General features: G+C 38.8%; 1 protein-coding gene across 1 annotated transcript; it reads left to right on the top strand.

Moving 5' to 3' along the window:
- The first annotated feature begins 25789 nt into the window (after window positions 1-25789).
- Window positions 25790-27623, top strand: LOC126442625 (piggyBac transposable element-derived protein 4-like). Its single transcript, XM_050090712.1, has 2 exons — window positions 25790-25904; window positions 26008-27623. Exons 1-2 carry the CDS (start codon window positions 25790-25792, stop codon window positions 27621-27623), a joined length of 1731 nt encoding a protein of 576 aa, XP_049946669.1.
- Window positions 27624-1153433: the final 1125810 nt, after the last annotated feature.

The following is a 1153433-nucleotide window of genomic DNA, read 5'->3' as shown; positions in this document are numbered from 1 at the left end:
CTCTTCTTACTGTATACGTTTTAACCATTCCTGTGACACTAGTTATAGGTTCCGAAGCTTCACTTCAGGTTTACTGTATCCCTCTGACCTTCTTAGTGACGATGAAACACAGAAATTGCATCGGAATTAAATAGAAAAGGCACAATGCCGACTTAAGTACATGAAGGCTGACTCTTCTTACCGTCTATGTTTTGAACCAATTCTGTGACACTAGTTGTAGATTCCGATGCTTCACTTCAGGTTTGCTGTATCCCTTGGACCTTCTTATTGACGATGAAACACAGAAATTGCATAGGAATTAAATACAAAAGGCACAATGCCGACTTAAGGACAAGAAGACTGACTCTTCTTACTGACTATGTTTTGAACCATTCCTGTGACACTAGTTATAGGTTCCGATGCTTCACTTCAGGTTTACTGTATACCTCTGACCTTCTTATTGACGATGAAACTCCGAAATAGCATCGGAAATAAACACAAAAAGCACAATGCCGACTTAAGTACAAGAAGACTGACTCTTCTTACTGGGTATGTTTTGAACCATTCCTGTGACACTAGTTATAGGTTCCGATGCTTCACTTCAGGTTTACTGTATCCCTCTGACCTTCTTATTGACGATGAAACTCAGAAATAGCATCGGAATTAAACACAAAAGGCACAATGCCGACTTAAGTACAAGAAGACTGACTCTTCTTACTGTCTATGTTTTGAACCATTCCATTGACACTAGTTACAGATTCCGATGCTTCATTCCAGGTTTACTGTATCCCTTGGACCTTCTTATTGACGATGAAACACAGAAATTGCATAGGACTTAAATACAATAGGCAAAATGCCGACTTAAGAACAGGAAGACTGACTCTTCTTACTGTCTTTGTTTTGAATCATTCCTGTGACACTAGTTATAGATTAAGATGCTTCACTTCAGGTTCATTGAATCCCTCTGACCTTCTTATTGACGATGAAACACAGAAATTGCATCGGAATTAAATAGCAAAGGCACAATGTCGACATAAGTACAAGAAGACTGACTGTTCTTACTGTCTATGTTTGGAACCATTCCTGTGACACTAGTTATAGATTCCGATGCTTCACTTCAGGTTTACTGTATCCCTTGGACCTTCTTATTGACGATGAAACACTGAAATTGCATCGGAATTAAATACAAAAGGCACAATGCCGACTTAAGTACAAGATCACCGAATCTTCTTATTGCCTATGTTTTGAACCAATACTGTGACTCTAGTTATAGATTCCGGTGCTTCACTCCAGGTTTACTGTATCCCTTGGACCTACTTATTGACGATGAAACACAGAAATTGCATCGGAACTAAATACAATAGGAACAATGCCGACTTAAGTACAAGAAGACTGACTCTTCTTACTGTATATGTTTTAACGATTCCTGTGATACTAGTTATAGATTCCGATGCTTCACTTAAGGTTTACTGTATCCCTCTGACCTTCTTAGTGACGATGAAACACACAAATTGCATCGGAATTAAATAGAAAAGGCACAATGCCGACTTAAGTACATGAAGGCTGACTCTCCTTACCGTCTATGTTTTGAACCAATTCTGTGACACTAGTTGTAGATTCCGATGCTTCACTTCAGGTTTACTGTATCCCTTGGACCTTCTTATTGACGATGAAACACAGAAATTGCATAGGACTTAAATACAAAAGGCAAAATGCCGACTTAAGAACAGGAAGACTGACTCTTCTTACTGTCTTTGTTTTGAATCATTCCTGTGACACTAGTTATAGATTAAGATGCTTCACTTCAGGTTCATTGAATCCCTCTGACCTTCTTATTGACGATGAAACACAGAAATTGCATCGGAATTAAATAGCAAAGGCACAATGTCGACATAAGTACAAGAAGACTGACTGTTCTTACTGTCTATGTTTGGAACCATTCCTGTGACACTAGTTATAGATTCCGATGCTTCACTTCAGGTTTACTGTATCCCTTGGACCTTCTTATTGACGATGAAACACTGAAATTGCATCGGAATTAAATACAAAAGGCACAATGCCGACTTAAGTACAAGATCACCGAATCTTCTTATTGCCTATGTTTTGAACCAATACTGTGACTCTAGTTATAGATTCCGGTGCTTCACTCCAGGTTTACTGTATCCCTTGGACCTACTTATTGACGATGAAACACAGAAATTGCATCGGAATTAAATACAATAGGAACAATGCCGACTTAAGTACAAGAAGACTGACTCTTCTTACTGTATATGTTTTAACCATTCCTGTGACACTAGTTATAGATTCCGATGCTGCACTTAAGGTTTACTGTATCCCACTGACCTTCTTAGTGACGATGAAACACACAAATTGCATCGGAATTAAATAGAAAAGGCACAATGCCGACTTAAGTACATGAAGGCTGACTCTCCTTACCGTCTATGTTTTGAACCAATTCTGTGACACTAGTTGTAGATTCCGATGCTTCACTTCAGGTTTACTGTATCCCTTGGACCTTCTTATTGACGATGAAACACAGAAATTGCATAGGACTTAAATACAAGAGGCACAATGCCGACTTAAGTACAAGAACACTTACTCTTCCAACTGTCTATGTTTTGAACCATTCCTGTGACAATAGTTATAGATTCCGACGCTTCACTTCAGGTTTACTGTATCCCTTGTACCTTCTTATTGACGATGAAACACAGAAATTGCATCGGAATTAAATACAAAATGCACAATGCCGACTTCAGTACATGAAGACCGACTCTTTTTATTGACAATGATTTGAACCATTCCTGTGATACTAGTTATAGATTCAGATGCTTCACTTCTGGTTTACTGTATCCCTTGGACATTTTTATTGACTATGAAACACAGAAATTGCATCGAAATTGAATACAAAACGCACAACTCCGACATAAGTACAAGAAGACTGACTCTTCTTACTGTCTATGTTTTGAACCATTCCTGTGAACTTGTTGTAGATTCCGATGCTTCACTCCAGGTTTACTATATCCCTTGGACCTTCTTATTGACGATGAAACACAGAAATTGCATCGGAATTAAATACAAAAGGCACAATGCCGACTTAAGGACAAGAAGACTGACTTTTCTTACTGACTATGTTTTGAACCATTCCTGTGACACTAGTTATAGGTTCGGATGCTTCACTTCAGGTTTACAGTATCCCTCTGACCTTCTTATTGACGATGAAACTCAGAAATAGCATCAGAATTAAACACAAAAGGCACAATGCCGACTTAAGTACAAGAAGACTGACTCTTCTTACTGACAATGTTTTGAACCATCCCTGTGACACTAGTTATAGGTTCCGATGCTTCACTTCAGGTTTACTGTATCCCTCTGACCTTCTTATTGACGATAAAAATCAGAAATAGCATCGGATTTAAACACAAAAGGCACAATGCCGACTTAAGTACAAGAAGACTCTCTCTTCTTACTGTCTATGTTTTGAACCATTCCATTGACACTAGTTACAGATTCCGATGCTTCACTCCAGGTTTACTGTATCCCTTGGACCTTGTTATTGACGATGAATTACAGAAATTGCATCGGAATTAAATACAAAAGGCGCAATGCCGACTCAAGGACAAGAAGACTGACTCTTTTTATTGACTATGTTTTGAACCATTCCTGTGACACTAGTTATAGGTTCCGATGCTTCACTTCAGGTTTACTGTATACTTTGGACGTTCTTATTGACGATGAAACACAGAAATTGAATCGGAATTAAATACAAAAGGCACAATGTCGGCTTCAGTACAAGAAGACTGACTCTTCTTACCGTCTATATTTTGAACCATTCCAGTGACACAAGTTATAGATTCCGATGCTTCACTTCAGGTTTACTGTATCCCTTGGACCTTCTTATTGACGATGAAACACTGAAATTGCATCGGAATTAAATACAAAAGGCACAATGCCGACTAAAGTACAAGAAGACCGATTCTTCTTATTGTCTATGTTTTGAACCAATACTGTGACTCTAGTTATAGATTCCGGTGCATCACTCCAGGTTTACTGTATCCTTTGGACCTACTTATTGACGATGAAACACAGAAATTGCATCGGAATTAAATACATAAGGCACAATGCCGACTTAAGTACAAGAAGACTGACTCATCTTACTTTATATGTTTGAACCATTCCCGTGACACTAGTTATAGATTCCGATGCTTCACTTCAGGTTTACTGTATCCCTCTGACCTTCTTATTGACGGTGAAACACAGAAATTGCATCGGAATTAAATACGAAAAGCAAAATGCCGACTTAAGTACAAGAAGACTGACTCTTCTTACTGACTATGTTTTGAACCATTCCTGTGACACTAGTTATAGATTCCGATGCTCCACTTCAGGTTTTCTGTATCCCTCTGACCTTCTTAGTGACGATGAAACACAGAAATTGCATCGGAAATAAATAGAAAAGGCACAATGCCGACTTAAGTGCAAGAAGGCTGACTCTTCTTACCGTCTATGTTTTGAACCAATCCTGTGACACTAGTTGTAGATTCCGATGCTTCACTTCAGGTTTACTGTATCCCTTGGACCTTCTTATTGACGATGAAACACAGAAATTGCATAGGAATTAAATACAAAAGGCACAATGCTAACTTAAGTACAAGAACACTGACTCTTCAACTGTCTATGTTTTCAACCATTCATGTGACACTAGTTACAGATTCCGATGCTTCACTCCAGGTTTACTATATCCCTTGGAACTTCTTACTGACGATGAAACACAGAAATTGCATCGGAATTAAATACAATAGGAACAATGCCGACTTAAGTACAAGAAGACTGACTCTTCTTACTGTATATGTTTTAACCATTCCTGTGACACTAGTTATAGATTCCGATGCTTCACTTAAGGTTTACTGTATCCCTCTGACCTTCTTAGTGACGATGAAACACACAAATTGCATCGGAATTAAATAGAAAAGGCACAATGCCGACTTAAGTACATGAAGGCTGACTCTCCTTACCGTCTATGTTTTGAACCAATTCTGTGACACTAGTTGTAGATTCCGAAGCTTCACTTCAGGTTTACTGTATCCCTTGGACCTTCTTATTGACGATGAAACACAGAAATTGCATAGGACTTAAATACAAGAGGCACAATGCCGACTTAAGTACAAGAACACTTACTCTTCCAACTGTCTATGTTTTGAACCATTCCTGTGACAATAGTTATAGATTCCGACGCTTCACTTCAGGTTTACTGTATCCCTTGTACCTTCTTATTGACGATGAAACACAGAAATTGCATCGGAATTAAATACAAAATGCACAATGCCGACTTCAGTACATGAAGACCGACTCTTCTTATTGACAATGATTTGAACCATTCCTGTGATACTAGTTATAGATTCAGATGCTTCACTTCTGGTTTACTGTATCCCTTGGACATTTTTATTGACTATGAAACACAGAAATTGCATCGAAATTGAATACAAAACGCACAACTCCGACATAAGTACAAGAAGACTGACTCTTCTTACTGTCTATGTTTTGAACCATTCCTGTGACACTAGTTGTAGATTCCGATGCTTCACTCCAGGTTTACTATATCCCTTGGACCTTCTTATTGACGATGAAACACAGAAATTGCATCGGAATTAAATACAAAAGGCACAATGCCGACTTAAGGACAAGAAGACTGACTTTTCTTACTGACTATGTTTTGAACCATTCCTGTGACACTAGTTATAGGTTCGGATGCTTCACTTCAGGTTTACAGTATCCCTCTGACCTTCTTATTGACGATGAAACTCAGAAATAGCATCAGAATTAAACACAAAAGGCACAATGCCGACTTAAGTACAAGAAGACTGACTCTTCTTACTGACAATGTTTTGAACCATCCCTGTGACACTAGTTATAGGTTCCGATGCTTCACTTCAGGTTTACTGTATCCCTCTGACCTTCTTATTGACGATAAAAATCAGAAATAGCATCGGATTTAAACACAAAAGGCACAATGCCGACTTAAGTACAAGAAGACTCTCTCTTCTTACTGTCTATGTTTTGAACCATTCCATTGACACTAGTTACAGATTCCGATGCTTCACTCCAGGTTTACTGTATCCCTTGGACCTTGTTATTGACGATGAATTACAGAAATTGCATCGGAATTAAATACAAAAGGCGCAATGCCGACTCAAGGACAAGAAGACTGACTCTTTTTATTGACTATGTTTTGAACCATTCCTGTGACACTAGTTATAGGTTCCGATGCTTCACTTCAGGTTTACTGTATACTTTGGACGTTCTTATTGACGATGAAACACAGAAATTGAATCGGAATTAAATACAAAAGGCACAATGTCGGCTTCAGTACAAGAAGACTGACTCTTCTTACCGTCTATATTTTGAACCATTCCAGTGACACAAGTTATAGATTCCGATGCTTCACTTCAGGTTTACTGTATCCCTTGGACCTTCTTATTGACGATGAAACACTGAAATTGCATCGGAATTAAATACAAAAGGCACAATGCCGACTAAAGTACAAGAAGACCGATTCTTCTTATTGTCTATGTTTTGAACCAATACTGTGACTCTAGTTATAGATTCCGGTGCATCACTCCAGGTTTACTGTATCCCTTGGACCTACTTATTGACGATGAAACACAGAAATTGCATCGGAATTAAATACATAAGGCACAATGCCGACTTAAGTACAAGAAGACTGACTCATCTTACTTTATATGTTTGAACCATCCCCGTGACACTAGTTATAGATTCCGATGCTTCACTTCAGGTTTACTGTATCCCTCTGACCTTCTTATTGACGGTGAAACACAGAAATTGCATCGGAATTAAATACGAAAAGCAAAATGCCGACTTAAGTACAAGAAGACTGTCTCTTCTTACTGACTATGTTTTGAACCATTCCTGTGACACTAGTTATAGATTCCGATGCTCCACTTCAGGTTTTCTGTATCCCTCTGACCTTCTTAGTGACGATGAAACACAGAAATTGCATCGGAAATAAATAGAAAAGGCACAATGCCCACTTAAGTGCAAGAAGGCTGACTCTTCTTACCGTCTATGTTTTGAACCAATCCTGTGACACTAGTTGTAGATTCCGATGCTTCACTTCAGGTTTACTGTATCCCTTGGACCTTCTTATTGACGATGAAACACAGAAATTGCATAGGAATTAAATACAAAAGGCACAATGCTAACTTAAGTACAAGAACACTGACTCTTCCAACTGTCTATGTTTTCAACCATTCATGTGACACTAGTTACAGATTCCGATGCTTCACTCCAGGTTTACTATATCCCTTGGAACTTCTTACTGACGATGAAACACAGAAATTGCATCGGAATTAAATACAAAAGGCAAAATGCCGACTTAAGGGCACGAAGACTGGCTCTTCATACGTTCTATGTTTTGAACCATTCCTGTGACACTAGTTATAGATTCCGATGCTACACTCCAGGTTTACTGTATCCCTTAGACCTTCTTATTGACGAAGAAACACAGAAATTGCATCGGAATTAAATAGCAAAGGCACAATGTCGACATAAGTACAAGAAGACTGACTGTTCTTAATGTCAATGTTCTGAACCATTCCTGTGACACTAGTGATAGATTCCGATGCTTCACTCCAGGTTTACTGAATCCCTTGGACGTTCTTTTTGACGATGAAACACAGAAATTGCATCGGAATTAAATAGAAAAGGCACAATGCCGACTTAAGTACAAGAAGACTGACTCTTCTTACTGACTATGTTTTGAACCATTCCTGTGACACTAGTTACAGATTCCGATGCTACACTTCAGGTTTGCTGTATACCTTGGACCTTCTTATTGAAGATGTAACACAGAAATTGCATCGGAATTAAATACAAAAGGCACAATGCCGACTTACGTACAAGAAGACTGACTCCTCCTACTGTCTAAGTTTTGAACCATTCCTGTGACACTAGTTTTGGATTCCGATCTTCACTCCAGGTTTACTATATCCCTTGGACCTTCTTATTGACAATGAAACACAGAAATTGCATCGGAATTAAATACAAAAGGCACAATGCCGACTTAAGGACAAGAAGACTGACTTTTCTTACTGACTATGTTTTAAACCATTCCTGTGACACTAGTTATAGGTTCGGATGCTTCACTTCAGGTTTACAGTATCCCTCTGACCTTCTTATTGACGATGAAACTCAGAAATAGCATCAGAATTAAACACAAAAGGCACAATGCCGACTTAAGTACAAGAAGACTGACTCTTCTTACTGACAATGCTTTGAACCATCCCTGTGACACTAGTTATAGGTTCCGATGCTTCACTTCAGGTTTACTGTATCCCTCTGACCTTCTTATTGACGATAAACATCAGAAAAAGCATCGGATTTAAACACAAAAGGCACAATGCCGACTTAAGTACAAGAAGACTCTCTCTTCTTACTGTCTATGTTTTGAACCATTCCATTGAGACTAGTTACAGATTCCGATGCTACACTCCAGGTTTACTGTATCCCTTGGACCTTCTTATTGACGATGAATTACAGAAATTGCATCGGAATTAAATACAAAAGGCGCAATGCCGACTTAAGGACAAGAAGACTGACTCTTTTTATTGACTATGTTTTGAACCATTCCTGTGACACTAGTTATAGGTTCCGATGCTTCACTTCAGGTTTACTGTATACTTTGGACGTTCTTATTGACGATGAAACACAGAAATTGAATCGGAATTAAATACAAAAGGCACAATGTCGGCTTCAGTACAAGAAGACTGACTCTTCTTACCGTCTATATTTTGAACCATTCCAGTGACACAAGTTATAGATTCCGATGCTTCACTTCAGGTTTACTGTATCCCTTGGACCTTCTTATTGACGATGAAACACTGAAATTGCATCGGAATTAAATACAAAAGGCACAATGCCGACTAAAGTACAAGAAGACCGATTCTTCTTATTGTCTATGTTTTGAACCAATACTGTGACTCTAGTTATAGATTCCGGTGCTTCACTCCAGGTTTACTGTATCCCTTGGACCTACTTATTGACGATGAAACACAGAAATTGCATCGGAATTAAATACATAAGGCACAATGCCGACTTAAGTACAAGAAGACTGACTCATATTACTTTATATGTTTGAACCATTCCCGTGACACTAGTTATAGATTCCGATGCTTCACTTCAGGTTTACTGTATCCCTCTGACCTTCTTATTGACGGTGAAACACAGAATTTGCATCGGAATTAAATACGAAAAGCAAAATGCCGACTTAAGTACAAGAAGACTGACTCTTCTTACCGACTATGTTTTGAACCATTCCTGTGACACTAGTTATAGATTCCGATGCTCCACTTCAGGTTTTCTGTATCCCTCTGACCTTCTTAGTGACGATGAAACACAGAAATTGCATCGGAAATAAATAGAAAAGGCACAATGCCGACTTAAGTGCAAGAAGGCTGACTCTTCTTACCGTCTATGTTTTGAACCAATCCTGTGACACTAGTTGTAGATTCCGATGCTTCACTTCTGGTTTACTGTATCCCTTGGACCTTCTTATTGACGATGAAACACAGAAATTGCATAGGAATTAAATACAAAAGGCACAATGCTAACTTAAGTACAAGAACACTGACTCTTCCAACTGTCTATGTTTTCAACCATTCATGTGACACCAGTTACAGATTCCGATGCTTCACTCCAGGTTTACTATATCCCTTGGACCTTCTTATTGACGATGAAACACAGAAATTGCATCGGAATTAAATACAAAAGGCAAAATGCCGACTTAAGAGCACGAAGACTGACTCTTCTTACGGTCTTTGTTTTGAACCATTCCTGTGACACTAGTTATAGATTCCGATGCTACACTCCAGGTTTACTGTATCCCTTAGACCTTCTTATTGACGATGAAACACAGAAATTGCATCGGAATTAAATACAAAAGGCAAAATGCCGACTTAAGAACAAGAAGTCTGACTCTTCTTACTGTCTTTGTTTTGAACCATTCCTGTGACACTAGATATAGATTATGATGCTTCACCTCAGGTTCATTGAATCCCTCTGACCTTCTTATTGACGATGAAACACAGAAATTGCATCGGAATTAAATAGCAAAGGCACAATGTCGACATAAGTACAAGAAGACTAACTGTTCTTAATGTCTATGTTCTGAACCATTCCTGTGACACTAGTGATAGATTCCGATGATTCACTCCAGGTTTACTGAATCCCTTGGACGTTCTTTTTGACGATGAAACACAGAAATTGCATCGGAATTAAATAGAAAAGGCACAATGCCGACTTAAGTACAAGAAGACTGACTCTTCTTACTGACTATGTTTTGAACCATTCCTGTGACACTAGTTACAGATTCCGATGCTACACTTCAGGTTTGCTGTATACCTTGGACCTTCTTATTGAAGATGAAACACAGAAATTGCATCGGAATTAAATACAAAAGGCACAATGCCGACTTCAGTACAAGAAGCCTGACTCTTCTTACTGTCTATATTTTGAACCATTCCAGTGACACTAGTTATAGATTCCGATGCTTCACTTCAGGTTTACTGTATCCCTTGGACCTTCTTATTGACGATGAAACACTGAAATTGCATCGGAATTAAATACAAAAGGCAAAATGCCGACTTAAGAGCACGAAGACTGACTCTTCTTACGGTCTATGTTTTGAACCATTCCTGTGACACTAGTTATAGATTCCGATGCTACACTCCAGGTTTACTGAATCCCTTGGACCTTCTTATTGACGATGAAACACATAAATTGCATCGGAATTAAATACAAAAGGCAAAATGCCGACTTAAGAACAGGAAGACTGACTCTTCTTACTGTCTTTGTTTTGAATCATTCCTGTGAAACTAGTTATAGATTAAGATGCTTCACTTCAGGTTCATTGAATCTCTCTGACCTTCTTATTGACGATGAAACACAGAAATTGCATCGGAATTAAATAGCAAAGGCACAATGTCGACATAAGTACAAGAAGACTGACTGTTCTTACTGTCTATGTTCGGAACCATTTCTGTGACACTAGTTATAGATTCCGATGCTTCACTTCAGGTTTACTGTATCCCTTGCACCTTCTTATTGACGATGAAACACTGAAATTGCATCGGAATTAAATACAAAAGGCACAATGCCGACTTAAGTACAAGATCACCGAATCTTCTTATTGCCTATGTTTTGAACCAATACTGTGACTCTAGTTATAGATTCCGGTGCTTCACTCCAGGTTTACTGTATCCCTTGGACCTACTTATTGACGATGAAACACAGAAATTGCATCGGAATTAAATACAAAAGGCACAATGCCGACTTAAGTACAAGAAGACTGACTCTTCTTACTGTATATGTTTTAACCATTCCTGTGACACTAGTTATAGATTCCGATGCTTCACTTAAGGTTTACTGTATCCCTCTGACCTTCTTAGTGACGATGAAACACACAAATTGCATCGGAATTAAATAGAAAAGGCACCATGCCGACTTAAGTACATGAAGGCTTACTCTTCTTACCGTCTATGTTTTGAACCAATTCTGTGACAATAGTTGTAGATTCCGAGGCTTCACTTCAGGTTTACTGTATCCCTTGGACCTTCTTATTGACGATGAAACACAGAAATTGCATAGGACTTAAATACAAAAGGCACAATGCCGACTTAAGTACAAGAACACTTACTCTTCCAACTGTCTATGTTTTGAACCATTCCTGTGACAATAGTTATAGATTCCGACGCTTCACTTCAGGATTACTGTATCCCTTGTACCTTCTTATTGACGATGAAACACAGAAATTGCATCGGAATTAAATACAAAATGCACAATGCCGACTTAAGTACATGAAGAACGACTCTTCTTATTGACAATGATTTGAACCATTCCTGTGATACTAGTTATAGATTCAGATGCTTCACTTCTGGTTTACTGTATCCCTTGGACATTTTTATTGACTATGAAACACAGAAATTGCATCGAAATTGAATACAAAACGCACAACTCCGACATAAGTACAAGAAGACTGACTCTTCTTACTGTCTATGTTTTGAACCATTCCTGTGACACTAGTTGTAGATTCCGATGCTTCACTCCAGGTTTACTATATCCCTTGGACCTTCTTATTGACGATGAAACACAGAAATTGCATCGGAATTAAATACAAAAGGCACAATGCCGACTTAAGGACAAGAAGACTGACTTTTCTTACTGACTATGTTTTGAACCATTCCTGTGACACTAGTTATAGGTTCGGATGCTTCACTTCAGGTTTACAGTATCCCTCTGACCTTCTTATTGACGATGAAACTCAGAAATAGCATCAGAATTAAACACAAAAGGCACAATGCCGACTTAAGTACAAGAAGACTGACTCTTCTTACTGACAATGTTTTGAACCATCCCTGTGACACTAGTTATAGGTTCCGATGCTTCACTTCAGGTTTACTGTATCCCTCTGACCTTCTTATTGACGATAAAAATCAGAAATAGCATCGGATTTAAACACAAAAGGCACAATGCCGACTTAAGTACAAGAAGACTCTCTCTTCTTACTGTCTATGTTTTGAACCATTCCATTGACACTAGTTACAGATTCCGATGCTTCACTCCAGGTTTACTGTATCCCTTGGACCTTCTTATTGACGATGAATTACAGAAATTGCATCGGAATTAAATACAAAAGGCGCAATGCCGACTTAAGGACAAGAAGACTGACTCTTTTTATTGACTATGTTTTGAACCATTCCTGTGACACTAGTTATAGGTTCCGATGCTTCACTTCAGGTTTACTGTATACTTTGGACGTTCTTATTGACGATGAAACACAGAAATTGAATCGGAATTAAATACAAAAGGCGCAATGTCGGCTTCAGTACAAGAAGACTGACTCTTCTTACCGTCTATATTTTGAACCATTCCAGTGACACAAGTTATAGATTCCGATGCTTCACTTCAGGTTTACTGTATCCCTTGGACCTTCTTATTGACGATGAAACACTGAAATTGCATCGGAATTAAATACAAAAGGCACAATGCCGACTAAAGTACAAGAAGACCGATTCTTCTGATTGTCTATGTTTTGAACCAATACTGTGACTCTAGTTATAGATTCCGGTGCTTCACTCCAGGTTTACTGTATCCCTTGGACCTACTTATTGACGATGAAACACAGAAATTGCATCGGAATTAAATACATAAGGCACAATGCCGACTTAAGTACAAGAAGACTGACTCATCTTACTTTATATGTTTGAACCATTCCCGTGACACTAGTTATAGATTCCGATGCTTCACTTCAGGTTTACTGTATCCCTCTGACCTTCTTATTGACGGTGAAACACAGAAATTGCATCGGAATTAAATACCAAAAGCAAAATGCCGACTTAAGTACAAGAAGACTGACTCTTCTTACTGACTATGTTTTGATCCATTCCTGTGACACTAGTTATAGATTCCGATGCTCCACTTCAGGTTTTCTGTATCCCTCTGACCTTCTTAGTGACGATGAAACACAGAAATTGCATCGGAAATAAATAGAAAAGGCACAATGATGACTTAAGTGCAAGAAGGCTGACTCTTCTTACCGTCTATGTTTTGAACCAATCCTGTGACACTAGTTGTAGATTCCGATGCTTCACTTCAGGTTTACTGTATCCCTTGGACCTTCTTATTGACGATGAAACACAGAAATTGCATAGGAATTAAATACAAAAGGCACAATGCTAACTTAAGTACAAGAACACTGACTCTTCCAACTGTCTATGTTTTCAACCATTCATGTGACACTAGTTACAGATTCCGATGCTTCACTCCAGGTTTACTATATCCCTTGGACCTTCTTATTGACGATGAAACACAGAAATTGCATCGGAATTAAATACAAAAGGCAAAATGCCGACTTAAGAGCACGAAGACTGACTCTTCTTACGGTCTATGTTTTGAACCATTCCTGTGACACTAGTTATAGATTCCGATGCTACACTCCAGGTTTACTGTATCCCTTAGACCTTCTTATTGACGATGAAACACAGAAATTGCATCGGAATTAAATACAAAAGGCAAAATGCCGACTTAAGAACAAGAAGACTGACTCCTCTTACTGTCTTTGTTTTGAACCATTCCTGTGACACTAGTTATAGATTATGATGCTTCACTTCAGGTTCATTGAATCCCTCTGACCTTCTTATTGACGATGAAACACAGAAATTGCAACGGAATTAAATAGCAAAGGCACAGTGTCGACATAAGTAAAAGAAGACTGACTGTTCTTAATGTCTATGTTCTGAACCATTCCTGTGACACTAGTGATAGATTCCGATGCTTCACTCCAGGTTTACTGAATCCCTTGGACGTTCTTATTGACGATGAAACACAGAAACTGCATCGGAATTAAATAGAAAAGGCACAATGCCGACCTAAGTACAAGAAGACTGACTCTTCTTACTGACTATGTTTTGAACCATTCCTGTGACACTAGTTACAGATTCCGATGCTACACTACAGGTTTGCTGTATACCTTGGACCTTCTTATTGAAGATGAAACACAGAAATTGCATCGGAATTAAATACAAAAGGCACAATGCCGACTTACGTACAAGAAGACTGACTCCTCCTACTGTCTAAGTTTTGAACCATTCCTGTGACACTAGTTTTGGATTCCGATGCTTCACTCCAGGTTTACTATATCCCTTGGACCTTCTTATTGACGATGAAACGCAGAAATTGCATCGGAATTAAATACAAAAGGCACAATACCGACTTAAGGACAAGAAGACTGACTCTTCTTACTGACTATGATTTGAACCATTTCTGTGACACTAGTTATAGGAACCGATGTTTCACTTCAGGTTTACTGTATCCCTCTGACCTTCCAATTGACGATGAAACTCAGAAATTGCATCGGTATTAAATACAAAAGGCACAATGCCAACTTAAGTACAAGAAGACTGACTCTTCTTACTGTCTATGTTTGAACCATTCCATTGACACTAGTTACAGATTCCGATGCTTCACTCCAGGTTTACTGTATCCCTTGGACCTTCTTATTGACGATGAAACACAGAAATTGCATCGGAATGAAATACAATAGGCACAATGCCGACTTAAGTACAAGAAGACTGACTCTTCTTACGGACTATGTTTAAAACCATTCCTGTGACAATAGTTATAGATTCTGATGCTTCACTTCAGGTTTACAGTATCCCTTGGACCTTCTTATTGACGATGAAACACAGAAATTGCATCGGAATTAATTAGAAAATGCACAATGCCGACTTAAGTACAAGAAGACTGATTCTTCTTTCTGACTATGTTATGAACCATTCCTGTGACACTAGTAATAGATTCCGATGCTTCACTTCAGGTTTACTGTATACTTTGGACCTTCTTATTGACGATTAAACACAGATATTGCATCGGAATTAAATAGAAAAGGCACAATGCCGACTTAAGTACAAGAAGACTGACTCTTCTTACTGTCTATGTTTTGAACCATTCCTGTGACACTAGTTATAGATTCCGATGCTTGACTTCAGGTTTACTGTATCCCTCTGAAATTATTGCCGATGAAACACAGAAATTGCATCGGAATGAAATACTAATGGCACAATGGCGACTTAAGGACAAGAAGACTGACTCTTCTTATTGACTATGTTTGAACCATTCCTGTGACACTAATTATAGATTCCGATGGTTTTCTTCAGGTTTACTGTATCCTCTGACCTTCTTATTGACGATGAAACACAGAAATTGCATCGGAATTAAATACAAAAGCCACAATGCCGACTTAAGTACAAGAAGACTGACTCTTCTTACTGTCTATGTTTTGAACCATTACTGTGAATCTAGTTAGAGATTCCGATGCTTCACTCCAGGTTTACTGTATGCCTCTGACCTTCTTATTGTCGATGAAACACAGAGATTGCATCGGAATCAAATACAAATGGCACAATGCAGTTTTAAGTACAAGAAGACTGACTCTTCTTACTGACTTTGTTTTGAACCAATAGTGTGACACTAGTTATAGATTCCGATGCTTCACTTCGGGTTTGCTGTATCCCTTGGACCTTATTATTGACGATGAAACACGGAATTTGCATCGGAATTAAATACAAAAGGCACAATGCCGACTTAAGTAGAAGAAGACTGACTCTTCTTACTGTCTATGTTTTGAACCATTCCATTGACACTAGTTATAGATTCCGATGCTTCACTCCAGGTTTACTGTATCCCTTGGACCTTGTTATTGACGATGAAACACATAAATTGCATCGGAATTAAATGGAAAAGTCACAATGCCGTCTTATGTACAAGAAGACTGACTTTTCTTAATGACTATGTTTTGAACCATTCCTGTGACACTAGTTATAGATTCCGATGCTTCACTTCAGGTTTATTGTAGCCGTCTGACCTTCGTATTGCCGATGAAACTCAGAAATTGCATCGGAATTAAATAGAAAAGGCACAATGTCGACTTAAGTACAAGAGGACTGACTCTTCTTATTGTCTATGTTTTGAACCATTCCTGAGACACTAGTGATAGATTCCGATGCTTCACTCCAGGTTTACTGTATCCCTTGTACCTTCTTATTGACTTTGAAACACAGAAATTGCATCGGAATTAAATAGAAAAGGCACAATGCCGACTTAAGTACAAGAAGACTGACTCTTCCTACTGTCTATGTTTTGAACTATTCCTGTGACACTAGTTATAGATTCCGATGCTTCACTTCAGGTTTACTGTATCCGTCTGACCTTATTGCCGATGAAACACAGATATTGCATCGGAATTAAATACAAAAGCCACAATGCCGACTTAAGGACAAGAAGACTGACTCTTCTTACTGACTATGTTTTGAACCATTCCTGTGACACTAGTTATAGATTCCGATGCTTCACTTCTGGTTTACTGTATCCCTCTGACCTTCTTATTGACGATGAAACACAGAAATTGCTTCGGAATTAAATACAAAAGCCACAATGAGGACTCAAGTACAAGAAGACTGACTCTTCGTACTGTCTATGTTTTGAACCATTTCTGTGACACTAGTTATGGGGTCCGATGCTTCACTTCAGGTTTACTGTATCCGATGGACTTTCTTATTGACGATGAATCACAGAAATTGCATCGGAATTAAATAGAAAAGGCACAATGCCGGCTTAAGTACATGAAGACTGACTCTTCTTACTGTCTATATTTTGAACCATTCCAGTGACACTAGTTATAGATTCCGAAGCTTCTTCAGGTTTACTGTATCCCTTGGACCTTCTTATTGACGATGAAACACTGAAATTGCATCGGAATTAAATACAAAAGGCACAATGCCGACGTAAGGACAAGAAGACCGACTCTTCTTACTGTCTATGTTTTGAACCATTACTGTGACTCTAGTTATAGATTCCGGTGCTTCACTCCTGGTTGAATGTATCCCTAGGACCTACTTATTGACGATGAAACACAGAAATTGCATCGGAATGAAATACAAAAGGCACAATGCCGACTTTAGTACAAGAGGATTGACTCTTCTTGCTGTCTATGTTTTGAACCATTCCTGTGACACTAGTGATAGATTCCGATGCTTCACTCCAGGTTTACTGTATCCCTTGTACCTTCTTATTGACGATGAAACACAGAAATTGCATCGGAATTAAATAGAAAAGGCACAATGCCGACTTAAGTACAAGAAGACTGACTCTTCCTACTGTCTATGTTTTGAACTATTCCTGTGACACTAGTTATAGATTCCGATGCTTCACTTCAGGTTTACTGTATCCCTCTGACCTTATTGCCGATGAAACACCGATATTGCATCGGAATTAAATACAAGAGGCACAATGCCGACTTAAGGACAAGAAGACTGTCTCTTCTTACTGACTATGTTTTGAACCATTCCTGTGACACTAGTTATAGATTCCGATGCGTCACTTCTGGTTTACTGTAACCCTCTGACCTTCTTATTGGCGATGAAACACAGAAATTGCATCGGAATTAAATACAAAAGCCACAATGCCGACTTAAGTACAAGAAGACTGACTCTTCGTACTGTCTATGTTTTGAACCATCTCTGTGACACTAGTTATAGGGTCCGATGCTTCACTTCAGGTTTACTGTATCCCATGGACTTCCTTATTGACGATGAAATTGCATCGGAATTAAATAGAAAAGGCACAATGCCGACTTAAGTACAAGAAGACTGACTCTTCTTACTGTCTATATTTTGAACCATTCCAGTGATACTAGTTATAGATTCCGATGCTTCTTCAGGTTTACTGTATCCCTTGGACCTTCTTATTGACGATGAAACACTGATATTGCATCGGAATTAAATACAAAAGGCACAATGGCGACTTAAGGACAAGAAGACCGACTCTTCTTACTGTCTATGTTTTGAACCATTACTGTGACTCTAGTTATAGATTCCGGTGCTTCACTCCAGGTTTACTGTATCCCTAGGACCTACTTATTGACGATGAAACACAGAAATTGCATCGGAATTAAATACAAAAGGCACAATGCCGACTTAAGTACAAGAGGACTGACTCTTCTTACTGTCTATGTTTTGAACCATTCCTGTGTCACTAGTGATAGATTCCGATACCTCACTCCACGTTTATTGTATCCCTTGTACCCTCTTATTGACGATGAAACACAGAAATTGCATTGGAATTAAATAGAAAAGGCACAATGCCGACTTAAGTACAAGAAGACTGACTCTTCCTACTGTCTATGTTTTGAACTATTCCTGTGACACTAGTTATAGATTCCGATGATTCACTTCAGGTTTACTGTATCCCTCTGACCTTATTGCCGATGAAACACAGATATTGCATCGGAATTAAATACAAAAGGCTCAAAAGCCGACTTAAGGACAAGAAGACTGAATCTTCTTACCGTCTATATTTTGAACCATTCCAGTGACACTAGTTATAGATTCCGATGCTTCACTTCAGGTTTACTGTATCCCTTGGACCTTCTTATTGACGACGAAACACTGAAATTGCATCGGAATTAAATACAAAAGGCACAATGCCCACTAAAGTACAAGAAGACCGATTCTTCTTATTGTCTATGTTTTGAACCATTACTGTGACTCTAGTTATAGGTTCCGGTGCTTCACTCCAGGTTTACTGTATCCCTTGGACCTACTTATTGACGATGAAACACAGAAATTGCATCGGAATTAAATACAAAAGGCACAATGCCGACTTAAGTACAAGAAGACTGACTCATCTTACTTTATATGTTTGAACCATTCCCGTGACACTAGTTATAGATTCCGATGCTTCACTTCAGGTTTACTGAATCCCTCTGACCTTCTTATTGACGGTGAAACACAGAAATTGCATTGGAATTAAATACGAAAAGCAAAATGCCGACTTAAGTACAAGAAGACTGACTCTTCTTACTGACTATGTTTTGAACCAATCCTGTGACACTAGTTATAGATTCCGATGCTCCACTTCAGGCTTTTCTGTATCCCTCTGACCTTCTTAGTGACGATGAAACACAGAAATTGCATCGGAAATAAATAGAAAAGGCACAATGCCGACTTAAGTGCAAGAAGGCTGACTATTCTTACCGTCTATGTTTTGAACCAATCCTGTGACACTAGTTGTAGATTCCGATGCTTCACTTCAGGTTTACTGTATCCCTTGGACCTTCTTATTGACGATGAAACACAGAAATTGCATAGGAATTAAATACAAAAGGCACAATGCTAACTTAAGTACAAGAACACTGACTCTTAAAACTGGCTATGTTTTCAACCATTCATGTGACACTAGTTACAGATTCCGATGCTTCACTCCAGGCTTACTATATCCCTTCGACCTTCTTATTGACGATGAAACACAGAAATTGCATCGGAATCAAATACAAAAGGCACAATGCAGTTTTAAGTACAAGAAGACTGACTCTTCTTACTGACTATGTTTTGAACCATTCCTGTGACACTAGTTATAGATTCCGATGCTACACTCCAGGTTTACTGTATCCCTTGGACCTTCTTATTGACGATGAAACACAGAAATTGCATCGGAATTAAATACAAAAGGCAAAATACCGACTTAAGAACAAGAAGACTGACTCTTCTTACTGTCTTTGTTTTGAACCATTCCTGTGACACTAGTTATAGATTATGATGCTTCACTTCAGGTTCATTGAATCCCTCTGACCTTCTTATTGACGATGAAACACTGAAATTGCATCGGAATTAAATAGCAAAGGCACAATGTCGACATAAGTACAAGAAGACTGACTGTTCTTAATGTCTATGTTCTGAACCATTCCTGTGACACTAGTGATAGATTCCGATGCTTCACTCCAGGTTTACTGAATCCCTTGGACGTTCTTATTGACGATGAAACACAGAAATTGCATCGGAATTAAATAGAAAAGGCACAATGCCGACTTAAGTACAAGAAGACTGACTCTTCTTACTGACTATGTTTTGAACCATTCCTGTGACACTAGTTACAGATTCCGATGCTACACTTCAGGTTTGCTGTATACCTTGGACCTTCTTATTGACGATGAAACACAGAAATTGCATCGGAATTAAATACAAAAGGCACAATGCCGACTTACGAACAAGAAGACTGACTCCTCCTACTGTCTAAGTTTTGAACCATTCCTGTGACACTAGTTTTGGATTCCGATGCTTCACTCCAGGTTTACTATATCCCTTGGACCTTCTTATTGACGATGAAACGCAGAAATTGCATCGGAATTAAATACAAAAGGCACAATCCCGACTTAAGGACAAGAAGACTAGCTCTTCTTACTGACTATGCTTTGAACCATTTCTGTGACACTAGTTATAGGTACCGATGTTTCACTTCAGGTTTACTGTATCCCTCTGACCTTCCAATTGACGATGAAACTCAGAAATTGCATCGGTATTAAATACAAAAGGCAAAATGCCGACTTAAGTACACGAAGACTGACTCTTCTTACTGTCTATGGTTTGAACCATTCCTGTGACACTAGTTATAGATTCCGATGCTTCACTTCAGGTTTACTGTATCCCTTGGACCTTCTTATTGACGATGAAACACAGAAATTGCATCGGAATTAAATACAAAAGGCACAATGCCGACTTAAGGACAAGAAGACTGACTCTTCTTACTGACTTTGTTTTGAACCATTAGTGTGACACTAGTTATAGATTCCGATGCTTCACTTCAGGTTTGCTGTATCCCTTGGACCTTATTATTGACGATGAAACACGGAATTTCCATCGGAATTAAATACAAAAGGCACAATGCTGACTTAAGTAGAAGAAGACTGACTCTTCTTACTGTCTATGTTTTGAACCATTCCATTGACACTAGTTATAGGGTCCGATGCTTCACTTCAGGTTTACTGTATCCCATGGGCTTTCTTATTGACGATGAATCACAGAAATTGCATCGGAATTAAATAGAAATGGCACTATGCCGACTTAAGTACATGAAGACTGACTCTTCTTACTGTCTATATTTTGAACCATTCCAGTGACACTAGTTATAGATTCCGAAGCTTCTTCAGGTTTACTGTATCCCTTGGACCTTCTTATTGACGATGAAACACTGAAATTGCATCGGAATTAAATACAAAAGGCACAATGCCGACTTAAGGACAAGAAGACCGACTCTTCTTACTGTCTATGTTTTGAACCATTACTGTGACTCTAGTTATAGATTCCGGTGCTCCACTCCAGGTTGACTGTATCCCTAGGACCTACTTATTGACGATGAAACACAGAAATTGCATCGGAATTAAATACAAAAGGCACAATGCCGACTTTAGTACAAGAGGATTGACTCTTCTTGCTGTCTATGTTTTGAACCATTCCTGTGACACTAGTGATAGATTCCGATGCTTCACTCCAGGTTTACTGTATCCCTTGTACCTTCTTATTGACGATGAAACACAGAAATTGCATCGGAATTAAATAGAAAAGGCACAATGCCGCCTTAAGTACAAGAAGACTGACTCTTCCTACTGTCTATGTTTTGAACTATTCCTGTGACACTAGTTATAGATTCCGATGATTCACTTCAGGTTTACTGTATCCCTCTGACCTTATTGCCGATGAAACACAGAAATTGCATCGGAATTAAATACAAAAGGCACAATGCCGACTTAAGGACAAGAAGACTGACTCTTCTTACTGACTATGTTTTGAACCATTCCTGTGACACTAGTTATAGATTCCGATGCGTCACTTCTGGTTTACTGTATCCCTCTGACCTTCTTATTGAAGATGAAACACAGAAATTGGTTCGGAATTAAATACAAAAGCCACAATGCCGACTTAAGTACAAGAAGACTGACTCTTCGTACTGTCTATGTTTTGAACCATCTCTGTGACACTAGTTATAGGGTCCGATGCTTCACTTCAGGTTTACTGTATCCCATGGACTTCCTTATTGACGATGAATCACAGAAATTGCATCGGAATTAAATAGAAAAGGCACAATGCCGACTTAAGTACAAGAAGACTGACTCTTCTTACTGTCTATATTTTGAACCATTCCAGTGACACTACTTATAGATTCCGATGCTTCTTCAGGTTTACTGTATCCCTTAGACCTTCTTATTGACGATGAAACACTTATATTGCATCGGAATTAAATACAAAAGGCACAATGGCGACTTAAGGACAAGAAGACCGACTCTTCTTACTGTCTATGTTTTGAACCATTACTGTGACTCTAGTTATAGATTCCGGTGCTTCACTCCAGGTTTACTGTATCCCTAGGACCTACTTATTGACGATGAAACACAGAAATTGCATCGGAATTAAATACAAAAGGCACAATGACGACTTAAGTACAAGAGGACTGACTCTTCTTACTGTCTATGTTTTGAACCATTCCTGTGACACTAGTGATAGATTCCGATACTTCACTCCACGTTTGCTGTATCCCTTGTACCCTCTTATTGACGATGAAACACAGAAATTGCATCGGAATTAAATAGAAAAGGCACAATGCCGACTTAAGTACAAGAAGACTGACTCTTCCTACTGTCTATGTTTTGAACTATTCCTGTGACACTAGTTATAGATTCCGATGATTCACTTCAGGTTTACTGTATCCCTCTGACCTTATTGCCGATGAAACACAGAAATTGCATCGGAATTAAATACAAAAGGCACAATGCCGACTTAAGGACAAGAAGACTGACTCTTCTTACTGACTATGTTTTGAACCATTCCTGTGACACTAGTTATAGATTCCGATGCGTCACTTCTGGTTTACTGTATCCCTCTGACCTTCTTATTGAAGATGAAACACAGAAATTGGTTCGGAATTAAATACAAAAGCCACAATGCCGACTTAAGTACAAGAAGACTGACTCTTCGTACTGTCTATGTTTTGAACCATTTCTGTGACACTAGTTATAGGGTCCGATGCTTCACTTGAGGTTTACTGTATCCCATGGACTTTCTTATTGACGATGAATCACAGAAATAGCATCGGAATTAAATAGAAAAGGCACAATGCCGACTTAAGTACAAGAAGACTTACTCTTCTTACTGTCTATATTTTGAACCATTCCAGTGACACTAGTTATAGATTCCGATGGTACTTCAGGTTTACTGTATCCCTTGGACCTTCTTATTGACGATGAAACACTGAAATTGCATCGGAATTAAATACAAAAGGCACAATGCCGACTTAAGGACAAGAAGACCGACTCTTCTTACTGTCTATGTTTGAACCATTACTGTGACTCTAGTTATAGATTCCGGTGCTTCACTCCAGGATTACTGTATCCCTAGGACCTACTTATTGACGATGAAACACAGAAATTGCATCGGAATTAAATACAAAAGGCACAATGCCGACTTAAGGACAAGAAGACTGACTCTTCTTACTGATTATAGTTTGAACCATTCCTGTGACACTAGTTATAGATTCCGATGCTTTACGTCAGGTTTACTGTATACCTTGACCTTCTTATTGACGATGAAACACAGAAATTGCATCGGAATTAAATAGGAAAGGCACAATGCCGACTTAACTACAAGATGACTGACTCTTCTTACTGTCTATGTTTTGAACCATTCCTGTGACACTAGTTATAGATTCCAATGTTACACTCCAGGTTTACTGTATCCCTTGGACCCTCTTATTGACGATGAAACACAGAAATTGCATCGGAACTAAATACAAAAGGCACAATGCCAACTTAAGTACAAGAAGACTGACTCTTCTTACTGACTATGTTTTGAAACATTCCTGTGACACTAGTTATAGATTCCGATGCTTCACCTCAGGTTTATTGTATCCCTCTGACCTTCTTATTGACGATGAACCACAGATATTGCATCGGAATTCAATAGAAAAGGCACAATGCCGACTTAAGTACAAGAAGACTGACTCTTCTTACTGATTATAGTTTGAACCATTCCTGTAACACTAGTTACAGATCGCGATGCTTTACGTCAGGTTTACTGTATACCTTGGACCTTCTTATTGACGATGAAACACAGAAATTGCATCGGAATTAAATAGGAAAGGCACAATGTCGACTTAAGTACAAGAGGACTGACTCTTCTTACTGTCTATGTTTGAACCATTCCCTTGACTATAGTGATAGCTTTCGATGCTTCACTCCAGGTTTACTGTATCCCTTGGACCTTCTTATTGACGATGAAACACAGAAATTGCATCGGAATTAATTAGAAAAGGCACAATGCCGACTTAAGTACTAGAAGACTGACTCTTCTTACTGACTATGTTTTGAACCATTCCTCTGACACTAGTTATAGATGCCGATGCATCACTTCAGGTTTGCTGTATACCTTGTACCTTCTTAATGACGATGAAACACAGAAATTGCATCGGAATTGAATAGAAAACGCACAATGCCGACATACGTACAAGAAGACTGACTCTTCCTACTGTCTATGTTTTGAACCATTCCTGTGACACTAGTTTTGGATTCCGATGCTTCGCTTCAGGTTTACTGTATCCCTCTGACCTTCTTATTGACGATGAAACACAGAAATTGCATCGGAAATAAATACAAAAGGCACAATGCCGACTTAAGTACAAGAAGACTGAATCTTTTTACTGACTATAGTTTGAACCATTCCTGTGACACTAGTTATAGATTCCGATGCTTTACGTCAGGTTTACTGTATACCTTGGACCTTCTTATTGACGATGAAACACAGAAATTGCATCGGAATTAAATACAAAAGGCACAATGCCGACTTAAGGACAAGAAGACTGACTCTTCTTACTGATTATGTTTGAACCATTCCTGTGACACTAGTTATACATTCCGATGCTTCACTTCAGGTTTACTGTATCCCTTGGACCTTCTTATTGACGATGTAACACAGAAATTGCATCGGAATTAATTACAAAAGCCACAATGCCGACTTAAGTACAAGAAGACTTACTGTTCGTACTGTCTATGTGTGAGACCATTCCTGTGACACTAGTTATAGATTCCGATGCTTCACTTCAGGTTTACTGTTTCCCTTGGACCTTCATATTGACGATGAATCACAGAAATTGAATCGGAATTAACACTCTAAGCGCCAAGCCCGTAAAATTTACGGGCCTGGGATCGCGCGAAAATCACCAAGCCCGTAAAATTTACGGGCCGCTACATTTAATTTCATTCAAAACACTGCAACGTTATTTCTACGGGTTTGGCCAGCGCTATACGTTTTTCAGATGTTTATTAACAAAATGCGTCCATAGATGTCACGGCAGCGCTGTAATTCATGTTAAAACTTATCTTTGCGTTCTCAGTCTGTATATCATTCAGTTGTTTGTCATCATGTTTCGGCGCGGTTTATCAGACGCAGAAATTGCGGATTTGATCAATCATAGCGACACTCTGGATAATGTAGAGAGTGATTCAGACGATTCTGAATGCAATGGTGTGTTTGAAGGTACGTATTTCCGAATTTTCCACGTAATTGTGCAGTACGCACATATCTGTTGAACATGTGTAAACGATGTATGTAGTTACACATAATGTGATATTCTTTTTAGAAGACGAGATTGATGACAGTTTGTCTTCAGATGAAGACGAGAATGATGTTGAAGGTGTTGCTTCAAATCCAGCAGCTGTGCCGTATCCGAAAGACAGTGAGTGGACTGCAGTTGACACCTACCGACCTCTGCCTGTCAACACGACACCCAGGCAGATACTAGTGGATATTGATGAGTCGAGTTCTGTACTGGATTGCAGTAAAGTGTTCCTTACTGACAGTGACGTAAATGAACTCAAGAGACAGACAAATTTGTATGCATCACAGACAATACAGAAGAAAAGAAGAGGAAATAATCTGAAGCCCCATTCAGTTTTGAGTTCGTGGAAGCCAGTGACTATAAGTGAGATGAGGCGTTTCTTGGGTATTATTTTCCACATGTGTGTTTCGAAAAAGCCCAAAATTGCGGACCATTGGAGCACTAATCCTGTTCTTAGTTGTAACTTTTGTCCCCATGTCATGAGCCGTTTGCGTTTCACTCAGATACTGTCATGCTTGCATCTTGTTGACAATTCAAATCAGAAAAAACCAGGCGAAGATGGATTTCATCCACTTTACAAAGTTTTGCCATATTATAATAATTTGAAGGAGCGATGTATCCAGGCATATCGTCCCTCAGAAAAAGTGACAATTGATGAAGGAATTTGCCCATTTCGAGGTCGTGTGAGTTTCCGTGTTTACATGCAAAATAAGCCTCATAAGTATGGACTGAAAGTATATGCTGTTGCTGAAGCCAGTAGTGGCTATGTTGTAAATTTTGAAGTTTATGCTGGTAAGCATATTGTTGACAATTCTTCGTCTGCGGTTATTTTGCGATTGTTGTCTGACAGCAGCTTGCTGAACAAAGGCCACACTGTGTATTTAGATCGATTTTATTCCAGTCCAGAGCTATTTCAGCAACTGGCAGAGAAAGGCACTGGAGCTGTTGGTACTGTGAACAAATCCAGGAAAGGATTGCCTAAAGATTTAGTATCTGCTAAGCTGAAAAAGGGCGAAATGTCTTTTCGGCGTAAAGATAATGTATTGGCAATGAAGTGGAAAGATAAGAGAGATGTGTATACATTGTCTACAAGGCATCAAGCAACATTTGGTACGCATACTAAGAGAAATGGGTCTGTAGTATTGAAACCACTTCAGGTACTTGATTACAACCTCAATAAAATTGGAGTGGATATTGGAGACCAACGCCTGCAGTACAATCCGTTCCAGCACAGAACTGTGAAATGGTGGCGAAAATTATATTTCCATTTGCTGCTTATGGGAGTATCAAATGCATTTTGGCTGTACAATGCAGTGCACAGGAAGAAAATTACAATAACAGACTTTATAACAGTGCTTGCAGTTCAGCTTGTTGAAGACGACACACTTGAATTCATTCCAACAAATGAAGGAACTGTAGGTCGGCTAACAAAGAGACATTTTTTGCAGCACATACCTGCAACTACTAAGAAGTATGCTGCTCGTGTGTGTCACGTGTGCAGTTCCAGGAGCAAGAAACAGAGTGGCAAGGCTTCTCGCAAAGAGACACGATACGAATGTGAACAGTGTGGCGTTGCACTCTGCCTGGAACCTTGCTTTAAAATTTTCCACACTAAAAAACAATATGATTCTGTGTGAAATTTATATGTAATACTGTATACTATCAGAAACATGTAATGTAGTGCCACAATTTTGGTTAAAAATAAATCACAATTGTATTCCCTTATTCGTATGACTTTTTCTAAATTCTTAAAACATCTAAGTGATTTCTATAACTGTACCTTAAAGCTGTGCATTGTAAAGTAGTTTCTTTCACTCAGAATTAAAGTAGAAATGTGCAGCTTCAAGATGGTACCAAATTTGCCACAATCCAAACAGTAGATTTGATGCAGTAATTTTTTTAATATTGGTAAAATTGCCCGGTTTCTAGGGACGGGTGCATAAAATAGGCCTGGTACAGAGAGTGTTAAATAAAAAATTCACAATGCCAACTTAAGTATGAGATGACTGACTTTTCGTACTGTCTATGTTTTGAACCATTTCTGTGACACTAGTTATAGAGTCCGATGCTTCACTTCAGGTTTACTGTATCCATTGGACCTTCTTATTGACGATGAATCACAGAAATTGCATCGGAATTAAATACAAATGGCACAATGCCGACTTAAGTACAAGAAGACTGACTCTTCTTACTGTCTATATTTTGAACCATTACTGTGACTCTAGTTATAGATTCCGGTGCTTCACTCCAGGTTTACTGTATCCCTTGGACCTACTTATTGACGATGAAACACAGAAATTGCATCGGAATTAAATACAAAAGGCTCTAAGCCGACTTAAGGACAAGAAGACTGAATCTTCTTACTGACTATGATTTGAACCATTCCTGTGACACTAGTTATAGATTCCGATGCTTCACTTCATGTTTACTGTAACCCTCTGACCCTCTTATTGGCGATGAAACACACATATTGCATCGGAATGAAATACAAAAGGCACAATGCCCACTTAAGTACAAGAAGACTGACTCTTCTTACTGTATATGTTTGAACCATTCCTGTGACACTAGTTATAAATTCCGATGCTTCACTTCAGGTTTACTGTATCCCTCTGCCCTTTTTATTGTCGGTGAAACACAGAAATTGCATCGGAATTAAATACGAAAGGCACAATGCCGACTTAAGTACAAGAGGATGGTTTCTTCTTACTGACTATGTTTGAACCATTCCTGTGACACTAGTTATAGATTCCGATGCTTCACTTCAGGTTTACTGTATCCCTCTGACCGTCTATTGACGATGGAACACAGTAATTGCATGGGAATTAAATAGAAAAGGCACAATGCCGACTTAAGTACAAGACGACAGACTCTTCTTGCTGACTATGTTATGAACCATTCCTGTGACACTAGTTATAGATTCCGATGCTTCACTCCAGGTTTACTATATCCCTTGGACCGTCTTATTGACGATGAAACACAGAAATTGCATCGGAAATAAATACAAAAGGCACAATGCCGACTTAAGTACACGAAGACTGACTCTTCTTACTGTCCATGTTTTGAACCATTCCTGTGACACTAGTTATGGATTCCAATGCTACACTCCAGGTTTACTGTATCCCTTGGACCTTCTTATTGACGATGAAACACAGAAATTGCAACGGAATTAGATACAAAAGGCACAATGCCGACATAAGTACAAGAAGACTGACTCTTCTTACTGACTATGCTTTGAACCATTCCTGTGACACTAGTTATAGATTCCGATGCCTCACCTCAGTTTTATTGTATCCCTCTGACCTTCTTATTGACGATGAAACACAGAAATTGCATCGGAATTAAATAGAAAAGGCACAATGCCGACTTAAGTACAATAATACTGACTCTTCTTACTGTCCTTGTTTTGAACCTTTCCTGTGACACTTGTTACAGATTCCGATGCTTCACTCCAGGTTTACTGTATCCCATTGACCTTCTTATTGACGATGAAACACAGATATTGCATCGGAATTCATTAGAAAAGGCACAATGCCGACTAAAGTAAAAGAAGTCTGACTCTTCTTACTGATTATAGTTTGAACCATTCCTGTGACACTAGTTATATATTGCGATGCTTTACGTCAGGTTTACTGTATACCTTGGACCTTCTTATTGACGATGAAACACAGAAATTGCATCGGAATGAAATACAAAAGGCACAATGCCGACTTAAGTACAAGAAGACTGCCTCTTCCTACTGTCTATGTTTTGAACCATTCCTGTGACACTAGTTGTGGATTCCAATGCTTCACTTCAGGTTTACTGTATCCCTATGACCTTATTGACGATGAAACACAGAAATTGCATCGGATTTAAATTCAAAAGGCATAATGCCGACTTAAGTACACGAAGACTGACTCTTCTTACCGTCTATGATTTGAACCATTCCTGTGACACTAGTTATAGATTCCGATGCTTCACTCCAGCTTTACTGTATCCCATGGACCTTCTTATTGACGATGAAACACAGAAATTGCATCGGAATTAAATAGAAAAGGCACAATGTCGACTTAAGTACAAGAGGACTGACTCTTCTTACTGTCTATGTTTGAACCATTCCCTTGACTATAGTGATAGATTTCGATGCTTCACTCTAGGTTTACTGTATCCCTTGGACCTTCTTATTGACGATGAAACACAGAAATTGCATCGGAATTAATTAGAAAAGGCACAATGCCGACTTAAGTACAAGAAGACTGACTCTTCTTACTGACTATGTTTTGAACCATTCCTCTGACACTAGTTATAAATGCCGATGCTTCACTTCAGGTTTGCTGTATACCTTGGACCTTCTCTTTGACGATGAAACACAGAAATTGCATCGGAATTAAATACAAAAGGCACAATGCCGACATACGTACAAGAAGACTGACTCTTCCTACTGTCTATGTTTTGAACCATTCCTGTGACACTAGTTTTGGATTCCGATGCTTCGCTTCAGGTTTACTGTATCCCTCTGACCTTCTTATTGACGACGAAACACAGAAATTGCATCGGAAATAAATACAAAAGGCTCAATGCCGACTTAAGAACAAGTAGACTGAATCTTCTTACTGACTATAGTTTGAACCATTCCTGTGACACTAGTTATAGATTCCGATGCTTTACGTCAGGTTTACTGTATACCTTGGACCTTCTTATTGACGATGAAACACAGAAATTGCATCGTAATTAAATACAATAGGCACAATGCCGACTTAAGTACAAGAAGACTGCCTCTTCCTACATTCTATGTTTTGAACCGTTCCTGTGACTCTAGTTGTGGATTCCGATGCTTCACTTCAGGTTTACTATATCCCTTGGACCTTCTTATTGACGATGAAACACAGAAATTGCATCGGAATAAAATACAAAAGGCAAAATGCCGACTTAAGTACACGAAGACTGACTCTTCCTACTGTCTATGTTTTGAACCATTCGTGGGACACTAGTTATAGATTCCGATGCTTCACTTCAGGTTTTCTGTATCCCTTCGACCTTATTGCCGATGAAACTCAGAAATTGCATCGGAATTAATTACAAAAGGCACAATGCCGACTTAAGGACAAGAAGACTGACTCTTCTTACTGATTATGTTTGAACCATTCCTGTGACACTAGTTATACATTCTGATGCTTCACTTCAGGTTTACTGTATCCCTTTGACCTTCTTATTGACGATGAAACACAGAAATTGCATCGTAATTAATTACAAAAGCCACAATGCCGACTTAAGTACAAGAAGACTGAGTCTTCGTACTGTCTATGTGTGAGACCATTCCTGTGACACTAGTTATAGATTCCGATGCTTCACTTCAGGTTTACTGTTTCCCTTGGACCTTCTTATTGACGATGAAACACAGAAATTGAATCGGAATGAAATACAAGAGGCACAATGCCGACTTAAGTATGAGATGACTGACTTTTCGTACTGTCTATGTTTTGAACCATTTCTGTGACATTAGTTATAGAGTCCGATGCTTCACTTCAGGTTTACTGTATCCCTTGGACCTTCTTATTGACGATGAATCACAGAAATTAAATCGGAATTAAATACAAAAGGCACAATGCCGACTTAAGTACAAGAAGACTGACTCTTCTTACTGTCTATATTTTGAACCATTCCAGTGACACTAGTTATAAATTCCGATGCTTCACTTCAGGTTTACTGTATCCCTCTGCCCTTCTTATTGACGATGAAACACAGATATTGCATCGGAATTAAATAGAAAATGCACAATGCCGACTTAAGTACAAGACGACTGACTCTTCTTGCTGACTATGTTATGAACCATTCCTGTGACACTAGTTATAGATTCCGATGCTTCACTCCAGGTTTACTATATCCCTTGGACCGTCTTATTGACGATGAAACACAGAAATAGCATCGGAAATAAATACAAAAGGCACAATGCCGACTTAAGTACAAGAAGACTGACTCTTCTTACTGACTATGCTTTGAACCATTCCTGTGACACTAGTTATAGATTCCTATGCTTCACTTCTGGTTTACTGTATCCCGTGGACCTTGTTATTGACGATGAAACACGGAAATTGCATCGGAATTAGATACAAAAAGCAAAATGCCGACTTATGTACACGAAGACTGACTCTTCTTACTGTCCATGTTTTGAACCATTCCTGTGACACTAGTTATGGATTCCAATGCTACACTCCAGGTTTACTGTATCCCTTGGACCTTCTTATTGACGATGGAACACAGAAATTGCGACGGAATTAGATACAAAAGGCACAATGCCGACATAAGTACAAGAAGACTGACTCTTCTTACTGACTATGTTTTGAACCATTCCTGTGACACTAGTTATAGATTCCAATGCCTCACCTCAGTTTTATTGTATCCCTCTGACCTTCTAATTGACGATGAAACACAGAAATTGCATCGGAATTAAATAGAAAAGGCACAATGCCGACTTAAGTACAAGAATACTGACTCTTCTTACTGTCCTTGTTTTGAACCTTTCCTGTGACACTTGTTACAGATTCCGATGCTTCACTCCAGGTTTACTGTATCCCATGGACCTTCTTATTGACGATGAAACACAGATATTGCATCGGAATTCAATAGAAAAGGCACAATGCCGACTTAAGTACAAGAAGACTGACTCTTCTTACTGATTATAGTTTGAACCATTCCTGTGACACTAGTTATAGATTGCGATGCTTTACGTCAGGTTTACTGTATAACTTGGACCTTCTTATTGACGATGAAACACAGAAATTGCATCGGAATTAAATACAAAAGGCACAATGCCGACTTAAGTACAAGAAGACTGCCTCTTCCTACTGTCTATGTTTTGAACCATTCCTGTGACACTAGTTGTGGATTCCGATGCTAAACTTCAGGTTTACTGTATCCCTATGACCTTCTTATTGACGATGAAACACAGAAATTGAATCGGAATTAAATTCAAAAGGCAAAATGCCGACTTAAGTACAAGAAGACTGACTCTTCTTACCGTCTATGATATGAACCATTCCGGTGACACTAGTTATAGATTCCGATGCTTCACTCCAGCTTTACTGTATCCCATGGACCTTCTTATTGACGATGAAACACAGAAATTGCATCGGAAGTAAATAGAAAAGGCACAATGTCGACTTAAGTACAAGAGGACTGACTCTTCTTACTGTCTATGTTTGAACCATTCCCTTGACTATAGTGATAGATTTCGATGCTTCACTCTAGGTTTACTGTATCCCTTGGACCTTCTTATTGACGATGAAACACAGAAATTGCATCGTAATTAATTACAAAAGCCACAATGCCGACTTAAGTACAAGAAGACTGACTCTTCGTACTGTCTATGTGTGAGACCATTCCTGTGACACTAGTTATAGATTCCGATGCTTCACTTCAGGTTTACTGTTTCCCTTGGACCTTCTTATTGACGATGAAACACAGAAATTGAATCGGAATTAAATACAAAAGGCACAATGCCGACTTAAGTATGAGATGACTGACTTTTCGTACTGTCTATGTTTTGAACCATTTCTGTGACATTAGTTATAGAGTCCGATGCTTCACTTCAGGTTTACTGTCTCCCTTGGACCTTCTTATTGACGATGAATCACAGAAATTAAATCGGAATTAAATACAAAAGGCACAATGCCGACTTAAGTACAAGAAGACTGACTCTTCTTACTGTCTATATTTTGAACCATTCCAGTGACACTAGTTATGGATTCCGATGCTTCACTTCTGGATTACTGTATCCCTTGGACCTTCTTATTGACGATGAAATACAGAAATTGCATCGGAATTAAATACAAAAGGCACAATGCCGATTTAAGTACAAGAAAACCGACCCTTCTTACTGTCTATATTTTGAACCATTACTGTGACTCTAGTTATAGATTCCGGTACTTCACTCCAGGTTTACTGTATCCCTTGGACCTACTTATTGACGATGAAACACAGAAATTGCATCGGAATTAAATACAAAATGCTCAAAGCCGACTTAAGAACAAGAAGACTGAATCTTCTTACTGACTATGTTTGAACCATTCCTGTGACACTAGTTATAGATTCCGATGCTTCACTTCATGTTTACTGTAACCCTCTGACCCTCTTATTGACGATGAAACACAGAAATTGCATCGGAATGAAATACAAAAGGCACAATGCCGACTTAAGTACAAGAAGACTGACTCTCTTTCCTGATTATGTTTGAACCATTCCTGTGTCACTAGTTATAAATTCCGCTGCTTCACTTCAGGTTTACTGTATCCCTCTGCCCTTTTTATTGACGGTGAAACACAGAAATTGCGTCGGAATTAAATACGAAAGGCACAGTGCCGACTTAAGTACAAGAAGATGGTTTCTTCTTATTGACTATGTTTTGAACCATTCCTGTGACACTAGTTATAGATTCCGATGCTTCACTTCAGGTTTACTGTATCCCTCTGACCGTCTTATTGACGATGAAACACAGTAATTGCATCGGAATTAAATAGAAAAGGCACAATGCCGAGTTAAGTACAAGAAGACTGACTCTTCCTACTGTCTATGTTTGAAACAATCCTGAGACACTAGTTGTAGATTCCGATGCTTCACTTCAGGTTTACTGTATCCCTTTCAACTTCTTATTGACGATGAAACACAGATATTGCATCGGAATTAAATAGAAATTGCACAATGCCGACTTAAGTAAAAGACGACTGCCTCTTCTTGCTGACTATGTTATGAACCATTCCTGTGACACTAGTTATGGATTCCGATGCTTCACTTCAGGTTTACTGTTTCCCTTGGACCTTCTTATTGACGATTAAACACAGAAATTGCATCGGAATTAAATACAAAAGGCACAATGCCGACTTACGTACAAGAAAACTGACTCTTCTTTCTGTGTATTTTTGAACCATTCCTGTGACACTAGTTATACATACCGATGCTTCTCTTCAGGTTTACTGTATCCCTCTGACCTTCTTATTGACGATGAAACACAGAAATAGCATCGGAATTAAATACAAAACCCACAATGGCGACTTAAGTACCAGAAAACTGACTCTTCGTACTGTGTATGTTTTGAACCATTCCTGTGACACTAGTTATAGATTCCGATGCTTCACATCAGGTTTACTGTTTCCCTTGGACCTTCTTATTGACGATTAAACACAGAAATTGCATCGGAATTAAATACAAAAGGCACAATGCCGACTTAAGTACATGAAGACTGACTCTTCATACTGTCTATGTTTTGAACCATTACTGTGACTCTAGTTATAGATTCCGATGCTTCACTCCAGGTTTACTGTATCCCTCTGACCGTCTAATTGACGATGAAACACAGATATTGCATCGGATTTAAATACTAAAGTCACAATGCCGAGTTAAGTACAAGGAGACTGACTCTTCTTACTGACTATGTTTTGAACCATTCCTGTGACACTAGTTATAGATTCCGATGCTTCAATTCAGATTTACTGTATCCCTCTGACCTTTTTATTGACGGTGAAACACAGAAATTGCATCGGAATTAAATACAAAAGGCAAAATGACGACTTAAGTACACGAAGACTGACTCTTCTTACTGACTATGTTTTGAACCATTCCTGTGACACTAGTTATAGATTCCGATGCTTCACTTCAGGTTTACTGTATCCCTTGGACCTTCTTATTGACGATGAAACACAGAAATTGCATCGGAATTAAATACAAAAGGCAAAATGACGACTTAAGTACACGAAGACTGACTCTTCTTACTGTCTATATTTTGAAACAATCCTGTGACACTAGTTATAGATTCCGATGCTACACTCCAGGTTTACTGTATACCTTGGACCTTCTTATTGACGATGAAACACAGAAATTGCATCGGAATTAAATACAAAAGGCACAATGCCGACTTAAGGACAAGAAGGCTGACTCTTCTTAGTGACTTTGTTTTGAACCATTAGTGTGACACTAGTTATAGATACCGATGCTTCACTCCAGGTTTACTGTATCCCGTGGACCTTGTTATTGATGATGAAATACAGAAATTGCATCGGAATTAAATAGAAAAGGCACAATGTCGACTTAAGTACAAGAAGACTGACTCTTCTTACTGTCTATGTTTTGAACCATTCCTGTGACACTAGTGATGGATTCCGATGCTTCACTCCAGGTTTACTGTATCCCTTGGTCCTTCTTATTGACGATGAAACACAGAAATTGCATCGCAATTAAATAGAAAAGGCACAATGCCGACTTAAGTACAAGAAGACTGACTCTTCTTACTGACTATGCTTTGAACCATTCCTGTGACACTAGTTATAGATTCCGATGCTTCACTTCAGGTTTACTATATCCCTTGGACATTCTTATTGACGATGAAACACAGAAATTGCATCGGAATTAAATACAAAAGGCACAATGCCGACTTAAGTACAACAAGACTGAATCTTCTTACTGACTATAGTTTGAACCATTCCTGTGACACTAGTTATAGATTCCGATGCTTTACGTCAGGTTTACTGTATACCTTGGACCTTCTTATTGACGATGAAACACAGAAATTGCATCGGAATTAAATACAAAAGGCAAAATGCCGACTTAAGTACACGAAGACTGACTCTTCCTACTGTCTATGTTTAGAACCATTCCTGTGACACCTGTTATAGATTCCGATGCTTCACTTCAGGTTTACTCTATCCCTTCGACCTTATTGCCGATGAAACTCAGAAATTGCATCGGAATTAAATACAAAAGGCACAATGCCGACTTAAGTATGAGATGACTGACTCTTCGTACTGTCTATGTTTTGAACCATTTCTGTGACACTAGTTATAGAGTCCGATGCTTCACTTCAGGTTTACTGTATCCCTTGGACCTTCTTATTGACGATGAAACACAGAAATTGCATCGGAATTAAATACAAAAGGCACAATGCCGACTTACGTACAAGAATACTGACTCTTCTTACTGTCTATGTTTAGAACCATTACTGTGACTCTAGTTATAGATTCCGACGCTTCACTCCAGGTTTACTGTATCCCTCTGACCGTCTTATTGACGATGAATCACAGAAATTGCATCGGATTTAAATACAAAAGTCACAATGCCGAGTTAAGTACAAGGAGACTGACTCTTCTTACTGTCTATGTTTGAACCATTACTGTGACACTAGTTATAGATTCCGATGCTTCACTTCAGGTTTACTGTATCCCTCTGACCTTTTTATTGACGGTGAAACACAGAAATTGCATCGGAATTAAATACGAAAGGCAGAATGCAGACTTAAGTACAAGAGAACAGACACTTCGTACCGACTATGTTTTGAACCATTCCTGTGACACTAGTTATAGATTCCGATGCTTCACTTTAGGTTTACTGTATCCCTTGGACATTCTTATTGACAATGAAACACAGAAATTGCATCGGAATTAAATACAAAAGGCACAATGCCGACTTAAGTACAAGAAGACTGACTCTTCTTACTGACTATGTTTTGAACCATTCCTGTGACACTAGTTATAGATTCCGATGCTTCACTTCAGGTTTACTGTATCCCTTGGACCTTCTTATTGACGATGAAACACAGAAATTGCATCGGAATTAGATACAAAAGGCAAACTTAAAACTTAAGTACACGAAGACTGACTCTTCTTACTGTCTATATTTTGAACCAATCCTGTGACACTAGTTATAGATTCCGATGCTACACTCCAGGTTTACTGTATCCCTTGGACGTTCTTATTGACGATGAAACACAGAAATTGCATCGGAATTAAATACAAAAGGCACAATGCCGACTTAAGGACAAGAAGACTGACTCTTCTTAGTGACTTTGTTTTGAACCATTAGTTTGACACTAGTTATAGATTCCGATGCTTCACTCCAGGTTTACTGTATCCCTTGGACCTTGTTATAGATGATGAAACACAGAAATTGCATCGGAATTAAATAGAAAAGTCACAATGCCGAGTTAAGTACAAGGAGACTGACTCTTCTTACTGTCTATGTTTGAACCATTACTGTGACACTAGTTATAGATTCCGATGCTTCACTTCAGGTTTACTGTATCCCTCTGACCTTTTTATTGACGGTGAAACACAGAAATTGCATCGGAATTAAATACGAAAGGCAGAATGCAGACTTAAGTACAAGAGAACAGACACTTCGTACCGACTATGTTTTGAACCATTCCTGTGACACTAGTTATAGATTCCGATGCTTCACTTTAGGTTTACTGTATCCCTTGGACATTCTTATTGACAATGAAACACAGAAATTGCATCGGAATTAAATACAAAAGGCACAATGCCGACTTAAGTACAAGAAGACTGACTCTTCTTACTGACTATGTTTTGAACCATTCCTGTGACACTAGTTATAGATTCCGATGCTTCATTTCAGGTTTACTGTATCCCTTGGACCTTCTTATTGACGATGAAACACAGAAATTGAATCGGAATTTAATACAAAAGGCACAATGCCGCCTTAAGTATGAGATGACTGACTTTTCGTACTGTCTATGCCTTGAACCATTTCTGTGACGTTAGTTATAGAGTCCGATGCTTCACTTCAGGTTTACTGTATCCCTTGGACCTTCTTATTGACGATGAATCACAGAAATTGCATCGGAATTAAATACAAAAGGCACAATGCCGACTTAAGTACAAGAAGGCTGACTCTTCTTACTGTCTATATTTTGAACCATTCCAGTGACACTAGTTATAGATTCCGATGCTTCACTTCTGGATTACTGTATCCCTTGGACCTTCTTATTGACGATGAAACACAGAAATTGCATCGGAATTAAATCCAAAAGGCACAATGCCGATTTAAGTACAAGAAGACCGACCCTTCTTACTGTCTATATTTTGAACCATTACTGTGACTCTAGTTATAGATTCCGGTACTTCACTCCAGGTTTACTGTATCCCTTGTACCTACTTATTGACGATGAAACACAGAAATTGCATCGGAATTAAATACAAAAGGCTCAAAGCCGACTTAAGGACAAGAAGACTGAATCTTCTTACTGACTATGATTTGAACCATTCCTGTGACACTAGTTGTAGATTCCGATGCTTCACTTCATGTTTACTGTAACCCTCTGACCCTCTTTTTGACGATGAAACACAGAAATTGCATCGGAATGAAATACAAAAGGCACAATGCCAACTTAAGTACAAGAAGACTGACTCTTCTTACTGTATATGTTTGAACCATTCCTGTGTCACTAGTTATAAATTCCGATGCTTCACTTCAGGTTTACTGTATCCCTCTGCCCTTTTTATTAACGGTGAAACACAGAAATTGCATCGGAATTAAATACGAAAGGCACAATGCCGACTTAAGTACAAGAAGATGGTTTCTTCTTACTGACTATGTTTTGAACCTTTCCTGTGACACTAGTTATAGATTCCGATGCTTCACTTCAGGTTTACTGTATCCCTCTGACCGTCTTATTGACGATGAAACACAGTAATTGCATCGGAATTAAATAGAAAAGGCACAATGCCGAATTAAGTACAAGAAGACTGACTCTTCTTACTGTCTATGTTTGAAACAATCCTGTGACACTAGTTGTAGATTCCGATGCTTCCCTTCAGGTTTACTGTATCCCTTGGAACTTCTTATTGACGATGAAACACAGATATTGCATTGGAATTAAATAGAAAATGCACAATGCCGACTTAAGTACAAGGCGACTGACTCTTCTTGCTGACTATGTTATGAACCATTCCTGTGACACTAATTAAAGATTCCGATACTTCACTTCAGGTTTACTGTATACATTGGACCTTTTTATTGACGATGAAACACAGAAATAGCTTCGGAATTAAATACAAAACCCACAATGGCGACTTAAGTACCAGAAAACTGACTCTTCGTACTGTCTATGTTTTGAACCATTCCTGTGACACTAGTTATAGATTCCGATGCTTCACATCAGGTTTACTGTTTCCCTTGGACCTTCTTATTGACGATTAAACACAGAAATTGCATCGGAATTAAATACAAAAGGCACAATGCCGACTTACGTACAAGAAAACTGACTCTTCTTACTGTCTATGTTTTGAACCATTCCTGTGACACTAGTTATACATTCCGATGCTTCTCTTCAGGTTTACTGTATCCCTCTGACCTTCTTATTTACGATGAAACACAGAAATAGCATCGGAATTAAATACAAAACCCACAATGGCGACTTAAGTACCAGAAAACTGACTCTTCGTACTGTCTATGTTTTGAACCATTCCTGTGACACTAGTTATAGATTCCGATGCTTCACATCAGGTTTACTGTTTCCCTTGGACCTTCTTATTGACGATTAAACACAGAAATTGCATCGGAATTAAATTCAAAAGGCACAATGCCGACTTAAGTACATGAAGACTGACTCTTCTTACTGACTATGTTTTGAACCATTCCTGTGACACTAGTTATAGATTCCGATGCTTCACTTCAGGTTTACTGTATCCCTTGGACCTTCTTATTGACGATGAAACACAGAAATTGCATCGGAATTAAATATAAAAGGCAAAATGACGACTTAAGTACACGAAGACTGACTCTTCTTACTGTCTATTTTTTGAACCAATCCTGTGACACTAGTTATAGATTCCGATGCTACACTCCAGGTTTACTGTATCCCTTGGACCTTCTTATTGACGATGAAACACAGAAATTGCATCGGAATTAAATACAAAAGGCACAATGCCGACTTAAGGACAAGAAGGCTGACTCTTCTTAGTGACTTTGTTTTGAACCATTAGTGTGACACTAGTTATAGATACCGATGCTTCACTCCAGGTTTACTGTATCCCTTGGACCTTGTTATTGATGATGAAACACAGAAATTGCATCGGAATTAAATAGAAAAGGCACAATGTCGACTTAAGTACAAGAAGACTGACTCTTCTTACTGTCTATGTTTTGAACCATTCCTGTGACACTAGTGATGGATTCCGATGCTTCACTCCAGGTTTACTGTATCCCTTGGTCCTTCTTATTGACGATGAAACACAGAAATTGCATCGGAATTAAATAGAAAAGGCACAATGCCGACTTAAGTACAAGAAGACTGACTCTTCTTACTGACTATGCTTTGAACCATTCCTGTGACACAAGTTATAGATTCCGATGTTTCACTTCAGGTTTTCTGTATACCTCGGACCTTCATATTGACGATGAAACATAGAAACTGCATGGGCATTAAATACAAAAGGCACAATGCCGACTTTAGTACAAGAAGACTGACACTTCGTACTGACTATGTTTTGAACCATTCCTGTGACACTAGTTTTGGATTCCGATGCTTCACTTCAGGTTTACTGTATCCCTCTGACCTTCTTATTGACGATGAAACACAGAAATTGCATCGGAATTAAATACAAAAGGCACAATGCCGACTTAAGTACAAGAAGATTGACTCTTCCTACTGTCTATGTTTTGAACCATTCCTGTGACACTAGTTATAGATTCCGATGCTTCACTTCAGGTTTACTATATCCCTTGGACATTCTTATTGACGATGAAACACAGAAATTGCATCGGAATTAAATAAAAAGGCACAATGCCGACATAAGTACAAGAAGACTGAATCTTCTTACTGACTATAGTTTGAACCATTCCTGTGACACTAGTTATAGATTCCGATGCTTTACGTCAGGTTTACTGTATACCTTGGACCTTCTTATTGACGATGAAACACAGAAATTGCATCGGAATTAAATACAAAAGGCAAAATGCCGACTTATGTACACGAAGACTGACTCTTCCTACTGTCTATGTTTGAATCATTCCTGTGACACCTGTTATAGATTCCGATGCTTCACTTCAGGTTTACTGTATCCCTTCGACCTTATTGCCGATGAAACTCAGAAATTGCATCGGAATTAAATACAAAAGGCACAATGCCGACTTACGTACAAGAATACTGACTCTTCTTACTGTCTATGTTTAGAACCATTACTGTGACTCTAGTTATAGATTCCGACGCTTCACTCCAGGTTTACTGTATCCCTCTGACCGTCTTATTGACGATGAATCACAGAAATTGCATCGGATTTAAATACAAAAGTGACAATGCCGAGTTAAGTACAAGGAGACTGACTCTTCTTACTGTCTATGTTTGAACCATTACTGTGACACTAGTTATAGATTCCGATGCTTCACTTCAGGTTTACTGTATCCCTCTGACCTTTTTATTGACGGTGAAACACAGAAATTGCATCGGAATTAAATACGAAAGGCAGAATGCAGACTTGAGTACAAGAGAACAGACACTTCGTACCGACTATGTTTTGAACCATTCCTGTGACACTAGTTATAGATTCCGATGCTTCACTTTAGGTTTACTGTATCCCTTGGACATTCTTATTGACAATGAAACACAGAAATTGCTTCGGAATTAAATACAAAAGGCACAATGCCGACTTAAGTACAAGAAGACTGACTCTTCTTACTGACTATGTTTTGAACCATTCCTGTGACACTAGTTATAGATTCCGATGCTTCACTTCAGATTTACTGTATCCCTTGGACCTTCTTATTGACGATGAAACACAGAAATTGCATCGGAATTATATACAAAAGGCAAACTGAAGACTTAAGTACACGAAGACTGACTCTTCTTACTGTCTATATTTTGAACCAATCCTGTGACACTAGTTATAGATTCCGATGCTACACTCCAGGTTTACTGTATCCATTGGACGTTCTTATTGACGATGAAACACAGAAATTGCATCGGAATTAAATACAAAAGGCACAATGCCGACTTAAGGACAAGAAGACTGACTCATCTTAGTGACTTTGTTTTGAACCATTAGTTTGACACTAGTTATAGATTCCGATGCTTCACTCCAGGTTTACTGTATCCCTTGGACCTTCTTATTGACGATGAAACACAGAAATTGCATCGGAATTAAATAGGAAAGGCACAATGCCGACTTAAGTACAAGAAGACTGACTCTTCTTACTGACTATGCTTTGAACCATTCCTGTGTCACTAGTTATAGATTCCGATGCTTCACTTCAGGTTTTCTGTATACCTTGGACCTTCTTATTGACGATGAAACATAGAAACTGCATGGGCATTAAATACAAAAGGCACAATTCCGACTTAAGTACAAGAAGACTGACACTTCGTACTGACTATGTTTTGAACCATTCCTGTGACACTAGTTTTGGATTCCGATGCTTAACTTCAGGTTTACTGTATCCCTCTGACCTTCCTATTGACGATGAAACACAAAAATTGCATCGGAATTAAATACAAAAGGCACAATGCCGACTTAAGTACAAGGACATTGACTCTTCCTACTGGCTATGTTTTGAACCATTCCTGTGACACTAGTTATAGATTCCGATGCTTCACTTCAGGTTTACTGTATCCCTTGGACCTTCTTATTGACGATGAAACACAGAAATTGCATCGGAATTATATACAAAAGGCAAACTGAAGACTGAAGTACACAAAGACTGACTCTTCTTACTGTCTATATTTTGAACCAATCCTGTGACACTAGTTATAGATTCCGATGCTACACTCCAGGTTCACTGTATCCCTTGGACCTTCTTATTGACGATGAATCACAGAAATTACATCGGAATTAAATACAAAAGATACAATGCCGACATAAGTACAAGAAGGCTGACTCTTCTTACTGTATTTGTTTGAACCATTCCTGTGTCACTACTTATAAATTCCGATGCTTCACTTCAGGTTTACTGTATCCCTCTGACCTTCCTATTGACGATGAAACACAGAAATTGCATCGGAATTAAATACAAAAGGCTCAAAGCCGACTTAAGGACAAGAAGACTGAATCTTCTTACTGACTATGTTTTGAACCATTCCTGTGACACTAGTTGTAGATTCCGATGCTTCACTTCATGTTTACTGTAACCCTCTGACCCTCTTATTGACGATGAAACACAGAAATTGCATCGGAATGAAATACAAAAGGCACAATGCCGACTTAAGTACAAGAAGACTGACTCTTCTTACTGTATATGTTTGAACCATTCCTGTGTCACTAGTTATAAATTCCGATGCTTCACTTCAGGTTTACTGTATCCCTCTGCCCTCTTTATTGACGGTGAAACACAGAAATTGCATCGGAATTAAATACGAAAGGCACAATGCCGACTTAAGTACAAGAAGATGGTTTCTTCTTACTGACTATGTTTTGAACCATTCCTGTGACACTAGTTATAGATTCCGATGCTTCACTTCAGGTTTACTGTATCCCTCTGACCGTCTTATTGACGATGAAACACAGTAATTGCATCGGAATTAAATAGAAAAGGCACAATGCCGAATTAAGTACAAGAAGACTGACTCCTCTTACTGTCTATGTTTGAAACAATCCTGTGACACTACTTATAGATTCCGATGCTTCACTTCAGGTTTACTGTATCCCTTGGAACTTCTTATTGACGATGAAACACAGATATTGCATCGGAATTAAATAGAAAATCACAATGCCGACTTAAGTACAAGACGACTGACTCTTCTTGCTGACTATGTTATGAACCATTCCTGTGACACTAGTTAAAGATTCCGATACTTCACTTCAGGTTTACTGTATACTTTGGACCTTTTTATTGACGATGAAACACAGAAATTGCATCGGAATTAAATACAAAAGGCACAATGCCGACTTACGTACAAGAAAACTGACTCTTCTTACTGTCTATGTTTTGAACCATTCCTGTGACACTAGTTATACATTCCGATGCTTCTCTTCAGGTTTACTGTATCCCTCTGACCTTCTTATTGACGATGAAACACAGAAATAGCATCGGAATTAAATACAAAAGCCACAATGGCGACTTAAGTACCAGAAATTTGACTCTTCGTACTGTCTATGTTTTGAACCATTCCTGTGACACTAGTTATAGATTCCGATGCTTCACATCAGGTTTACTGTTTCCCTTGGACCTTCTTATTGACGATTAAACACAGAAATTGCATCGGAATTAAATACAAAAGGCACAATGCCGACTTAAGTACATGAAGACTGACTCTTCTTACTGACTATGTTTTGAACCATTACTGTGACTCTAGTTATAGAGTCCGATGCTTCACTCCAGGTTTACTGTATCCCTCTGACCGTCTAATTGACGATGAAACACAGAAATTGCATCGGATTTAAATACTAAAGTCACAATGCCGAGTTAAGTACAATTAGACTGACTCTTCTTACTGTCTATGTTTGAACCGTTACTGTGACACTAGTTATAGATTCCGATGCTTCAATTCAGATTTACTGTATCCCTCTGACCTTTTTATTGACGGTGAAACACAGAAATTGCATCGGAATTAAATACGAAAGGCAGAATGCAGACTTAAGTACAAGAAGACTGACACTTCGTACTGACTATGTTTTGAACCATTCCTGTGACACTGGTTATAGATTCCGATGCTTCACTTTAGGTTTACTGTATCCCTTGGACATTCTTGTTGACGATGAAACACAGAAATTGCATCGGAATTAAATACAAAAGGCACAATGCCGACATAAGTACAAGAAGACTGACTCTTCTTACTGACTATGTTTTGAACCATTCCTGTGACACTAGTTACAGATTCCGATGCTTCACTTCAGGTTTACTGTATCCCTTGGACCTTCTTATTGACGATGAAACACAGATATTCCATCGGAATTAAATACAAAAGGCAAAATGACGACTTAAGTACACGAAGACTGACTCTTCCTACTGTCTATGTTTAGAACCATTCCTGTGACACCTGTTATAGATTCCGATGCTTCACTTCAGGTTTACTGTATCCCTTCGACCTTATTGCCGATGAAACTCAGAAATTGCATCGGAATTAAATACAAAAGGCACAATGCTGACTTAAGGACAAGAAGACTGACTCTTTTTACCGATTATGTTTGAACCATTCCTGTGACACTAGTTATACATTCCGATGCTTCACTTCAGGTTTACTGTATCCCTTTGACCTTCTTATTGACGATGAAACACAGAAATTGCATCGGAATTAAATACAAAAGCCACAATGCCGACTTAAGTACAAGAAGACTGACTCTTCGTACTGTCTATGTGTGGGAACATTCCTATGACACTAGTTATAGATTCCTATGATTCACTTCAGGTTTACTGTTCCCCTTGGACCTTCTTATTGACGATGAAACACAGAAATTGAATCGGAATTAAATACAAAAGGCACAATGCCGACTTAAGTATGAGATGACTGACTCTTCGTACTGTCTATGTTTTGAACCATTTCTGTGACACTAGTTATAGAGTCCGATGCTTCACTTCAGGTTTACTGTATCCCTCTGACCGTCTTATTGACGATGAATCACAGAAATTGCATCGGATTTAAATACAAAAGTCACAATGCCGAGTTAAGTACAAGGAGACAGACTCTTCTTACTGTCTATGTTTGAACCATTACTGTGACACTAGTTATAGATTCCGATGCTTCACTTCAGGTTTACTGTATCCCTCTGACCTTTTTATTGACGGTGAAACACAGAAATTGCATCGGAATTAAATACGAAAGGCAGAATGCAGACTTAAGTACAAGAGGACAGACACTTCGTACCGACTATGTTTTGAACCATTCCTGTGACACTAGTTATAGATTCCGATGCTTCACTTTAGGTTTACTGTATCCCATGGACATTCTTATTGACGATGAAACACAGAAATTGCATCGGAATTAAATACAAAAGGCACAATGCCGACTTAAGTACAAGAAGAGTGACTCTTCTTACTGACTATGTTTGAACCATTCCTGTGACACTAGTTATAGATTCCGATGCTTCACTTCAGGTTTGCTGTATCCCTTGGACCTTCTTATTGACGATGAAACACAGAAATTGCATCGGAATTATATACAATAGGCAAACTGACGACTTAAGTACACGAAGACTGACTCTTCTTACTGTCTATATTTTGAACCAATCCTGTGACACTAGTTATAGATTCCGATGCTACACTCCAGGTTTACTGTATCCCTTGGACGTTCTTATTGACGATGAAACACAGAAATTGCATCGGAATTAAATAGAAAAGGCACAATGCCGACTTAAGGACAAGAAGACTGACTCTTCTTCCTGTCTGTGTTTTGAACCATTCCTGTGACACTAGTTATGGATTCCGATGCTTCACCTTAGGTTTACTGTATCCCTCTGACCTTCTTATTGACGATGAAACACAGAAATTGCATCGGAATTAAATACAAATGGCACAATGCCGACTTAAGTACAAGAAGACTGACTGTTCCTACTGCATATGTTTTGAACCATTCCTGTGACACTAGTTGTGGATTCCGATGCTTCACTTCCGGTTTACTGTATCCGTCTTAACTTCATATTGACGAAGAAACACATAAATTGCATCGGAATTAATTACAAAAGGCACAATGCCAACTTAAGGACAAGAAAACTGACTCTTCTTACTGACTATGATTTGAACCATTCCTGTGACACTAGTTATAGATTCCGATGCTTCACTTCAGGTTTACTGTATCCCTTGGACCTTAGTATTGACGATGAAACACAGAAATTGCATCGGAATTAAATACACAAGGCACAATGCCGACTTGAGTACACGAAGACTGACTCTTCTTACTGTCTATGTTTTGAACCATTCCTGTGACACTAGTTATAGATTCCGATGCTTCACTTCAGGTTATTGTATCCCTCTGACCTTCTTATTGACGATGAAACACAGAAATTGCATCGGAAATAAATCGAAAACGCACAATGTCGACTTAAGTACAAGAGGACTGACTCTTCTTACTGTCTATGTTTTGAACCATTCCTGTGACTCTAGTGATAGATTCCGATGCTTCACTCCAGGTTTACTGAATCCCTTGGAGCTTCTTATTGACGATGAAACACAGAAATTGCATCGGAATTAAATAGAAAAGGCACAATGCCGGCTTAACTACAAGAAGACTGACTCTTCATACTGACTATGATTTGAACCATTCCTGTGACACTAGTTATAGATTCAGATGCATCACTTCAGGTTTGCTGTATACCATGGACTTTCTTATTGACGAAGAAACACAGAAATTGCATCGGAATTAAATACACAAGGCACAATGCCGACTTAAGTACACGAAGACTGACTCTTCTTACTGTCTATGTTTTGAACCATTCCTGTGACACTAGTTATAGATTCCGATGCTTCACTTCAGGATATTGTATCCCTCTGACCTTCTTATTGACGATGAAACACAGAAATTGCATCGGAAATAAATAGAAAACGCACAATGTCGACTTAAGTACAAGAGGACTGACTCTTCTTACTGTCTATGTTTTGAACCATTCCTGTGACTCTAGTGATAGATTCCGATGCTTCACTCCAGGTTTACTGTATCCCTTGGAGCTTCTTATTGACGATGAAACACAGAAATTGCATCGGAATTAAATAGAAAAGGCACAATGCCGGCTTAACTACAAGAAGACTGACTCTTCATACTGACTATGATTTGAACCATTCCTGTGACACTAGTTATAGATTCCGATGCTTTACGTCAGGTTTACTGTATACCTTGGGCCTACTAATTGACGATGAAACACCGAAATTGCATCGGAATTAAATACAAAAAGCACAATGCCAACTTAAGGATATGAAGACTGACTCTTCTTACTGACTATGTTTTGAACCATTCCTGTGTCACTAGTTATAGATTCCGATCCTTCACTTCAGGTTTATTGTATCACTCTGACCTTCTTATTGACGATGAAACACAGAAATTGCATCGGAAATAAATAGAAAAGGCACAATGTCCACTTAAGTTCATGAAGACCGACACTTCCTACAAAGGGCAAAATGCCGACTTAAGTACACGAAGACTGACTCTTCTTACTGTCTATGTTTTGAACCATTCCTGTGACACTAGTTATAGATTCCGATGCTTCACTTCAGGTTTGCTGTATACCTTGGACCTACTTATTGACGATGAAACACAGAAATTGCATCGGAATTAAATACAAAAGGCACAATGCCGACTTAAGGACAAGAAGACTGACTCTTCTTAGTGACTTTGTTTTGAACCATTAGTGTGACACTAGTTATAGATTCCGATGCTTCACTCCAGGTTTACTGTATCCCTTTGGACCTTGTTATTGATGATGAAAGACACAAATTGCATCGGAATTAAATAGAAAAGGCACAATGTCGACTTAAGTACAACAAGACTTCCTCTTCTTACTGTCTATGATTTGAACCATTCCTGTGACACTAGTGATGCATTCCGATGCTTCACTCCAGGTTTACTGTATCCCTTGGACCTTCTTATTGACGATGAAACACAGAAATTGCATCGGAATTAAATAAAAAAGGCACAATGCCGACTTAAGTACAAGAAGACTGACTCTTCTTACTGACTATGCTTTGAACCATTCCTGTGTCACTAGTTATAGATTCCGATGCTTCACTTCAGGTTTACTGTATCCCTTTGACCTTCTTATTGACGATGAAACACCGAAATTGCATCGGAATTAAATACAAAAAGCACAATGCCAACTTAAGGATATGAAGACTGACTCTTCTTACTGACTATGTTTTGAACCATTCCTGTGTCACTAGTTATAGATTCCGATCCTTCACTTCAGGTTTATTGTATCACTCTGACCTTCTTATTGACGATGAAACACAGAAATTGCAACGGAAATAAATAGAAAAGGCACAATGTCCACTTAAGTTCATGAAGACCGACACTTCCTACAATGGGCAAAATGCCGACTTAAGTACACGAAGACTGACTCTTCTTACTGTCTATGTTTGAACCATTACTGTGACACTAGTTATAGATTCCGATGCTTCACTTCAGGTTTACTGTATCCCTCTGACCTTTTTATTGACGGTGAAACACAGAAATTGCATCGGAATTAAATACGAAAGGCAGAATGCAGACTTAAGTACAAGAGGACAGACACTTCGTACCGACTATGTTTTGAACCATTCCTGTGACACTAGTTATAGATTCCGATGCTTCACTTTAGGTTTACTGTATCCCATGGACATTCTTATTGACGATGAAACACAGAAATTGCATCGGAATTAAATACAAAAGGCACAATGCCGACTTAAGTACAAGAAGAGTGACTCTTCTTACTGACTATGTTTGAACCATTCCTGTGACACTAGTTATAGATTCCGATGCTTCACTTCAGGTTTGCTGTATCCCTTGGACCTTCTTATTGACGATGAAACACAGAAATTGCATCGGAATTATATACAAAAGGCAAACTGACGACTTAAGTACACGAAGACTGACTCTTCTTACTGTCTATATTTTGAACCAATCCTGTGACACTAGTTATAGATTCCGATGCTACACTCCAGGTTTACTGTATCCCTTGGACGTTCTTATTGACGATGAAACACAGAAATTGCATCGGAATTAAATAGAAAAGGCACAATGCCGACTTAAGGACAAGAAGACTGACTCTTCTTCCTGTCTGTGTTTTGAACCATTCCTGTGACACTAGTTATGGATTCCGATGCTTCACCTTAGGTTTACTGTATCCCTCTGACCTTCTTATTGACGATGAAACACAGAAATTGCATCGGAACTAAATACAAAGGGCACAATGCCGACTTAAGTACAAGAAGACTGACTGTTCCTACTGCATATGTTTTGAACCATTCCTGTGACACTAGTTGTGGATTCCGATGCTTCACTTCCGGTTTACTGTATCCGTCTTAACTTCATATTGACGAAGAAACACATAAATTGCATCGGAATTAATTACAAAAGGCACAATGCCAACTTAAGGACAAGAAAACTGACTCTTCTTACTGACTATGATTTGAACCATTCCTGTGACACTAGTTATAGATTCCGATGCTTCACTTCAGGTTTACTGTATCCCTTGGACCTTAGTATTGACGATGAAACACAGAAATTGCATCGGAATTAAATACACAAGGCACAATGCCGACTTGAGTACACGAAGACTGACTCTTCTTACTGTCTATGTTTTGAACCATTCCTGTGACACTAGTTATAGATTCCGATGCTTCACTTCAGGTTATTGTACCCCTCTGACCTTCTTATTGACGATGAAACACAGAAATTGCATCGGAAATAAATCGAAAACGCACAATGTCGACTTAAGTACAAGAGGACTGACTCTTCTTACTGTCTATGTTTTGAACCATTCCTGTGACTCTAGTGATAGATTCCGATGCTTCACTCCAGGTTTACTGAATCCCTTGGAGCTTCTTATTGACGATGAAACACAGAAATTGCATCGGAATTAAATAGAAAAGGCACAATGCCGGCTTAACTACAAGAAGACTGACTCTTCATACTGACTATGATTTGAACCATTCCTGTGACACTAGTTATAGATTCAGATGCATCACTTCAGGTTTGCTGTATACCATGGACTTTCTTATTGACGAAGAAACACAGAAATTGCATCGGAATTAAATACACAAGGCACAATGCCGACTTAAGTACACGAAGACTGACTCTTCTTACTGTCTATGTTTTGAACCATTCCTGTGACACTAGTTATAGATTCCGATGCTTCACTTCAGGATATTGTATCCCTCTGACCTTCTTATTGACGATGAAACACAGAAATTGCATCGGAAATAAATAGAAAACGCACAATGTCGACTTAAGTACAAGAGGACTGACTCTTCTTACTGTCTATGTTTTGAACCATTCCTGTGACTCTAGTGATAGATTCCGATGCTTCACTCCAGGTTTACTGTATCCCTTGGAGCTTCTTATTGACGATGAAACACAGAAATTGCATCGGAATTAAATAGAAAAGGCACAATGCCGGCTTAACTACAAGAAGACTGACTCTTCATACTGACTATGATTTGAACCATTCCTGTGACACTAGTTATAGATTCCGATGCTTTACGTCAGGTTTACTGTATACCTTGGGCCTACTAATTGACGATGAAACACCGAAATTGCATCGGAATTAAATACAAAAAGCACAATGCCAACTTAAGGATATGAAGACTGACTCTTCTTACTGACTATGTTTTGAACCATTCCTGTGTCACTAGTTATAGATTCCGATCCTTCACTTCAGGTTTATTGTATCACTCTGACCTTCTTATTGACGATGAAACACAGAAATTGCATCGGAAATAAATAGAAAAGGCACAATGTCCACTTAAGTTCATGAAGACCGACACTTCCTACAAAGGGCAAAATGCCGACTTAAGTACACGAAGACTGACTCTTCTTACTGTCTATGTTTTGAACCATTCCTGTGACACTAGTTATAGATTCCGATGCTTCACTTCAGGTTTGCTGTATACCTTGGACCTTCTTATTGACGATGAAACACAGAAATTGCATCGGAATTAAATACAAAAGGCACAATGCCGACTTAAGGACAAGAAGACTGACTCTTCTTAGTGACTTTGTTTTGAACCATTAGTGTGACACTAGTTATAGATTCCGATGCTTCACTCCAGGTTTACTGTATCCCTTTGGACCTTGTTATCGATGATGAAAGACACAAATTGCATCGGAATTAAATAGAAAAGGCACAATGTCGACTTAAGTACAACAAGACTTCCTCTTCTTACTGTCTATGATTTGAACCATTCCTGTGACACTAGTGATGGATTCCGATACTTCACTCCAGGTTTACTGTATCCCTTGGACCTTCTTATTGACGATGAAACACAGAAATTGCATCGGAATTAAATAAAAAAGGAACAATGCCGACTTAAGTACAAGAAGACTGACTCTTCTTACTGACTATGCTTTGAACCATTCCTGTGTCACTAGTTATAGATTCCGATGCTTCACTTCAGGTTTACTGTATCCCTTGGACCTTCTTATTGACGATGAAACACAGAAATTGCATCGGAATTATATACAAAAGGCAAACTGAAGACTTAAGTACACGAAGACTGACTCTTCTTACTGTCTATATTTTGAACCATTCCTGTGACACTAGTGATGGATTCCAATGCTTCACTCCAGGTTTACTGTATCCCTTGGACCTTCTTATTGACGATGAAACACAGAAATTGCATCGGAATTAAATAAAAAAGGCACAATGCCGACTTAAGTACAAGAAGACTGACTCTTCTTACTGACTATGCTTTGAACCATTCCTGTGTCACTAGTTATAGATTCCGATGCTTCACTTCAGGTTTTCTGTATACCTTGGACCTTCTTATTGACGATGAAACATAGAAACTGCATGGGCATTAAATACAAAAGGTACAATGCCGACATAAGTACAAGAAGACTGACACTTCGTACTGACTATGTTTTGAACCATTCCTGTAACACTAGTTTTGGATTCCGATGCTTCACTTCAGGTTTACTGTATCCTTCTGACCTTCTTATTGACGATGAAACACAGAAATTGCTTCGGAATTAAATACAAAAGGCACAATGCCGACTTAAGTACAAGAAGATTGACTCTTCCTTCTGTCTATGTTTTGAACCATTCCTGTGACACTAGTTATAGATTCCGATGCTTCACTTCAGGTTTACTGTATCCCTCTGACCTTCTTAGTGACGATGAAACACAGAAATTGCATCGTAATTAAATAGAAAAGGCACAATGCCGACATAAGTACAAGAAGACTGACTCTTCTTACTGTCTATATTTTGAACCAATCCTGTGACACTAGTTGTAGATTCCGATGCTTCACTTCAGGTTTACTGTATCCCTTGGACCTTCTTATTAACGATGAAACACAGAAATTGCATCGGAATTAAATACAAAAGGCAAATGCCGACTTAAGTACAAGAACACTGACTCTTCCTACTGGCTATGTTTTGAACCATTCCTGTGATACTAGTTATAGATTCCGATGCTTCACTTCAGGTTTACTGTATACCTTGGACATTCTTATTGACGATGAAACAGAGAAATTGCATCGGAATTAAATACAAAAGGCACAATGCCGACTTAAGTACAAGAAGACTGCCTCTTCTTACTGTCTATGTTTTGAACCATTCCTGTGACAATACTTATAGATTGCGATGTTTCACTCCAGGTTTACTATATCCCGTGGACCTTCTTATTGACGATGAAACACAGAAATTGCAACGAAATTAAATACAAAAGGCACAATGCCGACTTAAGTATACGAAGACTGACTCTTCTTACTGTCTGTGTTTTGAACCATTCCTGTGACACTAGTTATATATTCCTATGCTACACTCCAGGTTTACTGTGTCCCTTGGACCTTCTTATTGACGATGAAACACAGAAATTGCATCGGAATTAAGTACAAAGGGCACAATGCCGACTTAAATACAAGAAGACTGACTCTTCATCCTGACTGTGTTTTGAACCATTCCTGTGACACTAGTTATAGATTCCGATACTTCACCTCAGGTTTACAGTATCCCTCTGACCTTCTTATTGACGATGAAACACAGAAATTCATCGGAATTAAATAGAAAAGGCACAATGCCGACTAAATTACAAGAAGACTGACTCTTCTTACTGTCTATGTTTTGAACCTTTCCTGTGACACTTGTTATAGACTCCGATGCTTCACTCGAGGTTTACTGTATCCCTTGTACCTTCTTATTGACGATGAAACACAGGAATTGCATCGGAATTAAATAGAAAAGGCACAATGCCAACTTAAGTACAAAAAGACTGACTCATCTTACTGATTATAGTTTGAACCATTCTTATGATACTAGTTATAGATTCCGATGCTTTACGTCAGGTTTACTGTATACCTAGGAACTTCTTATTGACGCTGAAACACAGAAATTGCATCGGAATTAAATACAAAGGGCACAATGCCGAATTAAGTACAAGAAGACTGACTCTTTTTCCTGACTGTGTTTAGAACCATTCCTGTGACACTAGTTATTGATTCCGATGCTTCACCTTAGGTTTACTGTATCCCTCCGACCTTCTTATTGACGATGAAACACAGAAATTGCATCGGAATTAAATACAAATGGCACAATGCCGACTTAAGTACAAGAAGACTGACTCTTCCAACTGCATATGTTTTGAACCATTCCTGTGACACTAGTTGTGGATGCCGATGCTTCACTTCCGGTTTACTGTATCCATCTGAACTTCATATTGACGAAGAAACACATAAATTGCATCGGAATTAAATACAAAAGGCACAATGCCAACTTAAGGACAAGAAGACTGACTCTTCTTACTGACTATGATTTGAACCATTCCTGTGACACTAGTTATAGATTCCGATCCTTCACTTCAGGTTTACTGTATCCCTTGGACCTTCGTATTGACGATGAAACACAGAAATTGCATCGGAATTAAATACAAAAGGCACAATGCCGACTTAAGTACACGAAGACTGACTCTTCTTATTGTCTACGTTTTGAACCATTCCTGTGACACTAGTTATAGATTCCGATGCTTCATTTCAGGTTTATTGTATCCCTCTGACCTTCTTATTGACGATGAAACACAGAAATTGCATCGGAAATAAATAGAAAAGGCACAATGTCGACTTAAGTTCATGAAGGCCGACACTTCCTACAAAAGGCAAAATGCCGACTTAAGTACACGAAGACTGACTCTTCTTACTGTCTATGTTTTGAACCATTCCTGTGACACTAGTTATAGAAGCCGATGCTGCACTTCAGGTTTACTGTATCCCTTGTACATTCTTATTGACGATGAAACACAGAAATTGCATCGGAATTAAATACAAAACGCACAATGCCAACTTAAGGATAAGAAGACTGACTCTTCTTACTGACTATGTTTTGAACCATTCCTGTGACACTAGTTATAGATTCCGATGCTTCACTTCAGGTTTGCTGCATACCTTGGACCTGCTTATTGACGATGAAACACAGAAATTGCATCGGAATTAAACACAAAAGGCACAATGCCGACTTACGTACAAGAAGACTGACACTTCCTACTGTCTATGTTTTGAACCATTCCTGTGACACTAGTTTTGGATTACGATGCTTCACTTCAGGTTTACTGTATCCCTTGGACATTCTTATTGACGATGAAACACAGAAAATGCATCGGAATTAAATACAAAAGGCACAATACCGTCTTAAGTACAGGAAGACTGACTTTTCTTACTGTCTATGTTTTGAACCATTCCTGTGACACTAGTTATAGATTCTGATGCTTCACTTCAGGTTTACTGTATCCCTTGGACCTTCTTATTGACGATGAAACACAGAAATTGCATCGGAATTAAATACAAAAGGCACAATGCCGACTTAAGGACAAGAACACTGACTCTTCTTACTGACTATGTTTGAACCATTCCTGTGACACTAGTTATGGAATCCGATGCTGCACTTCAGGTTTACTGTATCCCTCTGACTTTCGTATTGACGATGAAACTCAGAAATAGCATCGGAATTAAATACAAAAGGCACAATGCCGACTTAAGTACAAGAAGACTAACTCTTCTTGCTGTCTATGTTTTGAACCATTCCATTGACACTAGTTACAGATTCCGATGCTTCACTCCAGGTTTGCTGTATCCCTTGGACTTCCTTGTTGACGATGAAACACAGAAATTGCATCGGAATTAAATAGAAAAGGCACAATGCCGACGTAAGTACAAGAAGACTGACCCTTCTTACTGACTATGCTTTGAATTATTCCTGTGACACTACTTATAGATTCTGATGCTTCACTTCAGGTTTATTGTATCCCTCTGACCTTCTTATTGACGATGAAACACAGAAATTGCATCGGAATTAAATAGAAAAGGCACAATGCCGACTTAAGTACAAGAAGGCTCACTCTTCTTACTGTCTATGTTTTGAACCTTTCCTGTGACACTTGTTATAGATTCCGATGCTTCACTCCAGGTTTACTCTATCCCTTGGACCTTCTTATTGACGATGAAACACAGAAATTGCATCTGAATTAAATAGAAAAAGGCACAATGCCGACATAAGTACAAAAAGACTGACCCTTCTTACTGATTATAGTTTGAACCAATCCTGTGACACTAGTTATAGATTCCGATGCTTTACGTCAGGCTTACTGTATACCTTGGACGTTCTTATTGACGATGAAACACAGAAATTGCATCGGAATTAAATACAAAAGGCACAATAACAATTTAAGGATAAGAAGACTGACTCTTCTTACTGACTACGTTTTGAACCATTCCTGTGACACTAGTTATAGATACCGATGCTTCACTTCAGGTTTTCTGTATCCCTTGGACCTTCGTATTGACGATGAAACGCAGAAATTGCATCGGAATTAAATACAAAAGGCACAATGCCGACATACGTACAAGAAGACTGACACTTCCGACTGTCTATGTTTTGAACCATTCCTGTGACACTAGTTTTGGATTACGATGCTTCACTTCAGGTTTACTGTATCCCTTGGACATTCTTATTGACGATGAAACACAGAAATTGCATCGGAATTAAATACAAAAGGTACAATGCCGATTTAAGTACAAGAAGACTGACGCATTCTTACTGTCTATGTTTTGAACCATTTCTGTGACACTAGTTATAGATTGCAATGTTTCACTTCAGGTTTACTATATCCCGTGGACCTTCTTATTGACGATGAAACACAGAAATTGCATCGCAATTAAATACCAAAGGCATAATGCCGACTTAAGGATAAGAACACTGACTCTTCTTACTGACTATGTTTTGAACCATTCCTGTGACACTAGTTATAGAATCCGATGCTTCACTTCAGGTTTACTGTATCCCTCTGACCTCCGTATTGACGATGAAACTCAGAAATAGCATCGGAATTAAATACAAAAGGCACAATGCCGACTTAAGTACAAGAAGACTGACTCTTCCTGCTGTCTATGTTTTGAACCATTCCATTGACACTAGTTACAGATTCCGATGCTTCACTCCAGGTTTACTGTATTCCTTGGACCTTCTTGTTGACGATGAAACTCAGAAATAGCATCGGAATTAAATACAAAAGGCACAATGCCGACTTAAGTACAAGAAGGCTGACTCTTCTTGCTGTCTATGTTTTGAACCATTCCATTAACACTAGTTACAGATTCCGATGCTTCACTCCAGGTTTACTGTATCCCTTGGACCTTATTGTTGACGATGAAACACAGAAATTGCATCGGAATTAAATAGAAAAGGCACAATGCCGACGTAAGTACAAGAAGACTGACTCTTCTTACTGAATATAGTTTGAACCAATCCTGTGACACTAGTTATAGATTCCGATGCTTTACGTCAGGTTTACTGTATACCTTTGACCTTCTTATTGACGATGAAACACAGAAATTGCATCGGAATTAAATGCAAAAGGCACAATAACAACTTATGAACAAGAAGACTGACTCTTTTTACTGACTATGTTTTGAACCATTCCTGTGTCACTAGTTATAGATACCGATGCTTCACTTCAGGTTTACTGTATCCCTTGGACCTTCGTATTGACGATGTTACACAGAAATTGCATCGGATTAAAATACAAAAGGCAAAATGCCGACTTAAGTACTCGAAGACTGACTCTTCTTACTGTCTATGCTTTGAACCATTCCTGTGAGACTAGTTACTGATTCCGATGCTTCACTTCAGGTTTATTGTATCCCTTTGACCTTCTTATTGACGATGAAACACAGAAATTGCATTGGAAATAAATAGAAAAGGCACAATGTCGACTTAAGTACATGAAGACCGACTCTTCCTCCAAAAGGCAGAATGCCGACTTAAGTACACGAAGACTGACTCTTCTTACTGTCTATGTTTTGAACCATTCCTGTGACTCTAGTGATAGATTCCGATGCTTCACTCCAGGTTTACTGTATCCCTTGGACCTTCATATTGACGATGAAACACAGAAATAGCATCGGAATTAAATACAAAAGGCACAATGCCGACTTAAGTACAAGAAGACTGACTCTTCTTACTGACTATGTTTTGATCCATTCCTGTGACACTAGTTATAGAATCCGATGCTTCACTTCAGGTTTACTGTATCCCTCTGACCTTCTTATTGACGATGAAACTCAGAAATAGCATCGGAATTAAATACAAAAGGCAAAATGCCGACTTAAGTATTCGAAGACTGACTCTTCTTACTGTCTATGTTTTGAACCGTTCCTGTGACACTAGTTATAGATTCCTATGCTCACTCCAGGTTTACTGTATCCCTTGGACCTTCTTATTGACGATGAAACACAGAAATTGCATCGGAATTAAATACAAAGGGCACAATGCCGACTTAAGTACAAGAAGACTGACTCTTCTTCCTGACTGTGATTTGAACCATTCCTGTGACACTAGTTATAGATTCCGATGCTTCACCTCAGGTTTACTGTATCCCTCTTACCTTCTTTTTGACGATGAAACACAGAAATTGCTTCGGAATTAAATAGAAAAGGCACAATGCAGACTTAAGTACAAGAAGACTGACTCTTCGTACTGTCTATGTTTTGAACCTTTCCTGTGACACTTGTTATAGATTCCAATGCTTCACTCCAGGTTTACTGTATACGTTGGACCTTCTTATTGACGATGAAACACAGAAATTGCATCGGAATTAAATAGAAAAGGCACAATGCCGACTTAAGTACAAAAAGACTGACTCATCTTACTGATTATAGTTTGAACCATTCCTGTGACACTAGTTATAGATTCCGATGCTTTACGTCAGGTTTACTGTATCCCTCTGACCTTCTTATTGACGATGAAACACAGAAATTACATCGGAATTAAATACAAATGGCACAATGCCGACTTAAGTACAAGAAGACTGACTCTTCCTACTGCACATGTTTTGAACCATTCCTGTGACACTAGTTGTGGATTCCGATGTTCACTTCCGGTTTAATGTATCCCTCAGAACTTCATATTGACGATGAAACACAGAAATTGCATCGGAATTAAATACAAAAGGCACAATGCCAACTTAAGGACAAGAAGACTGACTCTTCTTACTGACTATGATTGGAACCATTCCTGTGACACTAGTTATAGATTCCGATGCTTCACTTCAGGTTTACTGTATCCCTTGGACCTTCGTATTGACGATGAAACACAGAAATTGCATCGGAATTAAATACAAAAGACACAATGCCGACTTCAGTACACGAAGACTGACTCTTCTTACTGTCTATGTTTTGAACCATTCCTGTGACACTAGTTATAGATTCCGATGCTTCACTTCAGGTTTATTGTATCCCTCTGACCTTCTTATTGACGATGAAACACAGAAATTGCATCGGAAATAAATAGAAAAGGCACAATGTCCACCTAAGTACAAGAGGAGTGACTCTTCTTACTGTCTATGTTTTGAACCATTCCTGTGACTCTAGTGATAGATTCCGATGCTTCACTTCAGGTTTACTGTATCCCTTGGACCTTCTCATTGACGATGAAACACAGAAATTGCATCGGAATTAAATAGAAAAGGCACAATGCCGACTTAACTACAAGAAGACTGACTCTTCTTACTGACTATGTTTTGAACCATTCCTGTGACACTAGTTATAGTTTCCGATGCATCACTTCAGGTTGACCGTATCCCTTGGACCTACTTGATGACGATGAACACAGAAATTGCATCGGAATTAAATACAAAAGGCACAATGCCGACTTACGTACAAGAAGACTGACACTTCCTACTGTCTATGTTTTGAACCATTCCTGTGACACTAGTTTTGGATTACGATGCTTCACTTCAGATATACTCTATCCCTCTGACCTTCTTATTGGCGATGAAACACAGAAATTGTATCCGAAATAAATAGAAAAGGCACAATGCAGACTTAAGAACAAGAAGACTGACTCTTCTTACTGATTATAGTTTGAACCAATCCTGTGACACTAGTTATAGATTCCGGTGCATCACTTCAGGTTTGCTGAATACCTTGGACCTTCTTATTGACGATGAAACACAGAAATTGCATCGGAATTAAATACAAAAGGCACAATGCCGACTTACGTACTAGAAGACTGACACTTCCTTCTGTCTATGTTTTGAACCATTCCTGTGACACTAGTTTTGGATTACGATGCTTCACTTCAGGTTTACTCTATCCCTTTGACCTTCTTAATGACGATGAAACACAGAAATTGCCTCGGAATTACATAGAAAAGGCACAATGCCGACTTAAGTACAAAAAGACTGACTCTTCTTACTGATTATAGTTTGGACCAATCCTGTGACACTAGTTATAGATTCCGGTGCATCACTTCAGGTTTGCTGAATACCTTGGACCTTCTTATTGACGATAAAACACAGAAATTGCATCGGAATTAAATACAAAAGGCACAATGCCGACTTACGTACTAGAAGACTGACACTTCCTTCTGTCTATGTTTTGAACCATTCCTGTGACACTAGTTTTGGATTACGATGCTTCACTTCAGGTTTACTCTATCCCTTTGACCTTCGTATTGACGATGAAACACAGAAATTGCCTCGGAATTAAATAGAAAAGGCACAATGCCGACTTAAGGACAAGAAGACTGACTCTTCTTACTGACTATGCTTTGAACCATTCCTGTGACACTAGTTATAGAATCCGATGCTTCACCTCAGGTTTACTGTATCCCTCTGACGTTCTTATTGACGATGAAACACAGAAGTTGCATCTGAATTAAATACAAAAGCCACAATGCCGACTTAAGTACAAGAGGACTGACTCTTCGTACAGTCTATGTGTGGAACCATTCCTGTGACACTAGTTACAGATTCCGATGATTCACTCCAGGTTTACCTTATCCCTTGGACCTTCTTGATGACGATAAAACACAGAAATTGCATCGGAATTAAATAGAAAAGGCACAATGCCGACGTAAGTACAAGAAGACTGACTCTTCTTACTGACTATGTTTTGAACCATTCCTGTGACACTAGTTATAGATTCCGATGCTTCACTTCAGGTTTACTGTATCCCATGGACCTTCTTATTGACGATGAAACACAGAAATTGCATCGGAATTAAATACAAAAGGCAAAGTGCCGACTTAATTATACGAAGACTGACTCTTTTTACTGTCTATGTTTTGAACCATTCCTGTGACACTGGTTATAGATTCCTATGCTACACTCCAGGTTTGCTGTATCCCTTGGACCGTCTTATTGACAATGAAACACAGAAATTGCTTCGGAATTAAATACAAAAGGCACAATGCTGACTTAAGTACAAGAAGACTTACTCTTCTTCCTGACTGTGTTTGAACCATTCCTGTGACACTAGTTATAGATTCCGATGCTTCACCTCAGGTTTACTGTATCCCTCTGACCTTCTTATTGACGATGAAACACAGAAATTGCATCGGAATTAAATAGAAAAAGCACAATGCCGACTTAAGTACAAGAAGACTGACTCTTCTTACTGTCTATGTTTTGAACCTTTCCTGTGACACTTGTTATAGATTCCGATGCTTCACTCCAGGTTTACTGTATCCCTTGGACCTTCTTATTGACGATGAAACACAGAAATTGCATCGTAATTAAATAGAAAAGGCACAATGCCGACTTAAGTACAAAAAGACTGACTCTTCTTACTGATTATAGTTTGAACCAATCCTGTGACACTAGTTATAGATTCCGATGCTTTACGTCAGGTTTACTGTATACCTTGGACCTACTTATTGACGATGAAACACAGAAATTGCATCGGAATGAAATACAAAAGGCACAATGCCAACTTATGGACAAGAAGGCTGACTCTTCTTACTGACTATGTTTTGAACCATTCCTGTGACACTAGTTATAGATTCCGATGCTTCACTTCAGGTTTACTGTGTCCCTTGGACCTTCGTATTGACGATGAAACACAGAAATTGCATCGGATTTAAATACAAAAGGCAAAATGCCGACTTAAGTACACGAAGACTGACACCTCTTACTGTCTATATTTTGAACCATTCCAGTGACACTAAATATAGATTCCGATGCTTCACTTTAGGTTTATTGTATCCCTCTGACCTTCTTATTGACGATGAAACACAGTAATTGCATCGGAAATAAATAGAAAAGGCACAATGTCGACTTAAGTACATGAAGACCGACTCTTCCTACAAAAGGCAAAGTGCCGACTTATGTACACGAAGACAGACTCTTCTTACTGTCTATGTTTTGAACCATTCCTGTGACTCTAGTGATAGATTCCGATCCTTCACTTCAGGTTTACTGTATAACTCTGACGTTCTTATTGACGATGAAACACAGAAATTGCATTGGAATTCAATACAAAAGCCACAATGCTTACTTAAGTACAAGAAGACTGATTCTTCGTACTGTCTATGTGTGGAACCATTCCTGTGACACTAGTTATAGATTCCGATACTTCACTTCAGGTTTACTGTTTCCCTTGGACCTTCTTATTGACGATGAAACACAGAAATTGCATCGGAATTAAATACAAAAGGCACAATGCCGACTTAAGTATGAGATGACTGACTCTTCCTACTGTCTATGTTTTGAACCATTTCTGTGACACTAGTTATAGAGTCCGATGCTTCACTTCAGGTTTACTGTATCCCTTGGACCTGCTTATTGACGATGAATCACAGAAATTGCATCGGAATTAAATACAAAAGGCAGAATGCCGACATAAGGACAAGAAGAGTGACACTTCTTACTGACTATGTTTTGAACCATTCCTGTGACACTCGTTATAGATTCCGATGCTTCACTTCAGGTTTACTGTATACCTCTGACGTTCTTATTGACGATGAAGCTCAGAAATTGCATCGGAATTAAATACAAAAGCCACAATGCCGACTTAAGTACAGGAAGACTGACTCTTCGTACTGTCTATGTGTGGAACCTTTGCTGTGACACTAGTTATAGATTCCGATGCTTCACTTCAGGTTTACTGTTTCCCTTGGACCTTCTTGTTGACGATGAAACACAGAAATTGCATCGGAATTAAATACAAAAGGCACAATGAGGACTTATATACAAAAAGACTGACTCTTCTTACTGATTATAGTTTGAACCATTCCTGTGACACTAGTTATAGATTCCGATGCTTTACGTCAGGTTTACTGTATACCTTGGACCTTCTTATTGACGATGAAACACAGAAATTGCATAGGAATTAAATACAAATGGCACAATGCCGACTTAAGTACAAGAAGACTGTCTCTTCCTACTGCATATGTTTTGAACCATTCCTGTGACACTAGTTGTGGATTCCGATGCTTCACTTTCGGTTTACTGTATCCCTCTGACCTTGATATTGACGATGAAACACAGAAATTGCATCGGAATTAAATACAAAAGGCTCAATGCCAACTTAAGGACAAGAAGACTGACTCTTCTTACTGACTATGTTTTGAACCATTCTTGTGACACTAGTTATAGATTCCGATGCTTCACTTCAGGTTTACTGTATCCCTTGGACCTTCGTATTGACGATGAAACACAGAAATTGCATCGGATTTAAATACAAAAGGAAAAATGCCGACTTAAGTACACGAAGACTGACTCTTCTTACTGTCTATGTTTTGAACCATTCCTGTGACACTAGTTACAGATTCCAATGCTTCACTTCAGGTTTATTCTATCCCTCTGACCTTCTTATTGACGATGAAACACAGAAATTGCATCGGAAATATATAGAAAAGGCACAATGCCGACTTAAGTACAAGACGACTGACTCTTCTTACTGACTATGTTTTGAACCATTCCTGTGACACAAGTTATAGATTCCGATGCTTCACTTCATCTTTGTTGTATACTTTGGACCTTCTTATTGACGATCAGACACAGAAATTGCATCGGACTTAAATACAAAAGGCACAATGGCGACATACGTACAAGATGACTGACACTTCCTACTGTCTATGTTTTGAACCATTCCTGTGACACTAGTTTTGGATTCCGATGCTTCACTTCAGGTTTACCGTATCCCTCTGACCTTCTTATTAACGATGAAACACAGAAATTGCATCGGAATTAAATACAGAAGGCACAATGGCGACTTAAGTACAAGTAAACTGACTCTTCCTACTGTCTATGTTTTGAACCATTCCTGTGACACTAGTTATGGATTCCGATGCTTCACTTCGGGTTTACTGTATCCCTCTGACCTTATTGCCGATGAAACACAGAAATTGCATCGGAATTAAATACAAAAGGCACAATGCCGACTTAAGGACAAGAAGACCGACTCTTCTTACCGACTATGTTTTGAACCATTCCTGTGACACTAGTTATAGATTCCGATGCTTCACCTCAGGTTTACTGTATCCCTCTGACGTTCTTATTGACGATGAAACACAGAAATTAATACAAAAGCCACAATGCCGACTTAAGTACAAGAAGGCTGACTCTTCTTACTGTCTATGCTTTGAACCATTCCTGTGACACTAGTTATAGATTCCGATGCGTCACTTCAGGTTTACTGTTTCCCTTGGACCTTCTTATTGACGATGAATCACAGAAATTGCATCGGAATTAAATAGAAAAGGCACAATGCCGACTTAAGTACAAGAAGACTGACTCTTCATACTGTCTATATTTTGAACCATTCCAGTGACACTAGTTATAGATTCCGATGCTTCACTTCAGATTGACTGTATCCCTTGGACCTTCTTATTGACGATGAAACACTGATATTGCATCGGAATTAAATACAAAATGCACAATGCCGACTTAAGTACAAGAAGACCGACTCTTCTTACTGTCTATGATTTGAACCATTCCAGTGACCCTAGTAATAGATTCCGATGCTTCACTTCAGGTTTAATGTATCCCTTGGACCTTCTTATTGACGATGAAACACTGATATTGCATCGGAATTAAATACAAAAGGCACAATGCCGACTTAAGTACAAGAAGACCGACTCTTCTTACTGTCTGTGTTTTGAACCATTACTGTGACTCTAGTTATAGATTCCGGTGCTTCACTCGAGGTTTACTGTATCCCTTGAACCTACTTATTGACGATGAAACACAGAAATTGCATCGGAATTAAATACAAAAGGCACAATGCCGACTTAAGGACAAGGAAACTGATTCTTCTTACTGACTATGTTTTGAACCATTCCTGTGACACTAGTTATAGACTCCGATGCTTGACTTCATGTTTACTGTATCCCTATGACCCTCTTATTGACGATGAAACACAGAAATTGCATCGGAATTAAATACAAAAGGCACAATGCCGACTTTAGTACAAGAAGACTGACTCTTCTTACTGTATATGTTTGAACCTTTCCTGCTACCCTAGTTATATATTCCGATGCTTCACTTCAGGTTTACTGTATCGCTCTGACCTTCTTATTGACGGTGAAACACAGAAATTGCATCGGAATTAAATACGAAAGGCACAATGCCGACTTAAGTACAAGAAGACTGACTCTTCTTATTGACTATGTTTTGAACCATTCCTGTGACACTAGTTACAGATTCCGATGCTTCACTTCAGGTTTACTGTATCCCTCTGACCTTCTTAGTGACGATGAAACACAGAAATTGCATCGGAATTAAATACAAAAGGCACAATGCCGACTTAAGTACAAGAACACTGACCCTTCCTACTGGCTGTGTTTTGAACCATTCCTGTGACACTAGTTTTAGATTCTGACGCTTCACTTCAGATTTACTGTATCCCTTGTACCTTCTTATTGACGATGAAACACAGAAATTACATCGAAATTAAATACAAAAGGCAAAATGCCGACTTAAGTATACGAAGACTGACTCTTCTTACTGTCTATGATTTGAACCATTCCTGTGACACTAGTTACAGATTCCTATGCTACACTCCAGGTTTACTGTATCCCTTGGACCTTCTTATTGACGATGAAACACAGAAATTGCATCGGAATTAAATACGAAGGGCACTATGCCGACTTAAGTACAAGAAAACTGACTCTTCTTCCTGACTATGTTTGAACCATTCCTGTGACACTAGTTATAGATTCCGATGCTTCACCTCAGGTTTACTGTATCCCTCTGACCTTCTTATAGACGATGAAACACAGAAATTGCATCGGAATTAAATAGAAAAGGCACAATGCCGACTTAAGTACAAGAAGACTGACTCTTCTTACTGTCTATGTTTTGAACCTTTCCTGTGACACTTGTTATAGATTCCGATGCTTCACTCCAGGTTTACTGTATCCCTTGAATCTTCTTATTGACGATGAAACACAGAAGTTGCGTCGGAATTAAATAGAAAAGGCCATAAAGCCGACTTAAGTACAAGAAGACTGACTCTTCTTCCCGACTATCTTTGAACCATTCCAGTGACACTAGTTATAGATTCCGATGCTTCCCTTCTGGTTTACTGTATCCCTGTGACCTTCTTATTGACGATGAAATACAGAAAATGCATCGGAATAAAATACAAAAGGCACAATGCCGACTTAAGTACAAGAAAACTGACTCTTCTTACTGTCTATCTTTTGAACCATTCCTATGACACTAGTTATAGATTCCAATGCTTCACTTCAGATTTACTGTATCCCTCTGACCTTCTTATTTTCGATGAAACACAGAAATGGCATCGGAATTAAATACAAAAGGCACAATGCCGACTTCTGGACAAGAAGACTAACTCTTCTTACTGTCTATGTTTGAACCATTCCTGTGACACTAGTTATAGATTCCGATGCTTCCCTTCTGGTTTACTGTATCCCTCGGACCATCTTATTGACGATGAAACACAGAAATTGCATCGGAATTAAATACAAGAGGCACATTGCCGACCTAAGAACAAGAAAACTGACTCCTCTTACTGTTTATATTTTGAACCATTCCTGTGACACTAGTTATAGATTCCGATGCTTCACTTCAGGCTTACTGTATCCCTTTGACATTCTTATTGACGATGAAGCATAGAAATTGCATCTTAATTAAATACAAAAGGCACAATGCAGAAATAAGTATAAGAAGACTGACTCTTCTTACTGTCTATTATTTGAACCATTCCTGCGACACTAGTTATAGATTCCGATGCTTCACTTCAGGTATATTGAATCCCTCTGACCTTATTATTGCCGATGAAACACAGAAATTGCATCTTATTTAAATACAAAAGGCACAATGCCGACATAAGTACAAGAAGACTGCCTCTTCTTACTGTCTATGCTTTGAAACATTCCTGTGACACTAGTTATAGATTCCGATGCTTCACTTCAGGTTTACTGTATCCCTCTGACCGTCGTACTGACCTTGAAACACAGAAATTGCATCGGAATTAAATACAAAAGGCACAATGCCGACTCAAGTACAAGAAGACTGGCTATACTTCCTGTCTATGTTTTGAAACATTCCTGTGACACTAGTTATAGATTCCGATGCTTCATTTCAGGTTTACTGTATCCCTTGGACCTTCTTATTGACGACGAAACACTGATATTGCATCGGAATTAAATACAAAAGGCACAATGCCGACTCATGTACAAGAAGACCGATTCTTCTTACTGTCTATGTTTTGAACCATTACTGTGACTCTAGTTATAGATTCCGGTGCTTCACTCCAGGTTTACTGTATCCCATGGACCTACTTATTGACGAAGAAACACAGAAATTGCATCGGAATTAAATACAAAAGGCACAATGCCGACTTAAGTACAAGAAGACTGACACTTCTTACTGTCTATGTTTTGAACCAATAATGTGACACTAGTTGTAGATTCCGATTCTTCACTTCAGGTTCACTGTATCCCTTGGACCTTCTTATTGACGATGAAACACAGAAATTGCATCGGAATTAAAAACAAAACGCACAATGCCGACTTAAGTACAAGAACACTGACTCTTCTTACTGTATATGTTTGAACCATTCCTCTGACACTGGTTATAGATTCCGATGCTTCACCTCAGGTTTAATGTATCCCTCAGACCTTCTTATTGACGGTGAAACACAGAAATTGCATCGGAATTAAATACAAAACGCACAATGCCGACTTAAGTACAAAAAGACTGACTCTTCGTACTGTCTATGTTTGGAACCATTCCTGTGACACTAGTTATAGATTCCGATTCTTCACTTCAGGTTCACTGTATCCCTTGGACCTTCTTATTGACGATGAAACACAGAAATTGCATCGGAATTAAAAACAAAAGGCACAATGCCGACTTAAGTACAAGAACACTGACTCTTCTTACTGTATATGTTTGAATCATTCCTCTGACACTGGTTATAGATTCCGATGCTTCACTTCAGGTTTACTGTTTCCTTTGGACCTACTTATTGACGATGAATCACAGAAATTGCATCGGAGTTAAATAGAAAAGGCACAATGCCGACTTAAGTTCAAGCAGACTGACTCTTCTTACTGTCTATATTTTGAACCATTCCAGTGACACTAGTTAAAGATTCCGATGCTTCACTTCAGGTTTACTGTTTCCCTTGGACCTTCTTATTGACGATGAAACACAGAAATTGCATAGGAAATAAATAGAAACGGCACAATGTCGATTTAAGTTCAAGAGGACTGACTCTTCTTACTGTCTATGTTTTAACCATTCCTGTGACTCTAGTGATAGATTCCGATGCTTCACTCCAGGTTTACTGTATCCCTTGGACCTTCTTATTGACGATGAAACACAGAAATTGCATCGGAATTAAATAGAAAAGGCACAATGCCGACTTAGGTACAAGAAGACTGACTCTTCTTACTGACTATGTTTTGAACCATTCCTGTGACACTAGTTATAGATTCCGATGCTTCAGTTCAGGTTTGCTGTTTACCTTGGACCTTCTTATTGACGATGAAACACAGAAGTTGCATCGGATTTAAAAACAAAAGGCACAATGCCGACTTACGTATAAGAAGACTGACACTTCCTACTGTCTATGTTTTGAACCATTCCTGTGACAATAGTTTTGGATTCCGATGCTTCACTTCAGGTTTACTGTATCCCTCTGACCTTCTTATTGACGATGAAACACAGAAATTGCATCGGAATTAAATACAGAAGGCACAATGCCGACTTTAGTACAAGAAGACTGACTCTTCCTACTGTCTATGTTTTGAACCATTCCTGTGACACTAGTTATGGATTCCGATGCTTCACTTCTGGTTTACTGTATCCCTCTGACCTTATTGCCGATGAAACACAGAAATTGCATCGGAATTAAATACAAAAGGCAGAATGCCGACTTAAGTATGAGATGACTGACTCTTCCTACTGTCTATCTTTTGAACCATTTCTGTGACACTAGTTATGGAGTCCGATGCTTCAGTTCAGGTTTACTGTATCCCTTGGACCTTCATATTGACGATGAATCACAGAAATTGCATCGGAATTAAATACAAAAGCCACAATGCCGACTTAAGTACATAAAGACGGACTCTACGTACTGTCTATGATTGGAACCATTCCTGTGTCACTAGTTATAGATTCCGATGCGTCACTTCAGGTGTACTGTTTCCCTTGGGCCTTCTTATTGACGATGAATCACAGAAATATCATTTGAATTAAATAGAAAAGGCACAATGCCGACTTAAGTACAAGAAGACCGACTCTTCTTACTGTCTGTGTTTTGAACCATTACTGTGACTCTAGTTATAGATTCCGGTGCTTCACTCGAGGTTTACTGTATCCCTTGAACCTACTTATTGACGATGAAACACAGAAATTGCATCGGAATTAAATACAAAAAACACAATGCCGACTTAAGGACAAGGATACTGATTCTTCTTACTGACTATGTTTTGAACCATTCCTGTGACACTAGTTATAGACTCCGATGCTTGACTTCATGTTTACTGTATCCCTATGACCCTCTTATTGACGATGAAACACAGAAATTGCATCGGAATTAAATACAAAAGGCACAATGCCGACTTTAGTACAAGAAGACTGACTCTTCTTACTGTATATGTTTGAACCTTTCCTGCTACCCTAGTTATATATTCCGATGCTTCACTTCTGGTTTACTGTATCGCTCTGACCTTCTTATTGACGGTGAAACACAGAAATTGCATCGGAATTAAATACGAAAGGCACAATGCCGACTTAAGTACAAGAAGACTGACTCTTCTTATTGACTATGTTTTGAACCATTCCTGTGACACTAGTTACAGATTCCGATGCTTCACTTCAGGTTTACTGTATCCCTCTGACCTTCTTAGTGACGATGAAACACAGAAATTGCATCGGAATTAAATACAAAAGGCACAATGCCGACTTAAGTACAAGAACACTGACCCTTCCTACTGGCTGTGTTTTGAACCATTCCTGTGACACTAGTTTTAGATTCTGACGCTTCACTTCAGATTAACTGTATCCCTTGTACCTTCTTATTGACGATGAAACACAGAAATTACATCGAAATTAAATACAAAAGGCAAAATGCCGACTTAAGTATACGAAGACTGACTCTTCTTACTGTCTATGATTTGAACCATTCCTGTGACACTAGTTACAGATTCCTATGCTACACTCCAGGTTTACTGTATCCCTTGGACCTTCTTATTGACGATGAAACACAGAAATTGCATCGGAATTAAATACGAAGGGCACTATGCCGACTTAAGTACAAGAAAACTGACTCTTCTTCCTGACTATGTTTGAACCATTCCTGTGACACTAGTTATAGATTCCGATGCTTCACCTCAGGTTTACTGTATCCCTCTGACCTTCTTATAGACGATGAAACACAGAAATTGCATCGGAATTAAATAGAAAAGGCACAATGCCGACTTAAGTACAAGAAGACTGACTCTTCTTACTGTCTATGTTTTGAACCTTTCCTGTGACACTTGTTATAGATTCCGATGCTTCACTCCAGGTTTACTGTATCCCTTGAATCTTCTTATTGACGATGAAACACAGAAGTTGCGTCGGAATTAAATAGAAAAGGCCATAAAGCCGACTTAAGTACAAGAAGACTGACTCTTCTTCCTGACTATGTTTGAACCATTCCTGTGACACTAGTTATAGATTCCGATGCTTCCCTTCTGGTTTACTGTATCCCTGTGACCTTCTTATTGACGATGAAACACAGAAAATGCATCGGAATAAAATACAAAAGGCACAATGCCGACTTAAGTACAAGAAAACTGACTCTTCTTTCTGTCTATCTTTTGAACCATTCCTATGACACTAGTTATAGATTCCAATGCTTCACTTCAGATTTACTGTATCCCTCTGACCTTCTTATTTCCGATGAAACACAGAAATGGCATCGGAATTAAATACAAAAGGCACAATGCCGACTTCTGGACAAGAAGACTAACTTTTCTTACTGTCTATGTTTGAACCATTCCTGTGACACTAGTTATAGATTCCGATGCTTCACTTCAGATTTACTGTATCCCTCGGACCATCTTATTGACGATGAAACACAGAAATTGCATCGGAATGAAATACAAAAGGCACATGCCGACCTAAGTACAAGAAGACTGACTCTTCTTACTGTCTATGTTTTGAACCTTTCCTCCGAGACCGGTTTTAGATTCCGATGCTTCACTTCAGGTTTACTGTATCCCTTGGACCTTCTTATTGACGATGAAACACAGAAATTGCATCGGAATTAAATACAAAAGGCACAATGCCGACTTTAGTACAAGAAGACTGACTCTTCTTACTGTATATGTTTGAACCTTTCCTGCTACCCTAGTTATATATTCCGATGCTTCACTTCTGGTTTACTGTATCGCTCTGACCTTCTTATTGACGGTGAAACACAGAAATTGCATCGGAATTAAATACGAAAGGCACAATGCCGACTTAAGTACAAGAAGACTGACTCTTCTTATTGACTATGTTTTGAACCATTCCTGTGACACTAGTTACAGATTCCGATGCTTCACTTCAGGTTTACTGTATCCCTCTGACCTTCTTAGTGACGATGAAACACAGAAATTGCATCGGAATTAAATACAAAAGGCACAATGCCGACTTAAGTACAAGAACACTGACCCTTCCTACTGGCTGTGTTTTGAACCATTCCTGTGACACTAGTTTTAGATTCTGACGCTTCACTTCAGATTAACTGTATCCCTTGTACCTTCTTATTGACGATGAAACACAGAAATTACATCGAAATTAAATACAAAAGGCAAAATGCCGACTTAAGTATACGAAGACTGACTCTTCTTACTGTCTATGATTTGAACCATTCCTGTGACACTAGTTACAGATTCCTATGCTACACTCCAGGTTTACTGTATCCCTTGGACCTTCTTATTGACGATGAAACACAGAAATTGCATCGGAATTAAATACGAAGGGCACTATGCCGACTTAAGTACAAGAAAACTGACTCTTCTTCCTGACTATGTTTGAACCATTCCTGTGACACTAGTTATAGATTCCGATGCTTCACCTCAGGTTTACTGTATCCCTCTGACCTTCTTATAGACGATGAAACACAGAAATTGCATCGGAATTAAATAGAAAAGGCACAATGCCGACTTAAGTACAAGAAGACTGACTCTTCTTACTGTCTATGTTTTGAACCTTTCCTGTGACACTTGTTATAGATTCCGATGCTTCACTCCAGGTTTACTGTATCCCTTGAATCTTCTTATTGACGATGAAACACAGAAGTTGCGTCGGAATTAAATAGAAAAGGCCATAAAGCCGACTTAAGTACAAGAAGACTGACTCTTCTTCCTGACTATGTTTGAACCATTCCTGTGACACTAGTTATAGATTCCGATGCTTCCCTTCTGGTTTACTGTATCCCTGTGACCTTCTTATTGACGATGAAACACAGAAAATGCATCGGAATAAAATACAAAAGGCACAATGCCGACTTAAGTACAAGAAAACTGACTCTTCTTTCTGTCTATCTTTTGAACCATTCCTATGACACTAGTTATAGATTCCAATGCTTCACTTCAGATTTACTGTATCCCTCTGACCTTCTTATTTCCGATGAAACACAGAAATGGCATCGGAATTAAATACAAAAGGCACAATGCCGACTTCTGGACAAGAAGACTAACTTTTCTTACTGTCTATGTTTGAACCATTCCTGTGACACTAGTTATAGATTCCGATGCTTCACTTCAGATTTACTGTATCCCTCGGACCATCTTATTGACGATGAAACACAGAAATTGCATCGGAATGAAATACAAAAGGCACATGCCGACCTAAGTACAAGAAGACTGACTCTTCTTACTGTCTATGTTTTGAACCTTTCCTCCGAGACCGGTTTTAGATTCCGATGCTTCACTTCAGGTTTACTGTATCCCTTGGACCTTCTTATTGACGATGAAACACAGAAATTGCATCGGAAATAAATACAAGAGGCACAATGCCGACCTAAGAACAAGAAAACTGACTCTTCTTACTGTTTATATTTTGAACCATTCCTGTGACACTAGTTATAGATTCCGATGCTTCACTTCAGGCTTACTGTATCCCTTTGACATTCTTATTGACGATGAAGCATAGAAATTGCATCTTAATTAAATACAAAAGGCACAATGCAGAAATAAGTATAAGAAGACTGACTCTTCTTACTGTCTATTATTTGAACCATTCCTGCGACACTAGTTATAGATTCCGATGCTTCACTTCAGGTATATTCAATCCCTCTGACCTTATTATTGCCGATGAAACACAGAGATTACATCTTATTTAAATACAAAAGGCACAATGCCGACATAAGTACAAGAAGACTGCCTCTTCTTACTGTCTATGTTTTGAAACATTCCTGTGACACTAGTTATAGATTCCGATGCTTCACTTCAGGTTTACTGTATCCCTCTAACCGTCGTACTGACCACGAAACACAGAAATTGCATCGGAATTAAATACAAAAGGCACAATGCCGACTCAAGTACAAGAAGACTGGCTATACTTCCTGTCTATGTTTTGAAACATTCCTGTGACACTAGTTATAGATTCCGATGCTTCGCTTCAGGTTTCCTGTATCAAGATGACCTTCTTATTGACGATGAAACACAGAAATTGCATCAAAATTAAAAACAAAAGGCACAATGCCGACTCATGTACAAGAAGACTGGCACTCCTTACTGTCTATGCTTTGAATCTTTCCTCTAAAACCGGTTTTAGATTCCGATGCTTCACTTCAGGTTTACTGTAACCAGCTGACCTTCTAATTGACGATGAAACACAGAAATTGCATCGGAATTAAATAAAAAAGGCACAATGCCGACTCATGTACAAGAAGACTGGCTCTTCTTACAGTCTATGTTTTGAATCTTTCCTCTGAGACCGGTTTTAGATTCCGATGATTCACTTCAGGTTTACTGTATCCCTTGGACCTTCTTATTGACGCCGCAACACAGAAATTGCATCGGAATTAAATACAAAAGGCACAATGCCGACTCAAGTACAAGAAGACTGGCTACACTTCCTGTCTATGTTTTGAACCATTCCAGTGACACTAGTTATAGATTCCGATGCTTCGCTTCAGGTTTCCTGTATCCAGATGACCTTCTTATTGACGACGAAACACAGAAATTGCATCGGAATTAAATACAAAAGACACAATGCTGACTCATGTACAAGAAGACTGGCTCTTCATACTGTCTATGTTTGAACCTTTCCTCTGTGACAGGTTTTAGATTCCGATGCTTCACTTCAGGTTCATTGTTTCCCTTGGACCTTCTTATTGACGCCGAAACACAGAAATTGAAATGGATTAAAATAGAAAAGGCACAGTGCCGACTTAAGTACAAGAAAATGAACTCTCCTTACTGTCTATGTTTTGAACCATTCCTGTGACACTAGTTATAGAATCCGATGCTTCACTTCAGGTTTACTGTATCCCTCTGACCGTCATACTGACGCCGAAACACAGAAATTGCATCGAAATTAAATAGATAAGGCACAATGCCGACTTAAGTACAAGAAAATTGACTCTCCTTAGTGTCTATGTTTTGAACCATTCCTGTAACACTAGTTATAGAGTCCGATGCTTCATTTCAGGTTTACTGTATCCCTTTGACTTTCTTGTTGACGATGAAGCACAGAAATTGCATCGGAATTAAATTCAAAAGGCACAATGCTGACACAAGTACAAGAAGACTGGCTATACTTCCTGTCTATGTTTTGAACCACTCCTGTGACACTAGTTATAGTTTCCGATGCTTCGCTTCAGGTTTACTGTATCCAGCTGATCTTCTTATTGACGATGAAACACAAAAATTGCATTTTAATTAATTACAAAAGGCACAATGCCGACTTCAGCACATGAAGAGTGACTCTCCTTACTGTCTAAGTTTTGAACCATTCCTGTGAGACTAGTTATAGATTCCGATGCTTCACTTCAGGTTTGCTGTATCCCTCTGACCGTCGTACTGACGATGAAACACAGAAATTGCATCGCAATTAAATACAAACGGTACAATGCCGACCTAAGTACAAGAAAACTGACTCTTCTTACTGTTTATGTTTTGAACCATTCCTGTGACACTAGTTATAGATTCCGATGCTTCATTTCAGGTTTACTGTATCCCTGTAACCTTCTTATTGACGATGAAACACAGAAATTGCATCGGAATTAAATACAAAAGGCACAACGCCGACTTAAGTACAAGAAAACTGACTCTTCTTACTGTCTATGTTTTGAACCATTCCTGTGACACTAGTTACAGATTCCGATGCTTCACTTCGGGTTTACTGTATCCCTCTGACCTTCTTATTGACAATGAAACACAGAAATTGCATCGGTATTATATACAAAAGTAACAATGCCGACTTAAGTACAAGAAGACTGACTCTTCTTATTGTCTATGTTTTGAACCATTCCTGTGACACTAGTTATAGAATCCGATGCTTCACTTCAGGCTTACTGTATCCCTTTGACCTTCTTATTGACGATGAAGCACAGAAATTGCATCTTAATTAATTACAAAAGGCACAATGCAGAAATAAGTACAAGAAGACTGACTCTTCTTACTGTCTATGATTTGAACCATTCCTGCGACACTAGTTATAGATTCCGATGCTTCACTTCAGGTATATTGAATCTCTCTGACCTTATTATCGTCGATGAAACACAGAAATTGCATCTTAATTAAATACAAAAGGCAGAATGCCGTCATAAGTACAAGAAGACAGCCTCTTCTTACTGTGTATGTTTCGAACCATTCCTGTGACACTAGTTATAGATTCCGATGCTTCACTTCAGGTTTACTGTATCCCTCTGACCGTCGTACTGACGATGAAACACAGAAATTGCATCGGAATTAAATACAAAAGGCACAATGCCGACTCAAGTACAAGAAGACTGGCTATACTTCCTGTCTATGTTTTGAACCATTCCTGTGACACTAGTTATAGATTCTGATGCTTCGCTTCAGGTTTCCTGTATCCAGATGACCCTCTTATTGACGATGAAACACAGAAATTGCATCGGAATTAAATACAAAAGGCACAATGCCGACTCATGTACAAGAAGACTGGCTCCCCTTACTGTCTATGTTTTGAATCTTTCCTCTAAAACCGGTTTTAGATTCCGATGCTTCACTTCAGGTTTACTGTATCCCTTGGACCTTCTTATTGACGCCGAATCACGGAAATTGCATCGGAATTAAATAGAAAAGGCACAATGCCGACTTAAGTACAAGAAAATTGACTATTCTTACTGTCTATGTTTTGAACCATCCCTGTGACACTGGTTATAGATTCCGATGCTTCACTTCAGGTTTTCTGAATCCCTCTGACCTTCTTATTGACAATGAAACACAGATATTGCATCGGAATTACATACAAAAGGCACAATGCAGACTTAAGTACAAGAAGACTGACTCTTCTTACTGTCTATGCTTTTAAACATTCCTGTGACACTAGTTATAGATTTCGATGCTTCACTTCAGGTTTACTGTATCCCTCTGACCTTCTTATTGACGATGAAACACAGAAATTGCATCGGAATAAAATACGAAAGGCACAATGCCGACCTAAGAACATGAAAACTGACTCTTCTTACTGTTTGTATTTTGAACCATTCCTGTGACCCTAGTTATAGATTTCGATGCTTCACTTCAGGTTTACTGTATCCCTCTGACCTTCTTATTGACGATGAAACACAGAAATTGCATCGGAATAAAATACAAAAGACATAATGCCGACTTAAGTATAAGAAAACTGACTCTTCTTACTGTCTATGATTTGAACCAATTCTGTGACACTAGTTATAGATTCCGATGCTTCACTTCAGGTTTACTGTATCCCTCTGACCTGCTTATTGACGATGAAACACGTAAATTGCATCGGAATTAAATACAAAAGGCACATGTCCTACTTAAGTACAAGAAGACTGACTCTTCTTACTGTCTATGTTTTGAACCATTCCTGTGACACTAGTTATAGGTTCCGATGCTTCACTTCATGTTTACTGTATACCTCTGACCGTCGTACTGACGATGAAACACAGAAATTGCATCGGAATTAAATACAAAAGACACAATGCCGACTCATGTACAAGAAGACTGGCTCTTCATACTGTCTATGTTTGAACCTTTCCTCTGTGACAGGTTTTAGATTCCGATGCTTCACTTCAGGTTCATTGTTTCCCTTGGACCTTCTTATTGACGCCGAAACGCAGAAATTGCATCGGATTAAAATAGAAAATTCACAGTGCCGACTTAAGTACAAGAAGATGGACTCTCCTTACTGTCTATGTTTTGAACCATTCCTGTGACACTAGTTATAGATTCCGATGCTTCACTTCAGGTTTACTGTATCCCTCTGACCGTCATACTGACGATGAAACACAGAAATTGCATCGGAATTAAATACAAAAGGCACAATGCCGACTCAAATACAAGAAGACGGGCTCTTCTTACTGTCTGTGTTTTGAACCTTCCGTATGAGACCGGTTTAATTTCCGATGCTTCACTTCAGGTTTACTGTATCCCTTGGACCTTGTTATTGACGACGAAACACAGAAATTGCATCGTAATGAAATAGAAAAGGCACAATGCCGACTTAAGTACAAGAAAACAGACTCTTCTTAATATCTATGTTTAGAACCATTCCAGATACACAAGTTATAGATTCCGATGCATCACTTCAGGTTTACTGTATCCCTCTGACCCTCTTATTGACGATGAAACACAGAAAATGCATCAAAATTAAATACAAACGGCACAATGCCGACTTAAGTACTAGAAGACTCACTCTTCTTTCTGTCTATGATTTGAATTATTCCTGTGACACTAGTTATAGATTCCGATGCTTCACTTCAGGTTACTGTATCCCTCTCACCGTCGTATTGACGATGAAACACAGAAATTGCATCGGAATTAAATACAAAAGGCACAATGCTGACACAAGTACAAGAAGTCTGGCTATACTTCCTGTCTATGTTTTGAACCAATCCTGTGACACTAGTTATAGTTTCCGATGCTTCGCTTCAGGTTTACTGTATCCAGCTGACCTTCTTATTGACGATGAAACAGAGAAATTGCATCGGAATTAAATACAAAAGGCACAATGCCGACTCATGTGCAAGAAGACTGGCTCTTCATACTGTCTATGTTTGAACCTTTCCTCTGAGACCGCTATTAGATTCCGATGCTTCCCTTCAGGTTAATTGTATCCCTTGGACCTTCTTATTGACGCCTAAACACAGAAATTGCATCGAAATTAAATAGATAAGGCACAATGCCGACTTAAGTACAAGATAATTGACTCTCCTTAGTGTCTATGTTTTGAACCATTCCTGTAACACTAGTTATAGATTCCGATGCTTCATTTCAGGTTTACTGTATCCCTTTGACCTTCTTACTGACGATGAAGCACAGATATTGCATCTTAATTAAATACAAAAGGCAGAATGCCGACATAAGTACAAGAAGACTGACTCTTCTTACTGTCTATGTTTTGAACCATTCCTGTGACACTAGTTATAGTTTCCGATGCTTCGCTTCAGGTTTACTATATCCAGCTGACCTTCTTATTGAGATGAAACAGAGAAATTGCATCGGAATTAAATACAAAAGGCACAATGCCGACTCATGTACAAGAAGACTTGCTCTTCATACTGTCTATGTTTGAACCTTTCCTCTGAGGCCGCTATTAGATTCCGATGCTTCACTTCAGGTTAATTGTATCCCTTGGACCTTCTTATTGACGCCGAAACACAGAAATTGCATCGAAAATAAATAGATAAGGCACAATGCCGACTTAAGTACAAGAAAATTGACTCTCCTTAGTGTCTATGTTTTGAGCCATTCCTGTAACACTAGTTATAGATTCCGATGCTTCATTTCAGGTTTACTGTATCCCTTTGACCTTCTTGTTGACGATGAAGCACAGAAATTGCATGGGAATTAAATACAAAAGGCACAATGTTGACACAAGTACAAGAAGACTGGCTATACTTCCTGTCTATGTTTTGAACCATTCCTGTGACACTAGTTATAGTTTCCGATGCTTCGCTTCACGTTTACTGTATCCAGCTGACTTTCTTATTGACGATGAGACAGAAAAAATTTCATTTTAATTAAATACAAAAGGCACAATGCCGACTTCAGCACATGAAGAGTGACTCTCCTTACTGTCTATGTTTTGAACCATTCCTGTGAGACTAGTTATAGATTCCGATGCTTCACTTCAGGTTTGCTGTATCCCTCTGACCGTCGTACTGACGATGAAACACAGAAATTGCATCGGAATTAAATATAAAAGGCACAATGCCGACTCAAGTACAAGAAGACAGGCTCTTCTTACTGTCTATGTTTTGAACCTTTCCTCTGAGATCGGTTTTGATTCCTATGCTTCACTTCAGGTTTACTGTATCCTTTGGACTTCTTATTGACGATGAAACACAGAAATTGCATCGGAATTAACTACAAAAGGCACAATGCCGACCTAACAACAAGAAAACTGACTCTATTTACTGTTTATAATTTTGAACGATTCCTGTAACACTAGTTATAGATTCCGATGCTTCACTTCAGGTTAAGTGTATCCCTGTCACCTTCTTCTTCACGATGTAACACAGAAAATGCATCGGAATAAAATACAAAAGGCACAATGCCGACTTAAGTACAAGAAAACTGACTCCTCTTACTGTCTATGTTTTGAACCATTCCTATGACACTAGTTATAGATTCCGATGCTTCACTTCAGGTTTACTGTATCCCTCGGACCTTCTTATTGACGATGAAACACAGAAATTGCATCGGAATTAAATACAAAAGGCACAATGCCGACCTAAGTACAAGAAGACTGACTCTTCTTATTGTCTATGTTTTGAACCTTTCCTCTGAGACCGGTTTTAGATTCCGATGCTTCACTTCAGGTTTACTGTATCCCTTGGACCTTCTTATTGACGATGAAACACAGAAGTTGCATCGGAATTAAATACAAGAGGCACAATGCCGACCTAAGAACCAGAAAACTGACACTTCTTACTGTTTATGTTTTGAACCATTCCTGGGACACTAGTTATAGATTCCGATGCTTCACTTCAGGTTTACTGTATACCACTGACCGTCGTACAGACGATGAAACACAGAAATTGCATCGGAATTAAATACAAAAGGCACAATGGCGACTCAAGTACAAGAAGACTGGCTCTTCTTACTGTCTGTGTTTTGAACCTTCCGTGTGAGACCGGTTTTAGATTCCGATTCTTCACTTGAGGTTTACTGTATCCCTCTCACCGTCGTATTGACGATGAAACACAGAAATTGCATCGGAATTAAATACAAAAGGCACGATGCTGACACAAGTACAAGAAGACTGGCTATAATTCCTGTCTATGTTTAGAACCATTGCTGTGACACTAGTTATAGTTTCCGATGCTTCGCTTCAGGTTTACTGTATCCAGCTGCCCTTCATATTGACGATGAAACACAGAAATTGCATCGGAATTAAATACAAAGGGCACAATGCCGACTCATGTACAAGAAGACTGGCTCTTCATACTGTCTATGTTTGAACCTTTCCTATGAGACCGGTATTAGATTCTGATGCTTCACTTCAGGTTAATTGTATCCCTTGGACCTTCTTATTGACGCCGAAACACAAAAATTGCATCGGAATTAAATAGATAAGGCACAATGCCGACTTAAGTACAAGAAAATTGACTCTCCTCAGTGTCTATGTTAGAACCTTTCCTGTAACACTAGTTATAGATTCCGATGCTTCATTTCAGGTTTACTGTATCCCTTTGACCTTCTTATTGACGATGAAGCACACATATTGCATCTTAATTAAATACAAAAGGCACAATGCCGACTTAAGTACAAGAAGACTGACTCTTCTTACTGTCTATGTTTTGAACCATTCCTGCGAGACAAGTTATAGATTCCGATGCTTCACTTCAGGTATACTGAATCCCTCTGACCTTATTATTGACGATGAAACACAAAAATTGCATCTTAATTAAATACAAAAGGCACAATGCCGACTTCAGCACATGAAGAGTGACTCTCCTTACTGTCTATGTTTTGAACCATTCCTTTGAGACTAGTTATAGATTCCGATGCTTCACTTCAGGTTTGTTGTATCCCTCTGACCGTCGTACTGACGATGAAACACAGAAATTGCATCGGAATTAAATACAAAAGGCACAATGCCAACTCAAGTACAAGAAGACTGGCTCTACTTACTGTCTATGTTTTGAACCTTTCCTCTGAGACAGGTTTTGATTCCGATGCTTCACTTCAGGTTTACTGTATCCCTTGGACCTTCTTATTGACGGTGAAACACAGAAATTGCATCGGAATTATTACAAAAGGCACAATGCCGACCTAAGAACAAGAAAACTGACTCTTCTTACTGTTTATGTTTTGAACCATTCCTGTGACACTAGTTATAGATTCCGATGCTTCACTTCAGGTTTACTGTATCCCTGTGACCTTCTTATTGACGATGAAACACAGAAAATGCATCGGAATAAAATACAAAAGGCACAATGCCGACTTAAGTACAAGAAAACTCACTCTTCTTACTGTCTATGTTTTGAACCATTCCTATGACACTAGTTATAGATTCCAATGCTTCACTTCAGATTTACTGTATCCCTCTGACCTTCTTATTGGCGATGAAACACAGAAATGGCATCGGAATTAAATACAAAAGGCACAATGCCGACTTAAGTACAAGAAGACTAACTCTTCTTACTGTCTATGTTTGAACCATTCCTGTGACACTAGTTACTGATTCCGATGCTTCACTTCAGGTTTACTGTATCCCTCTGACCTTGCTATTGACGATGAAACACAGAAATTGCATCGGAATTAAATACAAAAGGCCCAATGCCGACTTAAGTACAAAAAGACTGACTCTTCTAACTGTCTATGTTTTGAACCATTCCTGTGACACTAGTTATACATTCCGATGCTTCACTGCAGGTTTACTGTATACCTCTGAGCTTCTTATTGACAATGAAACACAGAAATTGCATGGGAATTATATACAAAAGTAACAATGCCGACTTAAGTACAAGAAGACTGACTCTTCTTACTGTCTATGTTTTGAACCATTCCCGTGACACTAGTTATAGATTCCGATGCTTCAATTCAGGCTTACTGTATCCCTTTGACCTTCTTATTGACGATGAAGCACAGAAATTGCATCTTTATTAAATACAAAAGGCACAATGCAGAAATAAGTACAAGAAGACTGACTCATCTTACTGTCTATGATTTGAACCATTCCTGCGACACTAGTTATAGATTCCGATGCTTCACTTCAGGTATATTGAATCCCTCTGACCTTATTATTGACGATGAAACACAAAAATTGCATCTTAATTAAATACAAAAGGCACAATGCCGACTTCGGCACATGAAGAGTGACTCTCCTTACTGTCTATGTTTTGAACCATTCCTTTGAGACTAGTTATAGATTCCGATGCTTCACTTCAGGTTTGCTGTATCCCTCTGACCGTCGTACTGACGATGAAACACAGAAATTGCATCGGAATTAAATTCAAAAGGCACAATGCCGACTCAAGTACAAGAAGACTGGCTCTACTTACTGTCTATGTTTTGAACCTTTCCTCTGAGACCGGTTTTGATTCCGATGCTTCACTTCAGGTTTACTGTATCCCTTGGACCTTCTTATTGACGGTGAAACACAGAAATTGCATCGGAATTAAATACAAAAGGCACGATGCCGACCTAAGAACAAGAAAACTGACTCTTCTTACTGTTTATGTTTTGAACCATTCCTGTGACACTAGTAATAGATTCCGATGCTTCACTTCAGGTATATTGAATCCCTCTGACCTTATTATTGACGATGAAACACAGAAATTGCATCTTAATTAAATACAAAAGGCACAATGCCGACATAAGTACAAGAAGACTGCCTCTTCTTACTGTCTTTGTTTTGAACCATTCCTGTGACACTAGTTATAGATTCCGATGCTTCACTTCAGGTTTTCTGTATCCCTCTGACCGTCGTACTGACGATGAAACACAGAAATTGCATCGGAATTAAATACAAGAGGCACAATGCCGACTCAAGTACAAGAAGATTGGCTATACTTCCTGTCTATGTTTTGAAACATTCCTGTGACACTAGTTATAGATTCCGATGCTTCGCTTCAGGTTTCCGTTATCCAGATGACCTTCTTATTGACGATGAAACACAGAAATTGCATCGGAATTAAATACAAAAGGCACAATGCCGACTCATGTACAAGAAGACTGGCTCTCCTTACTGTCTATGTTTTGAATCTTTCCTCTAAAACCGGTTTTAGATTCCGATGCTTCACTTCAGGTTTACTGTATCCCTTGGACCTTCTTATTGACGCCGATTCACAGAAATTCCATCGGAATTAAATAGAAAAGGCACAATGCCGACTTAAGTACAAGAAAATTGACTATTCTTACTCTCTATGTTTTGAACCATTCCTGTGACACTGGTTATAGATTCCGATGCTTCACTTCAGGTTTGCTGTATCCCTCTGACATTCTTATTGACGATGATACACGTAAATTGCATCGGAATTAAATAGAAAAGGCACAATGCCGACTTAAGTACAAGAAGACTGACTCTTCTCAATGTCTATGTTTTCAACGATTCCTGTGACACTAGTTATAGATTTCGATTCTTCACTTCAGGTTTACTGTATCCCTCTGACCTTCTTATTGACGATGAAACACAGAAATTGCATCGGAATTAAATACAAAAGGCAGAATGCCGACTCAAGTACAAGAAGACTAACTCTACTTACTGTCTATGTTTGAACCATTCCTGTGACACTAGTTATAGTTTCCTATGCTTCACTTCAGGTTTACTGTATCCCTCGGACCTTCTTATTGACGATGAAACACAGAAATTGCATCGGAATTAAATACAAAAGGCAGAATGCCGACTCAAGTACAAGAAGACTGGCTCTTCTTAATTTCTATTTTTGAACCATTTCTGTGACACTAGTTATAGATTCCGATGCTTCACTTCCGGTTTACTGTATCCCTCTGACCTTCGTATTGACGAAGAAACACAGATATTGCTTCGGAATTAAATACAAAAGGCGCAATGCCGACTTAAGTACAAGAAGACTGACCCTTCTTATTGTCTATGTTTTGAACCATTCCTGTGACACTAGTTACTGTTTCCGATGCTTCACTTCAGGTTTACTGTATCCCTCTGACCTTGCTATTGACGATGAAACACAGAAATTGCATCGGAATTAAATACAAAAGGCCCAATGCCGACTTAAGTACAAAAAGACTGACTCTTCTTACTGTCTATGTTTTGAACCATTCCTGTGACACTAGTTATACATTCCGATGCTTCACTGCAGGTTTACTGTATACCTCTGAGCTTCTTAATGACGATGAAACACAGAAATTGCATGGGAATTATATACAAAAGTAACAATGCCGACTTAAGTACAAGAAGACTGACTCTTCTTACTGTCTATGTTTTGAACCATTCCTGTGACACTAGTTATAGATTCCGATGCTTCAATTCAGGCTTACTGTATCCCTTTGACCTTCTTATTGACGATGAAGCACAGAAATTGCATCTTTATTAAATACAAAAGGCACAATGCAGAAATAAGTACAAGAAGACTGACTCATCTTACTGTCTATGATTTGAACCATTCCTGCGACACTAGTTATAGATTCCGATGCTTCACTTCAGGTATATTGAATCCCTCTGACCTTATTATTGACGATGAAACACAGAAATTGCATCTTAATTAAATACAAAAGGCACAATGCCGACATAAGTACAAGAAGACTGCCTCTTCTTACTGTCTTTGTTTTGAACCATTCCTATGACACTAGTTATAGATTCCGATGCTTCACTTCAGGTTTTCTGTATCCCTCTGACCGTCGTACTGACGATGAAACCCAGAAATTGCATCGGAATTAAATACAAGAGGCACAATGCCGACTCAAGTACAAGAAGATTGGCTATACTTCCTGTCTATGTTTTGAAACATTCCTGTGACACTAGTTATAGATTCCGATGCTTCGCTTCAGGTTTCCTGTATCCAGATGACCTTCTTATTGACGATGAAACACAGAAATTGCATCGGAATTAAATACAAAAGGCACAATGCCGACTCATGTACAAGAAGACTGGCTCTCCTTACTGTCTATGTTTTGAATCTTTCCTCTAAAACCGGTTTTAGATTCCGATGCTTCACTTCAGGTTTACTGTATCCCTTGGACCTTCTTATTGACGCCGATTCACAGAAATTCCATCGGAATTAAATAGAAAAGGCACAATGCCGACATAAGTACAAGAAAATTGACTATTCTTACTCTCTATGTTTTGAACCATTCCTGTGACACTGGTTATAGATTCCGATGCTTCACTTCAGGTTTGCTGTATCCCTCTGACCTTCTTATTGACGATGAAACACGTAAATTGCATCGGAATTAAATACAAAAGGCACAATGCCGACTTAAGTACAAGAAGACTGACTCTTCTCAATGTCTATGTTTTGAACGATTCCTGTGACACTAGTTATAGATTTCGATTCTTCACTTCAGGTTTACTGTATCCCTCTGATCTTCTTATTGACGATGAAACACAGAAATTGCATCGGAATTAAATACAAAAGGCAGAATGCCGACTCAAGTACAAGTAGACTGGCTCTTCTTACTGTCTATTTTTGAATCATTTCTTTGACACTAGTTATAGATTCCGATGCTTCACTTCCGGTTTACTGTATCCCTCTGACCTTCGTATTGACGAAGAAACACAGATATTGCTTCGGAATTAAATACAAAAGGCGCAATGCCGACTTAAGTACAAGAAGACTGACCCTTCTTACTGTCTATGTTTTGAACCATTCCTGTGACACTAGTTACAGATTCCGATGCTTCACTTCAGTTTTACTGTTTCCCTCTGACCTTCCTATTGACGATGAAACACAGAAATTGCATCGGAATTAAATACAAAAGGCCCAATGCCGACTTAAGTACAAAAAGACTGACTCTTCTTACTGTCTATGTTTTGAACCATTCCTGTGACACTAGTTATAGATTCCGATGCTTCACTTCATGTTTACTGTATCCCTGTGACCTTGTTATTGACGATGAAACACAGAAATTGCATCGGAATAAAATACAAAAGACACAATGCCGACTTAAGTACAAGGAAACTGACTCTTCTTACTGTCTATGATTTGAACCATTCCTGTGACATTAGTTATAGATTCCGATGCTTCACTTCAGGTTTACTGTATCCCTCTGACCTTCATATTGACGATGAAACACGTAAATTGCATCGGAATTAAATACAAAAGACACAATGCCGACTCATGTACAAGAAGACTGGCTCTTCATACTGTCTATGTTTGAACCTTTCCTCTGTGACCGGTTTTAGATTCCGATGCTTTACTTCAGGTTCATTGTTTCCCTTGGACTTTCTTATTGACGCCGAAACACAGAAATTGCGTCGGATTAAAATAGAAAAGGCACAATGCCGTCTTAAGTACAAGAAAATGGACTCTCCTTACTGTGTATGCTTTGAACCATTCCTGTGACACTTGTTATAGATTCCGATGCTTCACTTCAGGTTTACTGTATCCCTCTGACCGTCATACTGACGATGAAACACAGAAATTGCATCGGAATTAAATACAAAAGGCACAATGCCGACCTAAGTACAAGAAGACTGACTCTTCTTACTGTCTATGTTTTGAACCTTTCCTTTGAGACCGGTTTTAGATTCCGATGCTTCACTTCAGGTTTACTGTTTCCCTTGGACCTTCTTATTGACGATGAAACACAGAAGTTGCATCGGAATTAAGTATAAGAGGCACAAAGCCGACCTAAGAACCAGAAAACTGACACTTCTTACTGTTTATGTTTCGAAACATTCCTGGGACACTAGTTATAGATTCCGATGCTTCACTTCAGGTTTACTGTATACCTCTGACCGTCGTACTGACGATGAAACACAGAAATTGCATCGGAATTAAATACAAAAGGCACAATGCCGACTCAAGTACAAGAAGACTGGCTCTTCTTACTGTCTGTGTTTTGAACCTTCCGTGTGAGACCGGTTTTAGATTCCGATGCTTCACTTGAGGTTTACTGTATCCCTCTCACCGTCGTATTGACGATTGAACACAGAAATTGCATCGGAATTAAATACAAAAGCACAATGCTGACACAAGTACATGAAGACTGGCTATACTTCCTGTCTATGTTTTGAACCATTGCTGTGACACTAGTTATAGTTTCCGATGTTTCGCTTCAGGTTTACTGTATCCAGCTGTCCTTCTTATTGACGATGAAACACAGAAATTGCATCGGAATTAAATACAAAAGGCACAATGCCGACTCATGTACAAGAAGACTGGCTCTTCATACTGTCTATGTTTGAACCTATCCTCTGAGACCGGTATTAGATTCCAATGCTTCACATCAGGTTAATTGTATCCCTTGGACCTTCTTATTGACGCCGAAACACAAAAATTGCATCGGAATTAAATAGATAAGGCACAATTCCGACTTAAGTACAAGAAATTGACTCTCCCCAGTGTCTATGTTAGAACCTTTCCTGTAACACTAGTAATAGATTCCAATGCTTCATTTCAGGTTTACTGTATCCCTTTGACCTTGTTATTGACGATGAAGCACAGATATTGCATCTTAATTAAATACAAATGGCACAATGCCGACTTAAGTACAAGAAGACTGACTCTTCTTACTGTCTATGTTTTGAACCATTTCTGCGAGACAAGTTATAGATTCCGATGCTTCACTTCAGGTATACTGAATCCCTCTGACCTTATTATTGACGATGAAACCCAAAAATTGCATCTTAATTAAATACACAAGGCACAATGCCGACTTCAGCACATGAAGAGTGACTCTCCTTACTGTCTATGTTTTGAACCATTCCTTTGAGACTAGGTATAGATTCCGATGCTTCACTTCAGGTTTGCTGTATCCCTCTGACCGTCGTACTGACGATGAGACACAGAAATTGCATTGGAATTAAATACAAAAGGCACAATGCCGACTCAAGTGCAAGAAGACTGGCTCTTCTTACTGTCTATGTTTTGAACCTTTCCTCTGAGACCGGTTTTGATTCCGATGCTTCACTTCAGGTTTACTGTACACCCTGGACATTCTTATTGACGGTGAAACACAGAAATTGCATCGGAATTAAATACAAAAGGCACAATGCCGACTTAAGTACAAGAAAACTCACTCTTCTTACTGTCTATGTTTTGAACCATTTCTATCACACTAGTTATAGATTCCAATGCTTCACTTCAGGTTTACTGTATCCCTCTGACCTTCTTATTGGCGATGAAACACAGAAATGGCATCGGAATTAAATACAAAAGGCACAATGCCGACTTAAGTACAAGAAGACTAACTCTTCTTACTGTCTATGTTTTGAACCATTCCTGTGACACTAGTTATACATTCCGATGCTTCACTGCAGGTTTACTGTATCCCTCTGAGCTTCTTATTGACGATGAAACACAGAAATTGCATGGGAATTATATACAAAAGTAACAATGCCGACATAAGGACAAGAAGACTGACTCTTCTTACTGTCTATGTTTTGAACCATTCCTATCACACTAGTTATAGATTCCAATGCTTCACTTCAGGTTTACTGTATCCCTCTGACCTTCTTATTGGCGATGAAACACAGAAATGGCATCGGAATTAGATACAAAAGGCAGAATGCCGACTCAAGTACAAGAAGACTGGCTCTTCTTAATTTCTATTTTTGAACCATTTCTGTGACACTAGTTATAGATTCCGATGCTTCACTTCCGGTTTACTGTATCCCTCTGACCTTCGTATTGACGAATAAACACAGATATTGCTTCGGAATTAAATACAAAAGGCACAATGCCGACTTAAGTACAAGAAGACTGACCCTTCTTACTGTCCATGTTTTGAACCATTCCTGTGACAGTAGTTACTGATTCCGATGCTTCACTTCAGGTTTACTGTATCCCTCTGACCTTCTTATTGACGATGAAACACAGAAATTGCATCGGAATTAAATACAAAAGGCAGAATGCCGACTCAAGTACAAGAAGACTAACTCTTCTTACTGTCTATGTTTGAACCATTCCTGTGACACTAGTTATAGATTCCTATGCTTCACTTCAGGTTTACTGTATCCCTCGGACCTTCTTATTGACGATGAAACACAGAAATTGCATCGGAATTAAATACAAAAGGCAGAATGCCGACTCAAGTACAAGAAGACTGGCTCTTCTTAATTTCTATTTTTGAACCATTTCTGTGACACTAGTTATAGATTCCGATGCTTCACTTCCGGTTTACTGTATCCCTCTGACCTTCGTATTGACGAAGAAACACAGATATTGCTTCGGAATTAAATACAAAAGGCGCAATGCCGACTTAAGTACAAGAAGACTGACCCTTCTTACTGTCTATGTTTTGAACCATTCCTGTGACACTAGTTACTGTTTCCGATGCTTCACTTCAGGTTTACTGTATCCCTCTGACCTTGCTATTGACGATGAAACACAGAAATTGCATCGGAATTAAATACAAAAGGCCCAATGCCGACTTAAGTACAAAAAGACTGACTCTTCTTACTGTCTATGTTTTGAACCATTCCTGTGACACTAGTTATACATTCCGATGCTTCACTGCCGGTTTACTGTATACCTCTGAGCTTCTTAATGACGATGAAACACAGAAATTGCATGGGAATTATATACAAAAGTAACAATGCCGACTTAAGTACAAGAAGACTGACTCTTCTTACTGTCTATGTTTTGAACCATTCCTGTGACACTAGTTATAGATTCCGATGCTTCAATTCAGGCTTACTGTATCCCTTTGAACTTCTTATTGACGATGAAGCACAGAAATTGCATCTTTATTAAATACAAAAGGCACAATGCAGAAATAAGTACAAGAAGACTGACTCATCTTACTGTCTATGATTTGAACCATTCCTGCGACACTAGTTATAAATTCCGATGCATCACTTAAGGTATATTGAATCATTCTGACCTTATTATTGACGATGAAACACAGAAATTGCATCTTAATTAAATACAAAAGGCACAATGCCGACATAAGTACAAGAAGACTGCCTCTTCTTACTGTCTTTGTTTTGAACCATTCCTATGACACTAGTTATAGATTCCGATGCTTCACTTCAGGTTTTCTGTATCCCTCTGACCGTCGTACTGACGATGAAACACAGAAATTGCATCGGAATTAAATACAAGAGGCACAATGCCGACTCAAGTACAAGAAGATTGGCTATACTTCCTGTCTATGTTTTGAAACATTCCTGTGACACTAGTTATAGATTCCGATGCTTCGCTTCAGGTTTCCTGTATCCAGATGACCTTCTTATTGACGATGAAACACAGAAATTGCATCGGAATTAAATACAAAAGGCACAATGCCGACTCATGTACAAGAAGACTGGCTCTCCTTACTGTCTATGTTTTGAATCTTTCCTCTAAAACCGGTTTTAGATTCCGATGCTTCACTTCAGGTTTACTGTATCCCTTGGACCTTCTTATTGACGCCGATTCACAGAAATTCCATCGGAATTAAATAGAAAAGGCACAATGCCGACTTAAGTACAAGAAAATTGACTATTCTTACTCTCTATGTTTTGAACCATTCCTGTGACACTGGTTATAGATTCCGATGCTTCACTTCAGGTTTGCTGTATCCCTCTGACCTTCTTATTGACGATGAAACACGTAAATTGCATCGGAATTAAATACAAAAGGCACAATGCCGACTTAAGTACAAGAAGACTGATTCTTCTCAATGTCTATGTTTTGAACGATTCCTGTGACACTAGTTATAGATTTCGATTCTTCACTTCAGGTTTACTGTATCCCTCTGACCTTCTTATTGACGATGAAACACAGAAATTGCATCGGAATTAAATACAAAAGGCAGAATGCCGACTCAAGTACAAGAAGACTGGCTCTTCTTACTGTCTATTTTTGAATCATTTCTTTGACACTAGTTATAGATTCCGATGCTTCACTTCCGGTTTACTGTATCCCTCTGACCTTCGTATTGACGAAGAAACACAGATATTGCTTCGGAATTAAATACAAAAGGCGCAATGCCGACTTAAGTACAAGAAGACTGACCCTTCTTACTGTCTATGTTTTGAACCATTCCTGTGACACTAGTTACAGATTCCGATGCTTCACTTCAGTTTTACTGTTTCCCTCTGACCTTCCTATTGACGATGAAACACAGAAATTGCATCGGAATTAAATACAAAAGGCCCAATGCCGACTTAAGTACAAAAAGACTGACTCTTCTTACTGTCTATGTTTTGAACCATTCCTGTGACACTAGTTATAGATTCCGATGTTTCACTTCATGTTTACTGTATCCCTGTGACCTTGTTATTGACGATGAAACACAGAAATTGCATCGGAATAAAATACAAAAGACACAATGCCGACTTAAGTACAAGGAAACTGACTCTTCTTACTGTCTATGATTTGAACCATTCCTGTGACATTAGTTATAGATTCCGATGCTTCACTTCAGGTTTACTGTATCCCTCTGACCTTCTTATTGACGATGAAACACGTAAATTGCATCGGAATTAAATACAAAAGACACAATGCCGACTCATGTACAAGAAGACTGGCTCTTCATACTGTCTATGTTTGAACCTTTCCTCTGTGACCGGTTTTAGATTCCGATGCTTTACTTCAGGTTCATTGTTTCCCTTGGACTTTCTTATTGACGCCGAAACACAGAAATTGCATCGGATTAAAATAGAAAAGGCACAATGCCGACTTAAGTACAAGAAAATGGACTCTCCTTACTGTGTATGTTTTGAACCATTCCTGTGACACTTGTTATAGATTCCGATGCTTCACTTCAGGTTTACTGTATCCCTCTGACCGTCATACTGACGATGAAACACAGAAATTGCATCGGAATTAAATACAAAAGGCACAATGCCGACCTAAGTACAAGAAGACTGACTCTTCTTACTGTCTATGTTTTGAACCTTTCCTTTGAGTCCGGTTTTAGATTCCGATGCTTCACTTCAGGTTTACTGTTTCCCTTGGACCTTCTTATTGACGATGAAACACAGAAGTTGCATCGGAATTAAGTATAAGAGGCATAATGCCGACCTAAGAACCAGAAAACTGACACTTCTTACTGTTTATGTTTCGAACCATTCCTGGGACACTAGTTATAGATTCCGATGCTTCACTTCAGGTTTACTGTATACCTCTGACCGTCGTACTGACGATGAAACACAGAAATTGCATCGGAATTAAATACAAAAGGCACAATGCCGACTCAAGTACAAGAAGACTGGCTCTTCTTACTGTCTGTGTTTTGAACCTTCCGTGTGAGACCGGTTTTAGATTCCGATGCTTCACTTGAGGTTTACTGTATCCCTCTCACCGTCGTATTGACGATTGAACACAGAAATTGCATCGGAATTAAATACAAAAGCACAATGCTGACACAAGTACATGAAGACTGGCTATACTTCCTGTCTATGTTTTGAACCATTGCTGTGACACTAGTTATAGTTTCCGATGTTTCGCTTCAGGTTTACTGTATCCAGCTGACCTTCTTATTGACGATGAAACACAGAAATTGCATCGGAATTAAATACAAAAGGCACAATGCCGACTCATGTACAAGAAGACTGGCTCTTCATACTGTCTATGTTTGAACCTATCCTCTGAGACCGGTATTAGATTCCAATGCTTCACTTCAGGTTAATTGTATCCCTTGGACCTTCTTATTGACGCCGAAACACAAAAATTGCATCGGAATTAAATAGATAAGGCACAATTCCGACTTAAGTACAAGAAATTGACTCTCCTCAGTGTCTATGTTAGAACCTTTCCTGTAACACTAGTTATAGATTCCGATGCTTCATTTCAGGTTTACTGTATCCCTTTGACCTTGTTATTGACGATGAAGCACAGATATTGCATCTTAATTAAATACAAATGGCACAATGCCGACTTAAGTACAAGAAGACTGACTCTTCTTACTGTCTATGTTTTGAACCATTCCTGCGAGACAAGTTATAGATTCCGATGCTTCACTTCAGGTATACTGAATCCCTCTGACCTTATTATTGACGATGAAACCCAAAAATTGCATCTTAATTAAATACAAAAGGCACAATGCCGACTTCAGCACATGAAGAGTGACTCTCCTTACTGTCTATGTTTTGAACCATTCCTTTGAGACTAGGTATAGATTCCGATGCTTCACTTCAGGTTTGCTGTATCCCTCTGACCGTCGTACTGACGATGAGACACAGAAATTGCATTGGAATTAAATACAAAAGGCACAATGCCGACTCAAGTGCAAGAAGACTGGCTCTTCTTACTGTCTATGTTTTGAACCTTTCCTCTGAGACCGGTTTAGATTACGATGCTTCACTTCAGTTTTACTGTACACCCTGGACATTCTTATTGACGGTGAAACACAGAAATTGCATCGGAATTAAATACAAAAGGCACAATGCCGACTTAAGTACAAGAAAACTCACTCTTCTTACTGTCTATGTTTTGAACCATTCCTATCACTCTAGTTATAGATTCCAATGCTTCACTTCAGGTTTACTGTATCCCTCTGACCTTCTTATTGGCGATGAAACACAGATATGGCATCGGAATTAAATATAAAAGGCACAATGCCGACTTAAGTACAAGAAGACTAACTCTTCTTACTGTCTATGTTTTGAACCATTCCTATGACACTAGTTATACATTCCGATGCTTCACTGCAGGTTTACTGTATCCCTCTGAGCTTCTTATTGACGATGAAACACAGAAATTGCATGGGAATTATATACAAAAGTAACAATGCCGACTTAAGGACAAGAAGACTGACTCTTCTTACTGTCTATGTTTTGAACCATTCCTGTGACACTAGTTATAGATTCCGATGCGTCACTTCAGGCTTACTGTATCCCTTTGACCTTCTTATTGACGATGAAGCACAGAAATTGCATCTTTATTAAATACAAAAGGCACAATGCAGAAATAAGTACAAGAAGACTGACTCATCTTACTGTCTATGATTTGAACCATTCCTGCGACACTAGTTATAGATTCCGATGTTTCACTTCAGGTATATTGAATCCCTCTGACCTTATTATTGACGATGAAACACAGAAATTGCATCTTAATTAAATACAAAAGGCACAATGCCGACATAAGTACAAGAAGACTGCCTCTTCTTACTGTCTTAGTTTTGAACCATTCCTGTGACACTAGTTATAGGTTCCGATGCTTCACTTCAGGTTTACTGTATCCCTCTGACCGTCGTACTGACGATGAAACAGAGAAATTGCATCGGAATTAAATACAAGAGGGACAATGCCGACTCAAGTACAAGAAGACTGGCTATACTTCCTGTCTATGTTTTGAACCATTCCTGTGACACTAGTTATAGATTCCGATGCTTCGCTTCAGGTTTCCTGTATCCAGATGACCTTCTTATTGACGATGAAACACAGAAATTGCATCGGAATTAAATACAAAAGGCACAATGCCGACTCATGTACAAGAAGACTGGCTCTCCTTACTGTCTATGTTTTGAATCTTTCCTCTAAAACCGGTTTTAGATTCCGATGCTTCACTTCAGGTTTACTGTATCCCTTGGACCTTCTTATTGACGCCGAATCACAGAAATTCCATCGGAATTAAATAGAAAAGGCACAATGCTGACTTAAGTACAAGAAAATTGACTATTCTTACTCTCTATGTTTTGAACCTCTCCTGTGACACTGGTTATAGATTCCGATGCTTCACTTCAGGTTTACTGTATCCCTCTGACCTTCTTATTGACAATGAGACACAGAAATTGCATCGGAATTACATACAAAAGGCACAATGCAGACTTAAGCACAAGAAGACTGACTCTTCTTACTGTCTATGTTTTGAACCATTCCTGTGACTCTAGTTACAGATTCCGATGCTTCACTTCAGTTTTACTGTATCCCTCTGACCTTCCTATTGACGATGAAACACAGAAATTGCATCGGAATTAAATACAAAAATCCCAATGCCGACTTAAGTACAAAAAGACTGACTCTTCTTACTGTCTATGCTTTGAACCATTCCTGTGACACTAGTTATACATTCCGATGCTTCACTGCAGGTTTACTGTATCACTCTGAGCTTCTTATTCACGATGAAACACAGAAATTGAATGGGAATTATATACAAAAGTAACAATGCCGACTTAAGTACAAGAAGACTGACTCTTCTTACTGTCTATGTTTTGAACCGCTCCTGTGACACTAGTTATAGATTCCGATGCTTCACTTCAGGCTTATTGTATCCCTTTGACCTTCTTATTGACGATGAAACACAGAAATTGCATCTTAATTAAATACAAAAGGCACAATGCAGAAATAAGTACAAGAAGACTGACTCATCTTACTGTCTATGATTTGAACCATTCCTGCGACACTAGTTACAGATTCCGATGCTTCACTTCAGGTATATTGAATCCCTCTGACCTTATTATTGACGATGAAACACAGAAATTGCATCTTAATTAAATACAAAAGGCACAATGCCGACATAAGTACAAGAAGACTGCCTCTTCTTACTGTCTTTGTTTTGAACCATTCCTGTGACACTAGTTATAGATTCCGATGCTTCACTTCAGGTTTACTGTATCCCTCTGACCGTCGTACTGACGATGAAACACAGAAATTGCATCGGAATTAAATACAAAAGGCACAATGCCGACTCAAGTACAAGAAGACAGGCTGTACTTCCTGTCTATGTTTTGAACCATTCCTGTGACACTAGTTATAGATTCCGATGCTTCGCTTCAGGTTTCCTGTATCCAGATTACCTTCTTATTGACGATGAAACATAGAAATTGCATCGGAATTAAATACAAAAGGCACAATGCCGACGCATGTATAAGAAGACTGGCTCTTCATACTGTCTATGTTTGAACCTTTTCTCTGTGACCGGTTTTAGATTCCGATGCTTTACTTCAGGTTCATTGTTTCCCTTGGCCCTTCTTATTGACGCCGAAACACAAAAATTGCATCGGATTAATATAGAAAAAGCACAATGCCGACTTAAGTACAAGAAAATTGACTATTCTTACTCTCTATGTTTTGAACCATTCCTGTGACACTGGTTATAGTTTCCGATGCTTCACTTCAGGTTTACTGTATCCCTCTGACCTTCTTATTGACAATGAGACCCAGAAATTGCATCGGAATCAAATACGAAAGGCACAATGCCGACCTAAGAACATGAAAACTGACTCTTCTTACTGTTTATGTTTTGAACCATTCCTGTGACACTGGTTATAGTTTCCGATGCTTCACTTCAGGTTTACTGTATCCCTCTGACCTTCTTATTGACGATGAAACACGTAAATTGCATCGGAATTAAATACAAAAGACACAATGCCGACTCATGCACAAGAAGACTGGCTCTTCATACTGTCTATGTTTGAACCTTTTCTCTGTGACCGGTTTTAGATTCCGATGCTTTACTTCAGGTTCATTGTTTCCCTTGGCCCTTCTTATTGACGCCGAAACACAAAAATTGCATCGGATTAATATAGAAAAAGCACAATGCCGACTTAAGTAAAAGAAAGTGGACTCTCCTTACTGTCTATGTTTTGAACCATTCCTGTGACACTAGTTATAGATTCCGATGCTTCACTTCAGGTTTACTGTATCCCTCTGACCGTCATACTGACGATGAAACACAGAAATTGCATCGGAATTAAATACAAAAGTCACAATGCCGACTCAAGTACAAGAAGACTGGCTCTTCTTACTGTCTGTGTTTTGAACCTTCCGTGTGAGACCGGTTTTAGATTCCGATGCTTCACTTCAGGTTTACTGTATCCCTTGGAACTTGTTATTGACGACGAAACACAGAAATTGCATCGTAATTAAATAGAAAAGGCACATTGCCGACTTAAGTACAAGAAAACAGACTCTTCCTAATATCTATGTTTAGAATCATTCCAGATACACTAGTTATAGATTCCGATGCATCACTTCAGGTTTACTGTATCCCTCTGACCCTCTTATTGACGATGATACACAGGAAATGGATCGGAGTTAAATACAAACGGCACAATGCCGACTTAAGTACTAGAAGACTGACACTTCTTACTGTCTATGCCTTGAATTATTCCTGTGGCACTAGTTATAGATTCCGATGCTTCACTTCAGGTTTACTGTATCCCTCTCACCGTCGTATTGACGATGAAACACAGAAATTGCATCGGAAGTAAATACAAAACGCACAATGCCGACTCAAGTACAAGAAGACTGGCTATACGTCCTGTCTATGTTTTGAACCATTCCTGTGACACTAGTTATAGATTCCGATGCTTCGCTTCAGGTTTACTGTATCCAGCTGACCTTCTTATTGACGATGAAACACAGAAATTGCATCAGAGTTAAATACAAGAGGCACAATGCCGACTCATGTACAAGAAGACTGGCTCTTCTTACTGTCTTTGTATTGAACCTTTCCTCTGAGACCGGTTTGAGATTCCGATGCTTCACTTCAAGTTTACTGTAACCTTCTGACCTTCTTATTGTTGATGAAACACAGTAATTGCATCGGAATTAAATACAAAAGGCACAATGCCCACTTAAGTACAAGAAAACTGACTCTTCTTACTGTCTATGTTTTGAACCATTCCTGTGACACTAGTTATAGATTCCGATGCTTCGCTTCAGGTTTACTGTATCCCTCTGACCTTCTTATTGACGATGAAACACAGTAATTGTATCTGAATTAAATACAAAATGCACATTGACGACTTAAGTACAAGAAGACTGACTCTTCTTACTGTCTATGTTTTGAACCATTTCTGTGACACTAGTTATAGATTCCGATGCTTCACTTCAGGTTTACTGTACCCCTCTGATCTTCTTATTGACGATGAAACACAGAAATTGCATCGGAATTATATACAAAATGCAGAATGCAGACTTAAGTACAAGAAGACTGACTCTTCTTACTGTCTATGTTTTGAACCATTCCTGTTACACTAGTTATAGATTCCGATGCTTCACTTCAGGTTCACTGTATCCCTCTGGCCGTCGTACTGACGATGAAACACAGATATTGCATTAGAATTAGATACAAAAGGCACAATTCCGACTCAACTACAAGAAGACTATCTCTTCTTACTGTCCATGTTTTGAACCTTTCCTGTGAGACCGGTTTTAGATTCCGATGCTTCCTTTCAGGTTTACTGCATCCCTTGGACCTTGTTATTGACGACGAAACACAGAAATTGCATCGGATTTAAATAGAAATGGCACAATGCCGACTTAAGTACAAGAAAACAGACTCTTCTTAATATCTATGTTTTGAACCATTCCCGTGACAATAGTTATAGATTCCGATGCTTCACTTCAGGTTTACTGTATCCCTCTGATCTTCGTATTGACGATGAAACACAGAAATTGCATCGGAATTAAATACAAAAGGCACAATGCCGACTTAGGTACAAAAAGACTGACTCTTCTTACTGTCAATGTTTTGAACCATTCCTGTGACACTAGTTATTGATTCCGATGCTTCACTTCAGGTTTACTTTATCCCTCTGACCTTCTTATTGACGATGAAACCCGTAAATTGCATCGGAACTAAATACAAAAGTCACAATGCCCACTTAAGTACAAGAAGACTACCTCTTCTTACTGTCTATGTTTTGAACCATTCCTGTGACACTAGTTATAGATTCCGATGCATTACTTCAGGTTTACTGTATCCCTCTGACCCTCTTATTGACGAAGAAACACAGAAAATGCATCGGAATTAAATACAAAAGGCACAATGCCGACTTAAGTACAAGAAGACTGACTCTTCTTACTGTCTATGATTTGAACCATTCCTGTGCCACTAGTTATAGATTCCGATGCTTCACTTCAGGTTTACTGTATCCCTCTGACCATCGTATTGACGATGAAACACAGAAATTGCATCGGAATTAAATACAAAAGGCACAATGCCGACTCAAGTACAAGAAGACTGGCTATACTTCCTGTCTATGTTTTGCACCATTCCTGTGCCACTAGTTATAGATTCCGATGCTTCACTTCAGGTTTACTGTATCCCTCTGACCATCGTATTGACGATGAAACACAGAAATTGCATCGGAATTAAATACAAAAGGCACAATGCCGACTCATGTACAAGAAGACTGGCTCTTCTTACTGTCTCTGTTTTCATCCATTCCTCTGAGACCGGTTTTAGATTCCGATGCTTCACTTCAGGTTTACTGTATTCCTTGGACCTTCTTATTGACGCCGCAACACAGAAATTGCAACGGCATTAAATAGAAATGGCACTATGCCGACTTAAGTACAAGAAAATTGACTCTTCTAACTGTCTGTGTTTTGCACCATTCCTGTGACACTAGTTACGGATTCCGATGCTTCACTTCAGGTTTACTGTATCCAGCTGACCTTCTTATTGACGATGAAACACAGAAATTGCATCGGAATTAAATACAAAAGGCTCAATGCCGACTCATGTACAAGAAGACTGGCCCTTCTTACTGTCTCTGTTTTCATCCTTTCCTCTGAGACCGGTTTTAGATTCCGATGCTTCACTTCAGGTTTACTGTATTCCTTGGACCTTCTTATTGACGCCGCAACACAGAAATTGCAACGGCATTAAATAGAAATGGCACAATGCCGACTTAAGTACAAGAAAATTGACTCTTCTAACTGTCTATGTTTTGAACCATTCCTGTGACACTAGTTATAGATTCCGATGCTTCACTTCAGGTTTACTATATCCCTCTGACCTTCTTATTGACGATGAAACACTGAAATTGCATCGGAATTACATACAAAAGCACAATGGCGACATAAGTACAAGAAAACAGACTCTTCTTACAGTCTATGTTTTGAACAATTCCTGTGACACTAGTTATAGATTCCGATACTTCACTTCCGGTTTTCTGTATCACTCTGACCTCTTTGACGAAGAAACTCATACATTGCATCGGAATTAAATACAAAAGGCACAATGCCGACTTAAGTACAAGAAGACTGACCCTTCTTATTGTCTATGTTTTGAACCATTCCGGTGACACTAGTTATAGATTCCGATGCTTCACTTCAGGTTTACTGTATCCCTCTGACCTTCTTATTGACGTTGATACACAGAAATTGCATCGGCATTAATTACAAAAGGCCCAATGCCCACTTAAGTATAAGAAAACTGATTCTTCTTACTGTTTATGTTTTGATACATTCTTGCGACACTAGTTATAGATTCCGATGCTTCACTTCAGGTTTACTGTATCCCTCTGAGCTTCTTATTGACGATGAAACACAGAAATTGCATCGGAATAATATACAAAAGGCACAATGCAGACTTAAGTACAAGAAGACTGACTCTTCTTACTGTCTATGTTTTGAACCATTCCTGTGACACTAGTTATAGATTCCGATGCTTCACTTCAGGTTTACTGTATCCCTCTGACCGTCGTACTGACGATGAAACACAGAAATTGCATCGGAATTATATACAAAAGGCACAATGCAGACTTAAGTACAAGAAGACTGACTCTTCTTACTGTCTATGTTATGAACCATTCCTGTGACACTAGTTATAGATTCTGATGCTTCACTTCAGGTTTACTGTATCCCTCTGTCCTTCGTATTAAAGATGAAATGCAGAAATTGCATCGGAATTACATACAAAAGGCACAATGCCAACTTATGTACAAGAAAACTGACTCTTCTTACTGTCTATGTTTTGAACCATTTCTGTGACACTAGTTATAGATTCTGATGCTTCACTTCAGGTTTACTGTATCCCTCTGACCTTCTTATTGACGATGAAACACAGAAATTTCATCGGAATTAAATACAAAAGGCACAATGCCGACCTAAGGACAAGAAAACAGACTCTTCTTACTGTTAATGTTTTGAACCATTCCTGTGGCACTAGTTATAGATTCCGAAGCTTCACTTCAGGTTTACTGTACCCCGTGGCCTTCTTATTGACGATGAAACACAGAAATTGCATCGGAATTAAATACAAAAGGCACAATGCCGACTTAAGTACAAGAAAACTTACTCTTCTTACTGTCTATGTTTTGAACCATTCCTGTTACACTAGTTATAGATTCCGATGCTTCACTTCAGGTTTACTGTATCCCTCTGGCCGTCGTACTGACGATGAAACACAGATATTGCATTGGAATTAAATACAAAAGGCACATTTCCGACTCAACTACAAGAAGACTATCTCTTCTTACTGTCCATGTTTTGAACCTTTCCTGTGAGACCGGTTTTAGATTCCGATGCTTCCTTTCAGGTTTACTGCATCCCTTGGACCTTGTTATTGACGACGAAACACAGAAATTGCATTGGATTTAAATAGAAATGGCACAATGCCGACTCATGTACAAGAAGACTGGCTCTTCTTACTGTCTCTGTTTTCATCCTTTCCTCTGAGACCGGTTTTAGATTCCGATGCTTCACTTTAGGTTTACTGTATTCCTTGGACCTTCTTATTGACGCCGCAACACAGAAATTGCAACGGCATTAAATAGAAATGGCACAATGCCGACTTAAGTACAAGAAAATTGACTCTTCTAACTGTCTATGTTTTGAACCATTCCTGTGACACTAGTTATAGATTCCGATGCTTCACTTCTGGCTTACTATATCCCTCTGACCTTCTTATTGACGATGAAACACTGAAATTGCATCGGAATTACATACAAAAGCACAATGGCGACTTAAGTACAAGAAAACAGACTCTTCTAACAGTCTATGTTTGGAACCATTCCTGTGACACTAGTTATAGATTCCGATACTTCACTTCCGGTTTACTGTATCCCTCTGACCTCATTGACGAAGAAACACATACATTGCATCGGAATTAAATACAAAATGCACAATGCCGACTTAAGTACAAGAAGACTGACCCTTCTTATTGTCTATGTTTTGAACCATTCCGGTGACACTAGTTATAGATTCCGAAGCTTCACTTCAGGTTTACTGTATCCCTCTGACCTTCTTATTGACGTTGATACACAGAAATTGCATCGGCATTAAATACAAAAGGCCCAGTGGCGACTTAAGTATAAGAGAACTGATTCTTCTTTCTGTCTATGTTTTGATACATTCTTGCGACACTAGCTATAGATTCCGATGCTTCACTTCAGGTTTACTGTATCCCTCTGAGCTTCTTATTGACGATGAAACACAGAAATTGCATCGGAATTATATACAAAAGGCACAATGCAGACTTAAGTACAAGAAGACTGACTCTTCTTACTGTCCATGTTTTGAACCTTTCCTGTGACACTAGTTATAGATTCCGATGCTTCACTTCAGGTTTACTGTATCCCTCTGACCGTCGTACTGACGATGAAACACAGAAATTGCATCGGAATTATATACAAAAGGCACAATGCAGACTTAAGTACAAGAAGACTGACTCTTCTTACTGTCTATGTTATGAACCATTCCTGTGACACTAGTTACAGCTTCCGATGCTTCACTTCAGGTTTACTGTATCCCTCTGACATTCTTATTGACGATGAAACACAGAAATTGTTTCAGAACTAAATACAAAAGGCACAATGCCGACTTAAGTACAAGAAAATTGACTCTTCTTACTGTCTATGTTTTGAACCATTCCTGTGACACTAGTTATAGATTCCGATACTTGACTTCAGGTTTACTGTATCCCTCTGTCCTTCGTATTAAAGATGAAATGCAGAAATTGCATCGGAATTACATACAAAAGGAACATGCCAACTTATGTACAAGAAAACTGACTCTTCTTACTGTCTATGTTTTGAACCATTTCTGTGACACTAGTTATAGATTCTAATGCTTCACTTCATGTTAACTGTATCCCTCTGACCTTCTTATTGACGATGAAACACAGAAATTTCATCGGAATTAAATACAAAAGGCACAATGCCGACCTAAGGACAAGAAAACAGACTCTTCTTACTGTTAATGTTTTGAACCATTCCTGTGGCACTAGTTATAGATTCCGAAGCTTCACTTCAGGTTTACTGTATCCCCGTGACCTTCTTATTGACGATGAAACACAGAAATTGCATCGGAATTAAATACAAAAGGCACAATGCCGACTTAAGTACAAGAAAACTTACTCTTCTAACTGTCTATGTTTTGAACCATTTCTGTGACACTAGTTACAGCTTCCGATGCTTCACTTCAGGTTTACTGTATCCCTCTGACATTCTTATTGACGATGAAACACAGAAATTGTTTCAGAACTAAATACAAAAGGCACAATGCCGACTTAAGTACAAGAAAATTGACTCTTCTTACTGTCTATGTTTTGAACCATTCCTGTGACACTAGTTATAGATTCCGATACTTGACTTCAGGTTTACTGTATCCCTCTGACCTTCGTATTGACGATGAAACACAGAAATTGCATCAGAATTAAATACAAAAGGCACAATGCCGACTTAAGTACTAAAAGACTGACTTTTCTTACTGTCAATGATTTGAACCATTCCTGTGACACTAGTTATAGATTCCGATGGTTCACTTCAGGTTTACTTCATCCCTCTGACCTTCTTATTGACGACGAAACACAGAAATTGCATCGGAATTAAATAGAGAAGGAACAATGCCGACATAAGTACCGGAAAACAGACTCTTCTAACTCTTTATGTTTTGAACTATTCCTGTGACACTAGTTATAGATTCCGATGCTTCACTTCAGGTTTACTGTAACCAGCTGACCTTCTTATTGACTATGAAGCACAGAAATTGCATCGGAATTAAATACAAAAGGCACAATGCCGACTTAAGTACACGAAGACTGACTCTTCTTACTGTCTATGTATTGAACCATTCCTGTGACACTAGTTATAGATTCCGATGCTTCACTTCAGGTTTACTGTATCCCTCTGATCTTCTTATTGACGATGAAACACAGAAATAGCATCGGAATTAAATACAAAAGGCACAATGCCGACTAATGTACAAGAAGGCTGCCTCTTCGTACTGTCTCTGTTTTCAACCTTTCCTCTGAGACCGGTTTCAGATTCCGATCCTTCACTTCAGGTTTACTGTATCCCTTGGATCTTCTTATTGACGATGAAACACAGAAATTGCATCGGAATTAAATACAAAAGGCACATTGCCGACTTAAGTACAAGAAAATTAACTCTTCTTACTGTCTATGTTTGAACCATTCCTGTGACACTAGTTATAGATTGCGATGCTTCACTTCAGGTTTACTGTATCCCTCTGACCTTCTTATTGACGATGAAACACATAAATTGCATCGGATTTAAATACAAAAGGCACAATGCCGACCTAAGTACAAGAAAACTGACTCTTCTAACTCTTTATGTTTTGAACTATTCCTGTGACACTAGTTATAGATTCCGATGCTTCACTTCAGGTTTACTGTATCCCTGTGACCGTCTTATTGACGATGAAACACAGAAATTGCATCGGAATTAAATACAAAAGGCACAATGCCGACTTAAGTACAAGAAAACTGACTGTTCTTACTGTCTATGTTTTGAACCATTCCTGTGACACTAGTTATAGATTCCGATGCTTCACTTCAGGTTTACTTTATCCCTCTGACCTTCTTATTGACGAAGAAACACATATATTGCATCGGAACTAAATATAAAAGGCACAATGCCGACCTAAGTACAAGAAAACTGACTCTTCTTACTCATTATGTTTTGAACTATTCCTGTGACACTAGTTATAGATTCCGATGCTTCACTTCAGGTTTACTGTATCCCTGTGACCATCTTATTGACGATGAAACACAGAAATTGCATCGGAATTAAATACAAAAGGAACAATGCCGACTTAAGTCCAAGAAAACAGACTCTTCTCAATATCTGTGATTTGAACCATTCCTGTGACACTAGTTATAGATTCCGATGCATCACTTCAGGTTTACTGTATCCCTCAGACCTTCTTATTGACGAAGAAACACATATATTGCATCGGAACTAAATATAAAAGGCACAATGCCGACTTAAGTACAAGAAGACTGACCCTTCTTACTGTCTATGTTTTGAACCATTCCTATGACACTAGTTATAGGATGCGATGCTTCACTTCATGTTTACTGTATCCCTCTGACCTTCGTATTGACGATGAAACACAGAAATCGCATCGGAATTTAATACAAAAAGCACAATGCCGACTTAAGTACAAAAAGACTGACTCTTCTTACTGTCTATGTTTTGAACCATTCCTGTGACACTAGTTATAGATTCAGATGCCTCACTTCAGGTTTACTGTATCCCTCTGACCATCTTATTGACGTTGAAACACAGAAATTGCATTGGAATTAAATACAAAAGGCACAATGCCGACTTAAGTACAAGAAATCTTACTCTTCTTACTGTCTATGTTTGAACCATTCCTGTGACACTATATATAGATTCCGATGCTTCTCTTCAGGTTTACTGTATCCCTCTGAGCTTCTTATTGACGATGAAACACAGAAATTGCATCGGAATTAAATACAAAAGACAAACTGCCGACTTAAGTACAAGAAGACTGACTCTTCTTACTGTCTATGTTTTGATCCATTTCTGTGACACTAGTTATAGTTTCCGATGCTTGACTTCAGGTTTACTGTATCCCTTTCACTTCTTATTGACGATGAAACACAGAAATTGCATCTTAAATAAATACAAAGGGCACAATGCCGACTTAAGTACAAGAAGACTGACTCTTCTTACTGTCTATGTTTTGAAACATTCATGTGACACTAGTTATAGATTCCGATGCTTCACTTCAGGTTTACTGTATCCCTCTGACCTTATTATTGACAATGAAACACAGAAATTGCATCTTAATTAAATACAAAAGGCACAATGCTGACTTCAGTACAAGAACACTGACTCATCTTGCTGTCTATGATTAAAACCATTCCTGTGACACTAGTTATAGATTCCGATGCTTCACTTCAGGTTTACTGTAACCCTCTGACCATCTTATTGACGATCAAACACAGAAAATTCATCGGAATTAAATAGAAAAGGCACAATGCCGACTTAAGTACAAGAAGACTGGCTCTTCTTACTGTCTATGTTTTCAACCATTCCTGTGACACTAGTTATAGATTCCGAGGCTTCACTTCAGGTTTACTGTATCCAGCGGGCCTTCTTATTGTCGATGAAGCACATAAATTGCTTCGGAATTAAATAAAAAGGCACAATTACGACTAAAATAAAAGAAGACTAACTCTACTTACTGTTTATGTTTTGAACCATTCCTGTGACACTAGTTATAGATTCCGATGCTTAACTTCAGGTTTACTGTATCCCACTTTCCTTCTTATTGACGAAGAAACACATAAATTGCATCGGAATTAAATACAAAAGGCACAATGCCGACTTAAGTACAAGAAGACTGACTCTTCTTACTGTCTATGTTTTGAACCATTCCTGTGACACTAGTTATAGATTCCGATGCTTCACTTCCGGTTTACTGTCTCCCTCTGACCTTCTTATTGACGAAGAAACACATACATTGCATCGGAATTAAATACAAAAGGCACAATGCCGACTTAAGTACAAGAGGACTGACCCTTCTTATTGTCTATGTTTTGAACCATTCCGGTGACACTTGTTATAGATTCCGATGCTTCACTTCAGGTTTACTGTATCAGTCTGACCTTCTTATTGACGTTGAAACACAGAAATTGCATCGGCATTAAATACAAAAGGCCCAATGCCGACTTAAGTATAAGAAAACTGATTCTTCTTACTGTCAATGTTTTGATACATTCTTGCGACACTAGTTATTGATTCCAATGCTTCACTTCAGGTTTACTGTATCCCTCTGAGCTTCTTATTGACGATGAAACACAGAAATTGCATCGGAATTATATACAAAATTCACAATGCAGACTTAAGTACAAGAAGACTAACTCTTCTTACTGTCTATGTTTTGAACCATTCCTGTGACACTAGTTATAGATTCCGATGCTTCACTTCAGGTTTACTGTATCCCTCTGACCGTCGTACTGACGATGAAACACAGTAATTGCATCGGAATTAAATACAAAAGGCACAATGCCGACTCAACAACAAGGAGACTGACTCTTCTTCCTGTCCATGTTTTGAACCCTTCCTGTGAGACCGGTTTTAGATTCAGATGCTTCCTTTCAGGTTTACTGTATCCCTTGGACCTTGTTATTGACGGCTTAACACAGAAATTGCATCGGAATCAAATAGAAATGGCACAATGCCGACTTAAATACAGTAAAACTGACTCTTCTCACTGTCTATGTTTTGAACCATTTCTGTGACACTAGTTATGCTTCCGATGCTTCACTTCACGTTTACTGTATCCCTATGACCTTCTTATTGACGATGAAACACAGAAATTGCTTCAGAACTAAATACAAAAGGCACAATGCCGACTTAAGTACAAGAAAATTGACTCTTCTTACTGTCTATGTTTTGAACGATTCCTGTGACACTAGTTATAGATTCCGATGCTTGACTTCAGGTTTACTGTATCCCTCTGACCTTCGTATTGACGATGAAACACAGAAATTGCATCGGAATTAAATACAAAAGGCACAATACCGACTTAAGTACTAAAAGACTGACTTTTCTTACTGTCAATGCTTTGAACCATTCCTGTGACACTAGTTATAGATTCCGATGTTCACTTCAGGTTTACTTCATCCCTCTGACCTTCTTATTGACGATGAAACACAGAAATTGCAACGGAATTAAATAGAGAAGGATCAATGCCGACAAAAGTACGAGAAAACATACTCTTCTTAATATCTATGTTTTGAACCATTCCTATGACACGAGTTATAGATTCCGATGCATCACTTCAGGTTTACTGTATCCCTCTGACCCTCTTATTGCCGATGAAAAACAGAAAATGCATAGGAATTAAATACAAAAGGCACAATGCTGACTTAAGTACTAGAAGACTGACTCTTCTTACTGTCTATGTTTTGAACCATTCCTGTGACACTAGTTATAGATTCCGATGCTTCACTTCAGGTTTACTGTATCCCTCTGACCGTCGTATTGACGATGAAACACTGAACTTGCGTCGGTATTAAATACAAAAGCCACAATGCCGACTCAAGTACAAGAAGACTGGCTATACTTCCTGTCTATGTTTTCAACCATTCCTGTGACACTAGTTATAGATTCCGATGCTTCACTTCAGGTTTACTGTCTCCAGCTGACCTTCTTATTGACGATGAAACACAGAAATAGCATCGGAATTAAATACAAAAGGCACAATGCCGACTCATGTACAAGAAGGCTGTCTCTTCTTACTATCTCTGTTTTCAACCTTTCCTCTGAGACCGGTTTTAGAATCCGATGCTTCACTTCAGGTTTACTGTATCCCTTGGATCTTCTTATTGACGCCGAAACACAGATATTGCATCGGAATTAAATACAAAAGGCACATTGCCGACTTAAGTACAAGAAAATTGACTCTTCTTACTGTTTATGTTTTGAACCATTCCTGTGACACTATTTATAGATTCCGATGCTTCACTTCTGGTTTACTGTGTCCCTCTGACATTCTTATTGACGATGAAACACAGAAATTGCATCGGAATTACATACAAAAGGCACAATGCCGACTTAAGTACAAGAAAACTGACTGTTCTTACTGTCTATGTTTTGAACCATTCCTGTGACACTAGTTATAGATTCCGATGCTTCACTTCAGGTTTACTTTATCCCTCTGACCTTCTTATTGACGATGAAACACAGAAATTGCATCGGAATTAAATAGAAAAGCAGCAATGCCGACTTAAGTCCAAGAAAACAGACTCTTCTTAATATCTATGATTTGAACCATTCCTGTGACACTAGTTATAGATTCCGATGCATCACTTCAGGTTTACTGTATCCCTCTGACCCTCTTATTGACGATGAAACACACAAAATGCATAGGAATTAAATACAAAAGGCACAATGCCGACTTAAGTACTAGAAGACTGACTCTTCTTACTGTCTATGTTTTGAACCATTCCTGTGACACTAGTTATAGATTCCGATGCTTCACTTCAGGTTTACTGTATCCCTCTGACCGTCGTATTGACGATGAAACACTGAAATTGCGTCGGTATTAAATACAAAAGCCACAATGCCAACTCAAGTACAAGAAGACTGGCTATACTTCCTGTCTATGTTTTCAACCATTCCTGTGACACTAGTAATAGATTCCGATGCTTCACTTCAGGTTTACTGTATCCAGCGGACCTCCTTATTGACGAAGAAACACAGAAATTGCATCGGAATTAAATACAAAAGGCACAATGCCGACTCATGTACAAGAAGACTGGCTCTTCTTACTGTCTCTGTTTTCAACCTTTCCTCTGAGACTGGTTTTAGATTCCGATGCTTCACTTCTGGTTTACTGTATCCCTCTGACCTTCTTATTGACGAAGAAACACATATATTGCATCGGAATTAAATACAAAAGGCACAATGCCGACTTAAGTACAAGAAGACTGACCCTTCTCACTGTCTATGTTTTGAACCATTCCTGTGACACTAGTTATAGAGTCCGATGCTTCACTTCAGGTTTACTGTATCCCTGTGACCTTCGTATTGACGATGAAACACGGAAATCGCATCGGAATTAAATACAAAAGGCTCAATGCCGACTTAAGTACAAAAAGACTGACTCTTCTTATTGTCTATGTTTTGAACCATTACTGTGACACTAGTTATAGATTCAGATGCCTCACTTCAGGTTTACTGTATCCCTCTCACCATCCTATTGACGTTGAAACACAGAAATTGCATCGGAATTAAATACAAAAGGCACAATGCCGACTTAAGTACAAGAAATCTGACTCTTCTTACTGTCTATGTTTGAACCATTCCTGTTACACTATATATAGATTCCGATGCTTCACTTCCGGTTTACTGTATCCCTCTCAGCTTCTTATTGACGATGAAACACAGAAATTGCATGATAATTAAATACAAAAGGCACAATGCCGACTTCAGTACAAGAACACTGACTCTTCTTACTGTCTATATTTTGAACCATTCCTGTGCCACTAGTTATAGATTCCGATGCTTCACTTCAGTTTTACTGTATCCCTCTGACTTTCTTATTGACGATGAAACACAGAAATTGCATCGGAATTAAATACAAAAGACAAATTGCCGACTTAAGTACAAGAAGACTGACTCTTCTTACTGTCTATGTTTTGATCCATTTCTGTGACACTAGTTATAGTTTCCGATGCTTGACTTCAGGTTTACTGTATCCCTTTCACCTTCTTATTGACGATGATACACAGAAATTGCATCTTAAATAAATACAAAGGGCACAATGCCGACTTAAGTACAAGAAGACTGACTCTTCTTACTGTCTATGTTTTTTACATTCATGTGACACTAGTTATAGATTCCGATGCTTCACTTCAGGTTTACTGTATCCCTCTGACCTTATTATTGACAATGAAACACAGAAATTGCATCTTAATTAAATACAAAAGGCACAATGCTGACTTCAGTACAAGAACACTGACTCATCTTGCTGTCTATGATTAAAACCATTCCTGTGACACTAGTTATAGATTCCGATGCTTCACTTCAGGTTTACTGTAACCCTCTGACCATCTTATTGACGATCAAACACAGAAAATTCATCGGAATTAAATAGAAAAGGCACAATGCCGACTTAAGTACAAGAAGACTGGCTCTTCTTACTGTCTATGTTTTCAACCATTCCTGTGACACTAGTTATAGATTCCGAAGCTTCACTTCAGGTTTACTGTATCCAGCGGGCCTTCTTATTGTCGATGAAGCACATAAATTGCTTCGGAATTAAATAAAAAGGCACAATTACGACTAAAATAAGACTAACTCTACTTACTGTTTATGTTTTGAACCATTCCTGTGACACTAGTTATAGATTCCGTTGCTTAACTTCAGGTTTACTGTATCCCACTTTCCTTCTTATTGACGAAGAAACACATAAATTGCATCGGAATTAAATACAAAAGGCACAATGCCGACTCAAGTTCAAGATGACTGGCTCTTCTTCTCTCTATGTTTTGAACCATTTCTGTGACACTAGTTATAGATTCCAATGCTTCACTTCAGCTTTAATGTATCCCTCTGACCTTCATATTGGCGATGAAACACAGAAATTGCTTCGGAATTACATACAAAAGGCACAATGCCGACTTAAGTACAAGAAAACTGACTCTTCTTACTGTCTATGTTTTGAACCATTCCTGTGACACTAGTTATAGATTCCGATGCTTCACTTTAGGTTTACTGAATCCCTCTGACCTTCTTATTGACGATGAAACACAGAAATTGCATCGGAATTATATACAAAAGGCACAATGCAGACTTAAGTACAAGAAGACTGACTCTTCTTACTGTCTATGTTTTGAACCATTCCTGTTACACTTGTTATAGATTCCGATGCTTCACTTCAGGTTTACTGTATCCCTCTGGCCGTCGTACTGACGATGAAACACAGAAATTGCATCGGAATTAAATACAAAAGGCACAATTCCGACTCAACTACAAGGAGACTGGCTCTTCTTACTGTCCATGTTTTGAACCTTTCCTGTGAGACCGGTTTTAGATTACGATGCTTCCTTTCAGGTTTACTGCATCCCTTGGACCTTGTTATTGACGACGAAACACAGAAATTGCATTGGATTTAAATAGAAATTTCACAACGCCGACTTAAGTACAAGAAACCAGACTCTTCTTAATATCTATGATTTGAACAATTCCCGTGACAATAGTTATAGAATCCGATGCTTCACTTCAGGTTTACTGTATCCCTCTGACCTTCGTATTTACGATGAAACATAGAAATTGCATCGGAATTAAATACAAAAGGCACAATGCCGACTTAGGTACAAAAAGACTGACTCTTCTTACTGTCAATGTTTTGTACCATTCCTGTGACACTAGTTATTGATTCCGATGCTTCACTTCAGGTTTACTTTATCCCTCTGACCTTCTTATTGACGATGAAACCCGTAAATTGCATCGGAACTAAATACAAAATTCACAATGCCCACTTAAGTACAAGAAGACTGCCTCTTCTTACTGTCTATGTTTTGAACTATTCCTGTGACACTACTTATAGATTCCGATGCATCACTTCAGGTTTACTGTATCCCTCTGACCCTCTTATTGACGAAGAAACACTGAATATGCATCGGAATTAAATACAAAAGGCACAATGCCGACTTAAGTACAAGAAGACTGACTCTTCTTACTCTCTATTTTTGAACCATTCCTGTGACACTAGTTATAGAATCCGATTCTTCACTTCAGGTTTACTATATCCCTCTGACCTTCTTATTGACGATGAAACACAGAAATTGCATCGGAATTAAATAGAGAAGGAACAATGCCGACAAAAGTACCAGAAAACAGACTCTTCTTAATATCTATGTTTTGAACCATTCCTATGACACGAGTTATAGATTCCGATGCATCACTTCAGGTTTACTGTATCCCTCTGACCCTCTTATTGCCGATGAAACACAGAAAATGCATAGGAATTAAATACAAAAGGCACAATGCTGACTTAAGTACTAGAAGACTGACTCTTCTTACTGTCTATGTTTTGAACCATTCCTGTGACACTAGTTATAGATTCCGATGCTTCACTTCAGGTTTACTGTATCCCTCTGACCGTCGTATTGACGATGAAACACAGAAATTGCATTGGAATTAAATACAAAAGGCACAATGCCGACTCAAGTACAAGAAGACTGGCTATACTTCCTGTCTATGCTTTGAACCATTCCTGTGACACTAGTTATAAATTCCGATGCTTCACTTCAGGTTTACTGTATCCAGCTGACCTTCTTATTGACGATGAAACACAGAAATTGCATTGGAATTAAATACAAAAGGCACAATGCCAACTCATGTACAAGAAGACTGGCTCTTCTTACTGTCTCTGTTTTTAACCTTTCCTCTGAGACCGGTTTTAGATTCCGATGCTTCACTTCAGGTTTACTGTATTCCTTGGACCTTCTTATTGACGCCGCAACACAGAAATTATAACGGAATTAAATAGAAATGGCACAATGCCGACTAAAGTACAAGAAAATTGACTCTTCTAACTGTCTATGTTTTGAACCATTCCTGTGACACTAGTTATAGAATACGATTCTTCACTTCTGGTTTACTATATCCCTCTGACCTTCTTATTGACGATGAAACACTGCAAATGCATCGGAATTACATACAAAAGCACAATGCCGACTTATGTACAAGAAAACTGACTCTTCTTACTGTCTCTGTTTTGAACCATTCCTCTGACACTAGTTATAGATTCCGATGCTTCACTTCAGGTTTTCTGTATCCCTCTGTCCTTCTTATTGACGATGAAACACAGAAATTGCATCGGAATTAAATACAAAAGGCACAATGCCGACCTAAGTACAAGAAAACTGACACATCTTACTGTTTTTGTTCTGAACCATTTCTGTGACACTAGTTATAGATTCCGATACTTCACTTCAGGTTTACTGTATCCCTGTGACCTCCTTATTGACGATGAAACACAGAAATTGCATCGGAATTAAATACAAAAGGCACAATGCCGACATAAGTACAAGAAAACAGACTCTTCTTAAAGCCTATGTTTTGAACCATTCCTGTGACACTAGTTATAGATTCCGATGCTTCACTTCCGGTTTACTGTCTCCCTCTGACCTTCTTATTGACGAAGAAACACATACATTGCATCGGAATTAAATACAAAAGGCACAATGCCGACTTAAGTACAAGAGGACTGACCCTTCTTATTGTCTATGTTTTGAACCATTCCGGTGACACTTGTTATATATTCCGATGCTTCACTTCAGGTTTACTGTATCAGTCTGACCTTCTTATTGACGTTGAAACACAGAAATTGCATCGGCATTAAATACAAAAGGCCCAATGCCGACTTAAGTATAAGAAAACTGATTCTCCTTACTGTCTATGTTTTTATACATTCTTGCGACACTAGTTATTGATTCCAATGCTTCACTTCAGGTTTACTGTATCCCTCTGAGCTTCTTATTGACGATGAAACACAGAAATTGCATCGGAATTATATACAAAATTCACAATGCAGACTTAAGTACAAGAAGACTAACTCTTCTTACTGTCTATGTTTTGAACCATTCCTGTGACACTAGTTATAGATTCCGATGCTTCACTTCAGGTTTACTGTATCCCTCTGACCGTCGTACTGACGATGAAACACAGTAATTGCATCGGAATTAAATACAAAAGGCACAATGCCGACTCAACAACAAGGAGACTGGCTCTTCATCCTGTCCATGTTTTGAACATTTCCTGTGAGACCGGTTTTAGATTCAGATGCTTCCTTTCAGGTTTACTGTATCCCTTGGACCTTGTTATTGACGGCTTAACACAGAAATTGCATCGGAATCAAATAGAAATGGCACAATGCCGACTTAAATTCAGTAAAACTGACTCTTCTTACTGTCTATGTTTTGAACCATTTCTGTGACACTAGTTATGCTTCCGATGCTTCACTTCACGTTTACTGTATCCCTATGACCTTCTTATTGACGATGAAACACAGAAATTGCTTAAGAACTAAATACAAAAGGCACAATGCCGACTTAAGTACAAGAAAATTGACTCTTCTTACTGTCTATGTTTTGAACCATTCCTCTGACACTAGTTATAGATTCCGATGCTTCACTTCAGGTTTTCTGTATCCCTCTGTCCTTCTTATTGACGATGAAACACAGAAATTGCATCGGAATTAAATACAAAAGGCACAATGCCGACCTAAGTACAAGAAAACTGACACATCTTACTGTTTTTGTTCTGAACCATTTCTGTGACACTAGTTATAGATTCCGATACTTCACTTCAGGTTTACTGTATCCCTGTGACCTCCTTATTGACGATGAAACACAGAAATTGCATCGGAATTAAATAGAAAAGCAGCAATGCCGACTTAAGTCCAAGAAAACAGACTCTTCTTAATATCTATGATTTGAACCATTCCTGTGACACTAGTTATAGATTCCGATGCATCACTTCAGGTTTACTGTATCCCTCTGACCCTCTTATTGACGATGAAACACAGAAAATGCATAGGAATTAAATACAAAAGGCACAATGCCGACTTAAGTACTAGAAGACTGACTCTTCTTACTGTCTATGTTTTGAACCATTCCGGTGACACTTGTTATAGATTCCGATGCTTCACTTCAGGTTTACTGTATCAGTCTGACCTTCTTATTGACGTTGTAACACAGAAATTGCATCGGCATTAAATACAAAAGGCCCAATGCCGACTTAAGTATAAGAAAACTGATTCTCCTTACTGTCTATGTTTTGATACATTCTTGCGACACTAGTTATTGATTCCAATGCTTCACTTCAGGTTTACTGTATCCCTCTGAGATTCTTATTGACGATGAAACACAGAAATTGCATCGGAATTATATACAAAATTCACAATGCAGACTTAAGTACAAGAAGACTAACTCTTCTTACTGTCTATGTTTTGAACCATTCCTGTGACACTAGTTACAGATTCCGATGTTCACTTCAGGTTTACTTCATCCCTCTGACCTTCTTATTGACGATGAAACACAGAAATTGCAACGGAATTAAATAGAGAAGGATCAATGCCGACAAAAGTACGAGAAAACATACTCTTCTTAATATCTATGTTTTGAACCATTCCTATGAAACGAGTTATAGATTCCGATGCATCACTTCAGGTTTACTGTATCCCTCTGACCCTCTTATTGGCGATGAAACACAGAAAATGCATAGGAATTAAATACAAAAGGCACAATGCTGACTTAAGTACTAGAAGACTGACTCATCTTACTGTCTATGTTTTGAATCATTCCTGTGACACTAGTTATAGATTCCGATGCTTCACTTCAGGTTTACTGTATCCCTCTGACCGTCGTATTGACGATGAAACACTGAAATTGCGTCGCTATTAAATACAAAAGCCACAATGCCGACTCAAGTACAAGAAGACTGGCTATACTTCCTGTCTATGTTTTCAACCATTCCTGTGACACTAGTTATAGATTCCGATGCTTCACTTCAGGTTTACTGTCTCCAGCTGACCTTCTTATTGACGATGAAACACAGAAATAGCATCGGAATTAAATACAAAAGGCACAATGCCGACTCATGTACAAGAAGGCTGTCTCTTCTTACTGTCTCTGTTTTCAACCTTTCCTCTGAGACCGGTTTTAGAATCCGATGCTTCACTTCAGGTTTACTGTATCCCTTGGATCTTCTTATTGACGCCGAAACACAGATATTGCATCGGAATTAAATACAAAAGGCACATTGCCGACTTAAGTACAAGAAAATTGACTCTTCTTACTGTTTATTTTTTGAACCATTCCTGTGACACTATTTATAGATTCCGATGCTTCACTTCAGGTTTACTGTGTCCCTCTAACATTCTTATTGACGATGAAACACAGAAATTGCATCGGAGTTACATACAAAAGGCACAATGCCGACTTAAGTACAAGGAAACTGACTCTTCTTACTGTCTATGCTTTGAACCATTCCTGTGACACTAGTTATAGATTCTGATGCTTCACTTCTGGTTTACTGTATCCCTCTGACGTTCTTATTGACGATGAAACACAGAAATTGCATCGGAATTAAATACAAAAGGCACAATGCCGACCTAGGTTCAAGAAAAGTCACTATTCTTACTCTTTATGCTTTGAACCATTCCTGTGACACTAGTTATAGATTCCAATGCTTCACTTCAGGTTTACTGTATGCCTGTGACCGTCTTATTGACGATGAAACACAGAAATTGCATCGGAATTAAATACAAAAGGCACAATGCCAACTTAAGTACAAGAAAACTGACTGTTCTTACTGTCTATGTTTTGAACCATTCCTGTGACACTAGTTATAGATTCCGATGCTTCACTTCAGGTTTACTTTATCCCTCTGACCTTCTTATTGACGATGAAACACAGAAATTGCATCGGAATTAAATAGAAAAGCAGCAATGCCGACTTAAGTCCAAGAAAACAGACTCTTCTTAATATCTATGATTTGAACCATTCCTGTGACACTAGTTATAGATTCCGATGCATCACTTCAGGTTTACTGTATCCCTCTGACCCTCTTATTGACGATGAAACACAGAAAATGCATAGGAATTAAATACAAAAGGCACAATGCCGACTTAAGTACTAGAAGACTGACTCTTCTTACTGTCTATGTTTTGAACCATTCCTGTGACACTAGTTATAGATTCCGATGCTTCACTTCAGGTTTACTGTATCCCTCTGACCGTCGTATTGACGATGAAACACTGAAATTGCGTCGGTATTAAATACAAAAGCCACAATGCCAACTCAAGTACAAGAAGACTGGCTATACTTCCTGTCTATGTTTTCAACCATTCCTGTGACACTAGTAATAGATTCCGATGCTTCACTTCAGGTTTACTGTATCCAGCGGACCTCCCTATTGACGATGAAACACAGAAATTGCATCGGAATTAAATACAAAAGGCACAATGCCGACTCATGTACAAGAAGACTGGCTCTTCTTACTGTCTCTGTTTTCAACCTTTCCTCTGAGACTGGTTTTAGATTCCGATGCTTCACTTCTGGTTTACTGTATCCCTCTGACCTTCTTATTGACGAAGAAAGACATATATTGCATCGGAATTAAATACAAAAGGCACATTGCCGACTTAAGTACAAGAAAATTGACTCTTCCTACTGTTTATTTTTTGAACCATTCCTGTGACACTAGTTATAGATTCCGATGCTTCACTTCAGGTTTACTGTAACCCTCTGACCATCTTATTGACGATCAAACACAGAAAATTCATCGGAATTAAATAGAAAAGGCACAATGCCGACTTAAGTACAAGAAGACTGGCTCTTCTTACTGTCTATGTTTTCAACCATTCCTGTGACACTAGTTATAGATTCCGAAGCTTCACTTCAGGTTTACTGTATCCAGCGGGCCTTCTTATTGTCGATGAAGCACATAAATTGCTTCGGAATTAAATAAAAAGGCACAATTACGACTAAAATAAAAGAAGACTAACTCTACTTACTGTTTATGTTTTGAACCATTCCTGTGACACTAGTTATAGATTCCGATGCTTAACTTCAGGTTTACTGTATCCCACTTTCCTTCTTATTGACGAAGAAACACATAAATTGCATCGGAATTAAATACAAAAGGCACAATGCCGACTCAAGTTCAAGATGACTGGCTCTTCTTCTCTCTATGTTTTGAACCATTTCTGTGACACTAGTTATAGATTCCAATGCTTCACTTCAGCTTTAATGTATCCCTCTGACCTTCTTATTGGCGATGAAACACAGAAATTGCTTCGGAATTACATACAAAAGGCACAATGCCGACTTAAGTACAAGAAAACTGACTCTTCTTACTGTCTATGTTTTGAACCATTCCTGTGACACTAGTTATAGATTCCGATGCTTCACTTTAGGTTTACTGAATCCCTCTGACCTACTTATTGACGATGAAACACAGAAATTCATCGGAATTATATACAAAAGGCACAATGCAGACTTAAGTACAAAAAGACTGACTCTTCTTACTGTCAATGTTTTGAACCATTCCTGTGACACTAGTTATTGATTCCGATGCTTCACTTCAGGTTTACTTTATCCCTCTGACCTTCTTATTGACGATGAAACCCGTAAATTGCATCGGAACTAAATACAAAAGTCACAATGCCAACTTAAGTACAAGAAGACTGCCTCTTCTTACTGTCTATGTTTTGAACTATTCCTGTGACACTACTTATAGATTCCGATGCATCACTTCAGGTTTACTGTATCCCTCTGACCCTCTTATTGACGAAGAAACACTGAATATGCATCGGAATTAAATACAAAAGGCACAATGCCGACTTAAGTACAAGAAGACTGACTCTTCTTACTGTCTATTTTTGAACCATTCCTGTGACACTAGTTATAGAATCCGATTCTTCACTTCAGGTTTACTATATCCCTCTGACCTTCTCATTGACGATGAAACACAGAAATTGCATCGGAATTAAATAGAGAAGGAACAATGCCGACAAAAGTACCAGAAAACAGACTCTTCTTAATATCTATGCTTTGAACCATTCCTATGACACGAGTTATAGATTCCGATGCATCACTTCAGGTTTACTGTATCCCTCTGACCCTCTTATTGCCGATGAAACACAGAAAATGCATAGGAATTAAATACAAAAGGCACAATGCTGACTTAAGTACTAGAAGACTGACTCTTCTTACTGTCTATGTTTTGAACCATTCCTGTGACACTAGTTATAGATTCCGATGCTTCACTTCAGGTTTACTGTATCCCTCTGACCGTCGTATTGACGATGAAACACAGAAATTGCATTGGAATTAAATACAAAAGGCACAATGCCGACTCAAGTACAAGAAGACTGGCTATACTTCCTGTCTATGATTTGAACCATTCCTGTGACACTAGTTATAAATTCCGATGCTTCACTTCAGGTTTACTGTATCCAGCTGACCTTCTTATTGACGATGAAACACAGAAATTGCATTGGAATTAAATACAAAAGGCACAATGCCAACTCATGTACAAGAAGACTGGCTCTTCTTACTGTCTCTGTTTTTAACCTTTCCTCTGAGACCGGTTTTAGATTCCGATGCTTCAGGTTTACTGTATTCCTTGGACCTTCTTATTGACGCCGCAACACAGAAATTATAACGGAATTAAATAGAAATGGCACAATGCCGACTAAAGTACAAGAAAATTGACTCTTCTAACTGTCTATGTTTTGAACCATTCCTATGACACGAGTTATAGATTCCGATGCATCACTTCAGGTTTACTGTATCCCTCTGACCCTCTTATTGCCGATGAAACACAGAAAATGCATCGGAATTAAATACAAAAGGCACACTAGTTATAGAATCCGATGCATTTCTTTAGGTTTACTGTATCCCTCTGACCCTCTTATTGACGATGAAACACAGAAAATGCATAGGAATTAAATACAAAAGGCACAATGCCGACTTAAGTACTAGAAGACTGACTCTTCTTACTGTCTATTGTTTGAACCATTCCTGTGACACTAGTAATAGATTCCGATGCTTCACTTCAGGTTTACTGTATCCAGCGGACCTTCTTATTGACGATGAAACACAGAAATTGCATCGGGATTAAATACAAAGGGCACAATGCCGACTCATGTACAAGAAGACTGGCTCTTCTTACTGTCTCTGTTTTCAACCTTTCCTCTGAGACCGGTTTTAGATTCCGATGCTTCACTTCTGGTTTACTGTATCCCTCTGACCTTCTTATTGACGAAGAAACACATATATTGCACCGGAATTAAATACAAAAGGCACAATGTCGACTTAAGTACAAGAAGACTGACAATTCTTACTGTCTATGGTTTGAACCATTCCTGTGACACTAGTTATAGAATCCGATGCTTCACTTCAGGTTTACTGTATCCCTGTGACCTTCGTGTTGACGGTGAAACACAGAAATCGCATCGGAATTAAATACAAAAGGCTCAATGCCGACTTAAGTACAAAAAGACTGACTCTTCTTACTGTCTATGTTTTGAACCATTCCTGTTACACTAGTTATAGATTCAGATGCCACACTTCAGGTTTACTGTATCCCTCTGACCATCTTATTGACGTTGAAACACAGAAATTGCATTGGAATTAAATACAAAAGGCACAATGCCGACTTAAGTACAAGAAATCTGACTCTTCTTACTGTCTATGTTTGAACCATTCCTGTGACACTATATATAGATTCCGATGCTTCACTTCAGGTTTACTGTATCCTTCTCAGCTTCTTATTTACGATGAAACACAGAAATTGCATGATAATTAAATACAAAAGGCACAATGCCGACTTCAGTACAAGAACACTGACTCTTCTTACTGTCTATGGGTTGAACCATTCCTGTGACAGTAGTTATAGATTCCGATGCTTCACTTCAGGTTTTCTGTATCCCTCTGTCCTTCTTATTGACGATGAAACACAGAAATTGCATCGGAATTAAATACAAAAGGCACAATGCCGACCTAAGTACTAGAAAACTGACTCATCTTACTGTTTTTGTTCTGAACCATTTCTGTGACACTAGTTATAGATTCCGATACTTCACTTCAGGTTTACTGTATCCCTGTGACCTTCTTATTGACGATGAAACACAGAAATTGCATCGGAATTAAATACAAAAGGCACAATGCCGACTTAAGTACAAGAAAACTTACTCTTCTTACTGTCTATGTTTTGAACTATTCCTGTGACACTACTTATAGATTCCGATGCATCACTTCAGGTTTACTGTATCCCTCTGACCCTCTTATTGACGAAGAAACACTGAATATGCATCGGAATTAAATACAAAAGGCACAATGCCGACTTAAGTACAAGAAGACTGACTCTTCTTACTGTCTATTTTTGAACCATTCCTGTGACACTAGTTATAGAATCCGATTCTTCACTTCAGGTTTACTATATCCCTCTGACCTTCTCATTGACGATGAAACACAGAAATTGCATCGGAATTAAATAGAGAAGGAACAATGCCGACAAAAGTACCAGAAAACAGACTCTTCTTAATATCTATGCTTTGAACCATTCCTATGACACGAGTTATAGATTCCGATGCATCACTTCAGGTTTACTGTATCCCTCTGACCCTCTTATTGCCGATGAAACACAGAAAATGCATAGGAATTAAATACAAAAGGCACAATGCTGACTTAAGTACTAGAAGACTGACTCTTCTTACTGTCTATGTTTTGAACCATTCCTGTGACACTAGTTATAGATTCCGATGCTTCACTTCAGGTTTACTGTATCCCTCTGACCGTCGTATTGACGATGAAACACAGAAATTGCATTGGAATTAAATACAAAAGGCACAATGCCGACTCAAGTACAAGAAGACTGGCTATACTTCCTGTCTATGATTTGAACCATTCCTGTGACACTAGTTATAAATTCCGATGCTTCACTTCAGGTTTACTGTATCCAGCTGACCTTCTTATTGACGATGAAACACAGAAATTGCATTGGAATTAAATACAAAAGGCACAATGCCAACTCATGTACAAGAAGACTGGCTCTTCTTACTGTCTCTGTTTTTAACCTTTCCTCTGAGACCGGTTTTAGATTCCGATGCTTCAGGTTTACTGTATTCCTTGGACCTTCTTATTGACGCCGCAACACAGAAATTATAACGGAATTAAATAGAAATGGCACAATGCCGACTAAAGTACAAGAAAATTGACTCTTCTAACTGTCTATGTTTTGAACCATTCCTATGACACGAGTTATAGATTCCGATGCATCACTTCAGGTTTACTGTATCCCTCTGACCCTCTTATTGCCGATGAAACACAGAAAATGCATCGGAATTAAATACAAAAGGCACACTAGTTATAGAATCCGATGCATTTCTTTAGGTTTACTGTATCCCTCTGACCCTCTTATTGACGATGAAACACAGAAAATGCATAGGAATTAAATACAAAAGGCACAATGCCGACTTAAGTACTAGAAGACTGACTCTTCTTACTGTCTATTGTTTGAACCATTCCTGTGACACTAGTAATAGATTCCGATGCTTCACTTCAGGTTTACTGTATCCAGCGGACCTTCTTATTGACGATGAAACACAGAAATTGCATCGGGATTAAATACAAAGGGCACAATGCCGACTCATGTACAAGAAGACTGGCTCTTCTTACTGTCTCTGTTTTCAACCTTTCCTCTGAGACCGGTTTTAGATTCCGATGCTTCACTTCTGGTTTACTGTATCCCTCTGACCTTCTTATTGACGAAGAAACACATATATTGCACCGGAATTAAATACAAAAGGCACAATGTCGACTTAAGTACAAGAAGACTGACAATTCTTACTGTCTATGGTTTGAACCATTCCTGTGACACTAGTTATAGAATCCGATGCTTCACTTCAGGTTTACTGTATCCCTGTGACCTTCGTGTTGACGGTGAAACACAGAAATCGCATCAGAATTAAATACAAAAGGCTCAATGCCGACTTAAGTACAAAAAGACTGACTCTTCTTACTGTCTATGTTTTGAACCATTCCTGTTACACTAGTTATAGATTCAGATGCCACACTTCAGGTTTACTGTATCCCTCTGACCATCTTATTGACGTTGAAACACAGAAATTGCATTGGAATTAAATACAAAAGGCACAATGCCGACTTAAGTACAAGAAATCTGACTCTTCTTACTGTCTATGTTTGAACCATTCCTGTGACACTATATATAGATTCCGATGCTTCACTTCAGGTTTACTGTATCCTTCTCAGCTTCTTATTTACGATGAAACACAGAAATTGCATGATAATTAAATACAAAAGGCACAATGCCGACTTCAGTACAAGAACACTGACTCTTCTTACTGTCTATGGGTTGAACCATTCCTGTGACAGTAGTTATAGATTCCGATGCTTCACTTCAGGTTTTCTGTATCCCTCTGTCCTTCTTATTGACGATGAAACACAGAAATTGCATCGGAATTAAATACAAAAGGCACAATGCCGACCTAAGTACTAGAAAACTGACTCATCTTACTGTTTTTGTTCTGAACCATTTCTGTGACACTAGTTATAGATTCCGATACTTCACTTCAGGTTTACTGTATCCCTGTGACCTTCTTATTGACGATGAAACACAGAAATTGCATCGGAATTAAATACAAAAGGCACAATGCCGACTTAAGTACAAGAAAACTTACTCTTCTTACTGTCTATGTTTTGAACCATTTCTGTGACACTAGTTATGCTTCCGATGCTTCACTTCAGGTTTACTGTATCCCTCTGAGCTTCATATTGACGATTAAACACAGAAATTGCATCGGAATTATATACAAAAGGCACAGTGCCGACTTAAGTACAAAAAGACTGACTCTTCTTACTGTCTATGTTTTGAACCATTCCTGTGACACTAGTTATCGATTCCGATGCTTCACTTCAGGTTTACTGTATCCCTCTGACCTTCTTATTGACGTTGAAACACAGAAATTGCATCGGCATTAAATACAAAAGGCCCAATGCCGACTTAAGTATAAGAAAACTGATTTTTCTTACTGTCTATGTTTTGATACATTCTTGCGACACTAGTTATAGATTCCGATGCTTCACTTCAGGTTTACTGTATCCCTCTGAGCTTCTTATTGACGGTGAAACACAGAAATTGCATCGGAATTATATACAAAATTCACAATGCAGACTTAAGTACAAGAAGACTAACTCTTCTTACTGTCTATGTTTTGAACCATTCCTGTGACACTAGTTATAGATTCAGATGCTTCACTTCAGGTTTACTGTATCCCTCTGACCGTCGTACTGACGATGAAACACAGAAATTGCATCGGAATTAAATACAAAAGGCACAATGCCGACTCAACAACAAGGAGACTGGCTCTTCTTACTGTCCATGTTTTGAACCCTTTCTGTGAGACCGGTTTTAGATTCAGATGCTTCCTTTCAGGTTTACTGTATCCCTTGGACCTTGTTAATGACGGCGAAACACAGAAATTGCATCGGAATCAAATAGAAATGGCACAATGCCGACTTAAATTCAGTAAAACTGACTCTTCTTACTGTCTATGTTTTGAACCATTCCTGTGACACTAGTTATAGATTCTGATGCTTCACTTCAGGTTTACTGTATCCCTCTGTCCTTCGTATTGAAGATGAAACGCAGAAATTGCATCGGAATTACATACAAAAGGCACAATGCCAAGTTATGTACAAGAAAACTGACTCTTCTTACTGTCTATGTTTTGAACCATTCCTGTGACACTTGTTATAGATTCTGATGCTTCACTTCAGGTTTACTGTATCCCTCTGACCTTCTTATTGACGATGAAACACAGAAATTGCATCGGAATTAAATACAAAAGGCACAATGCCGACCTAAGGACAAGAAAACTGACTCTACTTACTGTTAATGTTTTGAACCATTCCTGTGGCACTAGTTATAGATTCCGATGCTTCACTTCAGGTTTACTGTATCCCCGTGACCTTCTTATTGACGATGAAACACAGAAATTGCATCGGAATTAAATACAAAAGGCACAATGCCGACTTCAGTACAAGAAAACTTACTCTTCTTACTGTCTATGTTTTGAACCATTTCTGTGACACTAGTTATGCTTCCGATGCTTCACTTCAGGTTTACTGTATCCCTTTGACCTTCGTATTGACGATGAAACACAGAAATTGCATCGGAATTAAATACAAAAGGCACGATGCCGACTTAAGTACTAAATGACTGACTTTTCTTAATGTCAATGCTTTGAACCACTCCTCTGACACTAGTTATAGATTCCGATGGTTCACTTCAGGTTTACTTCGTCGCTCTGACCTTCTTATTGACGATGAAACACAGAAATTGCATCGGAATTAAATAGAGAAGGAACAATGCCGACATAAGTACCAGAAAACAGACTCTTCTTAATATCTATGTTTTGAACCATTCCTATGACACTAGTTATAGATTCCGATGCATCACTTGAGGTTTACTGTATCCCTCTGACCCTCTTATTGCCGATGAAACACAGAAAATGCATAGGAATTAAATACAAAAGGCACAATGCTGACTTAAGTATTAGAAGACTGACTCTTCTTACTGTCTCTGATTTGAACCATTCCTGTGACACTAGTTATAGATTCCGATGCTTCACTTCAGGTTTACTGTATCCCTCTGACCGTCGTAGTGACGATGAAACACTGAAATTGCGTCGGTATTAAATACAAAAGCCACAATGCCGACTCAAGTACAAGAAGACTGGCTATACTTCCTGTCTATGTTTTCAACCATTCCTGTGACACTAGTTATAGATTCCTATGCTTCACTTCAGGTTTACTGTATCCCGTTGACCTTCTTATTGACGATGAAACACAGAAATTGCATCGGAATTAAATACAAAAGTCACAATTCCGACCTAAGTACAAGAAAACTGACTCTTCTTACTCTTTATGTTTTGAACCATTCCTGTGACACTAGTTATAGATTGCGATGCTTCATTTCAGGTTTACTGTATCCCTGTGACCGTCTTATTGACGATGAAACACAGAAATTGCATCGGAATTAAATACAAAAGGCACAATGCCGACTTAAGTACAAGAAAACTGACTGTTCTTACTGTCTATGTTTTGAACCACTCCTGTGACACTAGTTATAGATTCCGATGCTTCACTTGAGGTTTACTTTATCCCTCTGACCTTCTTATTGACGATGAAACACAGAAATTGCATCGGAATTAAATAGAAAAGGAGCAATGCCGACTTAAGTCCAAGAAAACAGACTCTTCTTAATATCTATGATTTGAACCATTCCTGTGACACTTGTTATAGATTCCGATGCATTACTTTAGGTTTACTGTATCCCTCTGACCCTCTTATTGACGATGAAACACAGAAAATGCATAGGAATTAAATACAAAAGGCACAATGCCGACTTAAGTACTAGAAGACTGACTCTTCTTACTGTCTATGTTTTGAACCATTCCTGTGACACTAGTAATAGATTCCGATGCTTCACTTCTGGTTTACTGTATCCCTCTGACCTTCTTATTGACGAAGAAACACATATATTGCATCGGAATTAAATACAAAAGGCACAATGCCGACTTAAGTACAAGAAGACTGACAATTCTTACTGTCTAAGTTTGAACCATTCCTGTGACACTAGTTATAGAATCCGATGCTTCACTTCAGGTTTACTGTATCCCTGTGACCTTCGTATTGACGATGAAACACAGATATCGCATCGGAATTAAATACAAAAGGCTCAATGCCGACTTAAGTACAAAAAGACTGACTCTTCTTACTGTCTATGTTTTGAACCATTCCTGTGACACTAGTTATAGATTCAGATGCCACACTTCAGGTTTACTGTATCCCTCTGGCCATCTTATTAACGTTGAAACACAGAAATTGCATTGGAATTAAATACAAAAGTCACAATGCCGACTTAAGTACAAGAAATCTGACTCTTCTTACTGTCTATGTTTGAACCATTCCTGTGACACTATATATAGATTCCGATGCCTTACTTCAGGTTTACTGTATCCCTCTCAGCTTCTTATTGACGATGAAACACAGAAATTGCATGATAATTAAATACAAAAGGCACAATGCCGACTTCAGTACAAGAACACTGACTCTTCTTACTGTCTATATTTTGAACCATTCCTGTGCCACTAGTTATAGATTCCGATGCTTCACTTCAGGTTTACTGTATCCCTCTGACTTTCTTATTGACGATGAAAAACGTAAATTGCATCGGAATTAAATACCAAAGGCACAATGCCGACTTAAGTACAAGAAGACTGACTCTTCTTAATGTCCATGTTTTGAACCATTCCTGTGACACTAGTTATAGATTCCGATGCTTCACTTCAGGTTTACTGTATCCCTCTGACCTTCGTATTGACGATGAAACACAGAAACTGCATCGGAATTAAATACAAAAGGCACACTGCCGACTTAAGTACAAAAAGACTGACTCTTCTTACTGTCTATGTTTTGAACCATTCCTCTGACACTAGTTATCGATTCCGATGCTTCACTTCAGGTTTACTGTATCCCTCCGACCTTGTTATTGACGATGAAACACAGATATTGCATCGGAAATAAATACAAAAGGCACAATGCCGACTTAAGTACAAGAAAACTGACTCTTCTTTCCGACTATGTTTTGAACCATTCCTGTGACACTAGTTATAGATTCCGATGCTTCACTTCAGGTTTACTGTATCCCTCTGAGCTTCATATTGACGATGAAACACAGAAATTGCATCGGAATTATATACAAAAGGCACAATGCCGACTTAAGTACAAAAATACTGACTCTTCTTACTGTCTATGTTTTGATCCATTCCTGTGACACTAGTTATAGATTCCGATGCTTCACTTCAGGTTTACTGTATCCCTTTCACCTTCTTATTGACGATGAAACACAGAAATTGCATCCTAATTAAATACAAAAGTTGCAACGCCGACTTAAGTACAAGAAGAGTGACTCTTCTTACTGTCTATGTTTTCAACCATTCCTGTGACACTAGTTATGGATTCCGAATCTTCACTTCAGGTTTACTGTATCCCTCTGACCATATTGTTGACGTTGAAACATAGAATTTGCATCTTAATTAAATACAAAATGCACAATGCCGACTTCAGTACAAGAACACTGACTCTTCTTACTGTCTATGGTTTGAACCATTCCTGTGACACTAGTTATAGATTCCGATGCTTCACTTCAGGTTTTCTGTATCCCTCTGTCCTTCTTATTGACGATGAAACACAGAAATTGCATCGGAATTAAATACAAAAGTCACAATGCCGACCTAAGTACAAGAAAACTAACTCATCTTACGGTTTTTGTTCTGAACCATTTCTGTGACACTAGTTATAGATTCCGATACTTCACTTCAGGTTTACTGTATCCCTGTGACCTTCTTATTGACGATGAAACACAGAAATTGCATCGGAATTAAATACAAAAGGCACTATGCTGACTTAAGTACAAGAAAACTTACTCTTCTTACTGTCTATGTTTTGAACCATTTCTGTGACACTAGTTATGCTTCCGATGCTTCACTTCAGGTTTACTGTATCCCTCTGACCTTCTTATTGACGATGAAACACAGTAGTTGCTTCAGAACTAAATACAAAAGGCACAATGCCGACTAAAGTACAAGAAAATTGACTCTTCTAACTGTCTATGTTTTGAACCATTCCTGTGACACTAGTTATAGATTCCGATTCTTCACTTCAGGTTTACTATATCCCTCTGACCTTCTTATTGACGATGAAACACTGAAATTGCATCGGAATTACATACAAAAGCACAATGCCGACTTAAGTACAAGAAAACTGACTCTTCTTACTGTCTCTGTTTTGAACCATTCCTCTGACACTAGTTATAGATTCCGATGCTTCACTTCAGGTTTTCTGTATCCCTCTGTCCTTCTTATTGACGATGAAACATAGAAATTGCATCGGAATGAAATACAAACGGCACAATGCCGACATAAGTACAAGAAAACAGACTCTTCTTACAGTCTATGTTTTGAACCATTCCTGTGACACTAGTTATAGATTCCGATGCTTCACTTCCGGTTTACTGTCTCCCTCTGACCTTCTTATTGACGAAGAAACACATACATTGCATCGGAATTACATACAAAAGGCACAATACCGACTTAAGTACAAGAAGACTGGACCTTCTTATTGTCTATGTTTTGAACCATTCCGGTGACACTAGTTATAGATTCCGATGCTTCACTTCAGGTTTACTGTATCCCTCTGACCGTCGTATTGACGATGAAACACTGAAATTGCGTCGGTATTAAATACAAAAGCCACAATGCCGACTCAAGTACAAGAAGACTGGCTATACTTCCTGTCTATGTTTTCAACCATTCCTGTGACACTAGTTATAGATTCCGATGCATCACTTCAGGTTTACTGAATCCAGCTGACCTTCTTATTGACGATGAAACACAGAAATAGCATCGGAATTAAATACAAAAGGCACAATGCCGACTCATGTACAAGAAGGCTGGCACTTCTTACTGTCTCTGTTTTCAACCTTTCCTCTGACACCGGTTTTAGATTCCGATGCTTCACTTCAGGTTTACTGTATCCCTTGGATCTTCTTATTGACGCCGAAACACAGAAATTGCATCGGAATTAAATACAAAAAGCACATTGCCGACTTAAGTACAAGAAAATTGACTCTCCTTACTGTTTATGTTTTGAACCATTCCTGTGACACTAGTTATAGATTCCGATGCTTCATTTCAGGTTTACTGTATCCCTGTGACCGTCTTATTGACGATGAAACACAGAAATTGCATCGGAATTAAATACAAAAGTCACAATGCCGACCTAAGTACAAGAAAACTGACTCTTCTTACTCTTTATGTTTTGAACCATTCCTGTGACACTAGTTATAGATTCCGATGCTTCACTTCAGGTTTACTGTATCCCTCTGAGCTTCATATTGACGATGAAACACAGAAATTGCATCGGAATTATATACAAAAGGCACAATGCCGACTTAAGTACAAAAATACTGACTCTTCTTACTGTCTATGTTTTGATCCATTCCTGTGACACTAGTTATAGATTCCGATGCTTCACTTCAGGTTTACTGTATCCCTTTCACCTTCTTATTGACGATGAAACACAGAAATTGCATCCTAATTAAATACAAAAGTTGCAACGCCGACTTAAGTACAAGAAGAGTGACTCTTCTTACTGTCTATGTTTTCAACCATTCCTGTGACACTAGTTATGGATTCCGAATCTTCACTTCAGGTTTTCTGTATCCCTCTGACCCTATTGTTGACGTTGAAACATAGAATTTGCATCTTAATTAAATACAAAATGCACAATGCCGACTTCAGTACAAGAACACTGACTCTTCTTACTGTCTATGGTTTGAACCATTCCTGTGACACTAGTTATAGATTCCGATGCTTCACTTCAGGTTTACTGTATCCCTCTGACCTTCGTATTGACGATGAAACACAGAAACTGCATCGGAATTAAATACAAAAGGCACACTGCCGACTTAAGTACAAAAAGACTGACTCTTCTTACTGTCTATGTTTTGAACCATTCCTCTGACACTAGTTGTCGATTCCGATGCTTCACTTCAGGTTTACTGTATCCCTCCGACCTTGTTATTGACGATGAAACACAGAAATTGCATCGGAAATAAATACAAAAGGCACAATGCCGACTTAAGTACAAGAAAACTGACTCTTCTTTCCGACTATGTTTTGAACCATTCCTGTGACACTAGTTATAGATTCCGATGCTTCACTTCAGGTTTACTTTATCCCTCTGACCTTCTTATTGACGATGAAACACAGAAATTGCATCGGAATTAAATAGAAAAGGAGCAATGCCGACTTAAGTCCAAGAAAACAGACTCTTCTTAATATCTATGATTTGAACCATTCCTGTGACACTAGTTATAGATTCCGATGCATTACTTTAGGTTTACTGTATCCCTCTGACCCTCTTATTGACGATGAAACACAGAAAATGCATAGGAATTAAATACAAAAGGCACAATGCCGACTCATGTACAAGAAGACAGGCTCTTCTCACTGTCTCTGTTTTCAACCTTTCCTCTGAGACCGGTTTTAGATTCCGATGCTTCACTTCTGGTTTACTGTATCCCTCTGACCTTCTTATTGACGAAGAAACACATATATTGCATCGGAATTAAATACAAAAGGCACAATGCCGACTTAAGTACAAGAAGACTGACAATTCTTACTGTCTATGTTTTGAACCATTCCTGTGACACTAGTTATAGAATCCGATGCTTCACTTCAGGTTTACTGTATCCCTGTGACCTTCGTATTGACGATGAAACACAGAAATCGCATCGGAATTAAATACAAAAGGCTCAATGCCGACTTAAGTACACAAAGACTGACTCTTCTTACTGTCTATGTTTTGAACCATTCCTGTGACACTAGTTATAGATTCAGATGCCACACTTCAGGTTTACTGTATCCCTCTGACCATCTTATTGACGTTGAAACACAGAAATTGCATTGGAATGAAATACAAATTTCACAATGCCGACTTAAGTACAAGAAATCTGACTCTTCTTACTGTCTATTTTTGAACCATTCCTGTGACACTATATATAGATTCCGATGCTTCACTTCAGGTTTACTGTATCCCTCTCAGCTTCTTATTGACGATGAAACACAGAAATTGCATGATAATTAAATACAAAAGGCACAATGCCGACTTCAGTACAAGAACACTGACTCTTCTTACTGTCTATATTTTGAACCATTCCTGTGCCACTAGTTATAGATTCCGATGCTTCACTTCAGGTTTACTGTATCCCTCTGACTCTCTTATTGACGATGAAAAACGTAAATTGCATCGGAATTAAATACCAAAGGCACAATGCCGACTTAAGTACAAGAAGACTGGCTCTTCTTACTGTCTCTGTTTTCAACCTTTCCTCTGAGACCGGTTTTAGATTCCGATGCTTCACTTCAGGTTTACTGTCTCCCTTGGATCTTCTTATTGACGCCGAAACACATAAATTGCATCGGAATTAAATACAAAAAGCACATTGCCGACTTAAGTACAAGAAAATTGACTCTTCTTACTGTTTATGTTTTGAACCATTCCTGTGACACTAGTTATAGATTCCGATGCTTCATTTCAGGTTTACTGTATCCCTGTGACCGTCTTATTGACGATGAAACACAGAAATTGCATCGGAATTAAATACAAAAGTCACAATGCCGACCTAAGTACAAGAAAACTGACTCTTCTTACTCTTTATGTTTTGAACCATTCCTGTGACACTAGTTATAGATTCCGATGCTTCACTTCAGGTTTACTGTATCCCTCTGAGCTTCTTTTAGACGATGAAACATAGAAATTGCATCGGAATTATATACAAAAGGCACAATACCGACATAAGTACAAGAAGACTGACCCTTCTTATTGTCTATGTTTTGAACCATTCCGGTGACACTAGTTATAGATTCCGATGCTTCACTACAGGTTTACTGTATCCCTCTGACCGTCGTACTGACGATGAAACACAGAAATTGCATCGGAATTAAATACAAAAGGCACAATGCCGACTCAACAACAAGGGGACTGGCTCTTCTTACTGTCCATGTTTTGAACCCTTCCTGTGAGACCGGTTTTAGATTCAGATGCTTCCTTTCAGGTTTACTGTATCCCTTGGACCTTGTTATTGACGGCAAAACACAGAAATTGCATCGGAATCAAATAGAAATGGCACAATTCCGACTTAAATACAGTAAAACTGACTCTTCTTACTGTCTATGTTTTGAACCATTCCTGTGACACTAGTTATAGATTCCGATGCTTCGCTTCAGGTTTACTGTATCCAGCTGACCTTCTTATTGACGATGAAACACAGATATTGCATCGGAATCAAATACAATAGGCACAATGCCGACTCATGTACTAGAAGACTGGCTCTTCTTAGTGTCTATGTTTTGAACCATTCCTCTGACACTAGTTATAGATTCTGATGCTTCACTTCAGGTTTACTGTATCCCTCAGTCCTTCGTATTGAAGATGAAACGCCGAAATCGCATCGGAATTACATACAAAAGGCACAATGCCAACTCATGTACAAGAAAACTGACTCTTCTTACTGTCTATGTTTTGAACCATTCCTGTGACACTAGTTATAGATTCTGATGCTTCACTTCAGGTTTACTGTATCCCTCTGACCTTCTTATTGACGATGAAACACAGAAATTACATCGGAATTAAATACAAAAGGCACAATGCCGATCTAAGGACAAGAAAACTGACTCTTCTTACTGTTAATGTTTTGAACCATTCCTGTGGCACTAGTTATAGATTCCGATGCTTCACTTCAGGTTTATTGTATCCCCGTGACCTTCTTATTGACGATGAAACACAGAAATTGCATCGGAATTAAATACAAAAGGCACAATGCCGACTTAAGTTCAAGAAAACTTACTCTTCTTACTGTGTATGTTTTGAACCATTTCTTTGACACTAGGTATGCTTCCGATGCTTCACTTCAGGTTTACTGTATCCCTCTGACCTTCTTATTGACGATGAAACACAGAAATTTCTTCAGAACTTAATACAAAAGGCACAATGCCGACTTAAGTACAAGAAAATTGACTCTTCTTACTGTCTATGTTTTGAACCATTCCTGTGCCACTAGTTATAGATTCCGATGCTTGACTTCAGGTTTACTGTATCCCTCTGACCTTTGTATTGACGATGAAACACAGAAATTGCATCGGAATTAAATACAAAAGGCACAATGCCGACTTAAGTACTAAAAGACTGACTTTTCTTACTGTCAATGCTTTGAACCATTCCTGTGACACTAGTTATAGATTCCAATGGTTCACTTCAGGTTTATTTCATCCCTCTGACCTTCTTATTGACGATGAAACACAGAAATTGCATCGGAATTAAATAGAGAAGGAACAATGCCGACATATGTACCAGAAAACAGACTCTTCTTAATATCTATGTTTTGAACCATTCCTATGACACTAGTTATAGATTCCGATGCATCACTTCAGGTTTACTGTATCCCTCTGACCCTCTTATTGACGATGATACACAGAAAATGCATAGGAATTAAATACAAAAGGCACAATGCCGACTTAAGTACTAGAAGACTGACTCTTCTTACTGTCAATGTTTTGAACCATTCCTGTGACACTAGTTATAGATTCCGATGCTTCACTTCAGGTTTACTGCATCCCTCTGACCGTCGTATTGACGATGAAGCACAGAAATTGCATCGGAATTAAATACAAAAGTCACAATGCCGACTCAAGTACAAGAAGACTGGCTATACTTCCTGTCTATGTTTTGAACCATTCCTGTGACACTAGTAATAGATTCCGATGCTTTGCTTCAGGTTTACTGTATCCAGCGGACCTTCTTATTGACGATGAAACACAGAAATTGCATCGGAATTAAATACAAAAGGCACAATGCCGACTCATGTACAAGAAGACAGGCTCTTCTTACTGTCTCTGTTTTCAACCTTTCCTCTTAGACCGATTTTAGATTCCGATGCTTCACTTCTGGTTTACTGTATCCCTCTGAACTTCTTATTGACGCAGAAACACATATATTGCATCGGAATTAATTACAAAAGGCACAATGCCGACTTAAGTACAAGAAGACTGACACTTCTTACTGTCTATATTTTGAACCATTCCTGTGCCACTAGTTATAGATTCCGATGCTTCACTTCAGGTTTACTGTATCCCTCTGACATTCCTATTGACGATGAAAAACGTAAATTGCATCGGAATTAAATACAAAAGGCACAATGCAAACTTAAGTACAAGAAGACTGACTCTTCTTACTGTCTATGTTTCGAACCATTCCTGTGACACTAGTTATAGATTCCGATGCTTCACTTCAGGTTTACTGTATCCCTCTGACCTTCGTATTGACGATGAAACACAGAAACTGCATCAGAATTAAATACAAAAGGCACACTGCCGACTTAAGTACAAAACGACTGACTCTTCTTACTGTCTATGTTTTGAACCATTCCTGTGACACTAGTTATCGATTCCGATGCTTCACTTCAGGTTTACTGTATCCCTCCGACCTTGTTATTGACGATGAAACACAGAAATTGCATCGGAAATAAATGCAAAAGGCACAATGCCGACTTAAGTACAAGAAAACTGACTCTTCTTACTGTCTATGTTTTGAACCATTCCTGTGACACTAGTTATAGATTCCGATGCTTCACTTCAGGTTTACTGTATCCCTCTGAGTTTCATATTGACGATGAAACACAGAAATTGCATCGGAATTATATACAAAAGGCACAATGCCGACTTAAGTACAAAAAGAATGACTCTTCTTACTGTCTATGTTTTGATCCATTCCTGTGACACTAGTTATAGATTCCGATGCTTCACTTCAGGTTTACTGTATGCCTTTCATCTTCTTATTGACGATGAAACACAGAAATTGCATCCTAATTAAATACAAAACTTACAACGCCGACTTAAGTACAATAAGAGTGACTCTTCTTACTGTCTATGTTTTCAACCATTCCTGTGACACTAGTTATGGATTCCGAATCTTCACTTCAGGTTTACTGTATCCCTCTGACCCTATTGTTGACGTTGAAACATATAATTTGCATCTTAACTAAATACAAAAGGCACAATGCCGACTTCAGTACAAGAACACTGACTCCTCTTACTGTCTATGGTTTGAACCATTCCTGTGACACTAGTTATAGATTCCGATGCTTCACTTCAGGTTTACTGTATCCCTCTGTCCTTCTTATTGACGATGATACACAGAAATTGCATCGGAATTAAATACAAAAGGCACAATGCCGACCTAAGTACAAGAAAACTGACTCATCTTACTGTTTTTGTTCTGAACCATTTCTGTGACACTAGTTATAGATTCCGATACTTCACTTCAGGTTTACTGTATCCCTGTGACCTTCTTATTGACGATGAAACACAGAAATTGCATCGGAATTAAATACAAAAGGCACAATGCCGAATTAAGTACAAGAAAACTTACTCTTCTTACTGTCTATGTTTTGAACCATTTCTGTGACACTAGTTATGCTTCCGATGCTTCACTTCAGGTTTTCTGTATCCCTCTGACCGTCGTATTGACGATGAAACACTGAAATTGCGTCGGTATTAAATACAAAAGCCACAATGCCGACTCAAGTACAAGAAGACTGGCTATACTTCCTGTCTATGTTTTCAACCATTCCTGTGACACTAGTTATAGATTCCGATGCTTCACTTCAGGTTTACTGTATCGCTCTGACTTTGTTATTGATGATGAAAAACGTAAATTGCATCGGAATTAAATACAAAAGGCACAATGCCGACTTAAGTACAAGAAGACTGACTCTTCTTACTGTCTATGTTTTGAACCATTCCTGTGACACTAGTTATAGATTCCGATGCTTCACTTCAGGTTTACTGTATCCCTCTGACCTTCGTATTGACGATGAAACACAGAAACTGCATCGGAATTAAATACAAAATGCACACTGCCGACCTCAATACAAAAAGACTGACTCTTCTTACTGTCTATGTTTTGAACCATTCCTGTGACAGTAGTTATCGATTCCGATGCTTCACTTCAGGTTTACTGTATCCCTCCGACCTTGTTATTGACGATGAAACACAGAAATTGCATCGGAAATGAATACAAAAGGCAAAATGCCGACTTAAGTACAAGAAAACTGACTCTTCTTACTGTCTATGTTTTGAACCATTCCTGTGACACTAGTTATAGATTCCGATGCTTCACTTCAGGTCTACTGTATCCCTCTGAGCTTCATATTGACGATGAAACACAGAAATTGCATCGGAATTATATACAAAAGGCACAATGCCGACTTAAGTTCAAAAAGACTGACTCTTCTTACTGTCTATGTTTTGATCCATTCCTGTGACACTAGTTATGGATTCCGATGCTTCACTTCAGGTTTACTGCATCCCTTTCACCTTCTTATTGACGATGAAACACAGAAATTGCATCCTAATTAAATACAAAAGTTACAACGCCGACTTAAGTACAAGAAGAGTGACTCTTCTTACTGTCTATGTTTTCAACCATTCCTGTGACACTAGTTATGGATTCCGAATCTTCACTTCAGGTTTACTGTATCCCTCTGACCGTATTGTTGGCGTTGAAACACAGAATTTGCATCTTAATTAAATACAAAAGGCACAATGCCGACTTCAGTACAAGAACACTGACTCTTCTTACTGTCTATGGTTTGAACCATTCCTGTGACACTTGTTATGGATTCCGATGCTTCACTTTAGGTTTACTGTATCCAGCTGACCTTCTTATTGACGATGAAGCACATATATTGCACCGTAATTAAATACAAAAGGCACAATGCCGATTAAAGTACAAGAAGACTGACTCTACTAACTGTTTATGTTTTGAACCATTCCTGTGACACTAGTTATAGATTCATATGCTTCACTTCAGGTTTTCTGTATCCAGCTGACCATTTTATTGACGATGAAACACAGAAATTGCATCGGAATTAAATACAAAAGGCACAATGCCGACTTAAATACTAGAAAACTGACTCTTCTTACTGTCTATGTTTTGAACCATTCCTGTGACACTAGTTATAGCTTCCGATGCTTCACTTCAGGTTTACTGTATCCCTCTGACCTTCGTAGTGACGATGAAACACTGAAATTGCATCGGAATTAAATACAAAAGACACAATGCCGACTCAAGTACAAGAAGACTGGCTATACTTCCTGTCTATGTTTTCAACCATTCCTGTGACACTAGTTATAGATTCCGATGCTTCACTTCAGGTTTACTGTATCCAGCTGACCTTCTTATTGACGATGAAACACAGAAATAGCATCGGAATTAAATACAAAAGGCACAATGCCGACTCATGTACAAGAAGGATGGCTCTTCTTACTGTCTCTGTTTTCAACCTTTCCCTGAGACCGGTTTTAGATTCCGATGCTTCACTTCAGGTTTACTGTATCCCTGCGACCGTCTTATTGACGATGAATTACAGAAATTGCATCGGAATTAAATACAAAAGGCACAATGCCGACTTAAGTACAAGAAAACTTACTGTTCTTACTGTCTATGCTTTGAACCATTCCTATGACACTAGTTATAGATTCCGATGCTTCACTTCAGGTTTACTTTATCCCTCTGACCTTCTTATTGACGATGAAACACAGAAATTGCATCGGAATTAAATACAAAATGCACAATGCCGACTTATGTACAAGAAATCTGACTCTTCTTACTGTCTATGTCTGAACCATTCCTGTGACACTAGTTATAGGTTCCGATGCTTGACTTCAGGTTTACTGTAACCCTTTCACCTTCTGATTGACGATGAAACCCAGAAATTGCATCTTAAATAAATTCAAAAGGCACAATGCCGACTTAAGTACAAGAAGACTGACTCTTCGTACTGTCTATGTTTTGATACATTCATGTGACACTAGTTATAGATTCCGATGCTTCACTTCAGGTTTACTGTGTCCCTCGTACCTTATTATTGACAATGAAAGACAGAAATTGCATCTTAATTAAATACAAAAGGCACAATGCCGACTTCAGTACAAGAACACTGACTCTTCTTGCTGTCTATGATTTGAACCATTCCTGTGACACTAGTTATAGATTCCGATGCTTCACTTCAGGTTTACTGTATCCCTCTGACCGTCGTATTGACGAAGAGACACATAAATTGCATCGGAATTAAATACAAAAGGCACAATGGCGACTCAAGTACAAGATGACTGGCTCTTCTTCTGTCTATGTTTTGAACCATTTCTGTGACACTAGTTATTGATTCCGATGCTTCACTTCAGTTTTACTGTATCTCTCTGACCTTCTTATTGACGATGAAACCCAGAAATTGCATCGTAGTTATATACAAAAGGCACTATGCCGACTTAAGTACAAGAGAACTGACTCTTCTTACTGTCTATGTTTTGAACCATTCCTGTGACACTAGTTATAGAGTCCGCTGCTTCACTTCAGGTTTACTGTATCTCTCTGACATACTTATTGACGATGAAACACAGAAATTGCATCGTAGTTATATACAAAAGGCACTATGCCGACTTAAGTACAAGAAAACTGACTCTTCTTACTGTCTATGTTTTGAACCATTCCTGTGACAGTAGTTATAGTTTCCGCTGCTTCACTTCAGGTTTACTGTATCTCTCTGACCTTCTTATTGACGATCAACACAGAAAATTCATCGGAATTAAATACAAAAGGCACAATGCCGACTCAAGTACAAGAAGACTGGCTCTTCTTAGTGTCTATGTTATAAACCATTCTTGTGACACTAGTTATAGATTCCGATGCTTCACTTCAAGTTTACTGTATCCAGCTGACATTCCTATTGACGAAGTAGCACAGAAATTGCATCGGAATTAAATACAAAAGGCACAATGCCGACATAAGTACAAGATGACTGACTCTTCATACTGTCTATGCTTTGAACCATTCCTGTGACACTAGTTATAGATTCCGATGCTTCACTTCAGTTTTACTGTATCCCTCTGACCTTCTTATTGGCGATGAAACACAGAAATTGCATCGGAATTAAATACAGAAGGCACAATGCCGACTTAAGTAAAAGAAGACTGACTCTTCCTACTGTCTATGCTTTGAACCATTCCTGTGACACTAGTTTTACATTCCGATGCTTCACTTCAGGTTTTCTGTATCCCTCTGACCTCCTTATCGACGATGAAACACACAAATTGCATCTTAATTAAATACTAAAGGCACAATGCCGACTTAAGTACAAGAAGACTGACTCTTCTTACTGTCAATGATTTCTACCATTCCTGTGACACTAGTTATAGATTCCGATGCTTCACTTCAGGTTTACTGCATCAGTCTGACCTTCTTATTGACGATGAAACACAGAAATCTCATCGGAATTAAATACAAAAGGCACAACGCCGACTCAAGTACAAGAAGACTGGCTCTTCTTACTGCCTATGCTTTTAACCATTCCTGTGGCACTAGTTGTAGATTCCGATGCTTCATTTCAGGTTTACTGTATCCAGCTGACCTTCTTATTGACGATGAAACACAGAAATTGCATCGGAATTATATACAAAATGCACAATGCCAACTTAAGTATAAAAAGATTGAATCTTCTTTCTGTCTATGATTTCAACCATTCCTGTGAAACTAGTTATAGATTCCGATGCTTCACTTAAGGTTTACTGTATCCCTCTGACCTTCTTATTGACGATGAAACACAGAAATTGCATGATAATTAAATACAAAAGGCACAATGCCGACTTCAGTACAAGAACACTGACTCTTCTTACTGTCTATGGTTTGAACCATTCCGGTGCCACTAGTTATAGTTTCCGATGCTTCACTTCAGGTTTACTGTATCCCTCTGACTTTCTTATTGACGATGAAAAACGTAAATTGCATCGGAACTAAGTACAAAAAGCACAATGGCGACTTAAGTACAAGAAGACTGACTCTTCTTACTGTCTATGTTTTGAACCAATCCTGTGACACTAGTTATAGATTCCGATGCTTCACTTCAGGTTTACTGTATCCCCCTGACCTTCGTATTGACGATGAAACACAGAAATTGCATCGGAATTAAATACAAAAGGCACACTGCCGACTTAAGTACAAAAAGACTGACTCTTCTTACTGTCTATGTTTTGAACCATTCCTGTGACACTAGTTTTAGATTCCGATGCTTCACTTCAGGTTTACTGTATCCCTCCGACCTTGTTATTGACGATGAAACACAGAAATTGCATTCGAATTAAATAAAAAAGGCACAATGCCGACTTAAGTACAAGAAAACTGACTCTTCTAACTGTCTATGTTTTGAACCATTCCTGTGACACTAGTTTTAGATTCCGATGCTTCACTTCAGTTTTACAGTATCCCACTGACCTTCTTATTGACGATGAAACACAGAAATTGCATCGGAATTAAATACAAAAGGCACAATGCAAACTCAAGTACAAGAAGACTGGCTCTTCTTAATGTCTATGTTTTGAACCATTCCTGTGAGACTAGTTACAGATTCCAATTCTTCACTTCAGGTTTGCTGTACCCCTCTGACATTCTTCTTGACGATGAAACATAGAAATTGCATCGGAATTATATAGAAAAGACACAATGCCGACTTAAGTACAAGAAGACTGACTCTTCTTACTGTCTATGTTTTAAACCTTTCCTGTGACACTAGTTATTGATTCCGATGGTTCACTTCAGGTTGACTGTATATCTCAGACCTTCTTATTGACGATGAAACACAGAAATTGCATCTTAATTAAATACAAAAGGCACAATGTCGACTTCAGTACAAGAACACTGACTCTTCTTACTGTCTATGGTTTGAACCATTCCTGTGACACTAGTTATAGACTCCGATGCTTCACTTCAGGTTTACTGTATGCAGCTGACCTTCTTATTGACGATGAAGCACATATATTGCATCGGAATTAAATACAAATGGCACAATGCCGACTAAAGTACAAGAAGACTGACCCTTCTAACTGTCTATGTTTGAACCATTCCTGTGACACTAGTTATAGATTCCGATGCTTCACTTAAGGTTTACTGTATACATCTGACCTTCGTATTGACGATGAAACACAGAAATTGCATCGGAATTAAATACAAAAGGCACACTGCCGACTTAAGTACAAAAAGACTGACTCTTCTTACTGTCTATGTTTTGAACCATTGCTGTGACACTAGTTTTAGATTCCGATGCTTCACTTCAGGTTTACTGTATCCCTCCGACCTTGTTATTGACGATGAAACACAGAAATTGCATCGGAATTAAATACAAAATGCACAATGCCGACTTAAGTACAAGAAAACTGACTCTTCTTACTGTCTATGTTTTGAACCATTCCTGTGACAATAGTTATAGATTCCGCTGCTTCACTTCAGGTTTACTGTATCTCTCTGACCTTCTTATTGACGATCAACACAGAAAATTCATCGGAATTAAATACAAAAGGCACAATGCCGACTCAAGTACAAGAACACTGGCTCTTCTTAGTGTCTATGTTATAAACCATTCTTGTGACACTAGTTATAGATTCCGATGCTTCACTTCAAGTTTACTGTATCCAGCTGACATTCTTATTGACGAAGTAGCACAGAAATTGCATCGGAATTAAATACAAAAGGCACAATGCCGACTTCAGTACAAGATGACTGACTCCTCATACTGTCTATGCTTTGAACCATTCCTGTGACACTAGTTATAGATTCCGATGCTTCACTTCAGTTTTACTGTATCCCTCTGACGTTCTTATTGGCGATGAAACACAGAAATTGCATCGGAATTAAATACAGAAGGCACAATGCCGACTTAAGTAAAAGAAGACTGACTCTTCCTACTGTCTATGCTTTGAACCATTCCTGTGACACTAGTTTTAGATTCCGATGCTTCACTTCAGGTTTTCTGTATCCCTCTGACCTCCTTATTGACGATTAAACACACAAATTGCATCTTAATTAAATACAAAAGGCACAATGCCGACTTAAGTACAAGAAGACTGCCTCTTCTTACTGTCAATGATTTCTACCATTCCTGTGACACTAGTTATAGATTCCGATGCTTCACTTCAGGATTACTGTATCCCTCTGACCTTCTTATTGACGATGTAACACAGAAATCTCATCGTAATTAAATACAAAAGGCACAATGCCGACTCAAGTACAAGAAGACTGGCTCTTCTTACTGCCTATGCTTTTAACCATTCCTGTGGCACTAGTTATAGATTCCGATGCTTCACTTCAGGTTTACTGTATCCAGCTGACCTTCTTATTGACGATGAAACACAGAAATTGCATCGGAATAATATACAAAATGCACAATGCCAACTTAAGTATAAGAAGACTGACTCTTCTTACTGTCTATGCTTTCAACCATTCCTGTGAAACTAGTTATAGATTCCGATGCTTCCCTTAAGGTTTACTGTATCCCTCTGACCTTCTTATTGACGATGAAACACAGAAATTGCATGATAATTAAATACAAAAGGCACAATGCCGACTTCAGTACAAGAACACCGACTCTTCTTACTGTCTATGGTTTGAACCATTCCGGTGCCACTAGTAATAGTTTCCGATGCTTCACTTCAGGTTTACTGTATCCCTCTGACTTTCTTATTGACGATGAAAAACGTAAATTGCATCGGAATTAAATACAAAAGGCACAATGGCGACTTAAGTACAAGAAGACTGACTCTTCTTACTGTCTATGTTTTGAACCATTCCTGTGACACTAGTTATAGATTCCGATGCTTCACTTCAGGTTTACTGTATCCCTCTGACCTTCTAATTGAAGACGAAACACAGATATTGCATCGGAATTAAATACAAAAGTCACAATGCCGACTTAAGTACAAGAAGACTGACCCTTCTAACTGTCTATGTTTGAACCAATCCTGTGACATTAGTTATAGATTCCGATCCTTCACTTCAGGTTTACTGTATCCCTCTGACCTTCGTATTGACGATGAAACACAGAAATGGCATCGGAATTAAATACAAAAGGCACACTGCCTACTTAAGTACAAAAAGACTGACTCTTCTTACTGTCTATGTTTTGAACCATTCCTGTGACACTAGTTTTAGATTCCGATGCTTCACTTCAGGTTTACTGTATCCCTCCGACCTTGTTATTGACGATGAAACACAGAAATTGCATCGGAATTAAATACAAAAGGCACAATGCCGACTTAAGTACAAGAAAACTGACTCTTCTTACTGTCTATGTTTTGAACCATTCCTGTGACACTAGTTATAGATTCCGAAGCTTCACTTTAGGTTTACTGTATCCCTCTGAGCTTCATATTGACGATGAAACACAGAAATTGCATCGGAATTATATACAAAAGGCACAATGCCGACTTAAGTACAAGAAGACTGACTCTTCTAGCTGTCTATGTTTTGATCCATTCCTGTGACACTAGTTATAGATTCCGATGCTTCACTTCAGGTTTACTGTATCCCTTTCACCTTCTTATTGACGATGAAACACAGAAATTGCATTCTAACTAAATACAAAAGTTACAACGGCGACTTAAGTACAAGAAGAATGACTCTTCTTACTGTCTATGTTTTCAACCATTCCTGTGACACTAGTTATGGATTCCGAATCTTCACTTCAGGTTTACTGTATCCATCTGACCCTATTGTTGACGTTGAAACACAGAATTTGCATCTTAATTAAATACAAAAGGCACAATGTCGACTTCAGTACAAGAACACTGACTCTTCTTACTGTCTATGGTTTGAACCATTCCTGTGACACTAGTTATAGATTCCGATGCTTCACTTCAGGTTTACTGTATGCAGCTGACCTTCTTATTGACGATGAAGCACATATATTGCATCGGAATTAAATACAAATGGCACAATGCCGACTAAAGTACAAGAAGACTGACTCTACTAACTGTTTATGTTTTGAACCATTCCTGTGACACTAGTTATAGATTCCGATGCTTCACTTCAGGTTTACTGTATCCAGCTGACCTTCTTATTGACGATGAAACACAGAAATTGCATCGGAATTAAATACATAAGGCACAATGCCGACTTCAGTACAAGAAAACTGGCTCTTCTTACTGTCTATGTTTTGAACCATTCCTGTGACACTAGTTATTGATTCCGATGCTTCACTTTGGGTTTACTGTATCCCTCTGACCTTCTTATTGACGATGAAACACAGAAATTGCATCGGAATGAAATACAATGGGCACAATGCCGACTTAAGTACAAGAAAACTGACTCTTCTTACTCCCTATGTTTTGAACCATTCCTGTGACACTAGTTTTAGATTCCGATGCTTCACTTCAGGTTTACAGTATCCCTCTGACCTTCTTATTGACGATGAAACACAGAAATTGCATCGGAATTAAATACAAAAGGCACAATGCCGACTCAAGTACAAGAAGACTGGCTCTTCTTAATGTCTATGTTTTGAACCATTCCTGTGAGACTAGTTACAGATTCCTATGCTTCACTTCAGGTTTGCTGTATCCCTCTGACATTCTTCTTGACGATGAAACATAGAAATTGCATCGGAATTATATACAAAAGGCACAATGCCGACTTAAGTACAAGAAGACTGACTCTTCTTACTGTCTATGTTTTAAACCTTTCCTGTGACACTACTTATTGATTCCGATGGTTCACTTCAGGTTGACTGTATATCTCTGACCTTCTTATTGACGATGAAACACAGAAATTGCATCTTAATTAAATACAAAAGGCACAATGCCGACTTAAGTACAAGAAGACTGACTCTTTTTACTGTCTATGTTTTGAACCATTCCTGTGACAGTAGTTATAGATTACGATGCTTCACTTCAGGTTTACTGTATCCCTCTGACCTTCTTACTGACGATGAAACACAGAAATTGCATTGGAATGAAATACAATGGGCACAATGCCGACTTAAGTACAAGAAAACTGACCCTTCTTACTGTCTATGTTATGAACCATTCCTGTGACACTAGTTATAGATTCCGATGCTTCACGTCAGGTGTACTGTATCCCTCTGACCTTCTTATTGACGATGAAACATAGAAATTGCATCGGAATTAAATCAAAAATCTTAATGCCGACTCAAGTACAAGAAGACTGGCTCTTCCTACTGTCAATGTTTTCTACCATTCTTGTGACTCAAGTTATTGATTCCGATGCTTCACTTCAGGTTTACTGTATCCCTCTGACCTTCTTATTGACGATGAAACACAGAAATTGCATCGGAATTAAATACAAAAGGCACAATGCCGACTCAAGTACAAGAAGACTGGCTCTTCTTAATGTCTATGTTTTGAACCATTTCTGTGACACTAGTTATAAATTCCGATGCTTCACTTCAGGTTTACTGTATCCCTCTGACCTTCTTATTGACGAAGAAACACAGATATTGCATCGTAATTAAATACAAAAGGCACAATGCCGACTTAAGTAAAAGAAGACTGACCCTTCTTAATGTCTATGTTTTGAACCATTCCTGTGATACTAGTTATAGATTCCGATGCTTCACATCAGGTTTACTGTGTCCCTCCGACCTTCTTATTGACGATGAAACACAGAAATTGCATCGGAATTAAATACAAACGGCACAATGCCGACTTAAGTACAAGAAGACTGACTCTTTTTACTGTCTATGTTTTGAACCATTCCTGTGACACTAATTATAGATTCCGATGGTTCACTTCAGGTTCACTGTATCCCTCTGAGCTCCTTACTGACGATGAAACACAGAAATTGCATCGGAATTATATACAAAAGGCACAATGCCGACTCAAGTACAAGAAGACTGGCTCTTCTTACTGTCTATGTTTTGAACCATTCCTGTCACACTAGTTATAGATTCCGATGCTTCACTTCAGGTTTACTGTATCCCTCTGAGCTTCATATTGACGATGAAACACAGAAATTGCATCGGAATTATATACAAAAGGCACAATGCCGACTTAAGTACAAGAAGACTGACTCTTTTTACTGTCTATGTTTTGATCCATTCCTGTGACACTAGTTATAGATTCCGATGCTTCACTTCAGGTTTACTGCATCCCTTTCACCTTTTTATTGACGGTGAAACACAGAAATTACATTCTAATTAAAAACAAAAGTTACAACGGCGACTTAAGTACAAGAAGAGTGACTCTTCTTACTGTCTATACTTTCAACCATTCCTGTGACACTAGTTATGGATTCCGAATCTTCACTTCAGGTTTACTGTATCCCTCCGACCTTGTTATTGACGATGAAACACAGAAATTGCATCGGAATTAAATACAAAAGGCACAATGCCGACTTAAGTACAAGAAAACTGACTCTTCTTACTGTCTATGTTTTGAACCATTCCTGTGATACTAGTTATAGATTCCGATGCTTCACTTCAGGTTTACTGTATCCCTCTGAGCTTCATATTGACGATGAAACACAGAAATTGCATCGAAATTATATACAAAAGGCACAATGCCGACTTCAGTACAAGAAAACTGACTCTTCTTACTGTCTATGTTTTGAACCATTCCTGTGACACTAGTTTTAGATTCCGATGCTTCACTTCAGGTGTACAGTATCCCTCTGACCTTGTTATTGACGATGACACACAGAAATTGCATCGGAATTAAATACAAAAGGCACAATGCCGACTCAAGTACAAGAAGACTGGCTCTTCTTAATGTCTATGTTTTGAACCATTCCAGTGAGACTAGTTACAGATTCCTATGCTTCACTTCAGGTTTGCTGTATCCCTCTGACATTCTTCTTGACGATGAAACATAGAAATTGCATCGGAATTATATACAAAAGGCACAATGCCGACTTAAGTACAAGAAGACTGACTCTTCTTACTGTCTATGTTTTAAACCTTTCCTGTGACACTAGTTATTGATTCCGATGGTTCACTTCAGGTTGACTGTATATCTCTGACCTTCTTATTGACGATGAAACACAGAAATTGCATCTTAATTAAATACAAAAGGCACAATGCCGACTTAAGTACAAGAAGACTGACTCTTTTTACTGTCTATGTTTTGAACCATTCCTGTGACACTAGTTATAGATTACGATGCTTCACTTCAGGTTTACTGTATCCCTCTGACCTCCTTATTGACGATAAAACACAGAAATTGCATTGGAATGAAATACAATGGGCACAATGCCGACTTAAGTACAAGAAAACTGACCCTTCTTACTGTCTATGTTATGAACCATTCCTGTGACACTAGTTATAGATTCCGATGCTTCACGTCAGGTGTACTGTATCCCTCTGACCATCTTATTGACGATGAAACACAGAAATTGCATCGGAATTAAATCCAAAATCTTAATGCCGACTCAAGTACAAGAAGACTGGCTCTTCCTACTGTCAATGTTTTCTACCATTCTTGTGACTCAAGTTATAGATTCCGATGCTTCACCTCAGGTTTACTGTATCCCTCTGACCTTCTTATTGACGATGAAACACAGAAATTGCATCGGAATTAAATACAAAAGGCACAATGCTGACTCAAGTACAAGAAGACTGGCTCTTCTTAATGTCTATGTTTTGAACCATTTCTGTGACACTAGTTATAAATTCCGATGCTTCACTTCAGGTTTACTGTATCCCTCTGACCTTCTTATTGACGAAGAAACACAGATATTGCATCGTAATTAAATACAAAAGGCACAATGCCGACTTAAGTAAAAGATGACTGACCCTTCTTACTGTCTATGTTTTGAACCATTCCTGTGATACTAGTTATAGATTCCGATGCTTCCCTTCAGGTTTACTGTATCCCTCTGACATTCGTATTGACGATGAAAGACAGAAATTGCATGATAATTAAATACAAAAGGCACAATGGCGACTTAAGTACAAGAAGACTGACTCTTCTTACTGTCTATGTTTTGAACCATTCCTGTGACACTAGGTATAGATTCCGATGCTTCACTTCAGGTTTACTGTATCCCTCTGACCTTCTTATTGACGAAGAAACACAGATATTGCATCGGAATTAAATACAAAAGTCACAATGCCGACTTAAGTACAAGAAGACTGACCCTTCTAACTGTCTATGTTTGAACCAATCCTGTGACACTAGTTATAGATTCCGATGCTTCACTTCAGATTTACTGTATCCCTCTGACCTTCGTATTGACGATGAAACACAGAAATTACATCGGAATGAAATACAAAAGGCACACTGCCGACTTAAGTACAAAAAGACTGACTCTTCTTACTGTCTATGATTTGAACCATTCCTGTGACACTAGTTTTAGATTCCGATGCTTCACTTCAGGTATACTGTATCCCTCCGACCTTGTTATTGACGATGAAACACAGAAATTGCATCGGAATTAAATACAAAAGGCACAATGCCGACTTAAGTACAAGAAAACTGACTCTTCTTACTGTCTATGATTTGAACCATTCCTGTGACACTAGTTATAGATTCCGATGCTTCACTTCAGGTTTACTGTATCCCTCTGAGCTTCATATTGACGATGAAACACAGAAAATGCATCGGAATTATATACAAAAGGCACAATGCCGACTTAAGTACAAGAAGACTGACTCTTCTAGCTGTCTATGTTTTGATCCATTCCTGTGACACTAGTTATAGATTCCGATGCTTCACTTCAGGTTTACTGTATCCCTTTCACCTTCTTATTGACGATGAAACACAGAAATTGCATTCTAATTAAATACAAAAGTTACAACGGCGACTTAAGTACAAGAAGAGTGACTCTTCTTACTGTCTATGTTTTCGACCATTCCTGTGACACTAGTTATGGATTCCGAATCTTCACTTCAGGTTTACTGTATCCATCTGACCCTATTGTTGACGTTGAAACACAGAATTTGCATCTTAATTAAATACAAAAGGCACAATGTCCACTTCAGTACAAGAACACTGACTCTTCTTACTGTCCATGGTTTGAACCATTCCTGTGACACTAGTTATAGATTCCGATGCTTCACTTCAGGTTTACTGTATGCAGCTGACCTTCTTATTGACGATGAAGCACATATATTGCATCGGAATTAAATACAAATGGCACAATGCCGACTAAAGTACAAGAAGACTGACTCTACTAACTGTTTATGTTTTGAACCATTCCTGTGACACTAGTTATAGATTCCGATGCTTCACTTCAGGTTTACTGTATCCAGCTGACCTTCTTGTTGACGATGAAACACAGAAATTGCATCGGAATTAAATACATAAGGCGCAATGCTGACTTCAGTACAAGAAAACTGACTCATCTTACTGTCTATGTTTTGAACCATTCCTGTGACACTAGTTATTGATTCCGATGCTTCACTTTGGGATTACTATATCCCTCTGACCTTCTTATTGACGATGAAACACAGAAATTGCATCGGAATGAAATACAATGGGCACAATGCCGACTTAAGTACAAGAAAACTGAATCTTCTTACTGTCTATGTTTTGAACCATTCCTGTGACACTAGTTTTAGATTCCGATGCTTCACTTCAGGTTTACAGTATCCCTCTGACCTTCTTATTGACGGTGAAACACAGAAATTGCATCGGAATTAAATACAAAAGGCACAATGCCGACTCAAGTACAAGAAGACTGGCTCTTCTTAATGTCTATGTTTTGAACCATTCCTGTGAGACTAGTTATAGATTCCTATGCTTCACTTCAGGTTTGCTGTATCCCTCTGGCATTCTTCTTGACGATGAAACATAGAAATTGCATCGGAATTATATACAAAAGGCACAATGCCGACTTAAGTACAAGAAGACTGACTCTTCTTACTGTCTATGTTTTAAACCTTTCCTGTGACACTAGTTATTGATTCCGATATTTCACTTCAGGTTGACTGTATATCTCTGACCTTCTTATTGACGATGAAACACAGAAATTGCATCTTAATTAAATACAAAAGGCACAATGCCGACTTAAGTACAAGAAGACTGACTCTTTTTACTGTTAGTGTTTTGAACCATTCCTGTGACACTAGTTATAGATTACGATGCTTCACTTCAGGTTTACTGTATCCCTCTGACCTTCTTATTGACGATGAAACACAGAAATTGCATTGGAATGAAATACAATGGGCACAATGCCGACTTAAGTACAAGAAAACTGACCCTTCTTACTGTCTATGTTATGAACCATTCCTGTGACACTAGTTATAGATTCCGATGCTTCACGTCAGGTGTACTGTATCCCTCTGACCTTCTTATTGACGATGAAACACAGAAATTGCATCGGAATTAAATCCAAAATCTTAATGCCGACTCAAGTACAAGAAGACTGGCTCTTCCTACTGTCAATGTTTTCTACCATTCTTGTGACTCAAGTTATAGATTCCGATGCTTCACTTCAGGTTTACTGTATCCCTCTGACCTTCTTATTGACGATGAAACACAGAAATTGCATCGGACTTAAATACAAAAGGCACAATGCCGACTCAAGTACAAGAAGACTGGCTCTTCTTAATGTCTATGTTTTGAACCATTTCTGTGACACTAGTTATAAATTCCGATGCTTCACTTCAGGTTTACTGTATCCCTCTGACCTTCTTATTGACGAAGAAACACAGATATTGCATCGTAATTAAATACAAAAGGCACAATGCCGACTTAAGTAAAAGAAGACTGACCCTACTTACTGTCTATGTTTTGAACCATTCCTGTGATACTAGTTATAGATTCCGATGCTTCACTTCAGGTTTACTGTATCCCTCTGACATTCGTATTGACGATGAAAGACAGAAATTGCATCGGAATTATATACAAAAGGCACAATGCCGACTTAAGTACAAGAAGACTGACTCTTCTTACTGTCTATGTTTTGATCCATTCCTGTGACACTAGTTATAAATTCCGATGCTTCACTTCAGGTTTACCGTATCCCTTTCACCTTCTTATTGACGATGAAACACAGAAATTGCATTCTAATTAAATACAAAAGTTACAACGGCGACTTAAGTACAAGAAGAATGACTCTTCTTACTGTCTATGTTTTCAACCATTCCTGTGACACTAGTTATGGATTCCGAATCTTCACTTCAGGTTTACTGTATCCATCTGACCCTATTGTTGACGTTGAAACACAGAATTTGCATCTTAATTAAATACAAAAAGCACAATGTCGACTTCAGTACAAGAACACTGACTCTTCTCACTGTCTATGGTTTGAACCATTCCTGTGACACTAGTTATAGTTTCCGATGCTTCACTTCAGGTTTACTGTATGCAGCTGACCTTCTTATTGACGATGAAGCACATATATTGCATCGGAATTAAATACAAAAGGCACACTGCCGACTTAAGTACAAAAAGACTGACCCTTCTTACTGTCTATGTTTTGAACCATTCCTGTGACACTAGATTTCGATTCCGATGCTTCACTTCAGGTTTACTGTATCCCTCCGACCTTGTTATTGACGATGAAACACAGAAATTGCATCGGAATTAATTACAAAAGGCACAATGCCGACTTAAGTACAAGAAAACTGACTCTTCTTACTGTCTATGTTTTGAACCATTCCTGTGACACTAGTTATTGATTCCGATGCTTCACTTTGGGTTTACTATATCCCTCTGACCTTCTTATTGACGATGAAACACAGAAATTGCATCGGAATGAAATACAATGGGCACAATGCCGACTTAAGTACAAGAAAACTGAATCTTCTTACTGTCTATGTTTTGAACCATTCCTGTGACACTAGTTTTAGATTCCGATGCTTCACTTCAGGTTTACAGTATCCCTCTGACCTTCTTATTGACGGTGAAACACAGAAATTGCATCGGAATTAAATACAAAAGTCACAATGCCGACTCAAGTACAAGAAGACTGGCTCTTCTTAATGTCTATGTTTTGAACCATTCCTGTGAGACTAGTTACAGATTCCTATGCTTCACTTCAGGTTTGCTGTATCCCTCTGGCATTCTTCTTGACGATGAAACATAGAAATTGCATCGGAATTATATACAAAAGGCACAATGCCGACTTAAGTACAAGAAGACTGACTCTTCTTACTGTCTATGTTTTAAACCTTTCCTGTGACACTAGTTATTGATTCCGATATTTCACTTCAGGTTGACTGTATATCTCTGACCTTCTTATTGACGATGAAACACAGAAATTGCATCTTAATGAAATACAAAAGGCACAATGCCGACTTAAGTACAAGAAGACTGACTCTTTTTACTGTTAGTGTTTTGAACCATTCCTGTGACACTAGTTATAGATTACGATGCTTCACTTCAGGTTTACTGTATCCCTCTGACCTTCTTATTGACGATGAAACACAGAAATTGCATTGGAATGAAATACAATGGGCACAATGCCGACTTAAGTACAAGAAAACTGACCCTTCTTACTGTCTATGTTATGAACCATTCCTGTGACACTAGTTATAGATTCCGATGCTTCACGTCAGGTGTACTGTATCCCTCTGACCTTCTTATTGACGATGAAACACAGAAATTGCATCGGAATTAAATCCAAAATCTTAATGCCGACTCAAGTACAAGAAGACTGGCTCTTCCTACTGTCAATGTTTTCTACCATTCTTGTGACTCAAGTTATAGATTCCGATGCTTCACTTCAGGTTTACTGTATCCCTCTGACCTTCTTATTGACGATGAAACACAGAAATTGCATCGGACTTAAATACAAAAGGCACAATGCCGACTCAAGTACAAGAAGACTGGCTCTTCTTAATGTCTATGTTTTGAACCATTTCTGTGACACTAGTTATAAATTCCGATGCTTCACTTCAGGTTTACTGTATCCCTCTGACCTTCTTATTGACGAAGAAACACAGATATTGCATCGTAATTAAATACAAAAGGCACAATGCCGACTTAAGTAAAAGAAGACTGACCCTTCTTACTGTCTATGTTTTGAACCATTCCTGTGATACTAGTTATAGATTCCGATGCTTCACTTCAGGTTTACTGTATCCCTCTGACATTCGTATTGACGATGAAAGACAGAAATTGCATCGGAATTAAATACAAAAGGCACAATGCCATCTTAAGTACAAAAAGACTGACTCTTCTTACTGTCTATGTTTTGAACCATTCCTGTGACACTAGTTATAGATTCCGATGCTTCACTTCAGGTTTACTGTGTCCCTCCGACCTTCTTATTGACCATGAAACACAGAAATTGCATCGGAATTAAATACAAAAGGCACAATGCCGACTTAAGTACAAGAAGACTGACTCTTTTTACTGTCTATGTTTTGAACCATTCCTGTGACACTAGGTATAGATTCCGATGCTTCACTTCAGGTTTACTGTATCCAGCTGACCGTCTTATTGACGATGAAACACAGAAATTGCATCTTAATTAAATACAAAAGGCACAATGCCGACTTCAGTACAAGAACACTGACTCTTCTTACTGTCAATGGTTAGAACCATTCCTGTGCCACTAGTTATAGATTCCGATGCTTCACTTCAGGTTTACTGTATCCCTCTGACATTCTTATTGACGATGAAACACAGAAATTGCATCGGAAATAAATACAAAAGGCACAATGCCGACTCAAGTACAAGAAGACTGACTCTTCTTACTGTCTATGTTTTGAACCATTTCTGTGACACTAGTTATAGATTCCGATGCTTCATTTCAGTTTTACTGTATGCCTCTGACCTCCTTATTGACTATGAAACACAGACACTGCTTTGGAATTAAATACAAAAGGCACAATGCCGACTTAAGTACAAGAAGACTGGATCTTCTTACTGCCTATGTTTGGAACCATTCCTTCGACACTAGTTATAGATTCCGATGCTTCACTTCAGGTTTACTGTATCCCTCTGACCATCTTATTGACGAAGAAACACAGATATTGCATCGGAATTAAATACAAAAGGCACTATGCCACTTATGTACAAGAAGACTGACCCTTCTTACTGTCTATGTTTTGAACCATTCCTGTGACACTAGTTATAGATTTCGATGCTTCACTTCAGGTTTACTGTATCCCTCTGAGCATCTTATTGACGATGAAACACAGAAATTGCATCGGAATTATATACAAAAGGCACAATGCCGACTTAAGTACAAGAAGACTGACTCTTCTTACTGTCTATGTTTTTAAACATTCCTGTGACACTAGTTATAGATTCCGATGCTTCACTTCAGGTTTACTGTATCCCTTTCACCTTCTTATTGACGATGAAACACAGAAATTGCATCGGAATTATATACAAAATGCACAACGCCGACTTAAGTACAAGAAGAGTGACTCTTCTTACCGTATATGTTTTGAACCATTCCTGTGACACTAGTTATAGATTCCGATGCTTCACTTCAGGTTTACTGTATCCCTCTGACCTTATTGTTGACGTTAAAACACAGAAATGGCATCTTAATTAAATACAAAAGGCACAATGCCGACTTCAGTACAAGAACACTGACTCTTCTTACTGTCTATGGTTTGAACCATTCCTGTGACACTAGTTATAGATCCCGATGCTTCACTTCAGGTTTACTGTATCACTCTGACCGCCTTATTGACGATCAAGCACAGAAAATTCGTCGGAATTAAATACAAAAGGGACAATGCCGACTCAAGTACAAGAAAACTGACTCTTCTTACTGTCTATGCTTTGAACCATTCCTGTGTCACTAGTAATAGATTCCGATGCTTCACTTCAGGTTTACTGTAACCAGCTGACCTACTTATTGACTAAGAAGCACAGATATTGCATCGGAATTAAATACAAAAGGCACATTGTCGACTTAAGTACAAGAAGACTGACTCTTCTTACTATGTTTTCCACCATTTCTGTGACACTAGTTACAGATTCCGATGCTTCACTTCAGGTTTACTGTATACCTCTGACCGTCGTATTGACGATGAAACACAGAAATTGCATCTTAATTAAATACAAAAGGCACAATGCCGACTTCAGTACAAGAACACTGACTCTTCTTACTGTCAATTGTTAGAACCATTCCTGTGCCACTAGTTATAGATTCCGATGCTTCACTTCAGGTTTACTGTATCCCTCTGACATTCTTATTGACGATGATACACAGAAATTGCATCGGAATTAAATAGAAAAGGCACAATGCCGACTCAAGTACATGAAGACTGGCTCTTCTTACTGTCTATGTTTTGAACCATTCCTGTGACACTAGTTATAGATTCCGATGCTTCACTTCAGGTTTACTGTATCACTCTGATCGTCTTATTGACGATGAAACACAGAAATTGCATCGGAATTAAATATAAAAGGCACAATGCCGACTTAAGAACAAAAAGACAGACTCTTCTTACTCTCTATGTTTGGAACCATTCCTGTGACACTAGTTATAGATTCCGATGCTTCACTTTTGATTTACTGTATCCCTCTGACCTTCTTATTGACAATGAAACACAGAAATTGCATCGGAATGAAATACAAAGGGCACAATGCCGACTTAAGTACAAGAAAACTGACTCTTCTTACTGTCTATGTTTTGAACCATTCCTGTGACACTAGTTATAGATTCCGATGCTTCACTTCAGGTTTAGTGTATCCCTCTGAGCAACTTATTGACGATGAAACACAGAAATTGCATCGGAATGAAATACAAAGGGCACAATTCCGACTTAAGAACAAGAAAACTGACCTTTCTTACTGTCTATGTTTTGAACCATTCCTGTGACACTAGTTATAGATTCCGATGCTTCACGTCAGGTGTACTGTATCCCTCTGACCTTCTTATTGACGATGAAACACAGAAATTGCATCGGAATTAAATACAAAAGGCACAATTCCGACTCAAGTACAAGAAGACTGGCTCTTCTTACTGTCAATGCTTTCTACCATTCTTGTGACACTAGTTATAGATTCCGATGCTTCACTTTAGGTTTACTGTATCCCTCTGACCTTCTTATTGACAATGAAACACAGAAATTGCATCGGAATGAAATACAAAGGGCACAATGCCGACTTAAGTACAAGAAAACTGACTCTTCTTACTGTCTATGTTTTGAACCATTCCTGTGACACTAGTTATAGATTCCGATGCTTCACTTCAGGTTTAGTGTATCCCTCTGAGCAACTTATTGACGATGAAACACAGAAATTGCATCGGAATTATATACAAAAGGCACAATGCCGACTTAAGTACAAGAAGACTGACTCTTCCTATTGTCTATGTTTTGAACCATTCCTGCGACACTAGTTATAGATTGCGATGCTTCACTTCAGGTTTACTGTATCCCTTTCACCTTCTTATTGACGATAAAACACAGAAATTGCTTCTTAATTAAATACAAAAGGCAAAATGCCGACTTAAGTACAAGAAGAGTGACTCTTCTTACTGTCTATGTTTTGAACCATTCCTGTGACACTAGTTATAGATTCCGATGCTTCACTTCAGGTTTACTGTATCCAGCTGACCATCTTATTGACGATGAAGCACATAAATTGCATCGGAATTAAATACAGAGGGCACAATGCCGACTAAAGTACAAGAAGACTGACTCTACTTATTGTTAATGTTTTGAACCATTCCTGTGACACTAGTTATAGATTCCGATGCTTCACTTCAGGTTTACTGTATCCCTCTGACCGTCTTATTAACGATGAAACACAGAAATTGCATCTTAATTAAATACAAAAGGCACAATGCCGACTTCAGTACAAGAACACTGACTCTTCTAACTGTCAATTGTTGGAACCTTTCCTGTGCCACTAGTTATAGATTCCGAAGCTTCACTTCAGGTTTACTGTATCCCTCTGACATTCTTATTCACGATGAAACACAGAAATTGCATCGGTATGAAATACAAAGGGCACAATACCGACTTAAGTACAAGAAAACTGACTCTTCTTACTGTCTATGATTTGAACCATTCCTGTGACACTAGTAATAGATTCCGATGCTTCACTTCAGGTTTACTGTATCCCTCTGACCTTCTTATTGACGATCAAACACAGAAAATTCATCGCAATTAAATACAAAAGGCACAATGCCGACTTAAGTACAAAAAGACTGACTCTTCTTACTGTCTATGTTTTGAATCTTTCCTGTGACACTAGTTATAGATTCCGATGCTTCACTTCAGGTTTACTGTATCCCTCTGACCTTCTTATTGACGATGAAACACAGAAATTGCATCGGAACTAAATACAAAAGGCACAATGCCGACTTAAGTGCAAGAAAACTGACTTTTCTTACTGTCTATGTTTTGCACCATTCCTGTGACACTAGTTATAGATTCCAATGCTTCACTTCAGGTTTACTGTATCCCTCTGAGCTTCTTATTGACGATGAAACACAGAAATTGCATCAGAATTATATACAAAAGGCACAATGCCGACTCAAGTACAAGAGGACAGGCTCTTTTACCGTCTATATTTTGAACCATTCCTGTGACACTAGTTATAGATTCCGTGCTTGACTTCAGGTTTACTGTATCCCTCTGATAGTCTTATTGACCATGAAACACAGAAATTGCATCGGAATTAAATATAAAAGGCACAATGCCGACTTAAGCACAAAAAGACTGACTCTTCTTACTCTCTAAGTTTGGAACCATTCCTGTGACACTAGTTATAGATTCCGATGCTTCACTTTAGGTTTACTGTATCCCTCTGACCTTCTTATTGACGATGAAACACATAAATTGCATCGGATTGAAATACAAAGGGCAAAATGCTGACTTAAGTACAAGAAAACTGACTCTTCTTACTGTCTATGTTTTGAACCATTCCTGTGACAATAGTTATAGATTCCGATGCTTCACTTTTGGTTTACTGTATCCCTCTGACCTTCTAATTGACGATGAAACACAGAAATTGCATCGGTATGAAATACAAAGGGCACAATACCGACTTAAGTACAAGAAAACTGACTCTTCTTACTGTCTATGATTTGAACCATTTCTGTGACGCCAGTTACAGATTCCGATGCTTCACTTCAGGTTTACTGTAACCAGCTGACCTTCTTATTGACTATGAAGCACAGAAATTGCATCGGAATTAAATACAAAAGGCACAATGCCGACTTAAGTACATGAAGACTGACTCTTCTTACTGTCTATGTTTTGAACTATTCCTGTGACACTAGTTATAGATTCCGATGCTTCACTTCAGGTTTACTGTATCCCTCTGAGCTTCTTATTGACGATGAAACACAGAAATTGCATCGGAATTATATACAAAAGGCACATTGCTGACTTAAGTACAAGAAGACTGACTCTTCTTACTGTCTATGTTTTGAACCATTCCTGTGACACTAGTTATAGATTCCATTGCTTCACTTCAGGTTTACTGTATCACTTTCACCTTCTTATTGACGATGAAACACAGAAATTGCATCTTAATGAAATACAAAAGTCACAATGCCGACTTAAGTACAAGAAGAGTGACTCTTCTTACTGTCTATGTTTTGAACCATTCCTATCACACTAGTTATAGATTCCGATGCTTCACTTCAGGTTTACTGTATCTGACCTTATAGTTGACGTTGAAACACAGAAATTCCATCTTAATTAAATACAAAAGGCACAATGCCGACTTCAGTACAAGAAACTTGACTCTTCTTACTGTCTATGTTTTGAACCATTCCTGTGACACTAGTTATAGATTGCGATGCTTCACTTCAGGTTTACTGCATCCCTCTGATTGTCTTATTGACGATGAAACACAGAAATTGCATCGGAATTAAATATAAAAGGCACAATGCCGACTTAAGTACAAAAAGACTGACTCTTCTCACTCTCTAAGTTTTGAACCACTCCTGTGACACTAGTTATAGGTTCCGGTGCTTCACTTTAGGTTTACTGTAACCCTTTGACCTTCTTATTGACGATGAAACACAGAAATTGCATCGGAATTAAACAGAAAAGGCACAATGCCGACTCAAGTACAAGAAGACTGGCTCTTCTTACTGTCTATGTTTTGAATCATTCCTGTGACACTAGTTACAGATTCCGATGCTTCACTTCAGGTTTAATGCATCCCTCTGATCGTCTTATTGACGATGAAACACAGAAATTGCATCGGAATTAAATATAAAAGTCGCAATGCCTTCTTAAGTACAAAAAGACTGACTCTTCTTACTCTCTATGTTTTGAACCATTCCTGTGACACTATTTATAGATTCCAATGCTTCACTTCAGGTTTACTGTATCCCTCTGAGCTTCTTATTGACGATGAAACACAGAAATTGCATCAGAATTATATACAAAAGGCACAATGCCGACTCAAGTACAAGAGGACAGGCTCTTTTACCGTCTATATTTTGAACCATTCCTGTGACACTAGTTATAGATTCCGTGCTTGACTTCAGGTTTACTGTATCCCTCTGATAGTCTTATTGACCATGAAACACAGAAATTGCATCGGAATTAAATGTAAAAGGCACAATGCCGACTTAAGTACAAAAAGACTGACTCTTCTTACTCTCTAAGTTTGGAACCATTCCTGTGACACTAGTTATAGATTCCGATGCTTCACTTTTGGTTTACTGTATCCCTCTGACCTTCTTATTGACGATGAAACACAGAAATTGCATTGGAATGAAATACAATGGGCACAATGCCGACTTAAGTACAAGAAAACTGACCCTTCTTACTGTCTATGTTATGAACCATTCCTGTGACACTAGTTATAGATTCCGATGCTTCACGTCAGGTGTACTGTATCCCTCTGACCTTCTTATTGACGATGAAACACAGAAATTGCATCGGAATTAAATCCAAAATCTTAATGCCGACTCAAGTACAAGAAGACTGGCTCTTCCTACTGTCAATGTTTTCTACCATTCTTGTGACTCAAGTTATAGATTCCGATGCTTCACTTCAGGTTTACTGTATCCCTCTGACCTTCTTATTGACGATGAAACACAGAAATTGCATCGGACTTAAATACAAAAGGCACAATGCCGACTCAAGTACAAGAAGACTGGCTCTTCTTAATGTCTATGTTTTGAACCATTTCTGTGACACTAGTTATAAATTCCGATGCTTCACTTCAGGTTTACTGTATCCCTCTGACCTTCTTATTGACGAAGAAACACAGATATTGCATCGTAATTGAATACAAAAGGCACAATGCCGACTTAAGTAAAAGAAGACTGACCCTTCTTACTGTCTATGTTTTGAACCATTCCTGTGATACTAGTTATAGATTCCGATGCTTCACTTCAGGTTTACTGTATCCCTCTGACATTCGTATTGACGATGAAAGACAGAAATTGCATCGGAATTAAATACAAGAGGCACAATGCCGACTTAAGTACAAGAAGACTGACTCTTTTTACTGTCTATGTTTTGAACCATTCCTGTGACACTAGGTATAGATTCCGATGCTTCACTTCAGGTTTACTGTATCCAGCTGACCGTCTTATTGACGATGAAACACAGAAATTGCATCTTAATTAAATACAAAAGGCACAATGCCGACTTCAGTACAAGAACACTGACTCTTCTTACTGTCAATGGTTAGAACCATTCCTGTGCCACTAGTTATAGATTCCGATGCTTCACTTCAGGTTTACTGTATCCCTCTGACATTCTTATTGACGATGAAACACAGAAATTGCATCGGAAATAAATACAAAAGGCACAATGCCGACTCAAGTACAAGAAGACTGACTCTTCTTACTGTCTATGTTTTGAACCATTTCTGTGACACTAGTTATAGATTCCGATGCTTCATTTCAGTTTTACTGTATGCCTCTGACCTCCTTATTGACTATGAAACACAGACACTGCTTTGGAATTAAATACAAAAGGCACAATGCCGACTTAAGTACAAGAAGACTGGATCTTCTTACTGCCTATGTTTGGAACCATTCCTTCGACACTAGTTATAGATTCCGATGCTTCACTTCAGGTTTACTGTATCCCTCTGACCATCTTATTGACGAAGAAACACAGATATTGCATCGGAATTAAATACAAAAGGCACTATGCCACTTATGTACAAGAAGACTGACCCTTCTTACTGTCTATGTTTTGAACCATTCCTGTGACACTAGTTATAGATTTCGATGCTTCACTTCAGGTTTACTGTATCCCTCTGAGCATCTTATTGACGATGAAACACAGAAATTGCATCGGAATTATATACAAAAGGCACAATGCCGACTTAAGTACAAGAAGACTGACTCTTCTTACTGTCTATGTTTTTAAACATTCCTGTGACACTAGTTATAGATTCCGATGCTTCACTTCAGGTTTACTGTATCCCTTTCACCTTCTTATTGACGATGAAACACAGAAATTGCATCGGAATTATATACAAAATGCACAACGCCGACTTAAGTACAAGAAGAGTGACTCTTCTTACCGTATATGTTTTGAACCATTCCTGTGACACTAGTTATAGATTCCGATGCTTCACTTCAGGTTTACTGTATCCCTCTGACCTTATTGTTGACGTTAAAACACAGAAATGGCATCTTAATTAAATACAAAAGGCACAATGCCGACTTCAGTACAAGAACACTGACTCTTCTTACTGTCTATGGTTTGAACCATTCCTGTGACACTAGTTATAGATCCCGATGCTTCACTTCAGGTTTACTGTATCACTCTGACCGCCTTATTGACGATCAAGCACAGAAAATTCGTCGGAATTAAATACAAAAGGGACAATGCCGACTCAAGTACAAGAAAACTGACTCTTCTTACTGTCTATGCTTTGAACCATTCCTGTGTCACTAGTAATAGATTCCGATGCTTCACTTCAGGTTTACTGTAACCAGCTGACCTACTTATTGACTAAGAAGCACAGATATTGCATCGGAATTAAATACAAAAGGCACATTGTCGACTTAAGTACAAGAAGACTGACTCTTCTTACTATGTTTTCCACCATTTCTGTGACACTAGTTACAGATTCCGATGCTTCACTTCAGGTTTACTGTATACCTCTGACCGTCGTATTGACGATGAAACACAGAAATTGCATCTTAATTAAATACAAAAGGCACAATGCCGACTTCAGTACAAGAACACTGACTCTTCTTACTGTCAATTGTTAGAACCATTCCTGTGCCACTAGTTATAGATTCCGATGCTTCACTTCAGGTTTACTGTATCCCTCTGACATTCTTATTGACGATGATACACAGAAATTGCATCGGAATTAAATAGAAAAGGCACAATGCCGACTCAAGTACATGAAGACTGGCTCTTCTTACTGTCTATGTTTTGAACCATTCCTGTGACACTAGTTATAGATTCCGATGCTTCACTTCAGGTTTACTGTATCACTCTGATCGTCTTATTGACGATGAAACACAGAAATTGCATCGGAATTAAATATAAAAGGCACAATGCCGACTTAAGAACAAAAAGACAGACTCTTCTTACTCTCTATGTTTGGAACCATTCCTGTGACACTAGTTATAGATTCCGATGCTTCACTTTTGATTTACTGTATCCCTCTGACCTTCTTATTGACAATGAAACACAGAAATTGCATCGGAATGAAATACAAAGGGCACAATGCCGACTTAAGTACAAGAAAACTGACTCTTCTTACTGTCTATGTTTTGAACCATTCCTGTGACACTAGTTATAGATTCCGATGCTTCACTTCAGGTTTAGTGTATCCCTCTGAGCAACTTATTGACGATGAAACACAGAAATTGCATCGGAATGAAATACAAAGGGCACAATTCCGACTTAAGAACAAGAAAACTGACCTTTCTTACTGTCTATGTTTTGAACCATTCCTGTGACACTAGTTATAGATTCCGATGCTTCACGTCAGGTGTACTGTATCCCTCTGACCTTCTTATTGACGATGAAACACAGAAATTGCATCGGAATTAAATACAAAAGGCACAATTCCGACTCAAGTACAAGAAGACTGGCTCTTCTTACTGTCAATGCTTTCTACCATTCTTGTGACACTAGTTATAGATTCCGATGCTTCACTTTAGGTTTACTGTATCCCTCTGACCTTCTTATTGACAATGAAACACAGAAATTGCAACGGAATGAAATACAAAGGGCACAATGCCGACTTAAGTACAAGAAAACTGACTCTTCTTACTGTCTATGTTTTGAACCATTCCTGTGACACTAGTTATAGATTCCGATGCTTCACTTCAGGTTTAGTGTATCCCTCTGAGCAACTTATTGACGATGAAACACAGAAATTGCATCGGAATTATATACAAAAGGCACAATGCCGACTTAAGTACAAGAAGACTGACTCTTCCTATTGTCTATGTTTTGAACCATTCCTGCGACACTAGTTATAGATTGCGATGCTTCACTTCAGGTTTACTGTATCCCTTTCACCTTCTTATTGACGATAAAACACAGAAATTGCTTCTTAATTAAATACAAAAGGCAAAATGCCGACTTAAGTACAAGAAGAGTGACTCTTCTTACTGTCTATGTTTTGAACCATTCCTGTGACACTAGTTATAGATTCCGATGCTTCACTTCAGGTTTACTGTATCCAGCTGACCATCTTATTGACGATGAAGCACATAAATTGCATCGGAATTAAATACAGAGGGCACAATGCCGACTAAAGTACAAGAAGACTGACTCTACTTATTGTTAATGTTTTGAACCATTCCTGTGACACTAGTTATAGATTCCGATGCTTCACTTCAGGTTTACTGTATCCCTCTGACCGTCTTATTAACGATGAAACACAGAAATTGCATCTTAATTAAATACAAAAGGCACAATGCCGACTTCAGTACAAGAACACTGACTCTTCTAACTGTCAATTGTTGGAACCTTTCCTGTGCCACTAGTTATAGATTCCGAAGCTTCACTTCAGGTTTACTGTATCCCTCTGACATTCTTATTCACGATGAAACACAGAAATTGCATCGGTATGAAATACAAAGGGCACAATACCGACTTAAGTACAAGAAAACTGACTCTTCTTACTGTCTATGATTTGAACCATTCCTGTGACACTAGTAATAGATTCCGATGCTTCACTTCAGGTTTACTGTATCCCTCTGACCTTCTTATTGACGATCAAACACAGAAAATTCATCGCAATTAAATACAAAAGGCACAATGCCGACTTAAGTACAAAAAGACTGACTCTTCTTACTGTCTATGTTTTGAATCTTTCCTGTGACACTAGTTATAGATTCCGATGCTTCACTTCAGGTTTACTGTATCCCTCTGACCTTCTTATTGACGATGAAACACAGAAATTGCATCGGAACTAAATACAAAAGGCACAATGCCGACTTAAGTGCAAGAAAACTGACTTTTCTTACTGTCTATGTTTTGCACCATTCCTGTGACACTAGTTATAGATTCCAATGCTTCACTTCAGGTTTACTGTATCCCTCTGAGCTTCTTATTGACGATGAAACACAGAAATTGCATCAGAATTATATACAAAAGGCACAATGCCGACTCAAGTACAAGAGGACAGGCTCTTTTACCGTCTATATTTTGAACCATTCCTGTGACACTAGTTATAGATTCCGTGCTTGACTTCAGGTTTACTGTATCCCTCTGATAGTCTTATTGACCATGAAACACAGAAATTGCATCGGAATTAAATATAAAAGGCACAATGCCGACTTAAGCACAAAAAGACTGACTCTTCTTACTCTCTAAGTTTGGAACCATTCCTGTGACACTAGTTATAGATTCCGATGCTTCACTTTAGGTTTACTGTATCCCTCTGACCTTCTTATTGACGATGAAACACATAAATTGCATCGGATTGAAATACAAAGGGCAAAATGCTGACTTAAGTACAAGAAAACTGACTCTTCTTACTGTCTATGTTTTGAACCATTCCTGTGACAATAGTTATAGATTCCGATGCTTCACTTTTGGTTTACTGTATCCCTCTGACCTTCTTATTGACGATGAAACACAGAAATTGCATCGGTATGAAATACAAAGGGCACAATACCGACTTAAGTACAAGAAAACTGACTCTTCTTACTGTCTATGATTTGAACCATTTCTGTGACGCCAGTTACAGATTCCGATGCTTCACTTCAGGTTTACTGTAACCAGCTGACCTTCTTATTGACTATGAAGCACAGAAATTGCATCGGAATTAAATACAAAAGGCACAATGCCGACTTAAGTACATGAAGACTGACTCTTCTTACTGTCTATGTTTTGAACTATTCCTGTGACACTAGTTATAGATTCCGATGCTTCACTTCAGGTTTACTGTATCCCTCTGAGCTTCTTATTGACGATGAAACACAGAAATTGCATCGGAATTATATACAAAAGGCACATTGCTGACTTAAGTACAAGAAGACTGACTCTTCTTACTGTCTATGTTTTGAACCATTCCTGTGACACTAGTTATAGATTCCATTGCTTCACTTCAGGTTTACTGTATCACTTTCACCTTCTTATTGACGATGAAACACAGAAATTGCATCTTAATGAAATACAAAAGGCACAATGCCGACTTAAGTACAAGAAGAGTGACTCTTCTTACTGTCTATGTTTTGAACCATTCCTATCACACTAGTTATAGATTCCGATGCTTCACTTCAGGTTTACTGTATCTGACCTTATAGTTGACGTTGAAACACAGAAATTCCATCTTAATTAAATACAAAAGGCACAATGCCGACTTCAGTACAAGAAACTTGACTCTTCTTACTGTCTATGTTTTGAACCATTCCTGTGACACTAGTTATAGATTCCGATGCTTCACTTCAGGTTTACTGTATCCATCTGACCTTCTCATTGACGATGAAGCACATAAATTGCATCGGAATAAATACAAAAGGCACAATGCCGACTAAAGTATAAGAAGACTGACTCTACTTACTGTTAATGTTTTGAACCATTCCTGTGACACTAGTTATAGATTCCGATGCTTCACTTCAGGTTTACTGTATCCAGCTGACCGTGTTATTGACGATGAAACACAGAAATTGCAACGGAATTAAATACATAAGGGACAATGCCGACTTAAGTACAAGAAAACTGACTCTTCTTACTGTCTATGCTTTGAACCAGCCCTGTGACACTAGTAATAGATTCCGATGCTTCACTTCAGGTTTACTGTATCCCACTGACCTTCTTATTGATGATCAAACACAGAAAATTCATCGCAATTAAATACAAAATGCACAATGCCGACTCAAGTACAAGAAGACTGGCTCTTCTTACTGTCTATGTTTTGAACCATTCCTGTGACACTAGTTATAGATTCCGATGCTTCACTTCAGGTTTACTGTAACCAGCTGACCTTCTTATTGACTATGAAGCACAGAAATTGCATCGGAATTAAATACAAAAGGCACATTGTCGACTTAAGTACAAGAAGACTGACTCTTCTTACTATGTTTTGAACCATTCCTGTGACACTAGTTATAGATTCCGATGCTTCACTTCAGGTTTACTGTATCCCTCTGACCGTCTTAATAACGATGAAACACAGAAATTGCATCTTAATTAAATACAAAAGGCACAATGCCGACTTCAGTACAAGAACACTGACTCTTCTTACTGTCAATGGTTAGAACCATTCCTGTGCCACTAGTTATAGATTCCGATGCTTCACTTCAGGTTTACTGTATCCTTCTGACCTTCTTATTGACGATGAAACACAGAAATTGCATCGGAATTAAATAGAAAAGGCACAATGCCGACTCAAGTACAAGAAGACTGGCTCTTCTTACTGTCTATGTTTTGAACCATTCCTGTGACACTAGTTATAGATTGCGATGCTTCACTTCAGGTTTACTGCATCCCTCTGATTGTCTTATTGACGATGAAACACAGAAATTGCATCGGAATTAAATATAAAAGGCGCAATGCCTTCTTAAGTACAAAAAGACTGACTCTTCTTACTCTCTATGTTTTGAACCATTCCTGTGACACTAGTTATAGATTCCGATGCTTCACTTTAGGTTTACTGTATCCCTTTGACCTTCTTATTGACGATGAAACACAGAAATTGCATCAGAATGAAATACAAAGGGCACAATACCGACTTAAGTACAAGAAAACTGACTCTTCTTACTGTCTATGATTTGAACCATTTCTGTGACGCCAGTTATAGATTCCGATGCTTCACTTCAGGTTTACTGTAACCAGCTAACCTTCTTATTGTCTATGAAGCACAGAAATTGCATCGGAATTAAATACAAAAGGCACAATGCCGACTTAAGTACACGAAGACTGACTCTTCTTACTGTCTATGTATTGAACCATTCCTGTGACACTAGTTATAGATTCCGATGCTTCACTTCAGGTTTACTGTATCCCTCTGATCGTCTTATTGACGATGAAACACAGAAATTGCATCGGAATTAAATATAAAAGGCACAATGCCGACTTAAGTACAAAAAGACTGACTCTTCTCACTCTCTAAGTTTTGAACCACTCCTGTGACACTAGTTATAGGTTCCGGTGCTTCACTTTAGGTTTACTGTAACCCTTTGACCTTCTTATTGACGATGAAACACAGAAATTGCATCGGAATTAAACAGAAAAGGCACAATGCCGACTCAAGTACAAGAAGACTGGCTCTTCTTACTGTCTATGTTTTGAATCATTCCTGTGACACTAGTTACAGATTCCGATGCTTCACTTCAGGTTTAATGCATCCCTCTGATCGTCTTATTGACGATGAAACACAGAAATTGCATCGGAATTAAATATAAAAGTCGCAATGCCTTCTTAAGTACAAAAAGACTGACTCTTCTTACTCTCTATGTTTTGAACCATTCCTGTGACACTAGTTATAGATTCCGATGCTTCACTTTAGGTTTACTGTATCCCATTGACCTTCTTATTGACGATGAAGCACAGAAATTGCATCGGAATGAAATACAAAGGGCACAATACCGACTTAAGTACAAGAAACCTGACTCTTCTTACTGTCTATGTTTTGAACCATTCCTGTGACACTAGTTATAGATTCCAATGCTTCACTTCAGGTTTACTGTATCCCTCTGAGCTTCTTATTGACGATGAAACACAGAAATTGCATCAGAATTATATACAAAAGGCACAATGCCGACTCAAGTACAAGAGGACAGGCTCTTTTACCGTCTATATTTTGAACCATTCCTGTGACACTAGTTATAGATTCCGTGCTTGACTTCAGGTTTACTGTATCCCTCTGATAGTCTTATTGACCATGAAACACAGAAATTGCATCGGAATTAAATGTAAAAGGCACAATGCCGACTTAAGTACAAAAAGACTGACTCTTCTTACTCTCTAAGTTTGGAACCATTCCTGTGACACTAGTTATAGATTCCGATGCTTCACTTTTGGTTTACTGTATCCCTCTGACCTTCTTATTGACGATGAAACACAGAAATTGCATCGGATTGAAATACAAAGGGCAAAATGCTGACTTAAGTACAAGAAAACTGACTCTTCTTACTGTCTATGTTTTGAACCATTCCTGTGACAATAGTTATAGATTCCGATGCTTCACTTTTGGTTTACTGTATCCCTCTGACCTTCTTATTGGCGATGAAACACAGAAATTGCATCGGTATGAAATACAAAGGGCACAATACCGACTTAAGTACAAGAAAACTGACTCTTCTTACTGTCTATGATTTGAACCATTTCTGTGACGCCAGTTACAGATTCCGATGCTTCACTTCAGGTTTACTGTAACCAGCTGACCTTCTTATTGACTATGAAGCACAGAAATTGCATCGGAATTAAATACAAAAGGCACAATGCCGACTTAAGTACATGAAGACTGACTCTTCTTACTGTCTATGTTTTGAACTATTCCTGTGACACTAGTTATAGATTCCGATGCTTCACTTCAGGTTTACTGTATCCCTCTGAGCTTCTTATTGACGATGAAACACAGAAATTGCATCGGAATTATATACAAAAGGCACATTGCTGACTTAAGTACAAGAAGACTGACTCTTCTTACTGTCTATGTTTTGAACCATTCCTGTGACACTAGTTATAGATTCCATTGCTTCACTTCAGGTTTACTGTATCACTTTCACCTTCTTATTGACGATGAAACACAGAAATTGCATCTTAATGAAATACAAAAGGCACAATGCCGACTTAAGTACAAGAAGAGTGACTCTTCTTACTGTCTATGTTTTGAACCATTCCTATCACACTAGTTATAGATTCCGATGCTTCACTTCAGGTTTACTGTACCTGACCTTATTGTTGACGTTGAAACACAGAAATTCCATCTTAATTAAATACAAAAGGCACAATGCCGACTTCAGTACAAGAACACTGACTCTTCTTACTGTCTATGTTTTGAACCATTCCTGTGACACTAGTTATAGATTCCGATGCTTCACTTCAGGTTTACTGTATCCATCTGACCTTCTCATTGACGATGAGGCACATAAATTGCATCGGAATTAAATACAAAAGGCACAATGCCGACTAAAGTACAAGAAGACTGACTCTACTTACTGTTAATGTTTTGAACCATTCCTGTGACACTAGTTATAGATTCCGATGCTTCACTTCAGGTTTACTGTATCCAGCTGACCGTGTTATTGACGATGAAACACAGAAATTGCAACGGAATTAAATACATAAGGCACAATGCCGACTTAAGTACAAGAAAACTGACTCTTCTTACTGTCTATGCTTTGAACCAGCCCTGTGACACTAGTAATAGATTCCGATGCTTCACTTCAGGTTTACTGTATCCCACTGACCTTCTTATTGATGATCAAACACAGAAAATTCATCGCAATTAAATACAAAATGTACAATGCCGACTCAAGTACAAGAAGACTGGCTCTTCTTACTGTCTATGTTTTGAACCATTCCTGTGACACTAGTTATAGATTCCGATGCTTCACTTCAGGTTTACTGTAACCAGCTGACCTTCTTATTGACTATGAAGCACAGAAATTGCATCGGAATTAAATACAAAAGGCACATTGTCGACTTAAGTACAAGAAGACTGACTCTTCTTACTATGTTTTGAACCATTCCTGTGACACTAGTTATAGATTCCGATGCTTCACTTCAGGTTTACTGTATCCCTCTGACCGTCTTAATAACGATGAAACACAGAAATTGCATCTTAATTAAATACAAAAGGCACAATGCCGACTTCAGTACAAGAACACTGACTCTTCTTACTGTCAATGGTTAGAACCATTCCTGTGCCACTAGTTATAGATTCCGATGCTTCACTTCAGGTTTACTGTATCCTTCTGACCTTCTTATTGACGATGAAACACAGAAATTGCATCGGAATTAAATAGAAAAGGCACAATGCCGACTCAAGTACAAGAAGACTGGCTCTTCTTACTGTCTATGTTTTGAACCATTCCTGTGACACTAGTTATAGATTGCGATGCTTCACTTCAGGTTTACTGCATCCCTCTGATTGTCTTATTGACGATGAAACACAGAAATTGCATCGGAATTAAATATAAAAGGCGCAATGCCTTCTTAAGTACAAAAAGACTGACTCTTCTTACTCTCTATGTTTTGAACCATTCCTGTGACACTAGTTATAGATTCCGATGCTTCACTTTAGGTTTACTGTATCCCTTTGACCTTCTTATTGACGATGAAACACAGAAATTGCATCAGAATGAAATACAAAGGGCACAATACCGACTTAAGTACAAGAAAACTGACTCTTCTTACTGTCTATGATTTGAACCATTTCTGTGACGCCAGTTATAGATTCCGATGCTTCACTTCAGGTTTACTGTAACCAGCTGACCTTCTTATTGACTATGAAGCACAGAAATTGCATCGGAATTAAATACAAAAGGCACAATGCCGACTTAAGTACACGAAGACTGACTCTTCTTACTGTCTATGTATTGAACCATTCCTGTGACACTAGTTATAGATTCCGATGCTTCACTTCAGGTTTACTGTATCCCTCTGATCGTCTTATTGACGATGAAACACAGAAATTGCATCGGAATTAAATATAAAAGGCACAATGCCGACTTAAGTACAAAAAGACTGACTCTTCTCACTCTCTAAGTTTTGAACCACTCCTGTGACACTAGTTATAGATTCCGGTGCTTCACTTTAGGTTTACTGTAACCCTTTGACCTTCTTATTGACGATGAAACACAGAAATTGCATCGGAATTAAACAGAAAAGACACAATGCCGACTCAAGTACAAGAAGACTGGCTCTTCTTACTGTCTATGTTTTGAATCATTCCTGTGACACTAGTTACAGATTCCGATGCTTCACTTCAGGTTTAATGCATCCCTCTGATCGTCTTATTGACGATGAAACACAGAAATTGCATCGGAATTAAATATAAAAGTCGCAATGCCTTCTTAAGTACAAAAAGACTGACTCTTCTTACTCTCTATGCTTTTAACCATTCCTGTGACACTAGTTATAGATTCCGATGCTTCACTTTAGGTTTACTGTATCCCATTGACCTTCTTATTGACGATGAAACACAGAAATTGCATCGGAATGAAATACAAAGGGCACAATACCGACTTAAGTACAAGAAACCTGACTCTTCTTACTGTCTATGTTTTGAACCATTCCTGTGACACTAGTTATAGATTCCGATGCTTCACTTTAGGTTTACTGTATCCCTCTGACCTTCTTATTGACGATGAAACACAGCAATTGCATCGGTATGACATACTAAGGGCACAATACCGACTTAAGTACAAGAAAACTGACTCTTCTTACTGTCTATGATTTGAACCATTCCTGTGACGCTAGTTATAGATTCCGATGCTTCACTTCAGGTTTACTGTAACCAGCTGACCTTCTTGTTGACTATGAAGCACAGAAATTGCATCGGAATTAAATACAAAAAGCACAATGCCCACTTAAGTACAAAAAGACTGACTCTTCTTACTCTCTAAGTTTTGAACCATTCCTGTGACACTAGTTATAGATTCCGATGCTTCACTTTAGGTTTACTGTATTCCTCTGACCTTGTTATTGACAATGAAACACAGAAATTGCATCGGAATGAAATACAAGGGGCACAATGCCCACTTAAGTACAAGAAAACTGACTCTTCTTACTGTCTATGTTTTGAACCATTCCTGTGCCACTAGTTATAGATTCCGATGCTTCACTTCAGGTTTAGTGTATCCCTCTGAGCTACTTATTGACGATGAAACACAGAAATTGCATCGGAATTATATATAAAAGGCACAATTCCGACTTAAGTACAAGAAGACTGACTCTTCCTATTGTCTATGTTTTGAACCATTCCTGTGACACTAGTTATAGATTCCGATGTTTCACTTCAGGTTTACTGTATCCCTTTCACCCTCTTATTGACGATAAAACACAGAAATTGCTTCTTAATTAAATACAAAAGGCACAATGCCGACTTAAGTACAAGAAGAGTGACTCTTCTTACTGTCTATGTTTGAACCATTCCTGTGACACTAGTTATAGATTCCGATGCTTCACTTCAGGTTTACTGTATCCCTCTGACCTTCTTATTGACGATCAAACACAGAACATTCATCGCAATTAAATACAAAAGGCACAATGCCGACTTAAGTACAAAAAGACTGACTCTTCTTACTGTCTATGTTTTGAACCTTTCCTGTGACCCTAGTTATAGATTCCGATGCTTCACTTCAGGTTTACTCTGACCTTCTTATTGACGATGAAACACAGAAATTGCATCGGAACTAAATACAAAAGGCACAATGCCGACTTAAGTACAAGAAAACTGACTTTTCTTACTGTCTATGTTTTGAACCATTCCTGTGACACTAGTTATAGATTCCAATGCTTCACTTCAGGTTTACTGTATCCCTCTGAGCTTCTTATTGACGATGAAACACAGAAATTGCATCAGAATTATATACAAAAAGCACAATGCCGACTCAAGTACAAGAGGACAGGCTCTTTTACCGTCTATATTTTGAACCATTCCTGTGACACTAGTTATAGAATCCGATGCTTGACTTCAGGTTTACTGTATCCCTCTGATCGTCTTATTGACCATGAAACACAGAAATTGCATCGGAATTAAATTTAAAAGGCACAATGCCGACTTCAGTACAAAAAGACTGACTCTTCTTACTCTCTAAGTTCGGAACCATTCCTGTGACACTAGTTATAGATTCCGATGCTTCACTTTAGGTTTACTGTATCCCTATGACCTTCTTATTGACGATGAAACACAGAAATTGCATTGGATTGAAATACAAAGGGCACAATGCCGACTTAAGTACAAGAAAACTGACTCTTCTTACTGTCTATGATTTGAACCATTCCTGTGACACTAGTTAAAGATTCCGATGATTCACTTCAGGATTACAGTATCCCTCTGACCTTCTTATTGACGATGAAACACAGAAATTGCTTTGGAATTAAATACAAAAGGCACAATGCCGACTCAAGTATGAGAAGACTGACTCTTCTTACTGTCTATGTATTGAACCATTCCTCTGACACTAGTTATACATTCCGATGCTTGACTTCAGGTTTACTGTTTCCCTCTGACCTTCGTATTGACGATGAAACACAGAAATTGCATCGGAATTAGATACAAAAGGCACAATGCCGACTTAAGTACAAAAAGTCTGACTCTCCTTACTGTCTATGTTTTGAACTATTCCTGTGACACTAGTTATAGATTCCGATGCTTCACTTCAGGTTTACTGTATCCCTCTGACCTTCTTATTGACGATGAAACACAGAAATTGCATCGGAATTATATACAAAAGGCACATTGCTGACTTAAGTACAAGAAGACTGACTCTTCTTACTGTCCATGTTTTGAACCATTCCTGTGACACTAGTTATAGATTCCAATGCTTCACTTCAGGTTTACTGTATCCCTTTCACCTTCTTATTGACGATGAAACACAGAAATTGCATCTTAATGAAATACAAAAGGCACAATGCCGACTTAAGTACAAGAAGAGTGACTCTTCTTACTGTCTATGTTTTGAACCATTCCTATCACACTAGTTATAGATTCCGATGCTTCATTTCAATTTTACTGTATCCCTCTGACCTTATTGTTGACGTTGAAACACAGAAATTGCATCTTAATTAAATACAAAAGGCACAATGCGGACTTCAGTACAAGAACACTGACTCTTCTTACTGTCTATGTTTTGATCCATTCCTGTGACACTAGTTATAGATTCCGATGCTTCACTTCAGGTTTACTGTATCGATCTGACCTTCTCATTGACGATGAAGCACATAAATTGCATCGGAATTAATTACAAAAAGCACAATGCCGACTAAAGTACAAGAAGACTGACTCTACTTACTGTTAATGTTTTGAACCATTCCTGTGACACTAGTTATAGATTCCGATGCTTCACTTCAGGTTTACTGTATCCAGCTGACCGTCTTATTGACGATGAAACACAGAAATTGCAACGGAATTAAATACATAAGGCACAATGCCGACTTAAGTACAAGAAAACTGACTCTTCTTACTGTCTATGTTTTGAACCATTCCTGTGACACTAGTAATAGATTCCGATGCTTCACTTCAGGTTTACTGTATCCCTCTGACCTTCTTATTGATGATCAAACACAGAAAATTCATCGCAATTAAATACAAAAGGCACAATGCCGACTCAAGTACAAGAAGACTGGCTCTTCTTACTGTCTATGTTTTGAACCATTCCTGTGACACTAGTTATAGATTCCGATGCTTCACTTCAGGTTTACTGTAACCAGCTGACCTTCTTATTGACTATGAAGCACAGAAATTGCATCGGAATTAAATACAAAAGGCACATTTTCGACTTAAGTACAAGAAGACTGACTCTTCTTACTATGTTTTGAACCATTCCTGTGACACTAGTTATAGATTCCGATGCTTCACTCCAGGTTTACTGTATCCCTATGACCGTCTTAATAACGATGAAACACAGAAATTGCATCTTAATTAAATACAAAAGGCACAATGCCGACTTCAGTACAAGAACACTGACTCTTCTTACTGTCAATGGTTAGAACCATTCCTGTGCCACTAGTTATAGATTGCGATGCTTCACTTCAGGCTTACTGTATCCCTCTGACCTTCTTATTGACGATGAAACACTGAAATTGCATCGGAATTAAATAGAAAAGGCACAATGCCGACTCTAGTACAAGAAGACTGGCTCTTCTTACTGTCTATGTTTGGAACCATTCCTGTGGCACTAGTTATAGATTGCGATGCTTCACTTCAGGTTTACTCCATCCCTCTGATCATCTTATTGACGATGAAACACAGAAATTGCATCGGAATTAAATATAAAAGGCGCAATGCCTTTTAAAGTACAAAAAGACTGACTCTTCCCACTCTCTATGTTTTGAACCATTCCTGTGACACTAGTTATAGATTCCGATGCTTCACTTTAGGTTTACTGTATCCCTTTGACCTTCTTATTGACGATGAAACACAGAAATTGCATCGGAATGAAATACATAGGGCACAATACCGACTTAAGTACAAGAAAACTGACTCTTCTTACTGTCTATGTTTTGAACCATTCCTGTGACAATAGTTATAGATTCCGATGCTTCACTTTTGGTTTACTGTATCCCTCTGACCTTCTTATTGACGATGAAACACAGAAATTGCATCGGTATGAAATACAAAGGGCACAATACCGACTTAAGTACAAGAAAACTGACTCTTCTTACTGTCTATGATTTGAACCATATCTGTGACGCCAGTTATAGATTCCGATGCTTCACTTCTGGTTTACTGTAACCAGCTGACCTTCTTATTGACTACGAAGCACAGAAATTGCATCGGAATTAAATACAAAAGGCACAATGCCGACTTAAGTACACGAAGACTGACTCTTTTTACTGTCTATGTATTGAACCATTCCTGTGACACTAGTTATAGATTCCGATGCTTCACTTCAGGTTTACTGTATCCCTCTGATTCACTTATTGACGATGAACACAGAAATTGCATCGGAATTAAATGTAAAAGGCACAATGCCGACTTAAGTACAAAAAGACTGACTCTTCTCACTCTCTAAGTTTTGAACCACTCCTGTGACACTAGTTATAGATTCCGGTGCTTCACTTTAGGTTTACTGTATCCCTTTGACCTTCTTATTGACGATGAAACACAGATATTGCATCGGAATTAAATAGAAAAGGCACAATGCCGACTCAAGTACAAGAAGTCTGGCTCTTCTTACTGTCTATGTTTTGAATCATTCCTGTGACACTAGTTACAGATTCCGATGCTTCACTTCAGGTTTACTGCATCCCTCTGATCGTCTTATTGACGATGAAACACAGAAATTGCATCGGAATAAAATATAAAAGGCGCAATGCCTACTTAAGTACAAAAAGACTGACTCTTCTTACTCTTTATGTTTTGAACCATTCCTGTGACACTAGTTATAGATTCCGATGCTTCACTTTAGGTTTACTGTATCCCTTTGACCTTCTTATTGACGATGAAACACAGAAATTGCATCGGAATGAAATACAAAGGGCACAATACCGACTTAAGTACAAGAAAACTGACTCTTCTTACTGTCTATGTTTTGAACCATTCCTGTGACACTAGTTATAGATTCCGATGCTTCACTTTAGATTTACTGTATCCCTCTGACCTTCTTATTGACGATGAAACACAGAAAATGCATCGGTATGAAATACAAAGGGCACAATACCGACTTAAGTACCAGAAAACTGACTCTTCTTACTGTCTATGAATTGAACCATTCCTGTGACGCTAGTTATAGATTCCGATGCTTCACTTCAGGTTTACTGTAACCAGCTGACCTTCTTATTGACTATGAAGCACAGAAATTGCATCGGAATTAAATACAAAAGGCACAATGCCGACTTAAGTACACAAAGACTAACTCTTCTTACTGTCTATGTATTGAACCATTCCTGTGACACTAGTTATAGAATCCGATGCTTCACTTCAGGTTTACTGTATCCCTCTGAACGTCTTATTGACGATGAAACACAGAAATTGCATCGGAATTAAATATAAAAGGCACAATTCTGACTTAAGTACAAGAAGGCTGACCCTTCTTACTGTCAATGTTTTGAACCATTCCTGTGACACTAGTTATAGATTCCGATGCTCCACTTCAGGTTTACTGTAACCAGCTGACCTTCTTATTGACTATGAAGCACAGAAATTGCATCGGAATAAAATACAAAAAGCACAATGCCCACTTAAGTACAAAAAGACTGACTCTTCTTACTCTCTAATTTTTGAAACATTCCTGTGACAATAGTTATAGATTCCGATGCTTCACTTTAGGTTTACTGTATCCCTCTGACCTTCTTATTGACAATGAAACACAGAAATTGCATCGGAATGAAATACAAAGGGCACAATGCCGACTTAACTACAAGAAAACTGACTCTTCTTACTGTCTATGTTTTGAACCATTCCTGTGACACTAGTTATAGATTCCGATGCTTCACTTCAGGTTTAGTGTATACCTCTGAGCTACTTATTGACGATGAAACACAGAAATTGCATCGGAATTATATACAAAAGGCACAATGCCGACTTAAGTACAAGAAGACTGACTCTTCCTATTGTCTATGTTTAGAACCATTCCTGTGACACTAGTTATAGATTCCGATGCTTCACTTCAGGTTTACTGTATCCCTTTCACCTTCTTATTGACGATAAAACACAGAAATTGCTTCTTAATTAAATACAAAAGGCACAATGCCGACATAAGTACAAGAAGAGTGACTCTTCTTACTGTCTATGTTTTGAACCATTCCTGTGACACTAGTTATAGATTCCGATGCTTCACTTCAGGTTTACTGTATCCCTCTGACCTTATTGTTGACGTTGAAACACAGAAATGGCATCTTAATTAAATACAAAAGGCACAAAGCCGACTTCAGTACAAGAACACTGAATCTTCTTACTGTCTATGGTTTGAGCCATTCCTGTGACACTACTTATAGATTCCGATGCTTCACTTCAGGTTTACTGTATCCCTATGACCTTCTTATTGACGATCAAGCACAGAAAACTCATCGCAATTAAATACAAAAGGAACAATGCCGACTTAAGTTCAAGAAGACTGGCTCTTCTTACTGTCTACGTTTTGAACCATTCCTGTGACACTAGTTATAGATTCCGATGCTCACTTCAGGTTTACTGTATCCAGCTGACCTTCTTATTGACGATGAAGCACAAAAATTGCATCGGAATTGAATACAAAAGGCACAATGCCGACTAAAGTACAAGAAGACTGACTCTACTTATTGTTAATGTTTTGAACCATTCCTGTGACACTAGTTATAGATTCCGATGCTTCACTTCAGGTTTACTGCATCCAGCTGACCTTCTTATTGACGACGAAACACAGAAATAGCATCGGAATTAAATACATAAGGCACAATGCCGACTTAAGTAGAAAAAACTGACTCTTCCTTCTGTCTATGTTTTGAACCATTCCTGTGACACTAGTAATAGATCCCGATGCTTCACTTCAGGTTTACTGTATCCCTCTGACCTTCTTATTGACTATCAAACACAGAAAATTCATCGAAATTAAATACAAAAGGCACAATGCCTACTCAAGTACAAGAAGACTGCCTCTTCTTACTGTCTATGTTTTGAACCATTCCTGTGACACTGGTTATAGATTCCGATGCTTCACTTCAGGTTTACTGTAACCAGCTGACCTTCTTATAGACTATGAAGCACAGAAATTACATCGGAATTAAATACAAGAGGCACATTGTCAACTTAAGTACAAGAAGAATGACTCTTCTTACTATGTTTTGAACCATTCCTGTGACACTAGTTATAGATTCCGATGCTTCACTTCAGGTTTACTGTATCCCTCTGACCTTCTTATTAACGATGAAACACAGAAATTGCATCTTAATTAAATACAAAAGGCACAATGCCGACTTCAGTACAAGAACACTGACTCTTCTAACTGTCAATTGTTAGAACCTTTCCTGTGCCACTAGTAATAGATTCCGAAGCATCACTTCAGGTTTACTGTATCCCTCTGACCTTCTTATTGACGATGAAACACAGAAATTGCATCGGTATGAAATACAAAGGGCACAATACCGACTTAAGTACAAGAAAACTGACTCTTCTTACTGTCTATGATTTGAACCATTCCTGTGACGCTAGTTATAGATTCCGATGCTTCACTTCAGGTTTACTGTAACCAGGTGACCTTCTTATTGACTATGAAGCACAGAAATTGCATCGGAATTAAATACAAAAGGCACAATGCCGACTTAAGTACACGAAGACTGACTCTTCTTACTGTCTATGTATTGAACCATTTCTGTGACACTAGTTATAGATTCCGATGCTTCACTTCAGGTTTACTGTATCCCTCTGATCGTCTTATTGACGATGAAACACAGAAATTGCATCGGAATTAAATATAAAAGGCACAATGCCGACTTAAGTACAAAAAGACTGACCCTTCTTACTGTCCATGTTTTGAACCATTCCTGTGACACTAGTTATAGATTCCGATGCTCCACTTCAGGTTTACTGTATCCCTCTGACCCTCGTATTGACGATGAAACCCAGAAATTGCACCGGAATTAAATACAAAAGGCACAATGCCGACTTAAGTACAAAAAGACTGACTCTTCTTACTGTATATGTTTTGAACCATTCCTGTGACACTAGTTATTGATTCCGATGCTTCACTTCACGTTTACTGTATCCCTCTGACCTTCTTATAGACGATGAAACACAGAATTTGCATCGGAATTACATACAAAAGGCACAATGCCGACTTAAGTACAAAAAGTCTGACTCTTCTTACTGTCTATGTTTTGAACTAATCCTGTGACACTAGTTATAGATTCCGATGCTTCACTTCAGGTTTACTGTAACCAGCTGGCCTTCTTATTGACTATGAAGCACAGAAATTGCGTCGGAATTAAATACAAAAGGCACATTGTCGACTTAAGTACAAGAAGACTGACTCTTCTTACTAAGTTTTGCACCATTTCTGTGACACTAGTTATAGATTCAGATGCTTCACTTCAGGTTTACTGTATCCCTTTGACCGTCTTATAGACGATAAAACACTGAAATTGCATCTTAATTAAATACAAAAGGCACAATGCCGACTTCAGTACAAGATCCTTGACTCTTCTTACTGTCAATGGTTAGAACCATTCCTGTGCCACTAGTTATAGATTCAGATGCTTCACTTCAGGTTTACTGTATCCCTCTGACCTTCTTATTGACGATGAAACACAGAAATTGCATCGGAATTAAATAGAAAAGGCACAATGACGACTCAAGTACAAGAAGACTGGCTCTTCTTACTGTCAATGTTTTCTACCATTCTTGTGACACTAGTTATAGATTCCTATGCTTCACTTCAAGTTTACTGTATCCCTCTGACCTTCTTATTGACGATGAAACACAGAAATTGCATCGGAATTAAATACAAAAGGCACAATGCCGACTCAAGTACAAGAAGACTGGTTCTTCTTACTGTCTATGTTTTGAACCATTTCTGTGACACTAGTTATAGATTCCGATGCTTCACTTCAGGTTTACTGTATCCCTCTGACCTTCTTATTGACGAAGAAACACAGATATTGCATCGGAATTAAATACAAAAGGCACAATGCCGACTTAAGTATAAGAAGACTGACCCTTCTTACTCTCTATGTTTTGAACCATTCCTGTGACACTAGTTATAGATTCCGATGCTTCACTTCAGGTTTACTGTATCCCTCTGACCATCGTATTGACGATGAAACACAGAAATTGCATCGGAATTAAATACAAAAGGCACAATGCCGACTTAAGTACAAAAAGACTGACTCTTCTTACTGTCTATGTTTTGAACCTTTCCTGTGACACTAGTAATATATTCCGATGCTTCACTTCAGGTTTACTGTATCACTTTGACCTTCTTATTGCCGATGAAACACAGAAATTTCATCGGAACTAATTACAAAAGGCACAATGCCGACTTAAGTACAAGATAACTGACTCTTCCTACTGTCTATGTTTGAACCATTCCTGTGATACTAGTTATAGATTCCGATGCTTCACTTCAGGTTTACTGTATCCCTCTGACCTTCGTATTGACGATGAAACACAGAAATTGCATCGGAATTAAATACAAAAGGCACAATGCCGACTTAAGTACAAAAAGACTGACTCTTCTTACTGTCTATGTTTTGAACCATTCCTGTGACACTATTAATAGATTCCGATGCTTCACTTCAGGTTTACTGTATCCCTTTCACCTTCTTATTGACGATGAAACACAGAGATTGCATCTAAATTAAATACAAAAGGCACAATGCCGACTTAAGTACAAGATGAGTGACTCTTCTTACTGTCTATGTTTTGAACCATTCCTGTGACACTAGTTATAGATTCCGACGCTTCACTTCAGGTTTGCTGTATCCCTCTGACCTTATTGTAGACGTTGAAACACATAAATGGCATCATAATAAAATCCAAAAGGCACAATGCCGACTTCGGAACAAGAACACTGACTCTTCTTACTGTCTATGGTTTGATGCATTCCTGTGACACTAGTAATAGATTCCGATGTTTCACTTCAGGTTTACTGTATCCCTCTGACCTTCTTATTGACGATCAAGCACAGAAAAATCCGGAATTAAATACAAAAGGCACATTTCCGACTCAAGTACAAGAAGACTGGCTCTTCTTACTGTCTATGTTTTGAACCATTCCTGTGACACTAGTTATAGATTCCGATGCTTCACTTCAGGTTTACTGTATCCGGCTGACCTTCTTATCGACGATGAGGCACATAAATTGCATCGGAATTAAATACAAAAGGCACAATGCTGACTAAAGTACAAGAAAACTGACTCTACTTACTGTCTATGTTTTGACCCTTTCTGTGACACTAGTTAGAGATTCCGATGCTTCACTTCAGGTTTACTGTATCCCTCTGACCTTCTTATTGACGATGAAACACAGAAATTGCATCGGAACTAAATACAAAAGGCACAATGCCGACTTAAGTACAAGAAAACTGACTTTTCTTACTGTCTATGTTTTGAACCATTCCTGTGACACTAGTAATAGATTCCGATGCTTCACTTCAGGTTTACTGTATCCCTTTGACCTTCTTATTGACGATGAAACACAGAAATTGCATCTTAGATAATTACAAAAGGCACAATGCCGACTTAAGTACAAGAAGAGTGACTCTTCTTACTGTCTATGTTTTGAACCATTCCTGTGACACTAGTTATAGATTCCGATGCTTCACTTCAGGTTTACTGTATCCCTGTGATTTTATCGTTGACGTTGAAACATAGAAATGGCATCTTAATGAAATACAAAAGGCACAATGCCGATTTCAGTTCAAGAATACTGACTATTCTTACTGTCTATGGTTTGAACCATTCCTGTGACACTAGTTATAGATTCCGATGCTTCACTTCAGGTTTACTGTATCCCTCTGACCTTCTTATTGACGATCAAGCACAGAAAAATTCGGAATTAAATACAAAAGGCACAATTCCGACTCAAGTACAAGAAGACTGGCTCTTCTTACTGTCTATGTTTTGAACCAGTCCTGTGACACTAGTTATAGATTCCGATGCTTCACTTCAGGTTTACTGTATCCAGCTGACCTTCTTATTGACGATGAGGCTCATAAATTGCATCGGAATTAAATACAAAAGGCACAATGCCGACTAAAGTACAAGAAGACTGACTCTACTTACTGTTAATGTTTTGAACCATTCCTGCGACACTAGTTATAGATTCCGATACTTCACTTCAGGTTTACTGTATCCAGCTGACCTTCTTATTGCAATGAAACACAGAAATTGCATCGGAATTAAATACATAAGGCACAATGCCGACTTAAGTACAAGAAAACTGACTCTTCTTACTGTCTATGTTTTGAACCAGTCCTGTGACACTAGTTATAGATTCCGATGCTTCACTTCAGGTTTACTGTATCCAGCTGACCTTCTTATTGACGATGAGGCTCATAAATTGCATCGGAATTAAATACAAAAGGCACAATGCCGACTAAAGTACAAGAAGACTGACTCTACTTACTGTTAATGTTTTGAACCATTCCTGCGACACTAGTTATAGATTCCGATACTTCACTTCAGGTTTACTGTATCCAGCTGACCTTCTTATTGCAATGAAACACAGAAATTGCATCGGAATTAAATACATAAGGCACAATGCCGACTTAAGTACAAGAAAACTGACTCTTCTTACTGTCTATGATTTGAACCATTCCTGTGACACTAGTAATAGATTCCGATGCTTCACTTCAGTTTTACTGTATCCCTCTGACCTTCTTATTCACGATGAAACATAGAAAATTCATCGCAATTAAATACAAAAGGCACAATGCCGACTTAAGTACAAAAAGACTGACTCTTCTTACTGTCTATGTTTTGAACCTTTCCTGTGACACTAGTTATAGATTCCGATGCTTCACTTCAGGTTTACTGTATCCCTTTCACCTTCTTATTGACGATGAAACACAGAAATTGCATCTTAGATAATTACAAAAGGCACAATGCCGACTTAAGTACAAGAAGAGTGACTCTTCTTACTGTCTATGTTTTGAACCATTCCTGTGACACTAGTTATAGATTCCGATGCTTCACTTCAGGTTTACTGTATCCAGCTGACCTTATTGACGATGAAACACAGAAATTGCATTGGAATTAAATACATAGGGCAGAATGCCGACTTAAGTACAAGAAAACTGACTCTTCTTACTGTCTATGATGTGAACCATTCCTGCGACACTAGTAATAGATTCCGATGCTTCACTTCAGGTTTACTGTATCCCTCTGACCGTCTTATTGACGATCAAACACAGAAAATTCATCGCAATTAAATACAAAAATCACAATGCCGACTCAAGTACAAGAAGACTGGCTCTTCTTACTGTCTATGTTTTGAACCATTCCTGTGACACTAGTTATAGATTCCGATGCTCACTTCAGGTTTACTGTAACCAGGTGACCTTCTTGTTGACTATGAAGCACAGAAAGTGCATCAGAATTAAATACAAAAGGCACATTCTCGACTTAAGTACAAGAAGACTGAGTCTTCTTACCATGTTTTGAAACATTCCTGTGACACTAGTTATAGATTCCGATGCTTCACTTCAGGTTTACTGAATCCCTCTGACCGTCTTATTAACGATGAAACACAGAAATTGCAACTTAATTAAATACAAAGGCACAATGCCGACTTCAGTACAAGAACACTGACTCTTCTTACTGTCAATGGTTAGAACCATTCCTGTGTCACTAGTTATAGATTCCGATGCTTCACTTCAGGTTTACTGTATCCCTCTGACCTTCTTATTGACGATGAAACACAGAAATTGCATCGGAATTAAATAGAAAAGGCACAATGCCGACTCAAGTACAAGAAGACAGGCTCTTCTTACCGTCTATATTTTGAACCATTCCTGTGACACTAGTTATAGATTCCGATGCTTGACTTCAGGTTTACTGTATCCCTCTGATCGTCTTATTGACCATGAAACACAGAAATTGCATCGGAATTAAATATAAAAGGCACAATGCCGACTTAAGTACAAAAAGACTGACTCTTCATACACTCTAGGATTGGAACCATTCCTGTGACACTAGTTATAGATTCCGATGCTTCACTTTAGGTTTACTGTATCCCTCTGATCTTCTTATTGACGATGAAACACAGAAATTGCATCGGATTGAAATACAAAGAGCACAATGCCGACTTAAGTACAAGATAACTGACTCTTCTTACTCTCTATGTTTTGAACCATTCCTGTGACACTAGTTATAGATTCCGATGCTTCACTTCAGGTTTACTGTATCCCTCTGACGTCTTATTAACGATGAAACACAGAAATTGCATCTTAATTAAATACAAAAGGCACAATGCCGACTTCAGTACAAGAACACTGACTCTTCTTACTGTCAATGGTTAGAGCCATTCCTGTGCCACTAGTTATAGATTCCGATGCTTCACTTCAGGTTTACTGTATCCCTCTGACCTTCTTATTGACGATGAAACACAGAAATTGCATCGGAATTAAATAGAAAAGGCACAATGCCGACTCAAGTACAAGAAGACTGGCTCTTCTTACTGTCTATGATTTGAACCATTCCTGTGACACTAGTTATAGATTGCGATGCTTCACTTCAGGTTTACTGCATCAATCTGATCGTCTTATTGACGATGAAACACAGAAATTGCATCGGAATTAAATATAAAAGGCGCAATGCCTTTCTAAGTACAAAAAGACTGACTCTTCTTACTCTCTATGTTTTGAACCATTCCTGTGACACTAGTTATAGATTCCGATGCTTCACTTTAGGTTTACTGTATCCCTTTGACCTTCTTATTGACGATGAAACACAGAAATTGCATCGGAATGAAATAGAAAGGGCACAATACCGACTTAAGTACAAGAAAACTGACTCTTCTTACTGTCTATGTTTTGAACCATTCCTGTGACACTAGTTATAGATTCCGATGCTTCACTTTAGGTTTACTGTATCTCTCTGACCTTCTTATTGACGATGAAACACAGAAATTGCATCGGTATGAAATACAAAGGGCACAATACCGACTTAAGTACAAGAAAACTGACTCTTCTTACTGTCTATGATTTGAACCATTTCTGTGACGCCAGTTATAGATTCCGATGCTTCACTTCATGTTTACTGTAACCAGCTGACCTTCTTATTGACTATGAAGCACAGAAATTGCATCGGAATTAAATACAAAAGGCACAATGCCGACTTAAGTACAAGAAGACTGACTCTTCTTACTGTCCATGTATTGAACCATGCCTGTGACACTAGTTATAGATTCCGATGCTTCACTTCAGGTTTACTGTATCCCTCCGATCGTCTTATTGTCGATGAAACACAGAAATTCAATCGGAATTAAATATAAAAGGCACAATGCCGACTTAAGTACAAAAAGACTGACTCTTCTCACTCTCTAAGTTTTGAACCATTCCTGTGACACTAGTTATAGATTCCGGTGCTTCACTTTAGGTTTACTGTATCTCTTTGACCTTCTTATTGACGATGAAACACAGAAATTGCATCGGAATTAAATAGGAAAGGCACAATGCCGACTCAAGTACAAGAAGACTGGCTCTTCTTACTGTCTATGTTTTGAACCATTCCTGTGACACTAGTTATAGATTCCGATGCTTCACTTCAGGTTTACTGCATCCCTCTGATCGTCTTATTGACGATGAAACACAGAAATTGCATCGGAATAAAATATAAAAGGCGCAATGCCTTCTTAAGTACAAAAAGACTGACTCTTCTTAGTCTCTATGTTTTGAACCATTCCTGTGACACTAGTTATAGATTCAGATGCTTCATTTTAGGTTTACTGTATCCCTTTGACCTTCTTATTGACGATGAAACACAGAAATTGCATCGGAATGAAATACAAAGGGCACATTACCGACTTAAGTACAAGAAAACTGACTCTTCTTACTGTCTATGTTTTGAACCATTCCTGTGACACTAGTTATAGATTCCGATGTTTCACTTTTGGTTTACTGTTCCCCTCTGACCTTCTTATTGACGATGAAACACAGAAATTGCATCGGTATGAAATACAAAGGGCACAATACCGACTTAAGTACAAGAAAATTGACTCTTCTTACTGTCTATGATTTGAACCATTCCTGTGACGCTAGTTATAGATTCCGATGCTTCACTTCAGGTTTACTTTAACCAGCTGACCTTCTTATTGACTATGAAGCACAGAAATTGCGTCGGAATTAAATACAAAAGGCACAATGCCGACTTAAGTACACGAAGACTGACTCTTCTTACTGTCTATGTTTTGAACCATTCCTGTGACAGTAGTTATAGATTCCGACGCTTTACCTCAGTTTTATTGTATCCCTCTGACCTTCTTATTCACGATGAAACACAGACACTGCATCGGAATTAAATACAAAAGGCACAATGCCGACTTAAGTACAAGAAGACTGATCCTTCTTATTGTCTATGCTTTGAACCATTCCTGTGACACTAGTTATAGATTCCGATGCTCCACTTCAGGTTTTCTGTATCCCTCTGACCTTCGTATTGACGATGAAACACAGAAATTGCATCGGAATTAAATACAAAAGGCACAATGCCGAGTTAAGTACAATAAGACTGACTCTTCTTACTGTATATGATTTGAACCATTCCTGTGACACTAGTTATAGATTCCGATGCTTCACTTCAGGTTTACTGTATCCCTCTGAGCTACTTATTGACGATGAAACACAGAAATTGCATCGGAATTATATACAAAAGGCACAATGCCGACTTAAGTACAAGAAGACTGACTCTTCCTATTGTCTATGTTTTGAACCATTCCTGTGACACTAGTTATAGATTCCGATGCTTCACTTCAGGTTTACTATATCCTTTTCACCTTCTTATTGACAATAAAACACAGAAATTGCTTCTTAATTAAATACAAAAGGCTCAATGCCGACTTAAGTACAAGAAGAGTAACTCTTCTTACTGTCTATGTTTTGAACCATTACTGTGACACTAGTTATAGATTCCGATGCTTCACTTCAGGTTTACTGTATCCCTCTGACCTTATTGTTGACGTTGAAACACAGAAATGGCATCTTAATTAAATACAAAAGGCACAATGCCGACTTCAGTACAAGAACACTGAATCTTCTTACTGTCTATGGTTTGAGCCATTCGTGTGACACTAGTTATAGATTCCGATGCTTCACTTCAGGTTTACTGTATCCCTCTGACCGTCTTATTAACGATGAAACACAGAAATTGCATCTTAATTAAATACAAAAGGCACAATGCCGACTTCAATACAAGAACACTGACTCTTCTTACTGTCAATGGTTGGAACCATTCCTGTGCCACTAGTTATAGATTCCGATGCTTCACTTCAGGTTTACTGTATCCCTCTGACCTTCTTATTGACGATGAAACACAGAAATTGCATCGGAATTAAATAGAAAAGGCACAATGCCGACTCAAGTACAAGAAGACTGGCTCTTCTTACTGTCTATGTTTTGAACCATTCCTGTGACACTAGTTATAGATTGCGATGCTTCACTTCAGGTTTACTGCATCCCTCTGATCGTCTTATTGACGATGAAACACAGAAATTGCATCGGAATTAAATATAAAAGGCACAATGCCTTCTTAAGTACAAAAAGACTGACTCTTCTTACTCTCTATGTTTTAAACCATTCCTGTGACACTAGTTATAGATTCCGATGCTTCACTTTAGGTTTACTGTATCTCTCTGACCTACTTATTGACGATGAAACACAGAAATTGCATCGGTATGAAATACAAAGGGCACAATACCGACTTAAGTACAAGAAAACTGACTCTTCTTAGTGTCTATGATTTGAACCATTTCTGTGACGCCAGTTATAGATTCCGATGCTTCACTTCAAGTTTACCGTAACCAGCTGACCTTCTTATTGACTATGAAGCACAGAAATTGCATCGGAATTAAATACAAAAGGCACAATGCCGACTTAAGTACACGAAGACTGACTCTTCTTACTGTCTATGTATTGAACCATTCCTGTGACACTAGTTATAGATTCCGATGCTTCACTTCAGGTTTACTGTATCCCTCCGATCGTCTTATTGACGATGAAACACAGAAATTCCATCGGAATTAAATATAAAAGGCACAATGCCGACTTAAGTACAAAAAGACTGACTCTTCTCACTCTCTAAGTTTTGAACCATTCCTGTGACACTAGTTATAGATTCCGGTGCTTCACTTTAGGTTTACTGTATCCCTTTGACCTTCTTATTGACGATGAAACACAGAAATTCCATCGGAATTAAATAGGAAAGGCACAATGCCGACTCAAGTACAAGAAGACTGGCTCTTCTTACTGTCTATGTTTTGAACCATTCCTGTGACACTAGTTATAGATTCCGATGCTTCACTTCAGGTTTACTGCATCCCTCTGATTGTCTTATTGACGATGAAACACAGAAATGGCATCGGAATTAAATATAAAAGGCGCAATGCCTTCTTAAGTACAAAAAGACTGATTCTTCTTAGTCTCTATGTTTTGAACCATTCCTGTGACACTAGTTATAGATTCAGATGCTTCATTTTAGGTTTACTGTATCCCTTTGACTTTCTTATTGACGATGAAACACAGAAATTGCATCGGAATGAAATACAAAGGGCACAATACCGACTTAAGTACAAGAAAACTGACTCTTCTTACTGTCTATGATTTGAAACATTCCTGTGACGCTAGTTATAGATTCCGATGCTTCACTTCAGGTTTACTGTAACCAGCTGACCTTCTTATTGACTATGAAGCACAGAAATTGCGTCGGAATTAAATACAAAAGGCACAATGCCGACTTAAGTACACGAAGACTGACTCTTCTTACTGTCTATGTTTTGAACCATTCCTGTGACACTAGTTATTGATTCCGACGCCTTACCTCAGTTTTATTGTATCCCTCTGACCTTCTTATTGACGATGAAACACAGACACTGCATCGAAATTAAATACAAAAGGCACAATGCCGACTTAAGTACAAGAAGACTGATCCTTCTTACTGTCTAGGATTTGAACCATTCCTGTGACACTAGTTATAGATTCCGATGCTCCACTTCAGGTTTACTGTATCCCTCTGACCTTCGTATTGACGATGAAACACAGAAATTGCATCGGAATTAAATACAAAAGGCACAATGCCGAATTAAGTACAATAAGACTGACTCTTCTTACTGTATATGATTTGAACCATTCCTGTGACACTAGTTATAGATTCCGATGCTTCACTTCAGGTTTACTGTATCCCTCTGAGCTACTTATTGACGATGAAACACAGAAATTGCATCGGAATTATATACAAAAGGCACAATGCCGACTTAAGTACAAGAAGACTGACTCTTCCTATTGTCTATGTTTTGAACCATTCCTGTGACACTAGTTATAGATTCCGATGCTTCACTTCAGGTTTACTTTATCCCTTTCACCTTCTTATTGACGATAAAACACAGAAATTGCTTCTTAATTAAATACAAAAGGCTCAATGCTGACTTAAGTACAAGAAGAGTAACTCTTCTTACTGTCTATGTTTTGAACCATTCCTGTGACACTAGTTATAGATTCCGATGCTTCACTTCAGGTTTACTGTATCCCTCTGACCTTATTGTTGACGTTGAAACACAGAAATGGCATCTTAATTAAATACAACAGGCACAATGCCGACTTCAGTACAAGAACACTGAATCTTCTTACTGTCTATGGTTGGAGCCATTCCTGTGACGCTAGTTATAGATTCCGATGCTTCACTTCAGGTTTACTGTATCCAGCTGACCTTCTTATTGACGATGAAGGACATAAATTGCATCGGAATTAAATACAAAGGGCACAATACCGACTTAAGTACAAGAAAACTGACTCTTCTTACTGTCTATGATTTGAACCATTCCTGTGACGCTAGTTATAGATTCCGATGCTTCACTTCAGGTTTACTGTAACCAGCTGACCTTCTTATTGACTATGAAGCTCAGAAATTGCGTCGGAACTAAATACAAAAGGCACAATGCCGACTTAAGTACACGAGGACTGACTCTTCTTATTGTCTATGTTTTGAACCATTCCTGTGACACTAGTTATAGATTCCGAAGCTTTACCTCAGTTTTATTGTATCCCTCTGACCTTCTTATTGACGATGAAGCACAGACACTGTATCGGAATTAAATACAAAAGGCACAATGCCGACTTAAGTACAAGAAGACTGATCCTTCTTACTGTCTATGTTTTGAACCATTCCTGTGACACTAGTTATAGATTCCGATGCTCCACTTCAGGTTTACTGTATCCCTCTGACCTTCGTATTGACGATGAAACACAGAAATTGCATCGGTATGAAATACAAAGGGCACAATACCGACTTAAGTACAAGAAAACTGACTCTTCTTACTGTATGAGATTTGAACCATTCCTGTGACGCTAGTTACAGATTGCGATGCTTCACTTCAGGTTTACTGTAACCAGCTGACCTTCTTATTGACTATGAAGCACAGAAATTGCATCGGAATTAAATACAAGAGTCACAATGCCGACTTAAGTTCAAGAAGACTGGCTCTTCTTACTGTCTATGTTTTGAACCATTCCTGTGACACTAGTTATAGATTCCGATGCTTCACTTCAGGTTCACTGTATCCAGCTGACCTTCTTATTGACGATGAAGTACATAAATTGCATCGGAATTAAATACAAATGGCACAATGCCGACTTCAGTACAAGAAGACTGACTCTACTTACTGTTAATGTTTTGAACCATTCCTTTGACACTAGTTATAGATTCCGATGCTTCACTTCAGGTTTACTGTATCCAGCTGACCTTCTTATTGACGACGAAACTCAGAAATTGCATCGGAATTAAATACATAAGGCACAATGCCGACTTAAGTACAAGAAAACTGACTCTTCTTACTGTCTATGTTTTGAACCATTCCTGTGACATTAGTAATAGACCCCGATGTTTCACTTCAGGTTTACTTTATCCCTCTGCCCTTCTTATTGACGATCAAACACAGAAAATTCATCGAAATTAAATACAAAAGGCACAATGCCGACTCAAGTACAAGAAAAATGCCTCTTCTACTGTCTATGTTTTGAACCATTCCTGTGACACTGGTTATAGATTCCGATGCTTCACTTCAGGTTTATTGTAACCAGCTGACCTTCTTATTGACTATGAAGCACAGAAATTGCAATGGAATTAAATACAAAAGGCACATTGTCAACTGAAGTACAAGAAGACTGACTCTTCTTACTATGTTTTGAACTATTCCTGTGACACTAGTTATAGATTCCGATGCTACACTTCAGGTTTACTGTATCCCTCTGACCGTCTTATTAACGATGAAACAAAGAAATTGCATCTTAATTAAATACAAAAGGCACAATGCCGACTTCAGTACAAGAACACTGAATCTTCTAACTGTCAATTGTTAGAACCTTTCCTGTGCCACTAGTTATACATTCCGATGCTTCACTTCAGGTTTACTGTATCCCTCTGACCTTCTTATTGACGATGAAACACAGAAATTGCATCGGAATTAAATATAAAAGGCACAATGCCGACTCAACTGCAAGAAGACTGGCTAATCTTACTGTCTATGCTTTGAACCATTCCTGTGATACTAGTTATAGATTCCGATGCTTCACTTTAGGTTTACTGTATCCCTCTGACCTTCTTATTGACGATGAAACACAGAAATTGCATAGGAATGAAATACAAAGGGCACAATACCGACCTAAGTACAAGAAAACTGACTTTTCTTATTGTCTATGATTTGAACCATTCCTGTGACGCTAGTTATAGATTCCGATGCCTCACTTCAGGTTTACTGTAAAGAACTGACCTTCTTATTGACTATGAAGCACAGAAATTGCATCGGAATTAAATATAAAAGGCACAATGCAGACTTAAGTACAAGAAGACTGACTCTTCTTACTGTCTATGTTTTGAACCATTCCTGTGACACTAGTTATAGATTCCAATGCTTCACTTCAGGTTTACTGTATCCCTTTCACCTTGTTATTGACGATGAAACACAGAAATTGCATCTTAATGAAATACAAAAGGCACAATGCCGACTTAAGTACAAGAAGAGTGACTCTTCTTACTGTCAATGGTTAGAACCATTCCTGTGCCACTAGATATAGATTCCGATGCTTCACTTCAGGTTTACTGTATCCCTCTGACCTTCTTATTGACGATGAAGTACATAAATTGCATCGGAATTAAATACAAAAGGCACAATGCCGACTTCAGTACAAGAAGACTGACTCTACTTACTGTTAATGTTTTGAACCATTCCTTTGACACTAGTTATAGATTCCGATGCTTCACTTCAGGTTTACTGTATCCAGCTGACCTTCTTATTGACGACGAAACACAGAAATTGCATCGGAATTAAATACATAAGGCACAATGCCGACTTAAGTACAAGAAAACTGACTCTTCTTACTGTCTATGTTTTGAACCATTCCTGTGACATTAGTAATAGACCCCGATGTTTCACTTCAGGTTTACTATATCCCTCTGCCCTTCTTATTGATGATCAAACACAGAAAATTCATCGAAATTAAATACAAAAGGCACAATGCCGACTCAAGTACAAGAAAACTGCCTCTTCTACTGTCTATGTTTTGAACCATTCCTGTGACACTGGTTATAGATTCCGATGCTTCACTTCAGGTTTATTGTAACCAGCTGACCTTCTTATTGACTATGAAGCACAGAAATTGCAATGGAATTAAATACAAAAGGCACATTGTCAACTTAAGTACAAGAAGACTGACTCTTCTTACTATGTTTTGAACTATTCCTGTGACACTAGTTATTGATTCCGATGCTACACTTCAGGTTTACTGTATCCCTCTGACCGTCTTATTAACGATGAAACAAAGAAATTGCATCTTAATTAAATACAAAAGGCACAATGCCGACTTCAGTACAAGAACACTGAATCTTCTAACTGTCAATTGTTAGAACCTTTCCTGTGCCACTAGTTATAGATTCCGATGCTTCACTTCAGGTTTACTGTATCCCTCTGACCTTCTTATTGACGATGAAACACAGAAATAGCATCGGAATTAAATATAAAAGGCACAATGCCGACTCAACTACAAGAAGACTGGCTAATCTTACTGTCTATGTTTTGAACCATTCCTGTGACACTAGTTATAGATTCCGATGCTTCACTTCAGGTTTACTGTATCCCTCTGATCGTCTTATTGACGATGAAACACAGAAATTGCATCGGAATTAAATAGAAAAGGCGCAATGCCTTCTTAAGTACAAAAAGGCTGACTCTTCTTCTCTCTATGTTTTGAAACATTCCTGTGACACTAGTTATAGATTCCGATGCTTCACTTTAGGTTTACTGTATCCCTCTGACCTTCTTATTGACGATGAAACACAGAAATTGCATCGGAATGAAATACAAAGGGCACAATACCGACTTAAGTACAAGAAAACTGACTCTTCTTACTGTCTATGCTTTGAACCATTCCTGTGATACTAGTTATAGATTCCGATGCTTCACTTTAGGTTTACTGTATCCCTCTGACCTTCTTATTGACGATGAAACACAGAAATTGCATCGGAATGAAATACAAAGGGCACAATACCGACTTAAGTACAAGAAAACTGACTTTCTTACTGTCTATGATTTGAACCATTCCTGTGACACTAGTTATAGATTCCAATGCTTCACTTCAGGTTTACTGTATCCCTTTCACCTTCTTATTGACGATGAAACACAGAAATTGCATCTTAATGAAATACAAAAGGCACAATGCTGACTTAAGTACAAGAAGAGTGACTCTTCTTACTGTCTATGTTTTGAACCATTCCTGTGACACTAGTTATAGATTCCGATGCTCCACTTCAGGTTTACTGTATCCCTCTGACCTTATTGACGATGAAACACAGAAATTGCATCGGAATTAAATACAAAAGGCACAATGCCGACTTAAGTACAAGAACACTGACTCTTCTTACTGTCTATGTTTTGAACCATTCCTGTGATACTAGTTATAGATTCCGATGCTTCACTTCAGGTTCACTGTATCCCTCTGAGCCTGTTATTGACGATGAAACACAGAAATTGCATCGGAATTATATGCAAAAGGCACATTGCTGACTTAAGTACAAGAAGACTGACTCGTCTTACTGTCTATGTTTTGAACCATTCCTGTGACACTAGTTATAGATTCCAATGCTTCACTTCTGGTTTCCTGTATCCCTTTCACCTTCTTATTGACGATGAAACACAGAAATTGCATCTTAATGAAATACAAAAGGCACAATGCCGACTTAAGTACAAGAAGAGTGACTCTTCTTACTGTCTATGTTTTGAACCATTCCTGTGACACTAGTTATAGATTCCGATGCTTTACTTCAGGTTTACTGTATCCCTCTGACCTTATTGTTGACGTTGAAACAGAGAAATTGCATCTTAATTAAATACAAAAGGCACAATGCCGACTTCAGTACAAGAACACTGACTCTTCTTACTGTCTATGTTTTGAACCATTCCTGTGACACTAGTAGTAGATTCCGATGCTTCACTTCAGGTTCAATGTATCCCTCCGACCTTCTTATTGACGATCAAACACAGAAAATTCATCGCAATTAAATACAAAAGGCACAATGCCGACTCAAGTACAAGAAGACTCGCCTGGCTCTTCTTACTGTCTACTTTTTGAACCATTCCTGTGACACTAGTTATAGATTCCGATGCTTCACTTCAGGTTTACTGTAACCAGCTGACCTTCTTATTGACTATGAAGCACAGAAATTGCATCGGAATTATATACAAAAGGCACATTGTCGACTTAAGTAAAAGAAGACTGACTCTTCTTACTATGTTTTGAACCATTCCTGTGACACTAGTTATAGATTCCGATGCTTCACTTCAGGTTTACTGTATCCCTCTGACCGTCTTATTAACGATGAAACACAGAAATTGCATCTTAATTAAATACAAAAGGCAAAATGCCGACCTCAGTACAAGAACACTGACTCTTCTTACTGTCAATGGTTAGAACCATTCCTGTACCACTAGTTATAGATTCCGATGCATCACTTCAGGTTTACTGTATCCCTCTGACCTTCTTATTGACGATGAAACACAGAAATTGCATCGGAATTAAATATAAAAGGCACAATGCCGACTCAAGTACAAGAAGACTGGCTCATCTTTCTGTCTATGTTTTGAACCATTCCTGTGACCCTAGTTATAGATTCCGATGCTTCACCTCAGGTTTACTGTATCCCTCTGATCGTCTTATTGAAGATGAAACACAGAAATTGCATCGGAATTAAATATAAAAGGCGCAATGCCTTCTTATGTACAAAAAGGCTGACTCTTCTTACTCTCTATGTTTTGAACCATTCCTGTGACACTAGTTATAGATTCCGATGCTTCACTTTAGGTTTACTGTATCCCTCTGACCTTCTTATTGACGATGAAACACAGAAATTGCATCGGAATGAAATACAAAGGGCACAATACCGACTTAAGTACAAGAAAACTGACTCTTCTTACTGTCTATGCTTTGAACCATTCCTGTGATACTAGTTATAGATTCCGATGCTTCACTTTAGGTTTACTGTATCCCTCTGACCTTCTTATTGACGATGAAACACAGAAATTGCATAGGAATGAAATACAAAGGGCACAATACCGACCTAAGTACAAGAAAACTGACTTTTCTTATTGTCTATGATTTGAACCATTCCTGTGACGCTAGTTATAGATTCCGATGCCTCACTTCAGGTTTATTGTTAAGAACTGACCTTCTTATTGACTATGGAGCACAGAAATTGCATCGGAATTAAATATAAAAGGCACAATGCAGACTTAAGTTTAAGAAGACTGACTCTTCTTACTGTCTATGTTTTGAACCATTCCTGTGACACTAGTTATAGATTCCAATGCTTCACTTTAGGTTTACTGTATCCCTCTGACCTTCTTATTGACGATGAAACACAGAAATTGCATCGGAATGTAATACAAAGGGCACAATACCGACTTAAGTACAAGAAAACTGACTCTTCTTACTGTCTATGCATTGAACCATTCCTGTGATACTAGTTATAGATTCCGATGCTTCACTTTAGGTTTACTGTATCCCTCTGACCTTCTTATTGACGATGAAACACAGAAATTGCATCGGAATTAAATACTAAAGGCTCAATGCCGACTTAAGTACAAGAAAACTGACTCTTCTTACTGTCTATGGTTTGAACCATTCCTGTGACACTAGTTATAGATTCCGATGCTTCACTTCAGGTTTACTGTATCCCTTTCACCTTCTTATGGACGATGAAACACAGAAATTGAATCTTAATGAAATATAAAAGGCACAATGCCGACTTAAGTACAAGAAGAGTGACTCTTCTTACTGTCTATGTTTTGAACCATTCCTGTGACACTAGTTATAGATTCCGATGCTTCACTTGAGGTTTACTGTATCCCTCTGACCTTATTGTTGACGTTGAAACACAGAAATTGTATCCTAATTAAATACAAAAGGCACAATGCCGACTTCAGTACAAGAACACTGACTCTTCTTACTGTCTATGTTTTGAACCAATCCTGTGACACTAGTTATAGATTCCGCAGCTTCGCTTCAGGTTTACTATATCCATCTCACCTTCTCATTGACGATGAAGCACAATAATTGCATCGGAATTAAATACAAAAGGCACAATGCCGACTTAAGTACAATAAGACTGACTATTCTTACTGTATATGTTTTGAACCATTCCTGTGACACTAGTTATTGATTCCGATGCTTCGCTTCAGGTTTACTGTATCCCTCTGACCTTCTTATAGACGATGAAACACAGAAATTGCATCGGAATTAAATACAAAAGGCACAATGCCGACTTAAGTCCAAAAAGTCTGACTCTTCTTACTGTCTATGATTTGAACTATTCCTGTGACACTAGTTATAGATTCCGATGCTTCACTTCAGGTTTACTGTATCCCTCTGACCTTCTTATTGACGATGAAACACAGAAATTGCATCGGAATTAAATACAAAAGGCACAATGCCGACTTAAGTACAAGAAAACTGACTCTTCTTACTGTCTATGTTTTGAACCATTCCTGTGTCACTAGTAGTAGATTCCGATGCTTCACTTCAGGATCAATGGATCCCTCTGACCTTCTTATTGACGATCAAACACAGAAAATTCATCGCAATTAAATACGAAAGGCACAATGCCGACCCAAGTACAAGAAGACTGGCTCTTCTTACTGTCTACCTTTTGAACCATTCCTGTGACACTTGTTATAGATTCCGATGCTTCACATCAGGATTACTGTAACCAGCTGACCTTCTTATTGACTATGAAGCACAGAAATTGCATCGGAATTAAATACAAAAGGCACATTGTCGACTTAAGTAAAAGAAGACTGACTCTTCTTACTATGTTTTGAACCATTCCTGTGACACTAGTTATAGATTCCGATGCTTCACTTCCGGTTTACTGTATCCCTCTGATCGTCTTATTGAAGATGAAACACAGAAATTGCATCGGAATTAAATATAAAAGGCGCAATGCCTTCTAAAGTACAAAAAGGCTGACTCTTCTTACTCTCTATGTTTTGAACCATTCCTGTGACACTAGTTATAGAATCCGATTCTTCACTTTAGGTTTACTGTATCCCTCTGACCTTCTTATTGACGATGCAACACAGAAATTGCATCGGAATGAAATACAAGGGGCACAATACCGACTTAAGTACAAGAAAACTGACTCTTCTTACTGTCTATGCTTTGAACCATTCCTGTGATACTAGTTATAGATTCCGATGCTTCACTTTAGGTTTACTGTATCCCTCTGACCTTCTTATTGACGATGAAACACAGAAATTGCATCGGAATGAAATACAAAGAGCACAATACCGACCTAAGTACAAGAAGAGTGACTCTTCTTACTGTCTATGTTTTGAACCATTTCTGTGACACTAGTTATAGATTCCGATGCTTCACTTCAGGTTTACTGTATCCCTCTGACCTTATTGTTGACGTTGAAACACAGATATTGCATCTTAATTAAATACAAAAGGCACAATGCCGACTTCAGTACAAGAACACTGACTCTTCTTACTGTCTATGTTTTGAACCATTCCTGTGACACTAGTTATAGATTCCGATGCTTCGCTTCAGGTTTACTGTATCCATCTGACCTTCTCATTGACGATGAAGCACATAAATTGCATCGGAATAAAATACAAAAGGCACAATGCCGACTAAAGTACAAGAAGACTGACTCTACTTACTGTTAATGTTTTGAGCCATTCCTGTGACACTAAATATAGATTCCGATGCTTCACATCAGGTTCACTGTATCCAGCTGACGATCTTATTGACTATGAAACACAGAAATTTCATCGGAATTAAATACAGAAGGCACCATGCCGACTTAAGTACAAGAAAACTGACTCTTCTTACTGTCTATGTTTTGAACCATTCTTGTGACACTAGTAATAGATTCCGATGCTTCACTTCAGGTTTACTGTATCCCTCTGACCTTCTTATTGATGATCAAACACAGAAAATTCATCGCAATTAAATACAAAAGGCACAATGCCGACACAAGTACAAGACGACTGGCTCTTCTTACTGTCTATATTTTGAACCATTCCTGTGACACTAGTTATAGATTCCGATGCTTCACTTCAGGTTTACTGTAACCAGCTGACCTTCTTATTGACTATGAAGCACAGAAATTGCATCGGAATTAAATACAAAGGGCACATTGTCGACTTAAGTACAAGAACACTGACTCTTCTTACTATGTTTTGAACCATTCCTGTGACACTAGTTATAGATTCCGATGCTTCACTTCAGGTTTACTGTATCCCTCTGACCGTCTTATTAACGATGAAACACAGAAATTGCATCTTAATTAAATACAAAAGGCACAATGCCGACTTCAGTACAAGAATACTGACTCTTCCTACTGTCAATGGTTAGAACCATTCCTGTGCCACTAGATATAGATTCCGATGCTTCACTTCAGGTTTACTGTATCCCTCTGACCTTCTTAATGACGATGAAACACAGAAATTGCATCGGAATTAAATAGAAAAGGCACAATGCCGACTCAAGTACAAGAAGACTGGCTCTTCTTACTGTCTATGTTTTGAACCATTCCTGTGACACTAGTTATAGATTGCGATGTTTCACTTCAGGTTTACTGCATCCCTCTGATCGTCTTATTGACGATGAAACACAGAATTTGCATCGGAATGAAATACAAAGGGCACAATACCGACTGAAGTACAAGAAAACTGACTTTCTTACTGTCTATGATTTGAACCATTCCTGTGTCGCTAGTTAAGGATTCCGATGCTTCACTTCAGGTTTACTGTAACCAGCTGACCTTCTTATTGACTATGAAGCACAGAAAATGCATCGGAATTAAATATAAAAGGCACAATGCCGACTTAAGTACAAGAAGACTGACTCTTCTTACTGTCTATGATTTGAACCATTCCTGTGATGCTAGTTATAGATTCCGATGTTTCACTTCAGGTATACTGTATCCCTCTGACCTTCTTATTGACGATGAAACACAGAAATTGCATCGGAATTAAATACAAAAGGCTCAATGCCGACTTAAGTACAAGAAAACTGACTCTTCTTGCTGTCTATGTTTTAACAATTCCTGTGATACTAGTTATAGATTCCGATGCTTCACTTCAGGTTCACTGTATCCCTCTGAGCTTGTTATTGACGATGAAACACAGAAATTGCATCGGAATTATATACAAAAGGCACATTGCTGACTTAAGTACAAGAAGACTGACTCTTCTTACTGTCTATGTTTTGAACCATTCCTGTGACACTAGTTATAGATTCCAATGCTTCACTTCAGGTTTACTGTATCCCTTTCACCTTCTTATGGACGATGAAACTCAGAAATTGCATCTTAATGAAATACAAAAGGCACAATGCCGACTTAAGTACAAGAAGAGTGACTCTTCTTACTGTCTATGTTTTGAACCATTCCTCTGAGACTAGTTATAGATTCCGATGCTTCACTTGAGGTTTACTGTATCCCTCTGACCTTATTGTTGTCGTTGAAACACAGAAATTGCATCTTAATTAAATACAAAAGGCACAATGCTGACTTCAGTACAAGAACACTGACTCTTCTTACTGTCTATGTTTTGAACCATTCCTGTGACACTAGTTATAGATTCCGATTCTTCGCTTCAGGTTTACTGTATCCATCTGACCTTCTCATTGACGATGAAGCACATAAATTGCATCGGAATTAAATACAAAAGGCACAATGCCGACTTAAGTACAATAAGACTGACTCTTCTTACTGTATATGTTTGAACCATTCCTGTGACACTAGTAGTAGATTCCGATGCATCACTTCAGGTTCAATGTATCCCTCTGACCTTCTTATTGACGATCAAACATAGAAAATTCATCGCAATTAAATACGAAAGGCACAATGCCGACTCAAGTACAAGAAGACTGGCTCTTCTTACTGTCTACTTTTTGAACCATTCCTGTGACACTAGTTATAGATTCCGATGCTTCACTTCAGGTTTACTGTAACCAGCTGACCTTCTTATTGACTATGAAGCACAGAAATTGCATCGGAATTAAATACAAAAGGCACATTGTCGACTTAAGTAAAAGAAGACTGACTCTTCTTACTATGTTTTGAACCATTCCTGTGACACTAGTTATAGATTCCGATGCTTCACTTCAGGTTTACTGTATCCCTCTGACCGTCTTATTAACGATGAAACACAGAAATTGCATCTTAATTAAATACAAAAGGCACAATGCCGACTTCAGTACCAGAACACTGACTCTTCTTACTGTCTATGTTTTGAACCATTCCTGTGACACTAGTTATAGATTCCGATGCTTCACTTCAGGTTTACTGTATCCCTCTGACCGTCTTATTAACGATGAAACACAGAAATTGCATCTTAATTAAATACAAAAGGCACAATGCCGACTTCAGTACAAGAACACTGACTCTTCTTACTGTCAATGGTTAGAACCTCTCCTGTGCCACTAGTTATAGATTCCGATCTTTCACTTCAGGTTTACTGTATCCCTCTGACCTTCTTATTGACGATGAAACACAGAAATTGCTTCGGAATTAAATATAAAAGGCACAATGCCGACTCAAGTACAAGAAGACTGGCTCATCTTACTGTCTATGTTTTGAACCATTCCTGTGACACTAGTCATAGATTCCGATGCTTCACCTCAGGTTTACTGTATCCCTCTGATCGTCTTATTGAAGATGAAACACAGAAATTGCATCGGAATTAAATATAAAAGGCGCAATGCCTTCTTAAGTACAAAAAGGCTGACTCTTCTTACTCTCTATCTTTTGAACCATTCCTGTGACACTAGTTATAGAATCCGATGCTTCACTTTAGGTTTACTGTATCCCTCTGACCTTCTTATTGACGATGAAACACAGAAATTGCATCGGAATGAAATACAAAGGGCACAATACCGACTTAAGTACAAGAAAACTGACTCTTCTTACTGTCTATGCTTTGAACCATTCCTGTGATACTAGTTATAGATTCCGATGCTTCACTTTAGGTTTACTGTATCCCTCTGACCTTCTTATTGACGATGAAACACAGAAATTGCATCTTAATTAAATACAAAAGGCACAATGCCGACTTCAGTACCAGAACACTGACTCTTCTTACTGTCTATGTTTTGAACCATTCCTGTGACACTAGTAGTAGATTCCGATGCATCACTTCAGGTTCAATGTATCCCTCTGACCTTCTTATTGACGATCAAACATAGAAAATTCATCGCAATTAAATACGAAAGGCACAATGCCGACTCAAGTACAAGAAGACTGGCTCTTCTTACTGTCTACTTTTTGAACCATTCCTGTGACACTAGTTATAGATTCCGATGCTTCACTTCAGGTTTACTGTAACCAGCTGACCTTCTTATTGACTATGAAGCACAGAAATTGCATCGGAATTAAATACAAAAGGCACATTGTCGACTTAAGTAAAAGAAGACTGACTCTTCTTACTATGTTTTGAACCATTCCTGTGACACTAGTTATAGATTCCGATGCTTCACTTCAGGTTTACTGTATCCCTCTGACCGTCTTATTAACGATGAAACACAGAAATTGCATCTTAATTAAATACAAAAGGCACAATGCCGACTTCAGTACCAGAACACTGACTCTTCTTACTGTCTATGTTTTGAACCATTCCTGTGACACTAGTTATAGATTCCGATGCTTCACTTCAGGTTTACTGTATCCCTCTGACCGTCTTATTAACGATGAAACACAGAAATTGCATCGGAATTAAATAGAAAAGGCACAATGCCGACTCAAGTACAAGAAGACTGGCTCTTCTTACTGTCTATGTTTGAACCATTCCTGTGACACTAGTTATAGATTGCGATGTTTCACTTCAGGTTTACTGCATCCCTCTGATCGTCTTATTGACGATGAAACACAGAAATTGCATCGGAATGAAATACAAAGGGCACAATACCGACTTAAGTACAAGAAAACTGACTCTTCTTACTGTCTATGTTTTGAACCATTCCTGTGACACTAGTTATAGATTCCGATGCTTCACTTTCGGTTTACTGTATCCCTCTGACCTTCTTATTGAGGATGAAACACAGAAATTGCATCGGAATTAAATACAAAAGGCACATTGTCGACTTAAGTACAAGAAGACTGACTCTTCTTACTGTCTATGTTTTGAACCATTCCTGTGACACTAGTTATAGATTCCGATGCTTCACTTTAGGTTTACTGTATCCCTCTGACCTTCTTATTGACGATGAAACACAGAAATTGCATCGGAATGAAATACAAAGGGCACAATACCGACTTAAGTACAAGAAAACTGACTCTTCTTACTGTCTATGCTTTGAACCATTCCTGTGATACAAGTTATAGATTCCGATGCTTCACTTTAGGTTTACTGTATCCCTCTGACCTTCTTATTGACGATGAAACACAGAAATTGCATCGGAATGAAATACAAAGGGCACAATACCGACTGAAGTACAAGAAAACTGACTTTCTTACTGTCTATGATTTGAACCATTCCTGTGTCGCTAGTTAAGGATTCCGATGCTTCACTTCAGGTTTACTGTAACCAGCTGACCTTCTTATTGACTATGAAGCACAGAAAATGCATCGGAATTAAATTTAAAAGGCACAATGCCGACTTAAGTACAAGAAGACTGACTCTTCTTACTGTCTATGATTTGAACCATTCCTGTGATGCTAGTTATAGATTCCGATGTTTCACTTCAGGTATACTGTATCCCTCTGACCTTCTTATTGACGATGAAACACAGAAATTGCATCGGAATTAAATACAAAAGGCTCAATGCCGACTTAAGTACAAGAAAACTGACTCTTCTTACTGTCTATGTTTTAACAATTCCTGTGATACTAGTTTTAGATTCCGATGCTTCACTTCAGGTTCACTGTATCCCTCTGAGCTTGTTATTGACGATGAAACACAGAAATTGCATCGGAATTATATACAAAAGGCACATTGCTGACTTAAGTACAAGAAGACTGACTCTTCTTACTGTCTATGTTTTGAACCATTCCTGTGACACTAGTTATAGATTCCAATGCTTCACTTCAGGTTTACTGTATCCCTTTCACCTTCTTATGGACGATGAAACTCAGAAATTGCATCTTAATGAAATACAAAAGGCACAATGCCGACTTAAGTACAAGAAGAGTGACTCTTCTTACTGTCTATGTTTTGAACCATTCCTCTGACACTAGTTATAGATTCCGATGCTTCACTTGAGGTTTACTGTATCACTCTGACCTTATTGTTGACGTTGAAACACAGAAATTGCATCTTAATTAAATACAAAAGGCACAATGCTGACTTCAATACAAGAACACTGACTCTTCTTACTGTCTATGTTTTGAACCATTCCTGTGACACTAGTTATAGATTCCGATGCTTCGCTTCAGGTTTACTGTATCCATCTGACCTTCTCATTGACGATGAAGCACATAAATTGCATCGGAATTAAATACAAAAGGCACAATGCCGACTTAAGTACAATAAGACTGACTCTTCTTACTGTATATGTTTGAACCATTCCTGTGACACTAGTTATTGATTCCGATGCTTCGCTTCAGGTTTACTGTATCCCTCTGACCTTCTTATAGACGATGAAACACAGAAATTGCATCGGAATTAAATACAAAAGGCACAATGCCGACTTAAGTCCAAAAAGTCAGACTCTTCTTACTGTCTATGTTTTGAACTATTCCTGTGACACTAGTTATTGATTCCGATGCTTCACTTCAGGTTTACTGTATCCCTCTGACATTCTTATTGACGATGAAACACAGAAATTGTATCGGAATTAAATACAAAAGGCCCAATGCCGACTTAAGTACAAGAAAACTGACTCTTCTTACTGTCTATGTTTTGAACCATTCCTGTGACACTAGTAGTAGATTCCGATGCATCACTTCAGGTTCAATGTATCCCTCTGACCTCCTTATTGACGATCAAACACAGAAAATTCATCGTAATTAAATACGAAAGGCACAATGCCGACTCAAGTACAAGAAGACTGGCTCTTCTTACTGTCTACTTTTTGAACCATTCCTGTGACACTAGTTATAGATTCCGATGCTTCACTTCAGGTTTACTGTAACCAGCTGACCTTCTAATTGACTATGAAGCACAGAAATTGCATCGGAATTAAATACAAAAGGCACATTGTCGACTTAAGTAAAAGAAGACTGACTCTTCTTACTATGTTTTGAACCATTCCTGTGACACTAGTTATAGATTCCGATGCTTCACTTCAGGTTTACTGTATCCCTCTGACCGTCTTATTAACGATGAAACACAGAAATTGCATCTTAATTAAATACAAAAGGCACAATGCCGACTTCAGTACAAGAACACTGACTCTTCTTACTGTCTATGTTTTGAACCATTCCTGTGACACTAGTGATAGATTCCGATGCTTCACTTCAGGTTTACTGTATCCCTCTGACCGTCTTATTAACGATGAAACACAGAAATTGCATCCTAATTAAATACAAAAGGCACAATGCCGACTTCAGTACAAGAACACTGACTCTTCTTACTGTCAATGGTTAGAACCACTCCTGTGCCACTAGTTATAGATTCCGATCCTTCACTTCAGGTTTACTGTATCCCTCTGACCTTCTTATTGACGATGAAACACAGAAATTGCTTCGGAATTAAATATAAAAGGCACAATGCCGACTCAAGTACAAAAAGACTGGCTCATCTTACTGTCTATGTTTTGAACCATTCCTGTGACACTAGTCATAGATTCCGATGCTTCACCTCAGGTTTACTGTATCCCTCTGATCGTCTTATTGAAGATGAAACACAGAAATTGCATCGGAATTAAATATAAAAGGCGCAATGCCTTCTTAAGTACAAAAAGGCTGACTCTTCTTACTCTCTATCTTTTGAACCATTCCTGTGACACTAGTTATAGAATCCGATGCTTCACTTTAGGTTTACTGTATCCCTCTAACCTTCTTATTGACGATGAAACACAGAAATTGCATCGGAATGAAATACAAAGGGCACAATACCGACTTAAGTACAAGAAAACTGACTCTTCTTACTGTCTATGCTTTGAACCATTCCTGTGATACTAGTTATAGATTCCGATGCTTCACTTTACGTTTACTGTATCCCTCTGACATTCTTATTGACGATGAAACACAGAAATTGCATCGGACTGAAATACAAAGGGCACAATACCGACCTAAGTACAAGAAAACTGACTTTTCTTACTGTCTATGATTTGAACCATTCCTGTGACGCTAGTTATAGATTCCGATGCTTCACTTCAGGTTTACTGTAAAGAGCTGACCTTCTTATTGACTATGAAGCACAGAAATTGCATCGGAATCAAATATTAAAGGCACAATGCCGACTTAAGTACAAGAAGACGGACTCTTCTTACTGTCTATGATTTGAACCATTCCTGTGACGCAAGTTATAGATTCCGATGCTTCACTTCAGGTTTACTGTATCCCTCTTACCTTCTTACTGACGATGAGACACAGAAATTGCATCGGAATTAAATACAAAAGGCACAATGCCGACTTAAGTACAAGAAAACTGACTCTTCTTACTGTCTATGTTTTGAACCATTTGTGTGATACTAGTTATAGATTCCGATGCTTCACTTCAGGTTTACTGTATCCCTCTGACCTTCTTATTGATGATCAAACACAGAAAATTCATCGCAATTAAATACAAAAGGCACAATGCCGACTCAAGTACAAGATGACTGGCTCTTCTTACTGTCTATGTTTTGAACCATTCCTGTGACACTAGTTATAGATTCCGATGCTTCACTTCAGGTTTACTGTAACCAGCTGACCTTCTTATTGACTATGAAGCACAGAAATTGCATCGGAATGAAATACAAAAGGCACATTGTCGACTTAAGTACAAGAACACTGACTCTTCTTACTATGTTTTGAACCATTCCTGTGACACTAGTTATAGATTCCGATGCTTCACTTCAGGTTTACTGTATCCCTCTGACCGTCTTATTAACGATGAAACACAGAAATTGCATCTTAAATAAATACAAAAGGCACAATGCCGACTTCAGTACAAGAATACTGACTCTTCTTACTGTCAATGGTTAGAACCATTCCTGTGCCACTAGATATAGATTCCGATGCTTCACTTCAGGTTTACTGTATCCCTCTGACCTTCTTATTGACGATGAAACACAGAAATGGCATCGGAATTAAATTGAAAAGGCACAATGCCGACTCAAGTACAAGAAGACTGGCTCTTCTTACAGTCTATGTTTTGAACCATTCCTGTGGCACTAGTTATAGATTGCGATGTTTCACTTCAGGTTTACTGCATCCCTCTGATCGTCTTATTGACGATGAAACACAGAAATTGCATCGGAATGAAATACAAAGGGCACAATACCGACTTAAGTACAAGAAAACTGACTCTTCTTACTGTCTATGTTTTGAACCATTCCTGTGACACTAGTTATAGATTCCGATGCTTCACTTTCGGTTTACTGTATCCCTCTGACCTTCTTATTGACGATGAAACACAGAAATTGCATCGGAATTAAATACAGAAGGCACATTGTCGACTCAAGTACAAGAACACTGACTCTTCTTACTATGTTTTGAACCATTCCTGTGACACTAGTTATAGATTCCGATGCTTCACTTTAGGTTTACTGTATCCCTCTGACCTTCTTATTGACGATGAAACACAGTAATTGCATCGGAATGAAATACAAAGGGCACAATACCGACTTAAGTACAAGAAAACTGACTCTTCTTACTGTCTATGCTTTGAACCATTCCTGTGATACAAGTTATAGATTCCGATGCTTCACTTTAGGTTTACTGTATCCCTCTGACCTTCTTATTGACGATGAAACACAGAAATTGCATCGGAATGAAATACAAAGGGCACAATACCGACTGAAGTACAAGAAAACTGACTTTCTTACTGTCTATGATTTGAACCATTCCTGTGTCGCTAGTTAAGGATTCCGATGCTTCACTTCAGGTTTACTGTAACCAGCTGACCTTCTTATTGACTGTGAAGCACAGAAAATGCATCGGAATTAAATATAAAAGGCACAATGCCGACTTAAGTACAAGAAGACTGACTCTTCTTACTGTCTATGATTTGAAATATTCCTGTGATGCTAGTTATAGATTCCGATGTTTCACTTCAGGTATACTGTATCCCTCTGACCTTCTTATTGACGATGAAACACAGAAATTGCATCGGAATTAAATACAAAAGGCTCAATGCCGACTTAAGTACAAGAAAACTGACTCTTCTTACTGTCTATGTTTTAACAATTCCTGTGATACTAGTTATAGATTCCGATGCTTCACTTCAGGTGCACTGTATCCCTCTGAGCTTGTAATTGACGATGAAACACAGAAATTGCATCGGAATTATATACAAAAGGCACATTGCTGACTTAAGTACAAGAAGACTGACTCTTCTTACTCTCTATGTTTTGAACCATTCCTGTGACACTAGTTATAGATTCCAATGCTTCACTTCAGGTTTACTGTATCCCTTTCACCTTCTTATGGACGATGAAACTCAGAAATTGCATCTTAATGAAATACAAAAGGCACAACGCCGACTTAAGTACAAGAAGAGTGACTCTTCTTACTGTCTATCTTTTGAACCATTCCTCTGACACTAGTTATAGATTCCGATGCTTCACTTGAGGTTTACTGTATCCCTCTGACCTTATTGTTGACGTTGAAACACAGAAATTGCATCTTAATTAAATACAAAAGGCACAATGCTGACTTCAGTACAAGAACACTGACTCTTCTTACTGTCTATGTTTTGAACCATTCCTGTGACACTAGTTATAGATTCCGATGCTTCGCTTCATGTTTACTGTATCCATCTGACCTTCTCATTGACGATGAAGCACATAAATTGCATCGGAATTAAATACAAAAGGCACAATGCCGACTTAAGTACAATAAGACTGACTCTTCTTACTGTATATGTTTGAACCATTCCGGTGACACTAGTTATTGATTCCGATGCTTCGCTTCAGGTTTACTGTATCCCTCTGACCTTCTTATAGACGATGAAACACAGAAATTGCATCGGAATTAAATACAAAAGGCACAATGCCGACTTAAGTCCAAAAAGTCAGACTCTTCTTACTGTCTATGTTTTGAACTATTCCTGTGACACTAGTTATTGATTCCGATGCTTCACTTCAGGTTTACTGTATCCCTCTGACCTTCTTATTGACGATGAAACACAGAAATTGCATCGGAATTAAATACAAAAGGCCCAATGCCGACTTAAGTACAAGAAAACTGACTCTTCTTACTGTCTATGTTTTGAACCATTCCTGTGACACTAGTAGTAGATTCCGATGCATCACTTCAGGTTCAATGTATCCCTCTGACCTTCTTATTGACGATCAAACACAGAAAATTCATCGCAATTAAATACGAAAGGCACAATGCCGACTCAAGTACAAGAAGACTGGCTCTTCTTACTGTCTACTTTTTGAACCATTCCTGTGACACTAGTTATAGATTCCGATGCTTCACTTCAGGTTTACTGTAACCAGCTGACCTTCTTATTGACTATGAAGCACAGAAATTGCATCGGAATTAAATACAAAAGGCACAATGCCGACTTCAGTAAAAGAACACTGACTCTTCTTACTGTCTATGTTTTGAACTATTCCTGTGACACTAGTTATAGATTCCGATGCTTCACTTCAGGTTTACTGTATCCCTCTGACCGTCTTATTAACGACGAAACACAGAAATTGCATCTTAATTAAATGCAAAAGGCACAATGCCGACTTCAGTACAAGAACACTGTTTCTTCTTACTGTCAATGGTTAGAACCACTCCTGTGCCACTAGTTATAGATTCCGATCCTTCACTTCAGGTTTACTGTATCCCTCTGACCTTCTTATTGACGATGAAACACAGAAATTGCTTCGGAATTAAATATAAAAGGCACAATGCCGACTCAAGTACAAGAAGACTGGCTCATCTTACTGTCTATGTTTTGAACCATTCCTGTGACACTAGTTATAGATTCCGATGCTTCAGCTCAGGTTTACTGTATCCCTCTGATCGTCTTATTGAAGATGAAACACAGAAATTGCATCGGAATTAAATATAAAAGGCGCAATGCCTTCTTAAGTACAAAAAGGCTGACTCTTCTTACTCTCTATTTTTTGAACCATTCCTGTGACACTAGTTATAGAATCCGATGCTTCACTTTAGGTTTACTGTATCCCTCTGACCTTCTTATTGACGATGAAACACAGAAATTGCATCGGAATGAAATACAAAGGGCACAATACCGACTTAAGTACAAGAAAACTGACTCTTCTTACTGTCTATGCTTTGAACCATTCCTGTGATACTAGTTATAGATTCCGGTGCTTAGCTTTATGTTTACTGTATCCCTCTGACATTCTTATTGACGATGAAACACAGAAATTGCATCGGACTGAAATACAAAGGGCACAATACCGACCTAAGTACAAGAAAACTGACTTTTCTTACTGTCTATGATTTGAACCATTCCTGTGACGCTAGTCATAGATTCCTATGCTTCACTTCAGGTTTACTGTAAAGAGCTGACCTTCTTATTGACTATGAAGCACAGAAATTGCATCGTAATCAAATATAAAAGGCACAATGCCGACTTAAGTACAAGAAGACTGACTCTTCTTACTGTCTATGATTTGAACCATTCCTGTGACACTAGTTATAGATTCCGATGCTTCGCTTCAGGTTTACTGTATCCATCTGACCTTCTCATTGACGATGAAGCACATAAATTGCATCGGAATTAAATACAAAAGGCACAATGCCGACTTAAGTACAAGAAAACTGACTCTTCATACTGTCTATGTTTTGAACCATTTCTGTGATACTAGTTATAGATTCCGATGCTTCACTTCAGGTTTACAGTATCCCTCTGAGCTTCTTATTGACGATGAAACACAGAAATTGCATCGGAATTAAATACAAAAGGCACATTGCTGACTTAAGTACAAGAAGACTGACTCTTCTTACTATCTATGTTTTGAACCATGCCTGTGACACTAGTTATAGATTCCGATGCTTCACTTCAGGTTTACTGTATCCCTCTGACCTGATTTTTGACGTTGAAACACAGAAATTGCATCTTAATTAAATACAAAAGGCACAATGCCGACTTAAGTACAAGAAAACTGACTCTACTTACTGTTAATGTTTTGAACCATTCCTGTGACACTAGTTATTGATTCCGATGCTTCACTTCAGGTTAACTGTATCCAGCTGACCGTCTTATTGACGATGAAACACAGAAATTGCATCGGAATTAAATACATAAGGCACAATGCCGACTTAAGTACAAGAAAACTGACTCTTCTTAAAGTCTATGTTTTGAACAATTCCTGTGACACTAGTAATAGATTTCGATGCTTCACTTCAGGTTTACTGTATCCCTCTGACCTTCTTATTGACGATCAAACACAGAAAATTCATCGCAATTAAATACAAAAGGCACAATGCCGACTCAAGTACAAGAAGACTGGCTCTTCTTACTGGCTATGTTTTGAACCATTCCTGTGACTAGTTATAGATTCCGATGCTTCACTTCAGGTTTACTGTAACCAGCTGACCTTCTTATTGACTATGAAGCACAGAAATTGCAACTTAATTAAATACAAAAGGCACATTGTCGACATAAGTACAAGAACACTGACTCTTCTTACTATGTTTTGAACCATTCCTGTGACACTAGTTATAGATTCCGATGCATCACTTCAGGTTTACTGTATCCCTCTGACCGTCTTATTAACGATGAAACACAGAAATTGCATCTCAATTAAATACAAAAGGCACAATGCCGACTTCAGTACAAGAACACTGACTCTTCTTACTGTCAATGGTTAGAACCATTCCTGTGCCACTAGATATAGATTCCGATGCTTCACTTCAGGTTTACTGTATCCCTCTGACCTTCTTATTGGCGATGAAACACAGAAATTGCATCGGAATTAATAGAAAAGGCACAATGCCGACTCAAGTACAAGAAGACTGGCTCTTCTTACTGTCTATGTTTTGAACCATTCCTGTGACACTAGTTATAGATTGCGATGTTTCACTTCAGGTTTACTGCATCCCTCTGAACGTCTTATTGACGATGAAACACAGAAATTGCATCGGAATGAAATACAAAGGGCACAATACCGACTTAAGTACAAGAAAACTGACTCTCCTTACTGTCTATGTTTTGAACCATTCCTGTGACACTAGTTATAGATTCCGATGCTTCACTTTTGGTTTACTGTATCCCTCTGACCTTCTTATTGACGATGAAACACAGATATTGCATTGGTATGAAATACAAAGATCACAATACCGACTTAAGTACAAGAAAACTGACTCTTCTTACTGTCTATGATTTGAACCATTTCTGTGACGCCAGTTATAGATTCATATGCTTCACTTCAGATTTAATGTAACCAGCTGACCTTCTTATTGACTATGAAGCACAGAAATTGCATCGGAATTAAATACAAAAGGCACATTGTCGACTTAAGTAAAAGAAACTGACTCTTCTTACTATTTTTGAACCATTCCTGTGACACTAGTTATAGATTCCGATGCTTCACTTCAGGTTTACTGTATCCCGCTAACCGTCTTATTAACGATGAAACACAGAAATTGCATCTTAATTAAATACAAAAGGCACAATGCCGACTTCAGTACAAGAACACTGACTCTTCTTACTGTCAATGGTTAGAACCATTCCTGTGGCACTAGTTATAGATTCCGATGCTTCACTTCAGGTTTACTGTATCCCTCTGACCTTCTTATTGACGATGAAACACAGAAATTGCATCGGAATTAAATATAAAAGGCACAATGCCGACTCAAGTACAAGAAGACTGGCTCATCTTACTGTCTATATTTTGAACCATTCCTGTGACACTAGTTATAGATTCCGATGCTTCACTTCAGGTTTACTGTATCCCTCTGATCGTCTTATTGACGATGAAACACAGAAATTGCTTCGGAATTAAATATAAAAAGCGCATTGCCTTCTTAAGTACAAAAAGGCTGACTCTTCTTACTCTCTATGTTTTGAACCATTCCTGTGACACTAGTTATAGTTTCCGATGCTTCACTTTAGGTTTACTGTATCCCTCTGACCTTCTTATTGACGATGAAATACAGAAATTGCATCGGAATGAAATACAAAGGGCACAATACCGACTTAAGTACAAGAAAACTGACTCTTCTTACTGTCTATGCTTTGAACCATTTCTGTGACGCCAGTTATAGATTCCGATGCTTCACTTCAGGTTTACTGTAACCAGCTGACCTTCTTATTGACTATGAAGCACAGAAATTGCATCGGAATTAAATACAAAAGGCACATTGTCGACTTAAGTAAAAGAAGACTGACTCTTCTTACTATGTTTTGTACCATTCCTGTGACACTAGTTATAGATTCCGATGCTTCACTTCAGGTTTACTGTATCCCTCTGACATTATTGTTGACGTTGAAACACAGAAATTGCATCTTAATTAAATACAAAAGGCACAATGCCGACTTCAGTACAAGAACACTGACTCTTCTTACTGTCTATGTTTTGAACCATTCCTGTGACACTAGTTATAGATTCCGATGCTTCGCTTCAGGTTAACTGTATCCATCTGACCTTCTCATTGACGATGAAGCACATAAATTGCATCGGAATTAAATACAAAAGGCACAATGCCGACTTAAGTACAATAAGACTGACTCTACTTACTGTATATGTTTTGAACCATTCCTGTGACACTAGTTATTGATTCCGATTCTTCGCTTCAGGTTTACTGTATCCCTCTGACCTTCTTATAGACGATGAAACACAGAAATTGCATCGGAAGTAAATACAAAAGGCACAATGCCGACTTAAGTCCAAAAAGTCTGACTCTTCTTACTGTCTATGTTTTGAACTATTCCTGTGTCACTAGTTATAGATTCCGATGCTTCACTTCAGGTTTACTGTATCCCTCTGACCTTCTTTTTGACGATGAAACACAGAAATTGCGTCGGAATTAAATACAAAAGGCACAATGCCGACTTAAGTACAAGAAAACTGACTCTTCTTACTGTCTATGTTTTGAACTATTCCTGTTACACTAGTAATAGATTCCGATGCTTCACTTCACTTTTACTGTATCCCTCTGACCTTCTTATTGATGATCAAACACAGAAAATTCATCGCAATTAAATACAAAAGGCACAATGCCGACTCAAGTACAAGAAGATTGGCTCTTCTTACTGTCTATGTTTGAACCATTCCTGTGACACTAGTTATAGATTCCGACGCTTCACTTCAGGTTTACTGTAACCAACTGACCTTCTTATTGACTATGAAGCACAGAAATTGCATCGGAATTAAATACAAAAGGCACATTGTCGACTTAAGTACAAGAACACTGACTCTTCTTACTATGTTTTGAACCATTCCTGTGACACTAGTTATGGATTCCGATGCATCACTTCAGGTTTACTGTATCCCTCTGACCGTCTTATTAACGATGAAACACAGAAATTGCATCTTAATTAAATACAAAAGGCACAATGCCGACTTCAGTACAAGAACACTGACTCTTCTTACTGTCAATGGTTAGAACCATTCCTGTGCCACTAGATATAGATTCCGATGCTTCACTTCAGGTTTACTGTATCCCTCTGACCTTCTTATTGACGTTGAAACACAGAAATTGCATCGGAATTAAATAGAAAAGGCACAATGCCGACTCAAGTACAAGAAGACTGGCTCTTCTTACTGTCTCTGTTTTGAACCATTCCTGTGACACTAGTTATAGATTGCGATGTTTCACTTCAGGTTTACTGCATCCTTCTGATCGTCTTATTGACGATGAAACATAGAAATTGCATCGGAATGAAATACAAAGGGCACAATACCGACTTAAGTACAAGAAAACTGACTCTCCTTACTGTCTATGTTTTGAACCATTCCTGTGACACTAGTTATAGATTCCGATGCTTCACTTTTGGTTTACTGTATCCCTCTGACCTTCTCATTGACGATGAAACACAGAAATTGCATCGGAATTAAATACAAAAGGCACATTGTCGACCTAAGTACAAGAAGACTGACTCTTCTTACTATGTTTTGAACCATTCCTGTGACACCAGTTATAGATTCCGATGCTTCACTTCAGGTTTACTGTATCCCTCTGACCATCTTATTAACGATGAAACACAGAAATTGCATCTTAATTAAATACAAAAGGCACAATGCCGACTTCAGTACAAGAACACTGACTCTTCTTACTGTCAATGGTTAGAACCATTCCTGTGCCACTAGTTATAGATTCTGATGCTTCAGTTCAGGTTTACTGTATCCCTCTGACCTTCTTATTGACGATGAAACACAGAAATTGCATCGGAATTAAATAGAAAAGGCACAATGCCGACTCAAGTACAAGAAGACTGGCTCTTCTTACTGTCTATATTTTGAAACATTCCTGTGACACTAGTTATAGATTGCGATGCTTCACTTCAGGTTTACTGCATCCCTCTGATCGTCTTATTGACGATGAAACACAGAAATTGCATCGGAATTAAATATAAATGGCACAATGCCGACTTAAGTACAAAAAGACTGACACTTCTCACTCTCTAAGTTTTGAACCATTCCTGTGACACTAGTTATAGATTCCGGTGCTTCACTTTACGTTTACTGTATCCCTTTGACCTTCTTATTGACGATGAAACACAGAAATTGCATCGGAATTAAATAGAAAAGGCACAATGCCGACTCAAGTACAAGAAGACTGGCTCATCTTACTGTCTATATTTTGAACCATTCCTGTGACACTAGTTATAGATTCCGATGCTTCACTTCAGGTTTACTGTATCCCTCTGATCGTCTTATTGACGATGAAACACAGAAATTGCATCGGAATTAAATATAAAAGGCGCATTGCCTTCTTAAGTACAAAAAGGCTGACTCTTCTTACTCTCTATGTTTTGAACCATTCCTGTGACACTAGTTATAGTTTCCGATGCTTCACATTAGGTTTACTGTATCCCTCTGACCTTCTTATTGACGATGAAATACAGAAATTGCATCGGAATGAAATACAAAGGGCACAATACCGACTTAAGTACAAGAAAACTGACTCTTCTTACTGTCTATGCTTTGAACCATTTCTGTGACGCCAGTTATAGTTTCCGATGCTTCACTTCACCTTTACTGTAACCAGCTGACCTTCTTATTGACTATGAAGCACAGAAATTGCATCGGAATTAAATACAAAAGGCACATTGTCGACTTAAGTAAAAGAAGACTGACTCTTCTTACTATGTTTTGTACCATTCCTGTGACACTAGTTATAGATTCCGATGCTTCACTTCAGGTTTACTGTATCCCTCTGACATTATTGTTGACGTTGAAACACAGAAATTGCATCTTAATTAAATACAAAAGGCACAATGCCGACTTCAGTACAAGAACACTGACTCTTCTTACTGTCTATGTTTTGAACCATTCCTGTGACACTAGTTATAGATTCCGATGCTTCGCTTCAGGTTTACTGTGTCCATCTGACCTTCTCATTGACGATGAAGCACATAAATTGCATCGGAATTAAATACAAAAGGCACAATGCCGACTTAAGTACAATAAGACTGACTCTTCTTACTGTATATGTTTTGAACCATTCCTGTGACACTAGTTATTGATTCCGATTCTTCGCTTCAGGTTTACTGTATCCCTCTGACCTTCTTATAGACGATGAAACACAGAAATTGCATCGGAATTAAATACAAAAGGCACAATGCCGACTTAAGTCCAAAAAGTCTGACTCTCCTTACTGTCTATGTTTTGAACTATTCCTGTGACACTAGTTATAGATTCCGATGCTTCACTTCAGGTTTACTGTATCCCTCTGACCTTCTTTTTGACGATGAAACACAGAAATTGCGTCGGAATTAAATACAAAAGGCACAATGCCGACTTAAGTACAAGAAAACTGACTCTTCTTACTGTCTGTGTTTTGAACAATTCCTGTTACACTAGTAATAGATTCCGATGCTTCACTTCAGGTTTACTGTATCCCTCTGACCTTCTTATTGATGATCAAACACAGAAAATTCATCGCAATTAAATACAAAAGGCACAATGCCGACTCAAGTACAAGAAGATTGGCTCTTCTTACTGTCTATGTTTGAACCATTCCTGTGACACTAGTTATAGATTCCGACGCTTCACTTCAGGTTTACTGTAACCAACTGACCTTCTTATTGACTATGAAGCACAGAAATTGCAGCGGAATTAAATACAAAAGGCACATTGTCGACTTAAGTACAAGAACACTGACTCTTCTTACTATGTTTTGAACCATTCCTGTGACACTAGTTATGGATTCCGATGCATCACTTCAGGTTTACTGTATCCCTCTGACCGTCTTATTAACGATGAAACACAGAAATTGCATCTTAATTAAATACAAAAGGTACAATGCCGACTTCAGTACAAGAACACTGACTCTTCTTACTGTCAATGGTTAGAACCATTCCTGTGCCACTAGATATAGATTCCGATGCTTCACTTCAGGTTTACTGTATCCCTCTGACCTTCTTATTGACGATGAAACACAGAAATTGCATCGGAATTAAATATAAAAGGCACAATGCCGACTCAAGTACAAGAAGACTGGCTCATCTTACTGTCTATGTTTTGAACCATTCCTGTGACACTAGTTATAGATTCCGATGCTTCACTTCAGGTTTACTGTATCCCTCTGATCGTCTTATTGACGATGAAACACAGAAATTGCATCGGAATTAAATATAAAAGGCGCAATGCCTTCTTAAGTACAAAAAGGCTGACTCTTCTTACTTTCTATGATTTGAACCATTCCTGTGACACTAGTTATAGATTCCGATGCTTCACTTTAGGTTTACAGTATCCCTCTGACCTTCTTATTGACGATGAAACACAGAAATTGCATCGGAATGAAATACAAAGGGCACAATACCGACTTAAGTACACGAAAACTGACCCTTCTTATTGTCTATGCTTTGAACCATTCCTGTGATACTAGTTATAGATTCCGATGCTTCACTTTAGGTTTACTGTATCCCTCTGACCTTCTTATTGACGATGAAACACAGAAATTGCATCGGAATGAAATACAAAGGGCACAATACCGACTTAAGTACAAGACAACTGACTTTCTTACTGTCTATGATTTGAACCATTCCTGTGACGCTAGTTATAGATTCCGATGCTTAACTTCAGGTTTACTGTAACCAGCTGACCTTCTTATTGACTATGAAGCACAGAAATTGCATCGGAATTAAATATATAAGGCACAATGCCGACTTAAGTACAAGAAGACTGACTCTTCTTACTGTCTATGATTTGAACCATTCCTGTGACGCTAGTTATAAATTCCGATGTTTCACTTCAGGTTTACTGTATCCCTCTGACCTTCTTATTGACGATGAAACACAGAAATTGCATCGGAATTAAATACAAAAAGCTCAATGCCGACTTAAGTACAAGAAAACTGACTCTTCTTACTGTCAATGCTTTGAACCATTCCTGTGATACTAGTTATAGATTCCGATGCTTCACTTCAGGTTCACTGTATCCCTCTGAGCTTGTTATTGACGATGAAACACAGAAATTGCATCGGAATTATATACAAAAGGCACATTGCTGACTTAAGTACAAGAAGACTGACTCTTCTTACTGTCTATGTTTTGAACCATTCCTGTGACACTAGTTATAGATTCCAATGCTTCACTTCAGGTTTACTGTATCCCTTTCACCTTCTTATGGACGATGAAACACAGAAATTGCATCTTAATGAAATACAAAAGGCACAATGCCGACTTAAGTACAAGAAGAGTGACTCTTCTTACTGTCTATGTTTTGTACCATTCCTGTGACACTAGTTATAGATTCCGATGCTTCACTTCAGGTTTACTGTATCCCTCTGACATTATTGTTGACGTTGAAACACAGAAATTGCATCTTAATTAAATACAAAAGGCACAATGCCGACTTCAGAACAAGAACACTGACTCCTCTTACTGTCTATGATTTGAACCATTCCTGTGACACTAGTTATAGATTCCGATGCTTCGCTTCAGGTTTACTGTATCCATCTGACCTTCTCATTGACGATGAAGCACATAAATTGCATCGGAATTAAATACAAAAGGCACAATGGCGACTTAAGTACAATAAGACTGACTCTTCTTACTGTATATGTTTTGAACCATTCCTGTGACACTAGTTATTGATTCCGATGCTTCGCTTCAGATTTACTGTATCCCTCTGACCTTCTTATAGACGATGAAACACAGAAAATTCATCGCAATTAAATACAAAAGGCACAATGCCGACTCAAGTACAAGAAGACTGGCTCTTCTTACTGTCTACTTTTTGAACCATTCCTGTGACACTAGTTATAGATTCCGATGCTTCACTTCAGGTTTACTGTAGCCAGCTGACCTTCTTATTGACTATGAAGCACAGAAATTGCATCGGAATTAAATACAAAAGGCACATTGTCGACTTAAGTAAAAGAAGACTGTCTCTTCTTACTATGTTTTGAACCATTCCTGTGACAGTAGTTATAGATTCCGATGCTTCACTTCAGGTTTACTGTATCCCTCTGACCGTCTTATTAACGATGAAACACAGAAATTGCATCTTAATTAAATACAAAAGGCACAATGCCGACTTCAGTACAAGAACACTGACTCTTCTTACTGTCAATGGTTAGAACCATTCCTGTGCCACTAGTTATAGATTCCGATGCTTCACTTCAGGTTTACTGTATCCCTCTGACCTTCTTATTGACGATGAAACACAGAAATTGCATCGGAATTAAATATAAAAGGCGCAATGCCTTCTTAAGAACAAAAAGGCTGACTCATCTTACTCTCTATGTTTTGAACCATTCCTGTGACACTAGTTATAGATTCCGATGCTTCACTTTAGGTTTACTGTATCCCTCTGACCTTCTTATTGACGATGAAACACAGAAATTGCATCGGAATGAAATACAAAGGACACAATATCGACTTAAGTACAAGAAAAGTGACACTTCTTACTGTCTATGCTTTGAACCATTCCTGTGATACTAGTTATAGATTCCGATGCTTCACTTTAGGTTTACTGTATCCCTCTGACCTTCTTATTGACGATGAAACACAGAAATTGCATCGGAATGAAATACAAAGGGCACAATACCGACCTAAGTACAAGAAAACTGACTTTTCTTACTGTCTATGATTTGAACCATTCCTGTGACGCTAGTTATAGATTCCGATGCTTCACTTCAAGTTTACTGTAAAGAGCTGACCTTCTTATTGACTATGAAGTACAGAAATTGCGTCGGACTTAAATATAAAAGGCACAATGCCGACTTAAGTACAAGAAGACTGACTCTTCTTACTGTCTATGATTTGAACCATTCCTGTGACGCTAGTTATAGATTCCGATGCTTCACTTCAGGTTTACTGTATCCCTCTTACCTTCTTACTGACGATAAATCACAGAAATTGCATCGGAATTAAATACAAAAGGCACAATGCCGACTGAAGTACAAGAAAACTGACTCTTCTTACAGTCTATGTTTTGAACCATTCCTGTGATACTAGTTATAGATTCCGATGCTTCACTTCAGGTTTACTGTATCCCTCTGAGCTTCTTATTGACGATGAAACACAGAAATTGCATCGGAATTATATACAAAAGGCACATTGCTGACTTAAGTACAAGAAGAGTGACTCTTCTTACTGTCTATGTTTGAACCATTCCTGTGACACTAGTTATAGATTCCAATGCTTCACTTCAGGTTCACTGTATCCCTTTCACCTTCTTATTGACGATGAAACACAGAAATTGCATCTTAATGAAATACAAAAGGCACAATGCCGACTTAAGTACAAGAAGAGTGACTCTTCTTACTGTCTATGTTTTGAACCATTCCTGTGACACTAGTTATAGATTCCGATGCTTCACTTCAGGTTTACTGTATCCCTCTGACCTTATCGTTGACGTTAAAACACAGAAATTGCATCTTAATGAAATACAAAAGGCACAATGCCGACTTCAGTACAAGAACACTGACTCTTCTTACTGTCTATGTTTTGAACAATTTTTGTGACACTAGTTATAGATTCCGATGCTTCGCTTCAGGTTTACTGTATCCATGTGACCTTCTCATTGACGATGAAGCACATAAATTGCATCGGAATTAAATACAAAAGGCAAAATGCCGACTTAAGTACAAGAAGACTGGCTCTTCTTACTGTCAATGTTTCGAAACAATTCCTGTGCAACTAGTTATAGATTACGACGCTTCACTTCAGGTTTACTGTAACCAGCTGACCTTCTTATTGACTATGAAGCACAGAAATTGCATCGGAATTAAATACAAAAGGCACATTGTCGACTTAAGTACAAGAACACTGACTCTTCTTACTATGTTTTGAACCATTCCTGTGACACTAGCTATGGATTCCGATGCATCACTTCAGGTTTACTGTATCCCTCTGACCGTCTTATTAACGATGATACACAGATATTGCATCTTAATTAAATACAAAAGGCACAATGCCGACTTCAGTACAAGAACACAGACTCTTCTTACTGTCAATGGTTAGAACCATTCCTGTGCCAATAGATATAGATTCCGAGCTTCACTTCAGGTTTACTGTATCCCTCTGACCTTCTTATTGACGATGAAACACAGAAATTGCATCGGAATTAAATAGAAAAGGCACAATGCCGACTCAAGTACAAGATGACTGGCTCTTCTTACTGTCTATGTTTTGAACCATTCCTGTGACACTAGTTATAGATTACGATGTTTCACTTCAGGTTTACTGCATCCCTCTGATCGTCTTATTGACGATGAAACACAGAAATTGCATCGGAATGAAATACAAAGGGCACAATACCGACTTAAGTACAAGAAACCTGACTCTCCTTACTGTCTATGTTTTGAACCATTCCTGTGACACTAGTTATAGATTCCTATGTTTCACTTTTGGTTTACTGTATCCCTCTGACCTTGGTATTGACGATGAAACACAGAAATTGCATCGGTATGAAATACAAAGGGCACAATACCGACTTAAGTACAAGAAAACTGACTCTTCTTACTGTCTATGTTTTGAACCATTCCTGTGACACTAGTAGTAGATTCCGATGCTTCACTTCAGGTTTAATGTATCCCTCTGACCTTCTTATTGACGATCAAACACAGAAAATTCATCGCAATTAAATACAAAAGGCACAATGCCGACTCAAGTACAAGAAGACTGGCTCTTCTTACTGTCTACTTTTTGAACCATTCCTGTGACACTAGTTATTGATTCCGATGCTTCACTTCAGGTTTGCTGTAACCAGCTGACCTTCTTATTGACTATGAAGCACAGAAATTGCATCGGAATTAAATACAAAAGGCACATTGTCGACTTAAGTAAAAGAAGACTGACTCTTCTTATTATGTTTTGAACCATTCCTGTGACACTAGTTATAGTTTCCGATGCTTCACTTCAGGTTTACTGTATCCCTCTGATCGTCTTATTGACGATGAAACACAGAAATTGCATCGGAATTGAATATAAAAGGCGCAATGCCTTCTTAAGTACAAAAAGGCTGACTCTTCTTACTCTCTATGCTTTGAACCATTCCTGTGACACTAGTTATAGATTCCGATGATTCACTTTAGGTTTACTGTATCTCTCTGACCTTGTTATTGACGATGAAACACAGAAATTGCATCGGAATGAAATACAAAGGGCACAATACCGACTTAAGTACAAGAAAACTGACTCTTCTGACTGTCTATGCTTTGAACCATTCCTGTGATACTAGTTATAGATTCCGATGCTTCACTTTAGGTTTACTGTATGCCTCTGACCTTCTTATTGACGATGAAACACAAAAATTGCATCGGAATGAAATACAAAGGGCACAATACCGACTTAAGTACAGGAAAACTGACTTTCTTACTGTCTATGATTTGAACCATTCCTGTGACGCTAGTTATAGATTCCGATGCGTCACTTCAGGTTTACTGTAACCAGCTGACCTTCTTATTGACTATGAAGCACAGAAATTGCATCGGAATTACATATAAAAGACACAATGCCGACTTAAGTACAAGAAGACTGACTCTTCTTACTGACTATGATTTGAACCATTCCTGTGACGCTAGTTATAGATTCCGATGTTTCACTTCAGGTTTACTGTATCCCTCTGACCTTCTTATTGACGATGAAACACAGAAATTGCATCGGAATTATATACAAAAGGCTCAATGCCGACTTAAGTACAAGAAAACTGACTCTTCTTACTGTCTATGTTTTGAACCATTCCTGTGACACTAGTTATAGATTCCGATGCTTCACTTCAGGTTTACTGTATCACTCTGACCTTATTGTTGACGTTGAAACACAGAAATTGCATCTTAATTAAATACAAAAGGCACAAGGCCGACTTCAGTACAAGAACACTGACTCTTCTTACTGTCTATGTTTTGAACCATTCCTGTGACACTAGTTATAGATTCCGATGCTCCGCTTCAGGTTTACTGTATCCATCTGACCTTCTCATTGACGATGAAGCACAGAAATTGCATCGGAATTAAATACAAAAGGCACAATGCCGACTTAAGTCCAAAAAGTCTGACTCTTCTTACTGTCTATGTTTTGAACTATTCCTGTGACACTAGTTATAGATTCCGATGCTTCACTTCAGGTTTACTGTATCCCTCTGACCTTCTTATTGACGATGAAACACAGAAATTGCATCGGAATTAAATACAAAAGGCACAATGCCGAATTAAGTACAATAAGACTGGCTCTTCTTACTGTCTACATATTGAACCATTCCTGTGACACTAGATATAGATTCCGATGCTTCACTTCAGGTGTACTGTAACCAGCTGACCTTCTTATTGACTATGAAGCACAGAAATTGCATCGGAATTAAATACAAAAGGCACATTGTCGACTTAAGTAAAAGAAGACTGACTCTTCTTACTATGTTATGAACCATTCCTGTGACACTAGTTATAGATTCCGATGCTTCACCTCAGGTTTACTGTATCCCTCTGATCGTCTTATTGAAGATGAAACACAGAAATTGCATCGGAATTAAATATAAAAGGCGCAATGCCTTCTTAAGTACAAAAAGGCTGACTCTTCTTACTCTCTATGTTTTGAACCTTTCCTGTGACAGTAGTTATAGATTCCGATGCTTCACTTTAGGTTTACTGTATCCCTCTGACCTTCTTATTGACGATGAAACACAGAAATTGCATTGGAATGAAATACAAAGGGCACAATACCGACTTAAGTACAAGAAAACTGACTGTTCTTACTGTCTATGCTTTGAACCATTCCTGTGATACTAGTTATAGATTCACTTTAGGTTTACTGTATCCCTCTGACCTTCTTATTGACGATGAAACACAGAAATTGCATCGGAATGAAATACAAAGTGCACAATACCGACCTAAGTACAAGAAAACTGAGTTTTCTTACTGTCTATCATTTGAACCATTCCTGTGACGCTAGTTATAGATTCCGATGCTTAACTTCAGGTTTACTGTAGCCCTCTTACCTTCTTACTGACGATGAAACACAGAAATTGCATCGGAATTAAATACAAAAGGCACAATGTCGTCTTAAGTACAAGAAAACTGACTCTTCTTACTGTCTATGTTTTGAACCACTCCTGTGATACTAGTTATAGATTCCGATGCTTCACTTCAGGTTTACTGTATCCCTCTGAGCTTCTTATTGACGATGAAACGCAGAAATTGCATCGGAATTATATACAAAAGGCACATTGCTGACTTAAGTACAAGAAGACTGACTCTTCTCACTGTCTATCTTTTGAACCATTCCTGTGACACTAGTTATAGATTCCAATGCTTCACTTCAGGTTTACTGTATCCCTTTCACCTTCTTATTGACGATGTAACACAGAAATTGCATCTTAATGAAATACAAAAGGCACAATGCCGACTTAAGTACAAGAAGAGTGACTCTTCTTACTGTCTATGATTTGAACCATTCCTGTGACACTAGTTATAGATTCCGATGCTTCACTTCAGGTTTACTGTATCCCTCTGACCTTATTTTTGACGTTGAAACACAGAAATTGCATCTTAATTAAATACAAAAGGCACAATGCCGACTTCAGTACAAGAACACTGACTCTTCTTACTGTCTATGTTTTGAACCATTCCTGTGACACTAGTTATAGATTCCGATGCTTCGCTTCAGGTTTACTGTATCCATCTGACCTTCTTATTGACGATGAAGCACATAAATTGCATCGGAATTAAATACAAAAGGCACAACGCCGACTAAAGTACAAGAAGACTGACGCTACTTACTGTTAATGTTTTGAACCATTCCTGTGACACTAGTTATAGATTCCGATGCTTCACTTCAGGTTTACTGTATCCAGCTGACCGTCTTATTGACGATGAAACACAGAAATTGCATCGGAATTAAATACATAAGGCAAAATGCCGACTTAAGTACAAGAAAACTGACTCTTCTTACTGTCTATGTTTTGAACCATTCCTGTGACACTAGTAATAGATTCCGATGCTTCACTTCAGGCTTACTGTATCCCTCTGACCTTCTTACTGATGATCAAACACAGAAAATTCATCGCAATTAAATACAAAAGGCACAATGCCGACTCAAGTACAAGAAGACTGGCTCTTCCTACTGTCTATGTTTTGAACCATTCCTATGACACTAGTTAAAGATTCCGATGCTTCACTTCAGGTTTACTGTAACCAGCTGACCTTCTTATTGTCTATGAAGCACAGAAATTGCATCGGAATTAAATACAAAAGGCACATTGTCGACTTAAGGACAAGAAGACTGACTCTTCTTACTATGATTTGAACCATTCCTGTGACACTAGTTATAGATTCCGATGCTTCACTTCAGGTTTACTGTATCCCTCTGACCGTCTTATTAACGATGAAACACAGAAATTGCATCTTATTTAAATACAAAAGGCACAATGCCGACTTCAGTACAAGAACACTGACTCTTCTTACTGTCAATGGTTAGAACCATTCCTGTGCCACTAGTTATAGATTCTGATGCTTCACTTCAGGTTTACTGTATCCCTCTGACCTTCTTATTGACGATGAAACACAGAAATTGCATCGGAATTAAATAGAAAAGGCACAATGCCGACTCAAGTACAAGAAGACTGGCTCTTCTTACTGTCTATATTTTGAACCATTCCTGTGACACTAGTTATAGATTGCGATGCTTCACTTCAGGTTTACTGCATCCCTCTGATCGTCTTATTGACGATGAAACACAGAAATTGCATCGGAATTAAATATAAAAGGCGCTATGCCTTCTTAAGTACAAAACGACTGACTCTTCTTACTCTCTATGTTTTGAACCATTCCTGTGACACTAGTTATAGATTCCGATGCTTCACTTTAGGTTTACTGTATTCCTTTGACCTTCTTATTGACGATGAAACACAGAAATTGCATCGGAATTAAATATAAAAGGCACAATGCCGACTTAAGTACAAAAAGACTGACTCTTCTCACTCTCTAAGTTTTGAACCATTCCTGTGACACTAGTAAAAGATTCCGGTGTTTCACTTTTGGTTTACTGTATCCCTCTGACCTTCTTATTGACGATGAAACACAGAAATTGCATCGGTATGAAATACAAAGGGCACAATACCGACTTAAGTACAAGAAAACTGACTCTTCTTACAGTCTATGATTTGAACCATTTCTGTGACGCCAGTTATAGATTCCGATGCTTCACTTCAGGTTTACTGTAACCAGCTGACCTTCTTATTGACTATGAAGCACAGAAATTGCATCGGAATTAAATACAAAAGGCACAATGCCGACTTAAGTACACGAAGACTGACTCTTCATACTGTCTATGTATTGAACCATTCCTGTGACACTAGTTATAGATTCCGATGCTTCACTTCAGGTTTACTGTATCCCTCTGATCGTCTTATTGACGATGAAACACAGAAATTGCATCTGAATTAAATATAAAAGGCACAATGCCGACTTAAGTACAAAAAGACTGACCCTTCTTACTGTCTATGTTTTGAACCATTCCTGTGACACTAGTTACCGATTCCGATGCTCCACTTCAGGTTTACTGTATCCCTCTGACCTTCGTATTGACGATGAAACACAGAAATTGCATCGGAATTAAATACAAAAGGCACAATGCCGAGTTAAGTACAACAAGACTGACTCTTCTTACTGTATATGATTTGAACCATTCCTTTGACACACGTTATTGATTCCGATGCTTCACTTCAGGTTTACTGTATACCTCTGACCTTCTTATTGACGATGAAACACAGAAATTGCATCGGAATTAAATACAAAAGGCACAATGCCGACTTAAGTACAAGAAGACTGACTCTTCGTATTGTCTATGATTTGAACCATTCCTGTGACACTAGTTATAGATTCCGATGCTTCACTTTAGGTTTACTGTATCCCTCTGACCTTCTTATTGACAATGAAACACAGAAATTGCATCGGAATGAAATACAAAGGGCACAATGCCGACTTAAGTACAAGAAAACTGACTCTTCTTACTGTCTATGTTTTGAACCATTCCTGTGACACTAGTTATAGATTCCGATGCTTCACTTCAGGTTTACTGTATCCCTCTGAGCTACTTATTGACGATGAAACACAGAAATTGCATCGGAATTATATACAAAAGGCACAATGCCGACTTAAGTACAAGAAGAGTGACTCTTCTTACTGTCTATGTTTTGAACCATTCCTGTGACACTACTTATAGATTCCGATGCTTCACTTCAGGTTTACTGTATCCCTCTGACCTTATTGTTGACGTTGAAACACAGAAATGGCATCTTAATTAAATACAAAAGGCCCAATGCCGACTTCAGTACAAGAACACTGAATCTTCTTACTGTCTATGGTTTGAGCCATTCCTGTGACACTACTTATAGATTCCTATGCTTCACTTCAGGTTTACTGTATCCATCTGACCTTCTTATTGACTATCAAGCACAGAAAATTCATCGCAATTAAATACAAAAGGCACAATGCCGACTTAAGTACAAGAAGACTGGCTCTTCTTACTGTCTATGTTTTGAACCATTCCTGTGACACTAGTTATAGATTCCGATGCTTCACTTCAGGTTTACTGTATCCATCTGACCTTCTCATTGACGATGAAGCACATAAATTGCATCGGATTTAAATACAAAAGGCACAATGCCGACTAAAGTACAAGAAGACTGACTCTACTTACTGTTAATGTTTTGAACCATTCCTGTGACAGTAGTTATAGATTCCGATGCTTCCCTCCAGGTTTACTGTATCCGGCTGACCGTCTTATTGACGATGAAACACAGAAATTGCATCGGAATTAAATACATAAGGCACAATGCCGACTCAAGTACAAGAAGACTGGCTCTTCTTACTGTCTACTTTTTGAACCACTCCTGTGACACTAGTTATAGATTCCGATGCTTCACTTCAGGTTTACTGTAACCAGCTGACCTTCTTATTGACGATCAAACACAGAAAAATCATCGCAATTAAATACAAAAGGCACAATGCCGACTCAAGTACAAGAAGACTGGCTCTTCTTACTGTCTACATTTTGAACCACTCCTGTGACACTAGTTATAGATTCCGATGCTTCACTTCAGGTTTACTGTAACCAGCTGACCTTCTTATTGACTATGAAGCACAGAAATTGCATCGGAATTAAATACAAAAGGCCCATTGTCGACTTAAGTAAAAGAAGACTGACTCTTCTTACTATGTTTTGAACCATTCCTGTGACACTAGTTATAGATTCCGATGCTTCACTTCAGGTTTACTGTATCCCTCTGACCGTCTTATTAACGATGATACACAGAAATTGCATCTTAATTAAATACAAAAGGCACAATGCCGACTTCAGTACAAGAACACTGACTCTTCTTACTGTCAATGGTTAGAACCATTCCTGTGCCACTAGTTATAGATTCCGATGCTTCACTTCAGGTTTACTGTATCCCTCTGACCTTCTTATTGACGATGAAACACAGAAATTGCATCGGAATTAAATATAAAAGGCACAATGCCGACTCAAGTACAAGAAGACTGGCTCATCTTACTGTCTATGTTTTGAACCATTCCTGTGACACTAGTTATAGATTCCGATGCTTCACTTCAGGTTTACTGTATCCCTCTGATCGTCTTATTGACGATGAAACACAGAAATTGCATCGGAATTGAATATAAAAGGCGCAATGCCTTCTTATGTACAAAAAGGCTGACTCTTCTTACTCTCTATGTTTTGAACCATTCCTGTGACACTAGTTATAGATTCCGATGCTTCACTTTAGGTTTACTGTATCTCTCTGACCTTGTTATTGACGATGAAACACAGAAATTGCATCGGAATGAAATACAAAGGGCACAATACCGACTTAAGTACAAGAAAACTGACTCTTCTTACTGTCTATGCTTTGAACCATTCCTGTGATACTAGTTATAGATTCCGATGCTTCACTTTAGGTTTACTGTATCCCTCTGACCTTCTTATTGACGATGAAACACAAAAATTGCATCGGAATGAAATACAAAGGGCACAATACCGACTTAAGTACAAGAAAACTGACTTTCTTACTGTCTATGATTTGAACCATTCCTGTGACGCTAGATATAGATTCCGATGCGTCACTTCAGGTTTACTGTAACCAGCTGACCTTCTTATTGACTATGAAGCACAGAAATTGCATCGGAATTAAATATAAAAGACACAATGCAGACTTAAGTACAAGAAGACTGACTCTTCTTACTGTCTATGATTTGAACCATTCCTGTGACGCTAGTTATAGATTCCGATGTTTCACTTCAGGTTTACTGTATCCCTCTGACCTTCTTATTGACGATGAAACACAGAAATTGCATAGGAATTATATACAAAAGGCTCAATGCCGACTTAAGTACAAGAAAACTGACTCTTCTTACTGTCTATGTTTTGAACCATTTCTGTGATACTAGTTATAGATTCCGATGCTTCACTTCAGGTTCACTGTATCCCTCTGAGCTTGTTATTGACGATGAAACACAGAATTTGCATCGGAATTATATACAAAAGGCACATTACTGACTTAAGTACAAGAAGACTGACTCTTCTTACTGTCTATGTTTTGAACCATTCCGGTGGCACTAGTTATAGATTCCAATGCTTCACTTCAGGTTTACTGTATCCCTTTCACCTTCTTATGGACGATGAAACACAGAAATTGCATCTTAATGAAATACAAAAGGCACAATGCGGACTTAAGTACAAGAAGAGTGACTCTTCTTACTGTCTATGTTTTGAACCATTCCTGTGACACTAGTTATAGATTCCGATGCTTCACTTCATGTTTACTGTATCCCTCTGACCTTATTGTTGACGTTGAAACACAGAAATTGCATCTTAATTAAATACAAAAGGCACAAGGCCGACTTCAGTACAAGAACACTGACTCTTCTTACTGTCTATTTTTTGAACCATTCCTGTGACGCTAGTTATAGATTCCGATGTTTCACTTCAGGTTTACTGTATCCCTCTGACCTTCTTATTGACGATGAAACACAGAAATTGCATCGGAATTAAATACAAAAGGCACAATGCCGACTTAAGTACAAGAAGACTGGCTCTTCTTACTGTCTACTTATTGAACCATTCCTGTGACACTAGTTATAGATTCCGATGCTTCACTTCAGGTGTACTGTAACCAGCTGACCTTCTTATTGCCTATGAAGCACAGAAATTGCATCGGAATTAAATACAAAAAGCACATTGTCGACTTAAGTAAAAGAAGACTGACTCTTCTTACTATGTTTTGAACCATTCCTGTGACACTAGTTATAGATTCCGATGCTTCACCTCAGGTTTACTGTATCCCTCTGATCGTCTTATTGAAGATGAAACACAGAAATTGCATCGGAATTAAATATAAAAGGCGCAATGCCTTCTTAAGTACAAAAAGGCTGACTCTTCTTACTCTCTATGTTTTGAACCTTTCCTGTGACACTAGTTATTGATTCCGATGCTTCACTTTAGGTTTACTGTATCCCTCTGACCTTCTTATTGACGATGAAACACAGAAATTGCATTGGAATGAAATACAAAGGGCACAATACCGACTTAAGTACAAGAAAACTGACTCTTCTTACTGTCTATGCTTTGAACCATTCCTGTGATACTAGTTATAGATTCCGATGCTTCACTTTAGGTTTACTGTATCCCTCTGACCTTCTTATTGACGATGAAACACAGAAATTGCATCGGAATGAAATACAAAGTGCACAATACCGACCTAAGTACAAGAAAACTGACTTTTCTTACTGTCTATGATTTGAACCATTCCTGTGACGCTAGTTATAGATTCCGATGCTTAACTTCAGGTTTACTGTATCCCTCTTACCTTTTACTGACGATGAAACACAGAAATTGCATCGGAATTAAACACAAAAGGCACAATGCCGACTTAAGTACAAGAAAACTGACTCTTCTTACTGTCTATGGTTTGAACCATTCCTGTGATACTAGTTATAGATTCCGATGCTTCACTTCAGGTTTACTGTATCCCTCTGAGCTTCTTATTGACGATGAAACGCAGAAATTGCATCGGAATTATATACAAAAGGCACATTGCTGACTTAAGTACAAGAAGACTGACTCTTCTCACTGTCTATGGTTTGAACCATTCCTGTGACACTAGTTATAGATTCCAATGCTTCACTTCAGGTTTACTGTATCCCTTTCACCTTCTTATTGACGATGAAACACAGAAATTGCATCTTAATGAAATACAAAAGGCACAATGCCGACTTATGTACAAGAAGAGTGACTCTTCTTACTGTCTATGATTTGAACCATTCCTGTGACACTAGTTATAGATTCCGATGCTTCACTTCAGGTTTACTGTATCCCTCTGACCGTATTGTTGACGTTGAAACACAGAAATTGCATCTTAACTAAATACAAAAGGCACAATGCCGACTTCAGTACAAGAACACTGACTCTTCTTACTGTCTATGTTTTGAACCATTCCTGTGACACTAGTTATAGATTCCGATGCTTCGCTTCAGGTTTACTGTATCCATCTGACCTTCTCATTGACGATGAAGCACATAAATTGCATCGGAATTGAATACAAAAGGCACAATGCCGACTAAAGTACAAGAAGACTGACCCTACTTACTGTTAATGTTTTGAACCATTCCTGTGACACTAGTTATAGATTCCGATGCTTCACTTCAGGTTTACTGTATCCAGCTGACCGTCTTATTGACGATGAAACACAGAAATTGCATCGGAATTAAATACATAAGGCAAAATGCCGACTTAAGTACAAGAAAACTGACTCTTCTTACTGTCTATGTTTTGAACCATTCCTGTGACACTAGTAATAGATTCCGATGCTTCACTTCAGGTTTACTGTATCCCTCTGACCTTCTTATTGATGATCAAACACAGAAAATTCATCGCAATTAAATAAAAAAGGCACAATGCCGACTCAAGTACAAGAAGACTGGCTCTTCTTACTGTCTATGTTTTGAACCATTCCTATGACACTAGTTATAGATTCCGATGCATCACTTCAGGTTTACTGTAACCAGCTGACCTTCTTATTGACTATGAAGCACAGAAATTGCATCGGAATTAAATACAAAAGGCACATTGTCGACTTAAGTACAAGAAGACTGACTCTTCTTACTATGTTTTGAACCATTCCTGTGACACTAGTTATAGATTCCGATGCTTCACTTCAGGTTTACTGTATCCCTCTGACCGTCTTATTAACGATGAGACACAGAAATTGCATCTTAATTAAATACAAAAGGCACAATGCCGACTTCAGTACAAGAACACTGACTCTTCTTACTGTCAATTGTTAGAACCATTCCTGTGCCTCTAGTTATAGATTCTGATGCTTCACTTCAGGTTTACTGTATCCCTCTGACCTTCTTATTGACGATGAAACACAGAAATTGCATCGGAATTAAATAGAAAAGGCACAATGCCGACTCAAGTACAAGAAGACTGGCTCTTCTTACTGTCTATGATTTGAACCATTCCTGTGACACTAGTTATAGATTGGGATGCTTCACTTCAGGTTTACTGCATCCCTCTGATCGTCTTATTGACGATGAAACACAGAAATAGCATCGGAATTAAATATAAAAGGCGCAATGCCTTCTTAAGTACAAAAAGACTGACTCTTCTTACTCTCTATGTTTTGAACCATTCCTGTGACACTAGTTATAGATTCCGATGCTTCACTTTAGGTTTACTGTATTCCTTTGACCTTCTTATTGACGATTAAACACAGAAATTGCATCGGAATGAAATACAAGGGGCACAATACCGACTTAAGTACAAGAAAACTGACTCTTCTTACTGTCTATGTTTTGAACCATTCCTGTGACACTAGTTATAGATTCCGATGCTTCACTTTCGGTTTACTGTATCCCTCTGACCTTCTTATTGACGATGAAACACAGAAATTGCATCGGTATGAAATACAAAGGGCACAATACCGACTTAAGTACAAGAAAACTGACTCTTCTTACTGTCTATGATTTGAACCATTTCTGTGACGCCAGTTATAGATTCCGATGCTTTACTTCAGGTTTACTGTAACCAGCTGACCTTCTTATTGACTATGAAGCACAGAAATTGCATCGGAATTAAATACAAAAGGCACAATGCCGACTTAAGTACACGAAGACTGACTCTTCTTACTGTCTATGTATTGAACCATTCCTGTGACACTAGTTATAGATTCCGATGCTTCACTTCAGGTTTACTGTATCCCTCTGATAGTCTTATTGACGATGAAACACAGAAATTGCATAGGAATTAAATATAAAAGGCACAATGCCGACTTAAGTACAAAAAGACTGAATCTTCTCACTCTCTAAGTTTTGAACCATTCCTGTGACACTAGTTATAGATTCCGGTGTTTCACTTTAGGTTTACTGTATCCCTTTGACCTTCTTATTGACGATGAAACACAGAAATTGCATTGGAATTAAACAGAAAAGGCTCAATGCCGACTCAAGTACAAGAAGACTGGCTCTTCTTACTGTCTATGCTTTGAACCATTCCTCTGACACTAGTTATAGATTCCGATGCTTCACTTCAGGTTTACTGCATCCCTCTGATCGTCTTATTGACGATGAAACACAGAAATTGCATCGGAATTAAATACAAAAGACGCAGTGCCTTCTTAAGTACAAAAAGACTGACTCTTCTTAATCTCTATGTCTTGAACCATTCCTGTGACACTAGTTATAGATTCAGATGCTTCACTTTAGGTTTACTGTATCCCTTTGACCTTCTTATTGACGATGAAACACAGAAATTGCATCGGAATGAAATACAAAGGGCACAATACCGATTTAAGCACAAGAAAACTGACTCTTCTTACTGTCTATGTTTTGAGCCATTCCTGTGACACTAGTTATAGATTTCGATGCTTCACTTTAGGTTTACTGTATCCCTCTGACCTTCTTATTGACGATGAAACACAGAAAATGCATCGGTATGAAATACAAAGGGCACAATACCGACTTAAGTACAAGAAAACTGACTCTTCTTACTGTCTATGATTTGAACCATTCCTGTGACGCTAGTTATAGATTCCGATGCTTCACTTCAGGTTTACTGTATCCAGCTGACCTTCTTATTGACTATGAAGCACAGTAATTGCATCGGAATTAAACACAAAAGGCACAATGCCGACTTAAGTACACGAAGACTGACACTTCTTACTGTCTATTTATTGAACCATTCCTGTGACACTAGTTATAGATTCCGATGCTTCACTTCAGGTTTACTGTATCCCTCTGATCGTCTTATTGACGATAAAACACAGAAATTGCATCTGAATTAAATATAAAAGGCACAATGCCGACTTAAGTACAAAAAGACTGACCCTTCTTACTGTCTATGTTTTGAACCATTCCTGTGACACTAGTTACAGATTCCGATGCTCCACTTCAGGTTTACTGTATCCCTCTGACCTTCGTATTGACGATGAAACACAGAAATTGCATCGGAATTAAATACAAAAGGCACAATGCCGAGTTAAGTACAATAAGACTGACTCTTCTTACTGTATATGATTTGAACCATTCCTGTGACACACGTTATTGATTCCGATGCTTCACTTCAGGTTTACTGTATACCTCTGACCTTCTTATTGACGATGAAACACAGAAATTGCATCGGAATTAAATACAAAAGGCACAATGCCGACTTATGTGCAAGAAGACTGACTCTTCCTATTGTCTATGTTTTGAACCATTCCTGTGACACTAGTTATAGATTCCGATGCTTCACTTTAGGTTTACTGTATCCCTCTGACCTTCTTATTTACAATGAAACACAGAAATTGCATCGGAATGAAATACAAAGGGCACAATGCCGACTTAAGTACAAGGAAAATGACTCTTCTTACTGTCTATGTTTTGAACCATTCCTGTGACACTAGTTATAGATTCCGATGCTTCACTTCAGGTTTACTGTATCCCTCTGAGCTACTTATTGACGATGAAACACAGAAATTGCATCGGAATTATATACAAAAGGCACAATGCCGACTTCAGTACAAGAAGAGTGACTCTTCTTACTGTCTATGTTTTGAACCATTCCTGTGACACTACTTATAGATTCCGATGCTTCACTTCAGGTTTACTGTATCCCTCTGACCTTATTGTTGACGTTGAAACACAGAAATGGCATCTTAATTAAATACAAAAGGCCCAATGCCGACTTCAGTACAAGAACACTGAATCTTCTTACTGTCTATGGTTTGAGCCATTCCTGTGACACTACTTAAAGATTCCGATGCTTCACTTCAGGTTTACTGTATCCCTCTGACCTTCTTATTGACGATCAAGCACAGAAAATTCATCGCAATTAAATACAAAAGGCACAATGCCGACTTAAGTACAAGAACACTGGCTCTTCTTACTGTCTATGTTTTGAACCATTCCTGTGACACTAGTTATAGATTCCGATGCTTCACTTCAGGTTTACTGTATCCATCTGACCTTCTCATTGACGATGAAGCACATAAATTGCATCGGAATTAAATACAAAAGGCACAATGCCGACTAAAGTACAAGAAGACTGACTCTACTTACTGTTAATGTTTTGAACCATTCCTGTGACACTAGTTATGGATTCCGATGCTTCACTTCAGGTTTACTGTATCCGGCTGACCGTCTTATTGACGATGAAACACAGAAATTGCATCGGAATTAAATACATAAGGCACAATGCCGACTTAAGTACAAGAAAACTGACTCTTCTTACTGTCTATGTTTTGAACCATTCCTGTGACACTAGTAATAGATTCCGATGCTTCACTTCAGGTTTACTGTATCCCTCTGACCTTCTTATTGATGATCAAACACAGAAAATTCATCGCAATTAAATTCAAAAGGCACAATGCCGACTCAAGTACAAGAAGACTGGCTCTTCTTACTGTCTATGTTTTGAACCATTCCGGTGACACTAGTTATAGATTCCGATGCTTCACTTCAGGTTTACTGTAACCAGCTGACCTTCTTATTGACTATGAAGCACAGAAATTGCATCGGAATTAAATACAAAAGGCACATTGTCGACTTAAGTACAAGAAGACTGACTCTTCTTACTATGTTTTGAACCATTCCTGTGACACCAGTTATAGATTCCGATGCTTCACTTCAGGTTTACTGTATCCCTCTGACCGTCTTATTAACGATGAAACACAGAAATTGCATCTTAATTAAATACAAAAGGCACAATGCCGACTTCAGTACAAGAACACTGACTCTTCTTACTGTCAATGGTTAGAACCATTCCTGTGCCACTAGTTATAGATTCCGATTCTTCAGTTCAGGTTTACTGTATCCCTCTGACCTTCTTATTGACGATGAAACACAGAAACTGCATCGAAATTAAATAGAAATGGAACAATGCCGACTCACGTACAAGAAGACTGGCTCTTCTTACTGTCTATATTTTGAAACATTCCTGTGACACTAGTTATAGATTGCGATGCTTCACTTCAGGTTTACTGCATCCCTCTGATCGTCTTATTGACGATGAAACACAGAAATTGCATCGGAATTAAATATAAATGGCACAATGCCGACTTAAGTACAAAAAGACTGACACTTCTCACTCTCTAAGTTCTGAACCATTCCTGTGACACTAGTTATAGATTCCGGTGCTTCTCTTTACGTTTACTGTATCCCTTTGACCTTCTTATTGACGATGAAACACAGAAATTGCATCGGAATTAAATAGAAAAGGCACAATGCCGACTCAAGTACAAGAAGACTGGCTCTTCTTACTGTCTATGTTTTGAACCATTCCTGTGACACTAGTTATAGACTCCGATGCTTCACTTCAGGTTTACTGCATCACTCTGATCGTCTTATTGACGATGGAACACAGAAATTGCATCGGAATTAAATATATTAAAGGCGCAATGCCTTCTTAAGTACAAAAAGACTGACTCTTCTTACTCTCTATGTTTTGAACCATTCCTGTGACACTAGTTATAGATCCCGATGCTTCACTTTAGGTTTACTGTATCCCTCTGACCTTCTTATTGACGATGAAACACAGAAATTGCATCGGTATGAAATACAAAGGGCACAATACCGACTTAAGTACAAGAAAACTGACTCTTCTTACTGTCTACGATTTGAACCATTTCTGTGACGCCAGTTATAGATTCCGATGCTTCACTTCAGGTTTACTGTAACCAGCTGACCTTCTTATTGACTATGAAGCACAGAAATTGCATCGGAATTAAATACAAAAGGCACAATGCCGACTTAAGTACACGAAGACTGACTCTTCTTACTGTCTATGTATTGAACCATTCCTGTGACACTAGTTATAGATTCCGATGCTTCACTTCAGGTTTACTGTATCCCTCTGATCGTCTTATTGACGATGAAACACAGAAATTGCATCGGAATCAAATATAAATGGCACAATGCCGACTTAAGTACAAAAAGACTGACACTTCTCACTCTCTAAGTTTTGAACCATTCCTGTGACACTAGTTATAGATTCCGATGCTCCCCTTCAGGTTTACTGTAACCAGCTGACCTTCTTATTGACTATGAAGCACAGAAATTGCATCGGAATTAAATGCAAAAGGCACAATGCCCACTTAAGTACAAAAAGACAGACTCTTCTTACTCTCTAAGTTTTGAACCATTCCTGTGACACTAGTTATAGATTCCGATGGTTCAATTTAGGTTTACTGTATCCCTCTGACCTTCTTATTGACAATGAATTACAGAAATTGCATCGGAATGAAATACAAAGGGCACAATGCCGACTTAAGTACAAGATAACTGACTCTTCTTACTGTCTATGTTTTGAACCATTCCTGTGACACTAGTTATAGATTCCGACGCTTTCCTTCAGTATTACTGTATCCCTCTGACCTTCTTATTGACGATGAAACACAGACAGTGCATCGGAATTAAATACAAAAGGCACAATGCCGACTTAAGTACAAGAAGACTGATCCTTCTTACTGTCTATGTTTTGAACCATTCCTGTGACACTAGTTATAGATTCCGATGCTATACTTCAGGTTTACTGTATCCCTCTGACCTTCGTATTGACGATGAAACACAGAAATTGCATCGGAATTAAATACAAAAGGCACAATGCCCAGTTAAGTACAATAAGACTGACTCTTCTTATTGTATATGATTTGAACCATTCCTGTGACACTAGTTATTGATTCCGATGCTTCACTTCAGGTTTACTGTATCCCTCTGACCTTCGTATTGACGATGAAACACAGAAATTGCATCGGAATTAAATACAAAAGGCACAATGCCGACTTAAGTACAAGAAGACTGACTCTTCCTATTGTCTATGTTTTGAACCATTCCTGTGACACTAGTTATAGATTCCGATGCTTCACTTTAGGTTTACTGTAGCCCTCTGACCTTCTTATTGACAATGAAACACAGAAATTGCATCGGAATGAAATACATAAGGCACAATGCCGACTTAAGTACAAGAAGACAGACTCTTCTTACTATGTTTTGAACCATTCCTGTGACACTAGTTATACAATCCGATGCTTCACTTCATGTTTACTGTATCCCTCTGACCGTCTTATTAACGATGAAACACAGAAATTGTATCTTAATTAAATACAAAAGGCACAATGCCGACTTCAGTACAAGAACACTGACTCTTTTTACTGTCAATGGTTAGAACCATTCCTGTGCCACTAGTTATAGATTCCGATGCTTCACTTCAGGTTTACTGTATCCCTCTGACCTTCTTATTGACGATGAAACACAGAAATTGCATCGGAATTAAATAGAAAAGGCACAATGCCGACTCAAGTACAAGAAGACTGGCTCTTCTTACTGTCTATGTTTTGAACCATTCCTGTGACACTAGTTATAGATTGCGATGCTTCACTTCAGGTTTACTGCATCCCTCTGATCGTCTTATTGACGATGAAACACAGAAATTGCATCGGAATTAAATATAAAAGGCGCAACGCCTTCTTAAGTACAAAAAGACTGACTCTTCTTACCCTCTATGTTTTGAACCATTCCTGTGACACTAGTTATAGATTCCGATGCTTCACTTTAGGTTTACTGTATCCCTCTGACCTTCTTGTTGACGATGAAACACAGAAATAGCATTGGTATGAAATACAAAGGGCACAATGCCGACTTAAGTACAAGAAAACTGACTCTTCTTACTGTCTATGATTTGAACCATTTCTGTGACGCCAGTTATAGATTCCGATGCTTCACTTCAGGTTTACTGTAACCAGCTGACCTTCTTATTGACTATGAAGCACAGAAATTGCATCGGAATTAAATACAAAAGGAACAATGCCGACTTAAGTACACGAAGACTGACTCTTCTTACTGTCTATGTATTGAACCATTCCTGTGACACTGGTTATAGATTCCGATGCTTCACTTCAGGTTTATTGTATCCCTCTGATCGTCTTATTGACGATGAAACACAGAAATTGCATCGGAATTAAATATAAATGGCACAATGCCGACTTAAGTACAAAAAGACTGACTCTTCTCACTCTCTAAGTTTTGAACCATTCCTGTGACACTAGTTATAGATTCCGGTGCTTCACTTTAGGTTTACTGTATCCCTTTAACCTTCTTATTGACGATGAAACACAGAAATTGCATCGGAATTAAATAGAATAGGCACAATGCCGACTCAAGTACAAGAATACTGGCTCTTCTTACTGTCTATGTTTTGAACCATTCCTGTGACACTAGTTATAGATTCCGATGCTTCACTTCAGGTTTACTGCATCCCTCTAATCGTCTTATTGACGATGAAACACAGAAATTGCATCGGAATTAAATATAAAAGGCGCAAGGCCTTCTTAAGTACAAAATGACTGACTCTTCTTACTCTCTATGTTTTGAACCATTCCTGTGACACTAGTTATAGATTCAGATGCTTCACTTTAGGTTTACAGTATCCCTTTGACCTTCATATTGACGATGAAACACGGAAATTGCATCGGAATGAAATACAAAGGGCACAATACCGACTTAAGTACAAGAAAACTGACTCTTCTTACTGTCTATGTTTTGAAACATTCCTGTGACACTAGTTATAGATTCAGATGCTTCACTTTAGGTTTACTGTATCCCTCTGACCTTCTTATTGACGATGAAACACAGAAATTGCATCGGTATGAAATACAAAGGGCACAATACCGACTTACGTACAAGAAAACTGACTCTTCTTACTGTCTATGATTTGAACCATTCCTGTGACGCTAGTTATAGATTCCGATGCTTCACTTCAGGTTTACTGTAACCAGCTGACTTTCTTATTGACTATGAAACACAGAAATTGCATCGGAATTAAATACAAAAGGCACAATGCCGACTTAAGTACACGAAGACTGACTCTTCTTACTCTCTAAGTTTTGAACCATTCCTGTGACACTAGTTATAGATTCCGATGCTTCACTTTAGGTTTACTGTATCCCTCTGACCTTCTTATTGACAATGAAACACAGAAATTGCATCGGAATGAAATACAAAGGGCACAATGCCAACTTAAGTACAAGAAAACTGACTCTTCTTACTGTCTATGTTTTGAACCATTCCTGTGACACTAGTTATAGATTCCGACGCTTTACTTCAGTTTTCCTGTATCCCTCTGACCTTCTTATTGACGATGAGACACAGACAGTGCATCGGAATTAAATACAAAACGCACAATGCCGACTTATGTACAAGATGACTGATCCTTCTTACTGTCTATGTTTTGAACCATTCCTGTGACACTAGTTATAGATTCCGATGCTCCACTTCAGGTTTACTGTATCCCTCTGACCTTCGTATTGACGATGAAACACAGAAATTGCATCGGAATTAAATACAAAAGGCACAATGCCGAGTTAAGTACAATAAGACTGACTCTTCTTACTGTATATGATTTGAACCATTCCTGTGACACTAGTTATTGATTCCGATGCTTCACTTCAGGTTTACTGTATACCTCTGACCTTCTTATTGACGATGAAATACAGATATTGCATCGGAATTAAATACAAAAGGCACAATGCCGACCTAAGTACAAGAAGACTGACTCTTCCTATTGTCTATGTTTTGAACCATTCCTGTGACACTAGTTATAGATTCCGATGCTTCACTTTAGGTTTACTGTATCCCTCTGACCTTCTTATTGACAATGAAACACTGAAATTGCATCGGAATGAAATACAAAGGGCACAATGGCGACTTAAGTACAAGAAGACTGACTCTACTTACTGTTAATGTTTTGAACCATTCCTGTGACACTAGTTATAGATTCCGATGCTTCACTTCAGGTTTACTGTATCCGACTGACCGTCTTATTGACGATGAAACACAGAAATTGCATCGGAATTAAATACATAAGGCACAATGCCGACTTAAGTACAAGAAAACTGACTCTTCTTACTGTCTATGTTTTGAACCATTCCTGTGATACTAGTAATAGATTCCGATGCTTCACTTCAGGTTTACTGTATCCCTCTGACCTTCTTATTGATGATCAAACACAGAAAATTCATCGCAATTAAATACAAAAGGCACAATGCCGACTCAAGTACAAGAAGACTGGCTCTTCTTACTGTCTATGTTTTGAACCATTCCTGTAACACTAGTTATAGATTCCGATGCTTCACTTCAGGTTTACTGTAACCGGCTACCTTCTTATTGACTATGAGGCACAGAAATTGCATCGGAATTAAATACAAAAGGCAAATTGTCGACTTAAGTACAAGAAGACTGACTCTTCTTACTATGCTTTGAACCATACCTGTGACACTAGTTATAGATTCCGATGCTTCACTTCAGGTTTACTGTATCCCTCTGACCGTCTTATTAACGATGAAACACAGAAATTGCATCTTAATTAAATACAAAAGGCACAATGCCGACTTCAGTACAAGAACACTGACTCTTCTTACTGTCAATGGTTAGAACCATTCCTGTGCCACTAGTTATAGATTCCGATGCTTCACTTCAGGTTTACTGCATCCCTCTGATCGTCTTATTGATGATCAAACTCAGAAAATTCATCGCAATTAAATACCAAAGGCACAATGCCGACTCAAGTACAAGAAGAGTGGCTCTTCTTACCGTCTATGTTTTGAACCATTACTGTGACACTAGTTATAGATTCTGATGCTTCACTTCAGGTTTACTGTAACCAGCTGACCTTCTTATTGACTATGAAGCACCCACATTGCATCGGAATTAAATACAAAAGGCACATTGTCGACTTAAGTACAAGAAGACTGACTCTTCTTACTATGTTTTGAACCATTCCTGTGACACTAGTTATAGATTCCGATGCTTCACTTCAGGTTTACTGTAACCAGCTGACCTTCTTATTGACTATGAAGCACAGAAATTGCATCGGAATTAAATACAAAAGGCACAATGCCGACTTAAGTACACGAAGACTGACTCTTCTTACTGTCTATATATTGAACCATTCCTGTGACACTAGTTATAGATTCCGATGCTTCACTTCAGGTTTACTGTATCCGTCTGATCGTCTTATTGACGACGAAACACAGAAATTGCATCGGAATTAATAATAAAAGGCACAATGCCGACTTAAGTACAAAAAGACTGACCCTTCTTACTGTCTATGTTTTGAACCATTCCTGTGACACTAGTTATAGATTCCGATGCTCCACTTCAGGTTTACTGTAACCAGCTGACCTTCTTATTGACTATGAAGCTCAGAAATTGCATCGGATTTAAATGCAAAAGGCACAATGAACACTTAAGTACAAAAAGACTGACTCTTCTTACTCTCTAAGTTTTGAACCATTCCTGTGACACTAGTTATAGATTCCGATGCTTCACTTTAGGTTTACTGTATCCCTCTGACCTTCTTATTGACAATGAAACACAGAAATTGCATCGGAATGAAATACAAAGGGCACAATGCCGACATAAGTACAAGAAAACTGACTCTTCTTACTGTCTATGTTTTGAACCATTCCTGTGACACTAGTTATAGATTCCGATGCTTCACTTCAGGTTTACTGTATCCCTCTGAGCTACTTATTGACGATGAAACACAGAAATTGCATCGGAATTATATACAAAAGGCACAATGCCGACTTAAGTACAAGAAGAGTGACTCTTCTTACTGTCTATGTTTTGAACCATTCCTGTGACACTAGTTATAGATTCCGATGCTTCACTTCAGGTTTACTGTATCACTCTGACCTTATTATTGACGTTGAAACACAGAAATGGCATCTTAATTAAATCCAAAAGGCACAATGCCGACTTCAGTACAAGAACACTGAATCTTCTTACTGTCTATGGTTTGAGCCATTCCTGTGACACTACTTATAGATTCCGATGCTTCACTTCAGGTTTACTGTATCCCACTGATCTTCTAATTGACGATCAAGCACAGAAAATTCATCGCAATTAAATACAAAAGGCACAATGCCGACTTAAGTACAAGAAGACTGGCTGTTCTTACTGTCTATGTTTTGAACCATACCTGTGACACTAGTTATAGATTCCGATGCTTCACTTCAGGTTTACTGTATCCATCTGACCTTCTCATTGACGATGAAGCACTGAAATTGCATCGGAATTAAATAAAAAAGGCACAATGCCGACTAAATTACAAGAAGACTGACTCTACTTACTGTTAATGCTTTGAACCATTCCTGTGACACTAGTTAAAGATTCCGATGCTTCACTTCAGGTTTACTGTATCTAGCTGACCGTCTTATTGACGATGAAACACAGAAATTGCATCGGAATTAATTACATAAGGCACAATGCCGACTTAAGTACAAGAAAACTGGCTCTTCTTACTGTCTATGTTTTGAACCATTTCTGTGACACTAGTAATAGATTCCGATGCTTCACTTCAGTTTTACTGTATCCCTCTGACCTTCTTATTGATGATCAAACACAGAAAATTCATCGCAATTAAATACAAAAGTCACAATGCCGACTCAAGTACAAGAAGACTGGCTCTTCTTACTGTCTATGTTTTGAACCATTCCTGTGACACTAGTTATAGATTCCGATGCTTCACTTCAGGTTTACTGTAACCGGCTACCTTCTTATTGACTATGAAGCACAGAAATTGCATCGGAATTAAATACAAAAGGCACATTGTCGACTTAAGTACAAGAAGACTGACTCTTCTTACTATGTTTTGAACCATTCCTGTGACACTAGTTATAGATTCCGATGCTTCACTTCAGGTTTACTGTATCCTTCTGACCGTCTTATTAACGATGAAACACAGAAATTGCATCTTAATTAGATACAAAAGGCACAATGCCGACTAAAGTACAAGAACACTGACTCTTCTTACTGTCAATGGTTAGAACCATTCCTGTGCCACTAGTTATAGATTCCGATGCTTCACTTCAGGTTTACTGTATCCCTCTGATCGTCTTATTGACGATGAAACACAGAAATTGCATCGGAATTAAATAGAAAAGGCACAATGCCGACTCAAGTACAAGAAGACTGGCTCTTCTTACTGTCTATGTTTTGAACCATTACTGTGACTCTAGTTATAGATTGCGATGCTTCACTTCAGGTTTACTGCATCCCTCTGATCGTCTTATTGACGATGAAACACAGAAATTGCATCGGAATTAAATATAAAAGGCGCAATGCCTTCTTAAGTACAAAAAGACTGACTCTTCTTACTCTCTATGTTTTGAACCATTCCTGTGACACTAGTAATAGATTCCGATGCTTCACTTTAGGTTTACTGTATTCCTTTGACCTTCTTATTGACGATGAAACACAGAAATTGCATCGGAATGAAATACAAAGGGCACAATACCGACTTAAGTACAAGAAAACTGACTCTTCTTACTGTCTATGTTTTGAACCATTCCTGTGACACTAGTTATAGATTCCGGTGCTTCACTTTTGGTTTACTGTATCCCTCTGACCTTCTTATTGACGATGAAACACAGAAATTGCATCGGTATGAAATCCAAAGGGCACAATACCGACTTAAGTACAAGAAAACTGACTCTTCTTACTGTCTGTGATTTGAACCATTTCTGTGCCGCCAGTTATAGATTCCGATGCTTCACGTCAGGTTTACTGTAACCAGCTGACCTTCTTATTGACTATGAAGCACAGAAAATGCATCGGAATTAAATACAAAAGGCACAATGCCGACTTAAGTACACGAAGACTGACTCATCTTACTGTCTATGTATTGAACCATTCCTGTGACACTAGTTATAGATTCCGATGCTTCACTTCAGGTTTACTGTATCCCTCTGATCGTCTTATTGACGATGAAACACAGAAATTGCATCGGAATTAAATATAAAAGGCACAATGCCGACTTAAGTACAAAAAGACTGACTCTTCTCACTCTCTAAGTTTTGAACCATTCCTGTGACACTAGTTATAGATTCCAGTGCTTCACTTTAGGTTTACTGTATCCCTTTGACCTTCTTATAAACGATGAAACACAGAAATTGCATCGGAATTAAATAGAAAAGGCACAATGCCGACTCAAGTACAAGAAGACTGGCTCTTCTTACTGTCTATGTTTTGAACCATTCCTGTGACACTAGTTATAGATTCCGATGCTTCACTTCAGGTTTACTGTATCCCTTTGACCTTCTTATTGACGATGAAACACAGAAATTGCATCGGAATGAAATACAAAGGGCACAATACCGACTTAAGTACAAGAGAACTGACTCTTCTTACTGTCTATGTTTTGAACCATTCCTGTGACACTAGTTATAGATTCAGATGCTTCACTTCTGGTTTACTGTATCCCTCTGACCTTATTGTTGACGTTGAAACACAGAAATGGCATCTTAATTAAATACAAAAGGCACAATGCCGACTTCAGTACAAGAACACTGAATCTTCTTACTGACTATGGTTTGAGCCATTCCTGTGACACTAGTTATAGATTCCGATGCTTCACTTCAGGTTTACTGTAACCGGCTACCTTCTTATTGACTTTGAAGCACAGAAATTGCATCGGAATTAAATACAAAAGGCACATTGTCGACTTAAGTACAAGAAGACTGACTCTTCTTACTATGTTTTGAACCATTCCTGTGACACTAGTTATAGATTCCGATGCTTCACTTCAGGTTTACTGTATCCCTCTGACCGTCTTATTAACGATGAAACACAGAAATTGCATCTTAATTAAATACAAAAGGCACAATGCCGACTTCAGTACAAGAACACTGACTCTTCTTACTGTCAATGTTTAGAACCATTCCTGTGCCACTAGCTATAGATTCCGATGCTTCACTTCAGGTTTACTGTATCCCTCTGATCGTCTTATTGACGATGAAACACAGAAATGGCATCGGAATTAAATAGAAAAGGCACAATGCCGACTCAAGTACAAGAAGACTGGCTCTTATTACTGTCTATGTTTTAAACCATTACTGTGACACTAGTTATGGATTGCGATGCTTCACTTCAGGTTTACTGCATGCCTCTGATCGTCTTATTGACGATGAAACACAGAAATTGCATCGGAATTAAATATAAAAGGCGCAAAGCCTTCTTAAGTACAAAAAGACTGACTCTTCTTACTCTCTATGTTTTGAACCTTTCCTGTGACACTAGTTATAGATTCCGATGCTTCACTTTAGGTTTACTGTATTCTTTTGACCTTCTTATTGACGATGAAACACAGAAATTGCATTGGAATGAAATACAAAGGGCACAATACCGACTTAAGTACAAGAAAACTGACACTTCTTACAGTCTGTGATATGAACCATTTCTGTGACGCCAGTTATAGATTCCGATGCTTCACTTCAGGTTTACTGTAACCAGCTGACCACCTTATTGACTATGAAGCACAGAAAATGCATCGGAATTATATACAAAAGGCACAATGCCGACTTAAGTACACGAAGACTGACTCATCTTACTGTCTATGTATTGAACCATTCCTGTGACACTAGTTATAGATTCCGATGCTTCACTTCAGGTTTACTGTATCCCTCTGATTGTCTTATTGACGATGAAACACAGAAATTGCATCGGAATTAAATATAAAAGGCACAATGCCGACTTAAGTGCAAAAAGACTGACTCTTCTCACTCTCCAAGTTTTGAACCATTCCTGTGACACTAGTTATAAATTCCGGTGCTTCACTTTAGGTTTACTGTATCCCTTTGACCTTCTTATTAACGATGAAACACAGAAATTGCATCGGAATTAAATAGAAACGGCACAATGCCGACTCAAGTACAAGAAGACTGGCTCTTCTTACTGTCTATGTTTTGAACCATTCCTGTGACACTAGTTATAGATTCATATGCTTCACTTCTGGTTTACTGTATCCCTCTGACCTTATTGTTGACGTTGAAACACAGAAATGGCATCTTAATTAAATACAAAAGGCACAATGCCGACTTCAGTACAAGAACACTGAATCTTCTTACTGTCTATGGTTTGAGCCATTCCTGTGACACTACTTATAGATTCCGATGCTTCACTTCAGGTTTACTGTATCCCTCTGACCTTCTTATTGACGATCAAGCACAGAAAATTCATCGCAATTAAATACAAAAGGCACAATGCCGACTCAAGTACAAGAAGACTGGCTCTTCTTACTGTCTATGTTTTGAACCATTCCTGTGACACTAGTTATAGATTCCGATGCTTCACTTCAGGTTTACTGTATCCAGCTGACCGTCTTATTGACGATGAAACACAGAAATTGCATCGGAATTAAATACATAAGGCACAATGCCGACTTAAGTACAAGAAAACTGACTCTTCTTACTGTCTATGTTTTGAACCATTCCTGTGACACTAGTAATAGATTCCGATGCTTCACTTCAGGTTTACTATATTCCTCTGACCTTCTTATTGATGATGAAACACAGAAAATTCATCGCAATTAAATACAAAAGGCACAATGCCGACTTAAGTACAAGAAGACTGGCTCTTCTTACTGTCTATGTTTTGAACCATTCCTGTGACACTAGTTATAGATTCCGTTGCTTCACTTCAGGTTTACTGTAACCAGCTGACCTTCTTATTGACTATGAAGCACAGATATTGCATCGGAATTAAATACAAAAGGCACATTGTCGACTTAAGTACAAGAAGACTGACTCTTCTTACTATGTTTTGAACCATTCCTGTGACACTAGTTATAGATTCCTATGCTTCACTTCAGGTTTACTGCATCCCTCTGATCGTCTTATTGACGATGAAACACAGAAATTGCATCGGAATTAAATATAAAAGGCGCAATGCCTTCTTAAGTACAAAAAGACTGACTCTTCTTACTCTCTATGTTTAGAACCATTCCTGTGACACTAGTTATAGATTCCGATGCTTCACTTTAGGTTTACTGTATTCCTTTGACCTTCTTATTGACGATGAAACACAGAAATTGCATCGGAATGAAATACAAAGGGCACAATACCGATTTAAGTACAAGAAAACTGACTCTTCTTACTGTCTATGTTTTGAACTATTCCTGTGACACTAGTTAAAGATTCCGGTGCTTCACTTTTGGTTTACTGTATCCGTCTGACCTTCTTATTGACGATGAAACACAGAAATTGCATCGGTATGAAATCCAAAGGGCACAATACCGACTTAAGTACAAGAAAACTGACTCTTCTTACTGTCTGTGATTTGAACCATTTCTGTGACGCCAGTTATAGATTCCGATGCTTCACTTCAGGTTTACTGTAACCAGCTGACCTTCTTATTGACTATGAAGCACAGAAAATGCATCGGAATTAAATACAAAAGGCACAATGCCGATTTAAGTTCACGAAGACTGACTCATCTTACTGTCTATGTATTGAACCATTCCTGTGACACTAGTTATAGATTCCGATGCTTCACTTCAGGTATACTGTATCCCTCTGATCGTCTTATTGACGATGAAACACAGAAATTGCATCGGAATTAAATATAAAAGGCACAATGCCGACTTAAGTACAAAAAGAATGACTCTTCTCACTCTCTAAGTTTTGAACCATTCCTGTGACACTAGTTATAGATTCCGGTGCTTCACTTTAGGTTTACTGTATCCCTTTGACCTTCTTATTAACGATGAAACACAGAAATTGCATCGGAATTAAATGGAAAAGGCACAATGTCGACTCAAGTACAAGAAGACTGGCTCTTCTTACTGTCTATGTTTTGAACCATTCCTGTGACACTAGTTATAGATTCCGATGCTTCACTTCAGGTTTACTGCATCCCTCTGATCGTCTTATTGACGATGAAACACAGAAATTGCATCGGAATTAAATATAAAAGGCGCAATGCCTTCTTAAGTACAAAAAGACCGACTCTTCTTACTCTCTATGTTTTGAACCATTCCTGTGACACTAGTTATAGATTCAGATGCTTCACTTTAGGTTTACTGTATCCCTTTGACCTTCTTATTGACGATGAAACACAGAAAATGCATCGGAATGAAATACAAAGGGCACAATACTGACTGAAGTACAAGAAAACTGACTCTTCTTACTGTCTATGTTTTGAACCATTCCTGTGACACTAGTTATAGATTCAGATGCTTCACTTCTGGTTTACTGTATCCCTCTGACCTTATTGTTGACGTTGAAACACAGAAATGGCATCTTAATTAAATACAAAAGGCACAATGCCGACTTCAGTACAAGAACACTGAATCTTCTTACTGTCTATGGTTTGAGCCATTCCTGTGACACTACTTATAGAATCCGATGCTTCACTTCAGGTTTACTGTATCCCTCTGACCTTCTTATTGACGATCAAGCACAGAAAATTCTTCGCAATTAAATACAAAAGGCACAATGCCGACTTAAGTACAAGAAGACTGGCTCTTCTTACTGTCTATGTTTTGAACCATTCCTGTGATACTAGTTATAGATTCCGATGCTTCACTTCAGGTTTACTGTATCCATCTGACCTTCTCATTGACGATGAAGCACATAAATTGCATCGGAATTAAATACAAAAGGCACAATGCCGACTAAAGTACAAGAAGACTGACTCTACTTACTGTTAATGTTTTGAACCATTCCTGTGACACTAGTTATAGATTCCGATGCTTCACTTCAGGTTTACTGTATCCAGCTGACCGTCTTATTGACGATGAAACACAGAAATTGCATCGGAATTAAATACATAAGGCACAATGCCGACTTAAGTACAAGAAAACTGACTCTTCTTACTGTCTATGTTTTGAACCATTCCTGTGACACTAGTAATAGATTCCGATGCTTCACTTCAGGTTTACTGTATCCCTCTGACCTTCTTATTGATGATCAAACACAGAAAATTCATCGCAATTAAATAAAAAAGGCTCAATGCCGACTCAAGTACAAGAAGACTGGCTCTTCTTACTGTCTATGTTTTTAACCATTCCTGTGACACTAGTTATAGATTCCGATGCTTCACTTCAGGTTTACTGTATCCCTCTGACCGTCTTATTAACGATGAAACACAGAAATTTCATCTTAATTAAATACAAAAGGCACAATGCCGACTTCAGTACAAGAACACCGACTCTTCTTACTGTCTATGATTTGAACCATTTCTGTGACGCCAGTTATAGATTCCGATGCTTCACTTCAGGTTTACTGTAACCAGCTGACCATCTTATTGACTATGAAACACAGAAATTGCAGCGGAATTAAATACAAAAGGCACAATGCCGACTTAAGTACACGAAGACTGACTCTTCTTACTGTCTATGTATTGAACCATTCCTGTGACACTAGTTATAGATTCCGATGCTTCACTTCAGGTTTACTGTATCCCTCTGATCGTCTTATTGACGATGAAACACAGAAATTGCATCGGAATTAAATATAAAAGGCACAATGCCGACTTAAGTACAAAAAGACTGACTCTTCTCACTCTCTAAGTTTTGAACCATTCCTGTGACACTAGTTATAGATTCCGGTGCTTCACTTTAGGTTTACTGTATCCCTTTGACCTTCTTATTGACGATGAAACACAGAAATTGCATCGCAATTTAATAGAAAAGGCACAATGCCGACTCAAGTACAAGAAGACTGGCTCTTCTTACTGTCTATGTTTTGAACCATTCCTGTGACACTAGTTATAGATTCCGATGCTTCACTTCAGGTTTACTGCATCCCTCTGATCGTCTTATTGACGATAAAACACAGAAATTGCATCGGAATTAAATATAAAAGGCGCAATGCCTTCTTAAGTACAAAAAGACTGACTCTTCTTACTCTCTATGTTTTGAACCATTCCTGTGACACTAGTTATAGATTCAGATGCTTCACTTTAGGTTTACTGTAACCAACTGACCTTCTTATTGTCTATGAAGCACGGAAATTGCAACGGAATTAAATACAAAAGGCACAATGCCGACTTAAGTACACGAAGACTGACTCTTCTTACTGTCTATGTATTGAACCATTCCTGTGACACTAGTTATAGAATCCGATGCTTCAATTCAGGTTTACTGTATCCCTCTGATCATCTTATTGACGATGAGACACAGAAATTGCATTGGACTTAAATATAAAAGGCACAATGCCGACTTAAGTACAAAAAGACTGACCCTTCTTACTGTCTATGTTTTGAACCATTCCTGTGACACTAGTTATAGATTCCGATGCTCCACTTCAGGTTTACTGTAACCAGCTGACCTTCTTATTGACTATGAAGCACAGAAATTGCATCGGAATTAAATGCAAAAGGCACAATGCCCACTTAAGTACAAAAAGACTGACTCTTCTTACTCTCTAAGTTTTGAACCATTCCTGTGACACTAGTTATAGATTCCGATGCTTCACTTTAGGTTTACTGTATCCCTCTGACCTTCTTATTGGCAATGAAACACAGAAATTGCATCGGAATGAAATACAAAGGGCACAATGCTGACTTAAGTACAAGAAAACTGACTCTTCTTACCGTCTATGTTTTGAACCATTCCTGTGACACTAGTTATAGATTCCGACGCTTTACTTCAGTTTTACTGTATCCCTCAGACCTTCTTATTGACGATGAAACACAGACAGTGCATCGGAATTAAATACAAAAGGCACAATGCCGACTTAAGTACAAGAAGACTGATCCTTCTTACTGTCTATGTTTTGAACCATTCCTGTGACACTAGTTATAGATTCCGATGCTCCACTTCAGGTTTACTGTATCCCTTTGACCTTCGTATTGACGATGAAACACAGAAATTGCATCGGAATTAAATACAAAAGGCACAATGCCGAGTTAAGTACAATAAGACTTACTCTTCTTACTGTATATGATTTGAACCATTCCTGTGACACTAGTTATTGATACCGATGCTTCACTTCAGGTTTACTGTATACCTCCGACCTTCTTATTGACGATGAAACACAGAAATTGCATCGGAATTAAATACAAAAGGCACAGTGCCGACTTAAGTACAAGAAGACTGATTCTTCCTATTGTCTATGTTTTGAACCATTCCTGTGACACTAGTTATAGATTCCGATGCTTCACTTTAGGTTTACTGTATCCCTCAGACCTTCTTATGGACAATGAAACACAGAAATTGCATCGGAATGAAATACAAAGGGCACAATGCCGAATTAAGTACAAGAAAACTGACTCTTCTTACTGTCTATGTTTCGAACCATTCCTGTGACACTAGTTATAGATTCCGATGCTTCACTTCAGGTTTACTGTATCCCTCTGAGGTACTTATTGACGATGAAACACAGAAATTGCATCGGAATTATATACAAAAGGCACAATGCCGACTTAAGTACAAGAAGACTGACTCTTCCTATTGTCTATGTTTTGAACCATTCCTGTGACACTAGTTATAGATTCTGATGCTTCACTTCTGGTTTACTGTATCCCTCTGACCTTATTGTTGACGTTGAAACACAGAAATGGCATCTTAATTAAATACAAAAGGCACAATGCCGACTTCAGTACAAGAACACTGAATCTTCTTACTGTCTATGGTTTGAGCCATTCCTGTGACACTACTTATAGATTCCGATGCTTCACTTCAGGTTTACTGTATCCCTCTGACCTTCTTATTGACGATCAAGCACAGAAAATTCATCGCAATTAAATACAAAAGGCACAATGCCGACTTAAGTACAAGAAGACTGGCTCTTCTTACTGTCTATGTTTTGAACCATTCCTGTGACACTAGTTATAGATTCCGATGCTTCACTTCAGGTTTACTGTATCCATCTGACCTTCTCATTGACGATGAAGCACAGAAATTGCATCGGAATTAAATACAAAAGGCACAGTGCCGACTTAAGTACAAGAAGACTGATTCTTCCTATTGTCTATGTTTTGAACCATTCCTGTGACACTAGTTATAGATTCCGATGCTTCACTTTAGGTTTACTGTATCCCTCAGACCTTCTTATGGACAATGAAACACAGAAATTGCATCGGAATGAAATACAAAGGGCACAATGCCGACTTAAGTACAAGAAAACTGACTCTTCTTACTGTCTATGTTTTGAACCATTCCTGTGACACTAGTTATAGATTCCGATGCTTCACTTCAGGTTTACTGTATCCCTCTGAGGTACTTATTGACGATGAAACACAGAAATTGCATCGGAATTAAATACAAAAGGCACAATGCCGACTAAAGTACAAGAAGACTGACTCTACTTACTGTTAATGTTTTGAACCATTCCTGTGACACTAGTTATAGATTCCGATCCTTCACTTCAGGTTTACTGTATCCAGCTGACCGTCTTATTGACGATGAAACACAGAAATTGCATCGGAATTAAATACATAAGGCACAATGCCGACTTAAGTACAAGAAAACTGACTCTTCTTACTGTCTATGTTTTGAACCATTCCTGTGACACTAGTTATAGATTCCGGTGCTTCACTTTAGGTTTACTGTATCCCTTTGACCTTCTTATTAACGATGAAACACAGAAATTGCATCGGAATTAAATGGAAAAGGCACAATGTCGACTCAAGTACAAGAAGACTGGCTCTTCTTACTGTCTATGTTTTGAACCATTCCTGTGACACTAGTTATAGATTCCGATGCTTCACTTCAGGTTTACTGCATCCCTCTGATCGTCTTATTGACGATGAAACACAGAAATTGCATCGGAATTAAATATAAAAGGCGCAATGCCTTCTTAAGTACAAAAAGACCGACTCTTCTTACTCTCTATGTTTTGAACCATTCCTGTGACACTAGTTATAGATTCAGATGCTTCACTTTAGGTTTACTGTATCCCTTTGACCTTCTTATTGACGATGAAACACAGAAAATGCATCGGAATGAAATACAAAGGGCACAATACTGACTTAAGTACAAGAAAACTGACTCTTCTTACTGTCTATGTTTTGAACCATTCCTGTGACACTAGTTATAGATTCAGATGCTTCACTTCTGGTTTACTGTATCCCTCTGACCTTATTGTTGACGTTGAAACACAGAAATGGCATCTTAATTAAATACAAAAGGCACAATGCCGACTTCAGTACAAGAACACTGAATCTTCTTACTGTCTATGGTTTGAGCCATTCCTGTGACACTACTTATAGAATCCGATGCTTCACTTCAGGTTTACTGTATCCCTCTGACCTTCTTATTGACGATCAAGCACAGAAAATTCATCGCAATTAAATACAAAAGGCACAATGCCGACTTAAGTACAAGAAGACTGGCTCTTCTTACTGTCTATGTTTTGAACCATTCCTGTGATACTAGTTATAGATTCCGATGCTTCACTTCAGGTTTACTGTATCCAGCTGACCGTCTTATTGACGATGAAACACAGAAATTGCATCGGAATTAAATACATAAGGCACAATGCCGACTTAAGTACAAGAAAACTGACTCTTCTTACTGTCTATGTTTTGAACCATTCCTGTGACACTAGTAATAGATTCCGATGCTTCACTTCAGGTTTACTGTATCCCTCTGACCTTCTTATTGATGATCAAACACAGAAAATTCATCGCAATTAAATACAAAAGGCACAATGCCGACTCAAGTACAAGAAGACTGGCTCTTCTTACTGTCTATGTTTTTAACCATTCCTGTGACACTAGTTATAGATTCCGATGCTTCACTTCAGGTTTACTGTATCCCTCTGACCGTCTTATTAACGATGAAACACAGAAATTTCATCTTAATTAAATACAAAAGGCACAATGCCGACTTCAGTACAAGAACACCGACTCTTCTTACTGTCTATGATTTGAACCATTTCTGTGACGCCAGTTATAGATTCCGATGCTTCACTTCAGGTTTACTGTAACCAGCTGACCATCTTATTGACTATGAAACACAGAAATTGCAGCGGAATTAAATACAAAAGGCACAATGCCGACTTAAGTACACGAAGACTGACTCTTCTTACTGTCTATGTATTGAACCATTCCTGTGACACTAGTTATAGATTCCGATGCTTCACTTCAGGTTTACTGTATTCCTCTGATCGTCTTATTGACGATGAAACACAGAAATTGCATCGGAATTAAATATAAAAGGCACAATGCCGACTTAAGTACAAAAAGACTGACTCTTCTCACTCTCTAAGTTTTGAACCATTCCTGTGACACTAGTTATAGATTCCGGTGCTTCACTTTAGGTTTACTGTATCCCTTTGACCTTCTTATTGACGATGAAACACAGAAATTGCATCGCAATTTAATAGAAAAGGCACAATGCCGACTCAAGTACAAGAAGACTGGCTCTTCTTACTGTCTATGTTTTGAACCATTCCTGTGACACTAGTTATAGATTCCGATGCTTCACTTCAGGTTTACTGCATCCCTCTGATCGTCTTATTGACGATAAAACACAGAAATTGCATCGGAATTAAATATAAAAGGCGCAATGCCTTCTTAAGTACAAAAAGACTGACTCTTCTTACTCTCTATGTTTTGAACCATTCCTGTGACACTAGTTATAGATTCAGATGCTTCACTTTAGGTTTACTGTAACCAACTGACCTTCTTATTGTCTATGAAGCACGGAAATTGCAACGGAATTAAATACAAAAGGCACAATGCCGACTTAAGTACACGAAGACTGACTCTTCTTACTGTCTATGTATTGAACCATTCCTGTGACACTAGTTATAGAATCCGATGCTTCAATTCAGGTTTACTGTATCCCTCTGATCATCTTATTGACGATGAGACACAGAAATTGCATTGGACTTAAATATAAAAGGCACAATGCCGACTTAAGTACAAAAAGACTGACCCTTCTTACTGTCTATGTTTTGAACCATTCCTGTGACACTAGTTATAGATTCCGATGCTCCACTTCAGGTTTACTGTAACCAGCTGACCTTCTTATTGACTATGAAGCACAGAAATTGCATCGGAATTAAATGCAAAAGGCACAATGCCCACTTAAGTACAAAAAGACTGACTCTTCTTACTCTCTAAGTTTTGAACCATTCCTGTGACACTAGTTATAGATTCCGATGCTTCACTTTAGGTTTACTGTATCCCTCTGACCTTCTTATTGGCATTGAAACACAGAAATTGCATCGGAATGAAATACAAAGGGCACAATGCTGACTTAAGTACAAGAAAACTGACTCTTCTTACCGTCTATGTTTTGAACCATTCCTGTGACACTAGTTATAGATTCCGACGCTTTACTTCAGTTTTACTGTATCCCTCAGACCTTCTTATTGACGATGAAACACAGACAGTGCATCGGAATTAAATACAAAAGGCACAATGCCGACTTAAGTACAAGAAGACTGATCCTTCTTACTGTCTATGTTTTGAACCATTCCTGTGACACTAGTTATAGATTCCGATGCTCCACTTCAGGTTTACTGTATCCCTTTGACCTTCGTATTGACGATGAAACACAGAAATTGCATCGGAATTAAATACAAAAGGCACAATGCCGAGTTAAGTACAATAAGACTTACTCTTCTTACTGTATATGATTTGAACCATTCCTGTGACACTAGTTATTGATACCGATGCTTCACTTCAGGTTTACTGTATACCTCCGACCTTCTTATTGACGATGAAACACAGAAATTGCATCGGAATTAAATACAAAAGGCACAGTGCCGACTTAAGTACAAGAAGACTGATTCTTCCTATTGTCTATGTTTTGAACCATTCCTGTGACACTAGTTATAGATTCCGATGCTTCACTTTAGGTTTACTGTATCCCTCAGACCTTCTTATGGACAATGAAACACAGAAATTGCATCGGAATGAAATACAAAGGGCACAATGCCGAATTAAGTACAAGAAAACTGACTCTTCTTACTGTCTATGTTTCGAACCATTCCTGTGACACTAGTTATAGATTCCGATGCTTCACTTCAGGTTTACTGTATCCCTCTGAGGTACTTATTGACGATGAAACACAGAAATTGCATCGGAATTATATACAAAAGGCACAATGCCGACTTAAGTACAAGAAGACTGACTCTTCCTATTGTCTATGTTTTGAACCATTCCTGTGACACTAGTTATAGATTCTGATGCTTCACTTCTGGTTTACTGTATCCCTCTGACCTTATTGTTGACGTTGAAACACAGAAATGGCATCTTAATTAAATACAAAAGGCACAATGCCGACTTCAGTACAAGAACACTGAATCTTCTTACTGTCTATGGTTTGAGCCATTCCTGTGACACTACTTATAGATTCCGATGCTTCACTTCAGGTTTACTGTATCCCTCTGACCTTCTTATTGACGATCAAGCACAGAAAATTCATCGCAATTAAATACAAAAGGCACAATGCCGACTTAAGTACAAGAAGACTGGCTCTTCTTACTGTCTATGTTTTGAACCATTCCTGTGACACTAGTTATAGATTCCGATGCTTCACTTCAGGTTTACTGTATCCATCTGACCTTCTCATTGACGATGAAGCACAGAAATTGCATCGGAATTAAATACAAAAGGCACAGTGCCGACTTAAGTACAAGAAGACTGATTCTTCCTATTGTCTATGTTTTGAACCATTCCTGTGACACTAGTTATAGATTCCGATGCTTCACTTTAGGTTTACTGTATCCCTCAGACCTTCTTATGGACAATGAAACACAGAAATTGCATCGGAATGAAATACAAAGGGCACAATGCCGACTTAAGTACAAGAAAACTGACTCTTCTTACTGTCTATGTTTTGAACCATTCCTGTGACACTAGTTATAGATTCCGATGCTTCACTTCAGGTTTACTGTATCCCTCTGAGGTACTTATTGACGATGAAACACAGAAATTGCATCGGAATTAAATACAAAAGGCACAATGCCGACTAAAGTACAAGAAGACTGACTCTACTTACTGTTAATGTTTTGAACCATTCCTGTGACACTAGTTATAGATTCCGATCCTTCACTTCAGGTTTACTGTATCCAGCTGACCGTCTTATTGACGATGAAACACAGAAATTGCATCGGAATTAAATACATAAGGCACAATGCCGACTTAAGTACAAGAAAACTGACTCTTCTTACTGTCTATGTTTTGAACCATTCCTGTGACACTAGTAATAGATTCCGATGCTTCACTTCAGGTTTACTGTATCCCTCTGACCTTCTTATTGATGATCAAACACAGAAAATTCATGGCAATTAAATACAAAAGGCACAATGCCGACTCAAGTACAAGAAGACTGGCTCTTCTTACTGTCTATGTTTTGAACCATTCCTGTGACACTAGTTATAGATTCCGATGCTTCACTTCAGGTTTACTGTAACCAGCTGACCTTCTTATTGACTATGAAGCACAGAAATTGCATCGGAATTAAATACAAAAGGCACATTGTCGACTTAAGTACAAGAAGACTGTCTCTTCTTACTATGTTTTGAACCATTCCTGTGACACTAGTTATAGATTCCGATGCTTCACTTCAGGTTTACTGTATCCCTATGAGCTACTTATTGACGATGAAACACAGAAATTGCATCGGTATGAAATACAAAGGGCACAATACCGACTTAAGTACAAGAAAACTGACCCTTCTTACTGTCTATGATTTGACCCATTCCTGTGACGCTAGTTATAGATTCCGATGCTTCACTTCAGGTTTACTGTAACCAACTGACCTTCTTATTGACTATGAAGCACGGAAATTGCAACGGAATTAAATACAAAAGGCACAATGCCGACTTAAGTACACGAAGACTGACTCTTCTTACTGTCTATGTATTGAACCATTCCTGTGACACTAGTTATAGAATCCGATGCTTCAATTCAGGTTTACTGTATCCCTCTGATCATCTTATTGACGATGAAACACAGAAATTGCATTGGACTTAAATATAAAAGGCACAATGCCGACTTTAGTACAAAAAGACTGACCCTTCTTACTGTCTATGTTTTGAACCATTCCTGTGACACTAGTTATAGATTCCGATGCTCCACTTCAGGTTTACTGTAACCAGCTGACCTTCTTATTGACTATGAAGCACAGAAATTGCATCGGAATTAAATGCAAAAGGCACAATGCCCACTTAAGTACAACAAGACTGACTCTTCTTACTCTCTAAGTTTTGAACCATTCCTGTGACACTAGTTACAGATTCCGATGCTTCACTTTAGGTTTACTGTATCCCTCTGACCTTCTTATTGGCAATGAAACACAGAAATTGCATCGGAATGAAATACAAAGGGCACAATGCCGACTTAAGTACAAGAAGACTGACTCTTCCTATTGTCTATGTTTTGAACCATTCCTGTGACACTAGTTATAGATTCCGACGCTTTACTTCAGTTTTACTGTATCCCTCTGACCTTCTTATTGACGATGAAACACAGACAGTGCATCGGAATTAAATACAAAAGGCACAATGCCGACTTAAGTACAAGAAGACTGATCCTTCTTACTGTCTATGTTTTGAACCATTCCTGTGACACTAGTTATAGATTCCGATGCTCCACTTCAGGTTTACTGTATCCCTTTGACCTTCGTATTGACGATGAAACACAGAAATTTTATCGGAATTAAATACAAAAGGCACAATGCCGAGTTAAGTACAATAAGACTGACTCTTCTTACTGTATATGATTTGAACCATTCCTGTGACACTAGTTATTGATACCGATGCTTCACTTCAGGTTTACTGTATACCTCTGACCTTCTTATTGACGATGAAACACAGAAATTGCATCGGAATTAAATACAAAAGGCACAATGCCGACTTAAGTACAAGAAGACTGACTCTTCCTATTGTCTATGTTTTGAACCATTCCTGTGACACTAGTTATAGATTCCGATGCTTCACTTTAGGTTTACTGTTTCCCTCAGACCTTCTTATTGACAATGAAGCACAGAAATTGCATCGGAATGAAATACAAAGGGCACAATGCCGACTTAAGTACAAGCAAAACTGACTCTTCTTACTGTCTATGTTTTGAACCATTCCTGTGACACTAGTTATAGATTCCGATGCTTCACTTCAGGTTTACTGTATCCCTCTGAGGTACTTATTGACGATGAAACACAGAAATTGCATCGGAATTATATACAAAAGGCACAATGCCGACTTAAGTACAAGAAGACTGAGTCTTCCTATTGTCTATGTTTTGAACCATTCCTGTGACACTAGTTATAGATTCTGATGCTTTACTTCTGGTTTACTGTATCCCTCTGACCTTATTGTTGACGTTGAAACACAGAAATGGCATCTTAATTAAATACATAAGGCACAATGCCGACTTCAGTACAAGAACACTGAATCTTCTTACTGTCTATGGTTTGAGCCATTCCTGTGACACTACTTATAGATTCCGATGCTTCACTTCAGGTTTACTGTATCCCTCTGACCTTCTTATTGACGATCAAGCACAGAAAATTCATCGCAATTAAATACAAAAGGCACAATGCCGACTTAAGTACAAGATGACTGGCTCTTCTTACTGTCTATGTTTTGAACCATTCCTGTGACACTAGTTATAGATTCCGATGCTTCACTTCAGGTTTACTGTATCCAGCTGACCGTCTTATTGACGATGAAACACAGAAATTGCATCGGAATTAAATACATAAGGCACAATGCCGACTTAAGTACAAGAAAACTGACTCTTCTTACTGTCTATGTTTTGAACCATTCCTGTGACACTAGTAATAGATTCCGATGCTTCACTTTAGGTTTACTGTATCCCTCTGACCTTCTTATTGATGATCAAACACAGAAAATTCATGGCAATTAAATACAAAAGGCACAATGCCGACTCAAGTACAAGAAGACTGGCTCTTCTTACTGTCTATGTTTTGAACCATTCCTGTGACACTAGTTATAGATTCCGATGCTTCACTTCAGGTTTACTGTAACCAGCTGACCTTCTTATTGACTATGAAGCACAGAAATTGCATCGGAATTAAATACAAAAGGCACATTGTCGACTTAAGTACAAGAAGACTGACTCTTCTTACTATGTTATGAACCATTCCTGTGACACTAGTTATAGATTCCGATGCTTCACTTCAGGTTTACTGTATCCCTATGAGCTACTTATTGACGATGAAACACAGAAATTGCATCGGAATTATATACAAAATGCACAATGCCGGCTTAAGTACAAGAAGAGTGACTCTTCTTACTGTCTATGTTTTGAACCATTTCTGTGACACTAGTTATAGATTCCGATGCTTCACTTCAGGTTTACTGTATCCATCTGACCTTCTCATTGACGATGAGGCACATAAATTGCATCGGAATTAAATACAAAAGGCACAATGCCGACTAAAGTACAAGAAGACTGACTCTACTTACTGTTAATGTTTTGAACCATTCCTGTGACACTAGTTATATATTCCGATGCTTCACTTCAGGTATACTGTATCCAGCTGACCGTCTTATTGACGATGAAACACAGAAATTGCATCGGAATTAAATACATAAGGCACAATGCCGACTTAAGTACAGGAAAACTGACTCTTCTTACTGTCTATGTTTTGAACCATTCCTGTGACACTAGTAATAGATTTCGATGCTTCACTTCAGGTTTACTGTATCCCTCTGACCTTCTTATTGATGATCAAACACAGAAAATTCATCGCAATTAAATACAAAACGCACAATGCCGACTCAAGTACAAGAAGACTGGCTCTTCTTACTGTCTATGTTTTGAACCATTCCTGTGACACTAGTTATAGATTCCAATGCTTCACTTCTGGTTTACTGTAACCAGATGACCTTCTTACTGACGATGAAACACAGACAGTGCATCGGAATTAAATAGAAAAGGCACAATGCCGACTCAAGTACAAGAAGACTGGCTCTTCTTACTGTCTATGTTTTGAACCATTCCTGTGACACTAGTTATAGATTCCGATGCTTCACTTCAGGTTTACTGCATCCCTCTGATCGTCTTATTGACGATAAAACACAGAAATTGCATTGGAATTAAATATAAAAGGCGCAATGCCTTCTTAAGTACAAAAAGACTGACTCTTCTTACTCTCTATGTTTTGAACCATTCCTGTGACACTAGTTATTGATTCAGATGCTTCACTTTAGGTTTACAGTATCCCTTTGACATTCCTATTGACGATGAAACACAGAAATTGCATCGGAATGAAATACAAAGGGCACAATACCGACTTAAGTACAAGAAAACTGACTCTTCTTACTGTCTATGTTTTGAACCATTCCTGTGACACTAGTTATAGATTCCGATGCTTCACTTTAGGTTTACTGTATCCCTCTGACCTTCTTATTGACGATGAAACACAGAAATTGCATCGGTATGAAATACAAAGGGCATAATACTGACTTAAGTACAAGAAAACTGACTCTTCTTACTGTCTATGATTTGACCCATTCCTGTGACACTAGTTATAGATTCCGATGCTTCACTTCAGGTTTACTGTAACCAGCTGACCTTCTTATTGACTATGAAGCACGGAAATTGCAACGGAATTAAATACAAAAGGCACAATGCCGACTTAAGTACATGAAGACTGACTCTTTTTACTGTCTATGTATTGAACCATTCCTGTGACACTAGTTATAGAATCCGATGCTTCAATTCAGGTTTACTGTATCCCTCTGATCATCCTATTGACGATGAAACACAGAAATTGCATTGGACTTAAATATAAAAGGCACAATGCCGACTTAAGTACAAAAAGACTAACCCTTCTTACTGTCTATGTTTTGAACCATTCCTGTGACACTAGTTATAGATTCCGATGCTCCACTTCAGGTTTACAGTAACCAGCTGACCTTCTTATTGACTATGAAGCACAGAAATTGCATCGGAATTAAATGCAAAAGGGACAATGCCCACTTAAGTACAAAAAGACTGACTCTTCTTACTCTCTAAGTTTTGAACCATTCCTGTGACACTAGTTATAGATTCCGATGCTTCACTTTAGGTTTACTGTATCCCTCTGACCTTCTTATAGGCAATGAAACACAGAAATTGCATCGGAATGAAATACAAAAGGCACAATGCCGACTTAAGTACAAGAAAACTGACTCTTCTTACTGTCTATGTTTTGAACCATTCCTGTGACACTAGTTATAGATTCCGACGCTTTACTTCAGTTTTACTGTATCCCTCTGACCTTCTTATTGACGATGAAACACAGACAGTGCATCGGAATTAAATACAAAAGGCACAATGCCGAGTTAAGTACAATAAGACTGATTCTTCTTACTGTATATGATATGAACCATTCCTGCGACACTAGTTATTGATACCGATGCTTCACTTCAGGTTTACTGTATACCTCTGACCTTCTTATTGACGATGAAACACAGAAATTGCATCGGAATTAAATACAAAAGGCACAATGCCGACTTAAGTACAAGAAGACTGACTCTTCCTATTGTCTATGTTTTGAACCATTCCTGTGACACTAGTTATAGATTCCGATGCTTCACTTTAGGTTTACTGTATCCCTCTGACCTTCTTATTGACAATGAAACACAGAAATTGCATCGGAATGAAATACAAAGGGCACAATGCCGACTTAAGTACAAGAAAACTGACTCTTCTTACTGTCTATGTTTTGAACCATTCCTGTGACACTAGTTATAGATTCCGATGCTTCACTTCAGGTTTACTGTATCCCTCTGAGGTAATTATTGACGATGAAACACAGAAATTGCATCGGAATTATATACAAAAGGCACAATGCCGACTTAAGTACAAGAAGACTGACTCTTCCTATTGTCTATGTTTTGAACCATTCCTGTGACACTAGTTATAGATTCCGATGCTTCACTTCTGGTTTACTGTATCCCTCTGACCTTATTGTTGACGTTGAAACACTGAAATGGCATCTTAATTAAATACAAAAGGCACAATGCCGACTTCAGTACAAGAACACTGAATCTTCTTACTGTCTATGGTTTGAGCCATTCCTGTGACACTACTTATAGATTCCGATGCTTCACTTCAGGTTTACTGTATCCCTCTGACCTTCTTATTGACGATCAAGCACAGAAAATTCATCGCAATTAAATACAAAAGGCACAATGCTGACTTAAGTACAAGTAGACTGGCTCTTCTTACTGTCTCTGTTTTGAACCATTCCTGTGACACTAGTTATAGATTCCGATGCTTCACTTCAGGTTTACTGTATCCATCTGACCTTCTCATTGAAGATGAAGCACATAAATTGCATCGGAATTAAATACAAAAGGCACAATGCCGACTAAAGTACAAGAAGACTGACTCTACTTACTGTTAATGTTTTGAACCATTCCTGTGACACTAGTTATAGATTCCGATGCTTCACTTCAGGTTTACTGTATCCAGCTGACCGTCTTATTGACGATGAAACACAGAAAATGCATCGGAATTAAATACATAAGGCACAATGCCGACTTAAGTACAAGAAAACTGACTCTTCTTACTGTCTATGCTTTGAACCATTCCTGTGACACTAGTAATAGATTCCGATGCTTCACTTCAGGTTTACTGTATCCCTCTGACCTTCTTATTGATGATCAAACACAGCAAATTCATGGCAATTAAATACAAAAGGCACAATGCCGACTCAAGTACAAGAAGACTGGCTCTTCTTACTGTCTATGTTTTGAACCATTCCTGTGACACTAGTTATAGATTCCGATGCTTCACTTCAGATTTACTGTAACCAGCTGATCTTCTTATTGACTATGAAGCACAGAAATTGCATCGGAATTAAATACAAAAGGCACATTGTCGACTTAAGTACAAGAAGACTGACTCTTCTTACTATGTTTTGAACCATTCCTGTGACACTAGTTAACGATTCCGATGCTTCACTTCAGGTTTACTGTATCCCTATGAGCTACTTATTGACGATGAAGTACAGAAATTGCATCGGAATTATATACAAAATGCACAATGCCGACTTAAGTACAAGAAGAGTGACTCTTCTTACTGTCTATGTTTTGAACCATTTCTGTGAAACTAGTTATAGATTCCGATGCTTCACTTCAGGTTTACTGTATCCATCTGACCTTCTCATTGACGATGAAGCACATAAATTGCATCGGAATCAAATACAAAGGCACAATGCCGACTAAATTACAAGAAGACTGACTCTACTTACTGTTAATGTTTCGAACCATTCCTGTACACTAGTTATAGATTCCGATGCTTCACTTCAGGTTTACTGTATCCAGCTGACCGTCTTATTGACGATGAAACACAGAAATTGCATCGGAATTAAATACATAAGGCACAATGCTGACTTAAGTACAAGAAAACTGACTCTTCTTACTGTCTATGTTTTGAACCATTCCTGTGACACTAGTAATAGATTCCGATGCTTCACTTCAGGTTTACTGTATCCCTCTGACCTTCTTATTGATGATCAAACACAGAAAATTCATCGCAATTAAATACAAAAGGCACAATGCCGACTCAAGTACAAGAAGACTGGCTCTTCTTACTGTCTATGTTTTGAACCATTCGTGTAACACTAGTTATAGATTCCAATGCTTCACTTCTGGTTTACTGTAACCAGCTGACCTTCTTATTGACGATGAAACACAGACAGTGCATCGGAATTAAATAGAAAAGGCACAATACCGACTTAAGTACAAGAAAACTGACTCTTCTTACTGTCTATGTTTTGAACCATTCCTGTGACACTAGTTATAGATTCCGATGCTTCACTTTAGGTTTACTGTATCCCTCTGACCTTCTTATTGACGATGAAACACAGAAATTGCATCGGTATGAAATACAAAGGGCACAATACCGACTTAAGTACAAGAAAACTGACTCTTCTTACTGTCTATGATTTGACCCATTCCTGTGACGCTAGTTATAGATTCCGATGCTCCACTTCAGGTTTACTGTAACCAGCTGACCTTCTTATTGACTATGAAGCACAGAAATTGCATCGGAATTAAATGCAAAAGGCACAATGCCCACTTAAGTACAAAAAGACTAACTCTTCTTACTCTCTAAGTTTTGAACCATTCCTGTGACACTAGTTATAGATTCCGATGCTTCACTTTAGGTTTACTGTATCCCTCTGACCTTCTTATTGGCAATGAAACACAGAAATTGCATCGGAATGAAATACAAAGGGCACAATGCCGACTTAAGTACAAGAAAACTGACTCTTCTTACTGTCTATGTTTTGAACCATTCCTGTGACACTAGTTATAGATTCCGACGCTTTACTTCAGTTTTACTGTATCCCTCTGACCTTCTTATTGACGATGAAACCCAGACAGTGCATCGGAATTAAATACAAAAGGCACAATGCCGACTTAAGTACAAGAAGACTGATCCTTCTTACTGTCTATGTTTTGAACCTTTCCTGTGACACTAGTTATAGATTCCGATGCTCCACTTCAGGTTTACTGTATCCCTTTGACCTTCGTATTGACGGTGAAACACAGAAATTGCATCGGAATTAAATACAAAAGGCACAATGCCGAGTTAGGTACAATAAGACTGACTCTTCTTACTGTATGTGATTTGAACCATTCCTGTGACACTAGTTATTGATACCGATGCTTCACTTCAGGTTTACTGTATACCTCTGACCTTCTTATTGACGATGAAACACAGAAATTGCATCGGAATTAAATACAAAAGACACAATGCCGACTTAAGTACAAGAAGACTGACTCTTCCTATTGTCTATGTTTTGAACCATTCCTGTGACACTAGTTATAGATTCCGATGCTTCACTTTAGGTTTACTGTATCCCTCTGACCTTCTTATTGACAATGAAACACAGAAATTGCATCGGAATGAAATACAAAGGGCACAATGCCGACTTAAGTACAAGAAAACTGACTCTTCTTACTGTCTATGTTTTGAACCATTCCTGTGACACTAGTTATAGATTCCGATACGTCACTTCAGGTTTACTGTATCCCTCTGAGGTACTTATTGACGATGAAACACAGAAATTGCATCGGAATTATATACAAAAGGCACAATGCCGACTTAAGTACAAGAAGACTGACTCTTCCTATTGTCTATGTTTTGAACCATTCCTGTGACACTAGTTATAGATTCCGATGCTTCACTTCAGGTTTACTGTATCCCTTTCACCTTCTTATTGACGATAAAACACAGAAATTGCTTCTTAATTAAATACAAAAGGCACAATGCCGACTAAAGTACAAGAAGAGTGACTCTTCTTGACGTCTATGTTTTGAACCATTCCTGTGACACTAGTTATAGATTCCGATGCTTCACTTCAGGTTTACTGTATCCCTCTGACCTTATCGTTGACGTTGAAACACAGAAATTGCATCGGAATTAAATACAAAAGGCACATTGTCAACTTAAGTACAAGAAGATTGACTCTTCTTACTATGTTTTGAACCATTCCTGTGACACTAGTTATAGATTCCGATGCTTCACTTCAGGTTTACTGTATCCCTCTGACCGTCTTATTAACGATGAAACACAGAAATTGCATCTTAATTAAATACAAAAGGCACAAAGCCGACTTCAGTACAAGAACACTGACTCTTCTAACTGTCAATTGTTAGAACCTTTCCTGTGCCACTAGTTATAGATTCCGATGCTTCACTTCAGGTTTACTGTATCCCTCTGACCTTATTGACAATGAAACACAGAAATTGCATCGGAATGAAATACAAAGGGCACAATGCCGACTTAAGTACATGAAAACTGACTCTTCTTACTGTCTATGTTTTGAACCATTCCTGTGACACTAGTTATAGATTCCGATGCTTTACTTCAGTTTTACTGTATCCCTCTGACCTTCTTATTGACGATGAAACACAGACACTGCATCGGAATTAAATACAAAAGGCACAATGCCGACTTAAGTACAAGAAGACTGATCCTTCTTACTGTCTATGTTTTGAACCGTTCCTGTGACACTAGTCATAGATTCCGATGTTCCACTTCAGGTTTACTGTATCCCTCTGACCTTCGTATTGACGATGAAACACAGAAATTGCATCGGAATTAAATACAAAAGGCACAATGCCGACTTAAGTACAAGAAAACTGACTCTTCTTACTGTCTATGTTTGAACCATTCCTGTGACACTAGTTATAGATTCCGATGCTTCACTTCAGGTTTACTGTATCCCTCTGAGCTACTTATTGACGATGAAACACAGAAATTGCATCGGAATTATATACAAAAGGCACAATGCCGACTTAAGTACAAGGAGACTGACTCTTCCTATTGCCTATGTTTTGAACCATTCCTGTGACAGTAGTTATAGATTCCGATGCTTCACTTCAGGTTTACTGTATCCATTTCACCTTCTTATTTACGATAAAACACAGAAATTGCTTCTTAATTAAATACAAAAGGCACAATGACGACTTAAGTACATGAAGCGTGTCTCTTCTTACTGTCTATGTTTTGAACCATTCCTGTGACACTAGTTATAGATTCCGATGCTTCACTTCAGGTTTACTGTTTCCCTCTGACCTTATTGTTGACGTTGAAACACAGAAATGGCATCTTAATTAAGTACAAAAGGCACAATGACGACTTCAGTACAAGAACACTGAATATTCTTACTGTCTATGGTTTGAGCCATTCCTGTGACACTACTTATAGATTCCGATGCTTCACTTCAGGTTTACTGTATCCTTCTGACCTCCTTATTGACGATCAAGCACAGAAAATTCATCGCAGTTAAATACAAAAGGCACAATGCCGACTTAAGTACTAGAAGACTGGCTCTTCTTACTGTCTATGTTTTGAACCATTCCTGTGACACTAGCGATAGATTCCGTTGCTTCACTTCAGGTTTACTGTATCCCTCTGACCTTCTTTTTGACGATGAAACACAGAAATTGCATCGGAATTAAATACAATAGGCACAATGCCGACTTAAGTACAAGAAGACTGACTCTTCTTATTGTCGATGTTTTGAACATTCCATTGACACTAGTTATGGATTCCGATGCTTCACTCCATGTTTACTGTATCCCTTGGACCTTCTTATTGACGATGAAACACAGAAATTGCATCGGAATTAAATACAAAAGGCACAATGCCGACTTAAGTACAAGAAGACTGTCTCTTCTTACTGTCTATATTTTGAACCATTCCAGTGACACTAGTTATAGATTCCGATGTTTCACTTGAGGTTAACTCTATCCCTTGAACCTTCTTATTGACGGTGAAACACAGAAATTGCATCGGAAGTAAATACAAAAGGCACAATGCCGACTTAAGTACAAGAAGACTGACTCTTCTTACTGTCTATGTTTTGAACCATTCCTGTGACACTAGTTATAGATTCCGATGTTTCGCTCCAGGTTTACAGTATCCCTTGGACCTTCTTATTGACAATGAAACACAGAAATTGCATCAGAATTAAATACAAAAGGCAAAATGCCGACATAAGTACACGATGACTGACTCTTCTTCCTGTCTATGTTTTGAACCATTTCTGTGACACTAGTTATAGAATCCGATGCTTCACTTCAGGTTTACTGTATCCTATGGACCTTCTTATTGACGATGAATCACAGAAATTGCATCGGAATTAAATACAAAAGGCAAAATGCCGACTTAAGTACAAGAAGACTGACTCTTCGTACTGTCTATGCTTTGAACCATTCCTGTGACACTAGTTGTAGATTCCGATGCTTCACTTCAGGTTTACTGTATCCCTTGGACCTACTTATTGACGATGAAACACAGAAATTGCATCGGAATTAAATACAAAAGGCACAATGCCGACTTAAGTACAAGAATACCGACTCTTCCTACAGTCTATGTTTTGAACCATTCCTGTGACACTAGTTATAGATTCCGATGCTTCTCTTCAGCTTTACTGTATCCCTTGTATCTTCTTATTGACGATGAAACACAGAAAGTGCATCGGAATTAAATACAAAAGGCACAATGGCGGCTTAAGTACATGAAGACCGACTCTTCTTATTGACAATGATTTGAACCATTCCTGTGACACTAGTTATAGATTCCGATGCTTCACTTCAGGTTTACTGTATCCCTTGGTCATTCTTATTGACGATGAAACACAGAAATTGCATCGGAATTAAATACAAAAGCACAATGCCGACTTAAGTACAAGAAGACTGACTCTTCTTACTGACTATGTTTTGAACCATTCCTGTGACACTAGTTATAGATTCCGATGCTTCACTTCAGGTTTACTGTATCCCTTGGACCTTCTTATTGACGATGAAACACAGAAATTGCATCGGAATTAAATACAAAAGGCAAAATGCCGACTTAAGTACAAGAAGACTGACTCTTCGTACTGTCTATGCTTTGAACCATTCCTGTGACACTAGTTATAGATTCCGATGCTTCACTTCAGGTTTACTGTTTCCCTTGGACCTTCTTATTGACAATGAAACACAGAAATTGCATCGGAATTAAATACAAAAGGCAAAATGCCGACATATGTACACGAAGACTGACTCTTCTTACTGTCTATGTTTTGAACCATATCTGTGACACTAGTTATAGAATCCGATGCTCCACTTCAGGTTTACTGTATCCTTTGGACCTTCTTATTGACGATGAATCACAGAAATTGCATCGGAATTAAATACAAAAGGCACAATGCCGACTTAACTACAAGAAGACTGACACTTCTTACTGTCTATATTTTGAACCATTCCTGTGACACTAGTTTTAGATTCCGATTCTTCACTTCAGGTTTACTGTATCCCTCTGACTTTCTTATTGACGATAAAACACAGAAATGGCATCGGAATTATACACATAAGGCACAATGGCGACTTAAGTACAAGAAGACAGACTCTTCTTACTGACTATGCTTTGAACCATTCCTGTGACACTAGTTATAGATTCCGATGCTTCGCTCCAGGTTTACTGTATCCCTTGGACCTTCTTGTTGACAATGAAACACAGATATTGCATCGGAATTAAATGCAAAATGCACAATTCCGACTTAAATACAAGAAGACTGACTCTTCTTACTGACTATGTTTGAACCATTCCTGTGACACTAGCGATAGATTCCGATGCTTCACTTCAGGTTTACTGTATCCCTCTGACCATCTTGTTGACGATGAAACACAGAAATTGCATCGGAATTAAATGCAATACGCACAATGCCGACTTAAGTACAAGAAGACTGACTCTTCTTACTGACTTTGATTTGAACCATTAGTGTGACACTAGTTATAGATTCCGATGGTTCACTTCAGGTTTACTGTATCCCTTGGACCTTCTTATTGACGATGAAACACAGAAATTGCATCGGAATTAAATAGAAAAGGCACAATGCCAACTTAAGTACAAGAAGACTGACTCTTCTTACTGTCTATGTTTTGAACCATTCCTGTGACACTAGTTATAGATTCCGATGCTTCACTTCAGGTTCACTGCATCCCTTGGACCTTCTTAATGACGAAGAAACACAGAAATTGCATCGGAATTAAATACAAAAGGCACAAAGCCGACATAAGTACATGAAGACCGACTCTTCCTACTGACTATGTTTTGAACCATTCCTGTGACACTAGTTATAGATTCTAATGCTTCACTTGAGGCTTACTGTATCCCTTGAAACTTTTTATTGACGATGAAACACAGAAATTGCATCGGAATTAAATACAAAAGGCACAAAGCCGACATAAGTACATGAAGACCGACTCTTCCTACTGACTATGTTTTGAACCATTCCTGTGACACTAGTTATAGATTCTAATGCTTCACTTGAGGCTTACTGTATCCCTTGGAACTTTTTATTGACGATGAAACACAGAAATTGCATCGGAATTAAATACAAAAGGCACAATGCCGACTTAAGTACAAGAAGACTGACTCTTCTTACTGTCTATGTTATGAACCATTCCTGTGACACTACTTATAGATTCCGATGCTTCACTCCAGGTTTACTGTATCCCTTGGACCTTCTTATTGACGATGAAACACAGAAGTTGCATCGAAATTAAACACAAAAGGCACAATGCCGACTTAAGTATAAGAAGACTGACTCTTCTTTTTGACTATGCTTTGAACCATTCCTGTGACACTAGTTATAGATTCCGATGCTTCTCTTCAGGTTTATTGTATCCCTATGACCTTCGTATTGACGATGAAACACAGAAATTGCATCGGAATTAAATACAAAAGCAAGAATGCCGACTTAAGTACATGAAGACTGACTCTTCGTACTGTCTATACTTTGAACCATTCCTGTGACACTAGTTGTAGATTCCGATGCTTCACTTCAGGTTTACTGTATCCCTTGGACCTTCTTATTGACGATGAAACACAGTAATTGCATCGGAAGTAAATACAAAAGGCAGAATGCCGACTTAATACAAGAAGACTGACTCTTCCAACGGTCTATGTTTTGAACCATTCCTGTGACACTAGTTATTGATTCAGATGCTTCGCTCCAGGTTTACTGTATCCCTTGGACCTTCTTTTAGACGTTGAAATACAGTAATTGCATCGGAAGTAAATACAAAAAGCACAATGCCGACTTAAGAACAAGAAGACTGACTCTTCTTACTGACTATGTTTGAACCATTCCTGTGACGCTAGCTATAGATTCCGATGCTTCACTTCAGGTTTACTGTATCCCTCTGACGTTCTTGTTGACGATGAAACACAGAAATTGCATCGGAATTAGGTACAATAGGCACAATGTCGACTGAAGTACAAGAAGACTGACTCTTCTTACTAACTATTTTTGAACCATTCCATTGACACTAGTTATAGATTCCGATGCTTCACTCCAGGTTTACTGTATCCCTTGGACCTTGTTATTGACGATGAAACACAGAAATTGCATCGGAATTTAATACAAAAGGCACAATGCCAACTTAAGTACAAGAAGACTGACTCTTCCTACTGTCTATGTTTTGAACCATTCCAGTGACGCTAGTTATAGATTCCGATGCTTCACTTCAGGTTTACTGTATCCCTTGGACCTTCTTAATGACGATGAAACACAGAAATTGCATCGGAATTAAATACAAAAGGCACAATGCCGACATAAGTACATGAAGACCGACTCTTCCTACTGACTATGTTTTGAACCATTCCTGTGACACTAGTTATTGATTCAGATGCTTCGCTCCAGGTTTACTGTATCCCTTGTACCTTATTGACGTTGAAACACAGAAATTGCATCGGAAGTAAATACAAGAAGTACAGTGCCGAATTAAGAACAAGAAGACTTACTCTTCTTACTGACTATGTTTGAACCATTCCTGTGACACTAGATATAAATTCCGATGCTTCACTTCAGGTTTACTGTATCCCTCTGACGTTCTTGTTGACGATGAAACACAGAAATTGCATCGGAATTAAGTACAATAGGCACAATGTCGACTTAAGTACAAGAAGACTGACTCTTCTTACTGACTATTTTTGAACCATTCCATTGACACTAGTTATAGATTCCGATGCATCACTCCAGGTTTTCTGTATCCCTTGGACCTTGTTATTGTCGATGAAACACAGAAATTGCATCGGAATTAACTACAAAAGGCACAATGCCGACTTAAGAACAAGAAGACTGACTCTTCTTACTGACTTTGTTTTGAACCATTAGTGTGACACTAGTTATAGATTCCGATGCTTCACTTCAGGTTTACTGTATCCCTTGGACCTTCTTATTGACGATGAAACACAGAAATTGCATGGGAAGTAAATACAAAAGGCACAATGCCGACTTAAGTACAAGAAGACTGACTCTTCATACTGTCTATGTTTTGAACCATTCCTGTGACACTACTTTTTAGATTCCGATGCTTCACTCCAGGTTTACTGTATCCCTTGGACCTTCTTATTGACTATGAAACACAGAAATTGCATCGGAATTAAATACAAAAGGCACAATGCCGACTTAACTACAAGAAGACTGTCTCTTCTTATTGTCGATGTTTTGAACATTCCATTGACACTAGTTATGGATTCCGATGCTTCACTCCATGTTTACTGTATCCCTTGGACCTTCTTATTGACGATGAAACACAGAAATTGCATCGGAATTAAATACAAAAGGCACAATGCCGACTTAAGTACAAGAAGACTGTCTCTTCTTACTGACTATGTTTTGAACCATTCCTGTGACACTAGCTTTAGATTCCGATGCTTCACTTTAGGTTTACTGTATCCCTCTGACTTTCTTATTGACGATGAAACACAGAAATGTCATCGTAATTAAATACAAAAGGCACAATGCCGACTTAAGTACAAGAAGACTGACTCTACGTACTGTCTATGCTTTGAACCATTCCTGTGACACTAGTTATAGATTCCGATGCTTCACTTCAGGTTTACTGTTTCCCTTGGACCTTCTTATTAAAAATGAAACACAAAATTTGCATCGGAATTAAATACCAAAGGCAAAATGCCGACATAAGACCACGAAGCCTGAGTCTTCTTACTGTCTATGTTTTGAACCATTTCTGTGACACTAGTTATAGAATCCGATGCTTCACTTCAGGTTTACTGTATCCTTTGGACCTTCTTATTGACGATGAAACACAGTAATTGCATCGGAAGTAAATACAAAAGGCAGAATGCCGACTTAATACAAGAAGACTGACTCTTCTAACTGTCTATGTTTTGAACCATTCCTATGACACTAGTTATTGATTCAGATGCTTCGCTCCAGGTTTACTGTATCCCTTGGACCTTCTTATAGACGTTGAAACACAGTAATTGCATCGGAAGTAAATACAAAAAGCACAATGCCGACTTAAGAACAAGAAGACTGACTCTTCTTACTGACTATGTTTGAACCATTTTTGTGACACTAGCTATAGATTCCGATGCTTCACTTCAGGTTTACTGTATCCCTCTGACGTTCTTGTTGACGATGAAACACAGAAATTGCATCGGAATTAGGTCCAATAGGCACAATGTCGACTTAAGTACAAGAAGACTGACTCTTCTTACTAACTATTTTTGAACCATTCCATTGACACTAGTTATAGATTCCGATGCTTCACTCCAGGTTTACTGTATCCCTTGGACCTTGTTATTATCGATGAAACACAGAAATTGCATCGGAATTAAATACAAAATGCACAATGCCGACTTAAGAACAAGAAGACTGACTCTTCTTACTGTCTTTGTTTTGAACCATTAGTGTGACACTAGTTATAGATTCCGATGCTTCACTTCAGGTTTACTGTATCCCTTGGACCTTCTTATTGACGATGAAACACAGAAATTGCATCGGAATTTAATACAAAAGGCACAATGCCAACTTAAGTACAAGAAGACTGACTCTTCCTACTGTCTATGTTTTGAACCATTCCTGTGACGCTAGTTATAGATTCCGATGCTTCACTTCAGGTTTACTGTATCCCTTGGACCTTCTTAATGACGATGAAACACAGAAATTGCATCGGAATTAAATACAAAAGGCACAATGCCGACATAAGTACATGAAGACCGACTCTTCCTACTAATTATGTTTTGAACCATTCCTGTGACACTAGGTATAGATTCTGATGCTTCACTTGAGGCTTACTGTATCCCTTGGAACTTCTTATTGACGATGAAACACAGAAATTGCATGGGAAGTAAATACAAAAGGCACAATGCCGACTTAAGTACAAGAAGACTGACTCTTCTTACTGTCTATGTTTTGAACCATTCCTGTGACACTACTTATAGATTCCGATGCTTCACTCCAGGTTTACTGTATCCCTTGGACATTCTTATTGACGATGAAACACAGAAATTGCATCGGAATTAAATACAAAAGGCACAATGCCGACTTAACTACAAGAAGACTGTCTCTTCTTACTGACTATGTTTTGAACCATTCCTGTGACACTAGTTTTAGATTCCGATGCTTCACTTCTGGTTTACTGTATCCCTCTGACTTTCTTATTGACGATGAAACACGGAAATGGCAACGGAATTAAACACAAAAGGCACAATGCCGACTTAAGTACTAGAAGACTGACTCTTCTTACTGACTATGTTTGAACCATTCCTGTGACACTAGCGATAGATTCCGTTGCTTCACATCGGGTTTACTGTATCCCTCTGACCTTCTTGTTAACGATGAAACACAGAAATTGCATCGGAATTAAATACAATAGGCACAATGCCGACTTAAGTACAAGAAGAGTGACTCTTCTTATTGTCGATGTTTTGAACATTCCATTGACACTAGTTATGGATTCCGATGCTTCACTCCATGTTTACTGTATCCCTTGGACCTTCTTATTGACGATGAAACACAGAAATTGCATCGGAATTAAATTCAAAAATCAAAATGCCGACTTAAGTACAAGAAGAGTGACTCTTCGTACTGTCTATGCTTTGAACCATTCCTGTGACACTAGTTGTAGATTCCGATGATTCACTTCAGGTTTACTGTATCCCTTGGACCTTCTTATTGACGATGAAACACAGAAACTGCATCGGAATTAACTACAAAAGGCACAATGCCGACTTAAGTACAAGAATACTGACTCTTCCTACTGTCTATGTTTGAACCATTCCTGTGACACTAGTTATAGATTCCGATGCTTCTCTTCAGCTTTACTGTATCCCTTGTATCTTCTTATTGACGATGAAACACAGAAAGTGCATCGGAATTAAATACAAAAGGCACAATGGCGACTTAAGTACATGAAGGCCGACTCTTCTTATTGACAATGATTTGAACCATTCCAATGACACTAGTTATAGATTCCGATGCTTCACTTCAGGTTTACTGTATCCCTTGGTCATTCGTATTGACGATGGAACACAGAAATTGCATCGGAATTGAATACAAAAGCACAATGCCGACTTAAGTACAAGAAGACTGACTCTTCTTACTGACTATGTTTTGAACCATTCCTGTGACACTAGTTATAGATTCCGATGCTTCACTTCAGGTTTACTGTATCCCTTGGACCTTCTTATTGACGATGAAACACAGAAATTGCATCGGAATTAAATTCAAAAATCAAAATGCCGACTTAAGTACAAGAAGAGTGACTCTTCGTACTGTCTATGCTTTGAACCATTCCTGTGACACTAGTTATAGATTCCGATGCTTCACTTCAGGTTTACTGTTTCCCTTGGATCTTCTTATTGACAATGAAACACAGAAATTGCATCGGAAGTAAATACAAAAGGCACAATGCCGACTTAAGTACAAGAAGACTGACTCATCTTACTATGTTTTGAACCATTCCTGTGACACTAGTTATAGATTCCGATGCTTCGCTCCAGGTTTACAGTATCCCTTGGACCTTCCTATTGACAATGAAACACAGAAATTGCATCGGAATTAAATACAAAAGGCAAAATGCCGACATAAGTACACGAAGACTGACTCTTCTTACTGTCTATGTTTTGAACCATTTCTGTGACACTAGTTATAGAATCCGATGCTTCACTTCAGGTTTACTGTATCCTTTGGACCTTCTGATTGACGATGAATCACAGAAATTGCATCGGAATTAAATACAAAAGGCACAATGCCGACTTAACTACAAGAAGACTGACTCTTCTTACTGTCTATATTTTGAACCATTCCTGTGACACTAGTTTTAGATTCCGATTCTTCACTTCAGGTTTACTGTATCCCTCTGACTTTCTTATTGACGATGAAACACAGAAATGGCATAGGAATTAAACACAAAAGGCACAATGCCGACTTAAGTACAAGAAGACAGTCTCTTCTTACTGACTATGCTTAGAACCATTCCTGTGACACTAGTTATAGATTCCGATGCTTCTCTTCAGGTTTACAGTATCCCTATGACCTTCTTATTGACAATGAAACACAGAAATTGCATCGGAATTGAATACAAAAGCACAATGCCGACTTAAGTACAAGAAGACTGACTCTTCTTACTGACTATGTTTTGAACCATTCCTGTGACACTAGTTATAGATTCCGATGCTTCACTTCAGGTTTACTGTATCCCTCTGACCTTCTTGTTGAAGATGAAACACAGAAATTGCATCGGAATTAAATACAATACGCACAATGCCGACTTAAGTACAAGAAGACTGACTCTTCTTATTGTCGATGTTTTGAACATTCCATTGACACTAGTTATAGATTCCGATGCTTCACTCCAGGTTTACTGTATCCCTTGCACTTTGTTATTGTCGATGAAACACTGAAATTGCATCGGAATTAAATACAAAAGGCACAATGCCAACTTAAGTACAAGAAGACTGACTCTTCTTACTGTCTATGTTTGAACCATTCCTGTGACACTAGTTATAGATTCCGATGCTTCACTTCAGGTTCACTGCATCCCTTGGACCTTCTTAATGACGAAGAAACACAGAAATTGCATCGGAATTAAATACAAAAGGCACAAAGCCGACATAAGTACATGAAGACCGACTCTTCCTACTGACTATGTTTTGAACCATTCCTGTGACACTAGTTATAGATTCTAATGCTTCACTTGAGGCTTACTGTATCCCTTGGAACTTTTTATTGACGATGAAACACAGAAATTGCATCGGAATTAAATACAAAAGGCACAATGCCGACTTAAGTACAAGAAGACTGACTCTTCTTACTGTCTATGTTATGAACCATTCCTGTGACACTACTTATAGATTCCGATGCTTCACTCCCGGTTTACTGTATCCCTTGGACCTTCTTATTGACGATGAAACACAGAAATTGCATCGAAATTAAACACAAAAGGCACAATGCCGACTTCAGTATAAGAAGACTAACTCTTCTTACTGACTATGCTTTGAACCATTCCTGTGACACTAGTTATAGATTCCGATGCTTCTCTTTAGGTTTACTGTATCCCTATGACCTTCGTATTGACGATGAAACACAGAAATTGCATCGGAATTAAATACAAAAGCAAGAATGCCGACTTAAGTACAAGAAGACTTACTCTTCGTACTGTCTATGCTTTGAACCATTCCTGTGACACTAGTTGTAGATTCCGATGCATCACTTCAGGTTTACTGTATCCCTTGGACCTTCTTATTGACGATGAAACACAGAAATTGCATCGGAATTAAATACAAAAGGCACAATGCCGACTCAAGTACAAGAACACTGACTCTTCCTACTGTCTATGTTTTGAACCATTCCTGTGACACTAGTTATAGATTCCGATGCTTCTGTTCAGCTTTACTGCATCCCTTGTATCTTCTTATTGACGATGAAACACAGAAAGTGCATCGGAATTAAATACAAAAGGCACAATGCCGACTTAAGTACATGAAGACCGACTCTTCTTATTGACAATGATTTGAACCATTCCTGTGACACTAGTAACAGTTTCCGATGCTTTACTTCAGGTTTACTGTATCCCTTGGTCATTCTTATTGACGATGAAACACAGAAATTGCATCGGAATTAAATACAAAAGCACAATGCCGACTTCAGTACAAGAAGACTGACTCTTCTTACTGACTATGGTTTGAACCATTCCTGTGACACTAGTTATAGATTCCGATGCTTCACTTCAGGTTTTCTGTATCCCTTGGACCTTCTTATTGACGATGAAACACAGAAATTGCATCGGAAATAAATGCAAAAGGCAAAATGCCGACTTAAGTACAAGAAGACTGACTCTTCGTACTGTCTATGCTTTGAAACATTCCTGTGACACTACTTATGGATTCCGATGCTTCACTCCATGTTTACTGTATCCCTTGGACCTTCTTATTGAAGATGAAACACAGAAATTGCATCGGAATTAAATACAGAAGGCACAATGCAGGCTTAAGTACAAAAAGACTGTCTCTTCTTTCTGACTATGTTTTGAACCATTCCTGTGACACTAGCTTTAGATTCCGATGCTTCACTTTAGGTTTACTGTATCCCTCTGACTTTCTTATTGACGATGAAACACAGAAATTGCATCGGAATTAAATACAAAAAGCACAATGCCGACTAAAGAACAAGAAGACTGACTCCTCTTACTGACTATGTTTGAACCATTCCTGTGACACTAGCGATAGATTCCGATGCTTCACTTCAGGTTTACTGTATCCCTCTGACCTTCTTGTTGACGATGAAACACAGAAATTGCATCGGAATTAAATACAATAGGCACAATGCCGACTTAAGTACCAGAAGACTGACTCTTCTTACTGTCTATGTTTTGAACCATTCCATTGACACTAGTTATAGATTCCGATGCTTCACTCCAGGTTTACTTTATCCCTTGCACCTTGTTATTGTCGATGAAACACTGAAATTGCATCGGAATTAAATACAAAAGGCACAATGCCGACTTAAGAACAAGTAGACTGACTCTTCTTACTGACTTTGATTTGAACCATTAGTATGACACTAGTTATCGATTCCGATGCTTCACTTCAGGTTTACTGTATCCCTTAGACCTTCTTATTGACGATGAAACACAGAAATTGCATCGGAAATAAATAGAAAAGGCACAATGCCAACTTAAGTACAAGAAGACTAACTCTTCATACTGTCTATGTTTTGAACCATTCCTGTGACACTAGTTATAGATTCCGATGCTTCACTTCAGGTTTACTGTATCCCACTGACCTTCTTATTGTCGATGAAACACAGAAATTGCATCGGAATAAAATAGAAAAGGCACAATGCCGACTTTAGTACAAGAATACTGACTCTTCTTACTGTCTATGATTTGAACCAATCCTCTGACACTAGTTGTAGATTCTGATGCTTCACTTCAGGTTTACTGTATACTTTGGACCTTCTTGTTGACGATGAAACACAGAAATTGCATCGGAATTAAATACAAAAGGCAAAATGTCGACTTAAGTACAAGAACACTGACTCTTCCTACTGTCTATGTTTTGAACCATTCCTGTGACACTAGTTATAGATTCCGATGCTTCTCTTCAGCTTTACTGTATCCCTTCTACCTTCTTATTGACGATGAAACACAGAGAGTGCATCGGAATTAAATACAAAAGGCAAAATGCCGACTTAAGTACATGAAGACCGACTCTTCTTATTGACAATGATTTGAACCATTCCTGCGACACTAGTTATAGATTCCGATGCTTCACTTCAGGTTTACTGTATCCCTTGGTCATTCTTATTGACGATGAAACACAGAAATTGCATCGGAATTAAATACAAAAGTACAATGTTGACTTAAGTACAAGAAGACTGACTCTTCTTACTGACTATGTTTTGAACCATTCCTGTGACACTAGTTATAGATTCCGATGCTTCACTTCAGGTTTACTGTATCCCTTGGACCTTCTTAATGACGATGCAACACAGAAATTGCATCGGAATTAAATACAAAGGGCAAAATGCCGACTTAAGAACAATAAGACTGGCTCTTCTTACGGTCTATGTTTTGAACCATTCCTGTGACACTAGTTTTAGATTCCGATGCTACACTCCAGGTTTACTGTATCCCTTGGACCTTCTTATTGACGATGAAACACAGAAATTGCATCGGAATTAATTACAAAAGTCACAATGCCGATTTAAGGACAAGAAGGCTGACTCTTCTTACTGACTTTGTTTTGAACCATTAGTGTGACACTAGTTATAGATTCCGATGCTTCACTTCAGGTTTACTGTATCCCTTGGACCTTCTTATTGACGATGAAACACAGAAATCGCATCGGAATTAAATAGAAAAGGCACAATGCCGACTTAAGTACATGAGGACTGACTCTTCTTACTGACTATGTTTTGAACCATTCCTGTGACACTAGTTATAGATTCCGATGCTTCACTTCAGGTTTACTGTATCCCTTGGACCTTCTTATTGACGATGAAACACAGAAATTGCGTCGAAATTAAATACAAAAGGCAAAATGCCGACTTAAGTACAAGAAGACTGACTCTTCTTACTGACTATGTTTTGAACCATTCCTGTGACACTAGTTATAGATTCCGATGCTTCACTTCAGGTTTGCTATATACCTTGGACCCTCTTATTGACGATGAAACACAGAAATTGCATGGGAAGTAAATACAAAACGCACAATGCCGACTTAAGTACAAGAAGACTGACTCTTCCTACTGTCTATGTTTTGAACCATTCCTGTGATACTAGTTATAGATTCCGATGCATCACTTCAGGTTTACTGTATCCCTCTGATCTTATTGCCGATGAAACACAGAAATTGCATCGGAATTAAATACAAAAGGCACAATGCCGACTTATGGACACGAAAACTGACTCTTCTTACTGAGTATGTTTTGAAACATTCCTGTGACACTAGTTATAGATTCCGACGCTTCACTTCAGGTTTACTGTATCCCTCTGACCTTCTTATTGACGATGAAACACAGAAATTGCATCGGAATTAAATACAAAAGGCACAATGCAGACTTAAGGACAAGAAGACTGACTCTTCTTACTGACTATGTTTTCAACCATTCCTTTGACACTAGTTATAGATTCCGATGCTTAACTTCAGGTTTACTGTATCGCTTGGACCTTCTTATTGACGATGAAACACAGAAATTGCATCGGAAATAAATACAAAAGGCAAAATACCGACATCAGAACACGAAGACTGACAATTCTTAAGGTCTATGTTTTGAACCATTCCTGTGACACTAGTTGTAGATTCCGATGCTGCACTCCAGGTTTACTGTATCCCTTGGACCTTCTTATTGACGATGAAACACAGAAATTGCATCGGAATTACATACAAAAGGCACAATGCCGACTTAAGGACAAGAAGACTGACTCTTCTTACTGACTTTGTTTCAACCATCAGTGTGACACTAGTTATAGATTCCGATGCTTCACTTCAGGTTTACTGTATCCCTTGGACCTTCTTATTGACGATGAAACACAGAAATTGCATCGGAAATAAATAGAAAAGGCACATTGAAGACATAAGTACAAGAAGACTGACTCTTCTTACTGACTATGTTTTGAAACATTCCTGTGACACTAGTTATAGATTCCGATGCTTCACTTCAGGTTTACTGTATCCCTTGGACCTTCATATTGACGATGAAACACAGAAATTGCGTCGGAATTAAATACAAAAGGCAAAATTCCGACTTAACTACACGAAGAATGACTCTTCTTACTGTCTTTGTTTTGAACCATTCCTGTGACACTAGTTATAGATTAAGATGCTTCACTTCAGGTTTATTGAATCCCTCTGACCTTCTTATTGACGATGAAACACAGAAATTGCATCGGAATTAAATAGAAAAGCCACAATGTCGACTTAAGTACAAGAAGACTGACTGTTCTTACTGCCTATGTTTTGAACCATTCCTGTGACACTAGTGATAGATTCCGCTGCTTCACTCCAGGTTTACTGTATCCCTTGGACCTTCTTATTGACGATGAAACACTGAAATTGCATCGCAATTAAATACAAAAGGCACAATGCCGACTTAAGTACAAGAAGACCGAATCTTCATATTGTCTATGTTTTGAACCATCACTGTGACTCTAGTTATAGAATCCGGTGCTTCCCTCCAGGTTTACTGTATCCCTTGGACCTAATTATTGACGATGAAACACAGAAATTGCATCGGAATTAAATACAAAAGGCACAATGCCGACTTAAGTACAAGAAGATTGACTCTTTTTACTGTATATGTTTGAACCATTCCTGTGACACTAGTTATAGATTCCGATGCTTCACTTCAGGTTTACTGTATCCCTGTGACCTTCTTAGTGGCGATGAAACACAGAAATTGCATCGGAATTAAATAGAAAAGGCACAATGCCGACTTAAGTACATGAAGGCTGACTCTTCTTACCGTCTATGTTTTGAACCAATCCTGTGACACTAGTTGTAGATTCCGATGCTTCACTTCAGGTGTACTGTATCCCTTGGACCTTCTTATTGACGATGAAACACAGAAATTGCATCGGAATTAAATACAAAAGGCACAATGCCGACTTAAGTACAAGAAGACTGACTCTTCTTACTGTCTATGTTTTGAACCATTCCTGTGACACTAGTTGTAGATTCCGATGCTTCACTCCAGGTTTACTATATCACTTGGACCTTGTAATTGACGATGAAACACAGAAATTGCATCGGAATTTAATACAAAAGGAACAATGGCGACTTAAGGACAAGAAAACTGACTCTTCTTACTGACTATATTTTGAACCATTCCTGTGACACTAGTTATAGGTTCCGATGCTTCACTTCAGGTTTACTGTATCCCTCTGACCTTCCTATTGACGATGAAACTCAGAAATAGCATCAGAATTAAATACAAAAGGCACAATGCCGACTTAAGTACAAGAAGACTGACTCTTCTTACTGTCTATGTTTTGAACCATTCCATTGACACTAGTTACAGATTCCAATGCTTCACTACAGGTTTCCTTTATCCCTTGGACCTTCTTATTGACGATGAAACACAGAAATTGCATCGGAATTAAATACAAATGGCAAAATGCCGACATAAGTACACAGAGACTGAATCTTCTTACTGTCTATGTTTTGAATCAATCCTGTGACACCAGTTATAGATTCCGATGCTTTACTCCTGGTTTACTATATCACTTGGACCTTCTAATTGACGATGAAACACAGAAATTGCATCGGAATTTAATACAAAAGGAACAATGCCGACTTAAGGACAAGAAAACTGACTCTTCTTTCTGACTATGTTATGAACCATTCCTGTGACACTAGTAATAGATTCCGATGCTTCACTTCAGGTTTACTGTATACTTTCGACCTTCTTATTGACGATGAAACACATAAATTGCATCGGAATTAAATACAAAAGTCACAATGCCGACATAAGTACAAGAAGACTGACTCTTCTTACTGTCTATATTTTGAACCATTCCAGTGACACTAGTTATAGATTCCGATGCTTCACTTCAGGTATACTGTATCCCTTGGACCTTCCTATTGACGATGAAACTCAGAAATAGCATCAGAATTAAATACAAAAGGCACAATGCCGACTTAAGTACAAGAAGACTGACTCTTCTTACTGTCTATGTTTTGAACCATTCCATTGACACTAGTTACAGATTCCAATGCTTCACTACAGGTTTACTGTATCCCTTGGACCTTCTTATTGACGATGAAACACAGAAATTGCATCGGAATTAAATACAAATGGCAAAATGCCGACATAAGTACACGGAGACTGACTCTTCCAACTGTCTATGTTTTGAACCATTCCTGTGACACTAGTTATAGATTCCGACGCTTCACTTCAGGTTTACTATATCCCTTGTACCTTCTTATTGACGATGAAACACAGAAATTGCATCGGAATTAAATACAAAAGGCACAATGCCGACTTAAGTACATGAAGACCGACTCTTCTTATTGACAACGATTTGAACCATTCCTGTGATACTAGTTATAGATTCCGATGCTTCACTTCAGGTTTACTGTATCCCTTGGACATTCTTATTGACGATGAAACACGGAAATTGCATCGGAATTAAATACAAAAGGCACAATGCCGACTTAAGTACAAGAAGACTGACTCTTCCTACTGTCTATGTTTTGAACCATTCCTGTGACACTAGTTATAGATTCCGATGTTTCACTCCAGGTTTACTATATCCCTTGGACCTTCTTATTGACGATGAAACACAGAAATTGCATCGGAATTAAATACAAAAGGCACAATGCCGACTTAAGGACAAGAAGACTGACTCTTCTTACTGACTATGTTTTGAACCATTCTTGTGACACTAGTTATAGATTCCGATGCTTCACTTCAGGTTTACTGTATCGCTTGGACCTTCTTATTGACGATGAAACACAGAAATTGCATCGGAATTAAATACAAAAGGTAAAATGCCGACTTAAGAACACGAAGACTGACTCTTCTTACGGTCTATGCTTTTTGTACCATTCCTGTGACACTAGTTATAGATTCCGATGCTACACTCCAGGTTTACTGTATCCCTTGGACCTTCTTATTGATGATGAAACACGGAAATTGCATCGGAATTAAATAAAAAAGCACAATGCCGACTTAAGGACAAGAAGACTGACTCTTCTTACTGTATATGTTTTAACCATTCCTGTGACACTAGTGATAGATTCCGATGCTTCACTCCAGGTTTACTGTATCCCTTGGACCTTCTCATTGACGATGAAACACAGAAATTGCATCGGAATTAAATAGAAAAGGCACAATGCCGACTTAAGTACAAGAAGACTGACTCTTCTTACTGACTATGTTTCGAACCATTCCAGTGACACTAGTTATAGATTCCGATGCTTCACTTCAGGTTTGCTGTATACCTTGGACCTTCTTATTGACGATGAAACACAGAAATTGCATCGGAATTAAATACAAAAGGCACAATGCCGACTTAAGTACATGAAGACCGACTCTTCTTATTGACAATGATTTGAACCATTCCTGTGGTACTAGTTATAGATTCCGATGCTTCACTTCAGGTTTACTGTATCCCTTGGACATTCTTATTGACGATGAAACACGGTAATTGCATCGGATTTAAATACAAAAGACACAATGCCGACTAAAGTACAAGAAGACTGACTCTTCTTACTGTCTATGTTTTGAACCATTCCTGTGACACTAGTTATAGATTCCGATGCTTCACTCCAGGTTTACTATATCCCTTGGACCTTCTTATTGACGATGAAACACAGAAATTGCATCGGAATTAAATACGAAAGGCACAATGCCAACTTAAGAACAAGAAAAATGACTCTTCTTACTGACTATGTTTTGAACCATTCTTGTGACACTAGTTGTAGATTCCGATGCTTCACTTCAGGTTTACTATATCGCTTGGACCTTCTTGTTGACGATGAAACACAGAAATTGCATCGGAATTAAATACAAAAGGCAAAATGCCGACTTAAGAACACGAAGACTGACTCTTCTTACGGTCTATGTTTTGTACCATTCCTGTGACACTAGTTATAGATTCCGACGCTACACTCCAGGTTTACTGTATCCCTTGGACCTTCTTATTGACGATGAAACACAGAAATTGCATCGGAATTAAATAAAAAAGCACAATGCCGACTTAAGGACAAGAAGACTGACTCTTCTTACTGTATATGTTTTAACCATTCCTGTGCCACTAGTTATAGATTCCGATGCTTCACTTCAGGTTTACTGTATCCCTTGGACCTTCTTATTGACGATGAAACACAGAAATTGCATCGGAATTAAATAGAAAAGGCACAATGCCGACTTAAGTACAAGAAGACTGACTCTTCTTACTGTATATGTTTTAACCATTCCTGTGACACTAGTTATAGATTCCGATGCTTCACTTCAGGTTTACTGTATCCCTCTGACCTTCTTATTGACGATGAAACACAGAAATTGCATCGGAATTAAATAGAAATGGCACAATGTCCACTTAAGTACAAGAAGACTGACTGTTCTTACTGTCTATGTATTGAACCATTCTTGTGACACTAGTGATAGATTCCGATGCTTCACTATAGGTTTACTGTATCCCTTGGACTTTCTTATTGACGATGAAACACAGAAATTGCATCGGAATTAAATACAAAAGGCACAATGCCACCTTACGTACAGGAAGACTGACTCTTTCTACTTTCTATGTTTTGAACCATTCTTGTGACACTAGTTTTGGATTCCGATGCTTCACTTCAGTTTTACTGTATACCTCTGACCTTCTTAGTGACGATGAAACACAGAAATTGCATCGGAATTAAATACAAAAGGCACAATGCCGACTTTAGTAGAAGAAGACTGACTCTTCTTACTGTATATGTTTTAACACTTCCTGTGACACTAGTTATAGATTCCGATGCTTCACTTCAGGTTTACAGTATCCCTCTGACCTTCTTAGTGACGATGAAACACAGAAATTGCATCGGAATTGAATAGAAAAGGCACAATGCCGACTTAAGTACATGAAGGCTGACTCTTCTTACCGTCTATGTTTTGAACCAATTCTGTGACACTAGTTGTAGATTCCGATGCTTCACTTCAGGTTTACTGTATCCCTTGGACCTTCTTATTGACGACGAAACACAGAAGTTGCATAGGACTTAAATACAAAAGGCACAATGCCGACTTAAGTACAAGAACACTTACTCTTCCAACTGTCTATGTTTTGAACCATTCCTGTGACACTAGTTATAGATACCGACGCTTCACTTCAGGTTTACTCTTTCCCTTGTACCTTCTTATTGACGATGAAACACAGAAATTGCATCGGAATTAAATACAAAATCACAATGCCGACTTAAGTACATGAAGACCGACTCTTCTTACTGTATATGTTTTAACCATTCCTGTGACACTAGTTATAGATTCCGATGCTTCACTTCAGGTTTACTGTATCCCTCTGACCTTCTTATTGACGATGAAACACAGAAATTGCATCGGAATTTAATACAAAAGGCACAATGCCGACTTAAGTACAAGAAGACTGACTCTTCTTACTGTCTATGTTTTGAACCATTCCTGTGACACTAGTTGTAGATTCCGATGCTTCACTCCAGGTTTACTATATCACTTGGACCTTCTAATTGACGATGAAACACAAAAATTGCATCGGAATTTAATACAAAAGGAACAATGGCGACTTAAGGACAAGAAAACTGACTCTTCTTACTGACTATATTTTGAACCATTCCTGTGACACTAGTTATAGGTTCCGATGCTTCACTTCAGGTTTACTGTATCCCTCTGACCTTCCTATTGACGATGAAACTCAGAAATAGCATCAGAATTAAATACAAAAGGCACAATGCCGACTTAAGTACAAGAAGACTGACTCTTCTTACTGTCTGTGTTTTGAACCATTCCATTGACACTAGTTACAGATTCCAATGCTTCACTACAGGTTTACTGTATCCCTTGGACCTTCTTATTGACGATGAAACACAGAAATTGCATCGGAATTAAATACAAATGGCAAAATGCCGACATAAGTACAAGGAGACTGAATCTTCTTACTGTCTATGTTTTGAATCATTCCTGTGACACTAGTTATAGATTGCGATGCTTCACTTCAGGTTTACTGTATCCCTCTGACCTTCTTATTGACGGTGAAACACAGAAATTGCATCGGAATTTAATACAAAAGGAACACTGGCGACTTAAGGACAAGAAAACTGACTCTTCTTACTGACTATATTTTGAACCATTCCTGTGACACCAGTTATAGATTCCGATGCTTTACTCCTGGTTTACTATATCACTTGGACCTTCTAATTGACGATGAAACACAGAAATTGCATCGGAATTTAATACAAAAGGAACAATGCCGACTTAAGGACAAGAAAACTGACTCTTCTTTCTGACTATGTTATGAACCATTCCTGTGACACTAGTTATAGATTCCGATGCTTCACCTCAGGTTTACTGTATCCCTTGGACCTTCTTATTGACGATGAAACACAGAAATTGCATAGGACTTAAATACAAAAGGCACAATGCCGACTTAAGTACAAGAAGACTGACTCTTCTTACTTTATATGTTTGAACCATTCCTGTGACACTAGTTATAGATTGCGATGCTTCACTTCAGGTTTACTGTATCCCTCTGACCTTCTTATTGACGGTGAAACACAGAAATTGCATCGGAATTAAATACGAAAAGAAAAATGCCGACTTAAGTACAAGAAGACTGACCCTTCTTACTGACTATGTTTTGAACCATTACTGTGACACTAGTTATAGATTCCGATGCTTGACTTCAGGTTTATTGTATCCCTTGGACCTTCTTATTGACGATGAAACACAGAAATTGCATAGGAATTAAATACAAAAGGCACAATGCCGACTTAAGTACAAGAACACTGACTCTTCCAACTGTCTATGTTTTGAACCATTCCTGTGACACTAGTTATAGATTCCGACGCTTCACTTCAGGTTTACTGTATCCCTTGTACCTTCTTATTGACGATGAAACACAGAGATTGCATCGGAATTAAACACAAAAGGCACAATGCCGACTTAAGTACATGAAGACCGACTCTTCTTATTGACAATGATTTGAACCATTCCTGTGATACTAGTTATAGATTCCGATGCTTCACTTCAGGTTTACTGTATCCCTTGGACATTCTTATTGACGATGAAACACGGTAATTGCATCGGAATTAAATACAAAAGACACAATGCCGACTTAAGTACAAGAAGACTGACTCTTCTTACTGTCTATGTTTTGAACCATTCCTGTGACACTAGTTATAGATTCCGATGCTTCACTCCAGGTTTACTATATCCCTTGGACCTTCTTATTGACGATGAAACACAGAAATTGCATCGGAATTAAATACGAAAGGCACAATGCCGACTTAAGAACAAGAAGACTCACTCTTCTTACTGACTATGTTTTGAACCATTCTTGTGACACTAGTTATAGATTCCGATGCTTCACTTCAGGTTTACTGTATCGCTTGGACCTTCTTGTTGACGATGAAACACAGAAATTGCATCGGAATTAAATACAAAAGGCAAAATGCCGACTTAAGAACACGAAGACTGACTCTTCTTACGGTCTATGTTTTGTACCATTCCTGTGACACTAGTTATAGATTCCGATGCTACACTCCAGGTTTACTGTATCCCTTGGACCTTCTTATTGACGATGAAACACAGAAATTGCATCGGAATTAAATAAAAAAGCACAATGCCGACTTAAGGACAAGAAGACTGACTCTTCTTACTGTATATGTTTTAACCATTCCTGTGCCACTAGTTATAGATTCCGATGCTTCACTTCAAGTTTACTGTATCCCTTGGACCTTCTTATTGACGATGAAACACAGAAATTGCATCGGAATTAAATAGAAAAGGCACAATGCCGACTTAAGTACAAGAAGACTGACTCTTCTTACTGTATATGTTTTAACCATTCCTGTGACACTAGTTATTGATTCCGATGCTTCACTTCAGGTTTACTGTATCCCTCTGACCTTCGTATTGACGATGAAACACAGAAATTGCATCGGAATTAAATAGAAAAGGCACAATGTCGACTTAAGTACAAGAAGACTGACTGTTCTTACTGTCTATGTATTGAACCATTCCTGTGCCACTAGTTCTAGATTCCGATGCTTCACTTCAGGTTTACTGTATCCCTTGGACCTTCTTGTTGACGATGAAACACAGAAATTGCATTGGAATTAAATACAAAAGGCACAATGCCACCTTACGTACAGGAAGACTGACTCTTCCTACTGTCTATGTTTTGAACCATTCCTGTGACACTAGTTTTGGATTCCGATGCTTCACTTCAGTTTTACTGTATACCTCTGACCTTCTTAGTGACGATGAAACACAGAAATTGCATCGGAATTAAATACAAAAGGCACAATGCCGACTTTAGTAGAAGAAGACTGACTCTTCTTACTGTATATGTTTTAACCATTCCTGTGACACTAGTTATAGATTCCGATGCTTCACCTCAGGTTTACAGTATCCCTCTGACCTTCTTAGTGACGATGAAACACAGAAATTGCATCGGAATTGAATAGAAAAGGCACAATGCCGACTTAAGTACATGAAGGCTGACTCTTCTTACCGTCTATGTTTTGAACCAATTCTGTGAAACTAGTTGTAGATTCCGATGCTTCACTTCAGGTTTACTGTATCCCTTGGACCTTCTTATTGACGACGAAACACAGAAATTGCATAGGACTTAAATACAAAAGGCACAATGCCGACTTAAGTACAAGAACACTTACTCTTCCAACTGTCTATGTTTTGAACCATTCCTGTGACACTAGTTATAGATTCCGACGCTTCACTTCAGGTTTACTATATCACTTGGACCTTCTAATTGACGATGAAACACAGTAATTGCATCGGAATTTAATACAAAAGGAACAATGGCGACTTAAGGACAAGAAAACTGACTCTTCTTACTGACTATATTTTGAACCATTCCTGTGACACTAGTTATAGGTTCCGATGCTTCACTTCAGGTTTACTGTATCCCTCTGACCTTCCTATTGACGATGAAACTCAGAAATAGCATCAGAATTAAATACAAAAGGCACAATGCCGACTTAAGTACAAGAAGACTGACTCTTCTTACTGTCTATGAATTGAACCATTCCATTGACACTAGTTACAGATTCCAATGCTTCACTACAGGTTTACTGTATCCCTTGGACCTTCTTATTGACGATGAAACACAGAAATTGCATCGGAATTAAATACAAATGGCAAAATGCCGACATAAGTACACGGAGACTGAATCTTCTTACTGTCTATGTTTTGAATCATTCCTGTGACACCAGTTATAGATTCCGATGCTTTACTCCTGGTTTACTATATCACTTGGACCTTCTAATTGACGATGAAACACAGAAATTGCATCGGAATTTAATACAAAAGGAACAATGCCGACTTAAGGACAAGAAAACTGACTCTTCTTTCTGACTATGTTATGAACCATTCCTGTGACACTAGTTATAGATTCCGATGCTTCACTTCAGGTTTACTGTATACTTTCGACCTTCTTATTGACGATGAAACACAGAAATTGCATCGGAATTAAATACAAAAGGCACAATGCCGACTTAAGGACAAGAAGACTGACTCTTCTTACTGACTATGTTTTGAACCATTCTTGTGACACTAGTTATAGATTCCGATGCTTCACTTCAGGTTTACTGTTTCGCTTGGACCTTCTTATTGACGATGAAACACAGAAATTGCATCGGAATTAAATACAAAAGGTAAAATGCCGACTTAAGAACACGAAGACTGACTCTTCTTACGGTCTATGCTTTTTGTACCATTCCTGTGACACTAGTTATAGATTCCGATGCTACACTCCAGGTTTACTGTATCCCTTGGCCCTTCTTATTGACGATGAAACACAGAAATTGCATCGGAATTAAATAAAAAAGCACAATGCCGACTTAAGGACAAGAAGACTGACTCTTCTTACTGTATATGTTTTAACCATTCCTGTGACACTAGTTATAGATTCCGATGCTTCACTTCAGGTTTACTGTATCCCTTGGACCTTCTTATTGACGATGAAACACAGAAATTGCATCGGAATTAAATAGAAAAGGCACAATGCCGACTTAAGTACAAGAAGACTGACTCTTCCTACTGTATATGTTTTAACCATTCCTGTGACACTAGTTATAGATTCCGATGCTTCACTTCAGGTTTACTGTATCCCTCTGACCTACTTATTGACGATGAAACACAGAAATTGCATCGGAATTAAATAGAAAAGGCACAATGTCGACTTAAGTACAAGAAGACTGACTGTTCTTACTGTGTATGTATTGAACCACTCTTGTGACACTAGTGATAGATTCCGATGCTTCACTCCAGGTTTACTGTATCCCTTGGACCTTCTCATTGACGATGAAACACAGAAATTGCATCGGAATTAAATAGAAAAGGCACAATGCCGACTTAAGTACAAGAAGACTGACTCTTCTTACTGACTATGATTCGAACCATTCCTGTGACACTAGTTATAGATTCCGATGCTTCACTTCAGGTTTGCTGTGTACCTTGGACCTTCTTATTCACGATGAAACACAGACATTGCATCGGAATTAAATACAAAAGGCACAATGCCGACTTAAGTACAAGAAGACTGACTCTTCTTACTGTCTATGTTTTGAACCAATTCTGTGACACTAGTTGTAGATTCCGATGCTTCACTTCAGGTTTACTGTATCCCTTGGACCTTCTTATTGACGATGACCCACAGAAATTGCATCGGAATTAAATACGAAAGGCACAATGCCGACTTAAGAACAAGAAGACTGACTCTTCTTACTGACTATGTTTTGAACCATTCTTGTGACACTAGTTATAGATTCCGATGCTTCACTTCAGGTTTACTGTATCGCTTGGACCTTCTTGTTGACGATGAAACACAGAAATTGCATCGGAATTAAATACAAAAGGCAAAATGCCGACTTAAGAACACGAAGACTGACTCTTCTTACGGTCTATGTTTTGTAACATTCCTGTGACACTAGTTATAGATTCCGATGCTACACTCCAGGTTTACTGTATCCCTTGGACCTTCTTATTGACGATGAAACGCAGAAATTGCATCGGAATTAAATAAAAAAGCACAATGCCGACTTAAGGACAAGAAGACTGACTCTTCTTACTGTATATGTTTTAACCATTCCTGTGCCACTAGTTATAGAATCCGATGCTTCACTTCAGGTTTACTGTATCCCTAGGACCTTCTTATTGACGATGAAACACAGAAATTGCATCGGAATAAAATAGAAAAGGCACAATGCCGACTTAAGTACAAGAAGACTGACTCTTCTTACTGTATATGTTTTAACCATTCCTGTGACACTAGTTATAGATTCCGATGCTTCACTTCAGGTTTACTGTATCCCTCTGACCTTCTTATTGACGATGAAACACAGAAATTGCATCGGAATTAAATACAAAAGGCACAATGTCGACTTAAGTACAAGAAGACTGACTGTTCTTACTGTCTATGTATTGAACCATTCTTGTGACGCTAGTGATAGATTCCGATGCTTCACTCCAGGTTTACTGTATCCCTTGGACCTTCTTATTGACGATGAAACACAGAAATTGCATCGGAATTAAATACAAAAGGCACAATGCCACCTTACGTACAGGAAGACTGACTTTTCCTACTGTCTATGTTTTGAACCATTCCTGTGACACTAGTTTTGGATTCCGATGCTTCACTTCAGTTTTACTGTATACCTCTGACCTTCTTAGTGACGATGAAACACAGAAATTGCATCGGAATTAAATACAAAAGGCACAATGCCGACTTTAGTAGAAGAAGACTGACTCTTCTTACTGTATATGTTTTAACCATTCCTGTGACACTAGTTATAGATTCCGATGCTTCACTTCAGGTTTACAGTATTCCTCTGACCTTCTTAGTGACGATGAAACACAGAAATTGCATCGGAATTGAATAGAAAAGGCACAATGCCGACTTAAGTACATGAAGGCTGACTCTTCTTACCGTCTATGTTTTGAACCAATTCTGTGACACTAGTTGTAGATTCCGATGCTTCACTTCAGGTTTACTGTATCCCTTGGACCTTCTTATTGACGACGAAACACAGAAATTGCATAGGACTTAAATACAAAAGGCACAATGCCGACTTAAGTACAAGAACACTTACTCTTCCAACTGTCTATGTTTTGAACCATTCCTGTGACACTAGTTATAGATTCCGACGCTTCACTTCAGGTTTACTCAATCCCTTGTACCTTCTTATTGACGATGAAACACAGAAATTGCATCGGAATTAAATACAAAATCACAATGCCGACTTAAGTACATGAAGACCGACTCTTCTTATTGACAATGATTTGAACCATTCCTGTGATACTAGTTATAGATTCAGATGCTTCACTTCAGGTTTACTGTATCCCTTGGACATTTTTATTGACTATGAAACACAGAAATTCCATCGAAAAGGAAATACAAAAGGCACAACGCCGACTTACGTACAAGAAGACTGACTATTCTTACTGTCTATGTTTTGAACCATTCCTGTGACACTTGTTGTAGATTCCGATGCTTCACTCCAGGTTTACTATATCCCTTGGACCTTCTTATTGACGATGAAACACAGAAATTGCATCGGAATAAAATACAAAACGCACAATGCCGACTTAAGGACAAGTAGACTGACTCTTCTTACTGACTATGTTTTGAACCATTCCTGTGACACTAGTTATGGGTTCCGATCCTTCACTTCAGGTTTACTGTATCCCTCTGACCTTCTTATTGACGATGAAACTCAGAAATAGCATCGGAATTAAACACACAAGGCACAATGCCGACTTAAGTACAAGAAGACTGACTCTTCTTACTGACTATGTTTTGAACCATTCCTGTGACACTAGTTATAGATTCCGATGCTTCACTTCAGGTTTACTGTATCCCTTGGACCTTCTTATTGACGATGAAACACAGAAATTGCATCGGAATTAAATAGAAAAGGCACAATGCCGACTTAAGTACAAGAAGACTGACTCTTCCTACTGTATATGTTTTAACCATTCCTGTGACACTAGTTATAGATTCCGATGCTTCACTTCAGGTTTACTGTATCCCTCTGACCTACTTATTGACGATGAAACACAGAAATTGCATCGGAATTAAATAGAAAAGGCACAATGTCGACTTAAGTACAAGAAGACTGACTGTTCTTACTGTGTATGTATTGAACCATTCTTGTGACACTAGTGATAGATTCCGATGCTTCACTCCAGGTTTACTGTATCCCTTGGACCTTCTTATTGACGATGAAACACAGAAATTGCATCGGAATTAAATACAAAAGGCACAATGACGACTTAAGGACAAGAAGACTGACTCTTCTTACTGACTATGTTTTGAACCATTCCTGTGACACTAGTTATGGGTTCCGATGCTTCACTTCAAGTTTACTGTATACTTTGGACGTTCTTATTGACGATGAAACACAGAAATTGCATCGGAATTAAATACAAAAGGCACAATGCCGACTTCAGTACAAGATGACTGACTCTTCTAACTGTCTATGTTTTGAACCATTCCAGTGACACTAGTTATAGATTCCGATGCTCCACTTCAGGTTTACTGTATCCCTCTGACCTTCTTAGTGACGATGAAACACAGAAATTGCATCGGAAATAAATAGAAAAGGCACAATGCCGACTTAAGTACAAGAAGGCTGACTCTTCTTACCGTCTATGTTTTGAACCAATCCTGTGACACTAGTTGTAGATTCCGATGCTTCACTTCAGGTTTACTGTATCCCTTGGACCTTCTTATTGACGATGAAACACTGAAATTGCATAGGAATTGAATACAAAAGGCAAAATGCCGACTTAAGAGCACGAAGACTGACTCTTCTTACGGGCTATGTTTTGAACCATTCCTGTGACACTAGTTATAGATTCCGATGCTACACTCCAGGTTTACTGTATCCCTTGGACCTTCTTATTGACGATGAAACACAGAAATTGCATCGGAATTAAATACAAAAGGCAAAATGCCGACTTAAGAACACGAAGACTGACTCTTCTTACTGTCTTTGTTTTGAACCATTCCTGTGACACTAGTTATAGATTATGATGCTTCACTTCAGGTTCATTGAATCCCTCTGACCTTCTTATTGACGATGAAACACAGAAATTGCATCGGAATTAAATAGCAAAGGCACAGTGCCGACCTAAGTACAAGATCACCGAATCTTCTTATTGCCTATGTTTTGAACCAATACTGTGACTCTAGTTATAGATTCCGGTGCTTCACTCCAGGTTTACTGTATCCTTTGGACCTACTTATTGACGATGAAACACAGTAATTGCATCGGAATTAAATACAAAAGGCACAATGCCGACTTAAGTACAAGAAGACTGACTCTTCTTACTGTATATGTTTTAACCATTCCTGTGACACTAGTTATAGATTCCGATGCTTCACTTCAGGTTTACTGTACCCCTCTGACCTTCTTAGTGACGATGAAACACAGAAATTGCATCGGAATTAAATAGAAAAGGCACAATGCCGACTTAAGTACATGAAGGCTGACTCTTCTTACCGTCTATGTTTTGAACCAATTCTGTGACACTAGTTGTAGATTCCGATGCTTCACTTCAGGTTTACTGTATCCCTTGGACCTTCTTATTGACTATGAAACACAGAAATTGCATCGAAAAGGAAATACAAAAGGCACAACGCCGACTTACGTACAAGAAGACTGACTATTCTTACTGTCTATGTTATGAACCATTCCTGTGACACTAGTTGTAGATTCCGATGCTTCACTCCAGGTTTACTATATCCCTTGGACCTTCTTATTGACGATGAAACACAGAAATTGCATCGGAATTAAATACAAAACGCACAATGCCGACATAAGTACATGAAGACTGACTGTTCTTACTGTCTATGTTCTGAACCATTCCTGTGACACTAGTTATAGATTCCGATGCTTCACTTCAGGTTTACTGTATCCCTTGGACCTTCTTATTGACGATGAAACACAGAAAATGCATCGGAATTAAATACAAAAGGCACTATGCCGACTTAAGTACAAGATCACCGAATCTTCTTATTGCCTATGTTTTGAACCAATACTGTGACTCTAGTTATAGATTCCGGTGCTTCCCTCCAGGTTTACTGTATCCTTTGGACCTACTTATTGACGATGAAACACAGAAATTGCATCGGAATTAAATACAAAAGGCACAATGCCGACTTAAGTACAAGAAGACTGACTCTTCTTACTGTATATGTTTTAACCATTCCTGTGACACTAGTTATAGATTCCGATGCTTCACTTCAGGCTTACTGTATCCCTCTGACCTTCTTAGTGACGATGAAACACAGAAATTGCATCGGAATTAAATAGAAAAGGCACAATGCCGACATAAGTACATGAAGGCTGACTCTTCTTACCATCTATGATTTGAACCAATTCTGTGACACTAGTTGTAGATTCCGATGCTTCACTTCAGGTTTACTGTATCCCTTGGACCTTCTTATTGAGGATGAAACACAGAAATTGCATAGGACTTAAATACAAAAGGCACAATGCCGACTTAAGTACAAGAACACTTACTCTTCCAACTGTCTATGTTTGAACCATTCCTGTGACACTAGTTATAGATTCCGACGCTTCACTTCAGGTTTACTGTATCCCTTGTACCTTCTTATTGACGATGAATCACAGAAATTGCATCGGAATTAGATACAAAATGCACAATGCCGACTTAAGTACATGAAGACCGACTCTTCTTATTGACATTGATTTGAACCATTCCTGTGATACTAGTTAAGACATTCAGATGCTTCACTTCAGGTTTACTGTATCCCTTGGACATTTTTGTTGACTATGAAACACAGAAATTGCATCGAAATTGAATACAAAACGCACAACGCCGACTTAAGTACAAGAAGACTGACTCTTCTTACTGTCTATGTTTTGAACCATTCCTGTGACACTAGTTGTAGATTCCGATGCTTTACTTCAGGTTTACTGTATCCCTCTGACCTTCTTATTGACGATGAAACTCAGAAATATCATCGGAATTAAACACAAAAGGCACAATGCCGACTTAAGTACAAGAAGACTGACTCTTCTTACTGTCTATGTTTTGAACCATTCCATAGACACTAGTTACAGATTCCGATGCTTCACTCCAGGTTTACTGTATCCCTTGGACCTTCTTATTGACGATTAAACACAGAAATTGCATCGGAATTAAATACAAAAGGCACAATGCCGACTTAAGGACAAGAAGACTGACTCTTCTTACTGACTATGTTTTGAACCATACCTGTGACACTAGTAATGGGTTCCGATGCTTCACTTCAGGTTTACTGTATACTTTGGACGTTCTTATTGACGATGAAACACAGAAATTGCATCGGAATTAAATACAAAAGGCACATCGCCGACTTCAGTACAAGAAGACTGACTCTTCTTACTGTCTATATTTTGAACCATTCCAGTGACACTAGTTATAGATTCTGATGCTTCACTTCAGGTTTACTGTATCCCTTGGACCTTCTTATTGACGATGTAACATTGAAATTGCATCGGATTTAAATACAAGAGACACAATGCCGACTAAATTACAAGAAGACCGACTCTTCTTATTGTCTATGTTTTGAACCATTACTGTGACTCTAGTTACAGAATCCGGTGCTTCACTCCAGGTTTACTGTATCCCTTGGACCTACTTATTGACGATGAAACACAGAAATTGCATCGGAATTAAATACAAAAGGCACAATGCCAATTTAAGTACAAGAAGACTGACTCATCTTACTGTATATGTTTGAACCATTCCCGTGACACTAGTTATAGATTCCGATGCTCCACTTCAGGTTTACTGTATCCCTCTGACCTTCTTAGTGACGATGAAACACAGAAATTGCATCGGAAATAAATAGAAAAGGCACAATGCCGACTTAAGTACAAGAAGGCTGACTCTTCTTACCGTCTATGTTTTGAACCAATCCTGTGACACTAGTTGTAGATTCCGATGCTTAACTTCAGGTTTACTGTATCCCTTGGACCTTCTTATTGACGATGAAACACAGGAATTGCATAGGAATTAAATGTAAAAGGCAAAATGCCGTCTTAAGTTCACGAAGACTGACTCTTCTTACGGTCTATGCTTTGAACCATTCCTGTGACACTAGTTATAGATTCCGATGCTACACTCCAGGTTTACTGTATCCCTTGGACCTTCTTATTGTCGATGAAACACAGAAATTGCATCGGAATTAAATACAAAAGGCAAAATGCCGACTTAAGAACACGAAGACTGACTCGTCTTACTGTCTTTGTTTTGAACCATTCCTGTGACACTAGTTATAGATTAAGATGCTTCACTTCAGGTTCATTGAATCCCTCTGACCTTCTTATTGACGATGAAACACAGAAATTGCATCGGAATTAAATAGCAAAGGCACAATGTCGACATAAGTACAAGAAGACAGCCTGTTCTTACTGTCTATGTTCTGAACCATTCCTGTGACACTAGTTATAGATTCCGATGCTTCACATCAGGTTTACCGTATCCCTTGGACCTTCTTATTGACGATGAAACACTGAAATTGCATCGGAATTAAATACAAAAGGCACAATGCCGACTTAAGTACAAGATCACCGAATCTTCTTATTGCCTATGTTTGAACCAATACTGTGACTCTAGTTATAGATTCCGGTGCTTCACTCCAGGTTTACTGTATCAGTTGGACCTACTTATTGACGATGAAACACAGAAATAGCATCGGAACTAAATACAAAACGCACAATGCCGTCTTAAGTACAAGAAGACTGACTCTTCTTACTGTATATGTTTTAACCATTCCTGTGACACTAGTTATAGGATCCGAAGCTTCACATCAGGTTTACTGTATCCCTCTGACCTTCTTAGTGACGATGAAACACAGAAATTGCATCGGAATTAAATAGAAAAGGCACAATGCCGACTTAAGTACATGAAGGCTAACTCTTCTTACCGTCTATGTTTGGAACCAATTCTGTGACACTAGTTGTAGATTCCGATGCTTCACTTCAGGTTTACTGTATCCCTTGGACCTTCTTATTGACGATGAAACACAGAAATTGCATAGGACTTAAATACAAAAGGCACAATGCCGACTTAAGTACAAGAACACTTCCTCTTCCAACTGTCTATGTTTTGAACCATTCCTGTGACACTAGTTATAGATTCCGACGCTTCACTTTAGGTTTACTGTATCCCTTGGACATTTTTATTGCCTATAAAACACAGAAATTGCATCGAAATTCAATACAAAACGCACAACACCGACTTAAGTACAAGAAGACTGACTCTTCTCACTGTCTATGATTTGAACCATTCCTGTGACACTAGTTGTAGATTCCGATGCTTCTCTCCAGGTTTACTATATCCCTTGGACCTTCTTATTGACGATGAAACACAGATATTGCATCGGAATTAAATACAAAAGGCACAATGCCGACTTAAGGACAAGAAGACTGACTCTTCTTACTGACTATGTTTTGAACCATTCCTGTGACACTAGTTATAGGTTCCGATGCTTCACTTCAGGTTTACTGTATCCCTCTGACCTTCTTATTGACGATGAAACTCCGAAATAGCATCGGAAATAAACACAAAAAGCACAATGCCGACTTAAGTACAAGAAGACTGACTCTTCTTACTGAGTATGTTTTGAACCATTCCTGTGACACTAGTTATAGGTTCCGATGCTTCACTTCAGGTTTACTGTATCCCTCTGACCTTCTTATTGACGATGAAACTCAGAAATAGCACCGGAATTAAACACAAAAGGCACAATGCCTACTTAAGTACAAGAAGACTGACTCTTCTTACTGTCTATGTTTTGAACCATTCCATTGACACTAGTTACAGAATCCGATGCTTCACTCCAGGTTTACTGTATCCCTTGGACCTTGTTATTGACGATGAATTACATAAATTGCATCGGAATTAAATACAAAAGGCACAATGCCGACATAAGGAGAAGAAGACTGATTCTTCTTACTGACTATGTTTTGAACCATTCCTGTGACACTAGTTATAGGTTCCGATGCATCACTTCAGGTTTACTGTATACTTTTGACGTTCTTATTGACGATGAAACACAGAAATTGCATCGGATTTAAATAGAAAAGGAACAATGCCGACTTCAGTACAAGAAGACTGACTCTTCTTACTGTCTATATTTTGAACCATTCCAGTGACACTAGTTATAGATTCCGATGCTTCACTTCAGGTTTACTGTATCCCTTGGACCTTCTTATTGACGATGAAACACTGAAAATGCATCGGAATTAAATACAAAAGGCAAAATGCCGACTTAAGAGCACGAAGACTGACTCATCTTACGGTCTATGTTTTGAACCATTCCTGTGACACTAGTTATAGATTCCGATGCCACACTCCAGGTTTACTGTATCCCTTGGACCTTCTTATTGACGATGAAACACATAAATTGCATCGGAATTAAATACAAAAGGCAAAATGCCGACTTAAGAACAGGGAGACTGACTCTTCTTACTGTCTTTGTTTTGAATCATTCCTGTGACACTAGTTATAGATTAAGATGCTTCACTTCAGGTTCATTGAATCCCTCCGACCTTCTTATTGACGATGAAACACAGAAATTGCATCGGAATTAAATAGCAAAGGCACAATGTCGACATAAGTACAAGAAGACTGACTGTTCTTACTGTCTATGTTCGGAACCATTCCTGTGACACTAGTTATAGATTCCGATGCTTCACTTCAGGTTTACTGTATCCCTTGGACCTTCTTATTGACGATGAAACACTGAAATTGCATCGGAATTAAATACAAAAGGCACAATGCCGACTTAAGTACAAGATCACCGAATCTTCTTATTGCCTATGTTTTGAACCAATACTGTGACTCTAGTTATAGATTCCGGTGCTTCACTCCAGGTTTACTGTATCCCTTGGACCTACTTATTGACGATGAAACACAGAAATTGCATCGGAATTAAATACAAAAGGCACAATGCCGACTTAAGTACAAGAAGACTGACTCTTCTTACTGTATATGTTTTAACCATTCCTGTGACACTAGTTATAGATTCCGATGCTTCACTTAAGGTTTACTGTATCCCTCTGACCTTCTTAGTGACGATGAAACACAGAAATTGCATCGGAATTAAATAGAAAAGGCACAATGCCGACTTAAGTACATGAAGGCTGACTCTTCTTACCGTCTATGTTTTGAACCAATTCTGTGACACTAGTTGTAGATTCCGATGCTTCACTTCAGGTTTACTGTATCCCTTGGACCTTCTTATTGACTATGAAACACAGAAATTGCATAGGACTTAAATACAAAAGGCACAATGCCGACTTAAGTACAAGAACACTTACTCTTCCAACTGTCTATGTTTTGAACCATTCCTGTGACAATAGTTATAGATTCCGACGTTTCACTTCAGGTTTACTGTATCCCTTGTACCTTCTTATAGACGATGAAACACAGAAATTGCATCGGAATTAAATACAAAATGCACAATGCCGACTTAAGTACATGAAGACCGACTCTTCTTATTGACAATGATTTGAACCATTCCTGTGATACTAGTTATAGATTCAGATGCTTCATTCTGGTTTACTGTATCCCTTGGACATTTTTATTGACTATGAATCACAGAAATTGCACCGAAATTGAATACAAAACGCACAACTACGACATAGGTACAAGAAGACTGACTCTTCTTACTGTCTATATTTTGAACCATTCCTGTGACACTAGTTGTAGATTCCGATGCTTCACTCCAGGTTTACTATATCTCTTGGACCTTCTTATTGACGATGAAACACAGAAATTGCATCGGAATTAAATACAAAAGGCACAATGCTGACTTAAGGACAAGAAGACTGACTTTTCTTACTGACTATGTTTTGAACCATTCCTGTGACACTAGTTATAGGTTCGGATGCTTCACTTCAGGTTTACAGTATCCCTCTGACCTTCTGATTGACGATGAAACTCAGAAATAGCATCAGAATTAAACACAAAAGGCACAATGCCGACTTAAGTACAAGAAGACTGACTCTTCTTACTGACAATGTTTTGAACCATCCCTGTGACACTAGTTATAGGTTCCGATGCTTCACTTCAGGTTTAATGTATCCCTCTGACCTTCTTATTGACGATGAAACTCAGAAATAGCATCGGATTTAAACACAAAAGGCACAATGCCGACTTAAGTACAAGAAGACTCTCTCTTCTTACTGTCTATGTTTTGAACCATTCCATTGACACTAGTTACAGATTCCGATGCTTCACTCCAGGTTTACTGTATCCCTTGGACCTTCTTATTGACGATGAATTACAGAAATTGCATCGGAATTAAATACAAAAGGCACAATGCCGACTTAAGGACAAGAAGACTGACTCTTTTTACTGACTATGTTTTGAACCATTACTGTGACACTAGTTATAGGTTCCGATGCTTCACTTCAGGTTTACTGTATACTTTGGACGTTCTTATTGACGATGAAACACAGAAATTGAATCGGAATTAAATACAAAAGGCACAATGTCGGCTTCAGTACAAGAAGACTGACTCTTCTTACCGTCAATATTTTGAACCATTCCAGTGACTCTAGTTATAGATTCCGGTGCTTCACTCCAGGTTTACTGTATCCCTTGGACCTACTTATTGACGATGAAACACAGAAATTGCATCGGAATTAAATACAAAAGGCACAATGCCGACTTAAGTACAAGAAGACTGACTCATCTTACTTTATATGTTTGAACCATTCCCGTGACACTAGTTATAGATTCCGATGCTTCACTTCAGGTTTACTGTATCCCTCTGACCTTCTTATTGACGGTGAAACACAGAAATTGCATCGGAATTAAATACGAAAAGCAAAATGCCGACTTAAGTACAAGAAGACTGACTCTTCTTACTGACTATGTTTTGAACCATTCCTGTGACACTAGTTATAGATTCCGACGCTCCACTTCAGGTTTTCTGTATCCCTCTGACCTTCTTAGTGACGATGAAACACAGATATTACATCGGAAATAAATAGAAAAGGCACAATGCCGACTTAAGTGCAAGAAGGCTGACTCTTCTTACCATCTATGTTTTGAACCAATCCTGTGAGGCTAGTTGTAGATTCCGATGCTTCACTTCAGGTTTACTGTATCCCTTGGACCTTCTTATTGACGATGAAACACAGAAATTGCATAGGAATTAAATACAAAAGGCACAATGCTAACTTAAGTAGAAGAACACTGACTCTTCCAACTGTCTATGTTTTCAACCATTCATGTGACACTAGTTACAGATTCCGATGCTTCACTCCAGGTTTACTATATCCCTTGGACCTTCTTATTGACGATGAAACACAGAAATTGCATCGGAATTAAATACAAAAGGCAAAATGCCGACTTAAGAGCACGAAGACTGACTCTTCTTACGGTCTATGTTTTGAACCATTCCTGTGACACTAGTTATAGATTCCGATGCTACACTCCAGGTTTACTGTATCCCTTGGACCTTCTTATTGACGATGAAACACAGAAATTGCATCGGAATTAAATACAAAAGGCAAAATGCCGACTTAAGAACAAGAAGACTGACTCTTCTTACTGTCTTTGTTTTGAACCATTCCTGTGACACTAGTTATAGATTATGATGCTTCACTTCAGGTTCATTGAATCCCTCAGACCTTCTTATTGACGATGAAACACAGAAATTGCATCGGAATTAAATAGCAAAGGCACAATGTCGACATAAGTACAAGAAGACTGACTGTTCTTAATGTCTATGTTCTGAACCATTCCTGTGACACTAGTGATAGATTCCGATGTTTCACTCCAGGTTTACTGAATCCCTTGGACGTTCTTATTGACGATGAAACACAGAAATTGCATCGGAATTAAATAGAAACGGCACAATGCCGACTTAAGTACAAGAAGACTGACTCTTCTTACTGACTATGTTTTGAACCATTCCTGTGACACTAGTTACAGATTCCGATGCTACACTTCAGGTTTGCTGTATACCTTGGACCTTCTTATTGACGATGAAACACAGAAATTGCATCGGAATTAAATACAAAAGGCACAATGCCGACTTACATACAAGAAGACTGACTCCTCCTACTGTCTAAGTTTTGAACCATTCCTGTGACACTAGTTTTGGATTCCGATGCTTCATTCCAGGTTTACTATATCCCTTGGACCTTCTTATTGACGATGAAACGCAGAAATTGAATCGGAATTAAATACAAAAGGCACAATACCGACTTAAGGACAAGAAGACTGACTCTTCTTACTGACTATGCTTTGAACCATTTCTGTGACACTAGTTATAGGTACCGATATTTCACTTCAGGTTTACTGTATCCCTCTGACCTTCCAATTGACGATGAAACTCAGAAATTGCATCGGTATTAAATACAAAAGGCACAATGCCAACTTAAGTACAAGAAGACTGACTCTTCTTACTGTCTATGTTTGAACCAATCCATTGACACTAGTTACATATTCCGATGCTTCACTCCAGGTTTACTGTATCCCTTGGACCTTCTTATTGACGATGAAACACAGAAATTGCATCGGAATTAAATACAATAGGCACAATGCCGACTTAAGTACAAGAAGACTGACTCTTCTTACGGACTATGTTTTAAACCATTCCTGTGACAATAGTTATAGATTCCGATGCTTCACTTCAGGTTTACAGTATCCCTTGGACCTTCTTATTGACGATGAAACACAGAAATTGCATCGGAATTAAATAGAAAATGCACAATGCCGACTTAAGTACAAGAAGACTGACTCTTTTTTCTGACTATGTTATGAACCTTTCCTGTGACACTAGTAATAGATTCCGATGCTTCACTTCAGGTTTACTGTATACTTTGGACCTTCTTATTGACGATTAAACACAGATATTGCATCGGAATTAAATAGAAAAGGCACAATGCCGAATTAAGTACAAGAAGACTGACTCTTCCTACTGTCTATGTTTTGAACCACTCCTGTGACATTAGTTATAGATTCCGATGCTTGACTTCAGGTTTACTGTATCCCTCTGAAATTATTGCCGATGAAACACAGAAATTGCATCGGAATGAAATACAAAAGGCACAATGCCGACTTAAGTACAAGAAGACTGACACTTCTTACCTTCTATGGTTTAAACCATTCCTGTGACACTAGTTATAGATTCCGATGCTGCACTCCAGGTTAACTGTATCCCTTTGACCTTCTTATTGACGATGAAACACAGAAATTGCATCGGAATTAAATACAAAAGGCACACTGCCGACTTAAGGACAAGAAGACTGACTCTTCTTACTGACTTTGTTTTGAACCATTAGTGTGACACTAGTTATAGATTCCGATGCTTCACTTCAGGTTTGCTGTATCCCTTGGACCTTATTATTGACGATGAAACACGGAATTTGCATCGGAATTAAATACAAAAGGCACAATGCCGACTTAAGTAGAAGAAGACTGACTCTTCTTACTGTCTATGTTTTGAACCATTCCATTGACACTAGTTATAGATTGCGATGCTTCACTCCAGGTTTACTGTATCCCTTGGACCTTGTTATTGACGATGAAACACATAAATTGCATCGGAATTAAATGGAAAAGTCACAATGCCGACTTATGTACAAGAAGACTGACTCTTCTTAATGACTATGTTTTGAACCATTCCTGTGACACTAGTTATAGATTCCCATGCTTTACTTCAGGTTTACTGTATCCCTTGGACCTTCATACTGACGATGAAACACAGAAACTGCATCGGAATTAAATACAAAAGGCAAAATGCCCACTTAAGTACACGAAGACTGACTCTTCTTACTGTCTATGTTTTGAACTATTCCTGTGACACTTGTTATAGATTCCGATGCTTCACTTCAGGTTTACTGTATCCCTCTGACCTTATTGCCGATGAAACACAGATATTGCATCGGAATTAAATACAAAAGGCACAATGCCGACTTAAGTACGTGAAGACTGACTCTTCTTACTGTCTATATTTTGAACCATTCCAGTGACACTAGTTATAGATTCCGAAGCTTCTTCAGGTTTACTGTATCCCTTGGACCTTCTTATTGACGATGAAACACTGAAATTGCATCGGAATTAAATACAAAAGGCACAATGTCGGCTTAAGGACAAGAAGACCGACTCTTCTTACTGTCTATGTTTTGAACCATTACTGTGACTCTAGTTATAGATTCCGGTGCTTCACTCCAGGTTGACTGTATCCCTAAGACTTACTTATTGACGATGAAACACAGAAATTGCATCGGAATTAAATACAAAAGGCACAATGCCGACTTTAGTACAAGAGGATTGACTCTTCTTGCTGTCTATGTTTTGAACCATTCCTGTGACACTAGTGATAGATTCCGATGCTTCACTCCAGGTTTACTGTATCCCTTGTACCTTCTTATTGACGATGAAACACAGAAATTGCATCGGAATTAAATAGAAAAGGCACAATGCCGACTTAAGTCCAAGAAGACTGACTCTTCCTACTGTCTATGTTTAGAACTATTCCAGTGACACTAGTTATAGATTCCTATGCTTCACTTCAGATTTACTGTATCTCTCTGACCTTATTGCCGATGAAACACCGATATTGCATCGGAATTAAATACAAGAGGCACAATGCCGACTTAAGGACAAGAAGACTGACTCTTCTTACTGACTATGTTTTGAACCATTCCTGTGACACTAGTTATAGATTCCGATGCTTCACTTCTAGTTTACTGTATCAGTCTGACCTTCTTATTGGCGATGAAACACAGAAATTGCATCGGAATTAAATACAAAAGCCACAATGCCGACTTAAGTACAAGAAGACTGACTCTTCGTACTGTCTATGTTTTGAACCATCTCTGTGACACTAGTTATAGGGTCCGATGCTTCACTTCAGGTTTACTGTATCCCATGGACTTCCTTATTGACGATGAATCACAGAAATTGCATCGGAATTAAATAGAAAAGGCACAATGCCGACTTAAGTACAAGAAGACTGACTCTTCTTACTGTCTATATTTTGAACCATTCCAGTGACACTAGTTATAGATTCCGATGCTTCTTCAGGTTTACTGTATCCCTTGGACCTTCTTATTGACGATGAAACACAGAAATTGCATCGGAATTAAATACAAAAGGCACAATGCCGACTTAAGTACAAGAAGACTGACTCATCTTACTTTATATGTTTGAACCATTCCCGTGACACTAGTTATAGATTCCGATGCTTCACTTCAGGTTTACTGTATCCCTCTGACCTTCTTATTGACGGTGAAACACAGAAATTGCATCGGAATTAAATACGAAAAGCAAAATGCCGACTTAAGTACAAGGAGACTGACTCTTCTTACTGACTATGTTTTGAACCATTCCTGTGACACTAGTTATAGATTCCGACGCTCCACTTCAGGTTTTCTGTATCCCTCTGACCTTCTTAGTGACGATGAAACACAGATATTACATCGGAAATAAATAGAAAAGGCACAATGCCGACTTAAGTGCAAGAAGGCTGACTCTTCTTACCAACTATGTTTTGAACCAATCCTGTGAGGCTAGTTGTAGATTCCGATGCTTCACTTCAGGTTTACTGTATCCCTTGGACCTTCTTATTGACGATGAAACACAGAAATTGCATAGGAATTAAATACAAAAGGCACAATGCTAACTTAAGTAGAAGAACACTGACTCTTCCAACTGTCTATGTTTTCAACCATTCATGTGACACTAGTTACAGATTCCGATGCTTCACTCCAGGTTTACTATATCCCTTGGACCTTCTTATTGACGATGAAACACAGAAATTGCATCGGAATTAAATACAAAAGGCAAAATGCCGACTTAAGAGCACGAAGACTGACTCTTCTTACGGTCTATGTTTTGAACCATTCCTGTGACACTAGTTATAGATTCCGATGCTACACTCCAGGTTTACTGTATCCCTTGGACCTTCTTATTGACGATGAAACACAGAAATTGCATCGGAATTAAATACAAAAGGCATAATGCCGACTTAAGAACAAGAAGACTGACTCTTCTTACTGTCTTTGTTTTGAACCATTCCTGTGACACTAGTTATAGATTATGATGCTTCACTTCAGGTTCATTGAATCCCTCAGACCTTCTTATTGACGATGAAACACAGAAATTGCATCGGAATTAAATAGCAAAGGCACAATGTCGACATAAGTACAAGAAGACTGACTGTTCTTAATGTCTATGTTCTGAACCATTCCTGTGACACTAGTGATAGATTCCGATGTTTCACTCCAGGTTTACTGAATCCCTTGGACGTTCTTATTGACGATGAAACACAGAAATTGCATCGGAATTAAATTGAAACGGCACAATGCCGACTTAAGTACAAGAAGACTGACTCTTCTTACTGACTATGTTTTGAACCATTCCTGTGACACTAGTTACAGATTCCGATGCTACACTTCAGGTTTGCTGTATACCTTGGACCTTCTTATTGACGATGAAACACAGAAATTGCATCGGAATTAAATACAAAAGGCACAATGCCGACTTACATACAAGAAGACTGACTCCTCCTACTGTCTAAGTTTTGAACCATTCCTGTGACACTAGTTTTGGATTCCGATGCTTCATTCAAGGTTTACTATATCCCTTGGACCTTCTTATTGACGATGAAACGCAGAAATTGCATCGGAATTAAATACAAAAGGCACAATACCGACTTAAGGACAAGAAGACTGACTCTTCTTACTGACTATGCTTTGAACCATTTCTGTGACACTAGTTATAGGTACCGATATTTCACTTCAGGTTTACTGTATCCCTCTGACCTTCCAATTGACGATGAAACTCAGAAATTGCATCGGTATTAAATACAAAAGGCACAATGCCAACTTAAGTACAAGAAGACTGACTCTTCTTACTGTCTATGTTTGAACCAATCCATTGACACTAGTTACATATTCCGATGCTTCACTCCAGGTTTACTGTATCCCTTGGACCTTCTTATTGACGATGAAACACAGAAATTGCATCGGAATTAAATACAATAGGCACAATGCCGACTTAAGTACAAGAAGACTGACTCTTCTTACGGACTATGTTTTAAACCATTCCTGTGACAATAGTTATAGATTCCGATGCTTCACTTCAGGTTTACAGTATCCCTTGGACCTTCTTATTGACGATGAAACACAGAAATTGCATCGGAATTAAATAGAAAATGCACAATGCCGACTTAAGTACAAGAAGACTGACTCTTCTTTCTGACTATGTTATGAACCTTTCCTGTGACACTAGTAATAGATTCCGAGGCTTCACTTCAGGTTTACTGTATACTTTGGACCTACTTATTGACGATTAAACACAGATATTGCATCGGAATTAAATAGAAAAGGCACAATGCCGAATTAAGTACAAGAAGACTGACTCTTCCTACTGTCTATGTTTTGAACCATTCCTGTGACATTAGTTATAGATTCCGATGCTTGACTTCAGGTTTACTGTATCCCTCTGAAATTATTGCCGATGAAACACAGAAATTGCATCGGAATGAAATACAAAAGGCACAATGGCGACTTAAGGACAAGAAGACTGACTCTTCTTATTGACTATGTTTGAACCATTCCTGTGACACTAATTATAGATTCCGATGCTTTTCTTCAGGTTTACTGTATCCCTCTGACCTTCTTATTGACGATGAAACACAGAAATTGCATTGGAATTAAATACAAAAGCCACAATGCCGACTTAAGTACAAGAAGACTGACTCTTCTTACTGTCTATGTTTTGAACCATTACTGTGAATCTAGTTAGAGATTCCGATGCTTCACTCCAGGTTTACTGTATGCCTCTGACCTTCTTATTGACGATGAAACATAGAAATTGCATCGGAATTAAATACAAAAGGCAAAATGCCGACTTAAGTACACGAAGACTGACACTTCTTACCTTCTATGGTTTAAACCATTCCTGTGACACTAGTTATAGATTCCGATGCTGCACTCCAGGTTAACTGTATCCCTTTGACCTTCTTATTGACGATGAAACACAGAAATTGCATCGGAATTAAATACAAAAGGCACACTGCCGACTTAAGGACAAGAAGACTGACTCTTCTTACTGACTTTGTTTTGAACCATTAGTGTGACACTAGTTATAGATTCCGATGCTTCACTTCAGGTTTGCTGTATCCCTTGGACCTTATTATTGACGATGAAACACGGAATTTGCATCGGAATTAAATACAAAAGGCACAATGCCGACTTAAGTAGAAGAAGACTGACTCTTCTTACTGTCTATGTTTTGAACCATTCCATTGACACTAGTTATAGATTGCGATGCTTCACTCCAGGTTTACTGTATCCCTTGGACCTTGTTATTGACGATGAAACACATAAATTGCATCGGAATTAAATGGAAAAGTCACAATGCCGACTTATGTACAAGAAGACTGACTCTTCTTAATGACTATGTTTTGAACCATTCCTGTGACACTAGTTATAGATTCCCATGCTTTACTTCAGGTTTACTGTATCCCTTGGACCTTCATACTGACGATGAAACACAGAAACTGCATCGGAATTAAATACAAAAGGCAAAATGCCCACTTAAGTACACGAAGACTGACTCTTCTTACTGTCTATGTTTTGAACTATTCCTGTGACACTTTTTATAGATTCCGATGCTTCACTTCAGGTTTACTGTATCCCTCTGACCTTATTGCCGATGAAACACAGATATTGCATCGGAATTAAATACAAAAGGCACAATGCCGACTTAAGTACGTGAAGACTGACTCTTCTTACTGTCTATATTTTGAACCATTCCAGTGACACTAGTTATAGATTCCGAAGCTTCTTCAGGTATACTGTATCCCTTGGACCTTCTTATTGACGATGAAACACTGAAATTGCATCGGAATTAAATACAAAAGGCACAATGTCGGCTTAAGGACAAGAAGACCGACTCTTCTTACTGTCTATGTTTTGAACCATTACTGTGACTCTAGTTATAGATTCCGGTGCTTCACTCCAGGTTGACTGTATCCCTAGGACTTACTTATTGACGATGAAACACAGAAATTGCATCGGAATTAAATACAAAAGGCACAATGCCGACTTTAGTACAAGAGGATTGACTCTTCTTGCTGTCTATGTTTTGAACCATTCCTGTGACACTAGTGATAGATTCCGATGCTTCACTCCAGGTTTACTGTATCCCTTGTACCTTCTTATTGACGATGAAACACAGAAATTGCATCGGAATTAAATAGAAAAGGCACAATGCCGACTTAAGTCCAAGAAGACTGACTCTTCCTACTGTCTATGTTTTGAACTATTCCAGTGACACTAGTTATAGATTCCGATGCTTCACTTCAGATTTACTGTATCTCTCTGACCTTATTGCCGATGAAACACCGATATTGCATCGGAATTAAATACAAGAGGCACAATGCCGTCTTAAGGACAAGAAGACTGACTCTTCTTACTGACTATGTTTTGAACCATTCCTGTGACACTAGTTATAGATTCCGATGCTTCACTTCTAGTTTACTGTATCAGTCTGACCTTCTTATTGGCGATGAAACACAGAAATTGCATCGGAATTAAATACAAAAGCCACAATGCCGACTTAAGTACAAGAAGACTGACTCTTCGTACTGTCTATGTTTTGAACCATCTCTGTGACACTAGTTATAGGGTCCGATGCTTCACTTCAGGTTTACTGTATCCCATGGACTTCCTTATTGACGATGAATCACAGAAATTGCATCGGAATTAAATAGAAAAGGCACAATGCCGACTTAAGTACAAGAAGACTGACTCTTCTTACTGTCTATATTTTGAACCATTCCAGTGACACTAGTTATAGATTCCGATGCTTCTTCAGGTTTACTGTATCCCTTGGACCTTCTTATTGACGATGAAACACTGATATTGCATCGGAATTAAATACAAAAGGCACAATGGCGACTTAAGGACAAGAAGACCGACTCTTCTTACTGTCTATGTTTTGAACCATTACTGTGACTCTAGTTATAGATTCCGGTGCTGCACTCCAGGTTTACTGTATCCCTCTGACCTTCTTATTGACGGTGAAACACAGAAATTGCATCGGAATTAAATACGAAAAGCAAAATGCCGACTTAAGTACAAGAAGACTGACTCTTCTTACTGACTATGTTTTGAACCATTCCTGTGACACTAGTTATAGATTCCGATGCTCCACTTCAGGTTTTCTGTATCCCTCTGACCTTATTGCTGATGAAACACAGATATTGCATCGGAATTAAATACAAAAGGCTCAAAGTCGACTTAAGGACAAGAAGACTGAATCTTCTTACCGTCTATATTTTGAACCATTCCAGTGACACTAGTTATTGATTCCGATGCTTCACTTCAGGTTTACTGTATCCCTTGGACCTTCTTATTGACGATGAAACACTGAAATTGCATCGGAATTAAATACAAAAGGCACAATGCCGACTAAAGTACAAGAAGACCGATTCTTCTTATTGTCTATGTTTTGAACCATTACTGTGACTCTAGTTATAGATTCCGGTGCTTCATTCCAGGTTTACTGTATCCCTCGGACCTACTTATTGACGATGAAACACAGAAATTGCATCGGAATTAAATACAAAAGGCACAATGCCGACTTAAGTACAAGAAGACTGACTCATCTTACTTTATATGTTTGAACCATTCCCGTGACACTAGTTATAGATTCCAATGCTTCACTTCAGGTTTACTGTATCCCTCTGACCTTCTTATTGACGGTGAAACACAGAAATTGCATCGGTATTAAATACGAAAAGCAAAATGCCGACTTAAGTACAAGAAGACTGACTCTTCTTACTGACTATGTCTTGAACCATTCCTGTGACACTAGTTATAGATTCCAATGCTCCACTTCAGGTTTTCTGTATCCCTCTGACCTTCTTAGTGACGATGAAACACAGAAATTGCATCGGAAATAAATAGAAAAGGCACAATGCCGACTTAAGTGCAAGAAGGCTGACTCTTCTTACCGTCTATGTTTTGAACCAATCCTGTGACCCTAGTTGTAGATTCCGATGCTTCACTTCAGGTTTACTGTATCCCTTGGACCTTCTTATTGACGAAGAAACACAGAAATTGCATAGGAATTAAATACAAAAGGCACAATGCTAACTTAAGTACAAGAACACTGACTCTTCCAACTGTCTATGTTTTCAACCATTCATGTGACACTAGTTACAGATTCCGATGCTTCACTCCAGGTTTACTATATCCCTTGGACCTTCTTATTGACGATGAAACACAGAAATTGCATCGGAATTAAATACAAAAGGCAAAATGCCGACTTAAGAGCACGAAGACTGACTCTTCTTACGGTCCATGTTTTGAACCATTCCTGTGACACTAGTTATAGATTCCGATGCTACACTCCAGGTTTACTGTATCCCTTGGACCTTCTTATTGACGATGAAACACAGAAATTGCATCGGAATTAAATACAAAAGGCAAAATGCCGACTTAAGAACAAGAAGACTGACTCTTCTTACTGTCTTTGTTTTGAACCATTCCTGTGACACTAGTTATAGATTATGATGCTTCACTTCAGGTTCATTGAATCCCTCTGACCTTCTTATTGACGATGAAACACAGAAATTGCATCGGAATTAAATAGCAAATGCACAATGTCGACATAAGTACAAGAAGACTGACTGTTCTTAATGTCTATGTTCTGAACCATTCCTGTGACACTAGTGATAGATTCCGATGATTTACTCCAGGTTTACTGAATCCCTTGGACGTTCTTATTGACGATGAAACACAGAAATTGCATCGGAATTAAATAGAAAAGGCACAATGCCGACTTAAGTACAAGAAGACTGACTCTTCTTACTGACTATGTTTTGAACCATTCCTGTGACACTAGTTACAGATTCCGATGCTACACTTCAGGTTTGCTGTATACCTTGGACCTTCTTATTGACGATGAAACACAGAAATTGCATCGGAATTAAATACAAAAGGCACAATGCCGACTTACGTACAAGAAGACTGACTCCTCCTACTGTCTAAGTTTTGAACCATTCCTGTGACACTAGTTTTGGATTCCGTTGCTTCACTCCAGATTTACTATATCCCTTGGGTCTTCTTATTGACGATGAAACGCAGAAATTGCATCGGAATTAAATACAAAAGGCACAATTCCGACTTAAGGACAAGAAGACTGACTCTTCTTACTGACTATGCTTTGAACCATTTCTGTGACACTAGTTATAGGTACCGATGTTTCACTTCAGGTTGACTGTATCCCTCTGACCTTCCAATTGACGATGAAACTCAGAAATTGCATCGGTATTAAATACAAAAGGCACAATGCCAACTTAAGTACAAGAAGACTGACTCTTCTTACTGTCTATGTTTGAACCATTCCATTGACACTAGTTACATATTCCGATGCTTCACTCCAGGTTTACTGTATCCCTTGGACCTTCTTATTGACGATGAAACACAGAAATTGCATCGGAATTAAATACAATAGGCACAATGCCGACTTAAGTACAAGAAGACTGACTCTTCTTTCTGACTATGTTATGAACCATTCCTGTGATACTAGTAATAGATTCCGTTGCTTCACTTCAGGTTTACTGTATACTTTGGACCTTCTTATTGACGATTAAACACAGATATTGCATCGGAATTAAATAGAAAAGGCACAATGCCGACTTAAGTACAAGAAGACTGACTCTTCTTACTGTCTATGTTTTGAACCATTCCTGTGAGACTAGTTATAGATTCCGATGCTTGACTTCAGGTTTAATGTATCCCTCTGAAATTATTGCCGATGAAACACAGAAATTGCATCGGAATGAAATACAAAAGGCACAATGGCGACTAAAGGACAAGAAGACTGACTCTCCTTATTGACTATGTTTGAACCATTCCTGTGACACTAATTATAGATTCCGATGCTTTTCTTCAGGTTTACTGTATCCCTCTGACCTTCTTATTGACGATGAAACACAGAAATTGCATCGGAATTAAATACAAAAGCCACAATGCCGACTTAAGTACAAGAAGACTGACTCTTCTTACTGTCCATGTTTTGATCCATTACTGTGAATCTAGTTACAGATTCCGATGCTTCACTCCAGGTTTACTGTATGCCTCTGACCTTCTTATTGACGATGAAACACAGAAATTGCATCGGAATCAAATACAAAAGGCACAATGCAGACTTAAGTACAAGAAGACTGACTCTTCTTACTGACTATGTTTTGAACCATTCCTGTGACACTAGTTATAGATTCCGATGCTTCACTTCAGGTTTACTGTATCCCTTGGACCCTCTTATTGACGATGAAACATAGAAATTGCATCGGAATTATATACAAAAGGCAAAATGCCGACTTAAGGACAAGAAGACTGACTCTTCTTACTGACTTTGTTTTGAACCATTAGTGTGACACTAGTTATAGATTCCGATGCTTCACTTCAGGTTTGCTGTATCCCTTGGACCTTATTATTGACGATGAAACACGGAATTTGCATCGGAATTAAATACAAAAGGCACAATGCCGACTTAAGTAGAAGAAGACTGACTCTTCTTACTGTCTATGTTTTGAACCATTCCATTGACACTAGTTATAGATTCCGATGCTTCACTCCAGGTTTACTGTATCCCTTGGACCTTCTTATTGACGATGAAACACAGAAATTGCATCGGAATGAAATTCAAAAGGCACAATGCCAACTTATGGACAAGAAGACCGACTCTTCTTACTGACTATGTTTTGAACCATTCCTGTGACACTAGTTATAGATTCCCATGCTTTACTTCAGGTTTACTGTGTCTCTTGGACCTTCGTATTGACGATGAAACACAGAAATTGCATCGGATTTAAATACAAAAGGCAAAATGCCGACTTAAGTACACGAAGACTGACTCCTCTTACTGTCTATATTTTGAACCATTCCTGTGACACTAGTTATAGATTCCGATGCTTCACTTTAGGTTTATTGTATCCCTCTGACCTTCTTATTGACGATGAAACACAGTAATTGCAACGGAAATAAATATAAAAGGCACAATGTCGACTTAAGTACATGAAGACCGACTCTTCCTACAAAAGGCAAAGTGCCGACTTAAGTACACGAAGACAGACTCTTCTTACTGTCTATGTTTTGAACCATTCCTGTGACTCTAGTGATAGATTCCGATGCTTCACTCCAGGTTTACTGTATCCCTTGGACCTTCTTATTGACGATGAAACACAGAAATTGCATCGGAATTAAATAGAAAAGGCACAATGCTGACTTAAGTACAAGAAGACTGACTCTTCTTACTACTATGTTTTGAACCATTCGTGTGACACTAGTTACAGATTCCGATGCTTCACTTCAGGTTTGCTGTATACCTTGGACCTTCTTATTGACGATGAAACACAGAAATCGCATCGGAATTAAATACAAAAGGCACAATGCCGACTTACGTACAAGAAGACTGACACTTATTGCTGTCTATGTTTTGAACCATTCCTGTGACACTAGTTTTGGATTACAATGCTTCACTTCAGGGTTACTGTATCCCTCTGACCTTATTGCCGTTGAAACACAGAAATTGCATCGGAATTAAATACAAAAGGCACAATGCCGACATAAGTACAAGAAGACTGACTCTTCGTTCTGTCTATGTTTGGAACCATTCCTATGACACTAGTTATAGATTCCGATGCTTCACTTCAGGTTTACTGTATAACTCTGACGTTCTTATTGACGATGAAACACAGAAATTGCATTGGAATTAAATACAAAAGCCACAATGCTTACTTAAGTACAAGAAGACAGGCTCTTCGTACTGTCTATGTGTGGAACCATTCCTGTGACACTAGTTATAGATTCCGATACTTCACTTCAGGTTTACTGTTTCCCTTGGACCTTCTTATTGACGATGAAACACAGAAATTGCATCGGAATTAAATACAAAAGGCACAATGCCGACTTAAGTATGAGATGACTGACTCTTCCTACTGTCTATCTTTTGAACCATTTCTGTGACACTAGTTATAGAGTCCGATGCTTCACTTCAGGTTCACTGTATCCCTTGGACCTGCTTATTGACGATGAATCACAGAAATTGCATCGGAATTACATACAAAAGGCAGAATGCCGACATAAGGACAAGAAGACTGACACTTCTTACTGACTATGATTTGAACCATTCCTGTGACACTCGTTATAGATTCCGATGCTTCACTTCAGGTTTACTGCATACCTCTGACGTTCTTATTGACGATGAAGCTCTGAAATTGCATCGGAATTAAATACAAAAGCCACAATGCCGACTTAAGTACAGGAAGACTGACTCTTCGTACTGTCTATGTGTGGAACCTTTCCTGTGACACTAGTTATAGATTCCGATGCTTCACTTCAGGTTTACTGTTTCCCTTGGACCTTCTTGTTGACGATGAAACACAGAAATTGCATCGGAATTAAATACAAAAGGCACAATGCCGACTTAAGTGCAAGACGACTGACTCTTCTTACTGACTATGTTTTGAACCATTCCTGTGACACTAGTTATAGATCCCGATGCTTCACTTCATGTTTGTTGTACACTTTGGACCTTCTTATTGACGATGAGACACAGAAATTGCATCGGACTTAAATACAAAAGGCACAATGGCGACATACGTACAAGAAGACTGACACTTCCTACTGTCTATGTTTTGAACCATTCCTGTGACACTAGTTTTGGATTCCGATGCTTATCTTCAGGTTTACCGTATCCCTCTGACCTTCTTATTAACGATGAAACACAGAAATTGCATCGGAATTAAATACAGAAGGCACAATGGCGACTTAAGTACAAGAAAACTGACTCTTCCTACTGTCTATGTTTTGAACCATACCTGTGACACTAGTTATGGATTCCGATGCTTCACTTCAGGTTTACTGTATCCCTCTGACCTTATTGCCGATGAAACACAGAAATTGCATCGGAATTAAATACAAAAGGCACAATGCCGACTTAAGGACAAGAAGACCGACTCTTCTTACCGACTATGTTTTGAATCATTCCTGTGACACTAGTTATAGATTCCGATGCTTCACCTCAGGTTTACTGTATCCCTCTGACGTTCTTATTGACGATGAAACACAGAAATTAATACAAAAGCCACAATGCCGACTTAAGTACAAGAAGACTGACTCTTCTTACTGTCTATGCTTTGAACCATTCCTGTGACACTAGTTATAGATTCCGATGCGTCACTTCAGGTTTACTGTTTCCCTTGGACCTTCTTATTGACGATGAATCACAGAAATTGCATCGGAATTAAATAGAAAAGGCACAATGCCGACTTAAGTACAAGAAGACTGACTCTTCATACTGTCTATATTTTGAACCATTCCAGTGACACTAGTTATAGATTCCGATGCTTCACTTCAGATTTACTGTATCCCTTGGACCTTCTTATTGACGATGAAACACTGATATTGCATCGGAATTAAATACAAAATGCACAATGCCGCCTTAAGTTCAAGAAGACCGACTCTTCTTACTGTCTATGATTTGAACCATTACTGTGACTCTAGTTATAGATTCCGGTGTTTCACTCCAGGTTTACTGTATCCCTTGGACCTACTTATTGACGATTAAACACAGAAATTGCAACGGAATTAAATACAAAAGGCACAATGCCGACTTATGGACAAGAAGACTGATTCTTCTTACTGACTATGTTTTGAACCATTCCTTTGACACTAGTTATAGACTCCGATGCTTGACTTCGTGTTTACTGTATCCCTATGACCCTCTTATTGACGATGAAACACAGAAATTGCATCGGAATTAAATACAAAAGGCACAATGCCGACTTTAGTACAAGAAGACTGACTCTTCTTACTGTATAAGTTTGAACCATTCCTGCTACACTGGTTATAGATTCCGATACTTCACTTCAGGTTTACTGTATCCCTCGGACCTTCTTATTGACGGTGAAACACAGAAATAGCATCGGAATTAAATACGAAAGGCACAATGCCGACTTAAGTACAAGAAGACTGACTCTTCTTACTGACTATGTTTTGAACCATTCCTGTGACACTAGTTATAGATTCCGATGCTTCACTTCAGGTTTACTGTATCCCTCTGACCTTCTTAGTGACGATGAAACACAGAAATTGCATCGGAATTAAATAGAAAAGGCACAATGCCGACTTAAGTACAAGAAGACTGACTCTTCTTACTGTCTATGTTTTGAACCAATCCTGTGACACTAGTTGTAGATTCCGATGCTTCACTTCAGTTTTACTGTATCCCTTGGACCTTCTTATTGACGATGAAACACATAAATTGCATCGGAATTAAATACAAAAGGCACAATGCCGACTTTAGTACAAGAACACTGACTCTTCCTACTGGCTATATTTTGAACCATTCCTGTGACACTAGTTATAGATTCCGACGCTTCACTTCAGGTTTACTGTATCCCTTGTACCTTCTTATTGACGATGAAACACAGAAATTGCATCGGAATTAAATACAAAAGGCAAAATGCCGACTTAAGTACACGAAGACTGACTGTTCTTACTGTCTATGTTTTGAACCATTCTTGTGACACTAGTTATAGAGTCCTATTCTACACTCCAGGTTTACTGTATCCCTTATACCTTCTTATTGACGATGAAACACAGAAATTGCATCGGAATTATATACAAAAGGCACAATGCCGACTTACGTACAAGAAGACTGACTCTTCCTACTGTCTATGTTTGAACCATTCCTGTGACACTAGTTTTGGATTCCGATGCTTCACTTCAGGTTTACTGTATCCATCTGACCTTCATATTTACGATGAATCACAGAAATTGTATCGGAATTAAATACAGAATGCACAATGCCGACTTAAGTACAAGAAGTCTGACTCTTGCTACTGGCTATGTTTTGACCCATTCCTGTGTCACTAGTTATGGATTCCGATGCTTCACTTCAGGTTTACTGTATCCCTCTGCCCTTATTGCCGATGAAACACAGAAATTGCATCGGAATTAAATACAAAAGGCACAATGCCGACTTAAGGGCATGAAGACTGACTCTTCTTACTGACTATGTTTGGAACCATTCCTGTGACACTAGTTATACATTCCGATGCTTCACTCCAGGTTTACTGTATCCCTTGGACCTTCTTATTGACGATGAAACACAGACACTGCATCGGAATTAAATAGAAAAGGCACAATGCCGACTTAAGTACAAGAAGACTAACTCTTCTTACTGATTATAGTTTGAACCATTCCTGTGACACTAGTTGTAGATTCCGATGCTTTACTTCAGGTTTACTGTATACCTTGGACCTTCTTATTGACGATGAAACACAGAAATTGTATCGGAATTAAATACAAAAGGCACAATGTCGACTTAAGTACAAGAAGACTGACTCTTCCTACTGTCTATGTTTTGAACCATTTCTGTGACACTAGTTGTGGATTCCGATGCTTCACTTCAGGTTTACTGTATACCTCTGACCTTCTTATTGACGATAAAACACAGAAATTGCATCGGAATTAAATACAAAAGGCACAATGCCAACTTAAGGACAAGAAGACTTACTCTTCTTACCGACTATGTTTTGAACCATTCCTGTGACACTAGTTATAGATTCCGATGCTTCACTCCAGGTTTACTGTATCCCTTGGACCTTGTTATTGACGATGAAACATAGAAATTGCATCTGAATTAAATAGAAAAGGAACAATGCCGACTTAAGTACAAGAAGACGGACTCTTCGTACTGTCTATGTTTTGAACCATTCCTGTGACACTAGTTATAGATTCCGATGCTTCACTTCAGGTTTACTGTTTCCCTTGGACCTTCTTATTGACGATGAATCACTGAAATTGCATCGGAATTAAATACAAAAGCCACAATGCCGACTTACGTACAGGAAGACTGACTCTTCTTACTGTCTATATTTAGAACCATTCCAGAGACCCTAGTTTTAGATTTTTAAGCTTCACTTCAGGTTTACTGTATACCTTGGACCTTCTTATTGACGATGAAACACAGAAATTGCATCGGAATTAAATAGAAAAGGCACAATGCCGACTTAAGTACAAGAAGACTGACTCTTCTCACTGAATATAGTTTGAAACCTTTCCTGTGACACTAGTTATAGATTCCGATGCTTTGCTTCAGGTTCACTGTATACCTTGGACCTTCTTATTGATGATAAAACACAGAAATTGCATCGGAATTAAATACAAAAGGCACAATGCCAACTTAAGTACAAGAAGACCTACTCTTCTTACTGTCTATGTTTTGATCCATTACTGTGACTCCAGTTATAGATTCCCGTGCTTCACTCCAGGTTTACTGTATCCCTTGGACCTACGTATTGACGATGAAACACAAAAATTGCATCAGAATTAAATACGAAAGGCACAATGGCGACTTAAGGACAAGAATACTGAATCTTCTTACTGACTATGTTTTGAAACATTCCTGTGACACTAGTTATAGATTCCGATACTTCACTTCATGTTTACTGTATCCCTGTGACCCTCTTTTTGACGATGAAACACAGAAATTGCATCGGAATTAAATACAAAAGGCACAATGCCGACTTAAGTACAAGAAGACTGACTCTTCTTACTGTCTATGTTTGAACCATTCCTGTGACACTAGTTATAGATTCCGATGCTTCACTTCAGCGTTACTGTATCCCTCTGACCTTCTTATTGACGGTGAAACACAGAAATTGCATCGGAATTAAATACGAAAGGCACAATGCCGACTTAAGTGCAAGGAGACGGTCTCTTCTTACTGACTATGTTTTGAATCATTCCTGTGACACTAGTTATAGATTCCGATGCTTCACTTCAGGTTTACTGTATCCCTCTGACCTTCTTACTGACGATGAAACACAGAAATTGCATCGGAACTAAATAGAAAAGGTACAATGCCGACTTAAGTACAAGAAGATTGACTCTTCTTACTGTCTATGTTTAGAACCAATCCTGTGACACTAGTTGTAGATTCCAATGCTTCACTTCAGGTTTACTGTATCCCATGGACCTACTTACTGACGATGAAACACAGAAATTGCATCGGAATTAAATACAAAACGCACAATGCCGACAAGAACACTGACTCTTCCTACTGTCTATGTTTTAAACCATTCCTGTGGCACTAGCTATAGATTCCGACGCTTCACTTCAGGTTAACTGTATCCCATGTACCTTCTTATTGACGATGAAACACAGAAATTGCATCGGAATTAAATACAAAAGGCACAATGCCGACTTAAGTACAAGAGGACTGACTCTTCTTACTGTCTATACTTTGAACCATTCCAGTGACACTAGTTATAGATTCCGATGCTTCACTTCTGGTTTACTGTATCCCTTGGACCTTCTTATTGACGATGAAACACAGAAATTGCATCGGAATTAAATAGAAAAGGCCGAATTCCGACTTAAGTACAAGAGGACTGACTCTTCTTACTGACTATGTTTTGAACCATTCCTGTGACACTAGTTACAGATTCCGATGCTTCACTTCAGGTTTACTGTATCCCTCCGACCTTCTTATTGACGATGAAACTCAGAAATAGCATCGGAATTAAATACAAAAGGCTCAATGCCGACTTAAGTACAAGAAGACTGACTCTTCTTAATGACTATGTTTTGAACCATTCCATTGACACTAGTTACAGATTCCGATGCTTCACTCCAGGTTTACTGTATCCCTTGGACCTTCTTATTGACGATGAAACATAGAAATTGCATCGGAATCAAATACAAAAGGCACAATGCCGACTTAAGGACAAGACGACTGTCACTTCTTACTGACTATGTTTTGAACCATTCCTGTGACACTAGTTATAGATTCCGATGCTTCACTTCAGGTTTACTGTATCCCTCTGACCTTCTTATTGACGATGAAACTCAGAAATAGCATCGGAATTAAATACAAAAGGCTCAATGCCGACTTAAGTACAAGAAGACTGACTCTTCTTAATGACTATGTTTTGAACCATTCCATTGACACTAGTTACAGATTCCGATGCTTCACTCCAGGTTTACTGTATCCCTGGAACCTTCTTATTGACGATGAAACACAGAAATTGCATCGGAATTAAATAGAAAAGGCCGAATGCCGACTTAAGTACAAGGAGACTGACTCTTCTTACTGACTATGTTTTGAACCAATCCTGTGACACTAGTTATAGATTCCGATGCTTCACTGCAGGTTTACTGTATCCCTTGGATCTTCTTATTGACGATGAAACACAGAAATTGCATCGGAATTAAATACAAAAGGCAAAATGCCGACTTAAGTACACGAAGACTGACTCTTCATATTGTCTATGTTTTGAACCATTCCTGTGACACTAGTTATGGATTCCGATGCTACACTCCAGGTTTACTGTATCCCTCTGACCTTCTTATTGACGATGAAACACAGAAATTGCATCGGAATTAAATAGAAAAGGCACAATGCCGACTTAAGTACAAGAAGGCTGACTCTTCTTACTGTCTATGATTTGAACCTTTCCTGTGACACTAGTTATAGATTCCGATGCTTCACTCCAGGTTTACTGTATCCCTTGGACCTTCTTATTGACGATGAAACACAGAAACTGCATCGGAATTAAATAGAAAAGGCACAATGCCGACTTAAGTACAAGAAGACTGACTCTTCTTACTGATTATAGTTTGAACCATTCCTGTGACACTAGTTATAGATTCCGATGCTTTACTTCAGGTTTACTGTATACCTTGGACCTTCTTATTGACGATGAAACACAGAAATTGCATCGGAATTAATTACAAAAGGCACAATGCCGACTTAAGTACAAGAAGACTGACTCTTCCTACTGTCTATGTTTTGAACCATTTCTGTGACACTAGTTGTGGATTCCGATGCTTCACTTCAGGTTTACTGTATACCTCTGACCTTCTTATTGACGATGAAACACAGAAATTGCATCGGAATTAAATACAAAAGGCACAATGCCAACTTAAGGACAAGAAGACTGACTCTTCTTACCGACTATGTTTTGAACCATTCCTGTGACACTAGTTATAGATTCCGATGGTTCACTCCAGGTTTACTGTATCCCTTGGACCTTGTTATTGACGATGAAACACAGAAAATGCATCTGAATTAAATAGAAAAGGAACAATGCCGACTTAAGTACAAGAAGACTGACTCTTCTCACTGAATATAGTTTGAAACCTTTCCTGTGACACTAGTTATAGACTCCGATGCTTTGCTTCAGGTTCACTGTATACCTTGGACCTTCTTATTGGCGATGAAACACAGAAATTGCATCGGAATTAAATACAAAAGGCACAATGCCAACTTAAGTACAAGAAGACTGACTCTTCTTACTCTCTATGTTTGAACCATTCCAGTGACACTAGTTATAGATTCCGATGCTTCACTTCAGCGTTACTGTATCCCTCTGACCTTCTTATTGACGGTGAAACACAGAAATTGCATCGGAATTAAATACGAAAGGCACAATGCCGACTTAAGTGCAAGGAGACGGTCTCTTCCTACTGACTCTGTTTTGAATCATTCCTGTGACACTAGTTATAGATTCCGATGCTTCACTTCAGGTTTACTGTATCCCTCTGACCTTCTTACTGACGATGAAACACAGAAATTGCATCGGAACTAAATAGAAAAGGTACAATGCCGACTTAAGTACAAGAAGATTGACTCTTCTTACTGTCTATGTTTAGAACCAATCCTGTGACACTAGTTGTAGATTCCGATGGTTCACTTCAGGTTTACTGTATCCCATGGACCTACTTACTGACGATGAAACACAGAAATTGCATCGGAATTAAATACAAAACGCACAATGCCGACTTAAGTACAAGAACACTGACCCTTCCTACTGTCTATGTTTTGAACCATTCCTGTGGCACTAGCTATAGATTCCGACGCTTCACTTCAGGTTAACTGTATCCCATGTACCTTCTTATTGACGATGAAACACAGAAATTGCATCGGAATTACATACAAAAGGCACAATGCCGACTTAAGTACAAGAGGACTGACTCTTCTTACTGTCTATACTTTGAACCATTCCAGTGACACTAGTTATAGATTCCGATGCTTCACTTCTGGTTTACTGTATCCCTTGGACCTTCTTATTGACGATGAAACACAGAAATTGCATCGGAATTAAATAGAAAAGGCCGAATGCCGACTTAAGTACAAGAAGCCTGACTCTTCTTACTGACTATGTTTTGAACCATTCCTGTGACACTAGTTACAGATTCCGATGCTTCACTTCAGGTTTACTGTATCCCTCTGACCTTCTTATTGACGATGAAACTCATAAATAGCATCGGAATTAAATACAAAAGGCTCAATGCCGACTTAAGTACAAGAAGACTGACTCTTCTTAATGACTATGTTTTGAACCATTCCATTGACACTAGTTACAGATTCCGATGCTTCACTCCAGGTTTACTGTATCCCTTGGACCTTCTTATTGACGATGAAACATAGAAATTGCATCGGAAACAAATACAAAAGGCACAATGCCGACTTAAGGACAAGACGACTGTCTCTTCTTACTGACTATGTTTTGAACCATTCCTGTGACACTAGTTACAGATTCCGATGCTTCACTCCAGGTTTACTGTATCCCTGGGACCTTCTTATTGACGATGAAACACAGAAATTGCATCGGAATTAAATATAAAAGGCCGAATGCCGACTTAAGTACAAGAAGACTGACTCTTCTTACTGACTATGTTTTGATCCAATCCTGTGACACTAGTTATAGATTCCGATGCTTCACTTCAGGTTTACTGTATCCCTTGGATCTTCTTATTGACGATGAAACACAGAAATTGCATCGGAATTAAATACAAAAGGCAAAATGCCGACTTAAGTACACGAAGACTGACTCTTCTTATTGTCTATGTTTTGAACCATTCCTGTGACACTAGTTATAGATTCCGATGCTACACTCCAGGTTTACTGTATCCCTCTGACCTTCTTATTGACGATGAAACACAGAAATTGCATCGGAATTAAATAGAAAAGGCACAATGCCGACTTAAGTACAAGAAGGCTGACTCTTCTTACTGTCTATGATTTGAACCTTTCCTGTGACACTAGTTATAGATTCCGATGCTTCACTCCAGGTTTACTGTATCCCTTGGACCTTCTTATTGACGATGAAACCCAGAAACTGCATCGGAATTAAATAGAAAAGGCACAATGCCGACTTAAGTACAAGAAGACTGACTCTTCTTACTGTTTATAGTTTGAACCATTCCTGTGACACTAGTTATAGATTCCGATGCTTTACTTCAGGTTTACTGTATACCTTGGACCTTCTTATTGACGATGAAACACAGAAATTACATCGGAATTAATTACAAAAGGCACAATGCCGACTTAAGTACAAGAAGACTGACTCTTCCTACTGTCTATGTTTTGAACCATTTCTGTGACACTAGTTGTGGATTCCGATGCTTCACTTCAGGTTTACTGTATACCTCTGACCTTCTTATTGACGATGAAACACAGAAATTGCATCGGAATTAAATACAAAAGGCACAATGCCAACTTAAGGACAAGAAGACTGACTCTTCTTACCGACTATGTTTTGAACCATTCCTGTGACACTAGTTATAGATTCCGATGGTTCACTCCAGGATTACTGTATCCCTTGGACCTTGTTATTGACGATGAAACACAGAAATTGCATCTGAATTAAATAGAAAAGGAACAATGCCGACTTAAGTACAAGAAGGCTGACTCTTCGTACTATCTATGTTTTGAACCATTCCTGTGAACCTAGTTATAGATTCCGATGCTTCACTTCAGGTTTACTGTTTCCCTTGGACCTTCTTATTGACGATGAATCACTGAAATTGCATCGGTATTTAATACAAAAGCCACAATGCCGACTTACGTACAGGAAGACTGACTCTTCTTACCGACTATGTTTTGAACCATTCCTGTGACACTAGTTATAGATTCCGATGGTTCACTCCAGGTTTACTGTATCCCGTGGACCTTGTTATTGCCGATGAAACACAGAAATTGCATCGGAATTAAATACAAAAGGCACAATTCCAACTTAAGTACAAGAAGACCTAATCTTCTTACTGTCTATGTTTGATCCATTACTGTGACTCTAGTTATAGATTCCCGTGCTTCTCTCCAGGTTTACTGTATCCCTTGGACCTACTTATTGACGATGAAACACAGAAATTGCATCAGAATTAAATACGAAAGGCACAATGGCGACTTAAGGACAAGAATACTGAATCTTCTTACTGACTATGTTTTGAACCATTCCTGTGACACTAGTTATAGATTCCGATACTTCACTTCATGTTTACTGTATCCCTGTGATCCTCTTATTGACGATGAAACACAGAAATTGCATCGGAATTAAATACAAAAGGCACAATGCCGACTTAAGTACAAGAAGACTGACTCTTCTTACTGTCTATGTTAGAACCATTCCTGCGACACTAGTTATAGATTCCGATGCTTCACTTCAGCGTTACTGTATCCCTCTGACCTTCTTATTGACGATGAAACACAGAAATTGCATCGGAATTAAATACGAAAGGCACAATGCCGACTTAAGTGCAAGGAGACGGTCTCTTCTTACTGACTATGTTTTGAATCATTCCTGTGACACTAGTTATAGATTCCGATGCTTCACTTCAGGTTTACTGTATCCCTCTGACCTTCTTACTGACGATGAAACACAGAAATTGCATCGGAACTAAATAGAAAAGGTACAATGCCGACTTAAGTTCAAGAAGATTGACTCTTCTTACTGTCTATGTTTAGAACCAATCCTGTGACACTAGTTGTAGATTCCGATGCTTCACTTCAGGTTTACTGTATCCCATGGACCTACTTACTGACGATGAAACACAGAAATTGCATCGGAATTAAATACAAAACGCACAATGCCGACTTAAGTACAAGAACACTGACTCTTCCTACTGTCTATGTTTTGAACCATTCCTGTGGCACTAGCTATAGATTCCGACGCTTCACTTCAGGTTAACTGTATCCCATGTACCTTCTTATTGACGATGAAACACAGAAATTGCTCGGAATTAAATACAAAAGGCACAATGCCGACTTAAGTACAAGAGGACCGACTCTTCTTACTGTCTATACTTTGAACCATTCCAGTGACACTAGTTATAGATTCCGATGCTTCACTTCTGGTTTACTGTATCCCTTGGACCTTCTTATTGACGATGAAACACAGAAATTGCATCGGAATTAAATACAAAAGGCACAATGCCGACTTAAGTACAAGAAGACCGACCCTTCTTACTGTCTATGTTTTGAACCATTATTGTGACTCTAGTTATAGATTCCGATGCTTCACTCCAGGTTTACTGTATCCCTTAGACCAACTTATTGACGATGAAACACAGAAATTGCATCGGAATTAAATACAAAAGGCACAAAGCCGACTTTACGACCAGAAGACTGACTCTACTTACTAACTATGATTTGAACCATTCCTGTGACACTAGTTATAGATTCCGATGCTTCACTTCATGTTTACTGTATCCCTCTGACCCTCTCATTGACGATGAAACACAGAAATTGCATCGGAATTAAATACAAAAGGTACAATGCCGACTTAAGTACAAGAAGACTGACTCTTCTTACTGACTATGTTTTGAACCATACCTGTGACACTAGTTATAGATTCCGATGCTTCACTTGAGGATTACTGTATACCTCTGACCCTCTTATTGACGATGAAACACAGAAATTGCATCGGAATAAAATAGCAAAGGCACAATGCCGACTTAAGTACAAGAAGACTGACTCTTCTTACTGTCTATGTTTTGAACCAATCCTGTGTCACTAGTTGTAGATTCGGATGATTCACTTCAGGTTTACTGTATCCCTTGGACCTTCTTATTGACGATGAAACACAGAAATTGCATCGGAATTAAATACAAAAGGCACAATGCCGACTTAAGTACAAGAACACTGACTCATGCTACTGTCTATGTTTTGAACCATTCCTTTGGCACTAGTTATAGATTCCGACGCTTCACTTCACGTTAACTGTATCCCTTGTACCCTCTTATTGACAATGTAACACAGACATTGCATCGGAATTAAATACAAAAGGCTCAATGCCGACTTAAGTACAAGAAGACTGACTCTTCTTAATGACTATGATTTGAACCATTCCATTGACACTAGTTACAGATTCCGATGCTTCACTCCAGGTTTACTGTATCCCTTGGACCTTCTTATTGTCGATGAAACACAGAAATTGTATCGGAATTAAATGGAAAAGGCCGAATGCCGACTTAAGTACAAGAAGACTGACTCTTCTTACTGACTATGTTTTGAACCATTCCTGTGACACTAGTTATAGATTCCGATGCTTCACTTCAGGTTTACAGTATCCCTTGGACCTTCTTATTGACGATGAAACACAGAAATTGCAATCGAAATTAAATACAAAAGGCAAAATGCCGACTTAAGTACACGAAGACTGACTCTTCTTATTGTCTATGTTTTGAACCATTCCTGTGACACTAGTTATAGATTCCGATGCTACACTCCAGGTTTACTGTATCCCTCTGACCTTCGTATTGACGATGAAGCACAGAAATTGCATCGGAAATAAATAGAAAAGGCACAATGCCGACTTAAGTACAAGAAGGCTGACTCTTCTTACTGTCTATGATTTGAACCTTTCCTGTGACACTAGTTATAGATTCCGATGCTACACTCCAGGTTTACTGTATCCCTCTGACCTTCGTATTGACGATGAAGCACAGAAATTGCATCGGAATTAAATAGAAAAGGCACAATGCCGACTTAAGTACAAGAAGGCTGACTCTTCTTACTGTCTATGATTTGAACCTTTCCTGTGACACTAGTTATAGATTCCGATGCTTTACTTCAGGTTTACTGTATACGTTGGACCTTCTTATTGACGTAGAAACACAGAAATTGCATCGGAATTAAATACAAAAGGCACAATGCCGACTTAAGTACAAGAAGACTGACTCTTCCTACTGTCTATGTTTAAACCATTCCTGTGACACTAGTTGTGGATTCCGATGCTTCATTTCAGGTTTACTGTATACCTCTGACCTTCTTATTGACGATGAAACACAGAAATTGCATCGGAATTAAATACAAAAGGCACAATGCCAACTTAAGGACAAGAAGACTGACTCTTGTTACTGACTATGTTTTGAACCATTCCTGTGACACTAGTTATAGATTCCGATGCTTCACTCCAGGTTTACTGTATCCCTTGGACCTTCTTATTGACGATGAATCACTGAAATTGCATCGGAGTTAAATACAAAAGCCACAATGCCGACTTAAGTACAGGAAGACTGACTCTTCTTACTGTCTATATTTAGAACCATTCCAGTGACAATAGTTATAGATTTTTAAGCTTCACTTCAGGTTTACTGTATACTTTGGACCTTCTTATTGACGATGAAACACAGAAATTGCATCGGAATTAAATAGAAAAGGCACAATGCCGACTTAAGTACAAGAAGACTGACTCTTCTCACTGATTATAGTTTGAACCATTCCTGTGACACTAGTTATAGATTCCGATGCTTTACCTCAGGTTTACTGTATACCTTGGACCTTCTTATTGACGATGAAACACAGAGATTGCATCGGAATTAAATACAAAAGGCACAATGCCAACTTAAGTACAAGAAGACCTACTCTTCTTACTGTCTATGTTTTAATCCATTACTGTGACTCTAGTTATAGATTCCCGTGCTACACTCCAGGTTTACTGTATCCCTTGGACCTACGTATTGACGATGAAACACAGAAACGGCATCAGAATTAAATACGAAAGGCACAATGGCGACTTAAGGAGAAGAATACTGAATCTTCTTACTGACTATGATTTGAACCATTCCTGTGACACTAGTTATAGATTCCGATACTTCACTTCATGTTTACTGTATCCCTGTGACCCTCTTATTGACGATGAAACACAGAAATTGCATCGGAATTAAATACAAAAGGCACAATGCCGACTTAAGTACAAGAACACTGACTCATGCTACTGTCTATGTTTTGAACCATTCCTTTGGCACTAGTTATAGATTCCGACGCTTCACTTCACGTTAACTGTATCCCTTGTACCCTCTTATTGACAATGTAACACAGACATTGCATCGGAATTAAATACAAAAGGCTCAATGCCGACTTAAGTACAAGAAGACTGACTCTTCTTAATGACTATGATTTGAACCATTCCATTGACACTAGTTACAGATTCCGATGCTTCACTCCAGGTTTACTGTATCCCTTGGACCTTCTTATTGTCGATGAAACACAGAAATTGTATCGGAATTAAATGGAAAAGGCCGAATGCCGACTTAAGTACAAGAAGACTGACTCTTCTTACTGACTATGTTTTGAACCATTCCTGTGACACTAGTTATAGATTCCGATGCTTCACTTCAGGTTTACAGTATCCCTTGGACCTTCTTATTGACGATGAAACACAGAAATTGCAATCGAAATTAAATACAAAAGGCAAAATGCCGACTTAAGTACACGAAGACTGACTCTTCTTATTGTCTATGTTTTGAACCATTCCTGTGACACTAGTTATAGATTCCGATGCTACACTCCAGGTTTACTGTATCCCTCTGACCTTCGTATTGACGATGAAGCACAGAAATTGCATCGGAATTAAATAGAAAAGGCACAATGCCGACTTAAGTACAAGAAGGCTGACTCTTCTTACTGTCTATGATTTGAACCTTTCCTGTGACACTAGTTATAGATTCCGATGCTACACTCCAGGTTTACTGTATCCCTCTGACCTTCGTATTGACGATGAAGCACAGAAATTGCATCGGAATTAAATAGAAAAGGCACAATGCCGACTTAAGTACAAGAAGGCTGACTCTTCTTACTGTCTATGATTTGAACCTTTCCTGTGACACTAGTTATAGATTCCGATGCTTTACTTCAGGTTTACTGTATACGTTGGACCTTCTTATTGACGTAGAAACACAGAAATTGCATCGGAATTAAATACAAAAGGCACAATGCCGACTTAAGTACAAGAAGACTGACTCTTCCTACTGTCTATGTTTAAACCATTCCTGTGACACTAGTTGTGGATTCCGATGCTTCATTTCAGGTTTACTGTATACCTCTGACCTTCTTATTGACGATGAAACACAGAAATTGCATCGGAATTAAATACAAAAGGCACAATGCCAACTTAAGGACAAGAAGACTGACTCTTGTTACTGACTATGTTTTGAACCATTCCTGTGACACTAGTTATAGATTCCGATGCTTCACTCCAGGTTTACTGTATCCCTTGGACCTTCTTATTGACGATGAATCACTGAAATTGCATCGGAGTTAAATACAAAAGCCACAATGCCGACTTAAGTACAGGAAGACTGACTCTTCTTACTGTCTATATTTAGAACCATTCCAGTGACAATAGTTATAGATTTTTAAGCTTCACTTCAGGTTTACTGTATACTTTGGACCTTCTTATTGACGATGAAACACAGAAATTGCATCGGAATTAAATAGAAAAGGCACAATGCCGACTTAAGTACAAGAAGACTGACTCTTCTCACTGATTATAGTTTGAACCATTCCTGTGACACTAGTTATAGATTCCGATGCTTTACCTCAGGTTTACTGTATACCTTGGACCTTCTTATTGACGATGAAACACAGAGATTGCATCGGAATTAAATACAAAAGGCACAATGCCAACTTAAGTACAAGAAGACCTACTCTTCTTACTGTCTATGTTTTAATCCATTACTGTGACTCTAGTTATAGATTCCCGTGCTACACTCCAGGTTTACTGTATCCCTTGGACCTACGTATTGACGATGAAACACAGAAACGGCATCAGAATTAAATACGAAAGGCACAATGGCGACTTAAGGAGAAGAATACTGAATCTTCTTACTGACTATGATTTGAACCATTCCTGTGACACTAGTTATAGATTCCGATACTTCACTTCATGTTTACTGTATCCCTGTGACCCTCTTATTGACGATGAAACACAGAAATCGCATCGGAATTAAATACAAAATGCACAATGTCGACTTAAGAACAAGAAGACTGACTCTTCTTACTGTATATGTTTGAACCATTCCTGTGACACTAGTTATAGATTCCGATGCTTCACTTCAGCGTTACTGTATCCCTCTGACCTTCTTATTGACGGTGAAACACAGAAATTGCTTCGGAATTAAATACGAAAGGCACAATGCCGACTTAAGTGCAAGAAGACGGTCTCTTCTTACTGACTATGTTTTGAATCATTCCTGTGACACTAGTTATAGATTCCGATGCTTCACTTCAGGTTTACTGTATCGCTTGGACCTACTTATTGACGATGAAACACAGAAATTGCATCGGTATTAAGTACAAAACGCACAATGCCGACTTAAGTACAAGAACACTGACTCTTCCTCCTGTCTATGTTTTGAACCATTCCTGTGGCACTAGCTATAGATTCCGACGCTTCACTTCAGGTTAACTGTATCCCATGTACCTTCTTATTGACGATGAAACACAGAATTGCATCGGAATTAAATACAAAAGGCACAATGCCGACTTAAGTACAAGAGGACTGACTCTTCTTACTCTCTATACTTTGAACCATTCCAGTGACACTAGTTATAGATTCCGATGCTTCACTTCTGGTTTACTGTATCCCTTGGACCTTCTTATTGACAATGAAACACAGAAATTGCATCGGAATTAAATAGAAAAGGCACAATGCCGACTTAAGTACAAGAAGACCGACCCTTCTTACTGTCTATGTTTTGAACCATTATTGTGACACTAGTTATAGATTCCGATGCTTCACTCCAGGTTTACTGTATCCCTTAGACCTACTTATTGACGATGAAACACAGATATTGCATCGGAATTAAATACAAAAGGCACAAAGCCGACTTTACGACCAGAAGACTGACTCTTCTTACTGACTTGTTTTGAACCATTCCTGTGACACTAGTTATAGATTCCGATGCTTCACTTCATGTTTACTGTATCCCTCTGACCCTCTTATTGACGATGAAACACAGAAATTGCATCGGAATTAAATACAAAAGGTACATTGCCGACTTAAGTACAAGAAGACTGACTCTTCTTACTGTATATGTTTGAACCATTCCTGTGACACTAGTTATAGATTCCGATGCTTCACTTCAGGTTTACTGTACCCCTCTGACCTTCTTATCGACGGTGAAACACAGAAATTGCATCGGAATTAAATACGAAAGGCACAATGCCGACTTAAGTACAAGAAGACTGCCTCTTCTTACTGTATATGTTTGAACCATTCCTGTGACACTAGTTATAGATTCCGATGCTTCACTTCAGGTTTACTGTACCCCTCTGACCTTCTTATCGACGGTGAAACACAGAAATTGCATCGGACTTAAATACGAAAGGCACAATGCCGACTTAAGTACAAGAAGACTGACTCTTCTTACTGACTATGTTTTGAACCATTCCTGTGACACTAGTTATAGATTCCGATGCTTCACTTGAGGTTTACTGTATCCCTCTGACCCTCTTATTGACGATGAAACACAGAAATTGCATCGGAATTAAATAGCAAAGGCACAATGCCGACTTAAGTACAAGAAGACTGACTCTTCTTACTGTCTATGTTTTGAACCAATCCTGTGACACTAGTTGTAGATTCCGATGCTTCACTTCAGGCTTACTGTATCACTTGGACCTTCTTATTGTCGATGAAACACAGAAATTACATCGGAATTAAATACAAAAGGCACAATGCCGACTTAAGTACAAGAACACTGACTCATGCTACTGTCTATGTTTTCAACCATTCCTGTGGCACTAGTTATAGATTGCGACGCTTCACTTGACGTTAACTGTATCCCTTGTACCTTCTTATTGACGATGAAACACAGACATTGCATCGGAATTAAATACAAAAGGCACAATGCCGACTTAAGTACAAGAACACCGACCCTTCTTACTGTCTATGTTTTGAACCATTACTGTGACTATAGTTATAGATTCCGATGCTCACTCCAGGTTTACTGTATCCCTCTGACCTTCTTATTGACGATGAAACACAGAAATTGCATCGGAATTAAATACAAAAGGCACAATGCCAACTTAAGTACAAGAGGACTGACTCTTCTTACTGTCTATGTTTTGATCCATTACTGTAACTCTAGTTATAGATTCCCGTGCTTCACTTAAGGTTTACTGTATCCCTTGGACCTACTTATTGACGATGAAACACAGAAATTGCATTAGAATTAAATACGAAAGGCACAATGGCGACTTAAGGACAAGAATACTGAGTCTTCTTACTGACTATGTTTTGAACCATTCCTGTGACACTAGTTATAGATTCCGATACTTCACTTCATGTTTACTGTATCCCTGTGACCCTCTTATTGACGGTGAAACACAGAAATTGCATCGGAATTAAATACGAAAGGCACAATGCCGACTTAAGTACAAGAGGACTGACTCTTCTTACTGACTACGTTTTGAACCATTCCTGTGACACTAGTTATAGATTCCGATGCTTCACTTCATGTTTACTGTATCCCTCTGACCCTCTTATTGACGATGAAACACAGAAATTGCATCGGAATTAAATACAAAAGGCACAATGCCGACTTAAGTACAAGAAGACTGACTCTTCTTACTGTATATGTTTGAACCATTCCTGTGACACTAGTTATAGATTCCGATGCTTCACATCAGGTTTACTGTATCCCTCTGACCTTCTTATTGACGGTGAAGCACAGAAATTGCGTCGGAATTAAATACGAAAGGCACAATGCCGACTTAAGTACAAGAAGACGGTCTCTTCTTACTGACTATGTTTTGAACCATTCCTGAGTCACTAGTTATAGATTCCGATGCTTCACTTCAGGTTTACTGTATCCCTCTGACCTTCTTATTGACGATGAAACACAGAAATTGCATCGGAATTAAATAGAAAAGGCACAATGCTGACATAAGTACAAGAAGATAGACTCTTCTTACTATCTATGTTTTGAACCAATCCTGTGACACTAGTTGTAGATTCCGATGCTTCACTTCAGGTTTACTGTATCCCTTGGACCTACTTATTGACGATGAAACACAGAAATTGCATCGGAATTAAATACAAAAGGCACAATGCCGACTTAAGTACAAGAGGACTGACTCTTCTTACTGTCTATACTTTGAACCATTCCAGTGACACTAGTTATAGATTCCGATGCTTCACTTCTGGTTTACTGTATCCCTTGGACCTTCTTATTGACGATGAAACACAGAAATTGCATCGGAATTAAATACAAAGGGCACAATGCCGACTTAAGTACAAGAAGACCTACCGTTCTTACTGTCTATCTTTTGAACCATTATTGTGACTCTAGTTATAGATTCCGAAGCTTCACTTCAGGTTTACTGTATCCCTTAGACCTACTTATTGACGATGAAACACAGATATTGCATCGGAATTAAATACAAATGGCACAAAGCCGACTTTACGACCAGAAGACTGACCCTTCTCACTGATTATGTTTTGAACCATTCCTGTGACCCTAGTTATAGATTCCGATGCTTCACTTCATGTTAACTGTTTCCCTCTGACCCTCTTATTGACGATGAAACACAGAAATTGCAACGGAATTAAATACAAAATGTACAATGCCGACTTAAGTACAAGAGGACTGACTCTTCTTACTGTATATGTTTGAACCATTCCTGTGACACTAGTTATAGATTCCGATGCTTCACTTCAGGTTTACTGTATCCCTCTGACCTTCTTATTGACGGTGAAACACAGAAATTGCATCGGAATGAAATACGAAAGGCACAATGCCGACTTAAGTACAAGAAGACTGACTCTTCTTACTGACTATGTTTTGAACCAATCCTGTGACACTAGTTATAGATTCCGACGCTTCACTTGAGGTTTACTGTATCCCTCTGACCCTCTTATTGACGATGAAACACAGAAATTGCATCGGAATTAAATATCAAAAGCACAATGCCGACTTAAGTACAAGAAGACTGACTCTTCTTACTGTCTATTTTTTGAACCATTTCTGTGACACTAGTGGTAGATTCCGATGCTTCACTTCAGGTTTACTGTATCCCTTGGACCTTCTTATTGACGATGAAACACAGAAATTGCATCGGAATTAAATACAAAAGGCACAATGCCAACTTATGTACAAGAAGACCTACTCTTCTTAGTGTCTATGTTTTGATCCATTCCTGTGACTCTAGTTATAGATTCCCGTGCTTCACTCCAGGTTTACTGTATCCCTTGGACCTACTTATTGACGATGAAACACAGATATTGCATCGGAATTTAATACAAAAGGCACAATGGCGACTTAAGGACAAGAAGACTGAATCTTCTTACTGTATATGTTTGAACCATTCCTGTGACACTAGTTATAGATTCCGATGCTTCACTTCAGGTTTACTGTATCCCTCTGATCTTCTTATTGACGGTGAATCACAGAAATTGCATCGGAATTAAATACGAAAGGCCCAATGCCGACTTAAGTACAAGAAGACTGACTCTTCTTACTGTATATGTTTGAACCATTCCTGTGACACTAGTTATAGATTCCGATGCTTCACTTCAGGTTTACTGTATCCCTCTGATCTTCTTATTGACGGTGAATCACAGAAATTGCATCGGAATTAAATACGAAAGGCCCAATGCCGACTTAAGTACAAGAAGACGGTCTCTTCTTACTGACTATGTTTTGAACCATTCCTGAGTCACTAGTTATAGATTCCGATGCTTCACTTCAGGTTTACTGTATCCATCTGACCTTCTTATTGACGATGAAACACAGAAATTGCATCGGAATTAAATAGAAAAGGCATAATGCCGACATAAGTACAAGAAGATTGACTCTTCTTACTGTCTATGTTTTGAACCAATCCTGTGACACTAGTTGTAGATTCCGATGATTCACTTCAGGTTTACTGTATCCCTTGGACCTACTTATTGACGATGAAACACAGAAATTGCATCGGAATTAAATACAAAAGGCACAATGCCGACTTAAGTACAAGAACACTGACTCTTCCTACTGTCTACGTTTTGAACCATTCCTGTGGCACTAGTTATAGATTCCACGCTTCACTTCAGGTTAACTGTATCCCATGTACCTTCTTATTGACGATGAAACACAGAAATTGCATCGGAATTAAATACAAAAGGCACAATGCCGACTTAAGTACAAGAGGACTGACTCTTCTTACTGTCTATACTTTGAACCATTCCAGTGACACTAGTTATAGATTCCGATGCTTCACTTCTGGTTTACTGTATCCCTTGGACCTTCTTATTGACGATGAAACACAGAAATTGCTTCGGAATTAAATACAAAGGGCACAATGCCGACTTAAGTACAAGAAGACCGACCCTTCTTACTGTCTATCTTTTGAACCATTATTGTGACTCTAGTTATAGATTCCGATGCTTCACTCCAGGTTTACTGTATCCCTTAGACCTACTTATTGACGATGAAACACAGATATTGCATCGGAATTAAATACAAATGGCACAAAGCCAACTTTACGACCAGAAGACTGACCCTTCTCACTGATTATGTTTTGAACCATTCCTGTGACCCTAGTTATAGATTCCGATGCTTCACTTCATGTTAACTGTTTCCCTCTGACCCTGTTATTGACGATGAAACACAGAAATTGCAACGGAATTAAATACAAAATGTACAATGCCGACATAAGTACAAGAGGACTGACTCTTCTTACTGTATATGTTTGAACCATTCCTGTGACACTAGTTATAGATTCCGATGCTTCACATCAGGTTTACTGTATCCCTCTGACCTTCTCATTGACGGTGAAACACAGAAATTGCATCGGAATTGAATACGAAAGGCACAATGCCGACTTAAGTACAAGAAGACTGACTCTTCTTACTGACTATGTTTTGAACCAATCCTGTGACACTAGTTATAGATTCCGACGCTTCACTTGAGGTTTACTGTATCCCTCTGACCCTCTTATTGACGATGAAACACAGAAATTGCATCGGAATTAAATATCAAAGGCACAATGCCGACTTAAGTACAAGAAGACTGACTCTTCTTACTGTCTATTTTTTGAACCATTTCTGTGACACTAGTTGTAGATTCCGATGCTTCACTTCAGGTTTACTGTATCCCTTGGACCTTCTTATTGACGATGAAACACAGAAATTGCATCGGAATTAAATACAAAAGGCACAATGCCAACTTATGTACAAGAAGACCTACTCTTCTTAGTGTCTATGTTTTGATCCATTCCTGTGACTCTAGTTATAGATTCCCGTGCTTCACTCCAGGTTTACTGTATCCCTTGGACCTACTTATTGACGATGAAACACAGAAATTGCATCGGAATTTAATACAAAAGGCACAATGGCGACTTAAGGACAAGAAGACTGAATCTTCTTACTGTATATGTTTGAACCATTCCTGTGACACTAGTTATAGATTCCGATGCTTCACTTCAGGTTTACTGTATCCCTCTGATCTTCTTATTGACGGTGAATCACAGAAATTGCATCGGAATTAAATACGAAAGGCACAATGCCGACTTAAGTACAAGAGGATTGACTCTTCTTACTGACTACGTTTTGAACCATTCCTGTGACACTAGTTATAGATTCCGATGCTTCACTTCATGTTTACTGTATCCCTCTGACTCTCTTATTGACGATGAAACACAGAAATTGCATCGGAATTAAATACAAAAGGCCCAATGCCGACTTAAGTACAAGAAGACTGACTCTTCTTACTGTATATGTTTGAACCATTCCTGTGACACTAGTTATAGATTACGATGCTTCACTTCCGGTTTACTGTATCCCTCTGACCTTCTTATTGACGGTGAAGCACAGAAATTGCGTCGGAATTAAATACGAAAGGCACAATGCCGACTTAAGTACAAGAAGACGGTCTCTTCTTACTGACTATGTTTTGAACCATTCCTGAGTCACTAGTTATAGATTCCGATGCTTCACTTCAGGTTTACTGTATCCCTCTGACCTTCTTATTGACGATGAAACTCAGAAATTGCATCGGAATTAAATAGAAAAGGCATAATGCCGACATAAGTACAAGAAGATTGACTCTTCTTACTGTCTATGTTTTGAACCAATCCTGTGACACTAGTTGTAGATTCCGATGCTTCACTTCAGGTTTACTGTATCCCTTGGACCTACTTATTGACGATGAAACACAGAAATTGCATCGGAATTAAATACAAAAGGCACAATGCCGACTTAAGTACAAGAACACTGACTCTTCCTACTGTCTACGTTTTGAACCATTCCTGTGGCACTAGTTATAGATTCCACGCTTCACTTCAGGTTAACTGTATCCCATGTACCTTCTTATTGACGATGAAACACAGAAATTGCATCGGAATGAAATACAAAAGGCACAATGCCGACTTAAGTACAAGTGGACTGACTCTTCTTACTGTCTATACTTTGAACCATTCCAGTGACACTAGTTATAGATTCCGATGCTTCACTTCTGGTTTACTGTATCCCTTGGACCTTCTTATTGACGATGAAACACAGAAATTGCTTCGGAATTAAATACAAAGGGCACAATGCCGACTTAAGTACAAGAAGACCGACCCTTCTTACTGTCTATCTTTTGAACCATTATTGTGACTCTAGTTATAGATTCCGATGCTTCACTCCAGGTTTACTGTATCCCTTAGACCTACTTATTGACGATGAAACACAGATATTGCATCGGAATTAAATACAAATGGCACATAGCCGACTTTACGACCAGAAGACTGAACCTTCTCACTGATTATGTTTTGAACCATTCCTGTGACCCTAGTTATAGATTCCGATGCTTCACTTCATGTTAACTGTTTCCCTCTGACCCTCTTATTGACGATGAAACACAGAAATTGCAAAGGAATTAAATACAAAATGTACAATGCCGACATAAGTACAAGAGGACTGACTCTTCTTACTGTATATGTTTGAACCATTCCTGTGACACTAGTTATAGATTCCGATGCTTCACATCAGGTTTACTGTATCCCTCTGACCTTCTTATTGACGGTGAAACACAGAAATTGCATCGGAATTGAATACGAAAGGCACAATGCCGACTTAAGTACAAGAAGACTGACTCTTCTTACTGACTATGTTTTGAACCAATCCTGTGACACTAGTTATAGATTCCGACGCTTCACTTGAGGTTTACTGTATCCCTCTGACCCTCTTATTGACGATGAAACACAGAAATTGCATCGGAATTAAATATCAAAGGCACAATGCCGACTTAAGTACAAGAAGACTGACTCTTCTTACTGTCTATTTTTTGAACCATTTCTGTGACACTAGTTGTAGATTCCGATGCTTCACTTCAGGTTTACTGTATCCCTTGGACCTTCTTATTGACGATGAAACACAGAAATTGCATCGGAATTAAATACAAAAGGCACAATGCCAACTTATGTACAAGAAGACCTACTCTTCTTAGTGTCTATGTTTTGATCCATTCCTGTGACTCTAGTTATAGATTCCCGTGCTTCACTCCAGGTTTACTGTATCCCTTGGACCTACTTATTGACGATGAAACACAGAAATTGCATCGGAATTTAATACAAAAGGCACAATGGCGACTTAAGGGCAAGAAGACTGAATCTTCTTACTGTATATGTTTGAACCATTCCTGTGACACTAGTTATAGATTCCGATGCTTCACTTCGGGTTTACTGTATCCCTCTGATCCTCTTATTGACGGTGAATCACAGAAATTGCATCGGAATTAAATACGAAAGGCACAATGCCGACTTAAGTACAAGAGGACTGACTCTTCTTACTGACTACGTTTTGAACCATTCCTGTGACACTAGTTATAGATTCCGATGCTTCACTTCATGTTTACTGTATCCCTCTGACTCTCTTATTGACGATGAAACACAGAAATTGCATCGGAATTAAATACAAAAGGCCCAATGCCGACTTAAGTACAAGAAGACTGACTCTTCTTACTGTATATGTTTGAACCATTCCTGTGACACTAGTTATAGATTACGATGCTTCACTTCAGGTTTACTGTATCCCTCTGACCTTCTTATTGACGGTGAAGCACAGAAATTGCGTCGGAATTAAATACGAAAGGCACAATGCCGACTTAAGTACAAGAAGACGGTCTCTTCTTACTGACTATGTTTTGAACCATTCCTGAGTCACTAGTTATAGATTCCGATGCTTCACTTCAGGTTTACTGTATCCCTCTGACCTTCTTATTGACGATGAAACACAGAAATTGCATCGGAATTAAATAGAAAATGCACAATGCCGACATAAGTACAAGAAGATTGACTCTTCTTACTGTCTATGTTTTGCACCAATCCTGTGACACTAGTTGTAGATTCCGATGCTTCACTTCAGGTTTACTGTATCCCTTGGACCTACTTATTGACGATGAAACACAGAAATTGCATCGGAATTAAATACAAAAGGCACAATGCCGACTTAAGTACAAGAACACTGACTCTTCCTACTGTCTACGTTTTGAACCATTCCTGTGGCACTAGTTATAGATTCCACGCTTCACTTCAGGTTAACTGAATCCCATGTACCTTCTTATTGACGATGAAACACAGAAATTGCATCGGAATTAAATACAAAAGGCACAATGCCGACTTAAGTACAAGAGGACTGACTCTTCTTACTGTCTATACTTTGAACCATTCCAGTGACACTAGTTATAGATTCCGATGCTTCACTTCTGGTTTACTGTATCCCTTGGACCTTCTTATTGACGATGAAACACAGAAATTGCTTCGGAATTAAATACAAAAGGCCCAATGCCGACTTAAGTACAAGAAGACTGACTCTTCTTACTGTATATGTTTGAACCATTCCTGTGACACTAGTTATAGATTACGATGCTTCACGTCCGGTTTACTGTATCCCTCTGACCTTCTTATTGACGGTGAAGAACAGAAATTGCGTCGGAATTAAATACGAAAGGCACAATGCCGACTTAAGTACAAGAAGACGGTCTCTTCTTACTGACTATGTTTTGAACCATTCCTGAGTCACTAGTTATAGATTCCGATGCTTCACTTCAAGTTTACTGTATCCCTCTGACCTTCTTATTGACGATGAAACACAGAAATTGCATCGGAATTAAATAGAAAAGGCACAATGCCGACATAAGTACAAGAAGATTGACTCTTCTTACTGTCAATGTTTTGAACCAATCCTGTGACACTAGTTGTAGATTCCGATGCTTCACTTCAGGTTTACTGTATCCCTTGGACCTACTTATTGACGATGAAACACAGAAATTGCATCGGAATTAAATACAAAAGGCACAATGCCGACTTAAGTACAAGAACACTGACTCTTCCTACTGTCTACGTTTTGAACCATTCCTGTGGCACTAGTTATAGATTCCACGCTTCTCTTCAGGTTAACTGTATCCCATGTACCTTCTTATTGACGATGAAACACAGAAATTGCATCGGAATTAAATACAAAAGGCACAATGCCGACTTAAGTACAAGAGGACTGACTCTTCTTACTGTCTATACTTTGAACCATTCCAGTGACACTAGTTATAGATTCCGATGCTTCACTTCTGGTTTACTGTATCCCTTGGACCTTCGTATTGACGATGAAACACAGAAATTGCTTCGGAATTGAATACAAAGGGCACAATGCCGACTTAAGTACAAGAAGACCGACCCTTCTTACTGTCTATCTTTTGAACCATTATTGTGACTCTAGTTATAGATTCCGATGCTTCTCTCCAGGTTTACTGTATCCCTTAGACCTACTTATTGACGATGAAACACAGATATTGCATCGGAATTAAATACAAATGGCACAAAGCCGACTTTACGACCAGAAGACTGACCCTTCTCACTGATTATGTTTTGAACCATTCCTGTGACCCTAGTTATAGATTCCGATGCTTCACTTCATGTTAACTGTTTCCCTCTGACCCTCTTATTGACGATGAAACACAGAAATTGCAACGGAATTAAATACAAAATGTACAATGCCGACTTAAGTACAAGAGGACTGACTCTTCTTACTGTATATGTTTGAACCATTCCTGTGACACTAGTTATAGATTCCGATGCTTCACTTCAGTTTTACTGTATCCCTCTGACCTTCTTATTGACGGTGAAACACAGAAATTGCATCGGAATTAAATACGAAAGGCACAATGCCGACTTAAGTACAAGAAGACTGACTTTTCTTACTGACTATGTTTTGAACCAATCCTGTGACACTAGTTATAGATTCCGACGCTTCACTTGAGGTTTACTGTATCCCTCTGACCCTCTTATTGACGATGAAACACAGAAATTGCATCGGAATTAAATATCAAAGGCACAATGCCGACTTAAGTACAAGAAGACTGACTCTTCTTACTGTCTATTTTTTGAACCATTTCTGTGACACTAGTTGTAGATTCCGATGCTTCACTTCAGGTTTACTGTATCCCTTGGACCTTCTTATTGACGATGAAACACAGAAATTGCATCGGAATTAAATACAAAAGGCACAATGCCAACTTATGTACAAGAAGACCTACTCTTCTTAGTGGCTATGTTTTGATCCATTCCTGTGACTCTAGTTATAGATTCCCGTGCTTCACTCCAGGTTTACTGTATCCCTTGGACCTACTTATTGACGATGAAACACAGAAATTGCATCGGAATTTAATACAAAAGGCACAATGGCGACTTAAGGACAAGAAGACTGAATCTTCTTACTGTATATGTTTGAACCATTCCTGTGACACTAGTTATAGATTCCGATGCTTCACTTCAGTTTTACTGTATCCCTCTGACCTTCTTATTGACGGTGAAGCACAGAAATTGCGTCGGAATTAAATACGAAAGGCACAATGCCGACTTAAGTACAAGAAGACGGTCTCTTCTTACTGACTATGTTTTGAACCATTCCTGAGTCACTAGTTATAGATTCCGATGCTTCACTTCAAGTTTACTGTATCCCTCTGACCTTCTTATTGACGATGAAACACAGAAATTGCATCGGAATTAAATAGAAAAGGCACAATGCCGACATAAGTACAAGAAGATTGACTCTTCTTACTGTCAATGTTTTGAACCAATCCTGTGACACTAGTTGTAGATTCCGATGCTTCACTTCAGGTTTACTGTATCCCTTGGACCTACTTATTGACGATGAAACACAGAAATTGCATCGGAATTAAATACAAAAGGCACAATGCCGACTTAAGTACAAGAACACTGACTCTTCCTACTGTCTACGTTTTGAACCATTCCTGTGGCACTAGTTATAGATTCCACGCTTCTCTTCAGGTTAACTGTATCCCATGTACCTTCTTATTGACGATGAAACACAGAAATTGCATCGGAATTAAATACAAAAGGCACAATGCCGACTTAAGTACAAGAGGACTGACTCTTCTTACTGTCTATACTTTGAACCATTCCAGTGACACTAGTTATAGATTCCGATGCTTCACTTCTGGTTTACTGTATCCCTTGGACCTTCGTATTGACGATGAAACACAGAAATTGCTTCGGAATTGAATACAAAGGGCACAATGCCGACTTAAGTACAAGAAGACCGACCCTTCTTACTGTCTATCTTTTGAACCATTATTGTGACTCTAGTTATAGATTCCGATGCTTCTCTCCAGGTTTACTGTATCCCTTAGACCTACTTATTGACGATGAAACACAGATATTGCATCGGAATTAAATACAAATGGCACAAAGCCGACTTTACGACCAGAAGACTGACCCTTCTCACTGATTATGTTTTGAACCATTCCTGTGACCCTAGTTATAGATTCCGATGCTTCACTTCATGTTAACTGTTTCCCTCTGACCCTCTTATTGACGATGAAACACAGAAATTGCAACGGAATTAAATACAAAATGTACAATGCCGACTTAGGTACAAGAGGACTGACTCTTCTTACTGTATATGTTTGAACCATTCCTGTGACACTAGTTATAGATTCCGATGCTTCACTTCAGTTTTACTGTATCCCTCTGACCTTCTTATTGACGGTGAAACACAGAAATTGCATCGGAATTAAATACGAAAGGCACAATGCCGACTTAAGTACAAGAAGACTGACTTTTCTTACTGACTATGTTTTGAACCAATCCTGTGACACTAGTTATAGATTCCGACGCTTCACTTGAGGTTTACTGTATCCCTCTGACCCTCTTATTGACGATGAAACACAGAAATTGCATCGGAATTAAATATCAAAGGCACAATGCCGACTTAAGTACAAGAAGACTGACTCTTCTTACTGTCTATTTTTTGAACCATTTCTGTGACACTAGTTGTAGATTCCGATGCTTCACTTCAGGTTTACTGTATCCCTTGGACCTTCTTATTGACGATGAAACACAGAAATTGCATCGGAATTAAATACAAAAGGCACAATGCCAACTTATGTACAAGAAGACCTACTCTTCTTAGTGGCTATGTTTTGATCCATTCCTGTGACTCTAGTTATAGATTCCCGTGCTTCACTCCAGGTTTACTGTATCCCTTGGACCTACTTATTGACGATGAAACACAGAAATTGCATCGGAATTTAATACAAAAGGCACAATGGCGACTTAAGGACAAGAAGACTGAATCTTCTTACTGTATATGTTTGAACCATTCCTGTGACACTAGTTATAGATTCCGAAGCTTCACTTCAGGTTTACTGTATCCCTCTGATCTTCTTATTGACGGTGAATCACAGAAAATGCATCGGAATTAAATACGAAAGGCACAATGCCGACTTAAGTACAAGAGGACTGACTCTTCTTACTGACTACGTTTTGAACCTTTCCTGTGACACTAGTTATAGATTCCGATGCTTCACTTCATGTTTACTGTATCCCTCTGACTCTCTTATTGACGATGAAACACAGAAATTGCATCGGAATTAAATAGAAAATGCACAATGCCGACATAAGTACAAGAAGATTGACTCTTCTTACTGTCTATGTTTTGAACCAATCCTGTGACACTAGTTGTAGATTCCGATGCTTCACTTCAGGTTTACTGTATCCCTTGGACCTACTTATTGACGATGAAACACAGAAATTGCATCGGAATTAAATACAAAAGGCACAATGCCGACTTAAGTACAAGAACACTGACTCTTCCTACTGTCTACGTTTTGAACCATTCCTGTGGCACTAGTTATAGATTCCACGCTTCACTTCAGGTTAACTGAATCCCATGTACCTTCTTATTGACGATGAAACACAGAAATTGCATCGGAATTAAATACAAAAGGCACAATGCCGACTTATGTACAAGAGGACTGACTCTTCTTACTGTCTATACTTTGAACCATTCCAGTGACACTAGTTATAGATTCCGATGCTTCACTTCTGGTTTACTGTATCCCTTGGACCTTCTTATTGACGATGAAACACAGAAATTGCTTCGGAATTAAATACAAAGGGCACAATGCCGACTTAAGTACAAGAAGACCGACCCTTCTTACTGTCTATCTTTTGAACCATTATTGTGACTCTAGTTATAGATTCCGATGCTTCACTCCAGGTTTACTGTATCCCTTAGACCTACTTATTGACGATGAAACACAGATATTGCATCGGAATTAAATACAAATGGCACAAAGCCGACTTTACGACCAGAAGACTGACTCTTCTCACTGACTATGCTTTGAACCATTCCTGTGACCCTAGTTATAGATTCCGATGCTTCACTTCATGTTAACTGTATCCCTTTGACCCTCTTATTGACGATGAAACACAGAAATTGCATCGGAATTAAATACAAAATGTCCAATGCCGACTTAAGTACAAGAGGACTGACTCTTCTTACTGTATATGTTTGAACCATTCCTGTGACACTAGTTATAGATTCCGATGCTTCACTTCAGGTTTACTGTATCTCTCTGACCTTCTTATTGACGGTGAAACACAGAAATTGCATCGGATTTAAATACGAAAGGCTCAATGCCGACTTAAGTACAAGAAGACTGACTCTTCTTACTGACTATTTTTTGAACCAATCCTGTGACACTAGTTATAGATTCCGACGCTTCACTTGAGGTTTACTGTATCCCTCTGACCTTCTTATTGACGATGAAACACAGAAATTGCATCGGAATTAAATACAAAAGGCACAATGCCGACTTAAGTACAAGAACACTGACTCTTGCTACTGTCTATGTTTTGAACCATTCCTGTGGCACTAGTTATAGATTCCGACGCTTCACTTCACGTTAACTGTATCCCTTGTACCTTCTTATTGACGATGAAACACAGAAATTGCAGCGGAATTAAATACAAAAGGCACAATGCCGACTTAAGTACATGAAGACCGACTCTTCTTATTGACAATGATTTGAACCATTCCTGTGATACTAGTTATAGATTCCGATGCTTCACTTCAGGTTTACTGTATCCCTTGGACCTTCTTATTGACGATGAAACACAGAAATTGCATCGGAATTAAATACAAAAGGCACAATGCCGACTTAAGTACAAGAAGACTGATTGTTCTTACTGTTTATGATTTGAACCATTAATGTGACACTATTTATGGATTCCGATCCTTCACTCCAGGTTTACTATATCCCTTGGACCATCTTATTGACGATGATGCATAGAAATTGCATCGGAATTAAATACAAAAGGCACATGGCCGACTTAAGGTCAAGACGACTGATTCTTCTTACTGACTATGTTTTGAACCATTCCTGTGACACTAGTTATAGATTCCGATGCTTCACTTCAGGTTTACCGTATCCCTCTGACCTTCTTATTGACGATGAAACTCAGAAATAGCATCGGAATTAAATACACAAGGCTCAATGCCGACTTAAGTACAAGAAGACTGACTCTTCTTAATGTCAATGTTCTGAACCATTCCATTGACACTAGTTACAGATTCCGATGCTTCACTCCAGGTTTACTGTGTCCCTTGGACCTTCTTATTGACGATGAAACACAGAAATTGCATCGGAATTAAAGAGAAAAGGCCAAATGCCGACTTAAGTACAAGAAGACTGACTCTTCTTACTGACTATGTTTTTAACCATTCCTGTGACACTAGTTATAGATTCCGATGCTTCACTTCAGGTTTACTGTATCCCTTGGACCTTCTTGTTGACGATGAAACACAGAAATTGCATCGGAATTAAATACAAAAGGCAAAATGCCGACTTAAGTACACGAAGACTGACTCTTCTTACTGTCTATGTTTTGAACCATTCCTGTGACACTAGTTATAGATTCCGATGCTACACTCCAGGTTTACTGTATCCCTCTGACCTTCTTATTGACGATGAAACACTGAAATTGCATCGGAATTAAATAGAAAAGGCACAATGCCGACTTTAGTACAAGAAGACTGACTCTTCTTACTGTCTATGATTTGAACCTTTCCTGTGACACTAGTTATAGATTCCGATGCTTCACTCCAGGCTTCCTGTATCCCTTGGACCTTCTTATTGACGATGAAACACAGAAACTGCATCGGAATTAAATAGAAAAGGCACAATGCCGACATAAGTATTAGAAGTCTGACTCTTCTTACTGATTATAGTTTGAACCATTCCTGTAACACTAGTTATAGATTCCGATGCTATACTTCAGGTTTACTGTATACCTTGGACTTTCTTATTGACGATGAAACACAGAAATTGCATCGGAATTAACTACAAAAGGCACAATGCCGACTTAAGTACAAGAAGACTGACTCTTCCCACTGTCTATGTTTTGACCCAATTCTGTGACACTAGTTGTGGATTCCGGTGCTTCACTTCAGGTTTACTGTATAGCTCTGACCTTCTTATTGACGATGAAACACAGAAATTGCATCGGAATTAAATACAAAAGGCCCAATGCCAACTTAAGGACAAGAAGACTGACTCCTCTTACTGACTATTTTTTGAACCAATCCTGTGACACTAGTTATAGATTCCGATGCTTCACTCCAGGTTTACTGTATCCCTTAGACCTTGTTATTGACGATGAAACACAGAAATTGCATCTGACTTAAATAGAAAAGGAACAATGCCGACTTAAGTACAAGAAGACTGACACTTCGTACTGTCTATGTTTTGAACCATTCCTGTGACACTAGTTATAGATTCCGATGCTTCACTTCAGGTTTACTGTTTCCCTTGGACCTTCTTATTGACGATGAATCACTGAAAATGCATCGGAATTAATTACAAAAGCCACAATGACGACTTAAGTACAGGAAGACTGACTCTTCTTACTGTCTATATTTAGAACCATTCCAGTGACACTAGTTATAGATTCCGATGCTTCACTTCATGTTTACTGTATCCCTTGGACCTTCTTATTGACGATGAAACACAGAAACTGCATCGGAATTAAATAGAAAAGGCACAATGCCGACTTAAGTACAAGAAGACTGACTCTTCTTACTGATTATATTTTGAACCATTCCTGTGACACTAGTTATAGATTCCGATGCTTTACTTCAGGTTTACTGTATACCTTGGACCTTCTTATTGACGATGAAACACAGAAATTGCATCGGAATGAAATAGAAAAGGCACAATGCCGACTTAAGTGCAAGAAGACTGACTCTTCTTACTGACTATGTTTTGAACCATTCCTATGACACTAGTTATAGATTCCGATGCTTCACTTCAGGTTTACTGTATCCCTTGGACCTTCTTATTGGCGATGAAACACAGAAATTGCTTCGGAATTAAATAATAAAGGCACAATGCCGACTTAAGTACAAGAAGACTGACTCTTCTCACTGTCTATGTTTTGAACCTTTCCTGTGACTCTAGTTATAGATTCCGATGCTTAACTCCAGGTTTACTGTATCGCTTGGACCTTCTTATTGACGATGAAACAGAGAAATTGCCTTGGAATTAAGTAGAAAAGGCACAATGCCGACTTAAGTACAAGAAGACTGACTCTTCTTACTGATTATAGTTTGAACCATTGCTGTGACACTAGTTATAGATTCCGATGCTTTACTTCAGGTTTACTGTATAACTTGGACCGTCTTATGGACGATGAAACACAGAAATTGCATCGGAATTAAATACAAAAGGCACAAAGCCGACTTTACGACCAGAAGACTGACTCTTCTTACTGACTATATTTTGAACCATTCCTGTGACACTAGTTATAGATTCCGATGCATCACTTCATGTTTACTGTATCCCTCTGACCCTCTTATTGACGATGAAACACAGAAATTGCATCGGAATTAAATACAAAAGATACAATGCCGACTTAAGTACAAGAAGACTGACTCTTCTTACTCTATATGTTTGAACCATTCCTGTGACACTAGTTATAGATTCCGATGCTTCACTTCAGGTTTACTGTACACCTCTGACCTTCTTATCGACGGTGAAACACAGAAATTGCATCGGAATTAAATACGAAAGGCACAATGCCGACTTAAGTACAAGAAGACTGACTCTTCTTACTGTATATGTTTGAACCATTCCTGTGACACTAGTTATAGATTCCGATGCTTCACTTCAGGTTTACTGTACCCCTCTGACCTTCTTATCGACGGTGAAACACAGAAATTGCATCGGAATTAAATACAAAAGGCACAATGCCGACTTAAGTACAAGAAGACTGACTCTTCTTACTGACTATGTTTTGAACTATTCCTGTGACACTAGTTATAGATTCCGATGTTTCACTTGAGGTTTACTGTATCGCTCTGACCCTCTTATTGACGATGAAACACAGAAATTGCATCGGAATTAAATAGCAAAGGCACAATGCCGACTTAAGTACAAGAAGACTGACTCTTCTTACTGTCTATGTTTTGAACCAATCCTGTGACACTAGTTGTAGATTCCGATGCTTCACTTCAGGTTTACTGTATCCCTTGGACCTTCTTATTGACGATGAAACACAGAAATTGCATCGGAATTAAATACAAAAGGCACAATGCCGACTTAAGTACAAGAACACTGACTCATGCTACTGTCTATGTTTTGAACCATTCCTGTGGCACTAGTTATAGATTCCGACGCTTCACTTGACGTTAACTGTATCCCTTGTACCTTCTTATTGACGATGAAACACAGAAATTGCATCGGAATTAAATACAAAAGGCACAATGCCGACTTAAGTACAAGAACACCGAACCTTCTTACTGTCTATGTTTTGAACCATTACTGTGACTCTAGTTATAGATTCCGATGCTCACTCCAGGTTTACTGTATCCCTTAGACTTACTTATTGACGATGAAACACAGAAATTGCATCGGAATTAAATACGAAAGGCACAATGCCGACTTAAGTACAAGAAGACTGACTCTTCTAACTGACTATGTTTTGAACTATTCCTGTGACACTAGTTATAGATTCCGATGTTTCACTTGAGGTTTACTGTATCCCTTGGACCTTCTTATTGGCGATGAAACACAGAAATTGCTTCGAAATTAAATAATAAAGGCACAATGCCGACTTAAGTGCAAGAAGACCGACTCTTCTTACTGACTATGTTTTGAACCATTCCTATGACACTAGTTATAGATTCGGATGCTTCACTTCAGGTTTACTGTATCCCTTGGACCTTCTTATTGGCGATGAAACACAGAAATTGCTTCGGAATTAAATAATAAAGGCACAATGCCGACTTAAGTACAAGAAGACTGACTCTTCTCACTGTCTATGTTTTGAACCTTTCCTGTGACTCTAGTTATAGATTCCGATGCTTCACTCCAGGTCTACTGTATCGCTTGGACCTTCTTATTGACGATGAAACAGAGAAATTGCCTTGGAATTAAGTAGAAAAGGCACAATGCCGACTTAAGTACAAGAAGACTGACTCTTCTTACTGATTATAGTTTGAACCATTGCTGTGACACTAGTTATAGTTTCCGATGCTTCATTTCATGTTTACTGTATCCCTCTGACTCTCTTATTGACGATGAAACACAGAAATTGCATCGGAATTAAATACAAAAGTCCCAATGCCGACTTAAGTACAAGAAGACTGACTCTTCTTACTGTATATGTTTGAACCATTCCTGTGACACTAGTTATAGATTACGATGCTTCACTTCAGGTTTACTGTATCCCTCTGACCTTCTTATTGACGGTGAAGCACAGAAATTGCGTCGGAATTAAATACGAAAGGCACAATGCCGACTTAAGTACAAGAAGACGGTTTCTCCTTACTGACTATGTTTTGAACCATTCCTGAGTCACTAGTTATTGATTCCGATGCTTCACTTCAGGTTTACTGTATCCCTCTGACCTTCTTATTGACGATGAAACACAGAAATTGCATCGGAATGAAATAGAAAATACACAATGCCGACATAAGTACAAGAAGATTGAATCTTCTTACTGTCTATGTTTTGAACCAATCCTGTGACACTAGTTGTAGATTCCGATGCTTCCCTTCAGGTTTACTGTATCCCTTGGACCTACTTATTGACGATGAAACACAGAAATTGCATCGGAATTAAATACAAAAGGCACAATGCCGACTTAAGTACAAGAACACTGACTCTTCCTACTGTCTACGTTTTGAACCATTCCTGTGGCACTAGTTATCGATTCCACGCTTCACTTCAGGTTAACTGAATCCCACGTACCTTCTTATTGACGATGAAACACAGAAATTGCATCGGAATTAAATACAAAAGGCACAATGCCGACTTAAGTACAAGAGGACTGACTCTTCTTACTGTCTATACTTTGAACCATTCCAGTGACACTAGTTATAGATTCCGATGCTTCACATCTGGTTTACTGTATCCCTTGGACCTTCTTATTGACGATGAAACACAGAAATTGCTTCGGAATTAAATACAAAGGGCACAATGCCGACTTAAGTACAAGAAGACCGACCCTTCTTACTGTCTATCTTTTGAACCATTATTGTGACTCTAGTTATAGATTCCGATGCTTCACTCCAGGTTTACTGTATCCCTTAGACCTACTGATTGACGATGAAACACAGATATTGCATCGGAATTAAATACAAATGGCACAAAGCCGACTTTACGACCAGAAGTCTGACTCTTCTCACTGACTATGCTTTGAACCATTCCTGTGACCCTAGTTATAGATTCCGATGCTTCACTTCATGTTAACTGTATCCCTCTGACCCTCTTATTGACGATGAAACACAGAAATTGCATCGGAATTAAATACAAAATGTCCAATGCCGACTTAAGTACAAGAGGACTGACTCTTCTTACTGTATATGTTTGAACCATTCCTGTGACACTAGTTATAGATTCCGATGCTTCACTTCAGGTTTACTGTATCTCTCTGACCTTCTTATTGACGGTGAAACACAGAAATTGCATCGGATTTAAATACGAGAGGCTCAATGCCGACTTAAGTACAAGAAGACTGACTCTTCTTACTGACTATTTTTTGAACCAATCCTGTGACACTAGTTATAGATTCCGACGATTCACTTCACGTTAACTGTATCCCTTGTACCTTCTTATTGACGATGAAACACAGAAATTGCATCATAATTAAAAACAAAAGGCACAATGCCGACTTAAGTACATGAAGACCGACTCTTCTTATTGACAATGATTTGAACCATTCCTGTGATACTAGTTATAGATTCCGATGCTTCACTTCAGGTTTACTGTATCCCTTGGACCTTCTAATTGACGATGAAACACAGAAATTGCATCGGAATTAAATACAAAAGGCACAATGCCGACTTAAGTACAAGAAGACTGATTGTTCTTACTGTTTATGATTTGAACCATTAATGTGACACTATTTATGGATTCCGATCCTTCACTCCAGGTTTACTATATCCCTTGGACCATCTTATTGACGATGATGCATAGAAATTGCATCGGAATTAAATACAAAAGGCACATTGCCGACTTAAGGACAAGACGACTGATTCTTCTTACTGACTATGTTTTGAACCATTCCTGTGACACTAGTTATAGATTCCGATGCTTCACTTCAGGTTTACTGTATCCCTCTGACCTTCTTATTGACGATGAAACTCAGAAATAGCATCGGAATTAAATACACAAGGCTCAATGCCGACTTAAGTACAAGAAGACTGACTCTTCTTAATGTCTATGTTCTCAACCATTCCATTGACACTAGTTACAGATTCCGATGCTTCACTCCAGGTTTACTGTGTCCCTTGGACCTTCTTATTGACGATGAAACACAGAAATTGCATCGGAATTAAAGAGAAAAGGCCAAATGCCGACTTAAGTACAAGAAGACTGACTCTTCTTACTGACTATGTTTTTAACCATTCCTGTGACACTAGTTATAGATTCCGATGCTTCACTTCAGGTTTACTGTATCCCTTGGACCTTCTTGTTGACGATGAAACACAGAAATTGCATCGGAATTAAATACAAAAGGCAAAATGCCGACTTAAGTACACGAAGATTGACTCTTCTTACTGTCTATGTTTTGAACCATTCCTGTGACACTAGTTATAGATTCCGATGCTACACTCCAGGTTTACTGTATCCCTCTGACCTTCTTATTGACGATGAAACACTGAAATTGCATCGGAATTAAATAGAAAAGGCACAATGCCGACTTTAGTACAAGAAGACTGACTCTTCTTACTGTCTATGATTTGAACCTTTCCTGTGACACTAGTTATAGATTCCGATGATTCACTCCAGGGTTCCTGTATCCCTTGGACCTTCTTATTGACGATGAAACACAGAAACTGCATCGGAATTAAATAGAAAAGGCACAATGCCGACATAAGTAGAAGAAGTCTGACTCTTCTTACTGATTATAGTTTGAACCATTCCTGTAACACTAGTTATAGATTCCGATGCATTACTTCAGGTTTACTGTATACCTTAGACCTTCTTATTGACTATGAAACACAGAAATTGCATCGGAATTAAACACAAAAGGCACAATGCCAACTTAAGGACAAGAAGACTGACTCCTCTTACTGACTATTTTTTGAACGAATCCTGTGACACTAGTTATAGATTCCGATGCTTCACTCCAGGTTTACTGTATCCCTTAGACCTTGTTATTGACGATGAAACACAGAAATTGCATCTGACTTAAATAGAACAGGAACAATGCCGACTTAAGTACAAGAAGACTGACACTTCGTACTGTCTATGTTTTGAACCATTCCTGTGAGACTAGTTATAGATTCCGATGCTTCACTTCAGGTTTACTGTTTCCCTTGGACCTTCTTATTGACGATGAATCACTGAAAATGCATCGGAATTAATTACAAAAGCCACAATGATGACTTAAGTACAGGAAGACTGACTCTTCTTACTGTCTATATTTAGAACCATTCCAGTGACACTAGTAATAGATTCCGATGCTTCACTTCAGGTTTACTGTATCCCTTGGACCTTCTTATTGACGATGAAACACAGAAACTGCATCGGAATTAAATAGAAAAGGCACAATGCCGACTTAAGTACAAGAAGACTGACTCTTCTTACTGATTATATTTTGAACCATTCCTGTGACACTAGTTATAGATTCCGATGCTTTACTTCAGGTTTACTGTATACCTTGGACCTTCTTATTGACGATGAAACACAGAAATTGCATCGGAATGAAATAGAAATGGCACAATGCCGACTTAAGTGCAAGAAGACTGACTCTTTTTACTGACTATGTTTTGAACCATTCCTATGACACTAGTTATAGATTCCGATGCATCACTTCATGTTTACGGTATCCCTCTGACCCTCTTATTGACGATGAAACACAGAAATTGCATCGGAATTAAATACAAAAGGTACAATGCCGACTTAAGTACAAGAAGACTGACTCTTCGTACTCTATATGTTTGAACCATTCCTGTGACACTAGTTATAGATTCCGATGCTTCACTTCAGGTTTACTGTATCCCTTGGACCTTCTTGTTGACGATGAAACACAGAAATTGCATCGGAATTAAATACAAAAGGCAAAATGCCGACTTAAGTACACGAAGACTGACTCTTCTTACTGTCTATGCTTTGAACCATTCCTGTGACACTAGTTTTAGATTCCGATGCTACACTCCAGGTTTACTGTATCCCTCTGACCTTCTTATTGACGATGAAACACTGAAATTGCATCGGAATTAAATAGAAAAGGCACAATGCCGACTTTAGTACAAGAAGACTGACTCTTCTTACTGTCTATGATTTGAACCTTTCCTGTGACACTAGTTGTAGATTCCGATGCTTCACTCCAGGCTTCCTGTATCCCTTGGGCCTTCTTATTGACGATGAAACACAGAAACTGCATCAGAATTAAATAGAAAAGGCACAATGCCGACTTAAGTACAAGAAGTCTGACTCTTCTTACTGATTATAGTTTGAACCATTCCTGTAACACTAGTTATAGATTCCGATGCTTTACTTCAGGTTTACTGAATACCTTGGACTTTCTTATTGACGATGAAACACAGAAATTGCATCGGAATTAAATACAAAAGGCACAATGCCGACTTAAGTACAAGAAGACTGACTCTTCCTACTGTCTATGTTTTGAACCATTCCTGTGACACTAGTTGTGGATTCCGGTGCTTCACTTCAGGTTTACTGTATACCTCTGACCTTCTTATTGACGATGAAACACAGAAATTGCATCGGAATTAAATACAAAAGGCACAATGCCAACTTAAGGACAAGAAGACTGACTCCTCTTACTGACTATTTTTTGAACCAATCCTGTGACACTAGTTATAGATTCCGATGCTTCACTCCAGGTTTACTGTATCCCTTAGACCTTGTTATTGACGATGAAACACAGAAATTGCATCTGACTTAAATAGAAAAGGAACAATGCCGACTTAAGTACAAGAAGACTGACTCTTCGTACTGTCTATGTTTTGAAACATTCCTGTGACACTACTTATAGATTCCGATGCTTCACTTCAGGTTTACTGTTTCCCTTGGACTTCTTATTGACGATGAATCACTGAAAATGCATCGGAATTAATTACAAAAGCCACAATGCCGACTTAAGTACAGGAAGACTGACTCTTCTTACTGTCTATATTTAGAACCATTCCAGAGACACTAGTTATAGATTCCGATGCTTCACTTCAGGTTTACTGTATCCCTTGGATCTTCTTATTGACGATGAAACACAGAAACTGCATCGGAATTAAATAGAAAAGGCACAATGCCGACTTAAGTACAAGAAGACTGACTCTTCTTACTGATTATATTTTGAACCATTCCAGTGACCCTAGTTATAGATTCCGATCCTTTACTTCAGGTTTACTGTATACCTTGGACCTTCTTATTGACGATGAAACACAGAAATTGCATCGGAATGAAATAGAAAAGGCACAATGCTGACTTAAGTGCAAGAAGACTGACTCTTCTTACTGACTATGTTTTGAACCATTCCTATGACACTAGTTATAGATTCCGATGCTTCACTTCAGTTTTACTGTATCCCTTGGACCTTCCTATTGGCGATGAAACACAGAAATTGCTTCGGAATTAAATAATAAAGGCACAATGCCGACTTAAGTACAAGAAGACTGACTCTTCTCACTGTCTATGTTTTGAACCTTTCCTGTGACTCTAGTTATAGATTCCGATGCTTCACTCCAGGTTTACTGTATCCCTTAGACCTTGTTATTGACGATGAAACACAGAAATTGCATCTGACTTACATAGAAAAGGAACAATGCCGACTTAAGTACAAGAAGACTGACTCTTCGTACTGTCTACGTTTTGAAACATTCCTGTGACACTAGTTATAGATTCCGATGCTTCACTCCAGGTTTACTGTATCGCTTGGGCCTTCTTATTGACGATGAAACAGAGAAATTGCCTTGGAATTAAGTAGAAAAGGCACAATGCCGACTTAAGTACAAGAAGACTGACTCTTCTTACTGATTATAGTTCGAACCATTGCTGTGACACTAGTTATAGATTCCTATGCTTTACTTCAGGTTTACTGTATAACTTGGACCGTCTTATGGACGATGAAACACAGAAATTGCATCGGAATTAAATACAAAAGGCACAAAGCCGACTTTACGACCAGAAGACTGACTCTTCTTACTGACTATATTTTGAACCATTCCTGTGACACTAGTTATAGATTCCGATGCATCACTTCATGTTTACTGTATCCCTCCGACCCTCTTATTGACGATGAAACACAGAAATTGCATCGGAATGATATACAAAAGGTACATGCCGACTTAAGTACAAGAAGACTGACTCTTCTTACTGTATATGTTTGAACCATTCCTGTGACACTAGTTATAGATTCCGATGCTTCACTTCAGGTTTACTGTACACCTCTGACCTTCTTATCGACGGTGAAACACAGAAATTGCATCGGAATTAAATACGAAAGGCACAATGCCGACTTAAGTACAAGAAGACTGACTCTTCTTACTGTATATGTTTGAACCATTCCTGTGACACTAGTTATAGATTCCGATGCTTCACTTCAGGTTTACTGTACCCCTCTGACCTTCTTATCGACGGTGAAACACAGAAATTGCATCGGAATTAAATACGAAAGGCACAATGCCGACTTAAGTACAAGAAGACTGACTCTTCTTACTGACTATGTTTTGAACTATTCCTGTGACACTAGTTATAGATTCCGATGTTTCACTTGAGGTTTACTGTATCTCTCTGACCCTCTTATTGACGATGAAACACAGAAATTGCATCGGAATTAAATAGCAAAGGCACAATGCCGACTTAAGTACAAGAAGACTGACTCTTCTTACTGTCTATGCTTTGAACCAATCCTGTGACACTAGTTGTAGATTCCGATGCTTCACTTCAGGTTTACTGTATCCCTTGGACCTTCTTATTGACGATGAAACACAGAAATTGCATCGGAATTAAATACAAAAGGCACAATGCCGACTTAAGTACAAGAACACTGACTCATGTTACTGTCTATGTTTTGAACCATTCCTGTGGCACTAGTTATAGATTCCGACGCTTCACTTGACGTTAACTGTATCCCTTGTACCTTCTTATTGACGATGAAACACAGACATTGCATCGGAATTAAATACAAAAGGCACAATGCCGGCTTAAGTACAAGAACACCGACCCTTCTTACTGTCTATGTTTTGAACCATTACTGTGACTCTAGTTATAGATTCCGATGCTCACTCCAGGTTTACTGTATCCCTTAGACTCACTTATTGACGATGAAACACAGAAATTGCATCGGAATTAAATACAAAAGGCACAATGCCGACTTAAGTACATGAAGACCGACTCTTCTTATTAACAATGATTTGAACCATTCCTGTGATACTAGTTATAGATTCCGATGCTTCACTTCAGGTTTACTGTATCCCTTGGACCTTCTTATTGGCGATGAAACACAGATATTGCTTCGGAATTAAATAATAAAGGCACAATGCCGACTTAAGTACAAGAAGACTGACTCTTCTCACTGTCTATGTTTTGAACCTTTCCTGTGACTCTAGTTATAGATTCCGATGCTTCACTCCAGGTTTACTGTATCGCTTGGACCTTCTTATTGACGATGAAACAGAGAAATTGCTTTGGAATTAAGTAGAAAAGGCACAATGCCGACTTAAGTACAAGAAGACTGACTCTTCTTACTGATTATAGTTTGAACCATTGCTGTGACACTAGTTACAGATTCCGATGCTTTACTTCAGGTTTACTGTATAACTTGGACCGTCTTATGGACGATGAAACACAGAAATTGCATCGGAATTAAATACAAAAGGCACAAAGCCGACCAGAAGACTGACTCTTCTTACTGACTATATTTTGAACCATTCCTGTGACACTAGTTATAGATTCCGATGCATCACTTCATGTTTACTGTATCCCTCTGACCCTCTTATTGACGATGAAACACAGAAATTGCATCGGAATTAAATACAAAAGGTACAATGCCGACTTAAGTACAAGAAGACTGACTCTTCTTACTCTATATGTTTGAACCATTCCTGTGACACTAGTTATAGATTCCGATGCTTCACTTCCGGTTTACTGTACACCTCTGACCTTCTTATCGACGGTGAAACACAGAAATTGCATCGGAATTAAATACGAAAGGCACAATGCCGACTTAAGTACAAGAAGACTGACTCTTCTTACTGTATATGTTTGAACCATTCCTGTGACACTAGTTATAGATTCCGATGCTTCACTTAAGGTTTACTGTACCCCTCTGACCTTCTTATCGACGGTGAAACACAGAAATTGCATCGGAATTAAATACAAAAGGCACAATGCCGACTTAAATACAAGAAGACTGACTCTTTTTACTGACTATGTTTTGAACTATTCCTGTGACACTAGTTATAGATTCCGATGTTTCACTTGAGGTTTACTGTATCCCTCTGACCCTCTTATTGACGATGAAACACAGAAATTGCATCGGAATTAAATAGCAAAGGCACAATGCCGACTTAAGTACAAGAAGACTGACACTTCTTACTGTCTATGTTTTGAACCAATCCTGAGACACTAGTTGTAGATTCCGATGCTTCACTTCAGGTTTACTGTATCCCTTGAATCTTCTTATTGACGATGAAACACAGAAATTGCATCGGAATTAAATACAAAAGGCACAATGCCGACTTAAGTACAAGAACACTGACTCATGCTACTGTCTATGTTTTGAACCATTCCTGTGGCACTAGTTATAGATTCCGACGCTTCACTTGACGTTAACTGTATCCCTTGTACCTTCTTATTGACGATGAAACACAGAAATTGCATCGGAATTAAATACGAAAGGCACAATGCCGACTTAAGTACAAGAACACCGACCCTTCTTACTGTCTATGTTTTGAACCATTACTGTGACTCTAGTTATAGATTCCGATGCTCACTCCAGGTTTACTGTATCCCTTAGACTTACTTATTGACGATGAAACACAGAAATTGCATCGGAATTAAATACGAAAGGCACAATGCCGACTTAAGTACAAGAAGACTGACTCTTCTTACTGACTATGTTTTGAACTATTCCTGTGACACTAGTTATAGATTCCGATGTTTAACTTGAGGTTTACTGTATCCCTTGGACCTTCTTATTGGCGATGAAACACAGAAATTGCTTCGGAATTAAATAATAAAGGCACAATGCCGACTTAAGTGCAAGAAGACTGACTCTTCTTACTGACTATGTTTTGAACCATTCCTATGACACTAGTTATAGATTCCGATGCTTCACTTCAGGTTTACTGTATCCCTTGGACCTTCTTATTGGCGATGAAACACAGAAATTGCTTCGGAATTAAATAATAAAGGCACAATGCCGACTTAAGTACAAGAAGACTGTCTCTTCTCACTGTCTATGTTTTGAACCTTTCCTGTGACTCTAGTTATAGATTCCGATGCTTCACTCCAGGTTTACTGTATCGCTTGGACCTTCTTATTGACGATGAAACAGAGAAATTGCCTTGGAATTAAGTAGAAAAGGCACAATGCCGACTTAAGTACAAGAAGACTGACTCTTCTTACTGATTATAGTTTGAACCATTGCTGTGACACTAGTTATAGATTCCGATGCTTTACTTCAGGTTTACTGTATAACTTGGACCGTCTTATGGACGATGAAACACAGAAATTGCATCGGAATTAAATACAAAAGGCACAAAGCCGACTTTACGACCAGAAGACTGACTCTTCTTACTGACTATATTTTGAACCATTCCTGTGACACTAGTTATAGATTCCGATGCATCACTTCATGTTTACTGTATCCCTCTGACCCTCTTATTGACGATGAAACACAGAAATTGCATCGGAATTAAATACAAAAGGTACAATGCCGACTTAAGTACAAGAAGACTGACTCTTCTTACTCTATATGTTTGAACCATTCCTGTGACACTAGTTATAGATTCCGATGCTTCACTTCAGGTTTACTGTACACCTCTGACCTTCTTATCGACGGTGAAACACAGAAATTGCATCGGAATTAAATACGAAAGGCACAATGCCGACATAAGTACAAGAAGACTGACTCTTCTTACTGTATATGTTTGAACCATTCCTGTGACACTAGTTATAGATTCCGATGCTTCACTTCAGGTTTACTGTACCCCTCTGACCTTCTTATCGACGGTGAAACACAGAAATTGCATCGGAATTAAATACAAAAGGCACAATGCCGACTTAAGTACAAGAAGACTGACTCTTCTTACTGACTATGTTTTGAACTATTCCTGTGACACTAGTTATAGATTGCGATGTTTCACTTGAGGTTTACTGTATCCCTCTGACCCTCTTATTGACGATGCAACACAGAAATTGCATCGGAATTAAATAGCAAAGGCACAATGCCGACTTAAGTACAAGAAGACTGACTCTTATTACTGTCTATGTTTTGAACCAATCCTGTGACACTAGTTGTAGATTCCGATGCTTCACTTCAGGTTTACTGTATCCCTTGGACCTTCTTATTGACGATGAAACACAGAAATTGCATCGGAATTAAATACAAAAGGCACAATGCCGACTTAAGTACAAGAACACTGACTCATGCTACTGTCTACGTTTTGAACCATTCCTGTGGCACTAGTTATAGATTCCGACGCTTCACTTGACGTTAACTGTATCCCTTGTACCTTCTTATTGACGATGAAACACAGAAATTGCATCGGAATTAAATACAAAAGGCACAATGCCGACTTAAGTACAAGAACACCGACCCTTCTTACTGTCTATGTTTTGAACCATTACTGTGACTCTAGTTATAGATTCCGATGCTCACTCCAGGTTTACTGTATCCCTTAGACTTACTTATTGACGATGAAACACAGTAATTGCATCGGAATTAAATACGAAAGGCACAATGCCGATTTAAGTACAAGAAGACTGACTCTTCTTACTGACTATGTTTTGAACTATTCCTGTGACACTAGTTATAGATTCCGATGTTTCACTTGAGGTTTACTGTACCCCTCTGACCCTCTTATTGACGATGAAACACAGAAATTGAATCGGAATTAAATAGCAAAGGCACAATGCCGACTTAAGTACAAGAAGACTGACTCTTCTTAATGTCTATGTTCTGAACCATTCCATTGACACTAGTTACAGATTCCGATGCTTCACTCCAGGTTTACTGTGTCCCTTGGACCTTCTTATTGACGATGAAACACAGAAATTGCATCGGAATTAAAGAGAAAAGGCCCAATGCCGACTTAAGTACAAGAAGACTGACTCTTCTTACAGACTATGTTTTGAACCATGCCTGTGACACTAGTTATAGATTCCGATGCTTCACTTCAGGTTTACTGTATCCCTTGGACCTTCTTGTTGACGATGAAACACAGAAATTGCATCGGAATTAAATACAAAAGGCAAAATGCCGACTTAAGTACACGAAGACTGACTCTTCTTACTGTCTATGTTTTGAACCATTCCTGTGACACTAGTTATAGATTCCGATGCTACACTCCAGGTTTACTGTATCCCTCTGACCTTCTTATTGACGATGAAACACTGAAATTGCATCGGAATTAAATAGAAAAGGCACAATGCCGACTTTAGTACAAGAAGACTGACTCTTCTTACTGTCTATGATTTGAACCTTTCCTGTGACACTAGTTGTAGATTCCGATGCTTCACTCCAGGCTTCCTGTATCCCTTGGACCTTCTTATTGACGATGAAACACAGAAACTGCATCGGAATTAAATAGAAAAGGCACAATGCCGACTTAAGTACAAGAAGTCTGACTCTTCTTACTGATTATAGTTTGAACCATTCCTGTAACACTAGTTATAGATTCCGATGCTTTACTTCAGATTTACTGTATACCTTGGACTTTCTTATTGACGATGAAACACAGAAATTGCATCGGAATTAAATACAAAAGGCACAATGCCGACTTAAGTACAAGAAGACTGACTCTTCCTACTGTCTATGTTTTGAACCATTCCTGTGACACTAGTTGTGGATTTCGGTTCTTCACTTCAGGTTTACTGTATACCTCTGACCTTCTTATTGACGATGAAACACAGAAATTGCATCGGAATTAAATACAAAAGGCACAATGCCAACTTAAGGACAAGAAGACTGACTCCTCTTACTGACTATTTTTTGAACCAATCCTGTGACACTAGTTATAGATTCCGATGCTTCACTCCAGGTTTACTGTATCCCTTAGACCTTGTTATTGACGATGAAACACAGAAATTGCATCTGACTTAAATAGAAAAGGAACAATGCCGACTTAAGTACAAGAAGACTGACTCTTCGTACTGTCTATGTTTTGAAACATTCCTGTAACACTAGTTATAGATTCCGATGCTTCACTTCAGGTTTACTGTTTCCCTTGGACTTCTTATTGACGATGAATCACTGAAAATGCATCGGAATTAATTACAATAGCCACAATGCCGACTTAAGTACAGGAAGACTGACTCTTCTTACTGTCTATATTTAGAACCATTCCAGAGACACTAGTTATAGATTCCGATGCTTCACTTCAGGTTTACTGTATCCCTTGGATCTTCTTATTGACGATGAAACACAGAAACTGCATCGGAATTAAATAGAAAAGGCACAATGCCGACTTAAGTACAAGAAGACTGACTCTTCTTACTGATTATATTTTGAACCATTCCTGTGACCCTAGTTATAGATTCCGATCCTTTACTTCAGGTTTACTGTATACCTTGGACCTTCTTATTGACGATGAAACACAGAAATTGCATCGGATTGAAATAGAAAAGGCACAATGCCGACTTAAGTGCAAGAAGACTGACTCTTCTTACTGACTATGTTTTGAACCATTCCTCTGACACTAGTTATAGATTCCGATGCCTCACTTCAGTTTTACTGTATCCCTTGGACCTTCTTATTGGCGATGAAACACAGAAATTGCTTCGGAATTAAATAATAAAGGCACAATGCCGACTTAAGTACAAGAAGACTGACTCTTCTCACTGTCTATGTTTTGAACCTTTCCTGTGACTCTAGTTATAGATTCCGATGCTTCACTCCAGGTTTACTGTATCGCTTGGGCCTTCTTATTGACGATGAAACAGAGAAATGGCCTTGGAATTAAGTAGAAAAGGCACATTGCCGACTTAAGTACAAGAAGACTGACTCTTCTTACTGATTATAGTTTGAACCATTGCTGTGACACTAGTTATAGATTCCGATGCTTTACTTCAGGTTTACTGTATAACTTGGACCGTCTTATGGACGATGAAACACAGAAATTGCATCGGAATTAAATACAAAAGGCACAAAGCCGACTTTACGACCAGAAGACTGACTCTTCTTACTGACTATATTTTGAACCATTCCTGTGACACTAGTTATAGATTCCGATGCATCACTTCATGTTTACTGTATCCCTCCGACCCTCTTATTGACGATGAAACACAGAAATTGCATCGGAATTAAATACAAAAGGTACATGCCGACTTAAGTACAAGAAGACTGACTCTTCTTACTGTATATGTTTGAACCATTCCTGTGACACTAGTTATAGATTCCGATGCTTCACTTCAGGTTTACTGTACACCTCTGACCTTCTTATCGACGGTGAAACACAGAAATTGCATCGGAATTAAATACGAAAGGCACAATGCCGACTTAAGTACAAGAAGACTGATTCTTCTTACTGTATATGTTTGAACCATTCCTGTGACACTAGTTATAGATTCCGATGCTTCACTTCAGGTTTACTGTACCCCTCTGACCTTCTTATCGACGGTGAAACACAGAAATTGCATCGGAATTAAATACGAAAGGCACAATGCCGACTTAAGTACAAGAAGACTGACTCTTCTTACTGACTATGTTTTGAACTATTCCTGTGACACTAGTTATAGATTCCGATGTTTCACTTGAGGTTTACTGTATCCCTCTGACCCTCTTATTGACGATGAAATACAGAAATTGCATCGGAATTAAATAGCAAAGGCACAATGCCGACTTAAGTACAAGAAGACTGACTCTTCTTACTGTCTATGATTTGAACCAATCCTGTGACACTAGTTGTAGATTCCGATGCTTCACTTCAGGTTTACTGTATCCCTTGGACCTTCTTATTGACGATGAAACACAGAAATTGCATCGGAATTAAATACAAAAGGCACAATGCCGACTTAAGTACAAGATTACTGACTCATGTTACTGTCTATGTTTTGAACCATTCCTGTGGCACTAGTTATAGATTCCGACGCTTCACTTGACGTTAACTGTATCCCTTGTACCTTCTTATTGACGATGAAACACAGACATTGCATCGGAATTAAATACAAAAGGCACAATGCCGACTTAAGTACAAGAACACCGACCCTTCATACTGTCTATGTTTTGAACCATTACTGTGACTCTAGTTATAGATTCCGATGCTCACTCCAGGTTTACTGTATCCCTTAGACTTACTTATTGACGATGAAACACAGAAATTGCATCGGAATTAAATACAAAAGGCACAATGCCGACTTAAGTACATGAAGACCGACTCTTCTTATTGACAATGATTTGAACCATTCCTGTGATACTAGTTATAGATTCCGATGCTTCACTTCAGGTTTACTGTATCCCTCTGACCCTCTTATTGACGATGAAACACAGAAATTGCATCGGAATTTAATACAAAAGGCACAATGCCGACTTAAGTACAAGAGGACTGACTCTTCTTACTGTCTATGATTTGAACCATTCCTGTGACACTAGTTATAGATTCCGATCCTTCACTCCAGGTTTACTATATCCCTTGGACCTTCTTATTGACGATGAAACATAGAAATTGCAACGGAATTAAATACAAAAGGCAAGATGCCGACTTAAGGACAAGACGACTGACTCTTCTTACTGACTATGTTTTGAACCATTCCTGTGACACTAGTTATAGATTCCGATGCTTCACTTCAGGTTTACTGTATCCCTCTGACCTTCTTATTGACGATGAAACTCAGAAATAGCATCGGAATAATATACAAAAGGCTCAATGCCGACTTAAGTACAAGAAGACTGACTCTTCTTAATGACTATGTTTTGAACCATTCCATTGACACTAGTTACAGATTCCGATGCTTCACTCCAGGTTTACTGTATCCCTTGGACCTTCTTATTGACGATGAAACACAGAAATTGCATCGGAATTAAATAGAAAAGGCCGAATGGCGACTTAAGTACAAGAAGACTGACTCTTCTTACTGACTATGTTTTGAACCATTCCTGTGACACTAGTTATAGATTCCGATGCTTCACTTCAGGTTTACTGTATCCCTTGGAACTTCTTATTGACGATGAAACACAGAAATTGCATCGGAATTAAATACAAAAGGCAAAATGTCGACTTAAGTACACGAAGACTGACTCTTCTTATTGTCTATGTTTTGAACCATTCCTGTGACACTTGTTATAGATTCCGATGCTTTACTTCAGGTTTACAGTATATCTTGGACCTACTTATTGACGATGAAACACAGAAATTGCATCGGAATTAAATACAAAATGCACAATGCCGACTTAAGTACAAGAAGACTGATTCTTCTAACTGACTATGTTTTGAACCATTCCTGTGACACTAGTTATAGATTCCGATGCTTCACTCCAGGTTTACTGTATCCCTTGGACCTTGTTACTGACGATGAAACACAGAAATTGCAACTGAATTAAATAGAAAAGGAACAATGCCGACTTAAATACAAGAAGACTGACTCTTCGTACTGTCAATGTTTTGAACCATTTCTGTGACACTAGTTATAGATTCCGATGCTTCACTTCAGGTTTACTGTTTCCCTTGTACCTTCTTATTGACGATGAAACACTGAAATTGCATCGGAATTAAATACAAAAGTCACAATGCCGACTTCAGTACAGGAAGACTGACTCTTCTTACTGTCTATATTTAGAACCATCCCAGTGACACTAGTTATAGATTTTGATGCTTCACTTCAGGTTTACTGTATCCCTTGGACCTTCTTATTGACGATGAAACACAGAAACTGCATCGGAATTAAATAGAAAAGGCATAATGCCGACTTAAGTACAAGAAGACTGACTCTTCTTACTGATTATAGTTTGAACCATTCCTGTGACACTAGTTATAGATGCCGATGCTTTACTTCAGGTTTACTGTATACCTTGGACCTTCTTATTGACGATGAAACACAGAAATTGCATCGGAATTAAATACAAAAGACACAATGCCAACTTATGTACAAGAAGACCTACTCTTCTTACTGTCTATGTTTTGGTCCATTCCTGTGACTCTAGTTATAGATTCCCGTGCTTCACTCCAGGTTTACTGTATTTCTTGGACCTACTTATTGACGATGAAACACAGAAATTGCATCGGAATTTAATACGAAAGGCACAATGGCGTCTTAAGGACAAGAAGACTGACTCTTCTTACTGACTACGTTTTGAACCATTCCTGTGACACTAGTTATAGATTCCGATGCTTCACTTCATGTTTACTGTATCCCTCTGACCCTCTTATTGACGATGAAACACAGAAATTGCATCGGAATTAAATACAAAAGGCACAATGCCGACTAAAGTACAAGAAGACTGACTCTTCTTACTGTATATGTTTGAACCATTCCTGTGACACTAGTTATAGATTCCGATGCTTCACTTCAGGTTTACTGTATCCCTCTGACCTTCTTATTGACGGTGAAGAACATAAATTGCGTCGGAATTAAATACGAAAGGCACAATGCCGACTTAAGTACAAGAAGACGGTCTCTTCTTACTGACTATGTTTTGAACCATTCCTGAGTCACTAGTTATAGATTCCGATGCTTCACTTCAGCTTTACTGTATCCCTCTGACCTTCTTATTGACGATGAAACACAGAAATTGCATCGGAGTTAAATAGAAAAGGCACAATGCCGACATAAGTACAAGAAGATTGACTCTTCTTACTGTCTATGTTTTGAACCAATCCTGTGACACTAGTTGTAGATTCCGATGCTTCACTTCAGGTTTACTGTATCCCTTGGACCTACTTATTGACGATGATACACAGAAATTGCATCGGAATAAATACAAAAGGCACAATGCCGACTTAAGTACAAGAACACTGACTCTTCCTACTGTGTACGTTTTGAACCATTCTTGTGGCACTAGTTATAGATTCCACGCTCCACTTCAGGTTAACTGTATCCCATGTACCTTCTTATTGACGATGAAACACAGAAATTGCATCGGAATTAAATACAAAGGGCACAATGCCGACTTAAGTACAAGAAGACCGACCCTTCTTACTGTCGATCTTTTGAACCATTATTGTGACTCTAGTTATAGATTCCGATGCTTCACTCCAGGTTTACTGTATCCCTTAGACCTACTTATTGACGATGAAACACAGATATTGCATCGGAATTAAATACAAATGGCACAAAGCCGACTTTACGACCAGAAGACTGACTCTTCTCACTGACTATGTTTTGAACCATTCCTGTGACCCTAGTTATAGATTCCGATGCTTCACTTCATGTTAACTGTATCCCTCTGACCCTCTTATTGACGATGAAACACAGATATTGCATCGGAATTAAATATCAAAGGCACAATGCCGACTTAAGTACAAGAAGACTGACTCTTCTTACTGTCTATTTTTTGATCCATTTCTGTGTCACTAGTTGTAGATTCCGATGCTTCACTTCAGGTTTACAGTATCCCTTGGACCCTCTTATTGACGGTGAAACACAGAAATTGCATCGGAATTAAATACGAAAGGCACAATGCCGACTTAAGTACAAGAAGACTGACTCTTCTTACTGACTATGTTTTGAACCAATCCTGTGATACTAGTTATAGATTCCGACGCTTCACTTGAGGTTTACTGTATCCCTCTGACCCTCTTATTGACGATGAAACACAGAAATAGCATCGGAATTAAATATCAAAGGCACAATGCCGACTTAAGTACAATAAGACTGACTCTTCTTAATGTCAATTTTTTGAACCACATCTGTGACACTAGTTGTAGATTCCGATGCTTCACTTCAGGTTTACTGTATCCCTTGGACCTTCTTATTGACGATGATACACAGAAATTGCAACGGAATTAAATACAAAAGGCACCATGCCGACTTAAGTACAAGAACACGGACTCTTGCTACTGTCTATGTTTTGAACCATTCCTGTGGAACTAGTTATAGATTCCGACGCTTCACTTCACGGTAACTGTATCCCTTGTACCTTCTTATTGACGATGAAACACAGAAATTGCATCGGAATTAAATACAAAAGGCACAATGCCGACTTAAGTACATGAAGACCGAATCTTCTTATTGACAATGATTTGAAGCATTCCTGTGATACTAGTTATAGATTCCGATGCTTCACTTCAGGTTTACTGTATCCCTTGGACCTTCTTATTGACGATGAAACACAGAAATTGCATCGGAATTAAATACAAAAGGCACAATGCCGACTTAAGTACAAGAAGACTGATTGTTCTTACTGTTTATGATTTGAACCATTAATGTGACACTAGTTATGGATTCCGATCCTTCACTCCAGGTTTACTATATCCCTTGGACCATCTTATTGACGATGATGCATAGAAATTGCATCGGAATTAAATACAAAAGGCACATTGCCGACTTAAGGACAAGACGACTGATTCTTCTTACTGACTATGTTTTGAACCATTCCTGTGACACTAGTTATAGATTCCGATGCTTCACTCAAGGTTTACTGTGTCCCTTGGACCTTCTTATTGACGATGAAACACAGAAATTGCATCGGAATTAAAGAGAAAAGACCCAATGCCGACTTAGGTACAAGAAGACTGACTCTTCTTACTGACTATGTTTTGAATCATTCCTGTGACACTAGTTATAGATTCCGATGCTTCACTTCAGGTTTACTGTATCCCTTGGACCTTCTTGTTGACGATTAAACACAGAAATTGCATCGGAATTAAATACAAAAGGCAAAATGCCGACTTAAGTACACGAAGACTAACTCTTCTTACTGTCTATGTTTTGAACCATTCCTGTGACACTAGTTATAGATTCCGATGCTACACTCCAGGTTTACTGTATCCCTCTGACCTTCTTATTGACGATGAAACACTGAAATTGCATCGGAATTAAATAGAAAAGGCATAATGCCGACTTTAGTACAAGAAGACTGACTCTTCTTACTGTCTATGATTTGAACCTTTCCTGTGACACTAGTTATAGATTCCGATGCTTCACTCCAGGCTTCCTGTATCCCTTGGACCTTCTTATTGACGATGAAACACAGAAACTGCATCGGAGTTAAATAGAAAAGGCACAATGCCGACTTAAGTACAAGTAGTCTGACTCTTCTTACTGATTATAGTTTGAACCATTCCTGTAACACTAGTTATAGATTCCGATGTTTACTTCAGGTTTACTGTATACCTTGGACTTTCTTATTGACGAAGAAACACAGAAATTGCATCGGAATTATATACAAAAGGCACAATGCCGACTTAAGTACAAGAAGACTGACCCTTCCTACTGTCTATGTTTTGAACCATTCCTGTGAAACTAGTTGTGGATTCCGGTGCTTCACTTCAGGTTTACTGTATACCTCTGACCTTCTTATTGACGATGAAACACAGAAATTGCATCGGAATTAAATACAAAAGGCACAATGCCAACATAAGGACAAGAAGACTGACTCCTCTTACTGACTATTTTTTGAACCAATCCTGTGACACTAGTTATAGATTCCGATGCTTCATTCCAGGTTTACTGTGTCCCTTAGACCTTGTTATTGACGATGATACACAGAAATTGCATCTGACTTAAATAGAAAAGGAACAATGCCGACTTAAGTACAAGAAGACTGACCCTTCGTACTGTCTATGTTTTGAACCATTCCTGTGATACTAGTTATAGATTCCGATGCTTCACTTCAGGTTTACTGTTTCCCTTGGACCTTCTTATTGACGATGAATCATTGAAAATGCATCGGAATTAATTACAAAAGCCACAATGCCGACTTAAGTACAGAAAGACTGACTCTTCTTACTGTCTATATTTAGAACCATTCCAGTGACACTAGTTATAGATTCCGATGCTTCACTTCAGGTTTACTGTATCCCTTGGACCTTCTTATTGACGATAAAAACACAGAAACTGCATCGGAATTAAATAGAAAAGGCACAATGCCGACATAAGTACAAGAAGACTGACTCTTCTTACTGATTATATTTTGAACCATTCCTGTGACACTAGTTATAGATTCCGATGCCTTACTTCAGGTTTACTGTATACCTTGGACCTTCTTATTGACGATGAAACACATTATTGCATCGGAATTAAATAGAAAAGGCACAATGCCGACTTAGGTGTAAGAAGACTGACTCTTCTTACTGACTATGTTTTGAACCATTCCTATGACACTAGTTATAGATTCCGATGCTTCACTTCAGGTTTACTGTATCCCTTGGACCTTCTTATTGGCGATGAAACACAGAAATTGCTTCGGAATTAAATAATAAAGGCACAATCCCGACTTAAGTACAAGAAGACTGACTCTTCTCACTGTCTATGTTTGAACCTTTCCTGTGACTCTAGTTATAGATTCCGATGCTTCACTCCAGGTTTACTGTATCCCTTGGACCTTCTTATTGACGATGAAACAGAGATATTGCCTTGGAATTAAGTAGAAAAGGCACAATGCCGACTTAAGTACAAGAAGACTGACTCTTCTTTCTGATTACAGTTTGAGCCATTGCTGTGACACTAGTTATAGATTCCGATGCTTTACTTCTGGTTTACTGTATAACTTGGACCGTCTTATGGACGATTAAACACAGAAATTGCATCGGAATTAAATACAAAAGGCACAATGCCGACTTAAGTACAAGAAGACTGACTCTTCCTACTGTCTATGTTTTGAACCATTCCTGTGACACTAGTTGTGGATTCCGATGCTTCACTTCAGGTTTACTGTATACCTCTGACCTTCTTATTGACGATGAAACACAGAAATTGCATCGGAATTAAATACAAAAGTCACAAAGCCAACTTAAGGACAAGAAGATTGACTCTTCTTACTGACTATGTTTTTTACCATTCCTGTGACACTAATTATAGATTCCGATGCTTCACTTCAGGTTTACTGTATCCCTTGGACCTTGTTATTGACGATGAAACACAGAAATTGCATCAAATTAAATAGAAAGAGGCACAATGCCGACTTAAGTACAAGAAGACTGACACTTCTTACTGATTATAGTTTGAACCATTCCTGTGACACTAGTTATAGATTCCGATGCTACACTCCAGGTTTACTGTATCCCTCCGACCTTCTTATTGACGATGAAACACTGAAATTGCATCGGAATTAAATAGAAAAGGCACACCGCCGACTTAAGTACAAGAAGACTGACTCTTCTTACTGTCTATGATTTGAACCTTTCCTGTGACACTAGTTACAGATTCCGATTCTTCACTCCAGGTTTACTGTATCCCTTGGACCTTCTTATTGACGATGAAACACAGAAACTGCATGGGAATTAAATAGAGAAGGCACAATGCCGACTTAAGTACAAGAAGACTGACTCTTCTGACTGATTATAGTTTGAACCATTCCTGTGACACTAGTTATAGATTCCGATACTTTAATTTAGGTTTACTGTATACCTTGGACCTTCTTATTGACGATGAAACACAGAAATTGCATCGGAATTAAATACAAAAGTTACAATGCCGACTTAAGTACAAGAAGACTGACTCTTCCCACTGTCTATGTTTTGAACCATTCCTGTGACACTAGTTGTGGATTCCGATGCTTCACTTCAGGTTTACTGTATACCTCTGACCTTCTTATTGACGATGAAACACAGAAATTGCATCGGAATTTAATACAAAAGGCACAATGCCAACTTAAGGACAAGAAGACTGACACTTCTAACTGACAATGATTTGAACCATTCCTGTGACACTAGTTATAGATTCCAATGCTTCACTCCAGGTTTACTGTATCCCTTGGACCTTTTAATTGACGATGAAACACAGAAATTGCATCTGAATTAAATAGAAAAGTAACAATGCCGACTTAAGTACAAGAAGACTGACTCTTCGTACTGTCTATGTATTGAACCATTCCTGTGACATTAGTTATAGATTCCGATGCTTCACTTCAGGTTTACTGTTTCCCTCGGACCTTCTTATTGACGATGAATCACTGAAATTGCATCGGAATTAAAACCAAAAGCCACAATGCCGACTTAAGTACAGGAAGTCTGACTCTTCTTACTGTCTATATTTAGAACCATTCCAGTGACACTAGTTATAGATTCCGATGCTTCACTTCAGGTTTACTGTATCCCTTGGACCTTCTTATAGACGATGAAACACAGAAACTGCATCGGAATTAAATAGAAAAGGCACAATGCCGACTTAAGTGCAAGATGACTGAATCTTCTTACTGACTATGTTTGAACCATTCCGGGACACTAGTTATAGGTTCCGATGCTTCACTTCAGGTTTACTGTATCCCTTGGACCTTCTTATTGACGATGAAACACAGAAATTGCATCGGCATTAAATAGAAAAGGCACAATGCCGACTTGAGTACAAGAAGACTGACTCTTCTCACTGTCTATGTTTTGAACCTTTCCTGTGACTCTAGTTATGGATTCCGATGCTTCACTTCAGTTTTACTGTATCCCTTGGACCTTCTTATTGACGATGAAACACAGAAATTGCATTGGAATTAAGTAGAAAAGGCACAATGCCGACTTAAGTACAAGATGACTGACTCTTCTTACTGATTATAGTTTGAACCATTCCTGTGACACTAGTTATAGATTCCGATGCTTTACTTCAGATTTACTGTATAACTTGGACGTTCTTATGGACGATGAAACACAGAAATTGCATCGGAATTAAATACAAAATGCACAATGCCGACTTAAGTACAAGAAGACTGACTCTTCCTACTGTCTATGTTTTGAACCATTCCTGTGACACTAGTTGTGGATTCCGATGCTTCACTTCAGGTTTACTGTGTACCTCTGACCTTCTTATTGACGATGAAACACAGAAATTGCATCGGAATTAAATACGAAAGGCACAATGCCGACTTAAGTACAAGAAGACTGACTCTTCTTACTGACTATGTTTTGAACCAATCCTGTGATACTAGTTATAGATTCCGACGCTTCACTTGAGGTTTACTGTATCCCTCTGACCCTCTTATTGACGATGAAACACAGAAATTGCATCGGAATTGAATATCAAAGGCACAATGCCGACTTAAGTACAAGAAGACTGACTCTTCTTACTGTCTATTTTTTGAACCATTCCTGTGACACTAGTTGTAGATTCCGATGCTTCACTTCAGGTTTACTGTATCCCTTGGACCTTCTTATTGACGATGAAACACAGAAATTGCATCGGAATTAAATACAAAAGGCACAATGCCGACTTAAGTACAAGAACACTGACTCTTGCTACTGTATATGTTTTGAACCATTCCTGTGGCACTAGTTATAGATTCCGACGCTTCACTTCACGTTAACTGTATCCCTTGTACCTTCTTATTGACGATGAAACACAGAAATTGCATCGGAAATAAATACAAAAGGCACAATGCCGACTTAAGTACATGAAGACCGACTCTTCTTATTGACAATGATTTGAACCATTCCTGTGATACTAGTTATAGATTCCGAAGCTTCACTTCAGGTTTACTGTATCATTTGGACCTTCTTATTGACGATGAAACACAGAAATTGCATCGGAATTAAATACAAAAGGCACAATGCCGACTTAAGTACAAGAAGACTGATTGTTCTTACTGTTTATGATTTGAACCATTAATGTGACACTAGTTATGGATTCCGATCCTTCACTCCAGGTTTACTATATCCCTTGGACCATCTTATTGACGAAATTGCGTCGGAATTAAATACAAAAGGCACAATGCCGACTTAAGGACAAGACGACTGATTCTTCTTACTGACTATGTTTTGAACCATTCCTGTGACACTAGTTATAGATTCCGATGCTTCACTTCAGGTTTACTGAATCCCTCTGTCCTTCTTATCGACGATGAAACTCAGAAATAGCATCGGAATTAAATACACAAGGCTCAATGCCGACTTAAGTACAAGAAGACTGACTCTTCTTAATGTCTATGTTCTGAACCATTCCATTGACACTAGTTACAGATTCCGATGCTTCACTCCAGGTTTACTGTGTCCCTTGGACCTTCTTATTGACGATGAAACACAGAAATTGCATCGGAATTAAAGAGAAAAGGCCCAATGCCGACTTAAGTACAAGAAGACTGACTCTTCTTACTGACTATGTTTGAACCATTCCTGTGACACTAGTTATAGATTCCGATGCCTTAATTCAGGTTTACTGTATACCTTGGACCTTCTTATTGACGATGAAACACAGAAATTGCGTCGGAATTAAATACAAAAGGCACAATGCCGACTTAAGTACAAGAAGACTGACTCTTCCTACTGTCTATGTTTTGAACCATTCCTGTGACACTAGTTGTGGATTCAGATACTTCACTTCAGGTTTACTGTATACCTCTGACCTTCTTATTGTCGATGAAACACAGAAATTGCATCGGAATTAAATACAAAAGGCACAATGCCAACTTAAGGACAAGAAGACTGCCTCTTCTTACTGACTATGATTTGAACCATTCCTGTGACACTAGTTATAGATTCCGATGCTTCACTCCAGGTTTACTGTATCCCTTGGACCTCGTAATTGACGATGAAACACAGAAATTGCATCTGAATTAAATAGAAAAGGAACAATGCCGACTTAAGTACAAGAAGACTGACTCTTGGTACTGTCTATGTATTGAACCATTCCTGTGACATTAGTTATAGATTCCTATGCTTCACCTCAGGTTTACTGTTTCCCTCGGACCTTCTTATTGACGATGAATCACTGAAATTGCATCGGAATTAAAACCAAAAGCCACAATGCCGACTTAAGTACAGGAAGTATGACTCTTCTTACTGTCTATATTTAGAACCATTCCAGTGACACTAGTTATAGATTCCGATGCTTCACTTCAGGTTTACTGTATCCCTTGGACCTTCTTATAGACGATGAAACACGGAAACTGCATCGGAATTAAATAGAAAAGACACAATGCCGACATAAGTACAAGAAGACTGACTCTTCTTACTGATTATAGTTTGAACCATTCCTGTGACACTAGTTATAGATTCCGATGCTTTACTTCAGGTTTACTGTATAACTTGAACCTTCTTATGGACGATGAAACACAGAAATTGCATCGGAATTAAATACAAAATGCACAATGCCGACTTAAGTACAAGAAGACTGACTCTTCCTACTGTCTATGTTTTGAACCATTCCTGTGACACTAGTTGTGGATTCCGATGCTTCACTTCAGGTTTACTGTTTACCTCTGACCTTCTTATTGACGATGAAACACAGAAATTGCATCGGAATTAAATACGAAAGGCACAATGCCGACTTAAGTACAAGAAGACTGACTCTTCTTACTGACTATGTTTTGAACCAATCCTGTGACACTAGTCATAGATTCCGACGCTTCACTTGAGGTTAACTGTATCCCTCTGACCCTCTTATTGACGATGAAACACAGAAATTGCATCGGAATTAAATATCAAAAGCACAATGCCGACCTAAGTACAAGAAGACTGACTCTTTTTACTGTCTATTTTTTGTACCATTCCTGTGACACTAGTTGTAGATTCCGATGCTTCACTTCAGGTTTACTGTATCCCTTGGACCTTCTTATTGACGATGAAACACAGAACTTGCATCGTAATTAAATACAAATGGCAGAATGCCGACATAAGTACAAGAACACTGACTCTTGCTACTGTCTATGTTTTGAACCATTCCTGTGGCACTAGTTACAGATTCCGACGCTTCACTTCACGTTAACTGTATCCCTTGTACCTTCTTATTGACGATGAAACACAGAAATTGCATCGGAATTAAATACAAAAGGCACAATGCCGACTTAAGTACATGAAGACCGACTCTTCTTATTGACAATGATTTGAACCATTCCTGTGAGACTAGTTATAGATTACGAAGCTTCACTTTGGGTTTACTGTATCCCTTGGACCTTCTTATTGACGATGAAACACAGAAATTGCATCGGAATTAAATACAAAAGGCACAATGCCGACTTAAGTACAAGAAGACTGATTGTCCTTACTGTTTATGATTTGAACCATTAATGTGACACTAGTTATGGATTCCGATCCTTTACTCCAGGTTTACTATATCCCTTGGACCATCTTATTGACGATGATGCATAAAAATTGCATAGGAATTAAATACAAAAGGCACATTGCCGACTTAAGGACAAGACGACTGATTCTTCTTACTGACTATGTTTTGAACCATTCCTGTGACACTAGTTATAGATTCCGATGCTTCACTTCAGGTTTACTGTATCCCTCTGACCTTCTTATTGACGATGAAACACTGAAATTGCATCGGAATTAAATAGAAAAGACACAATGCCGACTTTAGTACAAGAAGACTGACTCCTCTTACTGTCTATGATTTGAACCATTCCTGTGACACTAGTTATAGATTCCGATGCTTCACTCCAGGCTTCCTGTATCCCTTGGACCATCTTATTGACGATGAAACACAGAAACTGCATCGAAATAAAATAGAAAAGGCACAATGCCGACTCAAGTACAAGAAGTCTGACTCTTCTTACTGATTATAGTTTGAACCATTCCTGTAACACTAGTTATAGATTCCGATGCTTTACTTCAGGTTTACTGTATACCTTGGACTTTCTTATTGACGATGAAACACAGAAATTGCAATGGAATTAAATACAAAAGGCACAATGCCGACTTAAGTACAAGAAGACTGACTCTTCCTACTGTCTATGTTTTGACCCATTCCTGTGACACTAGTTGTGCATTCCGGTGCTTCACTTCAGGTTTACTGTATACCTCTGACCTTCTTATTGACGATGAAACACAGAAATTGCATCGGAATTAAATACAAAAGTCACAATGCCAACTTAAGGACAAGAAGACTGACTCCTCTTACTGACTATTTTTTGAACCAATCCTGTGACACTAGTTATAGATTCCGATGCTTCACTCCAGGTTTACTGTATCCCTTGGACCTTGTTATTGACGATGAAACACAGAAATTGCATCTGACTTAAATAGAAAAGGAACAATGCAGACATAAGTACAGGAAGACTGACTCTTCTTACTGTCTATACTCAGAACCATTCCAGTGACACTAGTTATAGATTCCGATGCTTCACTTCAGGTTTACTGTATCCCTTGGACCTTCTTATTGACGATGAAACACAGAAACTGCATCGGAATTAAATAGAAAAGGCACAATGCCGACTTAAGTACAAGAAGACTGACTCCTCTTACTGTCTATGATTTGAACCTTTCCTGTGACACTAGTTATAGATTCCGATGCTTCACTCCAGGCTTCCTGTATCCCTTGGACCATCTTATTGACGATGAAACACAGAAACTGCATCGGAATTAAATAGAAAAGGCACAATGCCGACTCAGGTACAGGAAGTCTGACTCTTCTTACTGATTATAGTTTGAACCATTCCTGTGACACTAGTTATAGATTCCGATGCTTTACTTCAGGTTTACTGTATACCTTGGACTTTCTTATTGACGATGAAACACAGAAATTGCAATGGAACTAAATACAAAAGGCACAATGCCGACTTAAGTACAAGAAGACTGACTCTTCCTACTGTCTATGTTTTGAACCATTCCTGTGACACTAGTTGTGCATTCCGGTGTTTCACTTCAGGTTTACTGTATACCTCTGACCTTCTTATTGACGATGAAACACAGAAATTGCATCGGAATTAAATACAAAAGTCACAATGCCAACTTAAGGACAAGAAGACTGACTCCTCTTACTGACTATTTTTTGAACCAATCCTGTGACACTAGTTATAGATTCCGATGCTTCACTCCAGGTTTACTGTATCCCTTGGACCTTGTTATTGACGATGAAACACAGAAATTGCATCTGACTTAAATAGAAAAGGAACAATGCCGACATAAGTACAGGAAGACTGACTCTTCTAACTGTCTATACTCAGAACCATTCCAGTGACACTAGTTATAGAATCCGATGCTTCACTTCAGGTTTACTATATCCCTTGGACATTCTTATTGACGATGAAACACAGAAACTGCATCGGAATTAAATAGAAAAGGCACAATGCCGACTTAAGTACAAGAAGACTGACTCTTCTTACTGATTATATTTTGAACCATTCCTGTGACACTAGTTATAGATTCCGATGCTTTACTTCAGGTTTACTGTATACCTTGGACCTTCTTATTGACGATGAAACACAGAAATTGCATCGGAATTAAATGGAAAAGGCACAATGCCGACTTAAGTGCAAGAAGACTGACTCTTCTTACTGACTATGCTTTGAACCATTCCTGTGACACTAGTTATAGATTCCGAGGCTTCACTTCAGGTTTACTGTATCCCTTGGACCTTGTTATTGACGATGAAACACAGAAATTGCATCAAATTAACTAGAAAGAGGCACAATGCCGACTTAAGTACAAGAAGACTGACACTTCTTACTGATTATAGTTTGAACCATTCCTGTGACACTAGTTATAGATTCCGATGCTACACTCCAGGTTTACTGTATCCCTCTGACCTTCTTATTGACGATGAAACACTGAAATTGCATCGGAATTAAATAGAAAAGGCACAATGCCGACTTAGGTACAAGAAGACTGACTCTTCTTACTGTCTATGATTTGAACCTTTCCTGTGACACTAGTTATAGATTCCGACTCTTCACTCCAGGTTTACTGTATCCCTTGGACCTTCTTATTGACGATGAAACATAGAAACTGCATGGGAATTAAATAGAAAAGGCACAATGCCGACTTAAGTACAAGAAGACTAACTCTTCTGACTGATTATAGTTTGAACCATTCCTGTGACACCAGTTATAGATTCCGATGCTTTACTTCAGTTTTGCTGTATAACTTGGACCTTCTTATGGACGATGAAACACAGAAATTGCATCGGAATTAAATACAAAATGCACAATGCCGACTTAAGTACAAGAAGACTGACTCTTCCTACTGTCTATGTTTTGAACCATTCCTGTGACACTAGTTGTGGATTCCGATGCTTCACTTCACGTTTACTGTGTACCTCTGACCTTCTTATTGACGATGAAACACAGAAGTTGCATCGGAATTAAATACAAAAGGCACAATTCCGACTTAAGTACAAGAACACTGACTCTTGCTACTGTCTATGTTTTGAACCATTCCTGTGACACTAGTTGTGGATTCCGATGCTTCACTTCAGGTTTACTGTATACCTCTGACCTTCTTATTGACGATGAAACCCAGAAATTGCATCGGAATTAAATACAAAAGGCACAATGCCAACTTAAGGACAAGAAGACTGACTCTTCTTACTGACTATGATTTGAACCATTCCTGTGACACTAGTTATAGATTCCGATGCTTCACTCCAGGTTTACTGTATCCCTTGGACCTTGTTATTGACGATGAAACACAGAAATGGCATCTGAATTAAATAGAAAAGGAACAATGCCGACTTAAGTACAAGATGACTGACTCTTCGTACTGTCTATGTATTGAACCATTCCTGTGACATTAGTTATAGATTCCGATGCTTCACTTCAGGTTTACTGTTTCCCTCGGACCTTTTTATTGACGATGAATCACTGAAATTGCATCGGAATTAAAACCAAAAGCCACACTGCCGACTTAAGTACAGGAAGTCTGACTCTTCTTACTGTCTATATTTAGAACCATTCCAGTGACACTAGTTACAGATTCCGATGCTTCACTTCAGGTTTACTGTGTCCCTTGGACCTTCTTATTGACGATGAAACACAGAAATTGCATCGGAATTAAATAGAAAAGTCACAATGCCGACTTAAGTGCAAGATGACTGAATCTTCTTACTGACTATGTTTGAACCATTCCTGTGACACTAGTTATAGATTCCGATGCTTCACTCCAGGTTTGCTGTATTCCTTGGACCTTCTTATTGACGATGAAACACAGAAATTGCATCGGAATTAAATACAAAATGCACAATGCCGACTTAAGGACAAGAAGACTGATTCTTCTTACTGTCTATGATTTGAACCATTCCTGTGACACTAGTTATAGATTCCGATGCTTTACTTCAGGTTTACTGTATAACTTGGACCTTCGTATGGACGATAAAACACAGAAATTGCATCGGAATTAAATACAAAAGGCACAATGCCGACTTAAGTACAAGAAGACTGACTCTTCCTACTGTCTATGTTTTGAACCATTCCTGTGACTCTAGTTGTGGATTCCGATGCTTCACTTCAGGTTTACTGAATACCTCTGACCTTCGTATTGACGATGAAACACAGAAATTGCATCGGAATAAAATACGAAAGGCACAAAGTCAACTTAACGACAAGAAGACTGACTCTTCTTACTGACTATGTTTTGAACCATTCCTGTGACACTAGTTATAGATTCCGATGCTTCACTCCAGGTTTACTGTATCCCTTGGACCTTGTTATTGACGATGAAACACAGAAATTGCATCAAATTAAATAGAAAAAGGCACAATGCCGACTTAAGTACAAGAAGACTGACTCTTCGTACTGTCTTAATTTTGAACCATTCCTGTGACACTAGTTATTGGTTCCGATGCTTCACTTCAGGTTTACTGTATTCCTTGGACCTTCTTATTCACGATGAAGCACAGAAATTGCATCGGAATTAAATACAAAAGGCACAATGAAGACTTAAGTACAAGAAGACTGACTCTTCCTACTGTCTATGTTTTTAACCATTCCTGTGACACTAGTTGTGGATTCCGATGCTTCACTTTAGGTTTACTGTATCTCTCTGACCTTCTTATTGGCGATGAAACACAGAAATTGCATCGGAATTAAATACAAAAGGCACAATGCCGACTTATGTACAAGAAGACTGACTCTTCCTACTGTCTATGTTTTGAACCATTCCTGTGACACTAGTTGTGGATTCCGATGCTTCACTTCAGGTTTACTGTATACCTCTGACCTTCTTATTGACGATGAAACCCAGAAATTGCATCGGAATTAAATACAAAAGGCACAATGCCAACTTAAGGACAAGAAGACTGACTCTTCTTACTGACTATGATTTGAACCATTCCTGTGACACTAGTTATAGATTCCGATGCTTCACTCCAGGTTTACTGTATCCCTTGGACCTTGTTATTGACGATGAAACACAGAAATTGCATCTGAATTAAATGGAACAGGAACAATGCCGACTTAAGTACAAGAAGACTGACTCTTCGTACTGTCTATGTATTGAACCATTCCTGTGACATTAGTTATAGATTCCGATGCTTCACTTCAGGTTTACTGTTTCCCTCGGACCTTTTTATTGACGATGAATCACTGAAATTGCATCGGAATTAAAACCAAAAGCCACAATGCCGGCTTAAGTACAGGAAGTCTGACTCTTCTTACTGTCTATATTTAGAACCATTCCAGTGACACTAGTTACAGATTCCGATGCTTCACTTCAGGTTTACTGTATCCCTTGGACCTTCTTATTGACGATGAAACACAGAAATTGCATCGGAATTAAATAGAAAAGTCACAATGCCGATTTAAGTGCAAGATGACTAAATCTTCTTACTGACTATGTTTGAACCATTCCTGTGACACTAGTTATAGATTCCGATGCTTCACTCCAGGTTTACAGTATTCCTTGGAACTTCTTATTGACGATGAAACACAGAAATTGCAACGGAATTAAATACAAAATAAACAATGCCGACTTAAGGACAAGAAGACTGATTCTTCTTACTGTCTATGATTTGAACCATTCCTGTGACACTAGTTATAGATTCCGATGCTTTACTTCAGGTTTACTGTATAACTTGGACCTTCTTATTGACGATAAAACACAGAAATTGCATCGGAATTAAATACAAAAGGCACAATGCCGACTTAAGTACAAGAAGACTGACTCTTCCTACTGTCTATGTTTTGAACCATTCCTGTGACTCTAGTTGTGGATTCCGATGCTTCACTTCAGGTTTACTGAGTACCTCTGACCTTCGTATTGACGATGAAACACAGAAATTGCATCGGAATTAAATACGAAAGGCACAAAGCCAACTTAACGACAAGAAGACTGACTCTTCTTACTGAATATGTTTTGAACCATTCCTGGGACACTAGTTACAGATTCCGATGCTTCACTCCAGGTTTGCTGTATCCCTTGGACCTTGTTATTGACGATGAAACACAGAAATTGCATCAAATTAAATAGAAAAAGGCACAATGCCGACTTAAGTACAAGAAGACTGACTCTTCGTACTCTCTATATTTTGAACCATTCCTGTGACACTAGTTATAGGTTCCGATGCTTCACTTCAGGTTTACTGTATTCCTTGGACCTTCTTATTGAATATGAAACACAGAAATTGCATCGGAATTAAATACAAAAGGCACAATGAAGACTTAAGTACAAGAAGACTGACTCTTCCTACTGTCTTTGTTTTTAACCATTCCTGTGACACTAGTTGTGGATTCCGATGCTTCACTTCAGGTTTACTGTATCTCTCTGACCTTCTTATTGGCGATGAAACACAGAAATTGCATCGGAATTAAATACAATAGGCACAATGCCAACTTAAGGACAAGAAGACTGACTCTTCTTACTGACTATGTTTTGAACCATTCCTGTGACACTAGTTATAGATTCCGATGCTTCACTCCAGGTTTACTGTATTCCTTGGACCTTCTTATTGACGATGAAACACAGAAATTGCATCGGAATTAAATACAAAATGCACAATGCCGACTTAAGGACAAGAAGACTGATTCTTCTTACTGTCTATGTTTTGAACCATTCCATTGACACTAGTTACAGATTCCGATGCTTCACTTCACGTTTACTGTATTCCTTGGACCTTCTTATTGACGATGAAACACAGAAATTGCATCGGAATTAAATAGAAAAGGCACAATGCCGACTTAAGAACAAGAAGACTGACTCTTCTTACTGACTATGTTTTGAACCATTTCTGTGACACTAGTTATAGATTCCGATGCTTCACTTCAGGTTTACTGTATCCCTCTGACCTTCTTATTGACGATGAAACACAGAAATTGCATCGGAATTAAATAGAAAAGGCACAATGCCGACTTAAGTACAAGAAGACTGACTCTTCTTACTGTCTATGCTTTGAACCTTTCCTGTGACACTAGTTATAGATTCCGATGCTTCACTCCAGGTTTACTGTATCACTTGGACCTTCTTATTGACGATGAAACACAGAAATTGCATCGGAATTACGTAGAAATGGCACAATGCCGACTTAAGTACAAGAAGACTGACTCTTCTTACTGATTATAGTTTGAACCATTTCTGTGACACTAGTTATGGATTCCGATGCTTTACTTCACGTTTACTGTATACCTTGGACCTTCTTATTGACAATGAAACACAGAAATTGCATCGGAATTAAATACAAAAGGCACAATGCCAACTTAAGGACAAGGAGACTGACTCTTCTTACTGACTATGTTTTCAACCATTCCTGTGACACTAATTATAGATTCCGATGCTTCACTCCAGGTTTACTGTATCCCTTGGACCTTGTTATTGACGCTGAAACACAGAAATTGCTTCAAATTAAATTGAAAGAGGCACAATGCCGACTTAAGTACAAGAAGACTGACACTTCTTACTGATTATAGTTTAAACCATTCCTGTGACACTAGTTATAGATTCCGATGCTACACTCCAGGTTTACTGTATCCCTCTGACCTTCTTATTGACGATGAAACACTGAAATTGCATCGGAATTAAATAGAAAAGGCACAATGCCGACTTAGGTACAAGAAGACTGACTCTTCTTACTGTCTATGATTTGAACCTTTCCTGTGACACTAGTTATAGATTCCGACTCTTCACTCCAGGTTTACTGTATCCCTTCGACCTTCTTATTGACGATGAAACACAGAAACTGCATGGGAATTAAATAGAAAAGGCACAATGCCGACTTAAGTACAAGAAGACTAACTCTTCTGACTGATTATAGTTTGAACCATTCCTGTGACACTAGTTATAGATTCCGATGCTTTACTTCAGGTTTACTGTATAACTTGGACCTTCTTATGGACGATGAAACACAGAAATTGCATCGGAATTAAATACAAAATGCACAATGCCGACTTAAGTACAAGAAGACTGACACTTCCTACTGTCTATGTTTTGAACCATTCCTGTGACACTAGTTGTGGATTCCGATGCTTCACTTCACGTTTACTGTATCTCTCTGACCTTCTTATTGGCGATGAAACACAGAAATTGCATCGGAATTAAATACAAAAGGCACAATTCCGACTTAAGTACAAGAACACTGACTCTTGCTACTGTCTATGTTTTGAACCATTCCTGTGGCACTAGTCATAGATTCCGACGCTTCACTTCACGTTAACTGTATCCCTTGTACCTTCTTATTGACGATGAAACACAGAAATTGCATCGGAATTAAATACAAAAGGCACAATGAAGACTTAAGTACAAGAAGACTGACTCTTCCTACTGTCTATGTTTTTAACCATTCCTGTGACACTAGTTGTGGATTCCGATGCTTCACTTCAGGATTCCTGTATCTCTCTGACCTTCTTATTGGCGATGAAACACAGAAATTGCATCGGAATTAAATACAATAGGCACAATGCCAACTTAAGGACAAGAAGACTGACTCTTCTTACTGACTATGTTTTGAACCATTCCTGTGACACTAGTTATAGATTCCGATGCTTCACTCCAGGTTTACTGTATTCCTTGGACCTTCTTATTGACGATGAAACACAGAAATTGCATCGGAATTAAATACAAAATGCACAATGCCGACTTAAGGACAAGAAGACTGATACTTCTTACTGTCTATGTTTTGAACCATTCCATTGACACTAGTTACAGATTCCGATGCTTCACTTCACGTTTACTGTATTCCTTGGACCTTCTTATTGACGATGAAACACAGAAATTGCATCGGAATTAAATAGAAGAGGCACAATGCCGACTTAAGAACAAGAAGACTGACTCTTCTTACTGACTATGTTTTGAACCATTCCTGTGACACTAGTTATAGATTCCGATGCTTCACTTCAGGTTTACTGTATCCCTCTGACCTTCTTATTGACGATGAAACACAGAAATTGCGTCGGAATTAAATAGAAAAGGCACAATGCCGACTTAAGTACAAGAAGACTGACTCTTCTTACTGTCTATGCTTTGAACCTTTCCTGTGACACTAGTTATAGATTCCGACGCTTCACTCCAGGTTTACTGTATCACTTGGACTTTCTTATTGACGATGAAACACAGAAATTGCATCGGAATTACGTAGAAATGGCACAATGCCGACTTAAGTACAAGAAGACTGACTCTTCTTACTGATTATAGTTTGAACCATTTCTGTGACACTAGTTATGGATTCCGATGCTTTACTTCACGTTTACTGTATACCTTGGACCTTCTTATTGACAATGAAACACAGAAATTGCATCGGAATTAAATACAAAAGGCACAATGACGACTTATGTACAAGAAGAATGACTCTTCCTACTGTCTATGTTTTGAACCATTCCTGTGACACTAGTTGTGGATTCCGATGCTTCACTTCAGTTTACTGTATCCCTCTGACCTTCTTATTGACGATGAAACACAGGAATTGCATCGGATTTAAATACAAAAGGCACAATACCAACTTAAGGACAAGGAGACTGACTCTTCTTACTGACTATGTCTTCAACCATTCCTGTGACACTAGTTATAGATTCCGATGCTTCACTCCAGGTTTACTGTATCCCTTGGACCATGTTATTGACGATGAAACACAGAAATTGCATAGCAGTTAAATAGAAAAGGCACAATGCCGACTTAATTACAAGAAGACTGACTCTTCTTACTGTCTATGTTTTGAACCAATCCTGTGACACTAGTTGTAGATTCCGATGCTTCACTTCAGGTTTACTGTATCCATTGGACCTTCTTATTGACGATGAAGCACAGAAATTGCATCGGAATTAAATACAAAAGGCACAATGCCGACTAAAGTACAAGCACACTGACTCTTCGTACTGTCTATGATTTGAACCATTCCTGTGACACTAGATATAGATTCCGACGCTTCACTTCATGTTTACTGTATCCCTTGTACCTTCTTATTGACGATGAAACATAGAAATTGCATCGGAATTAAATACAAAAGGCACAATGCCGACTTAAGTACAAGAAGACTGACCCTTCTTACTGATTATAGTTTGAACCATTCCTGTGACACTAGTTATAGATTCCGATGCTTTACTTCAGGTGTACTGTATTCCTTGGACCTTCTTATTGACGATGAAACACAGAAATTACATCGGAATTAAATACAAAAGGCACAATGCCAACTTAAGTACAAGATGACTGACTCTTCCTACTGCCTATGCTTTGAACCATTCCTGTGACACTAGTTGTGGATTCCGATGCTCCTCTTCAGGTTTACTGTATCCCTCTGACCTTCTTATTGACGATGAAACACAGAAATTGCATCGGAATTAAATACAAAAGGCACAATGCCGACTAAAGTACAAGCACACTGACTCTTCGTACTGTCTATGATTTGAACCATTCCTGTGACACTAGATATAGATTCCGACGCTTCACTTCATGTTTACTGTTTCCCTTGTACCTTCTTATTGACGATGAAACATAGAAATTGCATCGGAATTAAATACAAAAGGCACAATGCCGACTTAAGTACAAGAAGACTGACTCTTCTTACTGATTATAGTTTGAACCATTCCTGTGACACTAGTTATAGTTTCCGATGCCTTACTTCAGGTTTACTGTATTCCTTGGACCTTCTTATTGACGATGAAACACAGAAATTACATCGGAATTAAATACAAAAGCCACAAGGCCGACTTAAGGACAGGAAGACAGACTCTTCTTACTGTCTATGGTTTGAACCATTTCTGTGGCACTAGTTGTGGATTCCGATGCTTCTCTTTAGGTTTACTGTATCCCTCTGACCTTCTTATTGACGATGAAACACAGAAATTGCATCGGAATTAAATACAAAAGGCACAATGCCACCTTAAGGACAAGAAGACTGACTCTTCTTAGTGACTATGTTTTGTACCATTCCTGTGACACTAGTTATAGATTCCGATGCTACACTCCAGTTTTATTGTATCCCTTGGACCTTCTTATTGACGATGAAACACAGAAATTGCATCGGAATTAAATACAAAATGCACAATGCCGACTTAAGGACAAGAAGACTGATTCTTCTTACTGTCTATGTTTTGAACCATTCCATTGACACTTGTTACAGATTCCGATGCTTCACTTCACGTTTACTGTATTCCTTGGACCTTCTTATTGACGATGAAACACAGAAATTGCATCGGAATTAAATAGAAAAGGCACAATGCCGACTTAAGAACAAGAAGACTGACTCTTCTTACTGACTATGTTTTGAACCATTCCTGTGACACTAGTTATAGATTCCGATGCTTCACTTCAGGTTTACTGTATCCCTCTGACCTTCTTATTGACGATGAAACACAGAAATTGCATCGGAATTAAATAGAAAAGGCACAATGCCGACTTAAGTACAAGAAGACTGACTCTTCTTACTGTCTATGCTTTGAACCTTTCCTGTGACACTAGTTATAGATTCCGATGCTTCACTCCAGGTTTACTGTATCACTTGGACCTTCTTATTGACGATGAAACACAGAAATTGCATCGGAATTACGTAGAAATGGCACAATGCCGACTTAAGTACAAGAAGACTGACTCTTCTTACTGATTATAGTTTGAACCATTTCTGTGACACTAGTTATGGATTCCGATGTTTTACTTCACATTTACTGTATACCTTGGACCTTCTTATTGACAATGAAACACAGAAATTCATCGGAATTAAATACAAAAGGCACAATGACGACTTATGTACAAGAAGAATGACTCTTCCTACTGTCTATGTTTTGAACCATTCCTGTGACACTAGTTGTGGATTCCGATGCTTCACTTCAGTTTACTGTATCCCTCTGACCTTCTTATTGACGATGAAACACAGGAATTGCATCGGATTTAAATACAAAAGGCACCATACCAACTTAAGGACAAGGAGACTGACTCTTCTTACTGACTATGTTTTCAACCATTCCTGTGACACTAGTTATAGATTCCGATGCTTCACTCTAGGTTTACTGTATCCCTTGGACCATGTTATTGACGATGAAACACAGAAATTGCATAGCAGTTAAATAGAAAAGGCACAATGCCGACTTAATTACAAGAAGACTGACTCTTCGAACTGTCTATGCTTTGAACCGTTCCTGTGACACTAGTTATTGATTCCGATGCTTCACTTCAGGTTTACTGTTTCCCTTGGACCTTCTTATTGACAATGAATCACAGAAATTGCATCGGAATTAAATACAAAAGCCACAATGCCGACTTAAGTACAAGAAGACTGACTCTTCTTACTGTCTATATTTTGAACCATTCCAGTGACACTAGTTATAGATTCCGATGCTACACTTCAGGTTTACTGTATCCCTTGGACCTTCATATTGACGATGAAACACAGAAATTGCATCCGAATTAAATACAAAAGGCACAATGCCGACTTAAGTACAAGAAGACTGACTCTTCTTACTGTCTATGTTTTGAACCAATCCTGTGACACTAGTTGTAGATTCCGATGCTTCACTTCAGGTTTACCGTATCCATTTGACCTTCTTATTGACGATGAAACACAGAAATTGCATCGGAATTAAATACAAAAGGTACAATGCCGACTAAAGTACAAGCACACTGACTCTTCGTACTGTCTATGATTTGAACCATTCCTGTGACACTAGATATAGATTCCGACGCTTCACTTCATGTTTACTGTATCCCTTGTACCTTCTTATTGACGATGAAACATAGAAATTGCATCGGAATTAAATACAAAAGGCACAATGCCGACTTAAGTACAAGAAGACTGACTCTTCTTACTGATTATAGTTTGAACCATTCCTGTGATACTAGTTATAGATTCCGACGCTTCACTTCATGTTTACTGTATCCCTTGTACCTTCTTATTGACGATGAAACATAGAAATTGCATCGGAATTAAATACAAAAGGCACAATGCCGACTTAAGTACAAGAAGACTGACTCTTCTTACTGATTATAGTTTGAACCATTCCTGTGACACTAGTTATAGATTCCGACGCTTCACTTCATGTTTACTGTATCCCTTGTACCTTCTTATTGACGATGAAACATAGAAATTGCATCGGAATTAAATACAAAAGGCACAATGCCGACTTAAGTACAAGAAGACTGACTCTTCTTACTGATTATAGTTTGAACCATTCCTGTGACACTAGTTATAGATTCCGAAGCTTTACTTCAGGTTTACTGTATTCCTTGGACCTTCTTATTGACGATGAAACACAGAAATTACATCGGAATTAAATACAAAAGCCACAAGGCCGACTTAAGGACAGGAAGACAGACTCTTCTTACTGTCTATGGTTTGAACCATTTCTGTGGCACTAGTTGTGGATTCCGATGCTTCTCTTTAGGTTTACTGTATCCCTCTGACCTTCTTATTGACGATGAAACACAGAAATTGCATCGGAATTAAATACAAAAGGCACAATGCCACCTTAAGGACAAGAAGACTGACTCTTCTTACTGACTATGTTTTGAACCATTCCTGTGACTCTAGTTATAGATTCCGATGCTTCACTCCAGCTTTACTGTGTCCCTTGAACCTTGTTATTGACGATGAATCACAGAAATTGCATCGGAATTGATTAGCAAAGGCACAATGCCGACTTAAGAACAAGAAGAGTGACTCTTCTTACTGACTATGTTTTGAACCATTCCTGTGACACTAGTTATAGATTCCGATGCTTCACTTCAGGTGTACTGTCTCGATTGGACCTTGTTATTGACGATGAAAAACAGAAATTGCATCGGAATTAAATAGAAAAGGCACAATGCCGACTTAAGTACAAGAAGACTGACTCTTCTTACCGATTATAGTTTGAACCATTCCTGTGACACTAGTTTTAGATTCCGATGCTTTACTTCAGGATTACTGTATACCTTGGACCTTCTTATTGACGATGAAACACCGAAATTGCATCGGAATTCAATACAAAAGGCACAATGCCGACTTAAGTACAAGAAGACTGACTCTTCCTACTGTCTATGCTTTGAACCATTCCTGTTACACTAGTTATAGATTCCGATGCTACACTCCAGTTTTATTGTATCCCTTGGACCTTCTTATTGACGATGAAACACAGAAATTGCATCGGAATTAAATACAAAAGGCACAATGCCACCTTAAGGGCAAGAAGACTGACTCTTCTTAGTGACTATGTTTTGAACCATTCCTGTGACACTAGTTATTGATTCCGATGCTTCACTCCAGCTTTACTGTATCCCTTGGACGTTGTTATTGACGATAAAACACAGAAATTGCATCGGAATTAAATAGAAATGGCACTATTCCGACTGAAGGACAAGAAGACTGACTCTTCTTACTGACTATGTTTTGAACCATTCCTGTGACACTAGTTATAGATTCCGAGGCTTCACTTCAGGTTTACTGTATCCCTTGGACCTTCTTAATGACGATGAAACACAGAAATTGCATATGAATTAAATACAAAAGGCAAAATGCCGACTTAAGTACACGAACACTGACTCTTCTTACTGTCTATGCTTTGAACCATTCCTGTGACACTAGTTATAGATTCCGATGCTACACTCCAGGTTTATTGTATCCCTTGGACCTTCTTATTGATGATGAAACACAGAAATTGTATCGGAATTAAATACAAAAGCACAATACCGACTTAAGTACAAGACGACTGACCCTTCTTAATGTCTATGTTTTGAACCATTCCTGTGACACTAGTTATAGATTCCGATGCTTCACTCCAGGTTTACTGTATCCCTTGGGCCTTGTTATTGACGATGAAACACAGAAATTGCATCGCAGTTTAATAGATAAGGCACAATGCCGACTTAAGTACAAAAGACTGACTCTTCGTACTGTCTATGTTTTGAACCATTCCTGTGACACTAGTTATAGATTCCGATGCTTCACTTCAGGTTTACTGTTTCCCTTGGACCTTCTTATTGACAATGAATCCCAGAAATTGCATTGGAATTAAATACGAAAGCCACAATGCCGTCTTAAGTACAAGAAGACTGACTCTTCTTACTGTCTATATTTTGAACCACTCCAGTGACACTAGTTATAGATTCCGATGCTTCACTTCACGTTTACTGTATCCCTTGGACCTTCATATTGACGATGCAACACAGAAATTGCATCGGAATTAAATACAAAAGGCACAATGCCGACTTAAGGACAAGATGACAGATTCTTCCTACTGTATATGCTTTGAACCATTCCTGTGACTCTAGTTGTGGATTCCGATGCTTCTCTTCAGGATTACTATATCCCTCTGACCTTCTTATTGACGATGAAACACAGAAATTGCATCGGAATTAAATACAAAAGGCACAATGCCACCTTAAGGACAAGAAGACTGACTCTTCTTACTGTCTATATTTTGAACCACTCCAGTGACACTAGTTATAGATTCCGATGCTTCACTTCAGGTTTACTGTATCCCTTGGACCTTCTTATTGACGATGAAACACAGAAATTGCATTGCAAATAAATACAAAAGGCACAAAGCCGACTTATCTGTATCCCTTGGACCTTGTTATTGACGATGAAACACAGAAATTGCATCGAAATTAAATAGAAAAGGCACAATGCCAGCATAAGGACAAGAAGACTGACTCTTCTTACTGACTAAGTTTTGAACCATTCCTGTGACACTAGTTATAGATTCCGATGCTTCACTCCAGCTTTACTTTATCCCTTGGACCTTGTTATTGACGATGAATCACAGATATTGCATCGGAATTAAATAGAAAAGCACAATGCCCACTTAAGAACAAGAAGACTGACTCTTCTTACTGACTATGTTTTGAACCATTCCTGTGACACTAGTTATAGATTCCGATGCTTCACTTCAGATTTACTGTATCCCTTGGACCTTCTTATTGACGATGAAACACAGAAATTGCATCGGAATTAAATAGAAAAGGCACAATGCCGACTTAAGTACAAGAAGACTGACTCTTCTTACGGATTATAGTTTGAACCATTCCTGTGACACTAGTTATAGATTCCGATGCTTTACTTCAGCTTTACTGTATACCTTGGACATTCGTATTGACGATGAAACACCGAAATTGCATGTGAATTAAATACAAAAGGCAAAATGCCGAATTAAGTACACGAGGACTGACTCTTCTTACTGTCTATGCTTTGAACCATTCCTGTTACACTAGTTATAGATTCCGATGCTACACTCCAGTTTTATTGTATCCCTTGGACCCTCTTATTGACGATGAAACACAGAAATTGCATCGGAATTAAATACAAAAGGCACAAATCGACTTAAGGACAAGAAGACAGACTATTCCTACAGTCTATGATTTGAACCATTCCTGTGACACTAGTTGTGGATTCCGATGCTTCTCTTCAGGTTTACTGTATCCCTTTGACCTTCTTATTGACGATGAAACACAGTAATTGCATCGGAATTAAATAAAAAGGTACAATGCCACCTTAAGGACAAGAAGACTGACTCTTCTTACTGACTATGTTTTGAACCATTCCTGTGACACTAGTTATGGATTCCGATGCTTCTGTTCTTGTTTACTCTATTCCTCTGACCTTCTTATTGACGATGAAACACAGAAATTGCATCGGAATTAAATACAAAAGGCACAATGCCGACTTAAGGACAAGAAGACTGACTCTTCTTACTGACTATGTTTTGAACCATTCCTGTGACATTAGTTATAGATTCCAATGCTTCACTCCAGCTTTACTGTATCCCTTGGAACTTGTTATTGACGATGAAACACAGAAATTGCATCGGAATTAAATAGAAAAGGCACAATGCCGACTTAAGAACAAGATGACTGAGTCTTCTTACTGACTATGTTTGAACCATTCCTGTGACACTACTTATAGATTCCGATGCTTCACTTCAGGTTTACTGTATCCCTTGGACCTTCTTATTGACGATGAAGCACAGAAATTGCATCGGAATTAAACACAAAAGGCAAAATGCCGACTTAAGAACACGAAGACTGACTCTTCTTACTGTCTATGCTTTGAACCATTCATGTTACACTACTTATAGATTCCGATGCTACACTCCAGTTTTATTGTATCCCTTGGCCCTTCTTATTGACGATGAAACACAGAAATTGCATCAGAATTATATAGAAAAGGCCCAATGCTGACTTAAGTACAAGAAGACTGACTCTTCTTACTGACTATGTTTGAACCATTCCTGTGACACTACTTATAGATTCCGATGCTTCACTTCAGGTTTACTGTATCCCTTGGACCTTCTTATTGACGATGAAGCACAGAAATTGCATCGGAATTAAACACAAAAGGCAAAATGCCGACTTAAGAACACGAAGACTGACTCTTCTTACTGTCTATGCTTTGAACCATTCCTGTGACACTAGTTATAGATTCCGATGCTTCACTTCAGGTTTACTGCATCCCTTGGACCTTCTTATTGACGATGAAACATAGACATTGCATCGGAATTAAATACAAAAGGCACAATGCCGACTTAGGTACAAGAAGACTGACACTTCTTACTGGCTATGTTTTGAACCATTCCTGTGACACTAGTAATAGATTCCGATGCTTCACTTCAGGTTTACTGCATCCCTTGGACCTTCATATTGACGATGAAACACAGAAATTGCATCAGAATTAAACACATAAGGCACAATGCCGACTTAAGTACAAAAAGACTGACTCTTCTTACTGACTATGTTTGAACCATTCCTGTGACACTAGTTATGGATGCCGATGCTTCACTTCAGGTTTACTGTATCCCTCTGACCTTCTTATTGACGATGAAACACAGAAATTGCATCGGAATTAAATACAAAAGGCACAACGCCAACTTAAGTACAAGAAGACTGACTCTTTTTACTGACTATGCTTTAAACTATTCCTGTGACACTAGTTATAGATTCCGATGCTTCACTACAGGTTTTCTGTATCCCTTGGACCTTCTTATTGACGATGAAACACAGAAATTGCATCGGAATTAAATACAAAAGGCACAATGCCGACTTAAGTACAAGAAGACTGACTCTTCTTACTGACTATGTTTTGAACCATTCCTGTGACACTATTTACAGATTCCGATGCTTGACTTCAGCTTTACTGTATCCCTTGGAACTTCTTATTGACGACGAAACACAGAAATTGCATCGGAATTAAATACAAATGGCACAATGCCGACTTAAGTACAAGAAAACTATTCTTACTGTCTATGTTTTGAACCATTCCTGTGACACTAGTTATAGATTCCGATGCTACACTCCAGGTTTACTGCATCCCTTGGACCTTCTTATTGACGATGAAACACAGAAATTGCATCGGAATTAAATACAAAAGGCACAATGCCGACTTAAGGACTAGAAGACTGACTCTTCTTACTGACTATGTTTTGAACCATTCCTGTGACACTAGTTATTGATTCAGATGCTTCACTTCAGGTTTACTGTATCCCTTGGACCTTCTTATTGACGATGAAACACAGAAATTGCATCGGAATTAAATACAAAAGGCACAATGCCGACTTAAGTCAAGAAGACTGACTCTTCCTATTGTCAATGATTTGAACCATTCCTGTGACACTAGTTATAGATTCTGATGCTTCACTTCTGGTTTACTGTGTCCCTCTGATCTTCGTATTGACGATGAAACACAGATATTGCATCGGAATTAAATACAAAAGGCACAATGCCAACTTAAGTACAAGAATACTGACTCATCTTACTGTCTATGTTTTGAACCATCTTTGTGACACTAGTTATAGATTCCGATGCTTCACTCCAGGTTTACTGTATCCCTGGGACCTTCTTATTGACGATGAAACACAGAAATTGCATCGGAATTAAATACAAAAGGCACAATGCCGACTTAAGTAAAAGAAGACTGACTCTTCTTACTGACTATGCTTCGAACCATTCCTGTGACACTAGTTATAGATTCCGATGCCTCACTTGAGGTTTACTGTATGCCTCTGACCTACTTATTGACGATGAAACACAGAAATTGCATCGGAATTATATAGAAAAGGCCCAATGCTGACTTAAGTACAAGAAGACTGACTCTTCTTACTGACTATGTTTTGAACCATTCCTGTGACACTATTTACAGATTCCGATGCTTGACTTCAGCTTTACTGTATCCCTTGGAACTTCTTATTGACGACGAAACACAGAAATTGCATCGGAATTAAATACAAATGGCACAATGCCGACTTAAGTACAAGAAAACTATTCTTACTGTCTATGTTTTGAACCATTCCTGTGACACTAGTTATTGATTCAGATGCTTCACTTCAGGTTTACTGTATCCCTTGGACCTTCTTATTGACGATGAAACACAGAAATTGCATCGGAATTAAATACAAAAGGCACAATGCCGACTTAAGTCAAGAAGACTGACTCTTCCTATTGTCAATGATTTGAACCATTCCTGTGACACTAGTTATAGATTCTGATGCTTCACTTCTGGTTTACTGTGTCCCTCTGATCTTCGTATTGACGATGAAACACAGATATTGCATCGGAATTAAATACAAAAGGCACAATGCCAACTTAAGTACAAGAATACTGACTCATCTTACTGTCTATGTTTTGAACCATCTTTGTGACACTAGTTATAGATTCCGATGCTTCACTCCAGGTTTACTGTATCCCTGGGACCTTCTTATTGACGATGAAACACAGAAATTGCATCGGAATTAAATACAAAAGGCACAATGCCGAATTAAGTGCAAGAAGACTGACTCTTCTTACTGGCTATGTTTTGAACCATTCCTGTGACACTAGTTATAGATTCCGATGCTTGACTTCAGTTTTGCTGTATCCCATGGACCTTCTTATTGTCGACGAAACACAGAAATTGCATCGGAATTAAATACAAAAGGCACAATGCCGACCTAAGTACAAGAAGGCTGACCCTTCTTACTGTCTGTTTCGAACCATTCCTGTGACACTAGTTATAGATTCCGATTCTTCACTTCAGGTTTACTGTATCCCTCTGATCTTCTTATTGACGAAGAAACACAGAAATTGCATCGGAATTAAATACAAAAGGCACAATGAAGACTTAAGTACAAGAAGTCTGACTCTTCCTACTGTCTATGTTTTGAACCATTCCTGTGACACTAGTTATAGATTCCGATGCTTCACGTCACGTTTACTATATCCCTTGCACCTTCTTATTGACGATGAAACACAGAAATTGCATCGGAATTAAATACAAAAGGCACAGTGCTGACTTAAGTACATGGAGACCGACTCTTCCCACTGACTAAGTTTTGAACCATTCCTGTGACACTAGTTATGGATTCCGATGCTTCACTTCAAGTGTACTGTATCCCTTGGACCTTGTTATTGACGTGAAACACAGAAATTGCATCAGAATTAAACACAAAAGCACAATGACGACTTAGGTACAAAAAGACTGACTCTTCTTACTGACTATGTTTTGAACCATTCCTGTGACTCTAGTTATAGATTCCGATGCTACACTTAAGGTTTACTGTATCCCTTGGACCTACTTATTACGATGAAACACAGAAATTGCATCGGAATTAAATAGAAAAGGCACAATGCTGACTTAAGTACAAGAAGACTGACTCTTCTTACTGTCTATATTTTGAACCATTCCTGTGACACTAGTTATGATTCTGATGCATCACTTCAGGTTTACTGTATCCCTTGGACCTTCTTATTGACGATGAAACACAGAAAAGGCATTGCAAATAAATACAAAAGGCACAAAGCCGACTTATCTGTATCCCTTGGACCTTGTTATTGACGATGAAACACAGAAATTGCATCGAAATTAAATAGAAAAGGCACAATGCCACCATAAGGACAAGAAGACTCACTCTTCTTACTGACTAAGTTTTGAACCATTCCTGTGACACTAGTTAGAGATTCCGATGCTTCACTCCAGCTTTACTTTATCCCTTGGACCTTGTTATTGACGATGAATCACAGATATTGCATCGGAATTGAATAGAAAAGCACAATGCCCACTTAAGAACAAGAAGACTGACTCTTCTACTGACTATGTTTTGAACCATTCCTGTGACACTAGTTATAGATTCCGATGCTTCACTTCAGTTTTACTGTATCCCTTGGACCTTCTTATTGACGATGAAACACAGAAATTGCATCGGAATTAAATAGAAAAGGCACAATGCCGACTTAAGTACAAGAAGACTGACTCTTCTTACGGATTATAGTTTGAACCATTCCTGTGACACTAGTTATAGATTCCGATGCTTTACTTCAGCTTTACTGTATACCTTGGACATTCGTATTGACGATGAAACACCGAAATTGCATCGGAATTAAATACAAAAGGCAAAATGCCGAATTAAGTACACGAGGACTGACTCTTCTTACTGTCTATGCTTTGAACCATTCCTGTTACACTAGTTATAGATTCCGATGCTACACTCCAGTTTTATTGTATCCCTTGGACCCTCTTATTGACGATGAAACACAGAAATTGCATCGGAATTAAATACAAAAAGGCACAAATCGACTTAAGGACAAGAAGACAGACTATTCCTACAGTCTATGTTTTGAACCATTCCTGTGACACTAGTTGTGGATTCCGATGCTTCTCTTCAGGTTTACTGTATCCCTCTGACCTTCTTATTGACGATGAAACACAGTAATTGCATCGGAATTAAATAAAAAGGTACAATGCCACCTTAAGGACAAGAAGACTGACTCTTCTTACTGACTATGTTTTGAACCATTCCTGTGACACTAGTTATGGATTCCGATGCTTCTGTTCTGGTTTACTCTATCCCTCTGACCTTCTTATTGACGATGAAACACAGAAATTGCATCGGAATTAAATACAAAAGGCACAATGCCGACTTAAGGACAAGAAGACTGACTCTTCTTACTGACTATGTTTTGAACCATTCCTGTGACATTAGTTATAGATTCCAATGCTTCACTCCAGCTTTACTGTATCCCTTGGAACTTGTTATTGACGATGAAACACAGAAATTGCATCGGAATTAAATAGAAAAGGCACAATGCCGACTTAAGAACAAGAAGACTGAGTCTTCTTACTGACTATGTTTGAACCATTCCTGTGACACTACTTATAGATTCCGATGCTTCACTTCAGGTTTACTGTATCCCTTGGACCTTCTTATTGACGATGAAGCACAGAAATTGCATCGGAATTAAACACAAAAGGCAAAATGCCGACTTAAGAACAAGAAGACTGACTCTTCTTACTGTCTATGCTTTGAACCATTCATGTTACACTACTTATAGATTCCGATGCTACACTCCAGTTTTATTGTATCCCTTGGCCCTTCTTATTGACGATGAAACACAGAAATTGCATATGAATTAAATACAAAAGGCAAAAAGCCGACTTAAGGACAAGAAGACAGACTCTTCCTACAGTCTATGTTTTGAAACATTCCTGTGACACTAGTTGTGGATTCCGATGCTTCTCTTCAGGGTTACTGTTTCCCTCTGACCTTCTTATTGACGATGAAACACAGAAATTTCATCGGAATTAAATACAAAAGGCACAATGCCACCTTAAGGACAAGAAGACTGACTCTTCTTACTGACTATGTTTTGAACCATTCCTGTGACACTAGTTATAGATTCCGATGCTTCACTCCAGCTTTACTGTATCCCTTGGAACTTGTTATTGACGATGAAACACAGTAATTGCATCGGAATTAAACAGAAAGGGCACAATGCCGACTTAAGGGCAAGAAGACTGACTCTTCTTACTGACTATGATTTGAACCATTCCTGTGACACTAGTTATAGATTCCGATGGTTCACTTCAGGTTTACTGTATCTCTTGGACCTTCCTATTGTCGATAAAACACAGAAATTGCATCGGAATTAAATGCAAAAGGCAAAATGCCGCCTTAAGTATACGAACACTGACTCTTCTTACTGTCTATGCTTTGAACCATTCCTGTGACACTAGTTATAGATTCCGATGCTACTCTCCAGGTTCATTGTATCCCTTGGACCTTCTTATTGACGATGAAACACAGAAATTGCATCGGAATTAAATACAAGATTCACAATGCCGACTTAAGTACAAGAAGACTTACTCTTCCTATTGTCAATGATTTGAACCATTCCTGTGACACTAGTTATAGATTCCGATGCTTCACTTCAGGTTTACTGCATCCCTTGGACCTTCTTATTGACGATGAAACATAGACATTGCATCGGAATTAAATACAAAAGGCACAATGCCGACTTAGGTACAAGAAGACTGACACTTCTTACTGGCTATGTTTTGAACCATTCCTGTGACACTAGTTATAGATTCCGATGCTTCACTTCAGGTTTACTGCATCCCTTGGACCTTCATATTGACGATGAAACACAGAAATTGCATCAGAATTAAACACATAAGGCACAATGCCGACTTAAGTACAAAAAGACTGACTCTTCTTACTGACTATGTTTGAACCATTCCTGTGACACTAGTTATGGATGCCGATGCTTCACTTCAGGTTTACTGTATCCCTCTGACCTTCTTATTGACGATGAAACACAGAAATTGCATCGGAATTAAATACAAAAGGCACAACGCCAACTTAAGTACAAGAAGACTGACTCTTTTTACTGACTATGCTTTAAACTATTCCTGTGACACTAGTTATAGATTCCGATGCTTCACTACAGGTTTTCTGTATCCCTTGGACCTTCTTATTGACGATGAAACACAGAAATTGCATCGGAATTAAATACAAAAGGCACAATGCCGACTTAAGTACAAGAAGACTGACTCTTCTTACTGACTATGTTTTGAACCATTCCTGTGACACTAGTTACAGATTCCGATGCTTGACTTCAGCTTTACTGTATCCCTTGGACCTTCTTATTGACGATGAAACACAGAAATTGCATCGGAATTAAATACAAAAGGCACAATGCCGACTTAAGGACTAGAAGACTGACTCTTCTTACTGACTATGTTTTGAACCATTCCTGTGACACTAGTTATTGATTCAGATGCTTCACTTCAGGTTTACTGTATCCCTTGGACCTTCTTATTGACGATGAAACACAGAAATTGCATCGGAATTAAATACAAAAGGCACAATGCCGACTTAAGTCAAGAAGACTGACTCTTCCTATTGTCAATGATTTGAACCATTCCTGTGACACTAGTTATAGATTCTGATGCTTCACTTCTGGTTTACTGTGTCCCTCTGATCTTCGTATTGACGATGAAACACAGATATTGCATCGGAATTAAATACAAAAGGCACAATGCCAACTTAAGTACAAGAATACTGACTCATCTTACTGTCTATGTTTTGAACCATCTTTGTGACACTAGTTATAGATTCCGATGCTTCACTCCAGGTTTACTGTATCCCTGGGACCCTCTTATTGACGATGAAACACAGAAATTGCATCGGAATTATATACAAAAGGCACAATGCCGACTTAAGTAAAAGAAGACTGACTCTTCTTACTGACTATGCTTCGAACCATTCCTGTGACACTAGTTATAGATTCTGATGCCTCACTTGAGGTTTACTGTATGCCTCTGACCTACTTATTGACGATGAAACACAGAAATTGCATCGGAATTATATAGAAAAGGCACAATGCTGACTTAAGTACAAGAAGACTGACTCATCTTACTGTCTATGTTTTGAACCATTCCTGTGACACTAGTTATGGATTCCGATACTTCATTTCAGGTATACTGTATCCCACTGATCTTCTTATTGACTATGAAACATAGAAATTGCATCGGAAGTAAATACGAAAGGCACAATGCCGAATTAAGTGCAAGAAGACTGACTCTTCTTACTGGCTATGTTTTGAACCATTCCTGTGACACTAGTTATAGATTCCGATGCTTCAATTCAGTTTTACTGTATCCCTTGGACCTTCTTATTGTCGACGAAACACAGAAATTGCATCGGAATTAAATACAAAAGGCACAATGCCGACCTAAGTACAAGAAGGCTGACCCTTCTTACTGTCTGTTTCGAACCATTCCTGTGACACTAGTTATAGATTCCGATTCTTCACTTCAGGTTTACTGTATCCCTCTGATCTTCTTATTGACGAAGAAACACAGAAATTGCATCGGAATTAAATACAAAAGGCACAATGCCGACTTAAGTACAAGAAGTCTGACTCTTCCTACTGTCTATGTTTTGAACCATTCCTGTGACACTAGTTATAGATTCCGATGCTTCACGTCACGTTTACTATATCCCTTGCACCTTCTTATTGACGATGAAACACAGAAATTGCATCGGAATTAAATACAAAAGGCACAGTGCTGACTTAAGTACATGGAGACCGACTCTTCCCACTGACTAAGTTTTGAACCATTCCTGTGACACTAGTTATAGATTCCGATGCTTCACTTCAAGTGTACTGTATCCCTTGGACCTTGTTATTGACGTGAAACACAGAAATTGCATCAGAATTAAACACAAAAGCACAATGACGACTTAGGTACAAAAAGACTGACTCTTCTTACTGACTTTTTTTTGAACCATTCCTGTGACTCTAGTTATAGATTCCGATGCTACACTTCAGGTTTACTGTATCCCTTGGACCTACTTATTACGATGAAACACAGAAATTGCATCGGAATTAAATAGAAAAGGCACAATGCTGACTTAAGTACAAGAAGACTGACTCTTCTTACTGTCTATATTTTGAACCATTCCTGTGACACTAGTTATGATTCTGATGCATCACTTCAGGTTTACTGTATTCCTTGGACCTTCTTATTGACGATGAATCATAGAAATTGCCTCGGAATTAAATACAAAAGGCACAATACCGCATTAAGTACAAGAAGACTGACTCTTCTTACTGTGTATGTTTTGAACCATTCCTGTGACACTAGTTATTGATTCCGATGCTTCACTTCAGGTTTACTGTATCCCTTGGAGCTTCTTATTGACGATGAAACACAGAAATTCCATCGGAATTAAGTACAAAAGGCACCATGCCGACTTAAGTACAAGAAGACTGACTCTTCCTACGGTCAGTGATTTGAACCATTCCTGTGATACTAGTTATAGATTCCGATGCATCACTTCAGGTTTCCTGTATCCCTCTGATCTTCTTATTGACGATGAAACACAGAAATTGCATCGGAATTAATTACAAAAGGCACAATGCCGACTTAAGTACAAAAATACTGACTCTTCCTACTGTCTATGTTTTGAACCATTCCTGTGACACTAGTTATAGATTCCGATGCTTCACGTCTCGTTTACTGTATCCCTTGGACCTTCTTAATGACGATGAAACACAGAAATAGCTTCGGAATTAAATACAAAAGGCACAATGCCGACTTAAGTACATGAAGACCGACTCTTCCTACTGACTAAGTTTTGAACCATTCCTGTGACACTAGTTATAGATTCCGATGCTTCACTTGAGGTTTACTGTATCCCTTGGACCTTCTTATTGACGATGAAACACAGAAATTGCATCGGTATTTAATACAAAAGGCACAATGCCGACTTAAGTACATGATGACTGACTCTTCTTACTGTCTATGTTTTGAACCATTCCTGTGACACTAGTTATAGATTCCGATGCTACACTCCAGGTTCACTGTATCCCTTGGACCTTCTTATTGACGAAGAAACAAAGAAATTGCATCGGAATTATGTAGAAAAGGCACAATGTCGACTTAAGTACAAGGAGACTAACTCTCCTTACTGTCTATGTTATGAACCATTCCTGTGACACTAGTTACAGATTCTGATGCTTCACTCCAGGTTTACTGGATCCCTTGGACCTTCTTATTGACGATGAAACACAGAAGTTGCATCGGAATTAAATAGAAAAGGGACAATGCCGACTTAAGTACAAGAAGACTGACTCTTCTTACTGTCTATGTTTTGATCCATTCCTGTGACACTAGTTATAGATTCCGATGCTTCCCTTCAGATTTACTGTATCCCTTGGTCCTTCTTATTGACGATGAAACACAGAAATTGCATCGGAATTAAATACAATAGGCACAATGCCGACTTAAGTACAAGAAGACTGACTCTTCCTACTGTCTATGTTTTCAAGTATTCCTGTGACACTAGTTATAGATTACGATGCTTCACTTCACGTATACTGTATCCCTTGGACCTTCTTATTGACGATGAAACACAGAAATTGCATCGGAATTAAATACAAAAGGCACAATGACGACTTAAGGACTAGAAGACTGACTCTTCTTACTTACTATGTTTTGAATCATGCCTGTGACACTAGTTATTGATTCCGATGCTTCACTTCAGGTTTACTGTATCCCTTGGACCTTATTATTGACGATGAACCACAGAAATTGAATCGGAAGTAAATAAAAAAGGCAAAATGCCGACTTAAGTACACGAAGACTGACTCTTCTTACCGTCTAAGTTTTGAACCATTACTGTGACACTAGTTATAGATTCCGTTGTTACACTCCAGGTTTACTGTATCCCTTGGACCTTCTTATTGACAGTGAAACACAGAAATTGCATCGGAATTAAATACAAAAGGCTAAATGCCGAGTTAAGGACAAGAAGACTGACTGATCTTACTGTCTATGTATGAACCATTCCTGTGACACTAGTTATAGATTCCGAAGCTACACTCTAGGTACACTGTATCCCTGTGACCTTCTTATTGACGAAGAAACACAGAAATTGCATCGGAATTAAATAGAAAAGGCACAATGTCGACTTAAGTACAAGGAGACTGACTCTTCTTACTGTCTATGTTATGAACCATTCCTGTGACACTAGTTATGGATTCCGATGCTTCACTCCAGGTTTACTGGATCCCTTGGACCTTCTTATTGACGATGAAACACAGAAATTGCATCGGAATTAAATAGAAAATTCACAATGCCGACTTAAGTACAAGAAGACTGACTCTTCTTACTGACTATGTTTTGAACCATTCCTGTGCCACTAGTTATAGATTCCGATGCTTCACTTCAGGTTTACTGTATACCTTGGACCTTCTTATTGACGATGAAACACAGAAATTGCATCGGAATTAAATACAAAAGGAACAATGCCGCCTTATGTACAAGAAGACTGACTCGTCCTACTCTCTATGTTTTGAACCATTCCTGTGACACTAGTTTTGGATTCCGATGGTTCACTTCAGGTTTACTGTATCCCTCTGACATTCTTATTGACGATGAAACACAGAAATTGCATCGGAATTAGATACAAAAGGCACAATGCCGACTTAAGTACAAGAAGACTGACTCTTCCTACTCTCTATGTTTTGAACCATTCCTGTGACACTAGTTATAGATTCCGATGCTTCACTCCAGGTTTACTGTATCCCTTGGACCTTCTTATTGCCGATGAAACACAGAAATTGCACCGGAATTAAATACAAAAGGCACAATGCCGACTTAAGGACAAGAAGACTGACTTTTCTTACTGACTATATTTTGAATCATTCCTGTGACACTAGTTGTAGATTCCGATGCTTCACTTCAGGATTACTGTATCCCTTAGGACCTTGTTATTGATGCTGAAACACAGTAATTGCATCGGAATTAAACACAAAAGGCAAAATGCCGACTTAAGTACAAAAATACTGACTCTTCTTACTGACTATGTTTTGAACCATTCCGGTGACACTAGTTATAGACTGCGATGCTTCACATCAGGTTTACTGTATCCCTCTGAACATCTTATTGACGATGAAGCACAGAAATTGCATCGGAATTAAATACAAAAGGCACTATGCCGACTTAAGTACAAGAAGACTGACTCTTCTTACTGTCTATGTTTTGAACCATTCCTGTGACACTAGTTATAGATTCCGATGCTTCACTTCAGGTTTACTGTATCCCTTGGGCCTTCTTATTGACGATGAAACACAGAAATTGCATCGGAATTAAATACAAAAGGCAAAATGCCGACTTAAGTACAAGAAGACTGACTCTTCCTACTGTCCATGTTTTGAACCATTCCTGTGACACTAGTTATAGATTCCGATGCTTCACTTCACGTTTACTGTATCCCTTGGACCTTCTTAATGACGATGAAACACAGAAATTGCATCGGAATTAAATACAAAAGGCACAATGCCGACTTAAGTACATGAAGACCGACTCTTCCTACTGACTAAGTTATAAACCATTCCTGTGACACTAGTTATAGATTCCGATGCTTCACTTGAGGTTTACTGTATCCCTTGGACCTTCTTATTGACGATGAAACACAGAAATTGCATCGGAATTTAATACAAAAGGCACAATGCCGACTTAAGTACATGATGACTGACTCTTCTTACTGTCTATGTTTTGAACCATTCCTGTGACACTAGTTGTAGATGCCGATGCTACACTCCAGTTTTACTGTACCCCTTGGACCTTCTTATTGATGATGAAACACAGAAATTGCATCGGAATTAAATACAAAAGGCACAACGCCGTCTTAAGGACAAGAAGACTGACTGTTCTTACTGACTAAGTTTTGAAGCATTCCTGTGACACTAGTTATAGATTCCGATGCTTCATCTCAGGTTTATTGTATCCCTCTGACCTTCTTATTGACGATGAAACACTGAAATTGCATCGGAATTAAATAGATAAGGCACAAAGTCGACTTAAGTACAAGGAGACTGACTCATCTTACTGTCTATGTTTTGAACCATTCCTGTGACACTAGTTATAGATTCCGATGCTTCACTTCAGGTTTACTGTATCCCTTGGACCTTGTTATTAACGTTGAAACACAGAAATTGCATCAATATTAAACACAAAAGGCACAATGCCGACTTAAGTACAAAAAAACTGACTCTTCTTACTGACTATGATTTGAACCATTCCTGTGACACTAGTTATAGATTGCGATGCTTCACTTCAGGTTTACTGTATCCCTCTGACCATCTTATTGACGATGAAACACGGAAATTGCATCGGAATTAAATACAAAAGGCACTATGCCGACTGAAGTACAAGAAGACTGACTCTTCTTACTGTCTATGTTTTGAACCATTCCTGTGACACTAGTTATAGATTCCGATGCTTCCCTTCAGATTTACTGTATCCCTTGGACCTTCTTATTGACGATGAAACACAGAAATTGCATCGGAATTAAATACAAAAGGCACAATGCCGACTTAAGTACAAGAAGACTGACTCTTCCTACTGTCTATGTTTTCAACCATTCCTGTGACACTAGTTATAGATTACGATGCTTCACTTCACGTTTACTGTATCCCTTGGACCTTCTTATTGACGATGAAACACTGAAATTGCATCGGAATTAAATACAAAAGGGACAATGCCGACTTAAGTTCTTGAAGACTGACTCTTCCTACTGTCTATGTTTTGAACAATTCCTGTGACACTAGTTATAGATTCCGATACTTCACTTCAGGTTTACTGTATCCCTCTGACCTTATTGCCGATGAAACACAGAAATTGCATCGGAATTAAATACAAAAGGCACAATGCCGACTTAAGGACATGAAGACTGACTCTTCTTACTGACTATGTTTGGAACCATTCCTGTGACACTAGTTATAGATTCCGAGGCTTCAATTCAGTATTACTGTTTCCCTTGGACCTTCTTATTGACGATAAAACACAGAAATTGCATCGGAATGAAATACAAGAGGCACAATGCCGACTTAAGTACAAGAAGACTGACTCTTCCTACTGTCTATGTTTTGAACCATTCCTGTGACACTAGTTATAGATTCCGATGCTTCACTCCAGGTTTACTGTATCAGTTGGACCTTCTTATTGCCGATGAAACACAGAAATTGCATCGGAATTAAATACAAAAGGCACAATGCCGACATAAGGACAAGAAGACTGACTCTTCTTACTGACTATGATTTGAACCATTCCTGTGACACTAGTTATAGATTTCGATGCTTCACTTCAGGTTTACTGTATCCCTTGGACCTTGTTATTAACGTTGAAACACAGAAATTGAATCGGAATTAAACACAAAAGGCACAATGCCGACTTAAGTACAAAAATACTGACTCTTCTTACTGACTATGTTTTGAACCATTCCTGTGACACTAGTTATAGATTGCGATGCTTCACTTCAGGTTTACTGTATCCCTCTGACCATCTTATTGACGATGAAACACGGAAATTGCATCGGAATTAAATACAAAAGGCACTATGCCGACTTAAGTACAAGAAGACTGACTCTTCTTACTGTCTATGCTTTGAACCATTCCTGTGACACTAGTTATTGATTCCGATGCTTCCCTTCAGATTTACTGTATCCCTTGGACCTTCTTATTGACGATGAAACACAGAAATTGCATCGGAATTAAATACAAAAGGCACAATGCCGACTTAAGTACAAGAAGACTGACTCCTCTTACTGACTATGTTTTGAACCATTCCTGTGACACTATTTATAGATCCCGGTGCTTAACTTCAGGTTCACTGTATCCCTCTGACCTTCTTATTGACGAGGAAACACAAAAATTGCATCGGAATTAAATAGAAACGCCACAATGCCTACTTAAGTACAAGATGACTGACCCTTCTTACTGTCTATGTTTTGAACCATTCCTGTGACACTAGTTATAGATTCCAAAGCTTCACTTCAGGTTTACTGTATCCCTTGGACCTACTTATTGACGATGACACACAGAAATTGCATCGGAATTAAATTGAAAAGGCACAATCCTGACTTAAGTACAAGAAGACTGACTCTTCTTACTATCTATGCTTTGAAACATTCCTGTGACACTAGTTATGGATTCTGATGCTTCACTTCAGGTTTACTGTATTCCTTGGACCTTCTTATTGACGATGAATCATAGAAATTGACTCGGAATTAAATACAAAAGGCACAATACCGCCTTAAGTAAAAGAAGACTGACTCTTCTTACTGTCTATGTTTTGAACCATTCCTGTGACCCTAGTTACAGATTCCGATGCTTCACTTCTGGTTTTCTGTATCCCCTGGACCTTCTTATTGACGATGGAACACAGAAAGTCCATCGGAATTAAGTACAAAGGGCACCATGCCTACTTAAGTACAAGAAGATTGACTCTTCCTACAGTCAGTGATTTGAACCAATCCTGTGACACTAGTTATAGATTCCGATGCTTCACTTCAGGTTTACTCTATCCCTCTGATCTTCTTATTGACGATGTAACACAGAAATTGCATCGGAATTAAATACAAAAGGCACAATGCCGACTTAAGTACAAGAAGACTGACTCTTCTTACTGATTATGTTTTGAACCATTCCTATGACACTAGTTATAGACTCTGATGCTTCACTTCAGGTTTACTGTATTCCTAGGACCTTCTTATTGACGACGAAACACAGAAATTGCATCGGAATTAAACACAAAAGGCACAATGCCGACTTAAGTACAAGAAGACTCACTGTTCTTACTGACTATGTTTTGAACCATTCCTGTGGCACTAGTTATAGATTCCGGTGCTTCACTTCAGGTTTACTGTATCGCTTGGACATTCTTATTGACGATGAAACACAGAAATAGCATCGGAATTATATACAAAAGGCACAATGCCGACTTAAGTACAAGAATACTGACTCTACTTACTGTCTATGTTTTGAACCATCCCTGTGACACTAGTTATAGATTCCGATGCCTCACTGGAGGTTTACTGTATCCCTCTGACCTTCTTATTGACGATGAAACACAAAAAATTGCATCGGAATTAAATACAAAAGGCACAATGCCGAATTAAGTGCAAGAAGACTGACTCTTCTTACTGTCTATGTTTTGAACCATTCCTGAGACACTAGTTATAGATTCCAAAGCTTCACTTCAGGTTTACTGTATCCCTTGGACCTACTTATTGACGATGACACACAGAAATTGCATCGGAATTAAATAGAAAAGGCACAATCCTGACTTAAGTACAAGAAGACTGACTCTTCTTACTATCTATGCTTTGAAACATTCCTGTGACACTAGTTATGGATTCTGATGCTTCACTTCAGGTTTACTGTATTCCTTGGACCTTCTTATTGACGATGAATCATAGAAATTGACTCGGAATTAAATACAAAAGGCACAATACCGCCTTAAGTACAAGAAGACTGACTCTTCTTACTGTCTATGTTTTGAACCATTCAAGTAACCCTAGTTACAGATTCCAATGCTTCACTTCTGGTTTTCTGTATCCCCTGGACCTTCTTATTGACGATGGAACACGGAAAGTCCATCGGAATTAAGTACAAAGGGCACCATGCCTACTTAAGTACAAGAAGATTGACTCTTCCTACAGTCAGTGATTTGAACCAATCCTGTGACACTAGTTATAGATTCCGATGCTTCACTTCAGGTTTACTCTATCCCTCTGATCTTCTTATTGACGATGTAACACAGAAATTGCATCGGAATTAAATACAAAAGGCACAATGCCGACTTAAGTACAAGAAGACTGACTCTTCTTACTGATTATGTTTTGAACCATTCCTATGACACTAGTTATAGACTCTGATGCTTCACTTCAGGTTTACTGTATTCCTTGGACCTTCTTATTGACGACGAAACACAGAAATTGCATCGGAATTAAACACAAAAGGCACAATGCCGACTTAAGTACAAGAAGACTCACTGTTCTTACTGACTATGTTTTGAACCATTCCTGTGGCACTAGTTATAGATTCCGGTGCTTCACTTCAGGTTTACTGTATCGCTTGGACATTCTTATTGACGATGAAACACAGAAATTGCATCGGAATTATATACAAAAGGCACAATGCCGACTTAAGTACAAGAATACTGACTCTACTTACTGTCTATGTTTTGAACCATCCCTGTGACACTAGTTATAGATTCCGATGCCTCACTGGAGGTTTACTGTATCCCTCTGACCTTCTTATTGACGATGAAACACAAAAAATTGCATCGGAATTAAATACAAAAGGCACAATGCCGAATTAAGTGCAAGAAGACTGACTCTTCTTACTGTCTATGTTTTGAACCATTCCTGTGACACTAGTTATAGATTCCGATGCTTGACTTCAGTTTTACTGTATCCCTTGGACCTTCTTATTGACGATGAAACACAGAAATTGCATCGGAATTATATACAAAAGGCACAATGCCGACTTAAGTACAAAAATACTGACTCTTCTTACTTACTATGTTTTGAACCATTCCTGTGACACTAGTTATAGATTGCGATGCTTCACATCAGGTTTACTGTATCCCTCTGACCATCTTATTGACGATGAAGCACAGAAATTGCATCGGAATTAAATACAAAAGGCGCTATGCCGACTTTAGTACAAGAAGACTGACTCTTCTTACTGTCTATGTTTTGAACCATTCCTGTGACACTAGTTATAGATTCCGATGCTTCACATCAGGTTTACTGTATCCCTTGGACCTTCTTATTGACGATGAAACACAGAAATTGCATCGGAATTAAATACAAAAGGCACAATGCCGACCTAAGTACAAGAAGACTGACTCTTCCTACTGTCTATGTTTTCAACCATTCCTGTGACACTAGTTATAGATTACGATGCTTCACTTCACGTTTACTGTATCGCTTGGACCTTCTTATTGACGATGAAACACAGAAATTGCATCGGAATTAAATACAAAAGGCACAATGCCGACTTAAGGACTAGAAGACGGACTCTTCTTACTTACTATGATTTGAACCATTCCTGTGACACTAGTTATTGATTCCGTTGCTACACTCCAGGTTTACTGTATCCCTTGGACCTTCTTATTGACGATGAAACACAGATATTGCATCGGAATTAAATACAAAAGGCTAAATTCCGAGTTAAGGACAAGAAGACTGACTGATCTTACTGTCTATGTTTTGAACCATTCCTGTGACACTAGTTATAGATTCCGAAGCTACACTCCAGGTATACTGTATCCCTCTGACCTTCTTATTGACGAAGAAACACAGAAATTGCATCGGAATTAAATAGAAAAGGAACAATGCCGCCTTATGTACAAGAAGACTGACTCGTCCTACTCTCTATGTATTGAACCATTCCTGTGACACTAGTTTTGGATTCCGATGGTTCACTCCAGGTTTACTGGATCCCTTGGACCTTCTTATTGACGATGAAACACAGAAATTGCATCGGAATTAAATAGAAAAGGCACAATGCCGACTTAAGTACAAGAAGACTGACTCTTCTTACTGACTATGTTTTGAACCATTCCTGTGACACTAGTTATAGATTCCGATGCTTCACTTCAGGTTTACTGTATACCTTGGACCTTCGTATTGACGATGAAAGACAGAAATTGCATCGGAATTAAATACAAAAGGAACAATGCCGCCTTATGTACAAGAAGACTGACTCGTCCTACTCTCTATGCTTTGAACCATTCCTGTGACACTAGTTTTGGATTCCGATGGTTCACTTCAGGTTTATTGTATCCCTCTGACATTCTTATTGACGATGAAACACAGAAATTGCATCGGAATTAGATACAAAAGGCACAATGCCGACTTAAGTACAAGAAGACTGACTCTTCCTACTGTCTATGTTTTGACCAATACCTGTGACACTAGTTATAGATTCCGATACTTCACTTCAGGTTTACTGTATCCCTCTGACCTTATTGCCGATGAAACACAGAAATTGCATCGGAATTAAATACAAAAGGCACAATGCCGACTTAAGGACATGAAGACTGACTCTTCTTACTGACTATGTTTGGAACCAGTCCTGTGACACTAGTTATAGATTCCGAGGCTTCACTTCAGTATTACTGTTTCCCTTGGACCTTCTTATTGACGATAAAACACAGAAATTGCATCGGAATGAAATACAAGAGGCACAATGCCGACTTAAGTACAAGAAGACTGAGTCTTCCTACTGTCTATGTTTGGAACCATTCCTGTGACACTAGTTATAGATTACGATGCTTCACTTGAGGTTTACTGTATCCCTCTGACCATCTTATTGACGATGAAACACGGAAATTGCATCGGAATTAAATACAAAAGGCACTATGCCGACTTAAGTACAAGAAGACTGACTCTTCTTACTGTCTATGTTTTGAACTATTCCTGTGACACTAGTTATAGATTCCGATGCTTCCCTTCAGATTTACTGTATCCCTTGGACCTTCTTATTGACGATGAAACACAGAAATTGCATCGGAATTAAATACAAAAGGCACAATGCCGACTTAAGTACAAGAAGACTGACTCTTCCTACTGTCTATGTTTTCAACCTTTCCTGTGACACTAGTTATAGATTACGATGCTTCACTTCACGTTTACTGTATCCCTTGGACCTTCTTATTAACGATGAAACACTGAAATTGCATCGGAATTAAATACAAAAGGCACAATGCCGACTTAAGTACATGAAGACAGACTCTTCCTACTGACTATGTTTTGAACCATTCGTGTGACACTAGTTATAGATTCCGATACTTCACTTGAGGTTTACTGTATCCCTTGGACCATCTTATTGACGAAGAAACACAGAAATTGCATCGGAATTATGTAGAAAATTCACAATGTCGACTTAAGTACAAGGAGACTGACTCTTCTTACTGTCTATGTTATGAACCATTCCTGTGACACTAGTTACAGATTCCGATGCTTCACTCCAGGTTTACTGGATCCCTTGGACCTTCTTATTGACGATGAAACACAGAAATTGCATCGGAATTAAATAGAAAAGGGACAATGCCGACTTAAGTACAAGAAGACTGACTCTTCTTACTGTCTATGTTTTGATCCATTCCTGTGACACTAGTTATAGATTACGATGCTTCACTTCACGTTTACTGTATCCCTTGGACCTTCTTATTGACGATGAAACACAGAAATTGCATCGGAATTAAATACAAAAGGCACAATGCCGACTTAAGGACTAGAAGACTGACTCTTCTTACTTACTATGTTTTGAACCATTCCTGTGACACTAGTTATTGATTCCGATGCTTCCCTTCAGGTTTACTGTATCCCTTGGACCTTATTATTGACGATGAACCACAGAAATTGCATCGGAAGTAAATAAAAAAGGCAAAATGCCGACTTAAGTACACGAAGACTGACTCTTCTTACCGTCTAAGTTTTGAACCATTCCTGTGACACTAGTTATAGATTCCGTTGCTACACTCCAGGTTTACTGTATCCCTTGGACCTTCTTATTGACGATGAAACACAGAAATTGCATCGGAATTAAATACAAAACGCTAAATTCCGAGTTAAGGACAAGAAGACTGACTGATCTTACTGTCTATGTTTTGAACCATTCCTGTGACACTAGTTATAGATTCCGAAGCTACACTCCAGGTATACTGTATCCCTCTGACCTTCTTATTGACGAAGAAACACAGAAATTGCATCGGAATTAAATAGAAAAGGCACAATGTCGACTTAAGTACAAGGAGACTGACTCTTCTTACTGTCTATGTTATGAACCATTCCTGTGACACTAGTTATAGATTCCGATGCTTCACTCCAGGTTTACTGGATCCCTTGGACCTTCTAATTGACGATGAAACACAGAAATTGCATCGGAATTTAATACAAAAGGCACAATGCCGACTTAAGTACATGATGACTGACTCTTCTTACTGTCTATGTTTTGAACCATTCCTGTGACACTAGTTATAGATGCCGATGCTACACTTCAGGTTTACTGTATCCCTCTCACCTTATTGCCGATGAAACACAGAAATTGCATCGGAAGTAAATACAAAAGGCACAATGCCGACTTAAGGACATGAAGACTGACTCTTCTTACTGACTATGTTGGAACCATTCCTGTGACACTAGTTATAGATTCCGAGGCTTCACTTCAGTATTACTGTTTCCCTTGGACCTTCTTATTGACGATAAAACACAGAAATTGCATCGGAATGAAATACAAGAAGCACAATGCCGACTTAAGTACATGAAGACCAACTCTTCCTACTGACTAAGTTATGAACCATTCCTGTGACACTAGTTATAGATTCCGATGCTTCACTTGAGGTTTACTGTATCCCTTGGACCTTCTTATTGACGATGAAACACAGAAATTGCATCGGAATTTAATACAAAAGGCACAATGCCGACTTAAGTACATGATGACTGACTCTTCTTACTGTCTATATTTTGAACCATTCCTGTGACACTAGTTATAGATGCCGATGCTACACTCCAGTTTTACTGTATCCCTTGGACCTTCTTATTGATGATGAAACACAGAAATTGCATCGGAATTAAATACAAAAGGCGCAATGCCGTCTTAAGGACAAGAAGACTGACTGTTCTTACTGACTATGTTTTGAACCATTCCTGTGACACTAGTTATAGATTCCGATGCTTCATCTCAGGTTTATTGTATCCCTCTGACCTTCTTATTGACGATGAAACACTGAAATTGCATCGGAATTAAACACAAAAGGCACAATGCCGACTTAAGTACAAAAATACTGACTCTTCTTACTGACTATGTTTTGAACCATTCCTGTGACACTAGATATAGATTGCGATGCTTCACTTCAGGTTCACTGTTTCCCTCTGACCATCTTATTGACGATGAAACACGGAAATTGCATCGGAATTAAATACAAAAGGCACTATGCCGACTTAAGGACAAGAAGACTGACTCTTCTTACTGTCTATGTTTTGAACCATTCCTGTGACACTAGTTATAGATTCCGATGCTTCACTTCAGGTTTACTGTATCCCTTGGACCTTCTTATTGACGATGAAACACAGAAATTGCATCGGAATTAAATACAAAAGGCAGAATGCCGACTTAAGTGCAAGAAGACTGACTCCTCTTACTGACTATGTTTTGAACCATTCCTGTGACACTATTTATAGATCCCGGTGCTTAACTTCAGGTTCACTGTATCCCTCTGACCTTCTTATTGACGAGGAAACACAAAAATTGCATCGGAATTAAATAGAAACGCCACAATGCCTACTTAAGTACAAGATGACTGATCCTTCTTCCTGTCTATGTTTTGAACCATTCCTGTGACACTAGTTATAGATTCCAAAGCTTCACTTCAGGTTTACTGTATCCGTTGGACCTACTTATTGACGATGACACACAGAAATTGCATCGGAATTAAATAGAAAAGGCACAATCCTGACTTAAGTACAAGAAGACTGACTCTTCTTACTGTCTATGCTTTGAAACATTCCTGTGACACTAGTTATGGTCTCTGATGCTTCACTTCAGGTTTACTGTATTCCTTGGACCTTCTTATTGACGATGAATCATAGAAATTGACTCGGAATTAAATACAAAAGGCACAATACCGCCTTAAGTACAAGAAGACTGACTCTTCTTACTGTCTATGTTTTGAACCATTCCTGTGACCCTAGTTACAGATTCCGATGCTTCACTTCAGGTTTTCTGTATCCCCTGGACCTTCTTATTGACGATGGAACACAGAAAGTCCATCGGAATTAAGTACAAAGTTCACCATGCCTACTTAAGTACAAGAAGATTGACTCTTCCTACAGTCAGTGATTTGAACCAATCCTGTGACACTAGTTATAGATTCCGATGCTTCACTTCAGGTTTACTCTATCCCTCTGATCTTCTTATTGACGATGAAACACAGAAATTGCATCGGAATTAAATACAAAAGGCACAATGCCGACTTAAGTACAAGAAGACTGACTCTTCTTACTGATTATGTTTTGAACCATTCCTATGACACTAGTTATAGACTCTGATGCTTCACTTCAGGTTTACTGTATTCCTTGGACCTTCTTATTGACGACGAAACACAGAAATTGCATCGGAATTAAACACAAAAGGCACAATGCCGACTTAAGTACAAGAAGACTCACTGTTCTTACTGACTATGTTTTGAACCATTCCTGTGACACAAGTTATAGATTCCGGAGCTTCACTTCAGGTTTACTGTATCGCTTGGACATTCTTATTGACGATGAAACACAGAAATTGCATCGGAATTATATACAAAAGGCACAATGCCGACTTAAGTACAAGAATACTGACTCTACTTACTGTCTATGTTTTGAACCATCCCTGTGACACTAGTTATAGATTCCGATGCCTCACTGGAGGTTTACTGTATCCCTCTGACCTTCTTATTGACGATGAAACACAAAAAATTGCATCGGAATTAAATACAAAAGGCACAATGCCGAATTAAGTGCAAGAAGACTGACTCTTCTTACTGTCTATGTTTTGAACCATTCCTGTGACACTAGTTATAGATTCCGATGCTTGACTTCAGTTTTACTGTATGCCTTGGACTTTCTTATTGACGATGAAACACAGAAATTGCATCGGAATTATATACAAAAGGCACAATGCCGACTTAAGTACAAAAATACTGACTCTTCTTACTTACTATGTTTTGAACCATTCCTGTGACACTAGTTATAGATTGCGATGCTTCACATCAGGTTTACTGTATCCCTCTGACCATCTTATTGACGATGAAGCACAGAAATTGAATCGGAATTAAATACAAAAGGCGCTATGCCGACTTAAGTACAAGAAGACTGACTCTTCTTACTGTCTATGTTTTGAACCATTCCTGTGACACTAGTTATAGATTCCGATGCTTCACTTCAGGTTTACTGTATCCCTTGGACCTTCTTATTGACGATGAAACACAGAAATTGCATCGGAATTAAATACAAAAGGCACAATGCCGACCTAAGTACAAGAAGACTGACTCTTCCTACTGTCTATGTTTTCAACCATTCCTGTGACACTAGTTATAGATTACGATGCTTCACTTCACGTTTACTGTATCCCTTGGACCTTCTTATTGACGATGAAACACAGAAATTGCATCGGAATTAAATCCAAAAGGCACAATGCCGACTTAAGGACTAGAAGACTGACTCTTCTTACTTACTATGTTTTGAACCATTCCTGTGACACTAGTTATTGATTCCGATGCTTCACTTCAGGTTTACTGTATCCCTTGGACCTTATTATTGACGATGAACCACAGAAATTGCATCGGAAGTAAATAAAAAAGGCAAAATGCCGACTTAAGTACACGAAGACTGACTCTTCTTACCGTCTAAGATTTGAACCATTCCTTCGACACTAGTTATAGATTCCGTTGCTACACTCCAGGTTTACTGTATCCCTTGGACCTTCTTATTGACGATGAAACACAGATATTGCATCGGAATTAAATACAAAAGGCTAAATTCCGAGTTAAGGACAAGAAGACTGACTGATCTTACTGTCTATGTTTTGAACCATTCCTGTGACACTAGTTATAGATTCCGAAGCTACACTCCAAGTATACTGTATCCCTCTGACCTTCTTATTGACGAAAAAACACAGAAATTGCATCGGAATTAAATAGAAAAGGCACAATGTCGACTTAAGTACAAGGAGACTGACTCTTCTTACTGTCTATTTTATGAACCATTCCTGTGATACTAGTTATAGATTCCGATGCTTCGCTCCAGGTTTACTGGATCCCTTGGACCTTGTTATTGACGATGAAACGCAGAAATTGTATCGGAATTAAATAGAAAAGGCACAATGCCGACTTAAGTACAAGAAGACTGACTCTTCTTACTGACTATGTTTTGAACCATTCCTGTGACACTAGTTATAGATTCCGATGCTTCACTTCAGGTTTACTGTTTACCTTGGACCTTCTTATTGACGATGAAACACAGAAATTGCATCGGAATTAAATACAAAAGGAACAATGCCGCCTTATGTACAAGAAGACTGACTCGTCCTACTCTCTATGTTTCGAACCATTCCTGTGACACTAGTTTTGGATTCGGATGGTTCACTTCAGGTTTACTGTATCCCTCTGACATTCTTATTGACGATGAAACACAGAAATTGCATCGGAATTAGATACAAAAGGCACAATGCCGACTTAAGGACATGAAGACTGACTCTTCTTACTGACTATGTTTTGAACCATTCCTGTGACACAAGTTATAGATTCCGAGGCTTCACTTCAGTATTACTGTTTCCCTTGGACCTTCTTATTGACGATAAAACACAGAAATTGCATCGGAATGAAATACAAGAGGCACAATGCCGACTTAAGTACAAGAAGACTGACTCTTCCTACTGTCCATGTTTGGAACCATTCCTGTGACACTAGTTATAGATTCCGATGCTTTACTCCAGGTTTACTGTATCCCTTGGACCTTCTTATTGCCGATGAAACACAGAAATTGCATCGGAATTAAGTACAAAAGGCACAATGCCGACTTAAGTACAAGAAGAATGACTCTTCCTACTGTCTATGTTTTGAACCATTCCTGTGACACTAGTTATAGATTCCGATGCTGCACTTCACGTTTACTGTATCCCTTGGACCTTCTTAATGACGATGAAACACAGAAATTGCATCGGAATTAAATACAAAAGGCACAATGCCGACTTAAGTACATGAAGACCGACTCTTCCTACTGACCAAGTTATGAACCATTCCTGTGACACTAGTTATAGATTCCGATGCTTCACTTGAGGTTTACTGTATCCCTTGGACCTTCTTATTGACGATGAAACACAGAAATTGCATCGGAATTTAATACAAAAGGCACATTGCCGACTTAAGTACATGATGACTGACTCTTCTTACTGTCTATGTTTTGAACCATTCCTGAGACACTAGTTATAGATTCCAAAGCTTCACTTCAGGTTTACTGTATCCCTTGGACCTACTTATTGACGATGACACACAGAAATTGCATCGGAATTAAATAGAAAAGGCACAATCCTGACTTAAGTACAAGAAGACTGACTCTTCTTACTATCTATGCTTTGAAACATTCCTGTGACACTAGTTATGGATTCTGATGCTTCACTTCAGGTTTACTGTATTCCTTGGACCTTCTTATTGACGATGAATCATAGAAATTGACTCGGAATTAAATACAAAAGGCACAATACCGCCTTAAGTACAAGAAGACTGACTCTTCTTACTGTCTATGTTTTGAACCATTCAAGTAACCCTAGTTACAGATTCCAATGCTTCACTTCTGGTTTTCTGTATCCCCTGGACCTTCTTATTGACGATGGAACACGGAAAGTCCATCGGAATTAAGTACAAAGGGCACCATGCCTACTTAAGTACAAGAAGATTGACTCTTCCTACAGTCAGTGATTTGAACCAATCCTGTGACACTAGTTATAGATTCCGATGCTTCACTTCAGGTTTACTCTATCCCTCTGATCTTCTTATTGACGATGTAACACAGAAATTGCATCGGAATTAAATACAAAAGGCACAATGCCGACTTAAGTACAAGAAGACTGACTCTTCTTACTGATTATGTTTTGAACCATTCCTATGACACTAGTTATAGACTCTGATGCTTCACTTCAGGTTTACTGTATTCCTTGGACCTTCTTATTGACGACGAAACACAGAAATTGCATCGGAATTAAACACAAAAGGCACAATGCCGACTTAAGTACAAGAAGACTCACTGTTCTTACTGACTATGTTTTGAACCATTCCTGTGGCACTAGTTATAGATTCCGGTGCTTCACTTCAGGTTTACTGTATCGCTTGGACATTCTTATTGACGATGAAACACAGAAATTGCATCGGAATTATATACAAAAGGCACAATGCCGACTTAAGTACAAGAATACTGACTCTACTTACTGTCTATGTTTTGAATAATCCCTGTGACACTAGTTATAGATTCCGATGCCTCACTGGAGGTTTACTGTATCCCTCTGACCTTCTTATTGACGATGAAACACAAAAAATTGCATCGGAATTAAATACAAAAGGCACAATGCCGAATTAAGTGCAAGAAGACTGACTCTTCTTACTGTCTATGTTTTGAACCATTCCTGTGACACTAGTTATAGATTCCGATGCTTGACTTCAGTTTTACTGTATCCCTTGGACCTTCTTATTGACGATGAAACACAGAAATTGCATCGGAATTATATACAAAAGGCACAATGCCGACTTAAGTACAAAAATACTGACTCTTCTTACTTACTATGTTTTGAACCATTCCTGTGACACTAGTTATAGATTGCGATGCTTCACATCAGGTTTACTGTATCCCTCTGACCATCTTATTGACGATGAAGCACAGAAATTGCATCGGAATTAAATACAAAAGGCGCTATGCCGACTTAAGTACAAGAAGACTGACTCTTCTTACTGTCTATGTTTTGAACCATTCCTGTGACACTAGTTATAGATTCCGATGCTTCACATCAGGTTTACTGTATCCCTTGGACCTTCTTATTGACGATGAAACACAGAAATTGCATCGGAATTAAATACAAAAGGCACAATGCCGATCTAAGTACAAGAAGACTGACTCTTCCTACTGTCTATGTTTTCAACCATTCCTGTGACACTAGTTATAGATTACGATGCTTCACTTCACGTTTACTGTATCGCTTGGACCTTCTTATTGACGATGAAACACAGAAATTGCATCGGAATTAAATACAAAAGGCACAATGCCGACTTAAGGACTAGAAGACGGACTCTTCTTACTTACTATGATTTGAACCATTCCTGTGACACTAGTTATTGATTTCGTTGCTACACTCCAGGTTTACTGTATCCCTTGGACCTTCTTATTGACGATGAAACACAGATATTGCATCGGAATTAAATACAAAAGGCTAAATTCCGAGTTAAGGACAAGAAGACTGACTGATCTTACTGTCTATGTTTTGAACCATTCCTGTGACACTAGTTATAGATTCCGAAGCTACACTCCAGGTATACTGTATCCCTCTGACCTTCTTATTGACGAAGAAACACAGAAATTGCATCGGAATTAAATAGAAAAGGAACAATGCCGCCTTATGTACAAGAAGACTGACTCGTCCTACTCCCTATGTATTGAACCATTCCTGTGACACTAGTTTTGGATTCCGATGGTTCACTCCAGGTTTACTGGATCCCTTGGACCTTCTTATTGACGATGAAACACAGAAATTGCATCGGAATTAAATAGAAAAGGCACAATGCCGACTTAAGTACAAGAAGACTGACTCTTCTTACTGACTATGTTTTGAACCATTCCTGTGACACTAGTTATAGATTCCGATGCTTCACTTCAGGTTTACTGTATACCTTGGACCTTCGTATTGACGATGAAAGACAGAAATTGCATCGGAATTAAATACAAAAGGAACAATGCCGCCTTATGTACAAGAAGACTGACTCGTCCTACTCTCTATGCTTTGAACCATTCCTGTGACACTAGTTTTGGATTCCGATGGTTCACTTCAGGTTTATTGTATCCCTCTGACATTCTTATTGACGATGAAACACAGAAATTGCATCGGAATTAGATACAAAAGGCACAATGCCGACTTAAGTACAAGAAGACTGACTCTTCCTACTGTCTATGTTTTGACCAATACCTGTGACACTAGTTATAGATTCCGATACTTCACTTCAGGTTTACTGTATCCCTCTGACCTTATTGCCGATGAAACACAGAAATTGCATCGGAATTAAATACAAAAGGCACAATGCCGACTTAAGGACATGAAGACTGACTCTTCTTACTGACTATGTTTGGAACCAGTCCTGTGACACTAGTTATAGATTCCGAGGCTTCACTTCAGTATTACTGTTTCCCTTGGACCTTCTTATTGACGATAAAACACAGAAATTGCATCGGAATGAAATACAAGAGGCACAATGCCGACTTAAGTACAAGAAGACTGAGTCTTCCTACTGTCTATGTTTGGAACCATTCCTGTGACACTAGTTATAGATTACGATGCTTCACTTGAGGTTTACTGTATCCCTCTGACCATCTTATTGACGATGAAACGCGGAAATTGCATCGGAATTAAATACAAAAGGCACTATGCCGACTTAAGTACAAGAAGACTGACTCTTCTTACTGTCTATGTTTTGAACCATTCCTGTGACACTAGTTATAGATTCCGATGCTTCCCTTCAGATTTACTGTATCCCTTGGACCTTCTTATTGACGATGAAACACAGAAATTGCATCGGAATTAAATACAAAAGGCACAATGCCGACTTAAGTACAAGAAGACTGACTCTTCCTACTGTCTATGTTTTCAACCTTTCCTGTGACACTAGTTATAGATTACGATGCTTCACTTCACGTTTACTGTATCCCTTGGACCTTCTTATTAACGATGAAACACTGAAATTGCATCGGAATTAAATACAAAAGGCACAATGCCGACTTAAGTACATGAAGACAGACTCTTCCTACTGACTATGTTTTGAACCATTCGTGTGACACTAGTTATAGATTCCGATACTTCACTTGAGGTTTACTGTATCCCTTGGACCATCTTATTGACGAAGAAACACAGAAATTGCATCGGAATTATGTAGAAAATTCACAATGTCGACTTAAGTACAAGGAGACTGACTCTTCTTACTGTCTATGTTATGAACCATTCCTGTGACACTAGTTACAGATTCCGATGCTTCACTCCAGGTTTACTGGATCCCTTGGACCTTCTTATTGACGATGAAACACAGAAATTGCATCGGAATTAAATAGAAAAGGGACAATGCCGACTTAAGTACAAGAAGACTGACTCTTCTTACTGTCTATGTTTTGATCCATTCCTGTGACACTAGTTATAGATTACGATGCTTCACTTCACGTTTACTGTATCCCTTGGACCTTCTTATTGACGATGAAACACAGAAATTGCATCGGAATTAAATACAAAAGGCACAATGCCGACTTAAGGACTAGAAGACTGACTCTTCTTACTTACTATGTTTTGAACCATTCCTGTGACACTAGTTATTGATTCCGATGCTTCCCTTCAGGTTTACTGTATCCCTTGGACCTTATTATTGACGATGAACCACAGAAATTGCATCGGAAGTAAATAAAAAAGGCAAAATGCCGACTTAAGTACACGAAGACTGACTCTTCTTACCGTCTAAGTTTTGAACCATTCCTGTGACACTAGTTATAGATTCCGTTGCTACACTCCAGGTTTACTGTATCCCTTGGACCTTCTTATTGACGATGAAACACAGAAATTGCATCGGAATTAAATACAAAACGCTAAATTCCGAGTTAAGGACAAGAAGACTGACTGATCTTACTGTCTATGTTTTGAACCATGCCTGTGACACTAGTTATAGATTCCGAAGCTACACTCCAGGTATACTGTATCCCTCTGACCTTCTTATTGACGAAGAAACACAGAAATTGCATCGGAATTAAATAGAAAAGGCACAATGTCGACTTAAGTACAAGGAGACTGACTCTTCTTACTGTCTATGTTATGAACCATTCCTGTGACACTAGTTATAGATTCCGATGCTTCACTCCAGGTTTACTGGATCCCTTGGACCTTCTAATTGACGATGAAACACAGAAATTGCATCGGAATTTAATACAAAAGGCACAATGCCGACTTAAGTACATGATGACTGACTCTTCTTACTGTCTATGTTTTGAACCATTCCTGTGACACTAGTTATAGATGCCGATGCTACACTTCAGGTTTACTGTATCCCTCTCACCTTATTGCCGATGAAACACAGAAATTGCATCGGAAGTAAATACAAAAGGCACAATGCCGACTTAAGGACATGAAGACTGACTCTTCTTACTGACTATGTTGGAACCATTCCTGTGACACTAGTTATAGATTCCGAGGCTTCACTTCAGTATTACTGTTTCCCTTGGACCTTCTTATTGACGATAAAACACAGAAATTGCATCGGAATGAAATACAAGAAGCACAATGCCGACTTAAGTACATGAAGACCAACTCTTCCTACTGACTAAGTTATGAACCATTCCTGTGACACTAGTTATAGATTCCGATGCTTCACTTGAGGTTTACTGTATCCCTTGGACCTTCTTATTGACGATGAAACACAGAAATTGCATCGGAATTTAATACAAAAGGCACAATGCCGACTTAAGTACATGATGACTGACTCTTCTTACTGTCTATATTTTGAACCATTCCTGTGACACTAGTTATAGATGCCGATGCTACACTCCAGTTTTACTGTATCCCTTGGACCTTCTTATTGATGATGAAACACAGAAATTGCATCGGAATTAAATACAAAAGGCACAATGCCGTCTTAAGGACAAGAAGACTGACTGTTCTTACTGACTATGTTTTGAACCATTCCTGTGACACTAGTTATAGATTCCGATGCTTCATCTCAGGTTTATTGTATCCCTCTGACCTTCTTATTGACGATGAAACACTGAAATTGCATCGGAATTAAACACAAAAGGCACAATGCCGACTTAAGTACAAAAATACTGACTCTTCTTACTGACTATGTTTTGAACCATTCCTGTGACACTAGTTATAGATTGCGATGCTTCACTTCAGGTTTACTGTTTCCCTCTGACCATCTTATTGACGATGAAACACGGAAATTGCATCGGAATTAAATACAAAAGGCACTATGCCGACTTAAGGACAAGAAGACTGACTCTTCTTACTGTCTATGTTTTGAACCATTCCTGTGACACTAGTTATAGATTCCGATGCTTCACTTCAGGTTTACTGTATCCCTTGGACCTTCTTATTGACGATGAAACACAGAAATTGCATCGGAATTAAATACAAAAGGCAGAATGCCGACTTAAGTGCAAGAAGACTGACTCCTCTTACTGACTATGTTTTGAACCATTCCTGTGACACTATTTATAGATCCCGGTGCTTAACTTCAGGTTCACTGTATCCCTCTGACCTTCTTATTGACGAGGAAACACAAAAATTGCATCGGAATTAAATAGAAACGCCACAATGCCTACTTAAGTACAAGATGACTGATCCTTCTTCCTGTCTATGTTTTGAACCATTCCTGTGACACTAGTTATAGATTCCAAAGCTTCACTTCAGGTTTACTGTATCCGTTGGACCTACTTATTGACGATGACACACAGAAATTGCATCGGAATTAAATAGAAAAGGCACAATCCTGACTTAAGTACAAGAAGACTGACTCTTCTTACTGTCTATGCTTTGAAACATTCCTGTGACACTAGTTATGGTCTCTGATGCTTCACTTCAGGTTTACTGTATTCCTTGGACCTTCTTATTGACGATGAATCATAGAAATTGACTCGGAATTAAATACAAAAGGCACAATACCGCCTTAAGTACAAGAAGACTGACTCTTCTTACTGTCTATGTTTTGAACCATTCCTGTGACCCTAGTTACAGATTCCGATGCTTCACTTCAGGTTTTCTGTATCCCCTGGACCTTCTTATTGACGATGGAACACAGAAAGTCCATCGGAATTAAGTACAAAGTTCACCATGCCTACTTAAGTACAAGAAGATTGACTCTTCCTACAGTCAGTGATTTGAACCAATCCTGTGACACTAGTTATAGATTCCGATGCTTCACTTCAGGTTTACTCTATCCCTCTGATCTTCTTATTGACGATGAAACACAGAAATTGCATCGGAATTAAATACAAAAGGCACAATGCCGACTTAAGTACAAGAAGACTGACTCTTCTTACTGATTATGTTTTGAACCATTCCTATGACACTAGTTATAGACTCTGATGCTTCACTTCAGGTTTACTGTATTCCTTGGACCTTCTTATTGACGACGAAACACAGAAATTGCTTCGGAATTAAACACAAAAGGCACAATGCCGACTTAAGTACAAGAAGACTCACTGTTCTTACTGACTATGTTTTGAACCATTCCTGTGACACAAGTTATAGATTCCGGAGCTTCACTTCAGGTTTACTGTATCGCTTGGACATTCTTATTGACGATGAAACACAGAAATTGCATCGGAATTATATACAAAAGGCACAATGCCGACTTAAGTACAAGAATACTGACTCTACTTACTGTCTATGTTTTGAACCATCCCTGTGACACTAGTTATAGATTCCGATGCCTCACTGGAGGTTTACTGTATCCCTCTGACCTTCTTATTGACGATGAAACACAAAAAATTGCATCGGAATTAAATACAAAAGGCACAATGCCGAATTAAGTGCAAGAAGACTGACTCTTCTTACTGTCTATGTTTTGAACCATTCCTGTGACACTAGTTATAGATTCCGATGCTTGACTTCAGTTTTACTGTATGCCTTGGACTTTCTTATTGACGATGAAACACAGAAATTGCATCGGAATTATATACAAAAGGCACAATGCCGACTTAAGTACAAAAATACTGACTCTTCTTACTTACTATGTTTTGAACCATTCCTGTGACACTAGTTATAGATTGCGATGCTTCACATCAGGTTTACTGTATCCCTCTGACCATCTTATTGACGATGAAGCACAGAAATTGAATCGGAATTAAATACAAAAGGCGCTATGCCGACTTAAGTACAAGAAGACTGACTCTTCTTACTGTCTATGTTTTGAACCATTCCTGTGACACTAGTTATAGATTCCGATGCTTCACTTCAGGTTTACTGTATCCCTTGGACCTTCTTATTGACGATGAAACACAGAAATTGCATCGGAATTAAATACAAAAGGCACAATGCCGACCTAAGTACAAGAAGACTGACTCTTCCTACTGTCTATGTTTTCAACCATTCCTGTGACACTAGTTATAGATTACGATGCTTCACTTCACGTTTACTGTATCCCTTGGACCTTCTTATTGACGATGAAACACAGAAATTGCATCGGAATTAAATCCAAAAGGCACAATGCCGACTTAAGGACTAGAAGACTGACTCTTCTTACTTACTATGTTTTGAACCATTCCTGTGACACTAGTTATTGATTCCGATGCTTCACTTCAGGTTTACTGTATCCCTTGGACCTTATTATTGACGATGAACCACAGAAATTGCATCGGAAGTAAATAAAAAAGGCAAAATGCCGACTTAAGTACACGAAGACTGACTCTTCTTACCGTCTAAGATTTGAACCATTCCTTCGACACTAGTTATAGATTCCGTTGCTACACTCCAGGTTTACTGTATCCCTTGGACCTTCTTATTGACGATGAAACACAGATATTGCATCGGAATTAAATACAAAAGGCTAAATTCCGAGTTAAGGACAAGAAGACTGACTGATCTTACTGTCTATGTTTTGAACCATTCCTGTGACACTAGTTATAGATTCCGAAGCTACACTCCAAGTATACTGTATCCCTCTGACCTTCTTATTGACGAAAAAACACAGAAATTGCATCGGAATTAAATAGAAAAGGCACAATGTCGACTTAAGTACAAGGAGACTGACTCTTCTTACTGTCTATTTTATGAACCATTCCTGTGATACTAGTTATAGATTCCGATGCTTCGCTCCAGGTTTACTGGATCCCTTGGACCTTGTTATTGACGATGAAACACAGAAATTGTATCGGAATTAAATAGAAAAGGCACAATGCCGACTTAAGTACAAGAAGACTGACTCTTCTTACTGACTATGTTTTGAACCATTCCTGTGACACTAGTTATAGATTCCGATGCTTCACTTCAGGTTTACTGTTTACCTTGGACCTTCTTATTGACGATGAAACACAGAAATTGCATCGGAATTAAATACAAAAGGAACAATGCCGCCTTATGTACAAGAAGACTGACTCGTCCTACTCTCTATGTTTCGAACCATTCCTGTGACACTAGTTTTGGATTCGGATGGTTCACTTCAGGTTTACTGTATCCCTCTGACATTCTTATTGACGATGAAACACAGAAATTGCATCGGAATTAGATACAAAAGGCACAATGCCGACTTAAGGACATGAAGACTGACTCTTCTTACTGACTATGTTTTGAACCATTCCTGTGACACAAGTTATAGATTCCGAGGCTTCACTTCAGTATTACTGTTTCCCTTGGACCTTCTTATTGACGATAAAACACAGAAATTGCATCGGAATGAAATACAAGAGGCACAATGCCGACTTAAGTACAAGAAGACTGACTCTTCCTACTGTCCATGTTTGGAACCATTCCTGTGACACTAGTTATAGATTCCGATGCTTTACTCCAGGTTTACTGTATCCCTTGGACCTTCTTATTGCCGATGAAACACAGAAATTGCATCGGAATTAAGTACAAAAGGCACAATGCCGACTTAAGTACAAGAAGAATGACTCTTCCTACTGTCTATGTTTTGAACCATTCCTGTGACACTAGTTATAGATTCCGATGCTGCACTTCACGTTTACTGTATCCCTTGGACCTTCTTAATGACGATGAAACACAGAAATTGCATCGGAATTAAATACAAAAGGCACAATGCCGACTTAAGTACATGAAGACCGACTCTTCCTACTGACCAAGTTATGAACCATTCCTGTGACACTAGTTATAGATTCCGATGCTTCACTTGAGGTTTACTGTATCCCTTGGACCTTCTTATTGACGATGAAACACAGAAATTGCATCGGAATTTAATACAAAAGGCACATTGCCGACTTAAGTACATGATGACTGACTCTTCTTACTGTCTATGTTTTGAACCATTCCTGTGACACTAGTTATAGATGCCGATGCTACACTCCAGTTTTACTGTATCCCTTGGACCTTCTTATTGATGATGAAACACAGAAATTGCATCGGAATTAAATACTAAAGGCACAATGCCGTCTTAAGGACAAGAAGACTGACTGTTCTTACTGACTATGTTTTGAACCATTCCTGTGACACTAGTTATAGATTCCGATGCTTCATCTCAGGTTTATTGTATCCCTCAGACCTTCTTATTGACGATGAAACACTGAAATTGCATCGGAATTAATTAGATAAGGCACAATGTCGACTTAAGTACAAGGAGACTGACTCATCTTACTGTCTATGTTTTGAACCATTCCTGTGACACTAGTTATAGATTCCGATGCTTCACTTCAGGTTTACTGTATCCCTTGGACCTTGTTATTAACGTTGAAACACAGAAATTGCATCGGAATTAAACACAAAAGGCACAATGCCGACTTAAGTACAAAAATACTGACTCTTCTTACTGACTATGTTTTGAACCATTCCTGTGACACTAGTTATAGATTGCGATGCTTCACTTCAGGTTTACTGTATCCCTCTGACCGTCTTATTGACGATGAAACACGGAAATTGATTCGGAATTAAATACAAAAGGCACTATGCCGACTTAAGTACAAGAAGACTGACTCTTCTTACTGTCTATGTTTTGAACCATTCCTGTGACACTAGTTATAGATTCCGATGCTTCCCTTCAGATTTACTGTATCCCTTGGACCTTCTTATTGACGATGAAACACAGAAATTGCATCGGAATTAAATACAAACGGCACAATGCCGACTTAAGTACAAGAAGACTGACTCCTCTTACTGACTATGTTTTGAACCATTCCTGTGACACTATTTATAGATCCCGGTGCTTAGCTTCAGGTTCACTGTATCCCTCTGACCTTCTTATTGACGAGGAAACACAAAAATTGCATCGGAATTAAAGAGAAACGCCACAATGCCTACTTAAGTACAAGATGACTGACCCTTCTTACTGTCTATGTTTTGAACCATTCCTGTGACACTAGTTATAGATTCCAAAGCTTCACTTCAGGTTTACTGTATCCCTTGGACCTACTTATTGACGATGACACACAGAAATTGCATCGGAATTAAATAGAAAAGGCACAATCCTGACTTAAGTACAAGAAGACTGACTCTTCTTACTGTCTATGCTTTGAAACATTCCTGTGACACTAGTTATGGATTCTGATGCTTCACTTCAGGTTTACTGTATTCCTTGGACCTTCTTATTGACGATGAATCATAGAAATTGACTCGGAATTAAATACAAAAGGCACAATACCGCCTTAAGTACAAGAAGACTGACTCTTCTTACTGTCTATGTTTTGAACCATTCCTGTGACCCTAGTTACAGATTCCGATGCTTCTCTTCAGGTTTTCTGTATCCCCTGGACCTTCTTATTGACGATGGAACACAGAAAGTCCATCGGAATTAAGTACAAAGGCACCATGCCTACTTAAGTACAAGAAGATTGACTCTTCCTACAGTCAGTGATTTGAACCAATCCTGTGACACTAGTTATAGATTCCGATGCTTCACTTCAGGTTTACTCTATCCCTCTGATCTTCTTATTGACGATGAAACACAGAAATTGCATCGGAATTAAATACAAAAGGCACAATGCCGATTTAAGTACAGGAAGACTGACTCTTCTTACTGATTATGTTTTGAACCATTCCTATGACACTAGTTATAGACTCTGATGCTTCACTTCAGGTTTACTGTATTCCTTGGTCCTTCTTATTGACGACGAAACACAGAAATTGCATCGGAATTAAACACAAAAGGCACAATGCCGACTTAAGTACAAGAGGACTCACTGTTCTTACTGACTATGTTTTGAACCATTCCTGTGACACTAGTTATAGATTCCGATGCTTGACTTCAGTTTTACTGTATCCCTTGGACCTTCTTATTGACGATGAAACACAGAAATTGCATCGGAATTATATACAAAAGGCACAATGCCGACTTAAGTACAAAAATACTGACTCTTCTTACTTACTATGTTTTGAACCATTCCTGTGACACTAGTTATAGATTGCGATGCTTCACATCAGGTTTACTGTATCCCTCTGACCATCTTATTGACGATGAAGCACAGAAATTGCATCGGAATTAAATACAAAAGGCGCTATGCCGACTTAAGTACAAGAAGACTGACTCTTCTTACTGTCTATGTTTTGAACCATTCCTGTGACACTAGTTATAGATTCCGATGCTTCACTTCAGGTTTACTGTATCCCTTGGACCTTCTTATTGACGATGAAACACAGAAATTGCATCGGAATTAAATACAAAAGGCACAATGCCGACCTAAGTACAAGAAGACTGACTCTTCGTACTGTCTATGTTTTGAACCATTCCTGTGACACTAGTTATAGATTCCGATGCTTCACTTCATGTTTACTGTATCCCTTGGACCTTCTTAATGACGATGAAACACAGAAATTGCATCGGAATTAAATACAAAAGGCACAATGCCGACTTAAGTACATGAAGACCGACTCTTCCTACTGACTAAGATTTGAACCATTTCTGTGACACTAGTTATAGATTCCGATGCTTCACTTGAGGTTTACTGTATCCCTTGGACCTTCTTAATGACGATGAAACACAGAAATTGCATCGGAATTTAATACAAAAGGCACAATGCCGACTTAAGTACATGATGACTGACTCTTCTTACTGTCTATGTTTTGAACCATTCCTGTGACACTAGTTATAGATTCCGATGCTACACTCCAGGTTTACTGTATCCCTTGGACCTTCTTATTGACGATGAAACATAGAAATTGCATCGGAATTAAATACAAAAGGCACAATGCCGACTTAAGGACAAGAAGACTGACTGTTCTTAATGACTATGTTTTGAACCATTCCTGTGACATTAGTTATAGATTCCGATGCTTCACTTCAGGTTTATTGTATCCCTCTGACCTTCTTATTGACGATGAAACACAGAAATTTGCATCGGAATTAAATAGAAAAGGCACAATGTGGACTTCAGTAAAAGGAGACTGACTCATCTTACTGACTATGTTTTGAACCATTTCTGTGATACTAGTTATTGATTCCGATGCTTCACTTCAGGTTTACTGTATCCCTTGGACCTTCGTATTGACGATGTAACACAGAAATTGCATCGGAATTAAATACAAAAGGCACAATGCCGACTTAAGTACATGAAGACCGACTCTTCCTACTGACTATGTTTTGAACCATTCCTGTGATACTAGTTATAGATTCCGATGCTTCACTTGAGGTTTACTGTATCCCTTGGACCTTCTTATTAACGATGAAACACAGAAATTGCATCGGAATTTAATACAAAAGGCACAATGCCGACTTAAGTACAAGATGACTGACTCTTCTTACTGTCTATGTTTTGAACCATTCCTGTGACACTAGTTATAGATTCCGATGCTACACTCTAGGTGTACTGTATCCCTTGGACCTTCTTATTGACGATGAAACACAGAAATTGCATCGGAATTTAATACAAAAGGCACAATGCCGACTTAAGTACAAGAACACAGACTCTTCGTACTGTCTATGATTTGAACCATTTCTGTGAAACTAGTTATAGAGTCCGATGCTTCACTTCAGGTTTACTGTATCCCTTGGGCCTTCTTATTGACGATGAATCACAGAAATTGCATCGGAATTAAATACAAAAGGCACAATGCAGACTTAAGTACAAGAAGACTGACTCTTCTTACTGTCTATATTTTGAACCATTCCGGTGACACTAGTTATAGATTCCGATGCTTCACTTCAGGATTACTGTATCCCTTAGGACCTTGTTATTGACGCTGAAACACAGTAATTGCATCGGAATTAAACACAAAAGGCAAAATGCCGACTTAAGTACAAAAATACTGACTCTTCTTACTGACTATGTTTTGAACCATTCCTGTGACACTAGTTATAGATTGCGATGCTTCACATCAGGTTTACTGTATCCCTCTGACCATCTTATTGACGATGAAGCACAGAAATTGCATCGGAATTAAATACAAAAGGCACTATGCCGACTTAAGTACAAGAAGACTGACTCATCTTACTGTCTATGTTTTGAACCATTCCTGTGACACTAGTAATAGATTCCGATGCTTCACTTCAGGTTTACTGTATCCCTTGGACCTTAATATTGACGCTGAAACACAGAAATTGCATCGGAATTAAACACAAAATGCACAATGCCGACTTAAGTACGAAAATACTGACTCTTCTTACTGACTATGTTTTGAACCATTCCTGTGACACTAGTTATAGATTGCGATGCTTCACTTCAGGTTTACTGTATCCCTCTGACCACCTTATTGACGATTAAACACGGAAATTCCATCGGAATTAAATACAAAAGGCACTATGCCGACTTAAGTACAAGAAGACTGACTCTTCTTACTGTCTATGTTTTGAACCATTCGTGTGACACTAGTTATAGATTCCGATGCTTCCCTTCAGATTTACTGTATCCCTTGGACCTTCTTATTGACGATGAAACACAGAAATTGCATCGGAATTAAATACAAAAGGCACAATGCCGACTTAAGTACAAGAAAACTGACTCTTCCTACTGTCTATGTTTTCAACCATTCCTGTGACACTAGTCATAGATTACGATGCTTCACTTCACGTTTACTGTATCCCTTGGACCTTCTTATTGACGAAGAAACACAGAAATTGCATCGGAATTAAATACAAATAGCACAATGCCGACTCAAGTAATTGAAGACCGACTCTCCCTACTGACTATGTTTTGAACCATTCGTGTGACATTAGTTATAGGTCCCGATGCTTCACTTGAGGTTTACTGTATCTCTTGGACCTTCTTATTGACGAAGAAACACAGAAATTGCATCGGAATTAAATAGAAAAGGCACAATGTCGACTTAAGTACAGGAAGACTGACTCTTCTTACTGTCTATGTTATGAACCATTCCTGTGACACTAGTTATAGATTCCGATGCTTCACTCCAGGTTTACTGGATCCATTGGACCTTCTTATTGACGATGAAACACAGAAATTGCGTCGGAATTAAATAGAAAAGGCACAATGCTTACTTAAGTACAAGAAGACTGACTCTTCTTACTGTCTATGTTTTGATCCATTCCTGGGACACTAGTTATAGATGCCGATGCTTCCCTTCAGATTTACTGTATCCCTTGGACCATTTTATTGACGATGAAACACAGAAATTGCATCGGAATTAAATACAATAGGCAGAATGCCGACTTAAGTACAAGAAGACTGACTCTTCCTACTGTCCATGTTTTCAACCACTCCTGTGACACTAGTTATAGATTACGATGCTTCACTTCACGTTTACTGTATCCCTTGGACCTTCTTATTGACGATGAAACACAGAAATTACATCGGAAATAATACAAAAGGCACAATGCCGACTTAAATACATGAAGACCGAGTCTTCCTACTGACTATGTTTTGAACCATTCGTGTGACTCTAGTTATAGATTCCGATGCTTCACTTGAGGTTTACTGTATCCCTTGGACCTTCTTATTGACGAAGAAACACAGAAATTGCATCGGAATTAAATAGAATAGGCACAATGTCGACTTAAGTACAAGGAGACTGACTCTTCTTACTGTCTATGTTATGAACCATTCCTGTTACACTAGTTATAGATTCCGATGCTTCACTCCAGGTTTACTGGATCCCTTGGACATTCTTATTGACGATGAAACACAGAAATTGCATCGGAATTAAATAGAAAAGGCACACTGCCGACTTAAGTACAAGAAGACTGTCTCTTCTAACTGTCTATGTTTTGATCCATTCCTGTGACACTAGTTATAGATTCCGATGCTTCCCTTCAGATTTACTGTATCCCTTGGACTTCTTATTGACGATGAAGCACAGAAATTGCATCGGAATTAAATACAATAGGCATAATGCCGATTTAAGTACAAGAAGACTGACTCTTCCTACTGTCTATGTTTTCAACCATTCCTGTGACACTACTTATAGATTACGATGCTTCACTTCACGTTTACTGTATCCCTTGGACCTTCGTATTGACGATGAAACACAGAAATTGCATCGGAGTTAAATACAAAAGGCACAATGCCGACTTAAGTACAAGAAGACTGACTCTTCCTACTGTCTATGTTTGAACCATTCCTGTGACACTAGTTTTAGATTCCGATACTTCACTTTATGTTTACTGTATCCCTCTGACCTTGTTATTGACGATGAAACACAGAAATTGCATCGGAATTAGATACAAAAGGCACAATGCCGACTTAAGTACAAGAAGACTGACTCTTCCTACTGTCTATGTTTTGAACCATTCCTGTGACACTAGTTTTAGATTCCGATACTTCACTTCAGGTTTACTGTATCCCTCTGACCTTATTGCCGATGAAACACAGAAATTGCATCGGAATTAAATACAAAAGGCACAATGCCGACTAAAGGACAAGAAGACTGACTCTTCTTACTGACCATGTTTGAACCATTCCTGTGACACTAGTTATAGATTCCGATGCTTCACTTCAGTATTACTGTTTCCCTTGGACCTTCTTATTGACGATGAAACACAGAAATTGCATCGGAATGAAATTCAAGAGGCACAATGCCGACTTAAGTACAAGAAGACTGACTACTACTACTGTCTATGTTTTGAACCATTTCTGTGAAACTAGTTATAGAGTCCGATGCTTCACTTCAGGTTTACTGTATCCCTTGGACCTTCTTATTGACGATGAATCACAGAAATTGCATCGGAATTAAATACAAAAGGCACAATGCAGACTTAAGTACAAGAAGACTGACCCTTCTTACTGTCTATATTTTGAACCATTCCTGTGACACTAGTTATAGATTCCGATGCTTCACTTCAGGATTACTGTATCGCTTGGAGCTTGTTATTGACGCTGAAACACAGTAATTGCATCGGAATTAAATACAAAAGGCAAAATGCCGACTTAAGTACAAAAATACTGACTCCTCTTACTAACTATGTTTTGAACCATTCCTGTGACACTAGTTATAGATTGCGATGCTTCACATCAGGTTTACTGTATTCCTCTGACCATCTTATTGACGATGAAGCACAGAAATTGCATCGGAATTAAATACAAAAGGCACTATGCCGACTTAAGTACAAGAAGACTGACTCTTCTTACCGTCTATGTTTTGAACCATTCCTGTGACACTAGTTATAGATTCCGATGCTTCACTTCAGGTTTACTGTATCCCTTGGACCTTCTTATTGACGATGAAACACAGAAATTGCATCGGAATTATATACAAAAGGCACAATGCCGACTTAAGTACAAGAAGACTGACTCTTCCTACTGTCTATGTTTTGAACCATTCCTGTGACACTAGTTATAGATTCCGATGCTTCACTTCACGTTTACTGTATCCCTTGGACCTTCTTAATGACGACGAAACACAGAAATTGCATCGGAATTAAATACAAAAGGCACAATGCCGACTTAAGTACATGAAGACCGACTCTTCCTACTGACTAAGTTTTGAACCATTCCTGTGACACCAGTTATAGATTCCGATTCTTCGCTTGAGGTTTACCTGTATCCCTTGGACCATCTTATTGACGATGAAACACAGAAATTGCATCGGAATTTAATACAAAAGGCACAATGCCGACTTAAGTACATGAAGACTGACTCTTCATACTGTCTATGTTCTGAATCTTTCCTGTGACACTAGTTATAGATTCCGATGCTACTCTCCAGGTTTACTGTATCCCTTGGACCTTCTTATTGACGATGAAACACAGAAATTGCATCGGAATTAAATACAAAAGGCACAATGCCGACTTAAGGACAAGAAGACTGACTGTTCTTACTGACTATGTTTTGAACCATTCCTGTGACACTAGTTATAGATTACGATGCTTCACTTCACGTTTACTGTATCCCTTGGACCTTCTTATTGACGATGAAACACAGAAATTGCATCGGAATTAAATACATAAGGCACAATGCCGACTTAAGTACATGAAGACCGACTCTTGCTACTGACTATGTTTTGAACCATTCGTGTGACACTAGTTATAGATTCCGATGCTTCACTTGAGGTTTACTGTATCCCTTGGACCTTGCTATTGATGAAGAAACACAGAAATTGCGTCGGAATTAAATAGAAAAGCCACAATGTCGACTTAAGTACAAGGAGACTGACTCTTCTTACTGTCTATTTATGAACCATTCCTGTGACACTAGTTATAGATTCCGATGCTTCACTCCAGGTTTACTGGATCCCTTGGACCTCCTTATTGACCATGAAACACAGAAATAGCATCGGAATTAAATAGAAAAGGGACAATGCCGACTTAAGTACAAGAAGACTGTCTCTTCTCACTGTCTATGTTTTGATCCATTCCTGTGACACTAGTTATAGATTCCGATGCTTCACTTCAGGTTTACTGTATCCCTTGGACCTTCTTATTGACGATGAAACACAGAAATTGCATCGGAATTAAATACAAAAGGCACAATGCCGACTTAAGTACAAGAAGACTGACTCTTCCTACTGTCTATGTTTTGAACCATTCCTGTGACACTAGTTATAGATTCCGATGCTTCACTTCACGTTTACTGTATCCCTTGGACCTTCTTAATGACGATGAAACACAGAAATTGCATCGGAATTAAATACAAAAGGCACAATGCCGACTTAAGTACATGAAGACCGACTCTTCCTACTGACTAAGTTTTGAACCATTCCTGTGACACCAGTTATAGATTCCGATTCTTCGCTTGAGGTTTACCTGTATCCCTTGGACCATCTTATTGACGATGAAACACAGAAATTGCATCGGAATTTAATACAAAAGGCACAATGCCGACTTAAGTACATGAAGACTGACTCTTCATACTGTCTATGTTCTGAATCTTTCCTGTGACACTAGTTATAGATTCCGATGCTACTCTCCAGGTTTACTGTATCCCTTGGACCTTCTTATTGACGATGAAACACAGAAATTGCATCGGAATTAAATACAAAAGGCACAATGCCGACTTAAGGACAAGAAGACTGACTGTTCTTACTGACTATGTTTTGAACCATTCCTGTGACACTAGTTATAGATTACGATGCTTCACTTCACGTTTACTGTATCCCTTGGACCTTCTTATTGACGATGAAACACAGAAATTGCATCGGAATTAAATACATAAGGCACAATGCCGACTTAAGTACATGAAGACCGACTCTTCCTACTGACTATGTTTTGAACCATTCGTGTGACACTAGTTATAGATTCCGATGCTTCACTTGAGGTTTACTGTATCCCTTGGACCTTCCTATTGATGAAGAAACACAGAAATTGCGTCGGAATTAAATAGAAAAGGCACAATGTCGACTTAAGTACAAGGAGACTGACTCTTCTTACTGTCTATTTATGAACCATTCCTGTGACACTAGTTATAGATTCCGATGCTTCACTCCAGGTTTACTGGATCCCTTGGACCTTCTTATTGACGAAGAAACACAGAAATTGCATCGGAATTAAATACAAATAGCACAATGCCGACTCAAGTAATTGAAGACCGACTCTCCCTACTGACTATGTTTTGAACCATTCGTGTGACATTAGTTATAGGTCCCGATGCTTCACTTGAGGTTTACTGTATCTCTTGGACCTTCTTATTGACGAAGAAACACAGAAATTGCATCGGAATTAAATAGAAAAGGCACAATGTCGACTTAAGTACAGGAAGACTGACTCTTCTTACTGTCTATGTTATGAACCATTCCTGTGACACTAGTTATAGATTCCGATGCTTCACTCCAGGTTTACTGGATCCATTGGACCTTCTTATTGACGATGAAACACAGAAATTGCGTCGGAATTAAATAGAAAAGGCACAATGCTTACTTAAGTACAAGAAGACTGACTCTTCTTACTGTCTATGTTTTGATCCATTCCTGGGACACTAGTTATAGATGCCGATGCTTCCCTTCAGATTTACTGTATCCCTTGGACCATTTTATTGACGATGAAACACAGAAATTGCATCGGAATTAAATACAATAGGCAGAATGCCGACTTAAGTACAAGAAGACTGACTCTTCCTACTGTCCATGTTTTCAACCACTCCTGTGACACTAGTTATAGATTACGATGCTTCACTTCACGTTTACTGTATCCCTTGGACCTTCTTATTGACGATGAAACACAGAAATTACATCGGAAATAATACAAAAGGCACAATGCCGACTTAAATACATGATGACCGAGTCTTCCTACTGACTATGTTTTGAACCATTCGTGTGACTCTAGTTATAGATTCCGATGCTTCACTTGAGGTTTACTGTATCCCTTGGACCTTCTTATTGACGAAGAAACACAGAAATTGCATCGGAATTAAATAGAATAGGCACAATGTCGACTTAAGTACAAGGAGACTGACTCTTCTTACTGTCTATGTTATGAACCATTCCTGTTACACTAGTTATAGATTCCGATGCTTCACTCCAGGTTTACTGGATCCCTTGGACATTCTTATTGACGATGAAACACAGAAATTGCATCGGAATTAAATAGAAAAGGCACACTGCCGACTTAAGTACAAGAAGACTGTCTCTTCTAACTGTCTATGTTTTGATCCATTCCTGTGACACTAGTTATAGATTCCGATGCTTCCCTTCAGATTTACTGTATCCCTTGGACTTCTTATTGACGATGAAGCACAGAAATTGCATCGGAATTAAATACAATAGGCATAATGCCGATTTAAGTACAAGAAGACTGACTCTTCCTACTGTCTATGTTTTCAACCATTCCTGTGACACTACTTATAGATTACGATGCTTCACTTCACGTTTACTGTATCCCTTGGACCTTCGTATTGACGATGAAACACAGAAATTGCATCGGAGTTAAATACAAAAGGCACAATGCCGACTTAAGTACAAGAAGACTGACTCTTCCTACTGTCTATGTTTGAACCATTCCTGTGACACTAGTTTTAGATTCCGATACTTCACTTTATGTTTACTGTATCCCTCTGACCTTGTTATTGACGATGAAACACAGAAATTGCATCGGAATTAGATACAAAAGGCACAATGCCGACTTCAGTACAAGAAGACTGACTCTTCCTACTGTCTATGTTTTGAACCATTCCTGTGACACTAGTTTTAGATTCCGATACTTCACTTCAGGTTTACTGTATCCCTCTGACCTTATTGCCGATGAAACACAGAAATTGCATCGGAATTAAATACAAAAGGCACAATGCCGACTAAAGGACAAGAAGACTGACTCTTCTTACTGACCATGTTTGAACCATTCCTGTGACACTAGTTATAGATTCCGATGCTTCACTTCAGTATTACTGTTTCCCTTGGACCTTCTTATTGACGATGAAACACAGAAATTGCATCGGAATGAAATTCAAGAGGCACAATGCCGACTTAAGTACAAGAAGACTGACTACTACTACTGTCTATGTTTTGAACCATTTCTGTGAAACTAGTTATAGAGTCCGATGCTTCACTTCAGGTTTACTGTATCCCTTGGACCTTCTTATTGACGATGAATCACAGAAATTGCATCGGAATTAAATACAAAAGGCACAATGCAGACTTAAGTACAAGAAGACTGACCCTTCTTACTGTCTATATTTTGAACCATTCCTGTGACACTAGTTATAGATTCCGATGCTTCACTTCAGGATTACTGTATCGCTTGGAGCTTGTTATTGACGCTGAAACACAGTAATTGCATCGGAATTAAATACAAAAGGCAAAATGCCGACTTAAGTACAAAAATACTGACTCCTCTTACTAACTATGTTTTGAACCATTCCTGTGACACTAGTTATAGATTGCGATGCTTCACATCAGGTTTACTGTATTCCTCTGACCATCTTATTGACGATGAAGCACAGAAATTGCATCGGAATTAAATACAAAAGGCACTATGCCGACTTAAGTACAAGAAGACTGACTCTTCTTACCGTCTATGTTTTGAACCATTCCTGTGACACTAGTTATAGATTCCGATGCTTCACTTCAGGTTTACTGTATCCCTTGGACCTTCTTATTGACGATGAAACACAGAAATTGCATCGGAATTAAATACAAAAGGCACAATGCCGACTTAAGTACAAGAAGACTGACTCTTCCTACTGTCTATGTTTTGAACCATTCCTGTGACACTAGTTATAGATTCCGATGCTTCACTTCACGTTTACTGTATCCCTTGGACCTTCTTAATGACGATGAAACACAGAAATTGCATCGGAATTAAATACAAAAGGCACAATGCCGACTTAAGTACATGAAGACCGACTCTTCCTACTGACTAAGTTTTGAACCATTCCTGTGACACCAGTTATAGATTCCGATTCTTCGCTTGAGGTTTACCTGTATCCCTTGGACCATCTTATTGACGATGAAACACAGAAATTGCATCGGAATTTAATACAAAAGGCACAATGCCGACTTAAGTACATGAAGACTGACTCTTCATACTGTCTATGTTCTGAATCTTTCCTGTGACACTAGTTATAGATTCCGATGCTACTCTCCAGGTTTACTGTATCCCTTGGACCTTCTTATTGACGATGAAACACAGAAATTGCATCGGAATTAAATACAAAAGGCACAATGGCGACTTAAGGACAAGAAGACTGACTGTTCTTACTGACTATGTTTTGAACCATTCCTGTGACACTAGTTATAGATTACGATGCTTCACTTCACGTTTACTGTATCCCTTGGACCTTCTTATTGACGATGAAACACAGAAATTGCATCGGAATTAAATACATAAGGCACAATGCCGACTTAAGTACATGAAGACCGACTCTTCCTACTGACTATGTTTTGAACCATTCGTGTGACACTAGTTATAGATTCCGATGCTTCACTTGAGGTTTACTGTATCCCTTGGACCTTCCTATTGATGAAGAAACACAGAAATTGCGTCGGAATTAAATAGAAAAGGCACAATGTCGACTTAAGTACAAGGAGACTGACTCTTCTTACTGTCTATTTATGAACCATTCCTGTGACACTAGTTATAGATTCCGATGCTTCACTCCAGGTTTTCTGGATCCCTTGGACCTTCTTATTGACCATGAAACACAGAAATAGCATCGGAATTAAATAGAAAAGGGACAATGCCGACTTAAGTACAAGAAGACTGTCTCTTCTCACTGTCTATGTTTTGATCCATTCCTGTGATACTAGTTATAGATTCCGATGCTTCCCTTCAGATTTACAGTATCCCTTGGACCTTCTTATTGACGATGAAACACAGAAATTGCATCGGAATTAAATACAATAGGCACAATGCCGACTTAAGTACAAGAAGACTGACTCTTCCTACTGTCTATGTTTTCAACCATTCCTGTGTCACTAGTTATAGATTACGATGCTTCACTTCACGTTTACTGTACCCCTTCTACCTTCGTATTGACGATGAAACACAGAAATTGCATCGGAATTAAATACAAAAGGCACAATGCCGACTAAAGTACATGAGGACCGACTCTTCCTACTGACTATGTTTTGAACCATTCGTGTGACACTAGTTATAGATTCCGATGCTTCACTTGAGGTTTACTGTATCCCTTGGACCTTCTTATTGACGAAGAAACACAGAAATTGCATCGGAATTAAATAGAAAAGGCACAATGTCGACTTAAGTACAAGGAGACTGACTCTTCTTACTGTCTATGTTATGAACCATTCCTGTGACACTAGTTATAGATTCCGATGCTTCACTCTAGGTTTACTGGATCCCTTGGACCTTCTTATTGACGATGAAACACAGAAATTGCATCGGAATTAAATAGAAAAGGCACAATGCCGACTTAAGTACAAGAAGACTGTCTCTTCTTACTGTCTATGTTTTGATCCATTCCTGTGACACTAGTTATAGATTCCGATGCTTCCCTTCAGATTTACTGTATCCCTTGGACCGTCTTATTGACGATGAAGCACAGAAATTGCATCGGAATTAAATACAATAGGCACAATGCCGATTTAAGTACAAGAAGACTGACTCTTCCTACTGTCTATGTTTTCAACCATTCCTGTGACACTACTTATAGATTACGATGCTTCACTTCACGTTTACTGTATCCCTTGGACCTTCGTATTGACGATGAAACACAGAAATTGTATCGGAGTTAAATACAAAAGGCACAATGCCGACTTAAGTACAAGAAGACTGACTCTTCCTACTGTCTATGTTTGAACCATTCCTGTGACACTAGTTTTAGATTCCGATACTTCACTTTATGTTTACTGTATCCCTCTGACCTTGTTATTGACGATGAAACACAGAAATTGCATCGGAATTAGATACAAAAGGCACAATGCCGACTTAAGTACAAGAAGACTGACTCTTCCTACTGTCTATGTTTTGAACCATTCCTGTGACACTAGTTTTAGATTCCGATACTTCACTTCAGGTTTACTGTATCCCTCAGACCTTATGGCCGATGAAACACAGAAATTGCATCGGAATTAAATACAAAAGGCACAATGCCGACTAAAGGACAAGGAGACTGACTCTTCTTACTGACCATGTTTTGAACCATTCCTGTGACACTAGTTATAGATTCCGATGCTTCACTTCAGTATTACTGTTTCCCTTGGACCTTCTTATTGACGATGAAACACAGAAATTGCATCGGAATGAAATTCAAGAGGCACAATGCCGACTTAAGTACAAGAAGACTGACTACTCCTACTGTCTATGTTTTGAACCATTTCTGTGAAACTAGTTATAGAGTCCGATGCTTCACTTCAGGTTTACTGTATCCCTTGGACCTTCTTATTGACGATGAGTCACAGAAATTGCATCGGAATTAAATACAAAAGGCACAATGCAGACTTAAGTACAAGAAGACTGACCCTTCTTACTGTCTATATTTTGAACCATTCCTGTGACACTAGTTATAGATTCCGATGCTTCACTTCAGGATTACTGTATCGCTTGGACCTTGTTATTGACGCTGAAACACAGTAATTGCATCGGAATTAAACACAAAAGGTAAAATGCCGACTTAAGTACAAAAATACTGACTCCTCTTACTGACTATGTTTTGAACCATTCCTGTGACACTAGTTATAGATTGCGATGCTTCACATCAGGTTTACTGTATTCCTCTGACCATCTTATTGACGATGAAGCACAGAAATTGCATCGGAATTAAATACAAAAGGCACTATGCCGACTTAAGTACAAGAAGACTGACTCTTCTTACCGTCTATGTTTTGAACCATTCCTGTGACACTAGTTATAGATTCCGATGCTTCACTTCAGGTTTACTGTATCCCTTGGACCTTCTTATTGACGATGAAACACAGAAATTGCATCGGAATTAAATACAAAAGGCACAATGCCGACTTAAGTACAAGAAGACTGACTCTTCCTACTGTCTATGTTTTGAACCATTCCTGTGACACTAGTTATAGATTCCGATGCTTCACTTCACGTTTACTGTACCCCTTGGACCTTCTTAATGACGATGAAACACAGAAATTGCATCGGAATTAAATACAAAAGGCACAATGCCGACTTAAGTACATGAAGACCGACTCTTCCTACTGACTAAGTTTTGAACCATTCCTGTGACACTAGTTATAGATTCCGATGCTTCACTTGAGGTTTACCTGTATCCCTTGGACCATCTTATTGACGATGAAACACAGAAATTGCATCGGAATTTAATACAAAAGGCACAATGCCGACTTAAGTACATGATGACTGACTCTTCATACTCTCTATGTTTTGAATCTTTCCTGTGACACTAGTTATAGATTCCGATGCTACTCTCCAGGTTTACTGTATCCCTTGGACCTTCTTATTGACGATGAAACACAGAAATTGCATCGGAATTAAATACAAAAGGCACAATGCAGACTTAAGGACAAGAAGACTGACTGTTCTTACTGACTATGTTTTGAACCATTCCTGTGACACTAGTTATAGATTCCGATGCTTCACTTCAGGTTTATTGTATCCCTCTGACCTTCTTATTGACGATGAAACACAGAAATTGCATCGGAATGAAATGGAAAAAGCACAATGTCGACTTAAGTACAAGGAGACTGACTCATCTTACTGTCTATTTTTTGAACCATTCCTGTGACACTAGTTATAGATTCCGAAGCTTCACTTCAGGTTTACTGTATACCTTGGAACTTGTTATTGACGCTGAAACTCAGAAATTGCATCGGAATGAAACACAAAAGGCACAATGCCGACTTAAGTACAAAAATACTGACTCTTCTTAGTGACTATGTTTTGAACCATTCCTGTGACACTAGTAATAGATTGCGATGCTTCACTTCAGGTTTACTGTATCCCTCTGACCAATTTATTGACGATGAAACACGGAAATTGCATCGGAATTAAATACAAAAGGCACTATGCCGACTTAAGTACAAGAAGACTGACTCTTCTTACTGTCTATGTTTTGAACCATTCCTGTGACACTAGTTATAGATTCCGATGCTTCCCTTCAGATTTACTGTATCCCTTGCACCTTCTTATTGACGATGAAACACAGAAATTGCATCGGAATTAAATACAAAAGGCACAATGCCGACTTAAGTACAAGAAGACTGACTCTTCCTACGGTCTATGTTTTCAACCATTCCTGTGACACTAGTTATAGATTACGATGCTTCACTTCACGTTTACTGTATCCCTTGGACCTTCTTATTGACGATGAAACACAGAAATTGCATCGGAATTAAATACAAAAGGCACAATGCCGACTTAAGTACATGAAGACCGACTCTTCCTACTGACTATGTTTTGAACCATTCGTGTGACACTAGTTATAGATTCCGATGCTTCACTTGAGGTTTACTGTATCCCTTGGACCTTCTTATTGATGAAGAAACACAGAAATTGCGTCGGAATTAAATAGAAAAGGCACAATGTCGACTTAAGTACAAGGAGACTGACTCTTCTTACTGTCTATTTATGAACCATTCCTGTGACACTAGTTATAGATTCCGATGCTTCACTCCAGGTTTACTGGATCCCTTGGACCTTCTTATTGACCATGAAACACAGAAATAGCATCGGAATTAAATAGAAAAGGGACAATGCCGACTTAGGTACAAGAAGACTGTCTCTTCTCACTGTCTATGTTTTGATCCATTCCTGTGACACTAGTTATAGATTCCGATGCTTCCCTTCAGATTTACAGTATCCCTTGGACCTTCTTATTGACGATGAAACACAGAAATTGCATCGGAATCAAATACAATAGGCACAATGCCGACTTAAGTACAAGAAGACTGACTCTTCCTACTGTCTATGTTTTCAACCATTCCTGTGTCACTAGTTATAGATTACGATGCTTCACTTCACGTTTACTGTACCCCTTCTACCTTCGTATTGACGATGAAACACAGAAATTGCATCGGAATTAAATACAAAAGGCACAATGCCGACTTAAGTACATGAGGACCGACTCTTCCTACTGACTATGTTTTGAACCATTCGTGTGACACTAGTTATAGATTCCGATGCTTCACTTGAGGTTTACTGTATCCCTTGGACCTTCTTATTGACGAAGAAACACAGAAATTGCATCGGAATTAAATAGAAAAGGCACAATGTCGACTTAAGTACAAGGAGACTGACTCTTCTTACTGTCTATGTTATGAACCATTCCTGTGACACTAGTTATAGATTCCGATGCTTCACTCCAGGTTTACTGGATCCCTTGGACCTTCTTATTGACGATGAAACACAGAAATTGCATCGGAATTAAATAGAAAAGGCACAATGCCGACTTAAGTACAAGAAGACTGTCTCTTCTTACTGTCTATGTTTTGATCCATTCCTGTGACACTAGTTATAGATTCCGATGCTTCCCTTCAGATTTACTGTATCCCTTGGACCTTCTTATTGACGATGAAGCACAGAAATTGCATCGGAATTAAATACAGTAGGCACAATGACGATTTAAGTACAAGAAGACTGACTCTTCCTACTGTCTATGTTTTGAACCATTCCTGTGACACTAGTTATAGATTCCGATGCTTCACTTCAGGTTTACTGTATCCCTTGGACCTTCTTATTGACGATGAAACACAGAAATTGCATCGGAATTAAATACAAAAGGCACAATGCCGACTTAAGTACAAGAAGACTGACTCTTCCTACTGTCTATGTTTTGAACCATTCCTGTGACACTAGTTATAGATTCCGATGCTTCACTTCACGTTTACTGTATCCCTTGGACCTTCTTAATGACGATGACACACAGAAATTGCATCGGAATTAAATACAAAAGGCACAATGCCGACTTAAGTACATGAAGACCGACTCTTCCTACTGACTAAGTTTTGAACCATTCCTGTGACACTAGTTATAGATTCCGATGCTTCACTTGAGGTTTACTGTATCCCTTGGACCATCTTATTGACGATGAAACACAGAAATTGCATCGGAATTTAATACAAAAGGCACAATGCCGACTTAAGTACATGATGACTGACTCTTCTTACTGTCTATGTTTTGAATCTATCCTGTGACACTAGTTATAGATTCCGATGCTACACTCCAGGTTTACTGTATCCCATGGACCTTCTTATTGACGATGAAACACAGATATTGCATCGGAATTAAATACAAAAGGCACAATGCCGACTTAAGGACAAGAAGACTGACTGTTCTTACTGACTATGTTTTGAACCATTCCTGTGACACTAGTTATAGATTCCGATGCTAAACTTCAGGTTTATTGTATCCCTCTGACCTTCTTATTGACGATGAAACACAGAAATTGCATCGGAATTAAATAGAAAAGGCACAATGTCGACTTAAGTACAAGGAGACTGACTCATCTTACTGTCTATGTTTTGAACTAATTCCTGTGACACTAGTTATAGATTCCGAAGCTTCACTTCAGGTTTACTGTATACCTTGGACCTTGTTATTGACGCTGAAACTCAGAAATTGCATCGGAATTAAACACAAAAGGCACAATGCCAACTTAAGTACAAAAATACTGACTCTTCTTAGTGACTATGTTTTGAACCATTCCTGTGACACTAGTAATAGATTGCGATGCTTCACTTCATGTTTACTGTATCCCTCTGACCAACTTATTGACGATGAAACACGGAACTTGCATCGGAATTAAATACAAAAGGCACTATGCCGACTTAAGTACAAGAAGACTGACTCTTCTTACTGTCTATGTTTTGAACCATTCCTGTGACACTAGTTATAGATTCCGATGCTTCCCTACAGATTTACTGTATCCCTTGGACCTTCTTTTTGACGATGAAACACAGAAATTGCATCGGAATTAAATACAAAAGGCACAATGGCGACTTAAGTACAAGAAGACTGACTCTTCCTACGGTCTTTGTTTTCAACCATTCCTGTGACACTAGTTATAGATTACGATGCTTCACTTCACGTTTACTGTATCCCTTGGACCTTCTTATTGACGATGAAACACAGAAATTGCATCGGAATTAAATACAAAAGGCACAATGCCGACTTAAGTACATGAAGACCGACTCTTCCTACTGACTATGTTTTGAACCATTCGTGTGACACTAGTTATAGATTCCGATGCTACACTTGAGGTTTACTGTATACCTTGGACCTTCTTATTGATGAAAAAACACAGAAATTGCATCGGAATTAAATAGAAAAGGCACAATGTCGACTTAAGTACAAGGAGACTGACTCTTCTTACTGTCTATTTATGAACTATTCCTGTGACACTAGTTATAGATTCCGATGCTTCACTCCAAGTTTACTGGATCCCTTGGACCTTCTTATTGACGATGAAACACAGAAATTGCATCGGAATTAAATAGAAAAGGCACAATGCCGACTTAAGTACAAGAAGACTGTCTCTTCTCACTGACTATGTTTTGATCGGTTCCTGTGACAGTAGTTATAGATTCCGATGCTTCCCTTCAGGTTTACTGTATCCCTTGGACCTTCTTATTGACGATGAAACACAGAAATTGCATCGGAATTAAATACAATAGGCACAGTGCCGACTTAAGTACAAGAAGACTGACTCTTCCTACTGTCTATGTTTTCAACCATTCCTGTGTCACTAGTTATAGATTACGATGCTTCACTTCACGTTTACTGTATCCCTTGGACCTTCGTATTGACGATGAAACACAGAAATTGCATCGGAATTAAATACAAAAGGCACAATGCCGACTTAAGTACATGAAGACCGACTCTTCCTACTGACTATGTTTTGGACCATTCGTGTGACACTAGTTATAGATTCCGATGCTTCACTTGAGGTTTACTGTATCCCTTGGACCTTCTTATTGACGAAGAAACACAGAAATTGCATCGGAATTAAATAGAAAAGGCACAATGTCGACTTAAGTACAAGGAGACTGACTCTTCTTACTGTCTATGTTATGAACCATTCCTGTGACACTAGTTATAGATTACGATGCTTCAATCCAGGTTTACTGGATCCCTTGGACCTTCTTATTGACGATGAAACACAGAAATTGCATCGGAATTAAATAGAAAAGGCACAATGCCGACTTAAGTACAAGAAGACTGTCTCTTCTTATTGTCTATGTTTTGATCCATTCCTGTGACACTAGTTATAGATTCCGATGCTTCGCATCAGATTTACTGTATCCCTTGGACCTTCTTATTGACGATGAAACACAGAAATTGCATCGGAATTAAATACAATAGGCACAATGCCGACTTAAGTACAAGAAGACTGACTCTTCCTACTGTCTATGTTTTCAACCATTCGTGTGACACTAGTTATAGATTCCGATGCTTCACTTGAGGTTTACTGTATCCCTTGGACCTTCTTATTGATGAAGAAACACAGAAATTGCATCGGAATTAAATACAAAAGGCACAATGCCGACTTAACTACAAGAAGACTGACTCTTCCTACTGTCTATGTTTTGAACCATTTCTGTGAAACTAGGTATAGAGTCGGATGCTTCACTTCAGGTTTACTGTATCCCTTGGGCCTTCTTATTGACGATGAATCACAGAAATTGCATCGGAATTAAATACAAAAGGCACAATGCAGACTTAAGTACAAGAAGACTGACTCTTCTTACTGTCTATATTTTGAACCATTCCTGTGACACTAGTTATAGATTCCGATGCTTCACTTCAGGATTACTGTATCCCTTAGGACCTTGTTATTGACGCTGAAACACAATAATTGCATCGGAATTAAACACAAAAGGCAAAATGCCGACTTAAGTACAAATATACTGACTCTTCTTACTGACTATGTTTTGAACCGTTCCTGTGACACTAGTTATAGATTGCGATGCTTCACATCAGGTTTACTGTATCCCTCTGACCATCTTATTGACGATGAAGCACAGCAATTGCATCGGAATTAAATACAAAAGGCACTTTGCCGACTTAAGTACAAGGTGACTGACTCATCTTACTGTCTATGTTTTGAACCATTCATGTGACACTAGTTGTAGATTCCGATGCTTCACTTCAGGTTTACTGTATTCCTTGGACCTTGTTATTGACGCTGAAACACAGAAATTGCATCGGAATTAAACACAAAATGCACAATGCCGACTTAAGTACAAAAATACTGACTCTTCTTACTGACTATGTTTTGAACCATTCCTGTGACACTAGTTATAGATTGCGATGCTTCACTTCAGGTTTACTGTATCCCTCTGACCATCTTATTGACGATTAAACACGGAAATTGCATCGGAATTAAATACAAAAGGCACAATGCCGACTTAAGTACAAGAAGACTGACTCTTCTTGCTGTCTATGTTTTGATCCATACCTGTGGCACTAGTTATAGATTCCGACGCTTCCCTTCAGATTTACTGTATCCCTTGGACCTTCTTATTGACGAAGAAACACAGAAATTGCATCGGAATTAAATACAATAGGCACAATGCCGACTTAAGTACAAGAAGACTGACTCTTCCTACTGTCTATGTTTTCAACCATTCCTGTGACACTAGTTATAGATTACGATGCTTCACTTCACGTTTACTGTATCCCTTGGACCTTCGTATTGACGATGAAACACAGAAATTGCATCGGACTTAAATACAAAAGGCACAATGCCGACTTAAGTACATGAAGACCGACTCTTCCTACTGACTATGTTTTGAACCATTCGTGTGACACTAGTTATAGATTCCGATGCTTCACTTGAGGTTTACTGTATCCCTTGGACCTTCTTATTGACGAAGAAACACAGAAATTGATTCGGAATTAAATAGAAAAGGCTCAATGTCGACTTAAGTACAAGGAGACTGACTCTTCTTACTGTCTATGTTATGAACCATTCCTGTGACACTAGTTATAGATTCCGATGCTTCACTCCAGGTTTACTGGATCCCTTGGACCTTCTTATTGACGATGAAACACAGAAATTGCATCGGAATTAAATACAATAGGCACAATGCCGACTTAAGTACAAGAAGACTGACTCTTCCTACTGTCTATGTTTTCAACCATTCCTGTGACACTAGTTATAGATTACGATGCTTCACTTCACGTTTACTGTATCCCTTGGACCTTCGTATTGACGATGAAACACAGAAATTGCATCGGAATTAAATACAAAAGGCACAATGCCGACTTAAGTACATGAAGACCGACTCTCCCTTCTGACTATGTTTTGAACCATTCCTGTGATACTAGTTATAGATCCCGATGCTTCACTTGAGGTTTACTGTATCCCTTGGACCTTCTTATTGACGATGAAACACAGAAATTGCATCGGAATTTAATACAAAAGGCACAATGCCGACTTAAGTACAAGATGACTGACTCTTCTTACTGTCTATGTTTTGAACCATTCCTGTGACACTAGTTATAGATTCCGATGCTAAACTCTAGGTGTACTGTATCCCTTGGACATTCTTATTGACGATGAAACACAGATATTGCATCGGAATTAAATACAAAAGGCACAATGCCGACTTAAGTACAAGAAGACTGACTCTTCCTACTGTCTATGTTTTGAACCATTTCTGTGAAACTAGTTATAGAGTCCAATGCTTCACTTCAGGTTTACTGTATCCCTTAGGACCTTGTTATTGACGCCGAAACACAGTAATTGCATCGGAATTAAACACAAAAGGCAAAATGCCGACTTAAGTACAAAAATACTGACTCTTCTTACTGACTATGTTTTGAACCATTCCTGTGACACTAGTTATAGATTGCGATGCTTCACATCAGGTTTACTTTATCCCTCTGACCATCTTATTGACGATGAAGCACAGAAATTGCATCGGAATGAAATACAAAAGGCACTATGCCGACTTAAGTACAGGAAGACTGACTCATCTTACTGACTATGTTTTGAACGATTCCTGTGACACTAGTTATAGATTCCGATGCTTCACTTCAGGTTTACTGTATCCCTTGGACCTTGTTATTGACGCTGAAACACAGAAATAGCATCGGAATTAAACACAAAAGCCACAATGCCGACTTAAGTACAAAAATACTGACTCTTCTTACTGACTATGTTTTGAACCATTCCTGTGACACTAGTTATAGATTGCGATGCTTCACTTCAGGTTTACTGTATCCCTCTGACCATCTTATTGACGATTAAACACGGAAATTGCATCGGAATTAAATAGAAAAGGCACTATGCCGACTTAAGTACAAGAAGACTGACTCTTCTTACTGTCTATGTTTTGAACCATTCCTGTGACACTAGTTATAGATTCCGATTCTTCCCTTCAGATTTACTGTATCCCTTGGACCTTCTTATTGACGATGAAACACAGAAATTGCATCGGAATTAAATACAAAAGGCACAATGCCGACTTAAGTACAAGAAGACTGACTCTTCCTACTGTCTATGTTTTCAACCATTCCTGTGACACTAGTTATGGATTACGATGCTTCACTTCACGTTTACTGTATCCCTTGGACCTTCTTATTGACGATGAAACACAGAATTTGCATCGGAATTAAATACCAAAGGCACAATGTCGACTTAAGTACATGAAGACCGACTCTTCCTACTGACTATGTTTTGAACCATTCGTGTGACACTAGTTATAGATCCCGATGCTTCACTTGAGGTTTACTGTATCCCTTGGACCTTCTTATTGACGATGAAACATAGAAATTGCATCGGAATTAAATAGAAAAGGCACAATGTCGACTTAAGTACAAGGAGACTGACTCTTCTTACTGCCTACGTTATGAACCATTCCTGTGACACTAGTTATAGATTCCGATGCTTCACTCCAGGTTTACTGGATCCCTTGGACCTTCTTATTGACGATGAAACACAGAAATTGCATCGGAATTTAATACAAAAGGCACAATGCCGACTTAAGTACAAGAAGACTGACTCTTCCTACTGTCTATGTTTTCAACCATTCCTGTGACACTAGTTATGGATTACGATGCTTCACTTCACGTTTACTGTATCCCTTGGACCTTCTTATCGACGATGAAACACAGAAATTGCATCGGAATTAAATACAAAAGGCACAATGTCGACTTAAGTACAAGGAGACTGACTCTTCTTACTGTCTATGTTATGAACCATTCCTGTGACACTAGTTAGAGATTCCGATGCTTCACTCCAGGTTTACTGGATCCCTTGGACCTTCTGATTGACGATGAAACACAGAAATTGCAAAGGAATTAAATAGAAAAGGCACAATGCCGACTTAAGTACAAGAAGACTGACTCTTCTTACTGTCTATGTTTTGATCCATTCCTGTGACACTAGTTATAGATTCCGATGCTTCCCTTCAGATTTACTGTATCCCTTGGACCTTCTTATTGACGATGAAACACAGAAATTGCATCGGAATTATATACAATAGGCACAATGCCGACTTAAGTACATGAAGACCGACTCTTCCTACTGACTATGTTTTGAACCATTCCTGTGATACTAGTTATAGATTCCGATGCTTCACTTGAGGTTTACTGTATCCCTTGGACCTTCGTATTGACGTTGAAACCCAGAAATTGCATCGGAATTTAATACAAAAGGCACAATGCCGACATAAGTACATGATGACTGACTCTTCTTACTGTCTATGTTTTGAACCATTAATGTGACACTAGTTATAGATTCCGATGCTACACTCTAGGTGTACTGTATCCTTTGGACATTCTTATTGACGATGAAACACAGAAATTGCATCGGAATTAAATACAAAAGGCACAATGCCGACTTAAGTACAAGAAGACTGACACTTCTTACTGACTATATTTTGAACCATTCCTGTGACACTAGTTATAGATTCCGAAGCTTCACTCCAGGTTTACTGGATCCCTTGGACCTTCTTATTGACGATGAAACACAGAAATTGCATCGGAATTAAATAGAAAAGGCACAATGCCGACTTAAGTACAAGAAGACTGACACTTCTTACTGACTATATTTTGAACCATTCCTGTGACACTAGTTATAGATTCCGTTGCTACACTCCAGGTTTACTGTATCCCTAGGACCTTCTTATTGACGATGAAACACAGAAATTGCATCGGAATTAAATACAAAAGCCACAATGCCGACTTAAGTACAAGAAGACTGACTCTTCCTACTGTCTATGTTTTCAACCATTCCTGTGACACTAGTTATGGATTACGATGCTTCAATTCACGTTTACTGTATCCCTTGGACCTTCTTATTGACGATGAAACACAGAAATTGCATCGGAATTAAATACAAAAGGCACAATGTCGACTTAAGTACAAGGAGACTTACTCTTCTTACTGTCTATGTTATGAACCATTCCTGTGACACTAGTTATAGATTCCGATGCTTCACTCCAGGTTTACTGGATCCCTTCGACCTTCTTATTGACGATGAAACACAGAAATTGCATCGGAATTAAATAGAAAAGGCAAAATGCCGACTTAAGTACAAGAAGACTGACTCTTCTTACTGTCTATGTTTTGATCCATTCCTGTGGCACTAGTTATAGATTCCGATGCTTCCCTTCAGATTTACTGTATCCCTTGGACATTCTTATTGACGATGAAACACAGAAATTGCATCGGAATTAATTACAATAGACACAATGCCGACTTAAGTACATGAAGACCGACTCTTCCTACTGACTATGTTTTGAACCATTCCTGTGATACTAGTTATAGATTCCGGTGCTTCACTTGAGGTTTACTGTATCCCTTGGACCTTCTTATTGACGATGAAACACAGAAATTGCATCGGAATTTAATACAAAAGGCACAATGCCGACTTAAGTACATGATGAATGACTCTTCTTACTATCTATGTTTTGAACCATTCCTGTGACACTAGTTATTGATTCCGATGCTTCACTTCAGGTTTACTGTATCCCTTGGACTTTATTATTGACGATGAAACACAGACATTGCATCGGAATTAAATAAAAAAGGCAAAATGCCGACTTAAGTACACGAAGACTGACTCATCTTACCGTCTATGTTTTGAACCATTCCTGTGACCCTAGTTATAGATTCCGTTGCTACACTCCAGGTTTACTGTATCCCTTGGACCTTCTTATTGACCATGAAACACAGAAATTGCATCGGAATTAAATACAAAAGGCACAATGCCGACTTAAGGACACGAAGACTGACTGATCTTACTGTCTATGTTTTGAACCATTCCTGTGACACTAGTTATTGATTCCGATGCTTCACTTTAGGTTTACTGTATCCCTTGGTCCTTCTTATTGACGATGAAACACAGAAATTGCATCGGAATTAAATACAAAAGGCACAATGCCGACTTAAGTACATGAAGACCGACTCTTCCTCCTGACTATGTTTTGAACCATTCCTGTGACACTAGTTATAGATTCCGATGCTTCACTTAAGGTTTACTGTATCCCTTGGACCTTCTTATTGACGATGAAAATCAGAAATTGCATCGGAATTTAATACAAAATGCACAATGCCGACTTAAGTACAAAATGACTGACTCTTCTTACTGTCTATGTTTTGAACCATTTCTGTGAAACTAGTTATAGTGTCCGATGCTTCACTTCAGGTTTACTGTATCCCTTGGACATTCTTTTTGACGATGAAACACAGAAATTGCATCAGAATTAAATACAAAAGGCACATGTCGACTTAGGTACAAGGAGACTGACTCTTCTTACTGTCTATGTTATGAACCATTCCTGTGACACTAGTTATAGGTTCCGATGCTTCACTCCAGGTTTACTGGATACCTTGGACCTTCTTATTGACGATGAAACACAGAAATTGCATCGGAATTAAATAGAAAAGGCACAATGCCGACTTAAGTACAAGAAGGCTGACACTTCTTACTGACTATATTTTGAACCATTCCTGTGACACTACTTATAGATTCCGATGCTTCACTCCAGGTTTACTGGATCCCTTGGACCTTCTTATTGACGATGAAACACAGAAATTGCATCGGAATTAAATAGAAAAGGCACAATGCCGACTTAAGTACAAGAAGACTGACACTTCTTACTGACTATATTTTGAACCATTCCTGTGACACTAGTTATAGATTCCGATGCTTCACTTCAGGTTTACTGTATACCTTGGACCTTCTTATTGACGATGAAACCCAGAAATTGCATCGGAATTAAATACAAAAGGCACAATGCCGACTTAAGTACAAGAAGACTGACTCTTCCTACTGTCTATGTTTTGAACCATTCCTGTGACACTAGTTATAGATTCCGATACTTCACTTCAGGTTTACTGTATCCCTCTGACCTTATTGTCGATGAAACACAGAAATTGCATCGGAATTAAATACAAAAGGCACTATGCCGACTTAAGGACAAGAAGACTGACTCTTCATACTGACTATGTTTTGAACCATTCCTGTGACACTAGTTATAGATTCCGATGCTTCACTTCAGGTTTACTGTATCCCTTGGGCCTTCTTATTGACGATGAATCACAGAAATTGCGTCGGAATTAAATACAAATGGCACAATGCAGACTTAAGTGCAAGAAGACTGACTCTTCTTACTGTCTATATTTTGAACCATTCCTGTGACACTAGTTATAGATTCCGATACTTCACTTCAGGTTTACAGTATCCCTTGCACCTTCCTATTGCCAATGAAACACAGAAATTGCATCGGGATTAAACACAAAAGGCACAATGCCGACTTAAGTACAAGACGTCTGATTCTTCTTACTGTCTATGATTTGCACCATTACTGTGACACTAGTTACAGGTTCCGATGCTTCACTACAGGTTTACTGTATCCCTTGGACCTTCTTATTGACGATGAAACACAGAAATTGCATCGGAATTAAATACGAAAGGCACAATGCCGACATAAGCAAAGAAGACTGACTTTTCTTACTGACTATGTTTTGAACCATTCCTGTGACACTAGTTATAGATTCCGATGCTTCACTTTAGGTTTACTGTATACCTCGGACCTTCTTATTAACGATGAAACACAGAAATTGCATCGGAATTAAATACAAAAGGCACAATGCCGACTTAAGTACCAGATGACTGACTCATCTTACTGACTATGTTTTGATCCATTCCTGTGACACTAGTTATAAATTCCGATGCTTCAATTCAGGTTTACTGTATCCCTTGGATCTTCTTATTGACGATGAAACACAGAGATTGCATCGGAATTAAATACAAAAGGCACAATGCAGAATTAAGTACAAAAAGACTGACTCTTCTTACTGTCTATGTTTTGAACCATTCCTGCGACACTAGTTATAGATTCCGATGCTTCACTTCAGGTTTACTGTATCCCTTGGACCTTTTTGTTGACTATTAAACACAGAAATTGCATCGGAATTAAATACAAAAGGCACAATGCCGGCTTAAGTACAACAAGACTGACTCTTCTTACTGTATATGTTTTGAACCATTCCTGCGACACTAGTTATAGATTCCGATGCTTCACTTCAGGTTTACTGTATCCCTTGGACCTTTTTGTTGACTATGAAACACAGAAATTGCATTGGAATTAAATACAAAAGGCACAGTGCCGACTTAAGAACAAGAAAACTGACTCTTCTTACTGACTCTGTTTTGAACCATTCCAGTGACACTAGCTATAGATTCCGATGCTTCACTTCAGGTTTACTGTGTCACTCTGACCTTCTTATTGACGACGAAACACAGAAATTGCATCGGAATTAAATACAAAAGGCACAATGCCGACATAAGTACAAGAAGACTGACTCTTCCTGCAGTCTACGTTTTGAACCATTCCTGTGACACTAGTTATAGATTCCGATGATTCACTTGAGGTTTACTGTATCCCTCTGACCTTATTGCCGATGAAACACAGAAATTGCAATGGAATTAAATACAAAAGGCACAATGCCGACTTAAGTACCAGAAGACTGACTCTTCTTACTGTCTATGTTTTGAACCATTCCTGTGACACTAGTTATAGATTCCGGTGCTTGACTTCAGGTTTACTGTATCCCTCTGACCTTCTTATTGCCGGTGAAACACAGAAATTGCATCGGATTTAAATACGAAAGGCACAATGCCAACTTAATTACAAGAAGACTGACTCTCCTTACTGAATATGTTTTGAACCATTCCTGTGACACTAGTTATAGATTCCGATGCTTCACTCCAGGTTTACTGTATCCCTTGAACCTTCGTATTGACGATGAAACACAGAAATTGCATCAGAATTAAATAGAAAATGCACAATGATGACTTAAGTACTAGAAGACTGACTCTTCTTACTGACTATGTTTTGAACCATTCCTGTGACAATAGTTATAGATTCCGATGCTTCACTTCAGGATTACTGTATCCCTCTGACCTTCTTATTGACGAAGAAACACAGAAATTGCTTCGGAATTAAATCGAAAAGTCACCTTGTCGACTTAAGTACAAGGAGACTGACTCTTCTTACTGTCTATGTTATGAACCATTCCTGTGACACTAGTTATAGATTCCGATGCTTCACTCCAGGTTTACCGGATCCCTTGGACCTTCTTATTGACGATGAAACACAGAAATTGCATCGGAATTAAATACAATAGGCACAATGCCGACTTAAGTACAAGAAGACTGACTCTTCCTACTGTCTATGTTTTCAACCATTCCTGTGACACTAGTTATAGATTACGATGCTTCACTTCACGTTTACTGTATCCCTTGGACCTTCGTATTGACGATGAAACACAGAAATTGCATCGGAATTAAATACAAAAGGCACAATGCCGACTTAAGTACATGAAGACCGACTCTTCCTACTGACTATGTTTTGAACCATTCCTGTGATACTAGTTAAAGATCCCGATGCTTCACTTGAGGTTTACTGTATCCCTTGGACCTTCTTATTGCCGATGAAACACAGAAATTGCATCGGAATTTAATACAAAAGGCACAATGCCGACTTAAGTACAAGATGACTGACTCTTCTTACTGTCTATGTTTTGAACCATTCCTGTGACACTAGTTAATGATTCCGATGCTAAACTCTAGGTGTACTGTATCCCTTGGACCTTCTTATTGACGATGAAACACAGAAATTGCATCGGAATTAAATACAAAAGGCACAATGCCGACTTAAGTACAAGAAGTCTGACTCTTCCTACTGTCTATGTTTTGAACCATTTCTGTGAAACTAGTTATAGAGTCCGATGGTTCACTTCAGGTTTACTGTATCCCTTAGGACCTTGTTATTGACGCTGAAACACAGTAATTGCATCGGAATTAAACACAAAAGGCAAAATGCCAACTTAAGTACAAAAATACTGACTCTTCTTACTGACTATGTTTTGAACCATTCCTGTGACACTAGTTATAGATTGCGATGCTTCACATCAGGTTTACTGTATCCCTCTGACCATCTTATTGACGATGAAGCACAGAAATTGCATCGGAATTAAATAGAAAAGGCACTATGCCGACTTAAGTACAAGAAGACTGACTCATCTTACTGACTATGTTTTGAACGATTCCTGTGACACTAGTTATAGATTCCAATGCTTCACTCCAGGTTTACTGGATCCCTTGGACCTTCTTATTGACGATGAAACACAGAAATTGCATCGGAATTCAATACAAAAGGCACAATGCCGACTTAAGTACAAGAAGACTGACTCTTCCTACTGTCTATGTTTTCAACCATTCCTGTGACACTAGTTATGGATTACGATGCTTCACTTCACGTTTACTGTATCCCTTGGACCTTCTTATTGACGATGAAACACAGAAATTGCATCGGAATTCAATACAAAAGGCACAATGTCGACTTAAGTACAAGGAGACTGACTCTTCTTACTGTCTATGTTATGAACCATTCCTGTGACACTAGTTATAGATTCCGATGCTTCACTCCAGGTTTACTGGATCCCTTGGACCTTCTTATTGACGATGAAACACAGAAATTGCATCGGAATTAAATAGAAAAGGCACAATGCCGACTTAAGTACAAGAAGACTGACTCTTCTTACTGTCTATGTTTTGATCCATTCCTGTGACACTAGTTATAGATTCCGATGCTTCCCTTCAGATTTACTGTATCCCTTGGACCTTCTTATTGACGATGAAACACAGAAATTGCATCGGAATTAAATACAATAGGCACAATGCCGACTTAAGTACATGAAGAACGACTCTTCCTACTGACTATGTTTTGAACCATTCCTGTGATACTAGTTATAGATTCCGATGCTTCACTTGAGGTTTACTGTATCCCTTGGACCTTCTTATTGACGTTGAAACACAGAAAATGCATCGGAATTTAATACAAAAGGCACAATGCCGACTTAAGTACATGATGACTGACTCTTCTTACTGTCTATGTTTTGAACCATTAATGTGACACTAGTTATAGATTCCGATGCTACACTCTAGGTGTACTGTATCCTTTGGACCTTCTGATTGACGATGAAACACAGAAATTGCATCGGAATTAAATACAAAAGGCACAATGCCGACTTAAGGACTAGAAGACTGACTCTTCTTACTGACTATTTTTGAACCATTCCTGTGACACTAGTTATTGATTCCGATGCTTCACTACAGGTTTACTGTATCCCTTGGACCTTATTATTGACGATGAAACACAGAAATTGCATCGGAATTAAATAAAAAACTCAAAATGCCGACTTAGGTACACGAAGACTGTCTCTTCTTACCGTCTATGTTTTGAACCATTCCTGTGACACTAGTTATAGATTCCGTTGCTACACTCCAGGTTTACTGTATCCCTTGGACCTTCTTATTGACGATGAAACACAGAAATTGCATCGGAATTAAATACAAAAGCCACAATGCCGATTTAAGTACAAGAAGACTGACTCTTCCTACTGTCTATGTTTTCAACCATTCCTGTGACACTAGTTATGGATTACGATGCTTCACTTCACGTTTACTGTATCCCTTGGACCTTCTTATTGACGATGAAACACAGAAATTGCATCGGAATTAAATACAAAAGGCACAATGTCGACTTAAGTACAAGGAGACTTTCTCTTCTTACTGTCTATGTTATGAACCATTCCTGTGACACTAGTTATAGATTCCGATGCTTCACTCCAGGTTTACTGGATCCCTTGGACCTTCTTATTGACGATGAAACACAGAAATTGCATCGGAATTAAATAGAAAAGTCAAAATGCCGACTTCAGTACAAGAAGACTGACTCTTCTTACTGTCTATGTTTTGATCCATTCCTGTGACACTAGTTATAGATTCCGATGCTTCCCTTCAGATTTGCTGTATCCCTTGGACCTTCTTATTGACGATGAAACACAGAAATTGCATCGGAATTAAATACAATAGACACAATGCCGACTTAAGTACATGAAGACCGACTCTTCCTACTGACTATGTTTTGAACCATTCCTGTGATACTAGTTATAGATTCCGATGCTTCACTTGAGGTTTACTGTATCCCTTGGACCTTCTTATTGACGATGAAACACAGAAATTGCATCGAAATTTAATACAAAAGGCACAATGCCGACTTAAGTACATGATGAATGACTCTTCTTACTATCTATGTGTTGAACCATTCCTGTGACACTAGTTATAGATTCCGATGCTACACTCTACGTGTACTGTATCCCTTGGCCTTCTTATTGACGATGAAACACAGAAATTGCATCGGAATTAAATACAAACGGCACATTGCCGACTTAAGGACTAGAAGACTGACTCTTCTTACTGACTATGTTTTGAACCATTCCTGTGACACTAGTTATTGATGCCGATGCTTCACTTCAGGTTTACTGGATCCCTTGGACCTTTTTGTTGACTATGAAACACAGAAATTGCATCGGAATTAAATACAAAAGGCACAGTGCCGACTTAAGAACAAGAAAACTGACTCTTCTTACTGACTATGTTTTGAACCATTCCAGTGACACTAGCTATAGATTCCGATGCTTCACTTCAGGTTTACTGTGTCACTCTGACCTTCTTATTGACGACGAAACACAGAAATTGCATCGGACTTAAATACAAAAGGCACAATGCCGACTTAAGTACAAGAAGACTGACTCTTCCTGCAGTCTACGTTTTGAACCATTCCTGTGACACTAGTTATAGATTCCGATGATTCACTTGAGGTTTACTGTATCCCTCTGACCTTATTGCCGATGAAACACAGAAATTGCATCGGAATTAAATACAAAAGGCACAATGCCGACTTAAGGACCAGAAGACTGACTCTTCTTACTGTCTATGTTTTGAACCATTCCTGTGACACTAGTTATAGATTCCGGTGCTTGACTTCAGGTTTACTGTATCCCTCTGACCTTCTTATTGCCGGTGAAACACAGAAATTGCATCGGATTTAATTACGAAAGGCACAATGCCAACTTATTTACAAGAAGACTGACTCTCCTTACTGACTATGTTTTGAACCATTCCTGTGACACTAGTTATAGATTCCGATGCTTCACTCCAGGTTTACTGTATCCCTTGGACCCTCGTATTGACGATGAAACACAGAAATTGCATCAGAATTAAATAGAAAATGCACAATGATGACTTAAGTACTAGAAGACTGACTCTTCTTACTGACTATGTTTTGAACCATTCCTGTGACAATAGTTATAGATCCCGATGCTTCACTTCAGGATTACTGTATCCCTCTGACCTTCTTATTGACGATGAAACACAGAATTTGCATCGGAATTAAATACAAAAGGCACAATGCCGACTAAAGTACAAGAAGTCTGACTCTTCTTACTGTCTATGTTTTGAACCATCCCTGTGACACTAGTTATAGATTCCGATGCTTCACTGCAGGTTTACTGTATCCCTTGGTCATTCTTATTGACGATGAAACAGAGAAATTGCATCGGGATTAAATACAAAAGGCACAATGCCGACATAAGTACAAGAAGACTGACTCTTCTTACTGACTATGTTTTGAACCGTTCCTGTGACACTAGTTATAAATTCCGATGCTTCACTTCAGGTTTACTGTATCCCTTGGACCTTCTTATTGACGATGAAACACAGATATTGCATCGGAATTAAATAGAAAAGGCACAATGCCGACTTAAGTACAAGAAGACTGAGTCTTCTTACTGTTCATGTTTTGAACCATTCCTGTGACACTAGTTATAGATTCCGATGCTTAACTCCAGGTTTACTGTATCCCGTGGACATTCTTATTGACGATGAATCACAGAAATTGCATCGGAATTAAATACAAAAGGCACAATGCCGACTAAAGTACAAGAAGATTGTCTCTTATTACAGTCTATGATTTGAACCATTCCTGTGACACTAGTTATAGATTCCGATGCTTCACTCCAGGTTTACTGTATCCCTTGGACCTTCTTATTGTCGATGAAACACAGAAATTGCATCGGAATTAAATACAAAAGGCACAATGCCGACTTAAGTGAAAGAAGTCTGACTCTTCTTACTGTCTATGATTTGAACTATTCCTGTGACACTAGTTATATATTCCGATGCTTCACTCCAGGTTTACTGTATCCCTTGATCCTTCTTATTGACGATGAAGCACAGAAATTGCATCTTAATTAAATAGAAAATGCACAATGATGACATACGTACAAGAAGACTGACTCTTCTTACTGACTATGTTTTGATCCATTCCTGAGACACTAGTTATAAATTCCGATGCTTCACTTCAGGTTTACTGTATCCCTTGGACCTTCTTATTGACGATGAAACACAGAAATTGCATCGGAATTAAATACAAAAGGCACAATGCAGAATTAAGTACAAGAAGACTGACTCTTCTTACTGTCTATGTTTTGATCCATTCCTGTGACACTAGTTATAGATTCCGATGCTTCATTCCAGGTTTACTGTATCCCTTGGACCTTCTTATTGACGATGAAACACAGAAATTGCATCGGAATTAAATACAAGAGGCACAATGCCGACTAAAGTACAAGAAGACTGACTCTTCTAACAGTCTAGGATTTGAACCATTCCTGTTACACTAGTTATAGATTCCGATGCTTCACTGCAGGTTTACTGTATCCCTTGGTCATTCTTAGTGACGATGAAACAGAGAAATTGCATCGGAATTAAATACAAAAGGCACAATGCAGACTTAAGTACAAGAAGACTGACTCTTCTTACTGACAATGTTTTGAACCGTTCCTGTCACACTAGTTATAGATTCCGATGCTTCACTTCAGGTTTACTGTATCCCTCGGACCTTCTTATTGACGATGAAACACAGATATTGCATCGGAATTAAATAGAAAAGGCACAATGCCGACTTAAGTACAAGAAGACTGAGTCTTCTTACTGTTTATGTTTTGAACCATTCCTGTGACACTAGTTATAGATTCCGATGCTTCACTCCAGGTTTACTGTATCCCTTGGACATTCTTATTGACGATGAAACACAGAAATTGCATCGGAATTAAATACAAAAGGCACAATGCCGACTAAAGTACAAGAAGATTGTCTCTTATTACAGTCTATGATTTGAACCATTCCTGTGACACTAGTTATAGATTCCGATGCTTCACTTCAGATTTACTGTATATCTCGGACCTTCTTATTGACGATGAAACACAGAATTGCATGAGAATTAAATACAAAAGACACAACGCCGACTTAAGTACAAGAAGACTGACTGTTCCAACTGTCTATGTTTTGAACCATTCCTGTGACACTAGTTATAGATTCCGATGCTTCACTTCAGGTTTACTGTATCCTTCTGACCGTCTTTTTGACGATGAAACACAGAAATTGCATCGGAATCAAATAGAAAGGGCACAATGCCGACTTAAGTTCTAGAAGCCTGACTCTTCCTACTGTCTATGTTTTGAACCATTCCTATGACACTAGTTATAGATTCCGATGCTTCACTTCATGTTTACTGTATCCCTTGGACCGTCTTATTGCCGATGAAACACAGAAATTGCATCGGAATTAAAAACAAAAGGCACAATGCCGACTTAAGTGAAAGAAGTCTGACTCTTCTTACTGTCTATGATTTGAACCGTTCCTGTGACACTAGTTATAGATTCCGATGCTTCACTCCAGGTTTACTGTATCCCTTGATCCTTCTTATTGACGATGAAACACAGAAATTGCATCCGAAATAAATAGAAAATGCACAATGATGACATACGTACAAGAAGACTGACTCTTCTTACTGACTATGTTTTGATCCATTCCTGAGACACTAGTTATAAATTCCGATGCTTCACTTCAGGTTTACTGTATCCCTCTGACTTTCTTATTGACGATGAAGCACAGAAATTGCATCGGAATTAAATACAAAAGCACAATGCCGACTTAATGACAAGAAGACTGACTCTTCTTACTGACTATGTTTTGAACCATTCCTATGACACTAGTTATAGATTCCGATGCTTCACTTCAGGATTACTGTATCCCTCTGACTTTCTTATTGACGATGAAGCACAGAAATTGCATCGGAATTAAATACAAAAGGCACAATGCCGACTAAAGAACAAGAAGTCTGACTCTTCTTACTGTCTATGTTTTGAACCATCCCTGTGACACTAGTTATAGATTCCGATGCTTCACTCCAGGTTTACTGTATCCCTTGGACCTTCTTATTGACGATGAAACACAGAAATTGCATCGGAATTAAATACAAAAGGCACAATGCCGACTTCAGTACTAGAAGACTGACTCTTCTTACTGACTATGATTTGAACCATTCCTGTGACACTAGTTATTGATTCCGATGCTTCACTTCAGGTTTACTGTATCCCTTGGACCTTATTATTGACGATGAAATACAGAAATTGCATCGTAATTAAATAAAAAAGGCAAAATGCCGACTTAAGTACACGAAGACTGACTCTTGTTACCGTCTATGTTTTGAACCATTCCTGTGACACTAGTTATAGATTCCGATGCTACACCCCAGGTTTACTGTATCCCTTTGACATTCTTTTTGACGATGAAACACAGAAATTGCATCAGAATTAAATACAAAAAGCACAATGTCGACTTAAGTACAAGGAGACTGACTCTTCTTACTGTCTATGTTATGAACCATTCCTGTGACACTAGTTATAGGTTCCGATGCTTCACTCCAGGTTTACTGGATCCCTTGGACCTTCTTATTGACGATGAAACACTGAAATTGCATCGGAATTAAATAGAAAAGGCACAATGCCGACTTAAGTACAAGAAGACTGACTCTTCTTACTGACTATGTTTTGAACCATTCCTGTGACACTAGTTATAGATTCCGATGCTACACTTCAGGTTTACTGTATACCTTGGACCTTCTTATTGACGATGAAACACAGAAATTGCATCGGAATTAAATACAAAAGGCACAATGCCGACTTAAGTACAAGAAGACTGACTCTTCCTACTGTCTATGTTTTGAACCATTCTTGTGACACTAGTTTTTGATTCCGATGCTTCACTTCAGGTTTACTGTATCCCTCTGACCATCTTATTGACGATGAAACACAGAAATTGCATCGGAATTAAATACAAAAGGCACAGTGCCGACTTAAGTACAAGAAGACTGACTCTTCCTACTGTCTATGTTTAGAACCATTCCTGTGACACTAGTTATAGATTCCGATACTTCACCTCAGGTTTACTGTATCCCTCTGACCTTATTGCCGATGAAACACAGAAATTGCATCGGAATTAAATACAAAAGGCACAATGCCGACTTAAGGACAAGAAGACTGACTCTTCTTACTGACTATGTTTTGAACCATTCCTGTGTCACTAGTTACAGATTTCGATGCTTCACTTCAGTATTACTGTTTCCCTTGGACCTTCATATTGACGATGAAACACAGAAATTGCATCGGAATGAAATACAAAAGGCACAATGTCGACTTAAGTACAAGAAGACTGACTCTTCCTACTGTCTATGTTTTGAACCATTTCTGTGAAACTAGTTATAGATTCCGATACTTCACTTCAGGTTTACAGTATCCCTTGCAGCTTCCTATTGCCAATGAAACACAGATATTGCATCGGGATTAAACAAAAAAGGCACAATGCCGACTTAAGTACAAGACGTCTGATTCTTCTTACTGTCTATGTTTTGCACCATTACTGTGACACTAGTTATAGATTCCGATGCTTCACTCCAGGTTTACTGTATCCCTTGGACCTTCTTATTGACGATGAAACACAGAAATTGCATCGGAATTAAATACGAAAGGCACAATGCCGACATAAGGCAAAGAAGACTGACTCTTCTTACTGACTATGTTTTGAACCATTCCTGTGACACTAGTTATAGATTCCGATGCTTCACTTTAGGTTTACTGTATCCCTCGGACCTTCTTATTTACGATGAAACACAGAAATTGCATCGGAATTAAATACAAAAGACACAACGCCGACTTAAGTACCAGGAGACTGACTGTTCCAACTGTCTATGTTTGAACCATTCCTGTGACACTAGTTATAGATTCCGATGCTTCACTTCAGGTTTACTGTATCCCTCTGACCGTCTTATTGACGATGAAACACAGAAATTGCATTGGAATCAAATAGAAAATGCACAATGCCGACTTAAGTACTAGAAGCCTGACTCTTCCTACTGTCTATGTTTTGAACCATTCCTGTGACACTAGTTATAGATTCCGATGCTTCACTTCAGGTTTACTGTATCCCTTGGACCTTCTTATTGACGAAGAAACACAGAAATTGCGTTGGAATACAGTACAAAAGGCACAATGCCGACTTAAGTACAAGAAGATTGACTCTTCTTACTGTCTATGATTTGAACCATTCCTGTGACACTAGTTATAGATTCCGATGCTTCACTTTAGGATTACTGTATCCCTATGACCTTCTTATTGACGATGAAACACAGATATTTTATCGGAATTAAATACGAAAGGCACAATGTCAACTTAAGTACAAGAAGACTGACTCTCCTTACTGACTATGTTTTGAACCATTCCTGTGACACTAGTTATAGATTCCGATGCTACACCCCAGGTTTACTGTATCCCTTGGACATTCTTTTTGACGATGAAACGCAGAAATTGCATCAGAATTAAATACAAAAAGCACAATGTCGACTTAAGTACAAGGAGACTGACTCTTCTTACTGTGTATGTTATGAACCATTCCTGTGACACTAGTTATAGGTTCCGATGCTTCACTCCAGGTTTACTGGATCCCTTGGACCTTCTTATTGACGATGAATTACTGAAATTGCATCGGAATTAAATAGAAAATGCACAATGCCGACTTAAGTACTAGAAGCCTGACTCTTCCTACTGTCTATGTTTTGAACCATTCCTGTGACACTAGTTATAGATTCCGATGCTTCACTTCAGGTTTACTGTATCCCTTGGACCTTCTTATTGACGAAGAAACACAGAAATTGCGTTGGAATACAGTACAAAAGGCACAATGCCGACTTAAGTACAAGAAGATTGACTCTTCTTACTGTCTATGATTTGAACCATTCCTGTGACACTAGTTATAGATTCCGATGCTTCACTTCAGGTTTACTGTATCCCTTGGACCTTCTTATTGACGATGAAACACAGAAATTGCATCGGAATTAAATACGAAAGGCACAATGCCGACATAAGGCAAAGAAGACTGACTCTTCTTACTGACTATGTTTTGAACCATTCCTGTGGCACTAGTTATAGATTCCGATGCTTCACTTCAGGTTTACTGTATCCCTCTGACCGTCTTATTGACGATGAAACACAGAAATTGCATCGGAATCAAATAGAAAATGCACAATACCGACTTAACTACAAGAAGACTGATTCTTCTTACTGACTATGCTTTGAACCATTCCTGTGACACTAGTTATAGATTCCGATGCATCACTTCAGGATTATTGTATCCCTCTGACCTTCTTAGTGACGATGAAACACAGAAATTGCATCGGAATGAAATACAAAAGTTACAATGCCGACTTAAGTACAAGAAGATTGACTCTTCTTACTGTCTATGATTTGAAGCATTCCTGTGACACTAGTTATGGATTCCGATGCTTCACTCCAGGTTTACTGTATCCCTTGGACCTTCTTATTGACGATGAACCACAGAAATTGCATCCGAATTAAATAGAAAATGCACAATGATGACTTAAGTACAAGAAGACTGACTATTCTTACTGACTATGCTTTGAACCATTCCTGTGACACTAGTTATAGATTCCGATGCTTCACTTTAGGATTACTGTATCCCTATGACCTTCTTATTGACGATGAAACACAGATATTTTATCGGAATTAAATACAAAAGGCACAATGCCGACTTAAGTACCAGATGACTGACTCTTCTTACTGACTATGTTTTGATCCATTCCTGTGACACTAGTTATAAATTCCGATGCTTCAATTCAGGTTTATTGTATCCCTTGGATCTTCTTATTGACGATGAAACACAGAGATTGCATCGGAATTAAATACAAAAGGCACAATGCAGAATTAAGTACAAAAAGACTGACTCTTCTTACTGTCTATGATTTGAACCATTCCTGCGACACTAGTTATAGATTCCAATGCTTCACTTCAGGTTTACTGTATCCCTTGGACCTTTTTGTTGACTATTAAACACAGAAATTGCATCGGAATTAAATACAAAAGGCACAATGCCGAATTAAGTACAAGAAGACTGACTCTTCTTACTGTCTATGTTTTGAACCATTCCTGCGACACTAGTTATTGATTCCGATGCTTCACTTCAGGTTTACTGTATCCCTTGGACCTTTTTGTTGACTATGAAACACAGAAATTGCATCGGAATTAAATACAAAAGGCACAATGCCGACTTAAGGATAAGAAAACTGACTCTTCTTACTGACTATGTTTTGGACCATTCCAGTGACACTAGCTATAGATTCCGATGCTTCACTTCAGGTTTACTGTATCCCTTGGACCTTTTTGTTGACTATGAAACACAGAAATTGCATCGGAATTAAATACAAAAGGCACAATGCCGACTTAAGTACAAGAAGACTGACTCTTCTTACTGACTATGTTTTGAACCGTTCCTGTGACACTAGTTATAAATTCCGATGCTTCACTTCAGGTTTACTGTATCCCTTGGACCTTCTTATTGACGATGAAACACAGATATTGCATCGGAATTAAATAGAAAAGGCACAATGCCGACTTAAGTACAAGAAGACTGAGTCTTCTTACTGTTTATGTTTTGAATCATTCCTGTGACACTAGTTATAGATTCCGATGCTTCACTCCAGGTTTACTGTATCCCTTGGACATACTTATTGACGATGAAACACAGAAATTGCATCGGAATGAAATACAAAAGGCACAATGCCGACTTAAGTACAAGAAGACTGACTCTTCCTGCAGTCTACGTTTTGCACCATTCCTGTGACACTAGTTATAGATTCCGATGATTCACTTGAGGTTTATTGTATCCCTCTGACCTTATTGCCGATGAAACACAGAAATTGCATCGGAATTAAATACAAAAGGCACAATGCCGACTTAAGGACCAGTAGACTGACTCTTCTTACTGTCTATGTTTTGAACCATTCCTGTGACACTAGTTATAGATTCCGGTTCTTGACTTCAGGTTTACTGTATCCCTCTGACCTTCTTATTGCCGGTGAAACACAGAAATTGCATCGGATTTAAATACGAAAGGCACAATGTCAACTTAAGTACAAGAAGACTGACTCTCCTTACTGACTATGTTTTGAACCATTCCTGTGACACTAGTTATAGATTCCGATGCTTCACTCCAGGTTTACTGTATCCCTTGGACCTTCGTATTGGCGATGAAACACAGAAATTGCATCAGAATTAAATAGAAAATGCACAATGATGACCTAAGTACTAGAAGACTGACTCTTCTTACTGACTATGTTTTGAACCATTCCTGTGACACTAGTTATAAATTCCGATGCTTCAATTCAGGTTTACTGTATCCCTTGGATCTTCTTATTGACGATGAAACACAGAGATTGCATCGGAATTAAATACAAAAGCACAATGCAGAATTAAGTACAAAAAGACTGACTCTTCTTACTGTCTATGTTTTGAACCATTCCTGCGACACTAGTTATAGATTCCGATGCTTCACTTCAGGTTTACTGTATCCCTTGGACCTTTTTGTTGACTATTAAACACAGAAATTGCATCGGAATTAAATACAAAAGGCACAATGCCGACTTAAGTACAAGAAGACTGACTCTTCTTACTGTCTATGTTTTGAACCATTCCTGCGACACTAGTTATAGATTCCGATGCTTCACTTCAGGTTTACTGTATCCCTTGGACCTTTTTGTTGACTATGAATTACAGAAATTGCATCGGAATTAAATACAAAAGGCACAATGCCGACTTAAGGATAAGAAAACTGACTCTTCTTACTGACTATGTTTTGAACCATTCCAGTGACACTAGCTATAGATTCCGATGCTTCAGTTCAGGTTTACTGTGTCACTCTGACCTTCTTAAGGACGACGAAACACAGAAATTGCATCGGAATTAAATACAAAAGGCACAATGCCGACTTAAGTACAAGAAGACTGACTCTTCCTGCAGTCTACGTTTTGCACCATTCCTGTGACACTAGTTATAGATTCCGGTGCTTGACTTCAGGTTTACTGAATCCCTCTGACCTTCTTATTGCCGGTGAAACACAGAAATTGCATCGGATTTAAATACGAAAGGCACAATGCCAACTTAAGTACAAGAAGACTGACTCTCCTTACTGACTATGTTTTGAACCATTCCTGTGACACTAGTTATAGATTCCGATGCTTCACTCCAGGTTTACTGTATCCCTTGGACCTTCGTATTGGCGATGAAACACAGAAATTGCATCAGAGTTAAATAGAAAATGCACAATGACGACTTAAGTACTAGAAGACTGACTCTTCTTACTGACAATGTTTTGAACCATTCCTGTGACACTAGTTATAGATTCAGATGCTTCACTTCAGGTTTACTGTATCCTTCTGACCGTCTTATTGACGATGAAACACAGAAATTGCATCGGAATCAAATAGAAAGTGCACAATGCCGACTTAAGTTCTAGAAGCCTGACTCTTCCTACTGTCTATGTTTTGAACTATTCCTATGACACTAGTTATAGATTCCGATGCTTCACTTGAGGTTTGCTGTATCCCTTGGACCTTCTTATTGACGATGAAACGCAGAAATTGCATCGGAATTAAATACAAAAGGCATAATGCCGACCTAAGTACAAGAAGGTTGACTCTTCTTACTGTCTAGGTATTGAACCATTCCTGTGACACTAGTTAGATTCCGATGCTTCACTCCAGGTTTACTGTATCCCTTGGACCTTCGTGTTGACTACGAAACACAGAAATTGCATCGGAATTAAATACAAAAGCACAATGCCGACTTAAGGACAAGAAGACTGACTCTTCTTACTGACTATGTTTTGAACCATTCCTATGACACTCGTATTAGATTCCGATGCTTCACTTCAGGATTACTGTATCCCTCTGACTTTCTTATTGACGATGAAGCACAGAAATTGCATCGGAATTAAATACAAAAGGCACAATGCCGACTAAAGAACAGGAAGTCTGACTATTCTTACTGTCTATGTTTTGAACCATCCCTGTGACACTAGTTATAGATTCGGATGCTTCACTTTAGGTTTACTGTATCCCTTGGTCCTTCTTATTGACGATGAAACACAGAAATTGCATCGGAATTAAATACAAAAGGCACAATGCCGAGTTAAGTACAAGAAGACTTACTCTTCTTACAGACTATGTTTTGAACCGTTCGTGTGACACTAGTTATAAATTCCGATGCTTCACTTCAGGTTTACTGTATCCCTTGGACCTTCTTATTGACGATGATACACAGATATTGCTTCGGAATTAAATAGAAAAGGCACAATGCCGACTTAAGTACAAGAATATTGAGTCTACTTACTGTTTATGTTTTGAACCATTCCTGTGACACTAGTTATAGATTCCGATGCTTCACTCCAGGTTTACTGTATCCCTTGGACCTTCTTATTGACGATGAAAACCAGAAATTGCATCGAAATTAAATACAAAAGGCACAATGCCGACTAAAGTACAAGAAGACTGACTCTTCTTACAGTCTATGTTTTGAACCATTCCTGTGACGCTAGTTATAGATTCCGATGCTTCACTTCAGGTTTACTGTATACCTCGGACCTTCTTATTGACGATGAAACACAGAAATTGCATCAGAATTAAATACAAAAGACACAACGCCAACTTAAGTACAAGAAGACTGACTGTTCGAACTGTCTATGTTTTGAACCATTCCTGTGACACTAGTTATAGATTCCGATGCTTCACTTCAGGTTTACTGTATCCCTCTGACCGTCTTATTGACGATGAAACACAGAAATTGCATCGGAATCAAATAGAAAGGGCACAATTACGACTGAAGTTCTAGAAGCCTGACTCTTCCTACTGTCTATGTTTTGAACAATTCCTATGACACTAGTTATAGATTCCGATGCTTCACTTCAGGTTTACTGTATCCCTTGGACCTTCTTATTGACGATGAAACACAGAAATTGCCTTGGAATTCAGTACAAATGGCACAATGCCGAATTAACTACAAGAAGACTGACTCTTCTTACTGACTATGCTTTGAACCATTCCTGTGACACTAGTTATAGATTCCGATGCTCAACTTCAGGATTACTGTATCCCTATGACCTTCTTAGTGACGATGAAACACAGAAATTGCATCGGAATTAAATACAAAAACACAATGCCGACTTAAGTACAAAAGTACTGACTCATCTTACTGTCTATGTTTTGAACCGTCCCTGTGACACTAGTTATAGATTCCGACGCTTCACTCCAGGTTTACTGTATCCCTTGGACCTTCTTATTGTCGATGAAACACAAAAATTGCATCGGAATTAAATACAAAAGGCACAATGCCGACTTAAGTGAAAGAAGTCTGACTCCTCTTACTGTCTATGATTTGAACCATTCCTGTGACACTAGTTATAGATTCCGATGCTTCACTCCAGGTTTACTGTATCCCTTGAACCTTCTTATTGACGATGAAACACAGAAATTGCATCCGAATTAAATAGAAAATGCACAATGATGACATAAGTACAAGAAGACTGACTCTTCTTACTGACTATGCTTTGATCCATTCCTGTGACACTAGTTATAAATTCCGATGCTTCACTTCAGGTTTACTGTATCCCTTGGATCTTCTTATTGACGATGAAACACAGGAATTGCATCAAAATTAAATGGAAAAGGCACGATGCAGAATTAAGTACAAGAAGACTGACTCTTCTTACTGTCTATGTTTTGATCCATTCCTGTGACACTAGTTATAGATTCCGATGCTTCTTTCCAGGTTTACTGTATCACTTGGACATTCTTATTGTCCATGAAACACAGAAATTGCATCGGAATTAAATACAAAAGGCACGATGCAGAATTAAGTACAAGAAGACTGACTCTTCTTACTGTCTATGTTTTGATCCATTCCTGTGCCACTAGTTATAGATTCCGATGCTTCATTCCAGGTTTACTGTATCCCTTGGACATTCTTATTGTCCATGAAACACAGAAATTGCATCGGAATTAAATACAAAAGGCACAATGCCGACTTAAGTGAAAGAAGCCTGACTCTTCTTACTGTCTATGATTTGAATCATTCCTGTGACACTAGTTACTGATTCCGATTTCTCACTTCACGATTACTGTATCCCTTGGACCTTCTTATTGACGACGAAACACTGAAATCGCATTGGAATAAAATACAAAAGGCACAATGCCGACTAAAGTACAAGAAGACTGACTCTTCTAACAGTCTATGTTTTGAACCATTCCTGTGACACTAGTTAGATTCCGATGCTTCACTCCAGGTTTACTGTATCCCTTGGACCTTCGTGTTGACTACGAAACACAGAAATTGCATCGGAATTAAATACAAAAGCACAATGCCGACTTAAGGACAAGAAGACTGACTCTTCTTACTGACTATGTTTTGAACCATTCCTATGACACTCGTATTAGATTCCGATGCTTCACTTCAGGATTACTGTATCCCTCTGACTTTCTTATTGACGATGAAGCACAGAAATTGCATCGGAATTAAATACAAAAGGCACAATGCCGACTAAAGAACAGGAAGTCTGACTATTCTTACTGTCTATGTTTTGAACCATCCCTGTGACACTAGTTATAGATTCGGATGCTTCACTTTAGGTTTACTGTATCCCTTGGTCCTTCTTATTGACGATGAAACACAGAAATTGCATCGGAATTAAATACAAAAGGCACAATGCCGAGTTAAGTACAAGAAGACTTACTCTTCTTACAGACTATGTTTTGAACCGTTCGTGTGACACTAGTTATAAATTCCGATGCTTCACTTCAGGTTTACTGTATCCCTTGGACCTTCTTATTGACGATGATACACAGATATTGCTTCGGAATTAAATAGAAAAGGCACAATGCCGACTTAAGTACAAGAATATTGAGTCTACTTACTGTTTATGTTTTGAACCATTCCTGTGACACTAGTTATAGATTCCGATGCTTCACTCCAGGTTTACTGTATCCCTTGGACCTTCTTATTGACGATGAAAACCAGAAATTGCATCGAAATTAAATACAAAAGGCACAATGCCGACTAAAGTACAAGAAGACTGACTCTTCTTACAGTCTATGTTTTGAACCATTCCTGTGACGCTAGTTATAGATTCCGATGCTTCACTTCAGGTTTACTGTATACCTCGGACCTTCTTATTGACGATGAAACACAGAAATTGCATCAGAATTAAATACAAAAGACACAACGCCAACTTAAGTACAAGAAGACTGACTGTTCGAACTGTCTATGTTTTGAACCATTCCTGTGACACTAGTTATAGATTCCGATGCTTCACTTCAGGTTTACTGTATCCCTCTGACCGTCTTATTGACGATGAAACACAGAAATTGCATCGGAATCAAATAGAAAGGGCACAATTACGACTGAAGTTCTAGAAGCCTGACTCTTCCTACTGTCTATGTTTTGAACAATTCCTATGACACTAGTTATAGATTCCGATGCTTCACTTCAGGTTTACTGTATCCCTTGGACCTTCTTATTGACGATGAAACACAGAAATTGCCTTGGAATTCAGTACAAATGGCACAATGCCGAATTAACTACAAGAAGACTGACTCTTCTTACTGACTATGCTTTGAACCATTCCTGTGACACTAGTTATATATTCCGATGCTCAACTTCAGGATTACTGTATCCCTATGACCTTCTTAGTGACGATGAAACACAGAAATTGCATCGGAATTAAATACAAAAACACAATGCCGACTTAAGTACAAAAGTACTGACTCATCTTACTGTCTATGTTTTGAACCGTCCCTGTGACACTAGTTATAGATTCCGACGCTTCACTCCAGGTTTACTGTATCCCTTGGACCTTCTTATTGTCGATGAAACACAAAAATTGCATCGGAATTAAATACAAAAGGCACAATGCCGACTTAAGTGAAAGAAGTCTGACTCCTCTTACTGTCTATGATTTGAACCATTCCTGTGACACTAGTTATAGATTCCGATGCTTCACTCCAGGTTTACTGTATCCCTTGAACCTTCTTATTGACGATGAAACACAGAAATTGCATCCGAATTAAATAGAAAATGCACAATGATGACATAAGTACAAGAAGACTGACTCTTCTTACTGACTATGCTTTGATCCATTCCTGTGACACTAGTTATAAATTCCGATGCTTCACTTCAGGTTTACTGTATCCCTTGGATCTTCTTATTGACGATGAAACACAGGAATTGCATCATAATTAAATGGAAAAGGCACGATGCAGAATTAAGTACAAGAAGAATGACTCTTCTTACTGTCTATGTTTTGATCCATTCCTGTGACACTAGTTATAGATTCCGATGCTTCTTTCCAGGTTTACTGTATCACTTGGACATTCTTATTGTCCATGAAACACAGAAATTGCATCGGAATTAAATACAAAAGGCACGATGCAGAATTAAGTACAAGAAGACTGACTCTTCTTACTGTCTATGTTTTGATCCATTCCTGTGCCACTAGTTATAGATTCCGATGCTTCATTCCAGGTTTACTGTATCCCTTGGACATTCTTATTGTCCATGAAACACAGAAATTGCATCGGAATTAAATACAAAAGGCACAATGCCGACTTAAGTGAAAGAAGCCTGACTCTTCTTACTGTCTATGATTTGAATCATTCCTGTGACACTAGTTACTGATTCCGATTTTTCACTTCACGATTACTGTATCCCTTGGACCTTCTTATTGACGACGAAACACTGAAATCGCATTGGAATAAAATACAAAAGGCACAATGCCGACTAAAGTACAAGAAGACTGACTCTTCTAACAGTCTATGTTTTGAACCATTCCTGTGACACTAGTTATAAATTCCGTTGCTTCACTCCAGGTTTACTGTTTCCCTTGGACCTTCTTATTGACGTTGAAACACAGGAATTGCATCATAATTAAATAGAAAAGGCACAATTCCGACTTAAGTACAAGAAGACTGACGCTTCTTACTGACTATGTTTTGAACCATTCCTGTGACACTAGTTATAGATTCCGATGCTTCACTTCAGGTTTATTGTATCCCTCTGACCTTCTTAATGACGATGAAACACAGAAATTGCATCGGAATTAAGTAGAAACGGCACAATTTCGAGTTAAGTACAAGAAGACTGACTCTTCTTATTGTCTATGTTTTGAACCATTCCTGTGACACTAGTTATAGATTCCGATGCTTCACTCCAGGTTTACTGTATCCCTTGGACCTTCGTATTGACGATGAAACACAGAAATTGCATCGGAACTAAATAGAAAAGGCACAATGCCGACTTAAGTAAAAGATGACTGACTCTTCTTACTGACTATGTTTTGAACAATTCCTGTGACACTAATTAAATATTACGATGCTTCACTTCAGGTTTACTGTATACCTTGGACCTTCTTATTGACGATCAAACACAGAAATTGCATCGGAATTAAATTCAAAAGGCAAAATGCCGACTTAAGTACAAGAAGACTGACTCTTCCTACTGTCTATGCTTTGAACCATTCCTGTGACACTAGTTTTGGATTCCGATGCTTCACTTCAGGTTTACTGTATCCCACTGATCTTCATATTGACGATGAAAGACAGAAATTGCATCGGAATTATATACAAAAGGCACAATGCCGACTTAAGGCCAAGAAGAATGACTCTTCTGACTGACTATGTTTTGAACTATTCCTGTGGCACTAGTTATAGATTCCGATGCTTCACTCCAGGTTTACTGTATCCCCTGAACCTTCTTATTGACGATGAAACACAGAAATTGCATCCGTAATTTAAATAGAAAATGCACAATGATGACATAAGTACAAGAAGACTGACTCTTCTTACTGTTTATGTTTTGATCCATTCCTGTGACACTAGTTATAAATTCCGATGCTTCACTTCAGGTTTACTGTATCCCTTGGTTCTTCTTATTGACGATGAAACACAGAAATTGCATCGCAATTATATACAAAAGGCACAATGCAGAATTAAGTACAAGAAGACTGACTCTTCTTATGGTCTATGTTTTGATCCATTCCTGTGACACTAGTTATAGATTCCGATGCTTCATTCCAAGTTTACTGTATCCCTTGCACCTTCTTATTGACGATGAAACACAGAAATTGCATCGGAATTAAATACAAAAGGCACAATGCCGACTAATGTACAAGAAGACTGACTCTTCTAACAGTCTATGTTTTGAACCATTCCTGTGACACTAGTTATAGATTCCGTTGCTTCACTCCAGGTTTACTGTTTCCCTTGGACCTTCTTATTGACGATGAAACACAGGAATTGCATCATAATTAAATAGAAAAGGCACAATTCCGACTTAAGTACAAGAAGACTGACGCTTCTTACTGACTATGTTTTGAACCATTCCCGTGACACTAGTTAAAGATTCCGATGCTTCACTTGAGGTTTACTGTATCCCTCTGACCTTCTTATTGACGATGAAACACAGAAATTGCATCGGAATTAAATACAAAAGGCACAATGCCGACCTAAGTACAAGAAGACTGACTCTTCTTACTGTCTATGTTTTGAACCATTCCTGTGACACTAGTTATAGATTCCGATGCTTCACTCCAGGTTTACTGCATCCCTTGGACCTTCGTGTTGACTATGAAACACAGAAATTGCATCGGAATTAAATACAAAAGCACAATGCCGACTTAAGGACAAGAAGACTGACTCTTATTACTGACTATGTTTTGAACCATTCCAGTGACACTAGCTATAGATTCCGATGCTACACTTCAGGTTTACTGTATCCCTCTGACCTTCTTATTGACGATGAAACACAGAAATTGCATCGGAATTAAATAGGAAAGGCACAATGAGGACTTAAGTACAAGAAGACTGACTCTTCTTACTGACTATGTTTTTAACCATTCCTGTGACACTAGTTATAGATTCCGATGCTTCACTCCAGGTTTACTGTATCCCTTGGACCTTCGGATTGAAGATGAAACACAGAAATTGCATCGGAATTAAATAGAAAAGGCACAATGCCGACTTAAGTAAAAGAAGACTGACCCTTCTTACTGACTATGTTTTGAACCATTCCTGTGACACTAGTTATATATTACGATGGTTCACTTCAGGTTTTCTGTATACCTTGGACCTTCTTATTGACGATGAATCACAGAAATTGCATCGGAATTAAATTCAAAAGGCAAAATGCCGACTTAAGTACAAGAAGACTGACTCTTCCTACTGTCTATGCTTTGAACCATTCATGTGACACTAGTTTTGGATTCCGATGCTTCACTTCAGGTTTACTGTATCCCACTGATCTTCTTATTGACGATGAAAAACAGAAATTGCATCGAAATATATACAAAAGGCACAATGCCGACTTAAGGCCAAGAAGACAGACTCTTCTTACTGACTGTGTTTTGAACTATTCCTGTGACACTAGTTATTGATTTCGATGCTTCACTACAGGTTTACTGTAGACCTCAGACCTTATTGCCTATGAAACACAGAAATTGCATCGGAATTAAATATAAAAAGCACAATGCCGACTTAAGTATAAGAATACTAACTCATCTTTCTGTCTATGTTTTGAACCGTCCCTGTGACACTAGTTATAGATTCCGATGCTTCACTCCAGGTTTACTGTATCCCTTGGACCTTCTTATTGTCCATGAGGCACAGAAATTGCATCGGAATTAAATACAAAAGGCACAATTCCGACTTAAGTGAAAGAAGTCTGACTCTTCTTACTGTCTATGATTTGAACTATTCCTGTGACACTAGTTATAGAATCCGATGCTTCACTCCAGGTTTACTGTATCCCTTGAACCTTCTTATTGACGATGAAACACAGAAATTGCATCCGAATTAAATAGAAAATGCACAATGATGACATAAGTACAAGAAGACTGACTCTTCTTACTGACTATGCTTTGATTCATTCCTGTGACACTAGTTATAAATTCCGATGCTTCACTTCAGGTTTACTGTAACCCTTGGATCTTCTTGTTGGCGATGAAACACAGAAATTGCATCGGAATTAAATACAAAAGGCACAATGCAGAATTAAGTACAAGAAGACTGACTCTTCATACGGTCTATGTTTTGATCCACTCCTGTGACACTAGTTATAGATTCCGATGCTTCATTCCAGGTTTACTGTATCCCTTGGACCTACTTATTGACGATGAAACACAGAAATTGCATCGGAATTAAATACAAAAGGCACAATGCCGACTAAAGTTGAAGAAGACTGACTCTTCTAACAGTCTATGTTTTGAACCATTTCTGTGACACTAGTTATAGATTCCGTTGCTTCACTCCAGGTTTACTGATTCCCTTGGACCTTCTTATTGACGATGAAACACAGGAATTGCATCATAATTAAATAGAAAAGGCACAATTCCGACTTAAGTACAAGAAGACTGACGCTTCTTACTGACTATGTTTTGAACCATTCCTGTGACACTACTTATAGATTCCGATGCTTCACTTCAGGTTTACTGTATCCCTCTGCCCATCTTATTGACGATGAAACACAGAAATTGCATCGGAATTAAATACAAAAGGCACAATGCAGACTTAAGTGAAAGAAGTCTGACTCCTCTTACTGTCTATGATTTGAACCATTCCTGTGACACTAGTTATAGATTCCGAAGCTTCACTCCAGGTTTACTGTATCCCTTGAACCTTCTTATTGACGATGAAACACAGAAATTGCATCCGAATTAAATAGAAAATGCACAATGATGACATAAGTACAAGAAGACTGACTCTTCTTACTGACTATGCTTTGATCCATTCCTGTGACACTAGTTATAAATTCCGATGCTTCACTTCAGGTTTACTGTATCCCTTGGATCTTCTTATTGACGATGAAACACAGGAATTGCATCACAATTAAATAGAAAAGGCACGATGCAGAATTAAGTACTAGAAGACTGACTCTTCTTACTGTCTATGTTTTGATCCATTCCTGTGACACTAGTTATAGATTCCGATGCTTCATTCCAGGTTTACTGTATCCCTTGGACATTCTTATTGTCCATGTAACACAGAAATTGCATCGGAATTAAATACAAAAGGCACGATGCAGAATTATGTACAAGAAGACTGACGCTTCTTACTGTCTATGTTTTGATCCATTCCTGTGCCACTAGTTATAGATTCCGATGCTTCATTCCAGGTTTACTGTATCCCTTGGACCTTCTTATTGACGATGAAACACAGAAATTGCATCGGAATTAAATACAAAAGGCACAATGCCGACTTAAGTGAAAGAAGCCTGACTCTTCTTACTGTCTATGATTTGAATCATTCCTGTGACACTAGTTACTGATTCCGATACTTCACTTCACGATTACTGTATCCCTTGGACCTTCTTATTGAAAACGAAACACTGAAATCGCATTGGAATAAAATACAAAAGGCACAATGCGGACTAAAGTACAAGAAGACTGACTCTTCTAACAGTCTATGTTTTGAACCATTCCTGTGACACTAGTTATATATTCCGTTGCTTCACTCCAGGTTTACTGTTTCCCTTGGACCTTCTTATTGACGATGAAACACAGGAATTGCATCATAATTAAATAGAAAAGGCACAATTCCGACTTAAGTACAAGAAGACTGACGCTTCTTACTGACTATGTTTTGAACCATTCCTGTGACACTAGTTATAGATTCCGATGCTTCACTTCAGGTTTATTGTATCCCTCTGACCTTCTTAATGACGATGAAACACAGAAATTGCATCGGAATTAAGTAGAAACGGCACAATTTCGAGTTAAGTACAAGAAGACTGACTCTTCTTATTGTCTATGTTTTGAACCATTCCTGTGACACTAGTTATAGATTCCGATGCTTCACTCCAGGTTTACTGTATCCCTTGGACCTTCGTATTGACGATGAAACACAGAAATTGCATCGGAACTAAATAGAAAAGGCACAATGCCGACTTAAGTAAAAGATGACTGACTCTTCTTACTGACTATGTTTTGAACAATTCCTGTGACACTAATTAAACATTACGATGCTTCACTTCAGGTTTACTGTATACCTTGGACCTTCTTATTGACGATGAAACACAGAAATTGCATCGGAATTAAATTCAAAAGGCAAAATGCCGACTTAAGTACAAGAAGACTGACTCTTCCTACTGTCTATGCTTTGAACCATTCCTGTGACACTAGTTTTGGATTCCGATGCTTCACTTCAGGTTTACTGTATCCCACTGATCTTCATATTGACGATGAAAGACAGAAATTGCATCGGAATTATATACAAAAGGCACAATGCCGACTTAAGGCCAAGAAGAATGACTCTTCTGACTGACTATGTTTTGAACTATTCCTGTGGCACTAGTTATAGATTCCGATGCTTCACTCCAGGTTTACTGTATCCCCTGAACCTTCTTATTGACGATGAAACACAGAAATTGCATCCGTAATTTAAATAGAAAATGCACAATGATGACATAAGTACAAGAAGACTGACTCTTCTTACTGTTTATGTTTTGATCCATTCCTGTGACACTAGTTATAAATTCCGATGCTTCACTTCAGGTTTACTGTATCCCTTGGTTCTTCTTATTGACGATGAAACACAGAAATTGCATCGCAATTATTTACAAAAGGCACAATGCAGAATTAAGTACAAGAAGACTGACTCTTCTTACGGTCTATGTTTTGATCCATTCCTGTGACACTAGTTATAGATTCCGATGCTTCATTCCAAGTTTACTGTATCCCTTGCACCTTCTTATTGACGATGAAACACAGAAATTGCATCGGAATTAAATACAAAAGGCACAATGCCGACTAATGTACAAGAAGACTGACTCTTCTAACAGTCTATGTTTTGAACCATTCCTGTGACACTAGTTATAGATTCCGTTGCTTCACTCCAGGTTTACTGTTTCCCTTGGACCTTCTTATTGACGATGAAACACAGGAATTGCATCATAATTAAATAGAAAAGGCACAATTCCGACTTAAGTACAAGAAGACTGACGCTTCTTACTGACTATGTTTTGAACCATTCCCGTGACACTAGTTAAAGATTCCGATGCTTCACTTGAGGTTTACTGTATCCCTCTGACCTTCTTATTGACGATGAAACACAGAAATTGCATCGGAATTAAATACAAAAGGCACAATGCCGACCTAAGTACAAGAAGACTGACTCTTCTTACTGTCTATGTTTTGAACCATTCCTGTGACACTAGTTATAGATTCCGATGCTTCACTCCAGGTTTACTGTATCCCTTGGACCTTCGTGTTGACTATGAAACACAGAAATTGCATCGGAATTAAATACAAAAGCACAATGCCGACTTAAGGACAAGAAGACTGACTCTTACTACTGACTATGTTTTGAACCATTCCAGTGACACTAGCTATAGATTCCGATGCTACACTTCAGGTTTACTGTATCCCTCTGACCTTCTTATTGACGATGAAACACAGAAATTGCATCGGAATTAAATAGGAAAGGCACAATGAGGACTTAAGTACAAGAAGACTGACTCTTCTTACTGACTATGTTTTTAACCATTCCTGTGACACTAGTTATAGAGACCGATGCTTCACTTCAGGTTTATTGTATCCCTCTGACCTTCTTATTGACGATGAAACACTGAAATTGCATCGGAATTAAGTAGAAACGGCACAATTTCGACTTAAGTACAAGAAGACTGACTCTTCTTATTGTCTATGTTTTGAACCATTCCTGTGACACTAGTTATAGATTCCGATGCTTCACTCCAGGTTTACTGTATCCCTTGGACCTTCGTATTGACGATGAAACACAGAAATTGCATCGGAATTAAATAGAAAAGGCACAATGCCGACTTAAGTAAAAGAAGACTGACCCTTCTTACTGACTATGTTTTGAACCATTCCTGTGACACTAGTTATATATTACGATGGTTCACTTCAGGTTTTCTGTATACCTTGGACCTTCTTATTGACGATGAATCACAGAAATTGCATCGGAATTAAATTCAAAAGGCAAAATGCCGACTTAAGTACAAGAACACTGACTCTTCCTACTGTCTATGCTTTGAACCATTCATGTGACACTAGTTTTGGATTCCGATGCTTCACTTCAGGTTTACTGTATCCCACTGATCTTCTTATTGACGATGAAAGACAGATATTGCATCGAAATATATACAAAAGGCACAATGCCGACTTAAGGCCGAGAAGACTGACTCTTCTTACTGACTGTGTTTTGAACTATTCCTGTGACACTAGTTATTGATTTCGATGCTTCACTACAGGTTTACTGTAGACCTCAGACCTTATTGCCTATGAAACACAGAAATTGCATCGGAATTAAATATAAAAAGCACAATGCCGACTTAAGTATAAGAATACTGACTCATCTTTCTGTCTATGTTTTGAACCGTCCCTGTGACAATAGTTATAGATTCCGATGCTTCACTTCAGGTTTACTGTAACCCTTGGATCTTCTTATTGACGATGAAACACAGAAATTGCATCGGAATTAAATACAAAAGGCACAATGCAGAATTAAGTACAAGAAGACTGACTCTTCATACGGTCTATGTTTTGATCCACTCCTGTGACACTAGTTATATATTCCGATGCTTCATTCCAGGTTTACTGTATCCCTTGGACCTTCTTATTGACGATGAAACACAGAAATTGCATCGGAATTAAATACAAAAGGCACAATTCCGACTTAAGTACAAGAAGACTGACGCTTCTTACTGACTATGTTTTGAACCATTCCTGTGACACTACTTATAGATTCCGATGCTTCACTTCAGGTTTACTGTATCCCTCTGCCCATCTTATTGACGATTAAACACAGAAATTGCATCGGAATTAAATACAAAAGGCACAATGCAGACTTATGTACAAGAAAATAGACTCTTCTTACTGTCTATGTTTTGAACCATTTCTGTGACACTAGTTATAGATTCCGATGCTTCACTCCAGGTTTACTGTATCCCTTGGACCTTCTTGTTGACTATGAAACACAGAAATTGCATCGGAATTAAATACAAAAGCACAATGCCGACTTAAGGACAAGAAGACTGACTCTTCTTACTGACTATGTTTTGAACCATTCCAGTGACACTAGCTATAGATTCCCATGCTACACTTCAGGTTTACTGTATCCCTTGAACCTTAGTATTGACGATGAAACACAGAAATTGCATCGGAATGAAATAGAAAAGGCACAATGCCGACTTAAGTAAAAGCAGACTGACTCTTCTTACTGACTATGTTTTGAACCATTCCTGTGACACTAGTTATAGATTACGATGCTTCACTCCAGGTTTACTGTATCCCTTGGACCTTCTTATTGTCGATGAATCACAGAAATTGCATCGGAATTAAATAGAAAAGGCACAATGCCGACTTAAGTAAAAGAAGACTGACTCTTCTTACTGACTATGTTTGAACCATTCCTGTGACACTAGTTATAGATTACGATGCTTCACTTCAGGTTTACTGTATACCTTGGACCTTCTTATTGACGATGAAACACAGAAATTGAATCGGAATTAAATTCAAAAGGCAAAATGCCGACTTAAGTACAAGAAGACTTACTCTTCCAACTGTCTATGTTTTGAACCATTCCTGTGACACTAGTTTTGGATTCCGATGCTTCACTTCAGGTTTACTGTATCCCACTGATCTTCTTATTGACGATGAAAGACAGAAATTGCATCGGAATTAAATACAAAAGGCTCAATGCCGACTTAAGTAAAAGAAGACTGACTCTTCTTACTGACTATGTTTTGAACCATTCCTGTGACACTAGTTATATATTACGATGGTTCACTTCAGGTTTTCTGTATACCTTGGACCTTCTTATTGACGATGAAACACAGAAATTGCATCGGAATTAAATTCAAAAGGCAAAATGCCGACTTAAGTACAAGAAGACTGACTCTTCCTACTGTCTATGCTTTGAACCATTCATGTGACACTAGTTTTGGATTCCGATGCTTCACTTCAGGTTTACTGTATCCCACTGATCATCTTATTGACGATTAAAGACAGAAATTGCATCGAAATATATACAAAAGGCACAATGCCGACTTAAGGCCAAGAAGACTGACTCTTCTTACTGACTGTGTTTTGAACTATTCCTGTGACACTAGTTATTGATTCCGATGCTTCACTTCAGGTTTACTGTAGACCTCAGACCTTATTGCCGATGAAACACAGAAATTGCATCGGAATTAAATACAAAAAGCACAATGCCGACTTAAGTATAAGAATACTGACTCATCTTTCTGTCTATGTTTAGAACCGTCCCTGTGACACTAGTTATAGATTCCGATGCTTCACTCCAGGTTTACTGTATCCCTTGGACCTTCTTATTGTCCATGAAACACAGAAATTGCAACGGAATTAAATACAAAAGGCACAATGCCGACTTAAGTGAAAGAAGTCTGACTCTTCTTACTGTCTATGATTTGAACCATTCCTGTGACACTAGTTATAGAATCCGACGCTTCACTCCAGGTTTACTGTATCCCTTGAACCTTCTTATTGACGATGAAACACAGAAATTGCATCCAATATAAATAGAAAATGCACAATGATGACTTAAGTACAAGAAGACTGACGCTTCTTACTGACTACGTTTTGAACCATTCCTGTGACACTACTTATAGATTCCGATGCTTCACTTCAGGTTTACTGTATCCCTCTGACCAACGTATTGACGATGAAACACAGAAATTGCATCGGAATTAAATACAAAAGTCACAATGCCGACTTATGTACAAGAAAATAGACTCTTCCAACTGTCTATGTTTTGAACCATTCCTGTGACACTAGTTTTGGATTCCGATGCTTCACTTCAGGTTTACTGTATCCCACTGATCTTCTTATTGACGATGAAAGACAGAAATTGCATCGGAATTAAATACAAAAGGCACAATGCCGACTTAAGGCCAAGAAGACTGACTCTTCTTACTGACTATGTTTTGAACTATTCCTGTGACACTAGTTATAGATTCCGATGCTTCACTTCAGGTTTACTGTAGACCTCTGACTTTATTGCCGATGAAACACAGAAATTGCAGCGGGATTAAATACAAAAGGCACAATGCCGACTTAAGTACTAGAAGGCTGACTCTTCTTACTGACTATGTTTTGAACCGTTCCTGTGACACTAGTTATAAATTCCGATGCTTCACTTCAGGTTTACTGTATCCCTTGGACCTTCGTATTGACGATGAAACACAGATATTGCATCGGAATTAAATAGAAAAGGCACAATGCCGACTTAAGTACAAGAAGACTGACTCTTCTTACTGTTTATGTTTTGAACCATTCCTGTGACACTAGATATAGATTCCGATGCTTCACTCCAGGTTTACTGTATCCCTTGGACCTTCTTATTGACGATGAAACACAGAAATTGCATTAGAATTAAATTGAAAAGGCACAATGCTGACTTAAGTACAAGACGACTGACGCTTATTACTGACTATGTTTTAAACCATTCCTGTGACACTAGTTATAGATTCCGATGCTTCACTTCAGGTTTACTGTATCCCTTGGACCTTCTTATTGACGATGAAACACAGAAATTGCATTGGAATTCAGAACAAAAGGCACAATGCCGACTTAACTGCAAGAGACTAACTCTTCTTACTTATTATGCTTTGAACCATTCCTGTGACACTAGTTATAGATTCCGATGCTTCACTTCAGGATTACTGTATCCCTCTGACCTTCTTAGTGACGATGAAACACAGAAATTGCATCGGAATTAATAAAAAAAGCACAATGCCGACTTAAATACAAGAATACTGACTCATCTTACTGTCAATGTTTTGAACCGTCCCTGTGACACTAGTTATAGATTCCGATGCTTCACTCCAGGTTCACTGTATCCCTTGGACCCTCTTATTGACGATGAAACACAGAAATTGCATCCAATATAAATAGAAAATGCACAATGATGACTTAAGTACAAGAAGACTGACTATTCTTACAGACTATGCTTTGAACCATTCCTGTGACACTAGTTATAGATTCCGATGCTTCAAATTAGGATTACTGTATCCCTCTTACCTTCTAATTGACGATGAAACACAGATATTGTATCCGAATTATATACAAATGGCACAATGCCGACTTAAGTACAAGAAGACTGACTCTTCTTACTGACTATGCTTTGATCCATTCCTGAGACACTAGTTATAAATTCCGATGCCTCACTTCAGGTTTACTGTATCCCTTGGATCTTCTTATTGACGATGAAACACAGAGATTGCATCGGAATGAAATACAAAAGGCACAATGCAGAATTAAGTACAAGAAGACTGACTCTTCTTACTGTCTATGTTTTGATCCATTCCTGTGACACTAGTTATACATTCCGATTCTTCACTCCAGGTTCACTGTATCCCTTGGACCTTCTTATTGACGATGAAACACAGAAATTGCATCGGAATTAAATAGAAAAGGCACAATGCCGACTTAAGTAAAAGAAGATTGACTCTTCTTACTGACTATGATTTGAACCATTCCTGTGACACTAGTTATAGATTACGATGCTTCACTTCAGGTTTACTGTATACCTTGGACCTTCTTATTGACGATGAAACACAGAAATTGAATCGGAATTAAATTCAAAAGGCAAAATGCCGACTTAAGTACAAGAAGACTGACTCTTCCTACTGTCTATGTTTTGAACCATACCTGTGACAATAGTTTGGGATTCCGATGCTTCACTTCAGGTTTACTGTATCCGACTGATCTTCTTATTGACGATGAAAGACAGAAATTGCATCGGAATTAAATACAAACGGCACAATGCCGACTTAAGGCCAAGAAGACTGACTCTTCTTTCTGACTATGTTTTGAACTATTCCTGTGACACTAGTTATAGATTCCGATGCTTCACTTCAGGTTTACTGTAGACCTCTGACCTTATTGCCGATGAAACACAGAAATTGCATCGGAATTAAATACAAAAGGCACAATGCCGACTTAAGTACAAGAAGACTGACTCTTCTTACTGACTATGTGAAGAACCGTTCCTGTGACACTAGTTATAAATTCCGATGCTTCACTTCAGGTTTACTGTATCCCTTGGACCTTCGTATTGACGATGAAACACAGATATTGCATCGGAATTAAATACAAAAGCACAATGCCGACTTAAGGACAAGAAGACTGACTCTTCTTACTGACTATGTTTTTAACCATTCCAGTGACACTAGCTATAGATTCCGATGCTACACTTCAGGTTTACTGTATCCCTTGGACCTTAGTATTGACGTTGAAACACAGAAATTGCATCGGAATTAAATAGAAAAGGCACAATGCCGACTTAAGTAAAAGCAGACTGACTCTTCTTACTGACTATGTTTTGAACCATTCCTGTGACACTAGTTATAGATTACGATGCTTCACTCCAGGTTTACTGTATCCCTTGGACCTTCTTATTGTCGATGAATCACAGAAATTGCATCGGAATTAAATAGAAAAGGCACAATGCCGACTTAAGTAAAAGAAGACTGACTCTTCTTACTGACTATGTTTGAACAATTCCTGTGACACTAGTTATAGATTACGATGCTTCACTTCAGGTTTACTGTAGACCTCAGACCTTATTGCCGATGAAACACAGAAATTGCATCGGAATTAAATACAAAAAGCACAATGCCGACTTAAGTAAAAGAAGACTGACTCTTCTTACTGACTATGTTTTGAACCATTCCTGTGACACTAGTTATATATTACGATGGTTCACTTCAGGTTTTCTGTATACCTTGGACCTTCTTATTGACGATGAAACACAGAAATTGCATCGGAATTAAATTCAAAAGGCAAAATGCCGACTTAAGTACAAGAAGACTGACTCTTCCTACTGTCTATGCTTTGAACCATTCCTGTGACACTAGTTTTGGATTCCGATGCTTCACTTCAGGTTTACTGTATCCCACTGATCTTCTTATTGACGATGAAAGACAGAAATTGCATCGGAATTAAACACAAAAGGCACAATGCCGACTTAAGTAAAAGAAGACTGACTCTTCTTACTGACTATGTTTTGAACCATTCCTGTGACACTAGTTATATATTACGATGGTTCACTTCAGGTTTTCTGTATACCTTGGACCTTCTTATTGACGATGAAACACAGAAATTGCATCGGAATTAAATTCAAAAGGCAAAATGCCGACTTAGGTACAAGAAGACTGACTCTTCCTACTGTCTATGCTTTGAACCATTCATGTGACACTAGTTTTGGATTCCGATGCTTCACTTCAGGTTTACTGTATCCCACTGATCTTCTTATTGACGATGAAAGACAGAAATTGCATCGAAATATATACAAAAGGCACAATGCCGACTTAAGGCCAAGAAGACTGACTCTTCTTACTGACTGTGTTTTGAACTATTCCTGTGACACTAGTTATTGATTCCGATGCTTCACTTCAGGTTTACTGTAGACCTCAGACCTTATTGCCGATGAAACACAGAAATTGCATCGGAATTAAATACAAAAAGCACAATGCCGACTTAAGTATAAGAATACTGACTCATCTTTCTGTCTATGTTTAGAACCGTCCCTGTGACACTAGTTATAGATTCCGATGCATCACTCCAGGTTTACTGTATCCCTTGGACTTTCTTATTGTCCATGAAACACAGAAATTGCATCGGAATTAAATACAAAAGGCACAATGCCGACTTAAGTGAAAGAAGTCTGACTCTTCTTACTGTCTGTGATTTGAACCATTCCTGTGACACTAGTTATAGAATCCGACGCTTCACTCCAGGTTTACTGTATCCCTTGAACCTTCTTATTGACGATGAAACACAGAGATCGCATCCGAATTAAATAGAAAATGCACAATGATGACATAAGTACAAGAAGGCTGACTCTTCTTACTGACTATGCTTTGATCCATTCCTGTGACACTAGTTATAAATTCCGATGCTTCACTTCAGGTTTACTGTATCCCTTGGAACTTCTTATTGACGATGAAACACAGAAATTGCATCGGAATTAAATAGAAAAGGCACAATGCAGAATTAAGTACAAGAAGACTGACTCTTCTTACGGTCTATGTTTTGATCCACTCCTGTGACACTAGTTATAGATTCCGATGCTTCATTCCAGGTTTACTGTATCCCTTGGACCTTCTTATTGACGATGAAACACAGAAATTGCATCGGAATTAAATACAAAAGGCACAATGCCGACTATAGTTGAAGAAGACTGACTCTTCTAACAATCTATGTTTTGAACCATTTCTGTGACACTAGTTGTAGATTCCGTTGCTTCACTCCAGGTTTACTGATTCCCTTGGACCTTCTTATTGACGATGAAACACAGGAATTGCATCATAATTAAATAGAAAAGGCACAATTCCGACTTAAGTACAAGAAGACTGACGCTTCTTACTGACTACGTTTTGAACCATTCCTGTGACACTACTTATAGATTCCGATGCTTCACTTCAGGTTTACTGTATCCCTCTGACCAACTTATTGACGATGAAACACAGAAATTGCATCGGAATTAAATACAAAAGGCACAATGCCGACTTATGTACAAGAAAATAGACTCTTCCAACTGTCTATGTTTTGAACCATTCCTGTGGCACTAGTTATGGATTCCGATGCTTCACTTCAGGTTTACTGTATCCCACTGATCTTCTTATTGACGATGAAAGACAGAAATTGCATCGGAATTAAATACAAAAGGCACAATGCCGACTTAAGGCCAAGAAGACTGACTCTTCTTACTGACTATGCTTTGAACTATTCCTGTGACACTAGTTATAGATTCCGAAGCTTCACTTCAGGTTTACTGTAGACCTCTGACCTTATTGCCGATGAAACACAGAAATTGCAGCGGAATTAAATACAAAAGGCACAATGCCGACTTAAGTACAAGAAGACTGACTCTTCTTACTGACTATGTTTTGAACCGTTCCTGTGACACTAGTTATAAATTCCAATGCTTCACTTCAGGTTTACTGTATCCCTTGGACCTTCGTATTGACGATGAAACACAGATATTGCATCGGAATTAAATAGAAAAGGCACAATGCCGACTTAAGTACAAGAAGACTGACTCTTCTTACTGTTTATGTTTTGAACCATTCCTGTGACACTAGATATAGATTCCGATGCTTCACTCCAGGTTTACTGTTTCCCTTGGACCTTCTTATTGACGATGAAACACAGAAATTGCATCGGAATTAATTAAAAAAGCACAATGCCGACTTAAATACAAGAATACTGACTCATCTTACTGTCAATGTTTTGAACCGTCCCTGTGACACTAGTTATAGATTCCGATGCTTCACTCCAGGTTCACTGTATCCCTTGGACCTTCTTATTGACGATGAAACACAGAAATTGCATCCAAATTAAATAGAAAATGCACAATGATGCCTTAAGTACAAGAAGACTGACTATTCTTACTGACTATGCTTTGAACCATTCCTGTGACACTAGTTATAGATTCCGATGCTTCAAATTAGGATTACTGTATCCCTCTGACCTTCTAATTGACGATGAAACACAGATATTGTATCCGAATTATATACAAATGGCACAATGCCGACTTACGTACAAGAAGACTGACTCTTCTTACTGACTATGCTTTGATCCATTCCTGAGACACTAGTTATAAATTCCGATGCCTCACTTCAGGTTTACTGTATCCCTTGGATCTTCTTATTGACGATGAAACACAGAGATTGCATCGGAATGAAATACAAAAGGCACAATGCAGAATTAAGTACAAGAAGACTGACTCTTCTTACTGTCTATGTTTTGATCCATTCCTGTGACACTAGTTATAGATTCCGATTCTTCACTCCAGGTTCACTGTATCCCTTGGACCTTCTTATTGACGATGAAACACAGAAATTGCATCGGAATTAAATACAAAAGGCACAATGCCGACTATAGTTGAAGAAGACTGACTCTTCTAACAATCTATGTTTTGAACCATTTCTGTGACACTAGTTGTAGATTCCGTTGCTTCACTCCAGGTTTACTGATTCCCTTGGACCTTCTTATTGACGATGAAACACAGGAATTGCATCATAATTAAATAGAAAAGGCACAATTCCGACTTAAGTACAAGAAGACTGACGCTTCTTACTGACTACGTTTTGAACCATTCCTGTGACACTACTTATAGATTCCGATGCTTCACTTCAGGTTTACTGTATCCCTCTGACCAACTTATTGACGATGAAACACAGAAATTGCATCGGAATTAAATACAAAAGGCACAATGCCGACTTATGTACAAGAAAATAGACTCTTCCAACTGTCTATGTTTTGAACCATTCCTGTGACACTAGTTATGGATTCCGATGCTTCACTTCAGGTTTACTGTATCCCACTGATCTTCTTATTGACGATGAAAGACAGAAATTGCATCGGAATTAAATACAAAAGGCACAATGCCGACTTAAGGCCAAGAAGACTGACTCTTCTTACTGACTATGTTTTGAACTATTCCTGTGACACTAGTTATAGATTCCGAAGCTTCACTTCAGGTTTACTGTAGACCTCTGACCTTATTGCCGATGAAACACAGAAATTGCAGCGGAATTAAATACAAAAGGCACAATGCCGACTTAAGTACAAGAAGACTGACTCTTCTTACTGACTATGTTTTGAACCGTTCCTGTGACACTAGTTATAAATTCCAATGCTTCACTTCAGGTTTACTGTATCCCTTGGACCTTCGTATTGACGATGAAACACAGATATTGCATCGGAATTAAATAGAAAAGGCACAATGCCGACTTAAGTACAAGAAGACTGACTCTTCTTACTGTTTATGTTTTGAACCATTCCTGTGACACTAGATATAGTTTCCGATGCTTCACTCCAGGTTTACTGTTTCCCTTGGACCTTCTTATTGACGATGAAACACAGAAATTGCATCGGAATTAATTAAAAAAGCACAATGCCGACTTAAATACAAGAATACTGACTCATCTTACTGTCAATGTTTTGAACCGTCCCTGTGACACTAGTTATAGATTCCGATGCTTCACTCCAGGTTCACTGTATCCCTTGGACCTTCTTATTGACGATGAAACACAGAAATTGCATCCAAATTAAATAGAAAATGCACAATGATGCCTTAAGTACAAGAAGACTGACTATTCTTACTGACTATGCTTTGAACCATTCCTGTGACACTAGTTATAGATTCCGATGCTTCAAATTAGGATTACTGTATCCCTCTGACATTCTAATTGACGATGAAACACAGATATTGTATCCGAATTATATACAAATGGCACAATGCCGACTTACGTACAAGAAGACTGACTCTTCTTACTGACTATGCTTTGATCCATTGCAGAGACACTAGTTATAAATTCCGATGCCTCACTTCAGGTTTACTGTATCCCTTGGATCTTCTTATTGACGATGAAACACAGAGATTGCATCGGAATGAAATACAAAAGGCACAATGCAGAATTAAGTACAAGAAGACTGACTCTTCTTACTGTCTATGTTTTGATCCATTCCTGTGACACTAGTTATAGATTCCGATTCTTCACTCCAGGTTCACTGTATCCCTTGGACCTTCTTATTGACGATGAAACACAGAAATTGAATCGGAATTAAATTCAAAAGGCAAAATGCCGACTTAAGTACAAGAAGACTGACTCTTCCTACTGTCTATGTTTTGAACCATACCTGTGACCATAGTTTGGGATTCCGATGCTTCACTTCAGGTTTACTGTATCCGACTGATCTTCTTATTGACGATGAAAGACAGAAATTGCATCGGAATTAAATTCAAAAGGCACAATGCCGACTTAAGGCCAAGAAGACTGACTCTTCTTTCTGACTATGTTTTGAACTATTCCTGTGACACTAGTTATAGATTCCGATGCTTCACTTCAGGTTTACTGTAGACCTCTGACCTTATTGCCGATGAAACACAGAAATTGCATCGGAATTAAATACAAAAGGCACAATGCCGACTTAAGTACAAGAAGACTGACTCTTCTTACTGACTATGTTTAGAACCGTTCCTGTGACACTAGTTATAAATTCCGATGCTTCACTTCAGGTTTACTGTATCCCTTGGACCTTCTTATTGACGATGAAACACAGAAATTGCATTAGAATTAAATTGAAAAGGCACAATGCTGACTTAAGTACAAAAAGACTGGCGCTTATTACTGACTATGTTTTAAACCATTCCTGTGACACTAGTTATAGATTCCGATGCTTCACTGCAGGTTTACTGTATCCCTTGGACCTTCTTATTGACGATGAAACACAGAAATTGCATTAGAATTAAATTGAAAAGGCACAATGCTGACTTAATTCCAAAAAGACTGTCGCTTATTACTGACTATCTTTTAAACCATTCCTGTGACACTAGTTATGGATTCCGATGCTTCACTTCAGGTTTACTGTATCCCTTGGACCTTCTTATTGACGATGAAACACAGAAATTGCATTGAAATTCAGAACAAAAGGCACAATGCCGACTTAACTACAAGAAGACTGACTCTTCTTACTGACAATGTTTTGATCCATTCCTGAGACACTAGTTATACTTTCCGATGCCTCACTTCAGGTTTACTGTATCCCTTGGATCTTCTTATTGACGATGAAACACAGAGATTGCATCGGAATTAAATACAAAAGGCACAATGCAGAATTAAGTACAACAAGACTGACTCTTCTTACTGTCTATGTTTTGATCCATTCCTGTGACACTAGTTATGGATTCCGATTCTTCACTCCAGGTTCACTGTATCCCTTGTACCTTCTTATTGACGATGAAACACAGAAATTGCATCGGAATTAAATACAAAAGGCACAATGCCGACTAAAGTACAAGAAGACTGACTCTTCTAACAGTCTATGTTTTAACCAATTCTGTGACACTAGTTATAGATTCCGGTGCTTCACTCCAGGTTTACTGTATCCCTTGGACCTTCTTATTGACGATGAAACACAGAAATTGCATTAGAATTCAGTACAAAAGGCACAATGCCGACTTAACTGCAAGAAGACTGACTCTTCTTACTGACTATGCTTTGAACCATTCCTGTGACACTAGTTATAGATTCCGATGCTTAACTTCAGGATTACTGTATCCCTCAGACCTTCTTAGTGACGATGAAACACAGAAATTGCATCGGAATTAAATACAAAATGCACAATGCCGACTTAAGTACAAGATTACTGACTCATCTTACTGTCTATGTTTTGAACCGTTCCTGTGACACTAGTTATAGATTCCGATGCTTCACTCCAGGTTTACTGTATCCCTTGGACCTTCGTATTGACGATGAAACACAGAAATTGCATCGGAATTAAATACAAAAGGCACAATGCCAACTTAAGTACAAGAAGACTGACTCTTCTTACTGACTATGTTTTGAACCATTCCTGTGACACTAGTTATGGATTCCGATGCTTCACTTCAGGTTTACTGTATCCCTTGGACCTTCTTATTGACGATGAAACACAGAAATTGCATCCGAATTAAATAGAAAATGCACAATGATGACTTAAGTACAAGAAGACTGACTATTCTTACTGACTATGCTTTGAACCGTTCCTGTGACACTAGTTATAGATTCCGATGCTTCACTTTAGGATTACTGTATCCCTCTGACCTTCTTACTGACGATGAAACAAAGATATTGCATCGGAATTAAATACAAAAGGCAAAATTCCGACTTAAATACAGGAAGACTGACTCTTCTTACTGTCTATGTTTTGATCCATTCCTGTGACACTAGTTATAAATTGCGATGCTTCACCTAAGGTTTACTGTATCCCTTGGATCTTCTTATTGACGATGAATCACAGAAATTGCATCGGGATTAAATACAAAAGGCACAATGCCGACTAAAGTAAAAGAAGACTGACTCTTCTTACAGTCTATGTTTTGAACCATTCTTGTGACACTAGTTATAGATACCGGTGCTTCACTCCAGGTTTACTGTATCCCTTGGAACTTCTTATTGACGATGAAACACAGAAATTGCATCAGAATTAAATAGAAAAGGCACAATGCTGACTTAAGTACAAGAAGACTGACTCTTCTTACTGACTATGTTTTGAACCATTCCAGTTGACACTAGTTCTAGATTCCGATGCTACACTTCAGGTTTACTGTATCCCTCTGACCTTCTTATTGACGATGAAACACAGAAATTGCATCGGAATTAAATAGGAAAGGCACAATGAGGACTTAAGTACAAGAAGACTGACTCTTCTTACTGACTATGTTTTGAACCATTCCTGTGACACTAGTTATAGATTCCGATGCTTCACTTCATGTTTATTGTATCCCTCTGACCTTCTTATTGACGATGAAACACGGAAATTGCATCAGAATTAAGTAGAAAAGGCACTATGTCGACTTAAGTACAAGAAGACTGACTCTTCTTATTGTCTATGTTTTGAACCATTCCTGTCACACTAGTTATAGATTCCGATGCTTCACTCCAGGTTTACTGTATCCCTTGGACCTTCTTATTGACGATGAAACACATAAATTGCATCGGAATTAAATAGAAATGGCACAATGCCGACTTAAGTAAAAGAAGACAGACTCTTCTTACTGACTATGTTTTGAACCATTCCTGTGACACTAGTTATAGATTACGATGCTTCACTTCAGGTTTACTGTATACCTTGGACCTTCTTATTGACGATGAAACACAGAAATTGCATCGGAATTAAATTCAAAAGGCAAAATGCCGTCTTAAGTACAAGAAGACTGACTCTTCCTACTGTCTATGTTTTGAACCATTCCTGTGACACTAGTTTTGGATTCCGATGCTTCACTTCAGGATTACTGTATCCCTCTGATCTTAATATTCACGATGAAAGACAGAAATTGCATCGGAATTAAATACAAAAGGCACAATGCCGACTTAAGGACAAGAAGACTGACTCTTCTAACTGACTATGTTTTGAACTATTCCTGTGACACTAGTTATAGATTCCGATGCTTCACTTCAGGTTTACTGTAGACCTCTGACCTTATTGCCGATGAAACACAGAAATTGCGTCGGAATTAAATACAAATGGCACAATGCCGACTTTAGGACAAGAAGACTGACTCTTCTTACTGACTATGTTTTGAACTATTCCTGTGACACTAGTTATAGCTTCCGATGCTTCACTTCAGGTTTACTGTATCCCTCTGACCTTCTTATTGACGATGAAACACAGAAATTGCATCGGAATTAAATACAAAAGCCACAATGCCGACTTAAGTACAAGAAGACTGACTCTTATTACTGTCTATGTTTTGAACCATCCCTGTGACACTAGTTATTGATTCCGATGCTACACTCCAGGTTTACTGTATCCCTTGGTCCTTCTTATTGACGATGAAACACAGAAATTGCATCGGATTTATATACAAAATGCAAAATTCCGACTTAAGTACAAGGAGACTGACTCTTCTTACTGACTATATTTTGATCCATTCCTGTGACACTAGTTATAAATTCCGATGCTTCACTTCAGGTTTACTGTATCCCTTGGATCTTCTTATTGACGATGAAACACAGAAATTGCATCGGAATTAAATACAAAACGCACAATGCCGACTAAAGTACAAGAAGAGTGACTCCTCTTACAGTCTATATTTTGAACCATTCTTGTGACACTAGTTATAGATACCGGTGCTTCACTCCAGGTTTACTGTATCCCTTGGAACTTCTTATTGACGATGAAACACAGAAATTGCATCAGAATTAAATAGAAAAGGCACAAAGCTGACTTAAGTACAAGAAGACTGACTCTTCTTACTGACTATGTTTTGAACCATTCCAGTGACACTAGCTATAGATTCCGATGCTACACTTCAGGTTTACTGTATCCCTCCGACCTTCATATTGACGATGAAACAGTGAAATTGCATCGGAATTAAATAGGAAAGGCACAATGAGGACTTAAGTACAAGAAGACTGACTATTCTTACTGACTATGTTTGAAACATTCCTGTGACAATAGTTATAGATTCCGATGCTTCACTTCAGGTGTATTGTATCCCTTGGACCTTCTTATTGACGATGAAACACAGAAATTGCATCAGAATTAAATAGGAAAGGCACAATGCTGACTTAAGTACAAGAAGACTGACCCTTCCTAATGTCTATGTTTTGAACCATTCCTGTGACTCTAGTTTTGGATTATGATGCTTCACTTCAGGTTTACTATATCCCTCTGATCTTCTTATTGACGATGAAAGACAGAAATTGCATCGGAATTAAATACAAAAGGCATAATGCCGACTTAAGGACAAGAAGACTGACTCTTCTTACTGACTATGTTATGAACTATTCCTGGGACACTAGTTATAGATTTTGATGCTTCACTTCAGGTTTACAGTAGACCTCTGACCTTGTTGCCGATGAAACACAGAAATTGCGTCGGAATTAAATACAAAAGGCACAATGCCGACTAAAGTACAAGAAGAGTGACTCCTCTTACAGTCTATGTTTTGAACCATTCTTGTGACACTAGTTATAGATACCGGTGTTCACTCCAGGTTTACTGTATCCCTTGGACTTTCTTACTGACGATGAAACACATAAATTGCATCGGTATTAAATAGAAAAGGCACAATGCCGACGAAAGTAAAAGAAGACAGACTCTCCTTACTGACTATGATTTAACCCTTCCTGTGACACTAGTTATAGGTTACGATGCTTGACTTCAGGTTTACTGTATACCTTGGCCCTTCTTATTGACGATCAAACACAGAAATTGCATCGGAATTAAATTCAAAAGGCAAAATGCTGACTTAAGTACAAGAAGACTGACTCTTCTTACTGACTATGTTTTGAACTATTCCTGTGACACTAGTTATAGATTCCCATGCTTCACTTCAGGTTTACTGTAGACCTCTGACCTTATTGCCGATGAAACACAGAAATTGCTTCGGAATTAAATAAAAGAGGCACAATGCCGACTTTAGGACAAGAAGACTGACTCTTCTTACTGACTATGTTTTGAACCATTCCTGTGACACTAGTTATAGCTTCCGATGCTTCACTTGAGGTTTACTGTATCCCTCTGACCTTCTTATTGACGATGAAACACAGAAATAGCATCGGAATTAAATACAAAAGCCACAATGCCGACTTAAGTACAAGAAGACTGACTCTTCCTACTGTCTATGTTTGAACCATTGCTGTGACACTAGTTATAGATTCCGATGCTTCACTTCATGTTTACTGTATCCCTTGGTCGTTCTTATTGACGATGAAACACAGAAATTGCATCTGAATTAAACACAAAAGGCAAAATTCCGACTTAAGTACAGGAAGACTGACTCTTCTTACTGACTATGTTTTGATCCATTCCTGTGACACTAGTTATAAATTCCGATGCTTCACTTCAGGTTTACTGTATCCCTTGGATCTTCTTATTGTCGATGAAACACCGAAATTGCAGCGGAATTAAATACAAAAGGCACAATGCCGACTAAAGTACAAGAAGACGCTCTTCTTACAGTCTATGTTTTGAACCATTCTTGTGACACTAGTTACAGATACCGGTGCTTCACTCCAGGTTTACTGTATCCCTTGGACCTTCTTATTGACGATGAAACACAGAAATTGCATCAGAATTAAGTACAAAGTGCACAATGATGACTTAAGTACTAGAAGACTGCCTCTTCTTACTGTCTATGATTTGAACCATTCCTGTGACGCTAGTTATAGATTCCGATGCTTCACTTCAGGATTACTGTTTCCCTCTGACCTTCTTACTGACGATGAAACTCAGATATTGCATCGGAATTAAATAGAAAAGGCACAATGCCGACTTAAGTACAAGAAGACTGACTCTTATTACTGTCTATGCTTTGAACCATCCCTGTGACACTAGTTATACATTCCGATGCTACACTCCAGGTTTACTGTATCCCTTGGTCCTTCTTATTGACGATGTAACACAGAAATTGCATCGGAATTAAATACAAATGGCAAAATTCCGACTTAAGTACAAGAAGGCTGGCTCTTCTTACTGACTATGTTTTGATCCATTCCTGTGACACTAGTTATAAATTCCGATGCTTCACTTCAGGTTTACTGTATCCCTTGGATCTTCTTATTGACGATGAAACACAGAAATTGCATCGGAATTAAATACAAAAGGCACAATGCAGACTAAAGTACAAGAAGACTGACTCTTCTTACAGTCTATGTTTTGAACCATTCTTGTGACACTAGTTATAGGTACCGGTGCTTCACTCCAGGTTTACTGTATCCCTTGGACCTTCTTATTGACGATGAAACACAGAAATTGAATCAGAATTAAATAGAAAAAGCACAATGCTGACTTAAGTACAAGAAGACTGACTCTTCCTACTGACTATGTTTTGAACCATTCCAGTGACACTAGCTATAGATTCCGATGCTACACTTCAGGTTTACTCTATCCCTCTGACCTTCTTATTGACGATGAAACACAGAAATTGCATCGGAATTAAATAGGAAAGGCACAATGAGGACTTAAGTACAAGAAGACTGACTCTTCTTACTGACTATGTTTTGAACCATTCCTGTGACACTAGTTATAGATTCCGATGCTTCACTTCAGGTTTATTGAATCCCTCTGACCTTCTTATTGACGATGAAACACGGAAATTGCATCGGAATTAAGTAGAAAAGGCACTATGTCGACTTAAGGACAAGAAGACTGACTCTTCTTATTGTCTATGTTTTGAACCATTCCTGTGACACTAGTTATAGATTCCGATGCTTCACTCCAGGTTTACTGTATCCCTTGGACCTACTTATTGACGATGAAACACAGAAATTGCATCGGAATTAAATAGAAAATGCACAATGCCGACTTAAGTAAAAGAAGACAGACTCTTCTTACTGACTATGTTTTGAAACATTCCTGTGACACTAGTTATAGATTACGATGCTTCACTTCAGGTTTACTGTATACCTTGGACCTTCTTATTGTCGATGAAACAAAGAAATTGCATCGGAATTAAATTCAAAAGGCAAAATGCTAACTTAAGTACAAGAAGACTGACTCTTCCTACTGTCTATGTTTTGAACCATTCCTGTGACACTAGTTTTGGATTCCGATGCTTCACTTCAGGTTTACTGTATCGCTCTGATCTTCTTATTGACGATGAAAGACAGAAATTGCATCGGAATTAAATACAAAAGCCACAATGCCGACTTAAGTACAAGAAGACTGACTCTTCTTACTGTCTACGTTTGAACCATTCCTGTGACACTAGTTATAGATTCCGATGCTTCACTTCAGGTTTACTGTAGACCTCTGACCTTATTGCCGATGAAACACAGAAATTGCATCAGAATTAAATAGAAAAGGCACAATGCTGACTTAAGTACAAGAAGACTGACTCTTCTTACTGACTATGTTTTGAACCATTCCAGTTGACACTAGCTATAGATTCCGATGCTACACTACAGGTTTACTGTATCCCTCTGACCTTCTTATTGACGATGAAACACAGAAATTGCATCGGAATTAAATAGGAGAGGCACAATGAGGACTTAAGTACAAGAAGACTGACTCTTCTTACTGACTATGTTTTGAACCATTTCTGTGACACTAGTTATAGATTTCGATGCTTCACTTCATGTTTATTGTATCCCTCTGACCTTCTTATTGACGATGAAACACGGAAATTGCATCAGAATTAAGTAGAAAAGGCACTATGTCGACTTAAGTACAAGAAGACTGACTCTTCTTATTGTCTATGTTTTGAACCATTCCTGTCACACTAGTTATAGATTCCGATGCTTCACTCCAGGTTTACTGTATCCCTTGGACCTTCTTATTGACGATGAAACACATAAATTGCATCGGAATTAAATAGAAATGGCACAATGCCGACTTAAGTAAAAGAAGACAGACTCTTCTTACTGACTATGTTTTGAACCATTCCTGTGACACTAGTTATAGATTACGATGCTTCACTTCAGGTTTACTGTATACCTTGGACCTTCTTATTGACGATGAAACACAGAAATTGCATCGGAATTAAATTCAAAAGGCATAATGCCGTCTTAAGTACAAGAAGACTGACTCTTCCTACTGTCTATGTTTTGAACCATTCCTGTGACACTAGTTTTGGATTCCGATGCTTCACTTCAGGATTACTGTATCCCTCTGATCTTAATATTCACGATGAAAGACAGAAATTGCATCGGAATTAAATACAAAAGGCACAATGCCGACTTAAGGACTAGAAGACTGACTCTTCTTACTGACTATGTTTTGAACTATTCCTGTGACACTAGTTATAGATTCCGATGCTTCACTTCAGGTTTACTGTAGACCTCTGACCTTATTGCCGATGAAACACAGAAATTGCGTCGGAATTAAATACAAATGGCACAATGCCGACTTTAGGACAAGAAGACTGACTCTTCTTACTGACTATGTTTTGAACTATTCCTGTGACACTAGTTATAGCTTCCGATGCTTCAATTCAGGTTTACTGTATCCCTCTGACCTTCTTATTGACGATGAAACACAGAAATTGCATCGGAATTAAATACAAAAGCCACAATGCCGACTTAAGTACAAGAAGACTGACTCTTCCTACTGTCTATGTTTGAACCATTCCTGTGACACTAGTTATAGATTCCGATGCATCACTTTTGGATTACTGTATCCCTCTGACCTTCTTACTGACGATGAAACACAGATATTGCATCGGAATTAAATACAAAAGGCACAATGCCATCTTAAGTGCAAGAAGACTGACTCTTATAACTGTCTATGTTTTGAACCATCCCTGTGACACTAGTTATTGATTCCGATGCTACACTCCAGGTTTACTGTATCCCTTGGTCCTTCTTATTGACGATGAAACACAGAAATTGCATCGGATTTAAATACAAAATGCAAAATTCCGACTTAAGTACAAGGAGACTGACTCTTCTTACTGACTATATTTTGATCCATTCCTGTGACACTAGTTATAAATTCCGATGCTTCACTTCAGGTTTACTGTATCCTTTGGATCTTCTTATTGACGATGAAACACAGAAATTGCATCGGAATTAAATACAAAACGCACAATGCCGACTAAAGTACAAGAAGAGTGACTCCTCTTACAGTCTATATTTTGAACCATTCTTGTGACACTAGTTATAGATACCGGTGCTTCACTCCAGGTTTACTGTATCCCTTGGAACTTCTTATTGACGATGAAACACAGAAATTGCATCAGAATTAAATAGAAAAGGCACAATGAGGACTTAAGTACAAGAAGACTGACTCTTCTTACTGACTATGTTTGAAACATTCCTGTGACAATAGTTATAGATTCCGATGCTTCACTTCAGGTGTATTGTATCCCTTGGACCTTCTTATTGACGATGAAACACAGAAATTGCATCAGAATTAAATAGGAAAGGCACAATGCTGACTTAAGTACAAGAAGACTGACTCTTCCTAATGTCTATGTTTTGAACCATTCCTGTGACTCTAGTTTTGGATTATGATGCTTCACTTCAGGTTTACTATATCCCTCTGATCTTCTTATTGACGATGAAAGACAGAAATTGCATCGGAATTAAATACAAAAGGCATAATGCCGACTTAAGGACAGGAAGACTGACTCTTCTTACTGACTATGTTATGAACTATTCCTGGGACACTAGTTATAGATTCCGATGCTTCACTTCAGGTTTACTGTAGACCTCTGACCTTGTTGCCGATGAAACACAGAAATTGCGTCGGAATTAAATACAAAAGGCACAATGCCGACTAAAGTACAAGAAGAGTGACTCCTCTTACAGTCTATGTTTTGAACCATTCTTGTGACACTAGTTATAGATACCGGTGTTCACTCCAGGTTTACTGTATCCCTTGGACCTTCTTACTGACGATGAAACACATAAATTGCATCGGAATTAAATAGAAAAGGCACAATGCCGGCGTAAGTAAAAGAAGACAGACTCTTCTTACTGACTATGTTTTGAACCATTCCTGTGACACTAGTTATAGGTACGATGCTTGACTTCAGGTTTACTGTATACCTTGGCCCTTCTTATTGACGATCAAACACAGAAATTGCATCGGAATTAAATTCAAAAGGCAAAATGCTGACTTAAGTACAAGAAGACTGACACTTCCTACTGTCTATGTTTTGAACCATTCCTGTGACATTAGTTTTGGATTCTGATGCTTCACTTCAGGTTTACTGTATCCGTCTGATCTTATTATTGACGATGAAAGACAGAATTTGCATCGGAATTAAATACAAAAGGCACAATGCCGACTTAAGTACAAGAAGACTGACTCTTCCTACTGTCTATGTTTGAACCATTGCTGTGACACTAGTTATAGATTCCGATGCTTCACTTCATGTTTACTGTATCCCTTGGTCCTTCTTATTGACGATGAAACACAGAAATTGCATCTGAATTAAACACAAAAGGCAAAATTCCGACTTAAGTACAAGAAGACTGACTCTTCTTACTGACTATGTTTTGATCCATTCCTGTGACACTAGTTATAAATTCCGATGCTTCACTTCAGGTTTACTGTATCCCTTGGATCTTCTTATTGTCGATGAAACACCGAAATTGCAGCGGAATTAAATACAAAAGGCACAATGCCGACTGAAGTACAAGAAGACGCTCTTCTTACAGTCTATGTTTTGAACCATTCTTGTGACACTAGTTATAGATACCGGTGCTTCACTCCAGGTTTACTGTATCCCTTGGACCTTCTTATTGACGATGAAACACTGAAATTGCATCAGAATTAAATAGAAAAGGCACAATGCTGACTTAAGTACAAGAAGACTGACTCTTCTTAATGACTATGTTTTGAACCATTCCAGTGACACTAGCTATAGATTCCGATGCTACACTTCAGGTTTACTGTATCCCTCTGACCTTCTTATTGACGATGAAACACAGAAATTGCATCGGAATTAAATAGGAAAGGCACAATGAGGACTTAAGTACAAGAAGACAGACTCTTCTTACTGACTATGTTTTGAACCATTCCTGTGACACTAGTTATAGATTCCGATGCTTCACTCCAGGTTTACTGTATCCCTTGGACCTTTTTTTTGACAATGAAACACAGAAATTGCATCAGAATTAAGTACAAAGTGCACAATGATGACTTAAGTACTAGAAGACTGCCTCTTCTTACTGTCTATGATTTGAACCATTCCTGTGACGCTAGTTATAGATTCCGATGCTTCACTTTAGGATTACTGTTTCCCTCTGACCTTCTTACTGACGATGAAACACAGATATTGCATCGGAATTAAATAGAAAAGGCACAATGCCGACTTAAGTACAAGAAGACTGACTCTTATTACTGTCTATGCTTTGAACCATCCCTGTGACACTAGTTATACATTCCGATGCTACACTCCAGGTTTACTGTATCCCTTGGTCCTTCTTATTGACGATGTAACACAGAAATTGCATCGGAATTAAATACAAATGGCAAAATTCCGACTTAAGTACAAGAAGGCTGGCTCTTCTTACAGACTATGTTTTGATCCATTCCTGTGACACTAGTTATAAATTCCGATGCTTCACTTCAGGTTTACTGTATCCCTTGGATCTTCTTATTGACGATGAAACACAGTAATTGCATCGGAATTAAATACAAAAGGCACAATGCAGACTAAAGTACAAGAAGACTGACTCTTCTTACAGTCTATGTTTTGAACCATTCTTGTGACACTAGTTATAGATACCGGTGCTTCACTCCAGGTTTACTGTATCCCTTGGACCTTCTTATTGACGATGAAACACAGAAATTGCATCGGAATTAAATAGGAAAGGCACAATGAGGACTTAAGTACAAGAAGACTGACTCTTCTTACGGACTATGTTTTGAACCATTCCTGTGACACTAGTTATAGATTCCGATGCTTCACTTCAGGTTTATTGAATCCCTCTGACCTTCTTATTGACGATGAAACACGGAAATTGCACCGGAATTAAGTAGAAAAGGCACTATGTCGACTTAAGTACAAGAAGACTGACTCTTCTTATTGACTATGCTTTGAACCATTCCTGTGACACTAGTTATAGATTCCGATGCTTCACTCCAGGTTTACTGTATCCCTTGGACCTACTTATTGACGATGAAACACAGAAATTGCATCGGAATTAAATAGAAAATGCACAATGCCGACTTAAGTAAAAGAAGACAGACGCTTCTTACTGACTATGTTTTGAAACATTCATGTGTACACTAGTTATAGATTACGATGCTTCACTTCAGGTTTACTGTATACCTTGGACCTTCTTATTGACGAAGAAACACAGAAATTGCATCGGAATTAAATTCAAAAGGCAAAATGCTGACTTAAGTACAAGAAGACTGACTCTTCCTACTGTCTATGTTTTGAACCATTCCTGTGACACTAGTTTTGGATTCCGATGCTTCACTTCAGGTTTACTGTAGCGCTCTGATCTTCTTATTGACGATGAAAGACAGAAATTGCATCGGAATTAAATACAAAAGTCACAATGCCGACTTAAGTACAAGAAGACTGACTCTTCTTACTGTCTACGTTTGAACCATTCCTGTGACACTAGTTATAGATTCCGATGCTTCACTCCAGGTATACTGTATCCCTTGGACCTTCTTATTGACGATGAAACACAGAAATTCCATCGGAATTAAATAGAAAATGCACAATGCCGACTTAAGTAAAAGAAGACAGACTCTTCTTACTGACTATGTTTTGAAACATTCCTGTGACACTAGTTATAGATTACGATGCTTCACTTCAGGTTTACTGTATACCTTGGACCTTCTTATTGACGATGAAACAAGGAAATTGCATCGGAATTAAATTCAAAAGGCACAATGCCGACTCAAGTACAAGAAGACTGACTCTTCCTACTGTATATGTTTGAACCATTCCTGTGACACTAGTTATAGATTCCGATGCTTCACGTCAGGTTTACTGTATCGCTCTGATCTTCTTATTGACGATGAAAGACAGAAATTGCATCAAAATTAAATACAAAAGGCACAATGCTGACTTAAGTACAAGAAGACTGGCTCTTCTTACTGTCTATGTTTTGAACCATTCCTGGGACACTAGTTATAGAGTCCTATGCTTCGCTTCATGTTCACAGTATCCCTTGGAACTTCTTATTGACGACGAAACACAGAAATTGCATCGGAATTAAATACAAAAGGCACAATGCCGACTGAAGTACAAGAAGACTCGCTCTTCTTACTGACTATGTTTTGAACCAATCCTGTGACACTAGTTATAGATTCCGATGCTTCACGTCAGGTTTACTGTATCCCTTGGACCTTGTTGTTGACGATGAAACACGGAAATTGCATCGGAATTAAATTCAAAAGCACAATGCCGACTTAAGTACAAGAAGACTGATTCTTCTTCCTGACTATGCTTTGAACATTTCCTGTGAGACCAGTTTTAGATTCCGATGATTCACTAAATGTTTACTGTATCTCTTGGAACTTCTTATTGACGATGAAACACAGAAATTGCATCGGAATTAAATACAAAAGGCAGAATGCCGACTTAAGTACAAGAAGACTGGCACTTCTTACTGTCTATGTTTTGAACCATTCCTGTGACACTAGTTATAGATTCCGATGCTTCACTTCATGTTTACTGTATCCCTTGTTCTTCTTATTGACGACGAAACAAGGAAATTGCATCGGAATGAAATACAAAAGGCACAATGCCGACATAAGTACAAGAAGACTGACTCTTCTTACTGACTACGTTTTGAACATTTCCTGTGAGACCAGTTTTAGATTCGGATGCTTCACTATATGTTTACTGTATCCCTTGGACCTTCTTATTGACGATTAAACATAGAAATTGAAACGGAATTAAATACAAAAGGCACAATGCCGTCTTAAATAAAAGAAGACTGGCTCTTCTCACTGTCTAAGATGTGAACCATTCCTGTGACACTAGTTATGGATTCCGATGCTTCACTTCAGGTGTACATTATCCCTTGGACCTTCGTATTGACGACGAAACACAGAAATTGCATCGGAATTTAATACAAAAGGCACAATGCCGATTTAAGTACAAGAAGACTGGCACTTCTTACTGTCTATGCTTTGAACCATTCCTGTGACACTAGTTATATATTCCGATGCTTCACTTCAGGTTTACTGTATCCCGTGGACCTTCTTATTGACGATGAAACACAGAAATTGCATCGGAATGACACAGAAAAGTCACAATTCCGACTTAAGTACAAGAAATCTGACTCTTCTTACCGTCTATGCTTTGAACCATTCCTGTGACACTAGTTATAGATTCCGATGCTTCACGTCAGGTTTACTGTATCCCTTGGACCTTCTTATTGACGACGGAACACAGAAATAGCATCGGAATGAAATACAGAATGCACAATGCCGACTTAAGTACAAGACGACTGGCTCTTCTTACCGTCTAAGCTTTGAACCATTCCTGTGACACTAGTTATAGGTTCCGATGCTTCACGTCAGGTTTACTGTATCCTTTGGACCTTGTTGTTGACGATGAAACACGGAAATTGCATCGGAATTAAATACAAAAGGCACAATGCCGACTTAAGTACAAGAAGACTGATTCTTCTTCCTGACTATGCTTTGAACATTTCCTGTGAGACCAGTTTTAGATTCCGATGATTCACTAAATGTTTACTGTATCCCTTGGAACTTCTTATTGACGATGAAACACAGAAATTGCATCGGAATTAAATACAAAAGGCAGAATGCCGACTTAAGTACAAGAAGACTGGCACTTCTTACTGTCTATGCTTTGAACCATTCCTGTGACACTAGTTATATATTCCGATGCTTCACTTCAGGTTTACTGTATCCCTTGGACCTTCTTATTGACGACGTAACACAGAAATTGCATCGGAATTAACAACAAAAGGTACAATGCCGGCATAAGTTCAACAAAACTGGCTCTTTTTAGTGTCAATGTTTTGAACCATTCCTGTGACACTAGTTATAGATTCCGATGCTTCACTTCAGATTTACTGTTTCCCTTGGACCTTCTTATTGAAGACGAAACACAGAAATTCCATAGGAATAAATACAAAAGCCACAATGCCGACTTAAGTACAAGAAGACTCGCTCTTCTTACTGTCTATGTTTTGAACCATTCCTGTGACACTAGTTATAGATTCCGATGCTTCACTTCAGGTTTACTGTATCCCGTGGACCTTCTTATTGACGATGAAACACAGAAATTGCATCGGAATGACACAGAAAAGTCACAATTCCGACTTAAGTACAAGAAATCTGACTCTTCTTACCGTCTATGCTTTGAACCATTCCTGTGACACTAGTTATAGATTCCGATGCTTCACTTCAGGTTTACTGTATACCTCTGACCTCCTTATTGACGATGAAACACATATATAGCATCGGAATTAAATACAAAATTCACAATGCCGACTTAAGTACAAGAAGACCGACTCTTCCCACTGACTATGTTTGAACATTTCCTGTGAGAACAGTTTAAGATTCCGATGCTTCACTATATGTTTACTGTATCCCTTGGACCTTCTTATTGACGATGAGACACAGAAATTGCATCGGAATTAAATACAAAAGGCACAATGCCGACTTAAGTACAAGAAGACTGACTCTTCTTACTGACTATGCTTTGAACATTTCGTGTGAGACTAGTTTTAGATTCCGATGCTTCACTAAATGTTTACTGTATCCCTTGGACCTTCTTATTGACGATGAAACACAGAAATTGCATCGGAATTAAATACAAATGGCACAATGACGACTTAAGTACAAGAAGACTGACTCTTCTTACTGACTATGCTTTGAACATCTCCTTTAAGTCCAGTTTTAGATTCCGATGCATCACTATACGTTTACTGTATCCCTTGGACCTTCTTATTGACGACGAAACACAGAAATTGCATCAGAATTAAATACAAAAGGCACAATGACGACTTAAGTACAAGAAGACTGGCTCTCCTTACTGTCTATGATTTGAAGCATTCCTGTGACACTAGTTATAAAGTCCGATGCTTCACTTCAGGTTCACTGTATCCCTTGGACCTTCTTATTGACGACGAAACACAGAAATTGCATCGGAATTAAATACAAAAGGCACAATGCTGACTGAAGTACAAGAAGACTCGCTCTTATTACTGACTATGTTTTGAACCAATCCTGTGACACTAGTTATATATTCCGATTCTTCACTTCAGATTTACTGTATCCCTTGGACCTTCTTATTGACTACGTAACACAGAAATTGCATCGGAATTAAATACAAAAGGCACAATACCGTCTTAAGTACAAGAAGACTTGCTCTTCTTAGTGTCTATGTTTTGAACCATTCCTGTGACACTAGTTATAGATTCCGATGCTTCACTTCAGGTTTACTGTTTCTCTTGGACCTTCTTATTGACGACGAAACACAGAAATTGCATCAGAATAAATACAAAAGCCACAATGCCTACTTAATTCAAGGAAACTGGCTCTTCTTACTGTCAATGTTTTGAACGATTCCTGTGACACTAGTTATAGATTCCGATGCCTCACTTCAGGTTTACCTTATCCCTTGGACCTTCTTATTGACGACGAAACACAGAAATTGCATCGGAATTAAATGCAAAAGGCACAATGCCGACTTAGGTACATGAAGACTGGCTCTTCTTACTGTCTATGATTTGAGCCATTCCTGTGACACTAGTTATAGAGTCCAATGCTTCGCTTCATGTTCACAGTATCCCTTGGAACTTCTTATTGACGACGAAACACAGAAATTGCATCGGAATTAAATACAAAAGGCACAATGCCGACATAGGTACAAGAAGACTGACTCTTCTTACTGACTACGTTTTGAACATTTCCTGTGAGACCAGTTTTAGATTCGGATGCTTCACTATATGTTTACTGTATCCCTTGGACCTTCTTATTGACGATTGAACATAGAAATTGAATCTTAATTAAATACAAAAGGCACAATGCCGTCTTAAATAAAAGAAGACTGGCTCTTCTTACTGTCTAAGATTTGAACCATTCCTGTGACACTAGTTATGGATTCCGATGCTTCACTTCAGGTTTACTTTATCCCTTGGACCTTCGTATTGACGACGAAACACAGAAATTGCATCGGAATTAAATACAAAAGGCACAATGCCGATTTAAGTACAAGAGGACTGACTCTTCTTACTATCTATGTTTTGAACCATTCCTGTGACACTAGTTATTGATTCCGATGCCTCACTTCAGGTTTACTGTATCCCTTGGACCGTCTTATTGACGATTAGACACAGAATTTGCATCGTAATTAAATACAAAAAGCATAATGCCGATTTAAGTACAAGAAGACTGGCCCTTCTTACTGTCTATGTTTTGAACCATTCCTGTGACACTAGTTATATATTCCGATGCCTCACTTCAGAGTTACTGAATCCCTTGGATCTTCTTATTGACGACGAAACACAGAAATTGCATCGGAATTAAATACAAAAGGGACAATGCCGACTTAAGTACAAGAAGACTGACTCTTCTTACTGACTATGATTTGAACATTTCCTGTGAGACCAGTTTTGAATTCCGATGCTTCACTTGAGGTTTAGTGTATACCTTGAACGTTCTTATTGACGACGAATCACAGAAATTGCATCGGAATTAAATACAAAAGGCGCAATGGCGACTTAAGTACAAGAAGACTGGCTCTTCTTACTGTATATGTTGGAACCATTCCTGTGACACTAGTTACCGATTCCGATGCTTCACTTCAGGTTTACTGTATCCCGTGGACCTTCTTATTGACGATGAAACACAGAAATTGCATCGGAATGACACAGAAAAGTCACAATTCCGACTTAAGTACAAGAAATCTGACTCTTCTTACCGTCTATGCTTTGAACCATTCCTGTGACACTAGTTATAGATTCCGATGCATCACTTCAGGTTTACTATATACCTCTGACCTCCTTATTGACGATGAAACACATATATAGCATCGGAATTAAATACAAAATGCACAATGCCGACTTAAGTACAAGAAGACCGACTCTTCTCACTGACTATGTTTGAACATTTCCTGTGAGACCAGTTTAAGATTCCGATGCTTCACTATATGTTTGCTGTATCCCTTGGACCTTCTTATTGACGATGAGACACAGAAATTGCATCGGAATTAAATACAAAAGGCACAATGCCGACTTAAGTACAATCAGACTGATTCTTCTTACTGACTATGCTTTGAACATTTCGCGTGAGACCAGTTTTAGATTCCGATGCTTCACTAAATGTTTACTGTATCCCTTGGACCTTCTTATTGACGATGAAACACAGAAATTGCATCGGAATTAAATACAAAAGGCACAATGCCGACTGAAGTACAAGAAGACTCCCTCTTATTACTGACTATGTTTTGAACCAATCCTGTGACACTAGTTATATATTCCGATTCTTGACTTCAGATTTACTGTATCCCTTGGACCTTCTTATTGACTACGTAACACAGAAATTGCATCGGAATTAAATACAAAAGGCACAATACCGTCTTAAGTACAAGAAGACTGGCTCTTCTTAGTGTCTATGTTTTGAACCATTCCTGTGACACTAGTTATAGATTCCGATGCTTCACTTCAGGTTTACTGTTTCCCTTGGACCTTCTTATTGACGACGAAACACAGAAATTGCATCGGAATAAATACAAAAGCCACAATGCCAACTTAATTACAAGAAGACTGGCTCTTCTTACTGTCAATGTTTTGAACCATTCCTGTGACACTAGTTATAGATTCCGATGCCTCACTTCAGGTTTACCGTATCCCTTGGACCTTCTTATTGACGACGAAACACAGAAATTGCATCGGAATTAAATGCAAAAGGCACAATGCCGACTTAGGTACATGAAGACTGGCTCTTCTTACTGTCTATGATTTGAGCCATTCCTGTGACACTAGTTATAGATTCCGATGCTTCAATTCAGGTTTACTGTATCCCTTGGACCCTCTTGTTGACGACGAACCACAGAAATTGCATCGGAATTTAATACAAAAGGCACAATGCCGACTTAAGTACAAGAAGACTGGCTCTTCTTACTGACTATGATTTGAACATCTCCTTTAAGACCAGTTTAAGATTCCGATGCTTCACTATATGTTTACTGTATCCCTTGGACCTTCTTATTGACGATGAAACACAGAAATTGCATCGGAATTAAATACAAAAGGCACAATGCCGACATAAGTACAAGAAGACTGGCTCTCCTTACTGTCTATGCTTTGAACCATTTCTGTGACACTAGTTATAGATTCCGATGCTTCACTTCAGGTTTACTGAATCCCTTGGCCCTTCTTATTGACGACGAAACACAGAAATTGCATCAAAATTAAATACAAAAGGCACAATGCTGACTTAAGTACAAGAAGACTGGCTCTTCTTGCTATCTATGTTTTGAACCATTCCTGGGACACTAGTTATAGAGTCCGATGCTTCGCTTCATGTTCACAGTATCCCTTGGACCTTCTTATTGACGACGAAACACAGAAATTGCATCGGAATTAAATACAAAAGGCACAATGCCGACTGAAGTACAAGAAGACTCGCTCTTCTTACTGACTATGTTTTGAACTAATCCTGTGACACTAGTTATAGATTCCGATGCTTCGCTTCAGGTTTACTGCATCCCTTGGACCTTCTTATTGACGACGAAACACAGAAATTGCATCGCAATTAAATACAAAAGCCACAATGCCTGCTTAAGTACAAGAAGACTGGCTCTTCTTACTGTCTATGTTTTGAACCATTCCTGTGACACTAGTTATAGATTCCGATGCTTCACTTCATGTTTACTGTATCCCTTGTTCTTCTTATTGACGACGAAACACAGAAATTGCATCGGAATTAAATACTAAAGGCACAATGCCGACATAAGTACAAGAAGACTTACTCTTCTTACTGACTACGTTTTGAACATTTCCTGTGAGACCAGTTTTAGATTCGGATGCTTCACTATATGTTTACTGTATCCCTTGGACCTTCTTATTGACGATTAATTATAGAAATTGAATCGGAATTAAATACAAAAGGCACAATGCCGTCTTAAATAAAAGAAGACTGGCTCTTCTTACTGTCTAAGATTTGAACCATTCCTGTGACACTAGTTATGGATTCCGATGCATCACTTCAGGTTTACTGTATCCCTTGGACCTTCGTATTGACGACGAAACACAGAAATTGCATCGGAATTAAATACAAAAGGCACAATGCCGATTTAAGTACAAGAGGACTGACTCTTCTTACTGTCTATGTTTTGAACCATTCCTGTGACACTAGTTATAGATTCCGATGCCTCACTTCAGAGTTACTGAATCCCTCGGACCTTCTTATTGACGACGAAACACAGAAATTGCATCGGAATTAAATACAAAAGGGACAATGCCGACTTAAGTACAAGAAGACTGACTCTTCTTACTGACTATGATTTGAACATTTCCTGTGAGACCAGTTTTGAATTCCGATGCTTCACTTGAGGTTTAGTGTATACCTTGAACGTTCTTATTGACGACGAATCACAGAAATTGCATCGGAATTAAATACAAAAGGCGCAATGGCGACTTAGGTACAAGAAGACTGGCTCTTCTTACTGTATATGTTGGAACCATTCCTGTGACACTAGTTACCGATTCCGATGCTTCACTTCAGGTTTACTGTATCCCGTGGACCTTCTTATTGACGACGAAACACAGAAATTTTATCGGAATTAAATACAAAAGGCACAATGCCGACATAAGTACAAGAAGACTGACTCTTCTTACTGACTATGTTTGAACATTTCCTGTGAGACCAGTTTTAAATTCCGATGCTTCACGATATGTTTACTGTATCTCTTGGACCTTCTTATTGACGATGAAACACAGAAATTGCATCGGAATATAATACAACAGGCACAATGCCGACTGAAGTACAAGCAGAGTGGCTCTTCTTACTGTCTATATTTTGAACCATTCCTGTCACACTAGTTATAAATTCCGATGCTTCACTTCAGGTTTACTGTATCCCTTGGACCTTCTTATTGACGACGAAACGCAGAAATGGCATCGGAATAAAATACAAAAGGCACAATGCCGACCTAAGTACAAGAAGACTGACTCTTCTTACTGACTATGTTTTGAAAATTTCCTGTGAGACCAGTTTTGGATTCCGATGCTTCACTTCGGGTTTACTGTATCCCTTGGACCTTCTTATTGACGATGAGACACAGAAATTGCATCGGAATTAAATACAAAAGGCACAATGCCGACTTAAGTACAAGAAGACTGATTCTTCTTACTGACTATGCTTTGAACATTTCGTGTGAGACTAGTTTTAGATTCCGATGCTTCACTAAATGTTTACTGTATCCCTTGGACCTTCTTATTGATGATGAAACACAGAAATTGCATCGGAATTATATACAAAAGGCACAATGCCGACTTAAGTACAAGAAGACTGGCTCTTCTTCTGTCTATGATTTGAACCATTCCTGTGACACTAGTTATATATTCTGATGCTTCACTTCTGGTTTACTGTATTCCTAGGACCTTCTTATTGACGACGTAACACAGAAATTGCATCGGAATTAAATACAAAAGGCACAATGCCGGCTTAAGTACAAGAAGACTGGCTCTTCTTAGTGTCTATGTTTTAACCATTCCTGTGACACTAGTTATAGATTCCGATGCTTCACTTCAGGTTTACTGTTTCCCTTGGACCTTCATATTGACGACGAAACACAGAAATTGCATCGGAATAAATACAAAAGCCACAATGCCGACTTAAGTACAAGAAGACTGGCTCTTCTTACTGTCTATGTTTTGAAAAATTCCTGTGACACTAGTTATAGATTCCGATGCTTCACTTCAGGTTTACCGTATCCCTTGGACCTTCTTATTGTCGACGAAACACAGAAATTGCATCGGATTTAAATACAAAAGGCACAATGCCAACTTAAGTACAAGAAGACTGGCTCTTCTTACTGTCTATGATTTGAACCATTCCTGTGCCACTAGTTATAGATTCCGATGCTTCGCTTCAGGTTTACTGTATCCCTTGGACCTTCTTATTGACGACGAAACACAGAAATTGCATCGGAATTAAATACAAATGGCACAATGACGACTTAAGTACAAGAAGACTGACTCTTCTTACTGACTATGCTTTGAACATCTCCCTTAAGTCCAGTTTTAGATTCCGATGCATCACTATACGTTTACTGTATCCCTTGGACCTTCTTATTCACGACGAAACACAGAAATTGCATCAGAATTAAATACAAAAGGCACAATGACGACTTAAGTACAAGAAGACTGGCTCTTTTTAGTGTCTATGTTTTGAACCATTCCTGTGACACTTGTTATAGATTCCGATGCCTCACTTCAGGTTTACCGTATCCCTTGGACCTTCTTATTGACGACGAAACACAGAAATTGCATCGGAATTAAATGCAAAAGGCACAATGCCGACTTAGGTACATGACGACTGGCTCTTCTTACTGTCTATGTTTTGAACCAGTCCTGGAACACTAGTTATAGAGTCCGATGCTTCGCTTCATGTTCACAGTATCCCTTGGAACTTCTTATTGACGACGAAACACAGAAATTGAATCGGAATTAAATACAAAAGGCACAATGCCGACTGAAGTACAAGAAGACTCGCTCTTCTTACTGACTATGTTTTGAACCAATCCTGTGACACCAGTTATAGATTCCGATGCTTCACTTCACGTTTACTGCATCCCTTGGACCTTCTTATTGACGACGAAACACAGAAATTGCATCGCAATTAAAAACAAAAGCCGCAATGCCTGCTTATGTACAAGAAGACTGGCTCTTCTTACTGTCTATGTTTTGAACCATTCCTGTGACACTAGTTATAGATTCCGATGCTTCACTTCAGGTTTACTGAATCCCTTGGTCCTTCTTATTGACGACGAAACACAGAAATTGCATCAAAATTAAATACAAAAGGCACAATGCTGACTTAAGTACAAGAAGACTGGCTCTTCTTACTGTCTATGTTTTGAACCATTCCTGGGATACTAGTTAGAGAGTCCGATGCTTCGCTTCATGTTCACAGTATCCCTTGGAACTTCTTATTGACGACGAAACACAGAAATTGCATCGGAATTAAAAACAAAAGGCACAATGCCGACTGAAGTACAAGAAGACTCGCTCTTCTTACTGACTATGTTTTGAACCAATCCTGTGACACTAGTTATAGATTCTGATGCTTCACTTCATGTTTACTGTATCCCTTGTTCTTCTTATTGACGACGAAACAAGGAAATTGCATCGGAATTAAATACAAAAGGCACAATGCCGACATAGGTACAAGAAGACTGACTCTTCTTACTGACTACGTTTTGAACATTTCCTGTGAGACCAGTTTTAGATTCGGATGCTTCACTATATGTTTACTGTATCCCTTGGACCTTCTTATTGACGATTAAACATAGAAATTGAATCGGAATTAAATACAAAAGGCACAATGCCGTCTTAAATAAAAGAAGACTGGCTCTTCTTACTGTCTAAGATTTGAACCATTCCTGTGACACTAGTTATGGATTCCAATGCTTCACTTCAGGTTTACTGTATCCCTTGGACCTTCGTATTGACGACGAAACACAGAAATTGCATCGGAATTAAATACAAAAGGCACAATGCCGATTTAAGTACAAGAGGACTGACTCTTCTTACTCTCTATGTTTTGAACCATTCCTGTGACACTAGTTATTGATTCCGATGCCTCACTTCAGGTTTACTGTATCCCTTGGACCGTCTTATTGACGATTAAACACAGAATTTTCATCGTAATTAAATACAAAAAGCATAATGCCGATTTAAGTACAAGAAGACTGGCCCTTCTTACTGTCTATGTTTTGAACCATTCCTGTGACACTAGTTATAGATTCCGATGCCTCACTTCAGAGTTACTGAATCCCTTGGACCTTCTTATTGACGACGAAACACAGAAATTGCATCGAAATTAAATACAAAAGGGACAATGCCGACTTAAGTACAAGAAGACTGACTCTTCTTACTGACTATGATTTGAACATTTCCTGTGAGACCAGTTTTGAATTCCGATGCTTCACTTGAGGTTTAGTGTATACCTTGAACGTTCTTATTGACGACGAATCACAGAAATTGCATCGGAATTAAATACAAAAGGCGCAATGGCGACTTAAGTACAAGAAGACTGGCTCTTCTTACTGTATATGTTGGAACCATTCCTGTTACACTAGTTACCGATTCCGATGCTTCACTTCAGGTTTACTGTATCCCGTGGACCTTCTTATTGACGATGAAACACAGAAATTGCATCGGAATGACACAGAAAAGTCACAATTCCGACTTAAGTACAAGAAATCTGACTCTTCTTACCGTCTATGCTTTGAACCATTCCTGTGACACTAGTTATAGATTCCGATGCTTCACTTCAGGTTTACTATATACCTCTGACCCCCTTATTGACGATGAAACACATATATAGCATCGGAATTAAATACAAAATGCACAATGCCGACTTAAGTACAAGAAGACCGACTCTTCTCACTGACTATGTTTGAACATTTCCTGTGAGACCAGTTTAAGATTCCGATGCTTCACTATATGTTTACTGTATCCCTTGGACCTTCTTATTGCCGATGAGACACAGAAATTGCATCGGAATTAAATACAAAAGGCACAATGCCGACTTAAGTACAAGAAGACTGATTCTTCTTACTGACTATGCTTTGAACATTTCGCGTGAGACCAGTTTTAGATTCCGATGCTTCACTAAATGTTTACTGTATCCCTTGGACCTTCTTATTGACGATGAAACACAGAAATTGCATCGGAATTATATACAAAAGGCACAATGCCGACTTAAGTACAAGAAGACTGGCTCTTCTTCTGTCTATGCTTTGAACCATTCCTGTGACACTAGTTATATATTCTGATGCTTCACTTCAGGTTTACTGTATTCCTTGGACCTTCTTATTGACGACGTAACACAGAAATTGCATCGGAATTAAATACAAAAGGACAATGAAGACTTAAGTACAAGAAGACTGGCTCTTCTTAGTGTCTATGTTTTAACCATTCCTGTGACACTATAGATTCCGATGCTTCACTTCAGGTTTACTGTTTCCCTTGGACCTTCATATTAACGACGAAACACAGAAATTGCATCGGAATAAATACAAAAGCCACAATGCCGACTTAAGTACAAGATGACTGGCTCTTCATACTGTCTATGTTTTGAAAAACTCCTGTGACACTAGTTATAGATTCCGATGTATCACTTCAGGTTTACCGTATCCCTTGGACCTTCTTATTGACGACGAAACACAGAAATTGCATCGGAATTAAATACAAAAGGCACAATGCCAACTTAAGTACAAGAAGACTGGCTCTTCTTACTGTCTATGATTTGAACCATTCCTGTGCCACTAGTTATAGATTCCAATGCTTCACTTCAGGTTTACTGTATCCCTTGGACCTTCTTATTGACGACGAAACACAGAAATTGCATCGGAATTAAATACAAAAGGCACAATGTCGACTTAAGTACAAGAAGACTGATTCTTCTTACTGACTATGCTTTGAACATTTCGCGTGAGACCAGTTTTAGATTCCGATGCTTCACTATATGTTTACTGTATCCCTTGGACCTTCTTATTGACGACGAAACACAGAAATTGCATCGGAATTATATACAAAAGGCACAATGCCGACTTAAGTACAAGAAGACTGGCTCTTCCTCTGTCTATGCTTTGAACCATTCCTGTGACACTAGTTATATATTCTGATGCTTCACTTCAGGTTTACTGTATTCCTTGGACCTTCTTATTGACGACGTAACACAGAAATTGCATCGGAATTAAATACAAAAGGACAATGAAGACTTAAGTACAAGAAGACTGGCTCTTCTAAGTGTCTATGTTTTAACCATTCCTGTGACACTAGTTATAGATTCCGATGCTTCACTTCAGGTTTACTGTTTCCCTTGGACCTTCATATTGACGACGAAACACAGAAATTGCATCGGAATAAATACAAAAGCCACAATGCCGACTTAAGTACAAGAAGACTGGCTCTTCTTACTGTCTATGTTTTGAAAAATTCCTGTGACACTAGTTATAGATTCCGATGCTTCACTTCAGGTTTACCGTATCCCTTGGACCTTCTTATTGACGACGAAACACAGAAATTGCATCGGAATGAAATACAAAAGGCACAATGCCAACTTAAGTACAAGAAGACTGGCTCTTCTTACTGTCTATGATTTGAACCATTCCTGTGACACTAGTTATAGATTCCAATGCTTCACTTCAGGTTTACTGTATCCCTTGGACCTTCAATTTGACGACGAAACACAGAAATTGCATCGGAATTAAATACAAAAGGCACAATGCCGACTGAAGTACAAGAAGACTCGCTCTTATTACTGACTATGTTTTGAACCAATCCTGTGACACTAGTTATATATTCCGATTCTTGACTTCAGATTTACTGTATCCCTTGGACCTTCTTATTGACTACGTAACACAGAAATTGCATCAGAATTAAATACAAAAGGCACAATACCGTCTTAAGTACAAGAAGACTGGCTCTTCTTAGTGTCTATGTTTTGAACCATTCCTGTGACACTAGTTATAGATTCCGATGCTTCACTTCAGGTTTACTGTTTCCCTTGGACCTTCTTATTGACGACGAAACACAGAAATTGCATCGGAATAAATACAAAAGCCACAATGCCAACTTAATTACAAGAAGACTGGCTCTTCTTACTGTCAATGTTTTGAACCATTCCTGTGATACTAGTTATAGATTCCGATGCCTCACTTCAGGTTTACCGTATCCCTTGGACCATCTTATTGACGACGAAACACAGAAATTGCATCGGAATTAAATGCAAACGGCACAATGCCGACTTAGGTACATGAAGACTGGCTCTTCTTACTGTCTATGATTTGAGCCATTCCTGTGACACTAGTTATAGATTCCGATGCTTCAATTCAGGTTTACTGTATCCCTTGGACCCTCTTGTTGACGACGAACCACAGAAATTGCATCGGAATTTAATACAAAAGGCACAATGCCGACATAAGTACAAGAAGACTGGCTCTTCTTACTGACTATGCTTTGAACACCTCCTTTAAGACCAGTTTAAGATTCCGATGCTTCACTATATGTTTACTGTATCCCTTTGACCTTCTTATTGACGATGAAACACAGAAATTGCATCGGAATTAAATACAAAAGGCACAATGCCGACATAAGTACAAGAAGACTCTCTCTCCTTACAGTCTATGCTTTGAACCATTCCTGTGACACTAGTTATAGATTCCGATGCTTCACTTCAGGTTTACTGAATCCCTTGGTCCTTCTTATTGACGACGAAACACAGAAATTGCATCAAAATTAAATAGAAAAGGCACAATGCCGACTGAAGTACAAGAAGACTCGCTCTTCTTACTATCTATGTTTTGAACCATTCCTGGGACACTAGTTATAGAGTCCGATGCTTCGCTTCATGTTCACAGTATCCCTTGGACCTTCTTATTGACGACGAAACACAGAAATTGCATCGGAATTAAATACAAAAGGCACAATGCCGACTGAAGTACAAGAAGACTCGCTCTTCTTACTGACTATGTTTTGAACTAATCCTGTGACACTAGTTATAGATTCCGATGCTTCGCTTCAGGTTTACTGCATCCCTTGGACCTTGTTATTGACGACGAAACACAGAAATTGCATCGCAATTAAATACAAAATCCACAATGCCTGCTTAAGTACAAGAAGACTGGCTCTTCTTACTGTCTATGTTTTGAACCATTCCTGAGACACTAGTTATAGATTCCGATGCTTCACTTCATGTTTACTGTATCCCTTGTTCTTCTTATTGACGACGAAACACAGAAATTGCATCGGAATTAAATACTAAAGGCACAATGCCGACATAAGTACAAGAAGACTGACTCTTCTTACTGACTACGTTTTGAACATTTCCTGTGAGACCAGTTTTAGATTCGGATGCTTCACTATATGTTTACTGTATCCCTTGGACCTTCTTATTGACGATTAAACATAGAAATTGAATCGGAATTAAATACAAAAGGCACAATGCCGTCTTAAATGAAAGAAGACTGGCTCTTCTTACTGTCTATGTTTTGAACCATTCCTGTGACACTAGTTATAGATTCCGATGCCTCACTTCAGAGTTACTGAATCCCTTGGCCCTTCTTATTGACGACGAAACACAGAAATTGCATCGGAATTAAATACAAAAGGGACAATGCCGACTTAAGTACAAGAAGACTGACTCTTCTTACTGACTATGATTTGAACATTTCCTGTGAGACCAGTTTTGAATTCCGATGCTTCACTTGAGGTTTAGTGTATACCTTGAACGTTCTTATTGACGACGAATCACAGAAATTGCATCGGAATTAAATACAAAAGGCGCAATGGCGACTTAAGTACAAGAAGACTGGCTCTTCTTACTGTATATGTTGGAACCATTCCTGTGACACTAGTTACCGATTCCGATGCTTCACTTCCGGTTTACTGTATCCCGTGGACCTTCTTATTGACGACGAAACACAGAAATTTTATCGGAATTAAATACAAAAGGCACAATGCCGACATAAGTACAAGAAGACTGACTCTTCTTACTGACTATGTTTGAACATTTCCTGTGAGACCAGTTTCAAATTCCGATGCTTCACGATATGTTTACTGTATCTCTTGGACCTTCTTATTGACGATGAAACACAGAAATTGCATCGGAATATAATACAAGAGGCACAATGCCGACTGAAGTACAAGCAGAGTGGCTTTTCTTACTGTCTATGTTTTGAACCATTCCTGTCACACTAGTTATAAATTCCGATGCTTCACTTCAGGTTTACTGTATCCCTTGGACCTTCTTATTGACGACGAAACGCAGAAATGGCATCGGAATAAAATACAAAAGGCACAATGCCGACCTAGGTACAAGAAGACAGACTCTTCTTACTGACTATGTTTTGAACATTTCCTGTGAGACCAGTTTTGGATTCCGATGCTTCACTTCGGGTTTACTGTATCCCTTGGACCTTCTTATTGACGACGAATCACAGAAATTGCATCGGAATTAAATACAAAAGGTACAATGCTGACTTAAGTACAAAAAGACTGGCTCTTCCTAGTGTCTACGATCTGAACCATTCCTGCGACACTAGTAATAGAATCCGATGCTTCACTTCAGGTTTACCGTAGCCCTTGGACCTTCTTATTGACGACGAAACACAGAAATTGCATCGGAATTAAATACAAAAGGCACAATTCCGACTTAAGTACAAGAAGACCGGCTCTTCTTACTGTCTATGTTTGAACCTTTCCGGTGACACTAGTTAGAAATTCCGATGCTTCACTTCAGGTTTACTGTAACCGTTGGACCTTCTTATTTACGACGAAACACAGATATCGCATCGTAATTAAATACAAAAGGCGCAATGCCGAATTAAGTACAAGAAGACTGGCTCTTCTTACTGTATATGTTGGAACCATTCCTGTGACTCTAGTTACGGATTCCGATTCCTCACTTCAAGTTTACTGTATCCCTTGGACCTTGTTATTGACGACGAAACACAGAAATTGCATCAGAATTAAATACAAAAGGGACAATGCCGACTTAAGTACAAGAAGACTGACTCTTCTTACTGACTATGATTTGAACATTTCCTGTGAGACCAGTTTTGAATTCCGATGCTTCACTTGAGGTTTAGTGTATACCTTGAACGTTCTTATTGACGACGAATCACAGAAATTGCATCGGAATTAAATACAAAAGGCGCAATGGCGACTTAAGTACAAGAAGACTGGCTCTTCTTACTGTATATGTTGGAACCATTCCTGTGACACTAGTTACCGATTCCGATGCTTCACTTCCGGTTACTGTATCCCGTGGACCTTCTTATTGACGACGAAACACAGAAATTTTATCGGAATTAAATACAAAAGGCACAATGCCGACATAAGTACAAGAAGACTGACTCTTCTTACTGACTATGTTTGAACATTTCCTGTGAGACCAGTTTCAAATTCCGATGCTTCACGATATGTTTACTGTATCTCTTGGACCTTCTTATTGACGATGAAACACAGAAATTGCATCGGAATATAATACAAGAGGCACAATGCCGACTGAAGTACAAGCAGAGTGGCTTTTCTTACTGTCTATGTTTTGAACCATTCCTGTCACACTAGTTATAAATTCCGATGCTTCACTTCAGGTTTACTGTATCCCTTGGACCTTCTTATTGACGACGAAACGCAGAAATGGCATCGGAATAAAATACAAAAGGCACAATGCCGACCTAGGTACAAGAAGACTGACTCTTCTTACTGACTATGTTTTGAACATTTCCTGTGAGACCAGTTTTGGATTCCGATGCTTCACTTCGGGTTTACTGTATCCCTTGGACCTTCTTATTGACGACGAATCACAGAGATTGCATCGGAATTAAATACAAAAGGTACAATGCTGACTTAAGTACAAAAAGACTGGCTCTTCCTAGTGTCTACGATCTGAACCATTCCTGCGACACTAGTAATAGAATCCGATGCTTCACTTCAGGTTTACCGTAGCCCTTGGACCTTCTTATTGACGACGAAACACAGAAATTGCATCGGAATTAAATACAAAAGGCACAATTCCGACTTAAGTACAAGAAGACCGGCTCTTCTTACTGTCTATGTTTGAACCTTTCCGGTGACACTAGTTAGAAATTCCGATGCTTCACTTCAGGTTTACTGTAACCGTTGGACCTTCTTATTTACGACGAAACACAGATATCGCATCGTAATTAAATACAAAAGGCGCAATGCCGAATTAAGTACAAGAAGACTGGCTCTTCTTACTGTATATGTTGAAACCATTCCTGTGACTCTAGTTACGGATTCCGATTCCTCACTTCAAGTTTACTGTATCCCTTGGACCTTCTTATTGACGACGAAACACAGAAATTGCATCAGAATTAAATACAAAAGCCACAATGCCGACTTAAGTACAAGAAGACTGACTCTTCTTACTGACTATGATTTGAACATTTCCTGTGAGACCCGTTTTGAATTCCGATGCTTCACTTGAAATTTACTGTATACCTTGAACGTTCTTATTGACGACGAATCACAGAAATTGCATCGGAATTAAATACAAATGGCGCAATGCCGACTTAAGTACAAGAACACTGGCTCTTCTTACTGTCTATGATTTGAACCATTCCTGTGACACTAGTCATAGTTTCCGATGCTTCACTTCAGGTTTACTGTATCCCTTGGACCTTCTTATTCACGACGAAACACACAAATTGCATTGGAATTAAATACAAAAGGCACAATGCCGACAAGACAAGGAAGACTGGCTACTTTTACTGTCTATGTTTTGAACCATTCCGGGGACACTAGTTATAGATTCCGATGCTTCACTTCAGGTTTACTGTATCCCTTGGACTTTCCTATTGACTACGAAACACAGAAATTGAATCGGAATTAAATACAAAAGGCTCAATGCCGACTTAAGTACAAGAAGTCTGACTCTTCTTACTGACTATGTTTTGAACATTTCCTGTGAGACCACTTTTAGATTCCGATGCTTCACTATATGTTTACTGCATCCCTTGGACCTTCTTATTGAGTTCCGATGCCACACTTCAGGTTTACTGTATCCCTTGGACATTCTTACTGACTATTAAACACAGAAATTGCATCAAAATTAAATACAAAAAGCACAATGTCGACTTAAGTACAAGAAGACTGGCTCTTCTTACTGTCTATGTTTGGAACCATGCCTGTGACACTAGTTATGGATTCCGATGCCCCACTTCAGGTTTACTGTATCCCTTGGACCTTCTTATTGACGACGAAACAGAGATATTGCATAGGAATTAAATACAAAAGGCCGATGCCAACTTAAGTACATGAAGAGTGGCTCTTCCTACTGTCTATGATCTGAACCATTCCTGCGACACTAGTTATAGATTCCGATGCTTCACTTCAGGTTTACTGTATCCCTTGGACCTTCTTACTGACGACGAAACACAGAAAATGCATCGGAATTAAACACAAAAGGCACAATGCCGACTTAGGTACAGGGAGACTGGCTCTTCTTACTGTCTATGTTTTGACCCATTCCAGTGACACTAGTTATAGATTCCGATGCTTCACTTCAGGTTTACTGTATACCTTGGACCTTCTTATTGACGACGAAACACAGAAATTGCATCGGAATTAAATACAAAAGGCACAATGTCGACTTAAGTACAAGAAGACTGACTCTTCTTACTGACTACGTTTTGAACATTTCCTGTGAGACCAGTTTTGTATTCCGATGCTTCACTTCGGGTTTACTGTATCCCTTGGACCTTCTTATTGACGACGAATCACAGAAATTGCATCGGAATTAAATCCAAAAGGTACAATGCTGTCTTAAGTACAAAAAGACTGGCTCTTCCTACAGTCTACGGTCTGAACCATTCCTGCGACACTAGTAATAGAATCCGATGCTTCACTTCAGGTTTACCGTAGACCTTGGACCTTCTTATTGACGACGAAACACAGAAATTGCATCGGAAATTAATACAAAAGGCACAATGCCGACTTAAGTACAAGAAGACCGGCTCTTCTTTCTGTCTATGTTTGAACCTTTCCGGTGACACTAGTTAGAGATTCCGATGCTTCACTTCAGGTTTACTGTAACCGTTGGACCTTCTTATTTACGACGAAACACAGATATTGCATCGTAATTAAATACAAAAGGCGCAATGCCGACTTAAGTACAAGAAGACTGGCTCTTCTTACTGTCTATGTTTGAACCTTTCCGGTGACACTAGTTAGAGATTCCGATGCTTCACTTCAGGTTTACTGTAACCCTTGGACCTTCTTATTTACGACGAAACACAGATATTGCATCGGAATTAAATACAAAAGGCACAATGCCGACAAGTACAGGAAGACTGGCTACTTTTACTGTCTATGTTTTGAACCATTGCGGGGACACTAGTTAAAGATTCCGATGCTTCACTTCAGGTTTACTGTATCCCTTGGACTTTCTTATTGACGACGAAACACAGAAATTGCATCGGAATTAAATACAAAAGGCACAATGACGACTTAAGTACAAGAAGACTGACTCTTCTTACTGACTATGATTTGAACATTTCCTGTGAGACCAGTTTTGAATTCCGATGCTTCACTTGAAATTTACTGTATACCTTGAACCTTCTTATTGACGACGAATCACAGAAATTGCATCGGAATTAAATACAAAAGGCGCAATGCCGACTTAAGTACATGAACAATGGCTCTTCTTACTGTAAATGTAGGAACCATTCCTGTGAAACTAGTTACCGATTCCGATGCTTCACTTCAGGTTTACTGTATCCCGTGGACCTTCTTGTTGACGACGATACTCAGAAATTGTATCTTAATTAAATACAAAAGGCACAATGACGACTTAAGTACAAGAAGACTGGCTCTTCTTATTGTCTATGATTTGAACCACTCCTGTGACACTAGTCATAGTTTCCGATGCTTCACTTCAGGTTTACTGTATCCCTTGGACCTTCTTATTCACGACGAAACACAGAAATTGCATCGGAATTAAATACAAAAGGCACAATGCCGACAAGTACAGGAAGACTGGCTACTTTTACTGTCTATGGTTTGAACCATTCCGGGGAAACTAGTTATAGATTCCGATGCTTCACTTCAGGTTTACTGTATCCCTTGGACTTTCTTATTGACGACGAAACACAGAAATTGAATCGGAATTAAATACAAAAGGCACAATGCCGACTTAAGTACAAGAAGACTGACTCTTCTTACTGACTATGTTTTGAACATTTCCTGTGAGACAAGTTTTAGATTCCGATGCTTCACTATATGTTTACTGCATCCCATGGACCTTCTTATTGACGATTAAACACAAAAATTGCATCGGAATTAAATACAAAAGGCACAATTACGACTTAAGTACAAGAAGACCGGCTCTTCTTACTGTCTATGTTTGAACCTTTCCGGTGACACTAGTTAGAGATTCCGATGCTTCACTTCAGGTTTACTGTAACCGTTGGACCTTCTTATTTACGACGAAACACAGATATTGCATCGTAATTAAATACAAAAGGCGCAACGCCGACTTAAGTATAAGAAGACTGGCTCTTCTTACTGTATATGTTGGAACCATTCCTGTGACTGTAGTTACGGATTCCGATTCCTCACTTCAAGTTTACTGTATCCCTTGGACCTTCTTATTGACGACGAAACACAGAAAATGCATCGGAATTAAATACAAAAGGCACAATGCCGACATAAGTACAAGAAGACTGACTCTTCTTACTGACTATGATTTGAACATTTCCTGTGAGACCAGTTTTGAATTCTGATGTTTCACTTGAAATTTACTGTATACCTTGAACGTTCTTATTGACGACGAATCACAGAAATTGCATCGGAATTAAATACAAAAGGCGCAATGCCGACTTAAGTACAAGAACACTGGCAATTCTTACTGTATATGTTGGAACCATTCCTGTGAAACTAGTTACCGATTCCGATGCTTCACTTCAGGTTTACTGTATCCCGTGGACCTTCTTGTTGACGACGAAACTCAGAAATTGTATCTTAATTAAATACAAAATGCACAATGCCGACTTAAGTACACGAAGACTGGCTCTTCTTACTGTCTATGATTTGAACCATTCCTGTGACACTAGTCATAGTTTCCGATGCTTCACTTCAGGTTTACTGTATCCCTTGGACCTTCTTATTCACGACGAAACACAGAAATTGCATCGGAATTAAATACAAAAGGCACAATGCCGACAAGTACAGGAAGACTGGCTACTTTTACTGTCTATGTTTTGAACCATTCCGGGGACACTACTTATAGATTCCGATGCTTCACTTCAGGTTTACTGTATCCCTTGGACTTTCTTATTGACGACGAAACACAGAAATTGAATCGGAATTAAATACAAAAGTCACAATGCCGACTTAAATGCAAGAAGACTGACTCTTCTTACTGACTATGTTTTGAACAATTCCTGTGAGACCAGTTTTAGATTCCGATGCTTCACTATATGTTTACTGCATCCCTTGGACCTTCTTATTGACGATTAAACACAGATATTGCATCGGAATTAAATACAAAAATCACAATGCCGTTAAGCACAAGAAGACTGGCTCTTCTTAGTGTCTATGACTTGAACCGTTCCTGTGACACTAGTTATAGATTCCGATGCTTCACTTCGGGTTTACTGTATCCCTTGGAAATTCTTATTGACGACGAAACACAGAAATGGCATGGGAATTAAATGCAAAAGGCACAATGCTGACTTAAGTACAAGAAGACTGACTGTTCTTACTGTCCATGTTTGGAACCATTCCTGTGACTCTAGTTATAGGTTCCGAGGCCACACTTCAGGTTTACTGTATCCCTTGGATATTCTTATTGACTATTAAACACAGAAATTGCATCTAAATTAAATACAAAAAGCACAATGTCGACTTAAGTACAAGAAGACTGGCTCTTCTTACTGTCTATGTTTGGAACCATGCCTATGACACTAGTTATGGATTCCGATGCCCCACTTCAGGTTTACTGTATCCCTTGGACCTTCTTATTGACGACGAAACAGAGATATTGCATAGGAATTAAATATAAAAGGCCGATGCCAACTTAAGTACAAGAAGACTGGCTCATCCTACTGTCTATGATCTGCACCATTCCTGCGACACTAGTTATAGATTCCGATGCTTCACTTCAGGTTTACTTTATCCCTTGGACCTTCTTATTGACGACGAAACACAGATATTGCATCGGAATTAACTACAAAAGGCACAATGCTGACTTAAGTACAAGAAGACCGGCTCTTCTTACTGTCTATGTTTTGAACAATTCCGGTGACACTAGTTAAAGATTCCGATGCTTCACTTGAGGTTTACTGTAACCCTTGGACCTTCTTATTGACGACGAAACACAGAAATATCATCGGAATTAAACACAAAAGGCACAATGCCGACTTAGGTACAGGGAGACTGGCTCTTCTTACTGTCTATGTTTTGACCCATTCCAGTGACACTAGTTATAGATTCCGATGCTTCACTTCAGGTTTACTGTATACCTTGGACCTTCTTATTGACGACGAAACACAGAAATTGCATCGGAATTAAATACAAAAGGCACAATGCCGACTTAAGTACAAGAAGAATGACTATTCTCAATGACTATGCTTTGAACATTTCCTGTGAGACCAGATTTGGATTCCGATGCTTCACTTCGGGTTTACTGTATCCCTTGGACCTTCTTATTGACGACGAATCACAGAAATTGCATTGGAATTAAATACAAAAGGCGCAATGCTGACTTAAGTACAAGAACACTGGCTCTTCTTACTGTATATGTTGGAACCAATAGTGTGAAACTAGTTACCGATTCCGATGGATCACTTCAGGTTTACTGTATCCCGTGGACCTTCTTGTTGACGACGAAACTCAGAAATTGCATCTTAATTAAATACAAAAGGCACAATGCCGACTTAAGTACAAGAAGACTGGCTCTTCTTACTGTCTACGATTTGAACCATTCCTGTGACACTAGTCATAGTTTCCGATGCTACACTTCAGGTTTACTGTATCCCTTGGACCTTCTTATTCACGACGAAACACAGAAATTGCATCGGAATTAAATACAAAAGGCACAATGCCGACTTAAGTACAAGAAGACTGACTCTTCTTACTGACTATGTTTTGAACATTTCCTGTGAGACCAGTTTTAGATTCCGATGCTTCACTATATGTTTACTGCATCCCTAGGACCTTCTTATTGACGATTAAACACAGAAATTGCATCGGAATTAAATACAAAATTCACAATGCCGTTAAGCACAAGAGGACTGGCTCATCTTAGTGTCTATGACTTGAACCGTTCCTGTGACACTAGTTGTAGATTCTGATGCTTCACTTCGGGTTTACTGTATCCCTTGGAAATTCTTATTGACGACGAAACACAGAAATGGCATAGGAATTAAATACAAAAGGCACAATGCCGACTTAAGTACAAGAAGACTGGCTCCTCTTACTGTCTATGATTTGAACCATTCCTGTGACACTAGTTATAGATTCCGATGCTTCACTTCTGGTTTACTGTATCCCTTGGAGCTTCTTATTGACGATTAAACACAGAAATTGCATCGGAATTAAATACAAAAAGCACAATGTCGACTTAAGTACAAGAAGACTGGCTCTTCTTACTGTCTATGTTTGGAATCATGCCTGTGACACTAGTTATGGATTCCGATGCCCCACTTCAGGTTTACTGTATCCCTTGGACCTTCTTATTGACGACGAAACAGAGATATTGCATTGAAATTAAATACAAAAGGCCGATGCCGACTTAAGTACAAGAAGACCGGCTCTTCTTACTGTCTATGTTTTGAACAATACCGGTGACACTAGTTATAGATTCCGATGCTTCACTTCAGGTTTACTGTAATCCTTGGACCTTCTTATTGACGACGAAACACAGAAATTGCATCGGAATTAAACACAAAAGGCACAATGCCGACTTAAGTACAAGAAGACTGGCTCCTCTTACTGTCTATGATTTGAACCATTCCTGTGACACTAGTTATAGATTCCGATGCTTCACTTCTGGTTTACTGTATCCCTTGGAGCTTCTTATTGACGATTAAACACAGAAATTGCATCGGAATTAAATACAAAAAGCACAATGCCGACTTAAGTACAAGAAGAACGGCTCTTCTTCCTGTCTATGATTTGAACCATTCCGGTGACACTAGATATAGATTCCGATGCTTCACTTCAGGTTTACTGTGTCCCTTGGACCTTCTTATTGACGACGAAACACATAAATTCCATCGGAATTATATACAAAAGCCACAATGCCGACGTAAGTACAAGAAGACTGGCTCTTCTTAATGTCTATGTTTAGAACCATTCCTGTGACACTAGTTACTGATTCCGATGCTTCACTTCAGGTTTACTGTATCCCCTGGACCTTCTTATTGACGACGAAACACAGAAATTGTATCGGAATTAAATACAAAAGGCACAATGCCGACTTAAGTACAAGAAGACTGGCTCTTCTTACTGTCTATGATTTGAACCATTCCTGTAACACTAGTTATTGTTTCCGATGCTTCACTTCAGGTTTACTGTTTCCCTTGGACCTTCTTATTCACGACGAAACACAGAAATTGCATCGGAATTAAATACAAAAGGCACAATCCAGACAAGTACAGGAAGACTGGCTTTACTTACTGTCTATGTTTTGAACCATTCCGGGGACACTAGTTATAGATTTTGATGCTTCACGTCAGGTTTACTGTATCCCTTGGACTTTCTTATTGACGACGAAACATAGAAATTTAATCGAAATTAAATACAAAAGGCACAATGCCGACTTAAGTACAAGAAGACTGACTCTTCTTACTGTCCATGTTTCGAACCAGTCCTGTGACTCTACTTATAGGTTCCGATGCCACACTTCAGGTTTACTGTATCCCTTAGACATACTTATTGACGATTAAACACAGAAATTGCATCGGAATTAAATACAAAAAGCACAATGTCGACTTAAGTACAAGAAGACTGGCTTTTCTTTCTGTCTATGGTCTGAACCATTCCTGCGACACTAGTTATAGATTCCGATGCTTCACTTCAGGTTTACTGTATCCCTTGGACCTTCTTATTGACGACAAAACACAGATATTGCATCAGAATTAACTACAAAAGGCACAATGCTGACTTAAGTACAAGAAGACCGGCTGTTCTTACTGTCTATGTTTTGAACAATTCCGGTGACACTAGTTATAGATTCCGATGCTTCACTTCAGGCTTACTGTAACCCTTGGACCTTCTTATTGACGACGAAATACAGAAATTGCATCGGAATTAAACACAAAAGTCACAATGCCGACTTAGGTACATGGAGACTGGCTCTTCTTACTGTCTATGTTTTGACCCATTCCAGTGACACTAGTTATAGATTCCGATGCTTCACTTCAGGTTTACTGTATACCTTGGACCTTCGTATTGACGACGAAACACAGAAATTGCATCGGTATTAAATACAAAAGGCACAATGCCGACTTAAGTACAAGAAGACTGACTCTTCTTACTGACTATGTTTTGAACATTTCCTGTGAGACCAGTTTTGGATTCCGATGCTTCACTTCAGATTTACTGTATCCCGTGGACCTTCTTATTGACGACGAATCACAGAAATTGCATCGGAATTAAATACAAAAGGCACAATGCCGACTTAAGTACAAGAAGACTGACTCTTCTTATTGACTATGTTTTGATCATCTCCTGTAAGACCAGTTTTAGATTCCGATGCTTCACTATATGTTTACTGCATCCCTTGGACTTTCTTATTGACGATTAAACACAGAAATTGCATCGGAATTAAATACAAATGGCATAATGCCGTCTTAAGTACAAGTGGACTGGCTCTTCTTAATGTCTATGATTTGAACCATTCCTGTGACACTAGTTATAGATTCCGATGCTACACTTCAGGTTTACTGTATCCCTTCGACCTTCTTATTGACGACGAAACACGGAAATTGCATCGGAATTAAATTCAAAAGGCACAATGCCGACTTAGGTACAAGAAGACTGACTCTTCTTGCTGACTTTGTTTTGAACATTTCCTGTGAGACCAGTTTTAGATTCCGATGCTTCATTATATGTTTACTGTATCCCTTGGATCTTCTTATTGACGTCGAAACGCAGAAATTTCAACGGAATTAAATACAAAAACACAATGCCGACTTAAAAACAAGAAGACTGGCTCCTCTTACTGTCTATGATGTGAACCATTCATGTGACACTAGTTATAGATTCCGATGCATCACTTCGGGTTTACTGTTTTCCTTGGACCTTCGTGTTGACGACGAAACACAGAATTGGCATCGGAATTATATATAAAAGGCACAATGCTGACTTAAGTACAAGAAGTCTGACTCTTCTTACTGTCTATGTTTTGAACCATTCCTGTGACACTAGTTATTGGTTCCGATGCCGCACACCAGGTTTACTGTTTCCCTTGGACGTTCTTATTGACGATTAAACACAGAAATTGCATCGGAATTAAATACAAAAAGCACAATGCCGACTTAAGTACAAGAAGACTGGCTCTTCTTACTGTCTATGTTTTGAACCCTTCCTGTGACACTAGTTATGGATTCCGATGCCTCACTTCAGGTTTACTGTATCCCTTGGAGCTTCTTATTGACGACGAAACAGAGAAATTGCATAGGAATTAAATACAAAAGGCACAATGCCGACTTAAGTACAAGAAGACTGACTCTTCTTACTGACTATGTTTTGAACATTTCCTGTGAGACCAGTTTTAGATTCCGATGCTTCACTATATGTCTACTGTATCCCTTGGACCTTCTTATTGACGATGAAACACAGAAGTTGCATCGCAATTAAATACAAAAAGCACAATGCCGACTTAAGTACAAGAACAGTGGCTCTTCTTACTTTCTATGTTTGAACCATTCCTGTGACACTAGTTATGGATTCTGATGCTTCACTTCAGGTTTACTGTATCCCTAGGACCTTCGTATTGACGACGAAACACAGAAATTGCATCGGAATTAAATACAAAAGGCACAATGCAGACAAGTACAGGAAGACTGTCTTTTCTTACTGTCTATGTTTTGAACCATTCCAGGGACACTAGTTATAGATTCCGATGCTTGACTTCAGGTTTACTGTATCCCTTTGGTACTTTCTTCTAGACGACGAAACATAGAAATTGAATCGGAATTAAATACAAAAGGCACAATGCCGAGATAAGTACAAGAAGACTGGCTCTTCTTACTGTCTATGATTTGAACTATTCCTGAGACACTAGCTATAGATTCCGATGCTTCACTTCAGGTTTACTATATCCCTAGGACCTTCGTATTGACGACGAAACACAGAAATTGCATCGGAATTAAATACAAAAGGCACAATGCCGACTGAAGTACAAGGAGAGTGGCTCTTCTTACTGTCTATAATTTGAACCATTCCTGTGACACTAGTTATAAATTCCGATGCTTCACTTCAGGTCTACTGTATCCCTTGGACCTTCTAATTGACGACGAAACAGAGAAATTGCATCGGAATTAAATGCAAAAGGCACAATGCCGACTTAAATTCAAGAAGACTATCTCTTCTTACTGACTATGTTTTGAACATTTCCTGTGAGACCAGTTTTGGATTCCGATGCTTCACTTCAGGTTTACTGTATCCCTTGGACCATCTTATTGACGACGAATCACAGAAATTGCATCGGAATTAAATACAAAAGGCACAATGCCGACTTAAGTACAAGATGACTTGCTCTTCCTACTGTATATGTTTGAACCATTCCTGTGACTCTAGTTACGGATTCCGATTACTCACTTCAAGTTTACTGTATCCCTTGGACCTTCTTATTGACGACGAAACACAGAAATTGCATCGGAATTAAATACAAAAGGCACAATGCAGACTTAAGTACAAGAAGACTGACTCTTCGTACTGACTATGTTTGAACATATCCTGTGAGACCTCTTTTAGATTCCGATGCTTCACTATATGTCAACTGTATCCCTTGGAACTTCTTATTGTTGATGAAACACAGATGTTGCATCGGAATTAAATACAAAAGGCACAATGCCGACTTAAGTACAAGAAGACTGGCTCCTCTTACTGTCAATGATTTGAACCATTCCTGTGACACTAGTTATAGATTCCGATGCTTCACTTTGGGTTTACTGTATCCCTTGGACCTTCTTGTTGACGACGAAACACAGAAATTGCATTGGAATTAAATACAAAAGGCACAATGCCGACTTAAGTAGAAGAAGACTGGCTCTTCTTACTGTCTATGATTTGAATCATTCCTGTGACACTAGTTATAGTTTCCGATGCTTCACTTCAGGTTTACTGTATCCCTTGGACCTTCTTATTCACGACGAAACACAGAAATTGCATCGGAATTAAATACAAAAGGCAGAATGCAGACAAGTACAAAAAGACTGGCTTTTCTTACTGTCTATGTTTTGAACCATTCCGGGGACACTAGTTATAGATTCCGATGCTTCACTTCGGGTTTACTGTAACCCTTGGACCTTCTTATTGACGACGAAACACAGAAATTGCTTCGGAATTAAACACAAAAGGCACAATGCCGACTTAAGTACAAGAAGACTGACTCTTCTTACTGAATATGTTTTGAACATTTCCTGTGAGACCAGTTTTGGATTCCGATGCTTCACTTCGGGTTTACTGTATCCCTTGGACCTTCTTATTGACGAGGAATCACAGAAATTGCATCGGAGTTAAATACAAAAGGTACAATGCTGACTTAAGTACAAGAAGACTGGCTCTTCCTACTGTCAACAATCTGAACCATTCCTGCGACACTAGTAATAGAATACGATGCTTCATTTCAGGTTTACCGTAGCCCTTGGCCTTTCCTATTGACGACGAAACACAGAAATTGCATCGGAATTAAATACAAAAGGTACAATGCCGACTTAAGTACAAGAGGACTGACTCTTCTTACTGACTATGTTTTGAACATTTCCTGTGAGACCAGTTTTAGATTCCGATGCTTCACTATATGTCTACTGTATCCCTAGGACCTTCTTATTGACGATGAAACACAGAAGTTGCATCGGAATTAAATACAAAAAGCACAATGCCGACTTAAGTACAAGAAGAGTGGCTCTTCTTACTGTCTATGTTTGAACCATTCCTGTGACACTAGTTATAGATTCTGATGCTTGACTTCAGGTTTACTGTATCCCTAGGAGCTTCGTATTGACGACGAAACACAGAAATTGCATCGGAATTAAATACAAAAGGCACAATGCAGACAAGTACAGGAAGACTGGCTTTTCTTACTGTCTATGTTTTGAACCATTCCAGGGACACTAGTTATAGATTCCGATGCTTGACTTCAGGTTTACTGTATTCCTTTGGTACTTTCTTATTGACGACGAAACATAGAAATTGAATCGGAATTAAATACAAAAGGCACAATGCCGAGTTAAGTACAAGAAGACTGGCTCTTCTTACTGTCTATGATTTGAACCATTCCTGAGACACTAGCTATAGATTCCGATGCTTCACTTCAGGTTTACTATATCCCTAGGACCTTCGTATTGACGACGAAACACAGAAATGGCATCGGAATTAAATACAAAAGGCACAATGCCGACTGAAGTACAAGGAGAGTGGCTCTTCTTACTGTCTATATTTTGAACCATTCCTGTGACACTAGTTATATATTCCGATGCTTCACTTCAGGTTTACTGTATCCCTTGGACCTTCTTATTGACGACGAAACAGAGAAATTGCATCGGAATTAAATGCAAAAGGCACAATGCCGACTTAAATACAAGAAGACTATCTCTTCTTACTGACTATGTTTTGAACATTTCCTGTGAGACCAGTTTTGGATTCCGATGCTTCACTTCAGGTTTACTGTATCCCTTGGACCTTCTTATTGACGACGAATCACAGAAATTGCATCGGAATTAAATACAAAAGGCACAATGCCGACTTAAGTACAAGATGACTTGCTCTTCTTACTGTATATGTTTGAACCATTCCTGTGACTCTAGTTACGGATTCCGATTACTCACTTCAAGTTTACTGTATCCCTTGGACCTTCTTATTGACGACGAAACACAGAAATTGCATCGGAATTAAATACAAAAGGCACAATACAGACTTAAGAACAAGAAGACTGACTCTTCGTACTGACTATGTTTGAACATTTCCTGTGAGACCTCTTTTAGATTCCGATGCTTCACTATATGTCAACTGTATCCCTTGGAACTTCTTATTGTTGATGAAACACAGATGTTGCATCGGAATTAAATACAAAAGGCACAATGCCGACTTAAGTACAAGAAGACTGGCTCCTCTTACTGTCAATGATTTGAACCATTCCTGTGACACTAGTTATAGATTCCGATGCTTCACTTCGGGTTTACTTTATCCCTTGGTCCTTCTTATTGACGACGAAACACAGAAATCGCATCGGAATTAAATACAAAAGGCACATTGCCGACTTAAGTAGAAGAAGACTGGCTCTTCTTACTGTCTATGATTTGAATCATTCCTGTGACACTAGTTATAGTTTCCGATGCTTCACTTCAGTTTTACTGTATCCCTTGGACCTTCTTATTCACGACGAAACACAGAAATTGCATCGGAATTAAATACAAAAGGCACAATGCAGACAAGTACAAAAAGACTGGCTTTTCTTACTGTCTATGTTTTGAACCATTCCAGGGACTCTAGTTATAGATTCCGATGCTTCACTTCGGGTTTACTGTAACCCTTGGACCTTCTTATTGACGACGAAACACAGACATTGCTTCGGAATTAAACGCAAAAGGCACAATGCCGACTTAGGTACAGGGAGACTGGCTCTTTTTACTGTTTATGTTTTGACCCATTCCAGTGACACTAGTTATAGCTTCCGATGCTTCACTTCAGGTTTACTGTATACCTTGGACCTTCTTATTGACGACGAAACACAGAAATTGCATCGGAATTAAATACAAAAGGCACAATGCCGACTTAAGTACAAGAAGACTGACTCTTCTTACTGAATATGTTTGAACATTTCCTATGAGACCAGTTTTGGATACCGATGCTTCACTTCGGGTTTACTGTATCCCTTGGACCTTCTTATTGACGACGAATCACAGAAATTGCATCGGAATTAAATACAAAAGTACAATGCTGACTAAAGTACAAGAAGACTGGCTCTTCCTACTGTCAACGATCTGAACCATTCCTGCGACACTAGTAATAGAATACGATGCTTCATTTCAGGTTTACCGTAGCCCTTGGACTTTCCTATTGACGACGAAACACAGAAATTGCATCGGAATTAAATACAAAAGGTACAATGCCGACTTAAGAACAAGAAGACTGACTCTTCTTACTGACTATGATTTGAACATTTCCTGTGAGACCAGTTTTAGATTCCGATGCTTCACTATATGTCTACTGTATCCCTTGGACCTTCTTATTGACGATGAAACACAGAAGTTGCATCGGAATTAAATACAAAAAGCACAATGCCGACTTAAGTACAAGAACAGTGGCTCTTCTTACTGTCTATGTTTGAACCATTCCTGTGACACTAGTTATAGATTCTGATGCTTCACTTCAGGTTTACTGTATCCCTAGGACCTTCGTATTGACGACGAAACACAGAAATTGCATCGGAATTAAATACAAAAGGCACAATGCAGACAAGTACAGGAAGACTGGCTTTTCTTACTGTCTATGTTTTGAACCATTCCAGGGACACTAGTTATAGATTCCGATGCTTGACTTCAGGTTTACTGTATCCCTTTGGTACTTTCTTATTGACGACGAAACATAGAAATTGAATCGGAATTAAATACAAAAGGCACAATGCCGAGTTAAGTACAAGAAGACTGGCTCTTCTTACTGTCTATGATTTGAACCATTCCTGAGACACTAGCTATAGATTCCGATGCTTCACTTCAGGTTTACTATATCCCTAGGACCTTCGTATTGACGACGAAACACAGAAATTGCATCGGAATTAAATACAAAAGGCACAATGCCGACTGAAGTCCAAGGAGAGTGGCTCTTCTTACTGTCTATATTTTGAACCATTCCTGTGACACTAGTTATAAATTCCGATGCTTCACTTCAGGTTTACTGTATCCCTTGGACCTTCTTTTTGACGACGAAACAGAGAAATTGCATCGGAATTAAATGCAAAAGGCACAATGCCGACTTAAATACAAGAAGACTATCTCTTCTTACTGACTATGTTTTGAACATTTCCTGTGAGACCAGTTTTGGATTCCGATGCTTCACTTCAGGTTTACTGTATCCCTTGGACCTTCTTATTGACGACGAATCACAGAAATTGCATCGGAATTAAATACAAAAGGCACAATGCCGACTTAAGTACAAGATGACTTGCTCTTCTTACTGTATATGTTTGAACCATTCCTGTGACTCTAGTTACGGATTCCGATTACTCACTTCAAGTTTACTGTATCCCTTGGACCTTCTTATTGACGACGAAACACAGAAATTGCATCGGAATTAAATACAAAAGGCACAATACAGACTTAAGTACAAGAAGACTGACTCTTCGTACTGACTATGTTTGAACATTTCCTGTGAGACCTCTTTTAGATTCCGATGCTTCACTATATGTCAACTGTATCCCTTGGAACTTCTTATTGTTGATGAAACACAGATGTTGCATCGGAATTAAATACAAAAGGCACAATGCCGACTTAAGTACAAGAAGACTGGCTCCTCTTACTGTCAATGATTTGAACCATTCCTGTGACACTAGTTATAGATTCCGATGCTTCACTTCGGGTTTACTTTATCCCTTGGACCTTCGTATTGACGACGAAACACAGAAATTGCATCGGAATTAAATACAAAAGGCACAATGCCGACTTAAGTAGAAGAAGACTGGCTCTTCTTACTGTCTATGATTTGAATCATTCCTGTGACACTAGTTATAGTTTCCGATGCTTCACTTCAGGTTTACTGTATCCCTTGGACCTTCTTATTCACGACGAAACACAGAAATTGCATCGGAATTAAATACAAAAGGCACAATGCCGACTTAAGTACAAGAAGACTGACTCTTCTTACTGAATATGTTTTGAACATTTCCAGTGAGACCAGTTTTGGATTCCGATGCTTCACTTCGGGTTTACTGTATCCCTCGGACCTTCTTATTGACGACGAATCACAGAAATTGCATCGGAATTAAATACAAAAGTACAATGCTCACTTAAGTACAAGAAGACTGGCTCTTCCTACTGTCAACGATCTGAACCATTCCTGCGACACTAGTAATAGAATACGATGCTTCATTTCAGGTTTACCATAGCCCTTGGACTATCCTATTGACGACGAAACACAGAAATTGCATCGGAATTAAATACAAAACGTACAATGCCGACTTAAGTACAAGAAGAAGGGCTCTTCTTACTGTCATTGTTTGAACCTTTCCGGTGACACTAGTTAGAGATTCCGATGCTTCACTTCAGGTTTACTGTAACCGTTGGACCTTCTTATTTACGACGAAACACAGAAATTGCATCGGAATTAAATACAAAAAACGCAATGCCGACTTAAGTAGAAGAAGACTGGCTCTTCTTACTGTATATGTTGGAACCATTCCTGTGACTCTAGTTACGGATTCAATTCCTCACTTCAAGTTTACTGTATCCCTTGGACCTTCTTTTTGACGACGAAACACAGAAATTGCATCGGAATTAAATTCAAATGGCACAATGCCGACTTAGGTACAAGAAGACTGACTCTTCTTACTGACTATGTTTTGAACATTTCCTGTGAGACCAGTTTTAGATTCCGATACTTCACTATATGTTTACCGTATCCGTTGGATCTTCTTATTGACGTCGAAACACAGAAATTGCAACGGAATTAAATACAAAAGGCACAATGCCGACTTAAGTACAAGAAGACTGGCTCCTCTTACTGTCTATGATTTGAACCATTCCTGTGACACTAGTTATAGATTCCGATGCTTCACTTCTGGTTTACTGTATCTCTTGGAGGTTCTTATTGACGATTAAATACAGAAATTGCATCGGAATTAAATACAAAAAGCACAATGCCGACTTAAGTACAAGAAGAACGGCTCTTCTTCCTGTCTATGATTTGAACCATTCCGGTGACACTAGATATAGATTCCGATGCTTCACTTCAGGTTTACTGTGTCCCTTGGACCTTCTTATTGACGACGAAACACATAAATTCCATCGGAATTATATTCAAAAGCCACAATGCCGACGTAAGTACAAGAAGACTGGCTCTTCTTAATGTCTATGTTTAGAACCATTCCTGTGACACTAGTTACTGATTCCGATGCTTCACTTCAGATTTACTGTATCCCCTGGACCTTCTTATTGACGACGAAACACAGAAATTGTATCGGAATTAAATACAAAAGGCACAATGCCGACTTAAGTACAAGAAGACTGGCTCTTCTTACTGTCTATGATTTGAACCATTCCTGTAACACTAGTTATAGTTTCCGATGCTTCACTTCAGGTTTACTGTATCCCTTGGACCTTCTTATTCACGACGAAACACAGAAATTGCATCGGAATTAAATACAAAAGGCACAATGCAGACAAGTACAGGAAGACTGGCTTTTCTTACTGTCTATGTTTTGAACCATTCCGGGGACACTAGTTATAGATTTTGATGCTTCACGTCAGGTTTACTGTATCCCTTGGACTTTCTTATTGACGACGAAACATAGAAATTGAATCGAAATTAAATACAAAAGGCATAATGCCGACTTAAGTACAAGAAGACTGGCTCCTCTTACTGTCAATGATTTGAACCATTCCTGTGACACTAGTTATAGATTCCGATGCTTCACTTCGGGTTTACTTTATCCCTTGGACCTTCGTATTGACGACGAAACACAGAAATTGCATCGGAATTAAATACAAAAGGCACAATGCCGACTTAAGTAGAAGAAGACTGGCTCTTCTTACTGTCTATGATTTGAATCATTCCTGTGACACTAGTTATAGTTTCCGATGCTTCACTTCAGGTTTACTGTATCCCTTGGACCTTCTTATTCACGACGAAACACAGAAATTGCATCGGAATTAAATACAAAAGGCACAATGCCGACTTCAGTACAAGAAGACTGACTCTTCTTACTGAATATGTTTTGAACATTTCCAGTGAGACCAGTTTTGGATTCCGATGCTTCACTTCAGGTTTACTGTATCCCTCGGACCTCCTTATTGACGACGAATCACAGAAATTGCATCGGAATTAAATACAAAAGTACAATGCTCACTTAAGTACAAGAAGACTGGCTCTTCCTACTGTCAACGATCTGAACCATTCCTGCGACACTAGTAATAGAATACGATGCTTCATTTCAGGTTTACCATAGCCCTTGGACTATCCTATTGACGACGAAACACAGAAATTGCATCGGAATTAAATAAAAAACGTACAATGCCGACTTAAGTACAAGAAGAAGGGCTCTTCTTACTGTCATTGTTTGAACCTTTCCGGTGACACTAGTTAGAGATTCCGATGCTTCACTTCAGGTTTACTGTAACCGTTGGACCTTCTTATTTACGACGAAACACAGAAATTGCATCGGAATTAAATACAAAAAACGCAATGCCGACTTAAGTAGAAGAAGACTGGCTCTTCTTACTGTATATGTTGGAACCATTCCTGTGACTCTAGTTACGGATTCAATTCCTCACTTCAAGTTTACTGTATCCCTTGGACCTTCTTTTTGACGACGAAACACAGAAATTGCATCGGAATTAAATTCAAATGGCACAATGCCGACTTAGGTACAAGAAGACTGACTCTTCTTACTGACTATGTTTTGAACATTTCCTGTGAGACCAGTTTTAGATTCCGATACTTCACTATATGTTTACCGTATCCGTTGGATCTTCTTATTGACGTCGAAACACAGAAATTGCAACGGAATTAAATACAAAAGGCACAATGCCGACTTAAGTACAAGAAGACTGGCTCCTCTTACTGTCTATGATTTGAACCATTCCTGTGACACTAGTTATAGATTCCGATGCTTCACTTCTGGTTTACTGTATCTCTTGGAGGTTCTTATTGACGATTAAATACAGAAATTGCATCGGAATTAAATACAAAAAGCACAATGCCGACTTAAGTACAAGAAGAACGGCTCTTCTTCCTGTCTATGATTTGAACCATTCCGGTGACACTAGATATAGATTCCGATGCTTCACTTCAGGTTTACTGTGTCCCTTGGACCTTCTTATTGACGACGAAACACATAAATTCCATCGGAATTATATACAAAAGCCACAATGCCGACGTAAGTACAAGAAGACTGGCTCTTCTTAATGTCTATGTTTAGAACCATTCCTGTGACACTAGTTACTGATTCCGATGCTTCACTTCAGATTTACTGTATCCCCTGGACCTTCTTATTGACGACGAAACACAGAAATTGTATCGGAATTAAATACAAAAGGCACAATGCCGACTTAAGTACAAGAAGACTGGCTCTTCTTACTGTCTATGATTTGAACCATTCCTGTAACACTAGTTATAGTTTCCGATGCTTCACTTCAGGTTTACTGTATCCCTTGGACCTTCTTATTCACGACGAAACACAGAAATTGCATCGGAATTAAATACAAAAGGCACAATGCAGACAAGTACAGGAAGACTGGCTTTTCTTACTGTCTATGTTTTGAACCATTCCGGGGACACTAGTTATAGATTTTGATGCTTCACGTCAGGTTTACTGTATCCCTTGGACTTTCTTATTGACGACGAAACATAGAAATTGAATCGAAATTAAATACAAAAGGCACAATGCCGACTTAAGTACAAGAAGACTGACTCTTCTTACTGTCCATGTTTCGAACCAGTCCTGTGACTATACTTATAGGTTCCGATGCCACACTTCATTTTTACTGTATCCCTTGGACATACTTATTGACGATTAAACACAGAGATTGCATCGGAATTAAATACAAAAAGCACAATGTCGACTTAAGTACAAGAAGACTGGCTTTTCTTACTGTCTATGGTCTGAACCATTCCTGCGACACTAGTTATAAATTCCGATGCTTCACTTCAGGTATACTGTATCCCTTGGACCTTCTTATTGACGACAAAACACAGATATTGCATCAGAATTAACTACAAAAGGCACAATGCTGACTTAAGTACAAGAAGACCGGCTGTTCTTACTGTCTATGTTTTGAACAATTCCGGTGACACTAGTTATAGATTCCGATGCTTCACTTCAGGTTTACTGTAACCCTTGGACCTTCTTATTGACGACGAAATACAGAAATTGCATCGGAATTAAACACAAAAGGCACAATGCTGACTTAGGTACATGGAGACTGGCTCTTCTTACTGTCTATGTTTTGACCCATTCCAGTGACACTAGTTATAGATTCCGATGCTTCACTTCAGGTTTACTGTATACCTTGGACCTTCGTATTGACGACGAAACACAGAAATTGCATCGGTATTAAATACAAAAGGCACAATGCCGACTTAAGTACAAGAAGACTGACTCTTCTTACTGACTATGTTTTGAACATTTCCTGTGAGACCAGTTTTGGATTCCGATGCTTCACTTCAGATTTACTGTATCCCTTGGACCTTCTTATTGACGACGAATCACAGAAATTGCATCGGAATTAAATACAAAAGGCACAATGCCGACTTAAGTACAAGAAGACTGACTCTTCTTACTGACTATGTTTTGAACATTTCCTGTGAGACCAGTTTTAGATTGCGATGCTTCACTATATGTTTACTGTATCCCTTGGATCTTCTTATTGACGTCGAAACGCAGAAATTTCAACGGAATTAAATACAAAAACACAATGCCGACTTAAAAACAAGAAGACTGGCTCCTCTTACTGTCTATGATGTGAACCATTCATGTGACACTAGTTATAGATTCCGATGCCTCACTTCGGGTTACTGTTTTCCTCGGTCCTTCTTGTTGACGACGAAACACAGAATTGGCATCGGAATTAAATATAAAAGGCACAATGCTGACTTAAGTACAAGAAGTCTGACTCTTCTTACTGTCTATGTTTTGAACCATTCCTGTGACACTAGTTATTGGTTCCGATGCCGCACTCCAGGTTTACTGTATCCCTTGGAGCTTCTTATTGACGACGAAACAGAGAAGTTGCATAGGAATTAAATACAAAAGGCACAATGCCGACTTAAGTACAAGAAGACTGACTCTTCTTACTGACTATGTTTTGAACATTTCCTATGAGACCAGTTTTAGATTCCGATGCTTCACTATATGTCTACTGTATCCCTTGGACCTTCTTTTTGACGATGAAACACAGAAGTTGCATCGGAATTAAATACAAAAAGCACAATGCCGACTTAAGTACAAGAACAGTGGCTCTTCTTACTGTCTATGTTTGAACCATTCCTGTGACACTAGTTATAGATTCTGATGCTTCACTTCAGGTTTACTGTATCCCTAGGACCTTCGTATTGACGACGAAACACAGAAATTGCATCGGAATTAAATACAAAAGGCACAATGCAGACAAGTACAGGAAGACTGTCTTTTCTTACTGTCTATGTTTTGAACCATTCCAGGGACACTAGTTATAGATTCCGATGCTTGACTTCAGGTTTACTGTATCCCTTTGGTACTTTCTTATTGACGACGAAACATAGAAATTGAATCGGAATTAAATACAAAAGGCACAATGCCGAGTTAAGTACAAGAAGACTGGCTCTTCTTACTGTCTATGATTTGAACCATTCCTGAGACGCTAGCTATAGATTCCGATGCTTCACTTCAGGTTTACTATATCCCTAGGACCTTCGTATTGACGACGAAACACAGAAATTGCATCGGAATTAAATACAAAAGGCACAATGCCGACTGAAGTACAAGGAGAGTGGCTCTTCTTACTGTCTATATTTTGAACCGTTCCTGTGACACTAGTTATAAATTCCGATGCTTCACTTCAGGTTTACTGTATCCCTTGGACCTTCTTATTGACGACGAAACACAGAAATTGCATCGGAATTAAATGCAAAAGGCACAATGCCGACTTAAATACAAGAAGACTATCTCTTCTTACTGACTATGTTTTGAACATTTCCTGTGAGACCAGTTTTGGATTCCGATGCTTCATTTCAGGTTCACTGTATCCCTTGGACCATCTTATTGACGACGAATCACAGAAATTGCATCGGAATTAAATACAAAAGGCACAATGCCGACTTAAGTACAAGATGACTTGCTCTTCTTACTGTATATGTTTGAACCATTCCTGTGACTCTAGTTACGGATTCCGATTACTCACTTCAAGTTTACTGTATCCCTTGGACCTTCTTATTGACGACGAAACACAGAAATTGCATCGGAATTAAATACAAAAGGCACAATGCAGACTTAAGTACAAGAAGACTGACTCTTCGTACTGACTATGTTTGAACATTTCCTGTGAGACCTCTTTTAGATTCCGATGCTTCACTATATGTCAACTGTATCCCTTGGGACTTCTTATTGTTGATGAAACACAGATGTTGCATCGGAATTAAATACAAAAGGCACAATGCCGACTTAAGTACAAGAAGACTGGCTCCTCTTACTGTCAATGATTTGAACCATTCCTGTGACACTAGTTATAGATTCCGATGCTTCACTTTGGGTTTACTGTATCCCTTGGACCTTCTTATTGACGACGAAACACAGAAATTGCATCGGAATTAAATACAAAAGGCACAATGCCGACTTAAGTAGAAGAAGACTGGCTCTTCTTACTGTCTATGATTTGAATCATTCCTGTGACACTAGTTATAGTTTCCGATGCTTCACTTCAGGTTTACTGTATCCCTTGGACCTTCTTATTCACGACGAAACACAGAAATTGCATCGGAATTAAATACAAAAGGCACAATGCAGACAAATACAAAAAGACTGGCTTTTCTTACTGTCTATGTTTTGAACCATTCCGGGGACACTAGTTATAGATTCCGATGCTTCACTTCGGGTTTACTGTAACCCTTGGACCTTCTTATTGACGACGAAACACAGAAATTGCTTCGGAATTAAATACAAAAGGCACAATGCCGACTTAAGTACAAGAAGACTGACTCTTCTTACTGAATATTTTTTGAACATTTCCTGTGAGACCAGTTTTGGATTCCGATGCTTCACTTCAGGTTTACTGTATCCCTTGGACCTTCTTATTGACGACGAATCACAGAAATTGCATCGGAATTAAATACAAAAGGTACAATGCTGACTTAAGTACAAGAAGACTGGCTCTTCCTACTGTCAACGATCTGAACCATTCCTGCGACACTAGTAATAGAATACGATGCTTCATTTCAGGTTTACCGTAGCCCTTGGACTTTCCTATTGACGACGAAACACAGAAATTGCATCGGAATTAAATACAAAAGGTACAATGCCGACTTAAGTACAAGAAGACTGACTCTTCTTACTGACAATGTTTTGAACATTTCCTGTGAGACCAGTTTTAGATTCCGATGCTTCACTATATGTCTACTGTATCCCTTGGACCTTCTTATTGACGATGAAACACAGAAGTTGCATCGGAATTAAATACAAAAAGCACAATGCCGACTTAAGTACAAGAAGAGTGGCTCTTCTTACTGTCTATGTTTGAACCATTCCTGTGACACTAGTTATAGATTCTGATGCTTCACTTCAGGTTTACTGTATCCCTAGGACCTTCGTATTGACGACGAAACACAGAAATTGCATCGGAATTAAATACAAAAGGCACAATGCAGACAAGTACAGGAAGACTGGCTTTTCTTACTGTCTATGTTCTGAACCATTCCAGGGACACTAGTTATAGATTCCGATGCTTCACTTCAGGTTTACTGTATCCCTTTGGTACATTCTTATTGACGACGAAACATAGAATTTGAATCGGAATTAAATACAAAAGGTACAATGCCGAGTTAAGTACAAGAAGACTGGCTCTTCTTACTGTCTATGATTTGAACCATTCCTGAGACACTAGCTATAGATTCCGATGCTTCACTTCTGGTTTACTATATCCCTAGGACCTTCGTATTGACGACGAAACACAGAAATTGCATCGGAATTAAATACAAAAGACACAATGCCGACTGAAGTACAAGGAGAGTGGCTCTTCTTACTGTCTATATTTTGAACCATTCCTGTGACACTAGTTATAAATTCCGATGCTTCACTTCAGGTTTACTGTATCCCATGGACCTTCTTATTGACGACGAAACAGAGAAATTGCATCGGAATTAAATGCAAAAGGCACAATGCCGACTTAAATACAAGAAGACTATCTCTTCTTACTGACTATGTTTTGAACATTTCCTGTGAGACCAGTTTTGGATTCCGATGCTTCACTTCAGGTTTACTGTATCCCTTGGACCTTCTTATTGACGACGAATCACAGAAATTGCATCGGAATTAAATACAAAAGGCACAATGCCGACTTAAGTACAAGATGACTTGCTCATCTAACTGTATATGTTTGAACCATTCCTGTGACTCTAGTTACGGATTCCGATTACTCACTTCAAGTTTACTGTATCCCTTGGACCTTCTTATTGACGACGAAACACAGAAATTGCATCGGAATTAAATACAAAAGGCACAATACAGACTTAAGTACAAGAAGACTGACTCTTCTTACTGACTATGTTTGAACATTTCCTGTGAGACCTCTTTTAGATTCCGATGCTTCACTATATGTCAACTGTATCCCTTGGAACTTCTTATTGTTGATGAAACACAGATGTTGCATCGGAATTAAATACAAAAGGCACAATGCCGACTTAAGTACAAGAAGACTGGCTCCTCTTACTGTCAATGATTTGAACCATTCCTGTGACACTAGTTATAGATTCCGATGCTTCACTTCGGGTTTACTTTATCCCTTGGACCTTCTTATTGACGACGAAACACAGAAATTGCATCGGAATTAAATACAAAAGGCACAATGCCGACTTAAGTAGAAGAAGACTGGCTCTTCTTACTGTCTATGATTTGAATCATTCCTGTGACACTAGTTATAGTTTCCGATGCTTCACTTCAGGTTTACTGTATCCCTTGGACCTTCTTATTCACGACGAAACACAGAAATTGCATCGGAATTAAATACAAAAGGCACAATGCAGACAAGTACAAAAAGACTGGCCTTTCTTACTGTCTATGTTTTGAACCATTCCGGGGACACTAGTTACAGATTCCGATGCTTCACTTCGGGTTTACTGTAACCCTTGGACCTTCTTATTGACGACGAAACACAGACATTGCTTTGGAATTAAACACAAAAGGCACAATGCCGACTTAGGTACAGGGAGACTGGCTCTTTTTACTGTTTATGTTTTGACCCATTCCAGTGACACTAGTTATAGCTTCCGATGCTTCACTTCAGGTTTACTGTATACCTTGGACCTTCTTATTGACGACGAAACACAGAAATTGCATCGGAATTAAATACAAAAGGCACAATGCCGACTTAAGTACAAGAAGACTGACTCTTCTTACTGAATATGTTTTGAACATTTCCTATGAGACCAGTTTTGGATTCCGATGCTTCACTTCGGGTTTACTGTATCCCTTGGACCTTCTTATTGACGACGAATCACAGAAATTGCATCGGAATTAAATACAAAAGTACAATGCTGACTTAAGTACAAGAAGACTGGCTCTTCCTACTGTCAACGATCTGAACCATTCCTGCGACACTAGTAATAGAATACGATGCTTCATTTCAGGTTTACCGTAGCCCTTGGACTTTCCTATTGACGACGAAACACAGAAATTGCATCGGAATTAAATACAAAAGTACAATGCCGACTTAAGTACAAGAAGACTGACTCTTCTTACTGTTTATGTTTTGAACATTTCCTGTGAGACCAGTTTTAGATTCCGATGCTTCACTATATGTCTACAGTATCCCTTGGACCTTCTTATTGACGATGAAACACAGAAGTTGCATCGGAATTAAATACAAAAAGCACAATGCCGACTTAAGTACAAGAACAGTGGCTCTTCTTACTGTCTATGTTTGAACCATTCCTGTGACACTAGTTATAGATTCTGATGCTTTACTTCAGGTTTACTGTATCCCTAGGACCTTCGTATTGACGACGAAACACAGAAATTGCATCGGAATTAAATACAAAAGGCACAATGCAGACAAGTACAGGAAGACTGGCTTTTCTTACTGTCTATGTTTTGAACCATTCCAGGGACACTAGTTATAGATTCCGATGCTTGACTTCAGGTTTACTGTATCCCTTTGGTACTTTCTTATTGACGACGAAACATAGAAATTGAATCGGAATTAAATACAAAAGGCACAATGCCGAGTTAAGTACAAGAAGACTGGCTCTTCTTACTGTCTATGATTTGAACCATTCCTGAGACACTAGCTATAGATTCCGATGCTTCACTTCAGGTTTACTATATCCCTAGGACCTTCGTATTGACGACGAAACACAGAAATTGCATCTAAATTAAATACAAAAGGCACAATGCCGACTGAAGTACAAGGAGAGTGGCTCTTCTTACTGTCTATATTTTGAACCATTCCTGTGACACTAGTTATAAATTCCGATGCTTCACTTCAGGTTTACTGTATCCCTTGGACCTTCTTATTGACGACGAAACAGAGAAATTGCATCGGAATTAAATGCAAAAGGCACAATGCCGACTTAAATACAAGAAGACTATCTCTTCTTACTGACTATGTTTTGAACATTTCCTGTGAGACCAGTTTTGGATTCCGATGCTTCACTTCAGGTTTACTGTATCCCTGGGACCTTCTTATTGACGACGAATCACAGAAATTGCATCGGAATTAAATACAAAAGGCACAATGCCGACTTAAGTACAAGATGACTTGCTCTTCTTACTGTATATGTTTGAACCATTCCTGTGACTCTAGTTACGGATTCCGATTACTCACTTCAAGTTTACTGTATCCCTTGGACCTTCTTATTTACGACGAAACACAGAAATTGCATCGGAATTAAATACAAAAGGCACAATACAGACTTAAGTACAAGAAGACTGACTCTTCGTACTGACTATGTTTGAACATTTCCTGTGAGACCTCTTTTAGATTCCGATGCTTCACTATATGTCAACTGTATCCCTTGGAACTTCTTATTGTTGATGAAACACAGATGTTGCATCGGAATTAAATACAAAAGGCACAATACCGACATAAGTACAAGAAGACTGGCTCCTCTTACTGTCAATGATTTGAACCATTCCTGTGACACTAGTTATAGATTCCGATGCTTCACTTCGGGTTTACTTTATCCCTTGGACCTTCGTATTGACGACGAAACACAGAAATTGCATCGGAATTAAATACAAAAGGCACAATGCCGACTTAAGTAGAAGAAGACTGGCTCTTCTTACTGTCTATGATTTGAATCATTCCTGTGACACTAGTTATAGTTTCCGATGTTTCACTTCAGGTTTACTGTATCCCTTGGACCTTCTTATTCACGACGAAACACAGAAATTGCATCGGAATTAAATACAAAAGGCACAATGCCGACTTAAGTACAAGAAGACTGACTCTTCTTACTGAATATGTTTTGAACATTTCCTGTGAGACCAGTTTTGGATTCCGATGCTTCACTTCGGGTTTACTGTATCCCTTGGACCTTCTTATTGACGACGAATCACAGAAATTGCATCGGAATTAAATACAAAAGTACAATGCTGACTTAAGTACAAGAAGACTGGCTCTTCCTACTGTCAACGATCTGAACCATTCCTGCGACACTAGTAATAGAATACGATGCTTCATTTCAGGTTTACCATAGCCCTTGGACTTTCCTATTGACGACGAAACACAGAAATTGCATCGGAATTAAATACAAAAGGTACAATGCCGACTTAAGTACAAGAAGAACGGCTCTTCTTACTGTCATTGTTTGAACCTTTCCGGTGACACTAGTTAGAGATTCCGATGCTTCACTTCAGGTTTACTGTAACCGTTGGACCTTCTTATTTACGACGAAACACAGAAATTGCATCGGAATTAAATACAAAAAACGCAATGCCGACTTAAGTAGAAGAAGACTGGCTCTTCTTACTGTATATGTTGGAACCATTCCTGTGACTCTAGTTACGGATTCCGATTCCTCACTTCAAGTTTACTGTATCCCTTGGACCTTCTTATTGACGACGAAACACAGAAATTGCATCGGAATTAAATACAAAAGGCACAATGCCGTCTTAAGTACAAGAAGACTGACTCTTCTTACTGACTATGATTTGAAAATTTCCTGTGAGTCCAGTTTTGAATTGCGATGCTACACTTGGGGATTACTGTATCCCGTGGACCTTCTTATTGACGACGAAACACAGAAATTGTATCGGAATTAAATACAAAAGGCACAATGCCAACTTAAGTACAAGAAGACAGGCTCTTCTTACTGTCTATGATTTGAACCATTCCTGTGACACTAGTCATAGTTTCCAATGCTTCACTTCAGGTTTACTGTATCCCTTGGACCTTCTTATTCACGACGAAACAAAGACATTGCATCGGAATTAAATACAAAATTCACAATGCCGACAAGTACAGGAAGACTGGCTTTTATTACTGTCTATGTTTTGAACCATTCCGGGTACACTAGTTATAGATTCCGATGCTTCACTTCAGGTTTACTGTATCCCTTGGACTTTCTTATTGACGACGAAACACAGAAATTTTACTCGGAATTAAATACAAAAGGCACAATGCCGACTTAAGTACAAGAAGACTGACTCTTCTTACTGACTATGGTTTGAACATTTCCTGTGAGACCAGTTTTAGATTCCAATGCTTCACTATATGTTTACTGCATCTCTTGGACCTTCTTATTGACGATGAAACACAGAAATTGCATCGGAATTAAATACAAAAATCACAATGCCGTCTTAAGCACAAGAAGACTGGCTCTTCTTAGTGTCTATGACTTGAACCGTTCCTGTGACACTAGTTATAGATTCCGATGCTTCACTTCGGGTTTACTGTATCCCTTGGAAATTCTTATTGACGACGAAACACAGAAATGGCATAGGAATTACATACAAAAGGCACAATGCCGACTTAAGTACAAGAAGACTGACTCTTCTTACTGTCCATGTTTTGAACCATTCCTGTGACTCTAGTTATAGGTTCCGATGCCACACTTCAGGTTTACTGTATCCCTTGGACATTCTTATTGACGATTAAACACAGAAATTGCATCGGAATTAAATACAAAAGGCACAATGCCGACTTATGTACAAGAAGACTGGCTCTTTTTACTGTCTATGTTTTGAACCATGCCTGTGACACTAGTTATGGATTCCGATGCCCCACTTCAGGTTTACTGTATCCCTAGGACCTTCTTATTGACGACGAAACAGAGATATTGCATAGGAATTAAATACAAAAGGACGATGACGACTTAAGTACAAGAAGACTGGCTCTTCCTACTGTCTATGATCTGAAACATTCCTGCGACACTAGTTATAGATTCCGATGCTTCACTTCAGGTTTACTGTATCCCTTGGACCTTCTTATTGACGACGAAACACAGATATTGCATCGGAATTAACTACAAAAGGTACAATGACGACATAAGTACAAGAAGACAGGCTCTTCTTACTGTCTATGTTTTGAACCATTCCGGTGACACTAGTTATAGATTCCGATGCTTCACTTCAGGTTTACTGTAACCCTTGGACCTTCTTATTGACGGCGAAACACTGAAATTGCATCGGAATTAAACACAAAAGGCAGAATGCCGACTTAGGTACAGGGAGACTGGCTCTTCTTACTGTCTGTGTTTTGACCCATTCCAGTGACACTAGTTATAGATTCCGATGCTTCACTTCAGGTTTACTGTATCCCTTGGACCTTCTTATTGACGACGAAACACAGTAATTGAATCGGATTTAAATACAAAAGGCACAATGCCGACTTAAGTACAAGAAGACTGACTCTTCTTACTGACTATGTTTCGAACATTTCCTGTGAGACCAGTTTTAAATTTCGATGCTTCACTATATGTTTACTGCATCCTTTGGACCTTCTTATTGACGATGAAACACAGAATTTGCATTGGAATAAAATACAGAAATCACAATGCCGTCTTAAGCACAAGAAGACTGGCTCTTCTTAGTCTCTATGTCTTGAACCGTTCCTGTGACTCTAGTTATAGATTCCGATGCTTCACTATATGTTAACTGTATCCCTTGGTTCTTCTTATTGACGACGAAACACAGAAATTGCGTCGGTATTAAATACAAAAGGCACAATGCCGACTTAAGTACAAGAAGACCGGCTCTTGTTACTGTCTTTGTTTTGAACCATTCCGGTGACACTAGTTATAGATTCCGATGCCTCACTTCAGGTTTACTGTATCCCTTGACCTTCTTGTTGACGACGAAACACATAAATTGGATCGGAATTAAATACAAAAGCCACAATGCCGACTTAAGTACAAGAAGACTGGCTCCTCTTACTGTCTATGTTTAGAACCATTCCTGTGACACTAGTTACAGATTCCGATGCTTCACTTCAGGTTTACTGTATCCCTTGGACCTTCTTATTGACGACGAAACACAGAAATTGTATCGGAATTAAATGCAGAAGGCACAATGCCGACTTAAGTACAAGAAGACTGGCTCTTCTTACTGTCTATGTTTTGAACCATTCCTGTGACACTAGTTATAGTTTCCGATGCTTCACTTCAGGTTTACTGTATCCCTTGGACCTTCTTATTCACGACGAAACACAGAAATTGCATCGGAATTAAATACAAAAGGCACAATGCCGACAAGTACAGGAAGACTGGCTTTTCTTACTGTCTATATTTTGAACCATTCCGGTGACACTAGTTATAGATTCCGATGTTTCACTTCAGGTTTACTGTATCCCTTGTACTTTCTTATTGACGACGAAACACAGAAATTACATCGGAATGAAATACAAAAGGCACAATGCCGGCTTATGTACAAGAAGACTGACTCTTCTTAGTGTCTATGTTTTGAAGCATTCCTGTGACAATACTTATATATTCCGATGCTTCACGTCAAATTTACTGTTTCCCTTGGACCTTCTTATTGACGACGAAACACAGATATTGCATCAGAATAAATACAAAAGCCACAATGCCGGCTTAAGTACAAGATGACTGGCTCTTCTTACTGTCTATGTTTTGAACCATTCCTGTGACACTAGTTATTGATTCCGATGCTTCACTTTAGGTTTACTGCATCCCTTGGACCTTCTTATTGACGACGAATCACAGAAATTGCATCGGAATCAAATACAAAAGGCACAATGCTGACTTAAGTACAAGAAGACTGGCTCCTCTTACTGTCTATGATTTGAACATCTCCTTTGAGAACAGTTTTGGATTCCGATGCTTCACTATATGTTTACTGTATCCCTTGGACCTTCTTATTGATGATGAAACACAGAATTTGCATCGGAATTAAATACAAAAGGCACAATGCCGTCTTAAGTACAAGAAGACTGGATCTTCTTACTGTCCATGCTTTGAACCATTACTGTGACACTAGTTATAGTTTCCGGTGCTTCACTTCAGGTTTACTATATCCCTTGGACCTTCTTATTCACGACGAAACACAGAAATTGCATCGGAATTAAATACAAAATGCACAATGCCGACAAGTACAGGAAGACTGGCTTTTCTTACTGTCTATGTTTTCAACCATTCCGGTGACACTAGTTATAGATTCCGATGCTTCACTTCAGGTTTACTGTATCCCATGTACTTTCTTATTGACGACGAAACACAGAAATTGAATCGGAATTAAATACAAAAGGCACAATGCCGACTTAAATACAAGAAGACTGACTCTTCTTACTGTCTATGTTCTGAACATTTCCTGTGAGACCAGTTTTAGATTCCGATGCTTCACTATATGTCTACTGTATCCCTTGGACCTTCTTATTGACGATGAAACACAGAAATTGCATCGGAATGAAATACAAAAGGCACAATGCCGGCTTAAGTACAAGAAGACTGACTCTTCTTAGTGTCTATGTTTTGAAGCATTCCTGTGACAATACTTATATATTCCGATGCTTCACGTCAAATTTACTGTTTCCCTTGGACCTTCTTATTGACGACGAAACACAGAAATTGCATCAGAATAAATACAAAAGCCACAATGCCGGCTTAAGTACAAAATGACTGGCTCTTCTTACTGTCCATGATTTGAACATCTCCTTTGAGAACAGTTTTAGATTCCCATGCTTCACTATATGTTTACTGTATCCCTTGGACCTTCTTATTGATGATGAAACACAGAATTTGCATCGGAATTAAATACAAAAGGCACAATGCCGTCTTAAGTACAAGAAGACTGGATCTTCTTACTGTCTATGTTTTGAACCATTCCTGTGACACTAGTTATAGATTCCGTTGCTTCACTTCAGGTTTACTGCATCCCTTGGACCTTCTTATTGACGACGAATTGCAGAAATTGCATCGGAATTAAATACAAAATCCACAATGCCGTCTTTAGTTCAAGAAGACTGGTTCTTCTTACTGTCTATGTTTTGAACCATTCCTGTGACAATAGTTACAGATTCCGATGCTTCACTTCAGGTTTACTGTATCCCTTGGACCTTCATATTGACAACGAAACACAGAAATTGCATCGGAATTAAGTACAAAAATCACATTGCCGACTTAGGTACAAGAAGACTGGCTCTTCTTACTGTCTATGATTTGAACCATTCCTGTGATACTAGTTATTGATTCCGATGCTTCACTGCAGGTTTACTGTAATCCTTGGACCTTCTTATTGACGACGAAACACAGAAATTGCATCGGAATTAACACAAAAGGCACAATGCCGACTTAAGTACAAGAAGACTGGCTCTTCTTACTGTCTATGTTTTGAACCATGCCTGTGACACTAGTTATAGATTCCGATGCTTCACTTCAGGTTTACTGTATCCCTTGGACCATCTTATTCACGACGAAACACAGATATTGCATCGGAATTAACTACAAAAGGCACAATACCGATTTAAGTACAAGAAGTCCGGCTCTTCTTACTGTCTATGTTTTGAACCATTCCTGTGACACTAGTTATAGATTCTGATGCTTCACTTCAGGTTTACTGTAACCCTTGGACCTTCTTATTGACGACGAAACACAGAGATTGCATCGGAATTAAACACAAAAGGCACAATGCCGACTTAGGTACAGGGAGACTGGCTCTTCTTACTGTCTATGTTTAAACCATTCCAGTGACACTAGTTATTGATTCCGATGCTTCACTTCAGGTTTACTGTATACCTTGGACCTTCTTATTGACGACGAAACACAGAAATTGCATCGGAATTAAATACAAAAGGCACAATGCCGACTTAGGTACAAGAAGACTGACTCTTCTTACTGACTATGTTTTGAACATTTCCTGTGAGACCAGTTTTGGATTCCGATGCTTCACTTCAGATATACTGTATCCCTTGGACCTTCTTATTGACGACGAAACACAGAAATTGCGTCGGAATTAAATACAAAAGGCACAATGCCGACTTAAGTACAAGAGGACTGGCTCTTCTTACTGTATATGTTTGAACTATTCCTGTGACTCTAGTTACGGATTCCGATGCCTCACTTCAAGTTTACTGCATCCCTTGGACCTTCTTATTGACGATTAAACACAGAAATTGCATCGGAATTAAATACAAAACTCACAATGCCGTCTTAAGTACAAGAGGACTGGCTCTTCTTCCTGTCTATTATTTGAACCATTCCTGTGACACTAGTTATAGATTCCGATGCTACACTTCAGGTTTACTGTATCCCTTGGACCTTCTTATTGACGACGAAACACAGAAATTGCATCGGGATTAAATTCAAAAGGCACAATGCCAACTTAGGTACAAGAAGACTGACTCTTCCTACTGACTATGTTTCGAACATTTCCTGTGAGACAAGTATTAGATTCCGATTCTTCACTATATGTTTACTGTATCCCTTGGACCTTCTTATTGACGACGAAACACAGAAATTGCAACGGAATTAAACACAAAAGGCACAATGCCGACTTAAGTACAAGAAGACTGGCTCCTCTTACTGTCTATGATTTGAGCCATTTCTGTGACACTAGTTATAGATTCCGATGTTTCATTTCGGGTTTACTGTATCCCTTGGACCTTCTTATTGACGACGAAACACATAATTGGCATCGGAATTAAATATAAAAGGCACAATGCTGACTTAAGTACAAGAAGTCTGACTTTTCTTACTGTGTATGATTTGAACCATTCCTGTGACACTTGTTATAGGTTCCGATGCCACACTTCTGGTTTACTGTTTCCCTTGGACGTTCTTATTGACGATGAAACCCAGAAATTCCATTGGAATTAAATACAAAAGGCATAATGCCGACTCAAGTACAAGAAAACTGGCTCTTCTTACTGTCTATAATTTGAACCTTTCCTGTGAGACCGGTTTTAGTTTCCGATGCTTCACTTCAGGTTTACTTATCCCTTGGACCTTCTTATTGACGACGAAACAGAGAAATTGTATCGGAATTAAAAACAAAAGGCACAATGCCGACTTAAGTACAAGAAGACTAGCTCTTCTTACTGTCTATGATTTGAACCATTCCTGTGACACTAGTTATAGTTTCCGATGCTTCACTTCAGGTTTACGGTATCCCTTGGACGTTATTATTCACGACGAAGCACAGAAATTGCATCGGAATTAAGTACAAAAGGCACAATGAAGACAAGTACAGGAAGACTGGCTTTTCTTACTGTCTATGTTTGAACCATTCCGGGGACACTAGTTATAGATTCCGATGCTTCACTTCAGGTTTTCTGTATCCCTTGGACCTTCTTATTGACGATGAAACACAGAAATTGCATCGGAATTTACTACAAAAGGCACAATGCCGACTGAAGTACAAGGAGAGTGGCTATTCTTACTGTCTGTGTTCTTAACCATTCCTGTGGCACTAGTTATAAATTCCGATGCTTCATTTCAGGTTTACTGTATCCCTTGGACCTTCTTATTGACGACGAATCACAGAAATTGCATCGGAATTAAATACAAAAGGCACAATGCCGACTTATGTACAAGAAGACTGGCTCTTCTTACTGTATAAGTTTAACCATTCGTGTGACTCTAGTTACGGATTCCGATGCCTCACTTCAAGTTTACTGTATCCCTTGGACCGTCTTATAGACGCCGAAACACAGAAATTGCATCGGAATTAAATACAAAAGGCACAATGCCGACTTAAGTACAAGAAGACTGGCTCTTCTTACTGTCTATGATTTGAACCATTCCTGTGACACTAGTTATAGATTCCGATGCTTCACTTCGGGTTTTCTGCATCCCTTGGACCTTCTTATTGACGACGAAACACAGAAATTGCATCGGAATTAAATACAAAAGGCACGATGCCGACTTAAGTACAAGAAGACTGAGTCTTCTTACTGTCTATGTTTTGAACCATTCCTGTGACACTAGTTATAGGTTCCGATGCCACACTTTAGGTTTACTGTATCCCTTGGACCTTATTATTGACGATTAAACACAGAAATTGCATCGGAATTAAATACAAAAGGCACAATGCCGACTTAAGTACAAGAAGACTGACTCTTCTTACTGACTATGTTTTGAATATTTCCTGTGAGACAAGTTTTAGATTCCGATGCTTCACTTAATGTCTACTGTATCCCTTGGACCTTCTTATTGGCGATGAAACACAGAAATTGCATCGGAATTAAATACAAAAGGCACAATGCTGACATAAGTACAAGAAGACTGACTCTTCTTACTGAATATGCTTTGAACATTTTCTGTGAGACCAGTTTTAAATTGCGATGCTTCACTTCAGGTTTACTGTATCCCTTGGACCTTCTTATTGACGACGAAACACAGAAATTGCATCGGAATTAAATACAAGAGGCACAATGCCGTCAAGTACAGGAAGACTGGATTTTCTTACTGTCTATGTTTTGAACCATTCCGGTGACACTAGTTATAGATTCCGATGCTTCACTTCAGGTTTACTGTATCCCTTGTACGTTCTTATTGACGACGAAACACAGAAATTGAATCGGAATTAAATACAAAAGGCAGAATGCCGACTTAAGTACAAGAAGACTGACTCTTCTTACTGACTATGTTTGGAACATACACTGTGAGACCAGTTTAAGATTCCGATGCTTCACTATATGCTTACTGTATCCCTTGGACATTCTTGTTGACGATGAAACACAGAAATTGTATCGGAATTAAATACAAAAGGCACAATGCCGACTTAAGTACAAGAAGACTGTCTCTTCTTACTGACTATGTTTTGAACATTTCCTGTCAGACCAGTTTTAGATTCCGATGCTTCACTATATGTTTACTGTATCCTTGGACATTCTTGTTGATGATGAAACACAGAAATTGCATCGGAATTAAATACAAAAGGCACAATGCCGACTTAAATACAAGAAGACTGACTCTTCTTACTGTCTATGTTTTGATCATTTCCTGTGAGACCAGTTTTACATTCCGATGCTTCACTATATGTCTACTGTATCCCTTGGACCTTCTTATTGACGATGAACCACAGAAGTTGCATGGGAATTAAATAAAAAAGGCACAATGCCGACTTAAGTACAAGAAGAGTGACTCTTCTTACTGACTATGATTTGAACATGTTTTGTGAGACCAGTATAAAATTCCGATGCTTCACTATATGTTTACTGTATCCCTTGGACCCTCTTATTGACGATGAAACACAGAAATTGCATCGGAATGAAATACAAAAGGCACAATGCCGACTTAAGTACATGAAGACTGTCTCTTCTTACTGACTATGTTTTGAACATTTCCTGTCAGACCAGTTTTAGATTCCGATGCTTCACTATATGTTTACTGTATCCCTTGGACCTTCTTATTGACGATGAAACACAGAATTTGCATCGGAATTAAATGCAAAAGGCACAATGCCGACTTAAGTACAAGAAGACTGATTCTTCTTACTGACTATGTTTTGAACATTTCCTGTGAGACCAGTTATAGATTCCGATGCTTCACTAAACGTTTACTGTATCCCTTGGACCTTCTTATTGACGATGAAACACAGAAATTGCATCGGATTTAAAAACAAATGGCAGAATGCCGGCTTAAGTACAAGAAGACTGGCTCTTCTTAGTGTCTATGTTTTGAACCATTCCTGTGACAATACTTACATATTTCGAAGCTTCACGTCAGGTTTACTGTTGCATTTGGACCTTCTTATTGACGACGAAACACAGAAATGGCATCGGAATAATTACAAAAGCCACAATGCCGGCTTAAGTACAAGAAGACTGGCTCTTCTTACTGTTTATGTTTTGAACCATTCCTGTGACACTAGTTATAGATTCCGATGCTTCACTTCAGGTTTACTGCATCCCTTGGACCTTCTTATTGACGACGAAACACAGAAATTGCATCGGAATTAAATACAAAAGGCACAATGCCGACTTAAGTACAAGAAGGCTGTCTCTTCTTACTGTCTATGATTTGAAACATTCCTATGACACTAGTTATGGATACCGATGTTTCACTTTAGGTTTACTGTATCCCTTGGACCTTCTTATTGACAACGAAACACGGAAATTGCATCGGAATTAAATACAAAAGTCACAATGCTGACTTAAGTACAAGAAGACTGACTCTTCTTATTGACTATGCTTTGAGCATCTCCTTTGAGAACAGTTTTACATTCCGATGCATCACTATATGTTTACTGTATCCCTTGGACCTTCTTATTGACGATGAAACACAGAATTTGCATCGGAATTAAATACAAAAGGCACAATGCCGACTTAAGTACAAGAAGACTGCCTCTTCTTACTGTCTATGTTTTGAACCATTCCTGTGACTCTAGTTATAGATTCCGATGCTACACTTCAGGTTTACTGTATCCCTTGGTCCTTCTTAATGACGACGAAAGACAGGAATTGCATCAAAATTAAATACAAAAGGCACAATGCCGACTGAAGTACAAGAAGACTGCCTCTTCTTACTGTCTATGTTTTGAACCATTCCTGTGATACTAGTTATAGATTCCGATGCTTCACTTCATGTTTACTGCATCCCTTGGACCTCCTTATTGACGACGAATTACAGAAATTGCATTGGAATTAAATACAAAAGCCACAATGCCGACTTTAGTACAAGAAGACTGGTTCTTCTTACTGTCTCTGTTTGAACCATTCCTGTGACACTAGTTATAGATTCCGATGCTTCACTTTAGGTTTACTGTATCCCTTGGACCTTCTTATTGACGACGAAACACAGAAATTGCATCGGAATTAAATACAAAAGGCACAGTGCCGACTTAAGTACAAGAAGACTGGCTCTTCTTACTGTCTATGATATGAACCATTCCTGTGATACTAGTTACTGATTCCGTTGCTTCACTTCAGGTTTACTGTATTCCTTGGACCTTTTTATTGACGACGAAACACAGAAATTGCATCGGAATTAACACAAAAGGCACAATGCCGACTTAAGTACAAGAAGACTTTCTCATCTTACTGTCTATATTTTGAACTATTCCTGTGACACTAGTTATAGATTCCGATGCTTCACTTCAGGTTTACTGTATTTCTTGTTCCTTCTTATTGACGACGAAACACAGAAATTGCATCGGAATTAAATTTATAAGGCACAATGCCGACATAGGTACAAGAAGACTGACTCTTCTTACTGACTATGTTTTGAACATTTTCTGTGAGACCAGTTTTAGATTCCGATGCTTCACTATATGTTTACTGTATCCCTTGGACCTTCTTATTGACCATTAAACACAGAAATTGCATCGGAATGAAATACAAAAGGCACAATGCCGTCTTAAGTACAAGAAGACTGGCTCTTCTTAGTGTCTATGATTTGAACCATTCCTGTGACACTAGTTATAGATTCCGATGCTTCACTTCAGGTTTACTGTATCCCTTGGACCTTCGTATTGACGACGAAACACAGAAATTGCATCGGAATTAAATACAAAAGGCACAATGCCGACTTAAGTACAAGAAGACTGACTCTTTTTACTGTCTATGTTTTGAACCATTCGAGTGACACTAGTTATTGATTCCGATGCCTCACTTCAGGTTTACTGTATCCCTTGGGCCTTCTTATTGACGACGAAACACAGAAATAGCATCGGAATTAAATACAAAAGGCACAATGCCGACTTAAGTACAAGAAGACTGACCCTTCTTACTGACTATGTTTTGAACATTTCCTGTGAGACCAGTTTTGGATTCCGATGCTTCACTTCAGGTTTACTGTATCCCTTGGACCTTCTTATTGACGACGAATCACAGATATTGCATCGGAATTTAATACAAAAGCTACAGTGGCGACTTAAGTACAAGAAGACTGGCTCTTCCTACTGTCTATGATCTGAACCATTCCTGCGACACTAGTTATAGATTCCGATGCTTCACTTCAGGTTACTGTATCCCTTGGACCTTCTTATTGACGACGAAACACAGAAATTGCATCGGAATTAAATACAAAAGGCACAATGCCGACTGAAGTACAAGAAGAGTGGCTCTTCTTACTGTCCATGTTTTGAACCATTCCTGTGACACTAGTTATAAATTTCGATACTTCACTTCGGGTTTACTGTATCCCTTGACCTTCTTATTGACGACGAAACACAGACATTGCTTCTGAATTAAATACAAAAGGCACAATGCCGACTTAAGTACAAGAAGACTGACTCTTCTTACTGACTATGCTTTGAACATTTCCTGTGAGACCAGTTTTGGTTTCCGATGCTTCACTTCCGGTTTGCTGTATCCCTTGGACCTTCTTATTATCGACGAATCACAGAAATTGCATCGGAATAAATTACAAAATGTACAATGCTGACTTAAGTACAGGAAGACTGGCTCCTCCTACTGTCTATGATCCGAACCATTCCTGCGACACTAGTTATAGATTCCGATGCTTCACTTCAGGTTTAGTGTATCCCTTGGACCTTGTTATTGACGACGAAACACAGAAATTGCAACGGAATTAAATGCAAAAGGCACAATGCCGACTTAAGTACAAGAAGACTGGCTCTTCTTACTGTGTATGTTTTGAACCATTCCGGTGACACTAGTTATATTCCGATGCTTCACTTCAGGTTTACTGTAACCCTTGGACCTTCTTATTGACGATGAAACACATAAATTGCATCGGAATTAAATACAAAATGCACAATGCCGACTTTGGTACAGGGAGACTGGCTCTTCTTACTGTCTATGATTTGAACCATTCGAGTGACACTAGTTATAGATTCCGATGATTCACTTCAGGTTTACTGTATCCCTTGGACCTTCTTATTGACGACGAAACACAGAAAGTGCATCGGAATTAAATACAAAAGGCACATTGCCGACTTAAGTACAAGAAGACTGACTCTTCTTACTGACTATGTTTTGAGCATTTACTGTGAGACCAATTTTGGATTCCGATGCTTCACTTCAGGTTTACTGTATCCCTTCGACCTTCTTATTGACGACGAATCACAGAAATTGCATCGGAATTAACTACAAAAGGCACAATGCCGACTTAAGTACAAGAAGACTGGCTCTTCTTACTGTATATGTTTGAACCATTCCTGTGACTCTAGTTACGGATTCCGATGCCTCACTTCAAGTTTACTGTATCCCTTGGACCTTCTTATTGACGACGAAACACAGAAATTGCATCGGAATTGAATACAAAAGGCACAATGCCGACTTAAGTATAAGAAGACTGACTCTTCTTACTGACTATGATTTGAAACATTCCTGTGACACTAGTTATGGATACCGATGTTTCACTTTAGGTTTACTGTATCCCTTGGACCTTCTTATTGACGACGAAACACAGAAATTGCATCGGAATTAAATACAAAAGTCACAATGCTGACTTAAGTACAAGAAGACTGACTCTTCTTATTGACTATGCTTTGAACATCTCCTTTGAGAACAGTTTTACATTCCGATGCATCACTATATGTTTACTGTATCCCTTGGACCTTCTTATTGACGATGAAACACAGAATTTGCATCGGAATTAAATACAAAAGGCACAATGCCGACTTAAGTACAAGAAGACTGGCTCTTCTTACTGTCTATGTTTTGAACCATTCCTGTGACTCTAGTTATAGATTCCGATGCTATACTTCAGGTTTACTGTATCCCTTGGTCCTTCTTATTGACGACGAAAGACAGGAATTGCATCACAATTAAATACAAAAGGCACAATGCCGACTGAAGTACAAGAAGACTGCCTCTTCTTACTGTCTATGTTTTGAACCATTCCTGTGATACTAGTTATAGATTCCGATGCTTCACTTCAGGTTTTGCTGCATACCTTGGACCTTCTTATTGACGACGAATTACAGAAATTGCATTGGAATTAAATACAAAAGCCACAATGCCGACTTTAGTACAAGAAGACTGGTTCCTCTTACTGTCTCTGTTTGAACCATTCCTGTGACACTAGTTATAGATTCCGATGCTTCACTTTAGGTTTACTGTATCCCTTGGACCTTCTTAATGACGACGAAACACAGAAATTGCATCGGAATTAAATACAAAAGGCACAGTGCCGACTTAAGTACAAGAAGACTGGCTCTTCTTACTGTCTATGATATGAACCATTCCTGTGATACTAGTTATTGATACCGTTGCTTCACTTCAGGTTTACTGTATTCCTTGGACCTTTTTATTGACGACGAAACACAGAAATTGCATCGGAATTAACACAAAAGGCACAATGCCGACTTAAGTACAAGAAGACATTCTCATCTTACTGTCTATGTTTTGAACTATTCCTGTGACACTAGTTATAGATTCCGATGCTTCACTTCAGGTTTACTGTATTTCTTGTTGCTTCTTATTGACGACGAAACACAGAAATTGCATCGGAATTAAATTTATAAGGCACAATGCCGACATAGGTACAAGAAGACTGACTCTTCTTACTGACTATGTTTTGAACATTTTCTGTGAGACCAGTTTTAGATTCCGATGCTGCACTATATGTTTACTGTATCCCTTGGACCTTCTTATTGACCATTAAACACAGAAATTGCATCGGAATGAAATACAAAAGGCACAATGCCGTCTTAAGTACAAGAAGACTGGCTCTTCTTAGTGTCTATGATTTGAACCATTCCTGTGACACTAGTTATAGATTCCGATGCTTCACTTCAGGTTTACTGTATCCCTTGGACCTTCGTATTGACGACGAAACACAGAAATTGCATCGGAATTAAATACAAAAGGCACAATGCCGACTTAAGTACAAGAAGACTGACTCTTTTTACTGTCTATGTTTTGAACCATTCGAGTGACACTAGTTATTGATTCCGATGCCTCACTTCAGGTTTACTGTATCCCTTGGACCTTCTTATTGACGACGAAACACAGAAATAGCATCGGAATTAAATACAAAAGGCACAATGCCGACTTAAGTACAAGAAGACTGACCCTTCTTACTGACTATGTTTTGAACATTTCCTGTGAGACCAGTTTTGGATTCCGATGCTTCACTTCAGGTTTACTGTATCCCTTGGACCTTCTTATTGACGACGAATCACAGATATTGCATCGGAATTTAATACAAAAGCTACAGTGGCGACTTAAGTACAAGAAGACTGGCTCTTCCTACTGTCTATGATCTGAACCATTCCTGCGACACTAGTTATAGATTCCGATGCTTCACTTCAGGTTACTGTATCCCTTGGACCTTCTTATTGACGACGAAACACAGAAATTGCATCGGAATTAAATCCAAAATGCACAATGCTGACTGAAGTACAAGGAGAGTGGCTCTTCTTACTGTCCATGTTTTGAACCATTCCTGTGACACTAGTTATAAATTTCGATGCTTCACTTCGGGTTTACTGTATCCCTTGACCTTCTTATTGACGACGAAACACAGACATTGCTTCTGAATTAAATACAAAAGGCACAATGCCGACTTAAGTACAAGAAGACTGACTCTTCTTACTGACTATGCTCTGAACATTTCCTGGGAGACCAGTTTTGGTTTCCGATGCTTCACTTCCGGTTTGCTGTATCCCTTGGACCATCTTATTGACGACGAATCACAGAAATTGCATCGGAATAAATTACAAAATGTACAATGCTGACTTAAGTACAAGAAGACTGGCTCCTCCTACTGTCTATGATCCGAACCATTCCTGCGACACTAGTTATAGATTCCGATGCTTCACTTCAGGTTTAGTGTATCCCTTGGACCTTGTTATTGACGACGAAACACAGAAATTGCAACGGAATTAAATGCAAAAGGCACAATGCCGACTTAAGTACATGAAGACCGGCTCTTCTTACTGTGTATGTTTTGAACCATTCCGGTGACACTAGTTATATTCCGATGCTTCACTTCAGGTTTACTGTAACCCTTGGACCTTCTTATTGACGACGAAACACATAAATTGCATCGGAATTAAATACAAAATGCACAATGCCGACTTTGGTACAGGGAGACTGGCTCTTCTTACTGTCTATGATTTGAACCATTCGAGTGACACTAGTTATAGATTCCGATGATTCACTTCAGGTTTACTGTATCCCTTGGACCTTCTTATTGACGACGAAACACAGAAAGTGCATCGGAATTAAATACAAAAGGCACAATGCCGACTTAAGTACAAGAAGACTGACTCTTCTTACTGACTATGTTTTGAGCATTTACTGTGAGACAAATTTTGGATTCCGATGCTTCACTTCAGGATTACTGTATCCCTTGGACCTTCTTATTGACGACGAATCACAGAAATTGCATCGGAATTAAATACAAAAGGCACAATGCCGACTTTCGTACAAGAAGACTGACTCTTCTTACTGACTATGTTTTGAACATTTCCTGTGAGACCAGTTTTAGGTTCCGATGCTTCACTAAATGTTTAATGTATCCCTTGGACCTTCTTATCGACGATGAAACACAGAAATTGCATCGGAATTAAATACAAAATGCACAATGCTGACTTAAGAACAAGAATACTGGCTCTTCTTACTGTCTATGTTTTGAACCATTCCTGTTACACTAGTTATAGATTCCGATGCTTCACTTCAGGTTTACTGTATCCCTTGGACCTTCTTATTGACGACGAACACAGAAATTGCATCGGAATTAAATACAAAAGGCACAATGCCGACTTTAGTACAAGAAGACTGGTTCTTCTTACTGTCTATGTTTTGAATAATTCCTGTGACACTAGTTATAGATTCCGATGCTTCACTTCAGGTTTACTGTATCCCTTGGACCTTCGTATTGACGAAGAAACACAGAAATTGCATCGGAATTAAATACAAAATGCACAATGTTGACTTAAGTACAAGAAGACTGGCTCTTCTTACTGTCTATGATTTGAACCATTCCTGTGACACTAGTTGTTGATTCCGATGCCTCACTTCAGGTTTACTGTATCCCTTGGACCTTCTTGTTGACGACGAAACACAGAAATTGCATAGGAATTAAATAAGAAAGGCACAATGCCGACTTTCGTACAAGAAGACTGACTCTTCTTACTGACTATGTCTTGAACATTTCCTGTGAGACCAGTATTAGATTCCGATGCTTCACTATTTGTCTACTGTATCCCTTGGACCTTCTTATGGACGATGAAACACAGAAGATGCATCGGAATTAAATACAAAAGGCATAATGCCGACATAAGTACAAGAAGACTGACTCTTCTTACTGACGATGTTTGAACATTTCCTGTGAGAACAGTTTTAAATTCCGATGCTTCACTATACGGTAACTGTATCCCTTAGACCTTCTTATTGACGAAGAAACACAGAAATTGCATCGGAATTAAATACAAAAGGCACAATGCCGACTGAAGTACAAGGAGAGTGGCTCTCCTTACTGTCTATGTTTTGAATCATTCCTGTGACACTACTTATAGATTCCTATGCTTCACTTCAGGTTTACTGTATCCCTTGGACCTTCTTATTGTCGGCGATACACAGAAATAGCATCGGAATTAAATACAAAAGGCACAATGCCGACTTAAGTACAAGAAGACTGGCTCTTCTTACTATGTTGAGAACCTTTCCTATGACACTAGTTATAGATTCCGATGCTTCACTTCAGGTTTACTGTATCCTTTGGACCTTCTTATTGACGACGAAACACAGAAATTGCATCGGAATTAAATACAAAAGGCACAATGCCGAATAAGTACAAGAAGACTGACTCTTCTTACTGACTATGTTTTGAACATTTTCTGTGAGACCAGTTTTAGATTCCGATGCTTCACTAAATGTTTACTGTATCCCTTGGACCTTCTTATTGACCATTAAACACAGAAATTGCATCTGAATGATATACAAAAGGCACAATCCCGTCTTAAGTACAAGAAGACTGGCTCTTCTTAGTGTCTATGATTTGAACCATTCCTGTGACACTAGTTATAGATTCCGATGCTTCACTTCAGGTTTACTGTATCCCTCGGACCTTCGTATTGACGACGAAACACAGAAATTGCATCGGAATTAAATACAAAAGGCACAATGCCGACTTAAGTACAAGAAGACTGACTCTTTGTACTGTCTATGTTTTGAACCATTCGAGTGACACTAGTTATTGATTCCGATGCCTCACTTCAGGTTTACTGTAGCCCTTGGACCTTCTTATTGACGACGAAACACAGAAATAGCATCGGAATTAAATACAAAAGGCACAATGCCGACTTAAGTACAAGAAGACTGACCCTTCTTACTGACTATGTTTTGAACATTTCCTGTGAGACCAGTTTTGGATTCCGATGCTTCACTTCAGGTTTACTGTATCCCTTGGACCTTCTTATTGACGACGAATCACAGATATTGCATCGGAATTTAATACAAAAGCTACAGTGGCGACTTAAGTACAAGAAGACTGGCTCTTCCTACTGTCTATGATCCGAACCATTCCTGCGACACTAGTTATAGATTCCGATGCTTCACTTCAGGTTTAGTGTATCCCTTGGACCTTGTTATTGACGACGAAACACAGAAATTGCATCGGAATAAATTACAAAAGGTACAATGCTGACTTAAGTACAAGAAGACTGGCTCCTCCTACTGTCTATGATCCGAACCATTCCTGCGACACTAGTTATAGATTCCGATGCTTCACTTCAGGTTTAGTGTATCCCTTGGACCTTGTTATTGACGACGAAACACAGAAATTGCAACGGAATTAATTGCAAAAGGCAGAATGCCGACTTAAGTACAAGAAGACCGGCTCTTCTTACTGTGTATGTTTTGAACCATTCCGGTGACACTAGTTATATTCCGATGCTTCACTTCAGGTTTACTGTAACCCTTGGACCTTCTTATTGACGACGAAACACATAAATTGCATCGGAATTAAATACAAAATGCCCAATGCCGACTTTGGTACAGGGAGACTGGCTCTTCTTACTGTCTATGATTTGAACCATTCCAGTGACACTAGTTATAGATTCCGATGATTCACTTCAGGTTTACTGTATCTCTTGGACCTTCTTATTGACGACGAAATACAGAAAGTGCCTCGGAATTAAATACAAAAGGCACAATGCCGACTTAAGTACAAGAAGACTGACTCTTCTTACTGACTATGCTTTGAGCATTTACTGTGAGACCAATTTTGGATTCCGATGCTTCACTTCTGGTTTACTGTATCCCTTGGACCTTCTTAGTGACGGCGAATCACAGAAATTGCATCGGAATTAAATACAAAAGGCACAATGCCGACTTAAGTACAAGAAGACTGGCTCTTCTTACTGTATATGTTTGAACCATTCCTGTGACTCTAGTTACGGATTCCGATGCCTCACTTCAAGTTTACTGTATCCCTTGGACCTTCTTATTGACGACGAAACACAGAAATTGCATCGGAATTGAATACAAAAGGCACAATGCCGACTTAAGTATAAGAAGACTGACTCTTCTTACTGACTATGTTTTGAACATATACTGTGAGACCAGTTTTAAATTCCGATGCTTCACTATATGTTTACTGTATCCCTTGGACATTCTTACTGACGATGTAACACAGATATTGCATCGGAATTAAATACAAAAGGCACAATGCCGGCTTAAGTACAAGAGGACTGGCTCTTCTTACTGTCTATGTTTTGAACCATTCCTGTGACACTAGTAATAGATTCCGATGACTCACTTCAGGTTTACAGTATCCCTTGGACCTTCTTATTGACAACGAAACAAAGAAATTGCATCGGAATTAAATACAAAAGGCACATTGCCGACTTAAATACAAGAAGACAGACTCTTCTTACTGTCTATGTTTTGAAAATTTTCTGTGAGACCAGTTTTAGATTCCGATGCTTCACTATATGTCTACTATATCCCTTGGACCTTCTTATTGACGATGAAACACAGAAGTTGCATGGGAATTAAATAAAAAAGGTACAATGCCGACTTAAGTACAAGAAGAGTGACACTTCTTACTGACTATGCTTTGAACATTTTTTGTGAGACCAGTATTAAATTCCGTTGCTTCACTACATGTTTACTGTATCCCTTGGACCTTCTTATTGACGATGAAACACAGAAATTGCATCGGAATTAAATACAAAAGGCACAATGCCGACTTAAGTACAAGAAGACTGATTCTCTTACTGACTATGTTTTGAACATTTCCTGTGAGACCAGTTTTAGGTTCCGATGCTTCACTAAATGTTTAATGTATCCCTTGGACCTTCTTATCGGCGATGAAACACAGAAATTGCATCGGAATTAAATACAAAATGCACAATGCTGACTTAAGAACAAGAATACTGGCTCTTCTTACTGTCTATGTTTTGAACCATTCCTGTGACACTAGTTATAGATTCCGATGCTTCACTTCAGGTTTACTGTATCCCTTGGACCTTCTTATTGACGACGAACACAGAAATTGCATCGGAATTAAATACAAAAGGCACAATGCCGGCTTAAGTACAAGAAGACTGGCTCTTCTTAGTGTCTACGTTTTGAACCATTCATGTGACAATACTTATATATTCCGATGCTTCACGTCAGGCTTACTGTTTCCCTTGGACCTTCTTATTGACGACGAAACACAGAAATTGCATCAGAATAAATACAAAACCACAATGCCTACTTAACTACAAGAAGACTGGCTCTTCTTATTGTCTATGTTTCAAACCATTCCTGTGACACTAGTTATAGATTCCGATGCTTCACTTCAGGTTTACTGCATGCCTTGCACCTTCTTATAGACGACGAAACACAGAAATTGCATCGGAATTAAATACAAAAGGCACAATGCCGACTTTAGTACAAGAAGACTGGCTCTTCTTACTGTCTATGATTTGAACCATTCCTGTGATACTAGTTATGGATTCCGATGCTTCACTTCAGGTTTACTGTATCCGTTAGACCTTCTTATTGACGACGAATTACAGAAATTGCATCGGAATTAAATACAAAAGCCACAATGCCGACTTTAGTACAAGAAGACTGGTTCTTCTTACTGTCTATGCTTTGAATAATTCCTGTGACACTAGTTATAGATTCCGATGCTTCACTTCAGGTTTACTGTATCCCTTGGACCTTCGTATTGACGAAGAAACACAGAAATTGCATCGGAATTAAATACAAAATGCACAGTGCCGACTTAAGTACAAGAAGACCCCTCTTCTCACTGTCTATGAATTGAACCATTCCTCTGACACTAGTTATAGATTCCGATGCTTCACTTCAGGTTTACTGTATCCCTTCGACCTTCTTATTGACAACGAAACACAGAAATTGCATCGGAATTAAATACAAAAAGCACAATGTTGACTTAAGTACATGAAGACTGGCTCTTCTTACTGTCTATGATTTGAACCATTCCTGTGACACTAGTTGTTGATTCCGATGCCTCACTTCAGGAATACTGTATCCCTTGGACCTTCTTGTTGACGACGAAACACAGAAATTGCGTAGGAATTATATAAAAAAGGCACAATGACGACTTTCGTACAAGAAGACTGACTCTTCTTACTGACTATGTCTTGAACATTTCCTGTGAGACCAGTATTAGATTCCGATGCTTCACTATATGTCTACTGTATCCCTTGGACCTTCTTATTGACGATGAAACACAGAAGATGCATCGGAATTAAATACAAAAGGCACAATGCCGACTTAAGGACAGGGAGACTGGCTATTCTAACTGTCTATGTTTTGAACCATTCCTGTGACACTAGTTATAGATTCCGATACTTCACTTCAGGTATACTCTATCCCTTGGACCTTCTTATTGATGACGAAACATAGAAATTGCATCGGAATTAAATACAAAAGGCACAATGCCGATTTAAGTACAAGAAGACTGACTCTTTTTACTGACTATGCTTTGAACACTTCCTGTGAGACCAGTTTTGGATTCCGATGCTTCACTTCAGGTTTACTGTATCCCTTGGACCTTCATATTGACGACGAATCACAGAAATTGCATCGGAATTAAATACAAAAGGTACAGTGCTGACTTAAGTACAAGAAGTCTGGCTCTTCCTACTGTCTATGATCTGAACCATTCCTGCGACACTAGTTGTAGATTCTGATGCTTCACTTAAGGTTTACTGTATCCCTTGGACCTTATTGACGACGAAACACAGAAATTGCATCGGAATTAAATACAAAAGGCACAATGCCGACTTAAGTACAAGAAAACTAGCTCTTCTTACTGTCTATGATTTGAACCATTCCTGTGACACTAGTTATAGATTCCGGTGACCGACTTCAGGTTTACTGTATCCCTTGGACCTTCTTATTGACGACGTAACACAGAAATTGCATCGGAAATAAATAAAAAGGCACAATGCCGACAAGTACAGGAAGACAGGCGTCTCTTACTGTCTATGATTTGAACCATTCCGGTGACACTAGTTATAGATTCCGATGCTTCACTTCAGGTTTACTGTATCCCTTGGACTTTCTTATTGACGGCGAAACACAGTGATAAAATCGGAATCAAATACAAATGGCACAATGCCGACTTAAGTACAAGAAGACTGACTCTTCTTTCTGACTATGTGTTGAACATTTACCGTGTGTCAAGTTTTAGATTCCGATGCCTCACTATATGTTTACTGTATCCCTTGGACAATCTTATTGACGATGAAACACCGAAATTGCATCGGAATTAAATACAAAAGGCACAATGACGACTTAAGTACAAGAGGACTGACTCTTCTTACTGTCTATGTTTTGAACCATTCCTGTGACACTAGTTATAGATTCCGATGCCCCGCTTCAGGTTTACTGTATCCCTTGGACCTTCTTATTGTCAACGAAACAAAGAAATTGCATCGGAATTAAATACAAAAGGCACAATGCCGACTTAAGTACAAGAAGACTCACTCTTCTTACTGTCTATGTTTTGAACATTTCCTGTGAGACCAGTTTTCGATTTCGATGCTTCACTATATGTCTGCTGTATCCCTTGGACCTTCTTATTGACGATGAAACACAGAAATTGCATCGGAAATAAATACAAAAGGCACAATGCCGACTTAAGTACAAGAGCACTGGCTCTTCTTATTGTCCACGTTTGAACCATTCCCGTGACACTAGTTTTAGATTCCGATGCTTCACTATATGTCTACTGTATCCCTTGGACCTTCTTATTGACGATGAAACACAGAAGGTGCATCGGAATTAAATACAAAAGGCACATTGCCGACTTAAGTACAAGAAGACTGACTCTTCTTACTGACTATGTTTTGAACATTTCCTGTGAGACCAGTATCAAATTCCGATGCTTCACTATTTGTTTACTGTATCCCTTATACCTTCTTATTGACGATAAAACACAGAAATTGCATCGGAATTAAATACAAAAGGCACAATGCCGACTTAAGTACAAGAAGACTGGCTCTTCTTACTGTCTATGTTTTGAACCATACCTGTGACACTAGTTACAGATTCCGATGCTTCACGTCAGGTTTACTGTTTCCCTTGCACCTTCTTATTGACGATGAAACTAAGAAATTGCATCGGAATTAAATACAAAAGGCACAATGCCCACTTAGGCACAAGAAGGCGGGCCCTTCTTACTGTCTATGTTTTGAGCATTTCCTGTGACACTAGTTATAGCTTCCGATGCTTCACTTCAGGTTTACTGTAACCCTTGGACCTTCTTATTGACGACGAAACGCAGATATTGCATCAGAATTAAATACAAAAGGCACAATGCCGACTTAAGTACAGGAAGACTGTCTCTTCTTACTGTCTATGTTCTGAACCATTTCTGTGACACTAGTTATACATTCCGATGCTTCACTTAAGGATTACTGTATCCCTTGGACCTTCTTATTGATGACGAAACACAGAAATTGCATCGGAATTAAATACAAAAGGCACAATGCCGACTTAAGTATAAAAAGACTGACTCTTCTTACTGACTATGATTTGAACATCTCCTGTGAGACCAGTTTTAGATTCCGATGCTTCACTATATGTTTACTGTATCCCTTGGATCTTCTTATACGCGATGAAGTACAGAAATTGCATCGGAATTAAATACAAATTGTACATTGCCGACTTAAGTACAAGAAGACTGGCTCTTCTTATTATCTATGTTTTGGACCATTCCTGTGACACTAGTTATAGATTCCGATGCTTCACTTCAGGTTTACTGTATCCCTTGGTAGTTCTTATTGACGACGAAACACAGAACATGCATCGGAATTAAATACAAAGGGCACAATGCCGACTTAAGTACAAGAAAACTGACTCTTCTTACTGAGTATGATTTGAACATTTCCTGTGAGACTAGTTTCAGATTCCGATGATTCACTATATGTCTTCTGTATCCCTTGGACCTTCTTATTGACGATGAAACACAGAAGTTACATCGGAATTAAGTGCAAAAGGCACAATGCCAGCTTAAGTACAAGAAGACTGACTTTTCTTACTGACTATTTTTTGAGCATTTCTTGTGAGACCAGTATTAAATTCCGATGCTTCACTATATGTTTACTGTATCCCTTGGACCTTCTTATTGACAATGAAACACAGAAATTGTATCGGAATTAAATACAAAAGGTACAATGCCGACTTAAGTACAATAAGAGGGCTCTACTTACTGTCTATGTTTTGAACCATTCCTGTGACACTAGTTATAGATCCCGATGCTTCACTTCAGGTTTACTGTATCCCTTGGACCATCTCATTGACGACGAAACACAGAAATTGCATGGGAATTAAATACAAAAGGCATTATGCCGACTTACGTACAAGAAGACTGGCTCTTCCGACTGGCTATGTTTTGAACCATTCCTGTGACACTAGTTATTGATTCCGATGCTTCACTTCAGGTTTACTATATCCTTGGACCTTCTTATTGACTACGAAACACAAAAATTGCAACGGAATTAAATACAAAAGGCACAATGCCGACATAAGTCCTGGAAGACTGGCTTTTCTTACTGTCTATGTTTTGAACCATTCCTGTGACACAAGTTATAGATTCCGATGCTTCACTTCAGAATTACTGCATCCCTTCATCCTTCTTATTGACGACGAAACAATGAAATTGCATCGGAATGAACTAGAAAAGGCTCAATGCCGACATAAGTACAAAAAGACTGGCTCTTCTTACTGTCTATGTTTTGAACCTTTCCTGTGTCACTTGTTATAGATTCCGATGCTTCACGTCAAGTTTACTGTATCCCTGGGACCTTCTTATTGACGACGAAACTTAGAAATTGCATCGGAATTAAATACAAAATGCACAATGCCGACTTAAGTACAAGAAGACTGACTCCTCTTACTGTCTATGTTTGAACCATTCCTGTGACACTGGTTATAGATTCCGATGCTTCACTTCAGGTTTACTGTATCCCTCTGAGTGTCTTATTGATGTTGAAACACAGAAATTGCATCGGAATTAAATACAAAACTCACAATGCCAACTTAAGTACAAGAAGACTGGCTCTTCTTACTGTCTATGTTTTGAACCATTGCTGTGACACTAGTTATAGATTCCGATGCTTCACTTCAGATTTACTGTATCACTTGGACCTTCTTATTGACGACGAAACACAGAAATTGCATCGGAATTAAATACAAAAGGTACAATGCCGAATTAAGTACAAGAAGACTGACTGTTCTTACTATCTATGTTTTGAACAATTCCTGTGACACTAGTTATAGATTCCGATGCTTCATTTCAGGTTGACTGTATCCCGTGGACTTTCTTATTGACGACGATACACAGAAATTGAATCGGAATTAAATACAAAAGGCACATCGCCGACTTAAGTAGAAGAAGACTGACTCTTCTTACTGACTATGTTTTGAACATTTCCTGTTAGACCAGTATTAAATTCCGGCTCTTCACTATATGTTTACTGTATCCCTTGGACCTTCTTATTGACGATGAAACACAGACATTGCATCGGAATTAAATACAAAAGGCACAATGTCGACTTAAGTACAAGAAGACCGACTCTTCTCACTGTCTATGTTTTGAAACATTCCTGTGACGCTAGTTATAGATTCCGATGCTACACTTCAGGTTTACTGTTCCCCTTGCCCCATCTTATTGACGATGAAACAAAGAAATTGCATCGGAATTAAGTACAAAAGGCACAATGCCCAATTAGGCAAAGGAAGGCAGGCCCTTCTTACTGTCTATGTTTTTGAGCCTCTCCTGTGACACTAGTTATGGATTCCGATGCTTCAGTTCAGGTTTACTGTATCCGTTGGACCTTCTTATTGACGACGAAACATAGAAATTGCATCGGAATTAAATACAAAAGGCACAATGCCGACTTAAGTACAAGAAGACTGACTCTTCTTACTGACTACGTTTTCAACATTTCCTGTGAGACCAGTTTTAGATTCGGATGCTTCACTTCAGGATTACTGTATCCCTTCGACCATCTTATTGACGACAAATCACAGAAATTGCATCGTAATCGAATACAAAAGACACAGTGCCGACTTATGTACAAGAAAACTGGCTCTTCTTACTGTCTATGATTTGAACCATTCCTGTGACACTGGTTATATATTCCGATGCTTCACTTCATGTTTACTGTATACCTTGGACCTTCTTATTGACGACGAAACAAAGAAATTGCATCGGAATTAAATTCAAAAGACACGATGCCGACTTAAGTACAGGAAGACCGGCTCTTCTTACTGTCTATGTTTTGAACCATTCCTGTGACACTAGTCATAGTTTCCGATGCTTCACTTCAGATTTACTGTAACCCTTGGACTTTCTTATTAACGACGAAACACAAAAATTACAACGGAATTAAAAATCAAATGGCACAATGCCGACTTAAGTACAGGATGACTGTCTCTTCTTACAGTCTATGTTCTGAACCATTCCTGTGACATTAGTTATTCATTCCGATGCTTCACATCAGGATTACTGTATCCCTTGGACCTCCTTATTGATGACGAAACACAGAAATTTCATCGGAATTAAATGCAAAAGGCACAATGCCGACTTAAGTATAAACGGACTGACTCTTCTTCCTGACTATGATTTGAACATTTCCTGTGTGAACAGTTTTAGATTCCGATGCTTCACTATATGTTTACTGTATCCCTTGGACCGTCTTATTGAAGATGAAACACAGAAATTCCATCGGAATTAAATACAAATGGCACAATGACGACTTAAGTACGAGAAGAGTGGCTCTTCTTACTGTCTATATTTTGGACCATTCCTGTGACACTAGTTATAGATTCCGATGCCTCACTTCAGGTTTACTGCATCCCTTGGTCCTTCTTATTGACGACGAAGCACAGAACATGCATCGGAATTAAATACAAAAGGCACAATGCGGACTTAAGTACAAGAAGACTGACTCTTCTTACTGCCTATGTTTTCAACACTTCCTGTGAGACCAGTTTCAGATTCCGATGCTTCACTATATGTCTCTTCCGTATCCCTTGGACGTTCTTATTGACGATGAAACACAGAAATTGCATCCGAATCAAATACAAAAGGCACAATGCCGACTTAAGTACAAGAAGAGGAGCTCTTCTTATTGTCTATGTTTTGAACCATTCCTGTGACTCTGGTTATAGATTCCGATGCTTTACTTCAGATTTACTGTATCCCTTGGACCATCTCATTGACGACGAAACACAAAAATTGCATGGGACTTAAATACAAAATGCACAATGCCGACGTAAGTACAAGAAGACTGACTCTTCTTACTGACTATGTTATGAACATTTCCTGTGAGACCAGTACTAAATTCCGATGCTACACTATATGTTTACTGTATCCCTTGGACCTTCTTATTGACGATGAAACACAAAAATTGCATCGGAATTAAATACAAAAGGCACAATGCCGACTTAAGTACAAGAAGAGTGGCTCTTTTTACTGTCTATGTTTTGAACTATTCCTGTGACACTAGTTATAGACTCCGATGCTTCACTTCAGGTTTACTGTATCCCTTGGACCCTCTTATTGACGACGAAACACAGAATTTGCTTCGGAATTAAATAGAAAAGGCACATTGCCGACTTAAGTACAAGAAGACTGGCTCTTCTTACTGCCTATGTTTTGAACCATTCCTGTGACACTAGTTATAGATTCCGATGCTTCACTTCAGGTTTACTGTATCCCTTGGACCTTCTTATTGACGATGAAACACAGAAATTGCAACTTAATTAAATACATAAGGCATAATGCCGACATAAGTACTGGAAGACAGGCTTTTCTTACTGTCTATGTTTTGAACAATTCCTGTGACACAAGTAATAGAATACGATGCTTCACTTCAGGTTTACTGTATCCATTCATCCTTCGTATTGACGACGAAACACAGAAATTGCATCGGAATTAAATACAAAAGGAACAATGCAGAATTAAGTGCAAGAAGACTGACTCTTCTTACTGTCTATGTTTTGAACCATTCCTGTGACACTAGTTATCGATTCCGATGCTTCACTTCAGGTTTACTGTATCACTTGGACCTTCTTGTTGACGTCGAAACACAGAAATTGCATCGGAATTAAATACAAAAACCACAATGCCTACTTAAGTACAAGAAGACTGGCTCTTCTCACTGTCTATGTTTTGAACCATTCCTGTGGCACTAGTTATAGATTCCGATGCTTCACCTCAGGTTTACTGTATCCCTTCGACATTCTTATTGACGACGAAACACAGAAATTGCATCGGAATTAAATACAAAAGGCACAATGCCGACTTAAGTACAAGAAGACTGACTCTTCTTACTGACTATGTTTTGAACACTTCCTGTGAGACCAGCATTAAATTCCGATGCTTCCCTATATGTTTACTTTATTTCTTGGACCTTCTTATTGACGATGAAACACAGAAATTGCATCGGAACTAAATACAAAAGGCACAATGCCGACTTAAGATCAAGAAGAGTGGCTCTTCTTTCTGTCTATGTTTTGAACTATTCCTCTGACACTAGTTATAGATTCTGATGCTTCACTTCAGGTATACTGTATCCCTTGGACCTTCTCATTGACGACGAAACACAGAGATTGCTTCGGAATTAAATACAAAAGCACAATGCCGACTTAAGTACAAGAACACTGGCTCTTCTTACTGTCTATGTTTTGAAGCATTACTGTGACGCTAGTTATACATTCCGATGTTTCACTTCAGGTTTACTGTATCCCTTGGACCTTCTTATTGACGACAAAACACAGAAATTGCATCGGAATTAAATACAAAAGGCACAATGCCGTCTTAAGTACTAGAAGACTAGCTCTTCTTACTGTCTATCTTTGAACCGGTCCTGTGACACTAGTTATAGATCTCGATGATTCACTTCAGGATTACTGCATCCCTCGGACCTTCTTATTGACGACGAAACACAGAAATAGCATCGGAATTTAATACTAATACCACAATGCCGACTTAAGTACAGGAAGGCTGGCTCTTCTTACTCTCTATATTTTGAACCATTCCTGTGACACTAGTTATAGATTCCGATGCTTCACTTCAGGTTTACTGTATCCCTTGGACCTTCTTATTGACGACGAAACACAGATATTGCATCGGAATTAAATACAAAATGCACAATGCCGACATAAGTACAAGAAGACTGGCTCTTCTTACTGTCTATGTTCTGAACCAATCCTGTGACAATAGTTATAGATTCCGATGCGTCACTTGAGGTTTACTGTATCCCTTGGACCTCCGTCTTGACGACGAAACACAGAAATTGCATCGGAATTAAATACAAAATGCACAATGCCGACTTATGTACAAGAAGACTGACTCCTCTTACTGTCTATGTTTTGAACCATTCCTGTGACACTAGTTGTAGATTCCAATGCTTCACTTCAGGTTTACTGTATCCCACTGACCTTCTTACTGATGATGAAACACAGAAATTGCATCGGAATTAAATACTAAAGGCACAATGCCGACTTAAGTACAAGAAGACTGGCTCTTCTTACTGGTTATGTTTTGAACTATTCCTTTGACACTAGTTATAGATTCCAATGCTTCACTTCAGATTTACTATATCCCTTGGACCTTCTTATTGACGACGAAACACTGAAATTTCATCGGAATTAAATACAAAAGGTACAATGCCGACTTAAGTACAAGAAGACTGGCTCTTCTTACTGTCTATGATTTTAACCATTTCTGAGACACTAGTTATAGATTCCGAAGCTTCACTTCATGTTTACTATATCCCTTGGACCGTCGTATTGACGACGAAACACAGAAATTGCATCGGAATTAAATACAACAGGTACAATGCCGAATTAAGTACAAGAAGACTGACTCTTCTTACTGTCTATGTTTTGAACCATTCCTGTGACACTTGTTATAGATTCCGATGCTTCACTTCAGGTTTACTGTATCCCTTGGACCTTCTTATTGACGAAGAAACACAGAAATTGCATCGGAATTAAATACAAAAGCCACAATGCCTACTTAAGTACAAGAAGACTGGCTCTTCTTACTGTCTATGTTTTGAACCGTTCGTGTCACACTTGTTATAGATTCCAAAGCTTCACTTCAGGTTTACTGTATCCCTTGGACCTTCTTATTGACGACGAAACACAAAAATTTCATCGGAATTAAATACAAAAGGTACAATGTCGACTTAAGTACAAGAAGACTGGCTCTTCTTACTGTCTATGATTTGAACCATTCCTGAGACACTAGTTATAGATTCCGATGCTTCACTTGAGGTTTACTGTATCCCTCTGACCTTCTTATTGATGATGAAACACAGAAATTGCATCGGAATAAAATCCAAAGGCACAATGCCGACTTAAGTACAAGAAGCCTGGCTTTTCTTACTGTCTATGTTTTGAACCATTCCGGTGACACTAGTTACAGATTCCGATGCTTCATTTCAGGTTTACTGTATCCCATCGACTTTCTTATTGACGACAAAACACAGAAATTGAATCGGAATAAAATACAAAATGCACAATCCCGACTTAAGTACAAAAAGACTTGCACTTCTTACCGACTATGTTTTGAACATTTGCTGTGAGACCAGTTTTAGATTCCGATGCTTCACTAAAAGTTTACTGTATCCCTTGGACCTACTTATTGATGATGAAACACAGAAAATGCATCGGAATTAAACACAAAAGGCACTATGCCGACTTAAGTACAATATGACTTGCTCTTCTTACTGTCTATGCTTTGAACCATTCCTGTGACTCTAGTCATAGATTCCGATGCCTCACTTCAGTTTTACTGTATCCCTTGGTCCTTCTTATTGACGACGAATCACAGAACATGCATCGGAATTAAATACAAAAGCCACAATTCCGACTTAAGTACAAGAAGACTGACTCTTCTTACTGACTATGTTTGAACATATCCTGTGAGACCAGTTTTAGATTCCAATGCTTCACTATATGTCTACTGTATCCCTTGGACCTTCGTATTGACGATGAAACACAGAAGTTGCATCGGAATTAAATACAAAAGGCACATGCCGGCTTAAGTACAAGAAGACTGACTCTTCTTACTGACTATGTTTTGAACATTTCCTGTGAGACCAGTATTAAATTCCAATGCTTCACTATATGTTTACTGTATCCCTGGGACCTTCTTATTGACGATGAAACACAGAAATTGCATCGGAATTAAATACAAAAGGCACAATGCCGACTTACGTACAAGAAGATTGGCTCTTCTTACTGGCTAGGTTTTGAACTATTCCTTTGACATTAGTTATAGATTCCGATGCTTCACTTCTGATTTACTGTATCCCTTGGACCTTCTTATTGACGACGAAACACAGAAATAGCATCGGAATTAAATACAAAAGGCACAATGCCGACTTAAGTACAGTAAGACTGGCTCTTCTTTCACTCTATATTTTGAACCATTCCTGTGGCACTAGTTATAGATTCCGATGCTTCACTTCAGGTTTACTGTATCCCTTGGACCTTCTTATTGACGACGAAACACAGAAATTGCATCGGTATTAAATACAAAATGCACAATGCCGACTTTAGTACAAGAAGACTGGCTCTTCTTACTGTCTATGATTTTAACCATTTCTGAGACACTAGTTATAGATTCCGAAGCTTCACTTCATATTTACTATATCCCTTGGACCATCGTATTGACGACGAAACACAGAAATTGCATCGGAATTAAATACAAAAGCACAATGCCGACTTAAGTACAAGAACACTGGCTCTTCTTACTGTCTATGTTTTGAAGCATTACTGTGACGCTAGTTATACATTCCGATGTTTCACTTCAGGTTTACTGTATCCCTTGGACCTTCTTATTGACGACAAAACACAGAAATTGCATCGGAATTAAATACAAAAGGCACAATGCCGTCTTAAGTACTAGAAGACTAGCTCTTCTTACTGTCTATCTTTGAACCGGTCCTGTGACACTAGTTATAGATCTCGATGATTCACTTCAGGATTACTGCATCCCTCGGACCTTCTTATTGACGACGAAACACAGAAATAGCATCGGAATTTAATACTAATACCACAATGCCGACTTAAGTACAGGAAGGCTGGCTCTTCTTACTCTCTATATTTTGAACTATTCCTGTGACACTAGTTATAGATTCCGATGCTTCACTTCAGGTTTACTGTATCCCTTGGACCTTCTTATTGACGACGAAACACAGAAATTGCATCGGAATTAAATACAAAATGCACAATGCCGACATAAGTACAAGAAGACTGGCTCTTCTTACTGTCTATGTTCTGAACCAATCCTGTGACAATAGTTATAGATTCCGATGCGTCACTTGAGGTTTACTGTATCCCTTGGACCTCCGTCTTGACGACGAAACACAGAAATTGCATCGGAATTAAATACAAAATGCACAATGCCGACTTATGTACAAGAAGACTGACTCCTCTTACTGTCTATGTTTTGAACCATTCCTGTGACACTAGTTGTAGATTCCAATGCTTCACTTCAGGTTTACTGTATCCCACTGACCTTCTTACTGATGATGAAACACAGAAATTGCATCGGAATTAAATACTAAAGGCACAATGCCGACTTAAGTACAAGAAGACTGGCTCTTCTTACTGGTTATGTTTTGAACTATTCCTTTGACACTAGTTATAGATTCCAATGCTTCACTTCAGATTTACTATATCCCTTGGACCTTCTTATTGACGACGAAACACTGAAATTTCATCGGAATTAAATACAAAAGGTACAATGCCGACTTAAGTACAAGAAGACTGGCTCTTCTTACTGTCTATGATTTTAACCATTTCTGAGACACTAGTTATAGATTCCGAAGCTTCACTTCATGTTTACTATATCCCTTGGACCGTCGTATTGACGACGAAACACAGAAATTGCATCGGAATTAAATACAACAGGTACAATGCCGAATTAAGTACAAGAAGACTGACTCTTCTTACTGTCTATGTTTTGAACCATTCCTGTGACACTTGTTATAGATTCCGATGCTTCACTTCAGGTTTACTGTATCCCTTGGACCTTCTTATTGACGAAGAAACACAGAAATTGCATCGGAATTAAATACAAAAGCCACAATGCCTACTTAAGTACAAGAAGACTGGCTCTTCTTACTGTCTATGTTTTGAACCGTTCGTGTCACACTTGTTATAGATTCCAAAGCTTCACTTCAGGTTTACTGTATCCCTTGGACCTTCTTATTGACGACGAAACACAAAAATTTCATCGGAATTAAATACAAAAGGTACAATGTCGACTTAAGTACAAGAAGACTGGCTCTTCTTACTGTCTATGATTTGAACCATTCCTGAGACACTAGTTATAGATTCCGATGCTTCACTTGAGGTTTACTGTATCCCTCTGACCTTCTTATTGATGATGAAACACAGAAATTGCATCGGAATAAAATCCAAAGGCACAATGCCGACTTAAGTACAAGAAGCCTGGCTTTTCTTACTGTCTATGTTTTGAACCATTCCGGTGACACTAGTTACAGATTCCGATGCTTCATTTCAGGTTTACTGTATCCCGTCGACTTTCTTATTGACGACAAAACACAGAAATTGAATCGGAATAAAATACAAAATGCACAATCCCGACTTAAGTACAAAAAGACTTGCACTTCTTACCGACTATGTTTTGAACATTTGCTGTGAGACCAGTTTTAGATTCCGATGCTTCACTAAAAGTTTACTGTATCCCTTGGACCTACTTATTGATGATGAAACACAGAAAATGCATCGGAATTAAACACAAAATGCACAATGCCGACTTAAGTACAATATGACTTGCTCTTCTTACTGTCTATGCTTTGAACCATTCCTGTGACTCTAGTCATAGATTCCGATGCCTCACTTCAGTTTTACTGTATCCCTTGGTCCTTCTTATTGACGACGAATCACAGAACATGCATCGGAATTAAATACAAAAGCCACAATTCCGACTTAAGTACAAGAAGACTGACTCTTCTTACTGACTATGTTTGAACATATCCTGTGAGACCAGTTTTAGATTCCAATGCTTCACTATATGTCTACTGTATCCCTTGGACCTTCGTATTGACGATGAAACACAGAAGTTGCATCGGAATTAAATACAAAAGGCACATGCCGGCTTAAGTACAAGAAGACTGACTCTTCTTACTGACTATGTTTTGAACATTTCCTGTGAGACCAGTATTAAATTCCAATGCTTCACTATATGTTTACTGTATCCCTGGGACCTTCTTATTGACGATGAAACACAGAAATTGCATCGGAATTAAATACAAAAGGCACAACGCCGACTTACGTACAAGAAGATTGGCTCTTCTTACTGGCTAGGTTTTGAACTATTCCTTTGACATTAGTTATAGATTCCGATGCTTCACTTCTGATTTACTGTATCCCTTGGACCTTCTTATTGACGACGAAACACAGAAATAGCATCGGAATTAAATACAAAAGGCACAATGCCGACTTAAGTACAGTAAGACTGGCTCTTCTTTCACTCTATATTTTGAACCATTCCTGTGGCACTAGTTATAGATTCCGATGCTTCACTTCAGGTTTACTGTCTCCCTTGGACCTTCTTATTGACGACGAAACACAGAAATTGCATCGGTATTAAATACAAAATGCACAATGCCGACTTTAGTACAAGAAGACTGGCTCTTCTTACTGTCTATGATTTTAACCATTTCTGAGACACTAGTTATAGATTCCGAAGCTTCACTTCATATTTACTATATCCCTTGGACCATCGTATTGACGACGAAACACAGAAATTGCATCGGAATTAAATACAAAAGGTACAATGCCGAATTAAGTACAAGAAGACTGACTCGTCTTACTGTCTATGTTTTGAACCATTCCTGTGACACTTGTTATAGATTCCGATGCTTCACTTCAGGTTTACTGTATCCCTTGGACCTTCTTATTGACGACGAAACACAGAAATTGCATCGGAATTAAATACAAAAGGCACAATGCCGACTTAAGTACAAGAAGACTTGCTCTTCTTACTGTCTATGCTTTGAACCGTTCCTGTGACACTAGTTATAGATCCCGATGCTTCACTTCAGGTGTACTGTATCCCTCGGACCTTCTCATTGACGACGAAACACAGAAATTGCATCGGAATAAAATACATAAGGCACAATGCCGACTTACATACAAGGAGATTGCCTCTTCTTAGTGGGTATGTTTAGAACTATTCCTTTGACCCTAGTTATAGATTCCGATGCTTCACTTCAGATTTACTGTATCCCTTGGACCTTCTTATTGACGACGAAACACAGAAATAGCATCGGAATTAAATACAAATGGCACAATGCCGACTTAAGTACAGGAAGACTGGCTCTTCTTACTGTCTATATTTTAAACCATTCCTGTGACACTAGTTATAGATTCCGATGCTTCACTTCAAATTTACTGTATCCCTTCATCCTTCTTATTGACGACGAAACACAGAAATTGCATCGAAATTAAATACAAAAAGCACAATGCCGACATAAGTACAAGAAGACACGCTCTTCTTACTGACTATGTTTTGAACCGTTCCTGTGCCACTAGTTATAGATTCCGATGTTTGACTTCAGGTTTACTGTATCCCTTGGACCTTCGTATTGACGACGAAACACAGAAATTGCATCGGAATTAAATACCAAAGGTACAATGCCGAATTAAGTACAAAAAGACTGGGTCTTCTAACTGTCTATGCTTTGAACCATTCCTGTGACACTTGTTATAGATTCCGATGCTTCACTTCAGGTTTACTGTATCCCTTGGACCTTCTTATTGACGACAAAACACAGAAATTGCATCGGAATTAAATACAAAAGGCACAATGCCGACTTAAGTACAAGAAGACTTGCTCTTCTTACTGTCTATGTTTTGAACCATTCCTGTGACACTAGTTATAGATTCCGATGCTTCACTTCATGTTTACTGTATCCCTTGGACATTCTTATTGACGACGAAACACAGAAATTGCATCGGAATTAAATACAAAAGGCACAATGCCGACTTAAGAACAAGAAGAGTGGCTCATCTTTCTGTCTATGTTTTGAACTATTCCTGTGACACTAGTTATAGATTCCGATGCTTCACTTCAGGTATACTGTATCCCTTGGACCTTCTTATTGACGACGAAACACAGAGATTGCTTCGGAATTAAATGAAAAGGCACAATGCCGACTTAAGTACAAGTGGACTGGCTCTTCTTACTGTCTATGTTTTGAACCATTCCTGTGACGCTAGTTATAGATTCCGATGCTTCACTTCAGGTTCACTGTATCCCTTGGACCTTCTTATTGACGACAAAACACAGAAATTGCATCGGAATGAAATACAAAAGGCACAATGCCGACTTACATACAAGGAGATTGGCTCTTCTTAGTGGGTATGTTTAGAACTATTCCTTTGACCCTAGTTATAGATTCCGATGCTTCACTTCAGATTTACTGTATCCCTTGGACCTTCTTATTGACGACGAAACACAGAAATAGCATCGGAATTAAATACAAATGGCACAATGCCGACTTAAGTACAGGAAGACTGGCTCTTCTTACTGTCTATATTTTAAACCATTCCTGTGACACTAGTTATAGATTCCGATGCTTCACTTCAAGTTTACTGTATCCCTTCATCCTTCTTATAGACGACGAAACACATAAATTGCATCGAAATTAAATACAAAAGCCACAATGCCGACTTAAGTACAAGAAGACTGTCTCTTCTTACTGTCTATGTTTAGAACCATTCCTGTGACGCTAGTTACAGATTCCGATGCTTCACTTCAGGTTTACTGTATCCCTTGGACCCTCTTATTGACGACGAAACACAGAAATTGCTTCGGAATTAAATACAAAAGGCACAATGCCGACATAAGTCAAGAAGATTGGCTCTTCTTACTTTCTAAGATTTGAACCATTCCTGTGACACTAGATATAGATTTCGATGCTTCACTTCAGGTTTGCTGTATCCCTTTGACCTTCTTATTGACGACAAAACACAGATTTCGCATCGGAATTAAATTCAAATGGCACAATGCCGACTTAAGTACTGGAAGAAAGGCTTTTCTTACTGTCTATGTTTTGAACCATTCCTGTGACACAAGTTATAGAATACGATGCTTCACTTCAGGTTTACTGTTTCCCTTCATCGTTCTTATTGGCGACGAAACACAAAAATTGCATCGGAATGAAACAGAAAAGGCACAATGCCGACATAAGTCCAAGAAGACTGGCTCTTCTAACTGTCTATGCTTTGAAGCAGTCCTGTGTCACTTGTTATAGATTCCGATGCTTCACGTCAAGTTTGCTGTATCCCTTGGACCTTCTTTTTGACGACGAAACACAGATATTGCATCGGAATTAAATACTAAAGGCACAAAGCCAACTTAAGTACAAGACGATTGGCTCTTCTTACTGTCTATGTTTTGAACTATTCCTGTGACACTAGATATAGGTTCCGATGCTTCACTTCAAGTTTACTGTATCCCTTGGACCTTCTTATTGACGACGAAGCACAGAAATTGCATCGGAATTAAATTCAAAAGCCACAATGCCGACTTAAGTACAAGTAGACTGGCTCCTCTTACTGTCTATAATTTGAACCATTCCTGTGACACTAGTTATAGATTCCGATGCTTCACTTCAGGTATACTGTATCCCTTGGACCATCTTATTGACGACAAAACACAGAAATTGCATCGGAATTAAATACAAAAGCCACAATGCCTACTTCAGTACAAGAAGGCTGGCTCTTCTTACTGTCTATGTTTTGAACCATTCCGGTGACACTAGTTATAGATTCCGGTGCTTCATTTCAGGTTTACTGTATCCCGTGGACATTCTTATTCACGACAAAACACAGAAATTGAATCGGAATTAAATACAAAAGGCACAATGCCGACTTAGGTACAAAAAGACTGACTCTTCTTACTGACTATGCTTTGGACATTTACTGTGAGAACAGTTTTAGATTCTGATGCTTCACTATAAGTTTATTGTATCCCTTGGACCTTCTTATTGACGACGAAACACAGAATTTGCATCGGAATTAAATACAAAAAGCACAATGCCGACTTAAGTACAAGAAGACTGGCTCCTCTTACTGTCTATGTTTCGAACCATTCCTGTGACACTAGTTATAGATTCCGATGCCTCACTTCAGTTTTACTGTATCCCTTGGACCTTCTTATTGACGACGAAACACAGAAATTGCATCGGAATTAAATACAAAAGCCACAACGCCTACTTAAGTACAAGAAGACTGGCTCTTCTTACTGTCTATGTTTTGAACCATTCCTGTGACACTAGTTATACATTTCGATGCTTCACTTCAGGTTTACTGTAACCCTAGGACCTTCTTATTGACGACGAAACACAGAAATTGCATCGGAATTAAATACAAAAGGCACAATTCCGACAAGTACAGGTAGACTGGCTTTTCTTACTGTCTATGTTTTGAATCATTCCGGTGACACTAGTTATAGATTCTGATGCTTCATTTCAGGTTTACTGTATCCCGTGGACTTTCTTATTGACGACAAAACACAGAAATTGAATCGGAATAAAATACAAAAGGCACAATGCCGACTTAAGTACAAAAAGACTGGCTCTTCTTACGGACTATGTTTTGAACATTTGCTGTGAGGCCAGTTTTAGATTCCGATGCTTCACTATAAGTTTACTGTATCCCTTGGACCTTCTTATTGACGATAAAACACAGAAATTACATCGGAATTAAATACAAAAGGCACAATGCCGACTTAAGTATAAGAAGACTTGCTCTTCTTACTGTCTATGTTTTGAACCATTGCTGTGACACTAAATATAGATTCCGACGCCTCACTTCAGGTTTACTGTATCCCTTGGTCCTTCTTATTGACGACGAAACACAGAACATGCATCGGAATTAAATACAAAAGCCACAATGCCGACTTAAGTACAAGAAGACTCACTCTTCTTACTGACTATGTTTGAACATTTCCTGTGAGACCAGTTTTAGATTCCAATGCTTCACTATATGTCTACTGTGTCCCTTGGACGTTCTTATTGACGATGAAACACAGAAGTTGCATCGGAATTAAATACAAAAAGCACAATGCCGACTTAAGTACAAGAAGACTGACTCTTCTTACTGACTATGTTTTGAACATTTTCTGTGATACCAGTATTAAATTCCGGTGCTTCCCTAAATGTGTACTCTATCCTTTGGACTTTCTTAATGACGATGAAACACAGAAATTGCATCGGAATTAAATACAAAAGGCACAATGCCGACTTAAGAACAAGAAGAGTGGCTCTTCTTTCTGTCTATGTTTTGAACTATTCCTGTGACACTAGTTATAGATTCCGATGCTTCACTTCAGGTATACTGCATCCCTTGGACCTTCTTATTGACGACGAAACACAGAGATTGCTTCGAAATTAAATACAAAAGGCACAATGCTGACTTAAGTACAAGAAGACTGGCTCTTCTTACTGTCTATGTTTTGAACCATTCCTGTGACGCTAGTTACAGATTCCGATGCTTCACTTCAGGTTTACTGTATTCCTTGGACCTTCTTATTGACGACAAAACACCGAAATTGCATCGGAAATAAATACAAAAGGCACAATGCCGTCTTAAGTACAAGAAGACTAGCTTTTCTTACTGTCTATGTTTTAAACCGTTCCTGTGACACTAGTTATAGATCCCGATGCTTCACTTCAGGTTTACTGTATCCCTAGGACCGTCTTATTGACGAAGAAACACAGAAATTGCATCGGAATTTAATACAAAGGCACAATGCCGACATAAGTACAAGAAGACTCACTCTTCTTACTGACTACGATTTGAACATTTCCTGTGAGACCAGTATTAAATTCCGATGCTTCCCTATATGTTTACCTTATCCCTTGGACCTTCTTATTGACGATGAAACACAGAAATTGCATCGGAATTAAATACAAAAGGCACAATGCCGTCTTAAGTACAAGAAGACTATCTCTTCTTACTGTCCATGTTTTGAACCGTTCCTGTGACACTAGTTATAGATCCCGATGCTTCACTTCAGGTTTACTGTATCCCTCGGACCTTCTTATTGACGACGAAACACAGAAATTGCATCGGAATTAAATACAAAAGGCACAATGCCGACATAAGTGCCAGAAGACTGGCTCTTCTTAGTGACTATGCTTTGAACCGTTCCTGTGACACTAGTTATAGATTCCGATGCGTCACTTCAGGTTTACTGTATCCCTTGGACCCTCTTATTGACGACGAAACACAGAAATTGCATCGGAATTAAATACCAAAGGTACAATGCCGAATTAGGTACAAGAAGACTGGGTCATCTAACTGTCTATGCTTTGAACCATTCCTGTAACACTAGTTATAGATAATGATGCTTCACTTCAGGTTTACTGTTTCTCTTGGACCTTCATATTGACGACTAAACACAGAATCGCATCGGAATTAAATTCAAAAGGCACAATGCCGACTTAAGTACAAGAAGACTAGCTCTTCTTACTGTCTATGTTTTGAACTATTCCTGTGACACTAGTTATAGATTCCGATGCTTCACTGCAGGTTTACTGTATCCCTTGGACCTTCTTATTGACGACGAAACAGAGAAATTGCATCAGAATTAAATACAAAAGGCACAATGTCGACTTACGTACAAGAAGGTTGGCTCTTCTTACTGGCTATGTTTTGAACCATTCCTGTGACACTAGTTATAGATTCCGATGCTTCACTTCAGGTTTACTGTTTCCCTTGGACCTTCTTATTGACGACGAAACACAGAAATTGCAACGGAATTAAATACAAAAGGCACAATGGCGACATAAGTACTGGAAGACAGGCTTTTCTTACTGTCTATGTTTTGAACCATTCCTGTGACACAAGTTATAGAATACGATGCTTCACTTCAGGTTTACTGTATCCCTTCATCCTTCTTATTGACGACGAAACACAAAAATTGCATCGGAATGAAACAGAAAAGGCACAATGCCGACATAAGTACAAAAAGACTGGCTCTTCTTACTGTCTATGTTTAGAACCATTCCTGTGACACTAGTTACAGATTCCGATGCTTCACTTCAGGTTTACTGTATCCCTTGGACCTTCTTATTGACGACAAAACACAGAAATTGCATCGGAATGATATACAAAAGGCACAATGCCTTCAAGTACAGGAAGACTGGCTATTGTTACTGTCTATGTTTTGAACCATCCCAGTGACACTAGTTTCCGATGCTTCACTTCAGGTTTACTGTATCCCTCTGACCTTCTTATTGATGATGAAACACAGAAATTGCATCGGAATTAAATACAAAAGGCACAATGACGACTTAAGTACAAGAAGACTGGCTCTTCTTACTGTCTATGTTTTGAAACATTCCTGTGACACTAGTTATAGATTCCGATGCTTCACTTCAAGTTTACTGAATCCCTTGGACCTTCTTATTGACGACGAAACACAAAAATTTCATCGGAATTAAATACAAAAGGTACAATGCCGACTTAAGTACAAGGAGACTGGCTCTTCTTACTGTCGATGATTTGAACCATTCCTGAGACACTAGTTATAGATTCCGAAGCTTAACTTCAAGTTTACTATATCCCTTGGACCTTCGTATTAACGACGAAACACAGAAATTGCATCGGAATTAAATACAAAAGGTACAATGCCGAATTAAGTACAAGAAGACTGGCTCTTCTTACTGTCTATATTTTGAACCGTTCCTGTGACACTAGTTATAGATTCCGATGCTTCACTTCAAGTTTACTGTATCCCTTGGACCTTCTTATTGACGACGAAACACAAAAATTTCATCGGAATTAAATACAAAAGGTACAATGCCGACATAAGTACAAGAAGACTGGCTCTTCTTACTGTCGATGATTTGAACCATTCCTGAGACACTAGTTATAGATTCCGAAGCTTCACTTCAGGTAAACTATATCCCTTGGACCTTCGTATTGACGACGAAACACAGAAATTGCATCGGAATTAAATACAAAAGGTACAATGCCGAGTTAAGTACAAGAAGACTGACTCTTCTTACTGTCTATGTTTTGAACCATTCCTGTGACACTAGTTATAGATTCCGATGCTTCACTTCAGGTTTACTGTATCCCTTGGACCTTCTTATTGACGACGAAACACAGTAATTGCATCGGAATTAAATTCAAAAGCCACAATGCCTAATTAAGTACAAGAAGACTGGCTCTTCTTACTGTCTATGTTTTGAACCATTCCGGTGACACTAGTTGTAGATTCCGGTGCTTCATTTCAGGTTTACTGTATCCCGTGGACTTTCTGATTGACGACAAAACATAGAAATTGCATCGGAATTAAATCCAAAAAGGCACAATGCCGACTTAAGTACAAGAAGACTAGCTCTTCTTACTGTCTATGTTTTGAACCATTCCTGTGACACTAGTTATAGATTCCGATGCCTCACTTCAAGTTTACTGCATCCCTTGGTCTTTCTTATTGACGACGAAACACCGAACATGCATCGCAATTAAATACAAAACCACAATGACGACTTAAGTACAAGAATATTGACTCTTCTTACTGACTATGGTTGAACATTTCCTGTGAGACCAGTTTTTGATTCCGATGCTTCACTATATTTCTACTGTATCCCTTGGACCTTCTTATTGACGACGAAACACAGAAATTGCATAGGAATTAAATACAAAAGGCACAATGCCGACTTAAGTACAAGAAGACTAGCTCTTCTTAATGTCTATGTTTGAACCGTCCCTGTAACACTAGTTATAGATCCCGAAGCTTCACTTCTGGTTTAGTGTATCCCTCGGACCTTCTTATTGACGACGAAACACAGATATAGCATCGGAATTAAATACAAAAAGCACAATGAGGACTTAAGTACAGGAAGACAGGCTATTCTTACTGTGTATATTTTGAACCATTCCTGTGACACTAGTTATAGATTCCGATGCTTCACTTCAAGTTTACTGTATCCTCCATCCTTCTTATTGACGACAAAACACAGAAATTGCATCGGATTAAATACAAAATGCACAATGCCGACTTAAGTACTAGATGACTGGCTCTTCTCACTGTCTATGTTTAGAACCATTCCTGTGACACTAGTTACCGATTCCGATGCTTCACTTCAGGTTTACTGTATCCCTTAGACCTTCTTATTGACGACTAAACACAGATTTTTGCATCGGAATTAAATACAAAAGGCACAATGCCGACTTAAGTCAAGAAGACTGGCCCTTCTTACTGTCTATGTTTTGAACCATTCCTGTGACACTAGTTATAGATTCCGATACCTCACTTCATGTTTACTGTACCCCTTGGTCCTTCTTATTGATGACGAAACACAGAACATGCATCGCAATTAAATACAAAACCACAATGCCGACTTAAGTACAAGAAGACTGACTCTTCTTACTGACTATGTTTGAACATTTCCTGTGAGACCAGTTTTAGATTCCGATGCTTCACTATATTTCTACTGTATCCCTTGAACCTTCTTATTGACGACGAAACACAGAAATTGCATCGGAATTAAATACAAAAGGCACATTGCCGACTTAAGTACAAGAAGACTAGCTCTTCTTAATGTCTATGTTTTGAACCGTTCTGTAACTGTAGTTATAGATCCCGATGCTTCACTTCAGGTTTACTGTATCCCTCGGACCTTCTTATTGACGACGAAACACAGAAATTGCATCGGAATTAAATACAAAAGGCACAATGCCGACTTATGTACTAGAAGATTGGCTCTTCTTACTGGCTCTGTTTTGGACTATTCCTTTGACACTAGTTATGGATTCCGATGCTTCACTTCAGATTTACTGTATCCCTTGGACCTTCTTATTGACGACGAAACACAGATATAGCATCGGAATTAAATACAAAAAGCACAATGAAGACTTAAGTACAGGAAGACTGGCTCTTCTTACTGAGTATATTTTGAACCATTCCTGTGACACTAGTTATAGATTCCGATGCTTCACTTCAACTTTACTGTATCCCTTCATCCTTCTTATTGACGACGAAACACAGAAATTGCATCGGATTAAATACAAAATGCACAATGCCGACTTAAGTACAACAAGACTGGCTCTTCTCACTGTCAATGTTTAGAACCATTCCTCTGACACTAGTTACAGATTCCGAAGCTTCACTTCAGGTTTACTGTATCCCTTGGACCTTCTTATTGACGACGAAACACAGAAATTGCATCGGAATTAAATACAAAAGGCACAATGCCGACTTAAGTCAGGAAGACTGGCTCTTCTTACAGTCTATGATTTGAACCATTCCTGTGACACTAGTTATGGATTCCGATGCTTCACTTCAGTTTTACTATATCCCTTGGACCTTCTTATTGACGACTAAAAACAGAAATTGCATCGGAATTAAATACAAAAAGCACAATGCCGACTTAAGTACAAGAAGGCTGGCTCTTCTTACTGTCTATGATTTGAACCATTCCTGTGACACTAGTTGTAGATTCCGAAGCTTCACTTCAGGTTTAATGTAACCCTTGGACCTTCTTACTGACGACGAAACACAGAAATTGCATCGGAATTAAATACAAAAGGCACAATGCCGACATGTACAGGAGGACTGGTTTTTCTTACTGTCTATGTTTTGAACCATTCCTGTGTCACTAGCTATAGATTCCGATGCTTCACTTCAGGTTTACTGTATCCCTCTGACCTTCTTCTTGATGATGAAACACAGAAATTGCAGCGGAATTAAATACAAAAGGCCCAATGCCGACTTAAGTACAAGAAGACTGGCTCTTCTTACTGTCTATGTTTTGAACCGTTTCTGTGACACTAGATATAGATTCCGATGCTTCACTTCAAGATTACTGTATCCCTTGGACCTTCTTATTGACGACGAAACACAAAAATTTCATCGGAATTAAATACAAAATGTACAATGCCGAATTAAGTACAAGATCACTGGCTCTTCTTACTGTCGATGATTTGAACCATTCCTGAGACACTAGTTATAGATTCCGAAGCTTCACTTCAGGTGTACTATATCCCTTGGACCTTCGTATTGACGACGAAACACAGAAATTGCATCGGAATTAAATACAAAAGGTACAATGGCGAATTAAGTACAAGAAGACTGACTCTTCTTACTGTCTATGTTTTGAACCATTCCTGTGACACTAGTTATAGATTCCGATGCTTCACTTCAAGTTTACTGTATCCCTTCATCCTTCTTATTGACGACGAAACACAGAAATTGCATCGGATTAAATACAAAATGCACAATGCCGACTTAAGTACAAGAAGACTGACTCCTCTTATTGTCTATGTTTTGAACCATTCCGGTGAAACTAGTTATAAATTCCGGTGCTTCATTTCAGGTTTACTGTATCCCGTGGACTTTCTTATTGACGACAAAACACAGAAATTGAATCGGAATTAAATACAAAAGGCACAATGCCGACTTAAGTACAAAAAGACTGACTCTTATTACTGACTATGGTTTGAACATTTACTGTGAGACCAGTTTTAGATTCCGATGCTTCACTATAAGTTTAATGTATTCCTTGGACCTTCTTATTGACGATGAAACACAGAATTAGCATCGGAATTAAATACAAGGAGCACAATGCCGACTTAAGTACAAGAAGACTGGCTCTTCTTACTGTCTATGTTTTGAACCATTCCTGTGACACTAGTTATAGATTCCGATGCCTCACTTCAGGTTTACTGTATCCCTTGGTCCTTCTTATTGACGACGAAACACAGAACATGCATCGGAATTAAATACAAAACCACAATGCCGACTTAAGTACAAGAAGACTGACTCTTCTTACTGTCCATGTTTGAACATTTCCTGTGAGACCAGTTTTAGATTCCGATGCTTCACTATACTTCTACTGTATCCCTTGGAACTTCTTATTGACGATGAAACACAGAAGTTGCATCGGAATTAAATACAAAATGCACAATGCCGGCTTAAGTACAAGAAGACTGACTCTTCTTACTGACTATGTTTTGAACATTTCCTGTGAGACCAGTATTAAATTCCGATGCTTCCCTATATGTTTACTTTATCCCTTGGACCTTCTTATTGACGATGAAACACAGAAATTGCATCGGAATTAAATACAAAAGGCACTATGCCGACTTAAGAACAAGAAGAGTGGCTCTTCTTACTGTCTATGTTTTGAACTATTCCTGTGACACTAGTTATAGATTCCGATGCTTCACTTCAAGTATACTGTACCCCTTGGTCCTTCTTATTGCCGACGAAACTCAGAGATTGCTTCGGAATTAAATACAAAAGGCACAATGCCGACTTAAGTACAAGAAGACTGGCTCTTCTTACCGTCTATGTTTTGAACCATTCCTGTGACGCTAGTTATAGATTCCGATGCTTTACTTCAAGTTTACTGTATCCCTTCATCCTTCTTATTGACGACGAAACACAGAAATTGCATCGGATTAAATACAAAATGCACAATGCCGACTTAAGTACAAGAAGACTGACTCCTCTTATTGTCTATGTTTTGAACCATTCCTGTGACACTAGTTATAGATAATTGTGCTTCACTTTAAATTTACTGTATCCCCTGGACCTTCTTATAGACGACGAAACACATAAATTGCATCGAAATTAAATACAAAAGCCACAATGCCGACCTAAGTACAAGAAGACTGGCTCTTCTCACTGCCTATGTTTAGAACCATTCCTGTGACACTAGTTATAGATTCCGATGCTTCACTTCAGGTTTACTGTATCCCTCTGGCCTTCTTATTGATGATGAAACACAGAAATAGCATCGGAATTAAATACAAAAGGCACAATGCCGACTTAAGTACAAGAAGTCTGGCTCTTCTTACTGTCTATGTTTTGAACCATGCCTGTGACACTAGTTATAGGTTCCGATGCTTCACTTCAAGTTTACTGTATCCCTTGGACCTTCTTATTGACGACGAAACACAAAAATTTCATCGGAATGAAATACAAAAGGTACAATGCCGACTTAAGTACAAGAAGATTGGCTCTTCTTACTATCGATGATTTGAACCATTCCTGTGACACTAGTTATAAATTCCGAAGCTTCACTTCAGGTATACTATATCCCTTTGACCTTCGTATTGACGACGAAACACAGAAATTGCATCGGAATTAAATACATAAGGTACAATGCTGAATTAAGTACAAGAAGACTGACTCTTCATACTGTCTATGTTTTGAACCATTCCTGTGACACTAGTTATAGATTCCGATGCTTCACTTCAGATTTACTGTTTCCCTTGGACCTTCTTATTGACGACGAAACACAGAACTTGCATCGGAATTAAATTCAAAAGCCACAATGCCTACTTAAGTACAAGAAGACTGGCTCTTCTTACTGTCTATGTTTTGAACCATTCCAGTGACACTAGTTATAGATTCCGGTGCTTCATTTCAGGTTTACTTTATCCTGTGGACTTTCTGATTGATGACAAAACACAGAAATTGAATCGGAATTAAATACAAAAGGCACAATGCCGACTTAAGTACAATAAGACTGACTCTTCTTACTGACTATGTTTGAACATTTCCTGTGAGACCAGTTTTAGATTCCGATGCTTCACTATACTTCTACTGTATCCCTTGGACCTTCTTATTGACGATGAAAAACAGAAGTTGCATCGGAATTAAATACAAAATGCACAATGCCGGCTTAAGTACAAGAAGACTGACTCTTCTTACTTACTATGTTTTGAATATTTCCTGTGAGACCAGTATTAAATTCCGATGCTTCACTATATGTTTACTGTATCCCTGGGACCTTCTTATTGACGATGAAACACAGAAATTGCATCGGAATTAAATACAAAAGGCACAATGCAGACTTAACTACAAGAAGAGTGGTTCTTCTTACTGTCTATGTTTTGAACCATTCCTGTGACACTAGTTATAGATTCCGATGCTTCACTTCAGGTTTACTGTATCCTTTGGACATTCTTATTGACGACGAAACACAGAAATTGCATCGGAATTAAATACAAAAGGCACAATGCCGACTTAAGTACAAGAAGACTGCCTATTCTTACTGACTATGTTTCAACATTTCCTGTGAGACCAGTATTAAATTCCGATGCTTCCCTACATGTTTACTTTATTCCTTGGACCTTCTTATTGACGATGAAACACAGAAATTGCATCGGAATTAAATACAAAAGGCACAATGCCGACTTAAGAACAAGAAGAGTGGCTCTTCTTACTGTCTATGTTTTGAACTATTCCTGTGACACTAGTTATAGTGTCCGATGCTTCACTTCAGGTATACTGTACCCCTTGGACCTTCTTATTGCCGACGAAACTCAGAGATTGCTTCGGAATTAAATACAAATGGCACAATGCCGACTTAAGTACAAGAAGACTGGCTCTTCTTACTGTCTATGTTTTGAACCATTCCTGTGACGCTAGTTATAGATTCCGATGCTTCACTTCAAGTTTACTGTATCCCTTCATCCTTCTTATTGACGACGAAACACAGAAATTGCATCGGATTAAATACAAAATGCATAATGCCGACTTAAGTACAAGAAGACTGACTCCTCTTATTGTCTATGTTTTGAACCATTCCTGTGACACTAGTTATAGATAATTGTGATTCAGTTTAAAATTACTGTATCCCTTGGACCTTCTTATAGACGACGAAACACATAAATTGCATCGAAATTAAATACAAAAGCCACAATGCCGACCTATGTACAAGAAGACTGGCTCTTCTCACTGTCTATGTTTAGAACCATTCCTGTGACACTAGTTATAGATTCCGATGCTTCACTTCAGGTTTACTGTATCCCTCTGACCTTCTTATTGATGATGAAACACAGAAATAGCATCGGAATTAAATACAAAAGGCACAATGCCGACTTAAGTACAAGAAGACTGGCTCTTCTTACTGTCTATGGTTTGAACCATTCCTGTGACACTAGTTATAGGTTCCGATGCTTCACTTCAAGTTTACTGTATCCCTTGGACCTTCTTATTGACGACGAAACACAAAAATTTCATTGGAATTAAATACAAAAGGTACAATGCTGACTTAAGTACAAGAAGACTGGCTCTTCTTACTGTCGATGATTTGAACCATTCCTGTGACACTAGTTATAGATTCCGAAGCTTCACTTCAGGTATACTATATCCCTTGGACCTTCGTATTGACGACGAAACACTGAAATTGCATCGGAATTAAATACATAATGTACAATGCCGAATTAAGTACAAGAAGACTGACTCTTCTTACTGTCTATGTTTTGAACCATTCCAGTGACACTAGTTATAGATTCCGGTGCTTCATTTCAGGTTTACTTTATCCCGTGGACTTTCTGATTGACGACAAAACACAGAAATTGAATCGGAATTAAATACAAAAGGCACAATGCCGACTTAAGTACAAAAAGACTGACTCTTCTTACTGACTATGTTTTGAACATTTACTGTGAGACCAGTTTTAGATTCCGATGCTTCACTATAAGTTTATTGTATCCCTTGGACCTTCTTATTGACGATGAAACACAGTATTTGCATCGGAATTAAATACAAAAGGCACAATGACGACTTAAGTACAAGAAGACTGGCTCTTCTTACTGTCTATGAATTGAACCATTCCTGTGACACTAGTTATAGATTCCGATGCCTCACTTCATGTTTACTGTATTCGTTGCTCCTTCTTATTGACGACGAAACACAGAACATGCATCGCAATTAAATACAAAACCACAATGCCGACTTAAGTACAAGAAGACTGACTCTTCTTACTGACTATGTTTCAACATTTCCTGTGAACCAGTTTTAGATTCCGATGCTTCACTATATTTCTACTGTATCCCTTGGACCTTCTTATTGACGACGAAACACAGAAATTGCATCGGAATTAAATACAAAAGGCACAAAGCCGACTTAAGGCCAAGAAGACTAGCTCTTCTTAATGTCTATGTTTGGAACCGTTCCTGTAACACTAGTTATAGATCCCGATGCTTCACTTCAGGTTTACTGTATCCCTCGGACCTTCCTATTGACGCCGAAACACAGAAATTGCATCGGGATTAAATACAAAAGGCACAATGCCGACTTATGTACTAGAAGATTGGCTCTTCTTACTGGCTCTGTTTTGAACTATTCCTTTGACACTAGTTATGGATTCCGATGCTTCACTTCTGATTTAATGTATCCCTTGGACCTTCTTATTGACGACGAAACACAGAAATAGCATCGGAATTAATTACAAAAAGCACAATGAGGACTTAAGTACAGGAAGACTGGCTCTTCTTACTGTGTATATTTTGAACCATTCCTGTGACACTAGTTATAGATTCCGATGCTTCACTTCAAGTTTACTGAATCCCTTCATCCTTCTTATTGACGACGAAACACAGAAATTGCATCGGATTAAATACAAAATGCACAATGCCGACTTAAGTACAAGAAGACTGGCTCATTTCACTGTCTATGTTTAGAACCATTCCCGTGACACTAGTTACAGATTCCGATGCTTCACTTCTGGTTTACTGTATCCCTTGAACCTTCTTATTGACGACGAAACACAGAAATTGCATCGGATTAAATACAAAAGGCACAATGCCGACTTAAGTCAAGAAGACTGGCTCTTCTTACTGTCTATGATTTGAACCATTCCTGTGACACTAGTTATGGATTCGGATGCTTCACTTCAGGTTTACTGTATCCCTTGGACCTTCTTATTGACGACTAAAAACAGAAACTGCATCGGAATTAAATACAAATAGCACAATGCCGACTTAAGTACAAGAAGGCTGGCTCTTCTTACTGTCTATGATTTGAACCATTCCTGTGACACTAGTTATAGATTCCGATGCTTCACTTCAGGTTTAATGTAACCCTTGGACCTTCTTATTGACGACGAAACACAGAAATTGCTTCGGAATTAAATACAAAAGGCACAATGCCAACAAGTACAGGAGGACTGGTTTTTCTTACTGTCTATGGTTTGAACCATTCCTGTGACACTAGTTATAGATTCAGATGCTTCGCTTCAATTTTACTGTATCCCTTGGATCTTCTTATTGACGACGAAACAAAGAAATTGCATCGGAATTAAATACAAAAGGCACAATGCCGACAAGTACAGGAAGACTGGCTATTCTAACTGTCTATGTTATGAACCATTCCTGTGACATTAGTTATAGATTCCGATGCTTCACTTCAGGTTTACTGTATACCTCTGACCTTCTTATTGATGATGAAACACAGAAATTGCATCGGAATTAAATACAAAAGGCACAATGCCGACTTAAGTACAAGAAGACTGGCTCTTCTTACTGTCGATGATTTGAACCATTCCTGAGACACTAGTTATAGATTCCGAAGCTTCACTTCAGGTTTACTATATCCCTTGGACCTTCGTATTGACGACGAAACACAGAAATTGCATCGGAATTAAATACAAAAGGTACAGTGCCGAATTAAGTACAAGAAGACTGACTCTTCTTACTGTCTATGTTTTGAACCATTCCTGAGACACTAGTTATAGATTCCGATGCTTCACTTCAGGTTTAATGTAACCCTTGGACCTTCTTATTGACGACGAAACACAGAAATTGCATCGGAATTAAATAGAAAAGGCACAATGCCGACAAGTACAGGAGGACTGGTTTTTCTTACTGTCTATGATTTGAACCATTCCTGTGATACTAGTTATAGATTCCGATGCTTCACTTCAGGTTTAATGTAACCCTTGGACCTTCTTATTGACGACGAAACACAGAAATTGCATCGGAATTAAGTAGAAAAGGCACAATGCCGACAAGTACAGGAGGACTTGTTTTTCTTACTGTCTATGTTTTGAACCATTCCTGTGACACTAGTTATAGATTCAGATGCTTCGCTTCAATTTTACTGTATCCCTTGGACCTTCTTATTGACGACGAAACACAGATATTGCATCGGAATTAAATACGATAGGCACAATGTCGACTTAAGTACAAGAAGACTGACTCTTCTTACTGTCTCTGTTTGGAACATTTCCTGTGAGACCAGTTTTAGATTCCGATGCTTCACTATATGTCTACTGTATCCCTTGGACCTTCGTATTGACGATGAAACACAGAATTTGCATCGGAATTAAATACAAAAGGCACAATGCCGACTTAAGTACAAGAAGACTGGTTCTTCTTACTGTCCATGTTTTGAACCATTCCTGTGACACTAGTTTTAGATTCTGATGCTTTAGTATATGTCTACTGTATCCCCTAAACCGTCTTATTGACGATGAAACACAGAAGTTGCAACGGAATTAAATACAAAAGGCACATTGCCAACTTAAGTTCAAGAAGAGTGACTCTTCTAACTGACTATGTTTTGAACATTTCCTGTGAGACCAGTATTAAATTCCGATGCTTCACTATATGTTTACTGTATCCCTTGGACCTTCTTATTGACGATGAAAGGCAGAAATTGCATCGGAATTAAGTACAAAAGGCACAATGCCGACTTAAGTACAAGAAGAGTGGCTGTTCTTAGTGTCTATGTTTTAACCATTCCTGTGACACTATTTATAGAATCAGATGCTTCACATCAGGTCTACTGTATCCCTTGGACCTTATTATTGACGACGAAACACAGAGATTGCATCGGAATTAAATACAAAAGGCACAATGCCGACAAGTACAGGAAGACTGGCTATTCTTACTGTCTATGTGTTGAACCATTCCTGTGACACTAGTTACAGATTCCGATGCTTCACTTCAGGTTTACTGTATCCCTCTGACCTTCTTATTGATGATGAAACACAGAAATTGCATCGGAATTAAATACAAAAGGCACAATGCCGACTTAAGTACAAGAAGACTGGCTCTTCTTACTGTCTATGTTTTGAACCATTCCTGTGACACTAGTTATAGTTTCCGATGCTTCACTTCAAGTTTACTGTATCCCTTGGACCTTCTTATTGACGACGAAACACAATAAATTTCATCGGAATTAAATACAAAAGGTAAAATGCCGACTTAAGTACAAGAAGACTGGCTCTTCTTGCTGTCGATGATTTGAACCATTCCTGAGACACTAGTTATAGATTCCGAAGCTTCACTTCAGGTTTACTATATCCCTTGGACCTTCGTATTGACGACGAAACACAGAAATTGCATCGGAAATAATACAAAAGGTACAATGCCGAATTAAGTACAAGAAGACTGACTCTTCTTACTGTCTATGTTTTGAACCATTCCTGTCACACTAGTTATAGAGTCCGATGCTTCACTTCAGGTTTACTGTATCCCTTGGACCTTCTTATTGTCGACGAAACACAGAACTTGCATCGGAATTAAATACAAAAGCCACAATGCCTACATAAGCACAAGAAGACTGGCTCTTCTTACTGTCTATGTTTTGAACCATTCCGGTGACACTAGTTATAGATTTCGATGCCTCACTTCACGTTTACTGTATCCCTTGGTCCTTCTTATTGACGACGAAACACAGAATATGCATCGGAATTAAATACAAAACCACAATGCCGACTTAAGTACAAGAAGACTGACTCTTCTTACTGACTATGTTTGAACATTTCCTGTGAGACCAGTTTTCGATTCCGATGCTTCACTATATTTCTACTGTATCCCTTGGACGTTCTTATTGACGATGAAACACAGAAGTTGCATCGGAATTAAATACTAAATGCACAATGCCGGCTTAAGTACAAGAAGACTGACTCTTCTTACTGACTATGTTTTGAACATTACCTGTGAGACCAGTATTAAATTCCGATGCTTCACTATATGTTTACTGTATCCCTGGGACCTTCTTATTGACGATGAAACACAGAAATTGCATCGGAATTAAATACAAAAGGCACAATGCAGACTTAAGTACAAGAAGAGTGGCTCTTCTTACTGTCTATGGTTTGAACCATTCCTGTGACACTAGTTATAGATTCCGATGCTTCACTTCAAGTTTACTGTATCCCTTGGACATTCTTATTGACGACGAAACACAGAAATTGCATCGGAATTAAAGACAAAAGGCACAATGCCGACTTAAGTACAAGAAGACTGACTCTTCGTACTGACTATGTTTTGAAAATTTCCTGTGAGACCAGTATTAAATTCCGATGCTTCCCCATATCATTACTTCATCCCTTGGACATTCTTATTGACGATGAAACACTGAAATTGTATCGGAATTAAATACAAAAGGCACAATGCCGACTTAAGAACAAGAAGAGTGGCTCTTCATACTGTCTAAGTTTTGAACTATTCCTGTGACACTAGTTATAGATTCCGATGCTTCACTTCAGGTATACTGTACCCCTTGGACCTTCTTATTGACGACGAAACACACAGATTGCTTCGGAATTAAATACAAAAGGCACAATGCCGACTTAAGTACAAGAAGACTGGCCCTCCTTACTGTCTATGTTTTGAACCATTCCTGTGACGCTAGTTATAGATTCCGATGCTTCACTTCAGGTATACTGTATCCCTTGGATCTTCTTATTGACGACAAAACACAGAAATTGCATCGGAATTAAATACAAAAGGCACAATGCCGACTTAAGTACAAGAAGACTAGCTCTTCTTAATGTCTATGTTTGAACCGTTCCTGTGACACTAGTTATAGATCCCGATGCTTCACTTCAGGTTTACTGTATCCCTCGGACCTTCTTATTGACGACGAACCACAGAAATTGCATCGGAATTAAATACAAGAGGCACAATGCCGACTTACGTACAAGAAGATTGGCTCTTCTTACTGGCTCTGTTTTGAACTATTCCTTTGACACTAGTTATGGATTCCGATGCTTCACTTCAGATTTACTTTATCCCTTGGACCTTCTTATTGACGACGAAACACAGAAATAACATCGGAATTAAATACAAAAAGCACAATGCCGACTTAAGTACAGGAAGACTGGCTCTTCTTACTGTGTATATTTTGAACCATTCCTGTGACACTAGTTATGGATTCCGATGCTTCACTTGAAGTTTACTGTATTCATTCATCCTTCTTATTGACGACGAAACACAGAAATTGCTTCGGATTAAATGCAAAATGCACAATGCCGACTTAAGTACAAGAAGACTGACTCCAGTTATTGTCTATGTTTTGAACCATTCCTGTGACACTAGTTATAGATAATTATGCTTCACTTTAAATTTACTGTATCCTTTGGACCTTCTTATAGACGACGAAACACATAAATTGCATCAAAATTAAATACAAAAGCCACAATGCCGACTTAAGTACAAGTGGACTGGCTCTTCTCACTGTCTATGTTTAGAACCATTCCTGTGACACTAGTTACAGATTCCGATGCTTCACTTCAGGTTTACTGTATCCCTTGGACCTTCTTATTGACGACGAAACACAGAAATTGCATCGGAATTAAGTACAAAAGGCACAATGCCGACTTAAGTACAAGAAGAGTGGCTCTTCTTACTGTCTATGTTTTAACCATTCCTGTGACACTATTTATAGAATCAGATGCTTCACATCAGGTCTACTGTATCCCTTGGACCTTATTATTGACGACAAAACACAGAGATTGCATCGGAATTAAATACAAAAGCACAATGCCGACTTAAGTACAAGAAGGCTGGCTCTTCCTACAGTCTAAAATTTGAACCATTCCTGTAACACAACTTAAAGATTCCGATGCTTCACTTCAGGTTTAATGTAACCCTTGGACCTTCTTATTGACGACGAAACACAGAAATTGCATCGGAATTAAATACAAGAGGCACAATGCCGACTTAAGTACAGGAAGACTGGCTCTTCTTACTGTCTATATTTTGAACCATTCCTGTGACACTAGTTATAGATTACGATGCTTCACTTCAATTTTACTGTATCCCTTCGTCCTTCTTATTGACGACGAAACACAAAAATTGCATCGGAATTAAAAGCAAAATGCACTATGCCGACTTAAGTACAAGAAGACTGACTCCTCTTATTGTCTATGTTTTGAACGATTCCTGTGACACTAGTTATAGATTCCGATGCTTCACTGCAGGTTAACTGTATCCCTCTGACCTTCTTATTGACGATGAAACACAGAAATTGCATCGTAATTAAATACAAAAGGCACAATGCCGACTTAAGTACAAGAAGACTGATTCTTCATACTGACTATATTTTGAACCGTTCCTGTGACACTAGTTATAGATTCCGATGCTTCTCTTCAGGTTTACTGTATCCCTTGGACCTTCTTAATGACGACGAAACACAGAAATTTCATCGGAATTAATTACCAAAGGCACAATGCCGACTTAAGTACAAGAAGACTGGCTCTTCTTACTGTCTATGATTTGAACCATTCATGAGACACTAGTTATAGGTTCCGAAGCTTCACTTCAGGTTTACTGTATCCCTTGGACCTTCTTATTGACGACGAAACACAGAAATTGCATCGGAATTAAATTCCAAAGGTACAATGCCGAATTAAGTACCAGAAGACTGGGTCTTCTAACTGTCTATACTTTGAACCATTCCTGTGACACTAGTTATAGATAATGATGCATCACTTTAGATTTACTGTATCCCTTGGACCTTCTTATAGACGACGAAACACAAAAACTGCATCGAAAATAAATACAAAAGCCACAATGCCGACTTAAGTACAAGAAGACTGGCTATTCTCACTGTCTATGTTTAGAACCATTCCTGTGACACTAGTTACAGATTCCGATGCTTCACTTCAGGTTTACTGTATCCCTTGGACCTTCTTATTGACGACGAAACACAGATATTGCATAGGAATTAAATACAAAAGGCACAATGCCGACTTAAGTCAAGAAGACTGGCTCTTCTTACTGTCTATGATTTGAACCATTCCTGTGACACTAGTTATAGATTCCGATGCTTCACTTCAGGTTAACTGTATTCCTTGGGCCTTCTTATTGACGACTAAAAACAGAAATTGCATCGGAATTGAATACAAAAAGCACGATGCCGACTTAAGTTCAAGAAGGATGGCTCTTCTTACTGTCTATGATTTGAACCATTCCTGTGACACTAGTTATAGATTCCGATGCTTCACTTCAGGTTTAATGTATTCCTTGGACCTTCTTATTGACGACGAAACACAGAAATTGCATCGGAATGAAATACAAAAGGCACAATGGCGACAAGTACAGGAGGACTGGTTTTTCTTACTGTCTATGTTTTGAACTATTCCTGTGACACTAGTGAAAGATTCAGATGCTTCACTTCAGTTTTACTGTATCCCATGGACTTTCTTATTGACGACGAAACACAGAAATTGAATCGGAATTAAATACAAAAGGCAAAATGCCGACTTAAGTACAAGAAGACTGACTCTTCTTACTGTCTATGTTTTGAAACATTCCTGTGACACTAGTTATAGTTTCCGATGCTTCACTTCAAGTTTACTGTATCCCTTGGACCTTCTTATTGACGACGAAACACAATAAATTTCATCGGAATTAAATACAAAAGGTACAATGCCGACTTAAGTACAAGAAGACTGGCTCTTCTTGCTGTCGATGATTTGAACCATTCCTGAGACACTAGTTATAGATTCCGAAGCTTCACTTCAGGTTTACTATATCCCTTGGACCTTCGTATTGACGACGAAACACAGAAATTGCATCGGAAATAATACAAAACGTACAATGCCGAATGAAGTACAAGAAGACTGACTCTTCTTACTGTCTATGTTTTGAACCATTCCTGTCACACTAGTTATAGATTCCGATGCTTCACTTCAGGTTTACTGTATCCCTTGGACCTTCTTATTGTCGACGAAACACAGAACTTGCATCGGAATTAAATACAAAAGCCACAATGCCTACATAAGTACAAGAAGACTGGCTCTTCTTACTGTCTATGTTTTGAACCATTAAGGTGACACTAGTTATAGATTTCTTACCTCACTTCACGTTTACTGTATCCCTTGGTCCTTCTTATTGACGACGAAACACAGAATATACATCGGAATTAAATACAAAACCACAATGCCGACTTAAGTACAAGAAGACTGACTCTTCTTACTGACTATGTTTGAGCATTTCCTGTGAGACCAGTTTTCGATTCCGATGCTTCACTATATTTCTACTGTATCCCTTGGACGTTCTTAATGACGATGAAACACAGAAGTTGCATCGGAATTAAATACTAAATGCACAATGCCGGCTTAAGTACAAGAAGACTGACTCTTCTTACTGACTATGTTTTGAACATTACCTGTGAGACCAGTATTAAATTCCGATGCTTCACTATATGTTTACTGTATCCCTGGGACCTTCTTATTGACGATGAAACACAGAAATTGCATCGGAATTAAATACAAAAGGCACAATGCAGACTTAAGTACAAGAAGAGTGGCTCTTCTTACTGTCTATGGTTTGAACCATTCCTGTGACACTAGTTATAGATTCCGATGCTTCACTTCAAGTTTACTGTATCCCTTGGACATTCTTACTGACGACGAAACACAGAAATTGCATCGGAATTAAAGACAAAAGGCACAATGCCGACTTAAGTACAAGAAGACTGACTCTTCGTACTGACTATGTTTTGAACATTTCCTGTGAGACCAGTATTAAATTCCGATGCTTCCACATATCTTTACTTCATCCCTTGGACATTCTTATTGACGATGAAACACTGAAATTGCATCGGAATTAAATACAAAAGGCACAATGCCGACTTAAGAACAAGAAGAGTGGCTCTTCTTACTGTCTAAGTTTTGAACTATTCCTGTGACACTAGTTATAGATTCCGATGCTTCACTTCAGGTATACTGTACCCCTTGGACCTTCTTATTGACGGCGAAACACACAGATTGCTTCGGAATTAAATACAAAAGGCACAATGCCGACTTAAGTACGAGAAGACTGGCCCTCCTTACTGTCTATGTTTTGAACCATTCCTGTGACGCTAGTTATAGGTTCCGATGCTTCACTTCAGGTATACTGTATCCCTTGGATCTTCTAATTGACGACAAAACACAGAAATTGCATCGGAATTAAATACAAAAGGCACAATGCCGACTTAAGTACAAGAGGACTAGCTCTTCTTAATGTCTATGTTTGAACCGTTCCTGTGACACTAGTTATAGATCCCGATGCTTCACTTCAGGTTTACTGTATCCCTCGGACCTTCTTATTGACGACGAACCACAGACATTGCATCGGAATTAAATACAAAAGGCACAATGCCGACTTACGTACAAGAAGATTGGCTCTTCTTACTGGCTCTGTTTTGAACTATTCCTTTGACACTAGTTATGGATTCCGATGCTTCACTTCAGATTTACTTTATCCCTTGGACCTTCTTATTGACGACGAAACACAGAAATAACATCGGAATTAAATACAAAAAGCACAATGCCGACTTAAGTACAGGAAGACTGGCTCTTCTTACTGTGTATATTTTGAACCATTCCTGTGACACTAGTTATGGATTCCGATGCTTCACTTGAAGTTTACTGTATTCATTCATCATTCTTATTGACGACGAAACACAGAAATTGCATCGGATTAAATGCAAAATGCACAATGCCGACTTAAGTACAAGAAGACTGACTCCACTTATTGTCTATGTTTTGAACCATTCCTGTGACACTAGTTATAGATAATTATGCTTCACTTTAAATTTACTGTATCCTTTGGACCTTCTTATAGACGACGAAACACATAAATTGCATCGAAATTAAATACAAAAGCCACAATGCCGACTTAAGTACAAGTGGACTGGCTCTTCTCACTGTCTATGTTTAGAACCATTCCTGTGACACTAGTTACAGATTCCGATGCTTCACTTCAGGTTTACTGTATCCCTTGGACCTTCTTATTGACGACGAAACACAGAAATTGCATCGGAATTAAGTACAAAATGCACAATGCCGACTTAAGTACAAGAAGAGTGGCTCTTCTTACTGTCTATGTTTTAACCATTCCTATGACACTATTTATAGAATCAGATGCTTCACATCAGGTCTACTGTATCCCTTGGACCTTATTATTGACGACGAAACACAGAGATTGCATCGGAATTAAATACAAAAGCACAATGCCGACTTAAGTACAAGAAGGCTGGCTCTTCTTACTGTCTAAAATTTGAACCATTCCTGTAACACAACTTAAAGATTCCGATGCTTCACTTCAGGTTTAATGTAACCCTTGGACCTTCTTATTGACGACGAAACACAGAAATTGCATAGGAATTAAATACAAGAGGCACAATGCCGACAAGTACAGGAGGACTGGTTTTTCTTACTGTCTATGTTTTGAACCATTCCTGTGACACTAGTTATAGATTAAGATGCTTCACTTCAGGTTTACTGTATCCCTTGGACCTTCTTATTGACGACGAAACACAGAAATTGCATCGGAATTAAATACAAAAGGCACAATGCCGACTTAAGTACAAGAAGACTAGCTCTTCTTACTGTCTATGTTTTGAACCGTTCCTGTGACACTAGTTATAGATCACGATGCTTCACTTCCGGTGTACTGTATCCCTCGGACATTCTTATTGACTACGATACACAGAAATTGCATCGGATTTAAATACAAAAGGCACAATGCCGACTTACGTACAAGAAGATTGGCTCTTCTTACTGGCTATGTTTTAAACTCGTCCTTTGACACTAGTTATGGATTCCGATGCTTCACTTCAGATTTACTGTATCCCTTGGACCTTCTTATTGACGACGAAACACAGAAATAGCATCGGAATTAATTACAAAAGGCACAATGCCGACTTAAGTACAGGAAGACTGGCTCTTCTTACTGTCTATATTTTGAACCATTCCTGTGATACTAGTTATAGATTACGATGCTTCACTTCAATTTTACTGTATCCCTTCATCCTTCTTATTGACGACGAAACACAAAAATTGCATCGGAATTAAAAGCAAAATGCACTATGCCGACTTAAGTACAAGAAGACTGACTCCTCTTATTGTCTATGTTTTGAACGATTCCTGTGACACTAGTTATAGATTCCGATGCTTCACTTCAGGTTTACTGTATCCCTCTGACCTTCTTATTGACGATGAAACACAGAAATTGCATCGTAATTAAATACAAAAGGCACAATGCCGACTTAAGTACAAGAAGACTGATTCTTCATACTGACTATGTTTTGAACCGTTCCTGTGACACTAGTTATAAATTCCGATGCTTCACTTCAGGTTTACTGTATCCCTTGGACCTTCTTAATGACGACGAAACACAGAAATTTCATCGGAATTAATTACCAAAGGCACAATGCCGACTTAAGTACAAGAAGACTGGCTCTTCTTACTGTCTATGATTTGAACCATTCATGAGACACTAGTTATAGGTTCCGAAGCTTCACTTCAGGTTTACTGTATCCCTTGGACCTTCTTATGGACGACGAAACACAGAAATTGCATCGGAATTAAATACCAAAGGTACAATGCCGAATTAAGTACCAGAAGACTGGGTCTTCTAACTGTCTATACTTTGAACCATTCCTGTGACACTAGTTATAGATAATGATGCATCACTTTAGATTTACTGTATCCCTTGGACCTTCTTATAGACGACGAAACACAAAAACTGCATCGAAAATAAATACAAAAGCCAAAATGCCGACTTAAGTACAAGAAGACTGGCTATTCTCACTGTCTATGTTTAGAACCATTCCTGTGACACTAGTTACAGATTCCGATGCTTCACTTCAGGTTTACTGTATCCCTTGGACCTTCTTATTGACGACGAAACACAGATATTGCATAGGAATTAAATACAAAAGGCACAATGCCGACTTAAGTCAAGAAGACTGGCTCTTCTTACTGTCTATGATTTGAACCATTCCTGTGACACTAGTTATAGATTCCGATGCTTCACTTCAGGTTAACTGTATTCCTTGGGCCTTCTTATTGACGACTAAAAACAGAAATTGCATCGGAATTGAATACAAAAAGCACGATGCCGACTTAAGTTCAAGAAGGATGGCTCTTCTTACTGTCTATGATTTGAACCATTCCTGTGACACTAGTTATAGATTCCGATGCTTCACTTCAGGTTTAATGTATTCCTTGGACCTTCTTATTGACGACGAAACACAGAAATTGCATCGGAATTAAATACAAAAGGCACAATGGCGACAAGTACAGGAGGACTGGTTTTTCTTACTGTCTATGTTTTGAACCATTCCTGTGATACTAGTTATAGATTCCGATGAGTCACTTCCGGTTTACTGTATCCCTTGGACCTTCTTATTGACGACGAAACACAGAAATTGCATCGGAATTAAATACAATAGGCACAATGTCGACTTAAGTACAAGAAGACTGACTCTTCTTACTGTCTATGTTTTGAACATTTCCTGTGAGACCAGTTTTAGATTCCGATGCTTCACTATACGTCCGCTGTATCCCTTGGACCTTCTTATAGACGATGAAACACAGAAATTGCATCGGAATTAAATGCAAAAGGCACAATGCCGACTTAAGTACAGGAAAAGTGGCTCTTCTTACTGTCTATGTTTTAACCATTCCTGTGACACTAGTTATAGAATCAGATGCTTCACATCATGTCTACTGTATCCCTTGGACCTTATAATTGACGACGAAACACAGAGATTGCATCGGAATTAAATACAAAGGCACAATGCCGACTTAAGTACAAGAAGACTGACCCTTCTTATTGACTATGATTTGAACATTTCCTGTGAGACCAGTTTTAGATTCGGATGCTTCTTTTCAGGTTTACTGTATCGCTTTAACCTTCTTATTGACGACGAATCACAGAAATTGCATCGGAATTAAATACAAAAGGCACAATGCCGACTAAGTACAAGAAGACTGGCTCTTCTTAATGTCTATGTTTTGAACCGTTCCTGTGACACTAGTTATAGATTCCGATGCTTCACTTCAGGTTTACTGTATCCCTTAGTCCTTCTTTTTGACGACTAAAGACAGAAATTGCATCAGAATTAAATACAAAAGGCACAATGCCGGCTTAGGTACAAGAAGACTTTCTCTTCTTACTGACTATGTTTTGAACATTTCCTGTGAGACCAGTATTAAATTCCGATGCTTCACTATATGTTTACTGTATCCCTTGGACCTTCTTATTGACGATGAAACACAGAAATTGCATCGGAATTAAAAACAAAAGGCACAATGCCGACTTAAGTACAAGAAGAATGGCTCTTCTTACTGTCTATGTTTTGAACCATTCCTGTGACACTAGTTATAGATTCCGATGCTTCACTTCAGGTTTACTGTATCCCTTGGACCTTCTTATTGACGACGAAACACAGAAATTGCTTCGGAATTAAATACAAAAGGCACAATGCCTTCTTAAGTACATGAAGACTGGCTCTTCTTACTGTCTATGTTTTGAACCATTCCTGTGACACTAATTATAAATTCCGATGCTTCACTTCAGGTTAACTGTATCCGTTGGACCTTCTTATTGACGACGAAACACAGAAATTGAATCGGAATGAAATACAAAAGGCACAATGACGACTTAAGTACAAGAGGACTGGCTCTTCTTACTGTCTATGATTTGAACCATTCCTGTGACACTAGTTATAGATTCCGATGCTTCACTTCAGGTTTACTGTATCCCTTGGAACTTCTTATTGACGACGAAACACAGATATTGCATCGGAATTAAATACAAAAGGCGCAATGCCGACTTAAATACAGGAAGACTGCCTCTTTTTACTGTCTATGTTTTGAACCATTCGTGTGACACTAGTTATCGATTCCGATGCTTCACTTCAGGTTTACTGTATCCCTTCATCCTTCTTATTGACGACGAAACACAGGAATTGCATCGGAATTAAATACAAAAGGCACAATGCCGACTTAAGTACAAGAAGACTGGCTCTTCTTACTGTCTATGTTTTGAAACACTCCTGTGACACTAGTTATAGATTCCGATGCTTCACTTCATGTTAACTGTATCCGTTGGACCTTCTTATTGACGACGAAACACAGAAATTGAATCGGAATGAAACACAAAAGGCACAATGACGACTTAAGTACAAGAAGACTGGCTCCTCTTACTGTCTATGATTTGAACCATTCCTGTGACACTAGTTATAGATTCCGATGCATCACTTCAGGTTTTACTGTATCCCTTGGACCTTCTTATTGACGACGAAACAGAGAAATAGCATCGGAATTAAATACAAACTGCACAATGCCGTCTTAAGTACAAGAAGACTGGCTCTTCTTACTGTCCATGTTTCGAACCATTCCTGCGACACTAGTTACAGATTCCGATGCTTCACTTCAGGTTTACTGTAACCCTTGGACGTTCTTATTGACGACGAAACACAGAAATTGCATCAGGATTAAATACAAAAGGCACAATGCCGACTTAAATACAAGAAGACTGACTCTTCTTACTGACTATGTTTAAACATTTCCTGTGAGACCAGTATTAAATTCCGATGCTTCACTATATGTTTACTGTATCCCTTGGACCTTCCTATTGACGATGAAACACAGAAATTCCATCGGAATTAAATACAAAAGGCACAATGCCGACTTAAGTACAAGAAGACTGGCTCTTCTTACTGTCTATGATTTGAACTATTCCTGTGACACTAGTTATAGATTCCGGTGCCTCACTTCAGGTTCACTGTATCTCTTGGACCTTCTTATTGATGACGAAACACAGAAATTGCATCGGAATTAAATACAAAAGGCACAATGTTGACTTAAGTACAAGAAGACTGGCTCTTCTTACTGTCTATGATTTGAACTATTCCTGTGACACTAGTTATAGATTCCGGTGCCTCACTTCAGGTTTACTGTATCCCTTGGACCTTCCTATTGACGATGAAACACAGAAATTGCATCAGAATTAAATACAAAAGGCACAATGCCGACTTAAGTACAAGAAGAGTGGCTCTTCTTAATGTCTATGTTTTGAACCGTTCCTGTGACACTAGTTATAGATTCAGCTGCTTCACTTCAGGTTTACTGTATCCCATAGTCCTTCTTGTTGACGACTAAACACAGAAATTGCATCAGAATTAAATACAAAAGGCACAATGCCGGCTTAGGTACAAGAAGACTTTCTCTTCTTACTGACTATGTTTTGAACATTTCCTGTGAGACCAGTATTAAATTCCGATGCTTCACTATATGTTTACTGTATCACTTGGACCTTCTCATTGACGATGAAATACATAAATTGCATCGGAATTAAAAACAAAAGGCACAATGCCGACTTAAGTACAAGAAGAATGGCTCTTCTTACTGTCTATGTTTTGAACAATTCCTGTGACACTAGTTATTGATTCCCATGCTTCACTTCAGGTTTACTGTATCCCTTGGACCTTCTTATTGACGACGAAACACAGAAATTAAATCGGAATGAAATACAAAAGGCACAATGACGACTTAAGTACAAGAAGACTGGCTCTTCTTACTGTCTATGATTTGAACCATTCCTGTGACACTAGTTATAGATTCCGATGCTTCACTTCAGGTTTACTGTATCCCTTGGAACTTCTTATTGACGACGAAACACAGATATTGCATCGGAATTAAATACAAAAGGCACTATGCCGACTTAAATACAGGAAGACTGCCTCTTTTTACTGTATATGTTTTGAACCATTCGTGTGACACTAGTTATCGATTCCGATGCTTCACTTCAGGTTTACTGTATCCCTTCATCCTTCTTATTGACGACGAAACACAGGAATTGCATCGGAATTAAATACAAAAGGCACAATGCCGACTTAAGTACAAGAAGACTTGCTCTTCTTACTGTCTATGTTTTGAAACACTCCTGTGACACTAGTTATAGATTCCAATGCTTCACTTCATGTTAACTGAATCCGTTGGACCTTCTTATTGACGACGAAACACAGAAATTGAATCGGAATGAAACACAAAAGGCACAATGACGACTTAAGTACAAGAAGACTGGCTCCTCTTACTGTCTATGATTTGAACCATTCCTGTGACACTAGTTATAGATTCCGATGCATCACTTCAGGTTTTACTGTATCCCTTGGACCTTCTTATTGACGACGAAACAGAGAAATAGCATCGGAATTAAATACAAACGGCACAATGCTGACTTAAGTACAAGAAGACTGGCTCTTCTTACTGTCTATGTTTTGAACCATTCCTGCGACACTAGTTACAGATTCCGATGCTTCACTTCAGGTTTACTGTAACCCTTGGACGTTGTTATTGACGACGAAACACAGAAATTGCATCAGGATTAAATACAAAAGGCACAATGCCGACTTAAATACAAGAAGACTGACTCTTCTTACTGACTATGTTTAAACATTTCCTGTGAGACCAGTATTAAATTCCGATGCTTCACTATATGTTTACTGTATCCCTTGGACCTTCCTATTGACGATGAAACACAGAAATTCCATCGGAATTAAATACAAAAGGCACAATGCCGACTTAAGTACAAGAAGACTGGCTCTTCTTACTGTCTATGATTTGAACTATTCCTGTGACACTAGTTATAGATTCCGGTGCCTCACTTCAGGTTCACTGTATCTCTTGGACCTTCTTATTGACGACGAAACACAGAAATTGCATCGGAATTAAATACAAAAGGCACAATGCCGACTTAAGTACAAGAAGACTGGCTCTTCTTACTGTCTATGATTTGAACTATTCCTGTGACACTAGTTATAGATTCCGGTGCCTCACTTCAGGTTTACTGTATCCCTTGGACCTTCCTATTGACGATGAAACACAGAAATTGCATCAGAATTAAATACAAAAGGCACAATGCCGACTTAAGTACAAGAAGAGTGGCTCTTCTTAATGTCTATGTTTTGAACCGTTCCTGTGACACTAGTTATAGATTCAGCTGCTTCACTTCACGTTTACTGTATCCCATAGTCCTTCTTGTTGACGACTAAACACAGAAATTGCATCAGAATTAAATACAAAAGGCACAATGCCGGCTTAGGTACAAGAAGACTTTCTCTTCTTACTGACTATGTTTTGAACATTTCCTGTGAGACCAGTATTAAATTCCGATGCTTCACTATATGTTTACTGTATCACTTGGACCTTCTCATTGACGATGAAATACATAAATTGCATCGGAATTAAAAACAAAAGGCACAATGCCGACTTAAGTACAAGAAGAATGGCTCTTCTTACTGTCTATGTTTTGAACAATTCCTGTGACACTAGTTATTGATTCCCATGCTTCACTTCAGGTTTACTGTATCCCTTGGAACTTCTTATTGACGACGAAACACAGATATTAAATCGGAATGAAATACAAAAGGCACAATGACGACTTAAGTACAAGAAGACTGGCTCTTCTTACTGTCTATGATTTGAACCATTCCTGTGACACTAGTTATAGATTCCGATGCTTCACTTCAGGTTTACTGTATCCCTTGGAACTTCTTATTGACGACGAAACACAGATATTGCATCGGAATTAAATACAAAAGGCACTATGCCGACTTAAATACAGGAAGACTGCCTCTTTTTACTGTATATGTTTTGAACCATTCGTGTGACACTAGTTATAGATTTCGATGCTGCACTTCAGGTTTACTGTATCCCTTCATCCTTCTTATTGACGACGAAACACAGGAATTGCTTCGGAATTAAATACAAAAGGCAAAATGCCGACTTAAGTACAAGAAGACTGGCTCTTCTTACTGTCTATTTTTTGAACCACTCCTGTGACACTAGTTATAGATTCCGATGCTTCACTTCAGGTTAACTGTATCCGTTGGACCTTCTTATTGACGACGAAACACAGAAATTGAATCGGAATGAAATACAAAAGGCACAATGACGACTAAAGTACAAGAAGACTGGCCCCTCTTACTGTCTATGATTTGAACCATTCCTGTGACACTAGTTATAGATTCCGATGCTTCACTTCAGGTTTTACTGTATCCCTTGGACCTTGTTATTGACGACGAAACAGAGAAATTGCATCGGAATTAAATACAAACGGCACAATGCCGACTTAAGTACAAGAAGACTGGCTCTTCTTACTGTCTATATTTTGAACCATTCCTCTGACACTAGTTATAGATTCCGATGCTTCACTTCAGGTTTTCTGTATCCCTTCATCCTTCTTATTGACGACGAAACACAAAAATTGCATCGGAATTAAAAGCAAAATGCACTATGCCGACTTAAGTACAAGAAGACTGACTCCTCTTATTGTCTATGTTTTGAACGATTCCTGTGACACTAGTTATAGATTCCGATGCTTCACTTCAGGTTTACTGTATCCCTCTGACCTTCTTATTGACGATGAAACACAGAAATTGCATCGTAATTAAATACAAAAGGCACAATGCCGACTTAAGTACAAGAAGACTGATTCTTCATACTGACTATGTTTTGAACCGTTCCTGTGACACTAGTTATAGATTCCGATGCTTCACTTCAGGTTTACTGTATCCCTTGGACCTTCTTAATGACGACGAAACACAGAAATTTCATCGGAATTAATTACCAAAGGCACAATGCCGACTTAAGTACAAGAAGACTGGCTCTTCTTACTGTCTATGATTTGAACCATTCATGAGACACTAGTTATAGGTTCCGAAGCTTCACTTCAGGTTTACTGTATCCCTTGGACCTTCTTATTGACGACGAAACACAGAAATTGCATCGGAATTAAATACCAAAGGTACAATGCCGAATTAAGTACCAGAAGACTGGGTCTTCTAACTGTCTATACTTTGAACCATTCCTGTGACACTAGTTATAGATAATGATGCATCACTTTAGATTTACTGTATCCCTTGGACCTTCTTATAGACGACGAAACACAAAAACTGCATCGAAAATAAATACAAAAGCCAAAATGCCGACTTAAGTACAAGAAGACTGGCTATTCTCACTGTCTATGTTTAGAACCATTCCTGTGACACTAGTTACAGATTCCGATGCTTCACTTCAGGTTTACTGTATCCCTTGGACCTTCTTATTGACGACGAAACACAGATATTGCATAGGAATTAAATACAAAAGGCACAATGCCGACTTAAGTCAAGAAGACTGGCTCTTCTTACTGTCTATGATTTGAACCATTCCTGTGACACTAGTTATAGATTCCGATGCTTCACTTCAGGTTAACTGTATTCCTTGGGCCTTCTTATTGACGACTAAAAACAGAAATTGCATCGGAATTGAATACAAAAAGCACGATGCCGACTTAAGTTCAAGAAGGATAGCTCTTCTTACTGTCTATGATTTGAACCATTCCTGTGACACTAGTTATAGATTCCGATGCTTCACTTCAGGTTTAATGTATTCCTTGGACCTTCTTATTGACGACGAAACACAGAAATTGCATCGGAATTAAATACAAAAGGCACAATGGCGACAAGTACAGGAGGACTGGTTTTTCTTACTGTCTATGTTTTGAACCATTCCTGTGATACTAGTTATAGATTCCGATGAGTCACTTCCGGTTTACTGTATCCCTTGGACCTTCTTATTGACGACGAAACACAGAAATTGCATCGGAATTAAATACAATAGGCACAATGTCGACTTAAGTACAAGAAGACTGACTCTTCTTACTGTCTATGTTTTGAACATTTCCTGTGAGACCAGTTTTAGATTCCGATGCTTCACTATACGTCCGCTGTATCCCTTGGACCTTCTTATAGACGATGAAACACAGAAATTGCATCGGAATTAAATGCAAAAGGCACAATGCCGACTTAAGTACAGGAAAAGTGGCTCTTCTTACTGTCTATGTTTTAACCATTCCTGTGACACTAGTTATAGAATCAGATGCTTCACATCATGTCTACTGTATCCCTTGGACCTTATAATTGACGACGAAACACAGAGATTGCATCGGAATTAAATACAAAGGCACAATGCCGACTTAAGTACAAGAAGACTGACCCTTCTTATTGACTATGATTTGAACATTTCCTGTGAGACCAGTTTTAGATTCGGATGCTTCTTTTCAGGTTTACTGTATCGCTTGGACCTTCTTATTGACGACGAATCACAGAAATTGCATCGGAATTAAATACAAAAGGCACAATGCCGACTAAGTACAAGAAGACTGGCTCTTCTTAATGTCTATGTTTTGAACCGTTCCTGTGACACTAGTTATAGATTCCGATGCTTCACTTCAGGTTTACTGTATCCCTTAGTCCTTCTTTTTGACGACTAAAGACAGAAATTGCATCAGAATTAAATACAAAAGGCACAATGCCGGCTTAGGTACAAGAAGACTTTCTCTTCTTACTGACTATGTTTTGAACATTTCCTGTGAGACCAGTATTAAATTCCGATGCTTCACTATATGTTTACTGTATCCCTTGGACCTTCTTATTGACGATGAAACACAGAAATTGCATCGGAATTAAAAACAAAAGGCACAATGCCGACTTAAGTACAAGAAGAATGGCTCTTCTTACTGTCTATGTTTTGAACCATTCCTGTGACACTAGTTATAGATTCCCATGCTTCACTTCAGGTTTACTGTATCCCTTGGACCTTCTTATTGACGACGAAACACAGAAATTGCTTCGGAATTAAATACAAAAGGCACAATGCCTTCTTAAGTACATGAAGACTGGCTCTTCTTACTGTCTATGTTTTGAACCATTCCTGTGACACTAATTATAAATTCCGATGCTTCACTTCAGGTTAACTGTATCCGTTGGACCTTCTTATTGACGACGAAACACAGAAATTGAATCGGAATGAAATACAAAAGGCACAATGACGACTTAAGTACAAGAGGACTGGCTCTTCTTACTGTCTATGATTTGAACCATTCCTGTGACACTAGTTATAGATTCCGATGCTTCACTTCAGGTTTACTGTATCCCTTGGAACTTCTTATTGACGACGAAACACAGATATTGCATCGGAATTAAATACAAAAGGCGCAATGCCGACTTAAATACAGGAAGACTGCCTCTTTTTACTGTCTATGTTTTGAACCATTCGTGTGACACTAGTTATCGATTCCGATGCTTCACTTCAGGTTTACTGTATCCCTTCATCCTTCTTATTGACGACGAAACACAGGAATTGCATCGGAATTAAATACAAAAGGCACAATGCCGACTTAAGTACAAGAAGACTGGCTCTTCTTACTGTCTATGTTTTGAAACACTCCTGTGACACTAGTTATAGATTCCGATGCTTCACTTCATGTTAACTGTATCCGTTGGACCTTCTTATTGACGACGAAACACAGAAATTGAATCGGAATGAAACACAAAAGGCACAATGACGACTTAAGTACAAGAAGACTGGCTCCTCTTACTGTCTATGATTTGAACCATTCCTGTGACACTAGTTATAGATTCCGATGCATCACTTCAGGTTTTACTGTATCCCTTGGACCTTCTTATTGACGACGAAACAGAGAAATAGCATCGGAATTAAATACAAACGGCACAATGCCGTCTTAAGTACAAGAAGACTGGCTCTTCTTACTGTCCATGTTTCGAACCATTCCTGCGACACTAGTTACAGATTCCGATGCTTCACTTCAGGTTTACTGTAACCCTTGGACGTTCTTATTGACGACGAAACACAGAAATTGCATCAGGATTAAATACAAAAGGCACAATGCCGACTTAAATACAAGAAGACTGACTCTTCTTACTGACTATGTTTAAACATTTCCTGTGAGACCAGTATTAAATTCCGATGCTTCACTATATGTTTACTGTATCCCTTGGACCTTCCTATTGACGATGAAACACAGAAATTCCATCGGAATTAAATACAAAAGGCACAATGCCGACTTAAGTACAAGAAGACTGGCTCTTCTTACTGTCTATGATTTGAACTATTCCTGTGACACTAGTTATAGATTCCGGTGCCTCACTTCAGGTTCACTGTATCTCTTGGACCTTCTTATTGATGACGAAACACAGAAATTGCATCGGAATTAAATACAAAAGGCACAATGCCGACTTAAGTACAAGAAGACTGGCTCTTCTTACTGTCTATGATTTGAACTATTCCTGTGACACTAGTTATAGATTCCGGTGCCTCACTTCAGGTTTACTGTATCCCTTGGACCTTCCTATTGACGATGAAACACAGAAATTGCATCAGAATTAAATACAAAAGGCACAATGCCGACTTAAGTACAAGAAGAGTGGCTCTTCTTAATGTCTATGTTTTGAACCGTTCCTGTGACACTAGTTATAGATTCAGCTGCTTCACTTCAGGTTTACTGTATCCCATAGTCCTTCTTGTTGACGACTAAACACAGAAATTGCATCAGAATTAAATACAAAAGGCACAATGCCGGCTTAGGTACAAGAAGACTTTCTCTTCTTACTGACTATGTTTTGAACATTTCCTGTGAGACCAGTATTAAATTCCGATGCTTCACTATATGTTTACTGTATCACTTGGACCTTCTCATTGACGATGAAATACATAAATTGCATCGGAATTAAAAACAAAAGGCACAATGCCGACTTAAGTACAAGAAGAATGGCTCTTCTTACTGTCTATGTTTTGAACAATTCCTGTGACACTAGTTATTGATTCCCATGCTTCACTTCAGGTTTACTGTATCCCTTGGACCTTCTTATTGACGACGAAACACAGAAATTAAATCGGAATGAAATACAAAAGGCACAATGACGACTTAAGTACAAGAAGACTGGCTCTTCTTACTGTCTATGATTTGAACCATTCCTGTGACACTAGTTATAGATTCCGATGCTTCACTTCAGGTTTACTGTATCCCTTGGAACTTCTTATTGACGACGAAACACAGATATTGCATCGGAATTAAATACAAAAGGCACTATGCCGACTTAAATACAGGAAGACTGCCTCTTTTTACTGTATATGTTTTGAACCATTCGTGTGACACTAGTTATCGATTCCGATGCTTCACTTCAGGTTTACTGTATCCCTTCATCCTTCTTATTGACGACGAAACACAGGAATTGCATCGGAATTAAATACAAAAGGCACAATGCCGACTTAAGTACAAGAAGACTTGCTCTTCTTACTGTCTATGTTTTGAAACACTCCTGTGACACTAGTTATAGATTCCGATGCTTCACTTCATGTTAACTGAATCCGTTGGACCTTCTTATTGACGACGAAACACAGAAATTGAATCGGAATGAAACACAAAAGGCACAATGACGACTTAAGTACAAGAAGACTGGCTCCTCTTACTGTCTATGATTTGAACCATTCCTGTGACACTAGTTATAGATTCCGATGCATCACTTCAGGTTTTACTGTATCCCTTGGACCTTCTTATTGACGACGAAACAGAGAAATAGCATCGGAATTAAATACAAACGGCACAATGCTGACTTAAGTACAAGAAGACTGGCTCTTCTTACTGTCTATGTTTTGAACCATTCCTGCGACACTAGTTACAGATTCCGATGCTTCACTTCAGGTTTACTGTAACCCTTGGACGTTGTTATTGACGACGAAACACAGAAATTGCATCAGGATTAAATACAAAAGGCACAATGCCGACTTAAATACAAGAAGACTGACTCTTCTTACTGACTATGTTTAAACATTTCCTGTGAGACCAGTATTAAATTCCGATGCTTCACTATATGTTTACTGTATCCCTTGGACCTTCCTATTGACGATGAAACACAGAAATTCCATCGGAATTAAATACAAAAGGCACAATGCCGACTTAAGTACAAGAAGACTGGCTCTTCTTACTGTCTATGATTTGAACTATTCCTGTGACACTAGTTATAGATTCCGGTGCCTCACTTCAGGTTCACTGTATCTCTTGGACCTTCTTATTGACGACGAAACACAGAAATTGCATCGGAATTAAATACAAAAGGCACAATGCCGACTTAAGTACAAGAAGACTGGCTCTTCTTACTGTCTATGATTTGAACTATTCCTGTGACACTAGTTATAGATTCCGGTGCCTCACTTCAGGTTTACTGTATCCCTTGGACCTTCCTATTGACGATGAAACACAGAAATTGCATCAGAATTAAATACAAAAGGCACAATGCCGACTTAAGTACAAGAAGAGTGGCTCTTCTTAATGTCTATGTTTTGAACCGTTCCTGTGACACTAGTTATAGATTCAGCTGCTTCACTTCAGGTTTACTGTATCCCATAGTCCTTCTTGTTGACGACTAAACACAGAAATTGCATCAGAATTAAATACAAAAGGCACAATGCCGGCTTAGGTACAAGAAGACTTTCTCTTCTTACTGACTATGTTTTGAACATTTCCTGTGAGACCAGTATTAAATTCCGATGCTTCACTATATGTTTACTGTATCACTTGGACCTTCTCATTGACGATGAAATACATAAATTGCATCGGAATTAAAAACAAAAGGCACAATGCCGACTTAAGTACAAGAAGAATGGCTCTTCTTACTGTCTATGTTTTGAACAATTCCTGTGACACTAGTTATTGATTCCCATGCTTCACTTCAGGTTTACTGTATCCCTTGGAACTTCTTATTGACGACGAAACACAGATATTAAATCGGAATGAAATACAAAAATCACAATGACGACTTAAGTACAAGAAGACTGGCTCTTCTTACTGTCTATGATTTGAACCATTCCTGTGACACTAGTTATAGATTCCGATGCTTCACTTCAGGTTTACTGTATCCCTTGGAACTTCTTATTGACGACGAAACACAGATATTGCATCGGAATTAAATACAAAAGGCACTATGCCGACTTAAATACAGGAAGACTGCCTCTTTTTACTGTATATGTTTTGAACCATTCGTGTGACACTAGTTATAGATTTCGATGCTGCACTTCAGGTTTACTGTATCCCTTCATCCTTCTTATTGACGACGAAACACAGGAATTGCTTCGGAATTAAATACAAAAGGCAAAATGCCGACTTAAGTACAAGAAGACTGGCTCTTCTTACTGTCTATTTTTTGAACCACTCCTGTGACACTAGTTATAGATTCCGATGCTTCACTTCAGGTTAACTGTATCCGTTGGACCTTCTTATTGACGACGAAACACAGAAATTGAATCGGAATGAAATACAAAAGGCACAATGACGACTTAAGTACAAGAAGACTGGCCCCTCTTACTGTCTATGATTTGAACCATTCCTGTGACACTAGTTATAGATTCCGATGCTTCACTTCAGGTTTTACTGTATCCCTTGGACCTTGTTATTGACGACGAAACAGAGAAATTGCATCGGAATTAAATACAAACGGCACAATGCCGACTTAAGTACAAGAAGACTGGCTCTTCTTACTGTCTATATTTTGAACCATTCCTCTGACACTAGTTATAGATTCCGATGCTTCACTTCAGGTTTTCTGTATCCCTTGGACCTTCTTATTTACGACGAAACACAGAAATTGCATCGGAATTAAATACAAAAGGCACAATGCCGACTTAAGTAAAAGAAGACTGACTCTTCTTACTGTCTATGTTTTGAACCATTCCTGTGACACTAATTACAGATTCCGATGCTTCACTTCAGGTTTACTGTATCCCTCTGACCTTCTTATTGACGATGAAACACAGAAATATCATCGGAATTAAATACAAAATGCACAATGCCGACTTAAGTACAAGAAGACTGGCTCTTCATACTGTCTATGATTTGAACCATTCCTGTGACACTAGTTATAGATTCCGATGCTCACTTCAGGTTTTACTGTATCCCTTGGACCTTCATATTGACGACGAAACAGAGAAATTGCATCGGAATTAAATACAAAAGGTACAACGCCAAATTAAGTACAAGAAGACTGACTCTTCTTACTGCCTATGTTTTGAATGATTCCTGTGACACTAGTTATAGATTCCGATGCTTCACTTCAGGTTTACTGTATCTCTTGGACCTTCTTATTGACGACGAAACACAGAAATTGCATCGGATTTAAATACAAAATGACAATGCCGACTTACGTACATGAAGACTGGCTCTTCTTACTGTCTATGTTTTGAACCATTCCTGTTGCACTAGTTATAGATTCCGATGCTTCACTTCAGGTTTACTGTAACCCTTGGACCTTCTTATTGACGACGAATCACAGAAATTGCATCGGAATTTAATTCAAAAGGCACAATGCCGACTTAAGTATAAGAGGACTGACTCTTCTTACTGACTATATTTTGAACATTTACTGTGAGACCAGTTTTAGGTTCCGATGCTTGACTATATGTCTACTGTATCCCTTGGACCTTCTTGTTGACGATGAAACAAAGAAATTGCATCGGATTTATATACAAAAGGCACAATGATGACTTAAGTACAAGAACACTGACTCTTCTTACTGACTATGTTTGAACATTTCCTGTGAGTCCAGTTTTAGATTCCGATGCTTCACTATATGTCTACTGTATCCCATGGACGTTCTTATTGACGATGAAACACAGACGTTGCATTGGAATTAAATAAAAAACGCACAATGCCGGCTTAAGTACAAGATGACTGACTCTTCTTACTGACTATGTTTTGAAATTTCCTGTGAGACCAGTATTAAATTCCGATGGTTCACTATATATCTACTGTATCCCTTGGACCTTCTTATTGACGATGAAACACAGAAGTTGCATCGGAATTAAATACAAAAGGCACAATGCCGGCTTAAGTACAAGAGGACTGACTCTTCTCACTGACTATGTTTTGAACATTTCCTGTGAGACCAGTATTAAATTCCGATGCTTCACTATATGTTTACTGTATCCCTTGGACCTTCTTATTGACGATGAAACACAGAAATTGCATCGGAATTAAATACAAAAGGCACAATGTCGACTTAAGTACAAGCAAGAAGAGTGGCTCTTCTTACTGTCTATGTTTTGAACCATTGCTGGGACACTAGTTATAGATTCCGATGCTTCACTTCAGGTTTACTGTATCCCTTGGACCTTCTTATTGACGACGAATCACAGAAATTGCATCAGAATTAAAAACAAAAGGCTCAATGCCGACTTAAGTACAAGAAGACTGACTCTTCTTACTGACTATGTTTTGAACATTTCCTGTGAGACCAGTATTAAATTCCGATGCTTCACTATATGTTTACTGTATCCCTTGGACCTACTTATTGACGATGAAACACATAAATTGCATCGGAATTAAATACAAATGGCACAATGCCGACTTAAGTACAAGAAGAGTGGCTCTTCTTACTGTCTATGTTTTGAACCATTCCTGTGACACTAGTTATAGATTCCGATGCTTCACTTCAGGTTTACTGTATCCCTTGGACCTTCTTATTGTCGATGAAACACAGAAATTGCATGGGAATTAAATACAAAAGGCACAATGCCGACTTAAGTACAAGAAGACTGGCTCTTCTTACTGTCTATGCTTTGAACCATTCCTGTGACACTAGTTATAGATTCGGATGCTTCACTTCAGGTTTACTGTATCCCTTGGACCTTCTTATTGACGACGAAACACAGAAATTGCATCAGAATTAAATACAAAAGGCACAATGCCGACTTAAGTACAAGAAGACTAGCTCTTCTTACTGTCATTGTTTTGAACTATTCCTGTGACACTAGTTATAAGATCCGATGCTTCACTTCCGGTTTACTGTATTCCTCTGACCTTCTTATTGACGATGAAACACAGAAATAAAATCGGAATTAAATACAAAAGGCACAAGGCCGACTTAAGTACAAGAAGACTGGCTCTTCATACTGTCTATGTTTTGAACCATTCCTGTGACACTAGTTATAGATTCCGATGCTTCACTTCAGGTTTACTGTATCCCTTGGACCTTCTTATTGACGACGAAACACAGAAATTTTATCGGAATTAAATATAAAGGCACAATGCCAACTTAAGTACAAGAAGACTGGCACTTCTTACTGTCTATGATTTGAACCATTCCTGAGACACTAATCATAGATTCCGAAGCTTCACTTCAGGTTTACTATATCCATTGGACCTTCTTATTGTCGACGAAACACAGAAGTTGCATCTAAATTAAATACAAAAGGCACAATGCCGACTTAAGTACTAGAACACTGACTCTTCTTACTGACTATGTTATGAACATTTCCTGTGAGACCAGTTTTAGATTCCGATGCTTCACTATATGTCTACTGTATCCCTTGGACCTTCTTATTGACGATGTAACACAGAAGTTGCATTGGAATTAAATACAAAAGGCACAAGGCCGGCTTAAGTACAAGAAGACTGACTCTTCTTACTGACTATATTTTGAATATTTCCTGTGAGACCAGTATTAAATTCCGATGCCTCACTATATGTCTACTGTATCTCTTGGACCGTCTTATTGACGATGAAACACAGAAGTTGCATCGGAATTAAATACAAAAGGCACAATGCCGGCTTAAGTACAAGAAGACTGACTCTTCTTACTGACTATGTTTGAACATTACCTGTGAGACCAGTATTAAATTCCGAAGCTTCGCTATATGTTTACTGTATCCCTTGGACCTTCTTATTGACGATGAAACACAGAAATTGCATAGTAATTAAATACAAAAGGCACAACGCGGACTTAAGTACAAGAAGAGTCGCTCTTCTTACTGTATATGATTTGAACCGTTCCTGTGACACTAGTTATAGATTCCGATGCTTCACTTCAGGTTTACTGTATCCCTTGGAGCTTCTTATTGACGACTAAATACAAAAATTGCTTCGGAAGTAAATACAAAACGCACAATGCCGACTTAAGTACAAGAAGACTGGCTCTTCTTACTGTCTATGTTTTGAACCATTCCTGTGACACTAGTTATAGATTCCGATGCTTCACTTCAGGTTTACTGTATCCCTTGGACTTTCATATTGACGACAAAACACAGAAATTGCATCGGAATTAAATACAAAAGGCACAATGATGACTTAATTACAAGAAGACTGGCTCGTCTTACTGTCTATGTTTTGAACCATTCCTGTGACACTAGTTATAGATTCCGATGCTTCACTTCAGGTTTACTGTATCCCTTGGACCTTCTTATTGACGACGAAACACAGAAATTGCCTCGGAATTAAATACAAAAGGCACAATGCCAACTTAAGTACAAGAAGACTGGCTCTTCTTACTGTCTATGTTGTGAACATTTCCTGTGGGACCAGTCTTGATACCGATGCTTCACTATATGTCTACTGTATCCCTCGGACCTTCTTATTGACGATGAAACACAGAAGTTGCATCGGAATTAAATCCAAAAGGCACAATGCCGACTTAAGTACAAGAAGAAGGACTCTTCTTACTGTCTATGTTTAGAACCATTCCTGTGACACTAGTTATAGTTTCCGATGCCTCAATTCAGGTTTACTGTATCCCTTGGGCCCTCTTATAGACGACGAATCACGGAAATTACATCGGAATTAAATCCAAAATGCACAATGCCGACTTAAGTACAAAAACACTGACCCTTCTTACTGACTAAGATTTGAACATTTCCTGTGAGACCAGTTTTAGATTCCGATGCTTCACTATATGTTTACTGTATCCCTTGGGCATTCTTATGGACAATGAAACACAAAGATTGCATCGGAATTAAATACAAAAGACGCAATGCCGACTTAAGTACAAGAAGAGTGGCTCTTCTTACTGTCTATGTTTTGAACCATTCCTGTGACACTAGTTATGGATTCCGATGCTTCACTTCAGGTTTACTGTATCCCTTGGACCTTCTAATTGACGAAGAAACACAGAAATTGCATCAGAATTAAATATAAAAGGCACAATGCTGACATAAGTACAAAAAGACTGACCCTTCTTACTGACTAAGTTTTGAACATTTCCTGTGAGACCAGTTTTAGATTCCGATGCTTCACTATATGTTTACTGTATCCCTTGGGCATTCTTATTGACAATGAAACACAAAGATTGCATCGGAAATAAATACAAAAGGCACTATGCCGACTTAAGTACAAAAAGACTGGCTCTTCTTACTGTCTATGTTTTGAACCATTCCTGTGACACTAGTTATAGATTCCGAGGCCTCACTTCAGGTTTACCGTATCCCTTGGACCTTCTTATTGACGACGAAACGCAGAAATTGCATCGGAATTAAATATGAAAGACACAATGCCGACTTAAGTACAAGAAGACTGACTCTTCTTACTGACTATGTTTTGAACATTTCATGTGAGACCAGTTTTTAATTCCGATGCGTCACTATATGTCTACTGTATCCCTTGGACCTTCTTATTGACGACGAAACACAGAAGTTTCATCGGAATTAAATAGAAAAGGCTCAATGCCGGCATAAGTACAAGAAGACTGACTCTTCTTACTGAATATGTTTTGCACATTTCCTGTGAGACCAGTATTAAATTCCGATGCTTCACAATATGTTTACTGTATCCCTTGGACCTTATTATTGACGTTGAAACACAGAAATTGCATCGGAATAAAATACTAAAGGCAGAATGCCGACTTAAGTACAAGAAGAGTGGCTCTTCTTACTGTCTATGTTTTGAATCATTCCCGTGACACCAGTTATAGATTCCGATGCTTCACTTCAGGTTTACTGTATCCCTTGGACCTTCTTATTGACGACGAAACACAGGAATTGCTTCGGAATTATATACAAAAGGCAATATGCCTACTTAAGTACAAGAAGACTGGCTCTTCTTACTGTCCATGTTTCAACCATTCCTGTGACACTAGTTATAGATTCCGATGCTTCACTTCAGGTTTACTGTATCCCTTGGACTTTCATATTGACGAAAAAACACAGAAATTGCATCGTAATTAAATACAAAAGGCACAATGCCGACTTAAGTACAAGAAGACTGGCTCGTCTTACTGTCTATGTTTTGAACCATTCCTCTGACACTCGTTATAGATTCCGATGCTTCACTTCAGGTTTACTGTATCCCTTGGACCTTCGTATTGACGACGAAACACAGAAATTGCATCGGAACTAATTAGAAAGGGTACAATGCCGAATTAAGTACAAGAAGATTGACTCTTCTTACTACCTATGCTTTGAACCATTTCTGTGACACTAGTTATGGATTCCGATGCTTCGCTTCAGGTTTACTGTATCCCTTGGACCTACTTATTGAAGACGAAACACTGCAATTGCATCGGAATTAAATACAAAAGACACAATGCCGACTTAAGTACAAGAAGACTGATCTTCTTACTGTCTATGTTTTGAACCATTCCTGTGACACTAGTTATAGATTGCGATGCTTCACTTCAGGTTTACTGTATCCCTCTGACTTTCTTATTGACGATGAAACACAGAAATTGCATCGGAATTAAATACAAAAGGCACAATGAGACTTAAGTACAAGAAATCTGGCTCTTCTTACAGTCTATGTTTTGAACATTTCCTGTGAGTCCAGTTTTAGATTCCGATGCTTCACTATATGTCTACTGTATCCCATGGACCATCTTATTGACGATGAAACACAGACGTTGCATTGGAATCAAATAAAAAACGCACAATGCCGGCTTAAGTACAAGATGACTGACTCTTCTTACTGACTATGTTTTGAACATTTCCTGTGAGACCAGTATTAAATTCCGATGGTTCACTATATATCTACTGTGTCCCTTGGACCTTCTTGTTGACGATGAAACACAGAAGTTGCATCGGAATTAAATACAAAAGGCACAATGCCGGCTTAAGTACAAGAGGACTGACTCTTCTCACTGACTATGTTTTGAACATTTCCTGTGAGACCAGTATTAAATTCCGATGCTTCACTATATGTTTACTGTATCCCTTGGACCTTCTTATTGACGATGAAACACAGAAATTGCATCGGATTTAAATAAAAAAGGCACAATGCCGACTTAAGTACAAGCAAGAAGAGTGGCTCTTATTACTGTTATGTTTTGAACCATTGCTGTGACACTAGTTATAGATTCCGATGCTTCACTTCAGGTTAACTGTATCCCTTGGACCTTCTTATTGACGACGAATCACAGAAATTGCATCAGAATTAAAAACAAAAGGCACAATGCCGACTTAAGTACAAGAAGACTGTCTCTTCTTACTGACTATGATTTGAACATTTCCTGTGAGACCAGTATTAAATTCCGATGCTTCACTATATGTTTACTGTATCCCTTGGACCTTCTTATTGACGATGAAACACAGAAATTGCATCGGATTTAAATACAAAAGGCACAATGCCGACTTAAGTACAAGCAAGAAGAGTGGCTCATATTACTGTCTATGTTTTGAACCATTGCTGTGACACTAGTTATAGATTCCGATGCTTCACTTCAGGTTTACTGTATCCCTTGGACCTTCTTATTGACGACGAAACACAGAAATTGCATGGGAATTAAATACAAAAGGCACAATGCCGACTTAAGTACAAGAAGACTGGCTCTTCTTACTGTCTATGCTTTGAACCATTCCTGTGACACTAGTTATAGATTCGGATGCTTCACTTCAGGTTTACTGTATCCCTTGGACCTTCTTATTGACGACGAAACACAGAAATTGCATCGGAATTAAATACAAAAGGCACAATGCCGACTTAAGTACAAGAAGACTGGCTCTTCTTACTGTCTATGTTTTGAACTATTCCTGTGACACTAGTTATAAGATCCGATGCTTCACTTCCGGTTTACTGTATTCCTCTGACCTTATTATTGACGATGAAACACAGAAATTGCATCGGAATTAAATACAAAAGGCACAATGCCGACTTAAGTACAAGAAGACTGGCTCTTCATACTGTCTATGTTTTGAACCATTCCTGTGACACTAGTTATAGATTCCGATGCTTCACTTCATGTTTACTGTATCCCTTGGACCTTCTTATTGACGACGAAACACAGAAATTGCATCGGAATTAAATACAAAAGGTACAATGCCGAATAAAGTACAAGAAGACTGACTCTTCTTACTGCCTATGGTTTGAACCATTCCTGTGACACTAGATATAGATCCGATGCTTCACTTCAGGTTTACTGTATCCATTGGACCTTCTTATTGTCGACGAAACACAAAAGTTGCATCGGAATTAAATACAAAAGGCACAATGCCGACTTAAGTACTAGAACACTGACTCATCTTACTGACTATGTTATGAACATTTCCCGTGAGACCAGTTTTAGATTCCGATGCTTCACTATATGTCTACTGTATCCCTTGGACCTTCTTATTGACGATGAAACACAGAAGTTGCATTGGAATTAAATACAAAAGGCACAAGGCCGGCTTAAGTACAAGAAGACTGACTCTTCTTACTGACTATGTTTTGAATATTTCCTGTGAGACCAGTATTAAATTCCGATGCTTCACTATATGTCTACTGTATCTCTTGGACCGTCTTATTGACGATGAATCACAGAAGTTGCATCGGAATTAAATACAAAGGGCACAATGCCGGCTTAAGTACAAGATGACTGACTCTTCTTACTGCCTATGATTTGAACATTTCCTGTGAGACCAGTATTATGTTCCGATGCTTCACTATATGTTTACTATATCCCTTGGACCTTCTTATTGACGATGAAACACAGAACTTACATCGGAATTAAATACAAAAGGCACAATGCCGACTTAAGTACAAGAAGAGTGGCTCATCTTACTGTCTATGTTTTGAACCATTCCTGCGACACTAGTTATAGATTCCGATGCTTCACTTCAGGTTTACTGTAACCCTTGGACGTTCTTATTGACGACGAAACACAGAAATTGCATCAGGATTTAATACAAAAGGCACAATGCCGACTTAAGTACAAGAAGACTGACTCTTCTTACTGACTATGTTTGAACATTTCCTGTGAGACCAGTATTAAATTCCGAAGCTTCGCTATATGTTTACTGTATCCCTTGGACCTTCTTATTGACGATGAAACACAGAAATTGCATAGTAATTAAATACAAAAGGCACAACGCGGACTTAAGTACAAGAAGAGTCGCTCTTCTTACTGTATATGATTTGAACCGTTCCTGTGACGCTAGTTATAGATTCCGATGCTTCACTTCAGGTTTACTGTATCCCTTGGAGCTTCTTATTGACGACTAAATACAAAAATTGCTTCGGAAGTAAATACAAAACGCACAATGCCGACTTAAGTACAAGAAGACTGGCTCTTCTTACTGTCAATGTTTTGAACCATTCCTGTGTCACTAGTTATAGATTCCGATGCTTCACTTCAGGTTTACTGTATCCCTTGGACTTTCTTATTGACGACAAAACACAGAAATTGCATCAGAATTAAATACAAAAGGCACAATGATGACTTAATTACAAGAAGACTGGCTCGTCTTACTGTCTATGTTTTGAACCATTCCTGTGACACTAGTTATAGATTCCGATGCTTCACTTCAGGTTTACTGTATCCCTTGGACCTTCTTATTGACGACGAAACACACAAATTGCATCGGAATTAAATACAAAAGGCACAATGCCGACTTAAGTACAAGAAGGTTGGGTCTTCTTACTGTCTATGTTTTGAACCATTCCTGTGTCACTAGTTATATATTCCGATGCTTCACTTCAGGTTTACTGTATCCCTTGGGCCTTCTTATTGCCGACGAAACACAGAAATTGCATCGGAATTAAATACAAAAGGCACAATGCCGAATTAAGTACAGGAAGACTGGCTCTTCTTACTGTCTATGTATTGAACCATTTCTGTGACACTAGTTATAGTTTCCGATTCTTCACTTCAGGTTTACAGTATCCCTTCATCCTTCTTATTGATGACGATACACAGAGAATGCATCGGAATTAAATACAAAAGGCACAATGCCGACTTAAGTACAAAAAGACTGGCTCTTCTTACTGACTATGTTTCAACATTTCCTGTGAGACCAGTTTTAAATTCCGATGCTTCACTATATGTTTACTGTATCCCTTGGGCATTCTTATTGACAATAAAACATAGAGATTGCATCGGAATTAAATCCAAAACGCACAATGCCGACTTAAGTACAAGAAGACTGGCTCTTCTTACTGTCTATGTTTTGAACCATTCCTGTGACACTAGTTATAGATTGCGATGCTTCACTTCAGGTTTACTGTATCCCTCTGACTTTCTTATTGACGATGAAACACAGAAATTGCATCGGAATTAAATACAAAAGGCACAATGAGACTTAAGTACAAGAAGTCTGGCTCTTCTTACAGTCTATGTTTTGAACCATTCCTGTGACACTAGTTATAGATTCCGATGCTTCACTTCAGCTTTACTGTATCCCTTGGACTTTCTTATTGACGACAAAACACAGAAATGGCATCGGAATTAAATACAAAAGGCACAATGATGACTTAATTACAAGAAGACTGGCTCGTCTTACTGTCTATGTTTTGAACCATTCCTGTGACACTAGTTATAGATTCCGATGCTTCACTTCAGGTTTACTGTATCCCTTGGACCTTCTTATTGACGACGAAATACACAAATTGCATCGGAATTAAATACAAAAGGCACAATGCCGACTTAAGTACAAGAAGGTTGGGTCTTCTTACTGTCTATGTTTTGAACCATTCCTGTGTCACTAGTTATAGATTCCGATGCTTCACTTCAGGTTTACTGTATCCCTTGGGCCTTCTTATTGCCGACGAAACACAGAAATTGCATCGGAATTAAATACAAAAGGCACAATGCCGAATTAAGTACAGGAAGACTGGCTCTTCTTACTGTCCATGTATTGAACCATTCCTGTGACACTAGTTATAGTTTCCGATGCTTCACTTCAGGTTTACAGTATCCCTTCATCCTTCTTATTGATGACGATACACAGAGAATGCATCGGAATTAAATACAAAAGGCACAATGCCGACTTAAGTACAAAAAGACTAACTCTTCTTACTGACTATGTTTCAACATTTCCTGTGAGACCAGTTTTAAATTCCGATGCTTCACTATATGTTTACTGTATCCCTTGGGCATTCTTATTGACAATAAAACATAGAGATTGCATCGGAATTAAATCCAAAACGCACAATGCCGACTTAAGTACAAGAAGACTGGCTCTTCTTACTGTCTATGTTTTGAACCATTCCTGTGACACTAGTTATAGATTCCGATGCCTCACTTCTGGTTTACTGTATCCCTTGGACCTCCTTATTGACGACGAAACACAGAAATTGCCTCGGAATTAAATACAAAAGGCACAATGCCAACTTAAGTACAAGAAGACTGGCTCTTCTTACTGTCTATGTTTTGAATATTTCCTGTGAGACCAGTCTTGATACCGATGCTTCACTATATGTCTACTGTATCCCTCGGACCTTCTTATTGACGATGAAACACAGAAGTTGCATCGGAATTAAATCCAAAAGGCACAATGCCGACTTAAGTAAAAGAAGAAGGACTCTTCTTACTGTCTATGTTTAGAACCATTCCTGTGACACTAGTTATAGTTTCCGATGCCTCAATTCAGGTTTACTGTATCCCTTGGGCCCTCTTATAGACGACGAATCACAGAAATTACTTTGGAATTAAATCCAAAATGCACAATGCCGACTTAAGTACAAAAAGACTGACCCTTCTTACTGACTAAGTTTTGAACATTTCCTGTGAGACCAGTTTTAGATTCCGATGCTTCACTATATGTTTACTGTATCCCTTGGGCATTCTTATTGACAATGAAACACAAAGATTGCATCGGAATTAAATACAAAAGACGCAATGCCGACTTAAGTACAAGAAACCTGGCTCTTCTTACTGACTATGTTTCAACATTTCCTGTGAGACCAGTTTTAAATTCCGATGCTTCACTATATGTTTACTGTATCCCTTGTGCATTCTTATTGACAATAAAACATAGAGATTGCATCGGAATTAAATCCAAAACGCACAATGCCGACTTAAGTACAAGAAGACTGGCTCTTCTTACTGTCTATGTTTAGAACCATTCCTGTGACACTAGTTATAGTTTCCGATGCCTCAATTCAGGTTTACTGTATCCCTTGGACCTTCTTATTGACGACGAAACACCGACATTGCATCGGAAATAAATACAAAAGGCACTGTGCCGACTTAAGTACAAAAAGACTGGCTCTTCTTACTGTCTATGTTTTGAACCATTCCTGTGACACTAGTTATAGATTCCGATGCCTCACTTCAGGTTTACCGTATCCCTTGGACCTTCTTATTGACGACGAAACGCAGAAATTGCATCGGAATTAAATATGAAAGACACAATGCCGACTTAAGTACAAGAAGACTGACTCTTCTTACTGACTATGTTTTGAACATTTCATGTGAGACCAGTTTTTAATTCCGATGCGTCACTATATGTCTACTGTATCCCTTGGACCTTCTTATTGACGACGGAACACAGAAGTTTCATCGGAATTAAATACAAAAGGCTCAATGCCGGCTTAAGTACAAGAAGACTGACTCTTCTTACTGAATATGTTTTGCACATTTCCTGTGAGACCAGTATTAAATTCCGATGCTTCACAATATGTTTACTGTATCCCTTGGACCTTATTATTGACGATGAAACACAGAAATTGCATAGGAATAAAATACTAAAGGCAGAATGCCGACTTAAGTACAAGAAGAGTGGCTCTTCTTACTGTCTATGTTTTGAACCATTCCTGTGACACTAGTTATAGTTTCCGATGCTTCACTTCAGGTTTACTGTATCCCTTGCACCTTATTGACGACAAAACACAGAAATTGCATCGTAATTAAATGCAAAAGGCACAATGCCGACGTAAGTAAAAAGACTGGCTCGTCCTACTGTCTATGTTTTGAACCATTCCTCTGACACTCGTTATAGATTCCGATGCTTCACTTCAGGTTTACTGTATCCCTTGGACCTTCTTATTGACGACGAAACACAGAAATTGCATTGGAATTAATAACAAAGAGCACAATGCCGACTTATGTACAACATGACTGGCTCTTCTTAATGTCTATGATTTGAACCATTCCTGAGACACTAGTTATAGATTCCGAAGCATCACTTCAGGTTTACTGTATCCCTTGCACCTTCGTATTGACGACGAAACACAGAAATTGCATCGGAACTAAATTGAAAAGGTACAATGCCGAATTAAGTACAAGAAGACTGACTCTCCTTACTGCCTATGTTTTGAACCATTTCTGTGACACTAGTTATAGATTCCGATGCTTCACTTCAGGTTTACTGTATCGCTTGGACCTTCTTATTGACTACGAAACACAGAAATTGCATCGGAATTAAATACAAAAGGACAACGCCGACTTAAGTACAAGAAGATTGTTTCTTCTAACTGTCTATGTTTTGAACCATTCCTGTGACACTAGTTATAGATTCCGATGCTTCACTTCATGTTTACTGTATCCCTCTGACTTTCTTATTGACGATGAAACACAGAGATTGCATCGGAATTAAGTACAAAAGGCACAATGAGACTTAAGTACAAGAAGACTGCCTCTTCTTACTGTCTATGTTTTGAACCATTCCTGTGACACTAGTTATAGATTCCGATGCTTCACATCAGGTTAACTGTATTCCTTGGGCCTTCTTATTGACGACGAAACACAGAAATTTCATCGGAATTAAATACAAAAGGCACAATGCCGACAAGTACAGGAAGACTGGCTTTTCTTACTGTTTATGTTTTGAACCATCTCTGTGACACTAGTTATAGATTCCGATGCTTCACTTCTGGTTTACTGTATCCCTTGGACCTTCTAAATGACGACGAAACACAGAAATTGCATCGGAATTAAATACAAAAGGCTCAATGCCGACTTAAGTACGGGAAGACTGGCTCTTCTTACCGCCTATGTTTGGAACCAATCCACTGACACTAGTTATAGATTCCGATGCTTCACTTCAAGTTTACTGTATCCCTTGGACGTTCTCATTGACGAAGAAACACAGATATTGCATCGGAATTAAATAGAAAAGGAATGATGCCGACTTAAGTACAAGAAGACTGGCTCTTTTTACTGTCTATGTTTTGAACCATTTCTGTGTCACTAGTTATAGATTCCGATGCTTCACGTCAGGTTTACTGTATCCCTTGGACCTTCTTATTGACGACGAAACACAGAAATTGCAATGGAATTAAATACTAAAGTCCCAATGCCGACTTTAGTACAAGACGACTAGCTCTTCTTACTCTCTATGTTTTGAACTATTCTTGTGACACTAGTTATAGGATCCGATGCTTCACTTCAGGTTTACTGCATCCCTTGGACCTTCTTATTGCGACGAAACACAGAAATTGCATCGGAATTAAATATAGAAGGCACAATGCCGCCTTAAGTACAAGAAGACTGGCTCTTCTTACTGTCTGTATTTTTAACCATTCCTGTGACACTAGTTACGGATTCCGATGCTTCACTTCAGCTTTACTGTATCCCTTGGACCTACTTATTGAAGACGAAACACAGAAATTGCATCGGAATGAAATACAAAAGGCACAATGCCGACTTAAGTACAAGAAATCTGACTCTTCTTACTGTCTATGTTTTGAACCATTCCTGTGACACTAGTTATAGATTCCGATGCTTCACTTCAGGTTTACTGTATCCCTCTGACTTTCTTGTTGACGATGAAACACAGAGATTGCATCGGAATTAAATACAAAATGCACAATGAGACTTAAGTACAAGAAGACTTGCTCTTCTTACTGTCTATGTTTTCAACCATTCCTGTGACACTAGTTATAGATTCCGATGCTTCACATCAGGTTAACTGTATTCCTTGGGCCTTCTTATTAACGACGAAACACAGAAATTTCATCGGAATTAAATACAAAAGGCACAATCCCGACAAGTACAGGAAGACTGGCTTTTCTTACTGTTTATGTTTTGAACCATTCCTGTGACACTAGTTACAGATTCCGATGCTTCAATTCATTTTTACTCTATCCCTCTGACCTTCTTATTGATGATGAAACACAGAAATTGCATCGGAATTAAATACAAAAGGCACAATGCCGACTTAAGTACAAGAAAACTGGTTCTTCTTACTGTCTATGTTTTGAATCATTCCTGTGACCCTAGTTATAGATTCCGATGCTTCACTTCTAGTTTACTGTATCCCTCGGACCTTCTTATTGACGACGAAACACAGCAATTGCATCGGAATTAAATACAAATGGAAATTGCCGACTTAAGTACAAGAAGACTGGCTCTTCTTACTGTCTATGTTTTGAACCATTTCTGTCACATTAGTTATAGATTCCTATGCTTCACTTCAGGTTTACTGTATCCCTTGGACCTTGTTATTGACGACGAAGCACAGTAATTGCATCGGAATTAAATACAAAAGATACAATGCCGACATAAGTACAAGAAGACTGACTCTTCTTACTGACTATGCTTTGAACATTTCATGTGAGACCAGTTATTGATTCCGATGCTTTACTATATGTCTACTGTATCCTTTGGACCTTCTTGTTGACGATGAAACACAGAAGTTGCATTGGAATTAAATACAAAAGGCACAATGAGACTTAAGTACAAGAAGACTGGCTCTTCTTACTGTCTATGATTTGAACCATTCCTGTGACACTAGTTATAGATTCCGATGCTTCACATCAGGTTAACTGAATCCCTTGGGCCTTCTTATTAACGACGAAAAACAGAAATTTCATCATAATTAAATACAAAAGGTACAATGCCGACTTAAGTACAAGAAGACTGGCTCTTCTTACTGTCTAAGATTTGAACCATTCCTGAGACACTAGTTATAGATTCCGGTGCTTTACTTCAGATTTACTGTATCCCTTGGACCTTCTTATCTACGACAAAACACAGAAATTGCATCGGAATTAAATACAAAAGGTACAATGCCGGATTAAGTACAAGAAGACTGACTCTTCTTACTGTCTATGTTTTGAACCATTTCTGTGACACTAGTTATAGATTCCTATGCTTCACTTCAGGTTTACTGTATCCCTTGGACCTTCTTATTGACGACGAAACACAGAAATTGCATCGGAATTAAATACAAAAGACACAATGCCGACTTAAGTACAAGAAGACTGACTCTTCTTACTGACTATGATTTGAACATTTCATGTGAGACCATTTTTTGATTCCGATGCTTAACTATATGTCTACTGTACCCTTTGGACCTTCTTATTGACGATGAAACACAGAAGTTGCATCGGAATTAAATACAAAAGGCAAAATGCCGACTTAAGTACAAGAAGACTGGCTCGTCTTACTGTCTATGTTTTGAACCATTCCTCTGACACAAGTTATAGATTCCGATGCTTCACTTCAGGTTTACTGTATCCCTTGGTCCTTCTTATTGACGACGAAACACAGAAATTGAATCGGAAATAAATACAAAAGGAACAATGCCGACTTAAGTACAAGAAGACTGGCTCTTCTTACTGTCTATGTTTTCAACCATTCCTGTGACACTAGTTATAGATTACGATGCCTCACTTCGGCTTTACTGTATCCCTTGGACCTTCTTATTGACGACGAAACACAGAAATTGCATCGGAATTAAATATAAAACGCATAATGCCGACATAAGTACAAGAAGACTGGCTCTTCTTGCTGTCTATATTTTGAACCATTCCTGTGACACTAGTTATGGATTCCGATGCTTCACATCAGGTTTACTGTATCCCTTGGACCTACTTATTGAAGACGAAACACAGAAATTGCATCGGAATGAAATACAAAAGGCACAATGCCGACTAAAGTAGAAGAATTCTGACTCTTCTTACTGTCTATGTTTTGAACCATTCCTGTGACACTAGTTATAGATTCCGATGCTTCACTTCAGGTTTACTGTATCCCTCTGACTTTCTTATTGACGATGAAACACAGAGATTGGATCGGAATTAAATACAAAAGGCACAATGAGACTTAAGTACAAGAAGACTGGCTCTTCTTACTGCCTATGTTTTGAACCATTGCTGTGACACTAGTTATAGATTCCGATGCTTCACATCAGGTTAACTGTATCCCTTGGGCCTTCTTATTGACGACGAAACACAGAAATTTCATCGGAATTAAATACAAAAGGTACAATGCCGACTTAAGTACAAGAAGACTGGCTCTTCTTACTGTCTATGATTTGAACCATTCCTGAGACACTAATTATAGATTCTGGTGCTTCACTTCAGATTTATTGTATCCCTTGGACCTTCTTATTGACGACGAAACACAGTAATTGCATCGGAATTAAATACAAAAGGTACAATGCCGAATTAAGTACAAGAAGACAGATTCTTCTTACTGCCTATGCTTTGAACCGTTCCTGTGACACTAGTTATAGATTCCGATGCTTCACTTCTGGTTAACTGTATACCTTGGACCTTCTTATTGACGACGAAACACAGCAATTGCATCGGAATTAAATACAAAAGGACATTGCCGACTTAAGTACAAGAAGACTGGCTCTTCTTACTGTCTATGTTTTGAACCATTTCTGTGACACTAGTTATAGACTCCTATGCTTCACTTCAGGTTTACTGTATCCCTTGGACCTTCTTATTGACGACGAAACACAGAAATTGCATCTGAATTAAATACAAAAGACACAATGCCGACTTAAGTACAAGAAGACTGACTCTTCTTACTGACTATGTTTTGAACATTTCATGTGAGACCATTTTTTGATTCCGGTGCTTCACTATATGTCTACTGTATTCTTTGGATCTTCTTATTGACGATGAAACACAGAGGTTGCATCGGAATTAAATACAAAAGGCACAATGCCGACATAAGTACAAGATGAGTGGCTCTTCTTACTGTCTATGCTTTGAACCATCCCAGTGACACTAGTTACAGATTCCGAAGCTTCACTTCAGGTTTACTGTATCCCTTGGACCTTCGTATTGACGACGAAACACAGGAATTGCTTCGGAATTAAATACAAAAGGCAAAATGCCGACTTAAGTACAAGAAGACTGGCTCTTCCTACTGTCCATGTTTGAACCATTCCTGTGACACTAGTTATAGTTTCCGATGCTTCACTTCAGGTTTACTGTATCCCTTGGACCTTATTGACGACAAAACACAGAAATTGTATCGTAATTAAATACAAAAGGCACATTGCCGACGTAAGTAGAAGAGGACTGGCTCGTCTTACTGTCTATGTTTTGAACCATTCCTCTGACACTCGTTATAGATTCCGATGCTTCATTTCAGGTTTACTGTATCCCTTGGTCCTTCTTATTGCGACGAAACACAGAAATTGCATCGGAATTAAATACAAAAGGCACAATGCCGACATCAGTACAAAAAGACTGGCTCTTCTTATTGTCTATATTTTGAACCATTCCTGTGACACTAGTTATGGATTGCGATGCTTCACTTCAGGTTTACTGTATCCCTTGGACCTACTTATTGAAGACGAAACACAGAAATTGCATCGGAATGAAATACAAAAGGCACAATGCCGACTTAAGTACAAGAATTCTGACTCTTCTTACTGTCTATGTTTGAACCATTCCTCTGACACTAGTTATAGATTCCGATGCTTCACTTCAGGTTTACTGTATCCCTCTGACTTTCTTATTAACGATGAAACACAGACATTGGATCGGAATTAAATACAAAAGGCACAATGACACTTAAGTACACGAAGACTCGCTCTACTTACTGTCTATGTTTTGAACCATTCCTGTGACACTAGTTATAGATTCCGATGCTTCACATCAGGTTAACTGTATCCCTTGGGCCTTCTTATTGACGACGAAACACAGAAATTTCATCGGAATTAAATACAAAAGGTACAATGCCGACTTAAGTACAAGAAAACTGGCTCTTCTTACTGTCTAAGAATTGAACCATTCCTGAGACACTAGTTATAGATTCCGGTGCTTCACTTCAGATTTACTGTATCCCTTGGACCTTCTTATTGACGACGAAACACAGAAATTGCATCGGAATTAAATACAAAAGGTACAATGCCGAGTTATATATAAGAAGACTGACTCATCTTACTGCCTATGTTTTGAAACATTCCTGTGACACCAGTTATAGATTCCGATGCTTCACTCCTGGTTAACAGTATCCCTTGGACCTTCTTATTGACGACGAAACACTGCAATTGCATCGGAAATAAATACAAAAGGACATTGCCGACTTAAGTACAAGAAGACTGGCTCGTCTTACTGTATATGTTTTGAACCATTTCTGTGACACTAGTTATAGATTCCTATGCTTCACTTCAGGTTTACTGTATCCCTTGGACCTTCTTATTGACGACGAAACACAGAAATTGCATCGGAATTTAATACAAAAGGACAACGTCGACTTAAGTACAAAAAGATTGGCTCTTCTAACTGTCTATGTTTTGAACCATTCCTGTGACTCTAGTTATAGAGTCCGATGCTTCACTTCTGGTTTACTGTATCCCTTGGACCTTCTAATTGACGACGAAACACAGAAATTGCGTCGGAATTAAATACAAAAGGCTCAATGCCGACTTAAGTACGGGAAGACTGGCTCTTCTTACCGCCTATGTTTGGAACCATTCCTGTGACACTAGTTATAGATTCCGATGCTTCACTTCAAGTTTGCTGTATCCCTTGGACGTTCGTATTGACGAAGAAACACAGATATTGCATCGGAATTAAATAGAAAAGGCATGATGCCGACTTAAGTACAAGAAGACTGGCTCTTTTTACTGTCTATGTTTTGAACCATTTCTGTGTCACTAGTTGTAGATTCCGATGCTTTACGTCAGGTTTACTGTATCCCTTGGACCTTCTTATTGACGACGAAACACAGAAATTGCATTGGAATTAAATACTAAAGGCACAATGCCGTCTTAAGTAAAAGACGACTAGCTCTTCTTACTCTCTATGTTTTGAACTATTCCTGTGACACTAGTAATTGGATCCGATGCTTCACTTCAGGTTTACTGCATCCATTGGACCTTCTTATTGCGACGAAACACAGAAATTGCATGGGAATTAAATACAAAAGGCACAATGCCGACTTCAGTACAAGAAGTCTGGCTCTTCTTATTGTCTATATTTTGAACCATTCCTGTGACACTAGTTATGGATTGCGATGCTTCACTTCAGGTTTACTGTATCCCTTGGACCTACTTATTGAAGACGAAACACAGAAATTGAATCGGAATGAAATACAAAAGGCACAATGCCGACTTAAGTACAAGAATTCTGACTCTTCTTACTGTCTATGTTTTGAACCATTCCTGTGACACTAGTTATAGATTCCGATGCTTCACTTGAGGTTTACTGTATCCCTCTGATTTTCTTATAGACGATGAAACACAGAGATTGCATCGGAATTAAATATAAAAGGCACAATGACACTTAAGTACAAGAAGACTCGCTCCACTTACTGACTATGTTTTGAACCATTCCTGTGACACTAGTTATAGATTCCGATGCTTCACATCAGGTTAACTGTGTCCCTTGGACCTTCTTATTGACGACGAAACACAGAAATTGCATCGGAAATAATAACAAAAGGCACAATGGCGACTTAAGTACACGAAGACTGGCTCTTCTTACTGTCTATATTTTGAACCATTCCTGTGACACTAGTTATGGATTCCGATGCTTCGCTTCAGGTTTACTGTATCCCTTGGACCGACTTATTGAAAACGAAACACTGAAATTGCATCGGAATTAAATACAAAAGGCACAATGCCGACTTAAGTACAAGAAGACTGGCTCTTCTTACTGTACATGTTTGAACCACTCCTGTGACACTAGTTATAGTTTCCGATGCTTCACTTCAGGTTTACTGTATCCCTTGGTACTTCTTATTGATGACGAAACACAGAAATTGAATCGGAAATAAATACAAGAGGCACAATGCCGACTTAAGTACAAGAAGACTGACTCTTCTTACTGTCTATGTTTTCAACCATTCTTGTGACACTAGTTATAGATGCCGATGCTTCACTTCGGGTTTACTGTATCCCTTGCACCTTCGTATTACGACGAAACACAGAAATTGCATCGGAACTAAATTGAAAAGGTACAATGCCGAATTAAGTACAAGAAGACTGATTCTCCTTACTGCCTATGTTTTGAACCATTTCTGTGACACTAGTTATAGATTCCGATGCCTCACTTCAGGTTTACTGTATCGCTTGGACCTTCTTAATGACGACGAAACACAGAAATTGCATCGGAATTAAATACAAAAGGACAACGACGACTTAAGTACAAGAAGATTGGCTCTTCTAACTGTCTATCTTTTGAACCATTCCTGTGACACTAGTTATAGATTCCGATGCTTCACTTCAAATTTACTGTATCCCTTGGACGTTCTTATTGACGAAGAAACACAGATATTGCATCGGAATTAAATAGAAAAGGCATGATGCGGACTTAAGTACAAGAAGACTGGCTCTTTTTACTGTCTATGTTTTCAACCATTTCTGTGTCACTAGTTATAGATTCCGATGCTTCACGTCCGGTTTACTGTATCCCTTGGACCTTCTTATTGACGACGAAACACAGAAATTGCATTGGAATTAAATACTAAAGGCCCAATGCCGACTTAAGTACAAGACGACTAGCTCTTCTTACTCTCTATGTTTTTAACTATTCCTATGACACTAGTTATAGGATCCGATGCTTCACTTCAGGTTTACTGCATTCCTTGGACCTTCTTATTGCGACGAAACACAGAAATTGCATCGGAATTAAATATAAAAGGCACAATGCCGACTTAAGTACAAGAAGACTGGCTCTTCTTACTGTCTATGCTTTGAACCATTCCTGTGACACTAGTTATAGATTCCGATGCTTCACATCAGGTTAACTGTATCCCTTGGGCCTTCTTATTGACGACGAAACACAGAAATTTCATCGGAATTAAATACAAAAGGTACAATGGCGAATTAAGTACAAGAAGACTGAATCTTCTTACTGCCCATGTTTTGAACCATTCCTGTGACACTAGTAATAGATTCCGATGCTTCACTTCTGGTTAACTGTATCCCTTGGACCTTCTTGTTGACGACGAAACACAACAATTGCATCGGAATTAAATACAAAAGGACATTGCCGACTTAAGTACAAGAAGACTGGCTCTTCTTACTGTCTATGTTTTGAACCATTTCTGTGACACTAGTTATAGATTCCTATGCTTCACTTCAGGTTTACTGTATCCCTTGGACCTTCTTATTGACGACGAAACACAGAAATTGCATCGGAATTAAATACAAAAGACACAATGCCGACTTAAGTACAAGAAGTCCGACTCTTCATACTGACTATGTTTTGAACATTTCATGTGAGACCAGTTTTTGATTCCGATGCTTCACTATATGTCTACTGTATCTCTTGGACCTTCTTATTGGCGATGAAACACAGAAGTTGCATCGGAATTAAATACAAAAGGCACAATGCCGACTTAAGTATAAGAAGAGTGGCTCTTCTCACTTTCTATGTTTTGAACCATTCCAGTGACACTAGTTATTGATTCCGATGCTTCACTTCAGGTTTACTGTATCCCTTGGTCCTTCTTATTGACGACGAAAAACAGGAATTGCTTCGGAATGAAATACAAAAGGCAAAATGCCGACTTAAGTACAAGAAGAATGGCTCTTCTTACTGTCCATGTTTGAACCATTCCTGTGACACTAGTTATAGATTCCCATGCTTCACTTCAGGTTTAATGTATCCCTAGGTCCTTTTTATTGATGACGAAACGCAGAAATTGAATCGGAATTAAAAACAAAAGGCACAATGCCGACTTAAGTACAAGAAGAATGGCTCTTCTTACTGTCCATGTTTGAACCATTCCTGTGACACTAGTTATAGATTCCCATGCTTCACTTCAGGTTTAATGTATCCCTAGGTCCTTTTTATTGATGACGAAACACAGAAATTGAATCGGAATTAAAAACAAAAGGCACAATGCCGACTTAAGTACAAGAAGACTGGCTCTTCTTACTGTCTATGTTTTCAACCATTCCTGTGACACTAGTTATAGATTCCGATGCTTCACTTCAGGTTTACTGTATCCGTTCGACCTTCTTATTGACGACGATAAACAGAAATTGCATCGGAATTAAAATCAAAGGGCACAATGCCGACTTAAGTACAAGAACACTGGCTCTTCTTAATGTCTATGATTTGAACCATTCCTGAGACACTAGTTATAGATTCCGAAGATTCATTTCAGGTTTACTGTATCCCTTGCACCTTCATATTGACGACGAAACACAGAAATTGCATCGGAACTAAATACAAAAGGTACAATGCCGAATTAAGTACAAGAAGACTGACTCTTCTCACTGCATGTGTTTTGAACCATTTCTGTGACACTAGTTATAGATTCCGATGCTTCACTCCTGGTTTACTGTATCCCTTGGACCTTCTTATTGACGACGAAACACAGAGATTGCATCGGAATTAAATACAAAAGGACAATGCCGAATTAAGTACAAGAAGATTGGCTCTTCTTACTGTCTATGTTTTGAACCATTCCTGTGACTCTAGTTATTGATTCCGATGCTTCACTTCAGGTTTGCTGTATACCTTGGACCCTCTTATTGACGACGAATCACAGAAATTGCATCGGAATTAAATCCAAAAGGCACAATGCCGACATAAGTACAAGAAGGCTGGCTCTTCTTATTGTCTATGTTTTGAACCATTCCTGTGACATTAGTTATAGATTTCGATGCTTCACATCAGGTTTACTGTATCCCTTGGACCTTCTTATTGACGACGAAATACAGAAATTGCATCGGAATTAAATACAAGAGGCACAATGCCGACTTAAGTACGGGAAGACAGGCTCTTCTTACCGTCTATGGTTGGAACCATTCCTGTGACACTAGTTATAGATTCCGATGCTTCACGTCAGGTTTACTGTATCCCATGGACCTTCTTATTGACGAAGAAACACAGATATTGCATCGGAATTAAATAGAAAAGGCATGATGCCTACTTAAGTAGAAGAAGACTGCCTCTTTTTACTGTCTATGTTTTGAACCATTTCTGTGACACTAGTTATAGATTCCGATGCTTTTCCTCAGGTTTACTGTGTCCTTTGGACCTTCTTATTGACGACGAAACACAGAAATTGCATTGGAATTAAATACTAAAGGCCCAATGCCGACTTAAGTACAAGACGACTAGCTCTTCTTACTCTCTATGTTTTGAACTATTCCAGTGACACTAGTTATAGGTTCCGATGCTTCACTTCAGGTTTACTGTATCCCTTGGACCTTCTGATTCGGACGAAACACAGAAATTGCATCGGAATTATATACAAAAGGCACAATGCCGACTTAAGGACAAGAAGACTGACTCTTCTTACTGTCTATTTTTTGAACCATTCCTGTGACACTAGTTATAGATTCCGATGCTTCACTTCAGGTTTACTGTATCCCTCTGACTTTCTTATAGACGATGAAACAAGGAAATTGCATCGGAATTAAATACAAATGGCACAATGAGACTTAAGTACAAGAAGACTGGCTCCTCTTACTGTCTATGTTTTGAACCATTCCTGTGACATTAGTTATAGATTCCGATGCTTCACATCAGGTTAACTGTATCCCTTGGACCTTCTTATTGACGACGAAACACAGAAATTTCATCGGAATTTAATACAAAAGGTACAATGCCGACTTAAGTTCAAGAAGACTGACTCTTCGTACTGCCTATGTTTTGAACCAATCCTGTGACACTAGTTATAGATTCCGATGCTTCACTTCTGGTTAACTGTATCCCTTGGACCTTCTCATTGACGACTAAACACAGCAATTGCATCGGAATCAAATACAAAAGGACAATGCCCACATAAGTACAAGAAGACTGACTCTTCTTACTGTCTATGCTTTGAACCATTCCTGTGACACTAGTTATAGATTCCGATGCTTCACATCAGGTTAACTGTATCCCTTGGACCTTCTTATTGACGACGAAACACAGAAATTTCATCGGAATTTAATACAAAAGGTACAATGCCGACATAAGTACAAGAAGACTGGCTCTTCATATTGTCTATGTTTTGAACCATTCCTGTGACATTAGTTATAGATTTCGATGCTTCACATCAGGTTTACTGTATCCCTTGGCCTTTCTTATTGACGACGAAATACAAAAATTGCATCGGAATTATATACAAAAAGCTCAATGCCGACTTAAGTACGGGAAGACTGGCTCTTCTTACCGTCTATGGTTGGAACCATTCCTGTGACACTAGTTATAGATTCCGATGCTTCACCTCAGGTTTACTGTATCCCATGGACCTTCTTATTGACGAAGAAACACAGGAAGTGCTTCGAAATTAAATACAAAAGGCAAAATGCCGACTTAAGTACAAGAAGACTGGCTCTTCTTACTGTACATGTTTGAACCATTCCTGTGACACTAGTTATAGTTTCCGATGCTTCACATCAGGTTAACTGTATCCCTTGGACCTTCTTATTGACGACGAAACACAGAAATTTCATCGGAATTAAATACAAAAGGTACAATGCCGACTTAAGTACAAGAACACTGGCTCTTCTTACTGTCTAAAATTTGAACCATTCCTGAGACACTAGATATAGATTCCGATGCTTCACTTCAGATTTACTGTATCCCTTGGACCTTCTTATTGACGACGAAACACAGGAATTGCTTCGGAATTAAATACAAAAGGCAAAATGCCGACTTAAGTACAAGAAGACTGGCACTTCTTACTGTACATGTTTGAACCATTCCTGTGACACTAGTTATAGTTTCCGATGCTTCACTTCAGGTTTACTATATCCCTTGGACCTTATTGACGACAAAACACAGAAATTGCATCGTAATTAAATTCAAAAGGCACAATGCCGACGTAAGTACAAGAAGACTGGCTCGTCTTACTGTCTATGTTTTGAACCATTCCTCTGACACTCGTTATAGATTCCGATGCTTCACTTCAGGTTTACTGTATCCCTTGGTCCTTCTTATTGACGACGAAACACAGAAATTGAATCGGAAATAAATACAAAAGGCACAATGCCGACTTAAGTACAAGAAGACTGGGTCTTCTTACTGTCTATGTTTCAACCATTCTTGTGACACTAGTTATAGATTCCGATGCTTCACTTCGGGTTTACTGTATCCCTTGGACCTTCTGATTGACGACGAAACCCAGAAATTGCATCGGAATTAAAAACAAAGGGCACAATGCTCACTTAAGTACAAGATGACTGGCTCTTCTTAATGTCTATGATTTGAACCATTCCTGAGACACTAGTTATGGATTTCGAAGCTTCACTTCAGGTTTACTGTATCCCTTGCACCTTCGTATTGACGACGAAACACAGAAATTGCATCGGAACTAAATTGAAAAGGTACAGTGCCGAATTAAGTACAAGAAGACTGATTCTCCTTACTGCCTATGTTTTGAACCATTTCTGTGACACTAGTTATAGATTCCGATGCCTCACTTCAGGTTTACTGTATCGCTTGGACCTTCTTATTGACGACGAAACACAGAAATTGCATCGGAATTAAATACAAAAGGACAACGATGACTTAAGTACAAGAAGATTGGCTCTTCTAACTGTCTATGTTTTGAACCATTCCTGTGACACTAGTTATAGATTCCGATGCTTCACTTCAAATTTACTGTATCCCTTGGACGTTCTTATTGACGAAGAAACACAGATATTGCATCGGAATTAAATAGAAAAGGCATGATGCGGACTTAAGTACAAGAAGACTGCCTCTTTTTACTGTCTATGTTTTCAACCATTTCTGTGTCACTAGTTATAGATTCCGATGCTTCACGTAAGGTTTACTGTATCCCTTGGACCTTCTTATTGACGACGAAACACAGAAATTACATTGGAATTAAATACTAAAGGCCCAATGCCGACTTAAGTACAAGACGACTAGCTCTTCTTACTCTCTATGTTTTTAACTATTCCTATGACACTAGTTATAGGATCCGATGCTTCACTTCAGGTTTACTGCATTCCTTGGACCTTCTTATTGCGACGAAACACAGAAATTGCATCGGAATTAAATATAAAAGGCACAATGCCGACTTAAGTACAAGAAGACTGGCTCTTCTTACTGTCTATGTTTTGACCCATTCCTGTGACACTAGTTATAGATTCCGATGCTTCACATCAGGTTAACTGTATCCCTTGGGCCTTCTTATTGACGACGAAACACAGAAATATCATCGGAATTAAATACAAAAGGTACAATGGCGAATTAAGTACAAGAAGACTGACTCTTCTTACTGCCCATGTTTTGAACCATTCCTGTGACACTAGTAATAGATTCCGATGCTTCACTTCTGGTTAACTGTATCCCTTGGACCTTCTTGTTGACGACGAAACACAGCAATTGCATCGGAATTAAATACAAAAGGACATTGCCGACTTAAGTACAAGAAGACTGGCTCTTCTTACTATCTATGTTTTGAACCATTTCTGTGACACTTGTTATAGATTCCTATGCTTCACTTTAGGTTTACTGTATCCCTTGGACCTTCTTATTGACGACGAAACACAGAAATTGCATCGGAATTAAATACAAAAGACACAATGCCGACTTAAGTACAAGAAGACTGACTCTTCTTACTGACTATGTTTTGAACATTTCATGTGAGACCAGTTTTTGATTCCGATGGTTCACTATATGTCTACTGTATCTCTTGGACCTTCTTATTGGCGATGAAACACAGGAGTTGCATCGGAATAAAATACAAAAGACACAATGCCGACTTAGGTATAAGAAGAGTGGCTCTTCTCACTTTCTATGTTTTGAACCATTCCAATGACACTAGTTATAGATTCCGATGCTTCTCTTCAGGTTTACTGTATCCCTTGGTCCTTCTTATTGACGACGAAAAACAGGAATTGCTTCGGAATTAACTACAAAAGGCAAAATGCGGACTTAAGTACATGAACACTGGCTCTTCTTACTGTCCATGTTTGAACCATTCCTGTGACACTAGTTATAGATTCCGATGCTTCACTTCAGGTTTACTGTATCCGTTGGACCTTCTTATTGACGACGAAACACAGAAATTGCATCGGAATTAAATACAAAAGACACAATGCCGACATAAGTACAAGAAGGCTGGCTATTCTAATTGTCCATGTTTTGAACCATTCCTGTGACATTAGTTATAGATTTCGATGCTTCACATCAGGTTTACTGTATCCCTTGGACCTTCTTATTGACGACGATATACAGAAATTGCATCGGAATTAAATACAAAAGGCTCAATGCCGACTTAAGTACGGGAAGACTGGCTCTTCTTACCGTCTATGGTTGGAACCATTCCTGTGACACTAGTTATAGATTCCGATGTTTCACTTCAGGTTTACTGTATCCCATGGACCTTCTTATTGACGAAGAAACACAGATATTGCATCGGAATTAAATAGAAAAGGCATGATGCCTACTTAAGTAGAAGAAGATTGCCTCTTTTTACTGTCTATGTTTTGAACCATTTCTGTGACACTAGTTATAGATTCCGATGCTTTTCCTCAGGTTTACTGTGTCCTTTGGACCTTCTTATTGACGACGAAACACAGAAATTGCATTGGAATTAAATACTAAAGGCCCAATGCCGACTTAAGTACAAGACGACTAGCTCTTCTTACTCCCTATGTTTTGAACTATTCCAGTGACACTAGTTATAGGTTCCGATGCTTCACTTCAGGTTTACTGTATCCCTTGGACCTTCTGATTCCGACGAAACACAGAAATTGCATCGGAATTAAATACAAAAGGCACAATGCCGACTTAAGTACAAGATGACTGACTCTTCTTACTGTCTATATTTTGAACCATTCCTGTGACACTAGTTATAGATTCCGATGCTTCACTTCAGGTTTACTGTATCCCTCTGACTTTCATATAGACGATGAAACAATGAAATTGCATCGGAATTAAATACAAATGGCACAATGAGACTTAAGTACAAGAAGACTGGCTCCTCTTACTGTCTATGTTTTGAACCATTCCTGTGACATTAGTTATAGATTCCGATGCTTCACATCAGGTTAACTGTATCCCTTGGACCTTCTTATTGACGACGAAACACAGAATATTCATCGGAATTTAATACAAAAGGTACAATGCCGACTTAAGTACAAGAAGACTGACTCTTCTTACTGCCTATGTTTTGAACCATTCCTGTGACACTAGTTATAGATTCCGATGCTTCACTTCTGGTTAACTGTATCCCTTGGACCTTCTCATTGACGAGTAAACACAGCAATTGCATCGGAATCAAATACAAAAGGACAATGCCCACATAAGTACAAGAAGACTGGCTCTTCTTACTGTCTATGCTTTGAACCATTCCTGTGACACTAGTTATAGATTCCGATGCTTTACATCAGGTTAACTGTATCCCTTGGACCTTCTTATTCACGAAGAAACACAGAAATTTCATCGGAATTTAATACAAAAGGTACAATGCCGACTTAAGTACAAGAAGACTGGCTCTTCTTATTGTCTATGTTTTGAACCATTCCTGTGACACTAGTTATAGATTCCGATGCTTCACATCAGGTTAACTGTATCCCTGGGACCCTCGTATTGACGACGAAACACAGAAATTTCATCAGAATTTAATATAAAAGGTACAATGCCGACTTAAGTACAAGAAGTCTGACTCTTCTTACTGCCTATGTTTTAAACCATTCCTGTGACACTAGTTATAGATTCCGATGCTTCACTTCTGGTGAACTGTATCCCTTGGACCTTCTCATTGACGAAGAAACACAGCAATTGCATCGGAATCAAATACAAAAGGACAATGCCGACTTAAGTGCAAGAAGACTGACTCTTCTTACTGTCTATGTTTTGAACCATTTCTGTGACACTAGTTCTAGATTCCTATGCTTCACTTCAGGTTTACTGCATCCCTTGGACCCTCTTATTGATGACGAAACACAGAAATTGCATCAGAATTAAATACAGAAGACACAATGCCGACTTAAGTACAAGAAGACTGACTCTTCTTACTGACTATGTTTTGAACATTTCATGTGAGACCAGTTTTTTATTCCGATGCTTCACAATATGTCTACTGTATCTCTTGGACCTTCTTATTGACCATGAAACACAGAAGTTGCATGGGAATTAAAATCAAAAGGCACAATGCCGGATTAAGTACAAGAAACTGACTCTTCTTACTGACTATGTTTTGAACATTTCCTGTGAGACCAGTACTAAATTCCGATGCTTCACTATCTGTTTACTGTATCCCGTGGACCTTCTTATTGACGATGAAACACAGAAATTGCATCGGAATAAAATACAAAAGGCACAATGACGACTTAAGTACAAGAAGTGTGGCTCTTCTTACTGTCTATGTTTTGAACCATTCCTGTGACACTAGTTATAGATTCCGATGCTTCACTTCAGGTTTACTGTATCCCTTCATCCTTCTTATTGACGACTAAACACAGAAATTGCATCGGAATGAAATAGAAAAGGCACAATTCCGACTTAAGTACAAGAAGACTGGCTCTTCTTACTGTCTATGATTTGAACCATTTCTGTGACACTGGTTATAGATTCCGATGCTTCACGTCAGGTTTACTGTATCCCTTGGACCTTCTTATTGACGACGAAACACAGAAATCGCATTGGAATTAAATACTAAAGGCCCAATGCCGACATAAGTACAAGACGACTAGCTCTTCTTACTCTCTATGCTTTGAACTATTCCTGTGACACTAGTTATAGGTTCCGATGCTTCACTTCAGGGTAACTGTATCCCTTGGACCTTCTTATTGCGACAAAACACAGAAATTGCATCGGAATTAAATACAAAAGGAACAATGCCGACTTAAGTACAAGAAGACTGGCACTTCTTACTGTCTATATTTTGAACCATTCCTGTGACACTAGTTATAAATTCCGATGCTTCACTTCAGGTTTACAGTATCCCATGGACCTACTTATTGAAGACGAAACACAGAAATTGCATCGGAATTATATACAAAAGGCACAATGCCGACTTAAGTACAAGAAGACTGACTCTTCTTACTGTCTATGTTTTGAACCATTCCTGTGACACTAGTTATAGATTCTGATGCTTCACTTCAGGTTTACTGTATCCCTCTGACTTTCTTATAGACGATGAAACAAAGAAATTGCATCGGAATTAAATACAAATAGCACAATGAGACTTAAGTACAAGAAGACTGGCTCCTCATACTGTCTATGTTTTGAACCATTCCTGTGACATTAGTTATAGATTCCGATGCCTCACATCAGGTTAACTGTATCCCTTGGACCTTCTTATTGACGACGAAACACAGAAATTTCATCGGAATTTAATACAAAAGGTACAATGCCGACTTAAGTACAAGAAGACTGACTCTTCTTACTGCCTATGTTTTGAACCATTCCTGTGACACTAGTTATAGATTCCGATGCTTCACTTCTGGTTAACTGTATCCCTTGGACCTTCTCATTGACGACTAAACACAGCAATTGCATCGGAATCAAATACAAAAGGACAATGCCCACATAAGTACAAGAAGACTGGCTCTTCTTACTGTCTATGCTTTGAACCATTCCTGTGACACTAGTTATAGATTCCGATGCTTCACATCAGGTTAACTGTATCCCTTGGACCTTATTATTCACGACGAAACACAGAAATTGCATCGGAATTAAATACAAAAGGCACAATGCCGACTTAAGTACAAGAAGACAGGCTCTTCTAACTGTCTATATTTTGAACCATTCCTGTGACCCTAGTTATAAATTCCGATGCTTCACTTCAGGTTTACTGTATCCCTTGGACCTACTTATTGAAGACGAAACACAGAAATTACATCGGAATTAAATACAAAAGGCACAATGCCGACTTAAGTAAAAGAAGACTGACTCTTCTTACTGTCTATGTTTTGAACCATTCCTGTGACACTAGTTATAGATTCCGATGCTTCACATCAGGTTAACTGTATCCCTGGGACCTTCTTATTGACGACGAAACACAGAAATTTCATCGGAATTTAATACAAAAGGTACAATGCCGACTTAAGTACAAGAAGTCTGACTCTTCTTACTGCCTATGTTTTGAACCATTCCTGAGACACTAGTTATAGATTCCGATGCTTCACTTCTGGTGAACTGTATCCTTTGGACCTTCTCATTGACGAAGAAACACAGCAATTGCATCGGAATCAAATACAAAAGGACAATGCCGACTTAAGTGCAAGAAGACTGACTCTTCTTACTGTCTATGTTTTGAACCATTTCTGTGACACTAGTTCTAGATTCCTATGCTTCACTTCAGGTTTACTGCATCCCTTGCACCCTCTTATTGATGACGAAACACAGAAATTGCATCAGAATTAAATACAAAAGACACAATGCCGACTTAAGTACAAGAAGACTGACTCTTCTTTCTGACTATGTTTTGAACATTTCATGTGAGACGAGTTTTTGATTCCGATGCTTCACTATATGTCTGCTGTATCTCTTGGACCTTCTTATTGACGATGAAACACAGAAGTTGCATGGGAATTAAAATCAAAAGGCACAATGCCGGATTAAGTACAAGAAGACTGACTCTTCTTACTGACTATGTTTTGAACATTTCCTGTGAGATCAGTATTATATTCCGATGCTTCACTATCTGTTTACTGTATCCCGTGGACCTTCTTATTGACAATGAAACACAGAAATTGCATCGGAATAAAATACAAAAGGCACAATGCCTACTTAAGTACAAGAAGTGTGGCTCTTCTTGCTGTCTATGTTTTGAACCATTCCTGTGACACTAGTTATGCATTCCGATGCTTCACTTCAGGTTTACTGTATCCCTTGGACCTTCTTATTGACGACGAAACACAGAAATTGCATCGGAATTAAATACAAAAGTCACAATGCCGACTTAAGTACAGGAAGACTGGCTCTTCTTACTGTCTATGATTTGAACCATTCCTGTGACACTAGTTATAGATTCCGATGCTTCACTTCAGGTTTACTGTATCCCTTCATCCTTCTTATTGACGACTAAACACAGAAATTGCATCGGAATGAAATAGAAAAGGCACAATTCCGACTTAAATACAAGAAGACTGGCTCTTCTTACTGTCTATGATTTGAACCATTTCTGTGACACTAGTTATAGATTCCGATGCTTCACGTCAGGTTTACTGTATCCCTTAGACCTTCTTATTGACGACGAAACACAGAAATTGCATTGGAATTAAATACTAAAGGCCCAATGCCGACATAAGTACAAGACGACTAGCTCTTCTTACTCTCTATGCTTTGAACTATTCCTGTGACACTAGTTATAGGTTCCGATGCTTCACTTCAGGTTAACTGTATCCCTTGGACCTTGTTATTGCGACGAAACACAGAAATTGCATCGGAATTAAATAAAAAGGCACAATGCCGACTTAAGTACAAGAAGACTGGCTCTTCATACTGTCTATATTTTGAACCATTCCTGTGACACTAGTTATGGATTCCGATGCTTCACTTCAGGTTTACTGTATCCCTTGGACCTACTTGTTGAAGACGAAACACAGAAATTGCATCGGAATTAAATACAAAAGGCACAATGCCAACTTAAGAACAAGAAGACTGACTCTTCTTACTGTCTATGTTCTGAATTATTCCTGTGTCACTAGTTACAGATTCCAATGCTTCACTTCAGGTTTACTGTATCCCGCTGACTTTCTTATAGACGATGAAACACAGAAATTGTATCGGAATTAAATACAAAAGGCACAATGAGACTTAATTACAAGAAGACTGGCTCTTCTTACTGTCTATGTTTTGAACCATTCCTGTGACACTAGTTATAGATTCCAATCCTTCACATCAGGTTAACTGTATCCCTTGGACCTTCTTATTGACGACGAAAAACAGAAATTTCATCGGAATTAAATACAAAAGATACAATACCGAATTAAGTTCAAGAAGACTGACTCTTCTTACTGCCTATGTTTTGAACCATTCCTGTGACTCTAGTTATAGATTCCGATGCATCACATCAGGTTAACTGTAGCCCTTGGACCTTCTTATTGACGACGAAACACAGAAATTTCATCGGAATTAAATACAAAGGGGAAAATGCCGACATAAGTTCAAGAAAACTGGCTCTTCTTACTGTCTAAGATTTGAACCATTCCTGAGACACTAGTTATAGATTCCGATGCTTCACTTCAGATTAACTGCATCCCTTGGACCTTCTTATTGACGACGAAGCACAGAAATTGCTTCGGAATTAAATACAAAAGGTACAATGCCGAATTAAGTACAAGATGACTGACTCTTCTTACTGCCTATGATTTGAACCATTCCTGTGACACTAGTTATAGATTCCGATGCCTCACTTCTGGTTAAATGTATCCCTTGGACCTTCTTATTGACGACGATACACAGCAATTGCATCGGAATTAAATACAAAAGGACAATGCCGACTTAAGTACAAGAAGACTGGCTCTTCTTACTGTCTATGTTTTGAACATTTCATGTAAGACCAGTTTTTGATTTCGATGCTTCACTATATGTCTACGGTATCTTTTGGACCTTCTTATTGACGATGAAACACAGAAGTTGCATCGGAATTAAATACAAAAGGTACAATGCTGACTGAAGTACAAGAAGAGTGGCTCTTCATACTGTCTATGTTTGAACCATTCCAGTGACACTAGTTATAGATTCCGATGCTTCACTTCAGGTTTACTGTATCCCTTGGACCTTCTTATTGGGGACGAAACATAGGAATTGCTTCGGAATGAAATACAAAAGGCAAAATTCCGACTTAAGTACAAGAAGACTAGCTCTTCTTACTGTCCATGTTTGAACCATTCCTGTGACACTAGTTATAGATTCCGATGCTTCACTTCAGGTTTAATGTATCCCTAGGTCCTTCTTATTGACGACGAAACACAGAAATTGCATTGGAATTAAATACTCAAGGCCCAATGCCGAGATAAGTACAAGACGACTAGCTCTTCTTACTTTCTATGCTTTGAACTATTCCTGTGACACTAGTTATAGGTTCCGATGCTTCACTTCAGGTTAACTGTATCCCTTGGACCTTCTTATTGCAACGAAACACAGAAATTGCATCGGAATTAAATACAAAAGGCACAATGCCGACTTAAGTACAAGAAGACTGGCTCTTCTTACTGTCTATATTTTGAACCATTCCTGTGCCACTAGTTATGGATTCCGATGCTTCACTTCAGGTTTACTGTATCCCTTGGACCTACTTGTTGAAGACGAAACACAGAAATTGCATCGGAATTAAATACAAAAGGCACAATGCCGACTTAAGTACAAGAAGACTGACTCTTCTTACTGTCTATGATTTGAACCATTCCTGAGACACAAGTTATAGATGCCGAAGCTTCACTTCAGGTTTACTGTATCCCTTGCACCTTCGTATTGACGACGAAACACATAAATTGCATCGGAACTAAATACAAAAGGTACAATGCCGAATTAAGTACAAGAAGACTGACTCTTCTTACTGCATGTGTTTTGAACCATTTCTGTGACACTAGTATAGATTCCGATGCTTCACTTCAGGTTTACTGTATCCCTTGGACCTTCTTATTGACGACGAAACACAGAGATTGCATCGGAATTAATTACAAAAGGACAATACCGACTTAAGTACAAGAACATTGGCTCTTCTTACTGTCTATGCCTTGAACCATTCCTGTGACTCTAGTTATTGATTCCGATGCTTCACTACAGGTTTGCTGTATACCTTGGACCCACTTATTGACGACGAATAACAGAAATTGCATCGGAATTAAATCCAAAAGGCACAATGCCGACTTAAGTACAAGAAGACTGGCTCTTCTTATTGTCTATGTTTTGAACCTTTCCTGTGACATTAGTTATGGATTCCGATGCTTCACATCAGGTTTACTGTATCCCTTCGACCTTGTTATTGACGACGAAATACAGAAATTGCATCGGAATTAAATACAAAAGGCTCAATGCCGACTTAAGTACGGGAAGACTGGCTCTTCTTACCGTCTATGTTTGGAACCATTACTGTGACACTAGTTATAGATTCCGATGCTTCACTTCAGGTTTACTGTATCCCATTAACCTTCTTATTGACGAAGAAACACAGATGTTGCGTCGGAATTAAATAGAAAAGGCATGATGCCGACTTAAGTAGAAGAAGACTGCCTCTTCTTACTGTCTATGTTTTGAACCATTTCTGTGACACTAGTTATAGATTCCGATGCTTTCCCTCAGGTTTATTGTATCCTTTGGACCTTCTTATTGACGACGAAACACAGAAATTGCATTGAAATTAAATACTAAAGGCCCAATGCCCACTTAAGTACAAGACGACTAGCTCTTCTTACTCTCTATGTTTTAAACTATTCCTGTGACACTAGTAATAGGCTCCGATGCTTCACTTCAGTTTTACTGCATCCTTTGGACCTTCTGATTGCGACGAAACACAGAAATTGCATCGGAATTAAATACAAAAGGCACAATGCCGACTTAAGTACAAGAAGACTGGCTCTTCTTACTGTCTATATTTTGAACCATTCCTGTGACACTAGTTATTAATTCCGATGCTTCACTTCAGGTTTACTGTATCGCTTGGACCTACTTATTGAAGACGAAACACAGAAATTGCATTGGAATTAAATACAAAAGGCACAATGCCGACTTAAGTACAAGAAGACTGACTCTTCTTACTGTCTATGTTTTGAACCATTCCTGTGACACTAGTTATAGATTCCGATGCTTCACTTCAGGTTTACTGTATCCCTCTGACTTTCTTATAGACGATGAAGCACAGAAATTGCATCGGAATTAAATACAAATGGCACAAAGAGACTTAAGTACAAGAAGACTGGCTCTTCTTACTGTCTATGTTTTGAACCATTCCTGTGACACTAGTTATAGATGCCGATGCTTCACTTCTGGTTAACTGTATCCCTTGGACCTTCTTATTGACGACGAAACACAGCAATTGCATCGGAATCAAATACAAAAGGACAATGCCGACTTAAGTACAAGAAGACTGACTCTTCTTACTGACTGTGCTTTGAGCATTTCCTGTGATACCAGTTTTAAATTCCGATGCTTCACTATATGTTTACTGTATCCCGTGGACCATCTTATTGACGATGAAACACAGAAATTGCATCGTAATAAATTACAAAAGGCACAATGCCGACTTAAGTACTAGAAGTGTGGCTCTTCTTACTGTCTGTGTTTTGAACCATTCCTGTGACGCTAGTTATAGATTCCGATGCTTCACTTCAGGTTTACTGTATCCCTTGGACGTTCTTATTGACGACGAAACACAGAAATTGCATCGGAATTAAATACAAAAGGCACAATGCCGACTTAAGTACAGGAAGACTGGCTCTTCCCACTGTCTATGTTTTGAACCATTCCTGTGACACTAGTTATAGATTCCGATGCTTCACTTCAGGTTTACTGTATCCCTTCATCCTTCTTATTGACGACTAAACACAGAAAATGCATCGGAATGAAATAGAAAAGGCACAATTCCGACTTAAGTACAATCACACTGGCTCTTCTTACTGTCTATGATTTGAACCATTTCTGTGACACTAGTTATAGATTCCGATGCTTCACGTCAGGTTTACTGTATCCCTTGGACCTTCTTATTGACGACGAAACACAGAAATTGCATTGGAATTAAATACTAAAGGCCCAATGCCGACTTAAGTACAAGACGTCTAGCTCTTCTTACTCTCTATGCTTTGAACTATTCCTGTGACACTAGTTATAGCTTCCGATGCTTCACTTCAGGTTAACTGTATCCCTTGGACCTTCTTATTGCGACGAAACACAGAAATTGCATCGGAATTAAATACAAAAGGCACAATGCCGACTTAAGTACAAGAAGACTGGCTCTTCTTACTGTCTATGTCTTGAACCATTCCTGTGACACTAGTTATGGATTCCGATGCTTCACTTCAGGTTTACTGTATCCCTTGGACCTACTTGTTGAAGACGAAACACAGAAATTGCATCGGAATTAAATACAAAAGGCACAATGCCGACTTAAGTACAAGAAGACTGACTCTTCTTACTGTCTATGTTTTGAACCATTCCTGTGTCACTAATTATAGATTCCGATGCTTCACTTCAGGTTTACTGTATGCCTGTGACTTTCTTATAGACGATGAAACACAGAAATTGCATCGGAATTAAATACAAAAGGCACAATGAGACTTAATTACAAGAAGACTAGCTCTTCTTACTGTCTATGTTTTGAACCATTCCTGTGACGCTAGTTCTAGATTCCGATGCTTCACATCAGGTTAACTGTATCCCTTGGACCTTCTTATTGACGACGAAACACAGATATTGCATCTGAATTAAATACAAACGATACAATGCTGAATTAAGTACAAGAAGACTGACTCTTCTTACTGCCTATGTTTTGAACCATTCCTGTGACACTAGTTATAGATTCCGATGCTTCACTTCAGATTTACTGCATCCCTTGGACCTTCTTATGGACGACGAAGCACAGAAATTGCATCGGAATTAAATACAAAAGGTACAATGCCGAATTAAGTACAAGAAGACTGACTCTTCTTACTGCCTATGTTTTGAACCATTCCTGTGACACTAGTTACAGATTCCGATGCCTCACTTCTGGTTAAATGTATCCCTTGGACCTTCGTATTGACGACGATACACAGCAATTGCATCGGAATTAAATACAAAAGGACAATGCCGACTTAAGTACAAGAAGACTGGCTCTTCTTACTGTCTATGTTTTGAACATTTCATGTGAGACGAGTTTTTGATTCCGATGCTTCACTATATGTCTACGGTATCTCTTGGACCTTCTAATTGGCGATGAAACACAGAAGTTGCAAAGGAATTAAATACAAAAGGCACAATGCCGACTGAAGTACAAGAAGAGTGGCTCTTCATACTGTCTATGTTTTGAACCATTCCAGTGACACTAGTTATAGATTCCGATGCATCACTTCAGGTTTACTGTAACCCTTGGACCTTCTTATTGAGGACGAAACACAGGAATTGATTCGGAATGAAATACAAAAGGCAAAATGCCGACTAAAGTACAAGAAGACTGGCTCTTCTTACTGTCCATGTTTGAACCATTCCTCTGACACTAGTTATAGATTCCGATACTTCACTTCAGGTTTAATGTATCCCTAGGTCCTTCTTATTGACGACGAAACACAGAAATTGAATCGGAATTAAATACAAAGGGCACAATGCCGACTTAAATACAAGAAGACTAGCTCTTCTTACTGTCTATGTTTTCAACCATTCCTGTGACACTAGTTATAGATTCCGATGCTTCACTTCAGGTTTACTGTATCCGTTGGTCCTTCTTATTGACGACGAAACACAGAAATTGCATCGGAATTAAAAACAAAGAGCACAATGCCGACTTAAGTACAAGAAGACTGGCTCTTCTTAATGTCTATGATTTGAACCATTCCTGAGATACTAGTTATAGATGCCGAAGCTTCACTCCAGGTTTACTGTATCCCTTGCACCTTCGTATTGACGACGAAACACACAAATTGCATCGGAACTAAATACAAAAGGTACAATGCCGAATTAAGTACAAGAAGACTGACTCTTCTTACTGCATGTGTTTTGAACCATTTCTGTGACACTAGTTATAGATTCCGATGCTTCACTTCAGGTATACTGTATCCCTTGGACCATCTTATTGACGACGAAACACAGAGATTGCATCGGAATTAACTACAAAAGGACAATGCCGACTTAAGTACAAGAAGATAGGCTCTTCTTATTGTCTATGTCTTGAACCATTCCTGTGACTCTAGTAATTGATTCCGATGCTTCACTTCAGGTTTGCTGTATACCTTGGACCCTCTTATTGACGACGAATCACAGATATTGCATCGGAATAAAATACAAAAGGCACAATGCCGACTTAAGTACAAGAAGTATGGCTCTTCTTACTGTCTATGTTTTGAACCATTCCTGTGACACTAGTTATAGATTCCGATGCTTCACTTCAGGTTTACTGTATCCCTTGGACCTTCTTATTAACGACGAAACACAGAAATTGCATCGGAATTAAATACAAAAGGCACAATGCCGACTTAAGTACAGGAAGACAGGCTCTTCTTACTGTCTATGCTTTGAACCATTCCTGTGACACTAGTTATAGATTCCGATGCTTCACTTCAGGTTTACTGTATCCCTTCATCCTTCTTATTGACGACTAAACACAGAAATTGCATCGGTATGAAATAGAAAAGGCACAATTCCGACTTAAGTACAAGAAGACTGGCTCTTCTTACTGTCTATGTTTTGAACCATTTCTATGACACTAGTTATGGATTCCGATGCTTCACTTCAGGGTTACTGTATCCCTTGGACCTACTTGTTGAAGACGAAACACAGTAATTGCATCGGAATTAAATTCAAAAGGCACAATGCCGACTTAAGTACAAGAAGACTTACTCTTCTTACTGTCTATGTTTTGAACCATTCCTGTGTCACTAGTTATAGATTCCGATGCTTCACTTCAGGTTTACTGTATACCGCTGACTTTCTTATAGACGATGAAACACAGAAATTGCATCGGAATTAAATACAAAAGACACAATGAGACTTAATTACAAGAAGACTGGCTCTTCTTACTGTCTAAGATTTGAACCATTCCTGAGACACTAGTTATAGATTCCGATGCTTCACTTCAGATTTACTGCATCCCTTGGACCTTCTTATTGACGACGAAGCACAGAAATTGCATCGGAATTAAATACAAAAGGTACAATGCCGAATTAAGTACAAGAAGACTGACTCTTCTTACTGCCTATGTTTTGAACCATTCCTGTGACACTAGTTATAGATTCCGATGCCTCACTTCTGGTTAAATGTATCCCTTGGACCTTCTTATTGACGACGATACACAGCAATTGCATCGGAATTAAATACAAAAGGACAATGCCGACTTAAGTACAAGAAGACTGGCTCTTCTTACTGTCTTTGTTTTGAACATTTCATGTAAGACCAGTTTTTGATTCCGATGCTTCACTATATGTCTACGGTATCTCTTGGACCTTCTTATTGGCAATGAAACACCGAAGTTGCATCGGAATTAAATACAAAATGCACAATGCCGACTGAAGTACAAGAAGAGTGGCTCTTCATACTGTCTATGTTTTGAACCATTCCAGTGACACTAGTTATAGATTCCGATGCTTCACTTCAGGTTTACTGTATCCCTTGGACCATCTTATTGAGGACTAAACACAGGAAGTGCTTCGGAATGAAATACAAAAGGCAAAATGCCGACTTAAGTACTAGAAGACTGGCTCTTCTTACTGTCCATGTTTGAACCATTCCTGTGACACTAGTTATAGATTCCGATGCTTCACTTCAGGTTTAATGTATCCCTAGGTCCTACTTATTGACGACGAAACACAGAAATTGAATCGGAATTAAATACAAAGGGCACAATGCCGAATTAAATACAAGAAGACTGGCTCTTCTTACTGTCTATGTTTTCAACCATTCCTGTGACACTAGTTATAGATTCCGAAGCTTCACTTCAGGTTTACTGTATCCCTTGCACTATCGTATTGACGACGAAACACAGAAATTGCATCGGAATTAAATACAAAAGGCACAATGCCGACTTAAGTACAGGAAGACTGGCTCTTCTTACTGTCTATGTTTTCAACCATTCCTGTGACACTAGTTATAGATTCCGATGCTTCACTTCAGGTTTACTGTATCCCTCCATCCTTCTTATTGACGACTAAACACAGAAATTGCGTCGGAATGAAATGGAAAAGGCACAATTCCGACTTAAGTACAATCAGACTGGCTCTTCTTACTGTCTATGTTTTGAACCATTTCTGTGACACTAGTTATAGGTTGGGGCCCAGGAAATGACCTGGGGTGGTCTCTGCAGACATCATGAGACTCTGGCATAAAATGGGGGTGATATGCGATTACAAGAACTCAGCAAGAGAGTTCTCACAGCCTCTGTCACCTCAATTCTCCAACTTCCTACCTACACGTGGTGCCCCTGTTAAGCCGAGCAACTCAGCGGAAGGTTGGGTAACCAACCCCAGCGGGAAACTGAGTCGGTGAGCAGATAGGAGTTGGAGGACAGTGGAAGACAACGGGAAACCACCACTGAACTATCCCAAGAAAACCCCATGTCTTCGCTCAGCTCAGAATGTTCCGGAGTTTCAAGTTCCCCGATCGGATCTCCGGGGGGAACCAGGTTGAGAGGAGCTTCACGAAGAGTAAGATGGTGCAAAGAGAAGCACTGCATAGGAACATGGAATGTAAGATCCATGTATCAAGGAAAACTAGACATAGTGAAAAGAGAAATGGAGAAAATTAACATCGACATATTGGGAATAAGTGAAATGAGGTGGACTGGCATGGGAGAATTTGCTTCGGATGGCCATATGGTGTATTATTCTGGGCACGATAACAACAGAAGTAATGGAGTAGCCTTCATAGTTAGTGATAAAGTGAGAAAAGCTGTGATCGGATGCAAATATAAAAATGATAGAATGATGTCCATCAGACTTCAAGGTCAGCCCCTCAACATCACAGTAATTCAAGTTTATGCACCAACAACCGATGCTGAAAAGGAAATTATTGACCAGTTCTATGGAGATTTACAAGAATTACTACTGTCAACACCAAAAAAGGATATCGTCTTCATAGTTGGAGATTGGAATGCAAAAGTGGGAAATGAAGCTGTAGAAGGTATAACAGGGAAATATGGTCTTGGTACAACAAATGAAGCTGGACAGAGACTCCTAGAATTCTGCCAAGAAAATTCATTGATAATTACTAATACACTGTTTCAACTACCAAAACGACGCCTATATACCTGGACTTCGCCAGATGGCCAACACCGGAACCAAATTGATTACATACTTTGTAATCAGAGGTGGAAGAGCGCGGTTCAGTCAGCTACAACAAGACCTGGTGCTGACTGCGGATCAGATCATGAGCTCCTGATTGCAAAATTTCGGATGAAACTTCAGAATGTACCAAAAAGTATCCCAACTTGCAGATACGACCTTAACTCTATACCCTCCGACTATGCTGCAGAGGTACAAAACAGATTTAATGTATTACAGCTGGAGGACAAAAGCTCGCAAGAGATGTGGACAGAAGTAGCTAATACTGTCAAGGAGGCAGCAGAGAAACACATTCCCAAGAAAAGGAACAGTAAGAAGGCTAGATGGCTATCAGTTGAGGCACTGCAAGTTGCAGAAGAACGAAGGAAAGCAAAAATCAAGGGAGATAGATCAGCTATGTTTGTATTAAATAAAGATTTTCAGAAATTAGCTAGAAGAGATAAAAATATATTCTTTAATGAACAGTGCAAGGAAGTTGAAGATAGTAACGTAATGGGGAAGACAAGAGATCTTTATAAGAAAATTAGAGAAATTAAAGGAAAATTCCAGACAAAAATTGGAATGATAAAAGATAGAAACGGGAAAGATCTGAGTGAAGCGGAGGATGTTAAGGAAAGATGGGCAGAATATGTAGAAGACCTATACAAGAGAGAACTGCATCATGACAGGGCTCCTACTGCTGATGTTAATGTTAATTTAGAACTAGAGCCAGATATTTTGGAGAGCGAAATCCAGTGGGCCCTTGAAAATATGGCTGATAACAAAACTAGTGGACATGATGAAATACCAGCAGAATTGTTTAAAGTCACTGGAAAGGATGCAGTGAAAGTGCTGCACTCAATATGTCAAAAAATATGGATCACGCAGCAGTGGCCAGAAGACTGGAAAAGATCAGTATTCATCCCCATTCCAAAGAAGAAAAGTTCTAAAGAATGCTCAGATTATCGAACAATCGCACTTATTTCACATGCTAGCAAAGTTATGTTGAAAATCTTACAAAATAGACTTCGCCAATATCTAGATCGAGAGCTGCCAGAAGAACAAGCTGGATTTAGGAAAGGAAGAGGAACTAGAGATCAAATTGCTAACATTCGGTGGATTATGGAAAAAGCGAGAGAATTCCAGAAAGATGTGTACCTCTGCTTTATTGACTACGCCAAAGCCTTTGACTGCGTCGATCACAACAAATTATGGAACGTACTGAAAAACATGGGTGTACCAGATCACCTCATTCATCTGATACGGAGTTTATACCTTGACCAAGAAGCCACGGTGAGAACTATGTATGGAACAACGAAATGGATAAAGATTCAGAAAGGGGTCCGGCAAGGCTGCATACTGTCACCGTACTTATTCAATCTGTATGCAGAACATGTCATGAGGAATGCAAGGCTAGATGAAGGAGAAACAGGAATTAAAATAGCTGGAATAAATGTAAACAACCTCAGGTACGCGGATGATACGATCCTATTGGCAGAAAGTGAAGAAGATTTGAGAACACTCTTACTGAAGGTGAAAGACGAAAGTGAAAAGGCTGGTCTTATGCTGAATGTGAAGAAAACGAAAATTATGGCAACTACACCTACCAATTCGTGGGATATAGCAGGAGAAACCATGGAAGTAGTGACCACATTCAGTTATCTCGGTTCCCAGAACTCTGCTGACGGTGACTGCAGCCATGAAATCCGGAGACGCCTGTTGCTCGGTAGACAGGCGATGTCAAACCTTGACAAGGTTATAAGGTCCAGAGATATAACACTAGCAACAAAGATCCGTATTGTGAGGGCTATGGTCTTTCCAGTTGTGATGTATGGATGTGAGACCTGGACCATTAGAAAGGCTGAACGGCGAAGAATTGACTCCTTCGAATTGTGGTGTTGGAGGAAATTTCTTAGAGTTCCATGGAGTGCAAAGAGAACCAACAGATCAATTTTGGAGCAAATTAAACCAGATTTCTCCCTGGAAGGTCTAATCTTAAAACAAAAGCTGACCTACTTTGGACACACAATGCGAAGGCATGCCTCGCTGGAAAAAAACATTAATGCTGGGGAAGATTGAAGGAACTAGAAGAAGAGGACGTCAGAGGATGAGATGGATCGATGGCATCACAGAAGCAATGTGTTCCAACCTGGAAGGTCTACGGGAGAAAGTGCAAGACAGGAAAAAGTGGCGTGATTTGGTTCATGGGGTCACGAAGAGTCGGAACCGACTAAACGAATAGAGAGAGAGAGAGTTATAGGTTCCGATGCTTCACTTCATGTTAACTGTATCCCTTGGACCTTCTTATTGCGACGAAACACAGAAATTGCATCGGAATTAAATACAAATGGCACAATGCCGACTTAAGTACAAGACGACTGGCTCTTCTTACTGTCTATATTTTGAACCATTCCTGTGACACTAGTTATGGATTCCGATGCTTCACTTCAGGTTTACTGTATCCCTTGGACCTACATGTTGAAGACGAAACACAGAAATTGCATCGGAATTAAATACAAAAGGCACAATGCCGACTTAAGTACAAGAAGACTGACTCTTCTTACTGTCTATGTTTTGAACCATTCCTGTGTCACTAGTTATAGATTCCGATGCTTCACTTCAGGTTTACTGTATTCCTGTGACTTTCTTATAGACGATGAAACACAGAAATTGCATCGGAATTAAATACAAAAGGCACAATGAGACTTAATTACAAGAAGACTCTTTCTTCTTACTGTCTATGTTTTGAACCATTCCTGTGACACTAGTTTTAGATTCCGATGCTTCACATCAGGTTAACTGTATCCCTTGGACCTTCTTATTGACGACGAAACACAGAAATTGCATCTGAATTAAATACAAACGATACAATGCCGAATTAAGTACAAGAAGACTGACTCTTCTTACTGCCTATGTTTTGAACCATTCCTGTGACACTAGTTATAGATTCTGATGCTTCACATTAGGCTTACTGTAGCCCTTGGACCTTCTTATTGACGACGAAACACAGAAATTTCATCGGAATTAAATACAAAAGGGAAAATGCCGACTTAAGTACAAGAAGACTGGCTCTTCTTACTGTCTAAGATATGAACCATTCCTGAGACACTAGTTATAGATTCCGATGCTTCACTTCAGATTTACTGCATCCCTAAGACCTTCTTATTGACGACGAAGCACAGAAATTCATCGGAATTAAATACAAATGGTACAATGCCGAATTAAGTACAAGAAGACTGATTCTTCTTACTGCCTATGTTTTGAACCATTCTTGTGACACTAGTTATAGATTCCGATGCCTCACTTCTGGTTAAATGTATCCCTTGGACCTTCTTATTGACGACGATACACAGCAATTGCATCGGAATTAAATACAAAAGGACAATGCCGACTTAAGTACAAGAAGACTGGCTCTTCTTACTGTCTATGTTTTGAACATTTCATGTGAGACCAGTTTTTGATTCCGATGCTTCACTATATGTCTACGGTATCTCTTGGACCTTCTTATTGACGATGAAACACAGAAGTTGCATCGGAATTAAATACAAAAGGCACAATGACGACTGAAGTACAAGAAGAGTGGCTCTTCATACTGTCTATGTTTTCAACCATTCCTGTGACACTAGTTATAGATTCCGATGCTTCACTTCAGGTTTACTGTATCCGTTGGACCTTCTTATTGACGACGAAACACAGAAATTGCGTCGGAATTAAAAACAAAGAGCACAATGCCGACTTAAGTACAAGAAGACTGGCTCTTCTTAATGTCTATGATTTGAACCGTTCCTGAGATACTAGTTATAGATTCCGAAGCTTCACTTCAGGTTTACTGTATCCCTTGCACCTTCGTATTGACGACGAAACACAGAAATTGCATCGGAACTAAATACAAAAGGTACAATGCCGAATTAAGTACAAGAAGACTGACTCTTCATACTGCATGTGTTTTAATTCATTTCTGTGAAACTAGTTATAGATTCCGATGCTTTACTTCAGGTTTACTGTATCCCTTGGACCTTCTTATTGACGACGAATAACAGAAATTGCATCGGAATTAATTACAAAAGGACAATGCCGACTTAAGTACAAGAAGGTTGGCTCTTCTTACTGTCTATGTCTTGAACCATTCCTGTGACTCTAGTTATTGATTCCGATGCTTCACTTCAGGTTTGCTGTATACCTTGGACCCTCTTATTGACGACGAATCACAGAAATTGCATTGGAATAAAATACAAAAGGCACAATGCCGACTTAAGTACAAGTAGTATGGCTCTTCTTACTGTCTATGTTTTGAACCATTCCTGTGACACTAGTTATGGATTCCGATGCATCACTTCAGGTTTACTGTATCCCTTGGACCTTCTTATTGACGACGAATCACAGAAATTGCATCGGAATTAAATACAAAAGGCACAATGCCGACTTAAGTCCAGGAAGACTGGCTCTTCTTACTGGCTATGTTTTGAACCATTCCTGTGCCACTAGTTATAGATTCCGATGCTTCCCTTCAGGTTTACTGTATCCCTTCATCCTTCTTATTGACGACTAAACACAGAAATTGCATCGGAATGAAATAGAAAAGGCACAATTCCGACTTAAGTGCAAGAAGACTGGCTCTTCTTACTGTCTATATTTTGAACCATTCCTGTGACACTAGTTATGGATTCCTATGCTTCACTTCAGGTTTACTATAACCCTTGGACCTACTTGTTGAAGACGAAACACAGAAATTGCATCGGAATTAAATACAAAAGGCACAATACCGACTTAAGTACAAGAAGACTGCCTCTTCTTACTGTCTATGTTTTGAACCATTCCTGTGTCACTAGTTATAGATTCCGATGCTTCACTTCAGGTTTACTGTATCCCGCTGACTTTCTTATAGACGATAAAACACAGAAATTGCATCGGAATTAAATACAAAAGGCACAATGAGACTTAATTACAAGAAGACTGGCTCTTCTTACTGTCTAAGATTTGAACCATTCCTGAGACACTAGTTATAGATTCTGATGCTTCACTTCAGATTTACTGCATCCCTGGGACCTTCTTATTGACGACGAAGCACAGAAATTGCATCGGAATTAAATACAAAAGGTACAATGCCGAACTAAGTACAAGAAGACTGACTCTTCTTACTGCCTATGTTTTGAACCATTCCTGTGACACTAGTTATAGATTCCGATGCCTCACTTCTGGTTAAATGTATCCCTTGGACCTTCTTATTGACGACGATACACAGCAATTGCATCGGAATTAAATACAAAAGGACAATGCCGCCTTAAGTACAAGAAGACTGGCTCTTCTTACTGTCTATGTTTTGAACATTTCATGTAAGACCAGTTTTTGATTCCGATGCTTCACTATATGTCTACGGTATCTCTTGGACCTTCTTATTGACGATGAAACACAGAAGTTGCATCGGAATTAAATACAAAAGGCACAATGCCGACTGAAGTACAAGAAGAGTGGCTCTTCATACAGTCTATGTTTTGAACCATTCCTGTGACACTAGTTATAGATTCCGATGCTTCACATTAGGTTAACTGTAGCCCTTGGACCTTCTTATTGACGACGAAACACAGAAATTTCATCGGAATTAAATACAAAAGGGAAAATGCCGACTTAAGTACAAGAAGACTGGCTCTTCTTACTGTCTAAGATATGAACCATTCCTGCGACACTAGTTATAGATTCCGATGCTTCACTTCAGATTTACTGCATCCCTAAGACCTTCTTATTGACGACGAAGCACAGAAATTCATCGGAATTAACTACAAATGGTACAATGCCGAATTAAGTACAAGAAGACTGATTCTTCTTACTGCCTATGTTTTGAACCATTCTTGTGACACTAGTTATAGATTCCGATGCCTCACTTCTGGTTAAATGTATCCCTTGGACTTTCTTATTGACGACGATACACAGCAATTGCATCGGAATTAAATACAAAAGGACAATGCCGACTTAAGTACAAGAAGACTGGCTCTTCTTACTGTCTATGTTTTGAACATTTCATGTGAGACCAGTTTTTGATTCCGATGCTTCACTATATGTCTACGGTATCTCTTGGACCTTCTTATTGACGATGAAACACAGAAGTTGCATCGGAATTAAATACAAAAGGCACAATGACGACTGAAGTACAAGAAGAGTGGCTCTTCATACTGTCTATGTTTTCAACCATTCCTGTGACACTAGTTATAGATTCCGATGCTTCACTTCAGGTTTACTGTATCCGTTGGACCTTCTTATTGACGACGAAACACAGAAATTGCGTCGGAATTAAAAACAAAGAGCACAATGCCGACTTAAGTACAAGAAGACTGGCTCTTCTTAATGTCTATGATTTGAACCATTCCTGAGATACTAGTTATAGATTCCGAAGCTTCACTTCAGGTTTACTGTATCCCTTGCACCTTCGTATTGACGACGAAACACAGAAATTGCATCGGAACTAAATACAAAAGGTACAATGCCGAATTAAGTACAAGAAGACTGACTCTTCATACTGAATGTGTTTTAAACCATTTCTGTGAAACTAGTTATAGATTCCGATGCTTCACTTCAGGTTTACTGTATCCCTTGGACCTTCTTATTGACGACGAAAAACAGAAATTGCATCGGAATTAATTACAATAGGACAATGCCGACTTAAGTACAAGAAGGTTGGCTCTTCTTACTGTCTATGTCTTGAACCATTCCTGTGACTCTAGTTATTGATTCCGATGCTTCACTTCAGGTTTGCTGTATACCTTGGACCCTCTTATTGACGACGAATCACAGAAATTGCATTGGAATAAAATACAAAAGGCACAATGCCGACTTAAGTACAAGTAGTATGGCTCTTCTTACTGTCTATGTTTGGAACTATTCCTGTGACACTAGTTATGGATTCCGATGCATCACTTCAGGTTTACTGTATCCCTTGGACCTTCTTATTGACGACGAAACACAGAAATTGCATCGGAATTAAATACAAAAGGCACAATGCCGACTTAAGTCCAGGAAGACTGGCTCTTCTTACTGACTATGTTTTGAACCATTCCTGTGACACTAGTTATAGATTCCGATGCTTCGCTTCAGGTTTACTGTATCCCTTCATCCTTCTTATTGACGACTAAACACAGAAATTGCATCGGAATGAAATAGAAAAGGCACAATTCCGACTTAAGTACAAGAAGACTGGCTCTTCTTACTGTCTATATTTTTAACCATTCCTGTGACACTAGTTATGGATTCCTATGCTTCACTTCTGGTTTACTATATCCCTTGGACCTACTTGTTGAAGACGAAACACAGAAATTGCATCGGAATTAAATACAAAAGGCACAATACCGACTTAAGTACAAGAAGACTGACTCTTCTTACTGTCTATGTTTTCAACCATTCCTGTGTCACTAGTTATAGATTCCGATGCTTCACTTCAGGTTTACTGTATCCCGCTGACTTTCTTATAGACGATGAAACACAGAAATTGCATCGGAATTAAATACAAAAGGCACAATGAGACTTAATTACAAGAAGACTGGCTCTTCTTACTGTCTAAGATTTGAACCATTCCTGAGACACTAATAATAGATTCCAATGCTTCACTTCAGATTTACTGCATCCCTGGGACCTTCTTATTGACGACGAAGCACAGAAATTGCATCGGAATTAAATACAAAAGGTACAATGCCGAATTAAGTACAAGAAGACTGACTCTTCTTACTGCCTATGTTTTGAACCATTCCTGTGACACTAGTTATAGATTCCGATGCCTCACTTCTGGTTAAATGTATCCCTTGGACCTTCTTATTGACGACGATACACAGCAATTGCATCGGAATTAAATACAAAAGGACAATGCCGCCTTAAGTACAAGAAGACTGGCTCTTCTTACTGTCTATGTTTTGAACATTTCATGTAAGACCAGTTTTTGATTCCGATGCTTCACTATATGTCTACGGTATCTCTTGGACCTTCTTATTGACGATGAAACACAGAAGTTGCATCGGAATTAAATACAAAAGGCACAATGCCGACTGAAGTACAAGAAGAGTGGCTCTTCATACAGTCTATGTTTTGAACCATTCCAGTGACACTAGTTATAGATTCCGATGCTTCACTTCAGGTTTACTGTATCCCTTATACCTTCGTATTGAGGACGAAAAACAGGAATTGCTTCGGAATGAAATACAAGAGGCAAAATGCCGACTTAAGTACAAGAAGACTGGCTCTTCTTACTGTCCATGTTTGAACCATTCCTGTGACACTAGTTATAGATTCCGATGCTTCACCTCAGGTTTAATGTATCCCTAGGTCCTTCTTATTGACGACGAAACACAGAAATTGAATCGGAATTAAATACAAAGGGCACATTGCCGACTTAAATACAAGAAGACTGGCTCTTCTTCCTGTCTATGTTTTCAACCATTCCTGTGACACTAGTTATAGATTCCGATGCTTCACTTCAGGTTTACTGTATCCGTTGGACCTTCTTATTGACGACGAAACACAGAAATTGCATCAGAATTAAAAACAAAGGGCACAATGCCGACTTAAGTACAAGAAGACTGGCTCTTCTTAATGTCTATGATTTGAACCATTCCTGAGACACTAGTTATAGATTCCGAAGCTTCAGTTCAGGTTTACTGTATCCCTTGCACCTTCGTATTGACGACGAAACACAGAAATTGAATCGGAACTAAATACAAAAGGTACAGTGCCGAATTAAGTACAAGAAGACTGACTCTTCTTACTGCATGTGTTTTGAACCATTTCTGTGACACTAGTTATAGATTCCGATGCTTCACTTCAAGTTTACTGTATCCTTTGGACCTTCTTATTGACGACGAAACACAGAGATTGCATCGGAATTAATTACAAAAGCACAATGCCGACTTAAGTACAAGAAGATTGGCTCTTCTTACTGTCTATGTCTTGAACCATTCCTGTGACTCTAGTTATTGATTCCGATGCTTCACTTCAGGTTTGCTGTATACCTTGGACCCTCTTATTGACGACGAATAACAGAAATAGCATCGGAATTAAATCCAAAAGGCACAATGCCGACTTAAGTACAAGAAGACTGGCTCTTCTTATTGTCTATGTTTTGAACCTTTCCTGTGACATTAGTTATAGATTCCGATGCTTCACATCAGGTTTACTGTATCCCTTCGACCTTCTTATTGACGACGAAATACAGAAATTGCATCGGAATTAAATACAAAAGGCTCAATGCCGACTTAAGTACGGGAAGACTGGCTCTTCTTACCGTCAAGGTTTGGAACCATTCCTGTGACACTAGTTATAGATTCCGATGCTTCACTTCAGGTTTACTGTATCCCATTAACCTTCTTATTGACGAAGAAACACAGATATTGCATCGGAATTAAATAGAAAAGGCATGATGCCGACTTAAGTAGAAGAAGACTGCCTCTTCTTACTGTCTATGTTTTGAACCATTTCTGTGACACTAGTTATAGATTCCGATGCTTTACCTCAGGTTTACTGTATCCTTTGGACCTTCTTATTGACGACGAAACACAGAAATTGCATTGGAATTAAATACTAAAGGCCCAATGCCCACTTAAGTACAAGACGACTAGCTCTTCTTACTCTCTATGTTTTAAACTATTCCTGTGACACTAGTAATAGGTTCCGATGCTTCACTTCAGGTTTACTGTATCCCTTGGACCTTCTGATTGCGACGAAACACAGAAATTGCATCGGAATTAAATACAAAAGGCACAATGCCGACTTAAGTGCAAGAAGACTGGCTCTTCTTACTGTCTATAGTTTGAACCATTCCTGTGACACTAGTTATAGATTCCGATGCTTCACTTCTGGTTAACTGTATCACTTGGACCTTCTTATTGACGACGAAACACAGCAATTGCATCGGAATCAAATACAAAAGGACAATGCCGACTTAAGTACAAGAAGACTGGCGCTTCTTACTGTCTATGTTTTGAACCATTTCTGTGACAGTAGTTTTAGATTCCTATGCTTCACTTCACGTTTACTGTATCCCTTGGACCCTCTTATTGATGACGAAACACAGAAATTGCATCGGAATTAAATACAAAAGACACAATGCCGACTTAAGTACAAGAAGACTGACTCTTCTTACTGACTATGTTTTGAAAAATTCCTGTGACACTAGTTATAGATTCCGATGCTTCACTTCAGGTTTACTGTATCCCTCTGACTTTCTTATAGACGATGAAACACAGAAATTGCATCGGAATTAAATACAAATGGCACAATGAGACTTAAGTACAAGAAGACTGGCTCTTCTTACTGTCTATGTTTTGAACCATTCCAGTGACACTAGTTATAGATTCCGATGCTTCACTTCTGGTTAACTGTATCACTTGGACCTTCTTATTGACGACGAAACACAGCAATTGCATCGGAATCAAATACAAAAGGACAATGCCGACTTAAGTACAAGAAGACTGGCGCTTCTTACTGTCTATGTTTTGAACCATTTCTGTGACAGTAGTTTTAGATTCCTATGCTTCACTTCACGTTTACTGTATCCCTTGGACCCTCTTATTGATGACGAAACACAGAAATTGCATCGGAATTAAATACAAAAGACACAATGCCGACTTAAGTACAAGAAGACTGACTCTTCTTACTGACTATGTTTTGAACATTTCCTGTGAGACCAGTATTAAATTCCGATGCCTCACTATATGTTTACTGTATCCTGTGGACCTTCTTATTGACGATTAAACACAGAAATTGCATCGGAATAAAATACAAAAGGCACAATGCCGACTTAAGTACAAGAAGTGTGGCTCTTCTTACTGTCTATGTTTTGAACCATTCCTGTGACACTAGTTATAGATTCCGATGCTTCACTTCAGGTTTACTGTATCCCTTGGACGTTCTTATTGACGACGAAACACAGAAATTGCATTGGAATTAAATACTAAAGGCCCAATGCCGACTTAAGTACAAGACGACTAGCTCTTCTTACTCTCTATGCTTTGAACTATTCCTGTGACACTAGTTATAGGTTTCGATGCTTCACTTCAGGTTAACTGTATCCCTTGGACCTTCTTATTGCGACGAAACACAGAAATTGCATCGGAATTAAATACAAAAGGCACAATGCCGACTTAAGTACAAGAAGACTGACTCTTCTTACTGTCTATGTTTTGAACCATTCCTGTGTCACTAGTTATAGATTCCGATGCTTCACTTCAGGTTAACTGTATCCCTTGGACCTTCTTATTGACGACGAAACACAGAAATTTCATCGCAATTAAATACAGAACGGAAAATGCCGACTTAAGTGCAAGAAGACTGGCTCTTCTTACTGTCTAAGATTTGAACCATTCCTGAGACACTAGTTATAGATTCCGATGCTTCACTTCAGATTTACTGCATCCCTTGGACCTTCTTATTGACGACGAAGCACAGAATTCGCATCGGAATTAAATACAAAAGGTACAATGCCGAAGTAAGTACAAGAAGACTGACTCTTCTTACTGCCTATGTTTTGAACCATTCCTGTGACACTAGTTATAGATTCCGATGCCTCACTTCTGGTTAAATGTATACCTTGGACCTTCTTATTGACAACGATACACAGCAATTGCATCGGAATTAAATACAAAAGGACAATGCCGACTTAAGTACAAGAAGACTGGCTCTTCTTACTGTCTATGTTTTGAACATTTCATGTGAGACCAGTTTTTGATTCCGATGCTTCACTATATGTCTACGGTATCTCTTGGACCTTCTTATTGACGATGAAACACAGAAGTTGCATCGGAATTAAATACAAAAGGCACAATGCCGACTGAAGTACAAGAAGAGTGGCTCTTCATACTGTCTATGTTTTGAACCATTCCAGTGACACTAGTTATAGATTCCGATGCTTCACTTCTGGTTTACTGTATCTCTTGGACCTTCTTATTGAGGACGAAACACAGGAATTGCTTCGGAATGAAATACAAAATTCAAAATGCCGACTTAAGTACAAGAAGGCTGGCTCTTCTTACTGTCCATGTTTGAACCATTCCTGTGACACTAGTTATAGATTCCGATGCTTCACTTCAGGTTTAATGTATCCCTAGGTCCTTCTTATTGACGACGAAACACAGAAATTGAATCGGAATTAAATACAAAGGGCACAATGCCGACTTAAATACAAGAAGACTGGCTCTACTTACTGTCTATGTTTTCAACCATTCCTGTGACACTGGTTATAGTTTCCGATGCTTCACTTCAGGTTTACTGTATCCATTGGACCTTCTTATTGATGACGAAACACAGAAATTGCATCGGAATTAAAAACAAAGAGCACAATGCCGAATTAAGTACAATAAGACTTGCTCTTCTTAATGTCTATGATTTGAACCATTCCTGAGATACTAGTTATAGATTCCGAAGCTTCACTTCAGGTTTACTGTATCCCTTGCACCTTCGTATTGACGACGAAACACAGAGATAGCATCGGAACTAAATACAAAAGGTACAATGCCGAATTAAGTACAAGGAGACTGACTCTTCTTACTGCATGTGTTTTGAACCATTTCTGTGACACTAGTTATAGATTCCGATGCTTCACTTCAGGTTTACTGTATCCCTTGGACCTTCTTATTGACGACGAAACACAGAGATTGCATCGGAATTAATTACAAAAGGATAATGCCGACTTAAGTACAAGAAGATTGGCTCTTCATACTGTCTATGTCTTGAACCATTCCTGATACTCTAGTTATTGATTCCGATGCTTCACTTCAGGTTTGCTGTATACCTTGGACCCTCTTATTGACGACGAATCACAGAAATTGCATCGGAATTAAATCCAAAAGGCACAATGCCGACTTAAGTACAAGAAGACTGGCTCTTCTTATTGTCTATGTTTTGAACCTTTCCTGTGACACTAGTTATAGATTCCGATGCTTCACTTCAGGTTTACTGTATCCCTTGGACCTTCTTATTGACGACGAAACACAGAGATTGCATCGGAATTAATTACAAAAGGATAATGCCGACTTAAGTACAAGAAGATTGGCTCTTCTTACTGTCTATGTCTTGAACCATTCCTGATACTCTAGTTATTGATTCCGATGCTTCACTTCAGGTTTGCTGTATACCTTGGACCCCCTTATTGACGACGAATCACAGAAATTGCATCGGAATTAAATACAAAAGGCTCAATGCCGACTTAAGTACGGGATGACTGGCTCTTCTTACCGTCTATGTTTGGAACCATTCCTGTGACACTAGTTATAGACTCCGCTGCTTTACTTCAGGTTTACTGTATCCCATTAACCTTCTTGTTGACGAAGAAACACAGATATTGCATCGGAATTAAATAGAAAAGGCATGATGCCGACTTAAGTAGAAGAAGACTGCCTCTTTTTACTGTCTATGTTTTGAACCATTTCTGTGACACTAGTTATTGATTCCGATGCTTTACCTCAGGTTTACTGTATCCTTTGGACCTTCTTATTGACGACGAAACAAAGACATTGCATTGGAATTAAATACTAAAGGCCCAATGCCCACTTAAGTACAAGACGACTAGCTCTACTTACTCTCTATGTTTTAAACTATTCCAGTGACACTAGTAATAGGTTCCGATGCTTCACTTCAGGTTTACTGTATCCCTTGGACCTTCTGATAGCGACGAATTACAGAAATTGCATCGGAATTAAATACAAAAGGCACAATGCCGACTTAAGTACAAGAAGACTGGCTCTTCTTACTGTCTATATTTTGAACCATTCCTGTGACACTAGTTATAAATTCCGATGCTTCACTTCAGGTTTACTGTATCGCTTGGACCTACTTATTGAAGACGAAACACAGAAATTGCATCGGAATTAATTACAAAAGGCACAATGCCGAATTCAGTACAAGAAGACTGACTCTTCTTACTGACTATGTTTTGAACATTTCATGTAAGACCAGTTTTTGATTCCGATGCTTCACTATATGTCTACTGTATCTCTTGGACCTTCTTATTGACAATGAAACACAGAAGTTGCATCGGAATTAAAATCAAAAGGCACAAGAAGACTGACTCTTCTTACTGACTATGTTTTGAACATTTCCTGTGAGACCAGTATTAAATTCCGATGCTTCACTATATGTTTACTGTATCCCTCTGACTTTCTTATACACGATGAAACACAGAAATTGCATCGGAATTGAATACAAAAGGCACTATGAGACTTAAGTACAGGAAGACTGGCTCTTCTTACTGTCTATGTTTTGAACCATTCCTGTGACACTAGTTATAGATTCCGATGCTTCACATCAGGTTAACTGTATCCCTTGGACCTTCTTATTGACGACGAAACACAGAAATTGCATCGGAATTAAATACGAAAGGTACAAGGCCGAATTAAGTACAAGTGGACTGACTCTTCTTACTGCCTATGTTTTGAACCATTGCTGTGACACTAGATATAGATTCCGATACTTCACTTCAGATTTACTGTATCCCTTGGACCCTCTTATTGACGACGAAACACAGAAATTGCATCGGAATGAAATACAAAAGACACAATGCCGACTTAAGTACAAGAAGACTGACTCTTCTTACTGACTATGTTTTGAACATTTCATGTGAGACCAGTTTTTGATTTCGATGCTTCACTATATGTCTACTGTATCTCTTGGACCTTCTAATTGACGATGAGACACAGAAGTTGCATCGGAATGAAATACAAAAGGCACAATGCCGGCTTAAGTACAAGAAGACTGACCCTTCTTACTGACTATGTTTTGAACATTTCCTGTGGGACCAGTATTAAATTCCGATGCTTCACTATATGTTTAGTGTATCCCGTGGACCTTCATATTGACGATGAAACACAGAAATTGTGTCGGAATAAAATACAAAAGGCACAATGCCGACCTAAGTACAAGAAGACTGGCTCATCTTATTGTCTCTGCTTTGAACCATTCCTGTGACACTAGTTATAGATTCCGATGCTTCACATCTAGTTTACTGTATCCCTTGGACCTTCGTATTGACGACGAAACACGGATATTGCATCGGAATTAAATACTAAATACACAATGCCGACTTAAGTACACCACGACTGGCTCTTCTTACTGTCTGCGATTTGAACTATTCCTGTGACATTAGTTATAGGTTCCGATGCTTCACTGCAGGCTTACAATTTCCCTTGGGCCTTCTTATTGACGAAGAAACACAGAAATTGCATCGGAATTAAATACAAAAGGCACAATGCCGACTTAAGTACAAGATGACTGACTCTTCTTAGTGTCTATGTTTTGAACCATTCCTGTACACTAGTTATAGATTCCGATGCGTCACTTCAGGTTTACTGTATCCCTCTGACCTTCTTATGGACGATGAAACAAAGAAATTGCATCGGAATTAAATACAAAAGGCACAATGCCGACTTAAGTACAAGAAGACTGGCTCTTCTTAATGTCTATGATTTCAGCCATTCCTGTGACACTAGTTATAGATTCTGATGCTTTACTTCAGGTTTACTGTATCCCTTGGACCTTCTTATTGACGACGAAACACAGAAATTGTATCGGAACTAAATACAAAACGTACAATGCTGAAATAAGTACAAGAAGACTGACTCTTCTTACTGCCTATGTTTTGAACCATTTCTGTGACACTAGTTATAAATTCCGATGCTTCACTTCAGGTTTACTGTATCCCTTGGACCTTCTTATTGACGACGAAACACAAAAATTGCATCGGAATTAAATACAAAAGGCACAATGCCGACTTAAGCACAAGAAGACTGGCTCTTCTTACTGTCTATGTTTTGAACAATTCCTGTGACACTAGTTATACATTCCGATGCTTCACTTCAGGTTTACTGTATCCCTTGGACTTTCTTATTGACGACGAAACACAGATTTTGCATCGGAATAATTTACAAAAGGCACAATGCCGACTAAAGTACAAGGAGACTGACTCTTCTTACTGACTATGTCTTGAACATCTCCTATGAGACCACTATTAAATTCCGATGCCTCACTATATGTTTACTGTATCCCTTAGACCTTCGTATTGACGATGAAACACAGAAATTGCATCGGAATTAAATACAAAAGGCACAATGCCGACTTAAGTACAAGAAGAGTGGCTCTTCTTACGGTCTATGTTTTCAACCATTCCTGTGACACTAGTTATGGATTCCGATGCTTCACCTCAGGTTTACTGTATCCCTTGGGCCTTCTTATTGACGACGAAACACAGAAATTGCATCGGAATTAAATACAAAAAGTCACAATGCCGACTTAAGTACAAGACGACTGGCTCTTCTTACTGACTATGTTTTGAACCATTTCTGTGACACTAGTTATAGATTCCTATGCATCACATCAGGTTAACTGTATCCCTTGGACCTTCTTATTGACGACGAAACACTGAAATTTCATCGGAATTAAACACAAAAGGTACAATGCCGACTTAAGTACAAATAAACTGCCTCTTCTTACTGTCTAAGATTTGAACCATTCCTGAGACACTAGTTATAGATTCCGATGCTTCACTTCAGATTTACTGTATCCCTTGGACCTCCTTATTGACGACGAAACACAGAAATTGCATCGGAATGAAATACAACAGGTACAATGCCGAATTAAGTACAAGAAGACTGACTCTTCTTACTGCCTGTGTTTTGAACCTTTCCTGTGACACTACTTATAGATTCCGATGCTTCACTTCAGGGTAACTGTATGCCTTGGACCTTCTTATTGACGACGAAACACAGCAATTGCATCGGAATTAAATACAAAAGGACAATGTCGACTTAAGTACAAGAAGACTGGCTCTTCTTACTGTCTATGTTTTGAACCATTTCTGTGACACTAGTTATAGATTCCTATGCTTCACTTCAGGTTGATTGTATCCCTCGGACCTTCTTATTGACGACGAATCACAGAAATTGCATCGGAATTAAATCCAAAATGCATAATGCCGACTTAACTTCAAGAAGCCTGGCTCTTCTTACTGTCTATGTTTTGAACCATTCCTGTGACACTAGTTATGGATTCCGATGCTTTACTTCAGGTTTACTGTATCCCTTGGACCTTCTTATTGACGATGAAACACAGAAATTGCATCGGAATTAAATACAAAAGGCACAATGCCGAATTAAGTACAAGGAGACTGACTCTTCTTACTGACTATGTTTTGAACATCTCCTGTGAGACCAGTATTAAATTCCGATGCTTCACTATATGTTTACTGTATCCCTTGGACCTTCTTATTGACGATGAAACACAGAAATTGCATCGGAATTAAATACAAAAGGCACAATGCCGACTTAAGTACAAGAAGAGTGGCTATTCTTACTGTCTATGTTTTGAACCATTCCTGTGGCACTAGTTATAGATTCCGATGCTTCACTGCAGGCTTACTATTTCCCTTGGGCCTTCTTATTGACGAAGAAACACAGAAATTGCATCGGAATTAAATACATAAGGCACAATGCCGATTTAAGTACAAGATGACTGACTCTTCTTAGTGTCTATGTTTTGCACCATTCCTGTGACACTAGTTATAGATTCCGATGCGTCACTTCAGGTTTACTGTATCCCTCTGACCTTCTAATGGACGATGAAACAAAGAAATTGCATCGGAATTAAATACAAAAGGCACAATGCCGACTTAAGTACAAGAAGACTGGCTCTTCTTAATGTCTATGATTTCACCCATTCCTGTGACACTAGTTATAGATTCTGATGCTTTACTTCAGGTTTACTGTATCCCTTGGAACTTCTTATTGACGACGAAACACAGAAATTACATCGGAACTAAATACAAAACGTACAATGCTGAAATAAGTACAAGAAGACTGAGTCTTCTTACTGCCTATGTTTTGAACCATTTCTGTGACACTAGTTATAAATTCCGATCCTTCACTACAGGTTTACTGTATTCCTAAGACCTTCTTATTGACGACGAAACACAGAAATTGCGTCGGATTTAAATACATAAGGACAATGCCGACTTCAGTACAACAATAAAGCCTCTTCTTACTGTCTGTGTTTTGAACCATTCCTGTGACACTAGTTATAGATTCCGATGCTTCACTTCAGGTTTACTGTATCCCTTGGACCCTCTTATTGACGACGAATTACAGAAATTGGATCGGAATTAAATACAAAAGGCTCAATGCCGACCTAAATACAGGGAGACTGGCTCTTCTTACCGTTGCCCGCATCTCGTGGTCTTGCGGTAGCGTTCTCGCTTCCCACGCCCGGGTTCCCAGGTTCGATTCCCGGCGGGGTCAGCGATTTTCTCTGCCTCGTGATGGCTGGGTGTTGTGAGCTGTTCTTAGGTTAGTTAGGTTTAAGTAGTTCTAAGTTCTAGGGGACGTATGACCACAGCAGTTGAGTCCCATAGTGCTCAGAGCCATTTGAACCATTTTTTTCTTCTTACCGTCTATGTTTGGAACCATTCCTGAGACACTAGTTATAGATTCCGATGCTTCACTTCAGGTTTACTGTATCCCTTGGACCTTCTTATTGACGAAGAAACACAGATATTGCATCGGAATTAAATACAGAAGCACAATGCCGACTTAACTACAAGAAGACTGGCTCTTCTTACTGTCTATGTTTTGAACCATTCCTGTGACACTAGTTATAGATTTTGATGCTTCCCTTCAGGTTTACTGTATCCCTCTGACTTTCTTATTGACGATGAAACACAGAAATTGCATCGGAATTAAATACAAAAGGCACAATTAGACTTAAGTACAAGAAGACTGTTTCTTCTTACTGTCTATGTTTGAACCATTTCTGTGACACTAGTTATAGATTCTTATGCTTCACATCAGGTTGACTGTATCCCTTGGACCTTCTTATTGACGATGAATCACAGAAATTGCATCGGAGTTAAATCCAATATGCATAATGCCGACTTAACTACAAGAAGACTTTCTCTTCTTACTGTCTATGTTTTGAACCATTCCTGTGGCACTAGTTATAGATTCCGATGCTTCACTTCAGGTTTACTGTATCCCTTGGACCTTCTTATTGACGACGAAACACAGAAATTGCATCGGAATTAAATACAAAAGGCACAATGCCGACTTAAGCAAAAGAAGACTGGCTCTTCTTACTGTCTATGTTTTGAACAATTCCTGTGACACTAGTTATACATTCCGATGCTTCACTTCAGGTTTACTGTATCCCTTGGACTTTCTTATTGACGACGAAACACAGATTTTGCATCGGAATTAATTACAAAAGGCACAATGCCGACTAAAGTACAAGAATACTGAATCTTCTTACTGACTATGTTTTGAACATTTCCTGTGAGACCAGTATTAAATTCCGATGCTTCACTATATGTTTACTGTATCGCTTGGACCTTCGTATTGACGATGACACACAGAAATTGCTTCGGAATTAAATACAAAAGGCACAATGCCTACTTAAGTACAAGAAGAGTGGCTCTTCATACGGTCTATGTTTTCAACCATTCCTGTGACACTAGTTATGGATTCCGATGCTTCACTTCAGGTTTACTGTATCCCTTGGACCTTCTCATTGACGACGAAACACAGAAATTGCATAGGAATTAAATACAAAAGGCACAATGCCGACTTAAGTACAAGGAGACTGACTCTTCTTACTGACTATGTCTTGAACATCTCCTATGAGACCACTATTAAATTCCGATGCCTCACTATATGTTTACTGTATCCCTTGGACCTTCGTATTGACGATGAAACACAGAAATTGCATCGGAATTAAATACAAAAGGCACAATGCCGACTTAAGTACAAGAAGAGTGGCTCTTCTTACGGTCTATGTTTTCAACCATTCCTGTGACACTAGTTATGGATTCCGATGCTTCACCTCAGGTTTACTGTATCCCTTGGGCCTTCTTATTGACGACGAAACACAGAAATTGCATCGGAATTAAATACAAAAAGTCACAATGCCGACTTAAGTACATGACGACTGGCTCTTCTTACTGACTATGTTTTGAACCATTTCTGTGACACTAGTTATAGATTCCTATGCATCACATCAGGTTAACTGTATCCCTTGGACCTTCTTATTGACGACGAAACACTGAAATTTCATCGGAATTAAGTACAAAAGGTACAATGCCGACTTAAGTACAAATAAACTGCCTCTTCTTACTGTCTAAGATTTGAACCATTCCTGAGACACTAGTTATAGATTCCGATGCTTCACTTCAGATTTACTGTATCCCTTGGACCTCCTTATTGACGACGAAACACAGAAATTGCATCGGAATGAAATACAACAGGTACAATGCCGAATTAAGTACAAGAAGACTGACTCTTCTTACTGCCTGTGTTTTGAACCTTTCCTGTGACACTACTTATAGATTCCGATGCTTCACTTCAGGGTAACTGTATGCCTTGGACCTTCTTATTGACGACGAAACATAGCAATTGCATCGGAATTAAATACAAAAAGGCAATGTCGTCTTAAGTACAAGAAGACTGGCTCTTCTTACTGTCTATGTTTTGAACCATTTCTGTGACACTAGTTATAGATTCCTATGCTTCACTTCAGGTTGATTGTATCCCTCGGACCTTCTTATTGACGACGAATCACAGAAATTGCATCGGAATTAAATCCAAAATGCATAATGCCGACTTAACTTCAAGAAGCCTGGCTCTTCTTACTGTCATTGTTTTGAACCATTCCTGTGACACTAGTTATGGATTCCGATGCTTTACTTCAGGTTTACTGTATCCCTTGGACCTCCTTATTGACGATGAAACACAGAAATTGCATCGGAATTAAATACAAAAGGCACAATGCCGAATTAAGTACAAGAAGACTGACTCTTCTTACTGACTATGTTTTGAACATCTCCTGTGAGACCAGTATTAAATTCCGATGCTTCACTATATGTTTACTGTATCCCTTGGACCTTCTTATTGACGATGAAACACAGAAATTGCATCGGAATTAAATACAAAAGGCACAATGCCGACTTAAGTACAAGAAGAGTGGCTATTTTTACTGTCTATGTTTTGAACCATTCCTGTGGCACTAGTTATAGATTCCGACGCTTCACTTCAGGTTAACTGTATCCCTTGGACCTCATTATTGACGACGAAACATAGAAATTGCTTCAGAATTAAATACAAAAGCACAATGCCGACTTAAGTACAAGAAGACTGGCTCTTCTTACTGTCTATGTTTTGAACAATTCCTGTGACACTACTTATAGATTCCGATGCTTCACTTCAGGTTTACTGTATCCCTTGGACCTTCTTATTGACGACGAAACACAGAAATTGCATCGGAATTAAATACAAAAGGCACAATGCCCACTCAAGTACGAGAAGACTGGCTCTTCTTACTGTCTATATTTTGAACAATTCCTGTGACACTAGTTACCCATTCCGATGCTTCATTATATGTTTACTGTATCCCTTGGACCTTCTTATTGACGATGTAACACAGATATTACATCGGAATTAAATACAAAAGGCACAATGCCGACTTTAGTACAAGAAGAGCGGCTCTTCTTACGGTCTATGCTTTCAACCTTTCCTGTGACACTAGTTATGGATTCCGATGCTTCACTTCAGGTTTACTGTATCCCTTGGATCTTCTTATTGACGCCGAAACACAGAAATTGCATCGGAATTAAACACAAAAGGCACAATGTCGACTTAAGTACAAGGAGACTGACTCTTCTTACTGACTATGTTTTGAACATCTCCTGTGAGACCAGTATTAAATTCCAATGCTTCACTATATGTTTACTGTATCCCTTGGACCTTCTTATTGACGATGAAACACAGAAATTGCATCGGAATTAAATACAAAAGGCACAATGCCGACTAAAGTACAAGAAGAGTGGCTCTTCTTTCTGTCTCTGTTTTGAACCATTCCTGTGACACTAGTTATAGATTCCGATGCTTCACTTTAGGTTTACTGTATCCCTTGGACCTTCTTATTGACGACAAAACACAGATATTGCATCGGAATTAAATACAATATTCACAATGCCGACTTAAGTACAAGAAGACTGGCTCTTCTTACTGTCTATGTTTTGAACCATTCCTGTGGCACTAGTTATGGATTTCGATGCTTCACTTCAGGTTTACTGTATCCCTTAGACGTTCTTATTGACGACGAAACACAGAAATTGCATCGGAATTAAATACAAAAGCACAACGCCGACTTAAGTACTAGAAGACTGGCTCTTCTTACTGTCTAGGTTTTGAACAATTCCTTTGACACTAGTTATACATTCCGACGCTTCACTTCAGGTTTACTGTATCCCTCTGACCTTCTTATTGACGACGAAACACAGAAATTGCATCGGAATTAATTACAAAAGGCACAATGCAGACTTAAGTACAAGAACACAGACTCTTCTAACTGACTATGTTTTGAACATCTCCTGTGAGATCAGTATTAAATTCCGATGCTTCACTATATGTTTACTGTATCGCTTGTACCTTCTTATTGACAATGACACACAGAAATTGCATCGGAATTAAATACAAAAGGCACAATGCCGACTTAAGTACAAGAAGAGTGGCTCCTCATACGGTCTATGTTTTCAACCATTGCTGTGGCACTAGTTATGGATTCCGATGCTTCACTTCAGGTTTACTGTATCCCTTGGACCTTCCCATTGACGACGAAACATAGGAATTGCATCGGAATTAAATACAAAAGGCTCAATGCCGACTTAAGTACAAGAACACTGACTCTTCTAACTGACTATGTTTTGAACATCTCCTGTGAGATCAGTATTAAATTCCGATGCCTCACTATATGTTTACTGTATGCCTTGGACCTTCCTATTGACGATGAAACCCAGAAATTGCATCAGAATTAAATGCAAAAGGCACAATGCCGACTTAAGTACAAGAAGAGTGGATCTTCTTACGGTCTATGTTTTCAACCATTCCTGTGACACTAGTTATGGATTCCGATGCTTCACTTCAGGTTTACTGTATCCCTTGGACCTTCTTATTGACGACGAAACACAGAAACTGCACCGGAATTAAATACAAAAGGCACAATGCCGACTTAAGTACAAGAAGACTGACTCTTCTTACTGACTATGTTTTGAACATCTCCTGTGAGACCAGTATTAAATGCCGATACTTCACTATAAGTTTACTGTATCGCTTGGTCCTTCTTATTGACGATGAAACACAGAAATTGCATCGGAATTAAATACAAAAGGCACAATGCCGACTTAAGTACAAGAAGACTGGCTCTTCTTACTGTCTATGTTTGAACCATTCCAGTGACAGTAGTTATAGATTCCGATGCTTCACTTCAGGTTTCCTGTATCCCTTGGACCTTCTTATTGTCGACAAAACACAGATATTGCATCGGAATTAAATACAAAAGGCACAATGCCGACTTAAGTACAAGAAGACTGGCTCTTCTTACGGTCTATGTTTTCGACCATTACTGTGACACTAGTTATGGATTCCGATGCTTCACTTCAGGTTTACTGTATCCCTTGGACCTTCTTGTTGACGTCGAAACTCAGAAATTGCATCGGAATTAAATCCAAAAGGCATAATGCCCACTTAACTACAAGAAGACTGGCTCTTCTTACTGTCTATGCTTTGAACCATTCCTGTGACACTAGTTATAGATTCCGAAGCCTCACTTCAGGTATACTGTTTCCCTTGGTCCTTCTTATTGACGACGAAACGAAAAATTGCATCGGACTGAAATTCAAAAGGTAGAATGCCGACTTAAGTACAAGAAGATTAACTCTTCTTACTGTCTGTGTTATGAACCATTCCTGTCATACTAGTTATAGATTCCGATGCTTCACTTCAGGTTTACTGTATCCCTTGGATCTTCTTATTGACGTCGAAACACAGAAATTGCATCGGAATTAAATACAAATGGCACAATGCCGACATAAGTACAAGAAGACTGGGTATTCTAACTGTCTATGTATTGAACCATTTCTGTGACACTAGTTATAGATTCCGATGCTTCACTTCAGGTTTACTGTATCCCTTGGACCTTATTAATGACGACGAAACACAGAAATTGCTTCAAAATTAAATACAAAAGGCACAATGCCGACTTAAGTACAAGAAGACTGGCTCTTCTTACTGTCTATGTTTTGACCCATTCCTGTGACACTAGTTATATATTCCGATGCTTCACTTCAGGATTACTGTATCCCTTGGACCTTCTTATTGACGACAAAACACAGATATTGCATCGGAATTAAATACAAAAGGCACAATGCCGACTTAAGTACAAGAAGACTGGCTCTTCTTACGGTCTATGTTTCAACCATTCCTGTGACACTATTTATAGATTCCGATGCTTCACTTCAGTTTTACTGTATCCCTTGGACCTTCGTATTGACGACGAAACACAGAGATTGCATCGGAATTAAATACAAAAGGCACAATGCCGACTTAAGTACAAGAATACTGACTCTTCTTACAGACTATGTTTTGAACATTTCCTGTGAGACCGGTATTATATTCCGATGCTTCACTATATGTTTACTGTATCGTTTGGACCTTCTTATTGACGATGAAACGCAGAAATTGCATCTGAATTAAATACAAAAGGCACAATGCCGACTTAAGTACAAGAAGAGTGGCTCTTCTTACGGTCTATGTTTTCGACCATTACTGTGACACTAGTTATGGATTCCGATGCTTCACTTCAGGTTTACTGTATCCCTTGGACCTTCTTGTTGACGACGAAACACAGAAATTGCTTCGGAATTAAATACAAAAGGCACAATGCCGACTTAAGTACAAGACGAGTGGCTCTTCATACGGTCTATGTTTTCAACCATTGCTGTGGCACTAGTTATGGATTCCGATGCTTCACTTCAGGTTTACTGTATTCCTTGGACCTTCTTGTTGACGACGAAACACAGGAATTGCATCGGAATTAAATACAAAAGGCACAATGCCGACTTAAGTACAAGAAGACTGGCTCTTCTTACTGTCTATGTTTTGAACCATTCCTGTGACACTAGTTATAGATTCCGATGCTTCACTTCAGGTTTACTGTATCCCTTGGACCTTCTTATTGTCGACAAAACACAGATATTGCATCGGAATTAAATACAAAAGGCACAATGCCGACTTAAGTACAAGAAGACTGGCTCTTCTTACTGTCTATGTTTTGAATTACTCCTGTGGCACTAGTTATAGATTCCGATGTTTCACTTCAGGTTTGCTGTATCCCTTGGACCTTCTTATTGACGACGAAACACAGAAATTGCATCAGAATTAAATACAAAAGGCACAATGCCGACTTAAGTGCAATAAAACTGGCTCTTCTTACTGTCTATGTTTTCAACAATTCCTGTGAGACCAGTACTATATTTCGATGCTTCACTATATGTTTACTGTATCGTTTGGACGTTCTTATTGACGATGAAACGCAGAAATTGCATCGGAATTAAATACAAAAGGCACAATGCCGACTTAAGTACAAGAAGAGTGGCTCTTCTTACGGTCTATGTTTTCAACCATTCCTGTGACACTAGTTATAGATTCCGATGCTTCACTTCAGGTTTACTGTATCCCTTGGAACTTCGTATTGGTGACGAAACACAGAAATTGCATCGGAATTAAATACAAAAGGCATAATGCCGACTTAAGTACAAGATTACTGACTCTTCTTACTGTCTATGTTTTGAACCATTCCTGTGACACTAGTTATAGATTCCGATGCTTCACTTCAGGTTTACTGTATCCCTTGGACCTTCTTATTGACGACAAAACACATATATTGCATCGGAATTAAATACAAAAGGCACAATGCCGACTTAAGTACAAGAAGTCTTGCTCTTCTTACTGTCTATGTTTTGAACAATTCCTGTGGCACTAGTTATAGATTCCGATATTTCACTTCAGGTTTACTGTATCCCTTGGACCTTCGTATTGACGACAAAGACAGAAATTGCATCGGAATTAAATACAAAAGGCACAATGCCGACTTAAGTACAAGAATACTGACTCTTCTTACTGACTATGTTTTGAACATTTCCTGTGAGACCAGTATTATATTCCGATGCTTCACTATATGTTAGCTGTATCGTTTGGACCTTCTTATTGACGATGAAACGCAGAAATTGCATCGGAATTAAATACAAAAGGCACAATGCCGACTTAAGTACAAGAAGAGTGGCTCTTCTTACGGTCTATGTTTTCAACCATTCCTGTGACACTAGTTATGGATTCCGATGCTTCACTTCAGGTTTACTGTATCCCTTGGACCTTCTTATTGACGACGAAACACAGAAACTGCACCGGAATTAAATACAAAAGGCACAATGCCGACTTAAGTACAAGAAGACTGACTCTTCTTACTGACTATGTTTTGAACATCTCCTGTGAGACCAGTATTAAATGCCGATACTTCACTATAAGTTTACTGTATCGCTTGGTCCTTCTTATTGACGATGAAACACAGAAATTGCATCGGAATTAAATACAAAAGGCACAATGCCGACTTAAGTACAAGAAGACTGGCTCTTCTTACTGTCTATGTTTGAACCATTCCTGTGACAGTAGTTATAGATTCCGATGCTTCACTTCAGGTTTCCTGTATCCCTTGGACCTTCTTATTGTCGAGAAAACACAGATATTGCATCGGAATTAAATACAAAAGGCACAATGCCGACTTAAGTACAAGAAGACTGGCTCTTCTTACGGTCTATGTTTTCGACCATTACTGTGACACTAGTTATGGATTCCGATGCTGCACTTCAGGTTTACTGTATCCCTTGGACCTTCTTGTTGACGTCGAAACTCAGAAATTGCATTGGAATTAAATACATAAGGCACAATGCCGACATAAGTAAAAGAAGTCTGGCTCTTCTTACTAACTATGATTTGAACAATTCCTGTGAGACCAGTATTATATTCCGATGCTTCACTATATGTTTACTGTATCGTTTGGACTTTCTTATTGACGATGAAACGCAGAAATTGCATCTGAATTAAATACAAAAGGCACAATGCCGACTTAAGTACAAGAAGAGTGGCTCTTCTTACGGTCTATGTTTTCGACCATTACTGTGACACTAGTTATGGATTCCGATGCTTCACTTCAGGTTTACTGTATCCCTTGGACCTTCTTGTTGACGACGAAACACAGAAATTGCTTCGGAATTAAATACAAAAGGCACAATGCCGACTTAAGTACAAGAAGACTGACTCTTCTTACTGACTATGTTTTGAACACCTCCTGTGAGACCAGTATAAAATTTCGATGCTTCACCTCAGGTTTACTGTATCCCTTGGACCTTCTTATTGACGATGAAACACAGAAATTGCATCGGAATTAAATACAAAAGGCACAATGCCGACATAAGTACTGGAAGACTGGCTCTTCTTACTGTCTAAGTTTTGAACCATTCCTGTGACACTAGTTATAGATTCCGATGCTTCACTTCAGGTTTACTGTATCCCTTGGACCTTCCAATTGACGACAAAACACAGAAATTGCATCGGGATTAAATACAAAAGGCACAATGCCGACTTAAGTACAAGAAGACTGGCTCTTCTTACTGTCTATGTTTTGAACCATTCCTGTGGCGCTAGTTATAGATTCCGATGTTTCACTTCAGGTTAACTGTAGCCCTTGGACCTTCTTATTGACGACGAATCACAGAAATTGCATCGGAATTAAATACAAAAGGCACAATGCCGACTTAAGTACAAGAAGACTGGCTCTTCTTACTGTCTATGTTTTGAACAATTCCTGTGACACTAGTATTAAATTCCGATGTTTCACTATATGTTTACTGTATCGCTTGGACCTCCTTATTGACGATGAAACACAGAAATTGCATCGGAATTAAATACAAAAGGCATAATGCTGACTTAAGTACAAGAAGAGTGGCTCTTCTTACGGTCTTTGCTTTCAACCATTCCTGTGACACTAGTTATGGATTCCGATGCGTCACTTCAGATTTACTGTATCCCTTGGACCTTCTTATTGACGACTAAACACAAAAATTGCATCGGAATTAAATACAAATGGCACAGTGCCGACTTAAGTACAAGAAGACTGACTCTTCTTACTGGCTATGTTTTGCACATCTCCTGTGAGACCAGTGTTAAATTCCGATGCTTCACTATATGTTTACTGTATCGCTTGGACCTTCGTATTGACGATGAAACACAGAAATTGCATCGGAATTAAATACAAAAGGCACAATGCTGACTTAAGTACAAGAAGAGTGGCTCTTCTTACGGTCTATGTTTTCAACCAATCCTGTGACACTAGTTATTGATTCCGATGCTTCAATTGAGGTTTACTGTATCCCTTGGACCTTATTATTGCGACGAAACACAGAAATTGCTTCAGATTTAAATACAAAATGCACAATGCCGACTTAAGTAAAAGAAGACTGACTCTTCTTACTGACTATGCTTTGAACATCTCCTGTGAGACCAGTACTAAATTCCGATACTTCACTATATGTTTACTGTATCGCTTGGACCTTCTTATTGACGATGAAACACAGAAATTGCATCGGAATTAAATACAAAAGGCACAATGCCGACTTAAGTACAAAAAGACTGACTCGTCTTACTGTCTATGTTTTGAACATCTCCTGTGAGACCAGTATTAAATTCCGATGCTTCACTATATGTTTACTGGATCCCTTGGACCTTCTTATTGACGATGAAACACAGAAATTGCATCGGAATTAAATACAACAGGCACAATGCCGACTTAAGTACAAGAAGAGTGGCTCTTCTTACTGTCTATGCTTTGAACCATTCCTGTGACACAAGTTATAGATTCCGATGCTTCACTTCAGGTTTACATATATCCCTTGGACCTTATTATTGACGACGAAACACAGAAATTGCTTCAGAATTAAATACAAAAGACACAATGCCGACTTAAGTACAAGAAGACTGGCTCTTCTTACTGTCTATGTTTTGAACCATTCCTGTGACACTAGTTATAGATTCCGAAGCTTCACTTCAGGTTTACTGTATCCCTAGGACCTTATAATTGACGACAAAACACAGAAATTGCATCGGGATTAAATACAAAAGGCACAATGCCGACTTAAGTACAAGAATACTGACTCATCTTACTGACTATGTTTTGAACATTTCCTGTGAGACCAGTATTATATTCCGATGCTTCACTATATGTTTACTGTATTGTTTGGACCTTCTTATTGACGATGAAACGCAGAAATTGCATCGGAATTAAATACAAAAGGCACAATGCCGACTTAAGTACAAGAAGAGTGGCTCTTCTTACGGTCTATGTTTTCAACCATTCCTGTGACACTAGTTATGGATTCCGATGCTTCACTTCAGGTTTACTGTATCCCTTGGACCTTCTTATTGACGACGAAACACAGAAATTGCATCGGAATTAAATACAAAAGGCACAATGCCGACTTAAGTACAAGAAGACTGACTCTTCTTACTGACTATAATTTGAACACCTCCTGTGAGACCAGTATTAAATTCCGATGCTTCACCTCAGGTTTTCTGTATCCCTTGGACCTTCTTATTGACGATGAAACACAGAAATTGCATCGGAATTAAATACAAAAGGCACAATGCCGACATAAGTACAGGAAGACTGGCTCTTCTTACTGTCTATGTTTTGAACCATTCCTGTGACACTAGTTATAGATTCCGATGCTTCACTTCAGGTTTACTGTATCCCTTGGACCACCTAATTGACGACAAAACACAGTAATTGCATCGGGATTAAATACAAAAGGCACAATGCCGACTTAAGTACAAGAAGACTGGCTCTTCTTAATGTCTATTTTTTGAACCATTCCTGTGGCACTAGTTATAGATTCCGATGTTTCACTTCAGGTTAACTGCAGCCCTTGGACCTTCTTATTGACGACGAAACACAGAAATTGCATCGGAATTAAATACAAAAGTCACAATTCCGACTTAAGTACAAGAAGACTGGCACTTCTTACTGTCTATGCTTTCAACCATTCCTGTGACACTAGTTATGGATTCCGATGCGTCACTTCAGATTTACTGTATCCCTTGGACCTTCTTATTGACGACGATACACAAAAATTGCATCGGAATTAAATACAAATGGCACAATGCCGACTTAAGTACAAGAAGACTAACTCTTCTTAGTGGCTATGTTTTGAACATCTCCTGTGAGACCAGTATTAAATTCCGATGCTTCACTATATGTTTACTGTATCCCTTGGACCTTCTTATTGACGATGAAACACAGAAATTGCAGCGGAATTAAATACAAAAGGCAGAATGCCGACTTAAGTACAAGAAGAGTGGCTCTTCTTACTGTCTATGTTTTGAAGCATTCCTGTGACACTAGTTATAGATTCCGATGCTTCACTTCAGGTTTACAGTATCCCTTGGACCTTATTATTGACGACGAAGCACAGAAATTGCTTCAGAATTTAATACAAAAGGCACAATGCCGACTTAAGTACAAGAAGAGTGGCTCTTCTTACTGTCTATGTTTTGAAGCATTCCTGTGACACTAGTTATAGATTCCGATGTTTCACTTCAGGTTTACTGTAGCCCTTGGACCTTCTTATTGACGACGAAACACAGAAATTGCATCGGAGTTAAATACAAAATGCACAATGCCGACTTAAGTACAAGAAGACTGGCTCTTCTTACTGTCTATGATTTGAACAATTCCTGTGACACTAGTTATAGATTCCGATGCTTCACTTCAGATTTACTGTATCCCTTGGACCTTCGTATTGACGACGAAACACAGAAATTGCATCGGAATTAAATACAAAAGGCACAATACCGACTTAAGTACAAGAATACTGTCTCTTCTTACTGACTATGTTTTGAACATTTCCTGTGAGACCAGTATTAAATTCCGATGCTTCACCATATGTTTACTGTATCGCTTGGACCTTCGTATTGACGATGAAACACAGAAATTGCATCGGAATTAAATACAAAAGGCACAATGCTGACTTAAGTACAAGAAGAGTGGCTCTTCTTACAGTCTATGTTTTCAACCATTCCTGTGACACTAGTTATTGATTCCGATGCTTCACTTGAGGTTTACTGTATCGCTTGGACCTTATTATTGCGACGAAACACAGAAATTGCTTCAGATTTAAATACAAAAGGCACAATGCCGACTTAAGTACAAGAAGACTGACTCTTCTTACTGACTATGTTTTGAACATCTCCTGTGAGACCAGTATTAAATTCCGATACCTCACTATATGTTTACTGTATCGCTTGGACCTTCGTATTGACAATGAAACACAGAAAATGCATCGGAATTAAATACAAAAGGCACAATGTCGACTTAAGTACAAAAAGACTGACACATCTTACTGGCTATGATTTGAACATCTCCTGTGAGACCAGTATTAAATTCCGATGCTTCACTATATGTTTACTGGATCCCTTGGACCTTCTAATTGACGACAAAACACAGAAATTGCATCGGGATTAAATACAAAAGGCACAATGCCGACTTAAGTACAAGAATACTGACTCATCTTACTGACTATGTTTTGAACATTTCCTGTGAGACCAGTATTATATTCCGATGCTTCACTATATTTTTACTGTATTGTTTGGACCTTCTTATTGACGATGAAACGCAGAAATTGCATCGGAATTAAATACAAAAGGCACAATGCCGACTTAAGTACAAGAAGAGTGGCTCTTCTTACGGTCTATGTTTTCAACCATTCCTGTGACACTATTTATGGATTCCGATGCTTCACTTCAGGTTTACTGTATCCCTTGGACCTTCTTATTGATGACGAAACACAGAAATTGCATCGGAATTAAATACAAAAGGCAGCATGCCGACTTAAGTACAAGAAGACCGGCTCTTCTTACTGACTATCTTTTGAACACCTCCTGTGAGACCAGTATTAAATTCCGATGCTTCCCCTTTGGTTTACTGTATCCCTTGGACCATCTTATTGACGACAAAACACAGAAATTGCATCGGGATTAAATACAAAAGGCACATTGCCGACTTAAGTACAATAAGAGTGGCTCTTCTTACTGTCTATGTTTTGAACCATTCCGGTGGCACTAGTTATAGATTCCGATGTTTCACCTCAGGTTAACTGTAGCCCTTGGACCTTCTTATTGACGACGAATCACAGAAATTGCATCGGAATTAAATACAAAAAGCACAATGCCGACTTAAGTACAAGAAGAGTGGCTCTTCTTACTGTCTATGTTTCGAACAATTCCTGTGACACTAGTATTATATTCCGATGCCTCACTATATGTTTACTGTATCGCTTGGACCTTCTTATTGACGATGAAACACAGAAATTGCATCGGAATTAAATACAAAAGGCAGAATGCCGACTTAAGTACAAGAAGAGTGGCTCTTCTTACTGTCTATGTTTTGAACCATTCCTGTGACACTAGTTATAGATTCCGATGCTTCACGTCAGGTTTACTGTATCCCTTGGACCTTCTAATTGACGACAAAACACAGATATTGCATCGGGATTAAATACAAAAGGCACAATGCCTACTTAAGTACAAGAAGACTGGCTCTTCTTACTGTCTATGTTTTGAACCATTCCTGTGGCACTAGTTGTAGATTCCGATGTTTCACTTCAGGTTTACTGTAGCACTTGGACCTTCTTATTGACGACGAAACACAGAAATTGCATCGGAATTAAATACAAAAGGCACAATGCCGACTTAAGTACAAGAAGACTGGCTCTTCTTACTGTCTATGATTTGAGCAATTCCTGTGACACTAGTTATAGATTCCGATGCTTCACTTCAGGTTTATTGTATCCCTTGGACCTTCGTATTGACGACGAAACACAGAAATTGCATCGGAATTAAATACAAAAGGCACAATACCGACTTAAGTACAAGAATACTGACTCTTCTTACTGACTATGCTTTGAACATTTCATGTGAGACCAGTATTGAATTCCGATGCTTCACTATATGTTTACTGTATCGCTTGGACCTTCGTATTGACGATGAAACACAGAAATTGCATCGGAATTAAATAGAAAAGGCACAATGCTGACTTAAGTACAAGAAGAGTGGCTCTTCTTACGGTCTATGTTTTCAACCATTCCTGTGACACTGGTTATTGATTCCGATGCTGCACTTCAGGTTTACTGTATCCCTTGGACCTTATTATTGCGACGAAACACAGAAATTGCTTCAGATTTAAATACAAAAGGCACAATGCCGACTTAAGTACAAGAAGACTGACTCTTCTTACTGACTATGATTTGAACATCTCCTGTGAGACCAGTATTAAATTCCGATACTTCACTATATGATTACTGTATCGCTTGGACCTTCTTATTGACGATGAAACACAGAAATTGCATCGGAATTAAATACAAAAGGCACAATGCCGACTTAAGTACAGAAAGACTGACTCATCTTACTGACTATGTTTTGAACATCTCCTGTGAGACCAGTATTAAATTCCGATGCTTCACTATATGTTTACTGGATCCCTTGGACCTTCTTATTGACGATGAAACACAGAAATTGCATCGTCATTAACTACAACAGGCACAATGCCGACTTAAGTACAAGAAGAGTGGCTCTTCTTACAGTCTATGCTTTGAACCATTCCTGTGACACTAGTTATAGATTCCGATGCTTCACTTCAGGTTTACTGTATCCCTTGGACCTTATTATTGACGACGAAACACAGAAATTGCTTCAGAATTAAATACAAAAGGCACAATGCCGACTTCAGTACAAGAAGACTGGCTCTTCTTACTGTCTATGTTTTGAACCATTCCTGTGACACTTGTTATAGATTCCGAAGCTTCACTTCAGGTTTACTGTATCCCTTGGACCTTCTAATTGACGACAAAACACAGAAATTGCATCGGGATTAAATACAAAAGGCACATTGACGACTTAAGTACAAGAATACTGACTCATCTTACTGACTATGTTTTGAACATTTCCTGTGAGACCAGTATTATATTCCGATGCTTCACTATATGTTTACTGTATTGTTTGGACCTTCTTATTGACGATGAAACGCAGAAATTGCATCGGAATTAAATACAAAAGGCACAATGCCGACTTAAGTACAAGAAGAGTGGCTCTTCTTACGGTCTATGTTTTCAACCATTCCTGTGACACTATTTATGGATTCCGATGCTTCACTTCAGGTTTACTGTATCCCTTGGACCTGCTTATTGATGACGAAACACACAAATTGCATCGGAATTAAATACAAAAGGCACAATGCCGACTTAAGTACAAGAAGTCTGGCTCTTCTTACTGACTATCTTTTGAACACCTCCTGTGAAACCAGTATTAAAATCCGATGCTTCCCCTTTGGTTTACTGTATCCCTTGGACCTTCTTATTGACGACAAAACACAGAAATTGCATCGGGATTAAATACAAAAGGCACATTGCCGACTTAAGTACAATAAGTCTGGCTCTTCTTACTGTCTATGCTTTGAACCATTCCGGTGGCACTAGTTATAGATTCCGATGTTTCACTTCAGGTTAACTGTAGCCCTTGGACCTTCTTATTGACGACGAATCACAGATATTGCATCGGAATTAAATACAAAAAGCACAATGCCGACATAAGTACAAGAAGAGTGGCTCTTCTTACTGTCTATGTTTTGAACAATTCCTGTGACACTAGTATTAAATTCCGATGCCTCACTATATGTTTACTGTATCGCTTGGACCTTCTCATTGACGATGAAACACAGAAATTGCATCGGAATTAAATACAAAAGGCAGAATGCCGACTTAAGTACAAGAAGAGTGGCTCTTCTTACTGTCTAGGTTTTGAACCATTCCTGTGACACTAGTTATAGATTCCGATGCTTCACGTCAGGTTTACTGTATCCCTTGGACCTTCTAATTGACGACAAAACACAGAAATTGGATCGGGATTAAATACAAAAGGCACAATGCCTACTTAAGTACAAGAAGACTGGCTCTTCTTACTGTCTATGTTTTGAACCATTCCTGTGGCACGAGTTATAGATTCCGATGTTTCACTTCAGGTTTACTGTAGCCCTTGGACCTTCTTATTGACGACGAAACACAGAAATTGCATCGGAATTAAATACAAAAGGCACAATGCCGACTTAAGTACAAGAAGACTGGCTCTTCTTACTGTCTATGATTTGGACAATTCCTGTGACACTAGTTATAGATTCCGATGCTTCACTTCAGGTTTACTGTATCCCTTGGACCTTCGTATTGACGACGAAACACAGAAATTGCATCGGAATTAAATACAAAAGGCACAATACCGACTTAAGTACAAGAATACTGACTCTTCTTACTGACTATGTTTTGAACATTTCCTGTGAGACCAGTATTAAATTCCGATGCTTCACTATATGTTTACTGTATCGCTTGGACCTTCGTATTGACGATGAAACACAGAAATAGCATCGGAATTAAATACAAAAGGCACAATGCTGACTTAAGTACAAGAAGAGTGGCTCGGCTTACGGTCCATGTTTTCAACCATTCCTGTGACACTAGTTATTGATTCCGATGCTTCACTTCTGGTTTACAGTATCCCTTGGACCTTATTATTGCGACGAAACACAGATATTGCTTCAGATTTAAATACAAAAGGCACAATGCCGACTTAAGTACAAGAAGACTGACTCTTCTTACTGACTATGTTTTGAACATCTCCTGTGAGACCAGTATTAAATTCCGATACTTCACTATATGTTTACCGTATCGCTTGGACCTTCTTATTGACGATGAAACACAGAAATTGCATCGGAATTATATACAAAAAGCAGAATGCCGACTTAAGTACAAGAAGACTGACTCTTCTTACTGACTATGTTTTGAACACCTCCTTGGAGACCAGTATTTAATTCCGATGCTTCACTATATGATTACTGTATCGCTTGGACCTTCGTATTGACGATGAAACACAGAAATTGCATCGGAATTAAATACAAAAGGCACAATGCCGACATAAGTACAGGAAGACTGGCTCTTCTTACTGTCTATGTTTTGAACCATTCCTGTGACACTAGTTATAGATTCCGATGCTTCACTTCAGGTTTACTGTATCCCTTGGACCTTATTATTAACAACGAAACACAGAAATTGCTTCAGAATTAAATACAAAAGGCACAATGCCGACTTAAGTACAAGCAGACTGGCTCTTCTTACTGTCTATGTTTTGAACCATTCCTGTGACACTAGTTATAGATTCCGATGCTTCATGTCAGGTTTTCTGTATCCCTTGGACCTTCTAATTGACGACAAAACACAGAAATTGCATCGGGATTAAATACAAAAGGCACAACGCCGACTTAAGTACAAGAAGACTGGCTCTTCTTACTGTCTATGTTTTGAACCATTCCTGTGGCACTAGTTATAGATTCCGATGTTTCACTTCAGGTTTACTGTAGCCCTTGGACCTTCTTATTGACGACGAAACACAGAAACTGCATCGGAATTAATTACAAAAGGCACAATGCCGACTTAAGTACAAAAAGACTGGCTCTTCTTACTGTCTATGATTTGAACAATTCCTGTGACACTAGTTATAGATTCCGATGCTTCACTTCAGGTTTACTGTATCCCTTGGACCTTATTATTGCGACGAAACACAGAAATTGCTTCAGATTTAAATACAAAAGGCACAATGCCGACTTAAGTACAAGAAGACTGACTCTTCTTACTGACTATGTTTTGAACATCTCCTGTGAGACCAGTATTAAATTCCGATACTTCACTATATGTTTACTGTATCGCTAGGACCTTCTTATTGACGATGAAACACAGAAATTGCTTCAGAATTAAATACAAAAGGCACAATGCCGACTTAAGTACAAGAAGACTGGCTCTTCTTACTGTCTATATTTTGAACCGTTCCTGTGACACTAGTTATAGATTGCCATGCTTCACTTCAGGTTTACTGCATCCCTTGGACCTTCTAATTGACGACAAAACAGAGAAATTGCATCGGGATTAAATACAAAAGGCACAATGCCGACTTAAGTACAAGAAGACTGGCTCTTCTTACGGTCTATGTTTTCAACCATTCCTGAGACGCTAGTTATTGATTCCGATGCTTCACTTCAGGTTTACTGTATCCCTTCGACCTTATTATTGACGACGAAACACAGAAATTGCTTCAGAATTAAATACAAAAGCACAATGCCGACTTAAGTACAAGAAGACTGGCTCTTCTTACTGTATATGTTTTGAACCATTCCTGTGACACTAGTTATAGATTCCCATGCTTCACTTCAGGTTTACTGTATCCCTTGGACCTTCTAATTGACGACAAAACACAGAAATTGCATCGGGATTAAATACAAAAGGCACAATGCCGACTTAAGTACAAGAAGACTGGCTCTTTTTACTGTCTATGTTTTGAACCATTCCTGTGGCACAAGTAATAGATACCGATGTTACACTTCAGGTTTTCTGTAGCCCTTGGACCTTCTTATTGACGACGAAACACAGAAATTGTATCGGAATTAAATACAAAAGGCACAAAGCCGACTTAAGTACAAGAAGACTGGCTCTTCTTACTGTCTATGTTTTGAACAATTCCTGTGACACTAGATATTGATTCCGATGCTTCACTTCAGGTTTACTGAATCCCTTGGACCTTATTATTGCGACGAAACACAGAAATTGCTTCAGATTTAAATACAAAAGGCACAATGCTGACTTTAGTACAAGAAGAGTGGCTCTTCTTACGGTCTATGTTTTCAACCATTCCTGAGACATTAGTTATTGATTCCGATGCTTCACTTCAGGTTTACTGTATCCCTTGGACCTTATTATTGCGACGAAACACAGAAATTGCTTCAGATTTAAATACAAAAGGCACATTGCCGACTTAAGTACAAGAAGACTGACTCTTCTTAATGACTATGATTTGAACACCTCCTGTGAGACCAGTATTAAATTCCGATGCTTCACTATATGTTTACTGTATCCCTTGGACCTTCTTATTGACGATGAAACACAGAAATTACCCCGCAATTATATACAAAAGACACAATGCCGTCTTAAGTACAAGAAGACTGGCTCTTCTCACTGTCTATGTTTGAACCATTCCTGTGACACTAGTTATAGATTCCGATGCTTCACTTTAGGTTTACTGTATCCCTTGGACCTTCTAATTGACGACAAAACACAGAAATTGCATCGGGATTAAATAGAAAAGGCACAATGCCGACTTAAGTACAAGAAGACTGGCTCTTCTTACTGTCTATGTTTTGAACCATTCCTGTGGCACTAGTTATAGATTCCGATGTTTCACTTCCGGTTTACTGTAGCCCTCGGACCTTCTTATTGACGACGAAACACAGAAATTCCATCGGAATTAAATACAAAAGGCACAATGCCAACTTAAGTACAAGAAGACTGGCTCTTCTTACTGTCTATGCTTTGAACAATTCCTGTGACACTAGTTATAGATTCTGATGCTTCACTTCAGGTTTACTGTATCCCTTGGACCTTCGTATTGACGACGAAACACAGAAATTGCATCGGGATTAAATACAAAAGGTACAATATCGACTTAAGTACAAGAATACTGACTCTTCTTACTGACTATGTTTTGAACATCTCCTGTGAGACCAGTATTAAATTCCGATGCTTCACTATATGTTTACTGGATGCCTTGGACCTTCTTATTGACGATGAAACACAGAAATTGCATCGGAATTAAATACAACATGCACAATGCCGACTTAAGTACAAAAAGAGTGGCTCTTCTTACTGTCTATGCTTTGAACCATTCCTGTGACACTAGTTATAGATTCCGATGCTTCACTTCAGGTTTACTGTATCCCTTGGACCTTATTATTGACGACGAAAGACAGAAATTGCTTCAGAATTAAATACAAAACGCACAATGCCGACTTAAGTACAAGAAGACTGGCTCTTCTTACTGTCTATGTTTTGAACCATTCCTGTGGCACTAGTTATAGATTCCGATGTTTCACTTCAGATTTTCTGTAGCCCTTGGACCTTCTTATTGACGACGAAACACAGAAATTGCATCGGAATTAAATACAAAAGGCACAATGCCGACTTAAGTACAAGAAGACTGGCTCTTCTTACTGTCTATGGTTTGAACAATTCCTGCGACACTAGTTATAGATTCCGATGCTTCACTTCAGGTTTACTGTATCCCTTGGACCTTCGTATTGACGACGAAACACAGAAATTGCATCGGAATTAATTACAAAAGGAACAATACCGACTTAAGTACAAGAATACTGACTCTTCTTACTGACTATGTTTTGAACATTTCCTGTGAGACCAGTATTAAATTCCGATGCTTCACTATATGTTTACTGTATCGCTTGGACCTTCGTATTGACGATGAAACACAGAAATTGCATCGGAATTAAATACAAAAGGCACAATGATGACTTAAGTACAAGAAGAGTGGCTCGTATTACGGTCTATGTTTTCAACCATTCCTGTGACACTAGTTATTGATTCCGATGCTTCACTTCAGGTTTACTGTATCCCTTGGACCTTATTATTGCGACGAAACACAGAAATTGCTTCAGATTTAAATACAAAAGGCACAATGCCGACTTAAGTACAAGAAGACTGACTCTTCTTACTGACTATGTTTTGAACATCTCCTGTGAGACCAGTATTAAATTCCGATACTTCACTATATGTTTACTGTATCGCTTGGACCTTCTTGTTGATGTTGAAACACAGAAATTGCATCGGAATTAAATACAAAAGGCACAATGCCGACTTAAGTACAAAAAGACTGACTCATCTTACTGACTATGTTTTGAACATCTCCTGTGAGACCAGTATTAAATTCCGATGCTTCACTATATGTTTACTGGATCCCTTGGACCTTCTTATTGACGATGAAACACAGAAATTGCATCGGAATAAAAGCAACAGGAACAATGCCGACTTATGTACAAGAAGAGTGCCTCTTCTTACTGTCTATGCTTTGAACCATTCCTGTGACACTAGTTATAGATTCCGATGCTTCACTTCAGGTTTACTGTATCCCTTGGACCTTATTATTGACGACGAAACACAGAAATTGCTTCAGAATTAAATACAAAAGGCACAATGCCGACTTAAGTACAAGAAGACTGGCTCTTCTTACTGTCTATGTTTTGAACCATTCCTGTGACACTAGTTATAGATTCCCATGCTTCACTTCAGGTTTACTGTATCCCTTGGACCTTCTAATTGACGACAAAACACAGAAATTGCATCGGGATTAAATACAAAAGGCACAATTCCGACTTAAGTACAAGAAGACTGGCTCTTTTTACTTTCTATGTTTTGAACCTTTCGTGTAACACTAGTTATAGATTCCGATGATTCACTTCAGGTTTTCTGTAGCCCTTGGACCTTCTTATTGACGACGAAACACAGAAAATGTATAGGAATTAAATACAAAAGGCACAAAGCCGACTTAAGTACAAGAAGACTGGCTCTTGTTACTGTCAATGTTTTGAACTATTCCTATGACACTAGTTATAGATTCCGATGCTTCACTTCAGGTTTACTGTATCCCTTGGACCTTATTATTGCGACGAAACACAGTAATTGCTTCAGATTTAAATACAAAAGGCACAATGCCGACTTAAGTACAAGGAGACTGGCTCTTCTTACTGTCTATGTTTTGAACCATTCCTGTGACACTAGTTATAGATTCCGATGCTTCACTTCAGGTTTACTGTATCCCCAGGACCTTCTTATTGACGACGAGACACAGAAATTGCATCGGAATTAAATACAAAAGGCACAATGCCGACTTAAGTACAAGAAGACTGACTCTTCTTACTGACTATGTTTTGAACACCTCCTTGGAGACCAGAATTTAATTCCAATGCTTCACTATATGTTTCCTGTATCGCTTGGACCTTCGTATTGACGATGAAACACAGAAATTGCATCGGAATTAAATACAAAAGGCACAATACCGACATAAGTACAAAAAGACTGACTCATCTTACTGACTATGTTTTGAACATCTCCTGTGAGACCAGTATTAATTTCCGATGCTTCACTATATGTTTACTGGATCCCTTGGACCTTCTTAATGACGATGAAACACAGAAATCGCATCGGAATTAAATACAACAGGCACAATGCCGACTTAAGTACAAGAAGAGTGGCTCTTCTTACTGTCTATGCTTTGAACCATTCCTGTGACACTAGTTATAGATTCCGATGCTTCACTTCAGGTTTACTGTATCCCTTGGACCTTATTATTGACGACGAAACACAGAAATTGCTTCAGAATTAAATACAAAAGGCACAATGCCGACTTAAGTACAAGAAGACTGGCTCTTCTTACGGTCTATGTTTTCAACCATTCCTGTGACTCTATTTATGGATTCCGATGCTTCACTTCAGGTTTACTGTATATTTTGGACCTTCTTATTGACGACGAAACACAGAAATTGCATCGGAATTAAATACAAAAGGCACAATGCCGACTTAAGTACAAGAAGACTGGCTCTTTTTACTGACTATGTTTTGAACACCTCCTGTGAGACCAGTATTAAATTCCGATGCTTCACCTCAGGTTTACTGTATCCCTTGGACCTTCTTCTTGACGATGAAACACAGAAATTGCATCGGAATTAAATACAAAAGGCACAATGCCGACATAAGTACAGGAAGACTGGCTCTTCTTACTGTCTATGTTTTGAACCATTCCTGTGACACTAGTTATAGATTCCGATGCTTCACTACAGGTTTACTGTATCCCTTGGACCTTATTAATGACAACGAAACACAGTAATTGCTTCAGAATTAATACAAAAGGCACAATGCCGACTTAAGTACAAGAAGACTGGCTCTTCTTACTGTCTATGTTTTGAACCATTCCTGTGAAACTAGTTATAGATTCCGATGCTTCATGTCAGGTTTACTGTATCCCTTGGACCTTCTAATTGACGACAAAACACAGAAATTGCATCGGGATTAAATACAAAAGGCACAATGCCGACTTAAGTACAAGGACACTGGCTCTTCTTACTGTCTATGTTTTGAACCATTCCTTAGGCACTAGTTATAGATTCCGATGTTTCACTTCAGGATTACTGTAGCCCTTGGACCGTCTTATTGACGACGAAACACAGAAATTGCATCGGAATTAATTACAAAAGGCACAATGCCGACTTAAGTACAAGAAGACTGGCTCTTCATACTGTCTATGATTTGAACAATTCCTGTGACACTAGTTATAGATTCCGATGCTTCACTTCAGGTTTACTGTATCCCTTTGACCTTCGTATTGACGACGAAACACAGAAATTGCATCGGAAATAAATACAAAAGGCACTGTACCGACTTAAGTACAAGAATACTGACTCTTCTTACTGACTATGTTTTGAACATTTCCTGTGAGACCATTATTAAATTCCGATGCTTCACTATATGTTTACTGTATCGCTTGGACCTTCGTATTGACGATGAAACACAGAAACTGCATCGGAATTAAATACAAAAGGCACAATGCTGATTTAAGTACAAGAAGAGTGGCTCTTCTTACGGTCTATGTTTTCAACCATTTCTGCGACACTAGTTATTGATTCCGATGCTTCACTTCAGGTTACTGTATCCCTTGGACCTTATTATTGCGACGAAACACAGAAATTGCTTCAGATTTAAATACAAAAGGCACAATGCTGACTTAAGTACAAGAAGACTGACTCTTCTTACTGACTATGTTTTGAACATCTCCTTTGTGACCAGTATTAAATTCCGATATTTCACTATATGTTTACTGTATCGCTAGGACCTTCTTATTGACGATGTAACACAGAAATTGCTCAGAATTAAATACAAAAGGCACAATGCCGACTTAAGTACAAGAAGACTGGCTCTTCTTACTGTCTATGTTTTGACCATTCCTGTGACACTAGTTATAGATTGCCATGCTTCACTTCAGGTTTACTGTATCCCTTGGACCTTCTAATTGACGACAAAACACAGAAATTGCTTCGGGATTAAATACAAAAGGCACAATGCCGACTTAAGTACAAGTAGACTGGCTCCTCTTACGGTCTATGTTTTCAACCATTCCTGTGACACTAGTTATTGATTCCGATGCTTCACTTCAGGTTTGCTGTATCCCTTGGTCCTTATTATTGCGACGAAACACTGAAATAGCTTCAGATTTAAATACAAAAGGCACAATGCTGACTTAAGTACACGAAGAGTGGCTCTTCTTACAGTCTATGTTTTCAACCATTCCTGTTACAGTAGTTATTGATTCCGATGCTTCACTTCAGGTTTACTGTATCCCTTGGACCTTATTATTGCGACGAAACACAGAAATTGCTTCAGATATAAATACAAAAGGCACAAGGCCGACTTAAGTACTAGAAGACTGACTCTTCTTAATGACTATGTTTTGATCACCTCCTGTGAGACCAGTTTTAAATTCCGATGCTTCACTATATGTTTACTGTAGCCCTTGGACCATCTTATTGACGATGAAACACAGAAATTACCACGGAATTATATACAAAAGGCACAATGCCGACTTAAGTACAAGAAGACTGGCTCTTCTCACTGACTATGTTTTGAACATCTCCTGTGAGACCAGTATTCAATTCCGATGCTTCACTATATGTTTACTGGATACCTTGGACCTTCTTATTGACGATGAAACACAGAAATTGCATCGGAATTAAATACAACAGGCACAATGCCGACTTAAGTACAAGAAGAGTGGCTCTTCTTACTGTCTACGCTTTGAACCATTCCTGTGACACTAGTTATAGATTCCGATGCTTTACTTCAGGTTTACTGTATCCCTTGGACCTTATTGTTGACGACGAAACACAGAAATTGCTTCAGAATTAAATACAAAAGGCACAATGCCGACTTAAGTAGAAGAAGACTGGCTCTTCTTACTGTCTATGTTTTGGACCATTCCTGTGGCACTAGTTATAGATTCCGATGTTTCACTTCAGGTTTTCTGTAGCCCTTGGACCTTCTTGTTGACGACGAAACACAGAAATTGCATCGGTATTAAATACAAAAGGCACAATGCCGACTTAAGTACAAGAAGACTGACTCTTCTTACTGTCTATGTTTTGAACAATTCCTGTGACACTAGTTATAGATTCCGATGCTTCATTTCAGATTTACTGTATCCCTTGGACCTTCGTATTGACGACGAAACACAGAAATTGCATCGGAATTAAATACAAAAGGCACAATGCCGACTTAAGTACAAGAATACTGGCTCTTCTTACTGACTATGTGTTGAACATATCCTGTGAGACCAGTATTAAATTCCGATGCTTCACTATATGTTTTCTGTATCGCTTGGACCTTCTTATTGACGATGAAACACAGAAATTGCATCGGAATTAAATACAAAAGGCACAATGCCGACTTAAGTACAAGAAGAAGACTGACTCTTCTTACTGACTATGTTTTGAACATCTCCTGTGAGACCAGTATTAAATTCCGATGCCACACTATATTTTTACTGTATCCCTTGCACCTTCTTACTGACGATGAAACACAGAAATTGCATCGGAATTAAATACGAAAGGCACAATGCCGACTTAAGTATAAGAAGACTGGCTCTTCTTACTGTCTATGCTTTGAACCATTCCTGTGGCACTAGTTATAGATTGTGATGCTTCACCTCGGGTTTACTGTATCCCTTGGACCTTCTTATTGACGACGAAACACAGAAATTGCGTCGGAATTAAATACAAAAAGCACAACGCCGACTCAAGTACAAGAAGATTGGCTCTTCTTACTGTCTATGTTTTGAAACATTGCTGTGGCACTAGTTATAGATTCCGATGCTTCACTTCAGGTTTATTGTATCCCTTGGACCTTATTATTGCGACGAAACACAGAAATTGCTTCAGATTTAAATACAAAATGCACAATGCCGACTTAAGTACAAGAAGACTGGCTCTTCTTACTGTCTATGTTTTGAACCATTCCTATGACACTAGTTATAGATTCCGATGCTTCACTTCAGGTTTACTGTATCCCTTGGACCTTCTTATTGACGACAAAACAGAAAAATTGCATCGGAATTAAATACAAAAGGCACAATGCCGACTTAAGTACAAGTAGACTGGCTCTTCTTACTGTCTATGTTTTGAAACATTCCTGTGGCACTAGTTATAGATTCCGATGCTTCACTTCAGGTTTATTGTATCCCTTGGACCTTCTTATTGACGACGAGACACAGAAATTGCATCGGAATTAAATACAAAAGGCACAATGCCGACTTAAGTACAAGAAGACTGACTCTTCTTACTGACTATGTTTTGAACACCTCCTGTGACACCAGTATTAAATTCCGATGCTTCACTATATGTTTACTGTATCCCTTGGACCTTCTTATTGACGACGAAACACAGAAATTGCACCGGAATTAAATACAAAAGTCACAATTCCGACTTAAGTACAAGAAGACTGGTTCTTCTTACTGTCTATGTTTTGAACCATTCCTGTGGCACTAGTTATAGATTCCTATGTTTCACATCAGGTTTTCTGTAGCCCTTGGACCTTCTTATTGACGACGAAACACAGAAATTGCATCGGTATTAAATACAAAAGTCACAATGCCGACTTAAGTACAAGAAGACTGACTCTTCTTACTGTCTATGTTTTGAACAATTCCTGTGACACTAGTTATAGATTCCGATGCTTCATTTCAGGTTTACTGTATCCCTTGGACCTTCGTATTGACGACGAAACACAGAAATTGCATCGGAATTAAATACAAAAGGCACAATGCCGACTTAAGTACAAGAATACTGGCTCTTCTTACTGACTATGTCTTGAACATTTCCTGTGAGACCAGTATTAAATTCCGATGCTTCACTATATGTTTTCTGTAACGCTTGGACCTTCTTATTGACGATGAAACACAGAAATTGCATCGGAATTAAATACAAAAGGCACAATGCCGACTTAAATACAAGAAGACTTACTCTTCTTACTGACAATGTTTTGAACATCTTTTGTGAGACCAGTATTAAATTCCGATGCCACACTATATTTTTACTGTATCCCTTGCACCTTCTTATTGACGATGAAACACAGAAATTGCATCGGAATTAAATACGAAAGGCACAATGCCGACTTAAGTACAAGAAGACTGGCTCTTCTTACTGTCTATGTTTTGAACCATTCCTGTGGCACTAGTTATAGATTGCGATGCTTCACCTCGGGTTTACTGTATCCCATGGACCTTCTTATTGACGACGAAACACAGAAATTGCGTCGGAATTAAATACAAAAGGCACTATGCCGACTCAAGTACAAGAAGATTGGCTCTTCTTACTGTCTATGATTTGAACAATTCCTGTGACACTAGTTATTGATTCCGATGCTTCGCTTCAGGTTTACTGTATCCCTTGGACCTTATTATTGCGACGAAACACAGAAATTGCTTCAGATTTAAATACAAAAGGCACAATGCCGACTTAAGTACAAGAAGACTGGCTCTTCTTACTGTCTATGTTTTGAACCATTCCTATGACACTAGTTATAGATTCCGATGCTTCACTTCAGGTTTACTGTATCCCTTGGACCTTCTTATTGACGACAAAACACAAAAATGGCATCGGAATTAAATACAAAAGGCACAATGCCGACTTAAGTACAAGAAGACTGACTCTTGTTACTGACTATGTTTTGAACACCTCCTGTGAGACCAGTATTACATTCCGATGCTTCACTATATGTTTACTGTATCCCTTGGACCTTCTTATTGACGATGAAACACAGAAATTGCATCGGAATTAAATACAAAAGGCACAATGCCGACATAAGTACAAGAAGACAGGCTCTTCTCACTGTCTATGTTTTGAACAATTCCTGTGACACTAGTTATAGATTACGATGCTTCACTTCAGGTTTACTGTATCCCTTGGACCTTCGTATTGACGACGCAACACAGAAATTGCATCGGAATTAAATACAAAAGGCACAATGCCGACTTAAGTAAAAGAAGACTGGTTCATCATACTGTCTATGCTTTGAACAATTCCTGTGACACTAGTTATAGATTACGATGCTTCACTTCAGGTTTACTGTATCGCTTGGACCTTCGTATTGACGACGAAACACAGAAATTGCATCGGAATTTAATACAAAAGGCACAATGCCGACTTAAGTACAAGAATACTGACTCTTCCTACTGACTATGCTTTGAACATTTCCTGAGAGGCCAGTATTAAATTCCGTTGCTTCACTATATGTTTACTGTATCGCTTGGACCTTCTTATTGACGATGAAAGACAGAAATTGCATCGGAATTAAATATAAAAGGCACAATGCTGACTTAAGTACAAGAAGAGTGGCTCTTCTTACGGTCTATGCTTTCAACCATTCCTGTGACACTAGTTATGGATTCCGATGCTTCACTTCAGATTTACTGTATCCCTTGGACCTTCGTATTGACGACGAAACACAAAAATGGCACCGGAATTAAATACAAATGGCACAATGCCGACTTAAGTACAAGAAGACTGACTCTTCTTAGTGGCTATGTTTTGAACATCTCCTATGAGACCAGTATTAAATTCCGATGCCACACTATATGTTTACTGTATCCCTTGCACCGTCTTTTTGACGATCGGAATTAAATACAAAAGGCACAATGCTGACTTAAGTACAAGAAGAGTGGCTCTTCTTACGGTCTATGTTTTGAACAATTCCTGTGACACTAGTTATAGATTCCGATAATTCACTTCAGGTGTACTGTATCCCTTGGACCTTCGTATTGACTGACTCTTCTTACTGGCTATGTTTTGAACATCTCCTATGAGACCAGTATTGAATTCCGATGCCACACTATATGTTTACTGTATCCCTTGGACCTTCTTATTGACGACAAAACACAAAAATGGCATCGGAATTAAATACAAAAGGCACAATGCCGACTTAAGTACAAGAAGACTGGCTCTTCTTACTGTCTATGTTTTGAACCATTCCTGTGGCACTAGTTATAGATTCCGATGCTTCACTTCAGGTTTATTGTATCCCTTGGACCTTCTTATTGACGACGAGACACAGAAATTGCATCGGAATTAAATACAAAAGGCACAATGCCGACTTAAGTACAAGAAGACTGACTCTTGTTACTGACTATGTTTTGAACACCTCCTGTGAGACCAGTATTACATTCCGATGCTTCACTATATGTTTACTGTATCCCTTGGACCTTCTTATTGACGATGAAACACAGAAATTGCATCGGAATTAAATACAAAAGGCACAATGCCGACATAAGTACAAGAAGACTGGCTCTTCTCACTGTCTATGTTTTGAACAATTCCTGTGACACTAGTTATAGATTACGATGCTTCACTTCAGGTTTACTGTATCCCTTGGACCTTCGTATTGACGACGAAACACAGAAATTGCATCGGAATTAAATACAAAATGTACAATGCCGAATTAAGTACAAGAAGACTGACTCTTCTTACTGCCTATGTTTTGAACCATTCCTGTGACACTGCTTATAGATTCCGATGCTTCACTTCAGGTTTACTGTATCCCTTGCACCTTCTTTTTGACGATGAAACTCAGAAATTGCATCGGAATAAAATACAAAAGGCACAATGCCGACTTAAGTACATGAGGAGTGGCTCTTCTTACGGTCTATGTTTTCAACCATTCCTGTGACACTTGTTATGGATTCCGATGCTTAACCTCAGGTTTACTGTATCCCTTGGACCTTCTTATTGACAACGAAACACAGAAATTGCATCGGAATTAAATACAAAAGTACAAATCCGACTGAAGTACAAGAAGATTGGCTCTTCTTTCTGTCCTATGTTTGAACCATTCCTTTGACACTAGTTATAGATTCCGATGATTCACATCAGGGGGTACTGTATCCCTTGGACCTTCTTATTGACGACGATACACAGAAATTGCATCGGAATTAAATACAAAAGGCACAATGCCGACTTAAGTACAAGAATACTGGCTCTTCTTACTGTCTATGTTTTGAACAATTCCTGTGACACTAGTTATAGATTCCGATAATTCACTTCAGGTTTACTGTATCCCTTGGACCTTCGTATTGACTGACTCTTCTTACTGGCTATGTTTTGAACATCTCCTATGAGACCAGTATTGAATTCCGATGCCACACTATATGTTTACTGTATCCCTTGCACCGTCTTTTTGACGATCGGAATTAAATACAAAAGGCACAATGCTGACTTAAGTACAAGAAGAGTGGCTCTTCTTACGGTATATGTTTTCAACCATTCCTGTGACACTAGTTATTGATCCGATGCTTCACTTCAGGTTTACTGTATCCCTTGGACCTTATTATTGCGACGAAACACAGAAATTGCTTCAGATGTAAATACAAAAGGCACCATGCCGACTTAAGTACAAGAAGACTGACTCTTCTTACTGACTATGTTTTGAACATCTCCTGTGAGACCCGTATTAACTTCACTATATGTTTACCGTATCGCTTGGACCTTCTTATTGACGATTAAAGACAGAAATGGCATCGGAATTAAATACAAAATGCACAACGCCGACTTAAGTACAAAAAGACTGACTCTTCTTACTGACTATGTTTTGAACATCTCCTGTGAGACCAGTATTAAATTCCGATACTTCACTATATGTTTACCGTATCGCTTGGACCTTCTTATTGACGATGAAACACAGAAATTGCATCGGAATTAAATACAAAAGGCACAATGACGACTTAAGTACAAAAAGACTGACTCTTCTTACTGACTATGTTTTGAACATCTCCTGTGAGACCAGTATTAAATCCCGATGTTTCACTATATGTTTACTGTATCCCTTGGACCTTCTTATTGACGATGAAACACAGAAATTGCATCGGAATTAAATACAAAAGGCACAATGCCGACTTAAGTACAAGAAGAGTGGCTCTTCTTACTGTCTATGTTTTGAACCATTAATGTGACCCTAGTTATAGATTACGATGCTTCACTTCAGGTTTACTGTATCCCTTGGACCTTATTATTGACGACGAAACACAGAAATTGCTTCAGAATTAAATACAAGAGGCACAATGCCGACTTAAGTACAAGAAGACTGGCTCTTCTTACTGTCTATGTTTTGAACCATTCCTGTGGCACTAGTAATAGATTCCGATGTGTCACTTCAGGTTTACTGCAGCCCTTGGACCTTCTTATTGACGACGAAACATAGAAATTGCATCGGAATTAAATACAAAAGTCACAATGCCGACTTAAGTACAACAAGACTGGCTCTTCTTACTGTCTATGTTTTGAACAATTCCTGTGACACTATTTATAGATTCCGATGCTACACTTCAGGTTTACTGTATCCCTTGGACCTTCGTATTGACGACGAAACACAGAAATTGTATCGGAATTAAATACAAATGCACAATGCCGACTTAAGTACAAGAATAATGACTATGTTTTGAACATTTCCTGTGAGACCAGTATTAAATTCCGATGCTTCACTATATGTTTACTGTATCGCTATGACCTTCTTATTGACGATGAAATACAGAAATTGCATCGGAATTAAATACAAAAGGCACAATGCTGACATAAGTACAAGAGGAGTGGCTTTTCTTACGGTCTATGTTTTCAACCATTCCTGAGACACTAGTTATTGATTCCGATGCTTCACTTCAGGTTTACTGTATCCCTTGGACCTTATTATTGCAACGAAACACAGAAATTGCTTCAGATGTAAATACAAAAGCACAATGCCGACTTAAGTACAAGAAGACTGACTCTTCTTACTGACTATGTTTTGAACATCTCCTGTGAGACCAGTATTAAATTCCGATGCTTCACTATATGTTTACTGTATCCCTTGGACCTTCTTATTGACGATGAAACACAGAAATTGCATCGGAATTAAATACAAAATGTACAATGCTGACTAAAGTACAAGAGGACTAACTCTTCTTACTGTCTATGTTTTGAACCATTCCTGTGACACTAGTTATGGATTCCGATGCTTAACCTCAGGTTTACTGTATCCCTTGGACCGACTTATTGACAACGAAACACAGAAATTGCATCGGAATTAAATACAAAAGTCACAATTCCGACTTAAGTACAAGAAGATTGGCTCTTCTTACTGTCCTATGTTTGAACCATTCCTTTGACACTAGTTATAGATTCCGATGCTTCACATCAGGTTTACTGTATCCCTTGGACCTTATTATTGCGACGAAACACAGAAATTGCTTCAGATGTAAATACAAAAGGCACAATGCCTACTTAAGTACAAGAAGACTGACTCTTCTTACTGACTATGTTTTGAACATCTCCTGTGAGACCCGTATTAAATTCCGATACATCACTATATGTTTACCGTATCGCATGGACCTTCTTATTGACGATGAAAGACAGAAATTGCATCGGAATTAAATACAAAATGCACAATGGCGACTTAAGTACAAAAAGACTGACTCTTCTTACTGACTATGTTTCGAACATCTCCTGTGAGACCAGTATTAAATTCCGATGCTTTACTATATGTTTACTGTATCCCTTGGACCTTCTTATTGACGATGAAACACAGATATTGCATCGGAATTAAATACAAAAGGTACAATGCCGACTTAAGTACAAGAAGAGTGGCTCTTCTTACTGTCTATGTTTTGAACCATTCCTGTGACACTAGTAATAGATTCCGATGCTTCACTTCCGGTTTACTGTATCCCTTGGACCTTATTATTGACGACGAAACACAGAAATTGCTTCAGAATTAAATACAAAAGACACAATGCCGACTTAAGTACAAGAAGACTGGCTCTTCTTACTGTCTATGTTTGATCCATTCCTGTGACACTAGTTATAGATTCCGATGCTTCACTTCAGGTTTACTGTATCCCTTGGACCTTCTAATTGACGACAAAACACCGAAATTGCATCGGGATTAAATACAAAAGGCACAATGCCGACTTAAGTACAAGAAGACTGGCTCTTCTTACTGTCTATGTTTTGAACCATTCCTGTGGCACTAGTTATAGATTCCGATGTGTCACTTAAGGTTTACTGTAGCCCTTGGACCTTCATATTGACGACGAAACATAGAAATTGCATAGGAATTAAATACAAACGGCACAATGCCGACTTAAGTACAAGAATAATGACTATGTTTTGAACATTTCCTGTGAGACCAGTATTAAATTCCGATGCTTCACTATATGTTTACTGTATCGCTAGGACCTTCTTATTGACGATGAAATACAGAAATTGCATCGGAATTAAATACAAAAGGCACAATGCTGACATAAGTACAAGAAGAGTGGCTTTTCTTACGGTCTATGTTTTCAACCATTCCTGAGACACTAGTTATTGATTCCGATGCTTCACTTCAGGTTTACTGTATCCCTTGGACCTTATTATTGCAACGAAACACAGAAATTGCTTCAGATGTAAATACAAAAGCACAATGCCGACTTAAGTACAAGAAGACTGACTCTTCTTACTGACTATGTTTTGAACATCTCCTGTGAGACCAGTATTAAATTCCGATGCTTCACTATATGCTTACTGTATCCCTTGGACCTTCTTATTGACGATGAAACACAGAAATTGCATCGGAATTAAATACAAAATGTACAATGCTGACTAAAGTACAAGAGGACTAACTCTTTTTACTGTCTATGTTTTGAACAATTCCTGTGACACTAGTTAGAGATTCCGATAATTCACTTCAGGTTTACTGTATCCCTTGGACCTTCGTATTGACGACGAAACACAGAAATTGCATCGGAATTAAATACAAAAGGCACCATGCCGACTTAAGTACAAGAATACTGACTCTTCTTACTGACTATGTTTTGAACATTTCCTGGGAGGCCAGTATTAAATTCCGATGCTTCACTATATGTTTACTGTATCGCTTGGACCTTCTTATTGACGATGAAACACAGAAATTGCATCGGAATTAAATACAAAAGGCACAATGCTGACTTAAGTACAAGAAGAGTGGCTCTTCTTACGGTCTATGTTTTGAACCATTCCTGTGACACTATTTATTGATTCCGATGCTTCACTTCAGGTTTTTCTGTATCCCTTGGACCTTATTATTGCGACGAAACACAGAAATTGCTTCAGATGTAAATACAAAAGGCACAATGCCTACTTAAGTACAAGAAGACTGACTCTTCTTACTGACTATGTTTTGAACATCTCCTGTGAGACCCGTATTAAATTCCGATACTTCACTATATGTTTACCGTATCACTTGGACCTTCTTATTGACGATGAAAGACAGAAATTGCATCGGAATTAAATACAAAATGCACAATGGCGACTTAAGTACAAAAAGACTGACTCTTCTTACTGACTATGTTTTGAACATCTCCTGTGAGACCAGTATTAAATTCCGATGCTTTACTATATGTTTACTGTATCCCTTGGACCTTCTTATTGACGATGAAACACAGATATTGCATCGGAATTAAATACAAAAGGTACAATGCCGACTTAAGTACAAGAAGAGTGGCTCTTCTTACTGTCTATGTTTTGAACTATTCCTGTGACACTAGTAATAGATTCCGATGCTTCACTTCCGGTTTACTGTATCCCTTGGACCTTATTATTGACGACGAAACACAGAAATTGCTTCAGAATTAAATACAAAAGACACAATGCCGACTTAAGTACAAGAAGACTGGTTCTTCTTACTGTCTATGTTTGATCCATTCCTGTGACACTAGTTATAGATTCCGATGCTTCACTTCAGGTTTACTGTATCCCTTGGACCTTCTAATTGACGACAAAACACCGAAATTGCATCGGGATTAAATACAAAAGGCACAATGCCGACTTAAGTACAAGAAGACTGGCTCTTCTTACTGTCTATGTTTTGAACCATTCCTGTGGCACTAGTTATAGATTCCGATGTGTCACTTCAGGTTTACTGTAGCCCTTGGACCTTCTTATTGACGACGAAACATAGAAATTGCATCGGAATTAAATACAAAAGGCACAATGCCGACTTAAGTACAAGAAGACTGGCTCTTCTTACTGTCTATGTTTTGAACAATTCCTGTGACACTAGTTATAGATTCCGATGCTTCACTTCAGGGTTACTGTATCCCTTGGACCTTCGTATTGACGACGAAACACAGAAATTGCATCGGAATTAAATACAAAAGGCACAATGCCGACTTAAGTACAAGAATACTGACTCTACTTACTGACTATGTTTTGAACAATTCCTGTGAGACCAGTATTAAATTCCGATGCTTCACTATATGTTTACTGTATCGCTTGGACCTTCTTATTGACGATGAAATACAGAAATTGCATCGGAATTAAATACAAAAGGCACAATGCTCACTTAAGTTCAAGAAGAGTGGCTCTTCTTACGGTCTATGTTTTGAACCATTCCTGTGACACTAGTTATTGATTCCGATGCTTCACTTCAGGTTTACTGTATCCCTTGGACCTTATTATTGCGACGAAACACAGAAATTGCTTCAGATGTAAATACAAAAGGCACAATGCCGACTTAAGTACAAGAAGACTGACTCTTCTTATTGACTAGGTTTTGAACATCTCCTGTGAGACCAGTATTAAATTCCGATACTTCACTATATGTTTACCGTATCGCTTGGACCTTCTTATTGACGATGAAACACAGAAATTGCATCGGGATTAAATACAAAAGGCACAATGCCGACTTAAGTACATGAAGAGTGGCTCTTCTTACGGTCTATGTTTTCAACCATTCCTGTGACACTAGTTATGGATTCCGATGCTTAACCTCAGGTTTACTGTATCCCTTGGACCTTCTTATTGACAACGAAACACAGAAATTGCATCGGAATTAAATACAAAAGTCACAATTCCGACTTAAGTACAAGAAGATTGGCTCTTCTTACTGTCCTATGTTTGAACCATTCCTTTGACACTATTTATAGATTCCGATGCTTCACATCAGGTTTACTGTATCCCTTGGACCTTCTTATTGACGACGATACACAGAAATTGCATCGGAATTAAATACAAAAGGCACAATGCCGACTTAAGTACAAAAAGACTGACTCTTCTTACTGACTATGTTTTGAACATCTCCTGTGAGACCCGTATTAAATTCCGATACTTCACTATATGTTTACCGTATCACTTGGACCTTCTTATTGACGATGAAAGACAGAAATTGCATCGGAATTAAATACAAAATGCACAATGGCGACTTAAGTACAAAAAGACTGACTCTTCTTACTGACTATGTTTTGAACATCTCCTGTGAGACCAGTATTAAATTCCGATGCTTTACTATATGTTTACTGTATCCCTTGGACCTTCTTATTGACGATGAAACACAGATATTGCATCGGAATTAAATACAAAAGGTACAATGCCGACTTAAGTACAAGAAGAGTGGCTCTTCTTACTGTCTATGTTTTGAACTATTCCTGTGACACTAGTAATAGATTCCGATGCTTCACTTCCGGTTTACTGTATCCCTTGGACCTTATTATTGACGACGAAACACAGAAATTGCTTCAGAATTAAATACAAAAGACACAATGCCGACTTAAGTACAAGAAGACTGGTTCTTCTTACTGTCTATGTTTGATCCATTCCTGTGACACTAGTTATAGATTCCGATGCTTCACTTCAGGTTTACTGTATCCCTTGGACCTTCTAATTGACGACAAAACACCGAAATTGCATCGGGATTAAATACAAAAGGCACAATGCCGACTTAAGTACAAGAAGACTGGCTCTTCTTACTGTCTATGTTTTGAACCAATCCTGTGGCACTAGTTATAGATTCCGATGTGTCACTTCAGGTTTACTGTAGCCCTTGGACCTTCTTATTGACGACGAAACATAGAAATTGCATCGGAATTAAATACAAAAGGCACAATGCCGACTTAAGTACAAGAAGACTGGCTCTTCTTACTGTCTATGTTTTGAACAATTCCTGTGACACTAGTTATAGATTCCGATGCTTCACTTCAGGGTTACTGTATCCCTTGGACCTTCGTATTGACGACGAAACACAGAAATTGCATCGGAATTAAATACAAAAGGCACAATGCCGACTTAAGTACAAGAATACTGACTCTACTTACTGACTATGTTTTGAACATTTCCTGTGAGACCAGTATTAAATTCCGATGCTTCACTATATGTTTACTGTATCGCTTGGACCTTCTTATTGACGATGAAATACAGAAATTGCATCGGAATTAAATACAAAAGGCACAATGCTGACTTAAGTTCAAGAAGAGTGGCTCTTCTTACGGTCTATGTTTTGAACCATTCCTGTGACACTAGTTATTGATTCCGATGCTTCACTTCAGGTTTACTGTATCCCTTGGACCTTATTATTGCGACGAAACACAGAAATTGCTTCAGATGTAAATACAAAAGGCACAATGCCGACTTAAGTACAAGAAGACTGACTCTTCTTATTGACTAGGTTTTGAACATCTCCTGTGAGACCAGTATTAAATTCCGATACTTCACTATATGTTTACCGTATCGCTTGGACCTTCTTATTGACGATGAAACACAGAAATTGCATCGGGATTAAATACAAAAGGCACAATGCCGACTTAAGTACATGAAGAGTGGCTCTTCTTACGGTCTATGTTTTCAACCATTCCTGTGACACTAGTTATGGATTCCGATGCTTAACCTCAGGTTTACTGTATCCCTTGGACCTTCTTATTGACAACGAAATACAGAAATTGCATCGGAATTAAATACAAAAGTCACAATTCCGACTTAAGTACAAGAAGATTGGCTCTTCTTACTGTCCTATGTTTGAACCATTCCTTTGACACTATTTATACATTCCGATGCTTCACATCAGGTTTACTGTATCCCTTGGACCTTCTTATTGACGACGATACACAGAAATTGCATCGGAATTAAATACAAAAGGCACAATGCCGACTTAAGTACAAAAAGACTGACTCTTCTTACTGACTATGTTTTGAACACCTCCTGTGAGACCAGTATTAAATTCCGATGCTTCACTATATGTTTACTGTATCCCTTGGACCTTCTTATTGACGATGAAACACAGAAATTGCATCGGAATTAATTACAAAAGGCACAACGCCGACTTAAGTACAAGAAGACTGGCTCTTCTTACTGTCTATGTTTTGAACCATTCCTGTGACACTGGTTATAGATTCCGATGCTTCACTTCAGGTTTACTGTAGCCCTTGGACCTTCTTATTGACGACGAAACACAGAAATTGCATCGGAATTAAATACAAAAGGCACAATGCCGACTTAAGTACAAGAAGACTGGCTCTTCTTACTGTCTATGTTTTGAACCATTCCTGTGGCACTAGTTATAGATTCCGATGTGTCACTTCAGGTTTACTGTAGCCCTTGTACCTTCTTATTGACGACGAAACATAGAAATTGCATCGGACTTAAATACAAAAGTCACAATGCCGACTTAAGTACAAGAAGACTGGCTCTTCTTACTGTCTATGTTTTGAACAATTCCTGTGACACTAGTTATAGATTCCGGTGCTACACTTCAGGTTCACTGTATCCCTTGGACCTTCGTATTGACGACGAAACACAGAAATTGCATCGGAATTAAATACAAAAGGCACAATGCCGACTTAAGTACAAGAATAATGACTATGTTTTGAACATTTCCTGTGAGACCAGTATTAAATTCCGATGCTTCACTATATGTTTACTGTATCGCTTGGACCTTCTTATTGACGATGAAATACAGAAATTGCATCGGAATTAAATACAAAAGGCACAATGCTGACTTAAGTTCAAGAACAGTGGCTTTTCTTACGGTCTATGTTTTCAACCATTCCTGTGACACTAGTTATTGATTTCGATGCTTCACTTCAGGTTTACTGTATCCCTTGGACCTTATTATTGCGACGAAACACAGAAATTGCGTCGGAATTAAATACAAAAGCACAATGCCGACTTAAGTACAAGAAGACTGACTCTTCTTACTGACTATGTTTTGAACATCTCCTGTGAGACCAGTATTAAATTCCGATGCTTCACTATATGTCTACTGTATCCCTTATACCTTCTTATTGACGATGAAACACAGAAATTGCATCGGAATTAAATACAAAATGTACAATGCTGACTAAAGTACAAGAGGGCTAACTCTTCATACTGTCTATGTTTTGAACCATTCCTGTGACACTAGTTATGGATTCCGATGCTTAACCTCAGGTTTACTGTTTCCCTTGTACCTTCTTATTGACAACGAAACACAGAAATTACATCGGAATTAAATACAAAAGTCACAATTCCGACTTAAGTACAAGAAGATTGGCTCTTCTTACTGTCCTATGTTTGAACCATTCCTTTGACACTAGTTATAGATTCCGATGCTTCACATCAGGTTTACTGTATCCCTTGGACCTTCTTATTGACGACGATACACAGAAATTGCATCGGAATTAAATACAAAAGGCACAATGCCGACTTAAGTACAAAAAGACTGACTCTTCTTACTGACTATGTTTTGAATATTTCCTGTGAGGCCAGTATTAAATTCCGATGCTTCACTATATGTTTACTGTATCGCTTGGACCTTCTTATTGACGATGAAACACAGAAATTGCATCGGAATTAAATACAAAAGGCACAATTCTGACTTAAGTACAAGAAGAGTGGCTCTTCTTACGGTCTATGTTTTCAACCATTCCTGTGACACTAGTTATTGATTCCGATGCTTCACTTCAGGTTTACTGTATCCCTTGGACCTTATTATTGCGACGAAACACAGAAATTGCTTCAGATGTAAATACAAAAGGCACAATGCCGACTTAAGTACAAGAAGACTGACTCTTCTTACTGACTATGTTTTGAACATCTCCTGTGAGACCCGTATTAAATTCCGATACTTCACTATATGTTTACCGTATCGCTTGGACCTTCTTATTGACGATGAAAGACAGAAATTGCATCGGAATTAAATACAAAATGCACAATGCCGACTTAAGTACAAAAAGACTGACTCTTCTTACTGACTATGTTTTGAACATCTCCTGTGAGACCAGTATTAAATTCCTATGCTTTACTATATGTTTACTGTATCCCTTGGACCTTCTTATTGACGATGAAACACAGATATTGCATCGGAATTAAATACTAAAGGCACAATGCTGACTTAAGTACAAGAAGAGTGGCTCTTCTTACGGTCTATGTTTTGAACAATTCCTGACACTAGTTATAGATTCCGATGCTTCACTTCAGGGTTACTGTATCCCTTGGACCTTCGTATTGACGACGAAACACAGAAATTGCAGTGGAATTAAATACAAAAGGCACAATGCCGACTTAAGTACAAGAATACTGACTCTACTTACTGACTAAGTTTTGAACATTTCCTGTGAGACCAGTATTAAATTCCGATGCTTCACTATATGTTTACTGTATCGCTTGGACCTTCTTATTGACGATGAAATACAGAAATTGCATCGGAATTAAATACAAAAGGCACAATGCTGACTTAAGTACAAGAAGAGTGGCTCTTCTTACGGTCTATGTTTTGAACCATTCCTGTGACACTAGTTATTGATTCCGATGCTTCACTTCAGGTTTACTGTTTCCCTTGGACCTTATTATTGCGACGAAACACAGAAATTGCGTCAGATGTAAATACAAATGCACAATGTCGACTTAAGTACAAGAAGACTGACTCTTCTTACTGACTAGGTTTTGAACATCTCCTGTGAGACCAGTATTAAATTCCGATACTTCACTATATGTTTACCGTATCGCTTGGACCTTCTTATTGACGATGAAACACATCAATTGCATCGGAATTAAATACAAAAGACACAATGCCGACTTAAGTACAAAAAGACCGACTCTTCTTACTGACTATGTTTTGAACATCTCCTGTGAGACCAGTATTAAATCCCGATGTTTCACTATATGTTTACTGAATCCCTTGGACCTTCTTATTGACGATGAAACACAGAAATTGCACCGGAATTAAATACAAAAGGCACAATGCCGACTTAAGTATAAGAAGAGTGGCTCTTCTTACTGTCTATGTTTTGAACCATTCCTGTGACACTAGTTATAGATTACGATGCTTCACTTCAGGTTTACTGTATCCCTTGGACCTTATTATTGACGACGAAACACAGAAATTGCTTCAGAATTAAATACAAGAGGCACAATGCCGACTTAAGTACAAGAAGACTGACTCTTCTTACTGTCTATGTTTTGATCCATTCCTGTGACACAAGGTGTAGATTCCGATGCTTCACTTCAGGATTACTGTATCCCTTGGACCTCCTAATTGACGACAAAACACCGAAATTGCATCGGGATTAAATACAAAAGACACAATGCCGACTTAAGTACAAGAAGACTGGCTCTTCTTACTGTCTATGTTTTGAACCATTCCTGTGGCACTAGTTATAGATTCCGATGTGTCACTTCAGGTTTACTGTAGCCCTTGGACCTTCTTATTGACGACGAAACATAGAAATTGCATCGGAATTAAATACAAAAGTCACAATGCCGACTTAAGTACAAGAAGACTGGCTCTTCTTACTGTCTATGTTTTGAACAATTCCTGTGACACTAGTTATAGATTACGATGCTTCACTTCAGGTTTACTGTATCCCTTGGACCTTATTATTGACGACGAAACACAGAAATTGTTTCAGAATTAAATACAAGAGGCACAATGCCGACTTAAGTACAAGAAGACTGGCTCTTCTTACTGTCTATGTTTTGATCCATTCCTGTGACACAAGTTATAGATTCCGATGCTTCACTTCAGGTTTACTGTATCCCTTGGACCTCCTAATTGACGACAAAACACCGAAATTGCATCGGGATTAAATACAAAAGACACAATGCCGACTTAAGTACAAGAAGACTGACTCTTCTTACTGTCTATGTTTTGATTCATTCCTGTGACACAAGGTGTAGATTCCGATGCTTCACTTCAGGTTTACTGTATCCCTTGGACCTCCTAATTGACGACAAAACACCGAAATTGCATCGGGATTAAATACAAAAGACACAATGCCGACTTAAGTACAAGAAGACTGGCTCTTCTTACTGTCTATGTTTTGAACCATTCCTGTGGCACTAGTTATAGATTCCGATGTGTCACTTCAGGTTTACTGTAGCCCTTGGACCTTCTTATTGACGACGAAACATAGAAATTGCATCGGAATTAAATACAAAAGGCACAATGCCGACTTAAGTACAAGAATAATGACTATGCTTTGAACATTTCCTGTGAGACCAGTATTAAATTCCGATGCTTCACTATATGTTTACTGTATCGCTTGGACCTTCTTATTGACGATGAAATACAGAAATTGCATCGGAATTAAATACAAAAGGCACAATGCTGACTTAAGTACAAGAAGAGTGGCTTTTCTTACGGTCTATGTTTTCAACCATTCCTGTGACACTAGTTATTGATTCCGATGCTTCACTTCAGGTTTACTGTATCAATTGGACCTTATTATTGCGACGAAACACAGAAATTGCTTCAGATGTAAATACAAAAGCACAATGCCGACTTAAGTACAAGAAGACTGACTCTTCTTACTGACTATGTTTTGAACATCTCCTGTGAGACCAGTATTAAATTCCGATGCTTCACTATATGTTTACTGTATCCCTTGGACCTTCTTATTGACGATGAAACACAGAAATTGCATCGGAATTAAATACAAAATGTACAATGCTGACTAAAGTACAAGAGGACTAACTCTTCTTACTGTCTATGTTTTGAACCATTCCTGTGACACTAGTTATGGATTCCGATGCTTAACCTCAGGTTTACTGTATCCCTTGGACCTTCTTATTGACAACGAAACACAGAAATTGCATCGGAATTAAATACAAAAGTCACAATTCCGACTTAAGTACATGAAGATTGGCTCTTCTTACTGTCCATTGTTTGAACCATTCCTTTGACACTAGTTATAGATTCCGATGCTTCACATCAGGTTTACTGTATCCCTTGGACCTTCTTATTGACGACGATACACAGAAATTGCATCGGAATTAAATACAAAAGGCACAATGCCGACTTAAGTACAAAAAGACTGACTCTTCTTACTGACTATGTTTTGAACATTCCCTGTGAGGCAAGTATTAAATTCCGATGCTTCACTATATGTTTACTGTATCGCATGGACCTTCTTATTGACGATGAAACACAGAAATTGCATCGGAATTAAATACAAAAGGCACAATGCTGACTTAAGTACAAGAAGAGTGGCTCTTCTTACGGTCTATGTTTTCAACCATTCCTGTGACACTAGTTATTGATTCCGATGCTTCACTTCAGGTTTACTGTATCCCTTGGACCTTATTATTGCGACGAAACACAAAATTGCTTCAGATGTAAATACAAAAGGCACAATGCCGACTTAAGTACAAGAAGACTGGCTCTTCTTACTGTCTATGTTTTGAACAATTCCTGTGACACTAGTTATAGATTACGATGCTTCACTTCAGGTTTACTGTATCCCTTGGACCTTATTATTGACGACGAAACACAGAAATTGTTTCAGAATTAAATACAAGAGGCACAATGCCGACTTAAGTACAAGAAGACTGGCTCTTCTTACTGTCTATGTTTTGATCCATTCCTGTGACACAAGTTATAGATTCCGATGCTTCACTTCAGGTTTACTGTATCCCTTGGACCTCCTAATTGACGACAAAACACCGAAATTGCATCGGGATTAAATACAAAAGACACAATGCCGACTTAAGTACAAGAAGACTGACTCTTCTTACTGTCTATGTTTTGATTCATTCCTGTGACACAAGGTGTAGATTCCGATGCTTCACTTCAGGTTTACTGTATCCCTTGGACCTCCTAATTGACGACAAAACACCGAAATTGCATCGGGATTAAATACAAAAGACACAATGCCGACTTAAGTACAAGAAGACTGGCTCTTCTTACTGTCTATGTTTTGAACCATTCCTGTGGCCCTAGTTATAGATTCCGATGTGTCACTTCAGGTTTACTGTAGCCCTTGGACCTTCTTATTGACGACGAAACATAGAAATTGCATCGGAATTAAATACAAAAGGCACAATGCCGACTTAAGTACAAGAATAATGACTATGCTTTGAACATTTCCTGTGAGACCAGTATTAAATTCCGATGCTTCACTATATGTTTACTGTATCGCTTGGACCTTCTTATTGACGATGAAATACAGAAATTGCATCGGAATTAAATACAAAAGGCACAATGCTGACTTAAGTACAAGAAGAGTGGCTTTTCTTACGGTCTATGTTTTCAACCATTCCTGTGACACTAGTTATTGATTCCGATGCTTCACTTCAGGTTTACTGTATCAATTGGACCTTATTATTGCGACGAAACACAGAAATTGCTTCAGATGTAAATACAAAAGCACAATGCCGACTTAAGTACAAGAAGACTGACTCTTCTTACTGACTATGTTTTGAACATCTCCTGTGAGACCAGTATTAAATTCCGATGCTTCACTATATGTTTACTGTATCCCTTGGACCTTCTTATTGACGATGAAACACAGAAATTGCATCGGAATTAAATACAAAATGTACAATGCTGACTAAAGTACAAGAGGACTAACTCTTCTTACTGTCTATGTTTTGAACCATTCCTGTGACACTAGTTATGGATTCCGATGCTTAACCTCAGGTTTACTGTATCCCTTGGACCTTCTTATTGACAACGAAACACAGAAATTGCATCGGAATTAAATACAAAAGTCACAATTCCGACTTAAGTACATGAAGATTGGCTCTTCTTACTGTCCATTGTTTGAACCATTCCTTTGACACTAGTTATAGATTCCGATGCTTCACATCAGGTTTACTGTATCCCTTGGACCTTCTTATTGACGACTATACACAGAAATTGCATCGGAATTAAATACAAAAGGCACAATGCCGACTTAAGTACAAAAAGACTGACTCTTCTTACTGACTATGTTTTGAACATTCCCTGTGAGGCAAGTATTAAATTCCGATGCTTCACTATATGTTTACTGTATCGCATGGACCTTCTTATTGACGATGAAACACAGAAATTGCATCGGAATTAAATACAAAAGGCACAATGCTGACTTAAGTACAAGAAGAGTGGCTCTTCTTACGGTCTATGTTTTCAACCATTCCTGTGACACTAGTTATTGATTCCGATGCTTCACTTCAGGTTTACTGTATCCCTTGGACCTTATTATTGCGACGAAACACAAAATTGCTTCAGATGTAAATACAAAAGGCACAATGCCGACTTAAGTACAAGAAGACTGACTCTTCTTGCTGACTATGTTTTTAACATCTCCTGTGAGACCCGTATTAAATGCCGATACTTCACTAAATGTTTACCGTATCGCTTGGACCTTCTTATTGACGATGAAAGACAGAAATTGCATCGGAATTAAATACAAAATGCACAATGCCGACTTAAGTACAAAAAGACTGACTCTTCTTACTGACTATGATTTGAACATCTCCTGTGAGACCAGTATTAAATTCCTATGCTTTACTATATGTTTACTGTATCCCTTGGACCTTCTTATTGACGATGAAACACAGATATTGCATCGGAATTAAATACAAAACGTACAATGCCGACTTAAGTACAAGAAGAGTGGCTCTTCTTACTGTCTATGTTTTGAATCATTCCTGTGACACTAGTAATAGATTCCGATGCTTCACTTCCGGTTTACTGTATCCCTTGGACCTTATTATTGACGACGAAACACAGAAATTGCTTCAGAATTAAATACAAAAGACACAACGCCGACTAAAGTACAAGAAGACTGGCCCTTCTTACTGTCTATTTTTTGATCCATTCCTGTGACACTAGTTATAGATTCCGATGCTTCACTTCAGGTTTACTGTAGCCCTTGGACCTTCTTATTGACGACGAAACATAGAAATTGCATCGGAATTAAATACAAAAGGCACAATGCCACCTTAAGTACAAGAAGACTGGCTCTTCTTACTGTCTATGTTTTGAACAATTCCTGTGACACTAGTTGTAGATTCCGATGCTTCACTTCAGGGTTACTGTATCCCTTGGACCTTCGTATTGACGACGAAACACAGAAATTGCATCGGAATTAAATACAAAAGGCACAATGCCGACTTAAGTACAAGAATACTGACTCTACTTACTGACTATGATTTGAACATTTCCTGTGAGAGAAGTATTAAATTCCGATGCTTCACTATATGTTTACTTTATCGCTTGGACCTTCTTATTGACGATGAAATACAGAAATTGCATCGGAATTAAATACAAAAGGCACAATGCTGACTTAAGTACAAGAAGAGTGGCTCTTCTTACGGTCTATGTTTTGAACCATTCCTGTGACACTAGTTATTGATTCCGATGCTTCACTTCAGGTTTACTGTATCCCTAGGACCTTATTATGCGACGAAACACAGAAATTGCTTCAGATGTAAATACAAAAGGCACAATGGCGACTTAAGTACAAGAAGACTGACTCTTCTTACTGACTAGGTTTTGAACATCTCCTGTGAGACCAGTATTAAATTCCGATACTTCACTATATGTTTACCGTATCGCTTGGACCTTCTTATTGACGATGAAACACAGAAATTGCATCGGAATTAAATCCAAAAGGCACAATGCCGACTTAAGTACAAAAAGACTGACTCTTCTTACTGACTATGTTTTGAACATCTCCTGTGAGACCAGTATTAATTCCCGATGTTTCACTATATGTTTACTGTATCCCTTGGACCTTCTTATTGACGATGAAACACAGAAATTGCATCGGAATTAAATACAAAAGGCACAATGCCGACTTAAGTACAAGAAGAGTGGCTCTTCTTACTGTCTATGTTTTGAACCATTCCTGTGGCACTAGTTATAGATTCCGATGTGTCTCTTCAGGTTTACTGTAGCCCTTGGACCTTCTTATTGACGACGAAACATAGAAATTGCATCGGAATTAAATACAAAAGTCACAATGCCGACTTAAGTACAAGAAGACTGGCTCTTCTTACTGTCTATGTTTTGAACAATTCCTGTGACACTAGTTATAGATTCCGATGCTACACTTCTGGTTTACTGTATCCCTTGGACCTTCGTATTGACGACGAAACACAGAAATTGCATCGGAATTAAATACAAAAGGCACAATGCCGACTTAAGTACAAGAAGACTGGCTCTTCTTACTGTCTATGTTTTGAACAATTCCTGTGACACTAGTTATAGATTCCGATGCTTCACTTCAGGGTTACTGTATCCCTTGGACCTTCGTATTGACGACGAAACACAGAAATTGCATCGGAATTAAATACAAAAGGCACAATGCCGACTTAAGTACAAGAATACTGACTCTACTTACTGACTATGTTTTGAACAATTCCTGTGAGACCAGTATTAAATTCCGATGCTTCACTATATGTTTACTGTATCGCTTGGACCTTCTTATTGACGATGAAATACAGAAATTGCATCGGAATTAAATACAAAAGGCACAATGCTCACTTAAGTTCAAGAAGAGTGGCTCTTCTTACGGTCTATGTTTTGAACCATTCCTGTGACACTAGTTATTGATTCCGATGCTTCACTTCAGGTTTACTGTATCCCTTGGACCTTATTATTGCGACGAAACACAGAAATTGCTTCAGATGTAAATACAAAAGGCACAATGCCGACTTAAGTACAAGAAGACTGACTCTTCTTATTGACTAGGTTTTGAACATCTCCTGTGAGACCAGTATTAAATTCCGATACTTCACTATATGTTTACCGTATCGCTTGGACCTTCTTATTGACGATGAAACACAGAAATTGCATCGGGATTAAATACAAAAGGCACAATGCCGACTTAAGTACATGAAGAGTGGCTCTTCTTACGGTCTATGTTTTCAACCATTCCTGTGACACTAGTTATGGATTCCGATGCTTAACCTCAGGTTTACTGTATCCCTTGGACCTTCTTATTGACAACGAAACACAGAAATTGCATCGGAATTAAATACAAAAGTCACAATTCCGACTTAAGTACAAGAAGATTGGCTCTTCTTACTGTCCTATGTTTGAACCATTCCTTTGACACTATTTATAGATTCCGATGCTTCACATCAGGTTTACTGTATCCCTTGGACCTTCTTATTGACGACGATACACAGAAATTGCATCGGAATTAAATACAAAAGGCACAATGCCGACTTAAGTACAAAAAGACTGACTCTTCTTACTGACTATGTTTTGAACATCTCCTGTGAGACCCGTATTAAATTCCGATACTTCACTATATGTTTACCGTATCACTTGGACCTTCTTATTGACGATGAAAGACAGAAATTGCATCGGAATTAAATACAAAATGCACAATGGCGACTTAAGTACAAAAAGACTGACTCTTCTTACTGACTATGTTTTGAACATCTCCTGTGAGACCAGTATTAAATTCCGATGCTTTACTATATGTTTACTGTATCCCTTGGACCTTCTTATTGACGATGAAACACAGATATTGCATCGGAATTAAATACAAAAGGTACAATGCCGACTTAAGTACAAGAAGAGTGGCTCTTCTTACTGTCTATGTTTTGAACTATTCCTGTGACACTAGTAATAGATTCCGATGCTTCACTTCCGGTTTACTGTATCCCTTGGACCTTATTATTGACGACGAAACACAGAAATTGCTTCAGAATTAAATACAAAAGACACAATGCCGACTTAAGTACAAGAAGACTGGTTCTTCTTACTGTCTATGTTTGATCCATTCCTGTGACACTAGTTATAGATTCCGATGCTTCACTTCAGGTTTACTGTATCCCTTGGACCTTCTAATTGACGACAAAACACCGAAATTGCATCGGGATTAAATACAAAAGGCACAATGCCGACTTAAGTACAAGAAGACTGGCTCTTCTTACTGTCTATGTTTTGAACCAATCCTGTGGCACTAGTTATAGATTCCGATGTGTCACTTCAGGTTTACTGTAGCCCTTGGACCTTCTTATTGACGACGAAACATAGAAATTGCATCGGAATTAAATACAAAAGGCACAATGCCGACTTAAGTACAAGAAGACTGGCTCTTCTTACTGTCTATGTTTTGAACAATTCCTGTGACACTAGTTATAGATTCCGATGCTTCACTTCAGGGTTACTGTATCCCTTGGACCTTCGTATTGACGACGAAACACAGAAATTGCATCGGAATTAAATACAAAAGGCACAATGCCGACTTAAGTACAAGAATACTGACTCTACTTACTGACTATGTTTTGAACATTTCCTGTGAGACCAGTATTAAATTCCGATGCTTCACTATATGTTTACTGTATCGCTTGGACCTTCTTATTGACGATGAAATACAGAAATTGCATCGGAATTAAATACAAAAGGCACAATGCTGACTTAAGTTCAAGAAGAGTGGCTCTTCTTACGGTCTATGTTTTGAACCATTCCTGTGACACTAGTTATTGATTCCGATGCTTCACTTCAGGTTTACTGTATCCCTTGGACCTTATTATTGCGACGAAACACAGAAATTGCTTCAGATGTAAATACAAAAGGCACAATGCCGACTTAAGTACAAGAAGACTGACTCTTCTTATTGACTAGGTTTTGAACATCTCCTGTGAGACCAGTATTAAATTCCGATACTTCACTATATGTTTACCGTATCGCTTGGACCTTCTTATTGACGATGAAACACAGAAATTGCATCGGGATTAAATACAAAAGGCACAATGCCGACTTAAGTACATGAAGAGTGGCTCTTCTTACGGTCTATGTTTTCAACCATTCCTGTGACACTAGTTATGGATTCCGATGCTTAACCTCAGGTTTACTGTATCCCTTGGACCTTCTTATTGACAACGAAATACAGAAATTGCATCGGAATTAAATACAAAAGTCACAATTCCGACTTAAGTACAAGAAGATTGGCTCTTCTTACTGTCCTATGTTTGAACCATTCCTTTGACACTATTTATACATTCCGATGCTTCACATCAGGTTTACTGTATCCCTTGGACCTTCTTATTGACGACGATACACAGAAATTGCATCGGAATTAAATACAAAAGGCACAATGCCGACTTAAGTACAAAAAGACTGACTCTTCTTACTGACTATGTTTTGAACACCTCCTGTGAGACCAGTATTAAATTCCGATGCTTCACTATATGTTTACTGTATCCCTTGGACCTTCTTATTGACGATGAAACACAGAAATTGCATCGGAATTAATTACAAAAGGCACAACGCCGACTTAAGTACAAGAAGACTGGCTCTTCTTACTGTCTATGTTTTGAACCATTCCTGTGACACTGGTTATAGATTCCGATGCTTCACTTCAGGTTTACTGTAGCCCTTGGACCTTCTTATTGACGACGAAACACAGAAATTGCATCGGAATTAAATACAAAAGGCACAATGCCGACTTAAGTACAAGAAGACTGGCTCTTCTTACTGTCTATGTTTTGAACCATTCCTGTGGCACTAGTTATAGATTCCGATGTGTCACTTCAGGTTTACTGTAGCCCTTGTACCTTCTTATTGACGACGAAACATAGAAATTGCATCGGACTTAAATACAAAAGTCACAATGCCGACTTAAGTACAAGAAGACTGGCTCTTCTTACTGTCTATGTTTTGAACAATTCCTGTGACACTAGTTATAGATTCCGGTGCTACACTTCAGGTTCACTGTATCCCTTGGACCTTCGTATTGACGACGAAACACAGAAATTGCATCGGAATTAAATACAAAAGGCACAATGCCGACTTAAGTACAAGAATAATGACTATGTTTTGAACATTTCCTGTGAGACCAGTATTAAATTCCGATGCTTCACTATATGTTTACTGTATCGCTTGGACCTTCTTATTGACGATGAAATACAGAAATTGCATCGGAATTAAATACAAAAGGCACAATGCTGACTTAAGTTCAAGAACAGTGGCTTTTCTTACGGTCTATGTTTTCAACCATTCCTGTGACACTAGTTATTGATTTCGATGCTTCACTTCAGGTTTACTGTATCCCTTGGACCTTATTATTGCGACGAAACACAGAAATTGCGTCGGAATTAAATACAAAAGCACAATGCCGACTTAAGTACAAGAAGACTGACTCTTCTTACTGACTATGTTTTGAACATCTCCTGTGAGACCAGTATTAAATTCCGATGCTTCACTATATGTTTACTGTATCCCTTGGACCTTCTTATTGACGATGAAACACAGAAATTGCATCGGAATTAAATACAAAATGTACAATGCTGACTAAAGTACAAGAGGGCTAACTCTTCATACTCTCTATGTTTTGAACCATTCCTGTGACACTAGTTATGGATTCCGATGCTTAACCTCAGGTTTACTGTTTCCCTTGTACCTTCTTATTGACAACGAAACACAGAAATTACATCGGAATTAAATACAAAAGTCACAATTCCGACTTAAGTACAAGAAGATTGGCTCTTCTTACTGTCCTATGTTTGAACCATTCCTTTGACACTAGTTATAGATTCCGATGCTTCACATCAGGTTTACTGTATCCCTTGGACCTTCTTATTGACGACGATACACAGAAATTGCATCGGAATTAAATACAAAAGGCACAATGCCGACTTAAGTACAAAAAGACTGACTCTTCTTACTGACTATGTTTTGAATATTTCCTGTGAGGCCAGTATTAAATTCCGATGCTTCACTATATGTTTACTGTATCGCTTGGACCTTCTTATTGACGATGAAACACAGAAATTGCATCGGAATTAAATACAAAAGGCACAATTCTGACTTAAGTACAAGAAGAGTGGCTCTTCTTACGGTCTATGTTTTCAACCATTCCTGTGACACTAGTTATTGATTCCGATGCTTCACTTCAGGTTTACTGTATCCCTTGGACCTTATTATTGCGACGAAACACAGAAATTGCTTCAGATGTAAATACAAAAGGCACAATGCCGACTTAAGTACAAGAAGACTGACTCTTCTTACTGACTATGTTTTGAACATCTCCTGTGAGACCCGTATTAAATTCCGATACTTCACTATATGTTTACCGTATCGCTTGGACCTTCTTATTGACGATGAAAGACAGAAATTGCATCGGAATTAAATACAAAATGCACAATGCCGACTTAAGTACAAAAAGACTGACTCTTCTTACTGACTATGTTTTGAACATCTCCTGTGAGACCAGTATTAAATTCCTATGCTTTACTATATGTTTACTGTATCCCTTGGACCTTCTTATTGACGATGAAACACAGATATTGCATCGGAATTAAATACTAAAGGCACAATGCTGACTTAAGTACAAGAAGAGTGGCTCTTCTTACGGTCTATGTTTTGAACAATTCCTGACACTAGTTATAGATTCCGATGCTTCACTTCAGGGTTACTGTATCCCTTGGACCTTCGTATTGACGACGAAACACAGAAATTGCAGTGGAATTAAATACAAAAGGCACAATGCCGACTTAAGTACAAGAATACTGACTCTACTTACTGACTAAGTTTTGAACATTTCCTGTGAGACCAGTATTAAATTCCGATGCTTCACTATATGTTTACTGTATCGCTTGGACCTTCTTATTGACGATGAAATACAGAAATTGCATCGGAATTAAATACAAAAGGCACAATGCTGACTTAAGTACAAGAAGAGTGGCTCTTCTTACGGTCTATGTTTTGAACCATTCCTGTGACACTAGTTATTGATTCCGATGCTTCACTTCAGGTTTACTGTTTCCCTTGGACCTTATTATTGCGACGAAACACAGAAATTGCGTCAGATGTAAATACAAATGCACAATGTCGACTTAAGTACAAGAAGACTGACTCTTCTTACTGACTAGGTTTTGAACATCTCCTGTGAGACCAGTATTAAATTCCGATACTTCACTATATGTTTACCGTATCGCTTGGACCTTCTTATTGACGATGAAACACATCAATTGCATCGGAATTAAATACAAAAGACACAATGCCGACTTAAGTACAAAAAGACCGACTCTTCTTACTGACTATGTTTTGAACATCTCCTGTGAGACCAGTATTAAATCCCGATGTTTCACTATATGTTTACTGAATCCCTTGGACCTTCTTATTGACGATGAAACACAGAAATTGCACCGGAATTAAATACAAAAGGCACAATGCCGACTTAAGTATAAGAAGAGTGGCTCTTCTTACTGTCTATGTTTTGAACCATTCCTGTGACACTAGTTATAGATTACGATGCTTCACTTCAGGTTTACTGTATCCCTTGGACCTTATTATTGACGACGAAACACAGAAATTGCTTCAGAATTAAATACAAGAGGCACAATGCCGACTTAAGTACAAGAAGACTGACTCTTCTTACTGTCTATGTTTTGATCCATTCCTGTGACACAAGGTGTAGATTCCGATGCTTCACTTCAGGATTACTGTATCCCTTGGACCTCCTAATTGACGACAAAACACCGAAATTGCATCGGGATTAAATACAAAAGACACAATGCCGACTTAAGTACAAGAAGACTGGCTCTTCTTACTGTCTATGTTTTGAACCATTCCTGTGGCACTAGTTATAGATTCCGATGTGTCACTTCAGGTTTACTGTAGCCCTTGGACCTTCTTATTGACGACGAAACATAGAAATTGCATCGGAATTAAATACAAAAGTCACAATGCCGACTTAAGTACAAGAAGACTGGCTCTTCTTACTGTCTATGTTTTGAACAATTCCTGTGACACTAGTTATAGATTACGATGCTTCACTTCAGGTTTACTGTATCCCTTGGACCTTATTATTGACGACGAAACACAGAAATTGTTTCAGAATTAAATACAAGAGGCACAATGCCGACTTAAGTACAAGAAGACTGGCTCTTCTTACTGTCTATGTTTTGATCCATTCCTGTGACACAAGTTATAGATTCCGATGCTTCACTTCAGGTTTACTGTATCCCTTGGACCTCCTAATTGACGACAAAACACCGAAATTGCATCGGGATTAAATACAAAAGACACAATGCCGACTTAAGTACAAGAAGACTGACTCTTCTTACTGTCTATGTTTTGATTCATTCCTGTGACACAAGGTGTAGATTCCGATGCTTCACTTCAGGTTTACTGTATCCCTTGGACCTCCTAATTGACGACAAAACACCGAAATTGCATCGGGATTAAATACAAAAGACACAATGCCGACTTAAGTACAAGAAGACTGGCTCTTCTTACTGTCTATGTTTTGAACCATTCCTGTGGCACTAGTTATAGATTCCGATGTGTCACTTCAGGTTTACTGTAGCCCTTGGACCTTCTTATTGACGACGAAACATAGAAATTGCATCGGAATTAAATACAAAAGGCACAATGCCGACTTAAGTACAAGAATAATGACTATGCTTTGAACATTTCCTGTGAGACCAGTATTAAATTCCGATGCTTCACTATATGTTTACTGTATCGCTTGGACCTTCTTATTGACGATGAAATACAGAAATTGCATCGGAATTAAATACAAAAGGCACAATGCTGACTTAAGTACAAGAAGAGTGGCTTTTCTTACGGTCTATGTTTTCAACCATTCCTGTGACACTAGTTATTGATTCCGATGCTTCACTTCAGGTTTACTGTATCAATTGGACCTTATTATTGCGACGAAACACAGAAATTGCTTCAGATGTAAATACAAAAGCACAATGCCGACTTAAGTACAAGAAGACTGACTCTTCTTACTGACTATGTTTTGAACATCTCCTGTGAGACCAGTATTAAATTCCGATGCTTCACTATATGTTTACTGTATCCCTTGGACCTTCTTATTGACGATGAAACACAGAAATTGCATCGGAATTAAATACAAAATGTACAATGCTGACTAAAGTACAAGAGGACTAACTCTTCTTACTGTCTATGTTTTGAACCATTCCTGTGACACTAGTTATGGATTCCGATGCTTAACCTCAGGTTTACTGTATCCCTTGGACCTTCTTATTGACAACGAAACACAGAAATTGCATCGGAATTAAATACAAAAGTCACAATTCCGACTTAAGTACATGAAGATTGGCTCTTCTTACTGTCCATTGTTTGAACCATTCCTTTGACACTAGTTATAGATTCCGATGCTTCACATCAGGTTTACTGTATCCCTTGGACCTTCTTATTGACGACGATACACAGAAATTGCATCGGAATTAAATACAAAAGGCACAATGCCGACTTAAGTACAAAAAGACTGACTCTTCTTACTGACTATGTTTTGAACATTCCCTGTGAGGCAAGTATTAAATTCCGATGCTTCACTATATGTTTACTGTATCGCATGGACCTTCTTATTGACGATGAAACACAGAAATTGCATCGGAATTAAATACAAAAGGCACAATGCTGACTTAAGTACAAGAAGAGTGGCTCTTCTTACGGTCTATGTTTTCAACCATTCCTGTGACACTAGTTATTGATTCCGATGCTTCACTTCAGGTTTACTGTATCCCTTGGACCTTATTATTGCGACGAAACACAAAATTGCTTCAGATGTAAATACAAAAGGCACAATGCCGACTTAAGTACAAGAAGACTGACTCTTCTTACTGACTATGTTTTTAACATCTCCTGTGAGACCCGTATTAAATTCCGATACTTCACTAAATGTTTACCGTATCGCTTGGACCTTCTTATTGACGATGAAAGACAGAAATTGCATCGGAATTAAATACAAAATGCACAATGCCGACTTAAGTACAAAAAGACTGACTCTTCTTACTGACTATGATTTGAACATCTCCTGTGAGACCAGTATTAAATTCCTATGCTTTACTATATGTTTACTGTATCCCTTGGACCTTCTTATTGACGATGAAACACAGATATTGCATCGGAATTAAATACAAAACGTACAATGCCGACTTAAGTACAAGAAGAGTGGCTCTTCTTACTGTCTATGTTTTGAATCATTCCTGTGACACTAGTAATAGATTCCAATGCTTCACTTCCGGTTTACTGTATCCCTTGGACCTTATTATTGACGACGAAACACAGAAATTGCTTCAGAATTAAATACAAAAGACACAACGCCGACTAAAGTACAAGAAGACTGGCCCTTCTTACTGTCTATTTTTTGATCCATTCCTGTGACACTAGTTATAGATTCCGATGCTTCACTTCAGGTTTACTGTAGCCCTTGGACCTTCTTATTGACGACGAAACATAGAAATTGCATCGGAATTAAATACAAAAGGCACAATGCCACCTTAAGTACAAGAAGACTGGCTCTTCTTACTGTCTATGTTTTGAACAATTCCTGTGACACTAGTTGTAGATTCCGATGCTTCACTTCAGGGTTACTGTATCCCTTGGACCTTCGTATTGACGACGAAACACAGAAATTGCATCGGAATTAAATACAAAAGGCACAATGCCGACTTAAGTACAAGAATACTGACTCTACTTACTGACTATGATTTGAACATTTCCTGTGAGAGAAGTATTAAATTCCGATGCTTCACTATATGTTTACTTTATCGCTTGGACCTTCTTATTGACGATGAAATACAGAAATTGCATCGGAATTAAATACAAAAGGCACAATGCTGACTTAAGTACAAGAAGAGTGGCTCTTCTTACGGTCTATGTTTTGAACCATTCCTGTGACACTAGTTATTGATTCCGATGCTTCACTTCAGGTTTACTGTATCCCTAGGACCTTATTATGCGACGAAACACAGAAATTGCTTCAGATGTAAATACAAAAGGCACAATGGCGACTTAAGTACAAGAAGACTGACTCTTCTTACTGACTAGGTTTTGAACATCTCCTGTGAGACCAGTATTAAATTCCGATACTTCACTATATGTTTACCGTATCGCTTGGACCTTCTTATTGACGATGAAACACAGAAATTGCATCGGAATTAAATCCAAAAGGCACAATGCCGACTTAAGTACAAAAAGACTGACTCTTCTTACTGACTATGTTTTGAACATCTCCTGTGAGACCAGTATTAATTCCCGATGTTTCACTATATGTTTACTGTATCCCTTGGACCTTCTTATTGACGATGAAACACAGAAATTGCATCGGAATTAAATACAAAAGGCACAATGCCGACTTAAGTACAAGAAGAGTGGCTCTTCTTACTGTCTATGTTTTGAACCATTCCTGTGGCACTAGTTATAGATTCCGATGTGTCTCTTCAGGTTTACTGTAGCCCTTGGACCTTCTTATTGACGACGAAACATAGAAATTGCATCGGAATTAAATACAAAAGTCACAATGCCGACTTAAGTACAAGAAGACTGGCTCTTCTTACTGTCTATGTTTTGAACAATTCCTGTGACACTAGTTATAGATTCCGATGCTACACTTCTGGTTTACTGTATCCCTTGGACCTTCGTATTGACGACGAAACACAGAAATTGCATCGGAATTAAATACGAAAGGCACAATGCCGACTTAAGTACAAGAATAATGACTATGTTTTGAACATTTCCTGTGAGACTAGTATTAAATTCCGATGCTTCACTATAGGTTTACTGTATCGCTTGGACCTTCTTATTGACGATGAAATACAGAAATTGCATCGGAATTAAATACAAAAGGCACAATGCTGACTTAAGTACATGAAGAGTGGCTTTCCTTACGGTCTATGATTTCAACCATTCCTGTGACACTAGTTATTGATTCCGATGCTTCACTTCAGGTTTACTGTATCCCTTGGACCTTATTATTGCGACGAAACACAGAAATTGCTTCAGATGTAAATACAAAATCACAATGCCGACTTAAGTACAAGAAGACTGACTCTTCTTACTGACTATGTTTTGAACATCTCCTGTGAGACCAGTATTAAAATCCGATGCTTCACTGTATGTTTACTGTATCCCTTGGACCTTCTTATTGACGATGAAACACAGAAATTGCATCGGAATTAAATACAAAAGGCACAATGCCGACTTAAGTACAAGAAGACTGGCTCTTCTTACTGTCTATGTTTTGAACCATTCCTGTGACACTTGTTATAGATTCCGATGTTTCACTTCAGGTTTACTGTATCCCTTGGACCTTATTATTGACGACGAAACACAGAAATTGCTTCAGATTTAAATACAAAAGGCACAATACCGACTTAAGTACAAGAAGACTGGATCTTCTTACTGTCTATGTTTTGAACCATTCCTGTGGCACTAGTTATAGATTCCGATGTTTCACTTCAGGTTTACTGTAGCCCTTGGACCTTCTTATTGACGACGAAACATAGATATTGCATCGGAATTAAATACAAAAGGCACAATGCCGACTTAAGTACAAGAAGACTGGCTCTTCTTACTGTCTATGCTTTGAACAATTCCTGTGAGACCAGTATTATATTCCGATGCTTCACTATATGTTTACTGTATCGTTTGGACCTTCTTATTGACGATGAAACGCAGAAATTGCATCGGAATTAAATACAAAAGGCACAATGCCGACTTAAGTACAAGAAGACTGGCTCTTCTTACTGTGTATGTTTTGAACAATTCCTGTGACACTAGTTATTGATACCGATGCTTCACTTCAGGTTTACTGTATCCCTTGGACCTTCGTATTGACGACGAAACACAGTAATTGCATCGGAATTAAATACAAAAGGCACAATGCCGACTTAAGTACAAGAATACTGACTCTTCTTACTGACTATGTTTTGAACATTTCCTGTGAGACCAGTAGTAAATTCCGATGCTTCACTATATGTTTCCTGCATCGCTAGGACCATCTTATTGACGATGAAACACAGAAATTGCATCCGAATTAAATACAAAAGGCACAATGCTGTTTTAAGCACAAGAAGAGTGGCTCTTCTTACGGTCTATGTTTTCAACCATTCCTGTGACACTAGTTATGGATTCCGATGCTTCACTTCAGATTTACTGGATCCCTTGGACCCTCTTATTGACGACGAAACAAAAAAATTGCATCGGAATTAACTACAAAAGGCACAATGCGGACTTAAGTACAAGAAGACTGACTCTTCTTACTGACTATGTTTGAACATCTCCTGTGAGACCAGTATTAAATTCCGATGCCACACTATATGTTTACTGTATCCCTTGCACCTTCTTATTGACGATGACACACAGAAATTGCATCGGAATTCAATACAAAAGGCACAATGCCGACTTAAGTACAAGAAGAGTGGCTCTTCTTATGGTCTATGTTTTCAACCATTCCTGTGACACTAGTTATGGATTCCGATGCTTCACCGCAGGTTTGCTGTATCCCTTGGACCCTCTTATTGAAGACGAAACGCAGAAATTGCATTGGAATTAAATACAAAAGTCACAATGTCGACTGAAGTACAAGAGGACTGGCTCTTCTTACTGTCTATGTCTGGAACCATTGCTTTGACACTAGTTATAGATTCCGATGCTTCACATCAGGTTTACTGTATCCCTTGGACCTTCTTATTGACGACGATACACAGAAATTGCATCGGAATTAAATACAAAAGGCACAATGCCAACTTAAGTACAAGAAGACTGACTCTTCTTACTGTCTATGTTTTGAACCATTCCTGTGACACTAGTTATTGATTCCGATGCTTCACTTCAGGTTTACTGTATCCCTTGGACCTTATTATTGCGACGAAACACAGAAATTGCTTTAAGATTTAAATACAGAATGCACAATGCCGACTTAAGTACAAGAATACTAAATCTTCTTTCTGACTATGTTTTGAACATTTCCTTTGAGACCAGTATTAAATTCCAATGCTTCACTATATGTTTACTGTATCGCTTGGACCTTCTTATTGACGAAGAAACACAGAAATTGCATCGGAATTAAATACAAAAGACAAAATGCCGACTTAAGTACAAGAAGAGTGGCTCTTCTTACGGTCAATGTTTTCAACATTTCCTGTGACACTAGTTATAGATTCCGATGCTACACCTCAGGTTTACTGTATCCCTTGGACCTTCTTATTGACGACGAAACACAGAAATTGCATCGGAATTAAATACAAAAGGCACAATGCCGACTTAAGTACAAGAAGACTGGCTCTTCTTACTGTCTATGTCTTGAACCATTCCTTTGACACTAGTTATAGATTCCGATGCTTCACATCAGGTTTACTGTATCCCATGGACCTTCTTATTGACCACGATACACAGAAATTGCTTGCAAATTAAATACAAAAGGCACAATGCCAACTTAAGTACAAGAAGACTGACTTTTCTTACTGACTATGTTTTGAACATATCCTGTTAGACCAGTATTAAATTCCGATGCTTCACTATATGTTTACTGTATCCCTTGGACCTTCTTATTGACGACGAAACACAGAAATTGCTTCGGAATTAAATACAAATGGCACAATGCCGATTTAAGTACAAGAAGACTGACTCTTCTTACTGACTATGTTTTGAACATCTCCTGTGAGACCAGTATTAAATTTCGATGTCTCACTATATGTTTACTGTATCCCTTGGACCTTCTTATTGACGATGAAACACAGAAATTGCATCGCAATTAAATACAAAAGGCACAATGCCGACTTAAGTACAAGAAGAATGGCTCTTCTTACTGTCCACGTTTAGAACCATTCCTGTGACACTAGTTTTAGATTCCGGAGCTTAACTTCAGGTTTACTGTATCCCTTGTACCTTCCTATTGACGACGAAACACAGATATTGCTTCGGAATTAAATACAAAAGGCACAATGAAGACTTAAGTACAAGAAGACTGGTTCCTCTTACTGTCTATGTTTTAAACCATTCCTGTGACACTAGTTATAGATTCCGATGCATCACTTCAGGTTTACTGTTTCCCTTGGACCTTCTTATTGACGACAAAACACAGATATTGCATCGGAATTAAATACGAAAGGCACAATGCCGACTTAAGTACAAGAAGATTGGCTCTTCTTACTGTCAATGTTTTGAACCATTCCTGTCGCACTAGTTATAGATTCCGATGCTTCACTTCAGATTTACTGTATCCCTTGGACCTTCTTACTGACGACAAAACACAGAAATTGCATCGTAATTAAATACAAAAGGTACAATGCCCACTTAAGTATAAGATGACTGCCTCTTCTTACTGTCTATGTTTTGAACCACTCCTGTGGCACTAGTTATAGATTCCGATGGTTCACTTCAGGTTTACAGTATCCCTTGGACCTTCTTATTGACGACGAAACACAGAAATTGCATCGGAATTAAATACAAAAGGCTCAATGCCGACTTAAGTACAAGAAGACTGACTCTTCTTACTGTATATGTTTTTAACAATTCCTGTGACACTAGTTATAGATTCCGATACTTCACTTCAGGTTTACTGTATCCCTTGGACCGTCTTATTGACGACGAAACAAAGAAATTGCATCGGAAATAAATACAAAAGGCACAGTGCCGACTTAAGTACAAGAATACTGACTCTTCTTACTGACTATGTTTTGAACATTTCCTGTGAGACCAGTATTAAATTCCGAAGCTTCACTATATGTTTACTGTATCGCTTGGACCTTCTTATTGACGATGAAAGACAGAAATTGTATCGGAATTAAATACAAAAGGCACAATGCCGCCTTATGTACATGACTCTGGCTCTTCTTACTGTCAATACTTTGAACCATTCCTGTGCCACTAGTTATTGATTCCGATGCTTCACTTCAAGTTTACTGTATCCCTTGGACATTCTTATTGACGACAAAACATTGAAATTGCATCGTAATTAAATACAAAAGGCACAATACCGACTTAAGTACAAGAAGACTGGCTCTTCTTACTGTCTATGTTTTGAACAATTCCTGTGACACTAGTTATAGATTCCGATGCTTCACTTCAGGTTTACTGTATCCCTTGGACCTTCTTACTGACGACAAAACACAGAAATTGCATCGTAATTAAATACAAAAGGTACAATGCCCACTTAAGTATAAGATGACTGCCTCTTCTTACTGTCTATGTTTTGAACCACTCCTGTGGCACTAGTTATAGATTCCGATGCTTCACTTCAGGTTTACTGTATCCCTTGGACCTTCTTATTGACGACGAAACACAGAAATTGCATCGGAATTAAATACAAAAGGCGCAATGCCGACTTAAGAACATGAATACTGACTCTTCTTACTGACTATGTTTTGAACATTTCCTGTGAGACCAGTATTACATTCCGATGCTTCACTATATGTTTACTGTATCGGTTGGACCTTCTTATTGACGATGAAACACAGAAATAGCATCGGAATTAAATACAAAAGGCACAATGCCGACTCAAGTATAAGAAGAGTGGCTCTTCTTACGGTCTATGTTTTCAACCATTCCTGTGACACTAGTTATGGATTTCGATGCTTCACTTCAGGTTTACTGTATCCCTTGGACCTTCTTATTGACGACAAAACACAAAAATTGCATCGGAATGAAATACAAAAGGCACAATGCCGATTTAAGTACAAGAAGACTGGCTCTTCTTACTGTCTATGTTTTGAACCATTCCTGTGACACTAGTTATAGTTTCCGATGCTTCACTTCAAGTTTACTGTATCCCTTGGACCTTCTTATTGACGACGAAACACAGAAATTGCATCGGAATTAAATACTGAAGGCGCAATGCCGACTTAAGTACAAGAATACTGACTCTTCTTACTGACTATGTTTTGAACATTTCCTGTGAGACCAGTATTAAATTCCGATGCTTCACTATACGTTTACTGTATCCCTTGGACCTTCTTATTGACGATAAAACACAGAAATTTCATTTGAATTAAATACAAAAGGCACAATGCCGACTTAAGTACAAGAAGAGTGGTTCTTCTTACGGTCTACGTTTTCCACCATTCCTGTGCCACTAGTTATGGATTCCGATGCTTCACTTCAGGTTTACTGTATCCCTTGGACCTGGTTATTGACGACGAAACACAGAAATTGTATCCGAATTAAATACAAATGGCACAATGCCGACTTAAGTACAAGAAGACTGACTCTTCTTACTGTCTATGATTTGGACCATTCCTGAGACACTTGTTATAGATTCCGAAGCCTCACATCAGGTTTACTGTATACCTTGGACTTCTTATTGACGACGTCACACAGAAATTGCATCGTAATTAAATACAAAATGTACAATGCCGAATTAAGTACAAGAAGACTGACTCTTCTTACTGCCTATGTTTTGAACCATTCCTGTGACACTGCTTATAGATTCCGATGCTTCACTTCAGGTTTACTGCAACCCTTGGACCTTCTTAATGTCGACGAAACAGAGAAATTGCATCGGAATTAAATACCAAATGCACAATGCCGACTTAAGTACATGAAGACTGGCTCTTCTTACTGTCTATGTTTTGAACCATTCCTGTGACACTAGTTATAGATTCCGATGCTTCACTTCAGGTTTACTGTATCCCTTTGACCCTCTTATTGACGACGAATCACAGGAATTGCATCGGAAATAAATACAAAAGGCACAATGCCGACTTAAGTACATAAAGACTGGCTCTTCTTACTGTGTATGTTTGAACCATTCCTGTGACACTAGTTATGGATTCAGAAGCTTCACTTCAGGTTTACTGTATCCCTTGGACCTTATTATTGCGACGAAACACAGAAATTGCTTAAGATTTAAATACAAAATGCACAATGCCGACTTAAGTACAAGAATACTGACTCTTCTTTCTGACTATGTTTGAACTTTTCCTGTGAGACCAGTATTAAATTCCAATGCTTCACTATATGTTTACTGTATCGCTTGGACCTTCTTATTGACGAAGAAACACAGAAATTGCATCGGAATTAAATACAAAAGGCACAATGCCAACTTAAGTACAAGAAGACTGACTTTTCTTACTGACTATGATTTGAACATATCCTGTTAGACCAGTATTAAATTCCGAGGCTTCACTATATGTTTACTGTATCCCTTGGACCTTCTTATTGACGATAAAACACAGAAATTTCATCTGAATTAAATACAAAAGGCACAATGCCGACTTAAGTACAAGAAGAGTGGTTCTTCGTACGGTCTATGTTTTCCACCATTCCTGTGACACTAGTCATGGATTCCGATGCTTCACTTCAGGATTACTGTATCCCTTGGACCTTCTTATTGACGACGAAACACAGAAATTGCTTCGGAATTAATTACAAAAGGCACAATGCCGATTTAAGTACAAGAAGACTGACTCTTCTTAAAGTCTATGTTTTGAACATCTCCTGTGAGACCAGTATTAAATTCCGATGCCTCACTATATGTTTACTGTATCCCATGGACCTTCTTATTGACGATGAAACAGAGAAATAGCATCGGAATTGAATACAAAAGGCACAATCCCGACGTAAGTACAAGAAGAATGGCTCTTCTTACTGGCCACGTTTAGAACCATTCCTGTGACACTAGTTATAGATTCCGGTTCTTCACTTCAGGTTTACTGTATCCCTTGGAACTTCTTATTGACGACGAAACACAGAAATTGCATCGGAATTAAATACAAAAGGCACAATGCCGACTTAAGTACAAGAAGACTGACTCTTCTTACTGACTATGTTTTGAACATCTCCTGTGAGACCAGTATTAAATTCCGATGCCTCACTATATGTCTACTGTATCTCTTGGAGCTTCTTATTGACGATGAAACACAGAAATTGCATCGGAATTAAATACAAAAGGCACAATGCCGCCTTATGTACATGAAGACTGGCTCCTCTTACTGTCTATATTTTGAACCATTCCTGTGCCACTAGTTATGGATTCCGATGCTTCACTTCAGGTTTACTGTATCCCTTGGACCTGGTTATTGACGACGAAACACAGAAATTGTATCCGAATTAAATACAAATGGCACAATGCCGACTTAAGTACAAGAAGACTGACTCTTCTTACTGTCTATGTTTTGAACCATTCCTGTGACACTAGTTATTGATTCCGATGCTTCACTTCAGGTTTACTGTATCCCTCTCACCTTCTTACTGAAGATGAAACACAGAAATTGCATCGGAATTAAATACAAAAGGCACAATGTCGACTTAAGTACAAGAAGACTGCCTCTTCTTACTGTCTACGTTTTGAACCATTCCTGTGACACTAGTTATAGATTCCGAAGCTTCACTTCTGGTTTACTGTATCCCTTGGACCTTCTTATTGACGACGAAACACAGAAACTTCATCGGAATTAAACACAAAGGGCACAATGCCGACTTAAGTACATAAAGACTGGCTCTTCTTACTGTGTATGTTTGAACCATTCCTGTGACACTAGTTATGGATTCAGAAGCTTCACTTCAGGTTTACTGTATCCCTTGGACCTTATTATTGCGACGAAACACAGAAATTGCTTAAGATTTAAATACAAAATGCACAATGCCGACTTAAGTACAAGAATACTGACTCTTCTTTCTGACTATGTTTTGTACATTTCCTGTGAGACCAGTATTAAATTCCAATGCTTCACTATATGTTTACTGTATCGCTTGGACCTTCTTATTGACGAAGAAACACAGAAATTGCATCGGAATTAAATACAAAAGGCACAATGCCAACTTAAGTACAAGAAGACTGACTTTTCTTACTGACTATGTTTTGAACATATCCTGTTAGACCAGTATTAAATTCCGATGCTTCACTATATGTTTACTGTATCCCTTGGACCTTCTTATTGACGATGAAACACAGAAATTACATCGGAAAGAAAAACAAAAGGCACAATGCCGACTTAAGTACAAGAAGAGTGGCTCTTCTTACTGTCTATGTTTTGAACCATTCCTTTGACACTAGTTATAGATTCCGATGCTTCACATCAGGTTTACTGTATCCCTTGGACCTTCTTATTGACGACGATACACAGAAATTGCTTGGGAATTAAATACAAAAGGCACAATGCCAACTTAAGTACAAGAAGACTGACTTTTCTTACTGACTACGTTTTGAACATATACTGTTAGACCAGTATTAAATTCCGATGCTTCACTATATGTTTACTGTATCCCTTGGACCTGCTTATTGACGACGAAACACAGAAATTGCTTCGGAATTAAATACAAATGGCACAATGCCGATTTAAGTACAAGAAGACTGACTCTTCTTACTGACTATGTTTTGAACATCTCCTGTGAGACCAGTATTAAATTTCGATGTCTCACTATATGTTTACTGTATCCCTTGGACCTTCTTATTGACGATGAAACACAGAAATAGCATCGCAATTAAACACAAAAGGCACAATGCCGACTTAAGTACAAGAAGAATGGCTCTTCTTACTGTCCACGTTTAGAACCATTCCTGTGACACTAGTTTTAGATTCCGGAGCTTAACTTCAGGTTTACTGTATCCCTTGTACCTTCCTATTGACGACGAAACACAGATATTGCTTCGGAATTAAATACAAAAGGCACAATGAAGACTTAAGTACAAGAAGACTGGTTCCTCTTACTGTCTATGTTTTAAACCATTCCTGTGACACTAGTTATAGATTCCGATGCATCACTTCAGGTTTACTGTTTCCCTTGGACCTTCTTATTGACGACAAAACACAGATATTGCATCGGAATTAAATACAAATGGCACAATGCCGACTTAAGTACAAGAAGATAGACTCTTCTTACTATCAATGTTTTGAACCATTCCTGTGGCACTAGTTATAGATTCCGATGCTTCACTTCAGATTTACTGTATCCCTTGGACCTTCTTATTGACGACAAAACACAGAAATTGCATCGTAATTAAATACAAAAGGCACAATGCCGACTTAAGTATAAGATGGCTGCCTCTTCTTACTGTCTATGTTTTGAACAACTCCTGTGGCCCTAGTTATAGATTCCGATGCTTCACTTCAGGTTTACTGTATCCCTTGGACCTTCTTATTGACGACGAAACACAGAAATTGCATCGGAATTAAATACAAAAGGCTCAATGCCGACTTAAGTACAAGAAGACTGACTCTTCTTACTGTATATGTTTTTAACAATTCCTGTGACACTAGTTATAGATTCCGATGCTTCACTTCAGGTTTACTGTATCCCTTGGACCTTCTTATTGACGACAAAACACAAAAATTGCATCGGAATGAAATACAAAAGGCACAATGCCGATTTAAGTACAAGAAGACTGGCTCTTCTTACTGTCTATGTTTTGAACCATTCCTGTGGCACTAGTTATAGATTCCGATGCGTCATTTCAAGTTTACTGTATCTCTTGGACCTTCTTATTGACGACGAAACACAGAAATTGCATCGGAATTAAATACAGAAGGCACAATGCAGACTTAAGTACAAGAAGACTGGCTCTTCTTACTGTCTATGCTTTGAACAATTCCTGTGACACTAGTTATAGTTTCCGTTGCTTCACTTCAGGTTTACTGTATCCCTTGGACCTTCTTATTGACGACGAAACACAGAAATTGCATCGGAATTAAATACAGAAGGCGCAATTCCGACTTAAGTACAAGAATACTGACTCTTCTTACTGACTATGTTTGAACATTTCCTGTGAGACCAGTATTAAATTCCGATGCTTCACTATATGTTTACTGTATCCCTTGGACCTTCTTATTGACGATAAAACACAGAAATTCACCTGAATTAAATACAAAAGGCACAATGCCGACTTAAGTACAAGAAGAGTGGTTCTTCTTACGGTCTATGTTTTCAACCATTCCTGTGACACAAGTCATGGATTCCGATGCTTCACTTCAGGTTTACTGTATCCCTTGGACCCTCTTATTGACGACGAAACACTGAAATTGCTTCGGAATTAAATACACTAGGCACAATGCCGATTTAAGTACAAGAAGACTGACTCTTCTTAAAGACTATGTTTTGAACATCTCCTGTGAGACCAGTATTAAATTCCGATGCCTCACTATATGTTTACTGTATCCCATGGACCTTCTTATTGACGATGAAACAGTGAAATAGCATCGGAATTGAATACAAAAGGCACAATCCCGTTTAAGTACAAGAAGAATGGCTCTTCTTACTGGCCACGTTTAGAACCATTCCTGTGACACTAGTTATAGATTCCGGTTCTTCACTTCAGGTTTACTGTATCCCTTGGAACTTCTTATTGACGACGAAACACAGAAAATACATCGGAATTAAATACAAAAGGCACAATGCCGACTTAAGTACAAGAAGACTGACTCTTCTTACTGACTATGTTTTGAACATCTCCTGTGAGACCAGTATTAAATTCCGATGCCTCACTATATGTTTACTGTATCTCTTGGAGCTTCTTACTGACGATGAAACATAGAAATTGCATCGGAATTAAATACAAAAGCACAATGCCGCCTTATGTACATGAAGAATGGCTCCTCTTACTGTCTATATTTTGAACCATTCCTGTGCCACTAGTTATGGATTCCGATGCTTCACTTCAGGTTTACTGTATCCCTTGGACCTTGTTATTGACGACGAAACACAGAAATTGTATCGGAATTAAATACAAATGGCACAATGCCGACTTAAGTACAAGAAGACTGACTCTTCTTTCTGTCTATGTTTTGAACCATTCCTGTGACACTAGTTATTGATTCCGATGCTTCACTTCAGATTTACTGTATCCCTCTCACCTTCTTACTGAAGATGAAACACAGAAATTGCATCGGAACTAAATACAAAAGGAACAATGTCGACTTAAGTACAAGATGACTGCCTCTTCTTACTGTCTATGTTTTGAACCATTCCTGAGACACTTGTTATAGATTCCGAAGCCTCACATCAGGTTTACTGTATACCTTGGACTTCTTATTGACGACGTCACACAGAAATTGCATCGTAATTAAATACAAAATGTACAATGCCGAATTAAGTACAAGAAGACTGACTCTTCTTACTGCCTATGTTTTGAACCATTCCTGTGACACTGCTTATAGATTCCGATGCTTCACTTCAGGTTTACTGCATCCCTTGGACCTTCTTAATGTCGACGAAACAGAGAAATTGCATCGGAATTAAATACCAAAGGCACAATGCCGACTTAAGTACATGAAGACTGGCTCTTCTTACTGTCTATGTTTTGAACCATTCCTGTGACACTAGTTATAGATTCCGATGCTTCACTTCAGGTTTACTGTATCCCTTTGACCCTCTTATTGACGACGAATCACAGGAATTGCATCGGAAATAAATACAAAAGGCACAATGCTGACTTAAGTACATAAAGACTGGCTCTTCTTACTGTGTATGTTTGAACCATTCCTGTGACACTAGTTATGGATTCAGAAGCTTCACTTCAGGTTTACTGTATCCCTTGGACCTTCTTATTGACGACGAAACACAGAAATTGCATCGGAATTAAATACAAAAGTTACAATGCTGACTTAAGTACAAGAGGACTAACTCTTCTTACTGTCTATGTTTTGAACCATTCCTGTTACACTAGTTACAGATTCCGATGCTTCACTTCGGGTTTACTGTATCTCTTGTACCTTCATATTGACGACGAAACACAGAAATTGCATCAAAATTAAATACAAAAGGCACAATGCCGATTTAAGTACAAGAAGACTGGTTCTTCTTACTGTCTATGTTTTGAATCATTCCTGTGGCATTAGTTATAGATTCCGATGCTTCACTTCAGGTTTACTGTATCCCTTGGACCTTCTTATTGACGACGAAACACAGAAATTGCATCGGAATTAAATACTAAAGGCACAATGCCGACTTAAGTACAAGACTGCCTCTTCTTACTGTGTACGTTTTGAACCATTCCTGTCACACTAGTTATAGATTCCGAAGCTTCACTTCTGGTTTACTGTATCCCTTGGACCTTCTTATTGACGACAAAACACAGATATTTCATCGGAATTAAATACAAAGGGCACAATGCCGACTTAAGTACAAGACGACTGGCTCTTCTTACTGTCTATGATTTGAACCATTCCTGAGACACTAGTTATAGATTCCGAAGCTTCACATCAGGTTTACTGTATACCTTGGTCTTCTTATTGACGTCGTCACACAGAAATTGCATCGGAATTAAATACATAATGTACAATGCCGAATTAAGTACAAGAAGACTGACTCTTCTTACTGCCTATGTTTTGAACCATTCCTGTGACACTGGTTATAGATTCCGATGCTTAACTTCAGGTTTACTGCATCCCTTGGACCTTCTTAATGACGACGAAACACAGAAATTGCATCGGAATTAAATACCAATGGCACAATGCCGACTTAAGTACATGAAGACTGGCTCTTCTTACTGTCTATGTTTTGAACCATTCCTGTGACACTAGTTATAGATTCCGAAGCTTCACTTCAGGTTTACTGTATCTTTTTGACACTCTTATTGACGACGAATCACAGGAATTGCATCGGAAATAAATACAAAAGGCACAATGCCGACTTAAGTACATAAAGACTGGCTCTTCTTACTGTGTATGTTTGAACCATTCCTGTGACACTAGTTATGGATTCCGAAGCTTCACTTCAGGTTTACTGTATTCCTTGGACCTTCTTATTGACGACGAAACACAGAAAATGCATCGGAATTAAATACAAAAGGTACAATGCTGACTGAAGTACAAGAGGACTAACTCTTCTTACTGTCTATGTTTTGAACCATTCCTGTTACACTAGTTATAGATTCCGATGCTTCACTTCAGGTTTACTGTATCTCTTGTACCTTCATATTGACGACGAAACACAGAAATTGCTTCAAAATTAAATACAAAAGGCACAATGCGGACTTAAGTACAAGAAGACTGGCTCTTCTTACTGTCTATGCTTTGAACCATTCCTGTGGCACTAGTTATAGATTCCGATGCTTCACTTCAGGTTTACTGTATACCTTGGACGATCTTATTGACGACGAAACACAGAAATTGCATCGGAATTAAATACAAAAGCACAATGCCGACTTAAGTACAAGAAGACTGGCTCTTCTTACTGTCTATGTTTTGAACATCCCCTGCGAGACCAGTATTAAATTCCGATGCCTCACTATATGTTTACTGTATCCCTTGGACCTTCTTATTGACGATGAAACACAGAAATAGCATCGCAATTAAATACAAAAGGCACAATGCCGACTTAAGTACAAGAAAAATGGCTCTTCTTACTGTCCACGTTTAGAACCATTCCTGTGACACTAGTTATAGATTCCGGTGCTTCACTTCAGGTTTACTGTATCCTTGTACCTTCCTATTGACGACGAAACACAGAAATTGATTCGGAATTAAATACAAAAGGCCCAATGCCGACTTAAGTACAAGAAGACTGGTTCCTCTTACTGTCTATGTTTTGAACCATTCCTGTGACACTAGTTATAGATTCCGATGCTTCACTTCAGGTTTACTGCATCCCTTGGACGTTCTTATTGACGACGAAACACAGAAATTGCATCGGAATTAAATACAAAAGGCGCAATGACGACTTAAGTACAAGAATACTGACTCTTCTTACTGACTATGTTTTGAACATTTCCTGTGAGACCAGTATTAAATTCCGATGCTTCACTATATGTTTAATGTATCCCTTGGACCTTCTTATTGACGATGAGACACAGAAATTTCATCTGAACTAAATACAAAAGGCACAATGCCGACTTAAGTACAAGAAGAGTGGTTCTTCTTACGATCTATGTTTTCAACCATTCCTGTGACACAAGTCATGGATTCCGATGCTTCACTTCAGGTTTACTGTATCCCATGGACCTTCTTATTGACGACGAAACACAGAAATTGCTTCGGAATTAAATACAAATGGCACAATGCCGTATTAAGTACAAGAAGACTGACTCTTCTTACTGACTATGTTTTGAACATCTCCTGTGAGACCAGTATTAAATTCCGATGCCTCACTATATTTTTACTGTATCCCTTGGACCTTCTTTTCGACGATGAAACACAGAAATAGCAACGCAATTGAATACAAAGGCACAATGCCGACTTAAGTACAAGAAGAATGGCTCTTCTTACTGTCCACGTTTAGAACCATTCCTGTGACACTAGTTATAGAGTCCGGTGCTTCACTTCAGGTTTACTGTATCTCTTGTACCTTCCTATTGACGACGAAACACAGACATTGCTTCGGAATTAAATACAAAAGGCACAATGCCGACTTAAGTACAAGAAGACTGGTTCCTCTTACTGTCAATGTTTTGAACCATTCCTGTGACACTAGTTATAGATTCCGATGCATCACTTCAGGTTTACTGTTTCCCTTGGACCTTCTTATCGACGACAAAACACAGATATTGCATCGGAATTAAATACAAAAGGCACAATGCCGACTTAAGTACAAGAAGACTGGCTCTTCTTACTGTCAATGTTTTGAATCATTCCTGTGGCACTAGTTATAGATTCCGATGCTTCACTTCAGGTTTACTGTATCCCTTGGACCTTCTTATTGACGACAAAACTCAGAAATTGCATCGGAATTAAATACAAAAGGCACAATGCCGACTTAAGTATAAGATGACTGCCTCTCCTTGCTGTCTATGTTTGAACCATTCCTGTGGCACTAGTTATAGATTCCGATGCTTCACTTCAGGTTTACTGTTTCCCTTGGACCTTCTTATTGACGACGAAACACAGAAATTGCATCGGAATTAAATACAAAAGGCACAATGCCGACATAAGTACAAGAATACTGACTCTTCTTACTGACTATGGTTTGAACATTTCCTGTGAGACCAGTATTAAATTCTGATGCTTCACTATATGTTTACTGTATCGCTTGGACCTTCTTATTGACGATGAAACACAGAAATTGCATCGGAATTAAATACAAAAGGCACAATGCCGACTTAAGTACAAGAAAAGTGGCTCTTCTTACGGCCTATGTTTTCAACCATTCCTGTGACACTAGTTATGGATTAAGATGCTTCACTTCAGGTTTACTGTATCCCTTGGACCTTCTTATTGACGACGAAACACAGAAATTGCATCGGAATTAAATACAAAAGGCACAATGCCGACTTAAGTACAAGAGGACTGACTCTTCTTACTGACTATGCTTTGAAGATCTCCTGTGAGACCAGTATCAATTTCCGATGCCTCACTATATGTTTACTGTATCCCTTGGAGCTTCTTATTGACGATGAAACACAGATATTGCATCGGAATTAAATACAAAAGGCACAATGCCGCCTTATGTACATGAAGACCGGCTCTTCTTACTGTCAATATTTTGAACCATTCCTGTGCCACTAGTTATTGATTCCGATGCTTCAATTCAAGTTTACTGTATCCCTGGGACCTTCTTATTGACAACAATACACAGAAATTGCATCGGAATTAAATACAAAAGGCACAATGCCGACTTAAGTACAAGAAGACTGGCTCTTCTTACTGTCTATGTTTTGAACCATTCCTGTGGCACTAGTTATAGATTCCGATGCTTCACTTCGGGTTACTGTATCCCTTGGACATTCTTTTTGACGACGAAACACAGAAATTGCGTCGGAATTAAATACAAAAGGCACAATGCCGACTTAAGTACAAGAAGACTGGTTTTTCTTATTGTCTATGTTTTGAACAATTCCTGTGACATTAGTTATTATTCCGATGCTTCACTTCAGGTTTACTGTATCCCTTGGACCTTCTTATTGACGACGATACACAGAAATTGCATCGGAATTAAATACAAAAGGCACAATGCCGACATAAGTACAAGAATACTGACTCTTCTTACTGACTATGCTTTGAACATTTCCTGTGAGACCAGTATTAAATTCCGATGCTTCACTATATGTTTACTGTATCGCTTGGACCTTCTTATTGACGATGAAACACAGAAATTGCATCGGAATTAAATACAAAAGACACAATGCCGACTTAAGTAGAAGAAGAGTGGCTCTTCTTACGGCCTATGTTTTCAACCATTCCTGTGAAACTAGTTATGGATTAGGATACTTCACTTCAGGTTTACTGTATCCCTTGGACCTTCTTATTGACGACGAAACACAGAAATTGCATCGGAATTAAATACAAAAGGCACAATGCCGACTTAAGTACAAGAGGACTGACTCTTCTTACTGACTATGTGTTGAACATCTCCTGTGAGACCAGTATTAATTTCCGATGCCTCACTATATGTTTACTGTATCCCTTGGAGCTTCTTATTGACGATGAAACACAGAAATTGCATCGGAATTAAATACAATAGGCACAATGCCGCCTTATGTACATGAAGACCGGCTCTTCGTACTGTCAATATTTTGAACCATTCCTGTGCCACTAGTTATTGATTCCGATGATTCACTTCAAGTTTACTGTATCCCTGGGACCATCTTATTGACGACAATACACAGAAATTGCATCGGAATTAAATACAAAAGGCACAATGCCGACTTAAGTACAAGAAGACTGGCTCTTCATACTGTCTATGTTTTGAACCATTCCTGTGGCACTAGTTATAGATTCCGATGCTTCATTCGGGTTTACTGTATAACTTGGACATTCTTATTGACGACGAAACACAGAAATTGCGTCGGAATTAAATACAAAAGGCACAATGCCGACTTAAGTACAAGAAGACTGGCTCTTCTTACTGACTATGTTTTGAACAATTCCTGTGACACTAGTTATAGATTCCGATGCTTCACTTCAGGTTTACTGTATCCCTTGGACCTTCTTATTGACGACGAAACACAGAAATTGCGTCGGAATTAAATACAAAAGGCACAATGCCGACTTAAGTACAAGAAGACTGATTCTTCTTACTGACTATGTTTTGAACATCTCCTGTGAGACCAGTATTAATTTCCGATGCCTCACTATATGTTTACTGTATCCCTTGGTCCTTCTTATTGACGATGAAACACAGAAATTGCATTGGAATTAAATACAAAAGGCAAAATGCCGACTTAAGTACAAGAAGAGTGGCTCTTATTACGGTCTATGCTTTCAGCCATTCCTGTGACACTAGTTATAGATTCCGATGCTACACCTCAGGTTTACTGTATCCCTTGGACCTTCTTATTGACGACGAAACACAGAAATTGCATCGGAATTAAATGCAAAAGTCACAATGCCGACTTAAGTACAAGAAGACTGGCTCTTCTTATTGTCTATGTCTTGAACCATTCCTTTGACACTAGTTATAGATTCCGATGCTTCACATCAGGTTTACTGTATCCCTTGGACCTTCTTATTGACGACGATACACAGAAATTGCATCGGAATTAAATACAAAATGCACAATGCCGACTTAAGTACAAGAAGACTTACTCTTCTTACTGACTATGTTTTGAACATATCCAGTGGGACCAGTATTAAATTCCGATGCTTCAGTATTTGTTTACTGTATATCTTGGACCTTCTTATTGACGATGAAACACAGAAATTGCATCGGAATTACATACAAAAGGCACAATGCCGACTTAAGTACAAGAAGAGTGGCTCTCCTTACTGTCTATGTTTTGAACCATTCCTGTGACACTAGTTATAGATTCCGATGCTTCACTTCAAGTTTACTGTATCCCTTGGACCTTATTATTGACGACGAAACACAGAGATTGCTTCAGCTTTAAATACAAAAGGCATAATGCCGACTTAAGTACAAGAAGACTGGCTCTTCTTACTGCCTATGTTTTGAACCATTCGTGTGACACTAGTTATAGATTCCGATGCTTCACTTCAGGTTTACTGTATCCCTTGGACCCTCTTATTGACGACAAAACACAAAAATTGCATCGGAATTAAATACAAAAGGCACAATACCGACTTAAGTACAAGAAGACTGGCTCTTCTTACTGTCTATGATTTGAACCATTCCTGTGGCACTAGTTATAGATTCCGATGCTTCACTTCAGGTTTACTGTATCCCTTGGACCTTCTTATTGACGACGAAACACAAAAATTGCATCGGAAATAAATACAAAAGGCACAATGCAGACTTAAGTACAAGAAGACTGGCTCTTCTTACTGTCTATGTTTTGAACAATTACTGTGACACTAGTTATAGATTCCGATGCTTCACTTCAGGTTTACTGTATCCCTTGGACCTTCTTATTTACGACGAAACACAGAAATTGCTTCGGAATTAAATACAAGAGGCACAATGCCGACTTAAGTACAAGAAGAGTGGTTCTTCTTAGGGTCTATGTTTTCAACCATTCCTGTGACACTAGTCATGGATTCCGATGCTTCACTTCAGGTTTACTGTATCCCTTGGACCTTCTTATTGACGACGAAACACAGAAATTGCTTCGGAATTAAATACAAAAGGCACAATGCCGATATAAGTACAAGAAGACTGAATCTTCTTACTGACTATGTTTTGAACATCTCCTGTGAGACCAGTATTAAATTCCGATGCCTCACTATATGTTTACTGTATCCCTTGGACCTTCTTATTGACGACGAAACACAGAAATTGCATCGGAATTAAATAGAAAAGGCTCATTGCCGACTTAAGTACAAGAAGACTGACTCTTCTTACTGTATATGCTTTTAACAATTCCTGTGACACTATTTATAGATTCCGATGCTTCACTTCAGGTTTACTGTATCCCTTGGACCTTCTTATAGACGACGAAACACAGAAATTGCATCGGAATTAAATACAAAAGGCACAATGCCGACTTAAGTACAAGAATACTGACTCTTCTTACCGACTATGTTTTGAACATTTCCTGTGAGACCAGTATTAAATTCCGATGCTTCACTATATGTTTATTGTATCGCTTGGACTTTCTTATTGACGATGAAACACAGAAATTGCATAGGAATTAAATACAAAAGGCACAATGCCGACTTAAGTACAAGAAGAGTGGCTCTTCTTATGGTCTATGTTTTCAGCCATTCCTGTGACACTAGTTATGGATTCCGATGTTTCTTTTCAGGTTTTCTGTATCCCTTGGACCTTCTTAATGACGACGAAACACAGAAATTGCATCGGAATTAAATACAAAAGGCACAATGCCGACTTAAGTACAAGAAGACTGACTCTTCTTACTGACTATGTTTTGAAGATCTCCTGAGAGACCAGTATTAAATTCCGATGCCTCACTATATGTTTACTGTATCCCTTGGAGCTTCTTATTGACGATGAAACACAGAAATTGCATCGGAATTAAATACAAAAGGCACAATGCCGCCTTATGTACATGATGACTGGCTCTTCTTACTGTCTATATTTTAAATCATTCCTGTGCCACTAGTTATAGATTCCGATGCTTCACTTCAGCTTTACTGTATCCCTTGGACCTTGTTATTGACGACGAAACACAGAAATTGTATCGGAATTAAATACAAAATGTACAATGCCGAAATTAGTATAAGAAGACTGACTCTTCTTACTGCCTATGTTTTGAACCATTCCTGTGACACTAGTTATAGATTCCGATGCTTCACTTCAGGTTTACTGCATCCTTTGGACCTTCTTAATGACGACGAAACACAGAAATTGCATCGGAATTAAATACCAAAGGCACAATGCCGACTTCAGTACATGAAGACTGGCACTTCTTACTGTCTATGTTTTGAACCATTCCTGTGGCTCTAGTTATAGATTCCGATGCTTGACTTCAGGTTTACTGTATCCCTTTGACCCTCTTATTGACGACGAATCACAGGAATTGCATCGGAAATAAATACGAAAGGCACAATGCCGACTTAAGTACAAGAAGACTGGCTCTTCTTACTGTCTATGCTTTGAACAATTCCTGTGACACTAGTTATAGATTCCGATGCTTCACGTCAGATTTACTGTATCCCTTGGACCTACTTATTGACGACGAAACATAGAAATTGCATCGGAATTAAATCCAAAAGGCACAATGCCGACTTAAGTACATGAAGAATGGCTCTTCTTACTGTCTATGAATTGAACCATTCCTGTGACACTAGTTACAGATTCCGATGCGTGACGTCAGGTTTACTGTATCCCTTGGACCTTCTTATTGACGACGAAACACAGAAATTGCATCGGAATTAAATACTAAAGGCACAATGCCGACTTAAGTACAAGATGACTTGCTCTTCTTACTGTCTATGTTTTGAACAATTCCTGTGACACTAGTTATAGATTCCGATGCTTCACTTCAGGTTTACTGTATCCCATGGCCCTTCTTATTGACGACGAAACACAGAAATTGCATCGGAATTGTATAGAAAAGGCACAATGCCGACTTAAGTACAAGATGAGTGGTTCTTCTTACGGTCTATGTTTTCAACCATTCCTGTGACACTATTCATGGATTCCGATGCTTCACTTCAGGTTTACTGTATCCCTTGGACCTTCTTATTGACGACGAAACACAGAAATTGCATCGGAATTATATAGAAAAGGCACAATGCCGACTTAAGTACAAGATGAGTGGTTCTTCTTACGGTCTATGTTTTCAACCATTCCTGTGACACTAGTCATGGATTCCGGTGCTTCACTTCAGGTTTACTGTATCCCTTGTACGTTCCTATTGACGACGAAACACAGAAATTGCTTCGGAATTAAATACAAGAGGCACAATGCCGACTTAAGTACAAGAAGACTGGTTCCTCTTACTGTCTATGTTTTGAACCATTCCTGTGACTCTAGTTATAGATTCCGATGCATCACTTCAGGTTTACTGTTTCCCTTGGACCTTCTTGTTGACGACAAAACACAGATATTGCATCGGAATTAAATACAAAAGGCACAATGCCGACTTAAGTACAAGAAGACTGCCTCTTCTTACTGTCTATGTTTTGTACCATTCCTGTGGTACTAGTTATAGATTCCAATGCTTCACTTCAGGTTTACTGTATCCCTTGGACCTTCTTATTGACGACGAAACACAGATATTGCATCGGAATTAAATACAAAAGGCACAATGCCGACTTAAGTACAAGAAGACTGACTCTTCTTACTGTATATGTTTTCAACAATTCCTGTGACACTAGTTATAGATTCCGATGCTTCACTTCAGGTTTACTGTATCCATTGGACATTCTTATTGACGACGAAACACAGAAATTGCATCGGAATTAAATACAAAAGGCACAATGCCGACTTAAGTACAAGAATACTGACTCTTCTTACTGACTATGCTTTGAACATTTCCTGTGAGACCAGTATTAAATTCCGATGCTTCACTATATGTTTACTGTATCCCTTGGACCTTCTTATTGACGATGAAACACAGAAATTGCATCGGAATTAAATACAAAAGGCACAATGCCGGCTTAAGAACAAGAAGACTGGTTCCCCTTACTGTCTATGTTTTGAACCATTCCTGTGACACTAGTTATAGATTCCGATGCATCACTTCAGGTTTACTGTTTCCCTTGGACCTTCTTATTGACGACGAAACACATAAATTGCATCGGAATTAAATACAAAAGGCACAATGCTGACTTAAGTACATGAATACTGCTTCTTCTTACTGACTATGATTTGAACATTACCTGTGAGACCAGTATTAAATTCCAATGCCTCACTATATGTTTACTGTATCCCTTGGAGCTTCTTATTGTCGATGAAACACAGAAATTGCATCGGAATTAAATACAAAAGGCACAATGCCGACTTAAGTACAAGAAGACTGACTCTTCTTACTGACTATGTTTTGAACATCTCCTGTGAGACCAGTATTAAATTCTGATGCCTCACTATATGTTTACTGTATCCCTTGGAGCATCTTATTGACGATGAAACACAGAAATTGCATCGGAATTAAATACAAAAGGCACAATGCCGCCTTATGTTCATGAAGACTGGCTCGTCTTACTGTCTATATTTTGAACCATTCCTGTGCCACTAGTTATAGATTCCGATGATTCAATTCAGGTTTACTGTATCCCTTGGACCTTCTTTTTGACGACGAAACACAGAAATTGCATCGGAATTAAATACAAAAGGCACAATGCCGACTTAAGTACAAAAAGAATGGCTCTTCCTACTGTCCACGTTTAGAACCATTCCTGTGACACTAGTTATAGATTCCGGTGCTTCACTTCAGGTTTACTGTATCCCTTGTACCTTCCTATTGACGACGAAACACAGAAATTGCTTCGGAATTAAATACAAAAGGCACAATGCCGACTTAAGTACAAGAAGACTGGTTCCCTTTACTGTCTATTTTTTGAACCATTCCTGTGACACTAGTTATAGATTCCGATGCATCACTTCAGGTTTACTGTTTCCCTTGGACCTTCTTGTTGACGACAAAACACAGATATTGCATCGGAATTAAATACAAAAGGCACAATGCCGACTTAAGTACAAGAAGACTGCCTCTTCTTACTGTCAATGTTTTGTACCATTCCTGTGGCACTAGTTATAGATTCCGATGCTTCACTTCAGGTTTACTGTTTCCTTGGACCTTCTTATTGACGACGAAACACAGAAATTGCATCGGAATTAAATATAAAAGGCACAATGCCGACTTAAGTACAAGAAGAGTGGCTCTTCTTACGGTTTATGTTTTCAACCATTCCTGTGACACTAGTTATGGATTCCGATGCTTCACTTCAGGTTTACTGTATCCCTTGGACCTTCTTATTGACGACGAAACACAGAAATTGTATCGGAATTAAATACAAAAGGCACAATGCCGACTTAAGTACAAGAAGACTAACTCTTCTTACTGTCGATGTTCTGAACCATTCCTGTGACACTAGTTATAGATTCCGATGCTTCACTTCAGGTTTACTGTATCCCTCTGACCTTCTTACTGACGATGAAACACAGAAATTGCATCGGAATTAAATACAAAAGGCACAATGCCGACTTAAGTACAAGAAGACTGCCTCGTCTTACTGTCTACGTTTTGAACCATTCCTGTGACACTAGTTTTCCGATGCTTCACTTCTGGTTTACTGTATCCCTTGATCTTCTTATTGACGACAAAACACAGAAATCTCATCGGTATTAAATACAAAAGGCACAATGCCGACTTAAGTACAAGACGACTGGCTCTTCTTACTGTCTATGATTTGAACCATTCCTGAGACACTAGTTATAGATTCCGAAGCTTCACATCAGGTTTACTGTATACCTTGGACTTTTTATTGACGACGTCACACAGAAATTGCATCGGAATTAAATACAAAATGTACAATGCTGACTAAAGTACAAGAGGACTAACTCTTCTTACTGTCTATGTTTTGAACCATTCCTGTTACACTCGTTATAGATTCCGACGCTTCACTTCAGGTTTACTGTATCCCTTGTACCTTCATATTGACGACGAAACACAGAAATTGCATCAAAATTAAATACAAAAGGCACAATGCCGTCTTAAGTACAAGACGACCGCCTTTTCTTACTGTCTATGCTTTGAACTATTCCTGTGACACTAGTTATGGATTCCGATGCATCACTTCAGGTTTACTGTTTCCCTTGGACCTTCTTATTGACGACGAAACACATAAATTGCATCGGAATTAAATACAAAAGGCACAATGCTGACTTAAGTACATGAATACTGCTTCTTCTTACTGACTATGTTTTGAACATTTCCTGTGAGACCAGTATTAAATTCCAATGCCTCACTATATGTTTACTGTATCCCTTGGAGCTTCTTATTGACGATGAAACACAGAAATTGCATCGGAATTAAATACAAAAGGCACAATGCCGACTTAAGTACAAGAAGACTGACTCTTCTTACTGACTATGTTTTGAACATCTCCTGTGAGACCAGTATTAAATTCTGATGCCTCACTATATGTTTACTGTATCCCTTGGAGCATCATATTGACGATGAAACACAGAAATTGCATCGGAATTAAATACAAAAGGCACAATGCCGCCTTATGTTCATGAAGACTGGCTCGTCTTACTGTCTATATTTTGAACCATTCCTGTGCCACTAGTTATAGATTCCGATGATTCAATTCAGGTTTACTGTATCCCTTGGACCTTCTTTTTGACGACGAAACACAGAAATTGCATCGGAATTAAATACAAAAGGCACAATGCCGACTTAAGTACAAGAAGAATGGTTCATCCTACTGTCCACGTTTAGAACCATTCCTGTGACACTAGTTATAGATTCCGGTGCTTCACTTCAGGTTTACTGTATCCTTTGTACCTTCCTATTGACGACGAAACACAGAAATTGCTTCGGAATTAAATACAAAAGGCACAATGCCGACTTAAGTACAAGAAGACTGGTTCCCTTTACTGTCTATTTTTTGAACCATTCCTGTGACACTAGTTATAGATTCCGATGCATCACTTCAGGTTTACTGTTTCCCTTGGACCTTCTTGTTGACGACAAAACACAGATATTGCATCGGAATTAAATACAAAAGGCACAATGCCGACTTAAGTACAAGAAGACTGCCTCTTCTTACTGTCAATGTTTTGTACCATTCCTGTGGCACTAGTTATAGATTCCGATGCTTCACTTCAGGTTTACTGTTTCCTTGGACCTTCTTATTGACGACGAAACACAGAAATTGCATCGGAATTAAATATAAAAGGCACAATGCCGACTTAAGTACAAGAAGAGTGGCTCTTCTTACGGTCTATGTTTTCAACCATTCCTGTGACACTAGTTATGGATTCCGATGCTTCACTTCAGGTTTACTGTATCCCTTGGACCTTCTTATTGACGACGAAACACAGAAATTGTATCGGAATTAAATACAAAAGGCACAATGCCGACTTAAGTACAAGAAGACTAACTCTTCTTACTCTCGATGTTCTGAACCATTCCTGTGACACTAGTTATAGATTCCGATGCTTCACTTCAGGTTTACTGTATCCCTCTGACCTTCTTACTGACGATGAAACACAGAAATTGCATCGGAATTAAATACAAAAGGCACAATGCCGACTTAAGTACAAGAAGACTGCCTCGTCTTACTGTCTACGTTTTGAACCATTCCTGTGACACTAGTTTTCCGATGCTTCACTTCTGGTTTACTGTATCCCTTGATCTTCTTATTGACGACAAAAAACTGAAATCTCATCGGTATTAAATACAAAAGGCACAATGCCGACTTAAGTACAAGACGACTGGCTCTTCTTACTGTCTATGATTTGAACCATTCCTGAGACACTAGTTATAGATTCCGAAGCTTCACATCAGGTTTACTGTATACCTTGGACTTTTTATTGACGACGTCACACAGAAATTGCATCGGAATTAAATACAAAATGTACAATGCTGACTAAAGTACAAGAGGACTAACTCTTCTTACTGTCTATGTTTTGAACCATTCCTGTTACACTCGTTATAGATTCCGACGCTTCACTTCAGGTTTACTGTATCCCTTGTACCTTCATATTGACGACGAAACACAGAAATTGCATCAAAATTAAATACAAAAGGCACAATGCCGTCTTAAGTACAAGACGACCGCCTTTTCTTACTGTCTATGCTTTGAACTATTCCTGTGACACTAGTTATAGGTTCCGATGCATCACTACAGGTTTACTGTATCCCACTGACCTTCTTAATGACGATGAAACACAGAAATTGCATCGAATTTAAATACAAAAGGCACCATGCCGACTTAAGTACAAGAAGACTGGCTCTTCTTATTGTCTATGTTTTGAACCATTCCTGTGACACTAGTTATTGATTCCGAAGCTTCACTACAGATTTACTGTATCCCTTGGACCTTCTTATTGACGACGAAACACAGAAATTGCATCGGAATTAAACACAAAAGGTACAACGCCAAATTAAGTACAAGAAGACTGACTCTTCTTACTGCCTATGTTTTGATCCATTCCTGTGACACTAGTAATAGATTCCGATGCTTCACTTCAGGTTTTCTGTATCCCTTGGACCTTCTTATTGACGACGAAACACAGAAATTGCATCGGAATTAAATACAAAAGGACAATGCCGACTTAAGTACAAGAAGACTGGCTCTTCTTACAGTCTATGTTTTGAACCATTCCTGAGACGCTAGTAATAGATTCCGATGCTTCACTTCAGGTTTACTGTATCCCTTGGACCTTCTTATTGACGACGAAACACAGAATTTGCATCGGAATTAAATACAAAAGGCACAATGCCGACTTAAGTACCGGAAGACTGGCTCTTCTTACTGTCTATGTTTTGAACCATTCCTGTGTCCATAGTTATAGATTCCGATGCTTCACTTCAAGTTTACCGTATCCCATGGACCATCTTATTGACGATGAAACACAGAAAATGCATCAGAATTAAATACAAAAGTTACAATGCCGACTTAAGTACAAGAAGACTGGCTCTTCTTACTGTCTATGATTTGAACCATTCCTGTGACACTAGTTAAAGATTCCGATGCTTCACGTCTGGTGTACTGTATCCCTTGGACCTACTTATTGACGACGAAACATAGAAATTGCATCGGAATTAAATCCAAAAGGCACAACGCCGACTTAAGTACATGAAGACTGGCTCTTCTTACTGTCTATGAATTGAACCATTCCTGTGACACTAGTTATAGATTCCGATGCGTCACGTCAGGTTTACTGTATCCCTTGGACCTTCTTATTGACGACGAAACACAGAAATTGCATCGGAATTAAATACTAAAGGCACAATGCCGACATAAGTACAAGAAGACTTGCTCTTCTTACTGTCTATGATTTGAACCATTCCTGTCACACTAGTTATAGATTCCGATGCTTCACATCAGGTTTACTGTATCCCTTGGACCTTCTTATTGACGACGAAATACAGAAATTGCATCGGGATTAAATGCAAATGGCACAATGCCGACTAAAGTACAAGAAGACTGGCTCTTCTTACTGTCTATGTTTTGACCCATTCCTGTGACACTAGTTATAGATTCCGATGCTTCACATCAGGTTTACTGAATCCCTTGGACCTTCTTATTCACGACGAAACACAGAAATTTCAACGGAATTAAATAGAAAAGCCACAAACCTGACTTAAGTACAAGAAGACTGGCTCGTCTTACTGTCTAAGATTTGAACCATTCCTGAGACACTAGTTATAGATTCCGAAGCTTCACTTCAGATTTACTGTATCCCTTGGACCTTCTTATTGACGACGAAACAAAGAAATTGCATCGGAATTAAATACAAAGGTACAATGCCGACTTAAGTGCAAGAAGACTAACTCTTCTTACTGTCTGTGTTTTGAACCATTCCTGTCACACTAGTTATAGATTCCGATGCTTCACTTCAGGTTTACTGTGTCCCTTCATCCTTCTTATTGACGACGAAACACTGAAATTGCATCGGAATTAAATACAAAAGGCACAATGCCGCCTTAAGTACATGAAGACTGGCTCTTCTCACTGTCTATATTTTGAACCATTCCTGTGACACTAGTTATAGATTCCGATGCATCACTTCAGGTTTACTGTAACCCTTGGAACTTATTATGGACGACGAAACACAGAAATTGCATCGGAATTAAAAACAAAAGGCACAAAGCCGACTTAAGTACAAGAAGACTGACTCTTCTTACTGTCTATGTTTTGAACCATTCCTGTGACACTGGTTATAGATTCCGATGCTTCACTTCAGGTATACTGCATCCCTTGGACCTTCTTAATGACGACGAAACACAGAAATTGCATCGGAATTAAATACCAAAGGCACAATGCCGACTTAAGAACATGAAGACTGGCTCTTCTTACTGTCTATGTTTTGAACCATTCCTGTGACACTAGTTATAGATTCCGATGCTTCACTTCAGGTTTACTGCATCCCTTTGACCTTCTTATTGACGACGAATCTCAGGAATTGCATCGGAAATAAATACAAAAGGCACAATGCCGACATAAGTACAAGAAGACTGGCTCTTCTTACTGTGTATGTTTGAACCATTCCTGTGACACTAGTTATAGATTCCGATGCTTCGCATCAGGTTAACTGTATCCCTTCGACCATCGTATTGACGACGAAACACAGAAATTCCGTCGGAATTAAATAGAAAATGCACAATGCCGGCTTAAGTACAAGAAGACTGGCTCTTCTTACTGTCTAAAGTTTGAACCATTTCTGAGACACTGGTTATAGATTCCGAAGCTTCACTACAGATTTACTGTATCCCTTGGACCTTCTTATTGACGACGAAACACAGAAATTGCATCGGAATTAAACACAAAAGGTACAACGCCGAATTAATTACAAGAAGACTGACTCTTCTTACTGCCTATGTTTTGAACCATTCCTGTGACACTAGTTATAGATTCCGATGCTTCACTTCAGGTTTACTGTATCCCTTGGACCTTCTTATTGACGACGAAACACAGAAATTGCATCGGAATTAAATACAAAAGGACAATGCCGACTTAAGTACAAGAAGACTGGCTCTTCTTACAGTCTATGTTTTGAACCATTCCTGTGACACTCGTTATAGATACCGATGCTCACTTCAGGTTTACTGTATCCCTCTGACTTTCTTATTGACGATGAATCACAGGAATTGCATCGGAGTTAAATACCAAAACCACAATGCCGACTTAAGTACAAGAAGAGTGGCTCTTCTTACTGTCTATAGTTTGAACCATTCATGTGACACTAGTTATACATTCCGATGCTTCACTTCAGGTTTACTGTATCCCTTGGACCTTCTTATTGACAACGAAATACAGAAATTGCATTGGAATTATATACAAAAGGCACAATGCCGACTTAAGTACAAGAAGAATGGCTCTTCTTACTGTCCACGTTTAGAATCATTCCTGTGACACTAGTTACAGATTCCGGTGCTTCACTTCAGGTTTACTGTATCCCTTGGACCTTCTTATTGACGACGAAACACAGAAATTGCATCGGAATTAAATACAAAAGGCACAATGCCGACTTAAGTACAAGAAGACTGACTCTTCTTACTGTATATGTTTTAACAATTCCTGTGCCACTAGTTATAGATTCCGATCCTTCACTTCAGGTTTACTGTATCCCTCTCACCTTCTTACTGATGATGAAACACAGAAATTGCATCGGAATTAAATACAAAAGGCACAATGCCGACTTAAGTAAAAGAAGACTTCCTCGTCTTACTGTCTACGTTTTGAACCATTCCTGTGACACTAGTTGTAGATTCCGATGCTTCACTTCTGGTTTACTGTATCCCTTGACCTTCTTATTGACGACAAAACACAGAAATCTCGTCGGAATTAAATAAAAAAGGCACAGTGCCGACTTAAGTACAAGACGACTGGTTCTTCTTACTGTCTATGATTTGAACCATTCCTGTGACAGTAGTTATAGATTCCGAACCTTCACATCAGGTTTACTGTATACCTTGGACTTTTTATTGACGACGTCACACAGAAAATGCATCGGAATTAAATACAAAATGTACAATGCCGAATTAAGTACAAGAAGACTGACTCTTCTTACTGTCTATGTTTTGAACCATTCCTGTGACACTGGTTATAGATTCCGAGGCTTCACTTCAGGTTTACTGCATCCCTTGGACCTTCTTAATGACGACGAAACACAGAAATTGCATCGGAATTAAATACCAAAGGCACAATGCCGACTTAAGTACATGAAGACTGGCTCTTCTTACTGTGTATGTTTTGGACCATTCCGGTGACACTAGTTATAGATTCCGATGCTTCACTTAAGGTTCACTGCATCCCTTTGACCTTCTTATTGACGACGAAACACAGAAATTGCATCGGAATTAAATACAAAAGGTACAATGCTGACTAAAGTACAAGAGGACTAACCCTTCTTACTGTCTATGTTTTGAACCATTCCTGTTACACTAGTTATAGATTCCGATGCTTCACTTCAGGTTTACTGTATTCTTGTACCTTCATATTGGGGACGAAACACAGAAATTGCATCAAAACTAAATACAAAAGGCACAATGCCGACTTATGTACAAGACGAATGCCTCTTCTTACTGTCTATGCTTTGAACTATTCCTGAGAGACTAGTTATAGGTTCCGATGCATCACTACAGGTTTACTGTATCCCTCTGACCTTCTTATTGACGATGAAACACAGAAATTGCATCGAATTCAACTACAAAAGGCACCATGCCGACTTAAGTACAAAAAGACTGGCTCTTCTTACTGTCTATGTTTTGAACCATTCCTGTGACACTAGTTATAGATTCCGATGCTTCGCATTCGGTTACCTGTATCCCTTGGACCTTCTTATTGGCGACGAAACACAGAAATTTCATCGGAATTAAATAGAAAATGCACAATGCCGGCTTAAGTACAAGAAGACTGGCTCTTTTTACTGTCTAAAATATGAACCATTTCTGAGACGCTAGTTATAGATTCCGAAGCTTCACTACAGATTTACTGTATCCCTTGGACCTTCTTATTGACGACGAAACACAGAAATTGCATCGGAATTAAACACAAAAGGTACAACGCCGAAATAAGTACTAGAATACTGACTCTTCTTACTGCCTATGTTTTGAACCATTCCTGTGCCACTAGTTATAGATTCCGATGCTTCACTTCAGGTTTACTGTATCCCTTCGACCTTCTTATTGACGACGAAACACAGAAATTGCATCGGAATTAAATGCAAAAGGACAATGCCGACTTAAGTACAAGAAGACTGGCTCTTCTTACAGTCTATGTTTTGAACCATTCCTGAGACACTAGTAATAGATTCCGATGCTTCACTTCAGGCTTACTGTATCCCTTGGACCTTCTTATTGACGACGAAACACAGAATTTGCATCGGAATTAAATACAAAAGGCACAATGCCGACTTAAGTACCGGAAGACTGGCTCTTCTTACTGTCTATGTTTTGAACCATTCCTGTGACCATAGTTATAGATTCCGATGCTTCACTTCAAGTTTACCGTATCCCATGGACCTTCTTACGGACGATGAAACACAGAAAATGCATCGGAATTAAATACAAAAGACACAATGCCGACTTAAGTACAAGAAGACTGGCTCTTCTTCCAGTCTATGTTTTAAACCATTCCGGAGAAACAAGTTATAGATTCCGATGCTTCACTTCGATTTACTGTATCCCTTGGACCTTCTTATTGACGACGAAACAAAGAAATTGCATCGGAATTAAATACAAAGGTACAATGCCGACTTAAGTGCAAGAAGTCTAACTCTTCTTACTGTCTGTGTTTTGAACCACTCCTGTCACACTAGTTATAGATTCCGATGCTTCACTTCAGGTTTACTGTGTCCCTTCATCCTTCTTATTGACGACGAAACACTGAAATTGCATCGGAATTAAATACAAAAGGCACAATGCCGCCTTAAGTACATGAAGACTGGCTCTTCTCACTGTCTATATTTTAAACCATTCCTGTGACACTAGTTATAGATTCCGATGCGTCACTTCAGGTTTACTGTATCCCTCTGACCTTCTTATTGACGATGAAACACAGAAATTGCATCGGAATTAAATACCAAAACCACAATGCCGACTTAAGTACAAGAAGACTGGCTCTTCTTACTGTCTATGATTTGAATCATTCCTGTGACACTAGTTATAGATTCCGATGCTTCGCGTCAGGTGTACTGTATCCCTTGGACCTACTTATTGACGACGAAACATAGAAATTGCATCGGAATTAAATCCAAAAGGCACAATGCCGACTTCAGTACATGAAGACTGGCTCTTCTTACTGTCTATGAATTGAACGATTCCTGTGACACTAGTTATAGATTCCGATGCGTCACGTCAGGTTTACTGTATCACTTGGACCTTCTTATTGACGACGAAACACAGAAATTGCATCGGAATTAAATACTAAAGGCACAATGCCGACATAAGTACAAGAAGACTTGCTCTTCTTACTGTCTATGATTTGAACCATTCCTGTCACACTAGTTATAGATTCCGATGCTTCACATCAGGTTTACTGTATCCCTTGGACCTTCTTATTGCCGATGAAATACAGAAATTGCATCGGGATTAAATGCAAATAACACAATGCCGACTTAAGTACAAGAAGACTGGCTCTTCTTACTGTCTATGTTTTGAACCATTCCTGTGACACTAGTTATAGATTCCGATGCTTCACATCAGGTTTACTGAATCCCTTGGACCTTCTTATTCACGACGAAACACAGAAATTTCAACGGAATTAAATAGAAAAGCCACAAAGCTGACTTAAGTACAAGAAGACTGGCTCTTCTTACTGTCTAAGATTTGAACCATTCTTCAGACACTAGTTATAGATTCCGAAGCTTCACTTCAGATTTACTGTATCCCTTGACCTTCTTATTGACGACAAAACACAGAAATCTCATCGTAATTAAATACAAAAGGCACAATGCCGAATTAAGTACAAGACGACTGGCTCTTCTTACTGTCTATGATTTGAACCATTCCTGAGACACTAGTTATAGATTCCGAAGCTTCACATCAGGTATACTGTATACCTTGAACTTTTTATTGACGACGTCAAACAGAAATTGCATCGGAATTAAATTCAAAATGTACAATGCCGAATTAAGTACAAGAAGACTGACTCTTCTTTCTGTCTATGTTTTGAAAAATTCCTGTGACACTAGTTATAGATTCCGATGCTTCACTTCAGGTTCACTGCAGCCCTTTGACCTTCTTATTGACGACGAATTACAGGAATTGCATCGGAAATAAATACAAAAGGCACAATGCCGACATAAGTACAAGAAGACTGGCTCTTCTTACTGTGTATGTTTGAACCATTCCTGTGACACTAGTTATGGATTACGAAGCATCACTTCAGGTTTACTGTATCCCTTGGACCTTCGTATTGACGACGAAACACAGAAATTGCATCGGAATTAAATACAACAGGTACAATGCTGACTAAAGTACAAGAGGACTAACTCTTCTTACTGTCTATGTTTTGAACCATTCCTGTTACACTAGTTATAGATTCCGATGCTTCACTTCAGGTTTACTGTATCTCTTGTACCTTCATATTGACGACGAAACACAGAAATTGCATCAAAATTAAATACGAAAGGCACAATGCCGACTTAAGTACAAGACGACTGCCTCTTCTTGCTGTCTATGCTTTGAACTATTCCTGTGACACTAGTTATAGGTTCCGATGCATCACTACAGGTTTACTGTATCCCTCTGACCTTCTTATTGACGATGAAACACAGAAATTGCATCGAATTTAAATACAAAAGGCACCATGCCGACTTAAGTACAAGAAGACTGGCTCTTCTTACTGTCTATGAATTGAACCATTCCTGTGACACTAGTTATAGATTCCGAAGCGTCACGTCAGGTTTACTGTATCACTTGGACCTTCTTATTGACGACGAAACACAGACATTGCATCGGAATTAAATGCAAATGGCACAATGCCGACTTAAGTACAAGAAGACTGGCTCTTCTTACTGTCTATGTTTTGAACCATTCCTGTGACACTAGTTATAGATTCCGATGCTTCACATCAGGTTTACTGAATCCCTTGGACCTTCTTATTCACGACGAAACACAGAAATTTCAACGGAATTAAATAGAAAAGCCACAAAGCTGACTTAAGTACAAGAAGACTGGCTCTTCTTACAGTCTAAGATTTGAACCATTCCTCAGACACTAGTTATAGATTCCGATGCTTCACGTCAGGTTTACTGTATACCTTGGACTTTTTATTGACGACGTCACACAGAAATTGCACCGGAATTAAATTCAAAATGTACAATGCCGAATTAAGTAGAAGAAGACTGCTCTTCTTACTGTCAATGTTTTGAACCATTTCTGTGACACTAATTATAGATTCCGATGCTTCACTTCAGGTTTACTGCATCCCTTGGACCTTCGTAATGACGACGAAACACAGAAATTGCATCGGAATTAAATACCAAAGGCACAATGCCGACTTAAGCACATGAAGACTGGCACTTCTCACTGTCTATATTTTGAACCATTCCTGTGACCATAGTTATAGATTCCGATGCTTCACTTTAGGTTTACTGTATCCCTTGGACCTTCTTATTGACGACGAAACACAGAATTTGCATCGGAATTAAATACAAAAGGCACAATGCCGACTAAGGTACCGGAAGACTGGCTCTTCTTACTGTCTATGTTTTGAACCATTCCTGTGACCATAGTTATAGATTCCGATGCTTCACTTCAAGTTTACCGTATCCCATGGACCTTCTTATTGACGATGAAACACAGAAAATGCATCGGAATTAAATACAAACGTCACAAAGCCGACTTAAGTACAAGAAGACTGGCTCTTCTTACTGTCTATGATTTGAACCATTCTTGTGACACTAGTTATAGATTCCGATGCTTCACGTCAGGTGTACTGTATCCCTTGGACCTACTTATTGACGACGAAACATAGAAATTGCATCGGAATTAAATCCAAAAGGCACAATGCCGACTTAAGTACATGAAGACTGGCTCTTCTTACTGTCTATGAATTGAACCATTCCTGTGACACTAGTTATAGATTCCGATGCGTCACGTCAGGTTTACTGTATCCCTTGGACCTTCTTATTGACGACGAAACACAGAAATTGAATCGAAATTAAATACTAAAGGCACAATGCTGACATAAGTACAAGAAGACTTGCTCTTCTTACTGTCTATGATTTGAACCATTCCTGTCACACTAGTTATAGATTCCGATGCTTCACATCAGGTTTACTGTATCCCTTGGACCTTCTTATTGATGATGAAATACAGAAATTGAATCGGGATTAAATGCAAATGGCACAATGCCGACTTAAGTACAAGAAGACTGGCTCTTCTTACTGTCTAAGATTTGAACCATTCCTCAGAGACTAGTTATAGTTTGCGAAGCTTCACTTCAGATTTACTGTATCCCTTGGACCTTCTTATTGACGACGAAACAAAGAAATTGCATCGGTATTAAATACAAAGGTACAATGCCGACTTAAGTGCAAGAAAACTAACTCTTCTTACTGTCTGTGTTTATAACCATTCCTGTCACACTAGTTATAGATTCCGATGCTTCACTTCAGGATTACTGTGTCCCTTCATCCTTCTTATTGACGACTAAACACTGAAATTGCATCGGAATTAAATACAAAAGGCACAATGCCGACTTAAGTACAAGAAGACTGACTCTTCTTACTGTCTATGTTTTGAACCATTCCTGTGACAATAGTTATAGATTCCGAAGCTTCACTTCAGATTTACTGTATCCCTTGGACCTTCTTATTGACGACGAAACACAGAAATTGCATCGAAATTAAATACAAAAGGTACAACACCGAATTAAGAACAAGAAGGCTGACTCTTCTTACTGCCTATGTTTGAACCATTCCTGTGACACTAGTTATAGATTCCGATGCTTCACTTCAGGTTTACTGTATCACTTGGACCTTCTTATTGACGATGAAACACAGAAATTGCATCAGAATTAAATACAAAAGGCACAATGCCGACTTAAGTACAAGAAGAGTGGCTCTTTTTACGGTCTATGTATTCAACCATTCCTGTGACACTAGTTATGGATTCCGATGCTTCACTTCATGTTTACTGTATCCCTTGGACCTTCTTATTGACGACGAAACACAGAAATTGTATCGTAATTAAATAAAAATGGCACAATGCAGACTTAAGTACAGGAAGACTGACTCTTCTTACTGACTATGTTTTGAACATCTCCTGTGAGACCAGTATTAAATTCCTATGCCTCACTATATGTTTACTGTATCCCTTGGAGCTTCTTATTGACGATGACACAGAAATTGTATCGGAATTAAATACAAAAGGCACAATGCCGACTTAAGTACAAGAAGACTGACTCTTCTTACTGTCTATGTTTTGAACCATTCCTGTGTCACTAGTTATAGATTCCGATGCTTCACTTCAGGATTACTGTATCCCTCTGACCTTCTTACTCACGATGAAACACAGAAATTGCATCGGAATTAAATACAAAGGGCACAATGCCGACTTAAGTACAAGAAGACTGCCTCTTCTTACTGTCTACGTTTTGAACCATTCCTGTGACACTAGATATAGATTCCGATGCTTCACTTCTGGTTTACTGTATTCCTTGGACCTTCTTATTGACGACAAAACACATAAATTGCATCGGAATTAAATACAAAGGGCACAATGCCGTATTAAGTACAAGACGACTGGCTCTTATTACAGTCTATGATTTGAACCATTCCTGAGACACTAGTTATAGATTCCGAAGCTTCACATCAGGTTTACTGTATACCTTGGACTTCTTATTGACGACGTCACACAGAAATTGCATCGGAATTAAATACAAAATGTACAATGCCGAATTAAGTACAAGAAGACTGACTCTTCTTACTGCCTATATTTTGAACCATTCCTGTGACACTGGTTATAGATTCCGATGCTTCACTTCAGGTTTACTGCATCCCTTGGGCCTTCTTAATGACGACGAAACACAGAAATTGCATCGGAATTAAATACCAAAGGCACGATGCCGACTTAAGTACATGAAGACTGGCTCTTCTTACTGTCTATGTTTTGAACCATTCCTGTGACACTAATTATAGATTCCGATGCTTCACTTCAGGTTTACTGTATCCCTTTGATCCTCTTATTGACGACGAATCACAGGAATTGCATCGGAAATAAATACAAAAGGCACAATGCCGACTTAAGTACATAAAGACTGGCGCTTCTTACTGTGTATGTTTGAACCATTCCTGTGACACTAGTTTTGGATTCCGAAGCTTCACTTCAGGTTTACTGTATCCCTTGGACCTTCTTATTGACGACGAATTACAGAAATTGTATCGGAATTAAATACAAAATATACAATGCTGACTTAAGTACAAGAGGACTAACTCTTCTTACTGTCTATGTTTTGAACCATTCCTGTTACACTAGTTATGGATTCCGATGCTTCACTTCAGGTTTACTGTATCTCTTGTACCTTCATATTGACGACGAAACACAGAAATTGCATGAAAATTAAATACAAAAGGCACAATGCCGACTTATGTACAAGACGACTGCCTCTTCCTACTGTCTATGCTTTGAACTATTCCTGTGACACTAGTTATAGATTCCGATCCTTCACGTCAAGTTTACTGTAACCCTTGGACCTACTTATTGACGACGAAACATAGAAATTGCATCGGAATTAAATCCAAAAGGCGCAATGTCGACTTAAGTACATGAAGAATGGCTCTTCTTACTGTCTATGAATTAAACCATTCCTGTGACACTAGTTACAGATTCCGATGCGTCACGTCATTGTTACTGTATCCCTTGGACCTTCTTATTGACGACGAAACACAGCAAATGCATCGGAATTAAATACAAAAGGCGCAATGCCGACTTAAGTACAAGAATACTGACTCATCTTACTGACAATGTTTTGAACATTTCCTGTGAGACCAGTATTAAATTCCGATGCTTTACTATATGTTTACATTATGCCTTGGACCTTCTTATTGACGATGAGACACCGAAATTGCATCTGAATTAAATACAAAAGGCACAATGCCGACTTAAGTACAAGATGAGTGGTTCTTCTTACGGTCTATGATTTCAACCATTCCTGTGACACTAGTCAAGGATTCCGATGCTTCACTTCAGGTTTACTGTATCACTTGGACCTTCGTATTGACGAAGAAACACAGAAATTACTTCGGAATTAAATACAATAGGCACAATGCCGATTTAAGTACAAGAAGACTGACTCTTCTTACTGACTATGTTTTGAACATCTCCTGTGAGACCAGTATTAAATTCCGATGCCTCACTATATGTTTACTGTATCCCTTTGACCTTCTCATTGACGATGAAACACAGAAATTGCATCGGAATTAAATACAAAAGGCACAATGCCGACTTAAGTACAAGAAGAATGGCTCTTCATACTGTCCACGTTTAGAACCATTCCTGTGACACTAGTTATAGATTCCGATGCATCACTTCAGGTTTACTGTTTCCCTTGGACCTTCTTATTGACGACAAAACACAGATATTGCATCGGAATTAAATACAAAAGGCACAATGCCGACTTAAGTACAAGAAGACTGCCTCTTCTTACTGTCTATGTTTTGTACCATTCCTGTGGCACTAGTTATAGATTCCGATGCTTCACTTCAGGTTTACTGTATCCCTTGGACCTTCTTATTGACGACGAAACCCAGAAATTGCTTCGGAATTAAATACAAAAGGCACAATGCCGACTTAAGTACAAGAAGACTGACTCTTCTGACTGTATATGTTTTAACAATTCCAGTGACACTAGTTATAGATTCCGATGCTTCACTTCAGGTTTACTGTATCCCTTGGACCTTCTTACTGACGACGAGACACAGAAATTGCATCGGAGTTAAATACAAAAGGCACAATGTCGACTTCAGTCAAGAAAAGTGGCTCTTCTTACGGTCTATGTTTTCAACCATTCCTGTGACACTAGTTATTGATTCCGATGCTTCACTTCAGGTTTACTGTATCCCTTGGACCTTCTTATTGACGACGAAACACAGAAATTGCATCGGAATTAAATACAAAAGGCACAATGCCGATTTAAGTACAAGAAGACTGACTCTTCTTACTGACTATGTTTTGAAGATCTCCTGTGAGACCAGTATTAAATTCCGATGCCTCACTATATGTTTACTGTATCCCTTGGAGCTTCTTATTGACGATGAAACACAGAAATTGCATCGGAATTAAATACAAAAGGCACAATGCCGCCTTATGTACATGAAGACTGGCTCTTCTTACTGTATATATTTTGAACCATTCCTGTGCCACTAGTTATAGATTCCGATGCTTCACGTCAGGTTTACTGTATCCCTTGGACCTTGTTATTGACGACGAAACACAGAAATTGTATCGGAATTAAATACAAAAGGCACAATGCCGACTTAAGTACAAGAAGACTGACTCTTCTTACTGTCTATGTTTTGAACCATTCCTGTGACACTAGTTATAGATTCCGATGCTTCACTTCAGGTTTACTGTATCCCTCTGACCTTTTTATTGACGATGAAACACAGAAATTGCATCGGAATTAAATACAAAAGGCACAATGCCGACTTAAGTACAAGAAGACTGCCTCTTCTTACAGTCAATGTTTTGAACCATTCCTGTGACACTAGTTCTAGATTCCGATGCTTTACTTCTGGTTTACTGTATCCCTTGGACCTTCTTATTGACGACACAACATAGAAATTTCATCGGAATTAAATACAAAAGGCACAATGCCGACTTATGTACAAGACGACTGGCTCTTCTTACTGTCTATGATTTGAACCATTCCTGAGACGCTAGTGATAGATTCCGATGCTTCACTTCAGTTTCACTGTATCCCTTTCACCTTCTTATTGACGACGAATCACAGCTCTTGCATCGGAAATAAATACAAAAGGCACAACGCCGACATAAGTACATGAAGACTGGCTCTTCTTACTGTGTATGTTTGAACCATTCCTGTGAAACTAGTTATGGATTCCGAAGCTTCACTTCAGGTTTACTGTATCCCTTGGACCTTCTTATTGACGACGAAACACAGAAATTGCATCGGAATTAAATACAAAAGGAACAATGCTGACTAAAGTACAAGAGGACTAACTCTTCTTACTGTCTATGTTTTGAACCATTCCTGTTACACTAGTTATAGATTCCGATGCTTCACTTCAGGTTTACTGTATCCCTTGGACCTACTTATTGACGACGAAACATAGAAATTGCATCGGAATTAAATCCAAAAGGCACAATGCCGACTTAAGTACATGAAGACTGGCTCTTCTAACTGTCTATGTTTTGAACCATTCCTGTGACACTAGTTATGGATTCCGATGCTTCACATCAGGTTTACTGAATCCCTTGGACCTTCTTATTCACAACGAAACACAGAAATTTCAACGGAATTAAATAGAAAAGCCACAAATCTGATTTAAGTACAAGGAGACTGGCTCTTCTTCCAGTCTATGTTTTAAACCATTCCTGAGACCCTAGTAATAGATTCCGATGCTTCACTTCTGGTTTACTGTATCCCTTGGACCTTCTTATTGACGACGAAACAAAGAAATTGCATCGGAATTAAATACGAAAGGTACAATGCCGACTTAAGTACAAGAAGACTATCTCTACTTACTCTCAGTGTTTTGAACCATTCCTGTAACACTAGTTATAGATTCCGATGCTTCACTTCAGGTTTACTGTATCCCTTCATCCTTCTTATTGACGACGAAACACAGAAATTGCATCGGAATTAAATACAAAAGGCACAATGCCGACGTAAGTACAAGAAGAGTGACTCTTCTTACTGTCATTGTTTTGAACCATTCCTTTGACACCAGTCATAGATTCCGATGCTTCACATCAGGTTTACTGTATCCCTTGGACCTTCTTGTTGACGACGAAACACAGAAATTGCATCGGAATTAAATACAAAAGGCACAATGCCGACATAAGTACTAGAAGACTAGCTCTTCTTACTGCCTATGTTTTGAACCATTCCTGTCACACTAGTAATAGATTCCGATGCTTCACTTCAGGTTTACTGTATCCCTTGGAACTTCTTATTGACGACGAAACACAGAAATTGCATGAGGGAATTAATTACAAAAGGCACAATGCCGACTTAAGTACAAGAAGACTGGCTCTTCTTACTGTCTATGATTTGAACCACTCCTGTGACACTAGTTATAGATTCCGATGCTTCACGTCAGGTTTGCTGTATACCTTGGACCTTCTTATTGACGACGAAACACAGAAAGTGCATCGGAATTAGATACAAAAGGTAGAATGCCGACTTAAGTACAAGAGGACTGGCTCTTCTTACTGTCTATGTTTTGAACCATTCCTGTGACACTAGTTATAGATTCCGATGGTCCACTTTAGGTTTACTGTATACCTCTGACCTTCTTACCGACGATGAAACAGAGAAATTGCATCGGAATTAAATACAAAAGGCACAATGCAGACTTAAGTACAAGAAGACTGGCTCTTCTTACAGTCTATGTTTTGAATCATTCCTGAGACACTAGTTATAGATTCCGATGCTCACTTCAGGTTTACTGTATCCCTCTGACCTTCTTACTGACGATGAAACAGAGAAATTGCATCGGAATTAAATACAAAAAGCACAATGCCAACTTAAGTATAAGAAGACTGGCTCTTCTTACGGTCTATGTTTTGAACCATTCCTGTGACACTAGATACAGATTCCGATGCTTCACTTCTGGTTTACTGTATCCCTTGGACCTTCTTATTGACGACGAAACACAGAAATGTCATCGGAATTAAATACAAAAGGCACAATGCCGACTTAAGTACAAGAAAACTGGCTCTTCTTGCTGTCTATGATTTGAACCATTCCTGAGACACTAGTTATAGATTCCGTAGCTTCACTTCAGGATTACTGTATCCCTTGAACCTTCTTATTGACGACGAAACACAGAAATTGCATCGGAATTAAATACAAAAGGTACAATGCCGAATTAAGTACAAGACAACTGGCTCTTCTTACTGTCTATGTTTTGAACTATTCCTGTGACACAAGTTATAGGTTCCGATGCATCACTTTAGGTTTACTGTATCCCTTGGACCTTCGTATTGCGACGAAACACAGAAATTGCATCGGAATTAAATACGAAAAGCACCATGCCGACTTAAGTACAAGAAGACTGACTCTTCATACTGTCTATATTTTGAACCATTCCTGAGACACTAGTTATAGATTCCGATGCTTTACGTCAGGTTTACTGTATCCCTTGGACCTTGTTATTGACGACGAAACACCGAAATTGCATGGGAATTTCCTACTAAAGGCACAATGCTGACTTAAGTACAAGAAGACTGGCTCTTCTTACTGTCTATATTTTGAACCATTCCTGTGACACAAGTTATAGGTTCCGATGCTTCACTTCAAGTTTACTGTATCCCTTGGACCTTGTGATTGACGACGAAACACAGAAATTGAATTGGAATTAAATACAAAAGGCACAATGCCGACGTAAGTACAAGAAGAGTGACTCTTCTTACTGTCAATGTTTTGAACCATTCCTTTGAAACCAGTCATAGATTCCGATGCTTCACATCAGGTTTACTGTATCCCTTGGACCTTCTTGTTGACGACGAAACACAGAAATTGCATCGGAATTAAATACAAAAGGCACAATGCCGACATAAGTACTAGAAGACTAGCTCTTCTTACTGCCTATGTTTTGAACCATTCCTGTCACACTAGTTATAGATTCCGATGCTTCACTTCAGGTTTACTGTATCCTTTGTACCTTCTTATTGACGACGAAACACAGAAATAGCATCGTAAATAAAACCAAAAGGCACAATGTCAACTTAACTACAAGAAGACTGGCTCTTCTTACTGTCTATATTTTGAACCATTCCTGTGACACTAGTTATAGATTCCGATGCTTCACTTCAGGCTTACTGTATCCCTTGGACCTTCTTATTGACGACGAAACACAGAAATTGCATCGCAATTAAATACAAAAGGCACAATGCCGACTTAAGTACAAGACGACTGACTCTTCTTACTGTCTATGTTTTGAACCATTCTTGTGGCACTAGTTATAGATTCCGATGCTTCACATCAGGTTTACTGTATCCCTTGGACCTCCTTATTGACGACGAAACACAGAAATTGCATCGGAATTAGATACAAAAGGTACAATGCCGACTTAAGTGTAAGAAGACTGGCTCTTCTTACTGTCTATGCTTTGAACCATTCCTTTGACACTAGTTTTAGATTCCGATGGTTCACTTCAGGTTTACTGTATCCCTCTGACCTTCTTAACGACGACGAAACAGTGAAATTGCATCGGAATTAAATACAAAAGGCACAATGCCGACTTAAGTGCAAGAAGACAGGGTCTTCTTACTGTCTATGATTTGAACCATTCCTGTGACACTAGTTATAGATTCCGATGCTTCACGTCAGGTTTACTGTATCCCTTGGACCTTGGTATTGACGACGAAACACAGAAATTGCATCGGAATTAACTACTAAATGCACAATGCCGACTTAAGTACAAGAAGACTGACTCTTCTTACTGTCTATGTTTTGAACCATTCCTGCGTCACTAGTTGTAGATTCCGAAGCTTCACTTCAGATTTACTGTATCCCTTGGACCTTCTTATTAGCGACGAAACACAGAAATTGCATCGGATTTAGATACAAAAGGTACAACGCCGAATTAAGTACAAGAAGACTGACTCTTCATAATGTCTATATTTTGAACCATTCCTGTGACACTAGTTATGGATTCCGATGCTTTACGTCAGGTTTACTGTATCCCTTGGACCTTGTTATTGACGACGAAACACAGAAATTGCATCGGAATTACCTACTAAAGGCACAATGCCGACTTAAGTACAAGACGACTGGCTCTTCTTAGTGTCTATGTTTTGAACTATTCCTGTGACACTAGATATAGGTTCCGATGCATCACCTCAGGTTTACTGTATCCCTTGGAACTTCGTATTGCGACGAAACACAGAAATTGCATCGGAATTAAATACGATAGGCACAATGCCGACTTAAGTACAAGAAGACTGGCTCTTCTTACTGTCTATATTTTGAACCATTCCTGTGACACTAGTTATAGATTCCGATGCTTCACTTCAAGTTTACTGTATCCCTTGGACCTTGTGATTGACGACGAAACACAGTAATTGAATCGGAATTAAATACAAAAGGCACAATGCAGACGTAAGTACAAGAAGACTGACTCTTCTTACTGTCAATGTTTTGAACCATTCCTTTGACACCAGTTATAGATTCCGATACTTCACATCAGGTTTACTGTATCCCTTGGACCTTCTTATTGATGACGAAAAACAGAAATTGCATCGGAATTAATTACAAAATGCACAATGCCGACTTAAGTACAAGAAGACTGGCTCTTCTTACTGTCTATGATTTGAACCATTCCTGTGACACTAGTTATAGATTCCGATGCTTCACGTCAGGTTTACTGTATTCCTTGGACCTACTTATTGACGACGAAACACAGATATTGCATCGGAAATAAATAGAAAAGGAACAATGACGAATTAAGTACAAGATGACTGGCCCTTCTCACTGTCTATGTTTTGGACCATTCCTGTGACACTAATTATAGATTCCGATGCTTCACTTCAGGTTTACTGTATCCCTCTGACCTTCTTATTGACGATGAAACACAGAAATTGCATCGGAATTAAATGCAAAAGGCACAATTCCGACTTAAGTACAAGAAGACTGGCTCTTCTTACTGACTATGTTTTGAACCATTCCTGTGACACTAGTTATAGATTCCGATGCTTCACATCAGGTTTACTGAATCCCTTGGACCTTCTTATTGACGACGAAACACAGATATTGCATCGGAATTAAATACAAAAGGTGCAACGCCGAATTAAGTAAGAGAAGACTGACTCTTCTTAATGCCTATGTTTTGAACCATTCCTGTGACACTTGTTATAGATTCCGATGCTTCACTTCAGGTTTACTGTATCCCTTGGACCTTCTTATTGACGACGAAACACAGATATTGCATCGGAATTAAATAAAAAAGGACAATGAAGACTTAAGTACAAGAAGACTGGCTCTTCTTACAGTCTATGTTTTGAACCATTCCTGAGACACTAGTTATAGATTCCGATGCTTCACTTCAAGTTTACTGTATCCCTTGGACCTTCTTATTGACGACCAAACAAAGAAAATGCATCGGAATTAAATACAAAAGGTACAATGCCGACTTAAGTGCAAGAAGACTAACTCTTCCTACTGTCTGTGCTTTGAACCATTCCTGTCACACTAGTTAATGATTCCGATGCTTCACTTCAGGTTTACTGTATCCCTTCATCCTTCTTATTGACGACGAAACACAGAAATTGCATCGGAATGAAATTCATAAGGCACAATGCCGACTTAAGTACAAGAAGACTGGCTCTTCTTACTGTCAATATTTTGAACCATTCCTGTGACACTAGTTATAGATTCCGATGCTTCACTTCAAGTTTACTGTATCCCTTGGACCTTGTGATTGACGACGAAACACAGAAATTGAATCGGAATTAAATACAAAAGGCACAATGCCGACGTAAGTACAAGAAGACTGACTCATCTTACCGTCTATGTTTTGAACCATTCCTGTGACACTAGTTATAGATTCCGATGCTTTAGTTCAGGTTTACTGTATCCCTTGGACCTTCTTATTGACGACGAATCACAGAAATTGCATCGGAATTAAATACAAAAGGCACAGTTCCGCCTTAAGTACAAGAAGACTGGCTCTTCTTACAGTCTATGTTTTGAACCATTCCTTTGACACTAGTTATAGATTCCGATGCTTCACATCAGGTTTACTGTATCCCTTGGACCTTCTTATTGACGACGAAACACAGAAATTGCATCGGAATTAAATACAAAAGACACAATGCCGACATAAGTACAAGAAGACTGGCTCTTCTTACTGTCAATGTTGGGAACCATTCCTGTGACACTAGTTATAGATTCCGATGCTTCACTTCAGGTTTACTGTATCCCTCTGACCTTTTTATTGACGATGAAACACAGAAATTGCATCGGAATTAGATACAAAAGGTACAATGCCGACTTAAGTGTAAGAAGACTGGCTCTTCTTACTGTCTATGCTTTGAACCATTCCTTTGACACTAGTTTTAGATTCCGATGGTTCACTTCAGGTTTACTGTATCCCTCTGACCTTCTTAACGACGACGAAACAGTGAAATTGCATCGGAATTAAATACAAAAGGCACAATGCCGACTTAAGTGCAAGAAGACAGGGTCTTCTTACTGTCTATGATTTGAACCATTCCTGTGACACTAGTTATAGATTCCGATGCTTCACGTCAGGTTTACTGTATCCCTTGGACCTTGGTATTGACGACGAAACACAGAAATTGCATCGGAATTAACTACTAAATGCACAATGCCGACTTAAGTACAAGAAGACTGACTCTTCTTACTGTCTATGTTTTGAACCATTCCTGCGTCACTAGTTGTAGATTCCGAAGCTTCACTTCAGATTTACTGTATCCCTTGGACCTTCTTATTAGCGACGAAACACAGAAATTGCATCGGATTTAGATACAAAAGGTACAACGCCGAATTAAGTACAAGAAGACTGACTCTTCATAATGTCTATATTTTGAACCATTCCTGTGACACTAGTTATGGATTCCGATGCTTTACGTCAGGTTTACTGTATCCCTTGGACCTTGTTATTGACGACGAAACACAGAAATTGCATCGGAATTACCTACTAAAGGCACAATGCCGACTTAAGTACAAGACGACTGGCTCTTCTTAGTGTCTATGTTTTGAACTATTCCTGTGACACTAGATATAGGTTCCGATGCATCACCTCAGGTTTACTGTATCCCTTGGAACTTCGTATTGCGACGAAACACAGAAATTGCATCGGAATTAAATACGATAGGCACAATGCCGACTTAAGTACAAGAAGACTGGCTCTTCTTACTGTCTATATTTTGAACCATTCCTGTGACACTAGTTATAGATTCCGATGCTTCACTTCAAGTTTACTGTATCCCTTGGACCTTGTGATTGACGACGAAACACAGTAATTGAATCGGAATTAAATACAAAAGGCACAATGCAGACGTAAGTACAAGAAGACTGACTCTTCTTACTGTCAATGTTTTGAACCATTCCTTTGACACCAGTTATAGATTCCGATACTTCACATCAGGTTTACTGTATCCCTTGGACCTTCTTATTGATGACGAAAAACAGAAATTGCATCGGAATTAATTACAAAATGCACAATGCCGACTTAAGTACAAGAAGACTGGCTCTTCTTACTGTCTATGATTTGAACCATTCCTGTGACACTAGTTATAGATTCCGATGCTTCACGTCAGGTTTACTGTATTCCTTGGACCTACTTATTGACGACGAAACACAGATATTGCATCGGAAATAAATAGAAAAGGAACAATGACGAATTAAGTACAAGATGACTGGCCCTTCTCACTGTCTATGTTTTGGACCATTCCTGTGACACTAATTATAGATTCCGATGCTTCACTTCAGGTTTACTGTATCCCTCTGACCTTCTTATTGACGATGAAACACAGAAATTGCATCGGAATTAAATGCAAAAGGCACAATTCCGACTTAAGTACAAGAAGACTGGTTCTTCTTACTGACTATGTTTTGAACCATTCCTGTGACACTAGTTATAGATTCCGATGCTTCACATCAGGTTTACTGAATCCCTTGGACCTTCTTATTGACGACGAAACACAGATATTGCATCGGAATTAAATACAAAAGGTGCAACGCCGAATTAAGTAAGAGAAGACTGACTCTTCTTAATGCCTATGTTTTGAACCATTCCTGTGACACTTGTTATAGATTCCGATGCTTCACTTCAGGTTTACTGTATCCCTTGGACCTTCTTATTGACGACGAAACACAGATATTGCATCGGAATTAAATAAAAAAGGACAATGAAGACTTAAGTACAAGAAGACTGGCTCTTCTTACAGTCTATGTTTTGAACCATTCCTGAGACACTAGTTATAGATTCCGATGCTTCACTTCAAGTTTACTGTATCCCTTGGACCTTCTTATTGACGACCAAACAAAGAAAATGCATCGGAATTAAATACAAAAGGTACAATGCCGACTTAAGTGCAAGAAGACTAACTCTTCCTACTGTCTGTGCTTTGAACCATTCCTGTCACACTAGTTAATGATTCCGATGCTTCACTTCAGGTTTACTGTATCCCTTCATCCTTCTTATTGACGACGAAACACAGAAATTGCATCGGAATGAAATTCATAAGGCACAATGCCGACTTAAGTACAAGAAGACTGGCTCTTCTTACTGTCAATATTTTGAACCATTCCTGTGACACTAGTTATAGATTCCGATGCTTCACTTCAAGTTTACTGTATCCCTTGGACCTTGTGATTGACGACGAAACACAGAAATTGAATCGGAATTAAATACAAAAGGCACAATGCCGACGTAAGTACAAGAAGACTGACTCATCTTACCGTCTATGTTTTGAACCATTCCTGTGACACTAGTTATAGATTCCGATGCTTTAGTTCAGGTTTACTGTATCCCTTGGACCTTCTTATTGACGACGAATCACAGAAATTGCATCGGAATTAAATACAAAAGGCACAGTTCCGCCTTAAGTACAAGAAGACTGGCTCTTCTTACAGTCTATGTTTTGAACCATTCCTTTGACACTAGTTATAGATTCCGATGCTTCACATCAGGTTTACTGTATCCCTTGGACCTTCTTATTGACGACGAAACACAGAAATTGCATCGGAATTAAATACAAAAGACACAATGCCGACATAAGTACAAGAAGACTGGCTCTTCTTACTGTCAATGTTGGGAACCATTCCTGTCACACTAGTTATAGATTCCGATGCTTCACTTCAGGTTTACTGTATCCCTCTGACCTTTTTATTGACGATGAAACACAGAAATTACATCGGAATTAAATACAAAAGGCACAATGCCGACTTAAGTACAAGAAGACTGCCTCTTCTTACAGTCTATGTTTTGAACCATTCCTGTGACACTAGTTCTAGATTCCGATGCTTTACTTCTGGTTTACTGTTTCCCTTGGACCTTCTTATTGACGACACAACACAGAAATTTCATCGGAATTAAATACAAAAGGCACAATGCCGACTTATGTACAAGACGACTGGCTCTTCTTACTGTCTATGATTTGAACCATTCCTGAGACGCTAGTGATAGATTCCGATGCTTCACTTCAGTTTCACTGTATCCCTTTCACCTTCTTATTGACGACGAATCACAGCACTTGCATCGGAAATAAATACAAAAGGCACAACGCCGACATAAGTACAAGAAGACTGACTCTTCTTACTGTCTATGTTTTGAACCATTCCTGTGACACTAGTTATAGATTCCGATGCTTTACTTCTGGTTTACTGTATCCCTTGGACCTTCTTATTGACGACACAACACAGAAATTTCATCGGAATTAAATACAAAAGGCACAATGCCGCCTTATGTACATGAAGACTGGCTCTTCTTACTGTATATATTTTGAACCATTCCTGTGCCACTAGTTATAGATTCCGATGCTTCACGTCAGGTTTACTGTATCCCTTGGACCTTTTTATTGACGACGAAACACAGAAATTGTATCTGAATTAAATACAAAAGGCACAATGCCGACTTAAGTACAAGAAGACTGACTCTTCTTACTGTCTATGTTTTGAACCATTCCTGTGACACTAGTTATAGATTCCGATGCTTCACTTCAGGTTTACTGTATCCCTCTGACCTTTTTATTGACGATGAAACACAGAAATTGCATCGGAATTAAATACAAAAGGCACAATGCCGACTTAAGTACAAGAAGACTGCCTCTTCTTACAGTCTATGTTTTGAACCATTCCTGTGACACTAGTTCTAGATTCCGATGCTTTACTTCTGGTTTACTGTATCCCTTGGACCTTCTTATTGACGACACAACACAGAAATTTCATCGGAATTAAATACAAAAGGCACAATGCCGACTTATGTACAAGACGACTGGCTCTTCTTACTGTCTATGATTTGAACCATTCCTGAGACGCTAGTGATAGATTCCGATGCTTCACTTCAGTTTCACTGTATCCCTTTCACCTTCTTATTGACGACGAATCACAGCACTTGCATCGGAAATAAATACAAAAGGCACAACGCCGACATAAGTACATGAAGACTGGCTCTTCTTACTGTGTATGTTTGAACCATTCCTGTGAAACTACTTATGGATTCCGAAGCTTCACTTCAGGTTTACTGTATCCCTTGGACCTTCTTATTGACGACGAAACACAGAAATTGCATCGGAATTAAATACAAAAGGAACAATGCTGACTAAAGTACAAGAGGACTAACTCTTCTTACTGTCTATGTTTTGAACCATTCCTGTTACACTAGTTATAGATTCCGATGCTTCACTTCAGGTTTACTGTATCCCTTGGACCTACTTATTGACGACGAAACATAGAAATTGCATCGGAATTAAATCCAAAAGGCACAATGCCGACTTAAGTACATGAAGACTGGCTCTTCTAACTGTCTATGTTTTGAACCATTCCTGTGACACTAGTTATGGATTCCGATGCTTCACATCAGGTTTACTGAATCCCTTGGACCTTCTTATTCACAACGAAACACAGAAATTTCAACGGAATTAAATAGAAAAGCCACAAATCTGATTTAAGTACAAGGAGACTGGCTCTTCTTCCAGTCTATGTTTTAAACCATTCCTGAGACGCTAGTAATAGATTCCGATGCTTCACTTCTGGTTTACTGTATCCCTTGGACCTTCTTATTGACGACGAAACAAAGAAATTGCATCGGAATTAAATACGAAAGGTACAATGCCGACTTAAGTACAAGAAGACTATCTCTACTTACTCTCAGTGTTTTGAACCATTCCTGTAACACTAGTTATAGATTCCGATGCTTCACTTCAGGTTTACTGTATCCCTTCATCCTTCTTATTGACGACGAAACACAGAAATTGCATCGGAATTAAATACAAAAGGCACAATGCCGACGTAAGTACAAGAAGAGTGACTCTTCTTACTGTCATTGTTTTGAACCATTCCTTTGACACCAGTCATAGATTCCGATGCTTCACATCAGGTTTACTGTATCCCTTGGACCTTCTTGTTGACGACGAAACACAGAAATTGCATCGGAATTAAATACAAAAGGCACAATGCCGACATAAGTACTAGAAGACTAGCTCTTCTTACTGCCTATGTTTTGAACCATTCCTGTCACACTAGTAATAGATTCCGATGCTTCACTTCAGGTTTACTGTATCCCTTGGAACTTCTTATTGACGACGAAACACAGAAATTGCATGAGGGAATTAATTACAAAAGGCACAATGCCGACTTAAGTACAAGAAGACTGGCTCTTCTTACTGTCTATGATTTGAACCACTCCTGTGACACTAGTTATAGATTCCGATGCTTCACGTCAGGTTTGCTGTATACCTTGGACCTTCTTATTGACGACGAAACACAGAAAGTGCATCGGAATTAGATACAAAAGGTAGAATGCCGACTTAAGTACAAGAGGACTGGCTCTTCTTACTGTCTATGTTTTGAACCATTCCTGTGACACTAGTTATAGATTCCGATGGTCCACTTTAGGTTTACTGTATACCTCTGACCTTCTTACCGACGATGAAACAGAGAAATTGCATCGGAATTAAATACAAAAGGCACAATGCAGACTTAAGTACAAGAAGACTGGCTCTTCTTACAGTCTATGTTTTGAATCATTCCTGAGACACTAGTTATAGATTCCGATGCTCACTTCAGGTTTACTGTATCCCTCTGACCTTCTTACTGACGATGAAACAGAGAAATTGCATCGGAATTAAATACAAAAAGCACAATGCCAACTTAAGTATAAGAAGACTGGCTCTTCTTACGGTCTATGTTTTGAACCATTCCTGTGACACTAGATACAGATTCCGATGCTTCACTTCTGGTTTACTGTATCCCTTGGACCTTCTTATTGACGACGAAACACAGAAATGTCATCGGAATTAAATACAAAAGGCACAATGCCGACTTAAGTACAAGAAAACTGGCTCTTCTTGCTGTCTATGATTTGAACCATTCCTGAGACACTAGTTATAGATTCCGTAGCTTCACTTCAGGATTACTGTATCCCTTGAACCTTCTTATTGACGACGAAACACAGAAATTGCATCGGAATTAAATACAAAAGGTACAATGCCGAATTAAGTACAAGACAACTGGCTCTTCTTACTGTCTATGTTTTGAACTATTCCTGTGACACAAGTTATAGGTTCCGATGCATCACTTCAGGTTTACTGTATCCCTTGGACCTTCGTATTGCGACGAAACACAGAAATTGCATCGGAATTAAATACGAATGGCACCATGCCGACTTAAGTACAAGAAGACTGACTCTTCATACTGTCTATATTTTGAACCATTCCTGAGACACTAGTTATAGATTCCGATGCTTTACGTCAGGTTTACTGTATCCCTTGGACCTTGTTATTGACGACGAAACACCGAAATTGCATGCGAATTTCCTACTAAAGGCACAATGCTGACTTAAGTACAAGAAGACTGGCTCTTCTTACTGTCTATATTTTGAACCATTCCTGTGACACAAGTTATAGGTTCCGATGCTTCACTTCAAGTTTACTGTATCCCTTGGACCTTGTGATTGACGACGAAACACAGAAATTGAATCGGAATTAAATACAAAAGGCACAATGCCGACGTAAGTACAAGAAGAGTGACTCTTCTTACTGTCAATGTTTTGAACCATTCCTTTGAAACCAGTCATAGATTCCGATGCTTCCCATCAGGTTTACTGTATCCCTTGGACCTTCTTGTTGACGACGAAACACAGAAATTGCATCGGAATTAAATACAAAAGGCACAATGCCGACATAAGTACTAGAAGACTAGCTCTTCTTACTGCCTATGTTTTGAACCATTCCTGTCACACTAGTTATAGATTCCGATGCTTCACTTCAGGTTTACTGTATCCTTTGTACCTTCTTATTGACGACGAAACACAGAAATAGCATCGTAAATAAAACCAAAAGGCACAATGTCAACTTAACTACAAGAAGACTGGCTCTTCTTACTGTCTATATTTTGAACCATTCCTGTGACACTAGTTATAGATTCCGATGCTTCACTTCAGGCTTACTGTATCCCTTGGACCTTCTTATTGACGACGAAACACAGAAATTGCATCGCAATTAAATACAAAAGGCACAATGCCGACTTAAGTACAAGACGACTGACTCTTCTTACTGTCTATGTTTTGAACCATTCTTGTGGCACGAGTTATAGATTCCGATGCTTCACATCAGGTTTACTGTATCCCTTGGACCTCCTTATTGACGACGAAACACAGAAATTGCATCGGAATTAGATACAAAAGGTACAATGCCGACTTAAGTGTAAGAAGACTGGCTCTTCTTACTGTCTATGCTTTGAACCATTCCTTTGACACTAGTTTTAGATTCCGATGGTTCACTTCAGGTTTACTGTATCCCTCTGACCTTCTTAACGACGACGAAACAGTGAAATTGCATCGGAATTAAATACAAAAGGCACAATGCCGAATTAAGTACAAGAAGACAGGGTCTTCTTACTGTCTATGATTTGAACCATTCCTGTGACACTAGTTATAGATTCCGATGCTTCACGTCAGGTTTACTGTATCCCTTGGACCTTGGTATTGACGACGAAACACAGAAATTGCATCGGAATTAACTACTAAATGCACAATGCCGACTTAAGTACAAGAAGACTGACTCTTCTTACTGTCTATGTTTTGAACCATTCCTGCGACACTAGTTGTAGATTCCGAAGCTTCACTTCAGATTTACTGTATCCCTTGGACCTTCTTATTAGCGACGAAACACAGAAATTGCATCGGATTTAGATACAAAAGGTACAACGCCGAATTAAGTACAAGAAGACTGACTCTTCATAATGTCTATATTTTGAACCATTCCTGTGACACTAGTTATGGATTCCGATGCTTTACGTCAGGTTTACTGTATCCCTTGGACCTTGTTATTGACGACGAAACACAGAAATTGCATCGGAATTACCTACTAAAGGCACAATGCCGACTTAAGTACAAGACGACTGGCTCTTCTTAGTGTCTATGTTTTGAACTATTCCTGTGACACTAGATATAGGTTCCGATGCATCACCTCAGGTTTACTGTATCCCTTGGAACTTCGTATTGCGACGAAACACAGAAATTGCATCGGAATTAAATACGATAGGCACAATGCCGACTTAAGTACAAGAAGACTGGCTCTTCTTACTGTCTATATTTTGAACCATTCCTGTGACACTAGTTATAGATTCCGATGCTTCACTTCAAGTTTACTGTATCCCTTGGACCTTGTGATTGACGACGAAACACAGTAATTGAATCGGAATTAAATACAAAAGGCACAATGAGGACGTAAGTACAAGAAGACTGACTCTTCTTACTGTCAATGTTTTGAACCATTCCTTTGACACCAGTTATAGATTCCGATACTTCACATCAGGTTTACTGTATCCCTTGGACCTTCTTATTGATGACGAAAAACAGAAATTGCATCGGAATTAATTACAAAATGCACAATGCCGACTTAAGTACAAGAAGACTGGCTCTTCTTACTGTCTATGATTTGAACCATTCCTGTGACACTAGTTATAGATTCCGATGCTTCACGTCAGGTTTACTGTATTCCTTGGACCTACTTATTGACGACGAAACACAGATATTGCATCGGAAATAAATAGAAAAGGAACAATGACGAATTAAGTACAAGATGACTGGCCCTTCTCACTGTCTATGTTTTGGACCATTCCTGTGACACTAATTATAGATTCCGATGCTTCACTTCAGGTTTACTGTATCCCTCTGACCTTCTTATTGACGATGAAACACAGAAATTGCATCGGAATTAAATGCAAAAGGCACAATTCCGACTTAAGTACAAGAAGACTGGCTCTTCTTACTGACTATGTTTTGAACCATTCCTGTGACACTAGTTATAGATTCCGATGCTTCACATCAGGTTTACTGAATCCCTTGGACCTTCTTATTGACGACGAAACACAGATATTGCATCGGAATTAAATACAAAAGGTGCAACGCCGAATTAAGTAAGAGAAGACTGACTCTTCTTAATGCCTATGTTTTGAACCATTCCTGTGACACTTGTTATAGATTCCGATGCTTCACTTCAGGTTTACTGTATCCCTTGGACCTTCTTATTGACGACGAAACACAGATATTGCATCGGAATTAAATAAAAAAGGACAATGAAGACTTAAGTACAAGAAGACTGGCTCTTCTTACAGTCTATGTTTTGAACCATTCCTGAGACACTAGTTATAGATTCCGATGCTTCACTTCAAGTTTACTGTATCCCTTGGACCTTCTTATTGACGACCAAACAAAGAAAATGCATCGGAATTAAATACAAAAGGTACAATGCCGACTTAAGTGCAAGAAGACTAACTCTTCCTACTGTCTGTGCTTTGAACAATTCCTGTCACACTAGTTAATGATTCCGATGCTTCACTTCAGGTTTACTGTATCCCTTCATCCTTCTTATTGTCGACGAAACACAGAAATTGCATCGGAATGAAATTCATAAGGCACAATGCCGACTTAAGTACAAGAAGACTGGCTCTTCTTACTGTCAATATTTTGAACCATTCCTGTGACACCAGTTATAGATTCCGATGCTTCACTTCAAGTTTACTGTATCCCTTGGACCTTGTGATTGACGACGAAACACAGAAATTGAATCGGAATTAAATACAAAAGGCACAATGCCGACGTAAGTACAAGAAGACTGACTCATCTTACCGTCTATGTTTTGAACCATTCCTGTGACACTAGTTATAGATTCCGATGCTTTAGTTCAGGTTTACTGTATCCCTTGGACCTTCTTATTGACGACGAATCACAGAAATTGCATCGGAATTAAATACAAAAGGCACAGTTCCGCCTTAAGTACAAGAAGACTGGCTCTTCTTACAGTCTATGTTTTGAACCATTCCTTTGACACTAGTTATAGATTCCGATGCTTCACATCAGGTTTACTGTATCCCTTGGACCTTCTTATTGACGACGAAACACAGAAATTGCATCGGAATTAAATACAAAAGACACAATGCCGATATAAGTACAAGAAGACTGGCTCTTCTTACTGTCAATGTTGGGAACCATTCCTGTGACACTAGTTATAGATTCTGAAGCTTCACTTCAGGTTTACTGTATCCCTTGGACCTTCTTATTGACGACGAAACACAGAAATTGCATCGGATTCAAATACAAAAGGTACAATGCCGACATATGTACAAGAGGACTAACTCTTCTTACTGCCTATGCTTTGAACCATTCCTGTGTCACTGGTTATAGATTCCGATGCTTCGCTTCAGCTTTACTGTATGCCTTGGACCTTCTTATTGACGACGAAACACAGAAATTGCATCGGAATTAAATACCAAAGGCACAATGCCGACTTAAGTACAAGAAGACTGGCTCTTCTTACTGTCTATGTTTTGAACCTTTCCTGTGACACTAGTTATAGATTCCGAAGCTTCACTTTAGGTTTACTGTATCCCTTGGATTTTCTTAATGAAGACGGAACACCGAAATTGCATTGGAATTAAATCCAAAAGGCACAATGCCGACTTAAGTACAAGAAGACTGACTCTTCTTACTGTCTATGTTTTGAACCATTCCTGTGACACTTGTTATAGATTCCGATGCTTCACTTCCGGTTTACTGTATCCCTCTGACCTTCTTATTGACGATGAAACACAGAAATTGCATCGGAATCAAATACAAAAGGCACAATGCCGACTCAAGTACAAGAAAACTGGCTCTTCTTACTGTCTATGATTTGAACCATTCCTGAGACACTAGTTATAGATTCCGAAGCTTCACTTCAGGTTTACTGTATCCCTTGAACCTTCTTATTGACGGCGAAACACAGCAATTGCATCGGAATTAAATACAAAAGGTACAATGCCGAATTAAGTACATGACGACTGACTCTTCTTACTGCCTATGCTTTGAACCATTCCTGTGTCACTGGTTATTGATTCCGATACTTCACTTCAGCTTTACTGTATCCCTTGGACCTTCTTATTGACGAAGAAACACAGAAATTGCATCGGAATTAAATACCAAAGGCACAATGCCGACTTAAGTACAAGACGACTGGCTCTTCTTACTGTCTATGTTTTGAACTATTCCTGTGAAACTAGTTATAGGTTCCGATGCATCACTTCATGTTTACTGTATCCCTTGGACCTTCTTATTGACGACGAAACACAGTAATTGCATCGGAATTAAATACAAAAAGACAATGCCGACTTAAGTACAAGAAGACTGGCTCTTCTTACTGACTATGTTTTGAACCATTCCTGTGACACTAGTTATAGATTCCGATGATTCACTTCAGGTTTACTGTATCCCTTGGACCTTCTTATAGACGGCAAAACACAGAAATTGCATCGGAATTAAATACAAGAGGCACAATGCTGACATAAGTACAAGAACACTGGCTCTTCTTACTGTTTATGTTTTGAACCATTCCTATGGCACTACTTATAGATTCCGATGCTTCACTTCAGGTTTACTGTATCCCTTGGACCTTATTATTGACGACGAAACACAGAAATTGCATCGGAACTAAATACAAAAGGACAATGCCGACTTAAGTACAAGAAGACTGGCTCTTCTTATTGTCTATGTTTTGAACCATTCCAGAGACACTAGTTATAGATTCCGATGTTTCACTTCAGGTTTACTGTAACCCTTGGACCTTCTTATTGACGACGAAACAAAGAAATTGCATCGGAATTATATACAAAAGGTACAATGCCGACTTAAGTACAAGAAGATTAACTCTTCTTACTGTCTGTCTTTTGAACCATTCCTGTCACACTAGTTATAGATTCCGATGCTTCACTTCTGGCTTACTGTATCCCTTGGACCTTCTTATTGACGACGAAACACCGTAATTTCATCGGAATTAAATACAAAAGGCACAATGCCGACTTAAGTACAAGAAAACTGGCTCTTCTTACTGTCTATAATTTGAACCATTCCTGAGTCACTAGTTATAGATTCCGAAGCTTCACTTCAGGTTTACTGTATCCCTTGAACCTTCTTGTTGACGACGAAACACAGAAATTGCATCGGAATTAAATACAAAAGGTACAATGCCGAATTAAGTACAAGAATACTGACTCTTCTTACTGCCTATGTTTTGAACCATTCCTGTGACACTGATTATAGATTCCGATGCTTTACTTCAGGTTTACTGTATCCCTTGGACCTTCTTATTGACGACGAAACACAGATATTGCATCGGAATTAAATACCAAAGGCACAATGGAGACTTAAGTAAAAGAACACTGACTCTTCTTACTGTCTATGTTTTGAAATATTCCTGTGACACTAGTTATAGATTCCGAAGCTTCACTTCAGGTTTACTGTATCCCTTGGACCTTCTTATTGACAACGAAACACAGAAATTGCAATGGAATTAAATCCAAAAGGCACAATGCCGACTTAAGTACAAGAAGACTGGCTCTACTTACTGTCTATGATTTGAACCATTCCTGTGACACTAGTTATAGATTCCGATGCTTCACGTCAGGTTTACTGTATCCCTTGGACCTTGTTATTGACGACGAAACACAGAAATTGCATCGGAATTAACTACTAAAGGCACAATGCCGACATAAGTGCAAGACGACTGGCTCTTCTTACTGTCTATGTTTTGAACTATTCCTGTGACACTAGGTATAGGTTCCGTTGCATCACTTCAGGTTTACTGTATCCCTTGGACCTTCGTATTGCGACGAAACACAGAAATTTCATCGGAATTAAATACAAAAGGCACAATGCCGACTTAAGTACAAGAAGACTGGCTCTTCTTGCTGTCTGTATTTTGAACCATTCCTGTCACACTAGTTATAGATTCCGATGCTTCACTTCAGGTTTACTGTATCCCTTGTACCTTCTTATTGACGACGAATCACAGAAATTGCATCGGAATTAAATCCAAAATTCACAATGCCAACTTAATAAGAAGACAGGCTCTTCTTACTGTCTATATTTTGAACCATTCCTGTGACACTAGTTATTGATTCCGATGCATCGGTTCAGGTTTACTGTATCCCTTGGACCTTCTTATTGACGACGAAACACAGAAATTGCATCGAAATTAAATACAAAAGGCACAATGCCGACTTAAGTACAAGAAGACTAACTCTTCTTACTGTCTTTGTTTTGAACCATTTCTGTGACACTAGTTATAGATTCCGATGCTTCACTTCAGATTTACTGTATCCCTTGGACCTTCTTATTGACGGCGAAATACAGAAATTGCATCGGATTTAAATACAAAATATACAACGCCGAATTAAGTACAAGATGACTGGCTCTTCTTACTGTCTATGTTTTGACCCATTCCTGAGTCACTAGTTATAGATTCCGATGCTTCACTTCAGATTTACTGTATCCCTTGGAAATTCTTATTGACGACGAAACAAAGAAATTGCATTGGTATTAAATACCAATGGTACAATGTCGACTTAAGTACAAGAAGACTAACTCTTCTTACTGTCTGTGTTTTGAACCATTCCTGTCACACTAGTTATAGATTCCGATGCTTCACTTCAGGTTTACTGTATCCCTTCGTCCTTCTTATTGACGACGAAACACAGAAATTGCATCGGAATTAAATACAAAAGGCACAATGCCGACTTAAGTACAAGAAGACTGGCTCTTCTTACTGTATATGATTTGAACCAATCCTGTGACACTAGTTATAGATTCCGATGCTTCACGTCAGGTTTACTGTATACCTTGGACCTTCTTGTTGACGACGAAACACAGAAATTGCATCGGAATTAAATACAAAAGGGACAATGCCGACTTAAGTACAAGAAGACTGGCTCTTCTTACTGTCTATGTTTTGATCCATTCCTGTGACACTAGTCATAGATTCCTATGGTTCGCTTCAGATTTACTGTATCCCTCTGACCATCTTACCGACGATTAAACAGAGAAATTGCATCGGAATTAAATACAAAAGGCACAGTGCCGACTTAAGTACAAGAAGACTGGCTCTTCTTACTGTCTACGTTTTGACCATTCCTGAGACACTAGTTATAGATTCCGATGCTTCACTTCAGGTTTACTGTATTCCTTGGACCTTCTTATTGACGACGGAACTAAGAAATTGCATCGGAATTAAATACAAAAGGTACAATGCCGACTTAAGTACAAGAAGACTAACTCTTCTTACTGTCTGTGTTTGAACTATTCCTGTTACACTAGTTATAGATTCCGATGCTTCACTTCAGGTTTACTGCATCCCTTCATCCTTCTTATTGACGACGAATCACAGAAATTACATCGGAATTAAATACAAATTGGACAATGCCGACGTAAGTACAAGAAGACTGGGTCTTCTAACTGTCTATGATTTGAACCATTACTGTGACAATAGTTATACATTCCGATGCTTCACTTCTGGTTTACTGTATCCCTTGGACCATCTTGTTGACGATGAAACACAGAAATTGCATCGAAATTAAATACAAAAGGCACAATGCCGACTTAAGTACAAGAAGACTGAGTCTTCTTACTGACTATGATTTGAACATTTCCTGTGAGACCAGTAACAAATTCCGATGCTTCACTATATGTTTACTGTATCCCTTGGACCTTCTTATTGACGACGAAACACAGAAATTGCATCGGAACTAAATACAAAAGGCACAATGCCGACTTAAGTACAAGAAGACTGGCTCTTCTTACTGTCTATGTTTTGAACCATTCCTCTGACACTAGTTATAGATTTCAATGCTGACTTCAGGATTACTGTATACCTTGGACCTTCGAATTGACGTCAAAACACAGAAATTGCATCATAATTAAATACAAAAGGCACAATGCTGACTTAAGTACAAGAAGACTGGCTCTTCTTACTGTCTATATTTTGAACCACTCCTGTGACACTAGTTATAGATTCCGATGCTTCACTTCAGGTTTACTGTATCCCTTGGACCTTCTTATTGACGTCAAAACACAGAAATTGCATCATAATTAAATACAAAAGGTACAACGCCGAATTAAGTACAAGAAGACTGACACTTCTTACTGCCTATGTTTTGAACCATTCCTGTGACACTAGTTATAGATTCCGATGCCTCCATGCAGGTTTACTGTTATCTTTGGACCTTCTTATTGTCGATGAAACACAGAAATTGCATCGGAATTAAATACAAAAGGTACAACGCCGAATTATGTACAAGAAGACTGACTCTTCTTACTGCCTATGATTCGAACCATTCCTGTGGCACTAGTTATATATTCCGATGCTCCACTTCAGGTTTACTGATCCCTTGGACCTTCTTATTGACGACGAAACACAGAAATTGCATCGGAATTAAATACAAAAAGACAATGCTGACTTAAGTACAAGAAGACTGGCTCTTCTTACTGTCTATGCTTTGACCCATTCCTGTGACACTAGTTATAGATTCCGATGCTTTACTTCAGGTTTACTGAATCCCTTGGACCTTCTTATTGTTGTCTAAACACAGAAATTGAATATGAATTAAATACAAAAGGCCCAATGCCGACTTAAGTACAAGAAGACTGGCTCTTCTTACTGTCTATGTTTAGAACTATTCCTGTGACACTAGTTATAGATTCCGATGCTTCACTTTAGGTTTACTGTATCCCTTGGATCTTCTTATTGACAACGAAACACAGAAATTGCATCGGAATTAAATACAAAAGGCACAATGCCGACTTAAGTACAAGAAAACTGGCTCTTCTTACTGTCTATGATTTGAACCATTCCTGAGACCTTAGTTATAGATTCCGAAGCTTCACTTAAGGTTTACTGTATCTATTGAACCTTCTTATTGACGACGAAACACATAAATTGCATCGGAATTAAATACAAAAGGTACAATGCCGAATTTAGTACAAGAAGACTGACTCATCTTAATGCCTATGTTTTGAACCATTCCTGTGACACTGATTATACGTTCCGATGTTTCACTGCAGGTTTACTGTATCCCTTGGACCCTATTATTGACGACGAAGCACAGAAATTGCATCGGAATTAAATACCAAAGGCACAATGCCGACTTAAGTACAAGAAGACTGGCTCTTCTTACTGTCTATGACTTGAACCATTCCTGTGACACTAGTTATAGATTCCGAAGCTTCACTTCAGGTTTACTGTATCCCTTGGACCTTCTTATTGACGACGAAACACAGATATTCCATTGGAATTAAATCCAAAAGGCACAATGCCGACTTAAGTACAAGAAGACTGTATCTTCTAACTTTCTATGATTTGAACCATTCCTGTGATACTAGTTATAGATTCCGATGCTTCACGTCAGGTTTAGTGTATTCCTTGGACCTTGTTATTGACGCCGAAACACAGAAATTGCATCGGAACTAAATACAAAAGGCACAATGCCGACTTAAGTACAAGACGACTGGCTCTTCTTACTGTCAATGTTTTGAACTATTCCTGTGACACTAGTTATAGGTTCCGATGCATCACTTCAGGTTTACTGTATCCGTTGGACCTTCGTTTTGCGACGAAACACAGAAATTGCATCGAAATTAAATACAAAAGGCACAATGCGACTTAAGTAAAAGAAGACTGGCTCTACTTACTGTCTTTGTTTTGAACCATTCCTTTGACACTAGTTATAGATTCCGATGCTTCACATCAGGTTTACTGTATCCCTTGGACCTTCTTATTGACGACGAAACACAGAAATTGCATCGGAATTAAATACAAAAGGCACAATACCGACATAAGTACAAGAAGACTGGCTCTTCTTACTGTCTATGTTTTGAACCATACCTGTGACTCTAGTTATAGATTCTGAAGCTTCACTTCAGGTTTGCTGTATCCCTTGGACCTTCTTATTGACGACGAAACACAGAAATTGCATCGGAATTAAATACAAAAGGTACAATGCCGACCTAAGTACAAGAGGACTCACTCTTCTTACTGCCTATGTTTTGAACCATTCCTGTCACACTAGATATAGGTTCCGATGCTTCACTTCAGGTTTTCTGTATCCCTTGTACCTTCCTATTGACGACGAAATACAGAAATTGCATCGGAATTTAATCCAAAAGGCACAATGCCAACTTAAGTACAAGAAGATTGACTATTCTTACTGACTATGATTTGAACATTTCCTGTGAGACCAGTATTAAATTCCGATCCTTCACTATATGTTTACCGTATCCCTTGGACCTTCTTATTGACGACGAAACACAGAAATTGCATTGGAATTAAATACAAAAGGTACAACGCCGAATTATGTACAAGAAGACTGACTCCTCTTACTGCCTATGTTTTGAACCATTCCTGTGACACTAGTTATAGATTCCGATGCTTCACTTCAGGTTTACTGAATCGCTTGGACCTTCTTATTGACGACGAAACACAGAAATTGCATCGGAATTGAATACAAAAAGACAATGCCGACTTAAGTACAACAAGATTGGCTCTTCTTACTGTCTATGTTTTGAACGCTTCCTCTGACACTAGTTATAGATTTCAATGCTTGACTTCTGGTTTACTGCATCGCTTGGACCTTCGAATTGACGTCAAGACACAGAAATTGCATCATAATTAAATACAAAAGGCACAATGCTGACTTAAGTACAAGAAGACTGGCTCTTCTGACTGTCTATATTTTGAACCATTCCTGTGACACTAGTTATAGATTTCGATGCTTCACTTCAGGTTTACTGTATCCCTTAGACCTTCTTATTCACGACGAAACACAGAAATTGCATCGGAATTAAATACAAAACGTACAACGCCGAATTAAGTGCAAGAAGACTGACTCTTCTTACTGCCTATGTTTTGAACCATTCCTGTGACACTAGTTATAGATGCCGATGCCTCACTTCAGGTTTACTGTTATCCTTGGACCTTCTTATTGACGACGAAACACAGAAATTGCATCGGAATTAAATACAAAAGGTACAACGCCGAATTATGTAGAAGAAGACTGACTCTTCTTACTGCCTATGATTTGAACCATTCCTGTGACACTAGGTATAGATTCCGATGCTTCACTTCAGGTTTACTGTATCCCTTGGATCTTCTTATTGACAACGAAACACAGAAATTGCATCGGAATTAAATACAAAAGGCACAATGCCGACTTAAGTACAAGAAAACTGGCTCTTCTTACTGTCTATGATTTGAACCATTCCTGAGACGTTAGTTATAGATTCCGAAGCTTCACTTAAGGTTTACTGTATCCTTTGAACCTTCTTATTGACGATGAAACACAGAAATTGCATCGGAATTAAATTCAAATGGCACAATGCCGACTTAAGTACAAGAGGACTGACACCCTAACTATCTATGATTTGATCCTCTACTGTGAGTCCAGTTTTAGACTCTGATGCTACACTTAAGGTTTACTGTATCCCTTGGACCTTCTTATTGACGATGAAATACAGAAATTGCATCCGAATTAAATACAAAAGGCACAATGCCGACATAAGTAATAGAGGACTGACACTCTCTCTTTCTATGATTTGAACCTACCCTGTGAGTCCAGTTTGAGATTCCGATGCTTCACTTCAGGTTTACTGTATACCTTGCACCTTCTTATTAACGATGAAACACAGAAATTACATCGGAATTAAATTCAAAAGGCACAATGTCGACTTAAGTACATGAGGACGGACACTCTAACTCTCTATGATTTGAACCACTCCTGTGAGTCCAGTTTTAGATTCCGATGCTTCACTTCTTTTTTTAATGTATACCTTGCACCTTCATATTGACGATGAAATACAGAAATTGCATCGGAATTAAATTCAAAAGGCACAATGCCGACTCTAGTACAAGAGGACTGACACTCTAACTCTCTATGATTTGAACCTCTCCTGTGAGTCCAGTTTTAGAATCCGATGCTTCACTTCAGGTTTACTGTATACCTTGCACCTTCTTATTGACGAAGAAACACAGAAATTTCATCGGAATTAAATTCAAAATGCACAATGCCTACTTATGTACAAGAGGACTGACACTCTAACTTTCTAAGATTTAAACCTCTCCTGTGGGTCCAGTTTAAGATTCCGATGCTTCACTTCAGGTTTACTGTATACCTTGGACCTTCTTGTTGACGATGAAACACTGAAATTGCATCCGAATTTAATACAAAATGCACAATGCCGACTTAGTTACAAGAGGACTGACACTCTCACTTTCTACGATTTGAACCTGTCCTGTGAGTCCAGATTTTGATTCCGATGCTTCACTTCAGGTGTACTGTATCCCGTGGACCTTCTTATTGACGATGAAATACAGAAATTGCATCCGAATTTAATACAAAAGGCACAATGCCGACTTAAGTAAAAGCGGACTGACACTCTCTCTTTCTTTGATTTGAACCTCCGCTGTGAGTCCAGTTTTAGACTCTGATGCTTCACTTAAGGTTTACTGTATCCCTTGGACCTTCTTATTAACGATGAAAAACAGAAATTACATCGGAATTAAATTCGAACGGCACAATGCCGACTTAAGTACATGAGGACGGACACTCTAACTCTCTATGATTTGAACCACTCCTGTGTGTCCAGTTTTAGATTCCGATGCTTTACTTCTTTTTTTAATGTATACCTTGCACCTTCATATTGACGATGAAATACAGAAATTGCATCGGAATTAAATTCAAAAGGCACAATGCCGACTCTAGTACAAGAGGACTGACACTCTCACTTTCTATGATTTGAACCTGTCCTGTGAGTCCAGATTTAGATTCCGATGCTTCACTTCAGGTTTACTGTATCCCTTGGACGTTCTTATTGACGATGAAATACAGAAATTGCATCCGAATTTAATACAAAAGGCACAATGCCGACTTAAGTAAAAGAGGACTGACACTCTCGTTTTCTATGATTTGAACCTCTCCTGTGAGTCCAGTTTTAGATTCCAATGCTTCACTTCAGGTTTACTGTGTACCTTGCACCTTCTTATTGATGATGAAACACAGAAATTGCATCCGAATTTAATACAAAAGGCACAATGCCGACTTAAGTACAAGAGGACTGACACTCTAACTCTCTATGATTTGAACCTCTCCTCTGAGTCCAGTTTTGGATTCCGATGCTTCACTTCATGTTTACTGTATACCTTGCACCTTCTTATTGACGATGAAACACAGAAAATGCATCAGAATTAAATTCAAAAGACACAATGCCGACTTAAGTACAAGCGGACTGACACTCTAACTATCTATGATTTGGACCTCTCCTGTGAGTCCAGTTTTAGATTCCGATGCTTCACTTCTGGTTTACTGTATCCCTTGGGCCTTCTTATTGACGATGAAATACAGAAATTGCATCCGAATTTAATACAATAGGCACAATGCCGACTTAAGTAAAAGAGGACTGACACTCTCTCTTTCTATGATTTGAACCTCTCCTGTGAGTCCAGTTTTAGATTCCGATGCTTCACTTCAGGTTTACTGTATACCTTGCACCTTCTTATTGACGATGAAACACAGAAATTGCATCGGAATTAAATTCAAATGGCACAATGCCGACTTAAGTACAAGAGGACTGACACCCTAACTATCTATGATTTGAACCTCTACTGTGTTTCCAGTTTTAGACTCTGATGCTTCACTTAAGGTTTACTGTATCCCATGGACCTTCTTATTGAGGATGAAATACAGAAATTGCATCCGAATTTAATACAATAGGCACAATGCCGACATAAGTAATAGAGGACTGACACTCTCTCTTTCTATGATTTGAACCTACCCTGTGAGTCCAGTTTTAGATTCCGATGCTTCACTTCAGGTTTACTGTATACCTTGCACCTTCTTATTAACGATGAAACACAGAAATTACATCGGATATAATTCAAAAGACACAATGCCGACTTAAGTACATGAGGACGGACACTCTAATTCTCTATGATTTGAACCACTCCTGTGAGTCCAGTTTTAGATTCCGATGCTTCACTTCTTTTTTTACTGTATACCTTGCACCTATTTATTGACGATGAAATACAAAAATTGCATCGGAATTAAATTCAAATGGCACAATGCCGACTTAAGTACAAGAGGACTGACACCCTAACTGTCAATGATTTGAACCTCTCCTGTGAGTCCAGTTTTAGATTCCGATGCTTCACTTCAGGTTTACTGTATACCTTGCACGTTCTTATTGACGATGAAACACAGAAATTGCATCGGAATTAAATTCAAACGACACAATGCCGACTTAAGTATAAGAGGACTGACGCTCTAACTATCTTTGATTTTAACCCCTCCTGTGAGTCCAGTTTTAGGTTCCGATGCTTCACTTCAAGGTTTACTGTATCCCTTGGACATTCTTATTGACGATGAAATACAGAAATTGCATCCGAATTTAATACAAAAGGCACAATGCCGACATAAGTAATAGAGGACTGACACTCTCTCTTTCTATGATTTGAACCTACCCTGTGAGTCCAGTTTTAGATTCCGATGCTTCACTTCAGGTTTACTGTATACCTTGCAACTTCTTATTAACGATGAAACACAGAAATTACATCGGAATTAAATTCAAAAGGCACAATGCCGACTTAAGTACATGAGGACGGACACTCTAACTCTCTATGATTTTAACCACTCCTGTGAGTCCAGTTTTAGATTCCGATGCTCCACTTCTTTTTTTACTGTATACCTTGCACCTATTTATTGACGATGAAATACAAAAATTGCATCGGAATTAAATTCAAATGGCACAACGCCGACTTAAGTACAAGCGGACTGACACTCTAACTATCTATGATTTGGACCTCTCCTGTGAGTCCAGTTTTAGATTACGATGCTTCACTTCTGGTTTACTGTATCCCTTGGACCTTCTTATAGACGATGTAATACAGAAATTGCATCCGAATTTAATACAATAGGCACAATGCCGACTTAAGTAAAAGAGGACTGACACTCTCTCTTTCTATGATTTGAACCTCTCCTGTGAGTCCAGATTTAGATTCCGATGCTTCACTTCAGGTTTACTGTATACCTTGCACCTTCTTATTAACGATGAAAGAGAGAAATTACATGGGAATTAAATTCAAAAGGCACAATGCCGACTTAAGTACATGAGGACGGACACTCTAACTCTCTATGATTTGAACCACTCCTGTGAGTCCAGTTTTAGATTCCGATGCTTCACTTCTTTTTTTACTGTATACCTTGCACCTATTTATTGACGAAGAAATACAAAAATTGCATCGGAATTAAATTCAAATGGCACAATGCCGACTTAAGTACAAGAGGACTGACACCCTAACTGTCAATGATTTGAACCTCTCCTGTGAGTCCAGTTTTAGATTCCGATGCTTCACTTCAGGTTTACTGTATACCTTGCACTTTCTTATTGACAATGAAACACAGAAATTGCATCGGAATTAAATTCAAACGGCACAATGCCGATTTAAGTATAAGAGGACTGACGCTCTAACTATCTTTGATTTGAACCCCTCCTGTGAGTCCAGTTTTAGATTCCGATGCTTCACTTCAAGGTTTACTGTATCCCTTGGACATTCTTATTGACGATGAAACACATAAATTGCATCCAAATTTAATACAAAAGGCACAATGCCGACTTAAGTACAAGAGGACTGACACTCTCGTTTTCTATGATTTGAACCTCTCCTGTGAGTCCAGTTTTAGATTCCGATGCTTCACTTCAGGTTTACCGTATACCTTGCACCTTCTTATTGACGTTGAAAGACAGAAATTGCATCGGAATTAAATTCAAAAGGCACAATACGGACTTAAGTACAAGAGGACTGACACTCTCTCTTTCTATGATTTGAACCTCTCCTGTGTGTCCAGTTTTAGTATCCGATGCTTCACTTCAGGTTTACTGTATACCTTGCACCTTCTTATTGACGATGAAACACAGAAATTGCATCGGAATTAAATTCAAATGGCACAATGCCGACTTAAGTACAAGCGGACGGACAATCTAACTGTCTATGATTTGGACCTCTCCTGTGAGTCCAGTTTTAGATTCCGATGCTTCACTTCTGGTTTACTGTATCCCTTGGACCTTCTTATTGACGATGATATACAGAAATTGCATCCGAATTTAATACAATAGGCACAATGCCGACTTAAGTAAAAGAGGACTGACACTCTCTCTTTCTATGATATGAACCTCTCCTGTGAGTCCAGTTTTAGAGTCCGATGCTTCACTTCAGGTTTACTGTATACCTTGCTCCTTCTTATTGACAATGAAACACAGATATTGCATTGGAATTAAATTCAAATGGCACAATGCCGACTTAAGTACATGAGGACGGACACTCTAACTCTCTATGATTTTAACCACTCCTGTGAGTCCAGTTTTAGATTCCGATGCTTCACTTCTTTTTTTACTGTATACCTTGCACCTATTTATTGACGATGAAATACAAAAATTGCATCGGAATTAAATTCAAATGGCACAACGCCGACTTAAGTACAAGCGGACTGACACTCTAACTATCTATGATTTGGACCTCTCCTGTGAGTCCAGTTTTAGATTACGATGCTTCACTTCTGGTTTACTGTATCCCTTGGACCTTCTTATAGACGATGTAATACAGAAATTGCATCCGAATTTAATACAATAGGCACAATGCCGACTTAAGTAAAAGAGGACTGACACTCTCTCTTTCTATGATTTGAACCTCTCCTGTGAGTCCAGATTTAGATTCCGATGCTTCACTTCAGGTTTACTGTATACCTTGCACCTTCTTATTAACGATGAAAGAGAGAAATTACATGGGAATTAAATTCAAAAGGCACAATGCCGACTTAAGTACATGAGGACGGACACTCTAACTCTCTATGATTTGAACCACTCCTGTGAGTCCAGTTTTAGATTCCGATGCTTCACTTCTTTTTTTACTGTATACCTTGCACCTATTTATTGACGAAGAAATACAAAAATTGCATCGGAATTAAATTCAAATGGCACAATGCCGACTTAAGTACAAGAGGACTGACACCCTAACTGTCAATGATTTGAACCTCTCCTGTGAGTCCAGTTTTAGATTCCGATGCTTCACTTCAGGTTTACTGTATACCTTGCACTTTCTTATTGACAATGAAACACAGAAATTGCATCGGAATTAAATTCAAACGGCACAATGCCGATTTAAGTATAAGAGGACTGACGCTCTAACTATCTTTGATTTGAACCCCTCCTGTGAGTCCAGTTTTAGATTCCGATGCTTCACTTCAAGGTTTACTGTATCCCTTGGACATTCTTATTGACGATGAAACACATAAATTGCATCCAAATTTAATACAAAAGGCACAATGCCGACTTAAGTACAAGAGGACTGACACTCTCGTTTTCTATGATTTGAACCTCTCCTGTGAGTCCAGTTTTAGATTCCGATGCTTCACTTCAGGTTTACCGTATACCTTGCACCTTCTTATTGACGTTGAAAGACAGAAATTGCATCGGAATTAAATTCAAAAGGTACAATACGGACTTAAGTACAAGAGGACTGACACTCTCTCTTTCTATGATTTGAACCTCTCCTGTGAGTCCAGTTTTAGATTCCGATGCTTCACTTCAGGTTTACTGTATACCTTGCACCTTCTTATTGACGATGAAACACAGAAATTGCATCGGAATAAAATTCAAATGGCACAATGCCGACTTAAGTACAAGAGGACTGACACCCTAACTATCTATGATTTGAACCTCTACTGTGAGTCCAGTTTTAGACTCTGATGCTTCACTTAAGGTTTACTGTATCCCTTGGACCTTCTTATTGACGATGAAATACAGAAATTGCATCCGAATTTAATACAAAAGGCACAATGCCGACATAAGTAATAGAGGACTGACATTCTCTCTTTCTATGATTTGAACCTACCCTGTGAGTCCAGTTTTAGATTCCGATGCTTCACTTCAGGTTTACTGTATACCTTGCACCTTCTTATTAACGATGAAACACAGAAATTACATCGGAATTAAATTCAAAACGCACAATGCCGACTTAAGTACATGAGGACGGACACTCTAACTCTCTATGATTTGAACCACTCCTGTGAGTCCAGTTTTAGATTCCGATGCTTCACTTCAGGTTTACTGTATACCTTGCACTTTCTTATTGACGATGAAACACAGAAATTGCATCGGAATTAAATTCAAACGACACAATGCCGACTTAAGTATAAGAGGACTGACGCTCTAATTATCTTTGATTTGAACCCCTCCTGTGAGTCCAGTTTTAGATTCAGTTGCTTCACTTCAAGGTTTACTGTATCCCTTGGACATTCTTATTGACGATGAAACACAGAAATTGCATCCAAATTTAATACAAAAGGCACAATGCCGATTTAAGTACAAGAGGACTGACACTCTCGTTTTCTATGATTTGAACCTCTCCTGTGAGTCCAGTTTTAGATTCCGATGCTTCACTTCAGGTTTACCGTATACCTTGCACCTTCTTATTGACGATGAAAGACAGAAATTGCATCGGAATTAAATTCAAAAGGCACAATACGGACTTAAGACTAAGAGGACTGACACTCTAACTCTCTATGATTTGAACCTCTCCTGTGAGTCCAGTTTCAGATTCCGATGCTTCACTTCAGGTTTACTGTATACCTTGCACCTTCTTATTGACGATGAAACACAGAAATTGCATCGGAATTAAATTCAAATGGCACAATGCCGACTTAAGTACAAGAGGACTGACACCCTAACTATCTATGATTTGAACCTCTACTGTGTTTCCAGTTTTAGACTCTGATGCTTCACTTAAGGTTTACTGTATCCCATGGACCTTCTTATTGAGGATGAAATACAGAAATTGCATCCGAATTTAATACAATAGGCACAATGCCGACATAAGTAATAGAGGACTGACACTCTCTCTTTCTATGATTTGAACCTACCCTGTGAGTCCAGTTTTAGATTCCGATGCTTCACTTCAGGTTTACTGTATACCTTGCACCTTCTTATTAACGATGAAACACAGAAATTACATCGGATATAATTCAAAAGACACAATGCCGACTTAAGTACATGAGGACGGACACTCTAATTCTCTATGATTTGAACCACTCCTGTGAGTCCAGTTTTAGATTCCGATGCTTCACTTCTTTTTTTACTGTATACCTTGCACCTATTTATTGACGATGAAATACAAAAATTGCATCGGAATTAAATTCAAATGGCACAATGCCGACTTAAGTACAAGAGGACTGACACCCTAACTGTCAATGATTTGAACCTCTCCTGTGAGTCCAGTTTTAGATTCCGATGCTTCACTTCAGGTTTACTGTATACCTTGCACGTTCTTATTGACGATGAAACACAGAAATTGCATCGGAATTAAATTCAAACGACACAATGCCGACTTAAGTATAAGAGGACTGACGCTCTAACTATCTTTGATTTTAACCCCTCCTGTGAGTCCAGTTTTAGGTTCCGATGCTTCACTTCAAGGTTTACTGTATCCCTTGGACATTCTTATTGACGATGAAATACAGAAATTGCATCCGAATTTAATACAAAAGGCACAATGCCGACATAAGTAATAGAGGACTGACACTCTCTCTTTCTATGATTTGAACCTACCCTGTGAGTCCAGTTTTAGATTCCGATGCTTCACTTCAGGTTTACTGTATACCTTGCAACTTCTTATTAACGATGAAACACAGAAATTACATCGGAATTAAATTCAAAAGGCACAATGCCGACTTAAGTACATGAGGACGGACACTCTAACTCTCTATGATTTTAACCACTCCTGTGAGTCCAGTTTTAGATTCCGATGCTTCACTTCTTTTTTTACTGTATACCTTGCACCTATTTATTGACGATGAAATACAAAAATTGCATCGGAATTAAATTCAAATGGCACAACGCCGACTTAAGTACAAGCGGACTGACACTCTAACTATCTATGATTTGGACCTCTCCTGTGAGTCCAGTTTTAGATTACGATGCTTCACTTCTGGTTTACTGTATCCCTTGGACCTTCTTATAGACGATGTAATACAGAAATTGCATCCGAATTTAATACAATAGGCACAATGCCGACTTAAGTAAAAGAGGACTGACACTCTCTCTTTCTATGATTTGAACCTCTCCTGTGAGTCCAGATTTAGATTCCGATGCTTCACTTCAGGTTTACTGTATACCTTGCACCTTCTTATTAACGATGAAAGAGAGAAATTACATGGGAATTAAATTCAAAAGGCACAATGCCGACTTAAGTACATGAGGACGGACACTCTAACTCTCTATGATTTGAACCACTCCTGTGAGTCCAGTTTTAGATTCCGATGCTTCACTTCTTTTTTTACTGTATACCTTGCACCTATTTATTGACGAAGAAATACAAAAATTGCATCGGAATTAAATTCAAATGGCACAATGCCGACTTAAGTACAAGAGGACTGACACCCTAACTGTCAATGATTTGAACCTCTCCTGTGAGTCCAGTTTTAGATTCCGATGCTTCACTTCAGGTTTACTGTATACCTTGCACTTTCTTATTGACAATGAAACACAGAAATTGCATCGGAATTAAATTCAAACGGCACAATGCCGATTTAAGTATAAGAGGACTGACGCTCTAACTATCTTTGATTTGAACCCCTCCTGTGAGTCCAGTTTTAGATTCCGATGCTTCACTTCAAGGTTTACTGTATCCCTTGGACATTCTTATTGACGATGAAACACATAAATTGCATCCAAATTTAATACAAAAGGCACAATGCCGACTTAAGTACAAGAGGACTGACACTCTCGTTTTCTATGATTTGAACCTCTCCTGTGAGTCCAGTTTTAGATTCCGATGCTTCACTTCAGGTTTACCGTATACCTTGCACCTTCTTATTGACGTTGAAAGACAGAAATTGCATCGGAATTAAATTCAAAAGGCACAATACGGACTTAAGTACAAGAGGACTGACACTCTCTCTTTCTATGATTTGAACCTCTCCTGTGTGTCCAGTTTTAGTATCCGATGCTTCACTTCAGGTTTACTGTATACCTTGCACCTTCTTATTGACGATGAAACACAGAAATTGCATCGGAATTAAATTCAAATGGCACAATGCCGACTTAAGTACAAGCGGACGGACAATCTAACTGTCTATGATTTGGACCTCTCCTGTGAGTCCAGTTTTAGATTCCGATGCTTCACTTCTGGTTTACTGTATCCCTTGGACCTTCTTATTGACGATGATATACAGAAATTGCATCCGAATTTAATACAATAGGCACAATGCCGACTTAAGTAAAAGAGGACTGACACTCTCTCTTTCTATGATATGAACCTCTCCTGTGAGTCCAGTTTTAGAGTCCGATGCTTCACTTCAGGTTTACTGTATACCTTGCTCCTTCTTATTGACAATGAAACACAGATATTGCATTGGAATTAAATTCAAATGGCACAATGCCGACTTAAGTACATGAGGACGGACACTCTAACTCTCTATGATTTTAACCACTCCTGTGAGTCCAGTTTTAGATTCCGATGCTTCACTTCTTTTTTTACTGTATACCTTGCACCTATTTATTGACGATGAAATACAAAAATTGCATCGGAATTAAATTCAAATGGCACAACGCCGACTTAAGTACAAGCGGACTGACACTCTAACTATCTATGATTTGGACCTCTCCTGTGAGTCCAGTTTTAGATTACGATGCTTCACTTCTGGTTTACTGTATCCCTTGGACCTTCTTATAGACGATGTAATACAGAAATTGCATCCGAATTTAATACAATAGGCACAATGCCGACTTAAGTAAAAGAGGACTGACACTCTCTCTTTCTATGATTTGAACCTCTCCTGTGAGTCCAGATTTAGATTCCGATGCTTCACTTCAGGTTTACTGTATACCTTGCACCTTCTTATTAACGATGAAAGAGAGAAATTACATGGGAATTAAATTCAAAAGGCACAATGCCGACTTAAGTACATGAGGACGGACACTCTAACTCTCTATGATTTGAACCACTCCTGTGAGTCCAGTTTTAGATTCCGATGCTTCACTTCTTTTTTTACTGTATACCTTGCACCTATTTATTGACGAAGAAATACAAAAATTGCATCGGAATTAAATTCAAATGGCACAATGCCGACTTAAGTACAAGAGGACTGACACCCTAACTGTCAATGATTTGAACCTCTCCTGTGAGTCCAGTTTTAGATTCCGATGCTTCACTTCAGGTTTACTGTATACCTTGCACTTTCTTATTGACAATGAAACACAGAAATTGCATCGGAATTAAATTCAAACGGCACAATGCCGATTTAAGTATAAGAGGACTGACGCTCTAACTATCTTTGATTTGAACCCCTCCTGTGAGTCCAGTTTTAGATTCCGATGCTTCACTTCAAGGTTTACTGTATCCCTTGGACATTCTTATTGACGATGAAACACATAAATTGCATCCAAATTTAATACAAAAGGCACAATGCCGACTTAAGTACAAGAGGACTGACACTCTCGTTTTCTATGATTTGAACCTCTCCTGTGAGTCCAGTTTTAGATTCCGATGCTTCACTTCAGGTTTACCGTATACCTTGCACCTTCTTATTGACGTTGAAAGACAGAAATTGCATCGGAATTAAATTCAAAAGGTACAATACGGACTTAAGTACAAGAGGACTGACACTCTCTCTTTCTATGATTTGAACCTCTCCTGTGAGTCCAGTTTTAGATTCCGATGCTTCACTTCAGGTTTACTGTATACCTTGCACCTTCTTATTGACGATGAAACACAGAAATTGCATCGGAATAAAATTCAAATGGCACAATGCCGACTTAAGTACAAGAGGACTGACACCCTAACTATCTATGATTTGAACCTCTACTGTGAGTCCAGTTTTAGACTCTGATGCTTCACTTAAGGTTTACTGTATCCCTTGGACCTTCTTATTGACGATGAAATACAGAAATTGCATCCGAATTTAATACAAAAGGCACAATGCCGACATAAGTAATAGAGGACTGACATTCTCTCTTTCTATGATTTGAACCTACCCTGTGAGTCCAGTTTTAGATTCCGATGCTTCACTTCAGGTTTACTGTATACCTTGCACCTTCTTATTAACGATGAAACACAGAAATTACATCGGAATTAAATTCAAAACGCACAATGCCGACTTAAGTACATGAGGACGGACACTCTAACTCTCTATGATTTGAACCACTCCTGTGAGTCCAGTTTTAGATTCCGATGCTTCACTTCAGGTTTACTGTATACCTTGCACTTTCTTATTGACGATGAAACACAGAAATTGCATCGGAATTAAATTCGAACGGCACAATGCCGACTTAAGTACATGAGGACGGACACTCTAACTCTCTATGATTTGAACCACTCCTGTGTGTCCAGTTTTAGATTCCGATGCTTTACTTCTTTTTTTAATGTATACCTTGCACCTTCATATTGACGATGAAATACAGAAATTGCATCGGAATTAAATTCAAAAGGCACAATGCCGACTCTAGTACAAGAGGACTGACACTCTCACTTTCTATGATTTGAACCTGTCCTGTGAGTCCAGATTTAGATTCCGATGCTTCACTTCAGGTTTACTGTATCCCTTGGACGTTCTTATTGACGATGAAATACAGAAATTGCATCCGAATTTAATACAAAAGGCACAATGCCGACTTAAGTAAAAGAGGACTGACACTCTCGTTTTCTATGATTTGAACCTCTCCTGTGAGTCCAGTTTTAGATTCCAATGCTTCACTTCAGGTTTACTGTGTACCTTGCACCTTCTTATTGATGATGAAACACAGAAATTGCATCCGAATTTAATACAAAAGGCACAATGCCGACTTAAGTACAAGAGGACTGACACTCTAACTCTCTATGATTTGAACCTCTCCTCTGAGTCCAGTTTTGGATTCCGATGCTTCACTTCATGTTTACTGTATACCTTGCACCTTCTTATTGACGATGAAACACAGAAATTGCATCAGAATTAAATTCAAAAGACACAATGCCGACTTAAGTACAAGCGGACTGACACTCTAACTATCTATGATTTGGACCTCTCCTGTGAGTCCAGTTTTAGATTCCGATGCTTCACTTCTGGTTTACTGTATCCCTTGGGCCTTCTTATTGACGATGAAATACAGAAATTGCATCCGAATTTAATACAATAGGCACAATGCCGACTTAAGTAAAAGAGGACTGACACTCTCTCTTTCTATGATTTGAACCTCTCCTGTGAGTCCAGTTTTAGATTCCGATGCTTCACTTCAGGTTTACTGTATACCTTGCACCTTCTTATTGACGATGAAACACAGAAATTGCATCGGAATTAAATTCAAATGGCACAATGCCGACTTAAGTACAAGAGGACTGACACCCTAACTATCTATGATTTGAACCTCTACTGTGTTTCCAGTTTTAGACTCTGATGCTTCACTTAAGGTTTACTGTATCCCATGGACCTTCTTATTGAGGATGAAATACAGAAATTGCATCCGAATTTAATACAATAGGCACAATGCCGACATAAGTAATAGAGGACTGACACTCTCTCTTTCTATGATTTGAACCTACCCTGTGAGTCCAGTTTTAGATTCCGATGCTTCACTTCAGGTTTACTGTATACCTTGCACCTTCTTATTAACGATGAAACACAGAAATTACATCGGATATAATTCAAAAGACACAATGCCGACTTAAGTACATGAGGACGGACACTCTAATTCTCTATGATTTGAACCACTCCTGTGAGTCCAGTTTTAGATTCCGATGCTTCACTTCTTTTTTTACTGTATACCTTGCACCTATTTATTGACGATGAAATACAAAAATTGCATCGGAATTAAATTCAAATGGCACAATGCCGACTTAAGTACAAGAGGACTGACACCCTAACTGTCAATGATTTGAACCTCTCCTGTGAGTCCAGTTTTAGATTCCGATGCTTCACTTCAGGTTTACTGTATACCTTGCACGTTCTTATTGACGATGAAACACAGAAATTGCATCGGAATTAAATTCAAACGACACAATGCCGACTTAAGTATAAGAGGACTGACGCTCTAACTATCTTTGATTTTAACCCCTCCTGTGAGTCCAGTTTTAGGTTCCGATGCTTCACTTCAAGGTTTACTGTATCCCTTGGACATTCTTATTGACGATGAAATACAGAAATTGCATCCGAATTTAATACAAAAGGCACAATGCCGACATAAGTAATAGAGGACTGACACTCTCTCTTTCTATGATTTGAACCTACCCTGTGAGTCCAGTTTTAGATTCCGATGCTTCACTTCAGGTTTACTGTATACCTTGCAACTTCTTATTAACGATGAAACACAGAAATTACATCGGAATTAAATTCAAAAGGCACAATGCCGACTTAAGTACATGAGGACGGACACTCTAACTCTCTATGATTTTAACCACTCCTGTGAGTCCAGTTTTAGATTCCGATGCTTCACTTCTTTTTTTACTGTATACCTTGCACCTATTTATTGACGATGAAATACAAAAATTGCATCGGAATTAAATTCAAATGGCACAACGCCGACTTAAGTACAAGCGGACTGACACTCTAACTATCTATGATTTGGACCTCTCCTGTGAGTCCAGTTTTAGATTACGATGCTTCACTTCTGGTTTACTGTATCCCTTGGACCTTCTTATAGACGATGTAATACAGAAATTGCATCCGAATTTAATACAATAGGCACAATGCCGACTTAAGTAAAAGAGGACTGACACTCTCTCTTTCTATGATTTGAACCTCTCCTGTGAGTCCAGATTTAGATTCCGATGCTTCACTTCAGGTTTACTGTATACCTTGCACCTTCTTATTAACGATGAAAGAGAGAAATTACATGGGAATTAAATTCAAAAGGCACAATGCCGACTTAAGTACATGAGGACGGACACTCTAACTCTCTATGATTTGAACCACTCCTGTGAGTCCAGTTTTAGATTCCGATGCTTCACTTCTTTTTTTACTGTATACCTTGCACCTATTTATTGACGAAGAAATACAAAAATTGCATCGGAATTAAATTCAAATGGCACAATGCCGACTTAAGTACAAGAGGACTGACACCCTAACTGTCAATGATTTGAACCTCTCCTGTGAGTCCAGTTTTAGATTCCGATGCTTCACTTCAGGTTTACTGTATACCTTGCACTTTCTTATTGACAATGAAACACAGAAATTGCATCGGAATTAAATTCAAACGGCACAATGCCGATTTAAGTATAAGAGGACTGACGCTCTAACTATCTTTGATTTGAACCCCTCCTGTGAGTCCAGTTTTAGATTCCGATGCTTCACTTCAAGGTTTACTGTATCCCTTGGACATTCTTATTGACGATGAAACACATAAATTGCATCCAAATTTAATACAAAAGGCACAATGCCGACTTAAGTACAAGAGGACTGACACTCTCGTTTTCTATGATTTGAACCTCTCCTGTGAGTCCAGTTTTAGATTCCGATGCTTCACTTCAGGTTTACCGTATACCTTGCACCTTCTTATTGACGTTGAAAGACAGAAATTGCATCGGAATTAAATTCAAAAGGCACAATACGGACTTAAGTACAAGAGGACTGACACTCTCTCTTTCTATGATTTGAACCTCTCCTGTGTGTCCAGTTTTAGTATCCGATGCTTCACTTCAGGTTTACTGTATACCTTGCACCTTCTTATTGACGATGAAACACAGAAATTGCATCGGAATTAAATTCAAATGGCACAATGCCGACTTAAGTACAAGCGGACGGACAATCTAACTGTCTATGATTTGGACCTCTCCTGTGAGTCCAGTTTTAGATTCCGATGCTTCACTTCTGGTTTACTGTATCCCTTGGACCTTCTTATTGACGATGATATACAGAAATTGCATCCGAATTTAATACAATAGGCACAATGCCGACTTAAGTAAAAGAGGACTGACACTCTCTCTTTCTATGATATGAACCTCTCCTGTGAGTCCAGTTTTAGAGTCCGATGCTTCACTTCAGGTTTACTGTATACCTTGCTCCTTCTTATTGACAATGAAACACAGATATTGCATTGGAATTAAATTCAAATGGCACAATGCCGACTTAAGTACATGAGGACGGACACTCTAACTCTCTATGATTTTAACCACTCCTGTGAGTCCAGTTTTAGATTCCGATGCTTCACTTCTTTTTTTACTGTATACCTTGCACCTATTTATTGACGATGAAATACAAAAATTGCATCGGAATTAAATTCAAATGGCACAACGCCGACTTAAGTACAAGCGGACTGACACTCTAACTATCTATGATTTGGACCTCTCCTGTGAGTCCAGTTTTAGATTACGATGCTTCACTTCTGGTTTACTGTATCCCTTGGACCTTCTTATAGACGATGTAATACAGAAATTGCATCCGAATTTAATACAATAGGCACAATGCCGACTTAAGTAAAAGAGGACTGACACTCTCTCTTTCTATGATTTGAACCTCTCCTGTGAGTCCAGATTTAGATTCCGATGCTTCACTTCAGGTTTACTGTATACCTTGCACCTTCTTATTAACGATGAAAGAGAGAAATTACATGGGAATTAAATTCAAAAGGCACAATGCCGACTTAAGTACATGAGGACGGACACTCTAACTCTCTATGATTTGAACCACTCCTGTGAGTCCAGTTTTAGATTCCGATGCTTCACTTCTTTTTTTACTGTATACCTTGCACCTATTTATTGACGAAGAAATACAAAAATTGCATCGGAATTAAATTCAAATGGCACAATGCCGACTTAAGTACAAGAGGACTGACACCCTAACTGTCAATGATTTGAACCTCTCCTGTGAGTCCAGTTTTAGATTCCGATGCTTCACTTCAGGTTTACTGTATACCTTGCACTTTCTTATTGACAATGAAACACAGAAATTGCATCGGAATTAAATTCAAACGGCACAATGCCGATTTAAGTATAAGAGGACTGACGCTCTAACTATCTTTGATTTGAACCCCTCCTGTGAGTCCAGTTTTAGATTCCGATGCTTCACTTCAAGGTTTACTGTATCCCTTGGACATTCTTATTGACGATGAAACACATAAATTGCATCCAAATTTAATACAAAAGGCACAATGCCGACTTAAGTACAAGAGGACTGACACTCTCGTTTTCTATGATTTGAACCTCTCCTGTGAGTCCAGTTTTAGATTCCGATGCTTCACTTCAGGTTTACCGTATACCTTGCACCTTCTTATTGACGTTGAAAGACAGAAATTGCATCGGAATTAAATTCAAAAGGTACAATACGGACTTAAGTACAAGAGGACTGACACTCTCTCTTTCTATGATTTGAACCTCTCCTGTGAGTCCAGTTTTAGATTCCGATGCTTCACTTCAGGTTTACTGTATACCTTGCACCTTCTTATTGACGATGAAACACAGAAATTGCATCGGAATAAAATTCAAATGGCACAATGCCGACTTAAGTACAAGAGGACTGACACCCTAACTATCTATGATTTGAACCTCTACTGTGAGTCCAGTTTTAGACTCTGATGCTTCACTTAAGGTTTACTGTATCCCTTGGACCTTCTTATTGACGATGAAATACAGAAATTGCATCCGAATTTAATACAAAAGGCACAATGCCGACATAAGTAATAGAGGACTGACATTCTCTCTTTCTATGATTTGAACCTACCCTGTGAGTCCAGTTTTAGATTCCGATGCTTCACTTCAGGTTTACTGTATACCTTGCACCTTCTTATTAACGATGAAACACAGAAATTACATCGGAATTAAATTCAAAACGCACAATGCCGACTTAAGTACATGAGGACGGACACTCTAACTCTCTATGATTTGAACCACTCCTGTGAGTCCAGTTTTAGATTCCGATGCTTCACTTCAGGTTTACTGTATACCTTGCACTTTCTTATTGACGATGAAACACAGAAATTGCATCGGAATTAAATTCAAACGACACAATGCCGACTTAAGTATAAGAGGACTGACGCTCTAATTATCTTTGATTTGAACCCCTCCTGTGAGTCCAGTTTTAGATTCAGTTGCTTCACTTCAAGGTTTACTGTATCCCTTGGACATTCTTATTGACGATGAAACACAGAAATTGCATCCAAATTTAATACAAAAGGCACAATGCCGATTTAAGTACAAGAGGACTGACACTCTCGTTTTCTATGATTTGAACCTCTCCTGTGAGTCCAGTTTTAGATTCCGATGCTTCACTTCAGGTTTACCGTATACCTTGCACCTTCTTATTGACGATGAAAGACAGAAATTGCATCGGAATTAAATTCAAAAGGCACAATACGGACTTAAGACTAAGAGGACTGACACTCTAACTCTCTATGATTTGAACCTCTCCTGTGAGTCCAGTTTCAGATTCCGATGCTTCACTTCAGGTTTACTGTATACCTTGCACCTTCTTATTGACGATGAAACACAGAAATTGCATCGGAATTAAATTCAAACGACACAATGCCGACTTAAGTATAACAGGACTGACACTCTAACTATCTATGATTTGAACCAGTCCTGTGAGTCCAGTTTTAGATTCCGATGCTTCACTTCAGGTGTACTGTATCCCTTGGACATTCTTATTGACGATGAAACACAGAAATTGCATCCGAATTTAATACAAAAGGCACATTGCCGACTTAAGTACAAGAGGACTGACACTCTCGTTTTCTATGATTTGAACCTCTCCTGTGAGTCCAGTTTTAGATTCCGATGCTTCACTTCAGGTTTACTGTATACCTTGCACCTTCTTATTGACGATGAACCACAGAAATTGCATCCGAATTTAATACAAATGGCACAATGCCGACTTAAGCACAAGAGGACTGACACTCTAACTCTCTATGATTTGAACCTCTCCTGTGAGCCCAGTTTTGGTTTCCGATGCTTCACTTCAGGTTTACTGTATCCCTTGGACCTTCTTATTGACGATGAAATACAGAAATTGCATCCGAATTTAATACAAAAGGCACAATGCCGACATAAGTAATAGAGGACTGACACTCTCTCTTTCTATGATTTGAACCTACCCTGTGAGTCCAGTTTTAGATTCCGATGCTTCACTTCAGGTTTTTCTGTGTACCATGCACCTTCTTATTAACGATGAAACACAGAAATTACATCGGAATTAAATGCAAAAGGCACAATGCCGACTTAAGTACATGAGGACGGACACTCTAACTCTCTATGATTTGAACCACTCCTGTGAGTCCAGTTTTAGATTCCGTTGCTTCACTTCTTTTTTTAATGTATACCTTGCACCTTCATATTGACGATGAAATACAGAAATTGCATCGGAATTAAATTCAAAAGGCACAATTCCGACTCTAGTACAAGAGGACTGACACTCTAACTCTCTATGATTTGAACCTCTCCTGTGAGTCCAGTTTTAGATTCCGATGCTTCACTTCAGGTTTACTGTATACCTTGCACCTTCTTATTGACGAAGAAACACAGAAATTTCATCGGAATTAAATTCAAAAGGCACAATACCTACTTAAGTACAAGAGGACTGACACTCTATCCTTCTAAGATTTGAACCTCTCCTGTGGGTCCAGTTTAAGATTCCGATGCTTCACTTCAGGTTTACTGTATACCTTGCACCTTCTTATTGACGATGAGGCACAGAAATTGCATCCGAATTTAATACAAAAGGCACAATGCAGACTTAAGTACAAGAGGACTGACACTCTCACTTGCTATGATTTGAAATTCTCCTGTGAGTACAGTTTTAGATTCCTATGGTTCACTTCAGGTTTAATGTATACCTTGCACCTTCCTATTGACGATGAAACACAGAAATTGCATCCGAATTTAGTACAAGAGGCACAATGCCGATTTAAGTTTAAGAGGACCGACACGCTAACTTTATACGATTTGAACCTCTCCTGTGAGTCCAGTTTTAGATTCCGATGCTTCACTTCAGGTTTACTGTATACCTTGAACCTTCTTATTGACGATGAAACACAGAAATTGCATCTGAATTAAATAGAAAAATCACAATGCCGACTTTAGTAAAAGAGGACCGACACTCCCACTTTCTATTATTTGAACCACTCCTGTGAGTCCAGTTTTAGATTCCGATGCATCACTTCAGGTCTACTGTATCCCTTGGACCTTCTTATTGACGAAGAAACACAGAGTTTGCATCCAAATTTAAGACAAAAGGCACAATGCCGACTTTCACTTCAGGTTTACTGTATTCCTAGGACCTTCTTATTGACGATGAAACACAGAAATTGCATCCGAATTTAATACAAAAGGCGCAATGCCTACTTAAGTACAAGAGGACTGACACTCTCACTTTCTACGATTTGAACCTCTCCTGTGAGTCCAGTTTTAGATTCCGATGCTTCACTTCAGGTTATCTGTATACCTTGCACCTTCTTATTGACGATGAAACACAAAAATTGCATCCGATTTTAATACAAAAGGCACAAAAGCCGATTTAAGTACAAGAGGACTGACACTCTCACTTTCTACGATTTCAACCTCTCCTGTGAGTCCAGTTTTAGATTCCGATGCTTCACTTCAGGTTTACTGTGTACCTTGCGCCTTCTTATTGACGATGAAACACAGATATTGCATCGGAATGTAATACAAAAGGCACAATGCCGACATAAGTACAAGAGGACTGACACTCTAACTCTCTATGATTTGAACCTCTCTTGTGAGTCCAGTTTTAGATTCCGATTCTTCACTTCAGGTTTACTGTATACCTTGCACCCTCTTATTGACGATGAAACACAGAAATTGCATCAGAAGTTAATTCAAAATACACAATGCCGACTTAAGTACAAGCGGACTGACACACTAACTATATATGATTTGGACCTCTCCTGTGGGTCCAGTATTAGATTCCGATGCTTCACTTCAGGTTTACTGTATCCCTTGGACCTTCTTATTGACGATGAAATACAGTAATTGCATCCGAATTTAATACAACAGGCACAATGCCGACTTAAGTAAAAGAGGACTGACACTCTCTCTTTCTATGATTTGAACCTCTCCTGTGAGCCCAGTTTTAGATTCCGATGCTTCACTTCAGGTTTACTGTATACCTTGCACCTTCTTGTTGACGATGAAACACAGAAATTGCATCGGAATTAAATTCAAATGGCACAATGCTGACTTAAGTACAAGAGGACTGACTCCCTAACTATCTATGATTTGAACCTCTACTGTGAGTCCAGTTTTAGACTCTGATGCTTCACTTAAGGTTTACTGTATCCTTTGGACCTTCTTATTGACGATGAAATACAGAAATTGCATCCGAATTTAATACAAAAGGCACAATGCCGACATAAGTAATAGAGGACTGACACTCTCTCTTTCTATGATTTGAACCTACCCTGTGAGTCCAGTTTTAGATTCCGATGCTTCACTTCAGGTTTACTGTATACCTTGCACCTTCTTATTGACGAAGAAACACAGAAATTTCATCGGAATTAAATTCGAAATGCACAATGCCTACTTAAGTACAAGAGGACTGACACTCTATCTTTCTAAGATTTGAACCTCTCCTGTGGGTCAAGTTTAAGATTCCGATGCTTCACTTGAGGTTTACTGTATACCTTGGACCTTCTTATTGACGATGAAACTCAGAAATTGCATCCGAATTTAATACAAAATGCACAATGCCGACTTAAGTACAAGAGGACTGACACTCTCACTTTCTATGATTTGAACCTGTCCTGTGTGTATAGTTTTAGAATCCGATGCGTCACTTCAGGTCTACCGTATACCTTGGACCTTCTTATTGACGATGAAATACAGAAATTGCATCCGAATTTAATACAAAAGGCACAATGCCGACATAAGTAATAGAGGACTGACACTCTCTCTTTCTATGATTTGAACCTACCCTGTGAGTCCAGTTTTAGATTCCGATGCTTCACTTCAGGTTTACTGTGTACCTTGCACCTTCTTCTTGACGATGAAGCTCAGAAATTGCATCGGAAATAAAGTCAAAAGGCACAATGCAGACTGAATTACAACAGGACTGACACTCTTACTTTCTACGATTTGAACCTCTCCTGTGAGTCGAGTTTTAGATTCCGATGCTTCACTTCAGGTTTACTGTATCCCTTGGACCTTCTTATTGACGATATAACACAGAAATTGCTTCCGAATTTAATACAAAAGGCACAATGCCGACTTAAGTAAAAGAGGACTGACACTCTCACTTTCTATGATTTGAACTTCTCCTGTGTGTATAGTTTTAGAATCCGATGCGTCACTTCAGGTCTACCGTATACCTTGCACCTTCTTATTGACGAAAAAAACACAGAAATTGCATCGGAATTTAATACAAAAGGCACAATGCCGACATAAGTACAAGACGACTGACAATCTAACTTTCTATGATTTGAACGTCTCCTGTGAGTCCAGTTTTAGAATCCGATGCTTCACTTCAGGTTTACTGTATACCTTGCACCTTCTTATTGACGATGAAACACAGAAATTGCATCCGAATTTAATACAAAAGGCACAATGCCGACTTAAGTAAAAGAGGACTGACACTCTCTCTTTCTATGATTTGACCTCTCCTGTGAGTCCAGTTTTAGATTCCGATGCCTCACTTCAGGTGTACTGTATACCTTGCACCTTGTTTTTGACGATGGAACACAGAAATTGCATCTGAATTTAATACAAAAGGCACAATGCCGACTTAAGTACTAGAGGACTGACACTCTCACTTTCTATGATTTGAACCTCTCCTGTGAGTCCAGTTTTAGATTCCGATGCTTCACTTCAGGTTTACTGTATCCCTTGAACCTTCTTATTGACGATGAATACAGAAATTGCATCCGAATTTAATACAAAGTGCACAATGCCGTCTTAAGTACAAGAGGACTGACAATATCTCTTTCTATGCTTTGATCCTCTCCTGTGAGTCCAGTTTTAGATTCCGATGCTTCATTCAAGTTTACTGTATCCCTTGGACCTTCTTATTGACGATGACACACAGAAATTGCATCCGAATTTAATACAAAAGGCATAATGCCGACTTAAGTAAAAGAGGACTGACACTCTCTCTTTCTACGATTTGAACCTCTCCTGTGAGTCCTGTTATAGATTCCGATGCTTCATTCAAGTTTACTGTATCCCTTGGACCTTCTTATTGACGATGAAACACAGAAATTGCATCGGAATTTAATACAAAAGGCACAATGCCGACTTACGTACATGTGGACTGACACTCTCACTTTCTATGATTTGATCCACTCTTGTGAGTCCAGTTTTAGATTCCGATGATTCACTTCAGGTTTACTGTATCTCTTGGACCTTCTTATTGACGATGAAACACAGAGTTTGCATCCGAATTTAATACAAAACGCACAATGCCGACTTAAGTACATGAGGACTGACACTCTCACTTTCTATGATTTCATCCTCTCCTGTGAGTCCAGTTTTAGATTCCGATGATTCACCTCAGGTTTACTGTATCCCTTGGACCTTCTTATTGACGATGAAACACAGAAATTGCATTCGAATTTAATACAAAAGGCACAATGCCGACTTAAGTACAAGTGGACTGACACTCTCCCTATCTATGATTTGAACCTCTCCTGTGAGACCAGTTTTAGATTCCGATGCTTCACTTCAGGTTTACTGTATCCCTTGGACCTTCTTATTGACGATGAAACACAGAAATTGCATCTGAATCTAATACAAAAAGCACAATGCCGACTTAAGTAAAAGAGGACTGACACTCTCACTTTCTATGATTTCAACCTCTCCTGTGAGTCCACTTTTAGATTCCGATGCTTCACTTTAGGTTTACTGTTTACCATGCACCTTCTTATTGACGATGAAACACAGAAATTGCTTCGGAATTTAATACAAAGGACACAATGCCGACTTAAATAAAAGAGGACTGACTCTCTAACTTTCTATGATTTGAAGCTCTCATGTGAGTCCAGATTTAGATTCCGATGCTTCACTTCAGGTTTACTGTATCCCTAGGACTTTCATATTGACGATGAAACACAGAGTTTGCATCCGAATTTAATACAAAATGCACAATGCCGACTTAAGTACAAGAGGACTGACACTCTAACTTTCTATGATTTGAACGTATCCTGTGAGTCCAGTTTTAGATTCCGATGCTTCACTTCAGGTTTACTGTATCCCTTGGACATTCTTATTGACGATGGAACACAGAAATTGCATCCGAATTTAATACAAAAGGCACAATGCCGATTTAAGTAAAAGAGGACTGACACTCTCACTTTCTGTTATTTGAACCTCTCCTGTGAGTCAAGTTTTAGATTCCGATGCTTCACTTCAGGTTATCTGTATACCTTGCACCTTCTTATTGACGATGAAACACAGAAATTGCATCCGATTTTAATACAAAAGGCCCAAAAGCCGATTTAAGTACAAGAGGACTGACACTCTCACTTTCTACGATTTCAACCTCTCCTGTGAGTCCAGTTTTAGATTCCGATGCTTCACTTCAGGTTTACTGTGTACCTTGCACCTTCTTCTTGAGGATGAAGCTCAGAAATTGCATCGGAATTAAAGTCAAAAGGCACAATGCAGACTGAATTGCAACAGGACTGACACTCTCACTTTCTACGATTTGAACCTCTCCTGTGAGTCGAGTTTTAGATTCCGATGCTTCACTTCAGGTTTACTGTATTCCTTGGACCTTCTTATTGACGATATAACACAGAAATTGCTTCCGAATTTAATACAAAAGGCACAATGCCGACTTAAGTAAAAGAGGACTGACACTCTCACTTTCTATGATTTGAACTTCTCCTGTGTGTATAGTTTTAGAATCCGATGCGTCACTTCCGGTCTACCGTATACCTTGCACCTTCTTATTGACGAAAAAAACACAGAAATTGCATCGGAATTTAATACAAAAGGCACAATGCCGACATAAGTGCAAGAGGACTGACACTCTAACTTTCTATGATTTGAACGTCTCCTGTGAGTCCAGTTTTAGACTCCGATGCTTCACTTCAGGTTTACTGTATACCTTGCACCTTCTTATTGACGATGAAACACAGAAATTGCATCCGAATTTAATACAAAAGGCACACTGCCGACTTAAGTAAAAGAGGACTGACACTCTCTCTTTCTATGATTTGACCTCTCCTGTGAGTCCAGTTTTAGATTCCGATGCCTCACTTCAGGTTTACTGTATGCCTTGCACCTTCTTATTGACGATGGAACACAGAAATTGCATCTGAATTTAATACAAAAGGCACAATGCCGACTTAAGTACTAGAGGACAGACACTCTCACTTTCTATGATTTGAACCTCTCCTGTGAGTCCAGTTTTAGATTCCGATGCTTCACTTCAGGTTTACTGTATCCCTTGAACCTTCTTATTGACGATGAATACAGAAATTGCATCCGAGTTTAATAGAAAGTGCACAATGCCGTCTTAAGTACAAGAGGACTGACAATATCTCTTTCTATGCTTTGATCCTCTCCTGTGAGTCCAGTTTTAGATTCCGATGCTTCATTCCAGTTTACTGTATCCCTTGGACCTTCTTATTGACGATGACACACAGAAATTGCATCCGAATTTAATACAAAAGGCATAATGCCGACTTAAGTAAAAGAGGACTGACACTCTCTCTTTCTACGATTTGAACCTCTCCTGTGAGTCCTGCTATAGATTCCGATGCTTCATTCAAGTTTACTGTATCCCTTGGACCTTCTTATTGACGATGAAACACAGAAATTGCATCGGAATTTAATACAAAAGGCACAAAGCCGACTTACGTACATGTGGACTGACACTCTCACTTTCTATGATTTGAGCCTCTCCTGTGAGTCCAGTTTTAGATTCCGATGCTTCACTTTAGGTTTACTGTATCCCTTGGATCTTCTTATTGTCGATGAAACACAGAAATTGCATCGGAATTTAATACAAAAGACACAATGCCGACTCAAATAAAAGAGGACTGACACTCTCACTTTCTATGATTTGAATCTCTCCTGTGAGTCCAGTTTCAGATTCCGATGCTTCACTTCAGGTTTCCTGTATCCCTTGGACCTTCTTTTTGACGATGAAACACAGATTTTGCATCCGAATTTAATACAAAAGGCACAATGCCGACTTAAGTACAAAGGACTGACACTCTAACTTTCTATGATTTGAACGTCTCCTGTTAGTCCAGTTTTTGATTCCGATGCTTAACTTCAGGTTTACTGTATCCCTTGGACCTTCTTATTGACGAAGAAACACAGAAATTTCATCGGAATTAAATTCAAAAGGCACAATACCTACTTAAGTACAAGAGGGCCGACACTCTAACTTTCTAAGATTTGAACCTCTCCTGTGGGTCCAGTTTAAGATTCCGATGCTTCACTTCAGGTTTACTGTATACTTTGGACCTTCTTATTGACGATGAAACACAGAAATTGCATCCGAATTTAATACAAAACGCACAATGCCGACTTAAGTACAAGAGGACTGACACTCTCACTTTCTATGATTTGACCCTCTCCTGTGAGTCCAGTTTTACATTCCGATGCTTCACTTCAGGTTTACTGTATCTCTTGGATCTTCTTATTGTCGATGAAACACAGAAATTGCATCCGAACTTAATACAAAAGACACAATGCCGACTCAAATAAAAGAGGACTGACACTCTCACATTCTATGATTTGAATCTCTTCTGTGAGTCCAGTTTTAGATTCCGATGCTTCACTTCAGGTTTACTGTATCCCTTGGATCTTCTTATTGTCGATGAAACACAGAAATTGCATCGGAAATTAATACAAAAGACACAATGCCGACTAAAATAAAAGAGGACTGACACTCTCACTTTCTATGATTTGAATCTCTCCTGTGAGTCCAGTTTTAGATTCCGATGCTTCACTTCAGGTTTACTGTATCCCTGGGACCTTCTTATTGACGATGAAACAAAGAAAGTGCATCCGAATGTAATACAAATGACACAATGCCGACTTAAGGACATGAGGACTGACACTCTCACTTTCTATGATTTGAACTTCTCCTGTGAGTCCAGTTTTAGATTCCGATGCTTCACTTCAGGTTTACTGTATCCCTTGGAACTCCTTATTGACGATGAAACACAGAAATTGCATCCGAATTTAATACAAAAGGCACAATGCCGACTTAAGTAAAAGCGGACTGACACTCTCTCTTTCTACGATTTGAACCTCTCCTGTGAGTCCAGATTTAGATTCCGATTCTTCACTTCAGATTTACTGTATACCTTGGACCTTCTTATTGACGATGAAACACAGAAATTGCATCCAAATTTAATACAAAAAGCACAATGCCGACTTAAGTACAAGAGGACTGACACTCTAACTTTCTATGATTTAAACCTGTCCTGTGAGTCAAGTTTTAGATTCCGTTGCTTCACTTCAGGTTTACTGCATCCCTTGGACCTTCTTATTGACGATGAAACACAGAAATTGCATCCGAATTTGATACAAAAGGCACAATGCCGACTTAAGTAAAAGAGGACTGACACTCTCAGTATCTATGATTTGAACTTCTCCTGTGAGTCCAGTTTTAGATCCCGATGCTTCACTTCAGGTTTACTGTATACCTTGCACCTTCTTATTGACGATGAAACACAGAAATAGCATCGGAATTTAATTCAAAAGGCACAATGCCGACTTAAGTACAAGAGGACTGACACTCTCACTCTCTATGCCTTGAACCTCTCCTGTGAGTCCAGTTTTTGATTCCGATGCTTCACTTCAGGTTTACTGTATACCTTGCAGCTTCTTATTGACGATGAAAAACCGAAATTGCATCGGAATTAAATTCAAAAGACACAATGCCGACTTAAGTACAAGAGGACTGACACTTTCACATTCTATGATTTGAACCTCTCCTGTGAGTCCAGTTGTAGATTCCGATGCTTCAATTCAGATTTACTGTATATCGTGGACCTTCTTATTGACGATGAAACACAGAAATGGCATCCGAATTTTGTACAAAATGCACAATGCCGACTTAAGTACAAGAGGACTGACACTCTCACTTTCTATGATTTGAACCTCTCCTGTGAGTCCAGTTTTAGATTCCGATGCTTCACTTCAATTTTACTCTATCCCTTGGACCTTCTTACTGACGATGAAACACAGAAATTGCATCCGAATTTAATACATAAGGCACAATGCCGACTTAAGTAAAAGAGGACTGTCACTCTCTCTTTCTATGATTTGAACCTCTCCTGTGAGTCCAGTTTTAGATTCCGATGCTTCACTTCAGGTTTACTGTATACCTTGCACCTTCTTATTGACGATGAACATAGAAATTGCATCAGAATTAAATTCAAAAGGCACAATGCCGACTTAAGTCCAAAGGACTGACACACTAACTCTCTATGATTTGAACCTCTCCTGTGAGTCCAGTTTTAGATTCCGAAGCTTCACTTCAGGTTTACTGCATCCCTTGGACCTTCTTATTGACGATGAAACACAGAAATTGCATCCGAATTTGATACAAAAGGCACAATGGTGACTTAAGTAACAGAGGACTGACACTCTCAGTATCTATGATTTGAACTTCTCCTGTGAGTCCAGTTTTAGATTGCGATCCGTCACTTCAGGTTTACTGTATCCCTTGGACCTTCTTATTGACGATGAAACAAAGAAATTGCATCCGAATTTAATACAAAAGGCACAAGGTCGACTTAAGTACATGAGGACTGACACTCTCACTTTCCATGATTTGAACCTCTCCTGTGAGTCCAGTTTTAGATTCCGATGCTTCACTTCAGGTTAACTGTATCCCTTGCACCTTCTTATTTACGATGAAACACATAAATTGCATCCGAATTTAATACAAAAGTCACAATGCCGACTTAAGTAAAAGTGGACTGTCACTCTCTCTTTCTATGATTTGAACCTCTCCTGTGAGTCCTGTTTCAGAGTCCGATGCTTCACTTCAGGTTTACTGTATACCTTGCACCTTCTTATTGACGATGAAACACAGAAATTGCATCGGTATTTAATACAAAAGGCACAATGCCGACATAAGTACAAGAGGACTGACATTCTAACTTTCTATGATATGAACCTCTCCTGTGAGTCGAGTTTTAGATTCCGATGTTTCCATTCAGGGTTTTCTGTATACCCTGCACCTTCTTCTTGTCGATGAAACACAGAAATTGCATTGGAATTAAATTCAAAAGGCACAATGCTGACTTAAGTACAAGAGGACTGACACTCTAACTCTCTATGACTTGAACCTCTCCTGTGAGTCCAGTTTTGGATTCCGATGTTTCACTTCAGGTTTACTGTATACCTTGCACCTTCTTATTGAAGATGAAACACCGAAATTGCATCGGAATTAAATTCAAAAGACACAATTCCGACTTAAGTACAAGAGGACTGACACTTTCACTTTGTATGATTTGAACCTCTCCTGTGTGTCCAGTTCTAGATTCCGATGCTTCACTTCAGGTTTACTGTATACCTTGGACCTTCTTATTGACGATGAAACACAAAAATTGCATCCGAATTTTGTACAAAAGGCACAATGCCGACTTAAGTACAAGAGGACTGACACTCTCACTTTCTATGATTTGAACCTCTCCTGTGAGTCCAGTTTTAGATTCCGATGCTTCACTTCAGGTTTACTGTATCCCTTGGACCTTCTTATTGACGATGAAACACAGAAATTGCATCCGAATTTAATACACAAGACACAATGCCGACTTAAGTAAAAGAGGACTGACACTCTGCCTTTCTTTGATTTGAACTTCTCCTGTGAGTCCAGTTTCAGATTCCGATGCGTCACTTCAGATTTACCGTATAATTGCACCCTCTTATTGACGATGCAACACAGATATTGCATCGGAATTTAATACAAAAATCACATTGCCGACATAAGTACAAGAGCACTGGCACTCTAACTTTCTATGATATGAACCTCTCCTGTGAGTCCAGTTTCAGATTCAGATGCCTCACTTCAGGTTTACTGTATCCCTTGGACCTTCTTATTGACGATGAAATACAGAAATTGCATCCGAATTTAATACAAAAGGCACAATGCAAACTTAAGTAAAAGAGGACTGACACTCTCTCTTTCTATGATTTGAACCTCTCCTGTGAGTCCAGTTTTAGATTCCGATACTTCACTTCAGGTTTACTGTATCCCTTGGACCTTCTTATTGACGATGAAACACAGAAATTGCATCCGAATTTAATACAAAAGGCACAATGCCGACTTAAGTAAAAAAGACAGACACTCTCTCTTTCTGTGATTTGAACCTCTCCTGTGAGTCCAGTTTTAGATTCCGATGCTTCACTTCAGGTTTACTATATACCTTGCACCGTCTTATTGACGAAGAAACACAGAAATTTCATCGGAATTAAATTCAAAAGGCACAATGCCGACTTAAGTACAAGAGAACTGACACTCTAACTTTCTAAGATTTGAACCTCTCCTGTGAGTTCAGATTTAGATTCCGATGCTTCACTTCAGGTTTACTGTATACCTTGGAACTTCATATTGACGATGAAACACAGAAATTGCATCCAAATTTAATACAAAAAGCACAATGCCGACTTAAGTACAAGAGGACTGACACTCTAACTTTCTATGATTTAAACCTGTCCTGTGAGTCAAGTTTTAGAATCCGATGCTTCACTTCAGGTTTACTGCATCCCTTGGACCTTCTTATTGACGATGAAACACAGAAATTGCATCCGAATTTGATACAAAAGGCAAAATCCCGACTTAAGTAAAAGAGGACTGACACTCTCAGTATCTATGATTTGAACTTCTCCTGTGAGTCCAGTTTTAGATTCCGATGCTTCACTTCAAGTTTACTGTATACCTTGCACCTTCTTATTGACGATGAAAAACCGAAATTGCATCGGAATTAAATTCAAAAGACACAATGCCGACTTAAGTACAAGAGGACTGACACTTTCACTTTCTATGATTTGAACCTCTCCTGTGAGTCCAGTTGTAGATTCCGATGCTTCACTTCAGATTTACTGTATATCTAGGACCATCTTATTGACGATGAAACACAGAAATTGCATCCGAATTTTGTACAAAATGCACAATGCCGACTTAAGTACAAGAGGACTGACACTCTCACTTTCTATGATTTGAACCTCTCCTGTGAGTCCAGTTTTAGATTCCGATGCTTCACTTCAAGTTTACTGTATCCCTTGGACCTTCTAACTGACGATGAAACACAGAAATTGCATCCGAATTTAATACATAAGGCACAATGCCGACTTAAGTAAAAGAGGACTGACACTCTCACTTTCTATGATTTGAACTTTTCCTGTGAGTTCAGTTTTAGATTCCGATGCGTCACTTCAGGATTGCCGTATACCTTGGACCCTCTTATTGACGATGAAACACAGCAATTGCATCGGTATTTAATACAAAAGGCACAATGCCGACATCTGTACATGAGGACTGACACTCTCACTTTCTATGATTTGAACCTCTCCTGTGAGTCCAGTTTTAGATTCCGATGCTTCACTTCAGGTTTACTGTATCCATTGGACCTTCTTATTGACGATGAAACAAAGAAATTGCATCCGAATTTAATACAAAAGGCACAAGGCCGACTTAAGTACATGAGGACTGACACTCTCACTTTCTATGATTTGAACCTCTCCTGTGAGTCCAGTTTTAGATTCCGATGCTTCACTTCAGGTTAACTGTATCCCTTGCACCTTCTTATTGACGATGAAACACATAAATTGCATCCGAATTTAATACAAAAGGCACAATGCCGACATAAGTACAAGAGTACTGACACTCTAACTTTCTATGATATGAACCTCTCCTGTGAGTCCAGTTTTAGATTCCTATGTTTCCATTCAGGGTTTTCTGTATACCCTGCACCTTCTTCTTGTCGATGAAACACAGAAATAGCATTGGAATTAAATTCAAAAGGGACAATGCTGACTTAAGTACAAGAGGACTGACACTCTAACTCTCTATGACTTGAACCTCTCCTGTGAGTCCAGTTTTGGTTTCCGATGTTTCACTTCAGGTTTACTGTATACCTTGCACCTTCTTATTGACGATGAAACACCGAAATTGCATCGGAATTAAATTCAAAAGACACAATGCCGACTTAAGTACAAGAGGACTGACACTTTAACTTTGTATGATTTGAACCTCTCCTGTGTGTCCAGTTCTAGATTCCGATGCTTCACTTCAGGTTTACTGTATACCTTGGACTTTCTTATTGACGATGAAACACAAAAATTGCATCCGAATTTTGTACAAAAGGCACAATGCCGACTTAAGTACAAGAGGACCGACACTCTCACTTTCTATGATTTGAACCTCTCCTGTGAGTCCAGTTTTAGATTCCGATGCTTCACTTCAGGTTTACTGTATCCCTTGGACCTTCTTATTGACGATGAAACACAGAAATTGCATCCGAATTTAATACACAAGGCACAGTGCCGACTTAAGTAAAAGAGGACTGACACTCTGACTTTCTTTGATTTGAACTTCTCCTGTGAGTCCAGTTTCAGATTCCGATGCGTCACTTCAGATTTACCGTATACCTTGCACCCTCTTATTGACGATGAAACACAGATATTGCATCGGAATTTAATACAAAAGGCACAATGCCGACGTAAGTACAAGGGCACTAACACTCTAACTTTCTATGATATGAACCTCTCCTGTGAGTCCAGTTTCAGATTCAGATGCCTCACTTCAGGTTTACTGTATCCCTTGGACCTTCTAATTGAATATGAAATACAGAAATTGCATCCGAATTTAATACAAAAGGCACAATGCAAACTTAAGTAAAAGAGGACTGACACTCTCTCTTTCTATGATTTGAACCGCTCCTGTGAGTCCAGTTTTAGATTCCGACACTTCACTTCAGGTTTACTGTATACCTTGCAACTTCTTACTGACGATGAAACATAGAAATTGGATCGGAATTAAATTCAAAAGGCACAATGCCGACTTAAGTACAAGAGGACAGCTACTCTAACTTTCTAAGATTTGATCCTCTCCTGTGAGTCCAGTTTAAGATTCCGATGCTTCACTACAGGTTTACTGTATACCTTGGATCATCTTATTGACGATGAAACACAAAAATTGCATCCGAATTTAATACAAAATGCACAATGCCGACTTAAGTACAAGGGGACTGACACTCTAACTGTCTATGATTTGAACCTCTTCTGTGAGTCCAGTTTTAGATTCAGATGCTTCCCTTCACGTTTACTGTATACCTTGCACCTTCTTATAGACGATGAAACACAGAAATTGCATCGGGATTTAATACAAAAGGCACAATGCCGACTTAAGTACAAGAGGACTAACACTCGCACTTTCTACGATTTGAACCTCTCCTGAGAGTCCAGTTTTAGATTCCGATGTTTCACTTCAGGTTTACTGTATCCCTTAGACCTTCTTATTGACGATGAAACACCGAAATTGCATCAGAATTTAATACAAAAGGAACAATGCCGACTTAAATATAAAAGGACTGACACTCTCACTTTCTGTGATTTGAACCTCTCCTGTGAGTCCAGTTTTAGATTCAGATGCCTCACTTCAGGTTTACTGCATCCCTTGGACCTTCTTATTGATGATGAAATACAGAAATTTCATCCGAATTTAATACAAAAGGCACAATGCAGACTTAATTCAAACAGGACTAACACTCTCTCTTTCTATGATTTGAACCTCTCCTGTGAGTCCAGTTTTAGATTCCGATACTTCACTTCAGGTTTACTGTATACCTTGCAACTTCTTACTGACGATGAAACATAGAAATTGGATCGGAATTAAATTCAAAAGGCACAATGCCGACTTAAGTACAAGAGGACTGACACTCCAACTCTCTATGTTTTGAACCTCTCCTTTGAGTCCAGTTTTAGATTGCGATGCTTCACTTCAGGTTTACTGTATCCCTTGGATTTTCGTATTGACGATGAAACACAGAGTTTGCATCCGAATTTAATACAAAAGGCACAATGCCGACTTAAGTAAAAAAGGACTGACACTCTCACTTTCTGTGATTTGAACCTCTCCTGTGAGTCCAGTTTTAGATTCCGATGCTTCACTTCAGGTTTACTGTATACCTTGCACCGTCTTATTGACGAAGAAACACAGCAATTTCATCGGAATTAAATTGAAAAGACACAATGCCGACTTAAGTACAAGAGGACTGACACTCTAACTTTCTAAGATTTGAACCGCTCCTGTGAGTCCAGTTTAAGATTCCGATGCCTCACTTCAGGTTTACTGTATAACTTGGACCTTCTTATTGACGATGAAACACAGAAATTGCATCCGAATTTAATACAAAATGCACAATGCCGACTTAAGTAAAGGGGAATGACACTCTCACTTTCTATGATTTGAACCTCTCCTATGAGTCCAGTTTTAGATTCCGATGCTTCACTTCCGGTTAACTGTATCCCATGGACCTTCCTATTGACGATTAAACACAGAGTTTGCATCCCATTTTTATACAAAAGGCACAACGCCCACTTAAGTACATGAGGACTGACACTCTCACTTTCTATGATATGAACCTCTCCTGTGAGTCCAGTTTTAGATTCCTATGTTTCCATTCAGGGTTTTCTGTATACCCTGCACCTTCTTCTTGTCGATGAAACACAGAAATAGCATTGGAATTAAATTCAAAAGGCACAATGCTGACTTAAGTACAAGAGGACTGACACTCTAACTCTCTATGACTTGAACCTCTCCTGTGAGTCCAGTTTTGGATTCCGATGTTTCACTTCAGGTTTACTGTATACCTTGCACCTTCTTATTGACGATGAAACACCGAAATTGCATCGGAATTAAATTCAAAAGACACAATGCCGACTTAAGTACAAGAGGACTGACACTTTCACTTTGTATGATTTGAACCTCTCCTGTGTGTCCAGTTCTAGATTCCGATGCTTCACTTCAGGTTTACTGTATACCTTGGACCTTCTTATTGACGATGAAACACAAAAATTGCATCCGAATTTTGTACAAAAGGCACAATGCCGACTTAAGTACAAGAGGAGTGACACTCTCACTTTCTATGATTTGAACCTCTCCTGTGAGTCCAGTTTTAGATTCCGATGCTTCACTTCAGGTTTACTGTATCCCTTGGACCTTCTTATTGACGATGAAACACAGAAATTGCATCCGAATTTAATACACAAGGCACAATGCCGACTTAAGAAAAAGAGGACTGACACTCTGACTTTCTTTGATTTGAACTTCTCCTGTGAGTCCAGTTTCAGATTCCGATGCGTCACTTCAGATTTACCGTATACCTTGCACCCTCTTATTGACGATGAAACACAGATATTGCATCGGAATTTAATACAAAAGGCACAATGCCGACATAAGTACAAGGGCACTGACACTCTAACTTTCTATGATATGAACCTCTCCTGTGAGTCCAGTTTCAGATTCAGATGCCCCACTTCAGGTTTACTGTATCCCTTGGACCTTCTTATTGAATATGAAATACAGAAATTGCATCCGAATTTAATACAAAAGGCACAATGCAAACTTAAGTAAAAGAGGACTGACACTCTCTCTTTCTATGATTTGAACCTCTCCTGTGAGTCCAGTTTTAGATTCCGATACTTCACTTCAGGTTTACTGTATACCTTGCAACTTCTTACTGACGATGAAACATAGAAATTGGATCGGAATTAAATTCAACAGGCACAATGCCGACTTAAGTCCAAGAGGACAGCTACTCTAACTTTCTAAGATTTGATCCTCTCCTGTGAGTCCAGTTTAAGATTCCGATGCTTCACTTCAGGTTTACTGTATACCTTCGATCATCTTATTGACGATGAAACACAGAAATTGCATCCGAATTTAATACAAAATGCACAATGCCGACTTAAGTACAAGGGGACTGACACTCTAACTGTCTATGATTTGAACCTCTTCTGTGAGTCCAGTTTTAGATTCAGATGCTTCCCTTCACGTTTACTGTATACCTTGCACCTTCTTATAGACGATGAAACACAGAAATTGCATCGGGATTTAATACAAAAGGCACAATGCCGACTTAAGTACAAGAGGACTAACACTCGCACTTTCTACGATTTGAACCTCTCCTGAGAGTCCAGTTTTAGATTCCGATGTTTTACTTCAGGTTTACTGTATCCCTTAGACCTTCTTATTGACGATGAAACACCGAAATTGCATCAGAATTTAATACAAAAGGAACAATGCCGACTTAAATATAAAAGGACTGACACTCTCACTTTCTGTGATTTGAACCTCTCCTGTGAGTCCAGTTTTAGATTCAGATGCCTCACTTCAGGTTTACTGCATCCCTTGGACCTTCTTATTGATGATGAAATACAGAAATTTCATCCGAATTTAATACAAAAGGCACAATGCAGACTTAATTCAAACAGGACTAACACTCTCTCTTTCTATGATTTGAACCTCTCCTGTGAGTCCAGTTTTAGATTCCGATACTTCACTTCAGGTTTACAGTATACCTTGCAACTTCTTACTGACGATGAAACATAGAATTTGGATCGGAATTAAATTCAAAAGGCACAATGCCGACTTAAGTACAAGAAGACTGACACTCCAACTCTCTATGTTTTGAACCTCTCCTTTGAGTCCAGTATGAGATTGCGATGCTTCACTTCAGGTTTACTGTATCCCTTGGATTTTCTTATTGACGATGAAAAACAGAGTTTGCATCCGAATTTAATACAAAAGGCACAATGCCGACTTAAGTAAAAAAGGACTGACACTCTCACTTTCTGTGATTTGAACCTCTCCTGTGAGTCCAGTTTTAGATTCCGATGCTTCACTTCAGGTTTACTGTATACCTTGCACCGTCTTATTGACAAAGAAACACAGAAATTTCATCGGAATTAAATTCAAAAGACACAATGCCGACTTAAGTACAAGAGGACTGACACTCTAACTTTCTAAGATTTGAACCGCTCCTGTGAGTCCAGTTTAAGATTCCGATGCCTCACTTCAGGTTTACTGTATAACTTGGACCTTCTTATTGACGATGAAACACAGAAATTGCATCCGAATTTAATACAAAATGCACAATGCCGACTTAAGTAAAGGGGAATGACACTCTCACTTTCTATGATTTGAACCTCTCCTATGAGTCCAGTTTTAGATTCCGATGCTTCACTTCCGGTTAACTGTATCCCATGGACCTTCCTATTGACGATGAAACACAGAGTTTGCATCCCATTTTAATACAAAAGGCACAACGCCCACTTAAGTACATGAGGACTGACACTCTCACTTTCTATGATATGAACCTCCCCTGTGAGTCCAGTTTTAGATTCCGATGCTTCACTTCAGGTTTACTATATCCCTTGGATCTTCTTATTGACGATGAAACACAGAAATTGCATCCGAATTTAATACAAGAGGCACAATGCCGACTTAAGTACAAGAAGACTGTCACTCTCTCTTTCTATGATTTGAACCACTCCTGTGAGTCCAGTTTTAGATTCGGATGCTTCCTTTCAGGTTTACTGTATCCCTTGGACCTTCTTATTGACGATGAAACACAGAAATTGCATCTGAATTTAATACAAAAGGCACAATGCCGACTGAAGTAAAAGAGGACTGACACTCTAACTTTCTGTGATTTGAAACTCCCTTGTGAGTCCAGTTTTAGATTCCGATGCTTCACTTCGGGTTTACTGTATACCTTGCACCGTCTTAGTGACGAAGAAACACAGAAATTTCATCGGATTCAAATTGAAAAGGCACAATGCCGACTTAAGTACAAGAGGACTGACACTCTAACTTTCTAAGATTTGAACCTCTCCTGTGAGTCCAGTTTAAGGTTCCGATGCTTCACTTCAGGTCTACTGAATACGTTGGACCTTCTTATTGACGATGAAACACTGAAATTGCACCCGAATTTAATACAAAATGCACAATGCCGACTTAAGTACAAGAGGACTGACACTCTAACTTTCTTTGATTTGAACCTCTCCTATGAGTCCAGTTTTAGGTTCCGATACTTCACTTCAGGTTTAGTGTATCCCTTGGACCTTCTTATTGACGATGAAACACAGAAATTGCATCCGAATTTAATACAAAAGGCTCAATGCCGACTTTAGTAAAAGAGGACTGACACTCTCACTTTCTGTGATTTGAACCTCTCCTGTGAGTCCAGTTTTAGATTCCGATGCTTCACTTCAGGTTTACTGTATACCTTGCACCGTCTTATTGACGAAGAAACACAGAAATATCATCGGAATTACATTCAAAAGGCACAATGCCGACTTAAGTACAAGAGGACAGACACTCTAACTTTTTAAGATTTGATCCTCTCCTGTGAGTCCAGTTTAAGATTCCGTGCTTCACTTCAGGATTACTGTATACCTTGGATCATCTTATTGATGATGAAACACAGAAATTGCATCCGAATTTAATACAAAATGCACAATGCCGACTTAAGTACAAGAGGACTGACACTCTAACTTTCTATGATTTGAACCTCTCCTGCCAGTCCCGTTTTAGATTCCGATGCTTCACTTCAGGTTTACTGTATCCCTTGGACCTTGTTATTGTCGATGAAACAAAGAAATTGCATCCGAAATTAATACAAAAGGCACAAGGCCGACTTAAGTACATGAGGACTGACACTCTCACTTTCTATGATTTGAACCTCTCCTGTGAGTCCAGTTTTAGATTCCGATGCTTCACTTCAGGTTTACTGTATCCCTTGGACCTTCTTATTGACGATGAAACACAGATATTGCATCCGAATTTAATACAAAAGGCACAATGCCGACTTAAGTAAAAGAGGACTGACACTCTCACTTTCTATGATTTGAACCTCTTCTGTGAGTCCAGTTTTAGATTCCGATGCTTCCCTTCACGTTTACTGTATACCTAGCACCTTCTTATAGACGATGAAACACAGAAATTGCATTGGAATTTAATACAAAAGGCACAATGCCGACTTAAGTACAAGAGGACTAACACTCGCACTTTCTACGATTTGAACCTCTCCTGTGAGTCCAGTTTTAGATTCCGATGTTTCACTTCAGGTTTACTGTATCTCTTGGACTTTCTTATTGACGATGAAACACAGAAATTGCATCCGAATTTAATACAAAAGGCACAATGCCGACTTAAATATAAAAGGACTGACACTCTCACTTTCTGTGATTTGAACCTATCCTGTGAGTCCAGTTTTAGATTCAGATGCCTCACTTCAGGTTTACTGCATCCCTTGGACCTTCTTATTGATGATGAAATGCAGAAATTGCATCCGAATTAAATACAAAAGGCACAATGCAGACTTAAGTCAAAGAGGACTGACACTCTCTCTTTCTATGATTTGAACCTCTCCTGTGAGTCCAGTTCTAGATTCCGATACTTCACTTCAGGTTTACTGTATACCTTGCAACCTCTTACTGACGATGAAACATAGAAATTGGATCGGAATTAAATTCTAAAGGCACAATGCCGACTTAAGTACAAGAGGACTGACACTCCAACTCTCTATGCTTTGAACCTCTCCTGTGAGTCCAGTTTTAGATTGCGATGCTTCACTTCAGGTTTAATGTATCCCTTGGACTTTCTTATTGACGATGAAACACAGAGTTTGCATCCGAATTTAATACAAAAGGCACAATGCCGACTGAAGTACAAGAGGACTGACACTCTAACTCTCTACAATTTGAACCTCTCCTGTGTGGCCAGTTTTAGATTCCGATGCTTCACTTCTGGTTTACTGTATACCTTGCACCTTCTTATTGACGATGAAACACAGAAATTGCATACGAATTTGGTGCAAAAGGCACAATGCCGACTTAAGTACAAGAGGACTGATACTCACTCTTTCTATGATTTGAACCTCTCCTGTGAGTCCAGTTTTAGATTCCGATGCTTCACTTCTGGTTTACTGTATCCCTTGGACCTTCTTATTGACGATGAAACACAGAAATTGCATCCGAATTTAATACATAAGGCGCAATGCCGACTTAAGTAATAGAGGACCGACACTCTCACTTTCTATGTTTTGAACTTCTCCTGTGAGTCCAGTTTTAGATACCGATGCGTCACTTCAGGTTTACCGTATACCTTGCACCTTCTTATTGACGATAAAACACAGTAATTGCATCGGAATTTAATACAAAAGGCACAATGCCGACATAAGTAAAAGAGGACTGACACTCTAACTTTCTATGATTTCAACCTCTCCCGTGAGTTCAGTTTCAGATTCCGATGCTTCACTTCAGGTTTACTGTATCCCTTGCACTTTCTTATTGACGATGAATCACAGAGTTTGCATCCGAATTTAATACAAAAGGCACAATGCCGACATAAGTACAAGAGGACTGACACTCTAACTTTCTATGATTTCAACCTCTCATGTGAGTCCAGTTTTGGATTCCGATGCTTCACTTCAGGTTTACTGTATACCTAGCACCTTCTTATTGACGATGAAACACAGAAATTGCATCGGAATTTAATACAAAAGGCACAAACCCGACTTAAGTAAAAGAGGACAGACACTGTCACTTTCTATGATTTGAACATCTCCTGTGAGTCCAGTTTTAGATTCCGATGCTTCACTTCAGGTTTACTGTATCCCTTGGACCTTCTTATTGACGATGAATCACAGAGTTTGCATCCGAATTTAATACAAAAGGCACAATGCCGACTGAAGTACAAGAGGACTGACACTCTAACTCTCAACAATTTGAACCTCTCCTGTGAGGCCAGTTTTAGATTCCGATGCTTCACTTCTGGTTTACTGTATACCTTGCACCTTCTTATTGACGATGTAACACAGAAATTGCATCGGAATTTAATACAAAAGGCACAATGCCGACTTTAGTACAAGAGGACTGACACTCTAAAAATAAATGATTTGAACCTCTTCTGTGAGTCCAGTTTTAGATTCCGATGCTTCACTTCTGGTTTACTGTATACCTTGCACCTTCTTATTGGCGATGAAACACTGGAATTGCATTGGAATTCAAGTCAAAAGGCTCAATGCCGACTTCAGTAAAAGAGGACTGACACTCTCACTTTCTATGATTTGAACTTCTCCTGTGAGTCCAGTTTTAGATTCCGATGCGTCACTTCAGGTTTACCGTATACCTTGCACCTTCTTATTGACGATGAAACACAGAAATTGCATCGGAATTTAATACAAAAGGCACAATGCCGACATAAGTACAGGAGGACTGACACTCTAACTTTCTATGATTTGAACCTCTCCTGTGAGTCCAGTTTTAGATTCCGATGCTTCACTTCGGGTTTACTGTATCCCTAGGACCTTCTTATTGACGATGAAACACAGAAATTGCATCCGAATGTAGTACAAAAGGCACAATGCCGACTTAAGTAAAAGAGGACTGTCACTCTCTCTTTCTATGATTTGAACTTCTCCTGTTAGTCCAGTTTTAGATTCCGATGCTTCACTTCAGGTTTACTGTATCCCTTGGACCTTCTTATTGACGATGAAAAACAGAAATTGCATAAGAATTTAATACAAAATGCACAATGCCGACTTAAGTATAAGAGGACTGACCTTCTCACTTTCTATGATTTGAACTTCTCCTGTGAGTCCAGTTCTAAATTCCGATGATTCACTTCAGTTTTACTGTATACCTTGCACCTTCTTATTGACGATGAAACATAGAAATTGCATCGGAACTAAATTCAAAAGGCACAATGCCGACTTAAGTACAAGAGGACTGACACTCTAACTCTCTATGATTGGAACCTCTCCTGTGAGTCCAGTTTTAGATTCCGATGCTTCACTTCAGGTCTACTGTATCCCTTGGACCTTCTTATTGTCGATGAAACACAGAAATTGCATCCGAATTTAATACATACGGCTCAATGCCGACTTAAGTAAAAGAGGACTGACACTCTCTCTTTCTATGATTTCAACCTCTCCTGTGGGTCCAGTTTTAGATTCCAATGCTTCACTTCAGGTTTACTGTATACCTTGCACCTTCTTATTGACGATGAAACACATAAATTGCATCCGAATGTAATACAAAAGGCACAATGCCGGCTTAAGTACAAGAGGACTGACAATCTCCCTTTCTATGATTTGAACCTCTCCTGTGAGTCCAGTTTTAGATTCCGATGTTTCACTTCAGGTTTACTAAATCCCTTGGACCTTCTTATTGACGATGAAACAAAGAAATTGCATCCGAATTTAATACAAAAGTCACAAGGCCGACATAAGTACATGAGAACTGACTCTCTCACATTCTATGATTTGAACCTCTCCTGTGAGTCCAGTTTTAGATTCCGATGCTTCACTTCAGGTTTACTGTATCCCTTGGACCTTCTTATTGACGATGAAACACAGAAATTGCATCCGAATTTAATACAAAAGGCACAATGCCGACTTAAGTACATGAGGACTGACACTCTCACTTTCTATGATTTTAACCTCTCCTGTGAGTCCAGTTTTAGATTCCGATGCTTCTCTTCAGGTTTACTGTATCCCTTGGACCTTCTTATTGACGATGAAACACAGATATTGCATCCGAATTTAATACAAAAGTCTCAATGCCGACTTAAGTAAAAGAGGACTGACACTCTCGCTTTCTATGAATTGAACCTCTCCTGTGAGTCCAGTTGTAGATTCCGATGCTTCACTTCATGTTTACTGTATACCTTGCACCTTCTTATTCACGATGAAACACAGAAATTGCGTCGGAATTTAATACAAAAGGCACAATTCCGACTTAAGTACAAGAGGACTGACACTCTCACTTTCTATGATTTGAACCTCTCCTGTGAGTCCAGTTTTTGATTCCGATGCTTCACTTCAAGATTACTGTATCCCTTGGACCTTCTTATTGACGATGAAACACAGAAACTGCATCCGAATTTAATACAAAAGGCACAATGCCGACTTAAGTAAAAGAGGACTGACACTCTCTCTTTCTATGATTTGAACCTCTTATGTGAGTCCAGATTTAGATTCGGATGCTTCATTTCAGGTTTACTGTATCCCTTGGACCTTCTTATTGATAATGAAACACAGAAATTGCATCTGAATTTAATACAAAAGGCACAATGCCCACTGAAGTAAAAAATTACTGACACTCTCACTTTCTGTGATTTGTAACTCTCTTGTGAGTCCAGTTTTAGATTCCGATGCTTCACTTCGGGTTTACTGTATACCTTGCACCGTCTTATTGACGAAGAAACACAGAAATTTCATCGGATTTAAATTGAAAAGGCACAATGCCGACATAAGTACAGGAGGACTGACACTCTAACTTTCTAAGATTTGAACCTCTCCTGTGAGTCCACTTTAAGATTCCTATGCTTCACTTCAGGTTTACTGTATACGTTGGACCTTCTTATTGACGATGAAACACAGAAATTGCATCCGAATTTAATACAAAATGCACAATGCCGACTTAAGTACAAGAGGACTGACACTCCAACTTTCTTTGATTTGAACCTCTCCTGTGAGTTCAGTTATAGATTCTGATATTTCACTTCAGGTTTACTGTATCCCTTGGACCTTCTTATTGACGATGAAACAAAGAAATTGCATCCGAATTTAAAACAAAAGGCAACTTTAGTTTACTGTATCCCTTGGACCTTCTTATTGACGATGAAACACAGAAATTGCATCCGAATTTAATACAAAAGGCACAATGCCGACTTAAGTAAAAGCGGACTGACACTCTCACTTTCTATGATTGGACCTCACCTGGGAGTCCAGTTTTAGATTCCGATGCTTCAGTTCAGGTTTACTGTATCCCTTGGACCTTCTTATTGACGATGAAGCACAGAAATTGCATCCGAATTTAATACAAAAGGCATAATGCCGACTTCAGTAAAAGCGGACTGACACTCTCTCTTTCTATGATTTGAACCTCTCCAGTGAGTCCAGTTTTAGATTCCGATGTTTCACTTCAGGTTTAATGTAAACCTTGCACCTTCGTATTGACGATGAAACACAGAAATTGCATCGGAATTTAATTCAAAAGGCACTATGCCGACATAAGTACAAGAGGACTGGCACTCTCACTTTCTATGATTGGACCTCACCTGTGAGTCCAGTTTTAGATTCCGATGCTTCACTTCAGGTTTACTGTATCCCTTGGACCTTCTTATTGACGATGAAACACAGAGTTTGCATCCGAATTCAATACAAAATGCACAAGGTCTACTTAAGTACAAGAGGACTGACACTCTAACTTTCTATGATTTGAACCTCTCCTGTGAGTCCAGTTTTAGATTCCGATGCTTCCCTTCAGGTTTACTGTATTCCTTGGACCTCCTTATTGTCGACGAAACACAGAAATTGCATCCGAATGTAATACAAAACGCACAATCCCGCCTTAAGCAAAAGAGGACTTTCACTCTCACTTTCTGTGATTTGAATCTCTTCTGTGAGTCCAGTTTTTGATTCCGATGCTTCACTTCAGAGTTACTGTATACCTTGCTCCGTCTTATTGACGAAGAAACACAGAAATTTCATCGGAATTAATTTCAAAAGGCACAATGCCGACTTAAGTACAAGAGGACTGACACTCTAACTCTCTATGATTCGAACCTCTCCTGTGAGTCCAGTTTTAGATTCCGATGATTCACTTCAGTTTTACTATATACCTTGCACCTACTTATTGTCGATGAAACATAGAAATTGCATCGGAACTAAATTCAAAAGGCACGATGCCGACTTAAGTACAAGCTAACAGACACTCTCACTTTCTATGATTTGAACCTCTCCTGTGAGTCCAGTTGTAGATTCCGATGCTTCACTTATGGTTTACTGTATCCCTTGGACCTTCTTATTTACGATGAAACACAGAATTTGCATCCGAATTTAATACATAAGGCACAATGCCGACCTAAGTAAAAGAGGACTGACACTCTCACTTTCTATGATTTGAACTTCTCCTGTGAGTCCAGTTTTAGATTCCGATGATTCACTTCAGTTTTACTATATACCTTGCACCTACTTATTGTCGATGAAACATAGAAATTGCATCGGAACTAAATTCAAAAGGCACAATGCCGACTTAAGTACAAGAGGACTGACACTCTAACTCTCTATGATTTGAACCTCTACTTTGGGTAGAGTTTTAGATTCCGATGCTTCACTTTAGGTTTACTGTACACCTAGAACCTTCTTATTGACGATGAAACACAGAGTTTGCATCCGTATTTAATACAAAAGGCACAATGCCGACTGAAGTACAAAAGGACTGACACTCTAACTCTCTACAATTTGAACCTCTCCTGTGTGGCCAGTTTTAGATTCCGATGCTTCACTTCTGGTTTACTGTATACCTTGCACCTTCTTATTGACGATGAAACACAGAAATTGCATACGAATTTAATACAAAAGGCACAATGCCGACTTAAGTAAAAGAGGACTGACACTCTCTCTTTCTATGATTTGAACCTCTCCTGTGAGTCCAGTTTTAGATTCGGATGCTTCATTTCAGGTTTACTGTATCCCTTGGACCTTCTTATTGATAATGAAACACAGAAATTGCATCTGAATTTAATACAAAAGGCACAATGCCCACTGAAGTAAAAAATTACTGACACTCTCACTTTCTGTGATTTGTAACTCTCTTGTGAGTCCAGTTTTAGATTCCGATGCTTCACTTCGGGTTTACTGTATACCTTGCACCGTCTTATTGACGAAGAAACACAGAAATTTCATCGGATTTAAATTGAAAAGGCACAATGCCGACATAAGTACAGGAGGACTGACACTCTAACTTTCTAAGATTTGAACCTCTCCTGTGAGTCCACTTTAAGATTCCTATGCTTCACTTCAGGTTTACTGTATACGTTGGACCTTCTTATTGACGATGAAACACAGAAATTGCATCCGAATTTAATACAAAATGCACAATGCCGACTTAAGTACAAGAGGACTGACACTCCAACTTTCTTTGATTTGAACCTCTCCTGTGAGTTCAGTTATAGAATCTGATATTTCACTTCAGGTTTACTGTATCCCTTGGGCATTCTTATTGACGATGAAACAAAGAAATTGCATCCGAATTTAAAACAAAAGGCAACTTTAGTTTACTGTATCCCTTGGACCTTCTTATTGACGATGAAACACAGATATTGCATCCGAATTTAATACAAAAGGCACAATGCCGACTTAAGTAAAAGCGGACTGACACTCTCACTTTCTATGATTGGACCTCACCTGGGAGTCCAGTTTTAGATTCCGATGCTTCAGTTCAGGTTTACTGTATCCCTTGGACCTTCTTATTGACGATGAAGCACAGAAATTGCATCCGAATTTAATACAAAAGGCACAATGCCGACTTCAGTAAAAGCGGACTGACACTCTCTCTTTCTATGATTTGAACCTCTCCAGTGAGTCCAGTTTTAGATTCCGATGCTTCACTTCAGGTTTAATGTAAACCTTGCACCTTCGTATTGACGATGAAACACAGATATTGCATCGGAATTTAATTCAAAAGGCACTATGCCGACATAAGTACAAGAGGACTGGCACTCTCACTTTCTATGATTGGACCTCACCTGTGAGTCCAGTTTTAGATTCCGATGCTTCACTTCAGGTTTACTGTATCCCTTGGACCTTCATATTGACGATGAAACACAGAGTTTGCATCCGAATTCAATACAAAATGCACAAGGTCTACTTAAGTACAAGAGGACTGACACTCTAACTTTCTATGATTTGAACCTCTCCTGTGAGTCCAGTTTTAGATTCCGATGCTTCCCTTCAGGTTTACTGTATTCCTTGGACCTCCTTATTGACGACGAAACACAGAAATTGCATCCGAATGTAATACAAAACGCACAATCCCGCCTTAAGCAAAAGAGGACTTTCACTCTCACTTTCTGTGATTTGAATCTCTTCTGTGAGTCCAGTTTTTGATTCCGATGCTTCACTTCAGAGTTACTGTATACCTTGCTCCGTCTTATTGACGAAGAAACACAGAAATTTCATCGGAATTAATTTCAAAAGGCACAATGCCGACTTAAGTACAAGAGGACTGACACTCTAACTCTCTATGATTCGAACCTCTCCTGTGAGTCCAGTTTTAGATTCCGATGATTCACTTCAGTTTTACTATATACCTTGCACCTACTTATTGTCGATGAAACATAGAAATTGCATCGGAACTAAATTCAAAAGGCACGATGCCGACTTAGGTACAAGCTAACAGACACTCTCACTTTCTATGATTTGAACCTCTCCTGTGAGTCCAGTTGTAGATTCCGATGCTTCACTTATGGTTTACTGTATCCCTTGGACCTTCTTATTTACGATGAAACACAGAATTTGCATCCGAATTTAATACATAAGGCTCAATGCCGACTTAAGTAAAAGAGGACTGACACTCTCACTTTCTATGATTTGAACTTCTCCAGTGAGTCCAGTTTTAGATTCCGATGATTCACTTCAGTTTTACTATATACCTTGCACCTACTTATTGTCGATGAAACATAGAAATTGCATCGGAACTAAATTCAAAAGGCACAATGCCGACTTAAGTACAAGAGGACTGACACTCTAACTCTCTATGATTTGAACCTCTACTTTGGGTAGAGTTTTAGATTCCGATGCTTCACTTTAGGTTTACTGTACACCTAGAACCTTCTTATTGACGATGAAACACAGAAATTGCATCGGTATTTAATACAAAAGGCACAAAGCCGACTTAAGTAAAAGAGGACAGACACTCTCACTTTCTATGATTTGATCCTCTCCTGTGAGTCCAGTTTTAGATTCCGATGCTTCACTTCTGGTTTACTGTATCCCTTGGACCTTCTTATTGACGATGAAATACAGAAATTGCATCCGAATTTAATACAAAAGGCACAATGCCGACTTAAGTAAAAGAGGACTGACACTCTCTCTTTCTATGATTTGAACCTCTCCTGTGAGTCCAGTTTTAGATTCGGATGCTTCATTTCAGGTTTACTGTATCCCTTGGACCTTCTTATTGATAATGAAACACAGAAATTGCATCTGAATTTAATACAAAAGGCACAATGCCCACTGAAGTAAAAAATTACTGACACTCTCACTTTCTGTCATTTGTAACTCTCTTGTGAGTCCAGTTTTAGATTCCGATGCTTCACTTCGGGTTTACTGTATACGTTGCACCGTCTTATTGACGAAGAAACACAGAAATTTCATCGGATTTAAATTGAAAAGGCACAATGCCGACATAAGTACAGGAGGACTGACACTCTAACTTTCTAAGATTTGAACCTCTCCTGTGAGTCCACTTTAAGATTCCTATGCTTCACTTCAGGTTTACTGTATACGTTGGACCTTCTTATTGACGATGAAACACAGAAATTGCATCCGAATTTAATACAAAATGCACAATGCCGACTTAAGTACAAGAGGACTGACACTCCAACTTTCTTTGATTTGAACCTCTCCTGTGAGTTCAGTTATAGATTCTGATATTTCACTTCAGGTTTACTGTATCCCTTGGACCTTCTTATTGACGATGAAACAAAGAAATTGCATCCGAATTTAAAACAAAAGGCAACTTTAGTTTACTGTATCCCTTGGACCTTCTTATTGACGATGAAACACAGAAATTGCATCCGAATTTAATACAAAAGGCACAATGCCGACTTAAGTAAAAGCGGACTGACACTCTCACTTTCTATGATTGGACCTCACCTGGGAGTCCAGTTTTAGATTCCGATGCTTCAGTTCAGGTTTACTGTATCCCTTGGACCTTCTTATTGACGATGAAGCACAGAAATTGCATCCGAATTTAATACAAAAGGCACAATGCCGACTTCAGTAAAAGCGGACTGACACTCTCTCTTTCTATGATTTGAACCTCTCCAGTGAGTCCAGTTTTAGATTCCGATGCTTCACTTCAGGTTTAATGTAAACCTTGCACCTTCGTATTGACGATGAAACACAGAAATTGCATCGGAATTTAATTCAAAAGGCACTATGCCGACATAAGTACAAGAGGACTGGCACTCTCACTTTCTATGATTGGACCTCACCTGTGAGTCCAGTTTTAGATTCCGATGCTTCACTTCAGGTTTACTGTATCCCTTGGACCTTCTTATTGACGATGAAACACAGAGTTTGCATCCGAATTCAATACAAAATGCACAAGGTCTACTTAAGTACAAGAGGACTGACACTCTAACTTTCTATGATTTGAACCTCTCCTGTGAGTCCAGTTTTAGATTCCGATGCTTCCCTTCAGGTTTACTGTATTCCTTGGACCTCCTTATTGACGACGAAACACAGAAATTGCATCCGAATGTAATACAAAACGCACAATCCCGCCTTAAGCAAAAGAGGACTTTCACTCTCACTTTCTGTGATTTGAATCTCTTCTGTGAGTCCAGTTTTTGATTCCGATGCTTCACTTCAGAGTTACTGTATACCTTGCTCCGTCTTATTGACGAAGAAACACAGAAATTACATCGGAATTAATTTCAAAAGGCACAATGCCGACTTAAGTACAAGAGGACTGACACTCTAACTCTCTATGATTCGAACCTCTCCTGTGAGTCCAGTTTTAGATTCCGATGATTCACTTCAGTTTTACTATATACCTTGCACCTACTTATTGTCGATGAAACATAGAAATTGCATCGGAACTAAATTCAAAAGGCACGATGCCGACTTAAGTACAAGCTAACAGACACTCTCACTTTCTATGATTTGAACCTCTCCTGTGAGTCCAGTTGTAAATTCCGATGCTTCACTTATGGTTTACTGTATCCCTTGGACCTTCTTATTTACGATGAAACACAGAATTTGCATCCGAATTTAATACATAAGGCACAATGCCGACTTAAGTAAAAGAGGACTGACACTCTCACTTTCTATGATTTGAACTTCTCCTGTGAGTCCAGTTTTAGATTCCGATGATTCACTTCAGTTTTACTATATACCTTGCACCTACTTATTGTCGATGAAACATAGAAATTGCATCGGAACTAAATTCAAAAGGCACAATGCCGACTTAAGTACAAGAGGACTGACACTCTAACTCTCTATGATTTGAACCTCTACTTTGGGTAGAGTTTTAGATTCCGATGCTTCACTTTAGGTTTACTGTACACCTAGAACCTTCTTATTGACGATGAAACACAGAAATTGCATCGGTATTTAATACAAAAGGCACAAAGCCGACTTAAGTAAAAGAGGACAGACACTCTCACTTTCTATGATTTGATCCTCTCCTGTGAGTCCAGTTTTAGATTCCGATGCTTCACTTCTGGTTTACTGTATCCCTTGGACCTTCTTATTGACGATGAAATACAGAAATTGCATCCGAATTTAATACAAAATTCACAATGCCGACTTAAGTAGAAGAGGACAGACACTCTCTCTTTCTATGATTTGAACCTCTCCTGTGAGTCCAGTTTTAGATTCCGATGATTCACTTCAGTTTTACTATATACCTTGCACCTTCTAATTGTCGATGAAACATAGAAATTGCATCGGAACTAAATTCAAAAGGCACAATGCCGACTTAAGTACAAGAGGACTGACACTCTCACTTCCTATGATTTGAACTTCTCCTGTCAGTCCAGTTATAAATTCCGATGCGTCACTTCAGGTTTACCGTACACCCTGCACCTTCTTATTGACGATGAAACACAGAAATTGCATCGGAATTAAATTCATAAGGCACAATGCTGACTTAAGTACAAGAGGACTGACACTCTAACTTTCTATGATTTGAACCTACCCTGTGAGTCCAGTTTTAGACTCCGATGCATCATTTCAGGTTTACTGTATCCCTTGGCCCTTCTTATTGTCGATGACACACCGAAATTGCATCCGAATTTGATACAAAAGGCACAATGACGACTTAAATACTTGAGGACTGACACTCTCACTTTCTATGATTTGAACCTCTCCTGTGAGTCCACTTTTAGATTCCGATGCTTCACTTCAGGTTTACTGTATCCCTTGGACCTTCCAATTGTCGATGAAACACATAAATTCCATCCGAATTTAATACAAAAGGCACAATGCCGACTTAAGTAAAAGAGGACTGCCACTCTCACTTTCTATGATTTGAACCTCTCCTGTGAGTCCAGTTTTAGATTCCGATGCTTAACTTCAGGTTTACTGTATACCTCGCACCTTCTTATTGACGATGAAACCCAGAAATTGCATCGGAATTTAATACAAAAGGCACAATGCCGACTTAAGTAAAATGAGGACTGACACTCTCACTTTCTATGATTTGAACCTCTGCTATGAGTCCACTTTTAGATTCCGATGCTTAACTTCAGGCTTAATGTATTCCCTGGACCTTCTTATTGACGATGAAACACAGATTTTGCATCCGAATTTAATACAAAAGGCACAATGCCGACTTAAGTACAAGAGGACTGACACTCTAACTTTCTAGGATTAGAACCTCACCTGTGAGTCTAGTTTTAGATTCCGATGCTGCACTTCAGGTTTACTGTATCCCTTGGACCTTCTTATTGACGATAAAACACAGAAATTGCATCCGAGTTAATAAAAAAAGGCACAATGCCGACTTAAGTAAAAGAGGACTGACACACTCACTTTCTGTGATTTGAACCTCTCCTGTGAGTCCAGTTTTAGATTACGATGCTTCACTTCAGTTTTACTGTATACCTTGCACCTTCTTATTGACGATGAAACACAGAAATTGCATCGGAATTAAATTCAAAAGGCACAATGCCGACTTAAGTACAAGAGGACTGACACTCTCACTTTCTATGTTTTGAACCTCTCCTGTGAGTCCCGTTTTAGATTCCGATGCTTCACTTCAGGTTTACTGTATCCCTTGGACCTTCTTATTGACGATGAAACACAGATATAGCATCCGAATTTAATACAAAAGGCACAATACCGACATAAGTAAAAGAGGACTGAAACACTCACTTTCTATGATTTGAACCTTTCCTGTGAGTCCAGTATTAGATTCCGATGCTTAACTTCAGAGTTACTGTAAACCTTGCACCTTCTTATTGACGATGAAACACAGAAATTGCATCGGACTTTAATACAAAAGGCACATTGCCGACTTAAGTACAAGAGGACTGACACTCTCACTTTCTATGATTTGAACCTCTTCTGTGATTCCAGTTTTAGTTTCCGATGCTTGACTTCAGGTTTATTGTATGCCTTGCACCGCCTTATTGACGATGAAAGCAAAAATTGCATCGGAATTAAATTCAAAAGGAACAATGAAGACTTAAGTACAAGAGGACTGATACTCTAACTCTCCATGCTTTGAACCTCTCCTGTGAGTGCAGTTTTAGATTCCGATGCTTCACTTCAGGTTTACTATATCCCTTGGTCCTTCTTAATGACGATGAAATACAGATTTTGCATCCGAATTTTATACAAAAGGAACAATGCCGACTTAAGTACAAGAGGACTGACACATAACTTTCTATGCTTTGAACCCCTCCTGTGAGTCCAGTTTTAGATTCCAATGCTTCACTTCAGGTTTACTGTATACCTTGCACCTTCTTATTGACGATGAAACACAGAAATTGCTTCGGAATTTAATACAAAAGGCATAATGCCGCCTTAAGTAAAAAGAGGACTGACACTCACACTTTCTATGTTTTGAACCTCTCCTATGAGTCCAGTTTTAGATTCCGATGCTTCACTTCAGGTTTACTGTATACCTTGCACCTTCTTATTGACGATGAAACACAGAAATTGCATCGGAATTAAATTCAAAAGGCACAATGCCGACTTAAGTAAAAGAGGACTGACACACTCACTTTCTGTGATTTGAACCTCTCCTGTGAGTCCAGTTTTAGATTACGATGCTTCACTTCAGTTTTACTGTATACCTTGCACCTTCTTATTGACGATGAAACACAGAAATTGCATCGGAATTAAATTCAAAAGGCACAATGCCGACTTAAGTACAAGAGGACTGACACTCTCACTTTCTATGTTTTGAACCTCTCCTGTGAGTCCCGTTTTAGATTCCGATGCTTCACTTCAGGTTTACTGTATCCCTAGGACCTTCTTATTGACGATGAAACACAGATATAGCATCCGAATTTAATACAAAAGGCACAATACCGACATAAGTAAAAGAGGACTGAAACACTCACTTTATATGATTTGAACCTTTCCTGTGAGTCCAGTATTAGATTCCGATGCTTAACTTCAGGTTTACTGTAAACCTTGCACCTTCTTATTGACGATGAAACACAGAAATTGCATCGGACTTTAATACAAAAGGCACATTGCCGACTTAAGTACAAGAGGACTGACACTCTCACTTTCTATGATTTGAACCTCTTCTGTGATTCCAGTTTTAGTTTCCGATGCTTGACTTCAGGTTTATTGTATGCCTTGCACCGCCTTATTGACGATGAAAGCAAAAATTGCATCGGAATTAAATTCAAAAGGAACAATGAAGACTTAAGTACAAGAGGACTGATACTCTAACTTTCCATGCTTTGAACCTCTCCTGTGAGTGCAGTTTTAGATTCCGATGCTTCACTTCAGGTTTACTATATCCCTTGGTCCTTCTTAATGACGATGAAATACAGATTTTGCATCCGAATTTTATACAAAAGGCACAATGCCGACTTAAGTACAAGAGGACTGACACATAACTTTCTATGCTTTGAACCCCTCCTGTGAGTCCAGTTTCAGATTCCAATGCTTCACTTCAGGTTTACTGTATACCTTGCACCTTCTTATTGACGATGAAACACAGAAATTGCTTCGGAATTTAATACAAAAGGCACAATGCCGACTTAAGTAAAAAGAGGACTGACACTCTCACTTTCTATGTTTTGAACCTCTCCTATGAGTCCAGTTTTAGATTCCGATGCTTCACTTCAGGTTTACTGTATACCTTGCACCTTCTTATTGACGATGAAACACAGAAATTGCATCGGAATTAAATTCAAAAGGCACAATTCCGACTTAAGTACAAGAGGACTGACACTCCCACTTTCTATGATTTGAACATCTCCTGTGAGTCCAGTTTTAGATTTTGATGCTTCACTTCAGGTTTACTGTATTCCTTGGAACATCTTATTGACAATGAAATACAGAAATTACATCCGAATTTAATACAAAAGGCACAATGCCAACTTAAGTACAAGAGGACTGACACTCTAACTATCTATGGTTTTGTACAGTTCCTGTGAGTCCAGTTTTATATACCGATGCTTCACTTCAGGTATACTGTATCCCTTGGACCTTCTTATTGACGATGAAACACAGAAATTGCATCCGAATTTAATACAAAAGGCACAATGCCGACTTAAGTAAAAGAGGACTGCCACTCTCTCTTTCTATGATTTGAACCTCTCCTGTGAGTTTAGATTTAGATTCCGATGCTTCAGTTCCGGTTTACTGTATCCCTTGGACCTTCTAATTGATGATGAAACACAGAAACTGCATCGGAATTTAATACAAAAGGCACAATGCCGACTTAAGTAAAAGAGGACTGACACTCTCTCTTTCTATGATTTGATCCTCTACTGTGAGTCCAGTTTTAGATTCCGATGCTTCACTTCCAGTTTACTGTATACCTTGCACCTTCTTATTGACGATGAAACACAGAAATTGCTTCGGAATTTAATACAAAAGGCACAATGCCGACTTAAGTAAAAAGAGGACTGACACTCTCACTTTCTATGTTTTGAACCTCTCCTATGAGTCCAGTTTTAGATTCCGATGCTTCACTTCAGGTTTACTGTATACCTTGCACCTTCTTATTGACGATGAAACACAGAAATTGCATCGGAATTAAATTCATAAGGCACAATGCTGACTTAAGTACAAGAGGACTGACACTCTAACTTTCTATGATTTGAACCTACCCTGTGAGTCCAGTTTTAGATTCCGATGCTTCATTTCAGGTTTACTGTATCCCTTGGCCTTCTTATTGTCGATGATACACCGAAATTGCATCCGAATTTAATACAAAAGGCACAATGACGACTTAAATACTTGAGGACTGACACTCTCACTTTCTATGATTTGAACCTCTCCTGTGAGTCCAGTTTTAGATTCCGATGCTTCACTTCAGGTTTACTGTATCCCTTGGACCTTCCAATTGTCGATGAAACACATAAATTCCATCCGAATTTAATACAAAAGGCACAATGCCGACTTAAGTAAAAGAGGACTGCCACTCTCACTTTCTATGATTTGAACCTCTCCTGTGAGTCCAGTTTTAGATTCCGATGCTTCACTTCAGGTTTACTGTATACCTTGCAAATTCTTATTGACGATGAAACTCAGAAATTGCATCGCAATTACATACAAAAGGCACAATACCGACTTAAGTACAAGAGGACTAACACTCTCACTTTCTATGATTTGAACCTCTCCTGTGAGTCCAGTTTTAGATTCCGATGCTTCACTTCCGGTTTACTGTATCCCTTGGATCATATGATTGACGATGAAACACAGAAATTGCATCCGAATTTAATACAAAAGGCACAATGCCGACTTAAGTAAAAGAGAACTGCCACTCTCTCTTTCTATGATTTGAACCTCTCCTGTGAGTCCAGATTTAGATTCCGATGCTTCAGTTCCGGTTTACTGTATCCCTTGGACCTTCTTATTGATGATGAAACACAGAAATTGCATCGGAATTTAATACAAAAGGCACAATGCCGACTTAAGTAAAAGAGGACTGACACTCTCTCTTTCTATGATTTGATCCTCTACTGTGAGTCCAGTTTTAGATTCCGATGCTTCACTTCCAGTTTACTGTATACCTTGCACCTCCTTATTGACGATGAAACACAGAAATTGCTTCGGATTTTAATACAAAAGGCACAATGCCGACTTAAGTAAAAAGAGGACTGACACTCTCACTTTCTATGTTTTGAACCTCTCCTATGAGTCCAGTTTTAGATTCCGATGCTTCACTTCAGGTTTACTGTATACCTTGCACCTTCTTATTGACGATGAAACACAGAAATTGCATCGGAATTAAATTCATAAGGCACAATGCTGACTTAAGTACAAGAGGACTGACACTCTAACTTTCTATAATTTGAACCTACCCTGTGAGTCCAGTTTTAGATTCCGATGCATCATTTCAGGTTTACTGTATCCCTTGGCCCTTCTTATTGTCGATGACACACCGAATTTGCATCCGAATTTAATACAAAAGGCACAATGACGACTTAAATACTTGAGGACTGACACTCTCACTTTCTATGATTTGAACCTCTCCTGTGAGTCCACTTTTAGATTCCGATGCTTCACTTCAGGTTTACTGTATCCCTTGGACCTTCCAATTGTCGATGAAACACATAAATTCCATCCGAATTTAATACAAAAGGCACAATGCCGACTTAAGTAAAAGAGGACTGCCACTCTCACTTTCTATGATTTGAACCTCTCCTGTGAGTCCAGTTTTAGATTCCGATGCTTAACTTCAGGTTTACTGTATACCTCGCACCATCTTATTGACGATGAAACCCAGAAATTGCATCGGAATTTAATACAAAAGGCACAATGCCGACTTAAGTAAAATGAGGACTGACACTCTCACTTTCTATGATTTGAACCTCTGCTATGAGTCCACTTTTAGATTCCGATGCTTAACTTCAGGTTTACTGTATTCCCTGGACCTTCTTATTGACGATGAAACACAGATTTTGCATCCGAATTTAATACAAAAGGCACAATGCCGACTTAAGTACAAGAGGACTGACACTCTAACTTTCTATGATTAGAACCTCACCTGTGAGTCTAGTTTTAGATTCCGATGCTTCACTTCAGGTTTACTGTATCCCTTGGACCTTCTTATTGACGATAAAACACAGAAATTGCATCCGAGTTAATAAAAAAAGGCACAATGCCGACTTAAGTAAAAGAGGACTGACACACTCACTTTCTGTGATTTGAACCTCTCCTGTGAGTCCAGTTTTAGATTACGATGCTTCACTTCAGGTTTACTGTATACCTTGCACCTTCTTATTGACGATGAAACACAGAAATTGCATCGGAATTAAATTCAAAAGGCACAATGCCGACTTAAGTACAAGAGGACTGACACTCTCACTTTCTATGTTTTGAACCTCTCCTGTGAGTCCAGTTTTAGATTCCGATGCTTCACTTCAGGTTTACTGTATCCCTTGGACCTTCTTATTGACGATGAAACACAGATATAGCATCCGAATTTAATACAAAAGGCACAATACCGACATAAGTAAAAGAGGACTGAAACACTCACTTTCTATGATTTGAACCTTTCCTGTGAGCCCAGTATTAGATTCCGATGCTTAACTTCAGGTTTACTGTAAACCTTGCACCTTCTTATTGACGATGAAACACAGAAATTGCATCGGAATTTAATACAAAAGGCACATTGCCGACTTAAGTACAAGAGGACTGACACTCTCACTTTCTATGATTTGAACCTCTTCTGTGATTCCAGTTTTAGTTTCCGATGCTTGACTTCAGGTTTATTGTATGCCTTGCACCGTCTTATTGACGATGAAAGCAAATATTGCATCGGAATTAAATTCAAAAGGAACAATGAAGACTTAAGTACAAGATGACTGATACTCTAACTTTCTATGCTTTGAACCTCTCCTGTGAGTGCAGTTTTAGATTCCGATGCTTCACTTCAGGTTTACTATATCCCTTGGTCCTTCTTAATGACGATGAAATACAGAAATTGCATCCGAATTTAATACAAAAGGCACAATGCCGACTTATGTACAAGAGGACTGACTTATAACTTTCTATGCTTTGAACCCCTCCTGTGAGTCCAGTTTTAGATTCCAATGCTTCACTTCAGGTTTACTGTATACCATGCACCTTCTTATTGACGATGAAACACAGAAATTGCTTCGGAATTTAATACAAAAGGCACAATGCCGACTTAAGTAAAAAGAGGACTGACACTCTCACTTTCTATGTTTTGAACCTCTCCTATGAGTCCAGTTTTAGATTCCGATGCTTCACTTCAGGTTTACTGTATACCTTGCACCTTCTTATTGACGATGAAACACAGAGATTGCATCGGAATTAAATTCAAAAGGCACAATTCCGACTTAAGTACAAGAGGACTGACACTCCCACTTTCTATGATTTGAACATCTCCTGTGAGTCCAGTTTTAGATTTTGATGCTTCACTTCAGGTTTACTGTATTCCTTGGAACATCTTATTGACAATGAAATACAGAAATTACATCCGAATTTAATACAAAAGGCACAATGCCGACTTAAGTACAAGAGGACTGACACTCTAACTATCTATGGTTTTGAACAGTTCCTGTGAGTCCAGTTTTATATACCGATGCTTCACTTCAGGTTTACTGTATCCCTTGGACCTTCTTATTGACGATGAAACACAGAAATTGCATCCGAATTTAATACAAAAGGCACAATGCCGACTTAAGTAAAAGAGGACTGCCACTCTCTCTTTCTATGATTTGAACCTCTCCTGTGAGTCCAGATTTAGATTCCGATGCTTCAGTTCCGGTTTACTGTATCCCTTGGACCTTCTTATTGATGATGAAACACAGAAACTGCATCGGAATTTAATACAAAAGGCACAATGCCGACTTAAGTAAAAGCGGACTGACACTCTCTCTTTCTATGATTTGATCCTCTACTGTGAGTCCAGTTTTAGATTCCGAAGCTTCACTTCCAGTTTACTGTATACCTTGCACCTTCTTATTGACGATGAAACACAGAAATTGCTTCGGAATTTAATACAAAAGGCACAATGCCGACTTAAGTAAAAAGAGGACTGACACTCTCACTTTCTATGTTTTGAACCTCTCCTATGAGTCCAGTTTTAGATTCCGATGCTTCACATCAGGTTTACTGTATACCTTGCACCTTCTTATTGACGATGAAACACAGGAATTGCATCGGAATTAAATTCATAAGGCACAATGCTGACTTAAGTAAAAGAGGACTGACACTCTAACTTTCTATGATTTGAACCTACCCTGAGAGTCCAGTTTTAGATTCCGATGCTTCATTTCAGGTTTACTGTATCCCTTGGCCCTTCTTATTGTCGATGATACACCGAAATTGCATCCGAATTTAATACAAAAGGCACAATGACGACTTAAATACTTGAGGACTGACACTCTCACTTTCTATGATTTGAACCTCTCCTGTGAGTCCAGTTTTAGATTCCGATGCTTCACTTCAGGTTTACTGTATCCCTTGGACCTTCCAATTGTCGATGAAACACATAAATTCCATCCGAATTTAATACAAAAGGCACAATGCCGACTTAAGTAAAAGAGGACTGCCACTCTCACTTTCTATGATTTGAACCTCTCCTGTGAGTCCAGTTTTAGATTCCGATGCTTCACTTCAGGTTTACTGTATACCTTGCAACTTCTTATTGACGATGAAACTCAGAAATTGCATCGCAATTAAATACAAAAGGCACAATGCCGACTTAAGTACAAGAGGACCAACACTCTCACTTTCTATGATTTGAACCTCTCCTGTGAGTCCAGTTTTAAATTCCGATGCTTCACTTCCGGTTTACTGTATCCCTTGGATCATATGATTGACGATGAAACACAGAAATTGCATCCGAATTTAATACAAAAGGCACAATGCCGACTTAAGTAAAAGAGAACTGCCACTCTCTCTTTTTATGATTTGAACCTCTCCTGTGAGTCCAGATTTAGATTCCAATGCTTCACTTCAGGTTTACTGTATCCCTTGGACCTTCTTATTGACGATGAAACACAGAAATTGCATCGGAATTTAATACAAAAGGCACAATGCCGACTTAAGTAAAAGAGGACTGACACTCTCTCTTTCTATGATTTGATCCTCTACTGTGAGTCCAGTTTTAGATTCCGATGCTTCACTTCCAGATTACTGTGTACCTTGCACCTTCTTATTGACGATGAAACACAGAAATTGCTTTGGAATTTAATACAAAAGGCACAATACCGACATCAGTAAAAAGAGGACTGACACTCACACTTTCTATGTTTTGAACCTCTCCTGTGAGTCCAGTTTTAGATTCCGATACTTCACTTCAGGTTTACTGTATACCTTGCACCTTCTTATTGACGATGAAACACAGAAATTGCATCGGAATTGAATTCAAAACGCACAATGCTGACTTAAGTACAAGAGGACTGACACTCTAACTATCTATGATTTGAACCTTCCCTGTGAGTCCAGTTTTAGATTCCGATGCTTCATTTCAGGTTTACTGTATCCCTTGGCCCTTCTTATTGACGATGACACACCGAAATTGCATCCGAATTTAATACAAAAGGCACCAAGACGACTTAAATACTTGAGGACTGACACTCTCACTTTCTACGATTTGAACCTCTAATGTGAGTCGAGTTTAAGATTCCGATGCTTCACTTCAGGTTTACGGTATCCCTTGGACCTTCCAATTGACGATGAAACACATAAATTGCATCCGAAATTAATACAAAAGGCACAATGCCGACTTAAGTAAAAGAGGACTGCCACTCTCACTTTCTATGATTTGAACCTCTCCTGTGAGTCCAGTTTTAGATTCCGATGCTTCACTTCATGTTTACTGTATACCTTGCAACTTCTTATTGATGGTGAAACTCAGAAATTGCATCGCAATTAAATACAAAAGGCACAATGCCGACTTAAGTACAAGAGGCCTGACACTCTACCTTTCTATGATTTGAACCTTCCCTGTGAGTCCAGTTTTAGATTCTGATGCTTCACTGCAGGTTTACTGTATACCTTGCACCTTCTTATTGACGATGAAACACAGAAATTGCATCGGAATTAAATTCAAAAGGCACAATGCTGACTTAAGTACGAGAGGACTGACACTCTAACTTTCTATGACTTGAACCTTCCCTGTGAGTCCAGTTTTAGATTCCGATGGTTCATTTCAGGTTTACTGTATCCCTTGGCCCTTCTTATTGACGATGACACACCGAAATTTCATCCGAATTTAATACAAAATGCACAATGACGACTTAAATACTTGAGGACTGACACTCTCACTTTCTATGATTTGAACTTCTCCTGTGAGTCCAGTTTTAGATTCCGATGCTTCACTTCAGGTTTACTGTATCCCTTGGACCTTCCAATTGTCGATGAAACGCATAAATTCCATCCGAATTTAATACAAAAGGCACAATGCCGACTTAAGTAAAAGAGGACTGCCACTCTCACTTTCTATGATTTGAACCTCTCCTGTGAGTCCAGTTTTAGATTCCGATGCTTCACTTCAGGTTTGCTGTATACCTTGCAACTTCTTATTGACGATGAAACTCAGAAATTGCATCGCAATTTAATACAAAAGGCACAATGCCGACTTAAGTACAAGAGAACTAACACTCTCACTTTCTATGATTTGAACCTCTCCTGTGAGTCCAGTTTTAGATTCCGATGCTTCACTTCCGGTTTAGTGTATCGCTTGGATCATATTATTGACGATGAAACACAGAAATTGCATCCGAATTTAATACAAAAGGCACAATGCCGACTTAAGTAAAAGAGGACTGCCACTCTCTCTTTCTATGATTTGAACCTCTCCTGTGAGTCCAGATTTAGATTCCAATGCTTCACTTCAGGTTTACTGTATCCCTTGGACCTTCTTATTGACGATGAAACACAGAAATTGCATCGGAATTTAATACAAAAGGCACAATGCCGACTTAAGTAAAAGAGGACTGACACTCTCGCTTTCTATGATTTGATCCTCTACTGTGAGTCCAGTTTTAGATTCCGATGCTTCTCTTCCAGTTTACTGTATACCTTGCACCCTCTTATTGACGATGAAACACAGAAATTGCTTCGGAATTTAATACAAAAAGCACAATGCCGACTTAAGTAAAAAGAGGACTGACACTCTCACTTTCTAAGTTTTGAACCTCTCCTGTGAGTCCAGATTTAGATTCCGATGCTTCACTTCAGGTTTACTGTATACCTTGCACCATCTTATTGACGATGAAACACAGAAATTGCATCGGAATTGAATTCAAAAGGCACAATGCTGACTTAAGTACAAGAGGACTGACACTCTAACTTTCTATGATTTGAACCTTCCCTGTGAGTCCAGTTTTAAATTCCGATGCTTCATTTCAGGTTTACTGTATCCCTTGGCCCTTCTTATTGACGATGACACACCGAAATTGCATCCGAATTTAATACAAAAGGCACAATGACGACTTATATACTTGAGGACTGACACTCTCATTTTCTATGATTTGAACCTCTCCTGTGAGTCCAGTTTAAGATTCCGATGCTTCACTTCAGGTTTACTGTATCCCTTGGACCTTCCAATTGACGATGAAACACATAAATTGCATCCGAAATTTATACAAAAAGCACAATGCCGACTTAAGTAAAAGAGGACTGCCACTCTCACTTTCTATGATTTGAACCTCTCCTGTGAGTCCAGTTTTAGATTCCGATGCTTCACTTCACGTTTACTGTATACCTTGCAACTTCTTATTGACGATGAAACTCAGAAATTGCATCGCAATTAAATACAAAAGGAACAATGCCGACTTAAGTACAAGAGGACTAACACTCTCACTTTCTATGATTTGAACCTCTCCTGTGAGTCCAGTTTTAGATTCCGATGCTCACTTCAGGTTTACTGTATACCTTGCACCTTCTTATTGACGATGAAACACAGAAATTGCATCGGAATTAAATTCAAAAGGCACAATGCTGACTTAAGTACAAGAGGACTGACACTCTAACTTTCTATGATTTGAACCTTCCCTGTGAGTCCAGTTTTAGATTCCGATGCTTCATTTCAGGTTTACTGTATCCCTTGGACCTTCTTATTGACGATGACACACCGAAATTGCATCCGAATTTAATAAAAAGGCACAATGACGACTTAAATACATGAGGACTGACACTCTCACTTTCTATGATTTGAACCTCTCCTGTGAGTCCAGTTTTAGATTCCGATGCTTCACTTCATGTTTACTGTATACCTTGCAACTTCTTATTGATGGTGAAACTCAGAAATTGCATCGCAATTAAATACAAAAGGCACAATGCCGACTTAAGTACAAGAGGCCTGACACTCTACCTTTCTATGATTTGAACCTTCCCTGTGAGTCCAGTTTTAGATTCTGATGCTTCACTGCAGGTTTACTGTATACCTTGCACCTTCTTATTGACGATGAAACACAGAAATTGCATCGGAATTAAATTCAAAAGGCACAATGCTGACTTAAGTACGAGAGGACTGACACTCTAACTTTCTATGACTTGAACCTTCCCTGTGAGTCCAGTTTTAGATTCCGATGGTTCATTTCAGGTTTACTGTATCCCTTGGCCCTTCTTATTGACGATGACACACCGAAATTTCATCCGAATTTAATACAAAATGCACAATGACGACTTAAATACTTGAGGACTGACACTCTCACTTTCTATGATTTGAACTTCTCCTGTGAGTCCAGTTTTAGATTCCGATGCTTCACTTCAGGTTTACTGTATCCCTTGGACCTTCCAATTGTCGATGAAACGCATAAATTCCATCCGAATTTAATACAAAAGGCACAATGCCGACTTAAGTAAAAGAGGACTGCCACTCTCACTTTCTATGATTTGAACCTCTCCTGTGAGTCCAGTTTTAGATTCCGATGCTTCACTTCAGGTTTGCTGTATACCTTGCAACTTCTTATTGACGATGAAACTCAGAAATTGCATCGCAATTTAATACAAAAGGCACAATGCCGACTTAAGTACAAGAGAACTAACACTCTCACTTTCTATGATTTGAACCTCTCCTGTGAGTCCAGTTTTAGATTCCGATGCTTCACTTCCGGTTTAGTGTATCGCTTGGATCATATTATTGACGATGAAACACAGAAATTGCATCCGAATTTAATACAAAAGGCACAATGCCGACTTAAGTAAAAGAGGACTGCCACTCTCTCTTTCTATGATTTGAACCTCTCCTGTGAGTCCAGATTTAGATTCCAATGCTTCACTTCAGGTTTACTGTATCCCTTGGACCTTCTTATTGACGATGAAACACAGAAATTGCATCGGAATTTAATACAAAAGGCACAATGCCGACTTAAGTAAAAGAGGACTGACACTCTCGCTTTCTATGATTTGATCCTCTACTGTGAGTCCAGTTTTAGATTCCGATGCTTCTCTTCCAGTTTACTGTATACCTTGCACCCTCTTATTGACGATGAAACACAGAAATTGCTTCGGAATTTAATACAAAAAGCACAATGCCGACTTAAGTAAAAAGAGGACTGACACTCTCACTTTCTAAGTTTTGAACCTCTCCTGTGAGTCCAGATTTAGATTCCGATGCTTCACTTCAGGTTTACTGTATACCTTGCACCATCTTATTGACGATGAAACACAGAAATTGCATCGGAATTGAATTCAAAAGGCACAATGCTGACTTAAGTACAAGAGGACTGACACTCTAACTTTCTATGATTTGAACCTTCCCTGTGAGTCCAGTTTTAAATTCCGATGCTTCATTTCAGGTTTACTGTATCCCTTGGCCCTTCTTATTGACGATGACACACCGAAATTGCATCCGAATTTAATACAAAAGGCACAATGACGACTTATATACTTGAGGACTGACACTCTCATTTTCTATGATTTGAACCTCTCCTGTGAGTCCAGTTTAAGATTCCGATGCTTCACTTCAGGTTTACTGTATCCCTTGGACCTTCCAATTGACGATGAAACACATAAATTGCATCCGAAATTTATACAAAAAGCACAATGCCGACTTAAGTAAAAGAGGACTGCCACTCTCACTTTCTATGATTTGAACCTCTCCTGTGAGTCCAGTTTTAGATTCCGATGCTTCACTTCACGTTTACTGTATACCTTGCAACTTCTTATTGACGATGAAACTCAGAAATTGCATCGCAATTAAATACAAAAGGAACAATGCCGACTTAAGTACAAGAGGACTAACACTCTCACTTTCTATGATTTGAACCTCTCCTGTGAGTCCAGTTTTAGATTCCGATGCTCACTTCAGGTTTACTGTATACCTTGCACCTTCTTATTGACGATGAAACACAGAAATTGCATCGGAATTAAATTCAAAAGGCACAATGCTGACTTAAGTACAAGAGGACTGACACTCTAACTTTCTATGATTTGAACCTTCCCTGTGAGTCCAGTTTTAGATTCCGATGCTTCATTTCAGGTTTACTGTATCCCTTGGACCTTCTTATTGACGATGACACACCGAAATTGCATCCGAATTTAATAAAAAGGCACAATGACGACTTAAATACATGAGGACTGACACTCTCACTTTCTATGATTTGAACCTCTCCTGTGAGTCCAGTTTTAGATTCCGATGCTTCACTTCAGGTTTACTGTATCCCTTGGACCTTCCAATTGACGATGAAACACATAAATTACATCCGAATTTAATACAAAAGGCACAATGCCGACTTAAGTAAAAGAGGACTGCCACTCTCACTTTCTATGATTTGAACCTCTCCTGTGAGTCCAGTTTTAGATTCCGATACTTCACATCAGGTTTACTGGATACCTTGCAACTTCTTATTGACGATGAAACTCAGAAATTGCATCGCAATTTAATACAAAAGGCACAATGCCGACTTAAGTACAAGAGGACTAACACTCTCACTTTCTATGATTTGAACCTCTCCTGTGAGTCCAGTTTTAGATTCCGATGCTTTACTTCAAATTTACTGCATCCCTTGGACCTTCTTATTGACGATGAAACACAGAAATTGCATCTGAATTTAATACAAAAGGCACAATGCCGACGTAAGAACTAGAGGACTGACGCTTTCACTTTCTATGATTTGAACCTCTCCTGTGAGTCCAGTTTTAGATTCCGATGCTTCACCTCAGGTTTACTGTATACCTTGCACCTTCTTATTGACGATGAAACACAGAAATTGCATCGGAATTAAATTCATAAGGCACAATGCTGACTTAAGTACAAGAGGACTGACACTCTAACTTTCTATGATTTGAACCTACCCTGTGAGTCCAGTTTTAAATTCCGATGCATCATTTCAGGTTTACTGTATCCCTTGGCCCGTCTTATTGTCGATGACACACCGAAATTGCATCCGAATTTAATACAAATGGCACAATGACGACTTAAATACTTGAGGACTGACACTCTCACTTTCTATGATTTGAACCTCTCCTGTGAGTCCACTTTTAGATTCCGATGCTTCACTTCAGGTTTACTGTATCCCTTGGACCTTCTTATTGACGATGAAACACAGATATAGCATCCGAATTTAATACAAAAGGCACAATGCCGACTTAAGTACAAGAGGACTGACACTCTCACTTTCTGTGATTTGAACCTCTCCTGTGAGTCCAGTTTTACATTACGATGCTTCACTTCAGGTTTACTGTATACCTTGCACCTTCTTATTGACGATGAAACACAGAAATTGCATCGGAATTAAATTCAAAATGCACAATGCCGACTGAAGTAAAATGAGGACTGACACTCTCACTTTCTATGATTTGAACCTCTGCTATGAGTCCACTTTTAGATTCCGATGCTTAACTTCAGGTTTACTGTATTCCCTGGACCTTCTTATTGACGATGAAACACAGATTTTGCATCCGAATTTAATACAAAAGGCACAATGCCGACTTAAGTACAAGATGACTGACACTCTAACTTTCTATGATTAGACCCTCACCTGTGAGTCTAGTTTTAGATTCCGATGGTTCACTTCAGGTTTACTGTATCCCTTGGACCTTCTTATTGACGATAAAACACAGAAATTGCATCCGAGTTAATAAAAAAAGGCACAATGCCGACTTAAGTAAAAGAGGACTGACACACTCACTTTCTGTGATTTGAACCTCACCTGTGAGTCCAGTTTTAGATTACGATACTTCACTTCAGGTTTACTGTATACCTTGCACCTTCTTATTGACGATGAAACACAGAAATTGCAACGGAATTAAATTCAAAAGGCACAATGCCGACTTAAGTACAAGAGGACTGACACTCTCACTTTCTATGTTTTGAACCTCTCCTGTGAGTCCAGTTTTAGATTCCGATGCTTCACTTCAGGTTTACTGTATCCCTTGGACCTTCTTATTGACGATGAAACACAGATATAGCATCCGAATTTAATACAAAAGGCACAATACCGACATAAGTAAAAGAGGACTGAGACACTCACTTTCTATGATTTGAACCTTTCCTGTGAGTCCAGTATTAGATTCCGATGCTTAACTTCAGGTTTACTGTAAACCTTGCACCTTCTTATTGACGATGAAACACAGAAATTGCATCGGAATTTAATACAAAAGGCACAATGCCGACTTAAGTACAAGAAAACTGACACTCTCACGTTCTATGATTTGAACCTCTTCTGTGATTCCAGTTTAAGTTTCCGATGCTTGACTTCAGGTTTATTGTATGCCTTGCACCGTCTTATTGACGATGAAAGCAAAAATTGCATCCGAATTAAATTCAAAAGGAACAATGAAGACTTAAGTACAAGAGGACTGATACTCTAACTTTCTATGCTTTGAACCTCTCCTGTGAGTGCAGTTTTAGATTCCGATGCTTCACTTCAGGTTTACTATATCCCTTGGTCCTTCTTATTGACGATGAAATACAGAAATTGCATCCGAATTTAATACAAAAGGCACAATGCCGACTTAAGTACAAGAGGACTGACACATAACTTTCTATGCTTTGAACCCCTCCTGTGAGTCCAGTTTTAGATTCCAATGCTTCACTTCAGGTTTACTGTATACCTTGCACATTCTTATTGACGATGAAAAACAAAAATTTCATCGGAATTAAATTCAAAAGGCACAATGCCGTCTTAAGTACAAGAGGACTGACACTCTAACTCTCTATGATTTGAACCTCCCCTGTGAGTCCAGTTTTGGATTCCGATGCTTCACTTCAGGTTTACTGTATACCTTGCACCTTCTTATTGACGATGAAACACAGATATTGCATCGGAATTAAATTCAAAAGGCACAATTCCGACTTAAGTACAAGAGGACTGACACTCCCACTTTCTATGATTTGAACATCTCCTGTGAGTCCAGTTTTAGATTTTGATGCTTCACTTCAGGTTTACTGTATTCCTTGGAACATCTTATTGACAATGAAATACAGAAATTACATCCGAATTTAATACAAAAGGCACAATGCCGACTGAAGTACAAGAGGACTGACACTCTAACTATCTATGGTTTTGTACAGTTCCTGTGAGTCCAGTTTTATATACCGATGCTTCACTTCAGGTATACTGTATCCCTTGGACCTTCTTATTGACGATGAAACACAGAAATTGCATCCGAATTTAATACAAAAGGCACAATCCCGACTTAAGTAAAAGAGGACTGCCACTCTCTCTTTCTATGATTTGAACCTCTCCTGTGAGTCCAGATTTAGATTCCGATGCTTCAGTTCCGGTTTACTGTATCCCTTGGACCTTCTTATTGATGATGAAACACAGAAACTGCATCGGAATTTAATACAAAAGGCACAATGCCGACTTAAGTAAAAGAGGACTGACACTCTCTCTTTCTATGATTTGATCCTCTACTGTGAGTCCAGTTTTAGATTCCGATGCTTCACTTCCAGTTTACTGTATACCTTGCACCTTCTCATTGACGATGAAACACAGAAATTGCTTCGGAATTTAATACAAAAGGCACAATGCCGACTTAAGTAAAAAGAGGACTCACACTCTCACTTTCTATGTTTTGAACCTCTCCTATGAGTCCAGTTTTAGATTCCGATGCTTCACTTCAGGTTTACTGTATACCTTGCACCGTCTTATTGACGATGAAACACAGAAATTGCATCGGAATTAAATTCATAAGGCACAATGCTGACTTAAGTACAAGAGGACTGACACTCTAACTTTCTATGATTTTAACCTACCCTGTGAGTCCAGTTTTAGATTCCGATGCTTCATTTCAGGTTTACTGTATCCCTTGGCCCTTCTTATTGTCGATGATACACCGAAATTGCATCCGAATTTAATACAAAAGGCACAATGACGACTTAAATACTTGAGGACTGACATTCTCACTTTCTATGATTTGAACCTCTCCTGTGAGTCCAGTTTTAGATTCCGATGCTTCACTTCAGGTTTACTGTATCCCTTGGACCTTCCAATTGTCGATGAAACACATAAATTCCATCCGAATTAAATACAAAAGGCACAATGCCGACTTAAGTAAAAGAGGACTGCCACTCTCACTTTTTATGATTTGAACCTCTCCTGTGAGTCCAGTTTTAGATTCCGATGCTTCACTTCAGGTTTACTGTATACCTTGCAACTTCTTATTGACGATGAAACTCGAAATTGCATCGCAATTGAATACAAAAGGCACAATGCTGACTTAAGTACAAGAGGACTAACACTCTCACTTTCTATGATTTGAACCTCTCCTGTGAGTCCAGTTTTAGATTCCGATGCTCACTTCAGGTTTACTGTATACCTTCACCTTCTTATTGACGATGAAACACAGAAATTGCATCGGAATTAAATTCAAAAAGCACAATGCTGACTTAAGTACAAGAGGACTGACACTCTAACTTTCTATGATTTGAACCTTCCCTGTGAGTCCAGTTTAAGATTCTGATGCTTCACTTCAGGTTTAGTGTATACCTTGCACCTTCTTATTGACGATGAAACACAGAAATTGCATCGGAATTAAATTCAAAAGGCACAATGCTGACTTAAGTACGAGAGGACTGACACTCTAACTTTCTATGATTTGAACCTTCCCTGTGAGTATAGTTTTAGATTCCGATGCTTCATTTCAGGTTTACTGTGTCCCTTGGCCCTTCTTATTGACGATGACACACCGAAATTTCACCCGAATTTAATACAAAAGGCACCAAGACGACTTAAATACTTGAGGACTGACACTCTCACTTTCTATGATTTGAACCTCTCCTGTGAGTCGAGTTTAAGATTCCGATGCTTCACTTCAGGTTTACGGTATCCCTTGGACCTTCCAATTGACGATGAAACACATAAATTGCATCCGAAATTAATACAAAAGGCACAATGCCGACTTAAGTGAAAGAGGACTGCCACTCTCACTTTCTATGATTTGAACCACTCCTATGAGTCCAGGTTTAGATTCCGATGCTTCACTTCAGGTTTACTGTATACCTTGCAACTTCTTATTGATGATGAAACTCAGAAATTGCATCGCAATTTAATACAAAAGGCACAATGCCGACTTAAGTACAAGAGGACTAACACTCTCACTTTCTATGATTTGAACCTCTCCTGTGAGTCCAGTTTTAGATTCCGATGCTTCACTTCCGGTTTAGTGTATCGCTTGGATCATATTATTGACGATGAAAAACAGATATTGCATCCGAATTTAATACAAAAGGCACAATGCCGACTTAAGTAAAAGAGGACTGCCACTCTCTCTTTCTATGATTTGAACCTTCCCTGTGAGTCCAGTTTTAAATTCCGATGCTTCATTTCAGGTTTACTGTATCCCTTGGCCCTTCTTATTGACGATGACACACCGAAATTGCATCCGAATTTAATACAAAAGGCACAATGACGACTTATATACTTGAGGACTGACACTCTCATTTTCTCTCCTGTGAGTCCAGTTTAAGATTCCGATGCTTCACTTCAGGTTTACTGTATACCTTGCAACTTCTTATTGATGATGAAACTCAGAAATTGCATCGCAATTTAATACAAAAGGCACAATGCCGACTTAAGTACAAGAGGACTAACACTCTCACTTTCTATGATTTGAACCTCTCCTGTGAGTCCAGTTTTAGATTCCGATGCTTCACTTCCGGTTTAGTGTATCCCTTGGATCATATGATTGACGATGAAACACAGAAATTGCATCCGAATTTAATACAAAAGGCACAATGCCGACTTAAGTAAAAGAGAACTGCCACTCTCTCTTTCTATGATTTGAACCTCTCCTGTGAGTCCAGATTTAGATTCCAATGCTTCACTTCAGTTTTACTGTATCCCTTGGACCTTCTTATTGACGATGAAACACAGAAATTGCATCGGAATTTAATACAAAAGGCACAATGCCGACTTAAGTAAAAGAGGACTGACACTCTCTCTTTCTATGATTTGATCCTCTACTGTGAGTCCAGTTTTAGATTCCGATGCTTCACTTCCAGATTACTGTGTACCTTGCACCTTCTTATTGACGATGAAACACAGAAATTGCTTCGGAATTTAATACAAAAGGCACAATGCCGACTTAAGTAAAAAGAGGACTGACACTCACACTTTCTATGTTTTGAACCTCTCCTGTGAGTCCAGTTTTAGATTCCGATGCTTCACGTCAGGTTTACTGTTTACCTTGCACGTTCTTATTGACGATGAAACACAGAAATTGCATCGGAATTGAATTCAAAAGGCACAATGCTGACTTAAGTACAAGAGGACTGACACTCTAACTTTCTATGATTTGAACCTTCCCTGTGAGTCCAGTTTTAGATTCCGATGCTTCATTTCAGGTTTACTGTATCCCTTGGCCCTTCTTATTGACGATGACACACCGAAATTGCATCCGAATTTAATACAAAAGGCACCAAGACGACTTAAATACTTGAGGACTGACACTCTCACTTTCTATGATTTGAACCTCTCCTGTGAGTCGAGTTTAAGATTCCGATGCTTCACTTCAGGTTTACGGTATCCCTTGGACCTTCCAATTGACGATGAAACACATAAATTGCATCCGAAATTAATACAAAAGGCACAATGCCGACTTAAGTGAAAGAGGACTGCCACTCTCACTTTCTATGATTTGAACCTCTCCTATGAGTCCAGGTTTAGATTCCGATGCTTCACTTCAGGTTTACTGTATACCTTGCAACTTCTTATTGATGATGAAACTCAGAAATTGCATCGCAATTAAATACAAAAGGCACAATGCCGACTTAAGTACAAGAGGACTAACACTCTCACTTTCTATGATTTGAACCTCTCCTGTGAGTCCAGTTTTAGATTCCGATGCTCACTTCAGGTTTACTGTATACCTTGCACCTTCTTATTGACGATGAAACACAGAAATTGCATCGGAATTAAATTCAAAAAGCACAATGCTGACTTAAGTACAAGAGGACTGACACTCTAACTTTCTATGATTTGAACCTTCCCTGTGAGTCCAGTTTAAGATTCTGATGCTTCGCTTCAGGTTTAGTGTATACCTTGCACCTTCTTATTGACGATGAAACACAGAAATTGCATCGGAATTATATTCAAAAGGCACAATGCTGACTTAAGTACGAGAGGACTGACACTCTAACTTTCTATGATTTGAACCTTCCCTGTGAGTCCAGTTTTAGATTCCGATGCTTCATTTCAGGTTTACTGTATCCCTTGGCCCTTCTTATTGACGATGACACACCGAAATTGCATCCGAATTTAATACAAAAGGCACCAAGACGACTTAAATACTTGAGGACTGACACTCTCACTTTCTATGATTTGAACCTCTCCTGTGAGTCGAGTTTAAGATTCCGATGCTTCACTTCAGGTTTACGGTATCCCTTGGACCTTCCAATTGACGATGAAACACATAAATTGCATCCGAAATTAATACAAAAGGCACAATGCCGACTTAAGTGAAAGAGGACTGCCACTCTCACTTTCTATGATTTGAACCTCTCCTATGAGTCCAGGTTTAGATTCCGATGCTTCACTTCAGGTTTACTGTATACCTTGCAACTTCTTATTGATGATGAAACTCAGAAATTGCATCGCAATTAAATACAAAAGGCACAATGCCGACTTAAGTACAAGAGGACTAACACTCTCACTTTCTATGATTTGAACCTCTCCTGTGAGTCCAGTTTTAGATTCCGATGCTCACTTCAGGTTTACTGTATACCTTGCACCTTCTTATTGACGATGAAACACAGAAATTGCATCGGAATTAAATTCAAAAAGCACAATGCTGACTTAAGTACAAGAGGACTGACACTCTAACTTTCTATGATTTGAACCTTCCCTGTGAGTCCAGTTTAAGATTCTGATGCTTCGCTTCAGGTTTAGTGTATACCTTGCACCTTCTTATTGACGATGAAACACAGAAATTGCATCGGAATTATATTCAAAAGGCACAATGCTGACTTAAGTACGAGAGGACTGACACTCTAACTTTCTATGATTTGAACCTTCCCTGTGAGTCCAGTTTTAGATTCCGATGCTTTATTTCAGGTTTACTGTGTCCCTTGGCCCTTCTTATTGACGATGACACACCGAAATTTCATCCGAATTTAATACAAAAGGCACAATGACGACTTAAATACTTGAGGACTGACACTCTCACTTTCTATGATTTCAACTTCTCCTGTGAGTCCAGTTTTAGATTCCGATGCTTCACTTCAGGTTTACTGTATCCCTTGGACCTTCCAATTGTCGATGAAACGCATAAATTCCATCCGAATTTAATACAAAAGGCACAATGCCGACTTAAGTAAAAGAGGACTGCCACTCTCACTTTCTATGATTTGAACCTCTCCTGTGAGTCCAGTTTTAGATTCCGATGCTTCACTTCAGGTTTACTGTATACCTTGCAACTTCTTATTGACGATGAAACTCAGAAATTGCATCGCAATTTAATACAAAAGGCACAATGCCGACTTAAGTACAAGAGGACTAACACTCTCACTTTCTATGATTTGAACCTCTCCTGTGAGTCCAGTTTTAGATTCCGATGCTTCACTTCCGGTTTAGTGTATCGCTTGGATCATATTATTGACGATGAAAAACAGATATTGCATCCGAATTTAATACAAAAGGCACAATGCCGACTTAAGTAAAAGAGGACTGCCACTCTCTCTTTCTATGATTTGAACCTTCCCTGTGAGTCCAGTTTTAAATTCCGATGCTTCATTTCAGGTTTACTGTATCCCTTGGCCCTTCTTATTGACGATGACACACCGAAATTGCATCCGAATTTAATACAAAAGGCACAATGACGACTTATATACTTGAGGACTGACACTCTCATTTTCTCTCCTGTGAGTCCAGTTTAAGATTCCGATGCTTCACTTCAGGTTTACTGTATCCCTTGGACCTTCCAATTGAAGATGAAACACATAAATTGCATCCGAAATTAATACAAAAGGCACAATGCCGACTTAAGTAAAAGAGGACTGCCACTCTCACTTTCTATGATTTGAACCTGTCCTGTGAGTCCAGTTTTAGATTCCGATGCTTCACTTCACGTTTACTGTATACCTTGCAACTTCTTATTGACGATGAAACTCAGAAATTGCATCGCAATTAAATACAAAAGGAACAATGCCGACTTAAGTACAAGAGGACTAACACTCTCACTTTCTATGATTTGAATCGCTCCTGTGAGTCCAGTTTTAGATTCCGATGCTTCACTTCAGGTTTACTGTATACCTTGCAACTTCTTATTGACGATGAAACTCAGAAATTGCATCGCAATTTAATACAAAAGGCACAATGCCGACTTAAGTACAAGAGGACTAACACTCTCAATTTCTATGATTTGAACCTCTCCTGTGAGTCCAGTTTCAGATTCCGATGCTTTACTTCTAATTTACTGCATCCCTTGGACCTTCTTATTGACGATGAAACACAGAAATTGCATCTGAATTTAATACAAAAGGCACAATGCTGACTTAAGTACAAGAGGACTGACACTCTAACTTTCTATGATTTGAACCTTCCCTGTGAGTCCAGTTTTAGATTCCGATGCTTCATTTCAGGTTTACTGTATTCCTTGGACCTTCTTATTGACGATGACACACCGAAATTGCATCCGAATTTAATACAAAAGGCACAATGACGACTTAAATACATGAGGACTGACACTCTCACTTTCTATGATTTGAACCTCTCCTGTGAGTCCAGTTTTAGATTCCGATGCTTCACTTCAGGTTTACTGTATCCCTTGGACCTTCCAATTGACGATGAAATACATAAATTGCATCCGAATTTAATACAAAAGGCACAATGCCGACTTAAGTAAAAGAGGACTGCCACTCTCACTTTCTATGAGTTGAACCTCTCCTGTGAGTCCAGTTTTAGATTCCGATGCTTCACTTCAGGTTTACTGTATACCTTGCAACTTCTTATTGACGATGAAACTCAGAAATTGCATCGCAATTTAATACAAAAGGCACAATGCCGACTTAAGTACAAGAGGACTAACACTCTCACTTTCTATGATTTGAACCTCTCCTGTGAGTCCAGTTTTAGATTCCGATGCTTTACTTCAAATTTACTGCATCCCTTGGACCTTCTTATAGACGATGAAACACAGAAATTGCATCTGAATTTAATACAAAAGGCACAAAGCCGACTTAAGAACAAGAGGACTGACACTTTCACTTTCTATGATTTGAACCTCTCCTGTGAGTCCAGTTTTAGATTCTGATGCTTCTCTTCAGGTTTACTGTATACCTTGCACCTTCTTATTGACGGTGGAACACAGAAATTCCATCCGAATTTAATACAAAAGGCACAATGCCGACTGTAGTACAAGAGGACTGACACTCTAACTCTCTATGATTTGAACTTCTCCTGTGAGTCCAGTTTTAGATTCAGATGCTTCACTTCAGGTTTACTGTATACCTTGCACCTTCTTATTGACGATGAAACACAGAAATTCCGTCCGAATTTAATAACAAAGGCACAATGCCGACTTAAGTAAAATAGGACTGTCTTTCTCTCTTTCTATGATATGAACCTCTCCTGTGAGTCCAGTTTTAGATTTCGATGCTTCACTTCAGGTTTACTGTATTCCTTGGAACTTCTTATTGACGATGAAATACAGAAATTACATCCAAATTTAATACAAAAGGCACAATGCCGACTTAAGTACAAGAGGACTGACACTCCCACTTTCTATGATTTGAACCTCTCCTGTGAGTCCAGTTTTAGATTCCGATGCTTCACTTCAGGTTTACTGTATCCCTTGGACCTTCCAATTGACGATGAAACACATAAATTGCATCCGAATTTAATACAAAATGCACAATGCCGACTTAAGTAAAAGAGGACTGCCACTCTCACTTTCTATGATTTGAACCGCTCCTGTGAGTCCAGTTTTAGATTCCGATGCTTCACTTCAGGTTTACTGTATACCTTGCAACTTCTTATTGACGATGAAACTCAGAAATTGCATCGCAATTTAATACAAAAGGCACAATGCCGACTTAAGTACAAGAGGACTAACACTCTCAATTTCTATGATTTGAACCTCTCCTGTGAGTCCAGTTTCAGATTCCGATGCTTTACTTCTAATTTACTGCATCCCTTGGACCTTCTTATCGACGATGAAACACAGAAATTGCATCTGAATTTAATACAAAAGGCACAATGCTGACTTAAGTACAAGAGGACTGACACTCTAACTTTCTATGATTTGAACCTTCCCTGTGAGTCCAGTTTTAGATTCCGATGCTTCATTTCAGGTTTACTGTATTCCTTGGACCTTCTTATTGACGATGACACACCGAAATTGCATCCGAATTTAATACAAAAGGCACAATGACGACTTAAATACATGAGGACTGACACTCTCACTTTCTATGATTTGAACCTCTCCTGTGAGTCCAGTTTTAGATTCCGATGCTTCACTTCAGGTTTACTGTATCCCTTGGACCTTCCAATTGACGATGAAACACATAAATTGCATCCGAATTTAATACAAAAGGCACAATGCCGACTTAAGTAAAAGAGGACTGCCACTCTCACTTTCTATGAGTTGAACCTCTCCTGTGAGTCCAGTTTTAGATTCCGATGCTTCACTTCAGGTTTACTGTATACCTTGCAACTTCTTATTGACGATGAAACTCAGAAATTGCATCGCAATTTAATACAAAAGGCACAATGCCGACTTAAGTACAAGAGGACTAACACTCTCACTTTCTATGATTTGAACCTCTCCTGTGAGTCCAGTTTTAGATTCCGATGCTTTACTTCAAATTTACTGCATCCCTTGGACCTTCTTATAGACGATGAAACACAGAAATTGCATCTGAATTTAATACAAAAGGCACAATGCCGACTTAAGAACAAGAGGACTGACACTTTCACTTTCTATGATTTGAACCTCTCCTGTGAGTCCAGTTTTAGATTCCGATGCTTCTCTTCAGGTTTACTGTATACCTTGCACCTTCTTATTGACGGTGGAACACAGAAATTCCATCCGAATTTAATACAAAAGGCACAATGCCGACTGTAGTACAAGAGGACTGAGACTCTAACTCTCTATGATTTGAACTTCTCCTGTGAGTCCAGTTTTAGATTCAGATGCTTCACTTCAGGTTTACTGTATACCTTGCACCTTCTTATTGACGATGAAACACAGAAATTCCGTCCGAATTTAATAACAAAGGCACAATGCCGACTTAAGTAAAATAGGACTGTCTTTCTCTCTTTCTATGATATGAACCTCTCCTGTGAGTCCAGTTTTAGATTTCGATGCTTCACTTCAGGTTTACTGTATTCCTTGGAACTTCTTATTGACGATGAAATACAGAAATTACATCCAAATTTAATACAAAAGGCACAATGCCGACTTAAGTACAAGAGGACTGACACTCCCACTTTCTATGATTTGAACCTCTCCTGTGAGTCCAGTTTTAGATTCCGATGCTTCACTTCAGGTTTACTGTATCCCTTGGATCATATTATTGACGATGAAACACGGAAATTGCATCGGAATTTAATATAAAAGGCACAATGCCGACTTAAGTAAAAGAGAACTGACACTCTCTCTTTCTATGATTTGAAACTCTCCTGTGAGTCCAGTTTTAGATTCCGATGCTTCACTTCAGGTTTACTGTATCACTTGGACCTTCTTATTGACGATGACATACAGAAATTGCATTCGAATTTAATACAAAAGGCACAATGCCGACTTAAGTAAAAGAGGTCTGACACTCTCTCTTTTTTTGATTTGAACCTCTCCTGTGTGTCCAGTTTTCGATTCCGATGCTTCACTTCAGGTTTACTGCATACCTTGCACCTTCTTATTGACGATGAAACACAGAAATTGCATCGGAATTAAATTCAAAAGGCACAATGCCGACTTAAGTAAAGAGGACTGACACTCCAACACTCTATGATTGGAACCTCTCCTGTGAGTCCAGTTTTAGATTCCGATGCTTCACTTCTGGTTTACTGTATACCTTGCAGCTTCTTATTGACGATGAAACACAGAAATTGCATCGGAATTAAATTCAAAAGAAACAATGCCGACTTCAGTACAAGAGTACTGACACTCCAGCTATCTATGATTTGAACCACTCCTGTGAGTCCGGTTTTAGATTCCGATGCTTCACTAAAGGTTTACTGTATCCCTTGGACCTTCTTATTGACGATGAAACCCAGAAATTGCATCCGAATTTAATACAAAAGGCACAATGCCGACTTAAGTACAAGAGGACTGACACTCTCACTATCTATAATTTGAACCTCTCCTGTGATTCCAGTTTTAGATTCCGATGCTTCACGTCAGGTTTGCTGTATACCTTGCACCTTCTTATTGACGATGAAACACAGAAATTGCATCGCAATTAAATACAAAAGGCTCAATGCAGACTTAAGTAAAAGAGGACTGACACTCTCTCTTTCTATGATTTGAACCTCTCCTGTCACTCCTGTTTTAGATTCCGATGCTTCACTAAAGGTTTACTGTATCCCTTGGACCTTCTTATTGACGATGAAACCCAGAAATTGCATCCGAATTTAATACAAAAGGCACAATGCCGACTTAAGTAAAAGAGGTCTGACACTCTCTTTTCTACGATTTGAACCTCTCCTGTGTGTCCAGTTTTCGATTCCGATGCTTCACTTCAGGTTTACTGTATACCTTGCACCTTCTTATTGACGATGAAACACAGAAATTGCATCGGAATTAAATTCAAAAGGCACAATGCCGACTTAAGTAAAGAGGACTGACACTCCAACACTCTATGATTTGAACCTCTCCTGTGAGTCCAGTTTTAGATTCCGATGCTTCACTTCTGGTTTACTGTATACCTTGCAGCTTCTTATTGACGATGAAACACAGAAATGGCATCGGAATTAAATTCAAAAGAAACAATGCCGTCTTCAGTACAAGAGTACTGACACTCTAGCTATCTATGATTTGAACCACTCCTGTGAGTCCGGTTTTATATTCCGATGCTTCACTAAAGGTTTACTGTATCCATTGGACCTTCTTATTGACGATGAAACACAGAAATTGCATCCGAATTTAATACAAAAGGCACAATGCCGACTTAAGTACAAGAGGACTGACACTCTCACTTTCTATGATTTGAACCTCTCCTGCGATTCCAGTTTTAGATTCCGATGCTTCACTTCAGGTTTACTGAATACCTTGCACCGTCTTATTGACGAAGAAGCACAAAAATTGCATCGGAATTAAATTCAAAAGGTACAATGCAGACTTAAGTACAAGTGGACTGACACTCTAACTTTCTATGATTTGAACCGCTCCTGTGAATCCAGTTTTTGATTCTGATGCTTCACTTCAGGTTTACTGTATCACCTTGATCTTCTTATTGACGATGAAATACAGAAATTGCATCCGATTTTAATACAAACGCACAATGCCGACTTAAGTACAAGAGGACTGACACTCTAACTTTCTACTATTTGAACCTCTCCTGTGAGTCCAGTTTTAGATTCCGATGCTTCACATCAGGTTTACTGTATACCTTGCACCTTCTTATTGACGATGAAACACAGAAATTCCATCTGAATTTATTACAAAAGGCACAATGCCGACTTAAGTAAAAGAGGACTGTCACTCTCTCTTTCTATGAATTGAACCTCTCCTGTGAGTCCAGTTTTAGATTCCGATGCTTCACTTCAGGTTTACTGTATACCTCGCACCTTCTTATTGACGATGTAACCCAGAAATTGCATCGGAAATTAATACAAAAGGCACAATGCCGACTTAAGCAAATTGAGGACTGACACTCTCACTTTCTATGATTTGAACCTCTCCTATGAGTCCAGTTTTAGATTCCGATGCTTAACTTCAGGTTTACTGTATTCCCTGGACCTTCTTATTGACGATGAAACATAGAGTTTGCATCCGAATTTAATACAAAAGGCACAATGCCGACTTAAGTACAAGAGGACTGACACTCTAACTTTCTATGATTAGAACCTCACCTGTGAGTCTAGTTTTAGATTCCGATGCTTCACTTCAGGTTTACTGTATCCCTTGGACCTTCTTATTGACGATGAAACACAGAAATTGCATCCGAGTTAATAAAAAAAGGCACAATGCCGACTTAAGTAAAAGAGGACTGACACACTCACTTTCTGTGATTTGAACCCCTCCTGTGAGTCCAGTTTTAGATTACGATGCTTCACTTCAGGTTTACTGTATACCTTGCACCTTCTTATTGACGATGAAACACAGAAATTGCATCGGAATTAAATTCAAAAGGCACAATGCCGACTTAAGTACAAGAGGACTGACACTCTAACTTTCTATGATTTGAACCTCTCCTGTGAGTCCAGTTTTAAATTCCGATGCTTCATTTCAGGTTTACTGTATCCCTTGGACCTTCTAATTGGCAATGACACACAGAAATTGCATCCGAATTTAATACAAAAAGCACAATGACGACCTAAATACATGAGGACTGACACTCTCACTTTCTATGATTTGAACCTTTCCTGTGAGTCCAGTATTAGATTCCGATGCTTAACTTCAGGTTTACTGTAAACCTTGCACCTTCTTATTGACGATGAAACACAGAAATTGCATCGGAATTTAATACAAAAGGCACATTGCCGACATAAGTACAAGAGGACTGACACTCTCACTATCTATGATTTGAAACTCTCCTGTGATTCCAGTTTTAGTTTCCGATGCTCACTTCAGGTTTACTGTATGCCTTGCACCGTCTTATTGACGATGAAACACAAAAATTGCATCGGAGTTAAATTCAAAAGGTACAATGAAGACTTAAGTACAAGAGGACTGACCTTCTAACTTTCTATGTTTTGAACCTCTCCTGTGAGTGCAGTTTTAGATTCCATTGCTTCACTTCAGGTTTACTGTATCCCTTGGTCCTTCTTATTGACGATGAAATACAGAAATTGCATCCGAATTTAATACAAAAGGCACAATGCCGACTTAAGTACAAGAGGACTGACACTCTCTCTTTCTATGATTTGATCCTCTACTGTGAGTCCAGTTTTAGATTCCGATGCTTCACTTCCAGATTACTGTGTACCTTGCACCTTCTTATTGACGATGAAACGCAGAAATTCCATCTGAATTTAATACAAAAGGCACAATGCCGACTTAAGTAAAAGAGGACTGTCACTCTCTCTTTCTAGGATTTGAACCTCTCCTGTGAGTCCAGTTTTAGATTCCGATGCTTAACTTCAGGTTTACTGTATACCTCGCACCTTCTTATTGACGACGTAACCCAGAAATTGCATCGGAAATTAATACAAAAGGCACAATGCCGACTTAAGCAAAATGAGGACTGACACTCTCACTTTCTATGATTTGAACCTCTCCTATGAGGCCAGTTTTAGATTCCGATGCTTAACTTCAGGTTTACTGTATTCCCTGGACCTTCTTATTGACGATGAAACACAGAGTTTGCTTCCGAATTTAATACAAAAGGCACAATGCCGACTTAAGTACAAGTTGACTGACACTCTAACTTTCTATGCTTAGAACCTCACCTGTGAGTCTAGTTTTAGATTCCGATGCTTCACTTCAGGTTTACTGTATCCCTTGGACCTTCTTATTGACGATGAAACACAGAAATTGCATCCGAGTTAATAAAAAAAGGCACAATGCCGACTTAAGTAAAAGAGGACTGACACACTCACTTTCTGTGATTTGAACCTCTCCTGTGAGTCCAGTTTTAGATTCCGATGCTTAACTTCAGGTTTACTGTATACCTTGCACCTTCTTATTGACGATGAAACACAGAAATTGCATCGGAATTAAATTCAAAAGGCACACTGCCGACTTAAGTACAAGAGGACTGACACTCTCTCTTTCTATGATTTGATCCTCTACTGTGAGTCCAGTTTTAGATTCCGATGCTTCACTTCCAGATTACTGTGTACCTTGCACCTTCTTATTGACGATGAAACACAGAAATTGCATCGGAATTAAATTCAAAAGGCACAATGCCGACTTAAGTACAAGAGGACAGACACTCTAACTTTCTATGATTTGAACCTCTCCTGTGAGTCCAGTTTTAGATTCCGATGCTTCATTTCAGGTTTACTGTATCCCTTGGCCCTTCTTATTGACGATGACACACCGAAATTGCATCCGAATTTAATACAAAAGGCACCAAGACGACTTAAATACTTGAGGACTGACACTCTCACTTTCTATGATTTGAACCCCTCCTGTGAGTCCAGTTTAAGATTCCGAAGCTTCACATCAGGTTTAAGGTATCCCTTGGACCTTCCAATTGACGATGAAACACATAAATTGCATCCGAAATTAATACAAAAGGCACAATGCCGACTTAAGTAAAAGAGGACTGCCACTCTCACTTTCTATGATTTGAACCTCTCCTGTGAGTCCAGTTTTAGATTCCGATGCTTCACTTCAGGTTTACTGTATACCTTGCAACTTCTTATTGACGATGAAACTCAGAAATTGCATCGCAATTAAATACAAAAGGCACAATGCCGACTTAAGTACAAGAGGACTAACACTCTCACTTTCTATGATTTGAACCTCTCCTGTGAGTCCAGTTTTAGATTCCGATGCTCACTTCAGGTTTACTGTATACCTTGCACCTTCTTATTGACGATGAAACACAGAAATTGCATCGGAATTAAATTCAAAAGGCACAATGCTGACTTAAGTACAAGAGGACTGACACTCTAACTTTCTATGATTTGAATCTTCCCTGTGAGTCCAGTTTTAGATTCTGATGCTTCACTTCAGGTTTACTGTATACCTTGCACCTTCTTATTGACGATGAAACACAGAAATTGCATCGGAATTAAATTCAAAAGGCACAATGCTGACTTACGTACGAGAGGACTGACACTCTAACTTTCTATGATTTGAACCTTCCCTGTGAGTCCAGTTTTAGATTCCGATGCTTCATTTCAGGTTTACTGTATCCCTTGGCCCTTCCTATTGACGATGACACACCGAAATTTCATCCGAATTTAATACAAAAGGCACAATGACGTCTTAAATGCTTGAGGACTGACACTCTCACTTTCTATGATTTGAACTTCTCCTGTGAGTCCAGTTTTAGATTCCGATGCTTCACTTCAGGTTTACTGTATCACTTGGACCTTCCAATTGTCGATGAAACGCATAAATTCCATCCGAATTTAATACAAAAGGCACAATGCCGACTTAAGTAAAAGAGGACTGCCACTCTCACTTTCTATGATTTGAACCTCTCCTGTGAGTCCAGTTTTAGATTCCGATGCTTCACTTCAGGTTTACTGTATACCTTGCAACTTCTTATTGACGATGAATCTCAGAAATTGCATCGCAATTTAATACAAAAGGCATAATGCCGACTTAAGTACAAGAGGACTAACACTCTCACTTTCTATGATTTGAACCTCTCCTGTGAGTCCAGTTTTGGATTCCGATGCTTCACTTCCGGTTTAGTGTATCGCTTGGATCACATTATTGACGATGAAACACAGAAATTGCATCCGAATTTAATACAAAAGGCACAATGCCGACTTAAGTAAAAGAGGACTGCCACTCTCTCTTTCTATGATTTGAACCTCTCCTGTGAGTCCAGATTTAGATTCCAATGCTTCACTTCAGGTTTACTGTATCCCTTGGACCTTCTTATTGACGATGAAACACAGAAATTGCATCGGAATTTAATACAAAAGGCACAATGCCGACTTAAGTAAAAGAGGACTGACACTCTCGCTTTCTATGATTTGATCCTCTACTGTGAGTCCAGTTTTAGATTCCGATGCTTCACTTCCAGTTTACTGTATACCTTGCACCTTCTTATTGACGATGAAACACAGAAATTGCTTCGGAATTTAATACAAAAGGCACAATGCCGACTTAAGTAAAAAGAGGACTGACACTCTCACTTTCTATGTTTTGAACCTCTCCTGTGAGTCCAGTTTTAGATTCCGATGCTTCACTTCAGGTTTACTGTATACCTTGCACCTTCTTATTGACGATGAAACACAGAAATTGCATCGGAATTGAATTCAAAAGGTACAATGCTGACTTAAGTACAAGAGGACTGACACTCTAACTTTCTATGATTTGAACCTTCCCTGTGAGTCCAGTTTTAAATTCCGATGCTTCATTTCAGGTTTACTGTATCCCTTGGCCCCTCTTATTGACGATGACACACCGAAATTGCATCCGAATTTAATACAAAAGGCACAATGACGACTTATATACTTGAGGACTGACACTCTCATTTTCTATGATTTGAACCTCTCCTGTGAGTCCAGTTTAAGATTCCGATGCTTCACTTCAGGTTTACTGTATCCCTTGGACCTTCCAATTGACGATGAAACACATAAATTGCATTCGAAATTAATACGAAAGGCACAATGCCGACTTAAGTAAAAGAGGACTGCCACTCTCACTTTCTCTGATTTGAACCTGTCCTGTGAGTCCAGTTTTAGATTCCGATGCTTCACTTCACGTTTACTGTATACCTTGCAACTTCTTATTGACGATGAAACTCAGAAATTGCATCGCAATTAAATACAAAAGGAACAATGCCGACTTAAGTACAAGAGGACTAACACTCTCACTTTCTATGATTTGAACCTCTCCTGTGAGTCCAGTTTTAGATTCCGATGCTCACTTCAGGTTTACTGTATACCTTGCACCTTCTTATTGACGATGAAACACAGAAATTGCATCGGAATTAAATTCAAAAGGCACAATGCTGACTTAAGTACAAGAGGACTGACACTCTAACTTTCTATGATTTGAACCTTCCCTGTGAGTCCAGTTTTAGATTCCGATGCTTCATTTCAGGTTTACTGTATCCCTTGGACCTTCTTATTGACGATGACACACCGAAATTGCATCCGAATTTAATGCAAAAGGCACAATGACGACTTAAATACATGAGGACTGACACTCTCACTTTCTATGATTTGAACCTCTCCTGTGAGTCCAGTTTTAGATTCCGAAGCTTCACTTCAGGTTTACTGTATCCCTTGGACCTTCCAATTGACGATGAAACACATAAATTGCATCCGAATTTAATACAAAATGCACAATGCCGACTTAAGTAAAAGAAGACTGCCACTCTCACTTTCTATGATTTGAACCTCTCCTGTGAGTCCAGTTTTAGATTCCGATGCTTCACCTCAGGTTTACTGTATACCTTGCAACTTCTTATTGACGATGAAACTCAGAAATTGCATCGCAATTTAATACAAAAGGCCCAATGCCGACTTAAGTACAAGAGGACTAACACTCTCAATTTCTATGATTTGAACCTCTCCTGTGAGTCCAGTTTCAGATTCCGATGCTTTACTTCAAATTTACTGCATCCCTTGGACCTTCTTATTGACGATGAAACACAGAAATTGCATCTGAATTTAATACAAAATGCACAATGCCGACTTAAGAACAAGAGGACTGACACTTTCACTTTCTATGATTTGAACCTCTCCTGTGAGTCCAGTTTTAGATTCCGATGCTTCTCTTCAGGTTTACTGTATACCTTGCACCTTCTTATTGACGGTGGAACACAGAAATTCCATCCGAATTTAATACAAAAGGCACAATGCTGACTTAAGAACAAGAGGACTGACACTCTAACTTTCTATGATTTGAACCTTCCCTGTGAGTCCAGTTTTAGATTCCGATGCTTCATTTCAGGTTTACTGTATTCCTTGGACCTTCTTATTGACGATGACACACCGAAATTGCATCCGAATTTTATACAAAAGGCACAATGACGACTTAAATACATGAGGACTGACACTCTCACTTTCTATGATTTGAACCTCTCCTGTGAGTCCAGTATTAGATTCCGATGCTTCACTTCAGGTTTACTGTATCCCTTGGACCTTCCAATTGACGATGAAACACATAATTTGCATCCGAATTTAATACAAAAGGCACAATGCCGACTTAAGTAAAAGAGGACTGCCACTCTCACTTTCTATGATTTGAACCTCTCCTGTGAGTCCAGTTTTAGATTCCGATGCTTCACTTCAGGTTTACTGTATACCTTGCAGCTTCTTATTGACGATGAAACTCAGAAATTGCATCGCAATTTAATACAAAAGGCACAATGCCGACTTAAGTACAAGAGGACTAACACTCTCACTTTCTATGATTTGAACCTCTCCTGTGAGTCCAGTTTTAGATTCCGATGCTTTACTTCAAATTTACTGCATCCCTTGGACCTTCTTATTGACGATGAAACACAGAAATTGCATCTGAATTTAATACAAAATGCACAATGCCGACTTAAGAACAAGAGGACTGACACTTTCACTTTCTATGATTTGAACCTCTCCTGTGAGTCCAGTTTTAGATTCCGATGCTTCTCTTCAGGTTTACTGTATACCTTGCACCTTCTTATTGACGGTGGAACACAGAAATTCCATCCGAATTTAATACAAAAGGCACAATGCCGACTGTAGTACAAGAGGACTGACACTCTAACTCTCTATGATTTGAACTTCTCCTGTGAGTCCAGTTTTAGATTCAGATGCTTCACTTCAGGTTTACTGTATACCTTGCACCTTCTTATTGACGATGAAACACAGAAATTCCGTCCGAATTTAATAACAAAGGCACAATGCCGACTTAAGTAAAATAGGACTGTCTTTCTCTCTTTCTATGATTTGAACCTCTCCTGTGAGTCCAGTTTTAGATTTCGATGCTTCACTTCAGATTTACTGTATTCCTTGGAACTTCTTATTGACGATGAAATACAGAAATTACATCCGAATTTAATACAAAAGGCACAATGCCGACTTAAGTACAAGAGGACTGACACTCCCACTTTCTATGATTTGAAATTCTCCTGTGAGTCCAGTTTTAGATTCCGATGCTTCACTTCAGGTTTACTGTATACCTTGCACCTTCTTATTGACGATGACATACAGAAATTGCATTCGAATTTAATACAAAAGGCACAATGCCGACTTAAGTAAAAGAGCTCTGACACTCTCTCTTTTTATGATTTGAACCTCTCCTGTGTGTCCAGTTTTCGATTCCGATGCTTCACTTCAGGTTTACTGCATACCTTGCACCTTCTTAGTGACGATGAAACACAGAAATTGCATCGGAATTAAATTCAAAAGGCACAATGCCGACTTAAGTAAAGAGGACTGACACTCCAACACTCTATGATTGGAACCTCTCCTGTGAGTCCAGTTTTAGATTCCGATGCTTCACTTCTGGTTTACTGTATACCTTGCAGCTTCTTATTGACGATGAAACACAGAAATTGCATCGGAATTAAATTCAAAAGAAACAATGCCGACTTCAGTACAAGAGTACTGACACTCTAGCTATCTATGATTTGAACCACTCCTGTGAGTCCGGTTTTAGATTCCGATGCTTCACTAAAGGTTTACTGTATCCCTTGGACCTTCTTATTGACGATGAAACCCAGAAATTTTATCCGAATTTAATACAAAAGGCACAATGCCGACTTAAGTACAAGAGGACTGACACTCTCACTATCTATAATTTGAACCTCTCCTGTGATTCCAGTTTTAGATTCCGATGCTTCACGTCAGGTTTACTGTATACCTTGCACCTTCTTATTGACGATGAAACACAGAAATTGCATCCGAATTTAATACAAAAGGCTCAATGCTGACTTAAGTAAAAGAGGACTGACACTCTCTCTTTCTATGATTTGAACCTCTCCTGTGAGTCCAGTTTTAGATTCCGATGCTTCACTTCCGGTTTACTGTATCCCTTGGATCATATTATTGACGATGAAACACAGAAATTGCATCCGAATTTAATACAAAAGGCACAATGCCGACTTAAGTAAAAGAGGTCAGACACTCTCTTTTCTATGATTTGAACCTCTCCTGTGTGTCCAGTTTTCGATTCCGATGCTTCACTTCAGGTTTACTGTATACCTTGCACCTTCTTATTGACGATGAAACACAGAAATTGCATCGGAATTAAATTCAAAAGGCACAATGCCGACTTAAGTAAAGAGGACTGACACTCCAACACTCTATGATTTGAACCTCTCCTGTGAGTCCAGTTTTAGATTCCGATGCTTCACTTCTGGTTTACTGTATACCTTGCAGCTTCTTATTGACGATGAAACACAGAAATTGCATCGGAATTAAATTCAAAAGAAACAATGCCGACTTCAGTACAAGAGTACTGACACTCTAGCTATCTATGATTTGAAGCACTCCTGTGAGTCCGGTTTTATATTCCGATGCTTCACTAAAGGTTTACTGTATCCATTGGACCTTCTTATTGACGATGAAACACAGAAATTGCATCCGAATTTAATACAAAAGGCACAATGCCGACTTAAGTACAAGAGGACTGACACTCTCACTTTCTATGATTTGAACCTCTCCTGCGATTCCAGTTTTAGATTCCGATGCTTCACTTCAGGTTTACTGTATACCTTGCACCGTCTTATTGACGATGAAGCACAAAAATTGCATCGGAATTAAATTCAAAAGGTACAATGCAGACTTAAGTACAAGTGGACTGACACTCTAACTTTCTATGATTTGAACCGCTCCTGTGAATCCAGTTTTTGATTCTGATGCTTCACTTCAGGTTTACTGTATCACCTTGATCTTCTTATTGACGATGAAATACAGAAATTGCATCCGATTTTAATACAAACGCACAATGCCGACTTAAGTACAAGAGGACTGACACTCTAACTTTCTACTATTTGAACCTCTCCTGTGAGTCCAGTTTTAGATTCCGATGCTTCACATCAGGTTTACTGTATACCTTGCACCTTCTTATTGACGATGAAACACAGAAATTCCATCTGAATTTAATACAAAAGGCACAATGCCGACTTAAGTAAAAGAGGACTGTCACTCTCTCTTTCTATGATTTGAACCTCTCCTGTGAGTCCAGTTTTAGATTCCGATCCTTAACTTCAGGTTTACTGTATACCTCGCACCTTCTTATTGACGATGTAACCCAGAAATTGCATCGGAAATTAATACAAAAGGCACAATGCCGACTTAAGCAAAATGAGGACTGACACTCTCACTTTCTATGATTTGAACCTCTCCTATGAGTCCAGTTTTAGATTCCGATGCTTAACTTCAGGTTTACTGTATTCCCTGGACCTTCTTATTGACGATGAAACACAGAAATTGCATCCGAGTTAATAAAAAAAGGCACAATGCCGACTTAAGTAAAAGAGGACTGACACACTCACTTTCTGAGATTTGAACCTCTCCTGTGAGTCCAGTTTTAGATTACGATGCTTCACTTCAGGTTTACTGTATACCTTGCACCTTCTTATTGACCATGAAACACAGAAATTGCATCGGAATTAAATTCAAAAGGCACAATGCCGACTTAAGTACAAGAGGACTGACACTCTAACTTTCTATGATTTGAACCTCTCCTGTGAGTCCAGTTTTAAATTCCGATGCTTCATTTCAGGTTTACTGTATTCCTTGGACCTTCTAATTGGCAATGACACACAGAAATTGCATCCGAATTTAATACAAAAGGCACAATGACGACCTAAATACATGAGGACTGACACTCTCACTTTCTATGATTTGAACCTTTCCTGTGAGTCCAGTATTAGATTCCGATGCTTAACTTCAGGTTTACTGTAAACCTTGCACCTTCTTATAGACGATGAAACACCGAAATTGCATCGGAATTTAATACAAAAGGCACATTGCCGACATAAGTACAAGAGGACTGACGCTCTCACTATCTATGATTTGAACCTCTCCTGTGATTCCAGCTTTAGTTTCCGATGCTCACTTCAGGTTTACTATATGCCTTGCACCGTCTTATTGACGATGAAACACAAAAATTGCATCGGAATTAAATTCAAAAGGTACAATGAAGACTTAAGTACAAGAGGACTGACACTCTAACTTTCTATGTTTTGAACCTCTCCTGTGAGTGCAGTTTTAGATTCCATTGCTTCACTTCAGGTTTACTGTATCCCTTGGTCTTCTTATTGACGATGAAATACAGAAATTGCATCCGAATTTAATACAAAAGGCACAATGCCGACTTAAGTACAAGAGGACTGACACATAACTTTCTATGCTTTGAACGTGTCCTGTGAGTCCAGTTTTAGATTCCGATGCTTCACTTCAGGTTTACTGTATAGCTTGCACATTCTTATTGACGATGAACCACAAAAATTGCATCGGAATTAAATTCAAAAAGCACAATGCCGTCTTAAGTACAAGAGGACTGACACTCTAACTCTCTATGATTTGAACCTCCCCTTTGAGTCCAGTTTTGGATTCCGATGCTTCACTTCAGGTTTACTGTATACCCTGCACCTTCTTATTGACGATGAAACACAGAAATTGCATCGGAATTAAATTCAAAAGGCACAATTCCGACTTAAGTACAAGAGGACTGACACTCCCTCTTTCTATGATTTGAACCTATCCTGTGAGTCCAGTTTTAGATTTCGATGCTTCACTTCAGGTTTACTGTATTCCTTGGAACTTCTTATTGACGATGAAATACAGAAATTACATCCGAATTTAATACAAAAGGCACAATGCCGACTTAAGTACAAGAGGACTAACACTCTAACTATCTATGGTTTTGTACCTCTCCTGTGAGTCCAGTTTTATATACCGATGCTTCACTTCAGGAATACTGTATCCCTTGGAACTTCTTATTGACGATGAAACACAGAAATTGCATCCGAATTTAATACAAAAGGCACAATGTTGACTAAAGTAAAAGAGGACTGCCACTCTCTCTTTCTATGATTTGAAACTCTCCTGTGAGTCCAGATTTAGATTCCGATGCTTCAGTTCCGGTTTACTGTATACCTTGGACCTTCTTATTGACGATGAAACACAGAAATTGCATCGGAATTTAATACAAAAGGCACAATGCCGACTTAAGTAAAAGAGGACTGACACTCTCTCTTTCTATGATTTGATCCTCTACTGTGAGTCCAGTTTTAGATTCCGATGCTTCACTTCCAGTTTACTGTATACCTTGCACCTTCTTATTGACGTTGAAACACAGAAATAGCTTCGGAATTTAATACAAAAGGCACAATGCCGACTTAAGTAAAAAGAGGACTGACACTCTCACTTTCTATGTTTTGAACCTCTCCTGTGAGTCCAGTTTTAGATTCCGATGCTTCACTTCAGGTTTACTGTATCCCTTGGACCTTCTTATTGACGATGAAACACAGAAATTGCATCGGAATTATATTCAAAAGGCACAATGCTGACTTAAGTACAAGAGGACTGACACTCTAACTTTCTATGATTTGAACCTTCCCTGTGAGTCCAGTTTTAGATTCCGATGCTTCATTTCAGGTTTACTGTATCCCTTGGACCTTCTTATTGACGATGACACACCGAAATTGCATCCGAATTTAATACAAAAGGCACCATGACGACTTAAATACATGAGGACTGACACTATCACTTTCTATGATTTGAACCTCTCCTGTGAGTCCAGTTTTAGATTCCGATGCTTCACTTCAGGTTTACTGTATCCCTTGGACCTTCCAATTGACGATGAAACACATAAATTGCATCCGAATTTAATACAAAAGGCACAATGCCGACTTAAGTAAAAGAGGACTGCCACTCTCACTTTCTATGATTTGAACCGCTCCTGTGAGTCCAGTTTTAGATTCCGATGCTTCACTTCAGGTTTACTGTATACCTTGCAACTTCTTATTGACGATGAAACTCAGAAATTGCTTCGCAATTTAATACAAAAGGCACAATGCCGACTTAAGTACAAGAGGACTAACACTCTCACTTTCTATGATTTGAACCTCTCCTGTGAGTCCAGTTTTAGATTCCGATGCTTTTCTTCAAATTTACTGCATCCCTTGGACCTTCTTATTGACGATGAAACACAGAAATTGCATCTAAATTTAATACAAAAGGCACAATGCCGACTTAAGAACAAGAGGACTGACACTCTCACTTTCTATGATTTGAACCTCTCCTGTGAGTCCAGTTTTAGATTCCGATGCTTCTCTTCAGGTTTAGTGTATACCTTGCACCTTCTTATTGACGGTGGAACACAGAAATTGCATCCGAATTAAATACAATAGGCACAATGCTGACTTAAGTACAAGGGGACTGACACTCTCCCTTTCTATGATTTGAACCTCTACTGTGAGTCCAGTTTTAGATTCCGATGCTCCACTTCAGGTATACTGTATCCCTTGGACCTTCTTATTGACGATGAAACACAGAAATTGCATCCGAATTTAATACAATATGCACAATGCCGACTTAAGTAAAAGAGGACTGTCACTCTCTCTTTCTATGATTTGAACCTCTCCTGTGAGTCCAGTTTTAGATTCCGATGCTTCACTTCAGGTTTACTGTATACCTTGCACCTTCTTATTGACGATGAAACACAGAAATTCCATCCGAATTTTATAGAAAAGGCGCAATGCCGACTTTAGTACAAGAGGACTGACACTCTAACTCTCTGTGATTTGAACCTCTCGTGTGAGTCCAGTTTTAGATTCAGATGCTTCACTTCAGGTTAACTGTATACCTTGCACTTTCTTATTGACGATGAAACACAGAAATTCCGTCCGAATTTAATCAAAGGCACAATGCCGACTTAAGTAAAAGAGGACTGTCACTCTCTCTTTCTATGATTTGAACCTCTCCTGTGAGTCCAGTTTTAGATTTCGATGCTTCACTTCAGGTTTACTGTATTCCTTGGAACTTCTTATTGACGATGAAATACAGAAATTACATCCGAATTCAATACAAAAGGCACAATGCCGACTTAAGTACAAGAGGACTGACACTCCCACTTTCTATGATTTGAACCTCTCTTGTGAGTCCAGTTTTAGATTCCGATGCTTCACTTCAGGTTTACTGTATACCTTGCACCTTCTTATTGACGATGAAACACAGAAATTGCATCGGAATTTAATACAAAAGGCACAATGCCGACTTAAGTAAAAGAGGACTGACACTCTCTCTTTCTATGATTTGATCCTCTACTGTGAGTCCAGTTTTAGATTCCGATGCTTCAGTTCCGGTTTACTGTATCCCTTGGACCTTCTTATTGACGATGCAACACAGAAATTGCATCGGAATTTAATACAAAAGGCACAGTGCCGACTTAAGTAAAAGAGGACTGACACTCTCTCTTTCTATTATTTGATCCTCTACTGTGAGTCCAGTTTTAGATTCCGATGCTTCACTTCCAGTTTACTGTATACCTTGCACCTTCTTATTGACGATGAAACATAGAAATTGCTTCGGAATTTAATACAAAAGGCACAATGCCGACTTAAGTAAAAAGAGGACTGACACTCTCACTTTCTATGTTTTGAACCTCTCCTGAGAGTCCAGTTTTAGATTCCGATGCTTCACTTCAGGTTTACTGTATTCCTCGCACCTTCTTATTGACGATGAAACACAGAAATTGCATCGGAATTAAATTCAAAAGGCACAATGCTGACTTAAGTACAAGAGGACTGACACTCTAACTTTCTATGATTTGAACCTTCCCTGTGAGTCCAGTTTTAGATTCCGATGCTTCATTTCAGGTTTACTGTATCCCTTGGACCTTCTTATTGACGATGACACACCGAAATTGCATCCGAATTTAATACAAAAAGCACAATGACGACTTAAATACATGAGGTCTGACACTCTCACGTTCTATGATTTGAACCTCTCCTGTGAGTCCAGTTTTAGATTCCGATGCTTCACTTCAGGTTTACTGTATCCCTTGGACTTTCCATGTGACGATGAAACACATAAATTGCATCCGAATTTAATACAAAAGGCACAATGCCGACTTAAGTAAAAGAGGACTGCCACTCTCACTTTCTATGATTTGAACCTCTCCTGTGAGTCTAGTTTTAGATTCCGATGCTTCACCTCAGGTTTACTGTATACCTTGCAACTTCTTATTGACGATGAAACTCAGGAATTGCATCAGAATTTAATACAAAAGGCACAATGCCGACTTCAGTACAAGAGGACTAACACTCTCACTTTCTATGATTTGAACCTCTTCTGTGAGTCCAGTTTTAGATTCCGATGCTTTACTTCCAGTTTAAATCATCATTTGGACCTTCTTATTGACGATGAAACACAGAAATTGCATCCGAATTTAATACAAAAGGCACAATGCCGACTTAAGAACAAGAGGAGTGACACTCTCACTCTGTATGATTTGAACCTCCCCTGTGAGTCCAGTTTTAGATTCCGATGCTTCTCTTCAGGTTTACTGTATACCTTGCACCCTCTTATTGACGGTGGAACACAGAAACTGCATCCGAATTTAATACAATAGGCACAATGCTGACTTAAGTACAAGATGACTGCCACTCTCCCTTTCTATGAATTGAACCTCTACTGTGACTCCAGTGTTAGATTCCGATGCTCCACTTCAGGTATACTGTATCCCTTGAACCTTCTTATTGACGATGAAACACAGAAATTGCATCCGAATTTAATACAAAAGGCACAATGCCGACTTAAGTAAAAGAGGACTGCCACTCTCTCTTTCTATGATTTGAACCTCTCCTGTGTGTCCAGTTTTAGATTCCGATGCTTCACTTCAGGTTTACTGTATACCGTGCAGCTTCTTATTGACGATGAAATACAGAAATTCCATCCGAATTTAATACAAAAGGCACAATGCCGACTTAAGTAAAAGAGGTCTCACACTCTCTCCTGTGTGTCCAGTTTTCGATTCCGATGCTTCACTTCAGGTTTACTGTATACCTTGCACCTTCTTATTGACGATGATACACAGAAATTGCATCGGAATTTAATTCAAAAGGCACAATGCCGACTTAAGTAAAGAGGACTGACACTCCAACACTCTATGATTTAAACCTCTCCTGTGAGTCCAGTTTTGGATTCCGTTTCTTCACTTCTGGTTTACTGTATACCTTGCAGCTTCTTATTGACGATGAAACACAGAAATTGCTTCGGAATTAATTTCAAAAGAAACAATGCCGACTTCAGTACAAGAGTACTGACACTCTAGCTATCTATGATTTGAACCACTCCTGTGAGTCCGGTTTTAGATATCTATGCTTCACTAAAGGTTTACTGTATCCCTTGGACCTTCTTATTGACGATGAAACACAGAAATTGCATCCGAATTTAATACAAAAGGCACAATGCCGACTTAAGTACAAGAGGACTGACACTCTCACTTTCTATGATTTGAACCTCTCCTGTGATTCCAGTTTTAGATTCCGATGCTTCACTTCAGGTTTACTGTATACCTTGCACCGTCTTATTGACGATGAAGCAACAAAATTGCATCGGAATTATATTCAAAAGGTTTAATGCAGACTTAAGTACAAGAGGACTGACACTCTTACTTTCTACTATTTGAACCTCTCCTGTGAGTCCAGTTTTAGATTCCGATGCTTCACATCAGGTTTACTGTATACCTTACACCTTCTTATTGACGATGAAACACAGAAATTCCATCTCAATTTAATACAAAAGGCACAATGGCGACTTAAGTACAAGAGGACTGTCACTCTCTCTTTTTTTGATTTGAACCTCTCCTGTGAGTCCAGTTTTAGATTCCGATGCTTAACTTCAAGTATACTGTATACCTCGCACCTTCTTATTGACGATGAAACACAGATATTGCATCGGAATTTAATACAAAAGGCACAATGCCGACATAAGTAAAATAAAGACTGACACTCTCACTTTCTATGATATGAACCTCTCCTATGAGTCCAGTTTTAGATTCCGATGCTTAACTTCAGGTTTACTGTATTCCCTGGACCTTCTTATTGACGATGAAACACAGAGTTTGCATCCGAATTTAATACAAAAGGCACAATGCCGACTTAAGTACAAGAGGACTGACACTCTAACTTTCTATGATTTGAACCTCACCTGTGAGTCTAGTTTTAGATTCCGATGCTTCACTTCAGGTTTACTGTATCCCTTGGACCTTCTTATTGACGATGAAACACAGAAATTGCATCCGAGTTAATAAAAAAAGGCACAATGCCGACTTAAGTAAAAGAGGACTGACACACTCACTTTCTGTGATTTGAACCTCTCCTGTGGGTCCAGTTTTAGATTACGATGCTTCACTTCAGGTTTACCGTATACCTTGCACTTACTTATTGACGATGAAACACAGAAATTGCATCGGAATTAAATTCAAAAGGCACAATGCCGACTTAAGTACAAGAGGACTGACACTCTAACTTTCTATGATTTGAACCTCTCCTGTGAGTCCAGTTTTAAATTCCGATGCTTATTTCAGGTTAACTGTATCCCTTGGACCTTCTAATTGGCGATGACACACAGAAAATGCATCCGAATTTAATACAAAAGGCACAATGACGACCTAAATACATGAGGACTGACACTCTCACTTTCTATGATTTGAACCTCTCCTGTGAGTCCAGTTTTAGATTCCGATGCTTCACTTCAGGTTTACTGTATCCCTTGGACCTTCTTATTGACGATGAAACACAGAAATTGCATCCGAGTTAATAAAAAAAGGCACAATGCCGACTTAAGTAAAAGAGGACTGACACACTCACTTTCTGTGATTTGAACCTCTCCTGTGAGTCCAGTTTTAGATTACGATGCTTCACTTCAGGTTTACTGTATACCTTGCACTTTCTTATTGACGATGAAACACAGAAATTGCATCGGAATTAAATTCAAAAGGCACAATGCCGACTTAAGTACAAGAGGACTGACACTCTAACTTTCTATGATTTGAACCTCTCCTGTGAGTCCAGTTTTAAATTCCGATGCTTATTTCAGGTTTACTGTATCCCTTGGACCTTCTAATTGGCGATGACACACAGAAAATGCATCCGAATTTAATACAAAAGGCACAATGACGACCTAAATACATGAGGACTGACACTCTCACTTTCTATGATTTGAACCTCTCCTGTGAGTCCAGTTTTAGATTCCGATGCTTCACTTCAGGTTTACTGTATACCTTGGACCTTCTTATTGACGATGAAGCACAGAAATAGCATCCGAATTTAATACAAAAGGCACAATACCGACATAAGTAAAAGAGGACTGAAACACTCACTTTCTATGATTTGAATCTTTCCTGTGAGTCCAGTATTAGATTCCGATGCTTAACTTCAGGTTTACTGTAAACCTTGCACCATCTTATTGACGATGAAACACAGAAATTGCATCGGAATTTAATACAAAAAGCACATTGCCGACTTAAGTATAAGAGGACTGACACTCTCACTTTCTATGATTTGAACCTCTCCTGTGATTCCAGTTTTAGATTCCGATGCTTCACTTCAGGTTTACTGTATGCCTTGCACCGTCTTATTGACGATGAAACACAAAAATTGCATCGGAATTAAATTCAAAAGGTACAATGAAGACTTAAGTACAAGAGGACTGACACTCTAACTTTCTATGTTTTGAACCTCTCCTGTGAGTGCAGTTTTAGATTCCGATGCTTCACTTCAGGTTTACTGTATCCCTTGGTCCTTCTTATTGACGACGAAATACAGAAATTGCATCCGAATTTAATACAAAAGGCACAATGCCGACTTAAGTACAAGTGGACTGACACTCTAACTCTCTATGATTTGAAACTCCCCTGTGAGTCCAGTTTTGGATTCCGATGCTTCACTTCAGGTTTACTGTATACCTTGCACCTTCTTATTGACGATGAAACACAGAAATTGCATCGGAATTAAATTCAAAAGGCACAATTCCGACTTAAGTACAAGAGGACTGACACTCCCACTTTCTATGATTTGAACCTCTCCTGTGAGTCCAGTTTTAGATTTCGATGCTTCACTTCAGGTTTACTGTATTCCTTGGAACTTCTTATTGACGATGAAATACAGAAATTACATCCGAATTTAATACAAAAGGCACAATGCCGACTTAAGTACAAGAGGACTGACACTCTAACTATCAATGGTTTTGTACCTCTCCTGTGAGTCCAGTTTTATATACCGATGCTTCACTTTAGGTATACTGTATCCCTTGGACTTTCCTATTGACGATGAAACATAGAAATTGCATCCGAATTTAATACAAAAGGCACAATGCCGACTTAAGTAAAGGAGGACTGCCACTCTCTCTTTCTATGATTTGAACCTCTCCTGTGAGTCCAGTTTTAGATTCCGATGCTTCAGTTCCGGTTTACTGTATCCCTTGGACCTTCTTATTGACGATGAAACATAGAAATTGCATCGGAATTTAATACAAAAGGCACAATGCCGACTTAAGTAAAAGAGGACTGACACTCTCTCTTTCTATGATTTGATCCTCTACTGTGAGTCCAGTTTTAGATTCCGATGCTTCTCTTCCAGTTTACTGTATACCTTGTACCTTCTTATTGACGATGAAACACAGAAATTGCTTCGGAATTTAATACAAAAGGCACAATGCCGACTTAAGTAAAAAGAGGACTGACACTCTCACTTTCTATGTTTTGAACGTCTCCTGTGAGTCCAGTTTTAGATTCCGATGCTTCACTTCAGGTTTACTGTATACCTTTCACCTTCTTATTGACGATGATACCCAGAAATTGCATCGGAATTAAATTCAAAAGGCACAATGCTGACTTAAGTACAAGAGGACTGTCACTCGAACTTTCTATGATTTGATTCTTCCCTGTGAGTCCTGTTTTAGATTCCGATGCTTCATTTCAGGTTTACTGTATCCCTTGGACCTTCTTATTGACGATGACACACCGAAATTGCATCAGAATTTAATACAAAAGGCACAATGACGACTTAAATACATGAGGACTGACACTCTCACTCTCTATGATTTGAACCTCTCCTGTGAGTCCAGTTTTAGATTCCGATGATTCTCTTCAGGTTTACTGTATACCTTGCACCTTCTTATTGACGGTGGAACACAGAAACTGCATCCGAATATAATACAATAGGCACAATGCTGACTTAAGTACAAGAGGACTGACACTCTCCCTTCCTATGATTTGAACCTCTACTGTGAGTCCAGTTTTAGATTCCGATGCTTCACTTCAGGTATACTGTATCCCTTGGACCATCTTTTTGACGATGAAACACAGAAATTACATCCGAATTTAATACAAAAGGCACAATGCCGACTTAAGTAAAAGAGGACTGTCACTTTCTCTTTCTATGATTTGAACCTCTCCTGTGAGTCCAGTTTTAGATTCCGATGCTTCACTTCAGGTTTACTGTATACCTTGCAGCTTCTTATTAACGATGAAACACAGAAATTCCATCCGAATTTAATACAAAAGGCACAATGCCGACTTTAGTACAAGAGGACTGACACTCTCACTTTCTATGTTTTGAACCTCTCCTGTGATTCCAGTTTTAGATTCCGATGCTTCACTTCACGTTTACTGTACAACGTGCACCGTCTTATTGACGATGAGACACAAAACTTGCATCGGAATTAAATTCAAAAAGTACAATGAAGACTTAAGTACAAGAGGACTGACACTCCCACTTTCTATGATTTGAACCTCTCCTGTGAGTCCAGTTTTAGATTCCTATGCTTCACTTCAGGTTTACTCTATACCTTGCACCTTCTTATTGACGATGAAATACAGAAATTACATCCGAATTTAATACAAAGCGCACAATGCCGACCTAAGTACAAGATGACTGACACTCCCACTTTCTATGATTTGAACCTCTCCTGTGAGTCCAGTTGTAGATTCCGATGCTTCACTTCTGGTTTACTGTATACCTTGCACCTTCTTATTGACGATGAAACACAGAAATTGCATCGGAATTAAATTCTAAAGGCACAATGCCGATTTAAGTACAAGAGGACTGACACTCTAACTATCTATGTCTTTGTACCTCTCCTGTGAGTCCAGTTTTAGATTCCGATGCTTCACTTCAGGTTTACTGTATCCCTTGGAGCTTCATATTGACGATGAAACACAGAAATTGCATCCGAATTTAATACAAAAGCACAATGCCCACTTAAGTAAAAGAGGACTGACACTCTCTCTTTCTATGAATTGAACCTCTCCTGTGAGTCCAGTTTTAGATTCCGATGCTTCAGTTCCGGTTTACTGTATCCCTTGGACCTTCTTATTGACGATGAAACACAGTAATTGCATCGGAATTTAATACAAAAGGCACAATGCCGACTTAAGTAAAAGAGGACTGACACTCTCACTTCCTATGATTTGAACCTCACCTGTGAGTCCAGTTTTAGATTACGATGCTTCACTTCCGGTTTACTGTATACCTTGCAACTTCTTATTGACGATGAAACACAGAAATTGCTTCGGAATTTAATACAAAAGGCACAATGCCGACTTAAGTAAAAAGAGGACTGACACATTCACTTTCTATGTTTTGAACCTCTCCTGTGAGACCAGTTTTAGATTCCGATGCTTCACTTCAGGTTTACTGTATACCTTGGACTTTCTTATTGACGATGAAACAGAGAAATTGCATCCGAATTTAATACAAAAGGCACAATGCCGACTTAAGTAAAAGAGGACTGTCACTCTCTCTTTCAATGATTTGAACCTCTTCAGTGAGTCCAGTTTTAGATTCCGATGCTTCACTTCCGGTTTACTGTATACCTTGCACCTTCTTATTGACGGTGGAACACAGAAATTGCATCCGAATTTAATACAAAAGGCACAATGCTGACTTAAGTACAAGAGGACTGACACTCTCCCTTTTTTATGATTTTAACCTCTACTGTGAGTCCAGTTTTAGATTCCGATGCTCCACTTCAGGTATACTGTAGACCTTGGACCTTCTTATTGACGATGAAACACAGAAATTGCATCCGAATTTAATACAAAAGGCACAATGCCGACTTAAGTAAAAGAGGACTGTCACTCTCTCTTTCTATGATTTGAACCCCTCCTGTGAGTCCAGTTTTAGATTCCGATGCTTCACTTCCGGTTTACTGTATACCTTGCACCTTCTTATTAACGATGAAACACCGAAATTCCATCCGAATTAAATACAAAAGGCACAATGCCGACTTTGGTGCAAGAGGACTGACACTCTAACTCTCTATGATTTGAACCTCTCCTGTGAGTCCAGTTTTAGATTCCGATGCTTCACTTCAGGTTTACTGTATACCTTGCACCTTCTTATTGACGATGAAACACAGAAATTGCATAGGAATTTAATACAAAAGGTACAATGCCGACTTCAGTACAAGAGGACTGACTCTCTAATTTTCTATGATTAGAATCTCTCCTGTGAGTCCAGTTTTAGATTCCGATGCTTCACTTCAGGTTTACTGTATACCTTGCACATTCTTATTGACTATGAAACACAAAAATTGCATCGGAATTAAATTCAAAAGGCACAATGCTGACTTAAGTACAAGAGGACTGACACTCTAACTCTCTATGATTTGAACCTCTCCTGTGAGTCCAGTTTTGGATTCCGATGCTTCACTTCAGGTTTACTGTATACCTTGCACCTTCTTATTGACGATGAAACACAGAAATTGAATCGGAATTAAATTAAAAAGCACAATGCCGACTTAAGTAAAAGAGGACTGACACTCTCTCTTTCTATGATTTGATCCTCTACTGTGAGTCCAGTTTTAGATTCCGATGCTTCTCTTCAAGTTTACTGTATACCTTGTACCTTCTTATTGACGATGAAACACAGAAATTGCTTCGGAATTTAATACAAAAGGCACAATGCCGACTTAAGTAAAAAGAGGACTGACACTCTCACTTTCTATGTTTTGAACGTCTCCTGTGAGTCCAGTTTTAGATTCCGATGCTTCACTTCAGGTTTGCTGTATACCTTGCACCTTCTTATTGACGATGAAACATAGAAATTGCATCGGAATTAAATTCAAAAGGCACAATGCTGACTTAAGTACAAGAGGACTGACACTCAAACTTTCTATGATTTGATTCTTCCCTGTGAGTCCCGTTTTAGATTCCGATGCTTCATTTCAGGTTTACTGTATCCCTTGGACCTTCTTATTGACGATGACACACCGAAATTGCATCCGAATTTAATACAAAAGGCACAATGACCACTTAAATACATGAGGACTGACACTCTCACTCTCTATGATTTGAACCTCTCCTGTGAGTCCAGTTTTAGATTCCGATGCTTCTCTTCAGGTTTACTGTATACCTTGCACCTTCTTATTGACGATGGAACACAGAAACTGCATCCGAATTTAATACAAAAGGCACAATGCTGACTTAAGTACAAGAGGACTGACACTCTCCCTTCCTATGATTTGAACCTCTACTGTGAGTCCAGTTTTAGATTCCGATGCTCCACTTCAGGTATACTGTATCCCTTGGACCTTCTTATTGACGATCAAACACAGAAATTACATCCGAATTTAATACAAAAGGCACAATGCCGACTTAAGTAAAAGAGCACTGTCACTTTCTCTTTCTATGATTTGAACCTCTCCTGTGAGTCCAGTTATGCTTCACTTCAGGTTTACTGTATACCTTGCGGTTTCTTATTGACGATGAAACACAGAAATTCCATCCGAATTTAATACAAAAGGCACAATGCCGACTTTAGTACAAGAGGACTGACACTCTCACTTTCTATGTTTTGAACCTCTCCTGTGATTCCAGTTTTAGATTCCGATGCTTCACTTCAGGTTTACTGTACAACGTGCACCGTCTTATTGACGATGAGACACAAAACTTGCATCGGAATTAAATTCAAAAAGTACAATGAAGACTTAAGTACAAGATGACTGACACTCCCACTTTCTATGATTTGAACCTCTCCTGTGAGTCCAGTTTTAGATTCCGATGCTTCACTTCAGGTTTACTGTATACCTTGCACATTCTTATTGACGATGAAACACAAAAATTGCATCGGAATTAAATTCAAAAGGCACAATGCTGACTTAAGTACAAGAGGACTGACACTCTAACTCTCTATGATTTGAACCTCTCCTGTGAGTCCAGTTTTGGATTCCGATGCTTCACTTCAGGTTTACTGTATACCTTGCACCTTCTTATTGACGATGAAACAAAGAAATTGAATCGGAATTAAATTCAAAAGCACAATGCCGACTTAAGTACAAGAAGACTGACACTCTAACTATCTATGGTTTGAACCTCTCCTGTGGGTCCAGTTTTAGATTCCGATGCTTCACTTCAGGTTTACTGTATCCCTTGGACCTTCTTATTGACGATTAAACACAGAAATTGCATCCGAATTTAATACAAAAGGCACAATGCCGACTTAAGTAAAAGAGGACTGACACTCTCTCTTTCTATGATTTGAACCTCTTCTGTGAGTCCAGTTTTAGATTCCGATGCTTCACTTCCGGTTTACTGTATTCCTTGGACCTTCTTATTGACGATGAAACACAGAAATTGCATCCGAATTTAATACAAAAGGCACAATGCCCACTTAAGTAAAAGAGGACTGACACTCTCTCTTTCTATGATTTGAACCTCTCCTGTGAGTCCAGTTTTAGATTCCGATGCTTCAGTTCCGGTTTACTGTATCCCTTGGACCTTCTTATTGACGATGAAACACAGAAATTGCATCGGAATTTAATACAAAAGGCACAATGCCGACTTAAGTAAAAGAGGACTGACACTCTCTCTTCCTATGATTTGAACCTCACCTGTGAGTCCAGTTTTAGATTACGATGCTTCACTTCCGGTTTACTGTATACCTTGCAACTTCTTATTGACGATGAAACACAGAAATTGCTTCGGAATTTAATACAAAAGGCACAATGCCGACTTAAGTAAAAAGAGGACTGACACAATCACTTTCTATGTTTTGAACCTCTCCTGTGAGACCAGTTTTAGATTCCGATGCTTCACTTCAGGTTTACTGTATACCTTGGACCTTCTTATTGACGATGAAACAGAGAAATTGAATCCGAATTTAATACAAAAATCACAATGCCGACTTAAGGACAAGAGGACTGACACTCTCACTTTCTATGATTTGAACCTCTCATGTGAGTCCAGTTTTAGATTCCGATGCTTAACTTCAGGTTTACTGTATACCTTGCACCTTCTTATTGACGGTGGAACACAGAAATTGCATCCGAATTTAATACAAAAGGCACAATGCTGACTTAAGTACAAGAGGACTGACACTCTCCCTTTCTATGATTTTAACCTCTACTGTGAGTCCAGTTTTAGATTCCGATGCTCCACTTCAGGTATACTGTAGACCTTGGACCTTCGTATTGACGATGAAACACAGAAATTGCATCCGAATTTAATACAAAAGGCACAATGCCGACTTAAGAAAAGAGGACTGTCACTCTCTCTTTCTATGATTTGAACCTCTCCTGTGTGTCCAGTTTCAGATTCCGATGCTTCACTTCCGGTTTACTGTATACCTTGCACCTTCTTATTAACGATGAAACACCGAAATTCCATCCGAATTAAATACAAAAGGCACAATGCCGACTTTGATGCAAGAGGACTGACACTCTAACTCTCTATGATTTGAACCTCTCCTGTGAGTCCAGTTTTAGATTCCGATGCTTCACTTCAGGTTTACTGTATACCTTGCACCTTCTTACTGACGATGAAACACAGAAATTGCATAGCAATTTAATTCAAAAGGTACAATGCCGACTTCAGTACAAGAGGACTGACTCTCTAACTTTCTATGATTTGAATCTCTCCTGTGAGTGCAGTTTTAGATTCCGATGCTTCACTTCAGGTTTACTGTATACCTTGCACATTCTTTTTGACGATGAAACACAAAAATTGCATCGGAATTAAATTCAAAAGGCACAATGCTGACTTAAGTACAAGAGGACTGACACTCTAACTCTCTATGAATTGAACCTCTCCTGTGAGTCCAGTTTTGGATTCCGATGCTTCACTTCAGGTTTACTGTATACCTTGCACCTTCTTATTGACGCTGAAACACAGAAATTGAATCGGAATTAAATTCAAAAGCACAATGCCGACTTAAGTACAAGAAGACTGACACTCTAACTTGCTATGATTTGAACCTCTCCTGTGAGTCCAGTTTTAGATTTCGATGCTTCACTTCAGGTTTACTGTATTCCTTGGACCTTCTTATTGACGATGAAATACAGAAATTGCATCCGAATTTAATACAAAAGGCACAATGCCGACTTAAGTATAAGAGGACTGACACTCCCACTTTCTATGATTTGAACCTCTCCTGTGAGTCCAGTTTCAGATTCCGATGCCTCACTTCAGGTTTACTGTATACCTTGCATCATCTTATAGACGATGAAACACAGAAATTGCATCGGAATTCAATTCCAAAGGCACAATGCCGATTTAAGTACAAGCGGACTGACACTCTAACTATCTATGGTTTGAACCTCTCCTGTGGGTCCAGTTTTAGATTCCGATGCTTCACTTCAGGTTTACTGTATCCCTTGGACCTTCTTATTGACGATTAAACACAGAAATTGCATCCGAATTTAATACAAAAGGCACAATGCCGACTTAAGTAAAAGCGGACTGACACTCTCTCTTTCTATGATTTGAACCTCTTCTGTGAGTCCAGTTTTAGATTCCGATGCTTCACTTCCGGTTTACTGTATCCCTTGGACCGTCTTATTGATGATGAAACACAGAAATTGCATCGGAATTTAATACAAAAGGCACAATGCCGACTTAAGTAAAAGAGGACTGACACTCTCTCTTTCTATGATTTGAACCTCTCCTGTGAGTCCAGTTTCAGATTCCGATGCTTCACTTCCGGTTTACTGTATACCTTGCACCTTCTTATTGACGATGTAACACATAAATTTCTTCGGGATTTAATACAAATGGCACAATGCCGACTTAAGTAAAAAGAGGACTGACACTCTCACTTTCAATGATTTGAACCTCTCCTGGGAGTCCGATTTTAGATTCCGATGCTTCACTTCAGGTTTACTATATCCCTTGGACCTTCTTATTGACGATGAAACACAGAGTTTGCATGGGAATTTAATACAAAAGGCACAAAGCCGAATTAAGTACAAGAGGACTGACACCTTAACTTTCTATGATTTGAACCTCTCCTGTGAGTCCAGTTTTAGATTCCGATGCTTCACTTCAGGTTTACTGTTTCCCTTGGACCTTCTTATTGACGATGAAATACAGAAATTGCATCCGAATTTAATACAAAAGGCACAATGCCGACTTAAGTACAAGAGGACTGATACTCTAACTTTCTATAATTTGAACCTCTCCTGTGAGTCCAGTTTTAGATTCCGATGCTTCACTTCAGGTTTACTGTATACCTTGCACATTCTTATTGACAATGAAAGACAAAAATTGCATCGGAATTAAATTCAAATGGCACAATGCCGACTTAAGTACAAGAGGACTGACATTCTAACTCTCTATGATTTGAACCTCTCCTGTGAGTCCAGTTTTGGATTCCGATGCTTCACTTCAGGTTTACTGTATACCTTGCACCTTCTTATTGACGATGAAACACAGAAATTGCATCGGAATTAAATTCAAAGGCACAATGCCGACTTAAGTACAAGAGGACTGACACTCTAACTATCTATGGTTTGAACCTCTCCTGTGGGTCCAGTTTTAGATTCCGATGCTTCACTTCAGGTTTACTGTATCCCTTGGACCTTCTTATTGACGATTAAACACAGAAATTGCATCCGAATTTAATACAAAAGGCACAATGCCGACTTAAGTAAAAGCGGACTGACACTCTCTCTTTCTATGATTTGAACCTCTTCTGTGAGTCCAGTTTTAGATTCCGATGCTTCACTTCCGGTTTACTGTATCCCTTGGACCGTCTTATTGATGATGAAACACAGAAATTGCATCGGAATTTAATACAAAAGGCACATTGCCGACTTAAGTAAAAGAGGACTGACACTCTCTCTTTCTATGATTTGAACCTCTCCTGTGAGTCCAGTTTCAGATTCCGATGCTTCACTTCCGGTTTACTGTATACCTTGCACCTTCTTATTGACGATGTAACACATAAATTTCTTCGGGATTTAATACAAAAGGCACAATGCCGACTTAAGTAAAAAGATTACTGACACTCTCACTTTCAATGATTTGAACCTCTCCTGGGAGTCCGGTTTTAGATTCCGATGCTTCACTTCAGGTTTACTATATCCCTTGGACCTTCTTATTGACGATGAAACACAGAGTTTGCATGGGAATTTAATACAAAAGGCACAAAGCCGAATTAAGTACAAGAGGACTGACACCTTAACTTTCTATGATTTGAACCTCTCCTGTGAGTCCAGTTTTAGATTCCGATGCTTCACATCAGGTTTACTGTTTCCCTAGGACCTTCTTATTGACGATGAAATACAGAAATTGCATCCGAATTTAATACAAAAGGCACAATGCCGACTTAAGTACAAGAGGACTGATACTCTAACTTTCTATAATTTGAACCTCTCCTGTGAGTCCAGTTTTAGATTCCGATGCTTCACTTCAGGTTTACTGTATACCTTGCACATTCTTATTGACAATGAAACACAAAAATTGCATCGGAATTAAATTCAAATGGCACAATGCCGACTTAAGTACAAGAGGACTGACATTCTAACTCTCTATGATTTGAACCTCTCCTGTGAGTCCAGTTTTGGATTCCGATGCTTCACTTCAGGTTTACTGTATACCTTGCACCTTCTTATTGACGATGAAACACAGACATTGCATCGGAATTAAATTCAAAAGGCACAATGCCGACTTAAGTACAAGAGGACTGACACTCTAACTTTCTATGATTTGAACCTCTCCTATGAGTCCAGTTTTAAATTTCGATGCTTCACTTCAGGTTTACTGTATTCCTTGGACCTTCTTATTGACGATGAAATACAGAAATTGCATCCGAATTTACTACAAAAGGCCCAATGCCGACTTAAGTAAAAGAGGACAGACACTCTCTTTTTCTATGATTTGAACCTCTCCTGTGAGTCCAGTTTAGATTCCGATGCTTCACTTCCGGTTTACTGTATAACTTGCACCTTCTTGTTGACGATGAAACACAGAAATTGCTTCGGAATTTAATACAAAAGGCACAATGCCGACTTAAGTAAAAAGAGGACTGACACTCTCACTTTCTATGATTTGAACCTCTCCTGTGAGTCCAGTTTTAGATTCCGATGCTTCACTTCAGGTTTACTGTATCCCTAGGACCTTCTTATTGACGATGAAACACAGAGTTTGCATGAGAATTTAATACAAAAGGCACAATGCCGACTTAAGTACAAGAGGACTGACACTCTAACTTCCTATGATTAGAACCTCTCCTGTGAGTCCAGTTTTAGATTCCGATGCTTCACTTCTGGTTTACTGTATCCCTTGGGCCTTCTTATTGACGATGAAACACAGAAATTGCATCCGAATTTAATAAGAAATGCACAATGCCGACATAAGTAAAAGAGGACTGCCACTCTCCCTTTCTGTGATTTGAACCTCTCCTGTTAGTCCAGTTTTAGATTCCGATGCTTCACTTCAGGTTTACTGTATACCTAGCACATTCTTATTGTCGATGAAACACAGAAATTCCATCCGAATGTAATACCACAGAGACAATGCCGACTTAAGTAAAAGAGGGATGTCACTCTCTCTTTCTATGATTTGAACCTCTCCTGTGAGTCCCGTTTTAGATTCCGATGCTTAACTTCAGGTTTACTGTATACGTTGCACCCTCTTATTGACGATGAAACACAGAAATTGCATAAGAATTTAATTCAAAAGGTACAATGCCGACTTCAGTACAAGAGGACTGACTCTCTAACTTTCTATGATTTGAATCTCTCCTGTGAGTCCAGTTTTAGATTCCGATGCTTCACTTCAGGTTTACTGTATACCTTGCACTTTCTTATTGACGATGAAACACAAAAATTGCATCGGAATTAAATTCAAAAGGCACAATGCTGACTTAAGTACAAGAGGACTGACACTCTAACTCTCTATGATTTGAACCTCTCCTATGAGTCCAGTTTTGGATTCCGATGCTTCACTTCATGTTTACTGTATACCTTGCACCTTCTTATTGACGATGGAACACAGAAATTGAATCGGAATTAAATTCAAAAGCACCATGCCGACTAAAGTACAAGAAGACTGACACTCTAACTTTCTATGTTTTGAACCTCTCCTGTGAGTCCAGTTTTAGATTTCGATGCTTCACTTCAGGTTTACTGTATTCCTTGGACCTTCTTCTTGACGATGAAATACAGAAATTGCATCCGAATTTAATACAACAGGCACAATGCCGACTTAAGTATAAGAGGACTGACACTCCCACTTTCTATGATTTGAACCTCTCCTGTGAGTCCAGTTTCAGATTCCGATGTCTCACTTCAGGTTTACTGTATACCTTGCATCATCTTATTGACGATGAAACACAGAAATTGCATCGGAATTCAAATCCAAAGGCACAATGCCGATTTAAGTACAAGCGGACTGACACTCTAACTATCTATGGTTTGAACCTCTCCTGTGGGTCCAGTTTTAGATTCCGATGCTTCACTTCAGGTTTACTGTATCCCTTGGACCTTCTTATTGACGATTAAACTCAGAAATAGCATCCGAATTTAATACAAAAGGCACAATGCCGACTTAAGTAAAAGAGGACTGACACTCTCTCTTTCTATGATTTGAACCTCTTCTGTGCGTCCAGTTTTAGATTCCGATGCTTCACTTCCGGTTTACTGTATCCCTTGGACCGTCTTATTGATGATGAAACACAGATATTGCATCGGAATTTAATACAAAAGGCACAATGCCGACTTAAGTAAAAGAGGACTGACACTCTCTCTTTCTATGATTTGAACCTCTCCTGTGAGTCCAGTTTCAGATTCCGATGCTTCACTTCCGGTTTACTGTATACCTTGCACCTTCTTATTGACGATGTAACACATAAATTTCTTCGGGATTTAATACAAAAGGCACAATGCCGACTTAAGTAAAAAGAGGACTGACACTCTCACTTTCAATGATTTGAACCTCTCCTGGGAGTCCGGTTTTAGATTCCGATGCTTCACTTCAGGTTTACTGTATCCCTTGGACCTTCTTATTGACGATGAAACACAGAGTTTGCATGGGAATTTAATACAAAAGGCACAAAGCCGACTTAAGTACAAGAGGACTGACACCTTAACTTTCTATGATTTGAACCTCTCCTGTGAGTCCAGTTTTAGATTCCGATGCTTCACTTCAGGTTTACTGTTTCCCTTGGACCTTCTTACTGACGATGAAATACAGAAATTGCATCCGAATTTAATACAAAAGGCACAATGCCGACTTAAGTACAAGAAGACTGATACTCTAACTTTCTATAATTTGAACCTCTCCTGTGAGTCCAGTTTTAGATTCCGATGCTTCACTTCAGGTTTACTGTATACCTTGCACATTCTTATTGACAATGAAAGACAAAAATTGCATCGGAATTAAATTCAAATGGCACAATGCCGACTTAAGTACAAGAGGACTGACATTCTAACTCTCTATGATTTGAACCTCTCCTGTGAGTCCAGTTTTGGATTCCGATGCTTCACTTCAGGTTTACTGTATACCTTGCACCTTCTTATTGACGATGAAACACAGAAATTGCATCGGAATTAAATTCAAAAGGCACAATGCCGACTTAAGTACAAGAGGACTGACACTCTAACTTTCTATGATTTGAACCTCTCCTATGAGTCCAGTTTTAAATTTCGATGCTTCACTTCAGGTTTACTGTATTCCTTGGACCTTCTTATTGACGATGAAATACAGAAATTGCATCCGAATTTACTACAAAAGGCCCAATGCCGACTTAAGTAAAAGAGGACTGACACTCTCTTTTTCTATGATTTGAACCTCTCCTGTGAGTCCAGTTTAGATTCCGATGCTTCACTTCCGGTTTACTGTATACCTTGCACCTTCTCGTTGACGATGAAACACAGAAATTGCTTCGGAATTTAATACAAAAGGGACAATGCCGACTTAAGTAAAAAGAGGACTGACACTCTCACTTTCTATGATTTGAACCTCTCCTGTGAGTCCAGTTTTAGATTCCGATGCTTCACTTCAGGTTTACTGTATACCTAGGACCTTCTTATTGACGATGAAACACAGAGTTTGCATGAGAATTTAATACAAAAGGCACAATGCCGACTTAAGTACAAGAGGAGTGACACTCTAACTTCCTATGATTAGAACCTCTCCTGTGAGTCCAGTTTTAGATTCCGATGCTTCACTTCTGGTTTACTGTATCCCTTGGGCCTTCTTATTGACGATGAAACACAGAAATTGCATCCGAATTTAATAAGAAATGCACAATGCCGACATAAGTAAAAGAGGACTGCCACTCTCCCTTTCTGTGATTTGAACCTCTCCTGTTAGTCCAGTTTTAGATTCCGATGCTTCACTTCAGGTTTACTGTATACCTTGCACATTCTTATTGTCGATGAAACACAGAAATTCCATCCGAATGTAATACCACAGAGACAATGCCGACTTAAGTAAAAGCGGGATGTCACTCTCTCTTTCTATGATTTGAACTTCTCCTGTGAGTCCAGTTTTAGATTCCGATGCTTAACTTCAGGTTTACTGTATACCTTGCACATTCTTATTGACGATGAAATACAAAAATTGCATCGGAATTAAATTCAAAAGGCACAATGCTGACTTAAGTACAAGAGGACTGACACTCTAACTCTCTATGATTTGAACCACTCCTGTGAGTCCAGTTTTGGATTCCGATGCTTCACTTCATGTTTACTGTATACGTTGCACCTTCTTATTGACGATGAAACACAGAAATTGCATAAGAATTTAATTCAAAAGGTACAATGCCGACTTCAGTACAAGAGGACTGACTCTCTAACTTCCTATGATTTCAACCTCTCCTGTGAGTCCAGTTTTGATTTCGATGCTTCACTTCAGGTTTACTGTATACCTTGCATCATCTTATAGACGATGAAACACAGAAATTGCATCGGAATTCAATTCCAAAGGCACAATGCCGATTTAAGTACAAGCGGACTGACACTCTAACTATCTATGGTTTGAACCTCTCCTGTGGGTCCAGTTTTAGATTCCGATGCTTCACTTCAGGTTTACTGTATCCCTTGGACCTTCTTATTGACGATTAAACACAGAAATTGCATCCGAATTTAATACAAAAGGCACAATGCCGACTTAAGTAAAAGAGGACTGACACTCTCTCTTTCTATGATTTGAACCTCTTCTGTGAGTCCAGTTTTAGATTCCGATGCTTCACTTCCGGTTTACTGTATCCCTTGGACCGTCTTATTGATGCTGAAACACAGAAATTGCATCGGAATTTAATACAAAAGGCACAATGCCGACTTAAGTAAAAGAGGACTGACACTCTCTCTTTCTATGTTTTGAACCTCTCCTGTGAGTCCAGTTTCAGATTCCGATGCTTCACTTCCGGTTTACTGTATACCTTGCACTTTCTTATTGACGATGTAACACATAAATTTCTTCGGGATTTAATACAAAAGGCACAATGCCGACTTAAGTAAAAAGAGGACTGACACTCTCACTTTCAATGATTTGAACCTCTCCTGGGAGTCCGGTTTTAGATTCCGATGCTTCACTTCAGGTTTACTGTATCCCTTGGACCTTCTTATTGACGATGAAACACAGAGTTTGCATGGGAATTTAATACAAAAGGCACAAAGCCGACTTATGTACAAGAGGACTGACACCTTAACTTTCTATGATTTGAACCTCTCCTGTGAGTCCAGTTTTAGATTCCGATGCTTCACTTCAGGTTTACTGTTTCCCTTGGACCTTCTTATTGACGATGAAATACAGAAATTGCATCCGAATTTAATACAAAAGGCACAATGCCGACTTAAGTACAAGAGGACTGATACTCTAACTTTCTATAATTTGAACCTCTCCTGTGAGTCCAGTTTTAGATTCCGATGCTTCACTTCAGGTTTACTGTATACCTTGCACATTCTTATTGACAATGAAACACAAAAATTGCATCGGAATTAAATTCAAATGGCACAATGCCGACTTAAGTACAAGAGGACTGACATTCTAACTCTCTATGATTTGAACCTCTCCTGTGAGTCCAGTTTTGGATTCCGATGCTTCACTTCAGGTTTACTGTTTACCTTGCACCTTCTTATTGACGATGAAACACAGAAATTGCATCGGAATTAAATTCAAAAGGCACAATGCCGACTTAAGTACAAGAGGACTGACACTCTAACTTTCTATGATTTGAACCTCTCCTATGAGTCCAGTTTTAAATTTCGATGCTTCACTTCAGGTTTACTGTATTCCTTGGACCTTCTTATTGAAGATGAAATACAGAAATTGCATCCGAATTTACTACGAAATGCCCAATGCCGACTTAAGTACAAGAGGACTGACACTCCCACTTTCTATGATTTGAACATCTCCTGTGAGTCCAGTTTTAGATTCCGATGCTTCACTTCAAGTTTACTGTATACCTTGCACCTTCTTGTTGACGATGAAACACATAAATTGCATCGGAATTAAATTCAAAAGGCACAATGCCGATTTAAGTACAAGCGGACTGACACTCTAACTATCTATGGTTTGAACCGCTCCTGTGAGTCCAGTTTTAGATTCCGTGTTGCTTCACTTCTGGTTTACTGTATCCCTTGGACCTCCTTATTGACGATGAAACACAGAAATTGCATCAGAATTTTATACAAAAGGCAGAATGCCGACTTAAGTAAAAGAGGACGGACACTCTCTTTTTCTATGATTTGAACCTCTCCTGTGAGTCCAGTTTAGATTCCGATGCTTCACTTCCGGTTTACTGTATACCTTGCACCTTCTTGTTGACGATGAAACACAGAAATTGCTTCGGAATTTAATACAAAAGGCACAATGCCGACTTAAGTAAAAAGAGGACTGACACTCTCACTTTCTATGATTTGAACCTCTCCTGTGAGTCCAGTTTTAGATTCCGATGCTTCACTTCAGGTTTACTGTATCCCTAGGACCTTCTTATTGACGATGAAACACAGAGTTTGCATGAGAATTTAATACAAAAGGCACAATGCCGACTTAAGTACAAGAGGACTGACACTCTAACTTCCTATGATTAGAACCTCTCCTGTGAGTCCAGTTTTAGATTCCGATGCTTCACTTCTGGTTTACTGTATCCCTTGGGCCTTCTTATTGACGATGAAACACAGAAATTGCATCCGAATTTAATAAAAAATGCACAATGCCGACATAAGTAAAAGAGGACTGCCACTCTCCCTTTCTGTGATTTGAACCTCTCCTGTTAGTCCAGTTTTAGATTCCGATGCTTCACTTCAGGTTTAGTGTATTGCTTGCACCTTCTTATTGACGATGAAACACAGAAATTGCATCGGAATTAGATTCAAAAGGCACAATGCTGACTTAAGTACAAGGGGACTGACACTCTAACTTTCTATGATTTGAACCTCTCTTGTGAATCCAGTTTCTGACTCCGATGCTTCATTTCAGGTTTACTGTATCCCTTGGTCCTTCTTATTGACGATGAAACACAGAAATTGCATTCGAATTTAATTGAAAAGGAACTATGACGACTTAAGTAAAAGAGGACTGTCACTCTCTCTTTCTATGATTTGAACCTCTCCTGTGAGTCCAGTTTTAGATTCCGATGCTTCACTTCAGGTTTACTGTATACCTTGCACATTCTTATTGTCGATGAAACACAGAAATTCCATCCGAATGTAATACCACAGAGACAACGCCGACTTAAGTAAAAGCGGGATGTCACTCTCTCTTTCTATGATTTGAACTTCTCCTGTGAGTCCAGTTTTAGATTCCGATGCTTAACTTCAGGTTTACTGTATACCTTGCACATTCTTATTGACGATGAAACACAAAAATTGCATCAAAATTAAATTCAAAAGGCACAATGCTGACTTAAGTACAAGAGGACTGACACTCTAACTCTCTATGATTTGAACCACTCCTGTGAGTCCAGTTTTGGATTCCGATGCTTCACTTCATGTTTACTGTATACGTTGCACCTTCTTATTGACGATGAAACACAGAAATTGCATAAGAATTTAATTCAAAAGGTACAATGCCGACTTCAGTACAAGAGGACTGACTCTCTAACTTCCTATGATTTCAACCTCTCCTGTGAGTCCAGTTTTAGATTTCGATGCTTCACTTCAGGTTTACTGTATACCTTGCATCATCTTATAGACGATGAAACACAGAAATTGCATCGGAATTCAATTCCAAAGGCACAATGCCGATTTAAGTACAAGCGGACTGACACTCTAACTATCTATGGTTTGAACCTCTCCTGTGGGTCCAGTTTTAGATTCCGATGCTTCACTTCAGGTTTACTGTATCCCTTGGACCTTCTTATTGACGATTAAACACAGAAATTGCATCCGAATTTAATACAAAAGGCACAATGCCGACTTAAGTAAAAGAGGACTGACACTCTCTCTTTCTATGATTTGAACCTCTTCTGTGAGTCCAGTTTTAGATTCCGATGCTTCACTTCCGGTTTACTGTATCCCTTGGACCGTCTTATTGATGCTGAAACACAGAAATTGCATCGGAATTTAATACAAAAGGCACAATGCCGACTTAAGTAAAAGATTACTGACACTCTCTCTTTCTATGTTTTGAACCTCTCTTGTGAGTCCAGTTTCAGATTCCGATGCTTCACTTCCGGTTTACTGTATACCTTGCACTTTCTTATTGACGATGTAACACATAAATTTCTTCGGGATTTAATACAAAAGGCACAATGCCGACTTAAGTAAAAAGAGGACTGACACTCTCACTTTCAATGATTTGAACCTCTCCTGGGAGTCCGGTTTTAGATTCCGATGCTTCACTTCAGGTTTACTGTATCCCTTGGACCTTCTTATTGACGATGAAACACAGAGTTTGCATGGGAATTTAATACAAAAGGCACAAAGCCGACTTATGTACAAGAGGACTGACACCTTAACTTTCTATGATTTGAACCTCTCCTGTGAGTCCAGTTTTAGATTCCGATGCTTCACTTCAGGTTTACTGTTTCCCTTGGACCTTCTTATTGACGATGAAATACAGAAATTGCATCCGAATTTAATACAAAAGGCACAATGCCGACTTAAGTACAAGAGGACTGATACTCTAACTTTCTATAATTTGAACCTCTCCTGTGAGTCCAGTTTTAGATTCCGATGCTTCACTTCAGGTTTACTGTATACCTTGCACATTCTTATTGACAATGAAACACAAAAATTGCATCGGAATTAAATTCAAATGGCACAATGCCGACTTAAGTACAAGAGGACTGACATTCTAACTCTCTATGATTTGAACCTCTCCTGTGAGTCCAGTTTTGGATTCCGATGCTTCACTTCAGGTTTACTGTTTACCTTGCACCTTCTTATTGACGATGAAACATAGAAATTGCATCGGAATTAAATTCAAAAGGCACAATGCCGACTTAAGTACAAGAGGACTGACACTCTAACTTTCTATGATTTGAACCTCTCCTATGAGTCCAGTTTTAAATTTCGATGCTTCACTTCAGGTTTACTGTATTCCTTGGACCTTCTTATTGAAGATGAAATACAGAAATTGCATCCGAATTTACTACAAAATGCCCAATGCCGACTTAAGTACAAGAGGACTGACACTCCCACTTTCTATGATTTGAACATCTCCTGTGAGTCCAGTTTTAGATTCCGATGCTTCACTTCAAGTTTACTGTATACCTTGCACCTTCTAGTTGACGATGAAACACATAAATTGCATCGGAATTAAATTCAAAAGGCACAATGCCAATTTAAGTACAAGCGGACTGACACTCTAACTATCTATGGTTTGAACCGCTCCTGTGAGTCCAGTTTTAGATTCCGTGTTGCTTCACTTCAGGTTTACTGTATCCCTTGGACCTCCTTATTGACGATGAAACACAGAAATTGCATCAGAATTTTATACAAAAGGCAGAATGCCGACTTAAGTAAAAGAGGACGGACACTCTCTTTTTCTATGATTTGAACCTCTCCTGTGAGTCCAGTTTAGATTCCGATGCTTCACTTCCGGTTTACTGTATACCTTGCACCTTCTTGTTGACGATGAAACACAGAAATTGCTTCGGAATTTAATACAAAAGGCACAATGCCGACTTAAGTAAAAAGAGGACTGACACTCTCACTTTCTATGATTTGAACCTCTCCTGTGAGTCCAGTTTTAGATTCCGATGCTTCACTTCAGGTTTACTGTATCCCTAGGACCTTCTTATTGACGATGAAACACAGAGTATGCATGAGAATTTAATACAAAAGGCACAATGCCGACTTAAGTACAAGAGGAATGACACTCTAACTTCCTATGATTAGAACCTCTCCTGTGAGTCCAGTTTTAGATTCCGATGCTTCACTTCTGGTTTACTGTATCCCTTGGGCCTTCTTATTGACGATGAAACACAGAAATTGCATCCGAATTTAATAAAAAATGCACAATGCCGACATAAGTAAAAGAGGACTGCCACTCTCCCTTTCTGTGATTTGAACCTCTCCTGTTAGTCCAGTTTTAGATTCCGATGCTTCACTTCAGGTTTAGTGTATTGCTTGCACCTTCTTATTGACGATGAAACACAGAAATTGCATCGGAATTAAATTCAAAAGGCACAATGCTGACTTAAGTACAAGGGGACTGACACTCTAACTTTCTATGATTTGAACCTCTCCTGTGAATCCAGTTTCTGACTCCGATGCTTCATTTCAGGTTTACTGTATCCCTTGGACCTTCTTATTGACGATGAAACACAGAAATTGCATTCGAATTTAATTGAAAAGGAACTATGACGACTTAAGTAAAAGAGGACTGTCACTCTCTCTTTCTATGATTTGAACCTCTCCTGTGAGTCCAGTTTTAGATTCCGATGCTTCACTTCAGGTTTACTGTATACGTTGCACCTTCTTATTGACGATGAAACACAGAAATTGCATCGGAATTTAATACAAAAGGCACAATGCTGACTTAAGTACAAGAGGACTGACACTCTCACTTTCTATGATTTGAACATCTCCTGTGATTCCAGTTTTAGATTCCGATGCTTCACTTCAGGTTTATTGTATACCGTGCACCGTCTTATTGACGATGAAACACAAAACTTGCATCGGAAATAAATTCAAAAGGTACAATGAAGACTTAAGTACATGAGGACTGACACTCTAACTTTCTATGATTTGAACCTCTCCTGTGAGTCCAGTTTTAGATTCCGATGCTTCACTTCAGGTTTACTGTTTCCCTTGGACCTTCTTATTGACGATGAAATACAGAAATTGCATCCGAATTTAATACAAAAGGCACAATGCCGACTTAAGCACAAGAGGACTGACACTCTAACTTTCTATGATTTGAACCTCTCCTGTGAGTCCAGTTTTAGATTCCGATGCTTCACTTCAGGTTTACTGTATACCTTGCACATTCTTATTGACGATGAAACACAAAAATTGCATCGGAATTAAATTCAAATGGCACAATGCCGACTTAAGTACAAGAGGACTGACATTCTAACTCTCTATGATTTGAACATCTCCTGTGAGTCCAGTTTTGGATTCCGATGCTTCACTTCAGGTTTATTGTATACCTTGCACCTTCTTATTGACGATGAAACACAGAAATTGCATCGGAATTAAATTCAAAAGGCACAATGCCGACTTAAGTACAAGAGGACTGACACTCTAACTTTCTATGATTTGAACCTCTCCTGTGAGTCCAGTTTTAGATTTCGATGCTTCACTTCAGGTTTACTGTATTCCTTGGACATTCTTATTGACGATGAAATACAGATATTGCATCCGAATTTAATACAAAAGGCCCAATGCCGACTTAAGTACAAGAGGACTGACACTCCCACTTTCTATGATTTGAACCTCTCCTGTGAGTCCAGTTTTAGATTCCGATGCTTCACTTCAGATTTACTGTATACCTTGCACCTACTTGTTGACGATGAAACACATAAATTGCATCGGAATTAAATTCTAAAGGCACAATGCCGATTTAAGTACAAGCGGACTGACACTCTAAGTATCTATGGTTTGAACCGCTCCTGTGAGTCCAGTTTTAGATTCCGATTCTTCACTTCAGGTTTACTGTATCCCTTGGACCTTCTTATTGACGATGAAACACAGAAATTGCATCGGAATTTAATACAAAAGGCACAATGCCGACTTAAGTAAAAGAGGACTGACACTCTCTCTTTCTATGATTTTAACCTCTCCTGTGAGTCCAGTTTTAGATTCCGATGCTTCACTTCAGGTTTACTGTATACCTTGCACCTTCTTATTGTCGATGAAACTCAGAAATTCCATCCGAATTTAATACAAAAGGCACAATGCCGACTTAAGTAAAAGAGGACTGTCACTCTCTCTTTCTATGATTTGAACCTCTCTTGTGAGTCCAGTTTTAGATTCCGATGCTTAACTTCAGGTTTACTGTATACCTTGCACCTTCTTATTGACGATGAAACACAGAAATTGCATCGGAATGTAATACAAAAGGCACAATGCCGACTTAAGTACAAGAGGACTGACACTCTCAGTTTCTATGATTTGAACCTCTCCTGTGATTCCAGTTTTAGATTCCGATGCTTCACTTCAGGTTTACTGTATACCGTGCACCGTCTTATTGACGATGAAACACAAAAGTTGCATCGGAAATAAATTCAAAAGGTACAATGAAGACTTAAGTACAAGAGGACTGACACCTTAACTTTCTATGATTTGAACCTCTCCTGTGAGTCCAGTTTTAGATTCCGATGCTTCACTTCAGGTTTACTGTTTCCCTTGGACCTTCTTATTGACGATGAAATACAGAAATTGCATCCGCATTTAATACAAAAGGCACAATGCCGACTTAAGTACAAGAGGACTGATACTCTAACTTTCTATAATTTGAACTTCTCCTATGAGTCCAGTTTTAGATTCCGATGCTTCACTTCAGGTTTACTGTATACCTTGCACATTCTTATTGACAATGAAACACAAAAATTGCATCGGAATTAAATTCAAATGGCACAATGCCGACTTAAGTACAAGAGGACTGACATTCTAACTCTCTATGATTTGAACCTCTCCTGTGAGTCCAGTTTTGGATTCCGATGCTTCACTTCAGGTTTACTGTATACCTTGCACCTTCTTATTGACGATGAAACACAGAAATTGCATCGGAATTCAATTCAAAAGGCACAATGCCGACTTAAGTACAAGAGGACTGACACTCTAACTTTCTATGATTTGAACCTCTCCTATGAGTCCAGTTTTAAATTTCGATGCTTCACTTCAGGTTTACTGTATTCCTTGGACCTTCTTATTGACGATGAAATACAGAAATTGCATCCGAATATACTACAAAAGGCCCAATGCCGACTCAATTACAAGAGGACTGACACTACCACTTTCTATGATTTGAACCTCTCCTGTGAGTCCAGTTTTAGATTCCGATGCTTCACTTCAAGTTTACTGTATACCTTGCACCTTCTTGTTGACGATGAATCACATAAATTGCATCGGAATTAAATTCAAAAGGCACAATTCCGATTTAAGTACAAGCGGACTGACACTCTAACTATCTATGGTTTGAACCGCTCCTGTGAGTCCAGTTTTAGATTCCGTGTTGCTTCACTTCAGGTTTACTGTATCCCTTGGACCTTCTTATTGACGATGAAACACAGAAATTGCATCAGAATTTTATACAAAAGGCAGAATGCCGACTTAAGTAAAAGAGGACTGACACTCTCTTTTTCTATGATTTGAACCTCTCCTGTGAGTCCAGTTTAGATTCCGATGCTTCACTTCCGGTTTACTGTATACCTTGCACCTTCTTGTTGACGATGAAACACAGAAATTGCTTAGGAATTTAATACAAAAGGCACAATGCCGACTTAAGTAAAAAGAGGACTGACACTCTCACTTTCTATGATTTGAACCTCTCCTGTGAGTCCAGTTTTGGATTCCGATGCTTCACTTCAGGTTTACTGTATCCCTAGGACCTTCTTATTGACGATGAAACACAGAGTTTGCATGAGAATTTAATACAAAAGGCACAATGCCGACTTAAGTACAAGAGGACTGACACTCTAACCTCCTATGATTAGAACCTCTCCTGTGAGTCCAGTTTTAGATTCCGATGCTTCTCTTCAGGTTTACTGTATACCTTGCACCTTCTTATTGACGATGAAATACAGAAATTACATCCGAATTTAATACAAAAGGCACAATGCCGACTTAAGTACAAGAGGACTGACACTCTAACTATCTATGGATTTGTACCTCTCCTGTGAGTCCAGTTTTATATACCGATGCTTCACTTTAGGTATACTGTATCCCTTGGACTTTCCAATTGACGATGAAACATAGAAATTGCATCCGAATTTAATACAAAAGGCACAATGCCGACTTAAGTAAAGGAGGACTGCCACTCTCTCTTTCTATGATTTGAACCTCTCCTGTGAGTCCAGTTTTAGATTCCGATGCTTCAGTTCCGGTTTACTGTATCCCCTGGACCTTCTTATTGACGATGAAACATAGAAATTGCATCGGAATTTAATACAAAAGGCACAATGCCGACTTAAGTAAAAGAGGACTGACACTCTCTCTTTCTTTGATTTGATCCTCTACTGTGAGTCCAGTTTTAGATTCCGATGCTTCTCTTCCAGTTTACTGTATACCTTGTACCTTCTTATTGACGATGAAACACAGAAATTGCTTCTGAATTTAATACAAAAGGCACAATGCCGACTTAAGTAAAAAGAGGACTGACACTCTCACTTTCTATGTTTTGAACGTCTCCTGTGAGTCCAGTTTTAGATTCCGATGCTTCACTTCAGGTTTACCGTATACCTTTCACCTTCTTATTGACGATGATACCCAGAAATTGCATCGGAATTAAATTCAAAAGGCACAATGCTGACTTAAGTACAAGAGGACTGTCACTCGAACTTTCTATGATTTGATTCTTCCCTGTGAGTCCAGTTTTAGATTCCGATGCTTCATTTCAGGTTTACTGTATCCCTTGGACCTTCTTATTGACGATGACACACCGAAATTGCATCCGAATTTAATACAAAAGGCACAATGACGACTTAAATACATGAGGACTGACACTCTCACTCTGTATGATTTGAACCTCTCCTGTGAGTCCAGTTTTAGATTCCGATGCTTCTCTTCAGGTTTACTGTATACCTTGCACCTTCTTATTGACGGTGGAACACAGAAACTGCATCCGAATATAATACAATAGGCACAATGCTGACTTAAGTACAAGAGGACTGACACTCTCCCTTCCTATGATTTGAACCTCTACTGTGAGTCCAGTTTTAGATTCCGATGCTTCACTTCAGGTATACTGTATCCCTTGGACCATCTTATTGACGATGAAACACAGAAATTACATCCGAATTTAATACAAAAGGCACAATGCCGACTTAAGTAAATGGGGACTGTCACTTTCTCTTTCTATGATTTGAACCTCTCCTGTGAGTCCAGTTTTAGATTCCGATGCTTCACTTCAGGTTTACTGTATACCTTGCAGCTTCTTATTGACGATGAAACACAGAAATTCCATCCGAATTTAATACAAAAGGCACAATGCAGACATTAGTACAAGAGGACTGACACTCTCACTTTCTATGCTTTGAACCTCTCCTGTGATTCCAGTTTTAGATTCCGATGCTTCACTTCAGGTTTACTGTACAACGTGCACCGTCTTATTGACGATGAGACACATAACTTGCATCGGAATTAAATTCAAAAAGTACAATGAAGACTTAAGTACAAGAGGACTGACACTCCCACTTTCTATGATTTGAACCTCTCCTGTGAGTCCAGTTTTAGATTCCTATGCTTCACTTCAGGTTTACTCTATACCTTGCACCTTTTTATTGACGATGAAATACAGAAATTACATCCGAATTTAATACAAAGCGCACAATGCCGACCTAAGTACAAGATGACTGACACTCCCACTTTCTATGATTTGAACCTCTCCTGTGAGTCCAGATGTAGATTCCGATGCTTCACTTCTGGTTTACTGTATACCTTGCACCTTCTTATTGACGATGAAACACAGAAATTGCATCGGAATTAAATTCTAAAGGCACAATGCCGATTTAAGTACAAGAGGACTGACACTCTAACTATCTATGTCTTTGTACCTCTCCTGTGAGTCCAGTTTTAGATTCCGATGCTTCACTTCAGGTTTACTGTATCCCTTGGAGCTTCATATTGACGATGAAACACAGAAATTGCATCCGAAATTAATACAAAAGGCACAATGCCCACTTAAGTAAAAGAGGACTGACACTCTCTCTTTCTATGATTTGAACCTCTCCTGTGAGTCCAGTTTTAGATTCCGATGCTTCAGTTCCGGTTTACTGTATCCCTTGGACCTTCTTATTGACGATGAAACACAGAAATTGCATCGGAATTTAATACAAAAGGCACAATGCCGACTTAAGTAAAAGAGGACTGACCCTCTCACTTCCTATGATTTGAACCTCACCTGTGAGTCCAGTTTTAGATTACGATGCTTCACTTCCGGTTTACTGTATACCTTGCAACTTCTTATTGACGATGAAACACAGAAATTGCTTCGGAATTTAATACAAAAGGCACAATGCCGACTTAAGTAAAAAGAGGACTGACACAATCACTTTCTATATTTTGAACCTCTCCTGTGAGACCAGTTTTAGATTCCGATGCTTCATTTCAGGTTTACTGTATACCTTGGACTTTCTTATTGACGATGAAACAGAGAAATTGCATCCGAATTTAATACAAAAGGCACAATGCCGACTTAAGTAAAAGAGGACTGTCACTCTCTCTTTCAATGATTTGAACCTCTCCTGTGAGTCCAGTTTTAGATTCCGATGCTTCACTTCCGGTTTACTGTATACCTTGCACCTTCTTATTGACGGTGGAACACAGAAATTGCATCCGAATTTAATACAAAAGGCACAATGCTGACTTAAGTACAAGAGGACTGACACTCTCCCTTTCTATGATTGTAACCTCTACTGTGAGTCCAGTTTTAGATTCCGATGCTCCACTTCAGGTATACTGTAGACCTTGGACCTTCTTATTGACGATGAAACACAGAAATTGCATCCGAATTTAATACAAAAGGCACAATGCCGACTTAAGTAAAAGAGGACTGTCACTCTCTCTTTCTATGATTTGAACCTCTCCTGTGAGTCCAGTTTTAGATTCCGATGCTTCACTTCCGGTTTACTGTATACCTTGCACCTTCTTATTAACGATGAAACACCGAAATTCCATCCGAATTAAATACAAAAGGCACAATGCCGACTTTGTTGCAAGAGGACTGACACTCTAACTCTCTATGATTTGAACCTCTCCTGTGAGTCCAGTTTTAGATTCCGATGCTTCACTTCAGGTTTACTGTATACCTTGCACCTTCTTATTGACGATGAAACACAGAAATTGCATAGGAATTTAATACAAAAGGTACAATGCCGACTTCAGTACAAGAGGACTGACTCTCTAACTTTCTATGATTTGAATCTCTCCTGTGAGTCCAGTTTTAGATTCCGATGCTTCACTTCAGGTTTACTGTATACCTTGCACATTCTTATTGACGATGAAACACAAAAATTGCATCGGAATTAAATTCAAAAGGCACAATGCTGACTTAAGTACAAGAGGACTGACACTCTAACTCTCTATGATTTGAACCTCTCCTGTGAGTCCAGTTTTGGATTCCGATGCTTCACTTCAGGTTTACTGTATACCTTGGACCTTCTTATTGACGATGAAACACAGAAATTGAATCGGAATTAAATTAAAAAGCACAATGCCGACGTAAGTAAAAGAGGACTGACACTCTCTGTTTCTATGATTTGATCCTCTACTGTGAGTCCAGTTTTAGATTCCGATGCTTCTCTTCAAGTTTACTGTATACCTTGTACCTTCTTATTGACGATGAAACACAGAAATTGCTTCGGAATTTAATACAAAAGGCACAATGCCGACTTAAGTAAAAAGAGGACTGACACTCTCACTTTCTATGTTTTGAACGTCTCCTGTGAGTCCAGTTTTAGATTCCGATGCTTCACTTCAGGTTTACTGTATACCTTGCACCTTCTTATTGACGATGAAACATAGAAATTGCATCGGAATTAAATTCAAAAGGCACAATGCTGACTTAAGTACAAGAGGACTGACACTCAAACTTTCTATGATTTGATTCTTCCCTGTGAGTCCAGTTTTAGATTCCGATGCTTCATTTCAGGTTTACTGTATCCCTTGGACCTTCTTATTGACGATGACACACCGAAATTGCATCCGAATTTAATACAAAAGGCACAATGACGTCTTAAATACATGAGGACTGACACTCTCACTCTCTATGATTTGAACCTCTCCTGTGAGTCCAGTTTTAGATTCCGATGCTTCTCTTCAGGTTTACTGTATACCTTGCACCTTCTTATTGACGGTGGAACACAGAAACTGCATCCGAATTTAATACAATAGGCACAATGCTGACTTAAGTACAAGAGGACTGACACTCTCCCTTCCTATGATTTGAACCTCTACTGTGAGTCCAGTTTTAGATTCCGATGCTCCACTTCAGGTATACTGTATCCCTTGGACCTTCTTATTGACGATCAAACACAGAAATTACATCCGAATTTAATACAAAAGGCACAATGCCGACTTAAGTAAAAGAGGACTGTCACTTTCTCTTTCTATGATTTGAACCTCTCCTGTGAGTCCAGTTATGCTTCACTTCAGGTTTACTGTATACCTTGCAGCTTCTTATTGACGATGAAACACAGAAATTCCATCCGAATTTAATACAAAAGGCACAATGCCGACTTTAGTACAAGAGGACTGACACTCTAAGTTTCTATGATTTGCACCTCTCCTGTGAGTCCAGTTTTAGATTCCGATGCTTCACTTCAGGTTTACTGTATTCTTTGGACCTTCTTATTGACGATGAAATTCAGAAATTACATCCGAATTTAATACAAAAGGCACAATGCCGACTTAAGTACAAGAGGACTGACACTCCCACTTTCTATGATTTGAACCTCTCCTGTGAGTCCAGTTTTAGATTCCCATGCTTCACTTCAGGTTTACTCTATACCTTGCACCTTCTTATTGACGATGAAATACAGAAATTACATCCGAATTTAATACAAAGGGCACAATGCCGACCTAAGTACAAGATGACTGACACTCCCACTTTCTATGATTTGAACCTCTCCTGTGAGTCCAGTTTTAGATTCCGATGCTTCACTTCAGGTTTACTGTATACCTTGCACATTCTTATTGACGATGAAACACAAAAATTGCATCGGAATTAAATTCAAAAGGCACAATGCTGACTTAAGTACAAGAGGACTGACACTCTAACTCTCTATGATTTGAACCTCTCCTGTGAGTCCAGTTTTGGATTCCGATGCTTCACTTCAGGTTTACTGTATACCTTGCACCTTCTTATTGACGATGAAACAAAGAAATTGAATCGGAATTAAATTCAAAAGCACAATGCCGACTTAAGTACAAGAAGACTGACACTCTAACTATCTATGGTTTGAACCTCTCCTGTGGGTCCAGTTTTAGATTCCGATGCTTCACTTCAGGTTTACTGTATCCCTTGGACCTTCTTATTGACGATTAAACACAGAAATTGCATCCGAATTTAATACAAAAGGCACAATGCCGACTTAAGTAAAAGAGGACTGACACTCTCTCTTTCTATGATTTGAACCTCTTCTGTGAGTCCAGTTTTAGATTCCGATGCTTCACTTCCGGTTTACTGTATTCCTTGGACCTTCTTATTGACGATGAAACACAGAAATTGCATCCGAAGTTAATACAAAAGGCACAATGCCCACTTAAGTAAAAGAGGACTGACACTCTCTCTTTCTATGATTTGAACCTCTCCTGTGAGTCCAGTTTTAGATTCCGATGCTTCAGTTCCGGTTTACTGTATCCCTTGGACCTTCTTATTGACGATGAAACACAGAAATTGCATCGGAATTTAATACAAAAGGCACAATGCCGACTTAAGTAAAAGAGGACTGACACTCTCTCTTCCTATGATTTGAACCTCACCTGTGAGTCCAGTTTTAGATTACGATGCTTCACTTCCGGTTTACTGTATACCTTGCAACTTCTTATTGACGATGAAACACAGAAATTGCTTCGGAATTTAATACAAAAGGCACAATGCCGACTTAAGTAAAAAGAGGACTGACACAATCACTTTCTATGCTTTGAACCTCTCCTGTGAGACCAGTTTTAGATTCCGATGCTTCACTTCAGGTTTACTGTATACCTTGGACCTTCTTATTGACGATGAAACAGAGAAATTGAATCCGAATTTAATATAAAAGGCACAATGCCGACTTAAGGACAAGAGGACTGACACTCTCACTTTCTATGATTTGAACCTCTCATGTGAGTCCAGTTTTAGATTCCGATGCTTCACTTCAGGTTTACTGTATACCTTGCACCTTCTTATTGACGGTGGAACACAGAAATTGCATCCGAATTTAATACAAAATGCACAATGCTGACTTAAGTACAAGAGGACTGACACTCTCCCTTTCTATGATTTTAACCTCTACTGTGAGTCCAGTTTTAGATTCCGATGCTCCACTTCAGGTATACTGTATACCTTGGACCTTCTTATTGACGATGAAACACAGAAATTGCATCCGAATTTAATACAAAAGGCACAATGGCGACTTAAGTAAAAGAGGACTGTCACTCTCTCTTTCTATGATTTGAACCTCTCCTGTGTGTCCAGTTTCAGATTCCGATGCTTCACTTCCGGTTTACTGTATACCTTGCACCTTCTTATTAACGATGAAACACCGAAATTCCATCCGAATTAAATACAAAAGGCACAATGCCGACTTTGAAGCAAGAGGACTGACACTCTAACTCTCTATGATTTGAACCTCTCCTGTGAGTCCAATTTTAGATTCCGATGCTTCACTTCAGGTTTACTGTATACCTTGCACCTTCTTAATGACGATGAAACACAGAAATTGAATCGGAATTAAATTCAAATGCACAATGCCGACTTAAGTACAAGAAGACTGACACTCTAACTTGCTATGATTTGAACCTCTCCTGTGAGTCCAGTTTTAGATTTCGATGCTTCACTTCAGGTTTACTGTATTCCTTGGACCTTCTTATTGACGATGAAATACAGAAATTGCATCCGAATTTAATATAAAAGGCACAATGCCGACTTAAGTATAAGAGGACTGACACTCCCACTTTCTATGATTTGAACCTCTCCTGTGAGTCCAGTTTCAGATTCCGATGCCTCACTTCAGGTTCACTGTATACCTTGCATCATCTTATAGACGATGAAACACAGAAATTGCATCGGAATTCAATTCCAAAGGCACAATGCCGATTTAAGTACAAGCGGACTGACACTCTAACTATCTATGGTTTGAACCTCTCCTGTGGGTCCAGTTTTAGATTCCGATGCTTCACTTCAGGTTTACTGTATCCCTTGGACCTTCTTATTGACGATTAAACACAGAAATTGCATCCGAATTTAATACAAAAGGCACAATGCCGACTTAAGTAAAAGCGGACTGACACTCTCTCTTTCTATGATTTGAACCTCTTCTGTGAGTCCAGTTTTAGATTCCGATGCTTCACTTCCGGTTTACTGTATCCCTTGGACCGTCTTATTGATGATGAAACATAGAAATTGCATCGGAATTTAATACAAAAGGCACAATGCCGACTTCAGTAAAAGAGGACTGACACTCTCTCTTTCTATGATTTGAACCTCTCCTGTGAGTCCAGTTTCAGATTCCGATGCTTCACTTCCGGTTTACTGTATACCTTGCACCTTCTTATTGACGATGTAACACATAAATTTCTTCGGGATTTAATACAAAAGGCACAATGCCGACTTAAGTAAAAAGAGGACTGACACTCTCACTTTCAATGATTTGAACCTCTCCTGGGAGTCCGGTTTTAGATTCCGATGCTTCACTTCAAGTTTACTGTATCCCTTGGACCTTCTTATTGACGATGAAACACAGAGTTTGCATGGGAATTTAATACAAAAGGCACAAAGCCGAATTAAGTACAAGAGGACTGACACCTTAACTTTCTATGATTTGAACCTCTCCTGTGAGTCCAGTTTTAGATTCCGATGCTTCACTTCAGGTTTACTGTTTCCCTTGGACCTTCTTATTGACGATGAAATACAGAAATTGCATCCGAATTTAATACAAAAGGCACAATGCCGACTTAAGTACAAGAGGACTGATACTCTAACTTTCTATAATTTGAACCTCTCCTGTGAGTCCAGTTTTAGATTCCGATGCTTCACTTCAGGTTTACTGTATACCTTGCACATTCTTATTGACAATGAAACACCAAAATTGCATCGGAATTAAATTCAAATGGCACAATGCCGACTTAAGTACAAGAGGACTGACATTCTAACTCTCTATGATTTGAACCTCTCCTGTGAGTCCAGTTTTGGATTCCGATGCTTCACTTCAGGTTTACTGTATACCTTGCACCTTCTTATTGACGATGAAACACAGAAATTGCATCGGAATTAAATTCAAAAGGCACAATGCCGACTTAAGTACAAGAGGACTGACACTCTAACTTTCTATGATTTGAACCTCTCCTATGAGTCCAGTTTTAAATTTCGATGCTTCACTTCAGGTTTGCTGTATTCCTTGGACCTTCTTTTTGACGATGAAATACAGAAATTGCATCCGAATTTACTACAAAAGGCCCAATGCCGACTTAAGTAAAAGAGGACTGACACTCTCTTTTTCTATGATTTGAACCTCTCCTGTGAGTCCAGTTTAGATTCCGATGCTTCACTTCCGGTTTACTGTATACCTTGCACCTTCTTGTTGACGATGAAACACAGAAATTGCTTCGGAATTTAATACAAAAGGCACAATGCCGACTTAAGTAAAAAGAGGACTGACACTCTCACTTTCTATGATTTGAACCTCTCCTGTAAGTCCAGTTTTAGATTCCGATGCTTCACTTCAGGTTTACTGTATCCCTAGGACCTTCTTATTGACGATGAAACACAGAGTTTGCATGAGAATTTAATACAAAAGGCACAATGCCGACTTAAGTACAAGAGGACTGACACTCTAACTTCCTATGATTAGAACCTCTCCTGTGAGTCCAGTTTTAGATTCCGATGCTTCACTTCTGGTTTACTGTATCCCTTGGGCCTTCTTATTGACGATGAAACACAGAAATTGCATCCGAATTTAATAAGAAATGCACAATGCCGACATAAGTAAAAGAGGACTGCCACTCTCCCTTTCTGTGATTTGAACCTCTCCTGTTAGTCCAGTTTTAGATTCCGATGCTTCACTTCAGGTTTACTGTATACCTTGCACATTCTTATTGTCGATGAAACACAGAAATTCCATCCGAATGTAATACCACAGAGACAATGCCGACTTAAGTAAAAGAGGGATGTCACTCTCTCTTTCTATGATTTGAACCTCTCCTGTGAGTCCAGTTTTAGATTCCGATGCTTAACTTCAGGTTTACTGTATACGTTGCACCTTCTTATTGACGATGAAACACAGAAATTGCATAACAATTTAATTCAAAAGGTACAATGCCGACTTCTGTACAAGAGGACTGACTCTCTAACTTTCTATGATTTGAATCTCTCCTGTGAGTCCAGTTTTAGATTCCGATGCTTCACTTCAGGTTTACTGTATACCTTGCACATTCTTATTGACGATGAAACACAAAAATTGCATCGGAATTAAATTCAAAAGGCACAATGCTGACTTAAGTACAAGAGGACTGACACTCTAACTCTCTATGATTTGAACCTCTCCTGTGAGTCCAGTTTTGGATTCCGATTCTTCACTTCAGGTTTACTGTATACCTTGCACCTTCTTATTGACGATGAAACACAGAAATTGAATCGGAATTAAATTCAAAAGCACCATGCCGACTTAAGTACAAGAAGACTGACACTCTAACTTTCTATGATTTGAAGCTCTCCTGTGAGTCCAGTTTTAGATTTCGATGCTTCACTTCAGGTTTACTGTATTCCTTGGACCTTCTTATTGACGATGAAATACAGAAATTGCATCCGAATTTAATACAAAAGGCACAATGCCGACTTAAGTATAAGAGGACTGACACTCCCACTTTCTATGATTTGAACCTCTCCTGTGAGTCCAGTTTCAGATTCCGATGTCTCACTTCAGGTTTACTGTATACCTTGCATCATCTTATAGACGATGAAACACAGAAATTGCATCGGAATTCAATTCCAAAGGCACAATGCCGATTTAAGTACAAGCGGACTGACACTCTAACTATCTATGGTTTGAACCTCTCCTGTGGGTCCAGTTTTAGATTCCGATGCTTCACTTCAGGTTTACTGTATCCCTTGGACCTTCTTATTGACGATTAAACACAGAAATTGCATCCGAATTTAATACAAAAGGCACAATGCCGACTTAAGTAAAAGAGGACTGACACTCTCTCTTTCTATGATTTGAACCTCTTCTGTGAGTCCAGTTTTAGATTCCGATGCTTCACTTCCGGTTTACTGTATCCCTTGGACCGTCTTATTGATGATGAAACACAGAAATTGCATCGGAATTTAATACAAAAGGCACAATGCCGACTTAAGTAAAAGAGGAGTGACACTCTCTGTTTCTATGATTTGAACCTCTCCTGTGAGTCCAGTTTCAGATTCCGATGCTTCACTTCCGGTTTACTGTATACCTTGCACCTTCTTATTGACGATGTAACACATAAATTTCTTCGGGATTTAATACAAAAGGCACAATGCCGACTTAAGTAAAAAGAGGACTGACACTCTCACTTTCAATGATTTGAACCTCTCCTGTGAGTCCGGTTTTAGATTCCGATGCTTCACTTCAGGTTTACTGTATCCCTTGGACCTTCTTATTGACGATGAAACACAGAGTTTGCATGGGAATGTAATACAAAAGGCACAAAGCCGACTTAAGTACAAGAGGACTGACACCTTAACTTTCTATGATTTGAACCTCTCCTGTGAGTCCAGTTTTAGATTCCGATGCTTCACTTCAGGTTTACTGTTTCCCTTGGACCTTCTTATTGACGATGAAATACAGATATTGCATCTGAATTAAATACAAAAGGCACAATGCCGACTTAAGTACAAGAAGACTGATACTCTAACTTTCTATAATTTGAACCTCTCCTGTGAGTCCAGTTTTAGATTCCGATGCTTCACTTCAGGTTTACTGTATACCTTGCACATTCTTATTGACAATGAAACACAAAAATTGCATCGGAATTAAATTCAAATGGCACAATGCCGACTTAAGTAAAAGAGGACTGACATTCTAACTCTCTATGATTTGAACCTCTCCTGTGAGTCCAGTTTTGGATTCCGATGCTTCACTTCAGGTTTACTGTTTACCTTGCACCTTCTTATTGACGATGAAACACAGAAATTGCATCGGAATTAAATTCAAAAGGCACAATGCCGACTTAAGTACAAGAGGACTGACACGCTAACTTTCTATGATTTGAACCTCTCCTATGAGTCCAGTTTTAAATTTCGATGCTTCACTTCAGGTTTACTGTATTCCTTGGACCTTCTTATTGAAGATGAAATACAGAAATTGCATCCGAATTTACTACAAAAGGCCCAATGCCGACTTAAGTACAAGAGGACTGACACTCCCACTTTCTATGATTTGAACCTCTCCTGTGAGTCCAGTTTTAGATTCCGATGCTTCACTTCAAGTTTACTGTATACCTTGCACCTTCTTGTTGACGATGAAACACATAAATTGCATCGGAATTAAATTCAAAAGGCACAATGCCGATTTAAGTACAAGCGGACTGACACTCTAACTATCTATGGTTTGAACCGCTCCTGTGAGTCCAGTTTTAGATTCCGTGTTGCTTCACTTCAGGTTTACTGTATCCCTTGGACCTTCTTATTGACGATGAAACACAGAAATTGCATCAGAATTTTATACAAAAGGCAGAATGCCGACTTAAGTAAAAGCGGACTGACACTCTCTCTTTCTATGATTTGAACCTCTTCTGTGAGTCCAGTTTTAGATTCCGATGCTTCACTTCCGGTTTACTGTATCCCTTGGACCGTCTTATTGATGATGAAACACAGAAATTGCATCGGAATTTAAAACAAAAGGCACAATGCCGACTTAAGTAAAAGAGGACTGACACTCTCTCTTTCTATGATTTGAACCTCTCCTGTTAGTCCAGTTTCAGATTCCGATGCTTCACTTCCGGTTTACTGTATACCTTGCACCTACTTATTGACGATGTAACACATAAATTTCTTCGGGATTTAATACAAAAGGCACAATGCCGACTTAAGTAAAAAGAGGACTGACACTCTCACTTTCAATGATTTGAACCTCTCCTGGGAGTCCGGTTTTAGATTCCGATGCTTCACTTCAGGTTTACTGTATCCCTTGGACCTTCTTATTGACGATGAAACACAGAGTTTGCATGGGAATTTAATACAAAAGGCACAAAGCCGAATTAAGTACAAGAGGACTGACACCTTAACTTTCTATGATTTGAACCTCTCCTGTGAGTCCAGTTTTAGATTCCGATGCTTCACTTCAGGTTTACTGTTTCCCTTGGACCTTCTTATTGACGATGAAATACAGAAATTGCATCCGAATTTAATACAAAAGGCACAATGCCGACTTAAGTACAAGAGGACTGATACTCTAACTTTCTATAATTTGAACCTCTCCTGTGAGTTAAGTTTTAGATTCCGATGCTTCACTTCAGGTTTACTGTATACCTTGCACATTCTTATTGACAATGAAACACAAAAATTGCATCGGAATTAAATTCAAATGGCACAATGCCGACTTAAGTACAAGAGGACTGACATTCTAACTCTCTATGATTTGAACCTCTCCTGTGAGTCCAGTTTTGGATTCCGATGCTTCACTTCAGGTTTACTGTATACCTTGCACCTTCTTATTGACGATGAAACACAGAAATTGCATCGGAATTAAATTCAAAAGGCACAATGCCGACTTAAGTACAAAAGGACTGACACTCTAACTTTCTATGATTTGAACCTCTCCTATGAGTCCAGTTTTAAATTTCGATGCTTCACTTCAGGTTTACTGTATCCCTTGGACCTTCTTATTGACGATGAAATTCAGAAATTGCATCCGAATTTACTACAAAAGGCCCAATGCCGACTTAAGTAAAAGAGGACTGACACTCTCTTTTTCTATGATTTGAACCTCTCCTGTGAGTCCAGTTTAGATTCCGATGCTTCACTTCCGGTTTACTGTATACCTTGCACCTTCTTGTTGACGATGAAACACAGAAATTGCTTCGGAATTTAATACAAAAGGCACAATGCCGACTTAAGTAAAAAGAGGACTGACACTCTCACTTTCTATGATTTGAACCTCTCCTGTGAGTCCAGTTTTAGATTCCGATGCTTCACTTCAGGTTTACTGTATACCTAGGACCTTCTTATTGACGATGAAACACAGAGTTTGCATGAGAATTTAATACAAAAGGCACAATGCCGACTTAAGTACAAGAGGACTGACACTCTAACTTCCTATGATTAGAACCTCTCCTGTGAGTCCAGTTTTAGATTCCGATGCTTCACTTCTGGTTTACTGTATCCCTTGGGCCTTCTTATTGACGATGAAACACAGAAATTGCATCCGAATTTAATAAGAAATGCACAATGCCGACATAAGTAAAAGAGGACTGCCACTCTCCCTTTCTGTGATTTGAACCTCTCCTGTTAGTCCAGTTTTAGATTCCGATGCTTCACTTCAGGTTTACTGTATACCTTGCACATTCTTATTGTCGATGAAACACAGAAATTCCATCCGAATGTAATACCACAGAGACAATGCCGACTTAAGTAAAAGAGGGATGTCACTCTCTCTTTCTATGATTTGAACCTCTCCTGTGAGTCCAGTTTTAGATTCCGATGCTTAACTTCAGGTTTACTGTATACGTTGCACCTTCATATTGACGATGAAACACAGAAATTGCATAAGAATTTAATACAAAAGGTACAATGCCGACTTCAATACAAGAGGACAGACTCTCTAACTTTCTATGATTTGAATCTCTCCTGTGAGTCCAGTTTTAGATTCCGATGCTTCACTTCAGGTTTACTGTATACCTTGCACATTCTTATTGACGATGAAACACAAAAATTGCATCGGAATTAAATTCAAAAGGCACAATGCTGACTTAAGTACAAGAGGACTGACACTCTAACTCTCTATGATTTGAACCTCTCCTGTGAGTCCAGTTTTGGATTCCGATGCTTCACTTCATGTTTACTGTATACGTTGCACCTTCTTATTGACGATGAAACACAGAAATTGCATAAGAATTTAATTCAAAAGGTACAATGCCGACTTCAGTACAAGAGGACTGACTCTCTAACTTTCTATGATTTGAACCTCTCCTGTGAGTCCAGTTTTAGATTTCGATGCTTCACTTCAAGTTTACTGTATACCTTGCATCATCTTATAGACGATGAAACACAGAAATTGCATCGGAATTCAATTCCAAAGGCACAATGCCGATTTAAGAACAAGCGGACTGACACTCTAACTATCTATGGTTAGAACCTCTCCTGTGGGTCCAGTTTTAGATTCCGATGCTTCACTTCAGGTTTACTGTATCCCTTGGACCTTCTTATTGACGATTAAACACAGAAATTGCATCCGAATTTAATACAAAAGGCACAATGCCGACTTAAGTAAAAGAGGACTGACACTCTCTCTTTCTATGATTTGAACCTCTTCTGTGAGTCCAGTTTTAGATTCAGATGCTTCACTTCCGGTTTACTGTATCCCTTGGACCGTCTTATTGATGATGAAACACAGAAATTGCATCGGAATTTAATACAAAAGGCACAATGCCGACTTAAGTAAAAGAGGACTGACACTCTCTCTTTCTATGATTTGAACCTCTCCTGTGAGTCCAGTTTCAGATTCCGATGCTTCACTTCCGGTTTACTGTATACCTTGCACCTTTGTATTGACGATGTAACACATAAATTTCTTCGGGATTTAATACAAAAGGCACAATGCCGACTTAAGTAAAAAGAGGACTGACACTCTCACTTTCAATGATTTGAACCTCTCCTGGGAGTCCGGTTTTAGATTCCGATGCTTCACTTCAGGTTTACTGTATCCCTTGGACCTTCTTATTGACGATGAAACACAGAGTTTGCATGGGAATTTAATACAAAAGGCACAAAGCCGACTTATGTACAAGAGGACTGACACCTTAACTTTCTATGATTTGAACCTCTCCTGTGAGTCCAGTTTTAGATTCCGATGCTTCACTTCAGGATTACTGTTTCCCTTGGACCTTCTTATTGAAGATGAAATACAGAAATTGCATCCGAATTTAATACAAAAGGCACAATGCCGACTTAAGTACAAGAGGACTGATACTCTAACTTTCTATAATTTGAACCTCTTCTGTGAGTCCAGTTTTAGATTCCGATGCTTCACTTCAGGTTTACTGTATACCTTGCACATTCTTATTGACAATGAAACACAAAAATTGCATCGGAATTAAATTCAAATGGCACAATGCCGACTTAAGTACAAGAGGACTGACATTCTAACTCTCTATGATTTGAACCCCTCCTGTGAGTCCAGTTTTGGATTCCGATGCTTCACTTCAGGTTTGCTGTTTACCTTGCACCTTCTTATTGACGATGAAACACAGAAATTGCATCGGAATTATATTCAAAAGGCACAATGCCGACTTAAGTACAAGAGGACTGACACTCTAACTTTCTATGATTTGAACCTCTCCTATGAGTCCAGTTTTAAATTTCGATGCTTCACTTCAGGTTTACTGTATTCCTTGGACCTTCTTATTGAAGATGAAATACAGAAATTGCATCCGAATTTACTACAAAAGGCCCAATGCCGACTTAAGTACAAGAGGACTGACACTCCCACTTTCTATGATTTGAACCTCTCCTGTGAGTCCAGTTTTAGATACCGATGCTTCACTTCAAGTTTACTGTATACCTTGCACCTTCTTGTTGACGATGAAACACATAAATTGCATCGGAATTAAATTCAAAAGGCACAATGCCGATTTAAGTACAAGCGGACTGACACTCTAACTATCTATGGTTTGAACCGCTCCTGTGAGTCCAGTTTTAGATTCCGTGTTGCTTCACTTCAGGTTTACTGTATCCCTTGGACCTTCTTACTGACGATGAAACACAGAAATTGCATCAGAATTTTATACAAAAGGCAGAATGCCGACTTAAGTAAAAGAGGACTGACACTCTCTTTTTCTAAGATTTGAACCTCTCCTGTGAGTCCAGTTTAGATTCCGATGCTTCACTTCCGGTTTACTGTATACCTTGCACCTTCTTGTTGACGATGAAACACAGAAATTGCTTCGGAATTTAATACAAAAGGCACAATGCCGACTTAAGTAAAAAGAGGACTGACACTCTCACTTTCTATGATTTGAACCTCTCCTGTGAGTCCAGTTGTAGATTCCGATGCTTCACTTCAGCTTTACTGTATCCCTAGGACCTTCTTATTGACGATGAAACACAGAGTTTGCATGAGAAATTAATACAAAAGGCACAATGCCGACTTAAGTGCAAGAGGACTGACACCCTAACTTCCTATGATTAGAACCTCTCCTGTGAGTCCAGTTTTAGATTCCGATGCTTCACTTCTGGTTTACTGTATCCCTTGGGCCTTCTTATTGACGATGAAACACAGAAATTGCATCCGAATTTAATAAAAAATGCACAATGCCGACATAAGTAAAAGAGGACTGCCACTCTCCCTTTCTGTGATTTGAACCTCTCCTGTTAGTCCAGTTTTAGATTCCGATGCTTCACTTCAGGTTTAGTGTATACCTTGCACCTTCTTATTGACGATGAAACACAGAAAATGCATCGGAATTAAATTCAAAAGGCACAATGCTGACTTAAGTACAAGGGGACTGACACTCTAACTTTCTATGATTTGAACCTCTCCTGTGAGTCCAGTTTCTGACTCCGATGCTTCATTTCAGGTTTACTGTATCCCTTGGTCCTTCTTATTGACGATGAAACACAGAAATTGCATTCGAATTTAATTGAAAAGGAACTATGACGACTTAAGTAAAAGAGGACTGTCACTCTCTCTTTCTATGATATGAACCTCTCCTGTGAGTCCAGATTTAGATTCCGATGCTTCACTTCAGGTTTACTGTATACCTTGCACATTCTTATTGTCGATGAAACACAGAAATTCCATCCGAATGTAATACCACAGAGACAATGCCGACTTAAGTAAAAGAGGGATGTCACTCTCTCTTTCTATGATTTGAACCTCTCCTGTGAGTCCAGTTTTAGATTCCGATGCTTAACTTCAGGTTTACTGTATACGTTGCACCTTCTTATTGACGATGAAACACAGAAATTGCATCGGAATTTAATACAAAAGGCACAATGCTGACTTAAGTACAAGAGGACTGACACTCTCACTATCTATGATTTGAACATCTCCTGTGATTCCAGTATTAGATTCCGATGCTTCACTTCAGGTTTACTGTATACCGTGCACCGTCTTATTGACGATGAAACACAAAACTTGCATCGGAAATATATTCAAAAGGTACAATGAAGACTTAAGTACATGAGGACTGACACTCTAACTTTCTATGATTTGAACCTCTCCTGTGAGTCCAGTTTTAGATTCCGATGCTTCACTTCAGGTTTACTGTTTCCCTTGGACCTTCTTATTGACGATGAAATACAGAAATTGCATCCGAATTTAATACAAAAGGCACAATGCCGACTTAAGCACAAGAGGACTGACACTCTAACTTTCTATGATTTGAACCTCTCCTGTGAGTCCAGTTTTAGATTCCGATGCTTCACTTCAGGTTTACTGTATACCTTGCACATTCTTATTGACGATGAAACTCAAAAATTGCATCGGAATTAAATTCAAATGGCACAATGCCGACTTAAGTACAAGAGGACTGACATTCTAACTCTCTATGATTTGAACATCTCCTGTGAGTCCAGTTTTAAATTTCGATGCTGATATTGCATCCGAATTTAATACAAAAGGCCCAATGCCGACTTAAGTACAAGAGGACTGACACTCCCACATTCTATGATTTGAACCTCTCCTGTGAGTCCAGTTTTAGATTCCGATGCTTCACGTCAGATTTACTGTATACCTTGCACCTACTTGTTGACGATGAAACACATAAATTGCATCGGAATTAAATTCTAAAGGCACAATGCCGATTTAAGTACAAGCGGACTGACACTCTAAGTATCTATGGTTTGAACCGCTCCTGTGAGTCCAGTTTTAGATTCCGATTCTTCACTTCAGGTTTACTGTATCCCTTGGACCTTCTTATTGACGATGAAACACAGAAATTGCATCGGAATTTAATACAAAAGGCACAATGCCGACTTAAGTAAAAGAGGACTGACACTCTCTCTTTCTATGATTTGAACCTCTCCTGTGAGTCAAGTTTTAGATTCCGATGCTTCACTTCAGGTTTACTGTATACCTTGCACCTTCTTATTGTCGATGAAACACAGAAATTCCATCCGAATTTAATACAAAAGGCACAATGCCGACTTAAGTAAAAGAGGACTGTCACTCTCTCTTCCTATGATTTGAACCTCTCTTGTGAGTCCAGTTTTAGATTCCGATGCTTAACTTCAGGTTTACTGTATACCTTGCACCTTCTTATTGACGATGAAACACAGAAATTGCATCGGAATGTAATACAAAAGGCACAATGCCGACATAAGTACAAGAGGACTGACACTCTCACTTTCTATGATTTGAACCTCTCCTGTGATTCCAGTTTTAGATTCCGATGCTTCACTTCAGGTTTACTGTATACCGTGCACCGTCTTATTGACGATGAAACACAAAAGTTGCATCGGAAATAAATTCAAAAGGTACAATGAAGACTTAAGTACAAGAGGACTGACACCTTAACTTTCTATGATTTGAACCTCTCCTGTGAGTCCAGTTTTAGATTCCGATGCTTCACTTCAGGTTTACTGTTTCCCTTGGACCTTCTTATTGACGATGAAATACAGAAATTGCATCCGCATTTAATACAAAAGGCACAATGCCGACTTAAGTACAAGAGGACTGATACTCTAACTTTCTATAATTTGAACCTCTCCTATGAGTCCAGTTTTAGATTCCGATGCTTCACTTCAGGTTTACTGTATACCTTGCACATTCTTATTGACAATGAAACACAAAAATTGCATCGGAATTAAATTCAAATGGCACAATGCCGACTTAAGTACAAGAGGACTGACATTCTAACTCTCTATGATTTGAACCTCTCCTGTGAGTCCAGTTTTGGATTCCGATGCTTCACTTCAGGTTTACTGTATACCTTGCACCTTCTTATTGACGATGAAACACAGAAATTGCGTCGGAATTAAATTCAAAAGGCACAATGCCGACTTAAGTACAAGAGGACTTACACTCTAACTTTCTATGATTTGAACCTCTCCTATGAGTCCAGTTTTAAATTTCGATGCTTCACTTCAGGTTTACTGTATTCCTTGGACCTTCTTATTGACGATGAAATACAGAAATTGCATCCGAATTTACTACAAAAAGCCCAATGCCGACTTAATTACAAGAGGACTGACACTCCCACTATCTATGATTTGAACCTCTCCTGTGAGTCCAGTTTTAGATTCCGATGCTTCACTTCAAGTTTACTGTATACCTTGCACCTTCTTGTTGACGATGAAACACATAAATTGCATCGGAATTAAATTCTAAAGGCACAATGCCGATTTAAGTACAAGCGGACTGACACTCTAAGTATCTATGGTTTGAACCGCTCCTGTGAGTCCAGTTTTAGATTCCGATTCTTCACTTCAGGTTTACTGTATCCCTTGGACCTTCTTATTGACGATGAAACACAGAAATTGCATCGGAATTTAATACAAAAGGCACAATGCCGACTTAAGTAAAAGAGGACTGACACTCTCTCTTTCTATGATTTGAACCTCTCCTGTGAGTCAAGTTTTAGATTCCGATGCTTCACTTCAGGTTTACTGTATACCTTGCACCTTCTTATTGTCGATGAAACACAGAAATTCCATCCGAATTTAATACAAAAGGCACAATGCCGACTTAAGTAAAAGAGGACTGTCACTCTCTCTTTCTATGATTTGAACCTCTCTTGTGAGTCCAGTTTTAGATTCCGATGCTTAACTTCAGGTTTACTGTATACCTTGCACCTTCTTATTGACGATGAAACACAGAAATTGCATCGGAATGTAATACAAAAGGCACAATGCCGACATAAGTACAAGAGGACTGACACTCTCACTTTCTATGATTTGAACCTCTCCTGTGATTCCAGTTTTAGATTCCGATGCTTCACTTCAGGTTTACTGTATACCGTGCACCGTCTTATTGACGATGAAACACAAAAGTTGCATCGGAAATAAATTCAAAAGGTACAATGAAGACTTAAGTACAAGAGGACTGACACCTTAACTTTCTATGATTTGAACCTCTCCTGTGAGTCCAGTTTTAGATTCCGATGCTTCACTTCAGGTTTACTGTTTCCCTTGGACCTTCTTATTGACGATGAAATACAGAAATTGCATCCGCATTTAATACAAAAGGCACAATGCCGACTTAAGTACAAGAGGACTGATACTCTAACTTTCTATAATTTGAACCTCTCCTATGAGTCCAGTTTTAGATTCCGATGCTTCACTTCAGGTTTACTGTATACCTTGCACATTCTTATTGACAATGAAACACAAAAATTGCATCGGAATTAAATTCAAATGGCACAATGCCGACTTAAGTACAAGAGGACTGACATTCTAACTCTCTATGATTTGAACCTCTCCTGTGAGTCCAGTTTTGGATTCCGATGCTTCACTTCAGGTTTACTGTATACCTTGCACCTTCTTATTGACGATGAAACACAGAAATTGCATCGGAATTAAATTCAAAAGGCACAATGCCGACTTAAGTACAAGAGGACTGACACTCTAACTTTCTATGATTTGAACCTCTCCTATGAGTCCAGTTTTAAATTTCGATGCTTCACTTCAGGCTTACTGTATTCCTTGGACCTTCTTATTGACGATGAAATACAGAAATTGCATCCGAATTTACTACAAAAAGCCCAATGCCGACTTAATTACAAGAGGACTGACACTCCCACTATCTATGATTTGAACCTCTCCTGTGAGTCCAGTTTTAGATTCCGATGCTTCACTTCAAGTTTACTGTATACCTTGCACCTTCTTGTTGACGATGAAACACATAAATTGCATCGGAATTAAATTCAAAAGGCACAATTCCGATTTAAGTACAAGCGGACTGACACTCTAACTATCTATGGTTTGAACCGCTCCTGTGAGTCCAGTTTTAGATTCCGTGTTGCTTCACTTCAGGTTTACTGTATCCCTTGGACCTTCTTATTGACGATGAAACACAGAAATTGCATCAGAATTTTATACAAAAGGCAGAATGCCGACTTAAGTAAAAGAGGACTGACACTCTCTTTTTCTATGATTTGAACCTCTCCTGTGAGTCCAGTTTAGATTCCGATGCTTCACTTCCGGTTTACTGTATACCTTGCACCTTCTTGTTGACGATGAAACACAGAAATTGCTTCGGAATTTAATACAAAAGGCACAATGCCGACTTAAGTAAAAAGAGGACTGACACTCTCACTTTCTATGATTTGAACCTCTCCTGTGAGTCCAGTTTTAGATTCCGATGCTTCACTTCAGGTTTACTGTATCCCTAGGACCTTCTTATTGACGATGAAACACAGAGTTTGCATGAGAATTTAATACAAAAGGCACAATGCCGACTTAAGTGCAAGAGGACTGACACTCTAACTTCCTATGATTAGAACCTCTCCTGTGAGTCCAGTTTTAGATTCCGATGCTTCACTTCTGGTTTACTGTATCCCTTGGGCCTTCTTATTGACGATGAAACACAGAAATTGCATCCGAATTTAATAAAAAATGCACAATGCTGACTTAAGTACAAGGGGACTGACACTCTAACTTTCTATGATTTGAACCTCTCCTGTGAGTCCAGTTTCTGACTCCGATGCTTCATTTCAGGTTTACTGTATCCCTTGGACCTTCTTATTGACGATGAAACACAGAAATTGCATTCGAATTTAATTGAAAAGGAACTATGACGACTTAAGTAAAAGAGGACTGTCACTCTCTCTTTCTATGATGTGAACCTCTCCTGTGAGTCCAGTTTTAGATTCCGATGCTTCACTTCAGGTTTACTGTATACCTTGCACATTCTTATTGTCGATGAAACACAGAAATTCCATCCGAATGTAATACCACAGAGACAATGCCGACTTAAGTAAAAGAGGGATGTCACTCTCTCTTTCTATGATTTGAACCTCTCCTGTGAGTCCAGTTTTAGATTCCGATGCTTAACTTCAGGTTTACTGTATACGTTGCACCTTCTTATTGACGATGAAACACAGAAATTGCATCGGAATTTAATACAAAAGGCACAATGCTGACTTAAGTACAAGAGGACTGACACTCTCACTTTCTATGATTTGAACATCTCCTGTGATTCCAGTATTAGATTCCGATGCTTCACTTCAGGTTTACTGTATACCGTGCACCGTCTTATTGACGATGAAACACAAAACTTGCATCGGAAATAAATTCAAAAGGTACAATGAAGACTTAAGTACATGAGGACTGACACTCTAACTTTCTATGATTTGAACCTCTCCTGTGAGTCCAGTTTTAGATTCCCGTGCTTCACTTCAGGTTTACTGTTTCCCTTGGACCTTCTTATTGACGATGAAATACAGAAATTGCATCCAAATTTAATACAAAAGGCACAATGCCGACTTAAGCACAAGAGGACTGACACTCTAACTTTCTATGATTTGAACCTCTCCTGTGAGTCCAGTTTTAGATTCCGATGCTTCACTTCAGGTTTACTGTATACCTTGCACATTCTTATTGACGATAAAACTCAAAAATTGCATCGGAATTAAATTCAAATGGCACAATGCCGACTTAAGTACAAGAGGACTGACATTCTAACTCTCTATGATTTGAACATCTCCTGTGAGTCCAGTTTTGGATTCCGATGCTTCACTTCAGGTTTATTGTATACCTTGCACCTTCTTATTGACGATGAAACACAGCAATTGCATCGGAATTAAATTCAAAAGGCACAATGCCGACTTAAGTACAAGAGGACTGACACTTTCACTTTCTATGATTTGAACCTCTCCTGTGAGTCCAGTTTTAGATTTCGATGCTTCACTTCAGGTTTACTGTATTCCTTGGACCTTCTTATTGACGATGAAATACAGATATTGCATCCGAATTTAATACAAAAGGCCCAATGCCGACTTAAGTACAAGAGGACTGACACTCCCACTTTCTATGATTTGAACCTCTCCTGTGAGTCCAGTTTTAGATTCCGATGCTTCACTTCAGATTTACTGTATACCTTGCACCTACTTGTTGACGATGAAACACATAAATTGCATCGGAATTAAATTCTAAAGGCACAATGCCGATTTAAGTACAAGCGGACTGACACTCTAAGTATCTATGGTTTGAACCGCTCCTGTGAGTCCAGTTTTAGATTCCGATTCTTCACTTCAGGTTTACTGTATCCCTTGGACCTTCTTATTGACGATGAAACACAGAAATTGCATCGGAATTTAATACAAAAGGCACAATGCCGACTTAAGTAAAAGAGGACTGACACTCTCTCTTTCTATGATTTGAACCTCTCCTGTGAGTCAAGTTTTAGATTCCGATGCTTCACTTCAGGTTTACTGTATACCTTGCACCTTCTTATTGTCGATGAAACACAGATATTCCATCCGAATTTAATACAAAAGGCACAATGCCGACTTAAGTAAAAGAGGACTGTCACTGTCTCTTTCTATGATTTGAACCTCTCTTGTGAGTCCAGTTTTAGATTCCGATGCTTAACTTCAGGTTTACTGTATACCTTGCACCTTCTTATTGACGATGAAACACAGAAATTGCATCGGAATGTAATACAAAAGGCACAATGCCGACATAAGTACAAGAGGACTGACACTCTCACTTTCTATGATTTGAACCTCTCCTGTGATTCCAGTTTTAGATTCCGATGCTTCACTTCAGGTTTACTGTATACCGTGCACCGTCTTATTGACGATGAAACACAAAAGTTGCATCGGAAATAAATTCAAAAGGTACAATGAAGACTTAAGTACAAGAGGACTGACACCTTAACTTTCTATGATTTGAACCTCTCCTGTGAGTCCAGTTTTAGATTCCGATGCTTCACTTCAGGTTTACTGTTTCCCTTGGACCTTCTTATTGACGATGAAATACAGAAATTGCATCCGCATTTAATACAAAAGGCACAATGCCGACTTAAGTACAAGAGGACTGATACTCTAACTTTCTATAATTTGAACCTCTCCTATGAGTCCAGTTTTAGATTCCGATGCTTCACTTCAGGTTTACTGTATACCTTGCACATTCTTATTGACAATGAAACACAAAAATTGCATCGGAATTAAATTCAAATGGCACAATGCCGACTTAAGTACAAGAGGACTGACATTCTAACTCTCTATGATTTGAACCTCTCCTGTGAGTCCAGTTTTGGATTCCGATGCTTCACTTCAGGTTTACTGTATACCTTGCACCTTCTTATTGACGATGAAACACAGAAATTGCATCGGAATTAAATTCAAAAGGCACAATGCCGACTTAAGTACAAGAGGACTGACACTCTAACTTTCTATGATTTGAACCCCTCCTATGAGTCCAGTTTTAAATTTCGATGCTTCACTTCAGGTTTACTGTATTCCTTGGACCTTCTTATTGACGATGAAATACAGAAATTGCATCCGAATTTACTACAAAAAGCCCAATGCCGACTTAATTACAAGAGGACTGACACTCCCACTATCTATGATTTGAACCTCTCCTGTGAGTCCAGTTTTAGATTCCGATGCTTCACTTCAAGTTTACTGTATACCTTGCACCTTCTTGTTGACGATGAAACACATAAATTGCATCGAAATTAAATTCAAAAGGCACAATTCCGATTTAAGTACAAGCGGACTGACAGTCTAACTATCTATGGTTTGAACCGCTCCTGTGAGTCCAGTTTTAGATTCCGTGTTGCTTCACTTCAGGTTTACTGTATCCCTTGGACCTTCTTATTGACGATGAAACACAGAAATTGCATCAGAATTTTATACAAAAGGCAGAATGCCGACTTAAGTAAAAGAGGACTGACACTCTCTTTTTCTATGATTTGAACCTCTCCTGTGAGTCCAGTTTAGATTCCGATGCTTCACTTCCGGTTTACTGTATACCTTGCACCTTCTTGTTGACGATGAAACACAGAAATTGCTTCGGAATTTAATACAAAAGGCACAATGCCGACTTAAGTAAAAAGAGGACTGACACTCTCACTTTCTATGATTTGAACCTCTCCTGTGAGTCCAGTTTTAGATTCCGATGCTTCACTTCAGGTTTACTGTATCCCTAGGACCTTCTTATTGACGATGAAACACAGAGTTTGCATGAGAATTTAATACAAAAGGCACAATGCCGACTTAAGTACAAGAGGACTGACACTCTAACTTCCTATGATTAGAACCTCTCCTGTGAGTCCAGTTTTAGATTCCGATGCTTCACTTCTGGTTTACTGTATCCCTTGGGCCTTCTTATTGACGATGAAACACAGAAATTGCATCCGAATTTTAAAAAAAATGCGCAATGCAGACATAAGTAAAAGAGGACTGCCACTCTCCCTTTCTGTGATTTGAACCTCTCCTGTTAGTCCAGTTTTAGATTCCGATGCTTCACTTCAGGTTTAGTGTATACCTTGCACCTTCTTATTGACGATGAAACACAGAAATTGCATCGGAATTAAATTCAAAAGGCAGAATGCTGACTTAAGTACAAGGGGACTGACACTCTAACTTTCTTTGATTTGAACCTCTCCTGTGAGTCCAGTTTCAGATTCCGATGCTTCATTTCAGGTTTACTGTATCCCTTGGACCTTCTTATTGACGATGAAACACAGAAATTGCATTCGAATTTGATTCAAAAGGAACTATGCCGACTTAAGTAAAAGAGGACTGTCACTCTCTCTTTCTATGATATGAACCTCTCCAGTGAGTCCAGTTTTAGATTCCAATGCTTCACTTCAGGTTTACTGTATACCTTGCACATTCTTATTGTCGATGAAACACAGAAATTCCATCCGAATGTAATACCACAGAGACATTGCCGACTTAAGTAAAAGAGGGATGTCACTCTCTCTTTCTATGATTTGAACCTCTCCTGTGAGTCCAGGTTTAGATTCCGATGCTTAACTTCAGGTTTACTGTATACGTTGCACCTTCTTATTGACGATGAAACACAGAAATTGCATCGGAATTTAATACAAAAGGCACAATGCCGACATAAGTACAAGAGGACTGACACTCTCACTTTCTATGATTTGAACCTCTCCTGTGATTCCAGTTTTAGAATCCGATGCTTCACTTCAGGTTTACTGTATACCGTACACCGTCTTATTGACGATGAAACACAAAACTTGCATCGGAAATAAATTCAAAAGGTACAATGAAGACTTAAGTACATGAGGACTGACACTCTAACTTTCTATGATTTGAACCTCTCCTGTGAGTCCAGTTTTAGATTCCGATGCTTCACTTCAGGTTTACTGTATACCTTGCAAATTCTTATTGACGATGAAACACAAAAATTGCATCGGAATTAAATTCAAATGGCACAATGCCGACTTAAGTACAAGAGGACTGACATTCTAACTCTCTATGATTTGAACATCTCCTGTGAGTCCAGTTTTGGATTCCGATGCTTCACTTCAGGTTTACTGTATACCTTGCACCTTCTTATTGACGATGAAACACAGAAATTGCATCGGAATTAAATTCAAAAGGCACAATGCCGACTTAAGTACGAGAGGACTGACACTCTAACTTTCTATGATTTGAACCTCTCCTGTGAGTCCAGTTTTAGATTTCGATGCTTCACTTCAGGTTTACTGTATTCCTTGGACCTTCTTATTGACGATGAAATACAGATATTGCATCCGAATTTAATACAAAAGGCCCAATGCCGACTTAAGTACAAGAGGACTGACACTCCCACTTTCTATGATTTGAACCTCTCCTGTGAGTCCAGTTTTAGATTCCGATGCTTCACTTCAGAATTACTGTATACCTTGCACCTTCTTGTTGACGATGAAACACATAAATTGCATCGGAATTAAATTCTAAAGGCACAATGCCGATTTAAGTACAAGCGGACTGACACTCTAAGTATCTATGGTTTGAACCGCTCCTGTGAGTCCAGTTTTAGATTCCGATGCTTCACTTCAGGTTTACTGTATCCCTTGGACCTTCTTATTGACGATGAAACACAGAAATTGCATCGGAATTTAATACAAAAATCACAATGCCGACTTAAGTAAAAAACGACTGACACTCTCTCTTTCTATGATTTGAACCTCTCCTGTGAGTCCAGTTTAGATTCCGATGCTTCACTTCCGGGTCACTGTATACCTTGCACCTTCTTGTTGACGATGAAACACAGAAATTGCTTCGGAATTTAATGCAAAAGGCACAATGCCGACTAAAGTAAAAAGTGGACTGACACTCTTACTTTCTATGATTTGAACCTCTCCTGTGAGTCCAGTTTTAGATTCCGATGCTTCACTTCAGGTTTACTGTATCCCTAGGACCTTCTTATTGACGATAAAACACAGAGTTTGCATGGGAATTTAATACAAAAGGCACAATGCCGACTTAAGTACAAGAGGACAGACACTCTAACTTTCTATGATTAGAATCTCTCCTGTGAGTCCAGTCGTAGATTCCGATGCTTCACTTCTGGTTTACCGTATCCCTTGGACCTTCTTATTGACGATGAAACACAGAAATTGCATCCGAATTTAATACAAAAGGCACAATGCCTACTTAAGTACAAGAGGACTGACACTCTCATTTCTATGATTTGAACCTCTCCTGTGATTCCAGTTTTAGATTCCGATGCTTCACTTCATGTTTACTGTACACCTTGGACTTTCTTATTGACGATGAAACACAGAAATTGCATCCGAATTTAATACAAAAGGCACAATGCCGACTTTAGTTCAAGAGGACTGACACTCTCACATTCTATGATTTGAACCTCTACTGTGAGTCCAGTTTTAGATTCCGATGCTTCACTTCAGGTTTACTGTATACCTTGCACCTTCTTATTGACGATGAAACACAGAAATTTCAACGGAATTTAATACAAAAGGCACAATGCCGACTTAAGTACAAGAGGACAGACACTCTGACTATCTATGATTTGAACCTCTCCTGTGAGTCCAGTTTTAGATTCCGATGCTTCACTTCAGGTTTACTGTATACCTTGCACCTCCTTATTGGCGATGAAACACAGAAATTCCATCCAAATTTAATACAAAAGGCACAATGCCGACTTAACTACAAGAGAACTGACACTCTCCCTTTCTATGATTTAAACCTCTCCTGTGATTCCAGTTTTAGTTTCCGATGCTTCACTTCAGATTTACTGTATACCTTGCACCTTCCTATTGACGATGAAACACAGAAATTGCATCCGAATTTAATACAAAAGGCACAATGCCGACTTAAGTAAAAGAGGTCTGTCACTCTCTCTTTCTATGATTTGAACCTCTCCTGTGAGTCCAGTTTTAGATTCGGATGCTTCACTTCAGTTTTACTGTATACCTTGCACCTTCTTATTGACGATGAAACACAGAAATTGCATCCGAATTTAATACAAAAGGCACAATGCCGACTTTAGTTCAAGAGGACTGACACTCTCACATTCTATGATTTGAACCTCTACTGTGAGTCCAGTTTTAGATTCCGATGCTTCACTTCAGGTTTACTGTATACCTTGCACCTTCTTATTGACGATGAAACACAGAAATTTCAACGGAATTTAATACAAAAGGCACAATGCCGACTTAAGTACAAGAGGACAGACACTCTGACTATCTATGATTTGAACCTCTCCTGTGAGTCCAGTTTTAGATTCCGATGCTTCACTTCAGGTTTACTGTATACCTTGCACCTCCTTATTGACGATGAAACACAGAAGTTGCACCCGAATTTAATACAAAAGGCACAATGCCGACTTATGTACAAGAGGACTGACACTCTCACTTTCTATGATTTGAACCTCTCCTGTGAGTCCAGTTTTAGATTCCGATGCTTCACTTCAGGTTTACTGTATACCTTGCACCATCTTATTGGCGATGAAACACAGAAATTCCATCCAAATTTAATACAAAAGGCACAATGCCGACTTAAGTACACAAGGACTGACACTGTCCCTTTCTATGATTTGAACCTCTCCTGTGAGTCCAGTTTTAGACTCCGATGCTTCACTTCAGGTTTACTGTATCCCTAGGACCTTCTTATTGACGATGAAACACAGAAATTTCTCCGGAATTTAATACAAAAGACACAATGCCGACTTAAGTAAAAGAGGACTGTCACTTTCTCTTTCCATGATTTGAACCTCTCCTTTGATTCCAGTTTTAGATTCCGAGGCTTCACTTCAGGTTTACTGTATACCTGGCACCTTCTTATTGACGATGAAACACAGAAATTTCATCGGAATATAATACAAAAAGCACAATGCCGACTTAAGTAAAAGAGGACTGTCACTCTGTCTTTGTATGATTTGAACCTCTCCTGTGAGTCCAGTTTTAGATTCCGATGCTTCACTTCAGGTTTACTGTATACCTTGCACCTTCTTGTTGACGATGAAACACAGAAATTGCATCGGAATTTAATACAAAAGGCAAAATGCCGACTTAAATACAAGAGGACTGACACTCTCACTTTCTATGATTTGAATCTCTCATGTGATTCCAGTTTTAGATTCCGTTGCTTCACTTCAGGTTTACTGAATACCTTGCACCTTCTTATTGGCGATGAAACACAGAAATTGCATCGGAATTAATAGAAAAGGCACAATGCCGACTTAAGTACAAGCGGACTGACGCTCTCGCTATCTATGATTTGAACCCCTCCTGTGAGTCCAGTTTAAGATTCAGATGCTTCACTTAAGGTTTACTGTATACCTTGCACCTTCTTATTGACGATGAAACACAGAAATTTCATCGGAATATAATACAAAAGCCACAATGCCGACTTAAGTAAAAGAGGACTGTCACTCTGTCTTTGTATGATTTGAACCTCTCCTGTGAGTCCAGTTTTAGATTCCGATGCTTCACTTCAGGTTTACTGTATACCTTGCACCTTCTTGTTGACGATGAAACACAGAAATTGCATCGGAATTTAATACAAAAGGCAAAATGCCGACTTAAATACAAGAGGACTGACACTCTCACATTCTATGATTTGAATCTCTCATGTGATTCCAGTTTTAGATTCCGTTGCTTCACTTCAGGTTTACTGAATACCTTGCACCTTCTTATTGGCGATGAAACACAGAAATTGCATCGGAATTAATAGAAAAGGCACAATGCCGACTTAAGTACAAGCGGACTGACGCTCTCGCTATCTATTATTTGAACCCCTCCTGTGAGTCCAGTTTAAGATTCAGATGCTTCACTTAAGGTTTACTGTATACCTTGCACCTTCTTATTGACGATGAAACACAGAAATTTCATCGGAATATAATACAAAAGCCACAACGCCGACTTAAGTAAAAGAGGACTGTCACTCTGTCTTTGTATGATTTGAACCTCTCCTCTGAGTCCAGTTTTAGATTCCGATGCTTCACTTCAGGTTTACTGTATACCTTGCACCTTCTTATTGACGATGAAACACAGAAATTGCATCTGAACTTAATACAAAAGGCACAATGCCGACTTAACTACAAGATAACTGACACTCTCCCTTTCTATGATTTGAACCTCTCCTGTGAGTCCAGTTTTAGATTCCGATGCTTCACTTCAGATTTACTGTATACCTTGCACCTTCTTGTTGACGATGAAACACATAAATTGCATCGGAATTAAATTCTAAAGGCACAATGCCGATTTAAGTACAAGCGGACTGACACTCTAAGTATCTATGGTTTGAACCGCTCCTGTGAGTCCAGTTTTAGATTCCGATGCTTCACTTCAGGTTTACTGTATCCCTTGGACCTTCTTATTGACGATGAAACACAGAAATTGCATCGGAATTTAATACAAAAATCACAATGCCGACTTAAGTAAAAGACGACTGACACTCTCTCTTTCTATGATTTGAACCTCCCCTGTGAGTCCAGTTTAGATTCCGATGCTTCACTTCCGGGTCACTGTATACCTTGCACCTTCTTGTTGACGATGAAACACAGAAATTGCTTCGGAATTTAATGCAAAAGGCACAATGCCGACTAAAGAAAAAAGTGGACTGACACTCTTACTTTCTATGATTTGAACCTCTCCTGTGAGTCCAGTTTTAGATTCCGATGCTTCACTTCAGGTTTACTGTATCCCTAGGACCTTCTTATTGACGATAAAACACAGAGTTTGCATGGGAATTTAATACAAAAGGCACAATGCCGACTTAAGTACAAGAGGACAGACACTCTAACTTTCTATGATTAGAATCTCTCCTGTGAGTCCAGTCGTAGATTCCGATGCTTCACTTCTGGTTTACCGTATCCCTTGGACCTTCTTATTGACGATGAAACACAGAAATTGCATCCGAATTTAATACAAAAGGCACAATGCCTACTTAAGTACAAGAGGACTGACACTCTCATTTTCTATGATTTGACCCTCTCCTGTGATTCCAGTTTTAGATTCCGATGCTTCACTTCATGTTTACTGTACACCTTGGACTTTCTTATTGACGATGAAACACAGAAATTGCACCCGAATTTAATACAAAAGGCACAATGCCGACTTAACTACAAGAGAACTGACACTCTCCCTTTCTATGATTTAAACCTCTCCTGTGATTCCAGTTTTAGATTCCGATGCTTCACTTCAGATTTACTGTATACCTTGCACCTTCCTATTCACGAAGAAACACAGAAATTGCATCCGAATTTAATACAAAAGGCACAATGCCGACTTAAGTAAAAGAGGTCTGTCACTCTCTCTTTCTATGATTTGAACCTCTCCTGTGAGTCCAGTTTTAGATTCGGATGCTTCACTTCAGGTTTACTGTATACCTTGCACCTTCTTATTGACGATGAAACACAGAAATTGCATCCGAATTTAATACAAAAGGCACAATGCCGACTTTAGTTCAAGAGGACTGACACTCTCACATTCTATGATTTGAACCTCTACTGTGAGTCCAGTTTTAGATTCCGATGCTACACTTCAGGTTTACTGTATACCTTGCACCTTCTTATTGACGATGAAACACAGAAATTTCAACGGAATTTAATACAAAAGGCACAATGCCGACTTAAGTACAAGAGGACAGACACTCTGACTATCTATGATTTGAACCTCTCCTGTGAGTCCAGTTTTAGATTCCGATGCTTCACTTCAGGTTTACTGTATACCTTGCACCTCCTTATTGACGATGAAACACAGAAGTTGCACCCGAATTTAATACAAAAGGCACAATGCCGACTTATGTACAAGAGGACTGACACTCTCACTTTCTATGATTTGAACCTCTCCTGTGAGTCCAGTTTTAGATTCCGATGCTTCACTTCAGGTTTACTGTATACCTTGCACCATCTTATTGGCGATGAAACACAGAAATTCCATCCAAATTTAATACAAAAGGCACAATGCCGACTTAAGTACACAAGGACTGACACTGTCCCTTTCTATGATTTGAACCTCTCCTGTGAGTCCAGTTTTAGACTCCGATGCTTCACTTCAGGTTTACTGTATCCCTAGGACCTTCTTATTGACGATGAAACACAGAAATTTCTCCGGAATTTAATACAAAAGACACAATGCCGACTTAAGTAAAAGAGGACTGTCACTTTCTCTTTCCATGATTTGAACCTCTCCTTTGAGTCCAGTTTTAGATTCCGAGGCTTCACTTCAGGTTTACTGTATACCTGGCACCTTCTTATTGACGATGAAACACAGAAATTTCATCGGAATATAATACAAAAAGCACAATGCCGACTTAAATAAAAGAGGACTGTCACTCTGTCTTTGTATGATTTGAACCTCTCCTGTGAGTCCAGTTTTAGATTCCGATGCTTCACTTCAGGTTTACTGTATACCTTGCACCTTCTTGTTGACGATGAAACACAGAAATTGCATCGGAATTTAATACAAAAGGCAAAATGCCGACTTAAATACAAGAGGACTGACACTCTCACTTTCTATGATTTGAATCTCTCATGTGATTCCAGTTTTAGATTCCGTTGCTTCACTTCAGGTTTACTGAATACCTTGCACCTACTTATTGGCGATGAAACACAGAAATTGCATCGGAATTAATAGAAAAGGCACAATGCCGACTTAAGTACAAGCGGACTGACGCTCTCGCTATCTATGATTTGAACCCCTCCTGTGAGTCCAGTTTAAGATTCAGATGCTTCACTTAAGGTTTACTGTATACCTTGCACCTTCTTATTGACGATGAAACACAGAAATTTCATCGGAATATAATACAAAAGCCACAATGCCGACTTAAGTAAAAGAGGACTGTCACTCTGTCTTTGTATGATTTGAACCTCTCCTGTGAGTCCAGTTTTAGATTCCGATGCTTCACTTCAGGTTTACTGTATACCTTGCACCTTCTTATTGACGATGAAACACAGAAATTGCATCCGAATTTAATACAAAAGGCACAATGCTGACTTTAGTTCAAGAGGACTGACACTCTCACATTCTATGATTTGAACCTCTCCTGTGAGTCCAGTTTTAGATTCCGATGCTTCACTTCAGGTTTACTGTATACCTTGCACCTTCTTGTTGACGATGAAACACAGAAATTGCATCGGAATTTAATACAAAAGGCAAAATGCCGACTTAAATACAAGAGGACTGACACTCTCACTTTCTATGATTTGAATCTCTCATGTGATTCCAGTTTTAGATTCCGTTGCTTCACTTCAGGTTTACTGAATACCTTGCATCCTCTTATTGGCGATGAAACACAGAAATTGCATCGGAATTAATAGAAAAGGCACAATGCCGACTTAAGTACAAGCGGACTGACGCTCTCGCTATCTATGATTTTAACCCCTCCTGTGAGTCCAGTTTAAGATTCAGATGCTTCACTTAAGGTTTACTGTATACCTTGCACCTTCTTATTGACGATGAAACACAGAAATTTCATCGGAATATAATACAAAAGCCACAATGCCGACTTAAGTAAAAGAGGACTGTCACTCTGTCTTTGTATGATTTGAACCTCTCCTGTGAGTCCAGTTTTCGATTCCGATGCTTCACTTCAGGTTTACTGTATACCTTGCACCATCTTATTGGCGATGAAACACAGAAATTGCATCCAAAATTAATACAAAAGGCACAATGCCGACTTAAGTACACAAGGACTGACATTTTCCCTTTCTATGATTTGAACCTCTCCTGTGATTCCAGTTTTAGACTCCGATGCTTCACTTCAGGTTTACTGTATCCCTAGGACCTTCTTATTGACGATGAAACACAGACATTTCTCCGGAATTTAATACAAAAGACACAATGCCGACTTAGGTAAAGGAGGACTGTCACTCTCTCTTTCCATGATTTGAACCTCTCCTTTGAGCCCAGTTTTAGATTCCGAGGCTTCACTTCAGGTTTACTGTATACCTGGCACCTTCTTATTGACGATGAAACACAGAAATTTCATCGGAATATAATACGAAAAGCACAATGCCGACTTAAGTAAAAGAGGACTGTCACTCTGTCTTTGTATGATTTGAACCTCTCCTATGAGTCCAGTTTTAGATTCCGATGCTTCACTTCAGGTTTACTGTATACCTTGCACCTTCTTGTTGACGATGAAACACAGAAATTGCATCGGAATTTAATACAAAAGGCAAAATGCCGACTTAAATACAAGAGGACTGACACTCTCACTTTCTATGGTTTGAATCTCTCATGTGATTCCAGTTTTAGATTCCGTTGTTTCACTTCAGGTTTACTGAATACCTTGCACCTTCTTAATGACGATGAAACACAGAAATTGCGTCGGAAGTAATAGAAAAGGCACAATGCCGACTTAAGTACAAGCGGACTGACACTCTCGCTATCTATGATTTGAACCTCTCCTGTGAGTCCAGTTTTAGATTCAGATGCTTCACTTAAGGTTTACTGTATACCTTGCACCTTCTGATTGACGATGAAACACAGAAATTTCATCGGAATATAATACAAAAGCCACAATGCCGACTTAAGTAAAAGAGGACTGTCACTCTGTCTTTGTATGATTTGAACCTCTCCTGTGACTCCAGTTTTAGATTCCGATGCTTCACTTCAGGTTTACTGTATACCTTGCACCTTCTTGTTGACGATGAAACACAGAAATTGCATCCAAATTTAATACAAAAGGCACAATGCCGACTTAAAGACACAAGGACTGACACTTTTTCTTTCTATGATTTGAACCTCTCCTGTGAGTCCAGTTTTAGACTCCGATGCTTCACTTCAGGTTTACTGCATCCCTAGGACCTTCTTATTGACGATGAAACACAGAAATTTCTCCGGAATTTAATACAAAAGGCACAATGCCGACTTAAGTAAAAGAGGACTGTCACTCTCTCTTTCTATGATTTGAGCTTCTCCTGTGAGTCCAGTTTAAGATTCCGAGGCTTCACTTCAGGTTTACTGTATACCTTGCAGCTTCTTATTGACGATGAAACACAGAAATTGCATCGGAATTTAATACAAAAGGCACAATGCCGACTTAAATACAAGAGGACTGACACTCTCACTTTCTATGATTTGAACCTCTCCTGTGATTCCAGTTTTAGATTCCGATGTTTCACTACAGGTTTACTGTATACCTTGCACCTTCTTATTGACGATGAAACACAGAAATTGCATCGGAATTTAATACAAAAGGCACAATGCCGACTTAAGTACAAGAGGACTGACACTCTCACTTTCTATGATTTGAACCTCTCCTGTGAGTCCAGTTTTAGATTCCGATGCTTCACTTAAGGTTTACAGTATACCTTGCACCTTCTCATTGACGATGAAACACAGAAATTGCATCGGAATTTAATAAAAAAGGCACAATGCCGACTTATGTACAAGAGGACTGACACTCTCACTTTCTATGATTTGAACCTCTCCTGTGAGTCCAGTTTTAGATTCCGATGCTTCACTTCAGGTTTACTGTATACCTTGCACCTTCTTATTGACGATGAAACACAGAAATTGCATCGGAATTTAATACAAAAGGCACAATGCCGACTTAAATACAAGAGGACTGACACTCTCACTTTCTATGATTTGAATCTCTCCTGTGATTCCAGTTTTACATTCCGTTGCTTCACTTCAGGTGAACTGTATACCTTGCACCTCCTTATTGACGATGAAACACAGAAATTGTATTGGAATTAATACTAAAGGCACAATGCCGACTTAAGTAAAAGATTACTGTCACTCTCTCTTTCTATGATTTGAACCTCTCCTGTGAGTCCAGTTTTAGATTCCGATGCTTCACTTCAGATTTACTGTATCCCTTGGACTTTCTTATTGACGATGAAACACAGAAATTTCATGGGAATTTAATACAAAAGGCACAATGCCGACTTAAGTAAAAGAGGACTGTCACTCTGTCTTTGTGTGATTTGAACCTCTCCTGTGAGTCCAGTTTTAGATTCCGATGCTTCACTTCAGGTTTACTGTATACCTTGCACCTCCTTATTGACGATGAAACACAGAAGTTGCACCCGCATTTAATACAAAAGGCACAATGCCGACTTATGTACAAGAGGACTGACACTCTCACTTTCTATGATTTGAACCTCTCCTGTGAGTCCAGTTTTAGATTCCGCTGCTTCACTTCAGGTTTACTGTATACCTTGCACCATCTTATTGGCGATGAAACACAGAAATTGCATCCAAATTTAATACAAAAGGCACAATGCCGACTTAAGTACACAAGGACTGACACTTTCCCTTTCTATGATTTGAACCTCTCCTGTGAGTCCAGTTTTAGACTCCGATGCTTCACTTCAGGTTTACTGTATCCCTAGGACCTTCTTATTGACGATGAAACACAGAAATTTCTCCGGAATTTAATACAAAAGGCAAAATGCCGACTTAAATACAAGAGGACTGACACTCTCAAATTCTATGATTTGAATCTCTCATGTGTTTCCAGTTTTAGATTCCGTTGCTTCACTTCAGGTTTACTGAATACCTTGCACCTTCTTATTGGCGATGAAACACAGAAATTGCATCGGAATTAATAGAAAAGTCACAATGCCGACTTAAGTACAAGCGCACTGACACTCTCGCTATCTATGATTTGAACCCCTCCTGTGAGTCCAGTTTTAGATTCAGATGCTTCACTTAAGGTTTACTGTATACCTTGCACCTTCTTATTGACGATGAAACACAGAAATTTCATCGGAATATAATACAAAAGCCACAATGCGCGACTTAAGTAAAAGAGGACTGTCACTCTGTCTTTGTATGATTTGAACCTCTCCTGTGAGTCCAGTTTTAGATTCCGATGCCTCACTTCAGGTTTACTGTATACCTTGCACCTTCTTATTGACGATGAAACACATAAATTGCATCCGAATTTAATACAAAAGGCACAATGCTGACTTTAGTTCAAGAGGACTGACACTCTCACATTCTATGATTTGAAGCTCTCCTGTGAGTCCAGTTTTAGATTCCGATGCTTCACTTCAGGTTTACTGTATACCTTGCACCTTCTTATTGACGATGAAACACAGAAATTTCAACGGAATATAATACAAAAGGCACAATGCCGACTTAAGTACAAGATGACAGACACTCTGACTATCTATGATTTGAACCTCTCCTGTGAGTCCAGTTTTAGATTCCGATGTTTCACTTCAGGTTTACTGTATACCTTGCACCTCCTTATTGACGATGAAACACAGAAGTTGCACCCGAATTTAATACAAAAGGCACAATGCCGACTTATGTACAAGAGGACTGACACTCTCACATTCTATGATTTGAACCTCTCCTGTGAGTCCAGTTTTAGATTCCGATGCTTCACTTCAGGTTTACTGTATACCTTGCACCATCTTATTGGCGATGAAACACAGAAATTGCATCCAAATTTAATACAAAAGGCACAATGCCGACTTAAGTACACAAGGACTGACACTTTCCCTTTCTATGATTTGAACCTCTCCTGTGAGTCCAGTTTTAGACTCCGATGCTTCACTTCAGGTTTACTGTATCCCTAGGACCTTCTTATTGACGATGAAACACAGACATTTCTCCGGAATTTAATACAAAAGACACAATGCCGACTTAGGTAAAAGAGGACTGTCACTCTCTCTTTCCATGATTTGAACCTCTCCTTTGAGTCCAGTTTTAGATTCCGAGGCTTCACTTCAGGTTTACTGTATACCTGGCACCTTCTTATTGACGATGAAACACAGAAATTTCATCGGAATATAATACGAAAAGCACAATGCCGACTTAAGTAAAAGAGGACTGTCACTCTGTCTTTGTATGATTTGAACCTCTCCTGTGAGTCCAGTTTTAGACTCCGATGCTTCACTTCAGGTTTACTGTATACCTTGCACCTTCTTGTTGACGATGAAACACAGAAATTGCATCGGAATTTAATACAAAAGGCAAAATGCCGACTTAAATACAAGAGGACTGACACTCTCACTTTCTATGGTTTGAATCTCTCATGTGATTCCAGTTTTAGATTCCGTTGTTTCACTTCAGTTTTACTGAATACCTTGCACCTTCTTAATGACGATGAAACACAGAAATTGCGTCGGAAGTAATAGAAAAGGCACAATGCCGACTTAAGTACAAGCGGACTGACACTCTCGCTATCTATGATTTGAACCTCTCCTGTGAGTCCAGTTTTAGATTCAGATGCTTCACTTAAGGTTTACTGTATACCTTGCACCTTCTTATTGACGATGAAACACAGAAATTTCATCGGAATATAATACAAAAGCCACAATGCCGACTTAAGTAAAAGAGGACTGTCACTCTGTCTTTGTATGATTTGAACCTCTCCTGTGAGTCCAGTTTTAGATTCCGTGCTTCACTTCAGGGTTACTGTATACCTTGCACCTTCTTGTTGACGATGAAACACAGAAATTGCATCCAAATTTAATACAAAAGGCACAATGCCGACTTAAAGACACAAGGACTGACACTGTTTCTTTCTATGATTTGAACCTCTCCTGTGAGTCCAGTTTTAGACTCCGATGCTTCACTTCAGGTTTACTGCATCCCTAGGACCTTCTTATTGACGATGAAACACAGAAATTTCTCCGGAATTTAATACAAAAGGCACAATGCCGACTTAAGTAAAAGAGGACTGTCACTCTCTCTTTCTATGATTTGAGCTTCTCCTGTGAGTCCAGTTTTAGATTCCGAGGCTTCACTTCAGGTTTACTGTATACCTTGCAGCTTCTTATTGACGATGAAACACAGAAATTGCATCGGAATTTAATACAAATGGCACAATGCCGACTTAAATACAAGAGGACTGACACTCTCACTTTCTATGATTTGAACCTCTCCTGTGATTCCAATTTTAGATTCCGATGTTTCACTACAGGTTTACTGTATACCTTGCACCTTCTTATTGACGATGAAACACAGAAATTGCATCGGAATTTAATACAAAAGGCACAATGCCGACTTAAGTACAAGAGGACTGACACTCTCACTTTCTATGATTTGAACCTCTCCTGTGAGTCCAGTTTTAGATTCCGATGCTTCACTTAAGGTTTACAGTATACCTTGCACCTTCTCATTGACGATGAAACACAGAAATAGCATCGGAATTTAATACAAAAGGCACAATGCCGACTTATGTACAAGAAGACTGACACTCTCACTTTCTATGATTTGAACCTCTCCTGTGAGTCCAGTTTTAGATTCCGATGCTTCACTTCAGGTTTACTGTATACCTTGCACCTTCTTATTGACGATGAAATACAGAAATTGCATCGGAATTTAATACAAAAGGCACAATGCCGACTTAAATACAAGAGGACTGACACTCTCACTTTCTATGATTTGAATCTCTCCTGTGATTCCAGTTTTACATTCCGTTGCTTCACTTCAGGTGAACTGTATACCTTGCACCTCCTTATTGACGATGAAACACAGAAATTGTATTGGAATTAATACAAAAGGCACAATGCCGACTTAAGTAAAAGATTACTGTCACTCTCTCTTTCTATGATTTGAACCTCTCCTGTGAGTCCAGTTTTAGATTCCGATGCTTCACTTCAGATTTACTGTATCCCTTGGACTTTCTTATTGACGATGAAACACAGAAATTTCATGGGAATTTAATACAAAAGGCACAATGCCGACTTAAGTAAAAGAGGACTGTCACTCTGTCTTTGTGTGATTTGAACCTCTCCTGTGAGTCCAGTTTTAGATTCCGATGCTTCACTTCAGGTTTACTGTATACCTTGCACCTCCTTATTGACGATGAAACACAGAAGTTGCACCCGCATTTAATACAAAAGGCACAATGCCGACTTATGTACAAGAGGACTGACACTCTCACTTTCTATGATTTGAACCTCTCCTGTGAGTCCAGTTTTAGATTCCGCTGCTTCACTTCAGGTTTACTGTATACCTTGCACCATCTTATTGGCGATGAAACACAGAAATTGCATCCAAATTTAATACAAAAGGCACAATGCCGACTTAAGTACACAAGGACTGACACTTTCCCTTTCTATGATTTGAACCTCTCCTGTGAGTCCAGTTTTAGACTCCGATGCTTCACTTCAGGTTTACTGTATCCCTAGGACCTTCTTATTGACGATGAAACACAGAAATTTCTCCGGAATTTAATACAAAAGGCAAAATGCCGACTTAAATACAAGAGGACTGACACTCTCAAATTCTATGATTTGAATCTCTCATGTGTTTCCAGTTTTAGATTCCGTTGCTTCACTTCAGGTTTACTGAATACCTTGCACCTTCTTATTGGCGATGAAACACAGAAATTGCATCGGAATTAATAGAAAAGTCACAATGCCGACTTAAGTACAAGCGCACTGACACTCTCGCTATCTATGATTTGAACCCCTCCTGTGAGTCCAGTTTTAGATTCAGATGCTTCACTTAAGGTTTACTGTATACCTTGCACCTTCTTATTGACGATGAAACACAGAAATTTCATCGGAATATAATACAAAAGCCACAATGCGCGACTTAAGTAAAAGAGGACTGTCACTCTGTCTTTGTATGATTTGAACCTCTCCTGTGAGTCCAGTTTTAGATTCCGATGCCTCACTTCAGGTTTACTGTATACCTTGCACCTTCTTATTGACGATGAAACACAGAAATTGCATCCGAATTTAATACAAAAGGCACAATGCTGACTTTAGTTCAAGAGGACTGACACTCTCACATTCTATGATTTGAAGCTCTCCTGTGAGTCCAGTTTTAGATTCCGATGCTTCACTTCAGGTTTACTGTATACCTTGCACCTTCTTATTGACGATTAAACACAGAAATTTCAACGGAATATAATACAAAAGGCACAATGCCGACTTAAGTACAAGATGACAGACACTCTGACTATCTATGATTTGAACCTCTCCTGTGAGTCCAGTTTTAGATTCCGATGTTTCACTTCAGGTTTACTGTATACCTTGCACCTCCTTATTGACGATGAAACACAGAAGTTGCACCCGAATTTAATACAAAAGGCACAATGCCGACTTATGTACAAGAGGACTGACACTCTCACATTCTATGATTTGAACCTCTCCTGTGAGTCCAGTTTTAGATTCCGATGCTTCACTTCAGGTTTACTGTATACCTTGCACCATCTTATTGGCGATGAAACACAGAAATTGCATCCAAATTTAATACAAAAGGCACAATGCCGACTTAAGTACACAAGGACTGACACTTTCCCTTTCTATGATTTGAACCTCTCCTGTGAGTCCAGTTTTAGACTCCGATGCTTCACTTCAGGTTTACTGTATCCCTAGGACCTTCTTATTGACGATGAAACACAGACATTTCTCCGGAATTTAATACAAAAGACACAATGCCGACTTAGGTAAAAGAGGACTGTCACTCTCTCTTTCCATGATTTGAACCTCTCCTTTGAGTCCAGTTTTAGATTCCGAGGCTTCACTTCAGGTTTACTGTATACCTGGCACCTTCTTATTGACGATGAAACACAGAAATTTCATCGGAATATAATACGAAAAGCACAATGCCGACTTAAGTAAAAGAGGACTGTCACTCTGTCTTTGTATGATTTGAACCTCTCCTGTGAGTCCAGTTTTAGACTCCGATGCTTCACTTCAGGTTTACTGTATACCTTGCACCTTCTTGTTGACGATGAAACACAGAAATTGCATCGGAATTTAATACAAAAGGCAAAATGCCGACTTAAATACAAGAGGACTGACACTCTCACTTTCTATGGTTTGAATCTCTCATGTGATTCCAGTTTTAGATTCCGTTGTTTCACTTCAGGTTTACTGAATACCTTGCACCTTCTTAATGACGATGAAACACAGAAATTGCGTCGGAAGTAATAGAAAAGGCACAATGCCGACTTAAGTACAAGCGGACTGACACTCTCGCTATCTATGATTTGAACCTCTCCTGTGAGTCCAGTTTTAGATTCAGATGCTTCACTTAAGGTTTACTGTATACCTTGCACCTTCTTATTGACGATGAAACACAGAAATTTCATCGGAATATAATACAAAAGCCACAATGCCGACTTAAGTAAAAGAGGACTGTCACTCTGTCTTTGTATGATTTGAACCTCTCCTGTGAGTCCAGTTTTAGATTCCGTGCTTCACTTCAGGGTTACTGTATACCTTGCACCTTCTTGTTGACGATGAAACACAGAAATTGCATCCAAATTTAATACAAAAGGCACAATGCCGACTTAAAGACACAAGGACTGACACTGTTTCTTTCTATGATTTGAACCTCTCCTGTGAGTCCAGTTTTAGACTCCGATGCTTCACTTCAGGTTTACTGCATCCCTAGGACCTTCTTATTGACGATGAAACACAGAAATTTCTCCGGAATTTAATACAAAAGGCACAATGCCGACTTAAGTAAAAGAGGACTGTCACTCTCTCTTTCTATGATTTGAGCTTCTCCTGTGAGTCCAGTTTTAGATTCCGAGGCTTCACTTCAGGTTTACTGTATACCTTGCAGCTTCTTATTGACGATGAAACACAGAAATTGCATCGGAATTTAATACAAATGGCACAATGCCGACTTAAATACAAGAGGACTGACACTCTCACTTTCTATGATTTGAACCTCTCCTGTGATTCCAATTTTAGATTCCGATGTTTCACTACAGGTTTACTGTATACCTTGCACCTTCTTATTGACGATGAAACACAGAAATTGCATCGGAATTTAATACAAAAGGCACAATGCCGACTTAAGTACAAGAGGACTGACACTCTCACTTTCTATGATTTGAACCTCTCCTGTGAGTCCAGTTTTAGATTCCGATGCTTCACTTAAGGTTTACAGTATACCTTGCACCTTCTCATTGACGATGAAACACAGAAATAGCATCGGAATTTAATACAAAAGGCACAATGCCGACTTATGTACAAGAAGACTGACACTCTCACTTTCTATGATTTGAACCTCTCCTGTGAGTCCAGTTTTAGATTCCGATGCTTCACTTCAGGTTTACTGTATACCTTGCACCTTCTTATTGACGATGAAATACAGAAATTGCATCGGAATTTAATACAAAAGGCACAATGCCGACTTAAATACAAGAGGACTGACACTCTCACTTTCTATGATTTGAATCTCTCCTGTGATTCCAGTTTTACATTCCGTTGCTTCACTTCAGGTGAACTGTATACCTTGCACCTCCTTATTGACGATGAAACACAGAAATTGTATTGGAATTAATACAAAAGGCACAATGCCGACTTAAGTAAAAGAGGACTGTCACTCTCTCTTTCTATGATTTGAACCTCTCCTGTGAGTCCAGTTTTAGATTCCGATGCTTCACTTCAGATTTACTGTATCCCTTGGACTTTCTTATTGACGATGAAACACAGAAATTTCATGGGAATTTAATACAAAAGGCACAATGCCGACTTAAGTAAAAGAGGACTGTCACTCTGTCTTTGTGTGATTTGAACCTCTCCTGTGAGTCCAGTTTTAGATTCCGATGCTTCACTTCAGGTTTACTGTATACCTTGCACCTCCTTATTGACGATGAAACACAGAAGTTGCACCCGAATTTAATACAAAAGGCACAATGCCGACTTATGTACAAGAGGACTGACACTCTCACTTTCTATGATTTGAACCTCTCCTGTGAGTCCAGTTTTAGATTCCGCTGCTTCACTTCAGGTTTACTGTATACCTTGCGCCATCTTATTGGCGATGAAACACAGAAATTGCATCCAAATTTAATACAAAAGGCACAATGCCGACTTAAGTACACAAGGACTGACACTTTCCCTTTCTATGATTTGAACCTCTCCTGTGAGTCCAGTTTTAGACTCCGATGCTTCACTTCAGGTTTGCTGTATCCCTAGGACCTTCTTATTGACGATGAAACACAGAAATTTCTCCGGAATTTAATACAAAAGACACAATGCCGACTTAAGTAAAAGAGGTCTGTCACTCTCTCTTTCCATGATTTGAACCTCTCCTTTGAGTCCAGTTTTAGATTCCGAGGCATCACTTCAGGTTTACTGTATACCTGGCACCTTCTTATTGACGATGAAACACAGAAATTTCATCGGAATATAATACAAAAAGCACAATGCCGACTTAAGTAAAAGAGGACTGTCACTCTGTCTTTGTATGATTTGAACCTCTCCTGTGAGTCCAGTTTTAGATTCCGATGCTTCACTTCAGGTTTACTGTATACCTTGCACCTTCTTGTTGACGATGAAACACAGAAATTGCATCGGAATTTAATACAAAAGGCAAAATGCCGACTTAAATACAAGAGGACTGACACTCTCACTATCTATGATTTGAATCTCTCATGTGATTCCAGTTTTAGATTCCGTTGCTTCACTTCAGGTTTACTGAATACCTTGCACCTTCTTATTGGCGATGAAACACAGAAATTGCATCGGAATTAATAGAAAAGGCACAATGCCGACTTAAGTACAAGCGGACTGACACTCTCGCTATCTATGATTTGAACCCCTCCTGTGAGTCCAGTTTTAGATTCAGATGCTTCACTTAAGGTTTACTGTATACCTTGCACCTTCTTATTGACGATGAAACACAGAAATTTCATCGGAATATAATACAAAAGCCACAATGCCGACTTAAGTAAAAGAGGACTGTCACTCTGTCTTTGTATGATTTGAACCTCTCCTGTGAGTCCAGTTTTAGATTCCGATGCTTCACTTCAGGTTTACTGTATACCTTGCACCTTCTTATTGACGATGAAACACAGAAATTGCATCCGAATATAATACAAAAGGCACAATATTGACTTTAGTTCAAGAGGACTGACACTCTCACATTCTATGATTTGAACCTCTCCTGTGAGTCCAGTTTTAGATTCCGATGCTTCACTTCGGATTTACTGTATACCTTGCACCTTCTTATTGACGATGAAACACAGAAATTTCAACGGAATATAATACAAAAGGCACAATGCCGACTTAAGTACAAGATGACAGACACTCTGACTATCTATGATTTGAACCTCTCCTGTGAGTCCAGTTTTAGATTCCGATGTTTCACTTCAGGTTTACTGTATACCTTGCACCTCCTTATTGACGATGAAACACAGAAGTTGCACCCGAATTTAATACAAAAGGCACAATGCCGACTTATGTACAAGAGGACTGACACTCTCACTTTCTATGATTTGAACCTCTCCTGTGAGTCCAGTTTTAGATTCCGATGCTTCACTTCAGGTTTACTGTATACCTTGCACCATCTTATTGGCTATGAAACACAGAAATTGCATCCAAATTTAATACAAGAGGCACAATGCCGACTTAAGTACACAAGGACTGACACTTTCCCTTTCTATGATTTGAACCTCTCCTGTGAGTCCAGTTTTAGACTCCGATGCTTCACTTCAGGTTTACTGTATCCCTAGGACCTTCTTATTGACGATGAAACACAGACATTTCTCCGGAATTTAATACAAAAGACACAATGCCGACTTAGGTAAAAGAGGACTGTCACTCTCTCTTTCCATGATTTGAACCTCTCCTTTGAGTCCAGTTTTAGATTCCGAGGCTTCACTTCAGGTTTACTGTATACCTGGCACCTTCTTATTGACGATGAAACACAGAAATTTCATCGGAATATAATACGAAAAGCACAATGCCGACTTAAGTAAAAGAGGACTGTCACTCTGTCTTCGTATGATTTGAACCTCTCCTGTGAGTCCAGTTTTAGATTCCGATGCTTCACTTCAGGTTTACTGTATACCTTGCACCTTCTTGTTGACGATGAAACACAGAAATTGCATCGGAATTTAATACAAAAGGCAAAATGCCGACTTAAATACAAGAGGACTGACACTCTCACTTTCTATGGTTTGAATCTCTCATGTGATTCCAGTTTTAGATTCCGTTGTTTCACTTCAGGTTTACTGAATACCTTGCACCTTCTTAATGACGATGAAACACAGAAATTGCGTCGGAATTAATAGAAAAGGCACAATGCCGACTTAAGTACAAGCGGACTGACACTCTCGCTATCTATGATTTGAACCTCTCCTGTGAGTCCAGTTTTAGATTCAGATGCTTCACTTAAGGTTTACTGTATACCTTGCACCTTCTTATTGACGATGAAACACAGAAATTTCATCGGAATATAATACAAAAGCCACAATGCCGACTTAAGTAAAAGAGGACTGTCACTCTGTCTTTGTATGATTTGAACCTCTCCTGTGAGTCCAGTTTTAGATTCCGATGCTTCACTTCAGGTTTACTGTATACCTTGCACCTTCTTGTTGACGATGAAACACAGAAATTGCATCCAAATTTAATACAAAAGGCACAATGCCGACTTAAAGACACAAGGACTGACACTTTTTCTTTCTATGATTTGAACCTCTCCTGTGAGTCCAGTTTTAGACTCCGATGCTTCACTTCAGGTTTACTGCATCCCTAGGACCTTCTTATTGACGATGAAACACAGAAATTTCTCCGGAATTTAATACACAAGGCACAATGCCGACTTAAGTAAAAGAGGACTGTCACTCTCTCTTTCTATGATTTGAGCTTCTCCTGTGAGTCCAGTTTTAGATTCCGAGGCTTCACTTCAGGTTTACTGTATACCTTGCAGCTTCTTATTGACGATGAAACACAGAAATTGCATCGGAATTTAATACAAAAGGCACAATGCCGACTTAAATACAAGAGGACTGACACTCTCACTTTCTATGATTTGAACCTCTCCTGTGATTCCAGTTTTAGATTCCGATGTTTCACTACAGGTTTACTGTATACCTTGCACCTTCTTATTGACGATGAAACACAGAAATTGCATCGGAATTTAATACAAAAGGCACAATGCCGACTTAAGTACAAGAGGACTGACACTCTCACTTTCTATGATTTGAACCTCTCCTGTGAGTCCAGTTTTAGATTCCGATGCTTCACTTAAGGTTTACAGTATACCTTGCACCATCTCATTGACGATGAAACACAGAAATTGCATCGGAATTTAATACAAAAGGCACAATGCTGACTTATGTACAAAAGGACTGACACTCTCACTTTCTATGATTTGAACCTCTCCTGTGAGTCCAGTTTTAGATTCTGATGCTTCACTTCAGGTTTACTGTATACCTTGCACCTTCTTATTGACGATGAAACACAGAAATTGCATCGGAATTTAATACAAAAGGCACAATGCCGACTTAAACACAAGAGGACTGACACTCTCACTTTCTATGATTTGAATCTCTCCTGTGATTCCAGTTTTACATTCCGTTGCTTCACTTCAGGTGAACTGTATACCTTGCACCTTCTTATTGACGATGAAACACAGAAATTGCATTGGAATTAATACAAAAGGCACAATGCCGACTTAAGTAAAAGAGGACTGTCACTCTCTCTTTCTATGATTTGAACCTCTCCTGTGAGTCCAGTTTTAGATTCCGATGCTTCACTTCGGATTTACTGTATCCCTTGGACCTACTTATTGACGATGAAACACAGAAATTTCATGGGAATTTAATACAAAAGGCACAATGCCGACTTAAGTAAAAGAGGACTGTCACTCTGTCTTTGTGTGATTTGTACCTCTCCTGTGAGTCCAGTTTTAGATTCCGATACTTCACTTCAGGTTTACTGTATACCTTGCACCGTCTTGTTGACGATGAAACACAGAAATTGCATCGGAATTTAATACAAAAAGCACAATGCCGACTTAAATACAATAGGACTCACACTCTCACTTTCAATGATTTGAATCTCTCCTGTGATTCCACTTTTAGATTCCGTTGCTTCACTTCAGGTTTACTGTATACCTTGCACCTTCTTATTGACGATGAAACACAGGAATTGCATCGGAATTAATACAAAAGGCACAAAGCCGTCTTAAGTACAAGCGGACTGACACTCTCACTATCTATGATTTGAACCTCTCAGGTGAGTCCAGTTTTAGATTCAGACGCTTCACTTCTGGTTTACTGTATTCCTTGCACCATCTTATTGACGATGAAACACAGAAATTGCATCCGAATTCAATACAAAAGGCACAATGTCGACTTAAGTACAAGAGGTCTGATACTCTCTCTTTCTATGATTTGAACCTCTCGTGTGAGTCCAGTTTTAGATTCCGATGCTTCACTTCAGGTTTACTGTATCCCTTGGACCTTCTTATTGACGATGAAACACAGAAATTGCATTCGAATTTAACACAAAAGGCACAATGCCGACTAAAGTGCAAGAGGGCTGACACTCTCCATTTCTATGATTTGAACCTCTCCTGTGAGTCCAGTTTTAGATTCCGATGCTTCACTTCAGATTTACTGTATCCCTTGGACTTTCTTATTGACGATGAAACACAGAAATTTCATGGGAATTTAATACAAAAGGCACAATGCCGACTTAAGTAAAAGAGGACTGTCACTCTGTTTTTGTGTGATTTGAACCTCTCCTGTGAGTCCAGTTTTAGATTCCGATGCTTCACTTCAGGTTTACTGTATTCCTTGCACCATCTTATTGACGATGAAACACAGAAATTGCATCGGAATTAATACAAAAGGCACAATGCCGTCTTAAGTACAAGCGGACTGACACTCTCACTATCTATGATTTGAACCTCTCGTGTGAGTCCAGTTTTAGATTCAGACGCTTCACTTCAGGTTTACTGTATTCCTTGCACCATCTTATTGACGATGAAACACAGAAATTGCATCCGAATTCGATACAAAAGGCATAATGTCGACTTTAGTACAAGAGGTCTGATACTCTCCCTTTCTATGATTTGAACCTCTCGTGTGAGTCCAGTTTTAGATTCCGATGCTTCACTTCAGGTTTACTGTATCCCTTGGACCTTCTTATTGACGATGATACACAGAAATTGCATTCGAATCTAACACAAAAGGCACAATGCCGACTAAAGTGCAAGAGGACTGACACTCTCCATTTCTATGATTTGAACCTCTCATGTGAGTCCAGTTCACTTCAGGTCTACTGTATCCCTTGGACGTTCTTATTGACGATGAAACACAGAAATTGCATCGGAATTAAATTCAAAAGGCACAATGCCGACTTAAGTACATGAGGACTGACACTCTCACTTTCTATGATTTGAACGTCTCCTGTAACTCCAGTATTAGATTCCGATGCTTCACTTCAGGTTTCCTGTATACCTTGCACCTTCTTATTGACGATGAAACACAGAAATTGCATCCGAATTTAATACACAAGGCACAATGGTGACTTAAGTAAAACACGACTGACACTCCCCCTTTCAATGATTTGAACCTCTCCGGTGAGTCCAGTTTTAGATTCCGATGCTTCACTTCAGGTTTACTGTTTCCCTTGCACCTTCTTATTGAAGATGAAACACAGAAATTGCATCTGAATTTAGTACAAAAGGCACAATGCCGACTTAAGTACAAGAGGACTGACACTCTCACTTTCTATGATTTGAACCTCTCCTGTGAGTCCAGTTTTAGATTCCGAACTTCACTTCAGGTTTACTGTATACCGTGCACCTTCTTATTGACGATGACACACTGAAATTGCATCCGAATTTAATACAAGAGGCACAATGCCGACTTAAGTACAAGAGGACTGACACTCTCACTTTCTATGATTCGAACCTCTCCTGTGAGTCCAGTTTTAGATTCCGATGCTTCACTTCAGGTTTACTGTATACCTTGCAGCTTCTTATTGACGATGAAACACAGAAATTGCATCGGAATTTAATACAAAAGGCACAATGCCGACTTAAATACAAGAGGACTGACACTCTCACTTTCTATGATTTGAACCTCTCCTGTGAGTCCAGTTTTAGATTCCGATGCTTCACTTCAGGTTTACTGTATACCTTGCAGCTTCTTATTGACGATGAAACACAGAAATTGCATCGGAATTTAATACAAAAGGCACAATGCCGACTTATGTACAAGAGGACTGACACTCTCACTTTCTATGATTTGAACCTCTCCTGTGAGTCCAGTTTTAGATTCCGATGCTTCACTTCAGGTTTACTGTATACCTTGCACCTTCTTATTGACGATGAAACACAGAAATTGCATCGGAATTTAATACAAAAGGCACAATGCCGACTTAAATACAAGAGGACTGACACTCTCACTTTCTATGATTTGAATCTCTCCTGTGATTCCAGTTTTACATTCCGTTGCTTCACTTCAGGTGAACTGTATACCTTGCACCTTCTTATTGACGATGAAACACAGAAATTGCATTGGAATTAATACAAAAGGCACAATGCAGACTTAAGTAAAAGAGGACTGTCACTCTCTCTTTCTATGATTTGAACCTCTCCTGTGAGTCCAGTTTTGGATTCCGATGCTTCACTTCAGATTTACTGTATCCCTTGGACTTTCTTATTGACGATGAAACACAGAAATTTCATGGGAATTTAATACAAAAGGCACAATGCCGACTTAAGTAAAAGAGGACTGTCACTCTGTCTTTGTGTGATTTGAACCTCTCCTGTGAGTCCAGTTTTAGATTCCGATACTTCACTTCAGGTTTACTGTATACCTTGCACCGTCTTGTTGACGATGAAACACAGAAATTGCATCGGAATTTAATACAAAAAGCACAATGCCGACTTAAATACAATAGGACTCACACTCTCACTTTCTATGATTTGAATCTCTCCTGTGATTCCACTTTTAGATTCCGTTGCTTCACTTCAGGTTTACTGTATACCTTGCACCTTCTTATTGACGATGAAACACAGAAATTGCATCGGAATTAATACAAAAGGCACAATGCCGTCTTAAGTACAAGCGGACTGACACTCTCACTATCTATGATTTGAACCTCTCGTGTGAGTCCAGTTTTAGATTCAGACGCTTCACTTCTGGTTTACTGTATTCCTTGCACCATCTTATTGACGATGAAACACAGAAATTACATCCGAATTCAATACAAAAGGCACAATGTCGACTTAAGTACAAGAGGTCTGATACTCTCGCTTTCTATGATTTGAACCTCTCGTGTGAGTCCAGTTTTAGATTCCGATGCTTCACTTCAGGTTTACTGTATCCCTTGGACCTTCTTATTGACGATGAAACACAGAAATTGCATTCGAATTTAACACAAAAGGCACAATGCCGACTAAAGTGCAAGAGGGCTGACACTCTCCATTTCTATGATTTGAACCTCTCCTGTGAGTCCAGTTTTAGATTCCGATGCTTCACTTCAGATTTACTGTATCCCTTGGACTTTCTTATTGACGATGAAACACAGAAATTTCATGGGAATTTAATACAAAAGGCACAATGCCGACTTAAGTAAAAGAGGACTGTCACTCTGTTTTTGTGTGATTTGAACCTCTCCTGTGAGTCCAGTTTTAGATTCCGATGCTTCACTTCAGATTTACTGTATCCCTTGGACGTTCTTATTGACGATGAAACACAGAAATTGCATCGGAATTAAATTCAAAAGGCACAATGCCGACTTAAGTACATGAGGACTGACACTCTCACTTTCTATGATTTGAACGTCTCCTGTAACTCCAGTATTAGATTCCGATGCTTCACTTCAGGTTTACTGTATACCTTGCACCTTCTTATTGACGATGAAACACAGAAATTGCATCCGAATTTAATACACAAGGCACAATGGTGACTTAAGTAAAACACGACTGACACTCTCCCTTTCAAAGATTTGAACCTCTCCGGTGAGTCCAGTTTTAGATTCCGATGCTTCACTTCAGGTTTACTGTTTACCTTGCACCTTCTTATTGAAGATGAAACACAGAAATTGCATCTGAATTTAGTACAAAAGGCACAATGCCGACTTAAGTACAAGAGGACTGACACACTCACTTTCTATGATTTGAACCTCTCCTGTGAGTCCAGTTTTAGATTCCGAACTTCACTTCAGGTTTACTGTATACCGTGCACCTTCTTATTGACGATGACACACTGATATTGCATCCGAATTTAATACAAGAGGCACAATGCCGACTTAAGTACAAGAGGACTGACACTCTCACTTTCTATGATTCGAACCTCTCCTGTGAGTCCAGTTTTAGATTCCGATGCTTCACTTCAGGTTTACTGTATACCTTGCACCTTCTTATTGACGATGAAACACAGAAATTTCATCGGAATTTAATAGAAAAGGCACAATGCCGATTTAAGTAAAAGAGCACTGTCACTCTCCCTTTCTTTGATTTGAACCTCTCCTGCGAGTCCAGTTTTAGAGTCCAATGCTTCACTTCAGGTTTAATGTATACCTTGCACCTTCTTGTTGACGATGAAACACAGAAATTTCATCGGAATTTAATACAAAAGGCACAATGCCGACTAAGTAAGAGAGGACAGTCACTCTCCCTATCTATGATTTGAACCTCTCCCGTGAGTCCAGTTTTAGATTCCGATGCTTCACTTCAGGTTTACTGTATACCTTGCCCCTTCTTATTGACGATGAAACATAGAAATTGCATCCGAATTTAATACAAAAGGCACAATGCCGACTTAAGTACAAGAGGACTGACACTCTCCCTTTCTATGATTTGAACCCCTCCTGTGAGTCCAGTTTTAGATTCCGATGCTTCACTTCAGGTTCACTGTATCCCTTGAACCTTCTTATTGACGATGAAATGCAGAAATTTCATCGGAATTTAATACAAAAGGCACAATGCCGATTTAAGTAAAAGAGGACTGACACTCTCACTTTCAATGATTTGAACGTCTCCTGTGAGTCCAGTTTTAGATTCAGATGCTTCACTTCAGGTTTACTGTATACCTTGCCCCTTCTTATTGACGATAAAACACAGAAATTGCATCCGAATTTAATACAAAACTCACAATGCCGACTAAAGTACAAGAGGACTGACACTCTCCCTTTCTATGATTTGAACCCCTCCTGTGAGTCCAGTTTTAGATTCCGATGCTTCACTTCAGGTTTACTGTAACCCTTGGACCTTCTCATTGACGATGAAATACAGAAATTTCATCGGAATTTAATACAAAAGGCGCAATGCCGACTTAAGTGAAAGAGGACTGTCACTCTGTCTTTGTATGATTTGAACCTCTCCTGTGAGTCCAGTTTTAGATTCCGATGCTTCACTTCAGGTTTACTGTATACCTTGCACCTTCTTGTTGACGATGAAACACATAAATTGCATCGGAATTAAATTCAAAAGGCACAATGCCGATTTAAGTACAAGCGGACTGACATTCTAACTATCTATGGTTTGAACCGCTCCTGTGAGTCCAGTTTTAGATTCCGTGTTGCTTCACTTCAGGTTTACTGTATCCCTTGGACTTTCTTATTGACGATGAAACACAGAAATTGCATCAGAATTTTATACAAAAGGCAGAATGCCGACTTAAGTAAAAGAGGACTGACACTCTCTTTTTCTATGATTTGAACCTCTCCTGTGAGTCCAGTTTAGATTCCGATGCTTCACTTCCGGTTTACTGTATACCTTGCACCTTCTTGTTGACGATGAATCACAAAAATTGCATCGGAATTAAATTCAAATGGCACAATGCCGACTTAAGTACAAGAGGACTGACATTCTAACTCTCTATGATTTGAACCTCTCCTGTGAGTCCAGTTTTGGATTCCGATGCTTCACTTCAGGTTTACTGTATACCTTGCACCTTCTTATTGACGATGAAACACAGAAATTGCATCGGAATTAAATTCAAAAGGCACAATGCCGACTTAAGTACAAGAGGACTGACACTCTAACTTTCTATGATTTGAACCTCTCCTATGAGTCCAGTTTTAAATTTCGATGCTTCACTTCAGGTTTACTGTATTCCTTGGACCTTCTTATTGACGATGAAATACAGAAATTGCATCCGAATTTACTACAAAAGGCCCAATGCCGACTTAATTACAAGAGGACTGACACTCCCACTTTCTATGATTTGAACCTCTCCTGTGAGTCCAGTTTTAGATTCCGATGCTTCACTTCAAATTTACTGTATACCTTGCACCTTCTTGTTGACGATGAAACACATAAATTGCATCGGAATTAAATTCAAAAGGCACAATGCCGATTTAAGTACAAGCGGACTGACACTCTAACTATCTATGGTTTGAACCGCTCCTGTGAGTCCAGTTTTAGATTCCGTGTTGCTTCACTTCAGGTTTACTGTATCCCTTGGACCTTCTTATTGACGATGAAACACAGAAATTGCATCAGAATTTTATACAAAAGGCAGAATGCCGACTTAAGTAAAAGAGGACTGACACTCTCTTTTTCTATGATTTGAACCTCTCCTGTGAGTCCAGTTTAGATTCCGATGATTCACTTCCGGTTTACTGTATACCTTGCACCTTCTTGTTGACGATGAAACACAGAAATTGCTTCGGAATTTAATACAAAAGGCACAATGCCGACTTAAGTAAAAAGAGGACTGTCACTCTCACTTTCTATGATTTGAACCTCTCCTGTGAGTCCAGTTTTAGATTCCGATGCTTCACTTCAGGTTTACTGTATCCCTAGGACCTTCTTATTGACGATGAAACACAGAGTTTGCATGAGAATTTAATACAAAAGGCACAATGCCGACTTAAGTAAAAGAGGACTGACACTCTAACTTCCTATGATAAGAACCTCTCCTGTGAGTCCAGTTTTAGATTCTGATGCTTCACTTCTGGTTTACTGTATCCCTTGGGCCTTCTTATTGACGATGAAACACAGAAATTGCATCCGAATTTAATAAAAAATGCACAATGCCGACATAAGTAAAAGAGGACTGCCACTCTCCCTTTCTGTGATTTGAACCTCTCCTGTTAGTCCAGTTTTAGATTCCGATGCTTCACTTAAGGTTTAGTGTATACCTTGCACCTTCTTATTGACGATGAAACACAGAAATTGCATCGGAATTAAATTCAAAAGGCACAATGCTGACTTAAGTACAAGGGGACTGACACTCTAACTTTCTTTGATTTGAACCTCTCCTGTGAGTCCAGTTTCAGATTCCGATGCTTCATTTCAGGTTTACTGTATCCCTTGGACCTTCTTATTGACGATGAAACACAGAAATTGCATTCGAATTTAATTCAAAAGGAACTATGCCGACTTAAGTAAAAGAGGACTGTCACTCTCTCTTTCTATGATTTGAACCTCTCCTGTGAGTCCAGTTTTAGATTCCGATGCTTCACTTCAGGTTTACTGTATACCTTGCACATTCTTATTGTCGATGAAACACAGAAATTCCATCCGAATGTAATACCACTGAGACAATGCCGACTTAAGTAAAAGAGGGATGTCACTCTCTCTTTCTATGATTTGAACCTCTCCTGTGAGACCAGGTTTAGATTCCGATGCTTAACTTCAGGTTTACTGTATACGTTGCACCCTCTTATTGACGATGAAACACAGAAATTGCATCGGAATTTAATACAAAAGGCACAATGCCGACTTAAGTACAAGAGGACTGACACTCTCACTTTCTATGAATTGAACCTCTCCTGTGATTCCAGTTTTAGATTCCGATGCTTCACTTCAGGTTTACTGTATACCGTGCACCGTCTTATTGACGATGAAACACAAAACTTGCATCGGAAATAAATTCAAAAGGTACAATGAAGACTTAAGTACATGAGGACTGACACTCTAACTTTCTATGATTTGAACCTCTCCTGTGAGTCCAGTTTTAGATTCCGATGCTTCACTTCAGGTTTACTGTTTCCCTTGGACCTTCTTATTGACGATGAAATACAGAAATTGCATCCGAATTTAATACAAAAGGCACAATGCCGACTTAAGTACAAGAGGACTGACACTCTAACTTTCTATGATTTGAACCTCTCCTGTGAGTCCAGTTTTAGATTCCGATGCTTCACTTCAGGTTTACTGTATACCTTGCACATTCTTATTGACGATGAAACACAAAAATTGCATCGGAATTAAATTCAAATGGCACAATGCCGACTTAAGTACAAGAGGGCTGACATTCTAACTCTCTAAGATTTGAACATCTCCTGTGAGTCCAGTTTTGGATTCCGATGCTTCACTTCAGGTTTACTGTATACCTTGCACCTTCTTATTGACGATGAAACACAGAAATTGCATCTGAATTAAATTCAAAAGGCACAATGCCGACTTAAGTACAAGAGGACTGACACTCTCATTTTCTATGATTTGAACCTCTCCTGTGATTCCAGTTTTAGATTCCGATGTTTCACTTCATGTTTACTGCACACCTTGGACTTTCTTATTGACGATGAAACACAGAAATTGCTTCGGAATTTAATGCAAAAGGCACAATGCCGACTAAAGTAAAAAGTGGACTGACACTCTTACTTTCTATGATTTGAACCTCTCCTGTGAGTCCAGTTTTAGATTCCCATGCTTCACTTCAGGTTTACTGTATCCCTAGGACCTTCTTATTGACGATAAAACTCAGAGTTTGCATGGGAATTTAATACAAAAGGCACAATGCCGACTTAAGTACAAGAGGACAGACACTCTAACTTTCTATGATTAGAATCTCTCCTGTGAGTCCAGTTGTAGATTCCGATGCTTCACTTCTGGTTTACCGTATCCCTTGGACCTTCTTATTGACGATGAAACACAGAAATTGCATCCGAATTTAATACAAAAGGCACAATGCCTACTTAAGTACAAGAGGACTGACACTCTCATTTTCTATGATTTGAACCTCTCCTGTGATTCCAGTTTTAGATTCCGATGCTTCACTTCATGTTTACTGCACACCTTGGACTTTCTTATTGACGATGAAACACAGAAATTGCATCCGAATTTAATACAAAAGGCACAATGCCGACTTAACTACAAGAGAACTGACACTCTCTCTTTCTATGATTTGAACCTCTCCTGTGATTCCAGTTTTAGATTCCGATGCTTCACTTCAGGATTACTGTATACCTTGGACCTTCTTATTGACGATGAAACACAGAAATTGCATCCGAATTTAATACAAAAGGCACAGTGCCGACTTAAGTAAAAGAGGACTGTCACTCTCTCTTTCTATAATTTGAACCTCTCCTGTGAGTCCAGTTTTAGATTCCGATGCTTCACTTCAGGTTTACTGTATACCTTGGACCTTCGTATTGACGATCAAACACAGAAATTGCATCCGAATTTAATACAAAAGGCACAATGCCGACTTAAGTACAAGAGGACTGACACTCTCATTTTCTATGATTTGAACCTCTCCTGCGATTCCAGTTTTAGATTCCGAAGCTTCACTTCAGGTTTACTGTATACCTTGCACCTTCTTATTGACGACGAAACGCAGAAATTTCATCGAAATTAAATACAAAAGGCACAATGTCGACTTAAGTACAAGAGGACTGACACTCTCCCGTTCTATGATTTGAACCTCTCCTGTGAGTCCAGTTTTAGATTCTCATGCTTCACTTCAGGTTTACTGTATCCCCTGGACCTTCTCATTGACGATGAAACACAGAAATTGCATCGGAATTAAATTCAAAAGGCACAATGCCGATTTAAGTACAAGAGGACTGATACTCTCCCTTTCTATGATTTGAACCTCTCCTGTGAGTCCAGTTTTAGATTCCGATGCTTCACTTCAGGTTTACTGTATCCCTTGGACCTTCTTATTGACGATGAAACACACAAATTTCATCGGAATTTAATACAAAATACACAATGCCGACTTAAGTAAAAGAGGATTGTCACTCTCTCTTTCTATGATTTGTACCTCTCCTGTGATTCCAGTTTTAGATTCCGATGCTTCACTTCAGGTTTACTGTATACCTTGCACCTTCTTATTGACGATGAAACACAGACATTGCATCCAAATTTAATACAAAGGGCACAATGCCGACTTAAGTACAAGAGGACTGACTCTCTCACTTTCTATGATGTGAACCTCCCCTGTGAGTCCAGTTTTAGATTCCGATGCTTCACGTCAGGTTTACTGTATACGTTGCACCTTCTTATTGACGATGAAACACAGAAATTGCATCCGTATATAATACAAAAGGCACAATGCCGACTTAAGTAAAAGAGGACTGACACTCTCCCTTTCTATGTTTTGAACCTCCCCTGTGAGTCAAGTTTTAGATTCCGATGCTTCACTTCAGGTTTACTGTATACCTTGCACCTTCTTATTGACGATGAAACACAGAAATTGCATCTGAATTTAATACAAAAGGCACAATGCCGACTTAACTACAAGATAACTGACACTCTCCCTTTCTATGATTTGAACCTCTCCTGTGATTCCAGTTTTAGATTCCGATGCTTCACTTCAGGTTTACTGTATACCTTGGACCTTCTTATTGACGATGAAACACAGAAATTGCATCCGAATTTAATACAAAAGGCACAGTGCCGACTTAAGTAAAAGAGGACTGTCAGTCTCTATTTCTACGATTTGAACCTCTCCTGTGAGTCCAGTTTTAGATTCAGATGCTTCACTTCAGGGTTACTGTATACCTTGCAAATTCTTATTGACGATGAAACACAGAAATTGCATCCGAATTTAATACAAAAGGCACAATGCCGACTTAAGCACAAGAGGACTGACACTCTAACTTTCTATGATTTCAACCTCTCCTGTGAGTCCAGTTTTAGATTCTGATGATTCACTTCAGGTTTAATGTATACCTTGGACCTTCGTATTGACGATCAAACACAGAAATTGCATCCGAATTTAATACAAAAGGCACAATGCCGACTTAAGTACAAGAGGACTGACACTCTCATTTTCTATGATTTGAACCTCTCCTGCGATTCCAGTTTTAGATTCCGAAGCTTCACTTCAGGGTTACTGTATACCTTGCACCTTCTTATTGACGACGAAACACAGAAATTTCATCGAAATTTAATACAAAAGGCACAATGTCGACTTAAGTACAAGAGGACTGACACTCTCCCTTTCTATGATTTGAACCTCTCCTGTGAGTCCAGTTTTAGATTCTGATGCTTTACTTCAGGTTTACTGTATCCCCTGGACCTTCTCATTGACGATGAAACACAGAAATTGCATCGGAATTAAATTCAAAAGGCACAATGCCGATTTAAGTACAAGAGGACTGACACTCTCACTTTCTATGATTTGAACCTCTCCTGTGATTCCAATTTTAGATTCCGATGCTTCACTTCAGGTTTACTCTATACCTTTTACCTTCTTATTGACGATGAAACACAGAAATTGCATCCGAATTTAATACAAAAGGCACAATGCCGACTTAAGTACAAGAGGACTGAGACTCTCCCTTTCTATGATTTGAACCTCTCCTGTGAGTCCAGTTTAAGATTCCAATGCTTCACTTCAGGTTTACTGTATCCCTTGGACCTTCTTATTGACGATCAAACACAGAAATTGCATCCGAATTTAATACAAAAGGCACATTGCCGACTTAAGTACAAGAGGACTGACACTCTCAGTTTCTATGATTTGAACCTCTCCTGCGATTCCAGTTTTAGATTCCGAAGTTTCACTTCAGGTTTACTGTATACCTTGCACCTTCTTATTGACGACGAAACACAGAAATTTCATCGAAATTAAATACAAAAGGCACAATGTCGACTTAAGTACAAGAGGACTGACACTCTCCCTTTCTATGATTTGAACCTCTCCTGTGAGTCCAGTTTTAGATTCTGATGCTTCACTTCAGGTTTACTGTATCCCCTGGACCTTCTCATTGACGATGAAACACAGAAATTGCATCGGAATTAAATTCAAAAGGCACAATGCCGATTTAAGTACAAGAGGACTGACACTCTCACTTTCTATGATTTGAACCTCTCCTGTGATTCCAGTTTTAGATTCCGATGCTTCACTTCAGGTTTACTGTATACCTTGCACCTTCTTATTGACGATGAAACACAGAAATGGCATCCGAATTTAATACAAAAGGCACAATGCCGACTTATGTACAACAGGACTGACACTCTCCCTTTCTATGATTTGAACCTCTCCTGTGAGTCCAGTTTTAGATTCCGATGCTTCACTTCAGGTTTACTGTATCCCTTGGACCTTCTTATTGACGATGAAACACACAAATTTCATCGGAATTTAATACAAAATACACAATGCCGACTTAAGTTAAAGAGGATTGTCACTCTCTCTTTCTATGATTTGTACCTCTCCTGTGAGTCCAGTTTTAGATTCCGATGCTTCTCTTCAGGTTTACTGTATACCTTGCACCTTCTTATTGACGATGAAACACAGACATTGCATCCAAATTTAATACAAAGGGCACAATGCCGACTTAAGTACAAGAGGACTGACTCTCTCACTTTCTATGATGTGAACCTCCCCTGTGAGTCCAGTTTTAGATTCCGATGCTTCACGTCAGGTTTACTGTATACGTTGCACCTTCTTTTTGACGATGAAACACAGAAATTGCATCCGTATATAAACAAAAGGCACAATGCCGACTTAAGTAAAAGAGGACTGACACTCTCCCTTTCTATGTTTTGAACCTCCCCTGTGAGTCAAGTTTTAGATTCCAATGCTTCACTTCAGGTTTACTGTATACCTTGCACCTTCTTATTGACGATGAAACACAGAAATTGCATCTGAACTTAATACAAAAGGCACAATGCCGACTTAACTACAAGATAACTGACACTCTCCCTTTCTATGATTTGAACCTCTCCTGTGATTCCAGTTTTAGATTCCGATGCTTCACTTCAGGTTTACTGTATACCTTGGACCTTCTTATTGACGATGAAACACAGAAATTGCATCCGAATTTAATACAAAAGGCACAGTGCCGACTTAAGTAAAAGAGGACTGTCAGTCTCTATTTCAATGATTTGAACCTCTCCTGTGAGTCCAGTTTTAGATTCCGAAGCTTCACTTCAGGTTTACTGTATACCTTGCACATTCTTATTGACGATGAAACACAGAAATTGCATCCGAATTTAATACAAAACACACAATGCCGACTTAAGTAAAAGAGGACTGTCACTCTCTCTTTCTATGATTTCAACCTCTCCTGTGAGTCCAGTTTTAGATTCTGATGATTCACTTCAGGTTTAATGTATACCTTGGACCTTCGTATTGACGATCAAACTCAGAAATTGCATCCGAATTTAATACAAAAGGCACAATGCCAACTTAAGTACAAGAGGACTGACACTCTCATTTTCTATGATTTGAACCTCTCCTGCGATTCCAGTTTTAGATTCCGAAGCTTCACTTCAGGTTTACTGTATACCTTGCACCTTCTTATTGACGACGAAACACAGAAATTTTATCGAAATTTAATACAAAAGGCACAATGTCGACTTAAGTACAAGAGGACTGACACTCTCCCTTTCTATGATTTGAACCTCTCCTGTGAGTCCAGTTTTAGATTCTGATGCTTTACTTCAGGTTTACTGTATCCCCTGGACCTTCTCATTGACGATGAAACACAGAAATTGCATCGGAATTAAATTCAAAAGGCACAATGCCGATTTAAGTACAAGAGGACTGACACTCTCACTTTCTATGATTTGAACCTCTCCTGTGATTCCAGTTTTAGATTCCGATGCTTCACTTCAGGTTTACTCTATACCTTTTACCTTCTTATTGACGATGAAACACAGAAATTGCATCCGAATTTAATACAAAAGGCACAATGCCGACTTAAGTACAAGAGGACTGACACTCTCCCTTTCTATGATTTGAACCTCTCCTGTGAGTCCAGTTTTAGATTCCGATGCTTCACTTCAGGTTTACTGTATCCCTTGGACCTTCTTATTGACGATGAAACACACAATTTTCATCGGAATTTAATACAAAAGGCACAATGCCGACTTAAGTAAAAGAGGATTGTCACTCTCTCTTTCTATGATTTGTACCTCTCCTGTGAGTCCAGTTTTAGATTCCGATGCTTCACTTCAGGTTTACTGTATAACTTGCACCTTCTTATTGACGATGAAACACAGACATTGCATCCAAATTTTATACAAAGGGCACAATGCCGACTTAAGTACAAGAGGACTGACTCTCTCACTTTCTATGATTTGAACCTCTCCTGTGAGTCCAGTTTTAGATTCCGATGCTTCACGTCAGGTTTAGTGTATACGTTGCACCTTCTTATTGACGATGAAACACAGAAATTGCATCCGAATATAATACAAAAGGACAATGCCATCTTAAGTACAAGAGGACTGACACTCTCCCTTTCTATGTTTTCAACCTCCCCTGTGAGTCAAGTTTTAGATTCCGATGCTTCACTTCAGGCTTACTGTATACCTTGCACCTTCTTATTGACGATGAAACACAGAAATTGCATCTGAATTTAATACAAAAGGCACATTGCCGACTTAAGGACAAGAGGACTGACACTCTCACTTTCTATGATTTGAACCTCTCCTGTGACTCCAGTTTTAGAATCCGAAGCTCCACTTCAGGTTAACTGTATACCTTGCACCTTCTTATTGACGATGAAACACAGAAATTGCATCGGAATTTAATACAAAAGGCACAATGCCGACTTATGTAAAAGAGGACTGTCACTCTCACTTTCTATGATTTGAACCTCTCCTGTGAGTCCAGTTTTAGATTCCGATGCTTCACTTCAGGTTTACTGTATTCCTTGCACATTCTTATTGACGATAAAACACAGAAATTGCATCCGAATTTAATACAAAAGACACAATTCCGACTTAAGTAAAAGAGGACTGACACTCTCCATTTCTATGATTTGAACCTCTCCTGTGAGTCCAGTTTTAGATTCCGATGCTTCACTTCAGGTTTACTGTCTCCCTTGGACCTTCTTATTGACGATGAAACACAGAAATTGCATCCAAATTTAATACAAAAGGCACAATGACGACTTAAGTACAGGAGGGCTGACACTCTAGCTTTCTATGCTTTTAACCGCTCCTGTGAGTCCAGTTTTAGATTCCGATGCTTCACTTCAGGTTTACTGTATACCTTGTACCTTCGTATTGATGGTGGAACACCGAAATTGCATCCGAATTTAATACAAAAAGCACAATGCTTACTTAAGGACAAGAGGACTGACACTCTCCTTTTCTATGATTTGAACCTCTCCTGTGAGTCCAGTTTTAGATTCCGATGCTCCACTTCAGGTATACTGTATCCCTTGGACCTTCTTATTGACGATGAAACACAGAAATTGCATCCGAATTTAATACAAAAGGCACAATACCTACTTAAGTACAAGAGGACTGACACTCTCATTATCTATGATTTGAACCTCTCCTGTGATTCCAGTTTTAGATTCCGATGCTTCACTTCAGGTTTACTGTATACCTTGCACCTTCTTATTGACGATGAAACACAGACATTGCATCCAAATTTAATACAAAGGGCACAATGCCGACTTAAGTACAAGAGGACTGACTCTCTCACTTTCTATGATGTGAACCTCCCCTGTGAGTCCAGTTTTAGATTCCGATGCTTCACGTCAGGTTTACTGTATACGTTGCACCTTCTTTTTGACGATGAAACACAGAAATTGCATCCGTATATAAACAAAAGGCACAATGCCGACTTAAGTAAAAGAGGACTGACACTCTCCCTTTCTATGTTTTGAACCTCCCCTGTGAGTCAAGTTTTAGATTCCAATGCTTCACTTCAGGTTTACTGTATACCTTGCACCTTCTTATTGACGATGAAACACAGAAATTGCATCTGAACTTAATACAAAAGGCACAATGCCGACTTAACTACAAGATAACTGACACTCTCCCTTTCTATGATTTGAACCTCTCCTGTGATTCCAGTTTTAGATTCCGATGCTTCACTTCAGGTTTACTGTATACCTTGGACCTTCTTATTGACGATGAAACACAGAAATTGCATCCGAATTTAATACAAAAGGCACAGTGCCGACTTAAGTAAAAGAGGACTGTCAGTCTCTATTTCTATGATTTGAACCTCTCCTGTGAGTCCAGTTTTAGATTCCGAAGCTTCACTTCAGGTTTACTGTATACCTTGCACATTCTTATTGACGATGAAACACAGAAATTGCATCCGAATTTAATACAAAACACACAATGCCGACTTAAGTAAAAGAGGACTGTCACTCTCTCTTTCTATGATTTCAACCTCTCCTGTGAGTCCAGTTTTAGATTCTGATGATTCACTTCAGGTTTAATGTATACCTTGGACCTTCGTATTGACGATCAAACTCAGAAATTGCATCCGAATTTAATACAAAAGGCACAATGCCAACTTAAGTACAAGAGGACTGACACTCTCATTTTCTATGATTTGAACCTCTCCTGCGATTCCAGTTTTAGATTCCGAAGCTTCACTTCAGGTTTACTGTATACCTTGCACCTTCTTATTGACGACGAAACACAGAAATTTTATCGAAATTTAATACAAAAGGCACAATGTCGACTTAAGTACAAGAGGACTGACACTCTCCCTTTCTATGATTTGAACCTCTCCTGTGAGTCCAGTTTTAGATTCTGATGCTTTACTTCAGGTTTACTGTATCCCCTGGACCTTCTCATTGACGATGAAACACAGAAATTGCATCGGAATTAAATTCAAAAGGCACAATGCCGATTTAAGTACAAGAGGACTGACACTCTCACTTTCTATGATTTGAACCTCTCCTGTGATTCCAGTTTTAGATTCCGATGCTTCACTTCAGGTTTACTCTATACCTTTTACCTTCTTATTGACGATGAAACACAGAAATTGCATCCGAATTTAATACAAAAGGCACATTGCCGACTTAAGTACAAGAGGACTGACACTCTCCCTTTCTATGATTTGAACCTCTCCTGTGAGTCCAGTTTTAGATTCCGATGCTTCACTTCAGGTTTACTGTATCCCTTGGACCTTCTTATTGACGATGAAACACACAATTTTCATCGGAATTTAATACAAAAGGCACAATGCCGACTTAAGTAAAAGAGGATTGTCACTCTCTCTTTCTATGATTTGTACCTCTCCTGTGAGTCCAGTTTTAGATTCCGATGCTTCACTTCAGGTTTACTGTTTAACTGGCACCTTCTTATTGACGATGAAACACAGACATTGCATCCAAATTTTATACAAAGGGCACAATGCCGACTTAAGTACAAGAGGACTGACTCTCTCACTTTCTATGATTTGAACCTCTCCTGTGAGTCCAGTTTTAGATTCCGATGCTTCACGTCAGGTTTAGTGTATACGTTGCACCTTCTTATTGACGATGAAACACAGAAATTGCATCCGAATATAATACAAAAGGACAATGCCATCTTAAGTACAAGAGGACTGACACTCTCCCTTTCTATGTTTTCAACCTCCCCTGTGAGTCAAGTTTTAGATTTCGATGCTTCACTTCAGGCTTACTGTATACCTTGCACCTTCTTATTGACGATGAAACACAGAAATTGCATCTGAATTTAATACAAAAGGCACATTGCCGACTTAAGGACAAGAGGACTGACACTCTCACTTTCTATGATTTGAACCTCTCCTGTGACTCCAGTTTTAGAATCCGAAGCTCCACTTCAGGTTAACTGTATACCTTGCACCTTCTTATTGACGATGAAACACAGAAATTTCATCGGAATTTAATACAAAAGGCACAATGCCGACTTATGTAAAAGAGGACTGTCACTCTCACTTTCTATGATTTGAACCTCTCCTGTGAGTCCAGTTTTAGATTCCGATGCTTCACTTCAGGTTTACTGTATTCCTTGCACATTCTTATTGACGATAAAACACAGAAATTGCATCCGAATTTAATACAAAAGACACAATTCCGACTTAAGTAAAAGAGGACTGACACTCTCCATTTATATGATTTGAACCTCTCCTGTGAGTCCAGTTTTAGATTCCGATGCTTCACTTCAGGTTTACTGTCTCCCTTGGACCTTCTTATTGACGATGAAACACAGAAATTGCATCCAAATTTAATACAAAAGGCACAATGCCGACTTAAGTACAAGAGGAGTGACAATCTCACTTTCTATGATTTGAACCTCTCCTGTGAGACCAGTTTTAGATTACGATGCTTCATTTCAGGTTTACTGTATACCTTGCACCTTCTTATTGACGATGAAACACAGAAATTGCATCAGAATTTAATACAAAAGGCACAATGACGACTTAAGTACAGGAGGACGGACACTCTAGCTTTCTATGCTTTTAACCGCTCCTGTGAGTCCAGTTTTAGATTCCGATGCTTCACTTCAGGTTTACTGTATACCTTGTACCTTCGTATTGATGGTGGAACACCGAAATTGCATCCGAATTTAATACAAAAAGCACAATGCTTACTTAAGGACAAGAGGACTGACACTCTCCTTTTCTATGATTTGAACCTCTCCTGTGAGTCCAGTTTTAGATTCCGATGCTCCACTTCAGGTATACTGTATCCCTTGGACCTTCTTATTGACGATGAAACACAGAAATTGCATCCGAATTTAATACAAAAGGCACAATACCTACTTAAGTACAAGAGGACTGACACTCTCATTATCTATGATTTGAACCTCTCCTGTGATTCCAGTTTTAGATTCCGATGCTTCACTTCAGGTTTACTGTATACCTTGGACCTTCTTATTGACGATGAAACACAGAAATTGCATCCGAATTTAATACAAAAGGCACAATGCCGACTTAACTACAAGAGAACTGACACTCTCCCTTTCTATAATTTGAACCTCCCCTGTGATTCCAGTTTTAGATTCCCATGCTTCACTTCAGGTTTACTGAATACCATGGACCTTCTTATTGACGATGAAACACAGAAATTGCATCCGAATTTAATACAAAAGGTACACTGCCGACTTAAGTAAAAGAGGACTGTCACTCTCTCTTTCTATGATTTGAACCTCTCCTCTGAGTCCAGTTTTCGATTCTGATGATTCACTTCAGATTTACTGTATACCTTCGATCTTCGTATTGACGATCAAACACAGAAATTGCATCCAAATTTAATACAAAAGGCACAATGCCGACTTAAGTACAAGAGGAATGACTCTCTCATTTTCTATGATTTGAACCTTTCCTGCGATTCCAGTTTTAGTTCCGATGCTTCACTTCAGGTTTACTGTATACCTTGCACCTCCTTTTTGACGACGAAACACAGAAATTTCATCGAAATTTAATACAAAAAGCACAATGTCGACTTAAGTACAAGAAGACTAACACTCTCCCTTTCTATGATTTGAACCTCTCCTGTGAGTCCAGTTTTAGATTCCGATGCTTCACTTCAGGTTTACTGTATCCCTTGGACCTTCTTATTGACGATGAAACACAGAAATTGCATCGGAATTAAATTCAAAAGGCACAATGACGACTTAAGTACAAGAGGACTGACACTCTCACTTTCTATGATTTGAACGTCTCCTGTGATTCCAGTACCAGGTTCCGATGCTTCACTTCAGGTTTACTGTGTACCTTGCACCTTCTTATTGACGATGAAACACAGAAATTGCATCTGAATTTAATACAAAAGGCACAATGGCGACTTAAGTACAAGACGACTGACACTCTCCCTTTCTATGATTTGAACCTCTCCGGTGAGTCCAGTTTTAGATTCCGATGCTTCACTTCAGGTTTACTGTATACCTTGCACCTTCTTATTGACGATGAAACACAGAAATTGCATCCGAATTTAATACAAAATGCACAATGCCGACTTAAGTACAAGAGGACTGACACTCTCACTTTCTATGTTTTGAACCTCTCCTGTGAGTCCAGTTTTAGATTCCGATGCTTCACTTCAGGTTTACTGTATACCTTGCACCTTTTTATTGACGATGAAACACAGAAATTGCATCCAAATTAAATACAAGAGACACAATGCCGACTTAAGTACAAGAGGACTGACACTCTCACTTTCAATGATTTGAACCTCTCCTGTAAGTCCAGTTTTAGATTCCGATGCTTCACTTCAGGTTTACTGTATACCTTGCACCTTCTTATTGACGATGAAACACCGAAATTTCATCGGAATTTAATACAAAAAGCACAATGCCGATTTAAGTAAAAGAGGACTGTCACTCTCTCTTTCTATGATTTGAACATCTCCTGTGAGTCCAGTTTTAGAATCCGAAGCTTAACTTCAGGTTTACTGTATGCCTTGGACATTCTTATTGACGATGAAACACAGAAACTGCATCGGAATTTAATACAAAAGGCACAATGCCGACTTAAGTACAAGAGGACTGACACTCTCACTTTCTATGATTGGAACCTCTCCTGTGATTCCAGTTTTAGATTCCGATGCTTCACTTTAGGTTTACTGTATACCTTGCACCTTCTTATTGACGATGAAATACAGAAATTGCATCGGAATTTAATATAAAAGGCACAATGCCGACTTAAGTGCAAGATTCTATGATTTGAACCTCTCCTGTGAGTCCAGTTTTAGATTCCGATGCTTCACTTCAGGTTTACTGTATACCTTGCACCTTCTTATTGACGATGAAACACAGAAATTGCATTCGAATTTAATACAAAAGGCACAATGCCGACTTAAGTACAAGAGGACTGACACTCTCACTTTCTATGATTTGAACCTCTCCTGTGAGTCCAGTTTTAGATTCCGATGCTTCACTTCAGGTTTACTGTATACCTTGCACCTTCTTATTGACGATGAAACACAGAAATTGCATCCGAATTTAATACAAAAGGTACACTGCCGACTTAAGTAAAAGAGGACTGTCACTCTCTCTTTCTATGATTTGAACCTCTCCTCTGAGTCCAGTTTTCGATTCTGATGATTCACTTCAGGTTTACTGTATACCTTGGATCTTCGTATTAACGATCAAACACAGAAATTGCATCCGAATTTAATACAAAAGGCACAATGCCGACTTAAGTACAAGAGGACTGACTCTCTCATTTTCTATGATTTGAACCTTTCCTGCGATTCCAGTTTTAGTTCCGATGCTTCACTTCAGGTTTACTGTATACCTTGCACCTCCTTTTTGACGACGAAACACAGAAATTTCATCGAAATTTAATACAAAAAGCACAATGTCGACTTAAGTACAAGAAGACTGACACTCTCACTTTCTATGATTTGAACCTCTTCTGTGAGTCCAGTTTTAGATTCCGATGCTTCACTTCAGGTTTACTGTATCCCTTGGACCTTCTTATTGACGATGAAACACAGAAATTGCATCGGAATTAAATTCATAAGGCACAATGACGACTTAAGTACAAGAGGACTGACACTCTCACTTTCTATGATTTGAACGTCTCCTGTGATTCCAGTACCAGGTTCCGATGCTTCACTTCAGGTTTACTGTATACCTTGCACCTTCTTATTGACGATGAAACACAGAAATTGCATCCGAATTTAATACAAAATGCACAATGCCGACTTAAGTACAAGAGGACTGACACTCTCACTTTCTATGATTTGAACCTCTCCTGTGAGTCCAGTTTTAGATTCCGATGCTTCACTTCAGGTTTACTGTATACCTTGCACCTTTTTATTGACGATGAAACACAGAAATTGCATCCAAATTAAATACAAGAGGCACAATGCCGACTTAAGTACAAGAGGACTGACACTCTCACTTTCAATGATTTGAACCTCTCCTGTAAGTCCAGTTTTAGATTCCGATGCTTCACTTCCGGTTTACTGTATACCTTGCACCTTCTTATTGACGACGAAACACAGAAATTTCATCGGAATTTAATACAAAAAGCACAATGCCGATTTAAGTAAAAGAGGACTGTCACTCTCTCTTTCTATGATTTGAACATCTCCTGTGGGACCAGTTTTAGAATCCGATGCTTCACTTCAGGTTTACTGTATGCCTTGGACATTCTTATTGACGATGAAACACAGAAACTGCATCCGAATTTAATATAAAAGGCACAATGTCGACTTAAGTACAAGAGGACTGACACTCTCACATTCTATGACTTGAACCTCTCCTGTGAGTCCAGTTTTAGAATCCGATGATTCACTTCAGGTTTACTGTATGCCTTGGACATTCTTATTGACGATGAAACACAGAAATTTCATCGGAATTTAATACAAAAGGCACAATGCCGACTTAAGTAAAAGAGGACTGTCACTTTCTCTTTCTATGAGTTGAACCTCTCCTGTGAATCCAGTTTTAAATTCTGATGCTTCACTTCAGGTTTACTCTATACCTTGCACCTTCTTATTGACGATGAAACACAGAAATTGCATCGGAATTCAATACAAAAGGCACAATGCCGACTTAAGTACAAGAGGAGTGACACTCTCACTGTCTATGATTGGAACCTCTCCTGTGATTCCAGTTTTTGATTCCGATGCTTCACTTTAGGTTTACTGTATATCTTGCACCTTCTTATTGACGATGAAATACAGAAATTGCATCGGAATTTAATATAAAAGGCACAATGCCGACTTAAGTGCAAGAGGACTGACACTCTCATCTTCAATGATTTGAACCTCTCCTGTGAGTCCAGTTTTAGATTCCTATGCCCACTTCAGGTTTACTGTATACCTTGCACCTTCTTATTGACGATGAAACACAGAAATTGCATCGGAATTAAATTCAAAAGGCACAATGACGACTTAAGTACAAGAGGACTGACACTCTCACTTTCTATGATTTGAACCTCTCCGGTGAGTCCAGTTTTAGATTCCGATGCTTCACTTCAGGTTTACTGTGTACCTTGCACCTTCTTATTGACGATGAAACTCAGAAATTGCATCTGAATTTAATACAAAAGGCACAATGCCGACTTAAGTACAAGACGACTGACACTCTCCCTTTCTATGATTTGAACCTCTCCGGTGAGTCCAGTTTTAGATTCCGATGCTTCACTTCAGGTTTACTGTATACCTTGCACCTTCTTATTGACGATGAAACACAGAAATTGCATCCGAATTTAATACAAAATGCACAATGCCGACTTAAGTACAAGAGGACTGACACTCTCACTTTCTATGATTTGAACCTCTCCTGTGAGTCCAGTTTTAGATTCCGATGCTTCACTTCAGGTTTACTGTATACCTTGCACCTTTTTATTGACGATGAAACACAGAAATTGCATCCAAATTAAATACAAGAGGCACAATGCCGACTTAAGTACAAGAGGACTGACACTCTCACTTTCAATGATTTGAACCTCTCCTGTAAGTCCAGTTTTAGATTCCGATGCTTCACTTCAGGTTTACTGTATACCTTGCACCATCTTATTGACGATGAAACACAGAAATTTCATCGGAATTTAATACAAAAAGCACAATGCCGATTTAAGTAAAAGAGGACTGTCACTCTCTCTTTCTATGATTTGAACATCTCCTGTGAGTCCAGTTTTAGAATCCGATGCTTCACTTCAGGTTTACTGTATGCCTTGGACATTCTTATTGACGATGAAACACAGAAACTGCATCCGAATTTAATACAAAAGGCACAATGCCGACTGAAGTACAAGAGGACTGACACTCTCACATTCTATGACTTGAACCTCTCCTGTGAGTCCAGTTTTAGAGTCCGATGCTTCACTTTATGTTTACTGTATACCTTGCCCCTTGTTATTGATGATGAAACACAGAAATTACATCGGAATTTAATACAAAAGGCACAATGCCGACTTTAGTAAAAGAGGACTGTCACTTTCTCTTTCTATGATTTGAACCTCTCCTGTGAATCCAGTTTCAGATTCTGATGCTTCACTTCAGGTTTACTGTATACCTTGCACCTTCTTATTGACGATGAAATACAGAAATTGCATCGGAATTTAATATAAAAGGCACAATGCCGACTTAAGTGCAAGATTCTATGATTAGAACCTCTCCTGTGAGTCCAGTTTTAGATTCCGATGCTTCACTCCAGGTTTACTGTATACCTTGCACCTTCTTATTGACGATGAAACACAGAAATTGCATTCGAATTTAATACAAAAGGCACAATGCCGACTTAAGTACAAGAGGACTGACACTCTCACTTTCTATGATTTGAACCTCTCCTGTGAGTCCAGTTTTAGATTCCGATGCTTCACTTCAGGTTTACTGTATACCTTGCACCTTTTTATTGACGATGAAACACAGAAATTGCATCCAAATTAAATACAAGAGGCACAATGCCGACTTAAGTACAAGAGGACTGACACTCTCACTTTCAATGATTTGAACCTCTCCTGTAAGTCCAGTTTTAGATTCCGATGCTTCACTTCAGGTTTACTGTATACCTTGCACCTCCTTATTGACGATGAAACACAGAAATTTCATCGGAATTTAATACAAAAAGCACAATGCCGATTTAAGTAAAAGAGGACTGTCACTCTCTCTTTCTATGATTTGAACATCTCCTGTGAGTCCAGTTTTAGAATCCGATGCTTCACTTCAGGTTTACTGTATGCCTTGGACATTCTTATTGACGATGAAACACAGAAACTGCATCCGAATTTAATACAAAAGGCACAATGCCGACTTAAGTACAAGAGGACTGACACTCTCACATTCTATGACTTGAACCTCTCCTGTGAGTCCAGTTTTAGAGTCCGATGCTTCACTTTCGGTTTACTGTATACCTTGCACCTTCTTATTGACGATGAAACACAGAAATTTCATCGGAATTTAACACAAAAGGCACAATGCCGACTTTAGTAAAAGAGGACTGTCACTTTCTCTTTCTATGATTTGAACCTCTCCTGTGAATCCAGTTTTAGATTCTGATGCTTCACTTCAGGTTTACTCTATACCTTGCACCTTCTAATTGACGATGAAACACAGAAATTGCATCGGAATTCAATACAAAAGGCACAATGCCGACTTAAGTACAAGAGGAGTGACACTCTCACTTTCTATGATTGGAACCTCTCCTGTGATTCCAGTTTTAGATTCCGATGCTTCACTTTAGGTTTACTGTATACCTTGCACCTTCTTATTGACGATGAAATACAGAAATTGCATCGGAATTTAATATAAAAGGCACAATGCCGACTTAAGTGCAAGATTCTATGATTTGAACCTCTCCTGTGAGTCCAGTTTTAGATTCCGATGCTTCACTTCAGGTTTACTGTATACCTTGCACCTTCTTATTGACGATGAAACACAGAAATTGCATTCGAATTTAATACAAAAGGCACAATGCCGACTTAAGTACAAGAGGACTGACACTCTCACTTTCTATGATTTGAACCTCTCCTGTGAGTCCAGTTTTAGATTCCGATGCTTCACTTCAGGTTTACTGTATACCTTGCACCTTCTTATTGACGATGAAACACAGAAATTGCATCCAAATTTAATACAAAAGGTACACTGCCGACTTAAGTAAAAGAGGACTGTCACTCTCTCTTTCTATGATTTGAACCTCTCCTCTGAGTCGAGTTTTCGATTCTGATGATTCACTTCAGGTTTACTGTATACCTTGGATCTTCGTATTGACGATCAAACACAGAAATTGCATCCGAATTTAATACAAAAGGCACAATGCCGACTTAAGTACAAGAGGACTGACTCTCTCATTTTCTATGATTTGAACCTTTCCTGCGATTCCAGTTTTAGTTCCGATGCTTCACTTCAGGTTTACTGTATACCTTGCACCTCCTTTTTGACGACGAAACACAGAAATTTCATCGAAATTTAATACAAAAAGCACAATGTCGACTTAAGTACAAGAAGACTGACACTCTCACTTTCTATGATTTGAACCTCTTCTGTGAGTCCAGTTTTAGATTCCGATGCTTCACTTCAGGTTTACTGTATCCCTTGGACCTTCTTATTGACGATGAAACACAGAAATTGCATCGGAATTAAATTCATAAGGCACAATGACGACTTAAGTACAAGAGGACTGACACTCTCACTTTCTATGATTTGAACGTCTCCTGTGATTCCAGTACCAGGTTCCGATGCTTCACTTCAGGTTTACTGTATACCTTGCACCTTCTTATTGACGATGAAACACAGAAATTGCATCCGAATTTAATACAAAATGCACAATGCCGACTTAAGTACAAGAGGACTGACACTCTCACTTTCTATGATTTGAACCTCCCCTGTGAGTCCAGTTTTAGATTCCGATGCTTCACTTCAGGTTTACTGTATACCTTGCACCTTTTTATTGACGATGAAACACAGAAATTGCATCCAAATTAAATACAAGAGGCACAATGCCGACTTAAGTACAAGAGGACTGACACTCTCACTTTCAATGATTTGAACCTCTCCTGTAAGTCCAGTTTTAGATTCCGATGCTTCACTTCCGGTTTACTGTATACCTTGCACCTTCTTATTGACGACGAAACACAGAAATTTCATCGGAATTTAATACAAAAAGCACAATGCCGATTTAAGTAAAAGAGGACTGTCACTCTCTCTTTCTATGATTTGAACATCTCCTGTGGGACCAGTTTTAGAATCCGATGCTTCACTTCAGGTTTACTGTATGCCTTGGACATTCTTATTGACGATGAAACACAGAAACTGCATCCGAATTTAATACAAAAGGCACAATGTCGACTTAAGTACAAGAGGACTGACACTCTCACATTCTATGACTTGAACCTCTCCTGTGAGTCCAGTTTTAGAATCCGATGATTCACTTCAGGTTTACTGTATGCCTTGGACATTCTTATTGACGATGAAACACAGAAATTTCATCGGAATTTAATACAAAAGGCACAATGCCGACTTAAGTAAAAGAGGACTGTCACTTTCTCTTTCTATGAGTTGAACCTCTCCTGTGAATCCAGTTTTAAATTCTGATGCTTCACTTCAGGTTTACTCTATACCTTGCACCTTCTTATTGACGATGAAACACAGAAATTGCATCGGAATTCAATACAAAAGGCACAATGCCGACTTAAGTACAAGAGGAGTGACACTCTCACTGTCTATGATTGGAACCTCTCCTGTGATTCCAGTTTTTGATTCCGATGCTTCACTTTAGGTTTACTGTATATCTTGCACCTTCTTATTGACGATGAAATACAGAAATTGCATCGGAATTTAATATAAAAGGCACAATGCCGACTTAAGTGCAAGAGGACTGACACTCTCATCTTCAATGATTTGAACCTCTCCTGTGAGTCCAGTTTTAGATTCCTATGCTCACTTCAGGTTTACTGTATACCTTGCACCTTCTTATTGACGATGAAACACAGAAATTGCATCGGAATTAAATTCAAAAGGCACAATGACGACTTAAGTACAAGAGGACTGACACTCTCACTTTCTATGATTTGAACGTCTCCTGTGATTCCAGTACCAGGTTCCGATGCTTCACTTCAGGTTTACTGTGTACCTTGCACCTTCTTATTGACGATGAAACTCAGAAATTGCATCTGAATTTAATACAAAAGGCACAATGCCGACTTAAGTACAAGACGACTGACACTCTCCCTTTCTATGATTTGAACCTCTCCGGTGAGTCCAGTTTTAGATTCCGATGCTTCACTTCAGGTTTACTGTATACCTTGCACCTTCTTATTGACGATGAAACACAGAAATTGCATCCGAATTTAATACAAAATGCACAATGCCGACTTAAGTACAAGAGGACTGACACTCTCACTTTCTATGATTTGAACCTCTCCTGTGAGTCCAGTTTTAGATTCCGATGCTTCACTTCAGGTTTACTGTATACCTTGCACCTTTTTATTGACGATGAAACACAGAAATTGCATCCAAATTAAATACAAGAGGCACAATGCCGACTTAAGTACAAGAGGACTGACACTCTCACTTTCAATGATTTGAACCTCTCCTGTAAGTCCAGTTTTAGATTCCGATGCTTCACTTCAGGTTTACTGTATACCTTGCACCTTCTTATTGACGATGAAACACAGAAATTTCATCGGAATATAATACAAAAAGCACAATGCCGATTTAAGTAAAAGAGGACTGTCACTCTCTCTTTCTATGATTTGAACATCTCCTGTGAGTCCAGTTTTAGAATCCGATGCTTCACTTCAGGTTTACTGTATGCCTTGGACATTCTTATTGACGATGAAACACAGAAACTGCATCCGAATTTAATACAAAAGGCACAATGCCGACTTAAGTACAAGAGGACTGACACTCTCACATTCTATGACTTGAACCTCTCCTGTGAGTCCAGTTTTAGAGTCCGATGCTTCACTTTATGTTTACTGTATACCTTGCCCCTTCTTATTGACGATGAAACACAGAAATTACATCGGAATTTAATACAAAAGGCACAATGCCGACTTTAGTAAAAGAGGACTGTCACTTTCTCTTTCTATGATTTGAACCTCTCCTGTGAATCCAGTTTCAGATTCTGATGCTTCACTTCAGGTTTACTGTATACCTTGCACCTTCTTATTGACGATGAAATACAGAAATTGCATCGGAATTTAATATAAAAGGCACAATGCCGACTTAAGTGCAAGATTCTATGACTTGAACCTCTCCTGTGAGTCCAGTTTTAGATTCCGATGCTTCACTCCAGGTTTACTGTATACCTTGCACCTTCTTATTGACGATGAAACACAGAAATTGCATTCGAATTTAATACAAAAGGCACAATGCCGACTTAAGTACAAGAGGACTGACACTCTCACTTTCTATGATTTGAACCTCTCCTGTGAGTCCAGTTTTAGATTCCGATGCTTCACTTCAGGTTTACTGTATACCTTGCACCTTCTTATTGACGATGAAACACAGAAATTGCATCCGAATTTAATACAAAAGGTACACTGCCGACTTAAGTAAAAGAGGACTGACACTCTCTCTTTCTATGATTTGAACCTCTCCTCTGAGTCCAGTTTTCGATTCTGATGATTCACTTCAGGTTTACTGTATACCTTGGATCTTCGTATTGACGATCAAACACAGAAATTGCATCCGAATTTAATACAAAAGGCACAATGCCGACTTAAGTACAAGAGGACTGACTCTCTCATTTTCTATGATTTGAACCTTTCCTGCGATTCCAGTTTTAGTTCCGATGCTTCACTTCAGGTTTACTGTATACCTTGCACCTCCTTTTTGACGACGAAACACAGAAATTTCATCGAAATTTAATACAAAGAGCACAATGTCTACTTAAGTACAAGAAGACTGACACCCTCACTTTCTATGATTTGAACCTCTCCTGTGAGTCCAGTTTTAGATTCCGATGCTTCACTTCAGGTTTACTGTATCCCTAGGACCTTCTTATTGACGATGAAACACAGAAATTGCATCGGAATTAAATTCATAAGGCACAATGACGACTTAAGTACAAGAGGACTGACACTCTCACTTTCTATGATTTGAACGTCTCCTGTGATTCCAGTACCAGGTTCCGATGCTTCACTTCAGGTTTACTGTATACCTTTCACCTTCTTATTGACGATGAAACACAGAAATTGCATCCGAATTTAATACAAAATGCACAATGCCGACTTAAGTACAAGAGGACTGACACTCTCACTTTCTATGATTTGAACCTCTCCTGTGAGTCCAGTTTTAGATTCCGATGCTTCACTTCAGGTTTACTGTATACCTTGCACCTTTTTATTGACGATGAAACACAGAAATTGCATCCAAATTAAATACAAGAGGCACAATGCCGACTTAAGTACAAGAGGACTGACACTCTCACTTTCAATGATTTGAACCTCTCCTGTGAGTCCAGTTTTAGAGTCCGATGCTTCACTTCAGGTTTACTGTATACCTTGCACCTTCTTATTGACGACGAAACACAGAAATTTCATCGGAATTTAATACAAAAAGCACAATGCCGATTTAAGTAAAATAGGACTGTCACTCTCTCTTTCTATGATTTGAACATCTCCTGTGAGTCCAGTTTTAGAATCCGATGCTTCACTTCAGGTTTACTGTATGCCTTGGACATTCTTATTGACGATGAAACACAGAAACTGCATCCGAATTTAATACAAAAGGCACAATGCCGACTTAAGTACAAGAGGACTGACACTCTCACATTCTATGACTTGAACCTCTCCTGTGAGTCCAGTTTTAGAGTCCGATGCTTCACTTTAGGTTTACTGTATGTCTTGCACCTTCTTATTGACGATGAAATACAGAAATTGCATCGGAATTTTATATAAAAGGCACAATGCCGACTTAAGTGCAAGAGGACTGACACTCTCATCTTCAATGATTTGAACCTCTCCTGTGAGTCCAGTTTTAGATTCCGATGCTTCACTTCAGGTTTACTGTATACCTTGCTCCTTCTTATTGACGATGAAACTCAGAAATTGCATCCGAATTTAATACAAAAGGCACAATGCCGATTTAAGTACAAGAGGACTGACACTATCACTTTCTATGATTTGAACTCTCCTGTGAGTCCAGTTTTAGATTCCGATGCTTCACTCCAGGTTTACTGTATACCTTGCACCTTCTTATTGACGATGAAACACAGAAATTGCATCCGAATTTAATGCAAAAGGCACAATGCCGACTTAAGTACAAGAGGACTGACACTCTCACTTTCTATGATTTGAACCCCTCCTGTGAGTCCAGTTTTAGATTCCGATGCTTCACTTCAGGTTTACTGTATACCTTGCACCTTCTTATTGACGAAGGAACACAGAAATTGCAACCGAATTTAATACAAGAGACACAATGCCGACTTAAGTACAAGAGGACTGACACTCTCACTTTCTATGATATGAACCTCTCCTGTGAGTCCAGTTTTAGATTCCGATGCTTCACTTCAGGTTTACTGTATACCTTGCACCTTCTTATTGACGATGAAACACAGAAATTGCATCTGAATTTAATACAAAGGGCACAATGCCGACTTAAGTACAAGAGGACTGTCACTCTCCCTTTCTATGATTTGAACCTCTCTTGTGTGTCCAGTTTTAGATTCCGATGCTTCACTTCAGGTTTACTGTATACCTTGCACCTTCTTATTGACGATGAAACACAGAAATTGCATGCGAATTTAATACAAAACACACAATTCCGACTTAAGTAAAAGAGGATTGTCACTCTCTCTTTCTATGATTTCAACCTCTCCTTTGAGTCCAGTTTTAGATTCTGATGATTCACTTTAGGTTTACTGTATACCTTGGACCTTCGTATTGACGATCAAACACAGAAATAGCATCCGAATTTAATACAAAAGGCACAATGCCGACTTTAGTACAAGAGGACTGACACTCTCATTTTCTATGATTTGAACCTCTCTTGCGATTCTAGTTTTAGATTCCGATGCTTCACTACAGGTTTACTGTATACCTTGCACCTTCTTATTGACGACGAAACACAGAAATTTCATCGAAATTTAAAACACAAGGCACAATGTCGACTTAAGTACAAGAGGACTGACACTCTCCCTTTCTATGATTTGAACCTCTCCTGTGAGTCCAGTTTTAGATTCTGATGCTTCACTTCAGGTTTACTGTACCCCTTGGACCTTCTCATTGACGATGAAACACAGAAATTGCATCGGAATTAAATTCAAAAGGCACAATGCCGACTTAAGTACAAGAGGACTGACACTCTCACTTTCTATGATTTGAACCTCTCCTGTGATTCCAGTTTTAGATTCCGATGCTTCACTTCAGGTTTACTGTATACCTTGCACTTTCTTATTGAAGATGAAACACAGAAATGGCATCCGAATTTAATACAAAAGGCACAATGCCGACTTAAGTACAAGAGGACTGACACTCTCTCTTTCTATGATTTGAACCTCTCCTGTGAAACCAGTTTTAGATTCCGATGCTTCACTTCAGGTTTACTGTATCCCTTGGACCTTCTTATTGACGATGAAACACACAAATTTCATCGGAATTTAATACAAAAGGCATAATGCCGACTTAAGTAAAAGAGGATTGTCACTCTCTCTTTCTATGATTTGTACCTCTCCTGTGGATCCAGTTTTAGATTCTGATGCTTCACTTCAGGTTTACACTATTCCTTGCACCATCTTATTGACGATGAAACACAGAAATTGCATCGGAATTTAATACAGAAGGCACAATGCCGACTTAAGTACAAGAGGAGTGACACTCTCACTTTCTATGATTGGAACCTCTCCTGTGATTCCAGTTTTAGATTTCGATGCTTCACTTCAGGTTTACTGTATATCTTGCACCTTCTTATTGACGATGAAATACAGAAATTGCATCGGAATTTAATATAAAAGGCACAATGCCGACTTAAGTACAAGAGGACTGACACTTTCATCTTCTGTGATTTGAACCTCTCCTGTGAGTCCAGTTTTAGATTCCGATGCTTCACTTCAGGTTTGCTGTATACCTTGCACCTTCTTATTGACGATGAAACACAGAAATTGCATCCGAATTTAATACAAAAGGCACAATGCCGACTTAAGTACAAGAGGACTGACACTCTCACTTTCTATGATTTGAACCTCTCCTGTGAGTCCAGTTTTAGATTCCGATGCTTCACTTCAGGTTTACTGTATACCTTGCACCTTCTTATTGACGATGAAACACAGAAATTGCATCCGAATTTAATGCAAAAGGCACAATGCCGACTTAAGTACAAGAGGACTGACAGTCTCACTTTCTATGATTTGAACCCATCCTGTGAGTCCAGTTTTAGATTCCGATGCTTCACTTCAGGTTTACTGTATACCTTGCACCTTCTTATTGACGAAGGAACACAGAAATTGCATCAGAATTTAATACAAGAGACACAATGCCGACTTAAGTACAAGAGGACTGACACTCTCACTTTCTATGATATGAACCTCTCCTGTGAGTCCAGTTTTAGATTCCGATGCTTCACTTCAGGTTTACTGTATACCTTGCACCTTCTTATTGACGATGAAACACAGAAATTTCATCGGAATTTAATACGAAAGGCACAATGCCGACTTAAGTAAAAGAGAACTGTCACTCTCCCTTTCTATGATTTGAACCTCTCTTGTGAGTCCAGTTTTAGAATTCGATGCTTCACTTCAGGTTTACTGTATGCCTTGGACATTCTTATTGACGATGAAACACAGAAACTGCATCCGAATTTAATACAAAAGGCACAATGCCGACTTAAGTACAAGAGGACTGACACTCTCACATTCTATGACTTGAACCTCTCCTGTGAGTCCAGTTTTAGAGTCCGATGCTTCACTTTAGGTTTACTGTATACCTTGCACCTTCTTATTGACGATGAAACACAGAAATTTCATCGGAATTTAATACAAAAGGCACAATGCCGACTTAAGTAAAAGAGGACTGTCACTTTCTCTTTCTATGATCTGAACCTCTCCTGTGAATCCAGTTTTAGATTCTGATGCTTCAGTTCAGGTTTACTCTATACCTTGCACCTTCTTATTGACGATGAAACATAGAAATTGCATCGGAATTCAATACAAAAGGCACAATGCCGACTTAAGTACAAGAGGAGTGACACTCTCACTTTCTATGATTGGAACCTCTCCTGTGATTCCAGTTTTAGATTTCGATGCTTCACTTTAGGTTTACTGTATATCTTGCACCTTCTTATTGACGATGAAATACAGAAATTGCATCGGAATTTAATATAAAATGCACAATGCCGACTTAAGTGCAAGAGGACTGACACTCTCATCTTCTATGATTTGAACCTCTCCTGTGAGTCCAGTTTTAGATTCCGATGCTTCACTTCAGGTTTACTGTATACCTTGCACCTTCTTATTGACGATGAAACACAGAAATTGCATCCGAATGTAATACAAAAGGCACAATGCCGACTTAAGTACAAGAGGACTGACACTCTCACTTTCTATGATTTGAACCTCTCCTGTGAGTCCAGTTTTAGATTCCGATGCTTCACTTCAGGTTTACTGTATACCTTGCACCTTCTTATTGACGATGAAACACAGAAATTGCATCCGAATTTAATACAAATGGCACAATGCCGATTTAAGTACAAGAGGACTGACACTATCACTTTCTATGATTTGAACTCTCCTGTGAGTCCAGTTTTAGATTCCGATGCTTCACTTCAGGTTTACTGTATACCTTGCACCTTCTTATTGACGATGAAACACAGAAATTGCATCCGAATTTAATGCAAAAGGCACAATGCCGACTTAAGTACAAGAGGACTGACACTCTCACTTTCTATGATTTGAACCCCTCCTGTGAGTCCAGTTTTAGATTCCGATGCTTCACTTCAGGTTTACTGTATACCTTGCACCTTCTTATTGACGATGAAACACAGAAATTGCATGCGAATTTAATACAAAACACACAATTCCGACTTAAGTAAAAGAGGATTGTCACTCTCTCTTTCTATGATTTCAACCTCTCCTTTGAGTCCAGTTTTAGATTCTGATGATTCACTTCAGGTTTACTGTATACCTTGGACCTTCGTATTGACGATCAAACACAGAAATTGCATCCGAATTTAATACAAAAGGCACAATGCCGACTTTAGTACAAGAGGACTGACACTCTCATTTTCTAGGATTTGAACCTCTCCTTCGATTCTAGTTTTAGATTCCGATGCTTCACTACAGGTTTACTGTATACCTTGCACCTTCTTATTGACGACGAAACACAGAAATTTCATCGAAATTTAAAACACAAGGCACAATGCCGACTTTAGTAAAAGAGGACTGTCACTTTCTCTTTCTATGATTTGAACCTCTCCTGTGAATCCAGTTTTAGATTCTGATGCCTCACTTTAGGTTTACTGTATACCTTGCACCTTCTTATTGACGATGAAATACAGAAATTGCATCGGAATTTAATATAAAAGGCACAATGCCGACTTAAGTGCAAGATTCCATGATTTGAACCTCTCCTGTGAGTCCAGTTTTAGATTCCGATGCTTCACTTCAGGTTTACTGTATACCTTGCACCTTCTTATTGACGATGAAACACCGAAATTGCATTCGAATTTAATACAAAAGGCACAATGCCGACTTAAGTAAAAGAGGACTGTCACTTTCTCTTTCTATGATCTGAACCTCTCCTGTGAATCCAGTTTTAGATTCTGATGCTTCAGTTCAGGTTTACTCTATACCTTGCACCTTCTTATTGACGATGAAACATAGAAATTGCATCGGAATTCAATACAAAAGGCACAATGCCGACTTAAGTACAAGAGGAGTGACACTCTCACTTTCTATGATTGGAACCTCTCCTGTGATTCCAGTTTTAGATTTCGATGCTTCACTTTAGGTTTACTGTATATCTTGCACCTTCTTATTGACGATGAAATACAGAAATTGCATCGGAATTTAATATAAAATGCACAATGCCGACTTAAGTGCAAGAGGACTGACACTCTCATCTTCTATGATTTGAACCTCTCCTGTGAGTCCAGTTTTAGATTCCGATGCTTCACTTCAGGTTTACTGTATACCTTGCACCTTCTTATTGACGATGAAACACAGAAATTGCATCCGAATTTAATACAAAAGGCACAATGCCGACTTAAGTACAAGAGGACTGACACTCTCATTTTCTATGATTTGAACCTCTCCTGTGAGTCCAGTTTTAGATTCCGATGCTTCACTTCAGGTTTACTGTATACCTTGCACCTTCTTATTGACGATGAAACACAGAAATTGCATCCGAATTTAATACAAAAGGCACAATGCCGATTTAAGTACAAGAGGACTGACACTATCACTTTCTATGATTTGAACTCTCCTGTGAGTCCAGTTTTAGATTCCGATGCTTCACTTCAGGTTTACTGTATACCTTGCACCTTCTTATTGTCGATGAAACACAGAAATTGCATCCGAATTTAATGCAAAAGGCACAATGCCGACTTAAGTACAAGAGGACTGACACTCTCACTTTCTATGATTTGAACCCCTCCTGTGAGTCCAGTTTTAGATTCCGATGCTTCACTTCAGGTTTACTGTATACCTTGCACCTTCTTATTGACGATGAAACACAGAAATTGCATGCGAATTTAATACAAAACACACAATTCCGACTTAAGTAAAAGAGGATTGTCACTCTCTCTTTCTATGATTTCAACCTCTCCTTTGAGTCCAGTTTTAGATTCTGATGATTCACTTCAGGTTTACTGTATACCTTGGACCTTCGTATTGACGATCAAACACAGAAATTGCATCCGAATTTAATACAAAAGGCACAATGCCGACTTTAGTACAAGAGGACTGACACTCTCATTTTCTATGATTTGAACCTCTCCTTCGATTCTAGTTTTAGATTCCGATGCTTCACTACAGGTTTACTGTATACCTTGCACCTTCTTATTGACGACGAAACACAGAAATTTCATCGAAATTTAAAACACAAGGCACAATGCCGACTTTAGTAAAAGAGGACTGTCACTTTCTCTTTCTATGATTTGAACCTCTCCTGTGAATCCAGTTTTAGATTCTGATGCCTCACTTTAGGTTTACTGTATACCTTGCACCTTCTTATTGACGATGAAATACAGAAATTGCATCGGAATTTAATATAAAAGGCACAATGCCGACTTAAGTGCAAGATTCCATGATTTGAACCTCTCCTGTGAGTCCAGTTTTAGATTCCGATGCTTCACTTCAGGTTTACTGTATACCTTGCACCTTCTTATTGACGATGAAACACAGAAATTGCATTCGAATTTAATACAAAAGGCACAATGCCGACTTAAGTACAAGAGGACTGACACTCTCACTTTCTATGATTTGAACCTCTCCTGTGAGTCCAGTTTTAGATTCCGATGCTTCACTTCAGGTTTACTGTATACCTTGCACCTTCTTATTGACGATGAAACACAGAAATTGCATCCGAATTTAATACAAAAGGTACACTGCCGACTTAAGTAAAAGAGGACTGACACTCTCTCTTTCTATGATTTGAACCTCTCCTCTGAGCCCAGTTTTCGATTTTGATGATTCACTTCAGGTTTACTGTATACCTTGGATCTTCGTATTGACGATCAAACACAGAAATTGCATCCGAATTTAATACAAAAGGCACAATGCCGACTTAAGTACAAGAGGACTGACTCTCTCATTTTCTATGATTTGAACCTTTCCTGCGATTCCAGTTTTAGTTCCGATGCTTCACTTCAGGTTTACTGTATACCTTGCACCTTCTTTTTGACGACGAAACACAGAAATTTCATCGAAATTTAATACAAAAAGCACAATGTCGACTTAAGTACAAGAAGACTGACACTCTCACTTTCTATGATTTGAACCTCTCCTGTGAGTCCAGTTTTAGATTCCGATGCTTCACTTCAGGTTTACTGTATCCCTTGGACCTTCTTATTGACGATGAAACACAGAAATTGAATCGGAATTAAATTCAAAAGGCACAATGACGACTTAAGTACAAGAGGACTGACACTCTCACTTTCTATGATTTGAACGTCTCCTGTGATTCCAGTACCAGGTTCCGATGCTTCACTTCAGGTTTACTGTATACCTTGCACCTTCTTATTGACGATGAAACACAGAAATTGCATCCGAATTTAATACAAAATGCACAATGCCGACTTAAGTAAAAGAGGACTGACACTCTCACTTTCTATGATTTGAACCTCTCCTGTGAGTCCAGTTTTAGATTCCGATGCTTCACTTCAGGTTTACTGTATACCTTGCACCTTTTTATTGACGATGAAACACAGAAATTGCATCCAAATTAAATACAAGAGGCACAATGCCGACTTAAGTACAAGAGGACTGACACTCTCACTTTCAATGATTTGAACCTGTCCTGTGAGTCCAGTTTTAGATTCCGATGCTTCACTTCAGGTTTACTGTATACCTTGCACCTTCTTATTGACGACGAAACACAGAAATTTCATCGGAATTTAATACAAAAAGCACAATGCCGATTTAAGTAAAAGAGGACTGTCACTCTCTCTTTCTATGATTTGAACATCTCCTGTGAGTCCAGTTTTAGAATCCGATGCTTCACTTCAGGTTTACTTTATGCCTTGGACCTTCGTATTGACGATCAAACACAGAAATTGCATCCGAATTTAATACAAAAGGCACAATGCCGACTTTAGTACAAGAGGACTGACACTCTCATTTTCTATGATTTGAACCTCTCTTGCGATTCTAGTTTTAGATTCCGATGCTTCACTACAGGTTTACTGTATACCTTGCACCTTCTTATTGACGACGAAACACAGAAATTTCATCGAAATTTAAAACACAAGGCACAATGTCGACTTAAGTACAAGAGGACTGACACTCTCCCTTTGTATGATTTGAACCTCTCCTGTGAGTCCAGTTTTAGATTCTGATGCTTCACTTCAGGTTTACTGTACCCCTTGGACCTTCTCATTGACGATGAAACACAGAAATTGCATCGGAATTAAATTCAAAAGGCACAATGCCGACTTAAGTACAAGAGGACTGACACTCTCACTTTCTATGATTTGAACCCCTCCTGTGAGTCCAGTTTTAGATTCCGATGCTTCACTTCAGGTTTACTGTATACCTTGCACCTTCTTATTGACGAAGGAACACAGAAATTGCAACCGAATTTAATACAAAGGGCACAATGCCGACTTAAGTACAAGAGGACTGTCACTCTCCCTTTCAATGATTTGAACCTCTCTTGTGTGTCCAGTTTTAGATTCCGATGCTTCACTTCAGGTTTACTGTATACCTTGCACCTTCTTATTGACGATGAAACACAGAAATTGCATGCGAATTTAATACAAAACACACAATTCCGACTTAAGTAAAAGAGGATTGTCACTCTCTCTTTCTATGATTTCAACTTCTCCTTTGAGTCCAGTTTTAGATTCTGATGATTCACTTCAGGTTTACTGTATACCATGGACCTTCGTATTGACGATCAAACACAGAAATTGCATCCGAATTTAATACAAAAGGCACAATGCCGACTTTAGTACAAGAGGACTGACACTCTCATTTTCTATGATTTGAACCTCTCTTGCGATTCTAGTTTTAGATTCCGATGCTTCACTACAGGTTTACTGTATACCTTGCACCTTCTTATTGACGACGAAACACAGAAATTTCATCGAAATTTAAAACACAAGGCACAATGTCGACTTAAGTACAAGAGGACTGACACTCTCCCTATCTATGATTTGAACCTCTCCTGTTAGTCCAGTTTTAGATTCTGATGCTTCACTTCAGATTTACTGTACCCCTTGGACCTTCTCATTGACGATGAAACACAGAAATTGCATCGGAATTAAATTCAAAAGGCACAATGCCGACTTAAGTACAAGAGGACTGACACTCTCACTTTCTATGATTTGAACCTCTCCTGTGATTCCAGTTTTAGATTCCGTTGCTTCACTTCAGGTTTACTGTATACCTTGCACTTTCTTATTGACGATGAAACACAGAAATGGCAACCGAATTTAATACAAAAGGCACAATGCCGACTTAAGTACAAGAGGACTGACACTCTCTCTTTCTATGATTTGAACCTCTCCTGTGAAACCAGTTTTAGATTCCGATGCTTCACTTCAGGTTTACTGTATCCCTTGGACCTTCTTATTGACGATGAAACACACAAATTTCATCGGAATTTAATACAAAAGGCATAATGCCGACTTAAGTAAAAGAGGATTGTCACTCTCTCTTTCTATGATTTGTACCTCTCCTGTGGATCCAGTTTTAGATTCTGATGCTTCACTTCAGGTTTACACTATTCCTTGCACCATCTTATTGACGATGAAACACAGAAATTGCATCGGAATTTAATACAAAAGGCACAATGCCGACTTAAGTACAAGAGGAGTGACACTCTCACTTTCTATGATTGGAACCTCTCCTGTGATTCCAGTTTTAGATTTCGATGCTTCACTTCAGGTTTACTGTATATCTTGCACCTTCTTATTGACGATGAAATACAGAAATTGCATCGGAATTTAATATAAAAGGCACAATGCCGACTTAAGTACAAGAGGACTGACACTTACATATTCTGTGATTTGAACCTCTCCTGTGAGTCCAGTTTTAGATTCCGATGCTTCACTTCAGGTTTGCTGTATACCTTGCACCTTCTTATTGACGATGAAACACAGAAATTGTATCCGAATTTAATACAAAAGGCACAATGCCGACTTAAGTACAAGAGGACTGACACTCTCACTTTCTATGATTTGAACCTCTCCTGTGAGTCCAGTTTTAGATTCCGATGCTTCACTTCAGGTTTACTGTATACCTTGCACCTTCTTATTGACGATGAAACACAGCAATTGCATCCGAATTTAATGCAAAAGGCACAATGCCGACTTAAGTACAAGAGGACTGACAGTCTCACTTTCTATGATTTGAACCCATCCTGTGAGTCCAGTTTTAGATTCCGATGCTTCACTTCAGGTTTACTGTATACCTTGCACCTTCTTATTGACGAAGGAACACAGAAATAGCATCCGAATTTAATACAAGAGACACAATGCCGACTTAAGTACAAGAGGACTGACACTCTCACTTTCTATGATATGAACCTCTCCTGTGAGTCCAGTTTTAGATTCCGATGCTTCACTTCAGGTTTACTGTATACCTTGCTCCTTCTTATTGACGATGAAACACAGAAATTTCATCGGAATTTAATACGAAAGGCACAATGCCGACTTAAGTAAAAGAGAACTGTCACTCTCCCTTTCTATGATTTGAACGTCTCTTGTGAGTCCAGTTTTAGATACCGATGCTTCACTTCAGGTTTACTGTATACCTTGCACCATCTTATTGACGATGAAACACAGAAATTGCATCCGAATTTAATACAAAATGCACAATGCCGACTTAAGTACAAGAGGACTGACACTCTCACTTTCTATGATTTGAACCTCTCCTGTGAGTCCAGTTTTAGATTCCGATGCTTCACTTCAGGTTTACTGTATACCTTGCACCTTTTTATTGACGATGAAACACAGAAATTGCATCCAAATTAAATACAAGAGGCACAAGCCGACTTAAGTACAAGAGGACTGACACTCTCACTTTCAATGATTTGAACCTCTCCTGTGAGTCCAGTTTTAGATTCCGATGCTTCACTTCAGGTTTACTGTATACCTTGCACCTTCTTATTGACGATGAGACACAGAAATTTCATCGGAATTTAATACAAAAAGCACAATGCCGATTTAAGTAAAAGAGGACTGTCACTCTCTCTTTCTATGATTTGAACATCTCCTGTGAGTCCAGTTTTAGAATCCGATGCTTCACTTCAGGTTTACTGTATGCCTTGGACATTCTTATTGACGATGAAACACAGAAACTGCATCCGAATTTAATACAAATGGCACAATGCCGACTTAAGTACAAGAGGACTGACACTCTCACATTCTATGACTTGAACCTCTCCTGTGAGTCCAGTTTTAGAGTCCGATGCTTCACTTTAGGTTTACTGTATACCTTGCACCTTCTTATTGACGAAGAAACACAGAAATTTCATCGGAATTTAATACAAAAGGCACAATGCCGACTTAAGTAAAAGAGGACTGTCACTTTCTCTTTCTATGATTTGAACCTCTCCTGTGAATCCAGTTTTAGATTCTGATGCTTCAGTTCAGGTTTACTCTATACCTTGCACCTTCTTATTGACGATGAAACATAGAAATTGCATCGGAATTCAATACAAAAGGCACAATGCCGACTTAAGTATAAGAGGAGTGACACTCTCACTTTCTATGATTGGAACCTCTCCTGTGATTCCAGTTTTAGATTCCGATGCTTCACTTTAGGTTTACTATATATCTTGCACCTTCTTATTGACGATGAAATACAGAAATTGCATCGGAATTTAATATAAAAGGCACAATGCCGACTTAAGTGCAAGAGGACTGACACTCTCATCTTCTATGATTTGAACCTCTCCTGTGAGTCCAGTTTTAGATTCCGATGCTTCACTTCAGGTTTACTGTATACCTTGCACCTTCTTATTGACGATGAAACACAGAAATTGCATCCGAATTTAATACAAAAGGCACAATGCCGACTTAAGTACAAGAGGACTGACACTCTCACTTTCTATGATTTGAACCTCTCCTGTGAGTCCAGTTTTAGATTCCGATGCTTCACTTCAGGTTTACTGTATACCTTGCACCTTCTTATTGACGATGAAACACAGAAATTGCATCCGAATTTAATACAAAAGGCACAATGCCGATTTAAGTACAAGAGGACTGACACTATCACTTTCTATGATTTGAACTCTCCTGTGAGTCCAGTTTTAGATTCCGATGCTTCACTTCAGGTTTACTGTATACCTTGCACCTTCTTATTGACGATGAAACACAGAAATTGCATCCGAATTTAATGCAAAAGGCACAATGCCGACTTAAGTACAAGAGGACTGACACTCTCACTTTCTATGATTTGAACCCCTCCTGTGGGTCCAGTTTTAGATTCCGATGCTTCACTTCAGGTTTACTGTATACCTTGCACCTTCTTATTGACGAAGGAACACAGAAATTGCAACCGAATTTAATACAAGAGACACAATGCCGACTTAAGTACAAGGGTACTGACACTCTCACTTTCTATGATATGAACCTCTCCTGTGAGTCCAGTTTTAGATTCCGATGCTTCACTTCAGGTTTACTGTATACCTTGCACCTTCTTATTGACGATGAAACACAGAAATTGCATCTGAATTTAATACAAAGGGCACAATGCCGACTTAAGTACAAGAGGACTGTCACTCTCCCTTTCTATGATTTGAACCTCTCTTGTGTGTCCAGTTTTAGATTCCGATGCTTCACTTCAGGTTTACTGTATACCTTGCACCTTCTTATTGACGATGAAACACAGAAATTGCATGCGAATTTAATACAAAACACACAATTCCGACTTAAGTAAAAGAGGATTGTCACTCTCTCTTTCTATGATTTCAACCTCTCCTTTGAGTCCAGTTTTAGATTCTGATGATTCACTTCAGGTTTACCGTATACCTTGGACCTTCGTATTGACGATCAAACACAGAATTTGCATCCGAATTTAATACAAAAGGCACAATGCCGACTTTAGTACAAGAGGACTGACACTCTCATTTTCTATGATTTGAACCTCTCTTGCGATTCTAGTTTTAGATTCCGATGCTTCACTACAGGTTTACTGTATACCTTGCACCTTCTTATTGACGACGAAACACAGAAATTTCATCGAAATTTAAAACACAAGGCACAATGTCGACTTAAGTACAAGAGGACTGACACTCTCCCTTTCTATGATTTGAACCTCTCCTGTGAGTCCAGTTTTAGATTCTGATGCTTCACTTCAGGTTTACTGTACCCCTTGGACCTTCTCATTGACGATGAAACACAGAAATTGCATCGGAATTAAATTCAAAAGGCACAATGCCGACTTAAGTACAAGAGGACTGACACTCTCACTTTCTATGATTTGAACCTCTCCTGTGATTCCAGTTTTAGATTCCGATGCTTCACTTCAGGTTTACTGTATACCTTGCACTTTCTTATTGACGATGAAACACAGAAATGGCATCCGAATTTAATACAAAAGGCACAATGCCGACTTAAGTACAAGAGGACTGACACTCTCTCTTTCTATGATTTGAACCTCTCCTGTGAAAGCAGTTTTAGATTCCGATGCTTCACTTCAGGTTTACTGTATCTCTTGGACCTTCTTATTGACGATGAAACACACAAATTTCATCGGAATTTAATACAAAAGGCATAATGCCGACTTAAGTAAAAGAGGATTGTCACTCTCTCTTTCTATGATTTGTACCTCTCCTGTGGATCCAGTTTTAGATTCTGATGCTTCACTTCAGGTTTACACTATTCCTTGCACCATCTTATTGACGATGAAACACAGAAATTGCATCGGAATTTAATACAAAAGGCACAATGCCGACTTAAGTACAAGAGGAGTGACACTCTCACTTTCTATGATTGGAACCTCTCCTGTGATTCCAGTTTTAGATTTCGATGCTTCACTTCAGGTTTACTGAATATCTTTCACCTTCTTATTGACGATGAAATACAGAAATTGCATCGCAATTTAATATAAAAGGCACAATGCCGACTTAAGTACAAGAGGACTGACACTTTCATCTTCTGTGATTTGAACCTCTCCTGTGAGTCCAGTTTTAGATTCCGATGCTTCACTTCAGGTTTGCTGTATACCTTGCACCTTCTTATTGACGATGAAACACAGAAATTGCATCCGAATTTAATACAAAAGGCACAATGCCGACTTAAGAACAAGAGGACTGACACTCTCACTTTCTATGATTTGAACCTCTCCTGTGAGTCCAGTTTTAGATTCCGATGCTTCACTTCAGGTTTACTGTATACCTTGCACCTTCTTATTGACGATGAAACACAGAAATTGCATCCGAATTTAATGCAAAAGGCACAATGCCGACTTAAGTACAAGAGGACTGACAGTCTCACTTTCTATGATTTGAACCCATCCTGTGAGTCCAGTTTTAGATTCCGATGCTTCACTTCAGGTTTACTGTATACCTTGCACCTTCTTATTGACGAAGGAACACAGAAATTGCATCCGAATTTAATACAAGAGACACAATGCCGACTTAAGTACAAGAGGACTGACACTCTCACTTTCTATGATATGAACCTCTCCTGTGAGTCCAGTTTTAGATTCCGATGCTTCACTTCAGGTTTACTGTATACCTTGCACCTTCTTATTGACGATGAAACACAGAAATTTCATCGGAATTTAATACGAAAGCACAATGCCGACTTAAGTAAAAGAGAACTGTCACTCTCCCTTTCTATGATTTGAACCTCTCTTGTGAGTCCAGTTTTAGATTCCGATGCTTCACTTCAGGTTTACTGTATACCTTGCACCATCTTATTGACGATGAAACACAGAAATTGCATCCGAATTTAATACAAAATGCACAATGCCGACATAAGTACAAGAGGACTGACACTCTCACTTTCTATGATTTGAACCTCTCCTGTGAGTCCAGTTTTAGATTCCGATGCTTCACTTCAGGTTTACTGTATACCTTGCACCTTTTTATTGACGATGAAACACAGAAATTGCATCCAAATTAAATACAAGAGGCACAAGCCGACTTAAGTACAAGAGGACTGACACTCTCACTTTCAATGATTTGAACCTCTCCTGTGAGTCCAGTTTTAGATTCCGATGCTTCACTTCAGGTTTTCTGTATACCTTGCACCTTCTTATTGACGATGAGACACAGAAATTTCATCGGAATTTAATACAAAAAGCACAATGCCGATTTAATTAAAAGAGGACTGTCACTCTCTCTTTCTATGATTTGAACATCTCCTGTGAGTCCAGTTTTAGAATCCGATGCTTCACTTCAGGTTTACTGTATGCCTTGGACATTCGTATTGACGATGAAACACAGAAACTGCATCCGAATTTAATACAAAAGGCACAATGCCGACTTAAGTACAAGAGGACTGACACTCTCACATTCTATGACTTGAACCTCTCCTGTGAGTCCAGTTTTAGAGTCCGATGCTTCACTTTAGGTTTACTGTATACCTTGCACCTTCTTATTGACGATGAAACACAGAAATTGCATCGGAATTTAATACAAAAGGCACAATGCCGACTTAAGTAAAAGAGGACTGTCACTTTCTCTTTCTATGATTTGAACCTCTCCTGTGAATCCAGTTTTAGATTCTGATGCTTCAGTTCAGGTTTACTCTATACCTTGCACCTTCTTATTGACGATGAAACATAGAAATTGCATCGGAATTCAATACAAAAGGCACAATGCCGACTTAAGTACAAGGGGAGTGACACTCTCCTGTGATTAAGTAAAAGAGGACTGTCACTCTCTCTTTCTATGATTTGAACCTCTCCTGTGGATCCAGTTTTAGATTCTGATGCTTCACTTCAGGTTTACACTATACCATGCACCATCTTATTGACGATGAAACACAGAAATTGCATCGGAATTTAATACAAAAGGCACAATGCCGACTTAAGTACAAGAGGAGTGACACTCTCACTTTCTATGATTGGAACCTCTCCTGTGATTCCAGTTTTAGATTCCTATGCTTCACTTCAGGTTTACCGTATATCTTGCACCTTCTTATTGACGATGCATCGGAATTTAATATAAAAGGCACAATGCCGACTTAAGTACAAGAGGACTGACACTTTCATCTTCTGTGATTTGAACCTCTCCTGTGAGTCCAGTTTTAGATTCCGATGCTTCACTTCAGGTTTACTGTATACCTTGCACCTTCTTGTTGACGATGTAACACAGAAATTGCATCCGAATTTAATACAAAAGGCACAATGCCGACTTAAGTACAAGAGGACTGACACTCTCACTTTCTATGATTTGAACCTCTCCTGTGAGTCCAGTTTTAGATTCCGATGCTTCACTTCAGGTTTACTGTATACCTTGCACCTTCTTATTGTCGATGAATCACAGAAATTGCATCCGAATTTATGCAAAAGGCACAATGCCGACTTAAGTACAAGAGGACTGACACTCTCACTTTCTATGATTTGAACCCATCCTGTGAGTCCAGTTTTAGATTCCGATGCTTCACTTCGGGTTTACTGTATACCTTGCACTTTCTTATTGACGAAGGAACACAGAAATTGAATCCGAATTTAATACAAGAGACACAATGCCGACTTAAGTACAAGAGGACTGACACTCTCACTTTCTATGACATGAACCTCTCCTGTGAGTCCAGTTTTAGATTCCGATGCTTCACTTCAGGTTTACTGTATACCTTGCACCTTCGTATTGACGATCAAACACAGAAATTGCATCCGAATTTAATACAAAAGGCACAATGCCGACTTAAGTACAAGAGGACTGACACTCTCAGTTTCTATGATTTGAACCTCTCCTGCGTTTCCAGTTTTAGATTCCGATGCTTCACTTCAGGTTTACTGTATACCTTGCACCTTCTTATTGACGACGAAACACAGAAATTGCATCCGAATTTAATACAAAACACACAATACCGACTTAAGTAATTTAACACAAAAGGCACAATGTCGACTTAAGTACAAGAGGACTGACACTCTCCCTTTCTATGATTTGAACCTCTCCTGTGAGTCCAGTTTTAGATTCTGATGCTTCACTTCAGGTTTACTGTTTCCCTTGGATCTTCTCATTGACGATGAAACACAGAAATGGCATCGGAATTAAATTCAAAAGGCACAATGCCGACTTAAGTACAAGAGGACTGACACTCTCACTTTCTATGATTTGAACCTCTCCTGTGATTCCAGTTTTAGATTCCGATGCTTCACTTCAGGATTACTGTGTACCTTGCACCTTCTTATTGACGATGAAACACAGAAATGGCATCCAAATGTAATACAAAAGGCACAATGCCGACTTAGGTACAAGAGGACTGACACTCTCCCTTTCTATGTTTTGAACCTCCCCTGTGAGTCAAGTTTTAGATTCCGATGCTTCACTTCAGGTTTCCTGTATACCTTGCACCTTCTTATTGACGATAAAACACAGAAATTGCATCCGAATTTAATACAAAAGTTACAATTCCGACTTAAGTAAAAGAGGACTGACACTCTCCCTTTCTATGATTTGAACCTCTCCTGTGAGTCCAGTTTTAGATTCCGATGCTTCACTTCAGGTTTACTGTATCCCTTGGACCTTCTTATTGACGATGAAACACAGAAATTGCATCCAAATTTAATACAAAAGGCACAATGCCGACTTAAGTACAAGAGGACTGACAATCTCACTTTCTATGGTTTGAACCTCTCCTGTGAGACCAGTTTTAGATTGCGATGTTTATTTCAGGTTTACTGTATACCTTGCACCTTCTTGTTGACGATGAAACACAGAAATTGCATCAGAATTTAATACAAAAGGCACAATGCCGACTTAAGTAAAGGAGGACTGACACTCTCCCTTTCTATGCTTTGAACCGCTCCTGTGAGTCCAGTTTTAGTTTCCGATGCTTCACTTCAGGTTTACTGTATACCTTGTACCTTCGTATTGATGGTGGAACACAGAAATTGCATCCGAATTTAATACAAAAAGCACAATGCTTACTTAAGTACAAGAGGACTGACACTCTCCTTTTCTATGATTTGAACCTCTCCTGTGAGGCCAGTTTTAGATTCCGATGCTGCACTTCAGGTATACTGTATCCCTTGGACCTTCTTATTGACGATGAAACACAGACATTGCATCCGAATTTAATACAAAAGGCACAATGCCTACTTAAGTACAAGAGGACTGACACTCTCATTATCTATGATTTGAACCTCTCCTGTTATTCCAGTTTTAGATTCCGATGCTTCACTTCAGGTTTACTGTATACCTTTCACCTCCTTATTGACGACGAATCACAGAAATTTCATCGAAATTTAATACAAAAGGCACAATGTCGAGTTAAGTACAAGAGGACTGACACTCTCCCTTTCTATGATTTGAACCTCTCCTGTGAGTCCAGTTTTAGATTCCGATGCTTCACTTCAGGTTTACTGTATCCCTTGGACCTTCTTATTGACGATGAAACGCAGAAATTGCATCGGAAATAAATTAAAAAGGCACAATGCCGACTTAAGTACAAGAGGACTGACACTCTCACTCTCTATGATTTGAACCTCTACTGTGATTCCAGTTTTAGATTCCGATGCTTCACTTCAGAATTACTGTATACCTTGCACCTTCTTATTGACGATGAAAGACCGAATTTTCATCCGAATTTAATACAAAAGGCACAATGCCGACTTAAGTACAAGAGGACTGACACTCTCCTTTTCTATGATTTGAACCTCTCCTGTGAGTCCAGTTTTAGATTCCGATGCTTCACTTCAGGTTTACTGTATCAATTGGACCTTCTTATTGACGATGAAACACAGAAATTTCATCGGAATTTAAAACAAAAGGCACAATTCCGACTTAAGTAAAAGAGGATTGTCACTCACTCTTTCTATGATTTGAACCTCTCCTGTGAACCAAGTATTAGATTCCGATGCTTCACTTCAGGTTTACTGTATACCTTGCACCTTCTTATTGACGATGAAACACAGAAATTGCATCCGAATTTAATACAAAAGGCACAATGGCGACTTAAGTACAAGAGGACTGACACTCTCACTTTCTATGATTTGAACCTCTCCTGTGATGCAGTTTTAGATTCCGATGCTTCACTTCAGTTTTACTGTATACCTTGCACCTTCTTATTGACGATGAAACACAGAAATTGCATCCGAATTTAATGCAAAAGACACAATGCCGACTTAAATACAAGAGGACTGACACTCTCACTTTCTATGATTTGAACCCCTCCTGTGAGTCTAGTTTTAGATTCCGATGCTTCACTTCAGGTTTACTTTATACCTTGCACCTTCTTATTGACGAAGGAACACAGAAATTGCATCCGAATTTAATACAAGAGACACAATGCCGACTTAAGTACAAGAGGACTGACACTCTCTCTTTCTATGATATGAACCTCTCCTGTGAGTCCAGTTTTAGATTCCGATGCTTCACTTCAGGTTTACTGTATACCTTGCACCTTCTTATTGACGATGAAACACAGAAATTTCATCGGAATTTAATACAAAAGGCACAATGCCGACTTAAGTAAAAGAGAACTGTCACTCTCCCTTTCTATGATTTGAACCTCTCTTGTGAGTCCAGTTTTAGATTCCGATGCTTCACTTCAGGTTTACTGTATACCTTGCACCATCTAATTGACGATGAAACACAGAAATTGCATCCGAATTTAATACAAAAAACACAATGCCGACTTAAGTAAAAGAGGACTGTCACTCTCTCTTTCTATGATTTCAACCTCTCCTGTGAGTCCAGTTTTAGATTCTGATGATTCACTTCAGGTTTACTGTATACCTTGGGCCCTCGTATTGACGATCAAACACAGAAATTGCATCCGAATTTAATACAAAAGGCACAATGCCGACTTAAGTACAAGAGGACTGACACTCTCAGTTTCTATGATTTGAACCTCTCCTGCGATTCCAGTTTTAGATTCCGATGCCACACTTCAGGTTTACTGTATACCTTGCACCTTCTTTTTGACGACGAAACACAGAAATTTCATCGAAATTTAATACAAAAAGCACAATGCTTACTAAAGTAAAAGAGGACTGACACTCTCTTTTCCTATGATTTGAACCTCTCCTGTGAGTCCAGTTTTAGATTCCGATGCTCCACTTCAGGTATACTGTATCCCTTGGACCTTCTTATTGACGATGAAACACAGAAATTGCATCCGAATTTAATACAAAAGGCACAATGCCTACTTAAGTACAAGAGGACTGACACTCTCATTATCTATGATTTGAACCTCTCCTGTGGTTCCAGTTTTAGATTCCGATGCTTCACTTCAGGTTTACTGTATACCTTGCACCTTCTTATTGACGAAGGAACACGGAAATTGCATCCGAATTTAATACAAGAGACACAATGCCGACTTAAGTACAAGAGGACTGACACTCTCACTTTCTATGATATGAACCTCTCCTGTGAGTCCAGTTTTAGATTCCGATGCTTCACTTCAGGTTTACTATATACCTTGCACCTTCTTATTGACGATGAAACACAGAAATTTCATCGGATTTTAATACAAAAGGCACAATGCCGACTTAAGTAAAAGAGAACTGTCACTCTCCCTTTCTATGATTTGAACCTCTCTTGTGAGTCCAGTTTTAGATTCCGATGCTTCACTTCAGGTTTACTGTATACCTTGCACCATCTTATTGACGATGAAACACAGAAATTGCATCCGAATTTAATACAAAATACACAATGCCGACATAAGTAAAAGAGGACTGTCACTCTCTCTTTCTATGATTTCAACCTCTCCTGTGAGTCCAGTTTTAGATTCTGATGATTCACTTCAGGTTTACTGTATACCTTGGGCCTTCGTATTGACGATCAAACACAGAAATTGCATCCGAATTTAATACACAAGGCACAATGCCGACTTAAGTACAAGAGGACTGACACTCTCAGTTTCTATGATTTGAACCTCTCCTGCGATTCCAGTTTTAGATTCCGATGCTTCACTTCAGGTTTACTGTATACCTTGCACCTTCTTATTGACGACGAAACACAGAAATTTCATCGAAATTTAACACAAAAGGCACAATGTCGACTTAAGTACAAGAGGACTGACACTCTCCCTTTCTATGATTTGAACCTCTCCTGTGAGTCCAGTTTTAGATTCTGATGCTTCACTTCAGGTTTACTGTATCCCTTGGATCTTCTCATTGACGATGAACCACAGAAATTGCATCGGAATTAAATTCAAAAGGCACAATTCCGACTTAAGTACAAGAGGACTGACACTCTCACTTTCTATGATTTGAACCTCTCCTGTGATTCCAGTTTTAGATTCCGATGCTGCACTTCAGGATTACTGTGTACCTTGCACCTTCTTATTGACGATGAAACACAGAAATGGCATCCGAATGTAATACAAAAGGCTCAATGCCGACGTAAGTACAAGAGGACTGACACTCTCCCTTTCTATGTTTTGAACCTCCCCTGTGAGTCAAGTTTTAGATTCCGATGCTTCACTTCAGGTTTCCTGTATACCTTGCAGCTTCTTATTGACGATGAAACACAGAAATTGCATCTGAATTTAATAAAAAGGCACAATGTCGACTTAAGTACAAGAGGACTGACAATCTCACTTTCTATGGTTGGAACCTCTCCTGTGACTCCAGTTTTAGAGTCCGAAGCTTCACTTCAGGTTTACTGTATACCTTGCACCTTCTTATTGACGATGAAACACAGAAATTTCATCGGAATTTAATACAAAAGGCACAATGCCGACTTAAGTAAAAAAGGGCTGTCACTCTCACTTTCTATAATTTGAACCTCTCCTGTGAGTCCAGTTTTGGATTCCGATGCTTCACTTCAGGTTTACTGTATTCCTTGCACCTTCATATTGACGATAAAACACAGAAATTGCATCCGAATTTAATACAAAAGTTACAATTCCGACTTAAGTAAAAGAGGACTGACACTCTCCCTTTCTATGATTTGAACCTCTCCTGTGAATCCAGATTTAGATTCCGATGCTTCACTTCAGGTTTACTGTATCCCTTGGACCTTCTTATTGACGATGAAACACAGAAATTGCATCCAAATTTAATACAAAAGGCACAATGCCGACTTAAGTACAAGAGGACTGACAATCTCACTTTCTATGGTTTGAACCTCTCCTGTGAGACCAGTTTTAGATTGCGATGTTTCATTTCAGGTTTACTGTATACCTTGCACCTTCTTATTGACGATGAAACACAGAAATTGCATCAGAATTTAATACAAAAGGCACAATGCCGACTTAAGTACAGGAGGACTGACACTCTCCCTTTCTATGCTTTGAACCGCTCCTGTGAGTCCAGTTCTAGATTCCGATGCTTCACTTCAGGTTTACTGTATCCCTTGGACCTTCTTATTGACGATGAAACACAGAAATTGCATCCGAATTTAATACAAAAGGCACAATGCCGACTTAACTACAAGAGAACTGACACTCTCCCATTCTATAATTTGAACCTCCCCTGTGATTCCAGTTTTAGATACCGATGCTTCACTTCAGGTTTACTGAATACCTTGGACCTTCTTATTGACGATGAAACACAGAAATTGCATCCGAATTTAATACAAAAGGCACACTGCCGACTTAAGTAAAAGAGGACTGTCACTCTCTCTTTCTATGATTTGAACCTCTCCTGTGAGTCCAGTTTTAGTTTCTGATGATTCACTTCAGGTTTACTGTATACCTTGGACCTTCGTATTGACGATCAAACACAGAAATTGCATCCGAATTTAATACAAAAGGCACAATGCCGACTTAAGTACAAGAGGACTGACTCTCTCATTTTCTATGATTTGAACCTCTCCTGCGATTCCAGTTTTAGATTCCGATGCTTCACTTCAGGTTTACAGTATACCTTGCACCTCCTTATTGACGACGAAACACAGAAATTTCATCGAAATTTAATACAAAAGGCACAATGTCGAGTTAAGTACAAGAGGACTGACACTCTCCCTTTCTATGATTTGAACCTCTCCTGTGAGGCCAGTTTTAGATTCCGATGCTTCACTTCAGGTTTACTGTATCCCTTGGATCTTCTCATTGACGATGAACCACAGAAATTGCATCGGAATTAAATTCAAAAGGCACAATGCCGACTTAAGTACAAGAGGACTGACACTCTCACTTTCTATGATTTGAACCTCTCCTGTGATTCCAGTTTTAGATTCCGATGCTGCACTTCAGGATTACTGTGTACCTTGCACCTTCTTATTGACGATAAAACACAGAAATGGCATCCGAATGTAATACAAAAGGCTCAATGCCGACGTAAGTACAAGAGGACTGACACTCTCCCTTTCTATGTTTTGAACCTCCCCTGTGAGTCAAGTTTTAGATTCCGATGCTTCACTTCAGGTTTCCTGTATACCTTGCAGCTTCTTATTGACGATGAAACACAGAAATTGCATCTGAATTTAATAAAAAGGCACAATGTCGACTTAAGTACAAGAGGACTGACAATCTCACTTTCTATGGTTGGAACCTCTCCTGTGACTCCAGTTTTAGAGTCCGAAGCTTCACTTCAGGTTTACTGTATACCTTGCACCTTCTTATTGACGATGAAACACAGAAATTTCATCGGAATTTAATACAAAAGGCACAATGCCGACTTAAGTAAAAAAGGGCTGTCACTCTCACTTTCTATAATTTGAACCTCTCCTGTGAGTCCAGTTTTGGATTCCGATGCTTCACTTCAGGTTTACTGTATTCCTTGCACCTTCATATTGACGATAAAACACAGAAATTGCATCCGAATTTAATACAAAAGTTACAATTCCGACTTAAGTAAAAGAGGACTGACACTCTCCCTTTCTATGATTTGAACCTCTCCTGTGAATCCAGATTTAGATTCCGATGCTTCACTTCAGGTTTACTGTATCCCTTGGACCTTCTTATTGACGATGAAACACAGAAATTGCATCCAAATTTAATACAAAAGGCACAATGCCGACTTAAGTACAAGAGGACTGACAATCTCACTTTCTATGGTTTGAACCTCTCCTGTGAGACCAGTTTTAGATTGCGATGTTTCATTTCAGGTTTACTGTATACCTTGCACCTTCTTATTGACGATGAAACACAGAAATTGCATCAGAATTTAATACAAAAGGCACAATGCCGACTTAAGTACAGGAGGACTGACACTCTCCCTTTCTATGCTTTGAACCGCTCCTGTGAGTCCAGTTCTAGATTCCGATGCTTCACTTCAGGTTTACTGTATCCCTTGGACCTTCTTATTGACGATGAAACACAGAAATTGCATCCGAATTTAATACAAAAGGCACAATGCCGACTTAACTACAAGAGAACTGACACTCTCCCATTCTATAATTTGAACCTCCCCTGTGATTCCAGTTTTAGATACCGATGCTTCACTTCAGGTTTACTGAATACCTTGGACCTTCTTATTGACGATGAAACACAGAAATTGCATCCGAATTTAATACAAAAGGCACACTGCCGACTTAAGTAAAAGAGGACTGTCACTCTCTCTTTCTATGATTTGAACCTCTCCTGTGAGTCCAGTTTTAGTTTCTGATGATTCACTTCAGGTTTACTGTATACCTTGGACCTTCGTATTGACGATCAAACACAGAAATTGCATCCGAATTTAATACAAAAGGCACAATGCCGACTTAAGTACAAGAGGACTGACTCTCTCATTTTCTATGATTTGAACCTCTCCTGCGATTCCAGTTTTAGATTCCGATGCTTCACTTCAGGTTTACAGTATACCTTGCACCTCCTTATTGACGACGAAACACAGAAATTTCATCGAAATTTAATACAAAAGGCACAATGTCGAGTTAAGTACAAGAGGACTGACACTCTCCCTTTCTATGATTTGAACCTCTCCTGTGAGGCCAGTTTTAGATTCCGATGCTTCACTTCAGGTTTACTGTATCCCTTGGACCTTCTTATTGACGATGAAACACAGAAATTGCATCGGAAATAAATTAAAAAGGCACAATGCCGACTTAAGTACAAGAGGACTGACACTCTCACTTTCTATGATTTGAACCTCTACTGTGATTCCAGTTTTAGATTCCGATGCTTCACTTCAGGTTTACTGTATACCTTGCACCTTCTTATTGACGATGAAAGACAGAAATTGCATCCGAATTTAATACAAAAGGCACAATGCCGACTTAAGTACAAGAGGACTGACACTCTCCTTTTCTATGATTTGAACCTCTCCTGTGAGTCCAGTTTTAGATTCCGATGCTTCACTTCAGGTTTACTGTATCCCTTGGACCTTCTTATTGACGATGAAACACAGAAATTTCATCGGAATTTAAAACAAAATGCACAATGCCGACTTAAGTAAAAGAGGATTGTCACTCTCTCTTTCTATGATTTGAACTTCTCCTGTGAGTCCAGTTTTAGATTCCGATGCTTCACTTCAGGTTTACTGTTTACCTTGCACCTTCTTATTGATGATGAAACACAGAAATTGCATCCGAATTTAATACAAAAGGCACAATGCCGACATAAGTACAAGAGGACTGACACTCTCACTTTCTATGATTTGAACCTCTCCTGTGAGTCCAGTTTTAGATTCCGATGCTTCACTTCAGGTTTACTGTATACCTTGCACCTTCTTATTGACGATGAAACACAGAAATTGCATCCGAATTTAATGCAAAAGGCACAATGCCGACATAAGTACAAGAGGATTGACACTCTCACTTTCTATGATTTGAACCCCTCCTGTGAGTCCAGGTTTAGATTCCGATGCTTCACTTCAGGTTTACTGTATACCTTGCACCTTCTTATTGACGAAGGAACACAGAAATTGCATCCGAATTTAATACAAGAGACACAATGCCGACTTAAGTACAAGAGGACTGACACTCTCACTTTCTATGATATGAACCTCTCCTGTGAGTCCAGTTTTAGATTCCGATGCTTCACTTCAGGTTTACTGTATACCTTGCAACTTCTTATTGACGATGAAACACAGAAATTTCATCGGAATTTAATACAAAAGGCACAATGCCGACTTAAGTAAAAGAGAACTGTCACTCTCCCTTTCTATGATTTGAACCTCTCTTGTGAGTGCAGTTTTAGATTCCGATGCTTCACTTCAGGTTTACTGTATACCTTGCACCATCTTATTGACGATGAAACACAGAAATTGCATCCGAATTTAATACAAAAAACACAATGCCGACTTAAGTAAAAGAGGACTGTCACTCTCTCTTTCTATGATTTCAAACTCTCCTGTGAGTCCAGTTTTAGATTCTGATGATTCACTTCAGGTTTACTGTATACCTCGGGCCTTCGTATTGACGATCAAACACAGAAATTGCATCCGAATTTAATACAAAAGGCACAATGCCGACTTAAGTACAAGAGGACTGACACTCTCAGTTTCTATGATTTGAACCTCTCCTGCGATTCCAGTTTTAGATTCCGATGCTTCACTTCAGGTTTACTGTATACCTTGCACCTTCTTATTGACGACGAAACACAGAAATTTCATCGAAATTTAATACAAAAAGCACAATGCTTACTAAAGTACAAGAGGACTGACACTCTCTTTTCCTATGATTTGAACCTCTCCTGTGAGTCCAGTTTTAGATTCCGATGCTCCACTTCAGGTATACTGTATCCCTCGGACCTTCTTATTGACGATGAAACACAGAAATTGCATCCGAATTTAATACAAAAGGAACAATGCCTACTTAAGTACAAGAGGACTGACACTCTCATGATCTATGATTTGAACCTCTCCTGTGATTCCAATTTTAGATTCCGATGCTTCACTTCAGGTTTACTGTATACCTTGGACCTTCTTATTGACGATGAAACACAGAAATTGCATCCGAATTTAATACAAAAGGCACAATGCCGACTTAACTACAAGAGAACTGACACTATCCCTTTCTATAATTTGAACCTCCCCTGTGATTCCGGTTTTAGATTCAGATGCTTCACGTCAGGTTTACTGAATACCTTGGACCTTCTTATTGACGATGAAACACAGAAATTGCATCCGAATTTAATACAAAAGGCACACTGCCGACTTAAGTAAAAGAGGACTGTCACTCTCTCTTTCTATGATTTGAACCTCTCCTGTGAGTCCAGTTTTAGATTCTGATGATTCACTTCAGGTTTACTGTATACCTTGGACCTTCGTATTGACGATCAAACACAGAAATTGCATCCGAATTTAATACAAAAGGCACAATGCCGAATTAAGTACAAGAGGACTGACTCTCTCATTTTCTATGATTTGAACCTCTCCTGCGATTCCAGTTTTAGATTCCGATGCTTCACTTCAGGTTTACTGTATACCTTGCACCTCCTTATTCACGACGAAACACAGAAATTTCATCGAAATTTAATACAAAAGGCACAATGTCGACTTAAGTACAAGAGGACTGACACTCTCCCTTTCTATGATTTGAACCTCTCCTGTGAGTCCAGTTTTAGATTCCGATGCTTCACTTCAGGTTTACTGTATCCCTTGGACCTTCTTATTGACGATGAAACACAGAAATTGCATCGGAAATAAATTAAAAAGGCACAATGCCGACTTAAGTACAAGAGGACTGACACTCTCACTTTCTATGATTTAAACCCCTACTGTGATTCCAGTTTTAGATTCCGATGCTTCACTTCAGGTTTACTGTATACCTTGCACCTTCTTATTGACGATGAAACACAGATATTGCATCCAAATTTAATACAAAAGGCACAATGCCGACTTAAGTACAAGAGTACTGACACTCTCCCTTTCTATGATATGAAGCTCTCCTTTGAGTCCAGTTTTAAATTCCGATGCTTCACTTGAGGTTTACTGTATACCTTGCACCTTCTTATTGACGATGAAACACAGAAATTGCATCCGAATTTAATACAAAAGGCACAATGCCGACTTAAGTACAAGAGGACTGACACTCTCCCTTTCTATGCTTTGATCCTCCCCTGTGAGTCCAGTTTTAGATTCCGAAGTTCACTTCAGGTTTACTGTATACCTTGCACCTTCTTATTGACGATGAAACACAGAAATTGCATCTGAATTTAATACAAAATGCACAATGCCGACTTAAGTACAAGAGGACTGACACTCTCACTTTCTATGATTTGAACCTCTCCTGTGAGTCGAGTTTTAGAGTCCGAAGCTTCACTTCAGGTTTACTGTATACCTTGCACCTTATTATTGACGATGAAAGACAGAAATTTCATCATTATTTAATACAAAAGGCACAATGCCGACTTAAGTAAAAGAGGACTGTCACTCTCTCTTTCTATGATTTAGACCTCTCCTGTGAGTCCAGTTTTAGATTCCGATGCTTCACTTCAGGTTTTCTGTATCCCTTGGACCTTCTTGTTGTTGTTGTTGTGGTCTTCAGTGCAGAGACGGGATTGATGCAGCTCTCCATGCTACTCTATCCTGTGCAAGCTTTTTCATCTCCGAATACTTACTGCAACCTACATCCTTCTGAATCTGCTTAGTGTATTCATCTCTTGGTCTCCCCCTACGATTTTTACCCTCCACGCTGCCCTCCACTACTAAATCGGTGATCCCTTGATGCCTCATAACATCTCCTACCAACCGATCCCTTCTTCTGGTCAAGTTGTGCCACAAACTTCTCTTCTCCCCAATCCCTTCTTATTGACGATGAAACAAAGAAATTGCATCCGAATTTAATACAAAAGGCACAATGCCGACTTAAGTACAAGAGGACTGACATTCTCCCTTTCTATGTTTTGAACCTCCCCTGTGAGTCAAGTTTTAGATTCCGATGCTTCACTTCAGGTTTACTGTATGCCTTGCACCTTCTTATTGACGATGAGACACAGAAATTGCATCTGAATTTAATACAAAAGGCACAATGCCGACTTAAGTAAAAGAGGACTGTCACTCTCACTTTCTATGATTTGAACCTCTCCTGTGAGTCCAGTTTTAGATTCCGATGCTTCACTTCTGGTTTACTGTATTCATTGCACCTTCTTATTGACGATAAAACACAGAAATTGCATCCGAATTTAATACAAAAGGCACAATTCCGACTTAAGTAAAAGAGGACTGACACTCTCCCTTTCTATGATTTGAACCTCTCCTGTGAGTCCAGTTTTAGATTCCGATGCTTCACTTCAGGTTTACTGTATCCCTTGGACCTTCTTATTGACGATGAAACACAGAAATTGCATCCAAATTTAATACAAAGGGCACAATGCCGACTTAAGTACAAGAGGACTGACAATCTCACTTTATATGATTTGAACCTCTCCTGTGAGACCAGTTTTAGATTCCGATGTTTCATTTCAGGTTTACTGTATACCTTGCACCTTCTTATTGACGATGAAACACAGAAATTGCATCCGAATTTAATACAAAAGGCACAATGCCGACTTAAGTACAGGAGGACTGACACTCTCCCTTTCTATGCTTTGAACCGCTCCTGTGAGTCCAGTTTTAGATTCCGATGCTTCACTTCAATTATACTGTATCCCTTGGACCTTCTTATTGACGATGAAACACAGAAATTGCATCCGAATTTAATACAAAAGGCACAATGCCTACTTAAGTACAAGAAAACTGACACTCTCATTATCTATGATTTGAACCTCTCCTGTGATTCCAGTTTTAGATTCCGATGCTTCACTTCAGGTTTACTGTATACCTTGGACCTTCTTATTGACGATGAAACACAGAAATTGCATCCGAATTTAATACAAAAGGCACAATGCCGACTTAACTACAAGAGAACTGACACTCTCCCTTTCTATAATTTGAACCTCCCCTGTGATTCCAGTTTTAGATTCCGATGCTTCACTTCAGGTTTACTGTATCCCTTGGACCTTCTTATTGACGATGAAACACAGAAATTGCATCGTAAATAAATTAAAAAGGCACAATGCCGACTTAAGTACAAGAGGACTGTCACTCTCACTTTCTATGATTTGAACCTCTACTGTGATTCCAGTTTTAGTTTCCGATGCTTCACTTTAGATTTACTGTATACCTTGCACCGTCTTATTGACGATGAAACACAGAAATTGCATCCGAATTTAATACAAAAGGCACAATGTCGACTTAAGTACAAGAGGGCTGACACCCTCCTTTTCTATGATTTGAACCTCTCCTGTGAGTCCAGTTTTAGATTCCGATGCGTCACTTCAGGTTTACTGTATCCCTTGGACCTTCTTATTGACGATGAAACACAGAAATTTCATCGGAATTTAATACAAAAGGCACAATGCCGACTTAAGTAAAAGAGGATTGTCACTCTCTCTTTCTATGATTTGAACCTCTCCTGTGAGTCCAGTTTAAGATTCTGATGCTTCACTTCAGGTTTACTGTATACCTTGCACCTTCTTATTGACGATGAAACACAGACATTGCATCCAAATTTAATACGAAAGGCACAATGCCGACTTAAGTACAAGAGTACTGACACTCTCTCTTTCTATGATTTGAACCTCTCCTTTGAGTCCAGTTTTAAATTCCGATGTTTCACTTCAGGTTTACTGTATACCTTGCACCTTCTTATTGACGATGAAACACAGAAATTGCATCCGAATTTAATACAAAATGCACAATGCCGACTTAAGTACAAGAGGACTGACACTCTCACTTTCTATGATTTGAACCTCTCCTGTGAGTCGAGTTTTAGAGTCCGAAGCTTCACTTCAGGTTTACTGTATACCTTGCACCTTATTATTGACGATGAAAGACAGAAATTTCATCATTATTTAATACAAAAGGCACAATGCCGACTTAAGTAAAAGAGGACTGTCACTCTCTCTTTCTATGATTTAGACCTCTCCTGTGAGTCCAGTTTTAGATTCCGATGCTTCACTTCAGGTTTTCTGTATCCCTTGGACCTTCTTGTTGTTGTTGTTGTGGTCTTCAGTGCAGAGACGGGATTGATGCAGCTCTCCATGCTACTCTATCCTGTGCAAGCTTTTTCATCTCCGAATACTTACTGCAACCTACATCCTTCTGAATCTGCTTAGTGTATTCATCTCTTGGTCTCCCCCTACGATTTTTACCCTCCACGCTGCCCTCCACTACTAAATCGGTGATCCCTTGATGCCTCATAACATCTCCTACCAACCGATCCCTTCTTCTGGTCAAGTTGTGCCACAAACTTCTCTTCTCCCCAATCCCTTCTTATTGACGATGAAACAAAGAAATTGCATCCGAATTTAATACAAAAGGCACAATGCCGACTTAAGTACAAGAGGACTGACATTCTCCCTTTCTATGTTTTGAACCTCCCCTGTGAGTCAAGTTTTAGATTCCGATGCTTCACTTCAGGTTTACTGTATGCCTTGCACCTTCTTATTGACGATGAGACACAGAAATTGCATCTGAATTTAATACAAAAGGCACAATGCCGACTTAAGTAAAAGAGGACTGTCACTCTCACTTTCTATGATTTGAACCTCTCCTGTGAGTCCAGTTTTAGATTCCGATGCTTCACTTCTGGTTTACTGTATTCATTGCACCTTCTTATTGACGATAAAACACAGAAATTGCATCCGAATTTAATACAAAAGGCACAATTCCGACTTAAGTAAAAGAGGACTGACACTCTCCCTTTCTATGATTTGAACCTCTCCTGTGAGTCCAGTTTTAGATTCCGATGCTTCACTTCAGGTTTACTGTATCCCTTGGACCTTCTTATTGACGATGAAACACAGAAATTGCATCCAAATTTAATACAAAGGGCACAATGCCGACTTAAGTACAAGAGGACTGACAATCTCACTTTATATGATTTGAACCTCTCCTGTGAGACCAGTTTTAGATTCCGATGTTTCATTTCAGGTTTACTGTATACCTTGCACCTTCTTATTGACGATGAAACACAGAAATTGCATCCGAATTTAATACAAAAGGCACAATGCCGACTTAAGTACAGGAGGACTGACACTCTCCCTTTCTATGCTTTGAACCGCTCCTGTGAGTCCAGTTTTAGATTCCGATGCTTCACTTCAATTATACTGTATCCCTTGGACCTTCTTATTGACGATGAAACACAGAAATTGCATCCGAATTTAATACAAAAGGCACAATGCCTACTTAAGTACAAGAAAACTGACACTCTCATTATCTATGATTTGAACCTCTCCTGTGATTCCAGTTTTAGATTCCGATGCTTCACTTCAGGTTTACTGTATACCTTGGACCTTCTTATTGACGATGAAACACAGAAATTGCATCCGAATTTAATACAAAAGGCACAATGCCGACTTAACTACAAGAGAACTGACACTCTCCCTTTCTATAATTTGAACCTCCCCTGTGATTCCAGTTTTAGATTCCGATGCTTCACTTCAGGTTTACTGTATCCCTTGGACCTTCTTATTGACGATGAAACACAGAAATTGCATCGTAAATAAATTAAAAAGGCACAATGCCGACTTAAGTACAAGAGGACTGTCACTCTCACTTTCTATGATTTGAACCTCTACTGTGATTCCAGTTTTAGTTTCCGATGCTTCACTTTAGATTTACTGTATACCTTGCACCGTCTTATTGACGATGAAACACAGAAATTGCATCCGAATTTAATACAAAAGGCACAATGTCGACTTAAGTACAAGAGGGCTGACACCCTCCTTTTCTATGATTTGAACCTCTCCTGTGAGTCCAGTTTTAGATTCCGATGCGTCACTTCAGGTTTACTGTATCCCTTGGACCTTCTTATTGACGATGAAACACAGAAATTTCATCGGAATTTAATACAAAAGGCACAATGCCGACTTAAGTAAAAGAGGATTGTCACTCTCTCTTTCTATGATTTGAACCTCTCCTGTGAGTCCAGTTTAAGATTCTGATGCTTCACTTCAGGTTTACTGTATACCTTGAACCTTCTTATTGACGATGAAACACAGACATTGCATCCAAATTTAATACGAAAGGCACAATGCCGACTTAAGTACAAGAGTACTGACACTCTCTCTTTCTATGATTTGAACCTCTCCTTTGAGTCCAGTTTTAAATTCCGATGTTTCACTTCAGGTTTACTGTATACCTTGCACCTTCTTATTGACGATGAAACACAGAAATTGCATCCGAATTTAATACAAAATGCACAATGCCGACTTAAGTACAAGAGGACTGACACTCTCCCTTTCTATGCTTTGAACCTCCCCTGTGAGTCCAGTTTTAGATTCCGAAGTTCACTTCAGGTTTACTGTATACCTTGCACCTTCTTATTGTCGATGAAACACAGAAATTGCATCTGAATTTAATACAAAATGCACAATGCCGACTTAAGTACAAGAGGACTGACACTCTCACTTTCTATGATTTGAACCTCTCCTGTGAGTCGAGTTTTAGAGTCCGAAGCTTCACTTCAGGTTTACTGTATACCTTGCACCTTATTATTGACGATGAAACACAGAAATTACATCATTATTTAATACGAAAGGCACAATGCCGACTTAAGTAACAGAGGACTGTCACTCTCTCTTTCTATGATTTGGACCTCTCCTGTGAGTCCAGATTTAGATTCCGATGCTTCACTTCAGGTTTACTGTATACCTTGCACCTTCCTATTGACGATAAAACACAGAAATAGCATTCCAATTTAATACAAAAGGCACAATGCCGACTTAAGTACAAGAGGACAGACACTCTCCCTTTCTATGATTTGAATCTCTCCTGTGAGTCCAGTTTTAGATTCCGATGCTTCACTTCAGGTTTTCTGTATCCCTTGGACCTTCTTGTTGTTGTTGTTGTGGTCTTCAGTCCTGAGACTGGTTTGATGCAGCTCTCCATGCTACTCTATCCTGTGCAAGCTTTTTCATCTCCCAGTACTTACTGCAACCTACATCCTTCTGAATCTGCTTAGTGTATTCATCTCTTGGTCTCCCCCTACGATTTTTACCCTTCACGCTGCCCTCCACTACTAAATTGGTGATCCCTTGATGCCTCATAACATGTCCTACCAACCGATCCCTTCTTCTGGTCAAGTTGTGCCACAAACTTCTCTTCTCCCCAATCCCTTCTTATTGACGATGAAACACAGAAATTGCATCCGAATTTAATACAAGAGGCACAATGCCGACTTAAGTACAAGAGGACTGACACTCTCCCTTTCTATGTTTTGAACCTCCCCTGTGAGTCAAGTTTTAGATTCCGATGCTTCACTTCAGGTTTACTGTATACCTTGCACCTTCTTATTGACGATGAAACACAGAAATTGCATCCAAATTTAATACAAAAGGCACAATGCCGACTTAAGTACAAGAGGACTGACACTCTCACTTTCTATGATTTGAACATCTCCTGTGACTCCAGTTTTAGAGTCCGAAGCTTCACTTCAGGTTTACTGTATACCATGCACCTTCTTATTGACGATGAAACACAGAAATTTCATCGGAATTTAATACAAAAGGCACAATGCCGACTTAAGGAAAAGAGGACTGTCACTCTCACTTTCTATGATTTGAACCTCTCCTGTGAGTCCAGTTTTAGATTCCGATGCTTCACTTCAGGTTTACTGTATTCCTTGCACCTTCTTATTGACGATAAAACACAGAAATTGCATCCGAATTCAATACAAAAAGCACAATTCCGACTTAAGTAAAAGAGGACTGACACTCTCCCTTTCTATGATTTGAACCTCTCCTGTGAGTCCAGTTTTAGATTCCGATGCTTCACTTCAGGTTTACTGTATCCCTTGGACCTTCTTATTGACGATGAAACACAAAAATTGCATCCAAATTTAATACAAAAGGCACAATGCCGACTTAAGTACAAGAGGACTGACAATCTCACTTTATATGATTTGAACCCCTGTTGTGAGACCAGTTTTAGATTCCGATGTTTCATTTCAGGTTTACTGTATGCCTTGCACCTTCTTATTGACGATGAAACACAGAAATTGCATCCGAATTTAATGCAAAAGGCACAATGCCGACTTAAATACTGGAGGACTGACACTCTCCCTTTCTATGCTTTGAACCGCTCCTGTGAGTCCAGTTTTAGATTCCGATGCTTCACTTCAGGTTTACTGTATACCTTGTACCTTCGTATTGATGGTGGAACACAGAAATTGCATCCGAATTTAATACAAAAAGCACAATGCTTACTTAAGTACAAGAGGACTGACACTCTCCTTTTCTATGATTTGAACCTCTCCTGTGAGTCCAGATTTAGATTCCGATGCTTCACTTCAGGTTTACTGTATCCCTTGGACCTTCTTATTGACGATGAAACACAGAAATTGCATCCAAATTTAATACAAAGGGCACAATGCCGACTTAAGTACAAGAGGACTGACAATCTCACTTTATATGATTTGAACCTCTCCTGTGAGACCAGTTTTATATTCCGATGTTTCATTTCAGGTTTACTGTATACCTTGCACCTTCTTATTGACGATGAAACACAGAAATTGCATCCGAATTTAATACAAAAGGCACAATGCCGACTTAAGTACAGGAGGACTGACACTCTCCCTTTCTATGCTTTGAACCGCTCCTGTGAGTCCAGTTTTAGATTCCGATGCTTCACTTCAATTATACTGTATCCCTTGGACCTTCTTATTGACGATGAAACACAGAAATTGCATCCGAATTTAATACAAAAGGCACAATGCCTACTTAAGTACAAGAAAACTGACACTCTCATTAACTATGATTTGAACCTCTCCTGTGATTCCAGTTTTAGATTCCGATGCTTCACTTCAGGTTTACTGTATACCTTGGACCTTCTTATTGACGATGAAACACAGAAATTGCATCCGAATTTAATACAAATGGCACAATGCCGACTTAACTACAACAGAACTGACACTCTCCCTTTCTATAATTTGAACCTCCCCTGTGATTCCAGTTTTAGATTCCGATGCTTCACTTCAGGTTTACTGTATCCCTTGGACCTTCTTATTGACGATGAAACACAGAAATTGCATCGGAAATAAATTAAAAAGGCACAATGCCGACTTAAGTACAAGAGGACTGTCACTCTCACTTTCTATGATTTGAACCTCTACTGTGATTCTAGTTTTAGTTTCCGATGCTTCACTTTAGATTTACTGTATACCTTGCACCGTCTTATTGACGATGAAACACAGAAATTGCATCCGAATTTAATACAAAAGGCACAATGTCGACTTAAGTACAAGAGGGCTGACACCCTCCTTTTCTATGATTTGAACTTCTCCTGTGAGTCCAGTTTTAGATTCCGATGCGTCACTTCAGGTTTACTGTATCCCTTGGACCTTCTTATTGACGATGAAACACAGAAATTTCATCGTAATTTAATACAAAAGGCACAATGCCGACTTAAGTAAAAGAGGATTGTCACTCTCTCTTTCTATGATTTGAACCTCTCCTGTGAGTCCAGTTTAAGATTCTGATGCTTCACTTCAGGTTTACTGTATACCTTGCACCTTCTTATTGACGATGAAACACAGACATTGCATCCAAATTTAATACAAAAGGCACAATGCCGACTTAAGTACAAGAGTACTGACACTCTCTCTTTCTATGATTTGAACCTCTCCTTTGAGTCCAGTTTTAAATTCCGATGTTTCACTTCAGGTTTACTGTATACCTTGCACCTTCTTATTGACGATGAAACACAGAAATTGCATCCGAATTTAATACAAAATGCACAATGCCGACTTAAGTACAAGAGGACTGACACTCTCCCTTTCTATGCTTTGAACCTCCCCTGTGAGTCCAGTTTTAGATTCCGAAGTTCACTTCAGGTTTACTGTATACCTTGCACCTTCTTATTGACGATGAAACACAGAAATTGCATCTGAATTTAATACAAAATGCACAATGCCGACTTAAGTACAAGAGGACAGACACTCTCCCTTTCTATGATTTGAATCTCTCCTGTGAGTCCAGTTTTAGATTCCGATGCTTCACTTCAGGTTTTCTGTATCCCTTGGACCTTCTTGTTGTTGTTGTTGTGGTCTTCAGTCCTGAGACTGGTTTGATGCAGCTCTCCATGCTACTCTATCCTGTGCAAGCTTTTTCATCTCCCAGTACTTACTGCAACCTACATCCTTCTGAATCTGCTTAGTGTATTCATCTCTTGGTCTCCCCCTACGATTTTTACCCTTCACGCTGCCCTCCACTACTAAATTGCTGATCCCTTGATGCCTCATAACATGTCCTACCAACCGATCCCTTCTTCTGGTCAAGTTGTGCCACAAACTTCTCTTCTCCCCAATCCCTTCTTATTGACGATGAAACACAGAAATTGCATCCGAATTTAATACAAAAGGCACAATGCCGACTTAAGTACAAGAGGACTGACACTCTCCCTTTCTATGTTTTGAACCTCCCCTGTGAGTCAAGTTTTAGATTCCGATGCTTCACTTCAGGTTTACTGTATACCTTGCACCTTCTTATTGACGATGAAACACAGAAATTGCATCCAAATTTAATACAAAAGGCACAATGCCGACTTAAGTATAAGAGGACTGACACTCTCACTTTCTATGATTTGAACATCTCCTGTGACTCCAGTTTTAGAGTCCGAAGCTTCACTTCAGGTTTACTGTATACCATGCACCTTCTTATTGACGATGAAACACAGAAATTTCATCGGAATTTAATACAAAAGGCACGATGCCGACTTAAGGAAAAGAGGACTGTCACTCTCACTTTCTATGATTTGAACCTCTCCTGTGAGTCCAGTTTTAGATTCCGATGCTTCACTTCAGGTTTACTGTATTCCTTGCACCTTCTTATTGACGATGAAACACAGAAATTGCATCCGAATTTAATACAAAAGGCACAATTCCGACTTAAGTAAAAGAGGACTGACACTCTCCCTTTCTATGATTTGAACCTCTCCTGTGAGTCCAGTTTTAGATTCCGATGCTTCACTTCAGGTTTACTGTATCCCTTGGACCTTCTTATTGACGATGAAACACAAAAATTGCATCCAAATATAATACAAAAGGCACAGTGCCGACTTAAGTACAAGAGGACTGACAATCTCACTTTATATGATTTGAACCCCTGTTGTGAGACCAGTTTTAGATTCCGATGTTTCATTTCAGGTTTACTGTATACCTTGCACCTTCTTATTGACGATGAAACACAGAAATTGCATCCGAATTTAATGCAAAAGGCACAATGCCGACTTAAATACTGGAGGACTGACACTCTCCCTTTCTATGCTTTGAACCGCTCCTGTGAGTCCAGTTTTAGATTCCGATGCTTCACTTCAGGTTTACTGTATACCTTGTACCTTCGTATTGATGGTGGATCACAGAAATTGCATCCGAATTTAATACAAAAACCACAATGCTTACTTAAGTACAAGAGGACTGACACTCTCCTTTTCTATGATTTGAACCTCTCCTGTGAGTCCAGATTTAGATTCCGATGCTTCACTTCAGGTTTACTGTATCCCTTGGACCTTCTTATTGACGATGAAACACAGAAATTGCATCCAAATTTAATACAAAAGGCACAATGCCGACTTAAGTACAAGAGGACTTACAATCTCACTTTATATGATTTGAACCCCTCCTGTGAGACCAGTTTTAGATTCCGATGTTTCATTTCAGGTTTACTGTATACCTTGCACCTTCTTATTGACGATGAAACACAGAAATTGCATCCGAATTTAAAGCAAAAAGCACAATGCCGACTTAAGTACTGGAGGACTGACACTCTCCCTTGCTATGCTTTGAACCGCTCCTGTGAGTCCAGTTTTAGATTCCGATGCTTCACTTCAGGTTTACTGTATACCTTGTACCTTCGTATTGATGGTGGAACACAGAAATTGCATCCGAATTTAATACAAAAAGCACAATGCTTACTTAAGTACAAGAGGACTGACACTCTCCTTTTCTACGATTTGAACCTCTCCTGTGAGTCCAGTTTTAGATTCCGATGCTCCACTTCAGGTATACTGTATCCCTTGGACCTTCTTATTGACGATGAAACACACAAATTGCATCCGAATTTAATACAAAAGGCACACTGCCGGCTTAAGTAAAAGAGGACTGTCACTCTCGCTTTCGATGATTTGAACCTCTCCTGTGAGTCCAGTTTTAGATTCTGATGATTCACTTCAGGTTTACTGTATACCTTGGACCTTCGTATTGACGATCAAACACAGAAATTGCATCCGAATTTAATACAAAAGGAACAATGCCGACTTAAGTACAAGAGGACTGACTCTCTCATTTTCTATGATTTGAACCTCTCCTGCGATTCCAGTTTTAGATTCCGATGCTTCACTTCAGCTTTACTGTATACCTTGCACCTCCTTATTGACGACGAAACACAGAAATTTCATCGAAATTTAATACAAAAGGCACAATGTCGACTTAAGTACAAGAGGACTGACACTCTCCCTTTCTATGATTTGAACCTCTCCTGTGAGTACAGTTTTAGATTCCGATGCTTCACTTCCGGTTTACTGTATCCCTTGGACCTTCTTATTGACGATGAAACACAGAAATTGCATCCGAATTTAATACAAAAGGCACAATGCCGACTTAAGTACAAGAGGACTGACACTCTCACTTTCTATGATTTGAACCTCTACTGTGATTCCAGTTTTACATTCCGATGCTTCACCTCAGTTTTACTGTATACCTTGCACTTTCTCATTGACGATGAAACACAGAAAATGCATCCGAATTTAATACAAAAGGCACAATGCAGACTTAAGTACAAGAGGACTGACACTCTCCTTTTCTATGATTTGAACCTCTCCTGTGAGTCCAGTTTTAGAATCCGATGCTTCACTTCAGGTTTACTGTATCCCTTGGACCTTCTTATTGACGATGTAACACAGATATTTCATCGGAATTTAATGCAAAAGGCATAACGCCGACTTAAGTAAAAGAGGATTGTCACTCTCTCTTTCTATGATTTGAACCTCTCCTGTGAGTCCAGTTTTAGATTCCGATGCTTCACTTCAGGTTTACTGTATACCTTGCACCTTCTAATTGACGATGAAACACAGACATTGCATCCAAATTTAATACAAAAGGCACAATGCCGACTTAAGTACAAGAGTACTGACACTCTCCCTTTCTATGATATGAACCTCTCCTTTGCGTCCAGTTTTAAATTCCGATGCTTCACTTCAGGTTTACTGTATACCTTGCACCTTCTTATTGACGATGAAACACAGAAATTGCATCCGAATTTAATACAAAAGGCACAATGCCGACTTAAGTACAAGAGGACTGACACTCTCCCTGTCTATGCTTTGAACCTCCCCTGTGAGTCCAGTTTTAGATTCCAAAGTTCACTTCAGGTTTACTGTATACCTTGCACCTTCTTATTGACGATGAAACACAGAAATTGCATCTGAATGTAATACAAAAGGCACAATGCCGACTTAAGTACAAGAGGACTGACACTCTCACTTTCTATGATTTGAACCTCTCCTGTGAGTCGAGTTTTAGAGTCTGAAGCTTCATTTCAGGTTTACTGTATACCTTGCACCTTATTATTGACGATGAAACACAGAAATTTCATCATTATTTAATACAAAAGGCACAATGCCGACTTAAGTAAAAGAGGACTGTCACTCTCTCTTTCTATGATTTGGACCTCTCCTGTGAGTCCAGATTTAGATTCTGATGCTTCACTTTAGGTTTACTGTATACCTTGCACCTTCTTATTGACGATAAAACACAGAAATTGCATCCGAATTTAATACAAAAGGCACAATGCCGACTTAAGTACAAGAGGACTGACACTCTCCCTTTCTATGATTTGAACCTCTCCTGTGAGTCCAGTTTTAGATTCCGATGCTTCACTTCAGGTTTTCTGTATCCCTTGGACCTTCTGGTTGTTGTTGTTGTGGTCTTCAGTCCTGAGACTGGTTTGATGCAGCTCTCCATGTTACTCTATCCTGTGCAAGCTTTTTCATCTCCCAGTACTTACTGCAACCTACATCCTTCTGAATCTGCTTAGTGTATTCATCTCTTGGTCTCCCCCTACGATTTTTAACCTCCACGCTGCCCTCCAATACTAAATAGGTGATCCCTTGATGCCTCATAACATGTCCTACCAACCGATCCCTTCTTCTGGTCAAGTTGTGCCACAAACTTCTCTACTCCCCAATCCCTCCTTATTGACGATGAAACACAGAAATTGCATTTGAATTTAATACAAAAGGCACAATGTCGACTTAAGTACAAGAGAACAGACACTCTCCCTTTCTATGATTTGAACCTCTCCTGTGAGCCTAGTTTTAGATTCAGATGCTTCACTTCAGGTTAACTGTATCCCTTCGACCTTCTTATTGACGATGAAACACAGAAATTTCATCCAAATTTAATACGAAAGGCACAATGCCGACTTAAGTACAAGAGGACTGCCACTCTAACTTTCTATGATTTGAACCTCTCCTGTGAGTCCAGTTTTAGGTTCCGATGCTTCACTTCAGGCTTACTGTATCCCTTGGACCTTCTTATTGACGATGAAACACAGAAATTGCATCGGAATTAAATTCAAAAGGCACAATGCCGACTTAAGTACAAGAGGACTGACACTCTCACTTTCTATGATTTGAACGTCTCCTGTGATTCCAGTACTAGATTCCGATGCTTCACTTCAGGTTTACTGTGTACCTTGCACCTTCTTATTGACGATGAAACACAGAAATTGCATCTGAATTTAATACAAAAAGCACAATGCCGACTTAAGTACAAGACGACTGACACTCTCCCTTTCTATGATTTGAACCTCTCCGGTGAGTCCAGTTATAGATTCCGATGCTTCACTTCAGGTTTACTGTATACCTTGCACCTTCTTATTGACGATGAAACACAGAAATTGCATCTGAAATTAATACAAATTTGCACAATGCCGTCTTAAGTACAAGAGGACTGACACTCTCACTTTCTATGATTTGAACCTCTCCTGTGAGTCCAGTTTTAGATTCCGATGCTTCACTTCAGGTTTACTGTATACCTTGCACCTTCTTATTGAAGATGAAACACAGAAATTGCATCTAAATTTAATACAATAGGCACAATGCCGACTTAAGTACAAGAGGACTGACGCTCTCACTTTCTATGATTTGAACCTCTCCTGTGAGTCCAGTTTTAGATTCCGATGCTTCACTTCAGGTTTACTGTATACCTTGCACCTTCTTATTGACGATGAAACAAGGAAATTTCATCGGAATTTAATACAAAAAGCACAATGGCGATTTAAGTAAACGAGGACTGTCACTCTCTCTTTCTATGATTTGAACATTTCCTGTGAGTCCAGTTTTAGATTCCGATGCTTCACTTCAGGTTTACTGTATACCTTGGACATTCTTATTGACGATGAAACACAGAAACTGCATCCGAATTTAATACAAAAGGCACGATGCCGACTTAAGTACAAGAGGACTGACACACTCACATTCTATGACTTGAACCTCTCCTGTGACTCCAGTTTTTGAGTCCGATGCTTCACTTTAGGTTTACTGTATACCTTGCACCTTCTTATTGACGATGAAACACAGAAATTTCATCGGAATTTAATACAAAAAGCACAATGCCGACTTAAGTAAAAGAGGACTGTCACTCTCTCTTTCTATGATTTGAACCTCTCCTGTGAATCCAGTTTTAGATTCTGATGCTTCACTTCAGGCTTACTCTATACCTTGCACCTTCTTATTGACGATGAAACACAGAAATTGCATCGGAATTTAATACAAAAGGCACAATGCCGACTTAAGTAAAAGAGGACTGTCACTCTCACTTTCTATGATTTGAACCTCTCCTGTGAGTCCAGTTTTAGATTCCGATGCTTCACTTCAGGTTTACTGTATCCCTTGGACCTTCTTATTGACGATGAAACACAGAAATTGCATCCAAATTTAATACCAAAGGCACAATGCCGACTTAAGTACAAGAGGACAGACAATCTCACATTATATGATTTGAACCTCTCCTTTGATACCAGTTTTAGATTCCGATGTCTCATTTCAGGTTTACTGTATACCTTGCACCTTCTTATTGACGACGAAACACAGAAATTGCATCCGAATTTAATACAAAAGGCACAATGCCGACTTAAGGACAGGAGGACTGACACTCTCCCTTTCTATGCTTTGAACCGCTCCTGTGAGACCAGTTTAGATTCCGATGCTTCACTTCAGGTTTACTGTATACCTTGTACCTTCGTATTGATGGTGGAACACAGAAATTGCATCCAAATTTAATACAAAAACACAATGCTTACTTAAGTACAAGAGAACTGACACTCTCCTTTTCAATGATTTGAACCTCTCCTGTGAGTCCAGTTTTAGATTCCGATGCTCCACTTCAGGTATACTGTATCCCTTGGACCTTCTTATTGACGATGAAACACAGAAATTGCATCCGAATTTAATACAAAAGGCACAATGCCTACTTAAGTACAAGAGGACTGACACTCTTATTATCTATGATTTGAACCTCTCCTGTGATTCCAGTTTTAGATTCCGATGCTTCACATCAGGTTTACTGTATACCTTGGACCTTCTTATTGACGATGAAACACAGAAATTGCATCCGAATTTAATACAAAAGGCACAATGCCGACTTAACTACAAGAGAACTGACACTCTCCCTTTCTATAATTTGAACCTCCCCTGTGATTCCTGTTTTAGATTCCGATGCTTCACTTCAGGTTTACTGAATACCTTGGACCTTCTTATTGACGATGAAACACACAAATTGCATCCGAATTTAATACAAAAGGCACACTGCCGGCTTAAGTAAAAGAGGACAGTCACTCTCTCTTTCTATGATTTGAACCTCTCCTGTGAGTCCAGTTTTTGATTCTGATGATTCACTTCAGGTTTACTGTATACCTTGGACCTTCGTATTGACGATCAAACACAGAAATTGCATCCGAATTTAATACAAAAGGCACAATGCCGACTTAAGTACAAGAGGACTGACTCTCTCATTTTCTATGATTTGAACCTCTCCTGCGATTCCAGTTTTAGATTCCGATGCTTCACTTCAGGTTTACTGTATACCTTCCACCTCCTTATTGACGACGAAACACAGAAATTTCATCGAAATTTAATACAAAAGGCACAATGTCGACTTAAGTACAAGAGGACTGACACTCTCCCTTTCTATGATTTGAACCTCTCCTGTGAGTCCAGTTTTAGATTCCGATGCTTCACTTCAGGTTTACTGTATCCCTTGGACCTTCTTATTGACGATGAAACACAGAAATTGCATCGGAAATAAATTAAAAAGGCACAATGCCGACTTAAGTACAAGAGGACTGACACTCTCAATTTCTATGATTTGAACCTCTACTGTGATTCCAGTTTTAGATTCCGATGCTTCACTTCAGGTTTACTGTATACCTTCCACCATCTCATTGACTATGAAACACAGAAATTGCATCCGAATTTAATACAAAAGGCACAATGCCCACTTAAGTACAAGAGGACTGACACTCTCCTTTTCTATGATTTGAACCTCTCCTGTGAGTCAAGTTTTAGAATCCGATGCTTCACTTCAGGTTTACTGTATCCCTTGGACCTTCTTATTGACGATGAAACACAGAAATTTCATCGGAATTTAATACAAAAGGCACAATGCCGACTTAAGTAATAGAGGATTGTCACTCTCTCTTTCTATGATTTGAACCTCTCCTGTGAGTCCAGTTTTAGATTCCAAAGTTCACTTCAGGTTTACTGTATACCTTGTACCTTCTTATTGACAATGAAACACAGAAATTGCATCTGAATTTAATACAAAAGGCACAATGCCGACTTAAGTACAAGAGGACTGACACTCTCACTTTCTATGATTTGAACCTCTCCTGTGAGTCGAGTTTTAGAGTCCGAAGCTGCATTTCAGGTTTACTGTATACCTTGCACCTTATTATTGACGATGAAACACAGAAATTTCATCATTATTTAATACAAAAGGCACAATGCCGACTTAAGTAAAAGAGGACTGTCACTCTCTCTTTCTATGATTTGGACCTCTTCTGTGAGTCCAGATTTAGAATCCGATGCTTCACTTCTGGTTTACTGTATACCTTGCACCTTCTTATTGACGATAAAACACAGAAATTGCATCCGAATTTAATACAAAAGGCACAATGCCGACTTAAGTACAAGAGGACTGACACTCTCCCTTTCTATGATTTGAACCTCTCCTGTGAGTCCAGTTTTAGATTCCGATGCTTCACTTCAGGTTTTCTGTATCCCTTGGACCTTCTTGTTGTTGTTGTTGTGATCTTCAGTCCTGAGACTGGTTTGATGCAGCTCTCCATGCTACTCTATGCTGTGCAAGCTTTTTCATCTCCCAGTACTTACTGCAACCTACATCCTTCTGAATCTGCTTAGTGTATTCATCTCTTGGTCTCCCCCTACGATTTTTACCCTCCACGCTGCCCTCCAATACTAAATTGGTGATCCCTTGATGCCTCATAACATGTCCTACCAACCGATCCCTTCTTCTGGTCAAGTTGTGCCACAAACTTCTCTTCTCCCCAATCCCCCCTTATTGACGATGAAACACAGAAATTGCATCCGAATTTAATACAAAAGGCACAATGTCGACTTAAGTACAAGAGAACAGACACTCTCCCTTTCTATGATTTGAACCTCTCCTGTGAGCCTAGTTTTAGATTCAGATGCTTCACTTCAGGTTAACTGTATACCTTGCACCTTCTTATTGACGATGAAACACAGAAATTTCATCCGAATTTAATACGAAAGGCACATTGCCGACTTAAGTACAAGAGGACTGACACTCTAACTTTCTATGATTTGAACCTCTCCTGTGAGTCCAGTTTTAGATTCCGATGCTTCACTTCAGGTTTACTGTATAACTTGGACCTTCTTATTGACGATGAAACACAGAAATTGCATCGGAATTAAATTCAAAAGGCACAATGCCGACTTAAGTACAAGAGGACTGACACTCTCACTTTCTACGATTTGAACGTCTCCTGTGATTCCAGTACGAGATTCCGATACTTCACTTCAGGTTTACTGTGTACCTTGCACCTTCTTATTGACGATGAAACACAGAAATTGCATCTGAATTTAATACAAAAGGCACAATGCCGACTTAAGTACAAGACGAATGACACTCTCCCTTTCTATGATTTGAACCTCTCCGGTGAGTCCAGTTTTAGATTCCGATGCTTCACTTCAGGTTTACTGTATACCTTGCACCTTCTTATTGACGATGAAACACAGAAATTGCATCCGAAATTAATACAAATTGGCACAATGCCGACTTAAGTACAAGAGGACTGACTCTCTCACTTTCTATGATTTGAACCTGTCCTGTGAGTCCAGTTTTAGATTCCGATCCTTCACTTCAGGTTTACTGTATACCTTGCACCTTCTTATTGACGATGAAACACAGAAATTGCATCCAAATTTAATACAAGAGGCACAATGCCGACTTAATTACAAGAGGACTGACGCTCTCACTTTCTATGATTTGAAGGTTCAAATCATAGAAAGTGAGAGCGTCAGTCCAGTTTTAGATTCCGATGCTTCACTTCAGGTTTACTGTATACCTTGCACCTTCTTATTGACGATGAAACACAGAAATTTCATCGGAATTTAATACATAAAGCACAATGGCGATTTAAGTAAAAGAGGACTGTCACTCTCTCTTTCTATGATTTGAACATCTCCTGTGAGTCCAGTTTTAGATTCCGATGCTTCACTTCAGGTTTACTGTATACCTTGGACATTCTTATTGACGATGAAACACAGAAACTGCATCCGAATTTAATACAAAAGGCACGATGCCGACTTAAGTACAAGAGGACTGACACTCTCACAATCTATGACTTGAACCTCTCCTGTGACCCCAGTTTTTGAGTCCGTAGCTTCACTTTAGGTTTACTGTATACCTTGGACATTCTTATTGACGATGAAACACAGAAACTGCATCCGAATTTAATACAAAAGGCACGATGCCGACTTAAGTACAAGAGGACTGACACTCTCACAATCTATGACTTGAACCTCTCCTGTGAATCCAGTTTTAGATTCTGATGCTTCACTTCAGGTTTACTATATACCTTGCACCTTCTTATTGACGATGAAACACAGAAATTGCATCCGAATTTAATATAATAGGCACAATGCCGACTTAAGTACAAGAGGACTGACACTCTCATCTTCTATGATTTGAACCTCTCCTGTGAGTCCAGTTTTAGATTCCGATGCTTCACTTCAGTTTACTGTATACCTTGCACCTTCTTATTGACGATAAAACACAGAAATTGCATCCGAATTTAATACAAAAGGCACAATGCCGACTTAAGTACAAGAGGACTGACACTCTCCCTTTCTATGATTTGAACCTATCCTGTGAGTCCAGTTTCAGATTCCGATGCTTCACTTCAGGTTTTCTGTATCCCTTGGACCTTCTTGTTGTTGTTGTTGTGGTCTTCAGTCCTGAGACTGGTTTGATGCAGCTCTCCATGCTACTCTATCCTGTGCAAGCTTTTTCATCTCCCAGTACTTACTGCAACCTACATCCTTCTGAATCTGCTTAGTTTATTCATCTCTTGGTCTCCCCCTACGATTTTTACCCTCCACGCTGCCATCTAATACTAAATTGGTGATCCCTTGATGCCTCATAACATGTCCTACCAACCGATCCCTTCTTCTGGTCAAATTGCGCCACGAACTTCTCTTCTCCGCAATCCCTTCTTATTGACGATGAAACACAGAAACTGCATCCGAATTTAATACAAAAGGCACAATGCCGACTTAAGTACAAGAGGACTGACACTCTCACATTCTATGACTTGAACCTCTCCTGTGAGTCCAGTTTTATAGTCCAATGCTTCACTTTAGGTTTACTGTATATCTCGCACCTTCTTATTGACGATGAAACACAGAAATTTCATCGGAATTTAATACAAAAGGCACAATGCCGACTTAAGTAAGGGAGGACTGTCACTCTCTCTTTCTATTATTTGAACCTCTCCTGTGAATCCAGTTTTAGATTTTGATGCTTCACTTCAGGTTTACTCTATACCTTGCACCTTCTTATTGACGATGAAACACAGAAATTGCATCGGAATTTAATACAAAAGGCACAATGCCGACTTAAGTACAAGAGGAGTGACACTCTCACTTTCTATGATTGGAACCTCTCCTGTGATTCCATTTTTAGATTCCGATGCTTCACTTCAGGTTTACTGTATACCTTGCACCTTCTTATTGACGATGAAACACAGAAATTTTATCAGAATTTAATACAAAAGGCACAATGCCGACTTAAGTAAAAGAGGACTGTCACTCTCCCTTTCTATGATTGAACCTCTCTTGTGAGTCCAGTTTTAGATTCCGATGCTTCACTTCAGGTTTACTGTATACCATGCACCATCATATTGACGATGAAACACAGAAATTGCATCGGAATTTAATACAAAAGGCACAATGCCGACTTAAGTACAAGAGGACTGACACTTTCACTTTCTATGATTTGAACCTCTCCTGTGAGTCCAGTTCTTGATTCCGATGCTTCACTTCAGTTTTACTGTATACCTTGCACCTTCTTATTGACGATGAAACACAGATATTGCATCCGAACTTAATACAAAAGGCACAATGCCGACTTAAGTACAAGAGTACTGACACTCTCACTTTCTATGATTTGAACCTCTCCTGTGAGTCCAGTTTTATATTCTGATGCTTCACTTCAGGTTTACTGTATACCTTGCACCTTCGTATTGACGAAGGAACACAGAAATTGCATACGAATTTAATACAAAAGGCACAATGCCGACTTAGGTACAAGAGGACTGACACTCTCACTTTCTATAATTTGAACCTCTCCTGTGACTTAAGTTTTAGATTCCGATGCTTCACTTCAGGTTTACTGTATACCTTGCACCTTCTTATTGATGATGAAACACAGAAATTTCATCGGAATTTAATACAAAAGGCACAATGCCGACTTAAGTAAAAGAGGACTGTCACTCTCTCTTTCTTTTATTTGAACCTCTCCTGTGAGTCCAGTTTTAGATTCCAATGCTTCACTTCAGGTTTACTGTATACCTTGCACCTTCTTATTGACGATGAAACAAAGAAATTGCATCCGAATTTAATACAAAAGGCACAATGCCGACTTAAGTACTACAGGACTGACACTCTCTCCTTCTAAGATTTGAACCTCTACTGTGAGTCCAGTTTTAGATTCCGATGCTTCACGTCAGGTTTACTGTATCCCTTGGACCTTCTTGTTGTTGTTGTTGTGGTCTTCAGTCCTCACACTGGTTTGATGCAGCTCTCCATGCTACTCTATCCTGTGCAAGCTTTTTCATCTCCCAGTACTTACTGCAACCTACATCCTTCTGAATCTGCTTAGTTTATTCATCTCTTGGTCTCCCCCTACGATTTTTACCCTCCACGCTGCCATCCAATACTAAATTGGTGATCCCTTGATGCCTCATAACATGTCCTACCAACCGATCCCTTCTTCTGGTCAAGTTGCGCCACGAACTTCTCTTCTCCGCAATCCCTTCTTATTGACGATGAAACACAGAAACTGCATCCGAATTTAATACAAAAGGCACAATGCCGACTTAAGTACAAGAGGACTGACACTCTCACTTTCTATGATTTGAACCTCTCCTGTGAGTCCAGTTTTAGATTCCGATGCTTCACTTCAGGTTTACTGTATACCTTGCACCTTCTTATTGACGATGAAACACAGAAATTTCATCGGAATTTAATACAAAAAGCACAATGCCGATTTAAGTGAAAGAGGACTGTCACTCTCTCTTTCTATGATTTGAACATCTCCTGTGAGTCCAGTTTTAGATTCCGATGCTTCACTTCAGGTTTACTGTATACCTTGGACATTCTTATTGACGATGAAACACAGAAACTGCATCCGAATTTAATACAAAAGGCACAATGCCGACTTAAGTACAAGAGGACTGACACTCTCACATTCTATGACTTGAACCTCTCCTGTGAGTCCAGTTTTATAGTCCGATGCTTCACTTTAGGTTTACTGTATATCTCGCACCTTCTTATTGACGATGAAACACAGAAATTTCATCGGAATTTAATACAAAAGGCACAATGCCGACTTAAGTAAGGGAGGACTGTCACTCTCTCTTTCTATTATTTGAACCTCTCCTGTGAATCCAGTTTTAGATTCTGATGCTTCACTTCAGGTTTACTCTATACCTTGCACCTTCTTACTGACGATGAAACACAGAAATTGCATCGGAATTTAATACAAAAGGCACAATGCCGACTTAAGTACAAGAGGAGTGACACTCTCACTTTCTATGATTGGAACCTCTCCTGTGATTCCATTTTTAGATTCCGATGCTTAACTTCAGGTTTACTGTATACCTTGCACCTTCTTATTGACGATGAAACACAGAAATTTCATCAGAATTTAATACAAAAGGCACAATGCCGACTTAAGTAAAAGAGGACTGTCACTCTCCCTTTCTATGGTTTGAACCTCTCTTGTGAGTCCAGTTTTAGATTCCGATGCTTCAATTCAGGTTTACTGTATACCATGCACCATCTTATTGACGATGAAACACAGAAATTGCATCGGAATTTAATACAAAAGGCACAATGCCGACTTAAGTACTACAGGACTGACACTCTCTCTTTCTAAGATTTGAACCTCTACTGTGAGTCCAGTTTTAGATTCCGATGCTTCACGTCAGGTTTACTGTATCCCTTGGACCTTCTTATTGACGATGAAACACAGAAATGTCATCGGAATTTAATACAAAAGGCACAATGCCGACTTAAGTAAAAGAGGACTGTCACTTTCTCTTTCTATGATTTGAACCTCTCCTGTGAGTCCAGTATTAGATTCTGATGCTTCACTTCAGGTTTACTCTATTCCTTGCACATTTTTATTGACGATGAAACACAAAAATTGCATCGTAATTTAATACAAAAGGCACAATGCCGACTTAAGTACAAGAGGAGTGACACTCTCACTTTCTATGATTGGAACCTCTCCTGTGAATCCAGTTTTAGATTCCGATGCTTCACTTCAGGTTTACTGTATACCTTGCACCTTCTTATTGACGATGAAATACAGAAATTGCATCGGAATTTAATACAAAAGGCACAATGCCGACTTAAGTACAAGAGGACTGACACTCTCACTTTCTATAATTTGAACCTCTCCTGTGAGTTCAGTTTTAGATTCCGATGCTTCACTTCAGGTTTACTGTATACCTTGCACCTTCTTATTGATGTTGAAACACAGAAATTTCATCGGAATTTAATACAAAAGGCACAATGCCGACTTAAGTAAAAGAGGAATGTCACTCTCTCTTTCTTTGATTTGAACCTCTCCTGTGAGTCCAGTTTTAGATTCCAATGCTTCACTTCAGGTTTACTGTATACCTTGCACCTTCTTATTGACGATAAAACACAGAAATTGCATCCGAATTAAATACAAAAGGCACAATGCGGACTTAACTACAAGAGGAGTGACACTCTCACTTTCTATGATTGGAACCTCTCCTGTGAATCCAGTTTTAGATTCCGATGCTTCACTTCAGGTTTACTGTATACCTTGCACCTTCTTATTGACGATGAAATATAGAAATTGCATCGGAATTTAATACAAAAGGCACAATGCCGACTTAAGTACAAGAGGACTGACACTCTCATCTTCTATGATTTGAACCTCTCCTGTGAGTTAAGTTTTAGATTCCGATGCTTCACTTCAGGTTTACTGTATACCTTGCACCTTCTTATTGACGATGAAACACAGAAATTGCAGCCGAATTTAATACAAAAGGCACAATACCGACTTAAGTACAAGAGGACTGACACTCTCACTTTCTATGATTTGAACCTCTCCTCTGAGTCCAGTTTTAGATTCCGATGCTTCACTTCAGGTTTACTGTATACCTTGCACCTTCTTATTGACGATGAAACACAGAAATTGCATCCAAATTTAATACAAGAGGCACAATGCCGACTTAAGTACAAGAGGACTGACACTCTCACTTTCTATGGTTTGAACCTCTCCTGTGAGTCCAGTTTTAGATTCCGATGCTTCACTTCAGGTTTACTGTATATCTTGCACCGTCTTATAGACGATGAAATACAGAAATTGCATCGGAATTTAATATAAAAGGCAGAATGCCAACTTAAGTACAAGAGGACTGACACTCTCATTTTCAATGATTTGAACCTCTCCTGTGAGTCCAGTTTTAGATTCCGATGCTTCACTTCAGGTTTACTGTATACCTTGCACATTCCTATTGACGAAGGAACACAGAAATTGCATCCGAATTTATTACAAGAGACACATGCCGACTTAAGTACAAGAGGACTGACACTCTCACTTTCTATGATATGAACCTCTCCTGTGAGTCCAGTTCTTGATTCCGATGCTTCACTTCAGGTTTACTGTATACCTTGCACCTTCTTATTGACGATGAAACACAGAAATTTCATCGGAATTTAATACAAAAGGCACAATGCCGACTTAAGTAAAAGAGGACTGTCACTCTCACTTTCTATGATTTGAACCTCTCTTGTGAGTCCAGTTTTAGAATCCGATGCTTCACTTCAGGTTTACTGTATACCATGCACCTTCTTATTGACGATGAAACACAGAAATTGCATCGGAATTTAATACAAAAGGCACAATGCCGACTTAAGTACAAGAGAACTGACACTTTCACTTTCTATGATTTGAACCTCTCCTGTGAGGCCAGTTCTTGATTCCGATGCTTCACTTCAGGTTTACTGTATACCTTGCACCTTCTTATTGACGATGAAACACAGAAATTGCATCCGAACTTAATACAAAAGGCACAATGCCGACTTAAGTACAAGAGGACTGACACTCTCACTTTCTATGATTTGAACCTCTCCTGTGAGTCCAGTTTTATATTCTGATGCTTCACTTCAGGTTTACTGTATACCTTGCACCTTCGTATTGACGAAGGAACACAGAAATTGCATACGAATTTAATACAAAAGGCACAATGCCGACTTAAGTACAAGAGGACTGACACTCCCACTTTCTATAATTTGTACCTCTCCTGTGAGTTCAGTTTTAGATTCCGATGCTTCACTTCAGGTTTACTGTATACCTTGCACCTTTTTATTGATGATGAAACACAGAAATTTAATCGGAATTTAATACAAAAGGCACAATGCCGACTTAAGTAAAAGGGGACTGTCACTCTCTCTTTCTTTGATTTGAACCTCTCCTGTGAGGTCAGTTTTAGATTCCAATGCTTCACTTCAGGTTTACTGTTTACCTTGCACCTTCTTATTGACGATGAAACACAGAAATTGCATCCGAATTTAATACAAAAGGCACAATGCCGACTTAAGTACAACAGGACAGACACTCTCTCTTTCTATGATTTGAACCTCTCCTGTGAGTCCAGTTTTAGATTCCGATGCTTCACTTCAGGTTTACTGTATCCCTTGGACTCTCTTATTGACGATGAAACACAGAAATTTCATCGGAATTTAATACAAAAGGCACAATGCCGACTTAAGTAAAAGAGGACTGTCACTCTCTCTTTCTATGATTTGAACCACTCCTGTGAGTCCAGTTTTAGATTCTGATGCTTCACTTGAGGTTTACTCTATACCTTGCACCTTCTTATTGACGATGAAACACAGAAATTGCATCGGAATTTAATACAAAAGGCACAATGCCGACTTAAGTACAAGAGGAGTGACACTCTCTCTTTCTATGATTGGACCCTCTCCTGTGAATCCAATTTTAGATTCCGATGCTTCACTTCAGGTTTACTGTATACCTTGCACCTCCTTATTGACGATGAAATACAGAAATTGCATCGGAATTTAATACAAAAGGCACAATGCCGACTTAAGTACAAGGGGACTGACACTCTCATCTTCTATGATTTGAAACTCTCCTGTGAGTCTAGTTTCAGATTCCGATGCTTCGCTTCAGGATTACTGTATACCTTGCACCTTCTTACTGACGATGAAACACAGAAATTGCAGCCGAATTTAATACAAAAGGCACAATGCCGACTTAAGTACAAGAGGACTGACACTCTCACTTTCTATGATATGAACCTCTCCTGTGAGTCCACTTTTAGATTCCGATGCTTCACTTCAGGTTTACTGTATACCTTGCACCTTCTTATTGACAATGAAACACAGAAATTTCATCGGAATTTAATACAAAAGGCACAATGCCGACTTAAGTAAAAGAGGACTGTCACTCTTCCTTTCTATGTTTTGATCCTGTCTTGTGAGTCCAGTTTTAGATTCCGATGCTTCACTTCAGGTTTACTGTATACCATGCACCTCCTTATTGACGATGAAATACAGAAATTGCATCGGAATTTAATACAAAAGGCACAATGCCGACTTAAGTACATGGGGACTGACACTCTCATCTTCTATGATTTGAACCTCTCCTGTGAGTCTAGTTTCAGATTCCGATGCTTCACTTCAGGTTTACTGTATACCTTGCACCTTCTTACTGACGATGCAACACAGAAATTGCAGCCGAATTTAATACAAAAGGCACAATGCCGACTTAAGTACAAGAGGACTGACACTCTCACTTTCTATGATTTGAAACTCTCCTGTGAGTCCAGTTTTAGATTCCGATGCTTCACTTCAGGTTTACTGTATTCCTTGCACCTTCTTATTGACGATGAAACACAGAAATTGCATCCAAATTTAATACAAGAGGCACAATGCCGACTTAAGTACACGAGGACTGACATTCTCACTTTCTATGATTTGAACCTCTCCTGTGAGTCCAGTTTTAGATTCCGATGCTTCACTTCAGGTTTACTGTATATCTTGCACCTTCTTATAGACTATGAAATACAGAAATTGCATCGGAATTTAAAATAAAAGGCACAATGCCGACTTAAGTACAAGAGGACTGACACTCTCATCTTCTATGATTTGAACCTCTCCTGTGAGTCCAGTTTTAGATTCCGATGCTTCACTTCAGGTTTACTGTATACCTTGCACCTTCTTATTGACGATGAAACACATAAATTGCATCCGCATTTAATAAAAAAGGCACAATGCCGACTTAAGTACAAGAGGACTGACACTCTCACTTTCTATGATTTGAACCTCTCCTGTGAGTCCAGTTTTAGATTCCGATGCTTCACTTCAGGTTTACTGTATACCTTGCACCTTCTTATTGACGACGAAACACAGAAATTGCATCCGAATTTAATGCAAAAGGCACAATGCCGACTTAAGTACAAGAGGACTGACACTCTCACTTTCTATGATTTGAACCCCTCCTGTGAGTCCAGTTTTAGATTCCGATGCTTCACTTCAGGTTTACTGTATACCTTGCACCTTCATATTCACGAAGGAACACAGAAATTGCATCCGAATTTAATACAAGAGACACAATGCCGACTTAAGTACAAGAGGACTGACACTCTCACTTTCTATGATATGAACCTCTCCTGTGAGTCCACTTTTAGATTCCGATGCTTCACTTCAGGTTTACTGTATACCTTGCACCTTCTTATTGACGATGAAACACAGAAATTTCATCGGAATTTAATACAAAAGGCACAATGCCGACTTAAGTAAAAGAGGACTGTCACTCTCCCTTTCTATGATTTGAACCTCTCTTGTGAGTCCAGTTTTAGATTCCGATGCTTCACTTCAGGTTTACTGTATACCATGCACCTTCTTATTGACGATGAAACACAGAAATTGCATCGGAATTTAATACAAAAGGCACAATGCCGACTTTAGTACAAGAGGACTGACACTTTCACTTTCTATGATTTGAACCTCTCCTGTGAGTCCAGTTTTTGATTCCGATGCTTCACTTCAGGTCTACTGTATACCTTGCACCTTCTTATTGACGATGAAACACAGAAATTGCATCCGAACTTAATATAAAAGGCACAATGCCGACTTAAGTACAAGAGGACTGACACTCTCACTTTCTATGATTTGAACCTCTCCTGTGAGTCCAGTTTTACATTCTGATGCTTCACTTCAGGTTTACTGTATACCTTGCACCTTCGTATTGACGAAGGAACACAGAAATTGCATACGAATTTAATACAAAAGGCACAATGCCGACTTAAGTACAAGAGGACTGACACTCCCACTTTCTATAATTTGTACCTCTCCTGTGAGTTCAGTTTTAGATTCCGATGCTTCACTTCAGGTTTACTGTATACCTTGCACCTTTTTATTGATGATGAAACACAGAAATTTAATCGGAATTTAATACAAAAGGCACAATGCCGACTTAAGTAAAAGGGGACTGTCACTCTCTCTTTCTTTGATTTGAACCTCTCCTGTGAGGTCAGTTTTAGATTCCAATGCTTCACTTCAGGTTTACTGTTTACCTTGCACCTTCTTATTGACGATGAAACACAGAAATTGCATCCGAATTTAATACAAAAGGCACAATGCCGACTTAAGTACAACAGGACAGACACTCTCTCTTTCTATGATTTGAACCTCTCCTGTGAGTCCAGTTTTAGATTCCGATGCTTCACTTCAGGTTTACTGTATCCCTTGGACTCTCTTATTGACGATGAAACACAGAAATTTCATCGGAATTTAATACAAAAGGCACAATGCCGACTTAAGTAAAAGAGGACTGTCACTCTCTCTTTCTATGATTTGAACCACTCCTGTGAGTCCAGTTTTAGATTCTGATGCTTCACTTGAGGTTTACTCTATACCTTGCACCTTCTTATTGACGATGAAACACAGAAATTGCATCGGAATTTAATACAAAAGGCACTATGCCGACTTAAGTACAAGAGGAGTGACACTCTCACTTTCTATGATTGGAACCTCTCCTGTGAATCCAATTTTAGATTCCGATGCTTCACTTCAGGTTTACTGTATACCTTGCACCTCCTTATTGACGATGAAATACAGAAATTGCATCGGAATTTAATACAAAAGGCACAATGCCGACTTAAGTACAAGGGGACTGACACTCTCATCTTCTATGACTTGAAACTCTCCTGTGAGTCTAGTTTCAGATTCCGATGCTTCGCTTCAGGATTACTGTATACCTTGCACCTTCTTACTGACGATGAAACACAGAAATTGCAGCCGAATTTAATACAAAAGGCACAATGCCGACTTAAGTACAAGAGGACTGACACTCTCACTTTCTATGATATGAACCTCTCCTGTGAGTCCACTTTTAGATTCCGATGCTTCACTTCAGGTTTACTGTATACCTTGCACCTTCTTATTGACGATGAAACACAGAAATTTCATCGGAATTTAATACAAAAGGCACAATGCCGACTTAAGTAAAAGAGGACTGTCACTCTCCCTTTCTATGTTTTGATCCTGTCTTGTGAGTCCAGTTTTAGATTCCGATGCTTCACTTCAGGTTTACTGTATACCATGCACCTCCTTATTGACGATGAAATACAGAAATTGCATCGGAATTTAATACAAAAGGCACAATGCCGACTTAAGTACATGGGGACTGACACTCTCATCTTCTATGATTTGAACCTCTCCTGTGAGTCTAGTTTCAGATTCCGATGCTTCACTTCAGGTTTACTGTATACCTTGCACCTTCTTACTGACGATGAAACACAGAAATTGCAGCCGAATTTAATACAAAAGGCACAATGCCGACTTAAGTACAAGAGGACTGACACTCTCACTTTCTATGATTTGAAACTCTCCTGTGAGTCCAGTTTTAGATTCCGATGCTTCACTTCAGGTTTACTGTATTCCTTGCACCTTCTTATTGACGATGAAACACAGAAATTGCATCCAAATTTAATACAAGAGGCACAATGCCGACTTAAGTACACGAGGACTGACATTCTCACTTTCTATGATTTGAACCTCTCCTGTGAGTCCAGTTTTAGATTCCGATGCTTCACTTCAGGTTTACTGTATATCTTGCACCTTCTTATAGACTATGAAATACAGAAATTGCATCGGAATTTAAAATAAAAGGCACAATGCCGACTTAAGTACAAGAGGACTGACACTCTCATCTTCTATGATTTGAACCTCTCCTGTGAGTCCAGTTTTAGATTCCGATGCTTCACTTCAGGTTTACTGTATTCCTTGCACCTTCTTATTGACGATGAAACACATAAATTGCATCCGCATTTAATAAAAAAGGCACAATGCCGACTTAAGTACAAGAGGACTGACACTCTCACTTTCTATGATTTGAACCTCTCCTGTGAGTCCAGTTTTAGATTCCGATGCTTCACTTCAGGTTTACTGTATACCTTGCACCTTCTTATTGACGACGAAACACAGAAATTGCATCCGAATTTAATGCAAAAGGCACAATGCCGACTTAAGTACAAGAGGACTGACACTCTCACTTTCTATGATTTGAACCCCTCCTGTGAGTCCAGTTTTAGATTCCGATGCTTCACTTCAGGTTTACTGTATACCTTGCACCTTCATATTCACGAAGGAACACAGAAATTGCATCCGAATTTAATACAAGAGACACAATGCCGACTTAAGTACAAGAGGACTGACACTCTCACTTTCTATGATATGAACCTCTCCTGTGAGTCCACTTTTAGATTCCGATGCTTCACTTCAGGTTTACTGTATACCTTGCACCTTCTTATTGACGATGAAACACAGAAATTTCATCGGAATTTAATACAAAAGGCACAATGCCGACTTAAGTAAAAGAGGACTGTCACTCTCCCTTTCTATGATTTGAACCTCTCTTGTGAGTCCAGTTTTAGATTCCGATGCTTCACTTCAGGTTTACTGTATACCATGCACCTTCTTATTGACGATGAAACACAGAAATTGCATCGGAATTTAATACAAAAGGCACAATGCCGACTTTAGTACAAGAGGACTGACACTTTCACTTTCTATGATTTGAACCTCTCCTGTGAGTCCAGTTTTTGATTCCGATGCTTCACTTCAGGTCTACTGTATACCTTGCACCTTCTTATTGACGATGAAACACAGAAATTGCATCCGAACTTAATATAAAAGGCACAATGCCGACTTAACTACAAGAGGACTGACACTCTCACTTTCTATGATTTGAACCTCTCCTGTGAGTCCAGTTTTATATTCTGATGCTTCACTTCAGGTTTACTGTATACCTAGCACCTTTGTATTGACGAAGCAACACAGAAATTGCATACGAATTTAATACAAAAGGCACAATGCCGACTTAAGTACAAGAGGACTGACACTCTCACTTTCTATAATTTAAACCTCTCCTGTGAGTTCAGTTTTAGATTCCGATGCTTCACTTCAGGTTTACTGTATACCTTCCACATTCTTATTGATGATGAAACACAGAAATGTCATCGGAATTTAATACAAAAGGCACAATGCCGACTTAAGTAAAAGAGAACTGTCACTCTCTCTTTCTTTGATTTGAACCTCTCCTGTGAGTCCAGTTTTAGATTCCAATGCTTCACTTCAGGTTTACTGTATACCTCGCACCTTCTTATTGACGATGATACACAGAAATTGCATCCGAGTTTAATACAAAAGGCACAATGCCGACTTAAGTACAACAGGACTGACACTCTCTCTTTCTATGATTTGAACCTCTCCTGTGAATCCAGTTTTAGATTCCGATTCTTCACTTCAGGTTTACTATATCCCTTGGACCTTCTTATTGACGATGAAACACAAAAATTTCATTGGAATTTATTACAAAAGGCACAATGCCGACTTAAGTAAAAGAGGACTGTCACTCTCTCTTTCTATGATTTGAACCTCTCCTGTGAGTCCAGTTTTAGATTCTGATGCTTCACTTCAGGTTTACTCTATACCTTGCACCTTCTTATTGACGATGAAACACAGAAATTGCATCGGAATTTAATACAAAAGGCACAATGACGACTTAAGTACAAGAGGAGTGACACTCTCACTTTCTATGATTGGAACCTCTCCTGTGAATCCAGTTTTAGATTCCGATGCTTCACTTCAGGTTTACTGTATACCTTGCACCTTCTTATTGCCGATGAAATAGAGAAATTGCATCGGAATTTAATACAAAAGGCACAATGCCGACTTAAGTACAAGAGGACTGACACTCTCATCTTCAATGATTTGAACCTCTCCAAGCAGTCTAGTTTTAGATTCCGATGCTTCACTTCAGGTTTACTGTATACCATGCACCTTCTTATTGACGATGAAACAAGAAATTGCAGCCGAATTTAATACAAAAGGCACAATGCCGACTTAAGTACAAGAGGACTGACATTCTCAGTTTCTATGATTTGAACCTCTCCTGTGAGTCCAGTTTTAGATTCCGATGCTTCACTTCAGGTTTACAGTATACCTTGCACCTTCTTATTGACGATGAATCACAGATATTTCATCGGAATTTAATACAAAAGACACAATGCCGACTTAAGTGAAAGAGGACTGTCACTCTCCCTTTCTATGATTTGAACCTCTCCTGAGATTCCAGTTTTAGATTCCGATGTTTGACTTCAGGTTTACTGTATACCTTGCACCTTCTTATTAACGATGAAACACAGAAATTGCATCAGAATTTAATACAAAAGGCACAATGCCGACTAAAATACAAGAGGACTGACACTCTCCCTTTCTATGCTTTGAACCTCCCCTGTGAGTCCAGTTTTAGATTCCTTAGTTCACTTCAGGTTTACTGTATACCTTGCACCTTCTTATTGACGATTAAACACAGAAATTGCATCTGAATTTAATACAAAAGGCACAATGCCGACTTAAGTACAAGAGGACTGCCGCTCTCTCTTTCTATGATTTGCACCTCTCCTGTGAGTCCAGATTTAGATTCCGATGCTTCACTTCAGGTTTTCTGTATCCCTTGGACCTTCTTGTTGTTGTTGTTGTGGTCTTCAGTCCTGAGACTGGTTTGATGCAGCTCTCCATGCTACTCTATCCTGTGCAAGCTTTTTCATCTCCCAGTACTTACTGCAACCTACATCCTTCTGAATCTGCTTAGTTTATTCATCTCTTGGTCTCCCACTACGATTTTTACCCTCCACGCTGCCATCCAATACTAAATTGGAGATCCCTTGATGCCTCATAACATGTCCTACCAACCGATCCCTTCTTCTGGTCAAGTTGCGCCACGAACTTCTCTTCTCCGCAATCCCTTCTTATTGACGATGAAACACAGAAACTGCATCCGAATTTAATACAAAAGGCACAATGCCAACTTAAGTACAAGAGGACTGACACTCTCACATTCTATGATTTGAACCTCTCCTGTGAGTCCAGTTTTAGATTCCGATGCTTCACTTCAGGTTTACTGTATACCTTGCACCTTCTTATTGACGATGAAACACAGAAATTTCATCGGAATTTAATACTAAAAGCACAATGCCGATTTAAGTGAAAGAGGACTGTCACTCTCTCTTTCTATGATTTGAACATCTCCTGTGAGTCCAGTTTTAGATTCCGATGCTTCACTTCAGGTTTACTGTATACCTTGGACATTCTTATTGACGATGAAACACAGAAACTGCATCCGAATTTAATACAAAAGGCACAATGCCGACTTAAGTACAAGAGGACTGACACTCTCACATTCTATGACTTGAACCTCTCCTGTGAGTCCAGTTTTATAGTCCGATGCTTCACTTTAGGTTTACTGTATATCTCGCGCCTTCTTCTTGACGATGAAACACAGAAATTTCATCGGAATTTAATACAAAAGGCACAATCCCGACTTAAGTAAGGGAGGACTGTCACTCTCTCTTTCTATTATTTGAACCTCTCCTGTGAATCCTGTTTTAGATTCTGATGCTTCACTTCAGGTTTACTCTATACCTTGCACCTTCTTATTGACGATGAAACACAGAAATTGCATCGGAATTTAATACAAAAGGCACATGCCGACTTAAGTACAAGAGGAGTGACACTCTCACTTTCTATGATTGGAACCTCTCCTGTGATTCCATTTTTAGATTCCGATGCTTCACTACAGGTTTACTGTATACCTTGAACCTTCTTATTGACGATGAAACACAGAAATTTCATCAGAATTTAATACAAAAGGCACAATGCCGACTTAAGTAAAAGAGGACTGTCACTCTCCCTTTCTATGATTTGAACCTCTCTTGTGAGTACAGTTTTAGATTCCGATGCTTCACTTCAGGTTTACTGTACACCATGCACCATCTTATTGACGATGAAACACAGAAATTGCATTGGAATTTAATACAAAAGGCACAATGCCGACTTAAGTACAAGAGGACTGACACTTTCACTTTCTATGATTTGAACCTCTCCTGTGAGTCCAGTTCTTGATTCCGATGCTTCACTTCAGTTTTACTGTATACCTTGCACCTTCTTATTGACGATGAAACACAGAAATTGCATCCGAACTTAATACAAAAGGCACAATGGCGACTTAAGTACAAGAGTACTGACACTCTCACTTTCTATGATTTGAACCTCTCCTGTGAGTCCAGTTTTATATTCTGATGATTCACTTCAGGTTTACTGTATACCTTGCACCTTCGTATTGACGAAGGAACACAGAAATTGCATACGAATTTAATACAAAAGGCACAATGCCGACTTAAGTACAAGAGGACTGACACTCTCACTTTCTATAATTTGAACCTCTCCTGTGAGTTAAGTTTTAGATTCCGATGCTTCACTTCAGGTTTAGTGTATACCTTGCACCTTCTTATTGATGATGAAACACAGAAATTTCATCGGAATTTAATACAAAAGGCACAATGCCGACTTAAGTAAAAGAGGACTGTCACTCTCTCTTCCTTTTATTTGAACCTCTCCTGTGAGTCCAGTTTTAGATTCCAATGCTTCACTTCAGGTTTACTGTATACCTTGCACCTTCTTATTGACGATGAAACAAAGAAATTGCATCCGAATTTAATACAAAAGGCACAATGCCGACTTAAGTACTACAGGACTGACACTCTCTCTTTCTAAGATTTGAACCTCTACTGTGAGTCCAGTTTTAGATTCCGATGCTTCACGTCAGGTTTACTGTATCCCTTGGACCTTCTTATTGACGATGAAACACAGAAATGTCATCGGAATTTAATACAAAAGGCACAATGCCGACTTAAGTAAAAGAGGACTGTCACTTTCTCTTTCTATGATTTGAACCTCTCCTGTGAGTCCAGTTTTAGATTCTGATGCTTCACTTCAGGTTTACTCTATTCCTTGCACCTTTTTATTGACGATGAAACACTGAAATTGCATCGTAATTTAATACAAAAGGCACAATGCCGACTTAAGTACAAGAGGAGTGACACTCTCACTTTCTATGATTGGAAACTCTCCTGTGAATCCAGTTTTAGATTCCGATGCTTCACTTCAGGTTTACTGTATACCTTGCACCTTCTTATTGACGATGAAATACAGAAATTGCATCGGAATTTAATACAAAAGGCACAATGCCGACTTAAGTAAAAGAGGACTGACACTCTCATCTTCTATGATTTGAACCTCTCCTGTGAGTCTAGTTTTAGATTCCGATGCTTCACTTCAGGTTTACTGTATACCTTGCACCTTCTTATTGACGATGAAACACAGAAATTGCAGCCGAATTTAATACAAAAGGCACAATACCGACTTAAGTACAAGAGGACTGACACTCTCACTTTCTTTGATTTGAACCTCTCCTGTGAGTCCAGTATTAGATTCCGATGCTTCACTTCAGGGTTACTGTATTCCTTGCACCTTCTTATTGACGATGAAACACAGAAATTGCATCCAAATTTAATACAAGAGGCACAATGCCGACTTAAGTACAAGAGGAGTGACACTCTCACTTTCTATGATTGGAACCTCTCCTGTGATTCCAGTTTTAGATTCCGATGCTTCACTTCAGGTTTACTGTATGTCTTGCACCTTCTTATAGACGATGAAAAACAGAAATTGCATCGGAATTTAATATAAAAGGCACAATGCCGACTTAAGTACAAGAGGACTGACACTCTCATCTTCTATGATTTGAACCTCTCCTGTGAGTCCAGTTTTAGATTCCGATGCTTCACTTCAGGTTTACTGTATACCTTGCACCTTCTTATTGACGATGAAACACACAAATTGCATCCGAATTTAATACAAAAGGCACAATGCCGACTTAAGTACAAGAGGACTGACACTCTCACTTTCTATGATTCGAACCTCTCCTGTGAGTCCAGTTTTACATTCCGATGCTTCACTTCAGGTTTACTGTATACCTTGCACCTTCTTATTGACGATGAAACACAGAAATTGCATCCGAATTTAATGCAAAAGGCACAATGCCGACTTAAGTACAAGAGCACTGACACTCTCACTTTCTATGATTTGAAACCCTCCTGTGAGTCCAGTTTTAGATTCTGATGCTTCACTTCAGGTTTACTGTATACCTTGCACCTTCGTATTGACAAAGGAACACAGAAATTGCATCCGAATTTAATACAAGAGACACAATGGCGACTTAAGTACAAGAGGACTGACACTCTCACTTTCTATGATATGAACCTCTCCTGTGAGTCCAGTTTTAGATTCCGATGCTTCACTTCAGTGTTACTGTATACCTTGCACCTTCTTATTGACGATGAAACACAGAAATTTCATCGGAATTTAATACAAAAGGCACAATGCCGACTTAAGTAAAAGAGGACTGTCACTCTCCCTTTCTATGATTTGAACCTCTCTTGTGAGTCCAGTTTTAGATTCCGATGCTTCACTTCAGGTTTTCTGTATACCATGCACCATCTTATTGACGATGAAACACAGAAATTGCATCGGAATTTAATACAAAAGGCACAATGCCGACTTAAGTACAAGAGGACTGACACTTTCACTTTCTATGATTTGAATCTCTCCTGTGAGTCCAGTTCTTGATTCCGATGCTTCACTTCAGGTTTACTGTATACCTTGCACCTTCTTATTGACGATGAAACACAGAAATTGCATCCGAACTTAATACAAAAGTCACAATGCCGACTTAAGTACAAGAGTACAGACACTCTCACTTTCTATGATTTGAACCTCTCCTGTGGGTCCAGTTCTATATTCTGATGCTTCACTTCAGGTTTACTGTATACCTTGCACCTTCGTATTGACGAAGGAACACAGAAATTGCATACGAATTTAATACAAAAGGCACAATGCCGACTTAAGTACAAGAGGACTGACATTCTCACTTTCTATAATTTGAACCTCTCCTGTGAGTTCAGTTTTAGATTCGGATGCTTCACTTCAGGTTTACTGTATACCTTGCACCTTCTTATTGATGATGAAACACAGAAATTTCATCGGAATTTAGTACAAAAGGCACAATGCCGACTTAAGTAAAAGAGGACTGTCACTCTCTCTTTCTTTGATTTGAACCTCTCCTGTGAGTCCAGTTTTAGATTCCAATGCTTCACTTCAGGTTTACTGTATACCTTGCACCTTCTTATTGACGATAAAACACAGAAATTGCATCCGAATTAAATACAAAAGGCACAATGCCGACTTAACTACAAAAGGAGTGACACTCTCACTTTCTATGATTGGAACCTCTCCTGTGAATCCAGTTTTAGATTCCGATGCTTCACATCAGGTTTACTGTATACCTTGCACCTTCTTATTGACGATGAAATACAGAAATTGCATCTGAATTTAATACAAAAGGCACAATGCCGACTTAAGTACAAGAGGACTGACACTCTCATCTTCTATGATTTGAACCTCTCCTGTGAGTTAAGTTTTAGATTCCGATGCTTCACTTCAGGTTTACTGTATACCTTGCACCTTCTTATTGACGATGAAACACAGAAATTGCAGCCGAATTTAATACAAACGGCACAATACCGACTTAAGTACAAGAGGACTGACACTCTCACTTTCTATGATTTGAACCTCTCCTCTGAGTCCAGTTTTAGATTCCGATGCTTCACTTCAGGTTTACTGTATACCTTGCACCTTCTTATTGACGATGAAACACAGAAATTGCATCCAAATTTAATACAAGAGGCACAATGCCGACTTAAGTACAAGAGGACTGACACTCTCACTTTCTATGATTTGAACCTCTCCTGTGAGTCCAGTTTTAGATTCCGATGCTTCACTTCAGGTTTACTGTATATCTTGCACCGTCTTATAGACGATGAAATACAGAAATTGCATCGGAATTTAATATAAAAGGCAGAATGCCAACTTAAGTACAAGAGGACTGACACTCTCATTTTCTATGATTTGAACCTCTCCTGTGAGTCCAGTTTTAGATTCCGATGCTTCACTTCAGGTTTACTGTATACCTTGCACATTCCTATTGACGAAGGAACACAGAAATTGCATCCGAATTTATTACAAGAGACACATGCTGACTTAAGTACAAGAGGACTGACACTCTCACTTTCTATGATATGAACCTCTCCTGTGAGTCCAGTTCTTGATTCCGATGCTTCACTTCAGGTTTACTGTATACCTTGCACCTTCTTATTGACGATGAAACACAGAAATTTCATCGGAATTAAATACAAAAGGCACAATGCCGACTTAAGTAAAAGAGGACTGTCACTCTCACTTTCTATGATTTGAACCTCTCTTGTGAGTCCAGTTTTAGATTCCGATGCTTCACTTCAGGTTTACTGTATACCATGCACCTTCTTTTTGACGATGATACACAGAAATTGCATACGAATTTAATACAAAAGGCACAATGCCAACTTAAGTACAAGAGGACTGACACTCTCACTTTCTATGATTTGAACCTCTCCTGTGAGTCCAGTTTTATATTCTGATGCTTCACTTCAGGTTAACTGTATACCTTGCACCTTCGTATTGACGAAGGAACACAGAAATTGCATACGAATTTAATACAAAAGGCACAATGCCGACTTAAGTACAAGAGGACAGACACTCTCACTTTCTATAATTTGTACCTCTCCTGTGAGTTCAGTTTTAGATTCCGATGCTTCACTTCAGGTTTACTGTATACCTTGCACCTTTTTATTGATGATGAAACACAGAAATTTCATCGGAATTTAATACAAAATGCACAATGCCGACTTAAGTAAAAGAGGACTGTCACTCTCTCTTTCTTTGATTTGAACCTCTCCTGTGAGTCCAGTTTTAGATTCCAATGCTTCACTTCAGGTTTACTGTTTACCTTGCACCTTCTTATTGACGATGAAACACAGAAATTGCATCCGAATTTAATACAAAAGGCACAATGCCGACTTAAGTACAACAGGACTGACACTCTCTCTTTCTATGATTTGAACCGCTCCTGTGAGTCCAGTTTTACATTCCGATGCTTCACTTCAGGTTTACTGTATCCCTTGGACTTTCTTATTGACGATGAAACACAGAAATTTCATCGGAATTTAATACAAAAGGCACAATGCCGACTTAAGTAAAAGAGGACTGTCACTCTCTCTTTCTATGATTTGAACCACTCCTGTGAGTCCAGTTTTAGATTCTGATGCTTCACTTCAGGTTTACTCTATACCTTGCACCTTCTTATTGATGATGAAACACAGAAATTGCATCGGAATTTAATGCAAAAGGCACAATGCCGACTTAAGTACAAGAGGAGTGACACTCTCACTTTCTATGATTGGAACCTCTCCTGTGAATCCAATTTTAGATTCCGATGGTTCACTTCAGGTTTACTGTATACCTTGCACCTCCTTATTGACGATGAAATACAGAAATTGCATCGGAATTTAATACAAAAGGCACAATGCCGACTTAAGTACAAGGGGACTGACACTCTCATCTTCTATGATTTGAACCTCTCCTGTGAGTCTAGTTTCAGATTCCGATGCTTCACTTCAGGATTACTGTATACCTTGCACCTTCTTACTGACGATGAAACACAGAAATTGCAGCCGAATTTAATACAAAAGGCACAATGCCGACTTAAGTACAAGAGGACTGACACTCTCACTTTCTATGATTTGAAACTCTCCTGTGAGTCCAGTTTTAGATTCCGATGCTTCACTTCAGGTTTACTGTATACCTTGCACCTTCTTATTGACGATGAAACACAGAAATTGCATCCAAATTTAATACAAGAGGCACAATGCCGACTTAAGTACACGAGGACTGACATTCTCACTTTCTATGATTTGAACCTCTCCTGTGAGTCCAGTTTTAGATTCCGATGCTTCACTTCAGGTTTACTGTATATCTTGCACCTTCTTATAGACTATGAATTACAGAAATTGCATCGGAATTTAATATAAAAGGCACAATGCCGACTTAAGTACAAGAGGACTGACACTCTCATCTTCTATGATTTGAACCTCTCCTGTGAGTCCAGTTTTAGATTCCGATGCTTCACTTCAGGTATTCTGTATACCTTGCACCTTCTTATTGACGATGAAACACAGAAATTGCATCCGCATTTAATAAAAAAGGCACAATGCCGACTTAAGTACAAGAGGACTGACACTCTCACTTTCTATGATTTGAACCTCTCCTGTGAGTCCAGTTTTAGATTCCGATGCTTCACTTCAGGTTTACTGTATACCTTGCACCTTCTTATTGACGACGAAACACAGAAATTGCATCCGAATTTAATGCAAAAGGCACAATGCCGACTTAAGTACAAGAGGACTGACACTCTCACTTTCTATGATTTGAACCCCTCCTGTGAGTCCAGTTTTAGATTCCGATGCTTCACTTTAGGTTTACTGTATACCTTGCACCTTCATATTCACGAAGGAACACAGAAATTGCATCCGAATTTAATACAAGAGACACAATGCCGACTTAAGTACAAGAGGACTGACACTCTCACTTTCTATGATATGAACCTCTCCTGTGAGTCCACTTTTAGATTCCGATGCTTCACTTCAGGTTTACTGTATACCTTGCACCTTCTTATTGACGATGAAACACAGAAATTTCATCGGAATTTAATACAAAAAGCACAATGCCGACTTAAGTAAAAGAGGACTGTCACTCTCCCTTTCTATGATTTGAACCTCTCTTGTGAGTCCAGTTTTAGATTCCGATGCTTCACTTCAGGTTTACTGTATACCATGCACCTTCTTATTGACGATGAAACACAGAAATTGCATCGGAATTTAATACAAAAGGCACAATGCCGACTTAAGTACAAGAGGACTGACACTTTCACTTTCTTTGATTTGAACCTCTCCTGTGAGTCCAGTTCTTGATTCCGATGCTTCACTTCAGGTTTACTGTATACCTTGCACCTTCTTATTGACGATGAAACACAGAAATTGCATCCGAACTTAATACAAAAGGCACAATGCCGACTTAAGTACAAGAGGACTGACACTCTCACTTTCTATGATTTGAACCTCTCCTGTGAGTCCAGTTTTATATTCTGATGCTTCACTTCAGGTTTACTGTATACCTTGCACCTTCGTATTGACGAAGGAACACAGAAATTGCATACGAATTTAATACAAAAGGCACAATGCCGACTTAAGTACAAGAGGACTGTCACTCTCACTTTCTATAATTTGAACCTCTCCTGTGAGTTCAGTTTTAGATTCCAAAGCTTCACTTCAGGTTTACTGTATACCTTGCATCTTCTTATTGATGATGAAACACAGAAATTTCATCGGAATTTAATACAAGATTCACAATGCCGACTTAAGTAAAAGAGGACTGTCACTCTCTCTTTCTTTGATTTGAACCTCTCCTGTGAGTCCAGTTTTAGATTCCAATGCGTCACTTCAGGTTTACTGTATACCTTGCACCTTCTTATTGACGATGAAACACAGAAATTAAATCCGAATTTAATACAAAAGGCACAATGCCGACTTAAGTACAACAGGACTGACACTCTCTCTTTCTATGATTTGAACCTCTCCTGTGAGTCCAGTTTTAGATTCCGATGCTTCACTTCAGGTTCACTGTATCCCTTGGACCTTCTTATTGACGATGAAACACATAAATTTCATCAGAACTTAATACAAAAGGCACAATGCCGACTTAAGTAAAAGAGGACTGTCACTCTCCCTTTCTATGATTTGAACCTCTCCTGTGAGTCCAGTTTTAGATTCTGATGCTTCACTTCAGGTTTACTATATATCTTGCAACTTCTTATTGACGATGAAACACAGAAATTGCATCGGAATTTAATACAAAAGGCACAATGCCGACTTAAGTGCAAGAGGAGTGACATTCTCACTTTCTATGATTGGAACCTCTCCTGTGAATCCAGTTTTAGATTCCGATGCTTCACTTCAGGTTTACTGTATACCTTGCACCTTCTTATTGACGATGAAATACAGAAATTGCATCGGAATTTAATACAAAAGGTACATGCCGACTTAAGTACAAGAGGACTGACACTCTCATCTTCTATGATTTGAACCTCTCCTGTGAGTCTAGTTTTAGATTCCGATGCTTCACTTCAGGTTTACTGTATACCTTGCACCTTCTTGTTGACGATGAAACACAGTAATTGCAGCCGAATTTAATACAAAAGGCACAATGCCGACTTAAGTACAAGAAGACTGACTCTCTCATCTTCTATGATTTGTACCTCTCCTGTGAGTCTAGTTTTAGATTCCGATGCTTCACTTCAGGTTTACTGTATACCTTGCACCTTCTTGTTGACGATGAAACACAGTAATTGCAGCCGAATTTAATACAAAAGGCACAATGCCGACTTAAGTACAAGAGGACTGACACTCTCACTTTCTATTATTTGAACCTCTCCTGTGAGTCCAGTTTTAGATTCCGATGCTTCACTTCAGGTTTACTGTATACTTTGCACCTTCTTATTGACGATGAGACACAGAAATTGCATCCAAATTTAATACAAGAGGCACAATGCCGACTGAAGTACAAGAGGACTGACACACTCACATTCTATGATTTGACCCTCTCCTGTGAGTCCAGTTTTAGATTCCGATGCTTCACTGCAGGTTTACTGTATACCTTGCACCTTCTTATTGACAATGAAACACAGAAATTTCATCGGAATTTAATTCAAAAAGCACAATGCCGATTTAAGTAAAAGAGGACTGTCAGTCTCTCTTTCTATGATTTGAACATCTCCTGTGAGCCCAGTTTTAGATTCCGATGCTTCACTTCAGGTTTACTGTATACCTTGGACATTCTTATTGACGATGAAACACAGAAACTGCATCCGAATTTAATATAAAGGCACAATGCCGTCTTAAATACAAGAGGACTGACACTCTCACATTCTATGACTTGAACCTCTCCTGTGAGTCCAGTTTTAGAGTCCGATGCATCACTTTAGGTTTACTGCATACCTTGCACCTTCTTATTGACGATGAAACACAGAAATTTCATCGGAATTTAATACAAAAGGCACAATGCCGACTTAAGTAAAAGAGGACTGTCACTCTCTCTCCTCCTATGATTTGACCCTCTCCTGTGAATCCAGTTTTAGTTTCTGATGCTTCACTTCAGGTTTACTCTATACCTTGCACCTTCTTATTGACGATGAAACACAGAAATTGCATCGGAATTTAATACAAAAGGCACAATGCCGACCTAAGTACAAGAGGAGTGACACTCTCACTTCCTATGATTGGAACCTCTCCTGTGATTCCAGTTTTAGATTCCGATTCTTCACTTCAGGTTTACTGTATATCTTGCACCTTCTTATTGACGATGAAATACAGAAATTGCATCGGAATTAAATATAAAAGGCACAATGCCGACTTAAGTACAAGAGGACTGACACTCTCATCTTCTATGATTTGAACCTCTCCTGTGAGTCCAGTTTTAGATTCCGATGCTTCACATCAGGTTTACTGTATACCTTGCACCTTCTTATTGACGATGAAACACAGAAATTGCATCCGAATGTAATACAAAAGGCACAGTGCCGACTTAAGTACAAGAGGACTGACACTCTCACTTTCGATGATTTGAACCTCTCCTGTGAGTCCAGTTTTAGATTCCGATGCTTCACTTCTGGTTTACTGTATACCTTGCACCTTCTTATTGACGATGAAACACAGAAATTGCATCCGAATCTAATGAAAAAGGCACAATGCCGACTTAAGTACAAGAGGACTGACACTCTCACTTTCTATGATTTGAACCCCTCCTGTGAGTCCAGTTTTAGATTCCGATGTATCACTTGAGGTTTACTGTATACCTTGCACCTTCTTATAGATGATGAAACACAGAAATTTCATCGGAATTTAATACAAATGGCACAATGCCGACTTAAGTAAAAGAGGACTGTCACTCTCCCTTTCTATGATTTGAACCTCTCTTGTGAGTCCAGTTTTAGATTCCGATGCTTCACTTCAGGTTTACTGTATACCATGCTCCTTCTTATTGACGATGAAACACAGAAATTGCATCGAAATTTAATACATAAGGCACAATGCCTACTTAAGTACAAGAGGACTGACACTTTCACTTTCTATAATTTGAACCTCTCCTGTGAGTTCAGTTTTAGATTCCGATGCTTCACTTCAGGTTTACTGTATACCTTGCACCTTCTTATTGACGATGAAACACAGAAATTGCATCCGAACTTAATTCAAAAGGCACAATGCCGACTTAAGTACAAGAGGACTGACACTCTCACTTTCTATGATTTGAACCTCTCCTGTGAGTCCAGTTTTATATTCTGATGCTTCATTTCAGTTTTACTGTATACCTTGCACCTTCGTATTGACGAAGGAACACAGAAATTGCATACGAATTTAATACAAAAGGCACAATGCCGACTTAAGTACAAGAGGACTGACACTCTCACTTTCTATAATTTGAACCTCTCCTGTGAGTTCAGTTTTAGATTCCGATGCTTCACTTCAGGTTTACTGTATACCTTGCACCTTCTTATTGATGATGAAACACAGAAATTTCATCGGAATTTAATACAAAAGGCACAATGCCGACTTAAGTAAACGAGGACTGTCACTCTCTCTTTCTTTGATTTGAACCTCTCCTGTGAGTCCAGTTTTAGATTCCAATGCTTCACTTCAGGTTTACTGTATACCTTGCACCTTCTTATTGACGATGAAACACAGAAATTGCATACGAATTTAATACAAAATGCACAATGCCGACTTAAGTACAACAGGACTGACACTCTCTCTTTCTATGATTTGAACCTCTCCTGTGAGTCCAGTTTTAGATTCCGATGCTTCATTTCAGGTTTACTGTATCCCTTGGACCTTCTTATTGACGATGAAACACAGAAATTTCATCGGAATTTAATACAAAAGGCACAATGCCGACTTAAGTAAAAGAGGACTGTCACTCTCTCTTTCTATGATTTGAACCTCTCCTGTGAATCCAGTTTTAGATTCCGATGCTTCACTTCAGGTTTACTGTATACCTTGCACCTTCTTATTGACGATGAAATACAGAAATTGCATCGGAATTTAATACAAAAGGCACAATGCCGACTTAAGTACAAGGGGACTGACACTCTCATCTTCTATGATTTGAACCTCTCCTGTGAGTCTAGTTTTAGATTCCGATGCTTCACTTCGGGTTTACTGTATACCTTGCACCTTCTTATTGACGATGAAATACAGAAATTGCATCGGAATTTAATACAAAAGGTACATGCCGACTTAAGTACAAGAGGACTGACACTCTCATCTTCTATGATTTGAACCTCTCCTGTGAGTCTAGTTTTAGATTCCGATGCTTCACTTCAGGTTTACTGTATACCTTGCACCTTCTTGTTGACGATGAAACACAGTAATTGCAGCCGAATTTAATACAAAAGGCACAATGCCGACTTAAGTACAAGAAGACTGACACTCTCATCTTCTATGATTTGTACCTCTCCTGTGAGTCTAGTTTTAGATTCCGATGCTTCACTTCAGGTTTACTGTATACCTTGCACCTTCTTGTTGACGATGAAACACAGTAATTGCAGCCGAATTTAATACAAAAGGCACAATGCCGACTTAAGTACAAGAGGACTGACACTCTCACTTTCTATTATTTGAACCTCTCCTGTGAGTCCAGTTTTAGATTCCGATGCTTCACTTCAGGTTTACTGTATACTTTGCACCTTCTTATTGACGATGAGACACAGAAATTGCATCCAAATTTAATACAAGAGGCACAATGCCGACTGAAGTACAAGAGGACTGACACACTCACATTCTATGATTTGACCCTCTCCTGTGAGTCCAGTTTTAGATTCCGATGCTTCACTGCAGGTTTACTGTATACCTTGCACCTTCTTATTGACAATGAAACACAGAAATTTCATCGGAATTTAATACAAAAAGCACAATGCCGATTTAAGTAAAAGAGGACTGTCAGTCTCTCTTTCTATGATTTGAACATCTCCTGTGAGCCCAGTTTTAGATTCCGATGCTTCACTTCAGGTTTACTGTATACCTTGGACATTCTTATTGACGATGAAACACAGAAACTGCATCCGAATTTAATATAAAGGCACAATGCCGTCTTAAATACAAGAGGACTGACACTCTCACATTCTATGACTTGAACCTCTCCTGTGAGTCCAGTTTTAGAGTCCAATGCATCACTTTAGGTTTACTGCATACCTTGCACCTTCTTATTGACGATGAAACACAGAAATTTCATCGGAATTTAATACAAAAGGCACAATGCCGACTTAAGTAAAAGAGGACTGTCACTCTCTCTTCCTATGATTTGAACCTCTCCTGTGAATCCAGTTTTAGTTTCTGATGCTTCACTTCAGGTTTACTCTATACCTTGCACCTTCTTATTGACGATGAAACACAGAAATTGCATCGGAATTTAATACAAAAGGCACAATGCCGACCTAAGTACAAGAGGAGTGACACTCTCACTTCCTATGATTGGAACCTCTCCTGTGATTCCAGTTTTAGATTCCGATTCTTCACTTCAGGTTTACTGTATATCTTGCACCTTCTTATTGACGATGAAATACAGAAATTGCATCGGAATTTAATATAAAAGGCACAATGCCGACTTAAGTACAAGAGGACTGACACTCTCATCTTCTATGATTTGAACTTCTCCTGTGAGTCCAGTTTTAGATTCCGATGCTTCACATCAGGTTTACTGTATACCTTGCACCTTCTTATTGACGATGAAACACAGAAATTGCATCCGAATGTAATACAAAAGGCACAGTGCCGACTTAAGTACAAGAGGACTGACACTCTCACTTTCGATGATTTGAACCTCTCCTGTGAGTCCAGTTTTAGATTCCGATGCTTCACTTCTGGTTTACTGTATACCTTGCACCTTCTTATTGACGATGAAACACAGAAATTGCATCCGAATCTAATGAAAAAGGCACAATGCCGACTTAAGTACAAGAGGACTGACACTCTCACTTTCTATGATTTGAACCCCTCCTGTGAGTCCAGTTTTAGATTCCGATGTATCACTTGAGGTTTACTGTATACCTTGCACCTTCTTATAGATGATGAAACACAGAAATTTCATCGGAATTTAATACAAATGGCACAATGCCGACTTAAGTAAAAGAGGACTGTCACTCTCCCTTTCTATGATTTGAACCTCTCTTGTGAGTCCAGTTTTAGATTCCGATGCTTCACTTCAGGTTTACTGTATACCATGCTCCTTCTTATTGACGATGAAACACAGAAATTGCATCGAAATTTAATACATAAGGCACAATGCCTACTTAAGTACAAGAGGACTGACACTTTCACTTTCTATAATTTGAACCTCTCCTGTGAGTTCAGTTTTAGATTCCGATGCTTCACTTCAGGTTTACTGTATACCTTGCACCTTCTTATTGACGATGAAACACAGAAATTGCATCCGAACTTAATTCAAAAGGCACAATGCCGACTTAAGTACAAGAGGACTGACACTCTCACTTTCTATGATTTGAACCTCTCCTGTGAGTCCAGTTTTATATTCTGATGCTTCATTTCAGTTTTACTGTATACCTTGCACCTTCGTATTGACGAAGGAACACAGAAATTGCATACGAATTTAATACAAAAGGCACAATGCCGACTTAAGTACAAGAGGACTGACACTCTCACTTTCTATAATTTGAACCTCTCCTGTGAGTTCAGTTTTAGATTCCGATGCTTCACTTCAGGTTTACTGTATACCTTGCACCTTCTTATTGATGATGAAACACAGAAATATCATCGGAATTTAATACAAAAGGCACAATGCCGACTTAAGTAAACGAGGACTGTCACTCTCTCTTTCTTTGATTTGAACCTCTCCTGTGAGTCCAGTTTTAGATTCCAATGCTTCACTTCAGGTTTACTGTATACCTTGCACCTTCTTATTGACGATGAAACACAGAAATTGCATACGAATTTAATACAAAATGCACAATGCCGACTTAAGTACAACAGGACTGACACTCTCTCTTTCTATGATTTGAACCTCTCCAGTGAGTCCAGTTTTAGATTCCGATGCTTCACTTCAGGTTTACTGTATCCCTTGGACCTTCTTATTGACGATGAAACACAGAAATTTCATCGGAATTTAATACAAAAGGCACAATGCCGACTTAAGTAAAAGAGGACTGTCACTCTCTCTTTCTATGATTTGAACCTCTCCTGTGAATCCAGTTTTAGATTCCGATGCTTCACTTCAGGTTTACTGTATACCTTGCACCTTCTTATTGACGATGAAATACAGAAATTGCATCGGAATTTAATACAAAAGGCACAATGCCGACTTAAGTACAAGGGGACTGACACTCTCATCTTCTATGATTTGAACCTCTCCTGTGAGTCTAGTTTTAGATTCCGATGCTTCACTTCGGGTTTACTGTATACCTTGCACCTTCTTATTGACGATGAAACACAGAAATTGCAGCCGAATTTAATACAAAAGGCACAATGCCGACTGAAGTACAAGAGGACTGACACTCTCACTTTCTATGATTTGAACCTCTCCCGTGAGTCCAGTTTTAGATTCCGATGCTTCACTTCAGGTTTACTGTATACCTTGCACCTTCTTATTGATGATGAAACACAGAAATTTCATCGGAATTTAATACAAAAGGCACAATGCCGACTTAAGTAAAAGAGGACTGTCACTCTCTCTTTCTTTGATTTGAACCTCTCCTGTGAGTCCAGTTTTAGATTCCAATGCTTCACTTCAGGTTTACTGTATACTTTGCACCTTCTTATTGACGACGAAACACAGAAATTGCATCCGAATTTAATACAAAAGGCACAATGCCGACTTAAGTACAACAAAACAGACACTCTCTCTTTCTATGATTTGAACCTCTCCTGTGTGTCCAGTTTTAGATTCTGATGCTTCACATCAGGTTTACTCTATACCTTGCACCTTCTTATTGACGATGAAATACAGAAATTGCATCGGAATTTAATACAAAAGGCACAATGCCGACTTAAGTACAAGAGGACTGACACTCTCATCTTCTATGATTTGAACCTCTCCTGTGAGTCTAGGTTTAGATTCCGATGCTTCACTTCAGGTTTACTGTATACCATGCACCTTCTTGTTGACGATGAAACACAAAAATTGCAGCCGAATTTAATACAAAAGGCACAATGCCGACTTAAGTACAAGAGGACTGACACTCTCCCTTTCTATGATTTGAACCTCTCCTGTGATTCCAGTTTTAGATTCCGATGCTTCACTTCAGGTTTACTGTATACTTTGCACCTTCTTATTGACGATGAGACACAGAAATTGCATCCAAATTTAATACAAGAGGCACAATGCCGACTGAAGTACAAGAGGACTGACACACTCACATTCTATGATTTGACCCTCTCCTGTGAGTCCAGTTTTAGATTCCGATGCTTCACTGCAGGTTTACTGTATACCTTGCACCTTCTTATTGACAATGAAACACAGAAATTTCATCGGAATTTAATACAAAAAGCACAATGCCGATTTAAGTAAAAGAGGACTGTCAGTCTCTCTTTCTATGATTTGAACATCTCCTGTGAGCCCAGTTTTAGATTCCGATGCTTCACTTCAGGTTTACTGTATACCTTGGACATTCTTATTGACGATGAAACACAGAAACTGCATCCGAATTTAATATAAAGGCACAATGCCGTCTTAAATACAAGAGGACTGACACTCTCACATTCTATGACTTGAACCTCTCCTGTGAGTCCAGTTTTAGAGTCCGATGCATCACTTTAGGTTTACTGCATACCTTGCACCTTCTTATTGACGATGAAACACAGAAATTTCATCGGAATTTAATACAAAAGGCACAATGCCGACTTAAGTAAAAGAGGACTGTCACTCTCTCTTCCTATGATTTGAACCTCTCCTGTGAATCCAGTTTTAGTTTCTGATGCTTCACTTCAGGTTTACTCTATACCTCGCACCTTCTTATTGACGATGAAACACAGAAATTGCATCGGAATTTAATACAAAAGGCACAATGCCGACCTAAGTACAAGAGGAGTGACACTCTCACTTCCTATGATTGGAACCTCTCCTGTGATTCCAGTTTTAGATTCCGATTCTTCACTTCAGGTTTACTGTATATCTTGCACCTTCTTATTGACGATGAAATACAGAAATTGCATCGGAATTTAATATAAAAGGCACAATGCCGACTTAAGTACAAGAGGACTGACACTCTCATCTTCTATGATTTGAACCTCTCCTGTGAGTCCAGTTTTAGATTCCGATGCTTCACATCAGGTTTACTGTATACCTTGCACCTTCTTATTGACGATGAAACACAGAAATTGCATCCGAATGTAATACAAAAGGCACAGTGCCGACTTAAGTACAAGAGGACTGACACTCTCAATTTCGATGATTTGAACCTCTCCTGTGAGTCCAGTTTTAGATTCCGATGCTTCACTTCTGGTTTACTGTATACCTTGCACCTTCTTATTGACGATGAAACACAGAAATTGCATCCGAATCTAATGAAAAAGGCACAATGCCGACTTAAGTACAAGAGGACTGACACTCTCACTTTCTATGATTTGAACCCCTCCTGTGAGTCCAGTTTTAGATTCCGATGTATCACTTGAGGTTTACTGTATACCTTGCACCTTCTTATAGATGATGAAACACAGAAATTTCATCGGAATTTAATACAAATGGCACAATGCCGACTTAAGTAAAAGAGGACTGTCACTCTCCCTTTCTATGATTTGAACCTCTCTTGTGAGTCCAGTTTTAGATTCCGATGCTTCACTTCAGGTTTACTGTATACCATGCTCCTTCTTATTGACGATGAAACACAGAAATTGCATCGAAATTTAATACATAAGGCACAATGCCTACTTAAGTACAAGAGGACTGACACTTTCACTTTCTATGATTTGAACCTCTCCTGTGAGTCCAGTTTTTGATTCCGATGCTTCACTTCAGGTTTACTGTATACCTTGCACCTTCTTATTGACGATGAAACACAGAAATTGCATCCGAACTTAATTCAAAAGGCACAATGCCGACTTAAGTACAAGAGGACTGACACTCTCACTTTCTATGATTTGAACCTCTCCTGTGAGTCCAGTTTTATATTCTGATGCTTCATTTCAGTTTTACTGTATACCTTGCACCTTCGTATTGACGAAGGAACACAGAAATTGCATACGAATTTAATACAAAAGGCACAATGCCGACTTAAGTACAAGAGGACTGACACTCTCACTTTCTATAATTTGAACCTCTCCTGTGAGTTCAGTTTTAGATTCCGATGCTTCACTTCAGGTTTACTGTATACCTTGCACCTTCTTATTGATGATGAAACACAGAAATTTCATCGGAATTTAATACAAAAGGCACAATGCCGACTTAAGTAAACGAGGACTGTCACTCTCTCTTTCTTTGATTTGAACCTCTCCTGTGAGTCCAGTTTTAGATTCCAATGCTTCACTTCAGGTTTACTGTATACCTTGCACCTTCTTATTGACGATGAAACACAGAAATTGCATACGAATTTAATACAAAAAGCACAATGCCGACTTAAGTACAACAGGACTGACACTCTCTCTTTCTATGATTTGAACCTCTCCTGTGAGTCCAGTTTTAGATTCCGATGCTTCACTTCAGGTTTACTGTATCCCTTGGACCTTCTTATTGACGATGAAACACAGAAATTTCATCGGAATTTAATACAAAAGGCACAATGCCGACTTAAGTAAAAGAGGACTGTCACTCTCTCTTTCTTTGATTTGAACCTCTCCTGTGAGTCTAGTTTTAGATTCCGATGCTTCACTTCGGGTTTACTGTATACCTTGCACCTTCTTATTGACGGTGAAACACAGAAATTGCAGCCGAATTTAATACAAAAGGCACAATGCCGACTGAAGTACAAGAGGACTGACACGCTCACTTTCTATGATTTGAACCTCTCCCGTGAGTCCAGTTTTAGATTCCGATGCTTCACTTCAGGTTTACTGTATACCTTGCACCTTCTTATTGATGATGAAACACAGAAATTTCATCGGAATTTAATACAAAAGGCACAATGCCGACTTAAGTAAAAGAGGACTGTCACTCTCTCTTTCTTTGATTTGAACCTCTCCTGTGAGTCCAGTTTTAGATTCCAATGCTTCACTTCAGGTTTACTGTATACTTTGCACCTTCTTATTGACGACGAAACACAGAAATTGCATCCGAATTTAATACAAAAGGCACAATGCCGACTTAAGTACAACAAAACAGACACTCTCTCTTTCTATGATTTGAACCTCTCCTGTGTGTCCAGTTTTAGATTCTGATGCTTCACTTCAGGTTTACTCTATACCTTGCACCTTCTTATTGACGATGAAATACAGAAATTGCATCGGAATTTAATACAAAAGGCACAATGCCGACTTAAGTACAAGAGGACTGACACTCTCATCTTCTATGATTTGAACCTCTCCTGTGAGTCTAGGTTTAGATTCCGATGCTTCACTTCAGGTTTACTGTATACCATGCACCTTCTTGTTGACGATGAAACACAAAAATTGCAGCCGAATTTAATACAAAAGGCACAATGCCGACTTAAGTACAAGAGGAATGACACTCTCCCTTTCTATGATTTGAACCTCTCCTGTGATTCCAGTTTTAGATTCCGATGCTTCACTTCAGGTTTACTGTATACCTTGCACCTTCTTATTGACGATGAAACACAGAAATTGCATCCAAATTTAATACAAGAGGCACAATGTCGACTTAAGTACAAGAGGACTGTCACTCTCTCTTTCTATGATTTGAACATCTCCTGTGAGTCCAGTTTTAGATTCCGATGCTTCACTTCAGGTTTACTGTATACCTTGGACATTCTTCTTGACGATGAAACACAAAAACTGCATCCGAATTTAATACAAAAGGCACAATGCCGACTTAAGTACAAGAGGACTGACACTCTCACATTCTATGACTTGAACCTCTCCTGTGAGCCCAGTTTTAGAGTCCGATGCTTCACATTAGGTTTGCTGCATACCTTGCACTTTCTTATTGACGATGAAACACAGAAAGTTCATCGGAATTTAATACAAAAGGCACAATGCCGACTTAAGTAAAAGAGGACTGTCACTCTCTCTTTCTATGATTTGAACCTCTCCTGTGAATCCAGTTTTAGTTTCTGATGCTTCAATTCAGGTTTACTCTATACCTTGCACCTTCTTATTGACGATGAAACACAGAAATTGCATCGGAATTTAAGACAAAAGGCACAATGCCAACTTAAGTACAAGAGGAGTGACACTCTCACTTTCTATGATTGGAACCTCTCCTGTGATTAGAGTTTTATATTCCGATGTTTCACTTCAGGTTTACTGTATATCTTGCACCTTCTTATTGACGATGACATACAGAAATTGCATCGGAATTTAATATAAAAGGCACAATGCCGACTTAAGTACAAGAGGACTGACACTCTCATCTTCTATGATTTGAACCTCTCCTGTGAGTCCAGTTTTAGATTCCGATGCTTCACTTCAGGTTTACTGTATACCTTGCACCTTCTTATTGACGATGAAACAAAGAAATTGCATCCGAATTTAATACAAAAGGCACAATGCCGACATAAGTACAAGAGGACTGACACTCTCACTTTCGATGATTTGAACCTCTCCTGTGAGTCCAGTTTTAGATTCCGATGCTTCACTTCAGGTTTACTGTATACCTTGCACCTTCTTATTGAAGATGAAACACAGAAATTGCATCCGAATCTAATGAAAAAGGCACAATGCCGACTTAAGTACAAGAGGACTGACACTCTCACTTTCTATGATTTGAACCCCTCCTGTGAGTCCAGTTTTAGATTCCGATGCTTCACTTCAGGTTTACTGTATACCTTGCACCTTCTTATTGACGAAGGAACACAGAAATTGCATCCGATTTTAATACAAGAGACACAATGCCGACTTAAGTACAGGAGGACTGACACTCTCATTTTCTATGATATGAACCTCTCCTGTGAGTCCAGTTTTAGATTCCGATGCTTCACTTCAGGTTTACTGTATACCTTTCACCTTCATATTGATGATGAAACACAGAAATTTCATCGGAATTTAATACAAATGGCACAATGTCGACTTAAGTAAAAGAGGACTGTCACTCTCCCTTTCTATGATTTGAACCTCTCCTGTGAGTTCAGTTTTAGATTCCGATGCTTCACTTCAGGTTTACTGTATACCTTGAACCTTCTTATTGATGATGAAACACAGAAATTTCATCGGATTTTAATACAAAAGGCACAATGCCGACTTAAGTATAGGAGGACTGTCACTCTCTCTTTCTTTGATTTGAACCTCTCCTGTGAGTCCAGTTTTAGATTCCAATGCTTCACTTCAGGTTTACTGTATACCTTGCACCTTCTTACTGACGATGAAACACAGAAATTGCATCCGAATTTAATACAAAAGGCACAATGCCGACTTAAGTACAACAGGACTGACACTCTCTCTTTCTATGATTTGAACCTCTCCTGTGAGTCCAGTTTTAGATTCCGATGCTTCACTTCAGGTTTACTGTATCCCTTGGACCTTCTTATTGACGATGAAACACAGAAATTTCATCGGAACTTAATACAAAAGGCACAATGCCGACTTAAGTAAAAGAGGACTGTCACTCTCCCTTTCTATGATTTGAACCTCTCCTGTGAGTCCAGTTTTAGATTCTGATGCTTCACTTCAGGTTTGCTCTATACCTTGCACCTTCTTATTGACGATGAAACACAGAAATTGCATCGGAATTTAATACAAAAGGCACAATGCCGACTTAAGTACAAGAGGAGTGACACTCTCCCTTTCTATGATTTGAACCTCTCCTGTGATTCCAGTTTTAGATTCTGATGCTTCACTTCAGGTTTACTGTATACCTTGCACCTTCTTATTGACGATGAAACACAGAAATTGCATCCAAATTTAATACAAGAGGCACAATGCCGACTTAAGTACAAGAGGACTGACACTCTCACTTTCTATGATTTGAACCTCTCCTCTGAGTCCAGTTTTAGATTCCGATGCTTCACTTCAGGTTTACTGTATACCTTGCACCTTCTTATTGACGATGAAACACAGAAATTGCATCCAAATTTAATATAAGAGGCACAATGCCGACTTAAGTACAAGAGGACTGACACTCTCACTTTCTATGATTTGAACCTCTCCTGTGAGTCCAGTTTTAGATTCCGATGCTTCACTTCAGGTTTACTGTATATCTTGCACCGTCTTATAGACGATGAAATACAGAAATTGCATCGGAATTTAATATAAAAGGCAGAATGCCAACTTAAGTACAAGAGGACTGACACTCTCATTTTCTATGATTTGAACCTCTCCTGTGAGTCCAGTTTTAGATTCCGATGCTTCACTTCAGGTTTACTGTATACCTTGCACATTCCTATTGACGAAGGAACACAGAAATTGCATCCGAATTTATTACAAGAGACACATGCCGACTTAAGTACAAGAGGACTGACACTCTCACTTTCTATGATATGAACCTCTCCTGTGAGTCCAGTTCTTGATTCCGATGCTTCACTTCAGGTTTACTGTATACCTTGCACCTTCTTATTGACGATGAAACACAGAAATTTCATCGGAATTTAATACAAAAGGCACAATGCCGACTTAAGTAAAAGAGGACTGTCACTCTCACTTTCTATGATTTGAACCTCTCTTGTGAGTCCAGTTTTAGATTCCGATGCTTCACTTCAGGTTTACTGTATACCATGCACTTTCTTATTGACGATGAAACACAGAAATTGCATCGGAATTTAATACAAAAGGCACAATGCCGACTTAAGTACAAGAGGACTGAAACTTTCACTTTCTATGATTTGAACCTCTCCTGTGAGTCCAGTTCTTGATTCCGATGCTTCACTTCAGGTTTACTGTATACCTTGCACCTTCTTATTGACGATGAAACACAGAAATTGCATCCGAACTTAATACAAAAGGCACAATGCCGACTTAAGTACAAGAGGACTGACACTCTCACTTTCTATGATTTGAACCTCTCCTGTGAGTCCAGTTTTATATTCTGATGCTTCACTTCAGGTTTACTGTATACCTTGCACCTTCGTATTGACGAAGGAACACAGAAATTGCATACGAATTTAATACAAAAGGCACAATGCCGACTTAAGTACAAGAGGACTGACACTCTCACTTTCTATAATTTGTACCTCTCCTGTGAGTTCAGTTTTAGATTCCGATGCTTCACTTCAGGTTTACTGTATACCTTGCACCTTTTTATTGATGATGAAACACAGAAATTTCATCGGAATTTAATACAAAAGGCACAATGCCGACTTAAGTAAAAGAGGACTGTCACTCTCTCTTTCTTTGATTTGAACCTCTCCTGTGAGTCCAGTTTTAGATTCCAATGCTTCACTTCAGGTTTACTGTTTACCTTGCACCTTCTTATTGACGATGAAACACAGAAATTGCATCCGAATTTAATACAAAAGGCACAATGCCGACTTAAGTACAACAGGACTGACACTCTCTCTTTCTATGATTTGAACCTCTCCTGTGAGTCCAGTTCTAGATTCCGATGCTTCACTTCAGGTTTACTGTATCCCTTGGACTTTCTTATTGACGATGAAACACAGAAATTTCATCGGAATTTAATACAAAAGGCACAATGCCGACTTAAGTAAAAGAGGACTGTCACTCTCTCTTTCTATGATTTGAACCACGACTGTGAGTCCAGTTTTAGATTCTGATGCTTCACTTCAGGTTTACTCTATACCTTGCACCTTCTTATTGACGATGAAACACAGAAATTGCATCGGAATTTAATACAAAAGGCACAATGCCGACTTAAGTACAAGAGGAGTGACACTCTCACTTTCTATGATTGGAACCTCTCCTGTGAATCCAATTTTAGATTCCGATGCTTCACTTCAGGTTTACTGTATACCTTGCACCTCCTTATTGACGATGAAATACAGAAATTGCATCGGAATTTAATACAAAAGGCACAATGCCGACTTAAGTACAAGGGGACTGACACTCTCATCTTCTATGATTTGAACCTCTGCTGTGAGACTAGTTTCAGATTCCGATGCTTCACTTCAGGTTTACTGTATACCTTGCACCTTCTTACTGACGATGAAACACAGAAATTGCAGCCGAATTTAATACAAAAGGCACAATGCCGACTTAAGTACAAGAGGACTGACACCCTCACTTTCTATGATTTGAAACTCTCCTGTGAGTCCAGTTTTAGATTCCGATGCTTCACTTCAGGTTTACTGATACCTTGCACCTTCTTATTGACGATGAAACACAGAAATTGCATCCAAATTTAATACAAGAGGCACAATGCCGACATAAGTACACGAGGACTGACATTCTCACTTTCTATGATTTGAACCTCTCCTGTGAGTCCAGTTTTAGATTCCGATGCTTCACTTCAGGTTTACTGTATATCTTGCACCTTCTTATAGACTATGAAATACAGAAATTGCATCGGAATTTAATATAAAAGGCACAATGCCGACTTAAGTACAAGAGGACTGACACTCTCATCTTCTATGATTTGAACCTCTCCTGTGAGTCCAGTTTTAGATTCCGATGCTTCACTTCAGGTTTACTGTATACCTTGCACCTTCTTATTGACGATGAAACACAGAAATTGCATCCGCATTTAATAAAAAAGGCACAATGCCGACTTAAGTACAAGAGGACTGACACTCTCACTTTCTATGATTTGAACCTCTCCTGTGAGTCCAGTTTTAGATTCCGATGCTTCACTTCAGGTTTACTGTATACCTTGCACCTTCTTATTGACGACGAAACACAGAAATTGCATCCGAATTTAATGCAAAAGGCACAATGCCGACTTAAGTACAAGAGGACTGACACTCTCACTTTCTATGATTTGAACCCCTCCTGTGAGTCCAGTTTTAGATTCCGATGCTTCACTTCAGGTTTACTGTATACCTTGCACCTTCTTATTCACGAAGGAACACAGAAATTGCATCCGAATTTAATACAAGAGACACAATGCCGACTTAAGTACAAGAGGACTGACACTCTCACTTTCTATGATATGAACCTCTCCTGTGAGTCCACTTTTAGATTCCGATGCTTCACTTCAGGTTTACTGTATACCTTGCACCTTCTTATTGACGATGAAACACAGAAATTTCATTGGAATTTAATACAAAAGGCACAATGCCGACTTAAGTAAAAGAGGACTGTCACTCTCCCTTTCTATGATTTGAACCTCTCTTGTGAGTCCAGTTTTAGATTCCGATGCTTCACTTCAGGTTTACTGTATACCATGCACCTTCTTATTGACGATGAAACACAGAAATTGCATCGGAATTTAATACAAAAGGCACAATGCCGACTTAAGTACAAGAGGACTGACACTTTCACTTTCTTTGATTTGAACCTCTCCTGTGAGTCCAGTTCTTGATTCTGATGCTTCACTTCAGGTTTACTGTATACCTTGCACCTTCTTATTGACGATGAAACACAGAAATTGCATCCGAACTTAATACAAAAGGCACAATGCCGACTTAAGTACAAGAGGACTGACACTCTCACTTTCTATGAATTGAACCTCTCCTGTGAGTCCAGTTTTATATTCTGATGCTTCACTTCAGGTTTACTGTATACCTTGCACCTTCGTATTGACGAAGGAACACAGAAATTGCATACGAATTTAATACAAAAGGCACAATGCCGACTTAAGTACAAGAGGACTGACACTCTCACTTTCTATAATTTGAACCTCTCCTGTGAGTTCAGTTTTAGATTCCGAAGCTTCACTTCAGGTTTACTGTATACCTTGCACCTTCTTATTGATGATGAAACACAGAAATTTCATCGGAATTTAATACAAGAGGCACAATGCCGACTTAAGTAAAAGAGGACTGTCACTCTCTCTTTCTTTGATTTGAACCTCTCCTGTGAGTCCAGTTTTAGATTCCAACGCTTCACTTCAGGTTTACTGTGTACCTTGCCCCTTCTTATTGACGATGAAACACAGAAATTAAATCCGAATTTAATACAAAAGGCACAATGCCGACTTAAGTACAACAGGACTGACACTCCCTCTTTCTATGATTTGAACCTCTCCTGTGAGTCCAGTTTTAGATTCCGATGCTTCACTTCAGGTTCACTGTATCCCTTGGACCTTCATATTGACGATGAAACACATAAATTTCATCGGAACTTAATACAAAAGGCACAATGCCGACTTAAGTAAAAGAGGACTGTCACTCTCTCTTTCTATGATTTGAACCTCTCCTGTGAGTCCAGTTTTAGATTCTGATGCTTCACTTCAGGTTTACTATATATCTTGCAACTTCTTATTGACGATGAAACACAGAAATTGCATCGGAATTTAATACAAAAGGCACAATGCCGACTTAAGTACAAGAGGAGTGACATTCTCACTTTCTATGATTGGAACCTCTCCTGTGAATCCAGTTTTAGATTCCGATGCTTCACTTCAGGTTTACTGTATAGCTTGCACCTTCTTATTGACGATGAAATACAGAAATTGCATCGGAATTTAATACAAAAGGCACATGCCGACTTAAGTACAAGAGGACTGACACTCTCATCTTCTATGATTTGAACCTCTCCTGTGAGTCTAGTTTTAGATTCCGATGCTTCACTTCAGGTTTACTGTATACCTTGCACCTTCTTGTTGACGATGAAACACAGTAATTGCAGCCGAATTTAATACAAAAGGCACAATGCCGACTTAAGTACAAGAAGACTGACACTCTCATCTTCTATGATTTGTACCTCTCCTGTGAGTCTAGTTTTAGATTCCGATGCTTCACTTCAGGTTTACTGTATACCTTGCACCTTCTTGTTGACGATGAAACACAGTAATTGCAGCCGAATTTAATACAAAAGGCACAATGCCGACTTAAGTACAAGAGGACTGACACTCTCACTTTCTATGATTTGAACCTCTCCTGTGAGTCCAGTTTTAGATTCCGATGCTTCACTTCAGGTTTACTGTATACCTTGCACCTTCTTATTGACGATGAAACACAGAAATTGCATCCAAATTTAATACAAGAGGCACAATGCCGACTGAAGTACAAGAGGACTGACACTCTCACATTCTATGATTTGAACCTCTCCTGTGAGTCCAGTTTTAGATTCCGATGCTTCACTGCTGGTTTACTGTATACCTTGCACCTTCTTATTGACGATGAAACACAGAAATTTCATCGTCATTTAATACAAGAAGCACAATGCCGATTGAAGTAAAAGAGGACTGTCACTCTCTCTTTCTATGATTTGAACATCTCCTGTGAGCCCAGTTTTAGATTCCGATGCTTCACTTCAGGTTTACTGTATACCTTGGACATTCTTATTGACGATGAAACACAGAAACTGCATCCGAATTTAATCTAAAATGCACAATGCCGTCTTAAGTACAAGAGGACTGACACTCTCACATTCTATGACTTGAACCTCTCCTGTGAGTCCAGTTTTAGAGTCCGATGCATCACTTTAGGTTTACTGCATACCTTGCACCTTCTTATTGACGATGAAACACAGAAATTTCATCGGAATTTAATACAAAAGGAACAATGCCGACTTAAGTAAAAGAGGACTGTCAGTCTCTCTTCCTATGATTTGAACCTCTCCTGTGAATCCAGTTTTAGTTTCTGATGCTTCACTTCAGGTTTACTGTATACCTTGCACCTTCTTATTGACGATGAAACACAGAAATTGCATCGGAATTTAATACAAAAGGCACAATGCCGACTTAAGTACAAGAGGAGTGACACTCTCACTTTCTATGATTGGAACCTCGCCTGTGATTCCAGTTTTAGATTCCGATTCTTCACTTCAGGTTTACTGTATATCTTGCACCTTCTTATTGACGATGAAATACAGAAATTGCATCGGAATTTAATATAAAAGGCACAATGCCGACTTAAGTACAAGAGGACTGACACTCTCATCTTCTATGATTTGAACCTCTCCTGTGAGTCCAGTTTTAGATTCCGATGCTTCACTTCTGGTTTACTGTATACCTTGCACCTTCTTATTGACGATGAAACACAGAAATTGCATCCGAATCTAATGAAAAAGGCACAATGCCGACTTAAGTACAAGAGGACTGACACTCTCACTTTCTATGATTTGAACCCCTCCTGTGAGTCCAGTTTTAGATTCCGATGTATCACTTGAGGTTGACTGTATACCTTGCACCTTCTTATAGATGATGAAACACAGAAATTTCATCGGAATTTAATACAAATGGCACAATGCCGACTTAAGTAAAAGAGGACTGTCACTCTCCCTTTCAATGATTTGAACCTCTCTTGTGAGTCCAGTTTTAGATTCCGATGCTTCACTTCAGGTTTACTGTATACCATGCTCCTTCTTATTGACGATGAAACACAGAAATTGCATCGAAATTTAATACATAAGGCACAATGCCGACTTAAGTACAAGAGGACTGACACTTTCACTTTCTATGATTTGAACCTCTCCTGTGAGTCCAGTTTTTGATTCCGATGCTTCACTTCAGGTTTACTGTATACCTTGCACCTTCTTATTGACGATGAAACACAGAAATTGCATCCGAACTTAATTCAAAAGGCACAATGCCGACTTAAGTACAGGAGGACTGACACTCTCACTTTCTATGATTTGAACCTCTCCTGTGAGTCCAGTTTTATATTCTGATGCTTCATATCAGTTTTACTGTATACCTTGCACCTTCGTATTGACGAAGGAACACAGAAATTGCATACGAATTTAATACAAAAGGCACAATGCCGACTTAAGTACAAGAGGACTGACACTCTCACTTTCTATAATTTGAACCTCTCCTGTGAGTTCAGTTTTAGATTCCGATGCTTCACTTCAGGTTTACTGTATACCTTGCACCTTCTTATTGATGATGAAACACAGAAATTTCATCGGAATTTAATACAAAAGGCACAATGCCGACTTAAGTAAAAGAGGACTGTCACTCTCTCTTTCTTTGATTTGAACCTCTCCTGTGAGACCAGTTTTAGATTCCAATGCTTCACTTCAGGTTTACTGTATACCTTGCACCTTCTTATTGACGATGAAACACAGAAATTGCATACGAATTTAATACAAAAGGCACAATGCCGACCTAAGTACAACAGGACTGACACTCTCTCTTTCTATGATTTGAACCTCTCCTGTGAGTCCAGTTTTAGATTCCGATGCTTCACTTCAGGTTTACTGTATCCCTTGGACCTTCTTATTGACGATGAAACACAGAAATTTCATCGGAGTTTAATACAAAAGGCACACGGCCGACTTAAGTAAAAGAGGACTGTCACTCTCTCTTTCTATGATTTGAACCTCTCCTGTGAATCCAGTTTTAGATTCCGATGCTTCACTTCAGGTTTACTGTATACCTTGCACCTTCTTATTGACGATGAAATACAGAAATTGCATCGGAATTTAATACAAAAGGCACAATGCCGACTTAAGTACAAGAGGACTGACACTCTCATCTTCTATGATTTGAACCTCTCCTGTGAGTCTAGTTTTAGATTCCGATGCTTCACTTCAGGTTTACTGTATACCTTGCACCTTCTTATTGTTGATGAAACACAGAAATTTCATCGGAATTTAATACTAAAGGCACAATGCCGACATAAGTAAAAGAGGACTGTCACTCTCTCTTTCTTTGATTTGAACCTCTCCTGTGAGTCCAGTTTTAGATTCCAATGCTTCACTTCAGGTTTACTGTATACTTTGCACCTTCTTATTGACGATGAAACACAGAAATTGCATCCGAATTTAATACAAAAGGCACAATGCCGACTTAAGTACAACAGAACAGTCACTCTCTCTTTCTATGATTTGAACCTCTCCTGGGAGTCCAGTTTTAGATTCTGATGCTTCACATCAGGTTTACTCTATACCTTGCACCTTCTTATTGACGATGAAATACAGAAATTGCATCGGAATTTAATACAAAAGGCACAATGCCGACTTAAGTACAAGAGGACTGACACTCTCATCTTCTATGATTTGAACCTCTCCTGTGAGTCTAGGTTTAGATTCCGATGCTTCACTTCAGGTTTACTGTATACCATGCACCTTCTTGTTGACGATGAAACACAAAAATTGCAGCCGAATTTAATACAAAAGGCACAATGCCGACTTAAGTACAAGAGGACTGACACTCTCCCTTTCTATGATTTGAACCTCTCCTGTGATTCCAGTTTTAGATTCCGATGCTTCACTTCAGGTTTACTGTATACCTTGCACCTTCTTATTGACGATGAAACACAGAAATTGCATCCAAATTTAATACAAGAGGCACAATGCCGACTTAAGTACAAGAGGACTGTCACTCTCTCTTTCTATGATTTGAACATCTCCTGTGAGTCCAGTTTTAGATTCCGATGCTTCACTTCAGGTTTACTGTATACCTTGGACATTCTTATTGACGATGAAACACAGAAACTGCATCCGAATTTAATACAAAAGGCACAATGCCGACTTAAGTACAAGAGGACTGACACTCTCACATTCTATGACTTGAACCTCTCCTGTGAGTCCAGTTTTAGAGTCCGATGCTTCACATTAGGTTTGCTGCATACCTTGCACTTTCTTATTGACGATGAAACACAGAAAGTTCATCGGAATTTAATACAAAAGGCACAATGCCGACTTAAGTAAAAGAGGACTGTCACTCTCTCTTTCTATGATTTGAACCTCTCCTGTGAATCCAGTTTTAGTTTCTGATGCTTCAATTCAGGTTTACTCTATACCTTGCACCTTCTTATTGACGATGAAACACAGAAATTGCATCAGAATTTAATACAAAAGGCACAATGCCAACTTAAGTACAAGAGGAGTGACACTCTCACTTTCTATGATTGGAACCTCACCTGTGATTCCAGTTTTAGATTCCGATGCTTCACTTCAGGTTTACTGTATATCTTGCACCTTCTTATTGACGATGAAATACAGAAATTGCATCGGAATTTAATATAAAAGGCACAATGCCGACTTAAGTACAAGAGGACTGACACTCTCACCTTCTATGATTTGAACCTCTCCTGTGAGTCCAGTTTTAGATTCCGATGCTTCACTTCAGGTTTACTGTATACCTTGCACCTTCTTATTGACGATGAAACACAGAAATTGCATCCGAATTTAATACAAAAGGCACAATGCCGACATAAGTACAAGAGGACTGACACTCTCACTTTCGATGATTTGAACCTCTCCTGTGAGTCCAGTTTTAGATTCCGAAGCTTCACTTCAGGTTTACTGTATACCTTGCACCTTCTTATTGAAGATGAAACACAGAAATTGCATCCGAATCTAATGAAAAAGGCACAATGCCGACTTATGTACAAGAGGACTGACACTCTCACTTTCTATGATTTGAACCCCTCCTGTGAGTCCAGTTTTAGATTCCGATGCTTCACTTCAGGTTTACTGTATACCTTGCACCTTCTTATTGACGAAGGAACACAGAAATTGCATCCGATTTTAATACAAGAGACACAATGCCGACTTAAGTACAGGAGGACTGACACTCTCATTTTCTATGATATGAACCTCTCCTGTGAGTCCAGTTTTAGATTCCGATGCTTCACTTCAGGTTTACTGTATACCTTTCACCTTCTTATAGATGATGAAACACAGAAATTTCATCGGAATTTAATACAAAAGGCACAATGCCGACTTATGTAAAAGAGGACTGTCACTCTCCTTTTCTATGACTTGAACGTCTCCTGTGAGTTCAGTTTTAGATTCCGATGCTTCACTTCAGGTTTACTGTATACCTTGAACCTTCTTATTGATGATGAAACACAGAAATTTCATCGGAATTTAATACAAAAGGCACAATGCCGACTTAAGTATAAGAGGACTGTCACTCTCTCTTTCTTTGATTTGAACCTCTCCTGTGAGTCCAGTTTTAGATTCCAATGCTTCACTTCAGGTTTACTGTATACCTTGCACCTTCTTACTGACGATGAAACACAGAAATTGCATCCGAATTTAATACAAAAGGCACAATGCCGACTTAAGTACAACAGGACTGACACTCTCTCTTTCTATGATTTGAACCTCTCCTGTGAGTCCAGTTTTAGATTCCGATGCTTCACTTCAGGTTTACTGTATCCCTTGGACCTTCTTATTGACGATGAAACACATAAATTGCATCGGAATTTAATACAAAAGGCACAATGCCGACTTAAGTACAAGAGGAGTGACACTCTCCCTTTCTATGATTTGAACCTCTCCTGTGATTCCAGTTTTAGATTCTGATGCTTCACTTCAGGTTTACTGTATACCTTGCACCTTCTTATTGACGATGAAACACAGAAATTGCATCCAAATTTAATACAAGAGGCACAATGCCGACTTAAGTACAAGAGGACTGTCACTCTCTCTTTCTATGATTTGAACAGCTCCTGTGAGTCCAGTTTTAGATTCCGATGCTTCACTTCAGGTTTACTGTATACCGTGGACATTCTTATTGACGATGAAACACAGAAACTGCATCCGAATTTAATACAAAAGGCACAATGCCGACTTAAGTACAAGAGGACTGACACTCTCACATTCTATGACTTGAAATTCTCCTGTGAGTCCAGTTTTAGAGTCCGATGCTTCACATTAGGTTTGCTGCATACCTTGCCCTTTCTTATTGACGATGAAACACAGAAAGTTCATCGGAATTTAATACAAAAGGCACAATGCCGACTTAAGTAAAAGAGGACTGTCACTCTCTCTTTCTATGATTTGAACCTCTCCTGTGAATCCAGTTTTAGTTTCTGATGCTTCAATTCAGGTTTACTCTATACCTTGCACCTTCTTATTCACGATGAAACACAGAAATTGCATCGGAATTTAATACAAAAGGCACAATGCCAACTTAAGTACAAGAGGAGTGACACTCTCACTTTCTATGATTGGAACCTCTCCTGTGATTCCAGTTTTAGATTCCGATGCTTCACTTCAGGTTTACTGTATATCTTGCACCTTCTTATTGACGATGAAATACAGAAATTGCATCTGAATTTAATATAAAAGGCACAATGCCGACTTAAGTACAAGAGGACTGACACTCTCATCTTCTATGATTTGAACCTCTCCTGTGAGTCCAGTTTTAGATTCCGATGCTTCACTTCAGGTTTACTGTATACCTTGCACCTTCTTATTGACGATGAAACACAGAAATTGCATACGAATTTAATACAAAAGGCACAATGCCGACATAAGTACAAGAGGACTGACACTCTCACTTTCGATAATTTGAACCTCTCCTGTGAGTCCAGTTTTAGATTCCGATGCTTCACTTCAGGTTTACTGTATACCTTGCACCTTCTTATTGAAGATGAAACACAGAAATTGCATCCGAATCTAATGAAAAAGGCACAATGCCGACTTAAGTACAAGAGGACTGACACTCTCACTTTCTATGATTTGAACCCCTCTTGTGAGTCCAGTTTTAGATTCCGATGCTTCACTTCAGGTTTACTGTATACCTTGCACCTTCTTATTGACGAAGGAACACAGAAATTGCATCCGATTTTAATACAAGAGACACAATGCCGACTTAAGTACAGGAGGACTGACACTCTCATTTTCTATGATATGAACCTCTCCTGTGAGTCCAGTTTTAGATTCCGACGCTTCACTTCAGGTTTACTGTATACCTTTCACCTTCTTATTGATGATGAAACACAGAAATTTCATCGGAATTTAATACAAAAGGCACAATGCCGACTTAAGTATAAGAGGACTGTCACTCTCTCTTTCTTTGATTTGAAACTCTCCTGTGAGTCCAGTTTTAGATTCCAATGCTTCACTTCAGGTTTACTGTATACCTTGCACCTTCTTACTGACGATGAAACACAGAAATTGCATCCGAAATTATTACAAAAGGCACAATGCGGACTTAAGTACAACAGGACTGACACTCTCTCTTTCTATGATTTGAACCCCTCTTGTGAGTCCAGTTTTAGATTCCGATGCTTCACTTCAGGTTTACTGTATACCTTGCACCTTCTTATTGACGATGAAACACAGAAATTGCATCGGAATTTAATAAAAAAGGCACAATGCCAACTTAAGTACAAGAGGAGTGACACTCTCACTTTCTATGATAGGACCCTCTCCTGTGATTCCAGTTTTAGATTCCGATGTTTCACTTCAGGTTTACTGTATATCTTGCACCTTCTTATTGACGATGAAATACAGAAATAGCATCGGAATTTAATATAAAAGGGACAATGCCGACTTAAGTACAAGAGGACTGACACTCTCATCTTCTATGATTTGAACCTCTCCTGTGAGTCCAGTTTTAGATTCCGATGCTTCACTTCAGGTTTCCTGTATAACTTGCACCTTCTTATTGACGATGAAACACAGAAATTGCATCCGAATTTAATACAAAAGGCACAATGCCGACACAAGTACAAGAGGACTGACACTCTCACTTTCGATGATTTGAACCTCTCCTGTGAGTCCAGTTTTAGATTCCGATTCTTCACTTCAGGTTTACTGTATACCTTGCACCTTCTTATTGAAGATGAAACACAGAAATTGCATCCGAATCTAATGAAAAAGGCACAATGCCGACTTAAGTACAAGAGGACTGACACTCTCTCTTTCTTTGATTTCAACCTCTCCTGTGAGTCCAGTTTTAGATTCCAATGCTTCACTTCAGGTTTACTGTATACCTTGCACCTTCTTACTGACGATGAAACACAGAAATTGCATCCGAATTTAATACAAAAGGCACAATGCCGACTTAAGTACAACAGGACTGACACTCTCTCTTTCTATGATTTGAACCTCTCCTGTGAGTCCAGTTTTAGATTCCGATGCTTCACTTCAGGTTTACTGTATCCCTTGGACCTTCTGATTGACGATGAAACACAGAAATTTCATCGGAACTTAATACAAAAGGCACAATGCCGACTTAAGTAAAAGAGGACTGTCACTCTCTCTTTCTATGATTTGAACGTCTCCTGTGAGTCCAGTTTTAGATTCAGATGCTTCACTTCAGGTTTACTCTATACCTTGCACCTTCTTATTGACGATGAAACACAGAAATTGCATCGGAATTTAATACAAAAGGCACAATGCCGACTTAAGTAAAAGAGAACTGTCACTCTCTCTTTCTTTGATTTGAACCTCTCCTGTGAGTCCAGTTTTAGATTCCGATGCTTCACATTAGGTTTGCTGCATACCTTGCACTTTCTTATTGACGATGAAACACAGAAAGTTCATCGGAATTTAATACAAAAGGCACAATGCCGACTTAAGTAAAAGAGGACTGTCACTCTCTCTTTCTATGATTTGAACCTCTCCTGTGAATCCAGTTTTAGTTTCTGATGCTTCAATTCAGGTTTACTCTATACCTTGCACCTTCTTATTGACGATGAAACACAGAAATTGCATCGGAATTTAATACAAAAGGCACAATGCCAACTTAAGTACAAGAGGAGTGACACTCTCACTTTCTATGATTGGAACCTCTCCTGTGATTCCAGTTTTAGATTCCGATGCTTCACTTCAGGTTTACTGTATATCTTGCACCTTCTTATTGACGATGAAATACAGAAATTGCATCTGAATTTAATATAAAAGGCACAATGCCGACTTAAGTACAAGAGGACTGACACTCTCATCTTCTATGATTTGAACCACTCCTGTGAGTCCAGTTTTAGATTCCGATGCTTCACTTCAGGTTTACTGTATACCTTGCACCTTCTTATTGACGATGAAACACAGAAATTGCATCCGAATTTAATACAAAAGGCACAATGCCGACATAAGTACAAGAGGACTGACACTCTCACTTTCGATGATTGAACCTCTCCTGTGAGTCCAGTTTTAGATTCCGATGCTTCACTTCAGGTTTACTGTATACCTTGCACCTTCTTATTGAAGATGAAACACAGAAATTGAATCCGAATCTAATGAAAAAGGCACAATGCCGACTTAAGTACAAGAGGACTGACACTCTCACTCTCAATGATTTGAACCCCTCTTGTGAGTCCAGTTTTAGATTCCGATGCTTCACTTCAGGTTTACTGTATACCTTGCACCTTCTTATTGACGAAGGAACACAGAAATTGCATCCGATTTTAATACAAGAGACACAATGCCGACTTAAGTACAGGAGGACTGACACTCTCATTTTCTATGATATGAACCTCTCCTGTGAGTCCAGTTTTAGATTCCGATGCTTCACTTCAGGTTTACTGTATACCTTTCACCTTCTTATAGATGATGAAACACAGAAATTTCATCGGAATTTAATACAAATGGCACAATGCCGACTTAAGTAAAAGAGGACTATCACTCTCCCTTTCTATGATTTGAACCTCTCCTGTGAGTTCAGTTTTAGATTCCGATGATTCACTTCAGGTTTACTGTATACCTTGAACCTTCTTATTGATGATGAAACACAGAAATTTCATCGGAATTTAATACAAAAAAGCACAATGCCGACTGAAGTATAAGAGGACTGTCACTCTCTCTTTCTTTGATTTAAAACTCTCCTGTGAGTCCAGTTTTAGATTCCAATGCTTCACTTCAGGTTTACTGTATACCTTGCACCTTCTTACTGACGATGAAACACAGAAATTACATCCGAATTTAATACAAAAGGCACAATGCCGACTTAAGTACAACAGGACTGACACTCTCTCTTTCTATGATTTGAACCTCTCCAGTGAGTCCAGTTTTAGATTCCGATGCTTCACTTCAGGTTTACTGTATCCCTTGGACCTTCTTATTGACGATGAAACACAGAAATTTCATCGGAACTTAATACAAATGGCACAATGCCGACTGAAGTAAAAGAGGACTGTCACTCTCCCTTTCTATGATTTGAACCTCTCCTGTGAGTCCAGTTTTAGATTCTGATGCTTCACTTCAGGTTTACTCTATACCTTGCACCTTCTTATTGACGATGAAACACAGAAATTGCATCGGAATTTAATACAAAAGGCACAATGCCGACTTAAGTACAAGAGGAGTGACACTCTCCCTTTCTATGATTTGAACCTCTCCTGTGATTCCAGTTTTAGATTCTGATGCTTCACTTCAGGTTTACTGTATACCTTGCACCTTCTTATTGACGATGAAACACAGAAATTGCATCCAAATTTAATACAAGAGGCACAATGCCGACTTAAGTACAAGAGGACTGTCACTCTCTCTTTCTATGATTTGAACATCTCCTGTGAGTCCAGTTTTAGATTCCGATGCTTCACTTCAGGTTTACTGTATACCTTGGACATTCTTATTGACGATGAAACACAGAAACTGCATCCGAATTTAATACAAAAGGCACAATGCCGACTTAAGTACAAGAGGACTGACACTCTCACATTCTATGACTTGAACCTCTCCTGTGAGTCCAGTTTATAGTCCGATGCTTCACATTAGGTTTACTGCATACCTTGCACCTTCTTATTGACGATGAAACACAGAAATTTCATCGGAATTTAATACAAAAGGCACAATGCCGACTTAAGTAAAAGAGGACTGTCACGCTCTCATTCTATGATTTGAACCTCTCCTGTGAATCCAGTTTTAGTTTCTGATGCTTCACTTCAGGTTTACTCTATACCTTGCACCTTCTTATTGACGATGAAACACAGAAATTGCATCGGAATTTAATACAAAAGGCACAATGCCAACTTAAGTACAAGAGGAGTGACACTCTCACTTTCTATGATTGGACCCTCTCCTGTGATTCCAGTTTTAGATTCCGATGTTTCACTTCAGGTTTACTGTATATCTTGCACCTTCTTATTGACGATGAAATACAGAAATTGCATCGGAATTTAATATAAAAGGGACAATGCCGACTTAAGTACAAGAGGACTGACACTCTCATCTTCTATGATTTGAACCTCTCCTGTGAGTCCAGTTTTAGATTCCGTTGCTTCACTTCAGGTTTACTGTATACCTTGGACATTCTTATTGACGATGAAACACAGAAACTGCATCCGAATTTAATACAAAAGGCACAATGCCGACTTAAGTACAAGAGGACTAACACTCTCACATTCTATGACTTCAACCTCTCCTGTGAGTCCAGTTTTAGAGTCCGATGCTTCACATTAGGTTTACTGCATACCTTGCACCTTCTTATTGACGATGAAACACAGAAATTTCATCGGAATTTAATACAAAAGGCACAATGCCGACTTAAGTAAAAGAGGACTGTCACGCTCTCATTCTATGATTTGAACCTCTCCTGTGAATCCAGTTTTAGTTTCTGATGCTTCACTTCAGGTTTACTCTATACCTTGCACCTTCTTATTGACGATGAAACACAGAAACTGCATCCGAATTTAATACAAAAGGCACAATGCCAACTTAAGTACAAGAGGAGTGACACTCTCACTTTCTATGATTGGACCCTCTCCTGTGATTCCAGTTTTAGATTCCGATGTTTCACTTTAGGTTTACTGTATATCTTACACCTTCTTATTGACGATGAAATACAGAAATTGCATCGGAATTTAATATAAAAGGGACAATGCCGACTTAAGTACAAGAGGACTGACACTCTCATCTTCTATGATTTGAACCTCTCCTGTGAGTCCAGTTTTAGATTCCGATGCTTCACTTCAGGTTTCCTGTATAACTTGCACCTTCTTATTGACGATGAAACACAGAAATGGCATCCGAATTTAATACAAAAGGCACAATGCCGACCTAAGTACAAGAGGACTGACACTCTCACTTTCGATGATTTGAACCTCTCCTGTGAGTCCAGTTTTAGATTCCGATGCTTCACTTCAGGTTTACTGTATACCTTGCACCTTCTTATTGAAGATGAAACACAGAAATTGCATCCGAATCTAATGAAAAAGGCACAATGCCGACTTAAGTACAAGAGGACTGACACTCTCTCTTTCTATGATTTGAACATCTCCTGTGAGTCCAGTTTTAGATTCCGATGCTTCACTTCAGGTTTACTGTATACCTTGGACATTCTTATTGACGATGAAACACAGAAACTGCATCCGAATTTCATACAAAAGGCACAATGCCGACTTAAGTACAAGAGGACTGACACTCTCACATTCTATGACTTGAACCTCTCCTGTGAGTCCAGTTTTAGAGTCCGATGCTTCACATTAGGTTTACTGCATACCTTGCACCTTCTTATTGACGATGAAACACAGAAATTTCATCGGAATTTAATACAAAAGGCACAATGCCGACTTAAGTAAAAGAGGACTGTCACGCTCTCATTCTATGATTTGAACCTCTCCTGTAAATCCAGTTTTAGTTTCTGATGCTTCACTTCAGGTTTACTCTATACCTTGCACCTTCTTATTGACGATGAAACACAGAAATTGCATCGGAATTTAATACAAAAGGCACAATGCCAACTTAAGTACAAGAGGAGTGACACTCTCACTTTCTATGATTGGACCCTCTCCTGTGATTCCAGTTTTAGATTCCGATGTTTCACTTCAGGTTTACTGTATATCTTGCACCTTCTTATTGACGATGAAATACGGAAATTGCATCGGAATTTAATATAAAAGGGACAATGCCGACTTAAGTACAAGAGGACTGACACTCTCATCTTCTATGATTTGAACCTCTCCTGTGAGTCGAGTTTTAGATTCCGATGCTTCACTTCAGGTTTCCTGTATAACTTGCACCTTCTTATTGACGATGAAACATAGAAATTGCATCCGAATTTAATACAAAAGGCACAATGCCGACCTAAGTACAAGAGGACTGACACTCTCACTTTCGATGATTTGAACCTCTCCTGTGAGTCCAGTTTTAGATTCCGATGCTTCACTTCAGGTTAACTGTATACCTTGCACCTTCTTATTGAAGATGAAACACAGTAATTGCATCCGAATGTAATGAAAAAGGCACAATGCCGACTTAAGTACAAGAGGACTGACACTCTCACTTTCTATGATTTGAACCCCTCCTGTGAGTCCAGTTTTAGATTCCGATGCTTCACTTCAGGTTTACTGTATACCTTGCACCTTCTTATTGACGAAGGAACACAGACATTGCATCCGAATTTAATACAAGAGACACAATGCCGACTTAAGTACAGGAGGACTGACACTCTCATTTTCTATGATATGAACCTCTCCTGTGAGTCCAGTTTTAGATTCCGATGCTTCACCTCAGGTTTACTGTATACCTTGCACCTTCTTATACATGATGAAACACAGAAATTTCATCGGATTTTAATACAAATGGCACAATGCAGACTTAAGTAAAAGAGGACAGTCACTCTCCCTTTCTATGATTTGAACCTCTTCTGTGAGTTCAGTTTTAGATTCCGATGCTTCACTTCAGGTTTACTGTATACCTTGCACCTTCTTATTGATGATGAAAGCCAGAAATTTCATCGGAATTTAATACAAAAGGCACAATGCCGACTTAAGTAAAAGAGGACTGTCACTCTCTCTTTCTTTGATTTGAACCTCTCCTGTGAGTCCAGTTTTAGATTCCAATGCTTCACTTCAGGTTTACTGTATACCTTGCACCTTCTTACTGACGATGAAACACAGAAATTGCATCCGAATTTAATACAAAAGGCACAATGCCGACTTAAGTACAACAGGACTGACACTCTCTCTTTCTATGATTTGAACCTCTCCTGTGAGTCCAGTTTTAGATTCCGATGCTTCACTTCAGGTTCACTGTATCCCTTGGACCTTCTTATTAACGATGAAACACAGAAATTTCATCGGAACTTAATACAAAAGGCACAATGCCGACTTAAGTAAAAGAGGACTGTCACTCTCTCTTTCTATGATTTGAACCTCTCCTGTGAGTCCAGTTTTAGATTCTGATGCTTCACTTCAGGTTTACTCTATACCTTGCACCTTCTTATTGACGATGAAACACAGAAATTGCATCGGAATTTAATACAAAAGGCACAATGCCGACTTAAGTACAAGAGGACTGACACTCTCACTTTCTATGATTTGAACCTCTCCTGTGAGTCCAGATTTAGATTCCGATGCTTCACTTCAGGTTTACTGTATACCTTGCACCTTCTTATTGACGATGAAACACAGAAATTGCATCCAAATTTAATACAAGAGGCACAATGCCGACTTAAGTACAAGAGGACTGACACTCTCACTTTCTATGATTTGAACCTCTCCTGTGAGTCCAGTTTTAAATTCCGATGCATCACTTCAGGTTTACTGTATACCTTGCACCTTCTTATTGACGATGAATCACAGAAATTTCATCGGAATTTAATACAAAAAGCACAATGCCGATTTAAGTAAAAGAGGACTGTCACTCTCTTTCTATGATTTGAACCTCTCCTGTGAGTACAGTTTTAGATTCCGATGCTTCACTTCAGGTTTACTGTATACCTTGGACATTCTTATTGACGATGAAACACAGAAACTGCATCCGAATTTAATACAAAAGGCACAATGCCGACTTAAGTACAAAAGAACTGACACTCTCACATTCTATGACTTGAACCTCTCCTGTGAGTCCAGTTTTAGAGTCCGATGCATCACTTTAGGTTTACTGCATACCTTGCACCTTCTTATTGACGATGAAACACAGAAATTTCATCGGAATTTAATACAAAAGGCACAATGCCGACTTAAGTAAAAGAGGACTGTCACTCTCACTTTCTATGATTTGAACCTCTCGTGTGAATCCAGTTTTAGATTCTGATGCTTCACTTCAGGTTTACTCTATACCTTGCACCTTCTTATTGACGATGAAACACAGAAATTGCATCGGAATTTAATGCAAAAGGCACAATGCCGACTTAAGTACAAGAGGAGTGACACTCTCACTTTCTATGATTGGAACCTCTCCTGTGATTCCAGTTTTAGATTCCGATGCTTCACTTCAGGTTTACTGTATATCTTGCACCTTCTTATTGACGATGAAATACAGAAATTGCATCGGAATTTAATACAAAAGGCACAATGCCGACTTAAGTACAAGAGGACTGACACTCTCACTTTCGATGATTTGAACCTCTCCTGTGAGTCCAGTTTTAGATTCCGATGCTTCACTTCAGGTTTACTGTATACCTTGCACCTTCTTATTGACGATGAAACACAGAAATTGCATCCGAAACTAATGAAAAAGGCACAATGCCGACTTAAGTACAAGAGGACTCTCACTTTCTATGATTTGAACCCCTCCTGTGAGTCCAGTTTTAGATTCCGATGCTTCACTTCAGGTTTACTGTATCCCTTGCACCTTCTTATTGACGATGAAACACAGAATTTGCATCCGAAACTAATGAAAAAGGCACAATGCCGACTTAAGTACAAGAGGACTCTCACTTTCTATGATTTGAACCCCTCCTGTGAGTCCAGTTTTAGATTCCGATGCTTCACTTCAGGTTTACTGTATACCTTGCACCTTCTTATTGACGAAGGAACACAGAAATTGCATCCGAATTTAATACAACAGACACAATGCCGACTTAAGTACAGGAGGACTGACACTCTCATTTTCTATGATATGAACCTCTCCTGTGAGTCCAGTTTTTGATTCCGATGCTTCACTTCAGGTTTACTGTATACCTTGCACCTTCTTATAGATGATGAAACACAGAAATTTCATCGGAATTTAATACAAATGGCACAATGCCGACTTAAGTAAAAGAGGACTGTCACTCTCCCTTTCTATGATTTGAACCTCTCTTGTGAGTCCAGTTTTAGATTCCGATGCTTCACTTCAGGTTTACTGTATACCATGCACCTTCTTATTGACAATGAAACACAGAAATTGCATCGGAATTTAGTACATAAGGCACAATGCCGACTTAAGTACAAGAAGACTGACACATTCACTTTCTATGATTTGAACCTCTCCTGTGTGTCCAGTTTTTGATTCCGATGCTTCACTTCAGGTTTACTGTATACCTTGAACCTTCTTATTGACGATGAAACACAGAAATTGCATCCGAACTTAATTCAAAATTCACAATGCCGACTTAAGTACGAGAGGACTGACACTCTCACTTACTATGATTTGAACCTCTCCTGTGAGTCCAGTTTTATATTCTGATGCTTCATTTCAGTTTTACTGTAGACCTTGCACCTTCGTATTGACGAAGGAACACAGAAATTGCATACGAATTAAATACAAAAGGCACAATACCGACTTAAGTACAAGAGGACTGACACTCTCACTTTCGATGATTTGAACCTCTCCTGTGAGTTCAGTTTTAGATTCCGATGCTTCACTTCAGGTTTACTGTATACCTTGCACCTTCTTATTGATGATGAAACACAGAAATTTCATCGGAATTTAATACAAAAGGCATAATGCCGACTTAAGTAAAAGAGGACTGTCACTCTCTCTTTCTTTGATTTGAACCTCTCCTGTGAGTCCAGTTTTAGATTCCAATGCTTCACTTCAGGTTTACTGTATACCTCGCACCTTCTTATTGACGATGAAACACAGAAATTGCATACGAATTTAATACAAAAGGCACAATGCCGACTTAAGTACAACAGGACTGACACTCTCTCTTTCTATGATTTGAACCTCTCCTGTGAGTCCAGTTTTAGATTCCGATGCTTCACATTAGGTTTACTGCATACCTTGCACCTTCTTATTGACGATGAAACACAGAAATTTCATCGGAATTTAATACAAAAGGCACAATGCCGACTTAAGTAAAAGAGGACTGTCACGCTCTCATACTATGATTTGAAACTCTCCTGTGAATCCAGTTTTAGTTTCTGATGCTTCACTTCAGGTTTACTCTATACCTTGCACCTTCTTATTGACGATGAAACACAGAAATTGCATCGGAATTTAATACAAAAGGCACAATGCCAACTTAAGTACAAGAGGAGTGACACTCTCACTTTCTATGATTGGACCCTCTCCTGTGATTCCAGTTTTAGATTCCGATGTTTCACTTCAGGTTTACTGTATATCTTGCACCTTCTTATTGACGATGCAATACAGAAATTGCATCGGAATTTAATATAAAATGGACAATGCCGACTTAAGTACAAGAGGACTGACACTCTCATCTTCTATGATTTGAATCTCTCCTGTGAGTCCAGTTTTAGATTCCGATGCTTCACTTCAGGTTTACTGTATAACTTGCACCTTCTTATTGACGATGAAACACAGAAATTGCATCCGAATTTATTACAAAAGGCACAATGCCGACCTAAGTACAAGAGGACTGACACTCTCACTTTCGATGATTTGAACCTCTCCTGTGAGTCCAGATTTAGATTCCGATGCTTCACTTCAGGTTTACTGTATACCTTGCACCTTCTTATTGAAGATGAAACACAGAAATTGCATCTGAATCTAATGAAAAAGGCACAATGCCGACTTAAGTACAAGAGGACTGACACTCTCACTTTCTATGATTTGAACCCCTCCTGTGAGTCCAGTTTTAGATTCCGATGCTTCACTTCAGGTTTACTGTATACCTTGCACCTTCTTATTGACGAAGGAACACTGACATTGCATCTGAATTTAATTCAAGAGAAACAATGCCGACTTAAGTACAGGAGGACTGACACTCTCATTTTCTATGATATGAACCTCTCCTGTGAGTCCAGTTTTAGATTCCGATGCTTCACTTCAGGTTTACTGTATACCTTGCACCTTCTTATAGATGATGAAACACAGAAATTTTTATCGGAATTTAATACAAATGGCACAATGCCGACTTAAGTAGAAGAGGACTGTCACTCTCCCTTTCTATGATTTGAACCTCTCCTGTGTGTTCAGTTTTAGATTCCGATGCTTCACTTCAGGTTTACTGTATACCTTGCACCTTCTTATTGATGATGAAAGACAGAAATTTCTTCAGAGTTTAATACAAAAGGCACAATGCCGACTTAAGTAAAAGAGGACTGTCCCTCTCTCTTTCTTTGATTTGAACCTCTCCTGTGAGTCCAGTTTTAGATTCCAATGCTTCACTTCAGGTTTACTGTATACCTTGCCCCTTCTTACTGACGATGAAACACAGAAATTGCATCCGAATTTAATACAAAAGGCACAATGCCGACTTAAGTACAACAGGACTGACACTCTCTCTTTCTATGATTTGAACCTCTCCTGTGAGTCCAGTTTTAGATTCCGATGCTTCACTTCAGGTTTACTGTATCCCTTGGACCTTCTTATTGACGATGAAACACAGAAATTTCATCGGAACTTAATACAAAAGGCACAATGCCGACTTAAGTAAAAGAGGACTGTCACTCTCTCTTTCTATGATTTGAACCTCTCCTGTGAGTCCAGTTTTAGATTCTGATGCTTCACTTCAGGTTTACTCTATACCTTGCACCTTCTTATTGACGATGAAACACAGAAATTGCATCGGAATTTAATACAAAAGGCACAATGCCGAATTAAGTACAAGAGGAGTGACACTCTCACTTTCTATGATTGGAACCTGTCCTGTGAATCCAGTTTTAGATTCCGATGCTTCACTTCAGGTTTACTGTATACCTTGCACCTTCTTATTGACGATGAAATACAGAAATTGCACCGGAATTTAATACAAAAGGGTCAATGCCGACTTAAGTACAAGAGGACTGACACTCTCATCTTCTATGATTTGTACCTCTCCTGTGAGTCTAGTTTAAGATTCCGATGCTTCGCTTGAGGTTTACTGTATACCTTGCACCTTCTTGTTGACGATGAAACACAGAAATTGCAGCCGAATTTCATACAAAAAAGCACAATGCCGACTTAAGTACAAGAGGACTGACACTCTCACTTTCTATGATTTGAACCTCTCCTGTGAGTCCAGTTTTAGATTCCGATGCTTCACTTCAGGTTTACTGTATACCTTGCACCTTCTTATTGACGATGAAACACAGAAATTGCATCCAAATTTAATACAAGAGGCACAATGCCGACATAAGTACAAGAGGACTGACACTCTCACTTTCTATGATTTGAACCTCTCCTGTGAGTCCAGTTTTAGATTCCGATGCATCACTTCAGGTTTACTGTATACCTTGCACCTTCTTATTGACGATGAAACACAGAAATTTCATCGGAATTTATTACAAAAAGCACAATGCCGATTTAAGTAAAAGAGGACTGTCACTCTCTTTCTATGATTTGAACCTCTCCTGTGAGTCCAGATTTAGATTCCGATGCTTCACTTCAGGTTTACTGTATACCTTGGACATTCTTATTGACGATGAAACACAGAAACTGCATCCGAATTTAATACAAAAGGCACAATGCCGACTTAAGTACAAGAGAACTGACACTCTCACATTCTATGACTTGAACCTCTCCTGTGAGTCCAGTTTTAGAGTCCGATGCTTCACTTTAGGTTTTCTGCATACCTTGCACCTTCTTATTGACAAGGAACACAGAAATTTCATCGGAATTTAATACAAAATCACAATGCCGACTTAAGTAAAAGAGGACTGTCACTCTCTCTTTCTATGTTTTGAACCTCTCCTGTGAATCCACTTTTAGATTCTGATGCTTCACTTCAGGTTTACTCTATACCTTGCACCTTCTTATTGACGATGAAACACAGAAATTGCATCCGAATTTAATACAAAAGGCACAATGCCGACTTAAGTACAAGAGGAGTGACACTCTCACTTTCTATGATTGGAACCTCTCCTGTGATTCCAGTTTTAGATTCCGATGCTTCACTTCAGGTTTACTGTATATCTTGCACCTTCTTATTGACGATGAAATACAGAAATTGCATCGGAATTTAATATAAAAGGCACAATGCCGACTTAAGTACAAGAGCACTGACACTCTCATCTTCTATGATTTGAACCTCTCCTGTGAGTCCAGTTTTAGATTCCGATGCTTCACTTCAGGTATACTGTATACCTTGCACCTTCTTATTGACGATGAAACACAGAAATTGCATCCGAATTTAATACAAAAGGCACAATGCCGACTTAAGTACAAGAGGACTGACACTCTCACTTTCGATGATTTGAACCTCTCCTGTGAGTCCAGTTTTAGATTCCGATGCTTCACTTCAGGTTTACTGTATACCTTGCACCTTCTTATTGACGATGAAACACAGAAATTGCATCCGAATCTAATGAAAAAGGCACAATGCCGACTTAAGTACAAGAGGACTCTCACTTTCTATGATTTGAACCCCTCCTGTGAGTCCAGTTTTAGATTCCGATGCTTCACTACAGGTTTACTGTATACCTTGCACCTTCTTATTGACGAAGGAACACAGAAATTGCATCTGAATTTAATACAACAGACACAATGCCGACTTAAGTACAGGAGGACTGACACTCTCATTTTCTATGATATGAACCTCTCCTGTGAGTCCAGTTTTAGATTCCGATGCTTCACTTCAGGTTTACTGTATACCTTGCACCTTCTTATAGATGATGAAACACAGAAATTTCATCGGAATTTAATACAAATGGCACAATGCCGACTTAAGTAAAAGAGGACTGTCACTCTCCCTTTCTATGATTTGAAGCTCTCTTGTGAGTCCAGTTTTAGATTCCGATGCTTCACTTCAGGTTTACTGTACACCATGCACCTTCTTATTGACGATGAAACACAGAAATTGCATCGGAATTTAATACATAAGGCACAATGCCGACTTAAGTACAAGAGGACTGACACTTTCACTTTCTATGATTTGAACCTCTCCTGTGAGTCCAGTTTTTGATTCCGATGCTTCACTTCAGGTTTACTGTATACCTTGAACCTTCTTATTGACGATGAAACACAGAAATTGCATCCGAACATAATTCAAAATTCACAATGCCGACTTAAGTACAAGAGGACTGACACTCTCACTTTCTATGATTTGAACCTCTCCTGTGAGTCCAGTTTTATATTCTGATGCTTCATTTCAGTTTTACTGTAGACCTTGCACCTTCGTATTGACGAAGGAACACAGAAATTGCATACGAATTAAATACAAAAGGCACAATACCGACTTAAGTACAAGAGGACTGACACTCTTACTTTCTATAATTTGAACCTCTCCTGTGAGTTCAGTTTTAGATTCCGATGCTTCACTTCAGGTTTACTGTATACCTTGCACCTTCTTATTGATGATGAAACACAGAAATTTCATCGGAATTTAATACAAAAGGCACAATGCCGACTTAAGTAAAAGAGGACTGTCACTCTCTCTTTCTTTGATTTGAACCTCTCCTGTGAGTCCAGTTTTAGATTCCAATGCTTCACTTCAGGTTTACTGTATACCTAGCACCTTCTTATTGACGATGAAACACAGAAATTGCATACGAATTTAATACAAAAGGCACAATGCCGACTTAAGTACAACAGGACTGACACTCTCTCTTTCTATGATTTGAACCTCTCCTGTGAGTCCAGTTTTAGATTCCGATGCTTCACTTCAGGTTTACTGTATCCCTTGGACCTTCTTATTGACGATGAAACACAGAAATTCCATCGGAATTTAATACAAAAGGCACAATGCCGACTTAAGTAAAAGAGGACTGTCACTCTCTCTTTCTATGATCTGAACCTCTCCTGTGAATCCAGTTTTAGATTCCGATGCTTCACTTCAGGTTTACTGTATACCTTGCACCTTCTTATTGACGATGAAATATAGAAATTGCATCGGAATTTAATACAAAAGGCACAATGCCGACTTAAGTACAAGAGGACTGACACTCTCATCTTCTATGATTTGAACCTCTCCTGTGAGGCTAGTTTTAGATTCCGATGCTTCACTTCAGGTTTACTGTATACCTTGCACCTTCTTATTGACGATGAAACACAGAAATTGCAGCCGAATTTAATACAAAAGGCACAATGCCGACTGAAGTACAAGAGGACTGACACTCTCACTTTCTATGATTTGAACCTCTCCCGTGAGTCCAGTTTTAGATTCCGATGCTTCACTTCAGGTTTACTGTATACCTTGCACCTTCTTATTGACGATAAAAGACAGATATTTCATCGGAATTTAATACAAAAGGCACAATGCCGACTTAAGTGAAAGAGGACTGTCACTCTCCCTTTCTATGATTTGAACCTCTCCTGTGATTCCAGTTTTAGATTCCGATGTTTCAGTTCAGGTTTACTGTATACCTTGCACCTTCATTTGACGATGAAACACAGAAATTGCATCCGAATTTAATGCAAAAGGCACAACGCCGACTTAAGTACAAGAGGACTGACACTCTCACTTTCTATGATTTGAACCTCTCCTGTGAATCCAGATTTTGATTTGGATGCTTCACTTCAGGTTTACAGTATACCTCGCACCTTCTTATTGACGATGAAACACAGAAATTGCATCCGAATTTAATACAAAAGGCACAATGCTGACTTAAGTGCAGGAGGACTGACACTTTCCCTTCCTATGATTTGAACCTCTCCTGTGAGTCCAGTTTTAGATTCTGATGCTTCACTTCATGTTTACTGTATCCCTAGGACCTTCTTATTCACGATGAAACACAGAAATTTCATCGGAATGTAATACAATAGGCACAATGCCGACTTAAGTAAAAGGGGACTGTCACTCTCCCTTTCTATGATCTGAACCTCTCCTGTGAATCCAGTTTTAGATTCCGATGCTTCACTTCAGGTTTACTGTCTACCTTGCACCTTCTTATTGACGATGAAACACAGAAATTGCATCGGAATGTAATACAAAAGGCACAATGCCGACTTAAATGTAAGAGGACTGACACTCTCACTTTCTATAATTTGAACCTCTCCTGTGAATCCAGTTTTAGATTCCGATGCTTCACCTCAGGTTTACTGTATATCTTGCACCTTCTTATTGACGATGAAACACAGAAATTGCATCCGAATTTAATACAAAAGGCACAATGCCGACTTAAGTACAAGAAGACTGACACTCTCACTTTCTATGATTTGAACCTCTCCTCTGAGTCCAGTTTTAGATTCCGATGCTTCACTACAGGTTTACATTATACCTTGCACCTTCTTATTGATGAAGGAACACAGAAATTGCATCCGAATTTAATACACAAGGCACAATGCCGACTTAAGTACAAGGGTACTGACACTCTTACTTTCTATGATTTGAACCACTCCTGTGAGTCCAGTTTGTGATTCCGATGCTTCACTTCAGGTTTACTGTATACCTTGCACCTTCTTATTGACGATGAAACACAGACATTTCATCGCAATTTAAAACAAAAAGCACAATGCCGACTTAAGTAAAAGAGGACTGTCACTCTCTCTTACTATGATTTGAATCTCTCCTGTGGGTCCAGTTTCAGATTCCGATGCTTGACTACAGGTTTACCGTATACCTTGCACCATTTTATTGAAGATGAAACACAGAAATTGCATCCGAATTTAATACAAAAGGCACAATGCCGACTTAAGTACAAGAGGACTGACACTCTCACTTTCTATGATTTGAACCTCTGCTGTGAGTTCAGTTTTAGATTCCGATGCTTCACTTCGGGTTTACTTTATACCTTGCACATTCTTATTGACGATGAGACACCGAAATTGCATCGGAATTTAATACAAAAGGCACAATGCGGACTTAAGTACAAGAGGACTGACACTCTCACTTTCTATGATTTGAACCTCTCCTGTGAGTCCAGTTTTAGATTCCGATGCTTCACTTCAGGTTTACTGTATTCCTTGCACCTTCTTATTGACGATGAAACACAGAAATTTCAACGGAATTTAATACAAAAGGCACAATGCCGACTTAAGTAAAAGAGGACTGTCACTCTCTCTTTCTATGATTTGAACCTCTCCTGCGAGTCCAGTTTTAGATTCCGATGCTTCACCTCAGGTTTAATGTATACGTTGCACCTTCTTATTGACGATGAAACACAGATATTGCATCGGAATTTAATACAAATGGCACAATGCCGACTTAAATACAAGAGGACTGACACTCTCACTTCCTAAGATTTGAACCTCGCCTGTGATTCCAGTTTTAGATTCCGATGTTTCACTTCAGGTTTACTGTATACCTTGCACCATCTTGTTGACGATGAAACACAGAAATTGCATCGGAATTTAATACAAAAGGCACAATGCCGACTTAAGTACAAGGGGACTGACACTTTCCCTTTCTATGATTTGAACCTCTCCTGTGAGTCCAGTTTTAGATTCCGATGCTTCACTTCAGGTTTACTGTATCCCTAGTACCCTCTTATTGACGATGAAATACAGAAATTTCATCGGAATTTAATACAAAAGGCACAATGCCGACTTAATTACAAGAGGTCTGACACTCTCACTTTCTATGATTTGAACCTCTCCTGTGAGTCCAGTTTTAGATTCCGATGCTTCACTACAGGTTCACTGTATACATTGCACCTTCTTATTGACGATGAAACACAGAAATTTCAACGGAATTTAATACAAAAGGTACAATGCCGACTTAAGTAAAAGACAACTGTCACTCTCTCTTTCTATGAATTGAACCTCTCCTGTGTGTCCAGTTTTAGATTCCGATGCGTCACTTCAGGTTTACTGTATACCTTGCACCTTCTTATTGACGATGAAACACAGAAATTTCAACGGAATTTAACACAAAAGGCACAATGCCGACTTAAGTAAAAGAGGACTGTCACTCTCTCTTTCTATGATTTGAACCTCTCCTGTGAGCCCAGTTTTCGATTCCGATGCTTCACTTCAGGTTTACTGTATACCTTGCACCTTCTTGTTGACGATTAAACACAGAAATTGCATCCCAATTTAATACAAAAGGCACAATGCCGACGTAAGTACAAGAGGACTCACACTTTCCCTTTCTATGATTTGAACCTCTCCTGTGAGTCCAGTTTTAGATTCTGATGCTTCACTTCAGGTTTACCGTATACCTTGCACCTTCTTATTGACGAAGGAAAACAGAAATTGCATCCGAATTTTATACAAAAGGCACAATGCCGACTTAAGTACAAGAGGACTGACACTCTCACTTTCCATAATTTGAACCTCTCCTGTGAGTCCAGTTTTAGATTCCGATGCTTCACTTCAGGTTTACTGTATACCTTGCACCTTCTTATTGATGATGAAACACAGAAAGTGCATCCGAATTTAATATAAAAGGCACAATGCCAACTTAAGTACAAGAGGACTTACATTCTCACTTTCTATGATTTGAACCTCTCCTGTGAGTCCAGTTTTAGATTCCGATGCTTCACTTCAGGTTTACTGTATACCTTGCACCTTCTTATTGACGATGAATCACAGAAATTTCAACGGAATTTAATACAAAAGGCACAAGGCCGACTTAAGTAAAAGAAGACTGTCACTCTCTCTTTCTATCATTTGAACCTATCCTGTGAATCCAGATTTCGATTCCGATGCTTCACTTCAGGTTTACAGTATACCTCGCCCTTCTTATTAACGATGAAACACAGAAATTGCATCCGAATTTAAAACAAAAGGCACAATGCCGACTTAAGTACAAGAGGACTGACACTTTCCGTTTCTATGATTTGAACCTCTCCTGTGAGTCCAGTTTTAGATTCCGATGCTTCACTTCAGGTTTACTGTATCCCTAGGACCTTCTTATTCACGATGAAACACAGAAATTTCATCGGAATTTAATACAAAAGGCACAATGCCCACTTAAGTATAAGGGGACTGTCACTCTCTCTTTCTATGATCTGAACCTCTCCTGTGAGTCCAGTTTTAGATTCCGATGCTTCACTTCAGGTTTACTGTATACCTTGCACCTTCTTATTGACGATGAAACACAGAAATTGCATCGGAATTTAATACAAAAGGCACAATGCCGACTTAAATACAAGAGGACTGACACTCTCACTATCTATAATTTGAACCTCTCCTGTGATTCCAGTTTTAGATTCCGATGCTTCATTTAGGGTTTCCTGTATACCTTGCACCCTCTTATTGACGATGAAACACAGAAATTGCATCCGAATTTAATACAAAAGGCACAATGCCGACTTAAGTACAAGAAGACTGGCACTCTCACTTTCTATGATTTGAACCTCTCCTGTGAGTCCAGTTTTAGATTCCGAGGCTTCACTTCAGGTTTACTGTATACCTTGCACCTTCTTATTGATGAAGGAACACAGAAATTGCATCCGAAGTTAATACACAAGGCACAATGCCGACTTAAGTACAAGAGGACTGACACTCTTACTTTCTATGATTTGAACCACTCCTGCGAGTCCAGTTTGCGATTCCGATGCTTCACTTCAGGTTTACTGTATACATTGCACCTTCTTATTGACGATGAAACACAGACATTTCATCGGAATTTAATACAAAAGGCACAATGCCGACTTAAGTAAAAGAGGACTGTCACTCTCTCTTTCTATGATTTGAACCCCTCCTGTGGGTCCAGTTTTAGATTCCGATGCTTCACTTCAGGTATACTGTATACCTTGCACCTTTGTATTGACAATGAAACACAGAAATTGCATCCGATTTAATACAAAAGGCACAATGCCAACGTAAGTACAAGAGGACTGACACTCTCACTTTCTATGATTTGAACCTCTCCTGTGAGTCCAGTTTTAGATTCCGTTGCTTCACTTCAGGTTTACTGTATACCTTGCACCTTCTTATTGACGATGATACACCGAAATTGCATCCGAATTTAATACAAAAGGCACAATGCCGACTTAAGTACAAGAGGACTGACACTCTCTCTTTCTATGATTTGAACCTCTCCTGTGAGTCCAGTTTTAGATTCCGATGCTTCACCTCAGGTTTACTGTATACCTTGCACCTTCTTATTCACGATGAAACACAGAAATTGCATCGGAACTTAATACAAAATGCACAATGCCCACTTAAATACAAGAGGACTGACACTCTCACTTCCTAAGATTTGAACCTCGCCTGTGATTCCAGATTTAGATTCCGATGTTTCACTTCAGGTTTACTGTATACCTTGCACCTTCTTATTGACGATGAAACACAGAATTTGCATCCGAATTTAATACAAAAGGCACAATGCCGACTTTAGTACAAGAGGTCTGACACTTTCCCTTTCTATGATTTGAACCTCTCCTGTGAGCCCAGTTTTAGATTCCGATGCTTCACTTCTGGTTTACTGTATCCCTAGGACCTTCTTATGACGATGAAACACAGAAATTTCATCGGAATTTAATACAAAAGGCACAATGCCGACTTTAGTAAAAGAGGATTGTCACTCTCTCTTTCTATGATTTGAACCCCTCCTGTGAGTCCAGTTTTAGATTCCGATGCTTCACCTCAGGTTTACTGTATACCTTGCACCTTCTTATTGACGATGAAACACAGAAATTGCATCGGAATTTAATACAAAAGGCACAATGCCGACTTAAGTAAAAGAGGACTGTCACTCTCTCTTTCTATGATTTGAACCCCTCCTGTGGGTCCAGTTTTAGATTCCGATGCTTCACTTCAGGTATACTGTATACCTTGCACCTTTGTATTGACAATGAAACACAGAAATTGCATCCGATGTAATACAAAAGGCACAATGCCGACGTAAGTACAAGAGGACTGACACTCTCACTATCTATGATTTGAACCTCTCCTGTGAGTCCAGTTTTAGATTCCGTTGCTTCACTTCAGGTTTACTGTGTACCTTGCACCTTCTTATTGACGATGATACACCGAAATTGCATCCGAATTTAATACAAAAGGCACAATGCCGACTTAAGTACAAGAGGACTGACACTCTCTCTTTCTATGATTTGAACCTCTCCTGTGAGTCCAGTTTTAGATTCCGATGCTTCACCTCAGGTTTACTGTATACCTTGCACCTTCTTATTGACGATGAAACACAGAAATTGCATCGGAATTTAATACAAAAGGCACAATGCCGACTTAAGTAAAAGAGGACTGACACTCTCTCTTTCTATGATTAGAACCTCTCCTGTGAGTCCAGTTTTAGATTCCGATGCTTCACCTCAGGTTTACTGTATACCTTGCACCTTCTTATTGACGATGAAACACAGAAATTGCATCGGAATTTAATACAAAAGGCACAATTCCGACTTAAATACAAGAGGACTGACACTCTCACTTCCTAAGATTTAAACCTCGGATGTGATTCCAGTTTTAGATTCCGATGTTTCACTTCAGGTTTACTGTATACCTTGCACCTTCTTATTGACGATGAAACACAGAAATTGCATCGGAATTTAATACAAAAGGCACAATGCCGACTTAAGTACAAGAGGACTGACACTTTCACTTTCTATGATTTGAACCTCTCCTGTGAGTCCAGTTTTTGATTCCGACGCTTCACTTCAGGTTTACTGTATACCTTGCACCTTCTTATTGACGATGAATCACAGAAATTTCAACGGAATTTAATAGAAAAGGCACAATGCCGACTTAAGTAAAAGAAGTCTGTCACTCTCTCTTTCTATCATTTGAACCTCTCCTGTGAATCCAGATTTCGATTCCGATGCTTCACTTCAGGTTTACAGTATACCTCGCCCTTTTTATTAACGATGAAACACAGAAATTGCATCCGAATTTAATACAAAAGGCACAATGCCGACTTAAGTACAAGAGGACTGACACTTTCCGTTTCTATGATTTGAACCTCTCCTGTGAGTCCAGTTTTAGATTCCGAGGCTTCACTTCAGGTTTACTGTATACCTTGAACCTTCTTATTGATGAAGGAACACAGAAATTGCATTCGAAGTTAATACACAAGGCACAATGCCGACTTAAGTACAAGAGGACTGACACTCTTACTTTCTATGATTTGAACCACTCCTGCGAGTCCAGTTTGCGATTCCGATGCTTCACTTCAGGTTTACTGTATACCTTGCACCTTCTTATTGACGATGAAACACAGACATTTCATCGGAATTTAATACAAAAGGCACAATGCCGACTTAAGTAAAAGAGGACTGTCACTCTCTCTTTCTATGATTTGAACCCCTCCTGTGGGTCCAGTTCTAGATTCCGAAGCTTCACTTCAGGTATACTGTATACCTTGCACCTTTGTATTGACAATGAAACACAGAAATTGCATCCGAATTTAATACAAAAGGCACAATGCCGACGTAAGTACAAGAGGACTGACACTCTCACTTTCTATGATTTGAACCTCTCCTGTGAGTCCAGTTTTAGATTCCGTTGCTTCACTTCAGGTTTACTGTATACCTTGCACCTTCTTATTGACGATGATACACCGAAATTGCATCGGAATTTAATACAAAATGCACAATGCCGACTTAAATACAAGAGGACTGACACTCTCACTTCCTAAGATTTGAACCTCGCCTGTGATTCCAGATTTAGATTCCGATGTTTCACTTCAGGTTTACTGTATTCCTTGCACCTTCTTATTGACGATGAAACACAGAATTTGCATCCGAATTTAATACAAAAGGCACAATGCCGACTTTAGTACAAGAGGTCTGACACTTTCCCTTTCTATGATTTGAACCTCTCCTGTGAGCCCAGTTTTAGATTCCGATGCTTCACTTCTGGTTTACTGTATCCCTAGGACCTTCTTATTGACGATGAAACACAGAAACTTCATCGGAATTTAATACAAAAGGCACAATGCCGACTTTAGTAAAAGAGGACTGTCACTCTCTCTTTCTATGATTTGAACCCCTCCTGTGAGTCCAGTTTTAGATTCCGATGCTTCACCTCAGGTTTACTGTATACCTTGCACCTTCTTATTGACGATGAAACACAGAAATTGCATCGGAATTTAATACAAATGGCACAATGCCGACTTAAGTAAAAGAGGACTGACACTCTCTCTCTCTATTTTTAGAACCTCTCCTGTGAGTCCAGATTTAGATTCCGATGCTTCACCTCAGGTTTACTGTATACCTTGCACCTTCTTATTGACGATGAAACACAGAAATTGCATCGGAATTTAATACAAAAGGCACAATGCCGACTTAAGTACAAGAGTACTGACTCTTTCACTTTCTATGATTTGAACCTCTCCTGTGAGTCCAGTTTTTGATTCCGACGCTTCACTTCAGGTTTACTGTGTACCTTGCACCTTCTTATTGACGACGAATCACAGAAATTTCAACGGAATTTAATACAAAAGCACAATGCCGACTTAAGTAAAAGAAGACTGTCACTCTCTCTTTCTATCATTTGAACCTCTCCTGTGAATCCAGATTTCGATTCCGATGCTTCACTTCAGGTTTACAGTATACCTCGCCCTTCTTATTAACGATGAAACACAGAAATTGCATCCGAATTTAATACAAAAGGCACAATGCCGACTTAAGTACAAGAGGACTGACACTTTCCGTTTCTATGATTTGAACCTCTCCTGTGAGTCCAGTTTTAGATTCCGATGCTTCACTTCAGGTTTACTGTATCCCTAGGACCTTCTTATTCACGATGAAACACAGAAATTTCATCGGAATTTAATACAAAAGGCACAATGCCCACTTAAGTATAAGGGGACTGTCACTCTCTCTTTCTATGATCTGAACCTCTCCTGTGAGTCCAGTTTTAGATTCCGATGCTTCACTTCAGGTTTACTGTATACCTTGCACCTTCTTATTGACGATGAAACACAGACATTTCATCGGAATTTAATACAAAAGGCACAATGCCGACTTAAGTAAAAGAGGACTGTCACTCTCTCTTTCTATGATTTGAACCCCTCCTGTGGGTCCAGTTGTAGATTCCGATGCTTCACTTCAGGTATACTGTATACCTTGCACCTTTGTATTGACAATGAAACACAGAAATTGCATCCGAATTTAATACAAAAGGCACAATGCCGACGTAAGTACAAGAGGACTGACACTTTCCCTTTCTATGATTTGAACCTCTCCTGTGAGCCCAGTTTTAGATTCCGATGCTTCACTTCTGGTTTACTGTATCCCTAGGACCTTCTTATTGACGATGAAACACAGAAATTTCATCGGAATTTTATACAAAAGGCACAATGCCGACTTTAGTAAAAGAGGACTGTCACTCTCTCTTTCTATGATTTGAACCCCTCCTGTGAGTCCAGTTTTAGATTCCGATGCTTCACCTCAGGTTTACTGTATACCTTGCACCTTCTTATTGACGATGAAACACAGAAATTGCATCGGAATTTAATACAAAAGGCACAATGCCTACTTAAGTAAAAGAGGACTGACACTCTCTCTTTCCATGATTTGAACCTGTCCTGTGAGTCCAGTTTTAGATTCCGATGCTTCACCTCAGGTTTACTGTATACCTTGCACCTTCTTATTGACGATGAAACACAGAAATTGCATCGGAATTTAATAAAAAAGGCACAATTCCGACTTAAATACAAGAGGACTGACACTCTCACTTCCTAAGATTTGAACCTCGGATGTGATTCCAGTTTTAGATTCCGATGTTTCACTTCAGGTTTACTGTATACCTTGCACCTTCTTATTGACGATGAAACACAGAAATTGCATCGGAATTTAATACAAAAGGCACAATGCCGACTTAAGTACAAGAGTACTGACACTTTCACTTTCTATGATTTGAACCTCTCCTGTGAGTCCAGTTTTTGATTCCGACGCTTCACTTCAGGTTTACTGTATGCCTTGCAGCTTCTTATTGACGATGAAACACAGAAATTGCATCCGAACTTAATACAAAAGGCACAATGCCGACTTAAGTACAAGAGGACTGACACTCTCACTTTCTATGATTTGAACCTCTCCTGTGAGTCCAGTTTTATATTCTGATGCTTCATTTCAGTTTTACAGTATACCTTGCACCTTCGTATTGACGAAGGAAAGCAGAAATTGCATACGAATTTTATACAAAAGGCACAATGCCGACTTAAGTACAAGAGAACTGACACTCTCACTTTCTATAATTTGAAACTCTCCTGTGAGTTCAGTTTTTGATTCCGATGCTTCACTTCAGGTTTACTGTATACCTTGCACCATCTTATTGATGATGAAACACAGAAATTGCATCGGAATTTAATACAAAAGGCACAATGCCGACTTAAGTAAAAGAGGACTGTCACTCTCTCTTGCTTTGATTTGAACCTCTCCTGTGAGTCCAGTTCTAGATTCCAATGCTTCACTTCAGGTTTACTGTATACCTTGCACCTTCTTATTGACGATGAAACACAGAAATTGCATACGAATTTAATACAAAAGGCACAATGCCGACTTATGTACAACAGGACTGACACTCTCTCTTTCTATGATTTGAACCTCTCCTGTGAGTCCAGTTTTAGATTCCGATGCTTCACTTCAGGTTTACTGTATCCCTTGGACCTTCTTATTGACGATGAAACACAGAAATTTCATCGGAATTTAATACAAAAGGCACAATGCCGACTTAAGTAAAAGAGGACTGTCACTCTCTCTTTCTATGATTTGAACCTCTCCTGTGAATCCAGTTTTAGATTCCGATGCTTCACTTCAGGTTTACTGTATACCTTGCACCTTCTTATTGACGATGAAATACAGAAATTGCATCGGAATTTAATACAAAAGGAACAATGCCGACTTAAGTACAAGAGGACTGACACTCTCATCTTCTATGATTTGAACCTCTCCTGTGAGTCTAGTTTTAGATTCCGATGCTTCACTTCAGGTTTACTGTATACCTTGCACCTTCTTATTGACGATGAAACACAGAAATTGCAGCCGAATTTAATACAAAAGGCACAATGCCGACTGAAGTACAAGAGGACTGACACTCTCACTTTCTATGATTTGAACCTCTCCCGTGATTCTAGTTTTAGATTCCGATGCTTCACTTCAGGTTTACTGTATACCTTGCACCTTCTTATTGACGATGAAGCACAGATATTTCATCGGAATTTAATACAAAAGGCACAATGACGACTTAAGTGAAAGAGGACTGTCACTCTCCCTTTCTCTGGTTTGAACCTCTCCTGTGATTCCAGTTTTAGATTCCGATGTTTCACTTCAGGTTTACTGTATACCTTGCACCTTCTTATTGACGATGAAACACAGAAATTGCATCCGAATTTAATGCAAAAGGCACAACGCCGACATAAGTACAAGAGGACTGACACTCTCACTTTCTATGATTTGAACCTCTCCTGTGAGTCCAGTTTTAGATTCCGAGGCTTCACTTCAGGTTTACTGTATACCTTGAACCTTCTTATTGATGAAGGAACACAGAAATTGCATCCGAAGTTAATACACAAGGCACAATGCCGACTTAAGTACAAGAGGACTGACACTTTCCCTTTCTATGATTTGAACCACTCCTGCGAGTCCAGTTTGCGATTCCGATGCTTCACTTCAGGTTTACTGTATACCTTGCACCTTCTTATTGACGATGAAACACAGACATTTCATCGGAATTTAATACAAAAGGCACAATGCCGACATAAGTAAAAGAGGACTGTCACTCTCTCTTTCTATGATTTGAACCCCTCCTGTGGGTCCAGTTTTAGATTCCGATGCTTCACTTCAGGTATACTGTATACCTTGCACCTTTGTATTGACAATGAAACACAGAAATTGCATCCGAATTTAATACAAAAGGCACAATGCCGACGTAAGTACAAGAGGACTCACACTCTCACTTTCTATGATTTGAACCTCTCCTGTGAGTCCAGTTATAGATTCCGTTGCTTCACTTCAGGTTTACTGTATACCTTGCACCTTCTTATTGACGATGATACACCGAAATTGCATCCGAATTTAATACAAAAGGCACAATGCCGACTTAAGTACAAGAGGACTGACACTCTCTCTTTCTATGATTTGAACCTCTCCTGTGAGTCCAGTTTTAGATTCCGATGCTTCACCTCAGGTTTACTGTATACCTTGCACCTTCTTATTGACGATGAAACACAGAAATTGCATCGGAATTAAATACAAAATGCACAATGCCGACTTAAATACAAGAGGACTGACACTCTCACTTCCTAAGATTTGAACCTCGCCTGTGATTCCAGATTTAGATTCCGATGTTTCACTTCAGGTTTACTGTATTCCTTGCACCTTCTTATTGACGATGAAACACAGAATTTGCATCCGAATTTAATACAAAAGGCACAATGCCGACTTTAGTACAAGAGGTCTGACACTTTCCCTTTCTATGAGTTGAACCTCTCCTGTGAGGCCAGTTTTAGATTCCGATGCTTCACTTCTGGTTTACTGTATCCCTAGGACCTTCTTATTGACGATGAAACACAGAAATTTCATCGGAATTTAATACAAAAGGCACAATGCCGACTTTAGTAAAAGAGGACTGTCACTCTCTCTTTCTATGATTTGAACCCCTCCTGTGAGTCCAGTTTTAGATTCCGATGCTTCACCTCAGGTTTACTGTATACCTTGCACCTTCTTATTGACGATGAAACACAGAAATTGCATCGGAATTTAATACAAATGGCACAACGCCGACTTAAGTAAAAGAGGACTGACACTCTCTCTTTCTATGATTAGAACCTCTCCTGTGAGTCCAGTTTTAGATTCCGATGCTTCACCTCAGGTTTACTGTATACCTTGCACCTTCTTATTGACGATGAAACACAGAAATTGCATCGGAATTTAATACAAAAGGCACAATTCCGACTTAAATACAAGAGGACTGACACTCTCACTTCCTAAGATTTAAACCTCGGATGTGATTCCAGTTTTAGATTCCGATGTTTCACTTCAGGTTTATTGTATACCTTGCACCTTCTTATTGACGATGAAACACAGAAATTGCATCGGAATTTAATACAAAAGGCACAATGCCGACTTAAGTACAAGAGGACTGACTCTTTCACTTTCTATGATTTGAACCTCTCCTGTGAGTCCAGTTTTTGATTCCGACGCTTCACTTCAGGTTTACTGTGTACCTTGCACCTTCTTATTGACGACGAATCACAGAAATTTCAACGGAATTTAATACAAAAGGCACAATGCCGACTTAAGTAAAAGAAGACTGTCACTCTCTCTTTCTATCATTTGAACCTCTCCTGTGAATCCAGATTTCGATTCCGATGCTTCACTTCAGGTTTACAGTATACCTCGCCCTTCTTATTAACGATGAAACACAGAAATTGCATCCGAATTTAATACAAAAGGCACAATGCCGACTTAAGTACAAGAGGACTGACACTTTCCGTTTCTATGATTTGAACCTCTCCTGTGAGTCCAGTTTTAGATTCCGATGCTTCACTTCAGGTTTACTGTATCCCTAGGACCTTCTTATTCACGATGAAACACAGAAATTTCATCGGAATTTAATACAAAAGGCACAATGCCCACTTAAGTATAAGGGGACTGTCACTCTCTCTTTCTATGATCTGAACCTCTCCTGTGAGTCCAGTTTTAGATTCCGATGCTTCACTTCAGGTTTACTGTATACCTTGCACCTTCTTATTGACGATGAAACACAGACATTTCATCGGAATTTAATACAAAAGGCACAATGCCGACTTAAGTAAATGAGGACTGTCACTCCCTCTTTCTATGATTTGAACCCCTCCTGTGGGTCCAGTTGTAGATTCCGATGCTTCACTTAAGGTATACTGTATACATTGCACCTTTGTATTGACAATGAAACACAGAAATTGCATCCGAATTTAATACAAAAGGCACAATGCCGACGTAAGTACAAGAGGACTGACACTTTCCCTTTCTATGATTTGAACCTCTCCTGTGAGCCCAGTTTTAGATTCCGATGCTTCACTTCTGGTTTACTGTATCCCTAGGACCTTCTTATTGACGATGAAACACAGAAATTTCATCGGAATTTTATACAAAAGGCACAATGCCGACTTTAGTAAAAGAGGACTGTCACTCTCTCTTTCTATGATTTGAACCCCTCCTGTGAGTCCAGTTTTAGATTCCGATGCTTCACCTCAGGTTTACTGTATACCTTGCACCTTCTTATTGACGATGAAACACAGAAATTGCATCGGAATTAAATACAAAAGGCACAATGCCTACTTAAGTAAAAGAGGACTGACACTCTCTCTTTCCATGATTTGAACCTGTCCTGTGAGTCCAGTTTTAGATTCCGATGCTTCACCTCAGGTTTACTGTATACCTTGCACCTTCTTATTGACGATGAAACACAGAAATTGCATCGGAATTTAATAAAAAAGGCACAATTCCGACTTAAATACAAGAGGACTGACACTCTCACTTCCTAAGATTTGAACCTCGGATGTGATTCCAGTTTTAGATTCCGATGTTTCACTTCAGGTTTACTGTATACCTTGCACCTTCTTATTGACGATGAAACACAGAAATTGCATCGGAATTTAATACAAAAGGCACAATGCCGACTTAAGTACAAGAGTACTGACACTTTCACTTTCTATGATTTGAACCTCTCCTGTGAGTCCAGTTTTTGATTCCGACGCTTCACTTCAGGTTTACTGTATGCCTTGCACCTTCTTATTGACGATGAAACACAGAAATTGCATCCGAACTTAATACAAAAGGCACAATGCCGACTTAAGTACAAGAGGACTGACACTCTCACTTTCTATGATTTGAACCTCTCCTGTGAGTCCAGTTTTATATTCTGATGCTTCATTTCAGTTTTACAGTATACCTTGCACCTTCGTATTGACGAAGGAAAGCAGAAATTGCATACGAATTTTATACAAAAGGCACAATGCCGACTTAAGTACAAGAGAACTGACACTCTCACTTTCTATAATTTGAAACTCTCCTGTGAGTTCAGTTTTTGATTCCGATGCTTCACTTCAGGTTTACTGTATACCTTGCACCATCTTATTGATGATGAAACACAGAAATTTCATCGGAATTTAATACAAAAGGCACAATGCCGACTTAAGTAAAAGAGGACTGTCACTCTCTCTTGCTTTGATTTGAACCTCTCCTGTGAGTCCAGTTCTAGATTCCAATGCTTCACTTCAGGTTTACTGTATACCTTGCACCTTCTTATTGACGATGAAACACAGAAATTGCATACGAATTTAATACAAAAGGCACAATGCCGACTTATGTACAACAGGACTGACACTCTCTCTTTCTATGATTTGAACCTCTCCTGTGAGTCCAGTTTTAGATTCCGATGCTTCACTTCAGGTTTACTGTATCCCTTGGACCTTCTTATTGACGATGAAACACAGAAATTTCATCGGAATTTAATACAAAAGGCACAATGCCGACTTAAGTAAAAGAGGACTGTCACTCTCTCTTTCTATGATTTGAACCTCTCCTGTGAATCCAGTTTTAGATTCCGATGCTTCACTTCAGGTTTACTGTATACCTTGCACCTTCTTATTGACGATGAAATACAGAAATTGCATCGGAATTTAATACAAAAGGAACAATGCCGACTTAAGTACAAGAGGACTGACACTCTCATCTTCTATGATTTGAACCTCTCCTGTGAGTCTAGTTTTAGATTCCGATGCTTCACTTCAGGTTTACTGTATACCTTGCACCTTCTTATTGACGATGAAACACAGAAATTGCAGCCGAATTTAATACAAAAGGCACAATGCCGACTGAAGTACAAGAGGACTGACACTCTCACTTTCTATGATTTGAACCTCTCCCGTGATTCTAGTTTTAGATTCCGATGCTTCACTTCAGGTTTACTGTATACCTTGCACCTTCTTATTGACGATGAAGCACAGATATTTCATCGGAATTTAATACAAAAGGCACAATGACGACTTAAGTGAAAGAGGACTGTCACTCTCCCTTTCTCTGGTTTGAACCTCTCCTGTGATTCCAGTTTTAGATTCCGATGTTTCACTTCAGGTTTACTGTATACCTTGCACCTTCTTATTGACGATGAAACACAGAAATTGCATCCGAATTTAATGCAAAAGGCACAACGCCGACATAAGTACAAGAGGACTGACACTCTCACTTTCTATGATTTGAACCTCTCCTGTGAGTCCAGTTTTAGATTCCGAGGCTTCACTTCAGGTTTACTGTATACCTTGAACCTTCTTATTGATGAAGGAACACAGAAATTGCATCCGAAGTTAATACACAAGGCACAATGCCGACTTAAGTACAAGAGGACTGACACTTTCCCTTTCTATGATTTGAACCACTCCTGCGAGTCCAGTTTGCGATTCCGATGCTTCACTTCAGGTTTACTGTATACCTTGCACCTTCTTATTGACGATGAAACACAGACATTTCATCGGAATTTAATACAAAAGGCACAATGCCGACTTAAGTAAAAGAGGACTGTCACTCTCTCTTTCTATGATTTGAACCCCTCCTGTGGGTCCAGTTTTAGATTCCGATGCTTCACTTCAGGTATACTGTATACCTTGCACCTTTGTATTGACAATGAAACACAGAAATTGCATCCGAATTTAATACAAAAGGCACAATGCCGACGTAAGTACAAGAGGACTCACACTCTCACTTTCTATGATTTGAACCTCTCCTGTGAGTCCAGTTATAGATTCCGTTGCTTCACTTCAGGTTTACTGTATACCTTGCACCTTCTTATTGACGATGATACACCGAAATTGCATCCGAATTTAATACAAAAGGCACAATGCCGACTTAAGTACAAGAGGACTGACACTCTCTCTTTCTATGATTTGAACCTCTCCTGTGAGTCCAGTTTTAGATTCCGATGCTTCACCTCAGGTTTACTGTATACCTTGCACCTTCTTATTGACGATGAAACACAGAAATTGCATCGGAATTAAATACAAAATGCACAATGCCGACTTAAATACAAGAGGACTGACACTCTCACTTCCTAAGATTTGAACCTCGCCTGTGATTCCAGATTTAGATTCCGATGTTTCACTTCAGGTTTACTGTATTCCTTGCACCTTCTTATTGACGATGAAACACAGAATTTGCATCCGAATTTAATACAAAAGGCACAATGCCGACTTTAGTACAAGAGGTCTGACACTTTCCCTTTCTATGAGTTGAACCTCTCCTGTGAGGCCAGTTTTAGATTCCGATGCTTCACTTCTGGTTTACTGTATCCCTAGGACCTTCTTATTGACGATGAAACACAGAAATTTCATCGGAATTTAATACAAAAGGCACAATGCCGACTTTAGTAAAAGAGGACTGTCACTCTCTCTTTCTATGATTTGAACCCCTCCTGTGAGTCCAGTTTTAGATTCCGATGCTTCACCTCAGGTTTACTGTATACCTTGCACCTTCTTATTGACGATGAAACACAGAAATTGCATCGGAATTTAATACAAATGGCACAACGCCGACTTAAGTAAAAGAGGACTGACACTCTCTCTTTCTATGATTAGAACCTCTCCTGTGAGTCCAGTTTTAGATTCCGATGCTTCACCTCAGGTTTACTGTATACCTTGCACCTTCTTATTGACGATGAAACACAGAAATTGCATCGGAATTTAATACAAAAGGCACAATTCCGACTTAAATACAAGAGGACTGACACTCTCACTTCCTAAGATTTAAACCTCGGATGTGATTCCAGTTTTAGATTCCGATGTTTCACTTCAGGTTTATTGTATACCTTGCACCTTCTTATTGACGATGAAACACAGAAATTGCATCGGAATTTAATACAAAAGGCACAATGCCGACTTAAGTACAAGAGGACTGACTCTTTCACTTTCTATGATTTGAACCTCTCCTGTGAGTCCAGTTTTTGATTCCGACGCTTCACTTCAGGTTTACTGTGTACCTTGCACCTTCTTATTGACGACGAATCACAGAAATTTCAACGGAATTTAATACAAAAGGCACAATGCCGACTTAAGTAAAAGAAGACTGTCACTCTCTCTTTCTATCATTTGAACCTCTCCTGTGAATCCAGATTTCGATTCCGATGCTTCACTTCAGGTTTACAGTATACCTCGCCCTTCTTATTAACGATGAAACACAGAAATTGCATCCGAATTTAATACAAAAGGCACAATGCCGACTTAAGTACAAGAGGACTGACACTTTCCGTTTCTATGATTTGAACCTCTCCTGTGAGTCCAGTTTTAGATTCCGATGCTTCACTTCAGGTTTACTGTATCCCTAGGACCTTCTTATTCACGATGAAACACAGAAATTTCATCGGAATTTAATACAAAAGGCACAATGCCCACTTAAGTATAAGGGGACTGTCACTCTCTCTTTCTATGATCTGAACCTCTCCTGTGAGTCCAGTTTTAGATTCCGATGCTTCACTTCAGGTTTACTGTATACCTTGCACCTTCTTATTGACGATGAAACACAGACATTTCATCGGAATTTAATACAAAAGGCACAATGCCGACTTAAGTAAATGAGGACTGTCACTCCCTCTTTCTATGATTTGAACCCCTCCTGTGGGTCCAGTTGTAGATTCCGATGCTTCACTTCAGGTATACTGTATACATTGCACCTTTGTATTGACAATGAAACACAGAAATTGCATCCGAATTTAATACAAAAGGCACAATGCCGACGTAAGTACAAGAGGACTGACACTTTCCCTTTCTATGATTTGAACCTCTCCTGTGAGCCCAGTTTTAGATTCCGATGCTTCACTTCTGGTTTACTGTATCCCTAGGACCTTCTTATTGACGATGAAACACAGAAATTTCATCGGAATTTTATACAAAAGGCACAATGCCGACTTTAGTAAAAGAGGACTGTCACTCTCTCTTTCTATGATTTGAACCCCTCCTGTGAGTCCAGTTTTAGATTCCGATGCTTCACCTCAGGTTTACTGTATACCTTGCACCTTCTTATTGACGATGAAACACAGAAATTGCATCGGAATTTAATACAAAAGGCACAATGCCTACTTAAGTAAAAGAGGACTGACACTCTCTCTTTCCATGATTTGAACCTCTCCTGTGAGTCCAGTTTTAGATTCCGATGCTTCACCTCAGGTTTACTGTATACCTTGCACCTTCTTATTGACGATGAAACACAGAAATTGCATCGGAATTTAATACAAAAGGCACAATTCCGACTTAAATACAAGAGGACTGACACTCTCACTTCCTAAGATTTGAACCTCGGATGTGATTCCAGTTTTAGATTCCGATGTTTCACTTCAGGTTTACTGTATACCTTGCACCTTCTTATTGACGATGAAACACAGAAATTGCATCGGAATTTAATACAAAAGGCACAATGCCGACTTAAGTACAAGAGTACTGACACTTTCACTTTCTATGATTTGAACCTCTCCTGTGAGTCCAGTTTTTGATTCCGACGCTTCACTTCAGGTTTACTGTATACCTTGCACCTTCTTATTGACGATGAAACACAGAAATTGTATCCGAACTTAATACAAAAGGCACAATGCCGACTTAAGTACAAGAGGACTGACACTCTCACTTTCTATGATTTGAACCTCTCCTGTGAGTCCAGTTTTATATTCTGATGCTTCATTTCAGTTTTACAGTATACCTTGCACCTTCGTATTGACGAAGGAACACAGAAATTGCATACGAATTTTATACAAAAGGTACAATGCCGACTTAAGTACAAGAGGACTGACACTCTCACTTTCTATAATTTGAAACTCTCCTGTGAGTTCAGTTTTAGATTCCGATGCTTCACTTCAGGTTTACTGTATACCTTGCACCATCTTATTGATGATGAAACACAGAAATTTCATCGGAATTTAATACAAAAGGCACAATGCCGACTTAAGTAAAAGAGGACTGTCACTCTCTCTTGCTTTGATTTGAACCTCTCCTGTGAGTCCAGTTTTAGATTCCAATGCTTCACTTCAGGTTTACTGTATACCTTGCACCTTCTTATTGACGATGAAACACAGAAATTGCATAAGAATTTAATACAAAAGGCACAATGCCGACTTAAGTACAACAGGACTGACACTCTCTCTTTCTATGATTTGAACCTCTCCTGTGAGTCCAGTTTTAGATTCCGATGCTTCACTTCAGGTTTACTGTATCCCTTGGACCTTCTTATTGACGATGAAACACAGAAATTTCATCGGAATTTAATACAAAAGGCACAATGCCGACTTAAGTAAAAGAGGACTGTCACTCTCTCTTTCTATGATTTGAACATCTCCTGTGAATCCAGTTTTAGATTCCGATGCTTCACTTCAGGTTTACTGTATACCTTGCACCTTCTTATTGACGATGAAATACAGAAATTGCATCGGAATTTAATACAAAAGGAACAATGCCGACTTAAGTACAAGAGGACTGACACTCTCATCTTCTATGATTTGAACCTCTCCTGTGAGTCTAGTTTTAGATTCCGATGCTTCACTTGAGGTTTACTGTATACCTTGCACCTTCTTATTGACGATGAAACACAGAAATTGCAGCCGAATTTAATACAAAAGGCACAATGCCGACTGAAGTACAAGAGGACTGACACTCTCACTTTCTATGATTTGAACCTCTCCCGTGATTCTAGTTTTAGATTCCGATGCTTCACTTCAGGTTTACTGTATACCTTGCACCTTCTTATTGACGATGAAGCACAGATGTTTCATCGGAATTTAATACAAAAGGCACAATGACGACTTAAGTGAAAGAGGACTGTCACTCTCCCTTTCTCTGGTTTGAACCTCTCCTGTGATTCCAGTTTTAGATTCCGATGTTTCACTTCAGGTTTACTGTATACCTTGCACCTTCTTATTGACGATGAAACACAGAAATTGCATCCGAATTTAATGCAAAAGGCACAACGCCGACATAAGTACAAGAGGACTGACACTCTCACTTTCTATGATTTGAACCCCTCCTGTGAGTCCAGTTTTAGATTCCGATGCTTCACTTCTGGTTTACTGTATACCTTGCACCTTCTTATTGACGAAGGAACACAGAAATTGCATCCGAATTTAATACAAAAGACACAATGCCGACTTAAGTACAAGAGGACTGACACTCTCACTTTCTATGATGTGAACCTCTCCTGTGAGTCCAGTTTAAGATTCCGATGCTTCACATCAGGTTTACTGTATACCTTGCACCTCCATGTTGACGATGAAACACAGAAATTTCATCGGAATTTAATACAAAAGGCACAATGCCGACTTAAGTAAAAGAGGTCTGTCTTTCTACCTTTCTATGATTTGAACCTCTCTTGTGAGTAAAGTTTTAGATTCCGATGCTTCACTTCAGGTTTACTGTTTACCATGCACCTTCTTATTGACGATGATACACAGAAATTGCATCGGAATTTAATACAAAAGGCACAATGCCGACTTAAGTACAAGAGGACTGACACTCTCACTTTCTATGATTGGAACCTCTCCTGTGAGTCCAGTTTTTGATTCCGATGCTTCACTTCAGGTTTACTGTAAACCTTGCACCTTCTTATTGACGATGAAACACAGAAATTGCATCCGAATTTAATACAAAAGGCACAATGCCGACTTAAGTACAAGAGGACTGACACTCTCACTTTCTATGATTTGAACCTCTCCTGTGAGTCCAGTTTTTGATTCCGATGCTTCACTTCAGGTTTACTGTATACCTTGCACCTTCTTATTGACGATGAATCACAGAAATTTTAACGGAATTTAATACAAAAGGCACAATGCCGACTTAAGTAAAAGAGGACTGTCACTCTCTCTTTCTATGATTTGAACCTCTCCTGTGAATCCAGATTTCGATTTGGATGCTTCACTTCAGGTTTACAGTATACCTCGCACCTTCTTATTGACGATGAAACACAGAAATTTCATCCGAATTTAATACAAAAGGCACAATGCCGACTTAAGTACAAGAGGACTGACACTTTCCCTTTCTATGATTTGAACCTCTCCTGTGAGTCCAGTTTTAGATTCCAATGCTTCACTTCAGGTTTACTGTATCCCTAGGACCTCCTTATTCACGATGAAACACAGAAATTTCATCGGAATTTAATACAATAGGCACAATGCAAACTTAAGTAAAAGGGGACTGTCACTCTCCCTTTCTATGATCTGAACCTCTCCTGTGAGTCCAGTTTTAGATTCCGATGCTTCACTTCAGGTTTACTGTATACCTTGCACCTTCTTATTGACGATGAAACACAGAAATTGCATCGGAATTTAATACAAAAGGCACAATGCCGACTTAAATATTAGAGGACTGACACTCTCACTTTCTATAATTTGAACCTCTCCTGTGATTCCAGTTTTAGATTCCGATGCTTCACCTCAGGTTTACTGTATATCTTGCACCTTCTTATTGACGATGAAACACAGAAATTTCATCGGATTTAAATACAAAAGGCACAATGTCGACTTAAGTAAAAGAGGACTGTCACTCTTTCTTTCCATGATTTGAACCTCTCCTGTGATTCCAGTTTTAGATTCCGATGCTTCATTTAGGGTTTTCTGTATACCTTGCACCTTCTTATTGACGATGATACACAGAAATTGCATCCGAATTTAATACAAAAGGCACAATGCCGACTTAAGTACAAGAGTACTGACACTCTTACTTTCTATGATTTGAACCATTCCTGTGAGTCCAGTTTGCGATTCCGATGCTCTACTTCAGGTTTACTGTATACCTTGCACCTTCTTATTGACGATGAAACACAGACATTTCATCGGAATTTAATACAAAAAGCACAATGCCGACTTAAGTAAAAGAGGACTGTCACTCTCTCTTTCTATGATTTGAACCTCTCCTGTGGGTCCAGTTTCAGATTCCGATGCTTCACGTCAGGTTTACTGTATATCTTGCACCTTTGTATTGACGATGAAACACAGAAATTGCATCCGAATTTAATACAATAGGCACAATGCCGACTTAAGTACAAGAGGACTGACACTCTCACTTTCTATGATTTGAACCTCTCCTGTGAGTCCAGTTTTAGATTCCGATGCTTCACTACAGGTTTACTTTATACCTTGCACCTTCTTATTGATGAAGGAACATAGAAATTGCATCCGAATTTAATACACAAGGCACAATGCCGACTTAAGTACAAGAGGACTGACACTCTCACTTCCTAAGATTTGAACCTCGCCTGTGATTCCAGATTTAGATTCCGATGTTTCACTTCAGGTTTACTGTATTCCTTGCACCTTCTAATTGACGATGAAACACAGAATTTGCATCCGAATTTAATACAAAAGGCACAATGCCGACTTTAGTACAAGAGGTCTGACACTTTCCCTTTCTATGATTTGAACCTCTCCTGTGAGCCCAGTTTTAGATTCCGATGCTTCACTTCTGGTTTACTGTATCCCCAGGACTTTCTTATTGACGATGAAACACAGAAATTTCATCGGAATTTAATACAAAAGGCACAATGCCGACTTTGGTAAAAGAGGACTGTCACTCTCTCTTTCTATGATTTGAACCCCTCCTGTGAGTCCAGTTTTAGATTCCGATGCTTCACCTCAGGTTTACTGTATACCTTGCACCTTCTTATTGACGATGAAACACAGAAATTGCATCGGAATTTAATACAAAAGGCACAATGCCGACTTAAGTAAAAGAGGACTGACACTCTCTCTTTCTATGATTAGAACCTCTCCTGTGAGTCCAGTTTTAGATTCCGATGCTTCACCTCAGGTTTACTGTATACCTTGCACCTTCTTATTGACGATGAAACACAGAAATTGCATCGGAATTTAATAGAAAAGGCACAATTCCGACTTAAATACAAGAGGACTGACACTCTCACTTCCTAAGATTTAAACCTCGGATGTGATTCCAGTTTTAGATTCCGATGTTTCACTTCAGGTTTATTGTATACCTTGCACCTTCTTATTGACGATGAAACACAGAAATTGCATCGGAATTTAATACAAAAGGCACAATGCCGACTTAAGTACAAGAGGACTGACACTTTCACTTTCTATGATTTGAACCTCTCCTGTGAGTCCAGTTTTTGATTCCGACGCTTCACTTCAGGTTTACTGTATACCTTGCACTTTCTTATTGACGACGAATCACAGAAATTTCAACGGAATTTAATACAAAAGGCACAATGCCGACTTAAGTAAAAGAAGACTGTCACTCTCTCTTTCTATCATTTGAACCTCTCCTGTGAATCCAGATTTCGATTCCGATGCTTCACTTCAGGTTTACAGTATACCTCGCCGTTCTTATTTACGATGAAACACAGAAATTGCATCCGAATTTAATACAAAAGGCACAATGCCGACTTAAGTACAAGAGGACTGACACTTTCCGTTTCTATGATTCGAACCTCTCCTGTGAGTCCAGTTTTAGATTCCGATGCTTCACTTCTGGTTTACTGTATCCCTAGGACCTTCTTATTCACGATGAAACACAGAAATTTTAACGGAGTTTAATACAAAAGGCACAATGCCGACTTAAGTAAAAGAGGACT

Source organism: Schistocerca serialis, unplaced genomic scaffold (assembly GCF_023864345.2).
Source record: "Schistocerca serialis cubense isolate TAMUIC-IGC-003099 unplaced genomic scaffold, iqSchSeri2.2 HiC_scaffold_1393, whole genome shotgun sequence".
Taxonomy (NCBI): Eukaryota; Metazoa; Arthropoda; class Insecta; order Orthoptera; family Acrididae; genus Schistocerca; species Schistocerca serialis.
The sequence above is the reverse complement of the archived record's forward strand: the minus strand, read 5'-3'. Positions and strand labels throughout refer to the sequence as shown.

What these genes read in the sequence shown, in the direction of transcription:
- LOC126442625 (XM_050090712.1), top strand. Translation starts at nt 25,790, where the DNA reads ATGTTTCGGCGCGGTTTATCAGACGCAGAAATTGCGGATTTGATCAAT. An exon ending in ATGCAATGGTGTGTTTGAAG is followed by an intron (nt 25,905 to 26,007) that starts GTACGTATTTCC and finishes TATTCTTTTTAG; the next exon opens with AAGACGAGATTGATGACAGT.